Consider the following 1,153,433-nt stretch of genomic DNA (forward strand, 5'->3'; position numbering starts at 1 on the left):
AGTGCTCAGGCCCTGAGTCCAAGGCCCAGGACTGGCAAAAAAAAAAAAAATATATATATATATATATATTTAAAACCAAATGTATTATGCCCCACCCAAACTAAGTTATTTACAAACCTTGTTAAGCCATATGCCAGGGTCAGAGGTGCGCTCTGTGACCAGGCACCATTCTGAGCTGTAGATAGAATAGTAACTTAGAAAAGCCTTGCTCTCTACCGACAAGGAAACGGTGAGGGAATTTGTCGAAAGCTGCCCAGCCTTCAAGTGGCAAGGCCAGATTGGGTCCCCATCAGTCCCACTCCATCATCTTTATTTATTTATTTATTTTTGGCCAGTCCTGGGCCTTGGACTCAGGGCCTGAGCACTGTCCCTGGCTTCTTTTTGCTCAAGGCTAGCACTCTGCCACCTGAGCCACAGCGCCACTTCCGGCTTTTTCTCTTTACGTGGTGCTGAGGAATCGAACCCAGGGCTTCACGCGTGCAAGGCGAGCGCTCTACCGCTAAGCCACCTTCCCAGCTCGAGCCCCTGCGTTTACAAGCTTGCAGTTGAGTGACGGACAGGGAGGCGTCTGGGTGCAGGTGGCTCGCGCCTACACTCCGAACGACTCGGGGCTGGAGAGAGCCGAGGCTCCCGAGGTCAGCCGGGCAGACCCGGAGGCTGGTCTCTAGCGAGCCAGCAAACATCTGGAGGTAGGGCTCGAGTGGAGGAGCGCCACCCGTGAGCCCAGAAGGCGCCCCGGCGCCCGCGGAGGCCCTGAGTGCGAGCCCCGGGCCCGGCGGTGGAACACAGCGAGGGAAAGAGACGGACGGACGGACGGACGGAGAGCGCGGGGCGGCGGGACCGCCTGTGCCCGGTGGAGTCCGGAAGGGGGGGGGGCCTAGGCAGGGCTGCAGGGTGCCCGGATGCCCCTCTGCTGCAGGGTGCCCGGATGCCCCTCTGCTGCAGGGTGCCCGGATGCCCCTCTGCTGCAGGGTGCCCGGATGCCCCTCTGCTGCAGGGTGCCCGGATGCCCCTCTGCTGCAGGGTGCCCGGATGCCCCTCTGCTGCGGGGTGCCCGGATGCCCCTCTGCTGCGGGGTGCCCGGATGCCCCTCTGCTGCAGGGCGCGCGGGGCGGCGGGACCGCCTGTGCCCGGTGGAGTCCGGGGGGGGGGGGGGGGCCTAGGCAGGGCTGCAGGGTGCCCGGATGTTGGCTCGGCGCCCCGCTGGAAGGTCGAGGTTACCCGCGTGCCGCCGTCGGTGAAACCGCGGGTGCCGCGCGGTGTGGCGACCTGGACGTCAGCGAGCGTTCACCAAGCGGATCCGGACGAGGCTGACGCGGAGAACCCGCTGGGGCGGATCCGGGAGGGCTTCCGCGGGGCTCCCCGGGCCCGGGCCGGGGCGGAGGCTGGGGCGGGAGGAGGACGGGCCCTCCCTCCCTGCACTCTCCGTGGGGCTCCGAGCCTCGCGGGTCACCCTTCGCACGCGGTGGGGTCAGGCGCTCCGCGGGCCGCCCGCCTCCCCGGGCCGCAGACCGGGCCGGTGGCGCCCGATCCTCTCTGGGGGACGGGCCGGAGCTCGGGGCGTCGGGGCGGAGGGCGCGCGCGGCGCGGGGGCCGGCGGGGAGGGGCCCGGGGGGAGGGCCGGCGGGGAGGGGCCCGGGGGGAGGGCCGGCGGGGAGGGGCCCGGGGGGAGGGCCGGCGGGGAGGGGCCCGGGGGGAGGGGCCCGGGGGGAGGGCCGGCGGGGAGGGGCCCGGGGGGGAGGGGCCCGGGGGGAGGGCCGGCGGGGAGGGGCCCGGGGGGAGGGGCCCGGGGGGAGGGCCGGCGGGGAGGGGCCCGGGGCGAGGGCCGGCGGGGAGGGGCCCGGGGCGAGGGCCGGCGGGGAGGGGCCCGGGGCGAGGGCCGGCGGGGAGGGGCCCGGGGGGAGGGCCGGCGGGGAGGGGCCCGGGGCGAGGGCCGGCGGGGAGGGGCCCGGGGCGAGGGCCGGCGGGGAGGGGCCCGGGGGGAGGGCCGGCGGGGAGGGGCCCGGGGGGAGGGGCCCGGGGGGAGGGCCGGCGGGGAGGGGCCCGGGGCGAGGGGCCCGGGGGGAGGGCCGGCGGGGAGGGGCCCGGGGCGAGGGCCGGCGGGGAGGGGCCCGGGGGGAGGGCCGGCGGGGAGGGGCCCGGGGCGAGGGCCGGCGGCTCCGGGCAGGGGAGGGTCGCAGGGACCCCCGTCTCCCCGCCAGCCGTCGCGCGCACCGACGGACGGACGGCGCCTCCCTCGGCCCCGCCCCGCGCGCACGGACGGTGCGGCCGGGAGGCTCCGTGCCGGGGAGCCGCGCTGGAGGCGCCAGGACGAGGCGGCCGGGTGGGTCGGGCCCCGGGGGGAGGCGCTTTCGGGGCCCCGCGGAGCGCGCCGGGGCGCAGGCCGGGTGGGGACCCCGCACGCGGTCACGCCCGGCGCCCTCCGCGCGGACGGGGCTCCCCACCCGGGCCCGGCACCCCGCTCCCCTGGGCCCCGCACGCGGGCTGCGCGGGGGGGGGGGGGGCGCGCACCCTCGCTGGCCGTCCCTGCCGGCTGCCGGGTCTCCCGCGCTTGCTGCGCCCGCGCTCCTCGCCCGTCCCGTCCGCGCGGGACCCGCCTTCCAGGCTCCAGCGCCGCCTCCAGATGGCCCTTCCGAGAACCGTGTTCTTCTAGCGTTTTCCAGGCTGCCTTATCCTGGGGGCCGCACGAGAAGTTCGGGGCTGGGCGGCTGTCCTCCCCCGGGGCCCGTGCCCCACCACCAACCCCCGAAAGAGCACTGTGCTCTGCGCGCCAGGCCGGCGTGGGTTCGAACACGCGCCCTCTCTCCGGTCTCCTGGTCCGGGGAGGTGGGGGCTGCTGCCCTGGGAAGACAACAGTCGGGCGGCGAAGCTCAGTAACTTGGCCAAGGTTATGTAGCAGGGGAGGGAGCCGGGGTTTAAACCCGAGTCTCTCTGGCTCAAGACTGGGGTTACACACTAGTAATCATTTATCTTTATTCTGACCTAAGTGATTTCATTTGCTCCTCACAACACCCCTGTGAGGTAGGTCGGGTTATGTGGTACTGGTTCCATTTCACAGATGCGGAGCCAGAGGCGCTGGGTGAGGGGACTCGCAGAGTCACGCGTGTTAGTGGCTTGACAGGTTCCGTACTTCTTTCTAAAGTCAAGTTGCCTGGATTAGGAAGCACCAAAATATGGAGAAAGCAGCTTTATGGAGAGAAAACAGGGCAGTGGTGGTTTACTGGGCTTCTTCCTGGAGTTGTGTTTGCTGCGGGTGCAGCCTCTGCTCTCTGCCCCACCTTGAGGGGCTTTCTGAGTGCCACGGGCCTGGTGGCCCAGGACAGCTGGTAGGTGTTTATGAATCCAGCTGTTGGAGGGACAGGCCCTTGTGGTGTAAAGGGCCGGGCTTTGCCTAGGGCCCGCGGTTCCGGCTTCCTACGCGCAGAATGTGTGTGCACAGCCCTCTGCGTGACCCCCCTCAGGGGGGCGTCTGTGTCTAGCTCCTCCCCTGGGGGGCTTCGAGAGCCCCTCACTACGGGGAGGAGTCTCGGCGTGCGCTTGTGGCCTGCAAGGCTCAGCACCGGGGGAAGCAGTGGCTTGGGCTTTCTCGCCTTCCCTGGCCTCCCAAGGAGGTCCAGGGGCTGGTTAAGAGCGGACAGCACTGCAGGGAAGCTGGCCTCTCTGAGAGCGGCGTCGGGGCCCGACACTCACCCCGAAGGCAGTGTGAAGGTTTCGGCCCCTCCCGGGCTCTTCGCAGGACCTCATCTCCTTCGTCTGGATCTTCCTGGCAGGGAAACTTCAGCTCCCAAATGAAAACGGCGACGGGCCAGGCTGAGCCGTTGCTGATGGGGAGGGTGGAGGAAGTGGCAAGGGGGAGCAGTCACAAAGGGGGATGGATTCGCCAGGTATGGAAGGGAGCCGACTTTGGTTCCAAAGACCTCAGGGGGAATCCGAATTCTGAGTTGCTCGTATTTTCAGAGCCAGTGTGTGGCTTCGTGCTTCGTGAGGTGACTAGGAAGGAAGGCTGTAGAAGCAGGTGAGAAGGAAGGGCTAAAGCCGAGATCTAGCAGTGGACATGGCAGGACCGTTTCTGGTCCAGAGAGGAAAACTTCTAGCAGCCAGAACCACCCGGCTGTGTCTGGAGCTGCCTTGGGGCTGGTGAGCTTCCAGCCACCGGGGGTGTGCAAGCAGGCCTGCGGGACCCCTTGGAGGTCCACAAAGAGATGCGCACCCCCAGCCGGGCCGGCGCGTCCGTCCTGCAGACGGGAGAACTGGGCAACTGCGAGATTATTTCAACCCTGAGAATGCATAATGTTAGTTTAAGCGGACATGTTTCCATGACACTTCAGATTTGGGAGAAAAGGATTACCACGGTCAAGCATTTGGCTGGATCACGAGGCGTCTTTCCTTATACTGGCTCCAGGTGCCCTTCCATCTTTTCAAGGTCAGCAGCCCATTTCGGAGGCCAGACTCACCGGATTCCACCTGGAGAAAAGGCCTCGCCCAGTTCCTTATTGCTCTAGGCTCTCCACACCTTTCTCCCTGAGTCGGGGAGCATGCTACATTCCAAGCTAGCCAAGCATGGCCATCCTGGGCAAATGAGCCCAAGATCCTGGGCACATCCTAAAGAAGGAAGGGCAGGTGTGACTGGACCTGCGGAGCCCCCCATGTCCTGAGAATCCAAAGGGAGCTTGGACTCTCACTTTGCGCTGTCTGCTCCCGGAGGCTTTGTTCAGATGGGCAGATGAGGCACTGGCTAAGGGTACAGAGACGGAGTCCATGGCGAAATGGCTGCTCCTTCGTGCTGGCCACCCGCGGACTCCTCTTGTATGCATTTGCTGACTCTTGTCGTGACAAGCCGCCCATTTCCAGCTCGAAATGGCAAGGAAAAGATGGTTCTGCTCGGAGGACAAGTAGACTCCAAAAGGAAGATTTCATCCGGGGGGAAGCAAGTCCTGCTAGGCAGTTAGCGCAGCGGGCACAGCCCCTGCCTCCTGGCGCGGGAGAGAGGCTCGCCCAGGCCCTGGCGGACGCGGAGCTTCTCGGGAAACCCGTCCCAGTGCGGCCGCGTTCTTTCTCTTTTTATCTGTACCGTATTAATCGAATGATCTTGTTGTTCATAACATCGAGCGCGTGGGGGTGGGAGGAATCTATGCAGAAGCCGTCGCTCAGAGCAATTTTCAGCACCTCCTCCACGAAGACCTGGAAGCTGTTGATCTGCTTGTTGGCGGGCACCACCCAGAGCCTCTTGAGGTTCTGCTTGGTGTACTCCTCCTCGGGCAGGCCCTCCACGTGGGCCACCCAGTCCAGCGTCAGGTGGTTGGGGTCCTGCAGGTGGCTGCTGATGGAGGACAGGGTGCCGTTGGAGCAGTAGAAGAGCTTGGAGCCCAGGAGTTTGAGGAAGAGGCAGGAGGTGCTGAAGATGTGGGCGTTGAAGACCTCCATGCTGGAGGACGACAGGCTGTAGATCTGGGGCGCCTCCCGCACCGTGAAGTGCACCGTCTGCACGCGCTGCTTCAGCGTGATGTTGAGCATGGCGTTCTTCTCCGCCCTGGAGAGCTCCGCCTCCTTCTCCCGCAGCGCCTCGATGAGGGGCTGCACCTGGTAGAAGTCGGCCTCCCGGCGGAGCAGGCCCATCTCCCGGAAGTCCTCGGGCAGGTCCAGGTGCGAGGTGCGCAGGAAGTTGAGGATGTGGCGGAACACCTTGCCGTCGCGGTCGATGAAGCAGTTCCCCTGGCTGTCCCTCCGGGTGGGCATCTTCCCGCTGAACATGGCGCCCAGCATGGAGTCGGGGAAGCTGGTGAGGGTTGCCAGGGAGGTCGTGTACAGCTTCCCGCCGACGTTCAGCGTGATGGGGTCCGACATGGCGAGAGGCCGAGATGACGGAATATCAATCATCCTGGAGAGGGAAAAAAATGAGGAGTGGCCATTGTCTAACGATCTGGGCACCCACAGTTCTTAAGGTATACAACCACCACAACCAACTCCAAGAAGGTGAAATGCGTTAACACCTGATGAGGGGCTGGTAACTGTTATGCTGTTAGAATCAAGCATGTTAGAAGCACAAGGGAGTAGTCACACGCAAGTTCACACACACAGACAGACACACACACACAGACACACACACACACATGGGGCCTGCTTCTTGGAAATTAATTTTACCTGGTCTGGAACATAGATCCAACAATATTTTTGAAGAGCTTCTCTAGTGACTAAATGTTCAGCAAGACAGACAGTGATTGCTGGTCTGAAGGAAAACAGCGACCTGTGTGTAGACTGAAGGCAACACTGCGTGCTCTTATGTGCTATGCTCACCTAACCGTCCTGTCCTCTCTTGACGCAGGGTACTAGCGTCCATCCCTGCTGTAGGGACGAGGAGACCTAGTCAGAACCCGATGCCCCATTTCAGGGAGGTGAAGGGCCTTGGCAGGATTCACACTCAGGCTCCTTTCTATGAAAGAGAGAGATGTAAATGCCCGCGAGCTAAAGATCGGTATGCTCAAGGTACAAATTATTTTGAGATTTATGACTCCAGTGTTTCTACTGCACCAGTGCTGCCATAGGAACGGAATTTTCTCGAAGGTTTTGTGAATGGCCATGACCATGCCATTCCCTCTACCTTCCACACGTACAGGGGGACACAGCCCTCTGGCACAATTCTTCTTCACCTTCCCCTGCCCCTGGACCAAGAAGATGCTCTCGGCTCCTGGTGGTCCCACCGTGACCCAGTTCCCAGCCTTCTCTGGAAGCGACCGTAGGATCACTGCTCCTGTGTGACTGTGTGCATAGCCCTCTTCCCGAGGGTGCCCCTTCTTCCTCTTCCATCGAACAGCCTCCAGCATCTACAACTGCTGAGCTTCCTTCAACCTCACGTCTTGGATCGGAACTTCTCTTTAAAGTTCTAGAAAGCATGGGGTACCCCTCCCCCACTCTCTCAGCTTCTAACATGACCCAGACTCAGAGCCAGCCTGTGGAATGAATGCAGCAGTCCCCCAACGCTGACAGCAGGGCATCAAGAGGAACTGGCCCTTGTGCTGTCCTTCAGAAGCCCAGGCTGTCTGGGGAGAGCCTGCTAAGCACGGTACGGTCCATGGCGGCCCTCCCAAAGCTGCAGGTGCTTCTCGCCAGGGGTCTGCCTTCCCAGGAGCGTGACTGCGCCGAGTCTCGCTTTCTCTGCAGCGTGGGGGGCTGGGCTGTGAGCGGGAGATGCGCAGCTGCCTTGCCTAACTGAGGAGATGGATTCCTCCCCCGTCTGATGGGGCGGTTTGATGCTGCGGGAAGGGATTGGCCACCTGGAGTGGCGAAATCACGGAGCTGTTGGCAAGAGCTGACAGCGGATGGGCTGCCGACAGTGGGGGGGTCCAGCAGGAGGGAGGGGCTGGCCGTTGGGAAGGGGTGCTGTGGCGGGGGTCTGCCCTCGGGAGGACAGCTGGGGCGGAGACCAGCGGGTTGGGACCGCGGCAGGCAGGTGCTTAGATGCAGCTAAGCATGTACTAATTTCAAAATCTCCTTCTGCCTCCCGATTCCATTTCCCCAGGACTCCGGTCTCCACCACCTCTTCTTTTCTAGATTATAATTTGCACATTCTTTTTAAACATCTCTGTCCTTGAAAAAAAAAAAAGGCAAATTAGTCTTGCTGCTGAAAACACTGGGTTTCCTGCCCGGGCTGTGTGACGTGCTTGGCTCTATGCAGGGAGCCGGCTCGGGAACGCAAGGCTGCCTTTCCAGAGGCCCTCGACCCCGCAGGCGGAGTCAGGACACTGGGCCAAGGCAGTCAGTGGGCCTGCGGATCCTGTGCACCCCTGGATCCTTGGTCTGTGCCCCAATCCCTATGTCTTTGCCTGAAAAAGCAATAGGGTTTGTTATTGGGTGTTTTTTTTTTGCCAGTCCTGGGGCTTGGGCTCAGGGCCTGAGCACTATCCCTGGCTTCTTTTTGCTCAAGGCTAGCACTCTGCCACTTGAGCCACAGCGCCACTTCTGGTCGTTTTCTATATATGTGGTGCTGGGGATTCGAACCCAGGGCTTCATGTATACGAGGCGAGCACTCTACCACTAGGCCACATTCCCAGACCTGTCCTTCATTCTTTGGTGAGATTCAGGCACCCTTCCCTGGTAGGTAGGATTCCTGGAAAGGGACTTTAGTCAGATGAGAGGCTGGCAGAAAGCCCCTCCCTATGCTTGGCAGAAGAGGAACAGGCTGAGAGCCCAGGAGGCAGGAGACCTTACTTCAACGCACTCAGCACGCTGAAAGGCCATCCACCAGGGTATTCTATTTCTGAGCCCTATTATGACTTAAGGAAAAAGGATTGGGAAACTGCTGCCTCATCTGTCAGCTCTGATAGCAGTGCTGCCTCCTGCCTGCCCATTCTCTGCCTCTGCTTAGCACACAGTAGGTGCTGGCAGCTCTACGGGGGGGGGGGGGGGACGGTCGCGGAGCAGCACTATGATGTCGTGTTCTGGTGCCTCACCTCAGCCCTTGGCCAGGGCTGTAAAAACTCTTGTAATTTCCTAAGTAATAAAAGCCACAGGAGCTTCTTTTAATAACTGATTCTCTGCCCAGCTCTGAACTAAAGGTGAAATGATCCTGTTTCGTTATTCCTAGCAGGTTTCTGTTATCTACACTCCATTTTATGATAATGAGATAGCTTAAGGATAGGGCCTGGTAGTCCCAAAGAACCCCCATTACAGGGCTGGAACTTTTACCCTTCACCACCTAGCAGGGACTGGAGAGTGACTTAATCACCAATGGGCAAATGATCCAATCAACTTTAGTTACATAATGAAGCCTCCATAAACACCCCGAATAACAGAGTTCCAAGCTTACTACTTGGTGGACTTGGAGACCCTAGGAGGGCTGGGTGTCTGCTGACCCTTCCTCCATCCTTGTCCTGTGAACTTCTTCTCACTGTATCCTTCCAAAAAGGAAAACAAAGGTCTGGCATTGGTGGCTCACACCTGTAATCCTAGCTATCCAGGAGGCTGAGAGATGAGGATAGTGGTCTGAAGCCAGCCGGGGGAAGGAAAGTCCATGAGACTCTTACTTCCAATTAGCCACCAAAAAGCTGAAATGGAGCTGTGGCTCAAGGGGTAGAGCACTATCCTTAAGCACAAGAAGCTCAGGGACAACACCCAAGTCCTGAGTTTATGCTCTAGGACTGGCACAGGTGCACACACACAAATTCATAGAAGATATATTAAAATAAAAACCAAACAAGTAAACAAAACCCCCACCAGTAATCTATAACTAAACTGTCTTCCACACTCTCCAAGCTATTCTTGCAAATTATGGTAACTGAGGGATGGCTTTTAGGACTCTCAGATGATAGCCAGCTTGTAAGAAGAAGGTGATAATTAAGACTTCAATTGGCCAATCTCTCTGATGAACACAGATGCAAAGCTCCTTAACAAAATATGAGCCAACAGAATCCAGAAACAAACAAACAAAATCATACATTATGACCAAGTAGGCTTCATTCCACAGATGCAAGGCTGGTTTAACAGACGTAAATCATTAAGGGTAATTTACCACATTAACAGAGCCAAGGTCAAGAACCACATGGTTATCTCAGTTGATGCTGAAAAAGCCTTCAACAGAATACAACACCCATTCATGTTAAAAGCTTTGGAGAAAATAGGAATAGAAGGAACATTCTTTAAAACAATGAAAGACAACAACTAATATCATACTAAGTAGGGAAAAAACTAAAACCATTTTCCCTAAAATCAGGAACAAAACAAGGATGCCCACTCTCTCTACTCCTCTTCACCATAGTTCTGGAATTCTTAGCCAGAGCAATGAGGCAAGAAAAGGACATTAAAGGGTCCACATAGGGAAAGAAAAAAATTAAGATATCCCTATTTGCAGATGACATGATCTTATACCTGTATGACCCCAAAAACTCCACTCCCAAATTCCTAGAAATAATAAACCACTTTGGTAAAGTAGCAGGATACAAAATTAACCCCAAAAAATCAGTAGCCTTTCTGTACGCCAACAATGTACAAGCAGAAAGGGAAATCATTAAAACAACACATTTGCATTAACCTAAAAAAGAAAATATCTAGGAACTAACCTAACCAAAGGTGTACAGGACCTATTTTGTGAAAATTATAAAAATCTAAAGAGGAAGTGCCACTGTGGCTCAACTAGTAGAGCACTAGCTTTGAGCTGAAGAGCTCAGGCCCAGAGTTCAAGCTCTATGACCGAAAAAAAAAAAAAAAAAAGTAAAGTGAGGAATCAAAGAGGATACCAGGAAGTGGAAAGACATTTCATGCTCATGGATTGGGCAGAATCAATATCGTGAAAAAAGCCATACTGCCAAAAATAATATACAAATTCAACCCAATCCCCATCAAAATCCCAATGACATTCTCTACTGAATTAGAGAAAACAATCCAAAAATTCATATGGAACAACAAAGCAATTCTAGGCAAAAGAAGCAATGCAGGTAGTATCACAATACCAGGTTTCAAGCTCTACTACAGAGCCATCATAACTTGGTATTGGCACAAAAATGGACCCTAAGATCAATGGGATACATTAGAAGACCCAGAAATAAAAGCACATACTTACAGTGAACTGATTTTTGACAAAGAAGCCACAGACACACAGTGGAAAAAGCATAACCTCTTTGACTATTGGTGCTGGGAGAACTGGATAGCCACATGCAGAAAACTAAAAGTGGATCCCAGCCTGTCACCAAGCACTAACATCAGCTCAAGATGGATTAAAAGACCTCAACATCAGGCCTGAAACTCTGAAACTACTACAGGAAAAAGTAGGAGAGACACTAGAATTTATAGGTATAGGCAGAGTCCCAGGAGCACAACAAATAGGAGAGAGACTCAACAAATGGGACTACATTAGGATAAAAAGTAAACAGGACTCAAGATACCAAAATACAGTGAGAACAAGAGGACAGCCTTGAGAAAAAAGCACCTCTTAGAACCCCAAAGATAAGGAAACTAAGGGGCTCTTCTGAAAATATCCTATTAGTTTTAGATGACTCTATATTGTCTACCTCATATATGGGGTTTATACAAACACATCTGAGGGAAGCTGGGAGGCGGGCACAGAATGAGTAGAAAGCAGGTGAAAAAAAATACATGTACTGCAGAGGGGTCCGTCAGCTACATCGGACATTGATGGAAGTGAAGTAAGCAACTCATGGGGGGGGGGTGGAAAGGAGGGAATGAGAGAGGAAGAGAGTACAGATGATACTAAGCAAAAGGAAAGAAATGTACATATCACCCAAGTTGGAAGAAATGGTTTTATTGTTAAAAGTCCATAGAGTTCGTACGCTTTGTAGAGTAGAATGATGATTTTCATCACTGGGAAGGTTAAATTGTGCACTGTGAAATATATGTAGTAACTTAAACTCAATTAAAAAGACTTTTATTGGGGGCTGACGTGGGGACAGTCAGGGGTGACTGAGCCCTCAGCCGTGAAGTCTGCGCTGGCTTCAGGGGGGCAGTGTCAGAAAGTCAGCGGTGGGAAAAGCCCACCCATCTGCTGTTGGCAAGTAAGGTAGTTTTAGGGTCTTAGGGGGTAGGCCCCTGATAGAGCACTTGCACTTGCCTAAGTTCCATTCCCGGCTGTGCAACACACACGCACGCACACGCACACACCCCCACGCACGCCAAAACAAGACTGGTAATTAGACTGTAACGGGGACAAGAGGCGGCAAAGCGTCAACAAGTTCTCTGAAGCACCTTTTTCAGACACTGCTCTACAGCTTACTTGGCACCTGTTGAGCAGTACTTGGTCGCATTTTATTTCAGTTTTTGTGCTGGGGATCGAGCCTAGGGCCTCGTGCATGCTGAGCATGCGTTCTGTCATGGAGCTATGGCTTCGTCCTGTTTACATTTACTTATTCACTGCAGTGCAGGAGATGGAACCAGGGGCCTCATGCATGTGAGGCGCGCGTTCGTCCCACGAGCTCCACCCTCAGTCCCTGGGATCACGGAGCACGCGCCCCTCCACTTCAGCTTATGTCTTACTTCAAGGTGATTATCTGGAGAAACTGTAGAAACATAAGCAGCTCTGGGAAGTTGCCTTTTTTTTTTTTTTGCCAGTCCTGGGCCTTGGACTCAGGGCCTGAGCACCGTCCCTGGCTTCTTCCCACTCAAGGCTAGCACTCTGCCACTTGAGCCACAGCGCCGCTTCTGGACGTTTTCTGTATATGTGGTGCTGGGGAATCGAACCTAGGGCCTCGTGTATCCGAGGCAGGCACTCTTGCCACTAGGCTATATCCCCAGCCCCTGGGAAGTTGCCTTTTTATAAAGGAAATCTTGATATCAAGGACGCTTTCACTAGTAAACCTATCTGTACCAAGAAATTACTGAGACAGTTTTTATCACTAGAGAAACTTATAGCTGCACAAGGCATATCATCACCTATTTCCTCCCCTCACGTATTTCTAAATTCTCTGCTGCCCCCGCCCACCTCCCACCTCCCACCTCCCTACCCCTCTTTCTGTAGATCAGGAGTTTGGGGAAAACTTTAGTGATCTGAGTCCCATACAGTATGTATGTACATATGATTAAAATAGATCTGCTCCTGTTAATGTGTTTTACATCAACCTCATTTGTAGCAAAGAACCTAGTGGAAGGAAGCTTTATTTTCCTTCCCAACTACTACTGTCTCCATTGTGCAGATCAGAAAACTGAGGCAACATACCTAGATCTGGGCTCTGAATCTGGGACAGTTTACACGTCTGTTCATTTTCCTCCCCACTACAGGAATCCAGTGTCAAAGGGAGTAGAGATGTCCTTGTCCCTCCTCCGCTGCACGCTGGGGACTCTGCCCACTTGCATCTGGGGCCAGGCCGCCGGGCCCCCCCCGCCCCGCCCCCGCCCCCCCCCCCCCCCACAGAGGCCATGTGCACGGGATGGTCCAAACCTCTACTTCATGGCAACCTGTAAGGTCTCAAGATAACTCAGCCAACCACAAAAAGGCAGGTTTTTAAAAGCCAGATTCAAAAAGGCAGAGGGGAATGTACACGGAACCAGGAAACAGGGGTTCAAAGAAGCCCAGTGTGGGTGGGTGAGTACTTTTCCTTACTGAGGAGGCTTTCCAAGAGGCAAATCTAAAGTTCCGATCTGCCTGTCTACTTGAGAAGCAGGAAAAAGATCGGCGCAGCTCCCTTCCCAAGAAAGGCAACGTTGCGATGTCAGACCAGGTGACAGTACCAGGCTGGGCAGTGGGGGGCAGGGGCAGAGGGACCTGGGCCTGGAATTGTGGCGGCCATCACAGCCTGGCACTGTAGGAAAGTTCTGTTTTAGTCTAGGGCTGAATATCACGTTGTTTGCAACCACTGATTATGGCACAGAAAATAGCACCTTGGAGTTCCTTTAAAGAGGAGTCAAGACATGATCTGAGAATCACACTTGGAACTGTGTCAAGCGGGGATCCGTGGCCACACTCGTCATCCTCGCTACTCAGGAGGCTGAGCTCTGAGCATCATGGTTTGAAACGGAGGCTCTTATCTCCAGTTAACCAGAAAAAAAAAAAAAAGCTGGAAGTAGACGTACACTTAAGTGGTAGAGTACCAGCCTGGAGTTGAAAAAGCTAAGCAAAAGCACGAGCCCCTGAGTTCAAGCCCTATACCTGGCACAAGACAACAAAAACGGCGTCCGGATCCAAAGACCTGGTGAGGAAAATAGCGAATGTACTGAGTACTTTCTTTGGAGCAAATGTGACTAAGTATGAGTATCACTCTTTTCAAGTGTTAACACTGCTTCAAGGGAAATATCACCTCTATTTTACAGAGAAAGACAAGGACTCAGGCTAAGAGAGGTTAGGTAACTACTTTGATTTCCCTTTTGTGTGCTACCAGTGCTACCAGCTGTTATAAAAACGATGAATCTACTAAATAATGGTAATTCATTCCCCACTCTGCTTCCTGGATTTGCTCACTCACGGAGCCTAGAGATGATATTGTAAGTCTGTTTGGCCTGGACCTTCCTGGAGAAATGACCATTGAACTTCCTGAGGAAAAGTCAAAGGAAGTAGATGCTGGCCTGAAGGTAGAATTTAGGCTAACTTTGAGTACCACAAGGAATGATGATGATAGGTTGTAACACATTGAGTTAAAAATAAAAAGCATGGTCCATATACGTATAGAAGGAATGACAGAATCAGGAAATTCCTATTTTGTAACCCTCCACACTGAGGCAGAGTTTATCAGTGGATATAGCAAGTGAGGAACACACTTGCTAAAGTCTAGAGGATCACCTCACAGAGGTGCTTTAAGGAGGAGGGAAAATTTATTTTTTTCAGTGGGCTTGTTGTAGTCTTACTGACAGTCAACCTTGACGTTCATGGCTGGTAGCACGCTCCTCAGTCCACGGAGCCAAGTGCACATTGTAAAAACAAAAACAGAAACAGAAATGAGAGCAAAGCTGTTCACTGGGTGGCTCACATCTGTAATCCTAGCTACTCAGGAAGCTGAGATTGGAGGATCATGGTTTGAAGCTGGTCCTGGCAGGAAAGTCGGTGAGGCTCTTTTCTTCAACTTACCACCAAAAAGCTGGAAGTAGAGCTGCGGCTCAGGTGGCAGTGGTAGCCTTGAGCAAAAAAAAAAAAAAAAAAAAGCTTAAGGGACAGAGCCTAGACCGTGAGTTCAAGCCCCAGGATACTCACCCACTCACCCACACAAAGAATCTAAATCCCACCAATCAAACACAAGTAGCTGAATAGGGTTTAGATGAAAGGGACTGCCCAAAGAGTGGTAAGGAAGCGCACCGTGTCAAGGTTTATTCTCCCTAGGCAAGTGCTCTAACGTGAGCTATGTACCTCCTTTTGGTTTTTCAAATAGGTCCCAGGTCTTGTGTTTCCCCCCCCAGCCAGCCTTGGGCCTGGAGCTTTCTGCCCCAGCCTCCTGAGTAGCTGGGATTACAGGTGAATACCACACAGCCATCCAATACGTTTATCTTGATGGTTCTGGTTGCAACCAAGTTGACTATAGAAGTTTTTCTTTGTTTTTGTTTTAGCAATTGGAAAAAAGTTAATTTTAAGTGCTTATTAGGTAATACTGACTTCTTGCTTTTTTATTTTTATACATAAGGTAATGTACAGGCTACATGCTTACAATTTAGGAGCTGCTGGGCGTTGGTGGCTCACACTTGTAATTCTAGCTCCTCAGCAGGCTGAGATCCGAGTATCACCTTTCAAAGCCAGCCCAGGCAGTAAGATCCTTGAGACGCTCATCTCCGATGAACTACCGAAAAAGTTGGACCTGGTGCTGTGGCTCACGTGGTAGAGTGCTAGCCTTGAGCAAAAGAAGCTCAGGGACAGTGCCAAGGCCCTGAGTTCAAGCGCTAAGACTGGCACAAATAAAAATAAAATAAAAACTAGGAGCCAAGTGTCAAGATGTCTTTCCTGGACAGGCCTGAACCAGCAACCCCAGCCTCAGTTCACAAGCGGCCAGGGTCCTAGGCGCGAGTCACCCTCCTCACTTCTGCAGAACGCTTCATGCTCGTTCCTTACCACAACTCAGGTAGACGGGTGCCGGACGCCCTTCTGGGGCTTGGGATATCCTCTCTATCCCCACAAAAGGGTTAGGTCATAAGGAAGGAGGAGGAAATCTCTTCCCATTTCCTCAGATCCATTCTCACTCATCCCAGACTAATGTCAATAGGAAGATTTGCCATTCTCTCTGGCACACTTACTTTCCATTCTGAAATGTTCTCATGACTTTTCAACTGGAAATGTACGGCTCAGGGCAAGGCCCGGGTGACCAGTTGGGAGGACACGCAGGGAGGGCTGTCACGGTGCAGGAGAACGGACAAAACACGCTCAGCCTGAGTACTGTGCGTTCCCCTAGACTAGACACCCCCCCCCCCAGCTTTCAGTTAGCCCACAGGATAAGGACGCAGGCCCACAGCCCTAAGCGCTATGTAGACCCAGGACCTTCGTGCTTACCCTGTCACTATGGAGGTTCCCACTAGATAGCCCAGACCGGCTCCAACTCTCCACCCTCCTGTCTCTACCTCTGGAATGCTGGGGTTACAGGTGTGTTCCACCGTGCCTGGCTCCCAATAGCTGTCCGGATCTCTGTGTGTGTGTGTGTGTGTTGGGGGTGCGTGTTGCACTAGCAGGGTGTAAACCCAGGTTCTCATGCTCTTCCTGGGCCTTTTCACTGGAGGCTAGTGTTTTTATCACTTGAGCCACACTTCCGGCTTTTTGGTAATTAATTGGAGATAAGAGATAGATTTTTTTTTTCTTCTTAGGATGGCTTTGAACCTTGATCCCTCCGCAGCTGCGTCCTCTGTCCAATCTGGCCCAGGCCCTACCTCTGGGAAGCCCTCAGGCTACTCCGCTGTGTCCACTGGCTCTGGTGGAGCCAGCGCTTGTCAGGTTCAGCTGACCCAGCGGCCCCCGGAGCCTGCGCTCGCCACGCCACGCCACGCGTGGACGGGGAAAGGCGGGCCGGGGGCGGAAGGCCCCCCCCCCCCCCGACCAGGCCAGGCTTTCGGGCTGCAGCCTCGCCACGGCCGCCCCCCCCATCCCGCCTGGCGTGTCCCGGGCGTCCTAGGCTCCGCCCGCTTCACTTCGTGATTGCGCCCCGCATCACACCTCGCCCGCGAAGGGCTCCCCGGCCGGCGCCCTCACGGCATCCCCACAGCGCCTGCCACGCGGGGGGGGGGGCTGCCTTACAGGGGGGTCCCACGGCACAACCGGCGCACCCCGCCTTCCCGGAGCGCAGGGCGCAGCAGGGGGCCTGACCCGCGCCCCGCGCCGCCCGGCAGGCACCGAGGGCCGGGATGGGCGGAAGGGCCGCGCGCCGCCCCGGGCCCAGCTCACCGCTCAGCCGCGCGGCGCACCCCAGGGGGGCGGGGGTCCCGTCTACCTTCCGGTCTCTCCGTCCTTCTCCGAGCCCTTTAACGGCAGTCCAACCCCGGAGGGCGCGGCAGCGGCACGGCCGTCCGGGCCCCTCCCCGGCCCGCTACTGACGCCCGAGGCCCCGCCCACGGCGCCGACCCCCGCAGGCTCCGCCCACCGGAGGCCCCGCCCACGACGCTGACCCACGGGCCGGCTGCTGCTGCCGGAGGCCCCTCCCACGGCACCTAAACCCATCCCCGCGCATGCCCCACCCACCTGAGGCCCCTCCACCGCGCCGACCCCCGGGCCGGCCACGCCCACCGTCCCGGCTCACCGGAGGCCCCTCCCACAGCGCCGACCCCCGGGCCGGCCCCGCCCACCGGAGGCTCCTCCACCGCGCCGACCCCCGGGCCGGCCCCGCCCACCGGAGGCTCCTCCACCGCGCCGACCCCCGGGCCGGCCACGCCCACCGGAGGCTCCTTCCACCGCGCTGACCCCGGGCCGGCCCCGCCCACCGGAGGCTCCTTCCACCGCGCTGACCCCGGGCAGGCCCCGCCCATCGGAGGCTCCTTCCACAGCGCTGACCCCGGGCCGGCCCCGCCCACCGGAGGCTCCTCCCACACTGCCGGCCCTCGGACCGACCTCGCCCCCGGAGGCTCCTCCCCCGCCCCGCCCCCCGCCCGCAGCGCCCCTCCCCCGCGGCCGCGAGCCGCGCCGCCCCCTTCCCCAGTGACAGCGCCGAGGCCGGGGCGGACGGCCTTTCCCGGGGTGCGGGCCGGCGCCCCAGAGCCCGCGTCCCCGCCCCGGCGGGTCCCAGGCCCCCGGCCGCGGCCCGCAGCGCACCCACCTCCGGCTCGGGCTCCGCAGCCTCCCCTCCGCGGGCGGCCAGCGCAGCTGCGCTGGGGCCGGCGGGCCGGAGCCCCGGCTGAGGGCGGGGCGGCGCGGGGCCGCGCGCTGCATCCTGGTCCGGGAGTCGCCCCCGGGATCCCGGCGGCCCCGAGTCACGCGGCGCGAACTCCATCTCCCGGCAGGCGCTGCGGGCGCCGTCTCGCTCGGCCCCGCCCCTCCGGCGCGCGGGCCCGCCGCTCTTAAAGGGGACGCGGCGCACGTCGCGGCTCCCCGCGGGGCCGGGCGGCCTGGGCCCGCCCGGGGTGGGGCGGGGCGGGGCGGTCTGGGCTCGCCGGCCTTCGCGGTGGGAGCCGCGTCGCCGCCGCGTGGGACGGGCGGAGCGCGACCCCTCCTCGGGGGAGCGGGGCACCCGCCCGGACGCCCGCGAGGTGCGGGCTGGAGAGCCGTCCGCACCGACGCGCCCCGAGCGCCCCACGCTCGCGAGTCCGCCGGTCCCGGTGCGGGCGGGGTGGGGGGGGGGCTCGCGGTGTGACCCCGCTCGCTGGGCCGGGCACCGCTGCCCCGGTGGGGAGGGGGGGCGGGCCGCCATTGCGTGGAGTCGGCGTCTGCTGGGCCCGCGTCCCGCACCTGGGCGCCGGGCCCAGCGAGGCTTTCCGATCGGAGGGCCCCCCCTTCCAGAGAGCCCGGGGGGGAGGGGGAGGGGAGGGCCGCGGGGCCGGGGCCCTGGCCGGGTCAGGTGCCGTGGGTGCGGGCCCGCCCTCGGTGCTTCCTCCGTCCCGGCTCGGCTCGCGGCCCGCCAGGCGGGGGCCCGTGGCCGCCTCTCGCCCGGGTCGACCCGGAGCCCTCGGTCCTCCCGTCCGCCCGCCCGGCCCCCTGGGTGCGGGGGTCACCGTCTCGCACGGACGTGCCCGCCTCGCTCCTCTCCGGGTGACGCGACAGCACCCAGGTCCCCTGCGGCCGCGGAGAGCGCGCGTGACGCGCGGGAGCCGCTCCCACGCGTGACCCCGGAGGCCGAGATGGGCGGACTCGAGCCACCCAACGAGCCGCGAGTGGAGCGTGGCTCGGGGGGTGAGCGCCGGCTTTTAGCCCAACTCCGGGACGGCGCCCGGGGCCCCGAGTTCAAGCCCCAAGCCCGGTACCAAGGCCGAACACGCGCTCGGAGCCTCAGCGTTGGTTCCTGGGCAAGCAGCCGGGTTTTCCCTTCGTCCGCTTTGGGAGGGAGGTGTTGCCGCCGCGCGGTCTCCCTGCTCCCCGGCGAAGGGCTGGCTCCAGTTTGCTTCCCGTGTGTGCGCGTGTGTGTGTGTGCGCGTGTGTGTGTATGCGTGTGTGTGCGCGCGCGCGTGTGTATGTGTGTGCGCGCGCGTGCGTGTGTGCGCGCGCGTGTGTGTGTATGCGTGTGTGCGCTCGCACTCAGGACCCGGTGGTCCCGCTGAGCTCTTCCGCCCCAGGGCGGCGCTCCACCGCGTCGGCTCTTGCCCCCCGTCCGGCCTTTCGCTGGCTCACTGGGGGTAGGGTCTCCTGCCCTCTGCAGCGTGGGCCGGCTTTGAACCTCCGTCTTCAGGTCTCAGCCTCCGGCGGGGCGCCGTCCTAACCACTTTCCGGAGGGGTGGGAGGGGGGGGTGGGAGGCGGGGGGGGGATAGCCGTGCCCTCGGGGGCCGTGGGGCGGGGGCGGGGGTAGCCGTGCCCTCGGGGGCCGTGGTAGCCGTGCCCTCGAGGGCCGTGGGGCGGGGGTAGCTGTGCCCTCGGGGGCCGTGGGAGCCGTGCCCTCGGGGGTCGTGGGGCCGGGGTAGCCGTGCCATCGGGGGCCGTGGAGCGGGGGTAGCCGTGCCCTCGGGGGCCGGGGTAGCCGTGCCATCGGGGGCCGTGGAGCGGGGGTAGCCGTGCCCTCGGGGGCCGGGGTAGCCGTGCCCTCGGGGGCCGTGGGACGGGGGTAGCCGTGCCCGCCCGCCGGGGCTCGGGCGCCTCCCTCCCCGTCCCGGTGCTGGGGTGCTCGGCCGTGGGCACGGCGGTGGAGCCCGCGGATCTGCCCCGGGTGCTCGGTGCCGGCCGGAGGGGGGCGGGCAGCGAGGCGGAGGAGGTGCTCGTCCCGGGCCTGGAGAGGGCGGCGGGGTCGGCGGCTCACGGGGTCCCCCTGGGGTCCCGGGGCCTCCGCGTTCGCGATCGGCGGGCACAGTCCGGTAGGAAGGCGCTCGGTCCTCCCCGGGAGAGGGCTGTCGCTGGGGGGGGGGGGGTGCTCTGAGGACAGCGGCCTGGCCCTGGGGCCCTGGGGGGGGGCTGGACGGCATGAGGGGGGCGTGGCTTCAGAGGGCGGGGTCCCAGCCTCCTCCCCCCCCCCCCCCCCTGCTTCCAGGAGCAGGAGCCGGGCCGCCTCCGTCGATGAGGACGAGGCCGGGGCCCCCAGGCGGCTGCCGCCCCGCACCCGGTCTTCTCGCCGGCGCCCTCTCCCGGCCGGCTCCCACGCGGGAACACCGGTCAGCTTTAGGGGACACAGTGACCCCTTCTTTCTGGAGTCGGGTCCCAGCGGCCTGGGGGGGGGGGGGGCGGGCGCGGGCCCGGGCGGAGCAGGAGGAGGAGGAGACGGAGAGCACGCGGACCTGGGTCCCGGGCCCCGAGGGCACGCGGACGCCCGACGGCAGCCTCCGGCCTCTCTGAGGTTCGCACCGGGTGACCCGGCGAGAGGCGTCCGCTGGGCGCGCTCCGGGGTAGGGGGGACGAGCCCAGCGCCCCGCGGACCCCGCCTCCGCCCGGCCGGCTCCCCGGGGGTTCAGAGGCCGGGTGCGTGGCCCGCACGGTGGCGTGGGGTCAGGGACGAGGACTCTCGCCTGCCGGGGGTCTCTGCCCTGCCCCCCCCGCGCCCCGTCGGTGCTCACACCGCAGTGGAAAGGGGCCTGCGGGCCCCAGGCGCGGACCGCGAGATAAACACGCGCGACACTGCTCGGCACACAGAATAAATTAATAACTTAAGTGATTAGGCACCGACAGTGATTCGAAAAACGAAAAGGTCAACTTTTAAGTGGTGGTCAGACAACCGCGGACCAGGCTGCTCCCCGCGCTCTCCCCGCCCCACGACGGCGATCCACACACACACGACCCCGAGCGCAGCACACCGCCCGCGGCCACCACCACATGACGGCACGGGCTGGGGGGGGGTCCTGGACCCGGAACGACGGCCCCGGGGAGTCAGCCCCGCCTCCGAAGGCGGGGTCTCTAGTCTTGCTCTCCCGTAGAGCTGCGTCCGAGGAGGGGAGGGACCGCGGGGAAGGGCCCCGGGCTCCGGTAGCTTCCAGTGGCGGTGCTTCTGCCCGACGACAGGCTGGCTGTGACGGCGCCAGAGGCAGCAGCCACCGCCGTCAAGGGAGGGGAGGGGAGAGTCGGCCCCGGGCGCTGCCGGGCCCTTGAGGAGTCCCCGAGCGGGGAGCCCCCTTCAGGCAGCTGGGGGGTGGCGCCTCAGAGCCCGCCCACCCCGGGCCTGGGAGTCACCCCTGCAGGGGGGAAGGTCCGTGAGAGCTGTGCTGCGTGAGCGCCCATCTCCATTCTGGGGTCTGCCCTGGTCAGGCTGCCGGGAGAGAACTGAGGCCACAGGGTGTGCTTCTAGACGGACACTTGGGTGGTGATCTAGGTGGGTAGTGTGGGGCTTGTGTGGGTGGGTGGTGATCTAGGTGGGTGGTGTGGGGCGTGGGTGGTGATCTAGGTGGGTAGTGTGGGGCGTGATCTAGGTGGGTGGTGTGGGGTGTGGGTGGGTGGTGATCTAGGTGGGTAGCATGGGGCTTGTGTGGGTGGTGATCTAGGTGGGGGGTATGGGTGGGTGGTGTGGGGCGTGGGTGGTGATCTAGGTGGGTGGTGTGGGGCTTGTGTGGGTGGGTGGTGATCTAGGTGGGTGGTGTGGGGTGTGGGTGGGTGGTGATCTAGGTGGGTGGTGTGGGGCGTGGGTGGGTGGTGATCTAGGTGGGTGGTGTGGGGCGTGGGTGGTGATCTAGGTGGGTGGTGTGGGGCGTGGGTGGGTGGTGATCTAGGCAGGTGGTGTGGGGCGTGGGTGGTGATCTAGGTGGGTAGTGTGGGGTGTGGGTGGGTGGTGTGGGGTGTGGGTGGGTGGGAGGTGATCTAGGTGGGTGGTGTGGGGCGTGGGTGGGAGGTGATCTAGGTGGGTGGTGTGGGGCGTGGGTGGTGATCTAGGTGGGTGGTGTGGGGCGTGGGTGGGCGGGTGGTGATCTAGGCGGGTGGTGTGGGGCTTGTGAGCTGTGCTCCCCATAGTCATCGGCTCTGCTCCATTTCCCGCCTTCACTCCTGCCTTGGCCCTAAGCTGAGCAAAGCGCAGGGACCGAGTGTAAGATGGAGGGCTCCCCCCTCGCACGCCCGGGCCTCGAGCTTTTCACATGGCACATACAGAACGTGGTGTGTGTGTGTGCACGTGTGCAGAGTAAACCAACACCCTGCAAAAACCTTCCCAGTGCCACCGCTGCCCTTTCCCCCCTGGGAGACAGCCCGAGCGAGCCCGAGCCGGGGGCTCCCAGTCTCCCTCCTCTTGTGGGGTCCCAGCCCCTGCCTGCCTCCTCTGGGAAGCTCCCCCTCTACTTCTCCCAGGCCTCGCTCAAGCCCCTCGTCCTGGACGCCCCTCCTCACACCCCAGCAGCCCTGCGTCCTTCCCTAAGGGCCGCCATGTCTTCCTCGGCCCCTGCCCGCGGGGGGCAGGGCGTGAGCTGGGGCCTCGGGGTCCCGACCCGGAGCTGAGCTACAGAAGAAAACCAAACGGAACCCTGCCCTGCCCGACGGCTCGTGGTTTGCACTGAGCGGTGCCCCTGCCCGCGGGGGGCAGTGCGGACAGTAAGTCCATCTGGGGAAGAAGGGAAACGGCTGCCCGGCCCGACTGCCTCTCACACTGGGGAATTGGGTCCAGAACCTGGACCAGCAACCAAGACCCCCTGGCTGCCCGGGGAGGGGGCGGCTTCTTCCACCTGTGAGGCCAGCGCTGGCGTGCCTGGGAAGCACTAGGGCTGGGGCCGGCCAGAAGCGCTCCCCCTCTGAAAGCTGCTGTGCGGGGCGGGGGGGGGGGGGGCAAGCGGGGGCCACACCCCGTTTCACTGGGAAGGGCGCTGTGGGGGAGCCCTCAGGTCACTCTGACTTGGCTCCCCCGGCAGCCCAAAGCACGGCCTCCGGCTCTTTGCCACGCCCTCCCTTGTTATGTGGGTGCTGCATCCCTTCCACCCCATTAGGTCACCTCGCTACCCGCCACCTCCCAGAAGCTTAACTGGCTGCACTGCTCCGCGCCCCGCGATCCTCCCCACGCCCCGCGATCCTCCCCACGCCCCGCGATCCTCCCCGCGCCCCACACATCCTTCCTACGCCCCGCGATCCTTCCCGTGCCCCGCAATCCTTCCCGCGCCCCGCGATCCTTCCCACGCCCCACACATCCTTCCCACGCCCCACGATCCTCCCCGCGCCCCACACATCCTTCCTACGCCCCACGATCCTTCCCGCGCCCCACACATCCTTCCCGTGCCCCGCGATCCTTCCCGCGCCCCACACATCCTTCCTACGCCCCGCGATCCTTCCCGCGCCCCACACATCCTTCCCGTGCCCCGCGATCCTTCCCGCGCCCCACACATCCTTCCCGTGCCCCGCGATCCTTCCCGCGCCCCGCGATCCTTCCCACACCCCACACATCCTTCCCACGCCCCACACATCCTTCCCACGCCCCGCGATCCTCCCCACGCCCCGCGATCCTCCCCACGCCCCGCGATCCTCCCTACGCCCCACACATCCTTCCCACGCCCCACACATCCTTCCCACACCCCACACATCCTTCCCACACCCCACACATCCTTCCCACACCCCACACATCTTTCCCACACCCCACACATCCTTCCCACGCCCCACACATCCTTCCCACGCCCCGCGATCCTCCCCACGCCCCGCGATCCTCCCCACGCCCCGCGATCCTCCCTACGCCCCACACATCCTTCCCACGCCCCACACATCCTTCCTACACCCTGCGATCCTTCCCACACCCCCAGACCCTGCATCACCTCCAACCCTGCCCCCTGATCTCACATTCCCGACCCCTCACCCCGGCTGGCTACCCTCCCAGAGTGGGCTTGTAGCACCAGTTCTGGGGCGCGGACCACAGAGTCCTCGTCACGCCAAGCCTGCACCTTAGCCCTTAGCGCCCCTCAGTCCTGTCCTTCACCCGCCCGCCCCCGTGGCCCGGCCCCAGCCTTGGCCTGGTAGCAGGGGGCCCTGCAGGTGTCCGCTGCCCCAGTGCATCTGCAATCGCATCCTTTGGTCCCTCAAGACCACGTGGGACCTTCACTCGTAACCACTTCCTCTTTCGGTGGCCCGCCCCGCCCCGCCCCTCACCAAAGAGGACAAAGTCCGCGTCCACTGCCTGGGGCCTCGGCTCCCTGGACTGTCCTGTGGGACTGGAGAGGCGGCCCAGGGGGAAGGAGGGGGTGGGGGGCTGTGGCCCGAGGTGAGGCGTGTGGAGTCCGGCTCAGAGTCCTCGCCCCTCCCTCCCAGGGGCCAAGCGGTAGACGGGCTCCCTCTCTCGGGCGCAAGGCAGCCCCTTTTTGGCAGCAGCTCCTAGCGAAGGTGGGGGAGGCACTGGCAGGATGGGTACAAGTCACGGGGGGCACGCCGCCCCAAGTGGCAGAGGGGGCGCCTCCATCCGGCCCACCCCTCCAAGGGTCAGGGTCCCTGATGTCAAGTGCGTGAAGGCCGAGGCGGTGGGGGGGGAGGGGGGCGGAAGTGGGGTGGCCCCCCATCACAGCTTGGCGCCCTTGGAAGGCTCTGAGGACTGCCGCACGTCCGTCCACTCCTGCATGGTGTTCTGCAGGGCCTGGGTCTTCTCCTTATCCACCTGCACGTAGTCCACCTTCTCGTCGGAAGTGACCGAGGACGTGGACGGCTGAGGGGAGAAGGTGGGCGGGGGAGGGGGTGAGGGCGGGCGAGGTCTGGGCCCGCAGGCCTGGTGTCTGGCCGCGCTCTGCTCTCCTGTGTGGGGACGAGCTCCGGGGGCTCCCCCCCCCCAGGCCCCAGAGGGGAGCTCCGCTGGGGTGGAGCCAGGCTGCAGGCGCCCCCTTTAGCTGAGGAATGCGCAGGAGACGGGTGGGGGGCCGGGGCGCCCTGTTCCGGGTGTTGTCACTGGGCTACTGCACACGCATGTGCGCGCTTCTGACACGTGGGGCCCAGGGCAAACGCGGCCGGGAGGATCCCCACCCTACCGGCCCCCACGGAGGAGCAGCCGGTCACACAGCCCCCCACTGCGCCCCAGGCACCTTGCGGTGAGGGCTCGGGGAGCCCGGCTGGAAGTCCAGGGCCAGGTAGTCCACGCTGCCCGTGCTCTTCTTCGGGGCTGGGCTGCTGGTGCCGCTGGGGACCGGGGACGCAGACACTGGGTTTTGCTACAGCACAAGGAGGAACAACGCGGTTCAGGGAACAGACCAGCAGCGGTGGCGGCGAGTCAGCTCTGGGGGGGAGGGCGGCCATGCTGCCCTGCCCTTCGCTGCCCTGCCCTGCCCTGCCCTGCCCTGCGCTGCCCTGCCCCTCGCTGCCCTGCCCTGCCCCGCCCTGCCCCGCGCTGCCCCGCCCTGCGCCGCCCTGCCCTGCCCTGCGCCGCCCCGCGCTGCCCTGCCCCGCGCTGCCCTGCGCTGCCCTGTGCTGCCCTGCCCTGCCCTGCGCTGCCCTGCCCCGCCCTGCGCTGCCCCGCCCTGCCTGCCCCGCCCTGCCCTGCCCTGCCCTGCGCTGGGTCACCACGGAGACGCCGTGTGCTCCCCGGTCCTGAGCCGCACGCTCGCGTCCCTGCCTAGCCTGGCCCACACCAGCGGCTCAGAGCAGCGCTGTGCTGTGCGGGAACGGGCGTGACGCCCAGGCCCGGGTTCACCCCACGCGCGGGGCTGCCTGCGGCCCCCGCGAAGGGGGCATGGCTCGGGCACCGGGGTCAGGCGGGCCTCCGCGAGCTGCCCCCCCCGTCCTCTGAAATGCCCCCCATGGACGGTCAGGCGGGCCTCCGCGAGCTGCCCCCCCGTCCTCTGAAATGCCCCCCATGGACGGTCAGGCGGGCCTCCGCGAGCTTCCCCCCCCCCCCCCGTCCTCTGAAATGCCCCCCATGGACGGTCAGGCGGGCCTCCGCGAGCTGCCCCCCCGTCCTCTGAAATGCCCCCCACGGACGGCAGCATGTCGGAGCACGCCAGCAGTGCTGCAGACGCCTCAACCGTGTCTAGGGGTGCGGTGTGCTGCGAGACAGCTCCCCACAGAGCGCTCTCTCCAAGTCTGCCCGGAGCGGGAGCGGTGACACCCCGTGTTCCGGCCTTTGGGAAGCGGCGGGGCTTGAGCGTGGCCTTGCTCCCACGTGGCGCGAGGCCGCTGTGAAGGCAGGCCTCACGTGAGGCCTCGGCTCTGTGCACGCCTCCTGCGTAGGGGCGAGCGGCTGCAGGAGCACCCGTGCCGCCCCACGCAGACCACCCACTGAAATGAGGGTTTCGCCTTTTGCCCAGACTGCGATCCCTTGTGAGACAGCGGCCTCCTGGGTGCCTGGAGGACAGGCGACGCCTGGGCGAAGGGGCTCACCATGGGGACGTAGTTCTCCTCGCTGTCCCCCGAGTCCGTGCTGGTAATGCTCTGCGTGGAGATGGGGCGGCAGTACTGGGAAGAGCTCGAGTTAAAGGTGTGGCTGTGGCGGGAAGAAGGCAGCATGAACCCTGGGTGCCCTGGCCCTCGGATTCTCAGATCTGGGCCATGGTGGGCACCCCCTCCCCCCTTACAGATAAGGAAACCGATCCTAACAAGAGCTGGGAGGAGCCGACGTGATGGTTCATGTTGATTGGTCACCTTGGTCGGAATGAGAGGTGCCTAGGAGACTGTAAAGCAGGCTTCTGGGTGCTCCCTGAAGATGACAGGCACGGGGGACAGGGGGACGGCAACGGAGCGGCAAAGACCCAGCCTGCTGTGGTATCCAGGGAGCGGAAGGAAGAGGAAGCCTGTGCAGGCTCGCCTCTTTCCGCCATCACGTTTCTGCCCTGCCACAGGCTTAGAAGTAAACGAGCCAGGTGACCATGGACTGAAACCAGGAGCTTAAAATCCTTTTGAGCTACCTGGTACTTTCGTCAGAAAACCTATCACTGCTGATAACAGCATGGAAATGTAGCCGTCTCCCAGGCCAAAGACCTTCCCACTCGAATGCCCGACTCCAGGGTCCTGCTTCCGCACTTACTTGACTCTGGACCAAGACTTGGTGACAGGAGACTTGAATGGGAGCTCATCGATGACAGCGTTGTTTCTCAGGTCAAGGGGTGTTGGCTTTGCTGGAACAGGAGCAGAGCTAGTGATAACGCCACAGAGGCATCTAATCCACATAACACGCATGTATATATTCTAGAAATGCCTTCACAGTCACTCAAGTTTACTTAAGGAAGCCAAGGCGCAGTAAGGACCATATAGGAGACCTAATACAATGTGAACAGCTGCCTTATTTATGGAATAAGAAAAATCTATACATGGTAGTTCAGATATATTTCCGATCTGCCTTGGTTGAGTCTGCAGGGCCTGAACTCAGGGGCAACGCGATCATTTCCCATGTGCATGAAGTCATGTCTTCGGATGTCAAACAGACGTTCAGAATACAAAATGGGACAGTCTGAGAACAGATTTTTCTCTCCAGGTTTCTGACTTTATATAAAAACAAGAGACTATTTGGAATGGAGATGGTCACCATGACTACGCCCTGCTGCTCTTGGACAGAGCAAACAGCAGTGGAGGAAGGCAAATAGCACAAGACCCCGAAGGCTTCGGGCGCAGATGGGAGCTTCCTGTCGGCTGGGTCCCTGCCGTTAGTCCTACCCCTCCTTTTGAATCCCTGCGGCCGAGCCCAGGCTGGCAGCGAGCACTGGCGGACGAGGAGCCCGGAGCCTCCCTTCCTGGGCTGCACACAGGGCCACACCTGTAACCATGCTATCGCCTGCTGTCCTAAACAATCCTCATCTCGTAGACGGGAACACGGAGGCTCAGAGTTCACGTGGTCTGCACAAGCTTGCGCACCCCAGGTCCAGTCTCTGCCTGCATGCTGTTCCGGGGAGGGACTCACCTTTCCGGTCAGGCTTGAGGTTGCGGTTGACAGGGGGCGGCTGGATCTCGCCTCCTCGGCTGGGGCCTCTGTGCAGGGGAAGGGCGCTGGGCAGGTAGGCCAGCGGGTCGGCGTGATGGGGCCCGGGGCTCATGGGGATGTAGACGCTCTGGGGGTTGTCCCCAGCCCGCTCCATGGCCAGCAGGGTGGAGGAGCCCGGGTTCATGGGCACATAGTTGTCTTCGGAACTGGCGCTGTCCGAGCGGCCCACGATAGCTTTCCCTGGCTAGAGAGCGGGAACAGGGAGGGAAAGAAGGAACGAGGCTGAGAATCCGTCCAAAGCGAGCTGTCCCAGTGGGCTAGCTACGTGTACATGCTGACTCTCTAGGGGGCACTGCGGGAGGGGTGGGGAAACAGGTCTGTGGGTCTCATCACCTCTTGGTACCCGCCTCTGCCTCATGAGAAACCTCAAGTGGGTCTACCCCTCCATTCGTCCTTGCTTGCTCCGGATTCGCCTCCGGCAGGCGAGCAGCGGGACCCTCCCCACCGTAGGGCAAGGAGCATGTGTGGTGGTGGCGTGGAGCTGGCTTGCAGTGGGTGGGGTTCACCCCGGGCCATTCGGTGACCGCGGCCCGTGTGGTGCTCTCTCCCCTCCCAGCCTGGTCACCCGAGGAGCTGCACCTGCCTCGGTACCTAACTTCCTCATCTTCCAGTGGACTCGAAACGACGCCCACCTGCTCAGTCTTTCACTCCGCACAGCCACTCTCCTCCCCCGGGCGCCACCCCGCCCGCCGTGTTCCACGCTGCCTCAGCTTACCCACAGGGCGGCAGCCTTGGAGTGCAGCTGACCCGGCCGGCGTCCTGGCCAGGGGCCCTACGCTTCACTTGTCAAACTCAAGCTAAGCTTCGGGGCCCGGAGGTGCCACCTCCTCGCTCTGCTGGGCCCAGGTCCCCGGGCTCCAGATTCTTCCCTATCTAGCTGAGGAACGGCCGACTCCACTCACCAGGAAAGGACTGACTCCTTCACTCATGGACTCTGCAGACCGGCCCGCACGGTCCCCGCCACGAGAGGGGTACTCGTAGGTCTCACAGGAAGAAGCTGTGGCGGAGGAAAGGAGGAGGGATATCTTGTGTCCATCCATGTGCCGACTCTCCTGTTCCCCTCCAGCACGGCTCCGGTGCTCCAGGAGGTGCTCCTCCCCCACCCGAGGGACCTGGCCTTCCTTGCCTCCCAGACTTCCCAGGCCTACTCCTTGGCTCTGGCCTCACAGTGCGCCCCTCCCGGGACCGCTACTTCTCAGCTCGGTGAACACTCTAGCAATGATGCCTGTTCTTATTCCTACACGGTTTTCTTTTCCCAGTCGGATTTATGCACTGAAGGGCAGAGGCGTGTTTTCTATGTCTTATCCCAGTTCCGAAACACAGGGTGACTGCTCAACTGTGGACGGAATGGTAGACTCTAGGCCCGAGCCTCAGCCTCCTGGCTGTCCACTCTGTACCCCTGACTCACTGCAGGCTTGGTGGGCTCCCCGGCGTACCCCAAGGGTGGATGAGGAGCCGTGCAAGTGAGAGGAATAAGCAGCGTTCTGCTTTTAATCAAATGGAAGGCATGTGCGGGGCTGGAACAGGCCCCGGAAACAAGTGACAGCAGTTCAGGGTTTCAACCGGGGATTTTAGTGTGGCTGTACACCATTCTAAACATCTCATTTTGTTTCATTAGTCTGTCAGTCCACATGGATTTGGCTCAAGCTTTGGGATGGTCTTCTAAATTTACTTTTTAAATCTCTGCTTGTGAGTTTTAATGACTAAAACACTAGGATTTGGATTTCTAAACCCATAATATGTATTGCAAATAAAAATATTCTGTGACCCTTAAGACTATCACATTCTCCAAGATGGTCAGCTACAGTCTTGCTACTGTGGCTTTCATAATAACACCTGGAGGACCAACTGGTAAGGGATTGTATAGAAGATGGCTAAACTTGAACCAGTGGCCTAGGTGGTCCCGGTTCCCTGTTTCCCTGGTTATAGATGAACAAGGGCCAGCATGCACTGGGGCCACCTGGGCCAGCACCTGTCCCCTCTCCGTGGCCCTGGAGGCCCGTACTGACCTCGGTGGAGTCTGCTGTTGTCCATGGCAGGGAGGGTGTTGCGTCTGGGGATGGTGGCGGCGACAGACCGGCTGTTTTCGCTCACTGGAGGTCTCTGCTGAGGACTGCCCCATCGAGGAGGAGTTTCCGCCTGGCTTGGTTTTGGGGGCCGGGGTGGGGGAGCGATGGCCGAGTCCCCAGGAGTGGCCACTGCCATGGCGTTGTGGTTCCTGTCCAGCGTGAATGTCCTGGGGGTCTGGTAGGCCGAGAGTGGGGTGGTTGGAACATCCATGTTGTCCACGAGGAGGTCCCCAAACTCCCGGCACAGGGTGTTGTTGGGTGTCTTAAAGGTGTACACGTCCTCGTTGTCTGTCTCCGAGCCGGTGTGGCCATGGGCGGCCAGGCTCCGAGGGAGGTCGTAAGCACTGTCTCTGAATTCTGTGTTGTGCCGGCTGGGCTTGGGGAGGCTGTAGAAGCCATGGACGTGGCCGCCGACTCCATTGACACAGTGTCCGTTACCCTGGGCGAGTTTCTGCACGGCCGTGTCGCTCTTCTGCCGGGTGCCTTGAGAGAAGCTGGCGCTCCTGAAGAGAGAGGGGAGGGCTGCAGTGAGCGGAGGCCAGGGCCGCCGGGGGCCGTCCAAGGCAGCACAGCTAGACAGGCACGGGAGAGCCGGGCTGAAGACCCCGGGTGCACCGTGAGCTGGAGCGCGGCACCTACATCGGCGGCGGCAGCACGGGGGTTAACAAGGTGCTGTGAAGCTGGCTGGAAGCTAGACGCTAGTGTCTGTGCTGGCAGTGCCCGCCATTATCCCTGCCTCCAAATCACTGGCGTTAGTGGCTTAGTCTCCGTGCCCACACCCATCCTTGTCCCATCCCCCCACCCATCAACAAGCCAGTTACACTACCTGCTCATTTTTTAAACTACCACACCACACACATTTTAATAGAATGGCTACTCAAATAGCCAAAAGAACACGTCAGTTGGTGACAAAAAACACCAAGCAAGTCATTCTCTCTCTGAGTCTCACGTTCTCCCTCTGTAATAGAAACCAGTTCATGGGTGTTACTGTCTGTAAGCTATAAAGAACTTTAGATTTATTTTCTACCATGTATGATGGTTGCTACCAAGCATTTAGGTCTTTTCAGAACTCTAAAACTAATGTAACTACATTCAAGACAGAAAAGCTTTGATTATTTAAAAATAATGGAAGCCAGGCACTGGTGGCTCGCACCTGTAATCCCAGCTACTCAGGAGGCTGAGATCTGAGGATCGTGGTTCAAAGCCAGAATGGGCAGGAAAGATGGTGAGACTCTTATCTCCAATTTGCCACCCGAAAACCTGAAGTGGCGCTGTGGCTCAAGTGGTAGAGCGCTAGCCTTGAGCTGAAGAGCTCAGGGACAGTGCCGAGGCCCAGAGTTCAAGCCCCACAACCGACAAAAAAAAAAATAAATAAAAATAAAAAATGGAGGTGGGCAGTGAAGACAGGAGCAGTGAAACGAACTGGTGCTACAGGACAGCATCACATTGACCTGTTCCTCTAGGGTGTGACCTGCTGGGTCTCCATCATTTGTGAAGATCTCTGGCTCTGAGACTCGGAACTGTGGTTTTTCACACTGGATCTTGGATTCTGTGTCCTGCACAAATACTCTGGGAAACTGGAGGGTGAGTTTCTGAGCAGCGGGATCCAGGTGGGTTTCTCTGTCTGTCATATAATCATTCAAAGGATTTCACCTGGCAATGGGGGTGGTATTTAAGAATTAATCTCCCTTTCTAAAAGTTAATTGTTATTGTAAAGATGATGGATAGTGGGGGTTGCAGTTACATAGATCAGGCAAGGAATACGTTTCTATTTGAACAGTGTCACCTCTCCCCTCGTTTTCTCCCAGTTTTTTCCCCTCTGAATTAACCTCTTAATAGCAGTGATCCTCAGCTTTTTGGAGGCCAGGGTTTTGTTTTCTTTTTAAAGAATGCTGTAATAATTTCTTGGACCCTCTCACCAGAGTAAGATACGTTTCCTACCCATACACACCTTTAGGCTCCCTGGGGGTAGGATAAGGATGACGCAGTAGTGACAGAATCCTCCAAGGTTACTTAGAACTGCCTTACGGGAACTCCCTGAGCTCCTGCGAGAGCTTGTTATTTACACATGTGGCCACCAGGTGGTGGTAGAAAACAGGACCTCGAAATTTAGAAAGAGGAAGACAACTAGGTGTGCAGGCTGGGATCCATCCCTTCGGACTCCAAGTTCCTTTTAGCCTCCAAACCTTCACCAGCCTCCAATACTCCTTCTCCCTTTCTAGTCCATCTTCCTCATACATAACCAAGCCAACAGCTTGGCTTAGATTACTGAACATTGAGTCCTTATGTAAAGTACTTAGGGAAGAGGACAAGGGAGGCCATGGGAGGCATAAACTATTCACATTGTTCAATTTGTCTGTGGTGCTTTTTCATTTTGCTTTTTGGAATTTCCAGCTCTCTTCTGAATGTTCCTCTCTGGATCTATTTATTTAATAAACATCTGCTGATGCTCCCCTTCCTATCTTGGCACAACGGACCCAGAGATGCCGCCACCCGCGTGGCTGTGTTACAGTACGCGTGGCTGTGTTACAGTACGCGTGGCTGTGTTACAGTACGCGTGGCTGTGTTACAGTACGCGTGGCTGTGTTACAGTACGCGTGGATGTGTTACAGTACTCGTGGATGTGTTACAGTACGCGTGGATGTGTTACAGTACTCGTGGATGTGTTACAGTACTCGTGGATGTGTTACAGTACGCGTGGATGTGTTACAGTACTCGTGGATGTGTTACAGTACTCGTGGATGTGTTACAGTATGCGTGGCTGTGTTACAGTACGCGTGGCTGTGTTACAGTACGCGTGGATGTGTTACAGTACTCGTGGATGTGTTACAGTACGCGTGGATGTGTTACAGTACATGTGGCTGTGTTACAGTTGCACGGGCTGAGCCGGCCGTTGGGCCTGCGCACCGCTGCAGCGGCGTGAGGCTGCTGACAGATGGGCACTAGCCCTCCCTGGTGGCGGGGCTGAAGGGCAGGGAAGGCTTCTTTAGGATGCAATCTCCGGGAAGAAGAGCAAGCCAAGGAAAAAGCATTCTGCTTGGACGCACAGGGATGTGGAGCACATACAGGCAAGTTCAAGGACTCGCGAGCTGCCCAGGCTGGAGGAAGTGCGTTGGAAGGTAAGGCCGAGGGGAAGACAAAGGCTGTGTGATCTCACTCATGTGGAATCCAGACACGATGATCTCACAGGAGCAGAGCGCGATGGCCGTTACTAGAAGCTGGGACGGGCAAGGGCAGGGGGAGAAGCTGGACATACGATTACCCTCAGGAGGGAGAAATTTTCCCAGAGATCAGCTGTGTCATGAGGTGGCGATAGCTAATGAAAATACAGCGAATTCTTGAAAAATGCAGTATGTTGCAGACTAACTACAAAAAGGATACCAGGTACTGTGATCATTAAGGAGCTAGATTTAACCCCTCAGCAATGTAGTTGTACTTCAAAACCTAACACAATAAAATCACACAATGGTAACGTTTCAATTAAGAAAGTTAAATGCGCCTGGGATGTAGCACGCTGACAGAACACTTGCCTACATGTGTGAGACACTAGGATTGATCGTCAGCTCTTTCAGAAGTTAAGAGACTGGAGGGGGGAGGGCTAGGCCGCAAGCCTCTGAAGGGTTTTAGGTGGGAATGGGGGTGGGAAGAGGATCACAGGAGTCCTATAGTAACCTTGAATATGGTCCAGAACAGACTCATCGATCTCCTGAAGTCCCTTCTTCCCTCTCTCCCTGCTTCATTTTTCCTTCCTTCTTTTCTTTTCCTTTCCTCCCTCCCCCTCTCTCATTCTCTCTTCTTTCTTTCCTCCCTCCCTCTCTCCCCCCCTCTCCCCCTTGCCAGTAGTGGGACTTTCTTTTTCATTCAAGGCTAAGGCTCTACCACTTGAGCCAAAGCTTCACTTCTGGGTTTTTGGTGGTTAATTAGCGGTCAGAGTCTCATGGACTTCCCTGCCTGAGCTGGCTTTAAACGGTAACCATCAAATCTCAGTTACAGAGTAGCTAGGATTACACAGATGAGACACTAGCACCCAGCTCTGAAGTCTGTTTCTGCTCTTGATTGTCCTGCCTTGCTTGGGAAGCCAGAAGTGGAGGCGTTGCCCCCATTCTTTTTTTTTTTTTTTGGCCAGTCCTGGGCCTTGGACTCAGGGCCTGAGCACTGTCCCTGGCTTCTTCCCGCTCAAGGCTAGCACTCTGCCACTTGAGCCACAGCGCCGCTTCTGGCCATTTTCTGTATATGTGGTGCTGGGGAATCGAACCTAGGGCCTCGTGTATCCGAGGCAGGCACTCTTGCCGCTAGGCTATATCCCCAGCCCCCCCATTCTTATTTCTCACTCAGTGATCAAGTCCCACTGAATCTGTCCTAATCCAGTTCCCTCTGAGTTTTCTTCTGGGTTGATGATCGGGTTACTCATTCGTCTCCATCCCATCTTCCCAGGACCTCTCTGCTCCACTATATCCTGTTGATACTTTCCCAACCCCCCACTCAAATATCTTCAATACTGTCACTTTCTTCCTGGGATACACATATCAGACTAGAGTGCTTCCAGCAGGCCCCACTGAGACCAGCCTCGCCTCTGTTGTGCTGTTACGTTTGCTGTGTTCAGAAGGTTTTGGTTTGAGACAGGGTCTCACTGTTTACCCCAGGCTGGCCTCAAACTCTAACTCAAGATCCTCCTGCTTCAGCTTTGCTAGTGCTGAGATTACAGATTGGCCCTGGGAGCTTCTTACTTCAATCTGGAAAGGTTTTGAATCCTCAAACTCAGGACTCTCGGCACTTCTCTCTCTCTCTCTCTCTCTCTCTTTTTTGCCAGTCCTGGGCCTTGAACTCATGGCCTGAGCACTGTCCCTGGCTTCTTTTTGCTCAAGGCTAGCACTCTGCCACTTGAGCCACAGCGCCCCTTCTGGCCGTTTTCTATGTATGCGGGGCTGGGGAATCGAACCCAGGGCTTCATGTATAGGAGGTGAGTACTCTTGCCACTAGGCCATATTCCCAGCCCCTCGGCACATCTCTTGTAGCTATTTCTTATGTGCTCAACCTCTGTACATAACTAATCACTTGCCAACTGTTCTTGGACAGGTAGCAGCTGTTTTGTACCATTATCACTTGTCTCTTCCACAAGCCGTGACTTCCTTGAGGAACAAAACATGTCTTAGTAATTTTTATTTTTTCTCCTCAGCAGGCAGATTGGTTTATCGCAAAGTCAATAATGAACAAACAAGTGTGTGACTATAAACAAATGAATAAAGAAAATACAGCGACATTCCTTTCCCTGAGCTTGGCCCAAACCCTTTGAATCACAAGACCGACACCGTTTCTGTTCAGGACACTTAGGTCCCGGCCTCTCTCCACTCTAACCTCTCTTCTCCAGCTCACAGACCTACTACTCACTCACCCCCGGCACGCGCCCCGTGCTCTGTACTCGGTCCCCAGGCTTGCATTACTCGTCTTTTTCTTCAGGGCTTCCTGATGCGACAAAACTTTCTACCAAGTCTTAGTACAAAGACACAAGAGGTCCGCAGCCCCTTCTCACTAGGATGCCCTCCTTCCTCCCCGTCCTGACACCTCCTGGGGGGGGGGTCTGTCATCACACCCACTCTGCCTGTGCTCACTGTTTATGCCTGTGCCTCGGGCCATGTGTTCTAGAAGGCGGAGGGCAGATGATACTGATGGGGGTGGGGCCGATGGACCATTACTTCAAAAGCCAGGAGAAAGGAGCTAGCTGAACCATGCATGGAACCTCTTATTCTGCACCCCAATTCTCCTTTTGGGAAAGACTCACTAGAGGGAGGCCTGTGACTTTTCCTACTTTCCTTCGGAGCTGAGCTGAGGCCTGTTACCCTGACCTGCTGAGGCGCTCCTGTGGGTAGACGTCTGGAAGCAGGACTGTGGGCTGCCGGTGGAGACATCACCAAGTCAGCAAGAGACAATTCCGGGTACATCGGTTGGGATGTCTCTTTTTTGTGGTGCCATTATTTATGTATCTTTCTTTCCTTCTTTACGTAATGTCAAAGTGAGGCACAGAGGGGTTACGGTTTCACACGTAAGGCGGAAATTAGGAGTCACGGTGCTTTGGGAAGATGATATTGGAGGAAGCCTCTAGACTAAGTGTCAGACTGTTGTCTGACAGGGACTCAGCAAACTAAAGTTCTGAAGTGTCAAGAAGAATAACTAAGGTAGAACTGAGAAGGTAAGGCTTCTGGTCCTACCCTGCCACCTGTTAGTTGTGAATGGTAGGTGTGTCTTACTGGCTCATGTGACATGGTGAAAATATCCCTACAGAAGACATTAACACAAGCATTTCTCTTGGCCTTAATTTTTAGAACTAGACAAACTGGACATTTCTAAATTAACTTAGGAGCATGCCATGTAGCCTGGCTATGGCTGACTGGGATCTCCCTCCAGCTCAGCCTTCATTCAGCACTGTGTTCATTTCCTCTAGCAAGGAGAGAACAAGCAATGGAGATTCTGTACCTGTGGGCCATTGGGTGGTGTTAGAAAAGCCAAAACCAGTGAGACGCTGGCGGCTCACGCCTGTCACCCCAGCTACTCAGGAGGCTGAGACCTGAGGATCGAGGTTCAAAGCCAGCCTGGGCAGGAAAGTCCGTGAGATTCTTATCTCCAATAAACGACTCAGAAAAAGCCAGAAATGGCACTGTGGCTCCAGTGGCAGAGTGCTAGCCTTGAGCTAAAGAGCTCAGGGACAGCACCCAGGTCCTAAGTTCAAGCCCCCAAACCGCCAAAACAAACAGAACAAAGACCACTGTGCTAGAGTTACTGCTCTAGAATGCTCAGTGATGATAGAATTAAAAAAAAAAAAAAAAGAAAACTGTCCGTTCCTAGCCATATGCCACAGGAGACTACTGAGCATATAACTCAAGCTGACACAAGAACTGACGTGAACGTCATTAACTTTAAACAGCCACAAATGGAACTGTGGACAGGGCAGCGCCACACAAAGTGAGAGACGGATCTGCTCAGTGGTGTTAAGGTTCTGTCGCTATGCTTGTCTGGCGACCAAATCTCTGGCTCTGTTACTCAGGAGTTGTGAAATTCTAGCTCTTAATGCCTTTTACCCTCAAATCAATTTTTTATGGCATGATGTTTTTATATGGAGAGGTTTCTCTGGAAGCCAGTGATCACTTTGTCGCAATACAGATGAGAAAATAAATGTGAAGGTTATGGAGGCAGTAGTGGTTTTGTTATACATGTGTTTGTTTTTCTGCAAAGACGTAGTGTCTTCCTCCCTTGTCTTTGAACCTGGAAAACAGACTGAGAAGTAGCAGGCTCCGTGAGGGGCCATCTCCCCACGGCGGCCACGGCTCTCCTACCTTGCATTTTCCGTTCTCCGGCTGAGGCACTGGTGCAAGTAGAGATACTCTTGAGGTGCACTGGTGGACAAAGCGGGCTGCATGTGGTTTGACATGGGGGACTCGAACGTGAACAGCGTGGGCTGGCTGGAGTGCGAGGGGGCTGAGGACTTCCGTTCCCGGAGCAGGTGCTGGCTGGAGCTGCTGAGCTCGGCTGGAGAAGAGCGCGGGCCATGACTGGCTGCGGGAATGTTTCTCAGGGAGTCTGGGAGGAGAGGAAGAAAGAGCCTTGTGAGTTACAGAGGTTCTGTCAATGGAGGAAGTGGCACGGATCCGGCAGCAGCGTTCTCCCCCTCACACCTGGCTCGTGCCCTCTGCACTGCTCCCCGAGGGGCCTGGCCTGGAGGTCGGTGTCTATTACCACAGGGCTGGGTCTGCTGCACTCCAGGAGACCTGGCTGCCCAAGCCCAGAGGTATGGCCGTGGCCCCAGGCAGGGCCAGCTCCTGGAGCAGCTGCGTACCCATGGCTCCCTCCTCCTTGGTGGCTTCTGCTGTCAGTGCCTCCTTCAAAGTTGCTGGCTTTGTTAAATGAGGCATTACTTCCTGAAGACTAACTGAGGCTCTGGACTGTGCTTTCTTGCATTAATAATAACAGCACGAGTGTACTGTCAGCTGCTCCTTCAGACAGGACTCCAGTTCCTCTGGCCTGCTCTTCTGAGTCCTCCCAGAAAAGCTATGTTCCTTGCTCCTCACTTCTATCTACTGGTCCTCTTTTCCCTCTTTAATCTCAAACTCTCCTCTGGTGTGTTTGTTAGAAAGGAAGTGAGGTATTAAGGGCAGAGAACAACTTACAGTTTGACAACCCAACTTCAGGGTATTATTCATTTGGCTGGCTCTCTGAGCTTAGTCCAAATTCCTAAGCATAACATATCAGGCTTTTCACAGTCTGACCTATTTCCTGGTTTCTCTCCATCCATAAACAAGGCTCAATGAAGCACCATCAGTCCCTTTTGTGATTATTTTGGCTTACACTGTGTTTGCCCTCTATTCTTCTAGCAAACTCGTATGGAAACTCTAAGACCCTGCCTGCATGGATATCATGGTCTCTCTGCAACCCTCCTTGGTTTTTATCCTAGGCACCAACAGCCTTTGACCCATGCTTCTTTTATATCCACTGTCTCTCTGGGTTTCTGAGAACTGTGACTATGAGGTTGTTAGTTCACTGTCCCAGCATTTACTCAATAAATGGTGAAGTTAATGGTGGCATTTCTAGCTCTTCTCTGTTATCTGACCCCGTTCCAGGTCATACTATTCTCATTGCTCCAGGCAGGATCACCAGCCACAGCACTAATTACTCTCCAGTCACCGCCAATGCTGGTCAGGACATCTTCTGTCAGCGTACAAGAGAAAACACCAATGGGGCCCTGGGGAAAATGGTTCTACTGACAGCTGTATTGACCTCCAAAATGAATTCCCATTACAGGTCTAGTAGTGGCCTGGATGTTTGTTAACAGAATCAATGCCTTTATTACTCCATTAGATTTGCAAGATGAACTCTCTAATGGTGGAGGAGAGGGGGTTTATACCAGGAGGCAGAGAAGCCGCGGCGCCAAGGGAGGAACACAGCTGCTGCTTGAAAAGACACTGAGAAGGTGCGAAAACAAAGCCTTCGCCTGGGCACTGGTGGCTCACACCTGTAATCCTAGAGACTCAGGAGGCTGAGATCTTCCCACCAGGGCAGGCAAATCGGTGAGGCTCTTTATCTCCAATTAATTACACAAGAAAAAAGCGCCAGAAGTGGGGCTATGGTTCAAGTGGTCTGTCCTTCTCGGGGCACATTCCTCAGGCTTCAGCTACAGACTTTCCCGAAGCTTCACTCTAACCCTACAGTCTCTTCTTGGCTCATCCTTTCTACCTCTGAGCTTCAGTTACCACCGGGTGATGACAACTGTAGGATCCCAGTCTTCAGTTCCATTCTCTGCCTGGCTGTCCTGCCGTCTGTGCTTCCATCTGTTTCAATGTCCTCACACAGCTCAAGCTCAGCATCGTCACCCCAATTCATACGCACTTGGGTGCTCCCTATCTCAGTGAATGAAGCACATCAACATCACCTTCCAAAGTTATCCAAGCCACAGACCATGATGTCATTTGTCTGCCCTGTTTCTCAACAACTAAGTCACAGTTATGTCACTGCCCACTTTACACCCTGCAATAGCTCTAAGTTCTTAAGAATACTTAACCAAGTGTGTGCTTTCTCTGTAAAACCACCGCACTCTCTCTGTTAAACCACTTTCCCGTTTCTTTCTCCAACTTTGTTTCCAAACTTGCTCCCTGTGCTTCAGAGGATTCCAGGAACATGACAGCCTCTCTCTCATCACTCTTGACAGGAGCTCTTGGGAGCAGAGACTCTGACTCTCTCATTATGGTTTTGTCCCAAGTATAAAGGCCAGTGTGTGTGACACAACTCACTAAATACTCGTTGGCCAAACAAATCAAACATAATGCTTATTAGTAAGTCACTACTTTCTCAGTAACTCAACCCTCAGAATAATGTCCAGGATGGGCTCTAGCCCAATGATAGGTGTGCTTATGAAAGGAAATGGAGACAGAGGGAGATATAGAAAAAATGCCACGTGATGACAAAGAAACAACAAAATGAAGTGTCTAGAAGCCAGAGAATGCCAAGAACTCCTGGCAGCCACCAGAAGTTAGCAGACAGGTAGAACCACGTTCTCCCTTAGAGCACTCAGAGGGAATCAGCACTGCTAACACCTTCACTTTTTACATCTAGCCTCGAAACTGCCAGAGACTATGCTTAGGTTGTTTTAAGTTACCTCGTTTTTGGCAACTTGTTTATGGCACACCCAGAAAACCAATTTAGTGCCATAAAACCCAAAACTTCATACGGGGTCTTCTTGCTTATCTCAGGAAAAATAATTGCCAAGTTGAATTTAGACGCCAGAATTCTGAATTCAAGTTTTCCCATTTGGGACTCCGAGACAGCATATGCCTGGTCGTGTTTCCAGTCTGCCACTGATTAGATGAGGTGCTGGGGAGCGGCTGCCGCTGCTCTCCCATTAGCTGAAGGGAGAGTGCTGGGCTGCTCTGTTTGCTCACTAAAGCTGCTTCCTTTACAAGGCAATTGTCTTTTGAATGTAGGATGTAGTCTGCCATTAGTAAGTGGGATGTGGTTTACATATCAGGAACCAGGCCTGATTCTTAGGCCTGGAATTGTTACGCTTTATTATTACTTCATGTCACATCCTGTAAATAAAACTTTCAAAAACCTATTTGCATATTTCACAGAGGCTCAATGGTATGGTATATGTAACAGAAAAAAGTAGATTAACAATTGAGAGATTTGATGTATCTTGAGCTTGCTATTTGATTGTGAACACATCACAGCCTCAGTTGCCTTAGTATGAAAAGATGCTGGTACCACCATCCCTGCTGTAATCACAGAGGGTTGCTGAGAGGATCAAACAATGAATACACACCAAAAACTGTATTCAGATGTCCAAAAAGCAGAAGAAACGGTCCAGAGGCCTATTAACTGATGAATGGCTGAACAAAATATGCCATTTCCACACCTAAGAGCTATTATGCAGCCATACACATGAATGAAATACTGAGGTGTACTGTGTTGATAGGCTTTAAAAATCCTGTGCTGAGTTGGAAGAAGCGTGCTTTAACTTGTGTGCAATGCTGTGTGCATGGAAACTCCCTATGAAAGTTACAGGGAGAGAACATGGTGCCTGGGAGGGGGACTGCAAAGTGACTGCTAAGGACTAGAAGGCTTCCTTCCGGAGCAATGAAGAAATTCTATAAACAGACTGTAGTCATGGTTGTACAATTTGTCCATATACGAAAACCTTTTGAAATATATGCTTCAAGCAAGTGAGATCTGTGGTATGTGAAATGTATCTCAAGCAAGAAACCCCACAAAAAAACCAAAAAAACCCCACTGGAAACCCTGAAACCCTGGGTTCCATTCCTCAGCACCACATACACAGGAAAAGCTGGAAGGGGCGCCCTATAGCTCAAGTGGTAGAGTGCTGGCCTTGAGCAAAAGAACAGGGACAGTGCTTAGGTCCTGAGTTCAAGCCCCAAGACTGGCCAAAAAAAAAAAAAAAAAAAGCTGCAAAGAACGGTTTAACAATTTCTTAGAAAGTTAAAGAACCTGCATTTGATCCATCAGTTTCACTCATAAGTGAACATGCTAACAAAATATCTTGTGTATGAATAATCTTAGCACTACTCGTAATAGCCAGACTGGAAAAATCCAAACGCCCATCAAATGATCCACTAACTAATAACATGTGGCATATCTTTTTTTTCCCCAGTCCTGAGGTTTGAACTCAGGGCCTGGCCACTGTCCCTGGCTTCTTTTTGCTAGTACTCTACCACTTAAGCCACAGCACCACTTCTGGCTTTTTCTACATATGTGGTGCTGAGGAATCGAAACCAGGGCTTCATGTATATAGGCAAGCACACTACCACTCGGCCATATTCCCAGCCCCAAAATGTGGCATATCTTGACAATGGAATATCATTCAGCAGTAAAAGTAATGATATAAATTACAGTATGTATCAATCTTAAAAACATTCATGCGAGATGAAAAGAGGCCACATTCCTTTACATGGAATGTCTGCAAATACAAATGCAGAATGTAGGTCGATGGTTGCTTAGTGTTAGGGGAATGGAAGTGAATGATAATCAGTATAGGGTTTTTCTGGAGGCTGATAAAACTGTCCTAAAATTAGATTGTGCTGATTGTAGAGTCCTGTGAACACTAAAAGGCATTGAGTTATATACCTTTAAATGATTTAAGAAGACCACACATGCACAAGTCCTTGGCAAACTATGAATTGTGTGCAAGCAATTAATAGGAGCCTAACAAAGTACATGTGACCTCTATTTTTATTTCCTCTCTGAAGGAAAATGGAACACTCAAAAAACACCAAGTTCTTACTGAAGTGCTAGGTCTTGGAGTAGTCGTTCTCCCTGTACATCTTTAGCTCTCTGTACCTCCTCCTCACTCTCCTCCAACACAATCACAATCCTTTACTCCACAAGCACAGTTAGGGCTGTGTGAATTTCAGTAAAACAAGGATATATGGTTTGGAGTCAAAAGGCCCAAGTGAGATAAAATCTCCCTCCCTAGAGAGTGGATGAGAGCACCTGTGTCCATTGTACATGGTCTCCCAACTAGTTAACGGCAAACTAGACCTGGTTCCTAGCTCCAGGTCCAGTTTGCCATTAACTAGTTGGGAGACCATGTACGGCAGACACTAAGCTTCCGTTCCTGTTCATGCCTGGCCAGCCTATCTGTCTCATGGGCTTAAGAGTTAGATGAGAAAAAACATGTGAAAGCAAACCCATGCACATGCCAACCCCCTCCCCACGAAAACCCAGCCATTAATAGGATTTGTTTTTATTGCTTGACGTTGGGGAAAAAAAGGCACAAATAAGGAAAAACCTTAAACAACATGAGGCAGTTAGGCTGTTGTACTGATGTGATGGGTCATTAGGAAGGTCAGTAAGTGGAAGCTTCTAGACTCCTGGCCTGGGCTTCTATCTCTAAGTCTAGACTAGAGATAGTGCCCACAAATGCCTGAGTCAATTTGTTTTCTTTTAAAGAAGGTTTGATATTTTCCCTTTTCTTCCTGGCTTCTTTTTTAGGATCCTATGAAATCACTCTCCTTTCTTTCCATACCACCCTTGGGAAGCCTGCCCAGCTCACAAACCCTTCTCCCACCTTCTGAGGAAAACGCTGAAGGGTTTCAGCCAAGGAGCAGGGCCCAGGGCAGGCAGCCATCAACGGCTGGTGATAACAGGAGCAGGAAGGGAGGCTGGCCAGAGTTTCTGGAAAAGATGACTGGCCAAATAATGACTAGTTCCCTTATCTCAATGCTGCCTTTATCTTTATCCTGTCCCCCAGATAATCCCCACCCTCAAGTCTCAGTGGTGTTTCAGAACCCAAACACTGGTTGACCAAAGAACATGTTGGAGCCCAGGCTGATTCAAAGCCTGGCTCTGCTAATACCTGGCCCTGTGGCCTGAGACATGTGAATAAATGCCTTTGATTCTGATTCGCTTAATAGGGATAATACACACATTGTACGGCTGCTGTGAGGATTAGAGATCACGTCATGTAAAGCATTTAGCTTCTATTCCAGGAGTAGACAGGGTGCTGATGAGACCTTGGGATTGGCCAAGAGGTATGACTAGCTTTCCAAGCCATAGTAGATGCTTGGGAGGGAATGGTCACTGTTTTTGTTACAATATACAATGTATAGATGTGATGTGATGTGATGTGTGTGTGTGTGTGTGTGTGTGTGTGTGTGTGTGTGTTATAATGTGTGTGTGGGGGGGGCTATGATAGCCACTGGTGCCATTTAACTAAACATCTGCTATATGTTTCTAGTCTATCCTGTGAGGTAGATATTGTTACCATTCTCCATCCACCCCAACAGGATGAAGAAAGTGACGCTTACAGAAATTAGTAATTAGTAATGATCTCTGGGGTTTCACAGCTAGAAAGTGGACTTAAAAACGCTGTTTTCAAACCCAACCCTTTCACTTGCATAGAGGAAAGACTTCCCAGAAGTAGGCAGAGTCAAATGACAGAGTGAGGGTCTAGCACCAAGTCTACTGCCAAATGGCTGAGTGGATTGTGGGTACATCATTTCATCTTCAGGGTCTTATTTTTCTCTATTTATGAAAGGAAGAACTTGGGTAAGATCAAGGACTCACATCAAAGTTTTCTCCGAGAATCTTAAATAGAGAGCTGATTCCACTAAAGACTTAATGAGTTATATTTGCACAGAGATTTAGATGGAGATTTTTCTGATTTGATTTTAACAATCCTGGCAATTCCAGAAAGTAGGCCCTGAAAACAACTTTAAAACCTTCTGTTTCATTGAAATTATAAATTTGAAAATCATCTACCTTCTGTCTGTGACCAACACAGTGTACAATAGAAAGAACACTGAAGTGCATGTCCCAGAAATATGGACTCCATGCTCTGAAACTTTCACTACTATTTTTATACTTTAGACAACATTTTAAATGTCTTTACATTAGCTTACTTCCAACATCGTTAAAGAGAATAGCTACACTAGAGAGCTCTTTGGAAGACTTTGTGAGATAAAATATAAACAGTACTTTATTTTGTGTGTGTGGTACTGGGGATCGAATCCAGGGCCTCCAATGTGCTAAGTGCTTTCTCTCTCTCTGAGCTGCATCTCCAGCCCACAAATAGCAACTGTTAAACACTTTGTAAATGACAATGGTCTCATCCCTGGTTCCAAGAAGTAGGATGATGGTATCATTCTGAAGGTTCTAATGGTGAGAATGTGACTGATGAAAGAATTTTGAAAACAGAGTGACAAGAAAACTTAGGGCTGAGTATCTTCTTAAGAGAGTTAATTGAAAAATGAGGCTCAAATGGGGGGTGAGAGAATTCGAAAACATGAAAGCACATCAACAATGCTGAGAGCATGATTGGATTGGGGGTCCTAAGGCATTTTAATTCACTCATAAGCTTGAATTTTTTAAGGAGTAATCTTCAAAATCTTCTGGTTCATATCATAATTACAGAACTAACTCACTAAATCCAAGGACCAATACAACATGGGTCCACTTTCATACTCTTGATTCAAGTTGCAATTGAAAGAGTCTCTAGAATCCAATAAGTTACTCCCTTCACCCCCAAATCTCTCATCTACAATTGAAGAAACTATGGCCCAAAAAACAAGAAAGGTGTCCAAAGCTGCACAAGGCTCCTGGTCCAGGACTCCCTTTTCTGTTCCAGAGAAAAGCTCTATCATTGTAAATGAATGTGTGTGTGTGTATGTGTGTGTGTGTGTGTGTGTGTGTACACTCGCACCAAGCCATGAGATCCAATTACCAGGGCACTGGCCAAGTGGATGGTTATTTTGTTGTGTTTCTATTACTCACATTTGTATGGTGAGTAAACATTTCTGGGTCAAGCTATTAAAGACTAATATAAATAATTCTCCAAATTCAAAAATATACTTCCTAGTATTTATAATAACAATAAAGTAGAGGAAGAAGATAGAGGCAGCAACATGAGATCCCAAGAGACTTCTGCAACTATGAAAGAGTCGAAGGATATCTCAGAGCTGGAGAAGGCCAAGCTGGAACATCTTGACCTTGGGGCATTGGATCTTGAGATGTATGTGAGCAGAAACTGATTCTCTAAAGGGCTCAGGGGAAGGGCAGTGAGTAGCTGTGGCTAATTGGTGCAGCACAGTTCCTTGCAGAGCATCAGAGATGTAAACGCCTTGCCTTCTATTAGGCCTCTAGTTAGAATTAATCATGCCTTACTAGCTTTTGCCATATATTTTAGTTAGGAATCCACAGATCTGCCCTATGAAACAAGAATGAGAGCCATTAGAAGTCAGAATCTTAGACCCACTCCTCTTTCTTCAACAGTGGTGAGTACAATATTTATGTCTGGCCAGCCACTGGGAGCTCACACCTGTAATTTAGCTACTTAGGAGCCTGAGATCTGCAGATTGTGGTTCAAAGCCAGCTCGAGCAGGAAAGTTGGTGAGACTAAAGAGTCTAAATAGTCACCAGAAAATCAGAAGGGGCACTATGGCTCAAGTGATAGAGTGCTAGCCTTGAGCTGAAGAGCTCAGGGACAGCGCCCAGGCCCAGGGTTTAAGCCCCACAACTGACAAAAAAAAAAAAAGGTCTGGCAAATGCCTAAGTTTGAACAAGAAAGTAATAAACATGTCATGTCACTAAGCCAGAATCTTCCCTGGTCAGAAGAAAAAATGACAAGCTCCAGGATGCAAATGTAAACTGTTCTCTAGGGAGAAAGAAACTGTTCTCATCTAGTAAAGTTTCCTAGGCTGTGTGCGTTTTGGAGAGCAAATCTATATTTAGGCATGCACTGTCTTGTTCATTTGAGAGGTGAGAAGACAAACTCTCTCCTTACTTTATCTGACATGCCTATTACACACCTCACTTGTGACAGACCTTATTCTTGTCCCTTTGTTGGGGCTTGAAATTGCTAGGTAGGTCTCCTCAAATCATTCCCATTTGGAATGAAGCCGTATTTAATTATTTTTATTTATTTATTTTGGTGGTGGTGGCAGGGCTGAAAACCAGAGCCTCATACTTTCTAGGCAAGTCCTCCATTACTGAGCTACGTCTGCAGCCCCTGGAATGAAGCACTCCTCCCATTTCTGTAGGGTTACGAGCATATAATGTTGGCACTATGCTAGACATTGCAGGCTAGTCTAAAGGGTGGATACTTTCCTTGCTTTATGAACTCATACTGCAATTTAAAAAAAACAAAATTTTTATTCAGGGTAGGACTTCTAACTTCCCCCCAAGGATGGATGGGAATCCACTAGTGCTCCCGTGGGAATCCTTTCATCTAGTAGATGCTGTAAATTCACATTTTAACAATGCATTTGATATTGCAAACTTTCTACAAAAATATTTACAAATATCCTAGGTCTTGGGACTCAGGGCCTGAGCACTGTCCCTGTTTTTTTTTTTTTTTGTTGTTTTTTTTTTTTTTTTGCTTAAGGCTAGCACTCTACCTCTTGAGCCACAGTGCCACTTCTGGGTTTTTCTGTGTACGTGGTGCTGAGGAATCGAACCCAGGACTTCATGTATACATGGCAAGCACTCTACCACTAAGCCATATTCCCAGCCCCTCACAGATGACTTCTGTGAGATAGGAGACTTCTTTTACAGAAGCCCTTGCCTGGGGAACTCACACTGACCTGACCAAACCTCTGTCCTGACTTCTTTCCACAGGCATCAGACCCACACCCCAATCTCAAGGTGTTCCTTGTTTTCTCTGGCTTTCCCCCTTTCACCTCTTACCACTGTCTCACTTCATACATTTTTTGGCATTGTCTAAATTTTTATCAACGTCTGCTTTCCAGAGAACCAAACTAACATACCCAGTATCCAGAACAGGGCTTAGTCAACAAATGACTGCCTTTCACTCAGGAAAGGCCAAGTCAGCTCTGTTTATGAGGTGGACTCCAGTGGGTGTGCAAACATCTGTCCTACAAAGGGTGAACAAATGTAGCAGTGATACTCACTGGATACTATGTTGAAAATGAACTACAGGATACAGCTTGTGAGTGGGGATGGGAGCGAACTGGTCTGAAAAGAAAGGTACTCTTCACCTAACTTAATGGAACTCTTACTGCCTTTGTGCCTCACCTTTATAGTAACAAAAAAAAGAAAACATCTGTCTTAGTCTCAGAGGCAACTGAAGTTATAGTGTAGGTGGGTCAATGGCAAAAGCTGGCTTAGGTTAAATCACAGGCAGCAAGAACTCTGATGTCATCTTTAAGGGAAGGAGGGAGGACAGTCATGCTGGTAAGGCCAGAGATGGTCATCACAAAGGAAGACAGTCCCCGGCCACATGCTGAAGCCTTGATCTATACATAGAACTTCAGGGTACAACTTAGTAGTCAAGAGCACTGATTCGAGGGCCAAACTGTCTGGCTTTGGATTGCAGCTCTTTTACTTACTAGTTGTGCCAATTAGGAAAAGCATGTTACTACCTTTGTGCTTCAGTTTCCTTATTTGTAAAATGGGAGTGATGAACAATATCTGCCTCACCAGATTATAGGAGTTAAGATCTGTAAAGTGCTTAGAACACTACCTGTCACACAGTGAACTCGGTTTAAGTATTAGCCTTTATTATTTATTAGTAGTACATTTAAGGAGACACCCTTGGACTGAGGGTATTAGCTCAGTGGTAGGGCAACTGTCCAGCATTTATGAAGCCTAGAATTCATTCCTTGTACTGCAAAAACATTAATTATACATCCTTGTTTTTGAGCACCTCCATAAGTATACTGTACTTCAAATTAGGAAAATCAGCAGGGTTTATTTAGTAAATATATTAAACACATAGTAAATATGGTTTTGAGTTTGGGAAAAAGACAAAAATGGTTATTCGGGCTATTTTCCTTTTGGAAAGCGGCATGATGTTCAAAGGGCTGTTGAGAGGTGGTGGAGTGGGCACCTGCGGTTTCAGCCACACGGGAGGCTAAAGATTGAGCCCAGTGTGTGCAATACAGTGAGGTTCAGTTCCAAAACTAAAAATTGAGACACAAAAGCTCCAAAGGGCTGTTGTGAAGATCAAATAGAAGGCAGTAGCAATTTACTAGCCATATATTTAACAGATACTATGTGCTTATTAAACATAGTACATGCACTAAGTGGTTTAATCTTCATAGTAATTTTGTGAAGAATGTTTTGATTTTATTTTACTGATGCAGATGTTGAAGTAGGAAAGCAAGCTAACTTACCCAAGATGGTATAAAGATTTCATACTCATTAATGTTGTGGGTCCATGTGTTTATATGATTCTAAGACCCTGTATATTAAATTGGCCTTCTGGCTGGGTGTGGTGACTCATGCCTATAATTTTAAACTACTTGGGAGCTCACAGTCCAGTGAGGCCAGTGAGGGTTAGGGGATTTGAGTTTGGACAAACCTCTCTTAACCAATATAAAGCTGCCAGCCCAGCTAGGCCAAAGGTGTAGACTAGTCCAGGCATAAACATGATAGCCTGTTGGAAAAGTAACCAAAGCAAAAGACCTGGGGTTGTAGTTCAGCTGGTAGAGCTCCTACTTAGCAAGTACAAGCTGAGTTCAAACACCAGTACTGCTAGAAAACACAATGGCGTTCTAAGGGCAATGTGGCTCAGTGGTGGAATACTTGCTTTGCACGCATGAGGTCTTGGGTTCAATCCCCAGCACCAAAACAAACAAACAAACAAAAGAAATTGACTTTCTCTGCCAATATGTGCGTACACACACTCATATGCATGCGCGTTTTTATTATACAAATGGAAGACAGTATAACCCTCATCATTTGGAATTCTTAATGAAGGTCAAGATTGTGTGTGTGCACGCACACACACCCCTATCCTGGGGCTTGAACTCCAAGCGTGGGTGCTATCCCTGAGCTCTTCTTTTGCTTACAGCTAGTGTTCTACCATTTGACCCAGTTTTTTGGTTTTTGGAAAATAATACTGACATTTCACTCGTTTTTCTTTCTCCAGTGCTGGTGGTTGAATACCTTGTGTATGTCAGGCGTGCACTTTACCACGAAGCCCTATCTCCAGCCCTGTTTTACTCCTTTTTTGAATTTTTGTTGTTATTGTACGGGTGATGTACAGAGAAGCCACCGTTTTTTGGTGGTTAATCGGAGATAAGAGCCATATGGACTTTCCTGGCTTTGAACTGCAATCCTCAGCTCTCCAGTAGCTAGGATTTTAGGCATGAGCCGTCTGTACCTGGCTCCAAGGTCAAGTTTTTGTTCTATCCTTGCCAGTCGGCTATGTGCTCTCCCCTCTCCTGACCTCTGGACGGGCTGTCATTGAGGAGATTGGAACCAAACACTCCCTAAGGACTCTTCAAGATCTCATATTCTAGAAGTTTCTCATACTATGCAATGTATTCCCTTTTGTCTTGGCTAATATGATTCACCATCCAAGAAGAAATGTGTTCACTTACCTCATCCAGGAAAGGAAGAGGCAAGTAAAAGCAAACACTAAAGTTGTACATGTATAAAATAAAACTTAGATCATTAGCGTAACCCCATCTCCTCAGGCTTGTTTGTACATCACCCATTTTGAAAGATTTATTTGTTTTTTTTCCTCAATGCCATTTTTTCAGTATTTAGAACTTCAGGTATTCTTGAATTTAACTCCTATGACTAAGGTTAAGTTGGTGGGGGGGAGGCGCTTCTTCTTCTTTTTTTTTTTTTTAATGGTTAATTGGAGATATAAGAGTCTCATGAACTTTCCTGACTGGTCTGGTCTGATTTGGAGTCATAACCCTCAGATCTCAACCTCCTGAGTAGCTAGAATATAGGTGTGAGCCCCTGGTGTCTGGTTCATCTTCTTACGTTTTGAGAAATGGAGTAAAGTTCTCAAAATATTTGGGGAATAAATTTGTACTTATACCGATTTACCATGTTCTACCCAAGTACTATAACTAATACAAGTGAGTTAATCATATGAGTGTGGATTTACTGGCAACTACTATTTTTGGGGGTCTCTACTAATGTGGTAGAGATAGAAAGACAAGAGGAAAGAATGAGAGAGGTTCTCACCTCTGCCTTTCAGACATTTCCTTTCTCTGCTCAGCAAACTGTTTCCAGTTCCCTAAAGCAAGTGGGAACTTAAACAGTACCCCAGAAAGGAAGCAAGAGAAACATGAATTACTGGAGAAAAACCCTGCATTGACTGGGCTTTCCCTGAATTGATTAAATTGTCTATTTCTGTTACTGGCCAGATGGCAGTTTGCTAATGAAGTTAAATACAGAAAAATTAAAAAGTTTAAAATTTTCATAGTTAAAAAATCTGGCAGATATGTTTTGGCACAGAGCCAAGCGTGGTCACTTAAGGTCAGGTAAATCTTGCTGAAAATGGAGGCGGCAGGTGGCAGGGAGTCAATAAGAAGAGTTCCAAAGGAGTTTGGAGGAGAACATAAATCGGAGAAAATCATGGCTCAGGAGTTGGCTCAAGGCTGGTACTCTGTGGTACGCGCTGAATGAGTGAACACTGGACAGAGAGAGAAAACTGGCATCCCTTAGGAATATGGGCAGCAGAGTCCAAGTGGAGAGGGAAGTACGTTCAGAGGAAGCAGAAGTGGATTTTCTCCAGAAATTCAGGTAGACAGACCTGGCAACGCAGAAGTCCTCCTGTGGGCAGTGGGGGACTCCTGTCACCCACCGAGTTAATGGCAGGGAAGACTAGTCTGTGAGGGGAACTATGTCAACACAACAGGATGGGGTCTGGTCCAGGGTGGGATCTGAAGCTACTAGGGAGGTTAACAGGCAAAGAGCGAACATCAGGAAAGTGAGCAGGATCCTTGAGTCCAACTTACGTAGACACAGAACGGAGCCAAAGTGACAGAACTCTTCCTGCGCGCTGGAGTGTAGGGTGGATTGAACTTGGTAGACTCAGGCCCGAGCATGCGTGCAGAAGCCCAGGCTGGGGACCAGGTGATCCTGATGCCAGCACCACTGGTATCGTTGCTCCCCCGTCCAACCCCCCCGCCCGGTCCCTCCATGTACGCACTTTTAGAAAGGGTCCCCCGGGGCTGCCAGGTTTTTTTTTAATTGGTTAATTTTTTAAATATATTTTTTAATGTAATTTATTTATTAATTGAACACAATTTTTTTTTTGTTTGTTTGTTTTTTGGCCAGTCCTGGGCCTTGGACTCAGGGCCTGAGCACTGTCCCTGGCTTCCTTTTAGCTCAAGGCTAGCACTCTGCCACTTGAGCCACAGCGCCACTTCTGGCCGTTTTCTGTATATGTGGTGCTGGGGAATTGAACCCAGGGCCTCATGTATACGAGGCGAGCTCTCTCGCCACTAGGCCATATCCCCAGCCCCGAACACAAATTTTTTTTGACAAGGTGTTGTGCAAAAAGGGTACAGTTACATAGTAGGGCAGTGTGTACATTTCTTGTGATATCTTACGCCCTGTTTTTCTCTCCCTTCTCTAGGTCAGGTAGACATATATACAATACCCAATGTATCAAGAACATATACAGTAGCCACGTGGCCACGCCCAAGAAAATTCGCCTAGGGCTTTAAATGTAATGTCGATATTAGACAATATGTCGACAGTAGTCTTATATGAACGTACATACATAGCTTTTGAGCTATTGGGGGCTGCCAGGTTTTAATGATGGAAAAAGTATTTACTAAAACTCTCACTCCACACACACAAAAGAACATACTTCATGCACACACAGAGTTTCTGAAGAAAGAGAAGTTTAAAATGTGACTACAGTTAGCTTTATGAAACTGACTTTATATTGCTCCTCAACATTTTCATTATTTGGGGGGGGGGGGAGCGAAGAGAATTTTCATAGTTCAGCCCCTGTCTGCTGTTCTGAAGTATATCCAATAGGACAGTATTTTCCCACCATGTCCCAGCTGGGAGAAGAGGTAAACATTGGAGCCAGTTCCAGCTTGTAGAGTCTGACCCTTTCTCCTGAAAGCATTCAAAGTGGCTCCTACCCACTCAATTCCTTTATTGTTCGCCATGTAAGACTTGACTTAAAAACAAACCTTAAAACCAGATTTGAAAACCACCCATAGTTTACTGTGGAAGAAGGAGAGCCCTACATAGATAACCAGTAACAAAGCTGAAATTTAAGTCTAGAATTTTTGACTGCTAGAGAGGGATGACGGTTGAGATTGTAGAGAGAAATGACAGCTCCACTGATTCAGAATCTTATGGACAGCTGTTGGTAACTGGGTGTTTAATCATAATGAGCTTCTGGGGCCCAGGATTACCTTATCACTAAACACAAAGTTCTAATTCTATGTCTGGTTCAAAATTAAGAGTTAGAATGGGCTTTGGAATCTGCTCTGGAACCAAGTCAACAATCATGTATTACCTTCCTTCACTAGGGATAACCAAAGGAAAATTAAAGAAAGGGAGTGGGATTCAAGAGATAGCTGGGAACCACCCAGCTGCTAGTGCTGAGGATTTGGGATGAGATGCTCACATCTTTAACAGTCTGTGGGTTTTGGCAGGTAACACCAGACTTAATCTATGCTGGCTCAATGGGGAGTTGAGGAGGAATGTCTGATATAAAAGACAGAGCAGGAAGAAAGATCAAGGTTTAGAACGAAGAGAGTAGGGTCAGGTTTCTCTGTCTTCTCTTCCTCCTCCGAAGTCCGGACTTCCCTGAAGGTCAGAGCGAGGGCCTGTTTTAGGACAATGCAGAAGGGTCTGTGGGAATTTTATGGGGTTCACATTCCAGCTCAAGGCTTGATTTAGGGATGAGTAGGCCCAACCATAAATAAAAACCATCAAGTAAGCAAAGATTTAAGAGGAAGGGTTGCTTAGAATTTTTTTTTTTTTTTTTTTTTTTTAGGCAGGAGGATTTCAGATTTGGCTGGAAACTGGTGTGGATGGATGTTTATTTTCCTCACTGTCTCAGTGGAAAAAAAGGGTGGGTGATTCAGACAGCAGCCTCCGCCTTTGGGCTGGGGCCTGGGTCAGTCTCTACTTTGTGTGTACTTTGCTCCTCAACAATGAGTCTCAGCCTGAGGAGACGCTCTCATCTCCCACACTTACTCTCAACTTCCAGCAAGGGCTCCCAGAGGAGTTGGAAATCTGATTTCAGTTATAAATTAAGAAAAAACAACAAACAACCCAGCCCCACAAATGGCTGGGGAGAACACAGGGAGGAAAAGGCCCTCCCAGGGATGAGAAGAGAGCGGGGCGAGGTCTCTAAGAAATGCTTCTTGCCTTCCCACCCTTCTCCACTCCCAGTTCTCCCACTCTTTGATCACACAGAAAGGACCAAGGATATCAGAAGGCCTCTGAGGAGGCTGCTGGGTCTATCTCAGCCTCTGCGCCTTAGAGGTCCATTCTGAAGGCCTCACCCTCTCTCCCCAGAGAGGAAGGCGCTATCTGAATACCCTTGGTCACATTCTTCCACTGGATGCCCACTAACCATTTCCTCAAAGGCATGCCTACAGGTATTACAGCACCCCACCCAGGCCCTAGGACCGGGGAATTAGTTGGGAAACACATAGATTATTAGAAACTTAAATATTCATAAAAATTGACAGGGGGGTCAATCTCACCAACATTTTTTTTTTTGGTAGGGAAAGGGTGGGGAAATGATAGAGAGCAGTTGGTTAGAACTTGGGAATTTTCACTCCATGCAATTAGGCATATAAAAATCTATGAAATTCCTCCCAATTTGACATCTCAAAGTGTGGTTCTTCTCTGTATCTCACTTATTGAATTTCTATAGAACACAACAAGGCTTTGGCAAGCTAAAACCCCAGCTCAAATCCACAGTGGCTTGTTGATTACTATAAGATAGATCTAGACCATTATTATGCTATCTTAGTCTTTGGAGAGTAATACAAATGGATAATAGCATCTTACTTTCAACATAGTCATTTCTCAGCAATGTGCTGGTTTTCCTTTTTTGCTATTTTGTCACTTAGATTCAGCCATGACAAACATACCCGTGAGAAGTGGTTTGAAGTGAAGGAGGAGTCAGCGCACACAGCTCTAGAATGGACTGTGGACTCAGCAGCCCTGCTTTTGGGCGACGCTGCACAAGAGCCTTACAGCTCTGTGTCCTTTCCTCTGCAACAGGCACAATGCCAGCAGCCCTTGCCTATCTGATGTTGTTTCTTTATACTCAAAGGAGACTGCAAAAGGGCTTGTAGACGTTGAGTCTCTAAAAATGCTGGCTATTTTAATCATATTCTACTCATCTTGTCCTTCTAATATAAAAATAATCTTTATGGAGAACAGTGCAAAGGCAGCTGCTGTTCACACTATGTCTCACACATTCTGTGTGAGGCAGCAACACCTCTGTTTTGCGGGTGAGAAAGCCTCAGAGAGGTAAAGCAACTTATGCACCATCACACAGCGAACAAGTTGTAGCACTGGGATTCAAGCCAGTTAGGCTGCCAGTCAGACTCCATGTGATCATGTCTGTGCAGGTCCTGGGAAAACAAATGTGTAAACTGAGGGGATTAAAAGGAAGTAGAAATCCCTATCTTAGAGGATTCAAAAGGGTGAGGGCTGTCCTAAAAGCAGACGACTCCTGAGCACATGAATAATTCACCAGAGCTCTCTGTGGAGAGCTGGTTCTTCCGGTGTGTGGTACATCTGGTCGGGGACAGCTACCCACGACTGGGCGGCAAATGTGAGGACTGGGACCTTCCTGTTTGTAAACACAGCTCAGAGCAGCTATTATGAAGGCTATTCTGATGCCCACAGGGAGGCAGGGTTCTTTTGTGTGCGCGCACATGTACACACACGTGTGCACACACAAATAAAAACAGGCTCCACATTTGTGCTCTGACATCTTTTGATTCTTTGTTCTTGGACTTGCTTTTCCTCACACAGCACTGTCCTGGGTTCCTCCTTTATAGTCACACTCACTTTCATTCCTGATCCCGTCTTGATCTTGCAGGTTTTATCCTAGACATTTTTGGCTGAAATATGTGAAGAACTGGAAGGTGGCAGTAGAAATAAGAATCTGGGGGTGGTAAGAGTTTTTTTTTTCTTTCTTTTTTTTTTTTATGCTCAACATAGACTCCATCTGCCACTGAAACTCTTCCAGCCCCAAGTGAAAAACAAATTTTCAATGAGTCCCATCACAATCTGAAGAAAAAGAAAGGAAACAAGGAAGAAAGGAGGTGTTTGCTTTAAGGAGTTGCCCTCACACGAAGGCTCTCTACAGGACCAGGCCACAGGCTGGGCCGTGGACTCGACAGTCCCAGGAGAGCCCCCACCGTGAAACACAACACGCTTCGTCCTTCAGAAAACAGCTTGGGACCTCCTGCAAGCCTGCAGCGTGTGAACAAGGATGCCCGCTGCAGAAGCAGATGCAGTGGGTGAGAGCACAAATTATCTTCAAATATTTTACAAAAGGAAACTGAGACTAGTTGGAGTAGTGATTCGAACCAGAGATCCTCATTCTCTTCTTCTTCCCTTCTCCTCCCAAAATCAATAGAATCTGTTGACTGGTCTAAAGCCCCACTAAATAGACATCTCTAGTGTGCGCTCTTGCACACACACACACACACACACACTTGAAGTGGCAAGGAGGAAAACTTAGCCAGCTGTCAGACCTCTAGTGAAAGGCTCAGGTGTCTCAATATCTTGTCCCAGGAGAGCTCAGGGACAGACAAACAGTATGTTATAATGCAAAGTCAGACCTGGATTAATGTTTTGGCTATGGGCTCTAGGGTTAAAATTGTTACTATTCAAAGGGTTATTGGAAGTTCTTAGTGGAGACTTATTTAAAGTTTCTACTTTCCTGGAGAAGATGCTTCGGTACAGGGGTGCTTTGATTTCTTTATGTGGCTGCTGAGGGGTGGGGCCAGTTCTGGGCACTAAGGCAAACGCAGGTGCTCAGACTCAGATGACCGCATTGTCCTCAACAGGCCCCAGGAGAGAGAGCAGAGACTCATCAAGGAGACTTTCAGGGACTAATGCTCATGGGTCAGCTTACCTACATCAGTCCAGGCCACCTGTACCCAGCCCAGGTCTCATACACCCAGGCCTGGCTGGGCGTGAGTGGACAGAGAGATCTAGGACTCTTCAAGTTCTGCAGAACTAATGTGCTAGTTAGGGAAAAGAATACTCATGGATCCTCATTTGAAAATGGAAATAAAGTTGGTAGAGTGATTACATGAATTAGGCCCCAAAATAAAAGTAGGGAGTCAAATATTAAACTTCCTGTGCTCTCCAGACCCTAGCTGTCAGCGAAGGAATCATTGGCTGGGTGACAAAGCTTTATTTCCTTGCCAGAGGTTTATGGATCTAACATAACCCATATGTGACTTGATTCCCCCGCCCCCACCCCGTGCACGCGCACTCTCTCTCTCTCTCTTTTTTTTTTTTTTGCTGGCCCTGGGACTTGAACTCAGCCTGAGCACTGTCCCTGAGCCTCTTTGCACTCAAGGCTAACTAACGCTCTACCACTTGAGCACCAGCACCACTTCCAGCTTTTTGTGAGTGGGGCTTATTGGAGATGAGAGTCTCATGGAATTTTCTGCCTGGGGTTGGCTTTGAATCAGGACCCTCAGATCTCAGCTTCCTGAGTAGCTAGGATTACAGGGGTGAGCCACTGGCGCCCCGCCCGGCTTGTGACTGGATTTTTTTTTTTTTTTTTTTGGCCAGTCCTGGGCCTTGAACTCAGGGCCTGAGCACTGTCCCTGGCTTCTTCCCACTCAAGGCTAGCACTCTGCCACTTGAGCCACAGCGCCGCTTCTGGCCGTTTTCTGTATATGTGGTGCTGGGGAATCGAACCTAGGGCCTCGTGTATCCGAGGCAGGCACTCTTGCCACTAGGCTATATCCCCAGCCCTTGTGACTGGATTTTTTTTTTTTTTTTTTTTTTTTGGCCAGTCCTGGGCCTTGGACTCAGGGCCTGAGCACTGTCCCTGGCTTCTTCCCGCTCAAGGCTAGCACTCCGCCACTTGAGCCACAGCGCCGCTTCTGGCCGTTTTCTGTATATGTGGTGCTGGGGAATCGAACCTAGGGCCTCGTGTATCCGAGGCAGGCACTCTTGCCACTAGGCTATATCCCCAGCCCTTGTGACTGGATTTTTAACAGCATGTCTTTCGAGAAGGAAGTCTACTGTTTTCCTCAGAAGAGCCTTAATAAGACTCCTAAATATCTATTGTAGACAACCTTGCTCTGGTGTTTAAATCTCTAACAAATAATCCTTTACATCTTTTAATAGGCAGACTGCTGAGGAAATACTCATCAGTTACTCCTTGGGCAGTTTCCATCTCACGTGTCCTATCGGTGTGTAAGTCGATGCCTCCCTCCATCCTGTGTCATTGTCCTCTGTGACCACGGGGGAACATTTCTGTCCCCTCACAGGGCTAGTGATGAAGACTGGAGCCATACTGGTCATCTGTGCAGCCTCACTGGTTATGATGGGGGTTGACACAAAGAAAGTGCTGAATAAACATTTGCTGAATAAATGGGTGAATGAACGAACTTTCCTGACAATGAAAGCAAGCCTAGAGAATATGGTTTCTACATGTTAATTGCACTTACATCTTATAGAGTAATAGTAAAGATTCAGATAATATCTTTTAACTATATCTTTAAAAATATCTCTTTTTATTTTTGCCAGTCCTGGGCCTTGAACTCAGGGCCTGAGGGCTGTCCCTGGCTTCTTTTTGTTCAAGGTTAGCACTCTGCCAACTTGAGCCACAGCACCACTTCTGGCCATTTTCTATATATGTGGTGCTGGGGAATCGAACCCAGGGCTTTATGTATATGAGGCGAGCACTCTTGCCACTAGGCCATATTCCCATGCCCTAAAAATATCTTTTTTTTTTTTAAAAAAGCTATTTCAAAAAAACAATAAAGTACCATGAAACTGTTGTCAGAAAAAAAAACATAACAAAAAAAAGGTATTTGTACCACAGTTTTTTTTGTTACATCTGTAATATTTTTCTTGGTGGGGACAGCTCTAATCTCATAAGAATATATTGTGATTAAAAGCAATTTGGTTGCTGGTTGCTTTTCTCCTTAGCCATACCTATTTTCTAAAGAGTGGAGACAACTCTGGAGTCCCTCTCTCATATTAACAAAAGTTGTAAGGTAAGTAAATGGCTTTCTGGAGTTTCTTCCCTGTCCTTTAGTTCTTTTCTTATCCCTCAAACCATTTTTTTTTCTTTAAACATACATTATTCTTCATGAGGAACAAAATGAAGGTGGCAGGTAGAAAAACAAAATTCATGAAGCCTATAAAGGACAAACATCTTGGTGGGGGGAACCATGTACCACCATAGCTGGCTCAAATATTAATGTGCATACAAACCACTTGAGGTTCTTGATAAAATGAAGCTTCTGAGGGAGACAGAGAAGCTCAATAGGATGCCGCAGTAAAGTAATATCTGGATATTACTCCCAAGGCCTCCTGAGGCCTGTGTCAGTTATTTGTTTGTAGTTGTAGCCTCTACCAACTCCTATCACCACCTCTGGAGAACGTGAATTTCTTGGTGGATCAACAAGGAGACAGCTGGATGTACTTGAGACCCAGAGCCTGGAGGACACGAGGGAGAGGGAATGAACCTGAGGGACACGCTGTCCATCTGCGTGCAGGAGATGCAGCGGTACGGGGGGACCTATTTGGAGACACCCACTGAAAACTGTAACAAGTTGGCTGCAGATGAAAACACAGCTGCAATGATCTGTGATGGCGTTCAGCTGAACTTCAGAAAGTAGGGCCAATGGCAACCAAGTAGTCTACTAGATTGATTTCCAGTGTGTACAGGTGATCTCGGAAAAAAGGAGGTTTTCATTCCCTGTGTAGATGAAGCCCCAATTTGGGGGGCATGGTCCATTGTGAGCAATATATTCTGATGCTCATTCAAACTGCAAGTAAGAGTGACACGGCAGCTCTGACACATACTATCTGGAACAGAACAAATAGTAGAGGAGAGCCCTGCGTGAGCTGATTCAGCAGGTATTGATAATAGTTGGTTTAGAGTTTTGTAAATGAATAAACTTTGGACAAGAAATTTATTCTGTACTAGTTTTCTGAATGGTAAGTCATATAAGAATTGATGTTGCTTTGAGTTAAATGTGCCAGTGGGATATAGCTTTTAAATTCTGCTATTGAGTCAAATGCACCTTTGCATAATATAAATAAGTGTACTATGTGCACAGCTTGGTGAAGATGCTTGTTGCATTCTAGTAACATTCTATGAATGTTATACTGATATGCAAAACTTGGACTACAAAAAAGGGAATACATTTGATTAAAGTACATTATATACTTGTATGGAAATATCACATTGAAACTACTTTGTACAACTAATACTGTATACATTATCAAAGAAGTATAAGAATAAATTGCTGCAAATACAACCCACTAATAAATGTCATTAAAACATCTTCGAAGTACTTCCCAAATGTTTATTAGTTTTAAAAGACAGTCTCTTTTCAGTTGAAAAACCTGGTAGCTACTCCATTAAATGATCAAGATACTGTGAGCTGGGGTTGTGGTTCAAGTGGGTAAAGCCCTGGTCTAGCAAGTGTGAGGTCCTGAATTATACAATAATACTTAAAAAAATGAACTGACACCATGTTCTCCTGATATGTGCTGAGAGAAGGCACATAATCAGATGGACATGATAGCTCACACACAGATATGCAGGGGGTGGAAATCAGGAGGTTCATGGTTTGAGGCCACCTATGAACAAAATTCACAAGACCCCTCCCTATCTGTGTAGGCTTGTCATTCAGGCATGAGGGCATTAATAATTAAGGCATTAATAAGAGAATCACAGTCGAGGTAGGCATGGGCAAAAAGTGGAACCCTATTTGAAAATAAGTGAAATAAAGAAGGCTAGAGGCATGTGTCAAGTGGTTAGAGTGCCCTGAGTTCAAACCCTAGTTGGAACTGTCTCCCCCACAAAAAAGCACACCTTTGTGGTAATCACCAAACAGACTTCCTCAAACTAACCATAAAAAACATCAGATGACTATCTACCCAGTATTGTTTAAAAGGGTCAAATTAGCAGAAGATTAAAGAGACTAAGAAGCTGTTGGAAACTAGTTGTTGGAGACCCAGGCATGACATTAAATCTAACATGGATCCTGGACAGAATCCTGCATTAGTAGTGAACAAATGAAGATCAAATAATGTGAAGTTTTGTTAAAGTATCATGTCAATGTTAAGGGTGTAGTATTGATAATTGTACCACAAGAAATCTGAGTGTTAACAGTGAGTGCTCATGAATGGTACATGGGAACTTGCTGCATGACGTTTGTAACTCTTCTGTGAGTCTAAAATCATTTTAAAACAAGCAAGTTTCTGAAATTCTGATACTCTTAAGTCTGATGGGGGCCTGATTCTACCTTTCTAGAAAGTTCCAAGTAGAGGTGGGTACTGCTGAATAGCAAAGGTTTCAGTCCATGGTTCTCAGGCTCAACTATGCATCAGAATAACTTGGAGGGTTTTCATAACAGACACAGGGTCTTACTTTAGAGTTTCTGGTTCAGTAAGTCTAGAGTGGGGCTCTAAGGATTTGATTTTCTAACGACCTCTCTGGTGATGTTCCAGAACTAAGAATGGCTTTTACATCTTTAAAGGCTTGTAACAATTTCTGTCAGAACAGGAATATGAAAGAGAGACTGTATCTGGCCTTCAAAACGATTTACAGGAAATGACTGCTGAGCTCTGGAACCTTGCTACTTATCATGAAGCTTTCAAAAAGATAGTACTGTTTGGCTGGGGGGCACAGTTCAATAGTCAAAGTCTGGCTTATCACATGTGAAGCCCTGGGTTCAAATCCTGTCATCACAGCCCCTCCCCCCCAGTCAACATTGCTTAAGTCCACCATTCAGATTCTTAGTTAAGTCATCTGATAGGTCCTCAAGCACTGGTTTTGAAACGCTCTTCATTCTGATATGTAGCTAGGGTTGAGAATTACTGTTTCAGATATCTGCCTGCCTCGGAAAAAACCTAGAGATTTAGAGAGGAGCCCCAACAAATGTCAAAGGACACTTCTGCAATCCAGTGAACATTTTAAAAAGCAGAGGTACATATTTGTTAAGGTTATCAAAACCCAAACATAAAATGTTCGTCATCTCACCTGTCCCCTTCCAAGTGATAAGAAGAAACACAGGAGCATAAAGCAATAAGAAAGGGTACCCCAAAGCAAGCAGGATGGTCTGAAATGGGTGGGCAAGGGTAGATGGAGGTGGACAAGAGGCAGGTTTCAGGGGAGATTTTTTTCCTATCATGGCTGACAGGTAACAAGGCCCCGGGTGTTACAAAGCTAAGGGAAGGAGACAAAGACTGAGGGCTGAGAAATGACAGTAACATCAAGGAACTTGGGAAACATTTGAAAATACTCCCAGCTTTATCACAACCCCAATGTTTCTTGGTTTCCCATGTGGCCATTATGACCACCAGGGACTTTTGAACATTTGGCCAACTCCTTTAGCTCTCACCCTTTGCCTAATACTACTCCTGCCAAAGAGGAAAGCTCGGCTGGAGCCCCTCTGTGAAGAAGCTATGTTTGGTCTCATACCTGTGCTCTCCTCAGCTTGATTGAAGCCACAGATCTGGCAGATACTCTGCACCCACTTATTCATATCCTCCTCCGTCTCCGCCACCAGGTAAAAGGTGCGCTCACTGGTCTTGATGTCAAACACAAAACTATCCTGCAGCTCTTTCTTATTGAAGGTGAGACCTGCATCCACCTGCTCACAGAAGTTGAGGTTGATGATCCGTAGGGGCTTTTTGGAGTGATCATTCTTGTAGTATTCCAGAACATCTGGGTCACCACTCATTCGGCCACTTCGCAGGATAAACCAACGTTTCTTCCAAGCCTAAGCCATCATAGGAGGAGAAAGGAGGGGGAGAAATGTCATTAGCAACTTCAAAACTTTGAGCAGGTCCTCAGATATCATAGATTAAGAAGGGGGACTGCTGGATTTGCAGGCTGCTTATGGCCTATGTTTCCCTTTCAGAGTTCCCCAGTTTCAAAACAGAGGATGATGATAGAATATGTGTTAATATGGCATTTCACCATGGAAACAGCGTCTTGTCATTGTGAAATACAAAGTGGAATTCTTTTTTTTTTAAACCAGTTATTTAGATAAGACACCAGAACAACTTTTTTTTTAATATAGACGGCACACAGATAGGAAAGGAAATAAAAACATAATTCTATCCCTATTTTCAGATGACATGATTGTCTACACAGAAAATTCCAAGCAATCTGCCCACCGAATCCCAAACAACCACACACACACAAAACTCCAGGAACCTGACGTTCACAGGATATAAGACAAACATAAAAAAAATCAATTTATATCTAAATACTAGCACTGAACCGTGGATATTGAAAATAAAAATTCACTGGGTTCGGTGGTCATGTGCTCAGCAGGCATGAAGCTGTGAGTTTGATCCCTACCATAGAATATATATAGAGAAGAAAAATACAGCATAATTGATAATTACTTTTGGTTTTGGCTAATAGTGGGATTTCATGGGCTCATTCATGCTTGTTCAGTTTGCTTGTGTGGCTGGTACTTTACGACTTGAACCATGCCTCCCCAGTCCAGTTTTTCTTCTAGTTATTTTGGAGATGGAGCTTCAGAGACGTTTCTGTTTAGGCTTGTTTTGAACTGTAAGCCTCTGGATCTCAGTCTCCTCAGTAGCGAGATTACAGTGTGTGTGTGTCATTGGCATCCACCTTGTAATCACTTTCTTCTTTTTTCTTTTCTTGTTTTTGTTTTTGTTTATGCTGGTATTGAGGGCTTAGGCTCAGGGCTTAGGTGTTGTTCCTTAGATTTTTTGGGGGGTGGGGGTATTTTTTGGTACTGGTCCTGGGGCTTGAACTCAGGGCCTGGAAACTGTACCTAAGCTTTTTGTTCAAGGCTAGCACTCTACCACTTGAGTCACAGCTCCACTTCTGACACACACACACACACACACATACACACACACACACTCTTTCTCTCTCTCTCTCTTTTTTGGTGTCTCTCTCTCTTTGTAGTTTATTAGAGATAAGAGTCTCACAGACTCTTCAGCCTGGGCTGGCTTTGAACTGTGATCCTCAGATCTTAGCCTCCTGAGTTGCTAGGATTACAGGTATGAGCCACCAGTGCCCAGGTCCAATTGATTTCTGATGAAAGTGCAAAAGCAACTCAATGAAGGAAAGATGGCCTTTTCAATAAGTGGTAGTGAAACAACTGGGCATCCCTGGAAGGAAGAAGTAGGGGGAAAATGTTGGCCAAGGTTCATATTTACTCCTTATACAAAAATGAAGTAGGCCTAGGTAATATAGTGACCCTGTCTCAAAAATAAACAAGAGAAAAGAAACCAAGAAATAAAAAGAGATAAGTCTTTAAGGAAGCTACGGTAATAGTCTACAATAGTGAGAGAAGATGATAAGCTGAGGGAGAATAGCAATAATGGAGACAATATACATCATTTTACTTTCAATGGAGTTTGAAGTATATAGCACACAGGAATAAAATTACAACAAAGTATTAGCATTTGTGTCTAGAATCAGGAGTAGCCACCACTTTCTCTGATGAAATAGAAGTGACTGTTTTTCTTTTGTACACAAATCCAGCTTAAAAACAAAATATTTTGCAATCATCCAGACCACAGAGATACAAATGTGGGTACACATGACCTGGAAGTTGCATCACTCATAGCTGTTGAGCACAGAATCAATGTCACAAGAACCTTCTCTGTCTTTGGGTTCAGTCTAAAGATCTCCAAATGTACAGAACGAGACCATGACTTCCTCCTATTGCTCCTGGCACCTAGGAAACTAAAGTGTGTTCGAATTAGCCTTACAATGTCCAGAACACACTAGAAATATTCTCGTGGTGATGGGACTCGCAATCTCATCGTATTGGCATTTAATGAGACTCTGCCTGGGTCATGATCACAGTGCTCTAAGCATAGGAGGCTGCTGACATGCAGAAGAGCAAGGTGGTCTATCTCAGATGACTCTACACACTAACGTTGACCATACTAGTGTCATCTAGGAAGTGCTATGGAAAAGCAGGTTTGGGCTTTTCTTTTTTAGCACTTCCCTAAAGACCCTATTAATTTCATCCCTGATGGATAAAAATATTTCTAAAACTCTAGAATCTTCTGTCTTGCCTTAGATATATTTTAGGGTTTTGAGTCTATATACATTCTTTGTTATAACTATTCAATTCGAAAGTAACAGGAAATAGCCACAGAACAGCAAACAGGTATGTCTTTGTTCCCTAAAACCATTTAGAAAAAGAGGTAGCATAGGATTCTTTGCAGAGCAGTGGCCTAGGAAGCAGTAGGAAGGTTGGAGGAGAAACTACAGAGGTGATCAAGGATTGTCTCAAAATATTAAAAAAAAAAAAAAAGGATTGTCTCAATAGATGGACTAGACACCAATGCACAATTTCTTCCAACTTTGAGTGTTTTCATCAAGATAATCTGATATGGTAATAACTCAACTAATTGGATTACTACTTAGAGGGATATGTTTTTCTGAATAACCAAGTATCTAGAAAGAACCATCTATTTAGTTTTAGTTTTGGCAGTTGCAATTATAAAACTTCAGAATCTTCTGCCATGCCATGGGTTTAATACCACAGACAACTGACCTTTTCTCTGATGACTAATGATTTTCTCGGCACCTCAAATCATCTGTTCAGATATAAAATCTCACATGTACTGTGGAGCTAAAGTTTTAGAAGGGTAAGGCATTTCCTGGAAGTGTTTTGCATAACTTCTAGAAATAGGTGTGTCATTTTAACTTCCCTCTTTTTTTTTTTTTAACCAGTCCTGGGGCTTGGACTCAGGGCCTGAGCACTGTCCCTGGCTTCTTTTTGCTCAAGGCTAGCACTCTACCTCTTGAGCCACAGTGCCACTTCTGGCTGTTTTCTGTAATATGTGGTGCTGGGGAAATGAACCCAGGGCTTCGTGTATACGAGGCAAGCACTCTTGCCACTAGGCCATATCCCCAGCCCCACCTTCCCTCTTTTTAATGAGGGCAAACCAAAAAAGCTTCCAATATACCAGAAAGGTCCTGTCAAGTGAGATTCTAGTCCATCAGAGTCTAATTGAGGCTACTGGATGTTATCAGTAAATGGAACCTATTATTTGGGTATAATAAGATCATAATACTTGATTGTCAACAAAAGTCTACATTAAAAAAACAACTCACCAATAACTGTCATCCCTTCCTTTTTTTTTCTTTCTCCAGGTAGAGATAAGGTTGTAATACTACCTCTCACAACCACATAGAAATAGGAAATTTGGTTTGACTTCTGAGTACAGGATACATAATCATATCCTAACATATATTTCAACATGAAGTATACTAGGCCAATCTTCTGTCCCATAACAGTGAAGAGCAAACATGGAGAGAGCCTTTTGGAGACATACATCAGTCACATATTTCTGGAGGAATTCTTCCTGAGTGATGAAGGGCTCTTTACCCGTCTTTGCTCTAAGAATCCTTCAACTACTCTGGACCATTGGGACCAAAGAAAGGGTATTTCCTGAGCTCCTGCCACCTGCCATGTGTGTCACATTTAATCCTTAAACCAGTGCTGCAAGGTAAATACACAGATAAGAAAAACTAGGTTCACAGAAAGTATACAACTTGTAGAGATCACAGCCCAAGATCTTCTTGGGGAATGTGAATGAGGGTACAGAAAGAGCTTGAGAGAAAACTAATACTGAGAAACACTGGCCATGAGTTTCTGAAAGGCATTCAGGTTTACAGTTAGATGGAGACAGCAGATGACAGTACTAGAATCCAGGTGCTATATCCTCTGCCCCTAAACAATCTCCACTTGTCAATGTGAATCCTGTAGGAGAAGAAATCACTATTACTTGTTCTTGACTCATTCATCTGAGAAGTGAAGAATCTCTGACTCTAAATGAATTTTATTTGTTCCTAGGAAAGAAACTATGATTTTTATCTTATCACAAGACTTACAGTCTGAGGTGAAGGCTTTTTTTTTTAATCTCCAGCATTTAGCACATACACTATATAACTCTTCAATGATAATTGAGTGAGAGGCACAAAAAGGAAAGAATATTGATTTGCTTCTCTGTTGGTTAAAATCAGAAAAACTCTCTACATTAACTCTGTTAACATAACACTATTCATATCCTAGGTAATACCACAGTATACAGATGCTACAGACACCAAGCGTCCCATGTTTACATTCCTTACTAACGCGGATTCCAACTATAGGCTGAAGATCCTGGAACCTCTGATGAAGACAGTTATCATATTTTATCCCATAGGCCAGTGTTTAGCTTAGTGATGGGCACACAATTCAAATCCATTTAGTGTTATGAGGATTCAACTCTAGGATCTTTATTTCTGTATTCAAATGGGTATTTCTTTGTCAATGCACTTAGGGCTGTGCTGATCTTGACTTCAAGTTGTAGAGACCCCAATTTCAAGCCTAAGAACTGTAATCTAGAGATAGCAGAGTTCAAAGATGGATTCTGCAGACAGACACAGTGGCACAGGTGCGGCAGCAGGATGGGGAGTTGGAGGCTGAGCTGGGCTTCACAGTTAGACCCTGTTTCATTGTAGTGTGATGGTGGCATGGCACAAATGAGATACAGGTCTTGATGAAATGTGTCCTAAATTAAATTAGTTCTTCAGCCAAGTCTTCACCTTCAACCTTTTGGCTTAGGTAACTCAGTAAATTCTCTTTTCATTTAAAGCACTCTAGGCCATTAACTAATCAAAATAAGCTTTACGTAGGGGTTCCAAACTGAGAACCAGGACAAGTTTGTTACCCCAACAGTACCTGAGAAGTCCCTTCTGGTTGCCCTGATTATATTTATTATTTAATTCACTTCCTGTTTTATTCATTTTCAATTTCTTCTCCATTAGTGTTTGTTCCCACCAATACAAAATTCTTCCTCCTTCAGTTCAATCAACATTTATCAGACCTACTAGTATCAAGCCCTGTAGGACCTCATGATGTACATCAGGGACAAGAAGTGCAGTCCACAGCTAACTCAATAATACACTTAGGTTGGTCTCAAACAGTGGTGTGAAAGTGGGCACTGGTGGATCACATCTATAGTTGTACACAGGAGGCTGAGATCTGAGCATTGAGGCACAAAACAAATCTGAGAGAATATTATCTCCAACAATCACCAAAAGCTGGAAGTAGAGAAATGGTTCAAACGGTAAAGCACCAGCAGTGAGTGAAAAAGCTGAGCAAAAGTACAAGGTCTGAGTTCAAGCCTCAATACTGATGTGCATGCATGCACACACACACATACACACGCAATGTTATGAACAGAGTTGTGAATGTTCAGAGGAGAATACTACTTTTCTTGGGATAAGCTAGGGAAACAGCAGAAGTAACTTTTGCACTGGGTCATTTTTTGTTGCTTTAAAATTGTTTTCTTCATCTATACAAAGGATTTGCCATTTAACAAAGCAGTTCACAAATACAATATATCTTGATCAATATCTCCCCTTTCAACATTTCACTCATCCCTCCCCTACTCACTCTTTCCAATTTTGTAAGATACACATTGAATTCTTGACTGCATTTTCTAGAATACACATTGAGTTCTAGACTCCAGTCTATATCATGCATTGAGTCTTAATGTGGAGAGTTTGCCAGCTAAAGAAAATGCTGAAGGGAAATCTTTACAGGCAAAGAGAATAATAGGAGATCAGTTAATTCATCATTTCTGGTGTTTATGGTCAGTAAAGTCTAAACTAGCACAGAATTAAGTGACTATGAATCATTCTTCTAGGGGAAATACAGTGTTATAATTCTGTGAGCCTTTAGTCACATTTTTATCAACTGGTCAATACACAACCTTGTTTTCAGTTCAAAGACAGCTTATTTAATATATATTGTTCATTAACGCTGAACTTGTGGCCCACAGCATCAACAATTTATATTGAACACATGTCTTCTCTCATGAAGACATACTGCAGTGCTCAGACTTATTAGACAGTACACTTCAACACAATGCCTGGGAGTTATTTGAAGCAATAAAATTAGTAACAAAAAGCGCAGGAGCACATTAGGTATGGTGCTTCACATCTCTAATTCCAGCACTCAGCTGCAGCAGGAATGTTGTGAGCTCAAGGTTGAGTCTGGGAAATATATCTCAAAAATAAAACAGTACAAGAATGTAAAAAGAATGGTACTAAATAGACGACAAAGAGACATCCATTACAGGGGTTGAAATAAGAAGACAAGAGGGCTAGCTTGTCCCCCAGCAGTGGGGAATGTGTGTATCAGATGGTTCTAATTTGTCACTGATCTATACATGTTCACAGCTTGGAAATGACCATGAAAGTAACATCTTAGTCCACTTGGATGTCTACAAAATACTAGATGTCTATGTCAGACTAGTTAATTTATAAACAACAGAACCTATTATTTGCTCACAGTTCTGGAGGCTAGGCAGTCTAAAATCAAGGCACTAACAGTTTGTGGAGTCCAGTGAGGACAAGGTCTATGTGTTCTCACATGGTTGAAGGGAGCCAACAGGCTCTCAAATCTTCTTTTTTGAGGGGAGAATAAAATGGTATGGAAAGGAAAGCATTGAAGGTCAGGTTGGAAAAAGGGCTTGTGACTATTTTAAGAAGGATCTCACATACTGGATAAGTTCTTCTCAATGTCAAATATTACCACAAAGTAAAAAAAAAAAAAAAAAAGAGAGATTCCCTATATATTTTAGTGTTTGTTACCTAATTTTAAAAAAGCTACTGTGAGTTCATACATTCCATTATTTGATTAATATCCACATATTTTACATGGAAATGGATATACATTGAATTCTAGACTCCAGTCTACATCATACATTGAGTGTTAATGTGGGGAGTTTTTCAGTCCACAAATAATGCTTGGTGTGTGTGTGTGTGTGTGTGCACATGTGTCCGTATGTGCGTGTGTGTGCACGTGTATATGTGCACGTGTGCGTATATGCATGTGTGCGTGTGTGTGCGTGTGTGTTTTGAAGGACTCAGGACATAGTAGACCACTAGGTGGGAACAATATTTCCTGGAGAGCAGCCAAAGCAGAGGGAAGAGCATGGGCTAAAATCTGAAGAAGAGAGCTTGGCTCATGGAAGGCTCTGACAGGAAGTCATGGCTGCCACACAGTAATCAATGGGAAAAGTAACACCAGGAACAGGCAGGAATTTTGTAGAATGGAGCTTAGATTTCAATATGCACATGCGCAAAAATATCTTCTTGTTACAAGGGGTATAATTAATTAATTAATTGATATATTGGCCAGTAAAGAAATAAGCTTGAGAACAATGCAGGATGGTACTATTTATATTTAACATCCTATGTATATGGACACATGAATGTGTATACAAACACATATATGTGTGTGTAGTATATGCATATATGATGTGCAAAACACTTAGAAAAGCATTCCAAACAGTAACCAGTAGTTCCCTATTGAGGACAATGGGTATGAAAGAAAAGATAGGTGGGAATTTCATATCTTTAAAAATTGTTACCTTTTATTTTTATAATATATTAAAAATGCCATTACAGGGTTGGGAATGTGGCTTAGTAGTAGAGTGCTTGCCTCATATGCATGAAGCACTGGGCTCGATTCCTCAGCACCACATATATGGAAAAGGCCAGAAGTGGCACTGTGACTCAAGTGGCAGAGTGCTAGCCTTGAGCAAAAAGAAGTCAGGGACAGTACCCAGGCCCTGAGTTCAAGCCCCAGGACTGGAAAAAAAATGAAATAATGGCAAGTTAGACCAGGACAGTGGCAAAAGAAAATGCACTCAAGGTGTATTTCAGAGGCTGCAATGACTAACCCAGTTCCCAATGATAAACTAAATATGGGAGATACAGGAAAAGGAAGAGAAAAGAAAGACTATAAAATTTACAGCTTGAGTAGGTAGTTGGGCTGTATTATGACTTACTGTGGGGAAGAGAATCACAGCTTTCTCTCTCTGAAGAGCCTATTATGAGTACACTCTATCCATTCTTTTACTACATCAGAGACAGAGGGAGAGGATGAATTTGTCATGTGTGAGGGGTAGAAGGTCACCTCTGGGAAACCAAAGAGCCTGTGTCAGTAATTACATTGACTGAATTCTATGAGATTGATTCCCCAAAGACCAGGTCAACCTTTCTGCAGAGGACTCAAAATCCATTAGTGGAATTACCTTTCCCATTGACAAAGCAACTATGAGTTGTTGCCAATCCTATGGATTTTGGAGAAACAAAGGTCATTCCATTGAGAGACCTCAATTTAATGTTCTTGAATAGTCTGATTTATTTAAGTTATATTTAAAGCACTAAATTAATCAAAGGTTACTAGGGGAAACCTGGGCAAAGGGTAGATAAAGAGCAGATATATAATGTTGATTGTTTCCTTGAAGACAAAGGCTTTTCATGTCACTCTCCTCTCCCCAGATCTGGTTTTTCTTAAATTCAACCTGATTATTGCTCCATCCTTATTTTAAGTCCTTCCTTACCTTACCACTGTCTTTAAAAGTGGCAATTAAACTGTATTATGCATCAGAATCACTGGGACATCTGCTTCTCAGTGCCAATACAGTATCAGACTCAGTAGGTAAGAAGTGGAGTCTAGGGATAAAAACTTAAGATTACTACACAGAACGTCCGTGGAGTGCATTTTGAGAAACACTGCACCGCACTGCTAATGATGGCTGTTGGGCTGCAGCTGTGACTTACTGAGCAGCGGTGGGGGATAACTGGATCTGAGTTTAGAGATTCCTGTGCAGTCTCTGTCCCTGGCTATGTCCATGTATGTAGATAAAACACCAGCCTGATGTTGGCTTTCTTAATTTCTGACATTTTAAGAAATTTATCAGGTAGGGCTCCACATTTTACTAAATGGACTCAGGTCTCTAGATGTAAGTTACAAGTGTCCATCAACAAAAGCACAGAATCTTGTGGAGAACTTGTTGCCACCCACCTAGAGGCCAGTACACAATGAAATTTTCTGATCATGAGCAGACATCAAGGAATGCTGCTTTCACTACAGACAATGAACTGGGCATGGCATCCTTCAGGAGTTTGACTTATACCCTGTTTACAACGTTCAATAAAACTGCAGGGGAATCTTTCAAAGAATAGAAAGGACACATCCTAATTCTAAGATTAACTGACATTGTCAAGTAAATGGCCTGTTGGAATCTGGGAAGTCCACGAGTACATATAGCGGAAAAAATATTCCTAAATAGACTATTCTGTAGCCCCTCTATGAGTGACTGAAAGGCTTTTGTTTAATACAGAAAGTCAGTGTACAGCATTAAAAGATTAACACAGAGCTGATTTGTCCACTTCTGGCTTACTTAAAAAGGAAGTCATGTCAGAGGTTTTAACGTATATACAATAAAATACATCCACTATAGGAGTTCAGATAAACAAATTCTGCCAAATATATCAAATAACAATCAAGACAGAATATTCCTTCTCCCCAGAAAGTTCCCTTGTACCCTTTCCAGGTTCATCTTTATTCACCAGCCCTAGCCCCAGGCACCTACCAGTACATTTTCTGCCATTACAAACTATATTTATCTTTTCTAGAGAACCAAAAATGGGTCTGAATGTATTTGTTAATATCTGCCCTTTTGTGGCACAATATAATAGTTGTTATGATTTATCCATATCATTGAGTCAGTAGTCAAATTTTTTGTTTGTTTTTGTTTTTGTTGCCAGTCCTGGGGTTTGAACTCAGGGCCTGAGCACCGTCCCTGGCTTCTTTTTGCTCAAGGCTAGCACTCTGCCATTTGAGCCACAGTGCCACTTCTGGCTTTTTCTATATATATGTAGTGCTGAGGAATCGAACCCAGGGCTTCATATATATGAGACCAGCATTTTACCACTAGGCCATATTCCCAGCCCAGTAGTTAAATTTTTTTTTTTTTTTGCCAGTCCTGGGCCTTGGACTCCGGGCCTGAGCACTGTCCCTGGCTTCTTCGTGCTCAAGGCTAGCACTCTGCCACTTGAGCCACAGCGCCGCTTCTGGCCGTTTTCTGTATATGTGGTGCTGGGGAATCGAACCTAGGGCCTCGTGTATCCGAGACAGGCACTCTTGCCACTAGGCTATATCCCCAGCCCTAAATTTTTTAATACAAAGAAAGGTAACTATGATTGTGTGGCAGTTCCTTTTCGGTGTTACTGGGTACATTTGGTGGGGTAGGTTTCTAGATGAGACTGGCTTTAAATCAGGGTGAGCACCATGAAATCTAGAGCTGGGACATCCATTTTATTCTTCTGAGACATCAGCTCTCTCAAGCTCTTGGGCCTTGAAATTCCAGGACATGCACCAGTAGCTCTCCTGGTTCTCAAACTTTCAGAAATTGTCTGAACCACACACTCTAAAACTTTCCTAGTTCTCCAGCTTGCGATGGCATATTACAGGACTTTTTTTTTTCAAATTTTTATTATCAAACTGATGTACAGAGAGGTTACAGTTTCATACGTTAGGCATTGGATACATTACTTGTACTGTTTGTTACCTCGTCCCTCATACCCTCAGGACTTCTTAGCCTGCATAACTACATGAATCAATCCCTACCATAAATCCCATCCTAATATTAGGTAGTCATCCATCCTATTAGTTGTATTATTTCTGAAGAATCTGGATTAATACAAATAAGATTTATTTGGTATTTTATTGTTTTTTTAACTAAGAAGGTGATTCAACACACTAGATATTTTCTTTCTCTTAGGCAATAGAGCTGATCAACAGTATAGATATACACCTGTTTTTATCTGTGCAAGCAGAGACAGAATCAATATAATGACCTATAAGTAATTAGGAAGGACTTATCTGCATTAATGATTCTATGTAATACAGAGTGTTCCAACAGTTAAAAAGCACTAGTGTTCATGTACATGGACTAAATAGAATGAAGATTTAATTAAGATAATAATTCAGCTCGTCAAAGACAGCTAAATTCATGAACTATTCTCTCCCCTTCTAAACAGCTTTTTCAAGCTTCAGCATGAATTGAAATTTTCTTTGTATGTATACATGTGTACATGCTTATATGTGCATGTGTAAAATTTGAGCTCAGGGCCTTGTACTCTCACACTTTTGCTCAAGGTTGGTGCACTACCACTTTAGCTACACCTTTACTCCTAGCTTTTTAGTGGTTATTTGGAGATAAGTTTCAGATCTGTCTGTTCAGACTGGCTTCAAACCTGGATCATTAGATCGTAGACTCCTGAGTAGTTAAGACTACAGGCATAAGCCGTCAGTACCCAGCATGAATCAGAATTTTCTTAGAACACTTGTCCTAACATAGATTTCTATATCTTATCCTCAGAGTTTCTAGTGTAGAAGATCTAGTATAGGAGACTGAGAATAAACATTGTCTAATAAATTTCTAGAAGGTGCTGCTGCTGCTGGTGGTGGTGGCTTTCATACTATACTTTGAGAAATTCTGCCTTAAATGTCTCACAAATTAAAATATGGTACTATTGAGGCATTGTAAGTTCTGAACAACACTAACATTAAAGTCATTATGTCATCATGATTGGATAATGCTTTATAACACTGATCAAGTATGGGTCTAAAAATCTTCATTTAAAGGCAAGAAGAACTATAATAAAGTAAAACCTAAGCCAGGCACGAGTGGCTCACACCTTTAATCCTAGCTACTTAGGAGGCAGAGAGCAGGATGACAGAGGTTCAAAGCCAACTCTTGAAGTTCACAAGACCTCTTCTTTCTTAGTTCCAGCTTCCACCTGGGTATGACCTTATCTGGGGGAAAAAATGATCATGTAAAAAAAAAAAAAAGGCTAAAGGTATGGCTTATAGGTAGAGTGCCTGCCCAGTAAGCACAAGACCCTGAGCTCAAATCCCAGTACTGCAAAATAAAACGTCTATGAAAGACACAAACTAAAAGTCATGTTAATATAGCAAACAAAGTTCATTTAAAGAAGGAAGCTAAGATGCATAATTAGTGGCATAGTCCTGAATCATCTTGAGAAGGGCAATCAAGCCCTACACCTCAACCACAGACCAATTAATTTGTCATCTAAATCTCCTGCCAATTTGAGATGGTGTTCCTTCTACTTTTATAAAGCTAAGCTTATTACCTGGCTATTTGCTTGGGGAAGTTGAAAATACATACTGAAATATTGGGAAGATACCACAGTAAATGCAGCAGTGCTTTAGAGTAAGATTAAGTATAGGTACACAGATAGGTTTGTGGTTCATTGTATTTTTATATGTTTTATCTACTGATTAAGGTTTGAGAAATATTTAAGAAAGCTAATCAAATTAAACATGCAATCGTGATTTTATTGTTTAAACAAACAAATGAATAACCAATATTTAAATGTATAAACCTGATTTTCCCAGATTTGAAATTAAACATTAACCAAAGTGTAAACAGCAAATGTATTCTTCAAACGCTTGAAAATTCCAAACACCTGATAAATTACAGCAGTCAGAAATAGACAAGTTTCAGAAAGACACTGGAGATCAAAGTAGTTCTATAGCTGTATCTACTGCTGGTTTAAATGTGGAATGCTGCTACCAAAGATTTCAGCTACAGCACTGAATATCTACTATGTAAAGTAGGCATAAAATAAACATTTATCGAGCTTCTATTTAATATCAAAGCCTGGCTCACTGTACACACTCAATAGCTGTTGTTATCCAAATACAAAGCACCTTGTAATGGTTAAAAAAAGAGAGAGGGATAAAGAATTATGAAACGGCGCAAAGAAAAAAAATCTGCCTTGAAAAAGGAGTTGAGAATATGACAGAATGAAAGGGAAGACATTCTAAACATAAGGAGGCACAGAAAAAGATGGCACCTGAAGAGATGTAAAGTTCTTTGATGTATTATAGAATGTATCCAGGATGCTGAGATTTGAGGGTCGAGGTTCAAAGCCAGTCCAGGCAGAAAGTCTGTGAGACTATTATCTCCAATAAACTACACAGAAAAAGCCAGAAGAGGCACTGTGGCTCGCATGGTAGAACACTGGCCTTCGGCACAGAGAGGCTCAGGGACAGAGCCCAGGCCCCGAGTTTAATCTCCAGGACTGGCAACAACAACCAAAAATGAATATAAGTCATTAATGTGTGTATGGGTTTTGCAATCATTGCCTTGATTGAGTTCTAGAATATGATCATCACCCACTCATACTCTAAAGGACACAATTTAGTGTTTAGACTACAGTTAAGATCTCTAATCATTATACTTATCTAGATCCAGATTATTCGCATTAGCCCCACCAAAATAATCACTCCCTACTCCCTGACCCTATTTTCAGTCTTAATGTAATTTTTTTTGCCAGTCCTGGGGTTTGAACTCAGGGCCTGAGCACTGTCCCTGGCTTCTTTCTGCTCAAGGCTAGGACTCTGCCACTTGAGCCACAGCGCCACTTCTGGCTGTTTTCTATATACATGGTGCTTGGGACTTGAACCCAGGGCTTCATGTATATGAGGTGAGCACTCTTGCCACTAGGCCACATTCCCAGCCCCTTAATGTAATTTTAAAAGAATAAAGTGGTGAGATTAAAAACTTCTTTGACATACTGTTATTCGCAGGGAAATGGACAGAACTCGAACAAATAATGTTGAGTGAGACAAGCCTAGAACACAGAAAACAAAGGGGCACGATCTCCCTGATATATGACTGTTAAGAAAGGGAGACGGAGAGACAGTAGAGACCAAGTCTGTGAATACTGTATATATTCCTGATACATTGTATATTGCATATATGTCAACCTGACCTAGACAAGGGATAGAAAAACAGGTCGTAAGATATCATAAGAAATGTACACACTGCTCTACTATGTAACTGCACCCTCTTTGCACAACACCTTGTAAAAAAAATTTATGTCCAATTAATAATAAATAAATAAATAAATAAATAAATAAATAAATAAATAAATAAATAAATAAATAAATAAATAAATAAAAGAGAAAAAAAAACTTCTTTGACAGAGCATCAATGGCTCTCAATTGGTCTCAGGAGCCCAATATTGAAGGAGATTCTACTTCCAAACCTTAACTTGCTTCTTTGCTTCACAAAGGAACTCAAGAGTGGAATTCTAAACAAACAAACAAACAAACAACTTTTCTTAAGCTATAGACAGTAATCTCCCCCAATTTGTTCTAACTTGGATAGTGACTCAACAGAGATCAATGAGGATAGAGATAGGTATGTAGGTATAGGGATGTTCACCAGTGACAGGGCTGTCAAGCCCTGCCCCCTAAGAGAAGATGCAAATGTGTATTATGGGGTGTGGTGGTTCTGGTGTAAGTTGCCACAATTATTGGGGAACACTACAGGCATCAGAGGTCTTCAGGGAACAAACCATACATGGGATAGAACTGTCCCCAAAACATCAACGAAGTCCAACTCTCCACTGAGAAATACTAGGGAATAGAGATTCTATTATTTTTGCAAGTACAAAAACCAAAATGGAAGTTATGATCTGTAAATGAGAGCTAGGCTCAGACCCAAGAATGTGAGGTTAAGAATAGCCTAGAGAACGGCAGATTTAAATTAGCTCACAGTGAAAAGGGAGTATTAATAGAAATCTAGATATTAATAGCAATGAATCTCAGTGAGCCATGAAGGACCATGACTTGCTGTGTTCTGCAGACATTGTCTTCAAGTCTATACTGTGTGGCAGATGCAGCTTCAGGTTTGGAAAAGGTAAAAGTCATGCCTAAGCACACCTAAACCTGAGCCTGGCATAAGACATCAGAAAAGAAAAACCCATTGGGCTACGCCCCCCAGTCCATTTTAAGAACAAATAATGGTCAGGTGTGGTGGTGCATGTCAGTAATTTCAGCACTCAGGAAGCTGAGGTATGAGGATTGAGAATTTGAGACCAGCTTGGGATACAATGCAAGTTTCAGGACTATCTGGGCTACAAGGCAAGACTATCCTAAAACAAAAACAAACAAAGAAAGAGGAGGGAGGGAGGGAAAGAAAGGGAGGAGAAAGGGAGGGGGAGGGAAGAAGGAAAGAAAGAAAAAGAGAGGAAAATGAGGGAAAGAGAAAGGAAAAGGAAAAGGGAAAGATTATTAAAGCCTATTAGGGAAAGCACAGTCCTTAAGCTAGAAAAACTTTCATTCTAATAGCTAAGTAAAAACCTGGATACAACTTAAAAAAACACACAAAGAGTTAATAGACGAAAGTAAGTTTTTAGATCATCTTGCTTCTTAAGAACTTGGACTCTTTCATATACCTAAGTATCTTCAACTATAAAATGAAGGTGATAATCCTGAAAAAGTTGTTGTGAGAATCAGATTAGGTCATAGAAGTGAAAAGCTGTTTTTATTTCTGTCTCTATAAAAATACAGTGTAAACTTTCTTATGATATTCTATTACAAATAGGAAGAATTTATTTTTTAATATAAAGAGCAGTTCAACAAAGTAGGCAGCATTTGCACGTGGCTTCAAACATAGTTTAGAAAATTTGCTATGTCAAAGATAATACTTCATTTAACCAATTTTCATTGAGTGACCGCAGTGTGGCTGGTAGTGGTTGCTAGTAATGTTCAAAATACTGTTCTCGCATATTGCTTTTATGAATTTATTAGTTCTTTCCATGAAAATACCTAAGATACAATTTTTTTTTGGTCTGAGGATCCAGACACAGCCCTGGTCACTGGCTTCATGGAAGGCAGTCGGGCAGGTGGGAGAGGAACCAAGTACCACCAGCCGGCAGAGGCCAGCCACCTAAAACGGGGTGGAGATACAAGAAGTGTGTGTATGTAACACATACAGAAGGGTGCTCCTGACAATTTTACCTAGTAATGCTGCCCAGGGCTGGATCTATTGTAAGAAAACCATAATGTCTTGCTACAAATGATTAAAAGTGCCAACTCTCCCCAAACCTTTACTTGGAACTTTGACTTTTTTTTCTTTTTGTTGGGGGAAGTCCATGTCACAAGACAGAAAAGCATGCAAGATCCCCTGAATTGTGGCCACAACCAGTTGTAAATTATCTTCTGATATTTACAAAAAATTCTGAACTAGGCTGACACGACAAAACAAAACAAAATCCCCCAAAGAAGATGTTCTATCCTATAGCTCCTCAATAAGAAAGCACAGAGAAAGTAAGATTTGGTTTCCTTTTCTTTGCTATGGGGTCTCTACCATAACAATAATATACATACATACATTTACTTTGTACTGGGCACTATACTGAGTGCTGTATATATTAGCTTATTTCAACCTTACAATGATCTGAAGGGTTGCTGCTATTAATATCTTTTTTTAAACTATGTATACAGTTAGGAATCAACGAAGAACAGACTTCTGGTTTGTTTTCTAGGCTCTTTTTTGCTAACCATGGCCTGCCTCAGACCTGCCTCATGTTTCTCAGACTGATGATTAATGCAGCTTTTCAGGTTTGAAGTTCTAGTTCCTAATAAAGGTAGAAGAAACAGGAACTGAAAATAAGATCTTATTACATTATATGATATGTTGTTTCATGTTAAATCTTAGAACTGAAAACTTTTTAAGTGTTGATCTCCCAAGAACCTTGGGTTCAATGTTTATTCTGCTGTTTATTAAGATGATACTTCAAATTCTTTAACCTAAGACTCATGAAGAAAAGATCACTTGCTGTTCAATCTTAAAGTTTTTATGAGAACCAGGTATGCACAAGCCTTTGTATGTTGGCTTTGTGATCCCCCCCCAGAAGTTTTGCTGTAGCACATTTTATTTTATTTTTAGTTCTTCAAATGAGTTTTGGATAGATACAGATGCTAGATAAACCATGTTGCCTAGCACAATAAAGCAAATGGTTTAGGCTGAATCACAACCCTGGATGTTACAAATATAAATAGCCACTCCTACTTTATATTCGAGTCCTATGTCAAGGGCCTCATGTGATGTCTGCCTGACTCAGATACTCAATGAATGCTTCCTTTATTTCCCCTCTTGGCCCCGTGCTTTTGTGGGTGAATAACATGGGATTTGATAGTCCTAACTCCAGAGGCTAAGGAATAATTCAGCTAGAAACAGAGCACAGAATTCTCTGGTATTCCCCTATCTGGGGATCATTAGGGATCATGAGCAAGACCACAGCCTCCTAATGATTCAGTTTCCCCATCCCCCAAATAGGCTGATTCATTTGTTCAGGGCACACCATGGATTCCCGCCAAATGCAAATGTGGCACATGTGCCAAGCTGTTCCGGGAGCCAGGCTCATTACTGCCATAGTCACTACAACAAACAACAACAAAAGCCTCTAGGTGCAAATTATCACACATAATAAACTTAATTTAAGAAACACTGAAGAGATCTTTAGTTGCATTTTAATTTACACAGCACCATTTATCACACAAGTACCCTAGGGCCATTACAAATGGAAAACAAGATATCTACAGATTAGCTTCTACATGATTCAGTGATCCCATCAACTTTAACCTACCTACCCCCCTCCCCCCAAAAAAGTGAAGAGACCATAGGAAAGCCTGCAAGAAGAAAAACTGAAAATAACCCACAGTCTGAAAATATGGTAGAATTTACATTTCTAGATGGATCATTCTGTAGTGTTCTGGTTTGGATCTGAAACCAGCCTCAAAAGTTCATGATTGGTCCCCAGTGCAGAGGCGGGGCTTCTGGATCATTAGGACTCAAGTCCTCAATAGATGTCCCATGTAACACATGTCCCATGTAAAGCAGGAGTGGCCATTAGCATTCCCAACAGTCCAAGGAAAGACATTGTGATGGTATTTGCCTAGTGAAGTACAGAGGGGTTAGTTTCATATGGAAGGCAGTGAGTACATTTCTCATCCAAGTTGCTACCTCCTCCCTCATTTTCCCCTGCCTCCTCCCACCCCATTTCCCTCTACCCCCATGAATTGTACAGTTGGTTTACACCATATAGTTTTTTAAGTATTGCTGTTGCATTGGTCTTTTTTTTTTTTTTTTTTTTTTGCCAGTCCTGGGGCTTGGACTCAAGGCCTGAGCACTGTCCCTGGCTTCTTTTTGCTCAAGGCTAGCACTCTGCCACTTGAGTCACAGCGCCACTTCTGGCCATTTTCTGTATATGTGGTGCTGGGGAATCGAACCCAGGGCCTCATGTATATGAAGCAGGCACTCTTGCCACTAGGCCATATCCCCAGCCCTTGGTTTGTCTTTTTATCCTTTGTCTCTTGATTTTGGTATTCCCTTTCCCTTTCCTAGTTCCAATACACATATATACAATATCCAGGGTACAATACCCAGGAAACAGTGCAACAGTGACAAACACACCAGATACGGAGACAACAACAACAACTAGCATTTGAGCACCTATATGTGTACCAGTACTGTGCTACCTTCTCTACTCACATACAGTGTATGACTTTCTTTTTATAATTTTTATTTTATTTATTTTTTATTTATATTTTATTATCTTTAGTTGTACAAAGGAGTTGCCATTCACAGTGTATGACTTTCAACACTCACAAACACCTAGCAAGTAGATGCTAGTTTTTCATTGTATAGCCAAACAAACTGATTTGTCAAAGTAGTTGGCATCTTGCCTAAAGTTGGTCATTTAGGCTTAAGTCCTGTCTTGATCTGTTTGTTGTGTGCTAGCTGGCTTCAGGGAGAGTCCTCAACTTTTCTGCACTTCAGACAAAACTAGCCCCGCCCCCCCCTTCCCGCCACTCATCAAATGTCACAAGAATTACATGAAACACAGAATATTAAAATGTAAGGTATATGTAAAAGCATATTCTCCAAATTAGACTGCAGTTATTGGTGAGCAGAGGTCATGCCATCTGAGTTTTTTTAATCCCTGAAAGTAAGACTATATCATATGCTGAATGATTATGCATATAAACAAAAACTAAGTCATGTTTTGACCCACTTACTGAATATGCATCTCCATGCCACAATATCACAGGGGAGCAGAGGTGAATGTGTGCCCCACTCTCAAGAGGTCTTCGAGAAGAGGAGTAGCGCAGAAAAGATACCTGATTAAAACAGTCATGGTGTGTAAGACAGGGCTTGTCACACAACCTTAAGTGAGAACTAACACAGCTACACTCTGACTCACAGTAGCAGAGAGGAAGAGACAACAGGCAAGGCCAGAACCAAAAAGTGGGGACAAACAGAGGAATAATTTTTGAGTTTCCAAATAGACAGCAAACTGAAGAAGCTACTTGGAAAGAATGAGAGAAGTAGGATAAGTCTACAGGAGAAGTACTGAGAAGTGAACTCTAAATACAATTCAAACGTCTGCTCTGGGGTAGCTGCCTACTTTAGTCTTGTTTTAGTTCTCTTTCCCTCCGTCTCTCTCCATTCTCCTCTTCTCCTAACCTTATAAATGGTCTTTTTCCCCTTCCTTTATGCCTCTGGTCTACCAAGATTACCAAGGAATTGCTTTTAGAATATTCTCAATTAAAAATAATTTTTAAATAATTATATCCCAGGAATATCCTATGTACAAAATAAAGTAACATTTTAAAAAATTATGTAGTGCCAGAGAAAACTGAAAATCTGCCTGCAAAAAGAATGAAGCTGGGCCTTGACTTTATTATATATAAAATTTAACTGGAAATGGACCAAAGATCTAAATATAAGAACTAATACTACAAAACTCTTAAAACGCATAAGCAAACTTCATGACAATGCACTTGATGATTTCTTGGAAAAATCATTGTTGCCAAAAGCTTAGGTGACAAAAACAAAAGAGAGATAAATTTAGCAGTACCAAAGAAGAGGTGGGAGGAGAAAGGATGAAACTACATTACATTCCTCTTTAGTTCTAAAAATAAGAACAAGCTGAGAGTTAAAGAACTTACTATGTCTAGGCTAGCAGGAAAGAAGAAAATGAAGAGCATTCTAGAGCATTTATTATATATACAGTAAGGTGTGGGAGGGGTGGATTTCACAAATGATAGGGACAGTGTTAATTCTTGATTTGGGTAAAATAATCCTAGAAATCACAACCTTGTGTGTAGATGTTAACAGAGAATTATAGATGTAAGAGTGACTAATGCAAAGAGGAGGCCAGGAAAAATCCACCCAAGAGGTTATAGTCCTATTTGTTGATGAGGAATGAACCAGGTAGAACAGAGGCATGAAGACTAGTCAGGGAAGAAGGACCCAAGGGTGCTTGAACAATCCAGAGATGTGAAAGCTAGTCTAGAAAGGCAGTTTAGGATCTGATTGCTAAATGCCACCCAAAAGGTAGAAAAGGAGTTTAGGTTTTATCCTAAAGTCAGTAGGGACCACTAATGTTTAAGCTGGAGAATGGTAAGATCCCACACCCATAGTGAATATCACAGAGGAAACAGTGTAGATAAGGCTAGCCGAATAGAAATAGGAAAAAAATCGTACTAAGTGAAGGGAGCCAGACCCAAAGAAACACAGCCTCTATGGTTTCCTTCATCGGTAATGATTAGTGTATGTCTAGGATAATCCTAGCAGATAATCACAGCAGCTCAATAGCTATGTACATATATATGATCACATAAGATGATGCTAAGCGAAATGAACTCCAAGTTATGGTAACAAGCAGTTTATCAATGTTATTATTTCTAACTCACTATGTGAAATCATTTCTTTTCTTTTATTTATCTTCCCTATATTTTAGCCCCTGTTGTCACTGTATTTGATCCTGGCACTCTGGGTATTGCATATATGTTTGTCTAAATCAGGGAAGGGAAGGGGAACATCAAAATGGTGAGACAAAGGATAAAAGGTGAACCAATGCAACAGCAATACTTACAAGACAATATGTAGTAAAACAACTGTACAACTGGGGGGGGGGGTTGGGGAGGATGGAAGGTGGGAGGACAATAAGGGAGGAGGTAACAAGTTTGACAAGAAATGTACTCACTACTTTACGTATGTAAGTGTAATCCCTCTGTACATCACCTTAACAATAATTTTTTTTTTTTAAGATACTCCTCCAGAGGGAGCTGTAGGCAGAATTAGATGGGGGAACCATCACCAAGCATTAGCAGGAATAGGAAAGAATCTTCTCCACTAAGTTACCCAAGAAGGTTTTAATGACACCTTCCATGGCAGAAAGAGTGTGAAAATCCAGACACCACTGTATGTGCCTCAAGGCTGTTAGTTGGTACAATGTATTAGGAAAATAATTTAAAATCTTAGGTATTTATTTGTTGTCTATTGATTTGAAGAGGTGTGTGTGTGTGTGTGTGTGTGTGTGTGTGTGTGTGTGTGTACACCCAATGTAACCAAGCAAAGAGAAGAAATGGTAAATGTTCTGTTCTTTATGCTTTCCTCTTCCCATGTTTTTCTCTCTCACTTCCGCTTAGGCTTTGTAATACTGACCTCTACGGACTCAGGGTTTTTTCTGGGTGGGTGGTGGGGAGGTCATTGGGGTCTAAACTCAGTTTTCATTTTTGCTAGGCAAGTGCTCCAACAATTGAGTTATGTACCTATATCTCTACAGCTCTTGATAGAATCAGACAACATAAATTAGAATCTATCATCCATGTGTATAAACTAAATTTTTCTATAAAAATAATTCACTATATGATTATCTCTACTGTAACAAAGAGTTACATTAGGGGTTTTCTATTCATTTTAAGGAAAGTATTAAGATACACTTAAAATAAGGAATTTATTCACACATATCAATCAGATACACTGTCAGAGGTCTTACAGCCTATTTTTTAGCAGCAATATCTACAAGAAAACATGATACAGGGAAAAATAGCATACTACAGAATGACTTAACAAGAGGGTCTTATGCTTGTTAATGGGTTTGGAAAAACTCAGTAGGAAGAAATTATGGAATCTGGAGCTCATCCTAAGAATAACAGAAAAGGGAAGTATTATGGCTGGATTTGTGTTCTGGAAAGATCACTTTTGGCTGTTGAATGAATAGTTTGAGAAGAGCAAGACTGGGGTAAATCAGGTATGTAAATGGAAGACCGATATAGTCCTGGTGGAAAATGATGGTGGTTTATACCACAGTGGGCAATGGAGAGCTGGGAGGGAGGGAGGAAAAAAGGAGAGAGGAATGGATGCCGAGTGATATGTAATTCTTCATAAGAATCAATTTCTCAGTGATTATGTGAATGTGATGAGTGACACAAGCAAAGAATGACCTGCGTGGGGTTAGCCTGAGTAAACTTAGACATCTACTCAATTTTCTGGTGTACAAGGAATTCAGTAAAAGATAGAGGACAGTGAGTTCAATCAGAGGTGTTTAAACTCAAAGGCCTTCAAGACAACTTTGTGGAGAAGAATTGTAGGCAAGGAGCTATCTGTTCTTCAACGTTCGCATACGGGTGACAGATCAGTAAGTGTAGGGATGATAGCTGAGGTAATGGGAGTGGATCGGATCATTCTTGTACCAAGGACTTCCTAAGTTTCCCGCAGTACTAAGTGTTGTGACACTTAAGGGAGATGCTTTCTTACATACCTCCTTCCATCCCCTGATCACAGAAACAACCCTGTCCTATAGGGTCTCTCAGGCCTCGTGCTTACCTGTTACTGCTTGTTCACATCTCCCTGCTATACTTGATGGTTGGTTTATATCTCTTGTCTATAGATTACAAGTTCTTTCAGGCAGGAACCACATCTTATTCTTTTAGTAAGTATCTGGAGAATGTATGTATGTCTGTGATCAGGAGATGCTGTATACATTATACTACATTTCTTCTAACAGTTTTCATTTTATAAACATTATGCTTGTGGAGGGAAAAGACAAAATGTAGTTTGTGGACAATGTCTGAAAAGTACCCTAATTGGAAAAGAAAAAAAAAAAAGATGTCTTCGCACCTGCAATCAGATCTGTGCCACACTTCTAAGTGTGGTGTCTTTGGCAGTCTCCTCTGCTACTCCTTTGAGAAATAGCCTTGATCTAAGAGTAGTGACTTGAATTTGTTTTTATCCCATTTATTTGCTCATGGTGTTGTGGTGAGGACAGTTCAAGAGATTTACACAGGGCTGGTCTTTACTTGTAAGTATGCCTGTAATCTTGGACAGCCCAGACCATTGAGACAGGATTAGATAGATGCTAAATAAAATTTAAAACAACAACAACCAGAAACAGGGCTAGGTACAAGTGGCTCACACCTGTAATCCTAGTGATCCCTAGCTAGGATTTCCTAGCTGAGATATGAGGATTGAGGTTCAAAGCCAGCTCAGGCAGGAAAGTCCTTGAGATTTAACTGGAAGTGGGGCTGTGGGTTCAGTGTCAGAGTGCTAGCCTTGAGCCAAAGAGCTCAGGGACAGAGCCCAGGCCTGGAGTTCCAGCTTCACAACCGGCACACATGCACGCACACACACATGTACTCACATGCACATACATACACATATATATCAGATAAGATTAAATATATTCAGGGCTGGGGATATGGCCTAGTGGCAAGAGTGCTTGCCTCCTATACATGAGGCCCTGGGTTCAATTCCCCAGCACCACATATACAGAAAACGGCCAGAAGTGGCGCTGTGGCTCAAGTGGCAGAGTGCTAGCCTTGAGCAAAAGGAAGCCAGGGACAGTGCTCAGGCCCTGAGTCCAAGCCCCAGGACTGGCCAAAAAAACCCCAAAACAAAACAAACAAACAAACAAGATTAAATATATTCATGTCCCGCTCAGTTGATTAAGTACATTAAAATAGAGGAGAAGGGAATGTCATGGAAGTATAACAGAAAGACGAAGATGCTGGATGGACAGCACTGGCTTGCCTTTCTTGGGTCTTAGACAAAAGGTACAATTGAACACAACCATCTCCAAATGGTAACCCAAGGGGAATAGTCTAGGGACCAAACAATGTGTTGGCTATAGTGTTGTTGTTGTTTTTTTTTTAATGCAGTTTCTCATTGTTCTCTATAACCTTAGGGAGCAAGAATCCTTATTCCCATTTCCAAGATTGCTTGGGAAAGTAATTAATTTCACCAAGATCTCAAGACAATCAAGTATCTCTGAAGTACAGAGACTAGGCAACATAAGAACTGTGTTCCTTGGTAAAATCTACTTATGACTGTGACCATAATCTACTTCTATTGGCTTATGAAGATGAATACATTTTTAGGAGTTTTGCAACCTAGATTTCAATGACTGACATCTTTTTTCATCAAGTCCTACTTGGTTCTAATTGCCTAGAAAACTTCTAAGAAGGGGTCTGAGATCACACATTACCCACAGCAGGGTGTGGTGGTGCATGCCTATAATCCTAGCATTTTGGAAGCAGAGGTAGCTTCCAGACCAGCCTGGACAAATTCATGAGACCCTCTCTCAAACCAAAACAAAAGGAAACTATCCAAAAACAAATCTGCCCAAACTGAAAAGTGATGTCTATGACAGGAGGGAAGGGGACAGTGGCAACAGCCATGCTATGTACTTATTGTCCTTAAAGAAATCTAATGTCCTGATTTTAGAGGTGAAGAGACAGGAACTCAGAGAGGGAAAGTGAGTTCTCTGGAGCCGCAGAGTTAATTCCGGGCAGGGCTGAGACTAAAGCCACATAATCTAATGTATGGTCTAGTGATCTTCCCCAGACAGCATAGACACCATGGATTTGAAGCACCTGTGTTAACAATACTGAGCAACCCTAGAGAAATCACGACCAAGCAAAAAAGCTGCAAAGGATATATAAACTTGCGGCAACTGGTAGAGTTCATGATACTAGGTTTCCAGGAATGCAATCTAGGCTCTGATGTGCGTTCTTTCTGACCTCAGAAACAACTACCAACCTAAAGTGTGGGATTTCTAAGAATCTTACGTAACTTAGTAACACCCTGATAACCACTCCATTGTCAGTGGTCAAATCACAAGATACAGAGATTATTAGACTTTAAGGGTGACCTCACCAGAAAATATGATGTTAATAATACCAGGAATAAGAAAAAATAACAGAACTGTTCCTGTAAACTTTTAATAAATGAATCCCAAATCACTTTTTGACCATTCCTTTTTAAACATGGTAATTTTAGACAGGGTTTTGCTGTGTTGGCCTCTGGTTGGCCACTCTTGGGCTCAAGCCCTACTGGAGTGTGCTGCTACATCTGGCTTAAAGATTACACACACAACACATATATATATAATACACATATATGCATATATATTATATATACACACATTATATAGTATACTGTGGTACAATGAATAAAGAAAGTAAAGAAAGCTTAGGGACAGCACCCAGACCCTGAGTTCAAGTGCCAGTACTGGCACCAAAAAAACTAAAGAAAAATAGCTGGACTTGGTGGTTCGAGCCTGTAATAGTAGCTACTTGGAAGACAGAGATTAGGGAACCACGGTTAAAGGCTAGTCTGGCAAAAAAGTTCACAAGACCATCTCAGTAACATAGGGAAGCACAGGTAGGAAGATCACAGCCCAGGCCTGTCCAGGCATAAAGAGAGGCCCCACCTCAAAAAACAACCAATACAAAAAAGAGGGGGAGGTATAGCCCAAGTGGTAATATGCTTGGCTACAAGCACAAAGTCCTGAGTCCAAATCTACTACCTCTATTTTTTAATGCTAGGAATCATGAAAAAGATCTTAGGAGATGATTCTTGGGATAACAATTATAGAGTTTATATAGTCAAACGTGTAGGCTCTTTATAGTAGTAAAAATCCTTTAACCTTTAACTTTTACGTGTTGCTCTTTCATACATATTCCCATTTTATTCCCTAGTGTGAGTTATACTGCCATAATATTCAGAACTCATTAAGTATTTGTTAAGAATATTGCATGTATTTAACAAGTACAAGGCCAGTTGGCCTGGGACAGTCAGACTTGTAGAGGCCATTGGAAGATGTAGAGGATTTTCCACAGAAAAACATGGTTTTATGGAACGGACTCTGCACTTAGAAGGTAACACCTAGGTGCAGAGTTGCTCAGATTTGTCTCATCTACCTTTTATCCTGTTCTACTGTTCCTTGAGATACTAGCTAGGGGAAGCTGGTTGTGTTGGTTGGCTCATTTATCTCCTAATATATTCTAGTTCAAAATTCTAGAAGACTATAATCATCTTTACCAGATTTTCTCAGAGTTCATCTGACAATTCTCAGCATTCAGACAAGATTTGTGAGCTAGAAGTGAGGCAAAGCTTACTTCCTGCTCTCTGCTGTTTCTTGGCAAAGGAAGGAAGGACATGGACTTTTGTAGGGTTTTATGCATGGAGGATTCTTCCTGCTTCCTGCATGCCCCGGTGTTGCAGAGCCAGTAGCTTCAGTGATCATTGTGGGGCTGAGGCGTTGAACCGATTGATCACTCCAGTGGAGTCTTGTGAGATTAGTTAAGGAGTTCCAAACCAGAACATACATAGCTTTAGCTCCTTCTACTATTTAGTAATCATTTAATTCCTTCAATTCTTTCCTCTTTTAATCTGGAGTGGCTTTTCATCTACTGCAGGGACCTATGGGTATAAATGTAATAACCTGAAGCCACACCACACGATGTCATCATTGACACATCCTGCTGTGGGCGTAAAAGGGGATCCCGCCTCACGTTGAGGGGACTGGAAATGCACACACCCCACCGCCCCTGCAGGTGGTGGGGGTGGAGGGGGGATATAAGGCGGGATTTTCGGAAAAGAGGAGGGGAACCTTGGAGAAAGGAAGGCGCCAGGAGGTGCCCGGTGGAGCTGGGCAGTGCCCGGGTCCCCCTCAGGCTTGAGAGGGGAGCCACGAGGGGGGAGAGCTGAGGCCCACAGAGAGCCAGAGGCCCGCGAAGAGGAGAGCGGAGACAGAGTGGAGCGGAGCAGGGACAGAGAGAGAAGCGGAAAGCAGGGTGGAGAGGAGCTGAGCTGAGCTGAGCTGAGCTGAGCGGGGCGGGCCGGGCCGGGCAGCGGGCCTTCAGAGGAGCCCCGAGGAGCGGCCTGCGGCCCGTGGGGAGGCCTGGGGGCTGGAGGTTGAGGAATGGAGGTTGGGAGGTCAGGTCCGGCCTCGGTTCTGGGTTCTGGGTAACCGGCCCAGGACGAGGCAGTCCCAGGCCCGCATTTGTTGGTGGAGGGCTGTTTTGGTTCTGGGTTTTAGGTTGTAAATAAAGTTCCCTTGTAAATAAAACCCCTTAAGTTGTGCCTCCTGGATCATTTTCGCTCTCGGGCTGCAGCATGAATATCAAGACGTGAGTTTGAGTGACGGGGAGCAGAAACCTGGCAATAAGAAAGAGAGGAAATACAAAAAAGCTTGCATTCATTTCTCAATTCCGGTGTCTATTCAAGTAAATGTTGAACACTCGGACCTCAAGAGATACAGTGAAGGTGACTGGGTTTGGGAGGGACTGGTCAGAATGAGAATCCAGACTGGAGGAGAAGCTTTAGAGCGAAGAGAACCGGATTACCTTTACCCTCCCGGTCAAACAGTAACTACCAGTACGCTTAATATTCTGTGCATGGCGTGCTCACTTACACGACCTCTTTTAATGCCTCATCTCCCTTCTTCCTGTTTTGGTGAACACGTGGGTGCTTACCACGTGGCAGGCACTTTGCTTGTATTTTCTTAATTAAGCTTTGGAGCATCCTGTAACATGGGAACTGTTCTTAGCCCCACAATTTACTGGGCCTCAATTATTAAACAGCATACGTAGCATTCAAAACGCAATTTTTCATCCAAATCTTCCATTCTTAAGGATTCACAAAGCCAGAATTTCAGTTGCTCAAGACACAAGTTTTGTCAATGGGGAACATCTTTCTCCAAGTCTGAAGTCCTCGCGGTAAGAGGGGCAGTGTCCATATAGCTCTTAAAGGATGGTAGAGGGCTGTGCTAGTTCAAATTGGTCCAGTCTCACAATGGACAAAGTAGGGGGGTAGGGCAGAAGCCGAGGGGGAAAACTGGTGGCTGCCACCACAGCCTCCTTACTGAGGCAGCTCTGTATCTCCACACCATTGTGTATAGCTCAGAGGATACCATCCGGACCTAATAAATGCAAGTGTCCATTGGGAAGGGAAAAAACACACACATGCCCCCTTCCATACACAAAAGGACATTTGTGTTAGGCAGCCTCAGAGGCTGACACACGGAGGGCCTTGCCCCTCCTCCCTCCACCCCTAGAGAAAGACAAGAAAGGCAGTCCTCTGGTGTTCCGCAAAGGGGGAAGGGAGCTGTGGCAGCCAAGAGAACAAGCCCTCTCCAAAACTGCTGACTTGATTCATCCCCAACTGACACAATGTGGAGAGGAAGACTTCAGGAAATGGGCAGATTATGTCCAAGAAAAGATTTCCTGCAAGCAGTTAACAGGAAACTAACATGAAAAGGAAGACTAAAAATACACAGGCTATTGGTAGCAAGTGGCAAGGCCCCTGGTGCTCCAAGCCTCAGCTCAGGAAGCTACAAGGTCTGGGCTTCCCTCACTCCCCACCTCTCCTCCCTCCCCGTGCCCCTCCCCCCTTCAGCCTAGTAAGGTTAACTTAATATGGGCTTTATTTGCCTAGGAAAAGCTTATCCAGGCCCCCTAACCCCAGTATGATTTAAGTTTCAGCTCAACGTTTATCAATCCTCGTGTTCTAGGCTCTGTAGCTAATTTAGTATGACACAGGAAGAAGCCCCCATGCTTCACAGGCAGACTCAAGCGAGGAGAGACGTGGATTAGAAGAACAAACGATGGCCTGTTTAGGTGAATTTTGGTTCTTAAGGACTAAGCCTCACAGTGGAATGGCAGGAAGGTTTAAAGGACTGGAACGATTGCATGGAAGCGGCAGTGGAATGCAGGAAGCGCGATGCACCTGAAGGCACATGTGAGTAATGACCAATCATAGCTCTGGCACGCACAGCAGAGAAACGGAATTACAACACTGGAAGACTAAAACAGCTGCAAGGGAGCGTTATTTGTTAATTTTCAGAAAGAACTTTTTTATAGGTGGTTGGAGGCAGATGGAGGCAACCGTGCCCCAGGGTCTCAGTAGAAATTTGATCAAGTTTGTATTCTCGGCTTTCCCCTTCTTGTGTACGTGCAAAAGCCTAACTTTGCGAAACATTTATAAAGAGCCCCACAGCAGTGCATTCCCTATGACCCTGGACAGAGTTTAAGGAAGAAGACAGTGCTGTGTGTGAGAGCGGAAGGCAGGGAGCGGTAACTAGCTTTCAGAGCCTGCCGTGGGCCCTCGGTGGTCCTCACTGTGTTCATCACCCTCCGACCACACTGGGACACGCCTCGTCTCAGAGTTACAGTCCTCCCACTTACAAAGGAAAACGTTATCAGCAACCAGCCCCCAAATACACGGACAGACAATGATAAATTCTCCTTCTAGGGTTAAAATGAATAATAATTAAGAGGCCAAAGATCTCTCAGTGGAATATTTTTTACATCCAGTGGGTCCCAGATGTGAAGGCATGTTGGAAAACAAAATGTAGGTGGTCCAGTATGATTAGTGTCTCGAGAGCCTGTGTAGAGGGAGCAATAAGGTTTTTCACTGTGGGTGATCTTTCTCTTGTTGTTGCTGGTCTTATCTTCCCTGATATTTTTTGGCAACAATGGAAGCAGCTGAGCACTGCTTCTCCTAAATCTTTTGGATTATCTGACACCACAGTTTTGCGCATCTCCGTGTTCCCATTACTCTTCACGGGGTCCTTTTAAGGCTTGCAATCCCCAGGACTTCCTGCCAACTTCTTTCTGTCTTATTCTACACATCAATAGTGGGGAGCTTTCTCTCACCATACAGACAAACCATATTTAAGCCCTACTGGAAAGTTAGGAGGAGAGCTGATGCTTCCACCTTTCATTAGCTCCTTCTTCCCTATTCTCCACAACAGAAGGAAGGAAGGTTAATTTTCTGGTACCGTTAAGCTCTAAAGCCCTGATAAACCACTTGGGAATATAAACAGGTAATAGGATTTTGTGTTTTGTCTATGCTTGTCTTCATAGTAAGTTTATTTTAAACCTTCAAAATATGGGTCTTACCCAGCTGGCACTGCATTGCTACATTTAAACAATGCCCATTATCAAACAGCAAAGCATGCACAGGAATAAAAAGTGTGGGAAAATTAAATGGCCAAAAGGTATGATCAAGATGCTACTAGGAAATTATTGGGTATCTGTACAATTTGAAGTAAAATAAACAAAAACTGGACTAATGACTCAAGAATAATATAAATTTGACTAAAATATGTAACTATTATAATTTTTATTTTTAAAACTCCATGGTCCTGGTAAAAAAAAAAAAGGATAAAATTGCTGGATTCAACTGCTCATGGTAAAAAAGAATAAAATTGCTGGATTCAACTGTTCATGGTAAAAAAGGAATAAAATTGCTGGATTCAACTGCTCATGGGAAACAAGAATAAAATTGCTGGATTCAACTGCTCAAAAATTTGGCTATAATTTCTCTGGCATCTGTATTCTACTGTGGGTTTGTGAAAACTATAGAACTAGCAAGGAATAATGTGGACTGGGGCAGCTGCTTTTGCTAGCTAACATGCTAAATGTTCTAATACTTTAGGGTTCTAAGATCTACAGATGGTTTGCATTTGTCTCAGTGAAGGATTCAACATAATCACTTATATCTTATTGTAAATTCCACTCAATAGGTAATCAATACTATTTGACTTTTAAGTCAAGTCTCTAGTAAGAAGCAAAGACAGTGGCAGTGTGCAAAGGTACCAGGGTAAGCCTGTTCTTCCCTTCTGCTTTAGTCTCAGACATGGTAATGAGGGGCCAGGAGCTTTAAAAAAAAAATTGTTACTGTAGAGGTGACATACAGACGGGTTAGTCATGTAAGTCAGGTAATGAGTACATTTCTTTTTGAACGGTGTCACCTCTTCATTTTCTCCCAGTATTTCCCTCCTGGCTTCCCTCCCCCATAAGTTGTATAGTTCATTTTCAGTAGTGTCTAGTGAATATCCCTGCTGCATTTGCTCACCCCTTGTCCAACCATTTATGTGCTCCCTCTTACTTTCCCCCAAACAGATAAACTTACATAAAAGACAGAAGGTATAGAAAACAAAACAGAGACAAAGGAGAAAGAAGTCCCCCCAAACAATAACAAAAAACCTCCTATTTCCATTTCTTGGAGTTCATTTTGATAAACATCATTTTATATGATCCTCTCCTAAGAATATTCTCCTTTGGTCTCACTGTGTGAATGTCTAGAGACCTGTATAATTTATCATGTCCCAGTGTATTTTTTGTCTTTTACCATTCAGTGTGTTTACTTGTAGATTTATAGGCACATTCTACTTACAACAAATGAGGGAAACCATGCAACCTGCATTTCTTTGAGTCTAGCTTATTTCACTTAATTTTTTCCAAGTCATTTATTTCCTTACCAATGGGGCAGTGTCATTCTTTCTGATGGAAGCATAGAATTCCATTGTGTATATATACCACATTTTCTTGATCCAGTCATCCACTGAGGTGCATCAGGGTTGATTCCATATCTTGGCATGTAAACAATGTTGCAATGAACATGATTATGCTGGTAGCTTTAGTGTAGCCTTGTTTGTGTTCTATTGAATAAATGCCCAGAAGTGGAATTGCTGGGTCATAGGGAAGCTCTATATTTAGTCTTTTGAGGAACCTCTATATTGTTTTCCAAAGTGTTTGAACAAGTTTACATTCCCATCAACAGTGCAGTAGTGTTCTCTTTTGGCCACATCCCCACCAGCATATGTTATTGTTAGCTGTCTTGAGAATGGCCATCCTAACTGGGGTATGGTGGAATCTCAATGTTGTTTTGACTTGCATTTCTTTTATGGGCAGAGATGTTGAATAGTTCATGTATCTATCGGACATTTTCAGTTCTTCTCCTGAGAAGTCTCTACATCTTTACCCCATTTATTAAGTGGGTTACTGTTTCTTTGAGGGTTTGTTTGGGGGGGGTTAATTTTTTGAGTTCTAAGCATATTTTAAGATACGAGGGGCCAGGTGCTTTTACCCTACTAGGAAATAGCTGCAGAGGGTGGGGAATAAAAAGGTTACCTATTAAGTTGTAACTTAAGGCCGTCAAAATCTTTTGGCATATGATAGGACAGATGTGTATGCTTCTTGCTGGCTGCCTGGCTACCTGTATTGGTAATTTTGTATGACCTATAATGATGTTGGAAATATCCAAGTGGCCCTTGGCAGAAAAAAAAAAAAAAGGTTCCTTGTGCCTGAACTAGAGGAAACTTCTTCTAGGGTTAAAACGAGTAATAATCTGAAGCCAAAGATCTTTCAGTTAAGTCACTGAAGAAGAAGCTAGAAAGTATTTTTTTTTAAATGGGAACGACCACTATTCTCCCTCAGGGGGAAAACAGCAAGAAGATGGAAGTTGGAGAAAGAATATGAGTATGGAGAAAATAAAATAAAATTCCTCTTCTATAGCAGAAATAGTACTCCCCAGCATACCCTACATGTCAAGACTAGCTCACAGTAAGAAATGGAAAAAATTCTGTCAATAAACTAGTAGCAACTTGAGTCTTTCCCATACTTTGTAAGACATATTCTATTGCAAGTCTTATAATTAAGTTGTAAATCTAGCTAAAACAGTATGTGTATTTTTAAAATATGAAGGAGGAAATAAGCAGTGTATGTCAGACTTTGCAAGTGTGTGCAACCGCTGTGATTCTGGGTGGTCTGGAAAGGATATGTAAGCAACAGACCTAGGACTGGGCCAGGTCAACAAGAAGGCGTGGGACATACTATCCTTCCTGGCTGAACTTTCTTCTCTGGATCAATCATCAAACTTCCAAACATGCAATAATAGCAATAACCATCAACAAACTTTATATATGATTAAATGAAAGCACTTCACAAAGCATAAAATACTAACTATGGTATCATTTGAATACTTTAAAACTTTCAACATTAATTGAATGATGTATGAGACACTGCACTGTTGGCTGGAAAAACATTAATACCTATTTACAATCCCCTTCTTCCTGTTTTAACTTAATTATAGTAAAGTAGAACATTTGCTTTCCCATCCTCCTGTCTCATGAAGGTATCCACTTGTCTTCTCTGACACTCTGGAAAACGTTACCTCTTCTTGGTACCATGAAGCTAAAAACACATTGGATAGGAAGTTAGAATAAGCCATCGTTCATATATATGTATATAAACATACATATATATATACACATGTAGACATACATATAAGTATATATATGTAAGTATGTATGTGTGCACATGCATATGTAGATATATACCAGGCTACAAAAACCCAGTTTGTTAATGACCAGTCTTGTTGCTGTTTCAGTTTGGGGGACTGGTCATCTTACACTAGTCATAGCCACTCTCCTCATGAGACTACATTCTGGGTACATCTTAGTAATATGCTCCAGAAAAGCCCAATTAATTCAGGTTCATCTTCTAGGAACAAAATAAGTTAGCTTACTGGCTCTTATCAGTTATCATCTCATGATTTCTTTCTTGAAATATTTATGATTACCATTAATTCTCAGTTTTCCTTCACATTTGAAATCCATAAAAATTTAACATTTCTTTTTTTAAAAAATCCATTTGGGGTTTCAAGATGTTTACCAATAAATTCTGCTGTGTTTTCTATAACATAGACAAGTGTTATTTCAAACCAAGTACCTAATAACACTTAAAAATTAACAGCAGACTATTTCTTAAGGGTCACGTATATTCTTACAATAAACTGGAAGATTGTGGAGAACTACTCCAAAGCCCAAAGCAATACTGAACTAGCTGGTGGTGGCAGTGGTCAGCTATGGGCAGCTGGCAGAGTGCTCAGGCTCATTCTCTAGTGACACGCACCCCTCCGCTGTGGTTGTGACTAGCCATTACAATGAAGATCAATGGGAGCTACGCCAGGCTGTCACAGAAAGCTTAGGATGTGTTCTTTACGTGATCCCGAAGAGCACAGACAGAGTAAGGCTGATGGGCCGCTTCTCTCAACCAATCAGCTAATCGTCTGAAATAATTCCTCACAGATCGAGAAAAACTGTCCCGTGAACACCGTTCATACAAAGGCAACAGCCTTTTGCTTCCTCTTTTAAAGACCTATTTGACTCAAATAGGTCTTCCGTCTTCAAAATTCTACAAATGTAAACAATCAGTAGCAATGAACAAATCCTTGCATCTTTTCAGTGAATAAGTGCTACTTTGACTACATTTTTTATTTTTCAGGAAAATTTGTTTTCTCAATACAGTTTCCTGACTATACTGAGTATGAAATGGTAAATAATAGTAGTTGTGTTTACTTACTTTGGTTAAACCTCTCAGACCTCACCACACTGATGTCATTCTTGATGTTTTCTATTCTGTTGACCTTTTTAAGGTGTCTTCCTAGAAAAGTCTGTATGATGACTGTCCATTTCCAACCAAACACAACATTAAATCCTAAAAGCTCAAGGCTCTCAAGGAAATCAGTGACTCTGTCCACTCAATAAAGAGGGAGCAAGTACCCCTGATAATACTAGGAACTGGAGATAACCTTTGTTTCTGACTTACTAAGATAAACGGAGACAGGCTAAGAATCAATCTTCTTATATGGAGTGACAGAACACTTTTATTTATGTCATTTGCATATTGTGTCTTACTGAACTTTATCTTTCTGCTTCCAAACACAGTGATGTTTTGATCAGATTTCTATCCTTTTGGAACCACCCCTTCCTGTGTACAACTCTTCCAAGTCCAAAAATACCACAAACAAAGCAAAGCCTGTATCTTTCACATCTAGGAACACTAATTAAAAAAAAAAAAAAAGCTCTGTTCAGGAATGATGTAAAAGTTAAAGGATGGATGAGGCTTTAATAAGTAGAGATTGGTAAAGGATTAAAACGAAGCTCCCATGAGAGACAGAAAAGAATGTTTATTAAGTAACAGATATCCTGGTAAGTACATAAATGCTCATTTATACTGTACTTTAATACAGATGACCTTAGGAAAGGTGAGTATTATCGTTCCCGTAAAGTCTTAAGCCAGTGTAAAAAATGTACACAAGGTTACAGAGTGAAGAATCTACACCTCAAGTTCAGATTTGGCTCCAATTCATCTCTCTTCCCATCACACAGGTGAGTAGCAGCGAGGAAACAGGAGAGGGAAGCAAGCTAATATAATGGGCAGGTATGTAGCATGCTCCAAGGATCTGGTCTTTTGGAATTACCATCTAAAGAAAAGTGCCCTGTGGTGATATTAGTGAAATGGTTGACTACCTCAACCAGAAGAATCGGCACAGGCATTAAGTCCCATCTTTTAAGAAACCCTCTTTTTGTTGAGCGAGACAAGCAAGCCTAGAACACAGAAAACAAAGGGGTATGATCTCCCTGATATATGACTGTTAAGATGGGGTGACAGATGGGGCTGGGGATATGGCCTAGTGGCAAGAGTGCTTGCCTCATATACATGAAGCCCTGGGTTCAATTCCCCAGCACCACATATATAGAAAACGGCCAGAAGTGGCGCTGTGGCTCAAGTGGCAGAGTGCTAGCCTTGAGCAAAAAGAAGCCAGGGACAGTGCTCAGGTCCTGAGTCCAAGCCCAGGACTGGCCAAAAAAAAAAAAAAGATGGGGTGACAGAGAGACAGTAGAGACCAGGTCTGTAAAACCAAAAACTGCTTGTCAAATGGTATTTCCCACAGGATTGGGGCAGCGACCCAACATTATGTAACTAAAACCAAATAACTACTCAACATATAAAGGTCAAAAATTGACCTCTCAGTGGAATACAGTAGCTCAAAAGCTATGTATGTATGTTCATATAAGACTACTGTCGACATATTGTCTAATATCGACATTACATTTAAAGCCCTAGGCAAATTTTCTTGGGCGTAGGCCACGTGGCTACTGTATATGTTCTTGGTACATTGTGTATTGTATATATGTCTACCTGACCTAGAGAAGGGAAAGAAAAACAGGGTGTAAGATATCACAAGAAATGTACACACTGCCCTACTATGTAACTGTACCCTTTTTGCACAACACGTTGTCAAAAAATTTGTGTTTAATTTATAAATAAATTACACACAAAAAAAGAAACCCTCTTTTGTCTTGGAGCTAATGTCTCTAGTTGAGAACCACTGCAGATGCTCCTTTCATAATCTCCATTTGGAAACATGTTTGAATTGTACATAAATGCTTAGATGCCAGTGTTCATTAGTAATTCAGCTCAGCACATGCAAAGGCAATGGTCATTCAAGGGAAATAAATGAGTGTTTCTTGCTATGCCTACCTTTATATGTTATGCTAATTCCACAGCTGTTATTTCCTGGTCACTACTCTCCATTTACCAACATTATTCTGCTTTCTGTTTCTAAAGACCTGAACACAGCAATTGCTATATAAAAGTTTGCTGGGAAAATGACACATAATATATTCAATAAATCCTTGTTGCACGAATAAATCACATACTTCTGTTAAAAGAAGTACAAGAGATGTTATTAAGTCATAGACCTAAGGTAACAGAATATAATGCAAAATAAGATGATAAGTGCAAAGTTGGATCCTCTAGCCAGGCTAGGGTCACCTTGAATGCCAGGCATAGGTATTTGGCTTCATTTCACAGAATCCTTAAGTACTGCTGAGAATGAAAAAAATCTTGGGTGTGGCAGTAAGGAGGGCTCTAGATGACAAAGAACAACCTTATGTTATTGAGATAACAGTATACTCCTGGGAGAAAGAGGGGAAAAAAAGGTAGATGAGGGTTGGGAGTGTGGCTTAGTGGTAGAGTGCTTGCCTAGCATACATGAAGCCATGGGTTCAATTCCTCAGTACCACATACACAGAAGAAGCCAGAAGTGGCGCTGTGGCTCAAGAGCTAGAGTGCTAGCCTTAAGCAAAAGCTCAGGGACAGTGCCCAGGCCTTGAGTTCAAGCCCCAGGACTGGCCAAAAAAAAAAATAGATAGGTGAAGAACAGAATCCTCAACTTTGTGTCACAGAACTTCTAATTTTTTTTAGCCATGAAATTGAAGGTCTAATTGCCTCAGTGCTTTCTCCTTGTTGCCAGACTGTGCTTCCTTAGTTGTCTTCCTTTTCAGGGATCTTCTTCTTTTGACTACTTCCCGAAATTGCCTGGGTAAGTGCAAGGCAAACCATCTCTAGAATTACCTAAAATGCCTCAGAATACTCAGCACTGGTGAAGAGAAAGAAAGGCCAGGTGTGTTTTGTTCTTGCTCCCTTGGACAGGATAAGCTTTGCATAACAAATTCTGGCCCTAGCCCTTTCTTCTTGAAGCACCCCAGAAATTTAGAAATGACTCTCCTCCTCCTTCCACATAGGCAAACAGCTATTTTCACAAGACAGAAATTCTCCCTGCAATTTCTATTTTCCTTGCCTTTTTCTTATATCCTTGTATCAATGAATCTGTCCTGAAACTACTCTCTGCCTGTGCTCAGGCTTATCCTCACACCTTATGCACTTCCTCTTCAACTGTGTGGAAATTATACTCCTCCCTTACCACCTGCCTTAACTGTGGTCTCTCCCAGGATACTGCTTTTGATCTTTTAAGCAGAATGCAAATTTTCCCTCATCTAAACTCTCTCCATACTTTGTCTGCACCTCTTACCACCTATTACATACACAAAAGAAACACCTTTTATGAACATTTCTCATCTGTCTATTCCCTTCAAAAGAAATGAGTTTGAGGCCAAAGTTCCTCGTACTGAGGCATCTTCCACAGTCTCTGACATAGTACAGGTCCTTCAGACAAGTAAGAGGGTCTAAAAAACTTGCTGATAGGAATTACTGAAAATGCAGCTTTAATTGAGATTCCCTATATATTACTTCAGGGCACAATTACCCTAATTTTAAAAATAAGAACATGAAAACTCACAAGTTATGTGATTCAGAAAAGAGGGCAAGCTTTCCACAGAAGCTGAGTGGGTTCAGATGTAAATGTGGGTATTTGTTGGGCGACTGCTCTCATCTTTTATTGAATAACACATGGAGAATTTATAATAGTATTTTCTGGGGAACCAATCTGTTGATATTTGTATTGAGAGCCTTAAGAAATTAATCTAATCTGAATCAGTAAGTCTATTTCTAGAAACCCATCACAAGAAAATACCTAGAAATATGGAGAGGACATGTGTGAAGATGACCATCATACTACTGTTCAAAGTAGTGAAGAAAAAAAAAAGGTTTTCTGCTTCCTAGTTGGTACAACTGAAAACACCCCCCGCCCAACCCCAAGCTCAAAAAAAAGGCAAAACTACAAAAGAAGGACTAAACTAATAAATGTGCTTAGGGTGGAGAAATATTTTAATGCATTTTAAAAGATCACAAAGAGATGACATTATACTGGTAGATACGCTACCAATATAATGTAGATTATATTGATTACTACCTCATGTCCATAAACCCACAGATAGCCCAAGTAAAGGAGGGCAGGCTTTGGAAGGTTAGTTTGAGATAACAACAACACTGTCTAATAGAATCCCAATGCAAGTCATGTAAATGATTTAAAATTTTCTATTTCTAGCACCCATACTTGAGAAATAAAAAAAAAATCATGTTATTTTATATGCTTACAGCACATTTCTATTCAGACAAGCCAGAATTCATGTACTCAACCATTTTGGAAAGTGCAGAGTTAGAGAACAAGGACAGCAAAGCGGGAAGAAAATAAAAAATAAAGGCGATTGCTGGAAGGGCTGATTCAAGCACAGCTGGGGAAAATATTCTAGATATATAAGGATTCACACAATGCTTACCTTCCATAACTCTTCCTGAAAAAAAAATTACCAAGGATGCTTTAGAGTAAAATTTTCAAAAGGACCTTAAGAAAAAGGATGCCCTTATATCTAAGTAAGGAGACTTAACAGACAGAGGTAGGCTGTGAAATTAGAGCAGGAGCTTCATAAGCATAGGAAAAACAGTCTCAAGATGAAAGTCATTTCCCTACAACAAATGGCACGATTAAGAAGCTACGCGTTCTTAGTCACAAGGCAGAGACACATGCTTCTTTATTCAATCAGGGAAAAAAGGCAGTTAGAAATTTCAAGGAAAACAAGAAGTGAAGACAACATACATAAGTACAAAGCAAAGAAAACATGGTAAATAATTTTGACTACAGATCTAGTTGATCTTGATGCTTATAGAACATTTGCTTTTAAGCATCACAGGTTCAGTATTACTTTATTTCTCTGGGTCAAATGATGTAACTCTTATTGTATTTATATGACTGGTATTATTATAAAGTATGTTTTGTTTTAATTCTGAAAGTCAGTCATTGGTAAAACTTAAGATTTTTTGCGTTTTTGATATGAGTACAAAATGTGATTTGTCAATATAAATATAAACACATCTTAAGATTGGAGCACATTAATTTCTTCATTTTAACTCTTGGGCAAAGTATTGTATGGAAAAGAAACTTTAGGTAAAGTAGTAATATGCACAAAACAAATCTGACAAAGGATTTTAATCACTGGACAATGCTCATCTCCTAAGAACAATGAAGCTCTGCTGTCTTGGTGGCACAATGACAGTCACACTGCAACTATTAAGTTATCCTCAGAGTTTATAATAAGTATTTTAGGCTTATAAGTATTATTAAGATATTAAGTAAAAAACTGGATCCATGGTTGTAAAGATAGTAGAAAGGCTCAAAAATCAAAAGTGTACTTATATCTAAGGAAAGACTTATGGTTAGAATTAAGTAATCATCTGGCTTTTGAAAGTCAATCATGAAGACCTTTGAGAATCCAGTTGGGACGACAAAATGGAACAAAGGAAGGGTCAAGTAAAAGTGCTTCCTAGTGCCAACTCTGATCTATACCTCTAGAATTAACCCCTATGTCTAATCATCGATTTGCAACTCATTAAGCATCCATATATTCAGATTCTCAAAGCTACCTGGATGATTTAGGGTAGCGTAGGAACATGTTTGAAAATAGTAATTGGAGATGCCACAGAATCCTTAAAATGCAAAGGGGAAACAGAGCCCAGCTCTCACACTGAAATGCAAATAAGGCTTCCACGTCAGGGAAAAACGAGGCCAGCTGGAAAGCATGGTTACAAGACACTGAGAGACACTGATTTGTTCTCTTCTTACCAGCACATATTTATGTTTCTCAGAGCTGTATTTCAAAAGATGGAGATATAATTATGTCCAATGTTTTTTAGCTGAGTTACCTGTTCTCTCCCTCAAACCTATATTTGGTCCTTTCTCTATCAGGTAGATATCATATGCTAAGTAATAATTTGGCTTCTGCCTATTCTTATGTACCCTTTCCCTACTCACACTTCTGCCCACAGAAATAAGCTTTTCAATAGCAAATAATTGCATCAGATAGTAGAGTTCACAACTGGAGACCAGGGACAATGTGTTTGGTCAGGTGCAAGGAAAATTTCAGGTAGAATGATTGATTACATTGCTTTACCTCAATGGCTGAGTTTTGGAATTCAACTGCTCACAAAAGTCAAAGAGAAAAAAGATCCCTACTTAAGGTATCTGTAGTCAAAAAACAGCCTTCATAAGTTTCAAATGATGCCTTATTCACACTTTTTCCCATGCCTTTACCCATCAGAAGAGATCTAATAAAAGACAATAGACAGAAATAAGATAACTGTATACAGGTGGCCAGGCTGTGTACTTTCTGGGTGGTGTGTGTGTGTGTGTGTGTGTGTACTGGGAATCAAGCACTGTAGTAAATAAACACTTTTCCCCATATCACATGCATTAGAGAAAGAAGGGAAGAGGAAGGAGTAGATGTACAAAGCTATGCTGCTGACCTCCTGCCCCCAGAGAGGTGTTTGCTGCTGCCTTTGTATCTCCTCCCCGTATCTTTTCCTTCTAACTCAAGTCTCTTAAGATGGCCAAAGAGAATATCCTTAACTGTATCTTGCTTTTCAAAGAGGGGCATTAAGAATCAGAGGTCAAGAGACCTTTGATTCATTCATGGCTTAGGGAATGTTTTATGGAAAACATTATTCACCTAGTGACTTTGTTTGGCCGCATCATCTAAGAGAATCAGGAGGGGTGATGAGGAAGAGAGACAGAAAGAGGAAAGACTGACTCACTATTTGTTTTCCAAAGTTTAAAACTCACACCAGGACTGGGAATGTAGTGGTAGAGTGCTTGCCTAGCATGCATGAAGCCCTGGGTTTGATTCCTTAGTACCACATAAAGAGAAAAAGCCAGAAGTGGTGCTGTGGCTCAAGTGGTAGAGTGCTAGCCTTGAGCAAAAGCAGCTCAGGGACAGTGCCCAGGCCCTGAGTTCAAGTCCCAGGACTGGCAACAAAACAAAACAACAACAACAAAAACCCTCACACCAAACACAATGGGACTCAACAATCCGGCTAGTTGCTCTGAGGGATTAACTGTCTATATGGTCAGGCACTGACAGACTAAATAAAATGGAAAACGAACTCAAAATACCACCTCTTATCAAGAGAGCTACAAAAGGGTTCTATTATAGCTTCTGAGGCACAGATTTAAGTGACTGGCCTGACACAGAACCCCCAATACTCTCGCTGTTGCTCATGGGTTTGGGGATATGAATGGCAACACCATCTCATATGTCTACATCCTCCTTACAAGGTATGGCTGAATTGTTTGCACAGAATCAAACTGCATGTTGTAAACACAGTGCTCACACTATATAGCAGGGAAAGAATAGGGCTTGGAGCTCGAGATGGAGCAAGTTAATCTTTCTGAGACTTGTTTTCTCCATCACGAAAATGAGGCAATTACTACCATTTTTAGAATACTCATTTCTTGGAAACTGAAGTTTACACAACATACACTCAAAAGATAATTTTAGTATTTACCCTTGCAGTCATGCCATATACAAAAATTAAGTACAATTGCTTTATAGATCTAAATGTGAAAGCTAAAACTAAACACTGCTAGAAGATGGTATAGAAGAAAGATTTTTGTGATCTGGAATGAAAAGCATAAATCATTATAGAGGGAAAACTGAAAAAAGATCACTCACAATTCAAAGCTTTTGCTTCTCACATAGTACCACCAAGAACATGAGAAGGCTGGGCACTGGGACATATATCTGTAATCCTAGCACTCAGGAGGCAAAGGAAGAAGATTGTGTGTTTGAGCTCAGTTTGCTCTGAATAATAATACTATCTCAAAAAAAAAAAAAAGGAACATGAAAAGGCATGCCATAGATAGGGGAAAAATATTCACAGTTGTCATGATAAGAAAGATTTCCACATATTTTGACTTTACAAAGAACCAATGTATCCAAACCATGCAAAGATTTCTGAAAACTTAAAACAATATTTAAAGTGGGCAAAATATGTGAACAGAACAAAAGAAGATATACAAAAGGATGATTAGCACAAGAAAAATGCTTTTGCAGTATCATTAGACATCAGAGACACAGAAGTTAAAATCACAATGAATACCACTATCTACAAACTGGTTAAAATGGACAAAATAAACGAGGCTGACTATAATAAGTGCTGATGATAATGTAGAACCACCAAAAGTCATATATGATGGAGAATAAAACAATGTATTCATTTTGGAGAGCAGTTTGGCAGTTTCCTAAAAAGCTTAACAAACAGCCTATGGACCTAGCCTTTTGGGTATATTTAGGAGAAATGAAAACATGCCCACACAAAGATTTCAGATGAATGTTCAGAAAACCACCCAAATGTCCATCAAAGGTGGTACAGATATACAACAGAATATTATTTGGCAAAATTAAGGAAACACAGAAAACCATTAACATCCTAATAAGTGAAAGATGAAGTAGAGCTGTGGCTCAAGGTGGTAGACCACTAGCCTTAAGCAAAAGAGCTCATGGACAGTGCCCAGGCCCTGAGTCCAAGCTCAAGGACTGGCACATGCACACAGTAACCCAGATGCAAAATCATGTATTTGGATTCGGTAATGCATCTGGAATCAGATTAGGTCATTTCAAAGACAACTCTTTGGAGGAGGCTTGGGGCCTTCTCAGAAGGTAGTGGCCAGCAGGAAGACTTCCTGTTTACCTTTATCAGGACTGATAATCCTCTCAAGGGATGCATTTTAGCAATCTTTTTCAAAGGGGCCTGGGAGAATGAAAGGTAGGAGTACAGTTCTGTTTGTGGGGCTCAGGAGAATCTTCTTGCTTGGTTGCAGCATCTGCTCATGTTTCGCTAGCTCTTGGCACTTCCAAATTCACCCACCCACTGGTTTCCCAGAGTCAAGAAGCCAAAATATCTTGGCAGAATGAAAGATGGATCACAGATGACAGAGGGATATACAAAACAATGCAATAAAAACAGGTCTGTAACATGTTTCTTTATAAAGGCAAAAACAAATTGTACACTTCTCATTCTTTTTGAGTTGTCAGTCTTGTGAAATATTCTGTTGTCTCTATTTCCATTCATCTCAGTGGAAAATTAAGACAACTAGGTCACATTGAAAGTTTGAGACAACTTACTGTCTTCCTATTTCAGACCAGCTGTAGTCCATCTCTCCTGAAGCCAGTCCAAGAGATGAAGAAGGCCATTTGTGGACTGGAGTAGAGAACTGGGATCTGGGATTCTGTCTAATTCTCCCAAGACTCAAGCAGAACCTTTGCTTTCAGAACCTCTGAACACTGGACTCGTGTTTTTCAACTTTTAACAAAGGCTCTCCTTGTCTAACTAAAAACAATCTTTTTCCCAAGCCTTAAAATTCTCATGCACTTCCTCTTTGAGAATTGCTCTACTGCCTGTTTATTCCTCAGCAGCCAAGCTTCACTTTCTGAAATCTGTATTATAAAAAGAGACAGCTTCTCCGTCTGACTATAAATTATGATACAAAATAAAAACTGTATATGCAGGCATATACTAAAATTCTGTCAATCCTGAGGGTGCATTGAGAGTAAGGGATAAAACGCTTTAAAGCAAATTGTGACATTTTGTTTTTATTGTTCCTCATTTCCATTCCCAATGAAGTTGAACTTCCATTTTACTAAAGCTCCTTTGCTCCCCCCTTCACACTCATTAAGAATTCACCACAGGGACACGTGCTTTTGTGCTCATTTAACTAAAGCCTCTTCCCAAACAGTGCACTGCCAAATTGTTTCTGGTGAGCAACTTTGGAAAATAAAAATTCCCTAGACATTCTAAACAAGGATGTGAGAGGAAGATACACAACCCTGCAGGGGAACTGAAACATTCTCCCCAGAGTACAGGCTGTCCTGGGAGGATGTTGGGGAGTGGGGAGGGAAGTTGCAGAAGACAGGACTTTAGAGGAAACAGACTTGTAGGACTTTGGCTGCAAATAACTGGATACTGTATCCAGCTGTTGACTGGGCAACTGTCAGCTCAAAACCATGTAGAGAACCTCAAGGTCTAAGTTCCTTCTAAAACAGGAAAAGTATTACACTCTGTTTCACTTATTATGGACTGAGACCTTTGTTCTAGCCCTTGAGCTGAATGCCAATATTAGTAGGAGCCTTAGATGATATCATCTAGCCACAGCTGGCATGCTTCTCTCTCTGTCTTCCTCTCTGTCTCACTCTCTCGGAATAAAAACCCTCTATTTTCAATACAAAATTCTGTATAGAACTCTCACACACAAGTCAAAGCAGACTTATCGGCCTGGAAGCCAGGAGACATCGGCAAAAACTCTTTCCTGCTCCGCTGCCCTACTCGTTTCACGGGGCACCTCTCTGGACTTCAAAGGTCTGGAGGAACACACTGTGGGGCCTCCTGAGTGTAACGATCCCCAGCCTGGGTTTCACAGTGCCCACGGGCCGACTGGTACCAAGGTGGAATGAATGCTACGGCCCGAATTTGGTTCAACAGGCTAAGTGGGTGCCGGCAACATTTTGTTCTCAATCTTCTCCTTTGATGATCTGGTTATCTCAGTGCTTCATTTACCATTTCTACATGGAGGATTCTCACATTAGCCATTTTTAGACATGCTATCCCTCCTTCGCAAACAATCTAAAGCACACTGGTGGCAGCGAAGGAGCAGGGCAAGGACACCAGGACCTAGAAGTCTAGCAGCAGAATCCAAGTATGTGTCTCAAACAGAGAACCAGGAATTTAGTTTTCAAAGGACTGGCCTGCGAAAAGAATAATGGGCCAAACAGACATCAACTTCAGGAAGCAAAGTATATAAATTTTTACTCTGGCAGGAACTTGTTTAGCATAAAAGGACAAGAGTCCTTTTAGAATGGGGGGGGGCAAAGAAAAAGGGGTACTCACTTTAAGGCTGATTTATTTCTGACTCCCAAAAACCTAGTTCAGGTCCTTAAATTCCACCCCACCTCACCCTTCCATGGGTAGAAATGGCTTCACAGAATTAGCCACAAGGCATGACAGTACAGAGCCTAACCAGGTGTCTTGTCCAGCAAGTTGAAAACAAGCCAGGAGCAGAACAGTTGTGCAGGCCAGATGTTCCTAACTTTTAAAGGGTCACTCATTGTGACTCATTGTGAAACATCCCTATAATAGAATTCATTTTCTGTTCAGAGAACTGGTGGTGATTCCAGTATCTCCAGGAAGGTAGATTCTTTTCCTAGATCAAAGGGTTGAATAAAATTAGATGTAACAAATGTAAATCCTATTCCTCTTAGGGATTGATCTTGGGCATATGACCTAGTTATGGCTGAGAAGTGTAAAGGGTTTTCTGGGGAAGGCTGCTTTTCCTAGTAACCTCCTTGAGTACTTGCTGCCTCTTACTATGAAAAGTAAATATTGATGTTCTTGTGATTTAAATCACTATTGGTCAGATTTTCCTGAGTTGTTGACTCATATGAGTCTCAGATTAAAACTATGGGTCTTATACACTGTAATGTATATAGAGTGTTTTACCTTTCATTTTGGGACGTTCACAAATTTCAGATCAAGAATCCTTATCTTACATTAACAGGTCTTGGTATGTGGTCCCCAGAGTAGTAGTATCTGGGGGAGGTGACGTAAGAAATGTGAATGCTCCAGCCCTACCTGTGAACCACTGAGTCAGACTCTAGGAGCAGGGCTCAGCAATGTGTCATCAAGTTTTTGAGTCGATCATGCTAAAGTTCGAGGACCACTGCTTTGAGCCCAGCTCTACTCCATTTGCTGTAGTAGATGAAAATATTTCTATCTGAGCTGTCCAGTTCAGGTGTGACCAGGTATATATGTCTGCTGAGCACTTGTCATGTAGTTAGAATAAAGAAACGAATTTTTAATTTCTCTTTGTTTTAATTTATTAAAATATACATGCCCATGGCTTGTCGCTACTGTGTTGGATAACATAAGGGGTTGGTAGTAACAAAGAGCTCCTGGAACTAAACTGTAAGCCAGTGGTTCTCAACCTTCAGAATCTCAACCTTAAGAATCACCAGAAGGTCAAGTAAAGCACAGATTGGAGTCTCCCCACCTGAATTTATAAATTTAGTAGGTCTGGTTTAAGCCTGAGAATCTGCATTTCTAAGAGGTTCTCGTATGATGTAGAAAGCTGTTAGGCTGAGAAGCACTTAACCAAGCCAAACTTGCTTGTGCCTTTGGCCCAGCAGGTGCCTAATATTACTGACAAGATGATGGCTATCCCTAATAGGAAACATTTTGAAGATAGACAGCATTTCAAGACCATAATTACCTCCTCATAATCACCAGGGTGCAGGTTCTGGAAGACATTCAAAGGCATATTAAGTGGTTTGTTTTTTTTTTCCAAGGTACTCCATACTACTTGCTACTTTTCGATATCTTTAATTACCAGCTCATAAATTGCTTAAATATAAGCACACGTGTACAAGTGTGTGTGTGTGTGTGTGTGAATGTGTGTGTGTGTGTAGAACCGCTGAAAACTAAAATATTCAAGGATCAAAAAAACTTTTGACATTACAATGGTGGCACAAAAGGCAACAAGGTTGGTAATCTGGACAGGGGGCCATGCTTTCTCAAGTGTAAAAGCACAGAGGAAACCATCTATGCCAAGTACTGAGCCTGGCTAGTAATTCAGCTCTCAAGCACTAATGGGAAAGGCAAAAATCAAGGACAAACACACAGGGGACTTTTCTGAAGGTCAAAAAGGCAACAATAAATACCAAGCCCAGAAAAAGCTTTTAAATCTGACCTTTTCCTCTGCTGAAGCCATTCACCTTCCAGCATCTTCAATCGAATAGACTGAAGTGGGCTGAAATGGCTCTTAGGAGAGAACTGGAGCTGGTCTTTTCCACCACTACTCAAGCAGAAGCAGCATTACTGGTAATTACATCATTATACCATAATGGAACACACACTGAGCAAGTGCCTTGCAAATGAAAGGGCCCAGAAGCTCCCCAGTTGAAGAGGAGAGAAAGGACTCCTCTTTCACTCTTTGATTTCTATTAACCCTACAGATTCTGGCTTATTTTCAATCCACTCTTTTAGGATATTTCATAATCTTAAAACAAAGACACCTGAGGTGGAGCTTAGCTGAGGAGTAACGTTAGTGTGATAGCATAATGGAAATTATGCTAGATTAGAAACAGGAGGTCTATACCCTATGACCCAGCCATACCACTCCTAGGCATCTATCCTAAACAGCAAAACCCAAGATATCAAAAGGACATTTGTACTTCCATGTTTATCGCAGCACAATTCACAATAGCCAAAATTTGGAAACAACCCAGATGCCCCTCCACAGATGAATGGATCCAAAAAATATGGTACTTATACACAATGGAATACTACATAGCGATTAGGAATGGTGAAATATTGTTATTTGCAGGGAAATGGTCAGAACTCGAACAAATAATGTTGAGTGAGACAAGCCTAGAACACAGAAAACAAAGGGGCATGATCTCCCTGATATATGACTGTTAACAAAGGGAGATGGAGAGACAGTAGAGACCAAGTCTGTGAACACTGTATATGTGCTTGATACATTGTATACTGCATATGGGTCTACCTGACCTAGACAAGGGATGGGAAAACAGGTTGTAAGATATCACAAGAAATGTACACAATGCCCTACTATGTAACTGCACCCTCTTTGCACAGCACCTTGTAAAAAAAAAAAATTTATGTTCAATTGATAATAAAAAAAAAATAAAAATAAAAATAAAAAAAAAAAAAAAAAAAAAAAAGAAACAGGAGGTCTGGATCCAGCTCTAGCTCTGCTGGAACACTTGATGTGACAGTGGAAAAATTATTGCAACTTGTAAGTTTCACTTTCCTCATCTTATAGAAACAGTGAGACTCCAGGTAGCACATTCCAAAATGACCCTGAAGGCAATTGGGACTAAATGAGCACAGAAACTTGCCCATCCAATTCCACCATCTATGTCTAAAAAGATCTCATACATATGAGAGCCCAGACTGAGGTAACGCAGGGAAGGCCAACTCTCTTTGGTCTTCACCGGTGAATCCAAGAAAGATTCTTGCCTTTCCCGAACCCATGTATCTGTAACATCTCTTCAAAGAACAAGTTCAGAACTAATTACACAATTTATGAAGTCTCCTCAAAGAGAGAAAAAGCAATTTGAAGTGTGAAGTTATTGAGACAGAAGGGAAGGCAAAGAAGTTGGCCATTCCAAAGTTAACAATTTCATGTGTTGTAGTAAGAGCTTAGACTTAGACTCTTAGCTCAAGCAGTCTATGATTCTGATGCCTCTGTACAAGTTTAAATGCTCTGTAAGAAAATGGGGAACTTTAAGGTCAGTGGAAGGCTAGTGCGAATGACATGCCAACAATATCAAACACAAGACAGAATTGTATTTTCTTATAGCATTCTAAAGTTTTTCTCATATGTAAGGAAAAATCGTTTGTCTTTTTATCCTTTATCTCAGTTGGTTTTAAAATGAATCATGCTGGGGCTGGGAATATGGCCTAGTGGCAAGAGTGCTTGCCTCCTATACAAGAAGCCCTGGGTTTGATTCCCCAGCACCACATATACAGAAAATGGCCAGAAGTGATGCTGTGGCTCAAGTGGCAGAGTGCTAGCCTTGAGCAAAAAGAAGCCAGGGACAGTGCTCAGGCCCAGAGCCCAAGGCCCAGGACTGGCCAAAAAAAGAATAAAATGAATCATGCTGAGTTGCCAAGACAGTAAAGAATTTGTAGAGAGCAAAAATTAAATGAAAGAGGTAGAAATAATTCAAATGTTCATTGATAATGAACAGAAAAACAAATATGATACCACAGATACATACAATGGAGTATTACCAGCCTTCAAAGGGGAATGGAATTTTGACACAAATTACAACATGATTGAACTGTGAAAACATAAAAGGACAATATTGTATGGGCTACAAGTATGGGCTACTTAGAGTACTTTATATAGTAAATTGTACTTTTATAATACATTCTTAGAGATTAAAAGCCAGAACTGTGGTTACCAGGAGTTGCAGCCAATGGTGCACTAAGTAGCCATTGTTAAATGGATACAGTTTCAGTTTAAACTCCAGTACACTCCCCCTCAGTAAAAAGTCACAGTTTTAGAGATGGATAGCCTTCACAGTTGCATGATAATGTGGATGTTCCTTAATGTCACTGAACTGTTCACTGGAAAATGTTTAAGATAGTAAATGTAATGTTACTTATATTTTTGCTACAATAAAACTTTTAAGTGAAAGCAGAAATCCTGGGATAAGAGCAAGCACTAAAGATACCTTTTGCACTGAGGTTAAAATGAAACATTATTGACAATTGTGATGATTGTGTGGTGTATAAATTAGAGATGAGGAAGTCTAGAGACCACCCCTTTATAAACTTGAGATATCAAAGGTTTATACCCTCAGTGTAGTGATGGGCCATAAACAAATGCACAACATGGAAGGCAGCACAAGAAAACTGGCCTATCTTGATGAACAAAGAAATGATATTCACTCTAAGAATCTGTAACCCAGAGCTGGCTCTAATGCAGGTTTGTGAATCAATCCAAGCTTCCTCAACTAAGATCTAAAAGCAATTCAGATGTAGAAATAACTGGCTACTGAAAGAAGCCATCTTTAATTCCCTCTAGTGGAACAAAAACTTAACTGAGGTCTCAATTTGTACGAAGTCCTAAGTAGTATTTTTTTTGGTAAAAGAAAAATGAAACAAAAATCTGTAACGCACACACAGGAAGTTAGGTGATAAAAGATTTTAGTTATTGGAATTACAGGAAAAGTATAAATACATGAAATCTCTATGCTTCTTTCTTCCTTCCCATGGTGCTAGAGATCAAACCTAAGATCTCACTACTAAGCATACAGTCCGCCTTGGAGCTAATCCTTAACCTTCAGATTTGGAATTTAAAAGAGAAGCTTGAAAAAGCTATCAAAGAACAAAAGAGTATGAAAAAGAACTAAGTGTAACTGAAAGTAAATCAAAACAAGATTTCTAGAAATGAAAATTGTAGTTGAAATGAAGCAAATCAATGGCTAAGTTAAATAGCAGATTAGGAACAGTTAAAAGTAGTTGACTAGGAAGGAATGATCCAAGAAACTTCACAGAATATGATATAGAAAGTTATAAAAATGTGAGAGTTTAAGAGACATAGGTGATGATGGAGTAGGAGGGTCTAACCCATATTTAATCTGGTAATTGAAATTTGAGAACTGAAAGGAGAGACTGGAGAAATATATTATTCACTGCTTTTCAAGGGGAATTTTTCATAATCTTTAAAAAGGATACCAAACCTCAGATGCAGCTAGCTAAAAAAAAAAAAATCACAAGCAGGATAAGCAAAAAAGAAACTGTATGTTATACCCGAACTGAAGAATATCATAAATAAATGAGATGCTGAAAGAAAAGAGAGCATCCACAAAGAATAGCAGCTAGATTATGGGCTGACAACACAAAAGTGATGCAAAATCTAGAAACCACAGACATTTCCAACATGGGAAGTAAAAAGTATCTCTCTTAGGTTTTTTGTTTGTTTATTTTTTTGCCAGCCCTGGGCCTTGGACTCAGGGCCTGAGCACTGTCCCTGGCTTCTTTCTGCTCAAGGCTAGCAGCACTCTGCCACTTGAGCCACAGAGCCACTTTTGCCCATTTTCTATATATGTGGTGCTGAGGAATCGAACCCAGGGCTTCATGCATATGAGGCAAGCACTCTTGCCACTAGGCCATATTCCCAGCCCAAAAAGTATCTCTCAAAGTAGCAGTCATGCCATAGTGAAAGGCAGTAGGGCAAGACAGCAACACATGGGGAAGCAAAAGAGAGCTGAACTTGCTTTTATAACAAACCCACTGTTGCAATAACATTGATTCATTCATGAGAACACATGACATTCTCATAAGAACATCAATTCATTCATGACTTAATCACCTCTTAAAGGTTCCAATTCCCAATACTGTTTCATTGGGGATTGAGTTTCCAACAGAAACTACGGGGGAAATAGTCAAACCATAGTAAATATATATACTCAAATGCCTAAAATAACCCTTATTAAAGTAAATGGAGTGTATTTTCTCAATTAGTAGAGAGACAAAAATAAAATGAGAATGGAAAATACATCACAAAAGGTTAGGAAAGGGAAAGAAAGGAATGGATAATTCAGTAAAACTTAAGGTACAATACTGAATAGTTAAAATAAGCTTCAATATTTCCATACACACAATAAATGGAAATCAATTAAGCTCATTAGTTGAAAGACAAAGAATGCCTTACTGCAATAAACCATAATAAATGCAAATTTACAAATTCCAAGTTAAAGCATAGAGACTATCATAGAGACATAAGAGACTAAATAAAAACACAATCCTTCAACATACTGTTCTTACAAAGATATAACTAAAATATAAGAGCACAGGAAATTTGAAAGTCAAAGGATGAAAAAAATTACATGAGGTAATATATATTACTCAAAAGAATACTGCTATAGCTATGTGACTATCTTTGAAGAAGGAACCTTAATATCTAAGGCCAAATGTAAAATAGATCACTTTACAAAGACAGAAGATTCAAAGGCTCAAGATATATAATTCTAAAAGTATGTACACTTACTAATATAGGCACAAAATACATAAAGCAATAATTTACTATCATTCCAGGTAGAAACTGACTTGCCCATTTTCATAAAAAGAGATTTAAAACATCTTTTAGTATTTGATGTAAGAAGGTTCAGGATCTTTTTGCCTCCTCCAATTAACCTTCCTTAGAAGTACTAGATCATTGTATCAGATGAAAGATTTTCACTTAATTCCTGGGAAAATAAATCAGGATGGAGAGACATGCTTCCTGTCTGGTATTGGTGACTAATAGTCAAACACAGAAATGGGAACTTACACATTAGCTGCATAAGCAATCCTATCAGTCAGCCATGAGCAATAATGGCTGTGTCAGCAACCCTATGTGCTTATGCTTCTATTTCTTAATCTTCTCAAGAGAAAGTATTGCTTATATGTATTTCTTATACATAACTACAACTATCCCTGCACCTTCCACAATACCTGCTACATGGTAAATGTTCAAGTTCTTTTTAATTAAATCACTCATTACATGCTCCTTTTAAAAAACAATGTATTAAGGACTAAAAGCTCATAAAGTTGTCTGCTCTCTAGGGACCCATAAACCTGTAGGTTCCTGCTGGTTTGAATGCAGCAGTACGGTACACTGCACCAAGAGGAAGTACCTGGAAATCTGAAGAAAAGATTCTCAGGCATGTAACAGATTTTTAAGTACCCACAGCTGCCAGAATCAGAGACGTTTTGGAGAAAGGAGCTTTTAAGCTTTGCCAAACAGGTATTAGGCAGAGGGAACTCAGGGCACTGAGAAAGAATAACAACATAGGTTTAGGAGAAAATGTGATTGCTTAAAATGGCTTGGGTAAAAACCATAATCGAGTGTCTTTTCCACATTGTTTGTTAACATTTCTTCCCCCTAGAACCAACTTTACTATAGATCCCTGTCTAGATCAATGGCTTCTGACCACAATACAACCAGAAAATCTGTTTAAACTGAAGCACCTTTCCTATAAATATATTGAACTTTTAAAGTTTTATGAGATGTCCTTACTCGATACAATGCGTGCTACTTTTTATTCTACTTCATTTTTAAAAGGCTTATAGAAAACCATTACCATTGAATACATTATTCTGCTGAATAGTATAATAGCTTCAAACCCCATTTTGTAAAATGCTAATTGGTTGTGATGATTATAATAGATTTCTCCCAACTGGATCTTCACTTCAAGATTCTTCTTTAATCAGGAATAGCTCCCTTGAACACATTATTGGGTGATTATTGTATGTGGGACAAACACTGTACTAGGCTTAGTCAGACTTCCTATATGTAGGTAAGTTATCTGAAAACTCACTGGGGATTTTTATCATGTTTTCCTACAAAGTTTTTCCCAAACCATACACATCTATGATGTATCTACTGGGTCTGTGACTCAGAAATTCGGAGTAACATACATTGGGACATGTAAATTCTGGGAAAAGCTTCCTAGGTGATAACACCTTAATAATCTGAGGTCCTTTCTACTCTTACAAGTATTTATTTATGAAGAGGGGTTTAACAAAGGATTAGATACAGACAAGAAAAATGAAACCTCAGTTGAACAGAATGACTTACTTGTGATCAAAGTACCAAGGATAGTGCAGAGATTAGTGCCCAGCTCATTTGATTGCCAAACCATTTCAGAAAGTTCCTACAGTGGAAATGAAGTCTTATCAGTATTCCTTCACGCCGTTTGCACTGACCTTTTCTTTATCAGAAATTCCCCAAGGGTCCCTGGCATACTGAATGCTAATTAGATTTCCTCCACCTGCTCTGGGATTTAGAGGGCAGTACTAATGCAGTGCCCTCCTCAGCTAACAAAGCCAATGGCATTCCTGGTATGCAGGGGCTGGCCTCCAGTTCTTTAGTCAACAGCAACTACAGGGCTCCGGTCTGAAGTCTTAAGGAGGAAGACAAGAAGGGAGGGGGTACTACTTGATCCCCCAAATGAAGAAAGATCAAGATTGTTAATACATGGCTAGGCAGAAACAGGGACATTCAAGGAGGTAGGATGGAATCTGGGTGAGGCAAACAAGTAAACTACTACCTTTCTCACTCCCCTAAACAATGACACTGTTGTCATGATTGAGGGGATGATGCGGCCTTGGACTGGAGAAAACAAAATAAAACAAAAGAAAAAATAAAAATAACTCTTCAGGAAGTGTTTCCCTTTTCCTTTTTGTTTCAATACACAGGTTCAACTTCCTTAACCAAGAATGAAAAAAATCCCCATATTCACTTACTCTCTAATCTTAGGCATCATTTTAAGTTGTTTTAAAGTCAGCCTGGTTGTTCTGCCAATAACTGCCTTTTGACTCTGCATCACTTACAGAGTATCTGTGCTTTAGTTTTTCTCATTCGCAGTTTTCAGAGCTGATTTCAAGATCAAATAAAAAATAATAAGCATACAAATGTTTTATAAACTATAACGTGATATAGGGCTTTATATAACTCCTAACAAACTCAAATACGAACATTTACTGGATTTGTAGAACAGTGCTTATACAGAGCCGGCACACAAGTATTGTAACATAAATATTATCTCTTAGCTACACACAAATGAGCCATTCTCAGTTCTAACTGATGAGGAAATCACAGCACAGTGAAGGAGAGATTATTAGCCTAATATGCTGTGTACTGAAATAATGTATACCAAGTAAGGAAGGAGGAGTCAATTTATCCTGCAAATGACAAGCCAGGGGTAAGAACTGTTTTAAAACAAAAACAAGGGAAGGGAATGTGGCTTAGCGGTAGAGTGCTTGCCTAGCATGCATGAAGCCCTGGATTCGACTCCTCAGCACCACATACACAGAAAAAGACAGAAGTGGTGCTGTGGCTCAAGTGGTAGAGTGCTAGAATTGAGCAAAAAGAAGCCAGGGACAGTGCTCAAGGCCCTGAGTCCAAGCCCCAGGATTGGCAAAAAAAAATAAAATAAAAATTTAAAACCCACAAAAACCTTCTATGCCCTTGATGCTAAATCGTGTGCTGGGATAGGAAAATACAGTTGAAAAGGCACGTATCAGAACCATCTTCGGATCTCCTACCACAAATGGGTACTAACAAGTCCCTGTCTTTATCTGCCAAGTTCTTCATTAGGTATCAACTTTTCCCAATCATTTAAGGAATGTTTAAAACATCTAGTATAGTCAAGGTACACTTATGCAAGTTAGGCTCTTATACCCAGAGAATTTACCATCTAGCATGAGGAAATATGGTATTAAGCCACATTCATGTTCCCAAGAGCAAAGGAAAAGATATCTCATTTCTGGAGGGAGAACATATTTTTCATGTCTGGAAGAATTCAAAGTTGAAAAATCCTGTCTCACTTTCCCTCATAAACTTAGACCAAGAGCCACAAGTTCACCACTTTTATCAAAGAATATTCTGTCATTACCTGTCAGGAAATATTCTGGTCAGGAGGGAAAAGCAATGAACAAAACAGACAAAAATCTTGCTTTAAGGGATATACATTCTAGAGATGGAGAGAACCAAAATAGGAGCATAGATGTGTGTGTGTGTGTGTGTGTGTGTGTGTGTGTGTGTGTGTTACAGCAAACAGGAAAGCACATGTTCTTCCTAAAGTAAACAGCCATCACCCAGCTCCAGCTAATTGCTGCTAAGCTGACATTTGGGCCCAATTTTCCCAGATTTAGAAGCTGGAAATTTTACAGATGTTATGTATAACATCTCAGTTTTTAACACTCAATAACTAGAACTTTTAAAACTGAGGTCACGCAGAAATATTTTATATATAGAATTCAGGCTAAGGATAGTAGTTTACAGACTGTCACAGACACACATATCATGCTAGAAGCTGGTGACTCATAAATGTAATCCTACCTCCTCATAAGACTGAGGCTTGAGAATGGAGGATCGAAGCCAGTCTGGACAGACAAATATGAGACAGTATGATTTCCAGTTTACCAGCAGAAAGCTTCAAATAGAAGTTGCGGTGTGGCTCAAATACTAGAGTACCAGCCTTGAGTGAAAAAGTAAGCAAGGGCATGAGATCCTTTGTTCAAGCTTCCCTCAGCCCTCAATAACAGAACCCACATTGTGGGCTGGGAATGTGGCTTAGTGGTAGAGTGCTGGCCTGCCATGCATGAAGCCCTGGGTTTGATCCTTCAGTACCACAGAAAAAGTCAGAAGTGGCACTGTGGTTCAAATGGTAGAATGTTAGCCTTGAGCAAAATGAAGCTCAGGGACAGTGCCCAGGCCCTGAGTTCATCAAGTCCCTGAGTTCATCAAGGCCCAGGACTGGCAAAACAAAACAACAAAAAAACCCACACCGGGACTGGTTTAGAGGTCAGTCCGTATAGTGGTGTAAACTAGGTGATCCTGGACCTGAGGAGGTGCCCTCAAAACAATCACTGACAACACTAATGTGCTGCCTGTTGTCAGACATTGCCCTGCCAAGAATGGAAAGATCACTTTGTTTAACCAGAAAGTCTGCAAACACCTACACTGCCAGAGCAGTACCCTTGCTGGTTTGCCTGATTGTTCAACAGATTAATGTTATGCTATGATGAGCTCCCATCCTTCTTACTGAAGGGTTGCCATCTAGATTCTGAGGAAGGTTCTGACACCTCAAACTGTTAAGGCAGTGAGTAAAAACAAAATTGTCAGTGGATAAATCATATTTACAAAGTAGTTATAGCAATATAGCACTCATGAGCAAAAAGGGCTGGGAACGTGGCTCACTTGGTATTGCGCTTCTTTAGAAAGAGGCCCCGTGTTTGTCTAGAGAGGCCCAAGTTTAATCCCCCGAGCCCCTCTATGCACACAGAAAAGGCAAGGTGCAATTTAAAATACTGTTATACATATTGCTGCAGACAGTAAAAAATACAAGTATTGTTATAAATTTTAAAACAAAGCATAGTATAAAAAGCAAGACTTTCATTTAATATTACTACAGAGCAATTAAGAGAAATAAACTCTAATGAAAGCTGGTCTTTCATTGAATATACATAACTACATAACATGATAATCCAAAAAGAAAAGAAAAGGGCTGGGAATATGGCCTAGTGGCAAGAGTGCTTGCCTCCTACACATGAAGCTCTGGGTTCGATTCCCCAGCACCACATAAATGGAAAATGGCCAGAAGGGGCGTTGTGGCTCAGGTGGCAGAGTACTAGCCTTGAGCGGGAAGAAGCCAGGGACGGTGCTCAGGCCCTGAGTCCAAGGCCCAGGACTGGCCAAAATTAATTAAATAAATAAATGGGAAAAAAACCCAAAAATATATTGTAGATTTAAAAATTTTCAGCCTCAAGCCCTAAAAAATCATCTTCAAATATAGGTAAATCATTGTTAATGCCAGAAAAGTTCACTGTCCTTGATGGTCTCCAGCTGGTTCTGCTTAATTACTGGTTCTTGCTGCATTAAAAGCTTGTCTTCAAAACATGGTTCTGCAGCCTTCTGAGTTGACTTGCAGTGCTTATGACCTTGATAAGACAATGCATCTACTAAATTTGAGCTATGACTTAGGGCAACAAAATGTAAGTCTACAAAGTAATGTAAGAGCTCAAAATGTCCCTCTGATCAGTTGTGTGGTCCATGGCTTCTTTTGGCTACTAAAAACAATAGGATGTGAAACTTGCACCTCTACTATGTTCTGTTTCCAGTGTCCTGTCTTAGTGGGGTCAGATCAGGACAGGACAGATCATCATGTTCAGTTTGCCTTGGACCACAGCCTTCCTCATGCAAAACAGGTGCATCCTACACATCTCGTATCGATATAAAACATCTTCAGTGGAGAAAAATGTTGTATTTCCAGCAAATTATAGAAGCTCAAAGGCATTTATAAGCATACTCATTTCATTACCTTTCATAACACAAAGAAGACACTAAATGGTGTTATAGTTTGACTCTGCCAATCAAAGTTCATGTGCTGGAAACAAACCCTCAATTCCTATTGACTAAATTGGGAATTATTGGTGCCTTTGGAGGTAATTAGTTAGCTGAAGTCACAAGGGTAGAACCCCCCGTAATAAGCTAGAACAAGACCTTCACCAGGTGCAGCTGCGTGACCCTGTGCTTCCTGGCCTCCAGAACTCTAAATACGTTTTTCTCTAGCAATTACACCCACTCCAAAAAAAGAAAAAAATTCCTGTCTGATATTCTACTCAAACACTAAAAATGCGTAGTGTGTTTAAACACTTAACTAAAAACAAGATAACTTGTAATAGCTCTATGGAAATATCACTATAGAAATGCTGAGAAAAGTTGAAGCTCATGAAAGCTAACTGGAATGGTGCTTACCCAATGCTTATTTACTGGGCTCTGGAATGAGTTTTTGCTTTCTTTGAATTTTTCATCATTCCTGGATTTATAGAGAATGGATACCACTAAAACAAAGGTGCTAATCAGTGTTCTAAAAATAAAAACAAATGCATCTAATCTACATACGCGAATGTGGAACTACTGAGGCAGGATTAGGGAAAATGAGGCTTGGTAAACAGCCCTGAAACTGGCGACACTATTACCACAGCTTATATTTATTTTAAATCTCGCAAAGTGTTGATGCACACTTTAAGGACTTAGAATAGTGTCTGATAAGTAAGCATTCAAAATCACCCATGGGATGCTTCAAGTGAACAACGCAAAACAGGTAAACAGGGCAAGTCTCTGTGGTAGGAAGATTACAAACCCTAGGGTAAAGTTTACTTGCTTTGTAAGGGAGAAGAGAAAGACTAGGCAGGCTAGGGAGAGAAGGCAAAAACTAGGGCACCTATTACCAACTCCCGATAGTCTAGAGTGAGAATACAGACAAGTGCCTGATGATTCAGAATGCTTCAAGATAGGCTGTACAGATATAATGTGCATCAGAACAGAGAGAAGGGGAAAGCTGTGATGCAGGCAGGAAGAGAGGGAAGGAAAGGAGGAAAGGGAGGACAAAGGAAAAGACAGACGGACAGAAGTAATTTGCCTGCTGGCTCCTCTCCAGCCTCCAACTGCACTAGCCAGAGGCACCAGCTGTCTCTAAGACTTATCTTCACTTCTTCCAGGCTATGTTACCTAACTATATCTGGGTATATATATTGAGTTTCACACAATACAAGCACTCATCATTAAAACGGATTTTTTTTTTTTACTACAATGTACGTATTTTATAAAAACAACATTAGGAAAAGAAACCTATACTTACTTCGTCTATAGTTAGTAGGGCAGGGGCTTAGGGCCAAATAGTTATGCATCTCAGAATTGGATCTGCTGTAACTTACCATCTTGGATTGGTCATCTGTATAATCAGATGGCTATTGTCAGGATTCAATCTGTTAAGGCTGCTAAGAAATGCCAGGACCTGACAGGCCTGGCTCTGCCTCTTACGTAAGAGAGGCTGACCCTTTCCATTTTTCTTCCCTCACTTGATCCCTCTTCCTCCAGGACAACTGCAGATTATACCTCTGACTTCTCTGCTCAGCATTATTTATATTTATTACCACCTACACTGGGAGCTTCATATGGAGGGATACTAAGCAACTAAATATAAAAGTAGAGAGACTAACTCAGAAGTAGAACTTTATAGGGACTAAATTCTAAGTAGTAATGTTTTACTTTAGATTTCAAATAGGAATTAGTTTAAGTAAGGCAAATCACTAAAAAAACAAAAACAGAAACAGAAACAGAATATGCCAAAGGAGGGAGAAAAAGAACTGTGAAGAGAACAGATAAATCTAATTGAAGGGGAGGGTGGGAGGGTGTGGGAATCACAGAAACTAGGACAAATAGCAGGAAACAAAATGATAGAAAATGTACCCCCAAATATGCCAGTAATTACATGCCCAAATTTGTAAGTAACCAGAGTAATTTTGGGTAGACTGCTAACTGGTTAACAACTATCTCTCTGACTAGCAATCACTTCTTCTGAGCTTTACTATGTGCTAAACATCATTATACATTCTTTACATGTGTTAATTAACCCTCACAACAACTTAGTAGAATATAGAAGGCTACAGAGAAGTTACTTGCTCAAGGTCACAAATAAATGGTAGAGCCAGGATTTGAATCTAGTTTATGCTCTTAGTCATCTTGCTACACTAGTGAAGACACTGGCTGACATCAGGAAAAAAGAGTCAGACATGCAAAAGAGGAGGGGCAAGGTAAGACATTCCAAGAAAAAAGAAAAGCCTTGAAGTGGGAAATAACTTGACTCTTTCAAAAAACAGAAAGGGGTCACTGTGGCTGAAAGGTAGCTAACAATCTGAGAGGGTGCTATGAGATTGGATTTGGTCTGCACTTCAGGCCGTATCAAATGGTTTATTTGATTGCTTTCTATGTTGGGAACTGATTTGTGTTGATCTTATAGTATATAATCCTTAATATCCATTGTTTTCCTCCCTATTCTACAGGAGTAGTAAGAAGGGCTCAGGAGACTTAAGTTAATTTGTCTAAGATACACACTTGTTAGGTAAAAGATCCAGGTGAGTGGGACTCCAAAGCCCAGGCCATCAACCGCAGATGATATCAAGTCAAGCTAAATATAACCATTTGTCCAAGAATATCTTCCATCTTCTTATAGAAGCATCTGTCTATAAATAGATGCACCTAGGAATCTGCTGAGGAATGCAGCTTGGAGAGAAATGCTCTGTACCGTGGGATTTTAACTCAGGACTGATTTGTGTCTGTTCTTGGCTTTGTTCCAACTAGCCAGAATATCTTTCTTTTTCCCTCCCTTCCTTCCTCCCTTCCTTCTTTCCATCCTCCCTCCCTCTCTCCTCCCTCTCCCTCTCTCTTTCTTTCTTTTTTGATCCAAGACTGTGACTTTCTGATGCTGGTGCTCACTGGCTAGCATTCTACCAACGGAGACATCCCTCCAACTCCTCCTTGTTTATTTCTTGTCTTTCTCTAATCCTTTAGATCATAAATTGAATCTATATTTTAGATGTATGTCAATGTATTAGCTATTACTTGTTTTTGCCATGGAAGGTCCCCTTCAGGGCAAATGCATCAAGCAGATAAAGTAGACTCTAGTAATGGTCAGGAATTCTAGTACAAGGAACCAGAGCCAAATGGAGGAAGATACAATCTCAGATAATTAATTATATCCCATTCCCCATGGGCAAGGAAGATGGCTGGAAACCAGTTTATTTTGGAAAGGCTTCTTCTGAAAACTAAGCTTGGGGTCACAGGACCAAAGAGAAGAGCCTCTTGTTTTTCTAGCGACTTTTGTTTAACTACTAAACTACATCTTTCCTTCTCTTTCCTTACAAGAAAAACCAGAAGTAATACTGATAAACCAGCCAAACCTGAAGATAGCAGTTACAGGAGCCCTTCAGAGTTGTTTAACAAAGAGAAAGCTACATGTACTATATGTGGTCAATAAGTGGCCTTCTCAGGCAGGAAGGAATCAGGATTGGACACACCTCAGACTTCAGATCACTGGGACCATCTCAGTCTGGCATGAAGTTTCAGATCCAACTTTCCTGATGTCTTGTTTTTTGTTTTTTGTTTTTTTAACAAGAGTAAAAATTCACATGAGGTGAAAAATGTGTATTACCCTCACTTCAGAAAACTGGTAATCTTCAAAACATACAAACCAGGCACAATTTCTGGAAGAACAATTCTGATACCCTACAATATATGGACATACTCAAACTGTAAACATAAATATCTGGTAACCAAAGGAAACTTCCAGGGAAGAGGCAACAGTGGGTGTCCCCTCTGAGACTGCTGTTCATCTGATCCTAGGCTGGCAATGGAAAGCAGCCATAATCCCATGCTTATATTTCTCAAATAACTAGTAGGAGAAGAAATGACACGGCACAATTTAAAAAACCGGAAGTCCCAAGTTCTAGGTATGTTGTTAAATAGCTGTGAGGGTAGGAGTTGATCTTTTTGAGTCTCATGTTCATATATATTAGGTAGGACTGAAAAATAACTGAAATATTCTACAAATGTTGGTTCTGGATAAATGGAGAGAGAGAGAGAGAGTGAGAGAGAGACACACAGACAGACAGAGAAAGGAAGGAAGCGAGGGAGGGAGAGAAGGAGGGAAGGAGAGGAGGGAGGGAGAGAAGGAGGGAAGGAGAAGAGGGAGGGAGAGAAGGAGGGAGGGAGGAAGGGAGGGAGGGAGGAAAGGGGAGGGAGGAAGAAAGGAAGGGAGGAAGGAAGGAAAGAAGGAAGGAAGGAAGGAAGGAAGGAAAGAAGGAAGGAAGGCAGGCAGGCAGGCAGGCAGATAAATAAGAAGAGGGGAGGGCTGGGGATATAGCCTAGTGGCAAGAGTGCCTGCCTCGGATACACGAGGCCCTAGGTTCGATTCCCCAGCACCACATATACAGAAAACGGCCAGAAGCGGCGCTGTGGCTCAAGTGGCAGAGTGCTAGCCTTGAGCGGGAAGAAGCCAGGGACAGTGCTCAGGCCCTGAGTCCAAGGCCCAGGACTGGCAAAAAAAAAGAAGAGGGGAGGCTGGGGATATAGCCTAGTGGCAAGAGTGCCTGCCTCGGAATACACGAGGCCCTAGGTTCGATTCCCCAGCACCACATATACAGAAAACGGCCAGAAGCGGCGCTGTGGCTCAAGTGGCAGAGTGCTAGCCTTGAGCGGGAAGAAGCCAGGGACAGTGCTCAGGCCCTGAGTCCAAGGCCCAGGACTGGCCAAAAAAAAAAAAAGAAGAGGGGAGCATAACAGGTACCAGGCACTATTCTAAGTACATTGCGGCTATTCTCAGCAACTCTATAAGGTAAGTGGTGTTATCTCAATTTTCCATATGAAGACATATGCTAAGGGCAAGAGACTTGTCCAGGGTCACAGAGCTTGTAAGTAGAGAATATAAGACTTCAACCTAAGCAGTCTGGTTCTAGGATCCATATTTCTGACTTGTACATTCTGATCTTTATACCTCCGCCACTTTGAGCGCGTCAACAGCCAGTGGCTCATGCCTGTACTCCTAGCTATACAAGATGCTGAGATCTGAGGACTGCAGTTCAAAACTAGTTCACAGACTTTTATCTCCAATAAAGTGCAAACAAAGAGTCAGAAATGGAGCTGTGACTCAAGGGGTAGAGTCCTATAGTGCCCAGGCCCTGAGTTCATGCCCCAGAACTAGTCAATAGCATCTTCTAATCAAGTCAGGACAAAGTTGTCATTGCTTGCACAAGAGTATACTTGTGTTATCTTTGGTGGTGCAAGTGCACAAATACAACCCTGAACAAATAATTAAGAAGCATTTCAGGAAGAAATATGAATCTCAGTGGCTGTGAGAAGACATTAGTTAAAATTCTGGTAAGAGGGGCTGGGGATATAGCCTAGTGGCAAGAGTGCCTGCCTCGGTATACCCGAGGCCCTAGGTTCGATTCCCCAGCACCACATATACAGAAAACGGCCAGAAGCAGCGCTGTGGCTCAAGTGGCAGAGTGCTAGCCTTGAGCGGGAAGAAGCCAGGGACAGTGCTTAGGCCCTGAGTCCAAGGCCCAGGACTGGCCAAAAAAAAAAAAAAAAAAAAAATTCTGGTAAGATCAAGAAAGTGCAGTGCCAAAATTTGCAGAATGTCAACTCTGAAGAAAATTTTCGAGCCAATGATGAGGCACATTTAAGAACTATTATACTATCAATGATCCTGGATGGTACACAGGACAGTTATTACACCATCCAAATGTTACAGAAATCTTTTTACCAATCTATTTTTTTTTTTGAGAAAGGGTACACTATATAGCCAAGGCTGACCTCAAACTTGAGGTCTTCCTACATTTTCCTCCCAAGTACTAAAATTACAGGTGTTAGTCATCACACCCAGCAACTAATATATTTTACTTCCATTGTTTCTTTTGTATATGCATGAGATTGACAGACTAGAATCTGAGTCCAAAAAGCATTCTTTTTTCTGTTCAGTAGTACAGAAAATAATTGTGAATATTTTAATATATAACATCTTTAATTTCTAAGGCTTCATTTGAAAACTGGATGATAATGACTTCCTTATAGTGACAGAATAAAATGCAAATAAAATATGGAATTTCAGCACCTCCAATTACTGGAAGATGGTCCTGAACAGTTTCAATCATCTCTGTGTTCCTCAGTTCTCTCAATTCTGAAATGGAAATCTAGCTTCAGACTTGATTTGAAGATTTAGTAAACTAATGCATCTAAAGTACATAACACAGACTCCAACTAGTTTGTGGTCAGGAACTGTGTGTGTGTGTGTGTGTGTGTGTGTGTGTGTGTGTGTGTGTTGATGAAAAATAAATGGCCTCAGTTTCCTTACTCCCAGTATCAGATTGTCTTTAGGTTTAAGAAATGTCTCCCAACCCAGACTAATACTGACAGATTGGTGAGCAAGGTTCATCGTTTTATTTTCTTATAAATCTGTTTCCTCCTCCTCATCTTCCTAGTATCATCTGTCCTAAAATTGCAACTAAAAAGTAGATGATTAAGAAAATGGTTCCATATTTAAATACATCTGAACACACACACTAAACAAGTTTAAGTGGATTTATCATCCTAGAGTCTTCAACATATACAGTCTCTAAGAAAAATGTAACAGAATACTTCTTAAGTTATTTAATCATGTCACAAGTCAGGTGAAGTGAAGTCTTAAAACCTACACATTTAACTTTGCAGTTTCCTGCGGTCTACACAATAACAGCTCTCTTTAACACAACCCTTGAGACTTTATAACCTGTTTACTTTGCAAATCCAACCCGTCCTTCCACAAGTCAGGGCCATTTTGCTCACTGCATTTGTTGGGACAGTTTTCATTCTCTTGGGTGGAAATACCTTTATTCTAATTTTATTTTTTTTCTCAAATTTTTATTATCAAACTGACGTACAGAGAGGTTACAGTATCATATGTTGGGCATTGGATACATTTCTTGTACTGTTTGTTGCCTTGTCCCTCATGCCCCCCTCCCTCCCCCCTTTCCCTCCCCCCCCAGGTGTTCAGTTCACCTACACCAAACAGTTTTGCAAGTATTGCTTTTGTAGTTATTTCTCTTTTTTTACCCTGTGTCTCTCAAATTTGGTATTCCCTTTGAATCTCCTACTTCCAATACCAGTAAACACGGTTTCCAATATACTCAGATAAGATTACAGAGATAGTGTAGGTACAAACATAGGAAGGTGATACAAAACATCATCAATAATAGAAACTACACATACCCATAGGACGTTGAAAGTAGTTACAACTGTGATATATCACTTGTTTCCATAACATGGAGTTCATTTCACTTAGCATCATCTTATGTGTTTCTAAGGGTATAGCTATTGGGCCTTGTGATGCTCTGCTATGGCTTGCCTAAACCTGTACTAATTATTCCCAATAAGGGAGGCCATAGAGTCCATGTTTCTTTGGGTCTGGCTCACTTCACTTAGTATAATTTTACTTTTACTGGTCCTTCCAGACCTCGTCATAGAAACGTTCTCTGATCAGGCTGTCAGTGGGCTGCCCCTACTCTGTGCTCTCCTGACACTTTGTGTAGGCAATGCAGCACTTTTCTCAGTGGCTCCTGGTTACCCACCGATTGATGGATTCTCTTCTAGTCTAGGTTCCTGAATGTCAAGGACTTTACATTGCTGGTAAGAGGCATGCTATGTAAACTTAGTAAAAAGCCTGAATTTCCTTGGCTCTTTTCTTCTGGGGGAAGGGGGTTCCAAAATAAAGTTTTACTAGATCCTCGTAACTTGACTTACGCCTTTTCTTTATTTCCCTATGATAAATAACAAGGGATATGTACGTCTTTATACCAAATAGACTTTCTAAGAATAGCAGTAATGTAAATCTCTGGGTACTGCAGTCTTCCACACAAAGTTAAGTTACTATGCATGGAAAATGACTCATTTCTTGCTTTTCAAAGTCAAATGTAATTATGAGCCCCTTTAGATTTATCCATAATAAACCCAATCTTCCTAACTGCTCAGAGCACTGGAAAAGACTGTTCTTCTAATTCTAATAATGTCTCTGTAGGTTTGGGACCAGAAAATACAATAGCCAATAATAAGAGATTAAAATAGGATCAGCATTATGGGACCAGGCCTAGTGTTTGAGGAAAATAAATCACAACGATTTTTCTCATAGTGAATGTTCCTGAACTCTCAGATTCTCTAGCCTTAGGTTTCTTAGAAAAAGTATTCAGTATAACTTTATTATGACTTTAGAGATAGTCCTCCAGAAAAGACAGTTAGGTCACGCCTGGCAAGAAGGGAACTATTTCCACAGGAAGTAGTAGCCATAGAGAATTCATCAAGTCCAGCACTGCAGCAAGAGATTAGCAAAGCTAGAAGAAAACAAGCTTTCTTTCAAAAAATCTTAACTCACATCAAAGAGCTCTGAGGCTCCAATTACTCCTTAGTTGATATGATTCCCACATGATCATTTGCATTGTTATTCCCTTTAGATGTTTAGTGTTGGCCAAGGTTTTAAGACACAGACTCTCTTAAATAGTTCTCATAAAGTCTGTGGTGTAATATTTTCCTTTTTCACTGCTAATCCCCACGTCTGCAGCACAGTACCGAGATCTTTCCTACTGGGTCAGGATTAAGTCCACAGTAACTGTTCTCTCGGTGGTAGAAAAAGCAGTGATCAACACAGCTCAAAATAGATGTGTGAAATAGCTGACTTATTACATACCCAAATTCCAGAAAATATTTATGTAGTAATATGTCACTTAATAATGGGAATATACTCTGAGACATGTATTGCTAGGTGACTTCATACTTGTGTGAAGGGCACTGGGTGCATATATTAAGTGTAACAGCCTACCACACACTTGGGCTGATATGAGATCTAGCCAGTGCCAAGTCATACAATGTGGAAAACAAAAGATGGGTGGGAATTAAAATGGAATGAAGAACTTTACTCACAATCTACCAACTAACCCCATGTAGAAAGTAAGGCTCAGAAAAATGAAACATCCTATCCAAGTTCCTAATAAATAATAGAGCTAGTAAGGGAAGGGGTAACACTGCCCAAAAAGAAACATATTCTTTACCTGATTTATGTAACTGTAATCCCTCTGTACATCACCTTTATAATAACAATTAAAAATTTTTAAGTTAAAAAAATAATAGAGCTAGGATTCAAACTTAGACCTGACTCAGACAAGCATCTGATTTTATATACATAGGTCAGCTAGTCACTGGATGAAGAATACTGGGTTAAAAACTTTGCTCCTTTCTTTTCTAATGGAGATGTTTGCAATTTTCTAAATTTCTTGTTCCTCAGTTTCTTATTCAATAGGTACAAAAAAGTACTTCCTGGACATTTGTGGCTCATACCTTCAATCCTAGCTACCCAAGAGGGGGAGCTCTGGGGATCTTGGTTGAAAGCCAGCCCAAGCAGGAACATCTGTGAGACTCATCTCCAGTTAACTACTAAAAATCCAGAAGTGGAGCTATGGCTCAAGTGGTGTAAAGCACCAGCCTTGAGAGAAAAAAACTAAGGGGCACTGCTCAGGCTGTGAGTTCAAGACCTAGGACTGGCAAAAGGAGGAGGAAGAGGAAGAAGAAAGAGCAAAGGAGGAAAAAGAAAGAAATAAGGGTAAGAAGAAGAAAGAAGTTGACTCTTACTTTTCTTTAAACCATACTTCCACAGGTAGAACTAGAAGAATAAGAAACTGCATGAAGAACTGGGAACATGGCTTCGTGGCAAGAGTGCTTGCCTTGTATACATGAAGCCCTGGGTTCGATTCCTCAGCATCACATATATAGAAAAGGCCAGAAGTGGCGCTGTGACTCAAGTGGCAGAGTGCTAGCCTTGAGCAAAAGGAAGCCAGGGACAGTGCTCAGGCCCTGAGTCCAAGCCCAGGACTGGCAAAAAGAAAAAAAGAAAGAAAGAACTGCACGAAGCCAAACACAGTGGCTCATGCCTGTAATCCCAGCTACAAAGGAGACAGAGATCAGGAAAGTGATAAAGTATATAAGTTTGAGGCAAAAAGGTGTTAACACTCCTATCTCAACCAATAAGCTGGGCATTGTGATGTAGAGCTGTCACCTCAGTTGTGCGGAAGGCATGTGAGTAGTTGAATCATAATTCAGGTCATCTCAGAAAAAAAAACAAAAAACGTGAGACTATCAGGAAAATAGCTAAAGCAAAAAACCTAGGAGTGAGAAAAGGGAAATGGTATAAGGTCTGCCTAACAATTATGTATAAATATGGAACTGTGAAAGAGCAAGAGAGAGAAACTCCACCAAACAGAAAAGTGAAGTTGGGGATGTCATGGTAAGAAATGATTTTTCCTTTTATAAACAACTTGAAAGGCTTCAGCCTGTACTTTTAGGTTTCATTTTCTCTTTCCTTTCTTTCTCCAGAGGGGTGTTTTGTTTTGACAATCCTGGGGCTTGAACTCAGAGCCTAGGCACTCTCCCTGAGTTTCTTTTGCTAAAAGCTAGCACTCTACTACTTGAGTCACAGCACCACTTCTGGCTTTTTGTGTTTATGTGGTACTGAGGAATTGAACCCAGGGCTTCATGCATGCTAGGCATGCATTCTACCACTGAGCCACATTTCCAGTCCTTTTTTTTTTTTTTCTTTTTAAGGCAAAGAGTACGCAAAAATCACGCGAAGAACCATTTAACAACTCACATCTTGGGTCTTATCCATCAAAAGTTCTGATTTACTTAAATGAAAGAAGTCTAGGATTTACATATGTGTATTGGAACTAGGGAAGGGAAAGGGAATACCAAAATCGAGAGACAAAGGATAAAAAGACAAACCAATGCAACAGCAATACTTACAAAACCATATGGTGTAAACCAATTGTACAACTCATGGGAGGGGGAGGGGGAGATGGGGAGGGTGGAGGCGGGGGAAGGGGGGGTGAGGAAGGAGGTAACCAGTTGGATAAGCAATGTATTCACTGCCTTACCTATGAAACTGTAACCCCTCTGTACTTCACTTTGACAATAAAGAAGAAGAAAAAAACCTTACCAGGTCATTTGGAAATACTTAGTATTAGGAAACTTAAGAAATATTGAGATGGGAAACTGGGTTTTGCCTGGGCTTCCATGTAAATCATCTAAGTACTCATTTAGCAATCACATTAAACTGGTAATAACTGCCCATGAGAAGATTGGTAGCAGGAGTGTGGCTTAAGTGGATAAAACACTGTTTAGTGTTAGGCCCTCAGTTCAATCTTTAGTAGCACCAAAAAATAAGCAAGCAATAACAACAACAACAACAGAACCCCAATGAACCTCACAGAAAACAAATTAAAAAAAAAAAAAAACACCTCAGAAGTCTAGTAGTATATCCTAACCTTAGGACAAAGAAAACTGGGGTTCAAAGGTTTTCTCTTAGACATAGGCAGAAAAACAATCCTGAGATTAGTATACAATTAAGGAAATCAGAACACTTTGCTTCAGGTCTCTGGTTTCTACAAAACATGACTCCAGAGCTTGTTTGACAGGAAACTTACATATTTCTGTCAGGAAAAACTAAGCCACAACTTTCTTCTCAAATTATGCAATAAATATCAGCTCGAAAAATGATTACTAACAACTTATAATAATTTGAGGACAATGGATCCAAGAGCTTTTCTTTAAAAATTATCAAGCCAAGTACGTGGGCTCACTCCTGTAATTCTAGCTACTCAGAAAGCAGAGATACTGAGGATCTTGGTTTGAAGTCTGAAAGACCCCATTTCCAAATAACCAGCAAAAAACTAGGCTGAAGCCAGGCACTGGTGGCTCATGCCTGTGATCCTAGCTACAAAGGAGGCTGAGATCTGAGGATCACAGTTCAAAGGCAGCCTCATCAGGAAAGTGGATGAGACTCTTATCTTCAATTAACCACCAGAATACTGGAAATGACACTGTGGTTCAAAATGATGAGTGCTAGCTTTGAGCAAAAGAGCTCAGGGGCAGTACCTCCTAGGCCCCCAGTTCAAGTTCTAGGACTGACAAAAACAAAACAAAGGATGATAAAGGATGGCTGAAGAGGTAGAACATCAGTCGAGTACTCAAGCTGAATATGTGTGAGGCCCTGAGTTCAACTCTTGTATTGCCCCCCCCCACAAAAAAGAAAGAAAGAAAAGAAAAGAAAATGTTGAGTTGATGTATATGCCCAAAATATTTTATATCTGTGTATGAAAATAGAACAAAGAGGGCTGGGGATATAGCCTAGTGGCAAGAGTGCCTGCCTCGGATACACGAGGCCCTAGGTTCGATTCCCCAGCACCACATATATAGAAAACGGCCAGAAGCGGCACTGTGGCTCAAGTGGCAGAGTGCTAGCCTTGAGCGGAAAGAAGCCAGGGACAGTGCTCAGGCCCTGAGTCCAAGGCCCAGGACTGGCCAAAAAAAAAAAAAAAAAAGAAAATAGAACAAAGAAACCTGTCAAAGCCAGGTGGTGGCTGTAATCCTAGATACTCAGGAGGCTTAAGGAGATCTGCGGCTTGAAGTTCAAATCCAGCCTGGGCAAAAGAGTCTGTGAGACTCTTATCTCAATTAACCACTAGAAAACCGGAAGTGAGCTGTGGCTCAAAGTAGTAGCGTGCTAGCTATGAGCAAAAGAGCTCAGGGACAGTGCTCAGGCCCTGCAATCAAACCAACAACAAAAGAAATCTGTCAAATTATTTTAAATGGGGAGTTGGGGATGGGAAGTAAGGAGAGGGTAAATTTATTTCAAGTACGTAACATACAAGTATAGAAGTATCACAACAAACCCTTTCTACAATATGGACTAATAAAAGTGCAAAAAAACCACAAACAACAACAAAACCTAAAACCAGAAATGTGTAATCCCACAGTCAACAACAGGATGATGGCCCTATGTTTTCTTTCCAAACTCCTTTATGGTGCTAGAGCCATGGGTTTGGGTGGAGCAAAGTCATTACTAACTCTTGGCACAGTCTTAAGTCGTTTTACTCTGGGCTTCAATATCATGAAGAATTGTTAGAGTATTTTTAAATGCCTTCCTAATTTGTTCTTGGGTTGAGAGGCAGTTTCTCTTCATATACTCTATACCTGAAGCTGGTCCTTATTGAAGTTGAGAATGAGTTGGAAAGGAGGATAGAAGCTAGAAGTCCAGGCCATATAATAAGTAGAGGAAGTAAAGGAGATCCCTTCCTCCCCCTCCCCCCATTCCCATGGGAGGAAAAAGAGGTAGGAGCAATGAACAAAGGCAGAGTTACTGTGCACCTGCCTATACACATAGCCCTCCTTCTCACCAAAGCAGGTTCAACTCATAGAGCAGTAGAGCCTCAGAAATACCGAGATCCCATTCTCCCAAATGTGACATGGGAATGGGCTGCAGTCTACTCAAGTTCACCCTGTGGCGACATGTGGTATGAGGCAAGGACTTGGTTTCAGCAGACGGAGGGGGCCAAAAAGACAAGCAAAGCTCATGCTCTACAGCACGAGCAGAGAGCGTGTAGGGCTGGTGGAGTAGAAGACACCTATGGTGGGAGCAGACTCTGTATGCATCCTTTGAGAACCATGTCTAGTCTAGTACTATCTCCATAGTAGGTTCTGGTGCGTCATACTCCCAAAGAGAAGCATTAGTTACAAGTCAATAGATGATTCTAGGACACATTCCAAATTAGACAATGAAGAAGAAAATGCCATATATGTATCATACCTACCCACATAGTTACCCTCTTCCCTCTAACTCCTACAAAGACCCAATAAGCACTCTCTCACAGCAGTCAATAATATGTGTAATAAGCTGCAATCGTTTGCCAGATACTGTTCTTGATTGGTGAGAATTTGGAGACAGACAATGCAGACAACATCCCTGCCCCAACCAAAGATGATTTTGGAATAGAGAAAGGGAAGTGGGCAGAACTCTGAAAGATAAAGTATTTACTCAAGATGTCCAGATGAGGAAGTTGAACTTTGAGAAGGTTCAAAAGAAACTGTTTATCCAGAGAAATAAATATTATTATCTCTGTTTCTTTTTAAAGGCCACAGATTCTTTGACACTCCATCCACCAAGAGGTTGAAAGTCTATGTTCTCTTTTCTCAAACCAAAATGGACTTGTGATCCCTTCAACCAATAAACTGTGGCAAAAGTAACAACACCTGACTTACAAGGTGTGGTCATTTTAAAAGGTCATGAAATTTCCACCAGGGCCATGAAGATGGTGGCTGTTGGACCCCTAAGTCAGCATGTTAGAGGTCTGATTATTCAGAGTTTGACTATTTAAAGGAATCTCAGCTGCAGGTAGAAGCCTAGTACAGACACACTGGTCAACAAGACTGGAAGAGTAGTATGTTGAGTCATCCCGGTCCTGGCGATAGGTATGTGAGTAAAGACAGTTTCTGATGATTCCCCTACCAGAAATCAAGTCACCCTGAATCATTTAAGCCTTCCCAGCTGAAGCTCTGGACATTCAGAGCCCAAATAAGTTCCCTATGTTTTCTCTGAGTTCCAAATTCATACATGCTAAGAGCAGAATAAAATGTTGCTTTATGGCACTGAGTTTTGTTTGTTTTGTTTTTGTTGCCAGTCCTGGGGCTTGGACTCAGGGCCTGGGCACTGTCCCTGGCTTCTTTTTGCTCAAGGCTAGCACTCTACCTCTTGAGCCACAGCACCACTTCCGGTTTTTTTCTATGTATATGTGGTGCTAAGGAATCGAACTCAGGGCTTCATGTATACGAGAGGTGAGCACTTTACCACTAGGCCATATTCCCAGCCTGGCACTGAGTTTTGAACATGCTTTATTATGATCAAAGATTTATCAGAAAGCAAAAGCAAATAGGACAAAAGATGAGAACTGAGAAGAAGCTGATCAGTTATAGAAAAATATTAAATATCTTCTTTGCCTAAATCTAGGTACACAGATACCTTTATCCCATCATAGGTGAAATACATTGCACATTCTTGATGTTTCAAATATCTGTTTTACCTTCAGATATCAGAATAGAAAATGATCCCATTCTTAGGAAAAACTGGATTAATTCAAAATAATTGGTGGGGGAGGACTGGGAAGGTGGCTTAGCGATAGAGTTCGTGATTCCTCAGCACCACATGAACAGAAAAAGCCGGAAGTGGCTCTGCGGCTCAAGAACTGGAGTGGTAGCCGTGAGCAAAAAGAGGCCAGGGACAGTGCTCAGGCTCTGAGTCCAAGCCCTGGGACTGGCAAAAAAAAAAAAAGGGAATTTGGGGAAGACCCCATTCCTTGTCTAGTTTTTTGGAGTGGAACTAATAATGTTTTCATGATGCTATTTATAATTTCCCATGATCCAAGTTTCTTATTTGTTTTGTTTGTGTTGCCAGTCCTGGGGCGTGGACTCAGGGCCTGAGCACCATCCCTGGCTTCTTTTTGCTCAAGGCTAGCACTCTGCCACTTGAGCCACTGTGCCACTTCTGGCTTTTTTCTATGTATGTGGTGCTGAGGAATCAAACCCAGGGCTTCATGTATATGAGGCAAGCGCTCTACCACTAGGCCATATTCCCAGCCCCCAAGTTTCTATACAATAGGTATTCAGTAACATCTGGAATGACTTATAGGGTCCAAGCAGTCAGAAAAGAGAGATGTTCCATACAAAGCAAAGGAACGAGGTGGACAGAAGTGATAAAGATAGGAGTATAGGGGAGAATAGAAGAGGCTACTTGGACCTCATTCTTCATCTTTCACCACACCTTTGCCCAGTATTTAGGCCTTTAATTAAGCTAAGGTGCTCTCCATTTATTAAAATGTACTTCCATTTGTTGGTGAACTATTTATTCTCCAAACTTCAGTTTAACTGCCATGCTCTCTCTGATAGTGCTCCTTTCTAACTGGAACTAATTACCCCAAGTCACTCTCTTGCAACTCTTTTCAGGATTTGATCTCCTGCTTCAGATCACTTGTGCTATCCATTACATCAGAAAAGAAGCTTGGCTCCCTTGAGGAGTCCATATAACTAAAGGGCAAGACAGTCACAGTATATGAGAACAGTACAGATTTATGGCAGGACATGATGGGAAGACAAACCTCCTTTAAGGAGGTACCACAAAGTAGGTGACATTTGAGGTAGGCCTTGAAACTAAATTAAGATCAACATAGTGCATGGGCAAGTCTATGGCATCCCAACGGAAAAAGTCTCAGAAGAGAGCCACTAAGTTAAGAGGAGCACCCGCTGATCACTGCCAACGTGTCCCTGCTTGAGTCCTCCCAAGTTCCCTCCGTACAATACATGAAGACTCTCAATCTTCCCTATTACATAAGCTATCAAGCAACATATGAGTGAGCAGTCCCTTAAAAAATGAGCCAATAATACGTTAAAATGTATTCAAACTTAGTAGCAATCAAAGAAATCAGATAAAGTCATCAAGTGTTTTTAGAAATTAAGTCTTGTATCAAAGAAAAATCATGGAAACCAACTCTAACCTTTCTGAGAATCACTTTGGTATGATGTATCAAAAATCTTACAAACAGGGCTGGGAATATGGCCTGGTAGCAAGAGTGCTTGCCTCGTATACATGAAGCCCTGGGTTCAATTCCCCAGAACCACATATATAGAAAATGGCCAGAAGTGGCGCTGTGGCTCAAGTGGCAGAGTGCTAGCCTTGAGCAAAAAGAAGCCAGGGACAGTGCTCAGGCCCTGGGTTCAAGGCTCAGGACTGGCCAAAAAAAAAAAAAAATCTTATAAACAACTATGTCCACTGAATTAAAAATTCCATTTATAGGAATTCATCCAAAGGGTAACAGTTACTGGCACCAGTGGCTCATGCCTGTAATCCTAGCTATTCAAGAGGCTGAAATCAGAGGACTGCAGTTTGAAGCCAGCCTGGGCTACCAGGTAAGTCCATGGGACTTTTTCTCTAGCTAACCACCAAAAAGCCAGAAGTGGAGCTATGGCTCAAGTGGTAGAGCACTAGCCTTGAGCAAAAAACAAACAAAAAAAACAAAAAAGCTCAGGAATATCGCCCAAGCCCTGAGTTCAAGCCTGAGTTCAAGACTGAGGGCTTGAAAAAAAAAAGTTTTGCTCAGGTTATGACTACATTATTTTAAATAGTGGAGGCCTAGGGATGAAGCTAATTATGTAGAGCATAATTAAAACTTGTACTTGGTATGCATGGGGCCTTGGGTTCAATCTCTAGCACTACAAATAGTAGAAAATATAAAGTACCTAATGTTTAAGAACAGAAGAGTTACATTTGGCACTACAATAATTCAACCAATGATAAAATAGTTAAAATGTGGCTGGCATTACTGTATTTATCATCACAGCAACTTCTAGGCAATTACATAAGAAAATGTTGGCAGGTACCTTCCCAGTGGTCACACAAACTTGTACATAGAACCCACAGATATACAGTAAGGATATTAGATCCCACACTGTAAAGAAAGCTAAAGCTTCTGGAACGTGTGTGTGTGTGTGTGTGTGTGTGTGTGTGTGTGTGTGTGTGTGTGTGTTTTTCCTGGGGCTTAAACTCCGGGTGGGTACTGGCCTTGAGCTTTTTTGCTCAAGACTAGTGCTTTGCCGCCTGAGCTATAGCTTTCTTTACCTCCAGCTTTTTGGTAGTTCATTGGAAATAAGAGACTCATGGACTTTCCTGCCCAGCTTGGAAATCCTCAGATCTCAGCCTCTTGAGTAGCTAGGATTACTGGCGTGAGCCATGGGTACCCAGCTTAATTTTAGCACTTTTGTGAAAGTTACGTTATTTGATATTCTAACCCAACATGCATCCCTTCACTGTCCTTCCTTAACACAATCCTTACCAGAAAGAGAACATGGGAGAGGATAAATATTGGATCCCTTGGCCCAGTGGATTTTAGGATTGTAAGGTATAGACATTAGAGCGGACAAAAGGAGAGGGAGGAAACTTTTAAAAACTGTAATGCCTGTTGCCACTGACTTAGGCGACTGACATATAGGTCTGCCCTGCAGCAATCTGGACAGAGGAAGGGGAACTGGAGAAAAATGGGGAGGCAATGCTGCTACCTTACTGACCCCTGGGTCACGCAGTCCCATGGAAATGGTTGGCTTTAAGATCTCTTGTTAGTTCTTTATCCAAGAGGGCTGCCCATTCAGCAAAGGACTCTCAGCCTGGTAAAGCAAGATGAGAAAAGGGGAGGCCTGGGAAACTACAAAAACATAATACCAGCTTCTTCTTCAGGTCTGGAGACTACGCAGGGAGGAAGTCCATCTTGCAAAGGACTTACAAGGGTGGGAATGCACACAGACAGTGCTGGTCATGCAGCCAGGAAATAATATCAAGGAAGACCCCCAAACGGCTTTGTTCCTTAGCCTTTTGCTCATCTCTCTACACACCAAAACAACTGGAGGCCTGGAAGAACAGGAAGAGGAAGGAAGGAAATATTAGAGACACCCCACCCCACTCCAAAGTGAAGAATGAAAAAGAGGAGCAACAAAAATAAACCAAATAAATCTATCTTTCACATCTGCAGAGCTACTGGTCTGGCAAAAGTAGATTAGATACACTGGCATTTTTAAATCGCTGACTTCCAATAACCCACAGTAGCCAGGAGATTGTGAGCTCTAACTAAAGATTTGGCCCCTGTAGAAGGGAGATTTTAACAAAGCACAGTTGCCAATTCTGACTAGAGAAAAACAAAATGATTCACGTTTGCATCCCACTAAGCTACAATAATTCAACAAACAGAAAAAAAGACTTACCAAAAACTCCATTTTGTAAATTAGGAAATCAAGACTCTTGCCAAGGCCCACAAAGCACATGGGAGGCTCAGTTTGGATTCCGACCGGAGGCTAACTCAGAGACAATGCTTTCTACAGTTACTTGGGGTTTTTTAAAAATAGTATCCAAAAGTATGTGTTCAGGGACCTGTAAATCCACTTCAAAATTTCTTTCCAGTCTTGAAGCTTTCATCTCAAGCATGATTTTAAAAATACATAAGCATAGACTCAAGTGTCTGAAATATCATTTTAGAAGGCCACTTCTAGATCACCAGCACTTTTTATTTTGCTTTTTGGTGTTGGGAACTAGGCTTGAGCTCAGTGCCTGGGCACCTTAGCTTTTGTGTGTAGGCTGGTGTTCTACCACTTGAGCTTTTTGCTGAAGATAGAGAGTCTCATAGAATTTTTCTATCCTAGCTGGCTTCTAACCATGATCCTCAGATCTCAGCATCCTGCTTAGCTAGCACGCAGCAAGCTCATATCCAGCAAAAGGAAAGCATAGAAAGCCAGAGCATGGAAAGCTCAATGTGAGAAAAACCAAACTACAAGTGATCAAAGTACTTGGAAGCCAGCCCAGAAGAGGGATTACTTTTGAGGGAAGGAGCTTGGACCTGAGTTTGAAGGGTTACCCCTAGCAGGAAAGTTTTTGCATCTTAAATCACTCCAGAATCTAGCACATAGATCTTCACTTCCCCTAGCACACAGACATTTCCCACGCATTGGCCAACATCATAGCTTCGGTAAGTTACTGTGTGGTTATAACTTCACTTCCCAGAGTCTGGAGGACCTTGAGACATCCCTTCAGGAGGAGTTAACACCCTAGAACTGGATATGCTCTCTAGCTCGGTTATTTCATTCATGTTCCATTCATGTTCTGTGATTGTAAATGCCAGTCTGCCCAAAATGTGAAAGCGATGGGCATATTCAGAGTTTCCATGAACAGTTAATAAGTACAAAATGATGCCACTCCCACCTCCAATACTAATGCCTATTTTTACACTAAGATTTTTTTTTAAAAGCTAAGTCTTTGTTGCCAGTCCTGGGGCGTGGACTCACGGCCTGAGCACTGTCCCTGGCTTCTTTTTGCTGTAGGCTAGTACTCTACCTCTTGATCTACAGTGCCACTTCCGGCTTTTTTCTATCTATGTGGTGCTGAGGAATCGAACCCAGGGCTTCAGGTATACGAGGCGAGCACTTTACCATTAGGCCATATTCCCAGCCCCTACACTAAGATTTTTATACATTATTCTGGTAAATCCTCAAACCAATGAAGCATCACTGCAACTTTGTAAATGAAAAAGCAGGAGGTAAGAAGTTTGACAAGAAATATACTCCCTACCTTATGTATGTAACTGTAACCCCCTCTGTACATCACCTTGACAATAAAAAAAATTTTTTAAGGTAGAAACAGGGAATTAAGTCAGCTACTCAAGGACTGCAACAGACACTTCACATTGAGGGAGTATCAATCTTTAAGACAAAGTAAGTACTGAGTGAGAGTGATGCTCAATAAATGCTATCCTTCTATCCAAGTCCTCCTATGAAATGTCCCTATCAACTTGCTACTTAAAATGCAAGGATAGTTCTGCTTTTTACTATATAACCTGGGTATTTGGGCCCTATGAATGTGCATTACTGTTCCCCATCCACAAACACGTTCCTTCCTTGCTCCTGATCTTTCTGAGTCCCACTCAGGTCCCCTCCTCCTATTCCAGAAGCAGTTCCATTTCTTTCTGTACCCAGAGCTCTTACCTTCTCACAACTCATTGCGTGGGTCACGTAACTCCATATAAGGGCATAATGTGCACTTTTAGTCTCCCTGGTCTGCGAATTCCTTGTAGGCCAGGTTTGAGTACTGATTTATTCCCCCACAAAAGGGAGAGGATATATTCTCTATAAACATCTATCAAAATTGATTTGAACGCAGGCACAACCTGCTCAAATATCTACATTTCTCATAAGCCCCAAGTTACTATATCCCATTACTCCCTTCTAGCTAGAGAAAGGCTAGCTAGAGACAGAAAGCTCCATCAGAGCTGTTCACAAACTGAAATCACAGGCCTACTTTCCCGCTCTGGGTAGCTTCATTGCCTCTGGTCCTTGTAGGGTGTCATTCAATGCTGTGGAGGTTACATCTAGTCTTTTCTCTTGGGTTAGAAATATGTGCAAGGCTAATCCCTAGCCTTTACGAAATGAAGAGCTCTTCAAAGTCATAGTAGGATAAACAAAATATAAAACTTTACCATCCTAACTACTTCTAAGTGGTTACGTTTCAAAGTAGTTTCTGTATTCCACCATAGACTCTGGGTGTTATTACTAGCCTCACTTTCCATGTAACCACTCTGTGTGGTTAAGATAATAAACTAATGTTACTGAACTGACATTAAGAATTACATCACTGTGCCACTGTAACCACCATACATGTCCAGAGTGCTTTCATATAGTAAAACCAAAACTCTATATACTCATTACTCAACAGTTCTCCACTGCTACCATGGGAATAATCACCTCATTTATGTTTTTCTACTTTATTTAGTACAATGTCTCCAAAATACCTGTGTTGTAGCTAGTCTGCTTATAAGTCAGTGTTTTATTTTTCAAGAATGACTATACTCTGTATGTATATATATATATATGTATAATATGCTGTATGTACATATTACTGAATTTCATTTTATCCATCATATGGATTACTTTCAAATGAAGAGGATTTTTGTTCATTTGTTTTGTTGTTGTTGTTGTTGCTGCTGCTGCTATTGGGTTTGAACTCAGGGCCTTGTGCTCTTGCTTGGCTTTTCCATTCAAGGGTAGCATTCTACCATGTAAGCCACACCTCCACTTCCAGTTTTTGCTGGCTCACTATAGACAAGAGCCTAACAAACTTTTCTGCCAGGACTGTCTTTGAATTGTGACCCTCAGATCTTAAATCTCTAAGTAGCTAGGACTGCAAGAATGAGCCTTCAGTGCCTGGCTCCAAGTGAGGAGTTTTAATCTAAAGATACTGAGATGTAGTTTAGGAGAATAGCTGAGGATTAAAATAATCTCTTTAACACTGTGAATGCAATCAAAGACTGAATTCAGTAATTAGGAATAGAAAGCTGCTAAAACTAATTTCCTCCTGGTATACAGATCAGGAATTTAAATATTTATAGTTTCATTGCCCTGGCTGCCTCAGAGGGCCTAGAAAGAAGGCTGAACTTACCACACCCCTACAGTCACCTTCTCCTTTGTTCTCTCTCAACTACTTCATCAGCTTCAGAGGCGGTTACTACACCATCCTGTGCAGGGCCCAGTAACTACAAATCTTTACTGTCTGTACATATTCTCAGTCCTTGCCACCTCACTGTTAGTAGCCCATCTACCTAAAAGCCTTCCTCTCTTGGCTTACTTATAGGCAGGGACACCTTTCCAGGAAGTCTTTTGTTGTTGTTGTTGTTCTTCATGGACCCAGAACTTGGGTGCTGAGCACATGACTGTTTGATGAATTGCTGAATTAAACTGTATTTCTGCTGGGTGCCAGTAGCTCATGCATGCAATCTTAGCTGTTCAGGAGGCTGAGATATGAGGATTGTGGTTCAAAGGTAGCCTGGGCAGGAAAGTCTGTGGCATTGTTCAATTAATCACAGAATACTCCAAAATACTCCAAAACAAAACAACAAAAAAGAAAAAAAGAAAACCCAGAAGTGGAGCTGTGGCTCAAATGGAAGGGAGGGAGGGAAGGAGGAAGGGACTATCCCCAGGAAATCCCTAGAGGTGGAACTCTGGGGTCATGTTTTCAAGGTGACTGTTACAGTCTCCACATTTGAAGTCTCCTCATGGAGTTGCACAGACCTTAGCATTAAGTCCTATGGCCAGTACTGGCAGTCATCACCTCACTGTCCTGCCAGGAAATCAGGAGGCAGGGAAAACAGCCTTGGCCCTCTTGTTCCATAACTCAGTTTCGCAGCCATGTAGCCATGGTGTCTGGACACAAGAAAAGGTACAGTTCTAGCTACACTACCTGGGTCTAGCTACCTTCCCTCCAGGTGTGGAACAACTTTTTACTCAAAAAATTCCTATAAGGGTAGGGTGTGTGGTACAGAGATGACTTTGAACATGTTGGAGCCAGGAGCAATTCCTAGCTCCAATAACAGGCCTTGCTTGAACATCTTGAACAACCTCTTCATCAGAATCCCCTTTTATCCTCTTACATTCCAGAGGGCAGGAAAGGCCAATTGGGCAATGACTTTCATACCTATTTCTTTAAGCTTTTCTTCAAGAAGCTGTTTGGTTGTGGTTGAAGGTGTTAGAATGAGGGTAGCTTCTGAGAGCTGCTGCTTTCTCTCGTCCACAGTGGGACTAACAGAGCCTTTGTAGCGAGCTGGGCCTTGAACACCTCACCTCTTCTCTGTAAACACAATTGGTGCACTAAGCAGATCTTTGGGGTTTACTTTTTGGAAAATTTAAAGGCTAATTTCGTGGCAATAAAGTGTTTTTGTTCTTCCCAAATTCTGATGTTGTGATTTTAACCCCTAATGTAGTGGTATGAGGAGGCGGCAGGCCCTGAGGGAACGAATAGATTGGAATCAGCACAAATGAGATTGGCCACCTTCCAAAGAGAGGTCCCCAGGGGCTTCTTCCACTCTTCCACCTTGTGAGGTCAAAGTGAGGCAGCATCCACAATGAAAAAGAGGGTGCTCTGTAGACATCTAATTTGCATGTGCTTTGATCTTAGACTTCTCAGTCCCCAGAGCTATGAGAAATCAGGGTTGTTCAAAGCCACCCATTTATGGTACTTTGTTATTACTGCCTGAAGGAACTGTAAGGCATCAACCAAGGGATCAAATCACTGAAGGTTATCTACTAAGTTTAAATTTCTTTAAACTCTGAAGATTACCCGGTAGTCTAAAAATAGTAAAAGTAATAAATGCTTGAGTTTTAAAGAGTTAAACTGTAGGATAATGACAAATACTGTGGAAGTTCAAAATCATCTCTCACTTTAGCATCTGAAAATGACTGCCTTTTTGATTATACAATAGACGAAAGATTAGATCTAGCTCTGTTAAAGTGAGGTGAAGTCCTAATCCACAGAAAATTTCTGTGAGGTGGTGGGAAGAACAGAGCTTTACTCAGAAGGCTTGGTGTTTAGTCCTGTTCTGCTACTTATGCTTAGAAACAAGAATATTTAAAATATACAATACATATATATTTAAATATCACATATACTGTATATATAGTATATGTATTACTGTCGTATATACTATATAGTATAGTATATAATATATGCTACTATACCATTACATATAGTGTACTACATAATATTTCATCTGTAAATACATATAAATATCATATATATTGTTCAAGTTGAGTATCCCTAATTGGAAAATCTGAAATGCTTTAAAATTCAAAACATTTTTGAAGGGGGGAGGTGCACTAAGGCTTGCACTCATGTCTCTGAACTCTCATTCACTCTTCCCACAACTGCTTCTGGCCTTTTCTGGCCAATTTGAGATAAAGAGTCTTGCAGTTTTGACCACCTAGGCTGGTTTTCAACTTCCACCCTCAGATCTCAGTCTCCTGATTATTAACATGAACCACTGGCATCCAATCAAAATTCATAACTTTTTGACTGTCATGTCAATGGTCGGAAAGTTTCAGATTTCAGAGCACTTTGGACTTCATTATTTTCAGACCAGGGATGCTCAATCCGTGCTCTATATGTGTAAGTCTCAACCTCCGTTCTCTGGTAAAGGAATAAAATACAAATACTATATTGACAAGTGCTTTTTTGTTGTTTTGTTTTTGCGCTGGTCCTGGGGCTTGAATTTTGGACCTGGGCACTGTCCTTGAGCTTTTTCTGCTCAAAATTCGTGCTGTACTACTTGAGCCACAGGCTCTACATCTGGCTGCTCTATGATAATTAACCAGAGATTGAGTCTCACAGTTTTTCCTGCCCAGGCTGGCTTTGAGTTGCGATCCTCAGCCTTCTGCCTTCTGAGGTGCTAGGGTTGCAGGCATGAGCCACTGGCACCTGGCTCAGCACCTTTGTATACACAATGTATACACATACACCTTTGTATACACAATGATAAATACCACATATGGTAGGTAAGTGGGATAGACATACTTTTTTCTTATTCTTGTTGCTAAGCACAACTAAAAATTTTATTACACACACACACACACACACACACACACACAATCTAAAAGGGGAACAGAAGGCAGACTGGTCAGAAAACCTGGGATCTGAGTCAAAGAGCACAGTGGTGAGTTCCACAGGTTTATTTTGTTTGTTTTGTTTTTTGCCTCATGCTCCAGACTTGGAACTAAAGAAGCCAGTACAATAAAAACACCAATAAGTTACAGAAGAAAACAAAAAGTCCCAACAAAAGTTTCCTCTTTGGAGCCAAAGGAAAGAGCAAGACAGTTTAGAAAGACATGACAATTGTTCTACCTGGGCAGACATAACAGAAACAAAACAAAACTCTGATCCAACCCCGCCCACTGAAGCTAAGACTAGGCTGTCACAAGGCTGGGTGATGCCTGGCTTAGAGTAATGCCAAAGAAAAGCATTCACTACTGAGCACTCGTCACTAAAGTGACCTACCCTGCAGAGTCAGCAGAGACCAAAAGGAAGAAGATGGAACTCCTGTCACTCCTCTCAAAGGTGTTGATAGAAACCAAGTAGGAAACCTGGTGTTCTTCCCTTGTCTTACGATGTTATTCCAGAAATTTAGATGAAATTTAAGGTTCAAATAACACTCAGAGTTTCAAGACGTAATATAGAAATAACCAAGATTTAGTAGAAAATCATTCATTGTACCAAGAACTAAAAAGATCTCAAATGAAAACAATTAACAGATGCTAACTCTGATGTGAGAGAATTATCTGACTAAGATTTTAACATAGTCATAGTAAAAATGCAGTAATGAGTAGTAATAAATATGCTTAAAGCAATGAGAAAAACACAAAACCTAAAGAAATGGAAGGAAGGCCTTAGACATACAAAGATTTTTTTTTTTTTGCCAGTCCTGGGGCTTGGACTCAGGGCCTGAGCACTGTCCCTGGCTTCTTTTTGCTCAAGGCTAGCACTCTGCCACTTGAGCCACAGCGCCACTTCTGGCCATTTTCTGTATATGTGGTGCTGGGGAATCGAACCCAGGACCTCATGTATATGAGGCAGGCACTCTTGCCACTAGGCCATATCCCCAGCATACAAAGATATTTTTAAAAGGCCAATGGCAATTCTAAAAATGAAAAACACAATAACCCAAAGTTCAGCATGTGAGAACAAGTGAGCTAGAAGAGCAATGGAAATGACCCAATAAAGTGGAATGAGCTACTTGGGGAGGCTGGGATAGGGAGGATCACAGTTTGAGGCCATCCTAGGAGGAAAATTTGTGAGACCAATTTTTAACTGATAACTAGGCACAGTAGAAGGTGCCTACTATCCTAGCTATGATAAGAAGTCTAAAATAGGCAGACTGTGGTTCAGCAGTACATGTGGACAGGAAGTAGCCCTCGGAGTCAGGCAATGGTGGCTCACGCCCATAATCCTTGCCAAGCACCAGTTCTCAGGGCAGAGGTTTGAAATCAACCCAAGGAAAACACATTTGAGAGACTCATCGCTAATTAATCAGCAAGAAAAAAAAAGCCAGAAGTGAAGATGAAACTCAAATGGTAGAGTTCCAGCTTTGGGTAAAAAAAATAATAATAATAATGATAATAAGCAAGAATACAAGAGCATAAGGCCTTGAGTTTGAGCCCAAGTACTAGCATTAAAAAAAAAGTACAGCACAAAAAAATACAAATTAAGAAAAGAAAGAAAGAAAAAGAAAAGACTCAATATGTGTCATGCAGATAAAATAGAATGAATATAATGACCAATAGCTAAGGGACCTGAAGACCTTAGCAAAAGACCTAACTTTGTGTTACTGGGTTTTTAGAAAAACAGAAGGGCAAACCTGAAAATGTGCTCAAGAAATAATGGCTGAAATTTCCCCAAATTTGATGAGAAGAAACACCTGTAATCCCAGCTACTTGGAAGGCAGAAATAGGAAGAGCATGGCTTGAGGCCAATCTTGGGGAAAAGTTGGGAAGACCCTATCTCAAAAACAAGCCAGGCATGGTAAGTACTGTAATACAAGCTGGAAGAGAGAGAGGGGGGGGGAAGAGAGAGAGAGAGAGAGAGAGAGAGAGAGAGAGAGAGAGAGAGAGAGAGAGAGAGAGAGAAACTGAATTCCAAGGCCAGCTTCAGTAAAAGCATGAGACTCAATATGAAAAGAAAACTGAACCAGAAGGGCTGAGGACATGGCTCAAGTGGCAGAATACTCGCCTATCAGTTTGGAACTCTAGTTCTATAAAAAATGAATGGATGAATGATACCAAAAAGACACAAAAGCTATATATCCATATATCTAGTGAATCTAGATAGGATAAACCCAAAGTAATTCTTGTTGATACAGAGCACAAACTTCTGGAACTAAAGACAAAAACCACTAAAGTATCAAGATCAAATTGCATACTTGAGAAAAACAAGAGTTTCACTTATGTTTTTTCAGAAAAACAAAGTCATGAAGAAATGGGCCGATATTTTTCAGGAGCAGAAAAGGTAATTATTCTATGTACAGTAGAAAATTTTCATCAGAAAGAAAGGGAAATTCAGACCACCGATTTCATGCTTCAAAATCAGTGAATACACAGCTGGTTCTTTAAAGGTATCAATGAATTTGACAACCTTCTAGCAAGATTGACAAAGAGAAGACCTAAGTTAGAGATAAGTTAGGGTAGTAGGCTTCCACTACAGACTCCACAGGCATTGGAAGACAAGAAGGAATACTATAACAATTCTACAGTCATGTTTGACAGTTTGCATGAAATGCAACCAACTTCCCCCCAAGCACAAAGCTACTGTCATTCCTAATATTTATAGATAACTGAATAGCTCTATAACTATTGAAGATATTAAGTTTATCCATTTATTGTGTCAGTACCAAGGTTTGAACTCGGGGCCTCATGCTTTTGCAAAGCTTTTTTCAGTCATGGCTGGTATTCTATCACTTGAGCCATTCCTCCAGTCCAGCCTTTTTTTAAATTTAGGATAGAAAGTTTTCTGCCAAGGTTGGCTTCAAACGAAGATCTTCAGATCGTAGTCCTCAGAGTAGCTAGAATTACAGGTGTGAGCCACCAGTGCCAGAGGAGACTGAATTTATAATTTTAACAGATTCCTTAAAAGACATTACTGAGCCTAAATAAGTTGTACTTAGAGAATTCTACAATATGTTCATGTAATTACACCAATTCAACATAATCTTCCAGAAAACAGGAGATTTCTGAAGAACACACCAAATCTTTTTTGAAGCTTCTTTGATGCCAAAAACAGAGATAGTACCGAAAAATCTATAGGATAATATCCTCCAGGAAAAAATCTTAACCAAATAACAGAGGCAAAAGCTGTTAACAAAATATTAGCCCAAAGAATCCTTCAATATGTAGAAGCTATATACTATCATCAGTTCATTGTACGTGTTCAAGGACTTATTACAGTATTTGAAAATCAGTACAACCATCATATTAACAGAGCCTTTGACAAAATTTAATACCCATTCATGACAAAAGCTCTCAGAAAGAGGGTAGTTTCCTCTATTGATAAAGAGGATTTACAAAAATGCAACAGCTTGTTCTGTGCTTAATGGTGAAACAATTGAATTCTACTTGTAGCCTTGCACTTATGGTAACAGACAGAATAATTCTCCTTAAGGTTAAGGCTGAGATAAGGACTGAAAGAATACCTGTTTCATAGCTGACAAGAAGATCTAGCCAGCTGGGCACTGGTGGCTCACGCCTGTCATCCTAGCTACTTAGGAGGCTGAGATCTGAGGACCACTGTTCAAAACCAGCCCAAGCAGGGAAGCCTGTGAGACTTTCATCTCCAATTAACCACAAGAAAATTGGAAGTGGCACTGTGGCTCAAAGTGGTAGAGAGCTACTTTTGAGCAGAAGAGCTCAACAGTGCCCAAGCCCCCAAGTTCAAGCCCCAAGACCAATAACAACAACAACAAAAAGAGCTAGCCAACAGAGTAAGCCAGTTTAAGTAGGTGGAGGAAACATATAGTTTCACCCTGACTGGCATATCATACAGTGAATTTATAAAGCAAAATTTTACACGAGACTTCATAAATTTGTACAAATTTCATGTGCCAACTAAAAAAATAAGTAGAATCACTCTACCAAATTTCAAGGCTTTTCAGATAGCTGTAGTTAGACTGGATGGTACTGGCAGATTTGCAGCACGAGAACCTGGAAATAGACTCACAAACATGCCCAACTCATTTCTTACGAAGATGAGAAAATAAGATATTTAAGCCATAAATGGTGCTCAGTTGAGGGTCCACTGCTCCACCCCAAACAAAACAAAACAAAAAAACCCTCAATTCTAAGCTTGCGTTTTATATAGAAAATTAACAAAGAATATCTTAAAGGAACACTAAAAATGTTTTGACAAAAAGGCAGGAGAAAAATCTTTGTGACCTAAAACAAGGGAAAATCGAGTACACGTGAGAAGAGAGAAATGAAGCCTAGTTTAGCTTTGGGCATGGTGTTGACTAGAAGACATTCAAATAGACTTGACAAATCAAGTGCAATCTGTAAGGGGAAAAAAAAAAATCAATAACCTAGACTTCATCCAAGTTAAAATTAGTACTAGGTCAAAGACTGTAAAGTGATGATGAGACAAGCTATGGACTTGTAGAAATCATTTGCAAACTACACACTCGGCAAAGGACTAGCATCCTGAACGTACAAAAAATTCTTAAAAAACAAACAATCCATATAGAAAATGGGTAAAAAAAAAAACACACCTTGAAAAGCAGATGGTGAATAATAGTATGAAAAGATGTTCAACACTGCTGGTCATAGCAGCAATACAAATTAAAACTGATGGGTGAATAAACAGGAATATTCACTCTGTACCAGGGAATATTACTGAGTAATAAATGATAATGTAATACTGATGTAACAACTTAGAGAACTGTTACAAGAAAATCACAATTGTGAAAGGTTACATGTTGTGTGAATCTTTCGAAGTAAAATGACAAGATGATGAAAATGGAGAAGGGATCAGTGATTGCCGAGGGTTGGGGATGCGGTGGTGTGAGGTAGCAGAGGATAGGAGTACACAAGGGCACATAAGGGATCCTACAGTGGTGGAAATGTTCTATGTCCTCGGTTATTATCAATACCTAATTATGACACTGTACGATAGTTTTAGATGGTATCACCATTAGGGAAAACTGCATTTACAAGGCACATAGCTATGTCTTTATTATTTCTTACAATTAGATGTATAAGCTACAATTCTCTCAAGATTACATGTTTAATTTAAAAATCTCTCAGGCTTTGGAATAAGGCTACAAGACTTGGGGCAGTTACTTTCTTCCTTCAGGGCTAACACAACTAAAAGATATTCTAGGCCTTGACCAGAAAGAGGCTCAACAGAAGGCAAGAAAAGAGGTAATCAGTCTAAAAAGTCCCAGCTTTGACGTATCCAAATATATAGGTGACAGCCCTAGCAGGTTTGCGTGAAAGGTCAGAGGTGTGATATTGGGAGTCAACACTGAGTAGGAGATGGATGTGAGGATCATTTACTGAGCAAAGTAGTTAAAAGGATAGAAGAGCTTAGCTTTGGGTGTGGTGTGTTTGTGTAGACTGTGAGACAGGTCAGATAAAGATGCACAGGAAACCGTTGGATATGAAAGTCTAGAGTTGAGAAAACAATTCTGGGAGGAACACTTAACTTGATAATGACCAGTATGCAAATGAATCCCAGTCAGAACAGCTGGGAATATTGTCAAGGGGAGAAGCTACACTACCACTGTCACTATCAAGTCCAAGTTTTAAGGTATGTTGAAAGGTCAGTCTCCAGTGGCCAGAAACTGAGGATCAGGTATAAATGGGAACACTCAAAAGGAAGATGTTTTGAGAGACTTGAGTGGTAAACTGTGACCAATAAGAGAAGACACTAGTAAGAATGAGGAGTGAAAAACCATCCTCTGGATGATGACCTGGGTCCCACTGATGCCTTTTTGAGAATAGCTTGGAGAAAAAGAAAAAGATAAAGGAGGTTCAACCTGCCAGTGCCTGTGGTTCAAACATGTAATCCTAGCTACTTGGGAGGCTAAGAGTTGAGGATCACAGTTCGAAGCCAGCCTGGGCAGGAAAGTCCACAAGTCTCTTGCCTCCAATAAACTACTCAGAAAAAGCTCGAGGTGGTGCTGCGGCTCACGTGGTAGAGCACTAGCCTTGAGCAAAAGCAGCTCAGGGATGGCGTCCAGGCCCAGATTTCATGGGACAGGGAGCTCTCAGGCCCAGAGTTCAAGGGACAGTGCCCAGGCCCAGATGGACATTAAACAAAAAGGTTCAGCTTGCAGCTGACTGAGGAGAAGCTGTGAGACGTGAAGACAAGTAAGGTATGTATAAACCACCATTAACAAGTTCATCCCTGAAGAAAAGGAGAAAGCAAGGCTAGTGTAGAAGGGGAGAGCGTGACACCAAAGGAGATCTTGTTAAGTTATGTTTAAACGTTCATGGGAGGAAGAGGTTTCGAGAAGAAGCGGAAGATTAATCAAACAAATGGGAGGAGCTGAGTGGTGGGAAGAGCGGAGTTAGGTCAGGTGGCAGGTATGTACTCTAAGGACATGGAAAAAGGAAAGGCACCATGGAAATACAGGGTGGAAGTGGAAATGTCACATAGCATGTGCCACATGGCCATTCCCTGGTTATCTTGATTTTCTTTGTGAAGGAGAAAACTGAAAGGATGAATAACTTTTATTTCCTGGGATTGAGAAAATAAAAACTACTGTTTCCCTCATGTAGCAGCTCATGAGAACCAAGAACTCATCTTTCCTCAAGACAGACAACAAGGGAGCAGTACCATCACCAAATCGTTTCCCCTAAATTTTTAACAATGAAAGCAACAGAAAACTATAGTGTATGTTGTAAAATGTCTTTTTCCTCCAGAAAATCTGGTTTAAGCTTTACATGCATGTACCAGCTTCCAATGCAACCATCGTATATGATGCCCAAAGGCATTTCTGGTCAAATGGTTGGACAGTTGAATGGTCCATTGTGGGTCTCTCTTTCTCCCTTCCTTCTCCCCTTTACTTCCCCCTCCCTTTCTCACATACTTGGTAGATCTTTAACACTTATCAGAAAAGGTGATTTTTAAAGCCCTAAAAATAAATTTCTGAAATTTTCCATACCTTCTTCCAACTTGTTTCCCCTCTCTCAAAATTAAATCATAGTAGATTCTCTCTCTCTCTCTCTCTCTCCTTTCTTTCTGCTTTAATTGTAATGTATTTCATAAGCTACTTTCCCCCCCCTACCTCAGATGCTTGGTTCATTCTTGAAATAAAGATTCATCAGTCTGAAACACCTCAGCCTATTATGTCTACCAAAAGCAGCAACTGTTTAGAGTAACAACGGGATTAGGAAATACTTTTTTTTTTTTTAACGTTGGTTCTAATGAATGTAGGCCTCCAACAAATTGAAGAAAATGGCAGAATTCAAACTCCGGTAAGGAAACTTTTTAATGAAAAGTAGACTAACGGCAGACTGTTTCTCTAGAGTTCGGGGGTTCAGAGGAGTGGTGATGTCAACCAGAGGTGCTGGCCTTCCACACACCAGTCACACCAGTGGGACACATACTCCAGCTGTGTCTAGTTGAGTCAGATGCCTTACGGGCTGGAGCCGCAGGGAATGTGTGAGCGGCTGAGATCATCCCGTGACCCTAGGGTGTTCCGTTTAAATGGGTGGAAAGGGGGCTCGACACAAAAGCCTCCCCAGTTGTTCATTTTGACCTAAAGTTGTTCCCTAACAACAGTACAAAGGAAAATGGCTCATAAAAGGTAGTGAGAGTTGTAGTTAGCACAGAAGCGGCTATCAACTTTTTTTGTGTGTGTGCAAGCGGTTTCAAAACCAAGTTTCAAGATTCTAACTTGAAAATTGAGCGCTGCTTAACAAAAAGGATTTATTTATTGTCAAAGTGATGTACCGAGGGCTTCGTTTCATAGGTCAAGCAGTGAACACGTGCCTTATCAAAACCTGTTACCTCTCCCTTCGTTTCCCCCCCCCACCTTCCCTCCCCCCTCCACCGTTCCCTCCCCCCCCCCACTTGTACAGTTGGTTTACAGCATATGGTTTTGTAAGCATAAGGTTCGCCTCTCACCCTTTCTTTGTCCCTCCGTTCCGGGGTTCCCCTTCCCTTCCTAACTTGCGACAAACGTCTCCATGCAATGCCCAGGGTACTGGCTGTCATGGTATCCAGTTCCATACAGTATTCTGGAAACCATTCGGGACAAAGTCTGGTTTTTTTTTTTTTATTTGTTTTTTTTCTTTAAATAGGAATCAAATGCTAACCAGCGAATCATTCCTCTCTTGATCCTAATAACGTTCACTGTGATGAGAAGAAGAAAAAGACCCTCTAAGTCCTCACAGCACGCAGGCTCCATCCGCACCCCCGGAAAAGCAGCTCTGGGCCGGGATCAACACGCTTCCCCCCCCACAGGTTCAGCCTGGGTGCGGGGTCAGGGGTGGTGTGCTGACTCCCCCCCCAGCCGACGCTCGGAGCCCCGAGCCCGGTTCCCCGGCCCCCCGCTCACGCTCCCCAACCACGGCACTTCCTTTGAAAAGCAGAAGGTCACTTCCTCGCCCCGGAGGCCGGCGGGGCCTGGCGCCCGACCCGGGGAGCCGGGGCAGGAAGGCCCGGGGGGCTCGGCACCCCCTCCCCCGCGGCGCCCGGGGCGGCCGGCCGGGGGGGGGGGGGGAAGGGGCCGGGCCCGCCCCGCCCCGCGGAGCCCCCGGGACGCGGGGCGGCGGCGAGGCCGAGGCTCGCGCCCGGGCTGAGGGGGGGTGGGGATCCCCCCCGAGTTCAGCACCCCGAGTCCCTGGGACGAGGACACCCCGCCCCCCCCCCCGGGGGAGAGGGGGAGCCGGGGACCCGAGCCGCGGGCGGCGCCCCGCACGCCTCACCCCGCCCCCGGGAGGGGCCGCCCGCGCCGCCGGGTCCGCGAGCCCGGCCCCGGCCTCCGGGTCCGCACAGCCCCCGGGCGCGGGCCGGTCCCCGCGCCCCGAACTGCAGTGTCACCGCCGCGCGTGTGCGTGTGCGTGTGCGCGGGCCGCGCGGGATAAAGGCGCCCCGCCGGGGGGACAAACAAATGAGTCACCTCACGCCGGGCCGCCCGCGCCGCCGACGCGGGGACGGAAGGGACGCGGGGGGCCGGGGGGGGCGGGGCGGGGGGCGCGGCGCCTCGTCCTCCGCGGGCCCCGGCCCCGCGCGCCCTCGGCCTCCGCCCCGGCCCCGCCGACACCCGGGGACAAACTTCCCCGGGGTGTGGGGCGGCTCCGAGGCCGGCGCCCCCCGCGCCCCGCGCGCCCCGCCCCGCCCTCGGCGGCGCACCTGTGACAGGTGTGCCGGCGCCCCGCGCGCCCCGGCCGGCCGCGCCCTCCCGGCCGCCCGGCCCCTCCCCGGCCCCCCGGCCCCCCGGACCCCCGCCCGCACTCACGTAGCGCCTCAACTTCTTCTCGGGGGGCGATTTCCTCAGCCAGCCGGCGCACACCACGTCGCCGCCGCTGCTCATGCTGCCGGCCGCCCGCACGCGCGCTCCACCGGGGCGCGGACGCCGGCAGCCGGGGCGGGCGGCCGCCGGCGCGCGGGCGGGGGGCGGGGGGGGGGCGGCGGGGAGGGCGGCGGGGAGGGGCCGGGCGGCCCCCGGCGACACGGGCGGAGGCGCGCGGCTCCGAGTCCGCCCGGCGTGCGCGCGCGCGCGCGCTCCCGCCTCGCCCTCGCCCTCGCGGCGGCCGGCCCGGCGGGGACGCCCCAGCGGGGGGGCGGGGCTGGGGCGGGGGCGGGGCTGGAGCGGGGGGCGGGGCTGGGGCGGGGGCGGGGCTGGGGTGAGGGGCGGGGCTGGGGGCGGCGCGCTCGCCACGCCCACCGCCGGCGAGGCCCAGGCCCGGCCCGGGCGGCGCGGACGCGGGGCCCGGGCGCCCCGAGACCCTCACTCCGCACGCGGGTCGCTCCGAGGGCGAGGCCCGGGTCCCCCGCCGCGGGCTCGCGGCCCTCCCCCCCCCACCCGGCCCCGGGAGCGAGTCGCAGGTGTCCGCGCGTCAGGTTCCGGCCGGAGTGAGCGGCCTGCTGCTCCCCCGGCCGGGGCGGCACGAGCTCCCCCAGCGCCTCGGAGGAAGGGGGCCGGGAACGCGAGCCGCCCGCACCTCGGGGCGCAGGGCGGGGGGGGGCACGCGCGGCTTCCACCCCTCCCCACCCCTCCCCACCCCGGGCCGCCGGGGGGAGCGCACGGAGCCCCGCGCACCTGCCCTCTCTGAACCGGGAACCCTGCTTCCATGTCCTTTAGCGCCCCAGGGCCCCGCACGGCCCGGAGACGACGTCCGGCGGCTTCCTCACCCCGCACCCCGCACCCCGCACCGTCCCGGGGAAACCAGAGGAGAGGGAGACTGCGGAACCGAACCCGAGGCCAGAGCCACTGCGCCCTGAAGGGGCTCCCCACCATCCCCGGGAAGGGGGGGGGCCGCCCAGCAGGCACGAAGCTCTGGGTTCGAATCCCCAGCACCACATATACAGAAAACGGCCAGAAGCGGCACTGTGGCTCAGGTGGCGGAGTGCTAGCCTTGAGCAAAAAGAAGCCAGGGACGGTGCTCAGGGCTGAGTCCGAGCCCCAGGACTGGCTCAGTCAATCCTCCACCCACCGCAGAGTCCTCGGCCTCCTCACCCCCTGTGCACCGCACAGCCTCATGGGAACTGCCTGGCAGTGCGCCCCTAACTCCGGCCAGCCGGGGTGGGGGGTGGGGGTCGGAGGAGTCCTGCCCTCGTGCCAGCAGCAGCCCTACTTCATCCTTGGGGCGCCTCGGAGGAAAGCTGTCTTGGCTCATCCGCCCCCCCCCCCCGCGTCCCCCTGCAGCTGGTCGTCCTCAGCCGTCGGACGTCCTTTGTCCCGCGGATGGGTCGGGGTAGGGCGAGCTCAGTCCTTCCAGCCCCCCCCGCCCCCCCCCGCGCTCGCTGGGCCTTTCTGGGCGCCCTGGGAGGCGGGGGGACGAGCCGCTACCCTTCCCCGGCGTCCCCGGTGTACCGAGGATCGGTCTCCGTGGTGGGCGGGCGGAACTCGAGGGAGAGCCGCGACCCGGCGCCGCCCCCCCCCCCCCCGGCCGTCGGATGTCGGGATCCTCACGCCACCGACGGGAGGGCCAGCAGCCAGAATGAGGGCCGCCTGGAGCGTCTGGCCCCGAAGCCCGTCGGGCTGACGTCCCTCGGGTGGGCTCGGATCCCGCTGGGGTCGGGGACCCGAGGCGGGTGGGCGCGCGAGGGCCGTGGGGAGGAGGGCTGTGACTCGACGCACCGCCCGGGCCGTGGGGTGCAGCTCTGGGCGCGTTGCAGAGGGGGGCGGGTGGGCTTTGGGGAGCCCCCCCCACTCACTCCCCCCTAGGTTGAGGGGAGCGCTCTCCTCAGGCCCTCGGGCCCCACACTCCACCCCCCCCCTCCCTCGGTTACCCCACGGGCCGCACCCAGGGAGCTGGCACTGCTGTCAAGGTCCCTGGCTCCAGGCTGGGGTTGGGGCCGAGCCTGGAACAAGCCGAGCCGTGCGTGGACAGAGCGTTCCGGTCTGGACCTTCACGGAGTCCTCCCCCCACCCCCCCACCCCCCCCGCCCCCCCTCTCTCCTTGGAAAAACTGGAAAACAAATTATGTGAATGATTTCTATTCGTGAAGGTGGGCGCCATCTATCGGAAACACCCGGCCCGACAGCCCCCCCACCCCCCCCACCCCCCCACCCCCCCACCCCCCGAGCGCGGCCAGGACCTGGATCACTAGCCTGTAATTTAGGCCAATTGTGATTCAAGACCACGGGTGTTTCCTGAGGGGAATTCGTGACCAGCTCCAAGAATCCTCCGGGACAATAATTCTCCATTACCAACTGGGAGGGCGCACGGTGCAGATTGGAGAACTGCACACCTGGGGGAGGGGGGCAGGACGGGGGTCCCCGCTGCCCTGCTCCCCGCGCCTCCTCTCCCTCTCCTCACAAAGCCTGGGGTTTCCAGGCTGCGGGGCTGGCCTTGACTGTGGTCACCGACAGCCCGCATCCGCGGCTGACTCCGACTTGGGGATCTGCGGCTGTGGCAGGTGCACGGCCGGCGGGCCGCTCCCAGAGCCGGGCCTGGGAAGGCTGGAGGGGCGGGCGACCCTCGCCCCAGGCCCGACGGGCGTCCCAGGCTGGACCGGGGGGTGGCATGGATGTTTAGGTTCTGGTCCTTCTGCCTCGTCTCCCCTTCCGTTAAGTTGACGGGTTCCTTTCACAGGCGAGGGCTGCTCCCAAAGTCGGTGTGACCAGCTGGGCCACCTCAGCCGGCGACCCTGGCCTTTCGGACATAACGCGGGTGCTGTGCCTTCTGGGTGGTTTGAGGCCACTTTATTCTGCCCGTCACATTATCCTCTAACTCAGCTCATGGCGCCTGGCCGAGGATGAGATCTGGAAGGGGGCAGAGAGGGAAGGTTAAAGATCTAATTAGTGAGCCAATGCCACAGCGACACTCACAAGACAATATGTTGGAAATGAACTGTACAGTTTGGGGTGGGGGGGGAGCTGGGATAGGAAAAGTAGGAGAAAAATGAGGGGGGGACAAGTTTGATAAGAGATGTACTCACACAAAAGATGTACTCGTGACCGTACACATATACCTACAGCCCCTCGGTACATCACCTTGACAATAAAGTTAAATTTTAGAAAGACCTACTTGGATTTCCTCCCAGGAGGCGGTTAACAGTCTGAGAGTTACTTGACACTATATACCGAGGGGGATGCATTTTGGAAATAAATTTCTTTAAGAGGTTGAAGCACATCCACCTCTTCAATTTCTCCTTTGTCACTGTTCAGAACCAGAGCTACCTGCTGCGGCAGCGAGACTCCCAGAACCCTGATGAGAATGGGGACATCGCTGGGTAGCGGCTGCTGCAAACCCAGAGACAGTTTCCCAAGAACACATTGTCAAGGTCCGCGTGAAGGCACCCTAGCGTTCCAAACCAAAGGCTCCGTCCACGCTCTGCAGTGAACTCCTACATGGAATTGTGTGTGTGTGTGTGTGTTCACGCACGTGTGCTAGAAGTAGGTCTTGAACTCAGGGTCTGTGTCTTAGCTTTCTGGCTCAAAGCTGGAACTCTGCCACTTGAGCTTCAGCTCTACATCTGGCTTTTTGGTGGTTAATTTGAAACAAGAGTCTCACTGACTTTCCTGCCCAGGCTGTCTTCAAACTCAGCTTCCTGAATAATTAGGATTACAGATATGAGCCACCAGCACCCAGCTGATTAAGATCTTGAGCATGGGTTAAGGCCCTTTGCTCCAGAGCGTCCCATCCCAACTTTATTGCTAATGTTTCCTTGTCAAGGAACTGAGTTCCTCCTTGAGGGAAGGAATGTACCTTCCTCATTTCTGTAGCCCGAAAGCTCCCGAGCAATGGGCCAGACACATGCTAGGTGGAAAGAGTCATTCTATATTTGTTGAGAGAAAAAGAAATCAGACTTCAAAGGCTAATGGGCCGGAGTAACCCATCTTGAGTGATCCTACCATTAGAACAGTACTTGAAAAAAACAAGGTATAAGCAGCTGGAGCAGTTATGACATACATAGCCAATGTCTTCCGTGGAGGGGCTGAGCAGCTGGAGGGAGTCCCAGGAGGCTGTAAGATCAGGGGTATATCTGTGGCTGTAAGGTGTATACCTAGGGGTGCAGTACCTAACATAGCCCTGCTAATGGCTTTCAAATTGTGAGGAGTTTAAAGCTCAATGGTTCCTTTGACCTTCTGACCCCTAGGCACCATAGAGCTAACTCTAGTGAACGTTGGTTTCCAGTCCCTGACACTGTGGTACAAATGTCTCAGATTCCCACTTCTCTGGAGCTGAGAAAGGAGACACTGTGGTTTCTCGACCTCTGGCTTCCCCAGGAGTCTTGCAAAGGTTCTAGCACTGAAGCCTTTATACCCTGACACAACACTAGCAACGCTCCTGTCTCAAAGCGGTTTCATCCAACAGATGACTGGAAATGCCATTTCCTCCTGCACTGGCTGGGTGCACCGTGGCCTCGAAGGTTTGGCATTTGTTTCACAGGTGATCCAAAGGTCTCGGGAGGTCATCTATTTCTCCCATTGGTACCCAAGATGACTGACCATAGCTAGTGAAGTGCAAACTGCCTTTCTGGTGGTGCTAGGAGGCTGATTCATAGTATATAGCAGTTTTTGTGGCATAATTATTCTATCTTATTCCCCATGACCATCTTCAAGCTATCAACTTAATGTTACACGATACAGTCAAGACACATGCAACAGTTTGTTAGTATTTCCAATAATTCCAACAATTGTTGGTATTTCCAATATGAAGACACAACAGACATAAAGGATGCCAACAGCAAGAGAGAACAGGGCAATGAAAGTAATTAGCAACTGCTACGTTTGGGGGCATTCCCTTTGTTTTCAACAACTTTAATTTCAAGTTTATATGATTTAATTTTTGAGATATTATTTAAATACCACGAGTCATCATTTTAAAGTACACAATCCAGTCATTTCTAGTACATTCATGAATTTGGTATACTCACGTGTAACAATCACTGATATCCAGCACATTTTCAGTACCTATCACTCACTCACGCCCCTAATCCCATATGCTGACAACCATGAATCTACTTTTTGTCCCCATGGAATTGCCAATTCTGGTTATTTCATATAACCAGAGTCAAACAATATGTGGGCTCTTATGTCTGTCTTCTTTCACTCTGTATATTCTCAAGATCTGTACGTGTTGTAGCACTTGTTTCTTACCATTATTTTTAACACTACATTGTTTATTATGTGAATTTTTTTTACAATACAATCATGAAATACAGAAATGCAATATATGGATACAGCTAAATGCAGAATGGTGACCTTTTTTTCTCGAAGAGGCCATGATTACCAGTTCTATTAAAATAAGACACTGAGTAAAGAGGTAGAATTGGGCTTGTCGTTAGCTCCACAATTTGCCTAGAAATGACCTATAAATACATCTCCTTCCTGCTACGTACCATAAAGTGTAAATGGGGAGTTAAAGGAAAGTTTCCTGGTTGGGTCCAACCATATGTTATCACTCTTTTTTAAATGGCTGAATAACATTCCATTAAATGGACATACCATACTTTATCCACTCATCAACCCATGGATGTACCAGCTGTTTATTGGCTTTGGCTGTTAGTGAATGGTGAATATATGTTAGTGAACATATGTGATGAGTTTTTGTCTGAACATGTTTTCAGTTCTCCTGTGGTGGTTGGTATGTACTTGGGAGTGAAAATGCTGACTCATACAGTAACTCTTCAACTTTTTTGAAACAGTTATGTAACCTTGGCCTTGTCTTTTTTTTTTTTTTTTGACCTGTACTGGGGCTTGAGCTCAGGGCTTTACCCTCTTTCTTGGCTTTTTGGCTCACAGCTGGTGTTTTTACCACTTCTGGCTTTTTGCCTGGGCTGGTTTATCTTAGGGCTGGCTTCACCTCAGATCTCAGCCTCCCGAGGAAGCTAGGACTATAGGCATAAGCCACTGGCACTAGCTGTGTTCATCTTCGTCAGGAATTGCTGGACTATTTTCCACAGTGACTGTACCATTTCACATTCCTACCTAGTGTGTGAAGGTTCCAATCTGTCTAGATCTTCAATATTTGTTTTCCTTTTATACATTTAATTTTGGTGTTATTTTTAAACAACCCACTTATGAAATACTTCACAACTCAAGAATCTACTCCCACAGGCTGGCTGAGCCAGCTCTAGCACACCACTCAGTGGACCAAAGAGAATCTACTTCCCTCCAGTTCTTTGTTTTGCTGACAAGAGCACACTCAACAGATTCCAATTTAACTTCTTATGCTTTTTACAGAAAATTGTACATTAAAAAAAGTCTCCACTTCCCTTCTTTTTGGGAGGCGTGAACGTGATTTTTTTGACTGCTGGGAAAATCACAAAAATTTCCAACTTCCATTGAGTACTCTAAGCTAAAGAGGGTGCTCTCTCCCATGCCTATGTTAGGAAACAACAAGTAAATAGATAAATAAATAAATAAATGCAAAAAAATCTATCTTCCTGACACCCAGATGCATCTTCTGCCATGAGCTCTCGGGCAGTTGCTTCCACAGGGCAAACAGCTGTGGTCTGTTTCAACACAATTTGATGTAATCAGGGTTAATTTTGATGATGTAGAAACTCTGAAGACTGTTTTTTAACTGGATTATTGTTGGGTCAACAATCATGTGGTATTACATTTAGTGGCTAAAACAAAAGCCAGAATTAAAACAGCTCCCTCTCAGCCCCCTTCTAAATGCCAGCACCACGGGGATTAGAAGTTATGAGGCACAGTTAACACAATTAACTGAAAAAGGAGACTAGTTGCAGTCAAATTAACTTGCAAGCATCTCCCAGGCCCAGTGTCAGCTCAAAAGAGCTGAACACGTATGTTGATTTCTTTTCCTAGAGTGGTCAGAAAATAGGTAGAAGCCTTGAAATTTTAATATTTTCCTAATGTTCTAGGAAAAAGTCCTAAGATTTTTTCCTCTTACTATTTTCCTGATCTAGACAAATGACTTTAGCAGTTGACAGTTTCTATTTTTACAACTGATTGAGTGCTACATTTGCAGTGTGGCATACCATAGTAAAGAGAATGTGGCTCACATTTGGACGGTTTCTGAAGGACAGGTCTTTATCTTACTTCCAGAGGATTGGCCATGTTGTTTGCAGCTGGGCCAATAGCAAAGTCTGGTTTACTCTAGGCACACACGTTTGTTTAGTCTCTTCCAGTTCATATTTCTGGCTGGTCTGAGACACAACTAAGGCCCATGAAAGGCCATTCTTGAAATGGTTCTGGAAAACAGAATCTTCAAGAATAGATGTTTTGGGAAGCTGTCAAATGCATTGGTTCTTCAAAACCTCTCTAATCCAACCATATAGTTCCAAGAGGGTCTGATATGTATCCAGTTTCTTCTATAAATAAGCTTCTGTTTATTTATTCTAGCTTCCTTTGATTTAGGATATTAAGAAAACTTGAAGACCAGAGTAATGACTTAACCTCCTACTCTATCTTACTTTATCAGAAACTCCTCATGGAAACAATTTCCTGATTAACATGTTCTGGGATATCATAGGGGTGTGACCAAAAAGTAATGAAACTAAAAAAAAAGTAACAAGAACTCACATATATCTGGGGATATGGCCTAGTGGCAAAGAGTGCTTGCCTTGTATACATGAGGTCCTGGGTTCGATTCCCCAGCACCACATATACAGAAAATGGCCAGAAGTGGCGCTGTGGCTCAAGTGGCAGAGTGCTAGCCTTGAGCAAAAGGAAGCCAGGGACAGTGCTCAGGCCCTGAGTTCAAGGCCCAGGACTGGCCAAAAAAACAAACAAAAAAAACCAAAGAGTGCTTGCCTTGTGTATATATATATATGTATATATATATATATATGTTCATATGACTATATCTATATACCATACACTGTGCTAGTCTTGAAGCTGCAAATGCAGATAGCCATTTCAAATTCACTTAAGCACAAATGATGTAAAGAAAGCAAAGTATATCCTCAGGAGACCCCACATAGGTGACAGACAGCCTCAGAAAGAAGAGTAGCCAAGAAGTGAACACTACAGAAACTGGGCAGTTTGAGCTTATCTGTGCGTCTCAGGCCTTCTGTTTTTTCATCTTAAGTATTTTGTTTTCATCCTTTCTCTGAAGACTGCTTTCTTTTGGTTCTATTTTATGGTTTCCCTACGGCTCCCAAGTTTGTTATGCTCCTGGTTCAGTCAGTCAGTCAGTTCAGGCTTCTTTGTGGTCTCAACACTTAACTTGGTATGAGAAATGAGATTGGTTGATTCTAGGACACGTGTGTACCTCTAGCCCACTGTGCAAGGGAAGCTAGGTCCCTACTATGTGTACAAGGAATACACTGGCTATCATAGGGTAGAGAAATTCTCAAAGGAACAGCGTGATAACTAAGTAGATACCTCTAACAGTTTATACATGAGTTAGCTTTGTTATCACTGTGACAGAATGAATGCCTGACAAACTTTTAAGTTGTTAAGAATGTTAAGAGCTCCTGTTTCAGACGGTGTGGTCCATGTCTGTGTTACCTTATGTACTTGGGAAGAATGCCATGGTGGTGGGAGTGTTTGCAGGAGGTAAGCTGTTCATTTTATGGCAGACAAGATAAGGAGAGAATTAAACGGGACTGGGGACTACTTCTGCTAGGCTCCATCTCCCAACTCTCCACAATATCCCCAAATGGTATGAACAGCCAAGGACTAGGGGTCCAAAGCATGCAGTCGTAGGGGACATTCCCTATTAAAACCATAGTTGAATAGGCATATGATCAAATCTAGGGGTTTTTCAAGTCATATCTGGTATTAACCACTTGAAACATGTAGATGTGCATACAAACACAAACATAAAATACATCTGGTAATGACTAACTTAGGAATGGATATTTATGTACTACATATTATTCAATTCTCAGTAAGAATTTTCTAAGAATCTTCTACCTCGAGCATAATGTAGGAACACCAAGATGAAAGATCAGTTTCTTAAGAATTTCAGAGTAATTCTGGGGCAATAAGTAAACAGATTCTACAGTAAACATATGGGCAATGCTATACTAGAGGTAATTTCAAAGACCAAAGAAATCATTCACCATGTCTAAGGGGATGGAAACTACTTAACATTTTCACTTGTTTTTAGTCACCCCACCTGGTCGGGCACAGAGTCAACATCAATTAACATTTGTTCAGTTAGATGATGTAAGCAGTCATCACTAGAAACTTGCTTTTTTCTTTATTTTTTTTGGGGGGGGGCAGTGGTGGTGGTGGTACTGGGACTGAAATCAGCACCTCACACTTGCTAGAGAAGCTCTCTGTCACGTTGGCCACACTACCAGTCAAGAAATCTGCACCAGTGTACAGATTTCCAGTTAGCTTAGGGGAAAATCACTAACTGAAAATCTGGGCAACTTCAGCTTAGTTCATCCGAGACTTGATTCTGAATTTCTTCTCTCAATTTCTTCGCTATATTCACTCACCAATACTAACTGTAGACTGTGTGTACAGCACCTAGCTAGGTACTGGGAGATGACCAGTCTAGAAATATTCTTGAGAAGTCTGCTAAACCCCTATATCCGGTATCCCAGAAGCAATGCCAGAAGAAATAGTCTAGGAATCACTTTTACTAGCAGAGATAAAACAAAAGTAGAGATTAATAGGCTGACCTTAAACTTCACATCCTTCAGCCTCTGCCTCCTCTGTACTAGGAATATGGGTGTGTGCCACTATAGCCAGTGTCATAATTAGTCTCACAATTCCAAGCTTTTAGAATACATTCAGAGAATGGCTCCAGATTTGGATTTATGCCAAAAAGGTTTATAAAATTTTCTGAACTATTTGAGATGCACTAAGGAGGAAAAGCCTATTTCTGAAACTGTTTTCTAAGGTGTATATCCCTTTGGTCAAACAGGCTTACATAGTCACCTCAAGTCCCAATGCAGTCAATAGTTGTTGATATATGTATTATAATACATATATCATATAATACATATATTAATACATATAATACATATAAATGTATATATATATATATATATATATATATATATATATGCTTGCCAGCTGGCACTCTACCACTTGAGCCAGATCTCCAGTTTTATTTTTGCTGCTTATTTTTGAGATAGGGTCTTATAAACTTTCCTGCCCAAGTTGGTCTTCAAACTGTCATCCTTCAGATCTTAGCCTTTTGAGTGCGCACGATTTCTGGTGGTATTGGGGATGGAACCTGTGCCCTCACGCAGGCCTCCACCCATCCACGTTTTGATTTTTTTTTTTTTTTTTTTTTGGCCAGTCCTGGGCCTTGGACTCAGGGCCTGAGCACTGTCCCTGGCTTCTTCCCGCTCAAGGCTAGCACTCTGCCACTTGAGCCACAGCGCCGCTTCTGGCCGTTTTCTGTATATGTGGTGCTGGGGAATCGAACCTAGGGCCTCGTGTATCCGAGGCAGGCACTCTTGCCACTAGGCTATATCCCCAGCTCCCCCATCCACGTTTTGAATGAAGGCCAGCTACATGCAGAAACTCTCTTGGACACTGCATAGGAAGATGAATGTGTTCTTTCTGTTGTTTTAAAACTGATGTGGCCGAGGGCTGGGGATATGGCCTAGTGGCAAGAGTGCTTGCCTTGTATACATGAAGCTCTGGGTTCAATTCCCCAGCACCACATATATGGAAAATGGCCAGAAGTGGTACTGTGGCTCAAGTGGCAGAGTGCTAGCCTTGAGCAAAGAGAAGCCAGGGACAGTGCTCAGGCCCTGAGTCCAAGGCCCAGGACTGGCCAAAAAAATAAATAAATAAAATAAAATAAAACTGATGTGGTCGAAAAAGGAAAAGGGTAGCTTAAGTGGTATTTGTATGTGATACTAAGAAGATCTACAGTCTAAGGAGGGAATTTGGAAGCCACAGTCCATCTCTTAGCTTCCTGAAGTAATATACAGACGAAGGTTAAGACAAAAAAATGTAGATGCGCTAGCTGCATTTTAGAATGTTACTATTCTTGAAATAAAGCCCTGAAGCCCTAGACACTATGATGAGGGCTGTTAATATTTTGATGCTGCATGACTAAGAGGTGACAGGTGTGTCGCCAGAGACAGCCAGTCAAGCCCACAAGTGGGCTTGAGTGACAAGTGGTGCTGAGTCAGGGTGCAGGGTGCACCCCAACTCTGGGAGTGGAACAGGAATCTGCAAAGGGGACTCGGAACTTTTCTCCTGAGGGCTGCTTACCCACTGGGGGCGGGGGCACAACCAAGAGCGAAATGGCAGTGAAGCATCAAGACAGCAGTTTCCACACACTTTGTGTGTGTGTGTGTGAGATCAATCAACGAACAGGTTAGCCCTGTTTTTGTTTTGTTCTGTGAAATACCAACTGGTACAAGCTACTATGTAGACGTTGAGCTCGCAGTTGCTGTTTTCAGTACGACTGCCGTGTTGTGGGGGGAGGGGGGTGGGAAAGGAAGGGGAAGCACCTGGACACTGATCTAGTGCTCCCACAAGAGACATATGCAGAGAGAGAAGGAAACACAGGAGGGGCGGTGGAGGAAGAACTGGGTGAGGAGGCCTGGCGGCCCGGGGGGCTGTGCATTGCATGCGTTTCCCAGATGGCTCACTCTTCCGGGCTGGCGTGCTCATCCCTCATCTAGAGGCATGAAGAACCGCCCAAGCGTGCACAAAACAGCCACCCAGAGCATCATGCTCACTGAGAAGGACATTTGCACAATTACCTATCCTGTGCTGAGGAAAAAAAAAAATCTCACGGAACATTTCTCAGTGCAGAGTTAAACTGCCAGGTTTTCAAAATGAGAATTATGGGCCGTTTCATCCCAGACCCACTGAATCAGACTTTCCAGGGTAAGAATAATCAGACATTATTTTTAATAAGCCTCCCATCAGTGCACAATGAACTCTGACAAGGACTGAGATGAGGAAGCACATCCCACTTACCCCTGATCTACAGAATGTAATACCAGAGAGGGCAGGGGGAGTGCTCGTTCGTTCATTAACCTTAACTGAACGCACCTGAGGACCTGACAGCACGTCACTCAGTGCAACGGCCTTGTGACAACTTACCTTGTTTTTCCATTTGTATACTGTTGTAAGTTCAATTTAAAATGCAACACATTTTCTTTTTTTGTTTAATATTTACTTATTGTCAGAGTGATTTACAGAGGGGTTACAATCTCATACAGTGAACATTTCTTGTTCAACTTGTTATCTCCCCCCTCATTTTTACCCGTAGTTCTGAGGTTTGAACTCAGGGTCTCACAGTGGATAAGCAGGCAACATTCTACTACGTAATCCATCCCAACTCCTTTTTGCTTTATTTTGTCAGATAGGGTCTCCATTTTTGTCAGGCCCTACCTTATACCATGAACCTCCTACCTATACCTCCCCTGTAGCTCAGACCACAGACACACAAGACTGCACCCACCTTGTTTGTTGAAATGGAGGTTTCCCTAATTTTCTGGCCAGGTTTGTCTTAAGACAGAATTTTCCCAATACCTTCCCCATGAGCAGTTAGGATGACAGGTATAAGCAACTGTGTCTGGCCTCTTAGAAAATTTAGAAGCTACAAAATACTTCATACCACATGAATATTTTAGTTCAAATAATTTTTTTTTGAATTCAAGAAGGGTCTCCCTTAGAAAACTTCATGCTTGTGCGGTGCTTTTCAGCTTCTGCAACCACTCCACATAATCTTCATTGCTACTCACAACACTGTAGAAGTTTTATCCTCATTTTGAATACAAGTAGCAGATGCAGAGATTAAATAACTTGCTCAAGGTAACAAGGATAGGAAGTGGAATATCACGCTTAGGCATTTCTCCTTTTATGTTAGTACCGCTTCCAAGATACAAATATTCAGCACATTTTCTAGCAGGAATCTGACACAAGTTTTCCTGATGCAGAATCCTGTAATACAGAATGTGGCAGATGGAAATTATATTTAAAATGACCAGTGGCCAGCCATATCCTAATTATACAAAAAAGCATCTCAATTTTGGGGATGCTGCCAATATAAAATAGACATTTAGAGGCAACTTTCATTCCAAGAATTTATTGTGCTTCGCCATTTTATATTGTCTGTATTTTTCTAGGCTCATCTCTGCAATCCCCAACTGAAGGAAGCTGAGATCTTTCCAGGATATTCTGAAATTCTAATTAAGGTCCTTCACCAGTATTTATAGGAAGTGGAACAACCACTACATGCTGTACGGCAGACAGGAAGGTAGTGACTTTAAAGCTCCTCAAACATCCAGGACTCCTATCACAAAACACTTAGGGAGCAATGGGCAGACAGGGAAGGAAGCTTACTGACTGAAGGAAGGACATGGTCCAACCAAGCAGCGGCAGGTTCTACACTGGAGAAGGCTAGAAGACAGTGTTGTGTTTGAACGTATTCCTTTTGTATGCTGCCGACAGGTCTTCCTATGTTCTATCAGAGTTGAGGACTCAAAGATTCCTTCTTTACCAAAGATACAGTGGGTCAATTACTAGAGTATATACACAAAGGAGTAGTTTCTACACCATAGATGGGAATGGATATGCTCTCTAAGAGGTTTTCCTTTTTGTGGCAGTACCGCGGTTTCAATTTATAACCTTACATTTGCTTAAGCAGGCACTCTGCCACTTGACCCATGCCCCCCAAGCCCTTTTTGCTTTTTTCATTTAAGTTCTCAGGTTTGGACTGTGGCACTACTATTTATAACTCCCCACAGCTGGAATCACAGGCCGATGTACTACCACACCCAGCTGATTTGTTGAGATTGAGTCTTCCTAACTTTTTGCTTGGGATGGTCTTGAACTATAATTTTCATGATCTGTGCTTGTCAAGTAGGTAGGCTTATAGGTGCGAGTTACTACATCCAGTTAACAAGTCTTTTTTTTCCCCTTTCTTTTTTTTGCCAGTCCTGGGGCTTGAACTCAGGGCCTAGGCACTGTTCCTGAGCTTCTTTTTGCTCAAGGCTAGCACTCTAGCTCTTAAGCCACAGAGCCACTTCCGGCTTTTTCTATATATGTGGTGCAGGGCTTCGTGTATGCGAGGCAAGCACTCTACCACTAGGCCATATTCCCAGCCAAGAGGTTTTTTTCAAAACTAGGATTCTGGGGCTGGGGATATGGCCTAGTGGCAAGAGTGCTTGCCTCGTATACATGAGGCCCTGGGTTCAATTCCCCAGCACCACATATACAGAAAATGGCCAGAAGTGGCGCTGTGGCTCAAGTGGCAGAGTGCTAGCCTTGAGCAAAAGGAAGCCAGGGACAGTGCTCAGGCCCTGAGTCCAAGCCCCAGGACTGGCCAAAAAAAAAAAAAAAAAAAAAAAAAAACTAGGATTCTGAAACAGCAAACTAGTTATTCTTGTTGAGCCAGTGTGTAGAAAGGTTGTTGAATCGGTCCATTGTAAATGACCCAGGCTCTGCCAAATGTAGTTGCAGTTGTATATTTGCAGCCTTGGACATTTCTGCCACACCGGCTATTCTAATATCAGAGCCCATTTTCGTTCTTTTTCAAATAGTTGACTTCACATACCTATTAAGCACAACGTTATCTTGATCAGAATTGCCTCTTCCACCATTCCCTATAGATCAAAGGGTCTATCTATCCTGTTACCAGAGTCCATTTTCAGTTACTGAATACCTAGCACCTTGGGGGAGGATTATAATACCCACGCATGTTCTTATATGTTTGTATATATGCTCTAGGATGATTCTCAAGAGGGAGGTCGAGTAGAAGTATAAACTTATTAAAAATTTGAAGGTTGGTATAGTGACACACATTTATGATACTACCAATGGGAGGTGAAGGTGGGAGGTTTTGAGTTTAAGGCCAGCTTGCGCTACCTAGTCAGAATCTGTCTCAAAACAAAAACATAAAAACATCCTAACGAAAAAAGAAAAAGAAGTTAAACATGACCCTAATGTGGCAGTATAATCCTAGTTACTCAGGAAGTTGAGATCTGAGGATCGTGGCTTGAAGATAGCCTAGGCAGGGAAAGTCTGAGACTCTACTCTCCAATTAACCACCCAAAAAAGCAAACAGTGGCGCTGTGGATCAAGTGGTGGAATGCTAGCCTTAGGGACAGCGCCCATGCCCTGAGATCAAGCCTCTGGACTGGCACAGACGATGAAACAAACAAAACAATCCTGAGGTTTTATAAGCTTAATCACATCTCTTAGCTTAGGCCCCCCCCCTTTTTTTGCCATCTTTATTATTTGAGCTCAATCATTGTCTTTCTTCATCTTATTTTTATTTATTTTGGTACTAGTCGTGGGCTTCAACCCAGAGCCTGGGCACATCTCTAAGCCTTTTTGCTTAAGCTTAGGGCTCTACCACTTGAGCCACTGCTCTACTTCTGGCCTTTTGGAGATAAAAGTATCATGGACTTTCCTGTTCAGTCTAGCAATTTCTCCACATTCTTAAGTCCCTTTTATTGTTCAGAATGAGAAAACCACAGGCCAAAATCTATGTTCTGTAACATGTCCAGTACATGCTGGACCTTCAGATTCAAGTGTCTTTGATTACTAGGTCTCTTTAAAGTCCGTACATAGATTGAAGATAGTGAACTTTACTTGTAGTCTTACTCTCTCAATATCAGCAACTGCCAATCTTCATAAGAAATAAACTAAGTTTTTCACTTAAATGTATTTCAAACCTACTTGGATACAAGACAGCAAGATTCATGATAAGTTGGTTTATGAATTAAGAAAGTAAAATAGTGAAAAGAATTTTAGAAACTATAAAGTAGTAGCCAAGTGAGAGTCAAATTATCACGTGGACATTGCAAGTCCAGTAACATTTACAAACCATAAAGATCTAGAAAGAAGTTACAGAGAAGTCATGAGCTACGTTAAATTAATGAGTTTAAACCGTCTAAATTCCTGGAAGCTTCTTTGCAAAGGCCACTAGAAACTACCCCATAATAATAATAGCTAATAATGCTAATACATTTAGTAGACTCCAAAATAAACTTTAGTAAGAGCTAACTGGGGGGGGGGGGGGCTAGATGATTAGAGGGGAGATTCAAGGCTCTTGGGAACAGAATACCCAAGACATTAGCTATGGTCTAATAAGGCCTTGTTTTGTGGAAGTCTCACTGAATTATTTGGTATATGTAATCAAAGTTGCTCTCTGCTTTTTCCTCTTATAATTTGGAATATAAACGGAGAAGAAATCATAACTGGATCTTAGTCTCACCTATTTTCTATTATACACATTTTAGACTGCTGAATGAATATAAATACTGATCAGAAGCCAAAACATCCCACACATTTCTTATCAATTCAATCCAGGCAATCTGCCTTTCAATTCTGCATTTTTATATCTTTGCCTCACCACTTATGAAAATACATGAACAAACAGTAATTCAATCCACTAAGCATCTTTCATCTGTAATTATCTGAAGCAAGAGATTTAAAGATGGGTAGAGCTAATCCATCTCACCAAATGCATCTTCAATGCTTGTTCAGTCATGCTTGAATGTCTAGATTCAATTTATAGAGAAGATGAATATATGACATGGCAGAAGGAAGCTTCTGGCAGATCCTGTTTAGGAGGGACAAAAGGTCAAATGGTTCCTTTGCTCGTCTGTGAAAATCTCTGGGCTGGGCTGGAGGTGAAAGTTAAGCCTGTATCAGGCAAAGGCTCACTACACAATTAAGTCTCATCACACCAAACACTGCAACAGTGCAGCTCCCTCCAGGCAAAAGGGCACCAGTTAGACAATACCTTTTTCTTTTCTGGTCACCGGTGAGGCTTGAATTCAGGGAAGGCCTGGGTGCTGTCCCTGAGTCTTTTGTTCAAGGCTAGCACTCTACCACTTGGAGCCACAGCACCACTTCAGTTTTCTGGAGGTTAATTGGAGATAAGAGTCTCATGGACTTTTCCTTCCCCGTGCTGGCTTTGAATAGCCAGATCTCAGTCTCATGAGCCACTGGCACCTGGTGTAACCTTTTTTTTTTTTTTTTGCTAGTCCTGGGGCTTGGACTCAGGGCCTGAGCACTGTCCTTGGCTTTTTTTTTTTTTCCCCCAAGGCTAGCACTCTACCTCTTGAGCCAGAACAACACTTCTAGCCTTTTCTCTTTATGTTGTGCTGAGGAATCAAACCCAGGGCTTCATGCATGCAAGGCAAGCACTTTAGTGCTAAGCCATATTCCCAGCCCCTGGTGTAACTTTTTTTTTTTAAAAACCTTCTACCTCAAAATTTGAAATGAGGTAACAACTGATGCTGAAGAAAACATTTCTAAGTTGCAGAATATACTCTTACTTGTGTTATTATCATTTGGGGTAACCAGGTATACAAGTAACAATGTAAATCAGCTTCAAATCACCTTTCGATGCACCAAGGATTCTAAGAATATTATTATAGTGTAGATAGTCCTGCATTACAAAGCCCAAGTTCTAGTCACAACACATAGACTCATACATTGCTCTGTGTAGAATTTAACATCCACAAATTACCTAATGAGTGGGTATCTTCAGTTTTTTTCTCTGATGTTGCCTGTAAGCCAGTTTCATTTTGGCATTTCATCCTATTATCTGACATCACTGTTTAATATATTGGTAAAAGAGAACTGAGCCAAAGATGGAAATCATTAGCTTATAGTATAAGTGTTCAGATTCAACAAGACACTCAAACTGTGCTCAACTTAAAGGCATTAAATGAGTAAATAAATAAATATTAAATGAAACAAAGTAGCTGATATTTTGAGGAGGATCTTTCCTTATCCCACATATAACATATTCAACATGTTTAAATCTACTGCCTAACTTTCAGAATCGGACTTCATTATTCTCAGAGACTTAGTAGTCAATAAAATATGGAACTTTATGTGTTTTAAATGTTAGACTAACAAGTTAATTACTAGTGACTATTTCTAGCACCTTTTAAGAGACAGAAGGGACCATAAGAGGTTATCTACTTCAAAAAGCGGGTATTTCATCAGTAGATGAAATAACTGGAGGCTACAATAATTATTTTACGTGTCTAATTCTCAGAGCTAAATTAATGGTGGTGCTGGGACCAGAACCTTGAGGTTTTTTTCTAACTCAGCATTATTTCCCTTACAATTATTTTGGATGCTCTGCCATCATCTAATATTATATAGTTCTACTTGGTTTTTCAAAAGTCATGGGATGTATGATTCCTGATGACTTTGGAAACTATAGTGCCTCCACAGAATTAACAGAATTTGAATGTCAATCAATACAATGTTTCCTGCATTTTGTCTTCCAGATTTAAGGTTAAATATCACATTTTTCTCCTAGAGATATATTTTCTAGCAAACTTATCCATGCTTATCTTGCTCTTTATATAGCACTCTACCACTTATATAAATTTGAAACAATATATGACTTATTCTTTATCTTAAATTCCACAGAGGGGTTATTTTTGTTTTGTAAGACTGGCATATAAAAGGGGTTTAGGTTAAGCCTAGAGTCCCAGAGCCTGGGAGGCAGAGGGGTAAGGATGGTGAATTTGAGGCTAGCCTGGGTTATATGGTAGGTCCCCATCCAATAAAGTAAAATAAAAAACTCAAAACAGTATTTTTGAATAAACAGATTTCTCTAATTGTGGTTAAGGAAAGTCTTCCTTTCTTCTTTTTTTTGCCAGTCCTGGGCCTTGAACTCAGGGCCTGAGCACTGTCCCTGGCTTCTTTTTGCTCAAGGCTAGCACTCTGCCACTTGAGCCACAGCGCCACTTCTGGCCTTTTCTTTATATGTGGTACTGGGGAATCGAACCCAGGGCTTCATGTATACAAGGCAAGCACTCTTGCCACTAGGCCATATTCCCAGCCCAAGTCTTCCTTTCTTAAACTTCATATGCAAGCCTGGGGATTAAAGTTCCAGGACTGTAGATTTTAACTGAGATTTTAGTTTAGCAAAAGCTACCAAATAAATTCAGAGACTGATTTTACAGGACACTGAGCTTTATATTAAGAAGACACTGGAAAACCAACTACCCAGATGCAAAGATTCCCAGTATATTGAGTAGAAGGTCAATTTTATCAACTTCTCAGATGTCTTCTATAACCCTAATATTCTGAAGTTCCTTTCTTTTCAGCTGTTTGATTTTGAATTAAGAAATGACACTTAAACTCATTAAAAATATTCTAAGAAAACTATGAGACTTAGAAAACTCAGTACTTGAAAATTCAATACTTCATTGCGTGACTTTTACAATGATTTGATACCCTGAATTCTGAGAGTACTATTTGCTATAGGTTCATATATATGCAACTCAATGAAGACTAAAAGACTAAGATAAGAGTGCTTAAGAAGTCTGCATAGTGTCTTTTGCTGTAGTGCTTGGGACTGGACCCAGGGTCACATGCATGTTAGGCAAATGCTCTGCAGCTGAGCTACACTTCTAGTCTTTTAATGTTCAAGGACACAGTCATATCATTTCCCTCTTCAACTCTGTGAAGATTCTTTTACTTACACAGAGAAAGTGGCTTGTCCAAAAGTTCAAACTCTCAAAGCACTGCTTGTCTCATTCTTTCAAACCATGCCAATTCTTTCTTTTGTTGTTGTTGTTGTTATTGTTTTGTTTTCTGCCCGTTCTGGGGCTTGAACTCAAAGCCTAAGTATTGCCCCTGAGCTTTTGTGCTTAGGCTTGAGCAGGAGCCCCAATTTGGACTATTTTAGGCAGTGAATTGGAAATAAGAGTTTCAAAAAGTACTTTTCTTCAACAGTTCACTGAGAAAGGACTGAGAGAAATTTAAAAGTAACTTTTTTCCTCAGATGTTTATTTAAAAATCCATTTTAATGACTTCATTAGAGCAGTTACAAATATCTACTATCAATGATCTAGAATAGTGTCTAAAGAGTTTAATTCAATTGCATCAACTTTTTTTTTTAAAATTATTTTTTGCCAGTCCTGGGCCTTGGACTCAGGGCCTGAGCACTGTCCCCGGCTTCCTTTTGCTCAAGGCTAGCACTCTGCCACTGGAGACACAGCGCCACTTCTGGTCGTTTTCTATATATGTGGTGCTGGGGAATCGAACACAGGGCTTCATGTATACGAGGCAAGCACTCTTGCCACTAGGCCATATCCCCAGCCCCACAAATGTGTTTTTTAATGCCCAGCCTAATGGAAGATTTTAATTCAAAATAGTAACTTCATTAACCCAATTAAGACCCTGATAAGAAATTTTCATCTAAAAAAAAGAAATTTTCATCTTAGTAATAGGATGGGCATTTACTGAAGGTTAAATGGCAAAAGAGAAAAGAGCAAACAATGTTTTATTTTGAGCTGCTGGTTATTTCTCAAAAGCTATACAGGTGAGTGATCTACTGATTAAAGACAAAGTCAAAACATTATCTCATCTTGTTCCAATTTGAAGACTTTTGAGGCTATTTAGGTCAATGTTTTCCTTCCTTCCTTCCTTCTTCTTTCTTGAGATGGGACTGTGTTGTCCAGGATGTCCTTGAACTCCTAGGCTCAAATGATTCTTCTGTCTCAGCTTCTGGAGTGGCTTGGACTATAGGCCCAACTACATCTTTTTCTTAATTGGGGCAAAAGACTTGAATGTCCACTTCCTAGAAGTCCCTCTTCTGGGGGAGTTAATTCTTTGATGAAATGCTTTCAACTTCTTAAAAAAGGCAGGATTCTCTCTAATTTTCATACAGAACAATAATTATTGAAACCAACATTTCTATAGCGCAATCATATGTGTATTCTGATGCAGGGTCTTTGCCACAGGGAACTTCTCCTGAACCAAGCTTTTAGCTATAAAAGACAGGAATGAGTAAATCTTGGAAAAGGGATAACATCTTTGATATTGGCAATTCCCAAGATGCACTGTAAGTAGCGTTCAAATCCCATCCCAAAACCTCCATGTGGGACAGATCCAAACCGACGAAGGTCCAGATACCTGTTTTTAAAAACAGAGAATGATCACCTATAAACACTGTATGATTAGAATCCTCGATTTCAAAAGTCTTTAGCAATCATCTGTTATTGTTCTGCATCATTGTGGTAGATCACACTAGTCTTTTCCCTCCTCACAGATAGAAATGGAGAAGCTAAAGGGATGTAGCTACTCAAGGTTACCCAGATAAGTGGCAGTACATCCTGTTGTGTAGTTGTAGGCTTTCTTTGGCCACTTGATTTTTTTTCAAGTTATCTATGATTCCACAAACAAAAAGTCTTGCCTCATGAAGGAGGAGGTAGCAAACTGTACAAAAAATGTACCTGCTGCCTTACGTATGAAACTGTAACTTCTCTGTACATCACTTTGACAATAAATAATTATTCAGAAAAAAATAAAGGTAAGAGCTTCCAATGAAAAAAAAGTCTTGCCTCATGAGACTGCAAGATATTTATACAAAGTTTTACTGGTTTCCTGTCTTCTATCTCTTGACATGCTAATGGTAATGCTCTTTTCCTCCTTGCCCAAAGTTATGTTGCTGAATACACAGAAGAGAATGAAGAGCTTTTCCAGACACATTATGAAGAGTTATGCCCTGGACTGTACACCACACAGGGGCAGGCATGGGTATTGATCAGTCTTTACTCCAAGGAATGCTCCACAACAGGTGCTTCCCTCATGAAAAATGACTACTTGAAGTCGCAAAAATATACTTTGTGGGTGCTTGGGTGAGTCCAGTTTTCTGCTTTTGGACCACTGATGATTCTGGCATTGCTCAACAGCCTCTCATGCCCACCCACCCAGGCATTTTCTAGTCTCACTGAAGACAACATGGCTAGCAAATGGCACAGCCATGATTGAGACAAAGAGCTCAATAAACCCACATAGAACAAGATTCTCATAAAGAAGAGGAAACTTGATACAATTTGTATCATTTGGTAGGGATCTTTTTTTTTTTTTTCTTTTGCCAGTTCTGGTGCTTGAACTCAGGGCATGGGCACTGTCCCTGAGCTTCTTTTGCTCAAGACTAGAGCTCTAGCACTTGAGCCACAGCACCACTTCCGGCTTTTCTGTGTTTGTGGTACTGAGGAATCGAATCCAGGACTTCATGAATGCCAAGGCAAGCACTCTACCACTAAGTCACATTACCAGGCCTGGGAAATTTTTGAGTCATCTAATATGAATTAAATAAGTGTATAGTATCTTAAATAATTAGTAAAATAATCAGTAAATAACTTTCACAATAAGACTAAATTATCACAGCCATTTGGCTCCTCAAGTACAAAGACTGTCATCTATCTCCTATTTATAATAATAGATATATTATTATTTTAGGGAGTCAATATTAAGTACTTACCTTCTAAAAAAATGATATATTTCAACAAAATGAGCTGTAACCAGGAAGAGATCAATATGACTTATTGATCTCAGAACAAACTTTAGATTAATATCTTCAGTGAATGAAACTTTTAATTGCTGAATTTATATTTTAGGTTTACAAGTCATGCAAGTATCCTTGGATTTAGTGAACCACTTGTCATAAGTACTTGGAAGGACTTGAGCAAGGTGCTAGAAGAAATAGTTTTAGATGCGTCTAAATTTCCCATACATTGGTGCTGACATGTTTGTAAATTCAGTTGAAATTACCTATTTCCCGAATTGGCTTTGATAGGTTAAAAAAATAAAACTACTTCCAAGAAAAATGTGTGTATGTACAGACACACACACTTGATTGTTGTTACATGATTCTAGGGCAACTGGTTACAGAAGAGATACTCTGAAATTGGTGAAAGTAGTTACAGGTTTTCTTTTCATATTGCCTGCAGAAGCAGGGAATGGGTATATTTTCTCATGCCTGGTTACGCACAGTATGGAAGAACACTAGCAGAGATCAGACTTGAATATTTCTAAGGTTCCTTCTACCGTTAATATATTATGATTACCAAAAGGAAGCAAATTAAAATAATAAATATTTGCAGTTGGAAATCTTAAAGAATGTGAAAACTTTAGTTGGGAAAAGTTAATATTGAAATTGTCAATAAAGATTAGGAATGGTCTAATGTTCCACAACCAATAATTGAAACTATTAGTTTTTCATCAAGGTTACTTTTTATATACTATATTATCTCACAGACAGAGTCTAGGGAGAAATGTATATGCTTGCATAGTCAGGCTTATTAACTAACTAGCAAGACTTAGAACAAAGCAAAAAGGACAGAAAGTAGCATTTACTGAGTCTTCCATTCAGTATGGATATTTAATTTATATTGTTTCATTTCATCTTTACAATAATTCTGAGAAACAATATAATTATTCCATTTTGTAGTCTTAAGAACCAAGATTATTAGAGACTGTATATACTGAAAGCCCTTAATGATAATTACAAAGTACTAAATGCCCATTACCTGGACATAATTTTAGCATGTCTGAAACTTAATCTTATTCACTACTAAAAGACAAGTGTGTAATCTGCTCCTTCTTTGCCTGAAGACAGCAAAGGGTTAATGAAATTGTTGGCAGTACTACAACAAGTTTCTATAGAAGCATACTTCAGAAATACTAACAAATAATTTATCTTTTCTGGAAATTCCTTTAATAGACTGTGGAAAGAACAACAGAACTGAGGGGAAGTGAATGTCAAACTGCAGACAGATGCTCTCCTCTAGGTAACTAAGATTCCGTTTCTTGGAGACTTATAAGGAAACTAAAGCATAGTTAAGAGCAAAGGTATATTTGATTAAATGATCACGTCTCAGCTCCATACTTTAAACTGTAAGATCCTGGTCAAGGCACTTCACCTCTCTGGGACTCAGGTCAAACAGGGGTTACAAAAAGGGGATAAAAACAGGACCTACCTCTCTGGGAACTGTGATGACCATGCGAGATGCTATCCATAGAAATGTCAGATGATAGGTAAGGTTTCTAACACGACATAAACTTAGTTTTCTTGGAGCCAAAGAAAATGAGTAGACTTCTAATTCCCTGTTCATCCCTAAATGTTCTCACATGGGGTGTGGAATTCAAGTAAAAGCCCTACAATGTAGCACTCAGACCAGCAACCGGAATAACATCATCCAGCGACACATTCTTACCATTGGTAGGCTTCTGTAAGTCCTGATCTGTAGAAGTAAAATAACAAGATTGCTTCAGGCAGTGGCAATAAGATAAATATATAAATCACCAAACATTTATTCTGGGTTATGGGTAAAGAGCTCTTTATGAAAAAGTACACAAAAAAAGATTGTGTTCTCCAACAATATGCAATAGAGTTGAGGGTATGAAACTGTATATAGTAAGTTGCCAATACTCTAAGCTATTCTTAAATAAGTGGTAGACAACAAATGCTACAGAACAAAAAGAGGATCCAAAGAAAGGACTAATCTGAGATGGGCTTATTGTCCTGTGACATCAAAAAAACACAATGATTACCAGTTACGATGGCTGAGTACACACATGAATATAGATACAGCTCTCATTCTACAATATTACACAACACAGATTCAGAGGCTACCTTCATGACACTGTTGCAATTTTGTCTTGTCTCATTTGAGAAATGTGAATAACATTTGAAGCATTCAGTGTTCATTAAAGTTAATCGCAACCCTGCTTAAGGAAAAAAATGTCTGGGACCACAGTGTATCTCAAGTAATACACTGAAAATTTAAATATTTAATAGTACAGAAAAACATGACCAGCAATCACAGACAGATCCCTGAGATAGGGAAACAAATCCACCTCATTAGGAAAGATAAATTTGGATATTATCAAATATTAGGCAAACATTTAATGTTAGGAGGAAAGGTTTCTTGGAGGAAGGAAGTTAAGGAAAGAAAACAGACCAATTAATCTTTCAACAGATGAGGTTTCTTGCCATGTCTGATTTTTATTGTGTTAAAAAAACAACAACAGAAAATGCTGAAATTCTTTCCATGTAGAGTCTGACCTTCACTTCAATTCCACAACTTTCCCAGGGCATTGTGACACTTTGGTGGTAGTACAGAGGTGGTAACTGAGTCTTCTCAGGTCTTCCTTCTCCTCTCCTTTTTTTTGGGAGCCTAAGCCAATGGAGCCCTTAGAAGACTGAGATTTCAAAACTAAATTACCTAAAGATTTATAGATTAGGATCTTGGAAAAGCATCTACTTTGAAAGCATTTCCCCATTAGGAAAAGGCAGCTTTACAATGGCTAATTTAATAGGATGTTTTCAAGTTATGGCTTTTCCAGATTATGAAACCAAGTATTATCTGGAGAACAGGATTAAGACAGAGGAAGTTTATAAGTCTGGAACGGTCCAAGTGAAAATCATGGAAAACAGGTTAATAACCTGGGCTAATTTAGGAAGTCGTTGTGGTTTGCTGGCAGACCATGCATTTTCCGGCGGAAAATACATGGGAGTGGTAGTTCAATTAGAAATATGACTCCCTAGTTTTCATCTCCTAAGTATGTTCTTTTATCTTTTATATTTTTTTTTTGGGGGGGAGGGCCTGGTCCTGAGCCTTGAACTCAGGGCATGGATACTGTCTCTGAACTTCTTTTGCTTACGAGAACTCTACCACTTGAACCACAACTCCACTTCTAGCTTTTGTAGTAATGTATTGCAGGTAAGAGAGCACCAGTGGCTCATGCCTGTAATCCTAGCTACTCAGGCGGCTGAGACCTGAGGATTTTGGTTAGAAGCCAGAGAGGTAGGAAAGTCCATCTCCAATTAACTACCAGAAAACTGGAAATAGTGCTGCAGCTCAAAGTGGAAGAGTGGTAGCCTTGAGCAAAAAAGCTCAGGGACACCTTCAAGGCCCTCAGTTCAAGCCCCACTACTACCACCACCACCACAACTCTCACTGACTTTCCTGCTCAGGCTGGCTCTGAACTGCAATCCTCAGATCTCAGCCTCCTGAGTAGCTAGGATTACAGGCATGAGCCACCAGCAGCTGGCTTAAATTATCTTTAAGTAGTTGTACAAAGGAGTTGTCTTTTAACAAAGCACTTTATAAATGCAATGTATCTTGATCAATGTCATCCCTTTCAGCATTCTCCAAGGTATTCTCTATGCATTTATAGATTCATCGCCCAGGTCTCAACTAGCAAGCCAAAATGAAATAGCTAAATCCAGACACATACACAGTAGAGAAACAGGGGAAGTGACATTTCCTTATTCTAAAAGCTAGCTGAGCAATTATTTCTAGTACTTTTTTTCCCTCTGTGTTTATCCTTCTCCTGGTTCAGTCTTATGTTGTAGGAGGCTGCCATTCACAAATGAGAGGAGGTTAAAAAGAACACAGGTAAGAGAAAATGTAGGACAAGCTTTGCAGGCAAACTCTCCTTCTTCCTTTTGCTATTTAAAAAGCGACTTTCTACAGAGATATATGTACAAATGGTGGACAAACATTGTAAGCTTGTTTCTGAAACTGTCTCAGTCTTAAGAAAATGAAAGCTGAAAAAGATTAGAAACACTTTACTCAAGGCTACAAGACTTTGAGATCTAGGACTCTGAGAGAGAGATCTCAGGGATGGAGAGCTAGAGAGACCTCAGATAGAGATCTGTCAGGTGTGAGGCCCAGGTGCTTTTTTCTGTTATTTTAGAGGAACTACCTTTGAGTGCCTCCCCTCTAGTTCTAACATGAATTTCTTTGAGATCTGATCAATACCTGGCCAGTTGCTGCTCTAAGAAATGGTACCGTTCCTCCCTGAGGCTGCCTCCAAAGAGCTCCCCTACTCCAGGAACCAGAAGATCAACAGCAGCAACCTAGGAAAAAAAGAAAAGAACCGTGAATGGCATTATGTTGTCAGATTATTCCAACAAGCAGTGAGTACTAACAATTACCTGCCACTATGCAGGAGCAATAGAACGTGTCCTATTTTCTTTTAGATTTTTTTCTTACACATTGAAGAATAGTATGTTACAGATCAAAGAACAAAAATAGCATTCTAAATTGGGCACAGTGGCTCAGGAGGCTGAAATCAGGAGATGGGGTTTGAGGCTAGCCTGGGCATAAAGTGAGTAGCCACCATCTAACCAAATTAAAAAGCTGGGCATGTTGGCACATGCCTGTCATCCTAGTTATAAAGAGGCAGCATTAATAGGAGGATCATAATCCAGGCCAGCCCAGGCAAAAAAGCAAGATCCTGTTCAAAAAATGACCAGAGCGGAAAGGACTGGGGGGAGCATGGCGCCAGTGATAGCACTTGCTCAGCAAGCTAAAGACACTCAATTTAAACCCCAGAATCACAAAAACAAGCAAACTTAAATATTCACATTGCCTTCCTTCACTGTAAAATCAGTCAAAAACAACTTTGAATATTTTAATAGCTCTAGAGCTTATTGTTTAGAAGTTTACACATGGTAGTACATGCCTGTAAGCCCAAGGTTAGACTATACTATACAGTCATTTTCTCATAAAAGAAAACACAAGGAAATGGAAGGACTTGGAAAAATAAAATCATACTAAGTGAAGTGAGCCAGACCCAAAGAAACATGGACTCCATGGTCTCCCTTCTAGGGAATAATTAGGCTAATCCTAGCAGAAGATCACAATAGCTCAATAGCTATGTACATATGAATACACAAGATGATGCTAAGCAAAATGAACTCTTAAGTTATGGAAACAAGTGGTTTATCATTGTTGTTATTTTCAACATACCATGTGAAATTCTGCCTTTTTCTTTCCCATGGTTTTACCCCTGATGTCACTGTAACTGATTTTGGCACCCTGGATATTGTATATAACGTGTATTGGAACTAGGGAAAGGGAATGTCAAAATCAAGAGACGAAGGATAAAAAGACAACCCAATGCAACAGCAATACTTACTACGTGGTGTAAACCAACTGCACAACTCATGGTGGGGGAGGGGGAAGTGGGGAGAGGAAAGACAGGAAAAATGAGGGAGGAGGTAACAAGTTGGATAAGAAATGTACTCACTGCCTTATGTATGAAACTGTAACCCCTCTGTACATCACTGTGACAATAAAGAAATAAAGAAAACACAAAAAAGTATCCTAATTTACGTAACTGCTTTCTTTTGGTTGGATATGTGGGTGTGAGTGTGGGGTGGCTGAGCATTTGTTTTGTTTTCTCATAATAATGTGACAGGGAAGAATTTTTTGGTTCCAAGTACTGAACCTAGGGCCTTGTGCATGCTAACCACATATCCTTAGCACTGAGCTACACTGCTGGCCCCTACAAAGGAATGTAATTTGCAGCATTTCAGAATGTGATGTGTAAGTTTATGAAAGTATTGATTAATGATCAGAGATGAATTAAGATACATCACTTTGGAGCTTCTTACTTGGTAAAGTTGAGAAGACACCATATAACTATACAGATAAGAGAATGCATAAACTACCATTGGCATATACTTGTTACACCTCTTTTGGTCAGCAAGTTGGCTATAGATTGACTCAGCAACTCTAGGCACTGGTACTAACAAAATGCTCAGAGATGAAAAAAAAAGATTAAAACACAGGATGTTTATTACAGCATTATTTACAGAGGCAAAATCAAGTGACTATAGGAGACTATAAGATAAATTTCAGGCAAGGATACAAAAAAAAGGGGCTTCCATGTACGTAAAGTGAGTTAATTATGTTGCTACTATGATGGGAATGTGGATTTAAATTAGTCCTTGTTTCCTCTTATTTGTATTTCCTTACTATCGACAATAAAGATATGCCACAGTATTGTGTCTCTGAAAACAACTAGCTAGGTAACAAGAAAAGACCCTTCCAGATGCCAACAGTGGGCTGTCAGAAACAGTGACAGAAAAAGGTGTAAAGCTAGTATAACAGGGAATCAATTTCACTTCCTTTTATTCTTTTCTTTCTTTGTTTTCCTTTTGGTGGTACTAGAGTTTGAACTCAGGCCCTTGTGTTGCTAGGCAGGCCCTTTCCCACTATAATGTCCTTTTGCATTTCAGTTGTTTGTCAGATAGGGTCTTGTGTTTTTACCCGAGACTGACCTCAGACCCTCAGACCAGGATAAGACCCTTCTACCTACTGTCGTGTGTGTGTGTGTGTGTGTGTTGCTAAGTTTTTATCTAGGCTGGACTGGAACCTTGATTAGAGATGCAAGCCAGGGTAAGATCCTTCTACCTACTGTCGTGTGTGTGTGTGTGTGTGTGTGTGTTGCTAAGTTTTTATCTAGGCTGGACTGGAACCTTGATTAGAGATGCAAGTCACTGTGTCTGGTCCTTGAGAGAGGCAAAAGTTTTACAGTTTGCAAAGATTTTAGTGGCCTCAAGGAATGGAACGTACACCTTTCCCTGAAATATATGTTCTTTTCCCCTCAGGGCCAAGGTAGTTTCCACATTTCTTTCTTCTTTCGGGAGCTCTAAATTCTGAGCGAGCTAGCAGAAAACATCAGCTGGAGGCCAAAGGTTTTTATATAAGAGTTCTTCCCCTTAGCAGAAGAAAAACATTTCTGTTTAAACCATCATTTTTAGAATTCAAGTCTAACTTCAGGAAACTATCTGTGACTCTTTTTATTCCTTTATCTTTGATTTCATAGGTTTACTGATGGATTTGAGTTTAATTTTTTAGAAAACTACTTTTCTCTATCTTTGTAATTGTTACCACTTAATTTAAGATCTCATCTTCCCTTGTAAGAGTCCTTACTTGTGTTTATCCTATTTGTCTTTAATCTCTTCCTACCACAATCTCACCTGTATACCACTTGTTGGGTTTATTTTTCATTTTGTCTTTTATGCTGGATGAAGCCCAAGATACCTGCAGTATTTCAATCCCTTCATAACTTGTTTCCATTTTGCTTAGCTCTCTTTAGCACAATTCCCACTCTCCACATTTTAATCGTTTTAATTTTTTGTGTGTCTGTGCCAGGACTGGGGTTTGAACTGGGTGCTGTCCCTTAGCCTTTTTGCTCAAGACTGGCACTCCTAGTGCTTCAGTCACATTTCCACTTCCGTTTTATGGTGTCTCATAGACTTTCTTGCCCAGATTGGCTTTGAACTGTGATCCTCAGCTCTTACCTTCCTGGGTAGCTGGGATTTCAGGTGTCCACCAGTACCCATCTTATAAAAGTGTAACATATGCACAAAATATGTATAAATAATGAATACGTAATTATACTAACATTCATAAAACAAACACACCATGTGACTCTTCTGGTAATTCTTGTGGGGGCTGGCTGTTATACGGAAGAGCAGCCAGGTCCTACCTGTCCTTTTCTCCTTCCTCCTACTGAGCTGTGACTTGTCCATACACAGGTTTCCACCCTGCTGTACCACTATCTGCTGCCCTCATCAGAGGCCAAAAAAATGGGGCTGCCCAGGTTGTGGTTTTTGAATCTTACAAGTGAGTTAAATAATAAATGCTGTCTTTCTGCGAGTTATCTGGCTTGGTATGTCACTGTATCAACGCAAGCCCTGCCAGTTTCCAAAGTGATTTTTGCCTATTTAGATTCCCACTAGCAGTGTAAGTTTCCTAATTTTGCTATGAACAACTGGAATCACAGGCCTTTTATGTTAGCAATTTTAATTGGTATGTAGTGGTGCCTTTCTGTGGTTTGAATTGGCATTTCCCTGTTAACAAATGAGATTGGCTACAAACTCGTGAAAATATTTGGCCAAGAAAGATTAAGTGGTAGATACAGAAGTAAAACCTATGTTTCCTGGCTGTATGTCCATTGCTTCTTCTGAAGTCCTACAATAATACTTCATTTCAGAAAGCTAAAGCCTCTAGCAAAGCCACCAAATATGCCTTATGTCCTGCAACACTTAACAGTTGTGTGCTCTTATACAAGTACTAGCCTCAGGTGTTAAGAAACAACAGCCTTTTCTCTAAGAAGGAGATTAAAGGCCCGAAAGGCAAATTCAATATGTATTAGCGTTTTTCTCTCTCTTGAACATTATATTTGTCACATAATAGTTTCTCAATAATGGATGCCCATTTAGATTCTCTGCTTAATCTGCTACCTTAATCTTTTCTTCTGTCAAAGAGCCTGAGCCCATTTCCTCTAATCTGGAAAATTAAGTTTACTTAAATAAGATCATGTAAATAATTTCTAAACTCCTTGACTTTCTTTCTTTTGCTCTTCTTCATAATCTTGAGGCTTCAACATTCTTATTTTACCAGAAGGCTTAGGGAGCATCTATGTTTACATTTATTTGACTGAAATGGAGAAATACACTAGCAGCACAAGTTTAAAAATCAATTTCACACACACAAGAATACTTTTCCTCTCTTCATTCCCTAGAATTCAAAGTATAAAGAATACGGGAACAATTTAAAATGGACTGAAATTCATGCTTTTAACTTTGACATAAATTCCTAGGATAGCTATTCAACACTAAAAAGGTCAATCAGGAAAAAAAAGCAGGTACTTTATTTCAACAGGTTGTAAAAAAAACAACTTAGGTTGATAATATAAAATGGTATAATTGATGGTTAAGCTAAATAGCCCTACTAAATGGTACTTGTGGAAGTACACGAAAATCTCATTCCAGTGCTTTCACAGTTTAAGACTGCATAACTATAGAGACTATGCATAAATAAGGCCTAGTGGTATGTCTCAAGATAAGATGCATGAGTGCAGTCTTGTTAGACAAATGCCTTTTTAAGGACTCGTATGTAATAGCAATGTTAGGTGGAAGTACCATTACCCTTGCACGTGTGCAAACACATTTTAGGAATGTGCTCTATCACTGTAATGGTTAATCCTATCAACTTGATTAGACTGAGAAATATCTAGGATGTTAAGTTTGTTGGTGATAACTCTGACTTAATGGATGGATTAATCCTTTGATAAATTCATAATCTGATGGCCTACTAAGAAAAAATAGGTGCTGAGATGTATTCTTGGGGCTATGCTCTGCATTATCTCTTCTGTTTCCTAGATTGACGATGTGAAAGGGTCTGTTCTGCCACACCCTTCCTGACACATAAAACTGTGAGTCAACATGAACATAGATTGTTTATGTTATATATTTTGGTCACAACAAAATAAAAGTGATTAATAAAATTACAATAAATTTTGGGTCCCCCTCCCCCCAATACTGGGATTTAAACTCAGGGCCTTGCAGTTGCTTAGTTGGATATTCTACTACTTGAATTAGGCCTCCACTTTTGCTGACTAATTTTTGGAGATGGAATCTCATAGATCTTTATGTCCAGGGTTGGCCCTGAACTCTATCCTCTAGATCACATTCTGAGAAGGCAGGATTACAAGTGTGAGCCACCAGCACCTGACCACAATCAAGTTTTAATCACAATTTAGAGAGTAGTTAGAGAGAACATCATAGTTCCTTTCCTGACTATTTACCACTCCAAATACTACTATGTACTTTTCATACATTACTTAATTCAGTCATCAGAACTCCAGAAAATAGTAAATCACAGCTCCTCCTACCACCCTGGATACAACCTCCTGAGATTCTAAGTGGAGTTACCCAGCGGAGCCGTGCCCAAATTCCTAAACCCTTACAACCATAAGACTTAAAAAAAAGTTTGTTGTTGGTCCAAGAAAACAAAACAAAACAAGAAATGAAACTCCAGAAAATATTTTGTTTGTAGAGATCAGGAAACGAAGATTTACAGGTAGTATAACTAAGATCACATAGTTTACATACACAGATCTGAGAGTTAATCCCCAAAACATCTTACCCTCGGGCCATTAGACTTTCCTTTAAGCAATATTGTCATCACTCACAAAATTTAAAGTAACAGTTCTTTTTAGCACTCCATCAATTTCCTTAGCAAATCAAGTTACTACTATGTACCTATTCTGTGTGTCTAAAACTGTGCTGGATTCTGTCCATCCACCTGTCCATCCATTTTCTCATCTAATCACCTGATCACCACTAGATCATGTCCCAGGCACTTTGTTAGGCACTTTGTTAGCCATACACCGGTGAGTGAGAAAGTGATCTTCTGGACCTCTAACACAGAGGCATTCATTACTTAGCCATGCAGTGCCTAAATACAAAAGAATAACTACCTTAAAGGGTATGGGCTCATGCCTGTAATCCTAGCTACTCAAGAGGCTGAGATCTGAGGATCTCAGTTCAAAGCCAGTTGGGGCAGGAAAGTCCATGAGACTCTTATCTACAGTTAACCACCAGAAAACTGGAAGGAGCACTGTGGCTCAAGTGGTAGAGTGCTAGCCTTGGGCACAAAGGTTCAGGGACAGAACCCAGGCCCAGAGTTCAAGCCCCAGGACCAACACACACACGCACGCACGCACACACACGCGCGCGCGCGCTAGCTCTAGTCTGAAACATTACATGACAGTACTGCAGCATGTAACAGAGGTCTTGGACAGTAGATCTGGTACTGCCATACAGTGTCATAGGACACTTCCTCTCAGTTAAACAAAAACAAAGTAAAATAAAATCCACCTATATCTGCATTGGCTAATAACTAAGGCCACTTTTTTTGATAGATGATGTTTACAGAACACTGGAATCTTGGAATTTCATTGCCAACCTTGTTAGAGGTAATGTGCTTAGAAAATATTGTCATTTAAGAGATGAAAAGAATGATGGCTATAACTTATATAAGCATGCTAAAAGCTAAATGAAATTAAACCAAGGAAAACCCAGACGCAGATAATAAACCCCAACTTAATGAATATCTTTTCTTACTGTGTGCTGGGGGCCATCTTCATTATCCCTCATGTAGAAAGGCTTGAGTGCCAGTGGGTAATTAATGATGAAGACAGGTATGTTGCCACAGTGCTGGACTAGGTATTTCTCATGTTCAGTTTGTAGATCAGCCCCCCACTGCAATAATAATAATAATAATAATAATAATAATAATAATAATAATAATAATAATGTAAAAGCAAAAGGAGAGGACAGATGTGAAACCTCCAATCAAGTACCCCAAATGGCTTCTTTCAGTCCCGAGGGTTCCCACTCCCTGAGGCTCAGTGATGTGTGGAGCTGTCTGCTGAGGTGACACAGGTGACTTAAACTAAAGGGATGTACCTGCTCACCAGAACAGCCAAAGGCCTGGAAGGCTGAAAGCCGAAGCCAGTAGAGAAACATCATTCCTTTAGCCCCTCAGCAGCATTCAGCAAGGGAACAGTACCAACAGGAAAACAAAGCACATTTTCTAAAGGGATACAGCTGTTCAAATCTGCAGCTCTTATTAATATTGCCTAGAGCTTCTCTACAAATTACTGTTGCTAAGTCTCAGGAAATTAAATGATGGAAGATACTATTTCTAATATTGAGTCTATCTCTGGCTAGATGGCTCTTCTTGGTGCTTTTTTTTTTAATATCGGAGTCAGCTTACATACAATACACTCTTTGATGGCTAATAGCACTGTTGAGCAAATACTATCGTGCTTATCAAATTCAGGTACAATGGTAAGTACTAAATTTAGTAATACAAAAACAGTTATAGATCCCAACTTCACAAAAGTTCTAGGGTGAGTGACAAACATGTGACAACCTTAAAATTACACAAAAATAATGTTATAAATAAATAAAAAACAAATTACCGTTAAAATGCGTATAAGATCATCTGACAAGTGAGGATAGGACTGGCGTATGAGATGGTCTGAAGACAGAGGTACTATGTGTTTTTTTAGCCCAGGGCCTCCACTCTACCACCTGAATCACACCCACATTCCTTCTGTTTTAGGTTATTTTCTTCCTGGGCCAGCCTTGGACTTTAACCCTCCCACTTATTTTTTTCTGTGTAGCTGGGATTACAGATCACGTATTACACCATGGATTTATTTGTTGAGATGACGTCTTGCTAATATTCTTCCTGGATTAGCCTGGAACCTGATCTCTACCTCTAAAGTAAATGGAATCATATAGATGTGAGCCGCCATGCCTGGCTTACAGGCTTAATATTATGTTGTGATTCCTACTTTTCTAGAGATCTTTCTTTTGTTTCCTCCCACTTTAAAACAAGAAGTTTATTTAAACAAAATATTTGAAGGGAAAACTAAGATTCATTGGTTGTGTGTGTGTGTGTGTGTGTGTGTGTGTGTGTGTGTGTGTTTTGTTTTAACACTATCAGCTTGTTTGGCTGTCACTCTGCCACTTGAGCCACCTACCTCCAGCCCTCTAGGCTTCATTTTAACCTTACTTAAAGTTTCTCTACATATAACAGTCATGCACAAAACACTCATACAATAGTTCTTGATTTTACAATGACAAATAAAACCATTAAAGCTCTCCAACCAAATAAGGTATATAATCTGGAACAAAAGGATTATGAATAGCTAAATAAGAGTGTGAGTCACTAATGGATAAAGGGAATAATGTTAAACCACTATTTTACCCTCCTCATTTCCATTTTGATGCCAATCCAAACATACTATTAGTCATTTAGTTTAAATAAGAGAGAAGTCAATATTTTATGTACATATATCAGTTACTATACACACACACACACACACACATATGACAACAGGGCTAGGGGAAAAATGATACAGTGGTAGGCAGAACATCATAGAACCAAATGGGTTTTCTGAGACAGTATTCTTTTTTTGGGGTGTGTGTGTGCTGCGCCTGGGGCTTGAACTCAAGGCCTGGCTACTGTCCCTGAGATTTTGTTCTCAAGGCTAGCACTCTGTCACTTCAGTACTGCTCCACTTCTGGCTTTTTGGTGGTTACTGGGAGGTAAGAGTCTCACTGATTTCCCTGCCTGGGCTAGCTTTGAACTGTGATCCTCAGATCTCAGCTTCCTGAGTGGCTAGGATTACAAAGGTGAGCCACCAGCACCTGGCAAGAGACTGGATTCTTTTATCTGTAGAGTTCTGAAGTCACCTGGCAGGTTCCCCTTTTGAGTAGACATCACCTGTTCTTGGCTAGAACATAGCAATTATACTTCAGCCTCCATTTTCAACGGTGCAGATGTGTCTAATTCATTGACTGGCAACCTGTGAAACTGCAATCTGATCTGCCACTCACCATAGGCTTTCATTAATTTGCTGAGCAGTGGGTGCCTCATAATCTTAAACTGCACCACAGAACCATCCTTCCTCATTACTTTCAAATTAATGTCATTCCTGTTCCCAGTTTTGACTTTCCTTGGCCATTTTGTTAGCCATAGTGAGTGCTGGAGTCTCCTCAGCTGCCTGTTCACTTTAGCGAGCCAAGTCCCCACTGGAATATCATACAGGTAACACCTAGAATGGCACACTGAGGTGGGGGCAGTGGACAGGGGAGAAGGCACCTGTACCTGTTCAGCAATACCTTAAGTATGGGGACAAAGAATGGAATAGGAGACCTGCTTCTAATATTAATACTTATCACTGATAAACAGCTGGCCTCTTTGGACCAATGAGTTGTCAATAAAACAGAGGAGTTCCTTGAAATAACAGCATATGTCGGGTATCAGTGCCTCATGCCTAATCTTAGGTACTCAGAAGAGGTACTCAAGGTTCAAGGCCAGGCTGGAAAGAAAAGTCCATGAGACTCTAATCTCCAATTAACTATCAAAATGCCAGGCTGAAGGGCTGGGAATGTGGCCTAGGGGTATAGTGCTTGCCTAGCATGCATGAAGCCCTGGGTTCGATTCCTTAGCACCACATATACAGAAAAAGCCAGAAGTGGCGCTGTGGCTCAAGTGGTAGAGTGCTAGCCTTGAGCAAAATGAAGCCAGCGGCAGTGCTTAGCCCCTTAGTTCAAGCCCCAAGACTGGCAAAAAAAAAAAAAAAAAAAAAAAAAAGCCAGATTGGAGATACTGTTTAGGTGGTAAAGTGCCAGCTTATGTGCAGTCATGAGGCTGAATTCAAGTCCTAGAATCAGGGGGAAATTCACAAGGAGTAGAACAGTGGTTGCCAAATGTAGGGCTAGGGGAAATATAGGTAGGGTGAGTAAATGGCACTAACTTTTAGTGATAACATGATCAAGATAGGGATATAATATGCAATATGGTTGTGACAGATGTGTTCATTAACATAATGATCATTTTTACACAATGTATACACATATCAAACAACCATGTTGCATATCTTGAATTTATGCCGTCTTCATCAAATACATTTAAAAATGAAAGACTTCACAAACAGCCATTATGAATGACTTAGAATTAAAAGACTATAAAGTTCAGTGACAAAGAAACATGTTTTACATGTTGTCTAAGCTTATTTAATCACAGAACCTGCTTTGTCACTTTTAAAAATTAAGAATGTACACTGGGAATGACTGTTCTCAATTCTACAGTAATATTCTGTGATTATCAAGATTTGTTTTCTGATTTTCATTTTCCTAAACTTGGAAAACCTTTTTTTAATAATCTGCTACTAGAAATAATACAATTCTAGTCAAAATTATTTCTCAACCTAAGTATCTTAACAAGGTTCAGCAAACAGTAAATCAAGATGAACAGATGAACAAGAACACACATTGTTTATAAAAGAAAGGTTAATATGAAAGATTCTTAATGAAGTAAACTAAGAAAAGGGGAACACACACACACACACACACACACACACACACACCCCTACCTCGGGAGTGAAGGTGAAGTTATGGGATGCTTGCTTTAAGATCTCTACTGCTTCTGTATAAGAAATGCTGTAAAAACAAGTAAAGCAGAAAGGTCAACACAATCGGGCTGTTCTTACCCAGGCCATCTCAAAAGTCATTTAGAAAGGCCATCATTTCCATTTAGTCTCTGAGGTCAGTAAGTATGCACTGAATATTAAGAATTAAATCTAATTCAATACGATAGAATCCTGATTTCCATGAAGTGACCATGAAATAACCCTACAACTGATTGGCTTTCATTGTACATAGAGGAGCTGGTCATTTCAGCAATTAGTTTCTCTGAATTCATGCTGTTCTAATGTCCTAGTAATAAAAGGTATCAAACATTGAGACTAAAAGTACAAGATCTGCCATTTACTCTTTCATTTATCTGTCCAATAAACATATATTTGGCACATATTAAGTGCTAGACCTTATTCTAGGCACTGGAAACTTAGTAAACAAAAATAAATAAGCCCCAGCTTTTGAAGTCAAGATTTGTGTGTGTGTGTATGTGTGTGTGTTGCTATGTTGTGTATATATGTGCATGTGCATAACAGGAGGAGGGATGACAAACAAACAGAAATAATATAATACTAGACAGGCAGTAGTGAGATGAAGAAAAACACAGCGAAGAAGACAGAGGATGGTTGGGGTTAAGACAAGCCCAAATGAGCTGGAGACATTTGAATGCAAACCTGTATCAACTGAAAAAAAGAGGAACTATATGATATCTGGGAAGGAACATTCTAGGCAAAGGGAACAAGTGTAAGAGTCTAATGTGAGGAACACTTTGGCCCATTGAAGGCACAAAAAAGTCAATTTCACTGGAGCATTTTGTACAAGGGGAAGAATGTCAGTAAAGTAAGAGAGGAAAAGTTTAAAATTGCTAAAGCGATTATTAGTAACATTTTGTGCCTCAAGTTTATACAAACAAGATATATTAAAAAATTTTAATATTATAAAGAAAAGTATAATAATTAAGTTCTACTCTATTTCTGTTTCATAAAGATAAAATTCATTTACTACCTTAATGTATTTTCATAAAAAAACCATAATTTTAACACTATGGAAGGATACACTGAAATCTATTCAAAAGGATACAAGTATCTATAGGGATGACATTCTTTTTTTTTTTTGTTTTTTTTTTTTTTTTGGCCAGTCCTGGGGCTTGGACTCAGGGCCTGAGCACAGTCCCTGGCTTCTTTTTGCTCAAGGCTAGCACTCTGCCACTTGAGCCACAGCGCCACTTCTGGCCATTTTCTGTATATGTGGTGCTGGGGAATCGAACCCAGGGCCTCATGTATATGAGGCAGGCACTCTTGCCACTAGGCCATATCCCCAGCCCCTAGGGATGACATTCTTAATAGCGAAGATTACTTAAAGAACACATTCCTTTATTTTGCCATCTCTCTGTTTTTCTTTTTCTTCATTTTTTTTTTAAGGAATCAATCAGGTAGTTTCTGCTACATCTGTATTTTCAGGAATTTCAGTCACTGATTCCCAAGGTATCATGAAGCAGAAAGGTGATGACAGGAGATGAAGAGAACACCACCACGTGCACCATTTTCCCACCAGGCTACCTCTCATGACATCAACCTAACAAACACTGGCGGCATACTATCCATTATGCTCTTTACAATTAAACATGTGTATGCGATTTAACAAGTCCAGAGTCAACAGCATGTTTCTCTTTCTGTTAAAGAACACAACTATTAACACATGTCAACTATGAACCTATCTATCATGTTTGATATGCTATCACTATCCATTATTTTAACACTAATATGCTTTTAAACAGTGTGACGGTATCATTTTATCATTCTATTGTCTCTATTGTTATTTGAATTGCTTCAGGATCTAATCATGCTGTTCGTTATATGCTCTATAGTCACTTTCTTTTTATATTAGGTATTGTAACTAATCTAGAGATGATTTAAAGTATATGGAAGTAAGTAGGTTATATGCAAATACTATGCCATTTTATATAAGGGATTGAGCATCTACGGAATCTAGTATAAATCCCAAGCAGATCTAAGGGACAATTTGTAAGTTTGATTCGTAGTACTATAGTTTATAAATTAGCATTCTTGCTTATCTTGCTATGATTTACTAATTTATTGAGAACACACTGATTATCAACTATGAACCAGATACAAGAGCTATAAAAATAATTAGATTTATGTCTCGCTTCAAGTCTAGGGAGTATGATAAGCAGATATATACCAAAATATCATAGTTCAATGTGACACATAAAGTGATTAATGGACAGAGAAATAATAATATCTACTTACATTAAGAAGTTGTTTTTTAGCATGTGTTCTAATCTGTCCTTGGTAAAAAAAAACAAAACAGAAATACTTTTAATGTAATTATATTCACTGTAATTATCATAATTAAAGAACAGTTGCATTGGGTTTTACCCATAAAACTAATTACCTTTTGGCCAGGAGCTATGTATTTGTGACAGAGTTCAACATCTTCGGGACAATTTGAAAGAATCATTGTTGTTGTAGCCTTGAAGAGTTCCTCCATAACCTAAGGGAAATGAAATGGAATTGCCTATTATATCTTATCCTTCCACTAACATGTATCTGATACAGTGAAAGAAACTGGTGGGCATATGGGTTCTAAGGCACTGATTATGAAAAAGAGTTATGACAAATAATTTCTTTTTTTTTTTTTTTTTGCCAGTCCTGGGCCTTGGACTCAGGGCCTGAGCACTGTCCCTGGCTTCTTTTTGCTCAAGGCTAGCACTCCGCCACTTGAGCCACAGCGCCGCTTCTGGCCGTTTTCTGTATATGAGGTGCTGGGGAATCGAACCTAGGGCCTCGTGTATCCGAGGCAGGCACTCTTGCCACTAGGCTATATCCCCAGCCCATGACAAATAATTTCTGATACAGAGAAGTTGGAATCCAAAGTCTTGAACAACAACGAAGATAAAGTTGAAAGGAATACGTTGAACTTTAATTCTCTCTCTCTCTGTCCTTACCTTCCTTTCCTTTGTTTTTTTCTTTTTGAGGGGGGAGGGTGAGAGAGAGAAGATTACCCTATGTAGTGCAGGCTGGCCTTCCTTCTGTCTCAGTTTCCCTACTGGGATTGCAGTTGTGTACCATTATCCCTTGTGAGGAAGGGTGTTCTAAAGGCCTTTTACCCTAGGATGAGGAGAGATGCTCAACTGTAGTTTAAAAATAGATAAATAAATAATAAATAGTAAATGATGAACAGAAACAAAAAAATTTTAAATTCTAAGTGTGGAGGAAAAGAAGGGAACAAAATAATATGAATCCAATGGAGAGGGAAATAAGAAGAAATAACGATGAAAGAACAATTGAAGGCTAAGAATTCTATGCCTTGAGCCTCTATCACCTTCCTGGACAGCAGTGAGATAAAGACATTACCAGGTAGCTGGATAATTTATGAAGGGTTGTATACCTCAGTCACTGAGCAAAGCCCACCTCAGCTAGGAGGAAGAACACCTGGATTGGATGGTCTGCCTGCACTCCTGAGCAACACAATATGCCTATCTAAAGACGAAGACTTGGAGCCGTGCCGTTAAATTGGGGTCTTTTAGGAGCAGTAAATTTTGATTTGAAAATGAAAATCACTGACTTCCCCAACACACTTTCAGACTATGCTCCATAAATATATTTGCAGAAAACAGAAACTTAACTGAAGAATGAGCATAACACTATGAAGTTTTCAAAATGTACTACTCCAAGTAAATATTAGAGTAGTAAAAACTTATAACTGAAAAATAAAGCAAGCCTCTATTCAAGTGGAAAAGGGCAATAGACAAAATGATATTGACATGAAGATGATATGAAATATGTACATGGAAAAATGAATATGAATGGTGTTCAATACAATTTAAAACTGTAATGGGGTTCCCCCAAGGGAGGGGATCACAATGTAATGGGGTCCGAGGGTGGGGGGATCCCCCATCCCTCCAAGAGTCCACTACTCAGAGACAGTCTCAAGTAAAAAGATGGATTTATTGGGGAAGTAAAAAGTATACTGACTGGCCAGGGTCATGGCCCAGACTCGGAGCTGGAACCACACGCCCCGGGCCACGCTTGGGGTCAGGTTATAAAGGCAAACACCACATGGTCAAGCCTGCCACACGCAGGTGGCCAGTGAGGTTACACCACTTACAGAGCATGCCAGGTCACACGCAGGTGGCCAATGGGGTTACAATCTGCCTCATAGCAACTGTTTGAACCAACCTATCATTCTAGTTAGGCTTGGTGCATTGATTTGGCGGGGCTCACATGATGTAGGTGGATTCGCCTACTCACGGGAGGGCGCGGGTTTAACCTTGAGCATTCCACTACTCAGGTGGTCAAGCAGTTTACGCGGGTTTAACCTTGAGCATTCCACTACTCAGGTGGTCAAGCAGTTTACACAATCTCATCACAGCGAAGGGGAACTTCCCTGGATAGGGCGGGGAGATCTTAGTGAAGATGGAGTGCTTCTGCTCTCTTTAATCTGAGATGGAGTCCATCTGACACACCTCAACAACCAATGGTGGCGCTGGCCAGATCTGACCTCCAGGAGTATTACAAAAACCATGGTAATATCTGTGCTGTGCCTTATAGTGGAAGTTAAATATGCAGTAACCTTGACTTAAACACCTTTTAACACTTAAAGAATTAAATAGTAGCTGATAAGTTATCAGGGGGAAAAAAGCCTTTATTACAACATTCAAACAATATTTAAGAGACTGTTCTTTATCAAGGTAATTAGATTTCTGTGGAAATACTATAATTTATAATGGAAGTAAAAGAGAAGCAGGAGATCACTTTTGAGGGAGATTTTTCTTCTGTCTTCAGAAAAGGAGTTTATATTCTAATTGCATAATCAACAGTGAGTTCCAAAAGTAGCATCAGTGGAGTACAACAACTCTAGTAGCAAAACCTGAGTAGTCTTACCTGATTTACATGTTCCTCTTTTACTACCTTTATGAAGGCCAGCATTTAGACTCACAAAATTATTCAGATGCCTTCTTGTGCAATTTTGTAATGAACTGTTCAAAGTGATAAACTTTTTGCTTTGGTGGTACTGGGTTTTGAACTCAGGGCCTCCTGTTTTGTGGGCAGGTGCTATATTACTTTAGCCACACTCTCAGATCTTTTTGTTTTTGTTAGTTTTTGAATAGGGTCTAACATATTTTTTGCCTGGGTTGTCCTCAGGCTGCAATCCTTCTATCTAGCTTCTATCTTAGCTTTCTTGTTGAGACACAGTCTCTCTATTTTCTTTTTTGCCTGGGTTGGCCTTGAACCTTGATCCTCCCGATCTCTGTTCCTAAATAGCTGTGATAACAGGCATGTGTCACTGGGCCCAATCTCCAGCTGGGATACTTTTGAGAATAAAAACGTTTTATTATTTTTAAACGGACACATACAAATGTCTGAGCGTAATGAGGAGGGATACTGTGTGATGTGTACATTATACAATGCTTATCCTATTGTGAAATACTACACCAGACCTTCTGGCTCCTAACTTTTATCTTAATTCTTTTTGACAGTAACACTACTAGAATGGAAAAAATATTGAAAATGCCTAACAGAATAGTGGTAGTTACAGCTTACAGATGACAGTGAGTGGAGAATTAGGGCGTATTTAGGGAACTTTGGAATAATGTGTATGTTCTGTATCCTGACTTTTTCAATGTATGTTTATACTGGTTGTGATATTATTATTGTGTTTATTATTTTGTTAGATGCTTACCAAAATGGTTGAAACTAAGTAAAGAGAACAAAAGAAGAATTTTTTTTTCCTTTTTGTAGTACTGGGAATAGAACCAAATAATACAAAATTGTGTGGCAGGTTCCAATGAAAGCTGCATAAGGAATGCATAAGGACTCCTTCAGATACTCTGACCCTAAGATTCTATAATCTAGAACAGGGTTATCCCCCTGGGGCACAACAGGCCCTAAGCCTGAATTCTTTGGTGTGGGGGGGGGAGGGGGGAAGGTACTGTTGTGCTTTGTAGGCTATGGAACAACAATCCCCTGCCTTTACCTACTACACGCCAGCAGCAACCACTCTGTCTACTCCTGTCCACTCCCTGGTAGGAACACATACAATGTCTCATGGCCTAGATAATCTACAATAACCAGTAGAAGGTGTTCGGAGTTTGGAAAGCAGTGCTACGGTGTATAGCCAGGTTGGACCTTCAAGGCCGAATACCCTACCTGGGAATTTGGGAATGTTAATTGCTCATAGTTTAGACTTAGGCTCCTCTTCAGGAATGTCAGGCCCAAAGGCACTGCCTCATTCAAGGTTATGTTCCTTTCAGAGGCTAGCCATATACAAGACTGATTTCCCGGAGCCAGATCAAAAGCCTATCCCCTTGTATTTATTTGTTTTGTTTTTGTTGCCAGTCTTGGGGCATGGACTCAGGGCCTGAGCACTGTCCCTAGCTTCCTTCTGCTCAAGGCTAGCACTCTACCTCTTGAGCCACAGCGCCACTTCCAGCTTTTTTCTATATATGTGGTGCTGAGGAATCGAACCCAGGGCTTCATGTATACGAGGCGAGCACTTTACCACTAGGCCATATTCCCAGCCCTCCCCTTGTATTTATAAGGAACAAATGAGGAACTATTTCAGCTCCAAAGTTTTCCATAGGCTAGAGATGGCTCAGGCTTTTAAAAGTGCATTACAATTCAACTTTTCTCTCTGCCTAATGCTATTTTCTTCTTTCCTTCTAGGTGGTAGTCTCAAGAACATTCCTTAATAACCACTCTGCCAAAATATCTCTGACTTAATTTGTTTACTAGAAAATCCAAAAGATGACAGGGAAATAAAATAATGAGCCTAATCTACTTGTGGCATATATGGCACTTATACTTTAAATGGAATTTGTCATTGATGGGGTAAATCAGAGTAGAAACATACAGACATGATTAGAAAAGGGGAGATGATGGGAAGTACCAAAGTAAGCATATCCTAATTATAAATCAAATTATGTTAGCAACCAAAATATTACTGAATAGAGAACTCAAAATAATAACAATTATTTCTAGGTAATTATTAGGTGCCATAAACTGCTAATGTTAAATACTAAATGCTATATATAATCTATATAGCTAACATATAGATATCTCCATATATTTACATATATCGATAGATATCTATATAATACCTGTAGATATCTATAGATAGATATATAATGTGTCCAAACCTCTCAACTACCTTATAAAGTAGGAAACATTATTCTCATTTTTACATGAGGAAATAAACGACCAAAGAAAGTAAGTTCTTTGTATAAGGCTACATACAACAAGCAAGTTGTAGCACTAAAAGCCAAATCCTGGTCCACTCAACTCCAGAGCTGTGTGTTCTCTCTGCGTATACCTACAGCCTCCAAAACAAGGACTCCCACTGCCCCTATTTTTATCTCCCTCAAAATCATTCCTCATATTGCTGCTAGAGACAGGTTTCTAAAATGTACCTCTGACCATGCTTGGATACAACTTAAATATGATTTATCTGTTTAACTATTATACCACAAATGTTGGTGAAATTTGTTCAACAATTCTCCATCCTATGCAAATCTATAATTTATAAAGGTCTAGGATAAAAATATATACAAAAGTATTTTAATGCCACAGATAACTGAAAATTTGTACTTACCTGCATGAGCTCTTGAAGGGTCTCAACAAAAGAAATCTCTGCTTCCACCATATAAAATTCTGCCAGGTGTCTCCGGCTCTGTGAATTCTCAGCTCGAAATGTTGGACCGAAAGTAAACACTTGAGCAAAAGCTCTGCAATTCAAGATTAAGAGCATGAAAATAGGATTCATATGATTAAGTAAAACACTCAGTGAGGTCTAAGGAAAAAAAATTTGTCTGTCATGTTAACAAGCCCACATATGTTACTTTCTTTATTGGGTGATAATAAAGTTTCATTAAAAATATTACATCTATAGCAACCATTTTATAGTAATAGAATTTGCAACTGCTTTTCAAACCCTCTGATTTTCTAAATATAGAAATATAACCACTTCTGGGTGTACTGCAGCTACTGCAGCTGCCTAAACAGCAGGCAACTACAGTTCACAGCAATCAAGAACAAAGTATAAAGGAAAAAAATACTACAGCCCAAGAAACCACACAGACAACCCAGTTAGTAACAGCGAAAAATAGAATTTCCTTTGGATAAGTTGGGCTCATTTATTGCCTAAATAATGGAAAAAGGATGTCAGATATGTATAGCAATTAACATTATTCCCAGCCTACTCAAGTCTTGTACAATTTATATTTTTCAATTAATGATGAATGACTGCCTAAATTTGGAAGTGAAAGCAGATTTTGAAAATCTATCTTCTTTGGTTCTTTTCAAAAGGAACCATAGTTCAACCAGCCAAATGAAGGGGAAAATGCTTTATTTTAAAATTGCTACAAAGCAGTGGGTACTACATCTTCATTCTTTATTATGTGTTTCTGTCATATTAAGACAAGGCAACAAATGACATTAGAGCAAACATATATGAAACAGTAAATATTTCTTAAGGACTTAACTACAAATTTTTTAGAGCAAACAAAGAGTTTTGGGGATTCTTAGCTAGACTACTGAACACTCATTTGTCTGTCATTAGCCAAAGACATGAAGATCAGTGAACATGACCGAGAGTGGGAGTGGTGGTGTGTGCTTCGTTGTTTGAAGCCCTGGAGGCTGAGTCAGAAGGATCGAGGCACATAATGAGTTCTAGGACAGCCTGCAATATGTACCCAAACCTTGTCTCTAAAAACAAAACTAGATAAAAATCACTAAGCACAGTATAAAAAAATAGGAAAAAAATCTAAGTACCTGCCAGTTTTATTTTTCAAAGAAAAGAGTCTGGGAAATGAAACTACAGTAGAAACTAAGTAGTACTCTGGAAAATATAACTACAGTAGCTATCAAGAGGTTTGTTTTTTCTTTCAAAAGGCCATTTCAATTGGTAAGAAGCTTAAAAATTTATGTTCTGTCTCTACAGATGCATTCCCGAGACTGTAACCAGTTAACCTTTGAGAACCTCAGCTTTTAATAGAAAGATAAACAGTAGAATTTCAAATATATGACTGAAGTTAAGTCTCTCTCAAGATTCAGACTCAGAACTGTCTACTGAAGTGCTCCTGAAAGAATAAACCTATCTGTGCAAATAAAAACGTGTGTCTCAATCATAAACACAAAGTAACAAACACTGCAGCCTTTTGTCTTTACATTTCCCTGGTTCTGTTCATCTCAATGAATCTACTCAAGCACTCAAGTCAGACCGCATGACCCCCCTGGCCCATGCTTCCCATTACAATATTGGTTACAAATCTCAATTGCTTACACTTCGGAAAACTCAAATCTAGTGACTCACATCCAGAGTCCCTGTCAGTGTAAGCCCTTCTCTTCCGCTTGGAAACGAGGCTTCTGTTGTTTAGAGACTGTCTTGTGCCATAGCTCAGGCTCCTCGCCTCAGCCCCCAGAGTTAATGGAATTACCGACATGTGTGCCACCATGCTGGGCAAGGAACAGTCTTTTGACTGGTGTATGCCATCCATGCTTCTGGCTTCAAATTACTATGAGTTTTAAAACTCAAATTTGATTATGTCCGCCTAATTTAAAATCTTCCATGTTTCTACACTGCCAAAAGGATAAAATTCGATCTCTTCAACCTGAGTTTTCCTCATGCACCCTTCTTTTCTCCATTTACTCCGCGGACCTCCTTACAAAGCACACCCCTGAACCTTTAAGTCTGAATATGCTGTTCCATCTCTTATAATGCTCCATCCCTTGCTCTTCTCTCTCTAAATTTATGTTACCATGGAACTTTCAAGATAAGGTTCAGGTGTCATTTCCCCTCTGAAACATCTCCATATAGCCCCAGCCCAAACATATTTAACTGTATTATTTTGTTCATGTATTTATTCTATAAGGCTTATCCCCGTGAAAGTAATTATGTTTTAAAATATCTCCCTCTCTCCACCTCACAAGCCATGAAAATTTCCAGAACAGGAATCATGTTTTATTCATGTTTGCAACTCTAGTGTGTGGATAAAACAGGTGCTCATGCTGAATGAATGAGCACTAATGATGATTACGGGCTTCCTCAGCATCAACTGGAAAAGCACAACATCCCTAACAGCAATGTTATCAACATAGAGAAATACTGAGATATACATTTCTGACGCTATTACTTGATACCTAAAATGAGTATGGAAAGTAGGTCAAACAATTCAGCTCTGTCCCAAACAAATGATTTCAAAGTAACAAGGGCTCAAGTTTCTAATCTGTGACAATGTCGTCTCAAGGTAAGTTGGAAATGTTAACAATGACATTTCTTTCTGGTGTTGCATCACAAACGTACACAATATTTACATGTCACACACAGTGACACATGCCTGTAATCCTAGCCACTTAGCAGGCTGAGATAGGGAGGATCTTAGTTCATGAGCAGCCTGGGCAAAAACTTGCAAGACCCCACCTGAACAAAAAACTAGCTGGGTGCAACAGCACAAGTATATCATCCCAGCTGTGCTATCTGAAAATAACAAACACAAAAAGGGCTGGGGTGTGGTTCAAGTGGTAAAACACCTGAGTGGCAAGCAAGAGCCTAAGTTCAACCGAAGTATGGGAAGGGAGAAGGAAGGAAAGAAGAACACAGTATTTACAAATGTTAATGAAGACTGAAGTGTATTTTAGTAAAATTATCCAGAGTATAATGTATCATAGCTAATTTAATTTGGAGGCTCTGGAATACAAGGAAGGCCAACGTACGGAACCTCTATGCCGAAAGACATGTGATTTGTTGAGGGTACAAGTAGTAAAAACAAAGTAGCATCAAACAAGAAGTTCAAATTCAAATCACAAGGGCATTTGCTTTCCAATCACATGCTATGTAAAATGCTCTAGAATGAGCAGTAATGGGGATACTTAAGATTTAACAATGGTGAGCGTCTTTTCCTAGATATACTGAACAATTTTTCTAACAAAAAATGTAAAAGAGAATAAGCTCAAGTTCTGAGGCAGTTAAATAATATCTAGTAGAGTAAGGAAGACAGGTGGCCCTGGTGATTCCTTGGATTAATAGAAAGAAAATCAGCTGGATGGTATGGTAAAATTGCTAAGCATAGTAGCCAGTCTTTAAGCAGAGAGAATGCTTGAACTATTCAATAAAGGTCACCCAATAATAATGCCCAGTGCTCTATTATAAAGTAGTGATAGTATTAGCAATAACAATGGTGGTACTTTAGGGAGTGACTTTCACAGATCAAGCATTAAATGTAAGAATCTTACAGTGTGCCTTCTGTAGTTGACTCTGTACCACTACTTCTATTTTCCAGTTAGAAACTACAGTTGTTCAGAGGTTAAAAATATTTTTCAAAAGTCATAGAACCAGGTACTGGGAATGTGGCTTAGTGGTACAGTGCTTGCCTAACATGCATGAAGCCCTGGATTCCATTCCTCAGTATCCTATAACAGAAAAGGCCAGAAGTAGTGCTGTGACTCAAGTGGTAGAGTGCTAGCTTTGGTTCAGGGACAGTGCCCAAGCCCTGAGTTCAAGCCCCAGGACTGGCAAAAAAAGGTCATAGAACCATTGTCTAGTAGCGGTGAGGTCAGATTCAAATTCAGATCTACTCTAATGCTCACAATCTTGACCATGATATTAACAAAAATTACATTCACAACTAAGCATAAACTCAGAAAATTAGAGTGAAAAATTCATAGCACATTCTGTCTATGCAAAGATAACTAGGTAAGTAGTTTGGTGCATTCATTTTCCTTTTGGATAATTTGCTTTGTTAGCTGGTTTTTTTTTTTTTTTTTGGCCAGTCCTGGGCCTTGGACTCAGGGCCTGAGCACTGTCCCTGGCTTCTTCCCGCTCAAGGCTAGCACTCTGCCACTTGAGCCACAGCGCCGCTTCTGGCCGTTTTCTGATATGTGGTGCTGGGGAATCGAACCTAGGGCCTCGTGTATCCGAGGCAGGCATTCTTGCCACTAGGCTGTATCCCCAGCCCCTACAGCTGTTTAAGATACGCTGTATTCTTGAGAATAAGAGTAATAGATTCTCATTACTGTTTTATAACTTTCTGTAAGTTATTTAGGCTTTTTGATCTTCAAATTCTTACCAGGATAAGGAATGGTGGAGAGTTAAAGTTGATTTCTAATGTCTTTTGCAACCACTTTGTTTCTAGATCCATGTGCAATCACTATTGTTATTTTAATTCAAGCTAATTTCCTTCTCGTTTTTCAAATTTCCACAGACAAGAAAGCTATTTGCAGCAAGGCTTGAATCAATCAGCATTTAAAATCTGAGAACAAGGCCATTTCTAAAATAAGATCCAAAAGCCAGGTGAAAGGCCAGTAATGCTGTGAGCAGACAGAGCAGAAAACATTTAGTACTAAAACCATTCTTGTGCCAAATTATGGAGAGAGGAAAGCTATATAAGGAAAGTCCATGAGCTTTGAGTTGACATGTAAGATAACAAAAGTACACTTAATACACATAAATCAAGATAGCTACAAAATGGCTTTTTGGAAAATAAAAAGATTACAAAATGGTTCCACAAAGGTCACTTTCTCCCTTACATGCAGTTTTATGAAGCCATCAAGTCGACAAAATGGTCACTAATTACTTGTCTGTTTATTCTTCCAGGATTTGAAATGTAAGAGCAAAGCTTCCTACTCTTCAAGCAGAGGAACTGTTCTCTAGGTGGGGAAGAACTCACCCAGCAGGACTGATCAGCAACTTCCTCATAATTCCTCCCCCACTTCGGTAGCACTTCTCTCCTGTCAGTTCAGTTCTAGTTCACTGAGCTCCAAGCAATTCATCCAACCCCAACTGGCCTTTAAAACAGTCATTGGCAAATGGTGCTAAGTTTCCTCATAGGAAACAATCATCAATTTTACTACCTTCAGGTCATCTACACTATTGATACTGCAACTTATGCCATACATTATTTTACCAGGTCTAAAAGTGAATTCCGGGCTTCTCTTTTTCAGTCCCGCCCACCCCCACTTGTCTATCACACAATACACTTGATAAAAGGTATACAATGTAACCCTCACCATTTCAACTATTCATCTCAAGATGCTTTTGGGAGGGTGACTTCTGTAGTCTGAAAATTCTTGGCCATTTATGCCAAATGCTTCTATACAATGTTCTTTAGGATGTGTTCAATATTTTATTTGCAACTGCATTTTTGAACCAAGGAAATTTTAATCTTGATTACATAATATTACATATTACATAATGTAATAGCATCTGAAAAAATTCTGCTAAAGGGGCTGGAGGGTTGGTTGGGTGTCTTTAAGGAGATGAATTAAAAAGCATACTCCAAGAAATGGAACTCCAAACCCCTAGTTTCTGAGGTAGGAAAGAGCCTGCATGCATGAAGAACAAGAGTAGGACAGCATAGGATGAATGGTAAAGGACCAGTTAGAAAGGCAGTGAATGGATTTATTACATACTCCTTGAAATATATAATTGTATTTTCCTAGTTTTCCTCCTATTTCTCTGATCTCTGCCTCTACCTGCTCCTACATGGCACTCATCCTAGTTATTATTAAACACTGGCAAGGCAGAAATACCTTATACTTATAATCCTAGCTACTTCAGGTCTGTAGTTTGAGAACTGTCTGTGCAGAAAAGTTCATAACAGTCAACTAGTTACCTAGTGTGTTGGCACATGACTGGCATTCTAGCTATGGGAAAGTTAAGCAAGTCCGTGGGACTCGGTGAACACTGTCACCCTAGCTAATGGAGAAAGCAAAGAATAAAAGGTCCAGGAGAATGCTCAGGCAGAAACAGAGACTCTATCTCAGAAATAAGTAGCACAAAAAAACGCTTGAGGCTCGGAGGCAAAGGGACTGCCCATCAGATGTGAGCAGCCAGGCCTGAGTTCAAATCTCAGTACTGTAAAAACAAAATCTGAAACAACACACAAAAAAACCACATTCTTCAAAACAGTCCCAGACTTCCTTTTCTCATACATGCTATTTCTAAATGATCTACTTTAGCAAAATATTTTAATTATCTACCAATTACTATGCAATTCACAAGCTTATTCTCTGCATAGACCTCTTTTTCTAGGTTCCAGATTTCGATGTCCATTCATTCAGCTGACCTGTTACCAAGTGTACACATGCCTCTCTCAAGCCTGCTGTTTGGTTTCCATTTTCTTCCAACATTTTGGGTCAGTCCTCTTTATATACTTGTTCATAGTATCACGTATTTACTAGCCACAGAACCTTGACATATACATCAATAGTGTATCTCCATTGTATTGTAAATTTCACAAGTAGCTCTTCTCATTTTTGTTTTTACTGTTACTATGGTATCCTTAGCCTAATGAGACAATTACTTTCAAGTAAGCAGACTTTTCTATAAAATATGCTTCTTGCCAAACAATCTTGAAACAGCATTAGGAAAGGGCATCAGGGTAAGAGCGTAAGAGAGGATGGTAAACAGAATGTCACTTACTAAACAAAAAATTCTGCCACATCCACAGAGGCAATACAATATAACAGAAGCAGGCTTTTAAAAGTAACTCCTCACATTTTGGCTTTCGCTCTGTAGGCAACACAAAGGATGTTGGAAAGTACTAAAATTAAGTAACCTCTGCTTTAAAGACTTTTCTTTTTGTGTGTGCGAGTACTAAAGTTTGAACTCTGGGTGTCACACTTGTTAGAGAGTTGCTTTACCACTTGAGTCATTCCTCCAGTCCTTTTGGCTCTTGTTATTTTTGAGATAGTCTTACGTTTTTGCTGGGACCAGCCTAGACCACAACCCTCTTATTTATGTTTCCTATCCCAGCTGGGACTACAAGTTGTATGCCACTATGCCTAGCTAGGTGGGGTCTCAGAAACTTTTTGACTTTGCTGGTCCAGAACTACAACCTTCCCAATCTCAGTCTCCTGTGTAGCTGAGATGAAAGCATGGAGCTTCCTGTTTTCCTTGGGCTGGCCTGAAACCATGACTCTCTAGATCTCATGTAGCTGGGATGATAGTATGCACCACTGTGCCCAGCTATTGGTTGAGATTGGGGTCTTAGGAACATTTTGCCTAGGCTGCCTTGGAACTTTGATTCCCCCTATCTCCACTGGGAAATGGAGGAAGATGTAGCTAGGATTACAAGTGGGAGCCACCAGTACTGAACTAGACCTTGACTTTTTTTTCCCCAGAAACTATTATATTACCTCAAAACAAATGTAACTACTCTAAGGATATTCTGCCTAAACCCATAAGCACTCAAAACTTTGACTTTTGCTGGTAGGAAGCGCCATTTCATCATTCCTGCTGAGTAAACTCTTTGGAGGACTGACTGAACAGGTGGTCTTAGCAAATAACAGTCTCAAGAGACCCATTTTGCTGTCTTTCCAGCTGAATATTTATCCTCCTATTTCATTAAGACAAATCACTTTTCAAATTCATCATTTATGTAGAGATTATCCCTTTGGTATTTCTTCCATATTAGTGGGGTCTGCCCTGAGGACCACTCAGGAGAGCAACACCTAAGGACTTCATACTTATATGTGATGGTAATGGCACATGTACAACTTTGTGTTTAGATGCAGTTTTAGATTATAAAGAATTCAAGCCTTGCCATGTCTGGGACCTGACACTATAGGGGCAAATGGGTGATGATGGCAGCAAGCTACCAACTGTCTTTGGGGCTCAAGTCAATAGATGACTCTTACTTCTGAAGGTTATAGTAATTAGGAGCAGGAATAAGAGACCTCCAGAAATTCTGACACTTCCACTTGCAAGTTAACTAAGTTCTTAACTTCTCTAAGACTAAATTTCCCCATATGAAACAGGGCTAATTATACATATGAGACTACTTTTTATTAGCATATATTAATTGCACAAAATAATGGGTTTCAAATATACCATTTTCACTAGTATTACTTTGTTCATATTCATCCCTCACTGTCCTCTTTTTCTTCCCATTCCTCACCTGATGATCCACCATGGGTTCATCATAAAGATGAAATAAAGTATGCAGAAAGCTCAAACAAATACAAATTATATGGCAAATGATCAACAAATGGATAGACTTTTGCCTTCTTCGGGTCTATAGCTCTTGGCCTTACAAACCCTTTACTCTTAAACAGATTGATTTACTTCTTTTTGCAGTACTGGGAATTGAATTCAGCCTCATGCTTCCCTTTTGCTTTATTTTTATTTTATTTTATTTTATTTTGCCAGTCCTGGGCCTTGGACTCAGGGCCTGAGCACTGTCCCTGGCTTCCTTTTGCTCAAGGCTAGCACTCTGCCACTTGAGCCACAGCGCCACTTCTGGCCGTTTTCTGTATATGTGGTGCTGGGGAATCGAACCCAGGGCCTCATGTATACGAGGCAAGCTCTCTTGCCACTAGGCCATATCCCCAGCCCCTCCCTTTTGCTTTAAAGTTTGGCTTTTTTCCAGATAGGATTTCACACTGTTTTACACTTAAATAATTTTAAGTAATCAGCATTTAATTGTTTGAATGTAGGAGAATATAATTAATCTTTTATGGCTAAGTATTTGTGTTGTTCCTCATATATTTATTCTTGCAAATACATTTGTATATAGATTATCTGTTTAATTTTGGTCATAGTAACTTTTTCTGTGCATGTGTGCCAGTTCTTCAGCTTGAACTCAGGGCCTGCACACTATCCTTGAGCTTTTTTGCTCAAGGCTAACATTCTACCACGTAAGCCACAGCTCTACTCTGGCTTTGTGTAGTTAACTGGATATCAGAGTCTTATGGACTTTCCTGCCTGGGCTGGCTTCAGTCTGCAATCTTCAGATCATAGCTTTCTGAGTAGCTAGGATGACAGACATGAGCCACCAGTCCTGAGCTGGGTCACAATAATTTTTACTAGGCCAGCCTCAAACTATGATCCTATTACCTCCATCTGATGAGTAATGAGGAGTACAGGCACACAATAGCAGGCTCTCCTTACCCTGTTCACTTATTTCAAATTTCAAAGAGCTTTTGTTTGTTTTTAACCAATAAAATTTTCATTTTGTTTTCTTCATAATTTCATTAGGTTGTATAATTCCCCCTCCCCCGCCTTATTTTATAGAAAAGGACTTCTGGCCTATTGAGGTTTAACCTCTTCATTTGAAGAGAAGAGTACTGTGCTGGGAAGTACACAGGCTTTAAAGCTCATGGGCCACTATGCACTGGTAGCTCATGCCTGTAACTCCTTGCTTCTTAGGAGGCTGAGATATGAAGATCATGGTTTGAAGCCAGCTGGACTGAAAAGTCCATGAGACTCTTGTCTCCAATCAACCACTAAAAAGCTGGAAGTGGAACGGTAGCTCAAGTGGTAGAGTGCTAACCTTGAGGTCAAGGACAAAGGCTCAAGAACATTGCCTAATCTCTGGGCCTATGTTTTGGTCTTGTCCCTTCTACTTCCTTTGAGTCAGTTACTTAACCTCAAGTTTCTCATGCATAAAATGGTACCACATGGGACACCTCTTTGGGGCCCATGTCAAAGGGAGGAATTTCACTACTATCTTTTCTTGGCTTCCCTTTCATTTTCAATAAACTTATTCTGTTTATCTTAAAAAACACACACACACACACACACACACACACACCCGAGCAGCTGTCTCCACCATGAGGGATCGTGTGAGAAGAAGTTCAGATGACGGGGACAAACTGCCACCTACAAGGCTGTCCCTTACTAGGGGCTGCTTCCAGCCCTCAGAGACCTGAGATCCGAATGCATACCTTTTGGCTGCTTTGTCTCCTCGCATATTCTGTTTCAGAGAGATTTGATCACACAGGGGTAGGAGGAGGAGAGGAAACATCTGGTCCTCTGGCCAATAGAGGCAGTGAAATCATTTGGTACATAACAGGACAGATACGTATACTTCTTGTGGCCAAGATAACTATAACTAATGGCCCTTGGAAGAAAAAAAGGTTCCCCTCTCTTAACAAGGCTATAACTTCTAACATTTATTATTTCTTTTTCTTACTGGTCCTGTGAACTCAGGGTCTAGGTGCTGTCTCTGACCTTTTTTGCTCAAAGCTAGGACACTATCACTTTGAGCACAGCTCCACTTACAGTTTTTGATGGTTAATTGAAGATAAGAGTCTCATGGACTGGCTGGCTTCAAATTGCAATTCTCAGATCTCAGCCTTCTGAGTAGCTTAGGCTTATATATATGAGCCACCGGTGCTGGGCTCCAACATTTATCTTTAAAGTTGAATTTTTAAATGTTAAATTCATGTAAAATAATGATAAGCACATTATATTTCATAAAGAACACATTTTTCACGAAAAACATTTGTTCCTAAAACAAGCAATAACTGAGAGGCATGGTAATGTTTACATATTTCTAAGTCTTTGATGTTTGGCTTAACAGAAGACTGCTAGATTCTATCTGCTTTTGCTTTCAACTGGTGCACATCAGATGCACATATCATGCAGGCTTTGGAAAACTCAACTGTCCACTCATGAGAGATGATATTAAAAGGCAAATACAACCTTAATCTTATCACAAACTAGTTTTAACTAGCCCTCAAGGACTCACTCAAAAGTTTCAGGGGGCCTAGAGGATCCCAGATCATACTTTGTCAACTATCTTAGGAATGGCTCTCAGGGAAGAGCATTCATTCTGCTTCTTGGAGGACTGTACTCAGAAAGCTTAGGGAGAGGGCTGGGGATATAGCCTAGTGGCAAGAGTGCCTGCCTCGGATACACGAGGCCCTAGGTTCGATTCCCCAGCACCACATATGCAGAAAACGGCCAGAAGCGGCGCTGTGGCTCAAGTGGCGGAGTGCTAGCCTTGAGCGGGAAGAAGCCAGGGACAGTGCTCAGGCCCTGAGTCCAAGGCCCAGGACTGGCAAAAAAAAAAAAAAAAAAAAAAAAAAAAGAAAGCTTAGGGAGAGGCTTGGCCATTGGTATATTAAAAAGTTTCCTAGGTGATTATGATGTGAATCCTTTAACAGCTGAATTACGATTTGCTACCCTGAAGAAAGCGCAGACCAATTACTAAAAGTTTCTTGATGACTATGATTTAATAAACAGAAGTAACAAATACTGAAAAAGATGTAGAAACATTCTTTGTATATTGTTTATGAGAATGTGAAATGGTACAGCTGCCACAGAAAACAGTTTGGCATTTTCTCAATGAGTTAAACATAGGACCATCCAGCAATTTACTCCTGAAGAATAAATACATAAACAAATATATGCAAAACATATACCATACAATAGAGCATTATTCAGCAAGAAAAAGAAGGAAACACTGTTGCATATCATAACATGGATGAATCTTGAAAACATGAGGCCAAGTGAAAGAAGCTAGACACAAAGCCAACATATTATGGAATCTCACTTATATGGAATGTCCTGTCTAGGCAAATTCATGGAGCCCGAAAGCACAAGAGCAGTTACCAGGGGCTGGAGGAGAGGAAATGGAGATTATCTTAACAGAAATATCACAGACTGGGTAGTGTAAACAATAGGGATGTATTAGCACACAGTTTTGAAGGCTGGAAATCCAAACTTGAGGTATCAGTAATGTTGGTTTCAAGTGAAGCCTGACTTTCTGAGGGCCACCTTCTTGCGATGTCCTTTCCTCTTCTTTTCTGTTGGTCATGGGGCTTGAACTCAGGGCCTAAGCACTGTCCCTATGCCCTTTTGATTAAGGCTAGTGCTCTACTACTTTGAGCCACAGCTCCCCTTCCATAATGTAGGTACTTCAAATTCAATATACTCAATAGAATATTATTTCAACTTTGTGAGTACATTTCCTGACGGAGATTAAGAAATTGTATTTTTCTCCCAGCTAGAATAATGAAAAAAGTAAAAATCAGACATAATTTAATTCTACGAACCATAAAATTTAATCATAATTGAGCCAAGAAGAAACAAGAGCAGCCAAGGGCCTATTATAAATTATGACCATCATTATCTACCATGAAGTCATACTGGTTTATTTCTTCATTCAGTCAATATTTATGATATTGAATCACTGAAGAAAACACAAAGTAGATCACATATGGCCTTTATCTCCAAAGAAAATCTTAGACCTAAATGTACAAGCTAAGGTTATAAAATTCCTAAGAAAGTACATAAAAGAAAAATCTTTGTCATCTTTTGGATAATGTACCAAAACTATATATCATATTAAAGAAAAACTGGTAAAGCAAAAAGCAACAAAATAAAAACTAGCTAGACACCAGTGGTTCATATGTGCAATCTTACTGACGTGGGATGTTATGAGAATGGAAGGATCATGTTTGAGGCTGGTTCAGGCAGAAAAGTTCAAAAGTCCCTGTTCAACAAATAGCTGGTACCATGGCATGTGCCTGCCTCCAAAGGCATGTGCGAGGCTGAGATCAAGGGGATCACGGTACCAGGCTAGGTCGGGCAGAAAAGTCCAAGAGGCTCCATTTTAATGGAGGGAAGATGGACACAATGGTGAATTCCTGGGATCCCTGAGAGGATAGTAAGGGTAAAGTAAGTGGACTGTGGCTCAGGTGTGCCCCTGGGCAGGAGGCATGCACTATTCTTAAAATAACCAGTGAAAAAACGGGGCTGGAGACATAGTGCCATGATATTGTGTACAGTAAGGCCTCAAGTTCCAACCTAGTCACATCTACACACACACGCACACACACACGAGTGAAAGAACACTGAGTGCTAGCAAGTGCAACGTTCTGAGTTTAAACTCCAGTACCACGTTAAAAACACAAACGACAAAAAAACCATGGCAGGTATAGGTGGCACACACTTATAATCCTAGCAACTCAGGAGGCTGAGATCTGAGGATCACAGTTTGAAGCCAGCCCAGGCAGCAAGGACCATGAAACTTTTATTGCCAATTAACCACAAACAAACAAACGAACCCAAAATATAGGAGTGGAGCTGTGGCTGAAATAGTAATTGAGCAACAGGCACTGAGTTCAAGCCCCAGGATGGACACACACACACACACACACACACACACACACACACACACTTACTCACACATGGAAATCCCCACAACTTCTGGTCTTCAAAATATAGCATTTAAAATGTAAACACAAAGCAGTGTGTTTTTTGTGGTTTTTTTTTTTTTTTGGCCAGTCCTGGGCCTTGGACTCAGGGCCTGAGCACTGTCCCTGGCTTCTTCCCGCTCAAGGATAGCACTCTGCCACTTGAGCCACAGAGCCGCTTCTGGCCATTTTCTGTATATGTGGTGCTGGGGAATCGAACCTAGGGCCTCGTGTATCCGAGGCAGGCACTCTTGCCTCTAGGCTATATCCCCAGCCCACAAAGCAGTGTGTATGTGTGAGAGAGGGAGAGAAAAAGAGACAGACAGACAGACAGAAAGGGACAGAGACAAAGACAGGACTTGTATCTAGAATATTTAAGGAACTCTTCAACCTCAAAATAGTAGAAACAGAAGAAAAGTGAAAAAAAGGGTGGGAAAATATTCCCATGCAAATAGTAACCCAAAGAGAACAATCATAATATAAAAAAGATTATGAGTCAAGAAGGACACTATGTATGTGTGCAATCTTTGTGTCTTTGCTTCCCACATGGCTGTGACAACAGGTGTGTATTGCCATGTTTGTTTTGAGACGTGGTCTTGCTAACTTTTCCCCAGGCTGCCTTATAGTACATGCAGCTGGGATCACAAGTATGTCTTGAGATAGGTCTCACTAACTTTTATCTGGGCTGGCTGTGAACCAAGATCCTCCCGTGTTTGCTTCCTGAGTAGCTGAGATTATAGGTGCGCACCACAGTGCCCAGCCTAATTCTATGTTGTTTATGGTAGTAATTATAAAGGTTAATAAGTTTGTAAAAATTACTTACAACTGGTTCTTTTTAAATGTTATATGCAGCCTAACTCAATAACATTGATGAAGAAACAAAACATGAACAGCTTATTCATATACTGGTTTATTTTGCTACTTAATCTTAATCCAATTATAAAATCAAAGACGAGGGCTGGGAATATGGCCTAATGGGTAAAGTACTCGCCTTGTATACATGAAACCCTGGGTTCGATTCCTCAGCACCACATATATAGAAAAGGCCAGAAGTGGTGCTGTGGTTCAAGAGGTAGAGTGCTAGCCTTGAGCAAAAAGAAGGCAGGGACGGTGCTCAGGCCCTGAGTCAGCCCCAGGACTGGCAACACAAACAAAACAAATAAGAAACTTGGATCATGGGAAATTATAAATAGCATCACAAAAACATTATTAGTTCCAGCCCCAGGACTGGCAACAAAAACAAAAAACAAATAATCACTTGAAGCCCTGAGTTCAAACACCAGTACCACTTAAAAAAAATGAAATAAATAAAATTAAAAAAAAAAATCAAAGACGAAGTTTCTGGTCCCAGAGCACAGAGGTGGAACAGCAATGAAAAATACAGTGAGACCCTACTGTTCTAATCTGCTCTTAACTCTTTAGTTCTGAGGTGGTCTTCAGATTTCTATGTCCTAATCCATTCCTTCCACTTCAGGTGCTGGCTTCGTTTAACCTCAGACCTGTCTCATGAGTCTCAACTCAAGTAGACTCATTCTCAGCATCAACCTGCTGATTGTGAAGTCCAGCTCTATTTCTGTTGCAATACAACTTTAGTATTAACTGACAGCTATTTCTTTTTGGTCATGCCACCTTGGTTTTCCTTTAGCTAAGTCTTTGTAATCATACTGGGCTCTCCAAGTCCTGTCATCACTTTCATCATCACACCTAACAAATCAGTAAGTACACTGTGATAAACAATAGACTTGAATTCCCACATCAGCTCTGCAAGATCCTAGTTACCGTTGTTTTTACAGATTAGGAAGTGGAAGGTCAGACATTAAACTTATCAAGTGAGTACATAAAGAAGCCAGAATTATAACTTAAGTCTCCTGGACGGCACTCCAACTAACAGAACTAACAGAACTGGATAAGACCAGTATTTACTAGTTAAGTAGAGTAACCCTTCCCATGCCCATCAACGAGGCCCAGTATTTTAAACAGTCCCTTTGAGGTCTAACACAATTATATACCATTTGGGTGAACACTGAAACTATTGCTGAGTAAATGAATAAACAGTTATTTTTAGTAGAAGAAAACATGATAGGAAAAAATATCAAAGTGAGAAAAAATTCTCTGTTCTCAATCTGAGTAGAATTCTGCTAACATGCAACACAACAGATTTTTCTTTCTCCTTAAGAAGTAATTAAAGCCACCTGAGCAAAAGAGAATTTGGACAAGAGTATGCAGTAACTGAAAGGAACAACATTCACTGAGCTTTATACAGCTCATATTGGTCTAATTACTAGTGATTAATTTGGTGTCTCACTGTAATAACCTGCATTTGCTTCTAGACAGCACAAACAGGCGCGGCATTTCATGCATGGATTCTATTTATATCATTCTTCAAAGGACTGACCAATTCTTTGGTTTTTTTTTTTTTTTGGCAGTAATAGGGCTTGAACTCAGGGCCTCTAACTTGCTAGGATGGTGTTCTACAACTGAGCCATGCCCTCAGCCCATTCTCACAGGGATTATTTTGAGAAAGGCTCTTTTACAATTTCTGCTATAGCTGAGATGACAGTTGTCTTCCTCTATGCCAAGCTTTTTCCACTGAAATATATATATTTTTTTCTTTTTGGGTCTGAGACAGGGACTTGAACTCAATGGGCTTTTGCTCACTGGCTAGCACTCTACCAACTGAACCGTGCCTCAAACCTGGTGAGATAGATTCTTGACATGCTCTTAGCGTGGGACTGGAGTCTTCCTGATTACAGCCTGTCATGTAGCTGGGATGACAGGCACTTGCTATAGCACCAATCTACTGATTGAAATAAAATTTCATCAGTTTTTCTTTTTTGCCTATGTTTGCCATCTTATCATCCCAATCTCACTTTCTTGAGTAGCTAGGATTGTAGACATAAACCACTGTGCCCAGCTTCAAAAAGGAACCACACAAAACCTGCTCATTTCAGATGTATTCAACTCTTTGGATATATTTTCTGTTCAATCGGACCCTGGTGTGCTGGATAACAGAACACTGGAGTCCTCATACACTTAAACAGAGAAAAGGCAAGTTAGCATTCCTTTTCACAAAGAAATTCAATCAGAAATGAGAGGGAAGGGGTGGGCTAGAAGGAATGCATGAGCATGTTGAAAGGATTGACACTGATCAAGACACATTGTATTCAGAAACTGCTTTGTTGAATGGCAACTCTTCTGTATAACTAAAGATAATAAAAAATGAATAAGTTTTACAGTATACGTTGTAAGAATTTCTAAAATAAAAAATCATTAAAATTTATAATTATCTGTGATAGAATAGCTGTATTACAAAAGAGTATGGTAATAACTAAGATTATCAGGGCCTGGGCACTATCCCTGAGTTTCTTTTGCTCAAGGCTAGCACTATCTCATTTGAGCCAGAGCGCCACTTCTGGCCTTTTCTGTGTATGTGGTGCTGAGGAATGGAACCCAGGGCTTTGTGCATGCTAGGCGAGCCCTCTACCTCTAAGCCACACTCCAGCACATGGCTGCCATTCTTACATTCATTATTTAATGCTCATTTTTGCTCATTAGAGTTTATGAGGTCATGAAGGTTGAGATAATATCTGTTTTGTTCATACATGTATTCTTGAACCTAGCCTTTTGCTTGGCAAAGCTGGTTTTCAATAAGTGATAAATTAAACTGAGATTGATTTTTCAGCCCTGAATGAGGCAATGTGGTAGTGATGAAAACTGAGACAAAGAACATGATATAGTTTGAAAAATTTACAATTTAATGGAAAGATATAAAAACAGGTAACTTCAGTTTTGTTTTTTTTTTTGGTAAGTAGGATAGAAACCCCTTTCCAATAAATATCTCAATTTAAATCTTCATTCTATATTAACTAATAGTCATAAAATCAAATAAGTCACAGTCTGTATATTCAAAAGCTCAAAGTTTAAGCACGGAAAATAATTTAACGATTCCAGTGAAACAAATGAGGTAAGTAAGCACAATGCAATACTGGAATATATAAAGATAGTTAAATAAGACAGAAGTAGGGGTGGTGGTGGCAGAATACTCGGTGAGATAATGTTTAAGTTCAGTCTATATCAATGGACAAGAGTTAGCTGGACACGGGCATGGAGGAAAACCATTGAAGGCAGAAAAACAATTCGCAAAAGAACACAAGTCTTTGAAATCGGAAATGTGCTTAAAATATTGTAAGTGGTTTAGGACAGCTTAAACAACGGGAATTGGAAGCAAACGATTAAAAAGATACAAAAGAAATGGAAAAAATTTGGAATGACATCATACACATAGTTTAACAGGGTGGAAGGTTAATAATGTCATTTCTTGAGATATGGACTTCAGAAGGAAAAAGGACTTAGAAAGTATGATTAATTATGATTAATTTAAATTTGAATGTTAAGTATGAAGTGCTGTACAACAGTCAAATGAAAAACAATTCAACAAGTGAACAGCTAAATAGAGAATCGATGTTAGAGATACAAGCTTTACAAAACTCTTCTTGACCATCACTTTACATTTATCTAGCTTTTCACTTAAGTACTTCTATATCAACACTTCTTCATTAAAACCTCCAATTCCTTAACTCTACCACTGCCTCAATACCACTCTATATTCTCATTAATTACTCAGTACAGACTTCTTGGTCCAACATTATAGCCATCTGAACCTATCTAGTTCCCATTAAATTTACTTAGCACTACCCCAAACCTGGTCAATCCACTCAGCTTCTCTACTTGAACCCAAGCAAACTGACTATTCCTAACAAAAATGCTATATTTGCTGATCAGTGCCCCTGCAATGCTCATCTTCACAAAAAGTACAACTGGGAGGGTGATAATTAACTAAGTCCCTGAGTCATTTATAGCAATAGTCTCTTAATTCATATTTCTATCTAAATAGGGTGTTTTTTTTTTTTTTTTTTTTTTTTTTTTTTTTTGGCCAGTCCTGGGCCTTGGACTCAGGGCCTGAGCACTGTCCCTGGCCTCCTCTGGCTCAAGGCTAGCACTCTGCCACTTGAGCCACAGCGCCGCTTCTGGCCGTTTTCTGTATATGTGGTGCTGGGGAATCGAACCTAGGGCCTCGTGTATCCGAGGCAGGCACTCTTGCCACTAGGCTATATCCCCAGCCCTAAATAGGGTGTTTTAAACATGAATAATGCACTAAAAGAAGAAATCTCTCTTTAAGGCCTACCATCAAGACATCAACATAAAGAACCTCCAGGATTATTCACACAAATTAAGAAACAACGGGGGTAATTAAGGATCTTAGTTTCATGGTAATATTTCCATGAAAGAAGTAAAAGAAATGATTACCATATTCTTAACTCCCAAAGAAATTATCTCAGTCTTATAACAGTAGGGAAAAATCTGAAAGACTGAGAATTTGTGCATTGTAAATTAATGTAATAAGTGAAACTGAGCATCTTACTACTTAAGTAGTGCTAAGTAAAATATTCAGTTTAAATGATCGTTTGTCAGAAAACTGACAATTTCTCATCAGTTATAAAGGTTACCTCAGTTTAACTCAGTTTCACTTGTGGAAATTCTCACCTCAGCCAGAGACTAAGAACACTGTTTGGAAGCTCAGTATCTCAACTGACCAAATAACTCAAGGGAATGAACTGAGAATTGGTTCCTATCAAACACAAACCAACCAACTAATCAGAGCTTAAGCTAAATTTCCCCACAAAATGAAAACTGACTATTAAAGTAATTAAAGCACAAATTTCTCAATTGTAAAAAGGAACAAATCTAAAAAATAAAAATTAGCATAGAGGCCACTTTTTTTTTTAACAAGTTGAATATTAGTATGGATTTTTTCAGGTTTTTTTTTTCCATGCATGTATACATACATAGTTTTAAAAAACAACAACTTTGCATCCTACTTTATAACCATTAAAAAAAATAGCTTTGTTTGGGATCAATTCCAGGGCCCTGCCCATTCCAAGGCAAGTGCTCTGCCACTGAGCTACATTCCCAGGCTCTCATGCCACTTAAAAAAATCTTATTATAAAGATGATGTGAAGACTAGTGGTAGAGTGCTTGCCTCGCATACATGAAGTCCTGGGTTCAATTCCCCAGCACCACATATATAGAAAATGGCCAGAAGTGGCGCTGTGGCTCAAGTGGGAGAGTGCTAGCTTTGAGAAAAAAGAAGCCAGGGGTAGTGGTCAGGACCCAAGTTCAAGCTCCAGGACTTTGGGAAAAAAAAAAAAAAGATGATGTGCAGAGAGGGGATATAGTTTCATAAGTTATGTAATGAATACATTTCTTTCGAACAATGTCACACTTTCCTTCATTTTCTCCCAGTTTTTCCCTCCACCCTCACACACAAGTTGCATAGTTCATTTTCAACATAGTGTCTAGTGAGTACCGCTGCTACAACTGTTCACCCTTTGTCCCTCCATTTCTGTGTTTTCCTTAACTCCCAAAGACAGACAAACAAGACAAAAAGAAAACAATAACAAAACCCTCTCTAGTTTAGGAAAAAAAAATGTCCTGGTGTTAGTAGCTCACACCCATAATCCTCACTGTTCAAGGGGTAAGACCTGGGAATTGTGGTTCAAAGCTAGCTTGGGTGCGCAAGTCCATGAGACTAAAATCTATAATTAATAACCCCAAACCTGGAAATAGAACTGTGGCTCAACTGCAGAGCAGTACCTTTGAGCACAAAAGCTCAGCAACAGTGCTCAGGCTCTGAGTTCAAGCCCCAGGACTGCACACACACACACACACACACACACACACACACACACACACAAAATCCCACACATGCTCCCCTCTGTTTTGCCCACTTATGGAGAGCTTAAATAGAGAAAACTCTGTCACTCCTATGGAGTCCTTAGAAGGTACATATGAACATCAGCAGGGCTCCATCAACCAGGTCTCTGAATCTGGAAGGAGGAAGGCCACCATGACAACATGTGACAAACACCCAATACTGTCACCAAGAAAGAAACCTATTTTGGCTTAAGTCACTATATAAAAAAAAAAAGGTGGCAAAGCCACGCTCCTTCTGAAGGTTCTAGCACAGAATCCTTTCTTTACTCTTCCTCTTTTCTGATGGCTACCAGCAATCCTCAATATCACTCCAATATGTGTCTCCATCTGTATACAGTCCTGTGTCTTTGTATCACAATATATGGATTTTGGGATCCATACGAACCTAGTGTGACCTAATTCTAACTTGACCGCATCTCCAAAAACTATTTTGAAGTAAGTATATTCATAGGTTAGGATTTAACCTTTTTCATGGGACATAATACAAGTCACTAAAGAAATCATTAAACACACACAACCCCCCAACCCCCTCCCTTAAAAATGTCTAGAATTTTCAATAGAATAAACCCCACTGAATTCTTTCATGAATCTAATATGTAAGATTTGAGCATTCTCATTTTTCCTGTGTTCTGAGACATGTTATTATTTTATCACAGTATGAATTATTTTACCATTACTCATTGTTTTTCATTAAAGGTGTAAAATATTAAAAAAATGGAAAAACGATACCCAAGAAGATGTTAAAATAGTGAGATAAATTATCACCAATATATTATCTTCAATTTCCATATTGTAGCACACAAAATACTGACTATATCTTCTTTTAAAAAGGCCTAAGAGGAGGGCTGCGAATGTGGCTTAGTGGTAGAATGCTTATCTAGCATGCTTGAAACCCTGGGTTCAATTCCTAAGTACCACATAAACAAAAAGCTTGAAGTGGCACTGTGGCTCAAGTGGTAGAGTACTAGCCTTGAGCACAAAGAAGCTCAGGGACAGTGCTCAGGTCCTGAGTTCAAGCTCCAGGACTGGCAAAAAACAAAATAAAACGAATACAAAGAAGGTTGTTTCAGGGCTGGGGATATGGCCTAGTGGCAAGAGTGCTTGCCTCGTATACATGAGGCCCTGGGTTCAATGCCCCAGCACCACATATACAGAAAATGGCCAGAAGTGGCGCTGTGGCTCAAGTGGCAGAGTGCTAGCCTTGAGCAAAAAGAAGCCAGGGACATCCATGCTCAGGTCCTGAGTCCAAGCCCCAGGACTGGCCAAAAAAAAAAAAAGGTTGTTTCATAGCTTTTATGAGAAACAGTTGGTAATCTAGACCTTTTGCTTCCCTTTTATTTATATTTCCCTTATAATAACCAAAGAAACATGACAAGAAAAAAAAGTTCATTGTTACTTAGAAAAATCAAAATGTGAATGCAAAAAAACTAATAATCTAGTCTCTAATGATCACAGTAAAACTGGCTGTGTAAGTGAAATCTCAGACAATGAGCCTTCAGATACATGAAGTGTTAAATGAATCATACCTTTCAAAGGACAAAAAAGATACTCAGTATTTTCTTTCAATTAGTCATTCCACAGTAAGGATTTCATCATGCAATGATGAGTAATAAGAATTGAATCATTTACTTTGCTTAAAGAATATGCAACAATGTTATTTCACTGTTTGATAATTGTGCACGAATATCTAATGTGCTTAATAGGATTAAAAACTGCATAAATGCTGAAGGAAAATATGATACAAATATTTTTGGAAGTAAAAAGTTGATATAAGAATGAAAAATTTTCCCCTCTGTATACTACCTTTATAATAATAAAAAAATTTTTTAAGTGAAATTTTTCATTAGCATGATTATTCTAACTGGCGATTAACTTAAAAATCTTCTGAGCTTAAGAAAATAAAAGATGTCCACTTCTCTTCAACAAAGTTCTCAAATATAATGTTTTTTGACAATGTGAGTACTATCATGCCCACTGACGTTTTTTATCCTGCAAGTAAAGTACAGACACAAAATAATCTATTCTAGGACATTACTTTTGGGTTTTTCAATCTGGGCACTTTGAACACAAATGGGAAACCTTTTTCACTCAGGCTATTTTCTGAAGACATTTGCTTTTTTTGCTCATACAATGCTTATATATGAACAAAAAAAGATGTATTAAGGAAATTTAGTGTTCACTAGGTCAACATTAAGAAATTACCTACAGAATCTCACAGAACACAACTTAGATAGGACTTTAAAGATTTCTGTGTCCAATTCCATGTCTTTATGAAGTAAATTAGACCCAAAGAATGTAAGACTTCCCAGATGTCTAAAGCCAGCAGAATTCAGATTTTACCTAGAGACTTGCTAATGGAACTAAGGGTAAATTTAAAACAATTGGTGAAAAAAGTTTCTGTTTACCTATTTCAGGAACTATTTTCCCCCCTTTTTCTATTTTTTAAAAATTTCTTTAAGAGAAATAAGTTAATACTTGGTTCATATGAGAACTATATACTCACTTTACTCCCATACATATGATTAACTATATTTAAATTTCGATTCTACAGTTAAGATTTAAGTAGGCATAGATTTTTGCAAAAAGAAAAAAAAATCACAACTTCATATTTTCTCTTACATATTTACTAAAACTAAAGTGCTTTCCTTTGGTAAAAAATTTGGATATTTCAAACTATCAGTCTAAAATTTTTTTTATAAAAGCAAGTGGACTAATGAGAAAGACTACTTTCAATTTTTAGTTTTGTACACTGAGTAGGGAGGTGCTATTTCTCTCTCCCCAAATCACAACCAGCAAAAGCAAAAAAGAAAATGAAGTTCTTTACCCTGACATCACTTCTAGATGAAGCTGTCCTGAGACAGTTAAGAAAGCAGGAACGTTGAAGAACTTCTCCTCAGGTTGATTTGTTTTGCTTAAAGGCTGAAAATTAAAAAAAAAAAAAAAAAAAGACAAGCCACAAAAAGCTATTACGTATTTTCCTTTGATTTAACACAAATCACTTTTAATATAAAACCACACATAAATCACTACAAAAAGCATAGGCGGAGTAGGCATGGTAGAGCATGCCTGTAACCTCAGTACTTGGAAGGCTGAGGCGGAAGGCTACCGAGTTCAAGGCCAGCCTAGGGTACAGAGAGATAGCCTAACTCAAAATACAGAACAAAACAAAACACCACTGTGCAACTGAAAGGATGAATGGTCCTTTGTGGGAACAGAGTTCTCAGCGCATATGCACAGAGAACAGCTGCATACGTAATACTAATAATGACAAGGAAACTTGCCCTGTATTTTCAAAACAGGTAATAACTAAAGAGCATATTGCTTTTGTTAACACATTTCTCACTAAAAGATAATTGTGAGTAAGGTACAAATCAGAGAAAGAGATTGTGAATTAGAAACTTTAAATGTGCAAAATTCATAATCTCTTCACATCCTGACCCACAATTAAAACTTATTTTCTCAAGGGATGGGTCTCTGAAATGGGTCATATTATTAAAATAGTAATAGTGTCCTTAATACTGATTCTTATAAACAATATATAAACAAATTATAATCAGGTTTCAAATTTACATATTCAACTACTCAGACTGAATTCTTTTTTGCCAGTCTTTGGGTTTGAACTCAGGGCCGGGGTGCTGTCCCTGAGCTTCTTTTGCTCAAGGACAGCACTCTACCATTTGAGCCACAGCACCACTTCTGGCTTTTTCTGTATATGTGGTGCTGAGGAATCAAACTCAGGGCTTCCTGCATGCTAGGCGAGCACCCTACCACTAAGCCACATTCTCAGCCTGAAAATATTTTTAAAAAACTTGTCTAGGGGCTGGGGATATGGCCTAGTGGCAAGAGTGCTTGCCTCGTATACATGAGGCCCTGGGTTCAATTCCCCAGCACCACATATATAGAAAATGGCCAGAAGTGGCGCTGTGGCTCAAGTGGCAGAGTGCTAGCCTTGAGCAAGAAGAAGCCAGGGACAGTGCTCAGGCCCTGAGTCTAAGCCCCAGGACTGGCCAAAAAAACCCCCCAAAAAACAAAAACAAAACAAACAAATAAACTGCATCTTTAAAAAAAAACCAAAAAACTTGTCTATACTAAATACGTACCTTTTTCTTCTTGTCATCCCTAAATAATATAGTGAAACCTCTATTTATATACATATATAGTCTTAGGTTTTACATATATAAATATATAGCATAAATATGTTTATATAACTGAGAGATGATTTAAAGCATACAGAAAGATGTGCATTTTTATAAGGGAGTGGTACATTAGCAGATTTTGGTATCCTCAAGGGTCTTAGATCCAATATGTCAGAAATACTTCAGGACAGTTATATTCAATCTTCTTGTCAACTAATGGAGGAAGAGTAGGATGATCCCTATTGTGTGTGTGAATTCCTAGTCTTGCACACTCACTCTGTTTTTTCACTCATGCAGACACTCCTCTATATTGTGGTTTGAAAGCATCCCATGAAGACAAGTCCACCAGATTCTGTCTCCAAAATAACCAGCTAAAAGCAGAATTGGAGGTGTGTCTCAAGTGGCAGAATGCCAGTTGAAAAGCAGGGGCTGAATTCAAGCCACAGTACCAGCATACAAAGATACAGACACAGACAGACACAGACAGACACAGACAGACAGACACACACACACACACAGAGTTACATTATAACTATGAACTTAATTTCACAATATTAAAATGGCATTATAAAATATTTGTTATGAAAAGTAATCACTGAGTGTGATGTTAGCAAAACATGTGGGGAAGGTACCTCCAAAGACTTATTTCCAAACAGAAGATCCAACAATGGAGTAAAGACTGTGGGGACTCTAAAACAGTCCAGGTCATAGCAACTAGAAAAATGCTGAGTCAACAAAGAGCAACTTGCTAGGCACAAGTAGCTCACACCTGTAATCCTAGCTACTTAGGAAGGTGAGCTCTGAGGACCATGGTTTGAAGCCAGCCTGGGCAGGAAAGTCCTTGAGATTTTAGTCACCAAAGCTGAAAGTGGAGCTGTGGCACAAATGGTACAGTGCTAGCCTTGAGTGAAAAACAAAACAAAAAACCAACTTAAAAATGGTAGCCTTCTACATGACTGGCCATAAAAGAAATGCAAATCAAAACAACATTGAGGGCTGGGGATATAGCCTAGTGGCAAGAGTGCCTGCCTCGGATACACGAGGCCCTAGGTTCGATTCCCCAGCACCACATATACAGAAAACGGCCAGAAGCGGCGCTGTGGCTCAAGTGGCAGAGTGCTAGCCTTGAGCGGGAAGAAGCCAGGGACAGTGCTCAGGCCCTGAGTCCAAGGCCCAGGACTGGCCAAAAACAAAACAAAACAAAACAAAACAAAACAACATTGAGATTCCATCTCACCCCAGTAAGAATGTCCTATATCAAGAAAACTAACAATAGCAACTGTTGGAGGGGATGTGGCCAAAAGGGAACCCTACTTCATTGTTGGTGGGAATGTAAACTGGTTCAGCCACTCTGGCAAGCAGTATGAAAATTCCTCAGAAGGCTAAACATAGAACTCCCCTATGACCCAGCAGCCCCACTTTCGGGTATCTATCCAAAAGACCACAAACAAAATCACAGTAAAGCCACCAGCACAACAATGTTCATCGCAGCACAATTTGTCATAGCTAGAATCTGGAACCAACCCAGATGCCCCTCAGTAGATGAATGGATCAGGAAAATGTGGTACATATACACAATGGAATTTTATGCCTCTATCAGAAAGAATGACATTGTCCCATTCGTAAGGAAATGGAAGGACTTGGAAAAAATTATACTAAGTGAAGTGAGCCAGACCCAAAGAAACATGGACTCTATGGTCTCCCTTATTGGGAACAATTAGTACAGGTTTAGGCAAGTCACAGCAGAGGATCATAAGAGCCCAATAGCTATACCCGTATGAACACATAAGATGATGCTAAGTGAAATGAACTCCATGTTATGGAAACGATTGTTATATCACAGTTGTAACTACTTTCAACGTCCCATGTGTATCTGTAGCTTCTATTATTGATGATGTTCTTGTATCACCTTCCTGTGTTTGTACCTACACTATCTCTGTAATCTTATCTGAGTATATTGGAATGTGTATACTGGTACTAGAACTAGGAAATTGAAAGGAAATACCAAAATTGAGAGACACAGGGTAAAAAAAGACAACAACTACAAAAGCAATACTTGCAAAACTGTTTGGTGTAAGTGAACTGAACACCTCATGGGGGGAAAGAAAAAGGGGGAGGAGGAAGGGGGGTATGAGGGATGAGGTAACAAACAGTACAAGAAATGTATCCAATGCTGAACGTATGAAACTGTAACCTCTCTGTACATCAGTTTGATAATAAAAATTTGAAAAAAAAATGGTAGCACTCAGGGAAGAGGTGGGTTGGGAAGGATGGGTGAGAATGTTGAAAGGGGTAACACTGATCAAAACACATTTTATCCATAAGCTACTTTGTTAAGTGACAAGTCATTTGTACAGCTACTTAAGGATTTTTTAAAAAAGATATTTTGAGCCAGGCACTGGTGGCTCACACCTGTCAGGAGGCTGAGGTCTAAAGATCTTGGTTTGAAGCCAGCCCTGACAGGAAAGTATGTTAAGACGCTTACCTCCAATTAACCACCAGAAAAACAGAAGGGGCACAGTGGCGCAAAGTGGTAGAGCACTAGATTTGAGTGAAGAAGCTCAGGGATGGTGCCCAGGCCCTGAGTTCAAGCCCTATGGCTGACCAAAAAAAAGAAAAAGCATTTTGGAAATATATATGAGGCTTCTCCTTAGGATAACAGACCATGTTTTTGCCATAGTCTTTATAAAAATTCTTTTCATTATATACCTATATAAGTAATATAGAAGATACACAGTCTTTTTTATATAACATTCTTTTAATTACAAAATATTCTGATAAAAGCAATATGAGACCTGCATTAAAAGAAAAGTTAGAATTCCTTTTCAGGTGCACTTGGATCACTCTCTACGACATACTATATAGAAATAGACTATTAAACAAGTCTCCAAAACTTTTAGCCAGACACTGGTGGCTCACAAGTGTAATTCTAGCTACTCAGGAGGCTAAACTCCAGAGGATTTTAATTTGAGGCCAGCAAAGACATAAAGGTTCATGAGACTCCATCTCCAAACTAACCAGCAAAAAAGCATTGCTGGAGTTGAGACACAAGCAGTAGAGTGCCAGCCAAGAAGGCAAGCCAAGTGAGTAAAAGCCTCTGAATTCAAACCCCAGTAACTCCCACCCATTTTTTTTTTTAAAGACTGAAATCACATAAAATATCTTCTTTGACCATGGCGGAACAAAACTAGTAATATAAAAGGGTACATTACTAGGGAAAAATATTTGATAATTTCCTTAAAAAGCTAAAATAGAATTATGACCTAGTAATTCTACAATAGCCCAAAGTGGAAACAACTCAAATAATCATGAATGGAAACATGGACCAACAAAATTTGATACACAAAAGAGAACATTATTCAGCAAGAAGTAGGTGTTGTGTGTGTGCGTGCGCATGTGTGCGCATGTGTGTATGTGTTTGTGTGTATGCATACACACACATATTCTTTCATTATAAACTGTTTGGATAAAGTTTTTTTTTTTTTTTTGCCAGTCCTGGGCTTGGACTCAGGGCCTGAGCACTGCCTCTTGCTTCCTTTTGCTCAAGGCTAGTACTCTGCCACTTGAGCCACTGTGTGACTTCTGGCCTTTTCTGTTTATGTGGTGCTGAGGAATCGAACCCAAGGCTTCATGCATGCTAGGCAAGACTTAGAATTTAACAGAAATGGTACTTATCAATTATTACAAGCTTACTAAATGCCACAAATATATCCTTTGCTATGGTTTGTTTTATCTTACATGAAGTTACCTCAATTCTTGAAAAGTATATATTATATTACAAAGTATTTATTAACCAGGCATAGTGGAATATACTTCTAGTCTCACCTACTTAGGAGGCTGAGGCAGGTGGGTCATTTGACAGCTTAGGCAACACAATGGGGTCCCATGTCTCTTGTAATTATTAAATCTGATGATTCTTAAAAATCTACTTGGCCTCGGATTGCAAATTTAAATTTCTGGGGTGCAATCTTAAATTTCTCTCTTACCTGCTGTGCCCCTGGGAGTTTTAAAAAAGTTTCTGCCTGTACCTGTAGTTCTAAGATTCTCCTACTTCTTCTTGCAGTAATTTCAAAGCTTTAGGTCTGATGTTGAGGTCTTTCGTCCACTTTGAGTTGTTATTAGTATATGGTGACAAACAGGGATCTACTTTTCGCTTTCTGCATATGGATGCCCCATTTTCCCAACACCAATTACTGAAGAGGCTATCTTTTTTCCATCATATACCTGGAATCTCAGTGTTGTTTTGCTTTGCATTTCCTTTATGGCCAGGGAGGTTGACCACTTCCTCTTGTGTCAATTGGCCATTCTTACTTTTTTTGGGGGAAGTCTCTGTTTAGCTTGTTTATTCATTTATTGGTTGGGTTGTTGATTCTTGGAGGGTTTAGTTTCTTGAGCTCTTTGTATATCAGGCCACTGACTGTTCTCACAGTAGAACAAATACAGCCAGGCAGTTCTATAATCTCAAGGGAAGGTAACAGAAAAACCCACACAAATCTGCTGTCTCCATGTAAAACATGTAGGAAGGAGAAAGCAAGAAGCAGTTATCTGGATGGAAGAAAATAGTATGTCAATGAGGAGGAACTTAGTGAGGTCCATAGTCCCCAAAGTACTCATACCTTTTGCCTTTTCCATCTACTTTGTCTCCTCCCTCTCACCTTCCCCTCTCCGCATTCCATTAACTCATAGTCCAAGAGTTGAAAAGTCGAGAACAGAATGCACAAATAGGAAGCATGCCATATTACCTTAAAAGGTCTAAAATGAAAACATGCCCTGTTTACCCAATCTACAATTTCCTTCAAACTAGGATCATGAAGGAAAATGCTTACCATCTGTGTGCCTATGACCAGTGAACATTCTAATTTTATTCCAATTAAAGGCTTACAAGGAAGCCAAGCCTTTTACAACACAGATCTTTAGTTAAATGAGACTTTAAAAAACTTAACTTTTGTAACAAAAAGCTCTAACACTTAAAATGGCAAGCACCGAGTGTTAGGCCAACTTCACACCCAACTAACTAGTATTTTGGCAAGCACAGAAGTAGAATCTAGGTTTCTTAGCTTCTACTACCTTTCTAATACACTAAGCTAATTAAATTGCTCCCATGTTTACTTATTTCCTGTAGAGCTTAAAAGCAATAGTACTCAGAATATTTTTTTTTAAGTCTATCATTCCAACTGGGTGCTGGTAGCTCACACCTGTAATCCTAGCTATTCAGGAGACTGAGATTGCAGTTCAAAGCTAGAGTCAGGGCAGGACTAAGTCTGTGAGATTCTTTTTTATTTGGCCAGTCCTGGGGCTTGGACTCAGGGCCTGAGCACTGTCCCTGGCTTCTTCTTGCTCAAGGCTAGCACTCTGCCACTTGAGCCACAGCGCCACTTCTGGCCATTTTCTGTATATGTGGTGCTGGGGAACCGAACCCAGGGCCTCATGTATAGGGGGCAAGCACTCTTGCCACTAGGCCATATCCCCAGCCCAGTCTGTGAGATTCTTACCTCAAATCAACTATCGAAAGAGCCAGGATGGAGCTGTGGTTTAAGTTGTGCTCAAGGGCAGTGCCCAGGCCCTGCGTTCAGCCCTAAGACTGGGAAAAATTTCTTTTTAAAGTATATCATTCCAAAGTAAGGGATTCGAATCATAGAAAAAACAAAACACAGGGACTAAGTCTGTCACAGTCTCCAAAGATGTGTGGCTTGGCAGTTTTACATTCCCTATAAAGCTGCGTCTCAAATAAGGTTATTATCACTGCTAAAGAAATTGCCCTGGCGTGCCATTAAACTACATCTCATACATAACAATTAAAGCCAAGAAAAACAGGTCCAATAAACTGAATTCTACTTTGCTTAGTTATGGTAGTTTAGGATTTTCCTGTTAGTTATAAGCCATGTACACGGGCCTTTCACTGATTTAACAGTTTCTAATAAGTCCAGTTTCTAGTTTATGCTTCCATATTTTCCAACTACTACAAATTAGTATCATGGTGTATACTAAACTTTGGAATAAAAATAATCTTTCTTAAAATAAAAGTCCATTTACATTCCAGAACACCCACACACCAGAACACCCACTCAGTCCTGAGAAAGGTTTCATTCTGGCAAATATTCCATCAGCAGGAAAGGATGCTGTGAGCTCAGACTATTTGTAAACAGTCTGCTTTCCAGCTGAACAGTCTGATAGAAACAGAACAAGAAAATGAGAAAAGCAGACTGGCATCTCTAAGACTAGCGGGTGTTTAGGCAAAAAAGCAAGCAGAGAAACACAATGTAATGTCAGAAAAAGAAAAAAACCCCACAACAATTTTGTTCCTAATGTGAAATGTACCACTCAAAAATCGTATCACTCAAAAACACTAATTTTGGCTTATTAGTTATAAGACTAGGACCATAAGATGGTTATGACATGGTTCTATTCTCCAGCTCTTCCTTCATGAAAGAAAACTACTTACCAGAGTTAAGGCCTTAAATATTTAGCTTTAAACCACAATAAACACCCTAAATCCTACCCAATTTCTATGAAAGCTAGTCTCAGACCTCCCATCTCTTCTCCAAGTATAAAATGCTCTTAGCCAATAGTTACTGAAAAGACATTTCTTGTAGTTGGCACATGAGGAAAGACGGGAGAATGACAAGTGGCCATGGGGCATAAGGATAAGCTACTGTAGGAAACACTGGTGTGCTCGTTACCATTTTGGTGATACCTAACAAGGACTTGTTTAACTTTGGGGGAATCGAAATACCTTTTGAAGTCAACACTGCCATGGAGTACCTCCTACAAGGATCGTATCCGTAATGTTAATAGTTAACTTCTAATAAAAACTCATTCCCCCAAACGATTAACTAGCATTGGCCCTAAAGAGTATAAACTCAAAAGGCTTGTTTATGAAGCTGACATTTTCTTTAAATTTATTACTACTTATTTGAATTCTAGGACCCAGACTAGCAACATGAAAGTTCAAGATAAAAGGGAAAAAGAAAGTCCATTTTTCTACTTTAGCTAACAATGGAAATAACTATTCACAGAAAAAAAACCCCAAAATGTTCTCCATATTAAAAGTTCAAAGAGCTAGGTGCCAGTAGCTTATGCCTGTAATCCTCTCAGGAGGCTGAGTTCAAAGCCAGCCTGGGCAGGAAAATCCATGAGATTCTTACTTCCAGTCAACTACCAAAACACCAAAAGTGGAGCTGTGGCTCAAGTGGTAGAGCACTAGCATCAGCAAAAAAGCTCAGGGACAGCACCCAGGCCTGAGTTCAAGCTCTGGGACTACACACATCACCCCCACCCCCACCCCCAAATCCCCCCATCCCTCCTGCAAAAAAAGGTCAAACATTTCTAGCAAAGATTAGCCATCAACTACTACATAAACTCTGGATCCAACGAGCATTTTATGATCTAACACTTCAGTTCTGTTTTAAATCACTGTATGTCCATCTAGATTATAACATTAGACTTTTAACTGGTTTCTTCTCTTTAATACTTCCTCACTTCCTAAAATAGCTAGATGATCTCATTAAAAATCATCAGTTGGGTGCTGGTGGTTTTGCTAGCTACTCAGGAAGCTGAGATCTGAGAATCATAGTTTGGAGCCAAAGAGACAAATCCAAGACACTTAACTCCAAACAATTAGCAAACAAACGAACGAATAATCCTTAAACTGGAGGAATGGCTCCTGTAGTAGAATGGCAGCCATAATTCAAAAGCCATGTGAGTATATGAGGCCCTGAGTTAAAGCTTCAACACCAGCAAAAAATGTTAAAAGGGCAACTGATTTATGCTACTAGTCCTTTGCTTATGCTATGATCTGGATATGGTTTGAGTTTGTCCCTCAAGGTGTCACATGCTGAAATTCAATCCCCACTGTGAAGTACTGAGAGCGTAAAAACCTAATCCCACCATAGTGTTTACAGATGGAACCTTTAGCAGGTAACTGGCATTAGGTAAAGCTTGTTAGGATGGTGTCCCCATGACAGAATCCTGGTGACTTTAAAAGAATTAAAGGTCCAAGATGGGTACAGGGCCTCAAGCCTGAAATCTTGACTACTCGGGATATGAAGATTGGGGGAAATCAAGGTTCAAGGCCAGCACAGGCAAAATAAAGTTCACAAGACTCCACCTCAGCCAATGGCTGCATGTGCAGTAGTGCCTGTTATCACAGGAACAGGGCATGTTCAGTGGTTAGGTGTACTGGCACAGAGCGGTCATGTCCAGCCACACAGGGCCATGAGTCGGAGCATGGCAGCCAGGCTGGCCTAGGCATAGAAAGGCTTTACCTCTAAAATAACCAATGCAAAAAGGGGCTAGAGGCGCGACTCAAAGATAAAATGGAATGTGTCACACAAGTTCATGTGTTAAAGGCTAGTGGTACTACCTGAAGAGATGGCGAAAACTTTAGAAGTGAGAACTAGCTGGACGAAGTAGGTCACCGGGACCATGGCTCTGAGGGTTATACTCATCCTCAGGCCTTTCCTTTCTCTCTCTGCTTTCTGTGTACCGTGAGGTGAATTGCCTGTGCCGTGTGCTCCTGCTGTCGTGATGCTCCACCAGAACCAATGGATCCAAAGATTATGGACTGAAACATCTGAAACCATGAACTAAAAGTCATGGTTCCTTTTAAGCGGTTGGTTCTCTAGGAGTTTTGGTCAGGGTAATGCATAGAACCAAAAGTTCAAAGGACACAGAAGAATAAGACCAATGTCCAGCCTTCCTAGAGGTATTCTAGAGTCAGGCATTTCCACATGCAGAAACTGAGCCTCCTTAATAGAAATAGACATCCTCAACAGTAATAAATATTAACGATTGTTAAGGCTGAAAGTCTTGCCAAGCTAAGATAGCCCTTAGAAAATATTAATCAACAAAGTATTTAAATGAGCTGTACAGTACATCTCTTTCCTGAAAGGAGCTTATACAATCTGGATGGGGAAACAAAATGGTTGTGCAAGAAACCTTTAAAGAACAACTGAATGTTAAAAACAGGTTAAAGAAACTGAACAGAGTACAGCAGGAATTAGAAGGTCTGTTTATTCAGAAGAGATCTGACTTGGGTTAGTCCATGTAACATCTGAAAAGCTTAAACGAAAACACGTAAGACTAATTTAAAAAGTGAAGGTATCATAGATATCCCTTAATCCTTACAACCAATTTCACAAGTGAAGAAACTGAGGATAATTGTGCAAAAAAAAAAAAAAATCTTATTAGCCTTTTTTTTTTTTTTTTTTTTTTTTGCCAGTCCTGGGGCTTGGACTCAGGGCCTGAGCACTGTCCCTGGCTTCTTTTTGCTCAAGGCTAGCACTCTGCTACTTGAGCCACAGCGCCGCTTCTGGCCGTTTTCTGTATATGTGGTGCTGGGGAATCGAACCTAGGGCCTCGTGTATCCGAGGCAGGCACTCTTGCCACTAGGCCATATCCCCAGCCCCTTATTAGCCTTTTTGTCCCCCTGTCTTCCGGCATGGCTCTGTGGAAAGTTCCTTGGACTTATTCCTCAGTAAAATGGTAAAAAAAAACAACAACAACCAAACAAGGTTTGCAACCATTTAAGCATGTGGCAAATGCACAAATTATTCAAGAAAATCTACTAAAACTTGGTAAGGACAAGTGTTTGAACCAGAGTTCACTCTCTCCCATTCTACTCAGTTCAGCATGGCAGAAACTCTACTCCAGTGTGATCCAGCCAAGAACACAGCAGTCTGTTTCAGGTGGAAGGTCTTGCTCTAGCTCTTTGGGTATGGGTTTCAGGCCAGGAGAGTCGAGCAGAAGAGACCTGGGACTGCTGTCACAGCCATTCCTGAGCATTCAGCTAAGTTAGGAAGGCACTCAAAGCAAACAGTTATTGTCCATGTCTATAGCCCTAGAGCCCTGCCTGCTAGATTCTGCCTAGGCAGAGATGCAGAGTGTGAAAAAAAAGGTCCAGATAACTCCTTAAAAGAGACTTGGCTAATACTGCTCCTAGGCATATACCCTGAGCAACAGGATCACGGATACGACAGACAAGGACACCTCACCTTCATGTTCATGGCTGCACTGTTCCCAATAGCCAAGATATGGAAACAACCCAGATGCCCCACTACAGATGAATAGATTAAAAAAAAAAAAAAGTTGACCAGAAAGTGCCCTTTTGAGGTTAGAACGAATCTTACATACTGACCTCAAGAGCTTTCACCATAAACGAGTCTGAATTTGATTGGATCAGTTTGTGATACAACTTATGCCCCAGGAATGTGTTGAAAACACCACAGGAAAGATCTTGCAATCTAAGTGACTGTAGACATATGAAAGGCTGTGCCTCTCAAGACAACATCAAAACCTTCATACTGCTTGCTGTGGGACAGAGGTAGACAGACTTACATTTAGAATATATAAAATAACTTCTATAAACTAAGGGAAAGACAAACAACACAATTTTTTTTTTTTTTTTTGCCAGTCCTGGGCCTTGGACTCAGGGCCTGAGCACTGTCCCTGGCTTCTTTTTGCTCAAAGCTAGCACTCTGCCACTTGAGCCACAGTGCCACTTCTGGCCGTTTTCTGTATATGTGGTGCTGGGGAATCGAACCCAGGGCCTCATGTATACGAGGCAAGCACTCTTGCCACTAGGCCATATCCCCAGCCCCACAACACAATTTTTTAAATGTACAAAAGACTAGAATATAAATTTCTCCAGAAGAAATACAATGGTCAATGCACACATGAAAAGATTTTCAATATCCTTACTCATTAGGAAAATGCAAATCAAGTCCACTTTGCATACTTTTAGATGAATATAATCAAAGAAATAAAAAACAAGTACAGATGAAGATGCAGTAAAACTGAAACCCTCCTACACTGCTGGTGGGAACGTAATTGTGTATCCACTTTGGAAAATAGTTCAGCATCTTTTAAAAATGTTAAACAGTTACCATGTGACCCAGAAATTCCGTCTAAAAGAAATGAAATCATATGTTCATTTACACAAAAACTTTTCATAAATGTTCTCAGCAGTATACTCCAATTATCCCCAAAGTAGTAATACTACAAATGTGCACCAGCTGATAAATGGATGAACAACATGGTATATCTACACAGTAAAATAGTTGTGGGATACAAAAAGGAATGCGATAATGATACAAGCTCAAACACAGATAAACCTCAGAGGCCACATTAAGTGAAAGAAACCAGACACAAAATGTCACATATTGTGTGATTCCATTTATAAGAAATGTTCTAGGAAAAGAAAATCTATAGAGAGTAGATGTGGTCAAAGCCGGAAGTGAGAGGAAGAAGGGACAGGACTTGGTGTTCAAAGTACCCGCATGTTAGAACATGGTGATTTGCTGTATAACTCACCTAACATATTAAAAACATGAAATGGCATACTTTTTGAGAGCAAGATATTCTATGACTTATTCAATAAGTTAAAGTTAAATGCATCTGTGTGTAACAGTGTCAAAAATTTTCAAGTCAGTGAATTTAACTTAAATTGACTATTAACTATGTTATATCAAATAATCCCATTGTGTTTCTTTAAGTTATTTGAACTGTTTGCTACTACACTGAGTTGAAATATTATTTACATAAAGGCAACATAAACACTGGTTCTCATTTGAGCTCAAATATTTCCTCAGATTCCCTTATGATGACATTATTTAACGGGAGCACACACACACACACACACACACACACACACACACACACTCTCTCTCTGCTATACAGATGCTATGCTGTTCTGTTTCTTGTACAGCACTTAACAATTAAATGGTATACTTTCAAGTGCATAAATTTTATGGTATAGAAAATTTTTTTATGCTAGGTTCAGTGGATCATGACTATAAGCCCAGCTACACAGGAGGTAGATAACACAAGAATCTCAGCTGGAGACAAGTCCAGGCAAAAATATATCAAGACCCTACCTCAATCAATAAGCTGGATGTGATGACACATTACTATAATCCTAACAATGCAGGAGACCAGAGGTAGAAGGATTGCTGTTTAAGGCCAACCTGGACAGGAAAAAGAGACCCTATCTGAGAAATAACTGAAGAAAAAAAAGTCCTTTAAAAAAGACTCCATTTCTTCATTCCTACAGCTTTCCAGCTTTATTTACTGTAATTCATCAATATGAACATTCTAATCTGTTCACTCATTTGAACTGAAAACATTTGCTCAATTCAATTATCTAATTTTCCTCATATTGTTTCCTTTACCTAGAATCCTTTTTTCTAAGAGTATAATCAAACCACATGTTCACTTTGAAGACTTTTCTGACCAACCCAATTCTCACTAACCTAATTTTGTTCCAGATTTCCTATCTCTTACCATTGATAACACTGTAACCTCAAATGTACTTATAGCTTCACTTATTCCTCATCAATTTCTAATCTGCTACAGTCTCTAATTCTTTCCTTAACCTCTTTTGCCTTCTCATAGACAAACTATCAGTGCTTTCTTCAGCATTCTTCCTGATAAAACACTGTAAGTTGAAAATATCAGAAGTCCACAAATGAATTTACTTCTACCTAATGCACAGAGCATTAGAGCTTGGCCACACATTGCTCTGTAGACTGACTGTGCAGCTGCTGGGAGCTGCAGCTAGCTGTTCTGCCCAACACTGTGAGATGTTGCTAGCTAGAAGAAGACATTGCTAGCTAGGCTAAGAGAGTGGCTTAGTGGTACACTGGCTTGCCTAGCAAGGCCCTGGGTTCAATCCCCAGCATCACAAAATCAAAACCAAAGTATCATTCCTGTTGATTGGTATCACTTATGCATCATCATGAAGATGAAAAATCCTAAGTTGAACCATCCTAAATTGTGGCCATCCACAGTTGCTCTGGAATTGTAAAGACCAGATGGAGCCTTAGACAAAGAGAAAAATAAGTACAAAGAATACTGTAGTACAAGTAGTATCAAGGGTAACTATCAACAATTCCTGACAACTAGCTTTACAAGACAGACCTCAACTACATCTTTATATTCCTCAGTACATTTATCATAGCATCTTGAACACAGATGGTATAATAAGTAAATGCCTTGGATGCAACTTCTCACATATATAATCAGTAGTCCTTACATCTTAACAAACATCCAAAATCTTAAAGCAGGAAATGAAGATGTCAGGAAGAAAACTAAAATGATCCACCCATCAATAGGAGTGCTAGGAGTACATGTTCTTACTTAGCTTTTTTTCAAGGTGACCTTTTACTGTTGTCTTCAAACCTGAGTGTATAGTAGGCATCGTTTTCTTTAAATGCTTACTGACACCTCAGTGCTATGAAAGAAAGAAAGAAAAAAGACAAGCATTTAAATACAGAAGCGTACCTCTTCCAAAAAGTGGGTGGCAAGATTCAAATTCCTGTCTCAAGAGGTAAAGCGCTTGCCTAGCTCTGAGTTCACACTCCGTGCTGCCAAGAAATGCTTCACCCAACTCTGCCTCTACTAGCAGTCAATGAATACTAGATGGACAGAGAGTACAGAGGAGCCAAAAAGGAGTGCTGCTTCTGGCAGGAGCAAGAAATAAGTCTTAGTACTTGAACTTCTGAGAGCAATGAACCAAACACTGCTGAAATCTAGATCCTGACAGGAGCACACTAGAAACAGTGAATACAAGATCCTGACTTTCTAGGACCTGAATAGCCACTTCTAACTCCACTATGTAATATTCCTCTTCCTGACCCTGAAATAATATAAACATAAAACATTTCTCATTTGTTTAGCTTTAGAAATATATTTTTTTCTCTTCCTAATCATCATTATCTGGTAACTTGCCCTTGGTTGCTAACAGCCTAGGACGCATACGTTATAATCACTCAGATCTGCCGCAGAGGTTTCTCCAACAGCCGAATAGCTACCTCCAAATCACACTTCCAATTTTAGAAGAAACCCTGTAGTTTGTAATTCCATTTGTCTTGCCTTTCTCCTATCTGCTTCCTCAGATAGTTCTGTGTAGTCAGCTGTGTTCAGGGAGACAAACAGTGCATGTCGTTCCTCCATATGTGGAAGCTAGATCCAAAATACATGCATGACACATACACGGACGTAATGCATTTACACACACAAAAACTGACTGGGGGTACACCCAGGGGAGGAATCCAAAGGTGTGACTCCTCTGAACAACAACTGTACTATTTGCCAAATGAATGCCAGGAAGTGGAAACATGTTTGGTTGAGCAAAAGTGGGGGCACAGGGACGGACGGTGGAAGGGTGACGATATGTAGCCATTATACTCAATGTACTTTATGTGAAAAATGAACTATATAACTTGAGGGTAGGAGCAGGAGGAGGGAAATGAAGAACCAAGGAATGGGTGACAGTGATCAAGAAACACTGTACTCATAACCTGACTTACCAAATTGTAACCCCTTTGTATGTTTACTTAGTAACAATAAAAAATAAATAAACTCACTTCTTCTAGTCACAAGGTACATACTATATATGGCTTGTAGCATGAGGAATCACAATTTGTTTATTAAGGATTAATGTACTATTGACAACTTCAGGTGTTAGTCGTAATCTTCTGTACACATAACCCTTATTAAATTTAAAGTGAACACCTGAGGGGGAAAAAAAAAATCAAACAGAAATATATGTCTACAAGAAGGGGAACATGAACTGGGAATGTGGCTTAGTGGTAGGTGCTTGCCTAGCATGCATGAAGGCCTGGGTTCAATTCTTCAGCACCACATATACAGAAAAAGCCAGAAGTGGCACTGTGGCTCAAGTGGTAGCGTGCTAGCCTTGAGCAAGAGGAAGCCAGGGACAGTGCTAAGGCCCTGAGTGCAAGCTCTAGGACTGGCAAAAAATAAATAAATAAAAAATTAGGAGAACACAACTTACCTCAACATGGAAAAGCTCTCCAGCTCCCTCGCAGTCATTGGATGTGATTATTGGAGTATGAATGTGCACAAAGCCACTGTCCTGGAAGAAAAAGAAAAACACCTTTTCAGTATATTTGCATATGAAACAATTCCAAGAATACAAACTGTGTTATATTATTAAAGTGACGCTAAGAGAATGTCAAATCATATTCCTACAAAGTCCTCCAAATATAAGATGGCTGAAAGGTCAATTCAATGGTCTTTTTACATTTGTTTGTTTCTGAGACAAGGTCTTGCTGTGTGTTTTCCAGGATGGCCTCAAACTTGAGGTCATCTGGCATTAGTCTCCCAGGTGTTGGGATTACAGGTGTCCACGACCATCCTCAGCCAGTTGAGTGTTTTACTAGGCACAGAAGCACAAAGAACTTAAAATCTGGAATAGAGTTGCACATTTACTTGTGCAAACAGAAGACAAGTGACAGAGATTTGATGTTTTCTTTCAAAAGTCACATAACTAGTTTTTAGCTAAGCTATGGGTAGAATCTACATCCTTGGGTGCTCCTGTAAAGCTATTTCTTCCTAATTCTTTAACACACTAGTGATGGTTTAGCAAACACACAGTCACATGCACAAACACACACATGTTCACTAAGGCTAATGTGTAATGCAGCTGACTATGTTGTAAAGGGAAAGCAGAATGAGCAATATGAAGTTCAGTTATATTGGAATGAAATCTCAACTGTAATGAGTCATCAAAAAGGAGAAAAATTAAGGCTGGGTGATCAAGAGACTGGAGAACTAAACAGCAAAGAGGCAGAAATGACTTAGAGCAGTCTGTCATCCAATCGATGGCAGAATACATTGCTCAATGCACAAGCAGAGGATCATTTCCTTTGCCTTAGAAGTATTCCGGGCAGTAGCACATCCATCCATCACCGAGGCACCCAACTGCAGCCCTTCTTATCAAAAATCTGAGACTATTTCCATTAGTGAACCACAAAAACTGGGGCTAATAGAAATGGAAACAACCTATCAACTTCAAGAATATACTCCTTTCATTTTGACTATGGATTGAGACAAAAGGTTATATTCAGCAGAGACATGACAGAGTGAAGGCTTAAAACTAAATTTACAATACTAAAGTAGAACAGTGTGTGCTTACTGCAAAATTCAGCTTTGAAATTGATATAATAAATTCATATACTCACAGCTCTGCCAAGTTCTGCTATCACTAATCTCTAGCCTTATGTAAGACCTCCCAACTATGACCTTTCTGAACCCAAGAATTCTGGTTATAATACAAAATATTTAGTCAACAACCTGCCTCATGTTATAAACTGGCTAAATATTTAAGCTATAAACTAAAAAGTCTCAGAAAGTATTCAAATGTGGACTTAACCTGAGATAAATGTGCCTAGAGGTGCCATGAAGAGCACAGTGTAGAGAAGCATTAAAGTACAATCAATAACACGACTGCATAAAACTTTCATCTCCTAGGAGCCAAGAATTGTGGACATGAATCATTTATTCCACATGAATGTAAGCAACACGGGACATGAGCACAGTAAACAAAGAATAGAAGTGAAAAATCCAAAGGAAACCATGGTTGGGAAAGGGAGGTAAAAAGAGTGGAGAAAATTTAATGGCTAAATATAATTGCTTAATTGGTCAGATGTCATAAAAATAGCACTTGAAGTCTGAAGTAAATAAGTATATGGGATTCTAAAGAAAACACAAAGATTCAGCAGAGTAAATCCGATGTAAATAACTACCAGGGATTCACATAAGCAATGAGAATTAGTTCTAATAATGTTAATCTTTTCACCTTTAACGCTGCTAAAAATACTTATCAAAAGTCCATAAAGTTATGGAGAATTATAGAGGAGAAAGTATAAAAGAATAATAACACAGGCCAACAAAGTCCAAAAAAGAATGCATGTGTGTTGGGTAGGATGAGGTGAAAGAGGATGGAGCAGAAAGATAAAGTGGAAAATAAATCACAGAGAAGAACGCAACGTTGTCGGTCTCTGCCTTAAATGCGTTACCAGCACCAGTGCTCTTCACCACCCCACACAAACAGGCTTCTGATACAGAGGTGACCGCCAAAGGAGGAGTTAAAAGTAGAAGTCAATACTTCACTCAGTTTTTCAAATTCTACCCACCACCTCCAATATCTAAACACTTTCACACACATTTTACACCCAGGTATTTCATAAGGTTCAGAATTTACAAAACTCACCTACTAAAAACCATACGTCATTCCAAAGACAGATACGTACAATGACAGGCTGCATTTTGCTTTCACATAACTAAAACACCATTGTTAATTAGCATAAAAAAAGAAAACGTTCAAGGAATTGCTAAGCACAGGCTAAACACTGGCAACAAACAGTGTTAGTAAGAGAAAAAAAATGACAATAAAAAATATATAAAGTAGTGACAGGCTTTCAATTTCAAGACCAGCAGTCTAGAGCTATTCAACACAGGGGTAAAGACAAGTGTAGCCCTGGACAGGCTGTGGCCCGCTGCCTCAGGGAGGCTGGCCCCTGCAACTCACAGAAAGAACCTCTACTCTAAATACCCAGAACAGAAGAGCAGGAATTAGCACTTGGTGTTGCATCAAATGAAACAGGCTACTCATCAAAAGAAATAACTATAAGACTCAAGAAACAACCACAGAATGGGAGAAAATCTTCAGCAACTATTTAATGGACAAAGAATTCACATCCAAAGTATACAAAAAGCTGAAAAAAAAATCAAAACAAAAAGAATAACCCAATTAATAAAAAGGCAACTGAACAGTTCTCAGAAAGTGAAAATACCCGTGGCTAACAGATACATGAAGAAATGTTCAACATCCTTAGCCATCATGAAAATGCATATTAAAATAACTAGGATTCCATTTCATCTGCAGAATAACAATAATTTTTTTTTCTTTTTGCCAGTCCTGGGCCTTGGACTCAGGTCCTGAGCACTGTCCCTGGCTTCCTTTTGCTCAAGGCTAGCACTCTGCCACATGAGCCACAGCGCCACTTCTGGCCATTTTCTGTATATGTGGTGCTGGGGAATCGAACCCAGGGCCTCATGTATAGGTGGCAAGCTCTCTTGCCACTAGGCCATATCCCCAGCCCCAATAATAATAATAACAATAATTATTTAAAAAAAAAGCAACAATACATGCTACAGAGGATTTGTGAAAAAAAGGAACCCTCACATACTTTTGGTGGAATGGCAAACTAATACACCAATTCTGGAAATCACTATGGAAGTTCCTAAAAAATAGGTCTACCTATGACTTTGCCATACCACTCTTGGGCATGTATCTGAATGAGTAACAATCAATATGTAAAGAAAATACCTGCATATCCATGTTTATTGCAGCTAATTATGGAATCACCCATGGTGATCACAAACCAAAGAATGGATAAAGAAAATATGGTATGTATGGAATATTACTAGCCTTAAGGAAAAATGAAATTATGTCATTTGCAGGACAACAGAACTAGAGATCATAATATTGAGCAAGCTAAGCCAACTCCCAAAAGTGAATCTTGGCTAGGCATTGGTGGCTCATGCCTACAATCCTAGCTACTCAGGAGGTTGAGATCTGAGGATTGTGGTTCAAAGCCAGGCGAGCAAAAAAGTCCATGAGACTCTTCACTATTCAGAAAAAGCCAGAAGTGGTGCTGTGGCTCAAGCACTAGCCTTGAGCACTAAGAGGCTCCGGGACAGAGCCCAAACCCTGAGTTCAAGCTCCAGGACTGGCAAAAAAAAAAAAAAAAAGCTAGATTCTTAAATTATCACCCAACATCAGAATCAATTCCAAATGGATCAAAGTCTTCAGTGTAAGACCAGATACCCTGAAAATATTACAGAAAGGGTTAGGGGAAACACTAGGACTTCTTGGCATGGGTTGAAACTTCCTAAGTAAAGATCTAGAATCACAACAAATCAAAGAAAGCCTGGACAAATGGGATTTTGCATAGCAAAGGACATAGTTAGCAAGGTAAATAGAAAGCTCACAGAATGGGAGATCTTTACTAGCTATGCCTTAGACAAGGGCTTCATTTTGAAAGTATACTTAGAGCTCAAAAAAATTACCACCCACCCAAAATAAATCCTCAAACAAACAACAACCCAGTTAATATATGGGCTAAAGACTTAAAGAGAGACTCCTCTGAAGTAAAAATGGCCAATAACTACATAAGAGATAACATCTCTGGCCATAAAAGAAATGTAAATCAAAACAACATTGAGATTCCACCTCACCCCAGTGAGAATGTCCATTATAAAGAAAACTAACAATAACAGATGCTAGTGGGGATGTGGCCAAAAGGGAGCCCTACTACACTGTTGGTGGGAATGTACACTGACTGGTTCAACCACTCTGGAAAGCAGTATGGTGGGACCTCAAAAGACTAGAACACAGAGCTTCCCTATGACCCAACAATCCCACTCCTAGGCATTTATCCAATTGACTACAAACCAGGCTACACTAAAGCCACCAGTACAACCATGTTAACTGCAGAATTATTTACTATAGCTAAAATATAAGTCAACCCAGATGCCACTTGGTGAATGGATGGATCAAGAAAATGTGGTATATATACACAATGGAATTTTTTACTTCCTTTGACATTACATTGACCTATTTGTCAAGAAACAGAAAGAATTGGAAAAAATTATACATTAGGCTAAGTAGGTTGCATAGTTTCCCTTATTTATAATAATTAGAATGTGCATACAAATCAAGTAAACAATGGATAGTAAAAGACAAAAAAATTATACTTGGACATGATAAATTACACAGGATTCTAGACATTCACGCATGAGACCAAAAGGAGGACATTTTTAGGAGAGGACCACAAGGGCTCAATAACTATGTGCATATGGTCATAAAAAATGATGCTTACAGAAATGAACTCCAAGAAATGGAAACAAGAGGTTTCTTTATGTTTTCGTTGTTTCTGGGTTTTTTCCTCTTCTGATACTGTTTTTTTTTTTTTTTTTTTTGGTACCTTTTGTCCTATATGTAAATTTATCTGATTTGAGGAGGGGAAAGGGAAGCACAGAAATGGAGCAAAGGGTGAACTCATTCAACAGTGGTACTCACTACACACTACGTTGGAAATGAACTATACAACTTGGGGGTGAGAGGGGTCAGGTAGGAAAAAACTGGGGAAAAAATGAGGGGGTGACACTGTTCTAAAAGAAATGTACTCAATACCTGACTGATGTAACTATAACCCCTCTGCAGATCACCTTTACAATAAATTTTAAAAATAAAAGTGAATTAGATACTTGTTCATTTTGTGGAACCTAGACCTAAAATAATAATAGTAATTGTAATAATAGTAGTAATAATAATGGAACATGAGTATAAAGGGGGAATATCAGCAGGAGGGGGAAGAGGGAAAGAATCCTAAGAAGTGAAAAGGATCATGCATATACATACATATATGTATATGGATGTATACTAGGTAGATATGTGTACACACATGTACACACACACACACACGAAGACAGCATAATGAAGCCCATCAAACACAATATGAAAAAGCTGGGAGAAGGGGAAATGAAATATAAAGCAGTGGGTGTATGTATTCAAAGTACTCTGTACTCATGTTTGGAATAATCAAACCAATCTGTCCCCCTTGTTATTGATGTATGCTAGATCAAATAAAAACCATTTGCATGTGTGCTGATGCTACGTCTTCAACTCAGGGCCTGAGCACTGTCCCTGAGCTTTTTTGCTTAAGACTAATGATCTACCACTTGAGCCACAATGCCTCGTCTGTCTTTTTGAGTAGTTTATTGGTGATAAAAGTCTCACCGATTTTCCTGCCCTAGGCTGGCTTTGAACTGGGATAAGAAAATCCTTTTTAAAACAGAAAGGCAGCCTTTTCTATTACTTCCCTTGAGGAAGACAAGGAAGTATATAACCCTTTTCAGGAACATGTAGAAAAACCTGTGCCAAAAGAGACAAATGTGAGAAATTTAGCTCCTCTAAATGACTCACCCTTGAGAATTCTAGCTAGCCACATGTCAGTGCATAGCTAGAGAGTTAATTTGATGACCAAACCAGTTAAATAAAATATTTTTGATACTCAAGCCAAAAAATAACTCTAGATCTTTAATGTATCTTAACTTAAAATACTGTTCAAGTTTCTATTCTTTCCCACATTTCTTTTTTTTTTTTTTTGGCCAGTCCTGGGCCTTGGACTCAGGACCTGAGTACTGTCCCTGGCTTCTTTTTGCTCAAGGCTAGCACTCTACCACTTGAGCCACAGCGCCACCTCTGGCCGTTTTCTATATATGTGGTGCTGGAGAATTGAACCCAGGGCTTCATGTATAAGAGGCAAGCACTCTTGCCACTAGGCCATATTCCCAGCCCTCTTTCCCACATTTCTAAATTTTTATTGATAGGTTTAAAATTAATAAAAAGTTTATATTTTAAGCCTTATTATCTTTTAGGGAGCTTACATAACAAATTAAAATAATAGTATCAAATATTAGATAACAAATAGCTAGTATTTAATATGCTCTATAGTGAATTCTTGGACCAATTCAATCCTGAATGTCAGACAAGCAGACCCAGAACTGAGACATCAGGATTATATTTTCAGAGATTTGTAATTAACAGATCAATTACATCAATTGAAGAGTGCTTATAATTACTCTATCAATGGTGCTAAAATTCAAGTCATTTTCAACCATTTAAACGCTTTCAAATTCTTACTTTAGTCTATCTAATTTACTTTTTCAGATCTTTCTAGTTCACTTATATTTAAACTTCTTACATTATCCGTAAAGGCCTTAATACAAGCAATGTATAAAACTGGTTGGTAGGTGACTTGTGAATAGACTGCCAACACTACCACCTAGTGGCCAAAATATGCAAAACGCTCAGAATTGAAGCAGGTCCTCTTACTAGCTACTAAACTCAGGAAGGGGAAGATCTGAACAGGTTACATTTGTATGTTCAAGAACTACTGAAAAGTCAAGTGGAAATTATAGAAGTTAGTTTCTAAGAGTGTATGTAAGTAGACGTTTCCAAACCATAACGGGATGACATTGAATAATGTGACTTATTTTCTTTTCTTTAACAACAACAAAAAATACATGCTTTAAAGCCAAGTCAATGTTCTTGGGTACTTTCATCAGAAATGAACTATAACTAGGTTTTCAAAGAGCATAAACTCTCTTGGTAAGCTATAACAAAACTGGGCTGCATGTAATGGATAAAGTCCAGGTGTGTCATACAATCTATTCAAATTAGCTGGATTGAAGAAGTGGCATGGGAATGGTTTCCAAGTCACATGGAACAGCTGTAAGCTTCAGCTGCTGGTTCAAGTCTGGTCTTTGGTGCCTTCCGGCTCACACACACACACACACACACACACACACACACACACACACACACACGTATGTGTATGTGTATATATATATGTACAAAGATTGGATTTACTCACCCACCTACAAAAACCACAATACAAAAACAATAAAAATGAAGTAAAACCACATGCAAATGATTTTCAAGCTACTGGCTGTTGAATATCAGACAACAAAATACAGTGATCCCTGTGTTTTGAGAAACAGTGAGTCCAGCCAGTCACCCAGCTTAGGACACTGAGATCTTCTAGGCCACACACAGGAAGGAGGAATTAAGGGTGCAGCCCAGCAGACTCCTTCAGTTGAGGAGAGACAGCTCAGTCTGAGGAGACCAAAATGGCAGAGTATCAAAGAAGAAAAAGCTGAATACAGGGAACTGCAGGGATGAGTAGAGGGTCGGCCAAGAGTGCTGGGTAGGGAAATGATCAGTGCATGCACAAAGGAAACCATCCAAGGCTTGGGAAAGAATAACCTAAAAAGATCAGCTATGCTGGTATATACCTGTAATCTGAGCTATTTGGAAGGCAGAGACAGGAAGATCAAGAGTTCAAGGCCAGCCCAGGAAAGTTAGTGAGACCCTATCTCAAAAACAAAATAAAAACAAAAGGGCTAGAAAGGAGGTATAGCTTCAGTGGCAGAGCACTTGCCTAACAAACATGAGGCCTTGGGTTCAATCCCAGGAAGGAGGGGAAGGAAGAAAAGGAAATAGTATCCAATTTTTACATAATGGCTATGACTGGATGTTCCCATAAGCTTGATTGGAAAAACTCATAATTCACAAGGCACTTGGTAGAGTGCTCAGAAAACAAGAAGTGGCTCAAAGTGGTAGAGCAGTAGCCTGGAGCAAAAGAACTCAAGGACAGTACAGTGCCCATGCCTGAGTTCAAGCCCCTGGACCAACAATAACAACAACAACAACAATAAATACCCAGAGGGAAAAAATTTTAAAGAAAAATACAAGTGTTACAGGATATTATGAAATAGTCAAGGATATAATTTCAGCTCCCAAAGGAAGGAAGTTACAGAAAAAAAATACATTTCAAAACATAATAGCTGGCATAGCTTCATGAGGTAGGTATAGTGGGGCATACACATCAAACACCAACTATAAAGAAAACTGAGGAAGCTACAAAGTTCAAGGCCATGAGATCCCATGTTAAAAAAAATTCTTTTTCATGCAAATCATAAATTCAATGATGTAAGAAATCCAGGAAAACCTAAAAAAAGCATTACAAAAACTGTGTAACGGCATACCACAAACTGATAAACCAGCAATTAAAAAAGCTTAAAATCAGCCAAAGAAAAAAGACATTACATATAGGCGAACAAATGTAAAGAAAACACCACATTTTTTAATTGGAAATAATGTAAATGAAAAGATAGCACAGTGGAACTTCCAAGTATTTCAATGTGCCTGTAATCCTAGCACTCAGCCTGAGCTTCATGATACTCTATCTCAACAATCAGGAAACAACAACCCATCAATGTATTAATTTTATGTTCAGAAAAAAATACCACTAATAAATGAAGGCAAAATAAGGACATTAGAGACATTAACTTTCAGGGTCACCATCTTAACTGTGGTAAAGATTTCACAGGTACATACATACATCAAAATTCATCAGGTTGTACAATTTTAAGTTCGTACAGTTCTTTTACAACAGTTCTTTCTCAAAACAAAAGGTGCCAGGACAAACAACTAACAAGAACCTTTAGAAAAATACTCAATGGTTATTCAACTTTTTCATAGAAGGGATACCTGAGAGCAGAGTCCCATACCTTAAAGAAGGAATGAATAGCAGCTGTGGCTTCACTGCGAATCCTCAATATTGAACCCAGCACATTAGTCCTACACCTAAGGTGAGGATATTGTCTCAAGTACTCCAGGGGTGCCTCTCTTTATATTTGATAGGAAATGCCTGTCAAGAAATGGGAAAAAAATCAGAAATTATGGAGAAAAACAATGTTATAAAACCAATTTTTGAAGCATTTCTTAAGGGGTAATGTTTTAGAACAAAACCATGGCGGCTTCCTACCTTCCTTCTAATATATCAAATTATAATTTGAATTGTTTCACCATGTAAGTTAGAATGGTAGGGTGGGTTCAAAGAAGAGAGAGGAGGGAAAGAAGAAAGAGGTTATAGAAAGGTCTACTACTTATTAACTAAATTAAGGTCACAAAGGCTCATCCTTTATTTAACAAGCTTCTATGTTAGTTGTCAATATTCTTTTTACAAATGCAGAGATTAGCATATAATGATGCAAAAGAATCCACTGTATGAAACAATGATAGTCAGATTCTTATAGATATTAAAGATTATATTTTTTATCATAACGTGTGTATATATGTGTATTTTTTATCATAACGTGTGTACATACACACACACACACATATACACACACATAGCTGGTATTCCATTTTAAAATTTAAAAAAAATTTTTGCCAGTTCTGGGCTTGAACTCAGGGCCTGAGCGATGTTCCTACCTTCTTTTTGCTCAAGGTTATCACTCTATGTCTTGAGCCACAGAGCCACTTCCAGCTTTTTCTGTGTATGTGGTGCTGAGGAATCCAGCCCAGGGCTTCCTGCATGCTAGTCAAGCACTCTACCACTAAGCCACATTCCCAGCCCCTAATCACCAAAATATCTTGAAAGCCCACAATCACAACCAGCTGGTGCTGTTTATTACAATTTACCAACATGTTAATTTTTTTGTTTTTTTTGAGGGGATGCTGGTTTTGGGGCTTGAACTGAGCACCTAGGCATTATACACTCTACCACTTACGTGACAGCTCCACTTCCAGCTTCTTAGTGATTAATTGCAGATAACAGCATTACACACTTTCCTACCCAGGACTTTCCTGCTTGGGCTGGCTTTCAACTGAAATTCTCAAATCGCAGCTTCCTGAGCAGCTAGGATTACAGGTGTGACCCACCACTACTGGCCCCAACATGATATGCTTATCGAAGAACATGAGGGTCAATAGCTTTCTTTCATTTTTAGCAGTGTGCTAAAGACATACAGAAGATTTTAAAGGAAAATATGGCTCCAACTTAAAATATTTCCATCAATTCATGTTAAAAAATTAAGAAACACCCTTTCAGACAAAAAACAAAATTTGGATTAAAAAGGTCACAGTAAAGTTTAAGTGAACTTAAATGAACATTGGCAGCCTGCTTCTTTTAGGTCTGTCTTTTTAGGCTTTGTGCACATTCTGATTTTCATGTACAGAAACAAGTACCATATTTACTACAAGGCAAACACAGCCACAGTAAATGAGATTTGATACTACCAGAGGTTCACAATCCCTTGATTTCTGAATACTTTAAATAACATTGAACTAATAGGGAAAGAAAGGGAAACTGACATGACTAAAACCAATAGAAGGCAAGGGTAACAATTTAACAGTGAGCAAATGGCAATTTTTCTTTTTAATTACTATAGATCCCTCTAAAAAAACAAAAGCAAGGTATTACCTTCTCTATTCCTCTTGATTTTCCAATCATTTCAGTCTGTTTCCCAAGAATTTCAGAACCTTATTTCTGATCATAGTATGAATTAGAATTTCTTAGAAAATTACTCAAAATGACACTTAAGAAAATTACTCCATTTTTCTCTTATTTCCTTACATTTACTTTTCCCTGTTATTCCAAAAGAACTGAAAACGGTTTGAAATGATGTAAGTTCCCTTATATTTGAGGACAATTACAACAAAGACATAGAAAAGTGGTTAGAAGTTTTAGGGGTGCTGCGGTCTCAGAACTATAGGCAAGTCATTTCACCTGATGGCTTCATTTTCTCCATCATTGTAAATATAAGACAACTGATCAGTTTTAAAAAATTCTCTGTACCTTATCTCACTTATAAATATACAGCTGCTACAGCAGAGCCTTGAAAAAAATCAGGTATACGTTTCTTATCTCTATCCAGCAAAATCATTACATTTTAGATCAGCACCATCTAAAAAAGCTTTCTGTGACTGACGGAAATACTCTGTATCTGGCACTACCCAATGTAACAGCCAACAGCTATAATGTGGGCACCACATGCCAATGAAGCACTGGATTCCTTATTTAGCTTTAACTGATTTAATATCAAGTAGCCAGTGGTACCTACCAATATTGGATGATCAGTTCTAGACGATGAACATTGTTTCTAGCTTTCCTAAGAAAGGAACACTGAAAAGGCCTTTCCTGGTACAGCTGTCATTGTGACTGACTGGCTATTCTTCCAAAAGTAGCAAATGTCAAATGTGACAGATACTACAAAGACGCGCAAATTAGTACTTAGGTCTCACTCATAAGACTAGGCCACATACAAATTTTGGTACTGTCTCTAAAGGATCTATGGTCTGTTTTAATGATTAGGGAAGTCATAAGTCAAACATGCTTTAAGTGCCATGTTCTTAATAATCACACATAAAATGGATTGCTAATGTTTTAAACTAAACTTAAAAGCTTCCACAAAAGTATAAGCATACCTTGGCATCACAATTTCCAATAACTTCAATTTTTTCTGCTTTCAATTCCACATTTTGTCTTTTGGCTGGACTTTTCACTAGCTGCCCCTGGACTTGCACAGAACTCCCAAAAGTCAATTCTCTATAGTAGTAACAACAACAACAAAAATCATTATACTTAACTATCATTTCAATACAAATCTTCCCAAACATTTAAAACACTTGATGAAAAGAAGTATTTATCCTCCCTTAAATAGACTTTAGAATCTATGGCTACTCTGTTGTATACCAGAGTTGTAAAAATGAATTCTAAGTTTAAAACAGGAACAATAATAAGAGTTAAGGCTTTGTATACATGTATCTGGAATTAAAAGGTTGCATGGGTATTCTTATCAATATAACATGGTAATGCACTATCATTGGGAAAACTGGGTGATAAGTACAAGGAAATGCTCTATATTATGTTTTGAGACCAGATCTCACTATGTAGCCTAGACTGGTTTCAAACTTGAAAGGCTGCTGTCTCAGCCTTCTAAGTGCTGAGATTGTGTGCCACTATACTAACTTACATCATTTTTTTTTTTGAATGGGGGGCAGTCAAGGGGCTTGAACTCAGGGCCTAGGTACTGTCCCTGAGCTTTTTCACTCAATACTAGCACTCTACCACTTTAAGTCACAGAGCCACTTCCAGTTTTCTAGTGATTAACTGGAGATAAGAGTCTCATGGACTTTTCTGCCTGGGCTGGCTTTGAACCCTGATCCTCAAACCTCAGCGTCCTGAGTAGCTAGGATTTACAGGTATAAGCTACCAGTGCCTGGCTAGCACATCACATTTTTAAAACTGTTTTTGTTGTTGTTGTCATTTAAGATAGCTGAGGGTCTGAGCACATACATACGCACTACTTTCTAGTTAATAAATCCATTTCTAGCTGAAGCTTATCACAACTTAACTACTATAAAAAGCGACATTCATCTGTTTAAGCCTATCTATTATGAAGTTGGAATGATTATACATCCATTCTCACCATAGTATTATAATTTCATGATTATAATAAGTATGGTATTTTCTTTAAGCTATACTGAAATATTAGAAGAGTAATACAATAAGCTGTATTAAAATAAATGTCAAGAAATTTTCCACTCATATGTTGCTTCCATTTATTTTGTTCCTTTTATTGTAGTGTCTCATGCTCTCATTCAGTGTACTTGCTCACCTCCAAGTGGAGATGGGAGTCTTGAGACCTTTTCTACCCAAGCTGGCTTTGATCTTCAACGAGATCTCAGCCTCCTGAGTGACTATGATTATAGGAGTGAGCCACTGACACCCAGCTAAAATGTATTCTTATATAATTTATGTAAGTAAGATTATCCACTCTTAAATTGTAATGAGGAAACATATCCTGCTATACTTTCACCAAGCCCGAGAAGGTATGTTTTAAGAGGTTCTAACTTAAAGTATGTACAATGTGACATACATGAATTTCCCCTGGGGGCCCTGGAGAAGAATAACAGGCAGCCATTCTTTACAAACTCCAAAAATTAGGTGCCATTAGACATACCCATGTGATTGCTATACTGATAGCTAACTTCAGGAAAACAAACTTTTTTTTTTTTGGCCAGTCCTGGGCCTTGGACTCAGGGCCTGAGCACTGTCCCTGGCTTCTTCCCGTTCAAGGCTAGCACTCTGCCACTTGAGCCACAGCGCCGCTTCTGGCCGGTTTTCTGTATATGTGGTGCTGGGGAATCGAGCCTCGTGTATGCGAGGCAGGCACTCTTGCCACTAGGCTATATCCCCAGCCCAGGAAAACAAACTTTTTAAAAGCTTGCTATTTCTGCCCTACTCACCAAATAAGCTGGGACTTCAAATCTAAACAATATGTAGAGCATTAATCCTAACAATCCTTGGAATGGCAAAGCACTCTTATTCTAACAAATTAATGTTCTGCTCCCTGGAGATTATACTCTAACACAAAATGGTATCAGTTTTAACATCTGATGAATGGGACCAAAAAAGCTTTCTTTTATTCACTCAACAAACAATAATTAGTCATGTGTCAGCACTTGGCCAGAGGCCAAGAATAGAAAAATGAATGAGACACCACCATTCCTAACCTCAAAAATGTAAAGAATGTGTAGTCAAAAGGAATCCAAGAAAGAACAGCGCTTATTATCCACCAGTTTCACAGGACAAAGGTGGGCGTAGGATGCTATGGGAGCAGAGGGGAGCACATGGCCACCGTCCGGAATGGGAGCGGATTTGGGATGATGCTTGCCCTGAACTATAAAAGACAGGTCAAAAAGAGAACAAACCGGCTTTGTCAGGCAAAGGCAGCAACATGTACAGGGTCCAGAAAGCAGGAAAAGCAGAACACCTTAGGAGAAAGGAAGGTAGTTTAAAACCACTGAAGCAAAACAAAGGTAGAAAACACTGGTACCTGAAGACGTTAGAGAAGGAAAAGCCTGAGCTTGAAGGACCCCGACTGTTTAGAAAGACTACTCAGGGAGCAAGGGAACACTGAATTATCTAGGTGAGGAACACTGGAGAAGGAAAAAAAGGAAAACAACTCTTAAACCAACTTGCCTATTGTCAGAGCTCGGATCAGCAACAACTTGCAGGCTTTCCAAAGAAGATCCGTCATTTATATGTAGGAACAAGACTTCCTTGTGGGACCGTGTTGAACGAACCCATCCCTAGAGAAGACAAGTATTTCTAAATGTGAACGAAAAACATACAAGTTTTACATTTTTATTACAAAAAGCAGGCTAAATAAAAGGAAAAAAATGCACTCAAAATCTTTAACTGCATTAATGGACTACTTTTAGTTTGTTCCTATGCATACACAAGTGTACATAATTGTTATCATAGTAAAACACACATTTTGGCATTCTATCTTTTGTTTCATGATCTAAATAAACACCATCAATTTGACATCTTTTTTTTTTTTGGCCAGTCTTGGAGCCTGAACTCAGGGCCTGAGCACTGTCCCTGGCTTCTTTTCGCTCAAGGCTAGCACTCTGCCACTTGAGCCACAGCGCCACTTCTGGACTTTTCTATATATGTGGTGCTGAGGAATCGAACCCAGGGCTTCATGTATACGAGGCAAGCACTCTTGCCACTAGGCCATATTCCCATTATTTTGAGTAGTCAAATATTTGAATGATCAGATTTGATGACAAATATTCCATCAAGTTGGTGAACCTAATTCATCCAACAAATCCTTTCAATACTGGCTTTTCTGAGGTGTTTTTCTCGCCTCCCACCCAAATTACAAAGAATAGGATTGATAATTTGGTGCCTTTCTCCTTATATCAAATCCCTAGAAGGGAGATTATATAGTACAGATGAGAAATATCAAGGTTTTGTTCCTTTTACAAGTATCTCTCAGTCATGAACTCTTAAAAAAAATCACCTCATTATAAACATACACCAAGTAGTATATGCAAACTTTCAAAGTTAACTTAAGTGACTTAATTGACAAGTACATGTCAGTACACGTGAGATATCATCAAGCAGACCAGTAACACAGGAAAACAGCTCAGATATATCCAACTAAATTTTAGCAAGCACACAATTTAAGAGACAATGTTATACATTCACCATAATACGTGTGTGTGGGGAGAGATGACTCTATAGAGAAAAACCTCTGGATATGCTGTGCACACACCTGTTACTCCAGAATTTAGGAAGGAGAAGACAGGAGGGTTGCTAGTTCAATGCCAGCCTGTGTGCTACCTAGCCAAGGTCCTGTCTCAACACAAAAAACAAAACCACCACACTAATCAGATTGCACTCTGGGGTGTTCTGGCTATAATTTATAGATGCTACTACTAAAGCCTTTCTAACACTTATATGTGTTAGAATGTCGACAATGCTTTATAGGAAACGAAACATAGTCGCTTGTTTTGAAGTGCATTGTTAGGCCCGTAATAGATGAGAATTCATAACATTTTTCAATGAAGGAATGGCTACCATGTATTGAGCACGCACGATGTAAAACATGTTTCACTGTCATCATACACTGACTCATTTCCTTTTCGTGGCCGTTCTAAGAACCATCATACACATTTTTTTTTTTAAGTGAGGAAACCTAGAGTCAGAGAAATTTTAACAACATGTTGAAAGTCACTGCAGGCGAATGGTAGAGTCCAAATCAGAGCTGAAGCCTTTCTTTCCAGAAAATCCTTGATCTTCTGCCAGAGTTGCAAAGCATGAAGTATAAACTGACTCAGCCTTAGGGTCAAGGCACTCTTTCAAGGTGTTAACACATTCCTCCTCATGTATTCAACAGATTAACATGCACGCCCTACCACAGGCAGAAGTGGCCGGCATGGTTTGGTGGACCGAGTAATCTTCGGGTAAGCCAGGCAGTGGGGGTTCTGTGTCCCAGCATCAGGAGCTGGGATGAGAAAACCTTTTTTTTTTTTTTTTTCCCCCCCTGGGGGATCAACGAAGTCCATACGTACTGCTTGCTCCGCACATCATGAAAACCTAACACTTGCCCTTCCTGGGCAGCAGAACACCTTGAAGAAGTGTCGGGAAACCCAGAGTACCACTGGGGCCCGGGACAGGGACAAGTGCGGTCCGCCGCGCTGCCGGTGTTTACCGTTTCCGGAGGGTCCTCAGGCGTACCTGTGCCATTCCACAAGAAGGGAGGAAACGCAAGAGGAAAAGCCCCTTGGGCACACACGCACCTGGACCTTCACGCGCTCCCCGCTGGCGCCGTGGGACCGGAGGGCGTCCCGCACGCTCAGCCGGACGGAGGCTCTGGGCCTCGGGAGGGAGGCGGTGGAGCAGGAGCGCCGGGCGGCGAGCAGGCACCGGGCCCCGAGCATGGCGCGGCCTCCGGGCCCCGGCCTCTCCGGGGCTTCCCCTCCCACGAGCCGCGCGCCGGGCCTTTCCTCCTTCCCTCCTTTCCTCCCCCGGCTCGGTCCCCCACAGAACCTCTGCTCCGCTTCTCTCTTCCCAGCCGGGAGGAACCGGGCCGTCCCAAGAAGAAACCCCGACGCCTGAGGGACCGGCCCGGCCTGGGACGGGCGCTGTCGCCGGCCTTGCGTCAGCGCGCCGGCCGCCCCGCGTCATCAACACGCGACGAGGCAAAGCCCAGCACGCGTCCTTGGATCCGGGAGCTCCGGGGGCGGGGCTGAGGGGGCGTGACTTAAGGGGCGTGGTCACCAGCGCGGGTGGGCGGAGCTAAGATCCAACCTGGTTCTATGGAGTGGGGGTTTTCACGCGGCCTGAAGGCGGCCATCGGAGGGACGAATGGGAAAATCCCGGAAAATGCAGGTGTCGGAGAGGGCGGAATGGGCGGTGTGGATGCCGGGGAGAGCCTGCCTGGTAACGCATGCCAGGCCTTGCCCAGCAACGCAAGCTCTCTCTATTCCAACACGGTTACCTTGGGTTGTTAGACCTGGAAATGATGGTGTGTCTATGTAGACAGCTGCGTTTTAAATGTGCCGCAAGACTGACTTTAAAAAACAACAACAACAACAACAGCCCCGTGAAACTCCTAAAAATGTTTCCCTCCGTCATAAAAGGTGAAAGAGAGGGCTAGTTTCTTGAAGTTGCCACTGCTCTTATGCCCATGTTACGGTTTAGAGCAGGTAGAGGCCTAAAGGACCAAACTGAGAGTATACAATATTGGATGCCCGAGAGTATTACAGGAACACTGCACAGCGTTTTGAGATGGAAAAATAATGCCCTACTTCCTTTTTCCACCAATGAGCTCGCTGCCAGAGACAGAACCTGGTAAGATAGGGATCATTGCAATATACGCTGAGTAAAACAGATGGGGAGTGTGGCATAAATGGAAAATGAAAGACCCCGGGTTCGATCCCAAGTACTGCCAAAACATAAATAAATACAATCCATGTGCCTTTGCTATGTTGAACAAGACATGATCCTCATCATGATGCATAGCGCTTTGCAAACAACAACTCCTTTGACTCTGCCTACCCTGTCCGAAGGATCAAAAGTAGCATCCAGTTGGCTCACTTTTTCCTCCAACCTTTTGTTTGTCTTACTTTCTTCCCAACCACACTAGATTATTTGCAAGTGTGTATGTGTGTTTGCACGTATGTGTGTTCCCAGCTAGAACTGTGGGTCTGGGTGCTGTCCCTGAGCTTTTTCTTCTCTACCACTTGACCCATAGCACCTATGTCTGACTTTTTGGTGGTTAATTGGGGATCAGAGTCCTCATGGACTTTCCTGCACAGGCCAGCTTTGAACCACAATCCTCAGACCTCATTCTCCAGTGTAGCTGACATGAAAGATGAGCCACTAGTGCCTGCATTTTATCTTAACAGTGAAGGAGTTCACTAAATTTCAGTGGGCAACTCTATCGGAGTCTCAAATGAGAAAGTTCAAAATTAATTCTCTGGCTGGCAGAGGAATGTCACAGTTGGAGACTAGTTAGGGAAAAAAATTTAAGGAGACTATTTCAAAGAACAAGATCAGTGTGGTGATGATACCTGTCTCTAATCTTAGCTATGCAGCAGCAGGCATAAGGAGGAGGATTTGAGCTGGAGGTTTGCTTGGGTGAAAAGCCAGAGGCCCTATAAAAAAAAAATAACAAAAGGAGAAAGGGCTGGGATCACCATGACTCAATTGACTTGAAGCCCTAAGTACTGAAAATTGAACCCCAGTACTGGAGGGGAAAAAAAAGAATGAACTTCATCTATACATTTTTTTTTCAGGTATAGTTTTTCAGCGTGCACCAGTCACCTAGAAAAAAAATTGCCTGCTGAGCTATTAAATTGCATATTTCTGGTTCTTTTGTCCAATGATTCTGATTTATTTTGCTTTGTTGACTCTGTTTGGAGTTTGCATTTTCTCTAGCTCCAGGAGGTCTTTACTAAAGGCTTGGACTTCTTTTCTTATACTGCTATCTTTATCATACTCAAACCTCTAATATGTTTTCAGAGAAACTGTTAAGGAAATAACCTACTTTCTAAGCTACACATCCTCATCTTTGGGAGGGGGGGGGGGCAGGAAGTCCCAGACAGAAGGAGCAGTTCCCTCAGCTGGTTCTCCAGCTCCGCCACCATGCACAGATTCCTCACTTAGACCTAGCATATTATTAACCTCTACCTTCCCAAGAGACAAGGAATAGAATTAATGGAGACAATCCCAATCTCCCAATGATTTCCACCTGTGATCTTGATTCAATAGGCTTGCATATTGAAATAGTAAAACTATAATTTTGGTTCACCAAATCAGTTTAGTGGGGTTTAGCTATCATAATAGAAAGCGCGCGTGTGGACACACACACACACACACACACACACACACACACACACACACACACACCACTCAGTTAATATCAGTAATTGCTGTTTGGTAAAATTCTCGCAGGTAGGGGCTGGGAATATGGCCAAGTAGAAGAGTGCTTGCCTTGTATACATAAAACCTTGGGTTCGATTCCTCAGCACCACATATATAGAAAAGGCCAGAAGTGGCGCTGTAGTGCTAGCCTTGAGCAAAAAGAAGCCAGGAACAGTGCTCAGGCCCTGAGTTCAAGCCCCAAGACTGGCAAAAAAAAAATTCTAGCAGGTAAGATGTAGAATATGTTCCCTCTATGGAGGGAAAAGAAAAAGGTTGAAAACCACTGCTCTAAACCCTGATGTTTGGTCTCAAGATCGACATTCATCACCCAAAGAAGAATTTGCTTGGTACAAAATATAGAAGCTTTATGGAGCTTTAAATGCAGCAGGTCAAAAAAAAACTTCACTGAAAAGATTTAAATTTTATTGCTATTATAAAAATAAAATACAAACAAAAATTTTAAGCAACAACAAATAGTATTAACTCAAAAGTAGTTTGTCCACCATGCTGCTTCTGCTACTCATCCTTGATGACAACCATGAATTATCTTTACCTAAAATTTCTAGCCATATTATATATGTGAACATATATATACACTTGTATGTGAGTGTGCATATGCACATACTTGTAAATACATGTGTTTCTTCCTTTTTTTTTTTTTTTTTGGCCAGTCCTGGGGCTTGCACTCAGGGCCTGAGCACTGTCCCTGGCTTCTTTTTGCTCAAGGCTAGCACTCTGCCACTTGAGCCACAGTGCCACTTCTGGCCATTTTCTATATATGTGGTGCTGGGGAATCGAACCCAGGGCTTCATGTATATGAGGCGAGCACTCTTGCCACTAGGCCATATTCCCAGCCCCTCTTTCTTTTTCTTACTGTATTTTAAAAGATATCTTTCTATATAACTAAATATATAACATTTATATTACTTCTGAGAGAAGTATGCTACTTTATTAAATGGAAAACGATACTTAAGTTTAACCATTTTCCCTGTTGTAGATATTTGTTTTCAATTTCTGGCTCAGTACAATGAATATGTTGTCCACATACAGCTATCTACTCAGCATAAAACCTAGAAGTTAGATGAAATTAAAGAACAAAGATTTGTTTAAAATTACCTTTATTGTTATGTGGCCAATCCATCTCTTCACCTCCATTTTGAGGTCTTAAATGTGCTTACCTTGGTTTTACTGACCATGGTACTTATGTGTTTGGAAAAGCCTAGAAATTGTAGAAAACACAGATTCCTATAGTGTTCTGTGACTATACTCTAGATAAGAAAACCTATTCCCAGGAATAGCAGTACTGGATTCTGAGTCAGGGCCTTGCACTGACTAGGCCGGTGCTCTCCCAGAGGAGTTAGGCCTTCAGCAGTTTTTGCTTTCGTTATTTTATGAATAGAGTCTCAAGTCACACCTGGGATGCCCTGAACTGTGACCCTATGTGTACTTCTGCACATGTAGGATAGCAGAGTTATACCACCGCATGCAGGTTTTATTATTTGAGATGGGGGGGAGGGATGGCTCAATAACTTTTTGCCAGGATTGTCTGAGTCATGATCCTACCTATGATTGTAGGTGTATAAGCTACTGCATCCAGTTCCCAAATGTATATATATATATATATATATATATATATATATCATATACATGTTTATATTTATATATATGCTAGTATCTGGAGCTTGAACTCACGGCATGAGCTTGCTTTCTTAGCTGGCACTCTACTACTTGAGTCATACCTTTAGCCCAGCTCTTTCCTACTTAATGGGCCATGAAGTCAGGCTTTTCTACTTCAGCTCGCCTTGAACTTCAGTTGTCCAATTTCAGCCTGAATAGCTAGGATTTCACACATGAATTAATTACTATTGAACTTATCAGTGAGTGGACATACCCTACACTAGATGGATTGCTACAAATTTGGATTTGGTGCTGTTAAATCTGGATGTATTGATTGGCTGGCTCATTTGTTGGCAAATGTTTGCATTTCCTAAAACAGAACTGAAAGTAAATTACAGCATCCTGTGCAAATAGGTTAATGTATGAAGTCTGCCCATTTTTATGGCTTATTATTTGGGGGGTAATTTGTAAAATAATTGCCTGGTCTTTACTATGAGCATTAAAGGGGGGGGTGTTCAAATGGTTTTATTGTTACAGGAGTAACAGAAAAATGCATGAAACATTAATGCATACTTAGTGGGTATTTATAAAACGAATCCTGTTACCAGCATGCCAAGTCATAGGAGAAAGTGTTGTGAATGATACTTTTTTAGCCACTTCTCTTTCCCAATCACCATTTCTCTACCCTCAGGATCACTACCCGTCTGAACTTTCTGCTCATTAGTTCCTTTCTTTTCTGTGGAGCTTAACAACCGACGTACACAGCCTAGCCATCACAATTCAGTTTTCCCTGTTTTTGAGTTTATGTAAATATAATCTTACAGTGTATATGTATGTATGATTTCTTTGCTGAGTATTATTTTAATGAGGCTCCCCTGCTTTGTTGCCTGTAGCTGTCCAGTGGTCCTTGCCTCATTTCCCGCTTCATTTCCCACAATTGCAGCTACCCGTGGTGTAGAATAATTAAATGGAAAGGTTCAAAAACAATTCCTAAGTTTGAAATTGCACACTATTCAGGTACATAATGATATCTCGTGTAATTCTGCCCCATCCCACCTCAGGTACAAATCTGTCCTTTGTCCAGAAAAATCTATGCTATATACCATGAGTCTGTTAGCCATTCCAGTTATCAAATAAAAAAGTTATTAAAAATATATGTAAGGTTTGGTGCTTTTCTCTTATTTCTGACAACCGGGGGTGAGGTGGGTGTATTAGAATATACTCCCCAAGTTCATAAGGGGGGATACTGTACATTGGTCATTTTTCATGTCATTTATTATCTCATTTTATTCCTCAAATTTTTATGACCCCATCGTTGGAAAGGATAGGAAAATATCGAATGATTGGAAATGTATTACAGAGGTTCATTTAGTTAAATGATCGGATGGCTTCATCGGCTTGCCCTCTGAAGAGTCCCCTGGCAATGTCAGAGCCCAGTGCTTTGGCATCACAGGGGAGTACGTGAGGAAGAGAAATCGCACAGAGGCGGGAAGCCAAAGATGGGCCGAGGACCCAGGCTTGGTCTTTTGCAATCACTCTAGGGAATGAACTCACTCTCTGTGAATTCCCTCCAAGGGTGGTGCTGCCCCTTACACCCAGGCCCTCCCCTCCCCCACCAATGACTTAATTGCCTTCTATGAGTCTGAACTTCTTAAAAAGTTCTACCATCTCTTAATACAGCTGCCACCCCTGGCCCAAGCCTCAAGCCCGTGAATCCCGGAGAGACAACACGCACCCAAGCCATAGCAAGAATCCACTTTACTGACCCGTTCTGTGGTGGATATTTAGGTGTTTCCATTCCAGTGATATTAAGGATAATGCAGCTACAGATACTTTTTTTTTGTACATATTGGTGTTTATGCATTTGAGTAGAGAATCATATCTAGGGGTGAAATTATCTTTGTTACGACGTGCAATCTTTGGCTTTAAGCACAAAAGCTAACTTTTCCCCCAAAGGGTCACCTTCCATGTGTGATGTTTCCTTTTGCTTCACATCCTCTTTTCTTTTTGTGCTTGTAAAGTTAGCTGTATTGGTGTGGGTATAACACATCGCATTGTAGTGATGTTTTAATGGCAGTTTTTATTTGCATTTTTCTAAATATTATTTTTGAGGATCACCCTTTCTAGTGTTTATTCTCACTAGATTTTCTTTACCCACCTCTCTACTAAGTGGTATTTTTTTTTGTCATCTTACTACTTTTCTGCTCCCTTCATCTCTCCTTCTTTCCCTCCTTTCCTTCCTGTTCTTTCTCCTCCCTTCCTTTCCTCCCTCCCTCCTTTCTTTCTTCTCCTCTCTCTTTCCTTCCCTCCCCTCCTTTCTTCCCTTCCTCCACCCCTCCCTCCATCCCTTGCTTCCCTCCCTCCCCTTTTGTTTATTTTTAGTGGTATCAGAGTTTAAACTCATGCTTGCTGGTCAAATGCTCTACTGCTTGATCCATGCCTCTAGTCTCCTAGTTAATGGGAGATGGAGTCTTATCAACTCTCCTGCCCAGGCTGGCTTTGAAACATGCTTCTCAGATCTCAGCCTCCTCAGTAGTATGATTATAGGCACGGACCACTGGCACTTAGCTTTTATTGTTGTTTTCTTAATAACGTGTACAAGTTCTTAGGAATATTTAAGATATATAAGCTTTTCTCAGTCATATAAACTACAAATACCTTCCTACACGCTGTGGGGTTCCTTTACAATGGTATGCTGTGAGAAAATGGACGAGTAACTTTAAACCTTGACATTATTCTGTCCTTTGCTTTAGCAAGAGAATCCAGTTCTTGAACAAAGTTATTAAAGGACTCAAACATTAGTCATTATATTTCTTCTGGTGATGTAAGTCTGGCATCTTTTATTTCTCCTGCCCAAAGCAATAAAGGTATCAAATTATTAAGTACTAATGAGGCCTTATCAAAACTACCTGCATGTATAAATATTTGATGGTGCTAGGGTCTGAACTCAGGACCACCAGCTTGCTTGGCTTGCTTGCTCAATTCAACTAGCATTCTATCATTTGAGCAATACCTCCAGCCCTGCTTTTTGCTGGCTATGTTGGAGGTGGAATCTAGTGAACGTTTTCTGTTCAGGCTGGCTTCAAATCACCAGCTTCTGTGTCTCAGCAGTCTGAGCAGCTAGGACTATGAGTCTCCTGTACCCAGCTCTTCTTCTTCGTTTTTTAAAAGAAACTCTTAGGAGATTCCAAATTGGGGGCACTTGGTCCAGGTCCATCTGCATAGAAAATTCACACCTGATGTGACCTGGGCGCGGCTGCGATCTCCAGTGGGGTGAGATGGGTGGAAGAGCTCGGGGACTGGCTCAGGCCTACACCCAGCAGCCTAGTGAAGCCGCGGGTGAAGACAGAGCTACAAGGCAAACACCTTGTTTGCCGGATTATCTCCTCTTACGAGTATGTTCATCAAAGACTCATAGACCACACTGAAGCCTACTTCTCTTTTGGTTTGCGATCACTTTTTAATTCGGGCCTCTGCAGCTCTAGAAAAGTTGAAGCCCTTGTGTGGAGGAGAGAAAGAACATTCAAATGCATCAAATCTTCCAGAACTTTATACACAGGCTTTTTTAGACATGACCTATTTTGAGAAGAATAAGCTTGTAGATGAAGACTTTCCTGAAGATTCTTCACAGAAAGTAAAAGAGCTGATCAGTTTTCTTTCAGAATCAGAATTTTTAGTTAAAGAAAACAATGTACACCCCCAAACGTTGTGATTTGCTTGGAGATGAGCGGCTGGAATGAGTGTCTGTCTTGGAGGCAAAGATTGTCATTCTCTGACTAAGAGAAGAGAGAGAGAGTGGCTCTTGAGAACAAACAGTTTGCTTAAAAAGTGCCTTGTTGATGGAATCAATTACTTGATACAGATGCTAAATTACCATTGTCCTATCCAGTGAAATGAAGGAGTTTCGAACACCTCATGGGGGGAAAGGGGAAGGGGGAGGGAGAGGGGGGTGGGAGGGACGAGGTAACAAACAGTACAAGAAATGTATCCAATGCCTAACGTATGAAACTGTAACCTCTCTGTACATCAGTCTGATAATAAAATTTGAAAAAAAAAAGAAATGAAGGAGTTTCTTTCCAAGACCTAGACTGCAGGACTATTTAGTGATATTCACTTGCTGGCAATGATGTACAGTGGAGAAATGTGCTACTGAGGATTGAAGTATTGTGCCGGTTGACAGCCGGAAAGTCATGAAGTGGATACTGGTGTTTCTGGAGCAAGCTGCACTTCACTCAAAGAACTTTTGGATTTCCGTGAAGTAGGAGAAAGAATTTTGAAAAAGTATGTATCTGTGTGTGAAGGACCCCTGAAAGAACAAGAATGGAATACAACAAATGCAAAGTAAATTTTAAACTTCTTTCAGCATCACCGTAACTAGTAGTTTATCTAATTCTCTTTAATCTGAAAGACAAGAAGACCTGTGAAACAGAAAATAAGGTTTCAGAAGAGATACTGCCACTGATTCACACTACAGAAAGATTCACGCTACAGAAAGCTATTCAGTATGGCTATCCTTCTCTGAATGCGCTCATCTTTCATTATATATCTCCAAACCTGTGAAGAAATGATTCCTTAATTCTTAAATGGCATATGTATATTATCCTAACTCAGCTTGAACTACAGATACCACATCATATCACTTGGTAAGGAAGAACACAGTTTAGCTTTACAAAATATTTGCTAGATATTTTTTGTCTTTAATTTTAGGTGTTTTTTTAATTAATGTTATTTTGAGATAGGCTCTCACTGTATGTAATATAGCCTAGGCTGGCCACCAATTCACTATGTAGTCCAGACTGGGCTTGAGCTCACAGTCTTCCTGTCTCAACCTCCCAAGTACTAGCTAGTTTTATGGGCATGTTCCACCATGCCGATAGATTATTATTTATTTATTTCTGTTGTGGTATGGATATGTGTAACACAAGATTTAATCTCTGTCTGGAAGTTTGCCATGCTTCAAAGATTAAAATCGATTGCCTTATTGCTTTGAATATGCACTACAAATACAGATGTAGGCAAAAGGAAAGATTATGACTTATATTCAGATTCAGTTTCCAATAAGGTAAACAATAGAAGATTCCACAGGGAATTGCATTTAGTTACGTTGTCAGACCTTACTAATCATATTTAAAATTCCGATGTAGCAATCTAATACAAACTTTTTAAATGATTTTCTTATTTTGTGTAAAATGAAACGCATAGTTTCTCAAACAATGAAGGTAAAAGTCAAGCTGTATTAGCCCATCATTCGTTGCATTGCTTTTAGGGAATATCTTTTCATGTGGTCCTGGGATTTTGATATTTTCCGTCTTTCCTAGTGGAGGTGACATCTTAAAGGCCACAGAGCCCTGTTTGCCGTCCTCCTCGCCGTCTTTCCGCCTACCTCAGCTCTGGTCACCTGAGGATGCTCTGCCTCATTCCCTGTTGACACACAGGACATCTTTCCCAGTGACTTCATCCCATTCCAGCAACTCGCTCATCACCCGCCACGCGAGCCCTCCTCCTTTCTCTCTGTGAAATGCCGGTAGCTGATAGTAATTCTCAGCTTTCCACCTCGACTTTCCCGGTTTGGTCGTGCTTTTGTTCTTTTCACTCTACAACCGTAGTGGTTTTGCAGCCTTCCTTTCTTGACTTATCTCCTCATTCCTGAACTGTTGCATCGACCTCTTTCGGCCTTTCTTCTTTGCCTTCGTCTTCATGGACACCGTAGGAACAGAGGTCGCTTGTTTTCCTCTCTTGTCTTATCTTTCCACCCAGTCTTCCTGTGGGCCTTTCATATTGCATCGTTCCTGTGACCAAGCTTGTCTAGAACACTAAGTTTTATGGGAAGGCCACGCATCCCTTCAGAGTAGAATCACTACACCTGCGTCACTTGGCTTTAGAGCCCTTACTGTAAGCCTTTCGTTTGTTACTAGGATGGTCTCTCTTCTTTACCCCATTTTAGGTGAACTAAACTTTTTCATCTCACTATCTCAATCTCTTCAGGCCTTTGCCTTGCCTCCCGTCATACAGAAACCTGACACCATCAAGAAGTCAACTCACAGTTACCAACCTCGCTCATTTTCTCCTGTTGAAGACTTAAATACTTCATGAGATGTCACTCGTTTGTGACTTCTCATTCTTTGCTTAGCTTTCTTCTTAGTCATCTCCAGAGTTCTCATCTCCATTTCGATTCTCCCCCTCCCCGCCCCCGCTTTGCTTTTGCTGTAAAATACTCTTGCTATCATTCATAGCCATAACCATTACTTCTTCTGCCACCATAGAAGAAGGTTGGGTTGGACTTCAATCTTCCTCTTGCTTTCTAACTGCCTATTGTGTGTCTTCACGTAGACAAAGATCCCATAGTAGTTTTAAATTTGGTATGTACAAATACCATCGTCATTCTTCCTAAAAAGCTTTTCTGCTTCACATTTTCTCACTTTGGGGTCTTCCACTGAACAGGGAAACAGTTGCTACCTTCCGTACTTCTCGTCTACAGACCTTATGTTCAATTTCATGATCCTCACACATTGAAAATACCAGGCTCTTTTTTTTTTTTTTTCTGGACCTGGGCTTGAACTCTGGGCCTGGGCACTGTGCTGCCCCTGAGCTTCTTTAGCTCAAAGATAGCACTCTGCCACCTTGAGCCACAGTGCCATGTACAGCTTTTTTCTGAATAGCTTATTGGAGATAAGGGTCTCATGGACTTTCCTGCCTGGGCTGGCTTTGAACCACAGTCCTCAGATCTCAGCCTCCTGAATAGCTAGGATTACAGGCGTGAGCCACCAGTGCTTGACCCAGACTCTTTTTGGATAAACATATGAATGCAAGCCTCTGACTTTTCTTTACACCACTCTGAAGATTTTTTTTCCTATGTAAGCATTTTAGCAAGTTTTATCACACAAACACCTTTTCTTTTTGATTGTAAAGATTTCAACTCTTTTTATACAGTCCAGACTTAGACTTTCCCTTTTAGAGATGATGATCAAGTAATCACAAGTACTTCCATACCTTCCCCAAATGTGCTTATTATTTTTCAACCTTAATACCTTTGTAGAACGTATTTCTCCACTTCCTTGGGACCCATCCCTGCCCACCCCCCAGTAAAGGTACTCCATTTGCCATAGACTCTGCTGCAGGATTCTGTAGCTGTCTAGTGTCTGTACTCTGTACAAATCATATGAGATAGCATTATGAAAGTATTACCTTGAGATACATTTAATATAGCCACAATCAAGTACGGATTATGTATTAATCCTGGTGTTTAGTAGTAGTTTTTTCCTACTTCTAGTGAAAATCATTTTTCATCATTTTGAATGATGCTTACTAAAATTCAAACTCTGCTGAAGGAATTTTTATAAAGCTTACATTTGTATGATTCGTTACTTATGAATTTTCTCACATGAGCTAGGTTTTAAGACTTAGTTAAGGATTTTTCTGTTTTGGCACAGTTCTAAAGTTTCTGACACCCGTGAATGAGTTAATGCTGACTATGATGAAATTATGACCTTTTTGTAGAGTCCTCTGAATACAGTAGAGTAAGATGAAAATCATGACTAAAAATCTCACCATCGAATTACATTCCCAGCTTACAGTCCTATGAAGTCTCTGATGTTCATTCAGATGTGAGCTGTGTCTAAAGACATTTCCAGATTCCTTTAATAGCATTAAAAGAAACCCACAGCGTTAACATGCTTGAGATTATTGTTGTCCTGTTGCTGCCATCAAGTGCTCCTTTCTAGTTCTTGGGAGGTACTTCTGTGCCACAGAATCCAGGATTTTCTACTTTTGTAGTATCCCTTCCCTGAGATCTTTGAACACAGTATGAGATGTCCTATTATAGAAGTATTATATGAAGATACAGTCAGTACAGCCATAGTCAAAGTATAGGTGATGTATTTATCCTGGTCTTAACTATCTAGGTTTTTTTCCCCCTACTTATAGTGAAATGTCAAATGTTTTAGAACATATAGTTTTTCTTAAAAAATAAAATCATATTTCCCTAAAAAATTCACACCTGCAATATTTGGACATGTCAAATAAATATAATTTCAAGATATCATAAACAGTTTTATGATACTTAATTGTTTTCAATTATTGGCCCTTTCTGGAGACTGCTAGGATACAAATACATTATTCTGGATACAGTAAATAATAAGAAAGAAACAAGCATTGATCTTGCTTTTTCTGGAGTGTTTCAGGATAATCAAATAGTTAATAAACCAAATGTTATTCTTTATTGAAAAATTCCAACTAATACATGCAAAGGGAAGGATGGAAACGAAATCATAATTTAAAATCTTTTAGGAAACATCCAGGCAACAATTATTAATGGATGTTAAACAGTTACAAGAAATGTTGACAGGGAAATTGATAAGAACTACAATAAGCAGAGACCTTTGAAACCACTGATTAATTCTCACATAATTAAAAGTGTGACAAGGAGACATTATAGTCATCAAAATTTGACACAGTAGGAAATAATTAGCATTCCATGTGAAGTATTCTTGCAAATAAAAGCAAACAAAACAACTTTATATTTGATCAAGTTTCTAGATGAGTGGAGTGGGGACACACTAACTGCAAAAAAGCAGATAGTAAGCACTTCAGGCTTTATAAGAACATCCCATCTTTACCACATATTCTTTGTTTTTCTTGTGCTTTAAATTCACTTCTATAACCACTTAAAAATGAAAATTCTCAACACAACAGAATAGAGAGCCTAGAAATCAATCTATACATATATGGTTCATTGATCTTCAATAAAATGGCAAAAAACCAACAATAAGGAAAGGATAGTCTTTTCAATAAGTGGTACTGGGAAAACTGGCTACCCATATTAACAAAAATCAGGTTGGCCCCTTATCTTTCCCTATATTTAAAAATAAACTTAAAATGGCAGAACACCAGTGGCTCATATTTATATTTCTAGATACTCAAGGGGCTGAGGTATGAGGATCAATGTTTAGACTCAGCCTAACCAGACAAACCTGAGAACCTCTTATCTCCAACTAGCCATAAAATAGAGGAAAGTAGAGGTATAGCTCAAGTGGTAGAGCACCAGGCATGAACACAAAAATGGAGTGAAAGGTAGAGGCCTGAGTTCAAGCCTTAGTACCGGCACACAACACACACACACACACACACACACACACACACACACACACACACACAGAGAGAGAGAGAGAGAGAGAATAAAATAAGCTCAGAATGATTAAAGACTTATCTAAGTAAGCCTTGAAACTGGTGTGGCTCAAGCACCAATAAAGCACCTGCTTAACAAGCATGAAACTATGAGTTCAAATCCCCAGTACCACAAACACACAAACACTCCAAAGAATTGAAACTGTAAATTTTCTAGAAGAAAATCTAGAAGAAATACGCCATTGCATGAATCTGGGCAAAAGCACAAGAAGCAAAGGCGAAAATAATCAAAAGGAATTATATTAAAGTACAAAGCAAAGCAAAGCAAAAAATCAGTAGAGTGAAGAGACCAGTTACAGAACAGATAGTTTGCAAATCACACATCTGATAAGGGGTTAACATCTGAAATATACCAGTTACTAGCACAATTCACTATCAAGAAAACAAACAATCTGATTAAAACATGAATAGATATGCAAACGGCCAACAAGTAGATTAAAATGTTCAACTTACCTAATCACCAGAGAAATGTAAATTAAAATTAAAACCACAAGGAGATAGCACTTCACATCTGTCAGATGGCTATATTCAAAAAGACAAAGGGTAGGAAGTGTTGGTGGCGATGCACAGGAAGAGGCCCTGGCACACCGTCGATAGGAATGTAAATTGGCATAGCGATTATAGAATAGAGTACAGAGGTTCTTCCTTCCAAATTAGGAATAGAATTACCAGATGTTCCAGTGATTTCACTTTTGGCTGCATAGCCAAAAAAAAAAAAAAAAAAAAAAAAAAAAAAGAAAAAAAAAGAAAAAAAGAAAGAAAAGAAAAGAAAGAAATCAGTATGCCAAAAAATACATGCCTTCTTTTGTTCATTATTCACAATAGCTAAGATGTCGAATCAGCCTAAAAGTCTATCAACAAATGACTGGATACAGAACATGTGTTACACAGACACACACACACACACACACACAAATATTATTTAGCTTTAGAAAAGAAAGAAAGCTTGTTATTTCGGATAACATGGATGAATCTGGAAGACATTGCATCAACTGGAATAGCCTGGTATAGAAAGGCATATATAAAGACTTCTAAAGCATCTAAAACTAACTCATAGAGGCAGAGAATAGAGTAGTGGGTAAAATTCTATTGCATAAGATGGTGACCACAGTGTACAATTATGCACTGTATCCTAAAGAATTGTGAAGAGTAGATTTTAAATATTCTAATCACAAAGAAGATAACTATGTGATTTTATATGCTAATTTAATCTTTCCACAATATATGCATATATCAAACACTACACTGCATAACAAATATACACAGCCTATAACTTAAAATCTCATGGGAAAAAATTTGGAGACCCTCCCAAAAGATTATTCATAGCTTTCAGGATTTACACAAAACTAGGATTAGCCTACTGGCCAACTTTTGCTTTAGGTCAAAGGTAGTAAGAAAATATTGGAATGAGAGGAACAAATTAAATTGTACCATGAAGAGGACCACCTCACAGCACATAAAGTGTCTTTAATTTAGTGTCTTTAACAATTAAAAACAATTAAAGAATACACGCACGCACGCGCGCGCACACACACACACACACACACACACATTCTACCTGGATGGCTTCAATGACCTTCCGATCTCAGCCTCCTGAGTAGCTGGAGTTAAAGGTGTGAGCCACCAGTGCCCAGCCATGAGATTCGTATCTCCAGTTAACTACCAAAAAGAAAAAGAAAAAAGCCAGGCAGAAGAGGAGCTGTGGCTCAAGTGGTAGAGTGCTAGCCTTGAGCACAAAAGCTCAGGGACAGACCCAGGCCCTGAGTTCAAACCTCAGGACCGGATCACACACACAAAAAAACATTTCCCTCCAGTGTTTAAATAGAGTTTACTTGTGTAGCCATGGAACCCTGGAACTCTTTTGAGTTGGTTGCAATTTGAAACTTTAATGTAGCCTAAACGTGGTGTTTACAGACTGACAGGTTGGAGTGAAACCTAAATACAAAATAAACATGGGGTTCCGTGTTAATTCTTGTAAACTGTAATTGTATGTTGGTCCAGGAGCTGAGTGTGGTGTTACACATCTGCAGTCTCAGCACAGGGGAGGCTGAGGTAAGAGGATCCTGTGTTCAAGACACGCCTGGGTTACAGAGGAAGTCCAGCTTACAGGCTGCCTGCCTCAAAAGGCAAGCAGGCAAGCAAACTAGCCATGCTCTCACTCAATCAAAAGGAAATTTATCCATTTGATTTAGCCTGCTAAATTTCTTGGCCTGTGATTGTGTATGCTATGCTTTGTCTGAAGTGACATGGTTGCTTTAGTTCCCGAGATTAATTGGTATTAAAGAACTGTTAATTTTATTAGGTGGGCTATGGCATTGTGCTTATATACAAGCATACTTAGCTATTAGTCTTCTAAGCAGCTTATGCAATTTTCTCCAAAATACATCATAGTCTAGTCCATAAGGCAATTTTTAACAAATGAAAAGGCGGAAATATTATCTGGCTTTTTATCAGATCACAACGGGAAGAAACTAGAAATCTACAGCAAGAGAAACTATGGAAGCTATACAAACACATGGAGATGGAGCAACACAGCTTTTAGTGAACAATGGGTAACCGAAATTATGGGGGCAAATTAAACACTTTAGAATCAAATGAAAATGGAACATTCGAGAACCTAGATACCATGAAGGCAGTTCTAAGAGGAGTTTATAGCCATTGGTGACTACATTAGAAAAATCAGAGAGATATCAAATAAATGATGGTGGAACTCATTTTATTTTTTTAGAAAAGAAAAATGGCAAACATATAGAAGAATATAAACAGAACCGAAATGGAGACTAAAATAACAATACAAAAAATGAATGAAACAAAAAGTTGCTTCTTTGAAAAGATAAACAAGACTGATAAAATCTTTACTAAACTTTAAGAAATGAAGAGTAGCTGGGCACTGGTGGCTCACACCTGTAATCCTACCTATTCAGGAGACTAAAATCTGAGGATTGTGGTTCAAAGCCAGCCCGGGCAACAAATTCCTTGAGAATCATCTCCAATTAACCACCAAAAGTTTAGAAGTGGAGCTGCGGCTCAAATGGTAGAGCACTAGTCTTGAGCACAAAAGCTCAGAGACAGCAGCCAGGCCTAGTGTTCAAGCCCAAGGAGTGGCACCAAAAAAGAAACCATAGCTTCTATTATGGATGATCCTCTTGTAGCTTCTATTATTGATGATCCTCTTGTATCCACTTACTGTGGTTGTACCTGCACTATCTCTGTATCTTATCTGAGTACATTGGAAATCGTGTATACTGGTATTAGAACTAGGAAACTGAAAGGGAATACCAAAATCGAGAGACACAGGGTAAGAAGACAAACAACTTCAAAAGCAATACTTGCAAAACTGTTTGGTGTAAATCAACTGAACAACTCATGGGGGAAAGGAAAGGGGAGGGAGGAGGGGGGAATGAGGGAGGAGGTAACAAACAGTACAAGAAATGTATCCAATGCCTTACGTATGAAACTGTAACCTCTTTGTACATCAGTTTGACAATAAATTTTTTTTTTAAAGTAAAAGAAATGAAGAGTGGACCAAAATTAAAACAAATAAAATTAGAGACTTAAAAGGGGGTATTAGATATATAAAAAAAATCCAAAACGCTATTAGGGATTATTGTTGGAAACTTACATCCTACTATATTGGAAAATCTAGAAGAAATGGAAAGTTTTCTAGACATGTACAGTTTACAAATATTGAACAAAGAGAGAATTAAAAAACTCAACATATCAATAATAAGCAATAAATTAAAGCAATATTAATTGAGGAGGAAAGGTGTGAGAAAAATGAGAGAGGAGGTAACAAGTTTGGCAAGAAATGTTCTCGCTGTCTTACATATGCAACTGTAACCCCTCTGTACATCACTTTGACAATCAATTTTTAAAAAAAGTCTTTCAATAAAGAAAAACTGGGTGGATTCAGTTCTAAATTTTTATGAGACTTTTCAAGAAGAACAATTAAAAAGATCATAATCTGGAAGTGGAACTGTGGCTCAAAGAGATATAGCACTGGCCTTGAGCAAAATCGCTCAAGGACAGTGCCAGGCCCCATGATCAACAACAACAAAAGATCATTCTCCCTGCTCCATTTGTTTTCATTCCAGGAATGAAGAGAAGACTCAACATCTGCAAGTTAGTAAATATAATACAACACATTAAAATAGAATTAAGGATAAAAATCACCCCATTCTCTTAATAATCGCAGAAAAAGCCAATGGCAAAATTCAGTATCATTTGCCATGATAAAAAATGATAAAGGCTATATATGACTAACCCATAGCCAACATCATACTGAGCGGGGAAACAATGAAAACATTTTGTCTAAAATTAAAGGAAAATGGGGCCAATGTGTTCACTCTCAATGTTCTTACTCAATATGGCATTTGAATTCTTAGAATAATAAGGAAAGATAATGATATAAAAGGGACACAGACAGGACAATTAGAATTCAAATTATTCCAGCCTGTAGTTGATATGACCCTATACGTGGAATACTCTAAAGTGTGGGATCTGATAAATACTTTCAGAAAAATAGCAGGATACAAAATAAACATATAAAATTTATAGTTTCTCTTTTATATACCAATAACAAACTTGCAGGGGAAAAAAATCAGGAAAAACACTCCATTCATAGCATAAAACATATCTAGGAATTAATCTAACCAAATAGGTGAAAAACTTCTATGATAAAAACTACAAAACACTGAAAAAATTGAAAAAGATGTTGGAAGATGGAAAAGCCTTACTTATTCATGGATTGGCAGATTTAAAGTTTTGAAAATGGTTCTATTACCCAAACAAATCTACACATTTAATGATGACATTTTTTGCAGAACTAGAAAAATACCTTTTTAAAAATACCTTTTTATTAAGGGTGAGCAAATGTAGTCATTGTATTCAATATACATTATGTTAATGTTAAAAAAACTTAGTATCTTTAGTCATAAAAAGGAATTGCCATTTCTCAAAGTAATTTTGAGGGTTTTTTTTGTTGTTGTTTGTTTTTTTTTTTTGCCAGTCCTGGGCCTTGGACTCAGGGCCTGAGCACTGTCCCTGGCTTCTTTTTGCTCAAGGCTAGCCCTCTGACACTTGAGCCACAGCGCCGCCACTTCTGGCCTTTTCTATCTATGTGGTGCTGAGGAATGGAACCCAGGGCTTCATGTATATGAGGCAAGCACTCTACCTAGACTAGGCCATATTCCCAGCCCTGCAAAGTAATTTTGAATACAATGCATCTTGATTAATGTCACACATTTATAAAAGGGCCTGCCTTTCCCCCCTCCTGTGTTTTTGGCATATTTTTTGAGAATTAGATAACTGTGGGTTTATTTCCCAGTCCTCTATTCTATTTCATTGGTCCATGTGTCTGTTTCACGGACCAATGAAATAGAATAGAGGACTGGGAAAAAAACCCACAGACCTGGTTATCTAATTTATAAATGGTACTGGAAAAAAAACTTATATTCACACGCAGAAGACTAAAACTAGATCCCTAGCTTGCTGTTTTTCTCAAGTTAGCCAGAGCTTATTTTTTCTTGCTTATAACCAAAAATATCTTAATGATGATATAGTTTCCTTGTCTTGTTTGTAACCAAATATATAAATTGTACCATCTAATTTTAATCAACACTTCTTGATGAATATGAAAGTCTCTGCTTTAGGAATCAATACTGAGACTTAGAGCTCTAAGTTAAGACATTTTCCCATGAAGACACATTAAGTTCTAGGGACAGGATTTAAATCTTAGCTGCTCCCCACTTTCTCCCTCCCCACCCGCATACTGGGGTTTAAACTCAGGGATTTATCCTTGGTAGGCAGGTGCCTAAGAGCTCTACCACTTGAGAAATGCCTCCAGTCATTTTTATTCAGGCCATTTTTGAGACAGAATCTCGATTTTTGCCCGAGGTTAGCCAGGAACCACAATTCTTCTAATCTCTCTTGTAGCTGGGATGCTAGGCCAACACCGGTGTGCCAGGCTATTGTTGAGATAGTGGTCTTGCTAACAACTTTTTGCCTGTGTTGCCCTCAGGCCAATCCCCCGTGAACAGCTAAGTTTACAGAATCTGAGCCATCATGGGAAACCAGCTAAATCCAAGACTTTTTTTTTTTTGACTCTGCCCTTCCCCCACCATGCTTAATTCACTCTAGGCCTGCAGATCTTTTTTTTTTTTTGGCCAGTCCTGGGCCTTGGACTCAGGGCCTGAGCACTGTCCCTGGCTTCTTCCCGCTCAAGGCTAGCACTCTGCCACTTGAGCCACAGCGCAGCTTCTGGCCGTTTTCTGTATATGTGGTGCTGGGGAATCGAACCTAGGGCCTCGTGTATCCCAGGCAGGCACTCTTGCCACTAGGCTATATCCCCAGCCCTAGGCCCGCAGATCTTAATAAGCCACAATTCCTCAAGATTCTTACATGCTAGGGTGGAAGAGAGAAAATAAATAATCGGAATAGCTGACGGTAAATTTGAACCAGAGAGTATGTACAAGGTGTAGCTAGAATACAGTCAATGAACTTATATCAAGTATGACAAGAAATATGGTCAGGGCTTAGACAGGAGCAGAAGAAAATAAAATCAGTTTTCTTCCTTGATGTAAACCGGGTTTTTATAGATTGCCTGTCTACTGTCCAAAAGCATGATTAATATCAATGGCGACTCGCTAGCTTCCAACATATATCCAGGAAGTTCCATGTTCAGTTGGCTAACACTGTTAACTGACATCTGCTAATGCACCATTACTACCTGAACATTAGGACTCAAGGTGTTTATCAACTGGCCATTGTGATTAATGGTGACATTATCCCGTTCTAACATTTAGCTATAGCATAGTGAGCAGATCCTAATCTGTAAACTTACTTAAAAAAATCTGTCCTTTTTAGTTTGATAGTTTTAAATTATTGATGTTATAAAAGGAATTCCGAGGATGAAAATTTCTGATCCCTTTAAGATTTCCTTCCTGGAAAATTCAAATGAAAGTAAGCCTTAGGCAGGAGGAAAATGAGAACTACACAGTCGGAGTAAATAGCACCTCTTATTCTGTGGCTTCAGCTCAGAACCTGGTTACAAAGAGAAACTACATAAAGGTCGGGTTAGATAGCATCCATGGTGCCAGAGGCTTGGAACATGTGTGTGTGTGTTTGCGCGCGCACGCGTGTGAGAGTCATCCTGGAGAAACGGCAGGTTGTTGGTCAAGCAATGGTGCGTGTGCTCTGTCAGGGGGCTGAGGATTTGCTGCGTATCCCTAGATTGACCTGGGCCACACATGAAGAGCTGAGCAAGCCTACCCTGAGAATATTTCACTGATAAATGCATCTAATATGCATTCCCTGGATAGGTTATATTTAATATTTACTATTTCTGGAAAGTTGTCAATGAGGGACTGGGCTTGGAATAGGAGGCAGGAGCTCAAGCAAGTCAGATTGAGCTGAAAGCGGATGACAGGGCCAGTCTACCCGCAGGGATTTATCTCTGGATGGCAGTGCCCAGCCGTAGCACTCAGCCTCTCCACGGAGGAAGAATCAAACTGGCCATCGGGGTGGTCTGTCTCTTGCAGGCCTACTGCCTGAGCTAGCTGATGATGGTGCACCTAGAAATGAAATAGACAGGAGGCCTCCTAAACTCCTGCTTCATTTGTATCAACAGAACGTTTTCCAAGTCAAGTGCCCACAAGTACAATGTGAATCATAAAAGCAGCATCACGACGTGGAATGAACTCCCTGACTCGAGCCAGCTTTCAGAACCCCTCGAAGGGAGGAGGAAGGTTGTGAAGGAGACAAAGCCACCTGTCCAGGTGAAGGGACTTCCCAGTAGCCAGTTGCCATGAGTGTGGAATACACTGGGAATCAGGCCTGGTGGGGCTGTCGCTGGAGGGGGGGGGCTGGGGGAGGCAAGCTGGGGCTATCTGAAGCAATAATGGGAAGTCCCGCAGGCTTTATTTTTAATAATAATAATACAGAAGGGGTAGTGGTAGTGCTGTCATGATTTCTGTACAACTAGAAGTGAATTGCCCACCTGGTCAGAAGTCGACACCTGCCCTGACCTTTTGTAAGCAGCTTGGATAAAACCCCTTCTTCCGGGTCCAAACTTCTTTCTGGCACTAGACGGGTTGGGGTTGCAGGCAATGCACTTTATCCTCTTCAGAAAGTGGTCTTGATCTTTGTTGGTCTGGGTTGCCTTACCAGCCTTAAAGGTACCCTTAAAGGTAGACCCCAGTATACAACAGAAAAATTTATACCGTTAATTTTTTTCCCTGACCTTCCTCCAAAGAGACTTAACCAGCTTTTGCCTGAGTGGCTGTGCATAGCCCACCCTCCCCCTCCCCCTCCCCCTTGCCATCCTCATTTCCAGTGACTGCCAGGAGCTGGCTATGAACAGAAGATCAAAAACATCACTGTGGGGGCTGGGGATATGGCCTAGTTGCAAGAGTGCCTGCCTCGGATACATGAGGCCCTGGGTTCGATTCCCCAGCACCACATATACAGAAAACGGCCAGAAGCGGCACTGTGGCTCAAGTGGCAGAGTACTAGCCTTGAGCAAAAAGAAGCCAGGGACAGTGCTCAGGCCCTGAGTCCAAGGCCCAGGACTCGCCAAAAAAAAAAAACAACCCAAAAACAAAACAAAAAACCCCCAAACATCACTGTGGTCCACAGCGACAGGATGGGTTATGAACTCACGCGGTCCGTGTCAGAGGGGGCCCAGGGGGTCCTCAAAAACATCCCGTGGCTATCTTCACAGTACAGAGTGGATACTCAGAGTAAGACACACAGCGGTGGACAGAATCTCACACCGGCTTCCTAACTTGTGCAAGGACAGTTATGGTAAGGGGTAACAGCCAAACTCAAGCCTGGAGCAGCCTCTACCTAGGGCAAGAATGAATGGAAAGCAGTGCTGCATTCCCGGAGGGATGACAAGAGGCGTGAACCACCCTGAGAGGCTGGAGTCATACCGGGCTTGTGATGCTCACCACCTCCTCGCTCTTTCATTAGACCTGGGCAGAATACAGAGGGATCTTGGAGCATGGCGGTGAGCCAGGGTTCAGCAGGATAGTTAGATGAGGAAACAGAGAAATTAAATTATTTTTTAAAAGAAATATCCAAAGGGTCAGACTCAGAAATTAGAACCAGGAAGCTAAAACACCAACAGTTAAACTTTCCTCCCACCGTGCCTACTTCTTGGTGTTTAATTACAAACATTAAGAGACATATGAGAGCTTTCTAAATGTTTTATGATGTTACAAAGTTTGTAAACTCCTTACTATGGGTAAAGAGAAAGAAAGAATGAAAGAAATGCCAGGCTAAAGGAAGTCCTGAAAAGTTCACTAAAAACTCCTGTCAGTAGGGCAGAGGGGCCAACTGACCCAAACCCACTTGATTGAAAGAAGTACATCGCATCACAAAAACTCCTCAGTTCTTAGCACTCAAAAATATGACTCATTTTTAGGACTCATATGCACAAAGCAGCCAAGGCACCAACTAGTTTATGTGATAATTGGTAACTGAAGGGCAGAAAGAATCAATAGGGTATCCAGAACTTTATTTCAGTTACTAAAGAGCTGAAACGGCAATAGTCTTGTCATTTTTCTTGTGTCTCTCTCTTCCCCACTCTTTTCCTTCCGACCTTTCTAAAAATTATTTCATTGTTTTACAGTTGGACCTCAAGTGTATCAAATTATATTAATCCTAATTCTTGGTTTATAATATACTGGTATTGTAGAAACTTTATGGGTCCTCTCTATTATTATTGTTTTTTTCATTTTTCCTTTTTGGCAGTGCTGGGGTTTGAATTCAGGGCTCTGTGCTTGCTAGGCAGGGACTCTGCTTCAGCCCCACCTCCAGCCCTTTGGCTCTGGTTATTTTAGTAATAAGGTCTCCCTCTTTCCCAGACCAGCCTGCACTGTGATCCTCATCTTTGCCGCCCCCACTGGGATGACAGACACAAATCACCGTGCCTAGCTCTTTCAGTTGAGGTCTTGTGAACTTTGTGCCCAGGCTGGTGTCAAATGGCGAGCCTCATGATCTCTATCTCTCCAGTAGCTAGGATTAAGGCCTAAGCCACAGGCACCCCCCCCCTACCTTTTCCTCCCCCAGTCCTGGGGCTTGGGGACTCAGGGCCTGAGCACTGTCCCTGGCTTCTTTTTGCTCAAGGCCAGCATTCTGCCACTTGAGCCACAGTACCACTTCCAGGTTTTTCTGTGTATGTGGTGCTGAGGAATCTAACCCAGGGCTTCGTGCATGCTAGGTGAGCACTCTACCACTAGGCCACACTACCAGCTCCCTGTTCATTTTTTTTTTTTTTTTTTTTTGGCCAGTCCTGGGCCTTGGACTCAGGGCCTGAGCACTGTCCCTGGCTTCTTCCCGCTCAAGGCTAGCACTCTGCCCCTTGAGCCACAGCGCCGCTTCTGGCCGTTTTCTGTATATGTGGTGCTGGGGAATCGAACCTAGGGCCTCGTGTATCCGAGGCAGGCACTCTTGCCACTAGGCTATATCCCCAGCCCGTGTTCATTTTTTTTTAAACAATATAATGAATGTCCATTTACTAAACCTCTTTACTGATAGGATGAATATTTTAAGGAATGTCCAAACGTTTAGTTACTGAAGATTTTCTTTTTTTGACAAAACTTACACTGCTCACTGCATGAATTCTTTTGTGGAAAAGTAATGCTGAGAGCCTGGATTTATGAGGAGAGTTTTTAGTTCTCTGGCCAAATTTGGCTCGTGTTTCTACCTTTTACATGTAAATCAGCTCCATGTTGGCAAGTCTTCTCAACTTCTGCCCCCGCATATTCATGATTAGTCCACACACGGTCAGTAGGCATTTAACAATAGAGTAATGTTTCTGTTTGGTCATCAGGATCTAGACCACTCATTTACTTCTTGGAAATAATTTACTGTACAATTTGGAGATGAGACAGGAAGGAGATGTGGCTGTAACTGCATTTGCCTGCCTGCTTTATATGGATTGGCAATTCACCCAGGCCGCTCCTATAAATAACCAGTTTCCTGAATAAATTCTTTAGTATTGTGAGTAGTCTAGCAGATGAGAACTTCCAATAAAGTTGCTAAATTTTAACTTCTTTTTAAAACAATATACAAGTGAGCCTTTTTTATGGACACAAAGTTTTATGGTTTTTTTCTTTTTGGTTTTTATGTGTGTGTTTTTTTTGTAGTACTGGGGTTTGAAGTTAGGACATCACAGTTACTAGGCACATACTTTACTGTTGAACCATGCCTCTAGTCCCTTATCGTGCTTTTTACTTTTAGATAGGGTCTCGCTTCCTACCTTGGCATGCACCTAGACTGTGGCCCACCTATTTTAAGCTCCTGTCATAGCTGGGATAAAAGGCGCACACTACCACATGCAACTTCTTGGGTTGAGATAAGAGTCTCATGGATTATTCTAGTTGGGCCAGCCTGGACCTGTGAGCCTACTGACTCTATCCTTTCATGTAGCTAAGATGTCCAATATAATCCATTTACACCTAGCACAGTTCTGTGGATTTTTAACATAGGGATAGATTTTTAGGAATACATTCATAGAATCATTATCACTATCAAAACTGTTTCATTATCCCCTTGCCTCCCCCCAAACCCCTCCCTCTTGCCAGCTCTTTGTAGCTACCTCCTTCCCTTATTACCTGACAACATTCCTCCACATTCCTTCCTAGTCGTGAGTAGGATTTCCTGGTAAGAACGTAACAAAGTCTGACTACATTCCTTTTATTTTTGATAATGATAACAAAGCTGCTCTAAATGTGCACACAGGTTTTGTGTACAAACATGAGTTTTCCTTTATCAGAGGTAACTTCTGTGAGAAGATGCTGCAAACATCTAAGTTTGCTTTTAGCTTTCTGAGAAAATGCTTGCTCGGGGTGGCCGTAGCATTGGGTTCCTATCAGCAGGGCATCTGAGCCAAGTCTTTTCCCGCCTTTGGTGTATTTTCTTCATCATTCTAATAGGTGTGTGGTAGGATTTGAAGGTTTCAATTTGCATTTCCCTAAACGTTAATGACATGGATTATATTTTATGTGCTTACTTGCCATCCACATGTCTGTTCAGATATTTTTTTAAAAATTGGACTTTGTTACTGCTGGGTTTTGAGTTTTTTTATACATTCCAGATATCGTTGATAGGTATGTGATTTGTATATACTTTCTCCCATTTTATAGCTCTTTTTCTCCCAAGTTTATTATCAGTGTTTTGCAGAGCAAAAAAAGTTAATTTTAATGAAGTCCAATCAATGGTCAGTTTTTGCTTGTTTTATGGATTTAAGTTTCAGTGTTACATTTATGAATTCTTTGCTCAATTCTAGGACACAGAAATCTTCTGTTTTTCTTTTAAAAAAAAGTACAGTTTTGTTGTTGTTGTTGTTGTTATACATTGAGATGTATGGCCCAGTGTGAACTAACTTTTATGTAAGGTGTAAAGTTTATGTGTGTCTTTTAATGGATGTTCAATTCTTTCACTATTCATTGAGAAAACTATATGTCACTATTAAATTTCCTCTGTGAAAAATCAATAGGCTATATTTGTGAGGTGTAATTCTGGCCTGCTTTTATCTATTCCATTGGTCTGTTTGCTCTTTTGCTAGCAAATACCATACCATATGGATTACTATGAATTTATAACAAATCTTAAAATTAGCTAGCTTAAACTTAGTATCTTTAAAAAGCACCAAATTATACACTAGAAATTGGTGAATTATGTAATATACAAATATATTTGAGTAAAGTTAAATGTTGAAAAAATCAAGTAATGTATCTAACTTCATTTTTCTTTTAAAAAATTCTCTTGGCTCTTCTCTTTGACATCCAGATACATTTTAAAAGCAGCTTTCCACAGCTGCCAAAACTCCTGCTTTGATTTTGAATAGAATCGTATTCAAATAGAAAACAATGAATTAACATCTTTACCATTTGAGTCCTCCAATCCTTAAATGTGGTACACCTCTCCATTTAGTGCTTTGATTTCTTCCAATGGTGCTCTGTAGTTTTCACATGCAGAAGCTGTGATTGTGTTATTAAGGCTTCACGGATAGAGTTTGGATTTTAAGTATCCCCCAGGACTTCCGTGCTTAAAGCCTGTGGCACTATTGGGAGGTGGTGAAAACTTTAGGGGGTGGGGCGTAGTGGTTTAAGTTAGCTCTCTGGGGGCTTGACTTGAAAGGAGATAGTGAGACCTTGGTGGGCCTGCCTGTTTTCTCCCTCTTCCTCCTCCCTCCCCCCTCTGCCTTTCTGTCTCCCTCTTCCTCCTGCCATTCTCTTTCTTGACCACCATGAGGGGAGCAGCTTGGCTTCACTGAACACTGGCCTTGCCAGAGGCCCTAAAATAATGGCATAATGGAATTGAAACACCATGGACCAAAGCATCTGAAGACATGAGCCAAAATAAATCTTGCATCTTTTTAAGTTGATTATCTCATGCATTTTGTTACACTGGCCGTTAGACTTAGATATTTCCTTTTTTAGATCTATGTAAAGGAACTGCTTTTAAATTTTGAGTCCTGGGCTGGGAATATGGCCTAGTGGCAAGAGTGCTTGCCTAGTATACATGAAGCCCTGGGTTCGATTCCTCAGCACCACATATATAGAAAAAGGCCAGAAGTGGCACTGTGGCTCAAGTGGCAGAGTGCTAGCCTTATGCAAAAAGAAGCCAGGGACGGTGCTCAGACCCTGAGTTCAAGCCCCAGGACTGGCAAAGAAAAAACAAAATGATGATAAATTTTGAGTCCTCAGTCAATTGTTGCTATTGTAAACAAAAATATATTTTTGTTGTTGATTTTTGAGTTTTGTAGCTTTGCTAAACTTATATCTAGGTGATATATATGTATATGAATATATACATATACATATTCCTATACATTACATATATATCTATGCATAGAGGCAGTTTCATTTATTTCCTTTTCTTGCCTTATTGCTCCAGTTAGGACTACCAATATAATGTTAAATGGGAATGGTGAGAGAAGACATCTTGGTCTTATCATCTCAGGAGGAAGGAATTTACTCTTTGATCATTAAGTATGTTGTCTGTAGGGATTTTTTTTGTAATAAATTCTATTGGCTTGTAACAAATATATATATATATATATTTAATTTTATTTATTTATTTTTTTTTGCCAGTCCTGGGCCTTGGACTCAGGGCCTGAGCACTGTCCCTGGCTTCTTCCCGCTCAAGGCTAGCACTCTGCCACTTGAGCCACAGGGCCACTTCTGGCCGTTTTCTGTATATGTGGTGCTGGGGAATCAAACCCAGGGCCTCATGTATACAAGGCAAGCACTCTTGCCACTAGGCCATATCCCCAGCCCCGAGCCCAAATATTTTTTATTCCTAGTTGGATGAATGTTTTTGTCATACATATTGAACATCCATCATCAAAAGCTTTTCCTAGATCAATTGGTACAATCATGTGGTTTTTATCTTTAGACTGATAATGAGCTTGGTAATATTTGATTCATTTTGACTAGTAAACCAACCTTGCACTCCTATGACCAACTTCAGTTATGGCATAGTATTTCATTTTTCATATTGCTAGATTATACTTGCTAATATTTTTATGTATGCATTCATGAAGGATATTGGTCTGTAATTCCTTTTTTGTGTACTATTTTTGTTTTAGCATCAAAGTAATGTTGGGCTCATAAAATGAGTTGGGAAGCAACATCTCTTTTGCTGTCTGAAAGAGATTTTTGTAGAATTTTGTATCATTTCTTTAAGTGTTTGGTAGAATACATTAGTCGAAGCTATTTGGTCCCAGAGGCAATAAAGCTTTTTCATAAGCTTTATTAAAACTATAAATTCAGTTAAACTTTTTTTCAGTTAAAATTTTATAGTGATATTTTACTTATTTTGTGGACCCATCAATGAGATTTCTATTTCATTGAAATTATGTGTGTGGAGTTACTCACAATATTCTCTGATTATTTCTTTAATTTTTATTGGACCTGTAGTGATTCTTTGCTTCCACTCCTAATTCCCAATAATTTCTGCATCTTTCCGTATTTTTACTACTGTTTATTTTTCAATTTTATTAGTATACTTAAGAAACACGTTTCAGTTTCATTGATTGTCAGTGGACTTGCATGAGAGTTGTTTAATTGATTTCTGCTCTTCATTATTTTCTTCTGCTTGCCTTATGTTCATTTTGCTTTTATTTTGTCAGTTTCTTAGGACACAAAGCTTAGATTATTGATTGGAGAACATACTTGTTTCAATTACATTTGTGTACGTTTGTTTTATGATTCAAGATACAAGAACATGCATTCTGTGTTGTTTGGGTTGTGTAATTAGATCTAGCTGACTGATGGTTCTGCATAGTTCTTTTATATCCTTGCTCATTTTCTGCTCACGAATCCTAATAATTAGGAAAAAGACACGTTGAAGTCTCCGATTGAAATGGTAGATTTGTCTTTTTCTTCTTCCCATCCTGTCAGGTTTTGCTTCACGTATTTGGAGCCTCTGTTGAATGGAAGCACAGTTCACTTTGTTGTACCTTCTTGGTGAATCGGCTCTTTTATCATGGTAATTCATTCCTGGTACCTTTCTTTGCTTTGAAGTCTGCTTTGTTTGGTGTTAATGTTGTCATTCTGGGTTTCTTTTGATTAGTGTTTTCATGGTGTATCTTTCCCTATCATTTCTTTTTAAGTATTTCATATCACTATATTTGAAATGTTTTATTTTCCACTCAGCATATAGTTATCACACACAGACACACATCATATTTTGTCCAGCGCCAAGGATTGAATCCAGGACCTCACCAATGCTAGAAAAGTGGATATTCTAACCATTGAGTCCATATTAGGAATTTCTTTGATCCTTTCTGAGATCCAAATTTTTGTTTTTGTGCTTAGACCAATTTATATTTATTAAATGGCATGCTTGCATCTGAGCCTTCTACTTTCATATTTCATATTTCCTTTCCCCTCCTTTTTGGACTTCTGTATTCTTGACTTTTTGTATTTTATTTATTTCTACTCTATATGTTTGTTTAGCTTTGGACACTACTCAAGGAATTAAAATAGATGTCCTTAACTTTTTGCTCAAAAGAGATATCTGATTTCAAGTGGACATAGGAATCTTCCACCTATTTCTCCTGCCCTCTGAAAGCCTATCAGACAATGCTTGAAACATACTTTCAACACTGTAACATAGCTTACAGAACTAAATAAAAAAGAATCATATTCCCCCAAATGTTGACCATTTCTGTTGCTTTTCTGCAACTTTTTTTTTTTTTTTTTGGCCAGTCCTGGGCCTAGGACTCAGGACCTGAGCACTGTCCCTGGCTTCTTTCCACTCAAGGCTAGCACTCCGCCACTTGAGCCACAGAGCCGCTTCTGGCCGTTTTTCTGTATATGTGGTGCTGGGGGAATCGAACCTAGGGCCTCATGTATCCGAGGCAGGCACTCTTGCCACTAGGCTATCTCCCCAGCCCCGCTTCTCTGCAACTTTTGATAATCCAAGTCTCTTTCTGGCTTTATTTCCTTTTTCTGAAGTGTCTCTGAATGACTGCTTCAAAGTAGACTAGGGTATGAACTTCTCTTCATTTTATTTCAGCTCAAAATGTTTGACTTCACCTCCATTCCTGAGTGTTACCTTCTCCAGACGGAGAATTAATTCTGTGCTAACATTTCGTGTCTTTCCGAGTTTTAGAAATGTCTGTGTTTCACCTTCTCTGGGTTCTGATGCAAGTTCATGGTCACTTGAGCCATAGGTTCCCCTAGAAGCGATGTGGTACTTTTCTCTGGATGTTTTCAATTCTTCCTTCATCTGGAGTTTCAGCCGTTTGATGATAACATGTCTGCACATGGATTTCTTTGAACGTAGCACCTTTGGGTATCCCGAACTTCCAAACCTTCCTAGGAGTCAGCACTTTTCAGTTCTTATCTCTTCAAGTATGTTCCTGTATGGCTTTGCCTCCTTCGCTTCCCAGACTCCGGCAACAGCATTAGAGCTTTGCATAATGGCCCTGCCAGTTCCTGGGGCTCGATTTCCCTCTGTCAATCTGTTTTCCTCTGGTTATTTCCATTAGAGATCCTTAGTGCCTTATCTCCAATCTCATTGATTCTTTTCCTTTCATCATCATTTTTCCATTCTGAGCCCAACTAAAAAGATTTAAAGTTGCCAGTGAAGGTGTGTGTATTTTGGTTGTAAAATATCCATTTGCTTTTTTGTATCTTTTTTTTTTTTTTTTGTAGTATTGGGGCTTGCACTTGCCAGGCAGGTGGTCTTCTACTGAGCCATGTCTCCAGTTACTTACTTATTGCACTGTTTATTTCTGAGATAGGTGGCACTTCCTGCCTGGACCAGAATCATAATCAATTTTAAGCTTCCTGTCAGAGCCAGGATGACAGATTCATGCCCCCAAACAGCTTCATCCATTGAGATCGTCTCATGAACTTTGCTGAACCTTGATCCTCTTGGTAGGACCTCTCCTGTAGCTAGGACAGCAGGTGTAAACATCCAACCCTTTTATTTCCTTTTGTACTGAGGATTGAACTCAGGGCCTTATGCTTAGCTAAGCAAGCTCTCTACCGTTTGAACTATGCCAGCAGCCCCCCCTTTACTTCCAGAGCATTCGTCCTTACCTTTAGAACATCTTAATAGTATCTACTTCAAGATCTGTTAGGTAATTTCAGTATCTGCGTCATTTTAGCGCTACCTAAATTAAGATTTTTAAAAATGGTTCTTTATATGCCAAGTGTCCTAAATATTTTGAATATTATTTAAATGCTAGGAATCATTTTTTTTTAAATTAGCAGCTCATTAGGTTGGATTCAGGGCTGATAAATCTGTAGAGTGGTGTGTGTGTGTGTGTGTGTGTGTGTGTGTGTGTGTGTGTGTGTACTGGCCCTGGGGTTTGAACTCAGGGCCTGAGCTTTGTCCCTGAGCCTCTTTTGCTTAAAGCTAGTGCTCTACCACTTGAGCCACAGATCCACTTTCAACTGTTTCTTTCTTTTTTTTTTTTTTTTGATAATTTAGTGGAACTAAAGGGTGTCACCATCCTTCCTGCCCGGGCTGGCTTCAAAACAGGTCTCAACCTCCTGAGTAGCTAGGATTACAGGTGTGGCACAGGCAAAGTGTTTTATTTTACCTCCATTCATTTTCTAGACTGTGGTTTTAAGAGCCGTTGTTAGGCTATTTGGATCTGTTCCCTGTGGGCGGCACTGAGTGTCCAGTCTGGGACCGCAGCCTGTTTCCTAGTCTAGCTCTCAGAGTTTATGGTGTGTTGTTCAGAGTCAGATCTGAGCCTGTGATGCCTAAGGATGGGTCCAAGACAGTTGCAAACAACTTTATGGGTTCACTGTCCTGAGCTCCGCCATCCCTACTGCCTGCCCGCCTTCTCCTTCTGATTTTATGGCAAGAACTCGCGGGTTTTATTCACCATCCTCTGTCATGCACGTCCTGCAATGCCTGCAGCTAATCTTGGGCCCAGTGGTGGAGGTCAGGAGAGATACAGCAGGGCCCCTGGCCCTTGGTTCGATCTTCTTTCTTCAGAGCTGGGTGTGTCTGTTGGCCCCGGCAGCCAGGGCTACCCTCTCGGAGTCCCCTTTTCTATTCCTTGGCCCCCAGATAGCACATTCTCCTAGATGCTTCTGGATTTTCATCTGCCTTGAGTTCTGGGTAGGAGATGGGGGAAGGGATGGGAGGGGAGGGTTAAGCTCACTGTTAACAGGAGTGACCCTCTAAGTTCTGGTCTTCTGCCTCCATTTGGAGGCTCTAACTTGCTTTCCAGAGTTCTCATGCAGCTGTTGTGTGCCTTCTGTCCTGGTGATGTTGCTGCTCCATCTTGGTACCAGAGGCTGAAAGCTCTTCATCATGAAAGAGCTCCAGTCAGTGAAGAAATAGCAGGCGTACTTTCCTATCACCAATCTCAGCATCCCTAGAAGGAGGGCCACCGAGCATTAATGCCTTCTGGTGAGATGTAACAGAAGGCGTATACGAGCTAGCCTTGCTTAAAACAATTGGACCTGGATTTAAGGCCATAAAGCCACACACCAACACGTAGAAAACATAGACGTCTAGGAACAGGTGGAGTGACCTTAGAAAGACCCAGGTACAACACGGTGTGACGTTAGAACCTAGCGTTAAAGCGAGTAAATGGCATTAAAAGCGAGAATAAGGGGACGCTTACAAAACAAACTTCATGTGCTAATTGGTAAGAACATTCAATCAGGTAATGAATGTCTCGTGCTTAGCTCGGTGCCTGGCTGACGATAATGAAAACTACCAATAACTGATGCCATCTCCCAGAGACGCGGTCTTCTTTATTTGTAAAGCACAGGAGATAGCCCCCTCTCGGCTCGGCTTCACCACCGGTTCAGCCTCCTTTTCTCTGCACCGGGGCAGGAAGGCTGGCCCCAGGCAGTGCGCACCGTTGACCACTAGATGGCAGAGCAGGCCCGGCTATCTGGAACTCTGGACCCAGGAGGCACTAGGCTTGTTTTCACTGTAGGAAGCTAGGGCCCAGAGTTCCCGATAGCCGGGCCTAATCTACGAAATGTACTGTAACCCCTCTGCACATCACATTTACAATAAAAATAAATTTAAAAATAAATTCTGCTTTTTTTTTACGTTAAAAAAGTGAAAAAGAAACTATGCCCCGTCTGACCACCCGTGGGCTAGGATGCTTCCTCTCAGGTATGAAGCTGAAGGCAGAGAATCTGGGGAGCTTTTCACTGATTTGCTTAGTTGGGCTCTTTAGATGTGATGGGTATCGATGGTTTGTTGAGAATTCATCTGCAGGGCAGAAAGGTAGACTTCAGAGCCACGTAGTGCAGGGTTTGAGGACTTCTGAGTTGAGTCTGGATTCTGCTGCCATCCCCAGAGTGACCGTGTCTCAAACCACGTCCCGAGTCACCCGCGTGCAGATCCCACCCAAGCCGGCTTCTCCTCGCTACCAGATGGAGGGACAAGTTCCACGTAGACACTCACCGCCTCAGGACGCGTGCTTGTGAGTGGATAAACGAGTGTACGATGCCTATCGATCCCATAGTCTTCTCCAGTTGATTCCAGTTTCGAGTTCACGTGCTTTCTTTTTGTCTCCGAGGCAGAGGAGGCGTGGGTGATGATCAACAGCACACCAGTCCCTGAAACTGCCCTGCTTAGGCTCAAAGCTCAGTTCCCCCTCTTGCTAGCTCTGCATCCTCGCGCGTGAGATCGACTTTATCGGCCGATAGCGCCTCTCATTTTTCACAGCCTTACATTTTTTGCTTAGAATAGTGCCTCACACCCAGCACATGTTGACTGGCCTTGGACACTTGCTGCATTCTGAGAGACTTAAAGCCCTTGCAAAATGCATCCAGAGTGGATGAGGACGCCTGTCTTTCAGGACCCGGCGGCTCCTCTTCCCCTTCGTCATGGAGAGTTGGCGTAGCTAAGGTGAGTCACCAGTCTCCATGAGTCCTGCTGCTGTTGTCCGCCTTCTTCCACCCTTAGGCTCAGAAGTAGCTTCTGCCGGTGTCTGTGTGCCCTGCTGCGGGGACAGCACAATCACTGGAAGGATTCTCCTCCCTCCCCGTGGCCCAAGCGTCGGAAAGCACCGAGGCAGAGCGGGAAGCGCATTTGCCTCTTTCTGGCTTGGGGAATGCTTTGGGACCATCTTCGGAGTCGTTGCTTATCCCTGGGACTGTTTCGCAGGTCACCAGCTCTTGCGGTTGCTGTGCTGCAGGCGTGAGGATTGGAGTGGGGTGGGGTGGGGTGGGGGCACTTGATTGCCAGGCAAGAATTCTAGCATTTCACTCTTGCCGCAGTCTTGGTGCTGTTTAGTTTTGTCTTCGGCTAAAGTCCCATGTTCTCTTTGCCTGGCTTCGGCTTGGATCGTGGCCCTCTTCCTCCCACAGACCCGGAATTACAGGCGGGCACCGCCGTGGACTCACAAGGGTTCCGGAGCCTACGGTGTGCGGGGACAGAGCTGATGGCCGCACAAGATCTCAGCTTTTCTACGCGTTTGGAGCAAGGGGAAAGTGTGACAGGAGACCACTAGGTGGTGAGGAAATCATGCCTGTGCGATTGCCGTAGTGTGTAAGCAGGAGGGAAGGCGAACACCTCCTGGGACTGGAGCAGAATCTTCATCTGAACACCTCCCAGCCGTCGGGTGAGGTTTAGGGTAGGCGTGGAGACGGACCTAGAAAGAGTGCTCACGAATGGGCGAGAGGACAAGAAATCCAGCCTGCGAGGCTGTCTGTCCTCTCCAGAGCTGTCAGCCTCCTCGTCTGCCCTCCCCCATGAGATCCTGCCCCCAGACAACATGGATCCACCCCTGCATGCCCTCCCCGTCTCCCTCTGGAATGGCGCTTCCCCTCGTGATTCAGTTGTCACGGCCTTTCCCAGCCTTTCCCTGATGGAGCAGTCGTCACCTTCTGCTGGAGGCCTTTCCTGCTTCCCTTTCCCCTGCAAGGCAGGACTGGCTGGCGGGGTCTTGGTACTCCACGGTCCCTGCCTACACCTTCTGCTTTCATAGGGCTCCAGTGGATTTAGAGAAGCGGAATGGTGAGATCTTGGCTGATTCCAGGTAGTCCCGACCCACCGCGTGCCGGGGCTTTCCCATCCACAGCCCACCTGCCCCGTGGGGCGTCCTGGGCCCACCCTCTGCCTCAAGGCTTTACGCTACCCTAGAGAGCCGGGTGCTTATCCACATTGGTTAGCCATGGAGACAGGACTGGCTACTTAACTTACACAACCCAGTATGAAACGAACACACGGGAACCCTCGCCCAAAGATTGAGAATTTCAAGATGGCGATTGCACAGCGTTGAAACCCAGAACCGGGCCCTGTGGGGCGCAGGGCGTGGGGGGAGTCACAGGTCACACACCGATGCAGCAGGGCTTGAGTGTAGACCGGAGCACAGGGACCTGTGAGGTGCTCAGACGTCCAATTCCCTGACTCGAGACAGAAGACCTAATAGAGCTCCGAAGTGGGCGCTAGGTAAACCTGGGTTCAAATTCTGGCTCCATCAGTACAAATCATGAGCATAACTTCTCATCTGAAGGGAACAACACCCGCACGGAGGCTGTCGTGGGTCCTCATAGGATTGATGTCTAGAGCCAGCGGGCCCCTTCCCGGGGCTGCGTCCTGAATGAGCCGCGCTGCTCATCCTCAGAAGTGGCTGATCAAGAGAGACCTCACAGCGGGGCGGTCCTGGAGGCTCCCGTGCCGTTCCCCCTGAGTGCTCGGTGCTCGGTGGAGCACCCACGGAGGCAGGGGCCCTGGGGGGGGGGGGGGTTCGTACCTCACAGAACGTTCCACGGGGAGATGCAGTCAGCACTCACCCAACAGACACGCATGGGGCTTCCTCCGTCAGGCACCTGAGGTAGCCCGCAAAGGGGCGGGTGTGGGCCTCTGTGAGCGCAGCAGGTGACTACGGTTCCTCCCGTGTCCTATCCCATGGCGGCAGCCCGCCCAGGCGATGGCTATTTCTGGGGTGCCTGCCCTACGACTAGGAGACTCCATGGACCAGCCTCTGTGGACTAGAGTGAAAGGTGTGTTTTTATTCTCAGTACCTGGACGTCTTTGTGGGATGGCTGTCTTCGGGCTGCCCAAGCTCCGTGTGTGTGTGTGTGTGTGTGTGTGTGTGTGTGTGTGTGTCCAGGGGTTTGGATGCAGGGCCTGGGCACTATCTCTGAGCTTTTGTGCTCAAGGGTAGCGCTCTACTACTTGAGCCGTAGCTCAAGTGATTAACTGGAGATAAGGCTCGTGGACTTTCCTGCCCGGGCTGGCTTTGAACCGTGATCTTCAGATCTCAGCCTCCTGAGTAGCTAGGATTTCTGACCTGAGTCACCAATTCCTGGCTCTATGCCCCATTTAAGAAATATTTTAGTTTTGAATGAGCATACATTAATAATATGGGGGGGGGGTTCATTGTGGTAACTCCCTAAGTGCAGCACGATGTACTTTAAATCGTGTTCTCTGAATACATTCACCCCTTCCATTCAGCCCCACTTTGTTAAATAAGAGTACAGAACTGACCGGTGTGGGGAATGGGAAGGTGGCTTAGTGGTAGAGCGCTCGCCTTGCACGCATGGAGCCCTGGGTTCGAATCCTCAGCGCCACATCGCAGTGAAGGCGGCCGCTGCGACGGGCCCGGAGGGAACAGAGGCGTGTGGCGGGAGGTAGCCTGGTACCCCGATTTCCGCCTTTGCTTCCTGGCGTTGGGGCTCACAGCTGCAGAGGTGAGAGGAGGGGGGGCTGCTCTCCCACGCAGGAGTCAACCCCGTTCCCTCTCAAGCACACACGTGAGTCCCCGTGACAGATGGAGGCTGACTGCGGGGGTGACACACACGGAGCCCCCGTGTGGGGCGTCCACAGACGGGCCTCAGCCCCGCTGGGGCTCGAGTCGCTCCTGCCACTCAAGTCCGAGAAGCACAGGTGCGGCCGATGTGGGCGGAGCCTCCTGGGAGCTGGAGGCTGAGTTCACCCGCAGTGCCAGGCGCACCTGGAGGTGAGGGGCGAGGTGCCGCAGGCCCCCAGGAGCTGCCTGGGCGTGGTCAGGGAGGGAGAGGGGAGGGCAGGGCCCGGGGCAACCGTCCCGGGGGGGGGGTGGTGAAGTGAGAGTGGAGGGGTGGTCTATAGGGGCTCATGAGGTGCCGCCCTCGGGCCCCAGCTTGTTCTGCCCGCTGCATCCATACCCAGGAGTCTACTCAGCCAGGGTTCGCAAAGCGGAGTATTAGAAATGCAGATGCTGAGGCCTTGCTGACTCAGGAAATTGGGAAACGGAGGCTCTGCTCTTGGGGCTTGAATTCAGGGCCCCGGCACTGTCCCTGAGCTTTTGTGCTCAAGGCTTTACCGCAGGAGGCACAACTTCATGTCTGGCTTGGGGGGTGGGGGCGGTGTTAATTGGAGATAAGAATCGCACGCGTGAGCTCTCCTGCCTGGGCTGGCTTTGAACTGGGATCCTCAGATCTCGGCCTCCTGAGTAGCTAGAGTTGCAGGCACGAGCCACCGCCCATGCTTTCTTAACCCCTCTAGGTGGATCGGTTGCAAAGCATGGTTGTGGTGAGTAGTAGACTTTGCAGGGGGGGGTCCAGTGGGGTGGCACCGGCTGGCAGAGGGGGGAGGAACAGAGGCAGACGGCTTGCCCCCTTCCTCTAAGGGGCGCTGACAGTCACGAGCGATCTGCACCACCTCCCCACGGGATGGTGGACGATCCGGGGCCCACAGGACTCACGGGATTTGCCACAGGCTAAGTGAAGGCCACACCGGCCTGACACCCAAAGCAGGGCTTCCCCGCCCGGTCCTCCGCCCCCGCCGCGGTGCCCAGGTCCAGGCCGTGGAGTCTGAGTGTCCCTGCCAGCCCGGGCGGATGGAAGGGGCCCCCGGCTCCACGCTCCTTCCACGCGGGCCAATCCCGGGGCCGAGGGGAACGCCACGAGGCTCTCTGCCCCGTTTCCGTCCTCCGAGGACAGCTAGTGGAACTTCCACGGGTTCGTCACGCACCCTGGGGAGCGGGGCTTGATACGAGGCTTTTCTCAGCCACCGGCTGCCGTCCCTGACTCCTGGGGCTGAGGGGTTCAATGGGGAGTGAAGTGAGCGAGGCGGGGTGAGGAACTCCCCGTGTGCGGTGGGGGTAGCCCTTAGAGGGTTAAAAAAGAAAGAGGAAGGGGGGGAAATAAAAGAGCCCACTTTGGGGGGGTGGAGGGGCAGAATCCCGGGTGCTCAGGAGATTCTCTTCCTGCTTGCTCCAGCAGGGTGTTGTTGGGGCGACCACGCTACGCGGGGTGCACTGTCCTCCAGGTCTGTCCCTAAGACCAGCGAAAGGCACGGCAGGGACAGGGGGGCTGGGCCCCAGCTGAGCTTAGAGGGACTTGGACGAGCAGCCCTCTCTTCTTGCTCTGAGTCTCCTGGAAGTCCTTCCTCTTGACTGTGTGAGCTGGAGGCCTGCGAGGGGATCCTAAGCCTAGGACAGACTCTTCCTCTAGGTCATCCTGACCATAGCCAGTCACCTAACAAAGACCAGCAAACACCTTTAAACACAAAATAGTCTTTATTTGTCAATGAAGGCTACACGGGATCACTTCTGGTTTTGTTTTTATGGTTTTTTTTTTTTCCTCCCCCTCTTTTTTTTTTTTTTTCTAGAAGGTATCTACATCTGCATCTATTTACAGCCTTGATGGTATTTACACAGTCAAGAATACAGTGTTAGAAACACCAAAGTGTTGAGAAAAAAAACTTCTCAAAATTAGTTCCAGACTTCAGGAAAACAATTTCCACATGGTAAGGCCAGAGTCTCCAGTGTTGGTTGTCCAGAGGCAGCTCGGGACACGTCCTTCTGCCAAAATGGTGGGTTCAGAAGTCCTCGGAACAACAGGCGTGTTTAGAACAGTGGGGTCCTGGTGGTGGGTGAATCAGGGGGTTCCTGGGGGGGGGGCCGCAGCCACCTGTAGCTCAGCTTCTGCCAGGAGAGCCGGGAGTGCCCACAGACCAGTCCTTCCTTGGCTGTGTGCCTTCACATGTGTGCCTATCACATTTTCCTGGGGACCCGAAGGTTACCCTGTCTCATGCCTTTGGCATTCCTCAGAGGGTAAGAAACACAAGGGATCCCCCTCCCTCCCCCCCATACCCGGTCCTCCACATCTGCGGTGGGTGAAATCTCAGCGCGCACCACTGTTCCAGGCAGTCAAGTACACAAGGCTGGTTTTCGAGAATGTAAAGGTTGGAAAGGATAGAGTTTCTCTCTGTCACCTGAGCAATGAGTCTTTAAAATGAGTCTGAAGTTGTGGAAGGTTAACTAAAAGGGCTTTGAACCGTACAGTTCTTTCTTTCTTTTCTTTTTTTTTAAAAAAAATCCCCTTGTCTTCAACAAAATATAGACAACTGTTTAGGCCTGGCTGGGAAGGTTTTTAGTTTTAAGGAGGATCCCAAGGGAAACAAGACACTGGGCTTTTTCTGGGTCCCCCTGAACCAGGAGCCACCTCCTGGGCAAGTTGGCTTTGTGCATTGGGTGACGGGACCCCAAAACCCAGGGTACTTGCTGAGGACCAGGGAGCCCATCGTTGTAGGTAGAGCTCACTCACACTGTCACCAAGTGGTTACCACAAAATATAAGGCTGCAAATGACAAAACCCGCCTTCAAAGAAGTCACACAGAAAGCCTTGCCTTTGCACCATGAAAATCTCTGCCATCTCTAAAGATGGCACTTAAGTCACAGCTGGAAGGGCCCCTTTCTTCTTTCTTAAACTTGTATCTCTTGTACTTTGTCTCTGAGGCCCTGTTTCCTGACCATTTCACCATCTTCTGCTTCCAACCCCTGCCTTTCCTGATCCTCTAGGACAATACCTCCTGGCCAGGTTCAACCTGCAGTTGGTTTTCTAGATTTTAAAGCCTCCACCCCTAAGTCGTGTGGCACTAGCGTGGTCCCCCTGGGCTCGTCCTCAGACCGCTTCGGAGCCAAGTGTCACAGGCTGTCGGAGGTGTGGGTTTTCCAAGAAGCCCCTTTTTGCTAGTGCTCTGCCCTCTGGCCATTTCTATCTGAAGGGTCAAAGTTGTGGGGCGGGGGGGGGGGGTGGTGTGTCAATACAGTCTTCCTTCAGCTCGGTGAGAGGGGCTGAGGATGAAGGGACTGATTGACAGTTGGGAAGGCAGGGTCTATTCTAGAAGAAAGTGTCCTACAGACTCATAACCGTGGGCCATGGCTGCTGTTCACAAATGGCTGGATCTTTGTTAGTGCCCGAAGGGTGATTACGAGCAAGGATGAGACGCAAGGCTGGGAGCCCAGCCCAGGGAACTCTGTCTGATGTCTCCGCGATCACCTTTGTCATGGGATTAGGGCTGCCGGTCTCAACAGGACAGACGGAGAGGGGAGGCACTGAATCATCTGCCAGCTTCATGAAACCAGCGCAAAAGGACCGAGGCCGGAGCGCCTGGCCTTGGAGACACCACGGAGGTGACAAGCATGTGGCCACGGCACCTTAGAGCCCAGTTCCCTCTCTAGAGCCCGGGGGGCTTCGCGCGCTCTCCTTCACGGGATCCAGGCTTTCTTTGGGGGCGGGGTGGGTGTGGGGGGCGGCAGTACATCGCCCACGGTAAAAGACAGCGTCGTTCCTTTAAGCAAAGGAACGTCAGTCATAACTGTGCTTTTTGATTGCTAAAAAAAAATCCACTCTATTCTTTTTTTGGGGAGGAGGGCAGAGGACCAGGGGCAGGCTGGCTGGGAAAGTACGAGGAGATGGATTTCTGGGGCCACACGCTATCTCTGACCTCCAGGGAGGAATCCCCAGCACGTCTTCACTCCATCACGAATCCATGATGGGACTCATCAGCTAGGTGTCCGGCGGGAGGGCACTGTCCTAGGGACCGTACAGCACGAGTGCATCTTAAGAGGCATGGGGCTTGCTTGCTTGCTTTCAGCCAGTGCTGGGCCTTGGACTCAGGGCCTGAGCACTGTCCCTGGCTTCTTTTTGCTCAAGGCTAGCACTCTACCACTTGAACCACAGCGCCACTTCTGGCCATTTTCTATATATGTGGTGCTGGGGAATCGAACCCAGGGCTTCATGTATGCTAATGAAGCACTCTACCAGTAGACCACCTTCCCAGCTCCTCCTCCTCCTCCTCCTCCTCCTTCTCCTTCTTGTTTTTACAGCTTGAACTAGTTGTGTTCTTCGGGCCCAGTTGTCTGCACCCCACCCCAGCACCGTGCAGCTGGAGGGGACCCCCTTTCCAGCTCGTGCCACGTACAGTGAGCCCGGGAGCATCAGTTCTGACTCCGCAGAGCTCTGGGTCCAGAGGCCACGGGCAACCAGTGGACAAACAGGCGACAGGGGACACACCGCTCGGGCAGCGTGACTTTTTTTTGGAAACAGGAAGAGCACTTAGCGAGACGCATCCTCCAACCCCAGTGGGACGGCGGTAAGGCGAGTCCTCCCCTCCCCGAGCAGCTGCGCGCGCCTCCCCCCGCCAGGCAGAGTCCAGACCCCACGTCGCTCCCGTGCCCTGCAGTCGGAGGCCTTCGTGGTCTTCACCACCTCGTGTCACGTGCTGAAGACTCTGTGAGTAAGGCTATAAAGGTGCCATGAGCTTATCAGTCCAACAAGCTTTCCACGGGGAGCAGCTCAGACTCGGCATTCGTTTTCCACACGGAATGTGAAGGGAACCCACAAAAGTGCCGTTTTCTAAGAAGCCCAGCTCAGACGGAAGCATTCTGGCTCCCCCCCCCCCCCGCCCCCGGGGTCTCCCAGCGCCTCCTGTGAGTGGTAATGGCGGTGGTGTCTAGGCAGATGAGTTAGGCATGGGACCCTTGGATAGGGAGCTCCCGGGTCTTCCTTCCCTGACCCGCGGGCTGCTGCCTCCTCCGGGCAGTCCGCCGGCGGGAGCCGCGCCTGCTCTGGAGAAGCCTCCACGCTCCTCTGGAAGACACAGGCCCAGGGCTAGCCAGGCTGTTCAGGGCTTCAGGCTTTGCTCCGGATCCTGGCAGGGTTGTGCGACGCGGACAGGCCACGTCGGATTAGCTCTTGGCTCCTTACCTTTCACATGAAACTTTGGCTAGGCTTCTCCAGACAGGGAGGCGTTTCCCGGACGCCAGGCTGCTGCTTCCCAGCTCCGGGCGGAGCCGGTTCGGGGGAAGCAGAGGAGCCTCCGAAGCCAGCGAGAAGGATGCTCGGCCCGCCCCTCTCTGACTCATCTCTTTGGCTAACGTTTTTTTTTTCCCCTTTTGTATCTTTCCGGGATCAAAGGCCGCCGAGCGCCTCTCTCTACGCTTTTCTTTGTTAGTGTTGGCAGCTGAGCAGTGGAGGAAGACATCCAGAGTCACGGGGATAGGACTCGCACCCGTCCCTTCCCTGGTACATGGCGCCCCGTGGAGGGCTTGCTATGTATGCAGTGCTGGTTCTCACATCTGGCTTTGGGAGAGAGGAGGAGGTAAGGGGCGTTACGGAAGATCAACCGATCACAGACATCCTGGGTGCTTTCCCCTCTTGGAGAGGATGGGGCTCGTTGCTCCAGGATGTTACGTCACCAGACCGGGGAGAGGACCTGGGAGACACTTCTCTAGATCCCAGCGTGGGGATGGCACTGACGACGACACGAGATTTGCAAAAGGGGAAGGGGCTTCGTTTAGCATCAAAATATAAAGCTCGGACAGGAGCTTAGGGCAGCTTGGAAAGGCGCTGAATGACATCATGGAAATTTCCAGAGCACGATGATGCCATCTGTGGTCCTTTAGAGGCACAAGAACACAGCGAGTGAAAAACCCACCGTGCGTCTGCGGGAGCCTAGCCAAAGGCCTTGAGGCCCCGCCCGGCCCGTCAGCTCTCTCTACCCCCCCTCCTGCCCCACCCGCTCTAAGAAGAAAGGGTTACACATGAGACGAACCATCACAGACACGCGTGTCTCCCATCACTCGGGGGACCTAGGGACAGAGGGGGACGCACCCCAGAAGGGGTGTGCCCCAAAGAAGAGACACATAGCCCAAACAACAGGGAAAATTCCTCAGGGAAAAGGGGAACAAGACAAAGTTTCCATTGTGATCACACTACAGGGGGAAAAAGAAATACCTTCTGTTTCCTTTGCAGGGGAAAAAAAAAATGTGCGAAGGCCAAATTTGTGTTTTCTTTTCTTTAAAAAAAAAAAAAAAGATGTTGCACGACTCATCGATGCAACCGGCATCTTTTTTTGTTTGCTTTCTGCATTTGTTTATAAAAAGGACTTTTTTTTTTTTTTTTAAAGTACAACACAGTCAGGTACGCGGCCACAAAAGCGTAGCTGTCTTTGGCAAGAAGTCCAGGCCTCGGCCTGCCTGTCACCTCCGGCCCATCTCGCTCTGTCTCATGAAGTGGATGTTGTTGGCGCTGTCGGACAGTTCCGGGTACTGCTCCACAGAGATCACGAAGAAGCCGTCGTAGCCTTGCACCCTCCCTGTGTTCAGCACCTGCTGCTTCTCCCCCTCTGTCCAGGCCCTCAGGCCTTCTTCCCCTTCCCGAAGTCTCTGCTGTTCCCGGGCCCACGCCTGGCTGACGGCTCTCTGCCGGGCCAGCTCCAGCACCCGGGCCTTCTCCTCATCCAGCGTGGTCCCGTAGCGGGTGTTCAGACACAGCGCCCTGTACTGCAGCTGGATGTCCGTGTAGCGTCTAGTCCTGCCATTGAGCATGGTGTTGATCTGGGACACGGTGACGTTGACCCCGTTCTCCAGGGTTCGCCGCCCCCCGCTGAGGCCCAGGATGGCCAGATCGCTTTCGGAAGACCCCGGCTTCACAAAGTAGTGGGTGTCCATCCCGTCGATGGTAAAGTGCAGGTTCTCTAGGTAGTGGGCGTTGTTCAAGATGGCAGCGATCCTCCGCCCATCCTCGTTGGCCACGCTGATGATGTCTGTGGTCACGCGACCGTCCTTCAAGGCGAACTTGACCCCTTTGCCGAAGATGGAGCCTCTGAAGGCAAACTTCTTTGTTTCCGGGGTCTGCTGGCAGCTGGCGATCGTGGAGCCGTAAAGCTGGTCAAAGCGTTCTAAAGTGACGAAGGCTTTGAGCTGCTTCTGCACCTCACACTGGACTCCGAGGATAGACTGATGGGAGAGAACAAGGCGGGGGGGGGGGGGGGAGAGACGGTCAGACAAGCTCTGGAGTCAGCCTGCATACCTACGTCAGCTCTGCCCATCGCGACGAGACAGCAGCGCCTATCTCTGCAACGGACCATGAGGAGCCCAGCCGCCCCCCATTCACTCATCCACTGCTCCTCCTCACCCCCTTTTATTCAGAAACTGTTTAAGTTGTCTCTGCTCTGGGCCAGGACCTACCTTCCTTCCTTCCTTCCTTCCTTCCTTCCTTCCTTCCTTCCTTCCTTCCTTCCTTCCTTCCTTATTGTCAAAGTGAAGTACAGAGGGGTTACAGTTTCCTATGTAAGGCAAGGAGTACATTCCTTATCCCACTTGTCACCTCCTCCCTCATTTTTCCCCCTGGCCAGGACCTTTCAAGAGCACTGGAGGAAAAAAAAATAAAAAAGAAAGCGAATCATTTCTCATCTTTGTCCTTAAAGAACTCATCATTTCACGGGAGGGGGGAACAGCTGTAACGGCAAGATTGTGATTAGAGGTGACGGCTGGTGAGGATGAAGAGGGATGCGCAGTGGCATGTCTTGATCTCGCAGGTGAGCGAGTGCCATTCATCGGGTCCGATCCCCACACTAGCTTGCTTTCTACGGAAGCTCTGTTCTTCCGCTTTTGCTTCTAAGGAGACTCAGGGCAGACGAAGCCATCACTGGCTCGCGGTCCTATGACTAACAGCAAGTGCACGTTCCAAGCCACGGCTGTCTGGTTCTAACTCTGTTCCTGGGACTGCCATAGTGGAGAGGCAAACAAAGCACAGAAGGATTCCAGCCTGAAGGTGGAAGGGCAAGGGAGAAGGTCAGGGTCGAGGACTTGAAGGGCGAGGGGGCTGATGGTAGAGAGGATTGGCAGGAAATGCGAAACGCGAGGCAAGTGGGGATTTCTGTCAGTTCTCCTGTGGCTTTCTGGCTCTGCAGGAGGCTAACACCGGACTGGCTTTCAGGGAAGGCCACCGCCCCCTAGTTGCTTCCTTGGTGCTCTTGGGGTGTCCCTGTACTTGGCTGCTGGTGGGCGCTGCTGGCTTGGCATACCGGCCAAGGCTCGGGGAGCTCAGGGAAGCCATGTTCAGAAGGGCTCCGGGTGATCTCAGCAACTCCAGGAAATGGCCTGAGAAACCGGCCCATCAGCCTCCCACTGAAATGAAGTCCTCTGTATAATTAATAGGACCCTGTCTGTGAACAATTATTTCCTAGCATTTCATGGATGCTGGAGTGCTCAACAACAAAGATCTCCAATGCTTGCCAAGGGCAGAAATCAATAATTCATCGACAGGGGAGGTTGGCAAACAGGCAGGCAGAGATAGGGATGAAGGAGTCCCCGGTGGTGCGAGAGTTGTGTTCCTGGGGACGGCTGAGGCTAGGACACTGCACAGGGCAGGGCCTGGGGTGGAGGGCACTAGAGAGGGTGGCAGGAAGCAGACGGGCACTGGGGCCTTAGTTGAAGTGGCAGAAGGCTTGCCCCGCACGTGTGAGGCTCTGAGTTGAAACCCTAGTGATGAAAACACACACACACACACACACACACACACACACACACACACACACACACACACACACACACACCTACCTAGCGCATGCCTGAAATCCTAGCTACTCAGCAAGCCGAGACCTACAGGATCATGGTTTGAAGCCCATTCAGGCAGAAAAGTCCATTTCCAAAATAACGCCACAAAGCCAGTTGGAGGCATGGCTCAAATGGGAGAGGACCATCTGAGGAAGCAAGCAAGATCCCCAGGCATCAGGCCTTGAGTTCAAATTCTAATACTGAGGGGGGGGAGAAAAAGAAGAAAGAAGCGAGGAAGCGAGAGCAAAAGAGAGAAGGGGAGAAAGATGAGTTCTGTAGCCAGGTAGACAGATGCACGACCTTTTTTTTTTTTTTTTGTCACTTCCTTGGCTAAGTTTCTCTCTGAACCCTGGTTTGCTCGTCTGTGAAATGGGAGGTTTTACATCTTTCACCCATTTAGCCATCCAACAAGTTTCCTGAGTGCCTATAACTTGCTGGCTTAAATATAGAGCACTTAATGAGATCCTGAACTTTCAACCCGCTGGGCTCAGCGTTCAGTGGAGTGGTAGGAAAGAAAGCAGGAATTACAACCCGGTGTAGGCGAATGCCCTGCAAGAGGAAGGCTCCGAGTGACCTTCGAACACCCAGGTTCCGACTCACATGCTTGAGTCTAGGGAAAGAAGACAGGCAAGCTGAGGCCTAAAGGGTCGAATCCGGAGTAAGAACGACGGCTATGACTTTCCAATTACCAGCAGTTTGCCACACGGTTAAACATGCTTTCCTCCACCGTCGGTCTCCCCTAGACTAGGATCCCAGAAGGCCCGGTCTCCCCCTGATTCACCCCTACATCCACCATGATCATGGCAGCACCAAGCACAGAGTCCTTTTCTGGTCTACAACTGATGCATGAAAGTAGGGTCAGGAGAGGAGAAATGAAACGAGTACATGAAATGAAGGGCTGGGAGGACAAGACTTTATTTTTAAAGGATCTTTCCGCCTATATAATTCTGTCTTTGAGTCATAAAAGCAAGACGAGAGAAAGTGACTTAGAGGGATAAAAAATAAGCACCTCTAGCCAACCCTGTACTCAGCAAGATGACTCAGAGCAGAGCAACCTGGTGGAATCCCAGCGCTGGCCCTTCCTTGTTGTGCGTGGTTGCAAACCCCCTGGCGCCACACCAAAGGAGGCAGCGACCCCCCGGGGTTGTGCCGAGCTCAGTTATGTGGGGTAGTAGCTCGCATGAGGTCAGGTGCATTAAGTGCTCAGGAAACGTCCCACTCGTATTCGGAACACGCCTTCTTTCTCGGCCCCTTCGTGCGTGCGTGCGTGCGCGCGGCGTGCACACTCGTGGGAATGTGCGCACATGCACGCTGGTACTGGGGATTGAACTCGGGTCCGGGGCCGGTGTCCCTTAGCTTTTTCACTCACGGCGGCTGTTCTACCACTGGAGCCCACCTTCCCCTCTCGCTTTGTTGGAGATGAGCCTTACAGACGCCTCTGCCTACACTGGCTTCCCGCTGCAACCCTCAGACCTCAGCCTCCTGAGATGATGGACAGGAGCCACTGGTACCTGGCTTCTCTCTACCCTAGCGTGGCAAAGGCTTATGAGTTTCATGGCACTCTGAACGCGACAAAGCTTTCTGCAGCTTCTCAGCGTCCGAGTGCTGCTCTCCCTGAGTCTCGAGGGCCCGCCTGCAGGAGCTCTGCTAGACGTGTTGCCCAACACTCTGTGGTGGTCTCGGTGGAGGTGCCTCTGTCTTCACCCCTGCGGCGTGGGAAAGGCTTGCAGTGGGCCTAGGAGACTTACCTTGCTGTTGTCCCACTCCTGTGTCTTCATCTGTGTGTGCACTAGCTCGTAGGATGGCTCCATAGCATCTGTGTCTGGTTTGGGATAGCCAGGGATCACATTGTGCAGCTGGAATCCGAAGGTGAGTAGCCAGCTGTTGACATCTGTGGGTGAAGAAGCAGAAACACGGACTTGCAAAGAGAAAACTCACCGAGGAAACCAACTTCCCTTCCTTTCCCCATCCTCTCTTCAGCCACTGGAGCCCTGGGGTGGGACCAGGGCCTCTACCGAGATCAGGAGCTTCTCTCTACGCCTGCTTTTGATTTCCTCTCTCTGCCTCCCTTTCCAGCTCCTACAGTGGGCTTGAAGATCTAGCTCCACAGGCATGGGCTAGCTGCTGCTATCACGTTCCTTAGAGTTCCGAGTATAGGGACGGAGTGTTAGCATAAGCGTTTTCTTCACTGAGGACTTTAAGCGGGAAGAAACGGGGTGCGGCCGGTCACTTGCTTCCGGGTGACTTTTATGTGCTGCGTGGGTTTTGTGTCATGTAGTCTCCCACTCAAGACACTGAATGGGGAATGAGATGTGGACATGAATAACTTTTGCCACAGGGTAGAGGATCAGAGGAGGGCAGGCAATTTTTCCCCTGACAAGCTGACCAGCCCACGTGAAGATAGCATGGGAGCTGGACACCGAACACGGAGTACATTTTGCCGGGCACCCGTGGAGATGGAGGTGGCATTTCATGCACATATGGCTGCCCAAGGCGAGGCCCAAGAGGAAGGGGTACTGCGGGAAGGGGTCTGTTAAGCCATTGCCGGCTCAGAAATGTTGAGAAAGAACCGGAAAGGACATGGGGTCATGGTTTCCCCACTCCGCCAGCTGCTAGGCGAGGGCTCGGTGCAACTGATGTACCGATACGCCTCTGCGTGGGGCGGTTTTTTAGTTGCGTTCCTTCACTTTTGGGGGGTTACTTATATCTTCTTGGGGAAGTAGACTGGGCAGTGGATCATGTGACTAGACATGTTCTCACCCTTCCCCTGCTGATTAAGCCATCCTTCGTCACGTGCCCCAAGCCTGACCAACTGGAACGTTCCTCAGGGCCCTGGAAGTCACTCTGGGGAGAAGATGTTCTGCCTTCCTGCCATCACTGGATGTACCCTGTAGCTCTGGAGCGAGGGTGGATACAACCCACACGGAGGCTAAAGGGAAGGCTGTGTGAGAGTCAATACTTCCTCGGTTTCCTATTAGTGATGGAAAATCTTTACCAATCTGTTAAAAAATCTGGACTGCATATAAGGTATTTCCCTTTCCTGTTCGGTTTGGTATGCGTCCTGGAACTCGAATTCAGGGCCTGGGTGTGAGTGAGTTCTTTGGCTCAAGGCCAGCACTCCACCACTTGAGCCACAGCTCCACTTCTAGCTTTTGGTGGATAATTGGAGAGATGAGTCTCAAGGACTTTCCTGCCTGGGGTGGCTTCGAACTTTGATCCTTAGGTCCTCAGATCATAGTAGCTAGATTTATAGGTACGAACCACAAGTTCCCGGAGACATTCTTTTTTTTGTATATCACAGATCTTCCAATCACGGGATAGGACTCACTATGTAGTAAAATATTTTGTGGGTCATGAACTAGCATTTTTTTAAACCAGGTTGTTATTGACTAGAGTAGAAAATAAGAGCATGCCACACTTAAGGCCTGCCTGGCAAAGTTTTTGTTTGGGTGTTAACTGAGTTGTAACACGTCCCTCTGACGGTGGGGCTCCCAAAGTCATGGTGAAACGGGGACCGTGTGCTCCGTGAAGGCAGGCAGGTAGCCTGACTCCCGTCTCCCTCTCTACCACGGGTCTGGCATAGAGTATCTAAAGTGATCCCAACGCTCGGTGATTTAACAGGCTGGGAAACGAGACACAAGCTGAAAGGGCTGGGTGGTGAGCTGCTTTGTGCAAACTGGATTTTGGAGACCCGTCTCTCGTCATGGGGAGCACTGTGGGGTCAAGGAGCCCCGATGTGTGAGCCTGAGCAGACTCGTCCACCATTTGGAGCTTTAAGCATGACTCGTCTACGGAATGGAGACGATCATGGCAATCTCCCAGGACTGTCACCGAGTTTGAAGCAGACCATCTCTGCACGCGCTGGGCACGGAGCAGTTAGTCATCCCAGGGCTGTTCTGCAAGGAGACCCTACGCAAAGAAGGAGGGGGCAGGGAGTAATAATATTTTGGCAAGCTGCCGCCCTTTTGTAAAACGGAAAAGTACATCTCCTCTTGCACGTTCTTTCCCAGCCCCAGCAACCTGCCAACACGTCTCACAGAAGCTCACTGGAGGGTGAGGCCAGGGGCCTGCTTCGTGCAGACCGACGCGATGGAGATGTCATCTCGCCCTGTCAGGATGCTCTAGACCTAGCAGCCAACCCGAGCTCGGCGAATGCCGGGGAACACCATCGGCACGGCCACGCGCATCCCCAGGCCCCGGTGGGATGTTCCCATCACACCCGCGTGTGCAGGTGTGCACTTTGTTCTCGTGTCTTGCCCATGCTTGGGTCTCTTGCTCTCAACACAGTGCTTGGGATTCTTCCCCGAGAAGGGAACGCACGTGCCGACTACCCTGGCAGACACAGGCTGCGGACGTTGACTTTGGGGATCAGGAAGTCATTTCCACTCGGGGCGCTTAACTGAGCGATGCAGGAGATCCCTCCCCCTCTCCTTTATGTAACGGGCTCGTCTCGCTTCCTGCGAGGCCTTTCTCCCTGTGGCTGGAGACGCCCATTCAGAAGCGGGCCTCGGAGGCGGGCTGTTGCATGCACCCTCCCCGGAGTTCCCTGGGGAGAGCGATCGCTCTTCCTCCGCCCTGCACGCCTGGCCCCTCCTGCTCCGCGGCTCGCGTCTGCCTGACCTCTCAGCCTAGGGATTCCTGGAGATGGGGGGGTTGTCTGTCTGTCTATCTCTCGTGTCTCAGACAAAATGATGGCTGCACAAAGGAGGCGTTTGTGGGATGAAAGAAACTGCCAAGAGGATCGTGCCACACGGGGGAAAAAAGAAAGACGTGGAGACGAGCGGGTTTGCACCGTGGATTGCTGATACTTTTGTCCCCCCCCCCCCAGATTCTCATGCAACGTGCAGACCGCACCCCCACTCTGGCCCGGGGGAGGGGGGGTCTCCTGTGGCTACCTCGGAAGTGGGGCTCTGCGGGGAGAAGTGTGGCTGTCGAGGGCCCCCCCCCGCCTTTGGGACCCACGGGGGGGGGGGCTTTCCGCTCACATTGGTTTCACAGCAGTGAAAAATAAAACCCGCTGTTGGAAGCGCGGGGTGAAGGAGCGGAGCCCGCGCGAGCTGTGGATGTATCTCACGCCACCGGCGCGCCTCGGGTAGGTAGGACGAGGGGGGCGTTTTGTTCTTTCTCCTTTTCGCTCCTTTCGTGCTCGAGCCCGCTCTTTGCTCTGGGTACGCCCGCGGTCGGGTTGTGCTTTTTGTGCGGGCCAGCCTGGACCGCGAGCCCCGACTTCTGTTTCCCAAGTAGTTGGGATGGCAGGTGCGCGCGGCCTGTTGCGAAGATGTCTCAGCGATGTGTTTAGTCCCGGATGGCTCAGTGCCACAATCCTCTAAATTCCCACCTGCTGAGCCGCTCCGATCATAGCTGTGTACCCCTAGCGCCCAGCTTGATATTGTCTTAACCACCCATTTCCTCTCCCTTTACTGACGTCTCTCCACTACTTGACTGTGTCTGTTTTAGTTTAAAAGAAAAAATAACTTCTTTGTGTGCTCACCTGGGGCCTGGAACTCAAGGCCCAGGCCCGGGTGCTGTGCCTGAGCATTTTTTTTTTTTTGCTCACGGCTAGTCTTCTACCATTTGAGCCACCACTCCAACTCCTGGCTTTTTGGTGGTTAGTTAGAGATAAGAGTATATCAGGTTTGTCCACCTGGGCTAGTTTCAAACCTCGATTCCCAGATCTTAGCCTCTTGAATAGCTAACAGGCATGAGGCACTAGTGCCCAGCAAGTTATTATTATTTTTTTTGCTTTTTGTATGTGTACCGTGTGAGCTGGTACTGGGATTTGAACTCAGGGCCTGACACTCTCACTTGGCTTTTCTGCTCAAGGCTGGCACTCCTCACTTAAGCCATGCTTCTTTTTCTGTATTTCTGTTGGCCAGCTAGATAGAAAAGTCTCTCAGTTTTGTCTGCCCAGAATGGGTTTGAACTACCGTCTTCAAATCTCAGTCTCCTCAGTAGCTAGGATTGCAGGTGTGAGCCACCGGCCACTGACCTTTATTTTTTAAACTTTTAATTTTTTTGTGATTTCTCTATGGGTATGACGTGCATATTCATCCAATCAGAGACAGAGTAAGTATTCTAACTTCAATGTACAGGCCAAGAAACTGGAACTTAAGAGCCCTGTGTATTTTTGCAACCTGTCATAGTTTAAAAATGGTGTATTTTCCCCTCTCATTTCTGTCTCCAAAGTCGGGAATTTCCATCCCATCATCGCAAACTGAAAAGGGATTATTCTTTCGTGATGCCTTCACCCAAATTATTGGGAGTTCATAACCAGCTTAATTTCTACGTCAAAAACTTTCCGAGTTCTTCCTAAGGAGTTTATCCAGTGAGATATTAGGATTTCATGGTGAGAAGAAAAGGCTTTCATGATCAAATAAGTTTGAGAAATAATGGGTAAGGGTATTAAACAGATCTTTCTACCACGGGACTCCTTAGAGCTTTTCACAAGCTGACATGGACTATAAGAAACTGAGAATGATAGTGGCCCTATAAAATTCATCGGATGGGGCTGGGAATGTGGCCTAGTGGCAAGAGTGCTTGCCTAGTACACATGAAGCCCTGGGTTTGATTCCCCAGCACCACATAGATAGAAAACGGCCAGAAGCGGCGCTGTGGCTCAAGTGGCAGAGTGCTAGCCTTGAGCGGGAAGAAGCCAGGGACAGTGCTCAGGCCCTGAGTCCAAGGCCCGGGACTGGCAAAAAAAAAAAAAAAAATTCATCGGATGTTAGAACTATTATTTTCAAAATGTTCTCTGAACTAGCGCTGCTTCAAACGTACTTTGGAAAGTGATGCTGGCGGGCGCAGTCTGTGCTCCCCGCTGCCCCACCCTAGGCTCCTCCCGGGATGTCTAAGCCACGTCAGGTAACCAGGCAGGGCAACAGCGGGGCCCCCACCCCCGGGAGAGCCCAGACCCTCACCTGTCATGAAGCACTTGATGTCCTGAGAATTGCTGATGGGGTTATTGTTTTTAAACATGTAGAGGTTGAAAGGCATGAGGTTGCTGCTGCTCAGGTGCTTCCACAGCTCGTGGTCGGGGCTGGTCCAGCGCCCCGCCAGCACGTCGTAATCCCGCCGGCCCATGTGGACGAGCTTGGTGAACGGATCGTAGAGACCACCGTGGTAGCCAATGATGATCTGGAAGTTGGGGTTGGTGTCCATGTAGATCTCCCCAAAAGCCGTATACAGGATCTGCTTGATCATCAAGCCCGTCCCGCTGAAGACGGCAAGAGGGGTCCCGACATTGTCACACGCGATGTAGAACTCATCCCCGCTGCTCAGCTCCATGGCAAAGAGGTGGCCCTGCAGGTCGTAGTAGAGGGACGTGATCTCGGAGCTGGAGTGGTTGTACAGGTGGGTGACCTTGGTGGGATTGGTCAAGTCTGCGTAGAAGAACTGCAGGTGATGGCTGTGGCTGCTCTTGCTGGACACCCGCCGGCCCAGGCCGTCGTAGCGGTACCTGACGCTCCACCCGCTGGCCCGGTTGTAGGCCTTGACGAGCAGGCCCGCGGAGTTGTACTCGAAGACGTCCCCTCCCCGCTGTCGCAGGAAGCCGTCCTCGTCCATCTTGTACTGCACGTCGCCCAGCCTCGTGATGCGGTCGCGCAGATCGTAGCGTATGGGGGTGAGCCGGGCACTGTTCCCGGGGCTCAGCAGGTGCAGGTTCCCGTTGAGGTCATAGCTGTAGCGCCACAGCGGCCTGTCGTTGATGGACACGGCCTGCAGCTGGCCGTCGACGTCGTACTCGTAGGAGTAGCGGGTGGTGTTGGCGTAGGGCCCCACCTTCAGTTCCTTCTTCACCACGCGCCCCATGTTATCGTACTGGACGGTCATCCAGTACATGAGCGAGCGGAAAATCTCGTACTGCACCTCCTTCATCCTGCCGTAGGCGTCGAAGTGCTTGGTGTGGGTCATGACCGCTGTGGTAATGATCTGGTTGATATCGTAGTAGATGACCCCAAACTTCCCAAACTGTTCCGTCTTGCCCGAGACGTCGTCATAGCGGTAGAGGTCGATGGGCAGCGGGGTCTCGTTGATCACAGCCTGCATGCTGGTCACGCGGAAGCTGTTGTCGTAATTGTAATCAAAGCGGGCGTTGACCATGCCCTCCTCGGTGAAGCGGAAGATCTGCCGGTCGATCAGGGGCCCGATCTGGCGGTAGCGGATGGTGCAGGTGAAGCCCTCGTTCTGCAGGTTGATCGTCTTCAGCATGCCCGCCGTCTCGTCGTAGGTGAAGCTCACCTTGGTGGTGTCGTACAGAGTCTCCGCGAGCTTGGACAGCTTGCCGTACTTGTAAATCACCCTGCGGCCGGTGCCCAAGTAGAAGGTGTGCAGCAGGTGTCCGTCCTCGGTGAAGTCCTGGATCACGGAGGCGTTGCCCTCGGGGGGCTGGTAGATGTTCCTGTAGTAGCCCACCGAGCGAATGGTCTCCAGGGTTTGCCGAGCCACGTTGGGCATCGTCACGGATGCCAGGCGGCCGTTCTCGTCGAACTCGAACATGTACTGCTTCTGGCTGTGGAGGAGCAGCATCATGGACTGCGGGGAGAGGAAAGCCGAGAGGTGAGGCAAGAGCAGAGGGAGAAGGCCACGCGCCAAGAGCCAGAGCCGAAGGCCGAGGAAAATGGTGGCTGTCCTAAGTCACGCTCAGCCAGAGCCGTCCGACCCAGCATGCTATGAACACATGGCAGTTAGGCCGCCCGGGCTTGCGCTCGGCCTTTGGCCCTGCACGGCTGAGTCCCAGGGTACTCGCTGGCTTTCCCTTTGTGTGGTGTAGGGCTGGTCAAGTCTGCATGTCATGGGGCATGAGGGAGGTTAGGGTGTATTCGTCCCTACTGGTTTCCTTGCTCCAAACTCCTCATTCTACCACCTTTCTACTCCAGCAAGGGATTCCCTGCAACACAGTCTGACTTGACCTTTTGCCCGTTGGGTATCTTCAGGCCTCCCGGTGCCTACAGGGTGTCTGAGAAGGAAGGGCACTTAGGACTTGGCATAACTCTGTGGGATAACAGGTCGTGTGCTCTCCCCGCAGCAGCGCAGGCCCGGAGCACTGACCACACGACAGCAAGAAGCTAGGCCTTGGACACCTGGCCAGGAGCAGGAGTCCAAGTGGGGGTCTGAGTACCAGAAGTGGGGTATAACGTGCAGACTCGGGGCACTCAGCAGGTACAGGTTTAGATGTATTCGCACGTGAAAGCCACTGGTCCTTATTTTTCCTATTCAGGACTGAGGTCATCCCCCTAGAGCCCGGGGTGAAATGAATCCTGACCTAGCGCAGAAGCGATTTGCTAAAGCTAAGCTCAGCACGACATGCTTAGCACGGGGCACCTTCTACTTCAGACTCAAGCCACTGGCTTCCTCCCACCGGTTCTCCGTGATGGGATTGTGCCAGGGAGCAGGCACCTGCCTTGGACCGGAACCCTCAATTCTGCCCTGCAAGCCCAGAGCATTCGCTCGCAGCTCCGCTCTGCCAGGCGAGCCTTCCGGAGTTTCCCACTCTATCACCTCATCTGCCTCGCCAGATGCCTCCTGGGACTGCTTGGCCCTTGGTCACATGTTTCACCCTCCCTCCCTCCCTCCCTCCCTCCCTCCCTCCCTCCCTCCCTCCCTCCCTCCCTCCCTCCCTCCCTCCCTTCCTCTTTCTTTATTTTTGAGACAGAGTCTAGTTATATAGCGTAGACTGGTCTCAAACTCATGTTCACCCTGCCACAGTCTCCCAAGAGCCAGGGTTACATTTCCTTTTGGAAAGTGAGCGTCTCACGGCTCAGAGAAGTCAGCAGGCCAGGGGACTTGCATATGGCAACGCCGGCGGCGGAGGAGGGAGGGACACCTGCCTTCTCTAAGTATGTGTAGGTCCACGTCTTCCCATCAGCAAAGATCCTGGACGAGATGCGACCCTCCTGGTCGTATTCCATCCTCTCAGACATGATGCCCCTCTGGATGCCGGCGATCCGGCCCTTGCGGGAGTAGGTGACGTTGACACCGTTCAGCCTGCTGCTGGGCGACCAGAGGCTCGGCCTCCCCGCCTGGTCATACAGGATCCGAAGGGTGAACTTCCGGTGGTCATCGTAAATCTTCTCCGTGCGTGTGACCCGATCAAAATCCAGAGACAAGAGGTTTCGGTTGTGAACCTGGGGGAGAGGTAGAAAGAGAGTTAATGTCGACACGGGGAGCTTTCAGTTTATTGGAGAGAAGAGGCTCGCAGACTTTCTTTCCCAGGCTGGTTTCTCCTGAGTGTGAGCCACCAATGCCTGGCTCTGTGAGGTTTTATGGCCATAAAATGAGGATAATCATGTCAAAGGCATGGGGCAGAGGTAAGAACACAGAGAACCTGGATGGCGAGTACATAGTAGCTGTGATGAAAGCGATCACAGATTTTCTAAGGTCGTTTTTCCTAGCTGTAGTCCTGGGTATTGAACGCAGGGCCATGGCCCATCTACACCAGCGTGTAACCCGTGAGTCGTGTCCTCAATCCTTTTGTATGCTTTTGTTTTGAAGATAAGAGGCTCACAATTTTTGCTCAGGTTGGCCTTAAACGGGTGATACTACTGTCTCTGCATTTCAAATAGCTGTTGTTATAGATCTGGTCAGTGTACCCAAGTCTGGTATGATTTTTTTTTTCAAGGAAGACATCTGAAAAAAACAAAAAAAGCCAGATCCCTCTTGGCTCCATTCTTCCAACAAAGCCGCCAATAGGCCCAGCAAAGAAATGCCCGAGCCGGCTACTGTGTAACACACGCTATACCCTGATAAAAAACCAAGACCAGAAGTGGGGGTATTCGTTGCAAGACTTAGTGATGGGCTGAGGATGGACTCAACGCTTACCCCTTCAAGGAGCCAAGAGATATTCAGTGGTTCTCTGAGCAAGTTCTCTCTTTTGGGGGTTCTAGGCTTTCACCCTCCCTCCCCCCTACTTTTGCTTATAATCAAAACTTCTCCGTCATCTTAGCTGGCTACGAGGTCATCTCCTTCCCCTCTTCCACCTCCTTCTCCTCCGTCTCCTCCTCGTCTTCCTCCTGGAAGGCCTGGGAGGTCATGGATATCTCTGCTCAGGGTGTCTTCTCTAGCTGTGGGCACGCTGGGGACCAGTCCTCGCTCTAGAAGCTGTGGTGCTGTCCCCTGCTCAGGGGTCTCCTGGGAAGTTTCTACTTGAGCTATGAGGTCAGCATGTAATTCAGTTTGCTTTCAGAGTCAGAAATGCAGGCTCTACAGAGGCAGCAGCAAGTCACATTTTAATAAAGATATTTCTTTATCAATATGAGGCCGTTTCTGGATCTGACCCTGATGCTAACTAAGATGCCACTTTCCCTCTCGTGGCTGCCTGGTTTTGTGTGTCATTTGGGCACATTTTCTGTCTCTTCCACAAGTTCACTGGTTAAGTTTGGCAAAACGGAAGATCCAAGAGGAAAGCAGATCGTTAGGTCACAACAAATGCAAAATGGCATATGTGGTCTGAAGAGAGGAAAGGCGTGTATGGTGGTGATGGGGGGGGGGAGGTTGGGGTTAGTGAGGAAAGCCTAGAAATTAAAGCAGAGCTTCCAGCCTCAACTGTGTCTTTCTGTGTGACTTTGGCAAATGGTTCTGTCTCTACGCCTTAGTTTCTCCCTCTATGTGGAACTCCAGGCTCGTGGGGATTGGAGGATTGCAAATCAATTACCTAGTAGCATTAGGCACATAGAAGGCACCAGATAAATGGTTGCAGTGGCTCTCATTAAATGACAGCAAATGATCGTGGTCAGTGGTGGAGGAAGGAGACCTTTGTAGGTCTCCCCCGCTCTTCCCATACAAACTCCAAGGCTTTGAAAATAGAGATTTATAATGATGCTGTAGAGAGGACTTCAGCTGTGAATGGCCTGGTTATAATAAGGTTGCTTTCCCTGGGGTAATCAAACACAATCGCAGAAGCAAAAACAGTGTGGCAGACAATTCCTGTGAAAAATCCAAGGCACTGGAGGCTGAAGCTGGGTTCTTTGCAGAGAGGGCGGAATGACGACACCGGGACAGGGGCCTTTCAAAGCAGCTTTCGGAAGTCCCTCCCAGGGCCCTTCCCAGGACCGTGGAACCCACATAGCTGTCCCCATATCCTTTGGAGGGCCCTAGAGGAAGGGCGCTGTACCCTTGGGGCAAAATTAATAAAATTGAATTAAGCTGATCATGGGGGAACTACCGAATGTTTCCCGGGCTAGGCGGTGGCAACGATGAGATTATTTTACATCTTTCTTTATTAAAAAAAAAAAGTTCCCAGCTGTATAAAAAATGAGCTCCATTATGGGGACGCACACCCGGCTGACACTGGAGTTCCACGCGCCGCCGCTGTGGGTGGCCATTTATTTTGGGAGGAAGCGGAGATGTGGCCACCCGACTAGTGCATCATCCATCTCGGGCTGGGAGACGGCAATTAAAGCCTGGCGGACGCTTCGTCCAGCCCACAAGGCAGAGAGAAAGTCCTCAGTACCAATCGCTGCCCCTGACGGAAGCGCCTGGGGTCCACAGCGCCGGGCCGGGGGCTTTGCCTTTATCATCTTGTGTCTCTGGACGAAGCTGGGGCTCAGGGGAGTTGCTCCAGGCAACCTGAGCTGCCCTGGGGACTCCCATGGGTGTCAAGCCTCCCAGTGAGCACGCTGCCTCAGATGGGTGTCCGGGAATGTCTGAGAACTTGCATGGGCTCGGGAGCCATGGAGGCCATGGAGAACAAAGATGCCCAGGCCTCACGCAGGGACTCCCTGAAGGATGCTCCTCACTTTACACGTGGAGTGCCTGGCTGATGAGGGAGCAAGGAAGCCTGGTTTTCTGGGGTCTAGTGTTTGCTCCAGGATCAGTCATTTAACATTGTCGTGTCTGTTGTGGGCTTAGCTATGTGACTGCCACCCCCCGCCCCCGAACCTAACGGCACCCCCATGCGAATGGGAGTTTCGTGGATTTCCTTGGCAGAAGGGCAGGGAACGGAGCAAGTGTAGCTTAGGCTGAGGATGGGCCTGTGCTTTTCAGGATGCTGGGAACACGTCGATCGCTTCTAGGGTAATGAGAAGCTGAGGTATGCAAGGTGCTGGGGAAAAAGCCAGGTCTAGCTCCCCAACTTTCCCTCTGTTTGTCTGCTTGCTTTGTGAAGCTGGAGACAAGGCTAGTTGGCAGTGAGGCCTGCCTGGGGATGGGGCCACGTTACAGCAAAACCTGAGAGGGGAGCAGAGGAGGCCTGGTGCCAGCCATCCACACGAAAGGGGCCCCACAGCGCCAGAGCACGGGGCCAATCCCCCACATGACGACTGCAGTGAGGTGCCCTCCCCCCTCCTCTCCCGCCCTCCCTTCCTTCCCGCTTTCCTTCCCTCCTTGCTTGCTCGCCTCTCTCTTTCTTTCTTATTGACATAAGGTTTCATATGTGTATCCTAAGCTGGATTCAAACACAAGATTCCTTTTATCTCCACCTTCCGAGTGCTAGGATTATAGGCATGCGCTTCCATGACTGGCCACTTATATCATTTAGCAAGGATTACTCTATCTGGAAAGAGTAGAAGATGTGGCTTAGGTTCCAAACAGCGAAAATGAAATTTGAGACATACTCGCCATAGTAATAACAGTTATCACCACCAGCACAGTAAGAGTAATAACAACAAGCAGAGCTATTACTGATAACTTTTTTTTTCAGTGCTGGGATCAAACCTAGGCTTTTGGTATGCTAGGCATATACTTAACTTTATCTTCTGCTCTGATCACCAACTTATTACATGCCAGATTCTGTATGAGAAGCTTTATATATTACTTCTGAACCTTTAGCAACCTGTAAAATTGGTTTTATCTTCTGCATTTTATGGAGAATGCAACCGAGGCTCTATGATAACGACCCAGTCAAGTTTACTCAGGGAATAATATTAACTGAAAATTCAACTCAGACCTAATCCCAGGCAAGCCGTCTTTGTACAAGTTAAACTAGAAGGATATACAACAATTTCTCATTGCAAGGAGTTCCTCGGTTTAGCCCCTGCCTTTTACAGACAAGGAAACTGAGGTCCCAAGGAAGGTTTCCAGAATAGAACCCAGCCCTCCTTCCCACTCTTCCCCTGCCCCCCTGCCCCTGGCCTTCTGGATGCCACCCTCTCCAAGTTCCTGCTCACCCTTAGCCGTCGTCCGAAGACCGTGACCTGGCCTCGAGCCTGTTCTTTGCGCTGCCTCCACTCCACAAGGTTGAGGCCATTGTCGATGGGCAGCGTGACATTCCTCTTGCCCACGGTGGGGTTGACAGTGCCAGCCAGCAGGTGTGGCTCCGTTTGCAGTGCTACCTCCATACCATTGGCCAGCAGCAGCCGCAAGGAGCCGTCAGCTCCGATGTAGTAGCTGTTCCGGACTTGATCTGAGGGAGAGGACACAGGATGAGGTCATCTTGATGGGCATAGAGCTTTGCAGCTATTACCTAAAAGCTGACGATTGTATATTTTAAAAGAATACGTCTTGCTGGGTGCTAAGTGGTTCATGCCTGTAATCCTAGTGACACAGGAGGCTGAGATCTGAGGATCATGATTCAAAGAGAGCTGGGGTGGGAAAGTCCATGAGAGTCCATCTCTCTGTAGCCAGCCGAAAGCCTGTCGAGAGGCATAGCTCAAGTGGTAGAGCTCCAGTTGTAAAGAAGAAAGTTGAGTGTAAACGAGCCCTTCTTCCCCCAAATTTTTGTAGGTCAGTTATATTTCACTTACATTTTTTTCCTCTAACTAAATCGATACCTTCATTTTGGATTAATCAAAGACGTTTCCTAAAAGTACAATTAGTAGAGCAAAGTGTAAAACACTTAAGGCTCTTGATATAAGAATGTTTTTTATAACAAGGTGAAAAATAACTCTGGCCTAGTGGTAGAGTGCTCACCTCGTATTCATGAAGCCCTGGGTTCGATTCCTTAGCACCACATATATAGAGAAAGCCAGAAGTGGCGCTGTGGCTCAAGTGGTAGAGTGCTAGCCTTGAGCAAAAAGAAGCCAGGGACAGTGCTCAGGCCCTGAGTCCAAGCCCCAGGACTGGAAAAAAAAGAGAGGCTGAGATCTGAGGATCATGGCTTGAAGCCAGCCTGAGCAAGAATGTGTAAGAGTCTTATCTCGAATTAACCACCAGAAAACTGGAAGTGAAGTAGAGCTGTGGCTAAAGCGGTAGTGCACAAACCTTAAGCAAAAAAGCTCAGGGGCAGCACCCAGCCCCTGAGTTCAAGCCTCATAACTGACCAAAACATAAAACAAACAAACCCAAACTCTAAATGTTTAAGTTTCAGGATGTTCACATACATTTACACATTTTAAATCATTATCATAAACATGACAATAGCTAAAAATAGATCTGATTTGAAAATATAAGCCTATTAAATTTTTTTTTTTGGTGCCAGTACTAGGGTGTAATCAAGGCCTTGTGTTTTTTAAAATGTATTTATTTTTAATTTTTTTTTGTCAGTCATGGGGCTTGAACTCAGGGTCTGAGGGCCTGAGCTATCTAATTCAAGGCTAGCCCTCTACCACTTTGAGCCATAGTTCTTGAGTTCTGGAGTGGTTAATTGGAGATAAGAATCTCATAGGGCCTTTTCTGCCTGGGTTGGCTTTGGACCATGATACTCAGAGCTCAGCCTCCTGAGTAGCTAGGATTACAGGCATAAGCCCCCAAATCCTGGCCTTTTAAATTAAAAAAAAATCATTATTTTGAAGTAGTTGTACACAGGACTCGCCATTCAGCAAAGCAGTTTGTGAGTATGATGCATTTTGATCAATATCACCCCTTTTAACATTCTCGCCTATCCCTCCCAACACCCTTTCCCTCACTTTTCTTAATTTTGTAGGACGTACATTGAATTTTGGCCACATTCTCCTCCCTTCTCTTCATTAGTCTATTCCCCTCCCCTTGATTCCATCCCTCCCTTTTCAAGTACCCACGTCCTGGAATTTATTTGATTGATTTCAAAGGAATTGCACCTTTTGAGGGCCTCCTTCACTCTTGCTGGGCTTTTTTTTGTGTGTAAGGCTAGCACTCTGCCGCCTGAGCCATACCTCCACTTCCTGATTAACCCATTTAATTTGAGCTGAAAGCTAAAAGAAACTTCTGGAGAAACAAGTACATTTCAGCTGTGAAATGTACACGCCCCTCCCCGCAGAAGTCCAGTTCTGTCAGAACCAATGCCTCCCCCCCAATCTCATCAGTGGCAGGCAGCTGGGGGCTGGGTGGGGGTCATCCTTTTGTCAATGAACATATCCTCTAATGCCTCAGTGCCTACTGGGAGAGATACCACCGAGCAGAGATTAAGTGTGGACTTGGGGTTCGCTTCATCCCTGTTTTAACTGTGAGATGTGGGCCACATTCACAGCCCGGATTGCTTCAATGGACATTGAGATGATAACTGTGTCTTTGCCTCACGGGGATTCTCTGAGGAGAAAGTGAGGTGATGAATAGGAGGACTCAGAGCAAGTACCCGGCGGACCGCTGTTAGGCAATACTGGCTAGATTTGTGTGCCTGGTGCAGGGCACCTGTCTTTCCTGTTGTCTCTTCTCTATATTCAACAACAAGCTGTTGCATTTTCTGCTCATGGTCTTCAGTGCCTTTAGAGTCATGATCAAGTGATGGAGTTCTGGAGCCTACTTCTCTGGACTCATTTCTCCTTTTAGGTATGTGACCTGAGGCAAGTTGCTAAGCTTTTCAACGTTTCCCATTTGGGAAATGGAGATATTAAGAATAAGTGTCTCGTAGCTTTGTTGTAGGGATTAAATAGGACTGTGAATAGAAAATGCTAAAAATATATTTGGTAGCCAGGGCTGGGTGCAGTGGCCTATCATTCTTAGCAACAAGAGAGAGCACAACAGGAGGATCACGGTCCAGGCTGTACAGGCATTCAGCAAGGCCCGACCTCAGAAATAACCATTACCAAAAGGGACTGGAGGTATAGTCCAAATGGCAGAGGACCTGTCTAACAAGCACAAGGCCCCGAGTTCAGTCCCCACTATGTACTCTTAAACATGTACTTTGTAGCTTGTAAGTGTTCAAAACATGTTACCTATCATTGTTGCTATGACTGTCAGGTGCTCACAAAATAGTCACTGGATTAAACTAGATATCTTCCTGCCTCTATCTAATCAAGGATGCAGTTTTCATGGAAAGTTCTCACCGAGTCTTCCTTGCTTTCAAATTGGCTGCTCTCCTTCCCTCCCTCTTTCCCTCTCTTTCTCCCTCCCTCCCTCCCCTTCATCTTCCCACACTTTCTCCCTCATACACTGAAATCTAAAATTAAAAAAAATTAAATTCCTGAAATCTAAAATCTGCCTCAGTACCACTATGTATTATTTGCAGACAATCTGTATTACTGCCTTTGGAGAGCCAAAAAAAGGCTGCACCAATTTACCTTTTAAAGCTGCTCTTTGTTGAATACAACTCTGTCCATTCCTGTTGACTTGGGATGGACCGTAACCTGGAAAAGCCTGGCTCACCTGCTCCTGTTTCACTTGCATTGTGACCTCCCAAGGCTGCTACTCATGAGCAGCGACTTCTTATTACTTCCCATCACTCAGACTTAAGAGGAAACCTAAAGAGCTTTTCACAGACTCTACTGAGATGCCGCTGAGGCCGGACCTCTAAGCCTGGTGGACAGAATGACGAGCAGCCCGGTCCAGATAGCAAAGGGTGAAGCAGGGATCAGGTTTCCTAAGTTGCAGGTTGTGCTTTTCCTCTTCTTATCTCAATGCTTCTGGAATTAGAATGTGTCTTACAATCTGTGTATGCATTTTGAGCAATGTGCTCTTTTCCCCTTCTGCCTGAAAAATCTCTAAGATTACATTGGTGGTACATTTTCAAATTGAGGAATGTGGCACTTTTGAATTGAAAAAACTATCCAAATATTAAAAAAAAGGCAGCATTGACCTTTGAGAATACAGAAAGCAGTCTAGCAGTATGGAGTGGAATTCTGTTTTTGTTCTTTTTATTCCCCTCTCTTTTGGTGCGAGTATTAGGGTTTGAATTCAGGGCCGGGGTTCTGCCCCTTAGCTTTCTTACTCAAGGCTGGCATTCCACCACTTAACCTACAGCTCCACTTGTGGCTTTTTGCTAGTTAATTGGAGATAAGAGTCTCATGAACTTCTCTGCACAGGCTGGCTTCAAACTGGGATCCTTCGTTCTCAGCCTTCTGAGTAGCTAGTATTACAGGCGTGAGCCACCCGTGTCTAGCTAGAATTATTATTTTTTTTCTAGTAATAGGGCCTGAACTCAGGGCCTTGTGCTGTTGCTCTAACCTAAAGCTCCTTTTCCTACTTGGTGTCAAAGCCTACAGGAGGTAAGAGAATCACTGGACGGTGGGAAGAGGTCAGGCGGGTCTTAGTGATGGCTTCTTCCCTTTCATGCATATTAAATTCCATGAAGCTCAAGCTCTACCCTAGGTCACCATATCCCAGAGGACACGAGAGGCAGACAAGTCACAGTGAGATTTCATTACTGTGGTTTATAACCAGAACCTGTAGTAGGGATGAGTTGTTGGGTGCAGAGAAGGGTCTCTTTTGCTGTGGAGTCTGATAAGAGGCACAAATTTCATATGGGCTTAGAGAAGGGATTTTCTAGGACCAAATCCCTTTCATAATTAGGTGTAATTATTCTCATCCTTTGTCCTCGCCTGCACCAGGGTGAGCCCGAGTCTTTTAATCTGGGAGTCATTAGAAGAGCACAATGGTGAGGTCATCTGGAATTAGCAGCTAATGCATTCTCTCCCCCTTTGTTCTGATGATAATGGGATGGGCCAGTGAAATATTACACGGGAGCTTCGCAGAGCGTGTGGAAGGCTTTGGCTCACGCGTTTCGTAAATTAGGTGGCAGTCCAGGGAGAAGCTCGGTAATTCTTTCCTGCTCTTGGGCAGCCCCCGTAGCGGCTTGTTTCTAGAGCTGTACTACTCCAAAGGGGTCTTCCCACCTCTGTGTCTCAAGGCCCCAGGTCCCCAACCTGGCTTACCTTGCAGCAGGGTGTAGAAGGCACCGGAAGCAGACAGGTTGGTGGTGATGGTGACATCGTCCTTACTGGAGGTCTCTACCTGGACGTGCACGGAGCTGTCTGTGTCGCTTCGGAAACTGCTTACCTGGCCCGTGGGGAAGGTCACGTTTGTCAGGCGGCCAAAGCTGTCATACCTGGGAACCAAAGGATGGCACCGAGTCACAGAGATCTAACAGCGCTTTAGCTGGGATGTGGCGTGTGCCACCTCATACCATGATTTTGCAAACCCTGCTTCTCTTTGGGGTTGGATTGCCCTGACTCTCCTAGCTGCTGGCTCGGGGCTTGGCAAAGAGTTCTCTGGACCTGACCTCTACCTCCTGACGTCCAGCTACAGAGAAACGAGTTACCTCTCTGGATCTTCCTTGTCGAGTCCACACAGTGGAGAGGATAGCCCTGCCCTATTTTTTCCAGGAGACTGTGAGGAGTCTGGGGGAAATCCTTGCTTGATTCTAGAACGCTTCTCCTGAGTTGTCACCTGGATATACCACTCTGTCTCCAGACAGAGCGCCCTAGGCCAGGCCAGGTCTGTGGAATCAGAGCACCAGGCTGCAAATCAGGAGTCATACCCTGTGGATTCTGTCCCCTGCCTGTACTGGGATCTTCCAGGGGGTTGGGCTGGGTCTCAGGTCAGCCCTGCTCCAGCAGCATTGGGGCCAGCATAGAAAAAGATAGGAAAGAAGTAGCCACGCACTGGTGGCTCACGCCTGCAATCCCAGCTCCTCAGTAGGCTGCAACCTGAGGACGGTGGCTCAAAGCCAGCCTGGGCAGGAAAGTCCACGAGCCTCTCATCTCCAATTAACCACCACAACTTCAGAAGTGGAGGCGCAGCTCAAATAGTAGAGCACTAGCCACCAACAAAAATCCTCAGGGACAATGCCTAGGCCCTGAGTTCAAAACCTAGGACTCGGGGAGGGGGAAAAGGAAATGAATAAATGGATTGAGAAATTAATGAATGCAAGATTGGGTGTGCAAGCCCTCTTCTGTGTTCTGTAGGTGAGGAGAAATCATGATTGATTCACGTGCTACCTTCTGCAGAACTGGACGGAGCCAGGGAAGAACGCACACATTGAACGCACAAATATAGAAGCAACTGCTTTCCCTAAATGACACTTTCGCAATCTCCTGAGGCTTTTCCCTAGAGTTTTAGTCTCTAAGACAGAAAGAGGCTTTGTATCAAGGCAGACAATTGTAATTATTATCGAAGGTAGCCTATAATGCATAATTAAATTGAGCATGAAGGAAATACAAAGAAATGGCCCTGTGCCTTCCAGATTTGGTTTTCATTTTATACTAGACAGACCCAAGCCAGTGATTTCCATTCCTCACATTTTCCATTAGGAAGACTGAATGTCTTAATTAAACGAACATCAACTAGAACAACCAATTCCATAAAATGCTGTCATCTATTCATTCATTTTTAGAATCTTCTAGAGCTTGAGAAATGCCCCTGGATCTCTGTCCTGCTCTAGCAGTACCTGTGATGATCCACCGTGTTCCTTTCTGACTCAGCATGGAAGACACGGAGCCGCCCGTCCTCTGCCCCCGGGCCACCTCTGCCCAGGGCTTTGTTGTGCTGAGCATTGCTCTAACTGGGCGCACAGACCTGGAAGGAGTACTTCTCTACACTTTCTAGACCCAAGCGACCGCAGCGAGCCCAGTCTCACGACTGGTGCTATCGGGACATTGCCTTAGTTATGGTTGTTGTGGTGACCTTAGTTACGGAAATGCACATAGCACTCGCGTGCTTTCTTCCTGTGGGAACTGGGAGGAATCATTGGTATGGGAAGGGTCTTTGGAGTCACTTGGGGTAAGCGCTACACTTGTTGGCAATGGGCCCCTGAGAACAGCCCTCAGTTCTGTTTTCTTCCTAAGCTTCAAGGAGAGTATTCCAGGTTCCACATAACCTCCTCTAAACGATGAAAACAGCGCGTACTTCCCAGGTGCACCTTGAAAAGAGAGATAATGTGTTCACAAGGAATGTAAGCTTCCCCGAAGGGCTCTGGGATCCTAGGGACCTGTCCTCAGTGGACTGCCAATTCCCTAAGGCAAAAGACTTTAACCGGGTCGTTCATTGCTCCATGTCCAGAACTTAGATCACCAGGCATGTGAGAGATGTTCAGTCAGGTGAATGACTGTTAGCCGAGTGAGTGGCTTCTTTCTGACTTTCTTTCTAACTTCTTCACCGTTGTCTCTGTACTTTCTGGGATTCATGGTACCTGCACAGGTTCCCCAAACATGCTTGGGACTGCAGGGAAATCTTTCCCCTCTGGTGCTGCCATGGTCAGGTCCTCTCAGTATTCACACTTCACTTCCCAGGCTATCACTTCAGGGAGGCCTTCTCTGACCACCATTTCTACAGTTGGCAGATCTCCTCATTTCTATCCTGTTATTTTACTTATGCCTACTATCTTGTTTGCTTACCTGTTGTATAGCTCCTCTCACTTAGTAAATAACCTCTATGAGGACAGGGACCTTGTCAGCATCCTCAGTGCCTAGAGGAGTAACGGCCATGTAGAAGGCACTCAATAATACTCATTGAATGAATGAATGAATGAATATGTAAGTAAATATTATTTGTTTTTGGATGATTGAGAGCAGCTAAGATTTTCATGTGCTCTACCCTTCCTAACTCCAGATGAGGAAGGAAAAGCTTATTAATATTTACTGAGCACCCTTTAAGTACCAAACATAATATTCATAATTCTCTTTGGGGGCAGGGAATATTACTATCACTTGGCAAATGGTGATAATGAAGCTGAAAGAGGCCAGGTACCTTGCCTAAAATCACATAGCTAGTAGAAGAACATATATTCAAAGTCAGATGTTTGAGGGTGAATAGCTTCAAGATATATTGCAACTATGTGTGAAGATAGCATGAGGCATGTCAATGGAGCTATTGATCAATAGGCGATAGGAGGTGGGGAAAGACCAGCAGTAGCGTTAGTGCGATTCTAACATAGTATATTCATGTCTGAAATGCCAGGAAGGAACCCGTGTGCAATTAGTACCCACTAAAAAGTAACGAACGACAGGGGAAGTGAAGCAGGCTTTGTGGGCAGGGCGGTGCCCACCAGAGGAGAGGGTGAACAGAGAGAGTGGATGAGGAGGACTATGGATAGAGTAGGTTCTTTACCTATAAGAGATACAGCAATGAGAGCTATTGAAATTATTTTAGAAGTGGGGTATAGAGGGGGGTAAGGTTGATTGGATACATTGCATGCATGTACAGAAATGTCACCATGAAATCCCCCCTCGTAAAACTAAAGTATAACCATTAATTTTTTTTAAAAATAACACATCACAAAAAGAATGTTTTCCTTTCATCAAAATTTCCACTAAAAAGTGATGCTGTTTCAAGTTGCAACCGTTGTGGCCATCACTGTGTTAAAAGAAAAGCTGTGTTCAGAAGTCTCTAGGGGGTCAAGAAGACTGACAGCTTCTCTCCAAGATGCTCTGCCTGGCTACCGCTCAAGTTGACTTTGTAGCGCTGCCAGGCCCGCATTGGAGGGGAGGCTAGAGGCGGCCAGATGATTGGCTTTCCATGATTTCCTTCCACTGACTTTGCTTCACTACACTCTGGCCGAGCATCTTTGGAGCAGAGTGAAAGGAAGCAAAACACATAAAAGATTCATCTGGTTGCGGTGAACTTGGCTCTGGGCAGGGAACCGCTAACGGGAACCTTCCCTCGGGGGGAGGTTTTCTCCTTCACACCTGCTGCCGCTTCCCAAGCCACTCCGCGCAGCTAGCGAGGCAAAGGCCAAACGGCGGCTCCCAGGCTAAACTTCCGTGGATCTCGACTTCTGGGTTAGAAAATAAACATTCCATTTTTACGACTTTCGTCTGTGATTGCCCCCGTTGACACGTCAGCAGCTAAGGAGCTGGTCACCACGTCATCTGTGTATAAGGAGAGTTCAAAGCGATGCACACCAGGAGTTCCCTTGTGCCCAGGCCACTGTGATAGGTGGCATCGTAGACCACTGGCTGCTCTAAAGCAGTGTCAGAGCCAGGACGGTCTCTGGTCTCTGTAGTCAACACCTGTGCTTAAGCCAGGTGTGATGGCTCCTGCCTATGGTCTTAACTACTCAGGAGACTGAGGATTGTAGTTCAAAGCCAGCCTGGGCAGGAAACTCCAGGAGACTCTTATCTCCAATTAACCCTCCAAAAGCCACAAGTGTAACTATGACACAAGCGGTAGAGTGGTAGCCTTGAGCAAAAAAAAAAAAAAGCCTAGGGACAACACCCAGGCTCTGAGTTCAAGCCTCAGGACACACACACACACACACACACACACACACACACACACACACACACACACTCACACACACACACACACACACTCACACACACCCCTGTACTTGATGCCCACTTTCTGTAAGACTGAGACCCGGCCATGAACTGTAGGCTTCAGGATGTCAGTAGGATCCGTCCATCTGTCCATGAGGCTGAGTGCGGGGGACAGAGCACGTAGGATGCAGGTGACTCTGACATTGAATCCTTGCTTAGCCACTGAAGTCAAACGCGTCATAGAGCCAGGCTCTCTGCTGGCTTTTCTGTTTCCTCCCCAGAAACCATTCTCTTCCCTGCTCTGGCTGCCCCGCCCCTGCAGCCTGCATCGCTAGGCCCCGGTTTGAGCTCGCTCCATAGACACCGACAAGAGAATGGAGGTTGGGACGAGGGTTCCCTCCCGCTCGCTTCCGTGCCACACCTGTGACGGCAGCTGTATCCACCGCCATCATGGCTTCCTCCAAGGGGTTTCAGTAACCATCTCCTAACCTACCTCATCTTGCCTAAGGGTTGCTAGCTCCTGGTCACTGCCTTTAGTGCCTGGGCGATTCCATGTCTGCTCTCAGTCCTCAGCTCTGCTCTACCTCTAAAATATCTCCACCCAAGGGATATATTTTTGAGTATCATATCTGAGTAGATCTTTTCTTCTTTTTTTCTTTCTGTTCTTCTGTGGTCTGTCTTGCATGGTTTCGGATTAGAAGTCTGCTCTAATTTTTACCTTTGTTCCTTATAATGTATCACTCCCCTCCCCTTTTCTTTTTCTGGCTACTTAAAAGAAATGTCACTTCTTCTCCTTTGCATTCAATAGTTTGAATATGATATGCCTAGAAATGTGTGCTCGTTCTGCTTGAGTTTTTTGGATCTGTGGACCATTATCAATTATAAAGAATCCTTGGTTATTATTTCCTCAAATCTTTCTTGTGCCTGATTTGTCTCTGTCCTTACAGAATCCCGGTTACATGCACATGAGGCCATATGAGTTTTTTTTTTTTTTTTTTTTTGGGCCAGTCCTGGGGCGTGGACTCAGGGCCTGAGCACTGTCCCTGGCTTCTTTTTGCTCAAGGCTAGCACTCTGCCACTTGAGCCACAGCGCCACTTCTGGCCGTTTTCTGTATATGTGATGCTGGGGAATTGAACCCAGGGCCTCATGCATACGAGGCAAGCACTCTTGCCACTAGGCCATATCCCCAGCCCCCACTCCTGAGTTTTGTTTGCCCCATTCAGTTACCTTTTTTTTTGCTTACCCATGGCTGGCATTCTACTACTTGAGCCACCCCTCCAGCATTACTCTTTGCTGGTTATTTTGGAGATGCAGTCTTGCCAATGATTCTGTCTGGGCTGGCCTTAAACCCTGGTCTTTCAGCCTCAGCCTCCTGAGTGGCTGGGGTTACAGGGATGAGCGGCCAGACTCCACCTCTTGAATGCCTCCTGCTGTGTTTGTTCTTATTTCCTCTTCATGTTTTACTTGGGGGGATTTCTTTGGAGCGCTCTGTTTTCCTCAGCTGAGGCCTACAGTGTTATTAGGAACAATGGCCCCAGTGAAGGCCTGGTTCATCTCCGCAACCATGTCTCTCATTTCCAGCATTTCTACTTAATTCTTTACCATTCCCATCTCTTTGCTGAAATTATCCATCTGATCTTACACACTGTTCACCTTTTCCATTAGAGCTTTTAATATAATTACAGTTATTTAAAACTCCCTGAAAGGTGGTTTCAACATCTATGTCATGTCTGAATGTGGTTCTGATGTGGGCTTTTTTCTTCTTCTTCTTTTTTTTGCTTTTCCTGTTTGCTTTTTTGCCCTTTTGCACACTCACTTGAAAATGTGACACCGTGGGTAGCACAGAGGATGGAATGGCCATGATTCTCCTCCTGCTAGGACTTCAGTGAGGTGGTATAAGCTACTGTAGTTTGGGTTTGGGCTGGGACACATATTTTCTGTTTCTAAGGTTAACCACAGAGCACTGTAGGGTTTGAGCTCTTCCAGCAGTTTCTTGTGTTTAGGGGAAGAAACTGGCTCGGCAAGTCAGATACCGGTGGCTCACACCAGAATCCTAGCTCTTGGAGGCTGTTATTGGGAAGATCATAGTTCCAGGTTAGCCGGGGCAGAAAAGTGTGTGAGACCCTTTCTCCACTGATAGCTGGGCACAGCAGGCAGTTGAGATTGGTAGAATTATAGTTCGAGGCCAGCATAGACAGGAATGTTTACAAAACATTGGCTCAAAAATAAATGATACATGGCTCATGGCTGTAATCCTATTTACTCAAGAGGCTGAGATTTGAGGATCAGGGTTCAACCTGGGCAGTAAAGAAAGTTCATGAGGGCCTGGGGATATGGCCTAGTGGCAAGAGTGCTCGCCTCGCATACATGAGGCCCTGGGTTAAATCCCTCAGCACCACATATACAGAAAACGGCCAGAAGTGGCGCTGTGGCTCAAGTGGCAGAGTGCTAGCCTTGAGCAAAAGGAAGCCAGGGACAGTGCTCAGGCCCTGAGTCCAAGGCCCAGGACTGGCAAAAAAAACAAAAAAAAACAACAAAAAAGAAAGTTCATGAGACTCTTCAATTAATCATCATAAAGCCGGAAGTGGAGCTGTGGTCAATGCTAGAGCACTAGCCTTGGGCAGAAAAGCTCAGAACAGTGCCCAGGCCTTGAGTTCAAGCCCCAGGACCAGCACAAAACAAAACAAAAATAACCAGTGCAACTAGAGCCATGCCTCAGCACTACCAAAACAACCCCCTAACACCGTTTCCCTGTCCCAAAATGAAACACTAGAGAGTCTATCTGAATAACTAAAGCAAAAAAAAAAAAGGCATGAATTAAAAACCTTTGTACTATCAAAAAAATTTTTAGAGAAGCTGGTTGCTTATGCCTCCTAGTAAGTCAATCTTGAAATCAGCTTCATGCCATCAGCCATTTTCTTTTCTTTTTCTTTTTTTGCCAGTCCTGGGCCTTGAACTCAGAGCCTGAGCACTGTCCCTGGCTTCTTTTTGCTCAAGGCTAGCACTCTGCCACTTGAGCCACAGCGCCACTTCTGGTCGTTTTCTATATATGTGGTGCTGAGGCATCGAACCCAGGGCCTCATGTATACGAGGCAGGCACTCTTGCCATGAGGCCACATTCGCAGCCACCAGGCCATTTTCTTAGCAACCAAATGCTGCGTGACTGAGAGCCACATCTACAAGCACTGCTGGCCTCTCCCTGGAGCAGGCCTGCTTTGCAGCTCCTCGGAGTGTTTTTACCAGCTGACCCGAGGGCTGAGGGGAGGAAAATAACCTTGGCACTCCTCAAATGTGAGCTTTTAAAGCCAATCTGCCCGGAAGTGTGTGATGTTTATGTTTGATGTATTATTTAATCTGTTAAAAGGATAAATAAAGTCAACTTAAAACTTATCTCAGTAATAGTTTATGCCTCAAGCAAGTGTCTGGGCTGATTCCCTCCCCCCCTTTTTTTTAGTATTAGAACATTTGAGTTTAAATCTACTCTGCTGCCTCTTGGAGCAAAAGGGAACAAATATACTATAGCAAATAGCTCACTGGCCACATCTGTACAGATCTGAAACAACTGAATGGTAAAATAATACCACATTTCCTCCCAGGGATCATCACTGTTGGAAAATATTTTTAATTTTAATATATATTTGGTTTTGTTTTTCCCAGTAGTAGGCTTGAACTCAGGCCCTACTTGAGTCACACCCCCAGTTTTTTTTTTCTCTTTTTTTGCCTTTAGTTTGTTTTTCAAATAGGTTCTGGTACTTTTGCTCCTGCCAGCCTCAGACCAAGATTTTCCTTCCTCCACCTCTGAAGTACAACCATGGGCCTCTTTGCCTGGCTTGGTTTTTAGAAAGGGTCTTGTTAACTTTTATTGCCTGGATGATTCTGAATGGTGATTTTCCTATCTCTGTCTCCTAAGTAGCTGCAATGACAGGCAAGGGCCACTATGCCCTGCCCTCCATGTATTTAGTTGTTCAGTTCCCCGAATGGCAAAGAATGGAATGGGATAAGAACTTTTTTTCTTCCTGGTAGAGACTTGGGTCTGAAAGTCAGCCAGTGTCCCAAAGTCATATGAGTAGCCTTCAGTTAAACTGGTGTCTGCTACTTGCTTTGTTCCTAGCCTGAGCAAAACCTCTCTTCTTGAGCCATTTTCTAGCCTATTTTGGGTATTCTTGGGACTTGACCTCTTTCCTAGTTTATATTTTGTTTTCTCAGACTTGGTAATTGATTTTGTGTCTCTTGCTTGACCCCTGACCTCTACCTGTATGAAAACCTTTGTCTTCTCATCTGATTCATTCATGTGCAGACTGTTCCTGGCTAGTAACTTCCACGTTTAAGGAACATTTCTGTAAACTAGTATTCGACAGTATTTCCTGAAATCATAGTAGTGACAGCAATCATGGAGCTTTCCGTTTGCACCTCAGGCTATCCCTATAAAATACCATTTTAATGTATATCATATCCATAGTCACAAGGAACATTGGAAACATAGCTAGTGCAGTTAGAAGAATATAGACTTGTATTCTGGCTTGGCTGACCAGCCACTGTGTGATTATCAGCCGGTTACGTAATATTTCTATGCCCTACTGTGCCTTAACTGCAAAGGTACAAGAGGAGGAGGAGACTTCCCATCATCTTGGGAATGTTCTACTGTGAGACCCTCAGTGGCTCTTCTCTGAATTAAGCGTAGGGCTTGCCCCCTGGTAGGTGGTATGAAGGTTGAATGGGGAAGAGGCTGGCACATAGTAGGATTCGCCCCTCCCCCTCCTCCCACAAGAAAATCGTCCTTTCGATTTTAGGAATTTTAGCTTTCACTTCTGTCATGGGTCCGCAAGGACCAGGACTCCTGAGTTCTGTTATAAAGTAGAGTCTCTGCAATTTTAAATGCAATATTTTTTCTTTTTAAGGCAAGCGCTTTGCCACTGAGCTACATCCCAGCCCATAAATGCAGTCTTATAAGAAGCAGCTTGAGTAACTTTTCCTTCTTCATAAAATATCAACTACGGCTGCATGCTTCATCAAGGAAAGAGAGAGCGATAATCCTTTCTGGAAAGAGGAGGGGGTTTAGATTTCCGGGGTGGTAAGGAGTGAGTGACAGAGGTACTGACCTGTAAGTGTTCATCTTGGGACCTGAGGGCGTGACCTTGGGAACTAACTGAGTGAACAGATTTGCTCTGACAAAGAAACCCCAGTATTGGCTAAATAATGCATAAGAGATTTCCATTGGGCAATGAGGAAAATTGAATTATTTAGTGTATTTCCATTTCAGTGAGTTAATCTAGATAATTGCCGTTTTCTGGATCTTTGTCTTTTCTTTGCAATTAACAAGGTCCTTGTTTGGGGAAAGGAATTCTGTGAGTGAACTCTGTACCAACTGCTGTGACATCCTATATATTTGGTGCAAACTATATGTACAAATCAATTACAGATCCTTTCCCTTTGGATTCTAAGACTGTGAGAAACTGATGCTTGATCTAGTTTGAGAAGAATGTAAGTGTTCCGGGATTTGACTTCATTTGGGATTAGTGAATTCAGCAGGAGGGTGGGAAGGGCAGCTGAGCGGAACAGAGAGAGCGGGAGCTCCGGCCTCAGACAGTAGCGGCTGGTCACCCTCCCTGTGTGTGGCATCGTCACCAAACAAACCTCTCCAAGCCTCAGTCTCTATGTCAGTAAAACAAGCGCTATCAGCCATCCTCTCGAGCGGCTGTGAGGACCTGTGATTCGCCGCAGCTCCTAGCCCAGAGCTCATGTCCAACAAGCCTGGTTCCTCCCCTACCTCCCGAAGTCGTGTCTAACCGTGACATGTCCAGCTGTCTCCGTTGTCTCGAACATTGCTATGAGCTCAAAAAGAAGCTTTAAAGCTGCAGATGGAAGAAGAGATGCTGCAAGGCCCTTCCATTCACACAGCTCATAGAGAAATGCTGCAGATACACGCGTGCAATTTTAGCTAGGCCTATAACAGGCCGAAGTGCTTCTCTGATGACATCACTTAAGACAATGCCGGGAGGTAAACCACCCTGCCTGAAAGAAGTGATACAATAACGCCATCCTGAGGGAGGAGGCAGTAGAACTATACCCACTGGATACAGGAGCTATTAAACAACACAGAAAGAGCAAAGGTCCGTGTTCTTATCTCCCACTTTCCGGAAGCTATTTCTGCCTCCCGAGTATAGCAATATTTATAATCAGTGCTGTTCCCTAAATGAATGTTGGCTCGTTAAAAAAACAAAAAAAGTCCTGCCATGTGCCGTGGCTCACATCTGTAATCCTAACTACTCAAGAGGCTGAGAGCTGAGGATTGCAGTTTGAAGCCAACGTGGGTAGGAAAGTCTGTGAGACTCTTACCTCCAATTAACCACCATCATCACCACCACCACCACCACCACCACCACCACCACCACCAGCCAGAAGTGGAGCTGTGGCTCAAGTGTTAGAGCATCAGCCTTGAGAAAAAAGGTAGGGGAGAATGTTCTGGCCCTGAGTTCAAATCTCAGTACCGGGGCTGGGAATATGGCCTAGTGGCAAGAGTGCTTGCCTCGTATTCATGAAGCCCTAGGTTCGATTCCTCAGTACCACATATGTAGAGAAGGCCAGAAGTGGCGCTGTGGCTCAAGTTGGAGAGTGCTAGCCTTGAGCACAAAGAAGCCAGGCACAGTGCTCAGGCCCTGAGTCCAAGCCACAGGACTGGAAAATAAAAAAATCCCAGTACCATCACAAGAAAAGATAAAGTTTACACATGTATGCAGGTGTCTATATAAGGTATCAAAGATAGGAAGCATATGATGTACTTCACCAGAAGAACATCCAAAATGGTTAGAGTAGAAAATAATGTCAACTTTACATGTGTGGAAAACATGTCCACATGGTATTGTTCCCACTCCTATTGCTGTATTTCTAGAGTGTCATATGAAAATGCTAGCACTTGATTAAGTGCTTTTCATTTATATTATCTCTGTGGTGTTCTGGGCAGGTGTTCACTCTGTCCATTTAAAAAAAATGTGGAAACTGAGGTCTAGAGAGATTAAGTCCATGGTAGAGGTTGGATCAAAGCCCAACTACTCTGAGTTGGGCTTTACTACTCATCCTTTACCACCATACCATTTCTTCCTTACAAGAAATCATCTGGAATATGAATATGCAGAACGTATTATAGGTAATAGTTTCCTTGTCAGCTCCTGAATTAAAATGAAATATATCCCCCAAAAGAACCGTCCATGAGTTCACCTCTGATGCTACAAGGTACCTCATGGACATGGCCATCAAATGGTCTCATCTAGGTACTTACTCATAAAACGTGGTCCATCCGTTTTCATTGCTTTTGGTCGCTAGGAGGCCAGAGCTGCCATGATAGGTCATCATGGCCAACTCGTGTCCTTGTGTGGTCAAGCTCCTGAGCGCGCTGTTGATGCCGACGGTCACCCAGTACACCTGGCCGCTGGGGACCACCAGCCAGAGGGGCATGCCCGAAGAATCGCGGCGGACGTCCACCGCGTTGCCGTTGTTGTCGGTGATGCGCGTGACGTCCCCGTCCTCCGTGTAGGTGAAGTTGTACAGGTAGTCTCCGGTGGGCAGGCTCTGCGTGTACAGGTGCCTGCCGCTCTTGTCAAACAGGTAGAGCTCCTGGTCGACGGGGGAGGAGAGCTCGTACATGTGCTGGGCGTTGAGGAAAGGCTTGTTTCTCCGGATGAAGCGGATCCGAATGTTCCCCAGGTCGGCCACGTAGAGCTCTCCGTCGGCGCACACGGCCAGGGAGGAGGGGGCGTTCAGCTTGGCGTCCTTGGCGTAGCCGTCATCTCCGGAGAAACAGTCACAGTTGGCGTCGTTCTTGCAGTCGCAGCCGCCGGGGGCCCCGGCCACGAGGGAGATCTCCCCGCTGGTGGTGACCTGCCGGATGCGGTTGATCTTCTTCTCATCCGTCTCGGCGACGTACAGGACCCCGTTGTGGGACACGGCCAGGGCGGTGGCCGACTCCAGCGTCGCGTGGACGGCCACCTTGCTCAGCAGGAAGGGGTCGATGCCCGGGACCTGGCAGTGCATGGGCCTCCCGGCGACGATGCGTACCTGGTGGTTTTCGGAGATCTGCAGGACCACGTTGTTGTCGAGGACGTAGAGAGAGTTGTCCATGGGGTTGACGGCTAAATCCGTGGGCCACTCCAGGCGCACCTGAGAAGGGAGACACCGGCACTCAAATGACTGGCAAGATGCCCCCCGCCCCACCAGCCCACACCCTCAGCCTCCAGCAGGTGACAGAATCCGAGGAGGAGGAACAGGCTCCGGGACAGCTCTGCGGTGCCACCGGCCTGCCGCTGGTCCTCGCGTCACCGCTCAGGAGCCTGGCCGGTCGTGTGGCCTCTCTGAACGCCTGTGTGCTCACGCCTGGGATTCAGAACGGCACTCGCTAAGCGCTTTAGCCACGACAGCCGGTGTGGAGGGGGCAGGCAGCCAGGGACCGGGCGCTGATGTACGCATCGCCTGGACATTCGACAGCACGGCTCAGGAGCGGCTGATAGGACGCATGGATGCACGATGAGGTCTCTCGGTCTTTGAGTTTATGGCTTAATAAACTCGGGGCGGGGGATGTGAAGACAAAATAACCACAGTCTGGCTTAGTGGTCAACCAGTGGCCCTAAAACTGGGCGCCCCCTCCTCCCCCCATTTATATTATCTGTGGAGAGTTTGGAAAACGTTGGTGCTCAAATAGCAGGCTGTCCTCAAGCCCACTGAATCCGCGTCTGCATGAGAGCAGCGCGTTGCCCCTGGCGTTTCTATGCAGAACACTCACTTTCCCAAGGGCTGTTCTCCATGATAGTTTCTAGGGTCTTGGCGAGGAGGCTTTCCTGGGGTGGGCGGGGGGGGGGGAATCAAGGAAGGTAGAAATGGAGCTAAAGGGCTCCCGGGCTGGGGACTCCACACTGAGCCTCACTGAGTCAGCCTCAGCGGATGTGGAGGCCGGATTCTTAGATGGACCCACTGGGAGGTGCAGGCAGGGATGGAACCTCTTTTCCGGTTGTGCCCCAAGGGATGCAGCTCCGCGCTACGTGGGGGTCAGGAAGGCTGACCCGCGCTTTCCCCATTACTTAAACGTTCATCACAGAGGGCGAGGACACCCTCCTGCAAACCCGTAACATTTGTTCCAAATTGGGGTTTGCTCAAATAGGTATGAACACTTGGATAAGAAGCCCTTTATACCACTGTCTACAGGTATATTTATCGTAGCCATTTTTTTTTCCTTTGGCAATATTGGGAGTTTGAACCCAGGGCCTCGTATGGCCGGGACGCACTCGGTCACACTCAGTGCCTCTACCCTTCTTGGGTTTGGGTGACTTTCTCCATTAGGTTTCTCAATGTCCATTATGTAAGAACTGAACTATATAACTTGAGAGCAGGGACAGGAGGAGGAAAATGGGGGGGGGGGAAACAAAGGAAGGGGTAACACTGATCAAGAACCATTGCACTTACAACCTGACTTAGGGAATCTTAACCTCTTTACACAACTATTTAATAACAAAAAAAGAAAAAAATATATAACTGGCATCCAGCCGTCAACACATAAATTAGACAGAATCTCAGTTCTCCCACTACAGCTTTCTATGTAGCTGGGATGAGAGTCACGAAGCACTGTGCCCCGTTTATTGGTCGAGATGGAGTTTTCAGTGTATCTTTGCTGGAACGGGCCTTGAATTGCTATGTTCCCAACTTCTGCCTTCCCAAGGAGCTGCGACTACAGGCATTAGCCAACACACCTGGCCTTATCACAGCCATTTCAAATAACTGTGACAAGGGGATGCAACTCAAATGTTCAAAGAGAATTGGGTAAGTAAATTGTAGCCACTTATTTTGGTCTTCTGTTAGAAAGCTATTTGCAATCACTACAGGGGAAGACACGGATGGAGATGCGTAGTGACGTGGGAAAAATGTTCTCTACATGTTAAATAGGCAGAAGAGGTTACCGAACTGTGTGGACAGTATGATACCAAGGAAGGCAACGCTACGGAGAGGGCACGGCTTATGGACGGAGAAAGGAAGAGCTGGAAGGATGCCTATCAAAATATTACCCGTCTTGGGATCAAAGACGATTTCAATATTCTTCTTTGTGATTTTAAGACTTAAATATATACATACGCTTTTCTACAATGGGCACGTGAGGGAAGAAGAGAAACCCAGGTCAGATGCCAGTGGCCCATGCCTGTAACCCCGGCACGGGCAGAAAAGTGTCCCAGACTCCATCGCAACGGAAGCAGCTTCGTGTGGTGGCACACAGCTGTCATCCCAGCCACAGTGGAAACCAAAGAGTAGAACGGATTCCCAGGTGGAGAGCGAGACCCTGTCCCGCCTCGGACATTACCCGTGCAAAAAGGGCTTGCGGGCGCGTCTAATCCCAGTACCACCAGCAAGACAGGAGAGAAAGGTGAGACAAGAGGGAAAGAGAGAGACTCAATAAATCACACAAACAGGCGACACGGCCACCGCCCTCTGTCCTCTCTGCCCGGGGCTATTCTTCAGGGTCAGGACGGGCACCCTGAGTTCTTCAGAGCCAGTACTCCGGCTGGGTCCCACTCAGAAGGCTGAGGGCTGAATAGGTTCGAAGCCAGCCCAGAAAAGAAAGTCTGGGAGACCCATCTTCAACGAGGCACTGAAAAGTCAGCAGTGGAGCTATGGCTCAACAGCTCAGGGTCAGCGCTCAAGGCCCAGGAACAGGGTGTGTATGTGTGTGTGTGTGCGCGCTCGTGCGCGCGTGCCAGCCCCCCCCCCCCCCCCCCCCAGGCTGCTGCTCGCTCGCCGGTGCTCTCGGGAGCACGGCCCCGGCAGTGTGCCGCTCCATCAAGAACACAGCTTGCCCTAAAGTGACAGGAGAGTTTCCAGTTTCTTAAAACTCGCTTCTTGCCAACATGGGCCGCTAAATATTTAACGCCCCCGGGTCCGGTGGCGCCTTGGGGATCTACTCGTGGGGACCTTTCTGCCTGTCGGGATGGTGAAGAATGCTCCCCCCCACCTCCCCCATTCCAGGAGCGGGGGCAAGGCGAGGGAGGGGAGGGCGTCAGCCGAGGGCGAGGAAGGGAGGAGGAAACTGGCTGTGCGCTCTCCCCGAGCCAGCCCCGGGCGCCTGTGGCCTGGGGACCGAGAGGGGGCGCGTGGGATTTCTGAGCCTAAGCCTCTCCGCTTCCATCGCCGACAGTGATCATCCGTCCAGGGCTTCATCTCCCATCACCCAAACAGGGGGCCCGGCCTATTCCTCGGGCCGCCAGGTTTGAGGGGCCCGGCGTGGCCCAAGATGTCCTCCTGGGCACTCTGAGCGGAGCGCCTCGCCCCAGATGTTCACTGGCGCGCGAGTGAATGAATGAATGAATGAATGAATGGACACGCGAAGGAAGGGCGAGTGGGGCACTTCGCTTCCATCGTCACTGAAAGCGTCTTTTCGCTCGCGTGTCTCAGACAGTGAGCTTCCTTTCCCGTACGTGAAAGGGAGGAGGAATACGCCCGACATCGAGTAATCGTGGGCATCAAATAGGCCCATGTGCTAGGCGGTTCTTTATAGATATATCTGTCACCGAGGGGCTGGCCCCGCGCTAGGAAACGTGGGACATGATTTCATTTTAAACATCACTTCTGCATCCCTTGGGGAGCCCAGGGCAGGGCTCGGCACTCACAGATACCTGTTCTTTGACCAAACTTCAGCTCCCTTCTCTCCAACAGCTACCCCAAGTGACCATGTAGCAGCTAAATAAAAGAGATGGCGTTCTCATCTCCGTCCTCATTTCTAACACCGTGAGGGCGTCCTCATGCCTGGCCCACAGATGCGGAGGTGGGCTCTGGCGGAGGAGGCCATACCGGCTGAGCTGGGAAGTAATCTCCAGTCCTTCACAGGTAGCAACTTTTCTACTTGCGTCTCCTCTGTACTCTCTTTTTTTTCCATCTGGCCTTTGTCTCCTCCCAGAGAAGCAGGTCCGGGTTCCTGGGCTGTCCATCTGGAGTCTTTTCTCCTAGCTGGGTTCTCTCTATCTGGTTTTTCTACCTATTATCCTATAGGACAGCAAAGTAGCCGGGGATTGGTAACAAAGGAAGATCTGAGAACTAAAACCGGGACCCTCCTGCCTGTGTGTGTATGCAAAAATATATGCCCGTGTTGCAGAGATTGGTGGTGGTTTTTTTTTTTTTTTAAAGTCTTGTACTTAGATTCACTGAATGTAGTGAGAGCCAGGAGAATTGAGATTTTAGTTCAGGAGTTCTGAACCTAAGTGTGACTTTTTGTCTTTTTCTCCTCTCCAGTCTATGCCAGCTGCCTCCCAAGCCTTTGATCTGACTGCTTGGCGGTAACTCTTACTAAGGTTAAACAATTTTTCCAACGTGTGGATTGAAAATGTTCAGCACTCCGTGCAGGCTGGTCGAGGGCCCATTGTGAGAACTGAAAACTTCGCGTCGCACGCGCCTCCTTAAGCCACGGCGGCTTCCCGACGGGGCAATTCCAGCTCGCTCACGGACTGGAGCGGGAGACTCAGCCAGCAAGGGAGGAAGCCTGCCAAGACGCACAGACGAGCGGCAGGGAACAGATTCCACTCCGGAGCGCAGCAGCGCCGCGGCTGGCGCAGGAGCAAACCGCGCTCGCTTCCCACGGGGAGACGTGACACGGGTGGCCGCCCGCGCTGGCCTCCAGCCGCAGGGCTCTGGGGGAGGGGCTCGGCAAGCCGCATGGTACCAGAGGCGGGTGTGACAGGGAGGCCGGGAGCAGGGGCCGCAGTCGGCCTCCTCATCTCTGAGGCCGTGCTGAGGTTAGCGTGACCGGGTGGATACCCAGCGAGGGCGCACACACCGAGACCGAGCCGTGAGGACTCGTGACTCGCCGAGCCATCGCGGGGTGGATCACGGACACGCCGCGTCTCGCTCAGATCTCTCCTGAGTTCCTGGTGCCCTAACCTGTCGAGATCCAAACTCCCCAAGGGAGTATGAGGTCCTTGCCCTAACTGGCCCCAGACTTGGTTCTCTGCGTCCACTCTCCTACTTCCTTCCAAACACCCTGTGCTCTGACATTCAACTCTCTGGTGCTCTTTGCATGCACCGGGCCCCGTCACATGACTGCTTATTCTGAAGCGCTTAGCAGTGCCAGCAACTTTCCATGCATTGTCACAGTATTCTCAAAGACGTGGTGCAATGCTGAGGTGAATTAAGTCCACCTTACAATTATGAAACGTGAGGCTCAAAAGACTTTACAAACCTGTGTAAAGCCACTGAGATAGTGAGTGGCAAGACTAGGATCATCTATCTATCTACCTGTCTGTCTATCTATCTATCTATCTATCTATCTATCTATCTATCTATCTATCTATCTTCCTACCTTTGCTCCTAGTATGTATTAGAATCCCAGTAAAAGTCAAGGAAATGACTGAATTCCTTTCTTACGCAGCTTGTGGTATAAAAAGAGAGCAGACAACAGACAAGTGCCTACACACGTCAGCAACGTGGAAGTTCAAGGAGCGGTGGGTGCAAATTCACACCATGTAAAAAGCTCTGTCCATCCTACTCTGTGGACGCTGGGTAAAATCTGTCACTGGCGTCTGCACCTCCACTAGGATCACACCCTTGTTACTGGACTCCCGGGACAGAGTATGTGTACATGGGGTGCATATTGTTGGTGCTGCCTCAAGTAGGGCCCCCTGAAAATACTGTCCATTGCCAAGAGGAGTGGCCAGGAGGCTGGCGGGGGGCAGGTGAGAGGAAGAGCGCATTGGCAGCAGACAAAGTCCTACCTGAGAAATGTCCATGACAGAGTCACAACTGAGCGGGCGAGCTGAGGTGAGGTCGTTGGAGCCCAGCAGAGTAGAGATGATCCCATTCTGATCGACACGTCGGATCATGGTGCCATCGACGAAGTAAATCAGCCCAAACTTGTCCACCGTAATGCCTAGGGTAAAGAAGCCCCAAGGGGAATCCAGCATTAGACACGAAGAAGCCTTGTGACTTGACCAAGCACCTCCTGGCAGGATCGCATCAGATCCTCCTACTGCATTTCATCTCTTTCACAAGCTCTCCATCTTGCTCGTGTCCTGCAGCATGGAGTCATACCTAAGCCCTTCAGTTCCTTTTGAGGGATGAGGAGATGAGATGCAAAGGGTCTGATAACGTCTTTTACTGGCGATGCTGGGGATTGATCCTGGGGTCTTGTGCATGGAGGACAAGTGCTCCACCCCTGAGCTATTAGCAGAAGCTTTGGGTTGCTTGTTCACACAGGGATTAGAACCCAGGTGCTCAGATTTTCCCCTACCTTAGAACTGAATAAGTCTACTTCTGAAGCTCTGAAAATATAAATAATCTGATTCCCCTTTTTGGCAACCATCATCCCCCCCCCCACCAGACAATCATCCTTTAAGTTTTTCTATCCTTATCACTTTAGCTTCATTGGTCATCGGGAGAGTGTAGAGTCTGAAGAGAATCCTATGGCTTTGTGCCGAGAACACTGCTGAATTTAAGGTCTGGGGAAAGCACCCTGCAGATCTGCACGAGGATTATTACTCGGTATCCTCCGTGTGACCGACTCACTCTGCTAACGTTCTCTCTGGCTCAGCTTGTGTGACCTTGAGGCCAGTGAGTCACCAGGCATCTCTACAGTTGTTTTCTCAGTTGTCAAGTAAAGGGATTGTTCTCAGCCTGCACTTCTCCTGGACACGTGTGAGAACTCCCAGTAGCGCTGACACCAGGGCACACCCACCCTCCCAATGGCTGCTTCGGAAGAACTCAAGTGGAGACTGAACCTTTATCTGCACTTCTGATGAGCATCTGAGGAGACAGTGCCACAAAGCACAGCCTGCGGGCTCCTCCATGAGGCTGGTACCTTCCAGCCAGTGACGCAGAACTGGAGATATTGGTTTACGTTTACCACATCGCCACTTGGTCTCACTTCTGGGGAATACTAACTCATGGGATGACTGGAAGCAATGGCCATTTTTTAAACTTCGTGGGTGATGCTGTTTGCCCAGCTGTGATCATTATGCATGATTGCAGGAGTCAGATACACGTCCATCAACCTATGAACTCTTGGGGATACTCCTGTCCCCAAGCTATATCTGCTAGGGGAGCCAGGCCAACTAGGGGAGGCATAGGACCGGACAGGACCATGTGGAGTGCCACAGGGAGAGACAGACGCAGGGTGATGGCGATAGAAAGGAGAAGCCGTTCACCTTTGCTCTGTTCCGTTCTTTTCCAGGGCAGGCCTAGGAGGAAGGAGGAAGGGTCCCACAAGGCTTGCCAGGTGGACAGGCTTGGGCTACGATGTGTCTCCTTCGTGTTACCTCAGGCAGCTAGGTCCCTGCTCAGTCTCAGTCTCCTCATTGACACATGGGGATAATCCCCATCTCTCGTAAGCATTAGCTTTCTGCAGTCACTAATGCCTTAGACTTAGGAGAAGGTGCGGGCACTCTGGGCGTGGAGCTCCTTGCTCTCGTGCTCTTGTGTCTTTTACTGGCCGATAGGGTGGGTGAAGGCCCCCTGAGGCCTTGCAGTGATGATCCCACCAGAGCTGTGCTTGTTCCCGCCACCCTTCCTCAGGCTGGGCGGCTGCCAAGGACTTCACACAGAGAACCAGGCGGCCTGGAGGCCTGGCGCCTTTCCTGGGGCTCTGCCTAGAATGTCAATTAATTTCCTTCTTTAAGCAGCAGCACAGGAGTTTTCTTGAGTGCCTGGCCATGGCCCATCTCTCTCCCATCTGCCATGACTGATGAGTGTTCTATGAACAATTGGGATTCTTGTTTACAAAGTTGGCTGCACAGGCTAATAGAAGTGATCTGTCCCCTGATTAATTGCTTCATTTTTTCCTCCTTTTGTTGTGCTAATAGATGGGCATCTTTTCTCCTCCCTACTGCAAAGTGTCTGCATATTGTGGCACCCTTGTCATTTCTATCTGGGTTAATTACAGGCTTTGGGGCGATTGCTCTGCCACTCCATCTGTGTGTGTGTGTGTGTGTGTGTGTGTGTGTGTGTTTGAGGGAGGGAGGAACATGCATGCATGCAGAGCCACTGAGAAATGTCTGCAGAAAACAAAAGCTTTCAGAAAAAAAACAAAAACAACAACCCTCCTTCGTTTTAAGAGAGTGGGATGTTGTAGCGGCAGGAGGCCTCGAGGATTGTTTAGTCCACCTGCTTATTTACTAGTGGAGAAACTGAGGTCCACAGGAAAGGTTCTGGAGATAACAAGCAGCAGAGAAGAACCGTAACGTGATGTCACTAAGCATAAGCCCAGCGCTCTCTCTCCACTGCCCGGTGCTCAAGCAGTACTAGGAGGGAGATTAATCACTGGCCACACAGTATTTACCCCGCACAGACGCCACCCAAGCACTCGAGACCCGGGGAAGCCTGTGCTGCGATGCGCTGACGCGTCACGCATTGCGATACGACGCGCGTTACGATTTAACTCATCGGCGCAGGGTTTACCACGTGCCTGGCACTCCTGCGCGAGGCGTGCGTCTTCCTGATTGTCTCTGCACTTTACCACTGCAGTCGACCTCTGTTACACTGATGGGGAGAAGGAGTCTCGGTGAGGGTAAGCAACTTTCTCAAAGTCACCCCCCTACGAGAGGGCAAACCCCGGGCGCGAAGGCGTGATGTCATAGAAGCTGACTGCTTAGATTCGAAACCAGGTCCTGGAATCCGGCCTAACTTTGCAATATCATCACTTATAGCATTTTTACAAGATAGCCTAAGAAACCTTTTAACGTTGATGCTCAGGACGACCCTAGGAAGCATGCACAGATGGCATTGTTATTCTCCTTCTCCTGACTGGGGCCCTGAGGCTTAGCTATTTCAAGTCGCTGGCGCTCAGACTTGCAGCACAGTAAGCACTCTGCTGAAGGATGTCTGCTGGTAATGATGGCTTCTCCTCTAACAAGCCTTTCAAGTTTCCAAGGCTCACAAGCCGCAGGCCCCGCTCTTTCTTCTTACATGTCAGAGAGCACGTCTCCCTCTCTCCCTATCAGAGTGGCTCCCATCCAAGTCGTACTTATTCTGCTACAGTGAACTCATCTGTGCAACCGCAGTGGCTCTGTGCACTCAGTAAAGGCTTGATGAATAATTGAATGGGAAAATGTCGAATATGAGTATTTAGAGCCTCAACTTTAGGAAGGACTCAAGAATTGAAACCTATGGCCAATCATTCTATAGGACATGAACATAAGGATAGTTTCCTGCTATTTTTTTCTTGTGCAGCAATGATATGAGGAAATGGTTTGCAATGATAGGAGGAATAGTTTGCTCAGTAATAGAGGACTGAAAAAATAAATGATACAAAGCCATTAAAAATGAATTCATTGAAAAAGTGAGTTCACAGAGTAGTATTTAATGACACGGAGAAGAATTCATGATTTAGGTTACTAAAATATATATATATATATATATATTTTTTTTTTCTCAAGGATAAGCACTCTGCCACTTGAGCCACAGCACTACTTCTGGCCGTTTTCTGTATATGTGGTGCTGGGGCATTGAACCCAGGGTTTCATGTATACGAGGCAAGCATTCTTGCCACTAGGCCATATCCCCAGCCCCTAAAATATTTTTTTTTTTTAATGTGGTATCATTTAAAGTTGTTTCGAACCCACGCTGAGGTTTGAACTCAAGGCCCTGCGTTGTTGTTTGGCTTTTTTGTTCAAGGCTGACAGCACGCCACTTGAGCCACCCCTCCGTTTGTGTGTGACTTGTTGCTCATTTATTGAAGATAAACATATCCCTTGGAGTTGTCTGTCTGGGGGACTCTCAATCAGCCATGATCCTCAGAACTCAGCCTCTTGGAGGAGCTAGGTTTACAGACGTGAGGGGCCAGCGCATTGAGACATTACACGCGGACATTGACAAACCAGACGAGAAGGAAAGACAGACATCGTTAACTGAATTATCCCTGAATATTTCTTACCATTCTGTGGCTCCTTCACATACTTTCTCTTTGTTTTGGCATTTTCCAAAACTTTTTACGATGACAAACGTCTAGGTCTTTTGTAAATAATAAAAATCCCAACACATGCTACTGCGAGTGTTGAAGAGCAGCGCCTTACCCCTGGGATTGGTGAGCGTGGCTTCCGTGGCCTTCCCGCCGTCCCCGCAGCGAGTGTCATCGAAGGGGAGGCACTGGTCGCCAGTCCCTGCCACCACCTCCGAGTTCTTGACCACGTCCTTCACCACCGTGGTGGACTTGATCCTAAAGACGCGCCGGCTGTTGGTGTCAGAAAGGAAGACAGCCCCGCTCCTGGGGTCTGTGGTCAGGTAGTACTTATGGGCTGGACTGTGACTGGAAAACAGAGACATGGCCCGCGGTGAGAACGTCTCTTCTGCTCGGTAGCTAGAGGCGCCCAATTTGATCCCTGGCCCTTTGAAATCAAACAAAAATCTCTTCTGGAATAGTATCTATCTCGGCGGATGGCTCCCCAACTTTTTGTGAGCACAGGAGTTGGCAGAACTATCCATCCCACCCAGCTAAGCTAGAAACACAGAAGTGCTTGACTTTGAAAGTGTCCAGACACAAGCCCCTTCTCCAGAGGACTTTTACAGCCCTCGCCCACCCATCTCGGGACTAATGATAAGACCCTAAGTATTTCTCCATTTGATAGTCATGTTGAATTAATCAGGAGCCCCAGAACTTTCCTTCTTGTAGTCAGATATAAATGAGTTGGGACACCTTACAGCAATCAGCGACAAAGCCCAAGGAAAAACAGAATGTTGGAACAGTGCCGATAGAGGTTGTTTCTAGAAAACAGTCAACAAAAGACTGATTGCATGTGACAAAGGAAAGACAAGTGAGACTGTGGAGAGGCATTAAGGAGACAGAGCGCCACCTCTAGCCAGGAGGTGGGGAAAATGGGGGAGATCAGAGCGGTCTGAATTTCAAGCTGAGCTCTAACATGTCTTGGTTCTGAAATTCGGGTATGTTCCTTGGACCTCTGAGCTTCAAGTTGCCCTCAGCTGCCAAGTGGTAATGTTAACAGCTACGCTGTGAGCCCATGGCAAACGTCAGATGAAATCCTGAATGCAAAGGATTAAACAAAGTGCATGACACACAGGAGTTGGTTGGCCATCATAATTACTATTTTAGCCGTTAGTCCTTATATCTGTTTTTTTAATCTAGAAGAATCTATGCCATGGGTATCTCTTGTTAAACCTGAATTTCACGATCCCATGATACTGATGTGTACAATTTCTTCCAAGATCTGAGCAAAGTGGAGTTGGAATCATCACTCCTGAGAAGCTAATTTACAGTCTCAGTGTGTGGCCTGGTCATTCACCGGGCCCTCGGGTTGCATTTCAATATTTTACATTTACCAGGTATATAGGTCTTAGGTCCATTGGATGAACGGAGTTTTATTTTACAGACTGATGTTTTCTGAAGATCAGGACCCCATATTCTTCTAGGGAGTCTAAGTCCCTGAGAAGCTGGCCCAATGACTGCTTGTCATTATAATGTCCTCAGGGTGTGGCTACATGGGCCGGAGCCAGGCATCCAGACTCAAGACTTCCCCCTTCGTTTTCTCTCCATGAGTGCAAGCAACACGTCAGGATTTTCTCCAGCGGCCTTAGTGCTATCCTCTTGCCTCCCTCTGAAGTCAAGGGTCCAGCTCTGCCTGGGGCCTGAGCTTCTTTAGACTATTCTTCCCAATCAAATCCAAACACCGAGTGGTCATTTCCATGTTTCCTTCCAGGACTCTTGTCTTTCAGACGAAGCGCAGACTCCCCAGCCCAGCAGCTCTCTTCATGCTGGACGGCTCCACCTTCGCACCCTTCCACCCTTCCGTCAGGAATCACCTCCCACAGGGAGCGTACGCTGGGCCCGCAAGCCTGCCTGCATCTGCGGTTCCTGTCTGTCCCTCCTCTTTTCTATCTATGTATTCTTCAGCCTCAATGGTAACTCTTCTGGCAAGCACTCCTGACTTTCTTTTCTGTTCATTGGAATGCGTGCATTAGTATTAGCTCATATCTCTACTACAGAACACATACTATACTGCCATGGTGGTTTCCTCCCTCTCCTCCTCCCTCTCCTTCTCCCTTCCCTTCCCTCTCCCCCTCCTTCCTCCCTTTCCTTCTCCCTTTCTCTCTCCTCTTCCCTCTCAACCTTAAGGAAGACACTAGACTGTAGCCATTTTTGTGTTTCCAATGTTCAGCTTGGTATCTTGTAGTCTATCGGAATCACTGTTTTAACTAGCTGGTTTTCAGCTTGTTTAGGCAGTATGTAGATTGAACTGACTTAACTTTTCTTTTACTTCCCATTTGGGGGGGGAGTGGTACCAATCCCAAATGTTGGACACGTCCCCAGGGCTTTCTCCTGTAACGCAGCACAGATTTCATCTTCCCCGTTGACACGGATTCTGGCTAAATAAAACCCGGTGACCTCAGGCCTCGCGGTGCCAGGCTGAACCAGTCTCATCTTTCAGCTCCCAGTGACAGCTGGGAGACAAGGTGGTTATTTCATTTCCGTGTGCAGCAGGCATGAGGAGCTGGGGCTGTCTACCTTGGCAGGATGTGGTCCCCAGGGGAGGAGGGAGGAGGCCCTGTCCACTTCGATTAGCCCCTTGAGTTTCCAGTTCACATCACCCCGGGCTGCCCGGGAGAAGCGTCATTTGTGCGGGTGAATGTCAGGAGGGGATGAACTTGGTGGAATTGCTCCACCGTCTACACACGTCATGGCTGCCTTTTTTTTTGAGTGCTGAGGAACCGTTTGTGGTCCGTTAGCCACAGGGCAAATCACATTAGCTTTGAACCTGGAAGAGAAGCGTTCTGATCTGGGCAGGCCACCTAGCTAGCTTAAGGTGCGGTCCCCCCTGGGCTGCCGAGGAGGAGGGCCCCGCTCCCTTTTGCGAGTCGGCGTGTCCTCAGCATCACGTGCGATCATCCGCAGCCCCTTCTGGTTTGTGGAACTCTTCGGGCATTCGTTTCTCAATCCCTTTCCTCCTCGTGCCACCTGGCGCAGGAGCTACGCCCGGGTGTGCTCTCCGAGGCTGCGGCACCACCACACCACGAAACAGAGCTTCCGAGAGGCCAACCACTGGCCCGTGCTCTGCGCTGACCCGTGGCACGCGTGGCCGCTTCCTTGTCGCTCTCGTGTCAGGTAGAGCCTGCTTGCTCTTCGTTCAGGAAGGTGACACGAGAGAGAGAGGCGAACCGACTTGACTAGGGTTATCACCCACTACGCAAATTTCAGCCCGAATCCGCTGGGCTCCCAAGTCTGTGTTCTTTCTACCTCTCCCCTCTCTGCTGCTCGGGGCCTAGAAAGCTCTGCTGCCCTGAGCCACTGGCCATCCGCAATGTGAGCGCCATCTTCTCTATAACAGCAGAGCTGGTCGCAGAAGCGGATCACAGCCCCGTTTCTAGTGTTGGTGCCAAAGTCCCTGGGATTCACATTCTTTTTCTATGCTAGCTCCACAAATCCAACTTTGGCCTCTCTGGAAGTGACACGAAATCTTAGAGATCTCTGGAGCACCAGGCCTGTGTTAATGAGCGAAAATCAGATCTCACTCTACCCTTGTTTTGGAAAATGTAGGGGAGTTGCTAAGTGGGCTGAGAGGTCCAGAAACATCTTTTTACTCATCTTAAGGAACTAGTTGAAGAGGCATTGATTTTTAAAAAAAAGTATACTATAGTGAATAGGGTTGGTGTTTAAATATATTTCAAAACGAATTAAGAAATATTTCCTTAATATAGCATTGGGTAGGTTCCCAAGGAATGTTTAATAAAGGAGGATACGAAGTAAAAAAAAAAATCCAAAACATTCTTCGATTTTAAAAATGAATCTGCTATTTTCCTTAAAACTTTTCTGGCTCTCTAGAGTATGGCATCTCCAGATGTTTAGATGATCAAATTTATCTTTTCCTCTGAAAATTATTTCATGAGTTTCATGTTTAAAATTATGTGCTTTACCAGTAAATTAAATAATTATTCGTTTGCAAAAAAAAACAACAAACTGTAGTCCCTAATTCTGAGTGAGCATTAGGGGCTTTTGTCTCACAGTAAGATCTGACTTGCTCCGAGAAGCATTTCTTCTCCATCGCAGAGGCAGACCCGGCGGAAGCCCATTTGCTGGATCAGTAGGATCAGTAGGAGCGGCCACGCAGAATCTGGCTCAGATTCCACTTCCACCACCCACTTGATTTACTTTCCTGAGCGAATCATTTTGTTACTCTGAGTCTCACTTTTGGCGGATAATCATACCCACTTCAGGGGGTTATTTTAAGGACCCAAACTTACATGCAGAAGGAAAAAAAAAAAACCCCTCTATGCACAGTGCTTCTCCCGTTACGAAATGAAATGCCCAGCGAATGACGGCTTTTAAGCAAAGCTGGTCAACTTGAGAGGACTTCCAGGACATTTACGCTGGTGCAGAATAGAAAAGCAAAACCTGTCAGATGCAATGCTGTCCTGTTCAGCTTGTTTTCTAGGGCAGTTGAGAGCTCCTGTTGCGTTAGTATAATACGGGTAACTAGGTTTCAGAGAGATGCGAGTTTGTGTGTACTTCTAAGAATGGACTTCCGATATTCCCACGGAAGAGATCTGGGAAGAGATGAGAGCTTGTGTTCCCTGAGGGGGCCCAAAGAAGAAGATGCCCAAAGGATTATGGGTCTTGGCAAGGGCACACCCAACATGAAGCGGCTTCGGATTACCCCCACACATGCACAGAGGTCACCCACGTGGAGCCTAACTACTGTGCAGGGGCAGCGAGTGAATAAAGAGGAGAAACGTGCAGAACTTCCTTAATCCATCCCACCAAGGGGAATACACTGAGGCCCAGAGACAGGAAGGGATCTGCCAGGATCTAGGAGCCAAACTCAGAGCTGGAACAATCATAGACATGTTTCAGGTACAGTCATAGACATGTTTCTTCTTTTTAACTCTTATTCCTAATTTCTGCTGAATTTAACTTTTTACTTGTGTCTCTGGGTATAAAAGGGGTCATTTCCTTACTGGGAAAAATGGAGACATCATAGTAGTCATTCTATAACACTTACCGTAATAAATTAAAATGATATGCTAATACTATATGCTACCTATGTTTTAGTTATTATTATTATTATCATCATCATCATCATCATGACCATTCTGGAACTCTCTCCTGTGCCTGAATGTGCTAAAACTTACAAACATCTTCTGTGGCCCTTACAACACTTTTCATAACCTCCTAGAAGAAGCCAATGCTCTGAGAGATGAGGCAGTTCTATCAAGACAGGTAAAAATTGGATGCAGTCATGGATACCTGCTTCACAGAGGGGTTTGGGGATAAGATGCTATAATTAGCATGAATTGCATGACTCTGTTGCCCAATAAATGCTTTACACATATTACTTAAAAATGACGTTGCAATTACTTCATAAACAATATGCCACCTACGTAGCAGTAGGTTCGATCATTATTGGATATGGTCTCGCCATCCTGAAGACTCTCCTTTATCCCAGTGTGGCATCGGTCCACGTGCCACTTCTACTGTGTGACTGACTAGACCCATTCCCGCCGGCGAGGGTCGCTGCCAGCCCCCGCGATCAATCTACTCTGCGACACAGCTCTGACTGGGGACCTTGTGGGCAGTTCACGTGGCCCGCTGTGTCCTTGCTGCCATGCCCTCAGATGGGGGTCACTGGCACCCGAATTCCTCAATATCATGGCCGTCAACGTCACTCACCACATCCTGGCTGATGCCTTCATTTATAATAAGGATTAAATGCCTGTGGTATTCAAGTTACTGTGCGTGCCACGGTTTAAGTTCCTTAATTTAAACCCATTAGTTTAGTCTGTCGCGTCCACCGGACCACAGGGTAACTGGCTTCCTCTGCTAGAGAGTCAGAGAGTCCAGGCTTTTGCCACCTACCTCACCTTTATTAATGACTTCCTCTCCCTGAAACTGATTAGCCCCAGTCAGTTCCAATCACTCAGGATTCCTCTGCCCACTGAGCCACCTGAAACCAACACGTGCAGCTCACCGTACCACAACATGCAACAAGGCAGGGGAGAGACAGGACGTTCTCCGCTGGTTGGCTTACCTATGTCTGAAATCTTTATTTCTGACAGAAGACAGGAGAGCAGGGAATAGAAGAAAGAATGAGGTGTTAGCAGCAGGGTTAGAAGCATTATTAGCAGCCTGAAAACTTGACAGCAATGGTACCACACAATACTGTAATAAATAAAGACTTAGGAGCTATGACACTGATCTATTTTATATTGGATATTCCTTGTCAGTGAGTTCACTTACAAGCAGCTACATATCACAGAAGAGGCACAGTTTTACCTGCTCGGCACTGCTGACGGTGGAGAAGAGGACTAGCTTGACATATTCCACTGCTTTAACAAGGGGAGGACAGAGATCGGAACAGCTGGCTCTTTCCCCTGCCAGACACACGCCCAGAGATACCCAGGCTTGCTGCTCTGCGTCTCTGCATGGGCACTGCCTTAGGAGAGTTATCAAAATGATCCTACTTGTACAGGATATGGGAGTGGATATGTACTATAATTAGAAGGAAGGGTATGGGTATTGAGAAACAGGCCCAGTGGAGAAAGAACGGAGAAAAACAAAATGGCAGTATCAGTGGGGTTTTCCCTCCTCAAACTTTGTGTATTCCTCTCTTCTCTACATGCACTCCTCTCTTCTCTACAGACATCAACACCCTGGCCCCTGACAGCTGTCGGGAAACATGGGATGTCTTATTTGGAAGATGTGGAAAATGGACACCCAGAGAGGTTAACTATTTTGTCCAAAGTTGTCCAGCCTCTCTGGCAAAGTGAACCACGTCTCTGGTTCATGGCTCTTTCTATCCTAGTGTGTGTGTGTGCCCTGGACTGAAACAAATACACCCAAGGCTTCCTCTTTCTTTGGTACAAGTCAAGGCAGAGGAGAACGGCAGAGGATTTGCTTCTCATTTGGCCTGATAGGTGATGTCCTAGGAGCTCGCCTGCGCGAGCGTCCCTCCTTTGCCCCGGGGAGGGGCAGCCAGCAAACCTTGCCCTCTTTCCACGGGTGTGCCCACGGCTCAGGGCCAGGACGGGGAGGGCCGGGCCATCCGGTTCCGCGGCCCCTGCAGAGCCGAGAGGCGCCGCGTGGGCCGGGCCCGGGGTCTTCACCGCCGCAGTGCTCAGGTGAGAGGGACTCCCCTCGCTCCCATGAGCGCTACGTTCCGGGGACACGAGCGGGGACTCTGCCATCGGGCCTCATCCGCCGTGCCCTGCCCTGCCTCACGTGACCCGTTCCAATCAGCTCAGGGCCAGGAAGTGAAAAGAAGATCTCCCTGCCCGACGGTGACTTCTCTGCAGTGTAGGGGCGGCTCCTGAGCGGAGGGATGGAAAGTCCTAGAGTCTGGCAGGGGGGGCCCTGTCCCCCCTTCCTCGTGGGCCGGGGGGGGGGGGACCCGTGCCCCAGGATGGCAAGGAGATGCCACTGTTGCTCCCCTCCCCGCCCCCACCCGTACCTCAGCTCCAGGATGTTGGTGACGTTTCCGGAGGGAAAGATCCTGCGGATGTAGTTGAAGTCCCCCACGTAGAGGCTGCCGTCAGAGCCGCAGCTGAGGGCCACGGGGGCCAGGAGTTTATTCCCGTCCGCCAGGCCGTTGCAGCTGGGGCAGGAGATGCTCCTCCGGCGCCCGTTGCCCATGATGCTGCCGATGACGGGCGGTTGCTGAGACACGAACTGGTTCTCCCCGTTGCCTTTGTGCAGGATGCCTGCGAGAGGGAGAGAGGAACACCGCCACCGGGGCGGGGGGAGGGGGGGGAGTGGGTCTCGCGTTCTGTGGTCCACAACAGGGTCACCTTGATTTGCAAGGCAAGCTGGGTTCCTGCCCACTGTTTCCAAACGTGTCTCGTAGCGAAACCCAGAGGCCCTGACGGCTGCCCTGTGTCCCGCAGGCCTTGGTGCATCGCGGTGGGCGTCTGCTTGGCTCACTACAGACCTCGGGTATTGCACCGCTTTTACCACCGTTCTGTGCATTTGGGGCCCTCATCTCTGCACAGCTTCGATTCTTCCTTGAACTTACCTGATTTGCTCTCTTTGCAGCTATACCATTTCAATACAGAGACTAGGGGATTTTTTTTTTTTTTTCTTCATGCCTGTCCTGGAGCTTGAACTCAAGGTCTGGGTGTTGTGCCTTAGCTTTTCCACTCAAGGTTAACACTCTACCACGGGAGCCATAACGTTCCTTCTGGCTTGCTGTGGGTTGTTTGGAGATAAGATGATCATTCCTGCCAGGCTGACTTTGAACCGACATGTGCTACCAGCCCCTAGCTAAGAGATTATGTATTTTTCCTAGCGGTATTTCCAGTGTCTAGCATAGAACCTGGTTGCAAAAGAAAGCATGTTTTATCATGAGAAAAAAAAAGGAATATGTATCAATGAATGTTTATAAAACTAATGAGGGAAATGCAGCCTCTTCTCCCCAACATGGAGTCAAGAGGTTGTTGTGGTTTTCTCTGCCAATACTGAGCTAATTTCATATTTGACACAGGTCTCAGGTCTTGTACAACCCTGGACCTCATTTTTCCAAATCAAGGAGTTTGAACGACTCCAGATTTGTAAGCTTCCCGTCACAGCTACATCGATTCTTTTCACTTTAGAGCATCCTTTCCTAGTGTACCGCCCCAGCCTCCGAGGGAGACCTGCCCCCTGCTTCCCGCCTTCCCGGCCGAAGCCTACGTGGGCTTTGGCTTTTAATGGCCACCAGAATCTCATTTCAGGCTGCCACCTGCTCGTTCTGTTGTCCTTTATTGAATGGATTTAAACATCTTATATAGTCTAATCAGTGTTGCTCCTATTTAAAGTCTGTGCTTTTTCCAGGTTATTGTTTTATATGTGCTTCCACTAATTTTAAATTCCTACTTTTCACATTTTGATGCTCAAATGTGTTTAAATTTATTTTGTGTATAGTGTGAAGTGGGCACTTCATGTATTTTTCTCTACACATGGAGCCAATTTTCCTAATATCAATTTCTAAAGGATTCGTCCATTCTCCACTGATAAATGATGCTACAACAGACCCTAGGCTGGAGGGTACCATATATAGATGGTAGGTGGCCGGCATTTCCAGTGTCCATGGCTATCCTTCCCACTGACCCTTTCTTTCTTCTGGAGCTACAACATTTCTGTCATCTAGCTTGGCACAGATTGTCAGTCCCCTCAGACCCATGAGCAGCAACATCCATGGCGTAGTTGTGGCTAATGGCTCAGAAGGGGTCGTGGTGTGAGCAGCTACTGAGAGACCCCTTATCAAGGGAGAGCGTGTTCCTGGCCCTTTTCTTCCTTGCTGGCTAGAAAGTAGATGTGAAGGACTGGCGCTTGGGTGGCTTCACCGTGGACCATGGCCTTAGAACAAAGGCTTGAGGAGACCAAGGAGAGAAGAACCTGGGCTTCTGACCCTGCGGTCAGGGATCATCTGCTCTCCAGATTGGCAAGTGAGCGAGCGACCAACTTCAGCTTGTCTTCAGCTCTACGACTGTACTTTTCCGGACACTCATGGCCAAACCTAATTTTCACGATGACTCACAGGTCAGGTCCTGAACTCTGTGGATTCTGCTTACTTGTCTCGGTGCCAGTTTTCTAATTTAGCTCTCTATGTGGGGAGTGCCTTTTCCGTGCTCTTGTTTTTAAGAATCACCATCACCATTTAAAAATCTTTATTTTACTATAAGTTACAGAAGTAATTAGTCAACTTCTGCCAGATCTGAGTTGGCTTTGCTAGGCATTCATTGTGTTTAAAGACTAGGTAGGAGGACTATGTGCTTATTCCCTTGTTCCCATGATGGAACGTAGTTAGGCTGAGTTACCTAAAGAACAGGTGTGATCATGGCCCTTGCAGGCTTGGCATTCACCTCTGGGTATACACCAAATTCATAACCTTCTTGCCCTGGGCTCCGGGACCCCAAGTCACCAGCTTTGGTTGTGGCTTTGTCTACACAGCCCTGGTCCTCTGTCCAAATTGCAATGGACTACCTTTACAGATACTCCTCTTCCAGGTTTTAGTATGTTGACATGCACGGTGCCCTCTGCTACCAGGTTTCCCCTACTCGATTTACAGAGCGGATTCAGCAGACTCCCTGAAATGCCAGTCAGAGGTTCTCGCCAAGGATGCTTCGACGAAGCCAAACAGTGAACTCAAGGCTTGTCCCTGCCTCAGTGGGGTCACCGATTTCCTTTCAGGATGGCCTGGTCTGTGGCACAGCAGACGGTGCCTGCTAAGTCTTTGTCTCTGTTTGCATTGAAGGGCAGGAGCCTCTCGTTTCTGTGTTCCCAGGGCCCAGGACAGTGACAGAGGAGGGTCCCAACCAAAGTTTTCAGGCTGAGCCTTCTGACCAATCGACTGCATAGGAGCCGATAAAATTCTATTTTTCGTCAGCATAGAAGACAAAGTGGCTCTCGCCTGGCTCAGGGGCCCTGTCTTCCCAGGGGGACATTTCCGCTTACCACTCTGGATGTTGAGGGCATGGTGCTTGTCCAGGGTCCATCCGCCAAGCTTGGACGCATCGATTTCGTAGCCCTGCAGCACTGCAGTCCTTTTCTCCCACAGGATCAGATCGGGGCAGGATTCATATTCGTAACCCACGGAAACTGAAAGGAAGGCAAGGGGCAAAGCGCACAGGTGAAGCAAAGTTCCACTTGGCTCCTTGGGCCGGCAGGGGAGTCCCTCTGCTCTTATTCCACGGGACAGGAGAAAAGGGTCACCGTTGTACTTGTGAATAAGAGCCGTTGGAATGACAGCACAGGGCTGTTGAGCCTCAAAACTTCCTTTAAAAAAAGACTGTATGTAATTAGGAAAAAATTAAACAAATATGTTATGCTTTCAAAGGACCTAGTTGAATTAATTCCAGGGGAAAGTAATCTTTAATGTGAAAAATATACATAAAAGCCTTCACTGTGGTATTAATTTATAATAGTGGAAAATAGGAAGAACTTAAAGTTTCAAAACAAGTGAGAGGCTGAGCAAACCGATGTATGTTCAATCGAGATGTATTTTCACTTAAAATGATTTCTCTGATGACCGTATATGACATGGGAAATGCCTCTGGAATCTATGCTAACTGAAAAGACTGGTTACCATCAGAGATGTAGCTGTGCTAAAAACAAAAAGCAACAACAACAACGAAAAACTGCGTAAGAAATGAGAAAGCACATTAAAATGTTAACAAGTGGTTGTACGTATTTATAGGACTAAATATGACTTTTTAAAAACTTATATCCATTTCTTAGTTTTAAAAAATGAATGGACATGGTATTTATTTATTTATTTATTTATTTATTTATTTATTTATTTATTTATTTCGTCATGGGGCTTGAACTCTGGGCCTGGGCGCTGTCCCTGAGCTCTTCAGCTCAAGGCCAGCGCTCTACCGCTTGAGCCACAGCGCCACTTCCAGTTTTCTGGTGGTTAATTGGAAATAAGGGTCTCATGGACTTTCCTACCCAGGCTGGCTTTGAACTGCAATTCTCAGATCTCAGCCTCCTAAGTAGCTAGGATGACAGGCGTGAGCCACCGGTGCCCAACGGGCATTTTTTTCCTAAAGAAAAACTACACTCATAATGAATACGTGGAAAAGGAGCTTAGTTAGGGTAACTAGGAATCAGAAGTTGCTGCTGGAACTAGAAGTTGGTTTGCGGCTGGAAAGCTTGACAACGTCCTGGTTTTACTTGTTTCACCCATCCAGGCCCCTGAGTAGGTCCCAGGGACGGAAGGCCTGGAACCAGCGGGGACGGATGCGATTTCTACCAGGGATCTTTCTGTGCAGGTGTTACTTTTTGGGGGAGCAGCACCCCACATATTTGAGATGAAGCTTTGATACTGCCTTGTGTTACATCTTACTTTGGTAAAAGATTTGCCCCTTCTCTGTCTACCCCTTTCTTTCTTTTAAAACAGAACAGGAGTGTTCTTCTCCTTTATTCTGCCTAAGGAAAGGACTGACGCTAGAGCAGGGATTGAGGCATGGAGGGACCTGCGCGTTACTGTGCCTCGTGGATTCTGGCTGTGGGGGTTAGGCCTGCTGACTCTCCACTTCCATCTTGGAAGTCGTCCTGGGGCCCAGAAGGCTCTGATCCAGAAGCCGCAAGAAGCACAATCGGCCCTGGAAGCCCGAGACCCCAGCGGGGCAGAGCGAGACTACAGCCAACCTCTGCTTCGTCTCTCAAAGCAGCGTTGATAACTACAGAGACAATGTTGCTGACAATGTTGCTGGAAATAAGATCACAAAATAAGAATTAAGTTTTTTTTTTTAATTATTCTAGTACCAGGGTTGGAACTGTGCCCCACCCCCATTTCTCTTTTTTTAATTTATTTTTCTTTTGAAGTGCAGTCTTGCTCATTCTCCTGGATTCACTTCAGATGTGCAATCCTTCTGGGTTGCCTCCTGAGTAACTGGGCCTACAGGTGCGTGCCACCACACCTGGCCTAAACATGTTTTTTTTGTTTTGTTTTGTTTTGGCAGTCGTAGAGACTGAACTCAGGGCCTCGCACACACGTGCTAGGCAGGCACTTTATCCCTTGAGCGTGCCTCCAGCCCTTTTCTACATTTCTTACTTTTTAGGGAGGATCTTGGTTTATGCCCAGGCTGGCCTGGGCTTTTTTTTTTTTTTTTTTTTTGGCCAGTCCTGGGCTTTGGACTCAGGGCCTGAGCACTGTCCCTGGCTTCTTTTTTTTACTCAAGGCTAGCACTCTGCCACTTGAGCCACAGCGCCACTTCTGGCCATTTTCTGTATATGTGGTGCTGGGGAATCGAACCTAGGGCCTCGTGTATCCGAGGCAGGCACTCTTGCCACTAGGCTATATCCCCAGCCCTGGCCTGGGCTTTGATCTTCCTACTTATGTTTCCCTATTTTACTGAGGACTGCAGGCAGGGGCCACCAAACTCCGTCACTGTCCTTCCCAATAGTTGAGATGGAGTCTTGCCTGTACTGGCCCCCCAAATTGTGATTGCCTGATTTCTACTTCCTCAAGTAGAATTACAGGATTGGGCCACCACACCTCGCTCCAGAAATGCAGTTAAGATGGATGGAGTACCTTGGTTCGTCTGCCTCAAAAACCAGAGAATGGCCCAGTTTTCCCGCTCGCCTATTTCAATGAGTAGATTAAGTATAGATGGAATGGACAGGTGGTGTCCATGCTTTCTACCTTTGTGGCACATGGTATGTTTTATCTGTGTGTGTGTGTGTGTGTGTGTGTGTGTGTCCATGAATGTGGGAGTTGGGGGGTGTCTTCAGGCAGGAACTCAGGGTTTGGGTACTGTCTTGGGCTTTTTTGCCCAAGGCTAGCACTTTACCACTTGAGCCACCAGCTCCACTTCCAGTTGTTGGTAGTTTATTGGAGATAAGAGTCTCAAGGACTTTCCTGCCCGGGCTGGCTTTGAACCACGATCTCAGGTCTCAGCCTCCTGAGTAGCCGGGATGACCGGCGTGAGCCCCTGGGGCTCATCAATGTGTATCTCCCGACCCATCACCTCCTACCCGTGCCTTGGGGGGACGATTCTGGTTTTGTATCTGTTTTAATGGTTGTGTTCGATATTCGGGTCTTAAAGGTCAGTTGAACCCTAGGTATTTTTGGCCCGAGAAGAGGAAGGAGGCGGCGGTAGCCATGGAAGTGGAAGAGAGCTGCCCTCCTCCCGCTCCTCTGCGTCGTTCTCTCCGAGGACGCCGCCCGGGGTCGGGGAGGGGTGGGAGGGAGCTTACCGAAGGCTTCCGAGAGCCCAAACACCTTCTGGTTGTAGACATCCGTCTTGTCCCAGATGAAGTGAAAGGACAGGTCTGGGGCGGCCGCGAACCACTTCCTGAAGAGCCGGCCCTCCACCGCCACCATGAGGTGCACCTTCATGAGGTTGAAGGGGATGGTGGGGTGCGTCAGGCTGATCCGCAAGACGGACTTGTAGCCGGCCGTGCGGCTGCTCAGGTAGCTCAGCCTCATCTTGCAGCCGGAGATGGTGATTTCCTCCTGCAGAGCCTACAGCGAGACACAGGCGAGCGACCATCACCGGCAAGCCCGGGACGGGGGGGGGGGGGGACGCCGGGGGTGGAAGTGGCACGGGAGGAAGCAGAGGGACGGGAGGTGGGCAGGAGGAAGGGCGGGGGGAGAGGAGGAAGCTGAAGTGAGGAGCAGCAGGGGGAGGAAGGGAAAGGAAAAGGATAGCAAAGGAGAAAAGGGACGGAAGGAAGTAGGAAAGGATCGCTGGGGACCTCACTGTTGAGGATAAGCCCCTGATGTTCCTCAGCGCAACACGCGTGATCACGCGAGATTTACTGTGGGATCGGGAAGAACGCTAACTAATGTGTGTGCAGTACTGAGCAGCATGCTGCCTTCTCCTTAGAGACTCCAAGACCCTTCCGCCCCAGGACGGCCGTGTCTGTCAAGTGCCCAGCATCTCAGTGTCACCTGGAAGGGCAGAGGCACTTCTGGGAGTGGGGGTTACTGAAAAGACAAGCTTTCCTAAAGTCAGATTCGTGTCCCGTGACACTCCTTCCCACGAAAGGAACAAAAACACTCGCGAGGGAAGAAGAGAGTGGGAAGCCCTGGCTTGCTCCAGCGTCCCAGCTCAAGCTGGGATTGGGATGGAGCTTGGCGCATGCCGGTTCCCTCCTCCTCCCCCCCCCCCCCCCCGCCGGGTGATGGGGAAGGCAGTGCTTTATCTGCTGGCACAGGGGGCTCAGGCCTAAGGTGGTGGAAAGATTCAACGAGGGCCAGATGATCAAGCACGTGGCTTGATCAGTGTGGCCAGATAACATTTCACCGGCGTGATGCCCTGCACTGGCTCCAGAAAGAACCAATCAGTGAGTCAGGAGCCCCTGTTTATTTTACTGTCTCTACAGAGCGAGTGGGCCTTTCTCCTTCCGTCTGATCCGGCCGTAGAACGGTATGAACTAGCCACCGTCACCGCCTCGCCCATCTCCTAAACACAGGACATTCTAGAAACTGGACTTCAACCAAAGCATTTACTTAAACCCGGTTGACTAGTTCTCTGCAAAGCAGGCCGTACACCCCGGTGGGTGGTGGCCGGGACTCCACGTGGGCTTGCTGCTCTCAGAAATCTTCCCCTTCTTTAGCGTGTGTCCCCCGCGCAATTTACGTGTGCTAGTGCTTGCCAGGGCGAGCCAACAACAGCACTGGGGGAGCCCACGAGTTTGCCTTCATGAGTCTGACAATAAGCGAGGTTTGTGGCCCCAACCGGACCCGTAGGCACCCGGGCTGGGGGGAGCACTCTGAAGAGGGGACAACCTTTCAACCTCATTTGTTCCAAAGCCTCTGCTCCTGGGAAACACGGCTAGGTGGAGTGGAGCCAAAGTTCAGTTACAAATTGCTCCTCTCTAGCAAGTTCTGTCTCCACTGACAAGCATTTCATCAGAAAGGTCAGCCTGGCCACGGAGACAGGAGACAGGCCCCGAATCTCTGAGAAGGAGGGAATCTTTCAACCTGGATGTGCAAAGAGAATTTTGAAATGGTTGTGTTCCTTCTTGTGAGCGGGTGCTGGAAGCCACTCACTGGAGCATATGCGGAGATGTGTTTGCTCAGCCAGGCATGAAATCCGCGCACATAAATGTATAAACTCTGCTCCTCTGAGTGCAGGGCAATCCATTAGCATGCATGTCGCCCGAGTTCTCATTAGGCTGCCGGGGCAGCTGGGGCTTTCCCGGACTTCTGAGCTGCTATCCGTTCCCTTCCTCAGGCTTTCCTTTTTTGCTGACGGATTCCACACTGTGCACAATGAAGGACGTTCAAGTTGGTAGAGCTTTGTTAGGCAAAGACTTGAACCTGATTTCCATCATGTTAAAATGCATTTTTTTCCTAATTACTTCCCTTTAATGATAATTAAGCAAAAGGACGTGTGGGTATAGATTTGAGCCAAAGCAATCTGTAATTGGCATGAAGGCAGTGTATGTTAAATAATCTTAATGATAATAATAATAATAATAGGTAAAATGTATTGAGCACTTCCTAGATGCCAGACATTGTGCTAAGTACTTCAAACATATTTTCCTCACTTAATCTTTATTATGATACTCACTACTTGGGATACTGTGGCTTACTCCTCTTTTTTTTTTTTTTTTGCCAGTTCTGGGCCTTGGACTCAGGGCCTGAGCACTGTCCCTGGCTTCTTTTTGCTCAAGGCTAGCACTCTGCCACTTGAGCCACAGCTCCACTTCCGGCTTTTTCTGTGTATGCGGTGCTGAGGAATCGAACCCAGGGCTTCAAGCATGCAAGGCGAGCACTCTACTGCTAAGCCACATTCCCAGCCTGGCTTACTCCTCTTTGGTAGAACTTTCAGCAGAAATACCAAGAGAAGAGACACCCTGGGGGCTGGGGAAAAGGCAAGTGGAATTGGATGAGAGCGGGGAAAGTGATTATAAGTCTGGTGTGGCAGGGCTGGTCAGACATGCATGTGACCCTCCTGTCTGCCGCTGGCCCAAGTCCGTGGGGCTGCGTGCTGTCCTGCTTCTGTGTCTGAGATCCTCCTCCCCGTCTCCCCATAGAATGAAGGCACAAGAGATGGATGGCGTTTGGAAGGCTGGGTACCTGGATTTCTGGCACGATGGGGCCTTTCTCAGCACAGGAGCTGGCAAAGGACGTCAGTGGGGATGGAGACAGAACAGGGTTGGGGCGGGCGAAGTTGCTCAGGTCGCAGCTGGGAATCTCATTCTCCTCGTGTCGCATGGTGATGGTCTCCATGACGTAGAAGCGATCCCAGGGCAGCCACAGGGTGTGCTCCTGTGTGATGAAAGGCGTCCGCTCGAACCTCAGGACGATGGAGACGCCACCATTGGTGACCAGGTCAAAGCTAGGGGGAGGGGAAGAGAAGGGAGCAGGAGAAGAGGGTCATGAGGAGGGCAAGAACAGACAGAAGGGCATTGCACCAAGGGCCTGATGACTCGTGGCGGAAGACGCTGACTCCTGAAAGCATCTATTGCGCTTATTGTAGTAACACGATTCACCAGAGGAAAGTTACCGAAGTCAGATTAACCAGTGCTGCAGACAGCCACCTTTCAGGGCCTGGGACAGCCTGGGAATCTTCTACTGTGGTGTTTCTGGGTAGATGGGGTCTTTGAAGTGGGTTGAGATGAACCCTAGTGAATAGCGCAGAACAACTTCTAAGCCAGGGCTTAGGAACTCTTAGGCCTAGGCCTGGATTTGTTATGAACCGTACAGTATGGTCTCCAGTAAGTCACTTAGCCTCTCCGCTCCTCAGTTTTCTGATCTGTAAAATGCAAAGGTTCAGCAGGCCACACCAGTGGGTCATGCTCCTAATCCGAGCTAATTAGGAGGCTGAGATCTGAGGATCATGGTTCAAAGCCAACCCAGGCAAGAAAGTCCATGAGACTCTGTCTCCAGTTAATTGCAAAAAAGCCAGAAGTGGAGCTGTGGCTCAAGTGACACAACACTAGTCTTGAGCACAAAAGTTTAGGACAGTGCCCACTCCCTGAGTTCCAGCCCCAGGACCAACACACACACACACACACACACACACACACACACACACACTCACATACACACTCACATACATACATAAAATGCAAAGGTTTGTGCTGATTATTCTTAAGACACTAAGATTCCATGATGACTCTCTCCGGCAGTTCAGGCTCAGTTGATGGCAGATTGCTCACCAAAGGCCTTCGCCATGAAAAGTAGCTTAGCAGTACAGAGACCGCACGGTTAGCATCAGTCTCTTGAAAGCACAAGGGGGAAACAGAAGACTGAGTTCCAGCTACTCGGTTGAGATGAGCTCTCGGTGGCAGTGTGTGGAGAACAGGTAGACCAGCCGTAGTCTTGGCCCTCGGAGGACTGTGTAGCTCTGAGCAGTTGTGTTGTCTCCCACACTGTACCTAATAGGCCTGTGCTAGGATGTCCCTCAGGCCCTTTCCCGCCTTTGACAGACCCCTGCTCATCTTTTTCTTGCTTCAGGCTTACAGGCAGAATGTTTCCTGTCTCATCCCAAACTGTATTATACCAAGACTCAAGGAGAAACATGTTGGCAGCTGTTGCTTTCCCATATCTGAACTCCCTGCAAACAGACCTAGCAAGGCACTTGCCCTTGCAAATTGGCATGGGCCTTCTGTTAAAAATCCAAAGAAACGGAGCCCTTATTTGTCCACGTGCATGTGTTTGCAGAGCCCAGCTCCACGGCACTGATCTCTGCGTTCTGCAGCCATCTGCCCGGAAGACAGCCGAGCCCAGGCGGCGGGCAAGGGGCGAGGCTGCCCGGTGTGAAGCAAGGGGTGTCGCGAGGCCTGCTCTCTGAGTCCGCTTAGCCACGTGGAGGGCGTGGCCGCTAGGTACGGTCCTGCGTCCGGTGGATGAGCCCTCAGCCTAGGATTCTGTTCTGTTCGTTGCCCCAAACACCAAGTTTAAAGCCATGCGATAGCTGAACCACTGGAGGGGCCCTGAGTGGCCGTCTGACCTGGACGCCTGTGCAAACGTGACGGGATGGTCTTGCTGACGGAATCACCTCAAAGAGCTCTTCAGTGACGCCTTCTTGGCCCCGCCGTAGGAGGGTGGGCCCGTCTTTGGCTAGTGGTGAGGACTGGGACATTCGAGGCTTCGGGATTGTCTAGCTGCCGCTCCTTCTAGCTCCTGATGTACCTGCCTACTTCTACCTGCGGGGGTGACTCGGACGCAAGAGGTCTGCCTACCTGCCGCCTGTGCCTGCAGGGTCTCTTTGGGCAAAGTCCCTGTAGCCATTCCTCTTAAAGTGAGTTTCAAGGCCTGCCGTCCTCTTGCAGTCTAGATGCAAGCTCTGATGTCACCGCCTCCGTACAGCCTAGTGCAGCCAGATCCCAGCTCTGCCCCTGGGGCTCCCCAGGGCTAGGGGCTCCTCGTAGACCTGACATCACATTGTCCTGTGATTCCTCATGTAGCTCCCTGGCCCAGGGACATTGAGTCCTCTGCTTTTCCAGGAACTGGCCCAGTGCTTCATGGGTAAAGTTGACAGAATGAACATCACTGTGAATGCCGTCTGAGCTGGCTGTCCTCTGAAGACGCCAGCGAACCCTGCGCTCACATGTGCCGATTACTCCCCTCAAGCCCATGGCTCCAGCTTGCTCACTTCTGTTTTGTTTTGTTTTTTTTGCCAGTCCTGGGGCTTGGACTCAGGGCCTGAGCACTGTCCCTGGCTTCTTTTTGCTCAAGGCTAGCACTCTGCCACTTTAGCCATAGCACCACTTCTGATCTTTTCTGTATATGTGGTGCTGAGGAATCAAACCCAGGGCTTCCTTCATGTATATGACGTGAGCACTTTACCACTAGGCCACATTCCTAGCCATCTTGCTCTCTTTTGGCTTGCACTCCTAGAAGCGGTCAGGATTTTACACTCATCCACCTACTCTCAGTGCCACATTCTCTCCTGATTGCTAGCACCCTCCGACTGGCATACCCCAGCGCTGCGGGCCGACTTCTGTCAGTCTTCCATCCGCTTTGGCTGCTGCTCATTCAACCCTTTTCTGTGCCAATCTTGGGAAGAAGCCAGCCACCATCATCCTTCAATAAGTCACGACCACCAGAAGCAACAGGGCGGGAATTTATTTGGGACTCAGAGCTTGGATTGTGACTCTCCAAGAGGGTCTCCATAACTTTAGGGCAAATACCTAGAGGATGACTTTCTGGTCACAGAGCTAAATAGCATCTGTGCTTTGACAGGACGTTTTCAACCAGCAAGCAGAAGTTTGGCCAGGCTCACAAGCTCCCTTCACGAGAGGCTGAGTGTGGGGAGGAGGGTAAGACGCGCACGAAAAGACAAGTCCTGGAGGCTGCGAGCAGCCTGGGGTCGCCAGCCTTGCCAAGAGCTGGGTGTGGCGGGCCAGGGTCGGGCCCGCTCAGCTGGTAGGGAAACCTTGTTTTGGATACGAACGTGACCTCGACCCCAGAGAGAAGGCCCGGTTCTCGGGTAAAGCCTAGACCGCTCAGAGCCAGTCTCTGCACAGCGACTTCCTGCTGCAGTGCCCCTTCCAGCCTTTCCTAAGTAGTTTGTTGGACGGTGGCACGGCCTCTCCTGCCCTGACCGGCGTGGAACTGCGGTGCTCAGATCTCAGCCTCCTCCGTAAGTAGGATTACAGATGTGAGCCCCTGGTGCCCGGCAGTGCGGACTATTTTCCAGCAGGTAAGAGTGTCGTAAGACACACCGATCATTTCCGTAAAGAAGGCAGTAGAGTCAGAGTGCAGGGGGTTCCTCCGCGCTGGGGGGCTTCCTGGTTGGAGCATGCGCAGGGCCGGGCGCCGCCCTCTTCTGGCTTTGTCCCTCCCGCTCCCGCTCACATGGTGGCGGTGGGGGTCCCCGTGTCCCGCCTGCCAACCCCAGCGAGAAGGCGCACATGTCTACAAACAGACGAGCCTCTGCTTCATTATCGCCTCGGCCGGGACATGTTCACATCTGCTATTGGATTAAAGAGGTGCTAAAATCAATCAGGCTGCCGCATAATTTCCAACGCGGAGTGAAAAACCAACCTTCTGGGCCCACACTTCACCAGACGGGCTGCCTCCACCTGATTTTTATTAAAAATAGAGGACGTGTCGCCCCTGACAGCCTAAATATTACACTTTCCTCCTCCCTCCTTCTTCCTTTCCAAAGCACTGCCATTGCTATTCCTGCCACGATCACCTTCTCATTATGCAACAATTTGTAATGATAATAAATAGCTAATGTCTACTGCAGACTTACACGTGCCAGACGCTGACGAATTTGAGTAGGGTGCGGAACTAAGGTTTACTGTACCTACTGTGTGCTAAATGCTTTCCTATTCATCACATCATCGTATCTGACTGGTGGAATAGGTAGTGCCAGCCCCCTTCAACAGATGAAGAAGAACAGGTAACGATGTCCAAGGATGCACAGGTAGCAAAGGGAGAACCAGACCTGTTTAAGAAGCTTCACTTTGGCAGGGTGCTTGTGGCTCATGCCTGTAAATCCTAGCTGCTCAGGAGGCTGCGATCTGAGGATTGTGACTTGAAGTCAGACAGGGCAGGAAAGTTCCTGAGACTCTTCTTGCCAATAAACTACTTAGAAAAAGTTGGAAGTGGAACAGTGGCTCAAGTTGTAGACTGCTAGACTTGAGCAAAAGAAGCTCAGGGACGCTGGGAATATGGCCTAGTGGCAAGAGTGCTTGCCTTGTATACATGAAGCCCTGGGTTCGATTCCCCAGCACCACATACATAGAAAACGGCCAGAAGTGGCGCTGTGGCTCAAGTGGCAGAGTGCTAGCCTTGAGCAAAAAGAAGCCAGGGACAGTGCTCAGGCCCTGAGTCCAAGGCCCAGGACTGGCCAAAAAAAAAAAAAAAGCTCAGGGACAGCTCCCAAGCCTGAGTTCAATCCCTAGGACAGGACCAAAAAAAGAAGAGGAAAGAAGAAGGAAGAAAGAAGGAGGGAGAAGGAAAAGGAAGGAAGAAGGAAAGAGGAGGAGGAGAAAGAGGACAAGGAGGAGGAAGAGAAGAGAAGGAGGAGGAGAAGGAGAAGGAGAAAGAGAAGGAGAAGAAGGAAAAGGAGAAGGAGAAGGAGGAGGAGGAGGAGGAGGAGGAGGAGGAGGAGGAGGAGAAGAAGATGACAACGATGAGGAGGGAGAGGAAGAAGGAGAAAGAGGAGGAGGAGGAGGAGGAGGAGAAGGAGAAGAAGATGATGACAACAAAGAGGAGGGAGAGGAAGAAGGAGAAAGAGGAGGAGGAGGAGGAGAAGAAGAAGATGACAACAATGAGGAGGGAGAGGAAGAAGGAGAAGGAGGAGGCGGAGGAGGAGGAAGAGGAGGAGGAGGAGGAAGAGGAGGAGGAGGAGGAGGAGGAGGAGGAGAAGGAGGAGGAGAAGATGACAACAATGAGGAGGGAGAGGAAGAAGGAGAAGGAGGAGGAGGAGGAGGAGAAGAAGAAGAAGATGACAACAATGAGGAGGGAGAGGAAGAAGGAGAAGGAAGAGGCGGAGGAGGAGGAAGAGGAGGAGGAGGAGGAGGAGGAGGAGGAGGAGGAGGAGGAAGCTGCAGCTTCACTTCATTCCCCTCACAGTTACAGGAGAACTTACAAGCTAGAATTCTGTTGTCCTCCATGGGCTTCCACTGGCCTAAGGTAAGCAGTTGTAGCTTACAGACCACACAATAGGAAAGGGTACAGTTTCTGAAGCTCTGTGGCCTGCAGGACGCAGTCTCCATGACGGTACTCCTGTCATAAGCCGCAGGAGCAGGGTGACACACACAAGTTAATTACCCTATTCTTACTCTGAGAACCAGATGAGAAGAAACGGCTTCATTTACAGCCAGAAAGATACAGGTCAGAATCAAGTGCAAGGCCATACAACTAGTACATGGCAGAGCTGGCATCTGACTTCAGACCCTCAGAGTCCAAGGCTCTGTTCTCTGTCCATGTCGTCAGTCCAGCGGCAGCTACGTGGGAAGACCATGAGAACAGGACGGTTACTCCTTCTTACCTGCCATCTTGCCTGCTGACTGTATACCCAAAGAGAGGGTTATTGACAAAACTGATGTTCACTCCAATCAGTGGGGTCCCGTCTGATGTCATCACTTGACCGCGAATGACACACGCATGTCTGTGAAAAGAGAAGAGAGGATAAAGTGATGTATCTCTATGGTCCAAGCCTTGGCCGGCCAGGGATTGCCTAGGAGGTGGAAGGCTGAAATCAGGCACCTGTGACTCACACTTGGAATTCTAGCTACTTGAGAGGCTGGGAGTTGGAGGATCATGATTCGAGGCCAATCTGAACAGAAAGGGTTCTCATAAAGAACCCTTGTCAACCAACAGCTAGCTGTGTTGGCATGCCGTCCTAAGCAACAGAGGAAGCTTAGATTGAGAGGATCACGGTTCCAGCACAGCATAGGTAGAAAAGTGTATAAGATTCAATCAACAGAAAGAAGCTGGGCATAGTTGCACATATACATGTCTTTCCATCTAGGCTGAGATACTAAAATTGGCCAATTGGAGTCCAGGTGCAAGTCTGGGCAGGAAACAAGAGCCTACATGCACAAAAAGGGCTGGAGTCATGCCTTAGCAATCATACACCCATATAGCAAGTGTAAGGCCCCGAGTTCAAACCCCAGGCATCATAAAAGAAAAATAAAGAGCCAGGCGCTGGTGGCTCACACCTGTAATCCTAGACACTCAGGAGCCTGAGATCTAAGATCACAGTTCGAAGCCAGCCCAGGCAGAAAAGCCTGTGAACTCATCTCTAATAAACTACTCAGAAAAGGCTGGAAGTGGTGTCGTGGCTCAAGTGGTAGAGTGTTAGCCTTGAGCAAAAAGAAGCTCAGGGGCAGTGCCCAGGCTCTGAGTTCAAGTCCCGGGACCGGCAAAAAAACCCAAACAAACACCTGCCCCCCCCAAAAAAAAAACCATAAGAAAGAAAATAAAAAGACAGAGGCTAGTCCCTCAAACACACCTTCAGCCAGGTACCTATGGTGTTCACCCCAGATAAGAGCTCACTGTTTTAAAAACCATCACCTCAATTTAGGGCACCACTGTGTCCTTGAAAGAATTTTAGGAAGTGTTTTCCCTAAGAAGTTATTTTTCTAGGATACTGTCTGATACAAGGAGATAAAGCTCAGGCAGGGGAGAGTAACACAGTGTAGTTATCCATGTGGATTTGGTCAGGTGCTCTGGGTCCAAATTGTAACTCTGCAGTTCCTAGCTCTCTGAACTTGTGCAGGTTTATGATAGTTCGTTGGGTCTCTGTTTTGTTTATTTTTTAACTTTTTCCTAATATAGAATAGGCTCCCTAAGTGGCGACAGCAGTGATTGCCACTGACTCTTTAGAAGTGTATGTACAAGAAAGTGAGCAGATTGAGAAGAGTGCTTCTTTTCTTCTGGCGCTAGATACAGGAGAAAAGCAGATGGAGCATCCTCCTGGGTGGGCACTGAAACCGTCCACCTCTTTTTTTTTTTTTTGCCAGTCCTGGGCCTTGGACTCAGGGCCTGAGCACTGTCCCTGGCTTCTTTTTGCTCAAGGCTAGCACTCTGCCACTTGAGCCACAGCGCCACCTCTGGCCGTTTTCTATCTATGTGGTGCTGGGGAATTGAACCCAGGGCTTCATGTATACGAGGCAAGCACTCTCGCCACTAGGCCATATTCCCAGCCCCCGTCCACCTCTTTGAATACCATTCCCAACTTCAGATCCCCGAGTAGAACACCTACTCAGCGGCAGTTAGAGCAAGGGGGGATTGACAAAGAAACAGGACAATTGGAAATCATCTATGACGATACGTTCCAGATATTTCAGAAGCGAAACCTTTTCACCGATACCATTTTATAAGGCTCTCCTAGTGGACGACAAACCTAAAGCAGAGCTTCCCCGGATGCGGGCGAGGCGGTTTTCCCCTTTCCCTTGGGGTGGGGTCTTCGCCCTGGTAGAAGTCCAAAACCAGAGTACATGAAACCCTTCCATTGCATAGAGGTGGAAATGGAGGGGTCGTATCATTTGCCCGGAGCCGCACAGGAGGGCAACTCTGGGCCTTACATCTCTGCGTCTGATGCCTCTCCGGCCAGCCTGCCGGACCCATCTGTTCAGCATGGGCAAAGGTGTCGGAGGGTATGAGGGTACTAAGCCATCGCGGCACTAGGCGCCCGCCCCTCAGTGACGAGACACATGTCAGGCAAGAATTCAGGTGCAACTGCTCCCATCATCCTCTCTGCGTACCTGGGCACAGAAGGCTTCTTTCTTTTCTGGTTCAATGAAGAGCTACTGATGCCCATGGGCATTATGAAATAAAAGTGCTCAAACTTGGATCTTGTTTTATTAGGTGCCCGAACATCCTTACCTTCCTAGAGTGAGAAACTTTTCTCTGTTTGATGAGAAAAGCAATTAACACCAGCCTTTTAAGCAGCTGGTCTCTCCCGTGTCAGCGTGTCCTTTCGGAAGGCAAGAACACCTACCCACAATGCACCAAGCGCCCTCCCACCCCTCCACCCGCCTCACTTCACCCCGTACGATCTGGCTAATCTAATTCAGTCAGTGGTTTCCTTCCGAGGTCGTGGGTCTAAACGCAATTACGTGGCAAACAAGTGAAGCAGGCAAAGCTCAGCAAAGACTTCCAGTCTTGCTCTGAAGGTCTCCCAATATATTTATGTGAAATTATCTCCCCACTAATGGGAAAGCTTTCTTCCAGCAATTGTATTCAGCATTCAGGAGAGTTGCTTCCTTTAATGGAGGACAATCGAATTTCTTACTGCTCAAACTTTGTCCTTCCGGAAAATTACCCACAAATCTCATCTCCCCTTGCCGGCTCCCTTCTCGCCATCTCCTGACACACATACACACCTTGGATTCTGCCTCTAGACTCAGCACTTTGGACATGGCTTCCTTCGGTGGTTGGGGAGGAGGTTTTCCCCGGGCTGCCCTCTCTCATGTGCAAACAGGCCAGCCCCTCCTCTGATTTAGCTCTCTTTAGGGATTTCACGATCGTCGGGGAGTGCCGAATCAGCATTCTTCGACGCGTTCCTAGCCTGTAATTCAGCTAGCCAGAGCGGATGTAATTTTAGCCCAGGCTCTTGTGGGTTGCTTTTGGATTTTGGAAAAGATGAAGTTGACGTCCTGTACCCCTGCGGGCCCAAATAGGCATTTGGCTCAGAAATCAAGTCCTGGAAGGAAGCACTTCCACCCCTCTTTTGTTTGCTCAGGATTTTCGATTGTAGAGAAAACCCATTTCACATATAGCCTCCCTGGAAATGGGAGAGCAAGCCCAACGGAGACTCACAAAACGTGCCCCATGCCACATGCTGTTATGTAGGGAGGTTTGAAAAGCTAAGCGCGTGGCTTCTCCAGGCTTGCTTGCTTCCCTCATTTACTCAGTGGAAGCCATCAGTGATCTATAGGTGAATGTTTACCAACAGTATTTCAAACACTATGCAGGGAGGGAAGGAAGGAAAGGAAGAAATAATGAGAGAAAATAAAACAGCTGTAGTCCGTAGCATTTCCCACTGCTGTGGTGTAAACACTCCCATTGTGGCCTATTTTAAGCCACCAACAATATGCCACTAAATACAGAGCTCAAAGGGGAGGATACACAATGGGACACACTTACCTAGTATTTTACCGTAGAAATGTCATCGCCCCAACTAACCTCAGAAGCAATGACAGGTGTAAAATATAGCAAAATACTTGGAAATTAAGGAGTTTTATAACCTTTTAGCTTATGGCGTAATTATATGCAATTTAGTTTTTTTAATGGCGCCTCAGAATTCCTAAACCTTTCTTTCTTTCTTACTTGGCAAGTGCTCTACAACTTCAGTTGGACTCCTCACTTTAAATATGTAATAATCGGTTCTTGGGAGCTGTTATGGGGTAGCTTCTGCACAGCAATCCAACACTGGCCCTAGATTAAGGGTCAGGTTCTCACTCAGTGTCGGGGATGTGGCTAGGATAGAGCTGCTACTTGGAACGTGAAGCTCCGGAATAGAAGACCCCCTTGGTAAGAAACCATTGAGGAGGGGCGCCAACCGCTCACATGACCTTGGCTTCTTAACTGGTTCACATCAGCTTCTCACCAGCAGTCTTATATTTGATGTGTTTCCCACCCCCCCCACCCGGTCATGTCTTGGCAAACAGAGTTGGAAGGTATTTTTTTTTTCTACTCATCCTTAGAGTTTTTTTCTAGTATAATGGCCTCATGAAGGCCCACCAACTCCTGGTACAGTGAATCACCTGCACATCTGGGCTCTTACATACCTTCCAAGTGTTTCTCCATGTCACATGTTTATACCATTCACACCTGCAAAGCTGTCCTGCATGCCACTATGTGAGCTAGAACAGGAAATGGGACCTGATTGCAATTAGGTGGAAAGAAGATGGAATGTTTCCCACGGATTGTTCAGTGAATAATGTTCAAAAAAACTAAAGCTCAGAGAGAAAAGACTTGCTCAAAGTCACCCAGATAGGAACTCAACTGACTGAACTTGTACTCAAAGCTGGGACTTTTTACCCCCTAACCCTTATTGCTACTACCGTGTTATGACCCACAGTAAACTATATGATCCAGGCACTGTGTCAGGTGTCAGAGTTACAGAAATGCATGCATTGCAGTCCCCAGTTACTTGCTAGAGCTGACAAAACACCACTTTGAAGTACCCTGGTGTAGTTGCCTTTGACACCAGGGAGTCAACACATGGGTTTGGCATATGTCAGGCAGCTGGGATACAAAACAAGCTATTAGGCTAGGTAAACTCTGCCAGGAAGGAGGGCTTATGCCAGGCTTTTGGGGATGAGGGGGAGGAGGGGTTGTCAAACATAATGGCACTGGTTCAAATCTCTGCTCAGAGTCTGACAGAAGAACTCCTGTGGATAGCAATGAGATTTGCCTGACTGATTTCTGAGGCCCACAGCCGGGCCTGAGATCAAGAGAAGAATCTACTAGAGGGACAACAGATGGATTGCTCCCCAAGATACCGCTCAATAGAATCAAGGAAATAAAAAATACTGACAAACAACAACAACAACAACAAACAACAACAAACAACCTCTACTGTCATTCAGAGAGTGAAAAGAGTTGTGAACAGGGAATCGTGGCTTCTTATCCTGGCTCTGGTAACTAACTGACCTTGGAGAGTCATCAGGCTTCTAAAGCTCCAGTCTCTCATCTGCCAAGCACATTCAAATTTTCCCACCCCGGTATACCTAAGAATTTATCATTAACGTTAGCCAGCGCCAATGGCTCATACCTATAACCTTAGAGCCTCAGGAGGCTGCTGTGATCTGAAGATCACAGTTCAAAATCAGCCCAGGCAGAATCCAAAGCCCAAAGTGCAGTTCAGAGTCCATGAGACTCTCATCTCCAATTAATTAGCAAAAATCTGGAAGTGGAGTTATGGCTCAAGTGGTAGAGCGAATGAAAAAGCCATGGAACATGGGCTGGGGATATGGCCTAGTGGCAAGAGAGCTTGCCTCATATACATGAGGCCCTGGGTTCGATTCCCCAGCACCACATATACAGAAAGTGGCCAGAAGTGGCGCTGTGGCTCAAGTGGCAGAGTGCTATCCTTGAGCAAAAGGAAGCCAGGGACAGTGCTCAGGCCCTGAGTCCAAGGCCCAGGACTGGCCAAAAAAAAAAAAAAGAAGCCAGGGACAGTGCTCAGGCCATGCGTCCAAGCCCCAGTATCAGCACAGATGCACATACCAAAGTATATAATTACCTTAATTCGGTGCTACTCAATCCATTTCAAGTACCCCTACTCCAAGTGGCTTCAGAATCGTAATGGGGTCATAGAAAGCTTGTCTTTGTACCTGTGCTGTGTCCTCGATCCAGATCCTTTCATTGACCTTGCTCACCTGAAAACTGCCTGTTCCTCCTTTAGAACCCAGTGGGAGCATTTGCCAAGCACTGGCTGCCTTGCCTTGCCTTGTCTGGGCTACTTCTGCATGGATTCAGTCACAGTGTGAGCCCTAGACAATCTTATTCCCCCAGTGGGCCATGGGCTCCTTGAAGACAGGAGACATGGAGGTCATTGATCCCATCTCCCTCACTGCTTCCTTTCCAGCGCTGAGCAAGCTCGATGCTCAGTTCTTAGTGAGCGGAGGGAAAGCCTCCTTCAGAACAGGTGTTTGCCCTGCAATTGGAATGTAATGCGCAGCCATTACATTCTCTGATAAATTACTTGCCAACAGGATAAAGAGATGATGTCTTACTTAAGATCATGTCTGAGAACTCTGAACTACGTGACCTTGACAGGAATGTGGTTAGCGAAGCTAAGCTGGCAGGGTTGGGCCTGTCCACGTGGCCAATCGGAACTGCTCTATAAACTGGGGTCCCTGCCCTTGGAGAGCTCACCTTTAGAGGGCACCTCAGCTTACACCTCTTATTTGAAAAGCTTACCTCCGAAAAGAAGGACTGTGGATTGTACAGTCAGATAAGAGGAGAGGGAGGGAGAAAAATGGCGGCTTTCTTTTCCCCTTCCCCAGCCCCCTTACTCAATGAAAGCAGCTAATGACCTTGGTACTTAGGAGATTGGAAAAATCACGTGGGATCTAGGTGGCAAATAACAACTGTGACCCTCCTGTGGCTTTCCAGTATCTGCTGTCCCATACTGTGCTGGCCTACGCAAATCACGCCTGGACAGCGCGGCTCCAACGTGGCTCTGCCGCCCAGCAGCCGTGACCTTAGCCGGGCCACTCAACTTTTCAGTGCTTCGATTTGCACAGCTCTAAAACAAGGATGATAAACCCAGTCTAAGTGCCCTGTGGTCTTGGCCGGGGTGTGCAGGGGTGAGGGGAGGGGTAGGGAAGGAGGAAGTGGATTTAAAAGCATTGCGACTTATAAAACAGAAAGCATAGCCACCGTGGGGAGTGGCTCATACCTGTAATCCAAGCTATCCAGGAGGCTGAGATCTGGAGGATCATGATTTCCAATAAAGCTAGGGTGGACAGGAGGCCCTATCTCCAAAATAACCAGTCACAAGCCAGGCACGCTGCACACACTTTCCAGAGTAAACAAGCTGAGCAAGGACAAGCCCCGGTGTTCAAAGCACAGTGCCAGGAAAGGAAGGAAGGAACCGAGGGAGGGAGGGAGGGGAAAGAGAGAACTCAAACAATGAGGACACAAAGCACCTCCTTGGCGAATGGCAGGTGCTGTTGCTGAATGCATGCTACCCTGTACACCAGGGGTTTCCCTTGAATCTCAAAACCATCAGGCAGAGCGGGAATGGACAACCCCGTATTCCAGAGGAGGACACGGAATCGACCTTGCCCAAGGTCACTTGTCCCACTTGCTGAAGAACTTGCCGTGGGTCCTCTCCCTCCACAGCCCGCATTCACCGCAGCCTCTGCTGCTACGGCTTCCTGTGATGGACAGCGAGGGACAAGCTTAAGCGACAAAGCAAACAGAGACGGTAATTCGTTTTTGAAATCAATAAAGGGATGATCAAGTACGCGGCAGAGGAGGAGTTGTTAGCGGCTCATCACCATGATGTGTGGAGTCACTGGTGGCATCTGAAATTGAACTCGCCTTTGCTTATCATCATCAACCTTCATCGCAATGCGGGGAGGGATTGAACCACCACCACCAACAAACAGCCTGAATGATGTATTATGGCTGGCATTTTGGAGGTAGTAAGATCCTTCCTTTCTTCCATCTTCCATCAGGTAATTTATCAATGTCTTTCTTTTCTTCTTCTTCTTCTTCTTCCTTTTTTTTTTTTTTTTTTTTTTGGTAACCAATGGGGAAGCCTGTCAGTTCAGCTTGTTCTGAAAGCGGGAGTGTAATTCAATAATAAATTCGCTCAGAAGCTGGCTGTCAGGAAGTCCGTGTTTATTTGAAGTCCATTAGGGCGTCTCCGCGGCTTGGCATGTCTCGGGTCTTGGGGAGGGCTGTCGGAGGCCTGGGGCGCGGGTGGGGGCCGGGGCCTCAGAGGGGGACCAGTGCCCTTCCGTGACTCCCGCTACACCACCACGTGTGTGTGCGTGGCTTCGGCCGTGGTGAGCTGGTAAGGAATTACGTCACACGCAAGATCGCTGCTCCTGCTTTTCCATGCGTTGTTGTTGTTTTTTTCCTCTCGTAAACTCTTGCTTTCAAAATTCCTGGAAACTTTGCACTTTTTTTTTTTTTATAAGGCTCGAAGAAGAAATTCTGATGCTTGACATGACATCGAAGTTATCTCAGTTCTAAGGATCCTGACAAAGGAGAAACGCCTGAGCCTGGTTTGGGGACAAGTGACAGGCAGAGCTTTCTGTGTCTCTGCCCTGACATCATCTCCGTGGCTTCCTAACTCCCCTCCTCTTCCTCCTTACATACACACCCTTTGCTGCCCAGGATCACACCCCCTGACTTCCTAAGCCATCTCGATTGCAAGTGAGAGAGCATGTCTCCCGGGTTTTGTTTTGGGAAATAGTATCACCATCATGATCCTTTGGCTCCACTGAAGTTCCCTCTGTTCTGATTATCCCGGAAAGTCATGCTGGTGCTCACGCTGGTTCTGCAATCGACAACGCATTTTTAAATCCTGCAGGACTGAAACGCGTAGTAAGCAATGCAGCTGACCCTAGGGTGCACACACATGCACACGGTCATGTGTGCGCACGTACGCATGCACACACACACACTCTCGCACACACATTCACGTGTGCTTACACGTGATATAGTACACCGCGCATATACACCCCTGCACATGTATGCAGGCTCGCATAGACAAAACAAATATTGTGGAATATATAATCTTTTTAGCGTTTCTGGCATTTTTCTTCCTTTCCATTACATTCAAAATCACTTAAAGAAAGCAAAGCACAGTTTTGTCAAGAACAGTGGCTCAAGCCTGTAATCTTAGCTGCCTGAGATGTGGACGTAGGGGGGGAAATCACAGTTTACAGCCAGATTTGGCAAAAAAGAAAAAGAAAAAAAAAAAGTTCACGAGCCAGGAGCTGGCGGCTCACGCCCGCCATCCTCGCTGCTCACGAGTCTGAGATAGGAAGACTGCAGTGTGAGGCCAGCTAGGGCAGGAAAGTCTGTGATGGTCTTATCTCCGATTAAACCACCCCCAAAAGCCGGAAGTGGAGCAGTGGCTCACGTGGTAGAGCACCAGCCTTGAGAAAAAAAAAAAAAAAGCTCAGGGGATAGTGCCCAGGCTCTGAGTTCAAGCCCCAGGAGACAGGCTGTGCCTTCCGCACCCCCCTCCCCCCACAAAGTTCATGGGACTCCATCCCAACCAATGGCTGGGCACGGTGGTCCAGGCCCCTCATCCCCAGTGAGGCAGGTTAGCACCAACGGGAAGACGGCAGATGGGGCATAAACTGAGGCCCCAGCTCCAAGCTTGTCCTTGAAGTCTTTGTCCAGGACAAAGGTCACCTTGTGCCAGGATTCTACTCCTTCATTGCTTTCATGGGCCAGAGGACCAAAGCCAAGGCAGAGGGCGCCACGCCTGCAGCGGAGCCAGTGCTCCCCGCTTTGAACGCTCTGAGCACCTCCTCCCGATTCCTTCCGGGCACGTGGGCAGGGCCCCCTGGCTCACCACGCCATTCCTGGTGCTCCATTTGGGCCGGGCCCCCGTGGGAGGCACTGGTGCTCCGTGACGGGCAAGGCGGGAGCACACCGCGAGCCCCGCCTGGCTGGCTGAGAAGGCCGTCTCCTTCCACGGCACGGAGCCGGTGCCAGCCCGTGCTCATCGACTCGAGCGTGTGCGTCTGGCAGCTCTGCCACACGCGGGATCCGACCCTCTCTGCAAGATGCCATCCTCGGCCTCTTTACTTCTCCTATTGTCTCCTGACTCCTTGGGTTTCCTCTGGCTTCAGCGCCTCCCGTTAGCTAAGTCTTGTCGCTTCCTGTCTATACCCACCTGCTTACTGGAGTGAGCAGATAAATAGCAAGCCACGCCATCATCCTATCTCCCAGGCCAGTCAATGTCCTGAAACATATTCGGAACCTAAATTCAAATAACTTGGGATGCTTCTTTTGTCAAAACCCTCTTCTCATAGTCTGCTAACCTGTCTAGCTACCACCTACCAAGATTGCTCACCTAAGTGATGTCTGCCTCACATCTAGACTTTTGACCTAAAGAGTCTTGCCCAGGAGAGCAGATACGACCAGCGATAGGAGCTTTTGTACCCTGAGTGTTCTTGTGGGAGATATCTTAGTTTGTGATCCCTTTCCCCACTGTCTGGCACCCCCCAAACCCCACAGTCGGTGTCCTGTTATCTATCCCTTCATTCCAGAACGTCCAGCTGGAGATCCTCCTACCTCCAGACCTCTGCGGCCGTCCTCTCTCCCTCGTCTTAGCGGCAGATGCCCTTCACTGTATTCCGCCCATGATTCCACGTGAGGCACAGGTGTTCCACCAGGCAGATGGCCAAATGAAAATAATGGTACTGGAGCCATCTAATGTGGTGATGGTGGCCCCCAGGCCTGCTATGTCCCCTCCTACTTTAGATCAGCTGAGGCCACCCATACTTCTATCCCTTGCGGTCACCCACGCTCCTATCACCTGGTATAGAGATGACGATATCGGTGGGAGGATGCCAGACAGAGCCACTGCCCTCGTTAAATCTGTGCTGAAAGACCAGGGTGTGGTGGTGCACGCCTGAAATCTCAGTTACTTAGGAGATGGAGATGGGAGGAGCTTGAGCTGGAGGTTGGTCCACACGAAGTCAGTGAAACACTGTCTCAAAAACATAGTAAGAGCAAAGGGGTTCAGGTATGGCCCAAGTGGTAGAACACTTGACTAGCATGTATGAGACTGTGGGTTCAATCCCTAGACCCTCAAAACAAGCAAAAAAACTATGCTGATATTCACCGTAACAAATTATGGAAATAACCCGTATACTCTGCAACAAACAAGTCCAAATGTGAGACACATACGCATACACACACAGAATTTCACTCATCCTTCAGGAAGAATACTATTATCTCATTTGCAGGGAAATGAATGGACCTGAAAAAAATATGTGAAGTAAGGTTCGGAGAGACAAAAGCTGCATGTTTTTTCTCATATGTGGGAGTTAGATCTAAATTATAAACATATATAAACATATATAGGATCTTATGTACATTTAGTAATGTATGCTATATTCAGAGGAGGACTGAATAACTAATTTGCAGGTTACCAAAATGAATACCAGGAAACTAGAATCTGTGTGTGGAGGAGGGAAGGCGAAGAGGAGGGAGACAGGAAAGCATAGAAAGGAAGGGTGGGCAAATACAGTAATATTCAATGTCCATGTGTGAAAATGGGACCAGGTAAATGGAAGGGATGGGTAGTGTTGGGAAAGAGAGGTAAGACAGAACGATTAACATGGATCGAGATGAATGGTACTCGTAAACTAACGTGTTGAAGTCCTTTTGTACAGCTACCTAGAGGTAATTTTTTTAAAAAAAGAGAACAAAAAAAAAAAAGCAAGCAAAAACAGAACCAATCAAAGCATACCAAAACCTTTGCTGAACACATACATCAAGTAGGCATTGGGCGAGGCTTTGGGGACACAGACGAACAGTGCTACAGTTTGGATATGAAGTGTACCCAGAGGCTCGTGCTGATGACCTTATCAGGAGGTAGTAGAAACTTCCAGAAGCGGGCTTGCGTGGACGAGGCAGGTCACTGATGTGAGTGGGGGTGGGTCCTATTTTGTCAAAAGTCTGTCCTCCGTCTCGCTCTGCTTCCTGGCTGGCTGCGATGACCAGTCGGCTCTGCCTCATGCTCTTGCCGCCACGTGCGCATGCTTCTCCCCGGGCCGCGGCAATGAGCAAGCCGACTGAAGACTGAAGCCAGGAGCCGAGATGGATCTTCCTACTTTGCAGGTCGTTCTTCGGGCAACAAAAACCCAGTGCTACAGCCAGGGTCTCTGAAGTGATACAGGCCTTCCTCACGGAAGCCACGCAGCAGCAGCACCTCTGCCTCCGGGCTGAGCCACTAGAGTCCAGCCCCAGCTCGCGGGGCTCGGCTGGAGCCGCCAAGCTGGAGAGGCTCTGGGTTCCATCCCTCCTCCCGATGGCCCCTGCTCCGTCAGGTCGCCTCGGGCACCAGCGGGGGCACCCTGCGGAAGCACGAGGACCCCGGAACTCCTGGTGTCACGTGTCGCTTTGAAGACCCTCCTGCTTCATGGTCCCAGGCCTGGGGGTGGCTCGGACCCCATCGGGCTGGCTTTCGCCACTGGAGAGGGGCTGGCCAGTCCAGGCCCAGTCTTAAAGGTCCCCGAGCCTGACGCACAGCCGAGAAGCTGCAGATGAAGCAGCTAAAATGTCTGCCGCCTGCCGCTCCCGCCCACCTTCCAAGCGCTGCCGTGTCCTTGGCGGAGGGCCTGCATTTTGAGGGCTGTTAAACAGAATCCCAGATAAACGGTTCGAATTGTGGTAGGACGCACGGGAAGCGGGAGGATGTGGGGGTCATCTGTTAGTAACAACACTGTTGTGGGGTGGTTTTTGTTGTTGTTGTTGTATTTCGTTTTGTTTGGTTTTGGTTTTGGTTGGTGCTGGGGATTGAACCAGGCCTTGCACATGTTAGGCAAGCATTCCATGTCTTCAGGCACACACTCAGCCCTTTCTCGTGTTTTGTTCTGGAGATAAGGTCTTACTAACTTTTCTTTGGGATGGCCTTGAACTCCAGATCCTCCTTTCTACCCCTCCTGAGTAGCTTGGATTACAAATGTGTACCACCACCATTGGCAAAGCACAGTTTTTTTTAAATTATCCCTACACACAGTCATTTGGTCAGTTTGGCTGCCTCTTAGCAATTCTACCGTCTCTGGGGGGGTGCCATTGGATTGCTCTCTAACAAGGATACCTGCTGACGGCTGGCTGGCAAGAAGACAGCCTTCTTCCTCCCTCAATAATGATCCGACGGTCTGAGCCTGGCTCCCCCCTGGATAGCTGGGTACGAGATCACTCAGCCTTCTGGACATGTGGTTTAATAAGGTGAGTTGTGTCTGTCGCCTTCTCTAAGTCAGTCCTCTGCACCCAACTCCAACACTTTGGAATTGTTCACGACATAGAAACTGCCTTGGAAAATAAAGAATTGGGAAGAAGGAAGTGAGGGGGTGAAGAACAGGAAAGGAGGGAGAGAAAAGCAGCATCCTGAGGAAGCAAGTTCCTCTCCACCTTCGCTTCTAATTAAGGATGAGGAGCTAGATGCTCTGGTCCTGTTGTGGTACTGGAGTTTAAATTCATGGCTTCATTTGCTTTAAAATGCTCCACCACTGAAGGCAGTGGTAGAATCTCATGCTTTTTGCCTGAGGCTGGTCTCAGGCCATGATCCTTCTACCTGTCTCTCACTTGGCGGGGACTATAGACATGTCCATCATGACTGGCTTAGTTGATGAGATTGAGTGTTGTTAATACTACGCCCAGGCTGACCTCAAATCCTCCTCCTTCCGGTCTCTGCCTCCTGAGTACTTGTGACCACAGGCATGAGTCATAATATCTTGCCCCATGTTGAGCCATATGCATTTTTCTTTCATTTAATTTTTATGGCAACTTTGCAACCTAGAATCATCATCAGCTCAGTCTCATAGAGGGGACTGGGGTTTCATAGCTTAAGGAATTTTCCCAAGATCACATAGGCAGAAAGTGACGAAACAGCCTTTCAATCCAGGTCTATGAGTTCCAGCCTTGTGCTATTTTTTCTCCTGTAATGTGCTGCTGTTATATGGGCCATCTGATCACTTGCTATGTAACTGTTTTAGATGCTTTATTTTAGTCACTCCTATAGCGTTTAAGAAACAGTTGATATTATCACCAATTAGGAACTGGAAACACCTGCACATAAGTTACATCATTCCCCCGGGACTGCAGGTGACTATTGCAATGTAAAGTCAGTACTGGAACTCTGAGCCCTTCCCCAGGACTGCACTCCCACAGGAGAGGAAATGACCTCACTTTATCCCAGCGGTACAGAACAAGCACCGCACAGATCAAGAATGCCAAGTTGGAAGTTGGGCACTGGTGGCTCACGCAGAGATTCCTAGATCTCAGAAGACTGAGATCTGAAGGGTAACAGTTCAAGACCAGCCCTGTTACTTAAAAAAAAAAAAAGCAAGACTGGAGATGTGCCAGAGTGTCAGCACAGTAAGCCCTAGGTCCTGAGTTCAAACCCCAGTATTAAAAAAGAAAGAATGCCAAGTCTGTAGTCTACCAGGATGGGTGCCTATGATTCTATATGACTAATCATTTAGCTTATTTTGCAGAGGACTCTGTTTAGGGGGTGGTAGTGTTGGACAGCTGTTTCTTTTGAATCTAGATCAGCGAGGAACAGGGATATGACGATGCAGGCAAATGTTAGGTAACAGGAATCGCACAGTTACATTTTGGAAGCCACCATTACCTATTCATTTGTACAACAAATAGTATATTGCAAGCCCCTCTCTGAGGTTTTCCAGGTTTGGAGAGATGAATGGTTCCCACTTTCAACGTGTATGTAATTTAACAGAAGGTGATGATACATAAACAGCCATCGAGGAGCCGACTTTTCCTTTTGCTACTTATATATGTTTGTCTTTGTTGTTGTTGTTCCCATACTGGGGCTTGAACTCAGGGCCTGGAGGCTGTTGCTGAGCTTTTTTGCTCAAGGCTGATATTCTACCATTTGAGCCACACCCCCATTCTACCTTTTTGTTGATTAATTGGAAGTAAGAGTACCATAGAGTTTCCTGCTGAGGCTGGCTTCAAACCTCGGCCTTCAGATCCCAGCCTTCTGAGTAGCTAGCACTATAGGCGGGAGCCACCGGCACCCACCCGGCTTGACACGCACCTGGAGGAGGATTTTCAGCAGGCGATTTAACCTTGCTGGACTCCGGATCCCCAGTATAAAATTAAGAAAGATAGATAATCCTTCCATCTCTCCTCCTTCATTTTCTTTCTCCTTCTCTCACTCCCCGCTCCTCGTCTTTTCTCCCTTCTATTTCTTCATCCTTCAAGGCGATTTGCGTGTCATGGGCGATTCTTAAGGAATAGGATGAGGAAGACACAGGGCCTCCCTGGAGGACTCGGCCCGGACGGGTTCCCAGCCACAGGACTCACGTGACCCCCGCACTGGTCCAGAGCGGCGTGTCCAGGCGTGAGCGAGCCGAGGTGCGAAGCGCAGCCTGGCCCTCCCGAGCCTGCGCGGCCCGCTACCCGGCACGGGCTTCGAGACCTCCCCCTCGCCTCCCTGAAGGAGCGGCGGGCCCGCGGAAGCAGGAGCACCGAGATGCCGCTGGAGGCCCTCCGGACCCACGCCTTGGGGCACCAGGCTGAGTAAGTGACGGGGGTGACACCCGGGGATGGCGTCCCTACCCGCACGGTCAAGGCACCCCGCACGCCGACCCCACGGCTGTCATCTGTAGCTGATGGTGAACGGCAGGAATACCATGCATACCACTCACGGATTAAAAGAACTCACACCAGGAGAAGGCCTACAAATGCCCCCCTCGCCCCCCTTCCCCCCTGAGGACAAGACCCCTGCACTGAAGTGGGACACACAGAAGGCACACCGTCAGTGACGCTGAATTCACAGCGCCACACCTAAGAAGCACTGGGAGACATTCAGACAGAATTATTATAAATCTTTCTCCTTGGATGCCTTGTCCTGGTCCTCTGCCTGACCTGGGGAACAGAGAACAGGGCGCCATCTTGCTCTGGCTCCTGTACCCCATTATCTCCCAGGTCTTTGTGTAGCTATCCTCTCTTCCTTTGCTTACAAAGTTCAGTCTCATGCCCACCCACCCCCCCCCCCGCCCCCAGGCCCTGCACTTGGGGCCCTCTACCACTTGAACTACACTCCTAGCACAGTTTGCTCTTGAGGTGAAATCATGGTAACTTTGCCCAGGCTGGGCTCCAACTATTCAACCTCCCGTTTCTGCCTCCGGAGTTGGCTGGACATTACACGAGAGGTGCCACCATGCCTAGTCTTCATCTTTAAGAATTGGACTTTTTCTCCTAGGGATTGAACCCAGAGCCTTGTACTTGTTAAGGAAGTGGTTCTGCCACTTGAGCCACACCTCTAGCCCTTTGGTCTGCATTTTCATTTTGATGCAGGGACTAAGTTTGCCTGGGTTGGCCTCAAACCTTCAGTGTTCCAGATGCCGGCAAGTGCTGTCACAAATAGCTAAGACTCGGTTCTTAAGTCGTGGCCTTCCTCCAACCCAGGAGTTTCTCCTGTGTGTCCCACAGGGTGCCGGGTGCATATTTGTGTCCCAGCACACCGTGACTCTCCCTGATTCGCTCTCCAAGAGATACTGGGTGACCACAGGCAGAGACTCCCAGGGCTCCAGCACTGGCTATGGTACAGAGCAGAGCTTGCTAAGAATTGTTAGTGGCTCATGCTTGCTATCCTGGCTACTCAGGAGGCTGAGATCTGAGGATCGTGCCTCTAAGACAGCCTGGGCTGGAAAGTCAGTTAAACTAAAAAAAATTAGGAGGAGGAGGAGGAGGAGGAGGAGGAGGAGGAGGAGGAGGAGGAGGAGGAGGAGGAGGAGGAGGAGGAGGAGGCGGCAGCAGCGGCAGCAGCATCTGTGCAATGGATGTCCCAGCTGCGTGGACATGTGGCCTGAGGTGCAATAATGACCCCCATTCCCATCCCTGCAAAGTCTTCTGGAAGTCAGTCTTGAGGGAGCAGAATGCCAAAGCCCTTCAGCTCATCTGTAGGCGGCAGGATCAGGAAGGGCTGCCTGCAAAGTGGCTATTGATCCAAGATTCCCCTTGGACCTTTGATTTTTTTTCTCCCCACTCCCTCCATCCATCACCCAGTGAGAGCAGCATCACTGTGCTCATAAAAATTCTGAGCGCCGTGGATAGCAGTTCTCCCCACATAGGCTCCGTGGCTGTTTCTCAGCCTCCGGGGACATCAGACACTTCTGAGGCCCCCCTCTGGCCTCCTCCCAGCCAGATGTAGCCCCAGGGGTGACCTGGCTGTTCTAGAGAGCTGCGGCTGTCGCAGCGGCCCGTGGACTCACCCTCCATCAAAGGGGTTCTCTGCAGGGATGCTGTGGGTGCTGTCCCTGCCCACCAGGAACTTGATTCGATCATAGAAGGACTGGAGGCTTTGCTGGAACACAGGGGCTTGCATGTGCTGGGTGATGTCCAGAGGGTCTGGGGAGCCCAGGCACAGTGAGTTGGAGTGACAGAGGGGCTGGAGGCAGCAGTCAGGGTCCATGCAGTCCACCAAGCCATCTGCAGGGTGACAGAGCATATGGTGCATGTAGCCACGTTCAACGAGCCATGTTTGCCCACCATGCACCCAGCCACTTCCTTCCTGTTTGACACTGCAGTACGCTGACCTTGGCCGAGCACCGTGGCGATGCAGGTGTTTCAGATCTGGCCCTAGAACCATCCGTCTAATAGGTGAGACAGATTAAGCAGGGTTTTTCTCTTCCAAGGAGACAGCAGGCACAGAGCCTAGGAAGGCCCAGAGGTGAGAGAACACCTGGACACCTGACCTGAGCATCTGCGCGGAGCAGTAACCATGGAAACCAGAGAGGCAGGTTTTGAGAGCCACTGAGGAGGTGAAACCCTAAGACCTGGTGCCCCGGTGGCTCTGGGAGTAGGAAAGAGAAGAAAGAGGGGTGGGCATGGGGACCCCATTCCTTTAGCATCTCTCCCGGCTTCCCTGAGGCATGTGGCCTGAGGGACAGCGTTCAGCCTCTGCCTCCCGCGAGTCACCATTGGCCCCAATTCTCTTTACCCCAGGCGTGCATTCCAGACGGAGCCCAAACCCCGGCTTTGCTGTTCAGTAAGTTGTGTGATGCGGGACAACCCCCCCTCATGCACTCCAGTCCCACATCTGTTCTGGTCATTTCTGTTTACCCTCAGCGCTTTCCAGACATGTTTAAAACAGGAGCCAGGCACCGGTGGCTCACACTTTCAACCTTAGCTACTCAGGAGGGTGGCATCTGAGGACTGTGGTTCAAAGACAGCCTGGGCAGGAAAGTCAATGAGACTCTTGCCTTCAATTAACTTACCCCCCACAAAAAAAGCTGGAAATGGAGCTCTTGCTCAAGTACTACAGCATTAGCCTTCAGGGGGAAAGAAAAGCTCAGGGACAGAATTCAGGTCCTGAGTTCAAGCTCTAGGACTTGCACAAAACCAAACCAAACCATGAATGCTAAGTAAACCAAAAAAAAGAATCGATAAAATGAATAAAATGCTAGTCCATAAGAGTCAGAAAACCTCTATTTTCAGGCAATCCCATTAAGTAATGTGGCGTGATGTAAAGATCATGAGATTGAGAGACTGAAGTTCAACTCCTAGTCTTACTCCTAAGACTGACCTTGACCGGTTCCTGTACTTAAATCTCCCTGACTCGCAGAGCTCTCATCAATACTACGAGAGTCACTCCCAACAGCCTTGCCTCGATTCCGTCTCTGTGAGTTGTCCGTATGGAGGGCATCCCCCAGAGTACAGCACAGACACGGCCCTGGTTCTCCACACTAGTTACGTGGCCTCAGGCAAGCTACCTAAGCTGCTCTGGAATCCAGTTACACAAACCGGGGATCCCTTGTGTTCCTCTCCCATTTCTGCACGATGCCCAAGAGCTTGTTGCTCCCTTGAAGGTGGTGCAATAATGAGTACAACTTCCAGAGCCAGACTATCTGGGGTCAGACAGGGGCTATGAAACGTACTACTGTTTAACCTTGGACAAGTCACTTGGCCTCTGATGTCTCTCTCTCTCTCTCTCTCTCTCTCTCCCTCTCTCCTTTCTCTTTCTCCCTTGTCTTTCCTTTCCTCTTTCCTTCCCTCCCCCCACCCCCCTGTACTGAGATTTGAACTTAGGGCTTTCAGCGTTTTAGTTCGGTGCTCTACCACACAAGCCATGACTCCAGCCCTCTTTGAGGTTATTGTTGAGGTAGGGTCTTGCTTTTTTGCTTGGGCCAGACTAGACTGTCATCCTGTTTATGCTGCCCCTTTATAGGTAGGATGAGAGCTGGTGTACAACCGTGCCCATCTTTTTCTGATGAAACTGGAGGTGGGGGGTGGGTGGGTCATAACTTTGTTTTGGCCTGGGTCAGTCTGAGATTACAGGAATGAGCCACAGGTGCCTGGATTGCTACTTATACCTCTTAAAGGGGAAATAATAAGAGGCAATGTCATATAAATCTTTGTAATGTAATAAAAAAATGTAAGGGGTGACATTCATTAGATACATTGTACTCACAACCAGACATGTTGAATTGAAACCCCTTTGTACAACTACTTGAGGACAACAACAACGATGTAGCAACATAGTGCTATATCCCCAAATGTAGTGCAGTTTCTGACACATGGTAATTACTAAGGGGCTGTTTTCTTTCCTGATCCTAAACCTAGACAAAAAGGCTCTTTGTCCTTTGCTCACCCGGAAGAGTGGTCCTGACTTCCTACCTGCAGCATTGTCCTGGCTGTAGCTTGGAGCTCTGGTCTCGGTTCTCAAGTGCAACTGTCTAGCAAAGTGCCTGTCGTCTCCCACAGACAGCTGGTCTACCACACACTCGCGCTCTGCCCCTGCCAGACATTGCTCAAACACATAATTACAGCCTAAGCAGAGGGTTATTTGCATTCTGGTATTGATGTTCACATGACAGATTCTGCTCTGCATCCATAACTCTGCTGAAAGGCTCCATTTTTCAATCCCAGAGAGCAGCAACGATGACCATTAAATCACCCAGCACAATTGAAGGGCCGTGAAAAGTCATGGCTAATTTGAAATTTTATTAGCTTTTGCCTGCTCTTGTTTACCACCAAAGCCGTCCCTGAAAGCCCGTCTTTTATTCCCTCTCCCTTTTCAGTACTTTGGTTTGAACTCGTGGACTTGGGCTTCCCAGGCAGGTGTTGTATCCCTTGCGCCATACTTGTGGCCCTCTTTTTCTTTATTTGGTGCAGGTCAGACTGGCCCACCACTCTCATGTTTACGCCTCTCTACTTCTCACATGGATACGGGGACGGGGCATACCACGACACCCAGCTTATTATTGGTTGAGATGGGTTCTTGTTCATTTTTGTCCAGGCTGGATTTGAACATTTGTCCTTCTGATCTCCATCTCTGGAGTAGCCACCATACCTAGTTGTCTGGCATTCTCTTTTAAGACATCCTGTTTTGTGGTACCTGGCAAGAACCGAGAGGGAGGCATGCCTATTCTAGGACCTTGGGCAAGGTGATCCAGAAATGGTGGTGCTCTCATGAATATCTGCATTAAACTCACGGTGATGGGGAGCCATCATGGTGACTGGGTCCGGATATCATGCTAAACCCTTTACGAGGATGAGGCCTTTGGATTCTCCCACCCAGTGAGCTCGCTTCTGTTGCTATCCTCGCTTCAGAGAGAAGACACCGGAGGCTCACAATGGTGAGGTAAGATGGAGGTCCTGTGGACCTCACCGAGGGCTCTGACACAGGGTGTAACTCCGCCCGTGCTGAGGTCTAGATGGTTCTGTGAGTGACTCTGCAGAGATTCTTGGAAACAAGTTCATACGTGGTGATCATGAACACTGTTTCTGTGCTACGTGCATGGAAGAACGAGCCAAGCTTAATCAAATAGCCTGAACTGCGAGAAAACGAGAGAAGAGGGGACACTATTCTCATTACCTGACTTAGGTAACTGTAACCCCTCAATACATCACTTTTTCAAGGAAAAGACTGGATGTGGATCTGATTTTCATAAGAGTGGAAAGAATGCATGGATTGCTTCCCCTCTCCAAACCTCAGATTCTTCATATGCCTACTTAGCTAGGCAAAGTAAGATAGCTCAAGTCCTTAGGCGTGTGAATCTGTTCTTGTAGCCAGGTCTGCACAAAGCTTCCCTTGAGCTTCTTGACACAACGAGACAAAGATTTTCCCAGAGACCTTTGAGACGGACAATGTTGCATGTAGCCTGAATGTACCCTATGCCAGAATACCATGGGTCCTTTATTTAGGATTCATACCTTTCAGGAGTTCTAGAAAGTTCTTTTATAAGCTATTTTTCATCTAGTCTTTTCTTTAGGGATCCTATTAAACGCTTTAAGAACTTTGTCTTATCTTTGACGTCTCTAATTTCTTCCTCATTTTGTATCTCTCTATTATTTGTGTCCCATTCTGACTTACTAACTCAGATTTCTATTCCACTTCACTTATTTCCCCTTCCTTTGTGTCTGATCTGTGGTTTAATTTGCCCTTTGGGTCATTAATTTAAATGACCATACTTTGAGTTTCTAGATAGTCTCTTTGGGACTTCACAAAATTTACCAGTTTCTTTCTCACTGTCTTTTGTTCCATCCTTATAGTTTTATACATTGCTTTATCTCTCTAGTTATATAAAAACTTGTCAGTTGCTCTCAGATGAACTTCTTGGGAGTGACAATCCTTTTGGATGCTGGGGTTGTGAACTGTAGCCTGCGAGTTCGGTGGTTCTGACTGTGAACTCCAGGGCACTTTGCCTTTTGTTACATGGGATTTTTTGTGGTTGAAATGACTATATCCACAGTGGTGCTTGTTTACTTCTGCCTGGTACTCCAGGGGTGTCCTTGGTCAGTAGCTGCTTTCCAGGTATAATTTCTTAGCCTGGTGTTCAAAGCTAAGTATGGTATGTGTACAAGTTTGGGTTTCAAGACCTTTGTTGTGTAAGTTCCATCTCCCCCTACTTCCTCCCCACTCCTCAACACCAGGGCAGAGCCCCTCAGTGCCTACACCTGGTCTTCAGTCCCGGGCTTTGAGGGTCCCTGTTTTCAGCAAGGCCTCCCACTGTCACAGGCTCTGGGCTGGCTGATCTGGCTCTAAGTTTCACGTTGCTTCTGGGATCCAGGGCCCCCAAGGTTCCCTCCTTCCTTCTTGGTTAGGCACTGCACAGAAATCATTTTGTACATGGTAGTCCGAAGGTCTTTGTAATGGACCTAACTGACCATTTTGCTGAATATAAACATCCCGGCAAAAGCTCTGAGCTCCAGTTCTCTCATCTGTCAAACGCATGCGCACACCGAGTTCACAGAGATGCTATGAGGCTTAGGTGAGATGAGGAAGCTGAAGCCCTTTGCCTGGTAAGGAGCAGCCTAGGCAAGTTACCTGGCAAGTGAGTTACCTGTGGGCCCTGGACTCACGCTTGTCTAGTAGGATGGATGTCCTGGTAGCAGGTGCATTGGGCCCTTCCCAGGCCCTTGCTCTGCACACACCCTCTGCAGCGTCTCTGGACCTGTATGAACTGAGATAGCTGAGCTAGAGAAAGCCAGCCGCAGTGGCCCACAAGAAAGTTAGGGGAGCGGCACTCTCAGGACTTGCAGATGGAGTTATCACACCAACTATGCTCTAACCCAGGGACCGTGAAATTATACCCTGCAAACTGTGCGTTAGAACGATGCATATCGGGCCAGGATTTCTGTCTGCTTATACCTTGCCGTGTGGACGTTTTCTAGAGATAACATTTGACAAATGTTTTTTTTTAAGCAGTAAATGTGGGTAGAACTTCCCCCAGTAGAAATGATCATATTTAAATGAGATGTCTATTTTTAAATGAGTAGGAACTGCGAAATTCTTTTCAAAGGTTGCATTTTACAGACTCAGCTTTTGTGTAAAACCCTCTCTATGTTTTAAAATGTAACCCAGGGTGGGCAGGATTGTGTCTATTACTGCTCCAGAGTAAGGCAGAATTTTGCAATTCAATTTTCCTAGGCGTAGATGACAAATTTATAAGAACTGCGCTCTGGGGACAAGAAAGTAACTTTTGGGTTTTCTCCTCAAAATAGATGTACAATTTGGGGCTTCTCTGGCTTGATTGGTTTGGAAACAGTTCTATTTTCCAAGAACCTCCAAGTTCACTAATTGTCTATTACACACAATTTGGTTGAGTTACAAATTGTCTATGTATCATAAATTGATGATTTTCATTAAGAGATCCTCATTTATCACAGCAGGGGAAAAATGAGGAAAATAGGGAGGATTTTCTTCTGTTTCCTTCAAAGTTTCAATAAAATCCTCCTAAGCCCTAACTTTTAGAAAATAACATTATCATTATTATTATTATTATTATTTTGCCAGTCCTGGGCCTTGGACTCAGGGCCTGAGTGAACACAGTCCCTGGCTTCTTTTTGCTCAAGGCTAGCACTCTGCCACTTGAGCCATAGCCCGACTTCTGGCCGCTTTCTATATATGTGGTGCTGAGGAATCGAACCCAGGGCTTCATGTATATGAGGCAAGCACTCTTGCCACTAGGCCATATTCCCAGCCCCAGAAAATAACATTATTAATTATTATTAGCCACAGGCATTTCCTTCCTCTTTGAGGTTCTGAAGCCCCTGCCACTCCTTACTCTGTGAAAGTGAAGAGGGGTAGAAGGAAACACCACAAAGTCCACTCGGGCTCCTGGGGGCAGGGTGCAGCCCAGCAGGGCCACACCCAGGAGGGCCTCGGAGGGCGAGGAGAAAGAAGGCGCAGGGAACTGAGGAGGGCATGGCCAGAATCAAAGGAAGGAACGAGATGCAAAGGAAAGGCTCATGTCTCTGGGATGCTGAAGGAAACATTCTAAAGCAGTCCATGTACCGTAGACCCTGACCTTCCAGGTCCTGGATGCTAAAACGGGGCTAGTGCCTGGAACTCCGGCTTCTGTTCTACTCACATTCCCACCTATGGTGGCCTGGCCATTTCGTCTCCTACCTTTCCTCAGGGTGTACCTTGCAGACGAGCATCCACTGACCCGGAGACCAAGTTGGAAGCAAGTTAGGGGAGGGGAGACGCCAGCTGGGAAGCCCAAAGATGGGGTCTTCCCAGGTGGTCACTCTGGCCACTCAGCTAACTTTCTCATCTATACAAATGGAGACACTGGTTTAGGGACACCTGCTAAGTAATTTACAAAGCAGAAGAGGAGCAAATCCAGTCCTTTATCATTGTCCATCCCCAGCTGTTAGGCCTAATCCACAGTCTACTCACTCTTAATATCCGTGCTTTCAATATTCTGTCTCTCCAATGCCTCCACAGGGGCTGGAACTGGCCTGTTTATTTCTATAGCTCAAAGACAAAGCATAGTGCTTTATACACTGTAAGCATCATGTTTGTGTAAAAATCAAGGAAAAGTATAGCCTCGCCCCCCAACCCAGCTCCTAGAAACAATAGGGCTTGTAAAAATTCACTGTCTTAAGAGTTTACTCTTAGCTTCTGTAACTCCATTTTGATGACTCCATGCTAGAGGGCTACACCCCAACCCGTGAGACTAATTCCTTGTAGTTTGACATTTAGAAATATATGTAGCCCTGTTCCTCTCTATCTAGGTAGCATGATCATAGTGATAGATTATAGAAATAATCATAGTAGTAGTTGTAGAAATGCCATGGAGACTGTCAGGTTGGTCCATTTATGATTGAATACTGGATTGTTTTCGCCTGCTCATGCTTGCTTAAGTTGATATTAGGGGAACATGGTAACAATTGTTAGAATAAAGTCGATATTGGGTCAGCCTGACCGCAAAATTCTGCTTCTGTAAATGACTTGCTTAATCCATTTGTGACTTGCTCTAACCCCGCCCCCCCCGTTGACCCCCTGCGTCTGTGCTACGTGACCACCTGCTGTAGAATGCATAGCTTCTGCCTTTAAAAACCCAGCCCTACGGTGGCTCAGTGCTGTTCTTTACAGTCCAGATGGTGGAGAGCAGACACTGGGCACAGCTAAATAAAGACTCCCAGCCCAGTTGACTGAGAGCTGGTGACGTTCTTGTCGTGGATGCGAGTCCTGGGTGGCCAGGATACTGCATTTCATTGAATGAATGAATGAACCAACAAATTATGAGAGGCTCCCACCTACAACAGCTCAATCATTTTGGCAGCAGGGTCTGTGGAGCAGGGGCTGTGACGGAAGCCATTCCCTGCAGGAAGAGTGAACGAGCCTGTTATATCTATCCAGCATCCGGTATGTGGCCAGCAGGCTCTGTGCTAAGCGCTGGACATGGCGGATATAAAACAGCCTTGCTCCAAAGAATTCAGCAGCGTCATCAGACAGAAGAAGCAAAGAGTTCTGGGAAACAAGGAAGGCTGAAGGGCTGCAGGATCCCCAAGGAGATCCAACTTAGGCCAGGTAGGATATTTCCTGGAAGAGAGAATACTTAAATGGAGACTAGGATGGAGACGGCTAAGCCCCCAGGAAAGGCCGCGCCGTGTTGTTTGCATGATTCTTTAAATGGATGCTTGCGTGGCAGGGCATAACAAGCCCATCCGTCTCTCCACAGGCTTACTCTTCCCTGTCTCGACAGCCCATCAGCCGACCTCATCTCGCTGCTGTCTGTAGTCTGGCCACAGGGCTGGCGGGAAGCAACATCCGGGAGGCTGTGGGGAGGGAGGGGGGGTGGCGGGCATCTCCTCTCTATGTACACATCCGAGGGAAGTTTTTGTCATTTGGCATAATAAATTCTGTGCCTTCTTTCAAAAGGCTTGCAAAAAATCTTTATCTGCTCTTTGGAACACGAGATTTTTTAAAGGTCAATTTTTCATCTCTTATCGTGAGAAGTGTGGTTTGGAGATAGTCGGAAGGGTGATCAAATTCTAGGGCTCGATGTGAGCTCGATTCCTGCCGTGGGAGACGGGGAGGAAGAGGGAGGACACAGGGCTTTGTTCTCAGTTTTCTTGAAATTTCTCCTTCCAGCCAGCATCTATCAATTGTGCGCTGCCCCCCGTGATTGTCTTTCCTGGGGCCCAGAGCATCTGAAGAGATTATCCTACCTTGAAGCTGCTTCAAGATCCTTTATCAAAAAAAAAAAAAAAAAAGGGCTGGCTGTTAAAATTCCAGTGGAGTTTTTATCCTGCCCTTCCTCTTTTCAAGCCCGGGTTCCCGCTATTCCCAGCTCTCCCGCCGGCCCACGGTGTAACTCTGGGCACGGCATCTCCCTTCACCGCGAGTTAGTGGATTTGCTGCATGAAAACATAACCTGCTTGCAAGTTGGTGGGGATGGCTCTTTAAAGGAGGACTATTATTTTCCTTTATGTGTATTTGGATTTTTTTTTTTATCATTGTCGGGTTGGACATGTAACAGCTTGGGAATATCGATTTAAATCAAGAAAATGAAAAAGGTAAAAATCCAGTACTGGATGGAAAAATATATCCCGATGATTTTATATGGATCAAAATAAGGTGCTCAGAGAGTATAACTCCAATTTTAAGAAATAATTATATATAGTAAGTTAAAGAAGTATATATGTATGAGAAATATATATATAAAGAAATATATGTATATATTTGTATATATATATACATATACATATATACTACAGTGTTGGGGATTGAGCCCATTTGAGTTATGTTCCTAGTTCTTTTGGTTTTAGTATCTTTTTAAGATAGGGTCTTGTGCTTTTGTCTGGGCTGCCCTTAGATTACAATTTTCCCACCTCTGCCTTCCAAGTACCTGGGACTACAGGTTTGTGCCACCATGCCTAGCTTACAGTACATCTTTTCATAATAAACACTGCAGGTTGTGATCGCAGGTGGAACAAACCAGGAAGGGAGCAGTCATTTGCAGGCAATGAAATTAGTGTGAGAGAAGCGGAATAACTCAGCCAAGGTCATACAGTCAGCAGATAGAGGGTGAGAGTACAGACCCGAGATCTGCTTCGTTCTAGTACTAGTGCTCGAACTCGGAGCCTCACATTCTTCTTCATTCACATTTGACACTCTGCCGCTTGAACGACGCCTCTACGCGCAGCTTTTGGCTGATTGAGTGAATATGAGTCTCTTAACTTGGTCTGCCTGGGGTGGCTCTAAACCTTGATTCTCAGATCTCAGCCTCCTGAGCAGCTAGGATTATTGGTGTGAGCACCGGTGTCTGTCACCAGACCTTATAGTTTACTTTTTGTGCTGGGTTGCCTCATAGGCACTTTGAATACAGGACCTGTAATCCTCACAGCAACCCTGTAAGGAAGGCCTTGCTATCCTTGTCCATAGTCACAGCATATGCAGATCACAGTTTCATCCTCTTTGAAATGGGCATGAGTGAACACGCTCACGGGAAAGGTCAGTGTGCATCAATAAAGTAGATATGTGTGACAACATTCATCAAGGGTTTCACACAGGGGATGATATACATAGGTCACATCTGAAAACTGGGGTATACGGAGGGGTCACGCTGAGTGGGTGAGTCAGAGCCCCAGGGTCTGCCGTGCTGGTAGCTCTTAGCACACGGTTCTTTGGAGTAAAATGTGGAGGTATACAAGATAGATAGGGTCGCCTCAACAGAGGAACAGGAGACTGGACATCACCAAGTACATGCCGGGTCTGCATACTGTTTCTAAATCTAGGGCAAGAATCATACATGAAAACAAAAACCCATAAAACTCAGCTACATTGCACAACTTTTCCCCCCATCGCAGTTCAAAAACACTGCCACCTCGTTTTTAGCGAACCCTGAAAATTCAGATTTAATTTGAAAATGGTTGCTTTAAGTCTACCAAGTGAGAAAAGAAGAGAAGAATGAGGGTTGTCAGGTAATTCGAGAGCCTTGGTGGTTTGCAGTCGAGTCTCGCATCTGAGGTCTGGGCACAGGGAAAAACCCTTAATGTGACCAGGTGTCACACAGAAAGTCCATGGCCATCTTTCCACCTAGGCCAGAATATGAGGTAACCCAGTTACTTCATTATGAGAAACGAGTAAGGGTTAATAATAGTTCCACAGTCCTCATATGTCATTGCACTGCAAACAGCTGATTGGCACTCGAGCGATGTTGCCCTCTGGTAGACTCTATGGTACTGCTTGCTACGGCTGACTTAGGCGAGTGCCCACTATGTTTCCAGGAGGAGGAGGAGAGGGCACTAGGTTCACAAGGCCACATACAACGGCTCAAAGAGTCTGGGGCCCATTGTAGGAGGTGGACACCAATTTCCTTGTCTGCAAAATGCTAGAGAGGAGAAGAAAGGATTTGAAGCCAATTTCCCTGATGGCCTTTCCCCGGTTATTACTCAATAATAAGCTCTGCTAATTCTTTCTCCAAGCTCCTAACTTAACTCATTCCAACCATGAACGACTACTTAGCAGTGGTCCACTAACCCTAGTCTCCGTCCACTCTGAAGTATGTATCTGGGACAATACTATCTCCTGCCATGGGTGAAATAAAGGAGCTTATTTCATTCTGCCTCTATTAGGGTCAGTCGTTTGGATGACAGAATCTTCCGAAGGCCTGTGGGCTTCCCGAGGGACCACACTTGCTGGTCTCCTCCACATGCCCAGAGACAGCCCCATTACGCCCTGTTGGGAGCCGGAGCCCCACACACTGGCGGAACGCAGAAGAGCTCGATGCTAAGGATGGTCTACGTGTGTGTGTGTTCCTGCAGAACTTTCCCTGCTTCTCCCTCCACTCAACCTGCTGCTGCGCAGGCAAGGCTCAGCGTGAAAGAGGCCCAGGAGCGGAAGCTCTGTCCACCTCTGGCACGATTGGTTATTTCGTTTACCCTACCACGGGAAGTGCGAAGCCTCTGTACCTTTCTCTGGTCTCCTCCAATGTACAGCCCCCCCAAAGGAAATATTCCCTCATTTTATGGATGAAAATCCAGGACCAAAGACTGTTGACAATCTTCCGTTCCCGGATGGCTGGCTGTGATGAAGGATGGGCGGTTGGATGTTCAGGGGACACGGCTCACATTACGATTCCCAAGAGGTCACCCAGGCATCTGACAGTATCAGTGGGATGAATGGAGTCTCTTCTAGTACAGCAGCAATACCAGTGTGCTGAAATCCTGTCGGTTTCTCTGTCCTTCTAGAGTATGAACTCCTCAAGGTCAAAGACTGTATCTCATTTATCTCTGGATCCCCGCTATCCAGCACAGGACCCTATGCGGTGTAGACACTCAGTTCCCATTTGCTGAGTGAGTGAATGAGCAGCTCACATCACAAAGCTTCTGGATAGCTTCACTAAAGTGTGTATGCATATGCTTATTTGAGCCCTTGACGTGCTCTGAAAATGTAGGAGGTATAAGATCTCACAAGTGGAGACTGTATTTATTTATTTTTTCTGCTTGTTCTGATTTTTTGCTTCCTGCTGGCTCATTTCTCTGAGCAGTTGGAGAAGACTTGGTTTTTCTGGGGTCTGATCAGCCCCGTTTCCTATGACAAGGAGCTCTTTCTTCCACCCAAGCAACACGGCTTGGAGCTACTGTGGATACAGGCCCCATGTAAACACTGGCGAGCTCCAGTACTGAAGCACGGCAAACGGGACTTACACTGGTGTTGCAGTTCAGGGGGAGAAACGAACCACTCGGTTCTAGCACCCCACTCTTGCATGTGTATTGCAGGGGAGTGTGCTATCTGTCCCTATATCCCAACAACATTCTTTTAGCTGCACAGATGTTCAACAGCTTCTTGAAGGCTTTGGCCAAGTTCTGGACAGATACCGCAGGACGGCATCTCTTTCCCACAAGGGACAAACACTATCGCTCTTTACCTTGCCTGAAGATGGGGTTGCTCGGTGCCCTGTTCTGCTTTCGCCATGCCTTTCCCTACGATGAGCTCTCTAAACCTAAAGCCCTTTCTGTTCCAGAAAGCTCCTTCTATTAAAGTGTCACCTTCCTGACGAAGGCGTTTCTACTCCCACAGCAGACAACATATAACCCTAGAGTAGCACTCAGGACAGTCCATTAGCACTCAACCCAGCGTCTTTCTCCCTCATTTAAGTTCCTGGAGGGCAATGGCAGGATGTCCTCGTGTCTGGTCTTGGTCCCTAATGGAAGCCCCTGATGTATATGTGACACAGAATTAATACACTGTCCAAGTTTCAGACTGGTTGAGGGACATTCCAACACTGTGAGATCTCACAAAGAGAGTATGTGCTTAACCTCTCTGCCTAGCCAACGAAGCCCAACCCACTGTCTCTTTGTTGACAATTCTTCCCCGGTGGCCTGGCCCCCCTAAGATCCAGGCAGCAGGCAGAAGGAGTACAGCGTGGCTCAGACAAAGACCAGGGGTCTGGACGTCACTTCGGCTGCCAGAGCAAACTCACGGCACAGGAGCGGGGCAACCACAGTATTACGTACTTGGTTTTTCAATTCTTAAGGAACGCTGAGAGCTTAGAAGAACTTTAGGTAGGAAATTCCCAGAGGTTGGGAGGCTGCATTTCTGGCTTGGGTTGATTTCCTACTATGTACAGTATGTGAATAAGGTGTTTGGTGTAAGTCAAAAGGCACTATGCTTGCACAGACTAGGCAACTGCTAGGTCATCGTTAGAAAGGAAGGGTTAACTGTTTTTGATCTGAAAAATTATCCCTATGATTTAACTCTCCTAAGAATCCCGTGAGGTTGGTAGAATCAGCTATCTTCCATACAAGAGAAAAATGAGTGGCAATTCCATGAATATTGCAAGGAGTAGAACGGTCCTGGGTCTAACTGCTCCATTTTATAAATAGGACGAGAGAGAGAGGGGCCCTGAGACATCAAGTAGCTTCCCTAAGTATGGGCGTGAGTCAAAGCCAGAGCTGGACTTGGATTCCAGGTACCTTCCTTCTCTGATAATGAATGCTCCACAAGACGAACCCCTCCATCCTTGGGTGTTCACTGCCTAGCACTTGGGGAAATACGAAGCAGAAGCAAACACCGACAAGGACAGAGGGGGTGGAGGTCAACCACCCCTTGGTGTGCTTAGGAATCCGAGAGGCTTTGACCGCGGGCAGCTTACCCTCCCTCCCCAGAGAAAGCAACTCTGCAACTCGGGATGCAGCAGGAGACGGCCTCTTCCCGACCTCCAGGCAGCTCTGGGATCGCTTGAAGACCCTTCTTTCTCCTCCCTAGGCCAGCTGCAGGATCCCAGTGGGTTTCGTGTCTAGCTGTGACTTTTAATGAATCCAAATGGAATGGCGAGCGGCACTCACGCCTTCAGCCGCGTGCGTAGCTTTCTGCTTCTCCCCCTGCCGCCTCCCTGGACAGCTGGTGCTGAAGGCCTGTGACTCAGGAATACGCGCCCGCCCCTCTTCCTTCCTCCCCCCCTCCTGCCCCGGAAGCTGCCTACGGTGCCCGAGGCCTACCTCCATCGTTGTCTTTGCCGTCTCCACACGCGGTTTCCATGGACGTGTCACAGCCGGCCCCTCTCCAGCCCAGCTGGCAGACGCACTGCCAGCCGTTCAGGCCCAAGGTACATCTGCCGTTCCCATTGCACAGCCCCGGGCAGCCCTCTGTAAGACAGAGTGCACAGGGGTCAAGATCCGGCTGCCCTCCACCCAGTGCCGCCGCACGCACTCACGCCGGCCTACGTGACACTCCCCCGCCCCCCACCAGCCGACGGGTGCCACCGCAGCCCAGGGACACAGGACCGCGCGGAACGATGACCACCACACAGGGAAGATGACCAGGACTCACAGAGGGGAAGGGGCTTGCTGAGACTGCAGTGAGAAGGGACAGGGACAGGTCTGGAACTAATACCTTCTCCATCTCCGCCTCCACCCTCCCCCCCCCCGCCTCCCCCCCAGGTGAATGCTGAGATGCTGTCAGAAGTTGACTGAACCTGGGGTGCTTCCTGCCAGATCCTTGCTTTTGTTCTTTCTCCTGTATTCCCTCGCCCCTGGCAGCCGTCTAGAGCAAAGCCAACACCTCCCTCTTGCCCGCTTCTCTCTGCCCTCCTCCTCCTCCTCTTTCTTTCCCTTCTACTGTCCCTCAGTACGTAAGAACACGGATCTAAAGGGCTGTGTTTTTCTCATCTCTTGTTACTAGGTCGGTTTTATTGAGCCTGGTGCTTTTCCATCCTCCAATCGTGTCTTCACCATGAGGAAGGGGGCTCAGACCTTTTCCTCACCATCGTGTCTACGAGGTACTAGGAGGAGGGCTTTGTACCCAGAGGAGCTCAAGGACTGCCATGGGAGAGACAGACTCACGCTGAGTGTCAGTGTGGGCAGAGGCAGCCTCTCCGCTCACATTTTGTTCCTCTGTGCACCTGTTCACCTGCCTGTCACCTGTCAAGTGCCTTCTTGGAGCTATCGCTAGAGATAGAGAGATGAAAAGCACCTGGTGCTTATTCTTGAGAAGCAGATAACCTGTCAAAGGACACACATTTGTATTAAGAAACTCACTGTGAAGTACCTTGAGGGCAACACCAAAACCATGGCGGGCCCAAGACAGAGGTATGGCCATCTGGCATGGTGTGGGTGGCTTAACCTAGGAAGGCTGGGTGATACTTAGGTTCACTGATTCAGCTCCACCCTATGACAAGGTGCGGGTTGTGGTCCAGAAGTCTCTGTCTGAGAGCATGTTGGGTTTCATGATTTGCTTGAACTTCTCTTTTGCCACTTGGATTTCACGCAAGTCTTCCTTCAACAAAACTGCCAATACTCTTCTCTAAAGAACTACTAAACGATGCCGGTCCCCATTATGCTTTCCTTCTGCTCTCTACCCCTGAGTAGACCCAGGAAAAGATATGAGTATAAAAACACTCTATCTGCTAGAAAGCTTAAATGGCTTCAGCAATAAACGTGTGAAAATATGGTTGAAAACTGGATATTCTGCCATGATAGAGGTAGAAGGTAGTGCATCATGCTTTGTCTTTTTAAGGGCAGTACTGGATTTTGAACTCAAGGTCTTGCACTTTCAAGGCCGACACTCTACCAATTGGGCCACAATCTCAGCCCTTTTGGCTTTGGGCTATATTATATTTTAACCAGGGTCTTGCATTTACGTGTGGGCTGTCTGACAGGTCATCCTCCTATTCATGCTTCCTGTGTTGCTGAGATGATTGGTCCAAACCACATAACCAACTTGCAAGGGGCGGCTTTGAGCTGTATTTCTCTCCGTCTCTCCATCCCAAGTAGCTAGGATTACAAGCATTCGCTACCACACCCGGCATTGGCATTCTTAAATAGGACAACAAATGTGAAAGTACCCAGAATTAGACCTGGGCCAAGGTAGGCTCTTGCTGTGCAGCTGATCAATAACAGCTGAAAACCCCAGTGTTTGAAAGACTTTCGCTAGTTGGGTGTTACTCAGTGGAGAGAGGGAACATATCTTTCTTTTCCACCTGAGGTGGTCAACACAGCAGCCAGTCGACCAGAAAGCCATTTGCCAGTTCAGATCATGACAGTGTGTGGGTCAAAAGGGAGAAGCCTCACCAATGCAAACCTTGTTGAAGAGCAGGCAATAACCCACTGACATGGTCAGAGGGTTAGCATGGGGTTGCCATGCGGTGTGGTAGGCACTGTTTCAGAGGCAGAGTCAAGAAGTCTGCTAGCACACTGCTCTCCTAGGTCTGGGGAGCCTGGCCTAGTGGATACAGCATTTACCTAAAATACTGTCCTTCTGAAAACAATGACCTTGCATATCCTTACATGATGGCTATGGAACTGGTTTAATGGTCTGACTCGCTCCATTAGAATGTGAAGTCTAGAAAGGAAACTGCGACCCTGAGCCATTGCCTGAATGTAGTGGTCACTTGTCGAGCTATGCCAGTGGATGAGGCAGGAGACTAAGATTGTGGTTCCTCCTGCCTGATTGGTAAGCTGGGAAAAGTTTCCCTTAGCCTCAGTTTCCTAGTTTATAACCTGAAGGTTTAGATCTAGATGATCTATTAGGTCCTTGTAACACAACTGGCCAAGAAGAAAAGGTCAAATAAATAAGATTCAATGACCTTGTTCTTACTGTTCTTAAATTCAACAGTCTTTACTCAGCTTCTACTAGATGCTAGACCTTGTGTCAATTTGTGAGTATAAGGATATATAGCTCCATCAAAAATTCTATGTTCTGCTTTTCTATATCCTACTGGGTTCCAGGAAAGATTTAAATGGGGTCTTAGTATCTTAATTTTGTTCTCTCTCTCTCTCTCTCTCTCTCTCTCTCTCTCTCAAGTTTTCCTTTTTTCCCCTTCTTTTTGAGACACAGTCTTGCTACGTAGCCCAAGCTAGCCTCAAACTCGCCATCTTCCTGCCTTAGCCTACCAAGTGAGATGTGCATCACCACATCTGGCTGGGGTTTATCCTCTTCAGCAACTCTTATAGTGAACTCTGTGAAGTGCTTACACTAAGAGGTCCTCAAAGAGAAGCTTCTCTAGTCAAGCAAGTGTGGAACACATGGCATTCCGTATTCTTGCTGCCCTGAATGCTAATGCCCTTGCGAAAGAAAACTGCTTATTTGACTACTGGAGCATTTTCCAAGATGACCTCCTCGGGCTTCTTCCTCCCGTCACCCATCGATACTCTATTCCGTAACAGCCCCTTTGGGATGCCTTCCCTGTGAGGCCCTCAGATGCCTACTGTACACATTCTGTGATGCTGAAAGAACGCAGGCCGGTGTCTCCAGAGCCTGCCGCCCCCAGGAAAGGGAAGCTCCTCACGGGCAATCACAGGGAGTCAATGTCTTCAAGTGGACCAAGCTCCCCTGCAGGACCTGCCCCGGCCCATTGGTTTCCAGGGATCTCAGGGCGCCTGGGGATGGAACCACGCTCCCTCTCGTCCCTCGTTGTCACGTCCCTATCAGCCAGCACTCAGGGAGCCTCCTCCAGATGACTTGCTGACTTTCTTGAGGCCACATGGCCGTCCTTCCTCCAGGCAGAAGCTCATTAATTCCACACAACCACGAGAGTCATCCATAATTCAGAGAGCCCAAGTGACATTCACAATCCCCTCCGGACGGACTCACGCCAGGCATTTGCTGGAGCCAAAATAATATCGTTTTACAGTGTAGAGAAGGGCTAAACTTTTCAAAAGAAAGGATGCCCTTTAAATGACAAGGGGCCACTTCGTCTCCAATGTCTTGTTCCCGTCTATGAAGGAGCCCTCTTGCAGCTGGCTGGCGCCAGGTGTGGGGAGGAGACTTTCAGCTCCTGGGAGGTGTTGTGCGAGGGGTCCTGTGCAACACACCTGCCCCACATCAAAAGCCCGCTCTCCCCTTCCTCTCCCCTTTCTGTGCACCTTCGTCTCCACGTTCACTTCCCCATACAAGGTTACCATAGTTCCTTACCTTGGTGACAGCAATAGTCTGCTACTTGGCCTTCTTGTCCCCAATGTCCCCCCTCAAGTCCTTTTCCCTAAATGGCCAACTGAGTCCTTCCCAATCACAAGCGTGCTATCCGACTCAAACATTGTTTAGTAGGTCTCTCGCACCCCAGGTGAACTTCTAAAACTACAAGGTTCTTGCCGACTCTGGCGGCCTCCTTCCGAAGATTTCCTCCAATCAAGAGCCCTCATCACGACTTGTCGGAATCGTTTTAGTGTCTTCTCTGCTAGACTACGGGCTCAGAGGGTAGGGACCACTTCTGTCCTGTAACATCCACATCTCTCGGCATTTATAAGGAGTTCAGTGTGTTGGTTGAGTGACTTTGTTTACTTAGTGTCTCCCAGTGCACATGGGAAGAGAGAACAAAAGTAGGCTTTGCTTTGACCTGCAATATATATATATATACTCTCCTCTGCCAAGTTCCCCAGTTTATACAGTACAAGTGACTGAACTCTTGTAGAATTAGTTCCAGGTATACCGGAACATCGGCAGCCAGTTGGGGGCGGAGCTCAGACCTAGCTTTTTGTTAAGGTCTATTTGTCTTTTAGAGCAAGTTCCCATTCACTGACCAAATCCAAGTAAAGGTCTAGTGATGGCATCTTCTGCATGGAAGATCAGAACAGGTGGTCTGAGAGACACAATGACACAAGGTGGGTCACTTCCAAGGGACCGTGCCGGCTAAGAAGATGCGATTTGATAAAAAAAAAATAAAGATACAAACGCATGGGACATTGTTGGTGGCTTAGGATGACAGAAAGAGGAAGGTTGGAATCCTACTTTGGGCCAGGATATCCACAGCCCTGGCCCCACTGCTTCCTACACGGTGACTCAGGACGAGTCATTCCATGTCTTGAGTTTCAATTTCCTTCTTCAATGAAGTGGGTGCAGTCATATCTCCTTCCTTAAAAAAAAAAAAAAAACCCACGCGACTCAGGACTAACGGATGTAAAAGAACTTGACGTAAGAGGAGAAACTTGCATCAATTAATAATTCCATCACGAAATTTAGTCTATCTTGATGATGACGATAGAAAGCTCAGCGGTATTGCCTCTGCTTGCTCACATGACTTTATGTTCCTCGGAGGACATCCTCTGAGACTCAAGGAGCCTTCGTGGTCTCTCTCCTTGACTCCCACCTGATGTGTTCTAGCAACACTTCTGTGGTATTTGACAAAGTCATCAGCACCAGCTAAAAAGCACTTTGTCCGTTACCAGTCTCCAAAACCTTTTCCATAAGTTTTTAAACAGTAGTTGCAATCTCTTATTAAAAGCCAATTTAGCCTTTTCCATTACGATTTTCAGCAATTAATCTGGCTAATGAAGTCTTTCTCCAAATTAAGGGTGAGAAGAAGAATAGGATGATAAAATAGCATAACTCCAATTAATGGAGCATCTTGTATTAAGCACTTGATATTAATCACGAGTCGTCATCCTCAGGCCCCCTGTGAGCTCCACTGGCTTTCTGAATCTTCTTCTAGATAGAGACTCTGAAAGCAAAATGACTGGCCCAGAGTCACCCAGTGTGCCAAGTGTGGGTGCCTGGGTTTGAAACTTGGCAGTCTCATTCTAGCCTATGGGTTCCTAACCGCAGGGCAGGTGGATTATGCCAGGCCGGACAACGGAAAGATGACATGCTATTTTCCCCCAGGGAGCTCTGAGTCCTTTCAAAGCACACACATCTGATCACCCCGAGACTTAATTTGAGAGCCACGAGGGCCTGTTTGGAAAATCAGGCGTGGCTTAACTCCCATCAGCGCTTCAAATGTGATGAATCACTTTGCCTAGGGAATTCTCTCCAAAGACACAACTTACCCAAACCAGGCCTTCTCTGAAAAGGAAAACAAGTAATGAACAAATAGAGCATCCACTTCTCTGGGGACAGTCTGCTTCTCTTTGTCTCCAGAGCTGGGCAACTGTCCCTAGTGTCCCCAGGGTAGGGGGTTGGAGGGCGGGGTCCGCCATGTAGCTGGGGGATGGAGGAACACAACAGTAATACAAGGCAGGCCTTGAGCGTTCTTAGCTTGCGCTTGGGTCTCTTCCTCCCATCTCGGTTCCCAGCGTTTTTGTTCTGATAGACCGGGGCTACAAGGGATGGGCAGGGTGACATGAGATGCAATGGGAAGGGTAAAGGGCGTGTGTGTGGAGGCACGGAAGGACACTAACACAATGGTAATGCCGCAAGCAGATCTGAATGACTCTGGTGGAGAATGATACTCGATGTATCAACCATCTTTTGGCTCCAACCCCACTCCTCCTGGGCAGTGGGTACAGCGCAAAAGACGGAGGATGACATCATCACCATGCTCTCAGAGTGTGTGTATATATATATATATATATATATATATATGTATTCCGTATGTACATTTCTTCCTTTACACACAGACTCACACATACACACACACACAGACACACACAGACAAGAGGAAAATAGAGGAAGGAAGACCATACCTTTAACTACCCTATCCAGATAGTGAGCTTGGGAGATAAAAGACAGGACATTTAAGGTAGGACCCGGGAAGTGCAGTACTGTCTACCACATTACCATGCTGGGTGCTAAGGTGACCTGGGGACCTGTACCCCACATTTGGGGCAGGCTCCTGTCACAGTGGGGAAAAGGAAACCAAAGACAAAATGATACGAGGGAGAAGGAAAGGAAGCAAGCGCATTCTCTAACAAGGGTCAAAGGCTCATCAGCTCATTCTGGGATCCAGGCATTTGGACAGGTGATCAGATAAACAGGGAGACACATGGAAAAGGAAAACAGGAGAAAGGAGAATGGGAAGCTGCAAATGTGGCCACATTCCTTCTGTCAGACTTGCTCAAAGTTGTTTTTTTTTTTTTTTTTTTTGTATGTACCCAGAGGAACAGCCAGCCTCCCTCAAGGGGAAGCAACTGGATCGAGAACATGCTGTCTGGGTAGACATGTTCCTGGGAATATGGAATTTAGAAAGATGCAAAATTTGTCTCATTTCTGATAGGTGGGTGGGCTTGTGGTCAAAGATACCACTAGTTTGTCTGATTGCCACCAAGTATGCATGTGCCCACAGAGACCTGAATGCTTAATGCTTGGTGTTCACGTAAGATGCATCCTTACTGTTGCATCTTACATAGAATGTGAGGTGTAGGTCAATGGATGTCATTGTGAAAAATAATAATAGAAAACCTGAACACAGTTCCCAGTGCTTACTAATTCAGGAGGTGAGGATGCTTGTTTTCTGACGAGGAGCTGTGTTATTTGGATTTCTTGAACACCTAAGATCTTGACTACTTGTAAGGATGGCTTTTCAGAGCAGTGCTGGCCTCTATCTCCGGCATACATACAATACAGTTCATGTCCCCATCTAGGCTGCATTAGTTACAATCTTGGAAGGGCTTCCCTTTTTCTGTCTCCCTATGACTCCCTCAAAGGCCAGCCAGACACATGGACATCTCCCAAAGCACCCAATGCCTTCCCGGTGCCTACGCTCCATCCTCAGCTCAATTTCACACGTGAATTTAAAAGTGAAAATCAGCAAGCCAGGTCTAAATTACAGTGTGGTAGGTCTACCTGCAAGCCCTAGAATCCAGGACTCCATTGCTCTCCCTTAGCTGCTTTGCTCAGAGCTGGTGTTCTACTAGGTGAGCTACACCTCCATTTCTGGTGTCTTTCTGGTTAACTGGAAATAAGTCTCATGGCTTCTTCTTCCTGGGCTGACTTTGAACTGTGATCCTCAGATATCAACTTCCTGAGAAGCTAGGATCACAGGTGTGAGCCTTACAGTGCTGAAGTAAGAACATTCTTACTCTCTTTATTAAAAAATGAATTTTAGTTTTTCAACCGTCTGGATAGACAGATATGGTCGGTGTTTGTCATATGCATTCGCTGCAAGATGTGGGTGGATGAGAGGCTATGTTCTCAGTTCAGGTATTCATGTGGCTTCTGTTTCAAGATGAAATATGTTCCTGGTTGTTGCATAGCCAAGTGGAAAATTGGGAAGAGGAGATAATGGGGCCTGCATGCACCCTTCCTTCATCCTTACAGATGTTGTGGTGTCCACGCTACAGCGGGGCCTGGGAAGGGATTTGTGAAGAATGGCTTGTTGAGCAGGAGCAAAACAAAGCTGTGAAATGCCAAGTATAGGGACTGCCCACATGGAAAAATGGAACACGAGGACTGCCCATAGGAAAACAAGCCCCCGAAACGCCTCTGGCTACGGAGAATCCCTCCTTGATTCTTGCTTCCTCCGTCACTCTGGTCTTTGACAAGCTCATTCATCTAATTTGGCAAAGGGAACTAAAGGTTCTTAGATACCATGGCCCAGGCTGTTTCTGAAGTTTTGCCATCAGGAAGCGTGAACACTTAGGATCTTCTAATTAGGGTGGTTTCCTTAGCTTTCAGATCTGCAGAGGTTTTTTTTTTTTTTGGAGGGAGGGTCCTAAATATACTTTTGTTTTGGGGGAGGACTGGTTTTGAAGTCAGGGCTTTGTGCTTGCTAGGCAGGCATTCTACCATGGAGCCATGCCTCCGTGTTTGTTTCTGTTTTGGTTTTGGGTTTTTTTTTTTTTGGTACTTGTATTGATTGAGATAGGGTTTGCTTCCTGCTCAGATGTATCCCTGGGCCGTGACTTGCCCAGGTTAGGCTTCTCACTGTTGCTGGAACGACAAGTCTACCAGGCCAGACCTAGCTTCTTCAGTTGAGATGGAGTTTTACAGACTTTTCTTCCCAGGGCTGGCCCAGAACTGAGATCCTCCCAATTTCTGCCTTCTCCAAAGGCAGGACGGCAGGTGTGCACCACTATATCTAGCTCGGGGGATGCCCTACAATTCTGCCTCAGATCTGTCAGCCTCCCAAGTAGCTAGGATTACACATGTGAGCCACCAGTGCCCAGCTTACTCAGCCTTATACCACGTAAACTTCTTACAACTCTGAATGTAGTTCAGGAGAGAGAGGGCGAGCTGAGATTTCCTTCTCAGAGACGAGGAGGCCGGCTGACCCCCACCACGGGGACCTGAATGACCACACCACGGAGTACCAATGAAGAAGCGCTCTGAGCAATATTCTTCATTGTCTCCAACCTTAACCCAGTCTCATAGCTCTGGCTCTCACGGAAGATTCTGTCCACTCTACAGAATAATCTCCAGAAACCTGGGGCTGACTTCAGAAAGCTCCTCTTGCAATTCCATGTATCCTTCAAAAAACACGCCGTAACGAAGATCTCTATTAGAAATGAACGTTTCCAATGCCTTTAAAAAATGCTCATTAATTCCTCCAGGCCATGGGTAGGAGCCGAAACCAGCGGTGGCAACTGGGCCTACCGAAGTCAAATCCACTGTGTGGGTTTTGAGGAGGTAAGTGCAAATACTGAAAACGTCACATTCTGACTCCATGAATCAAAGAGGACTCCTTTGTGACAAAGAGACCTCAAGCCAACTGTGAATCAAAAAGCTGATAACAGCCTGTCAGTCAATATCAGGTCCACAAGGACAATACAGTGCTTCCTTATCCCTGGGTATTGAAAATGGAAGTGATAATCGGGCCTGTGAAGTTCAATGTCATTTATTATTTATAAAAGACATATAGAAGTCCAAGTTGTGGTGGATATTATTTCTTAAAAATCTTGACAAATAGGCTCTGGGCACAATCATTGTGAAAGTCAAGATTTAAAAGTACCAACATTTAAAGAAGATGGCACAAAGCTTCTAAGTTCGCAAAGACGGTAGTTCAAGATTTCGCAACATCCTTGCATCTGTCTCCTCATGACTTTAGGATGAAGGCGATGGCAAGCTCTCTTTCCTCCCATGTGACACTTCCTTCTTTGACATCGCACAGATGTTTCTTGGGCTCTTCCCACTTTCCTGTCAGTAGCTCACAAGCTGGAGTTGGGTGCACACAGCCATTTATGAAAGACTGAGACGATGCCATGAGGTTGGGTTCGGAGGTCTTAGTGTTGGGCGTTCCAGTGACCACCAATATGAATAATTCTACCCTTGACTTGTCCGAACCATCGGAGGCTTCTAAGCTTTGCTCTTAAGAAGCTTCCGTCAGAAGCTGTGGAGGACATGGCAAGAAGTCTTCCAGGCTTACGGTCTAGGAGCCTCAGGTCAACAATGAGAGTTGCTTCATTGGTTCACGTTACCTCATACTAACCCGGGCTCATTCTAGCAAGTAGTGCCCATGGTGGTTATAATCATACGAGTGTTATCGAGTGGACAATAAAATCACCAACAAGATGTTTTTGGTTAAAATCCTGGATGTATTCATGGTTTCTTTCCCCCTTTGGGATGAAGGACTGGTGAAAACGTGGTCAATGGCCCCCACTCTAAGAGGAACCCCCCTCAAAGTCCATTCCCTTTCCTCTAGCTTTCCAGCTGTGCCATGTGTGCCGAAATCTCCTAGGGCCATTAGCTGTCAAACATCTGCTCTGATAGTCCAAGGCCCATCCCTATCCTTTCCCTCTCTCTCTTTTGCTTTCCTCCCTCTCTTCCCCCTCCATCTCTTCTTCCCTATCAGGTTGTCTGTCCTGTCAGATCTCAGGTACTATTGTGAGAGCAAGCTTATGAGGACTGATAAGCAATACGGTCATCAACCAGGTCCTGACACCTCATAACCTCTTACGCCACTTGCCAGCTCTTGGGGAAAGGAGGTCTGATTACAAAAAAGAAACCGGAAAGCTACCATCCCAAAAGTGAATACAGTGCTCCAGAAGATTGTGTGGCTTTAAGATTTTCCTTCATCCTCAAGTCTGGTTTTGCTCACTCAAGCAATTGCATCATTAGAGTATTATTTTGATCTTTACTCTCAGAGGAGGCTTTTGTTTAAGAATCAGGATTTATATGATTAGACAGCTCTCCTGCAGTCAAGTAAATAATTCTGTATATCTGGCATCTTGAACAATCACAGCTTTTTTTTGGGGGGGATGGTCAGGGTTGGAATTTTATAAATGTAATCAGAAGCTGGCATTTCCCACATATGTTTTGAGACTTTATAGATGAGGGGCACCAAGGTGAATAAAATAATCATCCTAAAATGGATCCAAAATGTTAGTAGTGTTTTCAAAGGCACAGAAAAAAAATTAAACACGTTCTGAAAATTTAACCATGAATTTTTAACTTTTTATAGGGCAATCGGAGGTCAAGTCCCAGATTTAGGGGACCTATACTATTAATGGAAAAGACATCCAAAAAATATGTCTCTGATGGCTCTGTGTTGGACTGTCTATGTGAGAAAGATCTGAATAAGTGCATCTTACCTGGACTGTAGACTAAGAGAACGAGGGTTCCACATGTGAGTATTTGTATGGAGGAAGCGAGAACAAAAGTGGGGACTCCCTTCCCTTCGTGGGTTATGTTTGGGTATGTCAGGTGGGTCCGTTTCAGGTTGGTAAGTGCTGTTCTGTGGGCAGTGTGGGCCAGAACTGTCACCCTGTGAACCTTCTCGGCCACCCATTCTCGATTTGCCACCCTTGTGTGGTCTTCTCATAGGGCAGTTACCAAAGACCTTTCTTTATTCGTGCCGCAAAGAGATGGTGGCTCTGAACCTAAGGCGTTAGGCCTCATTGTCAAGTATTCTCCTCCTGGATGCCAAGTGGGGCTTGAATTTAGGGCCGTACATTTTTGCTTGGCTTTTTTTTCCGCTCGGGGCTAGCACTCAATCACTTGAGCTACTCCTCCATTTCCTGCTTTCTGTTGGCTATTTGGAGATAAGAGTCTCACCAACTTTTCGGTCTAGGCTGGTTCTGAACTATGATCCCTAGATCTCACCCTCCTGAAGACCTAGGATGACAGGCACGAGCCACCGGAGCTCAGCATCCCATGGTAAGTATTCTTCTTGACATTAAAGAAAAAGCACTATTATTACACAGAGTGCCACGGTCAAGTTCCTCCCTCGTTTGAAAACCAATCTCTTATGAGAAAGATCAAGCAGCTTCCATGGAAATACAAAAGGGAAGGGAAAAGTCTCCAAAAGAAAGCATTTCATTCCAACTATAACTTGCTCTAGAAAATGTCACTGGGGTAGAAACAATTCTTACACTGGGGACTTGGTCAGTAATGCTTAGAGCTGTCTTTTTCTTTAATTTCTTTATTTCTGCTATAAGGTAACCAGGTCATTCTTTCCTGTCTAAAGAGGCTCAGCAGGCAGAAAAAACAGACCCTCTCTCTAGCTTTCACTGCATGGAAGTCTCCGTGTCACAAATGAGCCCCTTCTCCAGTGGGGAAAATCACTAGATTATGAGCCATGTGATAATGACCCACTGTGTAATAATGAAATCGGATAACATGAGAAAACCCAACGCTTTAAGTTTCTAACTTTTCATAGTAGCAGCCTTCTTTTTCCCCCCTAAACCACCCTCACAGGGAGTGAATTTCTCTGGAAAGGTAAGAAAATGTTCCTTGTCACCCAAGATTAGAAATGGATTTCTCATCTCCATTCTGTTTCAACAAGGGAAAGAAAGGCACCGCCGTCATTTCTGTACTATGCCCCTCCCTTCCTAGTCCTACAAGGTTACGGGAGTGTGGAGTTTCTCACAGAGATGCAGTTGGCCACAGCAGAGACCCACAGAGAGAAGGTTACCATGCAGGAAAATCAGACAAGAATTAGACAAAGAAAATGCTCACCACACAATGGAAGGTAATAGAATACCACGCCAAAGTCCTTTCATCTGAGCCCCATTACTTCTTCAATGTCCTATGACATTTCCCCGCTATTCAAGGCTGGCAAGCTTCCCCTTATTTCGTGCACATTTACCTTGATGTGTCTCTTATTTAGAGGGGGGACTAACACTGGCCATGTTAAGGAAGGACTTGTTCTTCCAGAGTGACAGTGAGATGAGCAGGGAGGGAGGGAGGGTGGTCTGACTTCCAGGCATCAGAATAAACGAGACCTCCTTCTAGCCAGGCTGGTGAACAGCCGCGAGTCACTCGGCGTAGCGCAACTTCTTCACAAGCTAGCTCATGAATCATCTGTGGCGGGACGGAGGGAGAATTCCCCTATGTTCCTAGTCACTGGGCTCAGAAGAGATACTTTCTCTGATAAAAATCAGGCGAGCTGAACACCGGTGGCTCATGCCTGTAAGCCGAGTTACTCAGGAGGCTGAGACCTGACGATTGAGGTTTGAAGCCAATTAACCAGCAAAAAGTAGTAAGCGCAGTGGCTCAAGTGCTAGGGTAAAAGCCTTGAGTGAAAAAGCTCAAGGACAGCATCCAGTTCCTGAGTTCAAGCCCTAGTGTCAACACACACACACACACACACACACACACACACGTGCAAAGGTAGATAGATACTCACAAGCTTTTACGAATTTTGAAATGTGAGCCAAAAGACAACCAAATGCATTCTAGTTCCTCGGGCTCTGATTGTTTTGTTTTTCTCTAAATTGGGCTGAACCACCTTCCCCCAGGTGGAAAGGCTCAAAGATCAATCCATCCTCAGTCATACAGAAGAGAGGGCCAGTGAAGGAGAGGAGAAAGCAGAGTGTAGAGAAGATGACCAGGGTCACTTCTCACTACGGGGCTTCCAGAACCAGGCCGGGGTAGGGTGACTTTGACATCAAGAAGCCATCAAGTAGCTGAGAAGACGACATGGACTTGGCTCCGGAGGAGCCGGGGTGGGCAAAGCCGAGGACTCCCGAGCACCACCAACGCACCCAGCCGCAACCTCTGGGAAGGATGTGAACTCGATGTCAGTGGGCTCTGTCCCGCAAAGACTGCAGAGCAAACAACTGGTGAGAAGGCAGCCCAGCTTTGAATTCCCGTCCTCCCTCTTTCAACAGTAACGGGACCTTCAGCCTTAGAAAAGAAAAAAAAAGAGCCACACCTCTTCCCAGGGTGAGCAGTATAACATAATGCAGCCCAGTGCCTGGCACGTTGTAAATATTCAAAAAGTAGAAGCCGTTAGTAATGAGAAGCTAATGTTCATACGTGTGAGATGTTCTGTAAGCCATTTACAAACAGGGTCGGTTTCAGGGGGCCAGTGATAGAAACGAATGACCAAACAAAAAGAATGTAGACTAAAAAAGAAAAAAAAAAAAACCACTCTGAGAGATCAGAGGTTTGCTTAAAATTCTTGTGTCCCTCAAGAGCTTAAAGGCCTGTCTTCCAGTTTCTATGAGACCCAAGAGGTCACTTTTAGAGATGGAGAGGCTCCTGGAGTCCTGCCTGTTATAGCCATGTGCACACCATCTGACCAGACCCTTCCTTTAAAAAAAAAAAAAAGCCGGGGTGGGGGGGCCGGTGAGGGAGGGGAGGAGAAGTTAAAAATGCATCCATAAACCAGCTGATCCAAGTTGATTCAATAAAGAGCTTTTGGTGAGTGTTCTTTCCAGGATAATAAACCAAGCAAAACGTCTGGCTGTGTTTAAAATCAACAAAACCAGCAGGAAAGTCAGGGAGACAGAACCGCGCGAGCGGCTGATTTTTAAAGCTGCCAGCCGCGCTCGCTGCTTGGGCCGGGGCTGGCGAGGGAGCACCGGGGAGGAGAAGAGGAGGACGGGGAAGGGGGGAATGGAGATGGGGGAATGCAGCCCACTGGCCTGGGGGGGGGGGGTGGTAGGTGGGTGGGTGGGTGGGTGGGGAGGGCTCTTCCTGGGGCCCGGTGGGAGTGCAGGGCTCCGGGCTGAGCTCAAGCCACCCAACCCCATCATGAACCTGGTGTGAACGGCTCCGTGTACCGAGCGCGCTGCCGCGTGCCAGCCCGGGGCCGAGCCTGCCACACGCACGCACGCACTCACGCACGCACACACGCACGCACTACTCTCTCCCTCTCACACCGAGGACACTGAGGCTCGGAGAGCTGAGGACAGCGGCTCACAGCTGACCTTCCGACCGCAGGACGGAGCCCCGAAAAAGGCACCTAAGGAGGCTTTTGTTTTTAAATGCCAAATAATGAGTGGAGGTTTGACTAAGCTCTCTGCAGAGTCAGTCCTGCTGTCCCCAGATGAAAGGACTTTCGGCCCCCGCCCCGTGCACCGCGGGCCGCCCCGCGCCCGCCCACCGCCGCCGCCGCCCTACCTATGGTGCAGTGCTCGCCGTTCCAGCCCGGGCTGCACTCGCATCGGCCGTCCCGGCAGGTCCCGTGCTCCGCGCAGCGCGGGTGGCAGGCCCGCTGGTCGCACGCCGTCCCCATCCAGCCGTCCTGGCAGCGGCAGGTGCCCCCCACGCACACGCCGTGGCCGCCGCAGTCCGCAGAGCAGATCTCTGTGGGCAGAAGGGGGAGGGGGGGAGCACAGGGGGGCCGGGCAGGGAGGGAGGGAGGGAGGGAGGGAGGGGGGAGAGAACATGATCACTGAGCGAGTTCTGGCCACAGGCGGCGACCTCCCTTGGATGTGTGAGGAGCTGCATTTGGGGAGCTTGGGGGGGGACCATCTCCTGGGACGATGACCCCTGGGAGAGGAGCGATTGCCTGGACGGAAGACGGCCCCCCCAACCCCGGCATGGCAGGGCTCTCTGCCCTGTTTGCTTTTCTCCGTGGCCATTGGGCCTCCACACTGGTGCTCGGTGCTTCCTAAGGGGACCGGCCTCGTGAACAGATGTGAGGAAAAGTCAGATTTAATTAAAAACCGGTTATGTGTGAAAGCAAACGTGAGGATGCGTCCCCATTGCCAAGTGAACGGCTTGTCAGTGAGGCTGGGGCACGTGGAAGGTTCCGGGCCTGAGTCTCACTACGGCCCCGACTCTCAATAGGGGTCCTGTGAGCGGGAAGCGGGGCCCAGCCTCGCGGGGCTGCTCTGGGTGCTGATCCAAAGCACTCCGCGTGTCCTGTGCCTCTTCCGAGTTGATTCTGCCTTCCAGTTTGTGGCTTCCTGTCCCTAACGGCACGGACCAACTCAATAGGCGTTCAGAGCCAAAGCAAACAGCCAGGGGCCATTTCATGGTTAGAGTGGGGTTGCTGGGCTTTCACAAAGGCCTGTCTGTGCGATGGTGCAGAACACACAGGGCTCGATTCAGAAGCCCAGGGCCTCCGGGCCAGCAGCGGCTTCACGCTTACTGCAGGCAGAGGCCCCTCAGGCCTCCCCAAAGTACTTGCTCTTTCAGAAACAAGCTGAGCTCTCGTGTCCGCTGACCTTCTGCCAAGGCTCCGATGGAGATTCAGACTATGAGCCATGTGAGAATCCCAACATTTTATACACACACACAAACACACACACACACACACACACACATTGTAAAGGTGATGCACAGAGGGGTTATAGCTACATAGGAAAGGCAATTAGTACATTTCTTTTTGGGCAGTGTTACCCCCACCGTCATTTTTTCCTGCTTTCCCTCCCCTCCCCACCAAGTTCCAACATAGTGTTCTAGCTGTTGCATTGATTCACCCTTTGTCCCACTGTTTCTGTGATTTTCCCCTTGCCCCAATCAGATAAACTTACACGCAGGACAAAGGATACTACTGGATTCACTGGCACCTGTGCGACACTGCCTCCATTGTGCCCTTCTGAGCAGCACTGCTGGTCTCCAAACTATTCACAGCCTAATTAGTTTTCCAAAGGGAAAGAGGCTGGAGGCATGGTCCACAGTAGAGCGCTACCTAGCACGTGTGAAATCCTGAGTTCAAACCCAGGCACTGAAGAAAACATTAGTAAGTAGGTTGCAGTATCTTATGCCTATGATCTCAGCTACTCAGGAGGTGGAAATTGGGTGAAATGAGTTTTGAGGCCAGCCTGGAGAAGAAGTTAGCAAAAAAGCCTGATATGGTGGCCTGTACCAAATCATCCCAGGAGGACCAAGATCTAAGGTCTGCCCCAGACAAAAAGCATGGCCCTATATGACAAATAACCTAAAGTAAAAAATGAACTGGAGGCGTGGCTCACGTGGCAGAGTGCCAGGCAAACTGCAGACACTGAATTCAAATCCCTGTACCACAAAAAAAGAAAGAAGGAAAGAAGTTAGACAGAAAGGAAGAAAGGAAGGAAGGAGGGAAGGAAAGAAGGAAGGGAGAGAGAGAGAAAGAGAGAGAGAAATACCTTAGACCTCAAGAGCTCAGACCTTTCTTACCCATATAGAAGACAATGGAGAGAATGTTTCCATGTTACAAATGGAGCTAGGAAGAGCTGCTACTTGTTCTGTGCTGTGTTCCTATGCCAGACGTCCTGGCTCTTCTTCAAAAGAAGGATCTTTGGTACACAGTAGCGCGGTGTATTTTCCAGCTGCCCAGAGGAGGGGCAGTTACTGGAAGAACGGCAGAGGCTGCTCTGGGCTGACAGCAAGGCCTGGCTTCTCTGGCAGGCTCAGGAGCTGCTGAGAGGTGTGCCTGTGCGGCGGGCCTGTGAGGTGCGCCCCTGTGCAGGTCCACACGCTTCTAGCCTAGGGGGTGTGGACAGTCTGAGAAGGCCGCTGTCCAGCCGCCCTCTGCGGATCTAGTGGAAGGTGGAGGAGACCCTGGAGAGATGGGCAGTACAAAGGCCACGGTGTTCAAGGAAGCTTTCCTAAAACGGAGGGCAAGCAGCGACTTTCCCACGAGGAGTTCCAAGAGATTTGTGAAGTCCATATTCGCTCAGCCATGGATCTGGTGTGTGACCTTGGGAAGGTCACATGGCTTCTCTGGTAACTGTTTTCCTCATCTGCTTCAGGGGGACCTGGCGGTCTCTAAGGTCCCTTCAGGCTCTAATACTGAGATTCTAAGATACAATTACCCTAAGATGCATCACCCAGTGCTCTCTATCTCCGAGGCTGGTCTCATGTGTCCCTTGCCCCAAGCAGTCCCCTGTGATTTATCCTATACTTGTTATTCTCTTGCTCCTTCTTGTCCCACCTATTGGTCTGCCTCAATGCCAGACCCTCAGTAACCTGAGTCTGCGTCTCTTCCTTCCAGTCACCTCTGTCCCTGATACCCAGCACAAATCCTGGCACAAAACACGCTTGAACTACAACTTGTTAAATAATGGACGAATCAGGGTGCCCTCCCAGGGTGGCAGACACCTCAAGATGGATAACAATTCTTGTGGGTGGGGCACCAACAGCTCACACCTGTAATCCTAGATACCCACGAGGCTGAGATCGGAGCACTGAGGTTGGAGCCAAACCTGTGAAGAAAAGTCTTTGAGACTCATCTCCAATTAGCCCGCAAAAAGCTGGAAGCGGAGGCGTGGCTCAACTGGCAGAGCACTAGATTTGAGTGAAAGAGCTAAGGGACAGTGCTCAGGCTCTGAATTCAAGTTGTAGTACACATTAGCTTAAGGCGAATGCTCTACCACTTGGGCCGTATCCCCCACTTGTGCTTTTAGGGTGTCTCACAGACTTCCCTGACCAGGTTGGCTTCGAACTATGATCTTCAGATCTGAGCCTCCTGAATAGCTAGGGTTACAGGCATGAGCTATAGGCGCTGGGCAAAAGTGATTACAGCTTTGGATATCTTAAATTGGAAGTTGGTTGAATCTATGGGTGTGGAGCCTATGGGCACGGAAAGCTGACTTTGCTTCAGTTCTTTACGAGACCGCAGGCAGAGCGGGCAAGTGCGTGCGAGATCTGGAGTCGGATGGGGTTCCAAATCCAGTTTTGCTGGCTGAATGTCCTAGTCAGCTGCTCTGACTTTCCTCCTCTTCCTCTGTACCACAGGGATGCTGCCTGTTCAGCGGGTACTTGGTGCCTGATCTATGGTAGCTATCCTTCTGGTATCTTCCATACATACCCACTGTGTGTCAGAGATGACGCTAGAAATAGGGGTCAAGAAGACCCAGTCTCTTTTTATTTTGGCTATGTCCCTCAAGAGACAAAAAAAAGCAACCAACCTGATATTGGCATTCCAAAGATTATCCAAGTAATCAGTCATTATTCATGTGTGTATTATTCTGTTTATGGGCAATGGATTAAAACCATGGATTGCTGGATTAGCAATCACGTCTGTAATCCTAGCTACTCGGGAGGCTGAGATCTGAGGATCACCGTTCAAAACCAGCTCCAGCAGGGAAGTCTGAGATTCTTATCTCCACTGAAACTACCCCCAAAAAGCCAGAAGCGGAACTTGGCTCAAATGGAAGAGCCCTAGTTTTGAGCAAAAGAAGCTCAGGGACAGTGTCCAGGCCCTGAGTTCACGCCCCAGGACCAGCACCCAAACCCAAACGAAAACATAGATTTTTAGGATCAGGAACAGGATCTACCCTACGGCCTCACCACTTAAGAGCCCAAGAATCTGCAAGTTACACACGGTGTCGTTCCCTGAACCTTGCTTTCCAACTCCGAAAAGTGGAAATAATGGTTTTCACAACACCAGTATCACAGGCCTGGTGCGAAATCAATGTGCGGGAAAGACATTTTTGGTTTAACTAACGCTTATATCAGGTTTTACAATTTGCCAAAGCACACTTCTCCTACAACTTCTCACCCAACTATCAGGATAATGTTGCCATGACGCCTGGCTCCCGTGCTTCTGAGAGGTGAGGGCACCGAGACTTGGAAGGCATAAGAACATCCTACAAGGTCGGTATCGCTCGCGTTTTCCTTGTTTTGACAATCCTTGCAACAGTACTGTATTGCAAGATAGCGTTTTACAGATAAGGAAAATGAGTCTCAGAATAAGCAAGGAATTACATACTGGAGGAGGCTCTCCTTTCAGGAATTTTTTTTTTTTTTTGGTCCTATCAGATTTCTCCCCCTCTCCCCCTCACCCCCATTTCTGGCCCAGCTGCTCTTCTCCTTTGTTATATCCAAGTCCGATCACAGATAGCTATGAGATGAAACAAGATCCTGCAAGCAGAGTTTCCCAGACACTTGGTCTCATATTTTACATCTGGAGACTGTGCTCTCGTCATTCAACACTCCACTTCCCAGCCCCTAGACACAGCCCATGAGGCTGAAGCTGCCTGCTGGCTGGGCACACCATCCCTCCGCCGGCCCTTTACAAGCTGGGTTGTGAGCTTTGGCACATTTTAACGGAAGAGGCCTGAACTGGATGACCTTGATGTTTATGGGGTGCTAAATGATGGTAACACAGAGGTGCCTGTTTAACTGAGGGGAAGAAAACCCCAGTGCATGATGGGAGAAGAAACCTGAGATGCTACTCTTTACTATTTGGTCTTAGGTTGCAGACCTGATTTATTTTTTTTTTTATCCCACCAAATACTTTGATTTATGTCTCTGAAATAAAAGGATCTCCTTCATTTTTCCTTCCTCCCAAGGTACTGCTTTGACATTAAAACGGCGCTAACTTTGCAGGATGGTTGGAGAGAGGCAGGCAGAAGGATTCTGCTCCATGTGCTCTGACAGCTCCTGTGCTTCTTACATAACGTTAATGGCCCTTTGTGAAATATGGTCACAGCTCCTTTCTAGATCTCAGGTTTCTCTCTTTGAAAACCAGGGCTGACAACAACCAACAACCGCTTGAGAGGGTTGCTGTAGGAATCTGGCGGATTCAGTTGATTTCCTGGGTGTTTGCTACATACAGTGGGCTCCTGGCTCCAAATGATGATGATTTCCTGACCCCAAGGAGTTGACATTTCAGCATGGCAGAGGGAGACAATCGAAATCTATTGAATTAAGTTATTTAGCATAAGGGACAGTAAAGCTTTTAGTGTAGCACCTGGCACATAACAGAAGAGAATAAATTTCACAGGCACATGTTTTTATGAAAAAGGAAATGAGTGCAAGCGCACTGAAGATCAGAAGCGAGTTCTGACTTTTGCCATAGCCTCAGTACAAGAGAGCATGGGATAGTTACTAGGTGACTTGCACATGATCAGAATTAGAGAGCTTTCTGTGGGAAGGCTGAATGCTGGGGAGCTGGGGTCGTGGAGGAATCTTTTGAGGCACTAAAGAGTAAAAACCTCACAAGGTAGAACTGGCTTAAGCTCCAACTCCAAACCTTGTGGGTCCTTGGAAAAATGACTCCATCTTTCTGAGCCATCAATACTGACTCGTAAAATGGGGAGAATAATGATGACCCCCCGCCCCCCACAATCACATGTTACAGAATGGATGGAGGTGGCTCAAAGAAATGGCGTATGTAAATGGCTTGTGTAAACTATGTTGTCTATGTACTGATTGTGGACATCTCTAAGACGTAGTGTACCAGCAGAGTGCCGGATGGCCAGATGAAGAGCAGCCTCCGGAAGAGCGAAAGCATGTCTTTTCTAGTAGCAGTCTCAAGACTTGGGAAGGAAGCGCTTGTTTAGGTTACTTTTGCAGGCACCAGCAGCCAAGATCCTCAAAATCTAGGGGGACGCCATTTGCATTGGTAGCCTTAGATTCTTCCTGAAACCAAGGGAAAATCTCCAACTGTCCCCCAAATTCTCATTCCAAGCATGTGGTCTCTCATGAATTGGGAAGATGAACTTGCCAGAAGCTCTTCTCTCCCAGGAAGTCCAACCCTCACGTTTCCCCTGCCCATCCCCCTCTCCTTGGCCTCTCGTCTTGCATACGTTATCTTTCCTCTGGACTGGAAGCCTTCCTGACGGCCGGTGGCCAGCCTTTATCCCTATTGGCTCCTGGGCACTAGCACATTCTTTGTAAAGAAGTTTTGGCACAGTGATGGCTTCCAATAAATATTGAAAGAACAGATACTGGATGAACAGATGCATTTTTGAAGCTTCGTGTAAGAGGTACCTGTCAGCTGGCTCAATGCCATGTCAGTGCCATGTTTTACAGAAGTTATTTTGTTACATATATGCATGTAGAGGCTCAGACACTCATTGTCTCCAGGGTCTGCGCGTGAACTGTAACTGTAAAAACTCTCAGTCTTGACACCCTCAGACACATCCTCCTTTGTGTCATGCCCAAGATGCACCTGTCATCCCTCTATGACACAGAAGGAGGGGAAAATATGAGGGAGAGGGTGAAAAGGGTAGAAAGAAGATGTAAGGTTTGGTTATTGGGTAATTATACCAAAACATGTATACGTCAGGGAAAAGCTGCCCCAGGCTCTTCTCATTAAACACTAATCCCCACACAAGCCCAGTTGAAACCTGGGACCTATCACAGCTATGTTTTAATTTGTCTGGTCTTACTTTCCAATCCTGTTCATTAAAATAGCTGGTAGGGGAATCTCTGTCTTCTCCCTAAAGGCGGAGATCTCAACATAACTTTCCCATAAAATTTCTTCTACTAGGAAAGATGCTCAAAAGTGACACACACAAGGAGTGGAACAGGCCCCACCTAGGACTCTACACACTTTTCCACTGTGGAAGGAGTAGGTGCCAGTGAGGATGTTTTTAAAACTGCAAGGATGTGAAATCAGAGTCTGCTCCTATAGGACCTCCTGGGAAGTCTTTTTATTGGTGTGCCAATGCTGGAGCTTAAACTCAGGGCTTGGCACAATCCCTCAGCTTCTTCACTCAAGGATGGCACTCTGCCACCTGAGCCACAGCTCCACTTCCAGCTTTTGGGTAGTTAGCTAGAGATGAAAGGGCTCATGGACTTTCCTGTCCTGGCCAACTTTGAACTGTGATCCTCAGATCTCAGACTCCTAAGTAGCTAGGATTATAGACATAAGCCATCAGTGTATGGGCTGAGAAGTCTTCAAAATTTTACGTTTAGCACATAAAGGAGTAACAGTAAAGTTGTTCTATCTTGCTTAGGATCTGAGGTTAGGCAAGTGGCCTAAAGGAATTCTGATACAAAGTTTAGTGACGTAAAAATTATTCCTGTTAGCATTTTCTCTACTTTTCTAAAATCCCAGTGGACTGAAAGCCCTAGTTACATGTGACAGCATTTGAGGTAAACATAAGAATGGAACACAGTATCTACAATGTCCCAGGACCTTTGCTGGTGGCACCCAAGATACTCCTGTAATGACATTGTCACTCCTGTATCCTGACTGAGGAGACGGCGTAGAGAAGGAAGAGACTGGCTCAGGGGTACCTGTCTAGAATGCAGCTGTAATTAACATGGCTTTCTCATCTATCAATAGTGGGATCAGGTTTAGGCAACACCTTAGATGAACTGCAACAGATTTCCCCGACTGTTAATTGTGTATTCGTTCATTGCTTGGGCTAGACCATATGGTCTGTAATTAGAACCTCAGTCTTCTTTGTCCCAACTCAATGCCTATTGGATTAAGCCCTCCCCCTCTACTTTATTTCTGCTTATTTCCTTGCCCATCCATCTGTCAGACCACCCAACGGCTCCATCATCTATCCAGGCTCCAGGCTGTCTCACTGTCCATCCAAGTACCCAACCATGTGACTGGAACAAGTTATTTTGTCTTTGTGACTCAGACTTCCCATCTACAACACAGAGCATGGATATTGGTATCTCAGCTTATGTATGACATGAAACCCCTTGGTGTTTGCTGGTATAGGGTCTGAAGGAGGTGCTGGTTGAGGGAAAACGCCAAACGCTCATAATATATAGCTTAAGAATGAGTGAGGCTAACTGGAGACTGACAGAGCTTGTCTACATCAACTGAGCTACATAATGCATGAACAGGAGGAACTCTTATTTTTTTGACCCTACAGGGTCTAAATTGTGTGATAATGTCTAACAAACTTGTGAATAACATAGGCTTACCAAATGTGCTAGAAAGCTTGGACTTGAAAGATGAGGCAATGGTTCACTGGGTTGATCTCAAATAAATGGGAAGGACGGAATCCAAAGCAAAACTGGGACAGGCTCACTGGGCTTAAATGCCCTGTCTCTCTGCCTATAATCCCCGGGGAGAGAGACAGGTCATTTAAAGGACCTGTGACAGGGATGCACGTAACCAAAGATCTCATTGTTTGCAGTGGAGGTGGAGGCAGTAATCTCGGCCGAGCAGATACAGACGTGGAAATCACCCTCTGGGTGACTTCACCCTTTTGGGAGGGCCAGGGGAAGGCTACGGATCATGAGCCTCTTTGACTTGGGTAGTGAAGCTCAGAGGCCCAGCTGTCACAGCAGAGAAGGTGCCTAGCTAGGGTGATCCTGGGTACTTGAAGAAAGGCACAGTTATAAGGAAGCTGGGAATGATGAGAGGCAGCTGGATGGGGGTCAAAGATCCTGGGAGAGTGGCGAGCGTAGGAGGGAAGGCTAGAAGTGAGCTTACCTTGGGCTAGAAGTAGCTGGTTCTATCCTGATACCCTCCTTTCAATGGATGCAGAACCAAGGAAGAAAGAGATGCAGAGAATCAGAGGGGCAGGGGGGATGGTGCCTCAGAGATTCTCTAGCTATTCTGCAGACAGGAAAGGAGGTCTTGAGAGAGGAAGTACTTTGTCCTGTGTCTCACAGTGACATGCATGTCAGTACTTGAGCAAGATTGGACGGCTACTGCAGAGCCATAGGTAAGGAGCCAGCTCGGCAAATGGCTATGAGAGAATCGTGCATGCCTCTGTGGTCCCCACACGGAGCTTCTGTACATACCATTTCCATGCTCTAGGCCCTACTTTGTTCTGTCTTCTCATGTTCAAGTCTCTATGTGCTTTTAGTTCTGATTCTAATGCCATTTCCTCCGTGAGACTCCCTCTCTTTGTCCCAGCAGGAACGAGTTTTGCCTTCTTCCCAAAGCCCTTCTATATGGATTATTTTCTTAGGATCGTCAGTCTACCTATGTTATTTGTAGGACCTTGTCATCACAGATTAATCTTCATTCTCCAGGTAGTCTTACAGGAGAAATGTGGGATTTTTTTTTTGTTTGCATGCTTGTTTGTATGTGCCAGTACTCAGGTTTGAACTTAGATTTCAACTCCTGAGTAGCTGGGATTACAGACACCAGAAATGTGTGAGTATGTGTGTGTGTGTGTATGTGTGTGTGTGTGTTCAAACTGTATCCCTACAATATGTGTCAGGGTGTACCACATAGCTATTCAAGACCCTATCATTTGGAGTTGAGGAGCTGGTACAATACTCTGCATTGCTGTTTCCTAGTGATGTAAAACAAATACTGTCCACTTTTGAGCCTTATCTATGTCATTTACAACGTCGTGATAGCCAACATCCAATGACTAGAATTTAAAAATACATCGAGTACCGACAATGTGTCAAATATATCTAGAGCCCGAGGATTTAGAGGTATGAAATTATTGCCATCAACAAGGAACTCAAGTCTACTCACATATGTAAATGAACCCAAGGCCAACTCTCTTGCTCAACAGAGAGAAGGCAGATTCAGTTAAATTTTTGTTCCAACATGAAGACCTTCTATATTTCCCAGAAACCAATATTCTCTAAATATGGCAACCACCCTCTTTCCCCTCATCACTTACAAATTGAGAAGATTTTTTTTTTTTATTCTCTGTGCAGGTTTCAGGAAGAAGCTAGAAGGGGAAGGAGGAAGAGAAAAGGCGCCTCTGACTTCCTCGCAGTAATTAGTCTCCTCTAGACATCGAGGCCAAATCCAAGCCACTCTCCTGTGTGTTTCAACTTTTCTCCCTAGCACCCCGCCAGCCAGAGCTGCTCCAAGTCATGGCTCTGTTCCACAGATCGAGATGGCAGAAGGCTAATGAGCCTTGGAAAGCACATGGCCTTTCACCTCATCCAAGGATCTTAGAGAGCTCTCAAACCAAGCAGAGAAGTGAATTCCAGGATGCCGGTGCACAGCAGGTCTCTACACCTATTCCCCCAGGACTTGCATTGCAAGCCCTTGCAAAGTCACTATGGAAAGAAACAGCAAGCCGCTGCTATTCATCTTAATTGGAGGGTATCTGGTTCCTTGATTAGAGGATTTCAAACCGCAGCCCAGAGAGGGCTCTTAAACAGGGGCTGACATTGCAGGATAACAAGCGAGGAAAGGGCTGGTGAGAAAAAAAAACGCCATAGAAAAGTGCTATCAGGTTTTGTGAGTATAAGGTGAACTAAAGAGATACATGATGCTAAATCCTCTTCCCAAAGATCTCTGGCACTGATAGCCTTTGGTAAAAGATCCATTTCTTCATCCAGCTCACCTACTGGGCTTACACTACCACCTGGATTTCCCTCAGGTACCTCAGCAGTCCATGCTGATGCTAGAGTAAACTTCCTAAACACAAACACAACCAAGTCAGACCTCTGCGTACAACTTCTTAGTGGGTCCCTGAGATGGATAAAACCAAAGTTCCTTCAGGGCCAATTCTGACACCTGTGAACTTCCTTTGTGTCTTCCTGCTGTCTTTCTATAAATAGAGGTACACCATTCTCCATGACTGCAAATGCCTCCAAAGTGCCCTGGTTTGTTTGATCTTTTTGTTGTTGTTTGCTAGTTTGGTTGTCTGATTTTTGGACTGGTATTGGGCCTTGAACTTGGGGCTCAAACCTTTCCTTTGGCTTTTTCACTCAAGGCTAGCACTCTACCACTTGAGCCACACTTTCATTTCTTTTCTTTACTGGTTAATTGGATATCACAGTCTTTCGGAATTATCTGCCCAGGCTGGCTTCAAACCATGATGCTCAGATTTCAGCCTCCTCAATAGCTAGGATTACAGGTGTGAGCCGCGGGTGTCTGGTTTGCTCCATCTTTATGTATGTTGCAATCCTTTGTCTTTTACAAAGGGTTGCCGGCTTCCTCCTCCTATCTCTGTCTATGCATAATAGCCACATTCCCCCCCCCCCCCCCCCGCCAATCAAATCCCACTTCCGGAAAGAAGCCACCTGTTCATCCTAGTTGATAACTGAAAGTCACTGTCAGTTCTGCCAGGTGACTGTGCATGGGTTTACGGGATCCCTGGCAGTGTTACTACATGGACTGGGACCTTATAATCCAGATCCTTGACTCATTGCCAGTTTCAACACAAATCTTGGCCGCAGCCAATGACAGAGCTGTATGGGGTCTAAATATGGGCTTGGAACCCAGAAATGGAATGAAATCCTGGTTTTCCCAAAGTATGTTTAGGCAAGTCATCCAAGTCCTTTGAACCTGATTTTCCAGAGAAGCTCACCATCTGCAAAGTCAGAGGCTTTTGTATTTGTTGTTGAGTAAGTCACAAAGCACATATGTGAAGGAACTCAGTAAAATATAACAGTTCCATTCAAAGGATGGGCTTCAAAAAAAACCCAACATTACAAGTTATCATACTCGTAGTTTGATTCAGGAGGACAACTGGAAATTAGGAACAAGGTATCAGCCTGCACATCCAAACAGAACCCCGATTCTGACACCTGATTACACACGGGCTTGTATTTGCGTATTGAAGAGTTCCAATTCTGATAGAAAATGTTCCAGGGCTGTCAGGGAAAATTCTGCTAAATTACAAAGCTGCCAGCTGGTGCTTTATCAACCTTTAACTCTGGCAGTCTTTAGCATTTAGTATCTGGGCCCCATTTTCTAGTCTTTGATTAAATGTTAAGAATTGGCCATCCCATTGTGTCTAAACCTCCACAAGACTCCTCAGACATCTGACGCCCTCTTCCCTGCCTCCTTCCAGCACCATCCACCCCTCTGCCACCTTGTCAATCTCTCAGAGATTTATTATTCTGAATTTGATTTTCAGGCTGCCACTTGCTGCTGGGAAGGGGAACGGGAAATGTCAAGTCTCCATAGGTTTGATTCCTCGGGTGAAATTCTAACCCTGAGTTTCTTGTCCTGTAACATATCTATACAGAAATAGCCCAGGCTGATCGTTTCCTTTTGATGTTTAATTGGTTGTCAGTGCTGTGCTTTCTGGGCCGAGAAGGTAATGTTTCTCAGTGAGGGAACAATTCCAGTTACACAAATGAAACTTGTAACAGGGGAGAATGCTCAATGCTGAATCTAATTTTCTCTCCCATCCATGAACGTAAGACAATTTCTCCGGCGTTAAAGTATCACACTCAGTCTTTCTGTCATTAATAAGAATTAAATTCAGCTCCCTCAAATTTAAGTGTAATTATATTTTGCCTCGTAAATAAAATTGAATTACCACTTTCAAAATTCAGCACTAATGCAACTGCTATGGTTTTAGGGCTTTAATTATTATTTTTCCCCCAACCTGGCTACTACTTTTGGCTTACTTTTTAAAGCATTTTCTCACTTGTGACTTAATTTAATAACGGAGCTTTTCAGCTTCCTTTTCATCCAATCATTATTGCTGTTATTCATACTTTGCAATTTTCTTCTTTTGTTTGGTAGAGAAGAAGAATGATAGAAAAAAAAAAAACACTGGGAAGTGAACAGGATCTGAGTTTGAGTTTTAGAGGTTTCCCCGACGTTCAGTAGAATCCAGGCTGAGCTGAGCTGTGGAAGTCAAAGGAGCCCCAGAGTGGAAACTGAAAGGCACATAATCAATGTTCATTGAAATAAAATTCCTTTAAAGGGTTGGTTTTTATTTTTTGTGGTTCTGGGGATTGAACTCAGAACCTTGTGCATCTTAGGCAAGTGTAATAGCTCTAGATACATGCACATAGAGTGTGTGTGTGTGTGTGTGTGTGTGTGTGTGTGTGTGTGTGTATGTGTGTGTGATAGAGTCTTCTAATTTTGCCTAGGTCAGCCCTGAATTCCCAAGCCTCCTGCCTTCACTTCCTGAGTACCTGGCATTATAGGAGTGTACCACTACCCCTGCCCATTGGAAATAACTTTAATCAACTTTGGTAAGCTGTTCAGTGAGCTCCTAAATTAGGACCCTGCCTGCATTCTCGCTTCATTTCCTCACCTCTGGGCAGACTGAGGGTCATCATATAGCTCTCTGCTTCTGCACACTTTCTTTTCACACCCAGTACAACCTGACCACCAGGGAGCCTCTAGTCATCTCTTGCAGAATGCCGCACAAGTTTTGTTGGTGAGGATGAAGAACAACCTAGGCTTTTCCCTTACGTGTCTCCTGGCAAGGTGTACTTCTTCTGCCCTGTGTTCTCAACCCTACCATACTCACATCCATCAGAACTCGTATCAAGCTGCATGCTTGTGTGTCGTACTGAGTTAGACTGTGGGTCTCTCTACCTTCTGTGTCTCTCTGATCTGCTATGCTTACAACAGTGACCAACAAGCAGGTGGGAAAGGCTCAGTGAATGAATGGATCAATGAATGCAGAGGTCCTGCAGCTGCTATTCAGTGTTTTCTCTTGCTGTCGGGGGGATTGTTGAGCTCCTGCCTAGAACGGACCTCAGGAAGCTCACTGTTCTAAGAGGAGGCCGATACTAATGCAGTACTCATGCAGTATGGCTCTTATGCTGTGGTTCACTGACCTCCTTGTTCAGGGATAAATGTCTCAGCACATCAATGACTCTTTGTCTAGAGTCAAGGACCAATCCTGAGAGTTGAAGGAAGGGGATGGTAGAGAGACTCGGAAACTATAAGGACACTGAGCCTCAGAGAGAAAACAAACCATCAAACATAGACTCAGATCCGAGCCACTTGGCTCAAAACCTTCACTATATAAACTCTCCTTAAACTTAAATTTGTTTCAGTCTGGGGTCTGTTTGGATACTTTAGATCTAATTATGCATTCTAAAAATATACACTCATCCTTCACGTATTAAGTGCTTACTGAATGTCAGCCTCCATGCTAGGCATTTTATGCATACATATTAAAGCTAATGTGGAAAACTGCCCTGCAAGACAGGTATCATTAACTCCATGCAAGTAGTAAGCTGAGCCTTGACAATCTACCCTGGTCCTCCTCCAAATCCCATGAATTCTTCCTCCACACACAAGCCACTGAATCTCTAAGCCATCTCCACCTGTTATTCCATGAAACTGAAGTGCAATGAAATGATAAGAATCATAAACTACCAGCACGAGCATTTTACAGGCAGGATCTCTTCCACGCGCTGCTTCTGTGAGCCCACAACTCAAAGGAATAAAGTACAGTGAGAGGCTCCTCTTGAATACAAGTCGTTTATGCAAGATAGGACCGAAGAGATCTCGGAGGAGTGGAAATGAGGAATGGATTTGTGAGGTTGAGACCGGAGGCTGGGCGGAGGTGAGTGGCGAAAGAAAGATGCCTCCTCCAAAAGCCCCAGTGAGGGGCAAAGGATGAATCTAAGGGCTTGCTTTTGGAATGGTAGCTCAAAAACCCCCCAGAGCCTGAAATCTGTGGAAGGCACTTGACGCTAAAGGAAAGGCAGGCTTTGCTAATTTCAAGGGTCGTCACAAAGAGCTTACAGTTCCTTTGCTTCTCTAAGGCAATTCTGAGCTAAGATGGAACTCGGGGCTTCCTTTTCTCTCAGCAGAGCAGAGGGAATGGGCTGGGAGAAAAGGAGGAGGGGAGGAGGAGAGGGGGAATCCCTGAGAGAGGGCGAATGTCTGTCTGAGGGTGTGCTGAGGTTCTTCCTGGGCAGAGCCTTCTGCTGCCCTCCTCTCCCCCCCCCCCACTTTGTCCCCAGCAAGCTCCCCCGTCTCTACGTTGACTAGTTAGGTCATTCTTGCACAAATCCCTGAGAATCTAGCATATGTCTAGCTCTGTGCTGGGAATGCAGAGACCTTGACCCCAAGTAGCTCACAGCTTGTTTTAAGAGAAGTTCATCTGCAAATTGCTTCTCTCAAATAATCAAAGTACTCAGTAGTTGGGATGCAAAAATATACCTAAAGGCCCAGGTGTTTAAGATTTAGTCTTCACCCCAGGGTTCTGTTGGGGCCAAATAGAAAGCAGCCTGATCTTCTCTTTTTCCCCCAATGCCCGCAAGGTAACAGCTTCCTCTAGCACACAATCCTGTCTTGATGTACTGCCCTGCTACAGGTCCAAAAGCAATGGACCCACTAAACACAGATGGAAGTTTCTAAAACTGTAAGTCAAAATAAACCAGTTTTTATGTTGGATGTCTCAGGAATTTGGTCGCACTCACAGAAAGCTGACTAACTCACTTAAGAAAGAGCCCGAGCTGCTATTTTCTAACAAGGTAGGGTAGGTGCTGGCAAGGAACAATCTTTCTAAGCATCAAGTTTCCTCATCTGGAAAATGTTACTACCAGTAATACCACTTCTTAGGGTTCTTAGGAACTTTGATCGAGATAGTGGTTGTAAGGCACTTAGCTGGTGTGCAGTAAGCACTGAAACGGGCGGGGGGGGGGGGGCTCTGTAACATTGCATCCAATGGCTTGTCCAAAGAAAGACAAGGAGACACCTTCAAACAGAAAAAGGATTTGGGGAGAGCGAGGACTTAGAAACAGAGCCGGGATTGAATTCAAGCTCTGCTGCTGGTCAAGTGAATGACCGAGCAAGTTGTTCTGCTCTCACCTGCTTCCTCTCTGTGAAACAATCGCCCGCCTTGCATAGCTGCCGCCATCGTCACCCCAAATGACTCAGGCAGGGATGTCCGCTGGGTTCTGAGCGGAGGACCGAGGTGTGTTGAGGGTGAGGGGGTTGGACACAGAGCCTGTACTCTAGTGGGAATGTCTCAATCCAGCTGACGTGTGTGGTTTCCTGGGATGAAGGGCCACACACACGAGGCTGGATTGAGGAAGAACTTTCTGAGATAAGACTAGAAGCCAAGTTACTGGGAACCGGGGACCTTCGTAAACACTTCTATAAATCTGACTTCAGTTTCCATGAACCTCTTGGAAGTACTTAGTGAACTGGCCAGCTCACATTTCAACGGAAAGCACGCTGACTTGTGCTGCCTTCACTAAATCCTGATGGTGGTGATGAAGAGAAAGACCCTCATCTCAGGGAAGAGAGAGTCCTCCTTCTAAGGAGACGGCCTTCCAAGTTGATAGTTCAAAGGTCATTTAGGATGTGTCTGGTGGCCTCTGGTCCCTGAAGAAGGCTCTGAGCAGAGTCTACCCTCCTGGCATGTCAGGCAGCAAAGAGCACACATAATGCAGATAGAGCTCCTATGTGTCAAGCGTCTGAGCCCTGCCAGGTCCTGGGGTAACCACTTGATCTACGCTTTCTCACCTAATCCTTACGACAGTGACATAAATCGGCTTTAGGAGGAGGAAACTGAGGGTTGGAGAGGCTCAGCCACTTGTGGAAGCCATTGAAATATCAGGTAACAAAACTTCTGAGAAAAGATCAGGGCTCCTTCCACTGCCCTGGAGCCGACAGCAGGGAATGGGGAGATGGTCCCCTGTTGGTGAAATGTCTCTAGCTTGGATTCCATGCTTCATCTCACTTGTTCACAATCAGCTTCCACCCGGGCAAGGTATCCCGGGAAGGTGACAGAAGGCACAGCAAGTACTTAGACTGGGACATGCACTGTGCTCGCTGCATAGACCGCGCTGTCGTGTAGGGGCCGCCTCCCCCGCCATGGGTACTACCCATCATCTCCAGGTTTCAGGTGAGGTAACGGAAGAAAAGTTAGGTTTCCTGTCAATACCACGGAGCTAGCATGCAGCAGAACTAAGCCTGACCCCCGAGGAGGGCAGGCCCACAGTCAGCCTGGAAACACTTTCCTTGTTGTTCCCCTGGCGTCTAGAGGGGAAGTGACAGCTGGGAAATGGCGGTGGCCTGTTGAGAGGCAGCGCGGAACGACAGGAAGCAGGCTGTTCCCGGAGCTCTGGGCTGGGGCGTGACTCCCAGTTCTGTGCGCCTCAGGCAAGCCACAGCCACCCTTGGGCCTGGTCACTGGAGGACAAGCGATAGCACAGTTGCCATCTCTACCTCTCCTGGCTGTGGGGTGTGGGTCCTTGTGAATCTCCTCCTAGTGCTTACCAGTATTTAACAGATGTAATTTATTACAATTGTTGCAAAGTGAGGTAGTAACTTAATTTCCTGGCCTTGTGATAACTGTGACAACCACTTAGTCAGCCCCAGGCTAACGATTTAAAGACTGCGATCCGCATTCGGAAAGGGTTCATCTCATCTTGCTTCTTACCATCAAACATCTTTGCTAAGATCAAGTGCTTTCTCACCCAAGGATATTTTAATGAACATCATAATAAATAACGTTTACTGGGCCCCTACCATGGGCCAAATAGAATGTTAAACTCTTTCACATTATCTTAAATAATTCTTAGAAAACTCCCTCTAGGAGGTACGGAATATCACTAACTCCATTTTTTTTTTTTTACTTAAAGGAATGATAGGACTTGCTCAAGAGTATTATTAAGAGTAAGTAGCTGTAACTAGTAAGGATTTGAGCCCAGGTCTGTCTGAGTCTCCTTTGTTCTCACATGGAATCTACATGCGAAACTGATATCAGTTATGGGGTGTGATTACCCAGGACCGGAAGATGAGATCAACAAATCTATCTGCAGTCCTTCCAGGTGATTCTATTGTCTCCACTTTTAGAACCAGCTAGAGAATACTCAGAAGTCTCACCCAAAGTTATACCTGCTTCCTCTGAGGCTGAGGAATTCCATCAGGGATTAACAGTGCAAGGCACAGTTATAGACCTACCATAAATTAGCTTTGCAGCCACACAATGAACAATACAAGCCTGCGTAGCTTTAAGAGGACCATTTATTATGTTGCTATAAACAGAGCTATATAAAGAGAATTATTCCCGAGACTCTGCACATCTGTGCTCAAAATCATGTCTTTCCAGGAGCTTTGCAAACAAGGATAAAAGTCCAATTCAAACTGCCAATTCTCCTTGTAATGGGGAAAGGTAATTCAAAGTACCCCAGAGGCATGAATGCTTTGGGGAATTCGTTTTTGCCAAAGGACTCGACCATCTTTCCTCATCAAAACCAGACTGCTAATCCAACACATAATGAGATAATTTGAGCTTGCCTTTGTTTTAAACAGCGTGGAGTGGTAAAGGCAATGATTTAGGGCGAAACTGCAGTCGTTGTATATGACATCCCCTTTTAACTATGTCCTGGGGGAGAATTACTTAAAAGTTCTCAGAGCCGGGGCTTCATTGTCAGTTTATTTCCCTGCATGTGTTTGGTTCTGGCCTCTCTAACTCCTTTGTGGAGTGAAGTATGTATAAGTGTGTGAGAGGGAAAAAGACAGAGAGAGATCTGTGATGATAGGTACCGCCGTCAATGTTCATAGGGGCACTTTGTTACAGTTTAAATAGGAACTGTTTAAAGGTTCCTGCATTGGGGTTTGGGTCCCCCAGCTCATGGTGCTGTCTGGGGAAGTTCTGGAAACTTTAGGAGGTAGGGCCGAGTTGCTTGGGTCTCTGTCTGATTGCTTGTCCCTGCTTCCTGTCCACCATGAGGTGAAGAAGCTCCTCACCACGTGCTCACTCTGTCATGACATTCTGCTGCAGTGCCTGGGGCTGAGCAATTATGGATGGAACCTCTAAATGGTGAACCAGGACAAACCATTTCTTTAAGTTGTTCTCTTAGGTATTTGACTTACAACTGGGCAGACGTAACTATCACAGTCCTGTTTTGACTCTCGAGGCTATACAACAAGGTGAGGGTGTAATGTGGAAACCTCTGCCCACGTAAGAGGAGTATCATCAAAGTGAGAGTTCCAGAGAGGACAAAGAGCACTGGGAGAACCGGGGAATCCATCGGCTGACTGACGGCAGGGTCGCACCACTGCTCAGGACAGGATAGGTAAGGCGACACGGGGTTCGCAGTGACCCCTTCTCCCCCGCCGCGACCTTCTCCCCACACTTACCAATAGAACAATCGTGGCCAGTCCAGCTAGGGTCACAGTTGCACAGCCCGGTGTCTGGAAGGAAGGTCCCATGACCTGAGCACTGGTCCAAGCACGTGGCTCTGGGTGTCTCGCAGTTGGTGCCTCCCCATCCGACAGAACAGTGGCACTCGCCTCTCACACAGACACCCCGGCCCGAGCAAGTGGGGTCCATGCAGTCCACTGTGGCAGGAAACAAGAGAGCACAGGTAAGCACCTGAGCATCAGGCAAGGGTTCGCAGACGAGCGTGCTGCTGGTCCCAAGGGGGCCCGTGACCCTCGGAGAGGCCACCAGCTGTGTAAGGGATTGGGGTGGGGCACTGCGGGGAGTTCTCAGAGCAACCCAGAAAGAGGAAGGAGCGGGGAGCACTGCGGGCTGCCTCCGCGGGGCTTGAGCTACATGTCTCTCACACACTTAGGGATCGTTTCTCTTAGTAACTCCACGAAGCTGCAATAAGGAAATCGAGGCTCAGGGAGTAAATACTTGGTGCCCATCACATAGGTGAACTTTGCCAGAGAGGAATTCCACCCTGCTCCACATCTTTCTGGTGGTGGAGTATGTAACACGTAGATGTCCCATTCTGTCCATTCCTAACACAGCCCAGAGATCCCAAGGTCATTCATGGTTGGTGGCTGATGGTAATGCAGCTGTCACTACCATCCATCTCCAGAAGGCGGCTCGCCTTGCAAAGCCGAAACACTGTACCTGTCAAGCCACACCCTGCCTGCAGGCCCCAACAACCATCGTGCTACTGTCCCTCTGAATCCGACCACTGTAGGCATCTCATGTAAGTGGAGTCGCACTGTCTTCCGGGTTTTTGTTTTGTTTTCTGTGTGTGTGTGTGTGTGTGTGTGTGTGTGTGTGTGTGTGTGAACTGACTTATTTTACTTAGCCTAATATTCTTGAGGTTCCCTACAGTTGTGGCACATGCCCGCATTCCTTTCCTTTGTAAGGCTGAATAATATTCCACTTCCTGTGGAGATCACGTTTTGTTTAAGCATTCATCCATGTACCGGGTAGCTGTTGTGAGTAATACTGCCATAAGCATGGGTATATCCAGGCCCTGAGTTCAAGCCCAGGATTGGTGGAAAAAAAGAGAAGGCATGAATATATGAATGTATTTTAAAAGACTTTGCTTTTTTTAAAGTTCATGCCCAAATTGGAATCGATTAATCATATTATAATCTAGTTTCCCTTCTTTTTGGGGGGTGGGGTGGGGGAAGTTCTGGGGTTTAGAGCCTTGTAATTTTTAGGCTATTTGCTTTGGGCTATTGCTATAAGCATATCATTGGTCACAACAGTTAGCTAACATATTCACTCCTCTCTTCTACAATTGCTATGAAGCATTTAATCTATCTCTTTCAATCCTAGCAATGTATATATGAAATAGCTGGTGTAATTACCAGATTTTAAAGAACGGAGAGGTTCAGTAGCTTGTCCAAGGTCACACACAAACACATGGAGGAATTTACATTTGACTGATTGTTTTCTGGTCAAGTCCTTCTGCTATTTTCTCTTAGAGGTGGTGTGACTCAAGGGTTAGAGGGCCAGCTTGATGCACACACACACACGCGCGCGCGCACACACACACACACAGACTCAAATACATACAATGCTTCAAATATAGAAATCAAAACTAACCACAGAAAGAAACAGGGCAATATGCAGAAGTAATAAAGCTAAAGGCAAGCAAAAAACTCTTGTCTCGCATTCCCAAGACACCATTTAGTCACGGTTAAGGCATGACCTGTTGGCTGGCCTGGTATTAAAAAAAAACTACTAAAAGTAACAACAGTGATAAATTCTTATGATCTGCCTCTAATCTCAGAATCTCAGAAGGATTATTCCGGCCCATTAGGCTACTGTGATAATTCCCTAGATCCAGACAGCTTTCTAATTTGACAGGAAACAACTCAGCAATTCCTACCTCAAGACCTAGCAAAAATATTTCCTGTATTGTGAATGCCTGGCCTCCAGTTTGGGGGGGGGCAGGGAGAGGGTCTGGATAAAGCAGGGTACCCTCATGCTGGAACTGAATCGATCTGCACTATTGGCAAGAGGACCAGGAGCATTCCACGTTTATTCAGGGAGAGCCCTGCGTACCGGAGCCCTGCTCTTCCCCACACCAAAGGGAATGAATCCTCCTCCCTTGGCAGATGTTCCAAGCAGAGACCAGAGACCAGTGAACGGCTGATGGGAGACCACCTCCAGGCAATGCTTGAACGGGCAGGGCGAGTGCGCATCAGGAAGGGAGTTTTAAAGAGCGCCAGCCACATGGTTGGAGGAACAGAAGCTCCTGGAACCTTCCTGAACCGGCTGGTTTTCCCCATGTGGTCACATTGGGCCTGCACCTTGACCCTAAACCCAAAGCCATTATCTATGCCACAACGATGCCCTGTTAAAGAAGTCACGGATAGACTGGTTCTGTTCTCTCCCAGGCCTCCGGGGTCCCGAAGATGATGAGACCGAGGCAATCTTCTCCCACAGTGGGACAGCCTCACAGAGAACATGTCTCAGGGAGCCATGCACAAGAATGGGAAGAGCCCATGTGGGGAGCGCAGGGTGGAGACAAAGGGCGTCAGGAATCCGCTGGGGAAGCACGGTTTTACGAGAGACCCTAACCTAGTCCGTGTTTAGAGGCGTGCCAAAGTTACCATTTTCCTCCTTTGAAGGACTTGCCATTCAAGCCAAAATTCCTGCCAGGAGCTCAGTCCATTAACGAAACAAGGTCTGCATGACACAGCGTGACGCACAACCCTTCCCCCCAGGGACCACACCAGCGAGTCCACACCCCTGAAAACGTGAGCTTTCAGAACATGGCGTAATAAACTTCGGAAGGAAGAGGTTAAAAAAAAATAGTAAGCTCGTTAGCTGATGGTTTTCACACGTGGTAGCTGAAAGAGGAGGAAGAGGCAGATAAGGAAAAAGAAGAGATGGAGGAGGAGAAGGGAGAAGAAGAGGGACAGGAAGGAGAAGGAGGAGGAGGGAAGAGGAGGCGGGCACGGGAGAACTAGAAGAGGGAGGAGGAGCACCCCAAGAAAACCCTGTTATCCTCACAGGACTCTGCACAGACACCAGGGAACAAAAAGAACACGAGAGAACCAGAAGAGAGAGCTGGAGTAAAAACATCTCTTTTCAAATAGATAATATAAATCAAAGTTCTCAAAAACAGGTTTTTCTTTCTTTGTGTAAATAACCCTGAAGCCCTGGGGCACTGTCCAGGGCCGACCTATTGTGGGAAGGACCTTCTCCCTCCCTGGCCTGTTCCACAGAGGTGGAGCTGGGGAGGGGCAGGCACCGAGTCTCCTCTTGGCTTCCGCGCCCTTCTCGGAGTCTCCACCTCCACAGACCAACAGGAATGGCTCCCGATCTCTGGAGAAGATGACCAGGCACCTTTCTTCTGAGGCTACTTCTTTTCTTCTCTCTGCCGGCCCCTAGCTGCCCGGGTCTCAGTCAGGACTCCCTGCTGCCCTGCTCAGGGTTACATATGGCCCAGACGAGCTCCTCCTTACCGTGCTTCAAATTATCCTGTTCACATTCTCTCTCTCTCTCTCTCTCTCTCTCTCTCTCTCTCTCTCTCTGTCTGTCTCTGTCTCTCTCTCAGAGAGTCTCTACTAAATGCCAAATATATGGAAGCTATCCTTGGAGTCTCTTCTGGGGCAAGGGCCTGGCACTGGAAGATGAACATGACGAAAAGCAAATTCACACGATTGCCCACGAAAGGCAAGTCCATCCACTTCAAATGCTCCTGGGTGAGATGTGTTTCAGTCATCCGCAGAATCACACTAATACATTGAGAGCACTGTTTATGGAGCATTGACTCGGTGTCAGACACTGAGCTGGGCAGGGGCCATTTAATTGATCCTCACAATGACTCTCAGAGGAGGGCGTGCTCATTGTTTGGTGGGGGAACTGAGGGCACACAGTGACAGAGTCAGGTCTGATTTCAGAAGCCCCCCAACTCTGTTCCCTCTTGTTTGTGAAGGAGGCTCCGTCTCTCATCTGCTTGGGTTCCTGCAGTCCGGAAATTAAGGTATTGGACTTCCAGGGAGAAAGAAGCCTCAGGCCTCATCCCAGCCATTGTTGCTCTATGTACCTGGGCTCCTTACCATCCTTCGTGGGCCTCAGTTTCTTCATTTGTGAAACAGAAACACTCATCTATCACGCCTGACCGTGTGTGTGTGTGTGTGTGTGTGTGTGTGTGTGTGTGTGCCACACCCGGGGCTTGAACTCAGGGCCTTGGCACAATCCCTGAGCTCTTTTTCTCAAGGCGAATATGCTACCATACATGAGTACAGCTCCATTTCCAGTTATCTGATGGGTAATTGGAGATAAGAGTCTTATAGACTCTCCTGTCTGGGCTAGCTTTGAACCTCGATTCTCAGATCCTAGCCTCCTGGGTAATTAAGATTACAGGTTGAGCCTCCAGCACCCAGCCTGGTCATATTAAAAAAGAAAACAAACCAACTTATGTCACAGTTAAGCCAGGTTATATTCCATCCTTCACCTATACATGTGTTTACATTATGAAGGTGAGAGACACACACGAGGACTGAACACACCCACACCCCACCGGTGTGATAAAGGTAGACGAGTACGGAAGTCTACAGCAGAAGGCCCGCTGCTGGCGGCTCACGCCTGTCATCCTAGCTACTCAGGAGGCTGAGATCTGAGGATCTGGGTTCAAAGCCAGCCTGGGCAGGAAAGCCCGTGAGACTCTTATCTCCAGTTAACTACCAGAAAACCACAAGTGAATCTGGGCTCAAAGTGGTACAGCGCTAGCCTTGAGCCAAAAAGCTCAGGGACAGCGCCCAGGCCCCGAGTTCAAGCCTGGTGATGGACACACACACACAAAAAGTCCACAGTAGAGTCAGCCTTCCGAAGTATAGACGGAAAATGAGCAGATGAGCCGCAGAGCGAAGGGCAACAGAAGGACCCTCCAGGAAGCGGGAACCGCGGGGCCGCCACCCGCTCTACCACGAAGGGGTCAGGTGCACTTGAATAAGCCGTCCACCTGGGGGCCTCGGTCTCTCCTCCCGCCCAGTGCCGACGCCCGCCCGCTCATCCCTGACGGCAGACGCCGGTCGGTGACCGCCCACGAGGGCCAGCATCCCAACGGGGCGGATCAGCCACTGCTGCGTGGCTTCCCGGCGTAGAGTTGGGGTCCCGGGGGCGGGGGGGGTGGGGTGGGGTGGGGTGCCGGCCTCACCTTCCTCGCAGCTCTCGCCCTTGTAGCCGGGGTTGCAGATGCAGGTGCCCATGATGCAGGTGCCGTGGCTGCTGCAGGCCACGTCGATGCACTGGCTGGTGGGCACGTCGCACTCGGCCCCTTTCCAGCCGCTGTGGCACAGGCACCTGCCCTTCAGGTACTGGCCGTTCCCGCTGCACAGCACGGGGCAGGAGGCTGGGGACGGAGCACCAGAAGCCGGCCGTGAGTCACCGCCCGGCACCCCTTCTTCCCCAGCCCGGCGGGCCGTCTCTCCCTGCTCGGCTGTGTCCGCCAGGGCCTCGGAACAGGAAGCTGCTGTCTGCTTTGAGCTCGCTGGAAAAGACGGCGGCTGGGCCCCAGGGCCGGCGGGCCCCCTTCCTCCCGAGGGCACTCCAGCTCCCTTCCCCGCACCTCCTCCACAGCCCCGCTCACTGCCGCCGTCTTTACCCAGCCAGGTTCCCTCGTCTCCGGGGCCTCCACTCCAGCCCCCTCCACCGGCCCCCCTCGAGAGAAGAGCCGAGCCTAACTGGGCTCTTCATTATCTTCCCGTTCTGCTTCTTACTGTGGAGGGTTTCGCGATCATCTCCACGAAGGACACTATATAAAAATAAATCCTCCTGCATTGTGCTGGAAGTGCTCGCCTGTCTTACTCAGACACAATGAGGCTGTTTTATACGTGACTCTTAACGCCAAGTGCATATGGGATGAGGCAGTAATTCTTGTTAGAGGGGGTGACTCATTCCTCTCTGTACCACCTTCCCTGCTCCCCACCTGGCTTCTTTTTTTTCTTTGAAAGCACTCGGCAGATAAGCACGGTGCCTCCCCGCGCTGCCAGCTTCGCTTCCTCACGCGGAGTCCATTTCACATTAGCTAACATAAGCAGAATCCCCGGGGCGGTCTCCTAGGCCTGGATTTACAGGCAGCTGTTTCCCCCGGCCTGGGATCCACCGCTGCCTTCCACTCACAAACAGCCTCCGGCCCGGGGCCCCGTGGCGCCACATCTGGAAAGCCTTCCCGAGTGGGTTCTGGTCCCTTCCACACCGAGGTTTCCATGTCTAGCCGGGTCACCGTGGGGTTCAGTTACCCTGGCGCTTGCCCCACAATAGGTAGACAGCTGGGAAGCTCCCACGACTGGTTCCCGCGGTGTGGAACCCCAGAGCCCAGCGGCGGCCGGAGTCCCACGGGGGCCGGAGTGTGTGAAGGGATGGGGAAACCGAACGGAGAAGCCCTTCTAGTGCCCGAGAGAAGGAAGGTTCTCACGACTCTTGGCCAGGGCTGACCACGGAAGAACCACCTGCCGCGCCGTCTGTCCCGGCGAGAGACGTCAGGTTCCCCGAGGCTCCCTCTGTGACCACCCTCCCTCCCCCCAGCTTGTCCCCAGGTGAATCACAACAGCTCACAGGCCCCAGCGCCCGCAAGCCGCCTCGGACGGGCTTCACAGATGCGGCCCTCGGAAACCCTTCTCGGGCGTGTCAGGAAGGCGGTCGCTGTGAGCAGCGGGGCCCGAGCCCCTTGGGGTCCGGGGAGTAGCGATCCCGAGGCTCGGGTGAGTACTCACCTCGGCCGCAATCTGGGCCCAGGAAGCCCAGGAAGCAGTGGCAGGTCCCAGAGATGCAGTCTCCGTTGCCATAGCAATTGCTGGGGCAGTTATCCACCGATTCTGGGGAGAAAACATGGAAGAACTGACAACTTGAAACTGCTCTACCCAACAGAGAGCCCAGAGCCGAGCCTTGGGTCAACCAAGACCGTCTATCAGAGCTCTTCCGGCCTAGTCACCTAGAAGCACCACTGAGGTTTAAATTGTGTCATTTTTACTCTTACTGGAGCACAACTCACGTCCCAAATGCCTGCCCGATCCAAATCTCTCTAAATCAAATGCACCTCCAGGTCTTCTGCCAAAAAACATCGGGAGAAAAGAGCTTGGCGAGGAACAGAGGTTATCTTGGGATGGGGGTCTTCCTCTGTTGCTTGCTGGTACAGCTGATGGGCCTTTCTTGGCAAAGGATCTTTCCCCAGCTCTGATTTTTCCACGTGTCTGCCCAGGTTCTCTCTGGTCCTGCTGGAGAGCCTGCGACTGGTTCTCCAGCCGTCTGCCTCGCTCCCCACCCCGACTTCCCACCCAGATCCTAGAGAAGCTCTGAGACACGAACCTGATCGCATCTCTCCTGCTTGAAAACCTTCAGTGGTGCCATAAAAAAAAAAAAAAAACCAATCCTTCTTCTCACGCTGGGCACCAGTGGCTCATGTCTGTCATCCTAGCGACTCAGGAAGCTGAGATCTGAGGATGATGGTTCAAAGCCAGCGGGGACAGGAAAGTCCATGAGACTCTTATCGCCAATCAACCATCAAAAAGCAGGAAGTAGAGTTGTGGCTCAAGAGGTAGAGCGCTAACTTTGAGTACTAACGTTCAGGGACAGTGTCCAGGCCCTGAGATAAAGTCCCACGACCAGTACCAAAAACAAACAAACAAACAAACAACAACAAAATACCACCTCTTTCAAAAACTATCAATATTTCCTTCTTCCCTGTCCCGCTTGTGTCCCCAGAGTCTGCTATGACGCCCACCGTCTGTAGCAATACGACCTTCTCTAATTCCTCCAAAGACCTTTTGTATATGCTCCGTGGCACAGGTCGAGGAAACAGAATTCCTGTCAGAATGATTTTAATAAAAACTTGGGCCATGTTTTGTTGTTCTAGTTAGTAAGCTTATAAAGGTGACCTATTTAGAACATCTCATGTCTCAACAACAACAACAAAGCAAAACCAAGAAGCGAGTTTACACAGAATGCCTTTTCGTGGCCTGGATTTCCACACACCTATCGCATTTAACTGCCACGAAATCCAACAAATAAATATCTATTATCATTCCTTACACTAAAAACAATGAGGCAGCACGGCACGATAAAGTGAGTTGGCTAAAGGCGGCAGATACCTAGTCACCAAGGCGGGATTTGAACCTAGGTCTTTGGACGGCAAGCCAGTCTCCTTTGATGGCACTGTGCTGTCTGTGTAGGCCTTGCAGGAACTCATCCTACGGCAGAAGCCAGGAGAAGGAGCAAGGAAGGGCTGTGGGACCGGAGCCCAGCTGTCAACCCAGCAAAGGAGCCAGCGGAGGGCAGAGCATTCTAGAACTTTCAGAGCCTGAAGGGCTCCAAGAGTGCATCCAGCCCAATGTCCTCACTCAACAGGGAAGGAAAAGGAAGACACAGAGTCCAGGCATTGACTTCCCCTCATTCCCGGAATAGTCAAGAGAAGGACACTTATGGTAGAAGGAAAGGTCAGTCAGGCAGGGAGGGTTCAGGAGCCGATCTGCTGTCTTAGCTCACAGCTGTCAGTCATGAAGCCAAGACTGGGGGCCCCAGGGAAGATGTTACCATTGAAGACTCAAGCCTTGCCTACAATCAATGTGTTTCATTTTGACAAGTCCATTTATATATCGAATGCTCCTTGTTCATAATCATCCCGCTGGCCTCTCTTCCTCTTTTCCCTTCCCAAACCAGTCTCTTCAAGTGGCTTTGTTCCATTTCCATGCGTGGATATGACGTATTCTGTCTACATTCATCCTCTTTCCCCCTTCTCCATTTGTCTGTCTCCCTTCCGTGAATGCCAATACTCCACACAAGAAATGTTTCCATTCCCTAACAGTCTCTTTTTGTTAAAATGTGGCTCCTCTTTTGAGGGGGGCAACTCCACGTACACGATGCTGTGTTTCCACTAACACAGGAAGCGTGAAGCACTAATACAGAGTTGAGGACGAGAACGTCGAGTCCAACTGAACACGGATCACAGGCCTGACTGAGAATTTACGCGCCAGCGGCTGTGGAGTTCATCTTCTGTGGCTTCCGAAGAGCCATCTTTATTTTAGAAACAGAAAATAGCCTGGAAGTTTCGTTTCAAATATTCTATTTCAAAGAGAGCACCGTGAGTGAAGTTGAAGTCACCTCCCTTTTCCCTTAAGCTACTGGCTACCCATGCAGGGACAGAGATGACCCACTGCCGGGCTGCAGGAGGCCGGGCAGAGGGGCAAAGCCTTCTGTGCCAGGTGTCTTCCTGTTCCCGAGTGGCGGGGCCTCCTGCTCACCCCTCCCTCCCCCCCCCCCCCCCCCCCCCGGTAACCTCTGGTTCTTTCTTTGAATCCAGTTCCAAAGCGACTGGCAGTGGAAGCAGGCTCTCGTTCCGGGAACTCTTTCCCCTCACCCCTGGGGAAGTACCACACAGCTGACTCGGTTGACCATGAACCGCTTGAGCACAGAAACTAAGATGGCCCATTTATGCACACACCCTGATATCCAGTGCACAGAAAGGCTACAGTAAGTGTGAACTGTGATCCCAAAAGGAACTCAACTAAGGATAGAGGAGGAGAAATATCAAATTGCTTACTGTACATGTGGGAAAACGGAACAATGAAGCTTGTTGACACTGAATTGGAAAATGGGGTGGGAAGGGTGAAAGAAGGCAGAGTGACGGGGAGGGGGGGAATCTAATCAAGGCACATTTGTATGAATACATGGACATGTCAAAACGAAACCCTTGGTATAGCTAATTGTTGCTAAAATTGGGGGGAGGGAAGAAGTAAATTCTATGGTCTCACAGATGCCTTTCAAATCTAAAATGCAACTATTCAGTTCTTCCCAAACCCAATAGTATAAAAGCTGTCCTCTAAAACAATCCCTCTAATGTGTGTGCGTATGTATGTACATGTGCGTGCATTATGTGTGTGGGTATGTTCTTACACCAGTCCTGAGGCTTGAACTCACAGCCTGGGCATTGTCCTGAGCTCTACTACTTGAGCCACAGTTCCACTTCTAGCATTTTTTGGGGGTAGTTAACTGGAGATAAGTCTCAAGGACTTGCCTACCTAGGCTGGCTTTGAACTGTGATCCTCAGAACGCAGCCTATTAAGTAGCTAGGATTACAGGTGTGAGCCACGGGCACCCAGAGCGAGTTGCATTTTTAACAGGACACACACACGAAGATACATGTGGTGTGCTTTCTAGATTCTGTTCTGTGAATCTGCAAGATACAGACTCGCTTATCATCTCCCACAAAGCCTTCGTGGTAACAGGAAAGCATGACTTGGTGGAGGGTGGGTTGCTAAGCCTGATAGATTAGAAACCCGCGTGCTACAAAATTTGCCCAGGGATGTTGGTAAGAGGAAGCAGAGTTGTAGAAGACACAAATTAATGTTAAGATGGCAACATGAAATGGAAGGAAGACATTTGAAAAGTGTTTTCTATTGGTGAAATGCGTGTTTTACCTTCCACCGGGAGAGATATCGGCAACTTGGGGGCCACTTGGGACCCCATTAATAATGAGTTCCTCCTGATGGACCATCTCTAGGCTAAACTCTAGGGAAGAAGTGCCATTTGCTGACTTGTGAGAAGTGTGAACTTTACTGTATAAACATGTTATGTTCCCAATTAGTGTGGGACGCGTATTTCCCACACACTCCTCCGGCTCTGCTCCCGTTGTTGCCGTGGCTGACTTCGTTTACTAGAAGGTGCTCACTCCTTTAGATCTGCTTGGATCTGCACAACAACCTCAGCTTCCCGTGAATAATTTGTTTTCATAATTGGGTGGGTGGTTGTGGGGAGGGGAAGCCTGTAGCTCTCCAGCTTTTTTGTTTTACTATCTTAGCAAGAGGTCTCGGTATCAAATTAGATTTTCAGAAACTTGGTTTATCCCTCCATCAAATTTAGTGCATAGAATGCAAGAACTTGCTTAGCACAGGTTCTGGACATGTGTTGTGGGTAGACATGGTCTGTGAATACTGCTGGGAATTCTAGGGAGATCTGGGAAGGAAGGAGAGACCGTGGTGATCCTTCCCAGGCAAAAGAGAGTCAGAGGCCTTGGGGATTTCACTGTAGGCCTGTCGTTTCTGCTCACTGTGTGTGTGCGTGCATACGTGTGTGTGTGTGTGTGTGTGTGTGTGTGTGTTGGTACTGTGGCTTGAACTCAGGGCTTTCCACTGTTCTTTGGCTTCTCTGCTTGGGGCTGGTGTTCTGGCCTACCACTTGACTCAGAGCTCCACTTCAGGCATTTTGATGGCTAATTGGAGATAAGAGTGTCACAGACTTTTCCTCCTGGGCTGGCTTCAAGCTGAGCTCCTCAGGCCTCAGCTTCCTGAGTAGCTCGGATTACGCGCCAGTGCCAGGCTGCTCGCTTGACTCTTCACAGAACCAAGTCCTCCGCATGGCCATGACAGGTGAAGACAACACAGAAATCCCCCCGACTCTTGGCAGGCAGGCAGGCAGGTAGCCGCCCGGGAGAGCCACTGCACCCACTCCTGCTTTCTGTTGTGAATTATCAATGCTCATTTGCAGGATGCCGCCAGGACAACTCCTGTCAGGAGGCCCCGGCTTCCCAGGGCAGTAATACTGGAGAGGACAGGGCCTTTCCTCTTCCGCCAGCTCTCCATGCATGGCACACCTTCCCTGGTCTCGGCAGACTTGATGTTGGGCTCCATCCAGCACCACAGGCAGAAGGAGGCAGCTGTGTGCGTAGGCTCAGTGTCCCTTCATCCTTCTCCATATCTGTTCCCTGGGTGTCTGTGTTAATAAATGCCTGGCGTCTTTTCTGGTGCTGTAGTTTCTCCCTAAGCAGATGCTGGAGTGCCTGGTTGAAGAGCCGAAGTCCATCTTGTGACACCTGTCCCTGGCTCCTCTAGAGCATGATGGGGGCTAATGTTACCAAACTTGGTTCCCAAGACAGCCAAGGAGATGACTGAATATATCACCTTGATGGCTACCAGCAAAACATATACGTCCCATCTGCTGCAGTATCTTTGTTCCTGGCATAGAGGGGCTTTGTTTGCTATAAGAAATCAAAAGGAGAGCTGGAGACAGACTAGATAGCGCAGCTAGGACTTAATTCTCCAAGAACTCAAGGGAAGAGTTCAACAGAGATTTTTGCCAAATAGCTTACTCTGAATGCCTTCCATTGCCACTATTTTATAGACTCAGCTGGAGAATGATAGCTAGAGTAATCTTTCCAGAGTTACACAGCTAGTGAGGGCAGCTCTGGTACATGAACTATGTTCTATCTGCAATCAAAGACTGTGCTACAGGGCTGGGGATTTAGCTCAGCGGAATGGGGCTTGTCTGGTGAGCGCAAGGCCCCGAGTTTGGTCCTCAGCTCTGAAAAAAAAAAAAAAAGCTATAAAAGTCTGTGCTACATGGTCTGAGCCCAGCATGGGTGTTCGAGTCAGGCTGGCTCTTACTCTGGACAAGGGACCTGTACAATCCACTTTCCTCATCTGAGAATGGGATTCACGCCAGCCCCTACCCAGAGAGGTATTCTGAAGCTCACCTAGGGTGATTCTGTTCTGTCATGGTGCTGGCAGAGTTTGCCTTTTAAGAAAGGATCATATATGTCTTCCATTTGTGAGATGAAACAATACACTAGCTTGAGCTAATGAATCCAAATAATATGGGTTGTATTGAGGGTTTTACTTCTCTCTCTCTCTCTCTCTCAGAAACTCTACATGGTAAAAACAGGAAAGCAAATAAGCAGTATTCCAGATAGGCAGGAGAAAGGGTGTTTGGGTATATTTCCTCCAGGGAAAAGCACTGTCAAGGCAAATTACACCTGGTGTCTGCCCAAATCCCCCAAGCTGGCAGACTCGTGCCAACATCCGAAAGAACTTTCCTCCCTGTGCACTTGAGATTGGCAGTGGGCAGGTGCCAGTTGCTGGAGAGCAGTTCCATGGCTTGTGAGGCGTCAGTCCCCACAGGCATCCCAGCTTCCTCCGCAGATGATAGCATTCAAAGGCCTTCATTCTGCAACCATCTAGGTCAATGCAGTGACAAAAATCTGACAAGGCTCCTGACAGCCTGGGCTTGAAGCCAGTTCTGCATTGGCATTTGAACTGGAAGATCTGTTTTCAATCATACTCGAACCCTACTAAGCACTATTCTGAGCTGCTCTCGGGAGAGGGCTAGGGAAATGATGGCTTTCTTGATTGTATGCAGTCTTGGCTCTTCATTCATTTACCTTTGGAAGAAAACCAAAATTTTACCAGGAAACTGTGAACTCCTTGAAGACAGGCACATGTCTAGTTCTCCAGAATGTCTGGTGAGAAGTAAACACGAAGCAAGTGCCCAGGGACATTTGTTGCATTGGTAACTAAGCAGGACTATGAAGGGGACATGGAGGAAGGAAAAGTGTGGTTAGGGAGCCAAAAGAAAAACAAAAGACCTCTTATTTCCTTGGGTTATATTTTTAGGACAATAAAGGTTAAAGGTGGAAGTGGAGCCGTGGCTCAAGTGATAGAGTGTTAGCCTTGAGCTGAAGAGCTCAGGGGCAGCGCCCAGGCCCAGAGATCAAGCCCCGTGACCGACTGAACAAAAGCTCAAGGCTTAGAATGAAGACAGGGATAGGAAGCTCGACTTTGCAAGAACTCGGGATCATAGGAGTTCAGAAGTTCACGTCTGGCAGCTGCATTTAGGAGACTGATAAGCTAGAGCCTATTCACTGAAGAACAGCCAGAAAGACAAGTGAACTTGAAGCCTCATTTCAAATAAAGAATTCTTGATGGAATTGGGAATTTCACTCACTAAGGGAGTATGACCTCTGTTTATTTTTGTTGTTGTTGTTTGTAATTCCAAGGGCTAGTAAGTGCAATGAGTTTTAGACTTTGTTTTAGGTCTTGATGCGCTGACCTAAGTCCAATAAGTAAGGACAATAGTCCTTGTGAAATAGATTCTGTACAAAAGAAGGAAGAACTTTTTTGAGAGTCGACGTAGAGTATCACTTACTATACTTTTGTCTATACTTCTACTTGTGTCTATGAGTACACCCAAATACTGTTAACTTCCTATAGGCAGGAAATAAGCTCTTCATCCCTGAAAGTGCATCTAAGAGTATCCTCTTTGACTCCAAGCAGGTTTTAGTGACTCTGTTAGTTCAAGGACTAAATAAATAAACCACATATTTTCAGTCATCTATGTCCAGGAGAGAGAATAGTCCTGACAGGTGGGCTATCTCAGGAGGACCAAGAATGAAGTCTGTGTATATTCCAGGCCTGAGATCTTATGACTAGGAACCATGCTGTAAAGGAATGCTGTGGTCTGTGCAAAGAAACCTGGGCTCTCAGTATTCATGCAGCCAAGTTGATAGGTGACCTTGGTCAAGTCTATTTCTGTCTCAAGCCTTTCTATTCATTCTCAAAATTTACTTGACTTGTTCATCCATTACTTGTTGACTCCTTCTGTACATCACCTTGACAATAAGATTAAATAAAAAAAAATGACTTGTTGAATATCTCCTTTGGCTCTTCAACCTGGTGAAGAGGTTGACTGAAATTACCAAGCCTAACAACTGTGACTGACTACCTTAAACCGTATTTGTGTGTGTTTTGAAGACTACACAAGATAGATCTTTAAAAAAGACAATTAAGATAACCATTCCGGTGTTTTCTGGCCAAGGAGGGGAAATGTCCAGTCTTCTCGGTGCTGACTGCATTATCCACCCCATGAGAGGCCCCTCGGGTAGGTGTCTTGGCCTGCTGCCTGTGGTTTGGGTGCCTCTGGCTCAGGGCTCGGTTTCTCTTTCTAGGAACGTGGCAGCACTTTTCCTAGATGGTACAGGGTGCCTGCGGGCTCCGCTTCAGTAGTTTCCCCGAGAGGATGCTGCACAAACCACCACTTTGAGACACACACACCACGGGCCAACGAGACTGGCGAGTGCTGTGCCCTTTAAGAGCACCAAGGCCTTCGACAGATGAAGGTTTGGTGCCTGGAGACATCTCGCCATTTCCTAAACCCTTCCCGGCTGCTTCTGCATAAGCAGCAGGCAGGGAGGTGAGGCAGACGCCACTTCCACCGCCAAGTGCTGAGCGTCTGACTCGGAGGGAACCCGTTCACGGACTGAACCGTGCTCTGGGATCTAAACCGTTACACACAAGTTCTGCCAAATCAGAGTTCAGCTCTCCAGTACAGGGACAACAGCAGCAAAAACACACCCAGGGGTGCAGACCAACCATCAGGAGGAATAACTTCTACCACTTTCTAGGAAATCAAGATTAACGTGGTTGGCAACAATTAGTTCTATATGCTGGGCTGAGCGGGGTGGGGTGGCTGCCAGTAATCTCCACTGCACGGGTGGCGGAGCTAGAAAACAGCAGACACAGGCACAAGGAGAGACCCTCTCTGCACAATCAACTCAAGCCAGAAGGGCCAGGAGTGGGGCTCAGGTGATCGAGTGCTAGCCTCGCAAGTTACAAGGACCTCAGTTCAAACTCTAGTACTACTTTTAAAAATACATTTAAAAATAGCGAGAAGAGAGGATTTTGAATATTCCCAACACAAAGAAATGCCGTTTTGAGTGACGGATATATACTAAGCGTCCTCATCTAAACATTACATACTATATCCACTCACCGATATACACCACTGTACCCCACGCACACATAACCTCAGGTCAATTAATTAAAAACATGCTTTTCCAAGAACGTGGTACTTAATGGTGGATTCAAAGCCAAAAGATAGGGAGGCAGGAGAGGGGTGGGGAGTTGATTGCGGCCAAAGAGGAGCCGGCGTGAGGAGGAAGTCGTCTGAAAGGAGGATCCTGCTCGCTGCCCGGACCCCCGAAGCTCAGCACAGGACCGTCGGGAACCAGCAAGAACCAGCCATGAACGAGAAGACAGAAAGGGGCCCTGTGAGGTGAAGAACTGACTGAGGTTTTTCAGTGCTCTTCGGAGTCCCTGACCAGAGCGGTCCTTCTGGAACAACGTCACCACCACACCTATTTTTCCCCCAAGGTCACCTAAGTGTGTGTGCTTGTGCTCCTGGCAGCGGAGAAACCCTAGCGTGTCCATTTACCTTGACATTTCCTCAGGATCGATTTGCAGGCTTCTTAACTGACAAGTGCGAAACTTAATGTTTTTAAAACACCTCTGCAAACAGTTGTATTTGACCCTTACAAATAAAGGACCATATTCCTATAGGCAGGGCACAAGGACTCAGTCCTTGTATAATGAAGGGAAACTACTTTTGTTTTCTGTGAGTTTTTTTTTGGGGGGGGGGGAGAGTGTTTTTCATCATCCTCCATTTTGTAGATTCGAACATGAAGGCTCAGAGAACTCGCTCAGATTCATGTAACTAATAGGTAGCAGGGCTAGTCTTTAACCTAGCTAGTCTTTAATCTACCTAATCCAGGGGTTTGCTCGCTATACTACCACTGCCAATCCAATTAAAAAATAAAACCATGCGGATCCTGCCCTTTTTGCTTCTAGCCTCTAGTTAGGTACAGAATCAGAACTCCATAGAGAATGTGGCCACAGCTAATATTCCCGCTAGAACCTATTTTGAAAACAGGCTGACCAGCATTCAAAAATCAAAACAGAGCTTGGGCCACTTACCAGCTGTATCCTACTTAGACAACAATATTGGTTCACTTATTTGCTGATCATTCATCCACTCAACCAAGTCTCCACTGATACTGTCAGGAACACCCAAAGCCCGGTCCTGATTCTCAAGCAGCACTCACAGCAGTGAGGTTTTTTGTTTTTTAATCATTGTGACCAAATGCCTGATGTAAAGAACTTCATGGGAGGAATTACTTCTTCCTGTACATGGTTTCAGTCCATCACATTGTGCTAGAGCAGACTCATGGCGGTCAGGAAGGAGAGGTGAAGAGAGGAAGAGAGGAAAGCATGGAGAGAAGGAAAGGTAGGAGCAGAGAGTGGCTAGCTCTTGGCTTTCTCTTTTCTCTCTTTTATTTCACTCAGGCTCCATCCTATGTAATAGTTCCACCCAAATTTAGCTAATCCTCTCAGGAAACCCTCTCGGTCACACCCAGGGGTGGGCTCTACTAAGCTCGTAGGTGCTTCTCAAGCATACTGAGTTGACAGTCATGAGAAAGATCTTGGCCTGAGTTCCAACTCTGTTACTGTAGGAGGCAACTTAAGCTACTTTTGTTGAGCCCATGAACTAAAAGCAGGTTAAAAGCCGGCACACAGTCTCCACGCCCCCCCCCCCCCCCCCCCACTCTTCAATCTGAGCGACTCTATACTGAAGCTGCTCTTCACGCACTTCAAGGAAGGATAGAATTTACTGCCAATAAATATACGGGGATAAAAGTCAAAGTGTCACTCAGATAGGCATGCCATCTTCTCATCTTTTGACAAAAGGTGAAATTGTCCCAGAGAGAAGAGTGAAAAGCTCAGGACAGATCACCTACCGGACAACGGTGGCTGACTTGTTCCTGCTCCCCTCAAGGTATGATAAGATGCTAACAACGTTGCAGAACTCCTCCAGAGACTATCACTGAGGGAGTGGTCAACCAGGCCATCCTTGCGACTTGGGATTGTTTGAACTGTACTTACCTGTTTCATCCTCCAGCCCCAGATCTCCCTCTTTAACCTGAGGCCAATATCTAGATCACTGAAGAGGGCTGATGATGTTCTGAAGCATTTACTTTCTCTGCCCCTCACCATGCCCCTTTATTTGGCGTAAAGGGGTGACTGGCCCTGACACGTGGCACTCCTGGGGTTTGAGTTTAGCATCTCAGGGTACCAGTGGCCTGCCTGTGATCCCAGCTACTCAGGAGGCTGATATCTGAGGATCTTGGTTCAAAGCCAGACTGGGCAGGAAAGTCCATGAGACTCTATCTCCAATCAACCACCAGAAAACTGAAAGTGGCACCGTGGCTCAAGTGGTAGAGTACAAAAGGTTGAGCAAAAGGAGCTCAGGGACAGCACCCAGGCCCAGAGTTCAAGCCCCAGGACTGGCCAACAAAACAAAAGAAGTCCACTGTATCCAGTGACAATGGATTCCTGAACAAAATTAGAAAGCACTTAGCTACTGTATCTACAGGCTGTACAGAAGTTCTAAGGAAAGTTTACTTCGCTCCTGTATAATCTCATCAGTGCTTTTCAAACTTCGGCCTGTTTTGGCCACCTGAAAGCTTGTTTAAACACAGGCTCCTGGACTCTCCCCTCTACCTATATTCCGTAGTCTGGGTTGGTTCCCGGGTGAGGCTAACCACTGATGTCTGGGTACCACGGAGAACTTTGAGGTCTGGAAGAAAGACTGAGACTTTATACACAAGTGGGTGCAAAACCAACCGGACCCTTCCAGTTTAGCAAGAGCTAAACTGCGCATGCACGCAAGAGGCCTGGAGGACCAGTTCCAAACGGAGGGCTCAGTCCTCCAGGAGGTACTAGGTGAATAGCTCTTAGAGAACAGGTGGCCTTTTGAAAATGCAAAGCAGCGCTGGGCAGGATGGCCGTGGAGCAAATGCTACATCCAGAATAACCATTCTGTGGCTCCCACCCCGTGACCCGCTCGTCACGGTGCCAACTTCGTGTCAAGCCCGTCTTTGGGATAAATTACTTAAGAAATCAGCTTTATAAATGCTCAACTCAGCCGCTGGCTAGAGAGTTCCCTCTAATGGGCATCACTTCGGAATTTTTCCACAATGACAGATAATGCAGGAACAGAAAAAGGCTCCGAGGAGGTGGGGGTAGGGAAGGCTGCTGCTTATTCTCTGATCACAGCCAGACTAGCCACCAGGTCACTACCGAGACCTCTCACACAGAGAACCGAGTGCCTCTTTCCCGGCTCTGAAGTCAGCCCAGTTAGGCCGTCAAATTCACAAGCTGCGTAGAGATGGCCCAGGGAGCTGCAGGTGAAACAGAACTCTCCATGTTGGCCTGCATCTGGCTCTGAAAGTAGCTATGTCCAGGCCTTGTCACCTCTGGCCTGTAGCTCTGTATTGCTGCTCTGAGTGGACATCTCTCTCGGAGGGACTGTCCCTTTCAGTCTGGTCCTCTATCTTCGTACAGAGCTCTTGTCCTGGTGTTGAGTCTCTTTAGGCTGCCGATAAGGCCACTGTGTCATGACATCTGGAATGAATATCACCCCCTTTGGCGGGGAGGGGGGGGATATTTTTGTTGCTATGATATTTTTGAAAAAAATTAAATTAGATGCCAGAATTTGTAAATAACAAACTCTTAAAGTTTAGTTTGTTTGTTTGTTTTGGTCAGTTGTTGAGCTTGAACTCAAGGCCTGGGCTCTGTCCCTGAGCCTCTTTGTGCTCAAGTCTAGTGCTCTACCAATGGAGCCACAGCTCTACTTCTTAGAGAAAAGTTTTGATGTCGGCTGAGCATGGCGGCTCACTGCTGTAATTCCAGGTACTCAGAAGGTAGTCAGGGGAGCTGGACACTGGGGACTCATGTGTGTCATGCTAGCTACTCCAGAGGCTCAGAGCTAAGCACCGCTGTTCAAAGTCAGTCCAGGCGGAGAGTCGGTGAGACTCTTCTCTCCAATTAACCACCCGAAAACAGGAAATGGAGATGTGGCTCAAAGTGGTAGAGTGCTAGCCTTGAGCAAAGGAGCTCAGGGACAGCGCCCAGGCTCTGAGTCCAAGCTCTGGAAACAACAACAACAACAAAGATGATGATCAGGAGTATCATAGTTCAAGGTTAGCCTGGACAGAAAGTTAGCAACAATCTCTTCTCAACCTAGGTAGGGCTTGTGTGGCCACAGGCCAGCTGCAGCTTCCCGCGTGAGTGTCACCTCCTGGTGGTGAGGAGGCTGTCACCGTGCCCCGGGAGCAGTGACTATCTCCCCAGAGCACGTGTTTGGGTGCTGCCATGGTGCTGCCGCTATGTTCACACACCATCTGTGACATTATTCACTTAGCGTTTTTTTTGAAATCATTTGTTTTCCTAAGCAAATTTATTTAAAACAGAAAACCCAATATCACTATGAAACAATGATTTGATTATAGCTTTGCCAGTTCGCTAGAAGAAATACATAATTTTTTTTTAAACAGGGGATGTCTTTATATACTCTAACAATATCTTCAAAAATGATAGGTCAGACGGAGCCTGTATTTCTGAACCAAGGAGTTGAGGGCTCCAGCTTCCCCCCCGGGGTGTAGCTTAGTCGAAGGTACACACAGTATTCCCAAGGCCCTGGGGTCTGTCTCCAGCGCCCCAACTCAAACCAAACCAAAACATAAACCTCTTTGCCACAAAGGTCTTCTTCAGGCTATCTAGTAACTCCCCACCTACCCACCCCACCACCCCACCACCCTTCTCCCTGAGGAGGCTAATGCCAGAAGCTTCCTCTCGTCATCCTCCTTGCCCTGACTCACCTGTGTAAGTCCTACCCTTCCTTCTGGCCCAATTTCAACAAGCCTCCCTAGACAGAGCTCTCATCTGACTCCTAAGGGCAACTGACTTCTCTCTCACTCATCACCTGCTGCTTTTAGTTGGCTGTTTCCCTGTGTGGCCAGTAAGAAGGGATCATCTGGGCCACCTGGTGATGGGCAACACTTGGTAAACACTTGTTAAATAAATAGCAAGTGACGTAGGACAGCATGTGGTGATTTCATGTCCTTTGATGGGTTCAAATCCTAGAGGCTGGGCTCCTAGTGGAAAGACTTGGATTACACTTCGTAGTTGACTCCTTCCTTCCTTCCTTCCTTCCTTCCTTCCTTCCTTCCTTCTTTCCTGCCTTCCTTCCTTCCTTGTTTCTCTGACAATACTGGGGCTTGAACTCAGGGCCAGGGCACTCTGCCTTAGCTATTTCAGGCAAGGCTCAAATCCTACCACTTGAGCCACAACTCTACTTTTGGCTTGTTGAGAGTCTCTTCAATTTGTCTGTCTGGGCTGGCTTTGAACCTTGATCCTCAGATCTGAGCCTCTTGAGTAGCTAGGAGGACAGGCATGAGCTACCAGTACCTGGCTTGATTTCTTTAATTCAAATTTTTCTTTTAATTTAAATTTTTCCAGGCCTGTGGCTTCATTATTTTTCCCTGTTTCTTTCTCTCTTTTCCTCAATCCTCCATTCCTGTTATGTTTAGCTAGACACAGTGTTGGACTCTCTTCTCCCAAAACAGCACGGGCCATGTGTTGAAGGAGTATGTGGCAATTGAATTTTGCAGGGTTCCAATTTTCTCCTCAAGCAAGAACTGTGAAGATGGTGGTGACTTGTGTGAATTATGTACCTGAATTACTTCTTTCAGGATATAATACAACAAATGGACTAGTACGCTGGATAAATTCTCGTTTTCTCTGGTGGATTTTTCTTTACAATAATTATAATGTGTGTTGGTCAGTCACACAATTATTTGAACAATATTTCTTTCTTATTTATCTACTAGGTAACACTCGACATAATAACTTGGGTCTATATCTATGGGCCAGAGGCCAACTTGGACTTCTTCTTGACACCAAATCCTATTAGAGATCACGAGAATGCGATTACACGTTCACATTAAATATTGTCCCGCTGCTCCCGCCATCTAGATAGATCGCTCTCTCTCCCTCTAGGTAGAAACTGCCCAGTGGCAAAGACGATCTCTACATATCTCTCAGGGAACTGAGAAATAACTGCCGCTACGAAACACTTACAGAACCTCCCGGCCTCTTCTGACTCCCGGGAGGCAGGAGGACTTCCAGCTATCCGTGTCCTGGATAGAGTGGACATGCGAGCTCTGCGTAGCTTCCCGATCCAAGAAAGGCGGCCTGTCCACCTTCCAGGGTTCTCTGCTCTCGGCCCAACGACAGGTTTGAAAGTGGCTGCTAGCTCCCGCGCTCACCTTGCTGCAGGCCTGAATGAAGAGGACCCAAGGGTCCTCCCGTCACCCAGAGCCCTCAGGACTGGCCGGCCTTCCGCCCAAGACTTAGGTTCTTTTCATTCACTCCCAGGGATGATGTGTGGGTGCGGCTGCTCTCTGTTGAGTCTCTTCTCTCCCCTGACTCTGCAGCCTGCCTCTGGCGTGATTTGACCGGATGTAGCTAGAACTCCCCAGTTCGTGGCTTAACACGGGATGTTCTACCAGGCAGGCCTGGCCTGGCCTTTCAGCTCGGACTTCCATTTCAGCTGTGAAACTCTGGGCAGAACGCGTAGCATCTCTGACCTCTGGTTTCTTCACTCATTTCTCTTCCAGAATGGAAATCAAGTAGAATAAGGCATGGAAAGCATGTAGTGGGTCTTGCAGTAAATGTAGGAAAAACAAAACTTGACCACAATAAAGCAAGCAAACCCCTGTAGACATGCCAAGTCAGAGGCTGGGTTGTACAGTAAGAGGGCACAGGCTGTCGAGGGAGACCCTGGGCATTGAACTCAGAGCCAGGGCACTCTACTTTGGGAAGTTCATTCAAGACTGGCATTCCACCACTGGGCAGTCTAATCCTATGCTGTCTCTTCCTGTGTAACCTTGAGCAAGTCACTTTACTTCTCTGTGCCTCAGGTGCCCTGTGTGTACAATAAGAATGATGGTAGAGAACACAGCACCCAGTCAATGTATTACATACGTGGGTGTCACGGGTCTCAATTTCTATTTCTATTCTACTTAATCTAGAATTTACTTCAGGATAGACCTTCCAGCACTTAGGATGGAGTTATGTCCTGATAAGGTTATATCCCAATCATAATGAAAATGCACTGAATGTGCTTACTCTACTGTACATGACAGCCCAGCAACAAGTACCCAGTAGAGCATTGGTTACTTGTTCCTGTGAATGCATGGCTAAATGCACCCTAGCATTGTGGAGAACACAGTACTACAGACTGTCCATCCAGGAAAAGATAAAAATTAAAAATGTAAAACAGTTTCCACTAAATGTGCAAGGCTTGTCATACCACTGTAAAGTCAAAAATCACTTAAACCATTCAAATTGGGGACCGTTTCTGTTTCTAAGTAGATTTGATCACACAAAGATTTTCTTCACTGATATTTGATGTTATTACTTTTATCCATTACATTATTTTCTAGTTCTGTCTAGGATAATCTAACATAAAAAAGCATCCTTTTTTTTTGCTGGGTTTCTGTTCTATTCATGAGAACTATAATTTCCCCTGAAACATAATTTTCTGCATGTTCAAACACTACAGGAAGTCCATCTGTTCCATGCTAGGGCTCTCTTTGCTGGAGTCCTCTACCTTGCCGGAGTCTGCTCAGGTTGTTTACTAGACCTGTTATATACCTATTACCTATACCTTCTCCTTATCTCTCTCTTTATTAAGACCTGTATTTCCCAGAAACTCCTTGAATTACTTGACTATTTTGGTGGAGCATCTTTCTTGGTAGTTTCCTGAGAAAAGGTGAATGACAGGCATAACTTTATGACTATACGGGTGAAAATACTTTATTCTGCTTTTAGACATGACTGATAATTTGGACACGGAATTTTAAACAGTGGAAAATTTCCCTGGGTCATTCATCTTTGGAGTTCCCACTGTTACTGATAAGTCTGTGGGCACTGTGTATGTACTATCTCTCCTTCTGAACTTTTCCAGAAGATGAATGGCTCTGCAAAAGTTAGCAAGCTGGTCACTGCAATCCAGAAATCCATGGCCTCCAGTAACAAGAAGTATGCCGTATAGTTCTGTACAGATTTGGGGCCTGTTGAAATAATTTAGTTTTCCTATTGCTTTCTTGTATATATATTTAATGCATCTCCCTTCTATTTGTGAAGATTATATTTCAACTTTTCTTTAATGTTGAATAGCTTCCTTCCTTCCTTCCTCTTTTTTTTTTTTTTTTTGCCTGTCCTAGAGTTTGAACTCAGGCACCGTTCCTGAACATTTTTGTCCAAAGTAGTGCTATACTATATAAGCCACAGCTCCGTTTCCAGCTTTTGAGGTACTTAACTAAAGATAGTTATATCTTTTCTCCAATATCTTGATGGATTATCATTTCTTTTCCTTTGAAGCTGCCCTGTTCATGACAGTTTTTGTTTCCTGTGTGTTTTTAAATTTCCCCTTTCCTGCTATTTGTTTGGTCTCTTTCTTACTTGTTGGAAGTTTTCCTTGGGCATCTGACGATCCTCTGTGGTCCATTCGCACTTGGAAGTAAGACAGCAGCTTCTGTCACTGCAGGACAGTGACCCATGTGTTTTGCAGATTTTTCCACCCAAGGCAATGACGATGATGGGTCTCTTGGTTCCCCCAAAGAATTTATCTTTCTAATCTCCATCCTTACAGAGAAGATAGAAGGCTGGTGTTTAGAAATGGCTTTTTTTTTTTTTTGGAAATTAAGTTTATAGTATTTTCCTCTTTTCAGTATAGTAACTCTGCCCGGCCTCTCCTGGACCTGGCATCTTGAATCTGGGGCATTTACGTTGATCTCTCTCTGAGGAGCAAGGCTCTGATCTCTGCTCCGGTGGGAGAAGGGGGAGCTTGTTTGTGTGTGACTGGAAATCCTAAGGTCTGCTATGACTGGCTCCGTGCATTCATGTTCTCTACACTGTGCGTCCCCCTGGACTTCAGCGACCCCATACCCCCTGCTCCTGGGGTTGTCCACCACCCTGCTTTGGAAGGACTCAAGCAGCAGTCAGTCCTCAGCTTTCTCCTACCGCGAACTCCATTCATGCGTCTTCTGGCATCTTCTGATGGACACTGTCTCTTACTCTTCTTGTCCTTGTGAGTTAATTCTTCAGGTTGTCAATTGGCACCCTTATCACAGTGGGACTTTGGGGTAATGGAGAAGAGATAGACGTTGTAGACCACCACGAGCTTCTCTTGAGTAGCATTTGACATGATTTTCTGCTCCTTCCGTCCTGAGGTAATCTCTCAGCTCTCAGCTTTAAGAAATGTCACACTTTCTGATATGTCCGCCACTGTCATCATTCATTCTCCTTTTCTGGTTCTCCTGCCTATTAAATGTTGGTTCTCCTCAGGCATCTGCCCAAACCCCCCTCCTTTCTTGCCTCTTATCTTTTTTTTAAATGTCTCAGCTTCTATGCCACATACTCAAAATATGTGCCGTCGGCCCCAGGCCCCAGTGCAGTTAGCTTATCTCCCCTTACTCCTGCACTCCTACACTTCACCATTTTTCCTGTAGCTCATCACATTGCATTCCTGATCAATGCTCTCTCCCTGGGCAGAGTTCCTTCTGCGTGTATACATACCTCAGTGATCCTAGCCCGGACACAGTACATGTTACAAATGCAAACGATAGACATATTGTATGATCAGAGGAATATATGATCACAGGAATATATGAATGATGGAAACAAGTAGGTACCAGACTTTCCCATGTACTTGCTGTGGTCTTTGTCCCAACAAAAAGCTTTAGTTTTCATGAAACTCAGTGCTGTGTCTACAATATGGTGTCCGTAATCTCAGTGCCTTCCTATCCCACGAGGTTGTGCTGATTAAAATAAAATGAAAATGAAACATTGGGGCTAGGGTGTGCAGTTCAGTTACAGAGTGCTTGCCTAGCATGAGGAAAGTCTTGTGTTCCATGCCTAACCCTGCAAGAAGAAAAGAAAAAAGAACAAAAAAGTGCTCGGTAAACTAAAAGCCCTATACAATGTAAGGGATTACCACTGTCACACTAAACTCTGTTACACAGAACACTAAGCATGGGAGATTCAGAGAATGGAACGGCAGGCTCAGGTTTTCGAATCTCAGGATTCTTTACAATACATTTCCTTCCTTAAAGTGAAATCCCACTAAGCCCCGTCTGTGTTCTTTAATACTCAGCGATGGAGCTCTGCAGACCACCTGGGGCCTTTCCTTTCACCTCCACCAAAGCTGGTTTCTGAAGCAGAGTGCGCTTAGGGGATCATGGCTTTAATTCAAAGTAAGTCATTACAAAAACAAAACCAAGGAAAGTGTCAAAAGCATTTATACACATCGTACAGGTACGCAACAGAGAGCTTCAAGAACACGTGTGGTCCAGATCAGCTGGGCCACAGTTCCTGCTCTGGTTCTCTGTTGGTTCATTTGATCATTTATCCGATGGGGAAAGGGGGACGTTTCAGAAAATCCCAGTTCCTGGAGCATAAGGTAGACAAGAGTCTCACCCCCTGTCACATACTCTGCTAGGAAGGGTCTTTGCTGTGCTCTTCTACTCCGCCGCTTGATGAACGGCCTCTGGAGCACAGTCCACTTCCGGAGCACTGGGCCTCCACAGTGGGATGGGGCAGGCAGGGAGAGCAGCGGACTGCAGTTCAAGCTCAAACTCTACCTCTGCACTGTGCAGATGAGGCTCATTCCATGGTCACTGGTTGTACTTCCAGTGTAAATGTCACTCCTATATCCTACTCATAGGACTGAAAAGGACAAGCATTTCTGAGACTTTTCATAATAATCTTCATGGCCATATAATGTTCATGAAGTGACTGCTCCATACTATGTTGTATTAGCATTCAGACTGTTTCCAAAACTTCCCAATGGTACACAGTGCTATGATGAGCACGCAACTCTTCCTTTATTGGCATGATTAATTTCTTTACAGGAGGCTCTCACAAGTTGAATGGTTTTATGGGTTCAATACAAAATGCCAAACTACTTTCCCAAAGGGTTGCACTGATTTACAATGAAATGAATAATAAGTTTGGGTACATTTCCACTGCAACCCCAGTGATCTGAGTGTCAGCTGGGGAATTCTAACTTGTTAGGATAAAAGAAGTTGATGTTGATTCTTACTCTTATTTCAGTTTGTACTTTTTCCATCACTAGTGAGTCTGAACGTGTTTCACATACGTTTCTACCATTGCGTACATTTTTGAAACATGCTTACACCTGTGCTATAGCCTTTGTCTAAAAAAGCATAATTCTTCCCTCCCCCCCAAAGCATCTGGACTTTAATTTTGTAGGTATGTATGTATGTATGTATCTATACATCCATCCATGTAGACACCAACATGTATTTATACCTGTACCCTCATATATATATATTGATCTCCACAGTTACTGTTGGTATTTCCCAATCTATTGTTTTCCCTCTTATTTTGATAAGTTTTATAAGACATATGGAAATGTCAGATACTCATGTCAACACTTGACAGCCTTTTTGCTTTGTGATTTATTTAATAACTTTTAAGCACAGAAGTCCTTCTCCAAGCCAGAGATACACAAATATTGGGTTTTCACCTCTTTTAGTTTGACTTTTACATGTTTACCTTGTTCCTCCATCTGGAATTTATTTTGGCACATGGTAGGAGGTGAAGTCTGAATCAGAGGCTGAAAACTCAACTTCCTCTAGGGGCCAGGCCGGTAAGCTAAGCATATTCGTCTTCTACCTTTTGTAAGATGGGAGCCAGAAGCCTCTAGTTTTATGGGAGTCACCCACTTTGCAGACAGAGGGCCCGGGCTGCGGGCTGGAAGCTCCCCCGTGCCTCTCTGCTGTATCTGTCTCATCAAGCGCCACTCAGCAGGCTCTGGTTTGAGCTGGGGTTTCCCCAGGTTATTCCAACAATAGTTATGGACCAAGCCACCTCTTCTCCATTCGTGAGTCTTCCTCTCTCAAATATTAAAGTTTTACATATCACTGGGAATATTTATAAGCAGTCTTGTGTCATCAATCTGCTTGACTCTTATTCTCTTTTAATTAATTCAGATTTATGATATGTTAAGGTCTTTAATGTCGAGTACCCTTTCATTATTCTTTCTGTTGGGACTCTTTCCATGCTCCATCTGTTTATTATTCCACACAAAGTCTTAAACCATTCAGTCAAAGCCTTCCAATTCCCCTTAGGATTCCCTTTGGCATCCTACTAAGCCCCTAAATTGGCATATTTAGTGTATTTCTCTTTTCCAATCTCAGAACATGTTCTGTTTCCTAATTATTTATATCCCATTCTGAACTGCTTAGTAAAATTTTGCCTTTTTTTGTTACATGGGTCACACATAGTTCTCATTAAGATGATATTTTAATTTTATTAATTTTCCTTTACTAGGATATTTTCCAGTATATTTCTTTCATAAGAGAGGTTTTTTTTTTTTTGTTTTTTTTTTTAGTTATATGGGAAATCTACTGATTTTTTCTTTTTGGGGGGTGTGTGCTCAAGATTGGTACTCTGCCGTGTGAGCCACACTTCTACTTCTGGCTTTTTGCCGGTTAACTGGAGATAAGAGTCTCACAGACTTGTCTTCCTGGGCTGGCCTGAACTGTGATCCTCAGATCTCAGCTTCCCGGACAGCTAGGATTATAGGTGTGAGCCCCCAGTGTCCAGAAATATCTACAAGTTAATAATAATATAACAATATAGTAAATAGTATAGATTATCACTTGGAGTCCTTGTGCTCTCAAGAATACAAACATATCCTTTATCTCAGTCTTCCTTTGCTGACGCTTCTAAAACAATGCCAGCCAGTAAATATACCACATTTTATTAGTGATTTTGGACAAATCCTTCTAACATTTATCCAGGAAGTATACTGGTCTTTTCCCTCTCTTTGTATAGAGTGTTTAATTGTACAAAAGGGTTTTAGGGTGACATTTCCGTACATGCATATAACATACTTTGATCAAATTCACCCCCTCCATTACTTTTCCTTATCCTTCCTCTTTCCCTTTTAAAAACACCATAAATGGGTTTCATTACTATATTTACATACATGGGTATGAAATGCTTTGATCATATCCAAACTCCTCCTTTCTCCTTCTCTGTGTTTCTGTATCCCACCACTAAAAGGAGCTGTTTTATACTCTAATGTTGTCCTTTGACTAGAAACCGATGTTTGCTATGCCGTTTCTCTGCTTTTGGTTTTTTTCAAATTTTTTTTTTTTTTTATAACTCAGCATTGTCATCCGATACGTTTGCATCCTGCTTAGGCATAAAGGATAGACTTCAGTATAGGACACAGTGCATTCAAAAAGCACAGGAAGCGTGCAAAGTTAAGAGTGAGCCACATAAACCTGGCTACGCTCTCGATGTGGCCTTCCACCCAACTTTACCTCATCGGGACAAGTAAGGTGGGCAATAATCCTGACTGCAAATGTTGGTTATGAGAATTAAAACGAGGGCGCGCTTCCCGTTCTTGGCACCTAGGAAAAGCTCAGCAGATGCTCCTTTCTTCCTGTCCCACTTCGTGTGGGACAAACTCTGTCTCCAGGCACACCTTGCATTCACAGGCTTGAGGAAACTCAAATTCTATTTGTGACAGGCACTACCTGGACCTTGCATTACACTCCTTTGGCCTAAGACACACACAAACACAAAAAAATCGGGCTGACATGTTATACGAACCAGGACCCACACAAACTGTGCTTCCATTAGGCCAGAACATGAGTGTGGGCAGATAAAGGCAGGGACAAAACAGCGACTCAAACCGAAACCAGATGCTCACAGAGTTCTGGCTCCCACATTCTTACAACCCTTCACATCGCACCCACTGTCCTGCCATTTCCTCCGAAGGCCTTCTGCTCTGTTTAACACAGCAGATACAAACTCCAACTTGTGTCCGATTTGCTCTGACCCACCGTGGATTGGCGGGAAGGAGGCCCTTTCCCAAGCCGGGAGGGAGCCTGGCTCCTCGCCCTTCACCTCGGAGAAGCGCTAGGGGATGATGACTCCTCACACCGCAACCTGAGCATCTTGTGAGGGGCGGGAAGGGGGGCTTCGGGGGGCCCGGGAAGCCGGTGTCGGCTGGGGAGGGGCCAGCAGGAAAGCCCAGTGTGGACGGAGCAGGCCATATTCAATTGGACTGGCTTACAGTCAAATCGTGGCTCCGCTTTAATTCTCCGGGTGGCTTTGGACAAGTTTGCTCCAGTCTCTCAACCGTATTTCTCCACCCAAATGTGGCAGCTCCCAGGACCTAGTGAGCACTCAATAGCAGTCACCGTCGCTGCCAAGGACAGCAAAAAAAGTAACATGGCACCTCTCAGGGCACGGGAACTGCCCTGGGTATCCCCAGAACGACTCCCTTGGCATGGGAAACTGAACGTTCTCACCATTTTACAGAAAAGGAAACTGAGGCACAGATCGGCCCAAGCCTTCTCCACTGATAAAGGGCGTCACGTCCATTTTCTCCGGCTACTGAGCCACGGTGTCCTCTCTACTGCGTCCCTGTACAGTTGCTGCTTCGGGGCTGAGCGTGGCAGTCCTGCATCGTGGGCCTCTTCTAGAAAGCACTGCCGGTCCTGCCAGCAGCTGGAACCTGCCTGTCTCCTTCTCCCCGCACGATCAGATCTGTTCTGCCCTCAGCCACGGGCCTCCGCCTCCCTCTCCTCCTCACCCAGGCCTCCCCCTCCTCGCACATCTCCCCTCTCCCTTGGCTTCATTCCCACTGCTGACAACACACTCAAGACTCCCCCACCTTCCATAAACCTTTCCTTGAACCTGCCTCCTCCTCAGGTTACGCCCATCTGTCTCTTCGCCCGCTCCCTCTAGGAGGAACCATTTCTTCTTGTTGCCTCTGTTCACTCCTGAACTCCTGGTAACCCTGCTTCTGCCTCAGCAGGGGAGGAACCCACTCGCACCAAGGGTGCCCAGCCGGTCCGAATGACCAACTCCAGCAGCAGCTCCTCCACGAGCCGCACCTTCCCCCCGCCCGCCCCCCCCCCGCCCCGCCGCCTGCTCTCGGAGTATGGGTTTCCAGCTCGACTCCTCACTATTCAGTTTAGACATCTCCCAGGGACTCTACTTCCCTGCAGCCACATTGCGATGTCCACTGGGCTCAGTCCCTCGTCCCGCACAAACCTCAAGACTCACTGATCTCCCTGCGGTGATTAATATCCACGCAGAAAGTTTATCAGAAGTGCAAATGCAATAGGAATTTACATTTCCCTACCTCTTACCCCTAAGGTCCTCTCTTTATTCCCTAATGTGACGACATCGTCAACCATCTATTCTCCGCAATCAAAACCTGTCTTTCCCTATGGCTAAAACACAAATGGTGAAGAACGTCACCTGCAATGTCCTGGAATATGTTCCTTCCTCTACAAAGAAGCAGTGTCATTTGCCAGCTTCAGGTCCTCGCCTCTTGGCTAACTCTCATGCCCAGTTCAACTTGTGTTCCATCTGCATCTTTGCTTAAAACCACCCTTGCCCTCCCCACGGCCTTCAAAAACCCAAACTTCCCGGGTAGCCTCCAAGGCCCTCTTCTAGCCTCATTTTCCAGGCTTTTCCCTGGCCACCACCCCCTCGAGCATTCTATTCCCTTCTAGTCTCCTAGACATACCAGGCATCCTCAGCCAAAGGTGTAAGTGTGTGGGGAGGTGCAAACATGGGAGATGGGCGTGGGCATAAAGGCAAGGCCTCATTCACCGATTGGTTGCCTCCTCTACTAACTGGGCATTTAATGCCTGTTAAATACTCTCGACTTCCTTGTCCTTGGAAAGAATATTTGCTTGGGATTCCTGTTTTTAGGGAGGTAAATGGCTTATGGCAAGCAACTAGAATGATGCTTAGAAGCAATACACTAGATATCATAGATGCGGAATCGACAGCACCTATTAATAGCGTCGATTTTGTCAAGTAGCTCCAGAGGGACTGAAAGGAATCTGTAGAAACCGAAAAGTTCTGAAACTAGGATGGGACCCTTAAGAAGTCCACTACGGAATCTGAAGAAAGTCAAGTTTATAAGAACAAATAAAAGTGCCTTGGAATGTTCTAGAATCTACATTTCTCACTACGGACTCAATTGCGTCCCACTACCAAATTCTTATGCCAAAGCCCAGATCCCCAACATGAAGGTATTTGGAGACAGGGCCCGGAAGGAAGTACAAAACGTAAATCGGGTCTCAGGCTGGCAGGACCTACTTCTTTCTGAAAGCAAGAAGGCAGCCACCTTCAACCCAGGAAGGAAAGCAACACAGACAACACTTCTGCCAACATCGTGATCACGGATGTCTTTTTTTTTTTTTTTTTTGGCCAGTCCTGGGCCTGGGACTCAGGGCCTGAGCACTGTCCCTGGCTTCTTCCCGCTCAAGGCTAGCACTCTACCACCTGAGCCACAGCGCCACTTCTGGCTGTTTTCTGTATATGTGGTGCTGGGGAATCGAACCTAGGGCCTCGTGTATCCGAGGCAGGCACTCTTGCCACTAGGCTATATCCCCAGCCCGATCACGGATGTCTTGACCCCAGAACCAAGAAATACATTTCTGTCTAAAGCCACCAGACCATGGCATTTCCTTATGGCACCCCCTCTCTTTCTTTTTCCTTGGAGGGTTTCTGTGTCCTTCTAAGCAGTCTTTCCTTATTTATAACTTTGCTTTCCATGGCTTCAGTTGTCTGCAGTCAACTGTGGTCACTACAAGATGTGTGCACAATTTTGAACTGGCCTATAACTACATATATATTTAGGGTATAATATAGTACTTTAATACACCCCCTCCCCCCTATACACATAGGTTAATGAAAGATCAGGGTAATTTACATGTTACTTCAAATATCTGTATCTTCTTTGTGGTAAGAACATTAAAAATTTTCCAGCTATTAAGACCTCTTTAGAGATAGAAGGAGAAAGAGAGAGGAAGAGAGGAGGGAGAAGGGAGGGGAAGGAAGAGAGAATAACCTCCTAATTAAACTAATAAATTAGTTCTAACTGTTGAACGTATTCATTATTTTATCCATCATTGCCTACTGCTAAAATTAAGTGCTATCTACAGGTATAATAGCACATGCAGGCTTTAGAGCTATGTGTGGCTTGAGATATCCACCCGGGTGCTGGAAAATGCCCCCACGGTCAAGGAGAGACCGTGGCCTTCCTTCCTGGGTGTCCACCTCTGCTGTGGCCAGAGTTGCTCAGCACACCCGTATGCTGCTTTCCAGCTCCCGCAGTGCCCCCCCCTCCCTCAGCCCTTGGACCACAGCCCCTCCCTCACCAAACATGGCATTGTCTCTGAAAGGGTCACTTCTCCCTCTTGATGGCAGGCTCTTTGAGGACAAGCCTTCGGTGTTACTTACTACCCAATCCCCAGCACTCAACCAAGCAGGTGTCTATCAGATAATGACTAATTAAGAGACTTTTGCAAACAGGCTGAGTTCCGACCATGAACTACGTGCTTCTAAACCACGGTGAGGTTCTCTGAAGTGATTTGATTCCTGATTCTAGGGGACTTTAAGGAGTCTGGTGCTTACACAAAATACTACTACCACTCGGCCCCTCAGTGGGGCCAGAATTCAAGCCCAGATGTGCCTGACTCCATGCCACCTCTGGTGAAACTCGGCCCCTAACTGTCCTTCTGCCTCTGGACAACTTCGGCTGTCGGCCCCCTGTGCCTTCCCGGGCCGTGGCCAGGGTTTGCCTCGGAGCTACCCGGGGCAGACGGGCCACACCGTGCGCCTAGGAGACGCAGTGGCCTCGCTCCTGATGCACTACCTTCGTGACGCGCTGAACACGAGGGCGCGTAGCACAGACACGGGCGTCACCGCGTTAGAAACGTGGACGCAGACCTGGCCACTGACACACAGGACAGAGCGCGCGCATGCCAGATTGCTGACCTACCCTGGTGACCCTTGATCTGTCAGCCTCGGTCTCCTCACTTCTAACATGGAAACCGGCTCCATCAACGGGCTGGTAGACTTATGACCCGGGCTTGGCCACGGGGCGTGGCTGTGTGCCTCTGGGTAAATCCTATAAATTCAGGTTTTCGCATGTTGAAAAGAGAGTAAAGGTAAGGTTTATAAGCACATGACAGAGCTCAAAGTGGCAAACATGGCCAGGCACTGGTGGCATGTGCCTCTAAACCTAGCTACTCAGGAGGCCCAGACCTGATGATCATGGTTCGAAGCCAGGCCGGGCAGGGAAGTCTGGGAGACTCATCTCCCATTACCTCACCCAAAGCCAGAAGTGGAGCCATGGCCCAAATGGTAGGGTACCAGTCTTGAGCCAAGAAGCTAAGGGAGAACACCCTGAGTTCAAGCCCCAGTACTAGTCAGCGTGTATGTGTGGCGAAAATGGGAGCCAAATGTGCGTGGCGGCTCATGGCGGCTGTGGTTGGGGGCGGGGGCTGCGAGGCTCGGCCGGCTGCATTGGAACATCTGGCTTCCTCCCACCCGCACGGTCCTCCAGTCCCTCTGGCCTCGCTCGCTCCCTGCCGGCCACGTGTCTTCGCTCACGCACCGCCCCAGACGACCCCTTCCTCCCTCTGGTTCCTGTCTGGGTGTCTTCCCTCACAAAATGTCATCTTGACCCCCCTGGGGCTGGCCGAGAATCTTCCACTCATCTCCACTTCCGAGGCCCCCACCCCGGTCCAGACCAGCACTGCCCCTGTCTACACGGCTGCACGAGCCTCCTAACGCGCTCCTGCTTTTATTACGGCTGTAATCCTTGAAATATGTACAGCGCGACCCCAAGTTTCCCAGTGACTTCCTGCACTCTTTGGGGGAATTAACTGAAAAACCAGTCGAATCCTTCCTGTGTCATGCGAGGCCCAGCGTGGATTGGCTCCTTGTTATCCTTCCAGCCCACCCTAAAACTCCCGGCTCAGAACCCCACGTTGGGCCCCTTGTCTTTATGATCATGGACTGCTCTGTGTGGACATCATGACTGTTTTCAAGGTTCAGAATTGATCTCAACCCGTCAAACACGTCCATAAATATCCCGTGGGTAGGAAGCTTGGTTATTCTAGACGGATGTCTGCTCAGGACATGGTATAGGAAGATTCAGTGAGAAACCACTGGTTGAATAAGTAGAGACACACATTGTGCCTGGGTCTCTCTGTAAATGGGTATCTCCTGCTTTGATTTTGCTCCTTCAGTCTACTCATCTTCAAGCAGCATGCAAAGTGCTCCAAGGCTTACAGACGAACGTCCTGGGTTCCTTGGGGGGTGAAGAGAGATGGAACTCAGCCATTTCCCTCGTCAGTGAGGTGAGGGAGTCCTCTCTGTCTCTCTGTGTCACCCCGGCCCGTGAGAAGTGCTGCGGCAAGCATCACGACAAGTACCATGTCCGCCCCGGGGTCATTCGTAATGCCCAGCTCGGAACCTCACACACCTAGAGACGAAACGCGGACAGCAGTTCTCCTGTGACCATGAGGTGGCACGCACGAGCCGAACAGCCCCGAGCACGGAGGGCAGAAGGCAAGGGGGAGAGAGGCTGGCTTCCAGTACACCTCCTGGAGTGCCGTCCCGGGCCTGGGAGGACGCACCTCGGGCTGAGCAAGAGGGCCGCAAAGCCTTCCTGCGAGGTTCTTCTCCACAGACGAGTCACGTGTCTCGGCATCTCCTGCAGGGCGGCAAGCTTCGGCTACGTGGCACACAGCGTCTCCTTCTTTCCGGCCTTTAGGTTCTCAGTAGGGGATTCAGAAGAACGAGCAGTCCAAGGTAAAGATGCCCGGGGCCGCAGAAGCAGGGGAGGGGGTGGGGGGAGAGGTGACCTTCGCCCCTCACCAAGCGCAGACAGGGGCCACAGAGCTGGTTTTGAGTCTGCAGATAGAGCACTCTGATATTCCGAGCTCTTTCCTTCTGTCTCCAATGTGCTGACTTGCGCTCTCCCCTGGCCTACAATTTCATCCTACTTATACCAGATTGCTCTGAATAAATCACCGCATCAGGGAGAGGTGGATTCACGGGGCACTTTTCCAAAGCAGTGTTTCCCTTAGAAAATTCACAAAAGTGATGCCGACGTCATTTACAGGAAGGTTAATTTATCACCAAGAGAACCTGCTTCTGCATGGCTCTATCTCTTCCTTACAGAATAATTCAGACCAAGAGGATCGGGGAGGAGGTGGGAAAGGGGCTCATTAAAAACTGAAAACGCCTTCTCAGCCTTAGTGGCTCCTTTGGCTTTTAGGCAAATGACAAATTACAATGGCCAGGACTTTTCTCTCCATATCCTTATAAATACACAGAGAGGCCAATGCCCAGTTGAGGGAAATAAAGAAACAGCCCTTCCTAGTATGCTTTGAAAAATCACGAAGGACCCAGTTGCGTTAACCCATGAAAAGCAGATGCTTCGGTGCAAGTGTGTAGACCCACCAGCGAACAAAGAGGAACGGATCTCAGGGAAAGCAAATGAAAATATCACTGGCACCAGTGCAGTGCACTTCCTTCTCTTGTCCTATCTTTGTTGTTTTCCTGATGATCCAACAGAGGAGATCCTACGTTCTTCTGGGCCTCAGGGGGAAAAAAAAAATCCTTCTGGCTCTGATTTTTTCATTCCCTTACTCAAAACCCTGCCATGACACCCTCTCCCTACAGAAGATACTTTCTGCTTTGGGAGATGTTCAAGCCTCTCCTTGTAGCTCACTTCCCACTGGCAGGGTCTCCCTCACTCTGCACACAGAATTATGGGCTCCTTGTAGCCGGTTCTTAATTTCATGGCCACCTACCTTTCTGCTCATGGCATTCCCCATACCTAAAATAGTTTCTTTCCACTAGCCTTCCCATTTTCCTTCTGTCAGTGTGAAAATTCAGCCCAGTCCTGAAGGTCTAGAGCAAACAGGACTCCATCCAGAGCCCTCTTCACCCCATCCAACTGGATACGCCTTCCTGTCCCTTGCGCCCTGCTGGTACTCTGACCAGGATGGGCCTCCTCTGCTTGGAATTTCCTTTGGCTTACAGGCAATTGCTATATAAAACTTCAGTTTCCCTTAATCGAGACCATCACCTACCTACATGTATGAGGGGGAATGCCGTACCTTCCCTGTGTCCTCAGTATGGAACAGGGCAGGGGTGCAACGTTTGCTGGATAAAGGAAAGATGGATAGAAGGAAAAAAGGAGCTAAATATGCTCCTAGGCTCTGGACATAGGACATATTGATTTCCATTGGCTGCTCGGACAATAAACAAACCGGCTCTTTCTTTTTCAATTAGCACCAAGGAAACCAGAGCACGTTTCTCATAAAAACTCCCAGTCCCTATGTTTTCTAACAATGCTTCTCATTTTTCTTCTCTGGGTTTCTAAATCCAAGTAGGGCAGTGCCGTTATTTTCTAGCTTGGCTCATGTGGCTGCAATGTCAGGTTGATCTGTCCTTTTATACTTCAGCATCAACCTAAATGAACAGATCAGATGCTATCTAGGGGCTCAGAACACTGTAATGCCAACTTGTTAGGTCTTCGGATTGCAAGAAATTCATACAAAGGTATCTTGATTTTGAAAGTTTTGGATGCTGTGAGATTTTCTTCATGGTCTTTTTAACAACTTCTCAAGAAAACTTCATGGGTTGATGTAGGATGGTTATTTAAAATTGGAGGTAAGTTAACAAAGGGAAAATTAAGTCCCAGAGCATACTAACAGAATTAAAAATATCTAATAGCAGTGAGTCACTGCGGTACAGTGGAGACCTCAGGAGAGGTAGAGTTTCTGTCCTAGCTTTGTGCTTCCTTGACTATGGGCAAGTCAACTCAATTCTCTAACACTAGACGTCTTTATCTGTAAATTACAGATCGAACTATTTCAAGGCCTGTTGGGAACTGGTGCCTCATGTTTGTAATCCTAGCTACTCAGGAGTGTAAGATTTGAGGGCCACAACTCAAAGCCAGCCTAAGGTAGGAAAGTCTGTGAGACTCTAATCTCCAGTTAAATACAAAACAGCCACAAGTGGAGCTACAGCTCAAGAGCTAGAGTGCCAGTCTTGAGCGAAAAAGCCAAGGGATAGTGCCCAGGCCCTGAGTTCAAGTTCTAGTATACCTCTTCCCCAGACCCACACTCACACACAAAATTCGAATCTCAGAGATCCCATAAGGATTAAATTACAAACATGAAATATAGTTAGACATTGTCCCCCAACACACATAGGTGCCCTGGAAATGCTTGTTGCATGAATGAACGAACAAAGAGATGGGAGACGGGACTTAGAAATACCCAACGAATGGGCCTGACTCAAGGGCGAGACAAATTGCTCGAGAAGGAAAATCAAGACACACTGCCGTCGGACAGATGCAAATTCATGTCCTACCTTTCTATGTGACAGCTCTAACCCTCCTCCATTTCCTTACCTGGAGTGGAGGGAAGAACGGCAAAAGCATAAAACTAAGAACAACCACCTAATGGAGTTGCCGCCAGACTTAAAGACTGCACGGGAAGGCTCTCTGCAGACCGCCGTCGTGAACGATATCCCCTAGCTAGTGCGTACAGCCTCCTAGTTCATTCCACATCTGGGGTCCTCAAGGCTACCCGTCTCAGAGGAGCCACGAGTAGAAAGAGAGCGCGAGAGAGAGAGAGGCCTCTGGGATCCTGGATCTCCAAATGAGGGCAGAAGACCACTGCTTCTGAAACGAGCTGACATCAGTGGGTGTGCACAGCCACACGTGTGGGCCCATGTGTGCACACATACACACACGTGTGCACCAGTGCAGTAAGAGCTCTGTCAGCATTGGGTCCCTGTGTGGTTTATATTTGTACATCCAATTTATAAAGTGCTTTTGGATTTTTTTCAAGGCAAAAAAAAAAAAAGATAAACTCATTTCATTTAAAATCATCAGCTGGATTGCATTAAAGGGAAGGAAAAGCAAAAGCATGCACTCTGTAGCTATTTGTTAAATTAAACTCAATTATTTCTCCTGTTACTTAATTACAAACAGACATAAATACTCGGCATTCTGACATCTTGCATCTTCTTAAAGTTCTTGATCTACATTTCGACATGTAACAAGGAGAGGGTCATATTCCGATTTGTGCGTGAAGCAAACCCAAGAGTTACCATTGTATACTGGGACTATAATGACTTCGCTAAAACCAGACCTAAACTTTTAATTAACCTGCCAAGACAAATTACAGCTCACAGCTCACAGGTAACAACCACAGACAGCTGAGCCTCAATGCCTCCACTCCCGACTCCCGGGAAAAGAGGGATTAAGAGCAACATCAGAATCGGCCTGTCTTTGTATTAAAGAAAAAAGAAAAAAAACACCCGATGTTCATTAAACAATCACTGTAGCTTGCAGGGAGGCAGACAGGTCAGAAGGCAGGAGGAAGAGGATGGCGGGGGATGTTAATTGCCTCCATTTACCCAGCGTGTGTCCCGGCTGACACCGCGCTAGGCACCTCACATTTCTCTCTCCATGCTTCACGATAGGATTACAAAGCCCCATTATTCTTGTTTTCCTCTTCCAGACAAGAAAAACCAGGTTCCAAGAGGTGACACGACTGTCCATGATCATAACTATGACGGGGGGGGGGGGGCAGTGGATGGAAGAAGAAAAGGAAAGCTGTCCTCAGAAGAAATTTATTTTCAAAGCCTTGTTGACTGACCACCAGAATGGCGCTCGCTCCAGCCCTGTGCTGTAGCCCGAAAAACACCCAGGGGTCTGAATTCCGGCCTGACCTCCCGCAGAGTCCTTTCTGCAACAGCATCTGAGGACTCTGAGGTGAGCGAACCCTTTGCTACTCAAAACGTGGTGAACAACCGTATCACTGTCACCCAGGGCTGGTCAGACATGCAGAGCCCGACAACCCACTCCCCGCGACCTGCAGAACCCGAGGCCCCACTCCCTGCTGGAGAAGATTCTGCTCCTCTTTTCTTTTAGAGCAGAACTGGGGGCGGGCAACTCAGGGCTTTATACTCGCGAGGCGAGTTCTCTGCCTCTTGAGCCGTGCTTCTAGCCCTTTTTGCCTTCACTGTTTGTTTAGACAGTTACTTTTTGTGGGGATGGGGTGGGTGGAGACAAGTTTCTTCCTTTAGGGGAGAACAGAGAACCAGCGGGGAAAAGCAAAAGCCACTACCCTCATTATGACAGCACAGGTTAGCAAGCTCTGACAAGCCAAGTGCTGACAAAGGTACCTCTTGGTACCACCATCTTATTTCTCAAAGATGCATCTCCTAATTAAAAATAGTTTTCTTTGGGGGGTTAAATTAATAGCCTTTCCTATTTATGCTCAGTTATTAAAACGTGAATCCGACTGGGGAAGCTCTGTGTGAGCCGATATTCTACCTTTCCTTGTGAACCGGGCCTAGGAGGCTCCAGCCCGGAACCCCAGGAAGCAGGAACTCAGGACTCCACAATTGTGCCCCCAAACACAAACCACGGGGTCCGAAGGAGCAAAGACGCAAAGGGACAGCTTAAGGAAAAGTGCCCGCCAGAAGCTGGGAGGCGGTGGCCCATGCCTGTCATCCTAGCCACTCAGGAGGCTGAGATCTGAGGACGGCAGCTAGAAGCCAGCCCGGGCAGGAAAGTCTGGGAGATTCTTTTATTATCCACTAGAAAATCAGAAGTGGTGCCATGGCTCAAAGCGCTAGCCTTGAGGGGAAAAAGCTCAGGGACAGCGTCCAGGCTCGGAGTTCAAGCCCCATGACTGACATAGAAAAGAAAAGTGAGAGTCAGAGCCGGGCTTTCAATGAGCGAGAGGGGGCTGCCATGTTGGTCTCCAGGTTACCGGCGCACACCGAGCCGCGGTGAAACTAAGGGTGGAAAACGTAAGTGGCCTGCGCAAGGTTCCAAGCTAAGTTTGTGGTAGAGACCCAGGGCTGGGAATACTTTCTGCTGCACTGTCCAAGAAGCCAACAGCCTGCCAACGTGGGGTGCCAGGGGTCCTGCCAATGGGATGCCGGGGAAGGAGAGGCCATCCCCACACTCATGTCCTTGCCAACCCAGGGGACTTCACGTCAGAGCTAGGTGGCTGTTGAGAAACAGAACACTGTGTCAAAGTCCCTCCCTTCCAGGCACCGTGGGTCCAGTGACTGGGACCATGGACTCCAAAACCAAGAGGGCACAAAGGGTCATTTCCTTTGTCAGAGCCAGATGACCAGTGGCCTTCCCTTCCCCGCCTTGCACGAAAATGCGTTCATCACAGAGACTTTGTAACCACGCTTATTAATAATTAATACTAAAGGCGAAATGGCAAATTAAAAAAAAATGACCTGAAAAATAATAATACTTAGTTAGAAAAGAACCAGCGTCTGGTGAAAGTTTTGGAAACATAATGCCCAATCAAAAGATTTCCATGAATCTCGTTTTCCCATGTCGGAGAGATTCCTAGCCAAGGACGGAGGCCGAGTTCTCGGCTCTCAATCGCACTGAAGTTGTCGGGAAAAGGTTCCTTTCCCAAGTGTTCTGGCTTATAGACTTGTCTTTTCCTGCAAGCTCCTCTCCTCAGAGGGGACTTTATTCCTAGTCTGTGCCGCAGCATTTCCAACAGAAACGCAGGACAAACATCTTTTCTGAGCTGGACCCCTAACTCTCCCATGTCCTTCAGCACACCACAGACACAGGCGCAGGAGACCCAGGCGACGGAAGTGTGGGGGAAGAAGAACAATTCCTTCAGGAGGACCCAGGCCACCCCGACATCCATGGCTTCTGAGGTGACCCAGGTTCTCTTTCTGCCAGGAAGCACAGCGACCGCGCTCAGATTCACTTGTGACGCCGGGACTGGCTCGGCCCGTGGGCAGGGCCTGCCTCTCTAGTCTCAAGGAAGCCCCAGAGTGAGCGGTAATGCTTTTCCTCCAGTGCTTCGCAAAGCTGTTTGCATCTCTCTTTGAGTCTTTGTTTTTTTACTTAGCTGCCAGGGCTTGTTGGCTCCAAAAGTAAAAGAGAAACCCAACTCAAACCTAAGTGACAAGTCAGTGAGCTAAACGGAGTGAGCCTACGGATAAACAAGTGGGCGATCAGTGACCAGAGGAGGGATGTTGCCTCCACAGGCCTGCTGTCCAGGATTCCAGCCTCCCTCTCAGGACTCACTCTTGGGGTCTGAGAGCCAGATGCTGGTGGACACAGGCAGCAGGCGAGAGGCAGTGGCCACAGAGGCCAGCCTTGGTTGTTCGTTTGCTCCTGTTATTCCTTGCCCTGAGTCTTACCCAAGTCCTTGCCTAGCGAGCCCGCTCAGGATGGCCTTGCACCGTGTTCTGCCTGAGTCGCACCGCTCTGGGCACGACGCATTTGTTTCCTTGTCAACCTCAGTGTCCCCCTTCATCCTCCCATCCAAGAAGACCGCAGAGGGTGGCGCTTCTTACCCACGGCCGTGGTGAGGAAGGAAACCACTTCAGACTCCTTCCCATCGTTGTAAAAGGCCAGATGCCAGATTCCAGAATCCAGATACTGGATGAAGCCGGTCTCGTGGCTGGAGGGAGGCACTACACCCCGAGATTGACGCTGGGGTCCTTCCAGGCTCCGCGCCTCCTGGGTCAGGAGCCTCCTTCCATCCAGTAGCTCCACAAAGTCAAACTAAAGCACAAAGAGAGCAAAGTTAGGAGGAAACACATATGGAGACAGAAGAGAGGAGACAGTCATGGGACAACAGGTCAACCTACTCCAGCTTCTCCTCAGACTTCATTTAGTTGTCTGGGGGTCGGAGGGGGGACTGCTTTACCAATATCAGTGTTTGAACTCTGGGCCTGTTTGCTGTCCCTGAGCTTTCTTTTGCTCAAGGCTAGTTCTCTACCACTTGAGTCACAACCTTACTTCTGGCTTTTCTGGTGCTTAGTTGGAGATAAGCAGTTCACTAACTTTCCTGCCTGAAACTACCTTTGACTCATGCTCTCTGATGAGTAGCTGGATTACAGACATGAGCCACCAGGGGCCAGCTAAGACTCCATTTGTTTGTAATGGCAGTATTCTCCAGACTCTCTTGTGAATGCAGTTGAAGTAGTGGATGATATTTCCATCTGCTTTTGTTTTCATTTCTGGTGCATGTGTGGTGAGTCTGTGTTTATGCCAGGAAAGCCAAGCTTTTTCAGTGGTGGGCTCATCATTAGAAACTCTGACATTTTGAGACTGTGTGACCTCTGTGCAAGTGATGACAGGGGTAGCAAGGTCTATTGGGGTATAGATCGGGATTGGAACATTGGCATGTCAGTCATGAGCAGATGACGGTTTGATTAGAATTTGTCTTTGTCAATAAGCCTTGGTAAACACTCCAGTTTCAGAGAGCAGTTTTAGGAAGACTCAACTGGATTAGCCCCAAACTCCATCAATAATTACATGCTGTGTCAAATACAAATGACGATTGATCAGAGCCTGCTGGCCTACAACGCCAGAGAATTCTGTCACACAGTGTGAATAACAGGTAGATTCATAAGACCTACTGCTCCATCAGCAAGGACACCTAGCTAGCGGGCTTTTTACAACCAAATGAAAGATAGAGGTGTGCTCTATCACATGTTAAACTGGAGGAAGGATGCCCAGGACAGTATGACACATCTGTATTCACTAGGCGTGTAGGCTCCTCTAGCATGCTGTGACTCCATCTTAACAAGTAGATCTGTGTGCATTTCCATGAAAACTCTTACCTGGCTCTTGGCTGGGGGATGCCTGGAGGATACTTATGGTTTATTTTGCTCTGATTCCCCAGCTGGAGAAGCTTGTACAAATCTCTCTTCTCTCCCATTCACGACTTCTAACTTATCTATCCTCTTGAACACGCTGTTCTCCTTTTCTTTATTTTTTGTGGCCTTGGGGATGAAACTTAGGGCCTGTCACATGCTGTATCACTGAGTTATACCCCCAGTCGCTTGGACAAGTTCTCTAAGTGTTTCTGATAAACATGTGTCCTGGTGAATGTATAATCATGAATGAGAAAAGGAACGAAGGAGACTAGTATTTGTTTTGAGCCATATAATATGCTAGCTGCCTTATAGATTATCCTTTTTCTTCTTCACAACAGCCCTGCCAAGTGCCTGACCTATATTCCCATTGTACAGATTTGGAAGTTTGCTCTGAGAGGGTGACCCAAGGTGACGTCACTGTTAACAGAAGGATTTGCTTGAAGTATGCTTTTCTCTTATAGGTTACACTTACGGATGACTTAACTTAGAAAGGAGAGTGAGGGACCACAGAAAAGATCAGCAAAGCGACTTGCTTGGATTCCTTCCTCTCCCAAACCCCTTGCTCGTCTGACAGGCAGGGTTGGAAAAAGAGCAAATGACAGAAAATACAGAACATTCCCTCCAGGTTCCCGGGGAGGGTTGGGGTTAAGATTTGAGCTGGGGGCCAGGCGGTATGTGGCGGTGTGGTTACCTGCGTATGTGAAGGAGGAAGGCCTTTTCTGCCATAAATGCCAACCAGAGCCGCTTTTCCCAGGGACACATTGAACTTCAGATGCACAGGGTGGTCTATGAACACCTGAGATCTCCAGAAAGTACCAGGAGGGATCTTCTGGGAAGCTCTTCTCCCCACATCAATTTCTCCAGAGTCTATAAAACTGTCCTCTGGAAAGAAAGTACTGGGTTTTCCTACCAAGACACAGGGGGAGGAAGACAAAAGCACCTTGGTTAGTCACACACGACAAGGAGTCACAGTATCTGCACAACTAGGACTCTGCTGTCCCTCTCGTTGCCCTGTATTCTGTAGCTAGTGCTACTGCCCTTCCCCGCAGCAGTAAGGTGGTGCAGAATTCCCACCACACCCAGGGACGCTCAAATTGTTCTGATAAAAATAAATCTAGATGGAATGGATTCACAACCCCACTCAGGGAAATGTAACCTCCTTGTACAACGACTTAATAATAAAATAAAATAAAAATATGCTTCCTGCCAAGGCAGTAGGGATCCTCCCCGAGGACCGTCAGTTTACTGTGTAATTCTAGTTTGTTAAGACATATTATGATCCTAAAAATAATCATTTGTAGTCACGTGAGACCGTGTGGGACTTCATGAGTGTGAGAGGGTGGGTGTGTACATGGTAAAGTGCAAAGGACAGAGGGAGTGAGGGCTGTGACTGAAATTCCAATTTGGAATGCCTCTCCCAGCAGTGGGAGACACGCCTTGAGTGGGATAAAGGTGTTTTGTTTTTGCCAGTTCTGGGGCTTGAACTCAGGGCCTGAGCACTGTCTCAGAGCTCCTTTTTGCTCAAGGCTAGCACTCTGCCACCTGAGCCACAGCGCCACTTCCGGCTTTTTCTGTGTATGTGGTGCTGAGGAATCGAACCCAGGGCTTCATGCATGCTAGGCAAGCGCTCTACGACTGAGCCACATTCCCAGCCCCATAAAGGTGCTTTAAAGTTCAGTATTAAGTATAAATTGGAAGCCAGTTCTGAGGCTGGATATGTGGGTGGCGGTTTGTGTTTGGAGCTCGGTTATGGGTTGGCGAAGAAATCCCTTTCTAAAGGAAAGAACCGCAATCTGAAACATGCGTGTCTTTTCATGGGGATTTCTGTGTTAAAGGAGGTAAAGTTGAAGGTATTTTTCAAGTTCACACTTTAAGCCTGCGCCACACTTGGAAGTTCCATCCAGCCCTAGCCTTGCGTCTCACACCCTCTGGGGCAGAGGGTGGGGGAGGAAGCGGGGGCAAGGTCTTGTGCTCCCAGGTCAGGAGAAGGACTGCTGTCTGGGAGCAATACGGGGGGCCAGGAAGGAAGGCTGCTTATCAAACTTCCTCTTCAGGGTAATTAAACACACTCCCATGCGAAGGAGATAAACCCTAACTTCCTGCTAGACCTCAGCCTTCTGAACAGAAGGAGGGGGCAGGAAATACTACAGGGATGGCAGGATAGCACCCTTGGGGTCCTGCAAAGCCAACTTCAAGTCAGGGGACTGTACTTGATCTGTCAGTAGTGTGGCCCCCTGGGTATCCTGGCTCCAGGGCTTTTTCTGTGGGGTTGGAGAGGTTTGAAGATGTTCTGAGAGAACAAGAATTCATTTGTAAAGAAAACACGTTTGTGGGGCTTTTTATAAAAAGCATTTGGAGAATAAGAAATTAAAATGCCTTCTTTTTTTTCTTCCCTCTAGCTTTGTAAGACTCCTTACAAAGCACATTTGATGCTGAAATGGAGCTTGGCAGGGCATTGTTGTAGTCATAAAATATTTTACTGTTTTAAATAATAAAATTCAATTTAAATGTTAAACTTCTCCATATGTTATCATTCCCTTATAAACTTCCTAGGCAGAAACATCAGGTTTTTAGCTTCAAACCGTTAAATGTTATTTTAATTAAAAATGTGCCAACAACTGAAAAAAAAAAGTTAAAATGTATGCTATCAATAAAAGTACTCCGAGTGTTCTACCATAACCATGGGAAAGAGTTGGCACTGAATTTCTTCTGGAAGGAATGTGCCCCAGACTTTTACCTTGGAAATAAGACACACAAACCACCACACTGTGATTCACACACTTCAAAGACAGAAACTGAATCCACAAAGCTTTCCAGTGGGGGAGAATTATCCCCCTTCCTCTTCATCGGATCTGTGTGTTCTCAGTACTGCAACCTTTGTAAATGGCAGGTAGAAAGTGGTGCAGCCTCGCTTTCGATTCTGCCGGGGCGGGGGGGGGGGGCAGAGCTAAGGGGGCGGATGAAACAAAAGCTGCGTGCCTTCTGAACCTTTCACTCCTAGGGATGGCAGGGGAGAGACGCACAAGACTGCTAATTCGGAGGGCTCACTTTCCTTGGTGAGTAGGTGGGAGTTGGAGCTGAGGGGATTCGAGAACTGTCTGCATTCGCATAGTTTCCTGTGTCTGAAAATAAATAATGGAGAGCTGCGCTCTCCTTTTAGCTTGCTTCTGGAGAAGCCCGTGCAGTTAGTTCCTCTGCTCTTCCCGTGAGTGTATTTCAGGAGAGAGCCGATGTATCAGCTAAGGTGCACAGCCTCGCAGGGAGGAGCCAAGCCAGAGGCTCCTCCAGACCTCCGTGGCCTCCAGAGGCCCAAGCATGGTGTCATTATCCCAGAGAAGGGCTTGGCTTTCCTTCTTTCTCTCCTCTCCTTTCTTTGCTTTTCTTTTCTTTGTGCCAGCGCTGATGCTTGAACTCAGGGCCTCGCGCTCGCTTGGCTTTTTCACTCACCCAAGGCTAGAACACCACCGCTTCTGGTTTTCTGCTGGTTAGTTGGAGGTAAAAGATTCGTAGCCTTTTCTGCCCATGCCGGCTTTAAACCAGGATCCCCAGATCTCAGCCTCTTGAATACTAGGACCACAGGCTTAAGCCAACAGTGTCCAGCTAAGGGAACTTTGCTCACACTTTCTAGAATTTCAAGAAGGGAAATACCAGATGGGAAGAACACGTTACCTTTCCCATGGGTACAACAAAATTAAACAGTAGAGTGTGTCCCTCACAGGGGAGATTGAATCTGTGGGGACTTAGTTCTCAGTTGTCTCCACTCTGGACCAATCACATACATGAGATGGGGCCTGTTGAGGGAAAAAAGCCAACGGCCTACTGTTCATCTTTACCTGACAGAAAAGATGTCTGATATTGTCTGGGCTAGAGGTTGGCAGAGGGAAATGCTTCCTCCTTTCCTGCCTTTTGCAAACCCCTTCCAGCCTTCTTCTTTTCAGATCCTAAAAGGTTCTTTGCCCTTCGTTCTGAGCACCAAGCTGGGAGCAGAACAATACAAGGTGTCTCATCACAGGGCAAAATCTACAAGTGGTAGTGTAATGAAGGAAGGTAGAGGCTAGAGGCAGATGGAAAGAAAAGTTCTATGTATAAAAATTCTTATCTCTACTTGTACGGTGAAAGTAATAATAACTTATATGAGTGGAAGCAACGGGAATAGAGGAAGAGGCAGTAGTATTTGCTACCATTTAATGAGTTCCAACTACATTGGTAGCTATATTCATTTACACATGTTCAGTAAATTCTCATAACACACTTAAAATCAGCACACTAATGTTCCAAATGCTGAAGAAACCAGTTAGAGATGAAGCCACTGGGGAGCCTCTGTATGGATTAGAATAAGGCTTTTAAGAGGATGAAACTGATGACTGTCATAGGAAAACCTCAAAGGTATTCTCAGTGGTGGTGGGAATTATTATATCTCTTTAAGAGTAAGAGTGTGGCGGAGTACAAAGCACTCACAAGTTACATATGAAGACTTGACCCGGTAGGTCTAAGGCCCAGAGTTAGGAACTGCCTTGTGTTTTGTGGTTTCAGAAGTTGATCACGGTTATGACTTAGGAACCCAGTGAGGATCCAGAGTAACTGAGATCTCAAGCCATTCGTGAGAAGCACACAAGACCATCATCAGGTGCACCAGGGCCTTGCGGGGACAGAGCCCCGCTAGAATGACCCACGCTCCGAAAGCACGTATAGGTTTCACAGGACAGAGTTCACCGGAAATTGTCCTTTTCTTTGTAAAGGTAGGTGGGTTCAGGCTTTCTAGAGCAATGCTGTGCAAATACACGATTGTGTCTATATAAGAAACCCCTCAAGGAACTGCTTAAATGATTGGTTAGCTTATCAAATAAGGAAGGTTTGGAAGAGCTGAAATTCTCTGTTCTTTACATCCTGTGTCTACTTTTCTGAAGGGAAACCTTCTCTATAGATTCTAAATTCCTCATCAGCTAACCATCTCCTCCTCCTCCCACCTCTTTGGTTCTTTTCAATGCAATAACTTGCACAAAGACTCTTTCAGTTTCCTTAGCAACTGTTTGAAATTTATTTAGTTATCAAAATAAGCTGTTCCATTTTTTTGGAGAGCCCAGCTGAGCCTGCGTTGAGCAATTTGCATGGTTCAAACTGATGGGCAATTTTGATTTCATTACAGAAAGAAGAAAATGCTATCCCTGGCCCACCAATTCAACCATCAGAAATGCTTGTTTATTCAATTCTCCCCTCCCCTGCCCTTTCCCCCCCATGAATGCATAACACAAGTCCTTGTGGCTTTGCTTTAGGAAGCTGCTGTATTTGGTTTCTGTCCCATGACGACCCAGGAATAGTTACAATCACTTTGAAAATATGGCATGAATTACAGTTCAGTGTTATTCTCGAAAACATGATAGACACAATACTAGGATTGTCACATATGGATTTGTATAATTAAAGATACAGAACCTTTAAACTATTTCTAAAAGGCCTTGGGATGATCTGCCAAGATGGGCTTTTAATAACTGCGATAGGATGGCTTTGGATTTGAGTGGACAAGGAGGACATGAACATTCGTGTAGAAGAAGTATCCAAGTAAGGCTAAAGGAGGTGGAGTAACTGGTGTAACTTAACGTTACAATAAAAAAGAGAGTCAGTACTGGGCATGGTGGTCCATACATATAATTTCAGTTGCTTTGGGAGGCAAAGATTGGGAAGATTACAGTTTAAGGCTAGAATGGGCAAAAGGTGATCCTATGTCACTCAACAAGCTGAATGTGGTGGTGTATACCTGTCAGCTATTTAGGTAAGTAGAGGACCATACTCCAGGCAAAAAATGTGAAGCCCTGTTTGGAAAGTCTCTGAAGTAATACAGGGCTGAGGACATGATTCAAGCAGGAGAGCACTTGTCTAGCCACCTATGGAGAACAGGGTCTAGAGTTCAAACCCCAGAACTGACTGGAAAAAAAATCAAGAGTCTAATTTTGGATTGTGCTTCCAAAGGCCATTTGCCCTCTTTCTGTCCACTACATTGCTTCCCCATGGCTGTGGAGCAGGAACTTTGGTCTTAATTCTCTAATAAACTCTCCTTCCTGATACTGTTGGAAAGGACAAGAAATACACCCCCTTATTGGGGAACACCCCCAACCCCTTCATATATGTCTTAGGAATGAGACTTCCAATATCACAATTAAAAAGCAATTGGTGGACCAGGGCAAAAAAAAAAATTAAGAATCATGTGGTCTTCCTTGCACTGTAAAAAGTTTTGTCCTCTATTTTGCAGGGTGGTCCATTTTTCGTCACAGTAATTACTTCTGACAGTGACCAGTTTCTAGCACTTCACTGCATTTAAAGAGTTTGTAAACAAGATTTCCATCTACATCAATAATGACAGATAATCCCTCTAAGCAAGAAATACTCCAATTAAAATGAACCAATAAGCAATTTTTGGTTGTCTCTTATCTGGACCTCCTGCTTCTTAGGAAAAACTAAACAAAATTTAAACAACCCAGAAACTAATTTCATTAGTTTGAGATTTCAGATAAATCCGATTCCTGCTTAAAGAATGTTTGTTAGAGATCACGGAGGGAAGAAAATACAGAATGTTAAGAGGGACTCTTTACCTATTCTTTGAGAGTTAAGCATATTCCTAAATCTGTGTTTTAACGTGCTGATCTCAAGTCTGTCTTCTCTTCATGCTATTCTTCAACTGCCCTCAATACTATAAAGTAATGAGAGATCATAAGCCAACAGGCAGGACCACGGACAGAGCCATCACAGGTTGGGGGGGGCGGTATTTGTAAGAAATTATGAGTTGGTCGTGGTGATTCTATAACTAATTTCACATGTGGAACTTGCAAAGTGTAAGGCACGCTACAGGGAATCTAGCTCAATAGCCTTTAAAAGTAATACTGAATAGCATGATTGCATTTGCTCACCCTTCCTCCTGTCACTATCCGTGTGAAGAGAAGGGAAATGAAGCCTATTCTTCATTCAGGGGAATTTGCTTGAGGTTCTACCACAAGTCAGTGGCAACCGCCGGATTTTGACCTTAGAGATATTGACTCTTAACCCAGAGCTCCTGCAATGGCCCTGTTCATGAGATCTCCCTCCCGAGCCTATTCAGGGCCAAAGAAAGCGTTCGTTACTTGATGTGTTTAAATGTTAAGATCTCTGCAAAGGAGAGGACTGGCTTTGTTTCTCAGAACAGCAGGTAAGATTTTAGTTGGGGTTTTTGGACACATCTCTGTTTTTTCTTTCCCTTAGAGACGAGCACAGATCGGGAGCTGACTTTGGACTTCAGGATCATCACAAGAAGACCCCATGAGCAAGCAGATGTCACCTTGCTAAGCAACCTGACAGCTAACAGACAAATCCTTGGAAGGGCAGAGACTTCACCCCACCCGCAGCCCCGCCCCAAGTTAACTGAAATGAGGAGAAGGGAGATGCAAGCAGCGGGGGCTGGAGGGAGCGGCGGCCACACTGCCGATGGAGAGGGTACCCGAGTGCTAACGCGGGGAGCAGCGGATGCAGGAGGACGAGAGCTGCACCGTCCAGCGTGACAGCCAGGCCGGCCTGGGAGCTCAGACATCCTTCCTGGTGCCGATTCCAGGGAGTCTGTGCCTCTCCTGGGTGAATTTCTGCCCGTGGTATGGTAGGAAGGCCCCTCAGAAATTCAGCACAGGAGTCTACGGAGTTCCACTCGAGAATCCCACACTCCAAACACCACCTCCCTACTTCCACCCCGCGTGGGAATATCGGCCTCATCGGCGGGAGGGTTTCCCAGCCACAGCCCCTTGAGGGTCTTCTGTCTGCGGGCTGGGTCACCTCATGGGAAGAGCAAGAGCTCTGGAGTCCCAGACCGATATTCATATTCCACACTCCACCCTTTGCTGGCCAGTCTACTTTGTTCCCGTGACTCTTGGGTTCCTCCATCCAGAAGTGACATAAACAACACTCCCTACCTCACAGGGTTTCTGTGAGGATTAAATGGGGGATGAAATGTTCGTGGTAAGAAGCTTTGCAGCCAACATGCCGGACACACAATAAAGGTTATGATCACAGCGGCAGATGAGGAAATGAAAGCTCCGGGGATTTAAGTGACGGACTCAGAGTCACCAGGTGGTCAATGCTAAAGCCACCGGAAGCAACGACCAGGCCTTGCCCCGGCAGACGCCCTCTCCCTTGCCCCCTCGTGGACACTCGTGCCGTGGAGGGTCCGCCCTAACTCCACGGAACGGCCCGCCCCCCCCTCGGGAGCGTGAGCACCCACAAAGCTTCCTGGGAGGCATGGGATGGAGCAACACCGAGCGACATGGCCCCCTGCCCCGAGCTCACGGTGACACGGAGCTGCGATGAAGACGCGGGTGGACGGCAGCCGGCATGGAGTGCGGAGGATGGAGGAAGCGCCCGAGCATGGGGCGGCGAGCCGGGCACGCGGCGGGCATGGCGGGGGGGCTCCTCGGCTCAGAGGCAGACACGGGGACTCACAACACGGACAGCGCGGCAACCCTACCTTCTGTGGCTCCTTTGCCTTTCCTGTCAGGGGTCTCTAAGCCAGTGCCCCCTGAAGGATACAGGGAGACGTCCGTTGGCACAGGCCAACTGCTGGCTGTGTCCTCCGTGATCTCATACATCTGCCCCTCCATCGGCTGCAGGTGCCAGTTTAGGCCAAACAGGTGCATGGCTGTGGTGAGCAATGAGAAAAGTCATCTTTTTCTGCTGGAGGGGGAAACGGAACTCCCGAGCCAGAAGGGAAGGGTGGGGGAGGGGGGGAACACTCAGGGGCACCTTCACTTCCGTTCCACAGGTCCTGCCGAGAGCTCTGACAGGGCTAGGCCCTGCTTAGGAGACCGGGGACACGGAGCGGACCAAGGCTCCATCCCTGCCCTCCAGGGCTCACAGCCTGGTGGTGCTAGACATAGGTTAGGAAGGGGAGAGACCCAGGAGGACAGAGGTAGGTTAGGAAGGAGAGAGACCCAGGAGGACAGAGGTAGGTTAGGAAGGAGACAGTCACAGGTCTTCAACAATTCTTTCACAGGATAAAATAGCAGTCTACATGAGAAAACATGTAATTTGTATCACTAAGAGTTACATTTCTTTTGTTGGTTCTTGGGCTTGAATTCAGGGCCTGGGCACTGTTTCTTAGGATTTTTTGCTCAAGGCTGACATTCTACCACTTAAGCTACATCTCCACTTGTGGTTTTTTTTTTTTCCTAGATAATTGGAGAGAAAGACTCTCCTGGACAGCCCGGCACCAGTGGCTCATGCCTGTAATCCTTGCTCCTCAGGAGGCTGAGATCTGAGGATCTAGGTTCAAAGCCAGCCCTGGCAAGAACTCCCTCGGGATTCCTATTTCCAATTAACTACCAAAAAGCCAGAAGTGGAACAATGGCTCAACATGGTAGAGCCCTAGCCTTGAGTACAGTGCCCAGGGCCTGAGTTCAAGCCCCAGGATCACCAGTATCACCACCAAAAAGAAAAAAAAAAAAAGAATCTCATATACTTTCTTGTCTGGACTGGCTTCAAACCTGAATCGTCAGATTTTTAGCTTTCTGAATAATTGGGATTACAGGCATGAGCCACCAGAGCCCGGCATACCAGGAGTTAATTTTTTAACTATAAAAATAACTTGTGCAAATACGCAAAGTCCAACAACTCAGAAAGAAAACAGGCAGAGAATATGAAGAGACCATGCTTAGCATAAGAAATACCAATGGCTCTTAATCATATGCAAAGACTTGACATCACTCAGAGTGAACAAAATCTAAGTTAAACGCTGAAATATTATTTTTCACATATGGTTTGGCGAAGATAAAAAGGGCTGAAAATAGAGTACATTGGCCAAGCATGGGAAGCAAGCACTCTCATACTTGGCTGGTGTGAGCATAAATTGGTATTTGAGAAAAGCTATAAAATTTTAAATATATATACCCTTTTACCCTCAGAACTTAAAGATTACAATTCTAAAAAATTCTCCTCCAGTTATACTCACAGGTGAACTAAGCAATGTACATACAAGATTATTCTCCACAGCATAATTTGTAGTCATAAAATGTCATAAACCAGCCCATTGGTAGGGGACTAGATAAATTACACCCACACCATAAAACCATAGAGAAGCATAAAAAAGAGTGGGGAAGCTTTTTATGTATTCTTATTTTTTTCTGGAAGAACAGTAACATGCAGAATAGTTGGGCATTCTACCTTTGTATGTAACACAACATTTGCATAGAATGTTTCTGGAGGGATTGCCCTAGAAAGGAAAGACACGCTGTAGGCCAAGGAGAAGAGGAAGGCATTTCGCTCAATATCTTCCATACAGTTTCATTTTGTACTATATATGTGCGTGTTTCTATTTTTGAAATATCTTTCCAAGGTTGCAGCTGCTAAAAGCTCTGATAGAACCATCTAGAAGAGGCTATAAGATAACACCAAGCAGACACGATGCCGAAGAAGGGGAATCTGCTTGCATAGTGTGTCAGGACCCAGGGCAGAATGCCTGCTTTGGCAGTCGAGACTTAGGCCTCATCAGTAGGACACACTCAGTGCTTCCAAGAATTCCACCCCCATTTCTCCATGTGGAGCGAGGATTCGGGCCTCTGGACTCCGCGGGACGTCCTGTTCCACTGGTGAACCTTTCCTGAAAGCCCCTTGCCGGCCAACTCTGGAAGCCAGCGTTCAATCCGTTAGTCATGAACTTGCGGTCAAGGGAAGCCAGGCAATTAACAAAGTCCGTTCAGAAGATCAAGGCCCCCCAAGCTGGCTGCCGGTGATTCACACCTGTCATCCTCGCAACTCAGGAGACTGAGATCTGAAGAACGAGGTTCAAAGTCAGCCTGGGCAGGAAAGTCTGTGAGACTTTCATCATCAGTTAACCACCAGAAAGCTGGAAGTGGAACTGTGGCTCAAGTGGAAAAGTGCCAGCCTTGAATAAAAAAGATCAGGCCCTGAGTTCAAGCCCCAGTACCAGCATAAAAAAAAATGAACACAGCAAAGAAACAACAGCCCCCAAACAGTCAAAAACACAAGACCAATGCCAATAGGACAGGACTACTACCCCAGGAAGAGCGCAGGAATACGGGAACACTCTGTGGGAAGCTAGAGGCCCCTAGTGGCTATATTTACTGAAGACCTACTGTGTGGTCAGTTATCCTGCAACTTGCCTACATGCTTCCAGTCCTCCTGGCAACCCCACCATGACCAGTTTTCAGAGCTGATATTGAAACTCATAAGGTTAAAATTCCCAATGCAAAAAAAAAATTGTTTTTTGAAGAGATGAAGTGGCTATCACCTGGAGTTGATCACTGTATGCATGGATCAAATTATCACACTATACCCTAAAACTAGGTACAAATACTAGGTCTCCGTAAAAACAAAACAAAACAAAAACAAAAAACACATCAAAGATTCAGAAGGTTAGTTAAAATGATAAAGCTATCATTTACAAGGGGTAACCATGTGCTAGGCATTGTTATAAGTGCTAAAAATAGCAATTCCTTTAACTCTCATAAGTATCCTCAAAGGTGGGCATATTTTAAATAATCCCAGGTAGGAGATGAAGAAATGAAGGCACAAGACCAATGGACAGATACACAATTGATTAAGAAGGACTGAGAGGTGGCAGAGTCTAGCTTAGAATCTGGAGCCGTCCAATCCTGAAAGCATACACCCTCAGTCTCTCTACCAGACTCCACCTCCTTCACCTTGCTTCTGTGCAACTAGCTGAACCTAACAAGGTGGGACTCCTAACGGCTTCTAGACCTCCTCCTCAAACAGCCTCCGAGGCCTTTCCAATCTGCAGGTAGCAAGCCATCGTACTGGGAGATAAAGGCGGGGCTGCTCCCTGGCCCCGGATTCTGGATGACATCACCCGTGACGGCTTTGTGCGGCTGCGTCACAACCTCCAAGCCACGGAACACAGCGGATGCACTGGGGAGCTCAGCACATTCTTCTGACCTCAGGGGCCACACAGCCACGCTAGAGACGCAGGAAGCCAGCAAGCCCCGTCTACTCTGCTGGCCACCGTGGAAAGGGCCAGTCCCTTACTTTCTTTTTGGTTACTGTGGAGAGGGACCAGAGGCAAAAAAAAATCAACAACAAAACAAAAACCCCGTTTCCAGCCAGGTGCTTGCTGGGGGCTAATATCTGTAATCCTAGCAGTTCACGAGGCTTGCTAGCTGAGGCTTGTGGTTTGGAGACCGTCTAGGCAGGAACGTCCATGAGCCTCTTCTCCATCTCTGGAAGTGGAACAATGCCTCCAGTGGTAGAGGGTTAGCCTTGAGCAAAGAAGGTAAGTGACAGTGCCCAGCCCTGAGCTCAAGGCCCAGTATGGGTACACATACACACACACACACACACACACACACACACACACACACACACACACACACACCTAAATAAATAGGAAAAAATATCCTGCTCCCTAGCTGCTTCTCCGCTGGGAAATGGGGCTATAAATACTGTACATTTTTCTGTTAGTGGGGTACCAGGTGACAGAGTGCTTTTCCAACTGTGCCTAGGTGCTGTGTTTCCTAACCTTTATAGTTGGGCTGTTGCTATCATAGTGACAACAGTTGCTGGCAGTTACTGAGCACCTTGGCAGGTGCCGGTACCGGTTGAGGGGCTTTAGCCTGTTCGCCTCTTCGGAGCAAGTAACAATAGTAAGAAGGAAAATTTAACATGCCTGGAAGGAGGAAAATGGTATCCGTAAGGTTTAATTAGCTCACATTTCTGCTTTGCTTCTTCTGTCTTAATCTATATATTGGTAATTGCAAGGGTAATGAAGAAGTTGTTTCAACTACACACAACTCAGACAGAAGCAGTTAAGGGGCTACATTTCTTTGCCTGTTAGAAACAACGGCCTCATCCAAGTGCGCATGCCTCAAAGGTCATGAAATCAGTCCTACAACAAAGAATAAAACACTGACAGCTCGTGAAGAGAAATATTTTCATTAACACAAAGATATAGGGGGGGGGGGCGGTGGTTGAAACTGAGGCTTAAACTCAGAGTCTTGTATTCATTCTACCTTATCACTTATGCCAGCTCTACAACTTGAGACAGAAATCCATGCCCTCAGCCCAGCTTTTTGCTGGAGATGGAGTCTTTTGGATTTTTCTACCTGGATTGATTTCAAACACAGGTCTTAGCCTCATGGATTACAGATGTGAACCACCAGCTCCTTACACAAGAAATTACCAGCCAGGTAAGACCAGTGGCTCATGCCTGTAATCCTAGCTCCTCAGGAGGCTGAGATCTGAGGATTGAGGTTCAAAGCCAGCTGGGGCAGGAAAGTCTGTGCGACTCTTATCTCCAATTAACCACCAGAAAACCAGAAGTGGCGCTGTGGCTCAAGTGGTAGAGCACTAGTCTTCAACTGAAGAGCTCAGGGACAGCGCCCAGACCCAGAGTTCAAGCCCCTCGACCGACGGAAGAAAAGAAAAAGACAATGTGAAGGCAAGTCTTTGCTTAAATACACACACATATGTACACACACACATGCATGCATGCACACCTGAGCTAGCTAGGTACTGTGGCTCACGCATATACTTCAAGCTTCTCAGGAGGATGAGATCTGAGGACTGCTGTTAAAGCCAGTCTAGACTGAAAAGCCCAAAATTCCTTCTCCAATAACCAGAAAAATGCCAGACTGGAGGCATTACTTACAGATGGTTTGTCTCCTGGGAACCACTGGTAGATGGATACAGTGCTTGCTTTTCTGGGTAGCTTTCATGACTCTTTCACAGGTTGTGGAGACCTGTGTACTAGAACCTCCTGTGTCCTTAACCTGCAAACAAACTCCTACGTAACGCTTCATGCATATGGGTTGCAACACACACACACACACACACACACACACACACACACACACACAACCATGGATGGAAACCTTGTACATTCACTGATCCTTCCAAAAATCTGACAAGTCTCAATTCCTCATTTCCTTCAGATCACCTCACTATCATTATTCTGAGGTCCTCCCGTGCTCTCCAAATCTTAGAACACTGAAATTTCCTTAACCGTGTGTTGGCTCTTGAGCCTTCCGGTTGGATCTGCCATTTCTCTCAGTGGTGCACTCTCTCTGCCTCCGTTAAACTCCTTGCTTGCCACTGTGTGTGTGTGTGTGTGTGCACGTGTGTGTGTGCATGTGTGTGTTCATTTAGTTCCTTTTTGGAATCACAAAGAACCTGGGATTTTTTTTTTTTTTTTTTTTTTTTTTACCTCCACCACTACCCTCCCGTAACAGTTTGGTTGGATCCTATTACAGTACTGGGAGATCATCTTCCCTACTCGCCTCTCTTCAAGGGACACGAGACGGCCTCAGAACGCAAGCTCACGCAGGCTCCCTGCCTCGGTCCTCTACAGCCGTCCAACGAAGGGAAGCAACACAGAAGGTGTCACCGTCATTGGAACGTACAGTGCAACCAAGGCTTGACTTGCAGATTCCAGTTGGGTCCTCATATGAGGACAGGTTGAAATCACGGATGGAGGATGCACGGAATGGATGAGGGAAGTGCATCTGTGGCTCGAGTGTGGAGTGCCAGAAGTGAGAGAAAAAGCTAAGGACGGTGTCAGCCCTCCCTCTCCCACCCCCCACCCCCGCCCGCCCCAGATAGTGACCTATAGAATGGACGAGTGATATTCTCTGGTCTCGGAGTGGTGACTTTCAAACTCATGAGCCTGAATTCCCAAACCATACTACCTCTTTGCTGTATTTCACTTAAATAGAAAAAACAAATATGGGCAATGTACATATACAGCACATGAAGGGTGAAATAAACATGAGGTGGGGATTGACAGCAATCACACTCTTCCCCTCGCCAGCCATCTATTTATTTATTTATTTTTCTTGCCAGTCCTGGGGCTTGGACTCAGGGCCTGAGCACTGTCCCCGAGCTTCTTTAGCTCAAGGCTAAGCACTCTACCTCTTGAGCCACAGCGCCACTTCCAGCTTTTTCTGTCTATGTGGTGCTGAAGAATCGAACCCAGGGCTTCGTGCATGCTAGGCAAGCACTCTGCTGCTAAGCCACCTTCCCAGCCCCAGCCCTAATCTAAAGCTGTGTAAAAAGTGAATGCACGTAGCCTTATGATGCGGAAGTAACAGCCAAGGATTTAAACAAAACAACAAAAAATTCTAAGAAATATGATTCTAAAAATCGACCAGATAAATGACACAAATATGCAATTATTTCATTCCTTCTTCTCTGAGGAATTAATGGTAACCACCCTCCACCAAAGTACACCACAAAATTACCTAAATTACATCCTGCCAGTGTACATTTATAACTAAGTGGCAAACTCAGTACTCAGAAAGCAACCCAGATAAGAAATCTGATACAGGTTTTCCCTTTCGCCTGGTTTGTAATTCAATGAAAAGGTGAAAAGATGTTAAAGAGTTCAGAAAAAGGCAGAGCCAAGGTATGCAGTTCACAGGATCATGCACACTGAAATGTTAATGATTTCTAAAAGCCAAAAGCCAAGGTGTGAGAAGTTAGGATTCCTGGGCGCTGGTCAATCGGATCCCAGGGCTGACATTTTCCTGTCGCCTTTTTCTGCCCAGCGAGACATGAGAGATGGCTCTGAAAGTGCAAGCTCTACTCTGACATTTTGAAGAAAGGCTCGATAGATGTTCCGACATGAAGGCTCCCCTAGCACCGGGCCGGCAGGAGGCAATTAACAAAGTCATTATGCCCCAATGTGAGACAGGAGACTTTCTACTGGCAGACTGTACCATCGCTAGTCCAAGGCCAAAACCACTTGCATGTGGGCTTGAACAGCTCCAAGGAGTGACTAGAAATTGTCAAATCGTTACAACCTCAAGAAACTGTGGATTCCAGTGATACTTTTTGGTTTCAAAAGTGGGAACCAACCCAACCCCCTGACCAGCTACCCACTTTTGTGTTTTACACTAGTGCTTAGATTTGGGGTGCTTTGTTTCTGTCTTTTTCTGTTGTTGTCTGTTTTGAAATGAAGTGATTCTGATAAACTTGAAGTTACCAGAGTGCTCTGGCTTATGATAGTTCCCCGAATGAGGAAAACAACAATAAAACAAAGGCAAAACAGTAAGAAAAACAACTTGCCAGGTTGTATTCCTGTTTTTGAAACGAAGCTACAGTGTTCAAAAGTTTCAGACCAGGCAGCTACAGACACAGTTTAACAGAAAAAGATCTAGAAGCAACCTGGGTGTCTAAAAGAAGGAGAATGGCTTCTAAATTATGCCACAAGCACTGGATGGAATGTAAACCTATCTTTCTATCTATCTATCTGTCTACCTGTCTGTCTGTCTATCTATCGATCTATAGTAACAATGACAGCCAGCAAAGGAGAAAATGCTTAAGATAGAATGCTGATGGGAAGGGGAAGCATCTTTCTAAAACCAGGCATATACAATTTAAAAAAAAATCTGTAACCACATACATAACAATGACACTAAACAGGCTGAGAACGTGGCTTAGCGCTAGAGTGCTTGCCTAGCATGCATGAAGCCCTGGGTTTGATTCCTTAGCACCACATACACAGAAAAAGCCAGAAGTGACGCTGTGGCTCAAGTGGTAGAGTGCTAGCTTCGAGCAAAAAGAAGTCAGGGGCAGTGCTCAGGCCCTGAGTTCAAGCCGCAGGACTGGCAATACTACTACTACTACTACTACTACTACTACTACTACTACTACTGCTGACACTAAGCTAAGTAATGATGCTAAGCTTGTGGATACATTTTGTTTTCTAGTTTCCAAAAGCAGTTTAGTGCTGTTTCATACTGAAAAGGAAATTCTATAACCACATCTCACGCTGCTACTGGCAGAAATGATAACAGTAAAGGGGAAGAGGTTCTAATTTTGAGTGAACTCCAGGTGTCAGACACTAAACCACAGGAGTTATATATGTCTGTCATTTGAGGCTTCCATTAACCCTAAAGACAGATAGGAAGTGATAAATCCAGATTCGATCTCAGATCTAAATAGTCGCAAAGCCCGAGTACCTCAACATGACAGCTGATGAATGACAGTGGCTACAATTACATTATAATTAAGATTTAAGACAAAGCCTTTGTTGCCAGCACAGCCAAATTTGCTCCTGGGGACAGTTTGCTAAAGGACTTTTTTTTTTTCCAGGGGAAATAGCAGGGGCCCAAACTTTTCATACCTAGAATGCCACAGTCAAAGACGTATACAAACTAGGCACTGTGGTTCATACCTGTAATCCTAGCTACTTAGGAGGCTGAGGTCTTTGGATCGAGGTTCAAAGCCAGACTAAGCAGGAAAGTTCATGAGACTCTTATCTCCAATTAACCAGCAAAAAGCCAGAAGTGGAGCTGTGGCTCAAATGATAGAGCACCAGCCTTGAGTGAAAAAGGTAAGGGATAGTGCCCAGGTCCTGAGTTCAAGAACCAGGACTGATACAAAACAGCGACAACAAAACAGCAATTGTAGCAGAAACCGAATGCAGGAGGGAGCCTACCGAAGCACAGAGAACCTGGCCCTTTCCTAGTTTTCTGACTTTGGGCAAAACACTGCGTACCTCTGCGGCTAGGCCTATCCCTCTGCGAAAGGAAGATAATGATATCTCCCTTAAAGACGAAAGGAGATACTGTAGGGACTTTGCCCAGCACGTAGTGGGAACTCAACAACGGGAGCTGCCCTCACCGCTGCTGCTCTGCTGCGCTGGTTCCTATAACTCCTGTAAGCACTGCAATCTGTGTAAGCCAGTTAGTTGTCTGACACTACTTTTCCTTCTGTGCTCCTCACGATGCCTTTGCCACACCACCTGCAGGTATCCTGAAGCTGAGGACCTTCCCCTGTTCCTGTGAGAGGACAGAGTTTCCCGTCTCCTGAGGCCATTCTCCATTTCCCGTGAGTCGACAGGCTAGGCACAGGAAGGACAGAGATTTGTCCCGTGGACGAGGCAGCTTTTCAAAGCGTACTCAGTCTAAAGCAGCCTGACAGGACCCCACCGCTGACTAGGTGGGGCCAATTCTAAATCAAGTAAATATATTGCTTTCCCTCCTGTGTCTGGATAAACTTGACGGCGGCGATCAGGGATGCTGTCTCTCGCTTCCAAATTCAGTGTCTTCTGGAGAATAGACTGTGGCACCATTCATCATTTTTCTGTACCACCCAGCGCTGTGGGGAAGGAGGCCTTTCATAAAGGAGGAAGCTGACGCACCCACGGTCAATACAGGGGAGAAATATCAATTTAACTGGAGAACGATGAAGACTGGTGACCAAGCAAATTGTAGGAGAATGGGAGCAGAATCTAATTTGTACAGAAGAGCATCAACCGGTTATTATTGCAGTAAAGCTGTCATTTGCCGGGCACCTTTTATCCAGCAGGCTCTACCTAGTACCTCGTCTGTACACCCCTTAAGTATACAGGGGTGTTCAGGGGGCTACCTCCCCCACACCTTTGGACCAACCTCCCTGCTGGATTCTCAACACTGTCCTGACTCCAGATGGGAGAAAATGAAAGGGAAGGGAAGTGGTTATCAATCAGACTGGGCCTCCTTCTCTAGTGCTGAGGCTGCGGCTGTGTGACAATGTTCACCCTTTGGAGCCTCAGTTTCCTCGCTGATAAGCTGGTGGTTATGATACCCAATTTCAACGAGAAGAAAAGTAGCGAAATGTTCTACATGAATATTTCAGTGCTTGGTACTTAGAATGTGTATGCCGTATCACTAGAATGTATATGTCTACTGTAACACTAGGATGTGGCCTTTCTTGTGGGCATCATCAACTCAGAGTCAGTTTTTTTTTTTTTTTTTTTTTGCCAGTCCTGGGGCTTGGACTCAGGGCCTGAGCACTGTCCCTGGCTTCCTTTTGCTCAAGGCTAGCACTCTGCCACTTGAGCCACAGCGCCACTTCTGGCCATTTTCTGTATATGTGGTGCTGGGGAATCGAACCCAGGGCTTCATGTATACGAGACAAGCACTCTTGCCACTAGGCCATATCCCCAGCCCTCAGAGTCATTTTTATAATGTGTCAAGTTTTACACAGAGGACGTGAAGACCTATCGGGACTGGAGGAGCTGAGCAGCCTGAGTGCTTGCCTTGATAAGGTCCTGTTACACTGCCGTTTTGGTCTCCACAGGACATTAGCCTCCTTCAGAGCCCAGCTGATGTGATTCAGGCTTGAGCAGTGTATTTGTAGTGGGACCAAGGCCTGAGCTGACCCCAGGTCTTCAAGATGCCTACTTCTGAGCTTCTCCCACTCCGTAACTCCACGTGTGAGGCAGAGCAGAGCCTTCTAAGAGCAGGAAAGCTGTTTGTACTCATGTCTTCTTCTTCCACCTACTGCTTCCTGGCTAACGGGAGACACGGAGGGGATGACTGCACAGGGCCTGCCTGGTTAGGCCTCATGCGGACCTCTCTTGGGGGGCAGGGATCATTCTCTATGGTTCCACTCACAGCGTCTGGTCCAGAGGAGTAAAGAAGACAGGAGGAAAGGGAGGAGACAGACATGGCGAAGGTTATTACTAAAACAATTCCGGCTCTCATAAGTTCTTAAACTTTAGCCCCGTGTATCACATAATAATACTGGAGAAGTCGCACTCATGATGTCATTTGACAGACTCTTTTAAGACGGACACTATTAATAAGCCATTGCATATATCTAGTATCAAGCTATACAGAAGATATAATGGATGTGTCTAGAAAACCAGGACTCCAGGACTGTCCACAATGGCTTCATTCACAGGACCTCCAAGACCCTAGGTTAAGTCTCAGAGACTCCCAAGTCCTAAGTTCTGCTCACAAAACGGCCACAGATGCACAAGACAGGCTTCCATTCGGTCCTGATCAGAACAGAAGTGGATGCTGATAAGATGACCGCCAAGGGAGCGGCTGTTGGTGAAGTAGTCCTACAGAGAGGACGTGCTTTCACCTAGTGAAGGCTTCCTGCTCTCTGTGTCCAAGGCTTTAGTAATGATCCAGGCCTCAAAGAGACCCAGGGGCCGGCCTGCCTCTTCATGCTGCTCTGCAGGGAGGAGCAGGCAGCCCTGCCTTCTGGGGCAGCCAACAAACAAGGCCGGGTCTGGGAGAGTGGTTGTCAGTTCCCAAGGGCGGCGGGGGCGGGGAGGGGGGGGGCAGGCTGGCCTAAAGCTCGGCCGGGGGTTAGAGTCTTTCCTTTGTGGCACCTGTGTCCGCGCGTCAGCACTAATCACGAGGCTACCTAAGGCATGTCCGTATAAAGGGGGTCCAACTTAGCTTCTCACCACGACCACCACCTCCCCTTTACCTGCACCAAGGATTCAGTGAGGCAGAAGAAAAACATGGGGCTGGTTATTCCCGGGAGCTGATAAGACAAGATGCCTGCTGCTACATTACATTTCCATGGCTACTGGAATACAAGTTGGGTTTGGTCCTAGAGGGCAATGCTTCCGTTTTCTGGTTCCCTTCGCACGTGAACCGTGTAACTGAATTTTTCCCCCGGATCAAAAGCCAAGCAGGAAGTGGCCTCCATTGCACTCCCCAACAAGCCATTAATCTGTGAATGTATTATTATTAGATTTTTGGTAATAGTGGATCTTGAACCCTGGACCTCTTGCTCTCGCTCAGCTTTCTTGCTCGTGGCTGGCATTTTAGCGCTTGAACCATGTCTCCAACCCGGCTTTTGGTTGTTATTTTACAGATGAACTCTTGTGGGTTGTTTTGTCTGGGCTGCCCTCAAACCTCAGTCCTCTAGGTCTGGGCCTCCTGAGAAGCAAAGATTACAGGTGTGAGCCTCGGGCACCCACTGTGTATATATTATTAGGACAGGACTTTGCCCACGTGGTTGTAGGAAATGAGGGTCGACGGGTGAACATGGAGCCGGACTCCAGCTTAGTGACTGGGGACAATATTTCTCCACAGTGAGCAGCACTCGGAAGGAACCTCGTAAGCATCTCAGGGTGTAGAGTCTCTCCTTTCCTTCTGACAGCTCCCTAGGCTCTGGCCCCTCAGGACACTTCCAGCCATCTGGTAGAGAGAGAGGTGAGATCCCTACCATTCTTTGCTGAGCACACGTACACCCGGTTTGGTTCAGCCCTCTGGGCAGCAAGTTCAAGGCCGCACAGAGGCGCAGGCACTAGGATGATGACACCGGTGGCGGTCACGAGTGGCGATCACGATGACAGTGTGGGCAGCGTGCACCGTCACTAACTAAAAGCGCTAGTGTGCCCAGCATTGTGACCAATGCTTAGAAACAGTGTGACTTACAGGGCGCTGGTGAGCCGTGACTAGAGTCCTGGCTACTCGGGAGGCGGACCCCGGAGCGCCTCACTTTGAGGTTCGCTGGGAAAGACCAGACTGTGAGACTGTACTCCCAGTGAGCCAGCAAAAGGCCACCCTGGAGGTATGTCCCAAGTGGTGCTGTCTAACTGAGAGCACAGGCTTGGAGCACAAGCCCAAATCTACCCTTTAATCCGTGAGGGAGATTTTGATTATCCTCATTGGAGGAATGAGGAAAGTAAGTCTCAAAGAGATTCAATAACTTTCCCAATGTTTCTACTTATTATGAGGTGAAGATGAAAGCTAAGTCTGAGTCAAATCCGGACGACTCCGAATCTGTTACTAACCAGTATACTCTGTTGCTTTCCGATTAAGTACAAAACTATGGAAATGGCAAAGACGGGGGTCAAGTACTGCCAGCCTCCTCATTCTATGGACCTGACTTACTGCTCAAATTTTGTTGGCAGTGTTTCCCTGAGGATACACCCTTCAGGTCATAGTGCTTAAGAACAGACCCAAGTTCTAAAAATCCTCCTCAATGCTTACTGAACATGGCACTTATGGGTCTTACTATGCCCTCTACCTAGAATAGCCATTAGCTTCTCATTAAAAAAAAAAAAATCCTCCCAGGCCGAATGTGGTGGCGTGTACTTGTAATGCCAGCTCCTTGTGAGAGCAGAGATTGGGAAGGTTATGGTTAAGGCTAGCCCAGGCAGAAAGCCGCTAAGATACTCTTTTAGGCTCAAGGTCCTGATCAACCTCGTTGCTGCCGCTCACCATCTAGAAGGCCTGCTCTGCCGTGAACCGGTGCCCACGTGGCACTCTCCGAGAGCTGGGGGCAGCCGGAAGAGCAGCAGAATCCGAGTCCAAGAGGGGCTGGTGCTCAGCAGAAGGGGGTTTGAGGTCTCCCCACGCCGACCCAGCCTCCTGTTTGCTCCCTCAAACACTCTGGGGAAAAAGGACAGCCCACTCCATGCACAGTCCCACTGAGGGCAGCTGGGTCCAGATTTTCCCTGTGTAAGAAACCAAATCTGTTTCTCTGCTGAGCAAGGAGCTTCCTGTGCCCTTCCAGCCCCCGTGAGAGAGCGCAAGACCTCTTGCTCCCAGATTGGGGAAGAGAAGGCAAACACTTCCCCTTACAAGTGCATGGCTTTGAGCAAGTGACTTACCCTTCCTCAGGCCACAGGTTCTCCTGTGTAAAGGTGAACATTAAAAACCCCCATCTGGCGGGGCTGGGGATATGGCCTAGTGGCAAGAGTGCTTGTCTCCTACACATGAAGCCCTGGGTTCCATTCCCCAGCACCACATATACAGAAAATGGCCAGAAGGGGCGCTGTGGCTCAAGTGGCAGAGTGCTAGCCTTGAGCAAAGAGAAGCCAGGGACAGTGCTCAGGCCCTGAGTCCAAGGCCCAGGACTGGCAAACAAAACAAACAACAACAACAAGAAAAACCATCTGGGCACTGGTGGGTCACGCCTATAATCTTAGCTTCTCAGGAGGCTGAGATCTGAGGGTCAGGCTGGAAGCCAGCCTGGGAAGGAGAGACTGTGTGACTCTAGGCCAGAAGCGGCGCGTAGGCTTAAGTGGTAACCACAGCTCAGGGGAGGCACCCAGGCCCCGCACGCGCCCCAGGGCTGGCCTGGTCCACAGCTGGCACTTGCCAGGCGCTGGCGGGACCATGTTGCCGGGGAGCTCGAATGAGAAACGCGTCACACTCACGCGCGGGGCCCTTGCTGCACACCGCAAGCCCACCGTTCATGTGAGCTGCTGTTGACTACTACATCTCATCAGGTTTTCTGGGGGGTTTTCTGGTTAGCCCGAGAAAGGATGCCCAAATCCCATGTTTGTTCTGAGCCTCAGGGATAGGGCATAGTGCCCCGCAAGGGATCCTTGGAGATACAATGGCTTATGCAGTCACACGCCTGGATTTTCACCACCCACTGGCTCCTTCAGCTCCAGTTGCCGGACAGCAGTGGCCCTCCATGTCCCTCCTGGGGTCTGTTTAGTGCCCTGACTATTGAAGACAGAATGTCCGCAGAGCCTCACACAGAAGCGAGGGATTGTAGCGCTCTGTGCCTGGTGCAGCCTCTCTTCCAAGGAGAAAGAGGGCAGCCAGTGACTGGGATTCCTGCACCCACAGACGTGTGGAGTAGACACTGAGGCCCAGAGCGTCTACCAGCCATCCTTTGCCTTTGTGTAGACAGCCTTGCCTTCCAGAAAGCCATTCTTAGCACCTCTTTCAATAGTCTCCTCTATTTACAAACTCTAGGCCTCCTGGATGTTTTATCGGATCTCCCTGCTTACAATGAATCACCCCCCACTCCAAGATCCCCCCGTGATAAGGTGGAAATTCCCTGCCTCGTATCACCCCGAGTGCCCTGCATACCCGGCTCTCCACAAACCTCTGGATAACTCCAAAGCAGCGAGGCTGCTTATCCAGCGCTGTCCCTTGAAGAGTGGCTCAGAGGAGGGCCTCACGGGGCTAATCCCCAATTTCCTAAAAGCCCCGCCTCCAGGGACAGGGACACCCCTTCCCCCCCCTCCCCGCCCCCGAGTTTCCACTGCTCCCAAGGGCGAGGGTGGACTGCCCGGTCCAGGTGTCCTCTCACCACTCACGAGGCCACTGAGATCACGATCCACACTTCACCAGCAAGGAAACCAAGGCTCACGGGGTCCCTGGGTTCCCCTTGGTCTGGCCGCCTCCAAGTCTGCGCTTTCCCTGGGGTCCTGCGCTTTCCCGGGGGTCCAGGAAGCTCGCGGTGGGGGATCCATCCTTCTCAAACTACTAACACAAGGCACTCAAGAGGCGCACAGATGTTCGGGGAAGCGCTGTTCAGACTGGCGAGCAACCAGAAATCTCAGGAGGGGAATGGTATAGCCACGGCACAAACGTCACAGAGCTGTTGCAAGAATAAGACTTGAAAGAATAAGCCAGCTGCCGGTGGCTCGGGCCTATAATCCTAACGATTCAGGAGGCTGAGATCTGAGGACTGTGGCTCAAAGCCGGCCCAGGCAGGAACGTCCGTGAGACTCTTATCACCCATTAACCACTCAAAACACTGGAAGCGAAGCTGTGCCTCAAGAGGTAGAGTGCCAGCCTTGAGAGAAGAGGTTACGGGACAATGCCTAGGCCTTGAGTTCAAGCCCTAGTACGTACACGTACACGCGCGCGCACACACACACACACACACACACACACACACACACACACACACACACACAGTTCCCTGGGCTCTGGCTACCGGTTAGGTTCTGCCTTCGGGAGGAGACTGGAGAGTGGGAAGAGGGCGAGCTTGAGGTCTCTGTTCTCTGGCTGCATCACCGCCGCACCTCTCAACGGCCCCGGAGGAACGCTTTCTCTGATGCCTGCTTTCCCCCCCATGTGACAAGCTTGTCTCCCCCCCCGGGGGTCCCCATCACGCCCAGTCTCGGGTCCTCAGCTCTGGGTTGCGCCGCGCGTTGACGGATCGCCCTCGCCCAGTTAGCTTCGTTACTACGTTCTTTCCGGACAAAAACACAAGTGAACAATCCAATGCGAGAATAAACAAGCCCGTCTCACTGCTTCGTGATTCCACTGCCAGGAGAGCCCTCCGAACTGTTCTATCACGGAGCGGGCTCTGCAAACCGGAAGGTGTTTGGGAAGCGTTCGGCGCGTGACTCCCGCGTGGCGTCTGGCATTTGGCCTGTTCCTTTCCGGCTCCTGTCTCACGGATGAGGACGCGAGGGGGCCGGAGGTGGGGCGGGGGGACCAGGCCTTGCGCAGCCGGCAGGACGGACTCGCTCGTAGGGGCAGCAGGGACGACACAGAGACGACGATGGGCCTGCAGGCCAGGCACTCTCTTCCCCTCATTCCGCACAGGGGCTCCCTGAAACAGCGTGCTCCCCTACAGCTCCCGGGGCTCCCCCACCTTTCCTCCTTGGGCTTAGCTCTGTGAGCTGAAGAGTGGGGGTGGATCTGCACCCTGGGAACAAGTCGGTCCTCTCCTGCAGGTGGCATTTCGGACAACTGCAGAGCCACGCTGGCCTCGAAGCCTTCCTTTGAGGTTGCTGGAAGGTGTTTGTCCGGGGTTTGTTATCAAGAGCAGAACCTATCTCGCTATTAGCGACTCCTACAGAGCAGCAAGAGGGAATCGATCTCAGAGAAAAAGGTGTTAATGCAGGATCCTGTATCTTTATCACTTTTTCCTTCTCCTAAAAGACTAATAAGTTCAATCATCTCCATCTTCCATTCTTTGGGCTATAAAGCGAAATCTATGGCTTGTGTCCAAAAGGCCTGATGTGAAGTCAAAGGGAAAGGAGAGAAAATGAGTCCTACTGCTCTCTAATGACACCCAGGCCACAAGGGCAGCGAGCCTGTGCTTACGCACTAAATGGCATCTGAGACCCAGTGCTGCGTGAGCTGAACTGGGGGGAGGAGGGGGGCAAGTCAGGGGAAAGAAGGGGCTGCCGCTGCCCTGGCTTCAGTCTCTGAGTCTTTCCCTTCCCGTCGCGTGTGCATTTCACCTATGTCACAGCAGGGCAGAAACACACGTTTCTGCTACCATGCTTTTCCCGAACGGCTCTCGCGCCTACACAGTCTTTGGCAGACTCGATCTTCCTGCAAAGTCCGGCATGCAACTAAGCCCCTATTTGTTTGTTTATATAGGTACTGGGGTTTGCTTGGCTGACATTTTACCCCTTGAACCATCTCTCTACTCCAGCTTTTTGCTGGTTATTTTGGGGGACCTGGGCTGGCTTTGAAACTTTATCTTCTGGATCTCAGCCTCTTAGGTAGCTAGGATTGCAGGCACGAGCCACCAGCACCCAGTTGAACTGAAACCTTCTTGAGCACAGCCACCTTGTGCAAAGGTCCGAGTATGCATCAGGGAGGAAATCGGGGACGGGAGAGCCCCGAGCAGCAGCTCTCCTGACAGACAAAGCCTACCGTCTCTTCTCACTGGGTTATAGCCACTCTGAAGGGGGAAATGGGAGGCTTTGGGACAGGCTGCACAGTTCCCTACAAATCACACTTCCAGCCCAAGTTCACCTCCACCGACACGGGCTAGACAGCCTAGCCTCACAAACCGGGTGACCCAGCTTCTTTCAGACCCAGAACTACACCAATGCTCCACCAGGCAAGGCACTCTGCCCAGCTGCCTTTAGAAGACTGGCAATGACACAGAGCAACGTTCTCACGTATAAGCTAGGCTACCACCACTTCAAGCAAGTTTTCGCAGTCCGCAGTCAGCTTCTAGTTGAGGTGGAAAACCGTGACCTAATTAAAAGGGGAGGGCTTCCTGGTACTGAGCACGCAGGACTGTCCTACTGCACTTACCCAGAGGCTGCTAGAGCCCAGGACTGCCACTCCACCCCGTGGAGTCTCCGTGGCAGTTCCTGACAAGCTAGTAGCTATAGACCGCAAGGGGTAGACAGGATCCTCTACTACGATCATCACACCCTGGGTTGAGATAATCGATCCAGATAATGGATGATTGGTCCGGGGAGTGCTAACGACAATCCGCCTCCAAGGTCACCAGCAAGGGGGAACCTCTTTGCAATGCCTTGTGCTTCACACCGCCATGTCATGTAACCTGTGGAAAGGCTTGGTGAGCGCAGTGCCATCATTCTCCCCACTTGGTGTGCCTGGAGAAACCAAGCATGCAAACACACACAAGGTTATACACTGGAGAACGACAGGACTGGGGTGCCCACGCCGCACCTTCCTTCCCAAAGAGAGCATCAGGTAAGCTTACAGAAGTCACAGCACACACACGCTCCTCCGCCCTGCAGGGGGAGCCTGGGCCGGAGGTTGGGAACACCAGCACCCCAGAATAATCTGGGGCCTGCCTTTAAACGGAAAGCCATCCTTTGCTGTTATCTTATTAACCAGCCCTTCCCAGTCCCGATTCCAAAGGCCTCTGTGGCCAGATGGGTGCGTGATGAGTCCTTCCATACGAATCCACAGCTCTTCTGGGGCGCTCAGCGCCTGTCTTGCACCCAGACACGGCGAGCTAAAGGAAGCTGTCAGTTGCCTTTGGAGAGAAGCAACTGTCACTCAGGCAACGCCACCTTCTGTCCCACTTAAAGAGAAGATGCAAGGTGCTTTTTAGAGAACGGTTCTTCTTGCAGCTGCTCCTCTGAAACAGCCAGACACCCCTACAAATGGCTTCTGACAGACCCTGTGGTGGCTCTCTCGGCTGCCCTTGTAGCCAACAAAGCCGCGCAAGCAAGACAGGCCTGGTGCAGGTCCTCACTCCAGAGTGACAGAGGCTCTGACACACCTCACGGTAATTCCAAGAACACTACTGGTGAACGGCAGGATCTAACTTCTTGTGTGGGTGCTTCGGACTTCAAGGGAGGGCCGGGCACTCTCCCTTTGCTTTTCACACGAAGCTCATGTTCTAACCACGTTAGCCTCGTCTCCACTCTAGGGCTTTTTTTTATTTTGCTGGTTCAGTGGCGATGAAAGCCTCATGAAGTTTTCTGCCCGAGGCTGGCTTCAAATCATAATCTTCAGATCTCAGCCTCCTGGGTAGCTGGGATTACAGGCCTCAGCCCCTGGTGGCCAGTGAGATCTAACTCTGAGTATTAACTCTGTGCCAGGGGGGTGTCTTCCTGAAATTTCACAACAGTCCTGTGCGTTAAGCACTGTGTGTTGAGCTCACTTGATAGCTCAGGAAATGAAGGCGGCAAAGCTTGTCAGCAGCGGAGCTAAGCTCCGAGTCAATATCTAATTTCAGAATCCAGACTTTCAACCGGGATGTCACTGTAGGACCCTTCCTCTGTAAGAGGGGGCGGTCATTTGACCACACTCGATGTAAGAACCATAGGAAGAGGGGAAGCTGAGCTCCAGCGAGGTTAAAGACATCGGCTTGAGTTACACAGTGGAGCACTTTGTTTCTATATCACCGATTCAAGTGCAGGACACTCAGCTGAAGGAAAAGAATGGCCTCTGAAATCCCTCACCTGGCCTTGCTTAGCTTCCTGGCTCCGTTACCTGACTCTTTGCCGTCTCTAGAATGTGGGGCTCTGGCTACAAGTTGTTACCCTCTCTGAGCTTTACTTTCCTCGTCTAGAAAAATACAAAAAAAAATGATGCTGATTCTACAGAAATACAGCAGGGTTCAGAAGGATGACCTGCATCTTGAGCTTGGGCCCAGTGCTGTGAAAAAGTAAAAGTGCAGAACAAAATGAAAACAACCAAAAACCAATATTAGGATTAGAAAGCTTCAAAAAAAAAAAAGCTTTCAAAAACATTAAAGAAGAGCTGGGAGGCTGGTGGCTCACACCTGTCATCCTAGCTATTCAAGAGGCTGAGATCGGAGGATGGTAGTTCAAAGCCAGCCTGGGGAAGGAAAGTCTGTGAGACTCTTATCTCCAATTAACATCAGAAAACCAGAAATGGCGCTGTGGCTCAAGTGGTAGAGTGCTAGCCTTGAGCTGAAGAGCTCAGGGACAGCACCGAGGGCCAAAGTTCAAGCCCCATGATTGACAAAAAAACAAAAAAAGTTTAAGAAGCTAAGTGCTGGTGGCTCAGGCATGTAATCCCATCTACTTAGGAGGCTGAGGTCTCAGGATTGCAGTTAGAAGCCAGCCAGGGCAGAAAAGTCTGTTAGACTCTTTTCTCCAATAAACTACTCAGAAAAAGGCAGAAAGGGGTGCTCTGGCTCAAATGGTAGAACACTAGCCTTGACCACAAAGAGGCTCAGGGACAGCGCCCAGGCCATGAGTTCAAGCCCCAGGACTGGCCAACAAATAAACAAACAAACAAAAATAGAAGTGTTAAAGAGTGCTTGTGGTGGGGTTCGGGGGGGGGGGGGGGGGGGGGCGCGGCATCCTCACACTTATCCTGGGATAGTGGCTAAGTTTTGCCAGCTCACTGGAACTTAGGATCCTGCTCTATAAAATTCACAACATTCTGTGGGGATCATTAGGAGATTTCAATGGAAAAACACAAGAGAAATACTTGAGACAGAAAAGTATGTGTGGACAGCTCATAACCAAAGCCAGTTGCTCTTCTGAACCAAAAAGTGACCAATGTCATTTTAAAGCTATCCTACATCTCCTTTAAGTTGAAAGTGTTTTTTGGTTTTGCTTCGCTTTTGGGGGCAGGGCAGGGACTAGGATTTGAACTCATTGTTTGATGTTTGCTTGCTCCTGGCTGGTGCTCTACCACTTGAATAATGAGATAGAATCTCATGGACTTTTCCACCCAGGTTGGCTTTGAACCATGACCCTCTAGATTTCTGCGTTCTGAGTAGCTACAGTTACAGGTAGGAACCACTGGTACCTGGCTGTTGGGAATGTTTTTTTCAACCTGACTAATGCTTTAAAAAAAAAAAAAAAGCATTACTGTGCCATGGCTTTAGAAATTTCCTGGTTGCCCTACAACTAGCCTTTCCCCTGGTAATATCCCCCCCCCCCCACATTTCGTAATTAGAGCTCCTCAAAAAAGGAAAGAGAGGGTTTGTTCAAGTAGAGACTAAGAGGGGAAAGCAATAAAGCAAGCAGGGGGAACTCATCCTCCACAACAATCTCTCTGAGGCAGCAATGGGAACATTGTTTTCTCTCTGAAGAGATCTCAGAGCTGCAAGAAGGTCTTCCCCCGGTTCTCACCCTAGTCTAGGGCAGCCAGGTAACATGGCTGCAGGAGGCAAGACAAGGTAGGAAGGCAGGCCCTGGGCTCTGGGTCCTTGTGAGTAGTAAGTGCAGACTCTAACTTCTCCATTTTTTCATGAGAATATGAGTAAATATCGCTGCAATTGGAAGGTCACTGGTTGCTCGTTTTTAAAGAGAGTTTCCAAGAAGAAATTGCACATGGAGCTGGGAATGTGGCTTAGCGGTAGAGTGCTTGCCTCGTACGCATGAAGCCCTGGGTTCGATTCCTCAGCACCACATATACAGAAAAAGTAAGAAGTGGCGCTGTGGCTCAAGTGGCAGAGTGCTAGCCTTGAGCAAAAAGAAGCCAGCGACAGTGCTCAGGCCCTGAGTCCAAGGCCCAGGACTGGCACCAAAAAAAAAAAAAAAAAAAAAGAAGAAGAAAAGAAAAGAAATTGCACATCAAACCAGACACCAGGAATCCTAGCTACTCAGGAGGCTGCGATCTGAGGCCCATGATTTGAAGTCAGGCTGAGCTGGAAAGGAAAGTCCATGAGACTCTTATCTCCAGTTAACTACTAAAATTCTGTGGCTCAAGTGGTAGAACACCAGCCTTGAGCAAACGCACTAACGGACAGTGCCTGGGCTCTGAGTTCAAGCCCTAGTACACAGCCTGGCACACACCCGAAAGACATGGAACATCGTATGGATGTGTCAGGACTAGCATGAAAATACAGAGTCCCTGGCGGATCGTTGTTTTCCACCTTCAGTTTCTGCCTCCGCCTCTGCTGGTGAGGTGGTGCAGTTCCTATCTGGAACTTGATAGGATGTAGAAAATAATTACCAACGAAAAGGTTATTCATAATTTTTAAATGAGTTAATTAGTAAACCCAGTCAGACTCACTCATTACAGTAATTAATAATTGATTATACTTGAAATTAAACACAATTTTTCATCAAAAATCTAATTAGATATCTTTGCTTTTGCCTGTTGATTAGATCAGTTGGTCTGCTGGAAAAAGCGTCTTTGTTAAGGCTATTTGTGCTTGGCTGAGACAATTAATTTGATTTTTAATAATTGATAGTTCCTTACAAGTTAGTCATCACAGGCTATAATTATGGCCAAGAAGTAAGATGTCGGCTTCCTTGCTTGCTCGGTCATTCCTTGGCCTCAGAGCTGGAGGAGGCCAGCATCAGGACCACCACCCCAGTCCTTCAAGAAGGGGTGCGTGGTCCCCACATGGGCAAGGCATTCACCTGTGCTGGCTTCCTCCCACAGCACTGTCGGCTTTCAGAGCCCGGCGTCGTTGCTACTCCCTAGCGCTTGAACTCAGAACACAGGCAGAGCAGCGAGCTGCCCCGGGGTGAACGGCAGCCGTACGGCAAGTATGACAGGAGTGGAGCCCAGTGCTGCCAAAGCTCTTCCTTAAACCCTCCCCGGCCTGCAGGTGACAGAGGGAGTCGCTCCTGCCACGCTGACCCGATCCTCTGCTGCGACCGCTAGAGTTTAGTCTCACGATTGAGAGCTCGGTACGAGTGGCTCCAGCGTTATCACCCCAGCTTCTCAGGAGGCTGGGGGTCTGGGGACTGAGGGCTGAAGCTTGGGCAGAAAAGTCTAAGAAACTCTGATCTCCAACTACTAAACCACAAGCCAAAGTGGAGCTTTGGCTCAAGTGGCAGAGCACCCACCTTGAGCACATAGGCGAAGGGGCAGTGGCCAGGCCCTGAGCTCAAGACCCAAGCCCTGAGTTCAAGTGTGTGCACGTGAGCACACACACACACACACACACAATTTCTACACTGAGAGAGTTTCACTGGAGGATGAATTTATTCTTAGCCAGGACACATGATCAAAGAACTCCCAACTCGAGACACAAATTTTCCTCAACTGACCTTACCTTACAGCTGTGACTCCCTGTCCACCCTACCCTCTCCCCGCACACTGAATTTCACTGTCTTGGGTGAGGTCATCAGCTTTGCTGGACTACTTGATTGCAATGCCTTCCTAATAGCTCTCCCTTCAATTCCCTCCAACCTCTACCCTTGTCTTTTCTGAAATGAAAATCTATTTTCTACCACTGCTTATAGCCCGCAACCACCTCCCCAACAACAGGCTCAGCGTGGTCTCCAAGGTGACCTTCCTAATCTGTCAAGACACTGGTGCTCTGCTGCCTTACAGTGTACCCCAACAGCTTACATGCTTCACACAGAACATTCCTTTGCCTCATCATCCTTTTTTTTAAGCCTCTGCAAGTTCTGTTTGCTTGAACAACCCTTCTGGCATGCTTTTATTTGGCTGATTCCTACTAGTCCTCCGGACTGCTACTGCGTATTCTAGCCCCTGAGCTGCCCATGCGCTAGTCACTGGCTTACATTCACCTGCTAGCACGGCTGTCTACCCTTCTAAGTTATGAATGTCTCCAAGGTAAAAGCTGTTTTCTTTTTGTTATTGTTTTGTGGCTGCATTAGGTTTTCTCAGCGTCCCATGCTTACTAGACAGGCACTCATTCTACTACTTGAGCCAGGACTTCAGCCACTTTTGCTTCAGTGCGTTTTTCAGATAGGGTCTTACATTTTCCCCCTCTAGGCTAGCAATCTTGGGCCGGCAATCCTCCTGACACCTCCCACTGTAGTAGGATTACGAGGGTACACCGCCATGCTGACTTATTGCTTCAGATTGGTCCCACTCACATTTCTGCCCAGAGTGGCCTCGAACTTCAAGTCCCCCAGTCTCTGCTTCCTGAGTAGCTGGGAGATGCTTATAATCTAAGGCTGTATCTGGCCTTAGAGAATTTATCTTGAATCCTAGAATTTAGCACAGTATCTCAAAGCAGGAACTCCTATAGCTTGTTGAACGTAAAGCAATTCACAAAACCACTGAAGATTGAAAGACCATCAGTGTTAGAAGAAAAATTAAAGAAGATCCAGGAAAATCCCTTGGTCAGTGTCTGAATTCTTGCTAAGTAGACAATGAACATATTTACAACCGTCTTAGGATAGAGAGAGGGCTCACAACTTCCCACGAGTAGGCCCCCGTCTTCAGAGAGCTGAAGATGGACCATGTTTTCTTATTAAATGGAACACGATAAAGCGCACGGGATAGCAAATAGGAGAAAGCTTACCTAACCACAGAAAGATCTGTTCTTCCTTCTTAAACTGGCTACATGCTATGCAGCTCAGAGTTTCAAAGCAGAACAGATTAATGTCTACAATGCAGCATACTACTAGACTCTTGAATACTCACGGCACGTGTCCGGAAATGTACTCATTTAGGAACTATAACACTGTCCGGCAAAAGGAAGGGCTGTATTAGTGATAGCATCACACCGGGTGATGGCTCCTCAGTTCCACAACCCTGACCTACAACCAATCTACACCAATGCTTTCACCATTCCTAGAACTTGGATGGGCCCTGGCTTCTTCGCGTTTGGTTGTTCCTTATATCCAATGACTCAAAATGAGGATGGCTAGGCCTTGTACGTCAACTATATTTTCTTATCTTGTGGCCCTGACAGACATCACTAATCAATCAGAGACTTTTTCCATCGTTTCTTTTTTTTTTTTTTTTTTTTTTTTTTTTTTTTTTTTTTGGCCAGTCCTGGGCCTTGGACTCAGGGCCTGAGAACTGTCCCTGGCTTCTTCCCGCTCAAGGCTAGCACTCTGCCACTTGAGCCACAGCGCCGCTTCTGGCCGTTTTCTGTATATGTGGTGCTGGGGAATCGAACCTAGGGCCTCGTGTATATGAGGCAGGCACTCTTGCCACTAGGCTATATCCCCAGCCCTTTTTCCATCGTTTCTGAGTAGTGTCAGGATCCTTCTCAACGCAGCTTTCTAGACAGCGACAACTAATCATGCGGAGAGACGAGATAAAACATGCAAGGCGTCCTGCTTCGGAGCAACGCAACCCTCAAATCCTGTCTTCGCAGGAGAAAAGAGACCTGATGTACCAGAGGTATAAGAGTTTCCCCCTCAAAGGACTGTCACCTTCTTGATTTTGTAAAATTCAAGAATCGTAGGCAGGGAGGAGAAAGATGGCGCCGAGACAATAGGGAGGCACCCCGACTCGCACCAACTGAATAGCGAGCTGGGAACTCCAACACCCAACACTCCACCAAGAACCCAGCAAAACCAGCATCCAGAAGCAGTGGAGAAACGCAGGAAAACAAAAAGGAGCAAAAAAGAAGAACCGAAAACCTACACGGAGCCGGAGATTAATCGGGGCACCCTCCCCCCACCAGCCGGCCCTGGCCCAAACAGGGTCAGGCTGGGAAAGGGAAACCCGGCGATCGGCAGACAGGTTGCCAGGAGCGCAGAATCCATATAGCGGGAGACCCCACGGACACAAAGCAGGGTGCGGACCAAGACACACCCAGCAGCGACGAGAAGTTCGGGTCCACACCGGATTCGGACAAGGGAACCCAGCGCGGCAGAAAGAGGGAACGGGGGAGCCACCACGACACTTCGCCAACCCCTGAAGGGCCAACGGCGGTGCGGGACACGCACACAAAGCAGCAAAAGTGAGTCCCCCATAATCCCTTCCCCCAACGGAGACCCAAGCCCGACAAAGACGATATATCTCCCTCCCTCCCCCCTCCCCACTCCCGTGGGAACAAAGATTCCCCAAATCAGGCGGGAAGCTCCCAGCAGGCACTGGGAAGCCAGTCTAGCAGGGGAAGGGCGGAACAGCCCCAAGCCCCCAAAGGTTCCTGAACTGGCAGAACCGGCCCCGTCCCCTTCCCAACAGGGGCCAGGGACGGCCGGCAGGGCAAGCCCCACCCGAGGCGCCTAGACCTTGCGGACTCTTACAACTAAAATCACAGGCGCTGGTGGGCAATACCAGCCCAGCAGGGTCACCTGAGCCTGATCTCGTTCCCCCTCCTCACAGCGGAGGCGAGGTCTGAGGGTGCCAAGCCACACCCGGACAGTCGATCCCACTGGGCCCCACACATACTGCTTCCCCCCCCCAACGGACTCGCGGGAGGGCGCAAGCACAACCCAACAACCCAGGGCTCGCTCTGGGAGGCAGACCCCACTTAAGTGCCTGTTGTAGGGGACTCACAGTGCACAGGAGGGCGGGGCCCCGGCGAAAGCGCCCGCTCTGATAGGCGTGCCCTGCACTGGTGGGCGGGGCCACAGCGACAGCACCTGCTGACGCAGACACGCCTACACAGAAGGGAGGGAAGAACTACACAGACTTCCAGATGCGCAAATCACAAAGAAACATAACTCAGTTCATCAAAGGACAAGCCAACTCGCCAGCTCCAAAAAGCAGCACGACTGGAGAGGAGATGGAGAATAAAAAAGCAAATGAGGACATGTTAACAGGAATGATCGAAACCGTCAGAAATGAAATCAGAAAACAATTCCAGGAGTTTAGAGCGGAAATCTGGAAGGACACCCAGGAAGCCAAGAAAGAAATGGAAGCAAAACTGGATACAATGCAAGCCTCGTTTAAAGAAATGGAAGCAAAAATGGATACAATGCAAGCCGCCTTTAAAGAAAATCTCCACACCCTGAGAATTGAAATGCATGAAAAAATAGATTTAAAATACAACTCTTTAAAGGAAGAAATTTCCACGATCAGAGCTGATATGACAACCATGAATAGCTCTCTGACATCCATAAACTCCGCAATTGAAACCATAACACAAAGAGTGGACCATATGGAATCCAGAATCTCTCGCCTGGACGATGAAGCAGCTGACAACAACCAGAAAATGACCACACTCCAAGAAAAGGTGAAGCTTCAGGGAAGATTACTCCAGGAACTAATGGACAAAGACAAGAGATATAATCTGCGTATAATTGGAATAGAAGAAGGAGCCGAATATCAGAGCAGAGGGCTTAATCATGTTCTCAATAAAGTTATTGCAGAAAACTTCCCCAATCTCACAGGGGACCCCATCCAGGTAACCGAAGCCTATAGGGACACCTGGCAGGCCAGACCCCAGGAAAACCACCCCAAGGCACATAATATTCAAGACTACAGACCTCAAGATTAAAGAGCAAATTCTGATTCAGCCAAAGCGAAGAAGGAAACTTTTTTCAATGGGAAGAGGATTCGAATAACATCCGACTTATCCACACAAACTTACCAAGCTCGAAGTGAGTGGAAGAACACCATCCAAGTACTTCAGAATAACAATTTACAACCTCGGATCAAATATCCAGCGAAACTGGAGTTCACATTCGAAGGGAGAACCAGATCTTTCCACACCAAAGAGGAGCTAAAGGAGTATGTGAATAAAAAACCAGCCCTACAGCGAATATTAAGAGGGGAAGCCCACCCAACAGAGATCGTAAAAGACACACAGACAGATTCAGAAAGAAACTTCAATAGCCAAAGTCCAGCAGAAACACAAGCTCACTAAAGACAAGAAGAAAAAAAAAAAACAACAGGAAAAAACAGCCCAACAAGAAAATGGAAGGAGAAAAAACACCCTTATCCTTGATCTCTTTAAATATAAATGGCTTAAACTCCCCGATCAAGAGGAGCAGACTGGCAGAATGGATCCGCAAGCAAAAAGTTGACATCTGTTGTCTACAAGAGACCCACCTTACAGCAAGGGACAAAAACAGGCTTCGAATGAAAGGATGGAGCAAGATCTACCAAGCAAATGCACCCACCAAAACGGCAGGTGTAGCCATCCTGATCTCAGACAAGCTGGATTTCTCTTTAAAGTCCACTCAAAAAGACAAAGAAGGACACTACATATTGATACAAGGAAAAATCCAGAATCAAGACATCACGGTGATAAATGTATACTCACCGAACAAAAGAGGCCCGACATATGTCAAGCAAATTCTCACAGAATTACAGAGCAAGATAGATGCAAACACAATCATAGTGGGTGACTTTAATACTCCTCTCTCTCCAAGAGACAGATCCAACACCCAGAGGATTAGTAAGGGAGCTGAGGACCTAAATAACACCATTGCCCAAATGGATCTAACAGACCTATATAGAACCTTCCACCCTACAGAGACCCAATACACCTTCTTTTCAGCAGCCCATGGATCATATTCCAAAATAGACCACGTCATAGCCCACACAAAGAACCTCAGCAAATACAAAAGAATTGACATCATCCCATGTATTATATCTGATCACAGTGGATTAAAGGTAACCCTCAACAACAAAGGATACCACAGAGCCTATACACACTCTTGGAGGCTAAACCCCACGCTGCTATCCAACACTTGGGCCACAGATCAAATTAAAGATGAAATCAACGAATTCATAAGCCACAATGACAAAGAAAACACATCACAAAGAAACCTATGGGACACAGCTAAGGCAGTACTGAGGGGCAAGATCATTGCACTCAGTACCCACATTAAAAGAATGGAAGCAGAGCAGGTGAATACCCTCACGATGAAACTAAAACAACTGGAGAAACAAGAAATGACAGAATCTAAAACGACTAGGAGGGGAGAGATTACAAAGATTAAAGAAGAGATAAATCTGATTGAAAATAGAAAGACCATTCAACAAATAAATAAGACTAAAAGCTGGTTCTTTGAGAAAATAAACAAAATTGACAGACCCCTTGCAAGACTCACAAAAAAAAGAAGAGAAGAGACTCATATACGTAAAATCAGGGACTCCACAGGAAAAATTACAACAAATACACACGATATTCAAACAATCATAAGGAGCTATTTCCAAAACCTCTACTCAACAAAAAACAATAATTTTACAGAAATGGATCAATTCTTAGAGAAGTACAAACTGCCCAAACTGAACCAAGAAGAAATAAATCAACTAAATAAACCAATAACTTACGGTGAGATACAGGAGGTAATCAAGAACCTCCCTACTAAGAAAAGCCCAGGCCCAGATGGATTCACCAATGAATTCTACAAAACCTTTAGTGAGGAGCTAATTCCAATACTCCTCAAACTCTTCCGCGAAATAGAAACGGAGGGAAAAATCCCGAACTCATTCTACGAAGCTAATATCATACTCATCCCCAAACCAGGCAAAGATCCAACAAAAAAAGAGAACTACAGACCAATATCACTAATGAACACAGATGCAAAGCTCCTCAATAAAATATTAGCTAACAGGATCCAGAAAGTGATCAAGAATATCATACATCATGACCAAGTAGGCTTCATCCCTCAGTCACAAGGATGGTTCAACATCCGTAAATCAATCAATGTAATTCACCACATAAACAGAACTAAAATCAAGAATCACATTGTTATCTCAGTCGATGCCCAAAAAGCCTTTGACAAAATACAACATCCATACCTATTAAAAGCTTTGGAGAGAACAGGAATAGATGGAACATTCCTCAAAACAATAAAAGCCATATACAACAGACCAACTGCTAATATCATATTAAATGGAGAGAAACTTAAATCATTCCCCCTAAACACAGGAACAAGACAAGGATGCCCACTCTCCCCACTTCTGTTCAACATAGTACTGGAATCCCTAGCCATAGCAATAAGGCAAGAGGAGGACATCAAAGGGATCCACATCGGCAAGGAAGAAATCAAGTTATCCCTATTCGCAGACGACATGATCTTATATCTCAAGGACCCAAAAAACTCAGTACCCAAACTCCTACATCTAATAAACCAATTTGGCAAAGTAGCAGGATACAAAATCAATCCACAAAAGTCAGCAGCTTTTCTGTACACCAGCAATAGACAAACAGAAAAGGAAATTATGGAAACGATTCCATTTACAGTAGCCAAAAAAAGAATAAAGTACCTAGGGATCAACTTAACCAAGGACGTGACGGACCTATTCAATGAAAACTACAAAAATCTAATAAGGGAAATCAAAGAAGACACAAGGAGATGGAAAGACCTCCCATGCTCATGGGTAGGCAGAATCAATATAGTGAAAATGGCCATACTGCCCAAATTGTTATACAAATTCAATGCAATACCTATCAAAATCCCAGCCACATTCTTCACTGAAATAGAGAAACCAATCCATAAGTTCATATGGAACAGCAAAAAACCTAGAATAGCCAAAGCAATTCTAGGCAAAAAACATAGTGCAGGAGGTATCACCATACCAGACTTCAAGCTCTACTACAAGGCCATCATAACAAAAACAGCATGGTATTGGTATAAAAACAGATCGGAAGACCAGTGGATTAGAATTGAAGACCCAGAAATAAAACCGCACTCTTACAGCCAACTGATATTCGACAAAGGAGCTAAAGACATACAATGGAATAAACATAGCCTCTTCAACTACTGGTGCTGGGAGAACTGGGCAGCCATATGCAGAAAACTCAAAGTAGACCCAAGCCTATCACCATGCACCAAGATCAACTCAAAATGGATCAAGGACCTCAACATCAGACCTGAATCCTTGAAACTACTGAAGGACAGAGTAGGAAAGACACTAGAACTTATAGGCACAGGAAGGAACTTCCTGAATAGAGTCCCAGGCGCACAACAAATAGGGGAAAGACTCAACAAATGGGACTACTACAAATTAAAAAGTTTCTGCACAGCTAAGGTCATAGCCACCAAAATAGAAAGACAGCCAACGATATGGGAAAGGATATTTACCAGCACAGCAACAGACAAAGGCCTGATATCTGTCATCTACAGAGAACTCAAAAAACTAAGCCCCTCCAAGCCCAATAAACCTATTAGGAAATGGGCAAAAGAGCTAAAGAGAGACTTCACAAGAGAAGATATAAAAATGGCAAAGAAACACATGAGGAAATGCTCAACATCCCTGCTAGTAAAGGAAATGCAAATAAAAACAACCCTGAGATACCACCTCACCCCAGTTAGAATGGCCTATACTCTGAACTCAGGAAACAACAAATGCTGGAGGGGCTGTGGGGAAAGAGGAACCCTTCTCCATTGTTGGTGGGAGTGCAAATTAGTACAGCCACTTTGGAGAACAGTATGGAGGTTTCTCAAAAAGCTCAATATAGACCTACCCTATGACCCAGCCATACCACTCCTAGGCATCTATCCTAAACAGCAAAACCCAAGATATCAAAAGGACATTTGTACTTCCATGTTTATTGCAGCACAATTCACAATAGCCAAAATTTGGAAACAACCCAGATGCCCCTCCACAGATGAATGGATCCAAAAAATATGGTACTTATACACAATGGAATACTACATAGCGATTAGGAATGGTGAAATATTGTTATTTGCAGGGAAATGGTCAGAACTCGAACAAATAATGTTGAGTGAGACAAGCCTAGAACACAGAAAACAAAGGGGCATGATCTCCCTGATATATGACTGTTAACAAAGGGAGATGGAGAGACAGTAGAGACCAAGTCTGTGAACACTGTATATGTGCTTGATACATTGTATACTGCATATGGGTCTACCTGACCTAGACAAGGGATGGGAAAACAGGTTGTAAGATATCACAAGAAATGTACACAATGCCCTACTATGTAACTGCACCCTCTTTGCACAGCACCTTGTAAAAAAAAAAAATTTATGTTCAATTGATAATAAAAAAAAATAAAAAAAAAAAATATACCAGGAAAAAAAAAAAAAAAAAAAAAAAAAAAAAAAGAATCGTAGGCAGGAAATGACCTATTAGCTTACATCACCACCCAAACCGTCATCCCTGACCAAGTTATTTCTTTCCTTCTTGAACAAATGGTGGCCCACGCTCTATTAATAACCCTAGCGACAGCACATACTTCCTCTCTTGACAAGGCCCCTTTGTCATTTGGCTTGTACAGGGTTCAGTTTCATAGTGGGTGGTAGTCTGTCTTCCTGTGGCCTCTGCCAGTTAGTTCTATTTCTATTTACTGGCTTAAACGGATGAAATCCTGTTTGCTTACAGCGTTCTCTAGCGTGGGTTCAAGGCCTTCTCAAGCTGGCCTGACTAGCTTTCAATTATAGAGCTACCGAACGTGGAGGATGGAAAGGATGAGAGCTAACCCGAGTCCCCTTCAGATGCCATTCCAACCAGGTTGATTTACGTAGATGCTGCAGGCTCTGCTCAAGGCCCACACATTTCTTCAGGTTAATCTCTTTCTTAGGAGAAGACCAAAACAGAAGAAGTCAGAAGTAGGAAGCTAAGAGTGCGTGACAAATACACCCGAGAGGGATGCTGTCCTGCTGGGGCAAGATGGCGGGTGAGTTTCTTGCATCATGGACACACCTTAGGATCAGGTACGAGGCATCCACCAGCGCAAATCAATGTCTGTGTCTGCCTTGGCCAGCACGGTGTCACCCGCAGCGTCACAGTCACAGCCCTGAGTTCTAATGACAGTCCGACTGGAGTTTAGGTCGCACCATACTCTCAGACTGCCTTTGCCAGACCTTCACCCTCAGACACACTTTCCTTGCAGTTTCCTCCAAGCCCAGAGCGCACCCCAAACCCTTGCTCCTCATTCCAGCCCGGGTACCAACAGGAGACTTCACCCGCTGTCCAGACTCCCTGCCATCTCTTCTTTAGGGAATCTAAGCTACGACCGCGGTGCCACAAACCACAAGCTCAGATCCGGCCTGACTGTGCGCCGAGCACCCAATAAATACCCGGAGGACAAGCGTCAGGCTTCTTTCCCGGCCTGCAGGAGAGCAGGGAGAGGGGGGCAGGGAGGGTGGGCCCTGATGGTGTGGGGTGCGTACCGGACCAGGACCCAGGGCTGACTCGGTTCACCCCATGTGCCAAGGCTGCGGTGCTGGTGAGGAGCCTTCGAGCACCCTCAGGGGCCTGGGTGGCTGCATCCCGGGCCCGAAGGAGAACCACAGAGGGGCGGGGGGGGGGGGAGGGCGAGGGGGCGCTTACCCACGAAGTACGCGAGCAGGACCACCAGGGTGGCGGAGACCACGAGGGCGCTCAGGGCCGCGCACTTCCAGTTGCAGTACTTGGAGGGCTTCTTGAGGTTCAGGGCGGGTCTGGAGAAGGTGCTGCGGGGCAAGGGTCTGGGTGGCGGGGAGTACACGGTGCTGGACGTCAGCGGATACCCTGGGGAGGTGGTGCAGAAGAGGGGGGAGGTGCCTCCGGGCTTGAAGAGGAAGTGCCTGCAGACGGAGAGAGAGGTGGGGAGCGGTCAGGGCCCGGGCGGCGGGGGGGGGGGGGGGGGGGGGACCCACCTGCGGGACAGAGGCGGTGGGAGGAGAAGCATGCAGAGAGAGAAGCCTGGAGAGGAAGAGAGAGGAGACGCGTCACCACAGGGGAGATGGCAGGAACAGGAAGAGGGCGGCACGCCCCACATCACGCCACGGGGGACACGGAGACACGTTTCCACGGAGCACGATGGGACTGCCCTGCCCGCGGGAAGACTCACCTGACCCAGAAGGTACTACCCCCTCACCCGTGGGACAGATAGGGCCAGGGGACCATGCCTCGTCCTTGAGATGACTACGGTAAAGCCTGGAAAGTCGCTCAAGTCCTGATTGTCTCCTGGGGGGTGACTGGGGCCTCATGTTTCCCCTCTCTCTCTCTCAATACCTGCGGTACCGGTGTGCCTTGGTTAAAGTGTGGACTCCTCTCTTTTAGAAATGGAGATTGTGTGACCCCTAAGTTCTGCCTATAGTTGAGCTTCCAAACCTGATCGAAAGCCACACTGCTGCCTTTGGAGGCCGGGGTGGAAGCCGTATGGGAAGACCGAGTGTTGGGGGTGGGGGGGGGCAACTGCATCCAACAGCCCGGCCACAATCCTGAGGGAAGCGGAGCATGATCCAAGCACATGGTTATGGCCAAACCAGGTGTCAGGAAATCCCGCACCGCCTGGCCTCAACCATGGCCACGGGAGGACACGGGGCGTCCTCTCCTGGATGGCTCAGGGCAAGCTCACCCTTGTCGGAGCACAAGATGTCCGAGGCCATCGAAGAAGCACCACGGGCGGGCCTCTGCCTCCGTTACAAAGGAAAAGCTGCGACATGAAATGGTTTCGGGACGGCGAAGGCAGCAGCCAATGAGATGCTGGGGCGGTGGGGGGGGGGGGGGGCTGCGCATGTCAACGTGCTCCAAAGACCAATGACCGCGAGGTGGATTGGGGAATGGGCATGCCATCGCTCCCCCCCCAGGAGACCCCGGGGCATGGCCTCAGGGCCTACATGCAAGTGCAGGAACCACAGAGGAAGCGCGCACACGCGCACACACACGCACACACACGCACACGCGCACACAGAAGGAGCATGGAGATGTCACCTACCCGTCACCGTAAGCCCCTTCGTGGCGGGAGGCGCTGAGAATGTCCATCTCAATGAGGTTGTCCTGCAATGTCCCTAGGAATGGCTGCTTGCCTAGGTTTCTACACACACATGGAGACATGAATGAAGCAATGAGTCATGCATCGGTGAAGGGGGTAGTAGAGAAACACACAAAATGGCTGTTTGGTGCAGCTGTACATGAGACCGGTGGGACGGGAGTGCCAGGCGATGGGGCCATGTGCGAGCCGCGTGTGCCAGGGGTTCTGCCTGGCACAGAGCGTCCCGAAGGGGCACTCTCTACCAACCCAGATGTCCGGCAGCGGTGGGCATCAAGGGACAGCGCTCACGGAGGGCCGACCGTGTGCCCAGCAGGGAGCTAGACACAGGACCGCCATTCTCTCAAGTCTCCCGAACGGGCTACGTGGGGAAAGCAATGTTATCCTCACTCTACAAGTGAGGGGACTTGGATGTGGAGTGGTCAGGAGACTTCCAAGGTCACCAGTGGGCAATGGCAAAGAGGCCATTTGAGCTCGGGTTCTTTCCTGCTCAACTCTGTTCGCATCTGTGTAAGCAGAAGCGGGAGACCTCCACTGGGCGTGTCTGCAGACACAAAGGCGTCAGGTATTCGTGGCTACTGGCTTCTAAAGCAATGGCTCTCACACCCGCATGAGAAGGTGGACTGCCTGGAAATCTGTGCGCTGCTGAGGTCCACACAGCCTCGGCTACTCCGAGTTGGAACTGACCCTGCTTAGAGTTCCGGGGTCTTCTAGCTGTGAGGAAACCCAGGTGACCACGAAGGGCAGCCCATGGAAGACATGGTAGGAGGGGGGGTGTTCTCTGTCTCCTCCCTGAGGACCGCTAGGGGAGTAGTGACTTCAGCCGACTAACCACACTTGTGTATGAGGTTTTAGCTGTGCCTGCTAGGTAGCCCTGTTCCCACTGGAGTGCATGGACCCCCTGACTTCTGCTAGACTCAGAAGACCTTGTAGTGACCCAGACGTGACACGCACACACTGGAGGAAGGAAGGACTACAGAGAGCCAACTCTGGGTCCAGACCTGCTGAGATCTTCCTTCTGTCGGTATATTCATGCTCATGTCCTTTCTGTGCTCTCTTGTTGTGTGACTTTGGGTTAAAAACGAACCTCTCTTATCCTTCCTTCCTTCTTTCCTTCCTTCCTTTCTTCTTTCCTTTCTTCCTTCCTTCCTTCCTTCCTTCCTTCCTTCTTCCCTCCCTCCCTCCCTCCCTCCCTCCCTCCCTCCCTCCCTCCCTCCCTCCTTCCTTCCTTCCTTCCTTCCTTCCTTTCTTCTTTCCTTTCTTCCTTCCTTCCTTCCTTCCTTCCTTCCTTCCTTCCTTCTTCCCTCCCTCCCTCCCTCCCTCCCTTCCTTCCTTCCTCCCTCCCTCCCTTCCTTCCTCCCTCCCTCCCTCCCTTCCTTCCTTCCTTCCTTCCTTCCTTCCTTCCTTCCTTCCTTCCTTCCTTCCTTCCTTCCTTCCTTCCTTCCTTCCTTTCTCTCTCCCTCCCTCCCTCCTTCACTCCCTCCTTCCCTTCCTTCCTATAAAATTGGGATTATAGTACTAAGCTTGCAGGTTCCTGTAAGGATCAACTGGGATGATATTGGATTTTTTTAAGGGTTATACAAATATTATAGAAGTGCTAATGGTAAATGGTAGCTGTTCTCTCCCTTTTATTTACCATAAACCTTTCACTGTTTTAGAAGCTCTGCCAGAAATTTGAGTCCTATTCCCCACAACAACCCTCCGCAATCTCCACTGTCATCTCTACTTCATAGGCTGACGAAGCATGGCTTAGAAAAGGAGCTTCCCCCAAGGTTGTATCATACAGTAAACACACAGCAGAGCCGGCTCTAGAACCTGGGGTTTTCTGAATCTACTTTCCTATGTCCTCTGCAGTACCAGGCCTCACGGGCTAAACCGAAGGCAGCCGTATGTACCACCTCATCGCTGGTAGATGTTAACATCCCAGGCACAGCGAGAGCACAAGGGAACCCTGCTTTACCATGCAGTACTCCATAGCGGTGCCCCAGTAATCACATCTCCCACCTGGGGCCGCTAGCCTGGGCTGCAGGCTGTTCTGATGGAGTTCAGGGCCAGCCCGGAGGCTTCTACAGAGCCCAGACAGAGCTGCAGGGTGTGGTGTCCCTCAAAGTGCCTTGTTTCTCCCTCCTGCAGCAGGCAGCCTTGCTGGTGGAGGCTTGGTGTCCCGGAGGGAGGCACAGAGTCTGGGCACACATAGATCTGGGTTCAGGTATCAGATCCATCGCTCGCCCGGCCCTGGCTATGAGTGCTCACTTCAAGCATCCATTGAAAGGGCATGTGCCCTGCTCAGTGAACTGGAACATCATTGGATCACAGGACTTCTCTGCCTCCCCGTGGCTCGCAAGGTCTGGCTCCTGTTCTTCTGGGCCACAGATAGATTGGCTTCCTTGCTGTCTCAGACGAGCTAAGTCTCTGCTTTCATCAGCCTGTCTCATCATCCTGCAAATGTCTACTTGGGTCTTGACCCCTTGCTGGCCCCCTGCACGGCTTCCGTTTACCCTTACGCTTACACACACCTACACCAACGTCAAGTCCAAGGAGCCGGGCGTGACGATGGAAATGCAGATGTGGCCATTTGCTTACTGTGTTTCTTTCTAACGAATCACATTCCGGGAAGCTGAAGTCATATTTGTCTTGTCCACCGCGCTGTGCCTGGTTTGAAGAAGTAGGCACGGACAGGCCTGTGCTGAGCGCGGTTACGGAAGCCTGCCTGGTAGCCAGCCAGCATGCAGGCAGGCTTCATGCAGGTGGAGGTTATTACAGCAACCTCCATTTCCTCCCTGCATTTGGAGAAGGATTTTGAGTCTCTCTAGGGCCCAGATCCGCTCAGTGCGAGCAAGCCCCGCTGCCCAGAGGGTCAGGAGAAGTTCTCTGCTTTCCTAGGGGCAACGTGGGCTTCCCAAATGCAGAATACCTAGGCGTCAGGCTGGCCCGCAGCCTGGACTCTGCTCCCGGAGAGACAGGCCTATGCCTTACACAAGACGGGAAATAAACAAGTACATTCAGAGAACAAAGACAGAGAGGACGAACACCAAGCTTGGCCATGACGGGATCCTCACGGGCCTTCGGCAGGGGATTTTTACTTTAACTGTAATAACTGTCGAGGCACAATGATTTCGGAAAAGGGAGGGAGCTCCTGACAATGGTCTCCTGAAGTGCAGCTGTGTGAGGAGAAGGACGGAGGGGGGAGGCTGCAACCAGGTGAGGTGCTTCTAGAACAAGAAGGCACCGGAGCCCCCGCAAGGGCTTCTTCTGCTCACAGGCTAGCTGGGCGGCTCATCCTTGAGGTCAGGCTGGAATTCGGAGGGACGCAACGCACTCAGCACCACGCCCCTCATCCCCCGGTGCCTTCGAACGGCCTTGGTCTGTCGTTTTAACTTTGTTTGGGGTCATCTGATTGACAGGGAACCGGAAGCCCTGCGCTCACAGTCCTAGGGAGGAGAGCGGAAGCTGACCCTCGCCGTCCTCACTCAAGGGTCACCCCTAAGCCTTCTGTCTCCTCAGACTCTGGTGTCCGGGTCCCAGGAACGAAAGCTCTCAAGGCTTCTCCGTGGGTCCTGAGCTGCTGAAATCACACGCGGGGGTCACGACTCTCTGTGGCCTCCGTGGTTACTGGCTGGTGGCTCAAGTACGGAGACTTGATTCCGTTTTCCTCCCTGTTGGTGTGTGTTATTGCCTCGTTCTATGGATATGGAAACTGAGGCTAGACAGATTCAGGGCCACATAGCATAGAGAGTCATGGGTGGGACTCAAGTTACATGTCTTTGACTCAAAAGCCCCATCTCCCTGGAGCAAAGAAGCCACTGAGTTCACAGAGGGGAAACTGGCCAGCCGCCATGCCGTTCCTGGCACGCTTACACTGGGAAGGAACCGGATCCCCTCTGGACTTGGGTAAACCCCAGAGCAGCCTCAAGTAGGGGCTTCCAGGCCCAGCTGGGTGACCCAGGGTAGGCCGAGCTCACCTCCCAAGGGCGGAACAAATCACCTTGGGGGAGGAGAGGAGTCCCCAGCTGGATTTTCAGACTTCCCTGCTGGACAGCCCGCTCCTCACCGTAACCTGCTATCCTAGGCCTTGCGCTTGCTAGCCACCTGCTCTACCACAAAAGCCTCGCCTCCTTCTCCTTTCAGTTTGTTTTCTGGATAAGCTCCCAAGCATTTCCCCAGGTTGACCCTGAACCTTAATCCATCGATGCATGCCTCCTGAGCAGGCGTGTGTCACCACACAAAGTGTCCTGGGACACAAAGTCCTGGGACAGCCACCATTGCGTCTGATTTCCGCAACCGCCCAGTGGGGCAGAACCCATGCCACATTCTGGAGCTGATACTTCAAGGTCTGGCCTGGCCTTCCAGGAGAAGCCATGTTTCACTCTGGGAACCACATCAGAGCTGGCCTAGGCTAGAGACCCACCAGGTAGCCCCCCCAACCCTGGCAACCGGTAGGCTGTTCCTCAAGTTCAGCCTGACCGTGGACTGAGCCGCCGGCTCCTTAAGCAGGCCTGAGACCGAGCTGGAACAGAGGTCTGGACGCCGTCTGCTCTGGCCTCCCCTTCATCCAACAGGAGCCTGAAGAGTTATTAATCAGGCAGTCCCTGTGAAATCAATTAAGTGCCGGATGTTGCACAGAACAGAAGAAGAGGATCAGGGGTTGAGGGACCCTGAACACATGGCTCCCGGCAGGTTGGATTATAGATGTGCCTGTGGGGGTGCATCTTCCCCCAGCTCTGGGGAACTGGACCAGGACCGGGCTCCTCCCCGGGGTTCTTAGGACACTTTGGGCCTTGCCAGAGGCATGGCAGGAGCAGAGGACACAGCAGCCCTGCCAAAGCCCTCTCTCCATCCTCCCTCTGCCAGCCGGTCTTTCTTGGACCAGCATGAATTGTAACCCCTCCCAGTCACCCCGCCAGCTGTTTGCTTAGCTATTTGCTATGGACTCTCCACCCAGACTCAGTCTGACGACTAGAGAAGGGCCTCTCATTTGTTTTTATGGTGCCAGGAGGTCCCCCTTCTGCTAGGGAGTGGGAAAAACCGGCTGGGAATGACTATTTCCAACCAAGCCTGCTGCACTGGGCTTTGAGGACTCTGCTCAGACCGCAGCTGATGCCCCTCATCTTCTCTCCCAGCACCTGGAGGATGGACTCCCCGGTCACGTGACGCCGGGGTCCCCGGGAAGTCTTTCTGTCCCACGTCAAGTCTCGACACACATTTAATTACGTGTGTGTGCCACGACTCCCTCGTGGGAGGTTTTGTCTTCCTAGCTCTCCATTAAGACCCAGCCTCGTCCTTGTGTCTACCGGAGCACGTGGCCCGCTGCTGCCCGTCTCCTCACGTGCCCTACCTGCCAGACACACGGGAGGCCCCGAGGGCTGGCGTGGGGTACCTGGAGGCACTCGAAGCCGAGTGCGGCTGGGGCCACAGCTTGAGGAGGTAGCGCGGCGGGGGCAAGGTGGCCGTCCGCCCTTGGACACCGCTACCGCTCAGCAGCGTCTCCTCGCAGCTGGCTGGCCCATGTGATACTCGTGCCAGGGTCAGGACAGCCCCTGCGGGCAAGCGATGAGCGTGGGAGGCTAGAACACCGGCAAGGCAGGCGCACACTGGCTGATGAGGCAGGACGGGGCTGCCCTTAGGAAAAGCTCCCCAACTGCTTTCCTCGACCTCCCCCCACCCCGCCCCCCGCTTCCCTTAAAAAAAAAAAATCTAAAGATTCAAAGCAGGAAGCCCTACTCCGGCTCCTAAAAGAGAAAAGCAAGCGTCCAGGCAGAAAGAGTGGCCGCCGGGGTCCAGGCGGGGAAGCAGACTCATCGATCCGCCGCCGGCCCCTTTCAGCCGTGTGCGACTCAGGAAGCACACTGGAAATCGTGGAGAACTCATCAGCCACCCCGGGTGGGACGACGGACGAGGCTACCACCCCGTCACAGACACAGGAGGGCCAAGGAGACGTGCGGGAAACGTCACACACGATTTTAAAAAGGGCGTTAGCGGAAGCCGTATTAATGAATGGAGCGGGGCGCAAGAGGCGTCCGGGCTGCGCCTCTGGAAATCGGCTTTTGGAGGAATGACTCCATAGGAGGCCAGCGCTGCAGAACGAGCCTGCCCCTTCTCTTCCCGGCTCTTACTGGGTTAGGTAGACCGCGCGGCCGCGTGTCGGCCGGCGGGGGTAAGCGGGCACCCCTTCCTCGGTGGAGCAGGACTTGGGTGCTCTTCACAGATAAAGGGCGGGAATTCGGGGAGATGAAATCTATGACCCCTGGTACTCTAAGGAGCAAAGTAGAAGAAAGAGAGGCCCCACGGCTCAGCTCGGGACGCGTGGCCTTCGGCTCGGAGGAAGGCAGGGAAGGCTCAACCCTCCACAGCCAGAAGGGGAGGGTTAGGAGTAAATCTAGCTCTTTCGACATCTTTCTGCATTTTCTCCCGCGTGGTTTTCATCATCATATCTCTTTCTCCCCTCAAGCTGAGGGGAGGCCTAGAGGAGACAAGTGTGGGACAGCACTGGACAGGGACTGAAGTTAGGTGACCTGGGTTCGAGTCCTAGCTAGACTCCCTCCTAGGTGGCTCCCCAGGGAATGACGAACTCATTGCGCTTCTCAGCCTTCAAAAACTCCTGCACGGGCTTAGCCCAACAAAACCCATTTCACAGAGGCGTGAGGATTACACACCAGCACAGTGGCAACCGAGGCCGATGGGTAAGCTTGAGGGACAGTTGGGGACGGGGGGGGGGGGGGGGGGACAGACGGCTAAAGACAGCGGGAAGGACAAGGCAGCTCCCGTCCTGGGCCCAGCATGCGTGAGGCCGAGGACAGGGCAACGTAATCACACAGGAAGAGGCAGAGGGGAGGGCCCGGCTGAAGCTGGACTGTGCAATACCCGCTCTGCAAGGCCCCTGGGCCGGGGTCCTTCACACACACGTTTACACCGCCGTGCCCCGCCGGCGTCCGCAGTGCCGCCTGGCCAAGGGAGCGGAGGTCATACCTTTAGTAAGCAGCCTCCGGTCTGTTAGATGGCACGTTCCCTCCGTTCTGAATCCCCCCCCCCGCCCCCGCCCGCCCCGTCTCCAGCTGCCAGGGCTGTGTATCCGACCCTGGCGTCTCCGGCCAGGTAGGTGGCAGGGACAGAGGCCATCTCAAAGCTACCTGGAGACCTCAGTGCCCTGGAGCCGTCTAGGCCCTCCTGGCCGCTGCTAACCCTCCCACCCGGGGCGAACCTGGTCTCCAGCGGAATGTTGCTGTTGAGCAGCCAGTTGTCCTGGGCATGGGCGGGCTCCTGGGCGCTGCCGGCCGGGGGCTCTCCTGACAGCGAGTGGTCCGTGGGAGCTGGGCTGGGGTTGCTTCTTGGCGTGAAGTTGCCCCTGTTCAGGGAGTTGATGGAGGCCGCGTGGTGCTGGTTGGGGGTGTGGGCGTGGGACAGTGGTGGGGGCGGTGTCCGGAGGCGAGGGTGGCTCTGCAGACCGCCGGGGTGATCTAAGGCACAAACGCACATGGTCAGTGGGGCCGCCAGCGGGGCTCGGACCCTCGGCTGAGGGAGAAGGACGCGCACGGAGCTCTGGTCGACGATACCGAGTCATGCATCCGGTCACTGCGGGGTCAACCGGTATCCTTCCATCACTTAGCATGTGGTCTACGTTCGGGGGGTAAACGAGTCACGTGAAATCCCCGTCCCCGGGAATTTTCCCACCGAGCTGAAATTCCAGCAGCAGGAACAGTGAATGAGATAAGAACTCGCTGGCCAAGTCGGCAATTTCACCTTTCCGCCACGGGGTGTTTAGGGCTTCCGTGGTTAGTTAGAGTCCCACACGGGCAGTTCCCGTTGCACCTGGGAGTGTGTTTGAGATGGAAGTTCTGGGGGTCCTGAGGTGAGGCCCAGTAATCTGACTGTCACAAAACCTCCTGGTGACTGATACTGTATCTAGAGACCCACCAATCCTACAGGATAAAGCCAACAAGGCGAATAGCTGAGGGGCTGGTGAGTCTAAGAAGGCACAGAACCAGGAGGCTGCGGTCTGTGTCTATAGGGCACCTGCAAAATACAGGCAGCTCAGGGGAAAGATGGCTTTTGAGGAAAATGAGCCACGCTAGTGTCTCAGTGCTGAAAAACCACCAAGCTCCATTCCTCAAGTATCTACGATGTGCCGGACACCACGCCAAGCCCTTTGCAGGTGACGGTTCCGGTAATTCTCCCCGCCCGCTATAGAGCAAGCACTGCTTTGTTGTTTCTCCCCATTTTTACAGATGAGGAGGTTGAGAATATTATATTTATTCCTTTCAACTATCCAGAGCAACTAGTATGATTACCACCAACTGATGGATGGGAAAACGTAAGACTTGGAGTAGGTAAGCACAGTGGTTAAGGGTATATTGCTAAGTAGATATTGTTTACAAAGAAAGCAAACAAATAAAATTCCTAGGGATATCACAAAGGCGGCAGGCATATAGCTACCGTCCACATCAGAGAAACCTTTGTGTCTTGAAGCTGAATATTCTGGGGGCTGAAGAAGTTAGAAAATGAGGAGTGAGTCTAGATCCTACTGTCTTAATACTCATGAGCCATACAACCCTGGCTAAGTCACTTCACCTCTTTGAGCCTGAACTTTCTCATCCGCAAATGGGGAAAATAATTTGCTACAGGGATGACAGGACATGGCGCCATCAAGTGAAGCCGTGGGAAAGAAGTATTCCTGAAGTTCACCAAGTATTCTTGTGTTCCTCAGGAGAGGCCTGTGCTTTATAGAGGAGGCTGAGGGGAGAGGATTCAGACCATGGCAGAGAAAGTGTCGATGTTCTGGAAACGATCGAGCACACCCAAGTGAGAGCGCGAGAGGCACTATCAGTGTGATGGGTATTTTTAGTGGAGGATGCATCACTCTGCTGGGAGAATGGGTGAAGGGATTCAGGAGTAGGAGGGAGAAAGAAACAGAGCCCTCTCTGGGGACGGCTGTCAGCTTCCCTTGACACCCACACTGGGCCTGGAGACCATTGAAAGGGGATGTGTGTCTGCCTTCCAGCCTTCCCTTTCATCCATCCTCCCCCTTCTGTGCCTTCCACTCAGCCTCCCCTCCTCTCGAGAGGCCAGGGGGTCCCTGAGGCAGGCCGAGGGGCTCCTAGGGAAGCCACGTGGGTCTTCATGAAGACCGGCCAAGCTGCTGAAGCCCCAGGCCAGCAGAAGGGAGCACCCAGGGAAGAAGGCGCTGGCAGCCAGGCCAACCCGCCTAGGCAATGTCCTAGCCAGGGCGCAGACAGCCATGGACCGGGGAGCAGGCCAGGAGGGGCAGGCACAGGTGCTTTCTCAGCTGTCCTCAGGCCGCACCGTCACGAACACAGACGGCCCAGGCCAGAGGCCAGCTGTAGAAGCAGCCTCCGGAGCGTTGGTCCCTTTGCTCGGCGCTGGGGGCTGCCGGCGAGAGGCCTGGGCACCGCAGTGCCCAGTGAGAGGCGGTGACGAAGTTACAACGGCACAACTATACTCAGGAGCGCGGCCGGGAGCCGTGGCCCGGTCCTGGCTCGTGCCCCTCCCTGCCTGCCCTCGCCGTCAGCTTCCTCATGGCGTTGGACTCGATGGACAGGAAGTGTCCGTCTAACGATCGCCACACCCACCAGGGGGCAGCACGGACATCGGTCCCGCCTCACAGGTAAGGAAGCCGAGGTTACGACAATAGGAGGAGTCCGTGTAGATCCAAAGTCTGAAACCATCGTGTGGACATGATGTCTTTGCATCACACACAGACCTCTTCGGTCGGCACCCTCAGGATTGCGAGGGGCGTCAAGGCCGAGGCAGGACACGCCTGCCAACAAGCCATGATCGTGAGGACGGGGGACGCCACACGTCACCTTACTTATCGCTTAGAAGCCTCGCCCAGAGTCCTGATGAGACGCGATTCAACGCATCAGACCATCCGTTACAGATCTACAACCCAGCTTCCAGAAGAAAATCCCTCTGCAGGGGTAAGGAAGGTTTAAAGCTTCTCTTTTGGGGGGTGTTCAGCTCAGTTGTCACCCCTTGGGAAAGCCTTCCTTGCTTTACCTTCTCCCTCCCCCCCCCCATCGGACACGGAATGGCGGGCAACCCGCACCTTTCACCTCTGTCTCCACCCCCCTCCCTCGCCCGCTCCTCCAGCAGGTCGGACTGTCCCTCTACTTTCGGGGTGCTTCCAGGTCCCGGAAGTGAGCAGACGGCAGGCACGGATGCACGGAGCGAGCAGTGCAGGCGGGTGGGCCGGGCAGGCTGGCGGGGAGGGCAAGGCTCTGGTGGGGTCTGTGTGCGTGGGCTGGGCAGGCTGGCTGGGAGGGCAAGGCTCTGGTGGGGTCTGTGTGCACGCAACACGCGATGGCGGCCTCCCCAGGCCCCCGAGCCCAAGGGCGGGGCGCGTTCCGCCTGTATTTACCTGTCTGGAGCCAGGGCTTTCCGCCGGGCCCTTCCTTTCCCTCTCACTTGAGAGCCCTGAGAACGAGGACCTGGATCCTTTCCAGCTTCCCAAGGGAAAAGTCTGCCTTCGTGAGGCAGGGAGGCCGCACGCACAAACCCAAGCGTGTCCTGCGGTCTAGGTGGACATTCCTTCCTGTGGCCCTGGCCAGGAGGGGGACCTTCCTGCCCCCTCCCTGTTATGCGCACCCCTCTTTAGAGGGGATCTCAGAGCCAGCTCCCTCCGTCAGCTCTACCGAGGGCCTGTTTTGTGCCGGGTCTTATAAAGTGGGAATGGAACATGAACAAGACGGATAAGACTTCAGAGCGACCTCCCTTCATGTTTCTGATTCCTGTTCTAACAGCTGGCTTTACCTCCCTGGTCCTCAGTCGGGGGGGGGGGGGGGGATCTGTGCCAGGGGCGATGCTCCTCCTCGATCTCTCTGGAGATCAAGGCAAGGCCTTGTTCAAGGGCCAAGTACGCAGTGGACTCACGCTGAGCCTTGGTGCCACTCCTTCCCACACCCACAGCGGCAGCGCCAAGCTCCGGCAGCCTCCCGGGAAATGCTTACAAGCTACAAGGAAAGGAAGGCAAACAGGTCGTGGGATTTCTGGCTAGCACCCATGGCTGCCGGTCTCCTGCAAGTAGGCACTGGCACCGCGGCCAGGCACGGCTCGAGGTTCCCAGGCACGCTTCCTCTCGCAGATACAGCTCGCCGCCGCACGCTTCTCTCCAGCGGGCCCCGGTGGGAGTCATTCTCCCGTCATTCTGTGCCTCACTGTTGGTAAAGGCCGCATGCTTATCTGAGTTTTGCAAGCCTGGCTTTCTAGAAAGGTTCTTGCTTCCTGCAAGCTCTTGGAGAGCGTGGCAGTTTCTGGTGCCTCGTACCGCCTCAGATATTTTTTATTTTTTCATTTTATCTCGACAAAAATCCTGAACCATGGAGTCTTCGGGCTGCATGTCCCCAACCCCAGATTCTAGCGAGGTTCCAGAACACGGGGCAGGGCACCAAAGCCCACAAAGAGATGGGGGGGCCTTGGTGTCCGGCACCCCTGAGTACAAGTTTTACCTCTCCTGTTTACAAGCCATTTACCGTCATCTCTAAAGCTTCAGGTTTATCAGTCAATGTAGATAATGGCCGCCTTACTGGGTTATGAGAATTAAGTGAGATAATGGATGGTAGGGTCTCCGAACGGTATTCTAAGATAGTGGAAACTCCATGTCCCCCCTTGAGTGCTCAGGATGGAACCCAAAGTCTTCCACGGCTTAGGCCACGCACCACCACGACCTACAGCTCCAGGCCTGAAAAGGGCAATGACTCATCCTTGATCATGGTAAAATTAAAGTTGAATGAATAAATTATAAAGCACTCGACGGGACCACATTCATCATTCCTCAGCATTTACAGCAGGTCCCAAAGCAAAATATTAATATTCAAAAAAAAAAACTTTGACAGAGAAAAGAAAATACCTAAGAATAATAATAGATCTATATATTTGATGGTGGTGCTGGAGTTTGAGCTCAGGGCTGTGTACTTGCCATACATTTGGCCCTTTTTCCCCTTCAGTTATTTTTGAAATAGGGTCTCACGTTTTGTCTAGGCCAGCCCGAACCATCCTCTATTTTATGCTATGTAGCTGGACGACGGGGAGGGTCCGCGTAACACTACATCCAGCCTTTTATTGGTGAAGATAGGTCTCATCAATTTCTTTCCCAGGATAGCTGAAACCCTTGATCTTGGCTGGGTGTCGGTGGCTCACGCCTGTCATCCTAGCTACTCAGGAGGCTGAGATCTGAGGATCGCAGTTCAAAGCCAGCCCAGGAGGCAAAGCCCATGAGACTCTTCTCTCCAGTTCATCACCGGAAAACCTGAAGTAGCGCGGTGGCTCGAAGTGGTAGAGCACTAGCCTTGAGTGAAAAAGCTCAGGGACAGCGACAGGCCAAGTTCAAGCTCCACAATGGATAAAAATAAAATAAAATAAAGAAAACTTTGATCTTCCCCATCTCAGTTTCCTGAGTAGCTAGGATAATAGACATGAGCCACCGTGCCTGAATTGTGTGATTTCTTTCTTTCTTTTATTAGTCTTTGTACCGCTATCTCCAGCTCTGGGCAGCCCACTGACTCCCAGAAACCCAGTCTCAGGAAGGGTCCCGTCGACAACACACGGATCAGAAGGTGATAAGAATGGCTGGCCTTCACACTCAGAGCAAAACCACACAGGTGAGACTCCATGTATTCAAAGAGGACCGCTTCCGCAGGTTCGAAAGGACAGAAGTCACACAGTTTCTTTCCTATGTGGAAACTAGGCATAGAAAACACACATGTAAACACATATGGGATCATCTATAGAAACTATATTGTAAGTGTGGGACTACGTGAAAGGATTACAGGAAGGGGGGAGAGAAGACAGTGTCAGACGGTGAACAATACTAAAATGCACTGCACGCGGGAATGATGAAAACGAAACACAACTCTTCGGAAGCTGTCGAATGCTCCCGGGTGAGGAGGGGGGTGGTGGTGGTGGAGGTCAATCTGATTACAGTGCTGTCTATGTACGTGAGAAACAGCACAGCGAAACCCCTTTGAGCAACTAACGTATCCTAACAAAAATGAATGACAGGAATGTGAAACAAGTTCAAACCAGGGAGTGGGCACCAGCGGGAGGGGGGGTGGCAAACCCAGAGGTGCAGGGGGGCGATCAGAATCCAAACACTGTGCGCACATAGGTGAACACGGAATGCGGAAGCTTCCGGAAATGCGTTTGAGAGGTGGGGAGAGAGCGCGAGGCGAGGGAGAATGACGGAGGGGGTTAGTCTAATCAAGGAACACTGCATGCATATATGGACACGTCCAAATGAAACCCCTCTTTGGACAGTGAATGGATTCTAATGAAAGTGTGGACACTAAACGGGAAGATGGAGACTCTTGTCTGTGGGTAAACCCAGCCTGTCACCCACCCCAATCCACATCTCTGGGTCCCAGGTCCGAGGTGTGCTATAAGAGGAGTTCTTTGCTGCATCCAGGGATTCGATGGGTTATCAGTTGAGGATGAACCCCCTGCTTGGCAAGAACCAGGTTTAGGGGTGATAGTCAATAAAGTGGAGCACAGGAGTCGCACAGACCAAGCTTCAGCCTGACCTCCTCTGTCTTTTGAGTCACTTGACTTCTCTGAGCTTAGTTCTTCATACATAAAGTGAGGAATGTGCACACACACACACACACACACACACACACACACACGTAATGGCAATCAAAAGAAGAGAAGGAGTATGGTATCAAATTGACTATACAAGGATCGAGTAATTAACAACATAAAACATATGGTCCTTAACTGAAATACTCATAGTCCAGTTAAAACAGCACACGCAGAGCCAGGCACCAGTGGCTCACATCCATAATTCAGGAGGCTGAGATCTTAGAATTACAGTTTGAAGCCATCCCAGGCAGGAACGCTCGTAAGCCTCTCTCTCTATTTTTTTTTTAATTTTTTTTGGTCAGTCATGGGACTAGGGCTCTTTTGCTCACGGCTAGCGCTCTGCCACTTGAAGCCACAGCGCCACTGCAAGCTTTCTGGTAGTTAATTGGAGATAAGGGTCTCACAGACGTTCCTGCCTGGGCTGGCTCTGAATGGCGATCCTCAGATCTCAGCCTCCTGAGTAGCTAGAAGGACAGGGGTGAGGCCACTACAGCACCGGACTTCCACGAGCCTCTTATCTCCAATCCATCACTCCAAAGACAGAAGTAGCTGTGGCTCAAGCGGTGGAAGATCAATCTTGAACCAAAAGAAAAAAGCTAACAGAGTGTTCTGACTCTGAGTTCACGCCCCAGCATGCATGCACGCGCACACACACACACACACGCACACACGCACACACGCACGCCCATACAGCCATTATACAAAATGGAAATAGTGAAACTGGATGCTGGCGTACATCATCATATCCATCCATTAACACTCACCAAGTGCTAACTATGTACCAGACACTATTAATTCTTATTTCTCCTCTGTGACTAAGGCACTATTATTCTTCCCCGTTTTGTGGAGGAGGACTCTGGGGGCATCGAGAGGCTACAATAATTTCCCCAGGATTATGAAATCCGAGTGAGGGTGGTCTGGCTCTGAGTCCACAGTGCGAAGCTCTCTGCGCTGTGTCCCAGAGTGAGTCCCCAGGGGCAAGGCCTTCCAAGCACCTCACGAACGCTGCCGCTGTCATCCCGTGAGCCCACGCCCGAGGCCCTCTGGGGCACCCTGAGCCCACGGGGCGGTCTGCCTGGCTCTTGGGGTCCGGGAAGGTGGCACAGTTGTGATGGACGACCTGCGTCTGTGGAACATTCCAGCACGATGACACCTGCGGCCCCTGCTCTCTCTGGGCGGTTCACTGAGTCCTTGTGTCGTAGGCTGGGTTCAGAGGCCCCAGAGCATGGCGGCTGGGGCTGTGGGGAGGGGGGGGACAGTGGCAGTAGGTGGGCGTGTTGGGAAGAAGGCACACAGACATGGGGGAAGACCCCCCCCACCTCCCGGAGGTGCCAGGCTTAATTAAGAACTTGCCCTTTGCGCTTGATCACACTAGCACTGAGAGAGATTCCTGGGGGGGGGGGGCGGGGAGGGGGGTCTGCAGAGGATGAAGCTGGGGGAGGGATGGTAGGTGACATTCATGTCCCAGACCCCTCACAGGGCGTCTGCCTGGAAGATAAGACTCCGGGGGTGGGGGGCGTACCCCACTATCCTTTCCACATGATCACACTGGCGAGAAAGCCTTCCGGAGCTCTGGCTCAGGCACAACCCTGAAATACATCAGTAGTCCAGCGCTCCACGGCCAGCCACTGGCTCCACGCCGGGGTGCTCTGCTGGGTGCCCCAGACCCCCCCCCACCCTATGACCCCACAGACAGGTGCCCAAGCTCTCCTCGCTGCGGAGATTCTGATGACCCTCACGTGCGCTGCAGTCATCAATCGGGCCCTAAGGATCGTCAGATATGAAAGATGATGGCATTTAATTATCACACAACACAAAAACTCCAGCTGCCCGAGCATCCCAGCAGAAAGAGTTATTTGGCTTCCATTAAAATGTCATCGGCCACCACTGACTCCGATGGTGACGGAGCTTAGCTAACGAACCTTGGCCTCCAAGGCCGATTTAGAGAGGCCGGAGAGCTCTCTGCCACTCGCCGGCAGCCAGGGATCCGGCGGGCTGACTGCTCGTCTGAGCTCCGCCTCCTCCACGCTTTGAGAACCTCACACCATGTATCGAAACCTGAGGTTTAGTTTCTTCGTCTGCCAGGATGATAGGCCAGCACCTCCCGCACTGTCAAGCCCCGTGCAGGACTTACAGATAACAACGGCCAGTGTCGTGACTAGAATGGACTCAAGCCAAAAATGGAAGTCCTGGGTGGCCAAGTAGAGGAAGGCTGAAGTTGATCAAGAGGGCATCTGGGTAGGGGACTGGCAGAGGCCACGGCGGAAGACACTCACGGGCGCCCAGAGCAGAGATCTCGTGAGGGGCGGGCAGGGAGGTCGGAGGCCAGAGCCCCGAATGAACATCCTGGCACCGAGGAGCACCTTACGAGGATCTGGAACACGGCCCGGCGCCGGAGGCTCACACCTCTAATCCTAGCCGCTCGGGAGGCTGAGATCTGAGGATCAGGGCTTGAAATCGGCCTGAGCGGGAAAGTCCTTGAGACACGTGTCTCCAATGAACCCCTCAAAAGCTGGAAGGGGAGTTGTGGCTCAAATGGCAGAGCGCTAACCTTGAGCCAAAAAAAGCGAAGGGGCAGTGTCCAGGCCTTCAGGGTCAAGCCCCAATACCCACACGCATACACAGAAAAAGAATAGAGGACTTATTCTAACTTCCAGTCTTTCAGAGCCAACAGTAGTCCCGACACAGAGCTTGGACCACAGGCTTCCCTCCCGCCATGAATGAGGACTTCAGAGAAACAACCGAGGGAAGAGCACAGATTTCAGAGTCCGTCAGAATGGGGTCACAGTAAGGCACCAAGGGCAAGCACAGCAATGCCTCTTTTCTGAATGTGTGCATCGGTAGTTTGGCTGGGCCACATTTGATTCCACAAGTGTAACCACGTCCCAACGTAGATTCACTCAGACTTGATTCTTACACTTGTCCCCACCCGTAGCTATTTTGCCTGTGTGACCTTGGGCAAGGCACTTAACATATCTGAGACTCAGTTTCCAGGAGACAAATAGGGAAAGGGGATGGTGGGACTCTCCTCCAGTTGTAGAATCTAAGACTGCCTCATTCTTGGCCCATGAACCTGCGATGTTTCCTAATGACCCCTGCTTATTACTAAATATGTGTACGTCACACTATGTATTGGATCATGTGGTGTGGCTGGGACCCAATAAAACAAAAAGATGGACCAGAAGAGAGATACATGGTGGGTGGGTGATCCCTCCTTTCTTCCCTCCCTGCTTCCAGATTCTGGCTTCCTGCTGCAATTCTGTACAAGCTTCATTCTCTACAGGTCTTGGACCCAAGGAGGAGACACGGGGGTGGGTAGGACAGAGTCCCTGGTGTAAAACTGAAATGGAATTGTTAAAGGTCAGCTGCAGCCGGGCAGGATCTTTTCTGGGTCTATGTTCTCCCCTAATGTAAAGCTGTGTCTACCCTGAGGCAGAATGTGTCCTGGGAAAGCTGTGTAGCTGTCAGGTGTGTTTTCCTTCTTGTCACTGTCACCTTCTCAGCCTTTTCAAAAATGGTCTGACCCATGAGCAGTTAAGTCAAGTCCCAAATCAACAAGGAGTCATAGTTGATAGGTAAGACAGGAGTATGTGTGTGTGTGTGTGTGTGTGTGTGTGTGTGAGAGAGAGAGAGAGAGAGAGAGAGAGAGACAGAGAGACAGAGAGATAGAGAGACAGAGAGACAGAGAGACAGAGACAGAGAGACAGAGAGAAAGAATGGGAGAAGACGAGAGAGAGAGAGGTGGGGAGAAATTCAGCTCAGCAGTAGTCAGAGGTATGCTGAAGCTGGTAGAGGCTGATGAAAATATAAGCAGTCTGCATCCAGACATAAAGCACCAAAGAATTAAGGGCGTGACAGTCATGCTATGTTGACTAGCTGGAATGGGGAGAGAGGGGGTTCCTGCATGAAGGGTCATCTCCTGATCCTCCTCTGAGGGAGGAATGCTTACCCTGGCTTCTTAGGATGGGTAAAGCTTAGAATCCATGCTCCTGTGGGAGCAGGTAGAAGATTCACGCTGTTAGCCTGGAAAGGCTTAAAGAAAGAGCATGTCAGCTGGGAGCCAGTCGCTCATGCCTGTAAGCCTAGCCAGCCCAGACAGGAAAGTCCATGAGATGCCCATCTCCAGTGAGCGGCCTAAAAGCAAGAGCGGAGCTGTGGCTCAAGTGGATGAATGTCTGCCTTGAACAAAAAAGCTTAGGATACAATGCCTTGGCCCTGAGTTTAAGCCCTTCCACACTAACACACACACACACACACAAAAAAAAAAATTGAAATGCCTATATAAAGATAGAAAAAGAGGAAGGAAGGAAGGAAGGAAGGAAGGGAAGGAGAGAGAGAGGAAAGAAGGAAGAGAGAGAATGGCTAGAAGTCTAGCCATAGTACAAGCTCTCCAATCTTGTGGCTTAGGTCTACCTAATTCACATGTAAGACATTTCAGCACCCAATCCCATGGTGTTGCAGAGCCATCTACATTGAAGAGTTTCCCAGTTTTGCTATCAAGTCACTCTGACTTCAGAAGTACTTTTTCCTTGTAATCTTTAGGGTAAATGCCCCAAAGTGGGGCTGCTGGGTCATAGGGGAGCTCTATGTTTAGCTTTCTGAGGAACATCCATACCACTTTCCAGAGTGGTTGAATGGGTTTATACTCCCATCAACAGCGCAGAAAGGCTCCCTTTTGGCCACATCCCCTCCAGCATTTGTTATTATTAGTTTTCCTGATAATGGACATTCTTACTGGGTGGAATCTCAGTGTTGTTTTGATTTGCATTTCTTTTATGGCCAGTGATGTAGAACACTTCTTCATGTGTCTCTTGGCCATTCTCATTTCCTCTTCAGAGAAGTCTCTTTTTAGGTCTTTAGCCCACCAAAGCCACCAGCACAACAATGTTCATCGCAGCACAATTTGTCATAGCTAAAATATAGAACCAAACCTGATGCCCCTCAGTAGACGAGTGGATCAGGAAAGTGTGGTACAGATATGCAATGGAATTCTATGCCTCTGTCAGAAAGAATGGCACTGCCCCATTCGTAAGGAAATGGAAGGACTTGGAAAAAAAAATTATACTAAGTGAAGTGAGCCAGACCCAAAGAAACATGGACTCTAGGTTCCCCTCATAGGGAATAATTAGTACATCTAGGATAGTCCTAGCAGAAGATCACAATAGCCCAGTAGCTATGCCCTTATGAACACATGAGATGATGCCACACGAAATGAACTCCACGTTATGGAAACAAGTGGTTTATCACTGTAGTAATTACTTTCAACGTGCCATGTGAAACAGTACCCTTTTTTTTTTTCTTTCCTTTTCTCTTATAGTCCCATCCTGTGGTTTCACCCCCACCATCACTGTATCTGATCTGAGTGCCCTGGATACTGTATATGTGTGTATTAGAACTAGGGAAGGGAAAGGGAATACCAAAATCGAGAGACAAAGGACAAAAAGACCAACGATTCCCAAAGCGATGCTTACAAAACCACTTGGTGTGAACCAACGGAACAACTCGGGCTCAGGCAGTCTACGTCGACACGCGTGGAGTGAACCAGCAGGCCCTCCCCCTCCCCCTCCCCCCCACCCCCACCTCCCCCCTTCTCCTTGGCTAAGGCTTCTGATCTCCGCATCCCCAGCGACTGCGGCCAGCACCAGCACCTCCTCGTCTGGAGACCGTCCTGGCCCCTCGCTTCCAACCTCACAACATCTCCCGAGTCCTCTCGCGTCACTTACTGAGCACTTGCTACATCCTCCTGACCTCTCTGCCACCCCATTTGGCTCAGGTCCTGACAAGTGGGGGGTGGGGGGGGGTAGAGTGCCGGTGCTAGCCGTAAGAAAAAGCAGCTCGGGGGCAGATCCCAGGCCCAGAGTTCAAGCCCCACGACGGAGAGGAAATCGTTTGTAGGACTCTACCTCCAATTAATCAAAAAAAAAAAAAAAAGATCGGGGGTGAAGGCTTAACAGTATGGCTCACGTGGTAGAGGCACCAGCCAGAAGCAAGGAAGCTGAGCTAGAACACAAGGCCGTGAGTTCAAGCTCGGGTACAGCACTCACAGTGCTGCTGACTCCGGGAATCCTCCGGTCACCACCCCAGTCTACAGTCAGAGGCTCTTCCTCTGGGTCCCTCCAGACTCCGGGACTCATTCTGAGTTACGGCACTTGTTGATCGCCTAGGTCCTTCACCAGCCTCTCCACGCAGGCCTAGAAGCCAGTCCTGTCCTGCTGTGGCTCTGCTTCTCGGGGGGTCCTTGGGAATCTTTCCCTCCTTCCCTTTAAGCCTGGGCTGACATTCCCCAAACTGCACCAGGAGGAGAGCGGGTAGGTGGGCGGCGGGCATGGGATCTGCTTTTGTCAGCAGTTAGGGGGGTGGGGCACGAGGAGGGAATGTAGATAGTGCCCCCAAAGCCCCCCCCCCCAACTGCTAACCCTAGACAAGAGCTTCGAGTGAAAACAGACCCCCTCTCCAGGTCAGGTCTCCTCCGGATTCTGTCTCCCGGGGGGCATGGCCCTACCCGAGACTCACTATCAGCCCATGCGGAGGTGAATTGCATCCATATGTTCACAGCCCTCCGGAATCGTAAAGAAACCAACCGCTTTCTCAGGCTGGCGACGAGGTCACCAAGCGCTGTTGCAAGGCGTGGAAGTGCCAAGACCTACGCTCAAGCTGCCTTGGGTTCCCACCTCACCTCTCCTGCAACACAAGCGTGTTCTGGAAAGACCACAGTTTCATGCTGCGAACCCCAAACTGCCCAGGGCCCCAGAGGACCAGAGCTGGGTCAGATCGTACTGAGTGTGAAGCTAGCTGGCGCCACACAATGGCACTGTGGCTGTACCCGCGCTCCTCACTTCTGAGAGCCTCGACTTCTTCATCTACAAAAGGGGAGTCATCAGGCTGCCGAGTCCCCAAGGGAGAGTCCCCAAGGAGAGGTCTCGTCTGTCACTTCGCCAGTGTTTGCTTTCCCCAGACTCTCAGCTGTCTTCTGCCCACGAAGGCTAGTCAGCTGACAAACAATGTTTGTCCGGTTAAACTACATTGAGCAGGGGCCTGGGGTCTGAGCCCTGAAAGGTTACCAAGGAGAAACAGGATGAGCTATTACTGATACAAATGATGAACAACGGGTCTTTGTTTCTGTATCTCGCACAGGAAGAACCTGAGCCTCAGAAGCCAGTTTATGTCTTTTGTGTGTGTGTGTGTGTGTGTGTGTGTGTGTGTGTGTGTGTGTGTGTGTGCGCGCGCCTATCCTAAGGCTTGAACTCAGGGATTAGGTGCTGACCCTGAGCTTTTATGCTCTAGGCTACACTCTACCCCTCCAGGCATGCCTTCACTTCTGAGTTTGGGGTGGTTAACTGAAGATAAGAATCTCAGGGACTTTCCTGCCTGGGCTAGCTTTGAACCACACTCCTCAGATTGAAGTTACAGACATGAGTCACGGGTGGGCACCTGGCTTCAACTCGTGTCTTTATTTATGAAACTTGTAAATTGTTTTCAGAACTGGGATAGCTAAGGTTCTAGCTATTAAATGTGTTGTTTTGATTTCAAACAACAAACAAAGTAAGAAACTTCTCCGCCACACATTGATCGGAAAGGATAAAAGCCAAGAAGCCAGAAAGCAGATCTCCATTGACTACTCTTTCCAGGAGGAGGAGGAAGAGAAGGAAAAGGAAGAGGGAGGGGAAGATGAGGGGAGGAGAAGAAGGAAGAGAAAGAGGAGAAGGAGAAAGAGGAGGAAGAAAAGAGAAGAAAGAGGAGGCGGAGGAGAAAGGAGAGGAGGAGGAAGAGGAGGAGAGAGACAATCCTGGAGCATGAAGTTGCATGGCCTGTAGCAAGCAGGTTACTGAATTCCAAACCTCTTGTGTTTTTGTTATGACTAAACAATAACTGCATCAATAGCTATACAATGAGAGGTTTGGGGGACATACTTAACAACATACTTAACAACAATCCTAATATATAGATGTTATAATTACATAATTCTCGGATAGAGATGTTACCTTCTTTTTACAAATAAGAATACTGAGTCTCTGCCTGGCTATGTAGCTTACCCAGGTGGCAAAGCTCATCCACAGAGACTCCAGGCCCAGGATCCAGACCCGTACCCAGGGATCTCCCCAACCCTTGCAGAAACAGCACACAGAACCCACTAGCCTCAACCAAAGAGCCCCACCGAACCCCAGCAAGTTCCAAGGCCACACGGGGGGCCCCGTTCATCCTGTCCTCCTCTTCTTCCTCGGGCCCCAAAGAGGCCTCACTTCAGGGAAAAGGTAGAAAACCTCCAGCAAATTCTACAGACCTGACAGGTGGTTTTCATCACTGATGACACAGCCACATGCGGGCTTTCTTTTTGAAACAAACTCTGAGACCTTGGGAAGCTGTTCCATCCATCCCATAAACCCAGTCATGCCGGCACAGAGAAGAGCAGTTTGTCCTCTTGCAGTCCTCCGCAGAGTGCCCACGTCTATCCTCAGCCACAGAATGAGATGCGAATACCGTAACGGCCTCTCTGCATCGGAAGCACGACTGCCCGTTACTCTGAGAAACAGCTGTGACATCCTCTTTTCCATTCCATCTACCCAATTTCCATTCCATCTACCCAACTGTCCAATAACAGAGACTCGGGATGCTAAGATCTGAGGATCTTTGCTTGAAGCCATTCCAGGAAAAACCTCTGTGAGATGCTTCTATCTCCAATTAATCCTCCACAAGGTAGAAGTGGAGCTGTGGTTCAAGTGGTAGGATACTAGCCTTGAGTGGAAAAGATAATAGATAGGCCCTGAGTTCCAGCCCAGTACTGGCACAATGAAGGAAGGAAGGAAGGAAGGAAGGAAGGAAGGAAGGAAGGAAGGAAGGAAGGAAGGAAGGAAAGAGAAGGAGGGAAGGAGGGAGGGCTGGCAGGCAGGCTAATATCTTTGTACTTCATGTCAGGAAGATGGGGCCCAAGAAGAGCCAACTAACTCCTATAAGAACCCTGAGCCAGGAAGTGGTACCAGGCTACCCTCCTAACACATGGCCCCATGCTCCTCTTCCACTTTTCTCTCCTTCCTTCTCTCCTTCCTTCCCTTCCCCCCTTCTTCCCTTCTTCCCTCCCTCCCTCCCTCCCTCCTTCCCTTCCCTGTTTCCCATCCTCCCTTCTTCCCTTCTTCCCTCCCTCCCACCCTCCCTTCCTTCCTTCTCTTTCCCAGTAGTGGGGACTGAACTCAGGGCCTCGTGCTTGCCAGGCAGGTTAGCATTTGAGTCATGTCCCCAGCGAATCCTTCTGCTCTTTAGTTTGTTTCTCGGCTAAGTCTTGTACTTTTCTCTGGGTTAGCCTCAGACCGTGATCCTCCTATTGCCACCTCCTGACTAGCTAGGATTAGAAGTATCAAACGCCAAGTTCAACATACTTCTCACCTTACTCGCTGTTCCCTTCACCTGGCATGCAAGAGGAGTGCCACAAGGAATGACATTATAATTATTAATATTAATATTTGGGAATGCCCTCTTAGGTGCTGACGCCCAGCTCTCCTGCCCTTCTAGAGAAGGGGTCACCAGGGTTCCTGCAGCGCACAGGTGGTTCTAACTTGCTTTCAATGCAAACAGTGTACCTTCTGTGGGCACCCCGCGGTTTCATTCCCCAAGTTAATTCTTTTCTCTCAGCTGTGGACTATTTGGTTTTTCCAATTTCGGACCCTACTTAAGCTAAAAATGAAAGAGAAAGGAATCCAATCAGTCCAGCTCAGTTTTGCGAAACAAACAACGCAGCCGGCACAGAACCTTAATCAAACAGTGCTATTCACAAACAACAGTGAACATGGCTCTGCCTGGTTTCTACAGCCCGTGCCATGCTACAGAGACCGTCTCCGGCTGGTACAAGATGCACAGCAGGGGGTTCGGACGCCACCGTCGAGAGGGGATGGCTGTCAGGTTCTGGAGTCTGGAGGGATGGGAGGCAAATCTGGATGTAAAGGCATGTTCCCAGGAATGCCACCCACACCTGTCACTTGCTCCTTTCTCCCCTCTCCCCTTTCCTCATGCTCTGTCCAAAATGGGAAAAGTAAGCTTTTGCTTGGCGACTTCCTTTGTTTTCTGGAAGAAAGGAAAGGCCAATATGTGTCCGTGTCCTGGAAAGGAAAAGAAGACCTCAGTATCCAGATAACACGGATTTGAATCCTGGCTCTGCCACTTACTAGCTGCGTGACCTGGCCAAGGTACTTCACCTCTCTGAACATGTATAAAATGGAGATAATTGTTATCAGACAAGAAACAGGGAGCTTTGTATTCCCAATGCCTGGCCAAAAAAAAAAAAAACCACCAAACCCTATTTTACCTAAACGGAATGAAAATGTTTCTTATGCCAACAACCCCAATGTCTATTATTTACTGAGTGTGTACATTGTGCCAGGGATTATGACAAATTCTCTCTATCCATGGATTTGCTTGATCAGGAAAAGCAATCCTGCAAAGCACGCAGTACCGCTTCCTTTCCAGCTCTGAGGTGAGCATGCCTGGGAGAAGTTAGGAGACGCCCCCACACAGCCGGGAACGGGGAGCAGCTGGCGGGTTCTCGGGACCACAGGACAGCACGGGACAGTCCCTCAGGCCTGCTGCCTCTACGTCTGCCTGGTCTCCACCCTCCACCCCTGGCGCCCTATCACGCCGTGTCCTGGAAGGAAGACTCCTGAAGAAGATGATGTCTCCTTTCTCCTTTGGACCTCATGTTCTGGGACTTCTGAATAAAGCTCCTAAGGGGCTTTGCCAGCATTTTCAACAAACACCAGATGAACACATTCCATGGGAGCCAGCCAAAGAAAGACATGTTCATTTCTGTTGTGGTGTCCGAGGTCTTTGGGGAATATGGAGAAAAGGAAACAGACAGATCTGGCCCTCCTGAGAGACCTGCCAAGCAAGCTGTACACAGCTTGTCCATCTTAGGGTGGCAAGCCATAGGCCTGGTTCTGGTCCTTTCCCTGACATGTTCGTGTATACATGGGTATGTACGTGTGCAGCAGTATTAGGGTTTGAATTCAGGGTCTCATATTCTTGCTCTGCTTTTTTTGCTCATGGTGGGTGCTCTACCATTTGAGTCATGCCTCTGCTTCTGGCTTTTTGCTGGTTACTTGGAGATGAGGATCTCTCAGATTTGTCTGCCTAACATAGCTTTATAATTCTCAAATCTCAGCCACCTAAGTTGCTAGCATTATAGGCATGAGACACCTAGGCCTGGCAGCTAGATTGATTTCACACATTTTAAAATCAAATAAAGTTGGTGATCAGGATTTTAGATAGGAGGACTCAATGAACAAAGCCCTACCACTTGATCTACTGCTGACATAAAATAGGCCCTGGGTTCTCTAAATGAAAGAATAATGCTTGATCCTAAGCAGAAGAGCCCCGGCTGGGGGGAAAACAGTAAGGCAGAAAGATGTGGATTTCAATTCTAGGCTACTATTTACAAGCTTCTTGAATTTGTGTAGGCCCAATTGTAAAACTGTAAATGATGCAGGTGGTTGAAAAATTACTGACAAAAAACAAAACAGGATAAGGATAAAAAAAAAAAAAACAGTAGCTACATGACTGCAAATACTGCTACAGAACCACTGTCATAAAAACATCACAGTGTTGGCACAAAAACAGACCCTTCTCAAATACTCACATTGATATGGCTATCTAAATCTTCACAAAACCGCCAAAACAGAGGTTGGAGAAAAGGCAGTCTCTCCAATAAATAGTGTGGGGAAAACTGGATATATATTCGTAGAAGACCGAAAAGCTAGACCCCATCTCTCAAGCTGTGTAAAAATCAATTTAAAATGGATCGAAAACCTTAATGTAAGAACCTGAAACTTTGAAACTACTGGGGGAAAACAGTTAACATAAACACAGGCAATAACTTTCTGGACAGGACTCCAATAGCCCAGGAAATAAGAGCAAGAATTGACAAATGGGATTGCATCCAATTAAAAAGCTTCTGCACAGCAAAGGCAACAATTACCCAAGTGAAGAGAAAGAGACAGCCCACAGAATGGGAGAAAAATCTTTGCCAGCTATACATCTGACAAGGGATTAAAATTCAGAATATAGGAACAACTCAAATTAAAAAAAAAAAACAACACACAAAACATCCAAAGGACAAATCATCCTATTCACAAATGGGCAAATGAATGGAACAGCTTTCTGAAAAGAAGAGGTACAGATGGCTAAGGACTATGCGAGAAAATACTCAATATCTTTAGCCATCAGGTGGATGCAGATCAAAACTACGCTGGGATTCACATCTCATCCCAGTCAGAATAGCATCATCCAGAAAACCGAAGCCGGTGGGGTGCGGGGGGAACAAGGAAGAGACCCCCGCGGCTGATGGGGAGGCTCACGGATGAGCGGTAACTCCTGCCGGTCCTCATAGCGCAGGTGCCACGCCCCGGGCTAAACACCCAGCGAGTGCAAAGGCCCGGCCAACAAATAGACAGGAATGCGCTTCCCAGACATCACCACCGTCGAAGCAACTGTCACGGGGATCCTCTGGGCTGTGATCAAGTATGGCTACTTCCACCTCCTAAGGGAGATGACCTGGGATGAGCTGTGGACACTGAATAGAGAGAGGAGGTCCACTTCCAGGGGGGACCCCGCCTGACCCGCGTGGGAAGAGGGGCGGCTGGGCTTCCGTGGTCCGTGGGTCGGGGCGACCCAGTCGGTGCCTGTGCTCGCTCTTTGTCCTCCGCTGCATTACTCACCCCGCTGTTACCAATCACACAGCATTTTGGTTTTCTTTTTTTTTTTTACTCCCCGAGGACAAACTACCTCATCCATCCTTCCTTAATCTAATGACTGAGATTAGGCAAGCGCGGCCATCTGATACACGTTAGGCACCATCCCAGAAGGGAGGACATCAAACGAGATACTGCCGAGACGCTTTCCAGGTCTCCATTCGCTTTAACTGCCCGTGGAAATTGAGACAGAAGCCTTGTGAATGGGGAAAATCGACTTGGGGCTGGGGCTGTTCTCATGGCCCTTCCTCGGGCCGGGTCAGCCATGCTTTACATTCCCGCTCTCCGATACGTGTCACGCCTCCCAACACGGCCATCTTTGTCTCCCACACCGGGAAACGGAGGTCAGGGGAGTGAAGGGGGAGCCAGAGGTTGCTCACGTGCGTGTAGATCTGAACTCAGGACTCCCTTGGCCCTGTGATCCCGTCTCTCCGCTACTCCCTTTGCCGCTGTGCGTTATGGAAAGATAGTGCAGTTGGGACCAGCCGGGCCTCAAACGGCTGGCACTGATCCCCGGGGCTGGGGCCCGCCTCTGGCCTGGCATTACTGAGGCCTTGGGGGAGAGAGGGGATTCCCTTCCCCCACACCCGTGAGCCACGGGACTGGGCGCGCAGGCGTGGCCAGGGAGAGCCGCGACACGGCTGCCATGTCCGAGCACCACTGACCTGCGCCCGGAGAAGCCTCAGACGCTCATCCGTGCTTCTCCCTTCCCGGAACCCCAACGTGCCATTCACGCTCTCTCCAAACGTCCCAGCCCCTGGGAAGAGAGTCTGCCCACCCCCTTCCCACCCACGGGAATGACAGGACCTCCCTGCTGGCCTTGTCTGAGCCCATCTGTGCAGAGCCATACCCAGCACCGGCAGGCCTTGTGGAGGGCTCCCGCGGAGCCCTGGGGTGCCAGGAGACCCGTGAGGAAAGCTGGGAACTGAAGGCACGAGGCCAGGGCAAGGAGGGGAGGCCGGGGTCCAGCTGACAGCTCCAGGCAGACCTTCCTTCCCCGCCCGTCATAGGCTGGGATCACGCACGGCCTCTTTCGCTCGTGATCGGGGGCCCCTTCTGAGGACGGAGCACTGCCTCCGAGCCCCCGAACTCTCCTCCACGCCAGGCCTGACCTCCCAACGGAGAGTCGAGTCAGGCGGGGTGGTGCACACTTTCAAATCCTCCCGCTGGAAGCGTGTGCTGATTAGGCGCGAGATTCCAAGGCAGCCCAAGTGAAGAGGAAGATGTCCATCTCAGTGAACCCGCCATGGCGGTGTGCACCAGTAACCCCAGCTCTGCAGGAGGCGGAGGGGGAAGGGCTCCATCTCAGACCAGCCCTGGGCAAAAACGTAAGAACTTACCAGAAAAACAATGAAAGCGAACAGGTTAGGGGACATCTCAAGTGACAGACAGAGTGCCTGACAAGCAAGCCTCAGGCCTCAAACCCTCGCTTTGCAAAAAGGGTACAGCGATAGCTAGGTGCCAGCGGCTCACGCTTATAATCTTAGCCCCTCAGGAGAAGATCTGAGGACTGTGCTTTGAAACTAGACTGGGCAGGAATCCATGAGACAAATCCAGTTGGTCCTCAACAAGCCAGAAGTGAAGTTGTGGCTCAAATGGTAGAGCACAGGCCTTGTGACAGCACGCGGGCCCTGAGTTCAAGCCTATATTCCAGCACGCACGCACGCACGCACGCATACGCACGCATATACGCACACCAGGTATACAGAGTCAAGTTACCCAACTTTTACTGGTTCCTACCAAGTACAAGGCCAGACGTTAGACACGAGGGGAGGGAGAAAGGAAGATGACTGGCTCTAATGAGACATGGAGCCTCCTCAGGAAGATAGGCTTGTGGACAATGAGCTCTAACCAGATCCAGCATGGGAACTGCTGCTATCCAGGTGTGTATGAAAGGGCTGCAAGGGAATGACAGTCTCTCGTAATAAAACCGGAGGAGCAATAGTTGCCGCTCATTGCTGTGGTTCATTTCTCATCTCATCTCATCTCAGAGTAGATCTCTAGAGGCCTTGAAGGATGGGAAGAACAGTCTAGAAAATATACAGGGGCAACATGGAGCAAGGCAAGTAGGCAGCAAATAAAAGAAGTGTAGTGTGTACCACTCAGAAGGTAATTAATTTAATTAAGCCTGGCTCTCGGGATGTCTTTAGGATGACAGCTCTTGTTATTTCCTGTGTTTTTGCCCCATGTCTCCAACTAGTTCAACATGTCTAAACATTTCTTTCCATCTCTGTGTCCCCCTGGGGTCTACACAGAGCCTAGCAGGCAACAGAAATGGCCTAAGCCATTACTAACAACACGAGAACCAATCTCCGTGTTAAGAGAGATGCCTTGGTGTGTATCTGGTGGTACACAGACAGGGAGTAAATGTAAGCCGCCATGCAGAATTCCACTGATTACAATTCAGCAGGTATCCTAGTCCCAGAAACCTTGGATTTGAGGAACAAGACAATGTTCCTCAAGTTCAACATGTAGCTATACCAAGGATGTTTATGGGAAGGCAGGAAGGTGTCAGGATCGCTGTCGGAATCAGACAAGGGAGGAAGCGTATGGAGAAGGCACCGCGTAATACTGCCAGCCCCTGCCTCCCTGCCCCCTGCCAACGCGTAGGACGTTGTCAGAATCAATATACTCCTCGCAGTCATTTCCTCAGACCAACGAAAGCACTCCTCTCCCCGTGGCTCGGAGCATTCATTACTGGCCAGGCATGGCTGGAACCACAGAGGGGTTGCAGGGCAAGCAACAGCGTTCGCTCCCTGCTCTCGAACGGAGAGCAGAGCAGCCATGAGCTGTGCAGCAAACCGCATGTGGTCTGGGCCCGCTTGGTACGTGTGTGAGCTCTTTGGTCACCAGAAATTGAGCATCAGAAGTTCTCCTTTCCTTTTTTTTTTTTTTTTTTTTTTTTGGCCAGTCCTGGGGCTTGGACTCAGGGCCTGAGCACTGTCCCTGGCTTCCTTTTGCTCAAGGCTAGCACTCTGCCACTTGAGCCACAGCGCCACTTCTGGCCGTTTTCTCTCTATGTGGTGCTGGGGAATCGAACCCAGGGCCTCATGTATAGGAGGCAAGCACTCTTGCCACTAGGCCATATCCCCAGCCCCAGAAGTTCTCCTTCTTGATTTGCTATCTGCTATCATCTTGGACTTCTCCGCGGCTTCTGAACAAGGGGCCCTGCATTTTCATTTTTGTACTGAGCCAGATAAATGACACGGCCTGTCCGGCCAATGTCAAAAAGTGTTCCATCTGGAATTCCTCCCGCCCCGCCCCACGGGTCTGTGGCAGTGAGCTCCGCCTGCGTGACATCTAAGGCCCAGGGGCAGTGAATGATTCTGAAATGTGCACGTAACCCAGTGTGGGCCCAGAAGGCTGTGGGGTGGTTTCCTAGGGGAAAGCCCGCTGCTGTTTCTAATATCGCAACGAGATCCCAATTTCTCTTAACCACTAAGTGAACAGGCCCGTGGTCCACGCTGTGAGTAGCAGCCGGCCCCCTACGCAAGGAAAGCCAAGGCAAGAGCTTGGATCCCCAGCGATTCCCTTCGGGTCACCTGCACCCCCGAGCTTCCTGTGCCCCAAGAATATCTGTGTACCTGCTCCTCGTGACAGCCCAAAGTATCCCGACGGGCACAGTTCATTTTCAACCCTTATCCTGCCACTGACTAACAGCACATCTTCGGCGGAGCCCTCCCCCTCTCCTCCCTGGAAGGTGCAGGCAAGCAGTCAGAATCGATGAGCGGAGTCATGGGAGGAAATGCCGCTGAGGATTCTCCATCAACAGCAGGCCCGATGACGGTGATGACGTCTGGGCTTCATTCCCTAGTGATGAGGCGGCGGGGCGCCACATTTCCCAACGGTAAGGACGGGCATTCGCGGTTTTTTTATTGGGGGAAGCGGGGAGTGCTGGAACCGGAGTTCGAACTCAGGGCTCCATGCTCTTGCTCAAGCACCGTCTTTTGCTTAGCACTCTCCCGTGTGAGCCACAGCTCTACTTTTGGACTTTGGATGGATCATTAGACAGAAGAGATTCGGACTTTTCAGCTCAGGGTAGCTTTGAACTTTGGTCCTCAGATCTCAGCCTCTTGAGTAGCCAGTACGACAAGGCATAAACCACCAGCGCACAGCTTACGGTTTTAACAAATATATTCTCTTTGAGAAAAAAAAAAAAAGCAAATTGTAACTGCCTTAGTAAATTTTTGAAAACTTTGACCAGAAAATTCAATCAGGTTGTATATCAAAGACAACCCCGCAATGGAGCTATCTTGCTTATGAATGCTGATTTGCATAGGTGAGATGACTTTGCATAGGTGAAGACTTAAAAGTAACAGTGGTGGTGCACATCTGTAACCCCAGAAATCAGGAGGCTGAGACGCTGAGCGAGGAGAATCACAAGTTGCTATCCAGTCTGGGCTACCTAGTGAGAAGCCATCTCAATGGGCTTTCTATAAAATCTATTGTCACCAATAAAACCCCTAGTTTCTACTTATATTTGACTAGCCTTCTAAATATCAATTCTTATTTTATATTCTAACTTTGATCTCTTGAACTTCTAGTCTTTCTTCCTCAAAAAAAAAAAAAGAGAGAAAGAAAAGAAAAAGAAAGAAGTGCCAAGTGAGACACGCATGATTTCAGCTTAAGAACTATGTTTTTAAAACTGAGCACTGATGGCTTCACTCCTGTACTTCTTCTGTACTCAGGAGGCTGAGATCTGAGGATTGTGTTTTGAAGTCAGCCTAGGCAGGAAAGTCTGGGAGAATCCTATCTCCAATTAACCACCAGAAAACCAGAAGTGGCGCTGTGACTAAAAGTGATAAAATGCTAGCCTTGAGCAAAAAAAGCTCAGGGACAGCACCCAGGCCCCGAGTTCAGGCCCCACCACTGACCCCTTCCTCCCACCAAAAAATGAAACAAAAAAACCCGACAAAACTATATTTTGAGATGTAGAAAATATTCTGATTCCTAAGTGAGGAGTGATGTACAAATTCTCTCGTCCCTTTAGCTACTCTTACTTTTGAAAGTGTGTAGAGAGAGGGATGAAAGTGGGGGAAAACAACACCAACACCCGTTTTTCTGCTGTCCAGTACCTGGGCTACTGTGTGACTAAATAATTTCAATTGAATTTTAGAAACTTCCAACTAGGTATACTCAGAGACATGGTTTTTTACCCTCCCCCCACCCCCGACCAAGTATGTATATTTGGGGGGAAAGGAAAACTGGGCGAGCTGGATGGAGTCTGTTAGCAGCTTGACAGACACCTACCTACCCACATGTGTGAGTTCCCTAAAGATGGCTCCGGTTGTGTTAGGAGGAGAGCATAAATGCAGATGGGTTCACACACCCCTCCATGTCAGATTGAGAAGACTTTCCATAGGATGCTTTCTCACAGACATCAGAGGAATGTTCCAGAAAGTCATTTCTCCTCCCAGAAGCTCCTCCAGGGTGTCTGTGACCCTCAAGTTCAAGATCCTTAGCCTATATTCAAGGTCCATTAAGATCGGGCTCATTTTGTGGCGCTTATGTCAACACACTCCTTATATTAAGAATTCTGTCCTAGGCACGCTGAACCATCGGTCATTTCTCAAACAAGACTACAAGGAGGAGAAAAGCAATTAACAGTTAACAACTGCAGGAAAAATATAGGCATGTAGAAAGGAAGGATGGCTTAGGAGCAAACAGCAAAGACCAGTGCCCCAAATCTCATACACTATATAGTCACAATTATGACCAGCTTTTTAACTAAACAAGACGATAACAATTATGTTAGAATTGTGGAGAGAGAAAAAGCAAGAGAGTAGGTGGTGTGGGAATCTTGCACAAAGTCAACACACAATGTCTAAAGCTGGCAAATGAGGGCATTCACAGCACAAGTGTATTGTGAGGGAACATGAAGGTGTAACTATCAGAGGAGAGCTCAGTAATCGTCTCCTCTGGGGTAGGCCTTGGGGTGGAGAGGGCCCAAGTAAGAGCTTTCTGTTTTCTATTATAGAACTTTTACTAAAATATAACTTCTCAAATTTTGTGCAGAGATGCTCCTATTCACTACAAAGTCATTGCAAATACGAAGTTGTTTTTAAAGGCCACGGAAGCATAAGTTTTAACACCGGGTTTCACACGAATGCTGCAAGACACTCTGAGGAAGAGTGCAGTAAACACAGCTACAGGGTGGTATTTTACAGATGGAGATAACTGGCTTTCTAATGCAGTGGACACCAGTGATTAAGACAATCATCTGGGAGCCCCCAGCGACAGGGGCTTTTGAAAGCCTGCGGAAATGCTCATGTACCTGACTTTATACACGACGATTTGCTAGGTTTGGACAATAAAGATGAAAATCTTTGGAATACTGTACATTTTTTGCTGCTTGCCCAAAGCACTGATAGTCACCAAAATGTTTTCCCTATAAATCATTATTTTTTTTCCTTTGCTCTCTGTGTACTGATATTTGCCTGAGCATGACCTTGGAATGACTGTGTGCTTAGCAGTTTGTTTCCGATGGGTTGTTTGTGTGCATGTGGCGACTAGCAGAGGGACTGACTTAACTTTGAAGGGGTTTGCTTACTGCCCTGTGCCTTTTTTTTTAAATATATATTTGCTTTGTCTACATGGATTGTAGAGCAATTTATTCCAGTTGATTTAAAAAAAAAAGAAAAAAAGAACCCGTGATTTATTAATTTTATATTGGAAAAAACAAATGACATTGGTATGAGAAGTGGCTGGTCTACCCCGCCCTCTTCCTCCCTCTCCTACTAGAGATAATCACACAGGTGTCAAGAAATACTAACACGCGGCCAACGAGGGGATGGAAACCAGGAAACGTTTGTACAGGCAAAAATTAATAGGAGCGATCTTCTGAAGCAAGAGCAGTGGCTAATCCCATGATTCCAAGAGGTTTTCCTTAGAGTAACTTTGACCTAAAGCACAGGCGGTGTCAGTGTCTCTCTTCTGAAGCCCAGGATCAGGCTGGTTCTTTCCCAAAGCATTCACTAGACACCGGCATTTATGACTCCCACCCACTGGTGCGTAAAGGCGAAGGGCTCCGCTCTCTGAAAACTTACAAGAAGGGTATAAAGCTATCTGTCAGTTTCATTTACGACGTCCTTCAAGTCAGAAACCATGTCAGAGTGCAGATGCCTTGGAGAACCGGCACTCCACCAGACACAGCGCCCCAAAGAAGAGACAAGGGCTGTTCTGCCTTTTAATCTTGCTTAATTGAGAGCCATTGTTAGTGACAGAGCTTCTTTTGTTGGCCTTCCCAGTACCAGAAGGAAGTGTGTGTGTGTGTGTGTGTGTGTGTGTGTGTGTGTGTGTGTGTCTAAGTCTGTCTTTCTGGGGTCCCCCGCACATCTCCCAAGGATTGAAAAAAACCCACGGGGTCCTGCCATCCCAAGACAGAGTGCCTGGTACGGGGGTGATAAGGAGAAGGATGCCACTGCCTTCTGTGAAGCCGTCTTCATGACCACCCATCACACTGGCCCGCTACGCAGAGGGCTTGGGGCGCTGGGCCTGCCTTGTCTCACTGCTCTGCAACTCACCCAACACAGCAGCGCCTAGGGTGGCTGGCTCTCGGCCTAACACCACCAGGAGTGATGTGGTCTGTGGCAGGTACTATAGAAGGCGATAGGGAGGCTGGCTCGCGTCCTGGCTAGAACATTTCAAGAAAGTGACATTATATACTAAGAAGCAAATGTGGACTCCCTCCCTCCAACCTCAGTCTTAACACTCAAGGTATTCATAATAGCCTGGGAAAAATAATTTGAATTTCTAATGCCATCTCTGTCTCTGTCTCTCTCGCTCACACACACACACACACACACACACACTCTCTCTCTCTCTCTCCCTTCTTTCTCTCTCCCAATCTCTGTGTGTCTGTCTGTCTGTCTCTCTCTCTCTCATACAGGCATCAGGGGTTGCTCGTAGGTTAGGGACCCAAGCTTTCATTCTCCCTTCTTGCTCAAGGCTGGCACTCTACCACTTCAGCCAAACCTCCAGTCTGGCTTTTTTTTTGCTGGTTGACTAGAGATGGAGTCTCACAGACTTGTCTGGACAAAGTGGCTTCGAACTACAGTCCTCAAGGTCTTAGCCTTTTGAGCAGCTAGGACTGCAGGCAGGACTCACAAAAGCACGCTGCTGTAAACTCTCAAGATTGACATATCCAAGGGTAAAACAACTTCAATTATGTAGACATGTTTTTTTTTTTTTTTTTTAATCTGGGAGGTACGGCCTGACAGAATTGGTTCTCTAGCTTTGAAACGCATCTTGGAAAACACCAGAACTCGCCCCGCAGTCAAAGGGGAGGAGAGCACAGGGAGCACCAGGGGTGGTCTTCTAAATCACAACCACATAAACTCGAATTCCAGCGTGCCCACTTATTGGCTGTGTGACTTTGCACACATTGCATAACTATGGATTTCATTTTCCTCCTAATTAATGGAAATAATTAAACCTGGTCTATAATTATGTAATAAGTTATCCTTGGAAGAATTAAGCAAGGACATAATGAGAGACATAAGGAAAGCCCTCCCACCCCGAGTGTGCACTGATTGAGCTAAGTGGGCTCGGAGATGGCGGGACCTGGATTCAAATCTAAGTGCCACCGCTCGGTAGAGGCAAAGTCCCAGCTCCCTGTCCTCACCTGGGCCATGGAAAGAAGGTCTTAGTAGGATGCTGTTAGATTTCCTGGACTGTTACGTCTACAGCGTGCAGAATGAAACATCCACTGGCAGGATGACTGAGCAGAGAGAAACAACTGTGGTACTGATGGAGGTCAGGGTCTGGAGTACCCAAACTCCATCCTACCCTATTCCCGCCGGCCCCAATCACCTGTCAGTTCACCATTCAGAGCCAAGAGGCCCACGGAACCCTCAGAACTGTCACGATCCACACTTTCGGTTCCATTTCCCTACAACGCTGGATTCCCGCGACGTCCGTGAATTCCTAGCACCCCGTTTCGGGCCGCCAGGATGTTCTCAGATGTTCCTGGCGGGTGAACTGGCTGCCAGTTGAGGTTGAAATAGGCAAGACAAAGAAACAGCAATCAAACTGCTTCCGTGTGTGGCAGGTAATTACAGAATCTGCTAAATTACAGTGATTAGGCATTGCCAAGGAGAAGCCAAAAGAAGTCTAGAGCAACTTCAGAGGTGGGAGGGGGAAGAGTTTTAATTAAACAACTCCTTGCAACTGACTTAATCTCTCCCTCGGAAAACCCACCGGTTCAGAAGAGAGGAGAGAAGACAGAGTTAGGGACGGGGAACCAGGCAAATCCTTCCACAATGGAGTTGCCTAGGTCTGTAGATCTGTAAAGGGTTCTTGCAGAATAAGTGACCCAGTGGGAGAGGGTGGCCTTTGTTACGGAAATGTGAGACTTAAGCCAAGCAAGGTTCAGAGTCCTGGGGGGTAGGTGGAAAAAATCCTGCGTCCTGCTGGGGCTGTTCTATTTGCATAAATATGGCCCAGCCAAAGCCTCTGGTGGCTGTAGATTTTCTCCCCGGGAGGATTTATTCTCCTGGTGTCAAAAGTTCACCAGCCCTAGACTCTGTCATTTTGGTGCTGAAAAGTGCCACCCAATATTGAAAACAAAGGCTTCTCTGCTGGGAGCCTTTTTTTTTTTTTTTAAACCAGCAAAGGTTTCTTTGAAGACTAATTAAATTTAGATTCTCGACTGGACACAGCTATCGGATGTGGATGGGAGAAGCAGAAGCAGGGAGCAGCTTGTTACCCGGGGACCGATTCTCACTTTGCCAGGATTGCTTTACAGAGAGGGCCACGCTTCCGAGGGCCACGGAAGAGTCTGCTGGGCTGGGGGGGTCCTCAGGGGGAAACAGTTTTAGAGGGACCATCCACAGGCACTGGGTGTCTGGCTTACGGGCCAGGCTAGTAACGCAGGACAGTGTGGAGTACTTTCTTTCCGGTCTCATTTTCTGCATCGTGTGGGTAAAGGGGTCTAGTACCGGATTTTACTATCATAGTGAGATCTATGCGTGAGTGTGACCTAGAAAGAAAGGAGCTGACCGGTTGACATTGGCAGGGTTCTGTTCATGTCCTTAGCTTATTCAGAAACTTCTATGGCTTCTGGAACTATCCCCCCCTCCCCTTGTAGTGGAAGGGACAACAGCTTCTCAGCTAGTCTCACACAGGCAGGTCCCTGTCCCGAAGCACTTTACCTCCCTCCTACCCAGGGCTGAGAGATGCCCGGCGTTAGGCATGTAGGATCTTGACAGCCATAACCTCTCTGCGCTTAGGTTTGTTCACCTTGGCAAAGCTTCAGCGCCAACATCCTTAGGGAGAGGAAATCCCCCCACCCACGTGACATAGCTAAGGATACCGCAAATGAAGCTAAGGGCAAATTGAAGCTGTTCTGATAAAGGACTGGGAAACTTAGGCCTCAAGTCTTGACTGTGGAGTCAAAGGAGATCCCAGATACCTTAAAAAGGGAAAGATGCAAGCTCACACCTGTAATCCCAGCTACTCAGAGGCTGAGAACTTGAGAATCGTGATCTGCAGACAGCCCAGGCCAAAAGAAGTCCACTCTTATCTCCAATTAACAACCCAAAGTCAGAAGTAGAGTCGTGGCTCAAATTGTAGAGCGCCAGCCTTTTGCAAAATAGCTACTGGAACAGCACCCAGGCCCTGAGTTCAAGCCCCATTACTGTGAGGTAAGAGGGAGAGAGGGAGAGAGAGAGGAAGAGAAGGAGGGAGAGGGCGTAGAGGGTGGGGAGAGGGAGAGGGCCGTGCTTCCGACTGAGGCTGTGATTTAAACCAGGCCTTTAGCAAAGAAAATCTGACACCACCGCTAACCCTGCAGAGGTTGGAAGCTGTCGTTAAAGAGGTCATCTCCATGGTCCAGACTTGATACAGGCCGGGAGAAAGGTTCCAAAGGGCGGTGCTTTCCTTCTGCCGAGTCGCCAGAGGATTTGACAATCCACAGGGCCTCATCTGTTGTTTCTTAAGCAAACATCTAATGTAATTTCAATTTCGCTTCGTTTTGATGGTCTCCAGCAACTCTCCTTCGGCTTGTTAACTCCTTCCTGTAAGGGCGGCCAGGGCACCTTCTGAGCAACCAAAAGGTACCAGCTCTATACGGACTCTATTTCCACACCAAGGGAAGGCAATCCTGCCTGCAACTGGCCCAGGAGGCTTGCAGGTGAGCTGTCAGTCTCTCAGCTGCTACTTTGGAGCCCTTGTTAGTGGCCCCAAAGCATAAGACAAAGAAAGGAGAACCTTGGTCTTCTTGGCCCGTCTTCAAATCTTAAATACACACAGCCCAGGGCACTGTGTTTCTCAGTTGCTAGATACAAAAGATGTGTGGCGGCCAGCAGGCAGAGGAAGGAGATATTTCGCAGTACATCCTAGCACTTGAGAAACTATTGCCTTACTTACTCCTGCCAACACACGCAGGGAAGCAGGTGTTGCCGTCGCTGTCCCAGAGCAAACCGGAAGTGGCGGGCCCAGGGTCACGACAGATGCTGCTCTGGGATAAGGCCTCTGCGTGGAATGGCAGAGGACTGCTTCTGAAAACAGGGGCTCCGGAGGGGACCGGGTGACCTCTGCCAGGTTAAGAGAACCTCGGTGCTCCGTTTGAAAAAAAAAAAAAATGGCGAGAGTCACAGTAATCCCTACTTCCCAGGCTGGGAGGATTTCATAGAGTCATTCTAGTTGTGCTCTTCGTGGGCTGCTTGATGTGTGGTTAATACTTAATAACAGCTATGACCATCAAGCAGAGACCGACCAAGCAGACGAGTGGAAGGAGGTCGGTTTAACTTCCTGTAGGAATGGGGATGCGGAGGTTTCCGTTACAGAGTTATTGGGGCCGGGCTTAAAACCTATGCCACTGAGATCCTGCAAAAGGGTGCGTGACGTATCCTGGGTGGGTCAGAAACCCTCGGAAGCTCGGCCCCCGTTCTCAGGGCAGGAGAAAAGCACAGGCAGGGCCTGCTCCAGGCTCTATGGCCTCCTGACAGTCTCCCGGAAAAGGCGCCGGCAGTGCTTCTCGTCTGTAAGAAGATCACACTTCCCTCCAAGGAAGCAGAAGAGAGAAAGAAAAGAGAAATAATACAGAAAAGAGCTTCACCCCAGTCGCTGGCACCCAGCTGGGGTTTGGTAAATGGTAGTGATTATGATGATTATTATAATACAGGTGAAAGTGTGGGAAATTAACATTCTGCCTAAACTCAACATATTATTATTCCTCTTCCTATATCTACTTCATGGGGCCTCAATTAAGGCATAATTAAAGATTAACTAAGGTTACAAGGTTGGCTGCCCACATTTTCTTTCTTGGTTTGGTCTTCAGTGCTGCTTATAACTTTTTATTCAGGCCCCAGGCAAGACATAAAAATGCTCTCAAACACCCGACCCCCGTTAAATGCCAAGGAGCTTTTGTAACATCCACACCGTGGATGCTGTGAATGTCTTAAGTTTCAGTCTCAGAGGCGAATGGAGATGCGGAAGGCAGAAGGTAAACAGCCCTAACTGGTCTCCACAATGCTCCGGGCACTCCCCATGCCCGGACCTCAGTTTCTCTAGAGTGAGGTGAGGTCACCGGCCTCGCAGAACGTCCCAGGGAGGTTGCTCCTGGCAGGTGATCAATACCTCTGTGTTCCTCGGCCCCAGCTATGCTTGGTGAAGAGCTTAGGGCCTTACATTTGGCCATCCCAATCTAACAACTGCAGAGATGACTTAACTACCCCTTCATGGGGATGGGAAGGGGCAAGGTTTGCTCATTGGGACCTTAGTACAAAGATGCCCTGGGGATGAGACCTCTTTTCTGTCTCTATGAAGTACTGCAAGGAATTAAAAAAACACACACACACACAAAAAAAACCACTTGTCACTTAGGCAAGGACACAGACAGTATTTTTGCAAGAGAAGGGAGCCCTGGCATGGCAAAAAGGCTGATTGCTCAAGTCCAGCTGGTATAAAGAGAATCCACAAAAGAGGGGGCTGAAGGGATGCTATACAGGGAAGGCCAGTTTGGAGCCAGGCGCCAGTGGCTTGCCTATAATCCAGTGGCTCACATCTGTAATCCTAGTTATTCAGGAGGCTGAGACCTGAGGGTGGCGGTTTGAAGCCAGCCCAGGCAGCAAACTCCATGAGATTCGTATCTCCAATAAACTACTCAAAAAGCTGGAAGTGGCGCTGTGGCTCAAGTAGTAAAGCATTCGCCTTGAGCAAAAGAAGCTCAGGGACAGTGCTCAGGCTCTGAGTTCAAACCTCACAACTGAAGAAAGAAAAAGGAAAAAGAAAAATGTGGGCTCTCGTCTCTATGTAGCCTTGACCTAGGCTCTGTTCACCTGCATATTCTTTCAGCCATCGCCTCTCAAACCCACAGAATCAGAAAGGCAAGGGAATCTGAGCACTCGTTTTCAAAAAGGAGAAATCAAACATGGAGATTACAATATGACCCACAGAAATACCTCCATTCTTGTCCCTCACTGTTTTTCCTGTGTGGCGAGTATAAGAGTTCTAGGAAAGTGTGCGTCATTGGAGACCTGGCCCAGGTTTTGGGTGGATGGGGGGGGGGGGGATATAAGAGATCTGTAGGTCTCAGTTTCTCTCTCCTTTAGGGGTTCCTTGTAGTGAGGCAGCCAAGGGCAGGCAGCCTTGTAACTAATCTTTACTTAGGCCTCCCAGTGAGGACCAACAAAGTAGATCCAGGAAGAGGAGTAGGTTGACTTTCTGTAGCCTATTCATTTCTCCTACTCCTTCACCTGTCTCATAATAATCCTAATCATCACTGCAATTTAATGAGCCCCAGCGGGGTGCTAAGGCCTGGGCGAAGCTCTTTCTGTAGTATTTCTCTTGTCTTTCTCTCCGCTACCCTGGGAGGGTAGCATGATCCTCTTCTTAGGAGGCCAAATCTCATTTTCCAGGGGAGAGGTACTGGCAGCCCCTTCTTCCCTGGAGGATCTGGAAACTTCCTTCCAATGTTCAAGCGGGGACTCTCACTTAGGAAACCTAACAGTACTTAAGCCGTAAGTACAAATGGCTTCTACTTCCGGAGTAAGGTTCAAACAATTGCCTCACGTAAGGTCAAATTTCACATGCTTCAGGGATTTAGCCATTACCTACAGTGTGCTCACCTGTTCTGCTTTTATATGACTTCATAAAAGAGGCGATGGGGGAAGTGTTAATAGTTTTCATGAGGTGCAATGGCCCGAGATCTGGAGATGATATGAATTATGCTTTGTATTACAGCCTTCTTCATCCTCTTGGGAGGAAGGAAGTAGACATACTATACATGGATGGTTTTTTTTTTTTTAAGTAGAGAAACTTTGATTTACTATGAGGGAGGGAATTGCATTTCGAGACTTATTTGACACTTATTTGGGTTCTACTTCATTATTTGTGTGTGCTTTATGAACAAGGAAGTGTGTGACTTTTAAGCTTCTCAAACACTTAGAAAGAAGGAGACGAGAACTAAGTACCTATTAAAATTGCTGGAACCTTTTACCCCGAGTACCACCGTCGGTCAGTTCTATAAGATGGGCTACAGCCCTTAGCCCATCTTACAGATGTAGAAATGGGCTCAGAGAAGTAAACTAATTGGACTGATGCAAATCAGCCACACTCGTGTGGTTTTCCGAACTTTGTTCAACTGTGTGTCTGTACATGCATGAAAAGGAAGCTCGATAAATGATTCTTAGGACTACCAATGACCTAAGGAGCCTGGCTAAAAGGGAGGCCTACGGGTCACAGATTTAGACACAAAGCGGCCTACGTACATTTGAGAAAACTCAAAGGGATCTATGCGTCCGAGCAGTGTGTTGTAACGCAGATCCTAACAATGAGATGCAGGAAAATTTTCAATGGGAGCCATCCATTGACAAAAACTGCAAAGAAATCTGTGCAGCGGTGAGCGCATTTTCAAGTGCTGGTAATTGTTGAGTGGACGGAAGAGTGAAAGAAGGAATGGATCTTATCCTTCCTGGTGCAATAGCAAAGAACATGGGCTCGGGAATCAGAAAGACCTCAGTTTTCATACAGTTCCAACTCTGAGCCCCATTTTACTCATTTATAAAATCCAAGCAATAATAGCTACCTCCTAGGGTTGTTTACAACATATTATTATTGCCAAGTTAAATGCTTTTATTGAAAGGGAGGCAAAAGAGAGAATAAATAAAGATCTTAAAGGGTGCAATTAGCTACTTAATTAATATCACGATTAGGCTAACAGCAGCTGTGTGTATGTATGTACCTGTGTTCACTTCACAAGCAGTTTGGAGAAATTGGTAAGTACAGAGTACAATGCTAATCGCCATCAGGAAAGAGTATTTATCAAGCATCCAAACATACTACGTGCCTAGCATGAGTCTGCAAGCAGGATGGGAGGGAAAAACTGCTCTTCCCACACTGAAGATAAGAAAAGCAAAGCTCAACAAAGTTAACTCCTTTTCTAGGGTCAAGCAACTGGTCGGAGCAAGTAGATGTGACAAGACCAGAGAGTTTAATGGACGAAAATGAAAATGTGGAATAACTCGAACATTTCACTAACAGCCCTGTGCTACTGCAGGCCTCAAGGTAGAGGAAGAATGTGAGCCGGGATGGAAAGGCCACTTAACTACAGCACCACGGGTCAAAGTCAAGGTGCAGTTCATTTAAAAGGGGAAAGGGATTGAAACTACTACATATTTTCATTCAATATTTAAAAAAAGAACTTCATTAAGGAAGTTACTCAATTGGAAAATGACATTTATAAAACCCTTCAGAAATGCTTCCCTTCTTAGGAAAACATCGAATTATTCCTCATTGATGTGATTTTTTAAAAAAAAAATCAGGGTGGGAAGTGTAGCCCAGGTGGCACCGATGCCGTTGTTCCTTTGTGGTCCACAAACCCACAGAGGAAAGATGGTTGGCGGATAGGAACAAGCAGTGACCTGGGACGTGTCTGGACTTAGGGGCTCAGACCACAGAGGTAAAAAGGTGACGATCTAGTGGGTGCTGTCTGTCCTCGCCTCCTTCCCATCATCCCCCACAACAAGAACAAGAAGAAAAAGGTTATCCAAGAATGTTGAGGCCACGTGTTCCAGTTCTCACACTACACAAGGAAGGATCGTGCGACACACACCTGCTTCTCTCAGTGCAGGGCCCACAGCTCCCTGGAGCTCCCCAGAGTGTGTCTGTCTGAATGCAGCGCTTTGGGAAGTTACACTGGAGGGTTCCGCGCCATAAGGTTTGGGAACACTGCATGGCCTCGTCTCTCCTGCCTCCTAGCTAACAAGCGAATGTTTCTGAGAATTCCTGCAACAGGCGATTAGCTTCAACCTTAACTTGCTCCAAATACATCTGCCCACGGAAGCTTTAACCCAAATAGTACCCCTAAATGGGGTGCTGGTTCTCTGAGGGATTCTTTCTTTCTTTCTTTGTTGAGCCACACATACCAGTCTTTTAGTTTTTCAAATAGTAGGCCCTTGAGCTTCGGGCTAGATCAGTGTCAGACCATAATCCTTCTACCTTTGCCTCTCAAACAGCTGAGACTAGACACACGCATCACCATATCCAAACTAGGGGTGCTTCTGAAGAACATCCCCCTCTGCTACCTGGCCGACTTGAAGCCCTCTCTGACTCGCTGCGTATCTGTTCCTCTGCTTAAAGAATGTAGTCATCACCCTGATTATTGAGTGTTTTTTTTTTCTAGCAGGATATCTCTGTGTTTACACATAATCAAGAACTTTCAATGGCTGCTCACTCTCTAGAATATGAAGTATGAGCTCACTGCCCTGGTAGTCAGGATCCTTTGTGGTATAGCTGTAAATAACAATCCCCAGGCTTTTTCCAGTATTTTTCCCCTTGGATCCTCAGATCACTCACTGTAGGTTATCAGTAGCTGTTTTGTTGTTTTTCTTTTTAAAATTTTATTGTAAAGGTGATACGCAGAGGGGTTACAATTACACAAGTCAGGTAATGAGTGCATTTGCTTTTGAACAGTGTCACCCCTCATTCTCTCCAGTGTCAGTGGGTTGTTTTTTTAAAAAGTTTTTATTTTGAAATAATTTTAGACTTCTCTAAAAGTTGAAAGAAGGGCTGGGAATATATATAGCCTAGTGGTAGAGTGCTCGCCTCGTATACATGAAGCCTGGGTTCGATTCCTCAGCACCACCTATATAGAAAAAGCCAGAAGTGGCGCTGTGGCTCAAGTGGCAGAGTGCTAGCCTTGAGCAAAAAAGAAGCCAGGGACGGTGCTCAGGCCCTGAGTCCCAAGCCCCAGGACTGGCAAAAAATAAATAAATAAAAGCTGAAAGAAAACAAAGATGTCTTTCAACGACAATCAATATTCAGCTCTTTCCAAATGAGAGTCCTCCTGGCCTTTACCTCCGAACTCCACGTCTGTCTGGAGCCGCCACGACCAAGTCAGACTCACCTTTGCTCTCTTCCCAGACCTGGCGGAGCACAGCCAATCAGGCACAGGTGAGTGGTTCCTGATTTGCCCATCACAGGAGTAGGAATCCTGATGGCGCCGCCTACGTCGTTCTGATTGGCTCTATTGTGGGCAGAACCCTGGGCCAAGCACAGTAGCCATCATCTGACAGATTAAAGCCATGACAAATGGAACCAACGAGGGTTACCCTAGCTTTATAGCACTGTCAGGCTACGGTATGGGGACTTGTATAATAAATCTGACTCCAACCAAGCTTGGAATATGAGTCATCACTGCGTGGCAATCCAAGGCTTTCCCTGGTCTTTTCTACAAACACAGGGCGATTCGGGCTAATTAAGGACGGAATGTGCCTTCAAAGCTAAAACTCCATTTGGAATTCCCAGGTTTCTTTTCTGGCAGTCAGGTCTTGTCACGCACGGTCTAGGTAGGGAGCACACGTCTGTGGGTATACGTCTCCCATCCTAGGCCTACGGCGACTTTCGACACGCACCTAGGGGGCACAGACATGAGACAGCCCTGTGGGCTCCCACCATTTCCTTCCTCCTTCGGCACTACTTCAGCTGGAACAAAGATGGGCTTTCCGGCCTTGCTCCATCCACCTCTAGAGGAATCCACAAGTGGTGGAGCTGTTCACCGGGCTCAGGAACCCCGGGGGCTCCTTGTCTAGTGTGGAGCTGCCCGTGGCAGAGGCCCTCCGTGGCTCTCTGATACGGAATCACACGCAGACTGCAGCAGCAGGATCTCCTACGCCGTTCATAACGCGTGGCAGGTGTTCAAGAGCCCCCCCCCACCCCCACACACCCCGCACCCGGGGGGAGGAAGGAGGGTCTCACGACACTTTTGTCATAATGCCTGCTTTGCCATCCCTTGGTATCAGTTTGCTCCTGATGTTCCCTGAGCCTGAAATCCTTTTCCTTGCTCTGTCTACCTGAAGAACTTCTATATTAACATGTCAGAATCAGAACAAGTGCCCGTTCATTTTGTTGCGTGTGAGCTGAGGCTCACCCTCAAGGCTTGACTTCGCACTCAAAGCGGATGTGCTACCATTTGAGTCACAGCTCCACTTCCAGGTTTTTTGCTGCTCATTAGGAGATAAGAATCCCATGCACTTTTCTGTCTGGGCTGGCTTTGGACCTCGATCTTCAGATCTCAGTCTCCTGAAGAGTTAGGATTACAGATGTGAGCCACGGGCACCCAGCTCCCAAGTGCCAGTTCTCGGCACTTATCTCTGCTCTCCGTTTCCCTAGCAGTCAGTGCTATTAGTAGAATGGGTTAATAACTACCTACCTTCTGGAGATGTCAGGTTTAAATGTAAACACCCATACAGCAATCACAGGATTACCAGCCCTTCACAACCATGTCAGTGTAACTGCTATTGTGACAAAACTACCTACCTATCTTTTTTTTTTTTTTAATCTGCTTATATATTTTACGCCCTGCCAGGCCAGAAACTCACAGAAGACAGGGATCAGGTTGTCAGTTACAGTGGGAGAGAAACAAATTACTTTCTAGGAAATTAATTTTCTTCTGACAATAAAATGGCATGTTTTCACTACAGTATGCAAAAAGGAGAAAAGTACGAAGGAAATAAAAACCTAACACAGTCAAACCACTGTGTAATCACTGTTGTAACACTCTTAGTTTTGTCCTTCTAGTCTTTTCTTACACATATACTTATCCATGTAAGCTTAAATTGTGTCTACAGCTTCTACCTAATTTCTATTTAACAGTATGTTTCCTTGAATCTTTAAATACTATTTTAGGACATAATTTTAGTAGTGACGTAAGACCTTGTTATACAGATAAATTATTTTTGCCTACTTCCTATTACTCGGCATACAGTTCGTTTTCACTGTTGCTCTGTGTGTGTAGCGGCATGCACACTTGCACATTGGTACTGGGAGTTTGCCTCGGGGCCTGGACACTGTCCATTAGCTTTTTTCCTCAAAGGGGGTGGTGCTCTACCACTAGAGCCATACATAGATCCACTTCAGTTTGGTTTTTGGAAGTAATTAGAGATAAGAGTCTTGCAGATGTTTCTGCCTGGACTGGCTTCCATACAGCCGGTCTGCAGATCACAGCGTCCTGAGTAGCTAGGATTAGAGGCGTGAGCCCCTGGCCTCTGGCTCGTGGCGCCGTGTTTGAAACCAGGGAGTTGAATTCGACGTTCTGCCGAGATGTAGGTAGGTCGCTCTGAGATGAACGGCGGCCCTCTCGCCACTTAGAAAATAATCTCCTCTGGGAGGACGGCTTTGGTGAGTCCTGGGCGGGTGAGCAGGCGTTCCTACGTGAACCCACTCAAGAAGGCGCTGGGACTGTGGACTCTGACCCCAGTGCGTCCCGGCCCCTGCCATCCCCCTCTCCGTGTTCCGTCCCGTTAACGCTCCTCCCGGAGAGAGCAGCTCCAAGGACGCGCCCCGCCTCGTGAGTCAAGGGTCCTGAGAACCAGTCTGTAACCTGAGCCCCACAGCTCGGCTCCCCGCGGACAGGTCACCCCGGGGACACGCTGGGGACAGACGAAAGTGCATCTCACGGCCTTGGGTTGTGTTTCAAGAGCACAGGTGTGGGGAGATTATCTTTCTGACAAGCCAAACGCGCGCCCCAATCTCCCTAGCCGCGCTTTCTTCTTCTGTCTTTGGTCCCAGGCCTGTCAGAAACAGCGTCCTCGGGCCCCCCTCGGTGAAAGCCAGGAGCTGTCTTCGCCTGACAAATTGCTTCACGTTTGTCAAGCGAGAGAATGAACAAACATCTTGCACCGGGCAGGCGCCGGTGCCGAGCAGGCACCTTGCCCTCCTGGCTGCAGAGATTCGGCCCCCAGCCCCTGTGGGGTATGACACTTGCTGGCTGCCCGCCTTGGGCAAACCGCATGGTCTCTGAGCCTCAGTTGCCTTGCCTGTAACGGCAGAGCCAGCCTGCTGTCCCTGCCTTGCTCTCGAGGGTCATGGTCAGGGGAGGTGCTCCTGGGGAAAAGAGCGTGGGGCCAGGCTGTCGAGGGAGGATCGGGGAGAATGCAGGCCAGGAAGGGCTATCCTGTGCAAGTCCTGGTGATGTCCATGTAGACGGGACTCGGATGGAACCGGGTCCAGGGCTGGGAGGCAGGACGGGAGGCCCTGGCTGGATTCCGCGGGCGGCTCACGGGAAGCAGGTGCGGGGGAAGCAGATTTAGGAACATGGACGGCCTGGCTCTCGGCGCCCACCCCGATGTGTGGTAGAACCCAGAGGGGCTCTCCCCGGGCTGCCCTCACTCATTCTCACCTCGCAAAGCTGTCTCTGAAGCAGGCAGGAGCTGCCTCTGACAGAACCCAGACCGCATTCCTGGCCTGTCTTATTTAACCAGATTGTTTTTCTGGAAGACTCATTTTCTGAGCACCTACTGTGTGCTGGGCGCTGGGCTTGATGCTTTGGTGTACTGGATCTCACTGGGTCCCCATCCCTGAGCAGCAGCAAGACCCTTCAAGGATCAAGTCTGTTAAATAGGAATACTGGCCACACAGAGCCTGGACCGATTTACTAGCCGGCACTCCTCAAGTGGCAGGGCAGATCTGCCTCCCACTTCTCGATGCCTTCATGGTTCGTTCCGAAGTGCAATTCCTGCGGGCAATACTCAACACGCTGTCCTCAAGAAACCACTGGGCCAAAGGACTGACTGGTTCTGGTACTATGATCATGCCAGGCCCCTGTTCATCTTTCCACAAATACAACCTACTTCTTCCCGCCAACACCACCCCTCCTCTCCCCAGGTAAGAATCTCTGTCCTTATTCTGCAAAAGACAAAGATAAGATTCGGGGAGGGGGACGGATGGCCCAGGGCTAAGTGCTACCCACTGGAGAGGGGGGTGACCTGAAGTCTTTCCTGGCTCGCTCTGACGCCTGTGCCCCGCCCAGCCCAGCCAAGGGAAGCCGAGAAAGACTCAAGTGCTGTGGGGTCTCATCAGATCTTTACAACCAACCCAAGACGCCCTGGAAAAGCCCATGCCAGGCCTTGTGGTGCTCTTTAGGCCAGATTCTTCCTGATTCAGAAAGCTCCATCTCTTTCTAGCCCCAAGAAGGAGATTTTATTTAGCAAGGGAACATTAGGAAGGTGCTCTCCGCCCCCCCCCCCCCCCCCCCCCGCAGAACACAAGCACTGTGCTGCTCCCAGTCTGTGGGCCCCGGGAGAGGGGAGCAGCCCTGGAGTTGTGCACAGGCCTTCAAGGAAGGCAGACATTTCGTATCCCAGCTTTTAGGTGATTTCCCAGTACCAGAGCAAGTATGCTCTGAAGCTCAAGGAATGTCCCAAGGAAGATCTTGACAGAGAAAGCGAAGACGTGCTGTTTGCGGGGGGGGGGGGGGGGGGGGGGGTTCGTGGTGGCCGTGAGGGGCTGGGGGTCGGCATGAGCAGAATTCTCCTACACCTAGGAATACGGAGAATGCAAGCGGGCAGGAAATGCGGCCAAGTCCCTTCCTACGCTCCTCCGATTCCTCTTGATACTTCCTCCGCCTCACCAGGAAAAACCACACCCAGCAAATAGACGTCACTTAATTCGTGGTCGTAAATTCTCATCTATTTGGAGCAGCAGTGATCTTTTTTTTTTTTTTTAACAAGGCATATTTTATCACCATTTTTCCCTCAGAGAGACAATAACAAGGTCTTTCGGTCTTCGGAGAGGTCTTGACCTCTTGAACAGTCTTGACAATCTAGGTGAGCTGTGTCAATCTAGGTGAGCTATGTCAAAACCGCAATCAAGTGTTTGACAAAACGAGAATACATTAAGGGTAACAGAGGGTAAGTAAATATTAGTTCTAGCTCCTATGCTGGAATTAAAGAGTTTCGGTGCACAAAGCCCTCTCTTTACCAATTATTTTGGTAACAACGTGTGCTGTTTACATACAGTTTCTAGGGACACTGCGAGTCCTACCAGAGGAGGCCACCTGCCCACATCTGTCCTCTGCTTTGTCTCGGGGAAGCCACACTGCAAGCTGGAGAGACCAGCAGAGCAAGTGATCTTCTTTTTCCCTGTAGAGATAATGCAGGGGGGCGGGGGGTGGGGGGGGGGGAGGCCCAGGAGGCAGAGTGAGTTTCCAGGGTTGTCAACCAGCCAATAAGGAGCGGAGCTGGGACAGGAAGTGGCATCTTGCCGGGTGGGACTGGCCGAGTCTGTGATGACTTGGATTAAAATACACGGAAACTGCCTGAAGTCTCAGTTCTGACTCAGGCACAGAGAAACAAGGCGCCTGGTGGTTCTGCTCACACTTCCTGGCTCAGCCCTTGTGCATTTGCCAAAAGAAAAGGCAGAGGAGGTCACCTTGCTCACCTGGTCACACGCTAGGAACCCAGGCTCAGGACCTGACTGGCCTGCCCTATGGGAGGCAGCTGCCTAGCTTTATTTCTTGTCTGCAGGGTCCTCTCAGTTCTACAGACCCCTCAGACTGGAGGACTGGGCTGACGGGCAGCTTCTAAAGGGCAGAAAACATGGCACATCCTCGTCAGCCACTCACTCAGAGGTCTGCAGGGCAGAGCTTTTGATGGTAGCTGGTTCCCTCTGTCTGTCTGCTACTCCTAGTGCCCAAGAACAACTCTTGAGAGCCAAGTGTGGGTAGCAGAAGGCTTCCTGTTCTCAGATTCAAGGCTCGCGGTGGCTCTGTGCACCAAACGCTTTCTATGTGCTCGGGCCCGAGCTAAGCTTTTCACGAAGCAGGCCCCAGCTTCTTTACACCCTGCTAGGTTAGTAGTATGTGGCTTTATCACACACGCAAGGCCACCAAGGCTTAGAAAGGATTATTAATCTGCCCAGCCACTCTGCCGGGAAGTGGCAGGGCCGAGCCTGGGAACTAGGCTTCTCTGACTGCAAAGCCTCCCCTGTCCCTTTCACCAAAAACTCTCACGAATAAAAGAATCCAATAGAATTCTTTTCCTGTGGATTTTCCCCCTGGGACTTCCGTTCCATTAAGAACCGCTCTTCGGGGTTTGGAGGCGTGGTTCAAGTGGCAGAGCACTCGCCTGACAAATCCAAGGACTTGTGCGATCAATCCCCAGCACCCCAGACAAACAAGGAAGCAAACGGAGCTCAACTCTGGCTACCTCTCAGGTAACAAGGAGACTCATTTGGGATCAACTTCTGAATGATCAAAATAAGACTGTTCTCTGTGTTTGACACCGTGTGCGGTCAGCAATGGGAGCGTCACTGACAGAGTACGGCTGTGCACAGCGCCACTCACGCAGTAAGCAAACCCATGAACCAGATGCCTGTAGTCCTAGCTACTCAGGAGGTTAGGACCTGAGGAATGGAGTTTAAAGGCGGCCAGGGCAGGAAAATCTAGGAGATTCTTATCTTCCACGAAGCAGCAAAAGGCTGGAAGGGGAGCTGTGGCTCACGTGCTAGCGTGCTAGCTTTGGATGAAAAAAAGCTACAACCACAGCACCCAGACCCCGAGTTCAAGTCCTAGAACTGGCACATCAATAAATAAGATAACCACACACTCGTAAGGCCTGGGCGATTCGGTAATAAATATTGCCTCTAGAGAGCCAAGAGGTTGAAATACAAAGAGGGGGCACCAACCTACCGAACCACACACAGCTTCAGGGCTCAAAAATGAGAAACAAAGAACTTTCAGGGCCCAACAGAACCCCCCAACCCCCAGATTCAGCCGCTCCGGGGTTGGATTGCATTGTAGTCTGCGCTTGAGCAGGGTGCTTAGGGCCCTGGCCAAGGACTGACTATAAAGCAGAAAGGGGACAGAAAAACCAAGCGGTAGCACTATTGTCCCAATAGCTACTACCTCCTTAGAAAAACCCCAAAGAGAAAAGTTTGCCCTGGCAATCTGGAGGGGCTCTTCATGTTTCAGCCCATGCCGAATTGTTTTACGCTGCTGCAGCTATAAACCCCCGACAGAGAGGCGGTGGGGACAGGGCTGCCCCAACTTTAACTATGCCGGCTCCACTGTAAAGCTCAGGTTACAAGGATCACTTCCAGTGCCAAGGCAGTTTAACAAGTATGAAAGCCAGTAATTCGTTCCAGTTGTCCCGCCTTGCACAGAAGGGCTATTCCCGGGGTGGGGTTCACCACACTCTTGCCAATGTGGTTCCCATTACCCCTCCACTCCCAGCGAGGGCTTGCGGGAGCACAACTGGGGAGTGTGAATTCTCTTTTGCAAAGCTTGGGAGCCCTTGGATCCCTGGCAATGGGGAGCTGGGTGAGGGGGGTGCTCCTCTACCTGTCCTAGGAAACCCCATCCCAAACTTGCCCCTCCCCAACCCAAGTGCTTCGTAGTTTGAAAAGGTCTAAGCCTACAGAAAAGCTGAGGTAGTGCAAACACACTCCTGCACCCCGCCTCTTCACCTACATCTATCAACTGCTCATTTGTCACCACGGTGGCTGCCCCGCTATTGCTAGGTAGTTTCCTTCCGCACCATCTGAATGGAAGTTGCAGACAGGCACGCCTTTCTCATCAGCACACAGCCTAGGAAAAGGACCACCGCACAGCTGAGTGAACGCGCCGTTGTCCCACAACATTATCGAACACACACCGCATCGAGAAACATCCTCAATTCTTCCCAAATGTCTGTCTTACAGCCTTAAGAAAAAAAAAAAATCAGGATCTAATCAAGATCCAAGTGTGACATTTGGCTGTGGTATTTTGTTAGTCTCTTGTTAGGCTCTCTGCAGGAGCCTCGCACCCAACCCAAACACTTTCGTTTCTCTTTCATGGCACTGACATTTCTGAAAAGCCCAGGCCGCTTTTCCCACAGACGGGTCTACATTTTCTGTGGGTCTTCACTGCGTTTCCCTGGTTAGATTTAGGTCGTGTGTGGTAAGATGTGTGTCTTGTGGTTGGAGGCGTGGCCCAGGTTGGACAGTGCCAGTCAGTGAGCTGCCAAGCCTGAGATACCAAGTTTGAGTCCTGGTCTTAAGACAAAAAGAAGTATATTTTACCTCTCCTTTCCCTTTGTTTCCCTGTCTTTTTTTCAATGCTGGGAATTGCACACAGGCCTTGCACACGCTGAGCCATCGAGCTACTACTGAACTACTACCCCAGCCCCAAATGCACTGTGAGTACATTCTGTCAGGATAGCATGATGCTGGAACCCTAAGCCAATCACTTGGTTTTTCTCTTCGCCACTAGTAGGGAATCTCTGACCCTACCCTCTTTGAATGAGTTATCTGATCTGTTTCCTACTTTCTCGTTCACCGTCCATTCTTCCCTGACCTGTAGTCTGTACATCCTGAAATGCCCTTCCCTTGGGCTCCTCATGTCTTCTTTGGTTTTTAAATGTCTTCTTAACTGGACATAAAAACGTAAAAATTGTAGCTAATAATGGGACCACATGCATGTCTTCCTGAACCCTGGCAGTACTGGATGTTGATGTTCAAAGCCCTTCTTCAAGAACCTCTGGGGACAGACCAATTCAACCATCAGCATACTGTAAGTGCTGCAGACACCTTTGCTGGATGGATGGACAGACGGGTTGATGGATGCAGGTACACATTAGGGAAAATCAAGACCGGGAATAAGGTGACCTGGTTTTGAATCCCCGCTTCCATTTCCCATCCAAAGAGTTGACTGAAATCAGTATTATTTATACCTTGAGAAGAGCTTAATATTATAACTGTCCTTTTAAAGAGGATCGTATTCAGAAGGAAAGACAGGCAGATAGGACCAATGCACCTCACTTGAGTAGGGCTTTGAGGGAGAATCAAAGAGGTTCAAGAAGGGGGTGTTGGGGGGCCATGACTGCGGTAAAGTCTAGAGTGTGGTCTGCAGCCGTGAGTTTGCAGTGCGGGCCGGGAGCCTAGTTGAGTGTGGCTAGCGGTGAGTAGGTGAAGCCCCATGGAGAAGGGGGTGCAGTGTTCAGGGGAAGAGACTATCCTCACTGCCTTAGTTTCCTCTCTCAGCCTCTGTCCTCGCAAAGGTCTCTGATGCTGTCTCAGCTTGACCCCCATCTCTCTCCTGCCGGGAGGGGAGTGGGGGGGGGCGCAGAGGCCTTCTGTACTCTGAGGGGCTCAGGACCACTCTGTTGAGTGATTTCATGACCTGAGGAGCTTGCCCATTGTCCAGGCCTTAAGGGGCCACTGCCCCTCACCATTAACCCACCTCAGGACAAAGGCCCTCACCCGTTCAGACAAATAAGCCGCTCAGGCAGAACTCATGCATCATCTTGTCACCCACGCAGGGGCCCGGCAGGGACGTGAGAGCACTGGAGTGCAACTCAGCGACTTGCATTCAGGGGGCTTCTGGCCAGGGGCGGGGGGCATGCTGCCCAAATGTGCAAGAGGCATGGTGCTCAACGCAGGAGGGCGGGAAGGGAAGTCTCTGGGCTGCGTCGGAGGCTCCTCTAGATGCTGGTGGCTTCCTGGGGAATATCCAGAAAGGGAGACAATGGCTACAGATGAGGACAGGCACCTGGTGAGGTGCGAAGCGGTGGAAGAGCCAGGCCTATCGAGAATGCAAAATGCCGCCTGCTGTCTGTGTGACTCTGGGTAAGTGGCGTACCTCCCCGAAGCTCAGTCCATAGCCCTCCCAGTAACCAGAACAGCAATGTGATCATTGTTCATCCACGATGATAGTAGCAACCACTTCAAGGAAAGACTTTGCACTAGCCACATGCCTTGCAAAGTGCTTTCTATCCCTGATTTCCACACTGACTTCTAACAACGCTCTGAAATACGTATTACTATGTCCATTTTATGTATGAGGAAGACGTTAAAACTCAAGAGGGCTGATCATTTCCTAAAGATCATAGCTGATCATGCTAGAGGCAAAATTCAAATGCAAACTCCACGTCTTCTGTTTCAGTCTTGTCACCCCCTAGCAACTTGAAGGGGGAGGGCAGAGCAACGTGGATGACATGACACTTGAATCCAGAAGGTGCTCGAAAGCAGGGGCAACAGTCCTGGCCGCATCTCCGCATCAGCCTCCGGGAAATGAAATCTGCTTATAGATCTGTTCCCTGAGAGGGGAGGTGGGACATCGCGATGAGTGTATTCAGTGGATAGGTGGAGGGATGGACAGATGGCTGGGGAAATGAACGCGTCAAGATCTGAGCGTTAGGCTGGAAGCACTCAGTTGCACACAAATCACTGATAGGCAGTGTATGAACATCAGGCCAAACCAAGCTCCCTGTCTCCTCAGGAGTTGTTACCCTTTGCCTCCCGGAAGACCCCACTCACTGTCTTCCAGCTGATGCCAAACCTCCGCGGTGTCCGCAGCCCCCGCCTCCTCTGGGATCTTGACTCCCTCGCGGCTGTGCTCCCGGGCAGAGCTGCGGGATGTGTGGCTGCGTGTGCCGCAGCCCAGGAGTGAGCCGTGCACGCCCGGCACCTGCTAGGTCCTTAATCATAACTTGCTGAATTGGATTGCTTGGGAAGGATGGACAGGACTGGCTTCTGCCTCCGTCAGTGCAAGTCAGAAAGGCCCTCCCCCGCTTCCGTTAGAAATCGGCGAGGGAGAGTCTGTTGTGGCCAGCAATGTCTTTGGCTCCTAGCCTTGCAAAAACACTCATTGCAGGTCCTGTACCGGGCGCCAGGAATGCCCTGCAAGAACGGTGTCAAAGCCTGGTGCCGGTGGCTCGCATCTGTGACCCTCGCTACCCGGGAGGCTGGGATCACAGGATCACGGTTTGAAGACAGCCGGGGCACGAAAGTCTGTGAAACTCTTATCTCCAATAAACTACCAAAAAAAAAAAAAAAAAGCCACAAGTACAGCTGTGGTTCCAGTAGTCTTGAGTAAAAAGGCGCTCAGAGACAATGCCCAGGCATTGTCTGAGTTCAGGCCCCATGACCAGTACCAAAAAAAGAAAAAAGAAAAAGAAAGAAGAAAGGAAGGAAGGAAGGAAGTCAGGTCTGTACCTGGATAAACAGCCACTAAACAGCCACATGAGAATCAAGGGCTTGTGGGTAGGAAGACCTGAACTTTCAGAACCCAGGCCAGTGTCAGGGGTGCGGGAAGAGACTGGAGCCCAGGAGGAGGCTCTGCGGGGGTCTAGGAGCAAGAAGACATCGGACCCATTGTACTTTCGCTAATGAGATGCATCATTTTGCAAGATTAGCAAATATAATCTCAACTTCCGTTTTTATTCCCTCTTGAGACAATAGCAACAAGGTGTTTACCACTTCAATTTGGACAAGTTAACTTTCTGGCCCCCTAAAAATGTAATTATTGAGGAGTAAAACCAGGGGCCAGCGGAGACCAGTGAACACAGGGCATGCTGGAATCTTGGTGTCTCAGACAGTATCCCATTCTACTTCGGAAGGACCCCTAAACTGCCTTTCCTAGCTTCCTCTAACAGATGGGTACGTGGGTGAGTCAGGAACGTTCTCTGTGGGTCACACAGATACTCGGGAGAAGCTGGTTCTTTTCCCTCCAGAGTTTCCGCTGGGACATCTAAAGAGAAGTTTCTGGAAGTGCAAATGTATGATTATCACTAGCTCGTGTGTGTTATTTATAGAAAAAAAAATGACCCATCAGGAGAGGGAGAGAGTGGAGCATAAACGAATTACCAGTCATTTTCCTCTCTTTCAACTCCAAGGGGATGGCCAGCTGCCCAGGAGAAAAAACCCATCAACAGCTTCAACCCTCGCCCGCTGGGGGCCGGCGGGGAGGGAAGTCAAGCCGAGGCCCCCGTCTGAGACTCTGTTTCTGAGACCCCCGTACAATGTTTGCTTAGCTGCTGCCTTGGGCTCACTCCCCCGCCCGAGGAAATCTCTGGAAATCACTCGGGAGGAGGGGGAGGCGGGGGAGGAAGGGACGATCGCTCAGGGCTCCCAGGCAGAGCTAGTCACTGCAATGGCGGCAGCTCTTCCAAGCCTGGAAGAGCGCAACGATCTGCCTTCGTTCCAGAATAGCTAGCCAAAACCTTTTGGCTTCCAGAAGGGGAGTAGGGAAAGTAACCGTCGCCGGGTACCTATTATGTCGCAAACACTGTGCCAGAGAGCTTGCCCGTCGTTTCTCACGTATGCGACAGCCTCGTGAAGCCCTGCTAAAAATCAACTTCCATGTTTACAAAGGAGGAACGTGAGGCCCAGAGAGGCTAAGCAAATTGCCCGTGGCTACACAGCACAGTGAGAACTTGCAGACTTCTGTAACTTGTCATTTCCTATCACAGCTCCATGTTGTGCTACTGCTGTTTTCCGGGGTTTTCTTTCTTTTTGAGGGTCAGGGGGGGATGGCACTGAGGCCTGAACTCAAGGCCTTTGGTTCTAGGCAAGTGCTCTTCTTAACACCTGAGCCATACCCCCAACCCTTTCCTGTTTTCCTCTTAGGCCTTATAAAATAGAGGATTCCCCCCCTCCTCCAGTTTTTAATCTCAAACACCTATATAAATAATGGCAGTTCTGGGGGGGGAGAGGGCAGAGGGAAGAGGGAGAAGAGAAAGCCACATGTTTTCCTAGCGTACCGGGGGAGCCATTAACCAGTAATGGGAGATCCAGCTGCGCTGAAAGCACCCACCTCCGTGCTGATGACAGGGCCCGAGGGGAGGGCCCGGGGGGAGGGTGGGAGCGGACGGTCTCCACGACCACATTCGGGAAAGGGAAGAAGGGTGGGCTCCCGAGCAGCAAGACACGGTTAGGATTCCAGGGTGTACCCTGGTCCCTGATGGTGGGTCATACCCCGCCACAGGCCCAGGAATCCTCTGCACAAGTCAGGCCCTGGCGCGCGGAAGGAGGAGTCTCAGCCCGGTACCCTGTTGTCAGTGGTGCTTTGTCCTATCAAGCATTGGCCAAGATGGCTGCGTAGCAGAGGCAACTCTGGGCTCCGTGTCCTTGGGGCCGCATTCTTTGGGTAGAACGGAACAACTTCATCATCTCCTTGTGTTTACTTTGACAGTACCTGCTGCTTGTCGGAAATCACATACTGGGCTACGTGGCCAGTGAACTACAGTGGTAAAAGTCCCATTATAAGCAAATTGGCTTACATTAAAAACAACGAGGACAAAAGTCCTTCAGGTGCTCAGGAGGCTGAGATGGAAGGATCCGCAGTGGAGGTTAGCACCGGCAGCAAAGCCCACAAGACTCTGCTCCGTAATGAACCACCCCAAAGCCAGAAGTAGCGCTATGGCTCAAGTCACAGAGTGCCAGACTGGAGTGACATACCCAAGGGACAACCGAGGCCCCGAGTTCAAGCCCCAGGAGGGGCAAAGTCAGTATCCTCCTCCTCAACAGCCACCACCTAGCCTGGCAGCCAGGGGCAGTTTAAAGGAACATAAGTCACGGCGTGGGTGGACACGTTACCGTGGTCTGCACCGTCAACCAAGCTTGGGAAGTGGCTCTCTCATCTGCTTCTCTCGCTGCACGGACCGCAGAGCGGAGGCACCCAGGACAAGGCGGCAAGACCACCGCAACTTAGAGACACAGCCAGGGTCAGAAGCCGGCGGGGGGGGGGGGGGGGGGGACCGTTCCACGCGCAGGCGCACGCAGTGCTCCATCCTAGCTCGGGGAGTCCTCAGCCCCTCCCGCGGAGGTCTGCAACTGGGTCGTGGAGCTTCAGGGATGTAGCGCACTCCCCAGGTCGTGACTGGGTTTCCCCGCGCAAATCCCAAAGTGGTACGCGGCCGAGCAGCCGAGGGGCAGCTCTGCCGGGGCCGTGAGCTCCTCTGCGCCACGCTTCCTACGCACGCACAGCCAGCGTCCGCCCCACTGAGCCTCCGCCGCCGCCGCTGGGAGGATCCGCTGAGCCGACGGGCACCAGAAGCGTTGAGCCCCGGGGCGCTGTACACACGTTACTTGTACTGTGGCTGGGCACGGGCAGCTCATGCCTGCGATCACAGCTATGAAGGAGGCTGAGAACTGAGAATCATGGTTCAAAACTAACCAAGACAGGAATGTCCACGAGACTCTCCTTCTCTCCAGTCACACACACACACACACACACACGCACACACGCACACACGCGCACACACACTCTCCCTGGCCTCCTTCCAGGCACCCTTTCTACACGCGGGGCCCCGAAGTGTCCCGAGACGCTCTGAGATGCGGCCTGCGGTCCGCAGAGGCCCCACGGAGTCGGTCACGCCCATTTCGACGGGGACGGAAATCAGGTTCCGTTTCTAGACGGAGAAAGCCAGGCCCCGTGCCCACGAGCCTTCATCAAAGGACGGTCGAGGAATTCCCGGAGCCAATCAAGGCAGCCCTACACCAGAAACGTTAATTTCGTATCTTAGAATGCAGGGGTATTTGGGAAAATGAGTAGAAAGGAACTCCAGAGAGGCTGCCATCTAGTCGCGGGGGTGACTAATTAGAGGGCCCCAGTTCTCTGGGGCTGTGCAGTTGCATTAATTCAAAGTGTGACCTGTTTATTCTGCAAGGTCAGGAAGACGTCTTCCCTCCTAGCAAGCCAAGGTGGCAATTAAATTAGAGTCACTGGAGTTTGCCTGAGGTAACGCATGAAAAAGGCCTTTGTAAACGACGTGAAGCAGAAGTGACCCTCGAGAGGGTGTCCCTGGCTGCCCCCAATTAGAAGGTGTAATCATCCACCTCTGGGGGGGAGGCCCAGGTGAGCGCTGACCTAGTCCAGGGAGCCCACAGATGAGGGCAGGGGCCCCCACAGTCTGCGCCACGGTGCAAACGCTAACCCTGCTCCGGGGCAAGTACACCCAGCCCTGCCGCAGGGGCTCCGTGGGCCAATCCTCCACACTGCCTGTGCGTTCGGATGGCAAGGAGAGGATCAACTTATTGTTCAGTTTGATCCTGGTCTCCAAGTTTGCCGTTGGGGGCCCAGCACCGTCTGTGGTTAGTGCTGGTGAGTCACGGCGTGGCCAAAGCCGAAGTCAGGGAACGTGGCGTGGCCGGCGAAGCCAGACGTGCATAGGGCCAGAGCCCCGGCCACCGGACAAAGAAGTCTCTAGAAGAGAGTGAACTGCAGAAGGGACAGTGGCCGCAGACGCCGCCCGGAAGAGGTCTGGAAGAACTCAGATGCGTTGAGTTCTAGACTTCAGGGCAGTGACCACTCAGCCCCTGGCCCCTGCGTTCCCACGCCAGGCTCAAGCGAATCTGGGTGGGAAAACCTGTGACACTCCAAAATGAACAACAGAAGGCTGCTCTAGAGGCCCGACTCCAACGGTAGAGTGCCAACCGAGCAAACAAGTTCCGATCCAGTATAGGCGTAAAACGAAACAACCCAATCAAAACCTGCCTCGAACTGATAAGAGGCCTGTAGTCTTTCCCCTCCACCTCTCTCTTTAATTCTACTAGTGTGGGCTGGGGATATGGCCTAGTGGTAGAATGCTTGCTTCACATACATGAAGCCCCGGGTTCGATTCACCAGCACCACATAGACAGAAAATGGCCAGAAGTGGCGCTGTGACTCAAGTGGCAGAGTGCTAGCCTTGAGCAAAAAGAAGCCAGGGACAGTGCTCAGGCCCTGAGTTCAAGCCCCAGGACTGGCCCACCCCCCCGAAAAAAATTCTACTAGTGTAACTATTTTTACGTTTGACTACGGAATCAGTGATTGCTACGGGAACTTGGGGAGAATACAGAAGATGTACTCTGTTGTCTTGGCATAGTTGGAAAGTAACAAATTTTCAAAGCATCTGATTCCAAAGGGTTCGTTTAAGGAAGTTTGATTGTGTTAACATATTTTCAGTGTTTCCTTGCTTAGAACACCCTCAGCCCCCTCAACTCTCTGCAAAACACCCCCCAACATTTAAAATGTCATCAGCAATGAATGGATAAAGAAGTCAATTTGTCTTTCTATTCAGAGTTAGGAACTTCACTTCCCCCAGAAAGGATTTATTTACCAACAAAGCATTTTTTTTTTCCATGCAAGGGAGCTGGGAGAAATGGAGAACAAAATTGCCTGAGAACTTTATATACCTCCTATCCTTTACCCTGAGAGCTTGCTAAACAAGCCGGCCGAAGTAACTGCAGTTGGTATGGAACAACAAATACAGGCCCCATGGAATTTCTGGTAGAAGAGGACAAATGGCCTCCTGGACCTCTCAACAAGAAGAAATGGGTATCCCTGGCCTCCTGAATTCACAAAATGACTTGAAAGGACCCCAGCAGAATCACCGCCCCCCCCCCCCAAACTGTGGATAGGTCCTAAATTAAGTTGCATTTTTAGAAAACACTTTTTTTTTTTGAAGGAGCCTGCACGAATAGCAGTGTTTCCCATTTAGAAAGAAAAATAAACACTTCTCCACTGGATTGGAAGTCAAAACAAAATAATCCCTGCCGCTTAAAACCTGAGAAAGTCAATTAAACTGACAAACAACAGTGAGAAATGGTTCCAGGCCAGGCAGGAAGGACTGGGGGTTAAAGATGGTCCACTACCCAGGACTTAGCTTTCAGGAAGCAGCCACAAACTGTAATGCCTCAGTTATACGTTCTGATTCTTTGAAAACCCTACAGTTCCCACAAAAAGCACATAGGAGCCATTAGTGAAGATGTGGCTCAAGTGGACGAGTCCTAGCTTTGAATGAAAACGCTAAGCGACAGCACCCAGGCCCTAAATTAAAGCCCCAGTACCAGTTTAAAAAAAAAAGTGACATGGGGCTGGGAATATGGCCTAGTGGCAAGAGTGCTTGCCTCGTAAACATAAAGCCCTGGGTTCGATTCCCCAGCACCACATATATAGAAAACGGCCAGAAGTGGCGCTGTGGCTCAAGTGGTAGAGTGCTAGCCTTGAGCAAAAAGAAGCCAGGGACAGTGCTCAGGTGCTGAGTTCAAGCCCCAGGACTGGCAAAAAAAAAAAAAAAAAAGTGACACGGAGATAAAGTGAAGTCCTAGTAGGACAAGGCATGTAGGCTTGTACAGAGAAAGTACTCATTGGATGCAAATTTTCCCACCCACCCCACTATCCCTCAGCTTTGAGATACTCAATATCCTTGACCCTCTTAAACACTACTCCCCCCCCCCACCCCGCCAGTGTTCAAAGCCTCTTCACTCCAGAAGGTAGATCGATTCACAAAGCATTTAGTATTTACCCTGAAAAGTTTCCGTGGGGTAAGTACAAACACGTACTTAATCCTCACCGCGTCCTTAGCCTCTCGACTGCGGTCAGTTGATATTTGGGTGAATTCTTGGCTCTGTGTACATCAGTGACTTCTGGATCCATTCTCTTGGGAGAGGATTAGGATTGGGATGACAGAAAGAAACCCCTGTCCGGTTCCCACCCCCACCCCCAAGGGGCAATGAGCTGCCCAGCCCCACAAGCTCTCTTTACACTTTCCAGGGGGGACTTCGCAGGGGCAGATCCAGGGGCAGATCCGAAGCCTCACAGACGCAGGGTACCGGCAGTCAGTGCCCAGCTAGAGTTGACACAGCTGTCTCTGGGGAAGCAGGCAAGCTGGGCCCCTGGAAAGCAGGCTCAAGAAGCTCAGTTTCCACACACTAGACACGGCCCTGGCTGCTTTAACATCCTTCGGAGAAATCCTTGAGAGGGACACCTTTTGTCATGGAAACTGTGCTCTGAATTCAGCCTCAGGGAAGCAAGCCCTCAAGCTATTGATCTGTTTGGGGGTGGTCCCTCAAGTTTAGATAAGTGGAAGCATAGGGGTGTGCAGCTCAGGAAGCACACTGGCTTTGTTATTTCTGCTGGTTTCCAGGGCCAGCACCCCAACGCTGAACTACGTACCCCCTCAGACCCCAGCTGTGTCACCTTTGGACTCCACAACCAACTTGGCAGGCGTTTCCTACTTCACAGCTAGAGCCACAGTGGAGGGGAGAGGTGAGGGACCTTGCCTGAGTTGCCCATGGTACTTGCACAAGGACGTTATACCCCTTGCGGTTTCAGCTACACTTGTTTGGCTTTGTTTTTATTTTGGACAGTTCTGGGGCTTGAACTCACAGCCTGGAAGCTGTCCCTGAGCTTTTTTTTTTTTTTTTTTGCTCAGGGCTAGCTCTCTACCACTTGAGCCATACCTAGCTCCACTTCTGATTTGTCTTTTGTTGTTGTTTTTGGTGGTTAAGTGGAAATGTGTCTCAGAGACTTTCCTGCCCAGGCTGGCTTTGAACCAAGATCCTCCGGTGTCCAACTCTTGAGATTACAGGTACGAAGCCCTGGTGCCTGGTATCAGCCTCACCGTATGCTTTCCAGTTTGTATTGCTCACTCATTGGGCCATTCATTTACTCATCCAAACAATGAATAAGGAGAACTTGCAAGAGCACACACCAAACTGTTACAAAGTGGCTATGTCTGCAAGAGGGAATCACATTAAAACTCCACATTTGCTCCTTCTGGGCAATCCAAACATTAATATGCATTGCTACTTTTATAATTAGCAAAAAACAATACAGATAATCCCATTAAAATACTTTTAAGAAAGAAAGAAAAAGAAACCCAATAAGCATGTACCAAGCCCACAAGGTAGCAAGACCCATTGGCATCACTTACCAGAGCTAGGTCCGGGCCAGTACCAGCAGGTCCTCTGGCACAAAGAGGACCTCCCTTTTTGGTGACTCAGGAGGCAGGAAGGCAGCAGGCAGGTCTAGCTCTAGGCTGCCGCTCAGGGGCCTCTCTCTCAAACCAAGTCCCAGAGCAGCAGACCAATCAGAACCCAGACTCCCTCCGGGCCATAGGACACATTTATTAACACTCTTTAAAGTGGGGCTCAAGGGCCCTGGGAAGGAGGAATCCAAAGCTCCTAAGGCCCCGGGGGGAGTGGGAACAAGGGGGAGCAGAATTGAGCAGACAGCTTCAGGCCAAAGTTCCTGTCTTCCATACACATCAATAATGCAATAGCTCCTGTTTGCCCCAGAACTAGCAACAAAGCCATTGCTCTGGCTCCCTTAATTAACAAAGGGAGAGATTAAGGACTTTAATCTCTTGCCTTCTCTTTTACCTGCAAGGCTTATTTACTCAGAAATGAACAAAGAACATTCTCTGCTCCCCCCCCCCCCCCCACCACTACCACCCATACCCTCATCCAAGCTATTCGTTTATGTGTCTGGCTGGCTGGTTGGGTTTCCCAGTAAATATATTTCCTTCCCAGACTGTTTCAGGCCCAGGTCCTTGGATTTAAGAAACCGGGGTTGGCTCTTCTTCCACCCCAAGTTCTTTGTCCATGTTTCCGATGCCCAGAAGATTCCAGGTTACCAGGGGAAAGTGACACTTTTCCCTCGGGTGCTGCCAGCTCTCCTGCAGGATGATGCATTGCCTAATGTCCTCAGACCGCCTGTTGGTCCTTTCTCACTCACCCAACACCTTCCTGTGAGGCTCCTTTCTCCCTTATCACCTTGCACTGCTGTGACCTGTTCCCAAGAGGAAGGTAGGCGCTAGCATTTCTAATGGCTTGCCCAAGTGCTGGGCAATTTGGGGGTGGGGGGTGGGGAGGGAGAGCGTGGCAAGTTCTCTGGAAGGAGGTGGGCGGGTGTTTACTAAACCTCTGGTGTGTGCCCGCACTGTGGTGGGGCTCAGGATGAGCAGAGTAGTGGACTGTGGCTTTCTGCAGGAGGAAACAAACTCCCCGAGAGGCCCAGACCCTTGTCCCAAGCCTCACAGTGAAACATCTTACATCCACTGTCTGACTCCAGCGCCCACGGGCTCCGCCTTCGGCTTCTTGGAGTCTTTGCCCGGGTTCCCAGAATCTGGCTTGGAATTCAGTACCACAGAGGCTCTGGGAAGCTACCGTGCGACAAATCAGCACAAGCCACAGAATCATGTGTGGGAAGACAGTCAAACTTTTTTCCTCTTTGAGTGAGGAAAACTTGGTCTCTAGTGACTGATCCCAAGTCACCTCATGCCCTTCCCTTTCCCACTTAAAGGTTCCCGTCCTCTGGAGGACGTCCTTGCAAACAAGCTTCTGGAAACAGAAAGGGCAAACATGTGGGCCGAAGTCAAACAGCACCCCCGTCAAGGGCAAAAGCCCGCCAGCTACAAGAGCCTTCCAACTTCTTCTCAAGAAAGCTAGCAGAGGGCGGAGAAACACAGAGCTCTCCACTGGGCAGATTCACGCTGAACTCTACTGGGCCTGGTGGCAGGCAGATTGAGGCCCCCCGGGGGCTTGCTGACACTTTGGGGCTGCCTTCTTGCCCGGTGTCTGGAGGCTCAGCTCTTCCAGGGGCGGCAGTACCGGGGGTGGGGGGGCTTCACCCGATACCATTCCTCTGGCTAGCACCCTGGGGAGGCTCCGGCGAGGCAACAGGTGGCAAAGCCTGGAACAGTCCCCCCCCCCCGCCAGTCCCCCCGCCCCCCGGTGCTGCTGGCTGCCTTCCTGCCGTCTGAACCTGAGTCTCTGTGTCGTCACCTGCCTCTGTCTCTGCTGCCTGTCCATGCGCCTCCATCAGAGCCATCTGCCTGCTGGCTCTGTCCTGGGGGGCAACAGGGCAACCCCAGGCGCCAGACCCCTCCACCCCTGCCAGCAGCAGTCTGAGCAGGCATAGCCAATAAGAAGAAAACAAACAAACAAACAAACACCCCCCCCACACAAACTTGTAAAAAAGAAACAACACCCCAAAAGTTATTAGGAAGAGAGGCACTTACCGTTTGCTGCGACCCCCAGGCTGGCAGAGCCACTTTTAACTAAGAATGAATTAGGGACAAACTCTTCTTCAGAGTCTGAGTCCGGGGTTGGCTGGGCCACACCGTTGCCTAGCAACCGCCTCTGGCTCTCATTGGCCCGAGGGGAAGGGGGCGGGGAGGGGGACTGCTCAATGGGGGTTGATGAGGCGGACGAACAAGGCAAGGGAGCACCTGCGGGCCACAAAGACAAACACAGACAGAAGAGAAACGATGAAAATCCATTCCCGGGCACACGCGGGGGGGGGGGGAGGGCAGGGGAGGGGGGAGGGGAGGAGACATGGGGTGTCGGTTTGGCTGGAAAGAATGACCTCAGGCACACCCCACATCCCCACCCCCCACATACACACCTTGGGCATGCCACACACCACTGACATGTTCCTTTTCTAAGAGTGTAAGGTTTTTATGGTGCTTCCCTAGGACTGCCCTGCTCTGCAAACTGGGTGACAGCGAGGCCCTAAGAAGCTACCGTGCCCGCTGCATGGTGTGCACGAAAGAAGTATTCGTGATGTCAGTGAACTCCAGGGATCTAAACACACGGTGATCCTTAAGTTTTAATAATTAAAGGGGGTCTCGGTGTATAGTGGGACACGACCATTATGTGAATCCCAGAGTTCAGCGTGTCTGACCCTAGTTTACGTTGCCTCTGGGAACTAAGGGCCCGGTTTTATGGTTCTATGAACAAACGCCCAGGTCTTCTGGAGGAGGGGATGACCGTTGAGCAGACAATCTGCAGTCTTGTCTGTGGTTGGGCTTGCTACGTGTGCAGTGTATCGTGTACAAGAACATAAGCACAGGACACATGAAAGTATACAGTACAAGACAACGCATCCACTTGACAGCAACGACCACTTATTCTCTCCTGTCTTGACAGACAGAAGGTGGGTGGCATAATCATACCCATCCAGCTTTGCAAAGAGACAACCTTAGGAACCGTAACGCAGTCCGGACAAGCCATCGTGCCATGTGGCAGGGCTGCTGTTTGCTGGGGGCAAAGCAACACCTGTCTACACCACAGAAGCTCACGCAGTTCGTGGCCAAAAAATCCTGTGACATTTTGCAGGTCGATGACCTTAACACCAAGCCCCTGAGCTTAACTGGGAATGACACCATTAATGGTTTTACTTACTGGGTAGGTAACTCTTTTTTTTAAAAAAAAACTATTGTTATTATAAAGGTGATGTATAGAGTAGTTATAGTTACATAAGTCAGGTAATGAGTACATTTCTTTTTGGACAATATCACCCTTTCCCTTGCTCTTTCCCAGTTAGGTGGCTTTTTTGTTTGTTTGTTTGTTTGAAACACAACAGGAACAACTGAGGCACAGGTATCAACTATCAAGGTTGAGTCTTTGAATGGCTTCTCCTGTTAAGTTTTGGTTCCCTTACTCGAACCTTCAGGCTATAATTCAGGTGTCCAAATTCAATACTCCCAATTCACCACGAAAGCCTGCCCCCCGCTCTCCAGCGAGGGCTGTGAGACTAAGGCATTGCCTTCCCACGAACCAACCTGTTTTCTGTTCAGATAGCACATTTGCACCACCGTCCTCGCTGCACCTGTCTTCTACATAAACATAAACAGTACCTCTGTTCGGAGGCTCTTTTAGAACAAGCTTTGGCATTCAACAAACCTGTAGTTTGCCTCTTAGCCTAGCCTCCTATCATCTATATGACCTTGGGAAAAATTACGTCTAGTTTCTCGTTTGTAAATTGTCCAGCCTCTTGGCACTTATCCTGTTTTTTTTTTTTTTTTTTTGAAAGTGTAAGGAAAGCTTATTAGGAAAGAAGCATGGAAGAGAAAAGAGACTATGTGGTCTAGATAGGCCGTGGGTGACAGAGAACTTTAGTTCATCTTTAGCCATCCTTGGCCTTTTCCTGGGGTACAGACAAGAGTAAACCTTTGGTTAGAGAAAATTGGGGTCAGGGTGTGAGAAGGTATACATAGCTAACACAGTGTAATCCACAGCATCTCACCTTTCATACAGTTACTGTGAGCACAGGAGATCTTCTATGTGAACACACTTAGTACGAAGGAGCCTCTGCAGTACGACATGCCCGTTAACTTGAATACAACCATCCCATCAAGACCCATTCCTGACTCCTTTGACTCTCTTTTCCCTATGATCCCAGTTTTAGAAAGGCTTTTTCTACCAGGCTGCATTTATTAAGCAAATGTACTCTCATTTCCTCTTTTATTAACCAGACATCTTTTAATCTCCAATCAGAGCCTTTGATGAGTCTGAGATAACCAGGACCATACCATGTCCAGTTGTTAGAATTTCAGCCCAAAGTTCAGAAATACGATATGTAGTTCCAGGGTGTTTGTTCCAGTCTCTTCCTGAGAAAAGACGTCAAGCTTTACCAAGGAAGGAATTCCAGAACTCAGTAAATTATCCCGTCATAAACTTCAAGAATCCTGAATTGAGCCCAGCCCTGGGTGCTCCTTTTCAGGTTTCATGCCTGCCTCCTTTTCCATCGGTTCAATTGAGCAGCCACTCTCCAGGCCTGTGGGGAACTCTGAATGGTCATTGTTCACACTGGAAGGGCCAGACAAAGTGCCCGGCGCCTAGCAAGTACAAGAACTTCCTAGAGAGCTACAGACAGGATTAGAAACGGTGTAATCCCCATCTTCTCATTCACTGGCAGTTGGTTCAGAGAACTCCAAGCATGGGTGCAGAGAATCACTTCTTAGGATGCAGGAAACTATTAGGAAATATCTGTTTTAACTCAAGTTAAAACTCGTGCTTTATAATGTGCACACCTGAAATCCATGTACTGTGATGCACTGCTAGAATTCAGCATGTGCAGAAGCAGGAGAGGCAAACAGAGGGCAAACAGAGAGTCTGGGCTCTGACGCTAGACTGCCTTGTTTGAAATACATGTCCACTATCTGCTACCTGCTAGTGCAGTGAACTTAGGCCAATTGTTTTACCTTTTGTGCCTCACTTCCTCTGGTGTGCGTGTGTGTGTGTGTGTGTGTGTGTGTGTGTGTGTGTGTGTCTGAACGTGTGTGTGAAAATACTGGGGCTTGAAGTTCCATGCCAGGGCTCTATCTTGGCCCTTTCATCAAGGCTGGCACTGAACCCCAGCTCCACTTCTGGCTTTTTGTGGGTTAATTAGAGATAAACCTCTCATGGACTTTCCTGCCTGAGCGGGCTTTGCATCAGGACCCTTTCGTCTCAGCCTACTGTGTAGCTAGAATTATAGCCTTTGTCACATGGCTGACTTTTCTCATTTTCGAGTGGAGACTAGGAGGAAAAAGAAGAGTGCCTATTCTCTCTGGGGGGATCGTTTGAGGAATAAAGGAGCGAATACAAGTCACACTGTTCTGTAAACTGTTCTGTAAACACCTAATAAACACCTGCGGTGGCTATGCATATATATGTCTATACAATGTAGAGGCACTGACTGTATCTTTTTAAAAAAAAATTAGAGTAGTAGACCATTGCTAAAGTTTGGCTAACAGCTTGACACCTTACATGATCTCTTTCCTATAACACTACTGTTGGTAGGAAATTTCATCCTCTTTCAAGGTCAAGAGACATAGGAGTAGGGAAGTGAAACAAGGTGTCTGTGACCATCAGAGCCACATTAGAACCCATAACCATTGGATGGTGAGAACGAAACTCATCAGCCCTGATTTGGATTTTTTTTACATTGGCCACAGGGAATGTCTGGTCCGCTAGAAAAACACAAATAGAACAGGAAGACCATGACCTTCCTATTGGGCAAACTAAGGGTTGAAACCCAGTTTCACTGTCAACTATCTGGCTCTGGATCAGTCACTTCCATGACTCTCAGCTTCCCCCTTTTAAAATGCGGTGGTAATACCCACCGGGACGAGTCGCCCGCGGCTTCGTAGTATTATACTCACAAAGACCCCAGCAATCCGCTGGCTCAGGGTAAAGCTCCAACCACTATGGGTTGGTTACCTTTGCCACCCTCCAGTGGTAGATCTGACGTACACAGAAGAGAGAAAAATAGATTTGGAAGATGATGTTAAAGATAAAAGGAGAGTATGAGGGAGACGGCTATGAAATACGAAGAGAATATAGGGTACGGGAACAATTTCAGTGGCTCACACCTTGATGCAAATCAACAGTGGTTTGATTTTGCATTTGAAATCTACCTAAGCACTAGAGCAAGACAGTACTCCACAAAGAACCTTCCAGCAATCTGGATCCTAAGCGCAGTTTTGTAACAGGGCGGGATACTGAAAGTCTTGAATAGTTTTGTAATAGGGCATGATACTGAAAGTCTTGAAGTGCTAACTGATGGCCGGGTTTATTATTCTCAAAGAAAGACCATTAACAGGATGCACTTGTAAACACTTTGCTCAGCAGTCCTGAGAAATCCATCTCAATGCCCACAGGGAATCGTATTGATCTAGGTTCAACCCCATCCAGGCTCAAGTGGGGGAAATCATGGTTTGCACAGGTGGGGAAATTGTGAGTCCCCGTCTTCAACACAGAGTTCTAGCTGGGAGCTGCAAGAACGGTGCTTTCTTCCTAGGCAATCCCTTGGGTTATTAGAAGAGCTTCCTAGTAACCTTTGAACTGGCAGCCCTATAACTCAGAAGCCTTTATGTCAATTGCTTAACTCAGTACAGAGTCATTAATCAATGACACCTAGAAACAAAACCAAGCGCTCAGCCCTCCCTAGGCCCCTCCTCCCAGGGCAACGGGGACGTGATGGATTCATCCTTCCTGCGGACGCCAGCTGTGTTTCATTTTCTCCTTTCTGGAATCACTTCAGTCAATCCACCTAAAGCCAAATGCGTTCATTCTCTCCTCATGTGCTGACACAGGCTAGCCACTCACTCGAGGAAGGGAAGAAGTAAAATCCTTTTCAGTTCTGAATAGAGGCAAGGGAACTAAAGAAAGGCTAGGTCTCTGCCTGACAAAGCTTAGTCACTGATGGAGGGTTGGGATCTCCACTGTATGATGTTCGGCCCTGCTTTTTATCCCAGTGAGTTGCATTGGCATCTAGCGCGCTTGAAGGGACCATCCGGCTGAACAGGGTCTGTGCAGTTCATGTCAGTTCTTACCTGGCTCAACCTCAGATAAGCAAAGGGCTACAGGACTGCTTTCGTTATTTGAAATTTGTTGGGATCTAACCCCGTAAAGCCTTTCAAAGAGCTGGACACCTGAAAATCGAGAGTGATCCCACATTCCCTTTGGTGGGGAGCAGCCCTAGTTTGCATGTTATTCTACACTGAATGAGTATCTGGGATCACGGTATTTTGCTCCCAAAGAGCCTGGGCATCTTCTTGTTCACAGGAAAGGCACAGACAGTGTGGGTTCCCTCCGCTCTCCTTCCAGCTGGGGATCTGCCACAGGCAGAAGACATTTGAGAAAGGAAGCGGATCCATCCTTTATCCAACTCCATGGCAAGAACACAAGAGGAGACGGTAAAGGAGGCAGCTGTGAAACGCCAAGAGAACATAGGATCAGCGCATCTGAGATCAGTAGAAAGAACTATTTCAGGGGCTCCCACTTTGGTGGGAGTCAATGGTAACTTTTTACTAAAAAGACTTTGTAGGGGGCTGGGAATATGGCCTCGTGGTAAAGTACTCCCCACATTTGAAGCCCCGGGTTTGATTCCTCAGCACCACATATATAGAAAAAGCCGGAAGTGGCGCTGCGGATCAAGAGGCAGAGTGCTAGCCTTGAGCAAAAAGAAGCCAGGGACAGTGCTCAGGCCCTGAGTTCAAGCCCCAGGACTGGCAACAACAACAACAAAAAAGACTGTCGGAAAGAAAAAAAAAAGGCTTTTTACTCTTACTGTAAAAAGTCTTGCTTGATTTGGATAATTCGGCACATGGCTACCCTATTGTAGGACACTGAAGTGTACATTTAGGTCTACATCAGAGGCTACAGCCCATGGCCATGGATGAGGGACCAAGAGATTTGAGTACAGGGTCAACCTAGCGCCTCCTGGCACATCACCTCACCTCCTTGCTGAATGAAACGCTCCAGGAGCCTGTGCCTCAAGGGGTTGTTATGACGATCAAAAGAGACAAGGGAGGAAAATGGCCAATATAAATGACTTCAGTTACAATGGAAACTAGGATTTTTTTTTCCAGCATGGTAAATGCTCATTAAATATTTATAGATGGAATGAATTTGTATAAATGTATAGGAAAAAAAGATTATTTAAAACTACAAAAAAGACTTTTAAAAAGTTATCCCTCTTATGGGCAATTTTGAATTTTTAGTGTGCTTTTATATCCTTAAATTTTCCTACAATGATCGTATAATAGGTGTGTGTGTGTGTGTGTGTGTGTGTGTGGGTGTGTGTGTGTAGGTGCTAGTTCCATGGCTTCAACTCAGGGCCTTGTGTTCTAGCTCAGCTCCCTTGTTGACTCTACCACTTGAACCATCTCCAGTTCAGCATTTTACTTTTAATTGGCAATAGATTCTCATGACATTTCTGTCTGGCCTGGCTGTAAATCTCCATCCTCAGATCTCAGTCTCCTGAGTAGCTAGGATTGCAGGCATCAGCCATCAGCACCCAGCTATTGAAAAAAAAAAACACGTATATATACTTTTAAAGATGACTGTTTAAAACTACAGGAGAGAATGAAATAGTAGGTGTGAAAATATCTGGCATCTCGTAGGTGCTAAAAGAGAGGCTGGTCTTAAATACAAACACCATTTTCTGCATTGACTCTAGTAGTATAATTAGGTAGGAAGCAATTTTAATGGAGCAATTCCATTTTTAGGAAGTTACACAAAAATTGATTTTTTCCAAAAGATATTCCTTCAAGTACATTCAACAGAACATTACTTGTCGTAGTAAAAGGTAAAAAGTTTTGAAACAGCGAAAAAGAATAAAAGCCTTGATTTTAAAAAGTAAATGCCTAATTATGTAAACGAAGGCACAGCAATAGAATGTGAACGGCCCACATAAGAGATATCATAAGCCACGTTTGTGGAGAAGGACTCGTGATGTAGAAAACAGGGTATAAAAAATACATATATCAGAGCAGTGTGAGAAGTACTCTTGGCTTTTCTTTTTTTTTTTTTTTTTGGCCAGTCCTGGGCCTTGGACTCAGGGCCTGAGCACTGTCCCTGGCTTCTTCCCGCTCAAGGCTAGCACTCTGCCACTTGAGCCACAGCGCCGCTTCTGGCCGTTTTCTGTATATGTGGTGCTGGGGAATCGAACCTAGGGCCTCGTGTATCCGAGGCAGGCACTCTTGCCACTAGGCTATATCCCCAGCCCTCTTGGCTTTTCTTTAAGTGTGTGTGTGTGTGTGTGTGTGTGTGTGTGTGTGTGTGTGTGTGTGTATGATCCATTAAAATGCTAAGACTCCTTTATCTTAAGGCAGTAGAATGAAAGAACTTTATTTTTTCCTTCTATGGGTCTGCATTTTCTATTTGAAAATACCAAAAAAAAATATGAAAAGCTATTTGAAAGAGATGAAAATGTAAGTTGGCCCAGAAGATAGCTCCTGCCCCAGGGCCCTGTTAGGGGGACAGCGGGGAGAACCGCCTCTGGGATCTGAACCTAGTAAATCTTGTGGGTCCTCCTCCCCGGGCCAGGCAGCTCCCACTAAGCCAGCGCTCCGCAGGGGTGGTTGTCAGGAGCAGGTCCCCAGCCATCTGTCTCTGTGACTTACACGCCGGGAAAACGGCGTCTGGAAAACGGGACACAGTAACTTTCTCAGGCTCAGGTCATCCCGTCTCCCCTTTCCTCCTCACAGGCTTCTCGGGGACTTGCAACCATGAAGGCAGTTTTAAGCAGGATGGAGAATGGAGCTCGGTGTTCACCTGCTGGCCTGGGAGCCCGGGCCCTTCCTCCTCTGGAGCAAGAAGTGCGCCTTCTGACCGGTTTTCACGCGCGGCTAGCCTGCCGGCTAGTCTGGTTATTTAATGCAACCGTACTCACTGGGCATGCATGGTGATTGTGTGTGTGTGTGTGCGTGCATGCACGAGTCCTGGGCTTCTTTTGCTCCAGGCTAGCCTTCTACCACTTGAGCCACCGTGCTACTTCCACTTTTTTTTTTTTTTTAAACTCTGAGGAGTTTATTGGAGATAAGAGGCTCATGGACTTTCCTGCCTGGGTTAGCTTGGAACTGTGCTGTTCAGATCTCGGCCTCTTGAATAGCCAGGATTACAGGTGGGGGAGGAGGGGGGCGGTGAGGGTGCTGGAATGGGCAATAGCACACTTGAGATAAAATTCAAATGCCATTAAAAGTGTACCATTGAATGAGTTTAGTATATGCATAGTGCAGTCCAACTATGAGATACAGCATTCAATTGTAGGATATTTTCATCACCCCTCCCCCACATTAAGCCTTGTACCCATTTGTAGGTAATTCCCATTGCTTTCTACCCCTGTATCCATGGCCAGCCACGAACCTGCTCTGTCTCCCAAGGATTTACCTATTCTGGACATTTCCTATAAACTTATTTCCTTTATCACCTCTCTCTCTCTATCTCTCTCTCTCATCTATCTATCTATCTATCTATCTATCTATCTATCTATCTATCTATCTATCTAACGTTAGTTGTTTGTACTTTGGGGCTATTAGCAGTAATGCTGCTACAGACCTTTGCACCCCTATTTTGGTGGAGGAGCATGCTTTCATCTTCCTTCACACTCTGGGGGGACGGTGCTATTATTTCCCATCCCCATTAGCAGTGGATCAAGGTTCTAACTACTCTCCATGCCCGCCAACATTTGCTATTATCTAACTTTATGACTAGAGCGATTCTGGTGGGTACACAGTGCTATCTCATTGTGCTCTGGTTTGTATTTTCCTGATGGCTGCTCAACAGGTTGCCCCAAAATCTCTAACTTAAAAAAATGACATTCAGATTCTTTATCATCTTAAAAATCGAGTTATTTGTCTTTGTTACTGAATTGTGGCCACTGATAGCCCTCTCCCTTCCCAGGTATTAAGTGCCTGCTTTGCAGACATTTCTAAGCATCATTGCTATGCAAAAACATAACAAACAAAAAATCCCTCCAAACTCTTGCTTTCCAAAACTTAAGATTCTAGACTGGGTGCCGACAGCTCATGTCTCTAAGCCCAGCTGCTCAGGAGGATGAGATCTGAGGATCACTGTTCAGAAAAGCCAGCCTAGACAGAAAAATCTGTCAGACTTCATTTCTAATTAACCAGTATAAACCTGGATATGGTGTGGCTCAAGTAGAATGCGAACGAAAAAGCCAAGGGGAGAATGAGAAGTCCGGAGGTCAAGCAGTTGCTGGCACAAAACAAACAAAACTTACATTCTAGTAAATAAGAACAGCAACAAAGAAGAAAGCAAGTATCTTTCTAGTGCAACGGCAAGTGGGGAAAAAACTGTTCTGAGGAAAAGTCCACCGGAAGCTACGGGGCCAGGAGTAATGAGATGGGCGTGCTCTCGCGTTCTACATGCAGGGGAGATGATGCCTCCTTTGTCTCTTTGGGCCTGACTTACTTCACTTAACATGATTTTTCCAGGTCTTTCCATTTCTTTACTATTATTCTTTCGAATGGATGAGTAAAATTCTGTTGTGTGTGTATATAATCCACATTTCCTTGATCCAGCCTTCCACTGATGCCCCTCCGTGGAGATGCTGTTTTAAACGTGGTAGTCACGAAGGCCTGGGGTGGCAACGTGTAAATGAAGTGAAGGAGTGAGGCACGAAGAGCTGCAGAAAGTCCCTGCTTTTCAGGCAATGGTCTCAGCAAGGGCAGAGTCCCTGCTATGGAATCAAATCACGAGAGGACCAGCCAGGCAGCTAACAGGCCTGGAGGAGTGCAGCAAGGAGAGGCCTACAAGAGGAGTTCTGAGATGTTACCAAGACCTCGTTGGGTAAGGGAGATATTCCAGTAAGGCAGATGAGGGGCACTGTGTGTAGCATTTCAGAGCCCCGGGGCCAGTCTTACAGGTTTCCACAAACAGTAAATGAGTGAGCACTTATACACAGATAGCAGCAGGTGTTCCGTAGTGGTGGTGGCCTCCTGTCTCCCTTTTAAGGACAGCCTCAGGCCAGCCTTCACTGGGACTGCACGCACAGAGCAAGGCCTGCCACTTCCCCAGAGGACTACTAGCCTCCCGGGTGAAGGAGACAGAAATAAAGGAGAAAGGAAGCCTGGGGAGGTAAGAACTGGGGACTCCAAAGGGATTTAAGACGTTCTAGGCAGGCCCGTGGCGGCTTGAGCTGAGCTGGTAGAGGGGCCACGTTCTGTGAGATGTGGGAGGAAAGAAAGGCAAGCTGGATTGTCTCCAGATTCGTCAAAACCGGCTGCCAAATGTGGCTAAGGAGTCATTGGAATTTATGGCAGGCCTTGAACAATCTGGTCACTTCAAGAGGGAGGCTTGGGCTGTGTACTCCGAACTGAGTTGAGATGAGTGAAGCGCTTCCAAACAGCTGTCCAAAATCACACAGAACTTCCTGGTGCTGTCTCTCTCTCTCTCTCTATTTGCCATCCCCTCCCTCAGCTTAACAGCTGGGAAATTCCAGCCGACGCAGGTAAGGAAGACCACAGCCTGATCATCAGACACTGAAGGGAGGAGGGGGATTTTAGACACCGAGGAAAGAGGCAAGAGGAAGGCAGCTACAGAAGGAAAGAGCCCACTGCTGGAGTGGAAGGAAGGTTTGGATGTTAGGTGAGCATCTACTGCTGTGCCTAGCACTGTGAAAGGCCTTCCACACTCCTCACCACCAGCAACCTTCACCCGGGGAAAGGCATGAGGATCTCTCCAGCTAATAGATGAAGGCCGAGACGCTCAGCGAGGGCAAACTCAGGACCACCCATCTGGTCCTCAGAGCCACCCAGGGGGTGGGTACCAGGCTGGGCAGTAGACTTGCTCTGTTTGACCATAAGCCCACATTCTTCCTACAAAAAGAACATGAGTGGATTGGAGTCATGAACGTAGCGTGCTCCTTTGTAAACGCATGGGCTTCCTGCTCTGATCTCTTCCTAGGCCTGGGAAGAAGAGCACAATAATGTTCAATGGCCTTGTGATGTGGCCCTCAGACTCGGGCCACTGAAGCCATGGCGGGCTGTCTTAGAGTATTAGAGTGAGATGCAGGGATTGCAGTAAGTGAGGAACTGGACAAAAAACCAAACCACGCAAAGAAAAAACAAACCACGCAAAATAAAGCCGATGCTGTATATTTGTCATTTGTAGAATTTTCTAAATACAGTATTTCAATAAAGAGTTAAAAACAGCACAGAAAGCCGTGTGTCTCACGTGCAGTGACAGGCGTTTTCCTTAATAACGCTCTCATCTGAAACAGCTTTCTCTGGGCTTCTCACCACGCCATAGCCTCTTGCTCTTATTAAATAGATATTTCTAGAGAGCTTCGTGCAATGTTGTTCTCTCTGGGGTGGGGGGGATGGTGGTGTATAAACATAGTAAGGGCCAAGAGTTGCAGAAACACATTTTCTGCCATTTCAGAAGATCTTGAGGAAATCAAGGCAAGCAAGGAAGGTAGTCAAATGGCTGTGCTTTCTGTCTCCTAGTGGGTTCATCCCGCCTGGGCTGGTGACGTCCCTTAGAGGGAGGCCGTAAAGCAAAAGCTTTGAGGATGTGTTAGGAGCAAAAAGAGAAACTGTCCCAGGCTTAGTCCCGAATCCATGCTCTATCGAGAAGGGAAAGGAAGAGCCATTGCCCAGATGTGAGCCGGCACCTCACTAAGCACGATGCACAAGGCTAGCTCCACCCTCCTGCTCCACAAATACCAATCACAACTCAACCCATAACAGACAGGTATGATTTGATAGTCCTGGAAGTTAGAATTTGCAAAAGCAAGCCTCAGAAAGCTGTAGGCGAACGCTGCCTGGCCCTTTCCTGGCTCTCTCCGGGCTGCTTACCGTGGGCAGTGGGCCTTGGTCTCTGACTTTGTTATCACGTGGTGTTCTCCCTGTATGTCTCGGTCTCCACAAGCTGACTTCTCCCGAGACGACTGTACCGGGCACCCTGTGGTAGGCTTTCACCCTATTCCGGGATGCCGTCATCCCTCACCATAGCTACCACATTCCTCTTTCTGGATGTGGTAATGTTCTCAGGTTACAAATTCAGTAGAGAGGTAGAAGGATACAGTTCATCTCGAAGCACTCCATGGAGGAGCTTCCCGTAGGGAATGGAGAAAGGGCAGTGCTGGGTTCGTACTCAGGGCTTTGGCAGGTGTTCTACCATGTGAGCCACACCCTCAGTCCTTTTTGCTTTGTCCCTCTAGTTATTTATAAAGTAGGGTCTCACATTTTGGCCTAGGAATGGGCCTGAGCGATTCTCCTCCTACGTATGGCCTCTTACATCGCTAGACTCACAGGCTTGGTCCACCGTGGATAACTTACTAGTTGAGATGGAGCCTCATTGGCCTCTTGTCCAGATGTACCTCCAACTGTGATCCTTCTGAGGTCTGCCTCATGAGTAGGGGGGTTTACAGAAATGAGCCGTTGCAGCTAGTTCTAGAGATCTTTCAAAGCTGATTAACTTGAGGCACAGAGATTTCGAGGGACCTGCCCACATCTACAGTAGTAAATTGCAAATCCAGATCTGAGTCCATATTTTGTCTTCTACACCATTCTCCTTTGCCAATCTGTGACATCCGCCGCTGATGTTCATTTACATAAAAATAACTCCTAGGTAGATAGAATCATCACATTACATTCTTGTGACTCCTCTATAAGCCAAGTATTGTTCCTATTTCACTGACAAAGAGCTCTAGAAAGACCAAGGTGAGTACTTTTGAAAGGGGAAGTAGAGGACTGAGTGGCATCCCCATTTTTCTGTAGCTTCATCGGGTCAATGGATGCCACTGGGGTAGGGGAATTGAACACCAAAAATGGAGCCAGTGATCCACACAATGGGGACCCAAGTCCCAAGGCTTGCCAGCGAGGTGACTGACTGGATTGTTTTCAGTTCTTTTAACCACAAAGACTGGAGACAGAAGAATTTCTATGTATGTTGGAGGCTAAGGGCATTTAACGATCTCGGCCTGAGTTCAGACATAGCTTGAATAGTGAAGTTTAGTTGTTGCTAGCTAAACAAAATGCCTTGCTTTCTGGAGGGCAGGGTGTGGGGTGAAACGTATTTCCTGGACAGACCCAGAGAAACAGCATCCCTCGCTGGGAGGCAGGCACACATGGGCCGCATTTGCTTCGGATTGCACATGGCTGGGAAACGAAGGAGGGAGAGGTGGCTGCAGGGGAGGAAATGCATCGAGGGTGTCCCTCCGTGCCAAGTACATGAAGTCTGATATTTGGAGAGGGGTGTGTGTGTGTGTGTGTGTGTGTGTGTGTGTGTGTGTGTGTGTGTGTGTGCAGAGATGGTTATGTGTCATCTAGGATAGGCACCCAAGCCCCCTTCTAGAGTGTTCTCTATAGCCTCGCAGGCAATTCTCTGCAACCTCACAGAGGACTCCAACTGATACCTCAGGGGAGCTGACAAGGGGGAGGGGGGGTTCAGGCTGGGTCTCCCAACTGCCTTCAAAAGAAGTTGCCTATTTAGTGACCCAGCGAGCCAAGAATAGGCGATTTCCCTGCACTGCTTTGAGCGTGGGCCGCACAGAGAGATTCCCTTCCTTGGTGCTCGGGGCCCAGGGGTTCTTTCCGAACAAGAGGGGTGCTTCCACAGACCCCTGGAAGTGACCCCACCTGCGTCAGGCCAAAGAGGGGGCGAGCCCGTGTGTGCGTCCCCAGCTCAGAACCTAGAGTCTATCTCCAGCCACGCTGCACCTCCTGAACGGAGTCACGGTCCTTGAAGCCGGGAATTACCACGGTTACACGGGCCCGCTCAGCTCTCCTCAACGCCAGTAGTAAAACGAGCAAGAGCAAGTTTTGCTATCCCGCCTCATCCTTCCCTAGGTCTCTGGGCTACTCTTTATTACCCCCATTTAGCAGATGGAAGAAGTTCAAGGGCGAAATGACTATCTCTACAAGTCTACGAGTTTGAAAAGAAAATGCACTGGGGTTTTCTTCCTGAAAACCGGGTCCTTTTTTTTCTCAGAGAAATTCTATGTGGGGGAGCGGACGACGTCTCTATGATAATGAACCAAAAGAAGAGCAGCGTCTGCTCCAGAGCAGTGCTTCCTGTTTGCCCGTCACCGTGCCACAGTGGGCACGGACACACCCCCTCCTCACAGCGGGCTTGCGGGGCGCTGCAGACCTGATCCAGTCCTGCTTGAGAGGGGAAGCTCGGACGGAGCGTGACTCGCCAGGCCTAGGTCGCATGATCCGCTGCTGCCCACGGAAGGCCCCGGGGCGGCGGACCGCTCGCAACGGGAGCGAGGAATCGCTTCGTGAGAGGTCCAGCTGGGTGCTCGTGGCTCAGGCCTCTCATCCTAACCACTCACGAGGCTGAGACCTGAGGACTGTGGCTCAAAGCCAGACGAAGCGAGGAAGACGGCAAGAGGCTCGTGTCTAATTAGCCACCCCAAAATCTGTAAGTGGAGCAGTGGCTCGAATGGTAGAGAACCTGAGGGACAACACCCAGGCCCTGAGATCAAGCCCCGGAACAGTACAAAAGAAAACAGAATGAAAGGAAAGAAAGAAAGAAAGAAAGAAAGAAAGAAAGAAAGAAAGAAAGAAAGAAAGAAAGAAAGAAAAAAAAAGAAAGAAAGAAAGGAGGGAGGGAGGGAGGGAGGGAGGGGGGGAGGGAGGGAGGGAAGGAAGGAAGGAAAATAGGAAGGAAGGAAAAAAAGGAAGGAAAGTAGGAAGGAAGAAAGGAAGGAAAGGAGGGAGGGAAGAAAGGAAGGAAAGGAAGGAAGGAAGGAAGGAAGGAAGGAAGGGAGGAAGGAAAGAAGAAAAACCATCTCGACTCTTGCAGCCCAACCTGCAGATGACGATGTGAGGAAGCAGGGGCTTGGAGAGGCAGGCCTCAAGTCCTACAATAGAGTGGTAGAAGAGGAACTGATTTTGTGCCACGAATATCGATAATAGCACAGTGACACGGGGTAGCCTAGCCGACTTGTCAGAACTCAGCTCCAGAATCCAGTTCTCGCACTGACAGCCATGGGTCTAATGCACTTCCTCACAGCAACCTGGGGAGAAGAACAATTCTTCCTATTTTCCAGACAGAAAAAAAAAAACCGTGCTTAGAAATCGTGTATCTGAAGCATGGGAGCTGCAGAAGCTGGACTGGAACCCGTTACCATCTAGCTCTCAAGCCCGTGTTGTTTCCCACAATAACCTCTCCCCTGTGCACACAGCTCTGCAGAAAGCACTGCTATCTGTCACTCCATCACCTCCTTGCTGGGGCATTTCTGACCTACCTTAAATGATGATCGCTCTTACATGTCCATTAAAGGGGGGTGTGTGTGCGTGTGTGTGTGTGTGTGTGTGTGTGCGTGTGTGTGGAGGGGACTGGCAAGCAAGAAAGCACAGCTACCAGCAGGATGGATGCCTTCATTGACTAGCACCTATTGTTCTCTCGTAGAACTGCAGTTATCCGTTAAGGATGCTAACAGCTCAGCCCCTGTGCAGAGCCCTGGGCGGCTCAGGAAACCCGCTCACTCCCATCTCCTCCCTGCATCCCAGGAATGGCCTTGAAGACAGGGGTGCGGCTAATTAGACTACTCTCTGTTTGTGACAGTCACTCCTGGTTGCCTACCCACACGCGCTGCCCTTGTTAACAGCATCCTGACTTGGTTCTGCTGGTCATGCCTCCTCTCTGTGTCTCAGTCAGTGAATCATGATCGGTAAAGGACAGCAGTCCAATTTTCCTCAGGGACATTAGAAACCACTCACCAGTGTGGCAGCAGATAACGTCTGGGCGCCCTGGAGCTTGAACCCTATGGAGACAATGCTCGAGACCGGAAGCGATGGAGCCAAGAAGCTGAACCTGAATGTCGACTTCGAGCCGCCATTCTCAGATCTTAGCGTCTTGAGTAGCGACTATTATAGGCATGAGCCAAGGGTGCTGGGCAAAGTACAGTTGTGTATGATTTTTTTTTCTCTCTCCTGACAAAGACCAGCTCACTGAAGAAAGACTTCCTAAAAAATCTACTTCCTACTGCTTTCACGTTCCACCCTATTCTTGAGCCACGTCCTAGGCCAACTCCGACTCTACTGTTCTCACTTGACTGGCAGCGAACCGTGGCCCCGTTCGTCGGGTTTCTTTTCAGCCCTCCCGTGCACTGCCTGCATTTCCAGTGTCTGTCCGTGAACCGGAACGTGCTCAGTGACTTGGAGGCTGCTTCCGGGGGGTGTGTGGGGTTGTGATCGTTTTCACAGGCTGCTTACGGGAGGGGATGCGACAGTGTGGTCAGGGTCCCTACAAAGTGAAGAAAACAGAGGGGAGGGGCGGGGAGCTAGGAGAAAACGATTTAAGGGGTGGCCTGGATCACGGTGCATTGTACTTATAAACTGCTTTGTGGCGTGGCAAGTCCTGGTCCAACCACGTATAGATAAGAAACACATGTCCCAAAAAGAGCCCAAAAGGAAACGTCACTTCGCTCGGTAACACAATCCCAGGATCCGCTGGCTGGCATTCTGTGCCAGGCCCAGAGCCCCGGTGGTCAGCCAACCGAGGCTTGCCTTCCCTCGGGGGTGCTCCTGACGGAATAAGAGGCTGGTGGCCTCTTCAGAAAATCGGTCACCCTCTCCAGACAGCCTGAGGACCTGCCACTGGGTTCCCGTTTCCTGCTTGCTTCTGTGATTGGCAGGTGGGCGATGCCCACGGCAGGCCGACCCCGGCTTCCTCTCTGAGGGCCCCCGGAAGCCAGTTTGGGTGGCACCGTGTCTCCAGTGGCCGGACAGGGCCGGGCCTGGCCCTCTGACCTCCCTGATGCCCCTCGTGGAACTTGTCCTTGAGTGTACTCATGCTCCCGTCTCTCACCCAGCGGACCTATCCTCCAACAGGCCTGAGCTTAGGCACTTCCCTAGGAAGAGCTCATCCGCAAGGCAACAATGGCGCCTCCTGTCAAACGTTATGTCCTCAGGCCCAGCTGAGACATCCCAGGCCCTGGTGCGCCCCTGCTATCAAGCCTCTGCGCTCCCTGCTCTCTGCAAAGCCGCTGCTTCTCTGTGAGCTCAGCCTATCTGAAGAGCGCACAGCAGCTCACCCCTGGAAATCCAGGGCTTGAGATCCCAGGCTTGAGCAAAGAGTTTACGACGCCCCGTTCCAACCGGGAAAAGCCCGGAGGCGTTGGCACGCGCCTTGCACCCTGGCTACGCGGGAAACGTTACGTAGCGAGAATTCGTCTGTTACGTGAATAAACGAATGGGTTCATTTGTCGAGAGCCACCTAGGGGGAGCCCCGTGTAATCCCTGGCGTTAGGCCCATGACATGGTCCTCAAGGAACTCCCGGAGTTACGGAGCACGCAATCTGTCCAGCGCTTTCAGTACTGGGATTCACCATGGGCCCGTCAGATGCTGTTAACACCTGTTTTCGGTCAGGGAGGCGTTTGTCAGTGCCTCAGTTCATTCACCTGCGCTTTCATTCTGCAACACAGAACGAGGCTCCTGTGTGGCAGGGTCTACCCTGTCCACTGGAGACACGGATGGGCGAGTGACAGGCCTGCCCTAGGGAGGTCAAGTCTAACGGGGGGTTCTGAGGAGAAAGTATCGGGTTCTGTACGCTGTGGTACGTGCTTCGGCTTCTCAAAGTCCGGGGCTTGTGTCACACCTAGCAGGGAGAGGCGCTCTGCTCAGAAGCGTTGAAGACCCTAGGAGCTGAATCAGAGGACAAGGTCACCTCGGCTAGGTCTCTGAAGCTCATCTCCCTGCCCTAGAGGCCGTGACAGCCAGGCCCTGTTCTGGATACTCTCTGATCCCGGAGAGTGGGATTGGAGCCTGGTGGGATGAACGGGGTAACAGCTTAAGGCAGGGCATCAAGAGCCTGGCTTTCAGTGTCACCTTCTCAGTAACTTCTTTGGTGACCTTGAGCAAATCAAAGAAGTGTCACCAGGATTTAACTTTGTCAGCGATGGCATGGGGGGGCAACTCAGAGGGTTCTAGGAGAAATAGATGGTCATCTGCCTACCAAGCGTCATGGGAGGAAGGGGGATTCCAACAACGGGGACTTCCTGGGCTGCGCTGACTCTGGCTCTCTCGCTCTCTGCATCATGCTAGGATTCAAGTTTCCCAATGGGAGGCGAGGGATCAGGTTTTGGAACCGGGAACGGTTACGCTCAGACCTCATTTGTGGTAAACTAGTCAGGCTCTCTTTTCTTTATTACCAAATGGGGCTGACAACCTTTGACCTGTATTGAGGTAAGGCATGGGGTAGGGTAAATGAAACCTCCTATGGTATTTAGCACTGTCACTATCCAGTAAACATCCGTTGCCCCTTTGCTGGGGGGGCCGGGGGGAAGGTATCCTGGAATGAGGTTCTTGGAAGATGATAAAGTATCTCACCTAACATGACAGCTGGATAAGGTGTGCGGACTATATTTGCTCCTTAGGGTCAAAATCTCATTGATAGCCTTCGCCTTGAAAATCAACACCTCTCCTGCCCCTTCCTAGAATCGGCCTTCTTTTCCCAAACGCAGTGCCTACATCCCGTCTCCCATGTGGTTGTTATAGACAAGAAACTCCCTTAGCTGGTGCTCTACCACTTGAGCCATGCCTCCAGACCAGCTTTCGTGGAATTTCTTGTCCAGGCTGGCTTTGAACTGTGATCTCAGCCTCTTGAGTCGCCACTGGTACCCCACTTACCCAGCTTTTGCTTTCTATGACTTCGTGTCTTACAGTCAACCTTACATTGAAAGTATTAAATGGAATAGACAATTCCTGTGGTTTTAAGTTGCATACGATTCTGGATAGCATGATAAATCCTGCGACCTCTCCACTGTAGCCTCCGTAGAATATCTACACTGTACCCTGTGTCACCCACTCGTCACCAAGTAACTATCAGCCTGACTACCACCCTCTCACAGTGTGTTTCAGTAACCTTTATTTTACTTAACAATAGCCCCCAAGTGCAGCAGTGATTCTAATTCAGATTCACCAAAGAGAAACCAGGGTTGTATTTAATTGAAAAGGTAAAAGTGCAAGATATTTAAAGAGAGATCACGTTCATTTAGCTTTTATTACACTCTACTGCTCTAATTATTCTGGTTTATTGTTAGTTATTGTTGTAATCTCTAACTGTGCTTGATTTACAAATTCAGCTACCGTGGAGATCTATAGGAGAATGTAACATTCACGGGGGATCTTGGAACATATTCCCCATAGATAAGGGACTGCTGTAATCTCAACTAATATAATAGCACTGTGATTAAGAAAACCACCTCTAGAGCTGGGCTGTCTAACACAGTCACCATTTGAAACTTTAATTTTAATTAAAAGTAAAGAGAAGAAAAAGGACCCCAACACACTGGCCCTATTTGAAGTGGGCTACTGTGGCTACCATATTGGGAAACATAGGGATTTTCCCACCATAGCAGCACGTTCACCCCAATAATGGTGCTTTAGGATCAGGCTGTAACACTGGAATTATAAATAGGAGGACTTCAGTCCAGGCTGTTCAGGATACAAGCGAGAGTCGATATTTTAAATAATAACAAAAGCAAAAACATCAGGGGTATGGTTCAGGAATAAGAGCACCTACCGAGTATATGTAAAATTCTGAGTTCAAATCCCAGTACTGTCAAAAGATAATAAATACCAAACGTGCTTTAGGATTCTCTATGTCCGATAAACAAAGATTTAACATGTTAAAGCTACCTCTACCGTGGTTTTAATAGGGTCTTACATGCATGCTCTGGCCAGTCCATCCTAAAAGCCTTCTTCTGTTCACACTTCTGGAAGGATGGCTGCCTGACACTATATGTTCAGTCATTTATTGTCTGACATGGGTCTAGAGAGCATTATGCTTGGGCTGGTCTTGAACTGTGATCTTCCTGATCTCAGCCTCCCCCTCCCCAAGTAGCTAGAATTATAGGCATGAAGCACTGTACTCAGCTTGATATTCATTACTTTAATTCTTAGTGAGTTTAAAGATTTTTTCCTAAGCAAAGAGAATATTTGTTTGCTTAGATGTGGATTACTCTAAGTCTTTGCACATTTTCTTGCTTAGTAGGCTGTTCATTTTTTTTATGTTTACTTATGTAGGATTTCTGTAGGTAAAGGAAATAGATTTTTATATAATATAAATAATATGCTCCCATTTTCTTTTCAAATTATTATGTGTGTGTTGTGTGTGTGTGTGTGTGTGTGTGTGTGTGTGTGTGTGTGTGTGTGTGTGTCTGTGCAACCGTGAGCCAACGCTGGGATTCAGGGTCTTGAGCTTTCACTTGGCTTTTTCATTCAAGGCTGGCACTTTATCACTTGAACCATCCCTCTATTTCTGGCTTTTTGCTGGTTAACTGGAGAGAAGGGCCTCTTGCATTTGCCTGCCTGGGTTGGCATCAAACCTCAGTCCTCAGCCTCCCGAGTAGAGAGGATTATAGGCCTGAGACACCCAAGTTCAGCTCCTTTCATATTATTTACGGCACATAAATACACTCTTTACTTTTTTTACTGCGTGGATTTGCTTAAGTTGTATTTCTCTGTCTTTTTCTTTCTGGGTTGAGTAAAGTTCAGCCAACTTGCCGAATTGTTTCCTGTCATCGGGTCTGTGTAAGCCCCTCTGTGTCTAAAGCCAGCAAAGAAGCACATATAGACAGAATAGAGCCAGCACTGCTCCGCCACGTGTGTTCCTAAGACCCTCTCCCTCCGACCAGACTTGTCTTTTCCTTCCAAATCCCTGTCTCCCCTCTGGCTGGATTAGGAGCACACAACTCCTTAGGAGAGTTGGCTTCCATTTGGATACACCTGGGGACAATTTCAACTCTTGTACTGGGATATCCTTACTCCAGGAGTGGAGACCCAGGAATGTTGGGGCAGATATATGAGGAAAATGTGCAGCGTCCCAGAAAATTCTATCTGGAGTATTTGTTGAAGGAATGAATTGATTTTTTTTTTTTTTCGGTCCTGGGGTTTGAACTCTGGGCCTGGGTGCTGTCCCTGGGCAATTCAGCTCAAGGCTAGCTCTCTACCACTTGAGCCACAGCGCCACTTCCGGTTTTCTGGTGGTTACTTGGAGATAAGAGTCTCACAGACTTTCCTGCCGGGCTGGCTCTGAACCATGATCCTCAGATCTTGGCCTCCTGAGTAGCTAGGATGACAGGCGTGAGCCACCAGTGCCCGGCTGAATTGATTTTTAAAAAAGCTTTTCAAGACTCAGAGGAACATCTCTAACATGAAAGATTTATTTTTTTTTCAGAAGGAAGAAAGGTGATATGAATAAATGAATGCCATACTCCAGCTTCTGCTGTGTCTTTCTTCTTGTACGTTTCACCCTTTGGTGGCTGGAAGAACCCTCACTTTCAGGAAGAGTCCATGGGACACTGGGCATGGTCACACAATAAGTGGAGGAGAGGATGTCAACCCAAGTTTTCTGTCTCCGGCTGTTATTAATGGCTCTGGAGCCAGATGAACTAATAATATGGGGTAAGCAGATCACTTAACCTGAATTCAGTTTCCTAATGTGTCAAATAAAGATAATTATGCTCACTCGTATCCTATGGTTTCTATAAGGGTTAGGAAATGTGTGTGTGTGTGTGTGTGTGTGTGTGTGTGTGTGTGTAAATTTTTCCTGCTGTACAAAAAGTTTATTTTGCGAGTACTGGGATTTGAACTCAGGACCTAGCATTCTTCCTCAGCTTTTTATTGCTCCAGGCTGGCATTCTACCACTTGAACCACAGCTCCACTTCCAGCTTTCAGCTAGTTAACTGGATCCTCCTATTTCAGGCTCCAGAGTAGCCAGAAATACTGGCCTGAGCCACCAGTGGCCTGCCTGGCTAGCTTAATAATTTTTAGGAGTAACAATGTATCAACAACAATGGCAGCAGTTCTGTTATTTTCTCTTGCCCATCCCGGGAGTTCTCAGCCAGTCACAACTGTTTTTCTGTGGAGTTCGCTCCCACCCCTAATCTACTTCGTGATTACCATACACTAATAGCGATTTCATAGCAGTTTCATTCACAACAGTATGACAACAATCCAAACGCTTACCACCAGGTGAACTGATAAATAAATTATAGTTTTCCCAACGTGCGAAGTTCCATAGCAATAAGACTGATAAATGCAATACTATGGATGAATCACACAGATTCTCACACATTCCTGGCAAGTTCGAGAGGTCAGCTGTGAGAGCACACATTGTTCTGTTCCCATAAGGCCAAATGGCAGGCAAACCAGGGATATTAACGTGCTAGAACAACGGGAGGAACCTTTTGAGTTTGTCAACATTTTTTTTATATCTGGATCTGAATTACAGCTGCAGAGATGGGACACACTGTAAAACATCATTGAACGCTACACCTAACTACACTACACACGATGGTGTACACATGCTATTTAAAAAAGTATTCTCAAAGGAAGTCACGTTAAATAAAAATCTGAAAAAGGATGATCAGTGTGAGAGTTCTCTAAGTAATAAAAATAGCAGTTACTATTACAGGGTACTTGACATATTGTTGGCACTGAAGTACTTCACTCATTCTACCTCATTTACATCTTTTATTTTCTTCCAGTAGTAGGGATTGAACTTAGGCCTGCATGCAGACTAGGCAAGTGCTTTACTACTGAGCGACATCCACGTTTAGCCTCTATGGAGCTAGGATTATACATACGCGTGAGCCACTAGTGTCCAGCTAGTCACTTGCTTTTCAGCATGCTAGAGAGTGAATTCAAGGCCTCATGCTTACTAGGCAAGCATTCATTCTACCATATTGCAGCGCGCCACACCACAGTTCCAGTTGGTCCAGGCAACTTGCCCACATACAGCTGGGGCTCAATCAAGGTCACGTCTGTACCTCTCGAAGGCCTGTGCCTGTTGAGCCCTGGTCAATCCAGTGCACCTCCGTGTAACATGCAGTCAGCCTCCAAGATGACCATCCCTCATCTGTACTTCCTGGTATTCATTCATTCCTTTGTGATTCATTCCTTATGACTCTAACACAGTATTGTGGCAATACAGACTATGACTTTCAAGCATAGGTCAGAAAGGACGTTGTGGTTATCTCCTTGTGTTTGCTCAGATGTTTCCTGGGGGAAGCAAGCCAGCATGAGGACATGCAGGAAGCTATGAAGAGGTACATGTGGTGAAGAACTCAGACTTCTTGCCAGCAGCCAGTCTGTGTGTCAACTATCATTGTGCCGTCTCTGAAGAAGGTCTTCTAGTCCTGGTCGAGTCTTCAACGGGTCAAGACCCCAACCCTAGCTGACACACAAGCGAGGCCAGCCAACTAAGTGGCTCATGGATTCCTAACCCGTAGGAACCATGTAAAATGATGAACAGATGTCAGGATAGCTTACCATATGACATTTTAAAACTACTACAAAAGAGAGGGCCATTTGAATTAGATGATGAGCAACTCTCACTGAAGAACTCAGACTGTATAGAAATCACAATGCCATTTTCACAAGGCTAGAGTTCTTCGCCAACGTATACCGTAGCCGCAGGCTCTCCGCCACAATCCCAATTATGTCAATCTCACAGAGGAGAAATAAAGAACAGAAACTTGTTTATTTAATAAGCTAGTCTGATTGAAGGCCCAGAGCCTAAGTGATCAGCTATGTTGGATACTGGTCTATTCTTGTTGTTAGAATATTCATCATCAGGGTCAGACTGTTCTAGATTCTATTAACATTAGCCTTTTGGTCAGAACTTAGCACTTAAAGAAAAAAGATCACAGGACCACAGGAAAGCAATATATGTGATCTCAGGCCTCCTGTCTCCAGGCAGATGTTTTAACTACATTTGAATGTATCTGGAGCTAGAGACTTCCATATCCTTTGGTAGCAACTTCGGCTTTCTACTTTCTGTTTCATCCTAATAATCAAATAAATGTCTTTCCACCTCACACAAATTTCAACTGCTTTCATTTCAGCTCCTTTTCTTTTGCCTCGTCTTCTGAGAACATGTCAAACAAGTGGTAAGAACTCTCTTCAGAGAAACCCCTTCTAGATGCACAGAGTAATTAAATCAGAGTTCGCTCTTCTCTTGGGTGGGTTAAACAGCTAGTGCAACTCTGCTCAGAGCACATGGGGGAATTTCCCAGTTCTTCCGTCCTATGTCAGCTCCTGTCATTTCCAGTGTGCCCCCCCCATAAGACTGTAGTGCTTAATGAATATACTAGTGGCTTGGTGTTGAGTTAAGGAAAAAAAAAGTGACAGCACTTTTGCCTTCTTTACTGAATCACAGGATCATTTCAGAACTTAATTTCAAAGATTTGGGCACACAGATACATTATTGATGCAAAAGCCACTTTGCCTCACCCCTTGAATTTTATTATTTATTTATTTTTAGGGGTCTGGTACCAGGGCTTGAACTCAGGGCCTCACACTCTTGGTTTTGTTTTGTTTTGTTTTCCCCACACAAGACTGGTACTCTAGCACCTGAGCCACACCACCACTTCCAGCTAGCTGGTGGTTAATTGGACATAAAAGTCACACAGACTTCCCTGTCCAGCCAACTTCATACCTCAGTCCTCAGATCTCAACCTCCTGAGAAGCTACGGTCATAGGCACGAGCCACTGGCACCTAGCTTCCCAGGGAACCATGGCCCGAAGAGGACCCCTGAAGGTCATCCGTCGTGAAGAGGACCCCTGAGGGTCATCCGTCGTCCGGTGGAGTGGCGGAGCTCTGCCCGGGACGCAGGGATTCCGAGTTCCCCTCGGTGGCTCCCGCTAGCCCTGCTCAGCCCGGTGTTGGTCTCTCACTTGGCTGGATGTCTGCCCTCCCTTCTGACTGACAGCAATGGGCTCTGGCGGAGACCATAATCTCACGGCCGCACTGTCTGCCACGCACCACAATGCCAGGGCCATTCTCCCTACTGGGTAACGTGACACATAGCACAGTAAGGATGACGGAGCGGTACTGCTAAGGGCCGAACGCCCCTTTCCCTCGCTGAACAGTGAATACAGTGCGGGATCCCATCTGTGTCTGGAGAGGGTTAGTACGCATGTGTGTCTAGAAAATTCTGGAAGAGCATATCTGAAACTGTTAACGACCAGATGGGGTTGATGCTAAAGACCTTTACTTTTCATTTTATACCCATTAGCACTGTTTAAATTTTTAATCATGTGACTTTATTACTTTTTATAAGAAAAAATAATATAAATATTTAAAATGTTCGTTCTGGGGACTTTCATTATTTTAATTGTCATACTTCTCCACTGTTGACTTTTTCATCTACCATGCATCCTACTTATGTAATTAGAAAAAGGATAGTAAGAATAAATACACATTAACCGTAATGTTCCATGACAATGGTTTCAGGATATAGATAATACACTATGGCAAGTGAGATCAACTCGTTACTTGATGACTATTTCTCAGGTGGCATAGGGGTATGCGTGTGTGTGTGTGTGTGTGTGTGTGTGTGTGTGTGTGTTGGGTGTGGCTTAAACTATGTTGAGGTCCTTTTTGGTTGTCACAGTGTCTAAGAAGGATCACAGTCATTTACTATCCCAGTTCAGTGCTGAGCAAACATTCTGTTCAAAATGCCAATGGGGTCCTGCTAAAAAAAAAAAAACCTATGCAATCCTGCAAGGTCGTACTCCGAGGGGTCTCATCTATATCCCGTTTGAACTTCCCACTGCCTTTCAGATGACAAACATGGAATTCTTTACCACCTCCTCTTGTGGGCCAGGGGAGTTTGGGCACCAGGAAGTTTCTAAGAGAATTCCTTGAGAGGAAGCAGACAATGGCAGGACCTAGAGGTACAGCATGTGTTGAATGCTTGCTCCCATAAGCGTCGTGCCAAAGTCCCCCAGTTTCTTCCGAGGTCAACGAGCGGTGTGATCCCTGCTTCACCCGTGAGTACACGGATGCCTGGAGATCATACTGGCTGCTCCAGAGCCCCGGCCTGGGCCACACGAAGCTCTCCCTCTGGTTTGGCTCCCCCAACCCGAGGATCCCCAGATGGCCTCCCTCACGGTCACGCAGGCAGACCAGGTGGCACCTGGAAGCAATTTCTGCTCTGGTTTCCCCCTAGGACTCATGCTACTCTGGTAGGGAATTCATAGCGGGAAATTAACCTCTGTCTGCAAGGGCCAATTACACAGTCTAGAGTTAAAAGAGAAGGGAGGTGGAGACGCAGGCAAGCCTGGCTGCCCCTTCCTACCACCAGCTCGTAGAGGCAGCCGGGAAGGACCTGGGCGGGGGGGGGGGGGGGGTGAGGGGAGAGAGATCCAGACTATTTTAAGGAAATAGTTGTGTTTGATTATCCCATAATACCAAACCATAAAGCTGAGACAACTATGGATTTCCCCTAAATTTGAAAAACTGTGAGCCATTAACTGTTCTCTCTTAAGGTAGGTCTATTCAAAAGGAATTGAATTCCTTGGGCTGTAGGCGAAGCAGGACTCCGAGTTCCAGCAGACTTCTCTAATGGAAAGAACAGGCATGTAGACTCCCTAAAACCTGCGAGAGAAAAACCGAGGGAGAATAAGCAGCTTTTAAGGGAATTCCTTCCCGCCATTACATGAACTCGGGTTTGGCTGCCAGTGTCTGTTCATAGAGGTGCAATAACTTTGTTCTCCCAACCATATGTGATACTTTGGCCAATGCTCATAACTTTAAGGAGCTTCTTCCAGAAAGCCCTCCATACCACTGGATGAGATTCCTCCAACTCTTGAGGGCTGCCCTTCCCCCTGCGCTGATCTCATTTGTCCCCGGGATCTTTCTCTGATTGGACTGTGTATTTCTTTATACCTTCCCCCCCCCCCCCCCGCCCACCGCAGAGCTGAGGATCGAACTCGGGGCCTTGCGCTTGTCAGGCAGGAGCTGTTTTGCTGAGCTAAATCCCTAGCCCCTGTGTATTTCTTTAGAACAGAAAATACATCTTATTTATTATCTCTGGGCACCCATGGCCTAAAATAGTGTGGACATTCAGCATAGCTCTGTCTTTTGGGGTTTAGGGTGGTGTGTGAATGCATTTTTTTTTTTTCTTCAAAAGTAATGCTTGGTGATCTTGGGAAAGAACTGAACCTCACCTGCTAGATAAGAGAAGGGTGTGACAGAAGGAGCAAAAGGAGCCAACATACAGAAGCATGGGAAAAGAATTGGCTCCTGTGGAGAAAGAAATGTTCTTAAAGCACAGCTTTTGAGATCAGTCTTGAGAGAGCAGTGTAGAAGCTTCACTTTCTATCTATGTGACCGGAGGCAATTCACTTAACTGTTTGCCCTTTGGTTTTCTCAGGGTAAGACTTTAATTAGGTGTGTATTAATGGCTTACCACAATGCCAGACATTCAGTGAACACTCAATAAATTGTGGTTTTAAATATTATCATTCTGAAAAGGAATGCTTGTTCTGAAATTGTGGGATGACCTGTGTCCAGCTACTTTGGGCAATTATTTGCTTAGATGTCCAGGATTTGATAAGGAACTGGTATTTTTCTTGTCTACTACTTTTACGTCCTTATTTTAGATTTCCTTGCAGGACTCCTAACTACATGTTAGGCTACTTAGCATTGGCTCATAGGTCACCAAAGTTCTCTTCAAGTTACTAGTTCTTTTTCATTTTCTCTCTCTGCTTCAGTTTGAATAATTTTTATCCCTTGTATACAAGCTCATGGGTATTTCATTGTATAGGTTACTCAATCTGTAGTTACACACAACAGTAAAGTTTTCATTTCCAACATCACATTTTTAAACTCAAAATTTTCCCTTGAGGTCAGATGTAGTATATCCTAGCAGTCAGGAGGCCGAGGCCAGGAGAATCATGCGTTTGAGGCCAGCCTGCACTATAGAGTGAGTTCAAGGCCAGCATGGGCTATCCAGTGAAATCCTGCCTCAAAATATGAAGAAGAAAGAAGATAGAAAGAGAAGAAGGAGAGGAAGAGGAGGAGGAGGAAGAGAAGGGGGAATTGTTTCCATTTTTTTTACATTTCTTTATGGAGATTTTCAATTTGTCCACTTACGTACGTGAACATAAGTGGACAAATAGAAAATCTCCTCGGGACTGGTTATGGTAGCTTGTCCTCATTTGCTAATTTCATCACTTCAGTGATTTCTACTTCTACTGTCCACTTTTTTTCTTAGTTGTAGGTCCCATGTCTTTCTATGCCTTGCTTGGTAAGTTCTGATTATGCACCGCCAATTGTGCATGCTAGAAGGTGTGAGATCTGGGTTTTGTTAGTTCTCTTGACAAAATATTGAGCTTTGCTTAGGTAAGGAGTTAACTTATTGGTAGGTTAGCTTGGTCCTTTCAAGGACCATTTGAAGTTCTATGCAGAAAGGTCCAAAGTAGTCTCTACTCCCTGGTTAGAGAATCCTGGTCCTAAAGAATGGCCTTTTGTAGTCTACTGGAAGCCTATAACATTCAAGGAAGCTTTTCCCTTTGGGGGGCTGGACTGTCAAATCTCAGCCTCGTGGGGGCTTCACTTCCCAGTTGCTACGTAGGTTGTCAATTCCCTAGAATTATTCTTTCCTCAGTGGACAATCTTGTCCAGCTATATGGAATGTTAAGATATATGCAACTTAGGGTTTGATCAAAGACTCAAAAGGAATTCTATCTAGATTCCTGGAGTCATTCCTCTCTAGGCCCCTAGCCTACAAATTCCAGACTTGTCAGTGCCTTAGAGTAGTAGGATGGCTATGCTGTCTGACCTCTCTCTCCCTGGAGAGTCATATAGTTGTTCTGGGCCGAAAGCTGGGACAACCATATGGTTCACATACTTTCTTAAGGAGGCCATAGTGTTACATTGCCTTTTGTTCAATATCTGAAAATCCCAGTTTCATCGATGGTATCTACTGTTAACAGTCACCTATGGCAAAGGATGGCCAGTTCCAAGAAGCAGAAGAGTTCGTGTGCAGCGGAGGTGGGACCCGAACATAAGGCAAGGAGCGAGGAGGCTCATTTCAGCAAGACTAGCCAACGTTCGCCAGTGCCTGCCGTGTGCTCTGCACTAGGGACTGTGGGGTGAAGGAGACGAAGGGAGACTCGTCCTAACAGGGGTTACAGTGGGTTGAGGCCTGTGTTTATCTCAACCACTCACTGGATGCCTGTTCTGTGCATGCCCCTAGATGGGAAAGGAAGTTAGCGTTACAAAATAGAACAAGGCATAATAACTTCCATCTTCATGGAGTCCACAGGTTTTGGGAGAGAGAGAGAGAGAGAGAGGAGTTATTTTCAAAAGGTAGTGTTGAGGTGGTAAAGTTCTGCCTAGGATGGTAGAAGCCCTTACAGGGGGAGCTTTCTTTAGGAGAAAGGCCCCATGCCTCTAGCCAGCAGGGGAGGTTTGGAGGGAGGATTTGTAGACAACATCAAACAGATCAGCAAATGCAGCACAGAGCCACCAGGTTCCTGTAGGAAACGAAGCACCTCAGCTGGGCACTAGGAGGTGAGACAGATCTGAACCTTGTATGCCATGCATACAAGTTGAGCTTTTCATCCTGAGGGCAATAAGGGAGCCAAGGAAAGCTTTTAAAGTAGGAGAGTGACAGCCCCAAAACTCCTGCCCTCGACGTCTCCCAGCTGGCAGACAAAAAGTCCTGAACACTCGAGGGAGATTTATGGGACTGGGGAGGGCTTTAGAAGTTAATTCTCCTCTACCAGAATTTGAATGACCTTTCCATATAGTACAAGACACGTACAAATAAATCCCATGAGGTCAAAATCCCATCAAAAGGCATAGAAAAGCTGTACTGCGATGGGCAAAGATGGATTTTTTTTTTTTCCTTAGGAAAGTGCTGGGTGGAGAACAATAAAATTCGAAGGGCAGAATTTTATATGGCATTCAAGGCCCTTGAAAACCATTTTGTTCTTTGCTTGGCTTAAAATGCTTTACAATACACTGGATGCAACTGAGACTTAAGAGTTGCAGAGTGAAGGTGGCAAGAAGAGTTCTTGCTTTGCATGCAGGCTGAGCTCTGTTTGTGTCCTGGCCTGACCGTTTGCTGGCCACACCTTTGGGTAAGTCACAGAAGTCCAGGCTAGCCAAGAGGAAAGACCACATGTGAAGGCAGAGGACCCAGCCTTCCAGCTGGCCCTGTCAAGGCAGCAGACACAAGAAGAAAGCTCTCTGGAGATACACCAGTTGCTGCCATAGTAGGACTGTGGTCTGTCTCATCAGAGATCCTGAGCGAGCCTACTAGAGCTGCCTGGTCAGCTCATGAAATTCAGACAAACCCAATATATGGATGTGTTATTAGGCCACTGGCCTTTGAAGCAGTTGATTACGTAGTGAGAGGTATCCAGAAGAGAGAGGGGGTCTTGCTCTCCTAGGGGGAGCCTTTAGGGGAGCATGCAGGCACTGCTAATGGGGGCCTAGGCACCAAGGTCTACCAGTACGAGGGCCCTCCCTCCTTCTCTGAGTAACGGGCATTAGAGCAACAGCGTTGATGGGGTAGCAGCTACCCCTTTGGACAGAAGAACAGTACTATGGAGATGGTGAGAAAGCATCACACGTGATGTCCTTGAGTACGTGGTAGGTCTATAAAAGTGGGGTTGGGGGCTGGGAATGTGGCCTAGTGGTAGAGCGCTCGCCTTGTATACGTGAAGCCCTGGGTTCGATTCCCCAGCACCACATATACAGAAAATGGCCGGAAGTGGCGCTGTGGCTCAAGTGGCAGAGTGCTAGCCTTGAGCAAAAAGAAGCCAGGGACAGTGCTCAGGCCCTGAGTTCAAGGCCCAGGCCTGGCAAAAACAAAACAAAACAAAACAAAAGTTGGGTTGGGGTGGGGATGGGAAGAAGTTAGCAAATTTGGATTCTTACCCAATCTGACCAAGGCCTGACAAGGCCTGAGGACATTCATGCTTTCCTAACATCAGGTTTGGTGCAGGGTAAACGATCAATATGTGACACCAGCCTTTATCTTTAGAGAAGTGGCCCTCATGTCTGGAGAAAATCTAGCACTTTCCATGAGAGTCTTCCCCCTGACAACTATTTTGGGATTAGTTCAGAGGCAAAAGTAGTCACTCAAGAAGGAAGAGCTTATAATTACCCCCTGGAGACTTTAGAGAAATGTCAGCCTCCAGGTTTGCATGTGTGAAGTCCTTGTTTGGGGATGAAAAGGGGTGCTCTGATCTTGGGGAGTTATAAAGATCGAAATCCTAAAGCTAACACCACCTTGCTTTGCTGGATCATTTAACTAAGGAAGCTAGAAAAAAAAAAAGGTTGTCGCAACTTTTAAGACTGGTCAACCTATGGACACAGCACAGATAAATAATTCAGGTGTTCCCTGTAGATGAGTACAGTGTCCCTGTGCAGGTCAGCTACAGGAGGAGGAAGTCCCATCCCAGCTTGCATGGAATGGTGGAAAGAGAAAAGCTGGAGCTTATCCTTCATTCTTGCCCCCCTCCCTCCCCCTTCAAGCCCCTAAGGTTTGCCTTTCGCTGAATATGAAGACCCAGTGAGACGCTGAAGCCGAGAAAGCAGCAAGGGGAAGAGAGAAAAGAGAGAGGAAGAGAGCATGTGCAAGAGAGACTATTTTCTGCCACAGGGACTACAGAAAGATCCTATGTACGGACTAGCAGGTTAGAGGGTAGCTCACACAAAGAGCCATCTTGAACTACCCATCTCCAGAAACAGGAGATGCAAATGGATGCTGTTTTAAGCCACCCACTCAGCAAATTTTATTGTAGCAACTGGAGTTAGAACTGTTTAATACGCAGGTGGACTCTATCCAGGCCGGATGGTATGGTAGCAATGGCACCCAGAGACGGGAAACTGAGGGCTGGAGGTGTAGCTCAAGCAGTGGAGCACCTGCCTACCAAGCACACAGGCCTTGAGTTCAAGCCCCAATAGCACACGCACGCACGCACACACGCACGCTCAATAGAAAGGTAAAGCGGAATTCTGGCTCAGCTAGTTTCTAGTTGGATAGCGCTAAACTCTATCTTTGAAATGAGACTGTAAGTACTTGCCTTGCCAATCTCCTTTATTCAAATTAGACCATTAAAAAGGATTTCAGAAACTCTTGAGGAGATTGCTGAACACGGCCAAATGAAGAAACTGGCAAATCCAAAGAGCTATAAAATCAGACTGTTGCCCCTTCGCCCTTCCAGGGTTTTGGAGGCCGACAAAGGTAGACGCTCGTTCTGGAAGGGTGTTGGTTTGACAGACCGGTGCTTTAGGTGAGCAAGCCCAGCGGGACTCCTGGGATTCTCGCTGCGATCCACGCCGTCCTCCACAGCCGGGTGTGCACAGAGCCTGTGCCAGGCTGGGACTCCAGGCTCGGGATTGACAACGTGATGCCTGCCGAGTCCGCGGGGAGAAGTGGATGATGCCCATCGCGCGGCTTTGTCACTAGAAATAATGACTGTTGGCAGAAGGCGAGCGAGGCGAGGCCAACAACTCTACTAGCATGAAGCCATCGTTGGCCAAGCAGCTTCTTGGCTGAGACCTGAATGAATCATGGAGACCAGGGCTTGCCAAGCTCGCCATAGACGCCTGGCCAGCCAGGATGCACGCACAGAGTGACTGCAAAGGACCCCGTGGAAATTAAAAACCAGAACAGATTTAACAACAGCTTGAACTTTGAATATCCTACCTCCATATCATCCTTGGCAAAACTGACCTCGGAATGGAAGTGCCTAACTAAGCACAGGCTCTATGCAATCATTGGGTGATCCCTGAACAATACAGACAGAGCCACAAAGAATAATAAACCCAAAACCACAGTAGTCACCTCAGAGGGAACAGCATTCACACCGCGGAAAGTCAAGGCTTCACAGATGTAGTGCGTAAATATTCTATTTAGTGCAGAAAAGGAAAGGGAACACAGAGCGATGACAATTAACTTCATGGCAGAAAATCAGAATCCGGAGTTACTACAGTGTAGGAACGAAATATGAATCTCAGCAGCAATACAACAAGAGACATGAGAAGACACAGAGAAGCAGGGCCCATCCTAAGGAAGAAAAGAAATCAATGAAAGTGGAGGGAGGCTGAGGCAGCATCCAATATCCCCAAAGCCTACAGTGAGGGTTCCAGAAGGAGGAAAGAGGTGGGGAGAGGGACAGTTAAAGAAACACGGACTAAAACTTCCCCATAGTTGAGGAAGAACATTAATGTACGTGCCCAAGAATCAAAACAAACCCTGGTAAGACAAGGGGAAAACGATCCACAGAGACGTCATGATCAAACCGTTAAAACTCAGTGACAAAGAGAACATTTTAAATATGAGAGAAGTGGTCTCTAGTTACGAGAATGAATGGGTGGTTTTTTTTTTTCACCTTAACCAGTGGAGGCTACATCAGAGCAAAAGGAGAAGTAACTGTCAGTTAAGAATTCTATATCCAACAATAATATCCTTAAAAGATAAAGGCCGTATGAAAATATCACCTGGTAAACAAAAACTGAAAGAATTTATTGCTAGAAGACCTGACTTACACCAGGTCTTTTAAGTTGAAAGTGATACTGGGATATATACAATTTGTCGGAAGAAACAGAAACACCAGACAAATATGGCTTAATCTAAGTAAATGCATATATATATATATATATATATTCTTATTTTTTCCTCTAAAGAGCTTTCGAAGTCATGCTATTGAGCGCAGCGATGCTTAGAATTCTGTACGAATCCATCAGATCATGGAGACTCCCGGAGACGCCCTCTCCGGAGAGTACTTCCCGTGGGACCCTCAGAAAGCCATGTTCACCGCTGCTTCCTTTCATTTGCCTGGGCACCACCCTTCCACTCAATTAGACCTTTCCATCCCAGGAAGATGGCGGCGTGACGTCTTTGGAGACCTTTCCTCTGGGCTCTCGGGATTCAACTCAGGGCCTTGAGTTCTCGAGACAAGCAGGCGCTCGACTCTTCCCTTTTCGGGTTAGTTATTTTCAAGGTAGGGCCTGGCTGGGCCTGGCTGGGCCCGGGTGTAATCTTCCTATTTGTGCAGCCATTGCTCCCCGCCACTGGTTGGGATGGAATCGACCCTGACTCTCCTGGTCTGGCCTTGAGCCTCAATCTTCCTGAAAGTAGCTAGGATTATATAGGTTCACGTCATGTCACCTGGCCCCTTCCAGAGGTGTTTAAGTTGGTTGATGGTCAGTGTTAGAAACTATAAAAATGAAGCATTCATTTGGAAGGCAAATGAATAAAACGTCATTCTTCTATGCGGACGCAAGTCTATTCAGATTCAGACAAATGTGCAGAGGGCCATTTAGGGATCCTAACAATCAAGTACTACACTAATATATGATCCCTTTGATTCTTCCCCCAAACTCTACGAATCACGCATGATTTCCTCATTTTACAGACAGGTAAACTGAGGCTGGTGTGTGTGTTTTATATGTTCTTTTTATATGTGTTATATATGTTAACTAGACCCACATAAGAAGTGTCATGCTAGAGATAAATAGCCATCGACGTTAGCTTTATGATACAGACCCTAGACCTACATGAAAAAGAAACTCGGCAAGTGTTTGTTCTAGAGGACAGAGTTGCAGAGAATTCTGTATATAAAGAAGCATAAGGTACAAAGAATTTAAAGATCAGCTCTGGTGATAATTAATTTTATGTGTCATTTTGACCAGGCCACAATGCCCAGCTATTTGGTCATATATTATTATTCTAGATACTTCTATGAGGGTGTTTTTGAGGCATAGATTTTTTTTTATTTTAAAGAAGCTTCGAGATTAGTTCTGGTGATGATTCATTTTCTGTCATTTGACTCAAGCCACAGAGCCCAGATACTTGGTCAAACATTATTCTGGATATTTCTATGAGGGTGTTTTGGATGAGCTTCTAGCACGTAAGTTATGAGAGACTAGAGTAAAACAGATTCTCCTCTCAGAGGGGCAGGCCTCATCCAACTAGCTGAAGACCTGACTGGAACCAAAGTCCTACCTCTCCAAGGTCATTGTTTAACCTTCAGGCTTGGGATGGCCACACACACCATGCTTCCTGGATTGCCAGTCCACTGCCCATTCTGCAGATTTTGCACTCGCCAGCCTCTGGGAGGCAATTCCTGCAGACGGATTTCTTCCTATGGATTCAAATCTCCTACAGGTACCACGTACGTCCCCGGAGAACTTGGGCTAATAGAGTGTCCTCATTGATTTTTAAGCGATTTTACCTACGCAGCGTGGAAAGGTTTTGCGATCAGATTTTAATGCGATGGCCGTGTCTGGGAATGCGGGGGCGGCGGGGGGGGGGGGCGTTGATTATCCTCCTTCTACTGATCGTCCAAACAGTGCTAGGAGACAGTCTGTGCCCTGGCCTCCCTGGGGGGGGGGGGTGTGGGGAGGGACTGGGCGGGGGCCTCCCAGAGCCCAGCCCAGGCAGGGGGCAGCAGCATCCGTGCACCCCATCGGGGCCCATCGCCGGGGGGAGCTGCACTCCGCCAGCAGCCAAGGGGGCTTTGGGTGCAAACGGAGGCCAGCCAGCCCTAGTGTAGAGGGGCTGCGGAAACCTCCAAAGGTGGCGGGCCAAAGGGGAGGGCATCTCTAGAGGGCAGAGCCCCCTCCACCCCCGTCTAGGGGCAGACAGGAAAGGGCACCCCACCCCAATGGCGCGGCGGTGGATGGGGCAGCACTGCCCTCACCCCTTCAAGCGCAGTGGTCGGCCGCAAAGGCTCTCCTTCCCACCCGTGCCTGCCGGGAAGCGCGGCGGGAAGACGGGTTTTGAGGGCGACGCACGGTGCCCTCTCTAATCACGCCCGCCCTGTGCTTCGCCCCAGATCCCGGTCCCCCCGCTTGCTGTGCGCGCCATCACCAGGCGTCACTTAGCCAGGCCCCCGCGCCACTGGGTTTGGAGCAGCGGGAGGCGCCGAGTTCCAGAGCCGCAGCTCTCGGTGGGTGAATGGGATTTTTACGAGGCCGCCGCAATCAGTCTTGCATACTGGGTGCTAAACATGTTTATGGCCGGCGAGGACTCGTGGGAAGCAGCCGGCTGGAATGTAATGGAGTCCCCCATTAGAGAATGTCCCCAGGAAAGCCGGCTCGCATGGCTCCCTGGTACTCGGAGGTGTCAGAGAGCTGGTTTTATGGAAAGCAATTTCCTCAGTAAAGAAAAAAACATGCTCCAGAGACAGTGATTTCGTCCCAGGGACTCCGAGGCCCCGGTTTAACGGGCTTCCTTAGCGGGCGGTCCCTGATGATTGCAAAGACAAATGGGCCGACTCGTCCGCTGCCCGCTAACTTTATTTCCTTGTCTTTCTTAGGGGAAAAAAAAATTACATATTTTAAAGAAAATGAGCTGTAATGATTTCGTTCACACAACTATTGTCAACATTTCATTACGTGTATATCCATGTGGAATAGTCTAAGGGCTCACCCACGGGTTTCGTTCCTCCCCGGACACCCAGCTTTTGCTCTGTCCGTCTCTTACGCAAGTGAACGCTTCTTCTTATGACTGGACAGGATGTTCCAAGTCAGGGTGCTAAAGAAAAAAGAAGGCTCGCAAGGAAAGCGTGAAAGAATGAATATCCACTGCATGTCTGGAACTAGCCCTCCCCTTTCGCTGTAATAACTCTGAGCCTTTGAGAACATGGGCACTGACTTCCCGAGGAAGAGACTAAGGCAGAGCTTTCTCACCGTCTGGCATGAAGTAGGAGTTTAACAAATGCTGAGCAATCTGAGCAATCGACGCTCTTGAGAAATGACAGTTTTCTAAAAAACGCGAGGAATAGCAACGCTTAGGGCCCGTAGGGTCTGCCGTGCTGAATGAGGGGTAGGGCGGTGACTGTTGAGTTTGTGGCCTGTTCACATGGGAAAGAAGGGTATCAGGTGTGCTCACAGAACCCGGGCTCGGAGTGGAAGCTCAGTCAAAGACTACAACTCCCAGCATTCCTTGTATCGAACTGGCTCTCTCTTGTGAATTGAACAGAGAGAGATACAACTCTTCTCTGCCCAGATGGTTAAGAAGTGGGTGTGTCTTCTTCATTCTGTTATCCCTTTTCATGATGCCATTGAGAGGCCACGCGATAGAAGGAACCAGGGTTTCTCTTATCTCCAACGTACAGGGATGCTGCCTGCCCATCGGGAATGCTGCCCCAAGACGGATTCACAATGAAGAGAGATTTATGTAAGTCCCCAAGATAGTGGGGTTAATATGCTACCATAACAGGCATTATCTTGGTTTAATATGCTTGCTGTGAGATATCGTCTCGTAGGAAATGGACATTAGTTCTTCCCTTTTATCCATCCCCAATAGCAGCTCCACCAGATGGTCCTACTCTCCTTCCTATTCTCTGTCGATGCCTCCGCGGGCTGTTCTGATCTTTCACATTAGGATCCTATCCGTCTTGTTAAGATTCTCTCAGACTCGCCCCCTCTGGGGAGCTGTCTGGGTCCCTTACCATGTTTGTCAGCAGAGCTTGCTAGACCTGTCCTGCTGTTGTGCTGTGGACTTCGCTTCCCACCCACGTACCCCACACTGCGCCATCTGGGCAGGCACCAGGCCCACTGCCTTTCTACCTGCCCAGCCTGCCAGGCCCAGCCAAAACCAAGCGGCTGATGCCTGCCTCGTGTGGGAAAACGCCTTCTCCAGCACGCTACCTCCAGAGCGCCGCCTTGGGGGAGGGGGTGGCATTGCTGCCAGAAGGCTGGGTAAGCAAGAGTCAAGGGCAAAATCAGGCTCACGGGGCAAGATGGCTGTGATCAACGAAGAAGGTGAACCAGGAGCTCCCCAAAGGTTCCTTCACCTTAATCCTAGTCAACGCCTGAGCCCTGACCAGCAGCAGCCCAAAGCCCGCAGTACTCTACTTGGGCTGTGCCTGTCACTTCCCTGGCCTCTTTTCCTGCTTGTCTTTAAGACCACCAGCATTCTCCTGACCTCTCCCCACCTCTTTCCCTGTTAACTTTCTAACCTTACGTGTCCAATCTCGCCCTTTCCTTCGTAAGTTTCCTCTATATTATTTTTGCTTATTTCTCTGTCACTAATTAAGTGTGAACTTCTTGCGTCTTTCTTTATCTCTCCACAAGAACGGGGATTTTTGCTACTTATATTCTCGGGGCCCAGTGCTGTCTTTGGACCATAGTCAGCACTCTGCAACTATCTGTTAAAAGAACCGACAGCACAGAGTGAGTGAGTCTCAGACTCAGGTTCAGTATCAATCGCTCTATGACAAAAAGCGGCCCTCTGCTTCAGCGTCTAAGTGACAAGTCACTTCCTAGATGTTTGAACCCCGAGAACCTTGGAAACTGTGGCCCAGAGACCCAGCTCTCTTTCCCTCCCCACACAGCTCGCTAGCAATGCAAGAGGAAGACTTTATTTCTATGCTGGTGCTGGTAAGGAGGCTGGAGGCCACTGGAACTTGGGAATCCATTTATCTATTAATTTATTATCTAATTAAGGCCCACAATGACAGCGCTATTTGTTCCAAAATGCCCTCAAACTAAACCAATACAGCATATGCACATTCTAATCAATTAAAATGCTTCTCCTTAATGTCTGCCTTCAGCAGCCAGTAACTGTTACACTTCCAGGTCCAGGGCAGGGAAATGCCTTTTCACTTCATTAGGCTCCAAACAGTCTAATTGCGCAGTGGCCACCAGGGTTCTTTGGCTTGGAGTCAGAGGCAGCCGTCCAGGGGCCCAGGTGACGAGTAAGTGAGACTCTGGAGACAGCACTGATTTTCTCTCGCCACATGCAAATCAAGTCACAACCACCGATGAGATGGGCTGCGGGAGACGAAAGGATGGGGATGCCAAGGGCCAGCGGCTCATCCTTGTAAATGTAGCTTACTCAGGAGCCTGAGATAGGAAGGTCATGGTTCAAAGCCAGCCCAGATAGGAAAGTCTGAGAGACGCCTATCTCCAGTTAATCAGCAAAAAAAAAAAAAAAAAAAAAAAAGCCAGACGTGGAGGTGTGGCTTGTGTGGCAAAGCACTAGTCTTCGGTGAAAAAAGCTAAGTGGCAATCCGTGCCTATGGCCTGAGTTCAAGCCCCAGTACTGGGCAAAAAAAAAAACAACTACTCCAAAAGACAGTGTTCATCTGTGAGGCCGGTAGCCGTAGAATGGCACTCAGCTGTCTGGGGCCCATGCCCTCGTTCCTGGGTAGCACTCGGACACGGCACTAATTTCGCATTTACGTTCTAGCTTCCTTGTGTGGTGTCCCCAAGAAGTTGAAAGTCCCTTTAGAGTCTGTCTCTAGCCGAGTGAGAGAGCCATAGGAAATAGCTGCTAAACTGAACTACAAAAAGCATCTCATTAGACTGTTGGGGAAACTATCTGTCAGGTGTGAGCGCACAGTCATGATACTTATGGTCATGAGCACTTAGTGAGCACGTATTACCTGCCGGCCCCTCTTGGGGAGCTCGCAGAACCTTCACAATCACTGTAGGAGGTTGTAAAGATCATCATCCCATTATAAAAATGAAGCGTTCGATAGAGCTGGGATTTGAATCAAGGTGTTCGGACCAAGGCTATAGTCAAAACCACTGGCACAGGGCTGGGGATATGGCCCAGTGGCAAGAGTGCTCGCCTCGTATACATGAGGCCCTGGGTTCAATTCCCCAGCACCACATATACAGAAAATGGCCAGAAGTGGCGCTGTGGCTCAAGTTGGCAGAGTGCTAGCCTTGAGCAAAAAGAAGCCAGGGACAGTGCTCAGGCCCTGAGTCCAAGGCCCAGGACTGGCCAAAAAAAAACACACAAAAAAAACACTGGCACACAATCACTTGCTGCAAGGAGTGGTACCAGGGACTGTCCATTCAAACACTCTCCGGACTCCTGCGGTGTGGAAAATACTAAGGGCCACTTCTTTCCATTCGTATTGCAGGTTATAAAAGAAAAGCCACGATGCTAATTTTATATGGAATAAGCCAGCATGTGTGTGTGTGTGTGCGTGTGTGTATTCTAAGAGGTAGCCTTAATTGTCAACTCCCCCACAGTGCAAAGCCTGTCCAAATAAATAAATCACTAGGAATAGACGTTATACTGCAGCTTTCTAATAAGATGTAGTATAATAAAGAACCAAAGCCAAGAGACGGCATCTCCAAAGAGGAGAGGGAGAACTTGCTGCGTGTGGCCTTGTGCTCACTGCTGACGCTATCATGGCCAATGCGAGGCCATGGCTGCTGTCCCCGTGGAGTTCATCACATGGGGAGGGTCGGGCAGTCCAGACAAGCACAAAGAGCACCCGGAACAGAATGGCATAAGTGATGAGCATAGGACACCTGCAGAGAGACTATCAAGACATAGCCAGCCGTCGGCAGAAGCCTCTCAAGAATGTCAATTAGGGTGAGTACGAATGACGAGAAGGGCAGCAAATGCCAAGCGCAGAACAGAAGGAAGAGCATTCCAAGAAGAGGAACAGACAGGTCAAGGCCCAGGCAAGCGAGAGCTTGGCGTGTCCAAGCTACCCGAGACTGTGGCTGATGCAGCAAAAGAAGAAGGGATGTGAGCTCCAGTGGGTCACAGGCACGGGGCCTTGCTGGCAGGACAGTTGTTCTGAGGTTTGTTTTAGGAATTAAGGAGGACATTGATAGAATGATGGGTTGGTTGGTTGATTGATTGCTGGTCCTGGGGTTTGAACTCAGGGCCTAGGCACCGACCCTGAGATTTTGCTCAAGGCTAGTGTTCTGCTACACGAACCACAGCTCCACTTTCAGCCTTTGGGGGGTTCATTGGAGATAAGAGTCTCATGGGCTTTCCTGCCCAGATTGGCTTTGAACTGTGATATTCAGATCTCACCTTCCTAAGCAGCTAGGATTACAGGTGTGAGCCACCAGGGCCCAGCTCCACTTTATATCTTTCAAAGTTCTACTTCTATGATGCAAAAGTAAGGAGAGAGAAAAGAAACGGGATGGCCATAGTGAAGATGAGAGATAGGACGACTTGAAATACTTGAGTAGAGAGAAAGATATCTTTAGAATACATGTTCAGAGGTGGCAAACACAGCTTGTTTATGCGTTGGGGATGAAACCTGCAAAGGTAGTAGTGCTGTAAGGTGATATGTTTTTCTAACAAAGGCAAGTGTGCAGATCAGTCACTGAGATGGGGGAGATCTTTGGAAAGGTAGAGAAAGTCATGATTATAAGATCAACTTTAATTAAGGTATGATTATTGACGGAGGAGAACTGGTTCTTTCTACTCTGCGCAGAGCAGTCCCTTCCTGGTAAATCTGTGGGCCAGTTCTGGGCCCACCTACTGAGGAGCCAGAGGAGAGCCAACCGTCCAGATCCTCAGCTGGTAAAGAATGACCGAAGGAACAATTTCCATCCAAGACGCCGAGGCCGGATACGGTGAAGAGGGTGGGAAACTGCCCTGTTCTCCTATCTGACGTGTTCTACCCGAGGAGACGACTTGGCTTTCTCCTGTGGGTTCCGGAGGTGGGGTGCAGAGGGACAGTTATGGTGGACAAACTTGTACTGGTTATAAAAGAGATTGTTTTAATACACATCACAAATGGTCTGTCTAGCATACAACCTTTGAATCTTAAAAGAGGGATGAAGGTAAGAGCATGTGTTTCTATTTGTGTAAGGATCCTGGAAGGATAGTCAAGAAACTGAACTAGTTAGCAGGGCTGAGGGTGTGGTTCAGTGGTACAGGGCATGCGTAGCAAGCACACGGATGCGAGTTCCAATTTCAGTACTCAAAGGAACCAAAACAAACTAGGTACCTGTGAGAATGGAGATGAGGAATGTTGGGAGCTGTGTGGAAAAGGAAAAGGGGAAGAGGTGAAAGTAAAGCTTTTGCCGCACAACCCTTCGTGATCTTTGACTCTTGAATCAAATAAACATATTACGTCTTCAAAATACCAAGTTGCAAACAGAATGGAAGTCAGCAAGCAATCAAGCGGGCGCCCGGGCAGGCAAGGGCATCCCGAACGCGAGCTCCTGAAACGTCGCCCAGGCCGCCCGCGGGACACATCGGGCCACGCAGGAATGATCAGGGCCCTTGGCCCCGAAGGTCCTCCCCTCTACTTACTCCTCCATAGCCACCATCTTGAAATTATGTCTTTGAACATGAAGCTCTGGGTTTCCGTTGTTCACTGGGTCCCCTAAATGCAGTAGGCCCTGCTGAGGAGGAAGGCGGGTCTCACCCGTGGGGGAAGGTCAAGGGGGCCTCGAACATGATTGGCCCATTGTGGCAGGACAGTGGCTAGCATGGGGTGGGCTGGAAGAATGGACCCATTTCTCTACCCTTTCCCTGACTAAATCTAGGGACTCACTAAGGGCGAGGTCTTTCTCATACGGGGGGACCCTACAGCTCAGACAAGCGAGATGATAGCGAATTTTGCTTGTAATCCTAGTGTAATTACTGAACACTGGACCCGTTCGTTATGCAAAACCTCTGGTTTAGATGATGAATGCACTGTCATGTCAGATTCTTTAGCCAGCAACGAGAGGTAACTTCATTCATTTGGGTTGGTTAAGAATCAAGGCTGTCGCCCGGGCCCTGTGCGCTATGCCGCAGACCTGTACACACACACACGAGCACACCTGGCCTCGTTCACCAGTAAGCCGATTATTTATAATGCGGCAGGAGACAGTTTTAAGATAAGGAAATGGGACTCCAGCCTGATTGAAACAATGTGCTTATCGCAGTCTAGGGAGGAAAGGGTGGCCAAGGAGGGAGAGATTACTGGGAATAGGTTTACTTGCTTCTCTGAGACTTTCCCCTTCCCCTTCTTTTCAGAATAGATTTAATATGTGAAATGTGATTTGAGCCAGGCGAGGAGGGAGGAATGGACTTGATTCACTCCAGCCAAGCTGGGGCACGTGTTCTCTACGGACATTTGTCAGCCAGACGTTCAAATTAGTCATCTTCGAATGACAGCACTGGCAAAGATGGAGATTACTTTAAAGATGAGTTAGTACAGCCTCCTCTTTGCACAGAGGCACAGGCTGAGGCCCGGGAAGGGAGAGAGACTTGCCCAGGCTTTACAGTGTGGAACCCTGGCTCTCAGACCATCTGCTGGATTTTTTTTTTCCTTGAGGGGACTCACTATACCAGGGTGGTAGTTTCATGGTCACTCCTGAGAAAACACAGCAAAGACCACGAAACACACGCAGAGCCATTTTCTGGACAGTTCTTTCCCCCTGTACATTTTTAGGCCTGTGCAAGTACACTGTTTGTATGGAAGACACTGAATTGCTCCAAGGGCTGAACCTATCGCTAGGTTTCTGGGGCCTGGGCCGGAGCCATGTAGAAAAGGGCAATAGGGCAGGGGGCAAGAAAAAAGAGTGTAAGAGAAGAGCTGCTAAGCGGAACATCATCTGAACGGAAGCTTTTGTTCGTTTCTCACGTCTTTAGGGATGACAGGGGAAAGGCAGTCATATGTAAGACACTTTCCAAAGTCCAGTTTTCGCACTTGTGCCCTTTACCCTCAAGAGGTCCTCATAGCCTGTTTGCAGAAGCAGGTAGGATTGTAATCCCTACCTTTCCAGTTCCTATTGGTCATCACCTACCTCTTCCAGAAAGCCCTCTCAAGAGTTCTCCCTTTGACTTGTTCTCAAAGCGCTTTTGTTTGCCCATTCTTCTTATTAGCAAGTAGTTCAGTGGGCATTTATTAACTACTTCATAGTGTGTTTTGTCTGATGCACTGGTTCAAAGCTAGGAGTCTAGGATACAAATATAAATAAGACACTATCATTCCCTTCAAGTACTCAGTCTTGAGAGAAGTAGCCAAAGAAAAGATCACAAGAAAGAGAACATGAAATTGGGAGGAGGAACTGAGAGTTGATGGAACACCAAGCCAGGATTATTTGGCGAGCGAGAGACAGGCTACATCTCACAAGGTGAGCCTTGCATGGCAGAGGGAGTGATGAAGGAGAGGAGAAGATGCGTGAGGGATAACGCGGAAAGGTAAAAGCAGGTGTGAAGGCCTCCGGGCTCGTGAGCACCTGGCATTCTGTCATTACTTATCTCAGTATCTTGTAGCCTTGCCAGCCCCTTAGCTTTGTGGGGCAAGTTCATAGTCATTCTTCTCTTTATTGCCCCCCCCCTCCTCCAGCCCATCTCCCTTGCCCCAAACTCAACACTTCTTTGTGGAATAGAACAGATGAACAATAGCCCACATTTAGGGTAAAACCAAGTTTCCTGTCTGCCAGGCACAGACAACCTCAGGCTAGCCACTGGTCCAGGGGGTCAAGGGGACCCCCTTGCCAGACAGCACAGCCGCCAGCACTGGCTTCTCCTCCGGCCTTCACCATCAATTAGCACCACAGCAAGGCTGAAAACCACTCATTTCACAGACATAAAATGCGCTATTAGAAAATTCTCCCTGAATGTTGAGCTCATGTTGCTAATTCTGTTTTAATATTAACTATCTCATTTGGCAATTATATTTCAATAATGAAAAGGTTATCTCTACTGTAAGATAAATAATGAGGAAGACTCACTGGCTTTGACTGGATCATTTGAATTTATGTGTCATTGGAGCTATATTCTCAATTACAACCCAACAAACTGATTAAATAGCAGCCAAGCATGAACAATAGCTTGCAGCTCAGATTTCTCCTCCTCACCCCACCCTTGGAAGCTTTTAAACCTTAGAATATAAATGAGAATGTTTCCTGGCATAAAAATGGCTAAGAAAGAAAAGTCTCTGTCTTTTTGACCCTTTTGTCTACTATCGCCCATGTTATTCACCTCGTTTGGGCATTTTTTGGTCCTCTAGAATCAAAGATTTAGGAGGAACGACTTCTCTGAGCTGGTCCCAGGGAGCGTGGGGTCAGAAGTTTCTTCCTTGCTCACTCTGCTGTTGGGTTCAACCGCCATCACTGAGCTCTTACTCTGCGCTAAGCCCCCGGCTCCACAAGGGACACGAAACACCCTTGTTCCACGGATGCTCCCAGGATGCTCTCCGCCACTGCGCTGCCAATGCCTTGAGGAGAGAGGCCAGGTGTCCGTCACCCGTGTGCCCCACTGGACCAGCCCAGAGCCTAGCACGCACACCCAATACTCATCCAAATGGCGGCTGGATTTTAATGACTCACCTGACATTTAATTCACAGGTTTAATTGGGTCCTCACGGCAGCCTACTCTACACAGCCACCGTCACACTGAATCTGGGGGTTGCCAAGTCTCCTCCCAAGAAGCCTACGAAGCATCCTAAGCCCATGGCAACAGAGACCACTTACTATTCGCTCATCGCCTCTGTGGAGCAAAGGACGCTGCTCTTACAGCTCTGGTATCGAGGACTAGTCCTACTGTTTGGAGCCCCCAGCTGCAAACCCTGAAGAAAGACCTAACTGCACAGCACATTTGAAAGCAAATATGGAGGGCTTGGGGTAAGGAGTATAAGAGATAAAAGGGAAGGCAGTCGATACTGAGGATGCTCACAAGATGATCTCCTGCCAGGAACGGGGGAACTGGGTTTCTATACACCAGTACCCAACAATTTTTGGTTAAGGGCTCCTCCTAGGGGGTAAGTATTCATTCCTTGTCACACCTGACCTGCAAAATGTGTAGGTAAAGCTGACTTCAGAAGCTAAAGAAGCTCGAGGGGAAGCAATCCGAGCTAGAAGAGTCAGCACTGCAGTCATCGGAGGGTACGAAGAAGGCACCTGTGGTAGAAGTTTCGGTTGAAGAATTGTGGTCATGTCATAGAGTACTCTGGAGGCTAGGACTAGAGCATATCAGAGGTTCTTTATACAACTACATTCTTGGATGTCATGATTACAGGTGTCACATTGCTTTGTTTTGGTCAGTCGTGGGGCTAGAACTTAGGGCTTAGGTGCTCTCCTTGAGGCCTTTTGCTCAAGGCCAGCACTCTACCACTTTGGGTTACAGCATCACTTCTGCTTTTCTGGTTAATTGGAGATAAGAGTCTCATGGACTTTCCTGCCTGGGTTGGCTTTGAACTGCCTCCTGAGCAGCTAGGAATATAGGCATGAGCCACCAGAGCCTGGCCCACATTTGCTATTAACGTATAAGCCATCTTCAGAAGAAAATTCTTTTGTCTGTAGTGGAGCGAATAAACACCTTGAGAGAGGGGCCCGTGTGGCACAACAACGGGAAGGGAGAGGCAGGTGGTCTGGCCCAGTCCCTCAGACATGAAAGCAGGTCTAGTAGAGACTGAGGTGCATGAGGGCAAGATAACCACCAGGGATGGGGAGAGAGACGGGTGGAGCCCTGGTAGGAAAAGTCAGGGAGATCGAATCCCTGCGCTGGCCTCCCCAGACCATCTGACATCTCGCCAGATACTTCCTTGTACGCCAGGCACCGTGTTGTACAGTTCACACCCGTTAATGTCATCCAATCTTCATAGCAATGCTGGGACATGTTACAAAATAGGTTGCAGATGAAGAAACTGAGGCTCGGAGACACAGCAGTGAACACAAAGCCGAAGTCAAGCGCGCGAGTCTGTTCTTAATTCCACGACCCCATGGTGTCCTTCTGCACAGACACCCAGCCACAGGCCTTCAAAGGCTGTGCCACTGGGCTCTGCTAGGCAGTAAACGGCCTTGGTAAAGGATCTCCGTGCTGACTTGTGATTAAAGGCAAACAAGATAATCAGTCCCAGGACTGGAGGGAGAGCGGTCCCCTCTCCCATGCATTCCTCTATTCAGATAGCCCTGGAAACCTTTCAGCACCACAGTGGCTGCTGTAATTACTCTGCAGACTGCAGAAGAAAGAGTCCTGTCTGGAAACACAATTATTTCAGAATAAAAGGTTTCTAAAAGACATACATAGAAAAGATAGCATTTGTTTTTTCTGAAAGCGATATTCCTCAAAGAGGGACAGAGATTAGCTTTGATCAAGGCCTTAAAAGCCTCGTTACAAATGGCGGAGATGACAAGGACGATGAAGAGGATGGCAATGAGCACAGACGATGCATGATGTATGGTGATGATGATACGAACATATTGAGATGGTGGTGATAAAAAGAATGGAGATGATGATGATTGTATCGTGATGATGTGGGTAGCAGCAACTACCACTTCTTGAAAACCTAAATGGGCCAGTTAGTATGATGGGTACTTGAGACATATTATATGTGATTATCCCTCAAACCCCATAAAATAAGATTAACATCTTCATTTAACACAAGAGAAACTGAAGCTCAGACAAGTAGAGTCACAGCCCCAAGCATGGAAAGGGATTGATAAAGATTACCATTTGAAAGATGACTCCAAATCCTTGTACCCATAACCACTAACCTAACAAACTCCCCTCATAAACTAAGTTGCTAATTTATTTTTTAATTCAACCATCTATCCAATAAATACTTGGTTTTAGATATACTACTGTAGTTGTGAGACCCTTTTAATCCTTAGTAACGATTTTTCAGCTCCTAAAAACGAATGCCAATTATCTGCTTCACTGTTAATTAATGTGGCAGTGGAAAGTTGTTCAGTAATTTGTTGGTTGAAAGGAAAGGGGTTGTCTTGATTTTCAATGATGCTCATACTATAGACAAACACCCAGTGGACCAGGATATGTGGATACTAGGAGAAACACAAATATATATTATATGTGTGTGTGTACATATATAATTATACATTATTTATATATAACATAGAACATATTTTGTATTATATATTTCCACATATTTTTTTCTGTGTATTTCCAGACTTTTTGCTGGTAAATTGGAGATAAGAGTCACAGAGCTTTCCTGCGCAGACCAGCTTCGAACTATGATCCTCAGATCTCAGCCTTCTGAGTAATGGGGACTGCAGGCGTGAGCCAATGGTGGCTGGCTCAGAGGAGCTCTGGAAGGCTCTCAGGCTTGGCTGACATCCATGGCATCATCACAGATGGAGACCAGGGCAGCATTTACTGCCTGTCTCCTCCTTGGGATGGCAATATAGGGTTGCCTAGGACATTATCCTAACAGAGAGCCACTTCCATTATAACTTGTATAATGACACCATGAAAGGAACATCAGTCATTGTAATAATTTCACGGTTTAGAGAAGTTAAATGACTTTTAGGGTCATTTCAGTGAGTGAGGAAATGAATAGTGAACTCTGTCAGTCTATGCGTTTTGTAAGTTTACCTCAGAGTTGCCATAAGTACAGGTACCTTCCCACCTTCGGGTAGTGAAAAGAACAAAAAGGAAAGACTTTGAGAAAATCCAGAATAGGGCTATAGACAAAGTATCTCAAGTTCCGGCTTAGTTTTATCTCTCACTTAGACGATTCACTTGCCTGAAGTACTTCTTCTGTCCTTCTTGCTTCCAGATCGTCATGATCTGAGGGTGTCCTCCCAATTCGTGTGCTGGAAGCATAATCCCTCACAGTGACAGAAGGTAGGACATTTTGGGAGGACCTCCATCTGGGGGCTCTACCCTCATGGATAGATTAATGCCATTATATAAAGGCTTGACCCTTGCTGCCTTCTGCCATGTGGAAACACAGTATCCCTCCTCTCCAGAGGACACAGTGGTCAAGGCACCATCTTGGAAGCAGACAGCAGCATGCACAGAAAAGGGGGCAGGCATTAGGGGTTGTCCCTCAAGAAGAGCAGAGGAAATACCTGCCAGAGGCAACAGCATTAACCCCCCAGAGGGCAGCAGGGTGAGGGCAAGTGAGGGGTAAACTTCTGCCCTCTGTAATGTGCTTCTGCAAACTTCCCGGGCCAAGCTCAGGGTCCTATTTGTGTTTATCTTCCCCAGCCCCACCCAGGAAGATTCGGTATATCATTGGAATGGATGGATGGATTCAGCCAATCATGGGGGCCCCTCTTGATGCTTTCCAAATGCAGGTGTGGTCTCAGAGGCCCTCCGAATTCCACTGAGTTTTTAAGAAGGCAATTGTGATAACAAGTTCCTCTGATCCATGAAGTCTTGTAAACACCTTTGCAAGGCAAAGAGGAGCATCTCCCTGTAGGAGGTTTGCTATGACCACAGCGGCAGTAGAAGTCACTGACATTTACCAGCAGTGTCAAGCCCTGTGCTGGTAGCAACTGCTTCAGTCCTTATCAGAGGTATCACCCTCTGTGATAAGTATTATTATCGCTAGGCTTCAGATGAGCTCACATGGGTAGACATTTTATTTAAAGCCAATCAATGTGCCTCTTGGGCCTGAGTATCTTTTACTTCGGGCTAACTGCCTGGATCAACATTCCTGAAGCTTGGAGTTGGGTGCACCAATGAGGCGCTGTCATTCCCACAGTGTCTCAGTGGAATGGAAGCGGATGGGAATGTCATAGGCGCACTGGAAACAAGACCAGCCCTTGCAGGTGTGTTGCATGGCTGGCTCTGGCTCATGTGCACGCAACTCGCCAGTGTACAGGAGTGGGCGTGTATATGTGTGCCTACTTGTTTTCTCCCATGCAAAAATACAATGTGCCATTCAAAACTCTGCTCTTAATTACTCAGAGACGCTGTTAGTCTCCCATTTTCTGTGCTTAGAAGTCGGAAAATGATCTTAGCAGACTCCAGCATGTGCGAGCAGGATTCTCAGCAGTACCTGCCCAGGTGCGAATGGTAGGGAAGACATCCCAGTGCTGAGAGGAACTGTAGGTAGTGTATTTGATTTTCATTCTGTGTGACATTTATTAATCATATTCTACCAACCCTGTATGACCCTGGTTGTGAGGGAAGAAATAAAAGAGTAACATGGACTGCAGTAAAAATCAGCTGAAATAATCTGTCCTGACTTGCACTAGCACCTTAGGAGGAGAACAAGTTGTTTTTCACAGGGGGGGATTCAAGGCACAGCTCTCTCTGGTAGTTATCATGTTAAAAGGGAAAGAGAACATCACCCAAGGAAGCAAAGGGAAGGAAGGTTGCTGAAGATCACTGTGGACACAGCACACAGTTCAAGTTCCTAGCAAGAAGTTAGGTGGAGAAGGAACGGAGCAGTCAGGATGTCTCCCGGCCTGCAAGATCAGAGAGAGATCAGCCTTCCTGAAGCGTGGCCAAGGGTGTTGTTACAAGCAGGCCTTTTGGTGCTTTTTTTCAGTGGCTCCCTTGATCAGGTACTGCTGGGTACTTTGTATAAATGATTTCACCTAATCCCCAGACAGCCAAGAAGCTAAGTGGGGATTCAATGTGTTCTTGTCAGCTTGCATCCGAAGCTGGGTGGTCTGCTCTCCAATCCATGTACGGTGGATTCCTGGACAAGATGGATCCCTTAAGACGCTCGTGCAGCAGAAGGGACGGAGGTTCTTGGACTCAGATCAAAGAGCAAAGCAAATGGATGTCTTCAGAGCCTTCTACACAAACAACTTGTGCCAAATTGGCCACTCCGTAGTAGATTCAAGGACCTTTCTGTGGAAGCATGGATTTGTGTGTGTGCGTGTCTGTGTGCGTGTGCGTGTGTGTGTGTGAGAGAGAGTGTACATGGGTGAACATGTGTGAGTGTGTTAGAAAAGGAAGAACAGAAGGGCGGGAGAAGGGGAGGGAAAAGGAGAAAAGGTGAAGGGAGAAGAGAAGAGGTGAGGAGGGAGGAGTGGACAGGAAAGACAGAGGAGGAGAGGAGAGGAAAGGGAGGGGCGACACGGCGAGGGTGGCGGTGAGTCCTTCATCGGCGTTTGGAATATTCGGATACCTCATCTTGAGATCGATTCCCTAATGTCATATTCGCATTATTGGTATTATTGTTATTTTAGTGATGAAGCACCATGTGGTAACGGCTCACGCCTGTCATCCTAACTATTTGGAAGGCTGAAATCCGGAGGATGCTGGCTCCAGACCAGTCAGGACAGAAAAGTGTGCTAGACTCCATCTCCAAAATAACCAGCAAAAACCAGGGATGGTGGCACGGCTCAAATGGAAGAGCACCAGCCTAGCAAGCCTGAAACACTGACTTCGAACTCCAGTACCGCCACCCCCACCCCTGCCACACAAATAAAAGAGAAAGAAAAAAAAAAACAAGAAGGAAGAAGTAGCAAGATGAAGAAAGTCCTTGTTCTTGAAGATGCTCCAAGAGACACACTCACACTCATGAGTTAAAGGCAAGGGCTAACTGGTAGATGAGAAGGTAGACAAGGGGTGAAGGTAGACTAAACCAAGAGACTTGAGCTTAGAACTAAGCAGACTTAAAAGTTCTACAAACCAGTCTTGAAAAACGCAGGGGAAGAGGTTCGGGCAGAAAATGCTCCTGCTAGTGAGTTTGTGGTTTGTGGCTTCTCTCCACAAATGAGCAAGGGCCAACAGTTCTTGTGAACTCAGGGCAGGTTAAAGACTCCTGTGGATACCTAGTGTCTGATTTAGAAGTCTTGGAGACCTACGTCCTGATTTTCATTCTCATTTCCAAATGAGGTCACCATCACGGGACACTGGATCTAACAGCTGGTTTGTGAAAGGGCCTTCATCAGACTCTCCCAACCAATGCTGAGACTTTGGGCGGAGGATCATGTGGTCAGGGCCACCTCGACAATTAGGCCGCTGTGCCCAGAAAAGAGAATCTCAGCTTTACCTTCCATTTCCTAAGCAACATGCCTGACTTCCCAGTAGCTGCGGATTAGTGTGTGAGAGCAACTGTTTCCTCCTCCGCAAACCGTCCACATACTTACCTTCTCTCACGGAGACGCCTCTCCCGTCCTTGGCCGTTCTCTAACGTTCTTTGAGCCTCAGCCAGCTGAGGGCTTCCTAGGGGAGAGCTCACTTCTTTTCTGTATCTCTGAGGAGGACGCATTGAGTTCCTCTCAAGGCTCCTCCATCACTACTAGGCTTTGCTCCTAGACCCAAGCCTGTGTAGGGACCTGAGTGGCAGTTCAGCTCCATAACAGCCCTGCAATATAGACACCATGGACCCACTGCACAGCTAAGAAAGCTGAGGGTTCACGGGTTTATTTGTAGGAAGGTAAGATAGGTAGTAGTACATGGGAAAGTCTCAATTTGAAATTGAGAAACAATGAACTAATGTGGCGAAAAGTTTGTTAAGAACTGATTGTGTGTGTGTCTGAATTCTAGTTCTGCCACTTTTGTAGCTCTGTGACCCTGAGCTAAATGTGAGCCAAGTGGCTAAATTTTCTTGTGCCTCTGTGCTTTCACTGGTAAAGTGGGGATAGTAATAAGGTTTGTAAAGATTTAGGGAGAAATTAAACATAAGGCAATTAAAAACAGAGCCCAATAAAAGCTAGTTGTGACTGCTGTTACTATTACACCTAAGCTTGTCTAATTCTCGCAACTATGTATCGCGTGTTATCCATTTCTCACACTTGTCTGAAGTATGCCTAGATCATTTTCCCTGGGAAATAAATTTGGAGACAGAGGTTTGCTGGCAGGAGGGTTCCTGGTCTCCTGTAAGGGCGGAAGGAGGCAGGATGGGGCAGAGGACTCGCTTGAAGTTGCGGAAACACAAGCCTCGGCCAGTCTCATCAAGAGCTTTGAGCTGAGCTGGCCTTCCTGGGGTGTCTCAGACTGAGCAAAGAGGCTGTGCCCCTGTACGATTGCCACTCCCACCCCCGCCTTTCCCACGGGGGAATCGTGGGTACACGCTCCCTCCAGACACGAGGCTTATCCCTGGGCTCGCAAGACGGCAGAAGACAGTCCCAAAGGAAACACGTTGCTGTGATCTGGGAATGCTCCCCCTCGCCTCTGGGGCGGGTGCGTGCGTCCCCTGGGTGGGGTGGGCATCTGGGCCATGTTCCAGATCATCTGCCTCACCCCTGCATAGCAGCAGGGCAGGCCCCGCCCCACCGACAGGACGGCATGAGCGGAGCGGCATGGGTTGCTGCCCGGGAACTACGTAGCACACAGTCTTCCGAGTTCCACGGGCGGACACTGTTAATCAGGACCCGTGCTGATTCTACGAGTTTAGTAAGTACCCCACATAGTCTGGGGGGTAGCCTAAAGTGTGTGAATCAGTGCCCTAAAGAATCCGGAGACATTTATCACAAAAAAGTGGCCATTTCATTAAATGTTCATAGTTCCTCTGCAGATTGATTTCACTGGGCGCTGGGAGCCGTTGGTTTACATCTGCAACCCAGCTAGCTACTCAGGAGGCTGAGATCTGGAAGATCATGATTCGAAAACCAGTGGACAAATCTGAATTATCCATAATTAACCAGCCAAAGGCCAGACTTGGAAGCATGGCTCAGGTGACAGAATGGCAGCCTTGAGTAGAAAAGCCAAGCAAGAGAGCGAGGCCCTGAGCTCAAGCCCTAGTATCAGAATAAAATGAAATAAGTAAGATAAACAAGCTTTCACTTGTTTCGTAATAGATTCATGTTTCTTTAAGTACAAAAAAAACATCCACCTTCAGGAATTTGGGTAGTCACCATCTTCCCTGAAAATCTCTGCACAGGCACCCAGGAAACCCACCCCTGGCTTTGAGAGCCCCAGGATTACAAACATAAGACCAAGTCTGCCCACCGAGAACTGGAAGTCCAGCAGAGGGGCCAGGCACAGGCATCTTCTAGAACCACTATCTTCCCTCGGGCCTCTTGTCCCCGCATTGCTTTCAAATGAGTTTTCCGGGAGGTGGACAAATGGTGCCCTTAAAGAGGTGGATTGGTTTTCCCTGGGACTGCCATCTTTCCCCCGCCTTCCGTCAATTGCTTTCTGTCTGAAGGCAGAGTAGAACTCTTTCTGTCTTCCCTCTTGCCTATGTTCTCCACTTCTGGGGTCATTAAGATGTTCTTGTCCAAAGAGAGCAGTCGATCTCTTCTCAGATGTCTGGCTGTCTTAGAAACCCCAGAACCCCTGGAGGAGAAGAGGACCCTGGAGGACGGAGGCCCTCCAAGCTGGTCTCCACATGGCTGGGCTCTGTCTCCAGAAGGGCTTCACAGTGGAGTCTGCGCTCAGAGAGGCCCTCCCAAGGAAGCGGGCAAAGGAAAGCGGGAAAGAGGACTAAAATGGGACAAGAATGATGTGGTCTTCGTGACAAGTGGCTTTCTCTTATCCAGGCAGGCTCTTTCCCAGGAAGCCCTATTAATAGCACTACTCACTCCAGAAACAGCTTTCATTGTGAGAAATCCCCAAGTCTTTTAAGGGAGAGAAATCATATCACCTCACAATGAACCTGATCGGCGGAACAGAGTGTGTTAACAGCTATTAGACAGCTGTATTTCCCTAGCAAAGGGAAAGGGAGGTTTGAAGGCCTTGGAAGTGCTGAGAGAAAGGTAGTAGGTTGACAGGGAGGCCGTTAGAACTCACCTAGGCGTAGGAACAAGGTTTGGCCTACTTTGCAATTACTGATTGTGTGGGTAAGTTGAGGCAAGTAGGAAGCCAAGAAAGTAACTTGGGGCGGGGGCAGGGCTTCTGTCTGATGAGCACTGCGTGCACCTGTTTGTACGCCGAGGCGTTTGCCAGCATTTCTGAATTGGCTGTTCTCATCTGTGGCGTGACAGAGCTTTTAGTGTGATAGGTAAGGAAGTCAAGGGACCTGACTGAGCTAATCTGGACAGTAAGAAGTTAGGTTCCCAATGCAGGCCCCTCCTCTCCTCCCTGGGGCCCCCCACACCACCTTGGCGGAGATGCCAGACCCAGGGCCACTGTGGCCCAACTCTTTCAAGAAGCTAAAGATCCACTCGTCGTAGAAGGACATACCACCAACAAAACTCAGCTGTCATTTTTCTTCCAGCAGGGAGGGGAGGGTCCTGTCCTGAGTATCTGGCAGCCTGAACTCAGGGTAGTGGCTTCCATCCCTCTCCACTGCCCGGCATTTCTCCATAGAGCAGACCGCAGCCCTGGGCCGCCTCCACGGGCTCTTGGTGGATGATGTATGGGCCTCTTATCCTTCTACCATCCCCGGCAAGGGGTGATCTTTCTTACTTATCGCCAAGCCCAGCCAACTCCTGTCACACAGCCCCAGCAGACCCCTTCAATGACAGTCATTCTCCCACCAGGAGGAAGCCAGGGTGACAGCTCCCTGATGGAGAGGTCCAGCAGCCCTGGGAGGCCATCCAGCTGGCCAGAGCAAAGGGACCCTGCCGACAATGGACGGGGGTGGGGGTGGGGGGTGGGGAAAGGATGGAGGAAGGCAGAGGAGCAAAGGAGGTAGTGACTAAAAAAAGAGGCAGGGAGAAGCGTAGACAGAGAAGGAGAGAGGCACACACACACACACACACACACACACACACACACACACACACACACCCAGAGGGGGGCGGGGAGGAGCTGGGAAGGTCACTGAAGGGACATTTATGTGGGTGATGGATGAGGTAATGAAAGCCCCTCATTTTGCAGACCATGCCTGGTCTTGTGAGCAATGGTCTTGCATCCAATGCCGGGGAGGGGCCTAAGCACTTCCTTAATGCAATTAAAAAATGAGGAGATGTAATGTCCAGAGAACACAAGCCCTTGCACAGAAGAGGAACTCAGAAAATGCACCCTGACCCACTGCAGGCCTACGTGTAAAGACAGGAAGTAGAACTCCTTTGCACCTCCTCCCCTGTTTCCAGGCTGGAGGTCCCAGCAGATCCAGCAGGAAAAGCAAACACGGCGGGGGGGGGGGGGGGGGCGAGGGCCAATGGTGCAAGGGTGCCCCCAGTGGAACAGGCCCAGGCCAAGAGGGGTCTTAGGTGGCACAAGCCACTCTCTCACAGGGACCAGAAGGGCAGTAGCTGCAGTACTGGGGGGGTGGGGGGGGAGGGTCCAGAGGGGCACTTCCTGCTTTAGGATGGAGAGATGGATGAACAGGGCAGGGTCATAATACTTCCATCTGTTGTGTCAATTCTCAATTTCTTCTCTTTCTTTCTTTCTTTCTGTGGATAGTCCTTGGGCTTGAACTCAGGGCCTGGGCGCTGCCTCTAAGCGTTTTTGGTCAAGACCCGTGTACTACTACTTCAGTCACAGCTCCACTTCTGGATTTTCGGTGCCCAGGCTGGCTCCACTATGATTCCCAGATCTCAGCCTCCCGAGCAGCTAGGATTCCAGGCGTGAGCCACGGGTGCCCAGCTCAATACTCAATTTCTTATCCCTAAACTGAAGATGACGACACATAGTTCACACAGCCCGCGAGAACACAGACTTCTAAGTATCTCCGTGATCCGTGAAGAAGCAGAGACATCCGCTGCTGCCATTGTACAAGTCTCAGCATTCTGTGCTTGCTTGGAGTGAAGTATTCATCTGTGGATGTGGAAGGCGTTGTCGGGAAGCAAAGCAGGTGTGGGGTCGGGAGGTCGGTGTCTCTCCGTGGCCCTTGCATGGCAAGACGGAGGGGAACCTGCAATGGGTAACAATTGGCATAGGCGCGGCTGTGCTTCTCCAGCCCCGTGAAGCAGGATCCTCGTTACCCGCGGGCTCTCGGAGGCTTGCGCTGGAGATCTGGTTCTCCCTACGGGTATCATTGCAGGCTTGCTTTCTTTTTTCTTTAGCTCTCTGGAATCTGTTTTTTCTTTCCCAAAATGTTCTGAAGAAATCCTAAGTTATCATGTAGAAAATACTGTGGAAGCTTAATTAAAATTTTCTTGTCAATGTTCGGTGTCTAGGGGGGGTTCACGACAGCACCACAGAAACTGCTGTGAGCTATTAATGCACCGCTCATAAAAGTACTGTCTGTGGTCAAGTGGGCCCAGGAAGGGTGTGAGCGGCCAGCTGCACACACATGGCTTTCAGAGCCACCTGGCCATGGCCTGGGACGGGGCACGGGGCTCAGTTCTATGAGCAGATGAAATGGGGTGGGGGGGTGGGGGGGTCTCCCACCTTCTGGGAAACCTGTATCCACAGGAAAGACGTGGACCCCTCTTCTTTCCTTTCCTCCTTTCACCTTCCCTTCCTCCCTACCTCCTCCATTTTTCTGCTCTCTCTAATTGTGTGTGTGTGTGTGTGTGTGTGTGTGTGTGTGTGTGCGTGCGCGCGCGTGTGTGGATAGGGCCTGACGATGAGGCCTAGGCCGGCCTTGGACTTCAGTCCCGGCTTCTGCTTCCTCATGGCCCTTGTCTTGCGACCCCACTCGCGGAGGCTCAATACACAACACGCTCGCGCGCGTCCTCTTCTCCCGCTTCGATCTCGTGCCTTCTGTGTAACTTCTCAGCTCGCCATCGGTGACGGCTGCTAGACTCTCCAGCTCTGGGCTACGATGTGGTGCCAACTTGTGTTCTCTTTTCCTTACTTGCCTTTGTAACTCTTCCTAAAAATATTTTTGGCCTATCTATTTTTATCACATAGGTCATGCACACTCATTATAGAAATTTAAAAATGTCACACAATAGTATAAAAGTGGTAAAAGGAAAAAGAGAAAGAAACGCTATAAAATTACCCACATTTCCAACCACCCACCACTCCAATTACTTAGAGCTACTACGTTAACACAAAGACGTTCCTTTCCAATTCCAACTCACCTGAGAAATACCGAGGCAGCCTGCTGGGGTTATTCTTTACTGAGTTGTAAACTTACATTTACCAACAAATCCCATCTGTTTCCAAAAGTTCTTTTACCTTGAAAATAATACTATTCATATATTAAAATTCAAGAAACACGCTGAACACAAATCCATCTTCTTTTACTCCTTCCCATTTATCTTACCCACCCACTCATCTTCCCGGAACACGACTGTATTTCTACATCGTTTCCTGCTTTACATTGTTCTATTCCTACAATTTGATTCCATATTATAGTTAGTCATTATACTTCAACAAATAAAAGAGAGACCCGGACAGTCTGATTTCTCCAGGATTTAGAATAGTCTCTCCAAGCTCCTGATCTTGACCTCAGAGTCAGTATTTTTTCCTCAAATCCACTTTCTTGACTATCTTGGCCATGACCGCCTACCGTATGCATGAGCGTACTTGTGTGTGTGTGTGTGTGTGTTCATGCACGCGCACACATACACATGCACGTGAATCAGTTGGGGAAGTGCTTCAAAAAGCAGGATTCTGTGTCACTAAGGTCTTGAGCATGGCTGAAACTCTGCATTCTGCATCTGCATTTCTCTAGCTGTTGGTCCCTAGGACTCTGAGGTACCATACTCTAGGGCCGCCAGGCCTTTAGCTTCTGAGCTTGTATGAATGTCAGGATGACTGTTTCTCCTGTATTTCCCCCATTCCAATCTGCATCATCCTCTTTCCTTGAGTTCAGAATAAAACACCATATACTAGCAAGGCAGTGGCGGCTCATACCTGTTATCCTAGATACTCGGGAGGCTAAGTAAGACCTGAGGGTTGCAGTTCAAAGCCAGCCCGGGCAGAAAAGTGAGACTCTTATCTCCAATGAACCCGCACAAGGGCAGAAGTAGAAGGGGAGCTCAATGATAGAGCACCAGCCTTTAGTGAAAATCCAAGTGAGAATGAGAAGCTGAGCTCAGGTCCTAGTACTGGCACACACATACACACACACACACACACACACACACACACACACACTCCAAGGTACAAGTCTTCTCAAGCTTTGGGTAACCGGTGATATGGCCAGCTGCCAATCTAACCTCAAATGTAACCTTGGGCAAGAAGCTCTTCTACCATCTGTGGGGCAAACATGTACCAGGAGGCACTCGGCAACAAGGTTAACTCTTCCCAGTGCACCTTAGCACTTCATGGCCATCTCTGTGCTGGGTAACTGTGGTGAGATGGTGCCTTAGAAATTAACTAGATGTCAGAATTTGTGTCAAGCTGGTGAAATAAATGAGAATTCCCTCCCCTCTTCCACAACACTCTGAGCATCGGAGAACTGGGCTTCCTGCCCTGTTAGTGATAAGATTATGCAGGCCTGCATGTTCCTTATAGCTTCTACAGTTCAGTATAGCTGCGATACTTTATTTTGCTTTTTAAAAAGCTGTTGATAACCAGAGAATAGCTTAAGTCTAAACCCTTTAGCAGAAAAAAGCTGGTCCCTAATAGATCATCACATCTTAAATTTCCTTTGCTGATGGGCGAGAGACATCTCTCCATGCTTTATCCATAAATATAAGTCTTCTAGAACACTTGAAACCTGGCCAAAAAAGCCAATGGACACTTATTTGCACAGTTTTTAGTCACATCCATCAGGATATCCCAAGAAGAGAAGGCAATGGGGGGAGGGAGTGAAAGAGATATTTCCAGTAAACTTGTCACGCATTTGGACGGTGTGAGAATCATCAGAAAGATGGACTTCTTTCCTAAGAAAACTAGAACAACAATGGACAATGCTGGACAATGGTTCCTGTGGTGGAATAAAGTCAAGGGCTTGCATCTCAGAACCGTCTTTGACATCAGCTACAAGGGAAGATGCCTTCTTTCTATGCATCAGAAGAGAAAGTGTTCACAGGGCCAGATGGCCAGAACAACCAGTGGCCCTGAAAGGCCAAAATTGGACAAATGAAGTCAGAGGACACCAGCATCTGGGGTACCTATTTTGCCAGCCCTGTAACATGGTGTAGCCCTGTAGCATGGGATTGTGTATGTTTTCCTCGAATGAATACGTGCACGCATGAGAGAACAATCACCGCTGAATCAATGTCCTCAGGACCTCTTATTCAGCTCCAGGTGTCAAGAAATTGGTTCAACTTAGATGTCTCCCAGGTGCTTCAAACGGATCACATTTACAATTCCAGCCCCCCGAGCCCCTCTTTCCATCCCCGAAAACCGCTCCTCTGGGGACCTTAATTATCTGAACTTCTCTTTCTCACCTTCTTCATCTTCAAAATTCCCGATGCAAATATTCCATCTACCTGATGCCTCCCTTGACGCTTCTCACTTGCCCTCCCTCACTGGTTGCCTTTCTTATTTTAAATGTAGATTGGTGCCTGAGGTAGATGTGCGGTTTTTATAAAGCCAGACCAGAGGCTAAGTCAAATGGACAGCACCCGGGATGTCTGCTCCGAGCAGATGCTTTCTTTTGTTCCTTCTCATCTCTCTCTGTTGCTTTTCCAGCTGTAACAAAACAGAACCCTCTGTAGAGGAAGCAGAGGAGACCAAGAAACCTTTGCCCTTAACTACATAAGTTCAAATCGTGGCTCAGCAAATTACGATCTTACAATTGGCATTTGAACTGGGTAGCAAGGTTGCAGGCAGCCCCATCTTGTGAGAAGAGAAGGAGCCAGCAGAGGGAGAGCTTTCTCATGACTGCTCTGCCTTCAGGTGTTGCAAGGTGGAAGGGTGAGGCATGAAACATCTGGTGATGTCCACTGCCTGCCCATAGACCATCAAGGTCACATCTGTCATCAGAGGAAGTGTTAAGTGTATTTAACTGCTGGAAGCAAAGGAGCAAGTTCCCAAGTGGGGCCTCAGACATGTGTAGAGCTTTATTAGCATTTGTACTGGCTAATACAAAAGACAACCCAGAGGAAGGCTAACTTTGGACTAGGTACTCTCAAGAAGTGTGGAGAACTGAATATGTATTTTTATTTAGGGGGACTAAAGTGGGGCTAGAGTTTTCAATGGGTAAAGAAGGAGTGAACACTGGGGTGGGGGGAGAATTAGGAGAATCATGATTCGAGGCCAGCTTGAGCCTAAAAGTGAATCAGATTTCATCTTTTAAAAAAGTGGGTATGGTGTTCCATGTCTGTGATCTCAGCCATAATTGCAGTCTGGGCCAGCCCACCCCAAAAGCCAAGGTCCCATCTGAAAAATCACTCTAAGGAAAAAGGGGCTGGAGGCATGGCTCAAGGGGTAATCTGCCCAGCAACTGCAAGGCCCCAAGTTCAAACTCTGATACTGTCAAAAACTAAAATAAGAGAAAAAGGAAAGGAGAAGCAATGATTATCCAATGGAAGGTAAAGAGGGGATTTGGTTACTTTCATGATCAAACGTTGGCCATGTCTATGCACTGGGTGTGTGATCACTGAGAGCATTTGGCTATGTAACATCCTATAATGTTACTACTGATATCTTATTAATATCTCAGTGTGTTTATCAGAAGGGCTGACTTCTACTTTCACTGTCTTTTCCATGAGTTGACTCCTTAGCTAGGGGCTTATTGTATATACCATTTACTGTATGGGTGACTCTTTATTTGACAGTTTACTCCTCTGTGACAAAAATAGACAATGTAGTCATTTTGCTGCAAAGAAGAGCTTAAAGTGCTAGGAATTTTCCTACAGTCACAGAGATAAATGAATGTTAGAGCCAGACTCTGCCTTTGGGTCTGACTAGCCCTATAATCCCGAACACTTGTCTTTTACAAGACAGTATAACTATCACCAACCACCAATGCTGACGCCACTCCATTCATCCACGGGCAGAATGGTCACTGTCCTCGGCTAATGTATAAGATATAATCTCTGCCCTCATAGAGCCCAGAAAGCTCCTGATTCAACAGCCTCGCAATCCACTATGAGGGCCACTGGCCATGAATAATTATTTGACTTTAGATTTAATTAAAGATCTATCCCTCCAGTTTCAGTCACTACATTTCAAGTGCTCAACAACCCCATGTGGCAGTGGCTACACAAGGAACGAGGGCATAGAACATTTCCTTCATTCCAGAATGTTTGGTAAGTTGGCAGTTTAAGAGGACATGGCCCTCAGATAAAATAGTTACACCTGCTTTTAAAGTCCTATTCCCTTTGTTGAGTTTGTAAATTAGGCAGAGACATTATGTCAAAGTCTGTCAGGAACCAAGGTATGTTTCCTTGACTCACGCTGAGCTACGAACCATGCTCTTTCGGTTATTTGCCTCCCTCCCTTCCCCTGCCCCCTCCAGGGCTGGTGGAGTGTGCTGAGGTGGACAGAATACCACCAAAGGAAGGACCTAGCCCTGTGTTTCTCATACATCAACACACACCAAGAAGCTGTCAGCTTGGCTCCCATTTCAGGAAGCCTGGGAACCAGAATGCACCCTCTTTGATTTTTAGGCTGAGGAGGCAAAAAGAGAAAAAAAAAAAAGAAAAGCCCTTTTGACTTGTAAACAAGCCTATTTGAATTGAGATGTGGTCAACTGTCAGGGCCCCAGCAGAGCTTCCCAGAAAAGAACCTCACGACTCAGCAGGTGGGCAGCACCCCTGAGAGGCAGACCTGCACCCCAAGCTCGCAGTGAAAACTGGCCTTTAAAAATCCACGGCCAGCTGGGGCAAATTAAACCTCGACCTGCGTCTACTCTTCCTAACCTCTTGTAAGTTCCGGAATTCAGGACAGGCTCAGTGTGAGGGGGCAGAAAGACACAGAGACAGAGGACAGACAGACCAGGATTTCTTCTTGGGGGAGTGTAAAAGTCTGCATGGGAGCCAGGCACCAACCAACAGCAGCTCACACCTGTAATCCTGGTTACTCATGAGGCTCAGGTCTGAGGTTCACAGTTCAAAGCCAGCCTGGGAAGGAACATCGAATTCATCGCCAAAAAGCCAGGAGTAAAGTTGTAGCTCAAGTGATAGAGCACCAGCCTTGGCCGGCGCCCAGGCCCCGAGTTCAGGGTCAGTAGGGGTGTGTGCATATACACAGGCGTGTGTGCGTACGCGTGCATGCGCGCACGCACACACACAATCTACTTGGGGCCGTAGGGACAGAGACCATCTGCTCCTTCAGAAGCAGGCGGCTGGACCCGAATGTCTGCTCGGATACGGTAGCTAGCCTCTGTGGCAGCCAAGTTGTGTGTCAATCTCAGGAGACTGCTCTGCCTGGCTCCACCCATGTAAGGGGTGGACATCTTTCCCCATGGGCTCGGCCAATCACATCCTTCTCTCTGAAATTAAAACTGGAAGTAACAGTAGAGCCCCCCAAGAAGCAGGATGTCCAGGACACAGTGACCTGGGCCTCTCTGAAGGCCCCAATCCAGAGCCTCCGGCCAGTTCCAACCCCTGTGAAGACCAGGGGCATCGGCAGTAGCTCGTGATTTCCACGGGAACCCTTCTATAAAGCCCATGCCTCATGCCTGACCCAGTACTATTTCTGTCTCATCTTGGGCAAGGAAATGGCTCCGGTGAGCAATGTGAAGGCAGAAAGGGAGGGATATTTCCACAGCTTGTTCTGTGGCAGGTGGCCCCCAACCCCTTTAAGATAGCAGGTTCAACACTTGTCCTAGCCCTGCCACCTAGGAACAACCACCATCCCCATTTCACAGAAGATCTAGGTTCCCTAAGGTCAGTTCCTACTGTTCCCCAACTATCATTAGGATGGTAAGGGGCTCTCCCCACTCCAGCTGCTGGGAGGAAGGATGGCTCCTGGCAGAAGACAGGAAAGAAGGCTTCCTGGAGAAGCCCGAATCTCTAAAGCAATGTTATCTGAGAGCCTCAGTCTTCTTTCCTGCAAGAAGTGGATGCTAATATAACCTAATGGAGTCGTGAGAAGGGACGGGGTGAAGGATAGCAACAGAGGTGCACGATCTCCCTCGCCGGCCCCTTTCCTCCTCCTCCTGCCTTGCCTCTTGCCAGCCTCCAGCCTCCTGCCTTCTTCCTCCCGCAGTCACCCCGGCAGCCTTAGTCATATTCTGGACCCGGTCCCAGTCTACTTGGCTGAGGCCTGGCGTTCACTGCACTTATTATTCTAGGCACCCTGCGATTTACTTTTCTAGTGAGTTAATTGCAAAATCCATATGGAGAGGAGAGAAAACATCCACCCGAGCTTGCCATGAAAAGCGGGGCCCAGAGGAAGCTTTCTGTCTTGGCAGCCACAGCCTACAGAGGCAGGGGGAGGAAGACGCGGCTGCCTTCCGCACGAAGCCGAGCCTGCCAAACTCAACCTGAGGAGCGAGGCCTCGCGGCCTAGCCACCACTCCTTCTTGTGTTTTCTCTCATTTTGTTAGCCAAAAAAAAAAAAAAAATCACTCTGTGTTTTAGAAAAAGTCACTGTGGAGATACAGTGTAAGCTATCCAACCTCAGTGAGCCCGAGAGGCACCTGGGAGCTGTATTTAAAATGCAGATCTCCAGGCTTCTCTCCAGATTCGATCCAGTAAGTTCTGGGAAGAGACCCAGGATTCACCCTCTGTAGGGTCCTCACACAGGGAAACTGTAGCTCAAATGTCAGGAAACAAGGATACCAGGAAAATGCCAGCCATACAGGTTCCAGAAGAATTTTAAAAGGGTTCTTCCTCCCTCCCACTACATCCTGGGACCAGCCACTTTATATCTTCTAGCCTCAGGTTGCCTCCCCCGCCATTATAAAGGAGACATAGAGGGGTTACAGTTACATAAGTAAGGTAACAAATACATTTCTTTTTGAATAGTGTTGCCCCCCTTCGTTTTCTCTTGCTTCCCCTCCTCCTCCCCTCTCCCCCAAGTTGTAAAGTTCATTTTCAACATAGTGTCTAGTGAGTATCACTGTTTCATGGGTTCGCCTTTTGTCCTGCCCTTTTCTGTGGTTCTCCTTCCAGTCAGCAAATCAGATAAACTTAGCCTCCCGATTTCTCATCTCAAAAGCAGGAAGGAAGTTGGCCTCTGGCGGTCACACCTGTCATCCTAGGTACTGGGGAGGCTGAGATCTGAGAATCATGATTCAAAGCCAGCGGGTGCAGAAAAAACCTGTAAGACTCTTAACTCCAGTGAACCAGCAAGAAGCTGGAAGTGGAAGTTTGGCTCAAGTGGGAAGAGTATTGGGTTTGGGAAGAAAAAGCCAAGCAAGAGCTCAGGGCCTAGAGTTCAAGCCCCAGTATTGGCATGAAGAAGAAAAGAAGGCAAGAAGAAGTCCTACATTGACAAGACCATTGAGAGAAAAATGTAACAGACATTGATTGGGAGGTCGTGACCCTATTCTTGGCATAAGGAAGGCACACAAACAGAACTAAAGAAACAAGTTACTTCTCTTTCTTAGAAAAGGTTCTCTTCAAAATTGGCCAGAGGCATATTGGCTAACAAATGTGAATATATCTCTGGGTCTGTTTACAATCTATAATGCCCACAAAGGGCTTTTGGAGGAAACCAGATCTTGTTTTGAAAAGCCGTTGGAAGATGAAAAGGTGTTCCATCCTCCCGAGACTTGGGTGGAAGTTAAAACAAATGTTTATTTTAATTTGCTGAGTTATAATTTATTAAAGGCTGTTGGAAAATGGAAATACTATTTTATGTTTTCACAAGGGACTCGACAGTTTTGAAGAGCTTGCAGTAAATTCATTCATTTGTTCAAGAAGTATTGACGGAGTGCCAGGCCTGAAGAACAGCATTAAGCCCTCTCGGGCACAGGGTCTGAACGGTGACAGCAGCCTGGTACACGTGGGGCCGGGGGACCCGGAGGAGCTGTGATCTCCTCCTTCTGGGAGGGAGACCATTTTAGGAAAGAAGTAAACAGGAAACGACACCATTTTGAAAGAACTCAGATTGCTACCCAATTTGAAAAGCAATTCTGGCATCCACAGAGGTGTAATTTGAGGTGCCTGGAGGAAAGTACCAGTTCCCCTAGAGGTCACCCCCACATCTTTGCTCTCTTAGCCACTCAAGGAAGGTGGGCAAGCAGACTCTCTTTTGCCTTAGGCCCTAACATCCCAGTGTTTCACAGGTACTTTGATCTCGAGGTTCCACAGATACTTCTGTCTCTACAATCACATTCCACATTTCCTCCCTGCACCTACCGCACCTGCTCTGCCAACGGAGACCTAGAGCTCTTCAAAATTTACGTATTAAAAATCCAGTGTGTGGCGAGTTTAGGAGGCGAGGCTTCAGGAGGTGAATAATGACCCTAGAAAAGAGGCTCAGGGAGGCTCATCTGCCCTGCTAGCACTGAGGACCAAGAGAGAAGATGACACCTATGAATGAAAGTGGGCCCTCACCAAGCAACAACTCCCTCACGACCTTGATCTTGGATTTCCCATTCTTCAGAACTGTGAGTAGTAAGGTTCTGCTGTTTAAAATGTATTCCGTCTGAGGAATTTTGTTATAACAATGTGAATGGACCTAAGGCATATGTTCAATAATAATAATAAAAAAACTGGGTAAAAAACCCATCTGATTTTTGTCCTATCACCTACATGCCTTTAGTTATCAATTTTCCTGGCTCTCCCACTTCCCGGCTGTGTCCAGATGATCACTGGGGGCTACCTGGTCTCTCACTTGCCTCCGTTTGGGAGAACCCATTATGATCCTTCTAAAATATTTACGTGGGTCATGTGCCCTTCACAAAAGCTTCTCAATGATTTTCCCCCCTGTGCAGAATTCAAGTTGGAAGCGCAGATCCTGATTATTTATATGCGTCTCCTCTCCCCATACATAGCTCCCCCCATGAAGCCCAGCAGTCACTTAGTCCAGGTTTCCTAGGATCATGTAGTGACAATTCCCGATGAAGGAACCCCTACCCTGGAAGATTATAGATCGCTCCCTCCTCTCAGAGTCCACATCATGACTTCTCTTCCTTCCCACTTGTCTCTTCTGGATGGAAACAACTCAGGGAACAGGTGTTCAACACTGCGTGTGTGTGTGTGTTTGTGTGTGTGTGTGTGTAATCATAGGTTGTATCCAACTTCAAGGGTTGAGCACAGTTGATTCTATTTCTGGACACAAGAGAGGGCCATAATTTCTTGTTCTCTGGCAATTAGTAGGGCCATATGACTAAGGAAGCTGTCTCAGCTGTAAGGAGTAGCCCCAAAGGCCACTGTCAAGAGACAGTAAAGCTCCAAGATGGTGAAGCTTCTAGTTCCCTGGGTCCTTGAGAGACTCTGTAGAGAAACGTATGTCTGATAAATAATATAAGAAATGGACTATGTTAAGACTCATAAATTAACCATTTCTTGTTAGTTTCGCTCCTAACATACACTATCTAGTCAAGAAATCCTATTTCTGTCCACAGTCACTAAAACAAGACATGGAAATGTCAGATTGTCTATAACATCTAATGGATGAATAGATGCCAAAATGGATGAATAAAGAAGTCCAGAAAATGGAACGTGAGAGCTAGAGTCAGAAGAAAATAGCATAGGATAACAATCTAAGTATCTCTAGTTCCCTTTTAGTGATCTCCTTATTTCAATCTGCACTCAGAGGTACAACTAAAAATCTTGGTTTCCGTTCTTGGAATTTATTTCTGCAGTGCAGACCCTCGTATATCTTTCAGTGTCTGGGAAAAGGAGCCTGGGAACATGTAATTTGCCAGTTCCCTACCAAGTCACAATCTTAGCGTCTTTGAACTTCAAGTTTCCTTGGTCCCAAGGATGAGGCCTCCTCATGGCTTCTCATTTGTAGAGTTGCATTCCTTGAGGCCAGATTAAAGAATGGTCTCCTAAAACCAAATATTTTTGTGCATATGTGGAAAACACTCAGATCCTATCCTGAAATCTTCCAATACATTTCGCGGAAGCACAAAAGCAGAGATGGCATTTTGGATGGATTCTGCATGTTTTCCGAAACAAAATACCAATATCGAGAACGTCACTCTAAAGTCCTAGGCTCCTGAAATGACTGCCTGGCGTAAGGCCAGGGAGCTAATACAAACATCTTGCCCAGGGAACGCATAGATAACCATGCTAGAAAGACCCCTGTACTGACATGGACGGGGCAGGGTGCCTGGAACGAAGGAAGAGCAGTAGGAAACGATGGTGTCCTCTAGCAGAGGAGACAAGGCAGTGCCCTTGCTCATGTCCGTTGTGTTATCCTCACCATTTCTTTACTCTCTAGCCGGGTACGCTGCGATTTGTTCATAGAGGTCGGGCCTGAAGGCAGGAGGAAGCCTGTGGTGCTGACATGGACGGGGCCTGAAGCAGGAGAGCTTCTCGAGAGCTGTGTGGCGTTGGGCACCGTTGCTGCCATCCTGGTTCTCAGTCATCCCTAAGTAGGAAGTAGGGACAAGTCCAGCCACCTTGCCAAATCTGGGGGAATCCACAGGCTGCTTGTGTTGTGCAAAATGCTAGCAGTACCCCTGACCTTACTATTGTATCTCCAGAGCCTCGTCCTAGTGTTGTTTCCAACACACATATGCTGGTGGCACGGGTCACAGTGGAAGAGTGTGTTCTTAGCATGTTCAGTGCCCTGGGCTCAACCAGCACCCAAAGCCAAAACAAAATGGAAGCAATAAACAAATAAGAGGTGGACACAGTGCTCGTGTGGGGGTGAGGGGCGGGGGCGGGGGGGTGTTCTAGGGTTTGAACGCAAGGCCTTGCGTACACTTGCTAGGCAGGCCCTGTACTGCCGATCCATGTCTCCAGCAGCCCTATTTAGTGCTAGTTTTGAGACAGAGCTCCACTTCCTGCCTTGGCATATGCCTAAACTGAGATCCACCCAATTTAGGCTTTGCATCCTGGCTGGGGTGATAGGTATGTGCTACCTTGCCTAGCTTCCTCAGTGGAGAGGGAATCTTGTGGGTTTTCTATCTCAGCTGGATTTAAGTCAGGATTGTCCTCATCTCAGCTTCCCAAATACCTAGGGGAGGGGGGAGGGTTATCAGTGTTAGCCACTGGCATTTAAGCTTTCTTTTGCTGTCCTAGGGTTTGAACTCAGGGCCTTATGCTTGCTAAACAGGTGCACTGTCACTTGTGCCATATTTCCAGTCCCTTTTACTTTAAAGATTAATTTTCAGATGAAGTCTCAGGCTTTTTGCCGGGGCTGGCCCTGGACTAGGATCTTATGTGTACCCCGGGCATAGTTGATATTTACAGAAATGAGCCAACATACCTGGCTTGTTCAAGTTAGGGTCTTGCCAACTCTTTTGCTTGGGTTCCCACTGAACGGCAATTGTCCCATCTCCGCCTCCCAAGTAGCTGGGATTACAGGGATGAGCCACTGTACACAGCCTTAAAAGCTTTTAACTAGAACACTGTATGTGATACAAGAATAGGTGGTTTTAAGCATACAACTCAGTGACATTTAGTATATTCCCAATGAATGCATGGCGTTTGCTACTACCTAGCTCTAGAATACTTTTATGCTCTAACAAGAGGCTCCATGCCTGTTGTGCACTTTCTCCTTTCCGCATCCCAAGTCTATGGCATCGTAAGGATGCTTTAAACCAGTGTTGGTGGCTACTGCTTTGGTGAGAGCTGCCTGGAGCTGGTCAGCAGGAGCATTTCCTGGGTGCCACCAGCAGGCTCCCCACCCAGGGGGCCGTACAATCACAGGAGTGGGCAAAATTGTGGAGATCTGCGTGGCCAGAGTCCTTAAGGAGAATCGTGGAGGCAGGGTGGAGAATTTGGAGGCCAACAAGATCAGATATGGGGGGCCAGCGGGGGGCTTGGTGCAGAGAGACTTAGACTCTGTCCACGCCAGGAGGTGTGGAGGGTCAGCCCTTCCTTGTTCTTCCTGATGAGATTGGAGGATACTCTCCGGAGAAGAGGGACTGGGGATGCACCCCACGCTGGCTACAGGACTGCAGCGGAGGCCCTGGCTGGGCTGTGGGAGCTGGAGCTGCCGTACAGTGGACGGGGAGGCAGGCAGCCATAGACAGTTAATGAGTGATTTATTGGTGCTGCTGCCAGGAAGCTTCCTGGGACCTGTTCCTAATTAACCACCACTAACTGGATGGGGTGCTTAATTTTTAAGTTAAAAACAAAAATCCCAAGGCCCTTCTTCCCCATCTGAATGAGAGGAGAGACTTCACCCTTGTTTGCTGGCTGATTACAAACTACAACAGGTTGTTGGCAAAAGTCTCCACCCACTTCTCTCAAATGCACGTGTGCGCACACACATATACCTAGACTCAGCCTCGTGTGCACCTGAAGTCATACATGTTTGTTTCCATGCACGGGGACACACTGGTTCCTACACGAACACAATCACACCCTGATATGGCCACACACTCACACTGGCCTGTGTGTCCATACTTACCACTTGGAAACACAAGCACACAGGTCTCTACATACCCACGCACCATTAAGTCCACACACAGACACACTCACCCACTCCCTGCTGCTAGATGCTCCCCCCCCCCGCCCCCTGTCTCTGCCACTATCTGCTCAGACACGAGGACTCCATGAAGAACTGACTCGCTTAGAAGGGGCTGGGATCGGAGCTCTGCCCAGGGTGGGCAGTGGGGTGGGGGGGGTGGGGGGAGCACATTCAAAGGATCTGGAGCCCAGGGTGGAGAGTGGCAACTGCTACATCACTCCCCCCCCCCCCCGAGGGCTTTCTGCTGGACTTCAAGGGCCACTAAAAGGTTCCAAGCTCACTTGCAAGCTCCAAGCTCCACTTCTGACTGGTGGGCTCACAGTGCCAGGAATGCGCTGGGTATCAGTGACGGGACAGACAGAATGTCCTCGTTTCCAGTTCCTCTGACTGTGACCTTATTTGGAGATGTGTTGCAGTTTTAATTATCCGCGGTCACAGTGGAGTGGGGTGGGCCCCCCTTCCAATCTGATATTCCTAGGAGATGACAGCTGAGAGGACATGGTGGGGCTCAGCAAGAAGGCAGAGGGGGCAGGGATACAGCTACACGCCTGAACGCCAACAGCCCACCAGGAGTCCGGAGGCATTCTAGTTTAGAGGGCAGATGCGCTGAGATTTGGGATTTCTGCCCTCCAGCACTGAGACACAAGAGGTTTCCATGGTTTTAAGGCATCCAGTTTGTGGCATATTATTACAACCACCCTAGGCAAGCACTACAAGAACTGCCCGTTCCATATCTTGTTTCCTTTCGGGTCCCCGGTCTAATATGAAATACGGGCTTGTGCACTCCTCAGGATGCCTTGAGAACCACTGTGATGTACATGTGTTCATGGATTCTCAAGTCTAGGTCTTGGTTACAGTGGGGATAGATAGACAGTGATTGTGCCCAGATTTACAGAGACCTGTTGAAAGGTTTTAAATACAAAGGACTAGTGAAAGAAAATAATGCTTCTGCCAAGTATGATTGCTTGTAATCCCTACTATGATGGAGGTGGAGATAGTAACAGTATAGTAGTTGGAAGTTGGCTCAAGCAAAAGTGAGATCCTGTCTCACAGAATAAACTGGGCATGGAAGTTCATGCCCCTAATCCCAGCCGTTAAGGAGGTGTAGGTAAAAGTATTGGGGTCTAGGCAAAAGCAGTACACTATGGCTGTGCAATGTGACAGTCCCTGAGCTTAAACTTCAGCACTGGTTAGAACACACACACACACACACACACACACACACACACACACACACACACACACACGGAAAGGGAAAGGAAAAAGGTGTCTCTGGGGAGAGGCCATACTTGAAGTGATCATAATTCTGAAGCCCTGACAGGGGCATCAAGGTTGACTATCGCTCCTACTTCCAGCACTTGAGAACTAGGTATTGCAGTTCATTAAGACATCTTCATGGTAGAATACAGAGCTAATCAATAATGGGCAGCCAGCTCCTTTTCATATTAATTAGCCAGCTCTGCAGGAAGAAGAAGGAACTCAAGCCCACCCTTACTCTCTGGGGAGCCCAGGAACAGCTCACTCGGCTGAAGCTATGACAGCCGCCTCTAGGAACAGCCTCACGGCAGGTCCAGGCTTCCCTGACTGTGGTCCTGTTAACTCCCTGTCTACATGACTCTGAGTGTGGCTCATCAAGCTGTCTCTTTCGGTACATGGGTGCAGCTACATGCTGAGAATCCTGGGAAAGTGGGGAGAAGGTGGGTTTTAGTCAGGCAGACAGCCGTGTTTTTGAATTCAGCCTCTACTATGTATTAGATACTAGGCCTTACAGAATGGTGCCTAACTTGTCTCTTTCCTGACAGCCCTATTCCTAATTCCAGCATCCTTTGTGCTGGGGCAAGAATCCCCCCAAATTTCTGTATGTGCCTTGCTACCAAAGATCACCAGAAACCCTCCTTGAGGAAGCTACACAAAGATGGGTTTTTCAGTCCTTGCTTTGGGGAGGGATGTGTACCCTGGAGAGAGAGCATCTGCTATTTCCTTGACTCTCCCCCAAAAAGCCAGTTTTGCATAGATATGAAGAGGATGAAACAAGATACATTTACAGATTATATTATATACCTGACCCTAATAAGTATTTACTCACTATATATTAAATATGCAATGGAGTGCTGAATTCATTCACACCATCACACCTATTATGCTTTCACTTTCATTATTATTTTCCCTGAACACTGAAATTTGTCACAGGCATAGGTCACTGAAGACTCTTGGAACAAGTGATCATACCATATATAGTTGGACCAGTCTCTAGTTTTTTCTTTTTGCTCTATTTTTTTTTTTTTGCAGTTCCAGATTTGAACTCCGGACCTTGCATTTGCTACATGGGTGTCCTACCATGTGAACTACATCTCCAGGCCTGTCTGTTGGTTTGGGATAAGAAAGGGATCAACAGTCTCCACAATGGGTAGGAGCTGGCCAGGCATCCCCACCAGGCCATGGAATTCTCCTATTGGAGATGCACAGTTTCACATAACAACTTCAGACAACCCTAGACAGAGACAACGCCACCCTTGAGTTGTGTCTAAACTCACACAAAACCAAGAACATTGTCTGTACCACAAATTATTCCAACATGGCCTGTCCAGTTGAATATGTATGGCAGCTTTTCCAAGGACCATTTGAACCTCATGTTTCCTGCTTTCTACAAAAGATTCATTATCTTTCATGTAAATACATCCTGTAAGAAGGCAGAGGTAGTCATATCGGTATCCGATAAAATAGATTTTTCATTAAAATCAGTAGGAAGAGGTAAGGAAGGTCATTACATATTAATAATGATCCATGAAGAGGAAATCACAGTGTTCAATATTTATGTACAACACAATGGAGCACCAAAGTATGTGAAATAAACACTTTTGGACTTATAGAACACAATGGACCCCAATACAACAATAATGGATGATTTTAATACTCTGCTCTCACCAAAGGACAGGTCAACCAAAGAAAAGATAAGCAAAGAAGCCTCTGATACCATAACCCAAATAGACAACAAATATCCACAGCGTATTCCACCAACGACCTAATCCACATTTGTCTCAGCAGCCCATGGAACATTCTCCAAAATTGATCACATCATAGGACACACAAAGAACTTAAGCAAATACAAGAAGATTGAGATAACTCCTTGCTTCCTACCTGACTACAGTGGAATCAAACTAGTTTTCAACAACAAAACATATTGCAGGAAACACTCAAACACATGGAGACTGAATAACACACTGCTGAATAACATCTGGGTCACAGAAGACATTAAGGAAGAAATCAGAAAGTTCTAACAATTCAATGAGAACACATCACAACAGAACCTCTAGAATACAGCAAAAGCAGTGCTGGGAGGAAAGTTTATAGCTCTAAACACACCCATGAAGAAAACAGAGCCAGCTCAAGTAAATAATCTAATGATGGAACTAAAACTGCTAGAAAAAGAAGAATAAATCAAAACCCAAACTACTAGATGGAGAGAGATAACAAAGATTAGGGAAGAAATTAATGAGATGGAGACTAAAACAAAAAACTATACATAAAATCAATGAACCCAAAACCTGGGTTTTATTGAAAAAAAATTGATAAACCACCAGTGAGATTGACAAAGAAAAGAGATGAGAGTCAAAACAATAAAATCAGAGATGCCACAGGAAACACTGAACAAACATCCATGAAATCTAAACTATTATAAAGCCTACTTTTAAAACCTATACTCAAAAAAAGAAGGAAAACCTAGCAGAAATGGACAAATTTCTAGAGACACTTAAACTGCCTAAGCTGAACCAAAAAGATATAAACCAGTTAAATGGGCCAATAACACAGGAGACTGAGGAAGTAAAAGTCTTCCAACAAGGAAAAGCCCAGGCCTGGATGGATCAACTTCGGAATCTACAAGAATTTTTTTAAAAAGATGAACCAATGCCAATACTCTTGAAGCTTTTTCATAAAATAGAAACAGAGGGAGCAATTCCAAACTCCTTCTATGAAGCCAGTTATCACACTCCTCCCCAAACCAGGGGAGAGTCCAACAAAAAGAAGAACTGCAGACACAGTTCTCTGATGAACAGAGATGACAAGCTCCTCAGTAAATTACTAGCTAACAGAATCCAGAAACAAACAAAAAAGATCATACATTATGACCAAGTAGGCTTCATCCTACAGATGTAAGGCTGGCTTAACATACACAAATCATAAATGTAATTCGCCACGTCCACAGAGCCAAAGACACGAACCACGTGATTATCGCAAGAATGCAGAAAAAGCCTTCGACAAAATGCGACATCCATTCGTGTTAAAAAGCTTCCTATGCAGCTGGGATTACAGGTGTGAGCTGTCTTCTTCATATCCTGATTCCTGAGGCCCAGACCATACCTGTAACAGCCTTCCTACAGCCCAGTACCACACAGCCTGATTCGAGTGTGTGGCATTCACCACGCATCACAATGTCTTTCTCTTCATGGTTAATTCATCCATCTCTAGGTAGACCTGGAAGCACTGTACTGCTGCGAGACTCATTTGAGAATGGTTTGTGTTTTTCCCCATAGAAAGATCCATCATTTCATTCCCCACCCCCCACCCCCGGGGGCTTTCATGATGAGCACTAGCAGTAAGCTTTCTTTATCCGGCTATTTCTCATTGGTAAAGTTTATTCCCACTCTAAGAGGCATTACACACCCAGGAGCATGCGTAGAGAGCTCTCCACAGAGCTGTCCTGAGCGAGAGGGGGTGGGGGAGGTCTGCTTGGGCTGCTCACCAGGCGAGCAAGGGGGAAGTTCAAGGGCAGTGTGCAGAGAAGAGCTCCACTGCACACCCGCCAGTGTGTCTGTGGTCTGCTCCAAGGCTGGCCCTGGGCTGGTGTTTGGAACTTGCTGGGTAAACAGTTCTCTATTGGCTAAATAATCTTAATGGCTCTTAGTGCCCGGATGTTCCTATAAACATCGAGATTCTGTTCAACATTTGCTTCCATTCCTAGAAGGCCTAGAGTTTGGTGTGTGGTACTCAGAGGGTAAGGGAGCCATGGAGACCTTGGAACCCGTCTCCCTGGAGCTTAGCAGTAGACGGCACAGCCCCTCGCTGGAGAGGTGATGTCTGTCCTGACCAACTGGAAGCTTGTGCCTTGCTTCTTACACAGTCTGCCTCGTACCTTTTTCCCTTTGCTGATTTTGCTTTGTGGCCGTTTGCTGTAATAAATCTTGAGAGTCCTGCTCTCTGCAGTGCCTGTGAGTTTTTCCAGGAACTCAGAGACTTGCCTGGACACAGGGCCCCTGCCGGAGTTCAGAGTCAGGTGGGGACTCGGACGACCTAGCCTGAGATGATAGAGTTATTTAGGGAATGTCAGGTGTAGAAGGGTGTTGTGACTTCTTATGCTCTCTGGAAATGTGAATAACAATGGCTAAGCTGTTAGGGGCACTCTTGAGGACCTGCTAGCATCTAGCAAGGGAAAAAGTGACACAATATTTTCTTTTCCAAACAAAACCCACCTTTTAGCACGGCTAACTCCAGGGTGGATACTTCAGCATGAAATGGTGGGTGCAGCTAGAAAGAGCTCTGAATCCTTTGGGCTTCAGCAGTTCCTCTCCTGGCTGTCGGGGGAGAGGTGGGTGAGGTGCCTGGCTTCTAACTGCAGTGGGATTCCTGCTTTACCCTTTCGGTTCCCTACCCGAGGAGCGTTTCGCAGTCCACTCCACACAGGCTGGCTCCCCACCTCCCTCTTCCAGCTTCACAAGCAGCTGGGATTGCAAACCATTTCCCTTTGTTGATACCATGGATGTTCCACACCCTGATTTCCTCTTTGGATGTGTACTTGGGAAAGCAATTTATTTTGTCGTTAAGGTACTAGAAAAACGCAGGCAAGTCATTTAGGAGCCAGCCTGTCGAGGGTGATGGGTGGAAAGAAGACTCCTCCTCAGTGTTTGGAACATAAAGGGTTTGGGCTCTTTATCTCAGGGGCTGTATTTTGTCTGGAAGAGAGTTCTTTCCTGCAGACCTGACTGGAAGCAACTGGTCTGAGGAAAATCAGTCCTGGTAGAGACCTTTGCATGGCTGCCCCAGGAGCCTGGGAATGAGCTCTGGGGCTAAGGGCCAAGCTGGTCTGCTGCCAGCCAGAGGGCCGAGGGCCCATGCAGGGCCTGCGGTCAGAGACCAGGGGGGGGGGGGGGGAATCCGATCCCACCACGCCCCAGCTGTGGCCTCCAGGAGACCCTCTAAACAACGAGACAGGTAGCTACCTCAAAGGCAGCTGCAGCTATTAGACAAAACACGAAGCTACTTCTTACAGCGCAAAGCACTGTCCAATTCACAACAACAGCATGTCCTTCCAGCGCACTTCCTGTGTGCCAGAAGCTACGCTAAGTGCTAAACCTCGCTTCACTCATGTAACCCTCACAACTGCCGGACACCGGAACCATCCTTGCTTCACCGGTATGGAAACACAGGCAGGCAAGATTCAGGGAAAGTCTTGGGGTGTGAAGCCAGGCAAGGTGGCTCCCCGAAGTCTTCTGTGTGGGTCACTGGTCTTTTTCTGGAAGGGCGGGTCTGGAGCATTGGCATCTTTTTAGCACACGAAATTATACCAACTGCTCCAGTAGTGATATCTTCCAGTCTCCACAGTTGGCACTGTGTATGGCTTTGCATTTAGGCAATCTTGGCTTAGATGGTATTTAGCTCTTGAACTTCCTGGCTGGCAGGTTACTTCAGCTTTGGAGGTCTCAATGTCACCATTTATAATCGGATAGGAAGATCATAGCAGTTGCATGAAAGGATACAGTGTTACTACCTGTCTTCTTGCACATGTATAGTAAATAGCAAGCATTAGTCTAGCAATTATTGACACATAGAATCAAAAGAAGAGAAAGGGTGGGAGGATGAGGCAGGGTAAAGGGGGAGGGGAGGAGAGCAACAGTTAACAATGGTATTAATGACAGCTTATATATCTTTACCAGATTCTTTCGGGAGAATCTGCTAGATCCTAAGCCACTTCTCGTTATTAGCCTTTCCTCACTTTCCCTTACTGCTCTGAGATTGCACTCCCAAATCAGGTATCTCCCTTACACTTTCCTCAAGCTTCCATTTCTAAGAAAATTAGACTCATTCGAGTTTATCAAGATAAGGAGATAGATGTTATATGTGCAAACAAACCCTTTGTAAACCAACTGGTCATTCGTAGGTAGTAGGTACTATGAAAGATCTTTTTTGGCCAGTCCTGGGCCTTGAACTCAGGGCCTGAGCACTGTCCCTGGCTTCTTTTTGCTCAAGGCTAGCACTCTGCCACTTGAGCCACAGCGTCCCTTCTGGCCGTTTTCTATATATGTGATACTGGGGAATCGAACCCAGGGCTTCATGTATACGAGGCAAGCGCTCTTGCCAGTAGGCCATATTCCCAGCCCGTGAAAGATCTTTTAAAATCCAAGTTTAGCAAGGGCAGGACCCGACATCATTGATGAGTCAGGATCATGTTTCGCTGGGCAGGGCAAATGCATTCTGGAAGTAGCTTCTAGACAGACCTATGGTAATATTCTGTGGAACACTTGCAGGTCAGTGGTAAAGGGAGTCCTTGTCTTCTCAAAAGTGATTTGCCTTCAACATATGTCTTCACATGGATTCTCTCCCTGCTCGAGATTTTTCTGTGGTGCCTTATCGGCTTCAGAAGAAAGGCTAGGTTAGGGCCAGTAAGTCAGAACCATCACCCACTATAATATAACCCCAGCTTTCTCTCTGTTCCTCTTTTTATTCCTTCAGGCTCTGCTAGCTCAATAATTCTCTTCACCATGGCCAAGTTGTCATTGGAGAAAGCCAGGCTTGCCACTGTTGGAAGAGTGTGTGGAGAGTCTGTCTGTTAAATACAGTAATAATGAACGCAAAGGCTTTTGATGTCTTTGCTCTGTGTCTGGTTCCTGGGGTCCCCCTGATAATCATAGGGATAACCACCCTTCTTGTACTGTACCTCACATTGCAAGTCCCTAAACTCCTTCCGCCTTTGGCTTACATGCTCCCCTCCGCACTGAAGTCACAGGAAGGGCCGCCATGTCCATGTGGTGGCCCATCTGCCGGCGTTGATTAGCGCACCATTAAATCTGTGCTGACCCCTCCTGTGTGGATTTGTGCAGGGATGTCCTGCGGCCCTGGTTGCCATGTCCACGGTTCCTCAACGGCCTCTTACAAGAGAGCTAGGGAGAAGACAGTGTCAGATCCCAGAGCCTGTCCTCTTTCAGTGGAAGCCAAGGCCCTGCCCAGATACACACTCTCAGTAAGAAAGCCACATGTACGGCAGGCCGGCAGTTGTCACCACAACAACCATAGGAATCCTAAATCACTTGAGCTAAAGCTGGTCGTCTGTGGCTCCCATCTGCAATCCCAGCTACTCAGGAGGCTGAGATCTGAGGACTGAGACTGGAAGCCAGCAGTCGTAAAGAGGAGAGACTCTTCTATCTAATTAACCAGCAAAACACCCCAAACAAACCAGAAGTGGGGGTGCGAAGTGGTAGAACAGCAGTCTTGAGCCGAAAATGAAAAGCACTAACCCCCTAAGTTCGAGCTCCAGTACTGGCACAGTTTGTTTTTTTTTTTAAATTCAGATTTATTTATTCAAGACATTGCAATCTGGTTGCTTCTGGTAATTGAGGTTATGGAACTGTTAGGAGCATCACCATTGACAGAATCTCATCATTTCTTTGCTCAATTAGCCGCATCGACCTAGCACCAGCAAAGGTAACATTCAAGATTCACATCCCTGTATTCTACTCGGTCAGTATAGAACGATCCAGATTTGTTCACCTTAAGACCTACCATTTTTCAGAGACACAAATTAAAAATAATTTTTTTTTGAGCCGAGAGATTCTATAGGGAAGGGAAAGAACATCTACAAGATCCAATCTATATGCTAGGCACCTTCTTTCAATCCTTTTATCGATGAAAATCCAGGGCGATACGCATCTTCTTATATACGAAAAGATCACTGAACTAAAAGTTTCACAGGACGGCACCTAGCTTACCATGTGCCCTCTGCGCTCTCTTCTCCACTCTATTTTATTTCTATTTCCAACCACAGTACTGAGTTGTGTAAGTTATGTCATGGCTGGACGGGTCCACAATTTTGGTAACAGTGCCCTGGTTCTTGTGTACAATCTCCTTCTCCCATTATAACTTCAGGGATGGTTATACATTTCTGTGTTGAAGATGAAGAAACGGAGACTCAGCAGCTTCAGGAATTTTTACACAATCACCTGTATATCTGGGCTGGGATTCGCAGGGTAATGCCATAACCCATTCCCTCCCAATGTGCCCTACTGCCTGAGATTCCTAAAACCCTCTTTTGTTGATGGGGAAACAAACGCTTCGAGAGAAGTGCTTAGTTCAGGGTCTTCCTAGGACTGGTGACAAGACTAACACCAAACTGGATGTGTCCCTAGCTGTCGTCCAGTGCATGGAACTGTGCTCCCACTCACAGAAGGCTCTGTCCCCACCACGGGTTATTCTCCTCCAAAGTCACCCTCGGTGAGATGAAGCGGAAGCACGCACGCCCCGTGCAAAGCGGAGCTTACTGAAGGGGGGAAGCACCTTTCGCACATCTTTCGGGAGGCATTTTGTCACTGTGCGCATCGTTGCTTCCACCAGAATTGAGAGTCATGTTCGCCCACATTAAAAGCGAAATTCTTGCTTGCTGCACCTCTCTGCACACACAGCAGGTCTTAACTGAGTTGCAAGAATGCAATCTATCTTCATTTAGCATGGCTTCGAGTCTCCTTGCCTCTCTTTCCTGCTTTTCCAGCTCAGAAGCGTGGGGTGGCTGGATTTGGACTGCTCACAGAACTGGGCCAGGACTTACAAGAAGCTAAACTAAGAACAGCAGCGCCAGTGGCTGCCACACACGGGGTCCCAGACCACAGACAACTCCAGCAGAGGTGGTGCCCCAGAGAGGAGGCCCCGCGACCCCCTTCACGAAGGCAGTTTAGGTCAGAATGAGGTAGAGCCGAGCAGGATGGGCTGGAGCTATGGCTAACGGGAAGGCAACATCACCACAAAGCCAGAGTGTCTCACGTGCAAGGGAAGGCAAGGGTCGAGGCAGCAAGGTCAGAACCCAAGCGATGAGCAGCAGGGGGGGGGGGGGGTGAGGATCAACTCAGCCCCAAAGCTGTGCAGTGCAATGAAAGAGCGTGGGGCAGACTAGCAGCCGAAGGACCCCGAAACTGGGCTGCAGGGAGCTGTGTGCATTCCTTCTGCTAGAGTACCTGGCCACCGTGGTGGTCATAGAACCTGTGCCCTGAGGTCATCTTCAGTCCTGTGGGGATTGAGGAAGAGACGCTCTGGCTCACAGGCAACCTTGGCTCGCCCCATTTGAACCCCCTTGTTTCTTGGATGGTGGCAGTAGCCCCCGTCTTAGATCTTTGTTCTCCAGAGTTTACTCTCAACTGAGCACACAGCATGATCCTGGTTAAGTCTTGGTCAGACTCTGTCCCTCCTCAGTCGGAACCCTCTGGGGCTACACTGCTCTCAGCCTGCACACACAGCTGCCCCCAGGTCACCTTTTTGGCCTCCTCCACGACGCCGGGCATCATGGCCTCCTTTGCTGTTGTTCGGGCAAGACATGTATATTCTGCCTTGAGGCCCTTGTCCCCGCCCTTCTGTCTGCCAAGACCAGTTTTCCTTTGGTGAAGCTCTGCTCAAGTAGCGCCTTCTCCCGGAACTCTTCTCTGGCTACCTCACTTAAAAGAGCAGCTCTTCTCCCTCTGTTTCCAGAATGTTCAACATCTTAAAAAAAAAAAAATCTCATGTCGTTGCCCAACATCTCATGATGTTTCCCAATATCAGCCTTTACACTAGAACACAATCTCCATAACAATGGGGGGCTCTGTTTGTTTCAATCATTACTGAAACCCCAACACATAACACAGAACCCAAAAGACAGCAGGCGCTCACGAAGAAGTGACAGGAAAGGCCCCTGGCACACTGTCCTTACCCAGCACCGCCCCCATTTCCCATCACGTATGTGTACATGGCTCACACCCCTTCTGTTTGCCCACATGAATGCCCTTCCTTCTTCTTCTTCTTCTTTTTCTTCTCCTCTTCCTCCTCCTCCTTGTCCTCCTCCTCCTTGTCCTCCTCCTCCTCCTCCTCGTCCTCCTCTTCCTCCTCCTCCTCTTTCTTCTTCTTCTTCTCCTTCCCCTTCCCCTTCTTCTTCTTCCTGTAAAAAGTCCTTCACACCTCTCCAAGCCCAGGACTGACTCTTCCTCAAGGAAAACTCAGCTCCTTGCTGGATGGACTTTCTCTGCTAGCTCTGTCATTTCTTAAGTAGGTCACAGTTTGAAAGTATCCTGGTATGATGTCTAGGTCCTGATCGGTCCTGACAGGTCATGGATTCAGTTTATTTTCTGGATTATTTTTAATACTGACAAATTTATGTTCTGGATACAGTCAGAACGAATCTCCTAGATCTCCTATCTTTTATGAATTAATCTAATAAAACGATTTATTCAAAACAGTACAAACTGTACAGTGGACAAGAAAGATAAGGGGTGCTGGAGTGGGACAGATCTGACCTTGTGTTCATTACTTATATATTCCTGTGACCAGACGCTGGGCAGATAGGACTTCAAGGAGAAAGGATTTATTTCATCAAGGCTTCAGTGCATGGTTGCTTGGCTCCCTGCACTTGGGCAGCACATCCCGATGGTGAGAGAGTGTGGTAGAGGAGGTTATTCAGCTCATGGAATATAGGAAGCAGACAGGAAAATGAGAAGAGGCTAGAGCAAGTTTATAGCATAGAGCCCAGTGACATGCTTTTTCCAACTAGGCCCTACCTCCTTCTTTCCAGCACCTTCTCCTAATGCATATCATATTATGCATTAATAAGTAATGAAAGGATGAATCCACTGATACAGGATAGGCCAGAGCCCTTAGGATCCAATCACTTCCTAAGAGTCTCATCAGCTAGCAACCAAGACGCCAGTACATGAGTTTACAGGGGGACATCTGAAATCATCCAAATCATAACGGGGCTCAGACCTTTGCTCTACCACTTACTAGCCGTGTCCCCTCTAATAGACCGCCTAACCTCTCCAAATCTGTGTCTTCATATTTGGAGAGATAAGAACAGGTGAAAGATCAGGGGCTTGTTACCCCCGGGGTCTCTTCAAGCTCTCACATTCTTAGATGATCTGACTGTCCCAAGCCCCGCCCTCCCCGCCCCCCCCCCCCACTGCCCCACTCTGTGCACCTGGGAGTTTATGTAGAGAACTCTGTCCAGTAGGAAACGAATTCCCTAAAAACAGCAAGTGCCTCAACATTCGTCATCGCAAAGCAGAGGAATGGGGGTTGCCCCTAGCGAAGCTCTTAGGTCCAAGTTCCCAGTCTAGAAGACGGTGTCCCTTTGGGCAGTGGACTGGATGCAGCCCTCTAACCATGTGGACCGGGCTCAGTTTCTTACAGATTTTTAAACAAGACTCATGGGTATGCGTAGGGGACTGAGGAGGGGAGACATTGACAATGGCTCTTAGTCTCTGTACTTTGTACTTTGCAGATATTTGCCTCTTCTATGAATTTGGACTTGAAATTTAAAAAAAGAAGTTGGCTGCTTAAGTAGGTTAGCTAATAACTTCCCTTTGGATACCAGGCTGTTGGAGAACTTAGGAACAAGTGTGGCTCTCTTCATTGGTTCTTTTCTAGGTGAGTTTCTTGATTAGCTTTTGGGGTAAAAGCGCAGAGTGATTTTTCGCGAGTTCCTAGACTCCTGGGCCCCTTCGTGCCTCCAAGCCCTGGCTCAGGTAATCGCCTCTCCTGGGAAGGCCTCTGTCCATCCGCCACTTAGTGAAATCCATCCAGTGAGATCCTCAGGCCCAGGTGCACAACATGAATAGAGTGGAGGACTGGGCTCCGACCCCTCCCGGCCAAAGGGAGGCTCCCTGGCTGTCATTCACAAGGCCTGAAGTAATTAACATCAATACCTAGCACGATGCAGGACTAGCTTGACCAAGCCCCAGCAAACATCTCAAGGAAGGGAGATGGCACGCAGTGTGTCTTATCACTGCGAGAAACTAGAAATCACGTGGAATGACTTAACCAGTTTTAACTGTACAGCTCCGTGGCACTGCTGCAGTTACATGTTTGTACTATCACTGCCAACACTCATCTCTAGAACCTTCTCATTATCCCAAGGTAGAGCTCTGTAATCCTCAAGCGTCCTAGGCATACATGAGTTCTGTTTTTGTTTGGTTTATTTATTCATTTACTTTTGGAAATTCTATGGGGTTTGAACTCAGGGCCTTGTATTTGTAGATAAGTGCTCTTTTACTTGAGCCATATTTTTCAGATAGGTGTGTGTGTGTGTGTGTGCCGCACACACGATTACTGTGCAGGGCTGGGCAGTCATCGGGACTGGCCCCGTCCGGGCATGTTGTTTTGTGAAGGAAGGCACGCTGGCTCCCACAGGTGCAGTGACCGGCTCAGCATCTCCGAGCTAGGACCGGACCAGAGGCCAGGCCTCCGCGGCGGGTTCAGAACTGAGTGTTCTTTCCAGTCTTTCGACACCTCTGCTGAACAGTCTAGGGCCCCGGCTGGCTGCGTCTCCACCGCTCCGACGACTTCTCCGCTTTCCACGTCTAGAGCCAAACGAGGCACGGCACACCGGAGGAACTCCGCAGGGCCTTCGCACCAAGTGCGGACGGGAGCCGAAGGAGCTGGCGGGAGAGACGCGGCGCCACGCTGAGCCCGCGGCGGCGGGCGGGGACGCTGCTCCCCCTTTCAGCATCGGCCTCCTGAACCCCACTTACCGAGCGCTGACTGTGTGCCTGCCACGCCGGCTTCTTCTCATCGCCCCCCAGCCCGCTACCTGCTAACCCTCCCGCCCGGCTGGCTCTTTCTGATGCCCAAGGAGGAAGATTTATGTTTACCTTACCCGGTCAATTCTGTATTTATTTTAGATATTAAGCAGTGACATAAAAGCTGCTGACATTAACCTTCAGGGGCAAAAATTGGCTTTAATGGACCCCATAAAAGTTATTATTGATGCCAGCCGCATGCAGCATCCGCGTGACCTCAGCGAAAGCCTCCACGGCCGTCAATACTGTTGACAATTAGTCCTGATGGATGCAAGGTCGCGTGCGGAGGCAGGGTCGATGCTCTGGTGGGTGGGGGCGGCTGGGGTTGTTGATGCTTTTGCATTTCCTATTCGTCCATCTGCTTCTTGGAGCTCCCGGTTGCCCATCAATGCTGGCCGCAACTGCGACCTCCAAACGCTCACCGACCCAAATGGAGGCAAGCAAAAGGCTCAGATGAGACGGGAAGGGGGACCTGAGTTCGAGTCCTAGCTTGGCTGACATAATGACTTCTTGTCATATCAATTAAGCATTGTGGAGGCTCAGTTTTCCTATGTGGCAAACGGGAATGCGGATGCACTTTAATGTGGATCAAAGGCCATTGTGTATCTCTAGCCCGGGGCTCTTAGCAGAGGTTTCTGGCTTCTCTGGATCCCTCCACACTGGACCTACCACGATGTGCTTTGTAGCTAACATGGTCCGTGGAACTGGGCCCTGTTGTGAAAGAGGGATCCAAGTTTTCATCCAAGGAAAAGGAGAGCGAGCTGGGGGCAGGATGAGAGGGAGAACTGGATGGAGCAGAGGAAGATGAGCGAGTGAGAAGGGCAGGAAGAGGAGAGGGAGAATGAAGAGAGCCAGGACCCGGCTCGTAGAGACGTGTTACTACGCACATGATTCCCCCAGAGCTGGCTGGCTTCCACCTCTGTCCTCTGGATCTCAGCCTCACAAGCGGCTGGGATTACAGGCTACTTGGGATTCTTCTTGTAATGAGCAACCCAGCCCTGGCATATTGTTTTGAAAACGAAGAAACTACCGCTAAGAGAGGTGAGGTGAACTCGCTTGAGACCTCGGAGCTAGGACCGGTACACCCAACCATGAGGCCAAATCTCCTCCACGGTCCAGGAACCAGTTCCCCTAGCCGCGTGGCACCTTGAGTGTTCCTCACCTCTCCGAGCCTCAGTGTTACAGAGCACGAGTGCTGTGAACCTAACCAGTGAGCGAAAGCGATCAATTCCTGCGATTGACCAATGTAGAATGGCAAATACCAAAGGCGTTACTGTTATTTTCCAGCAGAGTCATGGATGGACGCTCAGTCACCATGGAGGTGTCAGGTTTTTTTGGGAGTGCGGGTCTGGAAAGGATGGAGGGGGCAAGCGTCCCTTGTTAGACTCCCTTCCCACCTCCCCTGCCCGTGGATCTGCCCTGAGCACAGCTGAACTTCGTGCTCACGTGTGGAAGGGACAACCAAAGCGAGATGGATCTACCCGGCCCCTTCCCACCGTCAAAGGCTGAGACTCTTCATGCTCACCCTAGAGAGGCTTACTTCAGCTGCCATTCAGCTCTCGGGGAATATACAGTGTGGGTGGTGCTTGCCTTATTCCATCATGACTTTATGGAAAACGATCATTTGTCACCATAGCAAGGGATTTGCAGAAGAACAAACGACCTGAGGATTTCAGTATGGAGAAAATTCGCCAGAACAACTAAGGCTACACCAGTCAAGATTTCAGACTTAAGTAGCCCTGACTTGTAATACCATCTCACTAGCTGGGTGACCTCTGCAGCCTCCTTGGGCTGTAGCTACATTTTTTTTCTCTCCCATGCAACGGAGATAATAAAATTCTGCTTCCAAGTGTTACAGGAAGAGCAAATGAGATCATCTACTCAAAGCGCTTCGCCCTCTTCCTGGGTGCTCAGAACCACCAGCAGCTATTAACTCTCAATCCTGTTATTACTTTCATCTCGTGGACTTTTTCTTACGCATGTCAGTACTTAGCAAAACAGAATCCCGGGTCCAGATGAGAGTTTGCAGGTCATTTGGCTCAGCTATTACTGAAGGAATTAGAGCACTGGTCTAGCCAGGTGCTCTGCGAAGGAAAGGTCCTGTGGTCCAACAGAGGGGGTGTGTGCTGTCTTAAGCTGGTAGTTTTATCTGCTAACATATACATGAACATCTTAAAGGCTCGGAGAAGTCCTACAGAGGAGAAATTGGTTTAAATGGATCTAACCCAGTTTTCTCATTACTCGGACCCCCCCAAAAACCCCACTTTCCGATGTCATTCTATAAAAATTCTCAGAAGATGACAGATGCTGACTTCACTTAAAGTATTCTTTCGATGCGAAAACTGAGGGGGCAGAGAGGATGGCAGTCACCCACACCAGTGCCATTCTCTGGGTTCCCTCAGCACACCCACTCTCTGACCCCGGCTTGGGGCTGCCCTTCAGTGTGGTGAGCTGGCCCAGTGCAGGGAGAGGTGGGGAGAGGTGACCTCTTGCCTCGGCCTAGGTCTTGACGGGAGGTGGGCGGGGAAGCTTCTCCGGGGCTGAGAGGGCGCTGGCCCCGCGGGACTGGCTGGAACGAGAGGAGGTCACCGTGCCCCTACGGTTCTACCCAGGATCTGCCGGTCCCCCGGCTCCGGCAAATACGTAGATAGTGGAGTGTGTGGTACCAGGCTCTTTAAGGGATGAGTTCCCACCTGACCCTTCAGCTGATCTGGGATTTTTTTTCATTTTGCACAGCTCGCCTCGAGACTTCTTCACATGGACCAAGCCACGCAAGCCCTAGGGCTCTGATTCGGTCCTGCTCTCTCCCTGGATCTTGGGCAGAAAGGACTGGGCTCCAGAAATGGGAGCTGAAAGCCAGTAGGGGGTGCCGCAGTCCTCCTCCTTCCCCGCGCCCTTCCCAGGCCCCTGTGTGGTTGGGGGTGGGCAGACCCCTCACTGGGCTTCCCACAGACAAGAACTCCTCCTGGGCCTTGGCACGCTCCCCAAGCTGTCGCTAGTAGGGCTCTCTAAGGTCGGCCTGGTTCAGCAAAACTGCCCAGGGACGAGGGGGACACCCCTCCCTAGAGGCTAAGCCTCGTCAGGGCTCCGGTGGAGCCTCTTGGAGATGTGCCTCTAAAACATCTCTATCCTTTACGGTTAGCTTTGTTTTCTCTCTTGGGCTCGGGAGGCAGAGCCGCAGACGTGAAACTGGCCCGCGGGGTCCCTAGCCAGCTACTCACAACGCCAGGTAGAAGCCGGGGTGAAACCCAGGGCCTTCCAGCTGGTGCTCGGCAAGCACTCTAGCTTGACCCATGCCCCTCATCTTTGCGATTTACTTTAAATTTCCTTTTAATGGACAGATAACTGTGTATATCTGCGGGGTACGATGGATATTCTGATAAACACATGCATCCATTGTAGAAGCATGAAATCAAGACGATTCACATGTCTGTCACCCCCAAACGCTTCATGTGGGGGGAGGGGGGCAAGGGCATTTGAATCTACTCCTTTGGTAACTTTGGATCGTACATACAGCGCGAGCAGCCCTACTCTGACAAATTGGAATACTCTGAAATCCCAAACTTCGGAGCATCCTGTAAGATTCTGGAGCCGTTATTCGTTCAGACTTTTGGGTTAGTGACGCCCAGCTAGTAGTATATATAAAGGTTCCCAAACCCAAAAACCTCCCAGCTTTTGGCCCCCTGCATTTGCAACGCTGAACACTCGGCTGGCGGCGAGCTCCGCCGTCACTGCGACTGATCATGAGAACGTCTTCCTCTGGACAAGCGTTGCCGCCCTGACCAGTAATACCTCACCCTCCAACACCTCACGTTCCAAGGCCGCCCGAAGGGACGGTCGGACTGTCCACCATTCTCCGATCCGACGGTCACGAAAGCCCCAGCCCCGGAGCCGCCAGGCCGCGCGGGCCACTCACCGGTCTCCGTGTTCTCGTGCTCCGTGTCGGTGAGCGTGAGGTTGGAGTTGGCCCGGCTGGACAGGCAGGAGCTGCGTCCCGACCGCGTGCTCCGGCCCCACAGGCGCACCGGCTGCTCGGGGGACAGCACCGTGTCCGCCTCCAGGTCGGCGTCCGAGCTGGCCGCCATGGAGTAGCCGCAGTGGGGGAGGCCGAGGTCCGTCCGGTAGAGGGTCCCGTGGGGGGGGGTCACCTCGCCCAGCCCCAGCTCGCGCAGGGTGAAATTGGTGCCTGGGAGGAGACAGGATGAGACGGGTCAGGGAGCGGGGACGAGAGCCGCCCCCCCCCCCCCCAGCCTGGGATTCGCCGCTGGGGTTTGAACTCGTGGCCAGCCACGTCTCCTGGGGTCTTTCCACCAGCCACACGATCAGTGTCGTCTTTGTTATTCTGAGACAGGTCTTTGCGGTTTGGCTCAAGTTGGCCTTCCACGCGGGACCCCCCGCTTGCCTCCTAAGTGCAACCCGTGCCTGGCGCATGCTCTGTGTCTTTGAAGCCGGCTCGGATGTCACTTCCTCTGCGAGGTCTCCCCCCAGACCTGCCCCTGTGAAGACGTCACCGCCCTTTCTGCCCAGATCCCCCCTCAAAGTCCTTGCCCCGGTCCTTGCTCAGCGGGGTCATCCTGCCCCTTCTGCCGTGGGATGGTACCGTTGTCTTGCTTATTCCTAAATCTCTGCGTCCGAGGTCAAACCCAGCATTCAGAAGGAGCTCAATAAATGCCTGGTATGTGGGATGGAGATTCCCATCCTTCAGGGAGGATAATCAGCAGAAGCCTGGTGAATGCCAGCGATGGGGTCCCCTGGAACCAGAGGCTCCTTTGGGAGCTGTTCAGGAGCAGAACAAACCAGCTGGCAGTGGAAAGGGTGTGTGCAGATACGGGGCACCTCACCCCAGGGAGAGGTGGGCTAGAGAGTGAGCAGCGACGGCTCTCCTCAGGGCACACGAAGCCCAGGACGGAGGCTGGGGAAGGTGTGGGGGAGAATTAATGGAGGGGTTCGTGGGTGGATGCTTCCATGGGGACACAAGCGAATCCGGTGTCCATGGAAGGGCAACTTCTCCTGCGTGTCTGCTGTTCCCAGACATACCCCGGGCGACGGGGACGAGAGAGACTGGACGAGGACGGTAAGGCCGCGTCCCGGGGAGACCGACCGTGTGGGAAATGAGCTCACAACCGTGCCCCCGGCCTCACCACCAGACCTGCGCAGCCCGCGGGTACCCGCACCCTCCCACACCCGCAGCCGACACTGTGCGGAGCAGGACTCGAGCGAGCACAGAGGTGGCTCGCCCGCCCTGGCAGGCCTGAGAGCCCAGACCGGGAGGGGGGGGGCGCAGAGAGCCACGGGGCGCTGGGGCCCACGTCTGCTGCCCAGGCAGTCAGTCACCTTGGACTTCTCAAGCGGGGAAGTGTTCAGCTGGGGACCCCAGATTCTCCTCCCCCTCCCTGGGTCCCCCGGCCTCCGTTCTGACAGCTCCGCGCCCAGCCCTTGTCGACTCCTCTGCCTCCAATTTCCCCAAGCTGCGGTTCCTCTCACGCGTAAGGTCAAACGGGCCTTGATGCCAGGGGGCTGAGCGTCAGCGGTTGTCTGTTCGTGGTCCTGGGGTGTGAACTCAGGGTCTCGCACTCGCTAGACAGATGCTCTATCACTTGAGTCACGCCTCCAGATCTGTTGTGCTTTAATTATTTTTTCTTTTAAGAGAAGATCTCATGCTTCCCCTTCCCCCCCTGCAGTGGATCTTGATCCTTTTTATAGCTGCCTCTTGGGTAGCTGGGATTACAGGTACGAACAACCATGCTCGGCCTGTTCTTGTCTCTAAAAGGGGCTGATTACCTAGGCCTTGTGGCCCTCAAAGGTGTTTGGGATCTAGGATGGCACTTGTGTAAGCCACTGTGCACACGACTGCATGCGGATGCTTGTTCTTTACACAGACCAGAAGGAATCTGGGGTTGGAGGTGTGGATTCATGGTGGAATGCTTGCCTAATAAGCTCAAGGTCCCTGAGTTCAAACTCCAGTACTATTATGACCATCACCAACAACAAACCCACGACGGGCTCCTATTCTGAGCCTCATGTGCTAGGTTATATAGAGCTTTGTTCAAATACAGACAGGACAGAGCTAGGAGGATGCTTTGAGTGATCTTCCCCCTTCCCGTCACCAAGACTTAGAGGTGACAGTGACTAGTGGGTAGCATTTATGAAATGTCTGCCTCATGCCGGGCATGGATGTCAAGCACGTTATTTACAGTCCCCACTCGTCCCCATGCTGGTTCTACTCCCCGCGACGATTATCCCTTTGCACAGGTAAAGAGGCCGAGAGTCATAACAGTGGCAGAACCAGGATTCAAATCCAGATCTGTCTGATGCCAGGGCCTGAGCTCTTCATCAAAGCTTGGGAAGGGCTAGAGAGCCCTCATTTTTCAAGCCAGAAAGGCAGCTAATGGGACAGCTTTCGTGTGGATCCAGATGTGCGGGAGGAAACAGAAATGAGGTCATGGGGTGTGTGTGTGTGTGTGCGTGCGTGTGTGTGTGTGTGCGTGCGCGTGTCCAGCTCTTTCCCCCTCCGTGATCTTAAGCAAATGATTTAGTCTGGGGTAACTGTAAGAAATAGATAGCACGATCACCATGCTCCCTGTGGAAGGGGGCGGAGGGGGGGGGGGAGGAGGGCGGGGGGGGGGGGAGGAGGGCAGGCAGAGTCAGGCCCGGCTGTCATACATTCTGAGGGCCAGTCACTTGCCGGGGCCTGGAAGGGGGCTCGCGAAGGCCCTGCAGGTAGAAAGACAGAAACATCTGAGGCATCAGGGTGGCGGGGCCGTGAGTGAAGGGGGATGGACAGGCAAGGAGCAACACGCATCTTGGGAGAAAAGGAGCTGGGAAACTACAACCCAGTGCCAGGGTAAGTAAGGGCTCCGTGTCGGGCCAGTGCAGTTTCCCTGGGGCGGGGCGGAGGGCGGCCCCGGGGTACAGAGGAAGAGTCGGGTGCGGAGAGGATGCTCTGAACTCAGCTCCAGGGTCAGCTCATCTCGGAGACGTCTTCCTCCCAGGCCTCGGGGTTTGGCAGGCACCAAAGAGAGGCGCCGAGCTGGGTTGCTGAGTGAATTGACACCCAGAGAACGGACGCTTGGCTCCGCTCGCCAGCTCCGAGACGCCATCCCGTGACATCCTCACCGCTGCGGCACCCCCAGAGGCGCGCACCCACCCCCAGCCCGGTGGGGACGGGGCCTCGGCGGGCTGCCACCCCCCCGGCCCCCCCCCCCCCCCCCCCCGCTTCCTGACCCCTGACTCTGCCCAGCCCCTGCCGGGGCTCAGCAGCAACATGAGGACGAACCACGGGCCCGGCCTGTGCCAGCCAGACCCAAGGGCCAAGGGGCCTGGCGACTCGGTTGGCCTGCTCCCCCCCCCCCCGGGCGGTCCCCGTGCGCCCCCCTCGCCCCCCCGTGAGCCTCACCCGCGCGGCAGAACTCCTCGGCCTCGTGCGGCGGCGGCGCCGCGTCCTTGGCGCGGCCGTAGGCCAGGCGCGCGTCCTGGTCGTAGGCCTTCAGCGTCTCGCTGGAGCTGTAGGACTTCTGCGGGGCCCTGCCCTCCTCGCTGTCGGCGGACGAGCTGGTGTAGCGGCGCTCGGCGTCGCGGCGCCGGGTCAGCGAGCGGTACGGCTTCCGGTCCTTCGCGTCCATGTCCTCCAGCCCCGGGGCCTCCGCGCCCAGCTGCCTCCGCGCCTCCCTCGGGGCCGAGGGGCCTGCAACATGGGAGGCAACCATCAGGGGGTGGGCGGCAGCCTTGGGGTGAGGGTGGGGGGGGGTCTGGGCCTGGAGACACCTGCCATGCCGGTGATGACCCCCGGGGAGCCCCGCTCCGCCGCCACCCGGCAGGCCCGGGTCTGTGGCTCCGCGCCGGGTGCTGACTGTCCCCGTGGGGACGGGGCCTGACTGAGAGCTCCACCTTGTGAGAGAAAGCCGGCCTCCCCGGCCCCTTGGCGCGGCTAGAATCCTAGCTCCTCAGGGGACTGAGATGGGAGGACTGTAGTTCAAAGCCAGCCCCGGCAGGAAAGCCTACGAGACTCACATCTCCAATGAACCCCCCCCCCCCCCACCAAAGCCAGAAAGCAGAGCTGTGCTTCCAGTGGTAAAACATAAGCTTTGAGTGTGCACACGCTCACATGTGATGCGTGCACACACACGGACACACACGGAAATTGCGAAATGAACATGCAGGCCGCAGGAGAATCACTTTGCATAACCGATCCTGAAATCGACTCACAGGACCCGGGATGTTACAATGGTTGCCGGCCACTCCTGGAAATGAGCCCAAGTGTGCGTTACCAGCCAACCCCGCACTCACCGCTACACGCTGCTTGTGAACAGCCGGTGAGCACACCTCACCGCAAGTTCTCACCCATGAGCCACAGCGCCCGCCGGAATCTAGGGCTGCTGTACAGTAGGCGCCGTAAACATTTCTTTCATCAGACTGCTCGCCAACCCCCATCCGACAAGATGTGAAACCTTGCCAAGGGCATCTAGTTGCAAGTAACGGAACCAGAACCCAGGCCTGGCTGGGTTTTTCCTGTTCTCTTCTGTCTCGCAGAGACGCCAACCTCCTGTGCTTAGTGCGCACAAGAATCCTCTCAAGTGGCTCTTTCTCTTTCCCCTGCCTGGCCCTTTTGCCCGGTCCTGACACCTGGGATCTTCATTCTCCTTCCAGATGTTTTCTTTTAGCTTCAGGCTAGCACAACATTGTAAGGGCCGGGAGGAAAACATAGCATCCTTCAAAAGATACACAGGTCTCTTGTTTTTCTCGAGACCTACAACTTTCCTAGTGTTGGCCTTGCGTGGGTCCAGTTTTCAAACAATGAGGATGCTCAAAACCTTCCCTTGTCTGGTGGTGCTGTGAGAGACACAGCGGAGCGCGAACTCTCTGAAAAAACGTAGCTTCTGTGGGGTCCCACGCCTGCGGGGCTCCTGGCTGATGGCTATGTTGCGGTGTAAAAGCATGGGGCAGGGTGGCTATTTTTTAGGACAGGCTGGAAATCTGTAGCGAGACATAGACTATATGCTTTCTAAACATTACTTCTTTTTTCCTTTTTAAAAAATTCATCTTAAAAAGATAACGAGGATACTTGAATTTGAACTCAGGGCCCCACACTGACTAAGCAGCTCTATCATGGAGCCGTGTCTCCAGCTCAGACATTATATATGTGTTTTTTTTTTTCTTAACAGAAAAATACGTCTGCAGGCCAAGCCAAACGCACTGATGGGTCAGGGTTGATCTGAAGACCAGCAGTTCTGCCTGTGATCACCGGAGGCAGCCCTCTGACTCTATTCCCTCCTAAGACCTCAAAGGCAGGAGGTTCTCCAGGGCAGGTCTTAGCCCACAGCTCCAGGGCAAAAACCCTGCCTCGTTAGCGAGTTCTATAGAAGCCAGAGATGGTGACACACACCTGTAATACCATTTTCTTGGGAGGTTGAGGCAGCAAGAGACACTCTCTGTGAAATCAAACTAAAAGCAAAAGGACTGAGGAGTAGGAGGATGACTGAAGTAGTAGAATGCCTGCCTAGTAAGCAGAAAGCCCTGAATTTAAAAAAAAACCCAGATAGTTACTAGACCCAGTCAAATGGGTTCCCGTGTCATAGCCTGGAAAGTGCATCACTTTAGTCTAGGTTAGCACTCCACGTCTGCAATTGATCATATAAGCCAAGTGTCTACTGTAAACTCCCATAGGTCCGCATATGCTACAGCGTATAAATACTTAGGGGCTTATCGGTGCCATTATAGACGATGGCTCTGCCCACAGCCAGTTACGATGGATGAGCATTGTTTGTTTCTTTAATATCTCTGGAGATTAGGCAAAGAGTTGGACTCAGAGTAAATAAAAACCAAACTGTAAGACAGGGTACTGGGCTCTGCCATCTCGATACTCAGTCTCCTGCCAGCGGCGGCTCCGGTGATGGCTGCCCTGAGTTCTGAGAGGTAGGATCACAAGGATCTGGGACTGTGCCTTCTACTGCGGCGGCAAGAAAACCTTCTTCGCCGCAAGCCATGGGAAGGGAAGCATCTCCCGCTGAGACCCAACACACACACGGAGGGGTGTGACCGTGTGTGTTTGCGTGTCTGAGGCAGAGAACGGCTCTCAAAAGTGACTGACTGCATGATAAGCCACTTCCCATTCATTCTCCTCCAGTTGTTTTTTTTTTTTTTATTTAAAGAATGATTATAACTCTCTAAATTGCTGCTGTGGGTATTTAGCTCAGCGGAGGAGCACTTGCCGGGTAAGTGCAAGGCCCCGAGTTCCGTCCTCAGCTCTGGAATAAATAAGTAAAAATAAAAGGACAGGTGTTTTTTTTTTTTTTGGCCAGTCCTGGGCCTTGGACTCAGGGCCTGAGCACTGTCCCTGGCTTCTTTTTGCTCAAGGCGAGCACTCTGCCACTTGAGCCACGGCGCCACTTCTGGCCGTTTTTTCTGTATATGTGGTGCTGGGGAATTGAACCCAGGGCCTCATGTATACGAGGCAAGCACTCTTGCCACTAGGCCATATCCCCAGCCAGGGCAAGTGTTTAAAAAAAAAAAACTAAATTGCTGCCGCAGCCCTATATTGGCTTTCAATCCAAGGTGTTCGTTGGTTTGAGGGTTTCTAGTAACAGCAGCCTCTGTGCCCTCTGGCCCTTCCAAACTCCAGGAACAATAATGCTGGTAAGAATAAGCACTCAATTAACACCAGCCATCCTTAACACTAGCCACTAATCGCGCATATTAATGCTAATTACAGCGTGAGCAATAATAGCATATATACTTTATTAGTAGCTTTTAGTCTCAGATATGTGTGTGTGTGTGTGTGTGTGTGTGTGAGTGACAGTGTGCTTATTTGAAACATTTCTACGTGATAACACTTTTGAATCCTCATGCTAATCCTGAGAGCTGGAAATTAGGATTATTGCAAATCACAGATGAGAAATTGGGAGGTTAAGCATCCTGGGCATGGTGACATAGCTCTTGCTTCTTTACCAAGAGCCAGAGTTGTAACCCAGGGATTTGAACTTGGCACACCAACGGTGTTGCCTTACACCCTGTTCCAGATGACTTTCCACTGCCCAGGTTAGGCCAGTGACCTGCGTACGCTCCCGTACCCTGTGATTCTCGAGAACGAACTTCAGTTTCCTGGCCAAAGGGAAGGTGATTCCTCATCCACACGGTCTCATTTCACTTCACTGGGCACTGGCTCTTTCCTGGCCATGAATCCTGCGTTTCTGCTCTGTGCCTCTGGGCGTGATGTTGCGTCACAACACAGGTAGCCACCTCGCTGGTCTGCTGGTGTGACGGCCTCTCCCCTACCGTGTTCCTGGAGGGCAGGCAGGGCACCGACGGTGCTCCCGGAAGACCCATGGAGCGACTAAGGGAAGAGAACTGCTCGGTAAGCACTTCATTTCTTCTTATCCTAACCTAAGACACTGGCATGGAAACCCTTTGAAACGGAACCAGAGGGATTGCTATGTATATTCTTTTTGAATTTGAAAGGCACCTCGGGCTGAAAGCCTGACGTAGCAAGTCAGTAATCTACACTTTTTTTTGGAGCAGATTCTGACATGGTGCGTGGTTACTTGGCTTCTTAGGCCTACCACACCTCAATCTCTTCACTAAAGCCCGTTCATCTAAACCATTTTCCCACAAGGCTCCTGACCCCTGACACAGCTTAGGTGCCTGTCTGTCCATCAGCAGTCGACATCATCACCACCATCCATCTACTGGTGAACAGCTCCCATGTTACTCGGACCATCATGAGTGAAGCCTAGTTCTTCTGTACTATTCCCACCTTCACACCTTTGCCCTGGCCCATGGTAGAGCCGGAGACTTAGAGATGTTAAATAATTGGCTTGAAATCACTGTCAAGAGGATCAAGAGCTGGACGTATCCGGTTCCAAACCTTCCCACGCTCTGCTCTGGCCACCTCCTAGCTGTGTGGCCCTACAGCGGCCGCTCATTCCAGAAGGCCAGGTTAGTGGGATGCGTCTGTCATTTGTAATGTTCTAGGTTGACATAAGGAAGATCGGAAAATGATTACTACCAACGCAATCTGTGTTATTGCCTGGTGAGATCTACCCAACAAACTCTGTCATTATTACCTTAAACGTACTTTAAAGCAGGGGAAGATGTTCTGGGATGCTAAAGTAGCAAATAAATGCTCACTGAAGGAACAACTAGCAGCTCTGTCAATGCAGGCTGTGGGCTAATTACGGTGGCTACACCATGGTGGCGTCCACGGAAGTTTGTAATCAGGCAGAGCACCCAGCCCTACGTGACACTGACGATGCTATGGTAGAGAGGTGTGCAAAGACCTGGGTACAGACTCAGCCACTAGCCTTGTTTCCAAGGACAACTTCCCAAGACTCTTCTCCAGGTACAACCCAAGCGCCAGTTCACTTCCACAAACGATGGCGCTGCGGGTTCCAGAGACAACCAGGACAGTTCCAGAGAGAAGCAGGCAACGGCTTCCTGTACCCATGGGGCGCCAGCCATAGGGACTGCAGGCTTTCATAAAGTCAGAACTGCAGTGGATGCACCTTATGCTCTACCTGTGTGTCATTCTGGTCTGTCAGTGGGGACAGAGAGCAGGTGGGGACTGAAGGAGAGAAGAGACATGCCAATGGTGAGCACAAAGCTCAAGGCTTCCGTTCACCTCCGTGAAGACCTGAGTTCTTTCTCACTGTCAAAGCCCAGGAGGCGGGCCTAGTGTACACAGCCAGTGAAGGACGCAGCTGGGTCCTAAACCCATGGCTTTTTGACTCTCAAACCCACATTGTTTGTGTTGTGATTCATCTTTCCAGCCTTTGATGGAGCTAGGACATTTGAATAGGGAGAGGCCTGAGAGATACCTGGGGGTGATAGTGATCACTTCAAAGCGAGACAACCGTAGCTCGTGATCCTAGTGACACAGGGGGCTGAACTCTGGGGATTGTGAGTTGAAACCAGCCCAGGCAGAAAAGTCTGGGAGACTCTTATCTCAGTTTACCCATCAAGGAGTTAGAAGTGGAGCTGTGGCTCAAGTGGTAGAGTGCCAGGTTTGAGTGAAAAACCTAAGGGATAGCACCTAGACCCTGAGTTCAAGCCCTAGGACCAGTACACACAGACCACACACACACACACACACACACACACACACACACACACACACGAATATCGTAGAATTATCAATGGGTTCCAGCCTATAGTCTGAACACAGTGTTCCAGACCAGTGTGGATGAACAAACCGGAGCAAACAGAAGCCCAGGTCTTCCTAGAGTTCAGGCTTCTGAGAGACAGGAGGGGACCATAAAGCTGGAGATCTGAGGCGCGAGGGGCCTGGTAGAAGATAGAATTGCATTTCTGTCATATCCCTGGATGGTCGGATCCAAAATGCACGACGTAGCAGAGACAACCTGCTGACTAGCTAGACAAGCCCGGGAGGGGGCTGCCCTCCCTTCGCTTTCCAGAGGTGCTAATGCTGAAGGGGGGCTTGGAGCTAACCTAAACTAGGGTGTGGCGTTTGTGGGTTAGAGGGGATATAATAAATAACACTTTGGGGGTTCACCAGAAAACTCAAGAGGCAAACCTGATCCTTCCCTTCCCATGGGTTCTGGTGGTATTTACAGAGGGGCGGGGCATCCGCAGGGAGACAGGGTAGCATGGCCAAGGAACCGCTGTCTAGCCACCGTCCATGGGGAAATGAGGGCTGTTATCACCCTGGTTACCTGGCAACCTCAGGAACAGCCAGCAATGAGCCAGGAAATTGCCTGAACTCCTGCTGGACTAAAGTTTTTATAAGTTTTGCTTAACATAAGCACTGGGTGATATTTTTAGTTCTTTGTGTGTCAAAAAGGGCCCATAAATATTCCAGAGCTAAAAATGTGTTCCACACAATAGAAGTCGTAGGTAGTAACTGGGTGTGTATATAACCATAAATCTTACTTTCCTCAGTTCTTCAAAGTCTGGTCTTGTAAGTCCTTTGTTTTAAGCTGGAGTGTGGAGGGGAAGGGCCCTTACTCTTAGGCCACGTGTGGCGGTGGGTTGCGTGCGAACCAGGAAAGGAGGCGCCCGTATCCACATTTGATGAATTTGGAAACTGAAGTTCAAGTGCATACGTGATGCTGAAGTTCACTCAACCCTGGAATCCCGGAGGGCTGGCCTCCAAAGTCTGTGCCTTTCAAGCTTCTGGTACCCATAGCCTCATCACTTCGAGAAAACTCATTGCTTCTTAAACAGTGATGATACCTAACTAGCTAAGGACCGGGGGTGACTGTGCATTACCCCACGTAATCCTTACCACCTCTGAAACTTTTCCTTTTCTTTTTTGGGTCGTACTGGGGGTTTGAACTCAGGTCCTCACCTTTGCTAGGCTGGCATGTTACCACTGAAGCCATGCACCCAGCCTAGCTTTTCGCTGGGTATTTTGGAGATTGAATGTAGTGAACGTTCCGTCCAGGCTGTCCTTGCACTTCGATTCTCCAGATCTCAGTGTCTTGAGAAGCTAAGGTTACAGGTGTGAGCCCCCCAGCCCCTTCCCTATTTTACAGGTAGAGGGAGAGCGTCTGAACGTGCTATGCTCTCCCTCAGGGGCCTGCTGCAAGAGTTTAGACTCAAGTATAGGTCTGGCCCCCAGCAAGGCCCGTGCTTTAAGTCGTAACCTACACGGCCTTCCTCCCACTCACGCGCCTTATTCTGATTTGCTTCACTGTCCTGTTTTGTTTTCCTGTCCCTTGAGCGTTTTAAAGCAGCCCTCTGAAGAAGCTTCAGTTCGGCTTATCTGCTGAGGATTGCAACGCATCTCCACTCGCGCCACTCCTTCCATCACGGCGGAACCCCCATCTCTCCTCGCCCCGCGTGCCCCTTCAGGTTACCCGGTCGTTCTGTCTCGCTGAGTGGCATGAGTTCTTCCGACCGTCAGCCCAGCCCCGCCCTGGGGTAGACGAAAGGACCTCCACGGCCGCGTCTCCAGCCCGGTGCGGGAGAGCGCACGCAGCCGGCCAGGGCGAGGGCTTTCCCGGGAGCGGGCTGGAGTGCGGCTGCGCGCCCAGCCCGGCTGTGGCGGCGTCCCTAACCGGCGGCCGGCAGGCAGGTGACAGATGGTACTGCCGCCTGCAGCAGTACCTTGCCCTTCTGTCGGAGGTATCAAAGGCAGGGGGTTCTGATTCTGAGCCAGAAGGGCTTCTACGAGGGCTGCCTGACCCCTCCCAGGGCCGGCGTGCATGGGGCCTGGGACCCCCCATAGGCCCTCAGTCAACAGGAGGACTTGCTGGGGTGGTGTTTTCCGGATTTCGGGTCCAGCCTTCCTCTCTCCAAAGCCACCCACTGGTTAATACAATTTCACACACAGTGGCATGCCAGAGTTAGAAGATGTATTCAGACTGAAAGTGGCATCAGAGATCAGTTGGCTCCTGTCCTACTGTATGCTTAGGAACACGCCCCCCAACCCCCTTGGTCCTATCTCTGAGTGATCATGTGACATCTAGATCTGGGGACTGTCCACCCAGGGATGCTCTGCCGGCCTGCACCTCCCATGATGGAGTCAAAACCTGCCCCCTCCCTAGCTTCCTTTCCTCCATAGGCCTCCGCCCTCTCCTCAGGGTTCCAGGAAGTCTATGGAAGGCCTTTGTCCCCCCAAACAGCCCCTCCAGACTGACGACGAGGACCTGCTGTGTCCCGAGTCCTCTCATCAGAGGGAGCCCTTTCGCCGTGGATGCCAAGCCCCCGCGCTAGGTGAGGTAGGTTTTGATGGCCTTGCCCCAAAGCCCTTCCGCCTGGCACCCCCTCTCGCCTCTCACCAGGCTTGACAAGCTCCTGGGCTCTCTGTGGAAACGAGGAATTGGATCAAGGTACCCACAGGGTCCTAGGAAACACAAACATGCCTGCCGGTGACTGCAGCGAAGAGCTCGCGAAGAAGACACGGACACAGATGCTCTAGGGGCAGAGACAGGGATGCTAACTGAGGCCTCTCCAGAGCGTTAACCACAAGTTCCCCGACACATCTTGGAGCAGACTAATGTCCTTCACATCCCTCTTTCCCCTGTACCATTCAGCAGCATCTTCCCGGGGGAAGCCCATCCCATTGACTTTCTTAGATGCTAGGTCCACCAGGCCTCAGGCCAAACCGCCTATTTGTCAAGGACATGGCACTGTGTTTTCATGAATGACACCTTGGGACATGTGCAGTGCAGCTCACTGGCAGGAATCTCTTTTCTCTCCCCGGAGAACTCTTCCAAGGATCAATGCTGAAATCCTGTTTATTAGAGAGCCAACGCTACACAGGAAGTTCTTTCCCCTGACTTTCAATGGGCTTAGCCCGGGCCCACAGTGGAGGAGAAGGGAAAGAGGCCGAGTCCTAAGCTGCAAGCTTCTTCAACGTGGCCTCCTCTCTGCCCGAAGGGAGCCAGCTCCTCAAAGAAGCAGGCCTGGTTCAAGGTGTCTGGAAACTCTGAGATACTAAGTCTGACAGCAAAGAATTCCTCAGCCAAAAGGAAGTGTAGGGGTGAACTCCGCGGTAGGAAGAGGCCAGCTCCTCTTTTTCCTCTGTCTCCTCAACTAGGTGCCATCCTGACTTCCAGGGAGGTCTGCCGGGGGGAGTTCGAGGGAGTTCGTTTCTGCCCTTTAGGCCCCAGGTCAAGATGGCCGGGGAGTGGTGACGAAGATGGAGCCTCCTGACGGTGTGAGCGAGACTCACGTGGGGACCTGGGTGCAGAGGCGTCTCCCGGAGGTGTGTGCATCTACACAGCAGTCCTCCTTCGACTCCGTTGGGGCAGGCAGGCTCCGTCCTAACAAGCACAGATCCAGAATAGCTGCCTTGGGTTCAGATCGCAGGCACATGGGCCGTCCGGGCACCTGTAGACCCCAGTTTCCTTGTGTGTCCTTGCTTTTGAAACGATGATGATCGTTGCTGGGCCCCGGTGGCTCACGCCTGTCACCCTAGCTACTCAGGACGCTGAGATCTGAGGGTCACAATTCCAAGCCAGCCTGGCAGGAAAGTTTAAGAGACTCATTTTTTTAAAATTTAATTATATGGTCAAGGTGGTGTACAGAGGGGTTATAACTGCATGCGTAAGGTAGGAGACTCTTATCTCCAATTAACCACCAAAAAGCCAGGAATGAACAGGGGCTCGGTGGTAGAGTGCTAGCCTTGAGCAATGAAAAGCTCAGGGACAGTGCCTAGGCCCTAAGATCAAGCTCCAAGACCAGCACACACACCCCCCCCCCCACACCCCCCCCACACACACGCCCCAAAAACAAAATCAAGAACTGGCCACCATTAGACCTGCTTAAGAAAAGCTGTTGGAGATAGAAATGAGGAGACATGAAAATAATTTAACCCAGAGAATGACCAACATTAGCCCTTAGGGGGTCACTCCACTTTGGACGGGGAGACAGCCCTCCACACCTGCAATCTCTCCAGAGTTGGGAGAGATACACTGGGTGAGTTCAGGGGTCCTGTGATCACACACGAGCCTCTCTGTACTGGATCCCCAGCCTCCTCGTCCATGAAGCGGGGTTGGGGACCCTGTACTCCTCAGAGTTGGCATATGGCTCATAAAACTCCAGGCTTTTCCTGGGCACACCTGCCACTACCCCAGGGACAGAGAGACACAAGTCAAGACATCGCAATCAGTCCCTCCGGGGAGTCACTGGTGGGAGGACCTCGGGGACTGGCTGGGTTGCCGTCTGTCAGGGCAGGGTGTGCGTGTGTGTCTGTGCATGTGTGCGTGTGCATTTAGGCTCGACAGCCTCCCACAGACCCTGACTGGAAAGGGTAGGCTCTATTGTGACTCTCTCTTTTCCAGGCCTTTTGCCATTGCGCTCTGAGGGCTGAGTTGGCAAAGCTCAGAACTGCTGCCCAGTGGGTGAGGGCTCAGATCTCACTGGGATCTGACACAGACTCGAGGGGAGACAAAAGCAAGACAGTCCCAGAGGATAAAGCTGGCCCTGTAAAAAATCATATCCCTCCCTTCTGTTTCTTAGTTACTATGAATTAGGCCATCCTCCAGTCCATGACAGCTGGTTTCCACAGAGCAGTGGCTACCAGTGCCCCGGTAATCGTCCATCCTTATCTTGAGACTCTCAGAGGTCCTTGGCATAGACAGGGTGTCCTTGGGCAAGGCCCTTCCAATCTCTGCTTCATTTCCTCCATCTTAGGACGACCCACTGAACAGGGACCATTACTTTGGAGGGAAATGCATCGTGACTCATCCTCTGGTGCTGAGAACCACCTATTGGTGCTGCCAGGGTTGGCTGGATTGAGCTGGAATGAATAAAAATGGGTAGCTCTCCACAGGAGAGTCTCCGTCTAATGCTTGGATGCCTGGCTACAAAGCACTCTGATCTCGTCTTTGCCTGCTGGCAAATTGGCTCCCTGGATCTCATAGAAGCCTCCAGATGTGTGCAGGTGGCGAGTAATGGTGCTACCAAGAGCCGCCTGGGACTTTCTGTTTTAGAGGGGAAGGGACTAAGACTCAATTACATCCCAGCAAGCAAAGAGCCAGGAACTGCCAGCTACTTCCTGCTTCCTTTCCTGGCCTGAGGTGTTCTCATCCACCATACAGGGTCGCTGGAGTCATACTTAATCTCTGTCTGAGGACTGCCCTGATGTCCTAGGACGCACACTCTCATGCACACGTGCACACACACACACACACACAACACACACACACACACACACACACACACACACACACACACACACACACACTTAAAGTCCAGTGCCACAGGCCGGGAGTTCAGTAGTAGGCAATGATCACAACAGCCCTTGGGAAGGTGCTGAAAGGGTTCATTACAGTAGATGAGGCTGGTTAGGCCAGGTATCCCAGAAAGACCTGTCACAAGGAAGGCAAGGCAAAGAGAAGTGACTGGCAGAATTTCCCTTGCATCCTCCGGGTACCCGTCTCCCAAAGAAGTGGAGAAAAAGGCCCATAATGATGGGAAAACCCTAACTGCCTGAAGCTGCCTCCATTTCCCATCATTAAAGGGAGACTTAGCGGAGACCAGTGCCCTCTTGCCAGAAGCTGGGTGGCCAGGCGATTTTTTATTTCAATAATTAGCTGCTGTAAGTCACACAGAACTGGAGACAGATAAAGGCAGGGCCAGCCTCTCGCGGAGCTAATTGCGCCTGGAGTTCTACACGCCTAATCAAGCCCCACACTGCTCCTGCGCCTTTCATCCAAGGCCCCACAGGACTTCGCCCTTGGTAATTAAGTCTTATAAGTGCTTTAAAGAAGAGAATTCTCTGGGGCAGTCTGAATGGAGAAGGGGCTGGCTAGGGTGGAGCTAGGGGCAGACAACTATGCCCCCCAATAAAGGATAAGGAGCCAGGAAGAGGCATGAGCCCCGAGACAGGCCCTTGACAGCTTTTTGTCTCCGGGAGTCTCTGCCTTACCGGAGCGGCAGTTGCTCAAGCCCCAGCTCAGGCTTGTATTCCTTTTGGGAGCCTGCACAGAGACAGGCCAGGCAGCCTTGGCTGGATCTAATGACGGTGAACTCGCTCCTAACATATTTCATCTGTGCGTGTGTGTGTGTGCAATACTGAGACTTGAACTCAGGGCCTCAGACTCGCACTTGGCTTTTTTGCTCAAGGCTAGTGCTATACCATTTGAGCCACATCTCCACTTCTGGCTTTTCACTGGTTAATTGGAGAAGAGTCGTATGGACTTCTTTGTCTGGGCTAGCTTTGAGCTTCGATCCTCATATCTCAGCCTCCTGAGTAGTTAATATTATAGGTGCGAGCCACTGGAATCCAGCTACATGTCATCTTCCCAAAATTGGCCATACACAATCTACTGTGACTGAGGAAATTTACTTTTTTTTTTTTTCAGAGCCTTGATGTTAGCCCTAATCCTGTGCTTTAGAAACTGACAACTAAGTTTTCTCTTCCCTAGGACAAGACACCGTCTCCTCAGGCTCTGGAAAGCAATGGAACACGGTGTTTTAAAATGCAGACTTTCTAACACGGTGGTTTAAAATGCAGACTTTCTATCAAAAGCACAATCCCTGAAGGAAAAACTGATAAACTGTACCTAAAATTCAAAACTTTTACTTTGCAAAAGACTCTGTTAAGAGGATGAAAAGCCCCACTACGGTGTGGGAGTCCATGTTTGCAAGCCACACATCAACAAAGGCCTAGTATCTAGATCATAGAAGGAACTCCCAAAACTCAACAGTAAAACAAAGCAAACATCTATTTCAGTTAGAAAATGGCCCCCAAGTTATAAATAGATATTTTTCCACGGAGGATATACAGACGGCACATGTGCACATAAAAAGTGTTCAACACCATTAGCCATCAGGGAAAGGCAGATAAAAGTCACAAGGAACTGTCACCCCACACCCATCAGAATGGCTAAAAGAAAAAAAATGACAACTCCAAATGCCGACAAAGATGCAGGGAAACTGGACCACCGTACATTGCTGGTAGGAACTTAAAATGGTAGGGCCCGCTGGAAAACAGTTTGGCAGTTGCTTAGAAAATGAAACATGCAATTACTGTACAAGCTAGCAATTTCCCTCTTGGGCATTTAGCCCTCCAAAATGGAGAGTTATGTTCACACAAAAGCCTGTACAACAATGTTCACAGAGGTGTTATTCCTAATAGCCAAGAACTGGAAAGAATCCAGATGTTCTTTGACAGAGGACTGGTTAAATCAATGGTGGAGTATCATGGAAAACTTCCCAATGGTTTAAAAAAAAAAGAATGAAATAAGATACTAATGAGTCTCCAGGGAATTATGCCGTGTGAAAAAAAGCAAATCACAAAAAGTTGAATACTATAAGATTCCACGTATAGAACATGATTGAAAAGACAAAACTTTTTGAAAATGGAGAACAGGTTGGTGGCGGCTGGGGTTAAAAGTGGGGTGTAAATGTGAGGCTCTGCAGGGCAGGAGGGGGACCTGTGGTGATGGACACATTCATCATCTTGGTTGGGTACACTCACCTGTACATGCGATCGAGTCAGTTGCAATAAAATGAGAAACCCGAGTCAAGTGAACAGATTTTACCAATGCCATTTGCAATGCTGGTTATAGTATGTGCTTTAAAAAATAATTTTGCGAAGTGGGAACAACTGGGTAAAGGGTACACAGTATGTTTTGGCATTATTTCTAACAACTGCATGCCCATCACAATAATCTCAATAAAATTTCAAAAAAAAAAATAGCCACATGCCATGAGTCAGAGGGCTCATGACTATAATCCTAGCTATCCAAAAGGCTGAGATCTGAGGATCACGGTTTGAAGCCAGCCTAGGCAGAAAAGTCTGTGAGACTCTTATCTCCCATGAACCACAAAGAGCTGGAAGAGGATCTATGGGTTCAAGTGGTAGATCTCTAGCTTTGAGCACAACAGCTCATGGACAGTGTCCAGGTCCAGAGTTCAAGTCCTAGGACAGGCAAAAAAGAAAAACCCAGTACATTTTCTCCCCAAATTGCTGTACTTTGCGTCGGACATATATGGATTGGTATATTGAACCTACTGTGTACTTGCTGTGCTACTCTCTGTATGACTTTGGACAAATAGACCGAGTCTCCATTTCCTTATCTCTGCTATGGGTATACTACCTACCATTGACAGAGGTGTCTTGAAGTTTAGATGAGGTGGCCCAGGAGAATACTTCACTCTGTGCTTGGCACCAAACAATTCCTCAACAAACAACAGATACAAATGTTGAATCCTTATTCAGAATAACTACTTCTATTCCTCCCTCGGAGTCACTTCTTTTTGGTCACTCCGTGAAACAGCAGCGATGGAAGCGTGAGTCTGGTACAGCCTCATGACCACACAGACTGCTCTGGTGTCTTACATGATCTCGCCACACATTGTAGAATGTCTTGTAGATAGCCAGTCCCTTGCCATTTATTTTCCTTCCTCCCTGGTAAGGAGGCAAGCTGCTCATATCATATACCTACAAGTTCCTGAGCTTCTTTCTACTGCTGGTAAGTGTGCATATTAACACAAACATCACAGGCACGGCTTCACTAATACGAAGTTCTCAGGACACACGGGAGCGTTAGTTAGCCATGATGCGAATGGCTACAGTAATGGTTTCTGAGGAATCCCACGTCTCTGTGTTCTTGGCTTGGGGTTGCCTTTAGGACTTACACTGGCCAGTGGGTAGAAAGAACATTCGCAAACTCAAATCACAGGCACTGACAATTCCTGGAGCCTTTGGGCTTTATTTACTTCTGCTGTTTTGGGAAAATAGCCATCATGTATGGAGACAAGGAGGCAAGACTAGCCCACTTGTTAATTAGAGATACAGTGCTAAGCCAAGGAGCTCCCAGTAGACTGTAACCACATGGGTGAAGAGACAGGTAAACCACCTGGCTCTGTCCAGCTCAAATCACCGATCTTTAGGAGCAGGAACGCACAAATGATCCCTTGAAGATAGGTCTGTTAGGGTGAGATGTTCCAGAGCATGGGCCTGATACAAGTATTAGTTCCATATTGTGGATGAGAAACCTGAGGCTCAGGTCATTAAAGTACCTTAAATAAACTAGAGTTTCAACAGTATTCCAACGCATAGAAACTTCTCTCTTTTGGAGAACTTATCAAACTGATATTAAATCAATTGCTCAATTACATGCTCCAAGCCCCTATACAGATGGAGACTGTGTCTTCCTTGTTCAGTTTGGACTTCCAAGTTCCTAGCCCTGCAAACAGTAGGACCTTAATAAATAAGGAACTTAATAAACGACTTAATAAATAAATACGGAATCAATGAGCTGTGCTGGGCTCCTATGTGAGATAAAGGCTTGCCATTCAGTCAGGTGAAGAAGTGTCTAGTTTCTGAGTCACACAGTCAGCACGAGACAGGAACCAGGCTTCTGATGAAACCCAGGCCTTTTGCCTCAGAGTGCAAAGGTCTGCCCTTAAATTTTCCATACCTCCCAAGGGTGAGAGAGACAAGGAAATGAGTAACTACCCCACAGCTAGGAGGGAATGTTGTTGGATGAGTTCCACATGGCTTAGGAATGCCAAGCCCCATGCGAAGAGGATTCGGATCAAAACAAGCTCCCAGCTGGAGCGTTCGGCCCCGATCCCAGGCAGCCTGCTAGCACAAGTCCTGCGGGGACTTGTACCATCCAGCCCAGAGCCCAACACAGACCCGCCCAAAGACGCCGAAACGTGGCAGAGCTCCGCCCGCTACCCTCGGCGAGGCGGCCACGGACGGGAGCACTGAGCACGGCGGTCCCTGCGTTCAGGTCCCGCTTCCCGTCGTCCTGCTGATCACTCTACGGAGGCCAGGGAGCTCAGAATGTTCTTAACCACTTAGCCCCGGAACCTGGATCTACCCGTGGCCTCTGTTCACCTTCCCAGAAGCCACCAGGTGCAAAGCACCTCCATCGGCTCCAAGTGCCCAAGCCCACGTCAGGTTTGGATGGGCTGGGCAGGGCCTAAGGTGGCTACGGTGTCTTTCAGCCTCCATGGGCTCCCCCCCCCCCCCACCGCCGTGTCTGACCCTCCAGGGGGAAGCCGTGGCCCTTGCCGGTCTGCTGGCTAATGTTACACCTGAGGCACTGAAGCTCGGCCCCCTGGGGCCAGCCCTCACTTTGTTCCCCTTAATTATAGCCCTAAATTTGCTTTCATTAAGAAACTCTGTCGGCCACTCCATCAATTCCGCTTCTTCGGGGGTTGTTAACCTCAGTTAACTGTGCCAGTCTTGGAGCCTGCTCTACGGGAAGGAGAATGGGGTGTGCCGTAGAACTGACGTGTGCTAGTGTGTGTGTGTGTGTGTGTGTGTGTGTGTGTGTGTGTGTGTGTGTGTGTTATAGTATCTTGGGCCCAGCCAGCAACAACTCTTGGTCTGTCAATACAGTGCTCTTAATGGACCATCTCCCCACATCTCAAATATCACAGAGGCCTCAGCCCAGTGAGGCAGGCAGAGTAAAAACCACCAGAACCTCCGTCTCCCCGGCAGAGAGCAAAGCAGCTCCTGACAGCCGAGAACACATACTGTGCAGTCAGCCGGACAGCCAGGGTTCACACCCTAGCTCTGTCACCCCCCAGCTTGGGCCGTGGCTTTCACGTAACCTCTCCGTGCTTCTTCAACGGGGAGACACACACTCTACCTTGCTGAAGAGGCGGATGGTGGAGTGAGCCACCATGGGCGAAGCACAGAGCACAGCTTGGCTGTTCGCTACGGTCATGATAAGAACTTCATTTCACCCTGGCTCGGCGCATGTCTGGATTTCTCCACCCCGCTCACACCACCGCATCAAGATACACATGTCTCTGTTTACCACGCATCCCTTTACTTAGTCGTTGAACAAACATGTCCCAGGAACATACTACGTCCCCCAATCCGTGTGCCGGAGATTCAAGGTGACAGGATTTGACTCTTGCTCTAAAGAAGCAGAGAAAACACTGGCTTTGGGTGCATGTCACGGTCTGTATTGCTAGACACAGACGGTGCACAAGTCCTCCTGGACTTGGCCTTCCGCAACTGAGAGACGAACACCTATACACACACACACACACACCCCCCCGCTCCGCTCTTCCCGATGCCCTAGGCCGGCGTCTGAGGTGCCCTGGCTGGGACAGTGTGAAAGACTCTTCCCCGACAAAGCCCTAGCGCTCCTCCAGCTCTGGGCGGGAGAGGCGTGGAATCCCTGAAGCAATTACCTTAGGCCACTGTGCAGCCCTGTTCCCTGGGAAACCTGGCCCACCTTCAAAGAGAAGCCTCGAATTGCCATCGGCCCCGTGTCACAGAGCGGGATTAGCCCCGGAGTGGTCCACACCCCACATACAGCCCAGATGACTGGACACCAGCCATGCTGCCTCTACCGGGGGCGTGGGGGGGCACGGCCCCCAAGACTTACTAGGGGTTGCTGGGAGAAGGAGCCTGCTAACGTTTTCCTTCTTCCCACCCCAAGAGTGCAGGGAGAGTGTTTAAGTCAGACACCTGAGCTTGGATGGAATGGGAAGGGATCTGGAGAACGGCTTCTAGCATGGTACAGAAACAGGCATGGGGCTAGCTAGCCCTCACGGTCTACGGCGGGGGGAAGGTCCTGGCTACGTTTAGGCAGCACAGTGCAGGCAGGCACGTTTCTGGACCAGGTACGTTACAGTCTGTACAGCACTGTCCACCCTGCCGCCGGTGCTGGTCCCCTGCTGTCCTGAGAGGCCGGGGACACTGCTGTCTGGGGTCCAGCTCACAGCAGCGAGCTTCACACCTTGAGACATGACCCTGAATATACCAAAACCCAAACCCGGCGCTACAAACGGTGGCCCCCATCCATCGGACAACCGGCAGGTGTCTGTTTGCCATATTCTTGCCGTTTACTGTCAACTAGGTCGCAGGCTGGCTGGCAAGGGATTGTCCTACATCACCGTGGTGGTTTCGAGGAGCAGGGATTCCAGGACTCACACAGTGTTTGTGACTCCGAAGCCCCGACACCAATCCATGCCATTGTCACGGCAGAAAAGAAGTCTGCTTCAGGAGCAGCAAGGTGGGCAAGCTCACCAGCTGGCAGGGAGCAGAGCTGGGACTCCATCTCGGTTCCCGCGAGATCACCGCCACTGCCGGGAATACCCGCCCCACGAGAGGGTCCCCCAAGGGCTGCAAATCCACTGAAGCAACCAAGTTGATGCTCCTTAGATAGCTGGCTATTTGAAACACAAAACAACAAGCATCTGAGAATAAACGCCAAACCTCTAACGGGTTAGGACTACCACCTAGGGGCACAGAGATGTGTCAGCGTGACGGAGGAGGCTTCCTGCTTCAATGCAGCACGCACAGGCCCGTGCAGAAGCCGGGGCCGCGGGCTGGCAGCGGCGGGGGCTGCCGGGTTTGGGGAGTGCGGCGTGCATCCAGTAACCCACTTATTCTGCACTGCATGCCTCCACAGGCAGGACTTGTCATGCTCCTGTTACTAATCCCATCGAGCCAGACTTGCACACTGGAAACAGTGTCTGAGCTGGGAGATGAGCCCCACATGGTGAGCTCTTAAAAATCTCAGCCCACCCGCGTCCTCGCTGGTTGGGAGGGAAAGAGTGGTTTCCTCGGGGGAAGAACTAACTTGGTCTGAGAGAAATCTAAACTCTGCCCTTGAGGTTTGCTGGGTCACCCATCTCCCACCAGCCTTCAGTCCCTGTGAGCCAGAATGAGCTCTCCTGGTCCTGTGCTATAGGACTGCACTCCAGTAAGAGAGAGCGAACCAGAAACACCATCCGCACCCACGATTCTGCAGAATGGCGCTCCCTTCTCCCCCCCACCCCCCGCTCCCCCAGCCTGGGGGCTGGGCAGAGATGGGGTTGTGCTCGATTTTGGGGGTGACTGGTAAGAGTCTAAAGGATGCTGTGGGATTTGGCCAGTGATTGGAAGTGGGGAGGAAGGGAAGGAGTAAGTTGTCAGGTGCCAGGGCCCCCCCCCACCTCCGCCACCCCCCCCCCGGGCCGGTCTTGGCACTTCATCACGTTTAATGTAATCCATATAGTGGTCCTCTGTTTGGGATTTCACTTATGTAATCAGATCTTTGGATAAAACAAGCTAGAAAGCCATTTCCTAAGGCACATTCTAAATTTGGACTTCCCCAATTGAGTGATCTGTGTACTACTGGCATATTGGCTTGGGATAACCGGACTCATCTATTCTTCTCTCTTCCCCCCCCCTTCTCATTTACAAAGTCTATCATAAATGGATAATTTATTCATTTTACATGTATCTATTGATTACCTGTTATGAGCTAGACACTATTCTAAGTTTTGGAAAGAGAGAAAATGTCAATCTTTCATCTCGGGTGCATTCTTTTATCCTGCGAGGGCTTCTTCACCGCCGTAGGGAAGCTTCTCTACAAAGGAAATGAGACTGCAATAAAGTTTCTGCCTAAAACCTTCAATGGCTCCCAGTTGCCTGCTCCAAGTGTGGTCTTCAGGCTAGTGACTTCAGCATCGTTCGGGAGCTTGTTAAAAATGCAGAATCTCAGGCCCCACTAACTCCAATCTACTCAGTCGGCTTTGAGACTCGCAGGTGAACTCTGTAACATGGGCTTGACAAGTACTAACTGAACTGGAGAATTCCAGCGCAGCCCTTCAATCCTGAGAGAATTCCAGCACAGCCCTTCAATCCTGAGCCCTTCAGCCCATCTCACTTGTCCCTTACACGCCTAGTACTCAGTGCTACGTTGGCATTGAGCTCCCAGCCTTGCACACGCGCTGCCCTCTACCCTAACCCCTGCCCTGCCTAGCTGCAGCCGATGCCTTCCTTCCTTGAAATCAGACCCATCTTCTCAGGAGTTTCATCTGACACCCACCTCCTCTGCTTCAGCGTCCTGTCACGTCTCAGCCCACTGGCTCCTGGATATATCAGCTCGGTGCTCTGCGGTTTGTCTGTTAGTTATTTGGATATCTACCTTGTTCAAAGGACGGTGGGCCTTGGAGGGAGACAAGGCATAGGCTTTTTGTTCTTTATGTCCATCCCTCTTAACTCCACCCCAATCCCTGAATCGCCAGGCCCCGTGGGTGCAGATGCGACTTGGATGGGCCTGCCAAGGGACCACCTAGTGTGATCAGAAGATGGACTTCTGCAGCCATAAGTGTGAGCACATGTTTTCCACACATTTGTGCAATGAATAGGATGTTTGCTAAGTGGAACTACTTTTAAAAACGATGGAAACAAGTACATTGTCACTGGCTCTGCTTCCTCATTGACAGTTTCCAACAGATCTTGTCATGCGAGAGAGGCCATGATGTCTGGATGTGTTTGCAGAAGACCTAGTCACATGCACAGACTCCTGTCTTCCCATCAGTCACTAGTTCTGAAAGAAAGATAAGTGGTCAACCCTGTTTATTCTTATCCCATGTTCCAAGGGTTAAGTTAATAAATGGGTAAAGTAATGCACCGATTGATAGATTCAACAAACATCTACTAAACACCTGCTTTGGGCCAGATGTTCAGAAAGATTGCTTTTTGGGATACACAGCTAAATGACTTCTGATTGCTGCCCTTGGCTGAGGTCTTTCTCTTAGCTCATCGAGCTGGCTCAAGGGTCTAGAGAACTGGGTCCTAGCTTGGGTCCATTGTTTCCCAGAGTGAGTGAGTTCCTTTAATTCTTACACTCTCATTTTCCTTATCCCTAACAAGGGATTACAATCCCCCACAGTCTCACAAGCTTGGGAGTCTCCCACAGAAGCACAGATCAAAAGTATTTAGTAAATTACAAAGCACTAATTGCTCAATGGTTATAGAGGCTGGGACTGTTGGTGGCTACCCCAAGAGTCATTCTCTACCCCACTTTCCAGGAAAACCAAGGCCACTTTTGTTTGGAAAAGCAACACGCTCAACCCAGGGAATGAATGCCTTGGCTAAGGCAATCACAAGATTACTTCCTCTTTCCCAGACACCCAATTTCCTGGTCTCCCTTCTAGCTACTGGCAACCACGTGACTTAATCCTGGCCACAAAGATGCAAAAGGACGTTCACAGGCAAGAGCCGCTTGGAAGGGCTGTTGGATGCTGCTCACTTCCCTCTTACTCCAGCCGTATATATGAGTCCTGGTGGTCCTCTTGGGGACCACGTGACAAGGTCTACAAACCAGCTCTAAAGAGATTGGACAAGACCTCCTTTCTCTGACAGCTGCCCCATCCCTGACGGTACTGCTCTGCTGGAGGCAGAGTCTCTCCTGGGTGGCGGCTCCAGCCTCTAATCAGATGGTATCTCAGGACAAACACTGTGGATCAAAACAGGACAGAAAAGTACGAGGAGATCCTGGCCCACGTAGGTTCCTGCATGGAAAGTTCTTGGGACAAAGGATATACTAGAAACCATGGGAGCCAAGAAGAGAGAGAGACCCTAGCCAGAGCTAAGAATGCTTAGAGAATTATGGGGAAGGGTTAGAACTGTGTTTCCTTCTCCTTCCTCAACCTTCATCATATCTCTGTCTCATAGTTGCAATCAAATGCCCCAAAGCTAGGAACCATGTCTTCTCTCAGCATTTCTATTGCTCTCAATGCAATAAACAGTAAACAAGCATAATGAACCGATGTATATCTCTAGAGACATACTGAACGGGCACATTACTCTCCATTGCTTTGTTAACAGCCTGTAGTTACAGATGAGGAAACTGGGAATACAGGGGCTAGGGTGAGAAGACTTGTCCAAGGTCATATGCCTGGGTGAACACTGAGCCAAATCTGCAAGGCTTTTTCATGGTCTAGGCCTCTGTGGTCGACCATGGTTGACCACCAGCTACATGCAACCCATAATATTTAAATTGCCAATTAAGTGACTGAATTAAGAATCAGGTTCCTGGTGGCTCTGTGGCTCAAGTGGTCGAGTGCTAGCTTTGAGCTGAAGAGCTCAGCAACAGCACCCAGGCCCAGAGTTCAAGCCCCAGGACCAAAATCAACCAATCAATCATCAATGGATCAATCAATCAATCAGGTCCTCAGTTGTACTAGTCACATTTCAAAAGTGGCTAATGGATTGGGCAGTACAAACCCAGATTCTTTCTCTGTGACTCCCTTGCCAATGGTGGTCTGGAAGCTTGCGATAACCAGAGAATACTTGAGGGGTCCCTTCTAGGCAAGCCTGCACGATAGACCAAGCCTGGGGTCTGGTTATTTGGATCGGCACAGGGGAAAGGAGGGAGAGAACATTCTCTGAGTGCCTACCCTACAAGGTGGTGGTCTTCCGTGCAGTGGGCTTAGCCTCTGCTAATCACTCAACTTGCCCATCAGCTCTGTGCCAGTGCCATTGATTTATCCCCGGTGACAGGTACAGAGAGTGAAGCCCGAGAGCAGCTGGTGAGGTCACAGGGTAGTCAGCAGCAGAGCTAGGACATGGACCCTGCGCCATTTATGATGTCTCTTTCCCAGGATGTTTTGGAAAGGCTTCTTCTTCTTTTGGCTCTTGTCTGAAACCAAGAGCAGACTCTTCTCAGCAAGGAGGGTGGAGTTCCAGAAGGGGTGGCGGGTGGGAGAGAGTGTCCTCCGAGACTGAGAGAGAGGTGACTCCCCCAGAACACCTCTGTCTCTCCCTCCCTGCCTGGGAGGCAGGTCAGAGGGCAAACTCATTCTTCCTGGGCTCCCCTTACCAGGCTGGGCTGAGGCCCTGCCTAGTCACCCCTTGGACTCCAGGCCAGGAGGAGGAGCTCCTGCTGTAAGCCCAGCTGCTCAGCTCTGCCAGGGAGTTCACAGAGGCTTCAAAGGCGGGTTCTGATTTATGAGGCCGCCGGTGGCTCCAGGCTGTCCCACGCTGGGACAGGGATGGGTCAAAGGACTGGACGCAGTACCCGGATCTGTTCCATCAGCCTCTCAGAGCGCTACCTGACAGGGGCAGGGATGGGAGGGGGACATTAATGGAAGTGGGGTTCAGGATGCAGGTGGGAGGCTTTGCCTAAGGAAGCAGCCCTGTAGCTGGCCTTCCTTCCTTCTAGAAATCCTTTGGAGGAGGCAAGACTCCCCTTTTCCTCTGAGGATCACTCAGCTCTGACACACACACACACACCTCTCTATTTTTTGGATTTGCCTCCTTCGGTAGCACCAAAGTCTTTTCTGACTAGTAAAAAGGAAGCCGCCTGAATTGCCAGTAGGAGGGCCCAGTGCTGGGTGTGCTTGCCGGTGGGTGATGGGGAGACGGCAGTCTCCAGCCCAGGGTGTTCACAACACAAGATGACCTCCCGTGACAGCAGGGGTCCACACCTGCCCCTCAGAGGCTCCCAGACCCTCTGGCCACCTAGGTCTTCTTCCAGCCTGAGGCCCCAAAGTTGACCAGATTGACCTTCCTGAAGCCAACTTTCTCATTACCTGCGAGGGCAGAGTCATTGGACACCTACAGAGACCTGGCCTGCGGATTTCTAGATCTTTCTGTTATCACTAGTTTAGTAACCTGGAAAAGGATGTGCACCTGGTTTGCAGGTGTTCAGAGGAGTATACGATCCACAGCTAGTAAGGAAGCAGAGCAGTGGGGCTCCCTAAGCTTTCCTGGTCTAAGAAGCTAGCCTGGGCTTAACCCAAAGAGACTCTGTGAGGGGCCAGCCACATGGTGATTATGGCTCGTGTAGAGACTACACACATAAGTCAGAGGCTAGATCAGGATTCCAGCATTGCTTCTCACTGGCGGTGTGACTTTCCACAATTGTCTTCACCTCTGTGGTGGCTGCCTGCTGCTGTTCAGAATGAAGGGGCTGCTCACCTCCCTAACCCAGGGAGCTGCTCTGGTGGTGCTCCTTCCTGGGAGGCACTCTGGCACTGTGCTGGTTTGTGGTAGGCAGGCAGCGAACGGTCCCTGTCCCTTCAGCCCTGCTTCCTTTGGTGCGCAGCGTAGCGCTGGCAGCAGGAAGGAAGTCCTGTTCACTCAGTCCGGAGGGAGCTGCTGACACTACTGTGGAGAGACTGGCAGATGGAGCTCACTGGCATGGGAACTCACCCCCATAAGCTCAGATCTCGAGGAAGCGCCCGTACATTCTATGGGGCCAGCCCCACTCGGAAGGCACAGTTCCCTGGGCGCTCAGGGCCTCCCCCATGGCATCCATTTCTCTCAGACAAAGCAGCTTTCTGGAAGGTTCCCAGGGCAGCCATTCCCAGGGAGACATCTCCCCCGCCCGCCCAGCAAGGCTGGGATGCCAGAAGGACAAAGCCAGCCAAACACATGGACCCTCAGCCCAGTAAAGCCCACAGCTGGGCCACTGGCTGACGCCCCTTCTGTTCTGTGGAATATTCTGGCAACGAGAAGACATTTTCAACAACTTATAGAAATTTTCCCAGGATATTCCAATCTCTAAGGGAACAATCTGCTCCTTTCTCACACGTTTGAAATCCCTTTTCTGGGAAGTCCAATTCTTGTGTGGCTGTACACACACAAGCACACACACACACACACACACACACACTCACTCACAATCTGGCCCTGGATGTGATGAATACAATTGCAATGGCAAATTTAATAATAGCAATTACTAATGTTTATTCAGTATGTGCGAACTGAAAAAGCTACCATATTCATCATTATCTTGCGTCATCCTTACAACAGCTTTGAAAGAGTGGTTCCGGGCTGCTGTGTGGACAGAGAGGCAGCCGCTGGCAGAGGGTAGGCCGCTGTCCTGGGGCCCCTTCTGCACCCCCATGCTGCCCGCTCCCGCTGTGCAGAGGTGGGCTTTAAGTTGGCCGGGTGTCTTTCTCATTGCTGCAGTTGTCCTTGTCCTGTCTACCTTGAGTTATCTGCCGACTCTCCTTCCTCGGTTCAAGGGCGGCAAAGTGCAGCCTTGCTTCCTCCAGCACAGCCGTTAGAAAACGGAAATTTCCCATCATTTCACCGCACAGAAGCCAGGTGGTATTGGTGGCCTCTTCAAAACATACCACATAAGTAGGAAGAGAGAATAGCATTTTACCCCGGAAGCAGAAAGTAAACACATCACCAGGCGCGAAGGCACGTCCCATCCAAGTCCGCGCACACGTGCGTGGGTCTCCACACCACTTGACCTCTTTGGGGGGACGAAGTTCTCACCCTCACCCCGACCCCGCCACCCCCATCCCCCGAGCTTATATTCACATTTTGGTAGTTCTTCCGTCAGGACACGAGACGGGCAGGAAGTCCTGGTAAGTGAACCCCGGCCGAACTGCCGCTGGTTGAGCAGATCCGGTGCTGGAGAGCAGGCAAAGCACGCACCTGCAGACCAGACAGCGGCCTGCGACGCACCTGACCGGCAGCATGAGTGTAAGAACGGGCAGCAGGGCGGCAAGGAAGTGCCCATCCATCAGGGAAGGTAGCCGAGAGCGAATCACAGTGTCTTGCTTTCCTGGGCTGGACTGCCCACACCCATCTGCTTGCCCCAGTGGTCAAATCCCCGCTGGATCGTGAGAACGGTCTTTCACAGGGCGGTTTGAACACACTGAGCTGTGAGCTCGTCTCTCCTGGCTGCCCCCTCCTCCCTGGCTCTGTTCCTAGGACTCTTCTAATGGCCCCTGCTCCTGCTCCCCGGCCCCCCACCCCCCTGCCCCAGTCCTGCTCATCACTCCCAGGTACAGGTGCCCAGGAAGGCACGGCCTGTGCCCGGGCCACTTAGCAGGAGTCATACAATTGTATGACTCTCCTCCTCCCGCCACATGCCGAAGGAGGACTTCCCCTAAAGGCAAGCTGGGTGACCGGGTATCAGGACTTGCTTGTAGCGTCCTGAGCAAGGAGCTCTCTTGCAAGAAAGAGGAGCAGAACGAGCATCATGCTTGAAGAACAAGGTCTGTATTTAGTGGTAGGCCTCTCTGGGGCTAAGCCCTTTTATCTGTCGAGCGAGGCTAACAAGCCCTACGTCACAGCCATCGGGAATAGCAGTTCCTGGATCTGCTATTCCCGTCTCCAGATAATCGCACTGGGTGGTTACAGTGAGCGAGGTCTGAATGCTCATCTCAGCACTGGGGCTTGGGGAATGAGTGAACGCTGACCTTTGATTCCTCAGCCATAGAGCGAGGACAGAGACAGGGTCCCTAAAAAGGGTGACCTGTCTGAACCAAATGAGAAAAATGGAAACTTGGCTCCTGGTAGCTTGGAGGTCTGTGGGACCCCAGAGCCTTCCCACTTCAGGCCTGAGCAGCGCCCCCATCCCTCAGCCATTCCCAGGGCTCTCACCTCTGCCAGCGCCCCGGGTTCGTGGCCCGAGAGGGGCGCCAGTTAAGGGAGCTGCTGGAATTTTCTGTAGAGGGATCTAAGCAGTTATTTTGCACCATTCACAACCTGGCCAAAGGTCATCACCCTTGGCTCCCCGCCCCCCCTCCTACACACCACTGACATCTAGTGGCTATCCTGAGTAACTGCAAGTGTGGACACCCACAACTTAGTGAACTCAAGTTTTTTTTATGTCCTACACAGGGAGTCTCAACTTTTCCAAGCCCTTCCACGCTGATCATCTGATTTGATTCCTATACCATCTTTTAATGGTGAGAGCATTATAACATCAAAAGGAAGACCGGAGCCAGTTCTAAGATGGAGACAAGACCTGCTTTGGATAGGGAACTCCTAAAGGTTAGGAATTTGCCTGCCTCATTTCTGCTTACACCATCCCCTGAACCTCTGAGGTTGCTTTGCGCAAGCAAGTGCTCAGCTAGTATCTACGGAATAAACGACTTTATGAAGAAGCCCTCATCGGTGCAAATCCAAGTCGCTCTCCAGTTCAGGACTCCATGTGAGGAGAAGACTTGCTCCAGCTGACCAATGGAACAAGTCTACAAAGAAGCTCCTTTTGCTGCTTCCAGATATGTGGAAGTCTGGGTGAAAGTGTTTAGTACAAGTGTCCCTAATTTTCCAGTGCCTCAATCTGTGAAAGGAATCAGCCTGGGGTCTCTGTTCTCCCTTTCCTCCAAGCCCATCCTTAGGAACATAGCATGTTAGACCCAAAGTAGGGCTAGGAGTAAGAGCCAAAGCCTAAAAGGCATGTGAGCTGGAGAGTACTTTCACAGATTTTACTTCTTTCTTTTCTCCTTCCATTGCTCTCTCTTTTCCTCTTTTTCTCTCTTCCTCTCCCCTCCCTTCTTTCCTTCCTCCCTTCCTTCTTTCCTTCCTTCCTTCCTTCCTTCCTTCCTTCCTTCCTCCCTTCTCTCCTTTCTTCCTTCCTCCCTTCTTTCCTTCCTTCCTTCTTTCCTTCCTCCCTCCCTCCCTTCCTCTTTCCTTCCTTCCTTCTTTCCTTCCTTCCTTCTTCCTTCCTTCCTTCCTTCTCTCTCTCTCTCTCATTCTTTTTCTTTTCTTGTGATGCTGGGCAGGGATAGAAGCCAGGACCTTAAGCATATCAAGCAAGCTCTCCCATTCAGCCACAGAAGGCTTCTCTTGGAAAGGATTGGAAAGCGCTTCGGGATTCAAAAGAAAAGCAGGACTTGCTGGGGACTGGTGGCTCATATCTCTAGTCCTACATACTCAGGAGGCTGAGATCTGAGGATTATGGCTCCAAACCAGCCTGGGTAGACAAATTTGAGAGATTCTTATCGCCAATTAATCAGCACAAAAATGGAAACTCGAGTGATAGCTAAAGTGGTACAGCACCATCTGTTAGAGGAAAAAGCTGAGCAAGAGCAGGGGGCCCTGAGGTCAAAAAAGAAAAGCAGAGGTCACTTCAGGAGGGTTGTTATGTGGGAGCAAGCCGAGCTACCCCAGCTCCACGGCTTCAGAGGTGAGCAGGACGGCCACCAGAGTTTATCATCGTTCCTTAAACTATTCACCTTGGCTCTGAATACACGTTGCTATCTACGACAACAATTCATAGTAAATATTTTTAAAGAGATCAAACAGAAGCAGGTGTCTGTAGATGCAGCAGAAAAAAAAAAGGAAAGGCAAGATTGTAAGAAGTGTTGCTGTGGATCTAGTGTCTCTTGATAATACTTAAGAATAGAAGTAATCCAGAACTTATTTCTAATTATTGGGGGCAGGCCACCTTGGCATGATCGGGGGCTGACACAAAGGGTCGCGGTTTTCCAGTCTCTAGGTTGGCCTAACCTTGGAGCCCGTGGACAGGGCTGATCAACAGAAGAAGCCTTTGAGACAGAGCTACACGCGGAGGGACCGAGCCACCTGAAGTAGGTGTCTGCACTTCTCTGGGCTCCTCATGTTAGTTGACACAGGATTCTGTTTGCCTCACTTTCCTCCCAGGGCTGGTTCAGGACTTAATGAGAACATGCAAATGAAGGTGCTCTGTGAACCAGAAAACATGGTGTAATGGCAGGATAATGATGACCAGAACTACACCTGGCAGAAAAGTCCTCTAAAAATGACATACAGTGCTCCTGAAGTGTGAGGCATTTGTGTTCTGACTGGGTATAACTTTCAGCCAAGGGTTTCTGGAACGGAATCAAGTTCTACTACTCCAGCCAAAACAGGTGGAAAGCGCACTTAGCAGCAGCTGTCTTCCAGTTCCACAAAGATTTATGACAAGGGTCCACGTAAGCATCATGGCTGAGAACTGGAGTCCAGCACCAGAGGGGGTGGGTTTGAATCCTAGAAGCCTCCTCCAGAGCTTGGCATAGCGACCTTGTGCAAGTGACGTAACCTTTCCAGATCTCCGTTCCCTTACATGTAACATGGGCAAAATTATAACCATGACACCGGAGATCCCCTATGAGGATTACATTTGTACACGCACTGCTTGGACCTGGGTCTGATCCAGTAAGTTGCATACGCACGTGGAGGTTATTGGTATTCGCGTAACACAGTCTCCACTTGGTGAGGCGAAGAAAGAGATGGGAGCAACAGGACTCAAGGGCCGCCATCCGTGTTTTGGAACTTCCGGGCAGAGTTACGTGGTCCTTATCATAAAGCGTGGCGTTTGCCTTCTTGGCCGGCATGCGCTAGTGAGATGGCAGCTGGAACGTGAGCGCCCTGTGCTAATAAGACTTCTGGGAAATGTTTTGCTTACTTCCTGCCTGCCGAATGCGGACAGTTCAAGGCATGGCACACGAAGGTGCCTGGCATAGAGAGTCCGTACCATGCTCACTGTCGTTTCTTTTGCTGTTCTACACCGCGCCCCCCCCCCCCCCCACCACATCCAGCCCACCAAGTCCTATCCAAAGAAAAACATCTCGGGCGCAGCCATCAGAAAGAAGAGTATTATGTCATTGGCAGGGAAATGGACAGACCTAGAGCAAAGCACGTGAAGCGAGGTAAACCAAGCTCAAGAGAGACACACGGCACAGGTTTTCTCTCCTACGAGGAAGCTGGATCTAAAATACACAGGGACATGATAAATTGTATGGGACTCTAGGCGTGTACACGCAGGGAAACGAAAGGATTCTCTTAGGAGAGGAGCACGAGGGTGCAATGCCTTCGTGCATCAAAATAATACTTATTGAAATGAACTCCAGGAAATGGAAATGGGATTTCTTTTTCTTTGTTGCTGTTTTTCTTTTGGTTCGATTACTACTACTGGTGGAAGTAGTAGTACTAGTATTAGTATTATCATGTGCCAGTTCTGAGGTTTGAACTCAGGGCCTGGGCACTGCCCCTTAGTGAGTTCTGCACAAGGTGCTGGCCTCCTACCACGTGAAATCATATTGAGTAAAGTAATCCAGACTCAAAGAAACACAGGCTGCTTGGTTTCTCTTATTTGTAATAATTAGTACATGTCTAAGATAGTTCTAGCACAGGATCACAACAGTTCAATAGCTGTGCACATATGACCTTATTAAAATGATCCTAATTGAGATGAACTACAAGATATGGAAACAAGAGGTGCTTTTAAATTTTTCTTAATGTACTTTATGCAGTTATTTCTTTTTTCTTCCCTTTTCTTCCCCCTCGGGCTTACCCCCTGTTGTCACTGTTTTTGATTTTGGTACCCTTTGTATTGTATATAAGTTTATCTGATTTGGGGATAGGAAGGGGAGTCATAGTGAGACAAAGAACAAAGGAGGAACCAATGCAAAAGTAATATTCACAAGACATTATGTTGGAAATGAACTTTACAACTTGGGAGGGGAGAAGAGTCAGGGGGCCAGGGATAGCAAGAAAAAACTAAGGAGGGGATAACAATGTTTGACAAGGACTATACTTATTTCCTTACTTAACTGACTGTAACCCCTCTGTACATCACCTTTACAATAAAAAACTACACTTTATTAAAAAAACACCAAAACAGAATAATAGAAAACAATATCAACAAGCAATTCCCTGTGTTCCCTTTGGAAATTCAATGGTTATCTACCCTAGTTTCCCAAATAGTCATTGTTTCTTCTAGTTCCCATGCCCACTCTCTCCTGGCTTTTTCATTTAAGACAGCAAAAAGGCCCTCAGCAGGGGGAGGCTCTGTGTATCCAATCACAGCATGCCATGCTTCCTGTGTATCCAATCACAACAGACCATGCCTTCCTCCTGTATCTACCCAATCACAGCAAGCCATACTTCCTGTGTATCCAATCAGAACAGACCATGCTTGCTGTGTATCCAATCAGAACAGACCATGCTTGCTGTGTATCCAATCACAACAGACCATGCCTTCCTCCTGTATCTACCCAATCACAGCAAGCCGTACTTCCTGTGTATCCAATCACAACAGACCATGATTGCTGGGCATCCAATCACAGCAAGCCATGCCTTCCTCCTGTATCTACCCAATCACAGCAAGCCATACTTCCTGTGTATCCAATCACAACAGAGCATGCTTGCTGTGTATCCAATCACAGCAAGCCATGCCTTCCTCCTGTTTCTATCCAATCTCAGCAGGCCATACTATACTTCCTGAATCAATGGTGAGGATAATGAAAAGGTTTTCCTGAGGGAACTTTCCCAGTCGATGCTGTCCCAATGGTGGGATCAGCCTTTACTTCCCTGAGGCCAGGATGTGTCTATTTAGTGCCTTTGATGCTAAACACCTTTATAAGACATCTTCTCTGTAAATGACACTCTCACACATGCTGCATTTAATGAACATTCCAAGCTATGGGGCAAGCTTGGTCACTCTGTGTGCCTGAGCCAAGAAACCCTGGATCTGGAAGGCGGAAGCCTGTCCAAGATCACAGGGCAGCCAGGTGGCGGAGCTGGGATCTGAGGTCAGCTTGCCAAACCTCTTCCCCCAAAGACAGCGCTTTATAGAATGACTACAGCCAAGTCTTGCTTTCATTCAGCAAAGTTCGGCCTTAAACCTTAACTCTACCACTTATTTCTGTGCGGCTGGATAATTGTGAACCTCTGTCCCTTAGTTCTCTTGGCTGTAAAATGGGGATGCTCGTAAGGTTGTAGTTAGCATTAAAGCAAGATAATAAAATAACCTGCCCTCTGCTAATACTGACACAACTATTATTTTTGCGGTTTCATTCCTCTTTTAAAAAGTACACTTTTATTGTTATTATGGAGGTGTTGCTATAGAGGTGAAGAGGGTCACCATTTTATAAGCTGGGTAATGAGTACATGACTTTTCTTGGACAATGTCACCTAGTCCTTCACTTTCAACCCTGTTTTTCTACACACTTCCTCCCATAGTCGGACCCCAAACTATCTGCAATGGCTTCCTACTTCCTACTTCCTTACTCTTCGAGGACCAGCAGGCATATATGTACATATGTAACTGACATTACTAAGGTTTGAACTCAAGGTGTCCACTTGCTAGGCAGGTTTTCCACCCCTTGAGTCCCTCTGCCAGCCCAAGGCCTAGTTTAAAGGTGATCACCGCTCTGGAGTCTTCCCTCAGAACTCTGTCCTCTCTGCTGGCAGGATGCTTTGCTCACTGCATTGTCACCCCACCCACCTGATGCCCACCCCACTATAGAAGGCCCCCCACTACCTGCAGCCCTCCAGTGGGAGGAGATGGAGTCTCACCTGTGCTTGCCAGCCTGCTATACAGTTTCCCAGCCCTAAATACCCACCCAACACACAGAGGACAGGGTGGCAGTGTTGGGTATAGGACCCTCGGCCCTAGCCATCCCACAATGCCAGGGATCCACAGTTCTGCTCCTGTGCCTTGATTGTAGCCCATTAGCCACCCTCGGAGGGTAGCTCTGGGGTGCATGCTCTAAGACTAAGGAGGAGCTGTGGGCCACAGGCATTTTCTTAGCAGCTGTCACATCTCCCCATCAACAGTATGACTCGGGCCAGGTAACAGGGCTGGCCCGGGAGGGGAAAGGAGAGCCTGTTTGGATCTTCAGGGTACATAAGTTGATGAAGAGACCCCAGACACAGATCCATAGAAGGGGAGGTGCATTTCAGGAAAGCAGAAGAAGACAGGTGAGCTCCCACAGAGCTTTTGAGCTACGCGACAGCTCAGAGGTGTTGCTTCGGAAGCGGTTCCACTTCAGTCCAGGATAGAGATGGGGCACCACAGGAGAGACAGCCCTTAACCAGGACAACGCCAGGCTCTCCTTGCCCTCGCTGTGTCACGTGACCTGGCAAAGGCCCGGGGCCCTTTGTCGTCCAGGTTTCCTGGTGCACCAACACTGATTCCTGCACCAAGGGGGTCCATGTTCATGAACATCTTGAAGGAAAGAGATGGGGGAGCTGCCAGGGAGAAGGGGATTTAAAAAGTGGCAGGCATAACCCATGGCGGATAACACGTGGCCCGTTACGATGCTTCTTCTTCCCATAGTGCCTTGGGCTCCTGCTCTAAGGCTGCTTCTTTCCATAACGCCTCCCGGTGCTCACTCAACCAGTAACAAAAGTCAGGGTGGCATAGGCACACGCCTTTAACCAATCAGCACCAACCCCAAGGGCAGAGATCCAGGAGGAACCCTCTACTGGAAAAACCGTCCCCCGAGAGGATCCTCTGGGACTCCTTTTTGGGGGTCCCTCCCTGAACAGTCTCACTGCTCTCCTGTTGAAGCTCCCTTTTGCACTTTCAAATGACCTTTTGCTGTCTGCTTTAAGCCCTTTCCTGCCTTTTAATTCTTCAATAGATGGAGAAAACCAACCTATAATCCCAGCCAGCACCAGTCTTAGCTCCACTCATTAACGACTGCTGCTGGAACCTGCCCGAGACCTGGGAGATGGCCCAGGACACGGCTGCCCCTCGGGAGCCCGCGATCTGCACAGGGACCTGCCTGAGAGACCCGGCCGCGCAGCACGCGTACACCCAAAGCCTCTGTGCCGGGAGCAGACACCCCGCAGGGAAAGGGCGCCCGCGACGGGGTCCAAAGGCCGCAGGGAAAGGCTGGCCAGGTCCTGCTACAGGGACTTGCTGGAAGAGAACATTCCAGAGACACAGCATCTAGAGAAGTAGGTGGCTGATGGGGCCATCCCTGGGGTGGGGGGAGGAGGGGGAGGGGACGCAGAGGAGGAGGACTCTTCTTCTCACCCGCAAACCACAGTGGATCACACACACACACACACACACACACACACACACACGTACACACCATTATTATTGGAAACCCAGACAGGGTTCAATATGGCGGTGGATCACATGGTCGGCAAAGACATAGAGAAAAAGAAAAGAACATAAGGAAAACCAGAGGCCTGGCTTCCCCCTGCCCCAGGGCTCGTGGACAGACGGGCAGGTGGTTCACAGTTCTCCCCGTCTCCTCAGGGAGCTAAGTGTTCTCAGGAACATGGCTCTGAGCGTTAATTCCAGGCGGTCTGGGGCAGAAGCACCGTGCTCCCGTCCGGCCAGCGGAGGCTCTGCTAGGCGGGGTCAGACCCGCTGCAGTCGCGGGGCTGATTTTTATTTAAGTGGAAGCACAGGCTCAGGAAACATATTTAGTCCCGTGCGACTCTAACGTCGCACGAATCTCCAGTCAGGCCAGTTCCATCCCCGGCCACAGAGGACCAGGGGGTGTCTAGAGGGCCGCCCTCTGGAACTGAGCTGGACTACATTCAGGAGACAAAGGAGGCTGGGAAAAAAAGCGGGGGGGAGGAGAAGGGCTGTCTTGGAACCGAGCCAGGACCCAGGGAGGAAAAGCATCAAGAAAATTCATAACCTTCATATCCCAATTCTCTGAACTTCTTCATGGGATTCGGTCTGACTTGCTCCCCTGCTCGTTGGACTGTGTGTGTGTGTGTGTGTGTGTGTGTGTGTGTGTGTGTGTGTGTGTGTGTGTGTCACATGGGGGAGGGCGGGGGGGAAGCTTCAGATTTCACAAAATCCATTTTAATCACCCTTTGCAATCCACAACACTCTGTAATTACAACTCTCTTATGTTCAAGTATAAAAAAAAAAAAAAAAGCTCACCAAGAAAGCAACATTAAGCTTGCAAGCGGAAACATGAAAATTCATGAAACACACAATTAAGGATCCAGTGACGATGTTAACTCTCTCCTTCGCCAGCCCAGGCTCCGGGGATTACCCACCAAATGGGCAAATCCAAGCCCCCAAGGCGTGTGCCTCCCAAGGGGAGAACACACACCTCCCTGTGCCTGCCAGTCTGCGGGGCGGGGGAGGGGGGACGGCTCCCCAATGATCCTACCCGGGGGGGGGGGGGTGCCCAGCACACTGCACTTAGCCTTGGCAGGAGAAAAGACAGGCCTGGGTTTAGATTAGTGCCGATGAAGCGTGGTGTTTGACAGAGAAACTCCCCACGCTGGCTTTCATCTAGAGACACCTCACTACCAAGACTTGGCTAGACCTTGGGGAGAGGAAGACGTGGGGACAGACAGTTGGGGTGTGGTCACTCTCTCAACACAGGGGTTCCAGCTCCTACACTGTCTCTTCACCTCGGATTCTCCTTCATGCTCTCGAGCGCCATCCCCTGACCCGTAACCCCATCCCTTCCGGGCATTCCCTCCCGGGCCAGGCTCCCTGAACATGCAACGTTCATGTCAATGTCACCTCCACCAAACAGAAGACGAGAGCGTGGGTGAAGCGCCTTCTTCACTATATTACTTAGGAAGACCACTCGGAAAGAAGGAAATGCACCCGAGGGCTCCCGGGTTGCTTTGGGGTTGGGCACCTCGTGGAGGAGGGAGTAGCAGAAGGGAGCAGGGCTTTCCGCCTCTCAGTACTTACACGGATTTCCCACATTGTTTATGACCTAGTGTGGGGAAACAGGAAAATAACTTGAAATGTCACTTCTGTTCGAAATGCCTTTGTAGTTCCTGACTCTCGATGCGGCAAACCGTAAATCCAGAGCCGGGCAGCCACAGTCTTCTAAGGGATGGTCCTCGTCAGCAGGGTGAGCTTTTCAGGGCCGTGGGCCACGAGCAGAACAGGCTTCATTCGAATGCTCTGCCATTCCCATCTTGAAATTCTAAATAGGAGCACCACGTTCTTTTTTTTTTTTTTACCTTACGGTGCAGTCCACAATTTATGTAACTGGTCCTGTTGATGAGCGTCATTATCCAGAGAAACAGCAGTCCAGTTATTCTGAACAGATCACTGTAGACACCCTTTGGATTTTGGGGTTCTAGGTTAGGGTCTCGAAGGCTAGGGTAAGAATCGTGACGAAAGCATTACGTGTGTGCTATGCTACGTCAGCGGGGACTAGGGATATTCAACCTGGGGATCTGAAAGGGCAAGGGATATGGAACAAATGTTTGCTGAGCACTTAATAAGTTCATTGGGAGTACAGCTAGGAACAGAGCAGACCAGGCCTGTCCTTGCTCTACTGGAGCAAAAGTCTGGGAGATAGACAATAAATAAACAATGATCTCGGCTGGGTAGTCCCATGAAGAAAAACAGCAGGATAAGAAGGATAGGGCTAAGCTAGGCAGGAAAGTCTGTGAGACTCTGATCTCCTATTAATCACCCCCCAAAAAGCCAGAAGTGGAGCTGTAGCTCAAGTGGTAGAGTGCAAGCAAAAAAAAAAAAAGCTGAAGGATAATGAATGTCCAGGCCCTGAGTTCAAGCCCCGGGGCAGGCGCGTGCGTACACACACACACACACACACACACACACACACACACACACACACACACTTAATAAATAGGCTAATGACTTCAAGAGAGACTGCTCAGACGAAGAAGTAAATATGGCCAATGGACCCGTGAAGAAATTATTCAACATCTCTGGCCATAAAGGAAATGCAAGTCAAAACAACACTGAGGTTCCACCTCACCCCAGTAAGAATGTCCATTATCAAGAAACCTAACAATAAATAACAGATGCTGGTGGGGATGTAGCAAATGCACCAAGAAAATGTGATATTTCTACACAATGAAATTCTACTCATCTATCTGAAAGAATGATAGTGTACCATTCATAAGGAAATGGAAAGGCTTGGCAAAATTATATTAAATAGTGAAGTAAGCTGGACTCAGAGAAACACAGGCTGCAGAGTTTCCCTCATGTGTGGGCACTAGAATGTGCCTATAAATCTACACTAGGTAAACACACTAGGTGGTATCCAGTGGTTACAAATGAATTAACTGAAGCACAATAGAGGACAATAGACGCTAAGGAAAGCTAAAATAGTATATAGTCCTTTAGAAAGACTCTGTGAAAGCCCAACCAAACAGGTACCAGGAAATGGAATAATTAGTATATGTCTAGGATAGCCCTAGCAGAAGATCACAATAGCTCAATAGCTATGTACGCAGGAGCGCATAAGATGATGTTAAGTAAAATGAACTCCAAATCCTGGAAACAAGTGGTTTATCATTGTCGTTGCTATGTCCAACGTACCATGTGAAATCATGCCATCTTCTTTTGTCTTTCTTCCCCAGGGATTTACTCCGATGTCACTGGAACTGATTTTGGTACCCTGGGCATTGTATATATGTTTATGGGAACTAGGGAAGGGAAGGGGAGCATCGAAATGGAGAGACAAAGGGTAAAAGGGGAACCAATGCAACAGCAATACTTTCAAAACGATATGCTGTAAACCAACTGTACAATGGGGGCGGGGCTGGGGAAGGGGAAGGGTGGGAGAAAAATGAGGGAGGAGGTAAAAAGTTGGATAAGAAATGTACTCAGTGCCCTACATATGAAACTGCAACCCCTTCTCTGCATTCACTTTAACAATTAATGGCATAAAAATTTCAATACATAACCTAAAAATTAAGCAAGGGAAGGGGTAAGGTAGGAGAGTGAGAATGTTAAAGGCGTGACACTGATCGAGATGTCCTGTGCTCATGAACTGCTCTCTTCAATGGAAACTCCTCTGCACAACTACTTAAAGAATATATATATATATATATATATATATATATTTTTTTTTTTTAAAAAAAGGGTATGTATGGAACAGGAGCAAGTTTTTATTTGATTTAGAACCTAAAAGGAAGTCAATAAATACGTGGATGACAGAAACATGGAAGATGTCAACACATGCACAGACAATTGCAATACACCGTAGTGCTTGCCATGGTAGAGACGCAGCTGGAACGTAACTAAGAAGCAACCTGCCCAGCCTAGAGCGGGCGGAGGAAGGGGATGGGAAGTGCACGGAACTTAATCAACTTTAAATGACCTCTCTGCATAGCTTCCTCCAGCTCTCAAATCAGCGGAAGCCACAGCTTATTATTTTTTTTTCCTTTCATTCTTACGATCACAGACTAGATCAGATCTTATTTCTCCTTTAATCACTGATATCAGTCACCTGGCCTTTTCTTCCCTCTCCACACCCAATCTTGGTGGTCACGTAGAGAGAAGGGGATCTTCACTGTACTGTGCATTCTTGAACCCCAGACCCACCTACCTCGCTGCAGTTGTTCCCGGAGACTGAGCAAACGGAAAGAGGGAAGCCTTTCTGACTTTCTTTGGGGGCCCTCGCTGCTGTCATTCCAAGCTGACTGCCCAGAAGACCGTGAGCGGTATAAGGAAACTGGGGAAACTGAGGCACAGATGGGCGAGGAGGGATGTGCAAGGCTCTCGGTGCCAAAACAAAGCTCTTCCCTTGCTGCAATACCAGCCAGCGTTCCCGCCGTGCCTCAGTGTCCGTACTGACTGCCCGTGTGGCCTGCTATGCTAGTCTCATGGCCGGCTCTGACTGTGGGATCCTCGTCTTCTCGACTCTGGTGAAGTCCTGGTAGGACAGAGCAGGCAGAAATGGGGAATTTTCTCCACTCTAGGGTCAGGATCCTGGTTTGGCTTTTTCAGACACCTAAAGTTCATCTCTGTTCCAGTGCTAATGGGACCCAAAGACCTTTGGGGCATTCCCATGAAGACCGATGAATAGGCAGAATGTCAATAAGTTAATTAATTATTAAACTATCCATATTTGTCTACCCAGAGCTTTCTACACAGGAAGTGAAATTATCCTTAGAAGGTGTGTGTGTGTGTGTGTGTGTGTGTGTGTGTGTGTGTGTGTGTGTGTGTTAAATTACAAATGGTATCCTTGGCTTATTTTCTGAGATTGTGGTACCAGAGCTGAACAGTCATTGTATATAAACCCCCATTTATTATGGCTACTTAATAGATGTCAAATGGTCAGAAATACTAAGTAGTTTGCTGTAGCTCATCTAACTAGCAAGCGGCAGAACTAAGAACTGAAGGCATTAGCACCCTTGCGCCTTCATGTAAGCACTGACAGATACTAAATGCACGGTGTTGCCACGGAGAAGAGTGCTAAGCTTTCTGTCTAAGTGAAGCTGACGTTTAACGTAAGACCCATGACAGAGCTGGGAAATGGTATTGCAGCTAGACAGATGGAAGGATTATTTGTGAAAATTCTCTTCTCCTGATGAGTCTTTTATCTTCAGGGCTTGATATAAAATGCACTAGGTACGAGTTCCTTTTTAGAGGACTCCTCTTGTAAATCAAGCAAACGATTTTCGTTTCTGAAAATGCATAATCAGCTTTGATTTATGTACAACATAGCCAATCAGCTGGAGTCAGAAACATATTGTCTGGGGCTAGGTAGACAGACCTCAGGTTCCTATGTTGGGTAAACATCATCCAGGAGGACTTAGACACACAAGTCACCTGGCCTCAGCCATCTTTAAAGATCTGCGGAGTAGCTACGGTGATCTCTTCCTTACAGGACATTTTAAGGGAAGATGGAGGAATGGGTTCAATGTGCTTATCACGAATTCTAAATATGGTAAGTATAACTTCTTCAATATTTTTGGAGGGGAGGGGGTCAAATTTGCTACGACTTCATCTGTTCAATTTACCTGTATGCCGTTATCACCACCACCACCATCATCACCGTCCTCACTTTTATTCAAGTGAGTTACTCAATTGGCTCTGGTGATGATGTTTACAGCCCGGCTATTCAATTTGCTACCTCATTTAATTCATGCACTGTAAGACAACCCCAAGCCTAAGGATGACTTTGGCGGGGGCCACATCCCTGAGAAGCGGAATCCTGAACAGAGTACTTACATGAGTCTTCCTTTTCATCAGCATTCTTTATCTTGGAGCCGGGCGTACGCCAGACTCACCGTGACGGAACGATAATCCGTAGGTACAACATTGCCCAGGCTGGAGTTCAAGCTCCAGGACTGACACGCAGAAAGTTGTGTGTGTGGGGGGGAGAGTAAGAAGACGCTCATGAAAGGACTTGGTAAATGTTAGTGGGCAGGCAAGGAGCACTTAACGACCCACACCGTGTGTCTGTCAGACACCACGCCAGGCCCTGTAGAGATGTTATTTTATGCCGTTCTCAGAGTGACTTTGGAGGGAAGATGTCACCTAATGTCCTTGTAAAACTTGGAGGTAAATGACCCACCACACAAAATTTGCCCTTGTGGGCCATTTTCCTCAAGTGCACAGTTCAGTGGCATTCAGTACACTAAGCGCACAGCCGACCCCCCCCCCCCCCATAGAGCACTTCCAGTGTGCAGAGCTGCAACTCTGAATCCTTCAGACACTTAACGCCCTGTGCCTCCTCCCCGGTTCCTGGCAACTCCTGCTCTGCTTTCTGTCTCCATGGATTTGACTACCGCTGGGATCATACCACATCTGTCTTTTTTTTTTTTTTTGGCCAGTCCTGGGCCTTGGACTCAGGGCCTGAGCACTGTCCCTGGCTTCTTCCCGCTCAAGGCTAGCACTCTGCCACTTGAGCCACAGCGCCGCTTCTGGCCGTTTTCTGTATATGTGGTGCTGGGGAACCGAACCTAGGGCCTCATGTATCCGAGGCAGGCACTCTTGCCACTAGGCCATATCCCCAGCCCCACAACTGTCTTTTTATGATGGGCTTACTCCACTTCCACAATGTCCTAGGCTCCTCCATTTTAGAGTCTGTGTCATAATTCTCCCCTCCCCTTGCCTTTTATTTTTGGTTTTTGGTGCCAGTCCTGGGGCTTGAACTCAAGTCCTGGGCATTGTCTCTCCACATTTTTTTTGCTCAAGGCTAGTGCACTACCACTTGAGGCAAAGATCTACTTCTGGATTTTTTTTTTTTTTTTGAGATCAGAATCTCACAGACTTTTCCGCCCAGGCTGGCTTCAAACCGTGGTCCTCGGATTTCAGCCTCCTGAATAGAAAGGATTACAGGTGTGAGCCACCCGGAGCCTGGCCAGAACTTCCATTTTTAAGGATGAAGAATGGTCTGTAGAGTAGGTACACTACCTTTGGTCTAGCCCTTCATCTATCCAGGGACATCTGGGTTGCTCCTACCTCTGGCTATTGTGAAGTGCGTGACGGCTAGTGTGCAGATCTCGCGTTAGACTCCGGTGTTTATTTCTTTTGTGTGCGGACTCTACTGGACCATACAGGAACTGGGTTTTGAATTTCTAAAGGACCGCCATGCTGTTTCTTTTTTCTTTTTTTTTTTTTTTGGCCAGTCCTGGGCCTTGGACTCAGGGCCTGAGCACCGTCCCTGGCTTCTTTTTGCTCAAGGCTAGCACTCCGCCACTTGAGCCACAGCGCCCCTTCTGGCCGTTTTCTGTATATGTGGTGCTGGGGAATCGAACCCAGGGCCTCATGTATACGAGGCGAGCTCTCTCGCCACTAGGCCATATCCCCAGCTCCAGCCATGCTGTTTCTAACAACAGTGACATCATTTCATTTAGATTCAGAGGCTGAGCAGGAGGACCGGTGCCGCAGAGCGCAGGAAGGCACCGTCGGACACCTCTGCGTCAACATGCCATCTCGTCACAAAAGTTCCCGAGGCTGACCCTCAGCAGACACCATCAGCACCCTCCTCAGTAAAGAAGGAGATCCCTAGGTATCGGGGCTAGGAAAACAGAACCCTGAGGAATTCCGCTCCCCCAACAACTAAAACGAAGAAGCAAAAGAGCTCGCCCATTCCCAGGTATTTCTGGTGGGCGTCCAGGTTTGATATTAAATATTTACTTTTGTGCTCATCCTCTTTGTTGTTGTCCTAGTTGTTATCCAATCGGTGTCACCACCACTCCGTATCAGCTCAGCTTACTGGCTTACAAAAAAAAGCAGGGGACTGGAAGGGCTACCAGGGAAGTCTCCACAATGCGTCTGCTCTGGAGTAACTGCTGGCTTTCCAAGGGCGACGCATTCAGTATTCTAATCAACAAGGCATCAGCCAGGCGCCTGCCCAGACCTCTCAGGTTTCTGAGTAACACTCATTAAGCAGCTCAGGCCAATGTGTTCCTAAGTAAGTGTGCACAGAGGCAAGCTGCTGGCATTTTAATCTCATTAGTGAGTTGAAGCCCTGAGAGGCAGTAGCCCACAGCAGTCCCTTGCTCCATGGGGTGAGATTCTTCACACCCTCAGAATAGCTGTGCGACCTTCGGCCATCTTCCTCCACCCACCCTCTCCAGATCTTCCTTCTCTGTTGGGTCTGGAACAAGGACTGTGAAGCCAGGGCATCAAGGTCGTGGCTACAAAGAGTTGGCTAACCAGCTCAGGTGGCCAGGCTTCCAGAATCCCAGAACAAACACCAGATTATCTCTTCCAGCCTGACATGTTCAGCTGGAACCAAGCCACAAGCACTGCTCTCTGAATCCCACTGTCCGAGGCCCCTCCTTCCCCAATACTCTTGATAAAAGCCAGATGAGGCTTTAGAGCCTTGGGAAAGAAGCATCCATAGGCAAGCTTCTCAGCACAAAGCCCTTATTGTTGGAAGAGGAAGGCACTGGAGAGGCCAAGGGAGTGCTTATCGATTGTCAAGCACAGCAGCTGAAAGGACTCCCGTGAAAAATGACTTTATACCCTAGCAGATAGGGGAATATGCAGACTAAGTAACTAGGACCCATCTCCTTCCCCACAAGAGAAATAGCTGAGGCCTTCTCGGCAAATGCTCACACACAAACACACAATTAACATTTACCCACACTCATTAGTTTGTGGAGACTAATCCAGGTAGTAAATGTAAAACAGACCCATCCGTCCATCCATCCACCCACCATCCATCTGTCCATCCATCCAGTCACTTACTGTGTGCAGACTTTAACTTAGTATCTATCATGCATATGAACGAATCAAGAAGAAACAACATTAATAAAAACCAGAATATTCTAAGTGGCAAACACATCGTTACTGGTATGATTTGGGAACCTGTGTGCTATTTCACAAGCACTGTCTCTAATAAAGTCCAGTGTCTTGCACAGCATACGTAGGAGCTGCTGTGCTAGCTACTCATTGAGGTAAAACATTACCGAATCCATACAACTTTATATCCTTACGTATTTTCTCAGCCAAGGAAGGCAGGAGGAATAAACAATAGCCACTGGGAGACTTGGGACATGCGCAAGGCAAACAAAAGTACAGATCAACCCTGGACAGATTCATGAGTGGAGATGACAGCTACATGCCTTGCTGTATGTCAGGCATTACTTCAATGTGCTCATTGCCACTCCTCAGAAAATCTTCAAGATAGCCATTACTACTGTGTTATTCTGATGATGGTAACACCAAGGCATGCAGACAGAGCTTATATAACTTGCCCGAGTCACCCATTGAAAAGGGCAGAGATGGGATTTGAACTCAGGAAATACAGCTTTTTTTTTTTTTTTAACCATTCTTCAGAGTTTTTTCCATTCTTCCCATAGGGGACATGAGCAGACTGTCCCAAACACACCATCATTTTAAAGACGAAGAGACAGTCTTAGAGACATGCTCACAGCTACACAGTAAGTTCTTGAGGTAGTTGGGTCCAGAACTTTGCTTTCCTGTCTTTCATTCTAGTTTGACTGCTGTTTCAACAAGTCAGACTTTCCCTCAAAGTGAAAGTTAAAACATCCCGGGCTAGGGACCAAGGAAAAGCTAAGAGATACTGAAGTTCAAGGCAGAACAGATGGACATAGGAGCACATTTCTTTTCCTGAATGGTTACTTCAGCTAGGATTCCCCTTAGAGATATTCCTGATCCTAAGAGGGGAAGACGCCGGATTTATAGACAGGATTGGGCTCAGAGCGCTCAGCGCCTGGGGTCTCATTTCTGACACAGAGGATTCCTTGAAGCAGTTCAACCCTCTCCTGGCCTGCACAGGTCTCGTGTCTCTCATTAGCATCTCAGGGTCGCCCTGCCAGGAAACTGGGAAGAGTGAAGGCCCTGTTCCTCCGAGCAAGAGGTGCTCAATGAATCCCCCATGTCTCTGACTCCCACCGCTGTGCCAGGCTGAATGGAAGATTGGCTCGGGAGCCCTGCTTGTGGGGGGACAGGTCTTTGGGAGGGAGCAGATGGCATTGGGAAGAGTCTGGATCCTGACATCTCTGAACAAGAATTATGGGACCACGAGTCACATGGCCAGGCATCCTAACTAGTCTGGAACCAACCTCTCCATCCATCTATCACCTGAGGATAATACCTTCCTTGTTTAGGATGGAACATATGTGAAACACTTGGCTTCATTTTGAAAAAAAAGAAGATAATAACAGGTTGATGCCATCCAAACGTTTTATCATAGAACTACTTTTTATTTTCCATAAGGAAAATCTCAAAGTTGTGATGTCTGAGAAAGATCAAGCGTCACCACGGATTGAGATCGACATTCTCAGAGTCTTCCCTGTCTTTTTCGTTTTCTTCCCCCAAAAGGCTTGGAGATTCATCTGGAGGGAATTCAGCTTGATCAGAGGACCATCAGCAATTAAGGAAGAGAAAGGAAATCAAGGAGAGGGGAGGAAAGCTGGGAGGAAGAGAAGAGGAAAAGCATGCTTTATTCTGTCATCATAGGGAGGGAAGTCGTATTTGTTCCTCAGTGACTGAGCGGGTCCGCACTTCATGGGCTCCAGACCAGTGGAGAAGTCGGAGCCGACACAGCGAATAGAAAGACCGAAAGGCATGTTTAAAAGGGATGCTTGTCCCCGTGAGAACCCAACGCTGGGATTCTGACTGAGTTCAGCAGTCAGGACAGTTGGGATCGGAAGGTAAAAACAAGAGAAGACAGTTGCTCGGGCCACCCTGGCGATGGCAAGCCAGGGGAAGGGCGGGACTCGTGACGTTGGGAGATGGCGTCACAGGCTTGGGTGACTCATAGGATGTGACAACGAAGGTTGATACCCGTGTTTCCGCCCGTAAACCCAGGGCGTAAAGAACAAGCATCTCCTCGCTCAGTGATCAGACCCAACAAGCTTCCCCCCATACCCTGTGCCCACAGCACGCATTAGCTACCCGGGGAGGGCAGAGCAGTGGGCCGCTGCTTCCCACCACATCCTGTGAGTAGTACAAAGGTCAGACGAGCGTGCGCAGACCTCGACAGGCAGGGAGAGCTGGGAAGCAGGAAACTGCTTGTGGTGAATTAATAATAGATGAGCTGGAGCCCCTCGGAACTACACGCCCGCTGGCGGCAGGAGCACTGGTAACCAGGAACGGAGCCTGAGCCTCGTCTCCTTCTCCCTTGACTACTGACAACCAAGGGGCGGCGTCCCAGCCCTTCCCGGTTCTGATCCTGACGCCCAGGGAGGGAGACCCTTGTTCAGGAATCACATCATGTTTAGGCTGCTGGGAGCACAGGGAAGAACACAGTCAGGACGGATTCCACCTGCAGGGGGGCAGGCCTGCTTCTGAGAACCAGATGAACACACTCCCTCCTTGCGCTAAGGGGCTAGGGACGAATTTTGCACCCGGAGATACTTGGACAACTTGTCCAAGGAACTGACTGGAGAATCACAGAACTGGGCTGAGGACGCAGGTAGGCTGGCCTCCATCTACGTGGCCCTCGCTGCCTCTTGTGGCCTTTTCCCAGGGTCAAGACAGGGGGACGAGGAAGGGAGGAAGAGGAGAGAGGCCCCGCGTTGATGGCCAAGGGCGTGGCAATGCATTGCTGTGTGCGTCTTTTCTGGGTCTAGGCCCTGCTGAGAACTCCGGACTCTACTCACTTGGTAGATGCAGTAGTTGTTCCTTTGCTTATGAACTACTTTCTGAGGACTTTCTAGGGCCAGACCCTGTGCTAGACTCACACAGGCCCTTACATAACCTGCACAAAGTCTTCCTTTCTGGGAAGCCCCATCCCTTCCTCTTCCTTGGGGCTCCAAACCAGCCTTCCGTTTTTTGGTCAGGATGGAATTTTCCAGTTGAAGAACAGAGGGCTTTGAGCAAGAAGAAAAAGAGGTCTGGGGCAAATAAGCCTGAGGCATGTTAGCATCCTTTCTACAGGCCTTCTCAGAGCACTTAGGGGACCGGTTACCCTGAGATCTACCGACAAGGATTCGGTGCAGTGGCTCTCAAAGCTCCTGACAATGAAACCCTCCCACTTTTTGTAGGGCTAGTATATTATGCGGACATTTTGTTGGGGACATTTTGTCATCAAGTAGGAACTACCGTCAGATTACGTTGGGGGTTGATCTAGAAGCATCTTTCTAACTCTGTATTGTCCTAGCACTGTTCTTAGTTCCTTCCTCTCTGGTTTTTATTTTTAATTGTTGTTGGTCTTGGGGCTTGAACTCAGGGCCTGGGTGTTATCCCTGAGCTCTTTTGCTCAAGGCTAGCTCTCTACCACTTTGAGCCACAGAGCTACTCCCAGGCTTTGAGATGAAAAGTCTCACAGACTTTCCCTGCCCGGGCTGGCTTCCAACCTCGATCCTCAGATCTCAGTCTCCCGAGTAGCTAGGATGGCAGGCGCGAGCCACCGGGACCCGGCTGCTTCCTCTCTGAATCCCTCTCTTCGGTTCCCCACCCAAAAGTGAGAGCGAAGGGGATGGGCCGCGGGCTCTCATTTTCTGCCTTTGACTCGTGGTAAGAGAGTCCTCGGACATTTTGACCCGGAATGTGTACGCTCAGTTACGCACAAGGGGAGTGCCACCTCGCCGAGCTCACCTCTGCAACCCGCGGTCCTTCCGCCTCTATTATCTGCAGTTAGGGACTTCCATTAAGGCAAGGCTTCAATAAGTACACGGAGGGTACCTGTCATTACCGAGCAGCCCGGTATGATTTTACAAGTTGAAACCACCTATCTGGCCAGCCCTAGATCATGAGATGGAATGACCCCAGAACCTGGGGTGCCCCTTCTTTCTCTCCTCTGCTTTTAGTCCCTCCCCTAATAGATAATCACTACCCAGACTTACAGCAGCATAGATGCGTGCGGCCTGGTTTTGTATTTGGTACGGTGAGCGGTGCTTTCGGTTGTGCGCTAGTGCAGCTTGTCAATGTTACTGTGTTCACATTTCCACGGCGAACGTACTGCACTAAGGAGGGGGGGAGACTAAGGAGGGGGGGCACCTGCGGCCCGCGGCCCTGTGTTTGGGCTCGTGTGTGTGTCCGCATCTCGTGGAGTTCCTGGTGAAGCGGAATGGCTGGCACGCCTGTGTTCTGCTGGACAAGGCTCTGGCAAGCCGTTCTCCAGTCATTATACGGGATCCCTTTAGCCAGCGCTGGGTGGGAGGGGCCTGGTGGCTCCTCCATTGGGGGAACCTTCCTAAGGTTTGCTTTAGCTCCTCTGAACGGGCACACCGTGGCGTTTCGTTGTAGTTGTAATTCGTGACTTCCTGAAGAGTAGTGGTGGTTTGTATGTGTATTGGCCAGTCTGAAATCCACTTTCGTGAAGTATTCTCTTCGTAGGGTTTGACTCTTTACCCATTTTTCTATGAGGTAGTTTGCCTTTGTTCATCTGTGAGGAGTGCTTCGTTTTCTTATTTGTACTTTGGAAAAGAAATCTGTTAAGTTCATGCAATACAAACATCCTCACCTACTCTACAGGTTACTGGGTCACCGTACCGCTTTAATAAATGATGATCTTGGACCAACAAATTATCTTCCTATCCTGCTGCTGATAATCATAACCCACAGTTTGCAAAAGACCACAGTACACAATTTCACAGTATTCCCTGGGCTTGGGGAGGCCTGGAAGGCACTAGGAGTGCGATGGGTGGAATAGAGGAGACCTACACCTCTGGGGCTATTGTCAGTAGCTATCTGGGGAGCAAAGGCTAGGCGGTTAGGTATATTTAACTAAAGACAACATTTTCCAGTTCTCCAAATTCAAGACTTGTCAGCCCCACAACGACTTGAAGGAGAAGACTCAGGAGAATAACCGAGGTATGGGAACACTCCTGGAATGAGTCCTTGTAGCAGAACCAGAGGGTCTTGTTTATACTGACTCTCCATCCACCAATGTACTCCGTCTTTGGGGAATGGTCTTGAAGAACTGAGATATCCCTAGAAGTTCTGTGTGTGTGTGTGTGTGTGTGTGTGTGTGTGTGTGTGTGTGTTGTGTTGATCCTGGGACTTGAAGGCAGGGCCTACATGCTGTCCTTGAGCTTTTGTGCTCAAGACTAGTGCTGTACCATTGAAGCCCCAGTTCTACTTCTGGCTTTGGCTGGTTAATTGGAGAGAAGAGTCTCAGACTTTCCTGCCTGGGTTGGCTTCCGACCATGATCCTCAGATCTCAGCCATCCAGTAGGTAGGATGACAGGCACGAGATACAAGTGCCTAGCTAGTTTAAAGGTTCTTTTTGTCTAACAGATTAAGATAACAGGCTCTATACTCTGACGAAGACATTGACTCAGGGAGAAGGCCTCTCCCACGATCTGGGCCCTTGCTTGGTGTAAAGAATAATTCCTGCAGCAGCGATACTCAGTAGAAATCATTGTAGGTGGGGACGAGAGGGAAATCCGGGAGAGGACAGGAGAAGAGGCGGCACTGTCCGAAAAGAAATGCACTCCGACTTATAAAGTGGTAACCCCACTATACATCACCGTAAATATCTTTTTTAAGAAAAGAGTAATTCCATGCAGGATTCTGCCTTTTCTTCCCAGTACCACTCCATAGACTGTAAGCTTCCGGGAGACAGGGACTGCGTAACTCTTGTCGAGGGTGATTAAAGTTGACACAGCCTGACATCAGGGCCTCCATCATCATCTCTGTGTTATGAACGGCTCTAACCAAAGGGCTGAAGATTTTTTTTTTAACGCTCAGACACACAGATGTGCACGCACACAAGGCACGTGCATGCAAAGACACATGACTTTTAGTAAAAAAAATAATCTGTGGGTTCATCCGCACGGAACCACTCCAAACTCTCCGGGCTTTCAAAGTGCTAACACAGCCCACAATAACGTGTCAGTAATACCAACAGTGCATCCGCTTACAAATCTTGTTCGCATTGGTTCTCTTACTTGATGCTCCCAATCAGACTTGTAAACACTTATCAACACGTGGCGACTTCGCAAGGGCTCCAGGCCAGGGGTCCAGAAAGCTCTTCCTTCCCAGGGATGATGGGCCTTAACCGGGACTGGAGATGTGACAGTGGCAAGGTCAGGTCTTAACAACCCATCCTTCCTTGTCAGAGGCTGAGGAAGTGACCTTTAACCTCATGGGATTTCTGGGATTGGGATAAGGGTTTATGGGAGGCGGAGGTGTTTCAACTACCTCGAGTAGGCATGCCCACATCTTCTCTTCTTCCCTTTTTGGCATCACGACCCCCACCTGGTGTCCTCTCTTCTAGCGAAAGGTAAGTCATTCCATCGACCTTAGAATAGTCCCAGGGCTTTCCGTGTATGGAACGTTACATGCATGCTAGGTACTAAGCGCTGTGCGTCCATCACCCCCCGCACATTGTCCCGTGCTTCCTTCCTCACGTGAAGGGAGAGCTACCAGGAGATGTGGCAAGTGACAGTGTCTGCCCTCCAGTTAACCAAACGTCTCTCTTCTCACGAGTCAGCCAAACAGAGGTGAAAGACATCTTTGGGGTCACCCAGCCCTGCCTGCCTCCCTCCTGTGCTCTGAGCTCAGAACAGCCACAGGGTCTTGTTAAGCACACAGTGAGAACAGCCCCTTCATCCACCGGGAGTAGCCCGGATGAGCTCCAGACTGGGGACTGGGTTCAGGAAGGCGCCTGCTGCCTCCTTGACGTTAGCCAGGGCAAGAGCCGCTCGGGATGGGAAGCCATGAGGTGTTAGAGAAAGAAGGTGTCACCGAGGGACACGATCTTGAGGGTCACCCCTCGCTCGGACTGCCTGGCAGAGAAGAAAGAGGTTTGGCAGGATGGGCGGAGGAGTAGATTTCAAGTCCGTCCTCAAATTCCCGAGGGCAGGGAGACATCAGCTTCTCCACCTGTCCTGCCATCAGGAAGCACCAGCCTCGGCTTCCCACTTTCCCCTGCCACCGGCCTTGGAAATGCATCAGAATCATTAGAGCAGTCATTTCACACTCCTGGCTCATTGTTCTTAGGGGAGAAAAAAACCCACACACCCTTTATTATAAAATAAATGGAGTCAAAAACCTACCTATTAGTGCGTATGTACGAGGTAGAGGGGAATAAAAAAAGAGAACCCGTAACATTAACTTAAATCATGAATACTCTCCGAAGTATAAAAAGAAAAAAAAAAAAAAAGCAACTCACTTTTCTTTAAATCTTCTTAAAAGGGTCTAAGAATAGTCCTTCAAATAATCCTTGAAGTATGCAATTTTAATTTGGACACATGGTAATTTCAGTCTACCTGTTGGAAGAGACAAGAGAGAAATCAGTCATTTTTTGATGAGGATTGCTATTCTGACAAGCAGCAGAGAAAATTCCAGCAGCTTGGGGGTGGGGCTGGCAGGGGGCGGGGCCGGCGGGGGGGCTGGGCCGTAGGAGCAGCAGCGTTAGCTTTGCACCAGGCTGAAGAGGAAGGGGCAGAAAGGGAGATGTAGAGCCAGCGCTCCACACAGACGGTATGAACAAGATGGAAGGCGAAAGGGAGGATAAGGGTATTTTTATTGTCGTTTTGTTTTGTTCAAGCTCTGGTCCTGAGGGTTGAATTCAGGGAGGCCCTGAGTGTTACCCCTGGACTTTTTTTTTTTTGCTTAAGGTTAGTTCTCCACCACCTGAGCCACAGCTCTGCTTCCAGCTACTCGCTGCTGTTGTTGTTTTGGAGATCCAAGTCTCAGACTTTCTTGCCTGGGCTGGCTTTGAACTGCGATCCTCAGATCTCAGACTCCTAAGTTGCTAGGATGACAGGCGTGAGCCACTGCTGCTTCCCATTCAGGGAGTCTTTTTAATTTTTTTTTTTTTTGCCAGTCTTAGGGCTTGAACTCAGGGCCTGGGCACTGTCCCTGGCTTCTTTTGCTCAAGGCTAGCACTCTGCCGCTTGAGCCACAGCGCCACTTCTGGCCATTTTCTGTATATGTGGTGCTGAGGAATCGAACCCAGGGCTTGGTGCATGCTAGGCAAGCGCTCTTACTGCTAAGTCACATTCCCAGCCCCAGGAGTTTTGTATCCTTTATGGGCCTCAAGCTTGCGAGGTGGGTGCTCTACCATTAAGCCATGACTCCCAGTCTGTTCTGCGCTGGTTATCTTTAAGATGGAGTCTTGCTTCCTGCCTGGGTTTGTGTCTCATGTTTGTTTCCTGCCGTAGCTGAGCGGAGGGAAGCACGCCACCGTGCCTAGGCTCTTCTATTGAGATGGAGTCTCCAAGGCCGCGCACCGTCTCCCGATCTTAGCCTCTCATGTAACTAGGGTCATAGGTCTGCCCAGCTACAGGCTGAGGAGATCTAAGGATCCAAGTTCGAAGCCAGCCTGGGCAGGAAAGCCTGTGAGATTCGTATCTCCAATGATCCACCAAACCAACCAACTAAGGAAACCAAACCCAAACAAAACCAAAACACATCGGAAGCGGAGCAGTGGCTCAAGTGGCATCCCCGAGCATAAGAGCAGGGACAGTGTCCAGGGTAAGCTCTGGTCTCAGGACAGACACAATAAGTAAATAGATAACCATCAATGAAATTTCCAGGCAGTGGTCACAATACGGAATCCATCACGCTGACGTGGAGGTAGGGTGGCGAAATGGGAGTGAGCTTTGGAGCTAGCTGTGTGCTACTTACAACTGCACAGCTCTGATCTGCCTTACGTATTTATGTTGTTCTTTAATTGGATACTTGGTCCATTCATTTGTTTGCAGCCCTTCTCTTTTTCTAATATAAGCACGGGAGGTCATAAATTTTCTGAGTGCTGTCTTGGCTGCGTTCCATATTTTTGACATTTAATATGTCTTTCATTATTCATTTGTAAGTATTTATAATTTCTATTATCACTTCTTTGTGACCCATGAGTGAGTTAGGAGTGTTCTTGTAAATATCTTTCAACGTGGGGTCTTCTTTCTCGTTTTTGTTTTTTTTTTTTTTTTACAAAACTCATCTTTCTGTGGTCGATTCAGCTTAATTGCATTGTGGTAGGAGATTGTGGTCTGGAGGTCCTGGATTCCGTGAGATTTATGGGGACATGTTTTATGACCGAAGATGGAGTCAATTTCTGCAAATGTTCCCAGTGTACTCTCTGGCGGGCGGGTGTGATCTTGGGCTACTTTCTCTGAAACCTCTCTGCCTCTCCCTTTCACCTGTAGAAAGCATTTGAGCAACACACCTTAGTTCCCATCCTGCCACTGACCAGTTTACACTTAGCGACACGGATACTGTCCTGACAGAAACAGAGAACAAACCCGAAAGACGAGGGCCAAAGCAGACTGCCTCTTGCTTATAATGATATCTACCAAAATATCCTTCCTTCATAAGGCACCTGGAAGTTTCCAGATGATGACCTGTCATTTTGTCTTAAGTGTGTGCAGTATCACTAGGCAGGTAGAAGCAAAGACCCCTACCAAGGAGTGACATTTACTAGACACTCAGAAAGTACAGTTACCCAGTCTGCCCTCAGCACCAGAACCCAGGACCCCTCTCTTCCTTGACTCCTTGCTCTCTTCTTGCTCACCCCTGATATATCTTACTGTCCCTGGGATCCATTCTCCTCATTACCTATAATACTGCTGCCATTTCTTACTTTACTCCAAGATTGCTTCGTCCCAAGATTGTTACATCCCTACCATTTTAAAGGGACAACTGGAGGAGGTAAGTTCAGATGAAATCTCCTCGTCGAGTCTCGTCGAGTGTGACTCTGGAACGAGTCTGGGGGTAGAGGGGAGGCGGTGGGTGCCAGGGAACCTCGTTTGGAGGGAGCTCACGTGTATGCTTACCATACGGCCTGGGGTATGGGTTTCGAAACGTAGAGAAGCACTGTGATCATCTCGGCTCCAATATTCTCCATCTTACAAATGTCCTTCCTATGACCTTGTCCCCATCCCATCCAAAGCCCTCCTCGCCTCAGAATTTTCCCCAAAGAACTGTCTATACCACGATTCCTTCCCCATCACTGTGGTGCGGTCTTTACGGCCACCCTGACCCCCCCAACCCCCCCCCCCCGCAGAATGTTTCCTGTCGGTCGACAAAGATGACGTCACCGCAGATGCCAGCCTGTGTACCGCCAGCCCCTTCTGACGCTTCTCCTTTGCCTCCGAAGGCTTTTCCCGCCTCATCCTTAGATCCCGTGGTCGGAATCGACATCGCTACAAGCTAATTCACATCGCATCCGTAGAATGACAACCCTCAACTGCAGTGTATTCAGCGCATGCCAAGCGGGTGTTGAAGATGATCTTATTTCTATTCACCTTCACGATCGCAACCCTAGGGGAGGGGGTCACGCACCTCTCCACTGTACAGATGGGAAAGTAGAAGCTTCGGAAAGTTGCGAGTGCACTTGCACCCCGTGACCATCCTAGACTAGCCTCTAGGCATCTCCACCCCAGCGAGCCCCGTGTGCATTAGCTGCCCTCCGAAGGGAGGGCATCTCTCCATGCTGTACGCTGGGAAAGCTACTCGTTGTTTATGGCTCCGCTGAAATGTTGCCTTCCCATAAAGCTCTTCTCATGTCCAGTCAGGGTTTCCACTCCCCCACCCTCCGTGTGCAAGGCGGCGAATGATGGGTGACATCCATCACTCATCCAGCCCATACCCGTCTACCCACCCAGGAGGCGCTACACGGACACAGTAGCCTATCTATCCAGGGTCAGGTACCAGCAGCGCTCGAACAAAAGAACTGCTCTAAAGGAATGTTTTAAACGCTTACCCTTTGGGGGGAAAACCCTACCGTCAACACGGAGGGAACGGCGTGAGCTCTCACAGTGCCCGGAGCAGGGCGGGGGGGGGGGCTCTGCCTGGCACCGGTGACGGTGTCAAGGTCAAGGGCAACCATCCATGTGCTCTCTCCCTAGGACAGTTTCCAAGGTTACTAAAGCAGTTCCCTCTGATTCCCATTCCCCAACCCCCCACGTGTTCCGATCCTATTTGCACATCAAGCCTGGCGCAAATACTTCTGCATCCTTGAAATATTCTGATTTTTTTTTTCTCCCTTACGAGGTGTGAGTGAACTAGGCCCGTGCCCCCCCCCCCAAAATATCAGTGCTAGCTCTGCTGGTGCTTGGCGTCTTATCATTCACAGCTGCACCTGCACTTCAGGACGATCCCCACACAGCCATTTCGGGCAGTATCTTCCCTTCTATTCCCTTTGGGGCTCAAGGTCGTGCTCAGTTCACCTTGTGAAACCTAGTGCCGGAGACACACAGGGATCAGCGAGTGACAGAAACTCGACGGGATGGCCTTGCACAGCGGCGGTCATCCACATGTCACTCATCAAGCCGGATAGGACGTACGTGGGGGGTGCCAAGTCAACGCGGCGTCTCCTGTCCTCTCTCCACCCTCCGAAGAGATGATGAGCGGAAGAGGGGGCAACGTGTCCCCCAGCGCCAGGGTCCTGAGAGCCTGAGCTCTGTGGCTCTCACACACACATGCTTAAACAACGAGTAGCTTGAGATCCTCGGGCTTTCGAAGCCCGTGCGTAGACACATACCCGTGTGAAGATAGACAAGTCCTTCCGGAACGACCCCAGTCCCGTCCCGTTTACGTGGGAGGCCCAGGGGGCCGGAGGAGCCGCCACCCCCACGGCACGGGGGTCAAGGAGGCTGTGCGGATGTGTTCGCCCGTCGCCTTCTAGACTTGCAAATGAAGCCTCTAGGAAACCGAGTGCTTTCTGAATCACTAAAAATAAACGCCCAGAAACTTCATCTAGCTGGATCATGCTGCAATTTACAGCGTCGAGAAATTCGCACGGTATAATTAGCAAACGGATTACAATAATTTATTTTTGGCTTAAAAGCTCAAATGCTCACGACCTTCCCGCGGAATGACAAATAAAGGCTGGGAGGCGGCCGCGTTCCCCTGTCCCTTTCCAGGGGCACGAGGGTAAGGCTGGCGGGCTTCCATCTGCTGACGTCTGGTGGACATCAGACTCGCCGAGACGCGCTGCAACTCGGGGCTCCCAGGGAAGTCTGACTGCTGGGCTGAAGCCCCGGGTAGGGTCCGTGTTCCTCCTTTTGTGACCAGGAAGATGTCCAAAATGACTCTACCAACACGGAGAGACGCTCAAGGGTATACACCATAGAAGAAAAGAGACAGACCCATCTTAAATGAACTAGAAAGAAGGGTCTGCACTGAAATAAACATGCCATCGTTCCGTTCCACAGGAGATTTCCCCCCTGCACGTGCTGGGCACATTTCCGGGATGGCTCTCTCTTCCTCGCCTCAGCAGAGCAAACGTGTGTGTGATGTCTCTAAGCGCCGATCAAAGGGCGGTACCGAGCGAGGCACTGTCCTGCAGCTAGAAGCAGACAGGACTGAGGTCAGAGAGGACCTGCGTTCAGATTTGGCTTGTTACACGGGCTATGCAAGAGCGTGAGTCCTTCCAGCCCCCGTAAAAACGTTTCTATCCTGAATAAGTACCTCACAAACTCGTTATCAGACGCGAAGCCCGCCGTCCCTCCAGCCAGCTCCTAAGCAGGATGCCCTTGGCTTTGGGCTTCCTTCTCAGTGGCCTTAGTGAGTCATTCGTTTGGGGGAGAACGCGAGCGTCCTGGCCCGTTAAGCCGCAACACGCACCGCAGGCCTTTCTGCCTTGACAGGTGCATCTGTTTCCCGACCCCAAACGGCGGGTGTGAAAAGCAATGCACAGACGGAGTGTGTTCCCCGCTTCACACCCACCGGGGGCCTCGCGTCGCTCTTCGGTAATCCTGGAGTTTCCCTCCCTGGCCTCGTCTCCCCGGGCTGCTCCTGGTCCCTGAGCCTCATCCACCCCAGTCTGCAGCTGGACGCTTCCAGGTGAGGTGCAATGCTGGGGGAGCCCCACCCCCCTCGCCCCGGCTCAGCGTCCCCTAGATTCACCCCGGGGAAGGCTTCCTTGGGGGTCCCTGGCTTAAGCATTACCCAAGCGAAAGGCTGTCTCCCTGCAAGTCCACAGCAGCAGGGATCCAGAGAAGAGGAAGAGTCGGGATGGAGGGCTGAGGGCAGAGGGGGCTTGGCTATTTAATAGAGCCTGCCGGTGGCTTACTTGGGGCTCCTGCCTCTCAGCTTATTTCTGGGGCCAAGCTCTTGGCTTCAATCTTTTTTCTTTTTTGGTGTAAAATAGATGGTTAACCATTAAGATGTAAAATGTAGCTGTCACAGTCCAAAGAACAACAGACAAGTTAATATAGGCACTTAAGAATGCTATTTCCTCATATTAACCCCAGAGCAATGGGCAGTCCATCAAGACAGACAACGGAGGGGCCCGGAAACTGGCCATTTTGCTCCTTTAGTAATATGTGATGTTTAAACCATATTTGACGATTGTTTCCAAGTAGAGCTTGATAGTTTGCCTTTCCCCCCTCCTTCCTTCGCTCCTTTCTTCCACCCTCCTACCTTTCTCTTCTTCTTCTCTTTTCTCCTCTCTTCTTCATTCCTACTCTGACATCTGCAGATGCAGATCTAGTTACACTTAGGGTTCCCCAGGCCCCTCTTCCCCTTTCCCTCTACCATTCCCTCTACCTTCCAGCCACAACCCATCCATCCTACTTACACGTGGCCTGCCACATAGCTTATTTAACTCTGAAAGTGTTCCAATGACACAGGTGCGCTTCATTCTTAGACGTGTCAACCTAGCGGACCTTGTCGGGCAGAAGCGAAGGGCAACTGTGCTCACTTGTCCCCAACCTAGGCCAGGGGGTGGCAATGGGTAGGCTCTAGAGAGATGGGCCAGGGCTGGCAGAGGCTATGAGTCAGCCTGGGCAGTCTTGTCCTTCACTCTCCGCTGCCCCATGGGGGAGCCCTGGAGAGGCAAGTTGAAGAGTACGTCATTGACAAGACTCTCCCAGCCCCCCAGCAGGTTGTGGGTGTTGTCTCCTTGGTCACTGTCACCCTCATCATCTCCTGAGTAGTCCCTTCTTGTCCTTGAAGGTTCAGTACAAGGTCACCTTCTCCTGCAAATCTGCCTCATCCTCTGGCTGACTCAAGAACCTCCCATGCAGCCCACCTTGCTGGCGTGACTGTTAACTCTGCGCGACGGTCTGTGAACACCTCCAAGTGATGTCTACAGGGAATGTCTGCCTGCACAGGGCGCGGAGGTACAAGGAAGAAAGAGTGGACGCATTGAAGTGGCAGACTTTGAAGTCAGGCCCCACTTTACCACGTGAACCCCACTTTACCACGTGAACCCCACTTTACCACATGAACCTGAGATAAGCAGGCCCTGTGAGCAGACCCAGGACAAACCCATTAGGGCCCAGTTGGTCTAGAACTCTAACCGCTGGGAATGCTTAACTCTGACCACCCCTAGAATGCCTTGAGCCCTGAGCCAATCAGATTTGTACCTGTGTCCTAATCTTGCTTGCTTGAACACCTGACTGTTGTAACTTTGTTTTTTGCCTTTATAAGCTCTGTGTAATCGCAGCTGGGGGCTGCCTCCTAACTTCCGCTGTGTCGGTGGGTAGGACGAGGCCCGGGCTGCGGCCCCGCTTGAATAAAGTCTTGCCTTGCTTTTGCATTTGGGACCGTCTGAGTCTCGGTGGTCTTCTTGGTGGTGGTCTCGTGACTTGGCACAACAGCATGAGTCCATCTCTGCATCAACTCTGCCTGGCTCCAGGAAGAAGTGAAGGAAGCACCAAGATCAAATATGCCCCCCGAGGAGTTCAGAGTCAGGGGAATGACAGCCACCGGGTATTTAAAAAACACCATGAGGGCCAAGATACCAGGATCTGGTTGAGGGCTTGCCTGGGATGGGGCCTCTCTTTCTGGTCTTCCCGAGGATCAGGGGATGCTTCTTGAACAAGAAGGACTTGGAGGGGCTGAAGGGGACGCATCCCAGTGAAGGATATGGAAGCTGGAGAAGTCAGAGTCCGAGGTGGCCAGCGAAGGGCAGAGTGAGAAGGTACCGACTCCAGGCATTGACTGGGAATTACCAATCTGTTTCCCCGATGACACTCCCTCTCCTTCACCTATAAAAGCGGAAGGGTGGAGTGGACCGTCCTGGAGGGCCGCTCCAGCTCCGGGGTCTCGTGAGGCCAGGTTGTAACTGCCGGCTGTAGCAGGATCATCGGGGACGACATTGTCTTGTTCAGATGCGAATGCACAGGTCTCTTCTCACCCAGGAGCCAGCAGTCGTGTGCTGCAGGCCAGGCCAGGCCTGGGCGTCACCGCCGACCCCCACAGACCCGCCTTCTCCAGGGGCCTGTTCCCATGCACGGCTCTCTGCTCCCTGGGTTGTGCGCTAATACAAGATCGGCAGCTTAAGGTGAGCCACGACCTCTTTTTCCCTTCTCTACTCCCTTGCTTTCTTCTTTACTTTTCTCCTTCTTCTTTTTTGGTGCTGGTTCTGGGGCTTGAACTCAGAGCCCGGATGCTGTCCCTGAGCCTTTGTGCTCAAGGCTAGCACTCGACCACGGGAGCCACAGCTCCACTTCTAGCTGCGTGGTGGATCGTTAGAAAGACCAGGGACTTACAGTCTTTCCTGCCTGGGCTGGCTTTGCATCGTGATCGCCAGATCTCAGCCTCCTGAGTGGCTGGAATTACAGGGATGAGCCACTGGCACCCGGCTTCTCTTTTGAATGTTTATTGGACAAATGTGCACAAAATCCCTACACTCTTGCTGGTTCTGTGCTCCGTGTGCCGCCAGGTCAGCACTGGGGCAGTACTGGAATTCACTGGGAGACTCCTGACCCCTTGATCACACACCGCACGCTCGGCAAGTGGTAACTCGCCTGACTGGGAGGCACTGGATGGCGGTGAGGATGAGGTTTGTACTCCTGGAGTCGATTCCACACCCACCTCACTGAAGCTTCCCAACACCTGAGTCTGAGCTCAGGGCCTTGCAATCGCCAGGCTGGCGTCCTATCCCTTGAGCCGTGCCTTCCGCCCTTTTCGTATTGGTGATTCTTGAGACAGTCTTGTTTTATGCCAGGTGGGCCTTGATCATGATCCTGCTAGTTATTCCTCCCATCGAGCTGGGCGAACGGGTGTGAGCCACCGTGCCCATGGGTCAAGATGAATTTCATGGTCGAGCTGGCTTTGAACCAACCATGACTCCCCAGAGATTTCTACTTCGCAAGTAGATAGGAATACCTGCTTGGGCCACTGAGCTCTAGGATCCTGTTCTTAGAGGGGATAATGGAGGTTCAAAGATACTGAGTGACTTGTCTCCGGATCACATAGCCAGGAGCGAGGAGGTTGTCCTGGACTCCCTCATTCTCTGACCCTCAATTTAGAACCCAATTGAAATAGACCCAGTCCACAGAGAAGCCATTGCACGAGTCCCCAACGGAGGGAGACACGCTCGCGTGCGTGACCACCTCCACACAACCATCTTCCCACCGTCCCAAGTCACCCCGGCCTGGGGGAGCTGCTCTGTACACTGCCCAGCTCTATCCACCTGCCCGTGGTGGCGTAGATACCCATCATCCTCGGGCCATGGCCAGCAGGAGCCTCGCACTCTCTTCCTCCACCCTGGAGGCCGTGGGAACCCCGGCTTCAAGAATACGGAGCGAGAAGGTGGCGTCACCTTGCCGCTCACGTATGAAGTGCGGATTGCATGTCGCAGGCGCCAACCCTACGAAGTCCATCCTGTGCCCTGTCTCTAGGTTCCAGTGCTTCATGGGAAACCAGACCCATGAATACCATAAGGAAAAGCAGCAGCGTGCTTAGGATACTTCATCACCGTTTTATAAACAGAGAAAATAAAGAGAGAATAGCTCATCCTAGATATGATATTGTTTCTAGATTCATTATTATTCCTGTGCACTGTCCCTGAGCTTCTGTTTTCGCTCAGGGCTAGCGCTCTACCACTCCAGCCACAGTTCCACTTCTTGCCTTCTCTTTTCTCTTCTTTCGGTGTTGAATTGGAGACAAGAGTCTCATCGACTTTCCTGCCCGCGCTGGTTTTGAACCGGGATCCTCAAGCTTTTCAGTAGCTAGGATCACAGGCGGTGAGCCACGGGCACTCGGCTCCAATTGTGTTATTCCTAGGCTTGTCGCCACTCCTTTGCCTCTGTTTCCCCAGGCAAGTAATCGTGGGACTGGAGTGAGCCAGATCCTTGTAACACTTCCCCAGTTCTCACGAGCTCGAGCTGTACTCTCCTCCCAGTCTGCCCGCCTTGGGGCTTCCATGGGGAGACTCTGCCCTGGAGCCTCCAGCTGGAACAACCTCCAGTCGGCCCGTAGTTTCACTCCTGCCGTCAAGTGATAGAGCGAGTGGTTCTGCTCTCGCTCGTGCACTGAGATCCGTTCATTTCCTCACTGCTTCATCCACCCGTTCACTTATTTCCCCCCATTTTCTCATCCTTTATTTAAAAAAAAAATCATGTATTCACTCATCTAATCTCCTCCTAGCGTCTGTACTTAGCCATTTGCTTACTCATTCTTGGATCCACTTTTGCCTGCTCGTTCATTCATTCATGCATTCATTCATTCCCACCGCAGTGGTCCACCACGGCCACGCACCCCCTCCATTTTCCATCCACACCCAACTCCCTAGCACAGCGTTCAAGCAGGAAGCAGAGTCTTCCCTCCTGGCTGGGCCCGTCAGCCCTCACTCCCAGAACATCCTCTTCCCCACGAGCATCCAACTTGCTCAAGTGCGCAGGCATGTCTCCTGGTGTGCAGGGATATGCTCTCCACTCAGGAACAGATGTTCCTCTAATGACTGTTTTGACTTTCACTCCCTCATGCCAGAACATTCTTTCCATAAACTCCTCTAGCGTGCGGGAAGGCAACCAGGCAGAATGGGCTGAGCGTGCAGCGCCTCGGGGTTTAGATTCCTGGACAGGGTGTATTGCTGGCAGTCAAAGGGCTCAGGGGACTTGGAAGGCTTCCCTACCCTGGGGCTCAGTGACCTGGGGTCCAGGGCTGAGCTGGAGACGGGGCAGCTCGAGAACAGCACTACGCAGGGGGAGGCTGCCTCCTTATGGGAAAGGGAGCATGGCCAGCCGGAGCTTGGGTTACCTCCGTGGACGGGGGCATAGTCAGAGGAGGACACGGAGGCTTGTGGCCAGCCTGGACTTTGTCAGCGATGTCCTGGCAAAAGCTGGTGAGAATCACTTTCTGCCCATTCATGGGTGGTCAGCGTGACCTGCAGTCAGTCCCTCCAGCTTTCAGTGACACACAGAATTCCCCAAATACGGCTGGTCGCGTGACCTTTGAAGACTACGTTTCCCAGCATCCCTTGCAATGAGCTACACCATTCTCTTCTAAGTCCTGGCCGGTAAGTGAGAGCAGATTTGTTCTGTACCACTTCTTGACTGTGCCCTTGGAAGGAAGCTGGGGTTTAAGGGTGTATTCTAGAACACAGAAGAACAAGACAGAAGTAGCCTTGGTGTCTAGGAACCTTGAGGAACAGAACTTCTTTGTTCTCCAGCTGGGATTTTATGTTGTGCTTGGGTTACAGTGAGTCTGCAAACAAATGATACCACACAACAGCTTGCCAGCATCTACCGCTATCTGCCATCCAGGGAAGAACCTGCTTTGCCTGCATTGTGCTTCCTGGTGAAGACACTTCCTCTGGAGGATGCTTTTCTCTTTTTGTCCTCCCTTCCTTCCTCATGTAGTTTTCTTTTATAGTTGGACTTTGTCCATGTGGAATCTCAGAACGGTACCTTACTGGCAAACATGGTCTTTGCAGATGTAAGGATTGAGGTAAGATCGAACTTGGTATCCAATAGGAGGGTCAAAGGGCTCACGAGGACTCAGAGGTGAAGCTGTGGGTGAAGGTAAAGGTGGAGATAGAAACGCTACATCTACCAATCAAAGAGCACCAAGAGTCTTTGGCAGCCATAAGAAGCTGGGAGAAACCCAGGACCAACAGTGCTCACTGAGCCTCTGGGTAGATTGCAACTCATTTGGAATGGAGGGCAATTAAATAGCATTATTTTCTGATTCCTCTGAAACCCCTCTATGTATTTCATATAAGCTTTACTTGCTCTTCTTCCTCTGCTCGAGGGCTCCCAGCCTCATCCCTGGGTGAAGACAGCTTGTTTTAGCCAGGAAAAGCTGCCTGCTAACTTGGGGTGGGGGGGGGACCCACGGAGAAGACAGAATTCCCTACCCACCCTGCTGCACAGAAGTCTGAGAGGGAAAATGTAGGAGAGCGCGCAGAGAGGCAAAGGGGAGGGACACGATCGAACGCTTCCTGCAGCCCAGACGCGGGGCCAGGTGCTCTGCTTGATGTCACCTCTCCTCTTTACCTGACTCCTGAGCTACAAACCCATGCTCACAGAGGTAGAGAGTGGAACTCTCTTGCTCAGAACTCAGAGGCGGGAAACACCAAAGCATCCAAGTCTGCCCAGCTTCTCCTTGACCTCGATTTCGCTGCGGATTGGGAGGTCCAGAGAATCCCGGCAAGGCCAGAAGGGACTAGAGTCAGCGCAATCGCACCGCGCATTTCAGCAGTTGGGCGCCCACAGTGGCGGTCCTGATGCCGAAGCCCCCGAAGGGCCCTTGCCACCTGGACCGGGAGCCTCTTAGCTTAGAGTACACTGGGGTGAGAGGCAGAGATGACCATTAAGATGGAGTCTGCCTGTGCTGGCTTTGAACCCAGAACCTCCCAATCTCTGGCCTCTGGAGTAGCTAGGGTTACACAGGCCAGTCACTGGCCCTGGGCCTGCTACTTCAGTAGCGTACGCTTCATCAACCCTGTTGTCTCCTGCATTTCATTCCTGAGGGAACTGAGGCACGGAGGGGTTAGTGTTACCAGTGAGTGGCGGGCATCGTGCTAACTTGGTCTGGGTCAAGTGTGTGGCCGGGGAGTAAGAATGGCTGGGGAGGTCAGTTACATCGTCCCTGGGCGGTGAATTTCAGAACAGGCTTTTGAGGAAGGAATAGGAGTTTTCCAGGCAGAAAACAGGCGAGGCCGTGTCGGGAAGTTCCAGACAGAAAAGGAAAATGAGAAGAGAAGAAAGAAGCATCGCCAGGGGTTGCGAGGCGGCGGCAGGCCGAAAGGAATCCCCGACGGCTCCGTGCAGCTACGTGCACATCAGACTGGGAAGCGGGAGCCTGGGGTGCGGCGGGGAAGCCGGGGCCCAGCCCTTGGCGGCTGGCGAACGCCCGGCCCGCACGCGGGGACTGTGTACTCATCCATTAAACAAACAACAGGGCTTATTTGTGGCGCGGGGGAAAAGGAGTTCCCGACGGTAGTTCAGAATTGTCACCAGAGCCCCGGGCTCCCTTTTTACAGTCCAGCTCCGTCATCCTTAACATCCTCCTCACGGGGGCAACATGGCTGCCACACCTCCAGGCGCTTGATGCGAGTTCACAGCAGGGAGGCCGGAAGAAGGGGTCACATGGGCTCCCGGTAATCGAAGCGGCTGACATGATCGTGTGACACATGGGGACGCCCCGGAGGGCCGGAGGCAGGGATGTTATGACTGCCATGAATTAAACACTAACTCCGCGTCTGGGGAGGAGAGGCTCGGCGCTTCGTACATCTCCCCTCAGCCGACTCTCCGAACGAGCCAGGGGTGCAGCCATGGCATCTTCCCAAAGGCGAGGGCCGGCAAGGTGCGGGGTTCCGTGCCCTGCGGCCTCGGGACCGAGCGAGGAAGGAGGGCAGAGGGAGCCTGGAGGACCCGCGGTCCCAGCGTCCTCACGGCTGTGGCTCTGGGTGGCCTGGCGGCCGGCAGGCCCGGCTCCTCCCTGCTGCGCAGTGGAAGGGACCACTCCCTAATCTACCAGTGGATCTGGGATGACCGACTCATGTCCTTTGGCCTAGGACTCGCTTCGTGTGAAAGCCAACAGTCCAACAACACGCCAGTCACCCATCTGGCTTCAGGCGAGCGGAAACTAGCTGGCCACCTGGGCCGACTTCTGGGGCGTGACCGAGTCCAACCAGGATTCATCTAGATCTGCAGAGCTTCCTCCCAGGCCCCCCAATGCCCTCCCGTGGCCCCCAGCAGCCCCACAGACCAGGAAGTGGTGCCCAGACCCGAGCAGGTCCCACGGGGAAGGCACGACTCCGGGATGGCAAGGAAGCGGCTCCCCATCCCAGAGCCAGCGTTGGAGTGCGGATCTGGGGCTCGAATCCTTCCCCTTCCACCCACCAGGCTGCCTCGTTCGCATCAGGACATCTGTGCCGCTGTAACTCAAGCTCCCCCAGAGATGGTTAATTGAACAAATCTCTGGTCATGCTCAGGCTCTTTGAGACGGTTTCCTTTACAAGATCCCGTGTCAGGCCGTGTAACGGGATGCCTGTCCTGAAGGGTGATGAGACCAATACTCAACCGCAGGCCAGCGCCAAGTCCACCGCGGTCAGAGACCAGGGCCAAGGCAGCTGTCTGTCAGAGCGGCCTGGTGCAACGCGGGCTCCCAGCGCCCCGAGGCTGAAAGCCAGGGCCGGAGCGAGGAAGTGAAAGATGACAGGGTCTCGGTCCTAATTCTGACAGACACCAGCTGCAGGCCTTGGGCGAGTCCCTCTCCTTCTCTGGTAGACTGGTGTCGATTAGTTGATGAAAACCCGGGCCATTCCCTGGGAGTTCTTGGAGGGCAGGACATGGCCCGTTCAACTTGGAATCTTATGCTTTATGCACATGTACCTATTAAACACAGCAGGGCAGGATAGGCGGCATGGAGAAGGCTTGTGTTTTGTTTTTTTTTTTTTTCTTTTCTTCAGTGCCTGGTACTGGGGTTTGAACTCAGGACCTGGGTGCTGTCCTTGAGCTGTCCAAGGCTAGCATTTTAACACTTGAGCCACAGCTCCACTTTCAGCTTTTTGGTGGTTAACTGAAGATTAAGAACGTCACAGATTTTCCTGCCCAGGCCAGCTTCACCACTCCCCTCAGATCTCAGCCTCCTGAGTAGCTAGGATTGCAGGCATGAGCCACCGACACCTGGTCCCGGTGACATTGTCCTGCGGAACCCGTCGGTTCACGGAGCTTTGCCGGAGCAGCCCTAGGACAGTAACACAGGAAGGCACTCCGGGAGACCTTTTATGTGGTTGCACAAGCTTCTTCTTCAGTTCTAAGACAAGTTGGAAAGAGGCAAACAGGGAGAAGACCACAAGAAAAGTATAAGGACGGTGCAAAGCCCCCGGTCGGGTGGAGGCTCGAACTCAGGGCCCCAAGCCTGTTCAGCAGTGCTCTACCGCTTGAGCCAGGCTAGCAGCCTGCAGCCTGTTGCTGTTTTTTTTCTACTGGTTATTTTTGAAGTAAAGTTGAGGACTTTACTGCCTAGGCTGGCTTCGCACAGTGATCCCGAGTGACCAGGATGACGAGCATGAGCCACTGGTAGCACGCTTGATTTTTACTTTTACTCATTTTGTAGTCTTGGAGCTTGAACTCAGGGCGAGCACTCGACCACCTGAGCCACGCCTCCGTGCCTCAGGTCAGTTTAAACTTGACTCAGGCAATAAAGGACTGGCGCTCCAGTCCTTTGACTCTGTGTCAGGCCAAGAACCACTGCTCCCTTCCGTCTCCCTTTTGCTTCTAGTACTGGGAACCGAATCTAAGTGTTACATTCTAGTGTTCTGCTCCTTGAGCGCCGCCCCAAGCCCATTTGTTTTCTTATTTTGTTTTTGAGAGAAGGTCTTACTAACTCTTCCCAGGGCGGCCTGGAACTCACGACCCTCCTGCCTCTGCCTCCCCAGTAGCTGAGATTAAAACCCTGTGTCATTGTGCCTGGTTCACGCTGTCTCCTCTTACCCAGCGACCTACATAATCAAGGTAGGAGCGGCTGTAGAGGAGAGGTACAGCTGAGATTAGAACGTGGAGCGCTACAAACATCTGTCTCCCGATACCATCACCCCACACCCAGCAAACACACAGAGCGGCTCCCTTCGCGTGAGACGCGGCAGCCTCCGTGAGCGTCATGGCATGTTTAGACATCCTCAGGAAGGGACGGTGGTGCGAACGCGGATATTTCCATTTTTTCCACACGTTATTTTGAGAGTCAGGACAAGGGAGGAGGATTTTCTTCCAAGGCGATAGGGAGAGGCAGGGTGGAAGTTAGCCTTGAAAACAGCTCTATGGAGGGAGGGAAGCAGGTGACTAGCACATTAACCATTAGGGTCCCTTTAATGGAGAAGCCCCAAAGCCCAGTAAGTGGGATGTTTTAGACATTCATCACGACTAGGAGGAGGGCTGGAGAGAGGAGGGGGGGAGGAGGACGCGGCCACATCGCACGCACGGAAGAGGAACGGAACCCGAAAGAATCGCGCGAGCTCACGAGCAAAGAAGACTGGGCTTCTAGACGTCCCAATGCACTTTTCCAACCGTTCCCTCCGAGCTCAACGTTCTTTCAACCAGAGCAGCCAAGTACTTGATCATCCAAAGCCGGTCATGGGCGGGGGGGGCGGGGCGGTGTGAGCAGAAGCATTCCTAATCATTGTGTGGGATCACGATGTGTAAGCCAGCATGGCCAGAGGCAAAGCAGGGGTGTAGAGGCAGCCCCAGCCCCCCCAGAGTCTCCAAAAGGGCTTGGCTAACGATGGATCCCATCCTTCATTCATTCACCCAGTTATTCCAAGGAGTCCCCAAACTCTTCCACACTGGCTTTGTCTCCGTCCTTTGGGGTTCTCAAGTAACAATACAGTCAAGTCTCTTTTCTTCACAGATCGTTCATGCCCAGTAGATCTGCCAGTTGTATCCATCGCCGTCCAGCCGGGCCCTGATTCTGTGCTAGCCCCGTACACTTCCACACTACCTCCCGCCTCCCTGTACCCTCTCTTCTCACCCTTCCCTCCCAACCTATGCTGCAAGAATCACAGCGAGTACTCTCTCAAAAATGCACCTCTGCTTGCGGTTTTCCCGGTTTCGTCTCTTTTAGAGGCTCTCTCCTGCATCAAGCGCATCGCCTTATTGCAACCTTCCATGGTTAGCTCCATGACAACCTGTTACAGAAATGAATGAGAACATCCACACTATCCCGTGGGTTCGGATCCGATGGGTTCGCCTTTCAGCTTCCGTGCTACCCACGCCTCACCTTTTAATAGGAAGTTCCACGAGAAAGGAGCCCCCCCTGGTGTGTCTCTACGCCACGGTCACAGGCATTATGATGAGTTACATCAGTGGGAAGCTGCCGAAGGGGGAATTGAACACGCTCAGTTGTACAGACAGCAACATTTTCTTGGCCACCGCCAAGGTCTGGCTCTTTCTCTGCTCCGTCCAGCATTAGCTCGGGCCAGATGGGTCAGCCTGTCTAATGGTGAATCTGATCACCATGCGATCTCAGCTCTCACAAACTAAGTTATTCACCCTCAACAATCCACAGGATATTTTGGCTCCCATCTGCCACCCTTTGTCTACTCCTCCACACATCCAAACTCACGAGGAGAGACAGGGTGCTACTTATGTCCCTTCAAAGACCTCAAACATGCCTTGGGGAATCTGAGGAGCTCACTGCATAAACAGAGCGCGGGTAACAAGGGCCAATCTGGGACTGGAGAGATGAGCACTTGAACAGTGCAGTTGTCGCCTGAGCAGGCATTGGGTGGGACTCAGTAAAATCTGAAGTGCAAATTTAGCAGCCGCATTTAGCCCAGAAGAATGTCTTCAGGAATGAATCACACAGGGAATGTTGTCACGTGAACAACGATGCAGAGTTAAGACGAGCAAAGGGTGGCTAGAGAGTCTCCTTTATGTTTTATGTTGATGAAAACAGATTGCCTTTTTGGAGAAATAGAAAGCCCAAACAAAAGCATCATTTATCCAAGGAATGGAGAGGCCTTTCCACTGACATCACATCAAATTACACTGGTACGCTCTTTAACCCTCCTTTCCCTGCTTCCCGCCTCCTTACCAACTTGGTAAAAGCAAAAGGAGTTTGCGTAAGGATCTAAGTTACATAAGATCAATGTGGTTTACCCCACGCTCAACCTCAGTTTGTCTTCCTTTGTCTGCATGTGTGTGGGTTAGGTCTGGTGAAAACCTTCACTCTGCTGGGAGGGGCTTATGGCAGGTGGCAAAAGTGAACCCTGGTTCATGAACGGCGGGGAGGGGGGGGCGGGGATGCGTAGGAAGCACAGTGCCTTGTGTCTACACCCTTCCACCCCAGTGGAAAGACTGTGGGGGGATTTTCATTTCATCCCATCATTGTCTTTCTATGCAACCCATCTTTTCACTTGGTCATCAGACTTGGATTGAAAAGGAAACGGTCCCCTCCACTCCCTCCTTCCCCTCTTCTTCCCTTTCCTCGTCCTCTTGGGCCTTGAGATCAGGGCTTGGCTTTTACACTCAAGGCTGGCATTCTGCCACTTTACATACACCTCCACTCCTGGCATTTTGCTGGCTAGGTGGAGATAAGAGTCTCCTGAACTTTTCTACCCAGGCTGGCCTCCAACCTCAGTCATCAGATTTCACTCCCCTGAGCAGCTAGGATTATAGGTGTGAGACTGGATTGCAAGCCCTGGGCTGCCATCTTCCTTTTGATTGCTCAGTTTCAATCCCCTCCTCCCACCCCCCTTTTCAGCCTATTCTTCATCCAGAAAGACTACTCTTTAATCTGTGGGTCAAGTAACTCCCAGGGGCTACTGGCTTGGCTCAGCCAAGGAGAGGCTTTGGAAGGAAGATGACATTAAGAATATTTATTTCCTTGATGCCCTCCCTGCTAGGCTGAGTTCCTCCTGTCTTGAGCAAGCATTGCTTTTTTTGCTCCAGCTAAAACACAGGTAGCTCTTTCCCAGGGATAGCCACTGGCTTCTCCCTTTGCCCATCAACCTGAGAGCCAAAACTCCTAACTACTACCGCTTCCTGTGGCTTCACCAACCTTAGGGGTTATCCTCATTCCTTGCTCAATTCTCCCCAATTGCATCTTCTGGCAAGATAGTTCTTTATTGCTAGGACTTGGATTAATGGACTGTATCTCTATATCAGCAGATGCCCATGTCTGTCTCCACTGGACTTGAAGCAGAGCTTGAGTTCTTTCTTTGCTTTCCTCATCCAACTTCCTGAACAAAGAACTCGGAAGCTTTGAGCTCAGAAGGGACTCCCCCATGGTCCAGCTTCGTAATAACTAGTATTTTCTGGCGCTCAATTCATCAAAATATGGTGACAACCTATAAAAATATTAAATTTCTATAACTTCATATTCCTATAAATATAGTTCCATATCCTGAAGAATTCTTGGATTTATATAAAGACATTTCTAGCTGTATTAACATTTTTAATGACTGGTATGGGGACCTAGTATTTGAAACAGGGCTGATAAGTTACTGGGTCTGTGCTGACAGACTATCAGAGATGCTGTTTGATTCAATATTGAGTAAAACACTGAACAAACAGGAAATAATCTGATTGTCTAACATCTGAAGAAACTGAAACGAACCCTAGTCTTCTATATCAAGCCTTACAAAAAGATTCTGTAGATCAATATTTACAAGCAAATATGTACATTGTTAAACTTGTGTGTATATTGTTAATACGAACATGTTATTAAATAAAAATGATGACAAAATTCTTTGAGGGTATGGAACTATTTTAAGAAATTTAAAAGAAGTAAGCGTTTTGTTAAATACAAAGCCACCCACCCAAAGCTTTCAGTATTTTGAGTTACTATCTGAAAATCTTCAACTAAGCTTGCAACCTAACATTGATGCTATTACTATGTAAACAAATTGACATCTCATTTAGGTTCATGACAAACAGCCAAGTTCAAGCCAATCTCAAGCAGCTAGGGTTTCAGCCAATCATAGGTGCCAATCTACCACACTGAATCCAAAGAAGGCTGTAGCCAATCAGATACTTTCTCTCTTGGCTTCTGATTCTGGACTCTCAGACCTTGCCACTCCTAAGTGGAGCTGTCCCAGCTTGCTTCTGATGCAGAGAGCTTTCTGAATCACAAATTGTTCTTTGCTCAAAGAAGCTCTCTTAAATTTAATTGGCCTAAGGTTTTTCTTTTTCACCATCTGTGTGTATGTTTATAGATCAGAACGATCAGCAGTGCTTATCTTAATGTGGTAGGGTAACAAATACTTTTCATTCTCTTCCATTTGCTTATCTGTGGTTTCTATATTTTCGAGAACAAATGAGTATAATTTTACTAGCGAGAAAAATATCGCAAGAAAATGTGCTTTAAAAAAAAAATCACCTAGCATAGTTTTAGAGATGTGCTATTCAGGAAACGCCCATGAAATGGCAAGAGTCTCTGGTTTTGAGCTGTTTGCTGACTGCTCTGTGGATCAAGCCAGTCACTTAAGTGATGGCTTCACTTGGAGGAGGCTGGGATTTCAAAGCAGTGAGGCCGGCCCTCCAGGGTTCCTGGGCCACCAAAGTCCCTAACCCAGTTCTGGGTAATACCCCTGACTCCCCACCAAGAAAAAGAGGTGTCCCAATCTGAGGTTGTTGCCTGGTCCCTTCACAGTCCTTTTCAGATGTGTTTTCTGCTGAACACTTAATATATTCCTAGCAGATTGCCTACATGTTATTAATAACTATAGAGGCTGTCAATCAACACCATCTTCTGAGAGGAACTTCCCGAGTCAGTCATATTAAAACCCCAATGAAAAAGAAAACTATTTAAAAGAGGTCCTTTCTCAACCGTACTTTTAATCATTTGACGCCTAATTATGGACTCCTTCACTTTGACTCTGCTTTTCCTTCCAAAGGACTCTGTGAAGCCAGTTAGACAACATAAAGCTCCACACATACTGATGTGCGTGTGAAGTTCTTGTACGCGCACGTGGTCATCGTCGTCAATGATCTGTATGCATCACATAGCACATGCTGGGCAATACCAGTGCAGCACTGAGCACAGGTAAACCCAAGTCTATCTGTTTTATTCACCTAGGAAGGGAAGGCCGTCGCGAAAGGGTAAGCATCCACAATGGAGGAGGATCTGTTAAGTTCCCCACTTGAGAGGTTCAGGCGTCGTCAGCCCTCACTTGATCCCACTACAGCCCCTTGGGTGGATCCTCTGCTCTAGCTTCACTTTGCTCTTCTACCCACCACATCTTGCCAGCCAAATCACTACCCTATGTAGGTGTAACCCCACCACTCACCTGCTTGAAGCTTCTACCGGCTTGGCCAGGCCTAGAATGGCTATCTTTCCTGAACTGCTGAAATACATCTTTTTAAGAAAAATGCAGTGCTGCCTTTTTCTCCCTCCAAGGTAAAACTTGGGTTAGTGCTCAGTATATCAACAGATAAAATAAGCCCCTTCTCAGCGATCATAGCCCCTGCCCCCACCTGTCTGCTCACTGTACTGAGCTCCCCCAAATACACCACCTCCCCTGCCTTTTCTTTCCTCACTCTCTCTTCAAAGATCCATTGAGAATTTGTGGGAACCGCTTTCTGACAAGGTCCATTAAAATATTTGCAATGCCATTCGTGAGCCATACATAATTACCAATATAGACGGTGGCCATGGGCAGCCAATGGAAAGCATACAGGAAACATACATGTCTGTCCTATGATGTACCAAATGATTTTATGAGCTTTATGGGGCTCCCAGGCTGGACATTCCCACCCTTGGTAGGCTTAGGAGATAAAGCCTCAACCAAGGCCCCCTATGCAGAGCATTAGGTGTAAGGTGTAAGCCAGGGAACCAACAGATGACAGGCCAGGTAAGGACCCATGTCATAGAGAAAATGAGAGCACAGAACACATGGGCGTGCTTTGTTAGGTCAGCAAAGGTCTCTTGGATAAGGTGACTTGGGCAGCAAATGCTACAGTTCACAGGACAACACCTGGACTCCCCTAATCCTGCAAGATCAAGAAGGCTACGACAGAAGAAGGATGGGGGTGTTGGAGGGACACAAAGGGCCTGGAGCAGCTGGATTGGGATGAGCTGAGGGTAGAGGGAGGAGATGAGTCTACGTCATCAGGACGGGACACTCATGACAGGTGTGTAGAGTTCCATGAGACATTATGCAGATTAGGGCTTTCGCTTTGAGATGGGACCCCTGGAAAGTTTTAAACAGAGCAGTGATATAAACAGACTATAGTGAAACTGGGAGAAGCTACTGGAATAATCCAGATGAGCAAGGCTCAGGTAAGGCTATGAGGATGAGGAGATGTGTTCTGATTCTTCATAAACTCGGGAAAGTAGAACTTGCAGATGTTTGAAGGTGGGCTGGAGGTAGGATAGAACAGCGACAGAGAAGATGGAAACACAGGTGAGGTAGATAGCCTGAGCAAAAGAAGGGAAAAGGCTAGCACAAGAAGAACAGGTTGTTGAAGGGGAGGAAGAGAATCAAGCCATAGTTTTTGCCCATATCAGATTTGAGAAGAGCTCTTTTTGGTGTAGAAAGATGTATAGATTTGGAGTTCAGAGATGGCGGTATGTACCTAAGAGTCAACTAAATCTTGATAGATTTCAGCCATAAAGTGGAGGGAACCCTCCTATGAGACTGGGTAAAACAAAAGAGGTCTAAGGACTGAGTGCTGGGTACCCCAGAGTTTAGGGTTTGGGGATGGAGGAATCCAGGAAAGAACCAGAAGTAGTGGGTTGCAAGGTATAGCAGAACCAGAAACAGGTGCAGACAGAAAGGAAGTGTTTCAGGAGGAACATGAAATCCACTACACAGAACACTGTGACTAACTTGGCATTGGTGACTCACACCTGTAACCCTAGCTACTCAGGAGGCTGAGATCTGAGGATTGTAGGTTGGAAGCTAGTTCAGGAAAGAAAAAAAAAAGTCCATGCGACTCTTATCTCTAATCAACCAGCAAAAAGCCAGAAGTGGAGCTGTGGATCAAGTGATAGCATGCCGGCCTTGAGTGACAAAGCTAAGGGACAAGTGGCTAGGCCCTGAGTTCAGGCCCCAGTCCTGTCAGAAACAAAACAAAGCAGGAAAAAAAATGCTTGGAGTCTATGAGGGCTAAGCAGCCTATGCATCCTTGGGGAAGTTGCCAAGGAACATGCTAGAAAGGTGCTAAGAAGTCAGACTGAAAGCTCTTCAAGGCCAGACACCATCTCTCATCCATTTCTCTACAAGCCATGCCCACTGTCAACTCTGTGCCTGTGCACAATACGCAGGAAGAACGATCTGACAATAAAGGAGCCATTTCTCCCATGTAGCCGCTGATCTTGTGTACTTCGTAAAAGGGACCCAGTCATTTTACGTGCATTGGTGTCTGAACGAGGCAAAGAGGTTAAGGAGCAGCCATGGGGGCCCGGGTGGGGGGGGCGGTGGAGAGGAAGCGGGAATCAAATTCTAGGAAATATGTTGCACCGGGGGCTGACATCTTTAGAGACGTGATTACACCTTCGTAGATGAGATCAAGGAGGCCGTGGTTTGAAGTCGGCGGGGTTAGAAAAGTCCACGAAACGATTTCCAGAAGAACCGGTGTAAAGTTAAGCTAGAGGCACAGTTCAAGTGGGCTGGCACCAGGCTGGCACGCGCACCGCGTGAGTGCAAGGCCTGGAGTCCAGTCCTCAGTATCAGCAAAAAAAAATTTAAATTAAATTAAAAAAGCCCCTGAATAAACCAACAAGCCCGTATTCTTTATCTGAAGGGTCGGGGGGGGGGGGGCTGCTCTTCTTAATAAAAGACTCCCTGTTATCATCCCAGTCGACTTGAGGCTGATACAAGGAAGTCTGGGCCAATGTCTCAATACTGCCAACACCAACAGTGCTAGTGAACACGAAGCAAGGCGCCGTGTCACTGGAAGCCGCCATCACACTTGTACTTACATTTCCTCACAGTCGGTCAGTGCTTCTGGCTTTAGAGAGTCTTCTTGTATTTCAATCACAGAGTAATTTGTCTTAGACTGGATGTCTTCACGCTTATTTTTTACAAATAAAGTTTTATTGCAGCACAACCAAGTTTATTTACTGCATATTCTCTGACTCTCTTTGTGCCAGGGCAGCAGAGCTGTATCTCAGAAATCTGTCTGGCCTGTCTCCCTATTTATGCTTCCCACGGCAACAGGATTGACAGATGCATGCTACCATGTCCTGCTTTCCCTGGACATGCCCTTGCCTTTCTCCAGTGAGGAGGTGGAGAGGAGAAGGAGGGGAGAGAAAAAAAAGAAACAAAAAGAAAAGGAAAAAATAAAAAAGGAAGAAGAGGAAAAAGATGTGGAGGAGAAAGAAAAAAAAAGCAAGAGAAGAAATAAGAACAAGAATATGAAAAAGGAAAAGAAGAAGGAAGAGGGGAGGAGGAAGAAAAAAAGGAGACGAGAAGAGGATAGAAGGAAGAAGAAAAGGAAGAGGAAGAGGAGGAAGAAGAAGAGTAGGAGAAAGATAGCCAGGAGGAAGAACAGGAGAGGAGCATAGATGAGGAGTGAACTATATCTTTCATTCATTTGTGTCTGATATTACTTTTAAAGATGGAGAAACTGAGCCATAGAGAAATAACATAATGTGCTCACCCATGGTAGTGGGGAAATCCAGATTTCTCTAGCTGTACAAATAATATTCTTTCCTTTATCCTGCACTGCCTTTAATAATATTCCCATGCTTTGCACAAAGAAAACCATTTTTCCCCCCCAAGCTTTGTGCTTGCTGCTATCCAAGCTCACTGTGGCCTCCCTTTCTAGCTGGGCATGCGTGGCTCAGAAGGGAGATGCCCTGGTCAGAACCGACAGACAACATCTTAGGTGCTGCTTCCCTGAGCACACCCTCTGCAAATCTTGGCTAGAACAATCACGTATCTTCACCAAGCACCTGTTTATACCAGGCACTATAGCAGAGGCTGGGCAGACTTTATCTCTTATCCCATTATTAGGAAAAAGCATCTAGTCAGTGGAGAGCTTTCTTCTTCCTATTAGTATGCCCAGAGTCAGCCTACACAGCAGAAGAAAGCTAAGGGGGTGATTGACACATTACGTTACCCTCCACTATACAGCCAAGCTTGAGAAATCAAAGCCTGGGAGAGAAGGCAGAAAGGTAAGGGCAGAGAGACTCTTAGGCTGCCCCAGTTTCTTGCCCAAGTTGCCTAGTTCTACCCAAACAAATGGCGTGGGTCATTGTTCCTGGAATAAGGGACCTTGAATCTATATTTGAACGCACTGTGATTATTGATTCTGCGCATCCAGTAGATATGATTAAGGGCATAGCTCTAACTTAGTGCATGGGAAATAGCCCCAATTTACTGCATGGGAAATAGCCCCTTGGAGCTGGATGGAGCCATTGGCCATGCGGGGCGGCGGGCGGGGGGGGGGGGGGGGACGGGGAGATGCCTCTGACCGTGTGTTTGTAATGCAGATGATGCTACAGGGAGGATTTTGTTAACAAGCTCTCATTTGTAAGAGGCCTTTAAGTGGGTTTCCGGAGCCTCAGGGCCACCACCTCCTCCCATCCTTCCCTTCCAGCCTCGTCCAGAGAGGTAAGGTTTCCCACGTGTCGCTCTCCGTTTGATACTACCTGGTTAATCTACCCCGGCTCTTGAACTCTGGGGTTGCAGTGAGAGTGGGTACAATAATCCTTTCCACCGGGCGTGCAAGGAAAAGTGCAGGACTAAGAATAGCTCCCTATATAAATAAAACACAGCTTCTTCCTCTCTGTCAGGAAGACCAGGCCACCACCACGCCGGCCCGCTGCTCGCGAACCTGGTGTCCACAGCTGCCTGGCCACGGAATGGGTCCTTAATAATTAATCCTGGACCCACTCAGCCAGAAAGTGCTTCCTAAATAACCTCCTGTCAATAGTGGTTTGGATGAGGACCAAGTTCTAAATGCAGTCATTTCCAATGGATGGGCTTTTTGCACCGGTCCCTCTTGTGGCTCAGGCTCCTCAAGCAGGGCACTCCTGAGACGATGCGACTGTATCAAGACCGGATGCTAGCCTCCCCTCCGCTCGCAGGTGGCGTCTGAATCCCTGTTATCTCAGGGTGTAGTTGTATTTGAAGACGGGCCTTTTAAAGTGATAGTTTGGGTAAAAAGATGTCACGTGGGTGACCCTAATCAAACAAGACTGGTGTCCTTGGAAGAGGAGAAGACCAGGGAACACACACACACACACACACACACACACACACACACACACACACACACCCATGTGAAGATACCAAAAGAACACACACACACACACACACACACACACACACACACAGAGCCCATGTGAAGATACCAAAAGATGACCGTCTGGATGGTCTGGACAAGAAAGCGGTCTTAGAAGACGAGAGTCTTGACCTTGCCATTCCAGCCTCCAGGACTAAAGGAAATGACTTCCTGTTGTTCCTGCTTCCAGTCTGTGGTGCCTTACAGAGGACCTTGCAGAGCACATGCAGTTCTACTCATTGATGAAGGGCAGGGAGATCCAATGGAAGTTGGGAGGAAGGAAATTGTGATTTAGCGTTGCTACCACGCCAGACATGCACCCCAAGAACCTCCTTTAGTCCCCTACAATAGCCAGGAGACCCTACTTTCACTGCAAGTCCTCTTTGCAAGGGGCTTCTGTGGACTTCCTTTTTCAAAGGTAGGAACTCTTTGAATCAGTTATCTAGGACAGCACACATCTCACTGGCTATTTTTGTAAATAAATATGAAGTGGAGACTTGGAATTGAGAAGAGGAATGGGCGAGCACAAGCCTAAAAATCTGCTGAAACACGAGCTTCTCCACAGAAAAAGACATCCACACCCCGGAATCCAGAATGACGGACTCCATTTCAAGGGCTTATAGACACCACTTTGAAAGGCCTTCACAGAATCTAGCTAGGCACCCTAGAATAGAGGATCCGTGAAATCCCAGTAGAGATGAAATGATGGAGAAGAAATAAGGAGGGAGGAGAGACAGGAAGGAAAGAGGAGGCTAGATGAGGACGAGAGGAAGAAGACAGAGGAGAGGAAGGAAGGTAAAGAGGATAGAGGAGGAGAAGAAAAGAAACAGAAGGAAGGGGGAAACAACGGAAATGAAAAAGGTGAAGAGAAAAGTTGAAAGTTGAATAAAAAAGAGTTGAAAGTGTATGTGGGTGGGTGGGTGGGGGTGGAATAGCACAGTGGAGGGGGCAGGAAGGACAAGAAGGGGCTGGAATTTGTTCCCAGCTGGCCCAGGTAGAGCTGAAGTAGAAGGATAAGATATGGTAGGTACAGAAAGGCAATCATTACTTACAGGCCCAGATACAGGGGAAAATGTTGCACGTGTTTACCAGCAGCAATACAAAATAAATATTCAGGCATGGCACCGAAATTGTTATGGGACCCCTCAAGAGCTCCCAGTGCGCATGGAATTTAGGAGCATGAAATGCACAGGTATTAAAACAGATGTAATTGGCATCCTTTCCTAGGTAGATGCCTTTTGTGTTAAATGTGAGGGAATGGTAAAAAAAAAAAAAAAAGGTAGGGCCAGCAAATCACGTTCAACACTTTTCTATAAACATAATCATGGGCATATTATGAGGCAGAATGCAAAATTTCATCTACTCATAATTTAGGATCCTGGGAAAATGATTGTTAACACTCTTAGTTCCAAATGTTCATACTGCTAGAAAACAAGCAGCCCCCACAAGAAGAAACTACAAATAATGTAATTACGGGTAAAGTTGCAGTATGGGTTTCACAAATTTTAGGTCCAGGTATTTAGTGGTGCTCAAGTGTAGTAGGTGCACAACCCATTGTCTTTTAGATGCCCCCGAGATGCCTGAGCCTCTTACAACATGACTGAGGAAGCTTTCCCTCCAAGACTGGGTACCCTTCATGTCCAAAGCTAGATCTTAACCATGCTCTCATGCCCAGGGTAAGTAGCGCTTGTATAAGAAACTGTAGGGCCTCAATAAATATTTGCAAACTGGATTTTGCTTTGATCTGAAAAGAAACCAAAGCTAATATTGACCAGGGTTCCATGGCTGCCATGAATAATAGAGGAATAGCCTGACAAGGTACTAGCAGACGTCAGGCACTCCTATGGGCTCAGCGGCTGAGATACTGTCCTGCAAGTGGATTGTCCCATTCCTGGGTCAGATCACAGACAGCGGTGGGACTCTTGGGTCACGGAGGGTTCGAAGAGATAATTCGGGGCAGTGGGAAGGTGCCCCTCACCCGAGCAGGATTTAAATCGCCATGCTTTGAATTCTACTGAGATGTGCTCCTCTGGGCAGCCCGTGGAATGGCCAGTCCCAGCTCCTCCTCTCTCCTTTCCGCTCCTACCACGGCTTGAGAGAAAAGAATCCTACCGCTTTAGCCCCATTAGGGGATGGCTGCATGCTTGCAGAAATCACGGCGGCCTTTTAGAAGATGCCCACGAGCTCCCATCTCTGCTTCGTGCAGATTGGACTTAAATTACCCTCAGCACTGACTTTACCTCCAAGTCTCCGCTTTCTCATACCTAAAAGGGAAATGATATGTGCTCCACCGCTGGCAAGAGGCTGGAAAGAAATAAAGAATACTGTGCACAGGGAATTAGTCCCTGTGCCTTTTGAAGGCAGCTTCCTTCCTTTTCCCTCTTCTGCTTTAGAAGGCAGGACCAAGATGACAACAACAATTACTACTAGTACATCTTTCTCCTCCTCCTCCTCCTCCTCCTCCTCCTCCTCCTCCTCCTCCTCCTCCTCCTCCTCCTCCTCCTCCTCCTCCTCCCTCTCCCTCTCCCTCCCCTCCTCCCCATCCCCCCTTCTTATTAAGGTTTATTTATTTTGTGCCAGTACTGGGGTTTGAACTCATGGTCCTGTGTTTTCATTGGGCCTTTTCTGCTCACAGTTGGTTCTCTACCATGTGAGCCACAGCTCCACTCCTGCCCCTTTGCTGGTTAGTTGGAGGTAAGGGTATCACAGACCTTCCTCCCCCGGCCTGGCTGAGCAGAGTCGTCCTCATAGTTCAGCCTTTTGAGTAGCTAGGATTGATTACAGATGTGAACCGCCAGCACCCAGATTTCAAGACATTTTTCTCTTTATGACCGTCATGTCTTGCGAAACAGCCTGGCAAAGGGCACATGCCCAGTATACAATTTTTTTTCTTTACTCAATGAGTGAGTGCTAGAAGTTCTCCAACGCTGTCCCCTACTCCTAATAAGAAGAGTCCTGAGGACACGCACGCAGACATCCTTTCACACCAAAACACCATCTGTGACAGAATAAGCACAGAAAGACTCACATAAAAATGCAAATAGTCACTACAAATAGGTACTGCCATTTAAATGTTTCTTTTGGTGTGTTGCAAAGCAGTTTCAATTATAATTGCAGTTTTTAAAAAGATTTCCAGTACTGAGCCTGTATTGGAGCATCTCGGGCCTAACAGGATAGTTGAGTCTCATCCAGGGAGATGATTATTTTCCATGCTAGGGACGGGGGGGCGGGGGGAACCCTTCTCCAGCCTGAAGCTCTGAGTAAATGACTTGCTTGGGAGGATTCCCAGCAAAGTCAGGGATAGACAGGGATTGGTAGAAGACACCAGTAAGAGGCAAGGGGACCCGGTGCCTCAGTTGATTTTCTCTCTCAGGACCCTGCCGGAGCAAGTAAGAAGGCTTCCTGCCTGCCTTGCCACCTGGACCACCATCACCTACCATTTCTCTTCAGTACTGGAAGACTGCTCCAAAGCCCGATAACCATGGGCGCGATTTCTGACGCAGGCTCTTGCTGAAGGAGGTCCGTCATCCCCTCCTCTATTTCACAGATCTGGACCCCGGGCCTCGGAGGGCCGGGCCCCTCCTGGCAGGCAGTGACAGGGGCCGGGAGCTCAGGTGTGAAGAAGCAAGGTGCACTGTCCTCCGCTCTTTCCCTCGGAGACACAGAAAGGCGCGCAGGATCATTTCTGGAAGCGATCTCTTGTGCTCTGCTCCCCCCCGGGCTCTCAGACACAACGTGGTGTGAGTCATGGAGCACCAGATGGAGAAGGAGGAGAGAAGGGGTTGAAACCACCGGGCCTCCTCGCGTCTTGCGGGCGTCCCTGGTCAGGTCTCGGTCTCCTCCGGCCCCTGGCTGCTTGGGTGCAGGTGCACTCGGTGTCTTCTGCGCAGAGCTCCCCCAGGTCGTGTGGGTGAGCACGCCAGGGGGCGGCGGCACCCAGCAGGGCGCTGGCTTTGGCTGAGTGGTGACGCTGAGAGGTTCGAGGCCGCAGACAGTTCGCCTGCTTCCCCCGAGCTGAAGCCTGGGAGATTGGCCCACGTCTTGCAGAAGACGACGACGTGATAGTGAGAATGAACACTCAGGGAGGCGGAAGGACGGTCACTCTGCCAGGTCACACAGCTAGGAAATGACAACCGTGGTCGGTCTCAGGAAAACCAGGAGAGAGGGGGATGTTCCGAGATTGGGGGGGTCCAGCGGGAGGGGCAAGGGAATCGATGAAAATGGCGGCAAGTGGCGATCTACAAGCTCAGGATGAGGACGGAGAGCAGCCATGGCTTTCGCCCTCCCTCCTCCACTCATCTCATGGGTCTGCTGAGATGACCCCAAGGTAAAACAGGCCCCAAACCATCACTTAAAGTTCTTCGAAACGACGGGAAGCGGTGGCTCCCATCTGTAATCCCAGCTACTCAGGAGGCTGAGATCCGAGGATTGGGGTTCGAAGCCAGCCGGATAGGGAAGTCCATGAAACTCTATCTCCAACCAACTACTCAGAGAGGCAGAGGTAGAGCTGTGGCTCCGGTGGTGGAGCACTAGTCTTGAGCACCAAGAGGCTCGGGGACAGCGCCCCTAGTTCTGTGGCCCCGTGGGGCTCAGTTCCTCTGCAGGTGAGATGGGGAACCTGACCCCGTTTCCCAAGGCAGCTGTGGCATTGAGGGAATGAGCACCCAAAGGGCGGCCTGGGGATGGGCCGGTCACCACTCCACCCGTCCCGAGGGCCGTTTCCAGGGAGACAGATCCTCTTCCTGACAGGACCTCGGTCACGCCTTTTCCCAGGCTTCTCAGCATCCCAAAGAAAGTTCTAGAGGCGGGAATGCCGGTTTCCTTTCCAGGGCTCCAGATGTATCTCTCAGCGGCGAGATGCCTGGCTCAGAGCCCATGGGACCCCCGTTTCTAGAACCTTCCAGCTAGCCTCATTGGAAGCGGGTGGCAGTACCCAGGACTGAGGGTTTTGTGGGTGCAGGCAGGAGGGTGGATATGAGAACTGTCTGCAAGCAGGTGCTACTGGATGATCCCAGGAATGAAGAAGGCCTGGAGACGTCGCTGCTGCCTGCCCAGCACGGATGGGCCCCTCTGCCCCTGCCAGCTAGAAAGCATGGTGGGCACTGGCTCCTTCTGGAGGCGATGGAGTGACTGCATAGAGCCCGGGCCTGTTCCTCCCCGCACACCACAGCCGACAGAGAGCAGTGCGTCTTTCTGAAAGGGACTGGAAATTGTTTCCTCAAATAACACCGTGCCCCGCTGAGAGGAGGAAGAAACTGCATCCAGGGAAGGCCGCGGTGGAGGGAGGGGGAGGGAGGGGGAGGGAGGGTCCGGGCTGAGCCCCACTCATCAGAACCACAGGGGCAGAATCACCCTGCCCACCCCCGCCGGTGGAACGGGGCCAGCGCTTTCAGAGTCCCCTCTCTGCCTGGTGGTGGTGGGGGGGGGGTGGGGGGCTCTTTTCCAGCCATACTGGTGCACGGTGGCAGCTGAGGGCTGACTGAGGTCCATCTGACCCCTCCGCCTGGGTTCACGCGCACGGACGGCCTCCCCACGGATCTCCCCGGCAGCCCAGGTTCAACACTCTGCCCACACCTGACAGCACACTCTTCCCACGTGATCCTCCCCACTTCCTCCCAGCCTCTTGTGATTTCATTTTCCCATTTGGCATTTTGTTTTGATGTTCAAGGCATAAAGGGCCAATCGCTTCCCCCGAGCTATTTCTCCTCCGAAGCAGTGAAATAGCTTAGCAATTTTGGAGCCATTTAAAATGCATTGTTTTGCTGGGGGACTTGGGGGGTGGGGGTGGAATCCTGGCTTTCTCCTAAATCCTCACACCGAATATAGCAGGCTTCCAATCGGGCTTTCTTCTGCCTCTCGGAGCTCGTGAGTCACCAGGGCAGATGCTCTTCCCCTCGCGCTGCTCTGTGGAAGGAAGACATCTGGGCACGATGGCTGCCCGGCGCTCCACAGAGCATAGTCTTGGGGCTCCTTGCAGAAGCCCTGCAGTGGGACCTGAACTTGGGGTTCCTCCCTCTGTGGCCCCAGCCCATGGGAACTGGCCAGGATGGAGGCAAAAGGCTGGGCACGCACACACACGCACGCACACACACACACACACACGCAGCAAGGAGTAATTGCTGTCATGAAGCATCAGGGACACAGCACAGCGGGAATCATGATCCGATCCCTGTCCTCATCTGAGGCCAGCCTCCGTGTAAGGCCTCTGGTGTGTGCAGATCTCTGAGAAAGGACTGGACTCCAAAACCCAGGCTATGAAGACCATGCGGCGACAGAAACGGGGAAGGAAAAGAATCCCAAGCCCAGGCTGCATCCCGGAGGAGGCTCTCATCGCACCAGCGGCCCTTGGGCCCCCGCAGGGGCATTGAAAGCTTCCCAGGGGTTCTGAGGAACAGTCAGGACTGAGACGCTCTGAAGCTCTGCCCAGCTCCTCCCGCCCCCCCCCCCCACATCCTTTCATGGCATGTGCTGGTGTGCAAAGGAATAATCCCTAGATGGAAGAGCCATGCGATGATTGTGCTCTCTGCACACTGAGGGTGGGGGCTGGGAACGCAGGCCCGGCCTGCACACACCCTTGCCTTGAAGAGCAAGCTTTGCCAGTGTGAGCTCCAGCCTTGATTCCACAAGACTGCCCTGCCAGCCTTCCTCCCGAGCACACGGGAGCAGGGGGTGCTGGAAGGAGGAGGAGGGCAGCCACACTGGAAGAACAGTGTGAGCGGCTGAGCTGGTGGGGGCAAGAAAGGCACCGCCACCGGGCAGGGGTGGGCAAGTTAGACCCCGATGAGAGCCAGGGGGTGGGGAGGAGAAGCAGGGCAATGGCTGACATTCTCCTCCACCCGATTCCGGGAAGAACAGGCCCAAGTGGTCATGGCCGGAAGGAAGATGGTTTCTGGGCCTGGAGGATCTCAGTTCAAACACAGCCCCAGCCACTTGAAAGCTGCATGGATTGTGTACTTAACCTCTCCGTCCTCCCGGCCTCATCTCCAAACTGCGGCAGATAAGCAGTGTGTTTGTAAAGATTAAGTTAAATAAAGTCACTCATGCTAAACTTCTTTGGAAAGTGCCTGGAACAAGGCGGTGCGCTGTCCACACTCACGATCAGATCATCATCCTCCCATGCCACGCCTTCCTTCCTCACACTCACGATCAGATCGTCATCCTCCCATGCCACGCCTTCCTTCCTCACACTCGAGATCAGATCATCACCATCCCATGCCACGCCTTCCTTCCCCACACTCGAGATCAGATCATCATCCTCCCATGCCACGCCTTCCTTCCTCACACTCGAGATTAGATCATCCTCCTCCCATGCCACGCCTTCCTTCCCCACACAGGATCAGATCATCCTCCTCCCATGCCACGCCTTCCTTCCCCACACAGGATCAGATCATCATCCTCCCATGCCACGCCTTCCTTCCCCACACTCGCGATTAGATCATCACCATCCCATGCCACGCCTTCCTTCCCCACACTCGAGATTAGATCATCATCCTCCCATGCCACGCCTTCCTTCCCCACTCATGATCAGATCATCACCATCCCATGCCACGCCTTCCTTCCCCACACAGGATCAGATCATCACCATCCCATGCCACGCCTTCCTTCCCCACAGGGGATCAGATCATCATCCTCCCATGCCACACCTTCCTTCCCCACAGGGGATCAGATCATCATCCTCCCATGCCACACCTTCCTTCCCCACTCATGATCAGATCATCATCCTCCCATGCCACGCCTTCCTTCCCCACACAGGATCAGATCATCATCCTCCCATGCCACGCCTTCCTTCCCCACTCATGATCAGATCATCACCATCCCATGCCACGCCTTCCTTCCCCACACTCGAGATCAGATCATCACCATCCCATGCCACGCCTTCCTTCCCCACACAGGATCAGATCATCATCCTCCCATGCCACGCCTTCCTTCCCCACAGGGGATCAGATCATCATCCTCCCATGCCACACCTTCCTTCCCCACAGGGGATCAGATCATCATCCTCCCATGCCACACCTTCCTTCCCCACGCTCACGATCAGATCGTCATCACCCCATGCCACGCCTTCCTTCCCCACACTCGTGATCAGATCATCACCATTCCATGCCACGCCTTCCTTCCCCACACTCGTGATTAGATCGTCATCATCCCATGTCACACCTTCCTTCCCCACGCGGAATCAGATCATCATCATCCCATGCCACTCTTTCCTTCCCCACACGGGATCAGATCATCATCATCCCATGCCACGCCTTCCTTCCTCACAAGGAATCAGATCATCACCATCCCATGCCACGACTTCCTTCCCAGTTTTCCTCTGCAAAGCAGCAGGATGGATGGACCTTGAACTCTGAGGAATTCCTACGCCACCCGGACCCGGGAGGAGCAGGCCACACAAGTTCAGCACCATCTCCGTCATTTACCGCTGTTCACGGTGTATGGAGGAAAGGGAGAGACTTTTTGGGGTGAACTTGCGAAGAGTCGAGCGTTCAGAGATGGGGGGCTCTGTACCCAAGGCTGCATTGCAGAGCCCGTGGGGCCTCAGAAACCAACATGCTACCCAGCTCTGACTTGTAGCTATCACGGTCCATCACTAACACTTCCCACACACATGTTGTGGAGGTGTTGCCCGGGGGCCACCCAGCCGCCCCCGCTGGTTTCCTTGGGGTGCTGGTGTGAGGGTTGGGCCACACATCTCCTCTAGCCCAGGAGTTGGTGGTGCCAGCCACAAGGCTGCCCTGCAAAGGGCTCCGAGAGTGGCCCCCCCGGTGGAGGTGCCCAAGGCCCCGAAGACACAGTGAGGTCTGCGAGCCACTTCCCAGCAGAGGCTTGGGAAGGAGACTGGAATTTCTGCTCAGGACCCACAGGGGCTCCAGAGGCCTCCTGCCTCTCCTTCCCTCCTCTCCCGGGGTGCAGCTCACCGGCGCCCTCTAAAAATAGCAGTGGTTATTCAGGGAAAGACATGGCACTGTCTCTGGGGACAGCAGCGCAGGCGTCCTTGCAAAAATAGAACCCAGTCAGGTGCGGCTCGCAATCCTCATCTCTCCCTGTCCGCCCAGAGCCCTTGGGGGACCAGGCGTGGGGTGCGGGCATGATGGGCCTCACACCACAGCAGCGAGCAGGAGTCCGGCGTTTGGGGCCATGTTCACTACCTTCCAAATCCCTTTCTTTGTCTCTGCTCTCAACAACAATAACAATAACAACAACAAAACCCATGTTCCCTTACCCTAGGCATTCTAGAAAACATCAAAATATGGTATGACCATCCAGAAATAGACACAGACTTTAGCCTATTCCTTCTCACTTCTATTTACAACACACACACACACACACACACACACACACACAGCACATACACATTTTTTTTTACAGAATTGCAATAGTGTATTTTATATCTCTTTTTTATGCCCTCAACCCCCTGAAGCTCACATCAAGGTTATGTCCCCGTCATTCATTCGATATTCTTCTATATCAGGACTTGTGTGGGCATGCCATCTCTACAACTTGAAATCAGGTCCTCAAGCTCTCACTTGGCTTTTTCCCCTCAAGGCTGCTATTCTTCCACTTGAGCCACAGCTCCAGTTCTGGCTTTTGGGTAGTTAATTGGAGATAAGAGTCTCAGGTTTTTCCTGCCTGGGCTGGCTTCAAATCGCGATCCTCCGATCTCAGCCTCCTGAGTAGCCAGGATTACAGGAGTGACCTACCAGTGCCCAGCTACACCAGAACTAGGAATTGTGCCAGTCCTGGGATTTGAACTCAGGGCACGGATGCTATCCCAGAGCTTCTTTTTATTCAAGGCTAGTGCTATTTGAGCCACAGCTCCACTTTTGGCTTTTAGTCATTTATTGGCAGTAAGAGTCTCGCAGACTTTCCTTTCTAGGGTTGAGTTCAAACCATAATCCTCAGATCTCAGCCTCTTGAGTAGCTAGGATTACAGATGTGAGCCACTGGGGTTTAACAATATTAGTGCTTTTTAGTGGTTATCGTGCAGATATTAAGTATGAGCTGAGTTTCAGAAAAATCAGTTTCAATGTCAACTACAGGTTTTATAGCCCAGGCAGTTTCTTTGAGCCCCACTTTTGGCATTTGTGGAATCGGGTCAGTAACAGTGACCTTCATCACTGGGTTGTTATGAAGGTGAAGTGTTGTACTTTGCTCAGCACTGCTCAGAAGATACAAGCTATAAGAAGTATGCAGGAATAAATAATGACACACACATCACGTACTGCCTAACTCTCCTACTAACGGTCTATCTCTTGAGTCTGCCCCACACTCGTGGCCACCTCTCGGTCACAGCTGATGCTGATTGAGTAGAAGGATGGCTGTTAGTGGGAACAGGGCGTGCAAGCCAACAGAGTGCCGCTCCCTTGCCAAGGGCCCTTCGCACTCTCTGCCACACAGGTCACACGAAGCTCTGGAACTACACAACCCTGCCCTGCTCTGCACAGCCCTTCCCGGGGCGGGTGGGGCCCAGGGCCCCTTGCCCGCCACTGCTGGCCCTGGACCAACGGGAGCCTCCTCCTCTGACTCCCAGCAAGATTCCACTCTGGGCATCCTCTAACCTCGACTGCCAAGAAAGCTGCAATGTCTCTCTTCACTATTCAGACCCTTCTGAAGCATAGCCAGCAGGAGCTGGATGATGAGAACAAGACTCAGAAGGGTGAGGTGACTTCCCCAGAGTTACACAGCTAGTCATTAGCCAATACTGGTAACGAGTTGAGCTTTGTCCCCACCCTAAACTCCTCTGAGGACGTTCTAGCCCATGGCAGCTCAGACCACGACTGCACTCAGCTCTTTGAAGAAGGAACTGGGGTACATGAGGTCCTAAGAGTCAGTACCAGGCTTGCACGGGAAGTACCCATAGAACAGATTAGGGCACCACCAACTCACAAGACTCAACTGGCATGCTAGGTCACTGCCAGGAGGTGACAGTCTGCAAGCCAAGGACACAGGTAAGAAGCCTCGGGAGAAAACAGACCTGCTGACCTTGGATTTCCATACAGATCTGTGAGGAAAAAAAATGTCTATGGCTGAGGCCACCTGCTCTGTGGTGTCTCATTAACACAGCTCTAGCTAATGAAGAAAGTGCTGAAAAGTAGGAATAAAACTCATAATATCTAGAGTTACAAAGTAATTCCATTTTTATTATGGCCTTGGGAAGTAGAATCTATCTATCTATCTATCTATCTATCTATCTATCTATCTATCTATCTATCCATCCATCTATCCATCCATCCACCCATCCACCTATCTATCTGTCTATCTATATATCTTCCTATCTATCCATCTGTTGGGGTCAGCTGCACCTTTAAGGGGCCACAGCTGACCTCGGCCTGTCCCTCCCCTTCCTGTCTTTAACAGGAAGAGAAGCCCCTGTCCCTGGGGCTAGCACGGGTGCTATGGTGGAGGGATACCCCAGGGGCCCATCCATAGGGGGGCTGGACCTCTGCCAACAAAGGAAGTCTCCTGACATCATTTGAGGGACAGCTCCTTGGGACCAATCAGGGGCCCCTCTCTTGTGCCCGCCTTTGAGGTATATCTGGGAGGCTCCTCATTTGAATAAACAGAAGCCCTAGAGGTTTTTCTCCAGGGGCCCATGCATCCGTGTCGTTCTTGGCGGTTTTGGGGCACCCTGCGGCCACACGCCACCGAGGCTACCCGTGGCCATCGCTCCCGCGTGAGCGATAATGGACCACCCGGGAAGGGGCGGACAAGCCCCTCCCCCCCAAGCGAGGGGAAGTAGAGAGAGAGAGAGAGAGAGAGAGACGAGGCTACCTGTGGCCATCGCTCCCACGTGAGAGCGATAGAGGACCACCCAGGAAGGGGTGGACAAGCCCCTTTCCCCCCCCAAGCAAGGGGAAGTCGAGAGAGAGAGAGAGAGAGAGAGAGAGAGAGAGAGAGAGAGCCCACATCCATCCATCCATCTAGCCACCTATCTATCATCTATCTATCTACATTTGACATTTGAACTCAGGGCCTTTTACTTGCTAGGCAAGGGTGCTACCACCTCAGCCACGCCTCTAGCCCTTTTTGCTTTGGGTTATATTTGAGGTAAGGCATTGCATGAATACTGGGATGGCCTGGACTGAGATCCCCTATTTACACTTTCAGAAGAGCTGGAATGACAGGAGTGTGCCACTATACTTGGCTTTGTATTGATTGAGATGGGGACTCATGAACTCTTCTCCAGTTCTGATTATCTACAATCCTTCCAATCTCCACTTGTAAAGTAGCTAGGATAATGGCAGTCAGCCACTACACTCAGCCAAGAATATATTTTGGTCCCATATGAGTGGAGGTAATCAAAAAGATGTATGTAAAGTGTTTAATCCAGTGCCTGGCAATAGTAAGTACTCAGCGAAAGGTCACAGCTATTATCTTTTCCTCTCGCATTTCGACCAGCTCTGAGCGTACGGGCAGTGGGTGGAAACCACAGGACGATGGATTTCAGACCTCATCTAAGGGACAGCTGGGCAAGAGGTGAGGCAGCCGCTGGGGAAGGGAGCGTGTCTCTGCCGCAGGACACCTGCGAGCAGAGGGAGACGGCAGCTGGGGACTGAGCAGCCAAGCACTGGCTTGCCTCTGGAGCAGCAGGAGCAGCGGTGGCTGAGCACATGCTAGACTCGCAGCGTCTGCCGGCCTACCCCAGAGCTACCGAAGCACACACGCAGGGGACACAGCTCACCTGCTGTCTCAGACAAGCCATCTAGAGCACAGCGGAGCTGAAGAACCAGCAGGCTAGACAAAACCGGACGGACTGGAGAGAATAGGTGAGATGACCTTCACTAGCCTCTGAGGGCCGCAGGCACACACACAGGGGACACTGACTTTCCTCCTCTCTCTTTGTCCATTGGAGGCAGCACGTGTGTCCACTGAAACTGCAGGGTGTTAACACGTGGCCTGTGGTTTCAGCTGCCCCACCCCGCTAACTACCCACCCATCCATAAGCTGGGAGAGAGGTAGGTGGGAGCCATTCAGAAGCACTTTTGCAGCCAGTGTCTCCCCCACCTCCTCACCCCCCCCGCCCCAGAACATGCCATTGGTCTTCATCTCAGTGCCAGGGGGCTTGCCATTCATTGCCATGGCCAGTCTGGTCCAAAGAGGCAAGGTTCATCCAAGGCCACACGTCAGAGTGGGAAGGCCATGCCTTCTAGGCTTTTTTCCTTTTCTCTGTGAGGCTCTGTTTGGTGCCCTCATAGGATGTAGAATGTGGACATCCATCAAACTGGAGATGACTTCTATTTTCATCTTATATCTCTTTGGTTCAGCCGGCATGTGGGTGCTTTTCCATTCCAGGCTGATCGGTCTTGACAGCCTATCTCAAAGTCAATGTAGAGGCAGGAGAGGACAAAGCTATTGCTTGAGGCACAAGCACAGCCACTGAACTTTTAGCCTGTCACAAGTAGTTTTGTTCACACTGGGGAATTATTCTGCCTTTGAAGCACTTCATCCCGGGGCATTACAAGTGCGGTCGCCTTAACACTCAGAGTTACTCTGGAGAGATGCTTGTCAAACCTCATTTACCCAGGCCTGGAGGGGAGCAGGCTTCAAGGATAGGCATGTCATGCATCGCATAGCCTTTGATCTTACTGGGGAAGCTCCATAGGGCAGGTCTCCAGGAAGGAACATGTGTTTCAATCGGTCCAGGAGAGCCACCATTGACACTTAAGGACAGGAGTAACTCCAGAGGCAGGACATGGGACCACCCAGAGAATACTTTGTGGGCTGGAAGATGGTGATTAGGATGTCTGGGTTTTATATACTTGCTTTTCCACTGTCTAGAATGTGGAGTCCAAAATACACATTTCTCACAGCACTGTAGAGGCTAGTGTTCCAGGAGTGCACTTTGAGAACTACTGGAAATAATATGCAATGCCTTTCTCATGGGAGTCTCTGGGCAGCCTTGCTCTCATTTGTCTGCGGAGTAGGTGGCTTGGATAGTTATCATCTTGGAATCTTGGATTTCCTATTTGTAGAATGCAAATCAAAACTTCTGCTATGTGTTACTCACAGTGGTGAGGGTCAACTAGAGGAAAAAATAAACTGGGGAAAAATTGTCAGAACAATTCAAATGTAAGAGGAAAGTAAATGTTTTATTGGGAATCTGCCAAGAGTTGGAAGCAATGTTAAATGCTGGGGATCCTGTCACAAATAAGCCCGATTCCTGGTCCTTAGGAACTTCAGGGCTGAAAGGGAAATTCGGGGGAATGAGCCAATGGTAGTCAGTGAACTAGAACCATGGACAAGGGGTGGGACCAGTAGCTCAAGGCCATCTGGCCTGGTCCACGGCCTAATGGGAAGTCACTGTAATGCTTTAAGAGGATCTGTCCTGATCTTACTGGAGTCGGCTGGGGTGTGTGTGAGCAGGAGAATTGGGTAGAGACTGAGATCGTGGCTGCAGCGAGCTACTGGTGAGAAATGGAGGCATTTGAGATTTCTAGGATGGAATCCACGGACATGGCCACTGAGGAGAAGATTCAAGATGGTGCCAAGCTTCCTACATTAGGGAGGGTTAAGGAAGTGGGAAGGGAGGAGTGGTAATGCTGAGTCTGTTCTGGGGAGTGATGAGCCGGAGGGTGGGGGGGTTCAGCATGTATGTGCCTCGCCAGCCACTGTCACCCTGACTGCGATGCCTGCCCTGCGGAGAGGCTCACCCTGTGTCCAGCCTCTTCTCCTTCTCCGGGGCCCGCACTGGGGAACCGTGCTCCCTGTGCCTCTAGGATACACAGCCATGTCCTTCCTAGCCACAGAGCCATCTCCAAAATGAACAACCAGCAGCAGCCGGCAAGCGATCATCTTTGCTTCCCCCAAACAATGGCTGGGCATGTAGATCATGTTTGTGATTGTTGCAAAAATGATGGCATGAGAAATGGGGGCTCCTCCCGAACAAAATGAGGGGGGAAATCCCTATTTAAATGATCTCAGGTGGTCCAGAAGCAATGTGAAGATTCCCGAACAGGCTGGCTAAGGATTTCTGTTTCTCTGCCTTCCCTGGGGTAGTATGTTGGGGGGGGGGGGATCCTGCCAGGAGAAGACCCTCCACCCGACCCCTCCCCTCCACACAATGGTGACCCTGGAAGCTAGGTAGGATGGAGGTGCTGGGGAGACTGCTCTGGTTCCACTCTCTGCTCAGGCCCTGTCGAGGGGCAGCTCTCTCGGCTTGCCGCTCACACACAGCGGGGCGAGCAGCCAGCTGAGGGGAGCTGCTCCTGGAGGGCGCAGGGGGGCCCCGGTGCATCCCAGGCAGGTAAGGCTCGGAACAGCCCACGCCCATAATAAAATGCTGGCACTGTGTCCCCAAGAGAGCTGACTGCGCCCCACCACAGGGCTACAGGATGTTAGCAGCCTCTTTCAAGAGAAGGGGAAAATGGAAGGAAATGGTCATTGTTATGTCAGAGGCAGTAGACAGCAGAACTGGAATTCTAACTTAGATTGCTTGACTCAAAGGCTGATAATAGCAAGTATTGGTGAAGATGAAGAGACTGGGCACCCCCCCCCACCCCTGCTGGTAGGAATGTGAACTGCCACAGCACTTGAAAACAATTGGGGAGTTCCTAAGCAGTGAGCATCTCGGTATAAGCACAAGAGAAACAAAAATCATACACTCACAAAAACGCGCACACAAGTATTTGCAGCAGGATTATTTATCACTGTAAAGGAGTGAGGGAAATTCAGATGCCCATGAGCTAGTGAATGAACCTGTACCACATAGTATATCTATACCATGGAATATTATTTGGCAAAAAGAGGAATAAAGTACTGAAACATGCATGATGGGCAAATCCTAGAACAGGATAACTGAAAGCAGCCAGTCACAAAAGAATGCACATTCTAGGATTCCAGTTGCATGAAGTGTCCCAAACAGGCAATTCCCCAGAGACAGAAAGATTAGTGGGTGCAGAAGGCTGGCAGCCAGAGCAACCCAGGTAGGGTTGGTGGGTTTGAGGCTAGGGAGAAATCTGGAACGACTGCTAATGGGTATGGCTCTTTTGAGGATGATGATGAAAAAGTTCTACAATTGATATTGATGATGCTTGCCTGAAAATGCAAAACATTACTGAATAATCCACTATGCACTTTAAATGAATGAATCTTGTGGTGTGTCTATTATATCTAAATAAGCTGTGTTTTCAAATAATCCAGTGACTGAACATTTACAAAGAAAAATGCAAATAGTAGAAAGAAAGCAAACAGGATCCTGCCAAGTGAGAGCATTTGGAGTTATTGTTTGCTTCACTTAGTCAACAAAATTTCAGCCCCTTTTATATACTAGGCGCATGCCTGGCAAATGAAACCTGTTAGGCAATGATTAATACCATCTCTAGGATTCCGATTGGCTCATAGGATAGACACGACACTGGGGGGCACCAAGGGCCTTCAATTATAATTAGAATGTTTCTTTTAAAAAAGTTCCTTGCCATATATACTACTTTTTCCTGGTACTGTGGCTTGAACTCAGAGCCTGCATGCTGTCTTTGAGCTAGCAAGCTAGCACTCTACCACTTGAGCCACAGCTCCACTTCTGTTTTTTTTTTTTTTTGTGGTGGTGGTTAATTGGAAGTTAAGAGTCTTACGGATTTTTCTGCCTGGACTGGCTTCAAACCAGGATGCTCAGATCTCACCCTCCTTAGTAGCTAGGATTATAGGCATGAGCCATCAGCCCCTGACTTATACTACTTTTGAACTGAACGATTTGTATTGGAAGAATTGTAGATTGACAAACAGTGGTGAGAACTAATTCAGAGAGAGCTCTGGTGTTCTTTCCCAATGACAATATGTGAAAAAGTATAAGTACTTTCTTAGTCAGGGTATGGCTATGGACACGGTCTCCTAATACGATTCACACGCCTTTCTTGCTGCTTATTCCCATGTGTGTGTTGAGTTCCGTACCATGTGGTCCCCTGTGCAGGTCTGTGTATCACCACTGTCCGGATCCTTCTATAACCCCCCTCCTTCCAATTTAATCCTGCAGCTCTCAGCCACTAACTTTATTTTTCATTTCTAAAATTTTGCCATTTCTAAACTCAGCAGAATCATACAATATCTATTTGTTTTTTAGATTTTCCACCGCTCACTCAGAATAATTCCCTGGAGATACATCCGAGTGGCTGGGTCTATCAGCAGCTCATTCCTTTTCAGGTGCTCAGAAGCATAGAATAGCACGGAATGGATGGACCGCATGTCACTGAAGGACATCTGCAATTGCAGTCTCTTCCTATTGCAATAACTATAGTGCTTTCATTCTTCTTCTGAATGATAGATATACAGACAGTCGCTATCTTCTTCATCCTCCTTTTTTTTTTATTACAAACAATGTTTTCCAGTTGAAATAGAAGAAGGAGGAGGTAGCAGTAAGGCTGGGATTGCCTTTTCCAACCATCCTGCTGAGTTCAGGGCTCAGGCCATGGCGTGGTTTGTGCTCAGGCAGCAGATACTATGTGTCCACTTGCTTGCGTTTCCAGGCCTCACGTGGGAAGGAAGGAGCCTGACGGAGTTACTGGGCCTCTGGGGCAGGTGTTCAGTCTCCTCTTGCAGTGTTATCCTTTCCTCTGCCCGTACATATGGCCTGGTGGCCCCCAAATGGAAAATGGCAAGGAAAGCCTCTAAGATGTGGATAGTGCTTGGTGGGGAACAGAATGAAATGGGGAGTGATGCCCAGGAGGAAGACCCAGAGCTGGAGCAAGTGGCTGCCTGAAAGCGTTAAGAGAGGGCCAAGGTCAAGGGTTGGGGACTTTCTTCTAATGCAAAGTCACTGCTGTTTGGGGCTCTCCTTGCTCGTGAGCGTATAATCACGTAGGCCAGGTGCAGAGGAGAGGGGGCAGGCCCTGGCTTCCTGGGTATCTCCCACAACTCTCCCCAAGTGTCTTTCATTTTCTTTACCTAGATCCTTGCAAACATCAATTATGGATTTCTTAGTCCCGCGAAGCGCAGAGGGCAGAGATGGATTCCCGCTACAAACATCCCCTGGGGAACTGTCTAAGGCTCAGACACCTCTCTGATCATGAAAGCTCTCCCTGCTGGGGCATTCAGAAATGCTCCCCCTGCAGCTGCCTTCGGGGGGGCGGGCGGGGGCGGGGGGCCGGGGCCTCCTGCTGCGGGACAGAGGTAGGAACAAGACGACTCGCTCATGAGGTCAGGTGGACGCGTGCCACCCTCTAGGGAGCCTGGGAAGGGCGAGACAGGGCTGTAAAGGCCCAGAGCTCAGAAGTCACGCGATTATAGGTGTTACCACCAATACCATCCCATCACCACTGACACGGACCGGGGCGTGAGCACGGGCCAGGTGCGATGGCCAGGGCTCGTTGGATCCTCATAATAAGCCCAGCAGCAGCATGTTGTCCTGATAAAAGTATTCCGTGTCATCCATTTGGCCCGTGAAGCTATAGAAACACATAGTGACAGAGGGACTTGCTGGAGGTAACTGACTTCCGAAGGAAGGGCGTCTGAGCTTCTTCCCTTGGTTATAAATTCTCTGGAAACACGTCAGCACAGGACCTTTGCAGGGCCCAGGGGGGCGCAAGGGCCTCCTCTGGGGCCGTGGGAAACCTCTGACGAGCACACCAAGGAGAGGTGACCAGAGGCAGACCCCTGTCGGAGGAACAGAGCGAGCGCATCATCTCGAGCTCCTCTTCAACATCGGAAAGAGCACCTCCGTTTCGCCTCCCTTTTGGGATTTTCCCCCCGAGACCCTTGTTCATTTCGGATGTCATCCTTTCCACAAACAGAAATTAAGCTTGTTATAGAGAACCGAGTTCTATCCCTTCCAGAACTACAGGCACCCAGCAGAGCTGCTGAACTAGCACTAAGCACAGCCTTTGCCGAGTCCTGACCCACGCAAGTTTACCTTGCCCACTTCTGCTGTTTCCCCATGCTGACTCCCAAGGAACGAGACAGGCTAAGAGCCCATTCCTGCCCCAAAGACAAGACTCGGGCTTCAGGAAACGGACTGGGAGGTGTTTCTGCAAACCTGGTGCTGTATTTCGTGTGGTTCTCTAAGGGCCTACCTCTAGGCCATGCGGCTGTCCAGGGCCAATGCCCGGTCCCTTCTCTGGGATGTCACTACCCTGTAGAATGGAAGAATGTGGCTTCGGCCGTTAGTGGGTTCTGGGTTCCAGCTGTGGTTCTGCTATTTGTCACCGGAAGGAGCGGTGGAACAACCCCCCCCCCCCTTTCTCCCTGGCCTTGGCAGAGGAGTCTGGGTAAGAATATGTCAAAAGCTCATTGCAGCTCCTCCCACAGAATTCATGGTGCCTGGGCCCAGTTCATGCAGCCCCAACCCTACCCTTCCATGGGCATGAAGGTCAGTGAGAAAATGTAGGATCCACACTGGCCACCTGCAGCACACTTTGCAAAGCAGAAAGGTTATTTTCTCATTCTCTAACCCAGTTTGCCTCCAGCACCTCTGGAGTGTCTTTGTGTAGGCTTTTCCTCGAAGGGCAGTGGGGAGAGTGGGAAAGAGGGCGGTGGAAGACAGAGGAGGCGGAGGGAGCTACAGTGTGTTCTCCAGGCCGCACTGGATTTGCTGAGCCTGTGCAGGCATGAAGAGCTCAGATTTTGCTCCTCGCCACAGAACACAGGCCTTGTGGGGGAGCAGAGCCGGTCTCGCGCAGGCTTCTGCTGGGCTCTGCTGAGCACTGCATCGCTCCCTGGTTTGCAGGGGGGCATGCCATCACGGGAAAAGACAAACCACTGAAAAACAAGAAGCGGCAAAGAAGCGAACCTTCTGGGTGCTGGTTACCCACATCTGTAACCCTGGGTACTCAGGAGGTTACCACCTAGAGGATCACAGTTTGAAGCCATTTGTGGCAGAAACGTCTACAAGATTCCACCTTGAGCTAAGCAGCGAAGTGCTGGACCAGAGGCGTCATTTTAAGTAGTAGAGCTCCGGCTGTGAGTGTAAAGCCCTGAGTCCAAGCCCTGGTACTGTCTCTGTCTCTGTCTCTGTCTCTGTCTGTCTCTCTGTCTCTGTCTCTGACTCTGTCTCTCACACACATACCCCAGACCTGCTCATACCACAGGCACTGAAATGATCAGACTCAGTAAAAAGAAAGTAGATATGCATAAAAGTAAAAGCAGTGTTTTAAGGATAGTGGAAGAATAAGCAAGCACAACAAGCTGTTGAGTAAAGATAAGGTAGATTGAAAGTTTACTAATTCCGACTTTTATAGAAAGAAGAGTATGTGTGGATTTCTCCCGGCCGCTGTTCTAAATGTGACTTTCAGTGTCTGCATGAACCTGGGTGCTAGAATTGGAAGAGTCCAATGACATGTATATCAATCAGGTCCATCGCTACCTGCCTCTCATTTCTTCGCCTGCCAGCGAAAGGTGGAAATAGCTCACCTCCTAGTATATCAGCTTGATAACATCTTTGGGGAACTTGCTTTTATGCTACCTATTATTATACATAGTCTACCTGTTTTGTTTATTTTGGCCTTGAAATAGTCTTATACCCCACACTTTACATATTAGGAAAGTAAAGTACACAGAGAGAAAGTAACATGCCCAGAGTCAGAGCTGGCAGGCCAGGACTGAACTCCATCAGCATGATTCTAGAATCTGCTCTGTCATGATACTACATGCCCTCCTGCCATGATTGATTCTGAACTGTCTGGGAGTCCGGCTCTACAGCAATTCTGTAACCTATTAGGAGTCTCCATAGGAGGAGATATCTTGATGGCAAGAATAGGTTATTAGTACCCACTCCAAAGGGATGTTAAGAAAGCTAGTGAAGCTGGGTGCTGTTGGCTCACACCTGCAATCCTAGCTACTCAGGAGGCTGAGATCTGAGGATCATGGTTCAAAGCCAGCCTGGGCAGGGAAGTCCGTGAGACTCTTATTTCCAAGTAACTCCCAGGAAGCCAAAAGTGGAGCCGTGTGGCTCAAAATGGTAGAGTGCTATAGCCTTGAGCAAAAGAGCTCAGGGACACCGCCCAATCCCAGAGTCCAACCCCACTCCCCCTCACCGACTGACAAGAAAGAAAAGAGAGAGACAGGCAGTCAATTGTCAATCACCAAATATTACTAAGTACACCTTGCTGATTTTAGACAGGAGTCAATCGTTCTATTTATTTGTTTGCTCATTTATTTTTTATGCCAGTACTAAGGCTGCAACTCAAGATGTAGGTGCTGTCCTTTAGCAATTTGTTCCTGGCTCATGTTCTATCACTTGGCCCAGGCTCTCCTTCTGGCTTTTTTGGTGGTTAACTGGAGACAAGAATCTCTCGGTCTCTCCAGGTTAGCATTGAACCTTGGCCATCAGATCTCTGCTTCCCAAGTAACTAAGATTTCGGGGCTGAGCCACTAGCGCCTAGCCAACCGGAGCCCTTGATGACGGAGCTGCCACATAAAGTGACAGACTGCTGGCACTTCTGGACTATGATTCCTTCTGAAAGCGCTTTTCTCTAGAGTGTTTTTCTCATGTGCAAGATGGGGGTGACAGTGGGACCTAACACCATGGGCTGTTGTAAGGATTAGGTTAGAACTCCAATGATCACCCCCCCCCCCCCAAATATCATTCTTGCTGTGGTTGGTCTTGTTATTTTTCACCCAGAGAGAACAGGCTGGGCTCTGCAGCAGATGACCTTGACCCAATTCCAGCCTCCCCCCCCCACTTCCCGGCTATAGGACTTCAAGTCATCGACCCTCTCCGAAGCTCCGCAGCCCCATCTGTGAATCAGAAATCACCATGCTTACCTCGCCAGGGAGTTGGGAGGGTTAAATGGACTGTGAAATGCTTAGCACAGTGGCTGACATCTAATAGGTCCTCAACAAATGTCTGTTCTCACCCCCGGAGCGTTTTCTGCACACTTGGCTTTGCCACTACGGTTAGAATCCATAGAGGCCAAGGATTTTTGTTCCTCTTGTTGACTCATCTCTCTTTTCCACCAGAGGAACTTTTAGGAAAGCGATGGGAGGTAGAAGATATCTAAATACATCCATCACACAGAGGGTAAGCCAAGTCCATACAGTAGCATCAGTCCGCAGTCTGGGAAATGGGCCTTTGGGCCACTCCCTTGGCTGCTTTGGCGAAACCGGCCATGAAGGTACGCAATTAGCAAAGGGAAGCATGCCCTATGATTTGGTAAGTTAACCCATCAAGGATAATGGCACCGACCTTCCCGTTTGAAAAGAAACTAATAAGCACGCAGGTTACGAATGGCCAAATGTGCCTTGATCATTCTGATTTCATACCCAGGACTGTGTCACAACTCCACTCAGAAGATACGGCACAGGCACTAGGTCAACACTGGAGCATTCCAGAAGGGCAGCAACTTCTGCAGCCGGAGCCACGCTTACTTAGTGGGGGCAGGGCAGAATTCCACACTGGGTTTCCACAGTGGAAAAGCAAGGGAAGCTGAGGGGACTCAGTCACAGACATTCCCTGTTTGAGCGAATGGGATTGTTGGGTTTCAGGCTCCATCTGGAAGCCTGTGGGCTTCATGTCAGGTTAACTTCCTCCCTGAGAATACGACGCACATGTTCAGTTGGTCCAGGATCACTGCCTAAACAAATAGTGAGTGTTAAAAGAGGAAAGTGGTCTGGGAGGGAAGAGGGCCTTTCAAGTGCTGTGGGTGAAGACTGAAAATGTGTGGACTCAGGGAAGGAAAAGCGGTCGAGCAAGATGGCTCCTTCCTCACGGTGTCAAAGCTACACGTCTCTGTACCCGAGCAAGACATTTGTCTGTTTGGTAGTGTGATCACTTGAGGTTGTACATATTCCTGTCTCACAGAGCCTAGAATATACAGGCTTTCATAACAAAAATGAAGCCTGCAACGTGACTTGTACAGACAGGAGTTAGTCCATAGTAAGAGTTCAATAATTGTTCATTTTTTCCTTGCTCATTGGTAACACATGCGGCGATACACTAAAGCCTCCTAAGGCTGGTTTACATCATTACTTAGACAGTAACTAGATTGTTCCATTTGGAATAATTTCTCCTGACCCCATGCAAAAATATATCTGTTCAATCCTCTGACTCCTCAGATACAAATCACCAAGCAAGACGGACACCTGTGGCAGAGCCGCGCTTCGTGATCATCTGATTCACTGGCTCTTGGAGCTAATAGTAACTTGGGTTTACATCGTCCTTGAGGAGAAGAGAGTTGTTGATCGTTACATTCACGGAAGTTGGTATAGGGCAGTGTAGAACAAAGGAGCATTATTTGGTTTGCTGATCAGCTTTCCAAGTGCCACAAATTGCACATGTACAATAACTACAGACTTTTTAACAACAGCAATATTGCCAGGCGCTGGTGGCTTACCCCCCGTAGACTTCGCTACTCAGGAGGCTGAGATCTGAGGGTGGCAGTTCCAAGCTAGCCCAAGTAGAAAAGTCCACGAGACTCTTATCACTAATTTGACAAAAAAAAAAAAAAAACCAAAACAACTGGAAGTAGAGCTGTGGCTCAAAGCGGTAGAGCGCTAGCCTTGAGCAAAAGAGCTCAGGGACAGGGCCCAAACCCTGAGTTCAAGCCCCATGACCTACAAAAAAACAAAACAAAACAACAAAACCCCCCAGCAGTATATATAGTAGTAAACATACAAGGTCTAACCAGCGGTGCCAAGGCCATTGTTGTAGAGCAGAAGGAAAAGCATTAAGTTGGGAGTTGGAACCGTAGCTCCACCATTCACCATCAAGTTATCCTCGGTGGAGAGAGACTCTGCCCACACACCTGTAAGAGGAAGAGCGCATGCCTATGGCAATGAGGCGAGTAGCTCTTTCCTCCTTTTGCGGATGCTCTCACACACACACCTCCTGGTGACTGCGGTTCCCGTGTATGTATTGCGTCTCCTCAAGGAGTCGCATGTGTAAACACATTCTGTGACGTCCCATTTCTTAGAAACAATCACGCAAAGCCCTAGCTCCTCAGCCTGGCATCCCACAATTCTCTCCAACGGGCCTCAACGCCTTCTGGAACCCTGTCTCCAACCACTCTACTGGTGAAAGGGGCGGGGAGAGACGATGCTCAACTCGGGCTTGGGATGTTAAGGATGGCAGGAAAGCTTTCCCAGACCCATCTAAAAAACACGGAGAGGGTTTGGTTCCATGGGCCAGGAAGGGAGAAAGTGTCCGAGGCCAGGAAAGTATCAGTGCACGGGCCAGGGCCTCCCCGAAGTGGCCAGGCTTCATTCTTCATTTATTCCAGCACTCCTGTTTTGTGATGTAGCCGAGGAGCACTGTTCTCCTGGGAAATGGCTGGAAACAGACAAACTTATCTGGTAATACACAATCCACCCAGACTGCCCTCACTTCCTTTCTTCCAAGAGATCCACAGCTCTGACTTTCCCTCCCCCAACCGCCCACTTTCCACAGGTCTCAAAAGAGAGTCTAGGGATCTCTGAGGATCCCTAAGACCCTTTCATAAACGACTTGTGATAATGCTATGACATCACTTCCCCTTTTCCAGCTAGCTCTCTTATGAATAGACGGTGGAGCCTTCCAGACTAAATGGAAAGCCATCATCAAGAGAGATGCACCACAATGTGAAACTCTGCTACTCCATATATTTTTGAGTTTGGGAAGAATCAGATTTCATAGAAACATGTTCTTGTGAAAGTCAGGGATTATTATTTCTATGTTAAATGGGCTGGAAAGGGGGAAAATTTTCACATTTGTTAATGCTAATTATTACTAGTATGACAAATTTCAGTAGCTAGAAACGATGCAAATAAAAGCACATTGCAGTCTTCAACAATACTGAAGAGGGTCCTGAACCTGGGGCTTCATGCTTTGAGGAAGTGCTGTTGAAAGCTGCGAAGAACAAAGTGGGTATCTCTTCTTAGGACTATATCTCAGCAATTTCTGCCCTTTCCTGGGGAAAAAGCCCTGGGCAGCTGGTCCCTGGCTGACCAGGTCCCATCGCTTCCTTTGTCTTAGCTGCAACCTCTTCTTCTCCAAGCTCAGGGTGTAATAAGGAGGTCAGATCTGGCCAGCAAAACAGGGCAGAAGGTGACTCCATCTCCACTATCTCCCCAGCCCCATCTGCTCAGAGGCCCTGGAAGATTCCCTCTCCTTGTAAACAATAATGCCCCCCTCAATCCGCACACCAATTCTTGATCTGCACACCAATTCTTGATGGTCGTGCCTGGATTCCTACAGGAAGGGAAGCCCCATCCCCAGGTAATGGGAGTTCCTGAACCCCAAGAGACAGGGGTGGACACTTGGCCTATAGGTGACTGAACCTGTCTGTCAAGTGCTTGGGACTGGGAGCTTCCTGTGAACCTGCCCCCTGACCTGACGCTATTTAGGGGCAGGCCAGCTCAGGCGCCATGACGCCATGCCACATGTTCGAGTCTGGTGTCTTGTCCCCATGGCGTCCCAATTCACCTCTCCATTGGAGCTCAATGGGTTTGTTGGTACTTGGAAATCCTCCGGAAGTAAGTCTCTGTGCCATAGTCCTGTTCTGTGTTCTAGGTTTTTCTGAAACCTGGGACTGGTCCATCCGGAACTTCCCCAATAAATCCATCTTTTTACTTGAGACTGTCTCTGAGTGGTGGACTCTTGGGGGAATGGAGGATTCCCCCCACCCCCATTCTCGAACACCATTACAAGGGGAGGAATGAGGCCAAGAATTTTTGGTATCAGAAAGTCGACACCGATTACTCAGTGACTCTGCTTTGTGTTCCCTGTTGGCTAAACATGTTGAATGTTATTTTAGGTATACATTATTAGTCATTTACTACTTAGTTTGGATAGATATCTATTAAAATTCATTTAATATTTGCTTAAAATATGTTGTTTGTACTTTTGCTGCTGAGTTGTATTCTTTTTATCTCCTGGATGCAAGTTCTCTATCCGCTATAATGTTTGCAAAGATTTTCTTCTATTTTGTGACTGTCTCTTTACTTTCTTGAATGTTTTGGAACATAACACTTTTAAATTTTATTTTTGTGTATGCCAGTACTAGAACCTGAACTCAGGGCCTAGGCACTGTCTCTGAAATTTTTCACTCAAGGCTGACACTCTACCACTGAGCCACAGCTCAGCCTTTTGCAGATAAGAGGCTTAAGGACTTTCCTGCTTGGTGGCTTCAAACCACAGGCCTCAAATGTTAGCCTCCTAAGTAGCTAGTATTATAGGCATGGGCCCCTGGTGCCTGGCTATGAATTACATTTTAAGAGGTCCCATTTAACTATTTCATTCTCCTTCTCCACCCCTTTGGAATGTGCCAAACCATTGTCTAATCTAGAGTTCTGAATGGTTACCCCTCTGTCTCTTTCTGAAGTATTTTCAGCTTTAGGTCTTAGAGTTAGGTTGATGATTCATTTTGAGTTAATTTATGTATACACAATAATATGAGGAAGACCCCCAAATGTCCCAGCCTTATTTGCTGTCTTTGTGCCTTGGTAACTTCACCTCTAAAATGGGACTTAAGGGACGACAAAATGGCGTAAGTGATAGCATGTCTGCCTACCCAATGTGAAGCCCTAAGTTCAAATCCCAGTACTGCCCCCCAAAGAGAACACGCAATTGAATCGAATACTTTGTACAGCGCGGAGAGAATTTAACGAGATATGGGGTGTGAAGAAACAAAACCAAATAAAACCCAAAACAGCACTCCCTTGCAGGGACCCTGCCATGGAGCAATGGGTTCCCATGAAGGAGTAGCAGTGGACCTGAGAGGCTCTGGAGCACCCCAGTCACCGTTACTGCTATCTCTCATCAGCAGTACATTCTGAAGCTCCTTCGGTCCATGGCCCTGTTGGCTTGTGCCGGCCTCGGGGCACTGATTTGCAACCACTTTCCTAGATACCTGTTCTGAGCCAAAGACCCCATTGCCTCTTTTCCTCCCTCCTTTCCTTTTTACTTCCTTCCTTCTTTAAACCTTAAGTTTTGCTTTAAATGCTTTGGGTCCTAATGAATTAATTAACGGTTAACCCACTCCAATCCTTTTAGGCATGGCATGAATAAATGAGTCCTTTAATTGAAGAGTGAAGTTCCTTGTGCTAATGGGTTTCTTGCAGGTCACCCTGCCTGCCCGCTGAGTCAGAGCCAGGGCTGCGTGGAGCTGGCTCACTGGAGCTGGCTTCCACCCTTTGCTTCCCCTCCCCCCCGGAGAGCTCCTTTTAAACCCTGTCTCCCTCCTCCTCCTCCACGGTGTTTGCAGCACCTCCAGATTTAGTTTTCTCTCTGCATTTCATTAGTGTCCCATTTGCCTCCTCTTCCTGGGCTCCAAGGCAGGTGGGAAGCAGAAGACAGAGGCCAAGCTGGCAACCAGGGCTCTGGTCACCTGACTGGCTGACTGGGGGAGGGGGCGGGCAGGGAGGAGGGGGAGGAGGAGGAGGAGGAAAGGGGCCTCAGCTGCACATCTACATGGACTGCAGGTCCACATGGCTCAAGCCAAGAAACAGCAGCTTGGTCCTCACTGTGTGGCAGGCACTAGGGGCTCAGATACAAGAAGTTTCTCTGGTTCTTGAAACTCTGAGGGCTCCAGGGATTGGAGGAGGGGGGGGGTGTCCATGCTTGTCTAGTGTGCTCAAGGGAATTCAGCCTCCTGGGAAGCAGAGGGAATCATGGGAAGGCAGGGCGGGGGGCGGGGCTCAGCATGGAGAAAGGCGGGGTGGCTGAAAGCAAGTGACAACCGAAGCCCTTGTTCCATCACTGCCTCGCTCATTCTCTCATCCCGCGTTTGCTGTCTGTGGTCCAGGCGTCATGGCGGACACAGGAGCAGCATAAACATGTCCCTGCCCTCGAGAAGCCCATGTGCCCATGGAACAAGTCCAAAAAGAGACAGTTGAACTCACTTAGTGATATATAACGCATCCGGTGGAGATAAATGTCAAAGCGTTCTAAAAGGAGAGGGTCCCAGAAAGGTCTGGGCTGAGCGGGAGTACTTCCCACAGGATGGGGGCGACCCCCCCCATTCCCGCCTCTACCACTTCCTGCTTCCTCTCAGGCCCCTGACGCGCCTGGGGGCCGAGAGCAGGCCTGAACTAGGGTCCTCTCAGCCCAGCCGGCTCTGCTCAGCTGGAAGCTGGCTTCTAGCTCTGCTGCTGCTAACTCACCCGGAAGTTTTCTCCAAGACCAGAAAAGGGCTCTGTGCTTTGTGCCTGGGAGCAAAAGCATGTTCATGGTTCACAGAACGGCCAAGAGGTCCGTGGCATGAGAGACAGGTGCCAGGGAGAAGAATCCCGTATCCAGGCGCAGAACCCATCCCACCCGGCAACATTCGGGTCTTGCTACCTAATACTGTGTCGAGTATCTTCCGTCCCTCCCCGGGTCTCCATGAGTTCTGCAAGTCTTGCTCTGGGCCTAGCTCCGTGGCTGGCAGTAACACGGAGATAAACAAGCCGGCGTCTGGGCTCTAAGAGGTTCCCTCTGTCCGAGATGACAGCTCTGTCTGTCTCCAGGGCTGCGACATACAAAGGACATAGAGGAACCAGAGAGAACACCCAGGACAAGTCGGGACGTAGAGGAGAGAGAGGAAACCAAGTTTCAAGAGTTTGGGTGGAGTGGGACCTAACTTCAACTTCTTTTCCATTTTAGCGTTCAAGTATTCTTTGTGCACGGACCCGGCTGGGCTTGAAGGGCTGATCGTCGGTTTTCCTCTTAACCTTCTAAGCGGATCGAATTGGTTTTTATCTTCAAAATGGAGCCCTTAAGAAGTACCTCATGGGGTTGGGGGAGTTGGGCGGAATACGCAAATCAAGTCCTTGCCACAAGGCCTCCCTAAACGTGACCCCCTTTTACCTCTCTCTTTGTAAGAAAAGCTGAACGTCTTAGAGGATCTCTTCAGAGAACCATCTGTCTACTGCAAAGCATTTAGTGTGGTGTGCGGTCACGCGTGATCCAGGCAGGATGGGGAAGCTATCTCTATTTGGTAACTATTCAATATGTCTCTGCAGAACAGTGAAATAAATGATTGGAGCAGAGGTATGTAAGGTTCAGGCCTTCTTATTTTTTTTTTTAAGTTGGGAGGCCTTGGACAAAAGAGTCTCTGAGCCTATGTTCCTGACCTACGCAATAGATATAATAAAGTCTACTTTGGCAGAGGCAAGTAGGGCTCATCAATAATCCATGTCTTTTCCACACTCCCAGGAACACTGGACCACGGGACTAATTCTGACCAGTGAGCGCTGTGTCACTTAAGGATGGAAGCACTTAATACCTACTAGCTTCTAACCTGTTTCTCCCGCTGCAGTGACGAAGAGGGTCACGTGACCCGGGCGGTCTACTTACAATATGACAGACCTTTCCCCAGCCTGGTCTTCAAGTCACTAGCAGCGCGCACCACCTCTGTGGGTTAGCACAAGTAAGAAAGGGAACTTCACTCTGGGAATACGCCGGGATGGTGCCGAGGAGTCATTACTGCAGCGTAACAGGGCCTGGCAGGACTCGTGTTTCACCTTGCAAGCGTGTTCAGAGGACATGACACAGGGCTCGGTACCAGCAGGGACGGAGGAGTCCACCAAAGGGCTTGCTCTCTCTGCCCCTGCTCCCGCTTCTGATTCTCAGCCTCTTCCATCATGGCCAGCCTCCATGGATGAGTCTCCTTCGCCAGCTTGAAGCTGCCTTCCGCGTCCCCCCCCCCCGCCCCCGCAGAACCTGGGGGCTTCCTACCGTGTTTATCATTACTATTCTGCAGGGCAATGTGCAGAATGTTCAGGAAGCCCCCCGTGGCCCTGGGGCACACCCGCCTCCCGACGGCTTCCCACGATGCCGCCAATCTCACCGCCGACTCCGGGATCCTTTGACCCTGTCTCCTGCTGCCCACCACTGCCTCTGCGGTCCTGCCCTGACCCGCACAGGACATCCTTCCTGCCAGCACCGCCATCGGTTCTGCTGGCTGCCTGTCCACCGCGTCCTCCGCCACTGCTGCTCCCAGCAACCCGCTGCCCGGGAAGCCCACCGCTCTCTCCCCTTCCCCAGGCAGCCCGGTGCCCATGGCCGCTGTCCAAACACTAGGTACGCTTGCTAATTCCAAGACAGACTCCTCATCAAGGCCATAGCTTTGAGTTGAGGAGAGAAAACCGGAGCAGACGAAGGCACTGACCTGGCTCCATGTCAGCAAGCTGGGGGACTCGGCGGTGTCCTGGGGCCTGGCAGCCCTCTCTTCAAGGCCATCGGTTCTTGGAGCGCGGGGCAGGATCCTTTCTGTTGGACGAGAGAACAGAGGTTGGCTAAGACTGCCTGGCAGGACCCAACCTCTTGCTCACAGACCCCTCACCAGCAGTCACCGCGAAGGCACGCCAGTGGTCACAGCCCCTAGCCTGTTCCTAGTTCCATAGCGCGGATGGAAAGCAAGTGGGGTTCTCGTCCCCGAAAGTCCCCCCTGCAAACCAGTGCTCTCTGTTCTCCTGCTATGGGACTGAGAGTCTTGTCTTACAGTTGTCGCTTTCATGCGCGTTCCCTGAGGTGAATCCAAACTCGCAGGGGCAATGCGACATAGCGTTATTCAGGTGGCCAGCACGGGGCTTGGAAGAGAGGAGAGACTGAGGGTTTGCCAAACAGAGAGGATTGAGCCTGGGCCGTGGCCGGTGGAGAAGAGAAGGAAGGGAGCAAGGGGCTGAGGCCCAGGGCTACTTCATTCACTCATTCACTTCATTAATTGAAGTTCTTTAACTCTCTGAGACGCCATGTCTGACCCTGAGAAATAAGCCAGGATCTCCTGTGATATGACATGAACAGTGTTAGAACCTTCTGGACCTGGGTCCTTGGCTCAAAGGACTTTTGCTCTGAGAAAGACACAATGCCTGTGGGTGCATCTCATCATACAAAATAATATGTCTCGGAATGAACTCCGGGAAATAGAAACAAGCCTTTTTCTTTTTTGCTGTTTTTTTCCCCCTCTTTCCTTTTTGTTCTGTTTGTTCATTTATAGGTGTTCATTTATATAATATATTTATTTTATATTGGGGAGCAGAAGGGGAGGCACAGAAATGGAGGGACAAAGGGTGAACCAACGCAGCAATGGTACGCACTAATCACTGTGGAAAATGAACGATACAACTCGGGGGTGGGGATGGAGGGGAAAACTGGAGGCAGTGTGGGAAGGGGTTTAAAAAGGAATGTACCCTTGGCGTGACTTATGTAACTGTAACCTCTGTGTACATCACCTTTATAAGAATGTTAAAAAATAACGTTTTTAAAGACTTGTTCTCCCTGATTATGGCAACATTGGACGCATCACTTCCTTTCTCTGAGCCTCGGTTTTCTTACCTGAACTGGGACACACGTGAGGTCCTTTCTGTTCTAAGATTCTGTCACTATGACCCAGCTTAGTTAGCATCTCTAGTAACTCAAGAGATACTTCAATGCCCCGAGACCTGGTCAAACGATAAAAGAAATCCTATCCCACTCAAAAGAAGGGTAAGGAGACCCTTTCTCTTTCAGGTCCTTTCCCATAAGTCACTGCAAGAGGGAAAGCAGGACTGGAACTTGGCTCTCAAAGGCTCAGTCACCCTGTACCATGCTACCACTAATACACAACTACTAAAAAGCATCTTGCAGAAAAAGACCCACATGCTGAAGATCAAGATGAGAAGGACACACTTAGGTACCGGAGTGAGAGATTTCTTTTTTTAAAGCTATTATTTGGAGAAGTTTCCTGAATACAGTATTTGCCAAATATACTTAGGAAACTAGTTATGAAGTCTGTGTTGTCGCTTAGGAAGTGAGGAATTATCAGTAATTCCCATTGAAGACAAAATTCCCCTATGTGGGAAAGTTTGCTAGCTTCATCTGCACTTCAAGGGTTTCTTTACAGGAAATTCTAGTTATTCTAAACAAAGAAGAATGCTACTAGGCTGGCACATTCCTTGAGCTCTGTCCAAGACTAGACCACCTCTCCTTACCTCGGGGCTGGGCTTCCCGCCCCACCTCCGGGAGCAGACCTGAAAGGCCGCCACGGAGTGAGGAGGAGACTGAGTCTGGAGGTAAAGTGAGGAAAGTCCTTTCAAATCAGGTTACTGTGGTCGAGATAAGAAATACTGCAGAAAGCAGCCTAGGACTACTCTTGTCCGTATCTCAAATGAGCAACAAGGGCTATGGCGCCTTACATTTCTATTTACCGTGGCTCTTCCGTCTCTGAGTTCCAGAGAGCAGGAAAGTGCCTTGATCTGTCCAATTCTGGCAAGGTGATGGGGCCTCTCCCAAGTGCCCAGTGCCTTGCAGCTCTTAGGACTCAGGTCTGTCTTAGGACAGAGCAGCCTGACCACAGCCGGTGACCAGGATGTTTGATGCACAATTCAAGTACATGACCAAGCCCGGCATCAGTGGCTCATGTCTGTAATCCTAGAAACCTAGAAGGCTGAATTATCGCTGGAAACCGGCCTGGGTAGGAAAGCCCATGAGACTTTTATCTCCAATTAGCCAGTAAAGATTCAGGATGGACTTAAGTGATAGAGCAGCAGCTTTCAGTGAAAAAGACAAGCAAGAGCCTAAGGCCCTGACTTCCAACCCTAGTACTGGCACAAAACAAAACAAAACAAAATAAAACCTGGCCAGGACATGGTATCTCACTTAATCCTTGATAGCTTTACGCCAAAGCTTTGTGTTTTGCTTCTCACTTGTGCCTTTTTCTTCTCCTCTGGAAGGTGCTAGGAACTGCAATTTTTAAAATTTTAATTAGCATATATCGAAAGAAGGAGGTTTCATTATGATAATTCCATGGATATGCACAGTGTACTCTGAGCAAGTTCACCCCTGTATTATATTCTGATACACCCCTTCCGCCTCCTCCCATTTTCAAACACTGTTTGGCTGGATTCACTATGTTGTCTTCATAAATATGCATGTTAAGACTTCGTGTGTGTGTGTGTGTGTGTGTGTGTGTGCTGTGCTAGCACTAAGGCTTGAGCTCAAGGACTTACATCCTTGCTTAGCTTTTTCCACTCAAGTCTGGCACTCTAACACTTGAGCCCTACCTCCACTTCTGGCTTTCTGCTAGTTAAATGGAAATAAGAGTCTTACAGACTTTCCTTGACTGGGATGGCTTCCAACCTTGGGCCTTAGATCTCAGCCTTCTGAATAGCCAGGATTCTAGCGGTGAGCCACCAGCGCCCAGTTTGTATCATACTTCTAATCTCTTCTTGCCTTAGAATCCTTTCCTTTCCTCTTCTTCCTCATGTTGGTTCCGCTCAGTTCCTCTTCTACACTCATGTCTCACCATCCTACATCATCTCTGTCGCCTTTGTCATTGTCGTCATCATCATCATCATCATCATCATCATCATCATCATGTTAGGTCTAGATTCCACTGAAGATGTGTATTTGCCTTTTGGGGGCTTGGCTTATTCTTGCTAAATGTGTGCTCTGGTTCCATTCATTTTCCTTCAAATATATATATATATATTTTTTTAATTTTTTTTTTGTCTGAGAGAGATGGAGTTTACTCTCCTACTTTCATGTTGGCTGAGGCTTCAGGGAAAACTTCAACTTCTCCTTTCCAATCTGTTTATTTCCCTTTCTGTTCTCATCCCTTTCTCAAAGTATCTCCAGTAAGCGTCATGCTGTCTGGCAAGGAGCCAACATAGTCAGGCTGCCGAACTGGTTTCACAAGTGTTCACAGGCAAGCACTTCACTGAGGGCAAATCCAGCGAGGGAATGACTACAGCATCCATCCATCCATCCATCCATCCATTCACTCATTCATGTATAGCGCATGGGGCCCTGTACAGGGTACACTGGCAATTCAGAAGCAGAAACCTGCCTCCAGGAAGCTCACTGGAGACGGCTTCAGGGAAGAGAGCAGCCCTTTATTCACTGGACACGGTGTGGAAATGAACTATAGGGCTTGTGGGTAGGGGTTGGAGGGAAAAACTGGGAGAGAACAAGGGAAGGGGTGACATTGTCCAAAAAGAAAGGTGCTCTTTACCTGACCTAATATAACGCCTCTGTATATAACCCTTATGATCATGTTTTCAAAAGAGGGCAGCCATTATTTGGTACCAAGGAGCCGCGGAGGACCATGAAAGCAGTGGCGGGCATTATTGGAGTTCCACGACAGACAGACGAATTTGGCAAGTTTCGCACACTATGAGCTGGAAGAGGAAGCCACTGGCGGGATTCCAGGCACTCAGCAGCCGGTGGAGGCCTAGACGCTGGGGAGGCTTCTAAACAACCGTCTCCTGTGCAGTTCAAGAGAGGCTTTGAAGGTTCAGGGCTACCTCCCATAAATCCCCAGTGAGGACGCAACGGAGACAAGCGCTGAGCGCTGCCTAGGTGAGCTACGGGTGTGCCTGGACCCCGCACTCGCCTCTCTACCTGGGCAAATGCGACCCGGGCTCAAGGCGGCTGGAGTCTATGGCAGACACTGTTCATCTCGTGGTGGTCAGGAAGCAGAGAGGGGTCAGAAAGGGGCAAGGACAGAGACGCTTCCGGGGTTCGTTCCCAGTGACCTCCATGCTCCAGCTGGGCCCTGTGGTCAGAAGAAGTTTCCAGAGGTTCCTCAAATCAGTGCCGCCGGCTGGGGAGCACGTACACCCGGGCCTGTGGGGGCATTTCAGATGTGCGCCCTCACAAGTGTCAGCCCCCCACCTGTAGCCTGGAGTGATGAGGGTGAATCGCTCTTATTGAGAGATCTGCTAGTGGGTAGGAATTGTACCTCGGTCTTGGCCAACTGTGTAGCCTGGATCAAACTTCTTTGCTTTAAATTAAATGGGAAGGAGAATAACAAACAAGAAGTAGACCCATAGCACAAAGAAAACAATGCACATAAAATAATGAACGTATAATAATTTCTTCTTTTTAAAAAATGTTCAATATCATGGGCAGTAGTTCTTCGACAATGCTGCTCTCCTCCTTACAAAGTGAGAACAGGAAAAGAAATGGATTTTGGAAGAAACCACACCAAGTTATTCCTACTCTTGTTTTAGGATGAGTATTTTCTCTCCCTCTCCCTTCCTCTCTCTCCTTTGCTCTCTCTCTGTCTTGTTCTGCTTTTCAGCACTGGAGATAAAACCCAGAGCTTTGCGTCTGCTAAGCAAGCTCTCCACTGCTTGAGTCACACTGCCAGCTTTCTGTTTGCGTTTTGTTCTTGAGGTAGGGTCTCGCTCATTCTGCCTGGCTCGGCCTCAAACCTTGGGTACTCTTGCCTCAACCCCTTGAGTAGCTGGGATTGCAAGCTGGGCACCGCCATGCCCGATGGGATCCATGCCTTATGGTCATCTGGCTTCATGGCTTTATTGCAGCAAGCTGGCAGCTCTTTTTGAAAGAGGCCCACTGTTTCCCTACCCAGCACGCTCTGCTTTCTCGTTCCATATTAGCTGCTTTTTAAGACTCGAACAGACCAGAGTCTGGAGCTCTTCTGGGATTTTTCTATTCCCAGCCTGGTTTGAAGAATGACTTTAAGCAACACCTTCAAGAACACATCCAATCCTCTGAAAAACCATCTCATTATCATGTAAATTATTAGCACAAAATACTTTACCTTGTTACTTGCTAAGAGCTTTGGTTTGTAATCCAAGCCAATTACACGTGCCAATGTATTCAATAACATCTTAATAACACCAATCCTCGCTGCACTCTGGACAGAATCAGACCGGGTTGAGAGATTTGGGGGCTAATGTGGTACCAAGAGGACAAAGACGCGAAGCATCCAAGGGGATTTACATCTTCTCATGGGGTTGGGACAAGCCAGTACGGTGCCCGGGGTCAGGATAAATGCTCAATAAAGGTTAATTCCCTTCTTTCCCACTGACTGCAAAGAAAAGCAATACCATAAAGCTAATCACAAGTAAACAGGGAGAGAAGAGAAGATCTAGCACATTCCTGAGTTCATTTACAATATGGATTTTTTAAAAGCATCTCTCCCTAAGGACGGAGGGAAGCACGTTATTTCATTTTAATTACGGCAGCTGCAGCTGCTGCGTATGGACTCCAAGACCAACTTTCAGATTAAGGAGTAAGAACACACCGTCAACCCCCCCTCCCCCCCCCCCCCCCGCCACCACACAAACTCACCCACAGACTCAACCACCACACACACACAGAACGGAGCTCCTGTCAGAGAGCATGCCAACAGAGTGGAAAGATCTGGAATGTGCTGAGGAGGGGGAGGGGGAGACCCGACCATCTCTGCGCGTACGCGCCCCCGTTCCCTTCCACCTTGCCTCAGCTCTGCCCTGATCTGCAAAGACCGGCTCCTGAGCGCGGCGCGGTGTGTGATGGAATGTTTCCTGGTGAGCAGCTGCAAGTTTTTTAATATACACAGGAGGAAATAAAGGCAGCAGATGGCTTTGTGCAATTGCCCTATGAATTTTTAACTGGGCATCCTCTCTCAGGAAGGCACAAAGGGGGTTTGTCTTTTCTTTTTTTTTTTCTTTTGCCAGGCCTCAGTGGGCTCAACCAGCCAGCTCTGGACATGTCCCTTCGCTGGCGAGCGTCTGCTAGGCCGGCCCGGGAAAGCTGGCTAGATCCCATTCTGGCCCGGATGTCATGTCTGTGTCCATTCAGAACGCTCTTGGGTAGCTCTTCCTCGGGGTGCGCACAAGTGAGCCTCAAGGCTGGTCACGGCAAGCTCCGGCAGGTATCACCCCAAATCTGAACCGTGGAAAAAGACTGAGAAGTAGAGCTGGGGCCGGGATGCCTGTCAGAGACGAGATCAAGTGGATTTTGCAGAGTGTGGGGGACTAGGGTAGGTGCGCACTGCTAGCTTCTCCAGGGGAGTGGCAGGGAGGGGAAGGAAGGCAGGGCTCGAACTCGGGGCCTTGCATCATGCTTGCTTGGCTTTTTCTCACAGGGTTGGCACTCTACCACCTGAGTCACGCGTCTACTTCCGGCTTTCTGCTGGTTCATTAGAGATGAGTCTCTTGGATTTTCCTGCCTGGGCTGGCTTAGAACCCCAGTCCACAGATATCAGCCTCCTGAGTAACTAGGAATTACAAGCGTGAGTCCACCAACAGACAGCAGGACTGTGGACCTTAAATAAGAAAAGACGGTGTGTTTACAAACAAGTGAGGGCTCTGCCTTCAAGGGTGTCCCCCAGGAAACTTCGGCAGGGGGACAAATGGCTCTCAAATAGCTATACATGTTACAAAGCGACCCAAAGAAGCTTGTGCTATCTGTGGAGATTTATCATTTTTCACTTACTTTTTATTTACATATATATATAATTTAATATATTTACATTTATTCAGCAGGTACTGGCGCTTGAACGCATGGCCTTGGGCTTGTTCAACTGGCTTATTTCGGCTGGCACTCTACCACTCGAGTCACGCATCTCATCCTGCTTTATTTTTTTTTAAAGTTATTTGGAACTAAAACCTCATGAACTTTACTATCATAACTGGCTTTGAGCCAAGACCCTCTGGTTCTAGCCTCCGAAACAGCTAGAATTACAGGTGTGAGCCACCAAGCTCAGTAGAAGTTACTTTCAGTGTCCACCCTTAAGCTCTGTAAGGAGTAAGATCTCTGAGAGTTTTTAAACTTCCCTTCTTTCCGGGGGTGGGTGGGAATGGATACGGGCAGGGCTTCAAGGCTGCATGCTTGCTAGGAAGATGCTCTACCAAGTGAGTCACAATCCAGCCCCTTTCATTATCTTTTCTTTCTTGTTTTTTGTTTTTTTGTTATTTTTTCGGGTAAGACCTTGTGCTTTTCCCCTGGTTAGCATTAAAAGGTGCTCTTCCTACCTGTGTTTCCTGCCTAGCAGAGGTGACAGGTGTACCGCCACGACGGCCAGCCTGGCTTGTGAGACTGGTTCTTCCCAAGCATCGCCCTAGCTAGTCTGGAACCACAGCCTTCCTATCTCTGTCACCCACGTGTCTGAGATCCTAAGGGTGAGGAGGGAAGAATGCTGAGATTTGGGGGGAGAGGGGTGTCCTGGAGCAGAGGACCCCCGAAGCCTAGTGTTAAGCTATCCAGAGTTCTCCCAGACCCCAGGCCTCTGCTCGGCTGTGTCCTCAGCCAAAACAGGCCATCACTTCTGGTGGCTTCCAGACCCTCTTCCAGCCGCCATTCAGGAGCCAGTGAGGAAGCCAGAATGTTCACGGAGACCGGGGTCACGGGGCTGGCTGGTTCCAGCTCCCGGGGTAACAACGTGTCCCACGCCAAGGTCTAGTGCTTTTCTATTCCTCCCTCCAGGTTATCAAACCGTCCGTGCCATGTTAAATGCAAACAGAACCTGCCCTTCCTGCCTAGGACTCCTTATGTATACCCCCTTGTCTCTGGCACAAAATCCAACCCCCTGCACCCCATCCACCCTCCGCTCCACCCCCCTGCACCCCATCCACCCTCCCCTCCACCCCCCTGCACTCCATCCACTCTCCCCTCCACCCCCCTGCACTCCATCCACCCTCCCCTCCAACCCCCTGCACTCCATCCACGCTCCCCTCCACCCCCTGCACCCCATCCACCCTCCCCTCCACCCCCCTGCACTCCATCCACCCTCCCCTCCACCACCCTGCACTCCATCCACCCTCCCCTCCACCCCCCTGCACTCCATCCACCCACCCCTCCACCCCCCTGCACTCCATCCACCCTCCCCTCCACCCCCCTGCACCCCATCCACCCTCCCCTCCACCCCCCTGCACTCCATCCACGCTCCCCTCCACCCCCCTGCACTCCATCCACCCTCCCCTCCACCCCCCTGCACTCCATCCACCCTCCCCTCCACCCCACTGCACTCCATCCACTCTCCCCTCCACCCCCCTGCACTCCATCCACCCTCCCCTCCACCCCCCTGCACTCCATCCATGCTCCCCTCCACCCCCCTGCACTCCATCCACCCTCCCCTCCACCACCCTGCACTCCATCCACCCTCCCCTCCACCCCCCTGCACTCCATCCACCCACCCCTCCACCCCCCTGCACTCCATCCACCCTCCCCTCCACCCCCCTGCACCCCATCCACCCTCCCCTCCACCCCCCTGCACTCCATCCACCCTCCCCTCCACCACCCTGCACTCCATCCACCCTCCCCTCCACCCCCCTGCACTCCATCCACCCACCCCTCCACCCCCCTGCACTCCATCCACCCTCCCCTCCACCCCCCTGCACCCCATCCACCCTCCCCTCCACCCCCCTGCACCCCATCCACGCTCCCCTCCACCCCCCTGCACCCCATCCACCCTCCCCTCCACCCCCCTGCACTCCATCCACCCTCCCCTCCACCCCCCTGCACTCCATCCACCCTCCCCTCCACCCCCGGGCACTCCAGCCAAATCACCGTTTTACCCCTCCCTGCCTCGCTGATGCTGTTTCGTGTCCTACGATGCCCCTCACCCCTCATGAGTCTAACCCCCCCCCCCCCATCACCCGGGCCGCACCCCAGCTCATCCTGCCCAAAGCACAGCTCTCCTCCGGAGAACACGGCTTTCGTTGCTCTTATCCGTCATGGCGTTGGCACGCATCTGTGCCCTTTGCCACATTTCCGGACTTGTCTATTCTAGGCCCACGGTGGTGTTGACCCCCCGCGAAGGACGCGCCATTAGCTGTAGTCTGTGAGTTGGTAACAGATTTATACCTCCACAGAGAGAAGACTGCCTGGGCATGCTCCTTCACACCAGCACAACAACTGGCACCGTTGGGCTGGTTTGCCTGTCTGGGCCCTGGGGAACTGTAACTAGCAGCAGTCCCTCTGGCTCCCGCAGGAGACACGCGACGGTGTTACGGTCCACTGTGTACCCAGCCTCCCTTAGTGGGTCTGGTAGGCACATACATCTATAAGGATGGCCGTAGTCTTGAAGACCACCTGACTTCCTGCCGGTCACTCGCTGGCTCAGGGCTGGGCATCTTCACAGAGATGGGTCGACCATACTTCTTTGCCCTAGAACTGGATCTAAGATGAACTAATAAGTATTCCTCTTGGGGATTTTGGAAAACAGAAAAACAAAAAAGGAAAACACAGTGTCCGGGAGTGAACAATTGTAAATGTAAAAACAGAGCTCTTGTGATCACAGGGGTCATGTTCTCCAAAACGTATGTTGGAGTCCAAACCTCAGCCCCTTGGCGAAAGACCTCATTTGGAGATGGGGCCTGTATAGAGGAAGTGACGTTCAAATGCAGTTACCTCAGTGGACGCGAACCTGTCGCAACAGGTGCTCTTAGAAAGGGGGAGCTCTGGAATCAGAAGTAGAAGGGTCCAGGGAGGATCACGCTGTCCCAACTCAAGGAACTTCCAGAAGCGGGGAGAACAACCTGGGTCCACTCATTCTCTAGCACCTTCAGGGGAGCATGGACCTACTGATAGCTTGAGCTGAGACTTGTTGCTTCCAGAACTTGGGGGAGAAACAAATGTCTGTTGCTTAAGGATTCGTTTATTGTGTTTTCTTCTAGCAGCCCCCAGAGACCCAGCACAGTGGAGGAACGCTGATCTATGGTGAGAGAACAGTGCACAGCTCAAGAGAAACAGAGCACAGCATGGGAGACGCAGAGCAAACCTGACAGAACTCAACTCCCACCGCGACGTCACTGTGTCTCTGCCTTTTCTCTAGCATGAGGCCGCAGGCAGTCTCTCTGTTCTGAGAGCAAAGCTTGGAGAATTCAGACCCTGTAACCCAACAGTTTTAACTAACAGTTATTAGTATTTAACAGTGACCATTGCTACTACATTAAGAACAGGGGTAACATGAATGGTTCTAAATGATGCTGAACCTACCAGTCTGTGATGGAGGGCCAAGCCAGCTCCCTGCTTCCTAGGCTGTCCAAACACGTCCCAGGAAAAGAGGGGCCCCTCCTGTCTGGGTGCGACTCCCTCTATGCACGGTTTAATCCTCTCGCTGCTTTCTTTAATCCAGTAAGAGCCAGAATAAAATCTTAAAAGGATTTTCTTCTGTGAAGTTATGCCTTCCTTTCCAATCCAAACAAAACTCTATGCCTGGCTCCTGGAAATGCTCCAAAACAAAACAAGAAAGCCCCAATCCTTTCTCACACTTTCTGTTATTTTCTTGGCTACACAAACTTGGGGGCCTTTGTTTATTCTCTCCTGTCCTTGGACTCTTCCTTTCCACACTGGCCTCTGTCTGGAGCTTCCCCGGAAGCAGCAAGGGCTCCCAGGTAGCAGAGGAGTAAAAAGGCAATCTGAGGGGAGCAAGCTGGGACGGATTCACTGTCCTGGACAGGAGCCGATGCCCTCTGCAATTCCCCAGCCCTCCGGACTAGCTGCTGAGCCAGGGTCCTTCTGGGCAGAAGGTGGTTTGGCCCACAAGTGTGGTCTTACGGAGCAGCAGGGAACTGCTTACGATACGAGGGAGCCTCTGGGGCTGCTTTGAGCTGAACCACTATACCATGAGTGGTGGAGAGAGAAAGAGAGAGAGAACTCTTCTCCAAAGGACGCAGGATAACAATTACACACAACAGCCAGGCTGCAGAGTGCTGCTGAGTTTACCACCATCTCCCCAAAGTGAAGGAGAATCCTGATCCTTCATCTTTTTTTTTTTTTCTATTCAAGAAACCCATACAAGACAAGAGCTTGGTGGCTGTATCAAGATGCCCAACTACCTTCATCAGAGAAACCAAACAAGTGCAGGAGGATCTGGGAGTGAACAGGAACCAGTCAACTTTGAACAAAGTGGGTGGTGGAATAGGAAGCAAGTGAATGCACACTGTACCAGTCCTTTGCCTGTTTGCTCCCAGATCCATTCCCTGTGCTGCCCAGGTTCTCTTGTTTGCTGCATCTGGGAAGATTTAGTGAATGAAAGACTGGGAGAAAATGAGAGGCAGGGGAGTAGACAAGGTCTTCTCTTTCTCTTGGGTTGTCTTAGACAGAAAGCCCAGCAACACCCACGGAATACACTGTTGCTTCCGGTCCTGACATGTATCCCACAAAATGGCTGGAGCGTTTGCAAGTGCTACCTTCTCTCATTGTCACTCCAGCCTGGAAGTAACAGAGGTTGGCTGCTGTTGCTGATTTCTTGCTGCCAGAACATGTACTGTCTAGGTCCTTAATGTTTCATCAACTATGATTAATTTCCTATATTAAATCTCCTATGTTAAAAGATCCAGAGTAGCTTCTGCTTTCCTGCCCGGACTTGGCCTAAATAAAGGTACCCAGAAAGCCAGATGATGGCAGCTCATGCCTGAAATCCTAGTTACTTGGGAGGCTGAGATTGTCTAGATTGTAGTTGGAGTCTAGCCCAAGCAGAGAAAAAGTTTGCCAGACCCTTTCTCAATGAAACGTTGGATGTGGTGGCGCACGTCTATGATGCTAGCTATCAAGAAGCCTCGAAGAGGTCGATTGTGCCTGGGCAGGAAGCAAGACTTCATCACGGAAGCAACAGTCAGGGTTGGAGGCAGGGCCCGGTGGCAAGAGGACTCGTTTAGCAAGCTCGAGTTCAAGATATCTGTATCCTCAAAGAAAAAAACAAGCAAACAAACGGAGTACCTGGAAAGAACCTGCAAGTGGAGGCCCCGCTACAATGAGGGCACAAAGAGGCCAGGCGCTTGAGGAGGCCAGGAGCACCTTCCAGAACAACCACGGGAGCCATGCCCCAGAGGAACCAAGTGCTAGGGAGAGGCCCGTGGGAGGTCAGGAGAAAGCCCCGGAAGGAGGGGAGTAAGGACACATCATCGTGTGTGTGTGTGTGTGTGTGTGATTTAAATCTGATTTTTTTGTGCCTGTCCTAAGGCTTGAACTCAGCCTAGGACCTGTCCCTGAGCTTTTGTCTTTGCCCAAGGCTAGCACTCTACCACTAAGCCACTTCTCTACTGCTGGCTTTCGGGTGCTTCGTTGGAGATCAGGGTCTCACGGACTTTGCTGCCCGGGCAGGCTGGCTTCAAATCACACTCCTCAGACCTCTGCTTCCTGAGGAGCTAGGGCTACGGGCGTGAACCACTGGCACTCTGGCGCACGGGTTGAAGTTGAGGCGTGAATGTGATCTTCTTGCTGCTGGGTGGCCCACGCGCGGGGGAAAGACCACGTAGCGCCATTGTGACGCTCCTCGCTCCTCCGGAAGGCCAGGGTGTCCTGCCTTACTGTAGGAAAGCCAGGACACACCACTCATGACATCTCCCCGCGGAACTGGCCGTGGGATGTCCACGGGCTGAGGTTTTGGTGGTGGTGGCAGGGGGTTGGTCTTGTCTGGGTGGACACTGGCTATTTGTCATAGGCCCTTCCAACCTCAGAAGGGAGGAGAAATAATTCCGTATTGAGAGGGCGGGGATACAAACGCAGTGAGAGCACATTTTGGTGACTGCCGAGAGACAGGGCATCCTTTGTTAGTAAAAACGAATTTGGATTTTTTTTTTAAAGTATCTATACCCAAGACAGACGCTGGTGGGACTGAGAAGGGACAAAGGAATTAAAGAAAAGAAGGCTCGCACTCTGGCTGTGAGTGAGCCCCTGGGTGGTGGGCAGCTTCCGGGCAGAGGTCAGCTTCCCACGGTGGGGACGGGGGCCCTGGGATCTGAGACGTGTTTGTTTTCTGCCTCTGCTCAAGCCCTTGTCACAGGTGGCCTTTTATGGACTGACCCAAGAGTCCCAGACCGATGTCCCCCACAGGAACCGGAGGACCACCAGGTGTGGGCCAGCAGGGCTGTTAATGAACTGCCACATACCTCACTTCCCTGCAAACCCCCACTGGTCCCCGGGAAGAAGCCAATGGAGAGACTTCAACACAGGCTTTGTCTCCAACGCGGAGTCCCCGCCCACCTGCTCGGCTCTGCCTGCCCACCCAGGCGGACGAGCACGCCATTGCTGCCTCCACCAGCCCCACGCCACTGTTGGGGGAGAAAGCACACTAGGAAAGGTAGGATTCTTCTCAACTATGGGGGAACCAAGCATATTTGGGGGCTGCAAATATTCCCTTATTTTATTGCCAATCTTGTGAAAACATGTCCCCCCGACACTTTGAAAACAAAAGTTTCAGAGGAAGTGAGACTTGCCGGATGAGTGGAGCTAATGCAGAGAATATCCCTAACCTCGGCAGCTAATAGTCCTCCCCTGCAATCACACTTTGTATTAGTGTAGTTCACTTGTTACAATGAATGAACCTGTACCAGCTCAGTATCACGAACACACACTCACCGTGTATTCTGACTTCCTAAGTGCCCCACTGACGTCTCTTTCTGTTCCCAAGAGGACCTCATGGAGGATGCCCACATTAGATCTAGTCCTGAGGCGTTGTTAGGATCCTCACCACTGAGACAACATCTCAGATTTGTTTTCTGATACACCATGCCAGTTTAGGAGAATGTCGGCGACATTTTGGTAGGATGCCCTGCGATTAGACTTTATCTAAAGCGTTTCTCTGGATGACTGGGTGTACGGGTGATGAGAGGAAGAAGCCTTTATGGTTTTAGACATTTCTTGGTTGTAGAGATGGTGCCCGGGCCTCGGCTGGGACCACCGGCCACCAGTTGAGTCATGAAGCCGTGGGAGACTCACAGTGTCTCCATGGCCAGTATGTCCGCGTCTCCACCACACTTGCAGAATCCGGCCACGGTCTGCCACTTCTGCATCGAGCTCTTCTCTTTCACCTTGCTGTGTCAAACTCACTTGTAAGTTCCCAAACACGCCCACACGGCTCAGATCTTCATGCTTACGCTCCGGCTGTTTGCTTTGCCGAAAGTGCTCTCCTCTGGTGAGCTACCTACAACCCCACTTAGAAGTTAGAGCCTCACAGCAAAAGCCTCTTCTTCAGAGCCTTCTCTGAGCCACCCGCTGATAGTGCAGAACCAGACCCCAGCGTCACGCTGTCTGCTCTTGACCACTCTCCGTACTGGAGAGTAGCTGCTACTCTACTGTGGGCTGAATGAACGCATGGTGTGCTTGCGGCCTTCCATGTGCTTTTTATAGATACTTGAACTTGCTTCTGGCACTTTCGGCAGACAATGAACTTCTGGAGAAGGACAGATCCCTATTTAATGAGGGGAGGCTTGACAGCCAATCTGCCATGTAAGTCATGCCTTAAAGACCATCCTGCACACACCGGTCATCACTATTCACTCTTCTTTCATCCAAGAGCAGGAGAAACCCTTTTGTTCTGCCAAGAGCCATTTGGATATTTATAACCTCATTTGAGGGCCAGGAAAAGTGATCAATACGGGGAGAGGCTGTGGCAGCCGACAAGAAGCACAGGAGAAGAGACGTGTCTGTCCTGTCATGTATCAAGTAATATCTTAGGTCTTGGAACGGTTCGGGAGCCAGACATTCCCCACTGCTTGGAAGGGCATCACCGTGAGGCTGGCCCGGCTACATGCAAGATTGTCTCCAGGAGCCTGCGATCTGGAACAGTGGGAAGACCCTTTCCTTTCTAGCTGGTATTGACACCCCGAAGCCCACTATCCTACTCTATTCTTGAACGGTCAGGACTACTCCCAGGAGCTCTTTCGTTACAGGCAGAAGCCACAGCAGCTTGGACACCCGGGGCGTAGCCCTGCCTTCTTCCAGACTACAGTGGAGCCCAGGACAAGTTCCAGAGCCTCAGTTTCCACCCTAGGTAAAGAAAGAGCATCATTGTTTGCACCTTCGACAGGAGGTTTCTGGGAGGACCTACTGGGGTAGCAAGCGCTTTCATCAAGGAAAGCCCAAGTGGAAGCATTTCCCTTGTCCAAATCGACAACTCACCCTGGTCTCATGTTTCTCACTTGGTGAAATTTGTCCCACAAGGATATACACAGGCAGGGGTGATTAGACGGCCCCTGCTTTAAAATCTAGTCGCTGGATCTTTTTTAACCAAGATAAAAAGCAAGTGGGCATAGCAAAATTCACAGATGAGCCCATCTTTTATTTGTGGTACAAACAAGGACAAGCGCCCTGGGGCTGAGGTTCGTGCTCCGTGGCAGATTTTACCACCCAACGAGCTGGAGCAGGGAGAGGTCTGTGTTGCCTGGGGAAAACTCACTTCCAAACTTTGGTTGGGGGTTGGAGCATGCTGATTATTCAAATTCATATGAACGGAAATTCATTGTATCTTAGGATTCTGCGTAATATGAAAGAAAGAAAAGAGAGGGGGAAAAAGACACTAAATGGGAAAATATTTGAAGCATGGAAGATAGAAGACACCTACTATATATTCAATAAAGAATAGCAGTGGCTCATGCCTGTAATCCTAGCTACTCAGGAGGCTGAGATCTGAATACCATGTGTCAAAATCAACCTGGGGAGATAAATCAGAGAGGCTCTTATCTCCAGGTAGTCAGAAAAAAGCAAAAGCACAGGAATGTGCAGTTAAGGTGTTGCTCAAGTGGTAGAGCGCCAGCCTTGAGCAAAAAAGCCAAGCAAGAGTACAAGGCCCTGAGTTCAAATTTGAGTACTGGCACAAAAAAAAGATCTCTATGATAAGGGAAAAATTAGCATACCAATAAACAGGAAACAGATATGGACCAGTTGTACAAGTAGTATATTAAGTGAATGCATACATGGGGAAAACGTTTAGTTATTCTAGTAATCAAAGAAATAAAAATTAGGTTAGAAACATCATTGTATCTTAATTAGCAACCTTATTTTTCTCTTTACATTTGAATAGCTGGAGTTGCACTACAAGATTATAATCTTTGCAGGCAGTCAGTGCGGAGAGCATTTATTTAGCATCTACTTTATACTACCCATGATGTCAGACATCCTGGATAAATAAACACACATGGTCCTCGTTGAAGGGCCCTTATATCAGAGTACTTGCTTTCTAGCTGTGTGACCCTTGGCAAGTTAAATAACATCTCTGAGCTTCCCATTGCCTTGTGTGTAAAATGAGGGTCACAGTGCCTATCCCCCAGGGAAGTTATGACAATGACCAAGTTGCTTCACCTTGCTAACACATTTGTTTCACTCAGCTCTGAAATTTAAGTAAGGCAGAAAGCACCGAACCTGTACACAGTCTGAGATGCAACCCAAAATTCAGAAAAAGGTGAGTTACTTGCCCAACACTATACAGTTAAGAACTCTGTGACGGTTCTTTGGGGTTCTAGGCTATGCTTTGAGCAGAAGCAGGGGTGGCTAAGGAGTCCTGGGGGTACAACGAGAGGCTGCCGGTAAGAAACGAGGGGCAGTCAGGGGCAGGCCTGCCAACTGGGGCAACTTCTTCAGGCTCGCACCCTGAGCCCTTCTTCTTCCTTACTACCAGCCCAAAGTCTGTTAGTCCCCTGTGCAGTCAGCAAGGCCGGTGGGGGAAGAGTGGGGTGGGGGGGGGAACCACCCGCAGTGGACACTCCACAGACCCGGACTCCGCGAATTCTGCCAACACTTGAGACGGGCTGTGTGGACCACACAGTGAGAAGCCAAGTGTTGATCAGGTAGAAGCCTGGACCGGCAGGACCAGGGCCTCCGCTGTGGCCTGATGAAAGGGTGGGGCTCACACCAAGGCTCCCCAGGAGGCCCCAGGAAGGCCAGGCCCTGAAGGAGCTGGGAACTTTGGCAGAACACTTCTTAGTGAAGCGGCTGGTGTCTTCTGTCTCTACACTGCCACAGCGCCACAGAACAAAGCGCTTCATGGCTTGGTCTCTGCCCTTCCGGAGAACACCTGCCCTCTAACCCTGACAGGTATTTGCAGTTCCCACATGTGCAAGGCCAGGTAAGTCTTTGTAGGAACACAGGGGCCTGGCCCCAACCAGCTCCTTGAGACAGGTTCACTGGGGCTGGAAGGCTGAGGAAGACCCTGTTCCTGAGCTGCCCTTCGCCTATGCTGGGACTTAAGTTACTTGCTTCACCTACACAGCAGACCCAACCAAGTCAAGAAGACAGTACAGGAGGTGGAGGAGCAGGGACGGCATAGCTGGGCATCACAGAACTTGGGAGCTAGAAAGTGATGGTGTGGAGGGCTGGTAGTGTGGCCTAGTGGTAGAGTGCTTGCCTACCATGCATGAAGCCCTGGGTTCGATTCCTCAGCACCACTTAAACAGGAAAAGCTGGAAGTGGCGCTGTGGCTCAAGTGGCAGAGTGCTAGCCTTGAGCAAAAAAGAAGCCAGGGACAGTGCTCAGGCCCTGAGTTCAAGCCCCAGGACTGGCCAAAAAAAAAAAAAAATCCTAGAGAGTCGTGGCGTGGCAAGGCTGGGAAATGGTACCAGGAGTCTGACTCCCAGATCCAGGGCAGAGAGGGTGCATCAGGCAATACGCACCCAACTGAGCCATTTTATATCAGCTGGAGTGTGAACAGGGAGAGGAGATGGCTAGCCTGGCCCTGTACACAAGGGAACAGGCCTGCAAGGTAGAAGACTTAGGATATGTTGTTTCTGTATTTATATTTTTTGTACCAGTACTAGTGCTTGAACCCGAAGCCTGTACATTATCGTTTTGGTGGTGTTGTTGTTTTATCAAGGCTAAAGCTGTTCCATTTGAGCCACACCTCTATTTCCAGCTTCCCCCCCCCCACCTCCCCACCCCGGTTAATTGGAAGTAAGGGAGTCTTGAAAAATTCTGCTTAGGCAGGCTACGAACCCTGATTCTCAGATCTCAGCCTCCGGAGTGGATAGGATTACAGGCATGAGCTACTGCACTTTGCTTCCAGGAAATGTTCACACCCCACCTTCAGGAGGCTTTCATGAATCTTCGATGAGCAAACCCCGGTCCAGTACCAAAGGCTCTCAGATAGAGTCTGGGATTTTCCAATGAGCAGGAAGGCAGGAACAACGTCAACAGGGTTGCGCGAGGGGCCTCTGAATTCCCCTCCTCCATGACAGGGCCAGCGGGAGTATGCAGTTCCCTTTGGGATGGGGGTAGATCCAATGGAGACCGCCCAATGCCACGCACCATATATGGCACAGCTATGAGTCAGGCAGTCCAAGACTCGAATCCAAGCTCTGCCACTCACTACGAAACAGCTTCCTGCCAGCTCTTAGATCTCTGAGCCACCATCCATTCTGTCAACTTAAGAACGCTTGCAGAGGCCTGGAGCTTTCTCCCCTTACATCTGCTTTGGGGCAACGGGGCTACGGTTGATCCTATTGTAACTGTATTTCAATGCTTGCTGGGTGCTGGGTGCCCGGAAAGCTAGGAGGAAAAAGAATCTTCAGTGAATAGAGAAACCAATCCGTAAATTCATATGGAACAGCAAAAAACCTAGAATAGCCAAAGCAATTCTAGGCAAAAAAAAAAAAAAAACAGTGCAGGAGGTATCACAATACCAGACTTCAAGCTCTACTACAAGGCCATCATAACAAAAACAGCATGGTATTGGTATAAAAACAGATCGGAAGACCAGTGGATTAGAATTAAAGACCCAGAAATAAAACCGCACTCTTACAGCCAACTGACATTCGACAAAGGAGCTAAAGACATACAATGGAATAAACAGAGACTCTTCAACTACTGGTGCTGGGAGAACTGGGCAGCCATATGCAGAAAACTCAAAGTAGACCCAAGCCTATCACCATGCACCAAGATCAACTCAAAATGGATCAAGGACCTCAACATCAGACCTGAATCCTTGAAACTACTGAAGGACAGAGTAGGAAAGACACTAGAACTTATAGGCACAGGAAGGAACTTCCTGAATATAGTTCCAGGGGCACAACAAATAGGGGAAAGACTCGACAAATGAGACTACTACAAATTAAAAAGTTTCTGCACAGCTAAGGTCATAGCCACCAAAATAGAAAGACAGCCAACGATATGGGAAAGGATATTTACCAGCACAGCAACAGACAAAGGCCTGATATCTGCCATCTACAGAGAACTCAAAAAACTAAGTCCCTCCAAGCCCAATAAACCTATTAGGAAATGGGCAAAAGAGCTAAAGAGAGACTTCACAAGAGAAGATATAAAAATGGCAAAGAAACACATGAGGAAATGCTCAACATCCCTGCTAGTAAAGGAAATACAAATAAAAACAACCCTGAGATACCACCTCACCCCAGTTAGAATGGCCTATACTCTGAACTCAGGAAACAACAAATGCTGGAGGGGCTGTGGGGAAAGAGGAACCCTTCTCCATTGTTGGTGGGAGTGCAAATTAGTACAACCACTTTGGAAAACAGTATGGAGGTTTCTCAAAAAGCTCAATATAGACCTACCCTATGACCCAACCATACCTCTCCTAGGCATGTATCCTAAACAGCAAACCCAAAGATATCAAAAAGACATTTGTACTTCCATGTTTATCGCGGCACAATTCACAATAGCCAAAATATGGAAACAACCCAGATGCCCCTCCACAGACGAATGGATCCAAAAAACATGGTACTTATACACAATGGAATACTACATAGCGATTAGGAATGGTGAAATACTGTTATTCGCAGGGAAATGGTCAGAACTCGAACAAATAATGTTGAGCGAGACAAGCCTAGAACACAGAAAACAAAGGGGCATGATCTCCCTGATATATGACTGTTAAGAAAGGGAGACGGAGAGACAGAAGAGACCAAGTCTGTGAACACTGTATATGTTCTTGATACATTGTATATTGCATATGGGTCTACCTGACCTAGACAAGGGATAGAAAAATAGGTCGTAAGATATCACAAGAAATGCACACACTGCCCTACTTTGTAACTGCACCCTCTTTGCACAACACCTTGTAAAAAAATTTATGTCCAATTAATAAAAAAAAAAATCTTCAGTGAAGGCCCGACCTTTTACGGGACTGAAACGAGAGTAATCACGGTACACACGCGCCCTGTTTAGCCCTGCACACACGGTGCCCACTCCCGGCACCTGACGGGCCTCGGTAATCCAGCATCCCAGGCTGAGCTCTCTGTCCTCACTGGTTCCCGGAGCTGTCCTGGGCTGAGACGGGCAGGGAGCAGGGGCGTGGCGGACCCCAGGGCCCCCCGTGTGTGGTGGCTGGCTCCCTTCCTGGCTGAAGAGCAAGCCTTTCCTGCGCGTTCCCAGACACTCCTTCTCTGCTTTCTCATTTGAGCGCTTAATGGGTTTCACCCTCTTAAATGACACCTGCTGGAAGTGTAATTGTGCACATAATTGCTATGGGGGAATGGAGGAGGACTTACTTCCCAAAGCCGCTACTCCCCTTAGGAAAAGAAATCGTGGATCTTCCCCCATGGGCCAGCTGACGAAGTACCACACGAAAGCTTGACCCCGGCTGCAGGGTAGCTGGCCAGGAGGACCAGCCAGGCAAGACAGCAGCAATTGCTGCCACACTTCAGGTTTCTAGAACCGAATATGTGGCCTCTGGCCCAGTGAAGCCACAGGTCTTGTCCGAACGGTAAGAAGAGGAGGCTTTTTTAGGCTTTACCATGTCGGAACTTCTCCTGCCAGGAATTTAGGTGAAATACACATCAGCAAGGCGGCTGTGCTGCTTAGGACAAAGTGAGGGCGCGGGTTGAAGGCAGGGAGTTGAGCCAGAGTCCCGCCGCTCTCTGCTCGAGTCTTGTGGCCGGAGGTGCGGTGGGCACTTACAACGAGCTAGCAGGGATCTGAACATCCGTGACGGTGGCTGGCGTGAGCCGTCACCATCTTATTCGTGACCGACCGAAGGAACTCGGGGAAGAGAAGTTTCAGAGGGGAAGGAGAAGGAAGAGAAAACTGGAGCGAGGGATAGAGGAGACAGGCCTTTGTGCCAAGGTCTATATAGCTATAAATGCATGAAAATGTTGCTATAAATAAGCATGCCAAAGCACAAATGTCTATCAGGCTTGTCGTGATGCAAACGGGATCAATGACCTATGACTCTATGGAAATAAGCTGTCCATCTTACCGGCCCCTTCCTGCCAGCTCCTCCCGCCCCTCCCTCAAATTGAAGAGATTCGTCTCAAGTCTGAGGATAAGAATTAGGACATAAAGTCGGGTGTCGTGGTCCATGCCTGTCATCTTAGCACTTGGGAGGCTGAGGCAAGAGGATCACGAGTTCAAGACCAGCCTGGGCTACATAATAAGACTGTGTCCCCAGCCTACTTCCTCTGGGGGGAAAAAAAAGAATTATATTTTAACTAAACTTGTTTGCCTGTTCACACTACTTCCTGTGACTCTTGGTGGCTTGGGTTCAAACTCTGGCGTCAGTAGTCATAGAGAAAGGCGCTGCGGGCGTCCTTTGCCCTGCGCCAGGTTTCTAGGGCGTCTGGGATTCTTTTTGTTGTTGTCCGTCATGGGGCTTACACTCAGGGCCTGCGTGCTGTTCCTGAGCTCTTTTTGCTCATGGTTAGCAGTCTACCACTAGGAGCTACAGCTCTCCTTCTGTTCTTGGGGTGGTTCATTGGTGTGAGAGTCTCATGGGCACTTTTCTGCCCGGGCTGGCTTCAAACGATGATCCCGAGATCTCGGTCTCCTGAGTAGCTGGGATGGCGGGTGTGAACTACAGGTGCGTAGCTACATTGGTGACTCTTCCAGGGCCATTTGCCTCCCGCAAGAAGGATGCTTCGGGTGTCCGGTACTTGGTCGCTCTAGGACTGTAACACAGAGTTCTGAGGCTGCCACAGTCCCTGTGTGGGCAGATGCCAAGACAGAGCCAAGACGGTGACAAATGAGAACACAGAGCGCACGCGTGTCCGGATGTCCACGTCGCAGTGCTGTGCAGGCGTGGTCAGGGAAAATGTGCAGGAGAGCTGTGAAGTCCTCACAAGTCTGCCAGGGCCCTTCCCGTCCTGCAACCCGAGCTCCTGACCACGAGCTCCGCTTTCTGAGGGCTCAGGACCTGCACAGCAATTCGTGTCACTAGCGGCTGTCGCGGCTGTCCTTCGCGGCTGCCATCAGCCCTTACAGAACGGCCCTCTATTCTGAGTCGTGGCGGTTTCTACGCTTCCTCTCCCCTGTGGTGAGCACCGCCCTGGCGGGCAGCACCCTCGTCTTTGCTACGCTCCCTTAGGACGATGAGCGAGCTCTGGGTTGGGCCCGTTGTACTCTGACGATCTGCCCGCATGTTGCAGCAGATACTGAACACCTGCTTCTTCCATCTTCCTCCTCGGTGCTCACTGCCACACCGCGGGAGGCCATGAACCTGCCTCTGACACGCAGCAAGCCCTCCGGACCACAGTGGGTGGCATCGGGTGGCATCGGTACGGGGCGAACCATGCCCAGGTGAAGGAGACCTCCACCGGCGTGCTCGTGGTGCCATTTATTTGTCTAGACCTTCCACTGCGGCTTCTACCATGTGGTTTCCGCAGTGTTGATTCTGAAGGCATGCGGACAAAGGGCTTTCTGCTACTACAGTTTCTATGCCATGCTGCGCCTCTCTGGTTCTGTGGCGGTCAAGCTTAGGTCCCTGACACGCGTGGAAAATGCACAGCTCACCTGGGATTGTGCATTGAATCCATCACTCTTTAAATGAGCCAGAACAGATTCTTTTGTCTGAATCGAAGACCCTTGACTGATACAACATGTCTGCCAGAGGAGAGATTCTTGCATCTTTACCACCCTTGTGCTCCAAATAGCCCCAGGCCTTGGAGACCTCTCCTTACTAGATGGAGGTAAAAGGGCTTTCCCCTCCCTCCCAAAATAGAGGGGCTGTTGTGTTATTAAGGCCTGGAGAGTCAGATCATCCAGCTTACTAACAACGTGTAGAAAATAAACATTAATAAACAGCACGCAAGTGTGGTTCTAGAGGACTTCTCTTCAGAAAAGCGAAAAAACTGCGTGGTGCGCAGACAAATTGAAATGTGTTTGGTTGGCGCAGAAGCTTATATTTTGTTTCCTGCTTGGCTGGCTCTATGCCATGTTCCAAATAGCCGAGGGACTTCCAGATAATCAAAGTTCTCTAACCATACACACTGTTAGCAACTCCTTTCAGACCTTTCCTGTCCAGATGCACAGAGAATCGCAAAAAAGAAACACATCCAACACTTCCTCACTACGCCCGCGAAGCCGCTAAATCTCAGCAGATCTGAATCATCAAGCCTTGCATTTCTCATTAACTGCCCCTCATATGCAGCATTTTCAATTAAGCTGGGAGCACTGCTGTACTAATTATGTTATGATATTAGTCCCCGTAGATTAATAAGCTGTTAACAGTTTGGGAGTGCTGTCTGAATTGTATTGCTTGGCCTCACTGAAAAGAAACATTTCCCAGAAAGTCGTTCCTGACCCGAGGACTCAGGAGATAGGACTGGGATGGTAAATCCGTGCACCAACTTGACTGGACTAAAGGGTGCCCCGTTATCTGGGGAAAAGCTCGTGGGTCCATGAGGATTTTTCCAGGGGGGATTAGCATTGAATCTGTAGATTGAGAAACGTCTGTCCATATCCATGAGTGTGGACAACGTCTACCCCTTGAAGGCCTTCATAGAACCAAGGGCAGAGTGAGCCCGCTTGAGGGGGAAGACCCATATCCTGCCCTTGGGCCTGGCATTCCAGGTTCACAGGCCTTTGCATTTGGACAGGAACCCCATCCCCAGCTTTCCGGGTGGATTGTATAGCGTGCAGTTCCAACCTCTCAAAGCAAATCTCCTTGTATCTTTCTATGCCTGTATATCCCATGAGCTCCGCTTCTCTTCAGAACCCTGACTAAAAGAGGTCTGAAGAACCAAGTGCTGCGAGGTGAGCTCTTAGTCGCTCTACAAGGACATTTCCACGTATGCCAGGGCCTGCTCGCTTCGAGTCACCGGTGACATGTCCCAAGGCCGCACTTTCCGTCCCTTCTGTATCTTTGCATAGCCCTGAACTCAACACGGCCGTAGCAGGCCAGCCTTGAAAAGCCCTACTGAAAAAATACAGCGTGCCTGCTGTGTCTGCTTCTTATCAAAAGCATGGCTCCGTTCCATGAAAAACACAACCAAAGAAGGGAAAGGAAGTTGTATTTGCTGCTGCAAACTCTGAATCTGACACTTTGAAAATACATGGGCTCATCAAATGTTTCCAAGTATCCTTTGAGGCGCATGTTATTACTCTCGCCTTACAGATGAGTAACGGAGGCTCCGAGAGGTTAATCACAGAGTCCGGATCCCAGGAGCTGGCAGAATCCTGCATACACTGATGCGAGAGCCCTTGCACTAGTAAACTGTACCGAACAATGGTAACACTCATGTGCGGCATCGATTAGATCTGGGGTGAAGGGGTGTGTGTAAGGAGGAGCACCACAGAACGATGTAAGACATGTATGCGTCTCTGTGTTCACAAAGGACAAAAGGAAAAAGAAAGTCTTCTGGTAGTAATGATCACAACGGTAGCACCCATCACTAACATCTACTCTGCACCCACTACACACTGGTACTTGGCAAAGTACTCCACATGCTCCAGTCTCTCGTTTTCCTGGGGCCTCCTCTAACTCAAGAATGAGGAAGTTGAGGCTCCGGGAAGAGAGGAAGGTCTTAAGTCCAGATCTAAAGGATCACATGACTTAGTTGGTAAGCCACTTCGGAACTCTCCGGTTTCCCCCTTGGTAAAGGGAAGAACAGCTGACTGTCACGTGGATCAAACGAGCAGGGTACATGACATGGTACTGTCCCACATCAAACGTATTGATAGGCCCTGGTGACCAACGCCTGTAATCCTGGCTACTCAAGAGGCTAAGATAGGAGGGTGGTGGTTAGAAACCAGTCCCGGTAGGAGTCTAGGGGACTCTTATTTCAAACCAGCAAAAAAAAAAAAAAAGGCATTAGTAGTAGAGTTGTGGCTCAAGTGGTAGAGCTCCAGCTTGAGGAGAAAAGCACTTGCTACACATAGAAATCATGGTGGCCAAGTCCAAGGCAGACTTCTCAGTTCCAATCTTGGCTTGGCTATTAGACAGCTGCGAAGCCTTGGGTAAAGGGCTGTCTGGCCTGTCTTTCTTAGATTTCTTCATCTTTATGATGAAGCTAAGAGCAGCATTTCCCCCAGAGTGTATTGTGAGCATGACAAGGACTAATGTGCATAGAATTTAGTGTGTTTTCAGGAAGATGAGAAGTCATAACATGGCTTTTGGATACTCAATACTCCCATCACATGGATTCCTTCTTAACTTTGGCAAAGCAACTTACAAGTCCATCTCTTATGTGTAGGAAATCTCAGCAAGAACACCAAGAACTACCATACATAGGCGAGAAATCTATCCATATTCCACCTAGAGAAACCCAGGCTGACTCTTCCAGAATGACCCCCGACCACTCTGTCTGGAGATTCTGGGAGACTGAACAATGCATCCAAGGTCGCACAGCTAGAAAAAACAGAAAACCAGGATCTAAACCCGCAGGCCACTGGATCCCAAAGCTTGTCCTATACACAAGTAACAGCAGAATCTTTCATTCCTTAATATGTAGACATCTCAGCACTAAATCACCTTCATCTTTGATCTTAAAAAAAGTAATTCTATTAAAACATTTTCCAATATTTCCTTCGCATAGTATTTATATTTTTCTTTTCAAGTCTAATTTTTGTTCGGTGACATTGAATAATTCACATTTTCCTAGAAAATCGCCCAATTTACAGAGTTTTTTTTCCCCTCAAATTGTGTAGAGTACCAAAGTTCCTTGTACTGTTCAGGTTTTTTTTTTTTTTTTTTTTTTTGCCAGTCCTGGGCCTTGGACTCAGGGCCTGAGTACTGTCCCTGGTTTCTTTTTGCTCAAGGCTAGCACTCTGCCACTTGAGTCACAGCGCCACTTCTGGCCATTTTCTGTATATGTGGTGCTGGGGAATCGAACCCAGGGCTTCAAGTATACGAGGCAAGCGCTCTTGCCACTAGGCCATATCCCCAGCCCCTGTTCAGGTTTTAAAACATATCTGTTGCCTTACTTCTTCTCATTTGATAGTTCCTTTCATTGAAATATTGATGGTTTTTACGTATATTTACTTTGAATCCCAAAGAGGCATCCACATGCAAAGTGATGTCAAAATGCTGACCACAGTGATGTTCACTGGCTTGAAAAGAAGTCAGAATGTATCTTTGAGAGAAAACTCTTCTGTAAGGGAAAAAAAAAAAGCGCAACCCCATATTGAGTTTGCTTGGATATGAAAGAGGCTTCCTGGGTTTAGACAAGTGTATTACTCTACCTAGGACATCTATGCATGGATGTGACAGGAGACTATTGGACGAAGCGTTCTGGAGGGCAGAGAGGGCAAGGCACCAAGGTGGTTAATTGGGCGACACTGGCCAGGCAGGTCTGGGGGAGCTTGCTACAGGAGTGCGGCTTGCTCCATCTCTTGTTGCAGGAGTAATGTGGGTAAGAGTCCGATGCAGGGCTTAGGGCCCTAGGCATCCATCGTGTGGGACTCCGTGGCGAATGGATCCCCCCAGAGCAACAGGAGATTCTGGCTGAGGAGACGAGGCTCAGCCCCAAAGTTATACGAGCTACCTAGGCAGGCAAAAGAGGAACGTTTAACCGAAGTTGTGACGCTCAAAGTGAAGCGTGGTAAAACTTTTAAGGCCATTGCGGGAATTAAAGTATGCACGTTAGAGGCCTCGGATAGTGCCTGCTTCTTGCAGACTGTGGATCGATATTGTGCACATTTACTGTGCAGAAAGAAGGGAGAAACGCCTACCATGTGTCTACATGGGGCGGAGGGTGGGGGCCGGGTAGAGTGAAGGCATGTTCAACAACCCGCAGGTCCCAATCGTCTAAGATCACCCTCCTCCCCTTCAGCCCCGAGCTAGTAAGAGTCATGGCCAGTGCGTCGTGGGACCCCGGAACCATTCCTAAAAGGCAGGGACAGGTCCTGAAGCTATGAGATGCCCCAGACAGCTGCTCTGTCACCAGAGAGAGAGAGAGAGAGAGAGAGAGAGAGAGAGAGAGAGAGAGAGAGAGCGCAGGGCACACCGATGGCCCAGGGTGGTGGCAGCCAGCCTAAATGTCATTTCTGATCCTTGCATTGGGGTCCTATCTCAATTAAGATCCGTTAGAAGTCAATTTCACAGTGGTTGGCTTTCAAGATGCCCGAAAAATGATAAGCTGGGAACAGGCAGCCCCCTCCCACCCCCTGGGAGCAGAGACCTTTCTCAACAGGGGCTCTAGGGCTTTATTTATTTATTTTTATTTGATTTCAATTTTGTGGATAATGTTTATTCAATCCGCCTCCCCCCCCCCCGCCCGCCCCACCGTCCAATTGCAAAGCAACATATGTTCAGGAGAGAGGAAATCGCTGTTGTATTGAGGGCCTGGCCTTAGACTCAAGGTGGCTTTTCGTTCTTTCTTTAGCACCAACAAGGCTTAAATAAACACCTAAATGATGATAAAAATGCCAGAAAGGTGGGAAGAAAAGGAAGAAAATCATCCACAGTCCTACTATTCAGAGATAATCACACTGTGTGTGTGTGCGCTGCCTTCCTGTAATTTCTTCATAATCATTTTACATGGCTGAGATCATGCAGTATGATTTCACATCCTACCTTTCGTACTTAATGGCACACGATGAGCACTTCTCTATGTCATTAAGAGCCCCGTAAGACATCATTTTTAACGGCTACAAAATACTCCATTCAACGAATAAAGCATAATTTATCTAAGCAGTTCCCTGAAGTGGAGCAGTTAGTGGTTTCCAATGTTTCACTCACACAAATAAGTGACGGTGAATGCAGGTGTGGACACATTCTTGTCTGCATTGCAGATTATCAAGAAAATCAAGATGAGGGTGAGTTCCAGGAATGGAGGGAATGCAGATCAGAAGGGCTGGGACCGCTGCTCACCAGGGAGATGAGGCAGGCAGGCAGGCAGGTTCGAGAGCCTCAGCGCCCCGGTCCTGTGGGCGGCTTCTCGTAACTCCCACACAACCAGTAGGACAAAGACTTCAAGGCATCCATCCAGGGCCACGGAAGTCATGTGCCCACCCAACATCCCCTGGGGGCCACGTCCGACGGCCACGCACGCTGAGCTACTGGAGTTCGTGTTAAGAGATGGATCTAGATCCATTGCTTCTGGGAGCAGGCCTGCATTTCCAACGAACATTTACCCTGCGGATCCAGGGCTATGCTTTGAGCAGTGAGTGAGCTCTGGTGGCGTTCAAGTTCCCAAACTTGAGCAAGCACCGTAATCACCTGGAGACCCCCTTCAAGTCCCTGCATCTGCATCTCATGCCTTACTAGGTGTTAAGAGCAGGACCCCAGATTTCATTGTGTGAAAGTTCCGGGTGATCGGGGAGAGAAAGCAGGTCCTGGGGCCACCCTGGGAGATTCAGGACCCTAACACCATGGCGCTACACTTTCCCTCACCTCCTTGCTGAAATGCTACCGGGGGCCCTCCTGGATGCTGCACAACACGGTGGGCCTCTCTGCTCCCGAGAACGTCTGGAGGTGAGGTTGCTCCTGTCTTGAGGCCCTTGGCGTTGAGCTGCGGCATGAGCGGGGGAGGGAGGGGTCTTGTGTGTGGCATGTCTGCTGGTGAGCGAATTTGTGTTTGTACATGTGGAAGGACAAGGCTCCCAAGCCCTGTTCGTCTCCCCAGCAGAGCCAGCCTGTGATGGGAGAGGCCGTAGGACTCACCTATTAAAAAAAAAAAAAAAAAAGCTGCCTTGCAGTACATCAGTTATATTACGTTGTCGAACAGAGCTTCCTGCTTGTTGGGTCTTGGAGTTTAATAAAAAATATATTATGACTCAGTCCAAACTTTACAAAAGTCCTTGGGGAATCTGAAATGAATCATGTTAAGCTCCTGTTATAAAACAAACAGTCAACTCTTTCACAAGCCTGTGTCCACGGCAGACTAGTGGGAGAGGTGGGGGGAGGGAGGACCGGGAAGGGGCCTCTCGGCGAGGGGTGAGGCCTGCACCCAGGGCCTTTCTTAAACACCAGAGGCCTCTGGGTAGAAGGAAGGCAGAGCCCCGAGTGGAGGAATGGCTTCTTTAATGGTGACCCACATTTTCCCAACAGAAGGTGGCTAGGGCAAGTGTGACCTTACAGGACGCGTCCTTCGGAAGGCCTTCCTGGATTTCTCCAGGACTCTGATAAACACCATGGCCTTTGATCTGTGTCTCTGAGCACAGAAAATCAAATCCTTCTCTACCGGCCACTGGCAGCCATGACTGCTGTGGTACTGGACAGAATCTTCAAGGATGGCTGAAGGAAGGTGTGGTCCTGGTGGAGCAGCAAAAGCCCCATGGTTGCTGCATGCTGGACCGAGTGACCTCACGGAGATTCTCAGTGCCCCTGTCTACCTTCCTCTGCAGAAGATGGAACTCTAAGCCATGAGAGCCCCGAGTGCGGCCGCAGAACTTAAAGCAGGAGGCTGACGGTGGGCTTGTGCTCTTCACACAGGGACCCGACTTTACCCACTTTCTGGCTGGGGAGCCTGAAAGTTGTCACGTCCCTTGTCTGGCCCTCGGTTTCTCCACCTGACTGTCAGGGATAATAAAGAAACTAATGCCACAGCACTGTTGGAAAGGTTAAATCTGATGCCATACGAGAAACACTTAGAACCTCGTCCTTACAGAAATGGAGGAAAGAAAGAAAAGGAAAATGATCAGAGAAGACAGAAGAAAGGAGAAAGAAAAAGAGATAAGACGAATTGTTTCTGGAATTTCACTCCCAAATCTGCAGAAAAGGTAAATGAGGAGGCTAGATAAATGGGTCACAGCTGTTAAGAGCTTCATAAATGTTAGTGATTGTTAAGACCCAGTCTGTGTGATACATGCGCTAAGTGCATAAATGTTATTTCATTCTATCCTAACAACCCAGGGAGATGACTTTTACTTCTCAGATTTTAAAGATGAAACAGCCAGGGCCTCCTACCATGGGCCTAGTAGAGCCATTTCCCTATGATATAATGGTTGTTGGTTTGTTTTTTTTTTAAAAGAAAACCAAAGCATCCATTGTGTTTACTTGTAGATTTATAGGCACATTCTAATTATTACAAATGAGGGAAACCATACAACCTATGTTTCTTTGGGTCTGGCTTACTTTACTTCAAATAAATTTTTTCCCAGTTCTTTTCATTTCCTTAGTAATGGTGCAATATCATTCTTTCTAATGGAAGCATAGAGTTCCATGTGTATATATACCATATTTTCTTGATCTATTCATCCCCCGAGGGGCATCTAGGTTGATTCCATATCTTGGCTATGGTAAATAATGCTGCAATGAACATGGTTGCCTGATTGTGCTGGTATCTTTAGTGTGATCTATTGGACATAATAGAGTTAAAAGACAAAAAAATTACACTTGGACATGGCAAATTAAACAGGACACTAAACATTCACGCAGTGAGACCAAAGGGGGGATGTTCATAGGAGGGGATCTCAAAGGCTCAGTAGCTAGGTGCATATGATCATATACAATGATGTTTATGGAAATATATTCCAAGAAATGAAAACAAAAGTTTTTTTTTTGTCATTTTGCTTTCTTTGTTTTTGTGGTGTTTTCTCCTTTCTCATTGTTTTTTATTTCTGTCTTGTACGTAAGCCTATCTGTTTGGAGGAAGAGAAGAGGGAGCACAGAAATGGTGGGATAAAGGGTGAGCAAATACTAGGGACACTCACTAGACACACATTGAAAATAAGCTATATAACTTGTAGAGGAGGAGGATTGGGAGGGAAACACTGAGAGAACACATGGGAACAGGTGACACTGTTAAAGAACTGTACTCATTACCTGACTTACATAATAACCTGACTTACATAGCCACTCTGTACATAATCTTTACAAAAAAAAAAAAAAGGAAAGAAAACCAAAGCAGCAAAAGTTGGAAATTCATGTGGTGTTATTCACGTAAAGCAGAAGGTAGGAGGTCTAGAACCAGCAACCTCCTTCTGCAGTAGGGTTTGAACTCAGCTGTCACTTGACCACTTGAGCTACAGTTTCAGCCCAGCATTTTGATGATTAATTGGAGATGGAGTCTTCAGGCTTTTCTGCCTGGGCTTGACTTAAACCATGATCCTTTTGATCCCAGCCTGCTGAGTAGCTAGGGCAACATGTGTAAGATACAAATGGTTGACTTGGCACCGGAAGTTTCCATCTTGATCTGAGCCTATAAAAAGACCTCATACAAATGCCTTCCCATCACCCCTCAGTGAGACCCAGCCACCAAAGTCCTCCAACCATGACAGGCATGACAACAGATGACCAAACTTGAACTACACATGAATCATAAAAGCATGGTGGTAAGCAAAGATGGCCAGAGTATCAGGGGTACTAATAAATATGTATTAGTGACTTCATTTGTAGGAAGTGCAAAAACAGGAAAACGAAGCTCTGATGTCTGGGTATGCATACTGAGATGTCAAAGCAACGCAGAAAAAGAGTAACAGCCTCTCGGCCAAGTGTGAGTGCTGGATAGATGGGCTGAAGGAGAGATGACTGACTTGCTGGTTTGGATTGGGCCAAGAAAGTTCTAGATGTTTCTGTTGTGACTGTGAGTAGGTGCAACAAGGTGTTCACATTGTGGCTGGATATTGGATGGTGCCTACAGGTGTGGCACACTACTGTATTTCTCAGTATAATATTTAGCAGCTCTCAAACAATGAGACTCTAGAAAATCCCAAGTCTAAAGTGGAGACACAGCACAGGATGTCAGCCCAGCAAGAGCTCATGCTGGTCCCCGGCCTTGAGCAGGGGCCTGGAGGGTCTGTCTTACCTTCCTCAACAACAGAAATCCTGTCGCCATGCTCCCTGCTCTGTAAGGATCCACAGGGTCTGGAACCCACGTGGTGCACTTAGGTTCATTGCCACTAATCCTTACAACAGCAAGGCGACCGATCCATTAATCATTTAGTTTACAGTGGTGGAATTATGTGAATGTTTTCAAAGTTTCCTGGACAGGAAGTGACAGAGCCGGGATTTAACCTACATCGGTCCCAGGTGAAGCCTCCAGTGCCGTTGTTATTATACGACGTGGCCTCCTTCCACACCAAGCTTATGTGCTTCAGTACCTTTTTTTTTTTTTTTTAACTAAAATGAGAGAATGTGCTAGAATCTTGGAGCCACTGAACATTGCCTAAGTGTCTGCGTCTTATTTTATAGGGAAGGAAACTATCTAAGAGGCTACAGACAGCCTGTGCCTTTGGCTAAGTCATTAGAGCAAAGCATGGAAACCTTCTTCACCCCGATGACCTGCTTGTCCTTGGGCCCCTCATCAAGATCAAGATGACGCGGCTCTTGTGCAACACCGCAGTGCCTTGTTGCAAAGTGTTTGAGTCTCTGTGGGAATCCCCGAACTTCATTCAGCTTCTCTAAGGCACAGAGCCCGTCAAAATGGAGGTGTGATCACTCCCTTTAGAGTTGACTGGGATGCCAGTGTAAAGTTCCAACCAAGTGCCTGGCCTGCAAAAGGCGTTTCATACATCAACACTGACCAGGTGGCTGAATTTCCAGCAGAGCCTCCATGACTGGTAAGGTGTCCTTGCTGATAGCTTGTAGAATTAAGGACACCAGACAAGAAAACTCTTCCCCTGTGGCCAGGGACAACGATGTTAGAAAATTTCCACTCAGTCCCCGGGTGACACTTTGTTAGCCACACCTAGTAGATATATAATATAAATATTCTGTTAGGAATGTCCTCTCCCCTAGAGGGATAGCCTAGTCTGGGTGTCTCAACTGTACCTATAATTCTATCACTGAAGTCATTTTTGGAAATCTCCCCAAGAATCAAGGATAAAACTCTTGCCCAATAGAGCCGGTTAAAGGATTCTCAAGGAAAGAAATCTTCAAATATTCAAAAACAAACAAACAAACAAATCCACAACCCCCCCCAAAAAAAAACAGAAGAAAAGAAAACCATATATACCTTTCTCCCTTCTGCTTCTTCACCAGAGACCTCTGAGTTATAAAGTGCACTTAACACCATTAATTGTCATGGAAACTACAGCATCTTCCACAGAATATGGTCAGCTACTTTTTCTGCAGAGTATTTATTTTCTCTCTGTCTCTTTCAGCTGAGGCTTGGAATAAAGGGCTGTTTTTGTTCCTTTTGTGGGAAGACAAGACTCCCCTCCTCTAGCTACTCCTTCTGATGTGTTAACTCCCTGGGCCTTTTCTCTGTGTAGCAGAAGCTGGCTACCAGATTTCCAGAAAGGAAGGGAAGAAAAACAGAAGAACAGGAAGAAGTTCCCTTGGATTGCACGCTGATATAGTTGGCATTCAGTTGGGGCCTTCATGACCTTCAGCCATAATTTTATCTTCAACAATTTTTATCTAGCACCATTCACATCACCAAAGTGACATGCAGTAGCAAGTAGTTCATAGTAAGTCCTATTTGCTTAAGTGCTAACAATAAAGCGATAACTTTTATGTAGTACTTATGGTCCGCAAGGACCTTTCTGACGGCACCATTTTACGGGGAAGAAAACCAAGACACAGAGAGTTTTAATCCATTTGTTCATATGCATACAGCTAGCAAGCATGACAACCGACCCTTGGACACAGCTCCATCTAATCTCAACCTTGCCCAGAAGATTTCTATCACATTTCTCTTCCACCTTTTAACAGAAAACCCACATGGCTCTTTTGCCAGCAACGGAATCATTAGTGAATTGATTGAGTCATCAAGTATTTATGAAGATCCCACTGTGTGTTTGGCACAGTGCTCGGTCCTGTTAGGCATCCATATAGGCAGCAAACTCAGCCATATAAAATTCTCCTGAAAAGAAATCAGGATTTATGCCCCACACCCCTGTAAAGGACCTGAACCATTCAAACATACAAAACATTCACTACCCCACGTTTAAAAATAATTTCTATATCGTATTGGGGGGATAGTGGGACTTGAACTTGGTGCCTGGGGGCTGTCTCTTAGCTTTTTTGCCTAAGGCTGGAACTCTGTATTTTTGATAAGCCAGAGATGCAAGTTTGGATTCTGGGTCTGTTCACTGCCTTGTTCTGTTGTCTTGGATGACTTACTTGACTATTCCCAGCTAGTGTTCCCTAATCTCAGGAGGCTATTCAGAAGATGAGATTGGGAAATGTAGGTTAGGTGACTGCCAGTACCTCACATGGAGTAGGAATAACCAGTTCCTATAGCCACAGTATTGGCATTAAGCACTCAGTCCTTGAACGATCACCATGCATCAGTGATTTTTCAACTCTCTTTGTGAGCTCTGCACTGACTGTCCTCTAAGAAAATGCCTAGAACCCCGGGGCTAGTGGCTCATGCCTGAAATCCTAGCTTCTGGGGAAGCCAGGATCTAAGGATCCTAGTTTGAAACCAGCGCTGGCAGAAAAGTCCATGAAACTCTTAATCTTCAATTAATCACAAAAAGCTGGAAGTAGAGGTGCGGCTCAGTCTTGAGAAAAAAAAGGCAGATGAGAGCACACGGCTTTGAGTTCAAGATTCACTACGGGTACGTGAACATGCAAATAAGCACGCATGCGCGTGCATGGACACACACACACACACACATATGCACACAGAAAAATGAGTAGAAAGTTGGGTATAAGACTGAATGAGACTATGAACCATAGAGTTAAGGAGAGCTCTACAGGGCAGGCATCAACGATATTGGTTTTACTCATCAAAGGGTCCAGCGTTTCCTATATGGACGTTGCTTTTGTTGGGCTGAGTTACCTGCTAAGGAATTAGATAAAGTTGGTAAAGTTAAAATTTGCACTCTCATTTGGTGACTAGCTCGGGTGACTAGACTTCCACTGAGGACCAACCCTGATGTTGGCTTATCCTTTTAGCATCTTTCAAAAGTTGTGCTACAGTTTTCTCTCTTCTAATTGAGGATGAACTGTTTTTAACTGGGAAACATTGTCTCCTATCAATCCAACATTAGATACAATTAAATTGCTTAATGACATTTGTGATCATTATACCATGCCTCTAATTGAAAATGAATAATTGAAATTCTAATTATTACAAGAGTCAATAGAAGGCAACCCCAGACAGTAACTGGCTGGGCAAAGCTTAAATTCTCAATCGCTTTTTAAATCCAATAGGTGTCTAGCCAGTCAATTATTTAATGAACAGAAATTTCTCTGGGTTACATCCTGGGAAGAAGCTTAAAATATAAGGATCCATTAATGGATTTTTGAGAAGCTGCTAATGTTGGACTTCTGGCTCTGGCAATGTGGGAGACTAAATTTATGGATTTCCTTTCCTATTAAGACAATCCAGAAAAACAGGGGAAAATGAAATAGAAAGGAAAGGAAGTAAATTGATATTTAAAACCAGAGTGTTAAGTGAAAAATCTGGAGCTGAGGTGACCCAGAAATAGAGGAGACACAGACTGTCACGGCTGGGTTAACCAGCTACATGGGGGAAGTGACAGGGACGCAGGCCATGAAGAGAGACAGAGAGAGAGAGAGAGAGAGAGAGAGAGAGAGAGAGAGAGCGCCCTGGACCCTGTTCTCCCTCCATGGCTGAGATCTCTGCCCAGACAGCAATGTAGAAGGCCAACATGTTTGCTTCTGTTTAGGGCTTTGGATAGAAAAGAAAAGCTTCAGCTCATGAGAGGGAAAACAACAACAAAACTCACGCCCATGGCATACGCAAGCAGAGAGTTCAAATGTATAGCATCCATGTGTTACTGGATTCCTACACCACAAAGAAAATAGAAGATTTGGCCAGAGATCCGTGAATGCTCTCTGGTGCTTGACCTAATTAGTGACAAGATAGTTCTATAGATGCTGTAGGGGAATTCCTACAACTTGGAATGCAGCAAGGCCCCACTGGCAAAAGCCGAACAAAACAAAACAAAAGAACAAAAGTCATGTTACCTGAAGATAAGTGTACAGAAATTACAAATTACTCAACACTTCACCAGCAGGAGCAACAAGGAGGTTTTATACCCTTGAAATATTAAAATTATCTGATGGATTATAGGTGTATTTAAGTACCTAACATTTAAGTGGAGACATAAAATTGTACGAACAAGACTACATTCTTTTAAGCTATGGAAACACAAGTACAGGTTTGAAGAATAACCTGGTAAGGCCAGGAATAATGGTAGCCAGACCTGTAGCCTCAGCTAGCGAAAGGTCATAGGTAAGAAGATCACAGTCCGAAGTGATTCCCTAGCTACTAAATTATTAAAAGAAAAAAAAAAGCTTAAAAGTAGAGCTCAACTAATAGAGAACTTGCCTAGTTTGCTTGACACACTGAGTTCACATTCTAGAAAGAAAATGATAAAAAGAGATGGAGCAAGAAAGGAGAGATGTTTTTTCTCTCCATCAATGTTTTTTTTTTTCATTTCTTGACTTTTAATAAAATAATATTGAGTCACTGAAATCAAAGTTGAAGCCAGGCACAAGTGGCTCATGCCTATAACCCTGTCTCATCAGGAGGCTGAGGCTCAAAGGATCTGGGTTTGAAGTTAGCCCAGGCAGATAAGTCTGCAAGACTCCATCTCCAAGGTAACCAGCAAAAAACCAAGCTGGAAGTGTTGCTAAAGCTTTAGACTACTAGTTACCGGGTGAAGGTGTAGCTTAAGTTGTAGAGGACTAGGCAAAGCTATGAGCTTATGTAACAAGCAAATAACGCCCCCCCCCCCCCCGCAATGGAATGAAATAGCAGTTTACGTACAGTTCAAGGGAGATGATGTGAATTAAAAAAACAGGTTGGTGGAAGTTTCCCATAACGCAGTGAACAAGCATAGGTGGAAACAAGATAGAAGTGTTCAAACAAAGGAGGGCAACTTAGATGGACAAAATACTAATGTAGGATTCAGGAGAGAATGCTGGACAGGAAATGTGTATAGAGATGATAACTGAGGGCTTAAAAATGTTCCCCCGCTGACAAGTGGTACCAGACTGTGGGATAAAGAGGGCAAAGAAGAAGTTGGGTACTAGTTGCTCACACCTGTAAACCTAGCTATTCAGGAGGCTGAAATATGAGAATCTTGGTTCCAAGTCAACAGGGGCAGGAAAGGCCACAGAACTCTCATCTCCAATTAACCAGCAAAAAACTGGAAGTGGAGCTGTGGCTCAAGTGGTAAAGTACTAGCCTAGTTCTCCCCTTACACAATGTTCCCTCCCTCCCTCTCTCTCTCTTACACACACACACACACACACACACACACACACACATACCATTTGGAAGGAAGGAAGGAATGAGGGAAAGAGGGAGGGAAAGAGGAAGAGAGAGAGGGAGGGAGGGAGGGAGGAAGGAAGGAAAGGGAGCAAAGGGGGAAGAGGGAGAAGGGAAAAGGTGATAATGGTGGAAGGGAAGAAGGGAAAAAGAGAGGAAGAAAATGATGAAAGTTGGTTGTAAGTATTTGCTTCCTTAAAGGAAACCACAGAGTAAGGGATTAAGAAATAAAGAGAATCTATGGATTGGAAGGCATTCAAGAATGCAGCCATCATGGAAAGATAGTGCTTGTCAGTTCTCTCTAGTGTGTTGAAACCCAGGACCACCACTAGGGACCAAGAACTATCAGTAAGGCTGCACTGTTCCTAATTCTTTACATTTCCCTTCATGCTCTCTGCTTTGGATTTTACTACTTTATGCTAATGATGGAGTGCAATGGTCTACCCAACATTAGGCTTGGTCGCATAGGTGCCAACCCGTAAATGCAATGCAAACAACAGCTGGCCTGTTACGGGTCTTCGTGGTGGAGCTTGCCCTCTGATCACGGAGCAAGGAAGCCAGTGAGCCCCAGGAGCACACTGGGGGAGCAGGCTGAGAGGCTCACAGAGGAGACCTGGATCACTCTAGGGGCTGGAGTCAAACCTGGACATGTCCAGTGTAGATTAGCAACCTCTAGCTGACTCCTGAACTCATGCATGGGAATAAAGTATGGTTTTCATCTCCTGAATTTCTAAGCAGCTCATTAATGCAACATGGTTGTGGCAACAGTTGTTTCCTACATAAATTATCTCACTAGATTTTGCTTCTCTGAGCTGAGCTTTGTTGATTCCATTTTACAGTAAGGGAAACTCAAAGGCCCCGAGTCAGATACCTATTTTCCCAGTGTCAGTCAACAAAGTTCAAAACTGGATGCTTAGTCAATATCTAAAGCCTAAACTTTGGAGCCAGGCATAAGTGGCTCACACTTGTAATCCACTACTTAGGAGGCTGAGACCTGAGAATAGGTTTGTAGCCAACCTGGGCAGGAAAGTCCATGAGACTCATCTCCAATTAACCACCAGTAAGCTGGAAGTGGAGCTGTGGCAGAGCACCAGCCAGTGTTGAGCAAAACAAGCTAAGAGATAGCACCAGGACCAGCATACATATGTGTATAAGCTCTCTTTCTTTATCGTGCACACAGACACACACACACACACACACACACACACACACACACAATGAATGAATGAATGCATGAATGAAATCTAATTTTTTTTTTAACTTTCCAGTGCTGGGATTGAACCCAAGGCCTCACACTTACTAGGCAAGAGCACTAACCACTTAAGCTACACTACAGGTCCAATGTCTGACTTCTTTACAAAACTGTACCTCACCTGTCGGTTGGATGAATGAATGAATGAATGAATGAATGGTGAGTGAATGGACCAAATGGTGAGAAGTTCACCTCCTAGGGCCAGACCCATCGCCTGCACGTACTCAAATCCTCATGCAATGTCTGACCCCGTCGGGCCTTGGCAAACTCATCAAGGCCCCCGAGGGGCTCGTTTCTTTTACTGACACGCCTGCTGTACAAAAAGCTTGCCCAGAAAATGAATCCCCTTCATGCTAGGAAAGAAGAAAAAAAAAATCCCCACCGCGCAGTGAAGTAGGGACTAATCACAGCCTGTCAGCCTCCTCGGCACGCTGCTGATCTTCACGGTCCAGCAGCGGAGTCAAGGATGTGACCCCCAGAGGCGTCCACTCGGCAGTGGACGCGGCCCTCATCTAAATGGACGGCGGATCCGTGTCTCAGCGCCTGGTACTTAGTGGACGCTGGAGAACGCCTGATTGGGATAACTTGCCCTCTGAACGGAGGCCATCCTAAATAATGCATGGCCTTGTTCTACTGGCTGTGGGAATGACAGGCTGTCAGGGGGTGAGCGAGGGATTCTTGTTCAAGGAGCAGAGGATAAAGATGCTAGACCCACACCCCTCTTCCATTGGTTGGCATCTTAAAATAAACTGAAAAAAAATAATTGATGATAAAATTAAAATGCTTCAGAGCTGGATCCTGCTTTTGCTTTCACAAAACCATTAAATAAACTTATTTCCAATCCGGTAGAGGAAAAAAAAAAAAAACAACTAGACAAAGGATATGAGCATTCTATTTAGGGAAGAACGAATACAAACAGCTAATAAACATATGAAAAGATGTTTGGTTGCACTGATAATTAAAGAAATACAGATCAAAACAACAATGAAATGCATTTTTTGTGTGTGTGTGTGTTTTTTTTTCTTTTTGGCAAAACCACAAAAGCATGCTAATTTCCAGCGTTTGCCCATGCGGAAGGCAAAGACTCCTAGATTGTGGATGGAGGAGCGTTTTGCTCCTGGGGAAACTTAAGGGCAATTTGGCCGTATCTACCACAACTTAAAACTTTGGCTCATCCATTCTTCTGAATTCTGTACTCTCTAATCAGATGCGTCCTGCTTTACTCCTTCTCTCCCTCTCTCTTCCTTCCCTCCTTCCTCCCTTCTTTTCCTTCCTCTCCCCTTCCTTTCCTTCACATCCTTTTCCTCTCTCCCTTCCTTCTTTCTTCCTTCCTTTTCCCTCCCTCCTTTCTTCACTCTTTTAAGAGGAGTCTCTGGGGCAGTGAGATTAAAAGCTGTTCTTAGCTGCGTGCTGGTGGCTCACTCCTGTAATCCTGTCTACTCAGGAGGCTGAGAACAGAGGATTGAGGATTGCCATTTGGAAGCCAGCCTGGGCAGAAAAGTCTGTGAGACTCTTGTTTTTGTTTTTGTTGCCAGTCATGGGCCTTGAACTCAGGGCCTGAGCACTGTCCCTGGCTTCTTTTTGCTCAAGGCTAGCACTCTACCTCTTGAGCCACAGCGCCCCTTCTGGCTTTTTTCTATATATGTGGTGCTGAGGAATCAAACCCAGGGCTTCATGTATACGCGGCGAGCACTTTACCAGTAGGCCATATTCCCAGCCCCGTCTGTGAGACTCTTATCTCCAATTAGCCTCTCAAAAACCAGAAGACAAGCTGTGGAAAAAAACTGGTAGAGCACTGGCCTTGAGCAAAAGAGCTCAGGGACAAAGCCCGGAGTTCAAGACCCATGGCTGACAAAACAAAAAACAAAAAAAAATTAAAAAACTGTTCTTATTTTCCTGAGCCTAACATCCACATTTAAAAAAAATCTAATAAATGCATAACTTACTGTGATATGAAGAGATCATTATTTTGTGTCCTATTGAAAGCAAGTTGACAGAAAAAGCAGAGGAGAGAGACGGAGGCAAGCCTAAGGGGCAGTTTCCTGGCAGGGAGGACTGTTGGAATCACACCAGAAGGTTTCTTTTGCAAGCCGAGGTGGTTCTTCTCTGGGAATAATCGGAAAACTAAGAGACTGGGAAGAGCAGGAAAGAAAGGAGGGAACACGCCGTTGCGTCCACAAGCAACCTTGAAAGCCAAGGAGGGGACAGAAGCAAAGCCCCTCCAGTACGGAAGGGGCATGATGTAGCTTTGAGATGGTAGAGGGTGACAGGGATCCCAGGACAACCCAGTGGGAGGGTTTCACTGAGGGTCAGAGCAGCCCTCCCCCCTCCAAAGAAAAGGTTAAGGAGTATCCCTCCCCCACCCCCAAATAGTGACAAGAAAGCTCTGGAAGGCACCACAGGAGGACGGTCCCAAGGCAAACCCTCCCACAGGTAGGCAAGCTATGGAGGTGAAAATCAGTGTGCTTGTTGATTTTTCATTCAACTTCACTTTCCCAGGAGTCTCTGAACTGCAGAGCTCACCTCTACTTCCTTCCCAGTTCAATAGCAAGCCAGTGCCGGCTGCTCCGGAGGGCCTGACAGTAGGCGGGGCAGGAGAGAAGCTACCAGTCATCCCTGCTGGATCTGGCCTGTTGGCTCCGGACACAGGCTCCCCATCGGATCCAGATCCCCAGGAGGTTCTGGCCAGGTCTCCTGCAGGGCCCAGAGTCTGCTGGCAGAAGTTATTTATACATGCAAAGGATTCAAAGAGCTCCTCCTGGAAAGGCTGACCTAGTTCGCCAGTTAGGGATAGCTGAGCAATAAAGATTCATTTGACTCCATCGGATCAAATGTAAAAATAAAACTGAAATTAATTAAAATCGACAGCGCGCCGCTTCTTACAAAAGCCCCTTTGATGTACGTTCAGCACATTGAAGAGCCGCAGTGAGGGGAAGCATGAGGTTCCAATGACCCCGTCCCTGGCAGAAAGAGATAATGGGGATAAAAGAAATCCACTGATAATCACAATTAAAAATCCTTTCTTCTCCGTTCCCATTTCAACTTCATTCCTAGAACACTCTTGTGAGGACCCATAAAGAATGCCCATGAGTCTTTGATCTTCTCTTTGGTCCCTTTGGCTGGCCAGGTGGGGAGCTGTATAAGGGAAGGGAGGGAAGGGGCCTGACTGAGGACCTACCATCGTCAGAATGCAACTGGGCAAAGTTTCCAGTTACCCTCCAGTCCTTTCTCAACCCTTCCTGCCCTTTCCTGAGATGATAATCCTAATGCGATTCCTCTCCGTCTGACTTCTGATGGGTTAGCCAGCGGGAGCCACCAGCCTTAGAGGTGAGAGGACAAGGACACTGGGAGTCTCCTTCCCTCTGCCCATCTAGGCTGCGGGTTACAGGGATTCCCGTCTGCCGCCCAAGGCCACAGCTCCTCAATGGCGTCTTCTGTAGCTGCGAATCTTTCCCAGCAACCACTCCTTCTTCCCGTTTAGGCCTAGGTCTAGTGATGGGGCCCTGTAGATGGTTACACTGAGGAGTGTACTGCCTGACTGGTGTCTACACACCCCACCCCTCAGTACACCCACCTAAGCTCCCCCTTCCAAGTATGCCATCAACTTCCTACATGTCCCTTTTGGTGTCTCATTTAGCGCCCTTGTTGTTGTTGTTGTTGTTTTCCTAGAGGAACAGAAAGCATCAGAAGAGATAACTGGTATACCTAAGGTTGTATTGTGAGGAATGAATAGAACCATAACCCCAAGCGGAGACTACCCCGTGCTAGAGGTGGGACGTGGGACAGCTTCTTGGCGCTATTGTGAGACCCAAGCAACCAGCAAGGATTTGCAAGATGGTACCAACTTCAAAAGAACCACTGGAAAGTTTTACCTGAGAGCTGCAAAAACTCACAAGCTGTGTCATTCAAACTGGCTCTGCCCGACTTGTTTGGATGTGGTAGGAATCACACTTTTTCTCAAGTGCGCGTACCTTGAATTCTAACTCCTAATCTCTATCCCTGCCGTGGCTCCTGGATTCAGCCATGCCGTTGGCTCTCGAGGGCTTCTGGAAATGGAGCTTGGTAACTGATTTCTCTACAGCCACAGTCATCCGTCTGTCCAGTCACTGCTCAATCACTAATGGCCTACTCTGTTCCACACTGTGTGGGATGGCCAAAATGGACACTCTATGGCAGGAAACTTGTACTGGTTACACTGCAGAGACAATGGATGGCATCTCACCTAGCACTGGTGATGGGGTGACAAAGGTTTCCCTACAAAAGCTGTGGTTTAGAGGCTAAGTGGGACTTCCCATTTGTGGTATGGAGACAGGGCACTAAGCCAATGCAGGGGGCATTCCAAGCAAAGGAGGTGGCCTGAGAAAAGGATTAGTGCTCTTCATCCCCAAAGTGTGGCATTTCTAAACATGGCACATTTCCAGCTGGGAGGCGATAAATCAGAAAGGCCCAAAAGATCCTGTCAAGGTAGATTTTGGAGAGTGTAATGAAGAAAGAGGACTCAAGGTCTAGACCATCCTGATAGCCTCTCTATTGGAGATTGTGTCCCAAAGAGAAGTTATGGTACTTCTTAAAGACTGTATTTAAAAGTTTTCAGACCTCTTCAGAGGTAGAGAGCGTTGCTGAATGATCTACAGAGTCATGACTCGGGATGTTTTCGTATCGTGTCTTTCCGTTTCAGGTCAGGCTTGGATTTGGTACCTGGCGCTCACCAAGCCTGCAGGTGTGAAGGGCAAGGTGTGTGGGGCTCAAATTCCCCGTCCCCCCCTCTTTTCCCAGGGAGATGCCAAATCCCAAATTATGAAAGACACTGGGCGCTGCTTCTCCCACCAGCAGGAGGGGCAGAGCGTATCTTTATCGGGCTAAGCTGAGCTGAAGAAGGATGCCGAAACCCCCCCCATCCCCCTCACGTATAAGGAGCAGACACAGGACAGGGATTTCTGGGAGCCGGTTCGATGGTCCACCAGTCTCAAAGGACTTTAATCAGGGAGGGGTTTATATAAGGGTAATGGCGGGCAGGAAGGGGAGGGACTAATTGAATATTAGCGATTGGCTAATGGGCTGTCCATCAGGCGATGTCACGGAACTTCCTCTATGGGCGGAGACCACAGCCCCCCAAGGACGGGGTCTCTGCCATTCCACACGTGGCCGATTCCACACGTGGCCGAGCTGAGAGGCGGGGGCTGCTTTGCTTCTCTTCCGGTTGAGGCCGGAAGGTGGGAGGGGCTACCATCCACACAGCCCCAGGGCTGGGGGAAGGGCAGCGTCTCGGGAGCTCTCGTCGCCCTTCCCCCTTCAAGGCCCAAACTGAATCCCCAACAAAGGTGCCCTTGAGGCCTGAGGGAAAGGGGCTGGCAAACACGGGTCCACGGCTTTCTTTTCTCCTGAATGTTAGAAGGGTAGAGGGGAAAGTGCCATATGCCACCAAAGTAACAAGAAATAGCTCACGTGTGTCTTTAACACACAGGTTTACCGAACCATCTGCCAGTCAGGTCGAGTTTCCCTGAGTAGTTCTTCCTAGTGCAAGAGAGAATACAGAGGGTGCTGGGATGGTTATTGAGATTCTCCACCTCATCCATTATCAAGGCCATGCCATGTGCTACTCAGAAGGGAAATTTTCAAACTGAACTCGACTCCACATCCTGACTCCACAAATGCTATCATTAAGACTCATCGCGGATAATGTGGCTTTAATTACAAGGGTTGAGATATTGGCAAATGTTCAAAAGGCTTGTCATCTGAGACTCTACCAGCAACGCAGGCTCCCAGGGCCTGTTCAAGGTGGAAGAGTTGGAGCCTTCTTCCTGTCAGCCCCTTGGGGAGTGAAGTGTCACCGGCCCCTGGTTCTACCTGAGTGAGTGGGAGAATATGGCGGTAGCTCTTTCACACTGGTGAGCAGGATGGAGATTGGAGCAGGAGGACCGCATGGGAAGCAGCAAAGTCAAGCAAGCCTCTCTGTCGGTAATTGATGATACACATTGAGTAAGAGGTATAACGTTTCTAACCCTCAGTGTATAAAACGGAGTGAATTGCCTATCTTCCTGAAGGGTATATCCAAAGTTGGTTACTGTACCTACACCTTGGTACAGGTGACCTGGCCTAATTAGATACTGAGAAATCATTCTTTCTTTCCCTTTTCCTGGCAGGCTGTCCAAGCTGGAAGAGAATGGGGCCACCCTTTGAACCCAAGTCTTTGAGAGGAAAGGCTGGCCTTCTTTTTCTTTCTTTTTTTTTTTTTTTTTTGGCCAGTCCTGGGCCTTGGACTCAGGGCCTGAGCACTGTCCCTGGCTTCTTTTTGCTCAAGGCTAGCACTCTGCCACTTGAGCCACAGCGCCACTTCTGGCCATTTTCTGTATATGTGGTGCCGGGGAATCGAACCCAGGGCCTCATGTATACGAGGCAGGCACTCTTGCCACTAGGCCATATTCCCAGCCCCAAGGCTGGCCTTCTTCAGTAGTTCCATGCTACCCATCAACCCTCACCAGTGAGGACTGAGACAGGCTTTACTTCCCAAGAGACAAGTTTGCAGGAGGCAAAAGTAGCCTTGCCTCGTCAACACCGGTTTCCAAACATGAGGAGTTTCCTGCCTGCATCTCTAAATCCTACCAGCTTTCTGAACCGGGGAACCTTGGAATCTACTAAATCCTAACAGATAGCCAGATCTCGGAGCAGAGCACTTGGAGTCTGCAATGGAGCCAGAGGCTTAGGCAGACACCGTCTTTCCAACTAAGGGCTCACGCAAGGGATTCCCCCCAAGAGCTCCCCAGCTCCATAGAACAATGGGTCTATCAGTGATTCGATCAAGCTACCTACTTTTCTATACAGGCCAATTGTCTTCACGCTCATCTGAAAAGAAATCAGCCCCAGACTAACTGTCTGACCCTGACTTCCAGTTTGGCTCCATCACTGACCAGCTGTGTAGTCAGAGCTGGTTTCTCTACTTCTCTGTTCCATTAGAACACGGTGAAGACCAAACTGATCTCGTTTGCAAACAGGCCCTGAAGAGTGTACTGGGCCATGTTCTCAAGAGCTGGATTATCTCACAGCTGTGGAAAGAGCTAGAGGATGTAGTAATGAGGATGCTGCCTGAATCAAAGAAGCAGCTGGCCAGTGAGGTACCTACCCAGAGTACTTTGTGCAACTTGGCTGAGGACCCAATAAAGATACAAGATGTAAAGAATGAACTACTATCACTGGACACTGCACACGCCTGTAATCCTGGCTACTCAGGTGGCTGAGATATGAGGATTGTGGTTCAAAGCCAGGCTAGGTAGTAAAATCCATAAGACAGACTCTTATCTCCAATTAACCAGGAAAAAGTCATAAGTGAAGCTGTGACTCAAGTGGTTAGAGTACCAGCCTTAAATGAAAAGCTACGAAACAGGACCCAGTTCAATTCCCAACATGGGCACACACACACACACACACACAAAGAAAAAAAAAGTGTAGTAACATCTACCCACCTGTCTACATGTCCACCCACCCATCCATTCATCTCTACTCGCCTACCCACTCATCAGTTCATCAATCCGTCCCTCATCTACCTGTCAATTCACTCATATATCCTTTACCCATGAATGAATGCATGAATCCAGGTACATTTAAACCCATGAATTCAATCACCATCAAATAACCTACTATACAACCCTCAATAGGCACTAAGAAGGAATTGATAAGGGACAAATAACAACAACAAAAACGAATTGGTCTTTGCTGTTAGATTCTGAAATAGGTAGGGCAATCGCATCTAAGATGGAATCAATATGAAACTGCTTGCAAACCAGGCTACAGTCCATCCACTTATTGCTGGTGCTTTGACCCACTAGCTATGAAGCTCTTTGAGCCAGTTTAGGTAGGAAAGTCTGTGAGACTCTGAGCCACAATGGATTGTTTTTAAAGGCAGAAGTGGGGCTATGGCTCAAGTGCTAGAACTCTAGCTTTGAACACCACCAACAAAAGTCTCAGGGACAGTACTCAGCCCTGAGTTCAAGCCTGAGGACCAGCGCGCGCGCACACACACACACACACACACATACAATCAAGCTGGATGCCGGTGGCTCATGCCCGTAATCCTAGCTACTCAGGAGGCTGAGGTCTGAGGATCATGGTTCAAGGCCAGCTAGGGCAGAAAAGTCTCCTTGAGACTCTTATTGCCAATTAGTCACTAAACAAGCAAAATAAAGAAAACAGAAAACGGAAGTAGAGCTGTGGCTCAAAGGGGTAGAGCACTAGCCTATGTAGCCTTGAGCAAAAAGTTCAGGGACAGCACCCAGACCTTTCATTCAAGCCCCGCAACCAACCCTGCCCCCCGCCCCCAAAATAAAACACGCTAAAGACAAACTGGACACTCCCATCAGAAGACACTTTGTGGCTTCATGTGGAAAGGCCGTGAATTCTCTGGACACGGAGCAAACCTTGTGCCTTACTGTAGCACGCAACTTTTTCCTCAAGTGAGAGTAGATATTTGTGGGATAAACACAGTAAGCACAGCGAAGACCTGATGGTAACCTGTGGCCACTACCTAATGTGGGAACTAGACGAGGACAAAGAGAGGGTGGGACTGAGGATGAGAACCTGAAGAGGCTGTGGCTCCCGTGCTCGCACTGCCTCCGGGGTACCATCTGGACTGTAAGGCTCCCTGCGTTTTCCTCCTGGTGCCTCATGTGTCCACATCACTCGCAGTGTGACGGCAGCCTCGTTTTAGAGGGGGGTGACTTCAGGCCGCGGGAGGGTTGTGGGGCGCACAGATGTCACCGTGAGAGCCTCCGGGGTAAGAGGACGACCCCGTCCCGGCTCTGCGCGGAGCGGATGCACAGAGGAGGCCTCCTCAAGGGAAGTGCCGGGGGCTTCCGGTCCGGCTGCCTTCCTCCTCACCTGACGCCCGCCCGGTGCTCGCTCCACGCTTCCCCCCGACGCCGCCCTGCCCGCCCCTGATCACACGGCTCCTCCCCTCCCCGCATCCCCGCTCCGGACCCCTGCACATGCCAGTCCTTCCCGGCAGCCGCTTGACTGAGAAGACGACGACGGGGCTATGGAGGGGGGGGCGTTCCGGCGTCCGACCCGTTTGTAATCACTCAAAAGCGCCCCTAACTGAACCACGTGCCGTGCCGTGGCGCTCCTGTTTGCCTCCACCCGGCGGCCGTCAGCTGAGTCCCTTCCGATCCGAGCCAGGTAGACCAGACTTCGTGTATGGGAAGTTCCCTGGGAAGCATGCCGCCCCCCCAGCCCCCCACACTTGGGCCTGAGTCCCGGCACGATGCGGTGCTGCAGGAGATGAAGCTCTGAAAGGGGGCTGAGCTGCCCCAGCCCGGCGGCCCTCCCCAGCCCGGCACGGGGGAAAGCAGACTTCGACGCTACCCATCTGCACGGAGCCCTGGGCTAGGGACACCAGCACGCACGTGAACCAGGCACCAACCCTGCTCCTGGTCCTTCTGGAAGTGCTTGGCTCTGTCCATAAAGGGACAAAGGCACTGGGTTTGGTTTATTGGAGTGAGGGCAGGTGTGCAAACGTCCTCACGCTGGCCAGCTACGGGGGCACACACGTGCAATCTCAGCTGCTAAGGTCGTACAGCAGGAGCAGGGAGAACGGAGGGCAAGCCTGAGCAACGTGCCGTCCCCAAACCCAAACCAGAAGCAACCGCAAAAGGGCTGAAATGGGGCTCGAGCCGTGGAGACGCTTGAGCCCAGCCTGCTCGGCTACAGGAGGCTCTAAGTTCGAATCCTAGTACTGCTAAAGGTAAATACATAGGAAGGAATAAAGTTGCAAAGCTGATCCGCTGAGGTTGCCGCGTCTATCGCCGACTCAGCCCTTCCCTTAGCCTCACGCCGGTGACCAGTGTGGCCCGGATATGTGTGCGCATGCACGCGCGCACACTCACACACGTATGTACACCTGTGCACAAACACACTGACACACACACAAGGGAAGAGGGGAGGGAGGGGGAAGAGGAAGGGCGGGGCAGGTCATGGCGGTGCTGTAGGCCAAGAGGCCCGTACATATTTTCGGGTTGTTTGTTTCTTTAGGAGGTATATGTACACATCTGAGAACAAAACTATCTAAGCAGCACAGATCCGGACAAAACAAAGCCCGTTGCTCTTTCCTCCTCTGCCTCTCCAATGTCTTTGCTTACCCCAGACTGGGGCAGGCCCCCGTCCGCTTGATGTTGCCTGGCCGAACGTGGTTTCTTAGGATCTCTGGACGGATTTAAGAAAAAAAAAATGAGGCATATGCAGCATTCTCTGGGACGACGGGGGAAGATGGCAGACTTCAAAGCTTTCCTGATGAGCATGATTTTTTTAGATGGCATTCAGGATAGATTACTTGTAGAAGCAGAGAGGGCCTGACGGAAGGAAAGGAAGGGCTCTGAAGTGAGGACAGGCGAGGGGCCACGGGTCCTCACGGTGCACGCCACTCTGCTAAGTGCAGGAGGCGGCTTTCGGCCCAGTGGAAGGGACACCTGCCTCTCCGGGCTGCCAGCAGAGGGAAAGCGAAGGCGTCGCGGCGGTGGAGTGCTACGGGGCGGCATGCTCTCGGTTGTCTGGCGCTTTACCTGCGTTCTCCCGTGAGCTCTCTTCATGGAGACCTGTCCTCCGTCTGACACTGCCATCTGGACTTGCCTCTGAAAATGACCAGAGTCGGCCAGAAACATCTGGCTCAGGGTAGGACGGCTCCGCGGAGGTGAGGACCAACTCTGAGGATGAAATGACTACTACCCCTGGCTAGAACTGAAAACAAACTTTCCAAGTGTAAACTGCTCATTCTGCCCACTGCCCTCGCCGCTTTGAAGAAGGGTTCCTTTCCCACCCTCATTTCCTTACACCGGCAAGAAGAGATGCTTCGGAAATGAGACCTCAAGAGGGAACTCTGAAAACAATTTAAAAAGGAATGTGGGACACAGCGGGGGGAAGAACCGTTTGGAGACTCAGTGTGGCAAATCAGGTTTAAAAAGACAAACTTCGATTCAAGTTCCAGCAAAGGTCTAGGCTCACTGTGCCGTCTTGGACACGTTGCTTCGTATCTCTGGGCCTTTTAAATAGCTCAGCTACGACGTGGGGATAACCATACATCTACAGAAGGATCTTAGAAACAAGTGGGATGGTCTTGTTTATGAACTATTCACTGAAGTGGGGTGACGGTGGCTGAGATCTAAGAATCATAGCTCAAAGCTACCCTGGGCAGAAAAATTTGTGAGGTTCTTATCTCCAATTAACTAGCAAAATGACAATAGTGGAAGTATGGCTCAGGTGGTAAAGCTCCAGTCCTAAGCAGAAAAAGCCAAGGAAGCTTGAGGCCCTGAGTTCAAGCCCCAGTAAAGGCACAAAAGAAACAAAAGGGGAGGAGAGGAGAGCAGAGCAGAGCAGAGAGGAGAGGAGAGGAGAGGAGAGGAGAGGAGAGGAGAGGAGAGGAGAGGAGAGGAGAGGAGAGGAGAGGAGAGGAGAGGAGAGGAGAGGAGAGGAGAGGAGAGGAGAGCAGTACTCTCTGGAGTTGAATGAGTACGTGCAAACCCTCATTCACAAACCCTTCATGCGTCACCCTGGAGGCAATGTGATTTGGGTAGCTTGCTCTGACCACCGCCTCGCTCAATAATTTTCCCACAGGGCTCAGGGCAGGGAGGAAGATGGAGAGCCGTGGACCAGAACTCTGATCTCATCCATTCCCATGTGCTCCATCTGTGAGGTGCCTGGAGCCACAGCAAGGAGACAGGTGCCCAGTGGAAGCCCTCCTCCTGCCCTGTGTTTCAGGGCCAGTGTGTGGCGGTGTACAGCTGCCCCACACAGTGGCTTCTGTTGGGGCTGTGTTCCAGTCTTGTGACGCGGAGCAAATGGAGGGGCTCTGCCGGACTCAGGATGCAAAAGCCCAGTTGACTGCCAATTCGGAGGCCACAGCTGGGCTCAGCTGGCTTCCTGGGCGGGCTGAGGGCACCTCTGCAAACCAGCACAGAAAACCACAAGCACCTTGGAGCAAATGAATGCTATTTGTAGCACAGTGATCTCTCATTCACAGGAGTGCCTTTTCTCCCGCACGCAGGCCGCTGAAAACAGTGGTAGATTTACAAGCGCGCTTTCTGCACTCTTAACCTTTTAGGATGTTGCTGCTTGCGGAAAGGAAGGGTCCAGGAGTCGGGGTAGATAGCAAATGCTCAGCGAATGCAGAATGTACGCTGAGGGGTCTGTCACATTGGTTGCAGGTGGAACACAGATGTTGCCTTTACGATTCTGGGCAGTTAACTGATCAGGAGCCGTTCACACCAAGAGGTTTGATCAGTTTCACGACCCCCCCGCGTCTTAAAGCCGTGCTACTGGCCAAGAAAGCGATATCCGTCTGAAGTGGGAGACCACGGCACGAAGCTGACATGCCGCCTTCCCACGGAGCCCGGGAATCCCAGTCCCCGGGTTCAGTGGGCCTCGTACCTATCCTTTGGCCTTTGTGTTTCGTCGCTGGAGGAATTGGGGTGTTATTAATCAACCAATCAGTCAAGTAAAAGGCTCATTACCACCGAAGAAGAGAAACTAAGCTTTACTTATGCAATTATAAGACATTTAAAATGCAAAAGGATTATTATTAATACTGGAGCCTGGCAATCTTCCCAGAGTGGTAAACCGACCAAGAGCTTTGTTCTTGAAGAGGCAACACAGCATTTACAGACTCCTGTCCCCCTGCTCCGAGCTTCAGGGGTGTGGTGGAGCCTCTTGAGTGCTCCAGAAGTTTCTTGAGGCCCTCTCTGCCTTTGGGGTTGTCCGGGGAAAGCATTAGGGGGCGAGGAGGTAGGAGGTTGTCCCTCCTGTGCGATCGCTTCTCTGGGATGTGTTCTCTCGGCATTCACACGCTGGCAATTGAGTAAAAATCACCGGGTACAGCCTTTCAAAGAACACTTTAGTCTTCACCCGCTATTTCAGAGCAACTGGGTCAGGAATTCAGGACGAGGCCCCAAACTGTGTGCTCAGGAAATGCTACAGGTGATTCTAGAACATACACAGGTCTGCAAATCAAGACCCGAGCGTGTGCCCTGTGGCTGGGCATGCTGGCTCCGGATTCGTCAACACCTAGGACTTTTCAGCCATGTCCTCTCTGGGGTCTTCTAACCCTTGCGTGTGCACGGCCTGCCTGTCATCTAACGCATGAGGTGAGCCAGGTGTCAGGCAGAGAGGACGAAGTGGCTTGAGCGGAGGCAGGGCAGCAGGACAGAATGGTACCCACACCCGACAGCTTCCGCGCGAGAGCCCTGGAGACTCAGAGCCTGGCCTCAGGCCCGTCACACCGGCCTGCAAAGCACAAAACGCACAGGTGCTTCCTAGTGATCCAATCTACTTCTTCAGACTCCCCATCTGAAAGCTCAAGCACAAAGTACCCATTCAATAAACCCCGGCAGCATCTGTGAAGGGAGAAATACGGGGGCCCTGGACACAGTGAGAGCCTCAAGTGTACCTTATGTAAGAAAGAAATTCAGAGCCTGGGCCCAGTCTTCCAAATACTGTCACCACTGGCCACAGGATGCGTGCTGCAAGTCTAAAATGCGTCTTGAATTTCACAGACGGAATATAAAAATAGAACTGAAAATTCCCATCCTACATGTTTGTATAAATTACACGTTGAAATGATTTGTGGAAATCCGTTGTGTGGAAATTCAAATATATTATTAAAATTGATCTTACTTGATCCCTTTCCTTTCTAAGAAAGCAAATGTGTCTACAGGAAAAGTTAAAATACCGTATTTCTATTGGAAAGCATCACTCTGAGCCATTTTGCTTTCATTTATTTTGTATGGCTGTATCTCTGTTGCTTGCAATTATTGTCTCCAACATTTCTCACCCACAGGACAGAATATGTTTATTCTATACCCCTGTCCTCTCCTCAGCTTCTCATCTTGCGACAGAACGAGAAGAACTCCTTCTCCTTCGGGGCTAGAAAGCTACTCCACTGTTCCGCACCTCCCTTCCTCTGCCCCGGAAGTGTTTTTCCTTGTAAATGATCATGACGACTCTCCATCCCCAACATTTTCTCTCCCGGGTGTTCTTCTACTTCCTCCTCGGGGAATGCCAATTCCCAGCAAGCTGCCTCTTCTGTGAAGCCCTCCCCAAACTTCCAGGTAGAGGCAGGAGAAACCACCTCTGCTCATGTGGACGATGTCCAGGAATGTTTGTTGAATTTTCCTAAGACTTTCTGGGTGCAGGACTGATCCCTTCTTCTCTATGTCCCCAAGACCCAACAACTCAAGACGTGATACGTGCCCTGTGCATGCTGGGTGAATGGATGCTTCTTTTTCCTCTAGGGGCAGCATCCATTCTCTCAGCAAGTACTTCTTGGTACCTCCTATGCAGCAAGCATACCAAGCAAGATCAAGGCACAGGGGAAATTGCAATGGGCGACGGAGCTCAGGCTGGCACTGGAAAGCAGCTTGCAGCACCCTGGGCCCAGGTGTGCGGCGCATCTTCACAGGCTGCTCCGGCACCCCCAGCTCGCCCTTCTGGAAGACACAGGCTTCCTCTTGGCTCCTGCTCTCAGGAGAGAGACTTCCTTAACAGAGTCTTTACAGCCCAATGCTTACGCTGTGTACTAAAGACTTTAGGAGGTACAATAACAGCCTGACAGCCACTATTTATTGGTTCTGATGGAGACGGAGGAGGCGCTGAATTGGCTAAAGCAACATTTTCACTTTTCTTGTCCGCACCGTGGCAGTGGCCAAGGAGGTTGGTGAGACTTTCACAATGGTATAGGAGGAACCATGATAAAACTGACGCCGTTGACTTCATCAAACCATCACGTAACTGACATCTCTCTGCCCTCTAGTTGCAGGTGGAGAGGAAAGCTGACCAGTCATTCATTCACAAGGGCACTCGGCTCCCTCAAAGAAGCCCCATTTGCAATCTCACTCTACAGTGCATTCTGTTTATTTCTTATTTATTTATTTATGGCCAGTCCTGGGGCTTGAACTCAGGGCCTGGGCACTGTCCCTGAGCTAGTACTCTACCACTTGAGCCACAGTGCTACCTCTGGATTTTTCTGTTTATGTGGTACTGAGGAATTGAACCCAAGGATTCATGCACGTGAGGCAAGCACTCTACCACTAAGCCACATTCCCAGCCCCGTAACTGATTCCTTTATATTCAACACATTACCCCAGCCAGAGACTGGGGTCTGGGGGCGATTTATGTCACCAGCCTCTCCATGTCTCACCACTGAACCATTGAATCTTCAGTTCTATGTCCAAGTCACCTCTTTACCCTGCCATATCTCTGCAGCCATAATGGTGGCCAGTATTATATGCCGGGGCCTTTGCAAAGCCTTCTTGTCAGTCTCCATGTGTTTCCCCTCCCTCCTTTTCCTCTTCCTTCTTCTCCTCCATTTTTGGGGGTGCTAGTACTGGGGCTTGAATTCGGGGACTGGGCACTGTCCCTTAGCTTTTTTTTGCTCAAAACTAGAACTATACCACTTGAACCATGGCTCCACTTCTTGGTGATTAATTACAGACAAGAGTCTCGCAGACTTTCCTGCCTGGACTGGCTTCAAGCTGCCATCTTCAGATCTCAGTCTGATGCGTAGCTAGGATTACAGGTGTGAGCCACCAGCGGTCAGCAATATGTCTCTTCTTGATACAGTCCTAACCCTGCTTTGCCCACGTTCTTCAGAGATCAACTACTTTGATCAAGTCTGTTCTATCATGAGAAAAAAAAATCTGAAAAGCCTTCCATTTAGTCATAGTCTTAACATGGAGGTGCTTATCTGTAAAAGGCAACATTCTACCCACTTCCACCTATAGACTATCTTGACTTGTACATACATATAGGGAACAGACAATACAGGGTATGTACAGCCCAGTAACTGGCACGGCAGTTTGCAATAGATTGGAGGTGGCTGAGAAGAGAACAGAGTATTCATAGAAAGTAGGCCTTTGTCTCCTGAGGGAAACCTGCTGAACCCAGGCTCTGCCCTAGATGTCTTCCTTACTAGAAAGTTCTGATGCCCGTGCAACCTTCATAGGTTGATCATGCCTTTTATGGGATGGGGTCACCGAACCCTGTTCTCATGTAACCAAGGAGATGCTCCTGGTTGCTACCATGTGAGAGGAAGGAATCCCTAACCCTTTCCAATTCCGAGCTTCCTAATATTAATGTCAAGAAGGAAAGGCAATTAGTGATAACATCTTCAGTGTTCAAGGAAAGAAAATAATTTTTAGGGTGCAATGAATAGTGCAACCAAAGACAACTCTCTCTACTTGAAATGAGAGAGAAGGGGGGAGAGAGAGCGAGAGAGAGAGAGGTGTAACACATGCACCTTAAAGGACTATAAAGGGCTAGGCTATAAGTAAACCAGGTGTGTTGTAGTGAGCTACAGGATTTGTCTGTAACTCCTCAACTTTGTCATTTTAATATAAAAGCAGCAACATAAGAACTGTGGAAATGAACAATATAGTCTGTGTTTGAATAAAATGTTACTTACAAAACAGATGATAATCATATGGGCTATATTACTAGATGTGTGTATTATATAACACACCACAGTCCAGCTATCTGAAGCCAGACAAGCCACTTCCTCTCTTTGAAAACTATTTCCCGCACTGCAACATAGTAGTTCCTGGCATAAGTAAGAATGGAGTGAAATGAATCACAATCAGTCCTCATTATTCTCGGGATCCTTTTTCACCTCGTCTCTAAAATGCATTTCTGATTTTTTTTTTCTATTCAGTAAGTATATTTGGAATGCCAAACTCATGGCATCTGTAATCAGGCGGAGAGAGATGAAATCCCCGTGTGTGTGTGTGTGTGTGTGTGTGTGTGTGTGTGTGTGTGAAAGAGAGAGAGAGAGAGAGAGAGAGAGAGAGTATCCTGGGGCCTGAACTCAGGACCTGGGCACTATCCCTAAGCTTTTTCTTGTTCCTCAAGGCTAGTGCTATACCACTTGAGCCACAGCTCCATTTCTGGCTTTTTGGTAGTTAGAGATAGGAGTCTTATGGACTTCTTGCCCAGGATGGTTTCAAAGAGCAATCCTAAAATCTCAGCCTTGAGAGGAGCTAGGATTACACATGTGAGCCACCAATAACCAGCATGAGAGATGAAATCTTTTGTTGTTGTTGTTGGACATGGGGCTTGAACACTGGGCCTGAGTGCTGTCCCTGAGCTCTTCAGCTCTAGGCTAGCACTCTACCACTTGAGCCACAGCACTACTTCTGGTTTTCTGGTGGTTGATTAGAGATGAGAATCTCATCAACTTTCCTGCCCGGGCTGGCTTTGAACCATGATCCTCAGATCTCAGCCTCCTGAGTAGCTAGGATTACATGCATGAGCCACCAGTGCCCAGTTAAGAGATGAAATCGTAGGTAACCCAATGTGACATTCTCTAAGATTAACGTAACACTCTTACCTTCTTGTTTCAGTTATCCTACTGGAAACTAGTGTTCACGTCACTATCTATCTGGTGCCAAATATTTCATGTTTGTGATCTTGTTGGGGACTTTACTGTGTAAAATGTTTGCCAACTACAGTGCCAAATCTGTCTAGCATTCCCCCATGCAAGACGAGTGTAGGGAAATGCGTGTACTGCATAAGTCTCATTCAGAAATAAGTTACAGGGCTCTTGGCTGTGAGTTCAATGTTAAATACATGTTAAATAAGGCAGGTTTAGGCAGCAATACACAGGATCCCAAGATTGCACATTCAGGGATTGATAAAAATGTATTAAACAGAGGCTCTTTCTATTCTGGGAGCAAAGTATTTGCTAATTCAGCATTCATGTCTACTTAGGAGATTACAACAACTACTATGAATGAGAGTCACCTGTATATGAATATGAATAGCTACCAATCTATTATATAGCTCTTGGTTGATAACAATGCTGATATACTATTACTGCCAGCTAATCACAAGGGTTTCATGTCATTAGTAGTTAACAGGTAGCTTAAATATACTTCCATCACTTAGAAAGAGTGCACTATTACGATTGTGATTAAATACTCATATCCCAAGTCATCCAAGGAATGTCCATTTCGTTTTTCCCACAACCGCATGGGGAAAAAACTTAACGCTTTCCTACCAACAGCCTCTGAATTGCTCTCTGGATCTGAGATTTTGGACAAAGATCGGAAAAGCGTCACCCAGGAGGAAAACGAGGGCGTCTATTTTCTGGGCCCTTAATGTTGGGCCTCTGCCTGGGTAAGAACAGGCCTCCTTGGGGTCCTCCCTTTCCCTGTTGACCAAGCAGCTGGCTCTGAGAAGCAGTACACCCCACACCCCGATGCCCTTGCTTAAATGCCAGCCTGGTATGTGTTCATTTTCACCCAGACAGATGCCAGTTCCAGGGGTTGGGGGAAGAGACAATGGCCCAAGTCTGACTGACAGTGGCAGCTAAGCGAGTGCCCTCAGCAGCCTGTAAAATGCGAAGGCCGCTGTGTTTTCATTGCATCTATTTGATTTGAGAACATTGTTTATGAAAACCGTTCAACCAGCAGGATTAATGCTTCTGGGCTTCCTCTTCTCCCCGTAGCACTGTGGGAAATCCTGCTAACTCCAACTTCCTCTCTGGGTCCTCAGCAGGCTCCTTTCTCAACCTTCAAAGGCCTCACAAACAGGCACAGGCCTGTGATCAGGCCCGGCTAGGCCTTTCCTCCTCAGCTGCTCCTGGCCTTGTCCCACCCTCCCTGTCCTCAACCTCCACGGCCCTTCAGGGCAGCTTGCCTTCTGACCTGGCCACCTGCAAGAAGCTCAAAGGCCGATTCCTCTCTGTTGTTCCTGACTCTAGGAAAGTTCTTCCCTCCCAAGCGAGAGTCATCTCAAAGTGTGTCGGGAAGGTTTGGCTTGCTAACAAGGAAGTGTAATTGGTGCTGGCTGCTCGTACGACGGGAAAATGACATCCAATATGGTCCCCAGTCCTTTCATTACCGTTGCCGTTTCATAGCTGGAGTCATTTAGTTTATAATCCCATAGACTAATGACTATAGCGTTGTGCACTGGAATTATATCCCATTACATATGCTTGATGTATTTTTAAGACCTAATTACAAGAGGCCCCTCCTCTCAAGTGACTTGGTGTTATCCATTTTGCACAGGACCACATTCAAAAGCTTCATGGCGCCTGAGGATTTCATTGACTTCTAGGCCCATGGTCTCCCCAGTTAGCCCCTCTTGCCGTGTCCCACTGGCCACAGCTCCTCCAGGGAGCCCCCTGTAAATCCTTCTGCCTCAGGTTGTTTCTCTGTGCTTCTCTGCATTTGCACTGGCGTATGTAGTAATGGCTTCCTAAAATGGCATCAAATTAAATGTGTAAATGGTCCTGTAGTCAGTAGAGTGCCGCATATATTCTAGGTAACTAGAAAGGGACTTTTTTCTTTTATAAAAATTAAGGCAAATATTTGATTAACAGTGAAGCTTAACAAGAATGATTTTCAACCCACTCAGACATACATACAAAATAGATGACAGTACTGCTCTTGATATCGTGTTAGTGCAATTTCAACATAATTACTTCAACCTAGGTAGGTAGAAAGCTAATTCTAACCTACTCTGAATTCACACTTAGCTCTTCTACAGCATAGACATGACTCTGGAGTCCTAGGTGTGTGGAGTGGTAGGGCTGTCATGAGAACAAAATAATTGCGGTAGCATGTTGTGGAAGCCCCGCTTGTTGTTGAGTAGCTTATTAACCTGGCCCTCTCTGGTTAATCTTCCTGCACTTTATCTTCTACCAAAGGAACTATTGGGTTCTATCTGAAGTCCTGATGCGGGGCCTCTGAGGTTCTAATGTAAGGAGTTTTCACTGATAAAGACAAGTAAGCTTCTGCAACGATCACCCTAAGTTCGATAGGATGCCTTCCAGTGTGAGGTAAGGCTCCTAGAGCCACTGACATCCTTGTAGTACTGAATAAGATTCCTCCTGCAAGGAGGAAACTCCAATTTTGATTTCCACATCACTAATGACAATACAAGGTGTGATGAATGAGTCACGTAGCTCCCAAGGGCCCCCAGACCTCAGTGACGTAGGAGTCAGAGGTGGAGGAAGCCCACCCACTCATCTGCAGGAAGCATTGGACACCCTACTCTGAGTAATTCATCCCCATCAGAGCTCCTACAAAGTCACCTCTACAGTTCCTGGATACTGAAGGGTGGCTGTCTGGGCTCAATCGCATGGCTATGTCCCTACGTGGCCCTCAGATCCAGGCAGACACTTTGCCCAGCTGTCTGACTCACAGTAGCACACTCACCTAAGCACGGAGGGTGACTCTGCCTCCATGATTCCAGCTGAAGAAGCTACAAAGACACTTCCTCAAAGCATAGACTGGGAACCAAAGTCAATACAGTCTACCCAGGTTACACACAAGGAAACACCACCACAAGAATTTTTTAAAAAGTTACTCCATAGAATTGGTGGAGGCAACTGATCATTCACAATCACAAAGAACATGTTAGAAGCATGCAAAAACAAGGAGACATGACACTTCCAAAGAAATACAATAATGCCAGAGCCACAGACCCCAAAGAAGAGGAAATTAATGAGTTGCTTGAGAAAAAATAATCAAAATGATGAGTTTTTAAGGAATTCATTGACATGTAAGAGAGTATAAACAACTCAATGAAACTAGGCAAACAACTCATGATTGGAATGAGAAATTCAGCAGAGATCACAAAAGAGAGCCAAGGAGAAATTTTGCCGATAAAGAACTCAATAAGTAAAACGAAAACCACAGTTGTAACCAGCATCAATTCAAAAATAGATCTTGAATCTCAATGTAAGACCAGAAATCATGAGAGCATTACAGTAAGGAGTGGGAGAAGCATTATGACTCCTTAGCACAGAAATGAACTTTCTGAGTAAAGATTCAGAACCATAGCGCATTAGAGAAAGACTTGATAAATGGGATCCAATCACACGAACAAGTTCCTGCATGGCAAAGGACATAGCCAATAAGCTTAGAAGACAGCCTACCGAATGGAAGGGTTTTTTGGTCAGTTATACACCAGGCGATGGCCAAATATCCTTGAAGAGAACTTATATATTTAGGCCCTACAAACACCAACAACCCAATTAACATTGGAGCTAACGAGCTAAAAAGAGTCTTCTCAGAAGTAAGAATGGCCAATAGACACATGAAGAAATGCTCAACATCTCTGGCCATAAAGGAAACGCAAATCAAAACAACATTGAGATTCCACCTCGCCACAGTTAGAATGGTCATTATCAAGAAAGCAAGCAATGACAGATGCTGGTAAGGATGTTGACAAAAGGGAACCCTAATATGCTATTTAAAATTTTTATTATCATTATAAATGTACATAAGGGTTATAGTTACATAAGTCAGGTAAAGAGTCTACTTCTTTTGGGACAATGTCACCCCTTCCCTTGCACTCTCTCAGTTTTCCCCCCCTCTTATCCCTACCCATAAGTTGTATAGTTCATTTCTAATATACTTTTGGTGGGAATGTAAACTTATTCAACCGCTTTGGAAAGCAGTATGGCGGTTCCTCAAAAACATTAAACACAGAATTACCCTGTGATGCAGCAATTCTACTCCTGGGCATTTATACAAAAGATTAAAAACCAGGATAATAAAGCTACCAGTACAACCATGTTCATCGAAGCCCTTTTCAAGGTATGGGATAAATCCAGATGCTTCTCAATTGGCAATAGATTAAGAAAAGGTGGTCTATATACACAATAGAATCTTACTCATCCATTAGAAAAAAATAATATTGTATCATGAGTAAAGAAATAAAAAGACCTGGAAGAAATATTTTGAGTGAAGTAAGTTAAGTCCAGAGAGACGAAGGATACATGCTTTCCCTTGTATATGGAAGCTAGAATTAGATTATAAACTTATAAGTAAATATGTTGGGTGGTATGCAAGTATATACAAATATATTAATTGAAATATGGTAAATTCAAGAGATAACTCAAATAGTGTAACTCCTTAAAAGCAAAGTCAAAGTTTAACAAAACAAATACCAGAAAGTAGGACTCAAAAGAGGTAGGGGTAGGGTCAAGGGGAAGACAAATGAAAAAGAAAAGAGGGGGAGAATGTAGTTAAGAATTCAATGAAAATCCTACAAAATTAAGAAGGCTGAAGGAGGGTTTTGGTTGGGAAGGACAGGATAGAATGTTGAAAGGTGACACTGACCAAGATATATTGTAAGTATAAACTGCTTTTTAAAATGGCAACTCCTTTGTATAACTACGTAAAGATAGTTGGTTCTTTTTTTTCTTTTTTTGGTTGTTGTTGTTGTTGTTTTGCCAGTCCTGGGCCTTGGACTCAGGGCCTGAGCACTATCCCTGGCTTCCTTTTGCTCAAAGCTAGCACTCTGCCACTTGAGTCACAGCACCACTTCTGGCTTTTTCTATATATGTGGTGCTGAGGAATCGAACCCAGGGCTTCATGTATATGAGGTGAGCACTGTACCACTAGGCCATATTCCCAGCCCCAGTTTTTAAAAAGTAAATACAAAAAAAGTTGTAAACCTCAAAAACAGACTAGATCCCTCCCCCCACACATATACAAAAGAATTTCAGAGTTTGAAACTCTGTTGTTGGAAATAATCTAGTCAGACAAAACATTATTCTTTTTGAAAATTTGAATAAAGAAAGCCTATGTGACATACAGAATACTACTACTAAGCAAGTGAACATGTGAGATGAGTATTCAAGAAGGTGAAGAGAAGTGGAAAGCCACGTAGAACCGAACTCATTGTGTTTTGGCATATGGACGATTCCCCCCATGTATGTATAGAAGGCTTGGTCCCTTGGGCAAGGTGCAAAGGTGGGGATTGGAGGAACTGGCCGGTCCTGAGGGCTCTGAATGAATGAACACACGAATAGAGCAGCACCTGTGGACCATGGCGCCTGACCGGAGGTAAAGGACCACAGGGGACATGGTTTCACAGGTGTATCTTGTCCCTGGCCCTCTATTCCCCCTCTACTTCCTGACCACCATAAGGAGGTGAACAGCTTGGGGTACTACACGGTTGCCACTCTGATGGTTCTGACTTGCCACAGACCTAAAAGCAATGGAGCCAAGCATGACCGCAAAGGAATCTTTCCTCCTTTACGTCATTTCTCCCAGGCATTTGACTCAGTGACAAAAGATCTGAATAATATACTAATGCGACAACTCTGAAAACCTGACAAATCCTGGGAAAGCTATAAACATCTGTGCTCAGATTCCTCAAAGAATTCTTAATAGATCTGATCAAAAATATGTTTTCAAAGGCAGATTATAATAAAAATTACAAAAATACAAGATTTCTTAAAACAACAGGAGAAATGCCTCAAGCCACATATAAGTTACATATTATCAGAATAGCAGGCATCTCAGCAAAACCTAACAGGCTATGGCATAATGGAACAATATAGTCAAGGTCCTGGAAGAAAAGAACATGACCAAACTAAACCCAAGCAGAAACTTTGCCGATCCAGAATCCCATACTTAGCAAATGTATTCCTCAGAAAAAAAGGACAGATAGTCTTTGTAATATAAAAGCTGGAAATGAGTATCACCTAAGTCCTGTAAGAAACGCTTAAGGAAGTCTTACTTTCGAAGTGAGAAGACGATGCCAGGCACCAGTGGCTCACATCTGTGATTCTAGCTACTCAGGATGGCGAGATTTCCCAGATGGAGGTCCACAGCTAGCCTGGGCAGAAAAGCCTGTAACATTCTGTCTCTAATTAACCAGCAAAAACCCAGACTAGGGGCATGGCTCAAGTGGCAGAGTGCCAGTCTAGCAAGATGAACAACTAACAAGGCCCTGGATTTTAACTCTGGTGTCCTAGAAAACTACAAACGAACAAGAAAGTAGCAAAGAAATGAGAAGTGGACATGTGGCTCAAGTAGTAGAGTGCTTGCAAGCTTGAGGCCCCGGGTTTATGCATCAGTACCACACAGAAGAGCAAAAGTGAAAAGACAGTAATTATCTTCATGAAGGTATTCAAAGGAACAAAGCTTATCAGTACAACAGCTACTCAAAGGGAAAGAGAAGGTATTCCAAGAGTTAAACCACAAAGACGAATAAGAGAACTAATTATATATCAAACAAAAATAACAACAAGAATTGCCAACTTGAAAATAACTCTTCAGGTTCTACCTAAAAACTTTTCCTATAAGGAGCCTTTCCGAAAAAATCTGTCTCACGGCTGACGATTTGACAAAGGTGGAGGCTAGGTGGGTCCTGATCCTTCAAAACTATTCTCCTCGAATTGTATTACTTAGATTTCCAAAGATCATCAAAACAGCTAAAAATGTTATCTATCTATCTATCTATCTATCTATCTATCTATCTATCTATCTATCTATCTATCTGTCTGTCTGTCTGTCTGTCTATCTCCCTGCTCTTAATTGAATATATACCCCAAGAGGAAGCAGGATGCCACTTGGCTAGACCTTCCACAGACCCTAGGCTAGACCTTCCACAGACCCCGAAGGAACAACAGCTCGCTCACTTTGGAGCAGCCGAAGTGGTGTGGAAGCAAACACCAGAAGAGCTCAAACCTGAAGTTGAATGTGATTGCCTCAGGGGAAGATGCGTGGGGCTGAGGAAGGGCTTTGTTTTCTATGACAGGACTTTCTACACTGTTTCACTTTGTAATCATTCCTAATTAAAAAGTCAACAAAGTATGCTGTTTCCTACTTTCCCTCTCTCCAAGAAGATATTGTCCTTTGGGGAGTGTTCCTGTGTTTTAGCTCTTTGTGCTAGGGCTTTCTGGTGAGGAAAATGGTGTTAATGCAACACGGGTTCATTCAAGGCAGGGAGTGCAGAAGTGCAGTGGTGGATGGTCTTGAACACCGATGTTACAGGGGAGACAGTAATTGCCACGTCTCCTACCTTTGCAAATTGCTTGAGTCAGGGACATGGACGAGCTTGTGTAAAAAGAACCCAGTCCTAGGGGACAGCGTGAAGAGTTAAAATCCTTAGTAAACACGTGTGTGGATGGACGCCTCACAGGCTAGCAGCCAGGGAGAGGCTCTTGAGAGCAAAATGTATAAGCTAGACTCAGAAGACCCGGGCTCTGGTTCTACCCTAACCAAGTTGTGCTGTGAATGCAACCTTCAGTGGTCTCCTTAGGAAAACACCCATGGAGGCTGCCCTGGTTTTGTCTCCTTGAGTCTGTTTCCTTAGTTATGCATGTGAATTCAAACATCTTTCCATCTAGAGTTGTTTTAGGGATTGAATCAGTTTGAGCAACTTTCTGATAGATCTCCCTAGCTTACATTCTCAATGTTTCCATCCTCCAGTGGCTCCCCGTGTTTGATGGATCAATTCCCAACGTGATGGGAGCCACAAATGGAAGCCACTTACATGCAAATTTAAATTTTTCTGGTAGCCACATTCTAATAAGGAAAAAAGGGCATTAATTAACTACATAGATAGAGGGAGAGGTAGAGATAGATATAGATTTATCAAGCTATAATTTTGACACAATCAACATAGGAAAACTATTACCGGGGCCTGTTATATTTTTTCCTATTAAGTCTCTCAAATTCGTGTTTAGTTTTCACCTACAATAAATACTGACTTGGAGTAACCATGTTACTCCAACTGCTCAATGGCCATAAAGCTCTTGAATGCCCCATTGGTGGTATGAATTTCCATCTTATAGATTCTCTAATGGTAGCCTTGTTCTCTCTGACCTCTTCTCATGCGCTTTTTCCACAGTCCTGGCTTCTACCATCTTCCACAATTTGCTGTGCTAAAAGATCACTTCATCCCAGAAGTTTTTCTTGTTCCTATGTGTCACCACAGAACTCTGTGAGGATCTATTAAAATTCTTATTAAATGGGCTGAATTTCTTGGACTTGAACTCCAGATATGTCTTGTTTATTTGTGAACTTCCCAGGCCTAGAATATGCTTGATAGACACAGGAAAGAACCCAGTAACTTTATGCTTTCTTGGTAAAGTAGAGGACCCTACAGGCCCTAGGCGTGGACTTCCTTGGGCGGGGGTGGAGGGGTGGTGGTGGTGGTGGTGCTCAGAAGCAAAGATAAACCAGTTGTGCCTCCCCACCTAGCCACCCCTAAGAGCATAGTAGGCCTTGGAGTCAAGCAGACAGTGGCTCAAATCCTCATTTCACTATTTAAGTCTGTGTCCTTGCCCCATCTGTTCATCTGTTAGGCCCTCAGTCTTTCCATCTATAAAATAGGAGCTATTTACTCTTGCTGTTCAACTGACATAAGATAGACCTAGCATGTTTTCTGGCACATGGTAAGTCCTTCCTATTCACTTTCATCAAATTAAAGGTGCTACCAACCGCAACTGGTAAATTATAAGGTATTGTTATTTTATGATTAATTAAAAAGGTGGTGGAGGAGATTCTTACAATAATGCCAGTTAAGCTACCACGTGCCTTCCACTGCAAGATGCACCTCAATTTCAGAGATACAAAAAGTATTACATATTCTAAGATTAGCACATTCCTGGTCTTAAATTCAAAGATATATGGGAACTATCCTTCCCTTACTCCTCTTGCCCTCGAGTATCTGATGGAAATTTTAGGCAGAGGGTACTGAGATCTGATCTGGGGAAAACCACTTTGCTCTGGAAACTAGAAAGGAAGGGATAGCTACTTGTGGAGCCCCCACTGCAAGCCAGGTGAATGGTCTGGAAGGCTCCTTGCATTGCTTCAATCACTTCTCAAAGCAATCCCGTGTTGTACAGTCCTCATTGTTAAGTGAAAGAAATGTCCACTCAAGAGCGGTCAGCTTGTTTGGCTGACACACAACAGAGCCAGGACTGGAGCTGGCTTCATGCCATCCCTACCTCTAAGGGCTGACCCTTCCTCACAAGGCCCGCCAGAAACGTCCTACCAATGCTTTGCGAAGGACCTAAGCCCTGCACAGGCGATCAGGACCATTGGGCAGGCATTAGTTCATGTGGGGAACAAACCTTGAAATAGCACGTTAGGGAACATATGAGGGAGAAGCCGAGTTTCTCCTTAAAGGGAGCAAGATGTGTTTGGGTCATGATTGGCTGGCTTCATCGTTTCTGAGCCTGTGACAAGGCAGGGACATCACAGCAGGAGGTACGTAGTAGAGCAAAGCTTTCGCCTCTCAGTGGCCAGGAAGCAACCGGAAGAGAGGGCCAGGGACAAGATATGCCTTTCACGAATCCTCCTGCTCATTCAAGGTGAGAGGCTGCACAGTTCTGAAAGATCTGGCAGCCAGTCACAGGGAGAAGAGCCGGTCACTCCCTGTGCATCAGCCCCCCCCCCCCCCCCGCATTTGTAGAAAGGCTACATGGGCTGTGTCTGAAAGGTTGAAACGGCCAGGGCTAGCAAATGAGGGAGTAGTAGCGTGTTCAGCGGGAGGCCCTGGTGTGGGTGAATCCCCTCAGGTCCTAAGAGCCTCAGCAGATCAAACATGAACAACTAGATGGGGTACAAAAGGAGGGAGGTCCCTGGTTTAATCACGGGGGATTACGTTTTCTTTTTACAGGTAGCACCAGGCTTTTTTTTTTTTTAGTCTCTAGTTTGTTAAGGCCAAGAAGATGAATGATGGGCCTGAAGTGATTGAAGATACAGACTTTGCTTCATGTGTCTTAGGTTAGTTGTGACAGGGTGAGTCTCTTTCCGTGGGGTCAAGTGGATCGAGTTGATGGCTTGCTTGTTGGAAGGAGCCTGCAATTGACGAGAAGCACCTGATTTTTTTTTTCTGTTTTTACTTTTTGATGTTGTTGTTTAAAGCAGCTTCTTCCATCCCCTTGATGTTTTGGTCGGCAGATAAGAGAGGAGCCTGTGTAGCGGAGTGGAAGGTCCGGGTCTCCAGGCCATCATCCGCGATTCTCCTGTGAAAACCCAGCTCTAAGGCAGCAGGAAAAACAATCTCTCCTTTAAATACATAGCCGTCACTTCTGGCACAGTATCTGATGATTTTTTGCTGTATGTTGTGTGGAGAGGGTTGGAGAAGGTGACACACATAACCACTACATCCTAAGGCAGTAGGAAGATGGCTGGTTTGGTCTATTGAGGAAAGATTTATAGCGAATCCTATCTACACGGCCATTATTTCTGCATCCATAGACTCAACGACCAAGGATAAAAATATTAGGAAGAAATAGAGAAATTTATTTGGCTAGTATCTCCTCCAGGGGTGGGAAACTAAAGACCCCCTCTCGGGGTATCTAAGGTCTGATAGAATCATTTGGTTCGTGGGGAGATAGACGTGGATAGTTCTCATTGGTTGCCCGTGGCATCTGCCTGTGTTGGCTGTGTTGGTAGTTTTGTATGGCCCACGAATGATGTTACACATATTCAAATGGCCTTTGGCAGAAAAAAAAAAAAGCGCTTACTCCTCCCCTGAAAAGCATACAGGATAATGACTATTTATACTTTCACTAGGTATTGTGAGTAACGTCAAGATGATTTACAGTTTACAGGAGGTTGTACATAGATTGTGTGCAAAGACCATGACGACACTCTGACATCTTACGTACAGGGCTTAGGCGTTCTTGAATCTTGACATTCACGGGTCGTTCCGGCAGGGACGAATCCCAGGGACAGGAGTATTTTCATTTGAGTTCAACTGTGTGGTGACCTTGCCCTCGGTGTGGCTTTGGGTTCCATTCTCAGCTCACCACTCATTTGCCATGTGCTGCTGGTCAGAAAGAAGCCTTCTGGCTGAGCCTGTTTCCTGGAGGGGATCTTGGAGAACCCCGGGCTTTTCTTTCATATTGCACCCAGAGGAGTCTGTGGACATTCATTCCCCCCACCCCCATTATCGAGAACAGCTTTGATTTTCTCTATTTTATATAGTGTGGATCACCACAAAAATACCCTACAGAGAGGCTGTGGGGATCAGGAAAAGTTTGAAATCCTCCAGATTGAATAATTTTGTTATATTCCTTCTAGCTCTGACATACTCTTATTTAAAAAGAAATCAAGTTCCAATCTATTCACAGGAATAAACAATCCCTAAAGAAGTCTCAGGAGGCTCCGGAATGTGTGAGTAGTATATTTGCTCATGTATTTTTTTTTTTAATCCTGCAACATTTTTGTTTGGTGTCTCTGCTTCCCTGATACAAACAACATGCAAACATTTCACCTGGAAGCCAGCTGCTCTCAAGTTATTTATTTATGTATAAAAACTACCTGCAAGCCAGACGGGGAGAGCCTGTTTCTATGTCAGCCTAGCAAAGAGAGGGCTTTGCAATCTGCAGGGGAGAAGACGCTGTCGCCCGCAGCCTGAAAACAAGCGAACTGACTTCAAGAACAGAACTCTATAAGGCAGGCAGGCAGGCAGGCAGGCAGGCAGGCAGGCACCCAAACCCTCTGCCTCCTCCTTCTCTGATTGGTTCTTTCTGTATCCCCCAGGGCTTTCTTGCTGTTGCCCATCTCTTCAAGAAGGAAAAAGGAACTCAGAAAAGAGTCCAGTAACCATTTCATGACAGTGAGGTACGCAACCCAAAACATGCACTCAATGTCTGCAAACCTCCCAAAGACTCTTCGGGGAAGATCTGTGCGCAGGCCCATCTCAGGGCCCCGGCGGCAGATACAGGCCCGAGGGCAAGGGGAATGGAGGCTGCCTCTCCCTGGGCAATCGGAAACCCTTGGCACGCTTGCACAGACCGTTCTACTGGGCTAGCCTGAGGTCCTAGCAGAAGGGAACAAGGGAGAGGAAAGCCAGACCAGGGGGAATCCTAAGCCTTTTCTATTTTTCTTTAGGCCATGTGGGTTTTATTTGGAGCGAGGGTAGAACACAACATGTGTTTCTGATTATGCCTTCATTAGGCCACCTAACACTGAACAGATAAATAGACTGCGAGGCTGAGAGGCCTGGCGATGATGTGGTTCTCACCTCTCTCGTTTGAGGGATGGTAAACCTAGACATGGTGAAGGGGAGTTCTTTGCTGGGAATCACCCAGCTCTGGGAGGGGTCCTCGGGCTGTTGACCGTGCCATTCAATGGCCGGCTGTCGCTTCAAGTTGGTAAGGCACTGTGGTAAGAGAGGAGGGTAGGAGGGCCCCACGGCGTAGGCACGGATATGGTGTATCTAGGGAGTATGTCAGGGCAGGCCACCATGTTGGTTATTCCAGTAATTTCCTGCCTGAGTGGTTCCACTATGGCGCTCAAAAGCTCCCTCCATCTTGTGCCTTGCTGCGGAGTTGTCTGCCTGACGGAAGTCTTCTCCTAATCTGCACAGAAGAGTGCACGGGGCCTCTGGAAGGCACGGAGTATTCACCGGGAAGGCATTAGATCAAGACCAGACATTAGACATTGGAAAGAAGCGGGGGGCGGGGGGGAGAGGTGAGGCATTCTGTGACAATATGAACAAGGCAGCAGCAGGTCAGGAACACAGTAGTCACACCTTTTGCTTCTCTATTGTGGCCTAGGTCCAGTGCCCTGTGACCTCTACGCCTCCATCCAAAGTATTCCCCAGAGGACGAGACCAGGCTCGTCCCTCTCTTACTCTCAGAGCGGAGTGAGACAGAGCTCATCCCTCTACCGCTTCATTGCCTACCCGCGATCATGGAGTCCACCGAGGCCGCTGCCGCCCACCATCCTTGCTGATTCAGTCGCCCTTTGTTCCCTTCTGGATGGCCGCCCTTGCCTACTTCCACACTTCCTGGGGACCCAGGAAGTCATTCAGCAGTGACGAAGGGGGTCCCAGCGCATGCTGCTTGGCCTGCTTCTGGCGGCTACCCCTCCTTCCTCCCTCCACCCAGCCTGCCTCAGGAAAAGGCTGAGGATACAGATTCTAAATATAGGCATATCCCCATCCCGCTGCCCAGCTAATATTAGCCCTTCTGTGGAATCCATGGACAGCCTCACTCCTTCTTTTTGGCTGTGCTGGTGGGAATTCTGCTTATAGTAAGGCCTGTAGGCTGAGCCAGCAGGACTGGGGAATACACGGAGCCAAGCACGCCAGAGCTCCGCCACTGGGGGCTGTGCCAGGTGATTTATGAAGCTCCTTTTCAATGCAAGATTTATGATTCTGTGAGCTGCAACGTTTGGGGAACAGCAGGGGGGCGGGGGGTGGGGATGGGCGGGTCTGGTTAATTGAATTTGTCAGCTTCCAGATGGAAGGGGCACTCACATTTGTTGATAATTTACTCTGAGCCCGGGATAACGCTATGGATTTCATGCATCTGATTCCGCCGCATTTCCCGGCATTCTTTGCAGAGGGGAAGGTTATCATTCTTCTTCACTGACGAGGGCACGGAGGCTCAGGGAAGTGCAGACACGATGGTCACTTATCCCTCTGACAAACGGCTCACCAATGCAAAGACGGGCCTTGAACCAGGAACCTCGTGACTCTAAAACTACAGACTTTGATCACACCGTCTGGTCTATTTGCTCCCACACTGGTGGGACATTTCCTCATCTCCTCCCTGCCAGGGAGCACCGCTCACCTGGAGGCCCATTGCAGCCTCCCTACGGAGCCTGGCTCACAACTCCTCCACCGAAGGCCGGAAAAGACAACTTTTCCTCAGGACACTTGCTGAAAATACAAAGCTCCTGCTTGCCAAATGTGCTCCAGAGAGGAGAAGGCGGGCTGGAGAGGGAGTGGCCAGTAAGTCCTGCTGGGAAAACGAGGTGCTGGGTGTCATGCCGTGCTTATTTTCCTACCTGTTCCGAAGAGGATTCAGTGAAAGAGGATTTGGGAATTGCTAATGCTTCAGAGGATAGCGATACCAGTCCCTAGCATCAAAGAAGATGGCTGATATTCTAGAAACACAAAGTTCGAAGATTATCCACACCAGGAAAAGGAATCTTCCAGGGTACCACCGACTGATGGCCCTTATATAGACTTATTATCCTCAAAACACCCTCCAAGACAGCCCATCCCACCATCAGCATTTGGGCTAAAGACTGAGATGAAAAGACCAAGGCCTGCTTCTAATGGAGATGGCGGGAGGAGTTCTGAGACCTGCAGAAAGATTTCCCCGGCTCCAGATGTTACCGCAGTGTTACCAACAAATCAGCATCTGGCTGGGCACCCCAAATCACCTCTTCTCATCTTTGTTCTATTTTATGGATGTCAAGCCACTACTAAAATCTCATTTCTGGAAACCTATCCTGCACTGTTTCTCTGAGAAAGGACGCAAGCCCATTAGTGAGCCACTCAAGTGGCCCGTGGCGGTCTCTCGGGAATTCTTGGAGCTCAGGGCTCCTGGGGAATGATGTTGGATGTGTGTGTGTGTGCGCGCGCGTGCGTGCGCGCGCACACGTGTGCATAAGTGACAGGCAAGTGTGGTGACACTGTCAGCATCAGGAAATCACAAACCACAGGACTGTGTTCAAGGTGAGGCAGGAGTTACGCATCTTCTAAAACCAACCGAGCCTGAAGGGTAATCTCACAGACACGTCCGCCTGTGTGAGCCTCTCAGACAAGCGCCAGGGGGCCCCAGGATACAGACAGGACTCGGACGCTCCTAGTACGCACAGGCCAGCGTGCACGGGCAGCAGGCTGGTAAATGTGTGTCAACACTGGCAGATCCCTGCATAGCCACCAACACCCCCCACCTCCAACACCCCCCCACACACACTGCCCAATCCCCGTGGCCCTGTCTTCAGGCTTTCGGTCCAGGGAGGAAGGTCTATCTGAAGTAGAAGTCCACTGACAGCGGCGATTGCTCGAAGGAGGCCAACCTGACAGTCTCAGCGAATTCTCTAAGGTGTCAGAGGTTCATTTTCAAGGTATTTCCCAATCGCTTCCGCCCAGAAGGCCTTGGAGAGGGTGCTGCAGGCAAAAGCCGAGTCACAGCCCTTGGGAACTCAGTTCTACCGGGAGCAACATCAGGTGGGTTCGCTTTAAGAACAGTCAGCATGGGCTTCCTCGGGTTGAAGCCCAACTTCCTTATTCTAGAGCCCTGGGCTTCAATGGATGATTAGTCCAAGGCTTCATTCAACTCAAGGCTGTTTTAGGCTGACCTTACTTGGTCTCCCCCAGCACTCAGAAGGATTAAGTACATGTGCTTCATAGCCCAACCTGCTGGCCCTTCCGAGCCAGACCCTGTTACCCCCTGCCACGCATGCTTCCTCCCACTTCCTGCGCCTGCCTACCACGCTCTACTCCTGCTCCACCAAACTTCTCCTCTCTTCAGGAGTCCAGGGCCTGCCCAGTCTCAGAGCCCTTGTGCAGACATTCTCTCTGCCTGCAACTCCCCCGAAATCCTTTTTTTTTTTTTTTTTTGCAATGCTGAGGATCAAACTCAGAGCCTTATCCGTGTGAGCTCTACATCCTCCACACACGTGTGAGCCACACACTCAGCCCCCGATCGCAGCATGATTCTCTTTGCTTCCTTCTCTGGTGAACTCTTCCTCAGCTTTCAAGATGCACCTCTCTCTCTCTCTCTGTCTCTCTCTCTCTGTGTCTCTCTGTCTCTGTCTCTCTCTGTGTCTCTCTGTCTGTCTCTCTCTCTCTCTCTCTCTCAATCTCTCTTTCTGCTGGATCTGGGGATTGAACCCTGGGCCTGGGTGATTTCTCTGGGCTTCTTTTTGCTCAAGGCTATCACTCTGCCACTTGAGCCACAACACCACTTCTGGCTTTTTTTTTTCTGTGATTAATCAGAGATAAGAGTCTCATAGACTTTCCTGCCCTGGTTGGCTTCCAACTGTAATCCTCAGATCTCAGTCTCCTGAGTAGCTAGGGTGAGAGGTATGAGCCACCAGTGCCCAGCTTCAAATATCTCTTCACCATGGAATGAACATGACCCCTTCCTCATACTCTTCAATACGACAGGATTAAGAGGTGGGGCTTTTGGGAGGTGATTACACCATGAATTAGTTGTTCTTTATTATTATTATTATTATTATTATTATTATTATTGTGCTGGTACTGGTGCTTGAACTCAGGGTCTAGCCCTTGTGTCTTAAATTTTTTTCACTCAACGACGGTGCTTTACCACTTGAGCCACAATTCCACGTTTAGCTTTCCGATAGTTAACTGTGAATAAGAGTCATGGCTTCAAACCACAATCCTTAAACCTCCGTTTCCTGAGTAGCTAGGATTACAGGCTTGAGCCCACTGACATCTGCCTGAGCTAGTGCCTTGGAAAAGGAGGGAACCAGTGGGCCTTTTCCCCTCCCACCTCTGTGGTGTTGAGGATTCAGGATTCATCGCCATGGGAGGACACAGACAGACTGAGCCATCTTAGAAGCAGAGAGCAGCCCTCCCCAGAGGCCTTCAGCCTATGGGCTTCTCGGAACGACCAGAGACGAATTCCCGTTATTGATGAATCCTGTAGTTTGGGATGTGTTGTTATAGCAGCACAAATCAACGGAGACACCTTCCTCCCCCAGCTCGCAAAGCCTTTCCCCTGCTCCTCCTTTCTCTCCCAAGGCAGAGTTCGCTGTAGCTTCCAAGGGGCCCAAAGACCCCCTCCATCCCTCCGTGCCTGGTACGGCAGTGAGCAGTTCTAGGAGGAAGCTACGGCTCCCTCCCTCATCCCAGAGCCTGGAGACCCAGCAAGGCAGGTCCTGTAGGTCCAGATCCTGCCTCCGGCTTTGGGAGGCCCTGAGCCCGCTCCTTCCTAGTTGGATGGAGACGCAGCGGCAGTGGATGCCACCAGCTGGAGCCGGACTGGGGAAGGAAGCTTGCCTCCGGGCTGCTGCTGAAGCAAGTGTCCTGGGGGTAACTCCCATTTCTTCACCCCCTTGGCCCCTGGCTGGTGGCTTCCGCACTCTCCTGTCCCGTTTAGCCTTCCCCCAGCTCTCTTCTTGGAGGGCCATGGGGCATGAAGCACCGTGAAGGACATAGCGCTCTCAGGTAAACACGAAGTCCCCGCAGCTCAAGGGGACACTGCACTGCCATTCAGCTGAGAATCCGGGGCCGCCAGGCTAGGTTAGTGAAGCAGGAGCCGGGGGGGGGGGGGGGACCCAGCCTGGGCCTCCTGGAGCCCCAAATGGATTCATCCCTAGTTGACTCCCTCTGCAAAATAGATCATCTTTCTTCATCGATTTATTCAGATTTCCAAAAGGTCACGGCCATTTTTTTTTTTTTGCACCCAAACAGAAACCTGGAATGAATACAGGGTTGAGAGTTGGAAATAAATTCCAACTGCAGAAACATTTGACCGTCCACATGTCAAGCGAAGCATTAGGCTGCAGAGAGAGAGAGAGAGAGAGAGAGAGAGAGAGAGAGAAAGAGAGAGAGAGAGAGGGAGGAGGGAGATGCGGCCCCCATGGTAGGGAGCAAAGCAGAGCTCCAAGTTCACGGTCGGATTCAAAGGCGGTTTCCTCAGCGCCCCTGTCGTGCCCGGACGGTAGAGGAATCATTACACGGACTCCCCTCGACAGCGGCACGGGAGGAGGTGTTAGGCTCATTTCTGTTTTTTCTGAGGAAGAAAGAGACGTCTGTCCCGGGTGGACAGAGAGTGGGGAGCGCGGATCTGAACCCAGGCGGCGTAGGTGCCGGCATCGGTGATCTCACTTACATCCGTCCAGCTGACAACAGGGATTTACAAAGCGTGGGGGAAGCTTTTCTATCCGTCCATTATCCCGCCGTAAGAGGGAACACCAGTGTCTCGATTTTACTAGCGGGAAAAGTGAGTTCAGAGCTCTTCAAGACCTGCCACCTGTTTCTCCTCAAGTTCCCTTTTCGGCCCTTGAGAATGGCTTTGGTTGTGCACGAGGACTCTACGCGCATGGCACTCCTGGCTCTGCGTGGTTCCCACTGGGCCAGCTCCCATGCAGCCTTCAAGATTCCATGCAGAACACATTGCTTCTAGCCTGGTCCATCCTTGACCTCTCTTCCCTCCACATTTCTGTGCTGTTTCTTTATGCACTCGTTGCTACGGCCATGATCAGGCTGAGGATTCATTGTAAAGAATCCAATGCCTTTCTTCCTGCCCCATGTTGGAGTTCCTCTGGGGCAAGGGCCCACATGGATTCCTTCCTGTGTGAGCAGACATTTCAGTAAGAGGAAAGGAGCTTAACATGTAATTGGTGCATTAACTAGTGAAGTGACTGACTGACTGACTGAATGGATGGATGCAAGTCCAAGGCTCCCATTTAGAAATGTTCACGCTGGCATTGTTATCTATAGTCAAGTGAAAGTACTGTATTTCAGTATGCCCGTGTAGACTTTTGTTCCTCTGCCACAAGCAGTTTCAGCCAAGAATAATCTTTCCTCCATTTCACATGTTAAAAAGTAACAAAAACAAACACTGAACCCTTTTGTTAACCTCCTGGATACTGAGCTATTAATACGTGTGGATATTTTGATTTTCTAGGAGGATAAGGATGGATTCCGGGGGAGATAATGGTATAAGCATTGGTCTTATTCAGCATGTGGTAGAGAGGCCAATCTGTTATCTGCTATGGAGGAGAACACGTTGCTTCAAAGGAGAATCCATCTAGGCATCTGCGCTGCAATGTTTAGAACTGTTGAGAGAAGCAAGTCAGGAATGACATCAGTCCACCCTCTTCCCCAGTTGAGATCTTGCGAGGCATAATGGCAGAGATTCACTGTCCGGTCTACAGGGAGATTTTTCAGTCTTCAAGTCAATGTCAAGTTTTAGTGCTCATAGATATATTTTTCCTGACACAAGCGTATGAACAGACATAACTATGAGCTGTCATAAGTTTATTCTCATCACAACTTTTTAAAGTTTTCAAAAAAAAGAGTTAAGATAAACGTAAATCCTGTATAAACTCTTGCAAGAAATAAGAGAGAACTCTTCACATCTCATTTTATGATTCTGATTCCAAAACTCGACAAAGACATCCCAAGAAAATAAGATTGTAAATCAATATCCTCTAAAAATATACAGGCAATAAAGTACTATTGACTTGATACCACATAGAGAAGGAATTATGTACCATGACTAAGTTGGACTTATCAGGAATATGAAGTTGGTTTATCATACAAAAGCCAATAAATGGGCTTAAATATACCATATTAAGACAATAAAGGAAAAAGCCTATACTCTGAAGTCAAGAAAAAGCAGAGAAAAAGAATTTGACAAAATCTAATACTCTTTCACGAACAGAAGTAATCCTCAACTTGACAGAGGCCATCATGCAATTCACAGATAATATCCTGCTTAATGTTAGAAGAGACTGACAGCCTTCCCTTCAAATTAGAAATAAGACAGGGGCTGGGGATATGGCCTAGTGGCAAGAGTGCTTGTCTCGCATACATGAAGCCCTGGGTTCGATTCCCCAGCACCACATATACAGAAAATGGCCAGAAGTGGCGCTGTGGCTCAAGTGGCAGAGTGCTAGCCTTGAGAAAAAAGAAGCCAGGGACAGTGCTCAGGCCCTGAGTCCAAGCCCCAGGACTGGAAAAAAAAAAAAAGAAATAAGACAAAGTGTCTGTTCTCATCACTTCTATTTAATATTAGACTGGAGTTTCTAAGGGAAATTATTCCAGAAAAAGTCATTCCGATGGGAAAAGAAGAAATAAAACCACCTGTATTCACAGATGACATGGCCTCATGTGCACAGAAAATCCTAAAGGGTGGGATGACAGGAAATAATAAATTTAGCATGGTTCCAAAACACAAGATCAATGTATAACACTCAATTGTGGCTGGGCGCCAGTGGCTCAAATCTGTCATCCTAGCTACTCAGGAGGCTGAGATCTGAGGAGTATGGTTTGAAGCCAGCCCAGGAAGGAGAGTCCAAGAGAGTCTTACTTCCAATTAACCACCAGAAAGCCCAAAGTAGATCAGTGACTCAAGTGGTAGAGTAACTAGCCTTGAACAAGAAGGAACTCAAGACAGCTCCCAGGCCTTGAGTTCAAGCCCCAGGATCAGCAAGTGTGTGCACGCGCACACACACACACAAGCAAGAAAGAAAAGGGAGAGGGAAGTTAACAAGTGGTTCTTATAATGTATATGGAAAGGCACAGGACATAGAACAATCTTGGAAAAAGAAGCAAAAAGCCAGGGAATTCACACTTTTCAATTTTAAAATCACTGTGTAGCTACAATAGTTAAGATGACTTAATATTATTATAACGATGCCTATCTATATTATCAATGAAATAGGACTGAGAGCCCAGAAATGAAGTTCTTATAGTTATGATCAACTGGTTTTTGATAAGGGTACGAGGAGAAATCAATGAGTAAACAAATGATGTTATAGAAATAGGATGAATTTATGCAATACAGTGAAACCCAGACATCATGCAATATATAAGATTAAAGCACATCATAGACTTACATGTAGAAAACAAAACTATAAAACTCTTATAAGAAAACATGAGGATACATCTTTACAACTTTGGATTAAGCATTGGTTTCTTAGATGTAACTATAAAAATATTGGTCAAAAAAAAAGAAGAAAAAGATATACATTGGACTTCATTTTAAAAATCCCTTCCTTCAAAAGATGTGAGAAAACATTTGCAAATTACATATAAGTGATTTGCATCCGGAATATGTAAAGAACTCTTACAAGTCAACAACTAAAACAACAACCAAATAACCCAATTAGGAAATATGCAAAGAACTTAAACAGTCATTTCTTCAACTAAACTGTTTAAGTTTCCAATAATCACATCTAATGGCACAGAGCATCATTAGCCATTAGAGGATCCAAGCCACCAGAGAGTCCATGTCATACCCATAAGGATGCCAAAAACCACAAAGACAATAAAAAGCACTGGAAATGATGTGGAGAATGTTGGAAATGCCATCCATTTCTGTTGGGATTGTAAGTGGCTGATGCTACCTTTGAAAACAGATTGGCAGTTCCTGAAAATGACAGTCACAGAATCATATATTACATCTGAGCTAGGATATCATTTCCAGGTATGAGATATACTCAAAAGAGCTACAAATATATGCCCACAGAAAAACATGCACACAAATGTTCATCGCAGCATTATCCATAATAATTAAGGATTATCCATAATAACCAAGGATTAAAAACAACTCAAATGCCCATTAACTTATAAATGGGCCATCAGAATATAGTGTGTGTGTGTGTGTGTGTGTGTGTGTGTGTGCGCACGTGCGTGCATTCATTTGCTGAAACATAAATGAACCTTGAAAACATTATGGAAAGCAAAAGCTATCTGACATAAAGGCAACATCTTGTATAAATGTATCAATATAATCAATACAAAATGCTTAGAATAGATAGGTCCATAGAGAGACAAGGTAGATTAGGGGTTGTCAGAGTCGGGGAGGGGGGCATGGGAGTGGATAATGGGGATGGCTGCAAATGAATGCTATGTTTCTTTTGGGGGTGATAAAATATTCTAAAATCAGATAGTGATGGTGCTTGCACAACTCTGAATATTCTTGTATGCTTTAAAAGGGTAGATTTTATGGCATGTGAACTATGTCTCAATAATGCTGTTGTAAAAAAAATACGCAAGAAAGAGACTACAGGGAATGTAGAAAAATGAAAACAGCTGACTTGCTCAAAGTAGTGAGAGAGAAGGTGATTTTTATTTCTTTTCCTATTATTTTCTGCGATAATCTCATGATATAGTATTAAATGTTATAGTATTTAACATGCATTAAATATATATGATTTGTCCATTTACTTGTGCAAGAAGCATCTGAAAAAGGACAGACTAGGGTGGAGGAGAGAGCCCAGTGTAGAAAATGGGCTGGAGGGGGCTGGGCATGTGGCCTAGCGGTAGAGTGCTCGCCTCGTATACATGAAGCCCTGGGTTCGATTCCTCAGCACCACATATACAGAAAAAGCCAGAAGTGGCACTATGGCTCAAGTGGTAGAGTGCTAGCCTTCAGCAAAAGGAAGCCAGGGACAGTGCTCAGACCCTGAGTTCAAGGCCCAGGACTGGCAAAAAAAAAAAGAAAAAATATGGGCTGGAGGTTGGGAGGATTGAGAGGGGATAATGAGACAGGTGACATTCATCAAGATGCATCATACTTATAAACTGACACGTTAAATTGAAACCCTCTTGTATAATTACTTAAGAATAATGAAAATACATTCAACATTTTTTACAAAAGAAAATGGGCTAATAAGCTCTGGACTCCAGACTCTAAAAATTCTTACTCTTCTGAGTCGGTGATATTTCCTTATGGGGTCTCATTTTCTCTTCCTTCCTTTCCCTTTTCTTTTCTTTTTTTCCCCTAGAAGTGGAAATGAGCACCAGTTCTTCCGAGTTGCCATGAGGATTACGTGAGGCCTTCCAGGTCCAGAGCTGTGTGTGGTGGGTACGCATGGTGCTCATTTTCCTTTCTCTTCATTTATTTATTGACACAATTATGGACCATCTGCTACATATTGGGGCTATAAAGCCATCAAGATGAGACCTTGTTCTCAAATATATTGGAGGTTAGAGAGGAAGACAGATGCATAAATAAGTAAAACACGTTGATTGGGAAGGGTATGAGTAAAGCTATCCATAAAGAGCTTATTGGATAAGCTATGCACATGGAGAAAACATATTTCTGAACTTGTGTTGGGAGCTATTGGTGAAGAGGCTAAAGTAAGAAGTGAAGACTAGCCGAAGACGGAAGCCATAACCCCAAATTCTTATATGGGCATATGCTTGTTATTTGGGGCACTTTTATGTGTGTTATCACAAGAGATTCATAGAGCACACCAGCAAGGAGGGGGTTAGCACCCTGCCTTATTTGATAAATGTGAAGACTCCTCTTGGAGAGGGTGAGAAGTCAGCACATGGGCGGGGCCCTTCTACATTGCCTCTTCTGATCCATCCTCGTTCTACCCGCTCAGAAAGAAGATGGTTGGAAGGGGAAGAACGAACGAGACAATGATCAGGAGTTTCCCAAGTTGTGTTAGGATGAGGTACTAAGTACATAACTTCCTCCCTTCTTGGGGTCAAGAGAGAAAGCATGCCAGAAAGAAATTCCAGCATCCATTGTAGCATTCCTTATTTAATAAAGTAATTCATTCCTTGAAGGAACACTCAAGTCCTGTAGATCGTCTGTGTCTCGTACACCCTTCTGGAAGAGACATCACAGGCAGAGTACCCACGTTACACGGTGGCTTTGCTGACAGCACGGAGTCTGAGGCATCCCAGTGGCCATTTCCTATATCGACACCAAAGACCGAGGATCAGCGCGCACAAGTGACCTCTCCAAGGTCACACACTAAGTCCGCAGCAGAGAAAGGAGTGAAGACGAAGATCACTCTGCGTACGCCATCCCGTGCTAAGGAGGTACCACAAGCTGATGAGACCACTCAGAAGTCACACCGCCCCCGGGAGTGGGAGGCCCACGTGTGCCGTTTAAACAATACCCAAAACAACTGACAAAAAGCAACAGGAGCCCACATCGCAGAGTGATCGCTGGATTTATGTCTGTACGCTCGAAAGTGTAGCTTCACATCTGCCACAGAATCCTGGCTTGGATAGGCCCTCCTTACTACCAACTGGGTTGCTCTCTTTAGTTTTGATAGGACCTGCCTGATGCTACAAGCTAAAGACCTCCCTTGAACAAATGCATCTTCCTTGAAGGAGGATAGTGACAGATCTGAGCACAGGCATTTAGCCCAGAGACCTAGTGGGTCCCCAGTGGTGCTGCCAAGCTTGGGGCAGCTGGCCAGCTGGAATGACCACAGTCTCATTTATCAAGAGCCCTAACCAGCCCATTCGTTGGCTGTACTCTCAGTCCTAACCAGCGCATGATTCCAAAGCCTGTGAGAATAGCTCCAGAATTGAACGGAACATCTACCGTTCCCAGGGCCTGGCTGTGCCCAGAACTACAGGAGCATCTTGTCCAGGGGAAAGCAGATGAAGGATGCCCAGCCCATGAAGGATGCGTGGGGGGAGTGGGGAAGTTCTCACCACTAGCAGTGATGCACATGATCTGTTGGATTCACTGAAGTTTGTGGCACTCTCAGCCCAGCAAGAGTCAAGGAGAGATCACCCCCAAATATCTCAAAGGTCAAGATTTAACACTGCTTTAAGAAACACAGCTCTAAGTAAGATAAAGTCCAGCACCGCTTCTTGCGGGATGTCTCATCTTCAGGAGACGTGACTATCTTGAGCTTTGGTGTCTTCGTTGGTTAGAATGGATGTGTTGTGGTTACAAAGGCAAAGAGGAAGAGTCAGACGACCAGAGTGGCCGGGGAATCGGTGCGGGCTGAAGCAAGACCGTGGGATGGAACCGTAGCTGTGTGCTTTCAAACAAGGGAAACAGAAATGAATCAAGAGGAGAAAGTGCATTTAGTAGGGCAAGAGGAAAATAAGTCAATGCTTAAATGGAATGCGGTCAGGGCCATAATAAGGGAAAATATAAGAAAATCACATTTTCCAGTAGATATGTAAGGTCTGCCAACTATTCGCTCCTGAAAGCTCAATCATAGCCTTGAAGACTTATTATTACACCATCAATATATGTCTCCTACAGATGCAGAGGGCAAAAGCAGCGAGTAAGTTCCTCATTGTGAGCCAATTCCAGCCAATTGATGGCATTCACCCAGAGCGTTGCGTTTGGAAAGGCGCGGGGAACGGGGCACTGGAACCCACTGGTAACGAGCGCCAGTATAATCAGAGGTCCCCGACGTGGGTGGCAAGGAAGGACGGACGGCTGCCTTCACGTTGTGAGGAATGGAACTAGGTACCCACCAGACAGGGCGCCCCCTGCTGTTGGCTTCTCAGCTGAGTCCCTCTGCGTGATTGGCCTCAACACAGCACAACGGGCAGCTGACAGCCACACCTTCAGGGGAGAGAGTAAGGCCAAGTGTCCTTGGCTTGATTCGAGCTCTCTAAAGGGCCATCCCAGCCCTAAGACTGGGGTGGAGTCAGCGGAAGCCTTTGTGATGTGTACACTGGAGCTCAACTTCTCCCTCCATTCAGGCCTGCTTCCTTTTCTCCCTCACTGTTATTGATACTGCGCACCTGCCCCTTTCAATGTGCTGCGCATACATCTCTAATCCAAACCCCCGTCTCTGGGAACTCCCTCTGCTACATTTGCATTGGCCCCTCCCGCGCCTCCCCACACCTAGTTAATATCTCCTGCTGGACTGACTCTACTCCCCCCCTTTTCTAGTCACTTCTTCTCCGGACCTGTAATTGTAGAAGAGTTAGCCTTTACCCACAATTCAGTTGATGATTCAAGCTGAAGACTCTCATTAGCAAGATGTTTTTAGCACACACACACACACACACACACACACATGTGTATACATATGTATTATTGACATAGTAGCCATTTAAAGTAATTATTCATTTTGAACAAAAGAGAAGTTAAAGGATTACCCAAATCACACAGCAAACTTATGGCGGAGCCTGGACTGGAATCTGGTCTTCTTGACTCCCAATTAGCAGCCTCTGCTGCCTCTTAGAGGCCTCAAATGAACGCCCAAGGCTCCCTCCCAGGGCCTCCTTTGCACTGCTATTGGGATGCATCATCTCAGTGGGATTCAGATCATACGCCAAGTACTGAAGAGCTTTGTTGGGCTTAGGAGATGAGCTAGCAATCTAGTACCTCATTTCCCTCCACACGCCGGACAAGGGCCATCTCGTTCCCGTTTGGAGTACCGTACTTCATCGAGGAGAAGTTGCTATTTCTATAGAGGCAGAGCAAACGGGGAGACTCGGTTTTCGAGGAGAATGAGCATGGCTCAGCTCCAGCCACTGACAAAAAGCAGGTGTTTGGAGAAGGACTCAGTCCTACCCCATCCCCGATGCACGCACACCCAGCGGAGTACAGAAGCGCGGCTGTCTCTGTGGCCACATTCTGCGTTTCAAGTCTGGCCTCACCTTCAGCTGTGTGGCCTTGGAAGAGTCACCTCGCCATTTGGTGCCTCGGCTTCTCGATGTGTAGGATGACGGGAGAATAGCGGTACCCCCTTTAGTGGGGGTTTCCAAGCAAACGCTTAAAAGGCTGCTAAGGCACGTGTGGCCGAATAGAAAGCCGAGGCAGAAGACTAGCCGTTTCCTTAAGATGAAGCAGTTTCATGAGAAGCGGAACCCAGGTGTTAAACCCTGATCCGAGTGTCCAGGACACGTGCTCTACTTACCACACAGTTCTTCTGCGATTCCCCTTGTCTAATGTGGTTCAGGACAACGCACACGAGGAATCTGAACCCCGTAGTCGGCACCGCTTGCCTACGGGAGGGAGCTGTTTGTTTAGAAGCGCACACGCCAGGCAAGCTCAGGACTGACCTCCACAGGCTGCTCGCTTTCTGCAGAGGAGGCCGAGGCGGCGAACACAGGCCCAGCCCCCGGGGGCCCTCTGCCACAGCACCGCAGCTTCCCACTGGATGGGTGGGGACGGGGCTGAATCACCCAGGCCCCCAGGGCCGGCTGGACTGGTGACTTAGGGAAAAGCACTGAAAACGCCGCTCAGAGACGATGCTCACCAGTTTGATCTCATCCACCAGTGGCTTGAAGGCCGGACACCGGTGTGGTGGGCCCAGGTTAGGGCGTAGCTGGCATGGGGGGGGGGCACCTGGCTCTGCACAAAGGAGGAATTACAAGCAGGAGTAAAACTCCAGCTACCCAATCACACGCACATGGGCGGTGACCAATGAGAACACACCGCATGAGTGGGGACTGGACGTGGAGTGCAAAGGAGCATGGCCAGAAGGGTCCATCCCAGTGGAGCCTGTGCATGGCAACAAAGGAAGCCCCAGGTGCCGCAGAGGAGGAGAGGACCGGCCACGTAGGGGGAGCGCAGGAGTCCGCAGAGAATCGTCTGCTTATCTCATAGGCAAGTCCCAGGGAGGATTTCCTAAGCCCTCTGGGCTCGGAAGAGAGCGTGATTGAAAACCGTTGCTGTGCGGGAAAGATGCGGCCTTGAGATTAGCATCCTCCTCCTCCTAGGGGCCCAGTGCTAGGCTACAAAAGAGCAAGGCGTCTGCCCACCTTCGCCTCCGCCGTGGAGTAAGAAGGCAAGGTCTCCGCGCTGACACCGACTGAGCAAGACACCAGCGCTCCAGAGCGCAGGCCTCCGGATTCCGGGCGTGGCGAACAGGAATTCTGCCAGAGTCCTCCTTCCGCCCCGGCGGCCTTGCTTGGCTTCCCTCGGCCTCCTGCTCTTGAACGTCCACAGAACGCGCGCACATGCTCCTGCTACCTTTTGGATAAAGCCACAGGGGGTCAATTATCTGGTGGCGATGGAGCTGGCGTGCCATTTCTGCGGCTTGCATAAGATGGCACTGCGCATGATGAAACAAGCCGCGGGTCCGTGAGGTCTGGCGGGAAAGCCCTCCCCGGAGAGAGGAGCACCAAGCCCTTCCTCTCCACTCGCCAGCGATCGGGTGGCCGTGGACTTGGCCAATCCAAGAAATCCCCCCAGAGAATGTTGTGGAATAAAAAAAAAAAAAAAAAGCTCCAGTGTTCTCCGGGGAGCTTGAAAGATGGCGCCGCTCCAGCTGGGGGCCAGGGGCTTGTGCCCAGCCGTGTGGGAGGCTGGGATTGGGAGGATCACGGTGCCGGGGGCGCCCGGGCTGAAAAGTGGGTGAGACTCCATCTGCGCGGCGGGAAGAGGGACGCAGGGGCACATTCCCGCGATCCTGACCACACGCGACGGAGGGCAGGGAACCTCCAGGGGGCAGATCGAGCGCAGCGGGAGAGGGAGGGAGAGGGGGAGGGGGAGGGGGAGGGGGAGGGGAGAGGCGAATGCACGTCTGGATGTGGCCCTTGCGCTCCCTTGTAGCTGACGGATAACATCTACTTCCCCAGGAAACACACCGTTGTTTCCTTGTTAATTCTCTCCGTGGCTTGGCACGCTCGTCCACACGTGGCTGTAGCTGCTCGGTCTTCAGCAGCTCTGTCGCTCCTCCGTGGAACGCTCACACAGCTCGGGCTAGCAGGCTCCGGGGAGAGCCACGGCTCCAAAGGCGATCCCGCCAGGAGCAGGGGCCTCAGCTGTGCCCGAGGCCTACGGTGACACCCGGTGGGACAGGCCTTCCGCACAGGAACGGCCCTTCTGCCCGACAGCCCCTGGTCCCAGGCCAACTCTACCACTGCTCAGCTGGGCGCTCCGGGAAAGTGACTCTACGCGTAAGCTTTGTCTTTAGTTTAAACACTTATCACAATAGTACCTCATTGTCTTGTTGGGGAAATTAAACAGCGTGACAGTCATACGAAGATGTTTCAGGCAATGACAGACCACAAATACAGCAACGGTCTCGTAAGATTATACCGGGCCAGGCGCTGTTGACGCACATCTGTAATCCTAGCTACTCGAGAGGCTAAGATCTGAGAATCTGAAACCAGCCCAGGCAGCAAAGACTGCGAGACTCTTATCTCTAAATAGCCAGGAAATGCTGGAAGTAGAGGTATGCCTCAAGAGGCCAAGCGTCCGCTTGATGCAAAGCAGGTAAGGGCTAGTGCCCCAAGTCCCGATTTCAAACCCGAGTACTGGCATAGGCGAACACACCAAAGGTTCTGATGGGACTGAGAAACGCCTGTGGCCTAGTGGCACAGTCCCGTTCAGTCAGAGCTCCGTGCATTGTCCATGTGTCCGTGGTGATGCTGTGTCAACAAACCTGTGCACTGCTGGCTGTCGAAAAGTACAAAGCTTGATGACCCATGGTGAGCAGGCCGAGATGCTGATTATAAATGGCGGTGGCACTGGTGTATGTAGATAGTGTAATATTTTTAATCATGATTTCGAGGTGGACTCTACTACTAAAAATGGTTTACCATAAAACAGAAGGCCACGTCACACCAGCGGGAGCCTCGTGTATCTTACGCTTATCACGTAGGGGGTTCGGCGATGGCTCGACGTACTGTGTAGATTTGGGTAACGCTTACTATGACATTTGTACATCCGTGAGATCATCTCACCTCATAGTTCCCAGAACTCGCCTCACTGCTAACCACTACACGACTGCATAGATAAAGCACTGAGCACTGTGCCTAGCACAGAGCTAACAATCTACTCCTCGTACGTCGTTCAATCATTAATCACTCAGTTGTCATAAACTCTGCATGATGCTAACGTTGGGGGCCATCCAGTTTCTACCCTCAACAACCTTACTGTACAGGGAAGAGGGCCGCAGCAGGACCAATAGTTACAATGCACATGGCAGGTGCTCTGTGCGTGTGTGTGCGTGTGCGTGTGCTGGCCATTGTGTATTACATACTTTGTATAAACCAACGGCATCAATTCTCCCATTTAAATATCCCCAAGTCCCAACATTATCACTAAGTAACTATGTGATTTTAGCTCTGTTAACTTCTTTCTTTTGAAACCTGGTTGTCTCATCTTGAAAAAAGGATACACGATGTCATCATAGGTGGTTATTGAATGTGTGTTGGCCAAAGAGGTGGAACAAGCATTTAAAGCAGCAACGACAAGGACTTGGGAGACCAGGGTTGAGTGCTCACCATCTCCTGTTCCCGGACCGTCTGTCTGGGGAGATCTGAAGGCCAGCAACAGGCCCAGTTCGGTGTGTGGCAGGACTGAAATGCTTTAGATCTAATTCTTAGCCATTGACTGCAGCCACTAGGACCAGAGGCTGGCCTGGTCAAGTTTCTGGAAACAACAAGGCGGAATATCCCAAACAAATGGGCAGGCTTCCCAAGATGAAGGTGGATGACCAGGCCGAGAGGACAGAGACAAAGAGGCGCCTGTGCTCCAGGAGAAGAGGATGCTCCCGGCTCCCCCCACCCCCCACCCCCACTCCACAACCCGCACGGCCCATGCTGGCTCCAGGCCAGGCCTTCAGGGGCGGGCAGAAAACAAGTCACATCACATTTCTCTTTGTCCTAGTTTCCTTATCTCCAAATCAGGAGAGTAATCCTAGTCTTGCTTTTAATGTTAGGGTTGCTGAGAGAATCAAATGTAAAAGAACCTTGAGAAAAAATACAAAGTACTACAAAAATAACCATGATCAACACTGCACCATTCCTATGGCTCCTACTCCGTTACTATGACAACTACTAATGACAGCTATTCTGTACCTGCCAGGTATAGCTTAAGGATGATCACGCATCTCCTTTACAATCTATCACCTCAGCAGCAAGGAAACTGAAGCCAGAAGGGACAGAGGCATTTCTAGTCCCTTTATGGTCTCTTTGGGAATTGGGGAAAGATGCCTTTTCCCCCTCAGCAGAGACTTGACTGGTAGAATGCACGATGATGTGGGGGGGTCTCCGTTGCTCAGATAGAGGATGTGTCTCAACAGCAGTTTACAATGACGTGTACAAAGTAGACCAGATTGGTTCAATAAAAGGCCAGAATCGGGCACTGATGATCCCCACCTATATTCAAGATGCTGAGATCTGAGGATCGTGATTCAAAGCTAGCTCTGGCAGAAAAGTCCACGAGACGCTTCAACGAACCAGTAAAATGCTGGAAGTGAAGTTGTGGCTCACGTGGTAAGAGTGCCAGCCCTGAGCAAAAAGAGCTAAGACCAAATGCTCAGGCCCCGAGTTTAAGCCCCAGTATCAGCAGTAGACAGACAGACAGACAGACAGACAGACAGACAAACTAGGCATCAAATGCATGCCTGTCATATCTTAAGACAAAGGTTACTGCCGATGGTCAACCGGCTGCCAGCCAGGAGCAGGGCCTTCTATCTAGACCACAAATACTGGCTGTACTCGTCAGCTTCTTAGAGGTGAGCGTAGGGAGGAACAGGAAAGATGCAAAGCTCTACACCCCAGGAGCGTGTTACCTCTGCCATGGTGCAGTGCAAATCAGAATGCCCCAGCTCCAAGCTGAGCCGGTGCACCGACAGGAACAAAACCGTGCAAAGCCAGGCCTGTTTACACGAGGCAACATTCTTGTAATGCGGCCTGATAAGTCTGTTGCTAAGTCGGCCTGGCTTCCTGTCCCACAGCACCTGGCTGTTTGGCTCAGGAAAGATAATCACTCTGGGAACCAGCTCTGCTCCGGAGACCTGGCAAAATGCTTGCTGACTAGAATGAGACTTGCTTTCAACAGGCCTTTACCTCCTCCCATGTTGGACAAGGAGAAACCCAGCCCAAGAAGGAAAGAGTTCGCGTACACGCATAGTCCTGCCGAGTGGGTGCAGCTGAAAGGGACCGACAGAGAAAGGATCGGGCCCTGGAACGGTCAGCCCAGAGCACCTCCCGAACAAAGACCCTAAAGTTCCCTGCTGGGGCTTCATGAGACACCGGGAGCTCAGGTTCCAGGTGTACTACAGCTATCACCTGTCAGTCTGGACACCAGCCCTGTTAGAGAAAAACAAGTAGAGAGATCACATAGCCCTGAGGTGGGAATGCTGGCGGTACAGGGCAGGGAGGGGGCAGGGACCAGGGGAGATCAGTTCAAACAACAGGTATCTTTATCTGACTCCGAAGAAGAGGGGAAGGGAGGGTGGATGCTTCCAGCCAGGAGGAAAGGACGGCCGGCTGCCCCTCGTCATCAAGGAGTTTAATGAAGTGCAGTGAAAGTTCATTCTGACGTCCTGTTAAAGGCGTATCTACTCCGTGCATGTATAATAGACACGCCGCGTAAAGTACAGTCCCTGCAGGTGAGGATTACAATGGTGTAACTCTCTCAAACAACATCGCTCTAACAAATGGATGCCAGGAAGCTGAAGCGGGTGTTACTTCGGTATCCACTCAGGGCGCAAGGTCAAGGGGAAGAAGGCCGGATAAACAGGGAGGGGAAAGTTGGTTAAACACAGTCAAAACGTTCAACATGCCTATGTGAAGACGGAGCCCGGCCCTGTGCAGGGATGGGCGGGGTTGGGAGATGTGGGAAAGAATATCTCCCCATCAAGGCGTTCTAATCTCACAAAAATTGCTGTCTTTGGATTACGCGCACACACACAGCCAGATCTATAGATACACAGACACACACAGCGGCATTTCCCCATGCATCCCATCCATCACACACACACACACACACACACACACACACACACACACACACACACACACACACGGTGTGCTCTCTCTTGCGGTAAGTACATCAAGGAATCAATCATCACGCACACACAAATAAATACACACGGACACTGAAACAGTGGCACCTGGGTCAGGTGTCTCTGCACACTTTGAAATCCCTGACTTTGAGGGAACCCAAGAGCCTCCTCTGCAAGCAGTTGTCTTCTCCGTAAACAAACAGCACAGCCTCTGATCCCCGCCGCACTCTGCGCCATGCCTGCGGCAAGGAGGCTCTGTAAAGGCGGAAGCTACCGGGGGGATCGGTAAGCTTTGGTGGGGAGCAGCAGCCTCCAGCAGGGTCACTGCTCAAGAAGGGGACTGTTGTCCCCTGGACCATGGCAGATCCTCTCTGATATGCTAAATCCCAGACGCGTGGCAAGAGCAATCCTGGCCCCCAGCAGCTTTCCCTCTGGTGACCAGCTTGTCCAGAACCCATGGCTGCCCTCTCTCTCTCAAACACAGAAGGCGTTGCTTTCTGCTAGAGTCGGCAGGACCCAGGAAAGAACGCTGTGCGGAAAATACCCCTGCATCAGCATGGGCTCCATCAAAGGGCCCATCTTCCCAACAGTATACTGCCGGCCGAGGGGTAGGTTCAAACATCCCTGCTCATTGCTAAAACCATCAGTGGAACGAATGCTCTGGTGTTTGTAAGTCTCGATATCAAGTGCTACCCTGCCCCTTGGCCAACTCTGAATCATGGTCAAACAACAGTTACGACTTCTTTCTATCTTACAAACCTGTGGGAAGATCACAAAATACCATATAAACTACGCAGAGCTGTGTGCTCCTCTAGGGCAAAGCCTAGTGCTGTATTTACCTTGTTACTTCCACAGCACAGTGGCTGGCACTAAAGATTCTGGGGGTAGTGGGGGTGGAGTTTATGAGAATGAATGTCTATCAGTAAATCCATGGGATACATGGACCATGATGAGACCTGAAGCTAGATCTGCTAACCCTCTAATCCAGTGCTCTCTGCTCTGTGACACCCATGAAAGGCGTGTCGCACCAGCTGCGTACAAGACAGGTTTGAATGAACGCTACTGTTCCCAGGGAGGGACCCAGTGCAGGCCAGGCCAGGCCTTAGGAAGTCTTCATGAATTCTCCTGTTAAACAGTGCAACTGAACAACAGGAACAAACAGAGACGACGAGTGCAAGTAAAACCCAAATGCCTTGACGTAGCCCTCATTGTTTCATAGGTGAATCACACACCATAGAAAAGTCCCCGGATTGGGCGCGGGGCCTGGCAGGGGTTAGGTGATACAGACAAGAAGTCTATTTTATCTGAGGCTCACTTACCTAGTGGCCCAGAGTCCGAGAGATCATTAGCCTGCTCTGATTCTCAGTTTTTCCATCTGTAAAACAAGAAGACAACGACAGTGAATCCCTGAAGCCCAAGTGGACGGAAATGTACCAGCAGGTTTACCTCTTTTACTGGCTACCAACGATGTGTGATCCCACGCAACTGAGGACATCTCCAAGAGTTGCAAAGGAACTCTTTGATGATCACACTTCATTCAGAAAATGAAGTGTGATCATAAAAAATTAAGCATGGTAATTAATAGTTACATGTCAAGCATGAACACCAGTGATGTCCAAGGCTCAGTACATGTCAATCATATTGGCACTTATTTTTATTTTTCATGTCAACACACAAGAGACCATAAAGAACTGCAGAAGAAGAAGAAGAGCAAAAAAAGAGTACTAGCGCCTTAGCACAACACTCTTGGTGTGTAGGTTTTTTTTTGTTTTTTGTTTTTTTAAATCCCACTCTTCTTCTATCTGGTTTTCCATTTTTAGAGCAGGAGTTATAATGATGTATAAAACCTCAGAGTTCCAGAGTTAGGCCCGGGCTGTTGCCCTCTTTCTTCTGATCTCTTTCGTCAACTTGTCCCACTACTTTGTCCCCTTGTGGTCCGGTGTCTGGAAGACACCATCTACCCTAGGGTTCAGTGGAGGAGTAGCAGCTTTATCACTTAAGTCTGCGATCTGCTACCTCATCTGGAAAACAAGGACACTGCCTGGCCCGCGTCTGATATCCACTTCTAACTTAAAATGAAGAGACCTAGGAGGAGGAAATGAAATTCGCATGTCTGGGCTGCCACTCTATTGACAGCTACTGAGCTGACAATATCTGTGATATTATCTCCTAATCCCCAGCACCACCCCCGGGGGAGATCTGCGGAGCTGAGGGGAAGGCAGCGGGTCGAGGCCTGATGTGTGTCCGTGGCCTGCTGCAGGGGTGAGAGCCCTTCCTTCAGAACGTCTCCCGCATCCCTGCTTTACAGATCCCTTCACCTTTCCTCTTGCTTGCTTGCTTTTTTTTCCGTACTGCATTTTCACATTGTATTATTATTTTCTCTGGCAGTAGTAGCTGTGGACCTTGACCTTGCTAGGTAGGTGCCATACCACTCGAGGAACACTCCCAGCCCCCTTTTGCATTAGTTTGAAGGTCGTGTCTCAAGAGTTTGTCCCACGCTGGCCTTCGAGTTGGGATCCCCCCACCGACAGCCTTCCTCCTAGCTGGAGTCACAGGTGCGTGACTGAGCCAAGCCAACTCTGAACTGCAGGTCTCCTGCTCTCTACCTGCCCCTTCTGTAGATGACAGTCGCAGGCCACTGTGTCCCCGTAAGGTCATTCTCAAAGGAGGTTGAAAAACATTTCTCTACCTCGTTATTTGTGTCCTCTCTATGGCCCACTGAAAGGCCACCCTGCAATTGGGGTGGATTCCAAAGTTGCAAAAGGGATACGAGTTCAAGGAGTTGTGCAGAGTTCCACAAAGTCAAATGTTTGAGATCATGCAAAATATACAGATACACACATATACAAACCAAACACACATTGCTAATAGTCAAAGAACATTGAAATGCAAAGTGCTTATCTATCCATGTTGCACCCCAACTCCCAGCAGTGTCCCCACTGTACTTGGTGACCTTACGAACCAAAGCTGCCATATTTCAAAGTTTAAGCGGGGAGCTGCAAGTGCTATCTTGTCTGCCTAGCAAGTGCAAGGCCCTGAGTTCCGGTTCCAGTGCTGCTTCTCACAAAAGAAAAGCACAAACACCTTATGCTTGGTTGTATGTCAACAAAGTCGCCCAGCCTCACACAGCTGGGAACTGAAGGGACCAGAATTTGTTACCTCTAGGCCAGTCTCTTCAGTTTCCCCTGTGCCTGACTGCAGACCCATATAGCAGTTGGCCTTTAATTAAGCTCTATTTCCAAATCAAAGCTGGGAATCCTGTTCAGTTATCCTGTCCGCTTCTCCCTAAAGTGACAAGATTGCATCCGTATCTATGGAAGCTCCCTAAAGGGCACCTGAGTAAAAGCTGCATCGTTTTTTAAAACCGAATTTAGACAAACATGAGCAGAAAGAGATTCTTTATTCAAAGATCCAAGATAGTAAGCTGTGGAATCGAAAGGGCAGGCGACAAAATGTCCAGGAATGTCTCCGCACTGCGAACGAGGACAAAGTCCAGCCACAGGGGAGGGCCAGAAAGGGGCGACGGGCCTTGCTGACGAGGATCGAAGCTGTTGTGGAGTGGTCTTTGAGAGCTCAAAGCTTCCATTTCCTGTCATCTGGTTTAAAATTAATTGGCATGAATTTTTCATGATCAGAGAACAAACAGGCAGAAAAGCCCACAGGAGCAGCTTCTTCGACTTTCATGGTATAGAGTTTCTCGTTTCTACACCCAAGGTGAGCGACAAAGCTAGGCAAAAGGAGGAAAACAAACACAGCCTTGAACATCCACTACGACGCAATGACACCTCTTCCTTGAAGCCTTCGTGCCCCAGCCTGAGTCAGAATTAGTCACTTACTTATCACAGTCTACCGTATGGCAGTCGTAGATCTCAGAGCTGTGTGTGACTCAGATAGCAGAGTGCCAGCCTTGAGAGGAAAAGCTAAAGGACAGTGCCCAGGCCCTGAGTTCAAGCCCCACTGACATCACGCACACACGCGCGCGCACACACGCGCACACACACACACACACACACAGCATTATTCCTCAGTTTTACTCATATACCCTAAATGCAGCACACAGTGAATACTTGCTGAATTAAGCCAAACAATGGATCTACTCCAAGAACCAAGCAATCGGCGCTTTGATGTTAATAATAAACAAATTAGTGCGAGGGTTCACAAAAAAGCAGGTAAGGTGACCTAACAGGCTGACCTCAAATGACATCGCGAAGGTCTGTCCTACGTCTGCCCATGCGCAAAGTCCAAAAGCCTTGGCTTTGGCTGCCAGAGGAGCACAGAGCGAAGGCCCCTCGCCAGCAAGTCCACGCCTCCTGCGTTCCTCTAGCTCCCGCCAGTTCACCCTATTTTGCTCACATTCAATGAATGTCTCTTAAATGGACTTAATTTCAAGTCAAATTATATAGTAATTAGAGCAAATCTACTGCCTTCTCTCCTGTATACCATTTAAAACTAAAATTTGCATTACTAGCATGATTGATTGGATGACTTTTTTCTCTCTCTATAGATTAACATGTATATTTATGAAGGTTTCCTCTGAGGTTATTTTCTTGACTTCAGTGGCGGGAAGCTGGATCGGAGGTGGGAGAGGCTCAGCTCTTCTCTTGCTGAATCTCCCTGCTCCCTGAATCTTCTTGGATGGGACACACCATTTAGTCCCTGAAGAGAGTGGATCTGTGTTTCCTCCCCCCCCCCCCCCCCCCCACTGTTCTCTTTGCTAGCGGGCCTCTGAGATGGCAGGGTGTAGAGGTGCCATTTCTTCAGCCTGATTGGGGCTCTTCTTAGGCCAATCACAGTAGGGTACTGCCTTAGGCAAATGGCCGGCGGCAGGAACAGTGTGAATGGGCTCTGACTACTCAGGCCACTGCTGTCCTGGGGCAGACAGAGAAAGGAGGGCAGCTGGTCAGGATTTTCTAAATTCCTTTCATGCCATTACTGAAGTTTGACCTCAGAGCCTGGACGCTGTCCTTTAGCTTTTTCATTCAACTGTGATGCTCTACCACTTGAGCCATAGCTCCATTTCTGGCTTTTTTCTGGTTACATGAAAATAAGACTCTGGAATCCAGGTTTGGGTCTGACTCTGGGCTCTCTCACCTCCCAACTGATTGAGCCTGGGCAGCATCCTTCACTTCCTTGGGCCTCTGGGTTTTCCACTCCAATGTGAGACAGTAGGAGTATCTTATTCTGGTGATGCTAAAGTACTGATATACCTGTCACCTAGTGAAGTCTCAACAAACATGGTGTAACATCATTACAATTGCAGTTAGGGGAATCTGCGTAGACATACTGTATTTAATGTTTGCCATTCATTGTCCTAAACGTTTCCCTATTTAACCCTCAGGAGAAATCCTATGCGGTAGGTGCTGCTATTTCCCTTATTTTACAGATAGCAATTGGGGCATTGAGATAGAATTGCCCAACATCATGCAATGGATGGGAGAGCCAAAAGTTCTGTTGTTGTCCTGTTTTTGCGACAAGGTCTCACTATATAGTCCAGGTTGCCTACAACTTGGAGACCTTCCTGCTGGGATTTCAGGAATATTCTACTATGTCTGGCTGGAGTCAGGATTTTCAACTTCGACAGACTAGCTCTAGTAGTCATGGTCTAAACCACTATTCATCATCATAATAATTATTAAATTAGCTACCATAATATTTGACTATTCGTAAGGACATTCATTTTTTTTTTCATTAATGACAGGTGTCTGGCCTGTCATTAGTGGAGAGGACTCCATTCAGCTGGGGTGACTGAGATGGCAGGTGTTTGCTGAGCTTCTGAAGGCTTCCAGCTCCAGGTGGAAGGTAAGGATCCCACAACTTGTTGGGCTTACACGTCAGGGCTGGGACTGGAAAATGGAACAGTGACTGTCTCAGCCTTGGGTACCTGGGCAAAAAGGGGACATCTAAACTTCTGGGCCCCACCTGACAGGCAGGCAGGAGTTTCTATTGGATTTCCCACTAACTGTATCATGAGTGCACTCCAGGCCTGAATGGGGAAGGTCCCTGCAAGGACACAGACCCAGGAACTCGGCAAGGCAAGGTTAGAGAAGACGCAAACTAAGGCCGTCTTTCTGGAAATCTCTTTTGCCCTTATCCAGGATGCCGCCAGCACCCTGAGGCCCAGAGATGCTTTGTGAGCTCTACGTGTCTGCTGTTCAGATGTAGATGCTTATTTTAAGAAAGTGTTGACCTAAGCTAAGCTGGTGGATTGTCACCAGATGTCTGCATGAGCAAGAGCTCTCCCTGAAGACCATGCGCTGGGATTTCCAAGTGTCATCATTGCTGGTGCTTGGGTTCATTTTTCCCCTGGACTTTGCCTGCTCATTAGGTTCTCAAAACATGCTAGCTTTAGCTTCCTTCTGGGCATTTCAGAGTCAAAAAAAAATCTTGTCCCTTCTCACCCCTCTTGGCTAAATTTTATTTTGTGGGTGTCTCGAGGTGGCGTGAAGTAATTCAGCAGGAGCAAATTGTACTCTAGCCAACGATCTCAGCCCCAACACCTAACAACCCACCATAGCCTTGCAGGGCCTCGAGTGAGCTCCCCACACATCAACAAGCCCTTCCAGGGACCTGCTGTGGCCTCTTCTTGGTACCCTCCACAGAGCTGCCTCTTCTACAGGTGCTCCGACCTGGGACACTACATCCAGCTGCTTTCAAAGAGATAGTTTTCTGTATTGCACAATAGAAATGGCGGTTTTATTGTTTACTTCAAAACACAGAAAGTCTATCAGGGACCCAACAAGGTTTGCATGAGACATTTTTAATTTTCATGAGCCAGGTACCTGAGCTCTTTTCAGAAGATCAGCTCCTCCACCCAGCAATTTCATGGTTACCCTTCCACCCACTCAACATACAACTGCCAGCTGCTCGCCACAGTGTGTGTCAGATGCCCACTGGAATAGGTGGCTGAGAAACACAGAAAGAGCTCGGGCCTGACCACAGTTCCAATCTCAACTCATCTGGCCTCGGGTTCCTTATCTGCAAAATGGATATCCTTACCACACTGTCCCAGGGATGTTGTCAGAAGTAGGTGGTATAGCATTTCTCAAATACCTAGACGGATCCTGCAAGTCCGTCCCGAAGAACTCTCACTGCTCTGATACTCCTGATACCAATCAAGGTCCCTACACCATACTCCTGAACCCATGGCACAAAGTAGCAGATAGAGAGGCCTGTGATCGATTCTGAGATCTGAAGAGGAAGGATCTCTGCTAGTGAGCTGAGGATGGAAACCCAGGGGTCAAGCAACCCGGGATCGTAAGTACAGACCTTGTGCACAGGGGTCTGTCCTTGGTGAGAGGACGGGAATGTGACAGATGGGCCCCTCCTGAGAAGAGCGGGCGGCAGAGAGAGACACAGAACCCCCGACCCGGGGCCAGGACTACAAAGGATGCGGGGCTCGGGCCTCAATTTGTAGTGACGAGGTCATCTGTGGAAGCCGGAAGATCCTATCACTTTGTCCTTGATATGATCTCTGCATGCAGCGAAGATGGGATAGACTGGAGGGTGAGGCTGGAAGAGAGATCAGAGCAGAGAGCCACAGAGCCCCGGGGAAACCAGGTGGAGGACAGGGTCCCTCACTCTGCCCAGCCCCTCACAGTAGCCTGGCTACGTGGCCTCGTAGACCTGGCTTCTCTGGAGCCGCCACCGGCATCATCCTTCCACTCGTCGGTTGCAAAGCCCTGCAGCCCCAGTGTCCTTGTGAGCTTAGGGGATACCACCCTTTGTAGCACCCTTTGTAGCACCCTTTGTAGCAGGTCTGGCCGAACCTGTGTCACTGCAGGGCTCATGACCGAGGTGCGCTTGAGCCTCTACCATTCTAATGTGTTTCCTGCCTCTCCGCTGTGCTCTATGGGCATGGCTGTCCTAGCCCAAGCAAGGGCCAAGGGATAGGGCTGCGGAGACAGCAGACGGCTACGGGTTCTCCTTAGCATCATTAGGGAAGCTTCCCGGGCAAGGCAGTCCTCGCTAGCATTGACTGTAAGAAGGCGTCAGATGGTCACAGCGTGGGGAAAGAACATGTCAGGCGAAGGGAAGTCCTGAGGGAAGAAAGTGCACTGCGTGCTGTGGCTAGGCCACAAGGGAGAAGGAGGAGGCGACAGAGGAGAAAGGCAGAGGTCATGCTGGGAAGAGCCCGGTATCACTTCCCACTTTCCCCTCGAAGGCGGCAGAGTACATGGCCGTGTATGAGGGAAAACACTAACTTTGATAAAGCACACAGCATCGGCCCAGTAATGTGCATTGCGCTCACTGTACACAAACTCATTTGCTTTCCCTTGTGCAGGGGTCCTGGGAACCAGAGATGATCGGCTCTCCTTCCTTACAGCTGGACTAACCAAGGCTCCAAGAGCTGACCCAGCAGGCCCAAGTCCTCCGAGGCAAGAATGGAGCCCGCATACCCAACTCCAAACCAACCATCATGGCCTGTACACGCCCGGGGCTGGGAACAGAGGTACGTGCGTGGTTCCAACACCGGAGGAAACAGACTCGGGTCACATGACCACCTTTGTCGTGTGCTAACCAGCATTTCGTAACACATGCGTGTGGACCTAAGCACTCCTTTTTAATTGGATCTTATAAGATTCCTGAGGCCACGTGTTTAATTAAAATTAAGCGCCACTGCGTCCACCTGTGTCCACTTGCAACGCGCCAGGCTCCCCCGTGCCATCTTTGTCGTCGCCCAGCACAGCGGCCCAACGAAATAGGCGTGACCCCTCTCCCACCCTGCTTTATAGCCGAGGACCCGGCCGCTGAGAGGGAAACACGGCGTGCCTCCAATGCAGTCACAAGCAAGAGCCGGAGAGCATCCTCCTCGCCCGTGGGTCCACCTGCTCACTTCCAATGCAACGTGGCAACCACACAGCTCCCGCCTTCCCCCTCTAAGGGGTCCGCTGCTGCTGATACCCATTCTCCATGAATGATGCCACCCGCTGCCAGAGGTACGAGTTAGGAACCTAGGTCAGCCTCAGCCCTCGCCGTTAATCCATCTTTGAATCCCGTGTTTTCTAGCTCCTCACGCTCTCCCACTTCGGCCCACTTCTCCCCCCTACCTCCTTCACCTCCACTACGCGAGTTCTGGCCATAGTCATCTCCGATCTGAGCGTCTGCAATGGCCTCCCTCCAGATCACCCCTGTATCGCAGGTTCCTGGAAACAGATGAGCCTCATCCTGGCTCTAAGTCCAGCTGGCCTGCCTCCTGAAGACATCTCCACTTCTCCTCCTCCTTTCCCATCATGTTCTCCTTTCCTCACGCATCCCGTTCTGTGAGACCTAAGCTTTGGTCATTTCCCTGTCTCAGCTTCCTTTCCTGAATAGAAGAAAATGCTTCCAAACCCTCTAGCTCTGAGATGTCGTTTGACCCCAAGGACCTGTCAGAAGTATGGGATGGATGACATGTAGACTGTGAAGGTTTGAGACCAAGAGATGTGAGCCCAGAAGGCTCCCAAGGACCGTGACCCCCTCCCCCACCCCTCCTCGCATCTCATTGCGAGGTTGCTGTCTGACAGCCCCAGACTGGTCTGATGTAACTGAATGCCATTCCGGCTACACGGGCCCAGGGGATCACCTGGGCCACTGGGTCAGGATGTGTGGCCGGGCAGAGTGGCCAGGATGGAGTGTGCAGGTGGAATTGGGCTTCTCGGTGAGTGGCCCTGCGTCTGGTACTCATGAAACAGGAAGTCCCCAGAGGGGCAGCAGCATCACAGAGATCATTCAAGGGAAGGTTATACCTTTGGGGGTCCTGTGAATCCCTTCGGTAGTTTCTAGAAATGTATAGACCCCCGTCTCAGAAAGAAAAGGAAAAGGTTGCTAAATGTACAAAATAAAAATCAATAGGGCTGCAAAGAAATCTAATTATCTTATAATAGTTATCAAAATGTTAAAATGAGAAACTGGGGATTGTTACATTTTTATTACTTGTTCAAGTCATAACAAGACCTAACAACAAGTCTAGTAACTATCATAACCTTGAAAAAAGTGATGAATGCAAATGATATTTTGAGGCATCTGCCGTAACTATAATGGGATACAAAAATATCCGATTCTCCCTGGTAACAAAGTCCCAGGAACTGGTAACGCCATTGTGGGTTAGAGCCTACGTTGGCTATGGCAAAAATGCTACACTTTCTATTATTTCCCCCCGCCCCAAGACACATGCTTACATTAAGAAGCTCTGATAGAAGGCAGGAACCTCACTTTACAGGGGAGGAAACTGGAGCGCCCCAAGGAATAAGGCCTCACCTAGCATTGATAACCCAGCAAGTTCAAGGCAAGGCAGACGCTAGCACCCACTTCTGCTACCTCCCTGGGTCACATTCAGCCCACTTTCCAAATGCGAGGCCGCTCAAACCATCCTCCAGGACAACCCTTCACTCGCTGTGCTTTGGCCGCTTTCCTTGTCAGATGGGACTAAGTACCTGGGTGGGCTGGGGTGAGCACAGAGTAAGAAAATGACTAGAAAGGGGGCCTGCTACCTGGGTACGGTTCTGCAATGCGCGTACACATTTTCTTGTACTTACCGTGGGGCTGCGGCCAATAAATGTAAGTTGGAAATGGCGTGACGTCAAATGTTCATTGAGCCTGGTACTGCTAACCCACGCTTGTCATCCCTGCTACTCAGAAGGTCAGAAAGCTAAGAGACGGATGGTCTGAAGCCAGCCCAGACAGAAGAAAGTCTGCGAGACCCTACCTCCAAACAACCAGCCAAAGGCAAGACTGGGAAGTCAGTTTTCAGTGTTGGGGCACCAGCCAAGTAAAGTCCGGCAAACTCAAGGCCCTGAGATCAAATCCTGGCATTGTCAACAGAGAATTATTAGAAGTGTGAGGATGTTTAGGTGGCAAACAGCTGGACAATCAAGGTGAGCAGGTGTAAGGCTCTGAGTTAAGACCCCATTACTGCCCCCCAAAAGTATTGAACATAGCTAAGCGATTAAACACCCAAGCTTTGCACAATCATTAAGCTGAACAAATGAAAGTTGGGGACTGTGTGAATCTGTCCTAAGTAATTTCTATGCATTCATTCACCTCAGCGAGAAAGGTCTAGGGTGGCAAACAGGGAAAACACAATAGTAAGGGTGAGGTAAGTGGGAAAGGTGGCAAACACAAGGACTTACCCCCTTCTGTGAGGGGTAGCTGCTGTTCAGTATGATGTGCCTCCATGTATTGAGAGGTACCATGCAGGAAGGGGGGCTTAGCATTCTAAATCTGCCTAAGGGACAGTAGACGTCTTTAGCTTGGGTTTTCATATGAAATTTCTTGTTGTTTCTTTTTTAAATTTTAATTTTTCTAATTTGGGGCCTTGTACTTGTGAGGAAAGCACTTACCATGTGAGCTATGTTTCCCTCTCCTCTTGATTTAGTTTAAAATTTCAGACTGCAGTCTTGTGGTTTTGCTTGGGGCCTGCTTTAGATGGCAAATCTCCTACCTACATCTTTGGTGTAGCTGGGATTGCTGACGTCAGCCCCCATACCTGGCTTGTTTGTTCAGAAATGGCCTCACTTCTTGCCTAGGCTAGCCTTACATAGGAACGGTCTCTGCCTTCCAAGTCGCTGGCGTTATAGATGTGAGCCACTGAACTCAGCTAAATTAAATTTCATCATATTTAAAACAAAATGTAGGACAAAAAACTTGTCAATTTGTAGCCTGTAGAGTGGAAAGGAAAAGGACTTCCACCATCCTGGGAAGGAGAACATAAAACAGGCCAGGGTTTCTCCTACATACCCAGGACCCCTTATCCAAGCCCTTGACATCAGGTGGGGCCTACCAGAGTCAGCGTTCTTGCTAGGATCGACCCAAACCCTCCAGCAGTCAGTTGTACAATTCTGCACCATCCCCTAGCAGCTGCAATTCTGTCCTGTTTTATTAATAACCCTGGATCGTGCTCAAAGCACATCAAGGTAAACAGAGACATTTCCAGGGCATGCAATACAGGCGATTCTAACAGATGAAGAAGCAAGCATCCAAATACAAACAGGAAAATACGATAAATACACGGAGATCCAAGTTGGTGTCATACTGACGTGTAGACGGTGAGCCGCAGACAAGCAAACCACCGCAGGATCCCAGAGTTTGGAGGGATTCTCACATGGAAGATGAGGAAATCGGCCCCGGGGAAGGGAAATGACTTGCGGGGGGGTGGGGGGGAGGTCACGTTCATTACCTGAACACTTCCGGTTTCCAATAGATTTGCTTTCCTCATCTTGAAACTCTAGAGAGCCGTTTGAAGCGCCCTCGAAATGTATTCCCTCCAGTCGGACGTGGCTGTCCATATTGATCTGTTTGCTTCAGACTTGGCCTGCCAGGTCAGTTGGAGTCCTGACTGGTGCGGGCGGCGCGGTGGATGCGGAGCTCGGGACCGCAGCCCCACGTCTCCGCCGATCACACTGCCTGCCGGGCAGCCGCACGCATCACCCCTGTCCATCCCCCTGGCCCGCGGCCTGGCCCGCCTCCTGCCAGCTCCACACCAGGTGCAAAGCCTGCTCGACAAGGCTAGATGAAGCAGCGAATTCCCCGACTCCGTGGGGCACAGGACGGGTGCAGATACGCGCCGTTAGAGAAGAGCTCGCCAAATGCCGTGCCCATACCACAAGTGCAATCGGGCCCAAGTCTAAGACAACAGGGTGAGTTGTGTATAATGTCAAAGGCAGCCAAAACCCTGGTGAAGAGAGGTACGTGCTTACTTGTGAGCAAGGGAAGAGAGTGAGGTAAGGAAAGTCATGGTTGAAGATCTGAGACGCAGACCACTCGCTGAAGCCTCTTCACCTGCGATGGTCATTGTGATCCCCAGATCTCAGCTTCCTGAGTAGCTAGGGTTCCAGGCGTGAACCACCGGCGCCTGGCTTCCTGAAAACGCTTGAAAAAGGTAGAACTTAAGGAAGGCTTTATGGTGGTAGAAGGAGGAAAGTGACCCCAAAGGCTGAACAACACCGAGGGCCAGAATGCAAGATGGAAGCTAATACGTGCAACACTCCGCCCCCTTCGTCCCATATTGCAGTTGACAGTGAACTGCTTCCTACATATCCTGGCCCAAAGCAGCCAGGGGCAGAGGTCTGAATTCATTTTTCCACACTTGCACACCGAGCCCTGACACGTCAGCCCTCCCTGCAGTGATAGGTCTGGAGCCGCACGACGGAAACCACTAGGATGACTCAGGGCCTAGACCGGTCATTGCCGGCTTGCAGTTGAACACAAACTGCACCTGCTCGTCACTGGTACCTTGGAGGAGGAAGGAGAATCAGAGAGGGCGAGGCCCTGAGACCGACGCCCTGACCGCTTCGACTCTCGGCTTCTATGCCTGAGCTGACAGGGCTTCTGCGAGGACCAGGACGGAGTCATGCGGCCGGCACCGTGTCCAGTACCTTGATGCTATTCTTTCTGGCTCCCTACCTCTCCTCTCAGAGCTGCTGGGGGCAGCCGAGGAACGGACGGAGGCGGATGTGACCTTTACTCCCTACGACTCTGACTCCACTGTACCTTGTTAAATCCTTCTCGGCACACGGGGCTGATCTTTTTTTTTTTTAAAGCCCACAAAACGTGGGCTTACGATGAGCCCATAGACATCTTGAGCGTGACATCACAGTCATTTGTTACTATGCAGCCGGAGGACCTAAGGCCCCTTGTGCTTAGCCTCTGCCCATCCTGGCCCGGCCTCTCCCCCAGGGGGCCACTTCACAAGCACCAGGCCGTCCCTGCCACCTCGGCTCCTGCCTTTCCTCTTCTGCAGCAATGCAAAACCCACCCATCTGCGCAGACCTTCACCCACGTGCGAGGAGCATTCCCCTCCCTCACCGCCTCTCCTGCCTTCAAAGTCCAGACCGCGAGACAAGTATGCTCTGGTTGATTCTCGTCCGCCTCGCAGCTGTTTCGTGAGCCGCAGGGTCCTGAGTTGCGTCTGACTCATTCCAGGTCTCTCTGCAAGTGCTCACTAGGACAGCGCCTCCAAGGGGGAGCAAGTACGGACCCTCGCTCCGATTCCTCCCCATCCTCGATGCCCATGACGGGTGCTCCCTCCTCCGCACGCTTTCCTTCGTCCATCACAGGGTTCTGGAGTGCTCCCCGCCACGGTTCCCTGAAACGCTCCACCGGCACCGCCCAGAACCACGTCCTGCCCTGCAAAGCGGGAGCTCACGCGGCTGCTCTTCAACACCGGGAGCCCACCGGGGAAGGGCCAGGGGCTGCATGTCCCGCACAGAAGCGCAGGGGTGGACATGGAGAGAGAGGTCAGCAACACATGTCTGACGATGATGATGATAGTAAGTGTAGAGAACGGTTATCTATCACGCTTACTGTGTGCCAGGTAGCACTGGATCCGCTCCACACGTATTAGCTTAGGCAATGCTTTGCATCGTGTTAGTTGATTTGACGTGTTCAATGCAATATTCTAGCCAGGCATCCCAAGCTCATACCTGTAATCCTAACTACTCAGGAAGCAAAGATCTGAGGATCACGGTTTGTAGCCAGCCAGGGAAAGAACGTCTATGATTGATTCTTTCATCTCCAACTAACCAACAAAAAGCAGCAAGTGGTAAAGCACCAACCTGGAGCAAAAAAGCTAAAGAACACTGTCCAGGTCCTAAGGGCTCATGAAGACATACCCATAAAAAAGATTGCGTAATGCCTTAGTTTAGTGAGTGATTTCTGTATCTATGAAAATATTTGTACATTTGCATATTTAATACACATAGCCCCCCTGTGAAGGATGTCCTGTAATCACTTTCACGTCTCTGTTGAAGGAACCAAGTCACAGAGAGGTCAAGAAATACGATAAACCAGGGGCTGGGGATATAGCCTAGCGGCAAGAGTGCCAGCCTCGGATACACGAGGCCCTAGGTTCGATTCCCCAGCACCACATATACAGAAAATGGCCAGAAGCGGCGCTGTGGCTCAAGTGGCAGAGTGCTAGCCTTGAGCGGGAAGAAGCCAGGGACAGTGCTCAGGCCCTGAGTCCAAGGCCCAGGACTGGCAAAAAAAAAAAAAAAAAAAAAAAAAGAAATACGATAAACCAAGGTGGAGCACTACTTGGACAGAACTGCTTCCATCCAGGCCATGTTCCAGCAGCTATCTTCGTAACCACTGAGCAACAAATATCTCCAAGGCATTGATCTTTACATTCCCAGAGCCTAGCAAAGAACCAAGCGGCCAGCAAGTGTACAATTAGCATGTGATCCCAGCACCCGCTGACGGAAGGTCACCACCGGTTATGGGAGACCCAGGATGGACTATGCACCTGGTAGCATAGCTCGAAACGCTGTCAAGTCTACACTGGGGCTGGCACTTTCTGAAGTGGCCTCCTTTCCTTCTCTTATTATGACATGCCAAGTCTCAGGCCATAGGGCCTTCTCTGCCAGGGTGGGAGTCTAGCTGGGAAGGTTGTGTGCTTTGCTACCATCGGGACCGGCTGCCTACTTATCTTTCCATTCACTGGGGTTTCTCCAAACTCCACTTGCCTTCCACAAAAAATCCCATGCTTAGCTATTGTCAGGAAGAATCAGTTTGTGTGACTGGGGTTGCTCCCTGACTCCCAACCAGAAGGTAAAGAAGTTGGTCCAAGGTTGCACTTTTCTAACTTTGCTATCCTGTGACTGTGCGCATCAGACTCATACGTGCATCATTCATTTTTCCTCAGATACAACGTGGGGATCTACCAATGATTCTCATAATTCCCAGGCCAAAGGAAGTTAAGGCATTTCTCTTGGGCAAAGGGGCCAGAACTCCAGATAGACAAAGAAAATTCCTACTGCTCATGCTGAGATCTCCCCACCCTGGCTCTTCCCTACAGTAAATGACATGCACCAGGCTCCCTCGTCCTGCAAAATATATCCCACACGATGCTGTCCAAAAGGATAGTCCTCTGCTAAATCCAACACCATCATTTCCAGTGTTTGCCAGGAAGCCAGCAAACTTGCCTGAGCTCTAAACGCATCTGTTAATAACTCTTTCACAGAAAGACCTTCATTCCTGCTGATTTCGAGGCTCAGGAAATCAGATTCCTAACACATTTCTTTTGGCTTTGTCTCAAATAATCCTGCTTCTGTCTTTTTCATGCTCTTCTCTCAATGTGTTGAGTCCCAGAGGGCCATTGTCTTCCATGAATGATGGCTTTGGGCTCCACAAACGGCCCTCCATCTATCATCGCGGAGCTCTGCTGGCCCCAACAGAGGCTCTTCTGTGTCCTTCTGCAGGCAGGCGGAGTGGCGATGACCCTGCCGGGACCTGCCTCTCTCACTGCCTTGGGAGAGATACCGAGAATGCCGGGCATTCTGGGGGAAGGAGAAAGTAGGACTGGCTGAGCCAATTGCACTTTTGAGCAGAAGTCCTTCTGGTCTGTGGAGATGCCACTGATGGTCTCTTCTCCCAAGTGGCCAATCCCTGCTGTCATCCCTCCTCCACTCTGCAGCCCGAACCTCAATTCCAGTTACTCTGTCCGTCTCCCTGCTGAGCCCTGAGAATCTAATGAGATAATCATCTGGTGGTGTTTTGCAAATGCAGAATGAGCACAGTGATAAGGAAGATGAGATTTACTGCCAGGAAGACCCGGGTTCTCATCTAACCCAGCCACCTTGAGCCTCTAACCTTCCGAAGCTCTCTAAGTCTCATTGCCTTATTTGCCAGGTAGGGATAATCATGCCTTCTTCTTGGGGTCACCTTGAAACTCAAGTGGATCATGAAGGCAGTAAATAGGGCAGTTGGACCTAGGAGTCCCAGGTTCACCACCAGAGAATTCAACCCGCCATAGGTGGAAAAACACTTGGGGGGGAAATGCTTCTCTACAAACACGTAGACTATTTTTCTTCTGTCTCCTAAACAATACTGTACAATAGCTATTTATATAGTGTTTATATTGTACTAGGTTTCCTGAGTTTTGTAAAAGATGATTTAAAGTGAGGATATGTGTAGTAGTTTATCTGTACAACACAATGCTGTTTTATATTAGGGATCAAAGCATCTTTGGATTTTGGGGTCCTGTAGCTCATGCCCTGTGGATACTGAGGGGTGACTGTTGTCAGTAAGCACAGATCTGTTGCACAGGGGGCATTTAGTACAGAGAACTATTATTTCTTTTACCAGTTAATGCTATACTAATAAGGATTCTATTCCTCCCCACCCTCCCCCCACCCCAAAACTAATGGTGGAGAGAACTGGATTGAGTTTACCTGTAGTTTTATGTTCCCCTTAATGAAACGTTGTGAGGAGCTTGGTAGCACTGGTTCCAACCGGCTGTAGAAGCCTGGCAGCACCAGTTCCAACCATGGGTAGAAGCCTAGCAGCACTAGTTCCAACCAGCTGTAGAAACATGGTGGCACGAGTTCCCACCAGCTGTGGAAACCTGGCAGCACCCATTCGTTCTAACCAGCTGTAGAAGCCTGGCAGCACCAGTTCTAACCAGCTGTATCCCACCCTGGATCAAGCACAGACCAGTGGCTTTGCCACTCCCAGTGGGATCTTGGCCAAGGATTCAACCTCTCTAAGCCTTAGTTCCTCTCCAGCCCATGATAGAAATCTGCTTGCAAGTCTGTTGTGACTCTATGGCAGCAATGCATCAAAGAGGAGCCTTTCCTTTCTCCATAGAGCAGGAGCTAAGGGAAGAACAGCTGGTTACATTCCTTGCTTATTTTCGTCGTGAGCACTCAGGACATTGTGGAAGGTGCTTGGGAGAGTTTTAAAGAAGAGGAGGAGGAAGATGAGCAACTGGAAAATGAAGTGGAGGAGGAGAAGAAAAGGTGACTAAGATGCGAGCCACAGCCTCCTGGAGTTCACAGTGTAATTGCAGCCACTTAGGGAACTTTAAAAAATACCCATGCCAGGCTTCATGCCCAGAGATGCTGGCTTAATTGGTCTAAGGTGAAGGATCTGTATTTGTGTTTTGTAGAAGCGCCCCAGGGATTTCTAACATGGCCAGGTCCAAGAAAGACTGGCCTATTTGGGGGAGGACATAAACACAGAGATATTTTTAATAACATACGCTTGGGAGTACAACAGAGATGTACAAAGGGGATCAGGACACAAAGGCCTTGTTATTTAAGCTATAGCATGGGGGCAGGATCTGAGAGAAGGAAGGGCCTTCAGGAAAGAACTTCAGTAAAGGCTGAGCCACAGCGAGTCACCAGACAGGAACTGGAGTGAACCAGAGCAGTCCGGAGGGCTGATTCCCACCGCCAGAACATCCCGGAAAGAAGAACGGGCACAGGAGGCCACTTCTTGTGGAAGAAGGGGGGGGGGCGGGGGGAAGAGTGGAGGGAAGAAAGGGAAGAGTAAGAGAGGAGAGAGAGAATAAGAGAACATTTGATCTTGCCAAGAAGCTTCTGGAAGGTTCTAATGTCGCATCCTTAGGGCTACTCAGACTTTTGGCTGTTTGGGAATGGGGGGTGGGCTGGGGAGGCCCGGGTCTGCTCTGTCCATGGTGCTGAACAATACCCATCCTGGAGGGCCAGGGTATCATGGGTTAGTCCCTGCATGAGAATCCTCTGTATGCCATGAAGAATTATGGGCTCCACCTCAGTCGGAATCTGTCACCGATCAATATCCCCAGGTGACCGTGTGCATATTAATGTCCTAGATGAGTACTGTTCAAACTGTAGGCTGCATCCTCTTCACAGTCAGGAAACAGCAATTTGAGAGAAAAGAATGAGATAGAACAGAAGAGGATGGATACTAAATGCCAGAGTTCGGTCTATGTGGTAAGAGTGTTGTTACTAAATAGATGCATATCCCGAGAAGGATCTGAAAGTATTTATTACCACACATTACAGTTTAAACAATGGGGGAAATTCCTGTGTTGTTTTTTTTTCCTTGTATCTGGAACACTGCTGATTCCTTGCCAATATCTCCCCCAGATTCTAAGTCAGGCGAGGAAAGACATAGCAGGTGAAAAGGCTATATGGAAAGAGAAGAGCTGAGAGGGCGAGCCGGGGTCTTCTGGAGAAGTATGCAACTGAGAGAGCCGTAGGAAGGGGGAAAGTGTGAAACAGGTATCCTTTACTGCTGCAAAAGAAGCAGCTGCCAACCCGGCTTGAGTGTCAGCTGGGAGAAGGTGTGTAAGAACGCACCAGGCTAACTGGGGATGTTCGTCTGGGCCAGCCCACACACGTGGTGGAGCAGAAGGAACTGCCGTGGAGTGACGTTGCTTACAGAGTTATGTTTTCTAAACTGTTACGGTAGAGTTGAGAGACAGCGGGGTTACCACCACATGACTCTGATAATGAGTACAAATTTCTTTTTTGAACCGGGTCTCCTCTCCCCTCCCTCTCTTCCAGTGTTTCCCTCCCATCCCCACCCAAAAGATGTACAGTGCCTTTCTGCAGAGCATCTTGGGAGTAGTACTGCTGTATTTGTTCACCCTTGTTTCACCTTTTCTGCGGCCCTCCTTTACTTTCCCAAATACTAACTAATAAACAAAACAGAAGGAAAAGGAAACACAAACCGCAACAATGGCAACTAAAAAAGTGTCCCTTACTTCCTTTCCTTGGAGTTCATTTCATAAAATATGATTGTATATGATCCTTGAGGCATTGTTTACCATAGCCGAGATATGGAATCAGCCCAGATGTTCCTCAGTGGACAAAGGGATCAACAAAATGTGGTGTATATACACAATGGAATCCTAATCACCCATCACAAGGAATCATTTTGTACTGTTCATAACGAAATGAAAAGACTTGGAAAAAATTATATTAAGCCGAGTAAGCCAGCGCCAAAGAAACATAGGCTGCATGGTTTCCCTCATTGTGATAACTAGAATGTGCCTATAAATCTACAAGTAAACATATTGAATAATTACACACACACACACACACACACACTGGGATTAGATAAATTGTATAGGACTCAAGAAATTCACACACGGAGGCAAAAGGAGGGTATTCATAGGAGTGGTTAATAAGGGCCCAATAACTATGTGTATAGTTACTTTGAAGTGCTCTTGATTCTCCTTTTGATTTCAATAAAATTTTGTGACCTTTTTACCCCACCCTGAGAACAACTATTGTAGCAAAGTAATGTTCTCACATGCACAGTGGTTTTACACACTGGGGAATTGCTAGTCATTCCTGATTGTGTGCTGTCCCGGGCCCTAGAGAGGCAAAGGATGGAGCTAAGTTCCACTCATAGGCAATAGCTCCTCACTGCAGCATCATGACTTAGGTTTCCTGCTCACCATCAACCCCTGAAATGTAGAGACACAACTCAGTAGAACTTTGAAAAGAAATAAATGGAGGCCTGTTCAAAATGCACAAAAACACGTCACTTACTTCTCGGGGTGACAGAACAAAATGTCAAGAGTAGATGTGACACTGATTTTTCTTCCTTTCAGAACCGGGCAGTGGGAGTTATTAACCTCCTGACACACGGCTGTTATTTCATTTATACAACAGTGTCCTACATTCCATTTTGCCTAGGAAATTGCTGTCTAATGGAAGATGACACAAAAAAATGGCTTTTCAAATAATTTTCTTCAAAGATGGTAGCGTTTATCAAATACTGAGCTCAGTCTCCACCTTGGGGTGTCCTGTGGGGGAGGGGAGAGCGGTGTGGGCCACTCACACAGGGCGTCACGCGGTGGCTTTAGTCCCAAGGGAGACACAGCTCCATGGACCCAATCCACACGGTTGTCCGACAAAATGGCGGAACTAAGATCGGAATCTTCCGTGTAATAAAGCTACCACAAAATTCACGTGGGCGGTTGTCTTACGTTTCACATAAATACCTCATATTTTCCAAAACACAATACACGTCTAAAGATTAAGAAAAGTAAGGGAGGGGCTGGGTTGGGAGGGATGGGTGAGAACCTTCTCACCCATGGGTGACGTTGAGCAAGGTGCGCTGGATTCCCAAATGGTTTTTGTTGATGGCGATTCCTTTGTACAACTACTAGAGGTAATAAAATATTTAAAACATAAGGTATCTGAAATACTCCATATTAAAGATAAATGTAAGATTTGTTGTACTAAAGTGTTAAATTGAAATATCTTTATGGAACAACCAATGAAAAAAATAAAAAATAAATTAAAAATGTAGAAGAAACATAAGGCAAGCAATATAAATCTGAAAACTATGAAAGGCAGCTTTATCATGCTAAAGGCTGTCTGATTTTTTTTTAAATTTTGTTGCATATTTTTATTTTTAATATATTAGTACTTTAGACTAAAATTTTTATTTTTCATTTTCTATTATTATTATAAAGGTGATGTACAAAGGGCTATCTGATTTTTCCCCCTCAATCCTTTGGCTTTAGCTCGGGGCCTGGGGCCTGTCCCTGAGCTTTTGTGCTCAAGGCTAGTGATCTACTTCTTGAGTCACAGCTCTCCTTCCAACATTTTTGTTTGTTTGGTTGGTTAATTGGAGGTAAGAGTTTCACGGACTTTCCTGCCTGGTCTGGCTTCAAACTGTAATCCTCAGATCTCAGCCTCTTGAGTAGCTAGGATGACAGGCGTGAGCCACCGGGGGCGAGCGCTAGCTGAGTTTTTAAGCATTATTTTACGTTCCTCAGAACCCTAAGTCAAAGTCAGCAGGACACTTGATGTGATCAGTAGGGCAGCTAAGAATGCCTGGAAACTCAGTATTCCAAAATTTTCCTATCTTGAACTTATTTACTGCACTTAATAAGCAGAGGGGTAAGTATTACAATCCCTATTTTCAGATACGGTAAAATCCGAAAGCCGGAAGAATCTAATGGCCTGTGTAAAGTCACACAGCTCTGCCAGATGACACAATCAGACTCTCATTTCAGCATGGGTGGCCCTAAAACTCCAATCAAGTTGTCAAGAGGTCCACTTGTTCAACCGCCTTTCTGTCTCAGTTTCAAAAGTCCTAGCGTCTCACGATACCCTCTCCCACGGTTTTCTGGCTCTCTTCTGAACTTTTCGCTTTTATCTCTCGGGGACTTGCTTCTGGGTGAGCTGACATTTCCCTCATGGATCGGAAGGGATTTTCTCGAGTGGGTGGATGGTCACTCAGAGAGAGCGGGTCTGCAGCAAGGGAGCTGGATTCCCACCGGGGCCCCAAATGATGCCCACCGCTCATCTGTTCAGTCAAAAACAGCATATACTCATAATGGGAACATTAAAGAGAAAGTTAACTTGGGAGTCTAGATTTTCCCAGTAGCACAGTTTAAATACTTGTGAAGCGGGCTGATGCTTAGGAGGAAGTAGACTGATCTGAGCAGTGACACAAAGCATCCTGATCTGAACACAACAGTAACATCCTCCAGGCTGAGGGTTTTCCATGTTCTGCTGATGGGGGATACAAAAAAAGTACCAAGACATTATCATAAACCATGGTATTTAATTTGGCAGTGAAGTACTGCTTCACTGAGAATTCCAACCAGAATTTAGGCTGGAAGGAGATACACTTCAGCATAGCACGATCAAAGTTTTCCCCACCATCAGCCATTCTCCAACAGTGAAATAGCTAAGCTCATGAAACAGTGAGTTTCTGGCTGGTACACACATGTCATTCAAACAATGAGAGAAGCAGAGGGACGAGGACTGTAGACGAAGACGAACTGGGCAGAAGCACAAGGCCCTATTTGAACAATAAACAACGACGAAAAGGATTGGTAGCGTGGCTCAAGTGATAGGAGTCCCTGCCTTCTAAGAGTGAGGCCCAAGTTCAATTTCAAGTCTTGTAGGAAAAATAAAACAAAAAACAGGTGAATTTCACATAAAGATGCCCTGGTAAGTACTTAACAGCTGGCTCTCCAGATTGGAAAGTAAGTTAATGGATTTAAAGTCCATATTTGTAATGCTGTGGGTTCTTATCATAACTGATTGCAAGCTACCAAAGTAAAAAGTCACTCAAGAGGGAGTTGGTAGAGATGAGGGGGAACCACCATCTGATAGTTCTGAAGCTGCCCAGACCAAACAGGTGTGTGTGTACATTTCGGAGTTTGGGGTTACGTAATAAAAGAATCAGGCAGAGCCATTGAGGCTTTATTCCTTTTGTTTTTCACATTATTTATTTATATGTAAGTTTATATCACTTAATTTTTAATCATGGCTGTGTTTAATAACTAGCTTACAAAATCCTTAAATAATTAACTACCGGTTCTTGTGGTGCTCAGACCTCCACGGGACCTTAGTCTCGCTGAGGGAAGGAGTTCAATGAGTTGAAGCTGGTGGCTCTTTGTGGCAAAATAAAATAAAATAAAGTAAAAAGATTGCTTCAGTCCCTCAGCCCGTCTAAAGAGGGCATTAGTCATGGCTGTAGCTGCAGTGTCATTGCTGGTAGCATTTTGGGGCCTACCAGACAGAGCCCAGAGCATATATGCATTCTCTCTTTCTCTCTCTCTCTCTCTCTCTCTCTCTCTCTCTCTCTCTCTCTGTGTGTGTGTGTGTGTGTGTGTGTGTGTGTGTGTGTGAGTGCCAGTATTATTATTACGGCTTGAATTCAGGGCGGTGGCTCTACGTCTTAGCTTTTTCACTCAAGGCTGGTACTCCATCACTTGAGCCACAATACCGCTTTCTGGTCTTTTGCTTGTTAGTTGGAGTTACTAACTACTCTTACAGACTTCTGCTCAGGCTGGCTTCAAACAGCAATCCTCAAATCTTAGCTTCTTAGCTAGTATTACAGTTCTGAGCACCGACACCTAGCTGATTTTTTAATTTTCTAACAGTCCTACCGTTTGAACTCAGGGCCTCTGTTTGCTAGGTAGGCCCTCTACTACTCGAAACAAGCCCTTAGGCTTCTGTTGCTTTTTGTTGTATAGACAGAGTCTCCTGTGTTTTGCTCAGGGCTGACCAATTGTGATCCTCCAGTCTCCGTCTCCTGCATAGTTGGGATTACGGGCACATGCTGTCACACTGATACTTCTTGACTGTAACTCCAGTAGGGTGATGCCATTTCCCTTTTATGATGGAAGCACTTAGGCTTAGCTAGACTCAGTAACTTCCCCAGGATCACAGAGCAGTGAGTAGCCATGGTGAAATAAGGAGATCACTGATACAATAAGAAATGCACTGTTTTACTGGCTCATGACCTTCCATTATTCTTCAAGAAAAACTGATTTGTAAAGTAAAAAAAAAAAAAAAAGAATAGAGGTGGTCTTCTCTGAGTTGCAGATTTCAGAAGAGTTGCTCAGCCTTCTGAATCCAGAAACTCAAAGGACCCACGCATTTAAATGAGTATCCAGGCTCCTTTCCTTCGTTTAGGTGTCAAAGGAAAACAACTGAAATCTTAAACCGGTGGACACAAAGTAATCCCCGCTACTTGGGAAGCTGAATCCAGAAAATTACACATTGAGGCTAGCTCAGACAAAAATTTAATGAGTTCCTCTCTCAATTACAAGCCAGGCATGGCGGTGTACCTGTGATCGCAGTGGTGCCAGCTGCCACGCAGACCTTGCTCTGAGCCCAACCCCAGGCAAAAGACCAAAACACCAGACCCACCAAGACATTAACTAAAGCCAAGAAGGGAGGGAGTTGAGGGCATGACTCAAGTGATAGAATACCTGCCTACCAAGCAATAGCTACCCCGGAGTTCAAATCCCAACACTTCCACCAAAGTCAACTTTATTCATAGAAAATCACCATCCTTGTAAAGAACAAAGAAAGTACGCATGTACAATTTAACCGTCTAACGGACGATTTGGAGCATGCCAAAGAGACTTCCAGCAACGTACAACCTGACATTAAGTTATCTATGTCTGTCTGTCTATCTGTATGTACATACATATCTATCTACCTACCTACCCATTACCTATTAACTGAGAGCAAGCCCTTTTCTCTTATCCAAAGAACAGCCAAGGGGCAAGCAATGCAGCCATAACAAGACAGGGTGTGGGGAGCACAGATAGCCTATTGCAGTAGGAACCATCTCTAGTGCGCCCACCGAATAGTGCATGATCCGATGTGACCTCAGCACGGGCCATCCGTGCCCCACCTTGAAGCTTCATCCCCAGTGCCCTCGTCCACAGTGGGTGACCAGCCGCCTTTGGGCAACAAGATGAGTGCTCCTCTCATGATCAATAGGCCCGCAGTTTAATCCACTCCATCTAGCATTTCCCACGTACCTTCTACCGCAGTGGAGGAGCCTGGCAGCTGGGGAGAGTCTAGCCCACGGTGGGGCAGGTAAGGTCCAGGGCACACGGGCTGACCACAAGCCACTTTGGCAGCCTGCTACGCCTGGCAACACGCGCAGGACTGCAACCCAACGCAAGCGCTGACACTGAGAGTTTAGATGCGCAGGTCCCAGTCCCCGACCTCCCCACGCTCCCCGGGCTGCGGTGTGAACGGCTTTTTCATCATAACTCCATAGCACGGAATGACTAGATAGGATAGCATGATGCAAACCAGCGGAATTGCAGGCAATGGCTCCTGTTTGCAACAAACAAGGTGCAGGGCAGACTCCCCGGCTCTCGGGGCTAGAGTAATCTTACTTTTCAATCAATCAGTCCCATAAAAGCCTGCAATGAAAACACTGATTACCAGGACAAACACTGTAGCATAAGTGACGAGGCAGGTGTGGAATTTCAGTTCTCACAAGCGAGTCTTTAAGATCATTCCTGTCACCCCACTCTGTGGATGTGGATACTAAGGCTTAGAGATTTAGAAGCTCACTCGGGCTTACATTACCAAGAAATGGCCCAGTCATGTTTTAAGCTTATGTTTATGCATATGCAGAAACCTTATTCTTGCCACATTACAACTCTGCCTATAGGAAAAGAAATTACTACGAGTTTATGATAGCTAACATTTACATAGTGCTTGCAATGTTCAAGTGCTGTTGAAATGCAGTTTTTCCTTGCCTTCTTCTTTGTCTTTTTTTTTTTTTAATGATAGTACTGGGTTTGACTTCAGGCCTGAGCACTTGTCCTTTAGGCTTTTTGCTCAAGGCTAGCATTCTACCAATCGAACCACAGTTTCACTTCAAGCTTTTGCTGGTTAATTGGTGATAAAGAGACTTTGCTGCGCAGGCAGTCCTTGAACTGGGCTCCCCAAATCTGAGCCTCCTGAGTAGCTAGGACGGTGGTGTAAGCCACTAGAACCTGGCTCAGAACTCCATTTTTTAAATCCTCCTAGCAGCTCTTCTTTTAGAAAGGAGACTGAGGCGGGGATAGGTTATACAACCAGCCCATGGCCATGTGGCTAAGCATCAAGTTCGACTTCTCCAAGTAAACATTTCTCTCAGCAAACTCAGGACAAACTACGAGACTTTCTCGGAGATACATGGCTCAGAATGTTCATGTGTTTATCCTAACAGTGACTATATCTCAGGAGTAAAAAGAGACCTGGCTTGGGAGTCAGCTTGCTACTTACTTCTTGGCTGTATATAACCTTAGACAAGTCCTTAAACATTTCTGGGGTTCAGTTTGCCCAGAAGGACAGTGAGGGGCTTGGACCAGAGCCGACCAAGAGGCACCAGGCATCCTGGATGCTAGAATAAATAAAGCGAGGTGTGTTCTCTGATCAGAGAAGGATGCGTTCGAGCCCCATACACTGGCATCCCCAACCCACTTACTTCCCTAGCTGCTCCATTCCCAGGCAAACAAACAGCCCCCAACACTCCCCAAACTGCTGCTTAGTGCTTCTCCTCCGAGCACGATCTCGTTTATGGATCTGGAGAGACGGCTCACAGCAGCGCTGTTGATAGCATGGCGTCCCAAATGATTTATCGGGGAAGGTGATGTAAAGGAGCAGCAAGAAAGTGCGGGGAGGAGAAGGGGGTTAACTACCCAATTTTTTGCTGGCAAAGAAAGAGGGAGCCGTCGCCAGGAGGAAACAGGCAATCTGTCTGAGTTCAAACAACTTGTCACAGGCTCCCAAAATGATTTTCTACACAAACAGGGAATGACCAAAAAAAAAAGAGGTGGGGGGGGGGAGACCATTTGGGACGCACTGTGCTGAAGGGCCTGACAGAAATTCACAGAGCCTATTGATGTCTCCAAGTCTCACAACGCTTGCAGGCTGCCGAGTGCAAAGTGGGTCCCAGAGCCTTCCGCGGCTCAGAAGCTGCTCTGGAGTCCACTAGGAGCTGGTGGTATTAAAGGACCTCTACCTATGTTTCACAAGAACCGCATTGGTTTGGCCTGTGCTGGTGCATTGTGGGAGAATCTTGGGCTGTTGGAGGGAGGAGCAAAGGGCAGATGGAGCAGGAAGATGACGATGGTTTAGGTGGGGGCCTGGCAGTCAATGTGAGACTAGTGTTACTACTTAGGAAGGAAAACTGGTTAAAAACAAAAAAACAAAACAAGCTGGTCACAGGCATGGCTCAACTTGACTTTACCTTCCTGCCTCATCTGCTCTGAATCCCCCCTCAGAACGCAACACTCTCCTGTCCAGGTGCCCCGGCAGCTGGGCTCAGGGGAACAGGTGCTCCTTTCCCTGTGTTTGTCAAACTGCCAGGCAGATGGGGGAAGCCTCCTTTTGGTTTTCATTCTGTTCCAGTACAGGGGCTTGAACTAAAAGCCTGGACATTGTCCCTTAGGCTTTTTGTTTTTGTCTTTGCTCAAGGCTGGTGCTCTATTCCTTGACCCACAGCTCTACTTCTGGCTTTTTGATGGCTAGTTGGAGATGAGAATCTCATGGACTTTCCTGTGCGGGCTGACTTTGAACCATGTTCCACAGATCGTAGCCTCCTGAGCATGACAGGTGTGAACCACTGGCGCCTGGCTAAGTCTCTGCAAATTGGGGCTGAGTTCACGGACATGGGGTCTACCCAGTTCCTCAAGGCCACATGCTTAGAAGAACCCCAGGCTTAGTGTAATGCAGTGCTGTTGCTGTGCTTAAATTCTTAATGTTTGAGGCAGACATTCGGTTTGAACTCCAGCGGGGCTCACAGGTGAGGGGGCTGCCTCTGCCCTAGCTTGTGGCGTTGTCTCCCGGTATCATTAGCGCTCTGTGCCATACGACTCATTATTGCTCTCCGTTTTTCTCATTCCACTCTGCCTGTTATCCAAAAAGAGGAACGTACTCAAACAGGGAAAATGGATGCCAAACCCTGTCCAAAAAAAAGCAAAGCAAAAGAAAACAAGGCATAACAGCAACAACAACAACAAAAACCACCCACAACCACAAACAGCAGTTTGGCATAAAGTAGTAGATTAAAAAAAAAAAAAATGAGGGGGAATAAATGAACAATAGGCAGTAACCAAACCTGAGCACGGAGGGAGGTAAATTCCCTTAACAAGCAGACCTCAGTAACAACTCCACACTTCCTAGCAGCCTACAGGAGTAGGGGGAGGTTCTTACAGATCTTTGTTTACAAGAGATAACCAACTTCTCTGGAGAGGCATATTCATTCTTCCCATGTTCAGAAATAAAATCTCTCCTATGGATCCTCTTGAAGAGGACCTTGTATGCAAGAGGGGCTTTAACCTGCTCTCTGTCCCCCATATCTGGTTTGTCGGGGGGGGGAGGGGCACTCACTAGGGGAGAGCCCCATGGCAGGGGCTAGATTTTCAGAGGGTTCCAAGAACGAGGGAGGATGGAGGTGCCCAGGGCTGTAGTGACAGTGACAGGCTTTCCTGCCATGACCTTCCATCCGTGCTCTGCACAGCTTTAGAGAATTTTTGATCATAGAATTATAATGTCCTAAATGCACTTTCTTACCTTTAGCTTTAGAAAGCCGTAATCCAAGACCGTATATAATCATTATGCAAGAGGCAAGCAGCCAGGTGGGCAAAGGAACACATAAATAAGTGAACCAAATTTCTTACAATCGGTCTAGTGCCCATTCCATTCTAGCACAATGAAGGCCTTTTCAGAAACACTGGCATACTCTCTAGCTACCTATCGAGTGATGATTCCCTGGGTCTGAGCCTCTCCCAGGCTTCAAGAGTGTCCTAAGAACGGTGAGCATCTCTTCAGAATAAGGAACCATGGAGGTTGCTTTCATGTGTCCACTTGGCTAATCTGTTGACTTTAACTCAAGCTGATTGCTGCCCACAAAATCAGTGGCTCTCACCCATCCAGATCTCATCCAATCCATGGAAAGCCTGAAGGGAAAAGACCAAGGTTTCCCTTCCCCCAAATAGTCATTTAACCCTGCCTGCAGATTCAACATACCATCTTGCCTGTGGTTCTAGGCTGGTGATCCTGCTCTACTGAACTTGGCCCTGCTAGTCTCTACAACGGCACGAGTCCATTCTCCCTTCTCAAAGTACAGAGTGTACAAATACACATTTACACATGTCTATACACCCTGGGTATCCACATAGATGCAGAGAGATGAGATAGAGATAGATGAGATAAATATCTACATAGGTAGGTATGTGTGCCTACCCGATCGGGTCTGTGTCTCTGAAAACTTTGTGCTAGGACGGATGGCTCTAATTATATTCTGAGACGAAGACACTGCTGCTACGGCCTCTTCATTAGGGGTGCACGGGAGGGGACACACAGAAAAGAGAGTCCAGAACCCTAGTTCTGTGGGCAGTTAGGTGCTTATCCTATAGAAGGGGCAGGTGAAATGCTATCCGAAGGGACCACTGGCTGGACGCTGGTGGCTCACGCCTATAATCCTAGCTACTCAGAAGGCCGAGAGCTGAGGATTGAGGTTCAAAGCCAGCCCGGGCAGGAAAGTCCATGAGACTCTTACCTCCAACTAACTACCAGAAAACCAGAAGTGGCGCTGTGGCTCAAGTGGCAGAGCACTAGCTTTGAGCTGAAGAGCTCAGGGACAGCGCCCAGGCCCAGAGTTCAAGCCCCACCATGGGCAAACACTAAAACAGCAAACAACAGAAAGAAAACAAAGGGGCCACTGCATGGAGCTAGCATGCCTCTCTGCCTCTCTGGGCCTTGTGTTCCTCGGGGAAATCTAGGAAATTCAAACTATCCCATGCCCAGAGAATTTGTTTTAGAACACCCATACACTGTGGTGTCTTGGTGCATACACACCAGCTACAGTACGTGGTCTGCTATGAGCCCGGCACAGGGCACCTTAGTCCTAGTAAGGATGCAATGAAGAAGGAATGAGAATGACCACAGTGTTTTGAGAAAGGGCAGTAACCAGGAAGGAACTGGGACCCATGTGGGTTTTGTTTGTTTGGAGGGGTGGCAGGATTGGTGGGCCTTGAACTAAGGCCTTTCTCCTTGTTAGGCAGATAGTATTTTCTGAACACAGTCTCTGGCGTTGCCCAGGACGGCTGGGACCATGATCCTCTTATTTATCACGCTCCTCTCATAGCTGAGATGGGCAGGCATATACCACCCCGTCCAGCTTACTGGGTCAGAGTCTGCGTGACTGTGGCCGAGCCTGGCTTCGAAGGGCTGTGTGAGAATAGCCAGGCCATACACGATCTTCAAATAGAGGAGTCCTTTTCTGGAAAATGCCTGCTTCAGGACTCAGTTATTCTGAGCCTAGTGGTTCAGGTGCCTGCAATCCACAGCTCCCGCGGGCCTCAAGGAAGCAGCGGGCACCTGCGCCCTCAGGATATCCTCACACAGGTGGGAGGGGCCCAGGGAGCAAGGGGAAGAGCGGGGAAGTGAGTGAGGTTGTGGGTCTGCTCCCGTCTCGGTGGGGGCTTCTCCTATCCCTGCTTTGGGCTTATGAACCACCAGCCCCAAAGAGGAAGTGTCCTGTATCCCAGGAGCAGGGCGTAAGGGAGGGGTCTTCCTAACAGAGCGCAATCAGGAAGGTTTGGGGTTTTGTTGTTGTTGTTGTTGTTGTTTTCAAAGTCCCACCTCTCTAAAGTCGAACTTGGCTCACAAATCCTCTTTGGGCTCCTCTACCTGAAGAAGGCAACGGAGGCTGGCGGGTCCCTCCTCGCTTCCCACGCTGCCTTTTCAGCAGTCACGGAATTTGAACTTAGGACCTTCCTCTTGCTAGTGTGGTACTCTACTACTTAAGTCACTTCTCCAGCCTGGTTTTGTTGTTGTTGTTGTTGTTGTTTTCTGTTTATTTTTGAGACAGAATCCCATGGACTCTTCTGCCCAGGCTGGCATTGAACTGTGATCCTCTGGATCTCAACTTCCTGAACAGCTAGGATTTCAGGTGTGAGCCCCTTGTACCAGGCAGACTCACATTTTGTTAGGCATCACCCAGCCTAGCAAACCAATCACGGTTAACCCAGTGATCTTTCCTACGTTATGGTCTTTGCTCATGGTTACAGCTGCCCTGAACCTTCCTTGTCTGTGTATGAACCCTGGGATGCCCACCGAATCTTCAGGGTCCTCCTTCGAGGCTTCCTTTCCTCCAAGCCCATCTGGACTCCGTAGGCCAGCGGAGCGGAGCCTCCCTAGTCCGTGGTGGCTCAAGTGCGTGCACAACCTTTATTGAATTACATGACCAACGATGTGTTTCTCAGCTTTTTCTCAGATTGAGGCTGGATTCTTTTGGTATCAGCCATAGACCAGGAGATGTGCAAACAGGCCCTCTTGTAGCAAAATCCCAACATCCTGCGAGGCTCCACATTCATTTCTCACCCAGTTCCCGGCACTGCCCTTTTCTCTTAGCTCCTGACTTGGGTCAAGTTCAAGGCTGCTTCATTAGCCAGGCAGGCTCCTGCTCTTGGGAGGTATCTAGGTGTGTTCCTGGCTGTCCTCTTGCCCAGGGCTAGGCACACAGTAGCTTTTTGTATCTATTTACCATTAAATTAGGAAATAAGTAACGAATAAAGCAGCCCATAAGTTCCATAAAATTAGTGGCCTCATCATCCTGTTTTCTCCCACTGAAGGCTCTGATCGCAACAAATATTCAATAACAGATAGGAGTTGCTCTGAACCAAATTATACTCGGGTCTCAATAACTTAAAACAAAACATGAATCTTCCCAAACACTCAGACATTCCCTCACCCCGCCCGAGGTCTTTGCCAAGTGAGTTTATAGAAGTCAGCCAGAAGGTGAAGCGGTCTCTGTTGACAATTTTAAGCGCCACAGAAAGAGATAATTTTAATGGATACTGTATTTCTGCAGAAATAAAATACTATGATCGAGACAGGGGCAAGGGTTTCACTGCCAGACGATAGTGAAGTTTAATTGGAATCAATGAAGAAGGTCTACAAGTCAATTACCTCTCATTTCACTTCTTTGCTATAAAGGGAAGTTTAGGGCCAATAGCCAAAGTGTATCGGAAAGGAACGTTTTACAATTTATCAATTCACATCATCACCACCACAAAATGCTTTATGAAACCCATCCATATTAATTAGCTCATTCAATTTAAGCTAGACTCTAATGTTCACAGAGAGTTGTATAGTCCTGTGAGCTGAGTTTCATTGTCATTCCCACTCTACAGCTTAGAAAACTGAGTCTTGGTGATGTGTATAGCTAGTGCAAAGTCACCCCTATTATCTAAACAGGAAAGGACCAGGTTTGGAAATGAAGGTCTTCTGGGGAGGTGGGGGATGAGGGTGGGATTCTGTGTCCCCCTAAAGGAACCAACAGAGGTAAAGGTAGAAAAGAGGAAGAAAAGACAGTTTGGGGAAAGAAATCTGAGCCCAGCCATCCAAATTCTGGCAGCACAAGTGTTATAGAGAGTGAGGAAATTGTGTTCTAGAGAAGAAATTCCACTACTGTCTTTTAAATGCCACTGAAACAGGAACGTGCTGAAAAACTTGGGCATTCAGGTTCTGAGTGTTTCCATCTAGCTGGCCTCCAGCAGCGCAAAGATCAACGGCTTCCCAATAGCTAAGCAACACTAAGCGGAGAATGGCGCATCTTGACCGCCAGTGCTTTCTGGTCACTAACACTCTCGTTCTTGCTCCTCAATCTGGGGAGAGAGACTTTGTGTTTTCAACTCACAGCTAGAGAGGCTCAGAAACCAGGCTGATGAAAGGACAGAACCTCTTTCCCCAGTGGTTGTCACTGCCCAGTGGACTCTAGGAAAAGTCTCCTGTCTTCAAGGTAAGGGTGTCTTATTCCTGGGATACCAATCCTTCTAGGGTCCAACTGCCAAGCCTACAGGATCCTGTGCACGAAGCCTGGTATAGGTGCAGGGGAGGGGAAGACAGAATGTGAGGATTCAAACAGCAGTGGTGTCGATAAGCAGTCATCTTCTATAACATGCCCTCTCTTGTGTTCATATACATTTGGCATACAGCCTTTATTGAACACTTGCTATGGGCTCTATTCTATGTTAATTACTTTTATATAGGTGATTGCATTGGGTCATGGAAATACCAAACAGGCAAAGAACCCTGTGTCACCGAAGAAACTCAGGTATCCAAGGGCTCAGAGATCTGCCCAGGCTTCCATAGCTTCTGCAGTTGATGCAGCCCAAAGCTAGACCGGCTCTAGGGACTGTTCTGAAATCACAGAATTTCCCATAGGAAAAATCATTGTCCATACGAAACCAGCCCTCCATCCAGGCAGCAAGCCATCCCAACTGGCCCCGCCGAAATGAACCATCTGGCACCTTTCAGGAGCTGCCACGCGTCTCCAAGGCCGTGGGGGATTCTGAGCAAGTGGCAGTCTTAATTAGAAGAGCATTTTTATTTCTCCTCCGGCGCATCTCTCCTCTCCCTTGCAGCATCTACACTTTTAGTCCACTGTCTCCAATCTGGAACTACCAGCCTAGTGGTCACAAGAGTAGAAATAGGGCTATGTCTTCAAGGTAGAGCCTGATGCCCTAGGGATTTGGAGAAACTGAGGCAGTGTCCTAGTTAGCAGTGGTGGAAGAGAACTTCCCAGGAGCACTTCCTCTTGCAGAAGAAGCGAGACTCTCAAATCGTTCCTATGCACATAGGAACCTCCCTGCTGGGAAGCTAGGGCTTTTGTTTGCGTGAAGGGAGGGAGGGCAAACGAGGTAGGAACAGGAAGCAACTTTGGGCAGGGGAGGGCTAGGGAAACGGGAGGACTTGTCTACATGGTGGGGGGGGGGCGGGGGCAGTGAAGGAAGAGTCCCAGAGGAGGTAGCACTTGACTGAAGACACAGCCAAGGAGGGGGAACCACCGTGCCAGGAGAGAGTGGGGGCAAGGATGGCATAGAAGGCAGAGCACACTCAGCAGAAGGGGAGACCCGCAGAGCCCTGGCAGGAAGCTTTTCCAATCACCGTAAGAAGCCCAGCTGTCAGAGAAGGGCAAGCAGGGGACAGGGACATCAGAAGCTGACAGGGAGGGGGGCCTGAGCAAGGAGATGGGGGTTGAGTCTGATGATTCCTAGAAGCCACAGGTTTTGAATAAAGGAGCAATGAACTTGGCTTCTATTTTTTTTTAAGGATCTCTCCAGCTAGCTTAAAGTTTGGAACAGGAAGGCTGGGTAGAGGCTGCTAAGAGACTTGGAAATGGGTTGGGCTAAAACAGCAGAAGGAGAAACAAAGGCAAATGGAAAGGTTCAGGCAACCGCGTGACTACATGTTCAATGACTGGTTGCGGGCACGAGAATCGTGTTTGCCAACTGCCATGGTGTAAACACCGCGCTATGGCCAATGTCAAGTCGTCTGTGTGGCAGTGTTGAGTGTAGAACTTGAAAAGCTATGTACAGACAACTCCCACAAGCTGATGGGAGGGCAGTCAGCACAAGACTTATCGAGGCAACTTACCACGGGTTGAGGCACAATGATGGGACCGAGAATGACCTCTAGGAGACGTACTTGAGTGATGGGAAGGATGGACTAGCTAGAACCCTTGGCCTCTGTTCATTCCCTGGATTTAAGATTCCCAAAAGGCTCTAGGGAAAGACTGTACGTTCTAAGATCAAGGCTCCTTGACAACTGAGCCAGCACTCAGCCTGGTGCCCAGACACAAGTAAGTTAAAGATGAGCACAAGACCATGTGGCCTCGACTGTCTTGTCTACAAAATGGAACGGCAGAGCGAACGCCTTACAGGGACAGCCCCGAGAATCGAGTGGGAAAGAACGTCACCGCTTCCGAGCGGAGACCTCAGGGTCTTCCTCATTTGACAGAGGAGGAAATGAAGCTCAGAGCAGCCGAGCAACATCCAAACTCATTCATTTAGGACTCAACCAGCCCCAGGCAGCCAGACGTGAGTTCTCAGTGGCTGGGGCCTGTCCAGCTGCGGGCCCTGGCCAGTTTCAGAGTCCCCACCCATCAGGGACAGCAGATCCAACTGGGGCTCTGCCCTGCAATGCAGACGAACTAACCGGAGGAAAGTGGAAACAGGCAAAAATTAGAACTCGATCTTTCCCTCTCCCAGCAAGGAGGAAGGTGGGGGAAAAGACTCCCAGAAGTGCAAGAGCTCTGCTCACAGAATTGAGGAAAAGTGAGCTGGAACAGGAGGAGGACTTGTCTGCCGGACTTGTGACTGCACAACGGACAGCAAGTTCCCCGACGGCATACGAGATGCCCAGTTCCTGATGGATAAGAGGATATTGTTTTTAAGCTCTTTGCTTGCATGGTCAATATATTTTTTTTCCCCAGTCCAATAGAAGTGTTGGAGTTGAGTCCTTACAGTTTAAAAATCCCAAGTGTAGGCTCTGTTCTGCTCTGACAACTCAGGATCTATGTAACCTTTCGACAGCAGAAGCTCACTTAAGCTTGCCTGATCTCTGTCTTCTCATCCGGAATCCGGGGGCCTGTGGAATCTTCCCTTCCGAGGGGCGCGCGCTTATAGGGTAGCTCTGGAAGGCACGGGGACCGACTCCGCGGTCACATCTTCTGCCTCTCTAGGAAGGCATGCCCTAGCTGTCCACAGTGGAAGTGGACCAAGCAGGAAGAGAAAGGGGGGAAAAAAACAGCAAAGAAAACGAGGAACAAGAGAGAGGAAAGATCTCATCAGCTCATGTCTAACTGCTATACAAATGTAAGTGACACATTAGTTCCCTCTCACCCTGGGAAGGCTATCAATTGTCAGGTGCCAAATGGAGCCTAATGGCCCTGGTAAATCATGGTGCTTCCTGAAACCGCAGGGCGGGCAGCCTGGCAGGGCTGTGGAGCTCAGCTGCGGCCCTCCCTGCTCCCACGGTGACTCCAGGCAGCAGCCCAGCCCTGCCACGTGACCGGCTCCTGCAGCCCCTGCTACGCGCGGGGAAGGGACCCTTGCTCTGCCATCATTACTTGAAACCTGTCAGGTGCGGGTGCCAGGTATACCACGGCGCCGGAGGAGATCCTGGTTTGAGTGTCAGGAGCAGACTCTGCTAATGGCAAGTGCCGTTTGCCAAATACTCCCTCCGTGCCAGGCACCAATGCGGAACTCCCACAAGGCATGAAGTAGCCTTGATGACGAGCTCCATTCTTTTAAGAGGAGGAAACCGAGAGCAGAGGGATTCGGAAACTCACGAGCTCAACAGCAGCCGAACTGGAACGCGTCCCAAGGTAGGCGGATGGCCGAAGCCAAGCAGGCCCTCGGCTACCACTTGGGGCTGCTTTTCTAGAGTCTCCAGTGGGTGAGACGTTTACTCCCACATTTTAGACTGGGACCCTAGAACTTAGCGGAGAGGGCTGAGTTCATCAACGACATGACTTTCCGGTCCCAATCCCAAATGTAAAGCTGGCCTTGGATTCTGAGAGGATGGAAGAATTCTAGAGAACGGAAGAGAGTATTGCAAGCTGGAGGAACGGGTGTTAGAGCTCCCTGTAGCCAGGTGAAAATAGGGCCCTCATCTCCCATTTCCCATTCTGCCTTCAACATACACTGAACAAACAACCTGATCATTTTGTATGAAACTCATCCCCACCACCACCACCACCACCCCCACTCCGCGAAAGGTCAACATTATGCCAGCGCACCGAAATCTGCCTGGTGGCTAGTTTTGCAGCCAGTTAGTTGCTTTATACAATAAGCCCTTGGAATCCCCGGGGCCGTGGCTCCCAGGATTCTACCATGGAGAAGTCTAGGGATGTTGAGTGCTGTGGATTCGTGGCTCTTCTTCCCCATAGTGCTACCCAATTTCTGCTAAAGACACAATACCTTTCCACAATACTAACAAATTTCACTTTACCTTTTCAGTTAAGCACGGGATATGCCCTTTTCAGTTTGGGAGGATTACCGTGAGCTTTACTTTGTTTGGGGGACAGGAATTGCTTTTAGGGAAACATTTTCATACAATTAAGGACAGGGAAATTTGCAAACTCCTTTTGATCTTTTTTATTTACTTATTGGCTTGATCAGAACCACATGGTACAAATCTATGAATAAGGTGGGCTTACTCTAATTTGTAAGAATTCTTCACCTATCTTCTCCTTTCCTATCCCTCTCAGGAGCTCTGGGGGCATGCCTGGTTCTCCTCCATGTTTCAGGCTTTGCCAACCACTAATGGTATGTGTGGCTCCAGAACAAAGGAAAACTTCACCAAGGTAGGGAGTTCAGGGTTTGGTACTCAGTATGCAATTCCTTTCCAAACCTGTGGAAGACCACAGCAACCTAGCCTTCCCTTTCTCTACCCCACAGCCTGACAGCAATCTAGGAGGTGGACGCCATCTTCAAAGTCAAAATTGGTATACGACGGAGAGGGGGTTCCAAGAAGACCTGCCTGGTCCCATGACCCATCCATCCATCCATCCATCCATCCATCCATCCATCCATCCACACATTTATCTATCCATCCAACCACATATCCCTCTACCCTAACAAATGCTTATTGAGATCCTACTATGCGCCAAGCAGTGCTCTGAGCACGGAAGGACACACCTTCCCCTTCTACCATGCCACTTTCCATCAGCTTTATTTTCAAGCTGAAAGAACAATCCTGAAGCTCTTGAATATGCCGTGCCCTCAGTTATCAAAGCTTTCTTCTCTGCTGACTGAGAATGAACCCGTGTCAACAGGTGTCAAGAACCCCATTACCCAGCATGGCCGCTGATCTTTGAGCAGAGCCTGGACACACATGTGTCTGGAAGTGCCGCCCCCTAGGTTAGCCATCTCTGCTTTTATTGATGGAGCCTAGGCTCCTATCAGCCTTTCTGGCTGCCTTCCCATAGCAACTTTTCAACCGAAACCGTGAAAATTGTTTTCACAGCTGCTGCTACTAAACCATGTCTGTTCTTGGATATTGGGTTTGAAGACCCAAGAAAATTGAAACTACCCTTTAAATCTATAGGGCTGACTTTATGTGCTAAATATTTCATAAATATTTTTAAAGCTTCCATGATATTTCCGCTTTTCCAGCGGTACGAATTAAGGCTCCGAAAGGTTCAATGACTTGTCCACAATCATCCAGCCCGTAGGCTGTGGCTCTGAGGTACACGCTCACGATTGTCTGACTGCCAAACTTCCTTTAGTCTCGCAGGGTTTCACATTTGTACCAGATAAATTTCCCCCTTCCTTGGAAAGAACTATAGCTTTGGATTACTCTTTGATCCAATATCCTGGCGACATTTTCTGCCTTTCTCAGCTCAAAGAATGATCCATCTAAGTCATCTTGAGTCCCTGAGCCCATGAACGCCATGCAGGCAAACACCACTGACTACCTAACTGGGCTTGCCACAGAGAGTAAACAGAATGACAGCCTAACAGAAACAAGCATTAGATCCAGACAGCGGCTTCCAGCTGGCGATAAACGCAGAACTGGAGAACCCCACGCAGCACACAGTCCTGACAGAAAGCCACTACAGACCCAGGCAGGCTGTTCTGAAGGTGCCCGACAATGCCCTGAAGTGTGGTTACACTGTGTTGTGGCATGTGTCCCCTGATCTGCTTCAGGTGACAGAGGACACCTGCAGACATACCTACCTCAAGGTCACAAAAGCTAACTTCCCCAACAGCCCCTCCCTGCCTGCAGTCCAGGTCCAGGGCTCCACTCTCCGGTGCGCCTACTCCCTGAACCAAGCTCCTCCCATCACTGGTTCTGCTTGCAACCTGCCCCTGGGACCCTCACCTTCTGGAGACCCATCCTTAGCCCAGGCTGCCAGAGGCTCCACGGGAACTGGCCCCGTCTATCTTGAAACATCACCGAGAAACAACTCTATAAATCAGTGCTTCCAAGGCAGGAGCAAGGATTCCTATTCCTAAAAGAGGCTCCTGGCCTCCAGAGAAGTCAGCAAGGGATGCTGTAAACCATTTTAAGATCTCAAAAAAACCACAACGAAGATTGGCATCTTGCATACCATGAAGAAGACCTGATATAAAGACAACTGATGCTCTTTGCGCCAAATGTCTTCTTTTGAGCCAGAATCCCTTGTCCCGACAATACCCACTAACATCCCCAGGGAGAGATGTTTAGATTAGTCAGCAATGTCACACATTTCCCTCTGCTTCTTCTACGCCGTTAGGGTATTGCCTTATGCCGTACCTTCCATGCAGGCATTGTTATTCTCTATCTACAGAACTCATTAGTATTTCAAAGTCTAGCTCAACCTCCAGCTACTTGGAAAAACATGCCTGTAAACTTCAGCCTTGATTTTTTCTTCCTGCGTTGTTGATTGCATGTATCCCAGGACTTGTGAACATTATCTTGCCTGCCAGATTAACAGCTTCCCTAGGCCAGGAGGCAGGTCTGATTCTCCTCTACAAATGCCGCTGACAAGGCGGTTCATAATTATCAGGGAATGGGATAGGAGGGCACCAATCGATGAGGAAATGAAGGGCTTCCTATTCAGGATGGGGATTCGGGTGAGGCTGGCTCTGCAGCAAGACCCCTGCCAGCGAGGGCACTTAGCTAAGCACTAACTGCCACCCTCAAAGGGAGTCAACGGGTCACTTCAGGAAGATTCAAAATAGATGCCACCCTGCTACCTCACTTGATGTTGCTAAGAAACCGCTAGCTGGCTACAAGGCAGGTTGATTAGCATTGCAAGGAAGACACAAACCAAGAAAAATGGCTGTGTCTTCACCTCCTGCCTGAGGCAGCTTCCGGCACATTTGCATGATTTCTTACCCAGCTTAAGAGGCAGCGCAAAGTGTGAAGTCAGGATTGAGCCTACAGGTGCTTGCTGTAGCAGAGAGCCTGATAGATGCGCTCACATCTGAAGTGTGGAGTACCCCTCTGAGCAGAAGGGGGACAAGACTTAATTCAGGAGGTGTGCTCCCCTCGTCTTCCACTTTGAGTACTTGTGGGATGACGAAGAGAGCCTAGGCGGAGACACAGTCAGGCCAGGTCTCTGGTCTGGACAGAAGAGCACTCAAGCCGTCCAGAAAGAACTGGCTGGTGACAGGCTTATAAATTTATTCATGCGATGTACAGAGGAGCCCAAAGAGCTCCTCCTCGTTTTCTCCTACTTCAAGAAAATTACTTTTATCTTTTTAAGACTCCTTACTTCCATCTGTAAAATGGAGATTAGAACACCCACTTGATACTATTGCTTTGACCGTCCAGTAAGTTAAGGTAAGGTACGTAAAGATCTGGGTCCAAGAGGGGCACCACATAGTTGAGATGCTCTCCACCTTTCTCTCCTGTCTCTAGGACATTAGAAGGCAGAGGCAGCCGCTAGCTGCCTGTCCGTCCTGCTGGCTGGCAGCCCGGGAGGCCCCCAGGTGTTAGGATTGGCCAGTTTGAACTGCTGTTGTGCTCAGCAGGATGAGACAAACTATAATTTCCAAGGCCCAGACCTAGCCCCACTTAGTGACACAGCATGGAGCACTTGGAGAAATCCATATTCAAGCCACAGTCTGCCCAGGCCCCAGGGAAAGACAATGGCTGAAGAAGCCAGGAGACTACCTAGCTAATCATTCCTGATGAAAGCAATTGGGCTAAAACCGGCCCTGGCGGCCTGATACCATGTTTAAGTTTGATTAGTGTCTATGAGGTATCTTACGCCTCCCATCTGCCTAGAGCCTCACAATTTACCCAGGACTTCTGGAAACAGAAGTCGCTTAGTAAATCCTTGCTATGTACAGCCTGCTAGGTGCTCTGGGATTAAGCGAGCCCAGGAGAAGCAGGTATATCACAAGGTTTTATGGTGACTGTACCAACATCTCTTTTTAGGAGAAAATGTCCTTTGCTTCGATCCTATGTGACTATGTCTCAGTGGGGTCACAGCAATGGGAACGGACTTGTCCCATAAAGAGCCAGCTGGTGACGATGACCTGTGGATTGTCCAGCGCCGCCCATCGCTCCTAGGACTTCTCAGTCATAATAAGAACCAGAAAGGAGAAGACCTGGAAAGTGGCCGGTTCTCCTCGACAGGCAGTGGATGGACTGCTTCTTTGGTTTTCCACATTCTTCTGGAGTATATTTCCCACTCATTTCTCTCTTGGGAATCAGTTGTGGACAACAGCTGCTGTCAGTTTAGGTTCAGCTCTGGGGCAGCACTGGGGAAATCGGAGGGCCATCAAATCCTTGGGGTGGAACTGCCACCCAGACAGCAGAATTCCTCCCTGTTGGAATTCCTCCCTTAGCATCTCCAACAAGTGACCTCTGTCCCTGACCAAATTACCCAGGGGCCCTGCCACTGCCTCCCCTTCTCTTACAAAGCAGCCATGTGGGTGGAAAGTTGGCTTGAGGCTGACTGTGTCTTCCTTCTTTCCAGCAGAGTTGTAATATTAAAAAAAAAAAAAAAAGATGTTCTGGGGGCCAGGCATGTTGATGGGGGAGATGTGAAGATAGAAGTATTGCAATCTGAAGCCAGCCTAAGCACCAACTACGAGGGATCCATCCAACCTGTCAGCCAAACTATGTGGGGATTTTAGGCAGGAGGATTGAGGCAAAAAAAAAACACAAAAAATTGGACAATTGGCTTTCCACCACCAAACTGTGGAAATGTGAGACCCTGAGCTCAAACCCCAGAGTTATTTTAAAAAGAGAAGTCTGGAATTCCAAATTTTCTAAATGACCCCGATCACCGGCTAGGCATCCCTGAGGCCACAAGGTCTGTAGGCTTTGATCATACCTAGGTTCCAGTCTCACCTCAACCTTGGGCAAGCACCATTTGCTAAGACTTCATTTCCTCAGCGATGGGAACTATCACCCTGCTAAGATCCATCCCTACTTGAGAACATCGTGTGAACATCCACAGGTACTATGCGTTAAAGGGCAGTGTGCCTGTCAGATTCACCGCGGGATGTGAATGAGGCTGGAGACCTCTCCATCGCCCACATGGTAGATGCAGTCATACAGTGAGGGGAGCCTCTCTGTTCTGCAAAGATATAGCACAATCCAGTTTTCCCACTCCCCCTGCAAGGACAACAGCACAGAGAGTGGGATGAAGCTGTTATCGGATGCTGTATTCCGCAATCCACTGAGAAAGAACGCCAAGCTCTATGGCATGTGGTACACAGGTGCCGTATACCGGTTGAGCAATGCCAAACCGATCACTCACATCTTCTGAACCTTGGAGTCATCATCTAAAGAGCAAGCTCAGGCCTTTGTTCTGTCTCATGAAGGCATTCATAGAGAACAAGCGTGGTCATGGGGCAGCAAAGTCCTGGTAAACACAAGTGTTTCCTTTGTCAAGTATCAGAGAGAACAGGTTAGAAGAGACCACGTCTTTCTCTCTCCACCAGCCAGAGCCAGGTTCATGGGCACGAGCGAGCTGCAGGCTGAGTGCTCGCTCCCTTCCAGACGTGCACCCCTCTCTCCCTGGGGTTTACCACACACCTAGACTATGGGATTGAGACAAATTAGATGGGCGTGCACGTTGTTGCCCAAGTAGCTGAGACAGAAAGGCTGAGCGACCTTCCGGCTCACGTGGTTGTTAAGTGAGAGCTAGAGCTTCCGGGGGAGTCACGGAGTGGGGAGAAAGAGGGAAAACCCCGGCAAAGAGAGGGAAGAAAGGAAGAGGATGCCAACCTCCAGAAAGGAAAAAGCGGGGAAGGAAAGGAAGAGGGAAGGGAGGAAGAGCAAAGCGCTTGTGTTGGGAGGCTGAGGGGACTGGGGGGCGGGGGAGGTTGGGGGGGGCTGGCAGCAGCATGGGGTCAGCAGAGACCTCAGCTGAGCTACAGAAGCCTTCTGCCAGGGTGGCAAAAAAAAAAAAAAAAAAAGAAAGAAAGAAAGAAAGGAAAAAGAAAAAAAATGACACCCGACTTCCTCGGGCTTTAGAAATTGCTGAAATACAGAGGCCGCAATGGAAGATAAAGTGTCCTACAAAGGGAGCTCGGAACGGAATCAATTTCCCTGGGCCGACTTTTATGTCCTATTATAAGAAATTGAAAAATTATTTCTGCAGGAATGTCGCTTTGCTGGGCCACCTCTCCCTGAGATCGGGGGGCGGGGGGGGGGGGAGGAAAACGGCTCCCGATGAATGGGCGTCGGACCGCGTCCTCCACGGCTGGGGCTGAGTCTCTCTGTTCTGTGTCTCGGTGGCCTGGGTGGCGGGGGGGGGGGGGGAAGGCGGGGGGGAACGCGTGATAGGGAGTCTGGGGAGCTCTTGTGTTCCCGACAACTGCAGCAGCCCTGGGGACCGCCAGCTCCTGACGGCCAGACAGACATACAGCCCCTCGGAACCTGATAGCCTTGAGGGGGGGCTAGACAGGGCCCGCCTGGAATGTCGGATCCTCTGAACCGGAGGTCACAGGACAGGGACAGCTCCGGCAGCTGCCGCCATGCCCGCGTGGCGGCCCCCAGGGTCACCCCGTGAAAGGCATGCACACCCGCCATTCCCCGCTTCGCACCTCCCTGCCCACTAGGGGCGACGTTATACTGTGGCCCCGGTCACAGAAGGCTTTGCTTCCACGCCCTGCGCCTCGGCTCCAGCCAGGCTTCAACCCTCTCCTGCTTGACAGTCTGGAACACTCCGACCTACGCCTCAAGAGCCAGCGGAAGCGCACCCCGTTACAAAGGACTCCTTGACCTCCGGCGCCCAGCCCCCGGCACGCCCCCGTTCCAATCCCCTGGGCCTGTAACCCTTCTCCCTTACGTGGAAATGTGGGAGATATGTTAAGAAACTGGACATGGGGAGACGATTCCAGGTAAGTCTGTGATCGTTACAAGGGCCTCTCTGAGGGAAGGGGAGGCGGATCAGAGCCAATAACAGGAGAAGGGGAATATGAGGTTGTAGGGAAGTTCTGTAGGGGGCCGCACCTCAAGGATGACAGGCGTCCTCTAGATGCGTGAAAGAAACAAGCCCCGCCAACACAACAATCCTCCAGCGAGACTCATGGGGGACTACAGGAATCGTAAGAGAACAAAACCGCAGTGTTTTAAGGCACCTAGTTTTCAAGCAGGTGTGATAGCAACCGTAGGAAACGAATACACACGAACGTCCTCCTTGTCACTTGGCGAAACACCATTGCTCGCACTGTAGTTCCTCCTTACGTTCCCAAAGGCCTCCTTCCATGTGCCAGGCCGATTCTAGGCACCACGCATGAATTAATGCACTTAAACTAACCATGGTCAGATATCATTATTGCCATCCCGAGAAGATGAAGCAAGTTGCAACAACAAAAAAAAAGTCTCACCTGTACTACATGTGAGAGCTAGAACTTAGCCCCAGGATATTCTACATGGCAATGTATACTTAGGTGTTGGTCTCTTCTACCAGAAAAGTAGGTTCATGGTGTTGGATTGTTTCTGGACCCCCGGCACTTACTCTAGCTCTGGTTTACCGGAGCTCCAACAACTGCAAAATAAGGAAAACATCTCACCTGCATCGGGGGGGGGGGGGGGGAGGGAGGGCAGCTAGGAACTGTTTTTGATCAGTGAACCCTGTTACATGGTGGACCTTAAAATGCAGGATGTCTGCCACTGGAATCTTAACTTTCACTGAACTAAGTTCGTTGTAACAATGACATAAAGCATGTGTTACACTTGGAGCTCTCCTTGTGGGTGATGTGGTAAAGGACGAGCAGTCCCAAGCCCCGAAGCCCAGACGCCTGTGGGTGCGTTCCCACAAGTATACTTTCCCTAACCCTCAATCCCCTCCTCCGTGAGGTGGACACAGTAACCTCACTGGCAGGGAATCCCACATGGGTGGACCGAGGAGACCGTGCGTGCAGAGCACTGAGCGGCTGCGAGCTGCCCTTGTCTTCTGTGGAGTGCCTCAGTCCCACCCACCCGTGACAAAGTGTCCTGCCACTTCCCCCAAGGACTTCAGAGGGTTGTCCAAGCTAGGTGGCACCCGAGCAGCCTGGGGAGAGGCCTTTGTGGGAGGGATGAAGGCCTTCTCGGGGAAGCTAGCCTTTGATGGTCAAAGCGAGAGGAAGGCTTTGAGGCAGTGCACAAGAGCTGAGCAAAGCCCACGGGAGAGAAAGCCTCGAGAGCAACAGAAGGCTCCATGGAGAGGCCTCGGGGCTCTGTAAAGTCTAGAGGCTGGACTGGGGTGGACGGGAGGAAGAACAGCTAGAGGGAGAGGGTGAGTGAATGGAAAACAGCAGGGCGGTAGTGAGTAGGAGGCACCGCTGGTCTTTCTCTCAGTCTCTCATGACTAGAAGTTGAAAGTCCAAGGGGCTCCCCGCCAACCAGCTAGGCCAGGAGCTCTCAGTCCTAAGTTTCCAGTTCTCACTGCCCAGGGTGCACTCCGAAGCAACGAGCTCAGCCTGCCGCAGCGGAACCCAGTCCCTGGCCTGTGTCCACGCCGCCCAGGTGACCACAAAGCACAGGCGAGACTGCGCAGCTCTGCCCCGGGACCACGATGCCAGCCTGGGGTCACGTGGGTTCCCACTTGGCCAGTCACCTTCAGCTGGTGTGTGTGTGTGTGTGTGTGTGTGTGTGTGTGTGTGTGTGTGATGGTCCCCTTCCCCGAGCTTTGCCTCAACGTGATGCTTCTGGCCTGAAAGGGGCCTTGGGGGGGGGGGGGAGAAGAGAGTTCCACCCGCTTCACATCCCCAGCGCGGCAGACTTCAGTCTCCATAGTCTGGTGGTCCTGCCCCGTGGGGCGCGCGGCTCCCGATGCCCGGCACTGCCAGCTGGCGTTCGCATCTCTGTGGTCTATGCTCAGTGGGAACTGTGTGGGAGATGAGCGGTCAAGGAGGAAGGGGTGGGAGGGCTCCTGGGAAGAGGGCTGCCTCCTGGATCAAACAGTGGGTCGGGTTTACCATTGGCTCCTTCTCTGGCATTGGAGTGCTTGCTTTGTATGAATGCATGTGAATTTCTCCTTAGGATTCTTAGAAAGAAGGTATCTGAAGTCATCCGACTTTAGAAATGAGAACCCAGAGGCCCAGGGAGGAGAGAGGGATTCGCCAATGGTTTCCTAAATGGTGGAGGTTAGGAGCGGGTCCTCAACTCAGGCCTGCTGAGTCCACAAGCGGACCTTGAACTCTCGGCACCTCAGTGTTCCACCTGGAAAGGAGGAACGTCAACTAATTATTCCTAAGTACGCAACAGAGCAGGTTAGCCTGGGTAAAGCAGCTGGTAGGTGTTTACAATTCAAATTTTGGTTAAAAAAAAAATACCCGTGACTTGGGTGCTAGTGGCTCACACATGTAATCCTAGCTGCTTAGGAGGCTGAGATCTGAGGACTGCAGTTTGAAGCCAGCCTGAGCAAAAGAGTCCTTTAGACTTTTGTCTCCATTTAAGCAGCAAAAAGCCAAAAGTTGGACCTGCTGTGGCTCAAGTGGTAGGGCACCAGGCTTGAGGGAGGAAAGTAAGGGATGACACTGAAGCCCCGAGTTCAAGCCTCGGTACCAGGAAAAAGAAAGAACAGGAAAAGAAAAAAAACTAGGAAGAAAGGGAGGGAGGAAAGAAGGGAGGGAGGGAGGAAGGAAGGAAAGAAGGGAGGTGGGAAGGAAGGAAGGAAGAAAAGAAAAAAGAAAGAAAGGGAGAGAAAGAAAGAGGAAGAAAGAACTCTACACAAATGCTTATGATGTTTCAAGAGAGTAGCATAGTTAAATTTGAAAAGGAAGAGAAAAATGACATTGAAAAGAAGAGTATTATTTTTCCATTCGTATTGCTTTCTGAAAAATAAATGAGACCATTACCAGTACTAATTCACTTTTGTTCTCCCACCCAACCAACGAGAAGTCCAAGTTCCGCCGCGCGTGGTGCCGGGGAGAAGGTGAGAGGTGAGAAGCGAGGCAGGGCAGGCCATGTCGGACACCTCTTTCCGATGGATCATGGTTTTGCCGGGACTTAGGTCTGCTGGGTGGTGGGTGGGCAAGCCCTTTGATGGCAGAAACACATAGGTGCCCCTACACCCTCCCCAGCCGCATTCAACAGAGACACTGCTTTTCCTGTTTCTGCTTTTCAGTCACCAGCCTTTTCTCCCCAGCCTAAAGCAATCTACCCATCATGCACGCTGGATTCCACATGAGGAAGTAGGCCTCCAATACACCCAGATCCAGCCAGCGCCTCTCCCTGCACAAGCACAAACAGATATTTTGTTGAATGAGTGGTGCATACAGGAAAATCCACCCATATTGCTTAAGTCTCCGAATTTCCAAACTAAGTAGCCTAGGGTGTTACAATGAAAAGTGACTTCTGTGATATAACAATGGTTTCCATAACATGGAGTTCATTTCACTCAGCATCATCTTATGTGTTCATAAGGGTATAGCTATTGGGCTCTTGTGAACCTCTGCTGTGACTAGCTTAAACCTGTGCTAATTATTCCCTATGAGGGAGACCATAGAGTCCATGTTTCTTTGGGTCTGGCTCACTTCTCTTAGTATAACTTTTTCCAAGTCCTTCCATTTTCTTATAAATGGGGCAATGTCATTCTTTCTGATAGAGGCATAAAATTCCATTGTGTATATGTACCACATTTTCCTGATCCATTCATCTACTGAGGGGCATCTGGGTTGGTTCCAGATTCTAGCTATGACAAATTGTGCTGCGATGAACATTGTTGTGCTGGTGGCTTTAGTGTGATTATGTTTGTGGTCTTTTGGATAGATACCCAAAAGTGGGGCTCTATTATTGATGATATTCCTGTATCACCTTCCTGTGGTTGTACCTACACTTATCTGAGTATATTGGAAACCTGGTATACTGGTATTAGAACCAGGAAATTGGAAGGGAATACCAAAATCGAGAGACACAGGGTAAAAAAAGACAAACAACTACAAAAGCAATACTTACAAACTGTTTGGTGAAAATGAACTGAACAACTGAACAACTCATGGCGGGGGGAGGGGGAAAAGAAAGAGGGAGTGGGGAGGGGGGAATGAGGGATGAGGTAACAAACAGTACAAGAAATGTATCCAATGCCTAACGTATGAAACTGTAACCTCTCTGTAATTCAGTTTGATAATATATATATATATATATATAAATTATTGCAAAGAAAAAGAAAAAAAGAAAAGTGACCTCTTACATGATGGTCATGGAGGCTGCTCTTAGCTTTAGTGAAATAACACTGAGTGGAGATCTATCTTTCTGGAGGAGAGAATTCAGGAAGCCAGGAGCAGGGGGCTGACCTGAGTATGTGCTCAAGGTAGAAGAAGAAAGGGAGGGCTAAAGGCCAGCACTGAGGAATGAGAAAGACCCAGGCCTACCAGAGGACCTCATACCCACACTGCCGCTCCCTCTGAGCTCTGAAAATGTTAGGCACAGAGCACATGCACACTCACAGAAAGGGCTGCAAGTGCCAAATCACAATAGACTTCCTTTGGGGAAAAGAGGCTTTGAAAATGAAATTTTTCTTTCACAAACACTCAGAAGCACAGACAACTTCAGAGTATCAAAAGAGCTGGGCATGGTGATAGATGCATGTAATCTCAGCTACTGGGCAGGTAGGAGGGTTTGACGTTTGAATCAAGCCCTGAACTAAAACATAAAATTGTGTCTGAAAAATAACCTAAGGCAAAAAGTCCTGGGAGTATGGCTCGTGTGAGAATGTCTGCCTAGGAATATGAAGCCCTGAGTTCAAGCTCTAATATTGGAAGAAAAAACAATTCTTCTTCACCTTTGCCCTTTCATTTGACTCTTTTAGAAGGGCAATATTTCATTTTACTAAGAAAGCCCAATAGCTTGAGGCAGGAAGCAGAATAGACAGGCCATCCTCCCAATTCTACCTAAATATTCTCCCTAAATTACCAAGACAAATATTTCAGGAAACTACACTTGGCTGGAATGGTTAGGTAATTCATTTTATTTACCATCTAAACACACTTGAGAGCTGAGATAGATTCATTCGCGTTGCTGTTTCTTAGTCAGATGCAATTCACGGTAGAAATCACTGCCATCCGAAGCTTCCACAACTTCCAAAGGGTAATGGATTTTTTTTTTCAGCTCATCTTTCTTCCCCTGCTCATATTTGCTTGAGGATTCCAAATGGATTCTATTTACTGTAATTACTGTTCTAACTGCAACTCACTCGCAATGCATCAGGTTAATGCTAACAAGATACCAAGCTGATGCTGGAAATGTGTATTCATTGCTCAAGCACAACCTACCCTCTTTGGTGTTGTCTCAATTCTATTTTCTGAACCCAAAGGGGAGGGAGCCAAGCCAAGAGACACAGTGTTGCTTCTTTGTTTCATTCTAAGGCCATGGGCTTTTTTTCTCAATGGATGTTCATTAGGTGTTCTTATTCCAGTATTTGTATGGCATTGCTACAAATGTGAGGAGTTTCTGCTTTTCTTTCCTTCTTCTTCTACTTTTCTTTATTATCTTTAAGTAGTTTAATTGAGCAAAGGGCTTTCAGTTCAACATATCAGTTTATATACAATGCGTATTGATCAATGTCAGCCCTGTGATCCTTCTTCCTCCCCCCTCCCACAAGCCCAGCATTTTACCTTTGCTGTTTACTGTTCTGTGCCAGTACCGGAGCTAGAAGTCAGGGCCTTACGTTCTCATTTGGAATTTATTTTCTCAAGACTGGTGCTCTACCGCTTGAGCTACTGCTCCACTTCTGAATTTTTGCTGATTAATTGGAGCTAAGAGTCCTTCAGATTTGTCTGTTCAAAATGAACCTTCAGATTTCAGCCTTTTGATAAGCTAGGCTTATAGGTGTGAGCCATCGGCTTCTGGCTATTTGTGATGCTTTTATCAAATACTGATTTACAATATTACCGCTTCTTAAATTTTTTCATACTTTCCATATCATCAAAATGCCACATTATCTTGGGGCATGGGACTCGGGGCCTGAGCACTGTCCCTGGCTTCTTTTTGCTCAAGGCTAAGCACTCTGCCACTTGAGCCACAGCGCCACTTCTGGCTTTTTCCGTTTATGTGGTACACAGGAATTGAACCCAGGGCTTCATGTATGCTAGGCGAGCACTGTACCACTAGGCCACATTCCCAGCCCATTGATTAGTTTTCTATTCATACCTTGCACACAAGTTCAGGGGTGTTATTTCTCTAAACTTCATTTTCCTCATCCCTAAATGAACAAAATGAATACTTGCTTCACTTCTTGTTGAGAAGCTCATTGCAAATGATGAGAACTTAATACATCTCCTCTGTGGTTAATATATTTTATCAACCATTTTAATCATGCAGTAAGATCTCAGGGTGTGTGTGTGTGTGTGTGTGTGTGTGTGTGTGTGCATTGTTGTTGTTGGTTCTGGAGTTTTAGTTCACAGTCTTGCATTTGCTAATTGCCCTCAAGCCCTTTTTTGCTCTGGTTAATTTTCAGATGGGATCTCACTTTTTGCTGGGGCTAACTTGGACGGCAATCATCCAGTTTATACTTCCTGTGTCTGAGATGACAGCCAGACCTCCTGCTTTTTTAGTTGAGATGGTGTCCCTCTTAAACATTTTGCCGGGGCTGGTCTTGAACTGCACACTTTCTGATCTCAGCCTCCCAAGTACCTAGAATGATAGATAGGAGCCACCGTGCCATGTTTGACTATATTTTAATGGGGCCTACTTAGGACTTTCAAATGGGCTGGAAGGAACATGCAGATGAAACTCCTACTACCTGAAATGTGAGTTGAAAACACAGCACTGCCAATGCTATCTAGAAATGTAATGAAATGCAGACTCTCGGGTCCTTCCTCAGGAAGACAAAATGTCTACAGCATGACTACATGAAGTTGATAGAAAAACAGATTGCTCCCCAGAGCATCTCCACCACCTGGTCTCAGTCTAAGAGACACAAGAGGGGACACCCCCCCTCCCCCCGCAAACCCCCAAAGTCCATCCCAGCTTACTCCATTATGCAAGCAGTTGTAATCCCCCAGAGAACACCCTGCCCTCCTCCAAGTGAGGATCACCCGGCATGATGAAAACAAATGTCATGTGTTGATTCAGGTGGCGAGAGTCGAGACCCATGGCTTTGATGTTCATCAGACAGTTGCCTTCAGATTCTAAATCCCCCTTTCTCTACCTAGCTTACCTCATCGACAAGATTAGGATAATAATTCCTACCTCCAGGGGTTCGGAAAAATTCATTCAAACAGATGCTTAGCATGATGTCTAGCATTCCAGAGGCACTGGGTTCTAGCTGCAGCAGGAGTAGCCCTGGTAACAGTAACAGCGCCTTTCTGGGAGCGGAGTTGCAGCTGCTAGGGCTGTGGGTGCCACCTCTGCAGAAAGAGCCCCATGTTCCTGTCCCCAAGGCCAAATTCTTGGAGTGAGTCACCTGTTGTCATTAGTGCTTGGCAAAGGAGAACTGTATTTGGAATGGAAAATCTAGCTTCCTTCCCATCTCCTGATCACTTTCTTTGCGAAGTCACTGAACCCCTGACAATCCTCTTTTGTCAAATGGGCACCATGTTGGCTTCTCCAGATAGCTTTAGGGCGGAATGAGGAGCTTCACCAAATGTGACAGTTGGAAATTATTCAAGACCCTAAAACCATACACCCATGCCCTGTTGACTGAGTGACTGGAAACTCCAACTCCCGATCGCTCTGCTATTCTTGTCCGTTCTTTCTTTTTGCTCCTTTTTCCCCCTGCACAGGTCCCATTTAAGGAGCCCCGTCTCATAGAGATGGCATGAGAAGTAGAGGCAATGATAAACATAAAACGCTTCGCACAGGGACTGGGTGGCAAGATCCACCCTAAGATGCCGAGGTAAAAAGGCTGTTGTTAAGCCTCTCCCTGTGTGGTGGAGATGAGACTCCAGAAGAGCCACACGGTCAAAGAGACGCTGCCCCGGGTGTTGAGCCCTCTGTCCCCTGAAGGAAACGTCGTCCTGGTCACCACCGCATCCTTGATGCTGTGCACACCCACTGGAAACTGTCACCTCTTTCAGGTGGGGAGCGGTTCCCGTGTGAGGTTGCTAGGAGATGTAGAGCCATTGCTCAATTCTGCACCTGGAAATTCTCTTAAATTAGGTTTTCAGGGCTCTTCTCTTTGAAGGAAAAAAAAAACCAAACAAACCTCAAATGCAAAAATAAATCACCAATGTTTGCCTTGAAAAAAAATCATATGGGAGGAGCCAGTGCTGTGCTAATTGCACCGTGTATTTATGATAAAGGTGTAACATTTTCCTCTTGCAAAGCCTGCTTCAGCACATTGTGGAGTCATAATAATTGTTCATTTATATTTAGTATTTCCCGTATGCCAGGTCTTGTTCCCAGGTCCTAGGAATAAGACACAAAACTCTACCTCCATAGGGTTTAGGCTCTTACTGGAGACAGAGTATCAGTCCATAAGTAAAATGCTTGCAGGTGTTGGCAAGCATTGTGAAAAAATAAAGAGGGGCATGGAAGACAGAGTTGGGCCAATTATTAATATTCCTTCCCGAGTGAATATTCAAAGGCTCACTTTATATAGAAGGGAGCCACAGTGCGGTTCCACGTGCCAAGCACAAAGCAGGGCCTGGTGTATTGTGGTGACGCCCAGTCTTAGGTCTGGGTCAGCAAACCCACGCCAGGGAGAAGGTGAATCCGGCTCCCGTGTCCCCATGCGATCGTGGGATCGCGGGCCCCCCCTAGCACCAGTCACCGTGTGCTGGGTGCTGGGCTGGACGCTGAACGAGGGAGATGGGGCAGATGGGGCTCTGCCCTCGTTTCCGGAGCGGTGAGGCCTGGGAGATGAATTCCCGCAGAACTGCCTCATGACGGGAATCACACATCTGCCCCAGGCTTTTCCAAAGGAGCCCTCCTCTTCCGCAGACGCGAAGACCAAGCTCGATGACATCCGGGGTTTCCTTCTCTTCCGTCAACAAACTCCAAGTGGACTCTACTAAGGAACGACTATCTTTGCCACCCAGGTGTCTCAAGTCCAGCTTCCAGCCAGGTCTTCTGCCAATCCCGTCCATGTTTTCATCATTGCTTTCCTGGAATTTACATTCACCTTCCATCTTGATGCTCACCCGCTCTTCTACCTCCCACCTCTCAGAATGTTCTCAACCCAGCAGCCAAATGACCTTCCTTGTACACCTACGAAGCGTGCCATTCCTCTGCTCAGATTTCCTCAGTGGCCTATCGATGCATTCCATTAAACGTTAAACACTCCTCCTGATCTGAAAGACCCTACATGACCTTCCTCCATCCTTAACAGACCCAGTGTCTTCCTATTGGTCTCTAGCTTGTTCGCTCTTCCTGGCCACTTTCATCTCCTTGTCTTTTGCACACACGGAGCACAGACCTCCCACAGGGCCATCGTATGTGATACTGCTGTGATGTTCTCTCCAATCTCCTTTGCATCTTGGTTCAAATCTTATCCCATTTTAATTCACAAGCATATCCCTTTCCTTCCGACATCCCTATTCCCTTCTTTCTTGCCCTATGATGTGTTCAATTTACTCGCTGAAATTTCATCTTCTAGCTAGGTGCGGGTGGCTCATGTCTGTAGTCCTAGCTACTCAGGAGGCTGAGATTTGAGGATCACTATTCAAAGGCACCCCAGGAAGAAAAATCGCAAGGGGGGGCTGGGGATATGGCCTAGTGGCAAGAGTGCTCGCCTCGTATACATGAGGCCCTGGGTTCAATTCCCCAGCACCACATATACAGAAAACGGCCAGAAGTGGCGCTGTGGCTCAAGTGGCAGAGTGCTAGCCTTGAGCGGGAAGAAGCCAGGGACAGTGCTCAGGCCCTGAGTCCAAGGCCCAGGACTGGCCAAAAGAAAAAAAAGAAAGAAAATGACCTCACAGAAAAATCGCAAGGGCTCTTATATCTAATTGACCATCAAAAAGCCCTGTGGCTCAAGGTGAAGAATACCAGCCTTGAGTGGAAACACCAAGTGACTATTAGAAGTAAGAAGCCTTGAGTTCAAGCCCCAGTATGTGCGCACACACACACACACACACACACACACACACATTGCTTTCCATTCTAGAGTGCAAATCCGTAGAGATTTTTGTGACTGTTTAGCGCTGGGCATATATAAGATGCCTAACAGTTACTGAATGAATAGACATCCAGACAAGTTTATCTTCCTCACTCCAAACTCATTTCTCCTCTGACCTCTCTTCCTGACGGCAGCAGCGCCCACCTCACTTCCCATGGCTCAGTCTCAAAGCTCCCTATGGCTCCGCTGGTGCCAAGAGGAAATGAGAAGCCCTGTGCTCGGTGCCGTGGAAGCTGAGTAAAACCTGGGACCTCATCTCCTTATTTCGGCCACACGGACACCTTTCTGCGGTGTCACAGTTCCTGGGTTCGCTTAGAGCCCACAGTGACTCCTTCCTCGGCCATAATCACGTCCAGCACTTCCCAACCGGCCTGTTCTCTCCAAGGGGGCTCTTTACAGCATCGCCCAAATGACATCCGTGGGAACAAAGAGAACCGCAGGGCATGACTGCCGCAGCGAATCGATTGCGCGCATTACGGACAGAGGACACGCTCAGGCCCCGTGGAAGATTAGGAGCAGGACGGTGTGGGTAACGAGGGCCGGGGGGAGCGGGGGCACCACGGGGAACTGGAGGCCAGCCGGTCAGCCCCGCCGCAGCCTCCGGTGTGGCTTCTGTGAGTTGACACTGAGGAGAAGAAACAGGAGAGAGGAGTGCATGGAGAAAGGGAGAGAGAGAGAGAGAGAGAGAGAGAGAGAGAGAGAGAGAGAGAGAGAGAGAGAGAGAGAGACCAAATGAAGGTTTGGGACATTCTCTGTCCACTGGCTCAAGTCCCCTCCCACAAACTAGGGGAGAAAAACACAGTGTGGCGGGGGGGTGGGGAGGTGGGGGGAGTGGATCAGAGAGACACAGACAGGAAAGATACAGAGACACAGACAGATGGACATGTACCCTAAGCAGGCTGGTGACCGAGTATTAAAACCAGTTCAGAAATGTCTTCCAGTTAGGGACCGGGGACAGGGGAAGACTTGGGGCTCTTTAGGTTCTAAATACTTTTGTCTTACGGGAGAGGGAAACAAGGGTTAGCTGGTAGGCAGGTACGATGAGCAATGGCCAAGGGTGGCAGCAGAAGGGGACACAGTAGGTATACACCTGCGTCATAGGTCCTGGTCCTGTCTAACCTCCTGAGAGCTAAGGGTGTCTGTTTAGTTTTGGCTTACTGTTTTGCTTCGGAGCCTTTCCTTCCCTTCAAATCTGTACGACAAAGCAGCTCTTTAAAGGAAGGTTGAGCTTCCGCTCATGAGTCGTCATTCTGACGCTCAAGTCTAGGAAAGTTTCATGACCTACACTAGCTTGTTTCCCGAACTGACTTTTAAAGTAATCGTCGGGGGTGAGCGGGGATATGGTTTGTGGCGAGACTGACACACCAGATTCTGTGTCTCGTGGAGGCTTCCCGCAGCTCTTCTGTCATTTCACCAAGGGGTCATCCTGGAGCTGTGACCACCTCTAAAGCATCAGGGCTCACGGAATGAATCTTCTGTGCCACCGGGCACACAAAAAAACACTTACAGTCGATCAAGCAAATCAGAAGGCCTGTAAAATAGATTCTCGCCTGTGTACGTACTGCCAAGAAAAGCCATAAAGGATCAACCAGACAGATGTGGGCAACTGAAATAAAGGAATAAGAAAACGTGGCTTTCCAGCAGAGGCTTGTGGGCCATCTTTTGTAAATAAAGTTTTATTGGCACATGGCCACACCCATCTGCTTTGTATCATCCGCGGTTGCTTTCCACTCGAAGGAAGAGCTGACTTGCTAGCCGTGACAGAAAGAGTTCAACCCGTACAAGAGAAAAGGTTCACTGTCTGTTCCTGTGAAGAACTTTAGGGGTGGGGGGGGTCAGTGAGGGGGGGGAGGGCTAATGGAGAGGATGAATGTGGTTCAAGTAGTTTACTTGCATGTCGAGAAATAGGACACGTTGTTGGGGTTATTTTTAAGAAGAGGGAGAGTGAGGGAAGGATGATAGCAAAGGTGATATCCATGGGGTGTGCTATGCACATAGATGGGGGTGTCACAATGAAGCCTCCTCCTTCCCTTGTACAACTAATGGATGCGAATCAACAAGCCTAACCCAAAGAACACAAAATGCTTGACAACTTCTGAGGCACAACTCAGAATCAGCCCTTTTTGTCCCCAGAGGCAAAATCTAGAGCCCTCTGTGAGAGAGAGATTTCCCTACAAACTGGGCTTATAATCACTGTCTCCAGACTGAGAATTAAAAGCAAGAGCTAGATAAAGATAAAAGCCCCTAGGAGCTACCTGGCGCGTAGTGGGCGCTCGCCAGATGACCCCCGCGCGGACTGCATTCACAGATGCTATTCTTAGAGCCCGTTCCTCAGGGAAGTCAGCACTGGCTGAGGAGCCGCATCCAGCTTCTCAAGAGCCTTGAACCAGGGAGAAAGACCCAGGCAGTGCGTTGCCCTCTGGAGCAAGCTGGCGCGATTGCATTTCTTTGATTCTTATTAGGACTTGGTGCCCCTTCATCAGCAATCCCAGAGGGAACACAAAGTTACTTTTAAAGGCAGAGAATGCAAGGCTGCATTGGTCTGGTCCCGAGCTTTAACCTATGTTTCTTTGTCCAAATGTGGTTGAAGTTACTGGGATGTTTTTAACCTAGAGGAAGGGAATCAGTGGTGAGAGAGCACTGTCAGTGCGCTTTTGTGCTAGAGTTTGCATGAACAAAAGAGATCTGGCTTCGGAGGACAAAACTGGGAATATCAGTCCATCCCTTTTCAGAAGGCATAGGATGAAAACGTAAAAGTTTCAAGGATACACCGTAATTCTCCTTGGAACATATGCAAAGAAACTCCAAAACAACAATAATAAAAAAAAAAAGAACAAAGACTTTAACTTCAAAAGTCTCAAGTCTGCGATAAAGATAGCCTGGCATACATAAAATTCTCTGGAATGTTCTATGCAGAATATTGGTAGCCTATGAGCAATTTCTTGTATCTGACTATATTAGATCAAGACAGAGAACTTGCGAGAAGACCCATAACATCATCTTCCTTTTCATAGGCAAGAAACACTGAGACCTGGAACGTGAGACACATTAGCCCAGATCATCCAGCCAGCTGGCTAAAACCAGAGCTGTGGCTCACACTGACACATGAGATCAGAGTGACAAATCACGGGACCTCAGCACAACCAATTTATATAACTGAGTGTGTGTCAGGATGAGAAATGAAAATTATGTGATGCTTTTAGAAGCCTGAGTCCAACACTGAATGCAGGGAGCTGATTCCTGTGCCAAGGTGTGAGGAGCCCTGGCCCCCGCCCCCTGCCCCCCCCACCCCTGCCACGGCCGAGCCTCCTGTGTTCCTTACACGTACAGTTTTCTACCGGCCCCAGGCCGTGGTTCTGTGAGCTACCAGTGGAAGTGACAAGGTGAAGGCAAGGTGTTGGTACCCATTGGAGGTCCCTGTCTGGACAGAGCCCCACGGAGAGGTAAACATAATTGTCCCCTCCCTCACATTCCTGCATTTCATTAAGCCTCTTCTGCAAGTGCGCGGGGTAGGGATCATAGGGGCCCCGAGTCCCGGATTCAAGTCCCCCCACTTTGATAGCCCTAGTCAAGTTTCTCATCTCCTCAAGAGGGGTCACAGTTGTCCCCGCCTCTTGGTTGGGCTTCAGGATCAAGGCAGATTCTGGGGGTGGAATGTCTGTCCTGGGGCTGAGGGCGGAGCCTCACGGGCAAACACAGGTGTGGCGGGGCTGGTCTCCTCGTCTGACTCTGCACAATCTGACTGTAGGTGAGCCGCCTCAGCCCCGTGGGTTTGGTCTCCCCTCCTGACAAATGGAAATAACGAGCTCCATCCATCCCTCAAGAGGAGGGTGACGGAAGGCCACAGACAGGATGGGCTTTGTGAACAAGGAGGGGTGATGGCGGACACGCCCGGGTCATCACCACTGTCCCTCCTGAGTGATGAGAGTGGTATCGGGTGGGCGAAGGAACGAGGACTCGTCTCGTTCGTGTGTGCAGTCTGACAGAACCGTGTCTTTTCAGCAGGTTTTGGCCTTTTGTTCCAGGACCTTGTCCTCACTCTCAACAATCACCCCCGCCCTCGATGTTTATGATAAAAGCTGTGGTCTAACGAGAAGCCAGTGGGTAGAGAGACGGTCACCTCATTTCACAGAGGAAAGCGGAGACCTTCCTCCCTTCCCGGTCTGCCCTCCCCCAGCCCGAGGGCAGATGAGTAACAGAGGGTCACAGTTGCACTTTCCTCCTAGTCGGGAGAACAACGCAAAGTGAGGCCTTGCTGCAGAGCAGGGTGTTTTCCGGGTGCATCTCAAAACCCTGCCCTGCTCTCAAATGCTACCGGCTTTGTAGGTGTCGGAAGATGGAGGAGGAGTTAAAGCTACGCCTTAGGATGATGACTTTTAAACGATCGTGTCCAGGTCTGCCAACAACTGTAGCATCCGTGTCCAGGGGTGGCTCCTGCTCACAGGTAAATAAGCTCTGTGAGGCAGACTCTAAGTAGGCTTCGTTCCTGGAATATTAAAACAGCTCTCAAGTGGATCACTAGGCATCAGGTTAACTGAGAGACAGAAACAGACCAAATGCAATGGAAATGCTTCTACTTTGACATACTCACACAGTAATTACCATGCCCCGAACCTGAGACCAGCATCTAGGCTGCCCCCCCCAAAATATTGCTCCTTTACATTAGGCCCTTAACCCTTAACGTGTCTGGACCCTGGCGGGGGATGCTAGCTAGGTCTGTGATCACAGCAGTCTTGCTGGCTCAAAGGGCTCCCCAAACGCCTTAGAATGATTAGGTCTTCATCCACTTGGTAACACTCCTCCCCATACGAGGGAAACCATTGCGGGAAATTAAATGATAAATATTTTAAAAACGACCTTTAGCCCAGTGCCAGCGGAGGAAATGCCAGTATGACATCATGACGCACAGAAGCCTGGAAAGCCTGGGTGTCCGGCCATCATCTCCCAGGTGAGGGCCTCCCGTGGGGAGCTTTGAGGCAAACAAGGGAAAGGGCATGATGGTCAGAGTTTGGGATTCTTAGGACCAGGAATGGAGGCAGGAAGCTCTGTCCATCACCTGAACGCCTGAAGAAAATGCTTGTCTCCACATAGTGAAGGCACGATACAAACCGTATATATAGACTGTCGTCATAGAAGTGTCAAACTACATTTTTATTAAAAAAAACAAAAACAACAACTCAAAAGAGTACTGTGTGTGGCCAGGCTCCTTCCTTCCTTCCTTCCTTCCTTCCTTCCTTCCTTCCTTCCTTCCTCCCTCCCTCCCTCCCTTCCCTCCCCGACTCCTCCTTTTCTTTTCTCTTACTTTCCTCCTGACTTCTTGCCTTCCTTCTCTCCTAAATTCCTTCCTTCCTATGGTCTGTTCTCTCTTTTCTCCCTTGATTCAATAAAATAATAACCGAATGTCTACTATAGACAAGAGACGGATAATTTGATAAAAACAAAAATACATTATCTTTCATATGCTTTTATGCAAGCTATCCTTAATGTCTATGCCCTTATGAACACATGAGATGATGCTAAGCGAAATGAACTCTACGTTATGGAAACAAGAGTTATATCACTGTTGTAATTACTTTCAACATACCATGTGAAACAGTACCCTTTCTTTTCTCTTGTATTCCCTTCCCGTGGTTGCACCCCCGCTATCACTGTATCTGATCTTAGTACCCTGGATACTGTATATACGTGTATTGGAACTAGGGAAGGGAAAGTGAATACCAAAATCGAGAGACAACGGATAAAAAGACAAATGATTCCAAAAGCAAAACTTACAAAACCATTTGGTGTGAACCAACTGAACAACTCATGGGGGGGAGAGGGAAGGGGGAAAGGGGGTGGGGGAGAGGGAGGAGGTAACAAGTTAAACAAGAAATGTACTCATTGCCTTAAAATATGAAACTGTGACACCTCTGTCATTCACTTTGACAATAAAGGAAAAAAGAAAGATTTAAAATGTATATCTTGTTTCAAGGCATAAATATTTAAAAGAACAGGTTATATATATATAACAGGTTATAGGCACAAGTGGCTTATGCCTGCAACCCCAGCTTCTCAGGAAGCTGAGACCCGATGATCATGGTTCCAAGTCAGGGGAGGAAGGAAATTCCTTGAGACTCTTATCTCCCATTAATCATCAAAATGCCAGAGTGAAGAGGTGGCTTGAATGTGCTGGCAAAAAAAGCTCAGGGACAGTACCCAAACCCTGAGTTCAAACCCTAGGCCTAGCATACAATAAAGGAACAGGCTAGGGGCTGGGAATGTGGCTCAGTGGTAGAGTGCTTGCCTAGCATTCATGAAGCCTTGGGTTCGAATCCTCAGTACCACATGAACAGAAAAGGCCAGAAGTGGCACTGTGACTCAAGTGGTAGAGCACTACCTCGAGCAAAAGAAGCCCAGGGACAGAGCCCAGGCCCTGAATTCAAGCCCCAGGACTGGCAAAAAAAAAAAAAGAACAGGTTATGAAACTTCATAGAATAATGAAGGTAAAACAAGTACTCATTGGATAGCTGGTGCTCATGAATACTTAGTGCTAGTTAGCTACACACAATCATAGGCTTCATTACACTCCCCCCAAATCAGGAAATCAACTTTTTAGATATTGAAGTTTTCACAGATAAAAATCACATGATGTCTGGTACTTTGACTAAAATCCCCAATGAGCAGATATCGGTAATTGCTGAAGCTGGGCAGTGAACATGTAGAGCGGTTACCGGGTAGTTTTCTATTTGAGGGGTGTTTGTATATTTTTAAACATATGGAAGACAAAAGTACAAACACAAACTGGACACATGTGTGGGGACAGGCTAGGATTCTAGGTAGAGGTGTGAGTAGAGAGAAGCAGAGCAGGGGAGGAGGGAGACTTGAGGTTAGCATTGTTGTTGTTGCTGATAGAGGGTCTGCCTATGTGCTCCAGGGTTACATCGAATCCACAATCTTCCAGTCTCAGCCTCCCAAGGGCTAGGATTCCAGACACAGACACGGGCCTCTACACTTGATATGGATCAGACTTACAAAACATGTTTTGATTTACTCTCTTAGATAATACTCGCCATCACTATCAAAGAACACCGCAGTTCTATTCTTGCTCTTTATTACGGGGCCTTTTCTGCACAGCGCTCACCCCTACTGTTCTCCATGCAGATGAATGAATGACTCTCTCTCTCTCTATACAACCATGTGAATGTCCACCTATGTACCTGACTTCCCGGCTATTGCCAACGGGGGGCAAGAGCTGCCATTTCCCATTTCTAAATCCCAGGTCCTCTTGGTGGGCTGGGCATATAATAAATGACTTGTTAAATTCATTTTTTTTTAAATCCGGGTGCAATGCATACGTTTTAAAAGTTTACCCTAGAACCCTAATTACAGGAAGGTGGAAAGAATATGTGTGTGGAAGGTGGACGTGTAAGGACAGGCCGTCCTTCTTCAGATCAGCCTATTGACTGTGCCCCCAGGGAGGACTCTCTTCTCAGCCGGAGTGGTAGTTTGTCCCTGGCTGAGTTCCTACTCCATGGAATTATTAAGAAGTACGCAAGGAGCGGCACCACACCGGCGGCAGACCTTCCTTCCATTATTAAGGAAGTAAAACGAAGCTGCCTGTCTGGCATTCGCACCAGGAGAAAACACCTCAACCACAGAAGCCAATCCCAGTGAAAATGAACAAGGTGAATGAATGGCTGTTTGGCATTGGGGAGCTAAATTCCTTGCCAGATTGTGAATCATGTGAGGAACCAGTTCCTCGGAGACTTTCCTTTCCAGTAACTTTTAGGAATAAATGAGCTATAAATGGGACCTTCTCATTATCTTCTGGGATACCATCTTAAAGATGATTTCTTAAAGGCAGCCCTTTACCCCTAATAATGCAGACCGTGCTGTGAGAATATCAAATCCAACATGTCCCAAAAAACCTGCTGTGTACCCCCAAGGCCTCTAATAGCCCAGACCAAACTACTGTGTGTATCCGTCTACCCATATGACAGAGCTGCGTGGGACTGGGTTTGTCTGATGTCTGGCAATTATCGGCCATCTGTGACATGTCGTAAGATGATGGCATGGTCCCAGAACCTGGGAGTCAGATGGAGACGAAGTTTCAGGCAATGATGCTGGACTTCTGGAGGGGCACGGGTGAAGTGATGAAACCCAACGGGCATTCACATCAGTGCCGCTGCTGAGAAGAAACTGGGGACGGGTGAACAGCATGATCACCCTCAACTTCAGGCATCGTCAGGTTTGTCAGTGGACATTGCTTTTCTTATTCACGTCTCAAAGCCAATGTTCCGCTATGTAGCCTTCTCCTGAACTGCAATAGTATCCATAGTGATACTTTTAAAATATGAATCCCACCATACTATTGCCAGCTTCAAACCCTCCACAGCCTCCCACACAGAGAGCACTTCCCTGGGCCTCCAGCCCTTGTGTCTCCCCTGACCCCTTAAGTGTACGGTGGTAATAATTCCCCGCTCTCACTAGTCTCTGGGTTCTTCACCAAGGCTTGTCATGTCTCTGGCTTTGCCTACATTTCTGTAGAGAGTTCTTTCATAAAACTTCCTTTAATCACCCCTTTTGAATGTGACATGTATTACTACTGAGACTACTAATACAAAACGTCAGGATAACTGGTTGGCCACACACAAAAATAAGGCTTGGACCATAGATACTTTGCACATGATGACTAAAGAGCTCATCCTAAATACCAGGGTCTGCGTTCCTCAGCATGCAGAACATATTCACAGACTCAAAGAAAGCAAACCAGATGGCCCTACCTGCACCTAGGTAAGAGAAAGATGATTCTCATTTAATAGATGAAGAAATGAGATCAAGGTAGATTAAATGACGTGTCCAAGTTTACCTAACGAAGAGCGAAAGGAGCGCAAACACTAAGTACTGGTCTCATCAATCTCTGAGAAGGAAGACAAGACCTCTAATTGCTGAGTTTCCTGCCATTTCCCCTGGCATTCCAAGTTTCAGGTGCACAGACTTGAACACAATGAGTGCAGACAGCTGCTGCATGTCAGCACAGGGGGGAAAGAATACCTGTTCATCAGGGAGCTAATTCTGCAACATGCACTCTCTAATAGGTACTGTATACAGGTAAATAGGATGCTCTCATCAGTGGGAAGGCAGGAGTTACGATCTATCCCTCACGGACCCAAAAGATGATGGAGCCAAATTGAAGGTTTTACCACACACAAAGCACTTTACTTGGAAGTTGGATGCTTTGGGAGGCGAGGTGTTCATTTCTAGAACAAGCTCCCACACTTTCTGGCATCATCTGGTCCTGGCCAACAATGGGTACTGAACTACGTGATGCCCAGGGAAGCTCGACAGTATTCATAGCTCCTGAAGCAGGGGACACAGGACCGAGAAATGACTCTTAAGTCAGGCTGTCATGGTTCAAGTCTCAGTCTGCAAGTTCACGGTTCTGTGACCCTTGGTCAGTCCTCCGATTCTTTAAACCAGCTCCAGCACCATGAAGAGGAGAAAAATAATGCCCCCCTGCCCCTCAGGAGGACTACATAAATAAAATAAGGTTGGCAAAATGGTTGCCTAGGTTTCCCAGTCCATGAGCTTTGATTTCTATTAGGACTACATTAACTTCCTCATGTGGTCTTCTTACTTGCTGATTCATTTATTTAGCTCTTTGTGCTGGTACTAGGGCTTGAACTCCTGGCCTGCACACTATCCATTAGCTTTTTTTTTTTTTTTTTTTTTTTTTTTTTTTTTTGCTCAAGGCTAGTGCTCTAAAGTTTGAGCTACAGCTCTACTTCCAGCTTTTTGGTGGTTAATTGGAGATAAGAGTCACAGAAACTTTCTGGCCTCAGGCTTGCTTTGAATCCTGATCTACAGATTTCTGCTACTTTAGTAGCAAGGATTACAGGCAGGTACCCAGTTCCAGGCTGTGGCCTGTTTTCCTCCGCTGAGGAAGGGCAGTCCTATGGAGGAGGCACAGAGCCTCTCTGGAGACAACACTGACCCTGAGCAGAGAGACACGGGCAGGCTGGACCAGTGCCCCGATGTCACCTAGGTGCAGTGCACATACATCACTATGTTTGTGCTCTCTGAGACCAATTCTTACCTTGCAACCCAGGCTTGCCTTTAACTCAGGATCCTCCTGCTTAGTTTACCCAGTGCTGGGGTTCTTCAGGCTCAGCTTGATTATTTCAATTGACACATAATAATAAAACATTTATGTGGTATAGTATGGGGTTTCAAAATATGTATACTTTGTATAATAATCAAATCAAGATACGTATCACAGTGGTCACCTTAAATAAACTTTTACTATTTCTTTAAGGCAAAAATATTCCTAATCGCTTTTGGCTATTTTGAAATGTCTAGTATAATACTGTAGCCATATTCACCCTACTGTACAATAGACTATTGGAAGTTATTTCTTCTATCTAATTATGATGTTGTAACCATTTCTTTCACTCAAAGCAATTAACAATATGCTAAAATCATAAACATTTGCACAAAACATAGTTTATTTTCAGTTTCCCTTCGAACAATAAAAGGTCAAAACAACTGAATCTTTTTTTTTTTAATCACAATGGCTTAGAATTAAGTGGAAATTACTCTCTTTCAAGAGGCCACACTTCCCACCCAATCCACTTGCTTTGCCTGCCTGATTCCCATCGGCAAAAGCGTTTGAGCCTCATCCTAATGCGAGCTTTCTTTCTGCAACCTATACGGTTGGAAAATACAAATCTAGGAAATATGTGACTTTTCCAGAAAATAGTTTATGCAGTAGTAATGATTAGAACTTGGGATTTGACTTGACCGTGACTCATGGCTCTGCCACTTAGAGTTGTGTGGTCTCGGTGGTTTGTCTCTGACACTCAGCTGTTAATGAAACTCGTAATCACGTTTCTTTCTCTGAAAAGTGAAAATAAAACATGTGTCTATCACAGTTGGGGTCAGAGTTAAATAAAACAATGGGCATGAGGCACTTATTAAGTGTGGCCACAGCAGACTTCATAAGATGCAATTACCATAATCACTTGAGAAGAATGGAGCTGGAGGACCAATACTTTATACAGACCTATGAAATAGCTTCATGTTCTTTGACCAAATAAAACTAGGACTAACAGATCATATGCATTTAAAAGGAGCCATTTTACTTATGCTGGGTTTGGGCAGCCAGGGGTGTTGTTTGTTTTGGGTTGTTTGTGCTGGGCTTTAGCTTTTCTGCTCAAGGCTGTCATTCTACCTCTTAAGCTATAGCTTGACTTTGGCTTTTTGGTGGTTACTTGGAGGCAAAGTCTCATGGACTTTCATGCTTGGGCTGGCTTCCAGCAATGATCCACATATTTCAGCCTCCTGAGTAGCTGGGATTACAGATGTGAACTGGTCCCTACCCTCATGTTGTTTTCATGTAACTTGCCCTGTACACACCACCATTTTATTCTAGCCCTTCTACCCAGAAACAATCTTCTTTCCCTCATTATTTCAGCAAGATGTCTCCCACTTGGTTTTGTTGCAAGTAGTATATAAGGCAAAGAGAATGTTCTAGGTCCCATTCATCTTAATGCTTGATTATTTTGAAATGCCGTTGTGTTCCCAGTGACGCAAGGTTAGCTGACTGAGATGGAAAAGTTCTTTGTGTGACCCTTATCTTACCCATGTGATCTCACCAAGGAGATATTTCCCAACGCCATCCATGAAACAGAAGGATGAGTCATCTTAGCTCTAGCCATAGAAACCACCAGTTACAGACACATTTCCATATCGGTATGTGCCAGAACCTGCACCTGCTGGGCACAGGGACAAAGCAGCCAATGGGAAAGACATGCTTCCTGTGGTCACGAGCCACGCGTGCTTTCCAGGCACATCGGACCTCTCCTCCACCTTCCTGCCTTACGGTGCTGTGTGGATAAGGCTGGTAAGACCTGCTCTCCGCACCGCTCTTCTTCTACCTTATCATCCTGCCGCTCCATTCTTCCCTCCCTCCCTCTTTCTCTTCCTCTCCCATCTGCCTTCCTCCTTCTCTCATGATTTCCGTGATAAGCAAAATTCATACAGATTTAACTAAATGGCAACAAAAATAGCAAGCAACATCCATCCATCACAGAGCAGGCCATGCACTATCTCACTGAATTCAGCCAGGACTTCTGAAGGTATTTACAATCCTAAAGTTACTGGTATGGAAGCGGAGTATCCAATCACACTGAAGTCACAACTCACACACCTGTGAACATCACAGTGAGTGTTTAGCCCCATCCCTGTCTCACGCCAATGCCAGTTGTCCTACAGATAATACCAGCTGTCCTGTGCTTGTTTTAAAAGGATCCGTCCCCATAGTTTTATCACCTTGTAAGACTCTTCTTCTCACGTGGACTTACTAGAGATCTTCAAAATTACTCAGCTAGGAGCATTTACAGTGTGATAGGCGCATTGCTTTTTCTTTAAAATTTACTTGTTTTTAAGAGGAAAACAAAAACCATTGGGAGACATGTTTCAAAATCCTCCTAATGAGGTATTTACCTGATAATCCACAATGGCTTTGATTGCAGGATAAATATGGGATTGCTGCTCAGACTTTGGATAAAATATATGTAATTACAAAGATTTAGCAAAGTAGGAAAAACAAATTGCTTTCTTTTTTCAATTTCTGACACTAAAAATTATAGCCTCAGGAGGTTTTGAGCTGGGATGTAAAACACCAGTATCTGTCCCCAGAGGACCCACTGACCCTAGGTAAGGAGACCTAGGATGTGACAACCATCTTCCCAAAGAATGAAGACCAAGCGTCTTCAGGGTCTTTCGTGAAAGGAAGTGGGGGCGCACTGGCTCTTAATCCTTCAAAGCTCACAGGGATGATTTCAAGTTTTTAAATCACAAGATCTCAAAGCAAACAAGACCCCTAGGTGTTCAGATGCCTCCATGGACAGAAGTCAAACACCCATCAGAGACCAGCCCCGACACCTTCTGACCAGGCTTTCCTAAGAAGGTTTCTCAATCCGTTCCTATTCCGTCAAGCTCCATGCCAAGGGCTGAGTACACAATGATGGACGTGTCCGCCATGGCTGCTGCCAGTCGGAGCTTGTGCTGCGATGGGAGAGAGTGACGAGAAACGACTCAGTAGTTAGTGTCTGCCAGAACCGAGACAGGTTCCGAGAGAAGGATGACGCTCTAACAACGTGAGAGAACAAGGAGGCTCGCCCAGGTCTGTGGAGGCCGAGGTGGTGGAACAGCCCGGCTGTTGCGTGCAAGGCACGGAGGCTGACCAGCTCAGGGGAGGCTGAGGCCGGTCAGGCAGGAGAGCTGGACCGCACAGGTTTGAAAACGTGATGAGAACCTGGAGCTCTGTGTGGAGATGGAGAGGAAGTTGTGGGTGGGCTGTGAGCAGGAGAGTCTGTTGTGAGAGTCACCATGGTGGCAAAGTAGACAGTGAGTTGGAGGGCAGGGGGTGTGGAAGTCGGCATTTACATGGCTTGAGAAGCCAAACTCGTGCGTGTCTCTCTCCAGCTCCCCATTCAGTGACCTCACACCAGGCAGCCTGGGATCAGCCGTGGTGACGACACGGACACCACAGAAACCGGCAGACACTTTTTTCTTTTTTTTTGGCCAGTCCTGGGGCTTGAACTCAGGGCCTGAGCACTGTCCCTGGCTTCTTTTTGCTCACTTCTTTTTGCCACTTGAGCCACAGCGCCACTTCTGGCCATTTTCTAGATATGTGGTGCTGGGGAATTGAACCCAGGGCCTCATGTATACGAGGCAAGCACTCTTGCCACTAGGCCATATCCCCAGCCCCCCAAAAAAAAATCTTTTTTTTTTTTTTTTTGGCCAGTCCTGGGCCTTCGACTCAGGGCCTGAGCACTGTCCCTGGCTTCTTTTTGCTCAAGGCTAGTACTCTCGGCAGACACTTTCACAAACCAGAATTTACATTCATTTTGTTTTGTTTTGGTGCTGGTCCTGGGCCTTGAACTCAGGCCTGGGCACTGTTCCTGAGCTTCTTTTGCTCGAGGATGGTGCTCTACGGCTTGAGCCACAGACCCACTTCTGGCTCTTTTTCTGAGTAGTTTTTTGGAGATAAGAGTCTCACAGACTTTCCTGCCTGGGCAGGCTTTGAACTGTGATCCTCAGATCTCAGCCTTCGGAGTAGCTAGGATGACAGGCATGAGCCACTGGCACCTTGCCAGGATATACTTCTTATTCTCTCAGAGAGCGTGCTTACCTTTCGTCAGTACACTACCAGTTGGGAAGGACAACGTTATGGTTGTGACCAGTTAGGAACAGCAATAATCCAGGCAGAAGAGACCAGGTAGTGGCAGGATTGGTGAACAAAAGGAAAAGAGTCTGTGTTTGACTCTCATTTGTGTTTAACGAAAGGAGGACACCAACTGATACTGCTACAACTACTAAGCCCTTCCGTGTCCAGCTGAAGTTCTCGAGAGGGTGTTCCACTTGTCCTCGAGGAGACTAAAGGCTAGGTGACCATGATCCTATGACCAAGTAGTTCATACTAAATTTAAGTGGAGGGACACACTCAATTCCGTCAGGTACGTTGAGGCAATGAATGGTAAGAGCAACGGGGGCAGCGCTTACTGTGCTAAGGTGTGGTAGGCCCCGTCCAGTGCTTAATCCTGCAACACTTGCCGTTTTACAGATCAGAAAAGTGAGGTTTACAAAGGCTGAGTAACTTCTTCCTGGTACCCAGTGGAATCGCGGATACAGGAGATGAGAACGAATTCCCTGAGGGAAGGGGTGAGGACTTCGGCTTTGAATCATGGGGCAGGCAGGACACCAGAGAGCAACGGGAGGCACTGCAAGGCAGAAGGGCTGCGGAAGCCAAAGGAAGCGGGTGGGAAAACCCAGGACGGCCGGGACTGAGCGTGAGCACCGAGCGGCAGCAAAAGCATCCAGTGTCTGTCACAACAACTCAGCTCGGGAAAGACAAACACGCGTGGCTGCCTTCCAAGAGAAAAGCGTGGTGTGGACACGAAACTTTGAGTTTCCTACCCGTTTTACATCCCGTAAAGGCTCCGTCCTTCTTTTGATTTTTCCTCACCGTGTATAGCATAGGAATTACGTGAAAGCAGGAGCCAGATAAAAACGCGTCGTGAGCCACACTTGACCTCTGGCAGCAGTTGGCTGCTAGACCAGCACTGTTTGAGAGAAATTTAATATAAGGCGTATCAGTGATTTAAAATTTTCTAGTAAGCACATTTTAAAAGGTAAAAATGACTGAAAGGGTAACTTAATATATGATTCTTGCCTAGCATGCAGAAGGCCCCAGGGTTTACAGACACGCACGCACGCGCACACGCACACACGCACACACACACACACAATGTAAAAATAAACAGTTTTAATTCTGCTCAGATGTTTTGTCTAAATGAGGATATCCAAAATATGATTTCAATGAATATAAGCTTTTTATCATACATAAGAATCATGTTTACATATGTAATGGTTTTATATTGTATCTATTAAAATACGTCCTTTGAGAAAGGCTAATTTTCAATTTTTTTTTTTTGAGAATGTATGTTTTTATACTGAAACAAGTTCCTACGACAAGTTCGAGACTGATACCTGCTCTACAGTGTGAGAACTTGTCTCAAAACAAAGGAAAGGGCCGGGCATGGTGGCTCTTTCCTGTCATTCCAGCTACCCAGGAGGTGGAGTCTGGAGGATCACTGTTGAAGGCTAGCTAGTCAAAAGTGTGAGGCCCTTTCTGGGAAACAAACAAACAAACAAAAAACGAAAAGGAAAAAGAATTTAGTCACGGCCCAAGTGGTAGAGTACTTTCCTAGCAAGGCTAAGGCCCTGAGTTCAATCCTTGGTACTGAAACAAAGTTGTTATTAAATCACATCGCAGTAAATGGTTGGTGAATACACTTTCGGATTTACTCAAACCTGGGGGAACAGCCTGATCCTCAAAGAAACTAACCGGGGCATCTTGGGCAGGCTTTGTTTTTTAGCTTGGGCATTGGGCTCCATCTCTTAGTCTATAAAAATGGAGGACATAAGGTCTAACTCATGTGGCAAACTAGGAAGACGAGGTGCGTCTTTGTGTGAACATTTACAAAACTCTCTCTGCTCAGGAGATGTCTTTTCTCTTTTCTTCCCTCCTGGCTTGCATGTGAGCAGCTCTCATGGAGGACTTGCTTACCCTTCCGGCCAGGAGTTAACACACACTATTCTTTCATGCTGCACCTCGGTTATTGACTAGGCCTAATTGCCATCATTTGGTCAATAGCTATTTGTGATATATGTACACACACACACACACACACACACACACACACACACACACACATGCAATTCTTTATTTGTTTTTAGTTTTCTAGGATATATGAATTGAGGTGGCAATATCTCATGCATGCCAATTATCAATAGCATGTTTAAGCCACTTAAAATGACCCCAATTTATCATCATTCTCATCCAAAGAATTGGAAGAAAAGAAGCAGAATCGAAGTGACCTTCAGAACATTCGGATGGCCTGCTCTGACCAAAAAAAATACAAAACAACAAACATAAACAAGAATTTCTTGAGGCCTTTAAAAAAATCTTTCTTTTTGGAGAGAGCCTCCTTTGTAGCAGGTTGATAGGAACAATAATAGTGTCTGGCTGTAAGTAGGCCTGACTAAGTAGAAGCTGCTGTTTCTTTCATTAAATGAGAGCATAGATGGTGTTGAGAGGTCAAGTCCTGCCATTTTCAGCTTGTGGTAGCCCCTGGCTCAGGGACAGGAAGGCACCAAGACAGCGTTCATCCCAAAATTAGGGGATTCCACTAGGGTAGGACAGTTCCGTTTCACTTTTGATCCCCCAGCACAGTAGCTAAGAGCAGCCTTTCCACGTGTGTTGAGCAACTGTTGGTTCAACAGATCCAGCCTTCAGGAAGGATTTTATACCTTTAATGAGATGAACCGGCAAGGGAAAACATCTAGCTTACCAGTAGCCCAGAGCCCCAATTAGCAGTGTGATCTTGGGTAAATCACTTGACCTCTCTTAGCTTAGGTTTCCACCTGGTCCACCGGAGACAGCAAGATGGAGCCACAAGCGCAGTGCCTACTCCTGAAGAGCACTCAACAAATGCTCCTTGGGAGAACTGTGTGAAGCAATCCTACCATTTCCGAAGTACAGGCAACAGCTACAGGGTGAGAGCAGGTGTTTAGAGTCAGCCAGAACTGCCTTAGCCTCTCCAATGTAGTAATAGCTAAGCCTAGACTTTGGAACCAATCTTCCTACTTGTGAATACCAGTCCTTCTATTCACAAATGAACATATTACTAAATGCATCTGGTGACATATTTTCCTCATCTAAAAGATGCAGCTCGGCCAGGTTGCCAGTGGCTCACGCCTGTCATTCTAGCAACGTGGGAGGCTGAGAATGAGAGGATGGTGGTTTGAGGCCAGCTGGGGCACAGAAACTCATGAAACGTCTTCTCAATCCGTAGCTGGCTGCAGCAGTGCACACTTGTCATCCTAAGCTAGGTGGGAGGCGGAGATGAGGAAGATGACAGTTCCAGGCCAGCACGGGCAGAGACATCTGCAAGACTCCATCTCCAGGGAGAGAAACTGGTGGTGCCCACCTGAGACCCTAGCAACAACACAGAGCCTAAAGTAAGTGGATCACGGGTCAGAATACCCAGGCAGAAACCGAGACCTTATTCTAACAATAACCAGTGAAAAACAGAGCTGGAGGTATGGCTCAAGTGGTAAAATCCCTGCCTAGCAAATGAGGCCCTGAGTTTGAACTGCAATATCACCAAAACCAAACACGCTCTTAACCACACCTACCCTGTAGGGCTATGGTGAAAGAACCAGCAAGTTAACACAGTACATGCAAGGAGCTTAGAACACTGCTTGTCATATTGACATCAGCTTGTTCCAAATCATCACCACCACCATCGTTATTATTTCTGCCGTCATTGTGCTGCTCAAGTTAATTAATTTCCACATCTGGAAAAATCAGATTCACAACATCTGGCTCCTGGAGACGTGTAGACAACAACAGGTACCTGGTACCCAGTAGATGGCAAATGAATGTCAGTGTTCACCCTCCTTTCTTTTCCAGTACCAGTAAGAAGGACGCTTTGTGGAGGGAGCTGTACATTTGTAATGCACGCAAGTCCATTCTTGCTTTTCTTTCTTTGTAGAATTTCATCCATGCCCCCTTTTCTCTTAACAGATTGAGGTCCCCAGACAACAAAAGAACAAGTCTCATCCTAGCTGGGAATAAAATCTTTTCTTTAAAAATATTTTTTTTTCAAAGCCATTGGCAGGGCCAGGAGTCACTTGAAACACCACCACCAAATTATCAAGCGGTCTCAGAGGTTTCAGACACAGGCTTAAGAACCTGAGCAAGGGTTGGCCGTACTTAACCCGCGGAAGCCTCTTCAATTGCAGCCTGTCACCTCTGAGTTAAGTAGTGGATGAAATCAGCATGTATAATTCTCATCTACCAAGGTTCAGAGAGGCGCATTGCGTTTCAGCGTGATTAATGCTGCTTTCATTTGTGGTTTTTTCCTTTCTCATTTCCCCTTCCCAAGAACCAGTGATAGAGTTCACAGAAGTGGAAAGGGTCAGAGGTGAGTGCTTCAAGAGAACAGGTGCTCAGCTTTAAGTGAAATTCTCAAACAACTGACAGTCAGGGAAAGAGAGCTTTTCCTCATGCTCTACCAGATTTAGCAGTTTGTCAGCAGTCCCTGGGCCAGAAGAAAGAGAATAGGGTGGGGAAACAGCCAGCCTCTGAAACCCAAGCTCACAGTCCTCCAGGCCTCGATTTATCCATCCATCCATCCATCCATCCATCCACCCACCCACCCATCCATCCATCCATCCATCCACCCATCCATCCAACCACCCATCCACCCATCCATCCATCCACCCACCCACCCTCCACCCACCCATCCACCCATCCATCCACCCATCCATCCATCCATCCACCCATCCATCCAACCACCCATCCACCCATCCACCTACCCATCCACCTACCCATCCATCCTTCCACCCATCCATCCAACCACCCATCCATCCATCCACCCACCCACCCATCCACCCACCCATCCATCCATCCACCCAACCATCCAACCACCCATCCAACCACCCATCCATCCATCCATCCACCCACCCATCCATCCACCTACCCATCCATCCATCCACCCACCCACCCATCCATCCACCCACCCACCCATCCATCCATCCACCCACCCACCCACCCATCCATCCATCCATCCATCCACCCATCCATGCATCCATCTACCCATCCATCCATCCATCCATCCATCCATCCACCCATCCATCCAACCACCCATCCACCCATCCATCCATCCACCCACCCACCCTCCACCCACCCATCCACCCATCCATCCACCCATCCATCCATCCATCCACCCATCCATCCAACCACCCATCCACCCATCCACCTACCCATCCACCTACCCATCCATCCTTCCACCCATCCATCCAACCACCCATCCATCCATCCACCCACCCACCCATCCACCCACCCATCCATCCATCCACCCAACCATCCAACCACCCATCCAACCACCCATCCATCCATCCATCCACCCACCCATCCATCCACCTACCCATCCATCCATCCACCCACCCACCCATCCATCCACCCACCCACCCATCCATCCATCCACCCACCCACCCACCCATCCATCCATCCATCCATCCACCCACCCATGCATCCATCTACCCATCCATCCATCCATCCATCCATCCACCCACCCATCCATCCACCTACCCATCCATCCATTTTAGCATGCCCTTTCCTTTTAATATGAAGTCATTTGTAAATCTCTGCCAATTTCCTTCCAGAACTTTTTCTTTTTTTTTTGCCAGTCCTGGGCCTTGAACTCAGGGCCTGAGCACTGTCCCTGGTTTCTTCCCGCTCAAGGCTAGCACTCTGCCACTTGAGCCACAGCACCGCTTCTGGCCGTTTTCTGTATATGTGGTGCTGGGGAATCGAACCTAGGGCCTCGTGTATCCGAGGCAGGCACTCTTGCCACTAGGCCATATCCCCAGCCCTCCAGAACTTTTTCTGATCTAAGCTGGTGTTCCAATCCCCAAACATCTCACAGCTCCAAGTAGATCTCATTTAAAGCACAAACCACAGTGGCAAATACTCCATTTACTTGTGAGTTAATTAACCGATGGCTGCTACAACTCATTTGAAACCCAGAACTTCAGGTCGGTCACCAAAGCCCAGGGTCTTTCCAGAGGCAGTAGAACCCTGGTCCTGGATCTCCAACTTCTATGGATGGCTGTTCCACATTCCAGCAACTACCTCCTTACTCTGGTCCGCTTCCCCATCAGTAAAGAGAATGATGGATAAGGCAACATTGAGGTCCTAGGATACAGTATCATACAGAATTGAGGTGTACAAGGAGTAGCCCAAGGAGTGAAGGGCAGAGAGCCCTGTATCCCAGGTGCTGGGCTTCTTCTCACTCTCACTGTGGGTCTTGCACAAAGATGGGCTTACTGAGATGGAGGCCTAGGCCAACTACATAGTTATCATGACTGTACAGGCCTGTTTCTGTGCTCTGTTCCATCGACTTTGAGCTTCACTTGTATCTCCTGGCCTACCACCACAGGTAATCAGACTGGTGTGGTGAGGAGGGCCAATCTGCTGCAGTGGCAGAGTTCCTGGGGGACACCTCCACTTATTAACTATGGCCTGCATGATGGGAGGTATGAGCACCCCTGAAGTTCAGAAAAATTAAAAAATGGAAAATTTAATTAAAGCCCTATCCACCTAATTGCCTTCCTGTTGGCTTGTGCGGTTCTTGAAAGCAAAGAAAACAAAACCGTCTATCCTCTAGGTCAGCCTGGATTCATAAAGTGCTGGTCTTCTGCTGGCAGGAACCTGGCTGAATGCCCCCCTCTGCTTCCTGGAGTAATTAGAAGATAAGCAAGGAAGATTCTTTCTGTGGCCTAGTGGTTAGGACGAGACTTCAAACCCCATTGTCACAAATCCCAAGGTCAAAATGATGAAGGTGATAATCTCAGAACTGTATATAATCTGGGAGGAGGAGATACCTGTCTAAAGTAACAAAGTATTAATATTCAGAATGTACTAGGAACTCCTTCTAGGAGCTAAGAAAACATCACAAATGGGCAAAGAATATGAACAAGTAATTCAATGAAGAAAAAAAATGTGGATCTTCAGCCTTACATACGATCAAAGAAAAATCCAATTCGTGTGACCCCAATCAGACTGGCAAAAATAGGAAGTTCTGCCCCTATGTTTCAGGGCTCTGTCAGAAATAGGATATAGGAAGCTTCATGCAGGCTGAGATAGCCTGGTTGTAGAACAGTCTGGAAGTGTCCAGTCACACCTTCGCTCTCTATCCTTTATCTGCCCAAGTGTAACAGGAGGCATGCAGGTAGAGGTGTGTAACTGCAGGGGTTCCGGTCCATCTCAGCCTCTCTCTCTGTAGGGGATGCGTAAGTAAAACGTAGTAGATGTGCACGTGGGCTGTTCTGCAGCAGTTAGAAAGAGTGGGCTAAGATATACCCAGCAGTGTAGACGGATGTTAAATATGAGGTGCTAAAAGTGTGGGAACCAGAATGAGGTTTATAGCACTATTAACAATGGAAACAAAAAATATTGGAGCACAAAACAATGCTTGTTTGACAAGATCACCTATAGAAGTCTTAGCAAACTGCACAGGTATATACAGTCTGGGAGGAGATAACTTGTCTAATAGTAACAAAGGATTAACAAGAAGAATGCTCTAGAAACTCCTTCAGGAACTATGAAAACATGATGAATGGACAAAAGATATGGTGAAGTCATTCAATAAGGACAAACACAGAAGGTCCACAAGCTAGTGTAGATATACACAAACTTACTAATAACTAAGGGGGGCGGCGCTATGTCCCTACCAATCAGATTAGCAAAACTGTGAGAGATCAAGTGAAAATCAAGAGTGAAGAATAAGGATATGAAGGAGATCACAACTCAACCTGCTTTATGAGAGGAAGAACATGATTAATTCAGCCCTTCAATACCTTAAGTCTATAAACACCAGACAGAATTGGATGCCTTGTTCATGGTGGCTTCTCTCTGTCCTTTACACTAGCCAGAGCACCAACTGATACAGAGCACACACCCCACATCTTCACTGGGATGTCCTACGGAAGCTACCAGGACCCAGGGAAGTGAGATGGACTTAAAGGTCACAAGGATCTTGCCCTCCAGTCCCCTGTCATTGGTAGCTGCTTGACTTGAACCAAGCTATGGAACTTCTGTTAAGTCTCTGTTCCTCTTGAGTGTTTGGGATCAGACCCACGTCTCTTTGAGTAATCGTGAGGTTTTAAATGCAACACATCTGAAGTACCAGTCCGAGCTTAGTGCATGTCAAATGCTCAGTAGTAAGTAGTTTTTCTTTCATCACTTCTAATGAGCCCACTGTCCTAATCATCGCCATCCCATTCTCCAACCCAAGGAAAATCTCTCAAGGAAAGTCTCAAGTTGAGTGCTGTAGTGCAGCTTAGAAGTTCCAGGCTAGCCTGGGCAAAATACGGAGGCCCTATTGAAAGACTGACTGAATGAATGAAAGGAGAGAAGGAAGGAAGGAAGGAAGGAAGGAAGGAAGGAAGGAAGGAAGGAAGGAAGGAAGGAAGGAAGGAAGGAAGGAAGGAAGGAAGGAAAAAGGAAGGAAAGGAAAAAGGGAAAGGAAAGGGAAGATGTAGAAAACACTCCACCCTGTGTGTAACTAGGTTTCTAAACCAACAGTGAAAATGCAGCCAGTAGCCCTCTTCTCTCTCAAGAGCATGTAAAAGCTCTACAAGCTGGAAAGTACTTGAACACCCATCTTCTAACCCAATCCAAACAAAAGTTCCAAGACTCCGAAGTGGTCTCCAGTTACAGATGCAGAAGCCGTCTCACACAAGGGAAGTGACTTTCTCCACATCACCCAACAACCGAGGAACAGAAGCAGGACCTATGGCTCGGTCCAAGATCCATTCCCCAGAGTCTGTCACCCAGCATCCCACTGCCTGACTCACAGCAGTAAAGCTCAGAGAAAGAACAAGAATACTAATGGTACTCATGACAGTGGATGGCCTTTCAGTGTCAAGGTACATTAATGGCACAAATTCATGAAATACTTTTCCTAAGCAAAATGGGCTAGAAGGAAGCCAGGCTTTGTTCTGCTCACTCCTGGGAGCCCCAAGGGCTCAGTTCATGCTCTAGCATATGCGAAAGGTCACTCCTCACCAGCCTGGCACCCAGGCCCCACTCTGAAGACAAGACCAAGCTGAGGGCTCTACCCACGGTGTTCACACTGGGTTTCTGGCTCTCCCAAAGCAGCGTGGGCTTTCTTGTGGAACGTTTGGGAAGGCAACACCCATAGGAAGTGTGCTCTTTACAGTAACCCAGAATGACTGGTCCCCCAAATTCCATGAGTCCCTTGAGAAAACATACAAAGGAAAGACCGGGTTTCTGTAAATCTATTCCTGATGAGGACAAGAGACCCGGTAAGGACTGCCGTGCAGTCCTGAATTCAAATCTCTCCTGCTACGTTAATAGCACAGCCGGGCAAATGGTCTCCACAGAGCATTCAGGAAGTGAATGGGATTAAGCAATGAGGATGAGTGGCAGCCAGAGGCTGGGAGGCCAGCTTTGAGTCGGAGTTAGCAAACGACAAGGGACCAAACTCCTGGTGTTCCTGCCGGGCCTCTGCCCGCTTTTGGACAGATGAACCTCGCAGGCTTTCATAAGGGTCACTACAAGTTTGCCATAGATAGATGAACTTCTGTATCATTCCCCTAGCTGGTGAAATAGAGTCTGAGTGGCGATTTGATTTTTATTTTTTTTCCAATTTCAGTCTCAAAAGGTCAATCCAATACTCACCAGATGTACATTCTAGGGTTTTTAATACAGTCGGGACCCATAGGATGGGATTTGGATGGCAGAAGCAATTCATTTTGCAGTAAAATGTAATAAGAAAATGTGCAAGCAGGGGAGGCTGAGGACAGTGAAGGAACGGCATTGCCCTGTCAGGCCTTGTTTGTTTTGGGAGAACCTGGGCCGTGACAGCCAGGGTTCCTGTAGTAAGCCGGAAGTGTAAGAGAGGGAGAAAAGGCCCATCCCTCGGCTGCTAATGACAACTGTGTGACACGGGAAACGTGTCTCGGAGCCAACAATGTAAACGGTGACGACTGTGACAGAATCCTGTGGAATCAGGGGCGAGCTCTGGTCTGGAGCTTCCGTTTCTGAGAAATTGGACAAAGCCATGCGATTCCTCCAGGTCTGTTTTCTCTGCTGTAAAATGGGAAGCAGAGGCTTGCTGGGAAGGGTATAGGAGGTCTTAAAGATACTGGACTTGGCATGCAACAGGTGTTCAATAAATGTGCATTGCTCCCCTTCCTTTTGAGAAATCGTGGTAGAGAGTCACACACAAGGGAGATTGGATAGCAAACCTCTGGGTTGTGGCGACCAGCTGATTCCACATGGGGTGTTATCCAGGGACTACGAAATTATATTTTTAAAAAGGCATGTGCAAAGTATAGGGGAGATGTGATTGAGTGCTCAGCACAGGGAGTTTTACCTATTTTGTTCATTAGGGCAGAGTTTCCTTTTTAATTATGAAAATTACATATAGAAGATATTAAAATACATATAAAGAAAGAGGTTTTCCTGCCTTGCTCACTGTTTTATCTTTGGTGGCAGAACAGTATTTTATAAGTGTTCAGTAAACATCCATTCCGTGTGTGATCATAGGGAAGAGTGATTGAATGGAGGGGTGTGCGGATGGATGGATGGACGGACGGATGGATGGATGGATGGGTGGGAGGTAGCAGGCACAGCAGGGAGGAAGTGAAACACAGTGAAAGAAAGAAGGAGGGAGGCGGATCCTATGAGCTGGTCAGGTCCTGCACTTTCTCCAACAACACAGATTGTCTCATTAAAAAAATAAAAGCCAACAACGGAAGGCCCGACATTGAGTAAGAGGAACTGTACTCATAAATGGATTAGGTTGACTTGAACCCCCTTTGTCTAATTACTTAAAGATAATAAAAATTATTCCCAAAAAATAAATTTAAAAGCCTTTTGAAGACTTCATCGAATGGGCAAACAAGGTGAAGGGGCTGATTGCTAAAGTGGATGTTTTACATAAAGGTCTGGCCCACTATGGCGTGAAACCGTTAGGTTAAAGGTAAAGACACTTGGCTCAGAGCTCAAGGACCTGGTATCTATTGATTACTTCAATCCCATCCACTCACCAGGTGAAAGAACAGACCTGTGCTAGGATGCTCAGAGTGGAAGGCTAATCAGGGGTATCGCGGGAAGGCAGCTGAGAGAAAGAGACCCACACTCGAGCCACGGGGGGTAGATGCAACGGTTTCAACGTCCCCCCGAAAGTTCACACACGGGAAACGCGATCCTGAAGGCCACAATGTTAGGAAATGGGATATAACAGGGGGCGCGTAAGTCATGACACGGATCAACATTATTGTGCCAAGAGTACGATTATTATGACAAGAGTAGATAGCTGCAAAAGGGCACCCTTTCACTCTTGCCCTCCTCCCTTCCACCATGGGGTAAGGCAATAAGCAGGTCACCAGGTTCCATGGTCTTGGACTTCCTAGCCTCTTGAGGCTCAGGATTTCTGTTTGTTAAATACATTATCCAGCCGCAGGTTCTCTGTTTCAAGCACAGAAAATAGTGAACTGTGGTCTACAGAAGCCAGCGGACCACCCACCCGCTATCTACCAAACTTCACAGGTGAAAGATAAGACGGCAATTTCTGTGAACCCAAGTCAAGGTCAAGGGACATCCGGTGATCTGCCAACATGAAATTAAGGGAAGTGGCGAGTATTCCCTGTGAACCAAACTATTGAAAGCTGAATCTTTCCCCTGATGACCACAATGACCCTTCCAACTCCGCTCCAACACAGGTAGCAATGACCATGTAAGGAATAGAAACACCAGCCTTGCTGCAAGGACTCAGAAGGATGTGGGGAGAAGATCTATGTCCTTATCTGGCAAAGTCACTTGTCACATCAATCTCTGTGCATAAATTTGCACACCCCCACATACCGATATAGAAACAGAACCTAAGACAGTAAACACTTTACACACTGCCTCTTGTTATTTAAAATCTTTCTTTGAAATGGTTGCATCTTGTTCACAGAGGGAAGAAAATTATTGCAAAATCTGTTATCTGAGTGCTGGATATTTATTTTACCTTGTTTCCAACTTTCCTCTAATATAGATAGTAGTCTAAATAGCCTACCTTTGGAAAGAAAATCCCCTTTCATCCCCTCTGTATTACCTTTGATTCTACCCTAAGGTGCTGAAACATTCAAAAATGGTATCACTAAATCAAAGCTTTGTCAATATGCCCTTCAAATTTTTATTTGCTATAATTGAGCTGGTTTATCCATGGCCTCACTAATAGATACATTAAAAATTTTTCCTTTGGTAGTTTCCTAGGAAAATTGATGTTGGATTAATTTCCAAAGTAGCTCCAGTATAGAAAAATGGCATAACAGTACAATGACATTCTAATCAAGCCCAAGAATACATCACAAAGAAGTTAACTGCTGCTGAAAGGCTGGCATACTTAGTAAACACATGCACACTTCAAGGGAATTTTGCTCCGGTGACAAAGGGCACGTCTCAAACTCGTTCTCCTTTCAGAGGCATAATGCCACTTTGCCCTTCTTTCTGGGCATTAGTCCCTGTGGGAATTCCATGCAAATGGATGGAAAGGAATGGGAGAGAGGGATTTCAAATATTCCTTTTGTCCAGCCCATAATAAGGATTATTCTAAACCTTTTGTCCCACTCCTACAAGATCCCATGGCAGTTAATGAATAAGTTAATTGGTTAGATCACTCTAGCGTGGGGGTCTCCAATTCATTTGTAGTGAGCCTGTAATGTGTGGATAAAAGATTAAGGCCTGAATCTGAGAAAGACCAAAGCACCAGATGGCTCAAAGCAGCCCATCCACGTTTTAATTTTTTTTTTAAAATTACAAATGTCACATGTTCTCATTAAAGAAAACTCAGAAAAAGATGAAAAAGAAAAACGAAAACAATTATCCTTCTGCTCTACAAATTATAGCCACTATTTTGATAGAGTTTTAAGTGAATCTACGTGAATTCTATAAAGATGAGGTTAGCTCTATAACATGTAGCACTTTAGCCTGTTTCCTCCACCCAATATTATACTTTTTCCCATAAAAACCCAACCTTTCAAAACATATTTAATAGCTAAAAAATAATGACCCAGGATGGATGTATCATGTGTGTTACATCATTCTCCTATTGTTAAGTAGTTTACTTTCAAACTGTTACTACGTGTTTATTGACTTCCTATCTTTTCAACATGTGCCTGTTGTGGCACGGATCTAACTCATCGAGACTCTTCTCCACCCTCAGGAAGAAACATTTGAAGCAATTAACGGGTACATACATTTAATCAAAAGTCTATCAATGCATTAAAAGAAGGGATCCTTCAGCTCCTGGAACCCACAGGAAAAGCAGAGTGGGAATAACGCCTCCCAGGCAGGAATGGGTTGGTGTACAGATGGCACAATCTGGTTAGGATGAGGGGACCAGGCAGTGGGTGGGGAGAACAGTAGCGTTGCTGGACACAAGCCATCCCCACTGTGAGAGACAGGAGATGCAATTCTGCATTTATAAAGAAGGTGTGCTAACCGTGAGGACAACGTGATACGAGATGTCTTCAGACCTGACAAGCTATTAATCAGCAGCCAGTTTGCATCCGGATTTCACGGCTGGCCAGTCTGCCTGCCTGCCCACTGCAGGCCACATGTACAGAACAGCAGGGCAACCATCTGACAGAAGATGAGCCCTGTCACTTTGCAGATAAGTGCGGGACCTGTCCTTTTGTCCTTTGGTGGGTTTTTACCCCAACGGAGAGCTACAGAGGGAGACATGTCAAATGCACTTAAAACAGTGAAACCAGATCTTTGGCTTTAGATGTCGTGAGCTAGAATTTGTCTCAGTCCTAAAATGACCATTGGCTTATCCATGGGAAGAAGGCAAGCCTAGTCTTGATGGCATAGATTTGTTAGTGCTGTTGAGTTAACATGCTCTTTCTCTACTTTTTTCTACCAAGCTGACTCTTCCTGGGGCTTGAATTCAGGGTCTGGGCACTGTTCCTAAGCTCTTTTGCTCTACCACTTTGAGCCACAATGCCACTTCTGGTTTTCTGGTCATTAACTGAAGAGTATCATGGACTTTCCTGCCTGGGCTGGCTTGGAACTGTGACCGTCAGATCTCAGCCTCCTGAGTAGCTAGGATTGCAGGTGTGAGCCACCAGTGCCTGGCTCAAAATAACTTTGTGATAAAGAAAAAATGCATGAATCTGATTCTAACATCTCAAATTCAACTCTAGGTTAGAAGTTTCTCCGCCCCCCAAAGACAGGTGGAACGGCACCTCCACTAACGGCTTGACCTCCTTTTTGCCAAGGCAGGATTGACTTCTTTGAGTGCGTTGCACTGACATGTTCAGAAATACAACAAACACTGAACGGGAAGAGCAGAGAGCAAGATTGTCCAAACATGGGATCTGTTAGGGTTTTTGGTGTTTTATCTTTAGCTTTTCTCATAAGGTATCAATAATTCTGGGAAATGACATAGACTGGGCATTTTCCATATCAAGATAATGTGCAAACAACAGAAGGGGAGAACAAGGGGTGGGTAGAGGAGGGATGGGTGCGAATGTTAAGTGGGGTGATTACTGACCAAGATACACTGTAGTCATCAACTGCTTTGTTAAATGGGGGAAAAAAACACCCACAAGTGAGGGATGATGCCCAACACTGGTGATTCATTCCTGTAATCCTGGCTACGTGGAAGCTGAGATCTGAGGAACATGGTTTGAAGCCAGCCTGGACAGAAAAGTTTGTGTGACTCATCTGCAGTTAACCACCCAAAAAGCTGGAAGTGGGCGCTGTGGCTCAAGTGGTAGGACGCTAGCCTTGAGCAATAAAGCTCAGGGACAGCACTCAGGCCCTCAGTTCAATACCCTAGAGAGGCACAAAAAATAAATTAAAAAGAGTGTTGAGGGGTTAAGAAAGTAATGTAGAGGGAGTTAATTCCACCAAAGCACTTTATATACATGCATGGCAATGTCACAATGAAACCTCCCTGTATAACTAATGTATACTAAACATTTTAAATGCCACTGTATTAAGCATTAAAGAGGAGAGAATGGATAGCAATGCAAGGCTGTACTGAGTTTCGGAGGCCTGGGGGTGGGGATCCGACACTATCTCAGGGACCATGGGGGTGTCCCAGTGTCCTCCCATCTGCACCCTGGGGGGCCCATTTGCTGAGCTGGGCCCTGGGAACAAGCCTGAGTCATCATTTCAGGTTGGGTCCTCATCTCTGGAGCAGGTGACTAAGCATCCATAAGACAAAGCTGCCCGGTGCGGGGTCACACAGGTGGATGGCTGGCTTATCAAGGGCCCTTACTGCAGGACTCTGGAGAATCTCAACCTGGAATCCGCCCCTTTCCCAGGAGGACAGCTTTCCTCATGTGCTTCATTCACAGAAAGTCTGTGGAGCCTGACATCTCCTGGCTCATGTGATCGAGGCTGCAGATTTAGGGGCATATCTGTTTATCTCTTTCATTTGTAAAGGGAAGGCAACAGACCCATGATTGAATGCCAAAGGGTCCTAAGTGTGTGGATTGGAAATCCAGGAGGGAGCCTTGTGGACAGGGCGGACTAGGACGCAGCACACCAACCAGCACATGGTGGGCCTCCTGTCTCCTTGAGGGCATGTGCTGTGCAGATCAGACTCCCTGGGCCCCACCAGCTTGTCCTTGGCAAGGGTCCTCCCCACGTGGCCCAATTCCCTACCTGCTTTGGGCTCTCAAGTGGTCAATCAGGGGGCAGTCAAGAACAATCTAGAACTTCTAGCCCTTCTGAGGCATGTGGAAAGAACAACAAGGGCCCCCTCCCCAGGCATCTGGAAATTGTAACCAATGATGCAGTCATGGCCCACAGCTTAAATTTCCTGAAAAAAAAAAAAAAAAGACATTCTAGGAAGAAAGAGTCAGTGTGGGCAGCTTTCTAAAGCAATGAGTTTCTGGAACCTTCCAGACCTCCTGTCTTCTGTAACTGTGACCTCTGCAGTAGCTCAAATATATATAGGACATGGCCCTAAGTTTCAGGAACAGCTTATCACTCAACGCATTGAATTCAACACATTTTGACTCATTCCCCTCTCAGGATGGGTTCTGAAGCCAGGCATTAGGGTAAAAAGAATTTTCCAACTTGGTAAGGATGGGGGACAAGTCAGTAAGCACTGGGCAGTGCAGGAAATGAAGTTTTCTGTGACCACAGGAAGGATGAGGCTTTGGTTCATTCCAAAAGTGGCTTTGAAACCAGCTTCTATTTAGGGAGCAATTAGCATGTGCCCTATATTAGGGTGGAGGTTTCCACATAAATGATCTCAAATCAAACACAATTACAATGTTATTTTACAAAGAAAGAAGAAAGACAGCTATAGGAAGTTTTCTACGGTCACATAGCCCATGAGGGGGAAATATAAAATTCTAATTTACAGTTGCCTGGGCACCTATTAGCCAAGTGACCCTTAAACTGGTCTGCCTGAGTGGGTAGGCAGAGACACAGCTATCATATATTTGAAGGCCCAGGATAAGAACAATGTTCATAGGGTTCAGAAATCACAATGTCTCTGCCTTCTGTTTCCTTCCCCTGCCTTACTTAAGACTTCAGTCCTAGAAAACTTGACCTTCTTTGTGTACCCTGTTCAGAATTCATTCAAATCAAGAAAATGTGGAGTTCCCAAAGAAGCTGTTTCCAACACTCATGTCTCCACATTCCTGGAAGAATTCCAGCTTCAGTACTTCTCCTGGCAGTAGTTCTGGCAACTTCCAAGCTGGAGTTCCCGGGGCCACGCCTTTCATGGAACTAAGGAAGCCAAGAGGCAGGATAGAGAGAGATGCTACCAGGAGATTTTCTCCTCCAGGGGAAGCTGCTTTGGGCTTGCTTCGGGCCTGAGAAACAAAACCATTTGTCTCTGCAGGCAGAATCCTTGGAGGAATATTTATGAGACATTAAAACTACTGCCGCTGCCTCTTTCAAAATTCCTGCCCATGTAATTACGGGTCCAGGGACTCAATTCATGGATATGGTATTAATTATTTCCCTGCAGGTCCTGGTGCCCGGGGACTGGCAACAAGGAAATATGGCTTACAGGTCCTGTGGTGACTTCTGCTTCCCATCCCAATCAGCTACAAGCCTGGGAGGCTGAACCCGAGGTGGAGTTACCCTTGCTGGCCACACCCCCTCAGCCTTAGCCAATAGGAATCACTAGCAGGCAGACAGGAGAAGAGGCATCTCGGTCCAGCATCCCTGTCCTCCAGCCTGGCTCTACGTGTGTGCACACACACATATGCACGCCCATCTTTTACACCAGCCTAAAACAAAAACACCAAACCACCTACAATGCAGACTGACAAAACGTCAGAAGGAATAATAAAGACTTTCCAATGTACCATTCGCTCACCAAGGGGACATCCTGTGCACCAAGCTAAGAACAAGAAGCCACTGGACAGAAACAAATGTCCACGTCGGGTTGTGCTTGCCTTTGCACATCCCAGAGTACTGAGTTTCCTTGTTCTGCACGAGGATAAAGAAAAGCTGACCCTGCTCTTCTCTCCCAGGTGGTTCATCTGCCAGGGTGCAGCCAGCCCAGTGGGGCAGACATGCTCTAGTCCTACGCTCAGGAATTCCTGCCCCGGGCGGGCCACAGCAGCCCTTATCCACACTCTGGGAATCTCAGGATGGCGGTGTCCAGGGGATCTGCGCAGAGGACAGGATCTGAGCTGCTATCTGCCTTCCCTCTTGTCTTCTCAGCCGCGGCTAGCTAGCGATTTTTCTGCAAAATGTTTTATAGGCGTGCCTCGTGTGTTCATCCAACAACAGGCACAGAGGCCCTGGGGTCAGCTTTGAACGTGGTCCTTGAGCTCCAGAGCTCCTCATTCATTCGGTGTCCTTCCTCTAGAAAATAAGACCCACTCTCCTACCCTGCTTGTGACCCTCATTCTGCTGCTGACCCTGAAGCTCTCATTTCATTCTCAGCCTGTCACTGACTTAATGCTGGGTGACTGTCCCATGGTGCCTTTCTCCCTGACCTGACCCTCAGGTTTCCCATGTAAACAATGAGGCCTTAGGATGGCTGGACAGGAGGAAGTCCTTCATAAAAAAAAAAAAATCACCATACAGGTCACAGCCCCTTCTCACTGAGAAACGACTGAGATACAGCACTGAGAAATGAGCTGCAGGAGAAAGGGGCTGAAGACCAAAGTGGTGCTAGATAAATGGAAGGCAAGCCTCACCAAACAAATGAACTCAGTCTTGGCCAGTGACTTTCACCTTGACAGTCTATCACATTCCTGTGAGGAGCTGTAAGGAATTCTGTCACGCGGGCTGCTCCAAAGCCAATCAAATGAGAATCTTGAGGGTTGCAGGCAGGCATCAGTACGCTTTGCAAGCTCCCTTCCCTTGCTGGCAAGGCTAGCACTGTCAGACATACACCTGTAAGCCCAGTGTTGGAAACTAAGGCAGGAATACTGTGAGTTCAAGGCCATCCCAGGCTACATAGCAATATTCTGCCTCAAGAAAACCATCAACCAACAACAGCACCACCAACAATGAAATCCTAAACTCACTATCAACATTTTGGGTAATTCAAACAAGATGGTCAATAACGTCAGTTTAGGACTTGTATTCAGATATGGCCAATAAGAAATTGTTCGGCTGCAGGGAACTGAAAGAAGCTAGGTTATTAAACACTATTTATACGTGTCTCATCTGCAAAAATTTAATCCCCTATTAAGAAGAGAGCATATATGGATTAACTCCTATAATCAAAAACATAATTAATAACCCAGTTAGAACAAGATTTTGAAGAGCTAATAATCCCTAAGTACAAATTTGTACTCTCATTAAAATCAAACTGTTACAAACTCCACTTATTCAACAAATAACTGCTTGTCTGACAATTCTTTTTACTTTATAGCTGCAGGAAAGCATATTTTTCCTTTCCTTTGGGATTGTACCCCAAGAGTTGTTCGAAGGTTTTACTTGGGCTATTGCCAGCACATTTCCTAATGCTCCTTTTTCAGCCCAGCAACACAGGTTTATACTGCCTCTCCTCCCTCCAGGTTCCCCATGCCTCACTCTGCCAACTCGTATGTACCCTTACAGACTTTACACACCTGGAATGGCCACTGAACAACCCAACACATTCCCATTCAAAAGACAGCATATGAGTCTGGGCAGAGGTGGTGTATGCCTATCATCCTAGCCAAGCAGGAGACTGAGATCTGAGACTCCTGGTTCAAAGCCAACTCAGGGCTGAGACTCTTATCTCCAATTAACCAGCAAAGAGCTGGAAGTGAAGTGTGGCTCAAGTGGGAAGGTACAGAAAAGGCCAAATAAGAACACAAAGTCCTGAGTTCAAGCCCCAGTACCAGCATATACATAAACAATGAAAACATAAGATATCCTTTTTCTCTTATCTTATTCCAAAATAACTTTATTCAATTCTACCTGTTATAGGAGACTGCAAAGAAGAAACACTCTGGAATCACATAGTTTTAGTTAAAATAATTTAATACAGGAGTCCAGAAGGAGTTCTACAAATGTGATCCCTGATGTAGGACAAAGATACCATCTACAAGGTTGGGGAAGGAAAGGTCCATTGGTTATCTATATGCAAAAATAAATAAATTTTGACCTCTGCTTCATGTCTACACAAAAATTAATTCCATATGGACTGTAGGTCCAACTGTAAATGGCGAAACAGTAAACAACTCATAAGAAAGGAGAACATTTTCCTGACCTTGATTCCATATGGACTATAGATCCAACCATAAGTGGCAAAACAGTAAACATCTCATAAGAAAGGAGGAGAACATTTTTCCTGACCTGTGACAGGCATTTTTCTTAACAGGTAATATATGTTGACCATAAAAGAAAAGGGATAAATTGAACTTCACCAAAGTGAGGTACTTATTACATCAAATGGTGGTACCACTTAAAAATTAAAAAGACACATTTCCAAGAAGGCACTGACACTATCTGACAAAGGATTTATACAGGATTCATGAAGAATTCCTATAAACAAATTTTTAGAAAACATATTGATTCAGATTCATTTTTAAAAATGTCTTGAAAGCCACTTTACAAAAAGAGAACATTCAAGTGTCCAATAGACTCACCAAAAGATATCCCATGTCCATGGCTACCAGGGAAATGCAAATTAAATCACAATGAGACAGAACTATTCAAACACCAGAAGAGATAAAATTAAAAGGAAGTTATTAGGAAATGTATAAAGCAATCTGAACTCTCATATACTTCTGGGCAGTTGGTATAAACATCTTAGATTTGTACCGGGCAATACCTAATGAAGTGTGTGTGTGTGTGTGTGTGTGTGTGTGTGTGTGTGTATTCACAAATACAACACTGAGCAATGACTGGCTGCGGGAGTAGGGTTGCAATCCAAAGTGGTGCTAGATGAATGGAAAGTGCAAGTACACACACACACACACACACACACACACACACACACTCCACATATATACATCAAAAATTCTAGTCCTAAAATTAAATTAGCATCAAAGGGCAAGCATAGGAATATTCACTGAGAGAGATGGGGAACAATAATGAAAAGGGGCCACAGTGACTAAGATTTATCAAGTTCACAAACTGACATGTTGCATTGTAATCTTTTTGTACAACTACTTAAGGATACTAGTAATAATGATGAAAAGAAGAATATTCATTAAGGCACCACTTGTAGTCAGCCCCAAGTGGGAAGTAACCTAATGTCCACCAACAACAGAGAAGACAAATAACTCACTCTCACAAAAGTAATACCACACAGCTATAAGAGGAAATGAACTACGGCTATTTGGGACAACATGGATAAATCTCTTCAATATCCTGAAAGTAAAAGCAGCAGTCAGGATGAGGATAAGCTCTGTGACTCCATTTACATTGTCATAAAACAGGTCAGAATAAGGATACAGATAAATGTCAAGACAGCAGTTAACGATGCAGAAACGCAAAGGAAAGATGGAGACTGAAACTTGGGAGAAGGGCAATCTCGGAAGGTGGTAATCTTGTATTTCATGTTTAGATTTCTGGCTACAGGAATATGTTCACTTTCCAAGACATTCACCGAGTTACACAATCATGAGTTGCACATTTTTCTTTATTTAGACTATACATCCATTAGAAGCTTATACCCATACACAAAAACTTAGCGATTCTACCTTTTAACTGTATGCGACCTTTAGAAAGAACATTTAATCTTCTAAAGAGATGAAATTATAATACCTCTGACTTTGCAAAGTAGAATAAAATAGAAAAACAAAACTATGTATCCACACATTTACATCACAGAGCAACCACTCCACAAGCAATTTCAGGTCCTTCCCTTTCCCTTCCTCTTTCTTCTTTTTCCTTTCCTTTCTTTGTTAGAATTACACTACCCTCTTACGACCTAAGACTTTAAAAGCTTAGTCTTTTTTTTTTCTTATGCACATTTAAAAGTGAATAAACCAAAACCAAAAATAAGCACAGCAAGCCCGGAACAGATGTTTTGAGTGCAAAGGTGGCCTGAGGCGTTCACAAATATTCTTGAAATGTTTGGGGAGTCTGCGTGTGGAAGGAAGAAATCCCACCTCCTCTGCGGAGAGAAGCAGACATGCCACGGCACGGAGTCTACCGAAGGGTAGAACTTTGGTCAGGGTTCATTCTGACCCAGGTCGCGAGGGCTATGTGGTGCCAGGAGCAGCCGTAGTGGTACTCGGCGTGCCAAGGTGGCTGCCACTGTTTCTTGTCTTTCAACCACACAAGGGTGGAGTTTTTCAACAGAGAAATTCCTGACAGACCAAAAAAGAAATCAAGGGAAACCCACTGTTTCCTTAAAACAAGCGCCAAGTCACAGTGTGTGAAAGTCTAACTTACAGAAAACATGAGCTTCCCAGAAAATACAGTTCATTGATTACCAGGAACTGGAAATCAACTCCTGCCTGGCCCGTAGCTCAACCCTTGCGGGGCTGAGCCCCCAGGGGGCACCGCTTGGGCCTTCGGCAACTCCAAACATGGTGTCAGTGTGCATTGGCTGGACGCAGCCTACCCAGTCCCTCCAGTGCCCGCAAGGGGCTCATACTCTGTGAAGGGTTCCAAAAGGTAAAAGGGCAATTACAATATGGATGCCACATGCTACAACGCAGCCACAGGACTCAAAGGCCCTAGTGGGGTGGATACCTTTCCAGGTGAAGGGATGCCTGACCTGAACCTGAAAGGATGGAAAATGAGATGCGAGTGTCTGCCTATCTCTGGGTGAGGTTGATCCATTCCTCCACTGAGGGGCATCTGGGCAGATTCCATATCTTGGCTGTGGGGAATTGTGCTGCAATGAACATGGTTGTGCTGGTGGCTTTACTGTAACCTGGTTTATAATCTTTTGGGTAACCCAGAAGTAGAAAGCACTACTGGATGGTACGGCAGCAGCACGGAGCCAGAATGGTCAGAGAAAAGACCAGAAGGATTGGCAATGCCACATCGAGGGTGGACCCAGTCTCGGAGGCCAACACGTGCATATCGAAACCACTGAGTGTTGTTCAAGCAATACCAGTGGATGTCCTGCTTTCGTGCCCAGAGCTGTGTGTTCTGCTGGCCAAGGGCTGGGACCCAGCACCAGCATGTCTTAGAGGTACCCAGGTGATTCCAGCCGGTCACAGCGTTGCTAGAAAGTAGGAGGTCTACACACGGTAGCCCTGGGCCCATAGGTTTTGATGTGTGCTGAGGACTGAGTGCTTTTCACAGAGACAATCATTCAGTCAATTGCTCATTTAGGAAAAACAACAACAACAACAACAAAACCTCAAATTAAACAAACTTGAATTTTAATCCCAATGAAGCAAACTATCCCTCCCTTCCCAAACACTGAATTCCATTCTTCTTCAATAGTAGATGTATATCATAAAAATATACTGAGGAATGTTAGCTCCCATACAGTGGGGAGAGTGGGTGGGGGGAGGGATACGGAGAGAATGATCAGTGGGCAGCAAGTGACAGGGAATAGAAAGAGCAGAGTGCTGTTGCACTGTGTGGTAACTCTAGATAACAATTACATATTCTATGTCTCACAAAGCTACAAGATATAATTTGAAATGTTTTCACCACAAATGATAGATGTTTGAAGAGCTACAAATGTTTCCTCTGAATTAAACATCACATATGCATCAAAACATCCCATGGAGCCAGGAACCAATGACTCATGCCTATCATCCTAGCTACCTGGAAGGTTGGGATGGGAAGGATCAAATCTGAGGCCAGCCTGGGGCAAAAAAAAAACCAAAAAAAGTTTGTGAGACTCCTTTCAACCCATAGCTAGGCTCAGTGGGGTGTCTGTCATCCTAAGCTGTCACCCCAAGAAGGCTGAGATGGAGAAAAATCACAGCTCCAGGCCAGTCCAGACAGAAAAGTGTGCAAGATTCCATCTCCATAGCGGGAAGATGGATGCCCAACATAGGTGGATTATGGCTCAGGCAGGTGCCAAGGTGGGGCGTGAGACCCTTTCTCAAAGATAATCATCAAAAAACAGGGCTTCAAGCTGTCTGTCGGTGGCTCAGGCCTATAATCCTAGCTACTCAGGAGGGCAAGATCTAAAAGATTGCATTCTGAAGCCAGCCTGGTCGAAGAGTCCAAGAGATTCTACCTCCAAAGTAACCTACAAAAAGGCAGGCTGAAGGCACGGTTCAAGTGGTAGAATACCAGAGGTGAGCAAGGAAGCCAGCTGATCTAGTATTCCTGCGTGTAAGCCCTGATAACAACAATCAACACACACACACACACACACACACACACACACACACACACACACACACACACACACACACAGAATAGCTGTCACCTAACAGTGCAGCCAGGAGAATTTTGTGAGTTAAAATACGTAAGGCATTGGAAACAGCACCTGGCAACAGTGAATATCCCTTAAGTGTGAGTTATTGCTACTGTTTGGTAGTTTTATTTTCCATGCTAAATTTCACTAGTGGGCCAGTTACTCCAGTCTAACCACCTTGAAGCTACCTCAGCCTGCTGTTGGATTTTCTCCACGGTGCCCGTCTCTCCTCAGCACTTGCTGCTTGCCTTGGGGAGGCCGAGTAGAATAAAGCTCCCTGCCCCATACCTGAGGTCTTCACGTCTCTATGAACTACTGAAAATTGATTTATACAGCTGTACACAGGCAATCATCATCTCTGTGTGGGTTTATACAGTAAAGTAGCCAATATGAATCATAGAGAGCCGTAGGCCCTTATCAATCCAGAAACTCAAAAGATTCTAAAACCAAAAGGTTGTTTGGGGCCTTTAAAAAAAAATAATAACTCATTTGATGGCAAAACCTGACCTGCAGTGACGTGAGGCTATTTATTGTCTTAATCTTTCCACATAGTGTGAACAGTCATACATTTTGCTGCAGAAATATTAATAGGTTTGATGATGGAGCACTGCCTCAGACTGCACCGGGAGTATTACATAATGTACAGTAAAGGCAATCTCTTCCCTTCCAGAAATCTAAAAAACACCAGATTCCCAAGCATGTCTCAGCCCCAGGCTTTGGGTGATGGACCGTGGACACACATTTATTATTTCCCTGGGACAACTATAATCACTCCTTTCCTTCCCTTCAACCAAACTACACACAGAAATTGGTGTTTACTCATAACCAAATGACTTTTCATTCCTGTTTGGAGGGGAAAAAAAAAATCAATGCATTGCTGAGATCCAAGCAATAAAACTAGCTTTCCTTCTTTGTACACAGATATTTCAAGTGGTGTTGACTCATAACCAACACAGATGGTGCTCAGAAAATCCCAGTTCTGAGGTCAAGGACATGCACCATTCACCGTGAGTGTGCCCCAAGAACCCTGCAGGATGGGTGTGGAGATGGAGTGGGGTGTTTCAAAGTCAAACTCGATCTCCATCCCACAGCCCACAAGTCTATTTATGATGATCACCTCCCAGGATGCTTTGTGGGGCCAAGGAAGGCATGGGCTAAAGCTGGGCAGGCCAGGGAGTACCATGTCCTAAGAGACAGAAGAAGCAAGGCGAAGGGAACTATTGCAGTGCCTGGTAAGGAGGTAGCCGCTTGGTCAGTGCTAACAGCTGTGGGCAGTGACGTGACAGGGCGCATCAGTAGCCAAGACGGTTGGTTGCTTACTATGAAAGCCGCCACCCCTTCAGTGAAGGAGAGGAGTCTCGGTGGGGGCGGGGGGGGGGAGGAATCCATATGATGTTTCTTTATGTCCTCCAGTTTGTTTGCAAAGTCTGGGGTTCCTAAAGCAACGTGTCGGGCCCCTGTCCTTCCATTTCCCATCCTTGTGACGCGGTGGGGGCAACTACGTACTGGGAATGAGGCGTCCTGATCTCTAATATCTAGTGTCTGAGCAACTGGGCCCAAGCCACGGAGCCTCTTCCAGCGTCGTCGTGCACCTATTTTGTTTTAAGACATTGTATTTGGGATGAGAGCCTTAGCTTAGGAAAGGAGTCCACCAACCAAACCACCATGGAGAAAATTTCCTTAGGAAGGGAACCAAGAATTATACCAAGAAGCCATTGCTTTCTCCCTGAACACTCCCCTATCTTACCACACTTCCTGTCAGCCTTTGCCTTCCAATCCTGAGCTCAATCAATTCAGACTTGCAAGATTCCTCTCCAACGAGCCTCAGAGGCCCTGAGCACATTTTCTGAACCAAATGTATCAAATAACAGCCAAGCAGCTTCTCTATGCCAGAGCAGACACCAAGGATACAAAGGTGAAGCATAGGATCTCCACCCTTGGCCGCACAGATGACAGTGAGGACAACATTCCCAGCAAGAACTTGCCGCCAAGAAACACACAGGTAGACAGGACCTGGATATGCAAGACCTTCTAAGGAAATGCAGCAGGGAGACGAAAACATGACCCGCTGAATTTGTCATCAGATCCACTCTGGTGAACTCATGCAGGTTCTAAAAAGGCCACAGACATCAGGTCACTTCTCAGTCCAACGGTCTGTCCATGATGCACCCTCTTGAGTTTTGTCTAGAATTCTTCCCTATTTATCTCCGTACATTTACCCTCCAATTCCTCTTCCTTCTCTAGAGGATGGGAAAAGAAACACGGTTAGACCCTCATCTCAACCACATCCATCTTGATGCTAGTACTGGAGCTTCGAGATATAAAGAATAGTACGACACTTTACTTAATGCTTTATTTTCATTTTTCTTTTCTTTCTTTGTTTTTTGTTTTTTTTGTCAGTCCTGGGGCTTGAACTTAGGACCTGAGCACTGTCCCTGGCTTCTTTTTGCTCAAGGTTAGCACGCTACCACTTGAGTCACAGCGCCACTTCTGGCTTTTTCCATATATGTGGTGCTGAGGAATCCAACCCAGAGCTTCCTGTATGCTAGGCAAGCGCTCTACCACTAGGCCATATGTCTAGCCCGGCTTCTTTCTTTTTTTACTTTGTGTCAGTACTAGAGCTTGAACTGACGGCCGATTTTGCTGGCTAACCGGAAGTAAGAGTCTCGGGAAACTTCCTGTCTGGGCTGGCTTCAAACCTCAATCCTCAGATCTCAGCCTCCTGAGTAGCTAGGGTGACAGGCATAAGCCACTCCCACTTGCATGTTTTCCAGCAACTGGAGATCTCATTGGAGCTCTGGGCCATCTATTTGGTCATCCGTAAAACTGAAGCAACACTAGTGACCTTATTTTGTAGCTACCATGATGATTGCATGTGTATCGAGTGTCTAACACTTAGCATCTGTGCAGCGGGTACCAGATCCCCGAATTTACTCTCATATCTCTAGCTGTGTTCAGACCTGTCCCCTACCTAAACCCTTTCCTTTTTATCTACTGCTCCACAGCCAACACATTTGATGAAAAATTCTCATCTTTCCTTTTTTTTTTTTTTTTGGCCCACCTATACTGATCGTGCATAGAACTCCGGCCTCGTGAGCTGTGTGGATCTTCTTCCATCGCATGGTGAAATGAGGCATCTCTTTGAGGCTTACCCCACCCTAACTTCCTGCTCTTGTGTTCTTCCCGTCATGCTACCTGTCTAGTTCTGCTCCAAGGAGTACCTGTAAATTGGTTTATTGATTGTTGCCTTATAGAATCCCGCCATCCCAGAACGGAGAGGAGGACATGGCAAGGAAGCCCCTAAGCATTGACGGTAGGGCTCCTCTCCCCCACCTCCCCGGCAGCATTTCATGAGGGTGGCCAATCTAACTGAGATGAGATACAATCTCCGAGTTGTTCTGATTTGCATTTCTTCTATGGCCAGGGATGTTGAACCTTTCCTCGCGTGTTCTTTGACATTCTTACCTCTTACTCTTCTTAGCTCCTTTGCCCATTTAGTGATTGGCTTAATTAGTTTGGGGAGGGGTTAGTTTCTTGGGCTCTTTGCATATTTTGGATATAAGGCCTTTTGGACAATGCCCTTTAAACAATAAAGTGCCTTCCTTCCTTCCTTCCTTCCTTCCTTCCTTCCTTCCTTCCTTCCTTCCTTCCTCCTCCCTCCCTCCCCTCCCCCCTCCCTTTCTCTCTTTCTTTCCTGATCCTGGGGTTTGAACTCATGACCTGAGGACTGTCCCTTAGCTTTTTTTGCTCAGGGCTGGTGCTTTGCCACTTGAGCTATAGCCTTACTTGTAGCTTTGGAGATGTGTCTCATAGAATAAAAAAAGAAAAAAAGAAAGCCCCTAAGGATTGGGCTACTTGAAGGCCAGATCTCCCTAGAAGTTGACATAAATTATCCTAAATAGAAGGCCTGTAATCCCTAAATCAGAATGGCTTCCGAGTCCCAAAGCAGTCAGCTCTTCATGTTTGGGACCTGTTTAAATTGCAAATTGCTACCAATTGCAGTCTTAACTGGGAGGAGGGCACAGAAATGGCTGGGGAGGGGCTGCCAAGAACCCGCAGTGGCCAAGTTCAAGTGTCTCCCTTCTTTGTGTACATCCCAGTCCTTCACATGTAGAATACCCTCCCCACTCCTAACCTTTAGATCTGGGTCTCAAAATCCCTCTCTTCTACTGAGCCCCCATTAAGCTCTCAGAGGCATAACAATTAGAGGAATAACTAAATCACCAAAGCCAAGAAAGACAGAGGGTCAGCAGGGCAACCATCCCAAGGTTCTTAGCCATTATTATCAACAAAGGGGCTCTGCCTTTCATTCTTCCTTAGACCAGATTTTTTTCCTGAGTGCTGCACCAAGGGACTTCTCATCAAGGATGTGGGAGTTCCAACTTGGACTCTGGCAGAGCTCTTGCCCACAAAGTCACAGACTTTGGCTTGAGACTCTGTGGAGGGGCAGTCAAAGGGTTAAGCGTCAGGGATAAACAGGAACGAAGAAGGAAGGCATAGGCCATTCCAATTAGCCAGCTCTGGGGATATCAAATTCATGGTATCTGACTACATCACAGGCAGTATGCTAATTGCTTTTTAAGCTTTCTCTTATTTTATTCTCAAGTTAGCCTGGTGGTATAGGTATGATGGTCACTAGTATTCTGTATTTTGCAAAAGGCAAAACCAAAGGGTCACTGAGTGACCTGAACTAAGTCAGCAGTAAGGAGGAGAATCAGGATTGTAACCCAGAGCTAGGTGAGCATAGGCTACCTAATTACTGGGATCCCAAGCCAGTGTGATCCCATGTCTCTTCTAGATACGATTTCCTGAGGAATTATTTGCAAACAATTCCTTTCCAGAGCAGAGGTAGCCACTCTTTTCAGTCCACAAGAAAAGCTATCACAGCCTGGCATCTGTGACTCATGAAAGCCCAAGCAGGGAAGTCCATGAGACCCTTCTCTCCAAGGAACCACCAAAACCTAAGAGCCAGAAGTGGAGAGCCGGCTTACGTGGTAGAGCACCGGCCTTGCGCAAAAAGCCAAAGAACAGCACCCAGGCCCTGGGTTCAAACAGGAAAGAGAAGAAAACAAAAGGAAAGGGGAGGAGAGGGGCCAGGAGGTCGCAATCAATACAAGGTGCCTAAGTCACCAGAGCACAGCTGGCCGCTCTGGGAATCAGCAAGGTAGAAGCGAGGGGGGCCGTGCAAGTCTGGGCGCCCAGGGGCTTCCACTAAGGACTTCCCTCTGGCCTCAGAATTTTCAGTAAGGTAGGGCCGCCGAGTAGCCCAAAATTTAGGCAAGCTTATGACGTTTTCCTCAGTTCCTTTGAGGCTTATAAACAACCAATAAATCAATATATAGATACCATTCAGTGGCGCTCACGAAATAGAATTAGGAAAACAAACAGTCTAGCATTTAAAAACGACGACGCGAGACCCATGTCTGTACTGCTTCTCTTTAAATCTGCACGACAATTTTGCACAGAAGGTATTATCATGATTATTATCATTTCTACTGAGGAAAAATGAAGGCTTGAAGAGACTATTTTTAAAATTAAAAAATGCACATCCATGGGCTTATTTACATTTACCCCAATGTGTACAAGGAAAACAACGATTAGGAGTCCAGTACAGGCAGAAGGTAGAGAATGTGGACTAGAGCCCAAGGTGGCTGCATGCTCTGGGCTCACACATCTGCGCTTTGTAGCAAGTCCCTACCCACATCCTTTAGTTAAGAACACCTAGCCTATAGGTTCAAAACAGAATGCTACATGCAAAGGCCTGACACACCTGTTCAGTGTTCAGAAGAGCAGACAGGTGGTGACTGGAATATCTCATCTGTTTGGGGGTTAGGTTTGCTGTCTTGGAAGTGTCTATCCAACTTACAAAGAACAGAACCCCAGACCCCACTGGCCCTGACAGACTCCATAACTCTACATAGATCATTGAACCTGTTCTCATCCTGTTTATTCATCCACCCAGCTACATCATGGGACTCTTAATGGTGGTTGTTCCTCCTCACTGGTAGGGCTGTTAAAGAGAGTATAAAGGGAGAAGGACAGAAATGCACCTGTAAACCTAAAATGGCTGTTATCGACACGAGTGTTTATTTGCATTCCTACCTGGATAGTGGGCCAAACAGTAGAGACTCAATACAACCTCTCCTCAAGTAGAATATTTTGTGGGCAGATTACAGAATTCATTCAACTGTGTTCAGTGAATGTATGTTGAACACCTTGCTCTGTGATAAAAGAGAGTCAAATTACACACTCAGAAGAAATTAAGGCCACGGTGTGTGAGAATCTAGACATAGAGTGAGAAACTGATCAATTATGCTGGAGGTCTAAGCAGAGGCTGCTAGAGAAGACCCAAAGTAGCTAGGAAAGGAACTGCCTGTTGACAATGAGATTATGAGACCGAGTCTTGGGGCATTAGGTAGGACTTGGTCACATGGACAGGGACACTGCATTCCAAACCCTGAGCAAGATGGTGTGAGAAGAGATGGGAAAGTTCAGCAGATCTACCTGCCCAGTGGACCTAGCCCCACCTTCCACTAGGAAGGGACTGGCTGTATCCAGTCCTGGGATACCACTGTTGCTGACCTGCACAGTTTTTCTTTTTAAGGCAAGGAGCATGGAGACATTCCCAAATTTGAACAACCTCCACAATCCCAGCGCTTCTTACCATCTCTCATGCGGATTTGCTACCCATTCCTGAAAACAAACCATGAAAACAAACCAATCTACCAGGCACATGATATGCGTTTCAACTGTTTTAGTGAGCAGAAATGCAGGGAAAGAGAATCAAATGAAATGAATAGCTGTTTCTATATTTGCATGGTTATTTCCTTCTCAGTTACGGCACCTCTGGACAAAGACTCACTTATTAGGGAAGCCCAGAACCATCCCGTAACAGTTAAGGGGACGAGAGGGTGCTTTCCTTTTTTTCTTTATCACAACAATTAAAGAGACTTTGATTTCTTGGAATCTGAGAAAAGAGAATTCAGAGCTGATACTACTCAACCCGCCAGAGCAACTCTCTTAGAAAACAGCCCGGTCAATTGGAAGACAACAAGTCTTTAATTACGTTTATTACTTTGTTAAGTGGATGGATCTTGCTTCTGATGGAAATGCATACATTGCATATTAAGAGAGTAAAACTGAGTGAGAGGATATAGATTTGAGAAAGTTAAACTTGGTTGACTTACTGTGACCTTGGGCAAAACATTAAAATCTTCTCCTTCCTCTCCAAAGAATGGGTTCTAAAACCTTCCTTGTTGGGGCTGTTGTGAGGATTATGTGGAATTGTGCAGATAAAAGTGCTCAGCACAGTTTTCTGACACTTAACCCGGCTCAATAAATGGTTATTCTTGTTACCTCATCAGCCCAAGCTCCATCCAAGGCAGAAACCCTTCTTTAAACAACCTTAACCAACTAGAGATGTATTAGGTGTCTTGAATAAATATTTGCAGGCTGATTTAGTAATCAGTTGACTCTACATATCTGAGAGACATGTACACATACGTAAACATGTTTCCTCTCTCCACCACAAGATTTCCTCCAAGTCCTCCCACTGAAGATGTTTTATCCACAAAACGTTCTTCTAGGTAACAGTTAATGGTGAAATCTGCAACACAGAGAAAGACTCACAGCCCTCCCCAGCCCAGAGCTACTTTCTTAGCCAATTTCTTGAACCACACAGACTCCTCTAAAGAACTTTCTAGGAAATTCCCCACCCATGGAACACACTGCTGACAGACTTGTAGAGTGTCTTGGAGCCAGTGATGAGCTCTGCACACTCTAGGCTTGGCTTCTCTGTGTTTAAACCTCACCCAACACGGCTGGACAGTACAGCTTCTTCTCTCTCCTCGAGTGAACGTCCCTCTCGCCCTCCCCGCCCTGTGTGCCTATCACTTCAGAAGAACACGGTGCCGCCCTTGCTGACCTTGTGCGGGCTGCTCAGTCCTCGGAGCTCTGAAGGGGTTAATGGTAACACCTGAACGTTGTTTGGAGGATGGAATTACAATCAGCAAGCCATGGGGCCGATTTCCTTTTCCCCACCTACTGACCCTTGAAGCCTCAGTTTCCTCATTTACAAAATGGAGATGATCGTCGTACCCGCCTCACAGAGCGACTACGAAGATTGAGGAGAACAAAGCAGAGTGATGCTTAGCACAAGACAAGGCAAGAGTAAACATAAAACCAAAGTCTGCTGTTGCCATTTTTCCTTCCATCGTGTGTTTCTTTTTTCCTCCTCCTTCCACAGACTCTCCATTTTTCCACCTAATTGATTGCTCTAGAGGGCACACCCAGCTCTGCATGAGGACTTGGCATCCTGAGTGCTATGCCTGAAATGCCAGGCTCCACTCGGCCCAACTTTGCCCTGGAGGAAAACTGATTGGTATTTATAAGGTCATTGGTTGCTAAAAGCAAGAAAATAGTTGAGCCATTTGTTTAAAAATCACTGTCTCAGTAGATTAAAAAAAAAAACAACCACAATAGATAAAGGGACTTGGGAGAAGGAAAATAATAAAAGGAATCCAATGGAGTGAAAAATATCCAGGAATCCAAATTGCCTTTCCCTTTTTCCCCATCTCCTTCCCTCTTTCTTTTCCTTTTAAAAATAAATACATATTGAATGGTTACCCATGGAGGTCTTGTGCTAAGCACTATGAATACAAGACAAATAAACCACGAGTTCTGCCCTCTAGGAGCTCACAGTCTAAGAAATAGTCTCATAAAAAGAACACACTGCGACAAGTTCCCAACATGGAAAGCAATGCCAGAGCCTCAGCTTCTGTGTGCGACACCCAGGAATGCGGCATCCTTTCTAGAGAGGGTGACACTCAAATGAAGGCCTTTCCATCGCTTTTTATTAGATATTCTTTTTGCTAGTTACAAAAGGAATACCGACTCGTGGCAGATTTGGAAAGCATAACGTTATGAGAGAAGGAAACACCAGCAATGACCTCACCATTGAAAGCGGCCACTGACACGATCCAGAGCATTGCTCAATCCACCTTCCAACCCACGTGCTCAAACATAGATGAGCTCACTGTGTCTGTACGCGGGGAAAGTCTCCCCGTGTCACTTAACGTTAAACACAAGCACTTCCATCAGGCTCAGTCCCAACGGCTGACGCGGGATCTTTGCTTGGGGGGGAATTAGGGCTGGCCTTGCGGAGTGATGACAACTGGGTGTCACAGAGCAGGTGGGGTCCGTGTGCTCTAGAAGCATCCATCCAGGTAGGGATCTTGGCGTCGGAGCAGAGCTGAGTGGCCCTCAGGAGACAGTTCAGGCCTAGAGGGTCCTTGGCACACAGGTGGCGGTCGATGCCAGGGGGTGGAGGAGGCCCCTCAGGGAGGGTGTGCAGGGTGAGCAGAAAGATGACTAGGGTAAGGTCCCTGCCCTCTAGAAGCTCACAGTCTAGTTGTGTTCAAGTGCAAGTCATCTACCCCCAGCTAGATTGTAAGCTCCTTGAGGGCAGTTACCACTTCACACACAGCTGTCCCTCGCCAACCAAGGGGGGTAGGTTTCTGAAAACCCCTGGGACAGGAGAAGTCAGGCTTGAGGAATTTAGGACCTTCTTGGGGAAAAAAAAAATAGGGTTAGGGGAATGAAGTCACCAACGAACTTGTGAAATCACCATATTGTTTTACATTGATAGAATAATGACAAGAGCATACTCAAAACATTGCATATCGGCAGCATAGATTATTGATACATTCTTACGTTAACAGCATGTACTTTACCATTTATTTCCACTGACCATTTGTTCCTTCAGGAGAGCTTTGCTTCCCCTTCACAACGGTAATAATCGGTTTGGGATTTCATTTGTGCATTGCTGGGAGAAATACTCTTGCTAAGAGTCATTTTCTTGCCAGACATGGGTGGCTCATGCCTGTAATACTAGCTACTCAGGAGGCTGAAATAAGCAAATAACTGTTCCAAGCCAGTACAGGCAAGAAAGTCCATGAGATCCTCACCTCCAGTTAACCACCAAAAATCTGGAAGTGGAGCTGTGGCTCAAGTGGTAAAATGTCAGCCTTGAGTGGAAAAGCTAAGGCACAGAGCCTAGGCCTTGAAAACTTTAAGTTCAAACCCGTGTGTGTGTGTGTGTGTGTGTGTGTGTGTGTGCATATATACACACATATATATGTATGTATGTGTGTACTGTAAAGAATCATTTTCTTCTCTGTACGTTTCCATTTGAATTTTCAACATAGTTTGTTCCTTTTTCGTCTTTAATTTTCTATCGTGGTACTAGGAATGAAACCCAGTGCCTCCCACAAGCTAGGCAAATACATGGCCATTGAGTAACGTCCCCAACCCAATGCATTTGGGTTTTTATGACCCCAAGCTTCTGACGCCTGTCTCTGTCCACCTGCAGTGCCTGTGCACACTCTCATTGTAGAGAAAGGGCATATCTGAACTCTCACAGGTGTCTTCCCACCCTCCTCTTTCCTTTATTTCATTGCCCATACTTCTCCTTTGCTCTGCAGCCAATTTATCTGCTTTCTTCTTCCCAAATCCCTGGGAAAATTTCACCCATTCCCCGTAAGAATGGACCAAGATTCCCACCGGCTTGGATTCTTTATGACTTCTGAAAGGCTATTTCAAAGTGAAGTTAGCAATGTTAGAACTGATTCTATCTCTGAGATAGACTCAAAAACACACGGTGGATGCTCAAAGAATTCTTATTGAACTTAACAATTTCCTAGCCAAAGTAAAGGATGTAGATTTTTCCCCCCTCTCTCTACTCACTGCTCCAAATGAATATTAAACTTTCGTACAGCATAGATACTGAAATATTTGTAGGCACATTTAATTTTCCTGTCTGACAGGTCATGACAACAAGAAGCAACTAATAGATGCAATCTATCTGCATTCACGAAGGCAATTTTGAGTTCTACATGACATGCTGTCAATAGACTCAAAAGCTATGGCCCCTCAGTGAAGAAATTCTCCATCTTTTCCGGCTCACAGACCACTTGGATAAAGCCAAAAACCTGTTTAATCAACTGGCCCCCATGCACATTTATGGCACAAAAGATAACCACCTGGACTCAGTGGGAGGGCAAATGTTGCTTGATAAGATACCGACACAATAATACCTTTTAAATGAAATAATAACGTTACATTTACACATTCGTTTACAATGTACAAAACTTTCACATGCGTTTTATGTGACCTTTTCTTCCCAGCAACCCTGAGAATTTTCAGAAGATCTCAAATTTGCAGATGGAGAAACTGAGGCTTACACCAAGGAAGGAATTTTTTTAAAAAAGAGACAACTCCCTTAGCTAAATTAAGCCATCCCCTCTCCCCCTTGGGGGGGTTACAAAGGAATAGACAAAGTCACTGTTTTGTTGCATTCATTGTCAAGGCTGCCTCTTGGCAGCCCCATTTCCAACTAACTGTCTTCTCTTCTCCACCAGCCGCTCACAGATGGTGGCCCAGCCTGGCCTGTGAGAATATCTGAGCCCAGGCTCACACGTGTGTCTCATGGGTACCAGAAGTGACACTGCCCACTGCACGCGTGTGGCCTCATCACCTCCCTTACTCAGCTCTGGGTGCAGAGCGCTGCTACTCCAGCATCACTCTCTGCTCTTCCCATTGTGACCGAGTTCCCAGGACTTGAAGTGGAAGGGTCTGGGTGTGAAGTCAGTTGGTCTTAGCGTACGGTCCCCCGTGCTGTGGTTTCCATAGCTGCGCACATGGAAACTTGCAAGACGAAACTTTAAACCCGGGTCATCTGATTCTAGATTTCTTTTTTCAATTCAGATCTTATTAGCACACATTAGCTCTTCCATTGTGGCATTTCCATGCGTGTGTACCATGTCTTCCAATCAATCTTTCCCATCTGTCACTCTCCTTTATCCCTTCCTTTCCTAATACAATTTCAAGGGCTTTCATTGTTCTGTTCCATATTTGCTGATAATCTATTCTTAACAGTATCTATTCTTTGGATTCAACCTGATTACCCCAGCTCCCACTTGCCCACTACCCAGCAGAGCCTGTGATTCTAGATTCATGAGTCATCTTTCAAACTCATTTCTCTGTTTCCAAGGCAGCAGAACAAGGGCATGAAGGATAAATCTCTGGAGACCTCTCACGGCCCTCATTTCGATCCCCAAAATAATCATCATCTTTTTAGAGAATCAGAAACTGAACTAAGCAAAGGCACATGCCTACAGAACGAGGGACAGCGTTTGAACTCTGGCTTGGCTCCTGAACATCAGGGCAATCCCAAGTGCCAAGGTATCCCTTGCTACCCAGTATGCTCCACTTCAGCACACCCCCCTCCCCCCCGCAGCCAGGAAAGCTGCTGGCTGAGCTTGGGTGGGTGGCCCCTGTAATCCTAGCTACTCAAGAGGCTGAGATCTGGGGATCGTAGTTCAAAGTCAGCCCAAACCAGGACAGTCCATGAGACTCTTATCTCCAATTAACCACCAAAACGTCAAAAGCGGAGTTGTAGCTCACGTGACAGAGTGCTAGCCTTGAGGGGAGAGAAGAGAAAAAGCTCAGGTACAGGGCCTAGGCCCTGAGTTCAATCCCTAGGATCAGCAAAACAATAATAAAAAAAAAATTATAAAAAGGAAAGCAGTGAGATTCTGAGCCCAGAATCTAACAGATAACAAAGTAAATGTTGGTGTTCATTAGATGAAAATAGTATTCATGCAATCTATGGACCTGAGACCGCATTCATACCCACGCTAGAATCAGGTGTGAGCATGCGCATTTATTTACATGTGTGCATAGGTATCTGTTCATACCGGACAGTAAATTATTCCACTTTCCAAATTCATCAGCAGTAAAGATGAGTAAACAAAGACACTTGCCTATTGTGAAATAACAGCAGGTACTACTTGTTGAGAGATTGCTATGAGGCATATTGGCTTCAATTGCACAGAACAAAGTACGTGGAGCTGGGTCTCCTCAATTTTTCACAGGACCCTCAACCCAAGAGCACCTGCAAAACACAGCCTAATGCCCTTACCCACATGCACCATCTCATTTAATGCTCATTACAACCCATGAGATGGGAACCCTTCGATTTTTTTTTCAGGGGAGGATTACAAGGTCAGCTACTTGCCCAAGGTCATTCATGAATAGACCCAGGCCCACTCCAGAGCAAGGACCTGAGCCTCCAGGGAGCACGGGGCTCCCTTCGGGAGCTCTGGCTTGAACCACAGCGCCAGCACTGAAGCTCCTGGCCTGACATACCATGGAGAGCAAGGAGGAGGTCCCTTCCCTGCTGCAACAACACAACCAGCAGTGCCTTGCGACCCCCACAGTCCTACGGCTTCCCGGGTGAAGTTACCCCCACCTTCTTCATCTCAGCCAATTCAGCAGGCTTCTAGTACTTTGTGAACCTGGTAATTTTTTTTTTCAATTCAATGGCCTATTTGTTTCTCAAATCGATGTATTAAGAGAGGAAATGCTATCTCATTATACTGATTTCAGAACCATCGCCTCTTCCTAGTTATAAAGAACAGATGAAAGAATGAATGTCAGGAAAACAAAAAGTGAATCTTGTTTGCTCCTCATGGAAACTCGGGTCTTTGTTATGCAGGGAGATGAGCAACGCGCCACTGAGGCATTAAATACCTACTCACACCAGACTCAGGCTCTGGCCTCATGTAAACCGCAAAGAATGAAGAAGAACTGACGCCAGGCTTTGTCGCCATTTGATTCAGTGTTACTTAACACCTTGCTTAGGTAACACATACAACCATGTGGTTCCAAACTCTGTTGGAAAACAATGATCACTGTGACCTTCTCCATTTACACAGGAATGAAAGAGCCCTAGAGTTAAGGGACAGGCCTTTGTCACTTCTAAGCCTAGATGTGACAAAGCACAGCAGAGCCAAGACTCTGGGCCTCCTGGTTTCTAAGTCTTATTTGATAGTTCTTTGAAAACTTTATTATTAAAGTAATGTTAGGCAGTGGAGAGAAATATACTTTTACTTTGATCTTTACTTTTAAGATCCCAAAGCCCTTATGACCGAAGAGATTAAAGAAACAAGAATTTGGGTGGGTAATGTGCTCGTCTGATGGTACACAATGGTGGAGTGCTTGCCTAGCATACACAAGGCCCTGTGTTTGTTCTGCAGCAACACAGACACACACAATCCTGTCTAAAAATGTTTCAACCGACAAGTTATTATTGATCATCTACTTCGGTCAAAGCCCCTATGCCATGGATTGGGCCTGTAAGAGAGAAGAAACAGGCCCCTGTCTCCAGTGCAGCAGCAAATGTGGGACAATTTTTAGACGATAAATGACATCTATAGATAGATTATTCAATTCATCATTCCATAATCATGTTTAGACACCTCGTGTGAGTTAATTTCCACCAATTACTTTCCACAGGCCTATTGATAGTCTCTTCCAGTCAGCTGTTTTAATAACTACACTTACAGCTAAGCTTCAAACTTAAGAATGTCAGAACTTAAACGTATCACTAAGCTGGGTGTCAGCAGCTCATGCTTATAATCCGAGCAACTCAGGAGACTAAGATCTGAGGGCCATGGTTCAATGCTAGTCCAGCAAGATCAGTCCATGAGACTCTCATAGCCAGTTAAGCAGAAAAAAGCCAGAAGTAAAGGTGTGGCTCAAGTGGTAGAATGCCAGCTCTGAGAGGAAAAAGCCAAATGAGAGTGTGAGGTCCCAGGTTCCAGCCGCAGTACCAGCACAAAATAACCACAAAAATGTTCACTGAGATTCGTTATAGGGAACAGTTAATAAACAGATGTGGAACATCTTAATGAAGGGTAATCGGGGTAATAATTTCAAAAGCGGGTGTATAGCTCACAGGTACAGCACTTGCCTGCCAATATGAGGTCCTACATTTGATTCTCAGTACCAAAATAAATAAATACAATAAAGCACTAACCAGTTTAGATATTGTGGCTAACATACAATAAGGATACAATAAAGCACTAACCACTTAGATATTATGGCTTGGAACTAGCACAAGAAAATCATGTAATTACTAACAATTATCTAGTATCTATTGGGTACTTATGATATACCTAGTATGACACTAAATACTTTGTAGACTGATTCACACCTCCCCAGAACCCTATTAAGAACCATTATAAACTGCCACACACAGGACCGAAGTTACTACAGACATTAGACAATTTCCCAAAGGTCATAAAGCTAATAAATAGTGACACCTAGAAACTGACAGCCGACTGCCAAGGAAAATCTTTCAAATTTCAAAATATATATTTACTAGAGGAAAAACAAAAGTCTGAGTTGTTTATAAAGAAAAACCGTGGGCTGGGAATATGGCCTAGTGGCAAGAGTGCTTGCCTTGTATACATGAGGCCCTGGGTTCGATTCCCCAGCACCACATATATAGAAAACGGCCCAAAGCAGCACAGTGACTCAAGTGGCAGAGTGCTAGCCTTGAGCAAAAAGAAGCCAGGGACAGTGCTCAGGCCCTGAGTTCAAGGCCCAGGACTGGCAAAACAAAACAACAACAACACAAAAAAGCAAAAATAAAAACCGTACAGTCCCAGAGAGGATGGCTTTTTTTTTTACAATCTCATTAGAGACTGTACCACTCAGTAGCTCAGCTTTCATCAGTAGTCAACACACCGGGGTGTGGCAGTGTTCCCCGAATGAGGCTGCACCTGGAATGGTGGGGATGGCTTGTTAAGACGGGCCTGCTGAGACCCACCCCCCGCGTTCTCATTCCACAGGTTTAGGGTGGGGCCCGGGCCTGTGCGATCCCAGACAAGCTCCCCGGTGAGGCAGAGGCAGGTGATGGAGAGACCGGACTTTGAGAACACCAGGTTACGGGCGGGCTCGTGGGTGGCAGCGGTTGACAAGACGGAGGTCAGAACCTTCGTTTGTTCCCACACTTCATGTGTGACCTTAGGCAAGTCACAGAGGCTGATCTCGTCTTTAAAGAGGAACGATACTATGCCGCTAGAATCATGAAGATTGCACTACGTGAGGCCAGGTACATAGAACCACAAAACCAAATCTGCATTTATTGACTCAGAGTCCAAACTGTGCTTAGACTACCCCATGGGTCCTTCCAGAGCCTCCTACCCCCGGGACACTCATCCCCTCTCCCTTGGTGAGTTCTGGCCTCCTGACACTTGCCACAGCAATCCTCCTCCCTCCTAGTTTCTTTCGCCAAAGAGAACCCCCAGTCAGAGCGGGAGCCCCTGGAGTCCATGTCGTTTTTAGCTGCAAGCTCTGGAACGTCTTGTTTGAGTGAAGGGATCAAAACTATCGCCGGGGTTGGCGAGATGTTTCAGCTCCCTCCCCACTCCTGCAGGGAACGCCACGGATGGTCCTGGTTCAGCTCTGCCAATGTGTACAGACGTGTCGGGCAGCAGTTCAAACCACTGAACAACATTATTAAATGCCACCGACAAGTGTTGCTCTTCCAGAGAAGATTCCACGACCGTGGAGGTCGAACGTCCAGGTTCCGGCTCCGCAGAGCAGCCCAGCAGAGCCCTGGTGCTTGGTTTTGCTTCCACCCCATGGAGCAGCACTGGCTCTGCCTTCTCACCAAGCTGAGGCCCTGGTGACCAGGTCGGGTCACAGGGAGAGATGCCCTAGGTACATCCACCATGACAACACAGAGGCCCTCCTAAACACCCCGACAGGACACAGCAACCCAGGCTCTGGCTGCATCTAAGTAGTGTCAAGAAGCACCCATTCATTGACAGTCAGCAGGTAAAGGCCAACCAACAAGTCAGTAAGCTGGCAGATGGACACTCCGCGATCTGAGAGCCCACGGCAGCTCCGGAGGAAGCTCTGGCTCCACCAGTTCCTGCTGACTTCCTTGGAGCACAAAGCCCTCTCGACAGAAGCAAGGTGGCTGCCAGAATTTTCTAGAATTTGAGTCCCAGTTCTCCTACATTCTACCCCCATGACTTTGAACAAGGAACCTCACTTGCAGTTCCATCCCCACCAATGGGACAGATGAAAAGTAATCATCTTTACCTCCTAGGCTTATGACTTATTTGCAAAGCAATTTTAGACAGTGTTGGTGGTCTAATAAGTGCGCCATACATATTCGTCAAATAAATACCACCACACCCAATAACTGCCTAGCACCGAACTCTTGGAAAACACACTCTCCTGTCTGCACATATGCGCCGAGCCGTCGCTTATTTATTCTTCTCCTTTGTGCTTCCAGAGCTCTCCGCCTGATTATAGCACGCACAGCTCGGAATCACTGCCATCCATTCCAAGGGCATCTTTGCTGTATCTCAGCCAGCCACAGTGTCATCACTGAGAGACCTCACCGAGACAATCCGTATGTCAGAAATGAGGCAGAACCAAGAAGGCTTGCACTGGAACAAAGGCCATGGCACAGGCCTGAGCCCCCCACCCACCCCCACCCCCGGTGGGCACCTTAGCCAAATATTGCTTACGGCATGTCCTGATGTCGTGATCATTTTGAGCCATCTAATCAGGTTCCAGCAGATTTGGCAAACATTTCTATAGACCTCAGAAGGTCCAAGTTCACCTCAAAGGGCTGTAACTGGAAAACGGGATGAGATGCAGAAGAAAAAGAAAGTCACGGTAAAAAAAAATACATACTAGGCCTCTGATATTTCACGTGGTGCATTCCAGAACCTTCTGGTAATTGTCCTCTCCCTCCTACCCCCATTCCCACGAAGCCCAGAGGCTCACATTCCAGGCTGTTTTTGCCTCCTCTAGTGACGCCCATCCAGAAAACCTGAACATCAACTCTAGGCTCTGATTTCAGCTTCTTAGAAGCCACAGTCTTTCAGGCAAGCAGCTAGCTGGCTCTGCCCTTCCCTGTCGAGCTGAGCCGCTTCGTCCTGGCATGGCCATCCCAGCTCCTCCTACTGATTGGCCAGCAGATAGGAGAGAGAAGCCCAAATGCTCCCAGGAGACCTTCCCGGCCAGCTCCTAAACAGCTGCCTCTGCTGGAGGAGGCTACTTCACTCTAATTTGGACATGATTCTAGCTCCTGTAAACTGCTTATTAGAACTGTTGGTTCAACACACTAACCAAATGTAATGCATAAATCATGTGTGGATCCTACTTTAGGGAGGAGGAAAAAAAGAAACAGTCGTGAAGACATTTTTGGACCGTTGGGACAAAGTAATATGGACTAGAATAGAAATCAGACGATAATTATACATTATTACATGGTGACATTGAGGAGTGTCTTTATGTACACACAAAAAAACGATCCCCCCGCCCCCAAGTTGGAGAAAATATTTATGGAAACGTGGTTATGTACACATATGGAAAAGGCACATACGGCTGGGATTTTAGGGAAAAGAAAGCTGAAGCTGGGCATGTTGGTGCACATCTGTAATCCGAGCCACTCAGGAGACACAGGCAGGAAGATCAAATCAAGGTCCAAGGTTCCAGGCAAAAGCACAAGAAGAAGCAAAAGAACTGGGGTATGGTTCAAGTGGTAGAGCACCTGAATAGCAAGCATGAGGCCCTGCGTTTAAAACCGAGGACTACCAAAAACAGGAGCAAGATCAAGTTCTCATGAGCTCTATATTAAGAATTGAAGTAAAAGATATATTTATCTCTCCATCTGAAAATTCAACTTAAACATGGCCTTCAAAGGGGAAGAATGCCCTGGCACCTCCACTGACAATTATGTGCACCTAAACACCCACACCCGTATACCCCCTTCCCTCAAGCTGAATGCCTTCGGGGAAAGCCCAGAATGGCTTCCCTAGGCCGCAAACAGCGTGGGGCGGGCGCCATGTTGGAGGACCGGTGTTTAACCCCCCCTGCTCAGTAGCTAGTCATCTGGAGAAGCCACCGAACGTACCCAAGTCTTTAGCAGGGAGTGTAACCACCCTGCTGTCCAATCCCCCAGGATTGGTGCGGAGATCCGGGAAAAGAAAAAGCTCCCGAGGCCCTGTGCAAACATTCCTACTTCTGCCTGCTAAAATGCCAGTGTGTGTGTGTGTGTGTGTGTGTGTGTGTGTGTGTGTGTGTGCGTGCTGGGGGGGGGGGGAGGTTCTCCTGTATCCATCTTCTGGAACTGGCCTCCAAGAGAGTATCATTCTCAACTGTTTGCTATAAGAGACAAATCGAACACTTCACACACACACACACACACACACACACACACACACACACCTCAAACTTTATCCTACAAATATGGCCTAAAAACAGTAAAAGCACAACTCGCCTTCTGGTTTTTGTGTTGGGGTTTGTTTGGAGGCCAGGGCAACACTGGGTAAGCTTCCGTCATCGGGTCACCCCTCCAGAGAAGGTTTCGCTTTTCACCGGGCCAGCCTGGACAGTGCTCATCCTAGTAAGCTTCCCACGGCAGCTGGGATGACGGGTGCATGTTACCGTGCCCACTACGGGTGGAAATGAGGTCTTAGGAACTTCCTGCCCCGGCTGGCCAGGAACGGCAATACCCCCAATCTCTACCTCCCAAGTAGATGAGATTACAGGCATGTGCCACTGTGCCCTGATCGAGTGTTTTTAAGCAAGCATTTCTAGAGCTATCTTAGATAAATGGGTCAAAAACACCTGGCCAAGGCACAGGATCTAAGTAGGGAGGTGGAGCCGTGTTCCACAGCTGGGCTTGGATCACAGGCAAAGAATGTTAAACCCTTGGCTTGATGCCTCTTCAGCTCTTGAACAACCCTAAATGGAGGGAGGGAGGCAAGGCAGGGGGCAGAAAATCGCATTCTTCCACTCAGAATCCACGAAGACTGAGCATTTTGACCGGGCCTCGGCTGATCTTGCCTCTGTCCTACCTTTGAGAAACAGCTTGGCTTAGAGGGAAGGTTCCCCGAACATGGGTTGGGGGTGCTGGGACTCCCGACGTTATCACTTGGTAACTTGACACAAGGCACCTTCACCGGGTTCCTCGTCTCTGTAAAAAGACAACGTGGGCCAGGAAGGGTGGCACACCGCTGAAATCCCAGCGCCCTGGGGAGGCTGAGATGGAGATGGTGAATTCAAGGCCAGCCTGGACAACACCATGAGTGTAAGGCCAGCTACGGCTACACAGTGAGAGCCCAGCCCAAATGAGAAAAACAAAAGAGGTGCTGGATGAGGGCTGATCCTGTCTGGTTGGATTCTGAGATTCTATGGTGAGTCACTGGTTTGGGAAGCCCTCCCAGTCTGGAAAGAATGCTCGCAGGGTGGACGAGACCTCCGTGACACGGACGCATGCTCAACCAACTGAAGAGAACAAATGGCTTCAGAGCCCTCGGGAGCTCCCTGTCTGTGCCCCAAGGGGCTACGGGGCACCGCGGTTTCCACTCAGGACAAGTCATCTGCTTGCAGGTGGTTTGCTTATCCTACATACTGCAAAGACCTAAAAATAAAAAATAGCCCGGTTGTAACAGCCAGGCGAGAAATCCACCGTATGCCAGGCTCTGTGCAGAGAGAGCCCTGTGTACATTACCTCCTCCAAAGACCACAGCGGGGCGGGGCGGGGGGCGGGGGCTGGGGGTTAAGATGCTGATGAACCACTATTTGTGCTTAAATTACACAATTTTGACTTTTGACATCAGGATATAACTGTGAAAGCGTCACAGCAATCGAAAGTCTGACAATGAGAATCACCTCCCCAAAGTTTCTCTGTCCTCCTATATAATCCTCCCCTCCTCTCTGAGCAATGGTGGTCTGCTTTCTGATATAGTGGGATTACTCTGTATTTTGTAGAAATTTGAATAAACTGACTCATATATATATATATATGGGGGGAAGGGTGGCATTTCTACTTATTACAATTATTCTGAGACTGATCCATGCTGTTGGGCTTTTCAAGAAGTTACTCTTTTTATTTTTTTGGTCATTAATATTTTATTGTATGGCTATACCATGACTTAGATAAACAGGTCCCTTGTAATTCTTGGCTATTAGAAATAACACTGCTTTGAACATTTCTGTATATGGGTCATTGTATGTACATATACTTCCATTTCTCTTTGATAAACACTAGTTAGGTCATAAGGCAGGTATATATTCCTGTCTTTAAGAAGCTACTGTGCCTAGAATGTTCAAGTCCCCGGGTTCAATCTCCGGCACCACCAAAACAGGGTGAGGGGAGAAAGACTGCTCTCAAAAAGTAGTTCTATTATTTTACATTTAGGTTGTTACATCCTTGCCAATAGTATAATCAGGTTTTTTAACTTCAGACCTGGACACGGATTTGAAGTGGTAGCTCATTGGGGTTTTAATTTTCACTTCCCTAACGACTAATGAGGATGGATATCCTTACAACCGCTTACGTACAACAAAAATAACAGCCTGCTCAGTTAGGACACGAGAAGTTGATAAAAAAAACAATGTGATTAGTTGCCAATAACTAAACAAGTCATCCTGTTGAGAGAGTAGGATACTAAAAATGTGATGTATTAGGCATCATCCCACCTTCCTAACAATCAACTGAGGATGTTGTAAAGATTGAGCTTCATAGATGGGAAAACTAAGAATCAGTGTGGTCAGATATTTTGCCTCGAATAATGCAGTACAGGCCCGGGGCTTCTTTGTGGGTGTTTCCTCTAAGACTTCCAGTGTGTAATGGTGAATCAGCTCTCATGGCCTATGGCAAAGCCAGGACATTGTTTGAGAACCAGACAGGCAGAAAAGACAGACACTGCAGACAAACCTAAGATCGACACTTTCTCGCCACTTACCGGGTCATTCCCTGTTTGCTAGGAACACAGGCCGGGTGAGCCGAGATCTACTGTGACTGAGGTCCCCCATCAATATATCAATACTAGATAACATTAAAGGCAAAGCAGACATCTGGAAAGCAGTTCACTGAGAGCCTCAAATCTAAGGACTGGCATAAAACGTCGATGTTCAGCACATTGCCGCTCTGTGGAACAAATCGCTTACAAAGACTTCAGTTGTTTACTCCTTAAAGGCAACTAGACTTCAGGCTGCTGACTCCACGTCAACGCTGGATACACGTCTAGAGTTTCCGCAGCTCGGAGCTGGAGTCACCCACAAAACAGCCAGGTGGAAGTGAGGAGCGTCTTTGAGCCACCACCTAGCCCCTCTGGATGTCCGTGTCTTTCTTGAGGATGTGTAGGTGATGCATGACTGCGCCTTCTTACCCCTAGTGCCCAGGTGAGCTGTATAAACTTCAAAATTTACACGTAACTCCATGCTCATATCCAACGAAACAACTTGATTTGCCGTTTCCCACGTGTAGGCTGTGCTGTTCTCTGAACCTGAACGGCCACCCACTCCTGTCTTCCTGGGTTAACTGCGGTCAGCCTTCAATGCGGCGGAGCTTTCACCTCTCCTGGGAGACCACCGGGAGGCGGCAACTGGTTGACCCTGTACATTTACATACTTCCCGGACTGCCTCACAAGCCACCTCTCCCAACAGGCTGTGATCTCCTTGAACGCAGGGCTCATCTGCCCCCTGACTTTGCCCTCCACCGTGCCTGGAAAGTCGGACGCTCCAGACAAATAATTAGTTGAAAGACTGAGTAACAGAATGACTGAACCGCCAAACTCCCCAGTGGAATTCAGCCTCACGGGATGGCAGCCTCAAAGCAACGGCAGCGTCCGAGGGCTTAGGCCCGGCCCCTCCCGGCGGCCCCTTTGGAGGAAGCCACACACACTGGGCTATTTCCATCCCAGTCCATAGCCGCAAGGGGTTCGGAGCATCCGTGACGGAAGCACAGGCTGGTCAGGAGCCATTTCCTGGCCTCCAGGACAGACTCACATCAGATGTGGCCAAGGAGATTAAAAGACACACACACACATACACACACACACTACCTGGCCTAGGAAGGAATTCCCAGCCACTCCTGCGCACCATGGCAACATGGGACGCAGAGCCGGGGGGGGGGGGGCCTCCCTGTGCGTGCGGAGTCGGTGGCCTCGGTCTGTGCCACGACTCACCTGCACCACCGGGAGCGAGAGGCCTGAGCCGCTCACGCCCCCCCAGGCATGAGGCCCGCTCCTCGGTCACTGTCCTGACCGGCACCCACAGAAGGCACAGCCCAAGGATGGGTATGTTCTCTCCTTGCTCGTTAGGCAGCAGCCGGGACAGGCAGCCCTTGCTCTTTGCTCTCAGTCAGGGACAGGGAGTGGGTGAGGTGGTAAAATTAGATCAGCACCAAGAAATCACCTTTCGGACTCGACACGACACGGTGGTGTGGGCTTCGTAGTGGGTTCAGATCCCACCGCGTGACCTACCTACCGCAGGTTACACTGCTTCACTTGTCAAGCCTCACTTATAGAAAATGGCCGGAAGTGGCGCTGTGGCTCGAGTGGCAGAGTGCTAGCCTTGAGCAAAAAAGAAGCCAGGGACAGTGCTCAGGCCCTGAGTCCAAGGCCCAGGACTGGCCAAAAAAAAGAAAAAAAACAGACAGAGAAAGAATAAATTTCCTTCACCAAGTAAGACACTGAAATATTTATATTCTAATCCACTGTGTTCTCTTTGTTCCAAATATTTTAAAGTTTATTTTTGTCTTTTAGCTTTTTCAACAATCCAAATCCTTCCCATTGCATTGTAAAGGTTTTATCCCTCTTCTGAGAACATATGAGAGAGAGAGAGAGAAAGAGAAAGAGAGAGAGAGAGGGAATAAAAAAGAAAGAAAGAAGAAAGGAAGGGAGGAAGAGAGGGAGAGAGGGAGAGAAGGAGAGAAGGAGAGAAGGAGAGGTGGGGGAGTAAGGGGGAGAGAGAGAGGGAGGGGAAAGAAATACTAAACATTTATTTAAATTCCTTGATTTGATTTATCTATAAAACAGGTTGGGAAGGGTTGAAATAAACCCTGACTCCATTTATATGAGACGGTCATAGGTTAGCAAGACAGGCTCGGGCCTCCCAAGAGGAGCAGGCAGCAATAGGCCCTGTAGTACCACGAAGCGTCCGTCTGACCCCATCAGTGAGATACAAGTAGTTAGGCAGAACTTGTGGAGTAGGGAATCCTCAGACTAATTTCCCAAAGAATTTCTGAAGGAACCCGACTCTTAGGAGGCATTCTGTAACTTTAAAAAAAAATACTTTTTAGACTAAGATGGTCAGTTTGTTAAAATGTAGTTTTACAAAGGGGTTTCGATTCAGCAAAACAATTTCTGAGCATGATGCCTCTTGACCGGTGTGGCTCCTTCCATTGCCCCCCGCCCCCACCGTGTCTCCCAACCCCACCTCTCCCCGCAAGTTGCAATTTTATTTCTCACTCTGATGTTGAAATTTGGGATGCCTTACGTGTGTCAGACAGGAAAAGCTCTGAGTCCTCCCGCCATGCACGAACATGTCTCAACGGCTGAATGGAGCATTCCTCAAATTCATGTGGACAGGTTTTCCGGACATTCTTCTCCCGGATCAGGAAAAAGCTACTATCCCTGTACCGTGTAATATGTTAAAGCATGCTTGAAACCTGTTCTCTGGAGGCGGGAGGGGGCAGAAGGAACAGCACATGGTCCAGTCAGAGAACCCCAAATGCAATGCCAATTCTGTGAGCAGTGTGGCCCTAGAGAGAGTACCTATCCAGCCAGAGCCTTAGCTGGGCTGCAAGTGAAAACCCGGCTCTCCGGTGAGCGCCTTCTTAGGTGAGCGGAGGCCTGTGGGGAAGCACCTGGCGCGGAGAAAGGACTTGGAAAGGTGACCTTCCCTCTCTGTCCTCCTTGCAGAACCTTAAGTAGAGATATTGGGCACATATTGGCAAATTTTCTTTTAGTGCTCTTGACACACAGTCCGTGTGCTTGTGCAAGTGTGTGTGCGTACTTGCGTGCGTGCATGCAAGTGTGTGTTTGTGTGTGTGCACACATAAGTACCGGCATTTGAACTAAGGGCCTGACCACTGTCCCTGCTCTTTTTGGCTTGAGACTAGCACTTTGCAACTTGAGTGACGCTTCCACTCCTGGCCTGTGGGTGATTATTTGGAGATAAGAGTCTCACAGACTCTCCTGCTTGGGCTGGCTTTGAACTGCAATCCTCAGATCCCAGCTTCCTTAGTAGCCAGGATGACAGGGATGAACTACCAGTGCCCAGCTCCACTGTTTAACACTTGGAATCACATTATTTCACATAGGTCATCTCGGAATGTCATGCTATTACTTAGCCTGCGTGATTTTTATAAAGAAAAGTCTTTGAAAGAAAGAGATTGGGGACCGCCCCAATATAAGCCTATGTGAAGGAGAAGCTAGGGTTTCATACAACTATCCAAACTTCAACATAAGGAATCTGTCTGTGTCAAATATTACTTTATTTCATGGTGTGCCATGTCACCTGATAGTCATGAAGTGCATCCTTATCAAAATACAGCTGTTATTAACATTGTAACAGCTGCTTCATCCCCAGAGAGTTTTAGGGAAGCCAGTGACGATGGCACTTTTGAAATAACTGTCCCAAGCTAATTTCAGAGGCCCATCTCCCAGAGTTCACATAATAAATCTAAGGGGGCTTTCCCACGTGGTAGAATGAAGAATTTTTTTTTTAATGCCTGAAAGAGTCATCTTGAGGTCACCGATAATTAAATAGGAGCAAAAAGAAGAGAATGAGAGAAACGTGTAATCTTTTCTAGCTCCGAAATAAAAACCGCTATCAGCGCGACGGCGGTGGCGAGACCGTCTCTATCTGCAGCCAGATTCCTTTCAACCCAGGATGTCTATTTCAAAAAACGACCATTAAAAGTCTATGAGGGACTTTAATTATGAGAGGCAGCTGAGAAGAGTCCAGTTCGCTGCCTTCCCATGTTAGGGCTGGTTAGGAGCTGCCAATCACCACCCCTTTAAAGAGGCCCAAGGTGCAAATATCCCTTTACAGAGAATGACTGGGCTGGGTGGGAGGGGCATCATCCCTCCCCCCCCCGCCCCCCAACACACACGGGGCTGACAGACTGCTAAACAAAGTGGCTTGGGGGAACAGCAAAGTGTACCACTGACCGACGGGTCTTCTAGTTAAGACACCCCAAGTCCCTTTGCATCTCTGATATTCAGTAAGGAGCCCCTTACCCCGTTTCCCATTCCTCCTGAGGCACATCTTCTACCCCGTCCCCTTCACGCACCTCACAGTTAGGAGATGATCTGACCCGGCTCCGTGTGAGCTCACAGACGATAGGAGGCTAGCAACACTAGTTACTCGGGAGGCTGAGATCTGAGGATCACAGCTCAAAGCCAGCCTAGGCAGGAAAATCTATGACACTCTTACCTCCAATGAACCACCAAAACTGGAAATGGAGCTCAAGCGGTAGAGCGCCGGCCTTGAGCAAGAAAAACAAAAGCTAAGTCACAGTAACCAGGCCCCGAGTTCAAGCCCCAGGACTGGCACAAACATAGAAGAGAAAGAAAGAAGCTTCTGAAGCTTGACTCCTCCCTTCCTGCCCGGTGGCCTTAGGAATGTTACTGGGCCTCTAACTGTAAAAGGAAGACAAGAGGCCTGCCCCTCCGTTTAATCGGGGTTCCTGGCTCCTGACGGGACGTGCAATGGTGTCATTCTCCCCAGAGGAAGGTGGAAGCCGGCAGCCGGTGTATGTCTGCCTCTGTGATTTCCATAAAACAACTCCCTCCGCCCTGGGAGAGAAACTCACGGGAGAGGCCAGCTGAGAAAGGAAAACGCTAAATAATTCAGAAGCACTAACATCAAGTCTGATGTTGGTATAAAAATAGTTACGAAACACCACACTCCTCTTGTTTTCATTACAACCTCAGCCCCAAGCTAGTAGAGACCGGAGGGAAGGTCTCACGGGGGCTGGGGGCCAAACAGGGCATCTATCTTGACCCATCCAAAGGGAAGGCGGGGTACCTATTGCCACGTTTAGGTTTTTCAAACTTACTTTTCATGGGCTGGCTTATTTTTAAATTGGCAGCGTGCTTGGTTGGACCGTTGAGAGCTGAAGGAAAGCTCTGGATCCTGTCTTCTGATGGAGACAACTGGGGAGTCCCTCCATGAACTGTGAGCACAGTCTCGAGCTCAAAGGAGAAGACCACTAACGGGCTGCCCTAAACACAGTCCCTCAAGGAGTCAAGGGTGACAGGGACCTGGGTCATTCCCGAGGACAATGCAGTTGCTGAAATCATAAGCTCTTCGAATTGCAAGCTTCCCACTGGAAAACGATTTATCAAAAACCAATTCAGCGGCCAAGATCCTCCCAGGTCCTTTACCCGTGGTCCTCCCAACAAACCCCAGATGGGCTGCACACCTCCATAATGTACAGATGAGGAAGCCCAGGCGCAGGGCAGTGAAGACTTCCCCTATACAGTCACACCCCCAGTGGCAGAAGGAGCTGAGATGGCCTGAGGGGCAGCCAGGGCCCTCCTCCTCCACACAAGCAGGGAGCATGAGGTTTGAAAGGGTTCTCATGAAATATTCAGCTGCATTCGTAGCTCCTGTCTCGTCCAAGCCAGGTCAGAATGCTTACTAAGGGCATTTGTGTTTGCGAGAGAGCTGCAGGAAAACAAATTTCTAATTCATACTTAACAAAGTGGGGAAAGAGGGCGGCTGTAGACCCAGGATCAAATCTATGCATATGCCTGGAACAGGGGTCTACGCATAGAAGAGGATTAAATGTGAGGCTAGCACCAAATCTTCTCCATCTAGGACAGAGGGACTCTGGGAAGTCTCCGGGGTCTATTATAGAGAGGAAAAACACACGAGCCATGCCCGTAAGGGCAGAAAAAGAGACAACAAATCGCAACCACATATCTCTTGTTCATATTATGAAAACTGCGCTCATTCTTCTCGTTCATTCTTCCTCGTCCTTCCAGCGTAACACAAACACTTCTTTTGAAGCTTTGCCCCTGTCTCTGCCAGTCACATGGGAACAAGAGTGCTTTTTCACATGCATCTTCGTTGTGCCAGTCTCTGTGTTCACCCTGCCATTTAACACTAAAGCAGGTACTACAGACCACAGACAGTAAAGAGGTAAGAGCTAAGTCCAAAAGCTTCACCTACTTCAAAGGTCGTACAACCTAGCCTGATGGTTCTCAATCAGGTTCTGTTTGGTCCTCCCCACCCAAGGAACTCTTGACAATTCCTGGGAAAGATTTTGGGTTGTCTCAACTGATGGATGGAACATTAGAACCCAGGGATCCAGACAGTCAGCTAACGCTCCTACAAGGCACAAGATGGGTGACCGCGTCATCTGGCCTGTGGCACTGAAATTCAGCAAGCCTGGGCCACAGGGAATTTGGCCATAGTATCATGAAATCCTTCCCTCTGGGTCCCGGGTACTGTGAGGTCTGAGCAGACCTTCCCTTTCCACAAGGCAAAGGTTCGCTCGGCCTGCCAGAAGTGGCCACGAAGTTCCGGCCATGCTCTCCCGAGTCCCAAGTAGAACACACATTTGGAGCCATACTTGAATCCTGGCTCAACTGTCCATAGAGTTGATGGCATCGCACAACAAGTCCTGCTGGCGGAGTGGCTATGACTGACAAACCGTTTCAGGCTCAGCGCTCTCTCAGCTAGCACGGGCTGCACCCAGGGAGCTGGGGCTCGTCTCTGCAGCACCTGCTGGACTTTTCCCCATCACACTCTTCTCGTTTGCCTCTGATGAACTGCCTCTGGGGTCCACTTAGGAACAAATGAACTAAAGTCATATATAATAATTAAGAACATGACATGGATGACAACAACAGACCAAGAAGCTGGCAACCATGAGTTAGTTACCATGGCAATGGTTGAAAAGTCTCTAGGATGAGCTGTAAATTATAGGCACGCATGAACACACACACACACACACACACACACACACACGCACACACACACACGCCTTTGAAAGTTACTCGGTTGCTGTATGACCATCACCCATATTCAAACTCTGGAATTAATTTGCATTCTTTCCCATCATTAGCAAGAGGTAACTAAGGGAATATATCCTGCTAAGAGTCCAAATTAATTCTGGAGACATGGTTTGATTCATCAGGTAGGTGTCAGGAGAATGGAAGTATCTTCTGCTGAAAGCTTTGTCTGAAAGTCTAGAGATATTTGAAACTGGTGTGTATCTTGCTTGTGCCACTGAGTAAGTGCTCACCTCCTCCATTTCCCACTCACTCACAAACTCACGGACTAGAAACTCCCCAGGGGAAGCATGCTTGTTTTATAATAGGTAGATCTGTGTAGGAGCCAAGCTACCAGACTCCCTGGGGGAGCAAGACTTTGGGCAAGATGTCTGACTTCCGTGAGCCCCCTTCTCCCATTTGGAAGCAAAGGATAAAAAAGAAAAATCGTCTGGCTGGTTGTGAGGACTAAGTAAGATGACGTAGCCAATGCCTTGCACAAGTCAATAAACACCGAGGGGTCCTTCCCTTCACCAGACACTTCTAGACACTGGGATTCCCTCAAAGAACCATAAACAAAGATCTCTACCTTCATGGAGGTTAGCAACAGTATGGAAGGTTTGCATATAAAGATGGACAAGGACCAGACTAGCTACGGAAACAGATCCCTGACATGTATCCTCTGCGGCAACTGCCCCCTGATGGTCAGCAACCTGCCACCTTCCCTAACTTTCCATCCCATCTCCAACCCTTGAAACACTCTCCAACCGGAGCTCACCCGAATTCTTCCCTCTGTTCACCGGGAGGCTGGCCTACTCGGCCTCAGCATCTCGGAAAAGGCAAATGATGGTGGCGGACTCCCCTGTTACAACAAGCGCTAACCACACAGTCTCTGCTGGTGACTATTCGGGTAGTCTTTATTCATTTCCAGTCAATAAGCACAAGAAATAAGTAAATTATACGGCATGTTCTGCCCTTGACCCACCCCCCTCCTTTCAGATTATTCTTAACACAGCAGCCAGTGATCTTGTTAAGAAAAAACTAATAGAATGTGATATTTAACACTGTGGAAAGGAGAATGGCTACACAAGGGTAAGGAAGGGGAGTCGGAGGGAGGGAGCAGGAGAAGAGGTTCTACCTGCAGCAAGAGTGTCAAGTTGGGCGGCGCTGAGCGGGTGAAATTGAAACTGGGGGGGCGGGGGGAGGCTCTGTTCCCACAAATCATGGAAAGGCAGGGGTGAGAGGCAGGCAGGGAGGTCTTGAGTCCTGGGGTTTTTGCTCAAGGCCGGCACTCCTATCACTTGGGCCACGGCTCCATTTTTGTCTTTTTGCTGATTCGTTGGAGGTAAGACTTTCCTACCTGGGCTGGCTTCCAATCTGGGCCCTCAGATCTCAGCCCCAAAGCCCCTTCCCAGCCCAAACCGGGAGGCAGAGGCCTGTGTGCACCTGGCATTTCCTACGGGGCACCTGGGCAGAAAGAAAGATCCTATCTCAAAGATAACCAGCCCCGAAAAGGGCTGGAGGTATGATTTCTAAGACTGTCTGCTTATAGGCGGAGGGGCCTGAGTTCAAATCCCAGCGCTAACAGAAAGAAAAGAAAGGGGGCTGAAGGGAAGAAGTAGATGAGCACCTGAGTATGTGAGTCTCAGCATTATTTACAGTGGCAAAAAGAAACAACAAAAAAACAAACGAATCCACAGTAGAAAACTGACGGCATGATAATGGTACATCCGTGTGATAAAATACTGATAAAACAGCCATTGAATGTCATGTTGAAGAGAAAATTTAATGGCACGAGGAAATGATCATAACATATTAAAGTTACAGAACAATGTGTGCAATTTGCTTTCAGAGGTGGTGGGAGGAAGTAGGTGTGGAGGAGGATTAGGAAACAATACTGGAAACAAAACCAACATGTTGAAAGGAATTCTTTTGGTACAGCAGGATTATGGGCTGTTTTTCCCTTATTACCTGGCTTATCTCCGGTTTTCTAAATTTTCTGCTGTTCACATGCATGGTTGCCATAATCAGAGAAAAAAAAAACACGAAATAAAAACATGTTAAAAGCTGGGGAACCAAACCCAGGGCTTCCTGCCTGCTAAGCAAGTGCTCTACCGGCTGAGCTACATCCCCTACCCCAGATACTCTACAACTTCCAAAGCAATACTTGCGTGGGTAATCGAGATTAGAACCTAGTCCACAATAGGTCACAGGCATACTGCATTTAAAAACATGAGAGCAGACTGGAGCGTTTAATAGCAATAGCAAGAGCTGGAAGTGGAATTATTCCACGACATGATGATAATGGCCACTATTTACATCCTGTCACACTACAGCGGTCACCACCGATGCCCCAACAATACCAACAGCCAGATGTACACAGCTGACAGCTTCCACTTGCTCTCTGGCAGTCTTCATCTGCTGCGTGGGCTTGGGAAGACAGGAGGAGAGAGCAGTGTCAGTAGAGACTCAGAGCGAGGTCTGAGGAGTTGCTCTAAGCAGAGCGAGGGAGGGAGGGCTTTGAGCAGACACATCTGCTCCTCACAGGAGTTTCTTCGGAAACACAGAACCCCAGGCCCACTCTCCCACCCACTGGACCAGAGCCCGCATTTTTACAAGTCCCCGGGCGCTAACTAACTACGGGAAGGTATTTGTTTGCTTTTCGGTTTGATTGCGGCGGATCTTACTATATTGCTCAGGCTGACCTTGAACTCCTGGGTTCAACCCATCTTCCTGATTCAGTCTGCCTCTGAGTAGCAAGGATGACAGACACTCTTGCCACTGAATCCGGCTTTAAAAGCGCTATAATTCAATCCAGTTTCTCAGCACGAGGCAGATTTGAGATGATCTTAAGGAAAAACAAATACAACTCAAAGGAAGGAGAGGTTAGCTAAAAGATGTCAACTCATCTAAAACCCCCCAGAAGGTCAGGGCTCCTGGGCCCTAGGGCAATACCAGTCTCTAGTGCCCCACCCTGGAAAGGGATACACATTTGATGGATACTAAGGAAGCACAGGAAGCATCCTCTCTTCTACCTGGGGAATCCTGAAGCTGAGGTGACTCAAGGAGGGAGGGCTACCCAGGAATGGTTAATAGGACAGGGCCCAGAGTGAACATAAAAAGAGCAAAAGTAGGCCAGAGGACTACCCCACCCCAGCAGCTCCTGCCAAGACCAGTCCTTTTCCAGCTCTCCAAAGTGCAGCTGTGTTGGAGGGTGCTGAGAAGAGACTGAGTTAGAAGGCTGGTTTTTCCTTCCTGACTGAGATGCCCCAGTTTACCAGAAGGGGGAAGAAGGAGGGCAGGGAAGGAAGCCTTGATTACCATATCCGTAGTCCCTTGGCTCACGTAAATTAGGTCATTCACCTCATACATAAATTACCCAATATGGGAATCCCTTTATGATTCTCCGAAAATGGGAAGGAACTGATGTTTAATAGGGCTGTACTCGGGGCACATTTCTCAACCATTCTGGCTGCACTTTAGAATCAGGTGGGTAGCTTTACAGAGTAATGAAGCCTGGGTTCACCCTCTCCCAACCCTACCGTGGTAGAGCACTGGTGGTAGAGAGTGGGTCGGGGGTGGGATGGGGCAGGAGGGACGGTCTTTGGGAAGAGCAGTCCAGGTGATTTCAGTTCAGAGCCAAGGCAGGGATTCCCCGTAAGGCTCTTCTCTAGAACCAAGTCTAGTGTTCAGTAACAGCTCAGAGAAACAGGTAGAACATCGTTATTCTGGGTTTTTTTTAGAGGACCCTGTTGGTGCAGGGTGGCAAAGAGACAGCTAGCATTGGCGCTCAGATCCGCCAACCTCCATCGACAGATCTCTGGTTTCCCGCTGCCATGACACCCCGTTGTCAGTGGGCAGGGCCACCAGGAACCTCTAAGACTCATTCCCACCCTGTCCTGAGACAGTTTCCTCCAGACTTCCAACCCATCAACCGTCCCTTGATCTCACCAACACCCACCACGGATCACTGATGGCTCTGGAACGAGGTCAGAGAACTAAGGCAATCACAGGAAAAATAAAGTGGCATCCCTGAGAGCCGCCATTTGCACCAGGGCCACTGAACAACAGGCATTAAGAAAGCACTGCACAAATGTCTTCCGTTTCCCATCGTATAACGAAATGGTGAAAGCCCAGGGAATCTAACTTACGCAGAGAACTCAACCTTCACTCTGCTGGTATTTTCCTACTGTTTTGCACAGTCTTTGGGAGCACTTTGCTCTGTAACATACGGGGGAGCCATTGTCAGTGAGAGAAAAAAACACCCAGACTTGGCTGAACCTCCATAAATCACTATTTTAAGTTTGTTTATTGACTGTTTATCTATTGATGATTGGTTGATTGATTGCACTGCTAGTGATCGAGCTCAAGGCCTTACACATGCTTAAAGCAAGTACTCTGCCGGACCCTGAGCTACCTTCTCAGGCAATAAATTACATTTAGGGCTCTAGAACTAACCGTGTTGACTCGAAAATAACTAGGACTTGCAGAAGTGACACAACCATTCTTCCGTGAAAATCCTACCAAGTAACCCTGCCAAATTCTCATTACTATCCTCGTCTTATGTATCAGGAAACTAAGGTATGTCGGCATTAATTAGCTTGCCAAGTTCCTCTCGCTATAAGGTGTTAGTGCTGGGAGTTGGGGGAGACGCTAGACTCAGAGCCTCTCCCAGCTTCTTGAGAGGGCTTTCCAGGACACAAGGAGGAAACTGGACCGCACAATCACAGAATTTTAGATAGAGTCTTCCCAAATTTGGTCCCAGGCTACTTTTCTGTTGTGCTTGATGGTGTGTGTGTGTGTGTGTGGGTGTGTGTGTGTGTGCGCGTGCACACACGTAGGCATGCATAGGGCAATACTGAGATTTGAACTCTGGGCCTGGGTGCTGTCCTTGAGCATTTTTTTGCTCAAGGCCGATGGCCCTACCACTTGAAGCACAGCTCTACCTCCAGCAGTTGGCTTTGGTTAGAGATGAGGGGCTCATGCACTTTTCTGCCCAACTGGCTTGGAACCTTGATCCTCGGATCTCATAAGTAACTAGGATTACAGAACTGAATCACTGGTGGCCAGCTTATTTATTTTTTTTTCTTTTTAATCAGTCAATCCCCAAATAAGACCTATCTGCTTAGTCATCGTGAGAAGGAGAAACAGCAGGCTTGGAAATATGAACGTTTCAAGCAGCATTATAGCGAAGTATGTCCGAAGGAAATCAGAAATCAATAGATATAACATAATTGCCTAAGTCATAGAGAGCTTCTCAGAGACAACGCAAGCCTAGAGCGAGCCCAGTGACATCAGTCACAGTCCCTGCTTGGCTCGTCCCGAGCCCTTGCAGCAAGGGCCACATCAAGAAGCACGTGATGCTGCCATGCCTTCCTTGAAAAGCCAGGAGCCATCTCCAGAGCCCCCGTGGGCATTGCAGGCTGGTTCCTTCGAGATGGTATGCAGCATGCCAGGTGCCAAGTCATTTGCATCTTTATTTACCTGTATGTGCCAGATGTTCTACAAGAGTGAACACTGTATCCTCACCATCAGAAGGTGTGAGACAGATCCTATTCCTTCCTCAGCTACTTATAGATGAGGACGTGGAGGTACGGAAGACCTTGCTCAAGGCAAGGAGGTGATGCTGAGTCTCAACCCAATACTTCCCCTGAGCGCAGCTACTGCTGTTCTCCAGATCCCGTGTTCTACACACCTTCTCCATCCTGATCAGAATCACCTCAGACTAGCTGTAGAAAACGGACTCACGTGGCCATAAAGAGGAATTATGATTGGATATTAAGAAGATCAGCCTGGCCTTAAAGACAGACAAACGCCAGATTGCATAAGCCCGAAATTCCTAACGTGCTAGAGAAGACAGCCTCACGAACAGTTCAGATCGCTGGAAATGGCTCCCTTTGGGGAGAGGGAAAATGAAGAACTGCTGGCTCTCGAGAAGGAGGGCAAGGGCCGGTGCTCTGTCTTAGAATTCTTGGGGATTATTTAACCTGCAAAATGATTTTCATGAATCACTTTGATAAACACAAAAACGAACTTGAAACAGAAGTCTTGGCATTTTGACAGGCTCCACGCCCCACGGGGCTGAGGCTGGCATTCTCACAAGCAGGGAGAACGCGGCAGGCTTACGTCCCATGACAGGAACCCCAGCACAGCCATGGCCGCCTAGGAATCGGAATTATGCTGCTGGAAAAGTATTCATCAAGTCCAGAGCCCCTGCAATACTTTCAAAACTTAATTTTCTTATCAATAAGACTATTCCTAGCCAGGCACAGTGGCACAAACCTAAAGGCCCAGCAGCAAAGGAATGTCTACTGAAAAAAACACAGGGGGCTTGTACTCACTCACTCACCTAGACACACAGACAAAAAAACAGACACACACACACACACACGCTAAAACAAAATAAACCACAGCATCTGTTAAAAAACCAAATCCTAAGTAAGAATTATATTGATAGGTTACCCTTCAAACTATTTTAGTCTTGCTTTAACAAACATTCCATTTAAAAAATACATAATTTCAGACCTAATCACAGGGCACTCAGTTTTATGAGAATATTTTTAGTGTCACAAACCGTGTTTTCAAAAAACAACATTTAGTCTTTGTATAATATCCTACGGTCTGCCATGCTTTTTAATTTTTTTATCAAAACCAACTGCTTACTTTCTCCTTTTCTTCACCAATAAAATGACATTGCAATGAACACTTTTAGTCTTAAACCTCCTCTGCCCATCTCTGATTATTTCCTTTGGCTAGATTCCTAGAATTGGAATACTGGACAAAAGAGAAGAAGTGTTTCTAAGACTACTGACAGTTACTGCCAAATTGCTTTCCTAAACGGGTATATTAATTTGCATTTCCACCGGCAGCCAAAAAGAGTACCTGTCTCCCAGCACCCTCTTCAGGATCCAGTGTTGTCTTAAAAATAATTTTGGCTAATGAGAAAAAATGGCAAAGGTAGCATAAATCTGGGGTCTGAAGACTCTACCTCTAGTTACACCATGCCTAGTGCATACCCACGATTTCAACTTAAGCCATTTGACTCCTGGAGGTGGGCCTCTAACCACTAGTCCCAAAGTGCTTTGCCAGTTTGGGTTACTCTCTATTTCTCCCATGGGAGCCATTATTTGGGGGAAATTCTACATTCGAGTTACACGAGGGCAGTGATCTGTGCCTTCAGCTTCAATAATACTGGTCTTCTACACCAGTGCTGCGAATGGAGAACTTTCTGTAATACTAGAAATGTTCTATAAGTGAAATATACAATGTGGTGGCCACCCCTAACAATCTATAACATGTAGCTAGTGCAATAGAAGAAATGAATTGTTACTTGCATTTTGTTTTAATGTAATTTAAATTGTGACCAACGACTGAGTTGCAAAGCAAAGTTCCTTAAATAGAAAATGCCTTACAAATACATAGTATTGAGTGAAGAATCCCTTAGTCTCCTAATTCCTGACTCTACCATACTTCCATTGGGGAAAGGGCTGGCCTCTTCCTCTCTAGTTTCCATTTGTTCTCTCAAATGGAGGGTTAATGCTATTTATCTGTCATGTAGGGTGATGTAGGGTTCAGCTAATTAATGTTTGCAAAGAGCTACATTACTGACTGGTTCTCAGAATAATTGCACCTTAATAAAACGTTTAAACAACCAGTTCTTATCCAGAGGCCAAAGAAGGGCTGGGTTTATTTAGTAAAATAATGGTTTCTCTGACTCATTCTGAACTGGATCCTTTCACTGAGGCAACCTATCAAAACAAACCCTTTTCCACTGGAAAAGCTCTACCAATCAGAAAATGCTGAAATTTACCTTCAAAATGGTTTTGATGGTACAGTTTGATAAGTAAATTAATAATACAAACAAGATTGGGGAGGGTGGCTATTTAACCAACTTGAACAAATTGCTTTTAAGCTCTTAAGCACTTTAATTGCTTGCATGATAATGATGCAAATTTTTAAATGTCTAGAAACGCTCACAAACATGGGGAGGGGTGGGGGAAGGGGAGGAGATAAAACCTTTTAAAGAGAAACAGTTTTAAATTACAGAGCTTTGTAGAATATAAAGTTATCATTCTATGAGAAGTAAGAGTTTGGAAGTCAAAGAGTCCTAGGATCCAATGTGAGCTGGGGCCTAGTTCTTCATCTACAACTCTGAGCATTGTCAAGCACGCAGAAGGCCCTTAGTAGGTTTACATGGCTCTTGTCTCCGTCCTCAACAACTCCACAATCACAGCACAAGGAGCCTTACTACACCTTCCCAATTCTGTCGGTGGAAATAAATTCCAAGAAATAAATCCCAATCTCAAATTCCAAGAGTAAAGGATGGAGGGCGTCTCTTTCTAATGCAATTTCAACTCCTGTGATGTTCAGGGGCTCTACATTCAGAGGGTAACTTCTCTGAAAGAACGCCAGGGCTGAGAGTAGCTTTGAACCCTCGCTTCTCCAAATGAGGACAATGGCATTTACCCGACAGGCCCATGGGCTCAGAATCTCTCTCTTAATGAGATTTTCAGCAAGGGACATCCATGTTTAACTTGAAGACCCGCTCATTTACAAAATAGCGAGTCTACTCTGTTTCCAACTCAGTTTTATAGAGACAGGACACTGACTCCAAGAATCAGCAAGGTTTAGCCAAAGCTGCAACCCTTTTGTTTGACTTTCAAAGGATTCACGATCAAACTTGGAGACATTCGCAGTCATCACACACACACACACACACACACACACACACACACACGCGCATGCACACACACGGAACTTTTTCAGAGAGAAAAAAAAAGTCCTTTCTTGGAACTTAATTTCTTCAGAATGTTAATGACTGGTTGGTGGCACCTGATACCCTTTGTGGCTATTTATCTTGAAGGGATAACATGGGGCCCAGGAGGGAGGGGGTGCTGGAAGGTCCTTCTCCACTATGGCTCATTTCCACCTGTTTTCCCCATGGTGGGGTGGGGAAAAAAAGCCTGATTTGATGTTCAGAACCCGACAAAAGGATGGTCGCCTTCCCCCCTCTTCCACAGTGAAACTCGAGTGGTGTAAGTATCAAAGACAGCATCTAAACCTCCTCTGAAGTCTGACTTGGTGAGCCGCAGAGCAGCCTCCCTCTACTGTGCCAGGCCGTTGGAAGAGACCTGGTCGCCAGATCTGAAGGAATGCCTGGGTCTCCCGCTGAGTAGGGGCCGCTTTGGGAATGGGAGGACCAGACTCCTTCCACCAGCTCTAAGGGATTCTTCCTTACATGCTGATTCCTTTAATGGCAGGGAACAAATCTTTTCTGGGTCACTGAAATCTCACACGAGAAGGAGACTAGCTGACACATGGACTCTTTGATTGAAGTGGGTCTTGCAAGGAAGGGACAAGATGCCCAACTACGCTTTCACCTTCTGCTTTGTTTGGTGTCAGTATTGGGTGTGTGGTGGCCTCGGTCCCATGTCCCCAACACCTCCAATCCCTCTGCTCAAGGCTGGAGCTCTACCGCTTGAGCCACAGCTCCACTTCCAGCTTTTGGAAGGTTAATTAGAGGTAAGAGTCTCGTGGACTTTTCCTGCCCGGGGTTGGCTTTGAACCTCCCTTCTCAAACCTCAGTTTCCTGAGTAGCTAGGACTACAAGGATGAGCCACTGGCACCAGACTGGGCCTTGGGAACACAAAGAGACTGCAGGGTTGATTTTTTTCCAGTAAAATACCATACAGCCCGGGGGGACTAAGCTTGCTGGGGGGTAAAGTCACCTGATTCCTTTGTGAGGCCTTCTAGCCCAGCTTAATGGTCACTTAAGAAAAAAAAGGGGGGGCTGGGGGTCCTAGGGGGAGTCCACCCCCTCAACAACTGTTGGAGGACTCGCATGCTTCTCTGAGGAACTGTCATTTATCACGGAGCAAGCCCGACTCCAGAGCTGAGGATGGATTTACATATTTCAACGTCATGGCTGGCTCAAGTACCAGAGAGGGATGATTCCAAGACAGTCAGGGAAGAAAAATGTTCTTGGAAAAAAAGATTTGCCTTATCAGTTCAGCACAACAACTCAACGTTATATAAATTCCCTGCTTGAGCTTTCCTTGTCAGCCCTACCTTCCTCTACCACCCCAGCAGGATTCGCAGCCGGAGCTCACTTCAGAAGATTAGACAACAGCCTTCACCTCCCTGTGCTTCCTGCGTGACACAGCGTTGATGGGCGATATATGCTTTTGACTCTGTAATCCTCGCTTTCTAAGAATTTGTCTTAAGGAAATGCTAAAACGGCAGGGAAAGTACGAGGTGATTACTGCAGTTTTGTTATAATAAACACTAAAAATAGCCGGATGTCAGTGGCTCAAGTCTGTAATCCTAGCTGCTCGAGGCTGAGATCTGAGAAGCAAGGTTCAACACAAGTCAGGGCAGTAAAGTCCTGGGGACTCCCATCTCCAATTAAAAATTGTAAGCTAGACTGGAGGAGTAGCTCAGGTGGGAGAGAGCCTCAGAAGTTCTGAGTTCAAGACAGCCTTGGTACCAGGACATACACAGATAGACACATGTTTAAAAATCTGAAAATTAAACAAGACAAATATATATATATATATATATGCATGCCCTGGTTAAATAAATCATGCCATATGAAAACATCAGGGTTCTATGTAGTCATTAAAAGCATTGCCAGGAGGGAATGTTTTAACAAGGGTAGATTTGCACACTTCATCAGTAAGTAAAAATGTGTGTGTGCGCGCGCGTGTGTGCGTGTGCACATGTGCATCTTGAATAAGCACCTCCCCTCTGGAGAACTGTAAGTTCAGGGTCCCACGTTTTCCTGGCTTGGGGGAGATCTGGGGCATGTTCCTTTCAAAGTGGCTCCCGCAGCTGTCTGCCAGTGCAAAGCAAAGATGGAGTGATTCGGCTTTCAGTCACAATAAGCCAGGCTGATAGAGCATGTAAGAATGCAGGTAAAAATTGGCCCCTTAGATCTAAAATTGACGTTGATTTACCCAGCTAGGCTCTTGGAATCAAATCTGCAAGGAGGCGATTTAAATCCCATTGTTCTTTTGTTTCACATTTTAGATTTATGGATGTGGGAGAATGTATTGGGACTGGAACCACGAGAGGCTTAGGTCTTGGGCAAAGGAAGTTTGGGTTGCCACAGGACAGGAGCTGAGGACGTGGGTGAGAATTTGAACCACGGTGTGCTTATCCCATCTCTTTTCCCTTCAGCCTCCATTACCGTTAAAGAGTGGGAATTGGTATCTCAAATTAGGGCCCTTGCTTATGTCACCCAAGAAGCTTTACTTTCAACTCATCACCTTCTTTCTTGTAGTTGTAATGTTTGATCTGGAAATACCAGGTTATGCAACATGCCAATCTGCACAAAGATATAATTCTGTCAGAGAAAGGGACCTGATGAAGCACAAATCCTAACAAAACTGGATATGACTTTTCTAAGAAAAGAGGAGATATTTTTGTTTCAAGCATTTGAAGCTGGTTTTAAATAGACTTTGGATGCAATGTTGCTGGCTCTTTGGGGCTGTTGATTTCCCTGGCCAGCCTCACCCAACAAATGTATAGGATAAGAAAGGCATGAATGAGGAAAAGGAACCGTCATCTGTGATGAGCCCGCAGTGGACCAGAGGGTTTATAGGCATTCATGTTTACATGGCTGTCAGCTAGACAATAGTGTCCTATTTTACCGGGGAGACAGCTGAGCCTCCGAAAACCGGTTGTCTCGGGCCATAGTATCATGACGCCAATGTAATAAATTAAGGGAATAAAGTCACATCCCATCAACTTACTCCCTCCACACAACCAAAGATGGAGGAGATGATACAAATAGAACTAGCTTCTAGTGGAGGAGAGTGCTGGGGAACCAAAACTGTCCACTCAACAGTACCCATCCTTCTGCTTGGACATCTGTTCCCTGGGAAGCTCACTACCACATATTCCAGATCTTTCCATCCACAGTGGAAGGAGTCTGTCCTGCCAAGGTTCCTCCTTAGGCTGAGCTGGGTTCTGACCCCTGAGGCAAATCCTGACCCCTCCCCGCCCACAGCCCATTAAAAGTGGTTTATTTGGCTTAACGGCCTCATTTTACCTCCTCTCCCAGAGGTGACAAGTCCAGAATTGGATACTGGCCACAGAGAATCACAGATATCTCTTCCGAAAGGGAAGCCTCTCAGCTCAGACACCAACCACCTTCCTGACGCCCCCCCCCCACCCCCGAAGGAGGCCATTTCCAGGCCACCCTGCCTCCCTTCAAGACACAGTCTGGCAACCAACACTCCCCTTGACCAGCCCTCCGAGGCCCCAGGAACACCTATGTGGAACAGTGCGGGGCAGGCGATCCCTGCAAACATTCATGAGGCTGGATGGCTTGCCGCGAGCAGCCAGGAACTCACTGGGTCGGCTCCGCCTGCCTGGAAGGGCTTCCAGTCCCCATGCTCACCAGACAAGGCGGTTCTTTCCCAGGGCTCCTTTGTAGCGCCTAGAAAAGGGGAATCCCTTTTGCACGCTTTCTTTTCTTGCCACAAGCTTCCAAGCTTCCTCATTTTACACACACACACACACACACACACACACACACACACACTCGGGGGGGGGGGGGAGAGAGAGAGAGAGAGAAACTTGCTTCCACCGCTACCACCTGTGAAAACACCCCTCCTAACTTTGGCGAGCCGAGCTCGGGAGGAGAGCGGAGCGGCGGGGAGCCCGGGGCGCGCCGGGGATCGCGGCGAAGGGGCCCGGGCGCTGCGGCCAGGAAGCCACCGGTGGATGGGAGAGGCTGCCACCGGGCGGCTGCACGGCTGAGATTCGGGGGCTCAGGCGCCGCCTCCGCGGCCACCCGAGGCCGGGGACCCCGGACCCAGCAGCCCTGCCCCGCCCTTCCCTCCAGCCAGGCCGGGCGGCAGGCCACGTGGGCCCGCGCCGGGAAGCTGCGGGTGGGTGCGAGCCCCGGGCCGGGGGGTGGGGGGGGGGAAAGGGGGAGAAACAGGTTGTTGCGGAACCGCGGTCCTCCCGCACGCCCTCCCGCACGCGGGGTGCCCGGCCCTGCGAGGGAGCCCAGTCCTCTCTGGGGCGCCCCTCGGGGAGCCCCGGTGAAGGCGCCCCAGCAAGGTCAAGGCGCGGCCCGCGGGCGCCCGGGGCGCGGGGGGCGCGCGGGGTGCATTTCGCCTCGCCCTGCAGACTCACGCGGACAGGGGGGAGGTTCCGGGGGGAGGGGGCAGGGGTTCAACACAGTGCAATGGGGGGGGGGTGTCCAAACATAAAGACGCCCGCCCACCACGCCCGCCCGCCCTCTGACTCGGGGAAGTGGGGGGGGGGGGTCAGGGCCTCCGCGCCCCCCACTCCGCCCCGCAGAGCGCGGTCTCCGGGCGGGGGTGGTTTACCCCTCTCCGGGCGAAAAACCAGGCGTGGAGCCCCCGCACCCCGGCGCCCGCCCTGCCCTTCCGAAGCCCACCCGCCGGGGACGCGCAGCCGGGCCGCCGGGCCGCCGGGCCCCGAGCGCGGCGGAAGCTCGCGGCGGGCGGGCGGGCGGGCCTGGGGGGCCCCGAGGCCACGGCGCCGACGCGGAGGCCGGGGCGGAGCGCGGGGCGAGCGGCCCCCGCACGGGCGGAGGCAGAGGCCGGCGCCCCGCTTCCCAGGACGCCCGGGCCGGGGTGGCAGAGCCCACCGCGCAACTCGGGGCCGGGGTTGCACATACGGGGGGGGGCGCGGGGTGGGAAGGACCGAGGGGGGGGGGGAAGAGCGCACGGGGAAGCCAAGCCGGGCATCTCGGAGGCGCTCAGCGTTCTCCTGACGTGTGGTTCCCTGGAAGGAAGGCCTTCCACCCCCCCCCCCCAAACCAGCCGCCCCCGGGAGAGGCCCAGGGCGCTCAGGACCCCCCCCCCCCCAACCCGAGCTCCCAGCGGCTTCTCCTTTTATCCATCAATCTGCACCCACACCCGCCCATCTCCGGGCTCCCGGCACCCACCGTCCCGTCCAAGTGGGGAGCTGGGGGTCCAAGGTGGGGGGGGGGCGCTCGCCACTCCCGACGTGGAAAGGGCGCCGGGCGGGGGGACTTACACTCCCCAAAGCGGCAAAAGTTGCGCGCTGGGCGGTCGGTCAGGATCCGGGCGGGCGCTGGCTGGGTCCCCCGGTCCGGGACTCGCGAGGCGGCGAGGCGGCTTATATAACCGCCCGCCCCGCCGTCCCCCCGCCGCCGGCGGACCTCTCCCGGTGCGGGGCCGCGCCGCCCCGCGCACCGCCACCCGCGGGCCTCGGCGCTCGGGATAGCCCCCCCCTCCCCGCCACCCCGGGTCCCCAACCCCGCGCACCGCCACCCTCGGGCCCCGGCGCTCGGGATCGCCCCCCCCCCCACCCCGGGTCCCCAGCCCCGCACCTTCAGCCGGGCGCTCCGCGCCACCTCCAGGGCCGGCCCAGCCGAGGCCGCCTCCCCGCGCCCCCGAGGCTGCGTTGGTCGCTTGTGGATAATAACTACATCCACCCCCCCCCCCCACCTTCTCTCCAGGATTGGAGGGGGAAGCGGGGAGGGGGGCCGGGCCGAATGACCGCGGTTCCCGGGAGGGGTTAGCACCCCACTGAGTAGCTAGCTGTGCCCTCGTCCTCGGGGGGCCTGGGTGCCCCAATCGCCCTGACGTCTCGCCCTGGAAGGGGAGCCAGTTTCCAAAGTTAGACACCACGCAGTTGCATTTCCAGTACTTTCCAACCTCGCCCAGGCGGGGGCAAGGCCGAGGGGAGGCGGGCAGCGGCCAGCGAGCCCCCCCTCCCTCCTTGCCGGGCAGGCTCACCGGGAAGGGCTCCCCCTCCACGGAGCCCTCCGCACCCTTCCCCCGAGGAGTTGTGCGTTCCTGGGCCGCGCGTCCGCGCCCGCCGCGCCGCTCGGGGTGAACCGCGAGGAAAAGGACGAAGGCACCGCGCCGGCGACCACATTGCAACCCGGGACGCAGCTCCCCGAGCTGGGGGTGCAAGTACACACGCGCGCACACGCACACGCGCGCCCCGGGAAGCCCCGGGGTGCAGCCCCCCGGCTCGCCCCCGGGAGGAGGAGAGGATCCCCGCGGCCCGCTGGGCGGCTGCGGCGGGCGCCGAGTTGGGGTCGCGTGCGTCCCCGGGTTCGGGGCTCCAGGCGCGCGCGGGGCCGCCGCAGCCCGGCGCTCACCCCGCAGGGCGGGCAGGCTGCTGCGGCGGGAGCCCGGCGCCGCCTCGTGGGCTGCTCCGGAGCCCGCCGCGAGTCTGGCTGGGGCGGGCGGGTCTGCAGAGGGGGCTGCGGGCGGCTGGGCCGTGGCGGGGAAGGGGGAGCCGGGCGCGGCGGCGGAGCAGCCCCGGGGCGCACCGTCCCCCCCCCCTCCCCGTCCTCCCACCCGGCGTGCCCAGCCCCGGGCCGGCGGCGCTCACCTCTGCGCTCCGCTCCCCCCCACGCCGGGGCCAGGCTCCCGAGCGCGCCGGGCTCCCGGGGCTGCGGCGGCGGCGGTGGAGGCGGTGGCGAGCTCCGGGGCTGCCGGGCCCCCTCGCGGGCCACCGCACCCGGGTCTCCTTCCTTCCCCCCCCCCCGCCCCTCCCTCGCCCCGGGCGGCCGCGGTGCCCGAGGCTCCTCCGCGGCGCGGACCCCGCCGTCTTACCGTGGCCGGCTGCAGGCTGCGCCCGCCGGGGAAGCGAGGAGGAGGAGGAGGAGGAGGAGGAGGGCGGCCGGGGAAGCCGGGCGGGCGCGCGCCGGTGGCTCCCCCGGCTCCGGCGGCGGGCGGCGCGGCTCGTCCCGGGCGCCGGGAGCCCGAGCGGGGTGTCCGGGAAGGAGCCGGTGCCGGGAGCCGCGCGGCGCTCCGGCGAGACCCACAATCGCTCCCGCGGGGAGCGCAGCCCCGGCGAGCCGCCCTCCAGCCGCGCGCGCACGCCCGGCTCCCGCCCCGCGCCCGGCGCCCGCCCCGCGCCCGCTCCCGGCCGGCGCCTCCGCCAGCACTGCTGCCCCACATGAAACAGCTGCAATCCCGGGGCCCGGGCGGGGGGGGGGGGGTGGAGGGGGGCGGGGTGCGCGAGGGAGGGCGGGCGGGAGGGAGGGGGCGCGCGCGGGGGTGTGATCGCTCCCCTCCCCTCCCCGGCCCCTCCCCGCCCGCCTCCCGGCCCCCACCCTCGCGCTCTTACACACGGGCCGCACACGCACTCACGCGCACACGCAGGTTACATGAATGGGAGGCGGCGCGAGCCAATCCTGCGAGGCCCGCGAGCCCCGGCGGCGGCGGCGGCGCACGGGCGCGGGAGGCAGCGCCGCACCACGGCGCGGGGGGGCGCCACGCAGGTGAGCGCGGGGCTCCCCGGCCACGCCGCGCCCGCCCGCCCGCCCGCCCGCAGCGTCCTCCCGGGCCCTGCCCTGCCCTGCCCTGCCCACCGCTCTCCTCTTAATTTCTCTCTCTCTCTCTCTCTCTCTCTCTCTCTCTCTCTCTCTCCCCTTTCTCTCTTTCTCCTCTCTCTGCTCTCTCTCTGTGTCTCTCTCTCCATCTCTCTCCTCTCTCCATCTCTCTCCCTCTCCTCTCTCCTCTTTCTCTGCCTGTCTCTGTGTCTCTCTCCATCTCTCTCCTCTCTCCATCTCTCTCTCCTCTTTCTCCCTCTCCTCTCTCTCTGCTCTCTCTCTTTCTATCTCTCCTCTCTCTCCCTCTCCTCTCTCTTCTTTCTCTGCCTCTCTCTGTCTCTCTCTCCATCTCTATCCTCTCTCGCTCTCCTCTCTCTTTCTCTGTCTCTCTCCATCTCTCTCCTCTGTCCTCTCTCTCTTTCTCTTTCTCCTCTCTCCCCTCTCTCTCCTCTCCCCCTCTCTGTCTCTTTCTCCTCTCTCCTTCTATCTTCTCTCTTCTCTCTCTCTCTCTCTCTCTCTCTCTCTCTCTCTCTCTCTCTCTCTCTCTCTCTCTCTCTCTCCATTCACCATCTTGATGGATCCTCTTCCTCGATCTCCCGGCTTTCTAAAACTTTCCCCTCCTTGGTCCCCACTTTTCTGCACTTCCTGCCATCCTTGTGCCCCCTTTCGTCCCCCGGTCGGCCTCCTCCGTGGTTTCCTCTGCTGTGTCGCCTGGCCTCTTCTTCTCTCCAGCCACATGCCTCGGGGAGCCTCCCTCCTTTGCCTACCTCGGGGGTATTATTGTTCCTCTCTTCCCCCCGCCCCCCCCCAATACCATACTGTGTCCCCGGGATAGCCAGATGCAACGAACAGCTGAGCACCTGAGTCCCAGCCTCAGTTAGGCTAGGTGCCCACAGTCAGACCCTCCTCCCTTCCTCCTCTGGACAACTTCCTCCAAAGCATGGTGGCGGGTCCTGCCTCCTCATGACCATCGCGGGGGCGGAGGTGACAGCATCAGGGTGGTCCCACAGAGTTCTGGCTCTCGGGGTCTGGATAGGCATGGCTGGCACAAGATGAGAGAAACAGCGTGGCACAATGGCAACCTTCAAAGCCTTGGAGAGAAAAGGAAATTCTCCCCCAGAGCCTGGTGCAGGCTAGCTGTAGGACTGGGGTACAAACCGTTTGCCCTCACCCAGCCTCAGTTTTGTCCACTATGGAATAGATGATCCTAACTCCTCCGGAGCGGGCTGAGAATTCAAAGTGCAAGCACTGGGCGTAGAGGAGATGCTGTATTAATTAGTGAGAGTTTCATCTTACCTGCCTGTTTTTAAAACTACCTGCATGATTTTTGAATACTTCATGTCTCCATAATGTATTTTTGGAAGGAAAGAGGACAATGCTTAATTTCGTACGAACATGAAAGAAGAGGCAGGCTGTTTCTGTAACTCTGCCATGTGTTCTGGAAGCCGGCTGGCTGGTTACAGAGCCATCCAGGCTGACCAGCTTGGGCTACTGCCTGCTCCTTTGGCATCTCCTTCCTGAGGCCTGTAGAAAAGCAAGAAGAGGTAGGAAATTCCCTTGCCCTTAGTCCAAAGCATGTCCAAAATCTTCACAAGTCCTGAAAATCTTTGAAGTCAGTGGGCACTTGGCAAGCCCTCTGAGACTAACTAAAATGTCAAGTCTCTGCCTTTGGATCGCATTTGTCAACATGAGGCTCTCACGCCACCTATCAATGGCAGGGTACCACCTGTGATTGGCAGGTAACTTCAGTCCCTCCACAGGTACTTGCTGACCACTGAGTGAGTGACAGGTGTGTGATGGGTGTGGCCACTTAGGAGTGATATGAATGAGTGGCTCTGCCTTCTGAACTTGCAGTGCCTTAGTCATGTCTTGCGAACATGTAATGAGAAAAAGAGACACCTGCACCCTGAGATGCACCGTCGTCTCCCTGGACAAAATCCTATAAAAATGTGATGGGCTCCCTGAGAGTGAAAACCTTGAGACTCACTTTCACAGATGAGAAAACGGAGACCCAAGTGCTGAGAGCAGCAGGTGGGGAACACGATGTTTATATAGTCTCAAGGTTTCTCCCCACCAGATCCTAATAATTTCTAAGAGCTTCGGAGTACAAAAATCCAGCCAACTCTACCGTAATCAAAAGATTAAATGATGAAAGGGGTGTCCCTGATCAATTAAGATGCATTGTATCTACAGACTGATTGTTTGATGGGTACTCCACAACTATTCAAAGATCAAATATATATATGATATATATATATGTATGTATGCTAAAGTCAGCATCACAGGAAATGTGACAAACATCTTTTGCTCCCTGGTATGTGCTGCAGTAGGGAGGACATGTCATTTTTGTGGCATCTCTTCCAGAAGTGAATGGTATGATTTTAATCAAGACACATCAGACAAACCCAAAATAAGAGCCATTCCGTGCATGCCACCCAAGAATACCAAAGTCAGCAGGGTATGGTGGTTCAGAACTGTAATCCTGGCTACTCAGGAGGCTGAGATCTGAGGATCACAGTTTGAATCCAGCCCAGAAAGCAAAATCCATGAGACTCTTAACTCCAATTAATCACCAGAAAACTGGAAGGGGTGCAGTGGCTCAAAAATGGTAGAGCACTAGTCTTGAGCAAAACAGCGGCAGGATAGCACCCAAGCCATGAGCTTAAGCCCCAAGACCAATGAGGAGGGTGGGGGGGTGGAGAGAGAGAGAGAACAAAGTCAAGGGCCAGCAGGTGCTTTATATGTGTAAAATCCCAGCTACTCACGAGGCAGAGATCACCACAGTTACAGGCTTGCCTGGGCAAAAAGTTAGTGGGAATCCATCTCATCTCCGCAAAGAAGCCAGGCATGGTGATGTACTCCTGTATTCCTAGCTATCTAGGAGAAACAGGTTGAAAGGTAGTTGCCTAAGGCCAGTCCTGGACAACAACGAAATACTTTATTCAAAAACTAACTAAAACAAGGGGTGGAGGAATGGCTGAACTGGGAGAAGGCCTGCCTAGCAAGCAGGTGGCAGCCACAGCCCCGCTACCTCCCCAATACCAAAGTCACGAAAGACAATTTGCAGATTAAAGAAATAATTGAGTTGCGATGACCATAAATACAGTATGTAATCCTGACTTGGACCATTAAGTGCCAAATATTAAGTCTGCATATTATATGACAGTAAGTGCCCATGTCAATTTCCTAGTTGGGGTAGTTATGTAGGAGTCTCTCTCACCATTCAGAAAGGCACAGTTGGAGTATTTCAAGAGATTCAAGAAAAAACAAAACACCTCACAAAGCCAAACCTTGTCCTGAAGGACAGACAGGTGTACAGCATTTGTCTAAGAAGCGGGCCCAGTATAAACACAGACACCTGTGCAGCTAGGTTCTTGGGGGTGAGGAACAGTTTCGTGGCAGAGCTGGTGTTCCTCCTGAGTTTGGAAGGCAATGGAGGGGTGGGGGGAGGGTGATCACTCACAGCAAGCATCTAGAAAGTTCCACGGCTGGGGGGCGGGGCGTGGCGGAGGGAGCGACTGAAGCCTCCTGACCAGAGGAGGTATACATGATCTTGAGAATCCTGCAATCAGAACTATCCAGGAAGCTGAGGTCTGAGGATTCTGGTTGGCAACCACTCTGAGCAGACACTTATCTGCACTTAATTAGCAAAAAGCTGAAAGTGGGAGTGTGGCTCAAGGAGTAGAGAACCAGCCTTAACAAAAAAGCTCAGTGAGAGTATGTTCAAGCCCCAGTACCAGAAACTAGGTAGGATACGGAGGGGAGCGGGGGGGTGGGGGGGGTCGGAGAGGGAAGGCAGGAGGGAGAAGTAGTGGGAAAGAGGGCTGATTTGCAGCTCCAGGGAGTGATGAGTGAATGGTGAATGGGGGTTGCTTGGGAAAACCAGAGTTAGGAACAAGTCAGCCATTAGGTAAACGGAGGCAGGGCGGTGAGGATGAATGAGGAGATGTCTCAGAGCGCTTGAGGATGTACAACGGATAGGTTTGGTATGCTAACCGGAATGGGGCAGGCAAATGCACCCCAGCTGGGTATTCTGAGGGAGGATGGCATTATTCATTGTACTGTGCAGGGAATTCAAGAGGAAAGGGGAGGTATGGAAGAGGAAGGTAAAGTCTTGTTTCCATATGTAAGCTACCTTAAGAGACTCCTACATTGCTACGCTCCAGGCCACAGGAAACAGCTGTAAAATTCAACCTGAGACCCCGTGCAGCCCAGCTCCATGTATTTCCCAGAGTTTGGGGTTGGTGATGTTACATTATTTCTAATAATGGGGACGACACTGAAACAGCCTCATCCCCTGGTACAACTATCCATTTGAAGATATTTTTTAATAATCAAAAATAAAATAATAAAATAAAAATAATAAATAAATCAGACTGGACAGTCTGGGTTAGGAATCCAATTTAAAATAAGAAAATAAAAACAGCCTGAAAGACCAAACAGCCATAAACAGGGGAGTAGCTTTTATTGGAATACTATACAGCCATTCTAAATTATGCTTTTGCCTAGTTTTTAATGCCACAGAAAATGTCAGTGTTTTTATGTAAAAAGCAACTGACAGAATTTAAAATTGGTGATTTTATATAAAAATCCTCTTAGAGGAAAAATCTGGAAAAAAAAAACATGTCAAATTTTAACAGCGCTTGCCTGCCCTGTGTTTTTTTTTTTAAAAAAAATCAGCAGGCTCAGACATATTCTCTTCCACTTTGGCCTTTTGCAATGAGCTCTTCCCACCTCCTTTCAAGAGTAACAATCTTCCAAGCTTGATCTTCCAGAGCAAAATACCAAGGCTTTTCACCAAACAGGGGACATTATCAGCTGGGCTGAGGAGGGGCCAGGGCACTCTTGCCCAGTGCCACAATTAGAGTCGGTGAAACTGTATACATAAGAGATGTTTGTGTTGTCTTTATTGATTTTGTTTTATGTTCCAAGGGAAAGAAAACACTGAGTGGGGCCAAGAGAATGTGAGCCTCTAAAGGGCAAATTTTAATTAGGAAACATACTCATTTGCAAAAAACGACTTCTGTACAGAGTTCGGCAGTTAGGTAGGACAGAATTGGTTTAGGGAGTCTAAGAATTTCAAGCAAGGAGCCGCAGAGGGCTAGAGACAATGCTTTCGGTCTGCTCTCTGATCCTGTAGCAAACACGAAAGCTGGTTACATAGGATTTAGACACCCTCGGATAAATGCCATCAGACGGTTGCAATTAGCGCCAGACGAGATTCTCAGTCTGTGGAAAGGTGTTTACCACGTGTCCAGGTTCCTCAACCTAAGTCGTACTAATGGGGGTTTCAGCAAAGCCCTTTCACCTTTCCACAGAGCCTGCAACATCTGCTCGTTCGCTCAGTCCTCCCCCCGACTCTGGCTCTCATCTGGGACTTCGGTGCGTAAAGAAGGGGGAACCAGATAAGGTCACCGAGGCTGACCAGGGCCAGCACGGAGGGAAGAGCGGGAGGCATTCCAGAAAGGAGCCTGCTGTGTGACCTGGCCTTCCTGGTGCAGATGGCGTCTGCACTTACAGGCAGAATCCTTATGATAACTAAGGAACGACCAGGGTGTGGTTGCTCAGCAGAACCAGGGCCTGGACCAGAACTCAACGCCCCAGAAATCCCAGGGTTTCCAGGTCCCTTGCTGTTCCCAGGACCTCCCTGAGTTTCACAAGCCCAGAGGTAAAGTGATGACTGTGTCTGTGGCAGACTGACTCAGTCTAACCTGAGCTCTCTGGCTCCGAGGTTTCTGCCTACCTTGTGACTCGTCTTTCTGTCTCTTGGGAATGAGAAGCGGCAATTTGGAAGGCAATGACTTTTGAATTGTCTGCTGGCAAATAAGGGAACTACCTCTGCTTTGATTACTCCATTAATATTCTCTCTGTAAGAGAAATGATTGCATCTGTTCTCCCCTATTCCTCTTCCCTAAAAGACCAGCAGAGTGCCCTGAACTTACAGGTGCTTGTTAACTATTAGAAGGAATAAATGATAACAACATAGATACCTAGTATTTGTAAGCATGGGGCTGGAATCTGAGCACAAGCTATCATCTCATTTAAATTGTAAGTATGAATCAATTTAAGAAAATTGTTGGGATTCACTTACCTAATAAATGCTAAAGCTAGATCTCAGCTTGATTACTCCTACACCACCATATTGTATCAGATAGATGGGTGAATATATATATATATAGAGAGAGAGAGAGAGAGGGATGGACAGAAGGATGAATGGACAGACGAATAGACGGAATGAACGATCTTAACAACAGAGTGAGCTTCCTACTCACCGCAGCAAGTTTCATGGTTTATTTCACAATTTTATCCTGTGTGTTTCCATTATTGCATGTTTTATAAGCTGCAGCTATGTGTTTATGCCTGTAGAGTTTGTTACACTACTTGTTAATGTTTTGGTGGTACAGGAATCTGAACTCAGAACATTTGTGCTGACTTGGCTTGCTTGGCTAAGTGGTGTTCTACCGCTTGAGTCACCCCTCTAGCTGGGCTTTTTGCTGATCATTTTGCAGACTCAGACCTTTCCGCCCAGGCTTTCATTGATTTCAGACTCCTGAGTAGCCAGGAACACACACACACACACACACACACACACACACACACACACACACACACGTGTTAGCTACTTGTGCCTGGCTTTTGTGTTCTTATCTTTTAGAAACATCTCCCCCACTCCAATATGAAAGCTCCACAAGTGGAGGTTTATATCAATTGGTCACCAAGATGATCCCCAGCACTCATAACCCAGCGCTGGGCACAAAGTTGGTATTCCGTAAGTGTTGATATTTATGAATGAAGCGCCGTGAAGCGAATCAATGAATGCATGCGGGCTTCCACCCTTCCTACGCCACAGAGAGAGGGCCTGTGAGCGGGCGTGCCTACCGTGCACACGAAAGCTGGGGATTTCGCCTGCATCCATCCATCCATTCCTGTGCCAGCACTGTACCACCTGCCCCAGAGGGCAGAGGTTTGGGCGGTGGGGCTGAGACTCAGGAGAGCGTGTAATGGTTCCGATGTCACATCGTGTCCTTCCACTGACATCTGCTCCCACAGAGCAGACCAAAAAAAAAAAAAAAAACCCCACTGCTCAGAAAAACAGCAGCATCTGCTGTGGTCAGAGGTGAGAGGCTGGGCAGATCCTGTGGTGGGGGCATCCTGTCAGAGGCCAGCCCCGCTCTCCCGAGGCAGAAGCGCCCGCCCAGGCAGCTGCCATGGCGACACAGGGCTTCCTCTCCAGGCTGGTGGCCAGCCTCTCCTAGAGAGCAGCTCTCCTGATGCCCAGGCCTCCATGGCACCGTGGAAAGGAGGCTTCTCCGCAAGGCCTCCCTTCTGCCGTTTCCTGTCTCGGCCTCTCCCAGCGCTTTTCCCAACAGGGTTGCCTGCCACCCATGTGCATTTGCCTTTGTGTTGTGCACACTGGGTATAGCAGGTGCCGGCCCTCTGCAAGGCTAAGCTAGCTCCGGTTGCTACTCTCGCAAGTGTGCGGCCTGCACGAGACGGATGAATTCAATGGTCCAGAGTGCCGTGGCTGAGGCAACGAAGAACGAAACAAATATCCAAGGAGAGAGCTACATCAAGGACTTGGGCAAGCTTCTCAAAGCCCTGCAACACCAACGAAGCAGCAGATAAATATCTTTAAAATATCCACGCTTAACCCTTATATAGGTGTACATACCTATGCAAATACATATGTACTTGTACTATATGTGTACTCATATGCATATAATCCTCATTCATTTTTAGAGTTGTATACTATTTTATTATATAGGCCATATGATACTATACAGATTTAACCATGGGAATCACAAGGGTTTTACAATGCATTTAAATAAATCTCCAACAAATAATAAAAGATAAGTAGCATAGTACCTGTTTATGAATGTTAAAGAAGCATATGATTGTAAAAATCTGTTGGCTCTTAAAGCATCCTAGAAGATGGTAAAGCTTCAAATCAGCTGGGACAAGTAGAACACTTCAGTTATGAGCTGAAGTAATTGGGGAGTAGAGGGCAGTGAAAGTCTTGGCCTTTATGGTATATCTTAATTTATTTTTCTGCAACAGTAGCAGGGTGCAGTAGCTCATTCCTGTAATCCTATCTATGTGGGAGGCAGAGATTTGGAAGGTCACAGTTTGAGACTAGCCCAAGGAAATAGTTAACAGAACTCCCATCTCAACCAAAAATTCAGGTGGGTATAATCTTAGCTATGAAGGGAGGCATGGGTTGGAGGATTATAGTTGGGGCAAACACAGGAGGCTTTATCTGAAAAAATCACTAAAATACAAAAGAGTTGGGGGTATGACGCAAATAACAGAACTCTTGCCTAATAAATGCAAGGCCCTAAGTTCAAAGCCCAGTAAAGCAAAAGAGAAAGAGAGAGAGAGAGAGAGAGAGAGAGAGAGAGAGAGAGAGAGAGATTGGTTTATTTACACACTGTAAAAAACAAAACTGAAAACTCTTGAAGTTACAGGTGACAATCTATATGATTTTGATTTTGGAGGTGAAGACAAACCTTAAATATGACGGTGAAAACAAGAGACAAAGGGAAATATCAACATATTTGACTATGTAAAAACCTTAAGTGTTTATATACTTAAATTTTAAGACAAAAAACACAGGTTCTTGGGGATTACATCTGTAATCCTGCTACTTAAGGTCTGTGGATTTTGATTGGAAGCCAGGTTGGGAAGGAAAGTCCATGAGATTCTTATCTCCAATTAACTACCAAAAAAAGTCAGAAATGATGCTGTTGCTTTGAGTGGTAAAGCACTAACCTTGATCACAAAAGCTTAGGACAGTGTCCAGGCCAAGTTCAAACTCCAGGACCTCTACCACAAAAAGAAAAAAGGTACTCCCAACAAAATATTGGTGATGTGGTGACGTGTGTGAAGCTCATTTGAAAAAGTGTGTTACTGCCATTCATATGTAATGAGTTTATAATGACATCACATTAGAAAAGTGGGCAAAGGACATCAAAAAGCTAATTTGCCACAAGTACGAAGCTAGGGGTAGAGTATATGTATTGAATGAGCTAATAACCCCAAGAAATCTAAGATGCAATGGCTCCGTATTTTTATTTTATTTTTTTGTTTATCAAATGAGAAAATACCTAGAAAAGAGTTACTCTCTCTGTGTTGCCTATATTTGGAGTATAATGACACAACATTTTAAAGAGAATTTATCTAAGTACTCTTGGCTCATGCCTGAAATGCTAGCTACTCAAGAGGTTGAGATTGTGGTTTGAAGCCAGTCTAGGTAAAAATATTCAAAAGATTCTCGTCTCCAATGAACTACCCCCCTCCCCCCAAAAAACCCCAAACAAAACTGGAGTTGGGAGTGTGGCTCAAACTGTAGATTTCTTGTCTTGAACAGAAAGACCAAGGTCTTGGCCAAGCAACACCGCCAGGCCCTGAGTTCAAGCCCCAAACTCTGCATGCACAAATGCACGTGTGTGCACGAGCACATACACACACATACAATTTAATATTTATCAATAGGCTTCTGTTGTGTGGTACTTTCAGCGTAGACTGTACATTGATGATTACTAGAGTGTAATGAAATAATCAAAAGGGGTGAAATGGTTCAAGATGCCTTGTTCTCTGAAAACTGCATGGTAACTCAAATAAAAAGAATATAATCATAACATCCTAAGAATGATATAAAAGGGACTTATGAGCGATACCTACAGTAGAGGCAAGTTGGCAACAATGTAAATATCAACCAATTAGTATTTTGATGAAATGGATTTTAGTAAACAATAGTATGATGTATTATATAGCCATTATAGATCGTGCTATGAGGATGTTTAATGAATTTGAAAACGATTCACAATAAATGATTTTGTGACATTTTGTAATGTATGATGGAAAATTCTGAACAGATAAAATAATTGAGTGAGCTGATTGCTCATCTTCTAGCTTCCTATCCAGTAATATAATGCCTGGGACTATACTGTATCTCCACTTCCAGCTTTGTGGTGGTTCACTGAAGATAAAAGTCTCTCAGACTTTCCTGCCCAGGCTAGCTTCAAACCAGGTTCTTCAAATCTCAGCATCCTGAGTCGCTAGGATTACACGTGGAGCCTTCTACACCTGACTCTCAGCCAATACTCCCCAGTTCGTCCCTGCGCATCTCCTCCTACATTATTTTGAAGGAAATTTCAGGTACTATTCCATTTTTCCCATAATTTTTTGGGTAGCTATTGCTATAACATGTGGGCTTTAAAGTAATCACAAGGAAGCACAGTTTATTTACAATTTAAAAACAACATTTAAATTTTCAGTATCATCAAGTGTCCAGTTACTGTTGCAATTGTCTTGTTTCACAAATCCTTTTTTCCCAGTTTGTTTGTGTCGTCACCCCTAATAAACTCTATAGCCTGCCTTAGTTGATAAATCTCTTAAGTTGCTTTGGATCTACAAGTTTTCTGTGCATTTGTTACTTGTTTATCGTTTGGGAGCTGCTTACAATTCAATTAATAATTTTATCCTTCTGCTTGGGTTTAACATGTTCTCTTACGCCTTCTGTTTTCTGTTAACTTGCAGCTCATTAGTGAGGCTCCATCCAGTCTAGTTCTGTGTGTGTGTGTGTGTGTGTGTGTGTGCCTGCGTGCCTGTGTGTGTGTGTGTGTGTGTGTGCCCATGTGCATGTCTTAGGACTTGAACTCAGGGCCTGGGCATTGTGCTTTACCACTTGAGCCACAGCTCCACTTACGGCATTTTGGTGTTTAATTGGTGATGAGTCTCGCAGACTCTTCTGTTCAGGCCAGTTTTAAACTACGATCTTCAGATCTCAGCCTCCTGAGTTGCTAGAATTGTAGGCTTGAGCCATCAGTTTCTGGCTCAGTGATTCCTTTGTGGTTGTATAAGCATTATCCTTATCTAAGCCACCTAAAGTATTATGAGGTATCTCCATGTATTAAATAATGTATCGAGTCAATCACTGGCTCTGTTTTTAAATGGTTGCTGATTATTTTAGGTGCTAATCTTATTTCATACCCCAAACTACTAAATTACAAATCTCTCAGTCGATTCCAATTCACCAAGTAATCTGTTAGCTTGCGTTCTTTCCTTTCTATCTTCATTTTCCTTCCCTTCTTATCAAGTTTCATTTCCCTTCATCTCAGGTTCCATGGGCAGGAGAACTTTCTTCTGCCGAGGGCCATTTGAATATTGAAGACATTATTTAGGGGCCATACAAATTGATCAACGCAGGCGGACAGCCACGGGCAGGCAACGGATGCACAGGGGAAGCATGTGTGTGAGTCTGGTCAAGCACCAGATAACTTGGTGGGCCTCCTCCCTCCCTCCTCCCAAGGGCCAGAGGCTCCCGGACCCCTGACTGTTGACATTCAAGGCCTGCTGCAGGGTCCTGGGTCTGGGATCTGCCTCCACCATAGTCCCGGGAATTCACGGAATCTCTTGTGTTTTATCTCCTATTTCTAGGATACCGTGTCTTCCACTTTGTTGATTTTTCATACAGGACATGAATGTGTGGAAGGCAAAAATTTAAATTTCTAGATCTCTATCCTAGAATTTTTGAGATTTATTTCCAATGTAGATTTTTTTCTCGATTTGTCTCTCTTGTCTTTTGTCTCTTTTTCCTGTTGCTGTGGTTCATTCATGAACCATTGCTACTGATTGCACTCAGGGTTCTGAGTAGGCTAGGCAAGCTCTCTATGGCTTGAGTCACACTCCGGTTCTTTTGTTTGTATTTTATAGTAGAGATGGGAGTTGTGTTGTTGACTTTGCATTGCCTGGTTTGACACTCACAGTCTTCCTACCTCTACCTCCTGAGTAGCAAAGTTATACTTACAAGACGGTACACCGTAAGCCAACTGTACAACGCAGGGGGAGTGGGAAGGGAACTGGGGAGGGAGGAAGGTGGGAGAAAAATGAGGGAGGAGGTAACAAGTTTGATAAGAAATGTACTCAGTGCCTTACCCATGAAACTGTAAGCCCTCTGTACATTAGTTTGGCAATAAATAAATTAATTAATTAAAAAAACAAAAAAAACAGTGACAAAGGAAAAGAATAAAAACGAAATAACAAGAAAAAAAAGAATTACATGCTTAGTTGTGATCCTTATCATTTCATCCCCCCCCCCCCCCCCGTGCAAGTTTTTAAGAATGTTTCCTTTACCTCAAGTTCAGACATTATCTGGTGGTTGGTGTCTTCCATCACCCATATGTTGGGCTGTGGGCTGGATTCTTTTATTCTAAACTGTAGGAGATCTGTTTCAATTATTTTCTTGTTCCTCACATTCAAATAGAAGGTCTCATAGACTGTTGCTTGTTTTGTCAAGCTCTTCTTTCTTATTTTTTTTATATTTTTATCTTGTTCTACTTTGGGGAGATTATGTTAGATTTGCCTACTAACCCTTCTGTTGATGTTTTTATTTCTGCTGTTATATTTTTAAGTGTCAGGATCCTGTTTTAGTTGTGCATGTTTCTTTTTAAATAATCTCCTTATTTTATGTGTGCAACATCTCTAAGGATACTAGTGACATATGTTATGAATTATTCCACTGTTTCCCTCATTATCTCTATGGATTTTTCCCCTGAGGGGTGTGTGTGTGTGTGTGTGTGTGTGTGTGTGTGTGTGTGTGTGTGTGTGTGTGTGTGTTCAGAGTTTTGTAGGTATTTTTGAGGTATTGGGATTTGAACGCAGGGGCCTTGTGCTTGCTAGGCAGATGCTTTTGCTTTCAGACTTTTTATTCTTGTTACTATTTTGAAGAAGATTTAGCATTTTATGTCTGGGCTAGCCTGTACTTACTGCATTGCTAGCAGGATAGCCACACACCTCCATACCCAGCTCATACGGGTTGAGATGGAGTCTCCGGACCTTTATCTCTTTTTCTCAAATCTAGCCTTCCAGTCCCAGCTTCCTGATTTGCTAGGATACCTGGCATCAGCCACTGTACCTGGCTTGAGGCTTTTTATAAATTGCTACTTGCACATGGATAGCCTATGGCCATGCCTATACAGTCAAGGATACACTGATGGGGGTTGGGAGAGATGGAGGAGAAGGATGAAGGGTGTGACATTGTTCAAAATGCATTATGCTTACACACCGACATGTTGAGCTGCAACTCCTTTGTACGACTGCTGAACGACACATTAACAAACTCTCAGATCTGTCCAAGCGAATCACAATTTCAGGCTGTAGAAGCGGGACTCGTTGACGGCGGGCTTCTCTGTAGGGTGGTCTGTCTGGATCATGTCATCGGTGATTCATCAACAATATCTTTGTGTCTGTCCTCCAAGGCTACTTCTTTCAAGCCATTTCTTTCTGGTTTAGCCAGGAAGGAGGAAGACAAGAGCAGCTACCAAGGCTTTTTAGAAACCTAGTGGAGGATGGAAGGGGAGATGGCCTCACTCTTCTTAGGGATGTCCTTAACTTCTCCTGTTGGTTTTCTCAGCATAGAGTAGCCCGCTGTGTTGTCTCCCACCAGCCCAGCGCTTGAATGTTGGGGGAAGGGGTAGGCTAGCGCCCAGAAGAGCATGATGACAAAGGAGGCGTGCTTGAGGCATTCATCAAACATTGACCAGTGCCTCGAGCTTCCCATTTCCCAGCTTTCCTACGCTTCAGTGGCAACTGGCACAGATCTACTTTCCCTACCAACCGCTCACCTTATGCGTTTTCAAGTCTGCCTATCTGCCGGCTTTCTAGCTCCAAAACGCTGTTGTCTCCTCTTTAGCTCTTTCTCCCTTGGTGGTTTTGTGCCTTCTTTTTATTCCCCTCCTGAGTTAGAAAAGGAGCAGGAGTCCAAGAGTGTGTAAGGGAAGACTGTACTCTTCTTCAAGCCTGGCACGTTAACACGGCCAGGGTGTTGAGCTCCTTGTCTGAGAAGCCCCGTGGCTCTGCTGTGTTTAGTGCCAGGCTATGGGTGACTCGAGGAGCATTAATGTCCTCAGCTTCAGAATGCAGGTAACAATGTCTGCCTTACGGTTGTTGGTGGGAGGATAACGGGTGACATTTGGTCTGCTGTTTGAATGCTTAAGCCTTTGAAGAATCTCTATAAATTTCGCAGACATTTGTGAGATGATTTCTGGCTGTGCCGGTTGGGAGCTCACTGGGTTAGTGAGGAAGATGATAAGGCCAGCAGGGATGAGGAAACAGTTCTTTACAAATGCTTTGATGACGAGTCCTGAATTATGATGGTAGCCATAGTTAATATTTACCAAGCGCTTATTAGATCAGTGAACTTGCTTCCCGGGCAACTCAACCAAACATCACAACCTCTGGGTGAATCGCCCCCAGGACTGTCTTCATTCTTGCGATGAACGAGTTGAGGTGTAGGGCTGTGGAGTCCCATGGTCGATATGACACGCGAAGACTTGGCAGGGTGCAGAGTAGAATGCCTAGATTACCACGGAGCCGTGGCTCCTACCACAAAGTCTAGAGCTTCACAAACGTCCACGTGGCAACGAGTTACTTGTCCCGGGGCTTCTGCTCCCTCTTCTGCTCCCTGGGCTAGCCTGGTGCAGGCTACACTCGGTACACCCTACACGGCGCCCTCGTGCTGAGAATGTTGGCACACTGAGTGTTGAGACCCTGGCCTGAAATCTCTGAGAGCATCATATTGTATGCAAACAGGGCTCTGTCATGACACGAGGTGATGGGACCGTATGAGTGCAGTCGTGGCATCTTCATCTCTGTTTTTCTCCTTGTGTATACACCTAGGACTTCAGACACTCTAGTCTTCATCCTGAAATTTTCTGGGAGCCCTGGGCATGGCTCACCTACTCACACACAGTCCTGTCTACTGCTCTTATCATTTGCTGCCATGTTTAGAGTGAGTTCAAGGCGCACCTGTTACTGTTACCTGTGTCCAGTGCCTTCTCTCCACACAGTACTGCAAGAGTGCTAACTGAAGCTGTTCTGCAGCATGCAAGACCCTTGGAGTGTAGAAAGGTCCTTCCCATAGCAGACCTCGGCTGTGCTACCTGTGGAAACGGGAAGGTATTTCCCACTCTCTCCCACTCGGCACACTCGACCCTTGCAGCCCTGCTTGAGTTCCAGATCTCAGAGGTTCCCTCAGCAAAACAGGCGCTGTCCGCTGTGGCTCACAGGCCTCGCGGAGCCAGGGGAATAGAGCTCTCATCTTCCTGCGTTCTTTTCCACCTCATTGGCCTCTGGGACATTTTCCTACAATCCACTGCCCTGGAAACAGGTCAAATTGAACTAACTTCCAATTGGTTAAAGTAAGTGATGGTCCAGAGGCTCACCACTTAATGCGGCTCTATGTGTAACTCTCACTTTTACTCATTATCTGGGTATAATGCAAAGCAGGGTAGGGAAGGTTTTGAAGAAGTGCATCCAGGATTCAGAATTCGTCATGAGGGAAAGGAAAAGCTCAGAATAAGGGTGGTGTTTGAGGTTGAAGACCCACTTATTCCCCTACTTAGCTGTGTAACTTTGGACACTTCAGCTACCCTCTCTGGTTGCCTACAAAACTATAAAGGAGTGGGGGATGACTCCACGATGTCCTTAAACTGTACTTTCCAGTTCTGCCTAATCTTCTGTTATCTTCTAGTGGTACTCAGTGGTTTAGATAAGTCAATGAGGAATTACTCCTACTTACCAACTACTATTCTACCAAATAGAAATCAGGGCAGTTCTCTGTGGAGAGAGATCAATACAACGTGAATGACTTAGATTTCCCCCTCAGTCGCTCTGCGATTTTCTCACTGTGAAGTCAAAGAGTTGGACCAAGTAAACTCCTAATAAGAGGCCATTTTTAAGCTATAGGTTCTAGGGCTGGATCCAGCCTACAGGACTTTAATTTATAGAACATGTAAGAGCTATTCATTTACTCAAAGACGATATGTTGGGAATGAGCTTTTACAACTTGGGGTGGGGTGGAGGGGAAGTAGGAGAAAAATGAGAGACGGGGTAACATAGTCAACAAGAAATATATTCACTACCTTACATATGTAACTGTAACCCCTCTGTACATCACCTCGACAATAAAATTAAATTTTAAAAGCTATTCATTAGTTGTTCACATTTAAAACATAAGATTTTACATACAAGTCACATATTCCTTCCTTTCCTCCTCCCTCCCTCCTTCCCTCCTTCCCTCCCTCTCTCCACTCTCTGTTTCTTTCATCTTTTTGACAGTAATGAGGCTTGAACTCACGGCCTTTTGCTTGCTAGGCAGGTGCTCTATTACTTGAACCATACCCCCAGCCACATTGGCTTTAGTCATTTTTGAATAGGGTCTTGTACTTCTGCTCAATTTGGTCCCACCTCTGACTGCGGTCCTCCTACCCTAGGCCTCTGATGCAAACTGGGATTATTAGCATATCACCATGGGGACAGATCCTTTCACTGAGCAGCTGCGATTACAGATGTGAACCACTGAGCCTGGCCCCATTTATTTATTTCTTATGCATCCAAAGGAAAGGAAATTAGTACACCAAAGAGACATGTACACTCCTATGGTTTACTGCTTGCACTGGTGACAAAGCAATGTATCTCTCCTTTCAGGGCACACCTGCCCTCTGGATAGTCCTGCCCTCCTGGGTCTACAATCCTGACTTCAACTCTCAAGTCCAGTAAGCATGTGAGTTTCTATCTCCAGATAGAAGCCACACGGATGGGCTATGTAATATCAGGTGTGTACCTACCATTCCCAAGACCCAGTGTCCAAATTATAATGGAGACCATTATAATGGAGACCTAGTTGGAAAGCCTGCTCCAGAGTGGCAGGACCAACACGCCATTTGCTGCACCGCGTCCCCATGCCAGTTCTTCTTGCTGAAATGTCCCGTGGCCCCCGCGGCTGGGAGGCAGAGTGGGAGGCCCACTGCCATGTGATTCTGGGTTCTCCATCGCCATCGCTGCCCTCCTTTGTTCAGGTCCTCCGGGTCTCCTCCTCCCCCTCCCCCCCACAACTCGTGCTGTATTATTTATTATTTAACTCGAATTCCAGGGATGCAGCTTGAGAGGAAAGGCACTTGACAAAATAAAATTGCATCGTATCTGTATGGCTCGCACATAGCTGGCTCCGCATAATTAAAGAGACACACAGTATCATTTTCTCACTCGGAGAATGCAGTGGCTGCAACCAAAGAAACCTTACTTCCTTTGTATGGTGTCCAAAAAAACCCAAGGAGAGCATGCATTTAAATCAAAGAGCCAGCAAGCACATCAAGCAATGGTCCAAAACATACATGCTCCTCCCCTACGCCCTGACTTATCATCACCAAGAAAGGGGGCAAAAATCAGACAGAAGGTGGATGCAAAGTTCCTAGAATATTTTGACAGAGATTTTATTGATCCAGGCACACGAAAGTCATCTCCTGTTACGAGGAGTCACCATTCTTGTGTTCATTTAGCAAACACTGCTCAAACACTTACGAGCACCAAACCCCGGACTAAGTGCTAGGAACAAAGAGATGGATAAGTCAGGATCAGGGCCCTGCTCAAGTTCATCCAAGGCTTGATGACGTAATCAAGGTGGGGCCTTGTACCCTCCTTTAGCTTTTTAGCTCAAGCCTGATGAGCTATCACTTGAGCCACACATCCACTTCCGGCCTTTGGGCTGGTGAATTAGTTGTAAACATCTCTTGGATTTGTCTGCTCAGGTTGGCTTCCAATGTCGATCTTCAGATCGCAGCCTCCTGAGTAGCTAGGACCATGGGCCACAGGTTATACCGACGTCTCAATCACGTAATCCTAATATAAAGTATTCAGTAGTACCACGAGAGCAACAATCAGTCCATATTAAGAGCTTACTGACTGCTGGATATTGCTTTGAATACCTTTTTTTAAAAAATGATGACTACATGTATTCCTCTTAGCAATCCTAAATTATAGGCTATTAGAAGTTTCCATTTCACAGATGAGAATACTGAGATCAGAGGCTAATTTGATTCCTGAAGGGGTGGAGGATCATTTTTCTTCTGCCAAAGGCCATTTGGATATTTGTAACATTCTTCACAGACTGTACAAAATTATTACTATAGACATGTGGTCCCTGGGCAGCCACTGAGAACTGTAAGAGCAGTGCCTATGGCTGAGATTTTTATAGGGCCTGAGGGCCAGATGTTCACACCCACTGGGGGTCATATTGCTAGTAAGAGGAAGAGCTCTAATTCATATCCAAGGAGCATGACTTCATGATTAGGAGCCCTGAAGTGGCACTAAGGAGCCTAGGCACACAGGGAAGAAAAGCCCCTCATTCTGCTTTTGGAGGGTCAGCCGGGCCAGCCATTCTATTCCAAGTAGGACAGTATTTGTAACACACCCATACAAAAACATTTTTAAGTGGCTTTTATGCCTTGCTTTTCCTTCCTTCCTTCCTTCCCTCCTTCCTTCCTTTCTCTCTCTGTGTGTCTCTCTCTCTTTCTCTTTCTCTCTATTTCCCTCCTTCCTTCCTTCCCTTCCCTTTTCATTGTCAGTATGAAGGCTTGAATTCAGAGCCAAGGCACTCTTCATTAGCTTTTTCATCCAAGTCTGAAACCCTATCACTTGATACATCTCCACTTCTGGCTTTTTGCTGCTTAACTGGAGAAAAGAGTCCATCTAATCTGTCTTCCCAGTCTAACTTTGAACCGCGACCCTTGGGTCTCAGCCTCTTCAGTGGCTAGGACTACAGATGTGAGCCACCGGCACGGGAACTCTTTTCTTTTCTGAGTAAAATTCAGCATTACCTATAATTGCTTATTCATTACCTATACTTGTTTATTCATTGTTCTTTCCTGTGATTCTGGAAACTTCTATGGGACCGGTGCCTGGCTTCTTGACTACTGTGTGCCTGATCTCCAGCACATGCTGATGGAATATATTTTGAGATGAATGAAAAATCTAGTCAAGGCAGAATATTAGGAGGACGATTAAGCCAATATCATCCACCAGGAACAATGGTTAATTCTTAGCTTCATTTTATAACCGTATTAGCATTTTAAAATTCTGATTTCATGCTGCTCTTTTTTAGACATGTCCATGGTATTCTTAAAAAGGCTTTAAAAGCATAGTATTGTCAAAGATCCCATTACTGTATGTTTCGGTAACATTCTGTACATATATCTGGAGCAATTATTCTGTGCAAAGAATTATAAGTACCACACAGTACTTTTCTCTCAGTAGCCATTAATTAGATAAAATGAAGTGATGTCACTATTGCATGCAGCTCATTTTAAAGTGCAAACCTGTGTGTGAAAACAAGATGAACTTTCTTCTTTTCTCTTGCAGAAGAAAACTACCAATGGCCAATGCCAAAGGTGTTCTTAGGGAAGATGGCAGGACTGTCTAAGAAAAGAAATGTTTTCGCTTTGCTGAGCAGAGCTGTCTAAGGCTGGGGTTAAGAGGGAAAAGATGGCATCCATTTGCCAAAGACTGTTGTGTCGATCTAGAGGAGCTCTGCTAATTTGGTTATGCCTGTTTAAGATGTCTTTGCAAGCCAACACTCTGGTGGCTCACACCTGTAATCCTAGTTACTCAGGAAGCAGATCCGAGGATCTAAGTTTAAAGCCAGCCTGGGCAGACAAATCTGAAAGACCCTTAATTCCAATTAAATAGTTAAAATATGGAAGGTATAGCTCAAATGGTAGAGACCCAGCTCTGAGCAAATAAGCTAAGGGAGGGAGTGAGGGTCTGAGTTCAAACACTAGTACTAGTAATGCATATGGGTGCACACACACACACACACACACACACACACACACACACGTTAACTTTGCAAATACCAAATTGAGTAAAGCATCTGTCTAGAAGGTTCCTCTAGCTTTTCTAGATGTTAAAGTTGTAGCGTCAGGACTTGGTAATCCTTGTGTGCTGATAAATATGTTTGATTAAGGAATTATTGTATGATTTAAATGTTTAAGTCAGGCCTTTCATAATCTTCTGGAATAATTTCACAATTTGGGTCCACAGATGGCTTTTTAACCTACTACCATGCAGAATAATGAATGCATGATTATAATTCCTGCCCATTTAGAGGAAGTAGTGGAGTCCTGAAATCTACCTGCAGTGTCGTTCTACTCCCTGTGAGTGCCCCACACAAGAGACGGCAGCCATTCCCAGAGAGCTTCCTCTGGCAAACAGCTGATCTCCACGCTGTTAGAAAGATTCACAGTGAATAAACACGGTGAGCTTTGTAGTCTCCTGACCTGAGTTATGCTGCTGGCTTCCTCCTCAGTACCTATGTGTTTTGGGGCAAATCTCAATGCTGGTGAGGAGCAGGAACTCTCTCCTCTGATTCTATTTCCAAGTCCAAGTGCAAGAGAAAGGGCAGGCAAAGCCACACGTCCCTTTAGAGACAAGAGAAGTAATAACCTGCCTAACTCTGAAAGTGAACAGAGATTTCTAGTTGGAAACAATGTATTATCTGGCCCTCTGAGGTCTGAGACAATGTGAAACAGGAGAATTATTCTTTTTCTCCTCCCTCTCCTTCCTACTTCATTCAGTAAATAGTTAGGATCTATTTACAGCATGCCAACCGTTGTGCTAAACTTTGAGGATACTGTGAGAAGCAAATAGACGTTTAATTCCTTTGGAGTGGTTTATGGTTGACCAGATTCTTACACTGGCATTCCCTTGATGATGGAAATAGGCATCACTAGTGACCCTATACTATTCATGAGCCAAGTGAAGCCAAAGAAGAAGATCTGAGTTTAACACCAGGAACTGGAAACAGGAGTGATCCTCAGACATACCGACTCCCATACCCAGTACTCTCTGTAGTGTGCCTGTCCCTACACCCCATCTGCACCCCAATTTTTATGCTAACAACATCATAGGTGTCTGTGTAAGTAATATCAGGTGACAAGGGAACTTTTGCTTTCTCCATGTATTCATGTTTTCTGTTTTTCAGATTTTTTTTTCCTCTGAAATAAATTCCCAATGGGTTAGGAATAGATTAAAGACTGAATTTTGGGATCTGTACCATAATACAATGGTAGATAATATCTTAGCTATTCGGGAGGCTGAGATCTAAGGACCGTGGTTCCAAACTAGTCCGAGGAATAAAGGTCCATGAGAGTCTTGTTTCCAGTTAACCAGCAAAAAGACAGGAAGTATGGTTTGAGTGGTAGTGTGCCAGTCTTGATTGAAAAAGCCAAGTCAGAGCAAAGGCCCTGAGTCCAAGCCCCACGACCTGCACAACACAACACAAATTTTAAAAACAGACATTGGAAGACAATACCATAATTCTTGCTTATACAGGTTCAGACTCAGAATCTTTGAGCCTGATTTTAATGATGCTAAGTTATTTCTGTAGCCTACATAAATTATAATTAAATTTTGGTTAATAGGCCATTTTGTGGCAAAATCTCAAGAACACTGAGCTAGGGCCTGCAGGTTGGAAAGCTATTTATGGCCAGCTCAGGACTGCTATTACTCAATCTGTATGTGCTGCAGCTAAGTGTTTACAAAGTATATGCAAGTCGGTTCCTCACTACATTATTTTTTCTTCCTCCTCAGCAGGAATGGATATAGCAGCTTCTAGCATAGGGAAGCGTTTCTCCATTGCTAGATTTTTTTGATGAGGGTGGGGTGGGGTGGTGGAAACCTAATTGGCAGCTATGTGTCAGAAGAAATATATGTTTCCGAGTAAGGCTGATTGGACCATGTTCTACATTGCAAAATTTGTCTCCAAGAATGAAGCTTTTTCTTCCACTTCAGCCCATTTGTGAAAATCAGTGCTTTCTCCATCGGTTTCACACTTGTGAAGCAAACTCCAAAAAATAGAGGCCTTCTCCGTTCCTCTCCTTCCTTCCTCCCCTTCCCTCCCCTTTCTCTCCGCTTTCTTCCTTTCCTCTCTCGTATGGGAGAGTGAATGCAGGGCTTTGTATTTGCCACGTCTTTTTTCCTTTTAGTTTGCTTTTCAGAGAAGGTCTCTGTGCTTTTTGCTTTGTACTTTGACCCTGCTATCCAGCTTTTCCAGGAGCTGAGATCACAGGTACGATGTACTACATACATTACCCTCTTTTTTCTTACCCTACTGGGTCCGGCTTTCTGCCTACTGGCCCATAGGCAGGTGGTGAAGGGCTTCTTTCACATGTTTGTGGCCACTCTAAAGGTTTTCCAAAGTAAATGAAATTAAATGACCAAATGCGTAAGCTCTGCCTGCCTACATGGTCCCGTTAAACTTAGTATATCCACATAATAGTTTCATGAGTAAACATCTACATCATGCATTATTCTAGTCTCAAGCAAGCCAAGGGCTGTTCAAGCTACCAAGGGTATAAACAATCAATATGGTATGACAATCAATGTGGTATGACAATCAATATGACACACAAACACCTAGTTTTCTCCATCACGCATGGCTAGCCCTCTTTTTAGGGGCACCCTGTCATTTTAAGGCTCTGGTCAATGACCTTGGGTAAAAAGATCTGTCAACTATGCAGGTACTTTCTTACTCATTTGTTACTCTGAAACAGAGAGAGGGAGAGAGAGAGAGACAGACACAGAGAGAGAAACAGAGACAGAGACAGAGAGAAACCCGAGTTCCAAACCAGGCTAAAGTTCACTAGGTGCTCTGGCATTTTGAGAGGCAATGGGTGCACACATGGTTCTCTTCCTGGGCCCCACAGCCCAAGGGCCCCCAGCCTCCCTCTTCTTGACTGCTTCCAAAGTCTCTGGGCTGTGTGCCACGCTTAACCCTGCTCTGCAGAGGAGAAAAACAGCCAGCCACGGCAGTTCAGCGCTGACTCTTGCACGCACTTTGAAAGCACCAGCTGGAGCTGCTGGCGAAGCCCATGCTCTTCCCGGGAAACGCGAGGGGCTACGTCCACCCGTCCGCCCGTCAGCCAGGACCCTAAAGGTCTCTCTCTCTCTCACGTGGGTTTTCAAGATTGGTTTACTGCCTTCCATGTGCCATATAAATCAAACCCCTAAGACTTCAGGATTATAACGATTTCCTGAACCATTCAGAAGGAGGGGCGATTGAATTTTTGCTCAAATCTGAAATTGAAATGTTCACATTTGAATACCGGTTTCCCGAGACGACTTAATTCCTAATGCCAAAGTTGATGGAGTCGGTGGCACGGCTCCCCCCCTCCACCCAACCCCCCCGCCGGCCCATCCCCACCTCCTTCTTTTTCTTCCTCCGGAAGTAGGACAGTGCCCGACAGCTACTCGACATAGAGCTGCATGTTTGCTTTGATATGGTTTTTATTCTTACTTAATTCTCCTGCATAGGTAAAGCCACAACAGTTTTTAAACATGGATTCAAAGAAGTATTAATAATTCATGTCTTCCACAGCCAAATAATTACAGTGACATATCAAACAGTATTATCACACATGCAAGCGACGCTCAGATAACGTGCCTATCAGTGGAAAATGGCCACCTCCTCAGAAGACCTGAAGAGTTCCCAAATGAAGAGCAGCGAGTACGGTGCGTACAACCAGGACAAATTTTCCAGGACCTGCCATTTGACTCTCTAAATAATGGCAAATTACGAGTATGCATTAAAAGAAGCATGTCATGGGACGTGATTCTACCTTTATATGACTGCTTGATTCCCACCCCCCCCCCCCCACCATCTACTTCAAGGTAATAAATTGGAAGAAAATAAATCCTTTTTCAAGGAGAAAATGAGACCTGATTTTGACTTGAAGCCATTGAGTTGCAGCTTGCTGGCAGCAGGGAAACCTGTTAGGTGAGCTGGAAAGCACCCAGTCCTGCCTTTAGAATATGAGACCTAAGCCTCCATTCCCAACAGATGGCTCACACCGGTCAGTATTTATGGAGGCCCTACTAGCAAACGACTTCCCAGTTACTAACAATGAAGAGCACACGACAGTCAGAACCTCTTGGTTCCAGAGTCGCTATAGACCCAGGCTTGCCTGCTCTCCAGGGTTATTCCAGGGGTGCATCTATCTGCAGGAAGGCTGGGCATGCTGGGTCCCAATGATGCAAGAGGCAGAAAGAGCCTCTGGATACAATTCATTGACCTCATCCTTCGCCCCAGAGCACACTCTGTTTCCATATGGGAACATTTTTAAAAGTCGCAAAAATTCTAACAGTCTAAGTAGCTGATCTCGGAAAGAGAAACCACCCCTAAGGGTCACGGAAGACAGAAACCATTCTACTAGATATCAGTAGATGGAGTACAGAAGAAAAATTTTTGCCGTACAGGAAAAAAGTCATCGAGAAATAAAAGGCAAATAGCACTGAGGAAATATTTATTTTCCATAGACGTAAGAAAGGCCCACTCTCTTTAACAAGGATGGATCTTTCATGAATAAGGAAAAAAAGCAGGAAAATGAACAAAAGCCAAGAACAGGAAATTCAAAGGATATAGACAAATGGTTAAGAAACATGAAAACAAGATTAATCTCACAAATAATCAAAGAAATGTAAACTAAAATAGTATTAAAGAACTAACCTTGTATATTAATATGTCAAAGGAGAAAAAGATAATTTCTAATGCTTGTAAACTTATGGGAACTTCCTATTTTTTAATTTGACAGGTGGATACTTGTCTCTTATTACTTGCCTTTCTCTGAGTATGAAAAGTTCTTAAAATATTGATGTTCTTTGACCTATTCATCCAATACTAGCAATCTATGCTAATAAGGAATTAAAGATGGGGACACAAATTACATATGGTTATTAGAAAATTATTTACATTAACAAAAATTTACTAGAGAGGAACCTACATACCCAGAAAGATAATTAGTTGAACTATGGTATGGGTATTATTAAACAGATGCAAAAATGATAATGAATAACAGTTGTAATGACATTAGAAAATGCTTCTGATGTATACAGACACACAATTATATATATATATATATTTACTAGCTTGAAACAGTGATTTTTTCTGAATAGAGGAAATATAATACCCTGGATGTTTATTTTCTGCTTAAAATTTAACTTCAACATTCTTTTTATAAGGATGATATATTTATTGCCTTTATAATTAAAAATTCTCATAAGTGTTATTAGCAAATAAGAAAAGCTATGTAGGCAGCCTGCATTGGACACCCTATCAACAAAGGCTAAGCAGAGTGCCTGGTCCTCCATAACACCGAACACTAAGTCTGTCACACACACACACACACACACACACACACACACACACACAGAGAGAGAGAGAGAGAGAGAGAGAGAGAGAGAGACACTTGCCGCCTCAGGCCCTGAAGACAGGGGGTCAGAGAGAGGTGTGGGCTTTAACCTGCAGCCAATCAGAATATGCTTGGTTATCTTCAACACAGCCTTGGAGCAATAAGCTGTAAAATACACTTTCTTCCTTTTGTTTCCACATTGCCTAGCATGCAGATTCCCATGCATGCAAGGCAAGTGCTTGACCACTGAACTATATTCCCAACTCCAGTAAAATGCATCCTGACTAATTATTGAAAAGTCAGGTTCAACGCATGAGAGACATTTGCTACCACAAAGGTGTATAACTATTTTGGGTTCAAGTAGATACATGCTATTCTGAAAAAGCCCTACTTTTAATAGCTCCAAAAATAGGCAAAAGTTTCACTAAAAAAAATACATGCATATCATAGAAAATTGATGAAAGATAGAAAAGAGGAAATTATAGCTCTACCCTGCAAAAACAACCATGATTCAAATTTTCTTTTAGTATTTCTTCCTGTGAGCATGATATTTTAATTTCAATTGGTTTGTTTTGGTCTTTCTTGTCTCTGCATAATTGAAGTCCTAGTACATTTTGCTTACTGAAGAAGAAAATTAATGTATCATTTCCTTTTTCTCTTTCCTTCCTTCCTTTCTTCCTCCCTTCCCTCCTTCTTTTCCTTTTCCTTCCTTCCCCTTTCCTTTCTATCCCTTCCCCTTCCCTCACTTGCATTGAAGATCATTACAACTTAAATGAATTGTAATTCACGGAATGTGTGTGAGAAAGAGAAAAAGGGAGAGATAATTATCCATGCCAATTACCCATGCCGATAGCAAAAGAAAGTCCAATAAACAGAGTCACAGAGAAACTCAGAGGAAAAAAAATGGACCACTAGTATGAGTGCAACCAAATTTAAAAATATACAGTACAGGTATTTCATCATCTTTGATATTATATTATTTATACTATATTTTTAAAGACTTAGGAACTTTTTTAAACTCTCATTTTAGAAACAGAGACTTGACCTCTCTATCCACAAACTCACATCCTCAGACTCAGATTAAGACTGGAAATCTAACTGAAGGAAAGCTAACCTGAAGACATCTTATCCCATAGACATGAGAATGAGGCCCATTGTGTCTGTACTTCTAACGGACCTGTGGTTCTCTGACCATAACCCCCAACATTTTGTGGGACTTCTTTGGATCTAAGATCCTTGTCAGCCACAGTCAAGGCCAATAGTGTCAGTCATGTCTGCCAAAGTTCATTCTTTTTTTTTTCTTTTAAGAAAAATGATCATTTAAATTTTAAATAGACACATAAGAATTGTCCATACTTAGAGTGTACAGTGTGATGTTTTGCCAAAGATATTTCTTCCCCAAGTGTCCGTGTTCTCTGGCAAGGAGATTGTGTCATGAAGCCAGGAGTTACACTTGAATGTGTGGGCAACACCACTCACTGCCTTTATTACTTGAGTAAAATCCAGGCATTTTGGATCGTCTCCACTCATCACTTTAGGAAGCGATGAACAAACAAGCAAATGAAAGAAGACACCCTGAGTAGCTTTCTTGAGGACAACACACTTCCCAAGTCCTGTTAAAAAGAAGTACGTAAATAAAGCTAAGTGCCTAGCACCAGCGACTTACAACTCTCCTGGCTACCTGGGAGGCTGGATTGGCACAAACAAAAAAACTCAAGGTCAGTCTGGGCAGCAAAGTTCACTGGGCTCCTTCTTCACGGAGAGCTGGGCCTGGTGGTGTGGGCCTGTCAGCGTAACGAATGTGGGAAGCTTTGCGGGCATGGTGGATCGTACCTACCAGGGTATTCAGGCAGAAGACAGGCCCGATCTCAAAAATCACCAGCGAAAAGCAGAGCTGGAAATGTGGCTCAGTAGGAAGAACACCTGCCTACTACATGTACAGCCCTGAGTTCCTATTTCAGGACTTCCAATGTTAATAATAACAGTAACAGCAATAATGACAATGGTGATGATGATAATCATAAATAGATGTGTGTTTTGGTTATATTACCTTTGTTAAATTATGGATTTCTGGTAATGAATAGTAACTGTACATAGTAACAGTAGCTTAAATACAATGTGATATTATATTTAACTCTTTAGTGGCCATTGGTCTTTATTCCCATCACACATATGATGAAATTGATGGTTTTTGAGAAAGAATTTTAGTCCTGTGCTGTAGTTTGCACTGTTCTGTGGTGTGTATCTTTCCAGTGCACTGTACTGCACCTATTGTGTGGTACAGAGATATTTTTGCTTTCTGATAAGAATTAACTGGAATGGATCCGTTTTCCTACCAGAGTGCGATCAAGGTAAGTGCACATGCAATCCGTCAAACGGAAACTCCTAAGTACAACTAGTCCATGGTAATAAAAATAGGTTTAAAAAAAAAAAAAAGATGAGAAGCGAAAACAAGCCAGGGTCCGGTGGCTCATGCCTGTCATCCTAGTTACTCACGAGGCTGAGATCTGCGGATCGAGGTCCAAAGCCAGCCCGGGCCGGAAAGTCTGTGAGACTCTTTATCTCCAGTCAACCACAGATAAAGTCAGCAGTGGCACTGCGGTTCTGGTGGTAGAGCGCTAGCCTTGAGCAAGAACGCTCAGGGACAGCGCCCGGGCGGAGTTCAAACCCCAGCCCCAGAACAAAATAAAAGCAAATAAATACAGAAGTGAAAAAGTGAGGGTGCTGTTTTCCTCACCCCTTTTTGTGAACCCGGCAGCTATGGAGCTGGATTGGGTTCAGCCTGGAGCATGTATTAAAACATTTAATTCTCACCACAGACCCAGTGAGGGAAAAACCAAAACAAAGAGAAAAAGCAACTCACAAATGCACCAACCAAACAAAACCCTAGCTTTCAAACAAGAAAACGGAGGCATAAAGCTAAGTCGCCTCCCTGAGACAGACGCTGGTGAAGGCCACATCTTCATCCACAGAATGGTCTCCACTAGTCAGTCGGGTTCCGCCTGATGAGGCTCAAGTAGCAAGATGTCCTAAGAAGCTTCTTCTTTTTGTTGTTGGTCATGGGGCTTGAACTCAGGGCCTGGGCGCTCTCTCTTTGCTACTCTGCTCAAGGCTAGCACTCTACCACTCTACCACTTTGAGCCAGTTTTCTTGTGGCTAATTGGAGATATGAGTCTCATGGACTTTCCTGTCCGGGCTGGCTTTGAACTGTGATCCTGAGATCTCAGCCTCCTGAGTAGCTAGGGTTACAGGTGTGAGCCACCAGTACCAGGCTTAAGAAGCTTCTTAGAATAAAGAATATGTGCCCTGGAATGCCGAGCCCAGAGAGGCCAGGGGTTTGCCATGCATTACAGAGGGAAGCAATGGAAAGAGGGACCATTTGTTCTCCAGACAATGTCTCATAATCCTAGTGTTATCTGGCTTAGGGCTGAGAATCAGGGGGGAGTTTTGTTGGTTCCTCCTTACCTATCCGTCTTCATACCAAAGACCCCTAGGGGCCTCTTTCCTACAATCTGTATTCATATCCTTGTGCCAGATCCAGCACTGGAGAGACAGCCTTTAGTTCACCAAGCGTTTCTACTTGGTGCAGAAGGGAGTCGAGGTGGCGCTCCCCTTCTCTCTCAAGCTTTGGGTAACTCTTGTCGGCTCCCATGAGGTGACTTGCTTTCATGAATTCTCAGTTCCTATGGGGTCACCCCCTTTGTGGTGGATGTTGGTCTCAGAACACAGGCAGAGGAAATCAGGGCAGAGGTCTGAACCTCCGCGCGCTCTCTGTCTGCAGCGCAGCCCCGAGAGCTGCTGCTAACGAGAGACTGTAACAACCACACTTTCACTTGGCCTGGCGCAGGCCACTTCGTGCTGCCCCGGCATATCCCACAAGGGAAGAAATGTGGCCGTCAATGTCAGCTTGACCTTTCTGTTCAGCCTCGGTTGTGCTTTGGGATGTCTCTGTCTCCCTTAGAGTTTGCTAGAATTGTCTGGAGAACAGTCCTGGACTCGAAGAACTGAAAAATATACTTAACACTGCATTGATTTTCCATATAATTTTATAAGCACAAACATTCTCTTTCATTTCCTGACAAACAACTCAATTCCCCAAAGTGTCCAATAAAAATCAGTAATTTGCACGTCACTGTCTTCCTTAGTGGTTGTTGTTTGAAGTTAGCCACCAAGACCGTGGCGAATCGCCTGCTGCCTAGATCTCCCTCTCCTTCCAAACAAATCATCAAGTTGATGGGGGGCCGGGGGTGTCCATCTGGAAGCATGCTTACTTTTCTAGCAATGGCTCAGGAATAAAGCAAAACAGTCACAAACCCAGCACTTCCCCACAGCTCCAGGAGCCCACAGACTACTCCCATCTCCTCTTCACCCACTCACCCCAGAACAACTCCTCTGGGCATGTGCCCAGCTAAGGTGATTAATTCAATGACTGACAAATGCCTGGGGCCAAATGGGCACCGAGTCCTTAGTGGCAGCTATTACTCCAAAGTTGCATCACAGGACCAGCAAGCGAGTGAGAAAACAGGACGCCAGCAATTCTCCTTGCTAGGAATCTGTGCGCAGCCAGATTCCTCTCCCCTGGTGCCAGAAACAGGCCCTGTCCTCTTCCTTACCAGCCATTCCCCCACTTCCAGGACAACCTTTCCTCCCAGCCAACCTCTCTCTACTCAGAAGCAGAGTCCTGGGCAGCCTGTGGCAGCAAAGATACAAAGAGAAAGGTGTGGATTCTCACCCAGAAGTCCGGGGTCTCCGCTGCTTGGGAGAAGAGTAGTCCTCTGGAGACAGGGTACTGAGGGTTGCCAAGGAGATCTGAAATACTAGTTTGCCCCAGTCCTGCTGGAATTGGCTCCCAGAGGTGACAGAGGAGGTGTCAGTCATTCAAAACCCGAGATGGTGCCGACTCTGAAGTGGAAAAAGGAAGCAAAAGGAAAGCAGCGCTCAGCAATGCAGACGAAGTTTAGACACCGGGCTCCTTGCACAAAAAGCCACAGCTCTTTCCATCTGAGCAGAGCCAGGGTCTCACACTGGTTGTATCAGGAAGTGTGTCTTGTCCTTTACAGTTTAGTTTCTGTTGTTTTTTTTTTTTCCTCCTTGTTTCCCTGAGCCCTGGCACAGGGGAGTGTGGATTGGCTCAACCTGTTGTAATCCTCCATGTGAGTTGCTGCTTGTTGCAAAGATATTGCAGCAGCCTCTTCCTTACAGGAGGCTGCTCTTGAAAGCTAAGAATCCGTTTCCTTGTCTGTGGGTGCCTGCTTGTGCTCAGGACTGTTGTGTGTTTGGGGAGAGAGGGGCTTGGGATACAGGAAGGAGTAAGATGTGGGTGGAAGTGGGCTATAGGGGGTCGTGCGCAAATGGGGAGTAGGACGAAGGGATACGGAGTAGACAAGCCCTAGCTGTACCTTGTGTCCCTTGTAGCAGGGACGCTGAGGTTCCCGTTTGTGGAGGACTATGGCTGTGTGTGTGTGTGTACGTGCGCTGTCAGTCCTGGGGCTTGCATTCCGGGCCTGGGCACTGTCCTTGGCCTTCAGTGCTTAAAGCTCGTGCTCTTTCACTTGAGCTAGAGTTCCAATTCTGCCTTTTTGGTGCCTAATTGGAGATAGGAGTCTCACAGACTCGCCTGCCCAGGCTGGCTTCAAACCGTGATCCTTAGATCTCAGCTTCCGGAGTAGGTAGGAAGCAGGGGGTTCTCTGACGGCCTGCTGCTGTCTGGTTCTTAGGAGATGTGGCAGATATTGGAGGGAACTCGATGTATAGTTGGTCCTGCAGCCGCCGTGTCTTTAGCTTCTAGAATCTCACCTGACCCCGTGAGTCCCCTGAACCCAGGGCGCACTGAGAGTGTACGGAAGCCCAGAGAAGATAGGGAGGACATTCACGAATCCACTTGTCCACTCGCCCACTTGCTCGTTCACTCCTTCCTGCGCGCACCAGTCTACTAATGCATTATTCATTCTTCTTTGCATTAATTTGTTATTGCATCAACATGTGCCAGGATACCTGCAGTTTTTGCGTATGTGCAACACTTGTTTTTTCTTATTTGTGTTACATACATTTTTACTTACTTGTTGTATCTGTTCATTCAATCCTTTCCAAATTCATGTATTCATCTATCTATCTATCTATCTATCTATCTATCTATCTATCTATCTATCTATTATCTACAACATTTATAACAGCATGTATGTATGTATGTATGCATGTATGTCTTTGTGCTGGTACTGGGGCTGAGGTAACCCCAAGGAAAGAGCTCTGGAGTTGGATTCATTCTCATAGAACAGGAAACATTTTTTTTTTTTTTTTGCTCAAGAGTGGTATTCTAACACTTGATCCACAGCTCCACTTCTGGCCTTTTGCTTGTTCATTGGAGATAAGTTTCATAGACCTTCCTTCCCAGGCTGGCTTCACACCAAGATCTTCCGATCTCCACCTGCTACATAGCTAGGATTTCAGGTGTGAACTGCCTTTGTCTGGCAATCCAATCACTTAAACGTTTCTTTATTTGCACTTTCATTTGTTTACTGTTTTATCTGTTTGAATGTAGGATTTAGTAGCCTCAAAGACCAATGGCCTTGAACTTTTCTTTCCACCAAGGGTAGTTTTGCCCTAGTTAATGAACCTCCTTGAATCTTAGTCTCTTCCTCCTTAACAGGAGAAGTGATGTTGTCTAAGCCCTGGGCCTTTGGGAAGACTAAATGAGATCACTGATGTCAAGGGCCTCACAGATGAAAAACAGGCCTCAGTGACTGCTGATTTTCTTCCTCTTTCCCCTTTAAATTTCTTTTGCAAGCCTCAGTCAGCAAGTTTACCTTTACCTTTTCCAGAAGGGGTGGAGAGATGCTGAAGCCATTGTGCCCTGGGAACAGTTCCAGGGCTGGGAGAGTCAGAAGTTAATCACCCAGAGCTTTCTGGACCTGGGAGGGCCCCTAGAGAAAGGCCTAGGGAAACTGTCAAATACTCTTTCAGATGTAAAACCTGCCAAGTGAATTGGCCAAAAGAATCTATTACCATAAGACTTGCAAAAAAAAAAAAATACCCTCTTTGCTGGTGAAAGGGATGGAGGATTTTATTAAGCACTAAGCAGAGATCAGGGCCTGGGAGCCACTTTGGGAGGGGGTAGCAGGTGGGGGGGAGGGAGAGGGGGCTTCCTGGCCGGGTGGTCTACTGTCTGAGCAGGTGCAAGGAGAGGGAGAGAATCCCATTCCTTGATCACACTGGGGTCCACCTTCCTATGCATGCATGTATCTATCACTTGTTTCTCACAGTGGCCTTATGAGCCAGATATTATTGTTGAAAACTCAAAAACTAAGAGGTTCAGCCCTTGGCTCAAGGTCACACCATGAATAAGTGTTAGAAGCAGAACTGAAATGCAGCCCTGCCTGATTTCAAAGCCTCTGCTTGCTCGGCTCATGAAGACTTTCCATTCTCTGTAGACATGTTTTTCCCCCAAGGTCAATGAGTTGGGGGAAATGGAAGGTCATTGTCCAAAAAAGTCTTACTCTCCGTTCTAGCTGAAAGTTGGAATGAGAACAGAAGTGGGCCAAAGTGTTGAGACACATGCACAAAAATTTTATTTGAGGGCTATATACAGTATATGTATAGAGTATGTGCTCTTTTGATTTTAACTTATATTGAATAATGGAGACATAGAAGGATGACCCCAAGCTGGGATCTGGTGGCTCCTCCTTGTAGTCCTAGCTACTCAAGAGTCCGAGATCTGTGGGATCATTGTTCAAAGTCAATGTCTGGTAGACTACTCCATCTCTAAAATAACGAGCAGAAGATGGGGCTGGGGCTGTGCCACAGGTGGCAGAATGACAGACTGAATTCAAACCCCACAAAGCAGGCAGAAAACAATACCAAAAGCCCACCCACACAACAGAAACGATGACACCAAACCCAAATAGCTCCATGGCTTCTCTTCTGCTGTAAGACAAGGACTGGGAACTGTGGCTGTCCAGGGAGAAATAGTTTTATAGCCTAGGCTTACAGTAAGAAATTGAGAATGTGACATTCCAGATAGATGATCATAGGTATGACAGGGACGCAAGTGCCCAGAATGCTAGGCTAGATTTGGGCAATGCCAGGTGATTGAATATGTGTGCCATCTCTATGTGTGTATGCAACAACCACTTGTTCTTCACCTCCACCATCAAGTTCTGCTGATGAAGCCCTAACCCCTATACTCCAGAATGTGGCTGTATTTGGAGGCAGAACCATAGTGACATCAAAATGAGTTTCTTTGAATGCACTGCAATCTAATTTGACTGGCTCCTTATGATGAGAGTACACTGAGGAGTTGACAGTGAAGAGTCGACAGAGAAGCATCATCTGCAGATAAAGGAGAGAAGGCTCCAAGGAAACCAATCCTGCTGGCCCCATGATGGTGGACTGCCAGTCTTCAGAACGGTGAAAAAGATGTCAGTTCCATAAGCTGCCCAGTCTCTGGAGTTTCCTTATCAATGGGGGCAGTGGTAGTGGAGTAGTAGGTCTGGGGGCTACAGGAACAGTGGCCATTAACAACCAGCAAGGAAGGGGTTTAAAACGCCAACAAGCAATGGGGACGTTCTACTTGGCACTGTGCAAGTGTAAATGCAGCAAAGGGGAGGGAAATGGGGGAAGAAAAAGGCCCAGAAGAGACATTCCAAAGTAATCAGAGACCAAAAGTGGCACCAAGAGGAAGACAGGAATTGGGGATGTGACCATCAGCCTCCCCGAGAGAGTCGCCAGGGCTCAGAGAGTACGAAGGAGGAAGCACGTAGAAGACTGCCTTGTAAGAGTGGCCAACTGACTACTCGGGGGGCTGAGATCTGAGGGTCCGTCCCATGCTGAAGCCAGGCAGTCAAATCCAAGAGACTCCTAACTTCAATTTACCAGGTTGTTTTTTTTAAGCTAGAAGTAGACTTGGTTCAAGTGGTACCAGCTGTGAACCGAAAAGCCAAGGGACAGTGCCCAGGCCCTGAGTTCAAGACCCACTACCAATATCAAAAACAATAACAAAAACTCAAAGCAGCCCCACTCCTCCCAGCCCCCAGCCCCCAGCCCTAGGCAGAAGCCCCACTAGGTTCTGACCACCAGTTTAGTGGCCTTAAAAACCAACACAACCTTACAGTTATGGAGGTCAGAAGCCCACCTCAGTGGGCTAATCTCAAGGTGCTCACTGGGCGATGTCCCTTCTGGAGGCTCTAGGGAGACTGTTTCCTTGCCTTCTCTCGATTTTCCAGACTGTCCATGTTCCCTGGCTCAATCTCTATTTCTGTAGTTACATTTCCTTCCCCGGGCCTCTTGTTCTTTCTTATCAGGATTTCCGATTACAGAGAACCGACACGATGGTCCAAAGTGGTCACCATTGCAAGAGCCTTAACTTGAAGACATCTGCAGAGTCCCCTTTGACATGCAAGACAACATACTCACCTGTCCTAAAGATTGGGGAGGAGCATATGAGAGGGACATTATTCTTTTTTGTTTTTAAATTGTATTGCAAAGGTGATATACAGAGGGATTACAGTTACACGAGTAAGGTAACCAGTTCCTTTTCCTTTGGACAGTGTCATCCCCTCCCTCATCCTCTCCCAGTTTTCTCCCCTCTCAATTTCCCTTTCCCCCCAAAGTTGTTTAGTTCATTTCCAACATAGTGGTTAGTGGCTTTCACTGCGAAATTGGTTCACCCTTTGTCCCACCATTTCTCTACTTCCCCTTCCCTTCCTCAAATCAAATAAACTTATATACAAGATAAAGGGTACAGATATAAATTAAAAAAAAACAGGGACAAAAGGGAATAAACAAAAGAAAACATTTCAGAAGAAAATGAACCACATACGATATAATAAAAACACCCTCTTACTTCCATTTCTAGGAGTTCTTTTCAATAAACATCATTTAATATGGTCTTATTCACATAGCTATTGAGCCTTTGCCATCCTCATTATTCTGATCTTCTTCTTCTTTTTTTTTTTTTTGCCAGTCCTCGACCTTGAACTCAGGGCCTGAGCACTGTCCATGGCTTCTTTTTGTTCAAGGCTAGCACTCTGCCACTTGAGTCACAGCGCCACTTCTGGCTTTTTCTATATATGTGGTGCTGAGGAATTGAACCCAGGGCTTCATGTATATGAAACAGCAAGCACTCTTGTCACTAGGCCATATTCCCAGCCCCTCTGATCTTCTTTGATAGCCCACTTATTGGACTAGTGCCAAGAAGATCGGAAGGAAGGAAGGAAGGGAGGAAGGAAGAAGAGCCAACAACTCATGTCCTAATGCATTTGCACCACCAGCTCTCCTTCAGTGACATTCACATTGACAAGCCCTACCTGTGTACCCTACTAACTTTTCATCTCCAGGCTTTCAATATTGACTGACACACGAGAAGAGTCACTAGCAGGCAGACAGAGACCAAAATAGAGAAAGAAGACTTGGTAGTATCTATGTAGGAAGCAGAACATATGAAAAGAAAAACATCCAGGGAAATGATACACATTAGAAGGGTTGGAAAATGAAACAGAGATTTTTCCTCCCTAGGAAATCAATAAAAACAAAACCAAGGGAGTAAAAAGTAACCAAGGGGGAGAAAATAAGTAAATCAGAAGTTTGACTCAGGAGATTCTATATCTATATGGTGAGTTTTAGAAAGAAAAACACAGAATATGAGCAAGTAAATCATGAATAAAATAATTCAGGGTTATTCCCCAGAATTTGAGACTCTGGGGGAAGGAAGGAGGAAGCCCATTGAAAACTAAAAACAAACCTTCCCAGGCACATTCCCGTGAAATTTCATAACATAGGAAATGAAGAGAAGATCTTAACAGCTTCTAGAGAGGAATACGTCTTAGACAAAAGAGGAAGTATTGAAATGTCTTTAGACTGCGTATTGGTGACACTGGAAACTAGAAAAGAGTGGAGTGTATCTTCAAAGCTCCAAAGGATTAATCCCAGCTCAGCATTCTCTGTGGGAAGAGTGGGATAAAAGCTGTGTTTTTTTTTTTTAAAGCAAGCCTTCAACAAATTTACTTTTAGAAAGTTAATGAAAGATGTCTTTCTCTCAAATAAGGAAGCAAACTGGAAAGGGGACCCCAGGATGCAAGAGAGGGCCAGGTAGAGGCCTAGGAAGACAGTATGGTACCAGTGTAGCTCTCCTGATAAGAAAGGGTATCAGTCCAGATGAAGGCCAGAGAAAATGAGGAGGATGCTGGCATCTTGTTCTTGGCTCTCTAGGGCCAGGGGGACATAAAAAACCTACTTTTTATCACTAGAGTTTAGAGTCGTTCTTGTTATTAAAGATCCAGCCAACTGTATAAGGTAAGCTTATAGGGTATTTCTCCTTCTACCATTCCCTTTTTACGGATCTGATTTTCCCTCCAGCACTCAAGCTCCCTGCTGCCCCAGGCCCACACATGTCCTAGGTGCTACGCCTTCAGTTTGGCTAATCTTTTCCCCCAGGATGGGCTGGAACCCACCTGCTGGTCTCCCCATCATGCATGGGTAGTTCACCGGGGACTGTAATGTCGCTGCTCGGCAGACTCATCTACTGACCAAAGGGGCCCCTGTCTATCTGATATCGTCAGGCTGTTTCTCTTTGGTCAGTATAAACTAAGCTGAGCATTTTCTAGTCCTCTCGATTATCTCTGATAATCTCCCCCAGTTCCTATACTGCATTGTTTGGGCTGGTTTCATCACCCACTGGTCCCAGGTGCCAAAAAGGAGGTGAAAAGGCAACAAAGCAGCCTGAGACATTTCATGTCAGAGTTTTTTGGCATAGAGTACCATGACTGCAGGGTCTTGCTATTGCCTTCTTTTAAGTTCTAAAATCAGGAGTGATTCAGTCTACAATTGCCTGGCCATTCCGTCCCCCTTTGCAGTCCCCAAAGCACATTGGAATACTAGAGACTAAGAGTGAGATTTATTATAGGTGCAATCATGGAATCCAATTTTAAAAAGGCAACTCATTAGGAAATACCAGATGGCATTGTGAACTATTATTAATAAATACCACTTGTACACACTTTGCTTGTTTTCACTATAACTTGTTTTGGGTAGAGGAGGCCAAATGTCTCTTCTCTTTTATTCTTCCATTTCAGGAGTACTCTGAAAGATATCTATTGCAGAGAGAGAGAGAGAGAGAGAGAGAGAGAGAGAGTGTGTGTGTACAGGTTGTAGAGAAAGATTCAGAACTACTAGTGGAAATCAATTTAGAGAAATATTCATTGCACACATGCTAGGCAACAGGATTTATCTGTAGGCTTTATAATGCTCTATTTGATTAAATCAGAGAGATGAGAAAACAAAAATTATTATGAACCATAGTTGTCATTAAACAAGGCATCATGGATCAAGTCCTTCAGCCTCTGTTCCATTTTTACAATTCTGAGTTAAGGGGTTAGACCTAGTAGTAAATGAACTCTACGTGTGCTATAAGGATTTCTGTTGAATTTGTTCTTGGAATAGCACTTTCCAGGTTTTGAAGCATTTCAAATACATGCTATAATTTCATCGTCTTAGCTCTGCAGGGAGGTAGTCTAAGGTTAGAACTTTTCTGGCATTTTGGGACAATGCCAATGGAAAGAGGAAAGTATGGTGTGTCAACTGAATATCATTGGCATTTTGAATCTACCAGGAATGGTTTGAGCTATTTCAGTGTGAATTTTTTCATTGAAGAAATGTTCTATATTTTGATATTGAAACAAGAGTAGGTTTATTTTTTTCTATTTAGTGGATGATGAGCTTGTAACAAAGACTGTGTTTCCTTAGTTCAATGTCCTAGAGACTAATCTAACACCTGGGAAAGGGGAAACGTCCACTAACTGACTAATTGGTTAAACAATTGAATGAGAGAGAATAAAGTCCTGGAGGGGAGGGAATTGGGATCACAAAGATCAGGGAGTCTGGGTACTTTCAATGTGATAAATACAAGACAGGAAGTTGGCAGCATCAAAAACTGAGGCGAGAATAGATTAGAATGTGTATGTAATTTAAAAATATGAGCATATGTTTAATTATGATCAACAGTTAGTGGATAAGAAGCTTGTGTCTATGTTGATACTTTAGTTCTAGCCAGAATTTTTGATTAACTTATATTTTGTCATTATGATTTGTGTTACATGAAAGGTTGTCTGTGTGTGTGTGTGTGTGTGTGTGTGTGTGTGTGTGTGTGTGTGTGTAGGAAGGTACGGTGATTTGAACTCAGGACTTTGTACTTGCTAGGTAGGCGCTCTACATTTTGAGCTATAACCTGAGCCCTACAGTTTGTTTATTATTGTTATTTATTTATTTATTGCCATCCCTGGAGCTTGCCTCAGGGCCTGAGCACTATCCCTGGCTTCTTTTTACTCAAGGCTAGCACTCTGCCACTTGAGCCACAGCGCCACTACTGGTCGTTTTCTATATATGTGCTGCTGGGGAATCGAACCCAGGGCTTCGTGTATACGAGGCAAGCACTCTTGCCACTAGGCCATATTCCCAGCCCTATTATTATTATTATTTTTAATGGGTAGAAATCCCGAGACTTAGCCTCGCAAGTTAAACAATAAACATAAGTACAATTTTCCACTTTACTAAATTTAAACGATCTCTTTTTTGAACCCAAATAAAAAGAAACCATCTATCATCAATAATATACTCAAACATGGAGTGACCGATAACAGGGCCACCTTCTGCATTACAAGTCACTAATGACTTTTACATCTGATTGACATTGGCCACCATCTAGCAGACAGCAGCAATATATCCCTAAGGCCTGGAGGCTAAGCATAAAGGGGCTCTGGATGGTTGGTAGAAGCCACAAGTAGAGAAGTATGTGAGCATGAGGTTGTATGTATCGTGTGTGTGTGTATGTGTGTGTGTGTGTGTGTACATTTTTATCATATAGAGAACTTTTAATGGACTGCCTATAGTGTTGATCTATTAGATGGCAATGCATGTAATGTACCTTTATGATCAAAGAGGAAGCACTCATTTAACAAAAGCTGTTGGGGAATGAACAAGGTGCCAGGAACTCTGCTTGATGCTGGAGACACAAACGGGGATTAACTCTGAACTCAAGGTGAGCCCAGTGTAATAGTGAGAATGTGAGAACAGATGTGGAAATCAAAGGAACACAACTAGGTTTGATTTTTTTTTGAAAAGGAAGAACAAAACAAAATTTGAGGAAGCCCAGGGGAAGAAAGAAGTAGACTTTCTTAGATCCGAGTTCTTTTTTTTTTTTTGTTAAACATTTGAACTTGGTTTTGAATGGAAGTCACATGTAACCCTAATTACAGACAGAGAGATCTCTTTATAAAGGACTCGGTGGCTTTTCTCCTTAGACTGTTTAAGTGTTGATAATGGTGTTCCTGATTAGACTCTTTATTGCATGAGGGAAGAGCCTGCCTCATTCTGCTCACCTCTATTTCCTGCTAACCAACACATTTTGAGCAAAGTGGGAACTTACATTTATTTGCTAAGTGAAGGGATATTTGGGCAATGCCATAACACAACTATGAACTTTCAAAAAGTATCCTTTTCTCTCCTTTTATTTCAGTGTGTCCTTCTGATTAGGGTTTGTGGAAATTTCACATACAGAATAGGGTGAGGATAAGAGACTGAATTCTGGATCTCAAGACTTGGGTTCAAGTCCTGACTTCCCATTTTCCTAACTATATCACCTTGAACAAGTTAACTGAACCCCAAAGGGGTTTTCTAGGTTACAAAATGAGAGTTAAGAATAACCATGATCTCTGCTTGAGAGGATGGACAGGAGGACTATAAATTTATAGAGTATGATCAACAGGCTCCCTTTGGGTATGAAGTCTTCATTAAATATGAATACCAATTTTTTTTATAATTCTCTAAAGCCCAAACAAATTCCCAAGCCTCTGCTATTGATCTGGAGGAGAGAAATCGCTCTCTCCCTCTTGGTCACTCAGGAAATTCATTGAACTCAGTCCCAAGTGACTCAGAATTATTGCCACATTTCAACTGGAAAGGCTAAAGCTGTACCCCACTGAGAAACCTAGAATCAATATCTTATTTATTGACAATTTATAAATAGAATACTTTCCAAAAGAGAGCTGGCCTTAGCTTGGCTAAAGGGGCTGCTCCTTTAACTTAACCTTGTGCCTGCTTAGAAAAGCTAACCCTTTTACATTTCTTTTCTTTTGTTTGTTTCTATAATACCTTTTTGCAGGGTAAAAAAAACAACAACAAAAAAACAATAAGAACAAAAACAACAACAACAAAACCCAATGGTAGTTTAGGATGTTGGAAGGCTGGACACACGGAAAAGACACATTTCTGTATTTAAAGCTTTGTATTCCTATCTCAGAAGTCACATTTGGAGGAATAGGGATATACAAGTCACTAGAGAAGAGAGCAAGAAATACCCCTTTACCCCAGTTTGAAGCAGGATCACGGAGATCTTAGCCGGATTTTACATGTAATGCGACATGGCCTGCAGGTATATGGTCTGCTGGGGAGAAAGCTAAGAATGGCCTGAGAGACAATTCAGGCTTTTATCTGCCCCACCCGCCCTTCTTCCCCGTGGTGTTGTCTTTGGGCCCATGAACTCCTTTCCTATGTCAGTTATGGCACATTTGTACAGGAATGAGAGCCGCAGACATCCTTTTCACTGCCAAGGACTCCCTTTTCCTTATTTCCCCTCTCAGAACCTTAACTTTTGCAAGGCTTTTCCCACTTGACAAATCAGATTGGGAATCTTATTAATACACGTGTGCCATGGGTGTACTGGAGGCACGCATGGTCTCTGGGAGGTAAATTAGCCATTGGAGGGCAATTCTCTCCCAACAGTGGAGATAAATCCCAACAATTATTCAAGTTATACTAACTACCATCATTGATTAGAAACTTACTACATGCCAGACACACGCCGCATGCATGGTCTAATTTAACTGTTACTGCAAAGTGCTAGGACATTATCACTGTTCTCCACTTTGCAGATGAGGAAACTGAGGCTGGAGTTGTTCAGTGGCTTATCTAAGGGATACATAGCTAGTAAAGGGCAAAGAAGAGTAACAATTCAGGTTCATCTGTCTTCACAGCTCAATCTCTCTCTCTCTCTCTCTCTCTCTCTCTCTCTCTCTCTCTCTCTCTCTCTCTCTCTCTCTCTCACCATCTGGGGTGGGGCTTGAGTTCAGATCTCTTGACTGGCCCTTTCACTCAAGGCTGGCACTCTACCACTTGAGCCACACCTCTACTTTCTGATTTTTTTTTTCTGGTTCATTGAGGGTAAGTGCCTCATGAGTTGGGAGCCTGCGGCTCATGCCTGTAGTCCCAGCTACTCAGAGGCAGAGAGCTGAGGATCGTGGGCAGGAAAGCCTGTGATGCTTTCCTCTCCAGTTAACTTCCAAAAAAGCTAGGAGTGAAGCTGTGGCTCAAATGGTATAGCCACTGCTAGCCTTGGGCAAAATTCTCAGGTCAATATCCACCCAAGTCCTAAGTTCAAGCCCCAGGACCAGCACACACACACACACACACACACACACACACACACACACACACACACGCACGCACACACACACCCCTAACAGACTTTTCTGTCCAGGCTGGCTTTGAACTTCAATCGTTAGCTCTCAGTCTTTTAATGTCACAGGTGTGAGCTACCAGCACCTGGCATTGCTCAAGCTCTTATTCACTAGACTCAAACACCTGTCAGTCCTAACAGAATAATGCCATGGAGTACAGGAATAGAGAATTGCCTAGCATGTACAAGGCCCCGGATTTGATTCACGCACAGTGTAAAAGGAAGAAAAAGAAGGAGAAATGTGTCCCTTTAGGACTTAAGGAAATCAGGAAAGATGTGGGAAGCTGCAGGGTGATGATCCTCCAAGCTTCCCCGACATCGATTGGGTCACAGTATGCTCACACGACACCCGAGATCCAGTTGAGAAAAAGCACCACGCACGCACGCACGCACGCACGCACGCACGCTACTTCAGGTCTGCTCTGAGCTCCACCCTGACAGCAAGTTGGGGAAGGGGCGGGGGGGGGGGGGGGAGGGCAGAACTGATGCCTTGTTTACACATCTTTATGTTGCATATTATTATTACTCCTCCTTTCCCCCTCACTTGTTCCCTTCCCCTCTTCTTTCCTGAACGATTTTAGTTGAAATTATTTACTAATTTCTTATGGCTGCGGTAGCAAACCCCCGCGTATTTAAAGATGCCGAATAAAATAAATCCATCGTCTTACAGTGCTGGAGGTCCTAAGGCCAAATGAACCCGGTCTCACTGGGGCTCACAAGTTGAGTTGCTGGCGAAGGCTGTGATACTTGGGAATGTCTAAGGGAAAAATCCATTCTCTGTGTGTCTTTCAGCTTGCACAGGCTGCTGGCATTCGGTGGCCACGAACCCTACCGTCGGCAAGGGCAGTAAACCCATCACCCAGAGCCCGGTGCTTCTACCTCCTATGGCCTCCCAGCCTGGCCTTTCCCTCCCAGTGACCCTCCAGATGACATCAGGCATCCTAAATAATGCAGGGGGAGTCTTGCCATTTCAAGATTCCTTTTTTTCCCCCATTTTTTAAAAAAATCTTTAAGTGGTTGTACAAACGAGTTGCCATTGAACAAAGAAGTTTATGAATACAACATATCTTGATCAACATCACCCCTGTCAAAATGTTCACCGACCCCTTCCCTACCCATCTCTTTCCTCACTCATCTACACTGGATCCTAGTCATACCTGCGAAGTATCTTTTGCCAGCAAAGGCTTGGACATTAGGATGCGCATGTTTTGGGGAGCGCTATTCTGCCTAGTACGCTGCTTAAGTTAAATGCATGCAAGCTCCAGTGCCGTAGCACTAAATGATGCGCCATGTAAAAGCTTCCAAGCTGTTGGGCAGTAGTGGCTTGTACCCGCACTGTGTTTAAAGTTAGGTGCTCAGTAAGTGTTCGTTGTATGCACGTGGCGCTTGAATGAATGAATAAATGGATCAACCTCTTCTCTTGTTTGATGCAGACTTCTAAATAAATTTCAGAACTACAGAGAACTATATATCAAATACCTGTTGATATACTACCCAGTGTTCACTATTGTTTACATGTTTTCATTGTCTATCTATCTATCTATCTATCTATCTATCTATCTATCTGCCCATCTACCTATCTATTTATCTATCATTTATCTATCTCTGTTTTTCTCTCTCTTTTGTCTTTTAGCAAATGAAATGCTTCTTATAGGAGTGTATTAAGGGGCTGGGAACGTGGCTTAGTGGTTGAGTGCTTGCCTAGCATGCATGAAGGCCTGGGTTCCATTCCTCAACACCACATAAACAGAAAAATCCAGAAGTGGTGCTGTGGCTCAAATGGTAGAGTGCTAGCCAGGGACAGTGCTCCAGCCCTGAATGCAAGCCCCAGGCCTGGCAAAAAAAAAAGTATATTAAACCATCTGACTGCTCTTCTCAGTTTCCGGATTGTTGTGTAACAGGTTTACCAAAGAATTGTTCTGTCTTTTGTGGGCTTTTGGTTCATTTTATTATTTTGGGATAGTGTCTTGCTATGTAGCCCAGGCTAACCTTGAACTCTCCCAGTAGTTCAGGCTGACCTCAGCCTCACAATTCCTGCCAGGGATAAGTGGCTCATGCCTGAAATCCTAGCTAAGAGTGGGAGGATTTCTGTTCCAGGTTGGCCAGGGGATTCCTTCTTAACAGAGAGAAATGCTGGCCTATACCTACCACCTGGTAAGCATGGAAACCTAGGTATATGCCTAGGAACGAAGCAAAACCCTATCTCAATGAAAAACAGGGCTAGAGGTATGGCTCACTTGTGAAGCACCTGCCTACCAAGTTTGAGGCCCTGAGTACAAACCCCAGTACCCCCAAAATAAGACCCCAAACAACTCACAATCCTTTTATCTCAGCCTCTCTAGTGCTAGGATTAAAGTCCTATACTACCACACCCAGCTGCATCCTGTCCTCCTTTCTCTTAAAACTATCTGGGAAGGGGTGTCCTAAATACCCAATTCCAAGGGAGGGTCCGAGAAGACTTTGGATGAAGCCATCAGTGAGCTTTGGAATTCAGTCTTTTTGCCAAGGGGTGATACCCTTGTGCATTGTACTTAGGGACAGGGTTTTCCTGTGGAGAATGGAAGTGGAGAATAGAAGAGTCTTTGCTGCAGTGTGCAACTCACCTTTGAGAAATCCAAAAGGCAAGAGCTCTCAGTTGGCTATGTCACAGGTGAGGGAACAAAGAGAGTCTGGGGCTGGTCTGTCTTCCAGAAATCTTTTGTACCAGATAGGGCTACCTGAGGAAAAGGACAGGCCCAGGTGGCTCTCCATGCTGATCACAGAGAGGCAGGCAGAAGGAAGGTGGAGGCGATTGTGACTGATAACCAGGGGAGGAAGTCTTTGAGTTATGAGAATAACAGATGACCCTCCTATGCAGAGTGTCTCGGAAACAGCCAAGAACAGGCTCTAAGAGAGCAGGCTGGCCAACTCGATGCATCTGCTGAGCCTGCAAGCGGTCTAGAGAGGCAAGAACCCCATTGCCCTTGACTCTTCTCCTTGCCTCCACGCCGGCTCCAATACTAGTTTCCTATCTTAAGACCTTCTTGGGGCAGGTGTAAGCCAAGAGATGGGAGGAACTTTCACTATAAGCAATGAGGACCTTCTAAAGGTCATGTGGACCTCCTCATGTGGGCTTTTGTTTCGAAATGGAACTTTGTTTTTGTTTTTTGCAGTGGAGTGGGGTAGATCTACTCACGTAAAACATGATGAACTTAGTTTGTTTTAAGTTATACTTAGGCATCTCGCTCAGACAATGTGATGCTTATGGCTGCATATGGAGCTTCGGAATAGAGTGTCTTTCCTTCTCTAAGCTCTTCAGTGTCTCCATCCTGCCTTTCTTTCCTGTGTGTTTTCAGAGGATGCCCCAAGTGATGATTTGTCCTCTCTCTCTCTCTCTCTCTCTCTCTCTCTCTCTCTCTCTCTCTCTCTCTCTCTCTCTCTCTCTCTCTCTCTCTCTCTCTCTCTCTCTCTCCAGGTTAAGAACTGCCTGTGCTGCACTTGGTGTTTGATCTAACCATCTTTGCTTTCTTTCACTCTGTCTAAAGGGCCATCAGTATGTGAGCATGGAGACAGCGAAGGGAAGGAGGCATGGCGATACAGGCAAAGGATGTTTTCCTGGCTGGATTCTGATGGCCTTGGAAATGCCTTAAAAGTACTTGTCATGGCATTCCTGCACTGTCAAAACATCAGTGACTGAGAACCAGCCTGAAGGTGGTATGGCTCTTTTCAAACACACAGAAGATGAAAGCACAGAAGTATCTGAAGGAAAAGCAAAGTGAGTTCACTGCCTTCTCCAGAGACAAAGTATTGCTCCAAGGCACAGGGGCTGCACCCCTGGTTGGAGAAATCAGGGAATGAAATTGACTGACAGATCAGAGGAGACGCTGAAAGGGTAAAAGTCTGATCCTTGAAACGAACAAGTCCCAGAAAGGTTATGAGTTTGGGCAAAGTCACAGGGCTAGAAAGAGGCTGAACCAGTACTCAGACCCAGGTCTGTCTAAAGGTTGTCTGCAGCTTTTTCCCTCAGAAGCTATACCTGCCCCTCATAGGATTGGAAGGGAACTTCCAGAACAAAGAAACCGACCTTTCCTTTGAGTGAGTGAGAACACAGGCTGGGTAGGGACAAGTGTTTTTCCCAAGGTTGCACAGCAAGTGCTTCTCGGGGCGTAGAATCAGCAGGTCTGCTGGCTCTCTGGAAAGTGTTCTCATCATCCTGGGTGCCAGGGTGAAGCCACATCGCTCCTCAGAGGAGGTGGGAGGTGCTCTGGCTCCGCAGAGTGGGTGGATTTGAGTGCCATCTGCTCTCTCCTCCAGCCCCTGCCAGCCTGCCTGTGCGGGTTGTCTAATGGCGACAGATGTCTAGATGGGCATCCAGACTGTAATCTCATGCGTTCATTTGCCCTTCCTTCCTTTCCTTTCCATGGCTTCTATTTGAATTGGCTTTTATCTGAACCAATCAGCAGTCCAAAACACGTCTTCGGATAGGATCGTAAAGAGTATGAACTTCTAAGTGAATGTGAAGTTCAAGGAAAATAGAGAGAGTAGCGGTTGTTAGCAAAACAGCCAGCACATAGATAGCACTGTCATGTGCCAGACAAATACTGCACTGTACTGAACTGTGCTCCCCTGGTCAAGCTCCAGACTCGTCTGCTGAAGCCTGGCCTTCAGCGTGATGATACTGGAGATGGATACATTGGGAAGAATGTAGGGTTAGAGGAGGTCTTGAGGGTGGGACCCCATGAGCGGATGGGTGGCTTTAGAAGAGGAGGAGAGGAACAGAGATGGTTCTCTCTCTCTCTTCCGTGTAAAGCCAGAAAGAAAGCAGCCATCTGCACGCCAGGAAGAGAGCTCTCATTAGCATGGGAGAGGTTAACATCTTAATGCTAGACCTCCCGTTTCCAGAACTGTGCAAAAGTAAACGTTTATTCTCGAAGTTACCCATTCTGTGGCATCTTGCTATTGTGGTTCAAGATCACGAGTTCACCTGTGGGAACTCATTTAGTTTTCTAGCAAGAATATCAAGCAGTATGGTGACGGTTTCCCTTCAGCAGATAAAGGAAGGCAAAGCACTGCGGTAACACTGAGATGGGTGCCAAGGATACAAGAGCAGTGTATTGGCTTCTACAAAAGAATCCAGTCCAGTCCAGATCAATTTGGTCTGGGTGTTGGATCCCTGGTGCCCTAGAAAGGATTCTGTCCATTAAGGAGCACACGTTTTTCTTATTTAACAATTGACTTCCACCATGGATAGCTGTGTTTTAATGCCACTTTGGGAGATGACTTCCAGAAGCTTCCTCAGTCATCAAGAAAGAAACAATCTCTCGTGAGAAGGAATGGAAAGAAGTCTTTTATCCTGCCTTTACTCTCCTGCATTTACTTTCCTGAGGCCGTTGGCAAGTTACTTACCTCCCCGATTTCAATAATTTTTTTTTTCCCCGATTGTACGACGGGGACAATAATAACAACATCTATTCCATGGAACAGATGTGCGGATGTGATAAAATTGAGATGTGAAAAATGCCATCTATGACCATACGACTATGTCAATTTTCATGTTGAAAGGAAACTTGTGGTCCACCTGTTTATCTACCGAATGTAGCAATTCCTTTCTAGTCCACTAAGTGTTGGTTTGACCTATGCCTTTCTGCTTGTAGTGACAGGAACGCTCCACCTGGGGCCCAGGTTGATTGAGGGTGACCACTGGTCCTGCGGTGTCCAATCTTTTCCAGTGACACCCAGGAAATCCCGAATGAATGTGACAGTCATGATGATAGCGCTAATGACAGTTCATATTTATTGAGTGATTTCTCTAATGTGCTTTCCAATCCCCAAGACAACTTCTATTGTAAAGGGGATGCACAGAGAGGTTATCGTTACGTAAGTCAGGCAGAGAGTACATTTCCTTTTGAACTCTACCACCCCCTCCCTCATGGGTCTATTTTCAAGATGAAGAACCTGAGGCTCAGAGAGGTTAGGACATTTACGCAGTCAAAGCCCCGAAGTCAATACCTGGTAGCAATCGTATTAAAACCCAGATCTCCTGATTTCGTAGCTTGTGAACCCGGTCACGGAGGGTTCTAGTTACTCCCACACAGCTGGAAGGCAGGGGGGTATGCAGCTGTGTGACTGAGGCAAACTGGAGTCGTCTTGCCCCTGTTACACAGTGGCTACTCGTGATTAGCTCACGTGATCATTGGTGGGAGGAGAGGGATGGTGTAGAGAGTTGCCAAAGCTCATTTTGCTAAGGAAAAAAAACCCCAAGAGTTTGAATCTTCACATGTGAGATTCTGTTTGATATTACCTCAACGTTTAAAAAAAAATTACCCGCGACCTAATACGGCGACGATCCTTAAAACGCACATGGAACCTTTCCTTTCCTCTTGAGTCCACAGGAGAACTGGGGGCAGTTGACTCAGTAACGGAAACAGCCCAGATACCCTACAGTGGTTGAGTGGATCAAGAAAATGGAATTTACTTGCCCGCGGAGAAAGAATAATATTATGTCATTTGCATGGAAATGGATAGCTCTAGAACAAATCATGTTAAGTGAAGTAAGCCTGGCTCGGAGAGACAAACGGCACACGTTTGCTCTCCGACGTGGAAGCTAGATCCAAACACCAGGTAGGCATGGATGGCAACATATATACAGGGCTCACTGGATTTGCACACCAACAAACTGACTAGAGAAGGGTAGACTCAGGGGAGGGATCCCAAAGCATAACTCCTCTGACCAACCAAAGAACTGTTTACCAAAGTGAAGTCCAGGAAGCAGAAGCGTGCTTCAGGGGGTGGGGAAAAGGGAGAGGGCATAGGAACAGAGGGAGGAAGCGTGAGCAGAAGTAGTTATTATAGTGAAGGTGCACGTTGTAAAACATGAATTACGAAATGAGGGTAAAGATGGGAGGGGGGAAGAGGGAAGAACCAGGAAGGGGTGACATTGACTGTGAAGCAGTGAACTCCACCTGCCATGGCATTGCAACCCCTTTGTACAACTGCTTCACAAGGACAATTGAAAAAGGATGTGCTGTACTCCAAAGGTGGCTTCTGGCATGCATGGACCTTTGTGTAACTACTTAATAAAACAAATGAAAAACTACACACCTAGACACACAATAAATGCACACTTGGCCCTTCTTTTCCACTCGAGGCCTAAAGAGAATTGGGAACGAGCGGATCCCTGCACCATGGTCAGTGTAGATATTGGGATTCATCCCTTCCCTCCTTCATTCGTCTGGGCCTCCATTTCCCGAGTGCTGGCGTTATGACGGACCTATGCCACCACGACTAGCTCCGGATGTCAGCCCCGACTGTGGCGATGGCTGGGAGTCCAAGGAAAGGGCCCCGCAGTTGCATGCTGAGGTGAGAGTTGGGGAAGTCTGATCACCCGTAAGAGTTCAGCAGCCACCTGGAACCAACCGTCCCTCAGAGCCCTGCCCCGGGCAAGCGAGGACAGCCAGCTCACCCTTGGTCCAACATCTCCAGGCCAACTCCCTTTCACAACCTCCCCTAGGAGAACCAGCCCCCGGCCCACACCCGGTTCCCAGGCACTTTCCCAACCCGGCTGGCAGAGCAGCTTCACCTCGTGCCAACCACCTGGACGAAGGAAAATCATTATGAACCTGTTCTTGACAGACTACAGAAAAGCATCCCTTTATCCACGAAACGAGTGAGGCCTTTCTTTAGTTCTACACCACGACACCCGTTGGCTCTCCCCATAGTTTCTTTTCCCTTATGCAGAGGCTAGATGACCTTGCCAGGCTCACTTCGTTAAAAAGACTGCAGCCTTGGAATTCTCACCCGGCCTCTTGACTCAGACACCGGCGGCTGGTGTCTTGAGGGTGTCCTCTCTCACGGCAACAACAGAGCTTTAAGTCTGTCACATTAGGACAACCACATGGGGCCTTCAGCCTGCTGCCTCCGTCAGCACGGTCAGCAATTTGGTAGTCCAGGAGAACCAGCTACCCGGTGCCCGTGGTATAGAGGATTAAAAGATGGTGTGGAATAAGATGATAGCCTTCGTTTGTAGTAATGCCTGGCGTCACGGAGCTCCGTAAGATACCCATGAATGTGGGATCCAGGAGGTAGGGCGCTGGTGTGTCTGGACTCTGCTCCTGGTTTGCTCTCTCGAGGGGTTGTGTGAGTCTGTTGATTTCTGTCCTTGGAGACTAAAGGCCCTACCTTATTTAATTTTACTTCACGGGTGGCAGTGGTAAGGGTGGGATAGGGTCCAAATTATAGCACGTTGGAAGTTGATTAGAGGCTATAAGGTTTTATTAGACATTTTTTTTCTCCTAGAAAGACTCATATCCCATATGCAAGTAAGAATCCTGGATCGCTCTGCATTCCCTGATGAAATTATCTTATGAAGCAATCAGTCATTCATACACTGCTCTGATCAAGTACTCTTGAAAGAGACAGCTCTCAGAGACCAAAGCTGTAACAGAATAGAGGAGAGCCGACAGTGTCCCGCATGTAATAAATAAGGCTGCATGGGCTTGGGTGTGAGCTATAGCTTTAACTTTTTTCCAGATTTAAGAAAACAATAAGTAAATGTAGAAATGAGAGACCGAGGGCTTCATTTTTATTTTTTTTCATCAGTCATGGGGCTTGAACTTAGGGCCTGGATACAATCTCTGAGCTTTTTTCACCCAAGGCTGGTGCTTTACCACTTGGAGCCACAGCCCCTTCTGGTTTTCTAGTGGCTACTTGGAGACAGGAGTCTCACAGACTTTCCTGACAGGCTGGCTTTGAACCACGATCCTCAAATCTCAGCCTCCTACGTAGTTAGGATTACAGGTGTGAGGCGTGGGCGCCTGGCTTCAGGATAGTTGAGGGGCTCAAATTCCTGTTCAGCTCATTGCCAGCTGAGATGTCTTGAATGTGTTACTTATGCTTCCTAGTGACTTCCTTGGCAAGGCACCCTGTGAATTCCGTGTTAGTTGCTAGTGGCCTCGAGGAGCCAGGAGGGCATGGTTTCTCTACCCTTTCCACATTCTTGACCTTAGAGTCCTTGTAAGCTACAGAATATACAAGTATTTTATTAGGAGGCAAACTCCCTGGGTTCAAATAAAGTCTTAGTACCCAGTGCAAGCCCAATGAGAGCGTGTAACAGTGGGTGTTACTAGAGCAAGTTCTAGAGCTCTGTCTTAAGGGACTGCATCCACTGCAGCCGAGGCCACAGTGGACAAAGCAGCTGCCTTGAGGCTCCCCCCCTCGGTCTGTTGCCCCTCAGCCAATGGACATCCAGCCTGTGAGCCCTTCCCCCTACCCCTTCCTCTGGCCTTGGGCTGTAGAGGTACCAGGGATGCCGGGGGGGCCTGTGAGGTATTAGGGGGCCTTTCTTCCTTGTTTGGGCGCAGCAGCTTTCTTCCCTGCCGAGAAGGCTGAGCTCTGAGCCGCTTTTGTTTCGCGCTGGCGTCTCGCCTGGGTGAGGATAGCTCCTTAAGCTCCTGTCCTCTTTACATACCGACTGGACAGGGGTCAGCTTCCTTGGACATACTCTTTGTTGTAGTTAAACCAAGCCCTGCAGGGCTTAGAATTGGCTTAAGCCTGATTAACTCCGGAGGACAAGGAAGAATTTACATTTGGGGGACTGGAAAAGAAGATATTGAAGCAGCTTTTTAAAAATAAATGCTTTCCATCTTGTTACTCAAAGACAGGCATATTTCCCTCCCTCCTTCCTTCCCTCCGTCCCTCCCTCCATCCCTCCCTCTCTCCCTCCCTCCCTCCCTCCTTCCCTCCCTCCCTCCCTCTTTCTTCCTCTCCCCTTCTCTCTTGCATCCCTCTCCCTTTGCTCTCAATCTACCTTCTTTCTTGTTTCCTCTTTTTCATTTCTTCCTTCCTCTTTCCACCTTGGCTCTATTCATTTCCCTTTCTTCCCCGTTCTACCACACATTCTTCCTCTTCTGTTGTCTCTTATCCTTCTCGATTTCTCCATTTGCCTCCCCATGGGCTTTCTCTGGGTTGTTACTCCTTCTAGTTCTGATACCTGTTGCTTTGCAGTACGTTTGCTCCTGAATGGACACATCTGGCTTTGAAGCTGTTAGCAGAGTGGTCCCCAAATTGTCGCCGAAGGAGTCTGGAATTCTGTGGCTCCTGCCTTTGGTTTTACTTATAGCGTGAGCGTTTTGGGCTCAGAACGTCACCATCCATGTGTTTCAAATGTAATAAACAGGATTTTCCTTTGTCATCAGAGGGGCTGGTGGAAGCCACTTTAGGTTTGATGGCCCATCCATTGGGCCTCTCTGACACATCCCAAATACTGGCTTTGGGGACAATTTCAGGGCAAGGAGCAAAGCAGAGGTCATATCTGAGGGTAATCAAACTTCTCTTGGAAGGCTTTGGGAAGAGCCCTGGACTTGTGATGAAGATCTCATCTTGGACTAGCCGTGTGCTCTTGGGCCAATCACTTTACTTCTCTGAGCCAGTTGCTTACGCAGGAAGTTGGAAAACAGCCTTCATGTTGACTTTCTCAGGGGGCCTATTACAAGATTCCCATAAGCTAATGAATGAGCAAGCATTTGTAAAGTATACAGTGCTATACACATTTAAACCCTTTTTTTATTATTGTTGTTACACACGATCATAATTTTTATGTCTTGCTAACGCGTACCTAACAACTCATCACTATTAAGGAGAATAAGCTCGAAGTGGAATGGACGCTTTTCTCTCTCACACATGAATTTCAGGCATACTTGTGGAGAAGTCACGGTTGTGAGGGGGCCTTCATCAGACTCTTTTCTTCTGTCCTACTCTGCTCCAGTTAGCCTGGCTAACCATCCCTACCAGGGGGACTAGAAAAGCGAGAGTCGGCCTGGCCAAGATGTGCCCCCCTTACCCACGCTTGAAGCTGGCCGCATCCATCCGCGCATCTGACCACTGGGGTGCCAGCCCAGTCCTGTGGTCTCGGAGACAGGTGGTTTCTCTAAGCTAGGACCTGGACATTGGGTCCTTGCTCCCCTGGCTCTGGCCTCGAGAAGGACCCTCTCAGGCTCCCCCTACTGGCTGGTCATAGCCAAGTCTACCTTGATGGCCCTGGATGAGGTGCTATAACCCAGGAAGTAAAAAAGACAGGATGGGGCCTACTTAGGAAACCATGGTCGCTTTGACTTCAGGCGTCTCTATCCTTGCTGGCTGCATCTACAAGGTGCAATGGAGGCTCCTTGTACCTTCAGCCACCTGACCACTTGTTGAACAGCTTGGCCTGCTGCCTTGCTCTTAAAACCAGCTCTCACAGCCCAGTTCATCCTGAATCAGCATCCTTTTATTTCTTAAATTTAATTGTATTGTCAAGGTTACAGTTACATACGCAAGGCAGTGAGTATATTTCTTGTCAAACTTGTTACCTCCTCCCTCCTTTTTCTCCTACCTTCTGGCCTCCCCAGGCCCCCTCCTCCGAGTTGCACAGTTACTTTCCAAAATATTATCTTGTGGGTGTTGGTGTTGCACTGGTTCACCCTTTGTCCTTTGTCTCACCATTTTGATGTTCCCCCTTCCCTTCCTTAATTCAGACAAACGTATATACAATACGCAGGGCACCAAAATCAATTCAGTAACAACAGGGGGTAAACCACAGGAAAGAAAAATGAAAGGAAAAAGAAAAATTTCACATACTGCATTAAAAATAACAACAGCAATGAAAGCCCTCTTGTTTCCATATCTTGGAGTTCATTTCACTTAGCATCATCTTATATAATCATATGTACATAGCTATTGAGCTATTGTCTGTGTTTATCTGGGTCTGGTTCACATCACTTAATACGATTTTTTCCAAGTCTTTCCATTTCTTTATGAATGGGGAAATGCCATTCTGTCTGATGGAAGCATAGAATTCCATTGTGTGTGTGTGTGTGTGTGTGTGTGTGTGTGTGTGTGTATCACTTTCTTAATCCATAATCCATTCATCTATTGAGGGGCATCAGGGTTGGTTCCATATTTTAGCTATGGTAAATAATGCTGGTAGCTTTACTATGACCTTACTTGTGATCCTTTGGGTAAATGCCCAGAAGTGAGGTTTCTGGGTCATAGGGGAGCTCTATGTTTAGTCCTTTGAGGAACCTCCATACTGCTTTTGCAGAGTGTACCAACAGTGTAGTAGCGTTCCCTTTTGGCCACATCCCCGCCAGCATCTGTGGTTACTGGTGTTCTTGACAATGGCCATTCTAACTGGGGTGAGGTGGAATCTCAGTGTCATTGGCAATGATTAGTATATGCCTAGGGTAGTCCTGAATCAGCATTCTTAACAATGCCTGGCTTGGAACAGATGCATACCACTAAGAGTTAAGTGAGGAAAGAACCTTGTGTTGTATTCGCCTCCAGTAACTGGCCTTGGAACTGTCTCAAGGCTTCTGGCTCCAGACTCTGTGTCTTGCCCTGTCTTGCTTCTCTCCACCCTGAACCCTGAGGTAGCCCTTTGTCTGGTTCTCTCAACCCCAATGAATCCAGGCAGAGCTACTATCATGGCATTCTACAAAGAGGAAAACGAAGTCCAGGAAGTTAAATGATTTGCCTGAGATCTCAAGGCTGTTGGGCTAATAGAGCTAGAGGAGGATCCAAGTGAAGCCAGAGGAGACTCAAGGCAGGTGCTCCTTCCATCGTGATAGCCAATTCCACCCTTGTTTCGTCGACACAGTTGAAGTTTGGCCTCTCCCCTCGTGGAGGGTGCACAAACCTGCTGTGTCTGCAGGAAGATAGTCATGAATGTGACCACTGGGCTCAGTCACAGCTTTATCTGACTTGCTAGAGTCACAAAGCCGAGAAGCCAAGGGAACAATATTCCTGCTCATGCCTACCTCATCCAGAGGCTTTCTGGTTTTTTTTTTTTCCTTCTTCTAAATTAATTACAAAATGTTCAAACACTTAAAAATGTTGAAGATGCAAACAGTATATGCCACCCCCACTTCCTAGACAGGAAATAAAGCCGGGCCTGATTTATTTTTGCCGAGTGCCGTGATGCCCTTCCTAACACATCAATAAGAGGGATTTCACAAAGCCACGCAGCAATGTCGAACATTTCTCAATGAAACTGGCTTTTAGTGGAGTTTGAAAAAGAATTTTCTTTATAAATGGAAATCATGTCTTTGGATATTTCAGATATTGCGTCAAGGAAAGTCTGTGGTTCACAGACCTGCTTGTCTAAGGAGTAATTTAATGCCACAGACAGAGATCTCTATTTCTCCTTTTATCTTTAATCAATTTTAACAAGCCAGGTAGTCGTTGAAAATGGGTCCTCTAGCATCTCCCCTTTCTGCTTGGTGACACTCTCAGGGATTTATTTGTATGTGGCTTCTGGCAGCGACTCGCCTTTTCCTATTCCTTGCCTTTCCTTGCCACCATTCGGGTCACTCTTCAGGACCCATCACCACGTCTTCTCGGTCTCGCCGAGATAACCACGCTCACCCAGCACCCAGCCGCAGAAGTAAGGTGTGCATATGCCTCGCATTAGTTATTTATGTTGTAATTTCCACATTAGACTCAGTCTTGCTCATCTATAATCTATGTAACAGTAATTATCTTAACTGTGGATGCTGTACAGTTTCCAAGTGCTTTCTCCTACTCCTAATCTTATTTAATACCTATAATATCTCTGAAGTATTTTTCGTAGTATTAAATTTTATAGAAACTACCACAGAGACCCAGAGAGTGAAGCAAGCTGCCTCAAGTCACATAGCGAGATGCAAGCTTTAGAGCAAATTTGGTGCTCCTGTCTTCTTACTGGAAGAGCTTTTATTTTTGCCAGTACTAGGACTTGAACCTAGGGCCTTAGCTTTTTCACTCAAAGCTGGTGCATAGCCCCACTTCTAGTTTTTGGAGTTTAATTGGAGACAAGAGTCTCATGGGCTTTTCTGCCTGGGCTGGCTTTCAACCATGATTCTTAGATCTCATCTGCCTGAGTAGCTAGGATTACAGGTATAAGCCTCGCTGAGAGTTCCTTATGTCATTTTAACAATGGAAATTGGTTACAAATTTATTCAACTCCTCTAGTCATCAATTCCTTTATTCTCAAAGAAGTTACTGATTACATGATATGCCAGAAATCCTGGTGGGTTTAGGGAGGACAGTACTGAGGAAGATAAATAAGGTCTTAGTCTCATAGAGCTTAGAATAGAGATAGATGGTAAACAAGGAGGCAGGTAAATAAGTGTGGCAGGTTAAATAATTCTTGTACCTTCCGTCCCTCCCCCCACGGAAGTGTCCGCACTTTTATCCCTGGAACATGTGAAAGAACTTGGAGTTGGGGAATTCACTCCAGATTATCCAGGTGAGCCTACTGTAATAAAAATAATCCTTAGAAAGGGAAGGCAGAAGGGTCAAAGTCAGAGGAAAAGATATAAAGATGGAAACAGAGGTCAAACTGCTACGACTGACAGGCTTGAAGTTGGAAGGAGCCGAGAGCGAGGTGGGAAAGACCCAGGAAATATAAACTGCTCTCAGAGTCTCAGACGAAATGCAGTGAGTGGTCCCACCCACGTTAGACCTCCAGCTTTCGGAACGACTAGGGAATGAATCTTAGTTGCTTGAAGGCACCAGCTTGCAGTAATTTGTTACAGCTGCAAGAGGGAACACATACATACTGCAATCACAGATTATGCTCAAAGCTTGGAATAAAAGGAGCATGCTGAGATAACACATGTTTAGAGAGCGTTATAGTTGGAAGGAACAGCCAGTGCAAAGGCTCAGAGGAAGAATTCGTTAAATTCAGGGCCAGTGTGGCTAGACTTCTGTGGAAGGGAGGAGGGTGACGTGAAATGTGGCCAGAGTCAGATCCTGCTGGGCCTTTTAGGTCATCATGATGGGTCTGAAATTTTGCTAAAAGAAACAAGAAGGCTCCAGAAGAAGGTTGAACAGGGAGAGAGGTAATTTATCATTCTGTTGTCCCCAAGTTCCAGCACAAGGAAGAATTTTCCTTCGAGCAGGGAGAAAACCTAGACCCACTCAAGACCAATGCATTCTTCACATTGGCTTCCGGTGCTCTACTGGGTCCTTACACCGTGCTGGGCTTTCTCTGTCTGCCAACCTAGCACTCTACTGCAACAGAGGCAAATGCTCCTGTGTCTGTGGCAGGCGGTGAGCAGGAAATAGCTCTAGACTTTTGTGTCATTTGTTTCAGCGAGAGTTGACTTGAATCATGGAGGGAGGGGATTCAACATTACTGAACTTATAAATGCCTCTAGTCTAGGTGCAGAATCCACCATTTGACGTTTTTGTAAATGTTTTGTACATGATTTGCTTTTGTCTTGAGATGAAATATAATTCTGTGATGTCAGGACAATCTAATTTATAGAAGGAGATCAATAAGTGCTTATTGAAAGTAGATGGGAGGGAAGGATGCGAAGAGGTTAGTCTTCCACCTCCAGCGTGTGTGTGTGTGTGTGTGTGAAGCATAAATAATGAGAGCATTAACAAACAGGAACATGCAAGCATCAACACAACTTGCATTTCTGGGGTGCTGGTGGCTCACACCCGTAATCCTACTTAGTCAGAAGGCTCAGTGATCAAAATTGCTATTCAAAGCCAGCCTGAGCAACCACCAAGTCCACGAGACGCTTCTCTCCAGTTAGCCACACCAAACTGCAAGTGGAGGAGTGGCTGGTAGAGCACCAGCCTTGAGTGAATACGCTAAGGGGTGGTGTTCAGGCCCTAAGTTCAAGTCCCAGTGCTGGAATGAACACAACAAAACCAAATAAAACAACAGCAACAAAAACCTTACCTTTGGTTCTTCTACAATGATTATTTTAGAGGTATGAATTTGACCTCATGCAGTCTCTGCTAAGAAATAATATGAGCCTAAGGTTCTACTCCTCCCATTAGAAGCCTTAGGGTAATGGCAAGACCCAGTTAGAATTTTTTCTGGTGTAAGACTACACACAGTGTGCACCCGCATGTATGCACACGCATTAAGCAACACCTAGCAGCCTCCTCAGCTTAATGTACGTTATGTACCACACCTGCCTATCCAACTTCCCGTGGGTTACAAATGCAGCTGGTTCTTCCAGTTCCCAGTGACATCCCTTCCACCAGAAATCTGCATGTCTTCCTCAAGATTCAAGTCTAATTCATGTAATAGCATTTAACTATTTAATAGGATAGTACTGCTAATTTTTTAGGTGCCTTTTTTTCTAAAGAATGTGTCATTAGTGAAGTTTTGGTGTTATACCCCTAACTCTATTTTCTCTCCCTTAATTCTGTGTTCCATTTGTTTTAATTTTGCGGGTGCATTTGCATAGCACAGAGATTTTCCAGAGCACATATGGGGTTCCATAGCAGAACTGACTGTACTTTCTTCTGTCAGCAGCACCCAGAAAACAAGAAAATACGCGGTGATTAGTAAGAAATAGAAATCAAACCAGTAAACACTAGGAATGATTCACGATGTCCTTCTGGAGAGGAGGAAATCCTCCTATTGTTGATTCAGTTTTCCATCCATCCTTCCACCCATTCACTGTCTGGGAAAATCTTGGTCCACTGCCTACTGGGTGTTAGGTACTGATTCAAGCCCTAGTGGAACTGCACCAAACAAAAGTAGAGCCTTAGAGAAGACTAGAGATGGTGCCAGAGATCATTCTAATTCTCAGGATGCTGAGGCAGTAGGATCTTGACCTAGTGGCCTGCCTGGGCTTCACAGTGGGAACCTGTCTCAGAAAAGCATAATAAATGAACGAATGAATGCATGAAGGAAAGAGAGAGAGAGAGAAAGAAGGGACAGAAAGTGCTGTGGTTGGAAAAAGATAATATAGAAACCTAATAACGATGTTGCATTATAAGATTACTTCAGCCCCTCCCCCCTCCCACCCCCGTACCAAGGGCCTTGGGTCTTGCACTGGCTTGGCTCGCTTAGCTGGCTCAGTAACACCCGAACCACCACACCTTCAGCTTGGCTTTTTGCCCATTCTATTTTAGAGATGGACTTTCCTTTCCTGAGCGAGTTTTGAAATGTAATCCTCCGGATCTCAGCCTCCTCAATACCTACGATTTCAGGCATGAGTCCTTGGTGCCTGACTTTGACCGGCACTTGCAACACATCATTGTACTCAATCCTTTCAGTAATCTAGTGATTAAACTGGTCGATAATCTCAATAAGCTAGGTAGGCATCACTGTCCTTTTCACTTTCTTGATGAAAATACTGAGGCTTAGCAGGTAAGTCGTTGAGGCAGTTTAGACCTAGGATTCTGATTACAGCCTGTGCGCTTGTTCATTTATTTTTAATTTTTGCTGCTACTGGGGTTTGGACTCCGGGTCTGGGCATGGTCCCTTAGCTTTTCTTACTCAAGGCTAGTGTTCTGCCACATGTAACCAAAGCTCTCTACGTCCAGATTTGTTTTTATTAATTGGAGATAAAGATCTCGAAGACTTTTCTTCTTGGGCGGGCTTGGGACCACGCTCCTCAGATCTCAGCCTCCCAACTAGCTAGGATGACCCACCTGCAGCCTGGGTTCTGAATCTCATCTCAACACAGGGCCACTTGTTTCTGTTCCCGGACCAGCAACGCGAAGGGACACATTTCCTTTCCATCCTCAGAGAGGGATGGAGGGCAGTGTGTGTGGCATTTTTGTTTTAGTCCATCAAGTATGAATTAATCTATTTTAACAGCTGTCACTTCAATCTTGTTGTAGGGGGAGGAGATGAAATTCCTTTGGGGTGCAGAGGGAGGGAAAACCTTAAAGGACACCAACTTACATCTTTTGACACAGGATTCGAGTAGGACATTGTGGGATGCCGCAGAGAAAAGGAAGGTAAAGAGAGGGAGTACTATGCACCCCATGTGTTCTTTGAGGAACAGTAGCTAGTAGGGAGGTCCCATGATGAGGCGGCTCTTAAGCTCTGGAGAAGCCTTTGCCTTTGCCCTCTTTAACATTGCCTGCTTTGCTGATATAAACTCTTAACACCACCCCGCCCACCAAAAAGTCAGTGATACATGGGGGGGGGGGGTTGTTCAGAAGTTGCAGGCTAGGTTTCTAATAGGAACTGGGGTTGAATACACCACGCCATGACCATGAGATTATAGCCAAGAGCAGCCAATCATCCTTGATCGACAATAGGAGTCAGAGCCATTGTTGGAGGGAGGGGTAGATCAGAACTAGCCACCCATGAGAAAGTCCCTTGAGTTCTGGGGAGTCTGCTGATCTCTGATGAGGGATGAGGTGTAGATAAGGGATCTTCTCTAAAGATGAGAGACGTTCACACGGCAAGGAATCCCAAATCAGGAAATTGGTTAAAAATTCTGGTTTGGCTATTTACCGAGTGATCAGAAGCAATACGCTTAACCTGGCAGTGCCTCAGCGTTCTTCACCAACAGCAAGGCTGGGACACAGGTCTTGGGGTATTATCATTAAATATTTTTTGTATGAAAGTACTAGGGCTTGAACTCAGGGCCTGGATGGTGTCCTTTAGCTTTTTCACTCACTGGAACTCTACCAATGGAGCCATAGGTCCAATTCTGGCTTTTTGGTGGTTCATTGGAGGTAAGAGTCTCATTCTCGTCGACTTTTCTCTCTGGGCTGGCTTCAAGCCGTGGTCCTCAGATCCCAGCCTCCAGAGCAGTCAGGCTTACAGGCATGAGCGACCAGTGCACAGCTCTGATGGGAATTGCTTGGAGAACGGAGTGGCTATGAAATACTGAGCACAGTGCTATGCCTCAGCCCATCAGTGGTGATCATCACAGCGAACTGAAGGGTAGGCACAGTGTGGGGTTTTTATGGGTTTTTACTTGGAACAAGGTTCACATCTAATTTCACCACATACTGGGTTTGTTCACGTGATGATATGAGTTGAGCTTCTCTGTCTTTTAGCAGACTGGGGAAAGAAGACCTGGAAATCCACGGTGAGGATTACAGAAGGGTAGACGGTGCCTGCCATTAAGAGGAGCTCCCGGGAGGAGCCCGCGATCAGGGCGTGACTAGTCCGTGGTGTGCTCTGTGAACTACGGTTTGGATCTGGAACGGGGCTAGAGTTCTGTTGAAGGATTGGTCCCCCAGTGATCGCACTTTTGGGCGGGGGGTTGGGGCGGGGGGGTGGGAACTTTCCGGGGTGTGGCCTAGTTGGAGGAAGTCACTGGACAGGCTCTTGAAGGGCATATTGGGGCCCCAACACCTCTCTTTGCTCCCTGTCCCTGTCACCGTCCCTCCCCTGGTCCTTCCCGGCTGCTAGGAGGTGGGCAGGTTCTCCTTCCATATTTTCCCTGACGCTGCTATGCTCTGCCTCAATGGAGGCCCCAAGACAACCTGGCCGAGCAATGGACGGACACGTCGAAACTCTTGAGCCAAAATGAAAGTCTCTTTTTAGGTTGCTTGCATAAGGTACGTTGTCGCAGTCACGGAAAGCTCATGCACGGGTGGGCGTCCCTTTGGTGGACAGAGCCTGCAACGTTCCACCTCCCGGGGTATCCTGGTGGAGCCCACCCACCCGTGCCTCCCTCCGCAGGACTGGCTGCCAGTGAACGGGGAAGCAGCTGTCTTTTTCATGGCTGAAGACTGTTCCAGGTGAGAAGGAAAGCACTAACGTGTTTCTGCATTTTCTCCCTCCTGCCTGCAGCTGCTCTCCCTGCGACCTAGTTTCTGTACACTGCCTTCCCACCGTCCTCTCCAGCCTCAGTGCCGAAGGAAGCTGGTACCCCCCCCCCCCCCCCCGCTTGGACAGCTGGCCCGGAGTCCGGGTTCCCACCGAGAGGCTGCGGCCCAGCCGGCACCCCCTTCTGCCTCACACACCCAACCGAGCTCCGGCGTCGGCCACCACCATCCAGCGCTTTAATTGCCAGCGGGATTACTGCCCACAAAGGGTCAGGTCCTCCCCGGGGAGTGGAGCCGGCCACAGAGCTGACGCGGGTTATTATTATTATTATTATTATTATTATTATTATCTTTACTGCTTTGCCACCCAGGTGCCAGGAGAAAATGCCGAACTGGAAGGCAGCCCTTGGCAGAGGGGCTGGATCCAAGGTCTCTGCCCGAGGCTCTCACTCAGGAAGGAACCTGGGGGCTTTTCCCTTCCGCGGCCAGGCTCCCCAGCTTTGCGGATGGGAGCGCCCGTCCTTTGGTGGAAGCCAATGAGGGCCCCGAGGACAAGCGCCAATGGTGGCGGGGCTGGCTCTTAACCCTGGCTCCCAGAACACCTGCCATCACAGTTACTCGGGAAGCTGAGGGTCTGAGGACTGTGGTTCAAAGCCAGCCTGGGGGGAAAACAAAGTCATGAGATTCTTGCTCAAGTGGTAGAGTAGTAGCCTTGGGCACAAAAGATCAGGGACGGAGCCCAGGCCCTGAGTTCTCTGTGGCCATGGTGGTCACTTCTTTAAGAACATTTATTTATAGCAGGGTACAGGTGGCTACTGCAGTCCTAGCTACCGAAGCGGTGGCTATCTGAGGATCGTAGTAGTTCAAAGCCAGCCTGGGCAAAAATGATCCATGAGACTCTCATCTCCTAAGCAGCAAAACCCTTGAAGTGGAGCTCAGGTGGTAGAGCATGAGACCCTCACGTAAAGTTCAGTACACACGCACAGAGGCGCGCGCGCGCACACACACACACACACACACACACACACACACACACACACACACACGAAGAGCCGAGGAGCCCAAACCTGTTTCAGGCTAGTTTCCACAGACTGCTCTGCCGCCCTACGTTAGCAATCGCGTTTGGGGCGTTTCCTCCCGTTCGTTCCCATGGCAGCCGGGTAGCTGGGCGTGACCAGCTCTGTTGCACACAGAGGAAACTGTGCCTCACTTGGCTCAAGACGGCAAGCGAGCGAGGGAAGCTCCAGGAACTCAAAGCCCGACATGAAATGGCTTGTGCTGAGTTTCGAGCTGCACAGTCAAGGCCACGACCGGAGCTAAAGTGACAGACAGGGCAGAAATGGTGCCAGACAAGGTGAAACCAGGGATTCGCAGCCAGCGGAGAACAAGGTCTCTCCCAAAGGTGAAGAAGAGTGGGATGGGAGAGTGGGTGGGGTGAACTGTAGCCTACTCCCGGAGACCTAGAGCTAGGCATGGAGATTCAGGCCCAATCCGGGGGATTGGTTAGTGCTAGCTGTGCTTAGAACACTGGGTAGGCCAAGAGGCGTGTGCCCGGCCTCCTACCTCCAGGCAAAGGCTCAGGGTGTCAGCCTAACCCATGGGCTTTAAAAACTACTCAGATAAATATAAAGTATCCTTCACACCAACACAAGAGAGAAGGATATAAAGGAGGAAAAGAGTAGAAAACACTTTTATATATTTTGATACTGAAACACACATACACGCAACTGTAGAAAAGGGCCTAAACAAAAGTCTCTTTATTAATATTTCCACACAAGTGATAAGATAGATGGAAAGGAATTAGATATGGAAAAATGTAATATTCTGCAAAGGAAGCTCTGGGGAGACCCAGGGAGTTATGAAGGTCATTTCTCATTAAGGATGAACTTTTCTGTTCTTCCCTCTGCTGGCTTTATCCTACGGAAGCTTCCATTTGTGCCAGAGATTTCCTCCCCTTGTTCTGCATGCTGGAGCTGGCTCTGTCACCAAATGACCCCTCAGCTAGTCAGTGCCAGGTTATTTCTGGCTCTTTCAAACAACTGGTGGGATTGTTGTCCATTTTCCTGCTGTGGGTCTGTATTTATTGGCCATTTTAGCTGCTCTGAAGTACAAACAGAATATTAACTCTGCAACTCTTAGATGCCCGGGATGAGGGAATGGAGCTTCTCTTGAGTTGGACCCCAGGAAGTAGTAAAGATTGCTGAATTCCAGAGGTTACGTTGGTGGCAGGGCGGGGTTTGAAGTAGACGTGAGTTCCAGAGATATAGGGCTCATCGGCTGTCAAACGTGTGGAAGGATGCACTAAAGATTATATGGATTGCCTATGAAGTGTTCCCAATAGAGGCTGGGCATTCATGGAAGAAATAAAATGATGCTGGTTTGCTCTGGTTCCCACCAGAGCAAATGTCTGCTGAATGAGTGACAGCGTGTGTGGCATTCTTTGCAGGGATTGTTGGTGAGGAATACCTTTGGCTTGAGCCGGGTCCTCTCCTCTCAAAGGAAATGTTGGACTCCTTAAACCCTCGACCCTTGCAGTGTGGCTTTATTTGGAGACCGGGTTTTCGTGAGAGGAATCAAGCTGAAATAAGGGCATTTGGATATGCGTTTTCCCTACAAGAAGGGCAGATTTGAACAAAGACACACAGAGACCACATGTGGAAATGAAGGCAGAGGTCAGCGGGGGAGGCATCTGCAACCTAAAGAATAGCAAGGCTGGAACAGCAAACCACAGCAGCTGGGGGAGGCATGGGACAGATTCTCCCTCAGCCCTCTGGGGAAACCACCCCTAAGGACACCTTTGATATTGGATTTCCAGCTGACGGAAATGTGAGACAGCACGCTTCTGTGGTTAGAGCCACCTGGTTCGGAGCGGCCCTGGGCACGGAGCTCAGGGAACATTCATGAAAAGTTGGATGTTATGAAATCCCTGGCTCCCACCTGGCATGAAATACAAGCTCAATGAATGCTTCTGGGACGCGCGACATTTGGCGTGTACGAGGTATTTTTATTTTAGTGAATGGATGAATAAATGAGATGGCGAACGTGGCATGTAATATTCCAGATCTTGGCACGTGGACGGGCGGTTCAACGAGTCCTTACTTCTTTAGACGATCATCGGAACTTAGGTGTGTTCATCTTTACTATGAGCACACGTTTGTAACTCGTGACTGTGAGCCTGACAGGAGCCCAAGTGCTGAACACGTATGTGATCCTCATCGAGCCCTCACAGAACTGCTACTACCGATCCCGTGTTCAAGATGAGGTCACGGAGGCACCGAGAGGCTCAGTGACTTTCCCGGGTCCGTGCGGTGACTGAGTGGTAGGTTTGGCTTTGGGAACCTTGCATCGATTCATTACTGGGAATGGTGTCCGTGACGAAGCGAGCGCACAGCAGGTGCTTAATTCCACGTCGGCGAGTGGACGAGAGCAGCCGGGTGAAGTCTGTGGGCTTCCCCTTCCCCTTCCCCTTCCCAGCTGCTCCCCACGGGACTCCATTTCTGCAGGCTCTGGAGCTGTGCCCTCCTCTGTGCTTCTCTAGCCGAGTCCTTCCACCAGGCCCTGCCTCACCCCTTGTGTGTCGCCCGGGCTCGGAGCATGCCCACTTGGTGCAGAAGGGGCTGCCCGGGGCCTGGGGTGGGGGTGGGGTGGGGGGGTCCTGGCCCCCGGTTTAATTATTGACGCGGATTATACACTTGATGATCGGTGTGGCAGAGGAAGGCGACGTTCAGGAAGGAACCATCTTTGAAGGACGCAGGGGCAGGGTACAGGGGGCGTCCCTGAGTGTGCATGTGCGTGTGCGTGTGTGTGTGCGTGTGCCAAGGCCCTCGCAGCCTTCCCCAGCTCACCCCTAGAATCCCAGCTATGCAGGAGGCCGAGACCTGAGGACCGCAGTTCGAAGCTAGCCTGAGCAGAAAAGCACTCGAGACTCAGCTCCAATGAACCGTCACCCAGCCAGGAGTGGGGCTGGGGCTCGGGGTGGCAGAGCTCTGAGGATAGGCCTCAGTACTAACACACGTGCACGCACACACTCACACGCACACACACACTGAAAAAGGAACGAGAAGAGCAGGTCTCTGCCTCTGCCTCACCGTGCATTAAAGCGACAAACCACGGCTGCCCATCTCCACAAGGTGGCCGGCTGTTTGGCTTTCGCTGGCTAGCCTGTCTGTAACACACACGTGTGCAGTGGTCCTCCCTTCCCCTCCACACCTCCACACTCCTCCCTTCACTCCTATTCATAGGATGAACCGGTGGGTTTGTTTCTGTGTTTCTGGGGGAGAAGGGGGAGTGAGTTCGAGTTCACGTATTCGTTCAGCCCATCCACACGTTTGCTTAGCATCGCTGCGTTGGGCAGAGTCCCTGTTTAAAGCGCTGCAGGTGTGTGCATGGTGGTAGAAAGGCTCCTGTGTTGGGTCTGTCCGCAATGCAGCTGTTGAGACAGGAAGCTGTTCTGTGCTTCGTTAGACACCAGGTTCCCACACGGCTGTGAGCAGCCGTGAGGCCTGGCCCACGAGGCTCTGCTGGGAAGAGCTTCCCCAAATCCCAGGTCATGAGGTATACGTATTCCCTGCGCGGCTCATAGGACAAAGCTGGAGAGAAGGAACGTCACCAACCTCCCTCTTTCCTGCTATCCACCACCATATAAACGGGGGACCACAAAGTCCAAGGCTATTAAAATAATAATGCAAAGGATCCATATTTCTCATCTTAAAAGCGCTTGTGGAACAGCCGACGAATCCTCCCAGGGCCCTCGTGTGACTTGGTAAGCGTAAGTTTCTGCTTGTAAGCGAAGAAAGTGGAACCCGAGGTTGATTCAACTCTTGGCCCGAGGCTACCGAAAAAGCAAGATTTTGAGCAGGATTGGATTCATCAGCCCTCGATTATGTTTGAACCTTTTGCAGACTCCAAGGGGCCATGTCCCTTGGGAAGCTCTAAGGCGTGAAGCCGATTTGCCTTGGCGGGCAGAGCAGGGAGAAGGGGACGAGTTGGAGCTTTGCAGCTTACAGACTACCCCGGAGGCTGGCAGAAAGTTTGGTAAGGGACTCAAGCTCTCTGCACTCCAATTTCCCCATTTACAGAATAGCCACCATATATTGGCAGTGGGGTTAGGAGAGTGAGCAGAAGTGAATTTGTATTTGTGTAGTACTTAGTAAGGTGCAATATACCTCTTTTCTTAACAAACGATATGGAGAAACATTTGAAACACATAGAGAGCTTGGAGTTGCGGGTCGTCATCTCCATGATCATTCTCACCTCCACAACCAGGTGTTTGGACAGTTCTTGCCACTGGCCCGCATTATGTTCGGAACTGTGGGTGTGACAAGAGTTGTACATGACACCTTACTTTCCTTATAGACACACTGAGGCATTACCACCACCACCACCACCACCACCTCCACCACCACCATCATTGTGATCAACCATCTTGGCACTTCTGTTATTCCAGATTCAAAGGTGTTTTAGGAGAATGTCACTAAATATCACAGGCCTTACTATTTATTATCTGTTGGTCATAGCTCGTTTGTGTCATTTAACTACTTCCCGTCTCACGCATAATTGCAAGTGCATGTCCTGTGTGCTGCAGGGCATGAGGCCTGGCCTTGAGTGTGGCCTGCTGCCCTTGGAGGGCTCTGGTAGCTGTTTCCACACGCATGTTCTGCATCTCCACCATTAGTTTCTGCCAAGCATGGGCTTAATGCCTTAACGCCACCATCAGGAGGGTTGCAATTAGTCTGACTTGAAGGAGTCATGGTTCTAGACATTCTAGATACACAGTGGATGACATCAGCTAGGTCTTGTTCTAGCAGCCTTCTTTCTTTAATCCTCACAACCATCCTATGATTTGAGAATGGTGACCATCTATCTGTCTGTCAGTCCATCCGTCTGTCCGTCCATCCATCTACGTGTACATATGGTGCCAGTATTGGGCTTAAACTCAGGGCCTAGTTGCTGTCCCTTAGCTTTTTTTTTTGCTCAAGGCTGACACTCCACCACTTGGGCCATCTCTCCATTTCTGGCCCTTTTTTTTGGTGGATAATTGGAGGTAAGTGTTTCATGGACTTTTCTTTCCAGGTAAGCTTCAAACTACAGTCCTTATACCTCAGCCTCCCAACTAGCTAGAATTACAGATGTGAGCCGCTGGTGCCTGGCTTCACCTCAGTTTTGTAGTTGAGGAAACCGAGGCACAGAAAGGTATGTAACTTCTGCAAGAACCCAACAAAAAGCACATAGCTTGTTACTTATGATTTTGGTATAGTTGAGAGAGGGTTTGTGTCCAAAGCTAGATTAGAAGATACTAACGTGAAGTCATGCTATGTGAATTTCATCTCACCCAACTGCCTTTAGTAGATCACCAAATATTTATATTTCTGACCTTAGTCTCACCTGGGATAGGCACTGTGGATGTACTAGAGTTAGAAAGTACCTCCCCACCCCCTTTAAGCTTTATTGAAACAAAAGCATAGGAGTTGGATGCGGCCCTTGGAGACGCTGTAGCTATCACCTTCCTCCTCATCGTCATCTGTCATGTCTAGGGCACTTGGCATATTCCAGCTACAAAGGCCTTTGATGCAGACGGACTATTCCACAGAATCCTCACATCATCTCTAGGAGGGGGCATTTCTGTCTCCTCCATTTAAAGAAGGGAATAGGCACGCCAGACAGCTAACAGGAGTTACCTGACCTGTGCAGCGTGGCAGCGCTAGCCTGTAGGAGACCTGGGTGTTTCCTCCACGTGGCTGTAGGAAGGATGGCTGCCACGCGTGGTGGACCTGTTCCCGCGGCCTTCTGTCGTCCTCTCCAGCAAGCCTGAGAATTAATAGCTGTGAAGCTGAGACCGTCGCGCTGGCGGACCTGTTTGTTGTGTGGGGGAGAAGGGCTGCTTCACCTCCGTCTTTAGTTCTAGTTCCTCACCGTCCACACGGGCCTGCCTCCTGGGGGTGTGCCCGTATTATTAATGAGGGTAATGTGAGCACGAGGCCCGGAGATTCATGAGAACGCCAGGAATGATTAAGCGTCAGAGCTATTTGACAGGGCCGCATGGAGCTGAAGGACATGGGGACCTTGTGTTGGGCAGGGCCTTGGCTTAGGTCCATTCACACCACTTCTACGGGATGCTTTCCCAAACCCTGCAGAACAAGGCTGCAGGCAAGATGGAGAAAGGATCTCTTCCTGGTGACCGTGGCGCCAAGGTGAAACTTGTGGCATAGAACGGCTCGCATCCACGGACAGCGCAGGGACGCGTTTCCCAGCCTGCCTTGAAGTGAAGGGGGCCTACGTGGCCCAAGGTGTCCCATAAAAGGTGGGGATGAGGTGTGTACCACTTCCTCCTTAGCTTCTAGAAGCTTCTTCCTTGGGATAGTGCTCGCCACCTGCTGAAAGACTGAATGGTGGGTGGTGGAGCCACAAGATACATGGAGCCCCGGCCCCAGGAAGATGGGTGAGTTTTCTTACCAACTCAGATTTCCATAAAATGAAAGAAAAACAACTTTCACCACGATGAGAGTCATTGATACTTTGAGGTTCATCCGTGGCAGCTACGAGCATGATTTACCTACTAATTGATAAATGAACTTTACATCATTTTTAGTTTATTTTACTTTTTGCCAGTCCTCGGGCTTGGACTCAGGGCCTGAGCACTGTCCCTGGCTACTTTTTGCTCAAGGCTAGGACTCTACCACTTGAGCCACAGCGCCGCTTGCAGCTTTTTCTGCGTATGTGGAACTGAGGAATCGAACCCAGGGCTTCATGCATGCTAGGCGAGCACTCTACCACTGAGCCACATTCCCAGCCCTCATTTTTAGTTTTTGAATAACATATATAACATTAATGATGATGATGATGATGATGATAATTGGAGTATACTTGGGAGACTATTTGGTGTGATTTATTTTAGTTATCCCAAGTTCCTGGGAAACATTAAACATCTTTTCCTGTGTCCTCAGTTACACTGACTATTAGGAAACTTCTAGAAACTGCAGCCCTTTGGGGAGGGCTCAAAGGCACGCTCTTCGGCGTCCACCTCGCTTTTGGGATCATCTTGCTCTGCAAGTGATTCGTGAGTTTCCTGGTGTGCGAATCGGGAACCGCTAGGATGCCCGCCTGGCTGTGTGGCGAAGAGTCTCTCGGCCCCTACCTCGCACCTGAACTTGGCCTCCCCAGATACAGAGTGCGGAAGAAGACTTAGCAGTGAGCACTCACACCTTCCACCCAGTGCTTCTCAAGAACCTGGAGGTTGTCAGTGAACAAACCAGGAAGAAAATGAGGCCCCCGAGTAAAGGTGGCACACGTTTGCGGTCAGGATACGGAAACAAAGGGTCTGAATTTTGATGTGGCACATACAGAAGGAATAACAGGACCCATATCTATCTATCGATCTATCTATCTATCTATCTATCTATCTATCTATCTATCTATCTATCTATCTATCTATCTATATATCACATCATCTAAGCTCAGATATACCCCCTTACTCTCCAAACCAACCAACCTTGAAAGTAGAAAATGTGCATATGCATGACTGGGGTGTGAATGAAATCCCCAGCTTGCCTGGCTCCTTTAGGGCCATTTCTGCCCAACCCCAGGGGGTCCCTCGAGGAGAAGGGTTTGGAGTTAACTACAACTCCCCAGGAGTGGCCCACTCGTGTGATCTTTTTTTTTATATTTGTGCTTCACTTCGTAATTCAAACAGAAGTGGGGAGTTTCACTGTCAGGAACTCCGCTCTGATTTGCCTATAGGAAGAGCATCCTCCACCCCCCCACCCCCCCACCCCGCCCCGGGAGTGGCCATTTGCTCTCCTGCCTCGCCTAATGTCTTGCTTTGTTTTGGCAGCCTGAGAGAGTCCTTCTACTTGGCTTTACACCTATTTTTTTTTTCCACTTTCACTTCGCATTATTTCTCCCTCCCCCTCAGCTGTCCGCTTTCTGATTTTTATCAGCTTGTTGCAAATGCCTTCTCTCTCTCTCTTGGTAACTTTCCTCCAACCCTTTGTAAGGTGAGGCAGCATGCAAATCAATTCAAGGAATTACATAATGCCCAGGAGACCAGCCTTGTTAAAATTCTAAGTGGGCCAGATGGCTTGTTTTGTTTTCTTTGTGCCACTCTCTCCTCCTTCTTCCACCTGTGTTCTTGCTGGTTACTGCATGGCCTTTAAATTTGGCCCTAATTGCCCTTTTTCCTTGACTCTCCATTTTTGTGGTGGTTGTTGATGTTGGTGGTCGTGGGACTTGAACTCAGGGGCCGAGTGCCGTCCTCGAGCTTTTGCTCTACCACGTTGAGCCACCAAGCCCCTTCTGGTTTTCTGGTGGTTGATTGGAGATAAGAATCTCGTGGACTTTTTTTTTTCCCCCTGGCTGGCTTTGAACCACGATCCTCAGATCTCAGCTTCCCGAGTAGCTAGGATGACAGGCGTGAGCCACCGGTGCCCGGCTAACTTCCCGTCTTTCTTACCCCGGAAAAGCATCTTGGCAGAGTGACAAAGAACAAGGACCCAGAAACTCCCAGGGGGAACAGAAAGATGTTTCAAGTTCCCCTTGAACATCAGCCTCAAGTTCTGGGATGGTATGGGCCATCTCAAGGAGAGACGAGTGCCAATGCAGAGACATTCCTGAAGAGGATTCGTGGGAAAGGCAGAAAAGGTGCCAGCCACCAGTGGCTCGCTCCCGCCGTCCTAGCTTCTCAGGAGGCTGAGGGCTGAGGGTCGCGGTTGGAAGTCAGGCAGGACGGGAAAGTCTGAGAGACTCTCATCGCTAGTCACCACCAAAAATTGAAAGTAGAACTGTGGCTCAAATGGTAGAGTGCCAGCCTTGAGCAAAACTAAAGGACAGAGCCCAGGCCCTGAATTGAAACCCCAGTAACACACACACACACACACACACACACACACACACACTACACACGAGAGAGAGAGAGAGAGAGAGAGAGAGAGAGAGAAAGGAAGGAAGGAAGGAAGAAGGCTAAAGAGGGAGGAGAGTCGTGAATGACCTGTAGTCGGGGAGGGGAACTGGCCAAGGGCTTTGGGTGGGGTTGAAAGGGACGGCTGGGCCTGGGCACAAGAACAGACAGCTTAAGGCAGGGAAGAGCTGAGAGCAGCCAGGTAAGCCGGCAGAGTCCAAGCTGACCGAGGAGCTCGTGCTTCTATTTTTAAGTGGGTTGAGAAAAATAGGCCTCCTTTTCCTCTTTTGTGTTAGATTAAGAAAAAAAATTTTTTTACAATACCGGCAAGTGTGTGTTTCAAACAAGGCCACTGAAAGAAGAGCATAGGACATTGAATCCTCTACCATCAAACACTTAAAAGGACTCAGAACTTAAAAATACATTTGCTAGCGGACATCCCTTTAATATATGCGATGCTTAAAAGTTGTTATTTTATGATCTTAATTTTTTAATGGTCCCCTGTCTGTCTTCAAACTGTCATGCAGTAAGTATTTTTCCAGAAGTGTATGTACGTGTGTGTGTATGTATGTGTAAATAAATCATAGTTCATTTTATTTGTTTATTTTTTCTAGGACAGGGACTAGAACTCAAGGCCTGGCTGCTGTCCCTTAGCTCAAGAGGAGCACTCAACGAACGGCATGAACCAAGGCTCTAGTTGTCGACTTTTGGTGGTTCATTGGGGGTGAGAGTTTCCTGGGCTTTCCTCCCAGGCTGGCTTTGAACGGCGATGGTCAGACTCAGCCTCCCGAGCCGCTGGGATGACAGGACGGGCCGGTAGTGCCGGGGCTCGTGGTGCATTTTGACCAGCTTGCCCTCGGGTTACCGCACCACCATGGTTAAAGATGTAGGTTACTTTCCAATGGTGGTGAGTCAGAGCCTGACTTTATGGCTACAATCCTGCTGCTGTCAGCGGTCTGCAAATGGAATTCCCGCCCAGTCTGGGCCCTGACGCATGATATGGAGCACGGGCCCTCCCTAACCCCTGTATGCGTTTCAGTGCTTGCAAAACCTTGCCTATGTCTGCAGGTGAGACCTCCCTGATCTCCAGATATCCAGTTGTAGGTGGGAGCACAGTAGCCGTCAAAAAATACAGTGTGACCCCTTTGAATTAGAGAGAAACAAGGGTCTAGGAAGTGGGATAATCGAAGGTCACAGCCCCTCAGCACCTATAAGATAAATAGCTTGCTCCAGGCCTCCAACAATGTGATTACATAAAGTCTGCAGCGCTTGGGCCTCAGAGCAGGCATATGAAAAGTAGTATGCATTGAGCAGGGATTATCTGTCAGATTGGCGTTAGGTGCTCTACAACTATTATCACCCCCCATTCTATATAATTACCACCAGTTTCTTATTGAATTCTTGCTACACACTAGACACTATATTCTTTTCTTTTTCTTTTTTTTTTTTTTAACCAGTCCTGGGCCTTGGACTCAGGGCCCGAGCACTGTCCCTGGCTTCTTTTTGCTCAAGGCTAGCACTCTACCACTTGAGCCACAGCGCCACTTCCGGCCATTTTCTGTATATGTGGTGATGAGGAATCGAACCCAGGGCTTCATGCATACAAGGCAACCACCTTGCCGCTAGGCTATATTCCCAGCCCTCTTTAAGTATATTCTACAGTGTTCTCACAAAGGCAGAATTGCTTAATGACTCGTCTTGAAAGCATTTCGCCACAGTTAGGTGGCACATAGCTGTACTTGGGAGGATACAGAACAGCAAACTAGAAGGCGCCATGTGAACAGCAGCTCAACTACCGCCACAACTTAATCTGCTTTGACACGGGTCAGGCGAGTTCCTAGCTTCTCTAAGGCTCACCCTCCTCATGTAATGAAATGGAAACAGTAAGACATATGCCTGGAGGTCAAAGTCAAACACGGGAAGCATGGGATTAACCATATATGTTTAGGAAGGGGGTAATTCTAAACCATGGTGTTCCTGGGCAGCTCTGGTGGGCCTTATTTTTGGTCAGAATACTGAGCGAGCAGGAAGGGCCTCCCAGGCCCAGGAGAGTCGAGCTCCTATTGTGTTTCCTCCTGTAGAGCACCTTGGCCTTGGAGGTTCTGCGTGGCAAGGCTAAGGACACATTGACGTGGGGCCACTGCCAAGCCTGAGAACTGCTGGGTTCACTAGACTCACGACAAGTTGCTAAGGAAGATCCTCATTTGCTCTTCAAATGCTAGGAAGAAGTACCATTTCCAAAACGTTGTCTGGGAGAGAAGTCCCCCAGAGTGTTAGCCATCAGCTACCTGCAGACAGGCACGGAGTTAGAGGCTATGAATAAGAGAGGGCGGTTTGTTGGTTGAAGCTTTTATGTCCAGGTGTACGTGTACCCAGGTTGGTTTGATCTTGGTTAGAGCTATTCTGCATTTATGTGAAAAGTCTCTAGGTCTGTTAAGAAGCAGAGTGGCTCTGTCTGTTTTTACCTAGGGCCTATGGGAGACCTGTGTGGGTATGGTCACTCTTTGTCATTAGGAGCACCGAGGCCGAGGGCGGTGGGACCTAACCTGGTTGTGCATAGAACGTGTGGTGCCTTTCAAAGATGCTACAAGCCGCAAACCTTCCTCGAAACATCTTGCTGGGAAGACGCTGGAAGGGAGTCAGGTACCCATATTCCACTACTGTGTAGCAAGGCTAGGGACCATTGGAACAATGGGGACATCAGAGCCTAAAATCCAGACCTGAAGTCCTTTCTACAATGAGTAATGCCGAGACCACTGGCTCTGACAGGTCATCTCGTTTGCTCACGTTAGCATGGACCTGCTTGCCAGCTCACCCCAGAGGGGCACGGAGGCACCTGGAGGCCTCCTAGCTGAGCACAATGTCCCCCTGGAACCATCCATGGGCCCATCACAACCACATCTGTGCTCTGCCACGGTGTTTAACGGGAGCCATTGCTGGTGGGATACACACCCCCTGGGCAACAATGGCCATTTGCTTTAAAAAAAAAGTAAATTACAACTGGTGCATGTTCAGTCCGCAACAATAAAGAATAATTTCTCTTCCTTGTGCACAAGAGCTCCAATTATGATTTAATTCAATTCCGATTAACTATGCTTTGATGGCATTTCCATTACATAAAAAATAAATGTATTAGCCAAGCATAATGTGTTTTGACTATAGTTCTGATGCTAATAAGGAGGCTGTTTGGCGGCTATGATCCCACACTTCATGGTGCGGCTGTGAAGAACAAGAGGAAAATAAAAAGGGATGAGGCAGATCCCAGAGACATCCCCCACACGAGGGGCATCGTGATTTGGGGGTGCGTGGGGGGGGGTGTGCCGGCCTATGCTGGGATTTCGCAGGTTTGCTTTCACAGCCTGTGTCTGGGATGCTTTTGGGTGTGCAGTGGCCGTTCTTCCTCCTGGGTGTGCGTGGGGTTGGGGGAGGGGGTGGGGACCACGAGGGTGGAGCTGATGGCACCCCGACGGGCTTATAGCAGCATCCCGCCCTCCTCTCCCACTGACTGGTCGCCTTTGTCTCAGCCCTTGGGCCCCATCAGCTTTTTGGCAGCTTTCATCCTTTGTGGTCTCCCCAGCATCCTCCATTTCTGAAGAATAGGGCTGGTCCGGGGAAGCCATGTAACAGACACCATTTCTCCAGGGGTCCCCTGACCTTAGGGTTTCACGGAAGAGAAAACTGTTGGGTGGAGACCCGCTTGCCTGCAGGCCCGGAGACATTCTCTTCCCTCTTTCTGGGTGGCAGGGGGCTCCCTTCCCCCAAGCTGGGCCTGGGCGAGGCCCTGCCTGGACTTGGGAGGGTGGAGGCCGTGTTTGTACTGAGTGGCAGCTTCGATTTTCTTTTTTTTTTTTTTAAACCTTGTAGATATAACTTTCAGTTTCTTGCTGTTGTGAACCTTTGAATTACCGCATCCTTTCCTGTTTGGCGTCTCAGTTTTCTAGTCCTGGTGTAACAAGTACTGGACAACCCACCGCTTCTGTTTCAAGCACTCAGAGCCCTTTCTCTTCCTCTGGCGTAAAGTAAAGCTTCAAGAGGTCAAGAAACCACCGGGATACCAGCCATCCACATCCCATGTCTATCTAGGTCCTGAAAACGTATATAACCCATTCATTCTTCCTGTTTAGACTTTATATACATCTATCTAAGTAATCAGCGTACATCTGGGTCATAATGTACATATGCTTTGATCTACTGTTGATTACATAGTGAATATTTTATTTGCTCTTTTAATTTTAAAGAATGTTTAATGACTAATATTCAGCTATGAAGATCAATTATAATTTCTTTGTGTAATCTTCTGTTATTGAGCACTTGGATTCTCTTGACTCCTTCACTTACATAAATAATTCTATGGAACATCTAGGAGGCATAATGAAACCAGTCGCCCAATTGCTTTCTTCTAGTTCTTCCCTAAATGAACAGTAGACAATTAAAAATCTGTTCAACTTCTCTCTCTCTCTGCCAATCAACTAGGAAGCGTTCTAACTTCCTGCTGAAGGGAGTAGCAATCTCTACTGGTGTTCTCTAAGCCCAACCACAAGAGACAGAAGCCAGATTCAGGAGAAGTGGCCCTGTACTTCAAAGCTATGGGAAGCCTTGTAGCCACCACAAGATTTCCTGTTTCTGGGATCTTAGAATCTGAGCTAATTCAGAAAGCCTTCCCTGCCTCACGGTTTCCCTAGGATGTTACCTTTATGTTGTTAATCATGCCATAGTCAAGAAGCCATGAACTGCACTAAATAGAACTAAAAAGTTTAATCAGAACTGCCAATGTCAGGCCTGAGGAATATGAGAATAAAGCATGTGGTAGCAAAGCACACCTTCTTCATAGCACTGCAAGGGAGAGAAAAAGAAAGCACTGAAGAAAGAAGGAAGACTATTGCTTGCACAAGACAAATGAAAAAACCCAACCTCACAGCAGATAAACTCAAGACAAAAAGAAAACTTGCAATTTGTCTTTGCACTATGGAAGTTAATAAGAACCTGAATTCTATGAAACGGAACTTGACAATGAGAAATGAGATGACCACACAATGAGATTAAAAGAGAGTTCACAATGCTAAGAAAATGGAAGCAAAACTCCACTTTTATGGAAATAGATTATAAACAAAAAGAACTAAATTAGACAGCTGAAAATTTGAATGCTGACAAAGAGAAAAGGTTCATGGTAATAATGATGAGAGCTTAGGAAAACAACGGAGATTAGAATCATTAGGAAGATGATAACACATGTGAAGGACACGGTTGATTAAAAAATAAGGACTGTTGGTGTGTCCACGCAAGAGAAACACGTGGAATAGAAATACATCTCACTCTGTTTTTGCAATGGAAAGGGAAAATCACATCCCAGAAAATCAGATTTAGAAAGATAACAAACAAGAGATAATAATATCCTCCAATAATGAAGAAATAATTGTTCTGGCATCTAAACAGAAATAAAGCCAGGTCAAGTTCAAGGAAAGGGTCCAGCTGACCTCTCCTCAGAGGGCTCCTTCCATCTGCCCGGGGTCAGAAGGTAATAGAGCAATGCCTAACAGAGTTTCAGGAGACCCACAAAGGCACGAAACGCGGTGCTACGGCTGACTTAATTGTTTTGGAAGCATGAAGGCAAAGAGTAAGCATCTAGAATTGGACGGTAAGGGCTTCGCGCTCACCATTTCTCTGGAATACTTTCAGAGAAACCTATCCAAGTCAAACCCAATGAATGTAAGCCATCAAAGGCGACAAAGGGTATCTGCGCATGGCTCAGGTGAGAAAGTATAACAGAGCTGAAATTAATCGTGAGCGTTCCCTTTTTTAAAACAGAGGGTTTGTAGCTATAGTCTGTTTCTAAAAGCTTGGAAATGCATCGTTCTCCAGACGTCCTTGAGTATGAGGGGCAGTTTAGGCGTCACTTTTGGTCTTATCTCAGTACCAAGGGGTGAAGCCTGTTCTCTACCCACGGTGGGAAAGTATTCTGCCCACTGAGCTATACCCTCACCCCAGCACCCTCCTTTAATGACAATCGTTGCTGGATGATAAGATCCAGCTCGATGGTTTCTCCTTCTCTCCCCCTTACAAAAACTTGATTTGCAAGAGCTTTCCACGAGTATGAGTATTTTAAAATAACAATAGTGCAGAGGATGAGCAAATGCAGCAGTGGTACTCACTAAACACTATGTGGAAAATGAGCTGTGCACCTTGTGGGTGAGGACAGGAGGGGGAAACTGGGAGAGAGCGAGGGATGAGGTGACATTGCCCCCAAAGAAATGCCCTCGTCACTTGACTTACGTCGCTGTAAATCCTCCGTCTATCACCTCTCCAATAATATATAGCATATATTTATATATTGAAAAGACCCAATGGTCCAGCTTAGGTGACCTTGTTTCTAACTTTCTCTAAACTCAGTTTGTATTTCCCGTGGGCTTAACAAGTATGCAATAACTTTTATTAGCAAAATGGCAAACACGGTGTGCCGTTTCGAACCTTGACCATATCAACTTTAGAAAAGGAAAGAGCATTCGTGTATGCTACTCTTTATCTGGCGAAGCGTTGGGCAAATTGTATTGTCTTAATAAATATGAGGGGAATGAGTAAAAATAACAATCTTGCAATAGAAACAAATTCACATTCCTGTCTATCTTATTTCTGAAATCTCAGGTTTTATTTCAGAATCTCAGGCTGTCTCTGAATAGTTGGAAGCTCTGCACTGAGGTGCTGAGTTTCCTTCCTGGATTTACAAGAGTTCATAGTCATGCATGCAAAGCTTTCCTGTGATGCTTATTATGTCATTGTAGCACTGCATATTATTATCATTATGAATTGTTTCGTGCAGTTCCTGGGGCTTGAACTCAGGCCTGGGTACTGTCCCTGAGCTGTTTTTCTCAAGGTTGTGCTCTACCCCTTGAGCCACAACTCAACTTCTGGCTTTTTTTTTTTTTCTTAATTCTTGATGATTAATTGGAGATAAAAGTCTCATGAACTTTTCTGCTTGGGCTGGTTTCCAACCATACTCCTCAGATCTCAGCCTCCTGAGTGGCTAGGATTACAGGTGTGAGCCACGGGCACCTGGCCTCCTTATTAAAATATTTTAATGAATTAAAATGTTTTAATCCTGTTTTCCTTTCCTTCGTTGCTCGAGAGGTTGAACGTTCTTTTCATTTTCAATTTTTGCCAATCTTGGGGGGCTGTCTTATGTTTCTAACTCTGTTTCATATCTCTTCTATGGCTGTTTTTTCCTTACCTCTGAGCAAGCACTGGCATGTACGCGCACCCAACCAACTGCCTAATTGTTACTAATATTCTGCTGCTCTGGATGCTTTGTTTGAAAAACAAACTTTTGACATGTTCACAAAATTTCAAGTTACGGTCAGACATTTTTCTTTTCTTCTTCCTTCTCTTATTGGTTTTGGTTGATTACTTTTCTATATTCTTCTCATTTCCCTCATGGATTTGGATTCATTTCTGCATGTTTTATCCTTTCGTGTGTACATACGCCATCTTCCAGTGCTCCCTCTGGCTCTGTTCTTAAGCCATTTTCTACCCTCACTATGGGAACCCTTCTAAAACATAACATTCAGAGTCCCAAACACTAGTTCTAACTAATCCAGAACATTGATATTATACAAAAAGGAACAGATATTCAGCTAGCAACCGTTCTCCTTTCCCCCGTACACCCTTGGTAAACCTCTTCTATCTGATTTCCTGTTTTCTGGTTTTGTCTGATACATGGAATCATGCAATATGTTGCCTTCTGTGTTTGGCTTCTTTCACTTAGCTTAACGTTTTCAGAGTTAATTTATGGTATGACATGTGTTATGACTTCATTCCTCTTTTGTGGCTGAGTACTACATTCCCCAGGGATGGCTCCATTTGTTCATCCACTCATCAGTTGGTGGGCAATGGAAGTATTTCACATTTTGACTATTATTAATAATGATAATGGAACGGCCATTAAAATTTATATGCATATTGTTTTAAATGCCTGTTTATTCTCTTGAAAATAGGCCAAAGAAGAGAATCATTAAGTTGTATGATAATGTGTGTGTGTGTGTGTGTGTGTGTGTGTGTGTGTGTGTATCTGTATATTGCTACTTGGGCTTGAACTTAGGGCCTCTTGCTTTTACACTTGCTCATGTCTGGCACCTGGTCACTGGAGCTATGCCATTAGCTCTGCATTTTCCTGGTTCATTAGAGATGAAGTAATTTTCTGCCTGAGCTGGCCAAGACCAGCACCATGATGTTCTAGAATCAGACTCCTGAGTGGCTAGGCTTATAGGCTCATGGTACCCAGTTGGGTAACATGATCATTCTGTGCTAAACATCCTGGAGAGCCACCGACCTTTCTACCATCAAGTGTGAATCATTTCACATCCCGTCGGCAAGGTGTGAAGTTCATCACCTCCCCCAAGCTTGTTTTCCACTGTAACCAGTGATAAATATTGAAGAGAGAATGCAGTGCCATCTCACTGAACTGCATTTCCCTAAAACGTGCCTTACGTTGAAATCTTTTCATGTAATTGTCAATTGCATACTTTCTTCAGATCGCTATCTATTCAAGTGCTTTGCTTATTTTATCAATTGAATCATTTGTTTTGTTGTTGAGTTATGAGAGTTTTTGTATATTTTCTAGATACTAAAGCCTTATCATATATATGGTTTACAAGTCGTTTCTTTCATTCTGTAGGTTGTCTTTTTATTTCCTTGGCCCTTTTAATACATAAAAGCTTTTAATTTTAAAGTAAAATTTATTCTTGCTTATGCCTTTGTTATTTCTAACACTTCATTGTCAAAATCTGATGTCATGAATATTTTATGGAAGTTTTCTTGTAAAGTAAGGGTATACAGCTTGTTTCCTTTTTTTGATTTATCTTTCAGTTTCTTTCCTCCCTCCCTCGCTCCCTCCCTTCCTTTCTCCCAACAAGTGGCTATCCAGTAGTTCACACATCATATGCTGAAGAGATCATTCTTTCCCCACTGAAGAGTCTTGAAACTCTTGTTGAAAATTAGTTAACTGTAGTCTCATGGTTTATTCCTGGATAGTTGATTTTATTCCACTCATTTGTATGTCTGTCCTTCTATCAGTGCCATATTATCTCCATTGCTGTCGCTTTGTATTAAGTGTGTGTGTGTGTGTGTGTGTGTGTTAAGTTTTGAAGCCCAGAAGTGTGAGTCCTCCTTTGGCTAATCTTGACCCTGTGCAAAATAAAGTTTAGTATCAGCTTATCAATTTCTACAAAGAAATAAGTTGTGATTCTGATAGCAAATATATGGAGAACATAGGTCAGTTTGAGTAGTATTGTCATCCTAATCCAATTATCTTCTGACTCATGAATATGGGATGTGTTCTTATTTACATATTCCTTATATCTTAAATAATTTTGTAATTGTCAGAGTACGCTACTTGCATCAAGTGTATTCCTAGACATTTTATTGTTTTTGACTCTCTTATAAATGAAATTATTTTCCTAAATTAATTTTGGGATTGTTGATTATACATTTAAGGGAAACAGAGCTGGTTTTCATATACTGATCTTGTGTCTTGCAACTTTCATTTTTACCACACGCTTCTTGAAAACCTTGACGCAGTTGTACAAAGGGTTTTGTTTCAGCATGGTAGTTTCGGAGGACGGTGCCTGTTGATGAGGGTCATCAGCCTTCCACTGCATTTCCTCATCCCCACCCCAAAGCTGCTTGTCTGTCTGAATTGCCTAAGTTCGATTTTCACACAGGTACATTTTTTTCACAGTGAATAGTTTCTACGTATTTACTTCAAATTGGTCCCAAATGTTGGTTTTTAATCAAGAAGATGAGCCCTTCATGTCTATATAAATATGATCACTATAATTTGGGGTTAAGAATTAGAAGATACTTCTAGACATCTAACAGATGGCTAATGGTTAAAATAAGACACTGTTTAGTCCAAAAATTTAAAACTTTTTTCAATATGAGGAAATCTTGCTCAGAATCCCCACAGATACGACTGTAGTCCTTCTGGCTGAAGTCTATGAAGAGAATGGGGTGAGTAGGAAGGCACAGCTTGTAGGAAGGGGAGGGGTAAAAGCTCAGAGGATTGAAGAACAGATGTCCTATTCACTCTCTGACAAAGGCCACTGGGCCTTTTAGCCAATCTTAAAGCACACTTATAAAGCTACTAATGTGGGCTGGGAATGTGTCTTAGTGGTAGAGTGCTTGCCTAGCATGCATGAAGCCCTGGGTTCAATTCCTCAGCACCACATAAACAGAAAAAGCCAGATGTGGCGCTGTGGTGCAAGTGCTAGAATGCTAGCTAGCCTTGAGCAAAAAGAAGCTCAGGGACAGCTCCTTGGCCTTGAGTTCATCAAGCCCAGGACTGGCAAAAAAAGCAAACAAAAACAATGAAAAAGCTAGTGATGTGATTTATTATATAATGAATGTTTGATAAAAACCAATCTCTAAACAAAGCACAAAAAGAAAATAAAACCCTCTGTGCCTCTCTCTGTCTTTCTGTCTCTCTGTCTCTGTCTCTGTCTCTGTCTCTCTCTCAGCAATTTAATACAACAAATTCAGTCCTGTTCTGAGGAGGTCTCATAAATATGTTGAATAAATGAATTGACCAACTGAATGAATAAATGAATCAGTACTTATAAAGAGATTCAACAAAATCTTACATTGTCATCTTTGTTGTTGAGTTAAATAAGATATTAAAATCTAAATATTTTTGGACTTTGAGAAATATGCTGATAGAAAGTATCAGCTAAGACTGAATTTCAACAAATGAATTGTGTTTAATTTTTATTTAGTTTTTATTGTTATTATAAAGTTGATGTACAGAGAGGTTTCAGTTATGTAAGTCAAATACATAAGTGGACAATTCTTTTTGGACAAAATTACCTGTTACCTTGCTTCTCATTCCTTTCCTTCCCATTCTTACCTGAAAGTTGTATAGTTCATTTTCAACATAGTGTGTAATGAGTATCAGTGTTGCATTTGTTCACCTTTTGTCCTTCTATTTCTGTGCTCCCCTTATCTCCCAAAGACATAAATTCTGAATTGTGTCTTAAATTTACACAGAACGCTTTCCTATTTGTAATAGTGAAAATTTCCTAGTGTACACACACACACACACACACACACACACACACACACTTCTGCTTTTCCTAAATCCAAACCTCCCTCTTTTGGTAGATAAGAACTTCCCAACCCCACATGAAATCAATGCATCAAATACTCCACTAACACTTTATCCATTCACCCAGGCCTGGCCAAGACATTAGACAGATGAATCAGACCACCTGACCTTGAAAAATGAAGCTTTCTTAGGAGGACAAAGTTCAAGAGCAATGAGGTGAGCTGCTCTAACCATGCAAGGAGCTTTGAGCAAACAGAATGTTCTTTAGGTCTGCCACTGAGAATCCTGCATCTCTGCTGATGTAGAGCTTCCTGAGTCTTCAGTGTCTGGCCTCTTCTTTCTTTCTTTGAACTATATCATTTCATTCCAGTAACAGGTTTACTTTATTAATATATACATTTTTTTATTTAGCATTAAGTTACTGAAAACCCACTTCCAATACTCAAGACTACTAAGGGAGAAAAGAGCACTAATAACTGATAATACAGAGGAAAATTTACTTCAAGAAACACACACCAGCTAAGCACTAATGGCTCATGATTACAATCCTAGCAGCTTCAACATCAAGCTTAGTAGCAGAGTTATTTAAATTCCAGCTCCAAAAGAAGAAGCAGAAAGAGGACTCAAGCCATGGCAAGATAGGAGAGCAACAGCCCAGTAAACACGAGACCATGAGTTTGAGCCCTAGTATCGCCAGGAGTGGAATCTAGGGTTCCTTGTCATCATAACAGATGTTGAGACATTGTTCATTTGAAAGGATTGCATGTCAAGTTAAAAAAAATATATATATATATATTTGTGATCTTAACCCTTCACACCAAATTCTGTCCCAGCCTATTCTCCAAGATTAACATCTCTTGAAGAAAGTCTGGGTCAAAGATGTGTGTGTGTGTGTGTGTGTGTGTGTGTGTGTGTGTGTGTGTGTGTGTGTGAATGATGTAGCACTTTCTCATTAAAAGTCACAGATTTTCTGGGCACTGGTGGCTCACGCTTGTAATCCTATCTACTCAGGAGGCTGAGATCTGCGGATCACAGTTCAAAGTCAGTCTGGACAGGAAAGCCCATGAGACTCTTATCTCTAATTAACTGCCAAAATGCCAGAGATGGTGCTGTAGTTCAAAGTGGTAGAATGCTAGCTTTGAGCATAAAAGCTCAGGGATAGTGCCCAGGCCCTGAGTTCTAGCCCCAAGATTGGGACGCCCCCCCCCCCCCCGCTCCAAAGTAAAAGCAAACCCTCACATATCTGCAATTACTGTAAGGAAATGTGAAAAATATGGGCTATGGAATTAATGATAGTTTTAGAATCAAATTTCACATCTTTGTCTGTGATTTGGATTTTGGGGGAGTACTTCACTTCCAGGAACTTCAGCAGTCTCATTAGACAGAAATCAAGACAGCCTACCTCGTAGGATAATGATGAACAGGATAATGACGCCGGAGGGCTTGCTGAATTGGTGAGCGGATGAATGGGTGAATGGTGTCTACCAAATGCTGTAGCCCCATCGTTGGTCTAAAGATCATTTCGCTTAGGAAATGGCTTTCCAAGGAGGCAATATGGTAGGGTGAGAGGACTCTGATATCATTTAGAAGTTCCAGAAATTGGAGATAATTAAAGCAGTCTTGTCTTGCTTTTCTCACTTCTTTCAAAGTCCCTTTTGTATCCCAACTGGATTTTGACACTCCTCTTCTTCCTCGCCGCCCCCCCCCCCCTGCCCCGGTTCACTACCAAACTCCTGTGTACTGTGTCCTGAGCTAGCACTTGAAGATTATAGAACAGAAGACCTGGCCCTGGCTGTCCCTCTGGGTGCTTGCCTGTAGGTTCTGAGCTATTTCTGAAACCTCTTGCTTGTTCAATCTGAGAAGTAGTTTGCAATGGAAATTTCTTCCTCTTATAAAACCCTTGCTAATCTAATTGCAATTGAAATGCAGAAATGAAATGACAAAAGCTGCATTTTATCAGCAATTAGAGCAATTTTCTTTTATTTACCCAAGTCTGACCTCTGCTGTATTGATGAATTGCACTTTTTCAAGGTCTATTTTCCCATCAGCAAAGTCAGGGCTGTTTGTAAAGCGGTTGGCATAAAATGTCGTCCTCCCCTCACCTGTTCCTGGTTTTTTTTTTTTTCCTCCCTCATATTTTAATAAATGTGTCTCAAGTCTGAAGAAGTCGACTAGGAATTTATGGAGCCCGTATATCTCCATCTGAGTACATATACTGTGTGTGACACTTTAAGGCACCCAACAAGACTGAAATCTGAAAAAATCCACAGCCTCAAGCCTCTCACAGCTCTGTCTTCTGAGAGATCTGCCCTGTGAAATCTGCACCCATTATATTTGCAATCTCTCCCCTGATTGGTCCTTTCCAAGGCAATGTTGTCTGAAAGTCCCCGAGGGAAGCTTGAGGTGAGCGAGGGGCCCTCTCCCCAGGATTCCACAGTCACCCCACCTGCCTCCCTTCCCCTCCTCTCTGCTGATCCTGCCCTCCTTCGGGCTTTGATTGGATTTTCTGTGGACCTCTGAATGGCTCTCCGCCTTCCTCCCTAATTCTTTTCCTGATTCCTTTTCCATCCTCCACACAGCTGCCGGAATGATCTAATGCGCCCTCTCACCCACAGTAAACACACCTCACCTATTAGGATGACCTGCAAGGCTGTAAGTGACCAGGACTCGAGTCCTTCCATCTGTCCGTGTCACGCTCTCCCTCTCCCTGCCCTGCCTCTTGCCCTGTAGAACAGGCGTCCTGAACCCCTTCTAATCTTTGCATGGCACAGTGCCTGCCCTCCTGCCTTTCGCCAAGGCCTGGAGAGATTTTTTTTCTTTGCTCTTCACCTGGCTAACTCTTATTCAAGTTTTATGAAGATTTATCTGTCACTTTCTTCTCGAAGCCTTCTCTCTTTCTTTTTTTTTTTTGTCAGTTGGGACTTGAACTCAGGTCCTGAGCAATTTTGCTAAAGGCTAGCGCTCTACCACCTTGAGCCATAGCTGCACTTTCCAGTTCCAGTACTGGGGCTTGAACTCAGGGTCTCATACCCTCACTTGGTTACTTTCACTCAAGGCTGGTATTCTACCACTTCAGTTACATGTCCACTTCCACTATGTTGCTGATTCATTGGAGATGAAAGTTTTGGATTTATTGGTCTGTGTTGGCTTTAAAAATGAGATCCTTAGCGATCAGCCTCTTGAGTTGCTAGGCTTACAGGTGTAAGCCACCAGTATTTGGCTAGGATTATGTATCACTTTATCACATTATCAGTAGTTTGTATTTGGTCTGTTGTTGCTCCCTTAACAGACTGAAGACAGACTTCCTTAGTACACGAAAGATAACTGAGTTCCACACATTTGATGGGTACTGTAGAGAGACGCTGAGTTCCACACATTTGATGGGTACTGTAGAGAGACACTGAGTTCCACACATTTGATGGGTACTGCAGAGAGACACTTCCACATGATCTGTGAAATAAATCATGTGACCCAATAATCCCTCTATAGTTGCCAGATTCCATCTCCTTTTCTTATTCATTGGAGTACCAGTTTTTTCTACTTGTTATGTCAAACTGTGTGTCAAGTTACCTTATCCTCTCTCCATCCATTGCTTTGATGCTCAGATTAACTGTTGGATATAATTGTGGGGTGTACACTTAAAGACATCTCCTAAGGTTAATTTTTCTTTAATTGCTCCTTTTTGGCACTTCCACCTACTATCCTAATCACACCCCACCACCTGCATCAACACCTTTGATTGAGTAAAATGCTTCAGATGGCAAATGAAACCCTGTGACAAGCCAAATACTGTATGACAAACTAAAGCAGAGCAGCAAATGAAGTAGACCCCTCTCAAGACCATTAGCATGTTTGGGGCTTCATCAATCTTTCCCATTTCCCCTTTAACTTCTGGACATCCAGGCCTAAAATCGATGCCCCTCCCTTTGTCTCCCACGTTACACTGTAGTTCTCATTTCCTTTCTCTCGGACTGCCCTGTCTCTTGAAGAAGCGGTAGTTAGTAGTGTTAAATGAGATTTGGTGTTAGCACTTATCATATACAAAATGTTATTGGCTTCTCAAGTTCTCTCCTAAGTCCTTGGAGGGGGGACATTCTTATTTTCCACATATATTGATGAGCAGCAGATTTGGGGACTGCCTAAACCACGTTTTGAGGAGCTTTCCAGTTAGTTGGAGGTAGAAATGAGTCCAGGGACTGTGCCCTGGACCCTTAAGTCCCAAAGGCCTCCAGGACTTGTATCTGCTTCTCTCTTGGGACTGTGGTCTCATAACTCAGTTTTCCTGAGTGACATGGTCCTAAAGACCTGCACCACTCAGATTTCTAGGAAAGAGTCTGGATGGAATGCTAGTAGAAGAATTATAGAGTCAGGGGAAATTTCTGAGGAGATAGAAAATCCAGATAAAAATTTTGGCTTCACTGCTTTTAAAATATAAACCTCAGTTGAACTTCAGGAGGATGGAGAAAAAAAACAAGCAAACAGACCCTTGAGATCTGCTGGGCAATGGAATAAGATATTGTAAGATATTATATGATAAGATATTATGTTACAAGATATATGTCCACTCAAAAGTGGAAATAGTTAGACAATGCTCCAGCTGTACAAGATGAATTGGGCCCCCTGGAGCCTCTGTTTTGTCGTTCACGTGTGTGTGTGTGTGTGTGTGTGTGTGTGTGTGTGATTGCCAGTCCAGTTTTATGAAGGGGGAAACTGAGGCAGAGAGGAAGTTTGTAACCTGCTATCCCTTAAGATATGTGCTCCTGATGTAGCTACCAAGGCTCTAAGGGACTATCTTAGATCACTTAGATGCTATTGGCGATAGTAAAGTTATTACTATTGCTACGCCCCCTACAACTCAACTTGAGTAACTTTTGTTCTGCTTATTCTGTGCATAATCTGGTGACATAACTGTCTTTTGTACAATGTTTGTCAGAAGTTCCTCACCCAAGCACGCAAGATATTGTGGTAAACCAGAGAGAGTTGGACCTTCAATATAAAACCAACTAGCAGATATTTTTTTTAAATAATCTTATTTTTCTTTCCTTTAAAAGATGCATATTAAATGTCATTGGCTGGCAGAGTGCTGACTCTATCATCAGCACAGAATGGAAGAGCTGCTTCTTACTCTTTAAAAGGTCCCTAACAGCTGGGGAGGCCCTGGGAAAACCAAGATTCCAGAACAATCCCTCCCTCTCAGGATGTATATGTGGTATGTTCTTGTGGCTGGAGGTTTTGGGAAGTCAGTTTGGAGCTTGAAGAGCCTGTGTTCACCCAAGGAGAGAAAGTGGGAAAAGCTGGTTTTGAGAGAAAGATGTATCTACAAGAGTACGGCATCGCAAAGTCTGTGGCAAGGAATTAGCTCTGTTTCTGGAAGTGGATAGAGTTAAATCTGCATTATGTTTTTGCAGTGTGCAAGACAACAGGTGGTACGTATTTCAAGCGTGGCTTCCTAGCCAGGAGAAAACACTGCCTCTCAGTCTTGGTCTTTCCCTTTCTTGGTAACGTATTTGTACACCTGTCATCTTAGCTCCGCCCACTGTTTAAAGTATGAATAATGGGATCCATGGTAAATGAATCCAAGTCTGATATTTGTCTTCATTGAGATTAATGATTGTAATTTCCTCAATGGTGGAGGGAAGCCTGGGGTGAGTCGTGGGAGAAGAATGGTCTACTTGACGAGGGGTCATGGCTGTCCTACGAGGCTTCACTTGACAACCACAGCATGCCACGAATACCCGGAAGAACTCAATGCAGCAGAAATGGCTCCAGGTGAGGGTTGGCCACATGTATTACGTCAGTGGCTATATTTTCCACATATTCCAACTGACCTGCCCAATCTAACAAGACTTTGTAAAGCCCTGTTCTGTGCTCTGCACAGAGCCCTAGACACTGTACTGACAATTAACAAATAAACTCAGCATAAAATATGACTGGAGGGGCAGTGAAGCATAATGATTAGTAGCAGGGACTAAATGGCAAAGTCCATGAAGGGCCAGATGATGACTGGCAACTTGTGAACTACATGGGCTTGGTAGAGGCAGCTTAATTTCTTTGAGCCTAGTTTCCTCATCTATTGACTGAGGGTAAATAAGGATATTTAAGGTACTTGGGACATAGCAGAAGCTATAAAAATTAGAACTATTTCCTCTTTTTCTCTATTATTACCAAACATGGTGAATGTTCAGTTTTGAAAAGAAAACTAGAGAATGAGAATGAAGGTTAAAAAACAACAACAATTGTACGATCATCTCAATTTGTGCAGTAAAGACTCTAGAAAAAATTCAAATTACCCTTCCTGGTAAAACTTGGAACACGTTAGGTATAGAAGGAGTATATTTCAACATGATAAGGCTATAAATAATAAGCCAGCAGCTGGCGCCACACTGAGTAGGAAAAAGCTGAAAGCTTTCTAAGATCGGGAACATGACGGGAAGTGCACTTTCCCATGTGCATTCAGCATAGTCTTGGAAGTTCTAGCCAGAGCAATTGGGAAAGAATCAGAAACAAATGGCATCCATATTAGAAAAGAAAAAGTCAACTTGTCTTTGTTTGCTGATGATATGAACTTGCAGGTAGGAAACCCTGAAGACTCCACTAAGCAAAAATCCCCACTAGAACTGATAAATGAGTTCAGCAATGTTATAGAACATAAAATTACTATGAATAAATCAACAGCATTGCTATACGCCAATAACAAAATATTTGAAATAGAACTAAAAATGCAATCCCATTAATGATAGCTATGAAAAAATACACCGAAGAATAAACTTAATCAAGGAGATTAAAGATGTATACAATAAAACAGTATAAAACACCAATGAAAGAAACTTAAAAGAATACAGAAACAAAATTGGAGATAGTTCAGGCTCATGAATTTGGAAGACTGACATTATTAAAATGTCTGGGCTAGGTGCAGATGGTTCATGTCTGTAATCCTAGCTACTCAGGAGACTGAGATCTGAGAACTGTCTTTGAAGCCAGCCCAACTAGGAATGTCAGTGAGACTCATATCCAATTAGCCACCCAGAGAGCCAGAAGTGGAGCTGTAGCTCTAGTGGTAGAGCACTAGCTTTGGGCAAAAAAGCTCAGGGACAGTACCTAAGGCTCTGCTATCAATCACCGGGACCAGCCCAAAAATAAATGTCCATCCTATTCAAAGTAACTTACAGACATAATGCAAACCTCTCAGTATATCAATAATGATTCTTATAGAACTAGGGGAAAAGAAGTCTAAAAAAATCCTTAAATGTATATAACAGTAAAAAAGAACCCTGAAAGCAATTTTTAACATAAAGAACAGAGTAGGGGACACTATATTACTGACTTTAAATCATAATACAGGGCTATAGTAATTAGGAACTAAAACAGTGCCAGTATGAAAAATAGATATATAGGTCAAGGGAATGGAACAGAACTTGGAAGTCATCCACACATCTACGATCAATTATTTTCAGCGAGGGTGAGTGAGCACACACTCGGCAAAGCGCAGCGCTTTGACTAAATGGTGCTGTAGGGATTGTCTATCAACAGAGCAATGAAACGATACCCTTCTCTCTCATCACTTATAAAAATAAACTTGAAATGGATTATGGCCTTAAATGTGAGACACAAAAAGATGAACTTCTAGAAGAAAACGTAGTGGAAATACTTGAGGCTACATGAATAGTCAGGGATGTTTTGGATAAGATTCTAAAGCACAGAAAATAAAAGCAAAAGTAGACAAATAAGATTATAATAAACTAAAAGGCTTATTCAAAGTAAACAATCAGCAGAGTGAAGATACAACATACAAAATGGAAGAAAATATTTGCAAAGTGTATATCTGACATGGGGTTAATATCTATACTAGATAAAGAGCTCAACTCAGTAGCAACAACTTGGACTCATGTTCAAGTTAACAATCACAAAACCCAAAAGAACCCAATTAGAAACTGGACAATAGACTTAAATAGCATTTTTTTTTGAAAGAAGACACAGAGAGGATCAATGATTGTATGAAAAAAGGGGTTAACACCATGATTCACCAAGCAAAACAGAATCGAAGCCACAGTGAGAAATCACCCCACTCCAGTAAACATGGATATTCTAAACCAATAACAACAACAACAAAGCAAGGTGCAGGGCTCACATATGTAACCCTAGCTGTTGAAGAGGCTGAAATCAGGAGGGTTATGGTTCAATGCCATCGCGGGCAAAACATTTGTGAGACCCAGCTCAACCAGTGAAAAGCTGAGGGAAACAGTGAACTTAAGCTCTGATTCATCAGTAAGGGATGAGCGAGGTAGCTAAGACCACCCACTGTGAAGTAGCGCTGCGTGTCTTTATCCTTGTGACTGTCCTATCTAGCTTAGCTTTATAGGATAAGGATGCCCCTCTGAGCTTCCATTTTCCCATTTTTATAATGGAGAGAACAATGTTTCCTACCTTACAGGACTGTTTGTTCATAACATGTAGGAAGTGTTGGGGTTTCCAGAACAATGCGTGGTGGAGTGTAAACAATGTGTAATCACTTTCTGTCAGCTTTTCCTTTTATTGATTTTTTTCCCTAAGAGTATTAAAAAAAATCTGTTGTATTAATATTTCATCATTAGCCCTTCTCAGGAGAAGTGTCCATCCTCTGTCTTTCTTATTGTTGTGGCCTTGGGTTGTGTGCTCTGCAATGCCCAGCCAACAAATGGAAGGTAACTTTGTGTGTGTGTGTGTGTGTGTGTGTGTGTGTGTGTGTGTGTGTGTGATCTTCTGGGGTTATGAGTATTGTTTTATATGCATTCAAAGGCTTTCTTCTGCACCCATCCTTTCCTGTGGACTTGCCAACTTTGCTGATACATTGAGAAGAGCGTTTACCTTTAACAAGGAGGAAATCAAGGCAACCTTTAGCCCTCTGAAACTCTGCTTTCATTATCTGGAAACCAAGAAGCTGCGAACAGATGGTCTCTTAGGGCTCTCTCAGCTCAACGTTTTTGATGCTAAGACAGCGTGAATTTAACTTATCTGATAGTAAAAGAGAAGGAAGTCATGGGACAAGAGCCTCTCCACGTAAGAATAATGCATTGCTAAAAGCAATGGCATAGTCATGTGGCTCTTTAAAAAAAAAATCAGACAAGTCTGTATTATTCTAGCATTTTTTGCCAAGTTAAAAATTTGCTATGTAAATCTGAGCATGACTGTGATAATCTTCCTGACAATTAAAATCCTCCAATGCATTGTTCAAGATTCTGGCATAAAAGCTATTGCTAAATAATCTCTGGATGTTTAGAAGAGGGGGGTGTCTCCCATAGAAATAGCAACAATCTCATTAATTGCAGGGCATTCCATTATTTTAATTAATTTATCGTTATTATAGTTTCTTTCTCTCAGCTCACAGATGCAAGGGTACCTAATTAATTCAAACGCGTAGTCCTTTTTTATTTTAGTTGTGTATGAGGGGGGGGGAGTTGTTAAGAGGACCTCTTCATGCCCATAATTAATAGGAATTTTAAAAAGTTTCAAGTTGTGTTTTACCAACAGAAAGTAGATTGTCCTTGATTTTTTCTTTCTTTCTATCTTGCTTTTCTAAACTCAGTCCTTCTATAGTGACGCATGGGTGTCTTTGTGCTGGTCAAATCATGGCTAGAGACAGCGCTCTCCCGGTCGAGCCATAGCAGGTCAAGTGTGGCTTCATTTCCTTTCGGAACAAACCGTCACTCCGGGGCATCTGGAGCCGGGAGAGAGGAGCTCGTGTTGCTCTCTGCGCCAGTGATTCGGTCACTCTGGCATAATGGAGCTGGGATGTGGAGGAGGGCAACTGGGATTCGGACTTAGGTTTCCTCGTGGCTGTTTATGGAGCTTTGTACCCAGCATTCAACTTTCTGAACCTTCGACTTCAAGAGAAACTCAAAGAGAACCAAGCTCTACTTCATTTCTCTTCCTACCCGGGCTTATCTTGCACATCACCACATAATGATGTGAAATTCCTTCTTCATTTGTGTGCTTTTCTTACCACGTGAGCCACACCTCAGCTTCCCACTTTGCGGTGACGCCGTCAGATGTGTGAGTCTTGTAGAGAGACATTGCTGCCCTGGCGAGCTCTGCATTGTGACCCTCAGGGCTCAGCCTCCTGGGTCAGGATCACAGGCATGAGCCACGAGTGCCTGGTGTAGAATTACATTAAGAATTCTGAAGTATTACCAAGATGTAATGAAGGTGAACTGATGAGCGGTCAGTCAATATAGTACTGCTGAAAAAGGAGCGTCCAATAACAACTCCCTGGAAGCTCACAAATGTAATCTTGCGCAACCAAAGGGGCGTTCAAAAGCACCTGCAGCGGGTGCTCTGCCCTCTTCTGCTGGGTCCAGAGTATTTGGGTGAACGCGTGGTAGGAACAAAAGGTACCCCGCTTTTGGGAGGAAGCTGAGGTGTTGCGAAATGACCTCAAATACGAGAAGCGTTCCCCCTCCCTTTCTTCTGCTCTCTCTCTCTCTTCCTGTCCCTCTCTCTCTAGCAGATATTTGCACAGGATTCGTGTGACTAGAATGCAAGGGTGGAGACAGAGCACTGGAAGCACAATGAAGAGTCTCTGCTTCGGGGAGGGAGGTTTCGCTTCCAGAGGCGACGGTGAGCAGATGAAGACACAAGACCCGGTGCTGAATGCTCTGGGCGGTTTGGGTGGAGTGAGCGGAGCTCCTGGAGGATGGGCCAAGAGCACAGCCCCCAGGGAACCGGGGAAGCCACCACGTGACTACCTGACGCCAGTTCCGTCTCTGGACAGAGCCGTGGAGATGGTAAGGGAAGATGGCTTCATTTGTTGAGCTTTCAGAAGACTCCCCCCGGCTACCTGATGGAGAGCAGGCCATGGGTGAAGGGAGGAGTCCAGACGGGCGGGGGTCAGGAGCAAGCTGAGGAGGCGGGCCTGTGGCTCCAGTGGTAAAGCGTCATCCTTGAGTAAGACAAGCTCAGCCACAGTATGAGGACCTGCGTTTAAATGCTGTACACACACACACACACACACACACACACACACACACACACACACGCACACACACACACAGGCAGAGCAAGGTGATGGTGGCTCTAAGTAACTAGGCTAGCAGTGACGAAAGAGAGAAGAGACAGTCACCTCCATGCTGGAGAAAGAACCCACGGAGGACAGAGTTTCTGTTCTGCAAGACCTAGGAGATGACAGGAGGAAGAGGAAGCAGGTGGGCGGGGCATGGAAGTCACGCATTCACTGTGGGAGCTATTAATTTGTAGACGCCTTTGGATACTAGAATGGAGGTTATCACAGACCCAGTTACACCTGCATCAAGAAAGAGACAGAGAACAGAGGGACTTAGCTCGTCTACGTCTTCACTAAATGTCTTCAGTGTGTCTACTGGGCAGTTCTCATTTTATTCCTTTAATGCTCGCCTAGTACAGCATAGTGCTTTGCACTGGGCACAGTGAAGTGTTTACCCACGTGTCCCTTGGTCCACCCATTTCTCGGTAAGGACAGTCAGACTTTGGGTGATGAAATCCTTGCAAAGCTCATCTCAGTTCCCGAGGCCTCCTGAATGGCTGCTTGTGCCCACAGGAATCTGGGGAGAGGCAGGTGTCCTGGTAGCCATGCCTTTACAGACCAATACTGGCCATTCTATTCGTTCTGCTTCCTCATCACCACTCTGGGCTTGACTGAGATGGGAGCCGCAGATTACACACCAGCTCCTCCAGCCCCCGCCATCGGTCTCCTCCGGAGCTTGATGTGTTTTGTCTGAAGCTGTGGTCACATGTTGGGAGCTGATGTTAGAAGGGAATTAAGAAGTCCCAGCCGAGGACTTCTGCTGGTTCATCAGCTGACTGGGAGCTGTCACAGAGTCATTCCTCAGAGAGAGAAATGGGGCTGAGTGCGAGCCTGCTGAGCTGATCACTTCTTCAAGCGAGCTCCATGGTGGCCATATCCGGGCTGGAGAGTAGCTGGGACAGCGGAAGGTGTCTAGAATGAAGGTCAGGAGACGTTGTGGCCAGTCCTGTTAGAACTCTGTTGTGATCGTTACCTATTTCCTGTGTTCTTATCCATGTATAAAGAGGTTGACTTAGAGGATGTCTGAAAAATCTCCCCCCCCAACCCCCGTTCTGACACACAGTGGGAAGAGTCTGAGGTGGGTTTGTTCTGTTAGTCTTGCTCCTCATCTCCTAGATACTGGGGCTCCCAGGATGTGCTCTGTCTGCTTCCTTTGCATCCTCTTACTGGGCTTGGGCTTCCTCTAGGCGGGGGTGTAAGAGGCCACCCACCTACTGATGACACCAGTTCTTCCAGTTCTAGAGCCATCATTTTCGCAGGAGCAAGCAATCTTATTTATTTATTTTATTTGGCCAGTCCTGGGCCTTGGACTCAGGGCCTGAGCACTGCCCCTGGCTTCTTCCCGCTCAAGGCTAGCACTCTGCCACTTGAGCCACAGCGCCCCTTCTGGCCATTTTCTACATATGTGGTGCTGGGGAATCGAACCAAGAGCCTCATGTGTAGGAGGCAAGCACTCTTGCCACTAGGCCATATCCCCAGCCCAAGAGCAAGCAATCTTTATCCCCAGCTCTTCCACTGACTTTCAGTCCCGAGATGTTGGCAACTTACCACGTTGCCATACAGAACTTCCTGTTATCTTGACCTCTGTTCATTCATTGATCCAATTCAGAAACACGGAGCTCCTCCTAGAGTTTTATCTCTATCTCGTCAGTCACTGTGTTGGGGTTTCCTTCATCGCCACATAGTCTATCCATCCCAGGCCCCTCATCCTCTCTCCAGTGTTCTGATATGGCCAGATGGCATCTGCCTGGCCCTCAAGCCTCTTCTTGTTTTAGAAGTATCCCGCTATCATCAAGCTTGACATCAATTCTCTGGTTGAACCAACCCCAGGGATTTCCTACTGCCTGGCGAAGCAATCAATCAATGCCTGATGCAATCGATTAATGTTCATTCAAAAGAAATCTTTTTTTTTGGTTAAAAAATGGAAAGTTCAATTAAAAAACATCACGAGTCAATGTTTACGGTATTGGGTTTTAAGCTTTCCATTGTCTTCATTCAATCTTTATAACAGTCCTGGATGGAAAACATTAATGCTTCCACGTTACAGAAGACATGGAGACGTAAACAGGCTCAGTAACTTGTATGAAGAACCCCACAGGCAAGTAGAGGAAATAGAGAAAGCGAAATCTTTCCTTATCTCTTTCCAGTGAATGGCAGCCTTCACAAACAGCCTCAGCTTGGTTTTTTGTTTTTTGGTTTTTTTTTGGCCAGTCCTGGGGCTTGGACTCAGGGCCTGAGCTCTGGCCGTTTTCTGTATATGTGGTGCTGGGGAATTGAACCCAGGACCTCATGTATACGAGGCAAGCACTCTTGCCACTAGGCCATATCCCCAGCCCCTCAGCTTGGTTTTGAAAAGACATTTGAAGAGACCTACCATATGGTGGTTCTTATGGTGGCTCCTACTTCTGCTCAAATTTACATGGGCTTCCACATCACAATGCCTTTTTCTCTCTCTAGGGTATTATTTTTTATACCCTAGATTCCTATTTCTCTTGGAAGCCTGATTCTAATAGCATTTCTGTAAAACTCTTCTCTGTACTCGAGGCAGAATCCATCATATCGTCTCTCCTGTCAAGGCACTAGACTTAGCCTCTTCCAGAACATCCATCATGCTGTGATTTGAATGGCAGCTCACTATTAATATATACCGAAAGATTCCTAGTTCTATGATGGCGGGATTGTGTCTTATTCCACTTTGTAACACTTTGTTCCATACCTCATTGCCTAGACTAGTGCCGGATGCATGGAACTGTTCAGTAAATGATAGCTGCATGAAATGTTGCCCGGCTTCAATCATCGTGAAGGCATCAGCTGCAATGCAACTCAAGATTTCGTACTCCCCCTCCATTGCGCATGCTGACCTGTGCTCTGAGTTGTCGAGGAAATAAAGATGGAAAAGGCATACTGTCCTATTGTCTAACATTGACACACCTAATATAGGTCCAGCTACGGCTCATGAATAGTTTCTCACTTAATCCTCATGCCAAACAGATAAGTTACAAACAGATTTTTCAAACTGTTGTTTCTTTGTTATTGCTGTTGCAGGAGTGAGACTTGAATTTAGGACCACATGTTCTCACTTGTGTTTTTTTCATAACGCGAGTCTCACTTCCATGTCTGGCTTTTTGGTGGTTAATTGTACATAAGAATCGCATTTAGTTGTCTGCTCAGACTGGTTGTGAACCACGATCTTCAGAACTGGCTCCTCAGTAGCTAAAATGACAGTGGTGTGCCACCCATGCCGACTACAAATGGTTTTATTCCTATTTATTTCCATTCATAAGAAGGTCTAACCTCACGGAGATGACTTAGTTCACATCTTGAACCTGAGTGGTAATGACTGTTCTAATCCTATGAGTTGCAACAGAAGTTTGGCAAATGCACTGGGCTAGAGATGAGGAACTGGGTCTTAGATAAGGTGCTTATTTCCTCCATGACTTTGAGACTTTAGTTTATTTCATCTATAAAATGGACACAGGATCACACAGAGGGAATTTCATGGGTTGTGGGGTCTCAAAAATACTTATAGTCTTCCTTTACTTCCATTTGCAGTCTAAATTTAAAACATGAACAGTGTCCCTTTCAAATTCATATTTACCTGAAACCTATGAATATGACCTAAATTGGAGTTAGAGTCTTTACAGATGCACTCTTGCTAAGAGAAGGGCTCACTTACACTACCTAATCCAATGACTGATGCCATTATAAGAAGATGGAAGCTGATTCTTTGAGGAATTTAATTTTTTGAGTTCTAAGCATATTTTAGATATGATGCCCTTGTCTGTTGTATGGCCAGTGAAGTTCTTTCAATCTGAGGGCCTTCTATTTATCTTGCTAGCTACATCCTTCACCATGCAGAAGCTCTGCAGTTTGATGCAAGCCCATTTGTCCAACCTTTTTTTTTTGATGTGTTGTGTTTCTTGTCCCCAAAAACAAATCCTCAAAGAAACAACTGCCCCCTTAATAAATCCACTAAAGACTTAAATAGAGATTTTTTTTTTTTTTTTGCCAGTCCTGGGCCTTGGACTCAGGGCCTGAGCACTGTCCCTGGCTTCTTCCCGCTCAAGGCTAGCACTCTGCCACTTGAGCCACAGCGCCGCTTCTGGCCATTTTCTGTATATGTGGTGCTGGGGAATCGAACCTAGGGCCTCGTGTATCCGAGGCAGGCACTCTTGCCACTAGGCCATATCCCCAGCCCCAAATAAAGATTTTTTTGAAGAGGAAAAGATAATGGCCAATAGGCTCATGAAGAAGTGCTCAATATCACTGGCCATAAAAGAAATGCAAATCAAAACAACATTGAGATCCCACCTCACTCTAGTAAGAATGTCCATTATCAAGAAAACTAACAATAACAGATGCTGGAGGGGATGTGGCCAAAAGAGAACCCTGCTACACTGTTGGTGGGAGTGTAAACTTGTTCAACCACTCAGGAAAGCAGTATGGAGGTTCCTCAAAAGGCTAAGCATGGAGCTCTCCTATGACCCAACAACCCCACTTTTGGGCATTTATGGAAAGGAGTCTAGGCAAGACCACACTAAAGCCAGCAGCACCACTATGTTCATTGCAGTACAATTTACCACTGCTAAAATATGGAACCAACCTATATACCCATCAGTAGATGAGTGGATCAAGAAAATGTGGCATATAAACACAATGGAATTCTATGCTTCCATCAGAAAGAATGACATTGCCCCACTGGTAAGGACATGGAAAGACTTGGAAAAAATAATGTTAAATGAAGTGAGTCAGACCCAAAGAAACATAAACCCTTGGTTTCCCTCATTGGTCATAATTAGTACATCACTAGTATAGTCCTAGAAGAAGATAAAATAGCTTAATACCTGTGTATGTATGAACATATATGATGATGCCAAGTGATATGAACTTCAAGTTGTGGAAATAAGTGGTTTATTGTTGTTGTTATTTTCAACCTACCATGTGAAATTATGTCTTTTTCTTTTGTCTTTCTTCCCCATGGTTTTACCCCTGATGTCACCGTAACTGATTTTGGTACCCTGGGTATTATATATACACTTATCAGAACTAGGAAAGGGAAAGGGAACATCAAAATGGAGAAACAAAGGGTAAAAGGTGAACCAATGCAACAGCAATACTTACAACATGCTGTAAAGCATCTTGGTACAACTTGGTGGGCAGGGAGGGAAATGGGGAGGGAGGAGGGGAGAAAAAATGAGGGAGGAGGTAAGAAGTTTGATAAGAACTGTACTCACTGTCTTACATACGAAACTGTAACCCCTCTGTACATTACTTTGACAATAAATAAATAAATTAATTTATAAAAAATGGAGATGGACGCTGAAAAGATGGAAGTTCAGGAAGGAGAGCTGCGTGTGAAATGGAGCGTGGGGTTGGGGAGACACACCTGTAGGCCAGGGAACCTATAGGGGGCCAGCGCCCCCTGAGGTAGGAGGGCAGCACTGGAAGGTTGTGTCTCCATGTTTCTCCAAGACAACCAGCCCCTAGCTGCACCGTGACTTTGGACTTCAAGCCTCCAGAACCGTGAGCGAAATGTTTGTTTTATGAAGCCACCTACTTTGTAATACTTGGCTATGGCAGCCGTAGGAAACATTCAGATCTTGGACGATGGCAATGATAAGAATACTAATAATGATGCATTAAAAAAACAACAACAACAGAATTGAGCTCCATTCTGTGCAGCATGATTGCACAGCCTGCGAGTGTATCAACGAGCCTAGATTAGTGTGTTCGGGATGGGTCTTGACTTAAGCTGAAAGTCTTGACATGGGCTTAATTTGGCCGCGTTTAAAGGTCCCTTTACATGATTGACAGCCATTCTCCAGGAAACACTTTGGGTTCCCACATAGGAGAGTTATGAAAGCTATCTCCAGGCACTGTGATAGGGGAAAACAAACAAAACCAGTGTTCATGATATCCGGGCTTAATGGAAATGCCCGAGGGCGGACACTTCACCCGCACACAGGCTCTGACTGGTGAGGGAGTACTTCTCATGAGGGTGGGCCTCGGCACCTGTTTTCCCAGGGAGCAGAACAGGGAATGACTTATTTACCTGTGGTTAAGCACGCTTCAGCCTAACCCCGAGGAGGCCAGCTGGTACTGCAGATGGACCAGCCCTCAGGGATGAAACTCCACACGTGCTTGGGGGTGTACATTGCGTCTTCCTGTTTCATGCTCACAGCTGCAACTACCCAAGTCTCACAGAGGACGCACCCAAGGCTTAGGAAACCCACGCGGCTCGTCTCAGGGCAGAGGACTGGAAGTGACACTTGAACCTCGGATCTGAATGGCGAATCGTGACGTGCTACTTGGTGGATCTCTTTCCCGTTTCTCCTAAGGTAGAGAATGGACTAGCAGCAGCAGCAACAACAATAAATGAAAGAAAATCATCTCCGAACTGGCTAGCAGGTTTTATGGTTAAAGGCTCGACAAATGACCTCTGTACACACAATTTCCTTGCCCAGGATACGGGGACCATTTCTGTTATTCAAAGCTGTATATGCTAGCAAGTAGCAAGTTGCTTTCTTTAGCACACATTTCAATCTTTTTTGCTCTCTCTCTATATAGGTAGATAATAAAGGAATATATATGTATACACACACACACGTATATGTATGGCAGGATTTCATCTTATTCCACTTTGTAACACTTTGTCCCTATACCTCCATGCCTAGACTGTGTGTGTGTGTGTGTGTGTGTGTGTGTGTGTGTGTGTGTATGCATATGTATGTATGGAGAGAGAAGGAGAGAGTACCAGTGCTGGAGTTTTGAACTCCAGGCCTAAGTGCTTTCCCTTAGCATTTTCCCTCAAGGCTGGTGCTCTACCGCTTGAGGCACAGTTCCACTTTTAGCTTTGATCTAAAAATCTCACAGGCTTCCCTGCCCGGGGCTTTGAAATACAATCTTCAGATCTCAGTCTTCTGAGTAGCTAAGATTACAGGCCTGAGCCACTGGCTCCTCACTCCTAAGTAGCTGTTTTTGTTTAATTTTGTTCCTGCAAGATCCATTCCAGCCAGTCCAGAACCTCCGTCCTTGGCCATCCAGAGGAAGCTGGCTTGAGCTGCAGCTGTGGATAGTGGGAGTCCCAAATGGCCTCCCTCTCTGTGATAACGGTGGGAGTTTTTCCTCGGTCCCTTGGCCTCCACAGTTCAGCGTGGGCCTCCTATGCTCAGTAAATCGCCCATCTCACGATTCCTTCATTCCACCTTTGCTCCCAGTAACTCTGCAAGAAGGACAGAATGCTTTGTCCTTTGATTTTCCCTTAAGCCATGGCTCACGAGGCATTTGGCAGCACAGCAAGCATTTGCAGGTTCCAGGGGTGACTGCGTTTACCGCGCTCCTGAGCTCCTGACCGCCTCTACCTTCTGAAAGGTCCGCCCGCCTCCACCCAGACACTGAGTAGTGTGTTCTGCCCGCCAATGGGCTGTCTGCTCCAGGCCCACCATTCAGCAGAAGCAAAACTCTGGCAGAGTCTTTGGGATCTTGCCTCCCCTGCCTGACTTTGGCAAGGGCAGGGGAGCAGTTCAGGAATGACGCGATCCTCAGGTAAATCGCATTAGGCCGCACTCTCTTTGAAAGCAAAACTAGCTGCTGTTGGTTCATGATATAATTAGCAGTGATTTTTTTTTTTTGGCCCCCTCTTCTTGGCTGTTTTCCCAATTCTTCTGTGAGTCTGTCCTCAGAGGAAAGAGTGGGTGACACTCCCTGAGTCCCGGGAAGAGCTGTCCCACGGCTGACCATGGAGAAGGGAAGGCAGCTAGAGGTGGATAGCTTCTCCAGGCAATCATTTCCCCGGGATGCCACCTTCCGAGCCTGTCATTTCTTGGGATGGACTTTTAAATAACGAGAAGAGAAGAATGTGTACACCGGAGAGAATGTTAGATGGAGGAGAGTTTTAGGGACTCCCGGGACTGGCTCATCTTGTCTGCCTTGGCGGGCCCCAGCACTGGAAGCACTCCTTGGTCAAGGAGTCTTCTTTGGATCCGTGGGAATTCTGCACCACGCTCCAGAGCTCATTCCCCACGCCCCCAGGTGGACCTGTGTCCGGCTCAGTGCGGCCCAAGGCAGGCAGCGTCCTTGCTGGCAGGTCCCAGGTTAAGTGGCCAACTAATGAACAGCTCTCAGCAGAAGGGGTAGACCTTGGATGAGTCACAACTAGCAGAGAATTCTGAGGCTGAGTGAGAAGCACCTTCACTTAAGTAGTACCTACGATGGACTAAGCAATATGAATTCTCTAGTGTTATCTCCAAATTAAAAAGTTGTACCCGAAGCAATGATACACCTCTATCCTTCACTTTAAAGCATTTCTTAAAAAATAGATTCCTAAAAAAAACCTCTTGGTGAGATTTCACATAACTAAAGCACACACTATTTATATATACTATATATTAAATGCTATATAATAATATAATTAAAAGATGAATGACTATCAAATCGATTAATTATAATGAACCAATGATTACAAAATTATTAATAGCAAATCAATCATACCAATTAATATTACACATTATTTCATACATGCATAATAAATATAAACATGTATGATAGCATGAGGCTTCATGGGTGACATTTTCAATTTGATGAAACACAGCTTGTGGAAACTCTGGTAAATTTCATTTTTATTGATTATATTGTTACAAGATAAGTAATATTTTGCTTCATTTTGATCATTGTTCTTGCCCTCATGATTCTTAGTTATTTCTGAGTCCCTTTTCAGTCCAGAAAGAAGAGGGAGGTAATAGAGCTGAGCTATAGCAGTTTTGATTTATATTTATGTGCTCTGGTTAAAAGAAATCTGAAAACTTCTGCCCAGACTAGGGTTAGAATACAGTCTATCATTCTCCAAATTCCTGTGCCCATGTCAGACATCACTAATTGATCACTGTACTCTCTTCTGTTGAACACAGATAAGGGCTCTGGGTCTTTCTCATTGTAGCTCCTTGTGCAGTCATTCCCAATGAGGTAGACTTGGGTTTAAGATAAGCCTTTATCTGACATCACAAGCATTCTAGATGTGGTTCTTGGAATACACACACATACACACACACACATTGCATTTGTCAGCTTAGCTCTAGGCTTTTATTCAATAAAATGATACAAAATTGCCTTACAGAACTGTTTTCTGTAAAGAAGTTGTCAAAGTCATTAATCACTATATCACTTTATGCACCTCACAAGGAAAATTTTAAACAAGTTTTAACTGCTAGCAAATACATGGTCACTTGAAAAGCAATTCTGCTTCTTTTGACTACTAAGACTACATAGCAAGCCAGGCCTACTTTTTGGTTTTGGTTTTCAGAAAACCAAAGGCAGATCAGAAATCTCTCTTTTTTGTTTTTTGTCAGTCCTGGGGCTTGAACTCAGGGCCTAGGTGCCATCCCTGAGCCTTTTTGTGCTTAAGGCTAGCACTCTACCACTTGAGCCACAGCACCACTTTTGGCTTCCTCTGAGTAGTTTATTGGAGATAAGAATGTCACGAACTTTCTGGCCCAGACTGGCTTCAACCCACGATCTTGAGATCTCAGTTTCCTGCGTAGCTAGGATGACAGGTGTAAGCCACTTAGCATTTACATGTGTGTTCTTTTAGCATTTATATGTGTTCCAAATTAGTTTCCAATTGGTAAAATAGTAAGTGGAGCAAAGGAGCAAAGCTTCTCTCTTCCTTCTTCCTATGCTGGGTAAACATGAACAGAAAACAGCCAGTAACATGTAATAGCTAATCTTCACATCTGCACTCATCCATGCTTGCTTCTCACATACGGCATAACAGCCCAGTCTGGAATAGTACATCGCAGATGACTGACATTAATCTCGCTCTGTGAGTGTGTGTGTGTGCGTATGTGTGTGTGTGTGTGTGTGTGTGTGTGCATGTGCATTTGTGCACACATGGTCGTACCAGGGCTTAAACTCACAGTCTCATGGTCTGGTTCCGCTATTTTTACTCACAACTGGAGCACTACCTCTTGAGCCTCACTTCCAGTTCAGTTTTTTTTTTTTAACCAATTAATTGGGATAGAATCTCATAGACTTTCTGCCCAGACCGGAAGAATCTCAATCCTCTGATTTTGTAGGCTGACAGCTATGAGCCACCAGCACCCAGACCAAATTTCATTTTACATTGTATCGTAACATAGATTCTTGTGGACCAAGATGAAGTAAAAAGAGAGTTTAATTAGGGCTGTCAGGCTAACAGGGGTTTAGGCAAGGCTAAAAGGCTTTAATGGAGGTAAACAGACATACTCCCTGTGCAATATAAACAACAGCCCTTCAGTTCTAGGTGAAATTGGCTTTCCCCGATCCAACTTCCTGTTGTGCACCATCATCTTACAACACCTGGGGACCTGGAACCCAGGGACTATCAAGATATGCAATTGTGAAATGATAAACTGTGCGGATGCAGGCCAATGTGTTTGAGAAGAATACAATGGAAAACTAGAATAGTAACATGCCATGGATTAGGGAGACCTCCCATTTGATTCCTAAGTCATCGTGAACAGCAAAATGTTATCCTCACTCCTGGAACGCAGCAAACAGGTAAACAGGAGCTTCTAGAAGAACAGAGTCATGGTAGAGGTCGCTCATGGCAGACGATTTGCAAACAGGCTCTGTTTCCAGATCCAGTCATCTTCCCTTTACAACTCCAAACTCCTGGCTCAGGGTGGCTCTGAGCATTGTGCATGACAGCTAATTAGCCAGTTAGATTGACAGACTTGGACACCTTTCACCTGCATTCTCATGTTGTAAGTCTGAAAACCTATTCACTGCATGCATACCTGGGTTGCTACATTTTTTTTCTGGTCCTGAGGTTTGATCTCAGGGCCTAGATTCTTGCTGTCCCTGTGCTTTTTTTTTTTCCTTTTCCCTAAACGCCAGTGCTCTAATACTTGAGCCACAGCTTCACTACCAGCTTTTTGCTGGTTAGTTGCAGGTAAGGGTCTCACGGACTTTCCTGCCTGGGCTGGCTTCAAACCATGATCCTCAGATCTCAGCCTCCTGAGTAGCTAGGATTTGAGGCATGAGCCACCAGCAACCAGCGGAGTGCTGTTCGATTGAATGTCCACTTTATTGGGATTTTAGTCTTCTTCAAAGTAGAATGTTCAGTAGTTATATTTTTACTACACGCACACAGTAAGCTTGCGAGTCAGTTACTCTTGTATCTATCTCATTCAGTTTACTTCCTCTAAGCCTCGGAGTTGCCCAGACTGGGGGGTCAGGGGGTGGGGTGGGCAGAATTGCAGATAAGGAAGACTGAAGCTCCAGGAAATGGAAGTCCAAGATTACCTGGAGAGTAAGATACAGAGGCCCAGTTTGAAACCTAGCTCGGCTGAAGTGAAAGCCTGAGATGTCTCCATCGAAAGTCAGCAGTCTTGATTAGATTCTTCTTGTAGCTAGAGGAATTCCCCAGAACCAGAACGTGCACGTGTTATAATTGGGGTGTCAGAGTTTGTTCCTCAAGTTTTCCCTTTGTATTAATGGGGGAAAATGTCACTTGGAAAAACTCTAAAGAACGCATTCTACCACCATCTAAAACCTTCGAAATTCTGTACTCAGCACCTCCCGATTCCCCGTCCTGCCTGCCGGAGGACGTAGTTTTGTCCTCAAAGGGAGGGAGGAGGAAAGAATAAAGACAGTTTGAAATTGGCATCAGGCTTCATCTTCCACAGCCCCTTCTCAAGGACTTTTACATGTAAACAAGATCGTTAAACACTTACTGTGACATTTATTACCTTTAAATATTCATAAGCTACCGAGCATTGGGAAACACCCACTGTACTATTCAAGCCCACCGAGTTCTTCAGAATCGCGCAACCTCAAGTGTTTCTCGAACCTTGGGAACTTCATGGCCCAGCTTCCTCTTCAGAAACCTCCACGACCCTCACTAAGTTTATGAATCATCTTGTTTGCAAACAAGGCAGTAAACCTCCCAAAGCAGCCCTGTTTGTTTCCTGCACACATGAATAACTCTGCTTTCCTGGAAAGAGGCTAGCAAGAGGACAGGCACATTGTGCCTTCTGGTGCTACTTGTCTGGTCCTTTCCCAGCACTGGAAAGATGGGGCTGCCTTTCTTTCCGTTCTTGTTATTGTGGAACAAGATTTATCCTCTTTTCTTTTTTCTGACATGAGGTGGGAAAGTAATACAGACAGCAGTGGGGAGCAAACACATTCCTATTCCACGCAGCCATTGACCTTTTAGAGAGGAAGAAAAAACTGTCTCTCAGGTTTAGTGGTGACACCATGGTTGTGCCTTACCTTCCAGTCTTGGATATGGAAGCCAAGTCAGAGCAGTAGGAAATTGGCTGAGGGTTTGGAGGTGGTAAAGGACAAGAAGAGGAACGAGACGGAGATACGGGTTCAATCAAGAAGTTTGGATGTATGTGTTTTATACCATAAAAGAGAAGACCTATTCTCACCTTTGCCACCTCTCGGTGTCAAGTCTTGTGGGTGTTGCCACATTAGTTACTGATATCATTTTTTACATGTTGATAATCAAAATAATGATTATCACACACATAAGGAAACCAAAGCTCAGGGAGTTTGAAGAATCAATCACGGTCACAGAGCTGAGACTCAAACTCTGCTATTGTAGCTCTAAATTTCATCTACACATTTGCAAGTTGTATCTCTATCCTTCAAGATTTCCTGAATTTTCTGATGAATCAGAGAAGGTAGACAGAGGACTATGGTCTGTATCTCTGACCTCAAGCAAATACCAAAGAAATCAATCCTGTTTTGTGTAATTGTAACAGAATTACATCCATTGGTTACAAACCCAATGAGCAGATGGAAGGAGGTATTTTTCTACCTAACAATAAAGTAGGTGGCAGTGTTAGGTGCTGAGTTTCTTATCTTAAAAATGCTAGCAGTGTCTAGTTGTGCCTCAAAGGAGGAAGGACTCCATGGCTGGTATCCTTGCATTGGAATTGGAATTGAACTGACTGAAAGGAGCTCAGATTGCATGCTACAGCGAAGTTGCAATGTATGGAGGGCTCTGCTACAGCCCTGCTCAATTATGAGAACTAATGTTAGGATTAACTTGGAAACCTCACGATTCCACAGAGGTGAACCAGGGTCCTATAAATGTTTGATTTGAATTTGAATTGGCAAAGTTTTGTCTTTTCTCATGAATTAGAAAAGGAAAAAAGAAAACCCCAAAGACCTTGAAAGAGAACTTGATCCTAAAGGAGTTTGGAAAATGACCAAAGGAAACATTTAATAGAAGTATAAATTCTTGGAAGTGGCACTGTGGCTCAAATGTTAAAGCACTAGCCTTGAGCTGAAGAGCTCAGGTACAGAACCCAGGCCCAGAACACAACCACAAAAATGAATAAATAAAAAAGATAAAAAAGATATCTATATACGTATGTATATATTTGTGTATGTATGTATCTTTCAACATCTATCTGTCATCTATCTATCGTTCTCCTTCTACAAAGGAGGTTGACGCAAATTCCTGGTCATTAGGACAAAAGCAAAGGTAAGCCCCTTTCTCATTCCTTACTTGAAAACAAATTGCAGTTTAGTCAAAGATCTTAGCCATAAAAATGATTATGAGGGGCACACGGCAGCACCCACACTTTTATGGAGACTCGTCTGAGAGATAAGGCAGACTTTAGTAGTCTGTGCAGTGTGCTTTTTGGTGTATATTCTGAAATTCTTGCATATGACCCATTGACCAAGAAGTTGTAGTTTTGTGGGTTTTGTTTTGTTTTTCAAAGTCAAGCTTGTGTGCCTGGCTCATGTGAATCTATTTCCTGAGGTGTGCTGGAGAGAATGGTGTAATCTATTTCTGGCAATGCTCAGTGCCTCTATTCTTGGCATTCTCCTGTGCTAACAAAATGGACAGTGAGTAAAAAATAGCAGCTGCGTTTGAAATGTTTTGTTAGGTGGTATTATTGAATTAGCAACACTTTTGTTGTTTGTTGTAACTTTTGGATGTTCCTTTACTGTCCTTTATACGCACAGAAGAAAGAAATTCAAGGTGCTGTTGGAGGTCATTAGTGATTCGATTTTGAAAAGAAAATTTGTTTCTGCTTCCCTTTGAAGCATCTAGATCAGTTGATTTGAAGAGCATACTGAGGTTGTAAGGAAAGCTATTAAAAATGTGCCTTCTATAGCTACTTATATGTGCAAGTAAGGATATCCAGGAGACTGGCAAAACTGTACGACATAGAGAAATAAAATGAATACTGAGGTTGATTTAAGGTTGTAACTCCATAACTTGATTGTTCTCATTGACTTTATAAGTCCTTGTTACATCTGCAACTTAAAAAAAAATAAACTGGAAGCAGGACGTGATGGCTCATGCTTTTCTTGGAAGGTAGAGGTGAGAGAATGGCAAATTTGAGGCTAGTCTGAGACTATCAAAAATTCAAAATCTTCAAAATAACAACAAATTTGTTTTTCTTATTAGAAGGACTCCTGGTAAGATGATATTAGGGAAAACATTTTAATTATTAGAATGTTCAAAGCTGGGAGTAGTGGCTCATACCTGTAATCTATGAAGCTGGCCCAGGCAACACATATTTGAGATCCTGTCTCAACCAATAACTGGATACAGTGGTAGGTACTCGTTATTCTAGCTACGAGAAAAGCATAAATAGAGGATCATGGTCCCAGCATAGGGATGAGCTGAAAGCAACATTCTGTCTCAAAAATAGTCAGTAAGGCGAAGAAGGGCTGGAGGCATGGCTCAGGAGTAGAGTGCCTGCCTAGCAAATACAAAGCCCCAAATTCAGACCTTACTACTGCTAAAAAAAAAAAAAGCAAAACAATTGTTGACTTCAGATATATATTACCACCACCTGTTCCCCCCCCCCCCCCCAACTGGAAAAGCAGCCCTCTTTGACTAGCATTGCCTTTTCTTTCACTTTTGGCCTGGTTGCTGCGCGTGCATGCAGAACTACAACACATTTTTGTATTAGTGTCCATTAGCTTAAGTTTTCTGGGGGTAATCATTTCCTTTTTCCTCCCATTGAGTTTCTACACTACTTGATTTTTTTTTCTTTTAAGGCTATTTGCTTTTCTCCTATCTGCACATTACTTTCCTACATCGTTCTCTCTCTTTTTATTTCCTGGAGGCAGGCAGATTATATTTATTCAGTAAAGAGTTGATCAACATTTATAGAATATCTGCTATATTTCAGATAATATTTGTATTTGCAAACACATTGGAAAAGAAAGACCAGTCTCTGGACTGAGAAAAGTCTCCAGCCTCATGGAATTTACATTCCAATCATCTGAACTAGACAATAAAAAAAAAATCAGTGTATGATATGTAGGAAACAGGATTTCTGTGAGAAAAAAATAAGGCAAATGAAGAGGCAGGTGGTAAGGCTGGAGGAGAAGGATTCTGTCTTAAGTAATAGACGGACTGAAGAAATAATTTCTGTGTTTCTTTAGGTCTGGCTGACTTTGCTTAGTATGATTGTTTCCAAGTCCTTCCATTTTCTTATGACTGGCGCAATATCATTCTTTCTGATAGAAGCATAGAATTCCATTGTGTATATATATATATATATATATCACATTTTCTTGATCTGCTCATCTACTGAGGGCATCTTGCTTGGATCCATATTTTAGCAATGACAAATTGTGCTGTGATGAACATAGTTGTGTTGGTGGCTTTGGTGTGGTCTTGTAATCTTTTGGGTAGATGCCCCAAAGTGGGGCTGCTGAGTCATAGGGGAGCTCTATGTTTAGCCTTTTGAGGAACCTCCATACTGTTTTCCAGACTGGTTGAACACGTTTATACTCCCATCAACAGTGTAGTAGGGTTCCCTTTTGGCCACATCCGCTCTAGTATCTGTTATTAGTTTTCTTGATAAAGGACATTCTTACTGGGGTGAGGTGGAATCTCAATGTTTTGATTTGCATTTCTTTTATGGCCAGTGATATAGAGCACTTCTTCATGTGTCTCTTGGCCATTCTCATTTCCTCTTTAGAGAAGTCTCTTTTTAGGTCTTTAGCCCATTTGTTGAGGGGGCAGTTGATTCTTTGAAGGTTTGTTTTGGAGGAATTTAATTTTTTGAGTTCTATGTCTATTTTAGATATGAGACCTTTGTCTATATAGCTATGTCCTTATGAACACATAAGATGATGCTAAGTGAAACGAACTCCAAGTTATGGAAACAAGTGGTACATGATTGCTGTTATTTTCAACATACCATGTGAAATTATGCCCTTTTTCTTTTATCTTTCTTTCCTGTGGTTTTACCCCTGATGTCACCAACTGATTTTGGTACCCTGGATATTGTATATAGTGTACTGAAACTAGGGAAAGGAAAGGGAATATCAAAATCAAGGGACAAAGGATAAAAAGACAAACCAATGCAACAACAATACTTAAAAAAACTATATGGTGTAAACCAACTGTACAACTCATGGTGGGGGAGGGAAATGGGGAGAATAAGGGAGGAGGTAACAAGTTGGATAAGAAATGTATGCACTGCCTTAAAAAATGAAACTATAACCCCTCTGTACATCACTTTGTCAATAAAGAAACAAAAAAAATCTGAACAGAGATTTGAATACAGTGAGGGATCAAGGCATGGGGACATTTGGGCAGAGACTCTTTGTGTGGCATCAGGGAAAGGTAGGAAGTAGAGCATCGCCCACTATGTGTTTACGCTGGAAAAGGAAAACAGCGGAGGCAATTGCCTTTGTCCCTTGGTCAGAGGATCATCTCAGTTCCCTCAGGTGCTTGTTTGTTTTGCTACCAATCATTCCTGTAGTCACTGTTTCCCAGGGCAGGGGCAGAGACTTTCTGGAAAGCACAGATACAACAGCAATCTTATCGAATTTCAGTTCTATCTTTTCCAACACCACTTTTCTATAGACACTGTTGTCTTCAGACTCTGGCTCAGTAACTACAGCTCCAAAGCTAGTCCTAGGCAAGCATGGACCTGAATGAAGATGGAGGTTAATCACACCTATGTGGGCCAGTTTACTAATGATGATGGTGGTGGAGGTGTGCATGTGTGCGTAATGGTAGTATCTATCACTTGTCAAACACTTACTGTCAATTAGTTTTGTAAGACATCTATCATTTGTTGTCTGTAAATGGGAAAACTGAGGCCAAGAGATGACATATTAAACCTTATATTTCAGGAACAATGAGTTGGTGTTTGATCTCAGGGCTATCTGACTACAGAAATGCAGAAAAATCCAGGCTCCTGCGTAAGATCTCATCCATACACGTGCCCTTTTTTGGCCTCAGCTGAAGGACAGGGCTTCTTTGTAGTTTCTGATGAATGTTCTAGCTGCTGTTGAGAAGTACACAGGACCTTGCTCAAGAGAATGACCTCTGGCAATCATCTGGGAACCCACTGAAACATGTCCTCCTATCTAAACCATGTGGACAGCAGCTGCATTAATGACTCAGGACATCAGCACTTGTAGGTATTTCTTCTACTGAGCCTTAAGTCAGGCTCAGATTTGCCATAGACTTTTAAACTCCATATAATTTGAATTTCTTGTGACCTGTTTCAGGGGCCAATCCTTTCTTTAGCTTGTGGTTTTATTTAGTTTGCCTGGCTTTCTTTTCTGAATTCCCCTGGGTTTGTGATTCTTTTCTTTGAAGGGAGGACATATTCTACAAATGTAAAACTATTTTGAGCATTTTTGCCAGGATTTTATGTACTCATTTCTTTGGGATATATTCCAATACACACACACACACACACACACACACACACACACACACACACACACACATCAGTATAATTTCTAAAGAGGAAGCTTGGTGTGTTTAAATCTGGTATTTCAAGGATTGATGAAAGTTTTTTTTTTCAGGAATTAAGAAGTTACTCTATCATTTATTTCTTTGGTAATCTGTTTTTCAGAAAGTCTTGGCAATTAATCTCATCCCATATTTGTTTTCAAACTATAGAACATAATCTAAAGAAGTGAATAGAAGCATGACAAACTTTACTAACAGTCATGTTTTCCTAAATTGCTTACTCATGTGACTTCATTTATTTTGCTAATGTTGGAGCTAGCAAACTTGGTTCATAAAGGGCCAGAAAATAAATATTTTAGACTTTGTGTCTCCACAATCACTTCCAATCCTGACATTGTTATGTGAAGACAAAGAGGAGCAATATAATACTTGATGGATGAGTCTGTTGTTTCCCTAAGTAGGGTGATAAGCCAGATTTGGTGTGTAGGCTATTATTTGCTTATTCATGGTCTAATAGAAGAACAGTGACTGTGTCATCTTATATGACAACCAGGTGGAAATAGAATGGTTGAAACTATAAGGACACTTGCGTATCATCTGTTCCAATGCCTTCATTTTATCTGTGATGATTTGTAGGTTACTCAGGGTTACACATCTTGCTTACTTTGTACAACTATTTAAAAGATAACAATGTAATTTAAAAAAGATTGCCTACTTGATTTGAAGCAGTTACTAATGTGTGAAAACCTAAGCAATGATACCTCTAGACATACACTGATGGATTGAATGTAAAACGTACTTCCATCTTGAACTCTAACCTCACCTCTCTCTGGACTTGTGGATAGACAGCATTAACATGATCTGGCACTTGTTAAAAATGCACGTGCTAGGTCCCCATCCCACTGGGAATTATTCATTCAGAATACACATTTATCCATTTGTATGCACATTCAGCTTTTAAAAATATGAAGAAGAAAAGGAACTAACATACTGATCATGTTAAGATCTAAGGTAAAAATTGCTTCTTGTCCTGATTTTCTTTCTTGCCAGATGGTTTAGCAATGGAACCGCCAGACTTCTTTCTGGATACCGGGCCTCTGGAATCGAAAGTGTGCTTTCTGGGCTTCCTTGCTTTGTATCTGTGGCTCTGTGACTAATTCCATTAGTATTTGTGTGGCAGAAAAATGTCGGTAAAGGCAGGGAAGGTGACATTCCTCCTTCCCCTCCCTCCTTCTGCCTGCTGGGGTGCGGATGTAGGGGCTGAAGCTTGAGTGCGGGAACTGTGCTGGGATGGCAAATAGTAAGCGGAGGAATGCAGATACTCATGCTGTGGAGGGCCCGGTCTGGACCAAACTGCCCCCAGACTACACTGAGCTGCCCCCAGACTGGGCCAAGCTCTCCCCAGGCTGCTTTCATGTCAGCAGTGTGGAGATCTTTCTCCATAGCCTTTCTATACGGAGCCTCTGAGGAGACGTCTGTAGAAACCTGTCTTCTTTTCTGTTCTACGCAAGGTACTGTTTTCTTCCACGGTTCTTTTACTTTATAAGATAAAATTATATTGTATTATCTTTAAGTAGTTGTACAAAAGAGTCACCATCTAATAAATCAGTTTATGAGTACAATGCATCTTAATGGATGTCACTCCTTTTTTTTTTTTTAATCATTTTCTCCCATTCCTCACAATCCAACCCCTCCCCTCAATTTTCTTTCTTTTTTTTTTTTTTTTTTTTGGCCAGTCCTGGCCCTTGGACTCAGGGCCTGAGCACTTTCCCTGGCTTCTTCCCGCTCAAGGCTAGCACTCCGCCACTTGAGCCACAGCGCCGCTTCTGGCCGTTTTTCTGTATATGTGGTGCTGGGGAATCGAACCTAGGGCCTCATGTATCCGAGGCAGGCACTCTTGCCACTAGGCTATCTCCCCAGCCCCCCTCAATTTTCTTAATATCATGCGCATGTCATTGAATACTATGACTGAATTATCCACCCCCTTTCCTCTTTTCATTCATCTTTCACTGTTGTTGAATTTTTTTCTTTCTCTTTAGCAATTGGGTTATAATGTTCTCTGGTTTGATTTTATTGTATTGATCCTTCTTGGAGTATTATATTTTTGGCCCAAAGACTTTAAGCCATTATCATATCACTTTTCTGTCGCTTTCCTCATCTAATTTCATTCCTGAGATTTAATTCCATGCATGTTAAACTGCTGCATATTGTCTTCCAAGTTACTGAGGCTCTGAACTATTTTTCTAGGTTTCATTCTCTCTGTCAGTGATTCAGTTTGGCATGTTTCAATTGTCTGGCTTTCAAGTTCACTGATGGTGAATTCAGTCATCTGGTAAGCATAGCTAATAACTTTTATTTCATATATTGATCGCAGTTTTAAGTTCTAGGGGTTCTATTTTTCTCTTGAGAAGTTTCAGTTTCTCTCTTTGTTCTGCTTTCTCTCTCTCTGGGAATCATTGAGCACACTTGTAATTGTGTTTCAAGGCCCCCTGTGAGCTGGCTGTGATCAGGAGCCTGACCTGTTCAGGAGAGTGAGGGAGGATAGCACGAGTTAGAGACTATTCCAGGGGCTGGGAATATGGCCTAGTGGCAAGAGTGCTTGCCTCCTACACAGGAAGCTCTCGGTTCCATTCCCCAGCACCACATATATGGAAAACGGCCAGAAGGGGCGCTGTGGCTCAGGTGGCAGAGTGCTAGCCTTGAGCGGGAAGAAGCCAGGGATGGTGCTCAGGCCCTGAGTCCAAGGCCCAGGACTGGCCAAAAACAAACAAAAAAAAAAAAAAAAAAAGACTATCCGAGGACACACAGTAAGATCCAATCCTAAAAAGAAACAAAACAAAACTCTTTCTGCTATTTCCAAGATACCTATTCTTGATTTCTTTGTTTTGAGTAGTACTTTTACTGCTGACCATGGGTCAGCACATGTGTTACATTTCCTTGCTTGTTTACATGTCTAATAATTTTGATCAATGCTTAACAGCATGCCTAATGAATTGTTGAAGGTCTGAATTTTGTTGTTTGTTAAGAGTGCTGAGGGTTTCTTTTTGGCAATCATTTAATTTGTTTATAGATATTCTTGATCCTTTTGAATCCTTTTGAATTTTTTTTTTTTTTTTTTTTTTTAGGGTAGGTCAAGAGCTTTGACTGGCAGGGTCGCTTATCTCTGTCTTTTGAGATGTGATCTTTTCAGAGTCATTCCTGCATCATCTCTAAGTACTCCATGAGGTTCACACTCTGGTAGTGTTTCAATTCCTAGCTTTCTCCGAACTGTTCTATGTTCATTGTTCTGTGTCCACTCTGGTGGAATCGTATCCTACGAACATCCCAACGCTTAAGCCGATTTCTGTGTTGAGATTTTTCTGCAGCGCTCTTTCTTTTCTTGTACTGTACTCTGAACATTTCAATTCCTCAGCTGCAGGATTGTAGTATTCTGCATGGGTTTCCCTTTTCTGATACAGGGAGAGAGATTTCAGGAAAAAAGATGGGACAGTTATTTATCTTTTTTGTTCCCCTTAGTTTAATGATCATGTCACGGCACACCTTTTGTGCGTTATCTGAAAATAGTTATTTTATAGAGTTTGTTCAGCTTTCTAGTTGTTTGGGGGAAGATTAGAATAATACAAGTGATCACTTCATAATTGCAAACTTACACTCAAAAGAAAGGGAACAAAAATATCCACCTAAACATTTCTTACCATAGTATAATTTTTTTTTTCTGATTTCAGTTACTTGTGGCCAAACCCAATCTCAAAAACTTCAATATGCCAAGTGCCATGCTGGGTGTTTTATACACATTATTTCATAGATCTCATTTGAGCTTTAAAAAGTTTCCACAAAATAATTGTTATTCTTCCCCCCCTCCCCATTTTACAGATGAGGAAAACTAAACTGAGGGGAAAAGAATACATTGATAAGTCTGGAAATTTCACTGAGCAGTTAAGGGTCTACATTTGAATGCTTAAAGAATGCAATCTATGATATGTGAAAGGAAGTGGAAAAATGGAATTAGTTGACATTAAGTAATAAGTAATCTGATATGGAAATAGAAGAGCTGGCTGTTGATGTATAAGATAATAGCAAAGTCTTCCAGAGACACAGGAAGGACAGAGTGGTTCTCACCAGGCTTCCTGAGGTGAGAAAGGCGTTGGTATAGAAAACATTTTTACATGAATGTACACAGCGGCATTATTCATTTCTCCAAAAATGGAAAAAAAACCCAAATGTCCATCACAAAATGTGATATATACACACAACTGAATGTTATTCAACAATTTAAAAAAAGGTGTGAAGTACTTGTACACGCTGCAATATGGATTAGACTGGAAAATATGTGAACTGAAAGAAGCCAGTTGGGCAAGAATACGTATTTATTGTAGGGATCCTGTCTATGAGATGTGCAGAATAAGCAAATGTATAGGGGCAGCAAATAGATTGCTAATTGCCAGGGGTTGGGAAAAGGAGTGAGGAGTGACTGCTAATGAGTTTGGAGACATTATTTGTTTAGAATGTTTTGGTTTGTCTTGGAGCTCTGAGTCAGGGCATTGATACACAGCCTAGGCTGGCCTAAAAAATACCCATCCTGCTTCAGCCTCCGAAGTACTGGAATTACAAGCAATATCACCATATCATACAAGTATGAAGCTCCGTGGAAAGGTGATTAAAATGCTCTATACTTAGATTGCAATGATTGTTTAAGTGTATAAACGAAAGCTACCGAATTGTACTTTTTAAACAAATGAATCTTACAGTGTACGTAGTTGTAATTTACTAGTGTGTCCTAACAAAATATGCTTGTAAAAGGAAGCCTCAAGAAAACTCAACAATCAAACTTCAAAACACGAAACAAAACATAGCCAATTTAATCATTGTTTATTATGTCATCCATCGGAACCTAGAGTCTTCAGCTTTTTTTATTCAAATATAACTAGAATTTCTCTTGTAGGTATTTCTGGCCATCCAAAGGGATTGTGCAGGAGCTGTTGTTAGCAGAATGGTTTTCTCTGAAACCCCTGGTAGAATGAAATCATGCTTGGGTCAAGTCGAGTGACCTGTTTCTGGACTAATCTTACATATGGATACCTGTTGTGCCTTGATCCAATGTGCTCTTGGCCCAACTTCCTGCTTTTGTCATTGGCTTCATGCAGGGTGTAGAAAGGCTGAGCAGTTAGAAATGTTTAACGCCTCGCTAGGTCCTGTGCCAGGTACAGTTCATTGCTTCCCTGGGACCACCCAGGAGGCCCAGTGAGGGAGGCCTCACCAGGTGCTCTATTCCGATGTATACAACTAGCAATTTCAGAGGAATTCACAGTGGGGTCTCCAAAGCCTCTAGAAAGCATGGAATATGAAAGTCATTTTACCAAAGGACAATAAAAAATCAGAAAGCATGTCCAAATTACTCTAGATGTACAGCTAACAAGTGGCGGAGTCATGATCTGAATCCAGATCTTCATGGTTCCAAGACACTTACTTCCTCTAATATAAATAGGGACCATAAAACTTATTGCCTTAAGTGAAACACTTGTGAAAATGAAAGAGTGCCATAAATACTTATGCTAGGACAACTGAGGATTGCTGGGATTCTCCATGGTAAACCACGTCTCATGATAAAATAACTCTAATTACAATGCCTACTGATTACTTGCTTCTTGGTCTAAAGTAGAAAGCTAAACTAACTCTCCTCTTGCTCTCTTAATTCTGTCAGACAGAATGCATTTTGAAAAAAATAATGTAGCATTGCAGAAACTTTTCTTTACTGGAAAGAAATCTGCACTACCCAATGGGGTAGACGAAGAACTATGTTTTCTAGTACTCTTAGGAGGATTGGGGACATTTCTTGTGGCATTAGTTGCCTCCTCCAGTAGATCTGGGGATGACTATCTATCTATGAAGAGAGACTTGAAGGAGGAGTTTATGGGGCACCATTGGGTCAGACGTAGAGAGCTACACCTAGCTCAGCCGCCTATAAGATATGTGGCAACAGTAACGACAATATTGGCCATCTTTCTTGAGCTGTTACTGAACACTAAGCCTCTGATTCTGTATCATCTTATTGGCTTGCATTATATAATAGCCTATTTGTTTTTTCCCCAGCAGTTCTATAATTGAGTCTCATTTCATTCCCATTTTACAGATGAAGAAACGAGAGCACAGTGACGGAGCAGACTGTGAAGACATACGTCCTCAGTAGTCAGCTTCCTGACTCCCCTGAGGAGATCATGACACCAAATTCAGTGGAGCCACTGAGAAGGTGAAACAGTGGCTCATTTAGAAACGCACTAAGCCTTGGTTAGAAGGAGGCAATCCATCAATTTCATGGGCTATTATTAATTTCAAAGTATACCTCCCAAGAAAACATGCTAAACGCCTAGAAGCACCTCTTGTCTCTCACAGTTCCTCTTGATTCTATCATCCAATCACAGTGTAGAACTGGAGAGAAAAGTCACCATTTATCAATCCAGTGCTAGGTTCTGGAGATTAAAAAAATCACCAGCTTGTTCCCTTGTTGAAATCACTTCCTAGCAGAAAAGGGCTGGCATTCCCGATGTACAGAAATACAGCGCAGTCTGACAACGGTATGCCCAAGATACCACGAGATCATAAAGTCAAGAATCATTTGCTCTGTAATGTTCCAGGCCTTGGAAATCCACAGGCCACAGAAGAACAGGGTAATGAGGGGTTGGTTCTGTTTAGAGAGAAGGGAGAGTCCAGGATACTTTCATAGCGGTGACATTTGTTTTGTATCATGATCTTAGGGATATCCCAAGGTGAAGGACTTGTAGCTACAATGGTCTGGAAGAGGGAAAAGCCCTGGTGTGTCTGGGGAGTAGCCAGGTTGAGTCGCATAGAATGCAAAGGTGCTCGTGAGTAAGAGGTGAGCTTACACAAGATGGCAGCACAGAAAGGAATGACTCTCAAGAGCTGCCCGGGAGTTGGTGCTCTGGTCAAGGTTTTATACACAATGGTTTTGATCTTTAGAGGAGCAGAGCATGCTGGTACCCATTACGTTAAACGATGTGGCCAGTGGTATTTCCCGGTAGGAAGAGAAGTGAGGGCTTGAATCCCTGACAAGCACCTGCTAGACCCTGCTACCTCTTGGGCAGCAAACTGAAGAATCTTGGAGCCAAACAGCCAGCTCCAAGATGATTCTGGTGGCTGGTGGGGCCACCTTTCTAGGATTCATTCTGGTATCATTCCCGAGCCCATTTGCCTTGCTACTAGTCAAGCTTTGGAAATGTATGCTTTAAAACCCCGTCAGAGGAAGGAGTTGCAATTGATTTTCCTGTGGGGGTGACATTTCACAATGAAGATGTGTAAAAATCACATCACACTCTTGAAGCTGGTGTCTGGGCACAGCTCCCTTGAGATAACACTTCCATCATGGCTTTGTGCCTTTTCTTTTCAGTTTCCACAAGGCTGTTGTCAATACTCAAAATGTAAGATGGGACTTTTTGATTGGAAGATGTACAACACAGAAATTCCCAAAGCTATGAAAGAATACAACTGTGAGTATAAAAAGACTTTTCCAGAAACCAGTGAATCAAGGTTGGAAGGATGCTAAAACAAGCAGACCTGTAATTGCTATTACTGTGGCTATGGCCCTCGCGAGCCTTTGAAATTTTATGTACCTTGTTTAGATGACCGTTGAAACAAAGAAGATAGAAACACATTGATTGAGCCCAAATTACATGTTGAGCGCTGTGTGTCCAGATTTCTCAGCTCGTGTAACATTCACTGAGGATCTGTACTGAGTGAGCCATGCCAAGTTCCTCTTCTGGGGTTCCTGCACTACGTAGCCCATTGAAGTAGCACGACAGTCTGCCTGGCCCCTCTAGCTCTGGGATGGCAGCGCCTCCAGCTATGGTTTTGCTTCCTAGCCAGCCAGCTGCCTTCCACTCAAAGGAACACATGGAGGAATTCCTATGATCACCAAGGCCGGATGTCTGGAGACGGATGTTGGCTCACTCTTACAGGGAACTAGCTAGATTCTTTTTCAGGCCTCATTTCTTTTTCCAAGGATCCCAGAGTGGGAAAGGACCTTGAAGCTCAGAGTATTTGGCCTCCTTATTTTTCATATCATGGCAACGTGGCCTAGACAAGGTACTGGCTTGTCGAAGCTTCACCTTGTGAGAAGTCAGAATGGACATCGAACTTCCTCCTCCTGGGCTGAGAGGCCAAGGTTGTCTCTCTGGACCTCTGGTAGGGTGGCCTGTGGGAGGCTTAGTTATAGTAAGAGACTGCTATTTCTGATAGATCTCAGGTCATGTTTTGAGAAGGAGATACCGTATTTTGGGGGGTGTTGCAAGATCAGTACAAATAATATTTTTTATCTCTCTATGAGGACACATCCCAAGACCACAGACGGTACCAAACTCTAGATTTACCATATTTGTTCCCTCACATATATACTCAATCCACTGTGTGTGTGTGTGTGTGTGTGTGTGTGTGTGTGTGTGTGTGTGTGCCAGTCCTGGGTCCTGAAACTTAGGGCTTGGGCACTGTCCCTGAACTCCTTTGTTCAAGGATGGCACTCTACCTTTTGAGCCACGGCTCCGCTTCTAGCCTTTTCTGTGAATAATTGGAGATGAGAGTCTCATGGACTGACCATCTTTAAGCCTCAGATCCTCAGATCTCAGCCTCCTACTACAATAAAAGTTGTGCGTGGATGGCCTCTCTTTCTCTCAAGATAACGTATTGTAAGCCAGAAGCCAGTGACCCATGCCAGTAATCCTATCTACCTAAGACACCGAGATCTGAGGATTGTGGCCCAAAGTCTGTGAGACACACACACACACACACACCCTTTATTCACTTTATTGTATTGAGGACGTGCGCTCACAAGGTGATCTCTACCTTTCTAATTAAAGACAGCTCTTTATGGCTCTTCTTTGGTAGATCCAGATTGCCAGCAGTATAATTCTTCAGTAAAATAAGATTACTTGAATGCAAGCATGCTGGACTATGGCAGTTGATTTGATAATTGAGACCACTTCTAAGTGACTAATGGGCGAGAGTGGACAGAGTGGGAATGCGTTGGACAAAGACATGATTCATGGGCTCAGCAGGACGGAGTGGGTTGGCGTGAGATCTCATCACTCAGAAAGATGTGCAATTAAAAACCTACACATTTTTTTTCTTTTTCCTGGAATTTTCCACTTAATATATTTGGAATGCGGTTGACCATCAGGAGGTAAAAACACAGAAGGAAAACAGCAAACAAAGGTTAGTGGCAGACAATTTTCAAAGTACACAGTACTGTCAAGAAGCAATACATTCATCTAAGCTCTTATAAATCTGGTATAATCACTATGGACACAGTTGTTTTTCTAGTTTAAAATATGGCTGAGTTCTGGGTTCTTAATTAATTTGGAAAATTTGTCATTTAATACCAGAAGCTTGCTTGCTTGTTCTCCAAAAATGTCCACGTCTCAAAGGCAGAGGCCTTTGTTAAGTATTAGGGTTGTCTGAGTAAAGCATTCTCTGCTAGCAGCCGTGTTCGAACCACGACAGGGAAGAAGAAAGAAGTCCTTGGGAGGGGCTTCTAGGATCTGGCGCTTTGTCCTGCTCTTGTCGCTGCTTTCTGGTGAAGCCGATCTAGTTTTGCCTCTTCACTGGCTGGCCCTTTGTTTCTTCTTTCCCATCATTCAAGGTCACTAGGCTATCTTTCAAGGTTATCTTCTGGTTCTGCATTGCTGATTGCTGTCCTAGGTGGGGTTTCTTGTTGCTGTGGTTGCTGCTGCTGCAGCAGCTGTTTTTTTTTTTTTCTGTTTTGTTTTGCTTTATTTTTCCTGGTAAAGTACTTAGGTAGGTTTGCTGACAGGTAGTTAAGAACATTTTCAAAGTATCTTTAAAAAATTATCTTGAACACATTGTTATCAGCAATGCTTTGAACAATTAAAGAAGACAGGATTTCCCCAGAGGGATGAAGAGTTGAATGTGTAACTTAGGTGTTATATATTTCAATTCATGCCACGGTGTAGCAACGTTCTGAAGATGGGGAGATGGAGGAGTGAATGTTGGGAAATAATTCTCACTTAGGAGTTTCCACAGGTGACAGTTCTCTGCCCGGTCCTCTGGCTGGCCATTCCCCTCTCGCTTCTCAGAGTTTACCCTGGGCTCTCTTTCCTCCCCTGGGGGAACAAGAGGTCAGCAGAAAGATTCTTTTATATTGGATTGCAGTGACTGAGACAGTTTCTGTGGGTTTTTATTACAAAACTAGAATGGAATAACAACAACAACAAAAAACAACGGATTCCCTTTGATTGATCTAAATGTCTTCTGGCTTTGGAGGGAGCTTGATCTGGATTTGAATCTTGAGTCTAACCTTTTCCTGGTACGGCGCTGAGCCATCTCTCTGAATTGCCTTCTCCTAACTTGAATGATGGAGATGCGAAGGAAATTTCTTGAACAACAGAATGACGGAGGGCACCACATGAAGCAACATACCTAGTATCTTTCAGAATACCGTAAGGGGTATTATAATTAACATGATGGCAGTGGGCTTCTGGGTATATATCATTTATGTCTTAGTTTCAAAGAATGGGATGCCTAACATTTTCAAATGTATTCTCCAGACAAGCTACCTGTAGCCTGAAGCAAGTCAGTGTGCTTGCCTGTATGCCGAAAACACGGCAAATGAAATTCCCTTATAATAATCGGATAATTTTTCCTTGAGCAATGACAGAATTTAAAAACCTTTCCCTGGGAGAGATTTTGATAAGAGCTTTAGGTTGATTACTTTTTATATCCCATGTCCTGTTTGGCTGATAAGCTCCCAATCTCTGCCTTTCACATTGTTTTTATCTTCCTGGGTTGTTACGCATCTTGTCACTGTCATCTTTTCAGTCGTCAGAATGAAATTGCAGGAAGACAGAGGGGACCCGGGCATTAGGAAGGGGCGGCTAAACCCCCAGGCGAGGGGACGGGTCAGTGCTACCTCAAAAAAACAAAGGCTGTTCTTCATGGGGGAATTAAATGTAAGCTATAGGACACAAGTCCCTCTGCTAAGCTGCTACCCCAAACCTGCTCTCCCATGATGCGAAAACTCCAGGCCTCCTCTTCATCTGCCCGGGGTTAATTAAAAGCTGAATTAAAAAAAAAGCGACAATAGCTGCGTCCATCTCACTGTCATTTTCTTTCACTGTTGCCTGTCCACTTATGTGTACAATGGACGCTAAGCGCCGTTCCCCCTCCTCACCGTTTCCTGCGTATCCCTTCCCGACTGTCTCATCGAATCTCCTAGTCCCCTTGTCAGGTGTGCACCTTGGGGACATCTGTCGTTTCTGAAGAGCCAGGCATCTGGGAATCAGGGCGTTCTCGGAGTGGGAATCTCAGATGCTTCCTTTGGGAGAGGAGGGAGCCGGGGGGAGAGAAACGAGCCACCTCCTCAAGTCACTCGGGGCAGAGGACAGCTTCTGGCATAGAAGGGACTCCCGGGTCTCTCGCTGCGCGCGGGCTGACTCCGAGGCCATTTGTAATGGCGCAGGTATGCTTGTGCTTAAGTGACTTATTGGTGAGTTCTGAGTAGGTCTCTCCATACAGGGAGTTCTGCATTTCAATAATTCATCGAGCTTACAGAGCCTTTGGTGTTTAGATCCCTCTGCAGGTACTGCTGGTAAGGAGACCCGAACAACTCTGGAATCATTATATTGCAGTTCCACTTGGAAGACCTAGAAAACCAGCACCTCCAAAGCAATGAAGGCCAAATGAAGGTCTGCTTCTTGATTGAGAGCTGTCGTGGACTGATGTGTGTGGACTCCAAGGTATGTATTTTGAAATCCTAGCCTGCACTGTGGCCAAGCTGGGAGCGGAGCCCCCTGGCTGCATTCGTAAAAACAGACAGGAAGAACGTCCTCCTCTTTCTGCTCCAAGCTGTGTAAAGATACAACACCAAGATGGCTCATCAGCCATTTAACAGTGTGCTGACCAGTCACTGGATCTGCTGGAACTTTCTTCTGGGACCTCACGCACTCCAGAACCGGGAGAAAGAAGTGATCACTTTTTAAACCCGCCTCCTGGTCTATGGCACTTTGCGATAGCACCTTAAACTGTAGTGGCTACAGTTTGTTCAACATCCATGTCCATCTCTGATCATCCTGCTTTCTTACGAGGTCTATGCACAACGTGGTTACATATTGCAATGTGCATTAGATATTCAAACATATATGGGGAGTCGAAAACCAGATTTCCTTGACGGCTCAATCGGAGTCATTCGGATTGTATCTTAAGACACGTTCATGCAAGGGTAGGACAGTGTACTTGTGGGAGGCTTCTGTTGCTTTAGCAGTCACAGAGGCCTTTCGTGTTGGGCGTGGCTGTGGGTTTGGTCCCCAGTGGACACCATTCTGAGCATAGTGGCGGCTCCTCATTCAGGCAACTTCCCATTTCAACGTTTTTCTAACTATAGCAGAGGCAACTCTCTATGGAGCTCAGTCCTGCTGCATGGCTTTGGTAGTTATTCCTGGAATCCATTCCTAGAGTCATTTTCTTCAGCTCTGCCAATTGTCCTGTAACTCAGGTAAAGTGAAAGGGATGACGAGATAGTAACGCCCCCCCCTCTCTCTCTGGACCCTATGGTCTTAGAATCTCTAGGCTTAAGCTCTTGTAACAATTGCCGTTACAGCTCTTCAACTCTGACATTGTGGACTGAGAACAACTTCAGACAATGTATAAATGAATTAGTGTGACTGATTTCAATAAAACTTCATTCATAAAAGCAGCCCGTAGGCCAGAGTTCACCTGTGAGCTATGGTTTGTTGACTCTTGTATAATATATCCCTCGAAAAAATTCTAGCTAGAGTGAATTCACCTTTCTACCACTGAACACTGACTGACACACAGATGTCTACATCCAAGAATGAACACAGTATTAGGAAGAAACAAAGGAAATCATATCCGTAGTATTTGGTCCAAGGAACAAGATCACACATATTCCTAGCCAGGAGTAGGCTTGGCAATAATCCTTTTGTACCGTTCCTTCTTTCTTTCTTTTTTTTTTTTTCGTCAGTCATGAGGCTTGAACTCAGGGATCTGGGCACTGTTCCTGAGCTCTTTTGCGCAAATCTAGCCCTTTGCCACTTTGAGCCACAACCCCACTCCCAGTTTTTTAAGTGATTAATTAGAGATACGAGTCTCACGGTGACTTTCCTGCCTGGGCCGACTCCGAACCATGATCCTCAGACCCCAGCCTCCCGAGTAACTGGGAGGACAGGCGTGCGTCTCCACCGGCTGGCTGTTCCTTCCTTCTTTCAATGCTTTCCCTTGCAGTGTCTCACTGGGCTGTCACAACACCTTGTGCAGGATAGGAAGGGCATAAAGTTGGGAAACCCTCGAAACGCAGGCACGATTTAATTTCCTCAACCCCACACAGCTTATGAGAAGAAGAGGCAGAACTTGAAGCCAGGCCTCCTCCCTCCCAGGCCTGGGCATCTTTCAGGGCTCGACACTGGAATAACTGGAGAGGTGGAGCGTGACATCTCGGGGACTTTTAGTAGGAAGGTTTTGTAGGACCTGCCGACAGCCCTGCTTGGAAATGTGAAAGGGGAGACTGGGCCTCCCCAGGGACCTCACTGTGGGTGCAGGCCAGACTCTGCTCCTAAACCAGATCGCCACGCCATTCCCACGTGCAGCGACTCGTGCCGGAGGAGCCAGGTAGACTGTTGGTCAACAAGACACGCTTCCCGTCGAACTGCCAAGGCTCAGGACGTCAACCGCACATAGCCAAGGCAGACGTCACCAGCCACAGGGAGGCTACATGATATTAGAGGGAGATAGCATGATGTCACTGCATACCATTTGGATGGGAGACCTAGGGACTTGAATCTTCTGTAGACACACACACACACACACACACACACTCTCTCTCTCTCTCTCTAAAATCAAGGAAATCCGAGGTAGAGCGGAGTATGTGTGTTCCGTATAAATCATCCATTGTCTCTATATTATATCGTTCTATTGTCCCAACGCAACCCTGTAATGCAGGAGTTATTATAGTGTTACTTTCCATTTGCGGTCATCATGGAGATCATCATTGTCGTCATCGTCATCATCGTCATCATCACCTTCATCACCATTCCCCCAAAATCCTGTCTATCTTGCATAACTGTTCCAAGTCCTTAATATGCACATCTGACAACACTGAAGATAATTTTATGCAACAGTTCCACTTCGCAGATAGGAGGACTGAGGCATAAAGAATTGCCCGTAGAAGTCTGTGGGAGGCCAGGGGTTCCTGGCGAGGCAACCAGGCTTCAGAGGGCATGCGTGCAATCGTTAGACCACTCCCCCTTGCTGGCACAAAGTTCATCTTTCCCAAGGTCATGCAGCTGACAAATGGGGTGCCCAGGACCAGCCCCGACAGGCCGTTTCCGAGGGAAGATGGTAGGAGATGAAGGAAGATGCACAGTGCAATCTCACTTGCATCCTATGCCAGTGCAGCACAGTGCTCCGAAGCAAGGTAAAGAGTCACGAAAACCACAACGGACTTCCTCATTCTGCTTCACCAGACGCATACTTTATCTTTAAACTCTAGAGATGATTCTGTTGACCTGCTCTGGTCAAGTAGCAATCTACTACCCTAACAGGCATCTTTGCTTAGTTAGATACGTTTGTCACTTACTACACTGTTAGTTCCTTAAAGAGCTGCTTGCATTTCATTCATTTTTTTTTAACATATCTTCAGGACTTGAATCAGTATAATCCTTTGATGTGGGTGTTTGTTTTTGTTTTGGGGGAGATACCATGCCTCCTTGGCTGATCTTCAACTCCTGGTCCTCAGCCTCACCAGTGCTAGGATTCGAGGTAAGTACCACTATGGTCATGAGAGTAAGGGCTTTATAAGCATTGCTGTTTGGAGGTGAACTGATTTCTTCCCTGGGGCTCATCACTCTTGTGGGCAGTGGTTCTCAAACAGTAGCAAGCATCAGCATCTTCGGAAAGATTTATGAAAGCCCAGGTTACTGGCTTCACCTGCAGAGTTTCTGATTCAGTAGAACTCAAGAATTTGCATTTCTATTGTTTCCTGGCAATACTGATGCTACTGGTCTGGGAAATACACTTTGAGAACTACTGGTCTAAGGCAACATCATGGAAGAGAAGAAAACTTGGGCTAGGGTCTTAAAGGATTCACAGGGAACCCAGACAGGCAGTGAATAGTATTGCTAGGTTGTTCCGAGCTCACATTTCAAGGGATGACTCATCGTACCATCTCATGAGCACACAATCCATAAAGTAACAGTGGGGAAAACGTGGCATCTGATAACGTTTGAGTTGAGGCATTTGTGCCTTGAATTTCATTTCATTTAATAATGTGGAGAGGTACCTATGTAGACTTCAACTCTCAGCAACTAATTGGGAATGCATGGTCTATCTTTGCATTTTCTACAAGTGTGTTATTGTTATCACCCCATCCTTACAGGGTAGAGTGAATTTACTTGGTATTCATTTGAATATCACGTATTTCACTAAGTCATGTTTGGGTTAGAAACAAGACAATATTGTGTCTGAAACAGAAATGGGCGAAATGAAAAAGACCATGCTATCCTCGTGATCTTGTTTGCTTTCTGTTTCCCAGCAGAAGAGAGTGAAGAAAGAGAGTGGATGAGCTCAGTGCACGGGTGCTGACACATCAGACTTTCGGTCTTAGGTTAGCCGCTGTACTCCACCCACAGGGAAGGGAGGGCTGGGGTAGGAGTCACTGGTGTGCGCTATCCGCTGTCCTGTTCAAGCAGATTCTCCCAGAAATCACGTTCTGAGAAACTTGCAGATAAATCGAAGCCACCAATCAGATTGGATCAGATGGGACATGAAGAAGGAAACATATGGGCTGGGGATATGGCCTAGTGGCAAGAGTGCCTGCCTCAGATACACAAGGCCCTAGGTTCGATTCCCCAGCACCACATATACAGAAAACGGCCAGAAGTGGCGCTGTGGCTCAAGTGGCAGAGTGCTAGCCTTGAGCGGGAAGAAGCCAGGGACAGTGCTCAGGCCCTGAGTCCAAGGCCCAGGACTGGCAAAAAAAAAAAAAAAAAAAAAAGGAAACATATTAGAGCCTATCCCACGAATCGCCGTACTTATCAACGAACTATGGCACATAGGGTTGTGTGACATTTGAATTGAACACGTCCACACATTGTCTAGGAGCCTAGGAAATCATCGAGGTTTTCCGTTATAATTGACATTGCCAAATGGCCATGTTAAGTTCCACAGTTGAAGTTGTCGGTTCTTAGGGATGCCATGCCTCTAGGCTGAATCGTTATTCATCTTTACCTTTTCTTCCTCTGTCTTCTTTCAAAATTATTATTTGTCTTTCTATTTGTCTACTCGCTCACTCAACGACCCAACCATCTATCCACTGTTTTGGTTGCTTATCTTTCCCATCCGGCCATACTTAGATCTAGTCAATCAGCTCACTCACTCATCTTGAGTTACATGGCTACTGGTAGCCTAAAGTTCCCGGATGTGATCTCTCCATATCACTTGAGTTCAGAACTTGGATACTGTTAGCGACTACAGTCAGCAGCAGGGTGTGCAGCAACGTGGAGAGGCAGACTGTGGGCCTTGTCCAAGTGACTTGGCGGTACTTTACAGAGCCATGAGGTCTGTGGCCCCCATTAGGGCACGCCCAGAAGCCACGTGAAGCACTGAACTGTGATGTGCGCATCTACAATGAGACGGCGTTCTTCATCACAGCAATATTTTATTTAAAGGAACCAATAAGGCAGCTGGGGAATGGGGAAGATGTGGCTCTTTTAGGTGGCATGTTTGTTTAGCAACTGGCACAACAACGGAGATTCGGAAGAGCAGACGAGATGGGAAACCCCAATTATTTTAATTTTCTTGAAGAGAGGAACTGAGATCACAGTTTTGACCTTTACAAAGTAGAAAAGCATATGGATTCTAGAAAATTCAGTGTAATCATGAGACATTTGCCCAAACCAAAAAAAAAAAAAAAAAAGAAGGCTGTGGCTTTTATATTTGTCTCCCTTTAGTAGATGAATTAATTTAAGTCCCATATTTCAAAGGAGCAATCCTGATAATGAAGTACAAAGGACATGGATTTGGTGTTGTTCACATAAAGATTTGGGCTCCTGCTCTTTGACCTAACAGCTTTGGAAGAGTCCTTTTATCTTTCTGAGCCTCAATTTCCTTATAGGCAAATTGGAGGTAATACCATTACATTATTTAATGAGGATTGAAAGGAAATATTGTTGATAGAGCAGTTGGAAGAATGCTGGATGTAGTTCAGCACATTTGGTTCCATGTTGGTTCTCATGTTGCATGCTGGTCAGATCACACCTTGAATAATATTCTTTTCCCTTCTGCACAAATTCTCTAATGATTTAGCATATGCCCTGAAGACTGAGAGGAGCACAAGAGACCTGAATCAACCTCCTGTGTTTAGCTGAAAGGAGACGAAATGTTTAAATGGAGGGTATTAAACTTCTGTAATACACTGGGGAGAGAGAATAGACTTACAGAATGTTTCCAAGAGATTGGTGCATGAAAGTTACAGGCAGATACATACAAGGCTGCTCTGTACACACAGAGTCATTTCAGATCAAAGATGAAAAGCAAAATCTTCAACAAAAGCATCCAATTCTAACAGCAAATCCAAGTAAAGGGGAGAAAAAAGCGGGGACAGTTGGGGAGCGTTGGTGGTGTTGAGAAATCATCCCAAGCAGGAGAGAATGAGATGCAAGGCATGGTAGATTGAAGCAGTATAGATCAGTGTTCCTGTACTGCTAGTCAATTCCAGAACTTGGATTTGATGAGGTGGAGGCGAATGGTAGAATGTAAAAGGTAGTTGCAAAAGATGTTGAGATTTTCCTGAGATAATAGGAAGTTTTCTGCTAGAGAACTAAGTGGTCAGATTTATTTATCATCACCAAATCAACCTGGATGTTTCTTAACACAGAAGCCAAATGTTGCACTAGGAGCCTCCCCAGACCAAGGACTCTTGTTTAGGCCAAGCCACAGGAATATTCTAGAAGCCCAAACTCTGGGAGGATAGATATAGGTGATGCAGCTTGAGGAACATAGACACAGCTTCCAATCATAGGTTGTGGGAAATGGTATTAGGACTGGTTCTGAGGAAAGCATTTGCTACTTTTTCTAAATTAACATTTGTTATTGACATTTCAAACATTTCCATTGTGCTATTTCCATACATGCACATAAAATATGTATCTTGGTCAGGGACTCAACCCCTTCATCTCTTTCCCTTCTTACAACGATTTCAACAGGTTTCATGGTTTTATTTTCACACACGTGTATAAAGTGCATCAACAGTATTCACCCTCCTTTACCTTCTCCCATCCTAACAGAGCCTATTTTAATTTCTTGTTATTTTTAGTGCATATTAATTTTACAAAGGAACTTCAACATAGTATCTTGCACTTGCATGAATTATAGTTTAGCGTAATCAATCCCCCTCTGTTGCCCTCGTTTTTCTCATACCCCACTCCCTGTTGTTTTAACAGCTTTCAGTGGGGGCCTTTGCTTTCAGTGGTTTCTCACAGCTCTGATTCTGTGATGCTCTGTATTACTTTATTTCTTGGAACTCCGTTGTCATATACCAATCCCCTTACTTCCACTGTGGATTAGTATGACATCCAAATCCAGAGCCTGCCCCATTCTCAGATCAGAGACACAATCTGAGACTCTGCTTTCCCCGAGAAGAAGTGGCTCTGGAGGAGGTGCTTTGGTGTTCCTGACAGAGCCAGAGGCCTGGTCCTAGGAACTATGACTGGCCACTGAGCTCTGGTTATGAGTGCCTGTGGGGTATGAATCCAGGGCAGCCCCACGAGGGCCACTAGCTGTGTGTTCCCTCAGGTGACGTTCAGTTTATCGAAAGGAATTGAGAGCGACCTCTAATGCTGGCCTCAAAATGTTCAGGAAGCAATTCCAGTCTTGATGGTTTTTTTTTCCTTCAATATTCCATAGCAACAGTATTATGGAATAGTTCTGGTACTTATATCTTGTATTTAGACCAACACTGAGTTTGATTATGTGATCTACTACTTTAATATCTTACGATTTGGGATGATTCCTTCTCTGTTTCTCTGATTCTCTCTCTCTCTCTCTCTCTCTCTCTCTCTCTTAGAAATACTAGCTTTGCTAGAAAAGTGCTCTACCATTTGAATCATGCCTCCAGCTTTTTCTGCTTTCGTTACTTTTCAGATTGAATTGAGTGCTTTTTGCTCTGACCTGCTTTGGGCAGTGACACCTCCAGTTTACATCTCCCATTTATTTGGGGTTGGTTACGGGCATCTGTTCCCTGAATTGTTCTTTGAGGCAGGCTCTTGTTAACTTTTTCTTTTTTGCCTGGGTTGGCCTTGATCCATAATCTTCTATTTCATTCTCCTAAGTAGCTAAAATTATAGGCATGAGCCACTGCACCCAACTGGGAAATTCTCTTATCCGCTTTATGACTCAGTTCCCACATTTTAGAAATGTGACTGATATTACACATCCTGGAGTTAGAATTATGAAAGATTATGTAACTTGCTGAAGCCTCAACCCCATTTCAGGGTCCTATTTTCAAATGGCACTCGAAACCATGGATGAGCAATTTGTCTTTAGCAATACTGTGCCAAGTGCATTAGGCACACGCCATACCACATGCCATACCACAAACTGTATTCAAAAGTTGCTTGCGCTTTTAATATATTAGTTTAACATTTTCCACATCACAGACTCTCCAAAGACTTTCTCCCTCTGGCCAGCAACCTTGCTCAGCCTCTCTCATAAAAACCATGTCAGAACTGCCCAGTTCTGGTAATGCATGCCTTTAACCTTAACAACTCAAGAGGCTCAGATCTGAGGATCACCTTTGGAAGGAAGCCCTGCAGTAAAGTCCTTGAGACTCTTATCTTCAGTTAACTACCTTCCCAAAAGGACAGCTACGGCTCAAGTGGCAGAGCACTAGCCTTGAGCACTAAAGATCAGGGACAGCACCCAGGCCCAGAGTCAAGCCCCAGGCCTGGAGGTGGGAAATACAGCAGGAACAAGTTCTCTGGTCTCCCTGTACTCCGCGCTTCATTCGTTGGCCTTGAACAACAACAACTAAAGGGTCTGGAAGCCAGTACTAGAAACCAGTCATTCTACCTTAGAAGAGGGGCTGGGAAGAGAGGTCATAAACATGGACCACTTGGATAACCGGATGGAGAGGGGAATCAGGAATCCGAGCCCAGAGGTAGGAAGAGGGTGGGACTGAGTACCTCATTCTAAGGGTGATGCACCCCAGAGGCCAATGCAACCCAGCCCCAACCACCTGCCCCGCTCGTCCTTCAAGTTCTTTCAATGGAAGAGGAAGGGAAATCCTTCCCCTGTAAGTCGGTCGTGTATGTAGCCCAGAGGCAGAATGAAAGTGTCCTCCATAGAGACGGCATGTCAGCAAGAAGGGGAGACAACGTTTGCCGCCCCTCGTTGCTCTCTGTGTCTCCAGTGGGCTCCGTGGTAGACAGCATGCCTACCCGAGGAGAGAGGGTTGCAGAGAGGGTTGCCCGCTCCTTCATGGGCTCCGTCTGCTGGAGAGAGCTGAGCAGCCTACTCCCGCAGCGTGGAGACAGGTCAGAGGGTTAAGAGTCCTGGGGATGAAGGGCCCACTATGGAAAGCAGCCAGTCTAGAGCTCTCTGGTATACTTTACGCCCCCCCCCAACAAACAAACAAACAACAAAACGATTCATGCTACTGTCAGTGAGGATTGTGTCTGCAAGGGACTGGGCAGGAGTGGAGCCGTTCACTCGGGGGCAAGGCCAGAGGCCTAGGTTTGAAGGAGTGGGTCAAGTGGGCTTCCTTTCTCTCTGGGTCGTCAGAGAACTTGCATGTGCTCCCATTGAATGAGCACCGAGACTCCACTATTGACACGTGCCCTCCCCCACCCCCTCCGGGAAGATAGTAAGATAGTATGCTTAGCCGTAGATGCTCACCATAGAAGTCAGGCGGGCCAGAGAACCTGTGTCGTCTCCTTCCTGCCTCCCATCGCCATCTTAAGTCATGGGAGAGCGTACCTCATGCCTGAGCCGGTTACACATGTGGTTCCTTAAGCTAAGCTTGGCGAGCCCTTGTTGGGAGAGGTTGAGCTGAGAGTTAAAACAGAATCTGAGACTGAAAATTGCAAATGAAGCCGGGCATTTTCCAGACCCCCCGAAGCAACAGGAGGAATGTGGAATCCACCTCAGGTGTCATTAAGGGGTGAGAAAGGGAGATTTGACAACCTGGTTGAAGGTGGTAATTTGAGAAGAAAAGAAAACCTGTTGGTATTTGGGCCCTGCTGAGCTCAGACTGTTCAAGAAACTAGTTACATGTGATGAATTTTCTTTTCGCTGATACACTATAGATAAAAATGCTCTTTAAACTGGAATGTACTCTACCAATAGTAGTTATGATTAATTACCTTTATAAATGGGATTAAGAATGGCACAATGAATTTTTCCTGACCCCTTCCGCCATATATATGCAAATATACATATATATATATATATATATATATATATATATATATGGAATACGTTGTGGTCTGGAATGATATATAATTAGGCAGTGTTCCAAGATATCTTGCACAAGGGTTTGGGATGGGCGCCGGCCAGGCAATGTACTCTGACAGGAGAAAGGTTTTGCCCTGAATTTTGGCTAAGCAGAGTGTATCCACAGCCTTCGTGATGACATTATCACTGATACCAAGACTTTTTGTTTTGCCACTCCTGGGGCTTGAACTCAGGGCCTGGGCCATCTCTGAGCCTCTCTGTGCTCAAGGCTAGCGCTGTAACACTTGAGCTACAGCGCCATTTCCACCTTATTCTGTTTATATGGTACTGGGGAATTGAACCCAGGGCTGCATGCATGCTAGGCAAGCACTCTACCACGAAGCCACATTCCTGGCCCAAGACTTCTGTGTTTTTTTTTTTTTCCTGACAATTTTTCTTTCATATTTGAATAGTGAATTCTTTCTAGAATAACAACTTGTTTCATACTACGGTTAAAGACCTTACACTTCTTTATTCAGTATTAGGGGTTGAATTCAAGTCCCTACATTTGCTGGGTAGAACACTTAGCACTTGGGCAATGCTTCCAGCCCCTTTTGCTTTTAGTTTGTTATTCACGTGGGGGTCTCACCTTTGCCCGGTCTGGTAGTGGCCTATTGTTTGAGACTGATTTACTCCGGGGGTAGGAGAGGGCAGTCTTGAAATGTGCTAGTGTATATAGTCAATTAAAGATGATTACTACTTCCTATAGTTTTTATTTTGATTTGTTTGGTATTTGATTGGATATACCAAATGCCAGACACTTTATTCTATCTCGTTGATCCCTACCTGGACCGTGTGGACGTGTGCCAGCCACCACAGAACCTCACCTACTCTTGTTTTTAATTTTTGTCAGTCTTGGACCTTGAACTCAGGGCTTGGGCCTTGTCTCGGATCTCTTTTGCTCAAGGTAAAAGCTCTACCACTTGAGCCACGGCACCACTTCCAGTTTTCTGTTGGTAGTTTGGAGATAAGAGTCGCACAGACTTTTCTATCTGGGCTGGCTTTGAATCACGGCCCTCAGATCTGAGCCTCCTGAGTAGCTAGGACGACAGGCGCGAGCCACCAGCGCCTGGCTTTAGCTAATTTAACAGAGTCTTTTAAATCTTTTTCTCTCTAGGAGTGATTAGATTTCTGCCCAAATGACTGAACAATAGCCAGGAGCCACTGGTTAAAAGTATAAAAGACAGTCTCACAGGCTAACGAGGGAGAGTCGTCCGTTATCTTAAGGGAGGGGTTTAGAATGATCTGGACAGGGTTACCTGAGCACCCTCCCCTCGATTTCCCTCCAAGAACGGGAGGCAGACAGTTGCCAGCTAGGACTTAAATATTTAGGAAGTATTTATTCGGAAAAAAAAAGAATGAATGTGCAATTTGTGTGTATGTGTATGGAGGGGAGGGAGGGAACAAGGGGGAGGGAGAGATAGTAAACCTAAGGAGTGAGCATACATAAAGATATGATTCCATGCCTTTTAGCTATACCTCACCAAAGTAATACTATCATCATCATGTCATAGTGGGGCAGGAGGTCTCATGATTGTTTGTTTGTTTTAATAAATAAAGATTCTGTGCGTAAAAAAGAATTGGAAAGCACTTCTGTAAGAGATCAGCCGGCACAGATGGCTTGGGAGAGGATGACCACAGATCTCGAGAGGAAAGGTGACTGATGGAGGCTGTTTCCCTCCAGTTTCTCCCCAGGGCCCAGCTCTTTCTTAGGCAAATCCCTGCTTGGCTTGTGCTGGGCGATGTTTTGGAGTTGGTAAGAACTTTCACACACATCATCTCAGCCAATCCCAACAGTGGCTTCCGATACACGTACAGAAGAGATGTTCTGACCCCTTGAAAGCTGCAGGGACAGAGGTTTGAGACTCACTCTCTAGAAAGTCACAGAGCCTGAGCTGGGGAGCCCTGTCTCCCTCTCCTCCCAGGAGGAGAGAGTCCCCCGTGGCTCTGCCAGGCTGGGTGGTGATTTTCAGTATTCAGGTTATACGTGGCTGCAAAGGTCTTTAGATTCTAAGAGCTATCTGTTTTCTCTCCTTTCAGGAGCATGTGTCTGATTTGAGGCTGGCTATAAGACAGGGAGAAGAGGATGACTGACTGTGAGGTTCGGAGGGCATGCCCTTGAAGAACATCTATATGAACAAAAATCCTTGCGTTTCTTTCCACAAAGTAATCTTGGGGGTGGGGGGGGGCGGGATAGAGTGTCTAACCCACTGAGGGAGATGGCCTGTCCCAGGAGAATGCCATGTGTGTTTGTAGACAATTCCACACCCACTGGCCAATTCCCTCGGAACAATACGGAAGAATACGACAGCAGGAGGAGCACTGGTTTTCCCCTTGCCTCTATCCATGCTATCTGTAGGTACATTCCTTCCAGACTCCTTTCTTCAGTTGTGACTGAGCGTTCACTCTCTCAGGCTCAGATTTCAGTAGCTTCCCTCTTCCTTTCCAAGCTCTGCTGCTCTTGGCTATGATTTCAGTCCCTTCAGGCAAAGATTTTTCTTTTTGAGCTAGATATAAGCTGCTCTTGATTCTGTAGGCTTGTGTCCAAATGGGAAACAATTATGTACCAAACAGATATTAAATGTAGGCCCTCAGAAGGCCAGTTGAATAATTTTCTATATGTCCAAGAGGCGCCTTCTTGCTGTTCTCATCAACCAGTGGGAAGTTCTATGGCCCCTAGCCCAAACGTTGTCGGTCTTCACTGTCCAGACCCCTTCTTACATGCACACCAAGTGTAGCTGCTCTAACCCACCTGCACATTCTCTGTCTCTCTCTCCATCTCCTCTTCTTCTGCGTCTCTCTGTCCTCAACTCCATCTCTATTCCCATCTCTGTCTCCCTCTCTGTCTCGATGGAAGCTTGACAGCGTAGAGTAGTGTTTAACTCTAGACATCAGATTCCTGCTGCTGTATGTGTAATATACCAGGGCTGGAGGTAGCTTTGCTTTCTCTACTGGGTAGAAAAAGGCCTAAATGTAATCAGTGTCCATTCCCTTCCATTTCTTCTCCAGGCTTGTATGACCTGGAAGATAGCTCTGGATAAAGACAAAAATGGTAACAGGATAAATGGGCAAAATGATGACGAGAGGAAGCAGAATGAAGTCCGCACTGCAGAGACGCCGCCGTCTCGTGGTCTTGGTGGAGACCCTGGCGGAGCACAGCATCGAGAAAGTAACCCAACCTTGAGTAGCAAGAGCCCTTCATGCCTTCTGACTCAGTAACTCTACTTTCACCAATCTGTCCTAAGGACCTGATCAAACATGGAATCACAGATTTATGCACAGGGCTACTTGTTATAACAGCAAATATTGGAAATAAGCGAAATGTCTGATCTGGGATTGGATATGCAAGTCGTGACTCCTTTAATATAGGATTCTGTAGGAATTTCAGATGGTGTTTATGAAGGCATTTTCATGGCATGGTTAGGTGTTTATGACGCAATGTTAAACAAAATCAAGCAGAACACATCTCATTAAAATTATCAGTAATATTATGTAAAGATGAAAACAACTTAAGAAATACATCCATATATCAATAGTGGTTGAACTCTCAGCTAGAGTGAAACATGCTTGAATTAAAAAAATTTCCATGATAATCATAGGATTTATAACTAAAAACACAGGGTATCATTTTATCTTTAAGAGATCTAAAATTCTATTTTTCTCTCTTAAAAATCATGAATTGTTTAGACCAACATCTGTTGGGCTCTTGGGTGTAGTGTCTGTGTAAAGATGGTAGGATTTTGAACGGGAAGAACCCTTTATTTTAAAACTGGGTGTGTCTGGCAGTGGGGCAGTACTCCAAATGTCACAGAATCGTCTCTAAGAAGCCTTCCCTTGACCAAGCCAGATGCTTATCCTGTTGACGCTCCTTCAAATGCTGTCTGTGATTTAGTATTTATAGGATTTTTTTTTTTTTAGCATTTTAAGGATGAGAGAGCTCATAGGGGTCATTTGGCTTATGTATTTCTTTTATTCACATATATACTCAGTCATCATAGAATAATTTCTTTTTTATTGTTTTTTTTTTTTTTTTTTTGCCAGTCCTGGGCCTTGGACTCAGGGCCTGAGCACTGTCCCTGGCTTCTTTTTGCTCAAGGCTAGCACTCTGCCGCTTGAGCCACAGCGCCGCTTCTGGCCGTTTTCTGTATATGTGGTGCTGGGGAATCGAACCTAGGGCCTCGTGTATCCGAGGCAGGCACTCTTGCCACTAGGCCATATCCCCAGCCCCAAATCATAGAATAATTTCTTTAGTTGTGTGCCTTAGACTGGCCGTTTTCATCGTGTGGTCTTAATACTTACTCCAGAACATTTCATGCTTTAGAGGGAGATGAGAATGACCGGCACGTGGGAGGGGATGGATAGTGGTAACATAATGTGTGGCAGTTTCATGTAGCATCCCCGACCCATAGGTGGTCTCCTCTGGACATTTCTTTAATGATGGTTGACTCATGCTCTGATGTTGATCGTAGCGTAACCTTTTGGGAGAGACACCTAACACGTGTCAGAGGTGGTATCTTCAAGGAGAGAGCCTGTAAGGGGGCTCTTTTTACTGATGGGTTTGTGTGTGTTTTATAACTTGGTCAGGCGCCCAAAGTATTTTGGTGTCAGGGCTGAGGCCTCAATCCAGGACTTAGAATGCCAGCTCTTTCTACTTTATATATATCGGGAAACGCTCTCAGTACTCAGCCAGGGGTCCAACTCACCTGGGAGCCCGCCATGAGCAGCTGTGGGTTGTCAGATGCGCTTCTGAGGGGTCATTTCCCTGTGAGTCTGCCCAGCAGCACCAACATGCCCAGAATTAGAATGGCCTTTGACCTACATGCTCCCCTCCCTTCGATGCACAGGTGCACGACTCTCTTCTTCATTGTTGTATATTTAGGGCCTAACTCAGAGACCGGCGCTCAGTGGATATTCTCTGAACGATTTCTAATTGTTCCTCATGAATCCCATAAATATGAGCAGCATTTTGTCTGTGGCCTGAGAGCTCACCGGTCCAGGCACATTACAGCTCCTGTTGGGGCAGATGGACACCCCTGGTTACTTCCTTGTTCTGCCCTGGAGTCCTACAGTTGCCCGTAGCTTCCTATGCTCCAACCTCCTGCTTATCTCAACTTTCTGCTTGTGTTCCTGTCTCATTGGTTCTTCCCACCCAGCATCTCCGACTCTGCTCTTCTGCTGTGGCAGATGCTTGGGTCACAGCTGGCTGTATCGTAGGGACTGGAAGACGATGGAGCTGTTCCTGTGTGTACGAGCTGGAGGACTGTGCATTGCTCTTCCATCCTCCTGTCCGCCTGAGATGCGCTGGCTCTTTTCCTGGCTTGGTTCCTGAAGTGCTCACTTCTGCGGGAACGCCAACATGAACTCCTGTGTCTAGAGCCTACGCCCAACTTCCTGCTTGAGTTTGTCCACAAAACTTGGATGTTTGCATTTCTCTTGGGCAGAACATGGGCTTGAAGTCGGGCAAGCTCAGTTGGAACGCCTATCATCGGTGCAACATGGACAAGTGACTTCCATTTGCTATATATGTATGTTTCCTTCACTTCCTCCTGGGGAAGCGCGTTCTCTCACAGTCCACACAAAGCTGCATCATGGAGCACGTAGCCTACGCTAGTAGCACTTAGCTTTCTTCTGGCCACGGCCGTGGGTTCAAGGAGACGTGCGAGGTACGCTCTGAAGCAGTAAGGAGAAACGGAAACTTCGATGTTGCTTTTGGAAACGAGGATCTTGGTTTCCTCGATGAGGTCTGAAGCAAAGCGTACTGCGGGGTTGTTGCTACTGCTACCACCGTAAAACTAAGAGTAGTTTGAGAGTAGCCCGGCAAATGTCAGAGCTAAGAGATGGTGATAATGGGAATTATCATGAGAGATTTCGCCAGAGTCAAGGCCCACCAGGAAAACTTGCACTCGATGGTAGGGGCACGGGTTCACAGAGGGATCCTTCCTTCAGTGTGCGCATCGGGACAGGACGCCCAAACACACAGTGAGTGGAAAATTACTGCAGAAACCCAGGGCCAGCAACAGTGAATCAGTTGCTACCTTCAAATCCAAAGATGCATAAAAAATATGTACAGGGTTATATGCACCCGTACACAAACAAATTGACTAAAAGCTGGTATACTCAAGAGAGCACTCCAATCGTAGAAGTTCATTGAACAACTGATGAACAGTCTAACAAAATGAACACCAGGAAACTGAAATGTATTTTGTTAGGGGTAGTTGGGGGGAGGAGGAAGACAGGAAGAAAGGGTTCAGTGAATGAAGAGAGTTGAGCAGATATACTCATGATATTCAATGTACATTATCTAGAAGGTGAACAATGTAACTTGAGGGTATGGACGGGATTGAGAAATAGGGAAGTGCTGGCATTGATCAAGACGCACTGCATTCGTAACCAGACTTCTTTGTACAACTGCTTCCGTTTTTGTCTCGTTTTTTAAAAAAAGGGTATAAGAGAAAGTAGCTAGAAAGTGTCATACCGAGAATGCATTTTGAAAATAAATAAATAAAAAGAACAGCTTTTGATTGAGGGGCACACATGAGCGGAAGAGGTCCCCGTCTGCACCCCATGCCTTCCTCCACATTTTTGTTGGCGTTTCCCACAGGCCCCGTACATTTAAAAGCCCTGGCTACCTGAAGCCTTGCGTATGGGGTACAGACAATATAGGCTCCCCAAATAAGAGTGCAGGGGGAAGAAGGCCCATGAGTGGATCTGGAAGAGCCAGGGGAAGGCATCTGACACGTATCCTGAAGCTCGCCTGACCTTACAATTCCTTCTTCTCGGGAATCATTTGGGCTGGCTTTCCAAACATGGAGGCCAATCTGATCCTCTTTGGCGCGTCAGCTTAACCTAGCCAGTGTCTCCACTTGTGTTTTTTTTTTTTTTTTAACATAAAAGAACCGTGGCAACTGGGCACCAGTGGTGGCTCACACCTATAACCCTACTTACTCGGGAGGCTGAGATCTGAGGATCACAGTTTGAAGCCAGCCGGGGCTGGAAAGCCAGTCAGACTTTTATCTCCAATAAACTACTCAGAAAAAAAAAAAAAGCCAGAAGTGGAGCTAGCTCTATCTAGCTTTGAGCAATGGAAGCTCAGGTACAGTGCCCAGATGCTGAGTTCAAGCCCTGGGACTGGCACACACACACACAGACACACACACACACAGACACACACACAGACACACACACAATGAACTGTGGCAAATACACACAGGGGCCCTTTACAAGTGCAAACTCAGTGGTATTAATTACTCCCATGATATTTTTTTTTGGCGTACAGCTATTTCTAAAGTTTCGAGGTAGAGACGGAACATGGTGACGGCTGAGGAGGATTCCTCCCTACCATCATCTCTCCTCGGAGGCCCACCACATTGAACGGGCAGGTATTCATGGACCACACTGCCTTCACAAAAACTAGTCACAGGTGTGTGTGTGTGTGTGTGTGTGTGTGTGTGTGTGTGTGTGTGTGAGCCAATAGTGAGGATTAAACTCAAGGCCTCAAGTCCTTCTTGGCTTTTTTCTTTTTCTTCTTAAGAATGGTGCTCTACCTGGTCTGTTTCCACCCTTGGCTATTCACCATAAGGCTGCTGGGAATTCTTCCTTTTTTATTCCCAATGGGTAGAAATCGAAATCCAGGAGGACACAGGCTGATGGTAGTACTAGGCGGGGTGTCTTGTGGAAGTGGGGTGGCTACCCACAATGGCCATAGATCGCACCATGGAGTGTCCGACCCGGTGGCCCAGGCACAGGGCAGTCTCCACAGAAGCCAAAGAAGGCTAAAGGAGACGCCCGGGTTTCTGGAATGTGGAGGCCTCCAGACTTAGGGTGTTGTTTTTCAAAATACCAGCAGCCTGTAGTAACCTAGTAATTAGACTGGCACTGTCCCAGGCATTTGTTTAATGGTTGAGTGATCACAAGTTTCCTTTCTTTCTTTTTTCTTTCTCCTGTCAACGTTGGCTGATAAGTAAGGCATGTGAATCTTTCCTTACACATAATTTTCCAAGTCTAAAGTGAGAAATTGAACTGAACTCAATTACGGCAGTCGATTTAATGTTCTTAATTGCACAGAGGAGGCACGGATTTGAAAGAGTCCTTGCGGGCTGGGGTGAACACAGTGTGTCCGGAGTTTGTGGTGTCCCTGGTACCTGGGGATGGCCCAGGATTTCAGGGCCTCCACACCCGGGTCCTGGCACCCTTGTGTGCTCCCCTCACGGAGACCCAAGTGCTCAGGCATCTCTGGAGAGGGTGGCACTTCCTCTGGTGCTTTGGCTGAGGAATTTACAACTGCTTTCAAGTGCTAATTTGGAAGCTGGTGTGATTTTTTTTCTCCCCCCCCTCTCCAAAGAATATGTTCCTCCTATGAGGGGGATGCAGCAAAATGAACGAAAAGATGTTAAGGAGAGGAGAAAAGCTGGTTGGGGCGGGGGTGGGGGGGACAAAGCCATTCCCTAGAGGAAACAGTGAGGAGGACCAGTTGAAATCCTGCCGCTCCCTCCAAGGGAAAGGGCAGCACCACCACCGCGGCCTGCGACGGGGAGGCCAGGCCTCCAGCGCTCACAGCTATAGTCATGGACGCGTACGGAGCATTTCCTCTCTACTGCTCCCGTCCCCTGCTGTTCACGTCTTGCCTTCAGGCGGCAGAATGGCACCTGCCCGGCAGGCCCTGGTTTCTTTTCATGATTCATTAGTTTTATTTCTCTATTATTTATTATTACTGGAACTCGAACTCAGGGTCTCACCCTTATTTTGGTTTTTGTGTTTTACTCAAGGCTGGCATGCTACCTCGTAAGTCACAGAACCCCATTCCAGCGTTTTGCTGGTTACGTGGAGATAAGAGTCTCCTGGGACTTTGCCGCCTGGGCTGGCTTTGAAGTCCAACCCTTAAGATTGGGCCACTGGTGGCGGCCTGTCTGTTCCCTTTCACAGTTGATGGCAGTGAGGATCTGCACATACAGAGGCTTGCTTGAGGGACTGACAACGCAGGATTGGCTTCTAGGTCTGAGTAAAAGCCAGGGATAGTTACATTCATCTCAACATCATGTCCAAACTCCAGAGTCAAAGGCACAGGGGTAGCCAGACAAGACTAAAGAACCCTGCTTCGCTTCTTTCCTGGCCCTGGCTCATCCATTCTACTGCACGTTCCTTTCCCTGATGCTTCATTTCCTTTCCCTTTCATCTCACCATCCTTCCTGAAGTCTTGCATTTTTGTTTTCCCTCCCCCATTCCCACCCATTTTTGATCCAGCACTGGCTGTGCAATTGTCATTTCAAAAACACTAAAGAAGACCCAATGAAGAAAATATTCCTTCCGCTGAATCACGTGAGCTGCAAGCTTGACCAAAGCTGCTGAGGTGGAGCTGCGAAGCTCCAAAGGAAAGTCAGAAGCTTCCTAAGAATGGTGTAGCCTTGACCTGGGGGTGCTGGGTCTATGATTTAATGTTCTTGCCTGGTCTGCAACCTGCCAGAGAGTCTTAGAGGTGTCTTGTGTGCAGGGGTGCTTGCTAACCAAATTTAGGGCTGCAGAACTGAGCATCTGATGAAGAGAAGAGTTGAAATTGGCTTTATGAAAAAGGCAGCAGTCAAATGGCATCGAAACAAGGAGCTGGAGAACAGGAGAGCTCAGAGAAGGGAGAAGAGAGGGATATGTGAAAGCCAGCATCAGGAGGGGCTGGCTTTGTCTGGCTTGCTGCAGTGGCTAGTTCTGATGTTCCTGGTTCCCCTGGCATGGCATGAGGGGAAGGTAGGGTCGTGGTAAAGCCCAGGAAGAGGGTGCTGTTATCTCCTCTTAGGACTGGGAAAAGCCAGGCACCGTTGCACTCAAGCCAGAACTCCAGGATCCAAGGCTGGCTGCGGTTTCTTCAGCCTACTCTATGTCTGTACATTTCAGACTCTCTTTAGTGAATCTGACCGTGAGGTCAGCAAGGCCAGAACCAGCTCTCCAGTGATCTTTTTTTTTTATTAAGATGGAAAGCCTGAGAGTCAGGAAGATCAAGGATCCTGTCAAACTTGCAGAACTAGGAAGCAGAGTGGCTGTGATCCACCCAGAAACGCGCTCCACTTGTCTATTCAGTTTGATTCCCTGTCTGAAGGCCAGGTAGAATGGTCTTTGGAGTCCAGTCTTGCCCTCCCTCTTTACTGCACAACGTGGGTATTTTTCCACTATACTGACGTGTCTTAGTCATCCTGTGTGAGCTTTATACAAATAACGGCCCTACAACTCACAGAGGGAGCAGTAGTTTGGTGCCCAAGGGCCTGGTTCCTGTTAGTCACTTTGAGTACTCAGAAGGCAGGCGGACAGGGTGGGCCTGATGGACGGGAACATTGAACAGGGCTAAAAAGAATCTAATTATGCCCAGAGAATGACTTTCACCTCACAGGACAGGACCTTCAGTAAGGCCGCTGTGTGGCAAGGAGCATTTTCCAAGTGAGAACTTGGACACTGTAAAAACAAAATGGAATGATTAGGGAGGCACTGGACCATGGGAGCATTTTCCTTGAGCCAGTCTTTTAACCTTGTGGAAAAGCTGATCTTCTCTCTAGCACCGACACCCTTTTGCGCACATGGAAAATGAGCTAAGTTCTTTTTAATGTATATTAAATTGAGCCTGTCAGCCTTGACAAAACCCCTTTAAGTCGATGGTCACTACTGTCTTAGCTCCTTAGAGGTCAGCCTGTGCAGACGACAGGCAATTGGGAGGCTGAGTCGATGACATGATTTCCCCCGACGCAGGCTGCACACAATTTGCCTTCCTCCCGCCTTTGGGGTGGTATGCAAGTGGACACAAACCTATTCACTGAAATGTGGTAGAGTTAGGGGAGATCTCAATGTAATTCCTTAAAAGGCTAGCTTATAACAGTCCAATAAAATAAATACAAAATATGGGTACTTGCAGGGCCGGGTCAAAGGAGGGTAGACTGATGAAGAGAGAAGGAGGTGAGTGCAGTCATAAAATTCAACGTGTATCTTACAAAATTAAAAATAAATGAGGGAAGGAGTTGGATTGTGGGGGTGGGGGAGTGATGAAAGGAGTGACATTGGTCAAGATGCAATGTGCTCATAAAATGATTTGTTGAATGGCAACTCCTTTATTCAACTACTTAAAGATGATTAAAGAAAACATATTAAAAAAAAACCTCATCATTTTCAGTGATTGCAATAGGCTCAAACTTATGTCCTACACTTCATATGTAATCTTTATAACATATGAAACCAGCTCCATTTTATCCTCATTCTACAAAAAGCAGAAAGACAGAAGACCTCAGGAAAAACTTCTCTGGACATTATAATTAGGCTAATTCCCCCATATTATATTCCCAGACTGTATTGTAATCCTATTACATATCAATTGTAACACATATCACTTGTGTATGATATGCTTCCTATTGGCTATAATCATCTAATTATGTGCCTTTTTGTTTGTTATTATCTCTTTCATTTCTTTAGACTCTAAGTTCCTTCTGGTCAGGGACTCTGCATGTATTCCTCATCAGCGATGTCTAGAATGAAGCATGGTGCCCATTCTTGTGTAATAGTGGACCCAGGGATTGAATGCTTGGTCTACAGCTAGTGGTGCTGTTTGGGAGGTGGTGGATACTTTAGGAAGTTGGGCCTGGAGGAAGTAGGTCACCAGGAATTTGTCTTTGAAAAGCTAATCTTATTCTCAGGTTGTTCACCCCCACTTCCTGGCCACCATGAGATGAGGAACTTTGCTCTACCACACACACCCCCACAGTGGGCCTCACTACTGCCTGGAAACAATGCAGCCAGTAGACCATACACTTATGAGCTGGAATAAATCTTCTCTCCTTTCAATAGTTTCAGGTATTTATCACAGAAATGAAGAACTAACACAGTGCTCCATATATATGCTGGTTGCTCAGTAAACATCTGTTGAGTAATTGCATGAATGATCACACGGATGAATGAGAAAGGCTCCTTTAGTTGTCATCATCATTAATGATAATGATAATCAATGAATATTGCTTAAAATGGTGTCTCTGCTCAAAGTTCCTAAAGCCCCAATTCTTCTTCACAGTAGGCATACAATGAGACAATAAAATAATGCAAAACATAGCCGCAAATGTGAAGAATAATCCACAAAACAAAATTCTAATGAAAAACAAATCATCTCCATTCCGTGCATGGATTATTTTACCAACAGGTATCTCAGTATGAGATGGCCTTCACCCCAAACACCCAGCGTCAAAAGCATATTCAAGCAGTTCTTCCTGACTCCTGCAATTCAAGCTCTCGTCACAGAGCCAGGAGAGCAAATGAATATTCTCTTTTAAAAAGTGAGATAGCAAATGTTTAGAATAAAAAGCGTCTGGTGGTTGGATCTTGGTAAAGACATGCTTTTCAAGCCTTGGTTGGCTATGTGGGCAAACGTGATTCAGAATGTTGGGCTAGTGCTTCAACAGTTATGCCTAGATTTCCGGTCCCCAAAGACCACCCAGGAGCCGATACCGATGCAAACGCACGAGAGACTTTATTGCAAGCTTGAGCCTGGACTCCCAACCGTCACTGACGCAGCAGATCTGGATTGAGAGCCCCGACCCTCAGATAGGCAGGGTTTTTATTGTGATTACAACAGGGGCAGGGTATTTCCAACTTGGCAGATACTTTATTGGATGGCACTTAGCAAGCAAGTCTTCTCCTATTTCTATTGGCTATCTACCCTTTCAGTTATCTATTTTGGCTTTGATATTGGGAACTGGCCTAGTTATCAGGAACTGACAACAAGTGGTCACATAGCACTGATGCAGGGGGTTAGTGCAGAGGGTAGAGCAAGTCACAAATGGGTTAAGCAAGCCATTTAACAGAAGTAGAATATTGTGGTCAGGTTGACCTAGTACCAACTTTATTTTAACGATTGTGACCATGTTTCCCCATTACCACTAAGCAAGCTTGAGCGGGCTAAAACAATGCAGTACTCAATCATAAGTAAACCAACCCAACAGTTACCATGGCATTTCTACTACTATTATGGTTATTTCTATAGTCTATGGCTATGACCATTTTTTACTGTCCATTACCATGGTTGCTCCACAGGAATAGAGGGGAACAAGTGCTCCCTATATTTTTAAATGTCAAACTAGAAGAAACTAGTCTCACGGGTGGGGGTGCATCCCTCTACCATGGAGTCATCACCAGGGTTTAGAAGCTGTTATAATTTTAACACTAAAACTTATATTTAGTGACTCAGGTTCTCAGGTCAGCCCTGACACAACCTCCTGTGACATTTCTTGACTCCATTTTACCATAGACAGTTTCTGGCAGACGAAACGGCATACCATTCCCCAAAGCATCCAGTACAATGACTGACCTGGTAGTAACTACTTGATCCCTTGCCTTTCTTGTTTATTATCTAGCCTGCTCTGAAATTAGCCACCAACCAATTAGTTCTTTCTGTTCTGTGCTCTGGAAGCCTTTTCTGGACAGCCCTTCTCTGATGGGAGGCAAGGGTCCCCCAGGTTATGCAGATACAGTGCTAGCCATGGCCCTTGCAACATGGCTTGTGTATTTTTGTCTGCCTCCCTCCCTGGGCTGTGGGCTCTCCTCACCCCGGGGGGGGGGGGTGCGGGCAGAACAGGTGAGGCAAGACATGGTTCTAAGACGGTGCATAAATGAGAACAGGAGTGTGACAAGGAAGAGCAAGGAATGGACTCAGGGTCCCAGCCTGACCCTCTGGTCCAGCGCTCTTTCCCCAGCACCATGCTGCTCCACAGAGCGCATAACATGAGCATCAGGAGAGAAGAATAGATCAAATGGCAGCACAAACTCAAGTTGGCAGCCGTCCTCAAGAAGCTGAGAGGCTGCCCATCTGCTCTGCTCCTGCTCTCAATCCACAGTTGTGCCCTCCATGCGGGGAGCCAGCAGCAGCTGGACCCCTGTGGTGAGCAAGGAGAGGAACAATTCATTACAAAAGCCTTTTCTAAATCCATCTTCCAATCAGCCTGGCGTCTGGGGGCAAAGGCAGCGTGTGGCGCACTGTCCTGTCCTTGCTACACGGACTCTGCACTCCAGCTGCATTTGGCCAGAGCCGCCCCGGGCTTGAAGAAGACACCTGACACTCAATGCCAGGGGCAATTTGGAGAAGCCAGAGATAAAAAAAACCACATTTGGGTCCACTTCAAAACAGATGCGTAGACTGCCAGTATGTTCTAGAGCTGCCAGCCCCCTCCCCAACCCACGCTGGCCTTTGGGTGACCCGGGTAGGAAACTTCCGAGTATCAAGCGAGTCTCTGGCCACATCTGGGAATGTCTTCATCTTTGGGAATCAGTACAATCTTCCCAGTCTAAGAACCGGAACTTGCAAGCTGCACTTGTGATCTGACCCTCTGTAAGGTATTAGCCATGTGTCACCACGGGGCCCTAGTGTGAGGTTTGACCTCCTCCTCACCAGCTTAATCAGAAATGCTGGTTCTTTGCAGCTCTCAGTGGTACTCAGGTCCTGCTGATTGTAGCACTCACGAGTGGCCAGCCCATAGGCTTGTCAGTGACTCAGTGCAATCTGAATTGAAAAGACACTGGGAAAACGGTGCTTGTTGCCTTGAGATCCAAGAATTCTTCAGGCAATGAAGCTGAAGCCCAAAGATCATGTGGAGAGAGGAGAGAAGAGACTGACTACAAGAGTGACTGTGGCCAATTGACAAGCTCAAGTTACAAAGGCTATATTGTAAAGACATGTGGGCAGGGTCTGTGGGAGGGAGGGAGGGAAGGAGAATCAAGTCCCCTAGTTGCACTCTAGGACTGGTTACCTGGCTGCGGGCAACTTGAAGGGATGACAACAAAGCTCTATTTAGGCTTTTGCTCTTGGAGGCCTAAGATGAGCCTTGGGCTAATTGCTGGGGCTGCTCCAGGGTTTAGGGGGAGAGAAATAGATGCAGCTCAACAATGGATGGGGGCTGGGGCAAACACCTCAATGGACAAGGTGAAAAGGAATCAAGGGAAGGAAGGCCTCTGTCTGCTGAGGAGAGGCAGGCTGAGGAGTAGAGAGTGTGGATTCTGAGCAGATAGAATGGTCAGTGCCAGGATCTGGGAGGCAACATAAAATGTATGGCGGTTTACAAGATTCTGGGGAGGGGTGCAACTTGACAGTTGACTATTCATTTGGAAGAGAAAGTGTGAGGGTAGGTCATTATGGGAGGACGATGGACCAAGCAGTACACTTCTGTGAATTTGTCTTCAGAAACAGTGATGGAGATGAAGGGACCATTGAAGATCACCTAGTCTGATAACTGTTTTATCCATGATGGGAAGTTACCTTCCTGTTTCCAGGAATCAGGCCAGAATTTCCCAAGGATTTAGGGAATGAGCCAAACATCTATGATTTCTGAGCACTGGTTCCAGCTTCTGTCTAATAGGTAGGTGGGAGTAGTCAAGGGCTTTTCCCTTTTCAGTGATGTGCTTGATGAAGGGAAGGAAAACTCGAGCACACAGCTTCCCAACAAAAAGCATGAAGAACCAGTCGCAGCCCACCATGACAGAGCACCCTGGTCTTGCCAGACTCGTGGTTCATATCCCTTTTTTATGACTTACTTAAACTTGCACACATCTGTGGATGCTGGCGATCTCCAATTCACAGTGCTCAGCTGAGAAGGTTTTACTTTATGGTGGTGTGAAAATGATCCACACTCATTAGAAACTATGCCTACATGTTCTACTTGGAGCTTTTCTTGGGCTAGCAGGACTATTAGACCTGTCTGGAGACACCACTGCACATCAGAGTCACTCAATATAGCTTCTGGCCAGCTACTCTAGTGGAGCCATGACTGTAACACCGTTCTGTGCTATGATGCTCAGATATAATGCTAGGTAGGATAAATACATTTAAACAACTTTACATTTACAATGCAGTTATCAGGACAGACCCTATTATAAGCCAAGGAGCAGTTGTAATCTTTTTCTTAAATTCAGTTATCAATTCTTCAGGCATTCAATCTGTTTGCTCCTTGTTTTTTTTTCTGATTGTTGCCATACGAATAAAAATGGAGTCATTTCACCTACATGATTTATTAGAAGAGTCAGATTCAAAGACAAAGAGAATAGCAGCATAGTTCCCAGGGGTTGGGGAAAGAGGGAATGGGGAATTATTATTTAGTGGGTAAAGGATTTCTCTTTTAATGGATGAAAAATATTCTGTAGATGATTACATAACAGTATGAGTATTTTAATGCCGCTAGACTATAATCTTAAAACGGTTAAAGTAGTAAAATTGGTGACATATTTTACCCACAATACCATAATAAATAACATAAGAAAATAAAAGCTGATTACCTATTGATTCTTGGTAAGCTCAAGCCAAAACATTACCTTTTTTTTAAATAAAATTTCAAAACATCAATTGAGGGACCATGTTGGATTGGCCCATGAATTGCCTAGGAATCTTTTATCTCTGTTAAAGTATTTGTCATCCTCATAATGCTGTTTAATTTATTTGGGTGAACGGATGTATGCAAGTCTTTTGGGGATAATGGTTCTGGTACCCATTTTTGACACATAGCTCTTCTAGTCCTATTCTTCCTTCCAAGTTCAGCTCATCCGCAGCCATTGGAGCTTTCTGAAATTGCTCCAATATGCTCTTGTCATTCTCCTCTTTCCTGTCTCTGATCTCCAGCAGCACTTGTGTCTGCCTGGAGTGGAGAAATTAGCCGATTATTTCACTTCTGCTTCCAATCCTAGGCAATTGTCTCCCAGAGATTCGATGTGTTTTGAGGACAAGGATCTGGCTTGGCTGACGTTGCCCGTATTCCTAGACTGATGCTGAACGGTCCTCTCACACACCTGGTGATTGATTACAACCTTACATCAGTAGTATTGTGCAATTTGCATAATGAAATGTACTGCAAACCAGAATATGTTTCTCTCTGGCTCTGATTTCTACTTGCAAGAAGACTAATTTTCTCAAACCTATACACAGCCCAGACTCTTGACAGCAATCTGGAACAAAAGAGTGTTCTGGGGGCTTTTTCTCTCCTTCAGTTTCTTGTGATCTCTGAGCCAGAACTTTATAGAAAACAGCTAAAATCTTCAAGGAAATGTGAACTCCACTCCAGGAATCTTGGAGGTGGGCAGCGTCAACAGAGCTTCTGTTTCCACAGAGGAGAGCCATCTGTTTTGCTGGAATTTTTCTTAGACTTTTGCCTCCTGTTAATTTCACTTTTTCTCCCTTTCTGAGTAGTAAACGACATGACCTATTTATATTATGGTCACGTGTGGTTTTAAGGATGGCTTTTACCGGGGTAGAGGGAATTGGATCTACTGACAATATAACAAATGCTAGCAAATTCCGTTCCCATTCAGGACCATCACGCCAATTACCAAGTATGTTCGAAACTTGGTTGGGGGAGTCCTGATATTCTCAAACTTCCTCTATTTTTGCCTGCTTCTTAGGTTGAACACTGGAAGCACATGAATTAGAGTGTTAGTGTGTACAAGTCCTTGGCTCTTTTTATTTATTATGCTCTCTGACTTTTTATGAGTAAATACTTTAATGTTTTATGTATCTCCCTATAAAAATAACATTTTAATTTTACCAAAGTTCTAATATTTTGTATAAATATGATAAAATAATTCAAACTGAGTTATCTACTACAATTATCCTGATAGTATGTTGTTCTTTTGCTATATCTATTTTAAAAATAAATTTATTTTGTTTAATATACTTTAAGAGAATTATATGTGTGTATATGTATGTATGTATATATATATATATATAAAATCTTCAAGTAGTTGTACAAAGAAGTTTCCATTCAACAAAAAAATTCGTGAATGCAATGCATCTTGATGGGTATCACCCCTTTCAAACTTCTTCCTCATCCTTCCCACCCCACCCCTCCCACACTTTTCTTATTTTTGTAGGATATACATTAGATTTTTGACTGCATCCCCTCTTTCCTTTCTTCATTCATCTTCATCTCTTCCCTTGGCCCCAGTCCACCTTTTACCAGTACCCATTCTTGGTGTTTATTTTGTTGGACTACGAACTAGCCTTTCTAAAGAATTACACTGCTTTGAGTAACCCATGTGTCTACCATATTTCAGTTAAAACGTATGTGTACACTTACTGATCACTCTTAAGTGTTTACTTAAGTATTTACAAATTAATTCTATCTTCCCCGTATGAGAAAAACATATGACCTTTGTCTCTCTGTGCCTGACTTACTTCACTTAACATAATTGTTTTTTAGGGCCTTCTATTTCTTTCAAGTGATGTAAAGTCATTCAATCTGATCGATGAATAAAATTCCATTGTGTTTATATGCCACATTTTCTTGCCCGTTCATTTTAATTGATCTGTAGGAACCATTTCCTTATATGACATATCATATTTATTAGACTTTAGATTAGTTTGGAGAGAAAGGAGGAAGCATGGTGGACGGGAAGCATTCACACGTGACTCTACGAATGAGAAAAGTCGTATAATTTAGGAGCGACTGAAGAGAGAGGACGAGGATTGGCAATCATGACACAAGTGGCCAAACTACAGGAAATCACAGAGAAACAGCAAATAGTCCAGAGCCCCATCCCAACTCTCTGGGAGGGGAAGGGGAAAGTGAAGATATCATGACAAGTTAAGACAGCCCTAGTGGCAGACTTGGAATTTTACCTAGATAAGCCCACAAGACTATATGCCTTAAACTCTGGTGGTGGTGAGGTGAGACAGTGACACTTTCGTAAGGCACGATCATCTCAATGAAAGAAAAACAGATATTTGGTCACTTTCCTCATCTATGAGAACTACAGCAAGACACTATCTTGAGAGAAGGCCTGCTGTTTGAGATTGGATAATCTGGAGACCTGAAACATAAAACAACCATATTTCAGAGAGTTTTGATACATCTTCCTTCGGTATCTGGCAAGAGAGACCCCAAGGAGTGTCTTATAGGAAGAGATGGTCTGGGGTAACACAGGTTAGAGGGGTTGGGAAGCTCAGCTCCCCTGGCAAGGAGTGAGTCCCATTGCCTGAGGATTGCATGAAACCTGAGCATTGAGTCTGTGGCTGGCATAGTATCCCATCAGGTCCTATCTTCTGCCTGTGTGTGCTGGCTGCCAAGTAGATCTGGTACCTGAGCTCAGGTCCTGCTAATCATATGATATCCACATATGCCCAGACATCTTCAAGGAGGCAAACTGCGTGGAAGGGCCTGAAAAAACTAAGGAAGGCCCACCTCTGGGAACTGAATCCCAGTATATGATTGCTGCCATGCGGGTGTGTAGACACTAAGTTCAGATCATCTGAATCAAGTTACTTCCCCAGCCTTCTCCTTCACATGTAGGTGAACTTCTGGACAGGGCCTGAAACACTTGGAGATATGATCTACCTACCAAAATTAAACCAAGAGGATGTAAGCCACTTATTAAACTGATCTATAATAAGATTGAAAGAGATGGAACTGCTAGTAATTTCACCAGAAGAAAATACCGGGGTCTAGATTCACTTGCTAAGTTCTTTTAGAGACTTACTGCTTTTTTTCCTTTTTGTGGCATGGAGGACTGACGCCAGCCCTCACACCTGCATGGTAGGAACCCTACCAATTGAGCCATGACTCTAGTCCCTTTTTTAATTAACAAAAAGAGGGTTATGATCCCATTTGTGCTTTTCAGTGTCACTGGGGAAGGGAGGTAAGCACTACCCTACCCAGTCACTAATCGAGATGGAATCTTGCAAACACTGATCCCTCAAACCAAGAAACTCTGATCTTAAGTCTCCCATGTAGCTATAATTGCAGGCTAGCATACCTGACATAAGCCAGGCTTTTAAAGAAGAATTAATACCAATACTTCTTAAACTCGTCCAAAAGATAGAATGGGGAGGAATCTCTTCAAACTCATTCTATGAAACCATTATTACCCAATACCAAAGCCAGATAAGGACATGACGAAAGATAAACGAAGTAAAGGAAAATTGCCTGATTTCGTGGATAAAAAAATCCTCAATAAAACATTTGCAAACCAAATTCAGTAATATATTAAAAGATCGTACACCATGATCAAGTTGATTTCATTTCAGGATGCAAGAAAGACTCAAATACACAAATCAACAGGAAAGAGACAAAAACCACGTTATCATCTCAAAAATAGAAAAAAAAAACCCTCCTTGATAGAATTCAAAAATCCCTCTAGGATAAAATCTTGGAAGAAGTTAAGAATTAAGAAATGCACTTCAGTAAAGTAAGACTACATCTGATAAACCTATATCGAGTGTACCAAATGGGGGAAAAGCACAAAGCCATTTCCTTTAAAATCAGGACTGAGACAAGGATGTCCACTCTGCTTTTACTCAATTTAATATTTGAATTCCTAGCCAGAGCAATAAGGCAAGGAGAAAGAAACAGGAAAAACACAAAAGGAGGAAGTCATCTTTATCTTCCAATGATAAAATCCTATACTTAAAAGATCCTAAACACTCTACCAAAAACTGTTAAATCTGATAAACACTTGGAAAGCAGCAAGATACAAAGACAACATTCAAAATCATAGTTGTTTTTATAGACCAGTAACAAATAGGCTGAGCAATAAATCAGGAAAACAATCCCATTAGCAATAGCCTCAAAAATATATAGCTAGGAATAACTCTAAGTAAGGAGGTGAAAGCACTGTACCATAAAAATTATAAAAAGATCCATTCATCTGTACTGGGCATCTGTGTTGTTTCCATATCTTTGCTATTGTGAATAGTGTGCAGCAGTGAACATGGAGGTGCAGGTGTCTTGGTCATATCCTGGTTCCTGTTGCTAGGGTAGATGCCTAGGAGTGGTATGGCTGGCTCATAGGGTATGTCTATGTTTAGTTTTTTGAAGAACCTCCAGACTGCTTTCCAGACTGATTGTACTAGTTTACATTCCCATCAGCAATGTGGTAGGGTTCCTCTTTGTCCACACCCTTGCCAGCTGTTGTTGTTATATGAATTCAGAATATAGGCCATTCCGACTGGAATAAGGTGATATCTCAAGGTTGTTCTTATTTGCATTTCCTTTACATCCAGGGATAATGAGCATTTCCTCAAGTGTTTCTTTGCAATTTTCACTTCTGAGAAGTCTCTCTTCAGCTCTCTTGCCCGTTTAGTCATGGGTTTATCAGATTTGGGAGGGATTCTTGAGCTCCCTGTATATGATGGCTATTAGGTCTTTGTCTGTTGCATTGCTGGTGAACATCTTTTCCCAACTGGTTAGCACTCTCCAGTCTGTTGTGCCCCTTGGTCTCAGTTCAGGAAGTTCCTACCTGTGTCTATAAGCTCTAGTGTCTCTCCTACTCTCTCTTGTAGTAGTTTCAGGCCTAATGTTGAGGTCTTTAGTCAATTATGAGTTGATGTTAGTGCTTGGTGACAGGCTAGGATACACTTTTAGCTTTCTGCATGTGGCTGTCCAGTTCTTTCAGCATCAATAGTCAAAGAGGTTATGTTTTGTCCACTGTATGTCTATGGCTCCTTTATCCAAAATCAGTTGACTGCAAGTATGTGGTTTCATTTCTGGGTCTTCTGATCTATTCCATTGATTGTCGGGTCTATTTTTGTGCCAATACCTAGCTGTTACTGTTATTATGTAGTAGAACTTGAAATCTGGTATTGTGATACCCCCTGCATTGTTTCTTTTGCCTAGAATTGCTTTGGCTATTCTAGGTCGTCTGTTGCTCCATATGAATTTCTGGGTTGTTTTCTCTATTTCAGTATAGAATGTCTTTGGGATTTTGATAGGGATTGCATCGATTTTTATGCCACTTTTGGCAATATGGCCATTTTCACAATATTGATTCTATCTATCCAC

At 47.1% G+C, this 1,153,433-nt stretch overlaps 4 protein-coding genes, 3 long non-coding RNA genes and 1 pseudogene across 11 annotated transcripts; 3 read left to right on the forward strand and 5 right to left on the reverse strand.

Annotated features, from left to right (window-relative positions):
- Positions 1–3,263: 3,263 nt before the first annotated feature.
- Positions 3,264–17,660, reverse strand: Kctd21 (potassium channel tetramerization domain containing 21). 2 transcript variants are annotated; one of them, XM_048361214.1, is made up of 2 exons: positions 17,652–17,660; positions 3,264–5,878 (listed from the first exon to the last, which is right to left on the reverse strand). In XM_048361214.1, exon 2 carries the CDS (start codon positions 5,875–5,877, stop codon positions 5,062–5,064), a length of 816 nt encoding a protein of 271 aa, XP_048217171.1. In that variant the 5' UTR covers position 5,878; positions 17,652–17,660; the 3' UTR covers positions 3,264–5,061. The 2 variants fall into 2 exon arrangements, with proteins under 2 accessions (XP_048217171.1, XP_048217170.1); XM_048361213.1 differs by lacking the exon at positions 17,652–17,660 and adding an exon at positions 6,295–6,916.
- A 6,049-nt stretch (positions 17,661–23,709) lies between these two features.
- Gab2 (GRB2 associated binding protein 2) lies at positions 23,710–154,039 on the reverse strand. 2 transcript variants are annotated; one of them, XM_048361212.1, is made up of 10 exons: positions 153,887–154,039; positions 61,777–62,077; positions 37,208–37,451; positions 29,820–30,382; positions 28,713–28,807; positions 27,730–27,994; positions 26,860–26,950; positions 26,217–26,301; positions 24,926–25,051; positions 23,710–24,555 (listed from the first exon to the last, which is right to left on the reverse strand). In XM_048361212.1, the coding sequence occupies exons 1-10, from the start codon at positions 153,959–153,961 to the stop codon at positions 24,412–24,414; spliced, it is 1,989 nt and encodes a 662-aa protein (XP_048217169.1). In that variant the 5' UTR covers positions 153,962–154,039; the 3' UTR covers positions 23,710–24,411. The 2 variants fall into 2 exon arrangements, with proteins under 2 accessions (XP_048217169.1, XP_048217168.1); XM_048361211.1 differs by having other exon boundaries at positions 26,217–26,319; positions 153,887–154,038.
- A 20,161-nt stretch (positions 154,040–174,200) lies between these two features.
- On the reverse strand, positions 174,201–254,790 carry Nars2 (asparaginyl-tRNA synthetase 2, mitochondrial). The gene is given in 15 exon segments (XM_048359805.1): positions 174,201–174,849; positions 177,939–177,965; positions 180,492–180,589; positions 187,439–187,576; positions 191,269–191,335; positions 193,582–193,619; positions 193,727–193,825; positions 198,926–199,058; positions 221,852–221,946; positions 237,958–238,038; positions 247,110–247,216; positions 247,219–247,249; positions 249,811–249,931; positions 252,371–252,480; positions 254,482–254,790. Coding segments are annotated over 15 exon segments (1,431 nt in total). The 5' UTR covers positions 254,623–254,790; the 3' UTR covers positions 174,201–174,704.
- On the forward strand, positions 208,491–210,855 carry LOC125361372. Its single transcript, XR_007212940.1, has 3 exons — positions 208,491–208,524; positions 208,587–208,588; positions 210,442–210,855. It is a non-coding gene; the product is annotated as an uncharacterized LOC125361372 (long non-coding RNA).
- LOC125361373 lies at positions 210,863–212,314 on the reverse strand. The gene is made up of 2 exons (XR_007212941.1): positions 212,200–212,314; positions 210,863–211,874 (listed from the first exon to the last, which is right to left on the reverse strand). It is a non-coding gene; the product is annotated as an uncharacterized LOC125361373 (long non-coding RNA).
- A 300-nt stretch (positions 254,791–255,090) lies between the features above and the next one.
- On the forward strand, positions 255,091–263,875 carry LOC125361927 (annotated as a pseudogene).
- A 32,584-nt stretch (positions 263,876–296,459) lies between these two features.
- Tenm4 (teneurin transmembrane protein 4) lies at positions 296,460–864,196 on the reverse strand. 3 transcript variants are annotated; one of them, XM_048361199.1, is made up of 32 exons: positions 864,140–864,196; positions 774,350–774,450; positions 718,673–718,769; positions 669,213–669,500; positions 665,733–666,002; positions 578,714–578,923; positions 521,831–522,086; positions 514,579–514,677; positions 513,207–513,442; positions 480,194–480,364; positions 472,406–472,620; positions 470,404–470,614; positions 435,436–435,537; positions 433,878–434,072; positions 428,650–428,850; positions 409,407–409,592; positions 394,472–394,618; positions 380,503–380,719; positions 363,585–363,704; positions 357,707–357,968; positions 354,874–355,141; positions 351,625–351,768; positions 348,644–348,893; positions 341,264–341,496; positions 336,974–337,128; positions 330,517–331,394; positions 318,917–319,089; positions 314,081–314,316; positions 309,806–310,102; positions 306,896–308,510; positions 301,727–301,869; positions 296,460–298,376 (listed from the first exon to the last, which is right to left on the reverse strand). In XM_048361199.1, exons 4-32 carry the CDS (start codon positions 669,436–669,438, stop codon positions 297,618–297,620), a joined length of 8,475 nt encoding a protein of 2,824 aa, XP_048217156.1. In that variant the 5' UTR covers positions 669,439–669,500; positions 718,673–718,769; positions 774,350–774,450; positions 864,140–864,196; the 3' UTR covers positions 296,460–297,617. The 3 variants fall into 3 exon arrangements, with proteins under 3 accessions (XP_048217156.1, XP_048217158.1, XP_048217157.1); XM_048361201.1 differs by lacking the exon at positions 578,714–578,923; XM_048361200.1 differs by lacking the exon at positions 480,194–480,364.
- Positions 864,197–1,052,672: 188,476 nt separating this feature from the next.
- Positions 1,052,673–1,077,865, forward strand: LOC125361685. Its single transcript, XR_007212978.1, has 4 exons — positions 1,052,673–1,052,790; positions 1,055,568–1,055,576; positions 1,074,221–1,074,229; positions 1,077,855–1,077,865. It is a non-coding gene; the product is annotated as an uncharacterized LOC125361685 (long non-coding RNA).
- Positions 1,077,866–1,153,433: the final 75,568 nt, after the last annotated feature.

This window comes from Perognathus longimembris, chromosome 13, assembly GCF_023159225.1.
Source record: "Perognathus longimembris pacificus isolate PPM17 chromosome 13, ASM2315922v1, whole genome shotgun sequence".
NCBI lineage: Eukaryota > Metazoa > Chordata > Mammalia > Rodentia > Heteromyidae > Perognathus > Perognathus longimembris.

Bases quoted from the DNA above. Each gene is read 5' to 3' on its own strand.
- Kctd21 (XM_048361214.1), bottom strand. From the start codon at position 5,877: ATGATTGATATTCCGTCATCTCGGCCTCTCGCCATGTCGGACCCCATC.
- Gab2 (XM_048361211.1), bottom strand. From the start codon at position 153,961: ATGAGCAGCGGCGGCGACGTGGTGTGCGCCGGCTGGCTGAGGAAATCG. The intron at 37,452-61,776 runs GTATGAGACCAA...CTCTCCTCCCAG, and splicing joins TCAAGCTGAGGAGAGCACAG to ACTCCCTGAGAAACATTCCC. The intron at 27,995-28,712 runs GTGAGTGGAGTC...CCCGCTCTCTAG, and splicing joins AAGGAGTCAGTCCTTTCCTG to CCAGGGAAAGCTATCGTGGG.
- Tenm4 (XM_048361199.1), bottom strand. From the start codon at position 669,438: ATGGACGCGAAGGACCGGAAGCCGTACCGCTCGCTGACCCGGCGCCGC. The intron at 428,851-433,877 runs GTGAGGCCGGCA...TTCCTGCCACAG, and splicing joins GGGCGAGAGCTGCGAGGAAG to TGGACTGCATGGACCCCACT. The intron at 314,317-318,916 runs GTAAGCCAGGTT...CCTCTCCCTCAG, and splicing joins CTTCTACACCCTGCTGCAAG to ATCAAGTCCGGAACAGCTAC.